The sequence below is a fragment of the Columba livia genome, chromosome 7, assembly GCF_036013475.1.
Source record: "Columba livia isolate bColLiv1 breed racing homer chromosome 7, bColLiv1.pat.W.v2, whole genome shotgun sequence".
In the NCBI taxonomy this organism is placed as follows: Eukaryota; Metazoa; Chordata; class Aves; order Columbiformes; family Columbidae; genus Columba; species Columba livia.
The window spans coordinates 21,942,176-22,984,825 of NC_088608.1; the positions used below are offsets into that span (position 1 = coordinate 21,942,176).

Sequence of the window (1,042,650 nt, forward strand, 5' to 3'; positions counted from 1 at the left end):
CTCAGATGACTCACTGCTCAGCTGACTCATGTTCCAGCAGGGCTGATTACCAGGCTTCATCATGCACAGGATTCTACCCCTAAATCTCTTCACCAGGCACCTGTTGGCTTAGCAGGGAAGGGACTTGCTTTGGATACAAACTTTCAATTTATTTCTCTGAAATTGCATTTTGCATATGTTTTATCGCTTGCAAACTCTTTCAGAGTTGGAAGCATATTTTAATGTTCACATGAACAGCAAAAAGCTAACTTTTTTTTAGAGTGAAGCTGGAATCCAAGCCAAATGGGAAGGTAGTAACTTATTTTCTCACCATTCCTATCTACTCTCCCCTCCAATTGCTGGAAAAAAGGCATGGGTGAGGAAGGGCAAAAAAACCCAGAAATAATTGTCCTGGATCTGGTCTCTAGGGCAGTGTAGCTGCTTTGTCATTAGTTTTATTGAAAATGCAATGTCATTAATTGATGTTGTAGGGAAAAAGTAGATTTTGTCAGTTGGTAGACTAGGACAATACAGTGCTTCTTTTAAGGCTGTCTTCTTTGCCCTGCTCCACTAATACTGTTAGTAAACTTTCAGTACCACACTGGGAAATAATATTGAACTAAACACAGGCTAAATATCTTGTCTGATGGTGACATTCAGCATAACCTTGAGGTGAATAGCAGGATGTGCAGCACTTTGTTCACAGCATAGCCTGTTTCACAAACTGTGGAACAAGTTACTCCCATCTTTTCAATAGAGACAAGTGGTAAATGGCCTTATTTTAAAATATTTAAGGATTTAAAGTCAAAGAACGGTTGAGAGAGTGCTAAGTAGTGACCTAAAGCTTTGAACTAAAATTTGAACTGAAATGATTTTGAAAGTCTTTTCAGCCCTCCATTACTGCTCCCCCCCACCCCCATGTTTTTTTTTCTCCAAGGACTGGAAAACAACACAAGCTTGAGAAAAATGTAATACCTCTGTCAGATTAGATCCCTTTGTAAAATAGGTATTGACTTTCTGTTTTAGAGAAACAGTCACACAGAGGTTTTTCAGTTTCTGGAAGTAAAGGATGGTTTAATTATTCATCAAGACACTTGTTTGTCAGCCAAGATCCTGTGTTTTGTGGCATCTAAGAGAAAACATATAAAGCACATTAAAAGATAATATCTATTTTATTTTTTTTTCTCAACTAAGGCTGTGCAGAATTAAAACCAGATACTGGAAAGTCACGGAGAAAGATCTTGCTCTGATAAATGTTCACGAAGACCGGTTACTAAGCTATACTAGTTCCTGGGATGCAAACACCTTTGCATGTGGCCTCATCCCTGGGAACTGCACGGGTCAGTGAACACTTGTCAGATGTCTTTTGCTGGTATCTCGGACAACCTCACAGTAGAAAACCCTGTCGTCAGTTAGCAGTTCTTCTGAGCCTGGGACACTGCATGATTTCACGCTCCCAACTTCAGCTGAATCAGGTTGTACACAAAGCATTCAACTAGACATTGATGTGCTGTGAGCAACTCCCTGCAGTGCTGGATGTCACAGTGGCTTTGGGGCTTGACCGGGCTCCTGGCACCTGAGTCTCTCTCATTTGGCTGCTCCTGAAAACTTAGGGGTGGTGTTTGTGGATCAGCCCTTGAAGTGCCACAACAAAAGCCTCTTGGAGTGGGCAGTATTGCAATACAATCAAGCTAAGCCACAAAACCCAAGCACATAAATATGTGTTATTAACGAAATAGATTCTAATGTCTCTAAAGTACCAAACCCTATGTGGGCAGCCACTCCTTTTTTAGTGCATGTATTTTTGATGTGATAAATCCTGACAGCTCTTGCAGAGCCATTATAGCCCAGTACAAAACCAAATGCTTTTATTATAAAGACTCATGGCACCAAAAGCCTTGTGATGGCTTTCTGTTAAATATGGTTGTGGCACATGTAGTTTAAAAATATGACATTTCCTTTGAAACTGCTCTAGTGCACATATACAAGCCAATCCGAAATGCAATTATGCAGTCAAGATCTTTTTTCCCTTAGTAGTGCAGCCTGCGTTCTGTGAAAATAATAGTTTGTATTTAGTCAGTCTTTTCAAAGTTGCTTTCAATTTTGAAACTGTTAAAGTATTCTAAGATGCTTTTAACATGCATTATACCTGTTTTACAGTTAATAAAGCTGATGTACACATGGAATTATTTGTCTGAGATCACAGAATATGTCAGGGGCAGATCTAGGAAAAGAGTAACAACATTAAATTCTGTTGTTTCATGACTCATTTAATGCACATTCTCTGTGTTGCTGTGACTAGAGGTTGAAGTGCAGAAAATGCTTTTTCAGTTCAGAGATGCAGGCCTACAGAAGCAGCATGTAAAACTGCTATGTATTTTCATTATTCTGATTTTATTCTGTACTGATATCAAGCCAAATTACTTGGTTACTTTGGTGGGGACAGAAAGGGACAGAGAACCTCGAGTAAAATGTTGAGGTCAGTCAAAAGAGACACGGTTGAGGCTGTTTGGAAACAGGAAAACAGAAAAGCTGGAAACAACTAATCCTTTTGTGTAGCGTTGCAAATAGAGCCCTCATGAGCTGAGAAAGAATTGTGGGAGTGGGGGGAGGGAGGAGAACAGCATTTCGCAAAGCAGGTAGCACAGCAGTGTTTCAGCAAAAGATGATTTCAGAGAGTAGGTGCTTGATAAAGTGCTGTTTCACTAGCACTAGGGAACAAAACACCTGCAAAGTAGGTATTCCCCTCTGTGTTGTTCCTGCTGCATTTGCAGATCAGCTGTTGTTGTCTGTACTACACACTAGCTGCTTTCAATGCAGCAGTTGGCAGTGGCTATATTCATTAGAAAGAATCAGTCTCCTACAATAATCAAAACCCCCTCCCACCACTTTTGTCTTGGAGATCTTTGACTTACTCTCAAATTTAGGTCACTGGTTTTGGCAAACTTGGGCACAGTTTTTGTAACTTGAAAGAGCTGCACAGCTTGCTCACCAGGCTGCACCGAGTTCACTCAAGTGCATGGAGAAGTCGGAGGGTCCAGCAGACCAGAGCAGGGCCAGGAGGGAGTCTCACAGTGTGGCACACCCCAGGGAAACATGGATGCGGATGGCGTTCCAGCTGGCCCGCTGCTGCTAAAGGCAAACTTAACAGCAGCTGAAACACTGTTCTCTGATTTTCCTCTGTGTCAAGAAATTGAGACATTTCTGTTGTGTTTTACATACCTGACAGTTTGTGTGTTCAGCACAGAGTGCTGCTGTTAAGTGCTGCGTTCAGATACACAGGATTGCAGCAAAATATCTCCTTGTGCAGGTATAGTCCTTGATGCTGACTTTATGCCTGAGATAAGTGCTATGCATGAGAATGGGAGCTGGTGCCCTCTGAATTTCCTGGTCTTCATGTAATTAAATTATTTGCCATGATATTGTATTAGCTGTGGTAGGCAGGCATAGCCTTGAACACATAAGGATCTCCGGTCAGGTCACTGCATACTGTAGGGTGTGGGTCTCCAGGCTACCTGTGTCATCAGGATGTAGTTTCTTCTGGAGGTACAGCAGAGAAACAGAATTAGTAGGTTGGGGTCATGCCACTAAGCCGGTGCTGAAAAGGCCACTTGTTTTTCCCCCATCTTAAAAGGGTTACACTTTTCTAATTTAAAATTAATTGCTTGTCATTATTATTTTTCCATATTTTACATCAGACTTTAGCAAAAGAATACCATGAGGTTATTTTTCTGTTAGAAGACTGGTTTCATACTCACACCACAAGACTAGGATGCAAGTGAGGATGGGTAGTCATGCGCTGTCTATACATGTTGTGCTATACATCCTTCCAGGAGCCCTGCTCCTGGGGTGTTTAGCAGTAGTGACAGCTGTCAGTTTAGGCATACTTGTAAGCCCAGGCCTATTTAGCAGAGTTTGCATAATTCTGGTAAAGATCTAGAAGTAATGTTTTTGGGATATTAACTGGCAAATAGCTTTTTTACTAGAAAACATCACTCCTAACCAGTAGCTTTGTGACGCAGACTCCTTCCAGAAGACTTCTAGAAAGCTCACTTCTTGAAAGCTCATCCAAAAGATGGAGTGTTGCAGAAGAGTTTTATTACCCATTCCAAGATTACCTCCTGCACCCAATGTGTTTGGTAATTACTCTTCTTCGCTTCTACTGCATGGTTAGATATAATAATTTTTTAGGGTCTGATGTGAAAGGTGAGTTTCTGCTTTAGAGAGCATATGTAATATGTGAGAGCACAACCACAGCAGGGATAGCCTTTGGCCATTAAAAACCAAAATATCCTTAGAACATTTGTTTGGCTTTGCCTGTGTGCTATATACATTAACTTTCACAGTGTATGTATCCTGAAGGGGCTTTCCTACATCATGCTGGCTACCGTTTTGATTTGAAAGGAACAGAAACATCAACATGCTTTCTAATTTCCTCTGCTCTGTGTTTTATTTTTTATTTTTTTAAGAATATAATTAGCACACTAAGCAGTAAATTACTGTGAAGGTCATTAGCAGCAACTCCATTCTTTGTCTCAACATGTTAGCTACCCATTTTTCCTTCAAACTTCTCCTTAAAAATCTAGTTAACTTTTAAAGTTTAGCGACCATAGGAACACATTCAAATTTGATTTATGTTCCTGGTTTCTGCATTGTGTTCCTTTTGAGTGCAGAAAGGCTCAAGTGGCAAGTATTTCTGTGCAAGATCTTCTCTGAGACCTGTGATATTGTTCCATGTGTGTAGAGAGGAAAAGATGGGGTAGGATTTTAAAAGAGCTCAGAGGAATGAAGGCAATTGGCTCCAACTCTAGGAGCCTCATTGAATGAGGTGAATGAATAATTAGGTAATGGCGATGTAAGAGAAACACCTGGAAATGAACACCTGTGTGATTTGACCCTCTATTGTGTCGAACAGAATTTGTCAAACAAGGTTGAGATTATTTGGTAATTTGTATGAAAGTAAGCACCTCTGGGCCCAGCCTTAGCTACATGTCAGTTTGATCAGAGAATAAGCAGGTTGTTTTTTTTTTTTCTACCAGATTTCCCTCCCTGATGCCTGCAACTGCACCCTGCTTTTGGGGGAAAGGATTCTGTTTTCAAAAAGTTTTCTTTTTCTGCATATACTTTTCATTGCTTTTCCTTTCAGAAGCAAAAAATACCTGAAAGATTAGAGAAAAAGTACCAGTTAGGGCTTGTCAAATACCTCTTCCATTCTTTCAGAAGTTTTATGAACTGAGCTATCTACGAACTGAATTAATTTTCCTTATAAACACAGCAGTTGTGTTTATCTGGGGAATACTGTGGTTAAACATGACTCATGTATACCTTACAGAACTATTCCACAGTAAACATTGCATATAAGAAAAATCCTAAAGGCAAGGTTTTTCAGCTCCACTTTATTGTCTGGCTAGAATTTCAGACAGATTGTCTATTTCAAAAATCAAAACAAACCATTTGAGGCCTCTACATTTTTAGAATACTTCTTTCTTGATAACAGCCACCTTGTAATGGAGTCTCTGGACTCTTTGGCATCATCTGTTCTGTGTAAGGTACAAACTAACACCTCGAAGTTGAATGATTTATTTATCCCCCCCGCCCCAATAACAGTAGAAACATTTGCATCTTTGATAAATGTTACAAACATTTTTTTGAAAAAGGGCATATTTATGTAATTCAACTAAGGAGTTCCCTGGCATTGTGTATCAGGGGACAAAAGCATATATTATATATGCCTTTTCTTGTTATTTTTAAGGTACCCTGCATGGTTCTGTATGTTGTAAATGGAAGATTGTCCACTCGTTTGTTTTACAGAACTTAGGTGCAAATGCACGATGCGATTCCTCAGAAAACATATTTTAAAAAAGTCAGTCTAAATTTGGAAACTTGTCATGTTGTGTTTTTAGAAGCTGATTTAAGTTGATCTGTTACAGTATTATAGTTGTCACAAGTAAGTTCTAAACCTGGCTATCTTGATTCATTACCCGCCTCTGATAGAGAAGTCTAGAGTACCTATAGATATGTATTTATGGATGCCTTTTTTTTTGAGGGTGTAAGGCTTTTATTCTGTATTAGGTTTTATTCTATATTATGAAAGCATATATTGTCTTGCCTTGACAACTGTGGTGGCTGTAGTAAATTTCCTGCTCTTATGTATACATAACACTGATTTTACAAGAAATGGTCATTTTTGTACTTGTAGGAAAGACAACTAGACTATTAGTAACCATCTTTTTTTTTTCCCCCATGACAAATATATAGCAGATTTACATCACTGTTTTACTGACTGATAAAAGCAAATGTTTTCCTAGGAACTGTGTTTTTTCCTGCCCTTGTAGGTGCTGCCCCTTTAATCTCTTTTGACAAACTAAGGTAACACTTCAGCTTCATTTGGCAAATGATATAATCTGAAAAACTCCAGAGTTAGGACCTCATGCAACTGTGCTGAACTTCTGCAGTACTTTTCACCTAGAACAAGGTCAAGGATAGGATTTCTGCAAGAGCTTTAATGTGATGCTTAACAGGGCTTTTCTAAAAATCACGGTGGAAGTTCCCCTAGGAATTGCAATGTGATTGAGGAAGAGGCAGGCTGGAAATAATATAAGTAGTTGTCCATACATATGCTTAATTAGCTAATGGTTAAACAAAGAACATCAATAATGAGTGATTTGGAAAGAAAGCGTATAGATGTAATTTGCTGTTGACATTTAAGACAGGCAGAAATAGTGACACTGTAATAGAAATCTGGAGGTCCTTTGACCACGTTTTCTGTAGATTTTTGAAGTTGTCTCCTTGTCTTATGGAAGCTGAGAGGAGCACTGCTGTTGGGAGGGAACTGCTGATGAGGCTGGAGGAGGCCTGTGGTGAGAGGAGAGGGCTGTTCTCTGCCCTTGGCGTGGGCAGTGTCTGCTTGATCCCTGCAGGGCTGCCTTAAGCAGGAGAAGTGCAGCCCTTCCTTCTGCAAATCCAGTCGAGGTGTGGATGAATCTCTTGCAAGGAAGACAGCAGGAGTGACTGACTGTTCACCTCTTCCTAATGCATGTTGTGTGCAGTGACTGATATGAGCTACTAGTCCATAATGTGGGCTCTTGCAATACCTCCTTGCTGTTAGAGTTAATTTTTGGTTTTGAACTGTGTGAGTAGACATAACTGGGATTTTTCTGTCATACCTCTTTTTTGATTAGAACGGTTTTCATGTTTTAACTTTTTCCATGAAAAAACAAATACTCTACTGGAGCACCTGGATAAAACTGCTTTTTGGACTCCGGAGACATCCTCTAATTTTATTCCAACAGTAGCAAGACAAACTATACTCTTTTTTTTTTTTTTTCTTCACAGATTTCCAGAATGCAAATATCAGACAGATAATCAGTTTCAGTAGTCTGACTCCAACATCGCTGATAGCTTGGTACAATTAAGTCAGGTCTAATCTTAAAATAGGCCTAAATCCTGAATAAATATAGCATTAGGGTTGCAATGAGTAATTCCTGCTTTTCAAAAACAGTAATTGAATGCACAAATATTAAAGGCAAACCACATGGGGGCCCAGTACATCAGATTTCTAATCTACTTAACAGGATCATTTTTATGGATAGATTCAATTAAAAAGATAAATATATTCTGTTTTCTCAGTGAAGAACCTGTACATACTTTGTATTCAGTCCAACTCATAGGATGTAATTTTAAGCATTCACTGTGGCAGTGATTTGATTTTTTTTTTTTTTTTCTTTTTTTTAACCCTCCCAAAAATGTATTTATTGCATTAATAAGGGCTCTGAAGATGTGGCAAATCTTGCTGAGGCAGTTTGACAGTTATTTTCCATTCTTTAGCAGGGCAGAACGGGGAACGTGTACTTCTGCCTCCCTTCTCCAGTTCCCAGGCTGCTGCACTTGCTTATGCTGCTGGTGAAGGGCTAGGAAAGCGGGTTTGCCGTGTCCTAAAGAGCAGCTGCTGCAAGGCCCTCCGTAGCTCATCTGTCAATGTCCAGAAAGTCATAGGGAATATTTGCTTGCAATGACCCGTCTCTAAGAAATGGCACTTTGGTTAGATTTGAGTAATGGGGATGGTAAGAAGATCTCCAAAATCTTTCATACAGAATTAGACTGTAGGTTGTCTGACCTGGGCTGATGCTCTGCCCTAAACTGGAAACTTGTTTGCAAAGTTTCCATATGATTACCCAATCAGCTATGATGTATGAGGAGACTGAGACCATGCTATTAAGTCATGCAGAACTGCAAATACTGAGGCACTGAGGAACTATTTAACATGATGTTATTACTGGACTGTAGCTTTGTCTGGACTGTTTATTAGGATTGAATCAAATGGTACTATATTGCTAAAGCTAGAAGCTAGATGATTGAGCAAAACTTCGTAAGAAGGTTGTAATTTATAAAAGAAACTAACGTATATCCTATTTTCTGTCAGCATAGAAAAACTGACCAGAAGAGTTTGCTGTAAATCTCAGTTTAAATTTTATGCGTGGTTTATAAAGGTCATTGTGCCCAAGGCTCCTTATTTTCCACTTAATCAACTACCACTTCCATGGCCCAGTCGCATTTTGCATTTCGGCAAACATCCCTTCAGTGTAACGTGACACACCCAGTGAATTTGCACAATGTGGGCTTGAAGGAAGCCCTGATCTTTTTACATCTAAGGACAATGATTCAAGTGTTTAAAATTGTCTGAATGTTCTGCATATCAATTCAGCATTGTTGTAATGCCTGGGTCTTTCTCAATGTGAAATTAGTAGATTTAGGACCCAGAGCTCCCCTAGAGTGTCTCCATAGATAGATTGTAGGTCACAATAACATGAGACAACCTAATTACCATAGCCATTGAAGGGAGTGAATGCACAGTAGGCACTGGATTATGAATGCTCAATTCCAAGGAATCCATTCCCTAAATGCTTGCTGCTGGGTCCTTCGCCAGCATGTAGGGTTTTTTATCTGTACAGTTGCAAATTTGTTCTACAACCATTGCGGTGATATTTTTACTTCAAAGTATCTGTAAATTTGTGAAATATACATCAACAAATGCAAAATGCATTTATGCAGATGCCGAACTATTTTTTCCTTTTCATGCTGAAACTGGGGGGTTGAAGAGTGCTGACTCTAGTTTAGATTGTCATGCATATGACTCCTGTGTCCATTTTACTGCCCCCCTTCCCCCATGACACTGCAGATGTGGGGATGGTTGCAATCAGAAGCCCAGCACAAACTGAGGAGCTCAGATTTTAACTATATAGGTGAAGATTTTTATTTTTTTTAAATTTTATTTATTTATTTATTTATTTATTTTAGTGGTAGTAGCCATAATGCTGTCTCCATCCCTATGAAAACTGATATCCTGATTCAAGCTGGGGTAAAAGCATCTTTCTGTTTTCAGAAATGGTTCCCAGGTTCAATCAGATGGCTTGAGTTCAATATAGTTGCTCTCTAGAAATGTTGCTGTGTTCTGTGCTTATGGTCTATGTTATCAGTTTCTAAAACTGGTTGTAGCAACCATCTTACTTTCTGATGGTAACTTGTTGCAATTTTTTTTTTTTTAATTTATTTTAAAGTTTAAAAGGAGTTTTCAAAATTTTATTTTTTTTAACATTTTCAAGTTTTTTTAGAATTTAGAAACTCATGAGAAGGTCCTGCATGCCAGTTCCCAGGTCAGCTGGTCCACCTCCTTTCTCCAATATGGTCAGGCTGTGGAGTCTCCATCCACATTTGCCCTCTGTAGCTCCCAGGACTGAGCTGGGCAGGGCTGGTAAACTCTTTCTGAAAAATTAGGTACCTTGAAAGCTTTCATCTTAAACTGGTTCCAGTTGCAGAAGTGACTGAGACAAGAAGCTGGAAACACTAATTTTGGGTTTTCTTCTGCTTTGCCCCTTTCAGTTTCTATGCTGAAATAATTACATGGGGGTTGGTGTAAGTGCCTGAATTTTTGTGGGTCACAAAATATCAACAGACCTGAATCACAGAGTTTGATTCCAAATATCACAGGTCAGAGTTGAGCCTGGGTTTATTTCTACAGCAGAGCAGGGGCAGCCTACCTACAGTTACCAAATGGAAACTGTTTTCACTTTATATTGGGTCAACAGTTTAGGAGAGCAGAAATCAGGTCTGTGAGCTCAGTCACACTTCTGCCATCTCCTTCCCCAAAAACTTTTATGGCAAAGCTTAGAGAATTTTAAAGCATGGCTTTCAGCAGCTCTGAAGGAATTGACTTAGGAAAAAATACCTGTGGGTATATATTTTTTTTCTTTTAAATATGATTTTTACGTTTTGAAAACTACATCCTAGTAAATGGAATAATCTACTCTTCAAGCAGTGAAAAGGTTTTTTTAAAATAATCTGATTTATTAATAATATTTAAACTTCTGTCATGAATCTTAATTTTGGTGAGGACAGTAAGAAATTTCTTTATTTAAGAATACAGTTGACAGGTATGATATTGCAATATTGGAGATATGGTATATCTTCAATATATACAGGTGCCTAAATATGCTGACAGATACAAGGTATGTTTTACAAAGTGTTCGAGTGTTTGGGCATTGAACTTTGATTTAAAGTTTAGCTTGTTGTCAAGAGTAATTACGCTCTTTCATTGTTTCAGTCCTGAAGAAAATATTCAAAGAATGTGTCTGCCTATTTAGACACATAAGGATCCTTGAAAATACCATTTTTTCTAAGGACTCATCTTCACAAGGAAGTGGAGCTGTTGCTGATGGTATGTTTAACCACGAGTGTCCTTGAATTGATTTTTAAATGTAGCTTCACCGGTTGTGGCAAGAGTACTAGAAATAGTTATGTTCCATTACAAAATTTTCCCCCACTAACTACACTTGTTTCACATCTGTGTGATAAAAATGCCGATCTGTTGAACTAGCTCTTAAAAAAAAATTGAAAAATATATTTCAGGACTTCACAGGGGGTTTCTTCATTTCTTAGGCTGCTGAGCTGTAGTAGCTGCATCTGGTCTGTAAGGCTAGGAGGATATTTGGGACAGGGAATGGACTAGGAAGATTTTCATCTTAAAGTCACCACTTCAGGTCCTGCCTGGGGTAGGTGGTGGTGCCCCCACATCAGCAGGTGAGAGCCTGAGCTGGGCTTCCACAGGCTCTGCAAGATGAGATGGGCCACCCCCTGCTCAGCCTCAGCCCTTGGGACAAAGCTGTCATTATTTGATGGAGATTTAATGGCACATTATTAAATGAAATTCATGCAGGCCTGAATGGCTATAGTATTTGCTTTCACTGTGTGTTAACCACGGGATGAGTAATTGAATGCTCATCCATGTGTGATCATCTGCACCACCGCAAGCTCATTATCAGCATTATTGTGCTGAAGTCACCCGAGCCTCCGTAGTGGTGCTGTATGTGGCCACTGCAAGAAACGCTGCTGTCTTTGTCCTTGTCTCAAGACACCAGCTGGCAGTTCCCATTAGCTGTTGGAAGATATCAGTTTATTGAATTATTACATTTCTTTCCTGTGCTAGTAAAGCTGTGCACTAGAATCCACACTCTGCCAAGAAATTTGCATGCTTGCATGGCCAAGTGGCTGTCTGCTGGTCAGATGCTGTGGCTCTGTTATTTATTTTCTTTCAGAGTGAGGGGTTTGTGCAGCTGGATAAGCATTGCATACAGTGAGACTATAGAGAAAGAACAGAGGAATAAAAAGCAGAATACTTCAGGTGAGATGAGAGGTCCATGCAAGAGTGGCACTTGGGGGCTTCATGGTGTATCATGACATCAGTAGGTACCCAGTTATTCCATTTCTCCTGCATTTTCTTCAGGGTTTTCCCTGAAGCTCCAAGGGCTGAATCTGCTTTGCTGCATGGTACTAGCAGAGGTGTGTAAATGGGTGAACAAGCCTAATATCAACAGTGAAAACCAGAAGTTGAGGACAAAATAAGGATGTGGTAAGGTACAGTGCTGCCATGTGGAGAGGCAGCCTCTCCCACCTCTGTGAAGACAGGTTGTGCAGAAGGTGCCCTTGGGAGTTAAGAAAAACTTTCACTGATGTTTTCCATCATGTTCTTGAGCTCTACAAAAAACAGTTATATCCACTAATATATGACTCTGGGAAATCAGTGGTTTCTCAGAAGAGATCAAGTGACCTGCTTTTCTGAGCAGTTTCTTGACTGTCCCCGTTGCATCACTCCTCGAATACCATGTTGGAGATACCACACAGGGTTCCTGCATCACAAGTTCCCTGCCAGTGGCATTTGTGTCCTTGTGGCCCAAGCTGCTCCCGCAAGGACCTGTAAACATATCCTGCTAAATGTGGTGGGGGAGGAGGGAGCAGCTTCACAGTTGGAAAGTCAATTGGAAATTCAAAACACATCCCCTTCTGCTGTTGAGGGGAGAACTGGCTGCTGAAAGTGGATTGATCAGTGTCAAAAGCTGAATGAGAGGATGGAGAATACAGACCAGCTTTTTTTACATCTTTATTTGGAGAGGAGGGGAAATAAAATGTTAGCAACTCGTTCAGGCAGTTTTTTTGGGGTAAATGACAAAGCATTTTGGTATGCAGGAAACAACTGCTTCCCCTCTAGAGTTTTTGGGCACTTGAAAGGAAACAAGGCAACTCCAAACCTTTAAAGAGTGAAACAATTACGAAGACTGATTATTTTCCCTGTAAAGCTTTGTAAGAGTTTCTTGTGTATCAGATGGAATGATGATTCTTCTACATCCCTATAATACCATTGTGTTTGGTTCGCAAGAGTTTACCTCCATGTGGCAGTGTACCACACTGGAGTTTTATGAAATTAATATCTGCTAGCGAGACATTATGTGTGGAATATTCCGTGTAATTCAGTCCCCAAAATATCTACTAAGGTGGCAAAATAATAAAGAATATTTATTCCAGAGTTTCATGAGGAGTCTTGAAACTCTGCCTATGCTGCAGAAAACAAGGAAAAGTCTTTGGTTTACAGAATGTCATTTTTCAGTTTTACAAACAATAGAGCCTTTTCCCAATAATCCTTATTTTGTTGGGTTGTTTGATTGTCTGTTGGTTTACAAGGACAATGTTTGGAGCATGTCTAATATGGTGTTTGTTGTCATGTCTATGTCCTTGCAGCCAGACTGCTGTGTCCATGCAAACCCTTCCTGACCTCAGAGGTGGTCTGTGCAAACTCAGGGAAGAGGTTTGTTGTCTTGTGCATTTTAAGTCAACAGGTCAGGGACTACTGTGATGCAGAAGGATCTCAGCAGATATGAAGCTGTATGTATTGAGTAGGATGGAAGACAGATGCAAAAACCTAAGGGCTGTGTTAGTGGGTAAGGTACTATCGTGCAAGTGTAATTGGCTTTGTGTGTTATACGATGGTTCGAACAGCAACAAAATTCACTTTGTTAAATCCTCAGACTGCCTAATCCCACATCTTGCTGTGGCTGTAACACTGAGCTTGCTAAATCCTCAAGAATTGTATGCTTGGATGGGGCAGCTCCTGCGCTGGAACTGGGGGTTAAAGAAGTTGAAGCAGAGGCATTTGGTTTCACTCTTGTATTTATTAATAGCTGGCGGGTGCTGTTCAGTGCAGCTCGCCTGTACAGCCCAGGGCCAGCAGGGATTGCCTTTCCCATCTGTCGGTGCGGCAGCTGTGGGGTCCTGGCTGGAGCACCCAGTTCCTGCGGGTTCCTCCTTCCAGCTGGCATAGCTGGGAGGGTGCAGGAGTCAGAAAGGAGCAGTCCCTCTGCTCAGAGGAGTCTACTGTCACCTCTTAGCCACAAGCAGGGCCCCTAGCAATGGAGAGTGGGAACTGAGAAATTGCAGCTCTTAATAGGCTTTGATTTTTCAGGTATATTTTTCAGGCTGCTCAGTCTTGCCTGCACTGCTCTCATTTTCCCTTAGTCCCTGCTCTATCCCTGACTTTGCAGATCATGAAGTTGGCCTTTGAACCAGTTGCTGTCCCACTGCCTTCCTCCTGCTTCCCAATACTCAGGGATACATGGTGAACAGCCACAGTGCTGGCAGCCCTGGAGGTGCCTCCCTCATGTCTTGTGCTGGGACTACAGCAGAATACCAAGTGTTTTGTTTTTCTCATGCACTGCTCTTGCTTGGGAGGAAAGGCATGCATTTGGCATGCTGACCCAAAGGCACAGGGTGGGGAAGGCCAGCAACGTGCTTGTGGTACATGCCAATCATGCTGGCGTGAGTGCTGAGAGAAATTTGGTGCTGCCTGAGGAGCACAGTTATCTGGGGAACTTATGTGGATCCAGTCCCTGCTGTCCTCCCGAATCCAACCCACTCACAGGCAAGAGGTGTTGAACAGCTGCAGGAGGGTCCCTATCCTGTCTGCCACCCCAGAGAGGGTTTAGATAAGGAGGAAACCTTCAACTACACTAGAGAAATAAGTTACCCCCACCCTCAGTAATTACAAAAGTGAAAGAGGGGAAAGGCAAGAGCTGGGGGTCCCCTTTGGGAAGGAGTGTTTGTGTGAGGAGATGCAGAGCGACTGTGGGGAAAAGGTTTCTTATGTGAGATGGGGCATGGATTGGTCGTGTTATCTCCCCTCTTGCTTCTCCAGTGAGTGCCAACGAGTGTCATAACCTTGTTTTTCACCCATCCTGCTTGATTTAATTCACAGGTTTTTTTAGCTAAGCCTGAAGAGTGTTCCTTTTTCAAGCATAATTATGCAGAGAAGATCTGAGGTGGTCTACGCTTGTTCATGGACTGGTGGGCTGTTGGTATCTTTTGTTTAACTTACATTTGTGATTTTCATTGTTTTAAATATTAAGAGTCTAAGAATAAACAGAATGGAAATTAGCTCCGCTGAATTAAAATTAACTTCTGGAGGGGGAAAAAAGGGTGTAACTTAAACATAATCTTGACTAAGCAAGTACCTAAATCTTTCTGAGAAATCTCTGTGCTGCGACCAGGGAATCTGGACCTGCCACTGACATTTTTGAGATTAAAATGAAGAATATGATTAGAATAAATATTCCAGACTTTCTCCATGTGTCCCAAGGACAATTTTAAAAAGCCTTTTCATGCTGTTACTTGAAGCATTCAGTAACAAAGTCCCTATGTACTATCTTAGGAATGGCATAGTCCCACTTCTTTGCCAGAGATGATCTTTGTCAGATGCTTCCTGTCAATTTTTTTTTGTGTGCTCCATGCCATTGCACAGGCCAGATAAGAAATCATCCCATTAAACCTTGGGAATTTCAGGAAATAAGTGACGAAGGAAAAAAAAAATCTGAAATGAATAGGGTTTTTGGTCTTGGATCATGGATATCTCTTGGTATGTATTGCTGAGATCTGAGGACTGTGACAAACTTCAATAAATAATTTCAGTTTATATCTCCTTTTATAGCACAGAATACATACGTTCTCAAACAATGCTGTGACGTAGCAACTTCTCATTCAATATGAAAATTATAGGGAAAGTGGCTTCAAAATTATATCATAATGGATTTCTTTTCAAAGTGGGCTATAGAGCTCTCCTTTTCAAAATGTGCCTCAGTGAAATTTCCTTCATGTTTGCTCTTCTCTGTATTTCATTGACTTAGTTTCTTTTAAAATTAGATCACTGAAATGGCCTATGTGTCACAAGAGTGCTGCACATTCTTCACACACTTTAATTCAAAGCCTGCCACTATTTCTGTAAAACAAATGGGGGTGAGCTCATAACAATACTGAAACAAAACTTGATTTCTATTAATTCTTCTCACGGATTATATGATGTGATTTAGAAATGTGATGCATCATGACAGTTCATTTGTTTCTGCTCTTCATATGAAATTCAAAGCTTAGAAAAGTGCCTGAAAGCTAACCTCATGGGATAGAAACATTGTAGAACCAGAGCTATGTGCATCACCCTGAAATTGGGTCTTTGGTTTCATCCTTTTGTGAAGACTTTTCCAAGGTTAAATAGAAAATGAAAGTGATATCAGGCTATACATAAAGATGCTAAAACTTGCCAAGTACCTGCAGCTACCACCTAAAAAGCTGAGTTATCAGAATAGTGAGGAGAAAGAAAGACAAGATACAAAAGAAAACGTATCTTTCCCAAAAGAACAGGACTGTGGATGCAGAACTGGCTATGCATTTTAATATGGCCATAAGCAAAGCTCTGGTATGTCAAATACAATAGAAGGAAGAGACACTGCTGCTTGTTAGAAAAAGAAGTGAGGCCTGTTGCTCTCTTGGGTTAGTTGTGTTTCTGTGGTTCACGACAGGGCATGATATTTGGGCGAGGAAAAAGTCTTTCTCAGTGTGTTGCACTTTCCTTTACCGGAAGGCTGGAGGAGAGTGGCTTCTATGGTGCCACCAGTGTCACCAAGCAGGTGACCCAGAAGCTACTACCTGCTGCATCTCCTAGTTGAAATGTCCCAGGGTTTAATGCATGTTATGGCACATTTGCATCAGAGGTGCTAGGCTGGGCACTGGGTACAACTTTTTTAGTTCCTTTCTAGTCTCTATCTCATCACCCCTGCTGAGGGGGAGGATATTACACAGTACAGTATTTGGGCAAGTGAGAGTGCTGAATGGACAGATTCATTGCTCTTTTCCCTCTAAAGAAAAGAGAGGGTTTGTTTTTGGTTGTTGTGTTTTTTTTTTTTTGTTTTGTTTTGTTTGTTTGTTTGTTTGATTTGTTTTGGTTTTTTTTTAGAAGTTCTAGAACTGTACTTTTCAGGTAAATAAACTATTTGCAGCAACTAGTGCAAAGAAAATGCTTTTAAAGTGTACTTTCTGTTACCTCTGTCCTAGCTCATCTTTCTTGTTGTTCCTTAGAAACATATAAGCATTCTTTCTGTTTAGATTTGAAAAACCCATTCCACTTTTATTTCTATTAGAACTTTGTGGAAAAAATCTCCAGGTTTTCTACAGTTAAAAGCAACATTTCTGAGCTACAGATTTTAAAATAAACTGCTTTTTATACCTTTGAACAGTTAACTTCCATTCTGCATAATTAATTCTTAAGTCCTGTAAAGTTGAAAAGGGTCAAATATGCAGTGTGTGGAAAAGCAGTAGGTTGCAAGTAAGTGGAAATGTGCTGCTTAAAGTACAGATCCATTCTGTTGGATGCGGTTTCTGAATGTTATAGATTATGATGAAATACTGCATTGGATATTATGAATTAGAAGTATGTTGACTAGATAACACTACAGTGGAACTTCAGTGGTTAAGTACCGTCCTTTTCAGTGCAAGAGGAGTACTTTCCTACTCTTAGAAAAAGCATACCTGTTTATGTGGAGATTTACAGTCTATGCTGAGAACCCTTTTCTATTGTGGTGACAGAGGTTCATCTATTGGAAGGTTATTGCTCAACCAGGAGTCTGCAGTTATCTAGGCAGTTTTGTAAGTATGATAATATGGAACTGCCAAGAATTTTATTGCTATGAATGTGCATTCATATAAATAACACCTGAGGTTATGTCTCTCTAATGAAGGCATGTGGAGACAAGGCACACAAATATTTAGGTGTTGGCTTACTGTAGTCATGCAGCTTCTTTAACACGGAAGTGATGCATACATTTTCAAAAAATATTTTAGAATTTTCTTGAAGTGCTATGTGGATAACAAGTGCACAGGGGTTGCCCAAGTTCTCATCATGAAACAGGAAATGATAGTGCTGAGCTATGAAGTTATGGAGAATTCAGAAGATCAGTGTTGCTTGAAAAATGACCTTTTTTACTGATGTCATTGCTGGAGGATGAGCAGGGGCCCATGGAAGTTGAAGGAATTGCCATGGATTCCTGCTTTCTAGGAGGATTTTGATGCTGCTGGTTGAATTGTAACAATGAGGCAATTGCTACCAACAGCCTGCTTCAAAAGAGCGGGTGCATTTGGCATTATTTATACTAGGGAGACTTGCAGCCTGGCTGGTAATTTGGAGGATAGGGCGATCAGGAGACATTTGTAACCTTCTGAAAGGCAGACATGTGGCTACAACTTAATAAAACTGGATATAAGAAATAGCAGCCTGCTGTTCTTAGGTTCTGGTTTAGCAATTGCACATGGTCCAACAGCACACAAGTGAAAAATTATGTACATGGAAGTAAAGATTCTGTATGTGTGTGTGCTCATCCTGTTTGCTTCGTGCATCATCAGTTGATTCAGTATTTTCTTAAAGCTGAGTTTTATATGGATTTACTGCTCTTGAAATTTGAAGGATTGTATGTATGAAATTGATGAACTGCCCCAAAATTGAATTTTAACCGTCATTTATCATGGTACCAGAAGAATAAAGGAGAGCACATTTGAGAACAGTTTGGAATAGGATGCTTGGGAGAATTACAGAAACTAAGCCAGGAACATGATAGGAATTGTAATGAGAACAGTATTGGGGATACATGGAAAATATGAAGCTTGCAAAGGGACATCATGCCTTTTGGAATTCTTTCAAGAAGGCAACAAGCCTATAGATAAAAAGATGAGTCAGTTGTCACAACCTCCTTGGATTTTCAAGTTGCTTAAGCCCTTGAGAACTTAAACTGGTATGCAATAAAGAGAAGATCCTTTTGTAGTTTGAGCTGGCTGAAGAAAATGGGAGGAATACATATTTTTCACAGAGAGAGATCCCAGAGGGATGTAGGCTGTTTGCCATGTTTGAAGACCTAAGAAGGGATGTATTAGGGAGGTAGTGTTTGCAGCCTCTATAAAATTATTTCTGGGTCAAAATTAAAGCTGGTTCTAATGAAAAGGTTTGCTGTATAAATGTATAAAATGGCAAAACTAAGGGCTGTACTGTACAAAGCAATATGCTTGAACTAAAAAATGGACTCTGAATTTATTTGTTCCATTCAGGATCTTGATCTTCCTATGGCAAGTTTGCTGTCATCTCAGTGTTTAGTAGCAGTCAGAAAGGGAATTAGAAAGTTAGGAATTATGAATGGAATACCATATGAAACAGAGTGTATAATGATGCTACTGCTGTGAGTCCCTGTCTCTGCTGCATCTTGAGTGTTGTGTGGTGTTCTGACAATTCTATCTCAAAAGGCATATAGTGGAATGATAGAAGTACAAAGAATGCCCAACATTTTCAGAAATGTAGAATGATTTCTATTTGAGATATGAATTGGACAAGGAGTCTCCTGTGTGGAAACAGATGTCTGAAGTGGGGAATGACACAAGTGTATGAAATCATGAGTAAGTCAGCTAAGGGGTGTTCATTCACTTTTGATCATATGATACAGTGGGTACATAGCGAAGTTATTGGACTGGGGAGTTTGAAGCAGAAAATCAATTTTCACACAGTGCACAATTTTAATTGCTTATTGAGATTCCACAGTTGCTGTAGAGGCCAATAATATAAATATAAATCAGATTATATAAATGAGAAACTGTCAATAAATACAGTGGTCTGAATGAGCCCATGGACAAAGTCCGTAATCTGTAGGGTAGCAGCAGGAAAGGGTAAGAGAAGGAGTACTCCTTCAGGTGACTACTACTGACAACTGTTAGGCAGGATATTGGGCTAGCTGTACTTTTTTCTGAGTCAGTATGTCTGTTATTTCATAAAATTAAAATTATAATGCTGATAGTGTTATAATTGCTGGGGAAGGAGGGGAGTTCCAGTCGGTGAAACTCTGCCAGGGTCCTGTTGAGACCTTGGTGTCAATATTTGGTTCATTGAGTATAATAGAACAAATGTAAGGCTAAGTATTGGCTTGTAAGTATTGGTCTATTACGAAAGGTGAATATTCACCCTGTCCCTTCAATAAATCACAGCTCTAACTCTGAACTTCGCAGATTGCAAGGTTTAGAGAAGGCCAAGAATCTACCCAGTGCCTCCTGCCATCTCACCCATGGAGCACTGTTGCCAATGAAGCTATGTTGCTATTAATGAGACTTTCCCAGCTGTGGCTACCTTTTGGACACATCCACGCTGGGAAAATCCCTGCAGAGTGTGATTTGTGGTAAAGGTAATACAGTCTTTCTCTTCTTGGGGTAAATCAAAAACCCTTCTCTTAGTTTCTTCACAGACCATGCCCTTTCTTCCTCAGTGGATCTTGATCTTTGGGATAAAAATAAAGAATGGTGCAACAGAGATTGCTAACATCTTCCCTCTCTTGTGAATTGATTGTGGTGGCTCTGTGTGGGCATATGTTCTAGTCTTGATTTACTTATCACAGAAAAAATCATACTGCAGCTTTGTTGAAACTTGTCTTGCAAGATACTAAAAGCTGCTGTTGACTTACTAATAATAATAAAAAAGAAAAGAATCTGGGTAGGTATTAACCTCATGCTAACCAGAGTAAAACATTCTTTATACTAAGAACTGGAAGTCTCATGTTTTGGGATGCCAGAATAATAAAGAGGCTTGATACTTAAGATTTTTCTAATATTTATTTTTTCCCTGACTCAGGGTGCCTTTAAAGTAAAAACTTACAGACATGTTATGAGCATTACAGTGTGGATCTATGCAGGGCCAAAGTGTACACATTCTGCAGGAATAAATGTTATTCAGATGTTCCAGGAAGGCTAAGGAAGTGTTGGATAAAGAAAAAGGAAATGAGGCAAGAGCCATGGCAGCCTCGTCAGAGCTGCTGTTTGTCTGCAGAGCACAGTCCCACACCGTCTGGGGCACAGCAGCAACCTGCACCTGACAGTGCGCCTCCATGTGCTCCCGGCAGAACAAGGAAACCTTTTGAGGGGTTTGCAGAGGGCAGATCTGTGGTAGGGTGGACCTTCATGACCTAGTTTAAGGTACTGGAATGTAGGCTTACCACGGCATCTGTGAAGATACATGTGTATTGCCGTGCTTGGACTGGTTTTAGGTACCCAAGTTATTTCAATACAGTGTGTGATGTTACCGACAAAAGATGAAAGAACTCAGGTACTTTACAAATCAAGTATGTGTTAAAATAACTCTTCCAGTGGACTGTGGCATACTGCTTTCTTTCCCCTTTGTACCTCAAATAGCAATAGACTAAATGTAGATAGGGAGCAGGACACTGTAGTTGAAAGTAGCAGATCACTTTATGATTATGTACATGCAGCAAGAATTACAAAATAACAGAATGAATACATTGAAACTATGCAGCATTCGCTATCATAAACTTTAGCAAAAGGCTGCTGTTCAAATTGAAGTAAATTGCAAATATGTCTTCTATTACAATGAAAACAAAATTGGAATAAGGCTATGCACCCAGCAATACTAAACACGTACAAGAAATTTGAGAACTGATTTGATATTAAGACTACATAATGCTATAGGACTATTATTTCAAATGTGCTTAACATTTTCTTATCTACAGTACAGTATTTTATGTTCCTACTTCACCACAATGTTTTGGCTTTTAGATAAGGCCAGTCTGTTACATGCATACCTAGGGAAGCCTTCTTAATTGGCTTCAGTATTAATTCCTGTGCTTTATCCATACTTGTGCTTTTGCATTCAGGCTATGGTTAATGGTTATGCATGTCTGCAAACTGCCTACTTGGGTAATAGATTCTTTTTCTGACCCCAAACAGATTGTTGAGTGATGCAAACTTTCCCCATAAGATTGATATCGCAATTCTTCCCTCAAAGCAGCTGTCATCTTGGCATCCTGAGGCTGAAATAAACTTGGCGTGCAGCCTTGGGAACACAGGATCCAAATGGCTTGCAGTCGCTGTTGACAGGCACAGGCTTGTACCATGACCTGATCCCATGGCACGGTGCTTGCCTGCCATGTGCAGTTGGTCAGCAAGTGCTTGTAACATCTGTTGATTGTTGTTTATTGCCTGCAGAACACTCATCTGCTCATATTTCTTTTCTAGCTGTGGCATACCTGGCAGATCTGGTAACTGCATTTCCACAAATACAGACAAATCGGTTTCTTCTCCCAACAATGGTCTATTGTCTCCAAGGGGGACAGTAAAGGGCTTTAAAACTGGCATGTTCAAGGTTGGAGAGGAACAGAGAAAACTCAGAGTTTTTAAATATTATGTGAAAATGAAGTGATGAAGTGGAACAGAAGTTTTTTGTTACCAAACACTTATTCTCTGATAAGTACAGCTGTAATCCACAATGTACTACAAAAGTTCCCAGAGACAGAGAGCTTCATGAGGGATATTACAGTGCTTACCTACAGTGGAGCATGAATTTTACTAACACAACATGTTACTCAAAGGGTGAGCATTGCCAGCCAAATGTGCATATGTTCTGGTATCCCAGCTTAGCAGCTGATAGCTGTACAGAAGCAAACTTGGGATTTTTTCAGATATAGATAGGGTTTTTATGGCAAGGCAGAGGAGGAGAGAGAATCCAGAAACCAGGTGTAGCTGTGGGTTATGCTGCAGCTTTCCTCTGTGATACTGGAGCAGTCTCTTGTCCTTAAGTAGGCCATCAGTCTTTTCCACTGTGAAATGGCAATTATAATACTGCTGTACCTCACAGAAGAAGAATGAAAATGCTTTAAGATAGTTCTGTGTGGAAAACACCTTGTTACTGTAGTATAACTGCATTTTATTTGATTAATGGTAAGAACAGATCCACAGTAAAATGGGTCAGTGTATGTTTATTTGCACTCAAGAAGCAAATCATTATGCCTTGATCTAGTTGCCAGTTAAACTGCTGGATTGCTCAAAAGTGGACCTTGATCCTTGGAGATGCTGATTGACTTTGGAAGAAGTTGAGCAATAAGAACCAATGCATGCATTTCCCTCAGTGTGGTCAGAAATTCACAAAGTTTACTTGCTTGTATGCTGGAAAACATACTATTTGTCTTTCTAAAGAAAGAAATATATGTGTGCCATGCAAGAAATTATAGGAAAAGTACAGCCCTAGTGAAAAGTGAGAGAACCTATCCCAGATTGTATCATTACCTTCTGCAGTTGTTCATGTTCCCAAATGTATGAAATGAGCTTGGATAGATTTGGGGTGTTCTCTTTGAGACTGCTTGTGTGAGAGACACATAAATAATCAAGGCAGAGACCTCCCAGCACACACACACAGGGACTGTTGGTTGCATTTGAAGAAAATAGTTGTTATAATGTGTATTTTAGAAAAGTTTCTTTTACCGCATAAAAGACTGAGCTTGTTTAAATGGGAATACCATAAAAAAGTTCAAAACCTGATTTTTAGAACTCTCAGGATCTGACAGAATTAATCTGGAGAGAATGACCAAGCAAGTGATGGTCTGAAAATAAACATGAGAGTAGTTACAGTGTACAGAAATATATTTGTGCCATAAATCTCGTACCAATTTATGACGTTATTGGAATAATTGTTTAAAACTCAGTGCCTTAAATATTGCTTGCTTACAAGGTACAAGTCATTTTGCCTTTTCCTAGGAAGAACACTTGAAATTTAGATGTTTAGAAAGATGGGAGAAATAGTGAGAAAACTGAATACATGATGAATACAAAATTCAAAACTGCATTTGAAACCTTTCCAATACAATATTAAAGTTTGCACTTTCCTTCCTCGCCCTGAATTTTAGTTGTTTGCAACACATGAACAAAGGAACAAATCACTTGAAGGCAGTGAAGCCAGCACAGCAGCTTCCATAAAACCCTTTGCCAAACTGATTAGATTTGCAGTTCACTCACTAAGCCTGCCTGGTCATGGCAGCATCATGCAATGAATCTTTTCATTGAATAAAACTGGAATTGCAGAGGAGCTCATTCTTTTTCTATGAATACTTCTGTCGTGCTTGTTTAAACATGAAATTGTTCCTGATTAACTCATGTGAGAAGTCTTATTCTGGAACTTAAAAAAAAAAATCTTCCTGTTAAGCTTAATGTAGTTGTTTAATAATTAAGCAGAAGCAGTTAATTGGAAAATACTGCATATATAGACAGTCCTCAGTCTTTTTTCTTTGGTGGATGGAAATGGTTAGTGCTTGGATAAAGAAAAGGTATTTTAAAAAATTCTTCCTTGGATAACACATATTCTTAATTTGAGTTTCTGAAGCTCCAGAAGCTAAAGGCTGCATTTCTTCAGCTGGGACCTTATGAGAACTACAGAGTGTCGTTTGCTTCTATGTAACTGCTATTCACAACCAGGTGAAGCAGAGAGAGAGCAACCTGAATTTCTTGTGGACAGTACCTCAAATCCTGAGTGGATTTGGGCCTTTACAGATTCTATTTAGGATTTTTTTTTTTCAGCCTTTTCATATGTAACATTTCATAATTGTTAGTGAGTGAGACATACTACAACAAAAGACTGGATTTGTTCCTTATAGATTGATTTAAAAGACTTAAGATTAATTAAAACTAGATATTGCTCAGAAAAGAAATAGTTTAAAATGGTGATCCAAACAAAGTAAAAAACATGGCTGTGGTGCTCAATTCTAGCTTGTCCATTTTGTTCTTCAGAAACCAGGATGTTAATCTAAAGTAAAAAGTGAATAAATTTGTTACATTTATTTTTATTTCAAAAAAGAAAATAGAAATTACTTCTATCAGCAAAGAAAAATAAAGAAGTAGAGGAGGGATCTTTCCAGGGCTGCTAGATTCAGACCCTGTCCAGAGAAGCAGCCTCTGCTGCCTTTGTCTGCGGTGTTCTGAAAGCCGTGTTTAAACATGTCATGAACACAGGTGCTGCTGAATCAGTGGCAGACATGGTTTGGTTGGCATGTGTGAATGAGGTGGCTGTAGTACCAAAATTGTAAAATTGTTATAGATGGTGACTATAAAAAAAACTTACACCTATTCAAAAAAGTCAAGTCAGATTGCTGATCAGGATCTCAAAGTCATGAGTTATCCCAGCTTGGATTTTGGTTTGTGGATTTTTTTTTTGGGGGAGAGTGGGGAAGAATTGTGGGGAAGTTGTTTGCATGTTTTTTCTTTGCATGTTTCTTGTCAGTCTCTGGAAGCTTCCGTGCCAACTCTCACTGGGCTTTACCTCCTGTGTGGAAGCCAAACAGCAAGCTGGTTGCCCTCACAGCTGGGTCTGATCCAGGACCTGATGGGGGGAACAGGTGTAACAAGCGTGGTAATGACCAAGCAGCTGCTTCCACTAGTTTGCTGCAAGGGCAGTTGGAGGCCTCAGCTATGCTGTGCTGTTACAATAAGCTAGATAGTGTTCTAGGGACCAGATTCCTCAAGTGACTGTAATTCCTCGTCTTGTGCTTTGCAGACTCTGTCCCAGGGCCAGGTCCTGTGTGTCCAGCACCCAGTGCAGCTCTTGGAGGTAAGTGCTATTGAGGTTGTGTGGAGTTGTGCTTTGGGTGATGGCCGAAGATTCTTTAGTCAGAGTCTGTGTGAGCTAGGAGAACAAAAGTGGTGGGTGTTGTTTGTTTGTTTGTGTTTATTTTGTTTTTTTGTTTTCCTCTGAACAGTGATTATTTATGGCTTTTAATGGAGTTAAAATGTGTCCTGTGAAGGTTCATATTGCTTCCTGAGTTCCCGGTGAGAGTGTCCAGAGAGATCCTATGAGTATCTTGCTTGTAAACCTTTTCTCTTTCTCGCCCACTCCCTGCCAGCACCTGTGTTGCTTACTTTTTAATCTCCTCTGTTAGAAGAGTTGACTACTTTGGCCCAAATTATCTGGAAGTTGTACACATAGACAGATACTGAGGGAAGGTTGGCTGAAATTGCCCCAAAGTTTGCATCTGGTAATGGGTTATGTCCCTCTGCCCTGGTCAACAATGGTACAAGACAAGCAAGGCTTCATGAGCAGGACAGTGTTGTAGATCAAGGAGCATGCATGATATAGACAAGTCCAGTCAATGCTACAAGTTTCATCTATAGTGACAGAAGAGATGTGGGGAGATATGCCTTGCTGAGAGTGCCACAAAATGGGGCTGCAAAAGGAGCCTGTGATGTCTATAAGGATGTGTAAGCTTAGGCTGCCCTTACTGGGAGGGGAATCCTCCATAGTGATGTATGTGGCCAGTGAATTAGAATACAAACATATGTTCAAAATTACTGCAGTTTTATGCCTTAGCTATCAGTAGCTTTGAAGGAACAGCCTTAATTCCTCCTACAGCAATCCAAACTATGGGGATTAAGTTCCCATTTGTCAGCAGCATTTCTCTGATTTATGCCCAGTTACACTCATAAAGTGCCTCTAAGTATGTTTACAAAGATGTTTACTCTTCAAACAGTCCAGGCTGGTCATTCTGAAACTACTTAAGGAATGTACCTGACAACTTTGGAAAAAATATTCTCTCGTATGTGGGGACGGGGACAGTGGGGCACAAAAGGTGCTAAAGAGCCATCAACTGCCCCATTGAGGGCTCCGAATCTTAGGGGCATGTGCAACTGCCACAAGCACCTTTATCTCCTGTGCTGCTGTTTGCTAGTCCTAACATAATTTTTAAGAGAGAACCAAGAGCAGCCACAGAGGATATACTAGCAAAAATAGTCTGATAGCCTGGCTGCATAAAAGCTCAACTGTTTATTGTAGCTGTTGAGATGCATCCGTTCAATAAATGTAAATAATCTGAAGAACGTGCAGTTCTAAAAATAGTGTGTGTATTGCATTCAGGAGAAACCACCCAGAAGTTTGATCCATGCTACTAGCACTTAGAACTCATTTGTTTCTGAACTGAGACAACTGTATAGCTTTACAACTTGCTTGGTGAACCAAACCTTGTTGGCCTGTATACTTTTTCATCTGAAATTACATAAATTATAAAATCGAGCCCTTTTTAAAAATTAAATGGGAAGGGGATGTTTACATATTTTGGCTTTTAAGGACCATTAGATGTACTGCATTAGAGCTGCACAGCTGAGTACCCACAAGTTGTGTTTCTTTGGATAGTATGTTTTGTTCATATAAATGATAAAAGTTCAGAAATGTAAAGCATTGTGCATTGCCTTCCTTATAGGGAAAGCCTAAAATGTCTTGCCAAGCTCTAGGTTTTCCATCCCACCTTTTCTGTTTTCCAGGAGTTTTTTATAATTAACTACGTGGTTGTATGGAGGAGGAAAGCATTGCTGGCACTAAGGCTTGCTCAATATGTAGACACAGCAGGCAAACACCTTGTAGCCCTTTGGCTGAGTATCAAAACACCGTTAATAAGCAGACAGCCTGAAAACCCAGCAATAGCAGAGTGTTTGTTACAAAAAAGGCAGCTTTGATCTGGCCGTTGCCTTTTTTGGAATCGCTTGGTATTATGCATAGCAGAGTGCTCACGTTTAATTGGTAATCATACCTAATCTTGGTCCCCCTTTATACAGGGATGGTACAAAAGAGGAATTCCTGAAGTATGTGTTAGTTATAGATAACCCACAGTGCGTTTGTTTTGGAGGAAGAGCAAAGGAAGGAAACTGACATTTATTTTTTTTTTTTTTCTCTCCTCATCTAGAGCAAATGAAAATAGTACAAACTAATGAGAGACCATTCAAGGTAACTCTAAGCTGTTGTATGCAGTTCTGCTCCACCCTGTATATGGTCTATTTTTGTTGTTCCTGCTGTGGTCACTTGAGACAGGTTTTAATAGAAGTATGTCTTGGGATGCTTGTTACTGCATCTGGAGATGCGAAAACTCGTCTCCCCTCAGCAGCCTCTGTGGATAACAACAAACAGGTACAACATGTCCAGGCAGCACTGGTTGGAGAGTGAGAAGCCGGATGAACCTAACATGCCAGTAACGTTCAGATGGCTCTGGATGAAAGTATTTCTGTGACTCCTTACACGAGTTACTGAGTACAAGCATTACTTAAAGTAACTATAGTTACTGTACAAGTATTATAAGCATGCAAGTTTAAATGGTCCCGAAGGGCAAACTGCTAAAGCGACTTTGGTACAGCTATTTTAAAATACTTGTTTTCAAATCTTTACTAATGACTGTGAAATACATGGATTGTAGTAAGCCTACTTTCTTGTAATTAGTCTGGGATATTTTCCCTCTTATGGTCCTTTAGCGAAACTGTAACGCAGTGTTTATGCCACTACAGTTTTTTGCGGTGGCAGTGACTGTGAAGTGATTGAACGCTGGATTAAGGTTTTGAATGAGTTGGGCATGAGGAGCAAGCAGGGAAGGAACTCTGTTGACAATAAGTATTTGGGAGCCTAATTTAACAAAATGCTTTGTTTCCACATTAGATACACATTTCTGGTGCATTTTTTTCCTCTTGATCAAGGGTGTTTTGGACTTGAGCCAAAGACTTGCCTATACATGGAGTTATCCTAGAATAATTACTGTGGAAAAAGTAGCCTGGATTAACTCCATGGGAACAGAGTATTTTTCCAGAAGGAGTTATTTGGAGTATCAGCATATTGCTCCTTCCTCACTTTTTCTGGAATCTCTTGTGTGAGAAGAGAAGTTGCTCCCTTTGTATCCAGGATATTGGTTGAGAAGAAAAAGAGAATATTGTCATATTGCTTGGCACTTGTGAGGTTTTAAAATCTTACATCTGCTTCACTAAACCAAGACACTGTGTTACAGTCTCTCGCTTGGGTGGATGAAGTGCATTAAGATGTGCTTGCAAATACCCTTTTGGAGTTATGGGTGAAAGCATGAGATAAAATAATTTGGAATCCAAACCCACATATTGTTTTCAAACACTTAACAGGTAGGGGTAGGAAATTCTCAGATCTGTTCAGAGATAGGAGATACTGGAGGAATGCGATTTAAAGACTGCTTGTATGTAGTCTTGAATCTCTGTCCTCATGTGCTGTCTCAAGAGTCTGGAAAACAGAGATGCACCTCTTTTTTTTCATGATGATTGTGGTTGGGGAATACAGACCGACTATGAGAAACATATAGTGTAACTCTGTATCGACCTTAGAGAATTTCAGAAGGTGTTTGTGCACATGGTCAGTACCTTGACCTGCCGCTGAGCATCACCCGGAGCGGTACCAGCTCTCACCGTGCCCCGTAGCGGGTCTCTGCCCTTCCCACCGCCGGTGCCCGCAGCCCGGCCCTCACCTGCGGCCGTGACCCGCCCCCCGCACGGCTTCATTTTCCGTTGTAAAGACCCGGGACTGGTGACGCGGCCGTCTCCCGCGGGCGGGGCGGGGCCCTTGGCCGCCTTTCCCGCGGCACACTTTGTGCCGGGCGATGCCCGTCGCCCCCGCGGCGGAGGCGCAGGGCTCCTCGGCAGGGAGCTGCCGCTTGGGGGCCGGGCGGCCCGCGGCGGCGCAGGGCGGGGCGGGGCGGGCTCCGTCACGATGCGCGGGGCCGGCGGGGCACAAGGGGCGCCCTCAGCGCGGGGAGCGGCGGTGCTTGGCGGCTCGGCGGCAGGTTCCCGTGGCCGGCAGGAACAGATGGCGGCCGCGCTTCTCTTCTACCTGTCCCTCCTGCCGGGGCTGGCCGGCGCCTTCAACCTGGACACGGACAACGTGATCAGCCGGCGTGGGGAGCCGGGCAGCCTCTTCGGCTTCTCCCTGGCCATGCACCGGCAGCTGCAGCCGCAGGAGAAACGGCTGTAAGTGCTCCCGCGCCGCCCGCGGGGTCCCTCCTCCCTTGCACCGCCGGGAAACGTCCCCTGGCGGCGGGCCGGGACCGCCAGCCCCCACCTGGTGGCCGGCCGGCCGGCCGACCGTTTGCGGCGGGGAGTGGGGCCGGGCGGCGGGGCGCCCTGCGGGGCAGGGGCCGGGGGAGAAACCTCTCGGCGGGACGGGGCCGCACCTGCCGCGGGCGCGCTGCAGGCCGCCCAGGGGCAGCGTGCGCTCGGGCGGAGCGGCGGAAGCGTGCCGCGGAGCGAGGTGCAGCCCCGCCCTCCCCGGTGGCCTGCGGGGGGCTGGGGCGGGAGACGGGGAAGCGAGCGACAGCACCCGCTGGGAAACCTTCCCGCCTCGGCCGCCACAGCGGTCTCTTGCGCGACCCCCCGGCGGTGTCCCGCGGCTGTGCCCGCCGGGCCCGGGCAGAGCCGGGAGGCTGGAGCCCGGGGCGGCGCCGACCTGCTCTGCCCGTGCCCCGGGCCTGCGGGTGCCTGTCCGGGCTGTGGGGTTGGTTCTTCCTGTGTGTACCCGGCCTCGGGTAACGCAGGGGCTGCTGTTCAAGATGAAACCTGCCCAGTAGCGCAGGTGGGAGGTGGCACAAGGAAGACGGGAGAAATAAATAAATGCTAGTGGCTTATGGGTAGAAGCTAGGAACTCCTTTTGGGAAACTGAGAAAGCAAAGTAAGTTTTCTTAGTACGTTTTCAGGATCCTTGTGTCTTCCTAACTGTATCTGAGCAGTGCCTGACCCTGCCCTATCCAGTAGTGCTGGATGGAGTGTGTCTTCTATAAGGCATTGTTATTAAATAAATGTCCCTTCCCCAAGTATTCAGTTTTAATTCAAGGGAAAAGATGAGCCCATAATCCGTGTAAAGTTAATGGGAGAAGAAAGCTGGAAAGAAATTGTATCCTTTGTAGTCCATATAGAGTTAATGGGAGAAGGAAACTGGAAAGAAATTGTATCCTTAGTAAAGTTAGCTCATAAACTTACTTAAAAATCCTGTGGTCCCATTTTGCTCACATGTGTTCCGTGTGATTTCATAGAAATTACAGTGTGTAAAGGAGTATAAATCACAAATAATCCATGTTCTGTTTTCTGTTTAGTAGAAAAAATGATCTATGGTATCTTAAACAATGAAAAACAAATCTGTGAGCTCATTTTCAGCGGTCTTAATATCTTAAGTCTTAACAATACTATTGCATTGGTCTCAGTTCTACTAAGAAAGCAGTTCCTGACACTTGTTAGTTTCCCATTGTATTGTCAGTACTGGTAGAATGTGTGTGTCAGAATATGCAGAGACAGAAATCCGATTACTGAGAAGTCAGTAGAAACACAAGAGTGGTCACAGTATTCAAACTAGTCTGTAATATTTGGCTGAAATGCTTCAGAGATTATTTGCATGAAAGTTCTGTATTGTATGTAGAGTAAGTGCTTCCTCAGGCAATCCAAGCCTGGGGACAGAGCAGAGCCAGATGCTGTCTGCCTTGACATAGCTTTCTGAATCCAGGCTTTCATGAAAAGCAAGGGTTGCTAATAGAGACAAAACCATACTAGAGAAACTGCATTTTATGGTGATGTGTACTTCTGAGTATGAGACAGTTTGGCCATTTTAAAAATCTATTCATGAGTTTCAGCATAATGAATGTGAGTGCTACCCTGCGTAGCTGCTGGCTATACTCTTGGAATGGGACCTTTTATATCACATGGGCATGTTATAGTCACTTTGAGCATCATTTTAATGTCTATAAGAACAGTGATGTATGTCTGTAGAGAACAAGACATTAAACATGCCAAATTGTAACTATTTTTCATAGGGACAGAGAGGCGTTTTGCTTGGTTTAAGTTGTGTCTCATGAAACAAATGGGAGTTTTGGTGGGTAAACTTGAAGTGAAGCCTCCCATGTTAGGCTGCACATTCGTACCAGGTAAATATGAATCTTATTGAACTAATACAGAACCATTTGTGTGACCTGTTCCATGGAGAACCATCTGTAGTTTCTAAATAGCTTGACTCTTTATAGGTGGAACAAACGGTGTCTGCAGTCGGATGCCCAGTGAAGGCGGAAAGTTATGGGAATGGAGGTCATATTGAGGTCTCCTACTGAGAAACAAGTATGTCTAATGCCTATATGTTGCCTGTTATCTGTAACAGCAGGAATTCTAGTAGTTTGTTCTCAGGAGTCCAATACCCCAACATTCCCAACTGCATTTTGGTCTGTGTCTTATCTCTACTGTAAAAGTGGTTTTATGTGCAGCTATCTCGCAGTCAGATAGAAGTATTTATTTTATCCTTTCTTCTCAAATGGATGCTAACTTCAAAGCTCAGTTACAGTTTGAGTGTGAACACTGTTAAGTAGTTGCCAAAAATACACAGACCCCATTTATCATTGAAACTTAATTAAAAGTGACACTTGGGTTCTAATCTGGCAAGAACATCCATTCCAAAAAAACCTGTCAGCCTGAGTGCCCTCCTACCCCTCCAGTTTTACAGAATTAAAAGTGATTTGTAACAGACATGAGCAAGATCAGTCAGTCCTTGGAAAAAAAGCAAATGAGAGAAGGTGAAATATGTGAATTCTATTCAAGGGCTGTTTTAGTCTGTGGCTTGGAGCAAGGCTTGGTAAAACAAACTAAATGACGTGTGATTTTTCTCTTGCCTCGCTTAAGTGGTTCTTAAGTGAAATGGTTCCCCCTGCCTCACACTCGATAATTCAGTGTTAAGCATTATAAAAATCCTCTGTAAAGATGAGGGTGGAGAATGTCTAGGAAGTGTGACAAATAAGGTACAGCTGAAATAGCCTTTAATTAAATTTGGTATTTGCTTTTGATCACCTTTTTTCTTAGTCACAGGATACTGTGGATTACATATTAGCTTTGAGTTAGCTACTAATGCCATGTTTGCTAATGAGGAATGACTTAACTCCCAACAGTATGGGTACAGGAGCTGCTTTGACTGACATTGTAAATGGTACTGAGTATAAGGCTATGGAGTAGTAACAGGATTTTGTTTTTCTTTGTGAATTTCTTTTGGTGAGAAAAGTTGGAAAGTTGGTCAGTTGAAGAGGAGAACGACTTTTTTGATTTGCAGTGACTGAAAGTGGAGTGCTAATGGCATGTGGGTGTGAAAAACAGCTGAATGCAGTCTGAATGTGCATCAGGGGAACATTAATGCTGGAGGTACTAAGGGCAGCCTGCCTGGATTTCTGTGTGCGGTTCTGGTTCATTGTCAAGCACAGTGAATCTGGTAGCAGAAAAGGCTAATGGAGCACTAAGAGAGCTGGGCTTGTTGCCCTGTATAAGACTGGTTTTTAATCTGTCAGTATGACAAAAATAAGGGAGGTCTGTTTCTGCGAGGGAGTGGTGACACAATGGCACTGCATTTTGTCTGCACACTGGAAGAAGGTCTGAAACTTGGAGGGGTCTGAGACTTGGGAACAGCATTAGCCATAGGAGTAATGTGGTTAGTTTAAGTAGTCCTTTGATGGAGAATGAGAGTGTATCTGTCATCTGTAAAGGAGGACTACACTTGCTATATATATTAGTGACTATATATTTTAAATATGTTGCTGTTATAATAAATATATTATTACTAGATACTTTATATATAGTGAGCGTAGTCACATACATGTACTTTTATATATATATATATATATATATATATATATATATATATAAAATATATATAAATGGTATGTTTGTCTATATACTCCGTGTAACATGTCCAGTAGGTCCATTCCAGTCCTTTTTGGTTGTAATTCACAACAATTTAAGCAAATGCCTTGAATTAAAACATAAGCTCCAAGAATACCTTAATTTGTGTATAACTTTACTTGCAAATAATTCTGATATTATTTTCAGTAGAAGTATGGAGCTGAATTAATGTAAGCTTCTAATTGTTTAAGGTAAATAAGGATGAGATTGTAGTAATCAATGTTCAAGATCCTCTCATCAGCTAAAAAACTGTGTGGTTGAAAGCTGTGGATAGGCACTTTATATCGAGACTGCACTGACCATTAGCAGCCATAAAGTACTAAAATCTGTAGCATATTTTACTTGTGCCACGTTTTGCTGATGCTGCACATCTCTGCTGTGAGCTGTTATATCAATACAGAACAAAATTGCCTTTGGTCAGGAGGGCTGCTGACATTGCTGTACTGCTGCAGTGCATCCCCTGTGGCATTTAGCCAGTAATTCTGTGTTGACCGAGGGCTTGTGCTCATAGACACTTTGCTCCGGTAACAAAAGAGCTGGATTGTGCTGGTCTGCAGTGGAAAATGACGATTTCTGCTAGTAGAGGTGGTGTAGTGTAATTCAGGCTTCAGGTGGACTGAATTAATAATAGTCCATATTTACATTTTCAGGATTTAACACTTTGATAATGACCGGTCTTTAGTTCTTGTGTCAAAAAAAAAAAAAAAGGGGGAAAAAGGTATTATTAATTTTCCTTTTTTCTTTCTTTTATTTTTTAAGACCGTGTCTTTACTGTCTCATTGCACTAAGTTATTTATTTATTTATTTATTTTTTCCTGAGTGTCTCTCTGGTTTTGTTTATGCAAGCTCTTGGATAATATGCTTAACATGCTTGATTACTTTCTTGATTCTTTATAGCAGAGGAGGTTGTCTATGTTTGAGGTACCTGTCCTGTGGCACGTATCAGGGTCAAATGAAGCTGGGAAAGAGGAGTAGTAGTAGTAGTTTGTTTCCCTGTAGTAGTAGGGGAAAGATTTGTAAAAAGAAGATCCATCATACTAATATAATGGGTGAAATAAGTGAGAAGATAAATTTACATTGCATAAGAGGGAAGAATGTAGAATTGCTATAGGTGGAGCCAAACTGCAGAAGGCAAGCTTTTTCTCAGTACCAAGTGTGAGCTGTGCTGAGTTGTCTGTGGTTTACATGTCGGGTATACAAGAGATTGGAAACTGTCATATAATTGTCACTATCTGACTCCCATTCTTGTGGGTGTAAAATAATAGGTCAGCATTGTTTGTTTGTTTGGTTGTTGTATTTTTCCTCAAAGGAATGGAAAGAATTGTGCACTCAGTCCTGCAGAACTCTTTTAAGGGAAGAAGAATGAAATGAAGCGTTGAGCTGTATACTGAGCAATTAGAAGTTGCACTGGTGTAATCACTTTCATCAGTGTAGAAAAAGAGCAAACGCTACACGGAACTAGTTAAGTCCTGTCATACAGCAAAAACGTGCTTCTACCAGGACAGTTTAGTCCAGGTGTCTCTAAAAAGGCTGCGTCAGGGAAGAGATAGAATCATAGAATATTTTGGTCTGGAAGGGACCTTTAAAGGTCTTCTAGTCCAACCCCCCTGCAATGAGCAGGGAATACGCTACAGTACGGGCCTTTGCCATTAGCTGTGTGAGTTCACAGGTTCAGCTGTGCTGCAGCGTTAACTGGTGTGACGTGTTCATAGTGTAAAGCTGACCTTCCCACCTGGGAAGTGGCAAACCTCTTATCCCAGTCCTCTATCCCCCTGAGAAACCTGTTTTTCAAGAGGTCATATACTTTTCAGATTCTGCTTTTCCCCTGCGCCATGGTCACCTGTAAATGCATAAGAATCTTAAATACCCCTGTGGTACATGTGTTATTTACGCTGGTGTTATTAACTAAATTCATTGCTGTGTTAGTGGGACCCTTCCATGAGTAAGGACTGTAGTGTATGCCTTTTGTCAGCAGTGATGATAAATGGCCTTGTGTAAAGACTCCAGCACTGAGAAACAGCCTAGGCTATCAGCTTCAATTACAGCTCATAAAATTGTTATACTCTTACTGGAAGATGCTTATACCTGATACGGCTCCTTGGTTTCATAGCTTTTTGTTTTTACCGATGCTGAGCCTGATCGATGAATCAGCTTCTAATGTAAGAGGTACCACATCTTTGGTGGGGTTGCTAGAGCATAACATTTACAGGGTAGAGGTGATGGCAGGTTTAGAAGCATTTTGGCTTATGCTTTCTTATTTTTAAGTGTCTCAATAGATGTGAATGGAAATTTGTGGAGGCACAAATTCCTGTCTCCTCAGGCGGTATGTTTGGAAAAAGAAGGGTGTTCTGTAAGCTGTTACTCCGTGTAAAACATGGACCTGCCAAGCTATTCCAAGAGCATGATGGCTCAATTAACCAATATTGCTTTAAATTCCTTTGGTCCAAGTCTGTCGTACTCATCCGTTTCTAAAAGGATGGAATTTATACCAGGTAGTTCTTATTAAGTGATACTAGGATGTGAATCAACCCTAATGAACACAGCATATGCTAGCCCAGCAAACTCTTTTGTGGCCAAAGTATTAGATGTGTCTCAGAAACAAATAAAAAACTTAATCTTGCATCCTCTTAACACTAGCAAGGTTAAAATAGTGTAACTGGAATAAAACAACACAATGCAGGCAAGCACAGACCTTGGTCTCAGGAAGAAGGAGAAAGTCTTTTCTCTTTAGTGAAGTGAATGAAAACTAATGAGCTGCACAAAATATGAGTTAAGGACAAAAGAAAAGCATTCTCCTTGACAAATTATTGTGTTCTTGAGGGCAGGGGCTGTGGGTCCTGACAGCTTTGCTTAATGATGTCCAAAGGCTGGGCAGAGAAGTGTTTGGGGGAGGGCTTACAGTTAGATCAGCAACTATTCTCTTGCTTTTCAAATTAAGCTGATGTAGACACACAGAAATGGGCAAAGTAGATGTATCTGTGTGTGTGTCTGACATAAAACCTTCAGTGAAACTGTCCGTGAGGTATTCCACTGTGAAAAGGATTTGTAATCCTTAACAGTGTTTGCTCTAAATATTGTGGGGAAGAAATCATCCTGTACCTTCTTATTCTGATGTACAGTTCGGTTTGAGAACTGTAGTTGTAAGTTGGATGGGCTAAAGTGTGTTTGAAGAGCATAACTACTTACCATCTAAAACCTGAGGTGGGAGTGAGCTGGAGAAGCATCTTTTCTCTGGCCTTCCCTTCATGCAGCGAGAGGTGGGGTGCTGGGGTGCCGACTGGGGCCAGCGTGCTGTGTGTGTGCTCTGCCCGCTTCCCAGCTGTGCAGGCTGGAGCTGAGCGAAGCAGCGAGCCTGAAGTGGCACCGGCATCCTGAAACCTGCAGCTGGCAGACAGCTGCTTGAAGGACATCGCTGTCCCCGTCTTACAGTCTGGCTGGCACAAGAAAATGTATGGTGCTCTTTAGACTTAAAATGTGACCCCGTCAGCTGCAGAAGGCCAGAAAGCGCAGGAGACAGAGTATTGGTCAAGTGGCAGGGGTGTAGAGCGAACCGCTGAAGTATCTGAAGTATACAGTGTGTACAACATGAGGCTTGGTTTCTGTGTGCTGCTCTGTTCCAAAGCAGCAAATCTGTGACATATGTGCCAGGAGTCCTTATGCAACAGGGAAATTAAAGGGAGTACTGTATTGTTATATTATCTGTGATCTGAAATCTAAAAATTTAGCATTTTTATTTGAGGACATAGTTTTCCTCTGCTTTCTGTGTTCGTTTTCTAAAAATTTTGAGGTCTTGAGAGCAGCGAAGAGCTTTCCAACAGGTGTGCACAGAGAGCTGAGATGTACTGGTAGTGTTGGACACAGAGGCGCAGCTGTGTTATTATTATTATTATTGTGAGATATACAATTTCTGTATCAGTTTCACTCTTGTGTTGGTGAATAAAACTCTTTAAGGTGGCATATACTTAAAGAATAAACTGTAAGGCAACCATAACATCGGGAATGGATTAGTCTTAATCCAGATGTAGAGTTTTATGTACTGCATTCTCTGCGGTTAAAAATACCATTCACTTGTGTAGAGAGTCCTAATTCATAGGGTTTTTTTGTTACGATCTAGTTGAAAAATGTCTTGTACCATGGCAAGAAATAATAGTGTGTGTTGTATCTTCTTCAGAAATACTGGCTAACCCCATCAGTCTGCACCTGGGCTATTTGATGAATCCAATCTGTAACTCTACAAGACGAACATAAATCTTTGTAGTATGACCATCAAATCAAGTGTTTTTATTTAATTAAAAAAGTACTTAAGTTTCTGAGAAGTCTCTTTACTATTGACTGCCTTTTAATAAATATCTGCAGTTGTGTAGGCTCTTAAATCCAAAAATCTCAACATGATTTATAGTGATGTTATTTCTTTAACTGTAAAAGAGGAATGAAGATAAGCACAAAATCACTCTTGGGGTGCTTGCTAAGATGACTGCAATTGGAATATGTTACTGATGCTGCTAATGTTAGTTTGTAAATAACAGAAAAACTTAAGCCGAAGCAGAACAGGTAGGCTGACTTCTCATAAATGTTTTTTCTTAAAGGATAACAAGCAGAGAAGAATGGTTTGCTAATCTAATTTGTTGCTGTCTGGATTCTCCACAAAACAAACCAGAACATTTCCCAAATCAGTTCATTGGGCTGCCTGGTGTGTTCCAGCAGTAAATTGTTCACTAGTCAGCATGGGTCATTCATTTCTCCTCTGTTAAACTCTATGCAAACCCCTTTCCATGTGTGTCAGAGCAACTGTCAGTTTTGCGAGGGATGCAATCTGTGAAGTTTTTCACAGGAGATACCTCATTAATTGCAGAAGAACTGGTGTTTAAAATCAGCTGTTGTTTAAATGTTTCAGAAGCAGCCTGGGGCTGGATGAATAATTTTAGCCATAACTTTAAAAATGTCACATTTTGGGGACATGTTCTGTGGAAAATACAAGACATAGATTAGGGAAAGGGCTATTTAGAAACAAGTGAACAAAAATACATATTATTGAATGAGCAGATGATGGTCTGTACTGTAAAATGTTAGACAGAAAATTAATACCTCATAGTTGTACTTAACAAGGTAGGTACAGTAGGAGGCACAGGGATATTTGAAGAAAGAAGTATACAAAATGGTCTGGAAATGTTGAATATTTCATGTATTAGCATTGGATATTGTTGGAAGGAAGTTATGCTTTGAAAGTAATGGCAGTAGAATATAGCCTAGAAGAGCAAACATGAATATGGAAGAAAGTCTCACTTCCGTTTCAAATGGAATTATCCAGTATATAAAAAATAAGTGAACTGAACCATAGGTTAATAAGTCTCTCTTCATAAAGGTAATGTATGTTTGGTAAGATGCATGTCCCTTGGGTTTAATGTATCAAGAGTATTGTATGTTCTAAGACTATTTTGACGATTCCCTAAACTATTGCTTTGGAGAAGAGACTTGAAGTTCAGTTTAAAAAGCAGGTGTGCTGGTTTCGGTTGGGTAGAGTTAATGAGTTAATTTTCTTTCTAGTAGTTGGTATAGTGCTGTGTTTTGGATTAAGTATGAGAAGAATCTTGATAATAGTCTGATGTTTTGGTTATTGCTAGATAGTCAAGGACTTTTTCATCTTCCCATGCTCTACCACGTGCACAAGAAGCTGGGAGTAGGCAAAGCCAGGACAGCTGACCCAGGCTGGCCACAGGGATATTTCTTACCGTAGGACCTCATGCTCAGTATGTAAACTGGAGTTGGCAGGGGGCAAATACTCCTGCTTGGGAATTGCATTGCGCATCACTTCTTTTGAATATTCTGCGTTTCCCGCTCCCCACCCTCCCCGCCCCCCATTTCTTTTCTGTCCTATTAAACTGTTCTTTTCTCAACCCATGAGGGTTTTGTTGTTGTATTTTTTTTTTTTTTTCCCCCCTTTCCGATTCCCTTTCCCTATCCCACTTGGGCAGCTAGTTGATGGCTGGGGTTAAACTACAAAATCATGCCAGATGTATTCTGCTGTGAAGTACCTATGATTAGATTTTGTATCAAAACAATAGTAAAAGGCAAATGGTACTGGTTCTTGCATTGTGATTTCTAGAGCTAGTATGCACTGACTGTTTTTGATTCTGGAGCATTGGCTGTTCTTGTTTCCTCTTACAGAACTGCGTCTAAAAATACGTGATTTCCCAATATGGATTTCCTTTGAGCAGTTGTACTTGTGTGAGGATGTTTTGACTGTTTAGAAGTGACAGGTCTGCAGGACCAAGAACAGAAGCAAGAGGGGTTCATGGGATGCTCCCTGTCTAGATGCCATCTACCGTATGAAAACGTCCTTGGGTCCCTCCAGGGTAACGCATATGGAACCTGCATTGGATTTCACTGTCAGCTATCGAGTTTCTAGGTTACTTTTCAGCTGTATTCTTCTTTGTATTTGTTTTCTGTTTCCAAGGAGTTTGGAGATCTTTGAGAAACAAGGGACACCAAATAGGAATGATCAGCATTGTTGTTAATCAGGTTTGCTGATAGTGTCTGTAGGAATGGCAGGCTTTCTTACAGAGACTGAGGGTTATTTCCTTTTCAGTGGGGATGACAAAGGCAATTTTATAAATGGAGGTAAATGTGCTTAGCTTCTACCTGCTGCAGCTGGCATTGGTATCCTCCTCAAAAGTAGGTCTATAAGAAAAATCTTTAAAAACCAAAGCAAAATAAGATTGCAAATATGCTGGGAACGACTCATCCCTGTAATGCCTGAGGTTGTTTGCTCAGCAGCACATGCACAGGTCGAAGGTCTGAGGGCAATGCATGTTTATCCTGGAAGTGCTCAGAAGTGGCAGCCAGCTGTTACTGATAGCAAGCACATTATTGGTGAGGGTAGTTGAATTTTCTGCATCCCTCTTTTTGTGTTACTCCTGTATGGGAATTGTAAAGATTAGTTAGCTTTGCACTTTGTCCTTGGTGCTGCCCAAGCTGCATAGTGGTTAGATCTGCTAGCTCTTGAACTTGGTCATGTCTAGCAGAACATGTGGAAAGAGGTCATAGCTTATATATAAATATCCATGTTTCTTTAGTGTGAAACAAACCCTAAGTGAGAATCCCGTTATTTTCTTGGCCAAATATGCTAAAATAAATTTGTTGCCTTTTTTTTTTTTTTCTTATATAGCCAATTTTTGTAGCTGCTATGAAAAATATGGTGTAGTTATGCAAGTAAACTTTTAATCCACTTGACTTATGTTTCTGCTAAAGAAATGTTTGATGATTATGTAGCGTAGCCCCAGAATATTGCTGAAGAAGTAGGTTTCTCTCTCTTCCCAGCCAAGCTATTAATATATTCCTGCATGTAGTGGAAGAATACTTTGTTGTTGTCAGGTCAGATCCAGTCCTAGTAATAGCTGAAATGCTGTTTGCGCAACTTTCCATCTACAGGAATACAGGGTGTTAAAATACTTTAAAACAAATAATTAATTCCAGGTTCTGCTCAAGTGAGAATGTGGGGAGTGGTGAAAGATGGAAAAAAGGAAGTGTGAGGAGAGTCATGTAAAAATTGTGTTTTTTGTGGAGGGGGAGCGGTCGGAAGAGAATGCAGTTGGGTTTCTTGGCATAGTCTCAAACGTAAGTTATTTTGCAAACAGAAGAATTTTGTTCCGAGGATTTGCAAGCTGTTTGAAATTCATAGTTTGTACATTCCTACTCGTAGTAAGAAATAATTGCTTCTTCCACTAGTGCATATATGGAGAACTTTTTTGTGAATGTATGATTTATTTCTGTTGATCTGTTTGATCAGTGTTTCAGTATCTGCGTGGAACATACAAAAAATGCTCCTTAAGTGTCTCAGTGGCATGGGCATTTGTTCGACTTGGTCCTCCTACAAAAATACCTACTGAAGTTCTTCCAAGTGATTTGAATGCCTGTGTTTTCAGTTAATTTGAAGGAATGGAGGGACTATGTGTCAGTACATGTACCCAGTGACACATCTGCTTTTGTAATTAAGTTTATGACTTGCAGAAAAGCCTTACTCAAACTGTAGATCCTTTATATGCATTTAACCCAGGGCTATGATGGTTTTAAGACCAAAAGCATAACTTGAAATCTGTGGTTTAGTGTGCAAGTGACTTTTGGCTGTTGACGTGTGTGTTTGCTAGTTGTTCATGTACTCATTCTCTGAAACATCTGCTAGGGATGACATATCGGGAGGGTACATGGCTTTCTACGCAGGCAGAGCTCTTCAGCATGTCCCTGCAGGATGGCTCTCTGGTGCTGCAGGTTTGGGTGTCAGCCTGAAGGGCACAGCTTGGCTCCCCGTGCCAGTGTTGGTCTGGCCTGGGTGAGCTTCCTGCTGGGGCTCTGGCTGGTACATTTTAGCTGAATGGGATGAACTACTTTGGTTCAGACAGTGAATCTGCCAGAGTCACATATTAACATTTCTGCGGTTGTGTATCTAGTGGAAGAGGTTTTTCCCTATCTTGTTTTTTTTATGCTACAAAGAAGGAAAAGAAGGAGCAGGAGTCATCTCACAAATTGGATATATGGGTGAAGGAACCACAGCTTTGCTTAGCCTGGGGAGCCGTTGCTCTTCCAGTACAGCAGGGCTGTGGGATTAGTTGCTTTAACATGTTGTATTGTCCATTGATTCTGGAGTGAAAGGTCTGTCCCTTTTGCTGTACTTCTTTCATGCATTTTAATGGTTTAATTATGGTCATAAATGAAATCGATGTACTTCATTCAGTGAAGGAAATAGAGGAATGACATTTCAGCCCAAATATTTGCTCTGCACTGTATTAAAATTCCTGCAACTTAAAAAAAAAAAAGGCTTTTGGCATATCGATGAACAATATGTGCCTGTTACGGTTGTTACCTCTCTAACAAGTAGTGCATTCTAATACTGACTGGGAGCACTGCACTTTCAGATTGCTTTTTGGAAAAAAAAAAAAAAAGGCTGAGCAACTGTTTCCATATTTTGATTAATTCCACATTCATTTTCTAAAACATGTACCTAATAGACGATGTGATACTCCTTTCATTTTTTCATGAACTTCAAATGGAGATGACATGTTTAGGGGCAGTACAAAGACAAGCCCCGCAAATATGAAGAAGTTTAAATCTGAACTCAGGGGTTTTCTATGACATGTATGGGCAGCAGTGCTGGTGCAGGAGGCAGTAATTCCCAATTTGTCATGCACTTGCTTACTGGAGTCTGTAGAGTGAGCATGTCCCCAAAACACTGATCACAGCACCAACTCACCGCTTTTTACGGCAGCACTGGCAGCCGCTTCTTTCCAGCCTGTTTCCCCGCAGGAGCCGGGGCAGCGCTGGGCGAGATGGGCCAGGGCTGCAGTGCGTGGGGCTGCTGGCATGAGAGCGAGATTGCAGTGTGGGGTGGCAGGGAGGGACAACTCGCTCTTTCTGTGCCTGCGGGGAGCTGGGACTGCTGGCTCACTCCTGCTTTGTTGCTGCACTTGCTCCCTGGTCCTGCTCACCTGTGCCCCAGCTCACCCTCTGGAGAGGGGCTGGGTTGTGCCTGGCTGGCCGCGGTGGGACTCGTGTGGTTCCAGGGAGCCCGGTGTGGCCAAGGTGGCTATGGGCAAGGGATGGGCTGGGAGTGGTAGCGCCTCGGCTCCTGAATTTGATTCTTTAAAAGGCACACTTGTCACCTCATGTTGTAAGAGGATTTCATGCAGCAACAGGCACTGCCATGTTAGAAAATCTGAGTGAAAATCCTTTAAATATTTTTTTTTCCATGAGTTTATAATATATAATAATTAAAGTGTCTAATACATGTTTTACAGTATTACTTCATGCTCAGATCTGTTCCTAGCATGGGTCATTGTTCTTTCTTCTAAATCTGGTGAGATGTGTAGCTTGTGAGGAAGAAACTAAAACTATGAGTATTATACAGGTTGCACTTGCTATTTGACAATATGAGAAATGTGAGGTCTGTCTCCTGGTTAAAGCCAGAGAGTGGTGTCTGAAATAGAAAACTGTATTTTGAAACACAACTTTGGAACAGACTGTACCATTTCTTGTAAGAAAAATGCTTTCTACCAATGAAAATGAGATGTGCAAAACCGATGTCAAATCCGTACAGGCTGGGCTCTGGACTATGAGGGAAAAGGGTTTATTTTTACATGTGACTTTCAGAAAGTCAGTAAGTGGCCTTTCCAGAACAACAGGTATCTTTGTAGTTCCAGTTTTGTTTTGTAGTAGCTTGCCCTGGTGCTTATGCTGCTTCTGGCTTATTTTCCTAGCTTCTGTCATAATCTGCTTCCTAAAATGAATAAATAAAATGAAAATCACAGTCCTTCAAGTGCCAAGCCTCCAGGCAACAGAGATTAATGGTGTACTTGTCCATGGCTTTGCAGTGGTAGTTAGAAAATCTAAATATGGAGTAGCAGATTAGGAGAATCACCAGTCACTTGGAATAGCTGTTAATAACAGGCTGCAGCGATGGGTATCTCTTCAGAAAGCGTCACAAACAAATTCCCTGCTGACAAAGTTACTGGCTTTTGCAGGGAGAGGGATTTTTTTGGAGCAACCCAGTCTCGTGGTTCAGCTCCCGTTCCTGTTAGCAGCCTGTGTCTATGGAGGGACAGTCTCTGTGCTTGTTAGTCCATGGTGCTCCTGTCCTGGGACTTGTTTCTGTTGTGAGAAGCCAAATCCAGGCACAAAGCAGAGGTTGTGCCACCAGTATTTGAACATGTGGTCTGTCCTGTTGACTGACTTTAGTTATGTTGGAATGTTGTGAGGGTTAAGATACTCCTATCCTACCCTTTTCTGAAGTTTAAAAACTGTTGAGACCAAACCAGTGCAGAGGCCTGAAAACATATCTCCAGTGGAGAGCTCTCTAGACATGCACAATGAGCTTAGGGGTCTCTGCCTGGAGGTTTTAAACATTTGATAGATGACTACTGACTGTGCCTACTGTTTTGGTAGCAAAATTCTATCTAAATATGAATTAGTGGTAGTTACTCTAATTTCTTCATTTTGTTCAATCCAGGGAAAACCTTTGCAAGCAAGTTCTGGGAGTGTGAGAGGAAAAGGATACAGGAGTCTACCTGTCTGGCCAGGGATGGAAGAAGTTTTATAGCATTTAGCTTCATCATTTTCCAGATGTGCCCCCCTTGTGTATATGCAGTCTTTCTGAAAACACAATGAAGTGCAAAGTCTGCGGTGGCAGCATTGTTATGTGAGAACAGCAACGTTAAATTGGACATTTGTGCTCAATGAAGGTTGCAAAATTGGTAATTACTTACACCACTGACTATTTTATTCTGCCTATATGTGGAAATGGCTAATGGTTTGTTACCCAGGAAACACTTTCAGTGATTTCTACTCCAGTCTGTTAAAGTTCAGAGCTGGCACTATTCATGTGTTGGCTGCTACTTGTGAAGTAAGGATGGCAAAGATATGGTGCCTTGTTTGGGGTAGAAGATACCATGGAAAAGGAAAGAATTTAAGGAATGAAGAAAGCTTTAGGCGATAGCAGAGTATCTGAGCTCAGTGTAGACTGTGATATTTTTTGTATTTGTTTAAATCAAAATGTCGTTTACTCGATGGAAGCCTCTTACTTTGATGAAGAGGATTTACTTTCAAAAAACGTTGAAGATATTCTCCCTCCTTTGACTTGACTTCTTTTGAGTAGGTGTTTGTTGCAAAACAGAACTGTAATGAATCGCTGATAATTTTTCTTCTCTGAAGTGTGTTGTGAAAATTGTATGGTGTCCTTAGATAGTTCTGTACCGTGAGGAAAAGAATTTCACTGCGGAGTGAGGGAATACTTCCAGGAGCTTGAAGGTTTTATGGATTTCTTTTGACATGGTTTTCTCATCTGAACTGCAGCTTTCCTTTTGGAAGCGACCAGGGTAGTTCCATGAGCAATGCTGGCAGGAGTTCAGATAGCTGTGAGCAGAAACTCCTTCCAGTTCTCACTGTTGTTTTCATTAACTGAGAAGGAGCCACAGCCACCTACTAAAATTCTCAAGAATTACCAATGAAAGGTAGGGAAGGTTTAAAAATCTGCACCCTGCTGCTTAATGCTCTGTATTATCATTTAAAATGGAAAGTTATTTCTAGTGTGTTCGGCTTTGAATTTTAATAACTCTTTTGGGGCTACTTTTGATTAAATTACAGCCTTTCTTCTTGATTGTCACCAGACTGTTCTTGCTGAGTACTGGTCAGCAGCAGTCAACAAACTGAGGCCTGGTGCCTGCCTGCCTGCGGGCTTTGAGTTCCCATCTCCTCTCACTTCTTTGAGATGTGTGGGTTTATAAAGTATGTTTATGTCATACAGTTTTCCAAAGGTCTGGTCCAGATCTAGGTCAAGTCAGTAAGATGTCTTGATGCCCTTCCTGAGGTTTGAGTTGTGCTCAGTGTAACTGATGAAATGGAGCTTTTCTTGCCTCAGCTGTTCCGTTCAGGTGTAATGTAATGTTGCAGTGAGGTGGGGTGGGTGTAGCTGTGCCCCAGGGTTATGGGGGATGTTGTGCTGTGGCAGTCCCTCTCTCTTGGGGGGGCTCATGCCCATCCCTGTTGCACATTTTAGCTGCAGCTCACACATGCGGGTACAGCTGGGGTCACTGGCTTCTGTGCAATGCAGCACCATCCACCTGAGCCAAAATTGCATCTCAGTGAGGTCAGTTAGTTAAACTGGTGTTACATACCAGTCCTGGAGCTCTAATTCTAAAGGATTATCTCAAATTTGGCCATGAATCTGGGGTTGTAAGAGAGTAAATCTGTCCCTGGAAACCAGCAGATGCTCATAATTGGCAGTGGGACCTCAGTCATTATCGTCTATCTCTTAAGAAGTACTTAAGATAAAGCAATAATTAATCTCATTCTGACCAATAGAGCAACAGGAGTGATTTATTTGGTTTGAAATTAGAATTTTAGTTTGAAATTGGAAAGCACATGTTTTTATTATGAGCATTATAGTTTTTTGCCAGAATATGAGAGAATTCTGACTTTTTTCCAGCATTGTCATGTGATAGACACTTCTGTCAATCTATAGGAATGTAATTAACTATTAGTAGAAGTTTATTTAACATCCCTGCAGTCTGATTGGCTCAGGAAAAACCTAATCAGTTTATAGTATATATTAAAGCTAGATGAATGGGGAAAATAAGGATTCAAGTAGTATGAAGTGTCTGATTCTGTAATTTACATGAGAAATCATGATTTTTTTTTTTTGTGTGTGTCTGAATTCTAGCTCATATGCTAAGCATTAGATGCTACATAATCATAGCTAAAATAATAAAAAGCTAAGGCTCCAACAGGAACTGGTGCTCAAACGTGTTCAGTGTGTTGTACGGCTGAGCTTCTGTTCCCTCCATAGTAATAAGGTGAACTTGCCGTGGGATAGAAAATCAGTAACATGTCCGCATGTCAGAGTCTCTGAGGTTTTTATCTTTGATTCTGCAGTCTTGACAGTTGGGGCGTTACTTTGGTAGCTAAGTATGGATCCTGGAGCCTGACTTTGGGCATTGAGACCTGAATTGAAAGTAGTGACTGTAGCCCTCCTCCATCTTCAGGGAGAAGTCCCAGTGAATAAAATGAGTCGTACTGTGATCAGAGCTGGAGAGAAATGAAGACCTTAGTTTTGTCAGTCTTCGTTTGCGGAGCAAGTTACTTGATTTTAATCTTAGTGTTTCATCTGCGAATAAAGGAGATACCAATAGCTGGGAGAACATCTCCTCATCCCCTTACCTCTTCCTTTTTGCAGAAAGGTTTTGCTTGCTACTGGGAAAGCTAAAACAGAACATGCATAGCTGCAGAAAAACCTAACCCATTTTTGGTGTAATGAGCTCAAACTTGATTAAAATTCTTTTATTAAAACACAGCCAAATAAGTAGCTATACAGTAATGACTGGAATGTGTCCTCAGTCTGGAGGGACTCTGCTGAGCACGTAGCACAGCTCCGCATACAAGCTGATTCATTTGGGCTGCTGCAGTCATGCTGAAATTCACACTGGTGCAGGCTCCGTGTCATACATCCCGAGTTTTGTGCACACTTTCATAAGTGAACTAATTTGGCTTCTGTAATAGAATTCTGATTTTTCAAATGTACATCTTGAACAGTAGGTATGGTGAATAGCAGCTCCGTTGATCACAAGTCACAATGTACTTGATGGGATTTTTATGTTTTGCTTGATTGACTCAGACAAAGGTTAGATGCATGTGACTTTCTTACTTACAATTCTAATACTGCTGGTAATCCTTGTAACGTTTATAATCCTCATCACCTTTAGTAACCTGTGGTGCAGAACCTGGAACCTTCCGTTTAGTCTTCTCTGCTGTGGTCTTTGGGGCAGATAAATAGTGAAGAAGTACAAAGCAGTTATACCACTTCTTAACACATCTTTGGCTGCTACTTGAAAATGCATTTCAGTAATTACCATAGTATCTACCTAACTGATCTGATCCTTGGCAAGTGCCTGTACATAGTTTGTGCTACTGTTGTACTATGTTGTGAATAAGGACTTGCAGTGATATGCCCAACAGGATTAAAGATTTTTGTGTTTGATGAGCCTTGAAGACTGGTGACGGGATTCCTGACGAAAGTTCTTTGAAGTCTGGAAGGTTTTAAATAAGTCTACTATGAAATACTTTGTTTACAGTGAAAAATAACATATGCAAAATTAGGAGAAAATAACTTATGCAAGATTTGGATGGCAGTTTGGGCACTGGGCAAAAGCTAAGGTCATCTGTTTCCTTTGAGATCATGTTTTTTAAAAGAAGACTGAACAATTGCATTGTTCATCTGTTGATCTCAACATGTGTTTGTTTGAGATGCTATTGAATATTTCGGGCATCTTATGTCAGATGTCACATCTTTCCACTTCGTTTTCTGTTGGTGATGCTGTTTATTCCCCGATGCCTCAGCAGGTCTTCCCTTCAGCTGAATTGTCATCAAGATTGTGGTCACATCATGGGCTGTTGTAAAAGGTATCATTTGGCTGGGAAGTGGATGTAGCCTGGCTATCCCACAGAAAAGAACAGGGCTGTAATTTTCCTGATCGAGCACCACTGCTCGCAGTTGTGTGCAGATGGGTGAATTAAACCAAATTAAGTATTTCAATTCCAGAAGCTTTTATTTGTGTTCATAATATTGAAACAAAAGATTTCTGATCAAATTTCCTTTTAAGTGAAATTCAATACATAATTTTTACTCCCCAAGCCTTGAATGAAAATGTAGAAATAATAAAAATTTCTATATATTAGGAAATCAGTGCCTCTACTTTCTTAAATTTATGGTTGTTAATATTAAAAAAAACAAAACAAAACAAAAACAAACAACCGAGAGAAGAAATAAACCTCATCTGTCTTTCCCCGGGGGATAACAGAACTGGGAGAAAATTTATCTATTCCCATGTTAGGAATAGCTCAGAAACAGATGCTTTGCAGAAGAATTACTCTAAGAGATTAGAGGTAAATGCACTGTTGCCAAAATTAGAAAATGAAGTTATTAATGGCCTTTCTAAAAGCGTGGTTGTTTAGATTACAAACTCTTGTGATGAGTGCTGTGTTTCTGTAAAAAATCTTTGAAAAAGATGCCGGACATGTGTAGGGGGAAAAGAAGGAAACACTTTAAACCAAAACCCACCCACACTGGTTGTCCTGATTTTATATATGTATCATTCAAAAGCAAATATTTTACCTGAAGGTTTCACCATTCAGGATGTTACCTTCGTGAAGGCAAGTTATGGATTGTGGGAGAATTTATTTCTATAAAAATGGTGAAAATTTGGGCTGTTCCACAGTACAGATGTTATTTTCTGTTTTTAAAAACGTGTGTTTACTTAGAATACATCCATTTCATTTTGCATCTCACTAGTGACATTGAGTAAACATTTTTGTAATAACAAAAATTATGTTTTGATCTTAGCTGATCCAGTCTTAACTGTCAGGGTCTCGTTTTTAGTAAGAAAAGCATTCTGAGGGGCAGCAGTGTGCTTTGTCCCACTGCCTTTATCAAGCATGCAGAAGAGCTTTTCTCTCAAGAGCAAAACTCTATAGCTGAAGCCTTAATGGGGGATCCGAGTTCTTTGAGCCTCGTGGATACAACTGTAGTACCAGCTTTGCCCTCCTGGACGCCGTGGTGTCAGGGATCTCCTCTTTCAGATGTTTTGTAGCAGGGCCAGGAAGCACATGGAGTCTGGTTCAGCACCCACCCCGCACTGTACCTGCTGTGTTGCACCTGTCCACGTGCTGTTCTCTTGTCCTTGTTTTTTCAGCTGAGCATGATGTTTCTTGTTTCTTCCATAAACTGTTGCATACTGGTTATTAGTTTCAGCAGCTGGAGAGGCAGCTGTTCTTTGTGTGTGTGTGATGCTTCAGAGAAAACTAGACAATGAGAGAATTTTTTGGATGAAACCCCTTATTTTGCCAGTAAATATGTCTACTGGTGATTTTGTGATAATACTCATGGGGAGCAGTTGATACAGGAAAACAAATTGCTTTATTCTCTTTTTAAAATAACCTTCACATTGGTTACCAGCACAGTGCCTAATGAGGGCTTGTTCAAGCGGCCTTTTTTATAGGAGAAGTAAGTCCTTTGTGGGAATGGCCTGCTCTCGGTGAGAGATCTGTTGGGAGAAAAACATTTTCAGCTTCAAAATGGAGTTTCTGGCCAAAAGAGTGGAGAGGGGGAGTGCGAGTCTGCATGGAGCCTGCAACAGTTCAGCGAACACTTGGGCCAGGAGGGGTCTTGCCGTGCTTCTCAGGTCAGAGATAGTAAGGTGCCTGTAAATTTGGCTCAACAGTGGCACAGGACTGGTGTCAAACTAGAAGAACGCCTGAAAGCACTTCTGTTCACTGCTTTGGAGGCTTGGAGTCATTTTAGTAACAATACTTTTTCCACCCTTACCAACAGTTTCTAGTAAGGCAAAAAAGAGCTCACTTGACTCCCTGACAGAAGGATGGTTTTTGCAAAACTGCCAGACACTATAAAAAAATTTTTATCAACTCCTTGCAGTGAATGTTGCAGCAATAATAGCAATAGTAACAATACCTTTACTGGTTTGCATGTCCAATAAGTGCAGAACTGTTACTGCTTTATAGCGCCGCCCCTTTTTTTTTAAAGGAGCAGTGTGCTGATGTAGCTTTTGATCCACCTTCAAATGTTTGCACGTCAAACCTCTGGCAACGTGGTGAAAACGCTTCCTGATTATGTTGCCTTCCTTTTCCTAATACGACCTCTGCAGATCTCCTGAAATGATTTCTGTTTCCCTGCAGGTTGCTGGTTGGAGCTCCTCGGGAAAAGGCCTTTCCATCCCAGCAAGCCAACAGAACAGGAGGGCTGTACAGCTGTGACATTGCGTCTTCAAACACACGCTGCACACGCGTCATATTTGATGAAGAGAGTAAGTTCTTCAGCGCTTTTGTTTTGGATTGAAACAATTGTCTGCTTTTTCTTATTTGATGTAGTCCTTTCCAAAGGCAGCGTATCAACCAGCTGCTTCTATGGATGTGTATGTAACTTGATTTACATCAGAATAAGTTGTAGCTTAATTGCTAAGATAGCATGAGATGCTTAAATCTTGGTAGATCTGGATGTTCTTATTCTTTTGTAAATTGATGTGACGTGAAGTAATATGCTACAAGTGTTTAATAAAATGGATGTTGTCAAGTGATAAAATGTACAGACACTGCCACCTGCAGACTGTCTCATGTACTGTATGAAGTGCCTGTCCCGACAGGGGCTTCAAAAAATAAAAAGAGAGAAAACAAGTAGTTAACTGTTAATATTTGGAGCTGTATTTTGATGCTTTGCAGCTGACCCGAAGATGGAAAGTAAAGAAGACCAATGGATGGGTGTAACTGTCCAAAGTCAGGGGCCAGGAGGAAATGTGGTGGTAAGTCTAAAGGACTAACTTAGAAAAACATTTTGGATTGATGGTAAATGTTCTGAATGGTCTGCCTTTCTATGTGTCTGTCTGAATGGTAACTTTCCTATGTTTAATCCTGTGCTTTTTTGTAAGTAAGGACTTAAATATCTTTGGCAAAGTAAGACACTTGAGATTGTAAAAGCTTTAAATTATTTTTCTAACGGTGAGTAGGCTTTCTTTATATTCTTTGTAACAACCATCTAGCATGGACAATTCATTTTCAGGGTGTTCACGAATTTTTTTGTGATAAACACATCCATTCTTTTAGATACTACTAGCTACAGAAATAGGAAAGATAATGTGATAAGGTTGTAAAAGCAGCCCACTTAAACTTTAATCAGGGACTTTGGCTGGTTTGCTTCTATGAATGAATGTAGCCATTGCACTGCAGTAAGACTTAGTAGTTATTCTTTATTTTATAAAATACAGAAATATTATTTATTTTATACAATACAGGAGTTACCAAAGAATGCTACTTTTTCAGTGCTTTCTCAGTTAAAGAAGCCGCTCATGGTGCTGAAGGATACCAGCTACGTCATAAAATGGGTGTGCAGTGAAACTTCCTCATCTAATTATATTCTTGCAGGTTAATGTCACTGCTTCCCAAACTGGAGGCAGGCAGCTTCAGGGTGTGAATCTGGAGTTATTTAAGGACATGGAGGCAGTAATAGCTTGCTTCAGTCTGCCTCAGAACCTGAAGTGGGGAATAGCAGATGGAAGAGGGTCCTGCTCATTGAATAATTAATCATTAACTAATGCTGTCTTGTATTTTCTGAGAAAGAACTTTTCTTTGTAAGTCGTAAATGGGAAATGCACTTACTAGAGGAGGTGTGGGCAGCCTGAAGGTCACTGTGCAGCAGGGCAGTGCTGCAGTGCTCTAAGCATGGAGCCTCTGGGTGTTTGCTTAATATTTAAGCCTGAGAAGAGTATGTCAGCTGAGAAGCCTGGCTTGCTTGTGCTTGTCACACACCTACTGCAATCTGGTTCCCCAAAAACCACTGCTGGCAAAGGGGTTTGATTATTCCACCTATTTTTACAGTGGTTTGGTGGTTACACCACTTAACACAGTGGCTCTTCATCCTTTGTGTTAAATATTTGATTGGAATTCTGTTTCCAGGTGAACAGTCTAAAAGGTTAAGGAACAGGTTGTGCTCCATGCAGCTGCTGTGTCCCAGTGACAGTTATCCCGTATGTGGAACATGCAACATAGGAAGTGGATATCTCTCCTCTTTGCTGGAAAAGCTTTCAGCCTCTACTTTGTGGCACTTTTCTGGAAGGAGTGAGTTGTGAATAGTCTGAAGTAGATGGTGGTTGAACTACCTTCTCATGTCCTGCACAAGTGTGTAAGTCATTAACTCTGACAGCTGCAGGGAAGCATAGCCACTTCTTTGTTTGTGAGAGATAGTGTGGTTCTCTCCTCACCTCTTGAAAGAGAGGGGTTAAGTATCAGGGAAGGCTTTACGGCTAAAAAGTCTAAATCCCACAGAGAAGAGGGACTTAGCCATTGAACCTTCCTTGGCCATGAAGCTGGTTGCTCTGACTTGTATCTGTAGATGCCCAGCCTTTCCCGTATGTTGCCCATGGGGAACAGCGGACTGTCTGTGCATTGCAACACAGATGTGTCTACAAGGTGACTTAGAGCATTGCTAGTCTGAAGTATTGCTAGAGACCAACCTGCTTTGATGACTTGCATACAAACATACCGAAAGCATCACTTACTATTTCTTCTGTCTTGCAGACGTGTGCACATCGCTATGAGAAAAGGCAGTATGTAAACACAGTGCAGGAAACCCGGGATATCATTGGAAGGTGCTATGTGCTGAGCCAGGATCTCACTATTAAGGATGATATGGATAATGGAGTATGGAGTTTTTGTGATGGTCGTTTAAGAGGCCATGAGAAGTTTGGTTCCTGTCAGCAAGGTGTTGCTGCTACTTTTACTAGAGACTATCATTATATTGTGTTTGGTGCTCCAGGCACTTACAATTGGAAAGGTACGACCTGGCTTCCTTCCTGCCTACCCTCCCCATTTCCTCTGAGATTGTTCCCAAGGGTTGCATCCTAATGATTTTGCCCTGTTTTCACAAAATGCTACGCTCCTGTATGAAAAATATTTTCTGAAGTTCCTTTAAGTATCTTTGAGGGAGCACTTACAAATGGATAACAGACTGTTGCACATATGTACAGCAAATTTTTCACTTATTAGTCTTAATCTTATGCTGGAATTGAGTGCTTGCTTTTAGACTTCCAAACTGAACAAATTACTGAATTATTTTAAAGTTATTTGACCAGCCTTTTTTCCTGCATTTGAGCAGATGTTAGATAGCTGCATTGAGATCTTTGTTTATCTTGCAGTATTCTCTGCTTTGTTCTTTATGAAGTCTGTGGAAAGTAGCACTTCCCTGGAGGATTACAGGGAGATCACTGAACAGAGCAGTACTACATGTGTTCATATCCATGGCCTATGGATATCCACGTAAAATTCTATGGATAATCTGTCTGAATAAGAGCCAAGTACTCTATATAATCTAGGAGATATTCCAAAACTTAAGGGGAAAACACGCCATAGATTTTGTCTGTTAGTTTCTATTGAGAAGTATCTAAATGCCCAGCTCTGTCTCTTTTGTCTTAAAGCAATTTTTCCCATTGCGCTTCATTATACCAACAGCTGTAAATACTTCCCTCTTCAGAACATCTGATCCTGGAACCATTAGTTTTTTTCCCCTTGTACACCTGTGCCTGCTATATGAACCATGCAAAATCTTTGAGTTAAGCTCTGGCACGGGGTATACTTCAGTGAAAACTTAATCTTCCATGTATCTGTCAACAAAATCTGACCAAGCTGAAACAGCATATTGAGTTCAGACACTGTTTTACTGTATAATTGCAGAGAAGCGCTATGACAGTGTATCAGTCATAAGAGCACTCTTTTGTATTGTAGAAAAACACGTTTGTGCTTGCCAAAATGTTAAATATGCCTGTTGATAAAAGGGAAGCACACATTTTTTTTCGAACAATAGCTCTTTTCCCCTTATATAATGTTTTATAAATACATTGCTGGTGTTTGTCACAGCTGAACAGTAGATTTGTTGGTTTGTTTATTTTCCTGTGTACTTACCTCTCTTTTAAGAGAAGATTTATGAGTTTAAGAACTGTGGGATGAGGGTGGTTTCTGACAAAGTTGGTCCCGTGTTTTTGTTGAGAATTTGCTAGTATCCCGTGTTTTCCAGATCATTGCATGGCCTTTCTGTAGAGCAGTGTGAGATTCTGGCACACAGGCAGAACTTACAGATTCATTGCCTTTTGAAAACACTTTCACCCAGTGCACTGTTTTTGTGTTTGTCCCATTTAAGCAGCAGTCATTGTCTCATTCATTGTAATTAATATTAGTTGGAAAGCATTTATGTTATTTTTCTCCCTTACCATTCATTAGCTTTTATTTTATCATTTCATTTCTTCAGGGGTGGTTCGTGCAGAGCAAAAGAATCAGACATTTTATGATCTGGGTATCTTTGATGATGGGCCTTACGAAGTTGGTGATGAGAGCCGCCAAGATAAGAATCTAGTTCCTGTTCCAGCTAACAGTTACTTAGGTAGGATTAAGTACATATGGTAAATCTCTTTAGGCTTCTTAACCGTTCGTGATCTCAGCCTGGTGCAATGATACAAAATGGGAGCAGAAAATCCCTCATTTGTGAACCCTATGTGTTAACTGTTTTGGAGAACTGACATTTCCCTCCACCTTTATGGGCCAGTTTTAAGTATAAGATGATGCTCTGCTGATGTACCTAGAAGAGCTGTGATGAGAACCTGCAGAGGGGCAGGGAGTGATTATAATTGCTCTAATGGTAAGTACGGTGTATGGATCCTTTGGCACAAGGTCTCTGCCATGTGGGGCCAGAGGATTTATGAAAATTTGAGTTTCTGTTCAGACCACAGTTTCTTTCTCCTGGTAGGTGAGTGCAAGTTTTTATTCTTAAAGTTTTTAAAACTGCAGCGTCCTTTTCCCAGGCCTTTAAAGTACCATAATAGGACTAGTGCTTGTAATTTAAGTGTGCGTGTGTGTTGTAGGAGGTGAGGCTTTTGCACTTTGTGCACACACAAAACCTGAAATATGTCCTTAGGCCAGTGGCTGTTACTGTATCCCAGTGAGATATGTTGGTGCAGATAAAAGGCTACGTTGCATTATTGGAAAGGCCTCAAGTGTAAAGAACCTTCTGTTCTAGTGCAGATTTCTGTGGTGTATTGATCCACTGCTTTTGGCGTATGCAATGAATACAGTTTTGATAACTTGAAACTGGAATTTGTGTGTGTGGTAGAAAGCTGAAGAGATAGGAAGGGCATTGCTAATGTAAAAAGTAAAAGCAAGTCAAGATGATGGCCAACTTAGAGCTATGTATCTGTTAGAAAAAACAGAACATAAATTTTACATTAAAACAACAAGCTGATAGCCCTTTCTGGTGAACTAAGAATTGGTAAGGAGAGGAGTGCTGTGGAAGTGTCTCTTGCTGTGAACAGAGTAATACTGACTTTTTGCAGTTTCAGAATAAATGCATTTATCTCCTAAACGTAAATGCTGCCTTTGTCACAATCAAAACCACTTCCAGGCCAGCCTGTTGTCCACTGGCATTGCTGTTCCCGTGTTCAGGCAGGAAATAAGCATGATTATAGCTGCTTCGCTTAACTACTTTATTTTGTCTTCAATCTTTCACTCCTGTTTACAGGTCTTCTATTTTTGACAGCTGTATCTGATACTCACCCAGATCAGTTTGTGTACAAAACTTTGCCTCCTGGCACACAGGTGGACAAATCGGAGGATGTAATGATGAATAGCTACTTAGGTTTGTGGCCACTTGTGGTGGCAGCATCTGGTCAGACATAATCTCCAGACATTTGACATGATTCTCTCCCCTCCATCCCTCCCCATTTCAAATACCTTCCAAGTAGAAGCATGTAACAACAGGGATTCAGATGAAGAGTAACTTGCAAAATAACCTGGCTTCAGAGAAGCTCTGATTTGTCATGCATTTCTCCAGACCCTCTCATCCCTCCCTCAGATGGGACTCTCTGAATTTTTCTGAAACTGTCTCATTGTGAATTGCTGTAATTGAGAATTTCCATACTAGTGGTGAAGTGTTTCAGAAGGGAGATGTTTACGTGCTGGCTGGTAGCTTTCTTCCTTACAATGTGTGTAACTTGCTACTTTGGCCGTCATTGGATATGTGGGTATATGCACTATGTTCTATTAACTCAGTTTTTAATGTTGTTTTTTTCTTTTTTTTAAATGTATTGACTTTTATAAAGAATTCGTAAGACTAAATTTGTTTGAACGTGTCCTTCAGGGCTGCATTAAATCAAAATTGCCAATTTCACCATTTCTGTGTAAGGTGATTCTCAAATACTGTATACATCACTCATATAAAATACTGTGCCTGTGCTGCACACTTTGCATGTTGCAATTGCATGGCATTGACTTGTATTTAGGAAGTTTTACAATAATTTATCTGGAGGTGAAATACTTGAGCTATATTCAAGTGGTAAGGTCTAGTCGTGATCTCGTATTTGGTGTCCGTGAAAAGTAGATCTGAGCGAGCAATGAAATAACAGTTTTGTGGGGAAAATACTTAAATGTCATGTTCAGAGAAGTGTAGATTTGTAAACATATATCCACTGATCCAAATAGAAATGGAGACTTCTCAGTATATCATGTTCTGTTTTAGTTAAACCTTCTATTCAATATACCACTTTAATATAGTAGGGGAATTTATTTTTGCTATTAACAATGCAAGCCATAAGTTTGTTTGTTTATATTTTATTTCTTCCTCTGTTAAAGGTTTCTCTTTGGACTCTGGTAAAGGAATTGTCTCCCAAGATGAGATGACTTTTGTGTCTGGTGCCCCAAGAGCCAACCACAGTGGAGCAGTTGTTTTACTGAAAAAAGAGAAGAATCAGAGAGCACTTTCACTGGAGCACATGTTTGAGGGGGAAGGACTGGCCTCTTCTTTTGGCTATGATGTTGCTGTTGTGGATCTCAACAGTGACGGGTATGGCCTTGGTTAACTCCTGCTGCCCATGTAACGAAGGATGGTGATCTGGTTTGTTTCTGCTTTGGTTTTTGATGTTAGAAATACAAGGAATGCCAAATCCCATCTTCCATATTTTGCTGGAGGAAGTGGCAACATCTCACAGAAACAGTGAGGACACAGTCTACATTTCTAATTGTAGAAGAGTTGTGTTTAGATTTAAACAATTGTGTAAACAAAGAAGAAATAAATGTCACGCCCAGAGCAGGCCCTAGGAGATCCTTGTATGTCTGTCATGAACGGACTGTAATCCGGTTGTAGTACCAGTGGAGCTGTTGTTGCCCAACCAGTTTAATGTGCTTTTTAGTCTTTGTTCAGCAGCGCTCTGGCTGGCTGACCTTCAGACCAGTCTGAGCCGATCAGGTATTTTTCACCGTTCTTCTGTAAAAGCACTGTGTTTTTTGTTTTTTTTCTTTAATTCTAAGATGGCAAGACATTGTTGTTGGAGCCCCGCAGTACTTTGACAGGAGTGGCGATATTGGTGGTGCTGTGTACATCTACATTAACCAGCAAGGCAAATGGGAAGGAGTAAAACCTGTTCGCTTAAATGGAACCACTGACTCCATGTTTGGTCTTGCAGTTGAAAATGTTGGGGACATTAATCAGGATGGATATCCAGGTGAGCAGAAAACAATTCCAGTAAAAATGTATGTGACTTTTTTTGCTGATGCCAGACTTGGCACATCTTACCCTTATGATTGCAAGCTGCAGAACGAGCAAGAATGATTTTAGGTGTTGCAACTTATTTTCAACAGATATTGCAGTAGGGGCTCCATATGATGGTTTTGGCAAAGTATACATTTATCATGGATCCAAGAATGGAATAAATACAAAACCAGCACAGGTAATGAAATAACCTTTACTATATATAATTAATCTTGCACATAATTAAAGAAAAAGTTGCAGAAAAGCTACAGGACTCTTCAAAGATTGCACTGCTGACCAGAAAGAATAGGAGTTTTTGATTTTAATACACATCTTTCCTTCTGGAGCAGTCATTTGGCACCACTAACATATATGAAAGGAAAAAGGCATGTAGAAGTGTAGAAATTTGGGGGTTTGAAAATAGTTTCTTCATTTCCTCTTTCACTACTACTACTCCGCTTTTTAAATAAAGTTGCTTATGCCTTTTTGTTTTTTTCTTGAGGATAACTGTTCAGTCTGCAAGGTGAGAAGGGAACTTGATTACACTTCTAGAACACTGTTAGAAAACTTGCCAGAATGTTTTCAGTTTCAAGTGCCTATACTGCATAAATATTATGAACAAAGATAAGCTTGGAAACATTTCTATGTAAAACATTCTTGTACTCATTGGTATCGCAGAGTAACTTGCTGGAAGAAAAACAATCTTGGCACTTCAGTGACATTTACCTCAACACAGAGGCCCTATTACCTTCTGTCTCTTCTTTTTTCTTTTCCTGGCCATAAGACAATGATGTTTACTTGTTACGTATTATACTGTTATAGCTTTGAAATGTCTGAATTCCCTCAATCTGTTTGCTCTTTAGATTCTTGATGGTGAAAAAACAGGCACCCATTTCTTTGGTTATTCTATTGCTGGAAACATGGACCTGGATAAAAATTCCTACCCTGATATTGCTGTTGGTTCCCTTTCAGATTCTGTATCTGTGTTCAGGTATTATATAGAGAACTGTAACTAATTACACTAAGGGTTTGGTTTTAGCTTTTTAAAAACAAACTGCTTGGAAGTAACAAAACGCTGTTTGGCCTGGAGTGTATTTTTTACTCTAGAAGTTTGAAATTCTGCAGGATATTTTTTTCAATTCACAAAATTGTTTTTTTTAATCCCTCCCTTATCCCTGCAATAACTACAGGGCAGAAGGGTGAATGTTGGACAGTGAGTTGGAGCGCTGATGTGTGCACTGTAACTGTACCTCAGCTTTGCTCTGTGGTAACTTACTTGCACGCCCATGTCCTTTGATGGAATTAAGGGTGAAAAGAAAAGTTAATGGATACATTTGCTAGAGCTTTTGTTTGCTGGTGTTATATAAATCTAATCCTGCTTTATTGAAGATTGAGCGAAACAAAACAAACTCCCTATTTCATAAGGGAGGATCCAGAAGCAGTGAGGGGTACGGCCTTGCTGAGGTTGCAGTGGGATCCAGGAAACAGCCGTGAGGAAGCGCTTGCAGACAGGATCCTTTGGACTGCTGTAGCACATGCCTTAATTAGGCATGAGGTTACAGTCTTTTACAGACCTCTGCTTTTTCCCAGTTCAGTGTACTGTCATGTTGAATCACTGGTAATGAGCAGGAAGAGGCCTGTTCCCTCATCAGAGCTGTGGATCCTGCATCACGTTCAAGTCTGTGGTGGTTTCTGTCAGGTCCCGAAGGAAGAGGAGCAGAAACTCCACAACTGGTTATCTCAGTCTTGGGGATGAAAAACAACTCTGCCTTTCAGGCAGAATGACGTTTCCTACAATTTTTTTATGATCCCATCTCTTACGATACAGTATCTGTGTATGTAGTTGGAATGTTCTTAAATACACTGAAACAGCACTCAGCAAAAGCAACTAATACTGTGTGGGGAAGAGAACAGAGTAGATGAACAGTAATTAGTTAGATTATGAAGTGTTCTGCTGACTCAAAAGGAGCCTTAACAATTTGCTGATAAGGGCAGTACAAAAGCTTCTACAAAGGTGAGAACGGAAACCTTTATGGTGAGGAGCAGTGAAAGGGGTGGCCCAGCTAAAAGACATTTGCTAGAAAAGGAGGGGGTGGCTTATGGGGCATTTTAAACAACCCTTAAATGCTTTGATGAGAACAGAGTCAGCTCATTAATTTGTTCATGTGAACTGTCCTTTCTTGTCCCTCCCAAAAAGGAAGAGAAAGGAAAAGTTGTCAGGCTGAATTATGGTTACAGCCCATGTGTGGAGGAGATGGGAAATGAAAATCTTGTTTCCCACAGCCCCCCTGGCTGCACTTGGAAGCTGTTGTGAACATTAATCTGCATGAACTGTAGTACCTCCAGTTGTTTACAGGGGCTGAATTACCATTGGGTTGGAAACCGTTGCTTTGAATTTTCTGCTTTTTATGAGTATAAAATGACAACCCCAACATCACATTAATACATTCTGCTTCCTGTCAGGCACTGAATACAGTTGTAGTCATTTTTTTTACTTGCTTTGTGTAGCTTTAAGTAGTTTTCTTTTGTTTCTAACCATTATAGAAGACAAACTGTGTGTTTAATGGGGTGTCTCTGTTGCAAATCAGTGCAGGCATGGATATGGCATCTGGGATTCACATGAATTGTTTCCTTTATCTTAACAGAAACTTTTCCTTCCCCCCCCCGCTTCTTTTTTAATTCCCCATTTTTCCCTCAAATGAAGATCTCGGCCTGTGATAAGCATTAGAAGGAGCATTACAGTACAGCCTGACAGAATTGACCTAAAGAAAAAGAACCCTGAGGACCCTAGTGAAATATGGTAAATCTTTAAAAAATTATAACAGCAGAAGCCTCAGTGTATTGAGTTTTCTGTTGTCAAAATTCATTCAGACAGTGATGATGTCAAAGTGAAGGGATATGACAGTCATGCAGGTTAAATGTATTTACATTTCATCATTTTGACTTCCTGAATTTGCTGTGACTACTGTGCTAAAGACAAGGTGTGCAATATGTGCTGTTCATCATGTCCCTTTTTGAAAATGAATGTCACTTTGCCACTTAAGACTTCTAACACTTACAAATATCTTAACTTGGAACAGCTTTCTCGTGAGTGGAGATGTAAAAGCAAATGCCAGAAAATAGTTTTTCTGATTGATTATTAACATTTTTTTCTTGATTTGTAATTGAGTTTAGTAAGCAGCAAATTACTGTTCTAGCATGAAAAACACAGTCATAGGACTGATAATATCAGTCAATGGGTTATTAAAACTTTTCATTCTGTTGGCCCATGCCGTATTAAAGTTAATATTAATTTCTTGGCACTTTTTACAGGATGGATGTGAGAGCATGTTTTCAATATACTGCAAACCCCAGTGATTTAAATCCAAGAATAAGTAAGTTTTGAAGATAAATATTTTTATCTGTTTGTCCCGTGGTTTCTCTTTTGTTTTTTCTTTCAAGCATATCATGGAAGAGTAGTACTCAAATTACAGTGACTCTTTGTGACTGTGATATCAGCTATTGCACTGTTTGTATTTAGAATAATATATTCAGTGTCATGCTGGTGTGTTAGGAAGTTCTGTGGATGACAGACTGAACTGAAGCTTTCTAGATAATATAATGGCCACTGAGCAAATGGCTGCCATACAGACAAAAACATTTTGCCTCTTAGGTTAGTTTTAAACCCTCATTTTATTTATCATTAGTAAGCATTATTTCTTATTGGAGACTTACCCTATAAAAGAGTGTTCTGTATTCATGAAAATGGTTTTGTGGAAATCAGTAACTGAAATGAAAAGTCTTTATATTAATAGGAGTCTGGAAGACTGTGCCGTAAATATAGTTAAAAATGTAAAGCATTAGTTTCTCATGTTTCCTGTTTTGTCTTGTTACAATGCTGCTTTTACTACACCTCAGAAAGATCTGTAGGGTTTTGAGAGGAAATGAGAAGAATTTTAAGCCCAAACCTCTTCCTGTGTTGTGTTTAGTTTCTCAGTTACTTGTAAAATCCACAGGATGTGCTTGAATAAGGTCCTGGCCCTTCAACAGGTCAAGCAGGCAGCTCACAGTGCCCGTCTGCACACTCCAAGGTCTGGCACACTGGGTGCTGCTCCCAGCCTTGCAACACTGACTTAGCTCAGTGAATGCAGAGATGATTAATGCACAGAGTTCACATCTATTAAAACATGCCTCAGCATACAACTAGAAAGCTCTAGTCACGCTTTTGCTTTCACCATTAAAAGTGTACCTTGACCTCAAAATCCTGCGGGCTGGGACAAACCAGGAACCAAGGTCGGTATTGGCAGTGTTGTGTCTCAGCCCTCTGCTGGTTCCAGCGGCAATCACAGCTCAGCCAGCTCTGCAGGCTGCTCAAGGGAACAGGCTGAGGCTGCAATAAAGGGCTTAGTTCAGAACTTTCCTTTAGATCCATGCCCAGGGCACCTGGCCCTTGACTGAAGAGGGACAAAACTGACAGATGGGGAAAGTTTTGTAAGTAACTGAAAACAGTTTGTGAAGCCCAGCACTCGCTGAAAGAGTCTTCTAGAATAATGTTGTAGAGATCAAACTTGGAGAAATTAAAGTTCTTTGAAATAATTTTTTAATGATAACCTACTTTATTTCTTTATCCTAGAGATCAACTATACATTTGAAGCAGAAAACGAGAGGAGGCAGTTAGGCCTGCCATCTAGGGTACGGTTTAAAGACCACCTGTCTGATCAGTTCACTGCAAGTACAACCCTAAGGGGGCAGAACTCAAGAGAGTGTGTGACAACAAAGCTTGTACTGCAGGTAAGGCAAAGTATTTTATTTGTTGTTCATTTAGATCCATGTAAAACAGAAGCATGCTCTTTTTTTCAGCCTCCTGGTACCTTTGTGTGTAACTTAAAAGTCACATGCAATATAAAGCTTCAAAACTAGAAAACAACCATAGTTAGGTAGTACCTTACTATTTCCTGCACACATGCTGCTTCTTCCTGTTGCCTTTTGTACAAAGGATGAATAGCGGTTGTAGATACTGCAGTGTGCTGTGGGGTCAGCAGAGCTGAACTAATTCAGACCAATACAGAGGGAATGAACAGCAAAAATGGAGAACTAATTGTTACAGAAGTTCAGTGTTACTGGCTAGGAAAACAATTTTCACCCCCAGGTTCTGGAGGGGACGAATGGGCAGGATGAGCAAGCTTGGTGTGTTCGCTCTGACTTGGCTGCAGCGCTGGCCCTTGGAGGTCGCATTGCTGCAGGAACTCAACAAATTCTCTGTGGCTCAGCAGCAACGAGCCTCCAAGGCTGCTTCTGACCACAGCAAAGTAAAGAGCTTCAACTTACGCAATAGAAAGCAAGCGTGGTGTTTTCCTGTTGTAGTGTGAAGTACATTTGCCTGAGTTACCATCTGTTGTTCCTAGGAATTCTTAACGGTGAGAGAAGTCATCAGATCAGGAAGCCAGACAAAAAAAAAAAACAAAACACAAAACCAAACTTGTGTTTTTGTGCATTTTAAAAAAATGTTGGGTGAGATAGTTTTAACACTGCAGAATGTAGTGGCAAAGATTTTGCTTTACTGCTCTTCTAAAATGTATATCAAAAGCCAGTCTTTGTGGTGTTTTTTCTTCTCTGCACTGTACACTAATTATGCCATTTAAAATATTTTAACAGGAAAAGATTAAAGATAAGCTACGCCCCATTCCAATATCAGTGAGTGTTAAAATTGCTGGCCTGGAGTCTAGCTCAGCATCCACAAGAAAAGAGAGAGCACTTCCGGATCTTATACCAATTCTAAATTCAAATGAATCAGAAACAAAGACCACAAAAGTAAGCCTTTCATACAATTTTTCCCATAAATCTGCACCTTGACAAATCACTGAATTTTAAAGACTTAGAAAGCTAAATTATGATCAAAGGAAATAACTGGGGTAGCACTGAACTCAAACTGGCTTGTATTTTATATTTTGTTATGAACTTGTTACAAAATGTTATGAACTAGATCCTGTGTTTCTTTTGCAACAAAAGTGAAGATGGTATAGCTGCTAGGTTTTTTTCCTCTCCCCAACAAGTTTAGGAGGAAATCTACTTTTGATTAAAAACGGAAATCCATCGTCTCCTGCTATGAACACTTGTCCCACATCACAAAATTATGTGCTTTCTTAATTCTTCCATGGTTAGGATGCTGTAGAGCATTAGAGCACTGCAGCAGTGATATAAAAGAAAGGGAATATCTCAGGTAAGAGATCTCATTTCCTCAATGCTCACTCATTGAAGAGTCAGACTCATTAGAAGTGTACCTCTCACTTAGAATTATCTCACTCTGCCTCTTAGTCACATCTAAAGTTTTAAATTGACAGCATCAAGGGCTATGTCTCATAAAGAAAAACCCTTGACAGGTGAGAAGATGTTAAAAGCTTACTCTGTTCAGGAAAGTGTCTCTGAGTTCCCTGTAGATGCTTCATGTGGTGCATGTCAGAAATGTTGTTTTACACTGTTATCATGTGGCATGCAGTGAAAGTGCTTTGGTTTGATTTAGGTGGAGTTCTTAAAAGAAGGATGTGGAGAAGACAATGAATGTCACAGCAATCTGAAACTTCAGTACCGGTTTTGTAGTCGAGAAGGAAATGAAGACAGGTTTACTTATTTACCAATGTAAGCCTTGATTAATGCATTGCTAAAATTCAACTTCTTAACAAGTGCTTAGAAGTACTTTTAGGACAGAGTTTTGGGAGACAGAGCAGCTTTGTTCCATGACGCTGGCAAACAGGGCCCTGTGCAGGGTGAGGATCGTGGGGGAGTGGGAGTGAGCTCTGGAAGAGAAGTAGTGGTACAGAGTTACATGGATACAAAGTGGCCACAACTTGTGCAGGTGTGGGCTACAAGTTAGAAAAAATGTTTCTAACTGCCAGAGAAATGAGATGCTGAACCAGCCCTCCAGTAGTTTATTGTGTGTGCTACTGTTAACTATTTTTAAGATTAAATTTGATTGCGAGTATGACAACATAATATGCTATAGTCTAGTAGTGTAAGACAAGCAGTTAGAGAGAAGTGACAGAGAAATCATTTCACCATAACACGCCCCTAACACCCACTGCACCTCCTCCCAGGAGGGCTGGTGAAACTGGAAGGGACGTGTGAAAAAAAAAAAGCAAGTTTGTTCATTTAGTGTCACCAGTCTGGTTACCTTTAGCTGTGAGTGCCACAGGCTGACTTGGAAGCCAAAACCACATCTATTTTACAAGGAAAAAGAAGGTCTGTAGATTTATTCAGAAAAAATTCATCACCATTAAACATGAGCCAGATGCAAGTGCTGGTTCAGAAATACTATAAACTCTTGATTACTCGAGAGGTGCTTCAGTCTGTTACACCCTGTTAACTGCTGGGTGCTTTGTGACAAAATACTGGTTTTGGGAAAAAAACCCTATGACCATTCATGTGTTCATGGTCTTACAGTAATTATTCCCTAATAGGGGGAGTTACATTTGGTAAACCGTAGTAAGAAGCAAACTTTCACATGCATTTGTTTTCCTAATGCACATGCTCTGTTTCTGTAGTGAAAATGGCATGCCAGTGCTTGTTCTGAAAGATCAGAAAGATATTGCCCTGGAAATAACAGTGACAAACAGTCCATCTGATGCAAAAAATCCACAAAAAGATGGTGAGGATGCATATGAAGCTAAACTGATCGCAACTTTTCCCGACAGTCTGACGTATTCTGCATTCAGGGAGATGAGGGGTTATCCTGTAAGTATTTTTAAGATAAAAGATATTCAATTTTAAAAATATTTTCAGCTCATTTTTACTTCTAAATGTATTCTGTTTAATCAGGAAAAACAGCTAACGTGTGGTGCTAACCAAAACGGTTCTCAAGCAGAATGTGAACTAGGAAATCCTTTCAAAAGAAATTCAAATGTAAGTTGCACCTATTTTATTCAAGTTATAAAATCTTATTCTTGACTGCAGTTTGTTTCTGTGTGTCATAACTGAAAATTTGATTTGGATCTGTCTTTTTAACTCTAGAGCTTGATGATTTATTTCTATAATATTGCATATATTGTTATATTTCATAAATGTTCATGCATTTCATGGATCTTCTTGTCTAGGTAACCTTTTATCTGATCTTGAGCACCACTAAAGTTAATGTTGATACAACAGACTTGGATATTAATCTGAAGTTGGAAACGTAAGTTTTCTTTGTGTGTGTGTGCACATGCATGTTTTCATATACAGTTGTAAACATTTGGAATCCATTTGTTCTGTTCACAAAAGCAATTTAATAGTAAAGTGAAACCTGCTAGATTTGTAAAATAAACAGCACTGTTTCCGTTTCATTGTAGAACAAGCACTCAAGTTAATTCGACTCCAATTACAGCTAGTGCTAAAGTGGTTCTTGAATTGCTTTTATCACTCACTGGGTAAGTATTGATAGCATAACAAATGGAGAGGGCTGGGGATGACAGTTTTGCTGCAGACTTCATTAAAATCCAATTATTCTCCTTCCCCACCCCCACCTGAACAGAGTTGCTAAGCCTTCTCAGGTGTATTTTGGAGGCAACATCGTTGGTGAGAGTGCTGTGAAATCTGAAGAGCATATTGGAAACCTCATAGAGTATGAATTCAGAGTGAGTAATTTAGATTAATGCCAACAACTGCTTTTACTCAAATGGAACAGCTTCTCTCTTCATGCATATGAACACTTGGAAAAGTTGCTGGTTTTAAAATTGGCTTTTCTTGTCCCAAAATCCTGACTTCCTGATCAGATCATGCAGTCTGACTGCAGACTGCAGCTTCTTTAGGCCTTGAGGTTTCACGATCATATTTTGAGGAAGCGGCCTGAGGCTGGCTGTGCACGTTGTTCTTCAGCGCAGTCCTTGCAGTCAGTTGTACGGCATAAAACCCCACAGAGGCAGGGATCAAAGCCTAAACCCAGCAGCCCAGGGGTGATCTGTGCGCACAGCCAGCCAGGGTGGGCACTTGCTGCGTGCAGGGGTGAGCAGGTATGCAAAGACACTGCGGAATGTCTGTGTCTAGTTCACTCTTTTGGTCTTCTGCCTAATCAATAAATCAAGGAGAAGGCTAAGAGAGACGATTCTGGTTCTGTAACAACTCTTTATCAGCAAGAGAGTTGCTTTTTCTACGTCATTAAGGCAAGTCTTGCTCTCTTTGTACATAGTAGTTTGTCAGGACTGAAGTCCATCTCTGTCAATCCTGTACTTCCTTCGGTGCCTGCATGTGTGTATTAAACTAGAAGCAGATAAAAGGTGTTTTAGAACTTGCTGTCATGAACAGTAACACTAAGAAAGCAAAAAAAATAGGTTGGGAAACAACTTCCAGACTAAGGAGAGAGCTGGTTATCTTTCTATGTCAGAGTTCCCCATTGACTTGCAATTTGCCTCAGTTATGTAACTGAATGATTTGTTAACTCTAAATTGGACTTATTGTTGTTTCACATGAAGACAGATTTCTAAAAATTAACATCTTAAAAAGCAACAGCTTACAGTTCATGGTAGGGAATTTAAATCCTTATACGTTTGTATACTCTGTATTTACTTGCTATCCAGGTGCGTTAGTTTCAGTATATGCTCTGTCTTTATGCTCTATTTCAACTGTCTTTCATCTGCTTTTAGATTTCCTGTTAGCTGCATGCTTAAAACTTGCCCAAGACAATAACACCTTAAATTGAGAAGCAAATATCTTTAAAAAGTATTTCACAGTTTAAAGAATGTTTGTTTTAACAGGTAACTAACTTGGGCAGACCACTGAAAACATTTGGTACTGCTTCCCTGGACATCCAATGGCCGAAAGAAATTAGTAATGGCAAATGGCTGCTTTATTTGATGAAAATAGATTCCAAAGGCTTGGAAAAAGTCTCCTGTCAACCCGAGAATGAAATAAATAGTTTGCATGTTGCGGTATGTTCCCATGTGATAGTGGGCATAAGAGCTTGCTACCAGAAGGATATATATATTTTTTTTTTTGTTTGGGGGGTCTGTGTGTGTTTGTGTGTGTGTGTGTGGGTGTGTCTTCAGCAGCTCAGAAACACACCACATGAACGATGTATCAAGGGTTAAGCTTGTTAGTAGACTTCATAACAGCTAATGAGGGTAACATGCTAAAGGATGGATTCTGTGTCATAGTCACTGATTTTGCAATGGGGCACCATTGTCATATGCTCTCTTAACAAATTTCATCAGCATGATTGATATTGCATTGAGGTCTTACACAGAAAACAATAAAAACCAGGAAATATCTCCCCAGCCTGCGGGAATTGCATGGATTTTTTTTTTTTTTTAAACAGAAAGGGCTTTCACTTAAATTCACTTATAAATTATCAAGCAAGTTTCATAGCCCTTCATTGTGCCTATCCAGCAAGATTTTTTTCCTAAACCCTGAGCCTTCATTTTCATAATGTTTTTTTCATATAATCCTAAGATCATTTGGGAGTTTTAATTTTCACCATTAAAACTGCATGCACATAAACCCATTCTTGTCAGGTCACTACACCAGTTAATAAAACTTTCAGTGCATGTAATTAATACACAGTTCAAGAAAGATGCATCTTATTCTTTTAGCATAGTAACATTCATACCATTTATATAGAACAAAAATGGAAGTAGCACTGAAAGCTGTGTAAATCTAAAACCGCCCCGACCTATTAAAAGTCAGTTAACCTTTCTTTAGGTAATCTAAAATTCTAGTGATTTTCCTGACTCTATTACTGGCAATAAATGTGGTTAAGTAGGGATATGTAATGATGGCACTCATGCTGATCTTGGAACAAGAAGACACTCACTGAGCTCTTACTCTTCCTCCTCTCCCCCCCGTAGGAATCCCAGAACTCACGAAGGAAACGTGAGGTTGCAGAGAAGCAGATCACAGACAGCAAAACATTTTCTTTGTTCTCAGAAAGAAAATACAAGACCTTGGTAAGCATCAACTAGTCTAGTCAGATGCCTCCTACTGCACTTGTAAGAGGGCTTTTCTGAGTTTGGCTGGGTGAAAGAAGGTATCTCTTTGCTCTTTATTTTTATCTTATATCCAAGTATCAATTATTTAAAAATTTGATCATTTAGATTATCTACCGAAGAGAGAAATAGGAAAGAATTTCTGCATAGTTATCTACATTAAAATAAACAGGTTATAGCATCTTTGTTGTATTTTCCTGTTGCTGTCAGTACAAACAGGTTTTGGTTCTTGCACATAAATGTTGATGCATATAATCCAATTTTTAATTTGGGAGGAGGGAGGGATGCTTAAACAATCTGTGAGGATGTGTTTTTATTTACATGTAGAAATTTGTAATTGCAGGACTGCAATGTGAATGCACGCTGTGTGGACATAAAATGTCCCCTCAAGGGCTTAGACAGCAAGGCCTCTCTTGTGCTGCGTTCCAGACTGTGGAACAGTACTTTCTTAGAAGTAAGTTCTCTTACCTGCCATTTGGGGAAGGTCAGGGGTTTTTTTCTGTTCTGTGTCTAACGTCCGTATTTTATTATGGAACAGGAATACTCAAAAATGAACTACCTGGACATTCTTGTTAGGGCTTCAATCAGTGTTCCGGCTGCAGCTAAGAATGTTAAACTCACAAATGAAGTTGCTCAGGTAGGCTAATCTTTTAATTCTAACTATATGTTATGATTGTGATGTTTCCAGCTTACCTCAATGACTGGAAAAAAAATAAACCATTTAAAACCAAAAGTAGGTAAAAGTTTAGCTTTTTAACTGAGTTCTGAATTTTTGACCATTTTTACCTTTAATCAGGTTGGAAAAATTCACTACCATATTGGAACGATACCAGTCAGAACTTTTTCTTCAAAAACATTTTAAAGATGGGAGAGAGAAGACATCTTGTCAGAAAAGAGATAACTGTATAATTTGTAGCTTTATATTAAACATGGATGCTTCTGAAATGCTCTTTCCATCATCACATATTTTCTCTCCTTTAGGTGCGTGTTACTGTCTTCCCTGCAAAACCAGTAGCACTGTACACAGGAGTGCCTTGGTGGATCATCGCGGTGGCTATTTTTGCTGGAATACTGATGCTGGCACTGTTGGTATTCTTACTCTGGAAGGTGAGTTTTTATTCATCTGGTTATTTTACATTCCCTGGTCTACAACTGACTAGATAGCAAAATAATTAAGCAAATGAGTAAGTATTTTGATTTGATTTTGGGACTCCAAACAGAGCAAAACTGCCCAAACATTACCTTTATCAGTTTCTCAGTTTTGCAGCATTTGGAATGAGAATGGTTACATGGGAAGACTTGTTATGACATTCTTCTGTTTGCACATCCTTAAAAGGAAGTATTTTGAGCTTTGGGCAAAACTGGAGACAAATATTCAGAGACCATATTTACTTTGATACCGGTGGATACAGCTAACTGGGGCTTCTGCAGTTAGGTATGAAACTTCATGTGAATTGTCTGCAAATGTTTCAGCAGGGCTTTGTTCTTGTCAGGTTAGAAATACCATTAAATGGATAGCAGAGGGAAACCAAAAGATACAGAAATAACATATAGCCAAGTGTGGTGGTCATTTTCTGTAGGATTCGCTTCTTGCCTTAGAAATCCTAAAGGAGTAGATAAGCGTGTATAATAGAAGGGAAATAATTTGCAAAATGAAAAAATGAAGTACCTATTTTTCTAACTACTCTTGGCATTTTTACAGCTAATTGTTGTTCTAAGTGTAACAGGGCTGTCCTTTGTTCTTAGTTTTTACAGGTATAAGCAGGTAGAATAGCAGGTGGTTATTCAGAAAGGAGAGGTGACAAGGACTATCCTGTCTGTCACTTTCTTCTGGAGAAACTGCAGCAATTGGCTTTGCTGAGGAGCTGCTATTTGCTGCAGGTTACCTCTGACCCGATAGTTCAGACTTCCCAACACCAGCTGCAAATCTTCCTGATGAATTTTGGGTTATAAATACGAGTGTTTTACTGCACCTGAAAATACACACATTTTCAGACACACACACACAGTTTAAAATGCTTCTTTTGATGACAAACACTGAGTGGTCTTACGAAGGACAAACATTGTATTTCAGAGACAGTTACATGATTGGTTTAAAACATGCCTGTGCTGGACAGGTCAAAGCAGTACTCCTTGTTGCTCTACCCTGTGTTTTTGTCTGTCCTGTGCACTAGTCCACAAACAGGTTTCTGTATAGACTTCTTTCTGATCTTCACAGCCAGCTTTAGTTGCTATGGACATCATTACAAGTGTAGCAAAACAATTGGAAAATAATATTCTTTACCACAGGTTATTCTATTATTTTACAGATGGAGTAAGTCCAGGAAGTTCTCAGATCAAGAAACAGATTTCTTGTGACTTTTTTTTTTTTTTCTGGCAACCAGCCTGTGAAGGGATAATGGGAAGATAGTTCAGAGTTCAGTTAAGTCAGTTTTAATAGCTTTGACTTCTTCCAGTCTACAAAAATTGACTAAATACCTTGCTTCCTTGTAGTGTGGTTTCTTCAAGAGAAATAAGAAAGATCATTACGATGCCACATATCACAAGGCTGAGATCCATGCTCAGCCATCTGATAAAGAGAGGCTTACTTCTGATGCATAGTATTGATCTACTTCTGTAATTGGTAATTGATGATATTTTTTAATTTTTAGCTGTGGCACATGCTATGGGTGCGGTGGCTAACGATGAAGCTTTTACTGCTTATGTTCTATTAACTTTTGGATTTCAAACTATTGTACTCTCTTGCTCGTTCTGTTGATAGATTTTCAGCTTTTGGTGCACGTGAACAAACACAGATGTTTGCCTTGGTTTAAAAAGTTTTTATTTATTTCTTTAGAAAACATCTTGATCCGTTGCAGTGGTTTTTAGTCCTTTTTATGTTTTAAAAGTGCAAGTAAGTTTTTAAGCTTGAGAGATGGTAGTCAACACTGCTGAGTGAAGATTTAAAGCTAAGACTACATGGATGATAAACTTGCTTTACTAACTTCTAGTGCATGCTGAAAGATGTTGCTTATAAGGAAAGGGGTTTTCGTAATAAGAATTTAAATGCTGTGGAAACATCTGTTTTCCTTCAATTCTAAGATATACTTTTCTAGGAACACACTTTCCGCTGCTGAAGCCACTAGATGCATGATGATTTATGCTTCTAGCAACCTTTATTCAACTTAAGATACAATATGCATGTACATTATAAGTTTTGCTTGGGATGAGGGAGTGGGGAGGAATTCTTAACTAAAATATGTCAGAACAGTGTTTAATGAAATCTTAACCAAGAGATGGCTACAAATTGGGTCTGTGCTTTGATATATTTTCTTTTTAAATTCAGTTCCAACAAAAAAAACCCTACCACCTCAAATACTATGAACATTACCACTTTAACTTTTTTGTTTTTCCTAGCAGTATCTAATGACAGCTGGATGGCACAATGTCTCTTAACCTCAATCTTGATATCAGTGACCCATAAGCATGTAAAGCTGAGTGTCTACCAATCATCATCTTTGTAACACTGTGGCCGTAACTCCATTTTGGTTTGAAAATTAATTTCTGTCCATTCCTCAATAGTTAATCAGTTGAGATGGTGCTTTGAAAAACAAGGCCCTAGTGTAACATCTTGAAGGCCCTGGAAATCTTTCTGTGGGTTTTAAAGGTAAATCACATCACCATACAGGAAGATACTGAAGTATAATACATTCTTACCTGTGGTTCAGGAGAAGCAAGCTTTCCTGAACTATATCTACTACTTCGTGTAGCATTAAATTATGATAGGAATTAGTAGATTTATAAAGACAATTTATGTGACTTGCAAACAAATTTAGAAAGTTAGCAGAGGGAGTATTTTTAAGGTAGTAGATTGCCAGATTGTCAGACCGTGCCTTTTTTCTTAAGCTGCTGATGGAATAACTAACAGAGACCTGCTGGCTCGCTACAGTTTTGGCCTACAGCTTGTTGTTTTCGATATTCTTACCTGTATGTCTGTGCAAAGGAAGAATGTACTGCCTCTACAAGTTGTAGTACTTTGGCAGCAACTTAAACCTAAACTGTTCTTTCTCTTCTCTGCCCCAGTGTGGGTTCTTCCAGCGTTCTAGGTACGAAGACAGTGTCCCCCGATATCATGCTGTAAGAATTCGAAAAGAAGAGCGAGAGATCAAAGATGGGAAATACAAAGACCTTGAGACAAAACAGTGGTTCACAAAATGGAATGAAAATGAAAGTTACTCTTAGGGAAAAATTATTTTAATCCACGAAGTTCAGATAGAGGTTAATGCTTTAATTAACAGAATACTGATGGAGTTAGACCTATGAACACTATGGACATTCACCGTTTGATTGTAGATATTACTACTTACTTTGAGGCTTTTGTTTGCACAGTTAAAATTGCTTCAGACTTTATTCGCATTATTTAATTTCCAGACTGCCTCTTTTCCCCTTCAAATCTAACTCACATTTTAGAAGATACTGTATTGATTTGGGGTCTTTTCTGCAAAACATGCAAAACCACTATGGCAGACCTTTTCCTGTGATCACAGGTATGCAATGAATGCATGGTTAAGGTTAAGATAAGGTTCTCCATCCTTCCCTCAACACATAATCCATTATAGACACACAGTGGCCTTAATACACTTCATTCAAGTATAGTCTGAAGACCCGCAAATCTACTTTAGTCATAAGCCTTGCCTGCTGCAGTAGTTACGGCTTAACAAAAAGCATCATCTTAAATTACATGTGCAATAGGTCATATTGCTTTTTTTTTTTTTAAAGATCGCATTGTGCGATTCTTGCTCACAACAAATATACACAGGTTTTTTTAAAAGAGAGGCTTGAATATTAGCTGTACTTTTTGTATATATATATTTTAGTCATATTTGTATTTATTTTTGTTATAAATCATCGTCTTTGACTAACTGCTAGGCCAAAGACTTAACTGAACCTTCAAATCCACTGTGTCCTTGAACTTCAGATTGTGAGACCTGAGGCTTTCACTGAATTTGAATAAATTACTGAAGGTGCCAATGCTTTCTAAAAATGTAAATATTTATTCCAATGATGTGTATGGGAGCTTTTTTTCCTGATACTTGTAACTTTATGCAACAGGAATTATCAGGTTTTGTAACATGATTTGTATATTACATCAGACTATTTAATTATTTGGACACCAAGGAAAAGTAGGGTTTTTAGATACAGTTTTGTACTTAGTGCAAGAAAGTGAGAGGTTCTCCGGAAACTGCTTCCCAGCTTCATAAGGATGTCCTATTTAGCAAAAGGCATTGACTACTGCAACTGTTACACAGCACTTGAAGGAGGCTGTAAAAGCCCAGCTTACCTGAACTACGGGGATCCGAGCTGATCCACGTTGAGACTACTGAATCGTCTTGAATACCTGAATGTGGATAAAAGTAGAATCACATTGTTGTGTTTATCAGCAATCTAGTTATTGTAATATAACCGATAAAACTATTTAAAGAGTTTACTTTTTTAGCCATGTTCTAAAGTGTTGGTACTATTTAAGAATGAGGATTTAGTTCACAATTGTTTATTCCATGTGAAACAATATTCTGCTCAAAAAGTATGCATGTTTTAATTGCTAGTAATTTGAGCTATGCAAAAACCTCTTGGTACTTTTTCCCCTCATAGGGTAAAAACCTGCCAGGAGGGCAGTTGTCAAGTGTCTTATTTTTATTATTAACTTTGAACATACCTTCTTGGTAGGTGTGTTCACCTAAAAAGTTATCATTACAGAAAGTGCATTGAAACTCTTCTTCGTCCCAATGAATACTCTCAGTATGTTGTGAGCCCAGTTTTATGAACATTTACACATGTATTTTGCTAAGTTTTTGAGCTTTCAAAACTCTATGTTATTTGCTGAAAGGTTCAGCAGCATCAGGGGCCAGGCTAATCAGGGGCTAAGAACTTTGACAAAATGGCCTTGGATTTAAAAGCAGAATGTGGCCCTTGCCTAAGAACATGAATGTCTTAGCAGTGTCAAACTGAAAGTTCTTCAAGAAGTCATGTCACTAGTATACTTTTATCTCAAACTTTTTTTATACTGGCTAACAATGCATCATTCCATGATTAGAAATTACCTGTGGATATTTGTATAGGAGTGTGAAATAAAGTGGTTTTTTTTTAATTAAACATTGCTCTGGTAATCATGATTTCTTATAATTAACTGAGGTAGCTACAGCTAAGTTCACTATAAGAGCAAGCTAAACTCCCCCATGCAAAGGGCAGAAACAGCAGCTGCAGGAGATGATAACACACAATCTCACACTTGCAGCTGCCGGCTGCTGTCCCCAGCATTGGTAAGAGTCCAGCATGGAGTCTGGCAGGGCAGGCTGTGGCAGAGCACCATGGGACAGAACCGCTCTGTCCCTCCACAGCTCCCTCCTGCTGCCCAGGGCCCTCTCAAGGCAAGCTGCCTTCTAAAAGCTTCTCTTCTGTGACTGGGGTGATGGGTACATCCCCCGTGTTAGTCAAGGACCTCACATACCCTGTTGACCAGTGGAAGTTTGATCTGACAGTCAATTACATGCTTAGAGGGTACAACTTCAGATCTACAAAACAATACAGAAAAGCCAAAAAGATGTAGGACTGCTCCCCCCAAAAAAACCCAGAGAAAACCTGTGGTTTATCTAAATTTTTAGGATGTTAACCCTCACAGGATGCTTTGCTGACTTTCTGCTGAAAGGCCTTTTGATGTAAAAAGGCCTGAAGATAAGGGTTAGGAGGATACCTGCTAGACCAATGTTTGGTGTTGCAGCCAAGAAACTTCTAGGACTAGAACTGGGAGATGCTGCTAGATCCATCAGAGCAAAGAGATGTGGACCGAACCAGCTTTTATTAAACAATTATTTACAAAACTATACCCACAAACATTTGTCCATAACAAGACGAAGTATGGACTAGGAGAACAGTTAAGTAGCTGATCATAGGCAATACAGTACAAATATAGGACATTAGGTTTCATATATGCTCACATATACTAGACACATACAATACTAGGCTAGTATATGCTATATATTGCACATATAAAAAACATAATGTACAATGTTTGCACTGTAGAGAGTTTGTATATATAATATATGCATATACTATATAGCCTAAGATACATAAACAGAATGCTACTAAACTGTAATACCTTCACGTATGTTTAACTGTCATAGCACAGAAGACATATGTTACAAGAAAAGCTTTCAAAATAAGGGACCACCACAGCGTAGTTTCAGTAAGCGCCTGCCCAGAAGTTCTGTGTGGAAGAAGAGCTGGAACAGAGTGCTCAGAACATCAGGAACAGGCACATGAGGTGAATGGAAGCTTTTCAAAGTGGCATTAAAGCACCAGTCCCTGTTTGATGCACCCAGGTTACAACGCTAACCATCACTGCAGCAGCATGTCTTAAAATAAACAGACTACACAGAACCAGAAAGCTGCTCATAGGCAAACAACTGAAATAACTTCTCCCAGCACAGAGCTGGTGAGAGTGCCAGCTGGTGGTTTGCAAAACTGGGGAGAACAAACAGTGAGAAACAGCCAGTGTTTGAGTCACAGGCCCTGCTTCGCTGGCTTGTCAGGTAACACAGCCCTGCATGATAAGAAGAAATGGGGGCTCTGTATTTCCCTGCAGTGGCTTCCTTTACCTGTCCATTTGTCTTCCCAGGCCCTGGATTCATAATAGTATACACCTTTTATAACCTCATAAGCCTTACTGGAGTCCTAACCATGACTACCTTGATAAAAGCACAGCAACCCTTACCCTGAGAAGCTGCCACAGAAATTGGCCTTAATCCCCAGCCAGGCTGTGATATTGTCACTGTACAGGGCTGGGGGACATGCAGTTTGCATTTGCCATACTCAAAAGACAGATTCCTTTCTTCCTTCATTTCTTAGCTCTGCAAAATGGTGGTTTGCAAGCAGCACCTCTTCAGGGTTGCACCTGCCTCAAAGATCCAGGCAGATAACTGTTTCTAACAAGCAAAACTGTCTTTGCTGCTGCTTACCCAGCTACCACAGAACAACATATATCCCCCTTGCCATTGATCTCTCAGTCTCTTTGTCTCCAGTAGATAAGGGAGGAAGGGAGAAAACAGTTGAATACTTTTGCCAGGAGCATATGAAATAATGCAGCTGCTAAATGGATGAAAAGAAATGTTTGCAGGATATTGCTTGCTTTCTTGAAATAGAGGCCAACAGTTAATATTACAGGGCTGAGAAGCGTACCATTGCCAGCCACCTTATGAGACAGCCTGTAGCTGATTCCAGTTTAGCAAGGAGGAACAACTTAAAATAGCCATCTTGGACTAGACCAGATCAGCCACATCAGCATCGCACCTCTGACAACAGCCAATACTTAAGCAGTGGGATGGCTGTTCTTTGCCCTTCCTGGTCCCACAAAAAGTTAGTGCTCAACTTCAGTAGCTATGTAGTATATTTTCCCATTGAAGAAAAAGCTATCCAGGACAATCAATTACAGAATTTCTCCAACGGCCTTTCTGATCTTGAGTCATGAAGTAGTACATAGCAAAAATTCACAAACTCCAAAGTTTAATTATACACTGAATAGAAAAGAGCCCATCTCTGTGTTTTTCTTGAACCTGCTACAGACTGTCAACTCACACAGAAACCTCTCTATATTCTTATCAACTTTGTTGCCATTTTTATATATTTTTATTTCTATTCCTGCAAAAAAAGAAACCAAAGCCATATCAAAGCAATGTAACCCTAAGAACATTTCCTAGCATAGCAAAAGCACCTAAACTTACTGACAAAAACCTAAGAACAAAACCAAACCTTCGGGCAGAGTAAGTAAACAAATTGAAAAGAGACATGGATAGATGGAACAGATGACTGCACAGGCATCAGAGCAAAGCATATTAACCACTGAAAGAGAGAGCTATTCTATGGATATCTGTACCTGGCAACTTCACTTCTTCTTAACCTATAATGCACCTATTTTGGAGGAAAGAGTGGAAAAGAAAGACGGAGGAAAAAAAATAGGTGCACCAGTACATGCAGCAACTGTGACTTCGAGTAAGGGCTTATCTGTAGCATCACCTTAACAAATCAAGAACTCTTCCTATGGAACACACTGTAAGAATGCAGTGCTTCAAATTATCTTATTAAACCTTGAATGCCATGTTAAATTTTAAATTGAAAGCAAAAATAAAATGTAATTGCTTAAGATTAAAACTAAATGCTACGCTATTATCTTGAATTCTTGATTTGTTCTGTCCCATTTATGTATCCAGGTGTATTATAATTTTAGGAGCACCAATAAGCAGGAATGAGTAGAAAAATGCCAAATGACAAAAAATAAAACATTTCTCCTTTTTGGTTTATACAAGAATTTATAGAAATTATCAAATCAGAAACTCCAGCTAGTCTTGCACCAGATCCAATCAGAGTAAGTCCCCATGTGATGGTTTGACTGAAACAGAGTTAGTTTTCATGCAATTAGAAACTCTTCTTTTTCACAGCTAGGATGGTGTTTGTTTTGGATTTAGTATGAGAATACTGTGATAACATGCTAGGTTTCCCATGTTTTGCCTGAGAAAAGCTAACTTATTTTCTCTCAGTAATTTTCCAGTGTTTGGCATTTGATATAAAGATAATGTAAAAACTTGCTGATATCTTGGCTGTTGTCAAGGAGGCCAAGGTCTTTCTGGGCTCTCTATCTGCGGGTGGGAGGCAGCTGGGGACCATAGATGGGGCGACCTTGACTGACATCCAGGCTGATCAATGAAAATATTCCCTACCATTAGCATCATGCTCAGTATATAACTGGAATTGGCCTTTCCAGCTAGTTAGATCCATTCTGGATTTCTGTTAGTTTGGCCTTTTGCAGGTGGCCTTACCCATGAGTTTCTTCCTTTCCTTTCAGTTCTCTCCCCTACTTGGTGGGGAGTGAGCAAGCGGCTATTGTCGTCTTTGATGCTGGCATTAAACCACAACACCCCAGAAAATCATCAGTGACAGAAACAGGTTTTAAAAACAGATGGGGAGAGAGAAGGAGAATTCAAAATATTCTCCAATATTTTAACAGAACATGTTTACATGGATCCCTCTCTGATCAGCAGCTTAAACAAGACCAAGAAAACACCTTTAGGTAAACAGAGGGGGCTTGTTCTGCTCTGAACACAGCATTTAATGAATTATCACAATCTGTTCTCCACAGTTACTTCTGTGACTGCTCATGCTGCATAATTTTCCCCTGAGACAAGTGCTCACTGTTTACACTATTGAGAATGGGCTCCAGCTTAAAGTACAATGATTCATTTAGCCTCTGACAGCCTTTGTCACATCTTCTGGCTGGGGACTGCTGTCCAAAGATAACTTTAGGCAGTAGGCCAGTTTTTAAGGCATGCCTGTGAGCTGAGACATCAGGCATTGAGACAGTAACGTATAGGCATAAAAGATGAAGCCAGTCAGGAGCCATCATAAGAAACTGCAACAAATACCCAACTCACTGCTTGTAGGCACTGCCTTAAAAGAGTGCTGGCTCACAACTAAGAGACCATCCTAAAACAGTTTTAAGCACAGCAATTCATAGGTAGGAGCCCTAAACCATTACAAACTTAAGTGACATAAACTGTTATTTGGTGCTTCTGGGAGCAGCCTACAAGCAGAAATAAGGCAAAACCTGCGAGTAACCTCTATTTGTAGAAGCCTTGCAGAGACACACAAGCTGTTCGTTTGCCCCATTAGCCACTGTTCCCTAACCACAACAGGAGCAGCCATGCACTTTTGGCACAAGACAAAGGTCCAGTCTGATTATAAAGCAGATGAAGCAGTCTAATCCTGAACTCCTGTTTCATTCTTACATATTATCAGTGCAGGTACTGCTCAGAAAATTGCCTCTGTAGGCAGACTGAATCAATGTTTTCTGTATTTCAATGCAACATAAAAAAACCCCACCCTTAATGCACTATGGTATCTTCATCTGTCTAATGAGAGGCTCCAAGCAATCCAACAAAGCACCGAACAGATTAATGTGACAGAAATAGCAATATGATTCCTGCTCTAGCAGAGGCCACTGGATATCCATCCCTGGACATCTATAGGGTTAGGGATAAGCCATGGATACAAGGCATGTTTAAAGGAAACCAATAAATATTTAAGAGTTGACTTCACAAGATAAATTTATGGAGCAAATACAAGCATCCACAATAACAGAAGCAAATGATCCAGAGCCAGATTCACTACTGTATGGTATTGTACACAATTCTGAATTACAGGAGTCAATATATACACTACAGTAAGTTTGTCAGAAATGCTTATAATAACTCTTAACTGCCTTTTTTTTGTTTGGTCCCGGTCCCGGCCCCCATCCCCTCAGCCCCGCCGTGGGGCCGCTGCCGCCGGTCCCCTCACGGCCTCCCGCCCCGCAGCTCTTCACCAGGAAGGCAGGGACACCCCCCGCCATGAGTAACGCCACCGTACCTGTCCGAGGCTGGGCTCGTCCTGGAACGGACCGCCGTCCTCTCCCGGCGAACAGCCGAGGCTCCGGGACAGCTGAGCGGCCGCCTCAGGGGCTGCGACCCTGCCCGCGGGGGCCGGGCTGTTCGGGGCGCTCCCGCCCCGCTCCCTCGGAGCCGCCCCGCCGCCGCTGCGTGGGGCTGGGCCGGGCGGAGACACCCACCTCCTCGGGCACCTCCTCCCGGTCGTGCGGCGGAGGAGGCCGCGGCCTGGGCCGGGGGAGCTGGCGTGGCGGGAAATGGCGGCGGAGCCGGGCTGAGCCGAGCTGTGGGGGACGAGAGCGGCGCCATGAGGCTGCTACGCGCCCTCCTGCGTGGCGCCTCCCCGGGCAGCATCCCGCAGCAGGTGGACTTCTACTCGCGCTTCTCCCCTTCGCCGCTCTCTATGAAGCAGTTCCTGGACTTCGGTGAGTCCCCGCGCACGGGTGCCCCGGCCCGGCCCCCCCCGCCGCACCGTCCGCAGGTGCCGTGAGGAGCGGGGCGCGCGGCTCCGGCGCGGCCACGAGCTGCCCCTACCCCCGCCGCGTGCCCCGCAGCGGCTAATCGCTCCCTAGCGCCGCCCTTTGTGGCAGACATGGCTCCGCTTCCTTCCCGGAGAAGGGAGCCCAGCTGGCTCCTTCCCCGGAGCCTGCAATTGTGGCAAGGTTGACATTTCGCTGAAAACTCGCAGTTCTGGCATTGCAAAAGTAGCTTGTTGTTTTCCTGCAAAGCTTGCAGCGTTGGGGAAGAAGGTGGGGATAGTTATGACAATTGGTACTGTTAACAAGGTGACCCAGGTGAGGTTTGTTAAGCCCTTGGCAAGCTCTCAGCACGCAGCCTTTCAGGGCTTATCGGACACGGGAAACGTTGAACCTCAGCTGGCGCCGAGGGGCTGAGACAATCAGCACTTGTCAGTCACACGTGTGTGCCCTGCAAAACACCTCACCACAGGCTGCGGGTTTAGGGGTGAGAGGAGAGGGACACACACATCAGGAGCCATCCCGGAGAAGTAGGAATCCAGCCTTCAACAGGAGTAAACTGTTTCTGGTCTTACACTGTGTGCTCCCAGGTTCGACTGGCTGCTTGGTGACAGAAGGGATCAAGTGAATTGTTCTGTTCTGCTTCAAAGCAGAGACTACATAGAGAAGGTCTTGTAAGTCACACTGAGAAACCTTTTCAAAGTCTGGGGATGGAGCCATACCATAATACATTTTGTTTCTGTACCCAAAGCACTCTCATGCACATGAATGTTGTATATAAATATTTAACTAGCTATGGGTTTTTTACATTTTTGTAAGTAAAACATAACTAAGAACTCATCCTTAGACTCCAGACTTCGTATAAGTAGGAAGACTTACAAAGAAAAGTTAATCTTAACTAGCCACTGTCACTTCATCCATCCACTGTAATAAAATATATCCAACATTTAGAACTCCAGGTTTGTACAGGAGGCCCAACATATATTCTGTCGCTACCATACTTTTAAGCAAAGAATGTTGCAATTTGGAGCTCCCTGTGACCTGTATTATTTTATTACTAGAACACCGATAAAATAATGCTTACTTTAAAATCAGTGTTTTATTTTCAAGGCACAGTATGTCCTAATGCCAAAAGTCAGGCTACTTTTTTGCTGTTAGTACCTGAACACAAGGTAATCTTGAAAACTTCCCCCTGCCTTTTGCTTAGTGGTTTAATAAGAGATAGTAAAACTAATAACAAAGGCAAAAAAAAGGAAGAGTGCAACATTGAGATGGTGTTTGTAAGATATTCTGGAGCCACTATAATCTGATGGTGTTTTCATTGGGGATTTTTTTGGCTCCTTTCACTAGAGCGAGAGCAGTCAAAAAGAAAATCATAAAATCTGGTAATGCTAACTGTAAAAACAAAAAAGTCTGCTTCTAGTTCCTCCAGGCTTCGATGTAGGAAACGAAATATTCCATAGGCAAACATAGGCCTGGATCACATCCATCAGTCACACCTTGGGCTATAGGTGCACAGTACTTTCTCTAGGACTGTATCCATTCTCTGCACAGGGAAACAAAGTCATTTGCCCATTCACTGAAGTCTTGCTTACCCTAAGCTGTCTTCCACATTTGACCCAGGATTGTAAAGATACAGCCTCCAGATACAGAAGTAATTTGTAAAATGACATTTGCTGAGTATCTGAGGCATGTGAAGATTATATTTTAATTCTAATACCTTCAATCTGACTTGTTAATGGAATTTTACCTGTGAAAAGGGAAAGGCCAGTAACAGTCATGTCCAAAATGCAATCTGACTAGGGAGAAGAATGAGCTGTTCTGGGCAGAGGTCAGATGTAGACAATGTATAATACTGGTGTCACTGGGGAGGAACATTTTATAAGCTATTTACTTTTTTATTAAGTTAACTGACATTCTCTCATCAGTGTCCTTTATGACATATCCGAGTCTGGTTGTATTAAACTAAACTACTCCATTTCAATTTGATGAAGATTTTTCCTGTTTAAGACCCTACCCCAGCTTCTTCTTTTTCCATTTCCCCTCCTTTAATCTTCTTCCCCGACTCCCCCTTGCCAAACAGAAGGAGTGAACAGAGCAGAAACACCAGAGTTAATTTTTAGGAGTTACCTGTTGTGAAACACCAAGCCTGAGGTATGTACTTCACTGCAGCAGATGAACAGGTTAGTAAGTCCCGATGCTGTTGACATGGCACTCTAGAAGCCTAGAAAGAAGTCTGGCTGAGAATGAAGTACAGCATTCCTTAGCATCTTCCCCATTCCACACTCTCCTTTCTCACCTACTAAATCAATTGTTGTGGGGCGAAATTTAGATATAGATCCTAATAACCACATACAGTTGTCACTCACACAGATCACACCTGTCCTTATAAAAGGACAAGTCACTTATCAACAGGTGAAGTAATTTAGCTTCTAGCTTTTAAAAATGTAAAAAAATTGAAAATGTATGTGAGAACTACTCCTGTAATGACAAGGCACAGTAGCTGTCCTACTTTCACTTCTCTCTCAATGTTTATGTGACTTCATCTGTCTTCTGTTCCTGTAAGACAGTGCATTTAAACTACAGCAGATTTAGCTGAAAATGAAAAAATATCACAGAATTTATGGTAATTGAGTAAGATCAGTGATCCAGCAGGGTGTGTGGGACCATGATACTTTCTCAAGCATCCCTCCCATAGTTTCCTGTGCTGGTTTCATTTGCTGCTCTGACACACTCAGAATGACATACTGTTTGACCGGTGCTTGTTACAGTCCATGTTTGCTGCAAATAAAATGAACAATTTACATGGATAAAGGCAATATTTAAAGTTGAATAGCACGGGTCTGCAACTATTGCACAAGTTACTCTTTATGTATCAAAGATTCTTGTTGTGATAACAGGGCTGGTAGGTTTCAATATGAATTTACATTTTGAACTGTAAGCTGGCTGCTGCCATGAAAGAAAAATTACTTACCAGACTGGCTGAGTCAACTTTAAAACCAAACCACAGACCTTTTACACCAGAAAGTAAGAGTTTGTGTAGTTCTCTACCATGAGTGCTGACTTTATTCTGATGTTGTCATATATTTATTTTGGTCTTAGGATCTGAAAATGCTTGTGAAAAGACTTCATTTATGTTTCTGCGACAAGAGTTGCCTGTGAGACTGGCAAACATAATGAAGGAAATAAGCCTGCTTCCAGACAACCTCCTCAAAACACCTTCAGTCCAGCTGGTGCAGAGCTGGTAAGAACAACATCATTTCGTACCTTTAAGGGTGACCTTCTGCATGTACACAAATTGGAGGAATAACTCTATTCTATAGAAAATACGTTTCATGTGCTCATTACATGAACATCACTTACTTGGACTGAGTGAACATCCCAATATGACACAAATCAGAACAGAAACTAAATAAGCAGACTTGGAAAAAAATCTTTAGAAGCAATTAGAGAACCCAAAAGGGAATTAAAAATAATTAACTACTGCAGATAGTTACGTATGATAATTCAGTAAAACCAAAAATCCACCAGAACAATGTTTAATAGGAGAATTACCTAAAATGAAGAAGCTAGTTGAAGAAACCAACAGAAGCAGCCTAATGCAAAAAATACTTGCAAAACTTAGTTGAAACCATTTAAAAGACGGGTTATTGCAGATTAAGAGTAAAGGTGTGGAAAATACAAAGGAAGAGCAACAGGAAGCTCCCAGAGCCAAAATATTTAAACCAGAAAGAATACAGTGGTATTAAAATAAAAAAGGCATCCTTTGTAAAGTAAAATTTGCTTTCAAGTAAGGAACTTACACATAGTGAGAAAAAACTTGTAAGATGAAAGCAAAACAAATAGATTGCTTGGCAACTGCTAAAGGCACAGGGCTATCTGGAAAATCTTTTAAGAGAACAGAAAATCTGCAGTGAAGAAGTGGTATTGATTAGGTGACTAATATAAAAAGAGCTATTAATGAAGACAGAGGCTCTTGAAACACAAATGCTTAAATTCTTGTGATACTAAATGACATGGATCAAATAGGAAATGAATTTCACTTGGACAAATGCAAAGCAGAGCATGGGGTGGAGCCTCCTCCCGCTGTATACTTGTTTGCTTACCACGGAAAAAGACATTTTGATGCTACTGGGGATATTTGAATGTGTCAGTTGATGGGCAAGAAGGCAAATAGTGTTAGGAACTAAGTAACAAATGGGGAGGAATACAATTGTACCACTGTGTTAGCCCATTATTCCCCTGAATTGCATGCAGTTTTAGTCACTCCATCCTGAACAGAAAAGACCAAGAGGGATAATCAGAGGGTTGGAACATTTTCTGCGTGAGGAGAAACCAAATAGAATTCTTCAGCTTGGAAAATACACATCTAAGGAAAGGGACGGCAGAAATACTTACATCATGAACAAGCTGGGAAGATTTTCTAATAACAGGAACTAGCTGGGGCTGCAAATAAGTGATCACCTACTGGGTTTGAAGCACAAGGATGATATTCTATGCATTCTAATTAAATTGTGGAATTCATTGCTCTGGAAATTTTAGAAGAAAACGTCATTAACAGATTCAAAAAGATCTAACAAAATTCACAGGGAATAGGTCAATGGGATATATCAAATACAGTGATCTGAAATAAGCAACCTTGGTAGACCATAAATTGCTAACTGAAGGGATCTGGGGGAAAATACTAGAATTGGTCTTTGTCATGTTTCTTTTGTTTACAGGTATGTCCAAAGTCTTCAGGAGATCCTTGACTTTAAAGACAAGAGTTCAGAAGATTCAGGGGTTGTTAATAGGTAAGGATTTGCTGTCACATATATTAATATTATGTTAATATTATGTATAAGGATTGGCAAGAAAATGATAGCTTAAGAAAAATTTCAGCTATCTCCAATCTTTACATAAGAACTGCAGTAATGTTATCCCCTGTCCCTAAAAGGAGGGTACATTAAAACATGAAACAAAGCACTTTTACACTGTATCATTCTGGTCAGGTCTTTTTTTGCTACACTGAAGAAGCTATGAGTATATTAAACTTGACCAAATGTTTACCAGTTCCTTACTTGTAATGTTGGAACTGATGTATGGAGCTTTTCACCTGTAGAGTAGGTTTGGTCATCACTGGCTGATAATAACTGCCATTTGGCAGGCATGGGATGATCTGCATGAAAATGGTGGCAGTCTTCTCCTTTTCTTGGCAGTAATGAAGATAATAAATAATAATTTTGTAAACAGTAGAGAATGATTGAAAACAGATTGTTTCGATGTTAGTTGCTTGAAATATTCGCTAAAGACTGACTTGTCTCACTGCCATAGGCAGACCTGTGATATTCCTGTACATAACTGTCTTCATTTTTGTAGGCAGATACTCTGTTTGCCAGTATTAAATTGACTTGAGAGTGAAATACTAACAATGTATTAATTTTAGTTTTACAGATACTGTCATAAAAATCCGGAATCGACACAATGATGTAATTCCTACGATGGCTCAAGGAGTAGTAGAGTACAAGGAGAGCTTTGGCATTGATCCAGTGACCTCACAGAATGTGCAGTATTTTTTAGACCGTTTCTACATGAGTCGCATTTCAATTAGAATGCTCCTTAATCAACACTGTAAGTGCCAGTGTTGAAAAGAGGGCAAATGATACCTGTACTGCATCAGTATACTTACTTTTCATTTTTAATGACTTAACATGTACTTAAATGCTTCTTAGGAGTACACAATTTGCTTTACTAAACTCAATACAGTTCTTAAAATATTAACAGTAGGCTTTCAGGTATGGTGAAGATCGGAATTATAGGTTGCCTATAAATTTATGTTTAGCAAAAATGAAGACACAAACTAAAATTATAAAATTTGGTATTAAATAATATTTTCTTTTCGGCAGCTTTGCTGTTTGGTGGGAAATTGAATCCAGCTCATCCAAAACACATTGGAAGCATTGATCCTAGCTGCAATGTTGTTGAAGTTATTAGAGGTAAATTCAGCAGATGAACAAGAATTCTGAAAACTTACATGAATGTCTATACTGAGAGCCAATGCACATCTTGATATACATATACTGTTAGTTCTTTCATGCCTAGAGCAGAAGTTTTGATTTAAAGTGTAATAAAATTTTGTCGCTTTTCCCAATAGACCAATTTTTTTCTGAGAAAATACCAAATCTCCCTGAGAGTCCACATCTACAGTGTTTTCTTTCTTGTTTTTTGGGGGTTATTTTTGGCAAACTGTAAAGGATTAAAAAAAAAAGTGAAGTGGGAAATGTAACTTTCTGTCTTTTTATTATAGATGGCTATGAAAGTGCCAAGACACTTTGTGATTTGTATTACATGAGCTCTCCAGAACTCATCCTTGAAGAGCTGAATGGTAAGTGAATACGGGATGAGGCAATCTCAAACATAACGATGGCTTCTTCTAAAGTAGCTGGTGGTGAAGCATTTTCCATCCACTTTCCATATAGATAATGCATTCTCTATATCTACTGTTGGGGGGGGGGGGGGTGTTTGTTTTTGTTTTTAATCCGGCAGAAGGCTTTCCCTATTCCTTCCTTTAATTAGAAAACTGAAACCAGTAGAAAGGATTTTGACACTACAGCTGTTGAAGTAACAGATTTTAGCAGCTTCCTTCCCCCCACTAAGGTTTCTTCTATGTCTTTACCCTACACTGTCTATTGCATCTCACACTCTGCATTTCTTAGGATACTTTTAAGATTTATACTAAACATTCCATTCTAGTTTCTCTTGCTTATTCAGCTATCAGGTTCTTGTAGCTGTAGTTAGATATAGTCCACTCAAGTTGTGGTAAAAATTATTTGAAAACATTGGCTGTGACTTGAAAACAGTTTACAACCATGTTGCTATGAACTCAGAGGGCAGCTGTTGTCCTCATAGTTCTTGCTGAATGCTAAAGAGCCTTTCTCACACTACTCATTAGAGTACTTTTCAAGATAATAAATGCCAAGTTCAGACCAACCTACAAAAACAAGCAATCAAAACTGCTTCTACAAGTAATTACAAAAGCCAAAGTGCAACCACAGTAATGTGGCCTGTGAAGCTAAAGGCAAAGACAGTGTGGCCTTGACTACACCTTACAGATCTTCTTTTCCTACTGTACAAAATCTGTCATTCTGTATCTAGGTTAAAGGGTTTAACCTCTCTCTGTCTTTAGAGCACAACACAAAAATCATTTGTAAGAAACTATCAGTCACACTAGCTAATTCTCTGTACTGAGGTGAATGGGTTCCAGAAGCCAGAACAAATAGTTCATTTTTTATAAAAGGACTGACCTTTTGCTCAGTGAATTGTGAAGGTGAGTTAAACCTGATCCAGGCCACATGCACATTCCTTGCTGACAGCTGAGAGTGGAGTCCATTATTTCCACCACCCCCTGCCCCCAGCTTTTATATTTTTGCTGGGTACATAATTTGTTCTAGATCTTTTGACATCACTGGTCTTTGACATTTATGTTCATAAAGCACTGGTCACTAACACAGTCTGCTGAGAAATTTTTTGTTGAACTGAAAGGACCTTAAGAGCCAGAAGAATTTTCTGAGCAACCTTTCCTTAATTTTTGATATAATGAACATGTTCCCATGATGTATTTTCTAGAATTTATTTTTAAATGTTTGAAAACGAGACCAGTTTTTTTAGACAGAACTATCTATATATTTTTGTAGGGTTTCTTGTTAGAAATCAGCTAATGTCTCAATCCAAGAATAGGTTGTGCTGTTGTTACTATTTGGTGCATTATAGGATCATAAGATAATTTGGGTTGGGAGGGACCTCAGAAGGCTTCTAGCTTGACCTCCTGCTCAAAGCAGGGACAGCTGTGAGGTCAGACCAAGTTGCTCAAAGCTTTATCCAGTTTGGTCTTACAAGTCCTTCAAGGACGGTGACTACGTAACATCTGTGGGTAGCCTGGTTTGACGCTTAACTGCCATGGTGAAAGAGTTTTTGTCTATATCCAGTGTAAACCTCTGTTATTTCATCTTATTTGCTTCTTGTCCTCCCCACCACCTGAAGAGCCTGACTCTGTCTTCATTATAACCTCCTCAGAGGTGTTAGAAAGCAACTATTATATGACCTAATCAGTGATGCCACAGTGGGTTTTAAGATTAATTTCTAATGCAGCAAGCAAATTTGAAAATCTGGACTATGACTTTTGATTAACATACAACTTTTCAAAAGATTTCTGTTCAAATTGGCTTCGCTTGTAAATTCTTTCAACAGTACAAATACACATTTTAAATAACTATGGGAATGAATAAAATATATGTAGTTCGCTATTTAATTGACTCTTTTCTCCAGTTAAGTCACCAGGACAGCCCATGCAAGTGGTGTATGTGCCATCACATCTCTATCACATGGTTTTTGAACTTTTCAAGGTCTGTCTACTTATACAATTCTTTTATACTTCTTTGTTTACTGAGATTGTATTTGTTTGACTTTTGAACCAATTCTAAATAGCAGTGTGTTTTTGCAAGTTAAAACCTGTTGCTGTTCAACTGCAGGAAGGTACCTAAATTGTACTATTTAGACAAACAGTAACTGCAAAGACAATGAACAGCTTTGGAAGATGTATCTCCTTTGCCTTGCCACTGAGTACATCCAACACATTCTTGAGTAGACAGCTTTCTCAAAAAGAAAGTTAAAATGTATAAAAACATTAGTTAATAAAGCAAGTCAGAATAAGAGATAAAATTTTGGGGACATCTTCAAATTTAGTATAAGGTGCAACAGGTTCTATAGAGCTTTCCTCAAGCAGTTCTGTTCTAGATTTTCTTGATCTTTGTGTCATATTGCATGTATTATGCATTATAAAGAATTGTACAAATAAAACTGTACATTAAAATATTGTTCTAAAAAATTAAATATTTGGTGTCTATTCTGATATACTACATACTGATACTGAATAAGTATCTAAAAGTGCTCTAAAACCATATATATTTGTCCTGTTTCTGAAATATATGATAAAAATAACTCTTCTAAATTGATATTTTAAGATAATATACCAAAAAGGTAAGAACAGGATTTAAGTTGTACTTGAAAATTGCAGAATGCGATGAGAGCCACCATGGAACATAATGCTGATCGATGCATTTATCCTCCAATTCATGTATACGTCACACTGGGAAACGAGGATTTAACTGTGAAGGTACCCACTTTATTGCTATTTTTGAAAATTATTTTGAATAGTTTTTTTTTCCTTGTCATAGGCAGTATATTACTAACTTTAGCTGGTGATCTGGTTCCAAAAATAGATTGTATTTAATGATGTAGTTGCAAGTAACAAGGCCATTGTGGAATTTCATATACTACTGAGTCTGTAGGAAATTATGAAGAGGTTGCGGTCACACTGAAGGCTCTCCAAAAGAATTCTGTGCTTTTGTCACACTCATGTCACGCCTAGCTTATAAGCAAAGTAGCATCTTTACACAATTGTAATATCAGCATTTTGTACGTGAAAATGACAGAGCTATAAAGATGTGACACAACTAAAAAAAGGGGGAAAAAAGTTGTATATTCCATGCAAATCAAACCTCCCTGAAGTACAGTTTGCAGAGTAATTTCTTTTTCTTCTGTACAACATCCATGTTGGATTTCAAAGACCAGCTGCAAGCACTGGCTTTTTCATAGCTCTGACAAAACTGTGGTAAAACAGTTCTTCTGACTTACTTCTTCAGTAACAGGTTTTAATAGATTGTATTTAACTGGCATTGTTCCTGAGAAATTGAGATAAAAATACAGAGAACCTGGCATTTGCTAAAATTAGTAGGTATAGATACTAATTTCAGACAAAACTGAGTTATGTACAAGGTTAAAGTAATATACAAGTAGAACTTTCTTGCTTCCAGGAGGTTATGAATACTTCTTATGGTAGTATTTTATTTAAAAGTTTTGGGTTAAGGGATGAAAGGATTCATTCTCTCTCTGGTCATTGCTGTAGCTCAGAGATGAGACTTTAAGAAAACCCACAATTTAATACAGACAACTTTATATTATGTTTTACCTGAACTTGCTCTGGATCACTGTTTGAAAGAAGTTGTCTTTTTATAAAATGTATTCAGGGACATAATGCTACATATTCCTTCTTGTTCCAGATGCGTGATCGTGGTGGAGGTGTTCCTATGAGGAAAATTGATAGACTGTTCAACTACATGTATTCAACAGCACCACGTCCACACGTTGAGACATCACGAGCTACACCTTTGGTATGCGAATCTTTTATACCTTGTCATCTTGGATATGTTTAATTGTCACAAAAGAAACCACTTAGCCAAAGCTATGGTGTACTGATTTTATAGATACGAGTATCACCATTTGAATATTATAGCTTAATTCAAATATTTTTCTGAAAATAACTGGAAAATTGCATAAAATCCTGAAATACCAAAAACTATTTAAACTTGTTCAAGGTTCTGTTTTTCTGTACCAAATATAAAGATCAGCTACCTAAAGCAGAACACTTAGCTATGCTGCATGTACTGCAGTAAGGACAGGACCCTGAATTCTTGTTGTGGCAACTAAACTAAAGAAAAAATAATTATAGCAATGATTTCAGATCAAGTCCATAGTATTATTTGTACTGTGCAGTCAGTTGTACCATCCCCCTGCAAGGATGAAGGTAATGCAGATGTGAGAGGGCATACAAAGTAGCTACTTTGGTTTTGTGTGAACTTAATAGATGCACAAGAAATAAAGCCTTGGCTCTCCATAAGAAGCTCTGACCAGCTTTCCTGAATGTATTCTCTCACACTGCATCATTCAGAATGTGTTTTATAAATGTATACAGTGTTCTGCATCTGGATGACTGTGCAACTCATTAAACACTAGGTCTTTAAAGAGAAGTGTCCTGTATGTTGAGAGATTACCTCTAAAATTTAGTAGACAAAAAATAAATAAATAAATAAATATATATATATATGTACTTAACACTTCAGGGCTATGTCCAGCTACTGGAAACAGGGCTAGACAGAATTTTAGTAAAATCTACAAATTCATAGATGTTGCTTCTTGGACCTTTTTTACATATCCCCACGATGAACTGTATCTGACTGAAGTACTCAGTATTCATATTACAAGATTAGCAGCTCCATGATGCATAAGAGAGACTCAGTGTGGGTTTCTCTAATGGTGTCATCTCTTCTTGAGAAAGCAACCATAATACAAGAAGTGTTGTGTAGCAGCCCTGTCTGACAAAGGAATAAAACAATTTTCTCATAATCACAATCATCCATGCATTCTTCTGTTTCTGGGCTCTATAATAGTTCTGGGGGGCATAAAAGTTTACTTTTGAACAACTTCTCTTCCTGTCAAACATCATGTGCTTAGTTTGTCTATTTACCAAAACCACCACTGCTTGATGCAATTAATGAAAATACACTTTTTCTCCTGTACCAGGCTGGATTTGGTTATGGCTTACCCATATCACGTCTGTATGCACAGTATTTCCAAGGAGACCTGAAACTGTATTCCTTAGAAGGCTATGGTACAGATGCAGTTATTTACATAAAGGTATGTTGCAACACTTTACTATTTAAAATTTATCGGCAACTCTAATTCAACTGCTAATGGAAATCCTTGATCTGTTACTGTAACTTTGATTAAAAGAATTGTCAGCTACAGTCTTCTCTACTTACAGGCCTTATCAACAGAATCAATCGAAAGACTCCCTGTGTACAACAAAGCAGCCTGGAAACATTATAAAGGAAACCACGAAGCAGATGATTGGTGTGTGCCAAGCAGTGAGCCAAAAGACATGACCACTTTTCGCAGTATATAGCATTTTCCTCAACAGTTTGTAAGAAGTAGATGTGTCTGTAAAGGGAATTTAAAAGACCTGATTTACACCAAGAAGCTAAGCCACATTTGATACGTGAAGATAATTGTAAGTGGAGTAACAAAAGGTTCAATGTAATTATTCTTTTCTGGAATTTAAAAACAAAACATCAAACAAAACCTAAGAAAACCTCCAAACCCGTACATACTTTTAAATTTTAAGCGAGAAGGGCACACTTAATTTGTTCCACTTTCTATTTATGACTACTTTCAGTAGCTAAGTCAAGTCAAAGAAGCAGTTATTTTGGTTTTGTAGGGACAGATGCAATCTGTATCACATCTGGTGAGAAATGTATTAATTCATATAATTACAAAATTGTTTTAATAGAAGAACTATTGAAAAAGCTCACCATTGCATATTTCCATTATTAATGAAAAACTCATGTAAGAAATCTGGAGGAACTCACTGCTATACGTTTGCACCTGTATGGCACTTCCTATTCTTTTGCTAAAGCATGCTGAAGCCTAATTTTGCGAAGTTAGATATTTTGCTTACATCAAGGTTTTTTGCAGCTGTAGAAATCACACATAGGTCTGTAGGGATTAAAAATAAACAAAAGAAAAAAATGTAGTTCTAGCTGCTACCACTGGTATAAGGCATCTCAGGTATATGTTATCAGTCATATTTGTTTGGTTGTAAAGTGCATATTTAATACTGAAAAACTTCTTTTGCCATGATCATTGTGAATTATCAAGTAGTGTTGGGTTGTGTATAGTAAAGATGCTATCTTGCATTTGCTTGTATTTCTGTAGGTAATACCAAAACACAGTATCAGTGTTCTAGCCCTACTGAAATCTCAGACTCTGGGGTATATCAGGTTACAGCTGTAAATGGAAACTACTTTAATAAACAGATTTTTTAAATTTGCCCTCAGGGCATTTTTATTACTTTGACAATAGAAACTACCTTCTCAGGAGTATTTATTAAAAAGTGGAATTAACAGGTTTTGAAAATACATTTGTGATGTGCTTCTGGCCTCATTTCTGTAGTTACTGGAAGTCACACTACAGAATAAATGAGGTAAGCAGAATGTCTTTATCAGTCAAAGGCAAACTGTCAAAACATACAGGGAAGACAGAAAGGAATGAGTATAATGTATCAGGTACTAAGTCCTATTTTAATAAAGGATTCAACTTCTTTTAATGCCTATTGTGCCACCTTTGTTCAAATCATACACATCTATGTTGCAGCCTAATCCCTATTTTAAGAGGGATACAGTTAAAGACATCAATAACTAAGCCTTTCTCAGTTAATTGATTGCATGTAATTCTGTGATTTTTGTTCTGTAGCAGACATGCTGAATCCCTCTCAGAAATAATATGCCTAAATTTTTCTAGTTTATTAGCTCTGCACACAGTAGAAGGCGAGATACCAGAGTAAAGGGAATAGCTGGTATGTTAGAAATTTAAGTAATGCTATTCTAGTTGTAGCTGAGCCAGATTAAAGATTATCACGTGCAACCTCCCCAGCCTAGTTCTGTATAACAAGAAAATGGTTTTATGCCCTGGTCAAGCTCATGTAGGTCACTTTAACAGGAGTAGTTTACAGAATATACACTGTTAAACTAACACACTGAGGGAGGATTAATCTAGCTTAATTGCCACCAGAACAGTACAGTTACCTGCTCTACCCAAGCTTGTGGGCCCTCCGAGAGGTCCCTGTTCATCTTCTTTACGAGGATGCGAGGTGGTGGCTGGCATACCTCTCAACCTGCATGGCTACGAGTGAGGAGAATCTCTAGCTGTGCTTTTCTTCAACCCTGCAAGAGGATGTATGTGAAAATTCCATATGTTGTAAAATGAGGCCTGTACAAAACAGAGGGAATGCCTGCAGCTATTGCTAAACTGAAGCTGAAAGCTAAAGCAAGGGATTTAAAAAAACTCAACTCTGAAGCTGAACGTTCTAGCTTTCACGTCAACTTGGAAATGTTTAACTAACTTAAAGGAACTGATTTTAGTGTCTGATTTTTAGCATCTGAGAACTACAAGAGATGTTTCAAAAAAAAAAAAATCTAACACTGTTTTCTAGAAAGTCTATGAAGTTTTCATATGGTATTATTGAAATAAAACTTTTCATGCTCTCAGCTAGCTACCAATTGAATTCTGATTAGTAATACAGCTTGCTGTGTAATTATGTTTGTATCTATCTCCTCACCTGCCACCCCATGTGACTGTGGTGAAAACACAAACATAGTAATGTTTTGGTTTACAATGTTTAACCCTACTTACAAGTTTGATCTTTGATTGCTTTTGATTTAAATAGAAGTTCAGAAGATAATTTTTTGCTTAGTAGTTTCGTTACTGTACTGAAGTCACTGCTAACACACTTGGCTAGGTTGAAGTGAATCACTGTAGAAAACTGGTATACTAGCTCAGCTATCCAAATGCTGAGATTAATAGTTTTGTATGCAAATGAACTGTCTTGCACTGTAAAATTAATCTTGGTTTGTGTTAACATACATTTTTGAAAGAATCACTACATTTATTCATTAAAACTATTAATATTGTAAAAATTAAACTTTCAGTTGGGTGATTTTGTGGCTTGGTACTGAGCTAGTTTCATGGAGCCAGCCTCCTTTAGTACCTGACAGATGTTAAATGCTGTGGTCTGTGATAATGTTCTTACACTCAGGTGCCAGGTGAGTTTATCCTCCCTGCTGTGACCCCCATTTAACTACAAGAGCTCTGCACACAAGCAAACCTTTGAAACCATTATTTCCAATAGTCTCCTGCCTGAGAAACAAACTTCACAGGGTGCAACATTCAGTTCAGTAGGCTTAAAGGAAAAAGGTAATACATGATTGTATCAATAGTCCCTGTTCTAGGTGAGAACACTTAACCGAGAAATAAACTTCCTTGACTGAGCTAATCAGAGAGGTTTTACATGTGCGACCCTAAGCATTTGATCATTCCATACTTCTCATTCTCTTGTCTATTAGCAGTATGGCAGCATTCCTCTCAGGCTCGAGATCTGTAAGTTTGGAGCACAAATTCAAAGCTACTGGAAACAAAGTAAGTTAAATCTTGACCAAAGAATTGTTTCTTAATGCAAAAAAACCCCTGAAAATTGAACCTCTTTTAAAATGCAATTGTTACCAAGATTTTCAAACTTTATTTTGGAAATGCATAGTGTGCAGGAGCATTTCCACACAGTCCTGTTGCTGAAATTCCTAAGACATTTATACAAAAAAAAATAATAACTGTGAAACACCAACAGTGAAGTTCATTCATTTAATTAAAATGAAAAACAGTCCATAGATTTAAAGGAGAACTTGGTCCACATAAATGAATAATGTAAGTTTTGTTCTAGTCTATTCTATGGTGGAATTGATGTTTGAACTAGTCTATATTTCTGGAATAATCTAATTAAAGGAAGTGCTGTTGTAGTATCTCTAGAAAATAGTATGTAAATATACAAAACACCAATTCATGTTCTAAACTATTCTGAGAATCAAATCCTCCTTTAAAGAAAAATAACCTGTAGTCTACAATTGAACATTTAAATACAATGCAGAAACCCAGTGCTTCAGTGATAATTTTTCTTACAATTCTTCCCTCAGTATTTTAAGTTTGAAAAACAGTCGAGTTTAAAATTAGCAAATATATAAATTTGGTCCGCAAAAATCTTGTAGCAGGTAGAAAAGAGAAATACATGTATTGCAAATTGATCTTATTCGTAGCATAAATCTAGAAAACTATGTATTATTTAGGAAAAATAGTTTAAAAAAGATCTTATTTATAGGTTTAAACCTTGTCCCAACACCATCTGGGTAGTGTACAGAAAACTTAATATTATGCTCAATATATGTAGTTTGTGAAAACTACTTAATATTTCTTGTTATTTTCTCAGTAAATCGCAACATATAGAATGCAAAAGCAATGTGCTACTACAGTGAACCTTGAATGAAAATCCCAGAAATACAAGAATTTAAACAAAATAATCCATAAATTTGAAATACATGCTTTCTTTTTAAATTAATTTGACATTACTGTTTTCTTAAACTTAATTTTTACTATACATCTTCAGTGGCAACATAAACAGACTGTCACAGATTGGATTTGTTGGCAGGATTTTTCTATTGTCCCTCTATCAAATTCAACTCTATCAAATGCTAGTTGACTAATAGTGGAATGATTTTTAATACAGTATTCTACTTTTCACAAACATCAATTTCAATGAAAAGGGCATATGAGGTCTTAGAAGCACAAATATTACTTAAGGCAGAAAGTTAAATTATTGTCTATTAGTACAAGCAGAGTCAACTAGGAATAAAAATACTGAAAACATTTCATTTTATTGGGTTGTAATGGAGAGGGACCATAATTAAAAAGTAAAAAACCACCTACCATGTTAAACTGTTGCACTTTCCCTCCTCCCTCAATCGTACAATTATATACAAATCTGCTGAACTTCCTCAAGATGAAGCAAATCTGCGCTAAAATAAAACAGGGTCATTTTAGCAGCTTGATTCAAGAGTGGTTACCACTCTGCCAGTCTTGCGAACTTCTCTCTCCTTCTTTTGAACCTTTTCCTTCTGCTTTTCCAGTTTTTCTTGCGTTTTTCTAATATCCTTGATTTTTTTCTTTATTGTTGATCGGTCATTTTGACTGGAAACTCCCAAAGCCTTTGAGGGGGGAAAAAAAGAAAAGAAAGAAAAAATACCTCATCATGAACAAATTAAGAAAGTGTTATTCGCTTTGCTGCAAGGTAGTTTGTTTATTTGAAAAATAAAAGCCTAAGTCCTAAAAAGCATGATAAGTTATCATCTGGGTAACAAGGTGAGGAATCCAGGCCTACTCTTGTGAAGTAACAGCTGCTTGTTCCCTTTTACACACCAGTAGACACCTGAGAATTTCCAGCAAACAGCATAAGTAGTAGTTTAAAGATATTTTTCTAGCTCCTTTTATACAAGAAGAATTTATATTCAGTAACTACTCTTTATTTTTTAATATTAAGGATTTTAAAGTGTATTATTATAAAGTGTATTCAGTAAGTAAATGGTACGCTATGATTTTTGATCAGCAGGTGGCACTACCCGATTCCAAGTTAAGGACAGCACTTGGTCACAGCTATGGAACTCTGGCACAAGGTGTAAATTATGCTTTAAGCATCAACATCCGAAGTTCCCCAAATGGAGACAGTCATTTGACAGACTAGTAACAAGTATTTCCTCTGTGTCCAAGGAAATATTTATTTAAAAAAATACAGGACATTTAATATTGCACATTTATTCTAAAATGCAGACGTATTTTAGAGACTGAAATTGGACACATTTTTCTTCCACAACACTCAAATCCCACTATTGATCATTAAAAATAATTTGCCTTATGCCAGGATAGACCAATGAGCCTCATTTTAGTCACACATCTTGCCCATCCAAAATGCAGTCTGGTAATCTAATGAGAAAGAAAATCAGAGAATTTCATAGTACTATAAGGTATCCATACCATGTGTCTTCCAGAGGCAAGAAAAGGCTCAAAAGAAAGAATAGATGTTTTCAGCAGAAGTAAAAACTAAAAGCATTTAAAAGGTCACCAGGTAGGATTTTAGCCTTCCCATTTCAAGAGATGTGGAGGAGAGAGATTTCCAAAACTGGATCCTGCAGTTCTATGCATTCAAGTTGGCCAGATCTTGTTTTGATGAGACCTTATGCTGAGACTGATGACAGATGTATCAAGCCCCTTTGGGGAATTATGCTTACTTTGATTTCCTCAAGATACAAACAAGGAAGAAATACTTGGTATTTTTCTGATTAAAAATTGATTGTCTTTAATCATTCAATCAATTACTAAATTCTCATCTCACTTTATAGTCCCCAAGTATTTCAAAAGCAAAACTCTATCCCTTAAAAATCCATCAAAACAGGAAAATAGACTTCATAGGTTAAAAATATGTCTGAATAAGCGGAGAAATTTATACAGTTAAAGTCTATCCGGGGATATTACCATACCTTTAACTTCTCACTGTCGAGCTGCATTAACTGCTGCCCATCCACGTTCATGGCTGTGAACTCGGTGATGTACTGCTCCATGTTCATTCCCATTAACCAGTGGCAGACTTGCTGAGTGGTCCATTCAGAAATAGGTCTACTGTGCCATTGATTTTGCTTTCCTGTAGTTGTAAATTCATCATCTAATGCCTAACCAATTGAGAAAAGTCACTGTAAGGAATGTTTTACTTGACTGTATGTTGAATTCCAGTTGCTAATTGAGTTTGATTAACAAAATGCATTTTTAAACATATTCTAGCTCTGAAAGGACTGAAGTTGTTGAGATCAGTTTATAGTCTGTTTGTCTAGGAGTGTGCTAAACAAAAAGACACGACAACATTCAACACAAACTAAGTCAGAAATAGAAAACATAAATGGCTTTCCCTAAGAAATTATATATAGCAAAGCATTGGCTTAAATTCAATGTATCCAATGAGTGAGCAAGCTTCCTCAGTTAGTGAGTTAACATAGCTCAGTCCTAATGCTGGATACTGCCTGACACAGCATCAAGAAGAACCAAGAAGCTCTTCAACGGTATTATTGATTATTGTTAAGTGAAGGAAATACAGAATAAAGCCAATTTTAGTAGTAAATCTGATGACAGTTCTAGGTACAGTTTTACTAAATTGGGTACATTTCTAAATAGAGAGGACTGTTTATTCTTTCACCTAATGCCATCATGTCAACATTTTAAAGGGTCTGTCAAGTAGAAGACCATTTCAGAAACATAAGAGCTTGCAACCTTCCACTGGAAACACACTTTGCCAGCTCACAGCTTTTGAAGCTCCCTGCTTCAATTTCAGTTGGCTTCTGAGGGAAAAAGGTACTGCTGTTCGTCCTGAAGCACTCTATTACTTCATCACAAAAGAAAAGCTACATAAAAAAGGGCTTAGTGTCTGCACAGAAGAGATTTTAGTGCGATACTTGGATCAGTAACATCAGAGTTACCTGAACTTTTATAACTATCCAAAATGATCTATTGCTAGCTCACGACTGAGTCCAGGCTGCACTGGACTTATGGGCTGCTCCACTAGGCAGCTTCTACTCCTTAGCAGAGATATTTACAGAACAGTAGAAAGCATGCCCATTTTTTCCAGGGAGCCTTACACATGTCATTTGTAAACAAAACATGGCAATAAGCATCTTCCTAGTGATGAATTTAAGAGATGACCATGTAAGTTTCAGGTGAACAACTACAACTCCCGGACCTTGATGAAAAATTTGGGAGAGTTGATTGAATGTAACAAAATAATTCTGGCGATTGCAAGTGAAAGGTAGTGAGACGTAGGCCTGTTACACAATCCAATCATACAGTGAACTGGATCTGGGAGTGCAACATGGAACACATCTGAGGTGGAACAAATACAATTTAAAATTTCTGATGTATCAGAGGATGACATTAATTAGAAATGGTTTTGCTTTCCCTGGCCTGTGAAACAAAGGACAATGGTTACATTAGGAGGTAGTGCAGATAAAAAGGAACAAGATTGTAAAGCAGAACAGTTTGTGCTGAGGTCCTAAAATCCATACTACGAGCACTTCAAAGGATTTTCACTTCCAAATAGCTCCAGTCTGGTCACACAGACTCAATGGCCACCAGCAGCTAGGATGCACTAGGACCACTGCTGGAGCACATCTTATTTCATTTCCTAGATGAATCAAAGTAAGGCAGGTGGGGACAATTTACTTCAAAAATGAACTGCGTAGATACAAGTGTGAACACATACACCTTCCTGACGTTCAAAAGAAGAATAGTAATTTTCACAACATAACACTGAAGGGCTCTAGAAGAAGTTTTGCCTGAAGTGCTCTGTACTGCATCTGTATCAAGACAAGCTTGAGATGCTTTGCTTAGAGAAAGAAAATCCATTGCATAAATTAGTAAAGGAATTTCAAAATTTAAATAATTTTACATAACAGTACTCCTCAACCTGATTGTATAATACAAAGTATCCACTGGTAACTTTGTCTCATACTAGCAAGTGTACATGAATAATACACAAAAAAAATGAAACTTCATACATTTCAAGTTTGACCTCTATCTCAGAGTTGTGTGTGGTCTATCAGCAGCAAAAAATACTAAATATATATAAATATATATCTGTGGCAACATATATATCTCTTTAATACATATCTACTTCTATCTTTTGAGGGACCATATGTACCTCTATATCTGTATATATCTCCTTTACACTGAGAAATGTGTAAAATGTTTTATTCCAGTTAGAACTTACTCAATAGTTTTATTTAAAATGTGCTAGCCATGCAACTTTGCTTCTGTAATTTCAGAGTGTAAGTACTCGAAGAAGGTGCACTCCTGCCAAACAAAGAGGCCCAGATTCATTCATTTCGCCAGGGGAACGCAGTCCCTGACACAAGCCTGGGCACTCTCTGCACCGGTTGCTCCAAAGAGCACAGACCAGAGCAGCTACACACTGTCCCACGGAGGAGTCCTCCAGACTGAGCTACTAACTCCAGTCTATGCTTTCAGCATCATCAGTTGCTAACATACCCCTCCTACTTCATATTGGGAAAGACACAACCCTAAAACCAGAGTAAGTTGTAGCAAAAACTGAATCTGTTAAACACTTAGACATCATCTCCTTATAGAAGTGAAGGTGAACAGGAAGATATTTAATCCTGTATAATTTGCATTTTTCACTACTGCATAAAGGAAAAGCACATCTGTAACTATTTTTTTTCAGAATATGAATAGGAAAGTGAAAAGTGTAGAAGAATAGGATTAACACTGATTTTTGAGTAATGCTTATTGTTCACTGAGTAATACATCTACATAATTTTTTTTTCTAGTTTTACTGTCCTTCCAGAGGCAGAAGAACTGTCCCAAGCTGTTTGCACATCAGAGTTACAGTCATCAAAACAGCCACCACACACAGAAAACATCAGCTGCAAATTCAGAGAGCTGAACTAAAACTATTTATACAGTATAGAAGCATGAGAAAACACACAGGTGACTCAGAAAGCAAGTCCAGAAATACTGAAGGTTCTAAAGACAAAAATACAAAACCCAAGAAAAAACAAATGCCTTCACACCATTGAGCATATTAAAAGCTTTACCAGGGTAGGAGGGATTAGCAGCGAGCTCGCTAACCTGCTGCGAGCACAGCTGCCTGTGCTCTAACCAGCTGGCTGCCACCAACCCAGCTCTCAGCAGCCATCGCTTCCCCAAAGTGCCTGAGAACCCACCCAGCAGAGGCAGACCCTGCAGTGCTGCTCCCGCCTGGGCTTCTAAGAGGTGTTTCCATCTCTAGTCTTCTAACAACTCAGGATTTGCAGGGCAGCATGCAGTAGCCCGTTCCTCTGAAAGTAGGGCTTGTCACACTGGCTAGCATGGTATCTGCTGGATTTTTCTGAACCCATCCAAACAAGAAGCACCTGATAGAAATCATATTTGTGAAGAGCTTAAGTTAAGGATTTGAAATATCAAAAATTGCTACAAGATCAGTTACTTTTTTTTTTTCTAGATCACAATGTAGAATACTATTAATTAAACAAACCCCAAGAATAGAACTACCTATTTTTCTTCACACATACACAGCCTTTCCAGAAGAGAAAACAGCTCAGAGTTTCTCATTATTCTCAGAACAGACCCTGGTAACCAATATAATTACTGAAGACGTACAAAACAACTCTTATTGTTCACATGCATAAGCAATATATGAACTAAGGAATACACCAGAATCATCACTGTACACATGCACAGGTCGTAATAGACAACATTTCTCCAAGTTTTATAACCAGCAGTTTACTGAAAGCTGTAACGCTGACCAAAGAACAATCTTCAAAAAGAGATTTAGCCTCACTAAAATCTTACGAGATATATACTGCTTGAAAGTTTTAGAAACACTTACTGTGTTCATGAACCACTAAATTTAAAAAACTGCAGGGAGCACGTACTAACTGGAGTTCCTCTGGTTTCCCTTAGACCAATGACTGCCATCACTGATAAAAACCAACAAGAAAATAATCCACTACTGAAACCTGTAAACTAGTCAGATGATTTTTGACATCTCAGATTTTTGTTAGTGACTTATAGCATTGTTTTAAGACTGTTCTGACTTTCTATATATTACTGGAATATTTTAGGATTTTCACCAAAGTCTGGTTTAAAATAGCTAAAGAACTCCTACATTCATAAGCCACCATTTAATATTTTCTTCAAACCTTATCACTATCAGTTTGGTTAGTCCTCTAACTTGCATCCGGAAGATGACTGTGTTCAGCTGTTAATCATGACTCCAGTCTCTAAAGGATTCAATTTATCAAGACATCCATCAGTCAAACACCAAATGAGGCAGTATCTCAGAATGTTACCAAAGTGTGGACTTCAGGTTCCACTAGCAGGCAAAGGAATTAGTTTTCCAGGGGAATGAACATGGACTTCCAGGTATCTAAGTTTCTAGCTATATATTAGAACCACTTCATTCTGCATTGTTTTGGGCTCTGGTTCCATTTTTTTGTGTGTATTTTTGCTGTTGTTTCTTTTTTATTTGTTTTTAATTTAGATGAAATTTCATGGTAAGACAAACCTACACTGATATGAAGGTAAGATCAAAAATGCTGCAGTTTTCATTCACCCAGGAAGTTGCTTTGAATTACTGGAGCAGAAAGGTGTTGTAGATACAATTTAAAACTGCAATTTGATCGGAAAGAGTTCATTCCATTTTTTATGATATAACCAAGATCAGAACACAAAGGCTAACATGGCATCTGTTAGTCCATGTCCTTAGTTCAGTTAAATCTTAGGAATCTTTACAATGTTCTTCAACATGAAAATATGGAAATAGCGGTCTAGTTTCACATTACACAAATCTGTTTCTATTAAACATGCTCTAGTGTGAACAACAACATTAACAAGACACATATACACACTTTGAAACTCACCTCATTTGAAGAGAAGGTTAAAGTGTGTGAACGACCTGACAGATTTGGCTCTGTCACTAACCCTGAAAGTTCACAACTTGGCTTGCTATGGTATGTATCATCTATGACAATTCTACTCTGCAAACAAGTGGAAATAACGTTTTATTAACTCACTCCTTGGAAAAGCAGGTCATAAGGTGACATTCTAGTCATTTTCAATTTTGGTTAAAAAAATACTATGACTCAGTTATCTTTAGATCACATATGAAATGCACTCACTACATCAAGCATCTGACTTGTTTTTGTTAAACTTCTGAATTCAAAACCACCATAACAAATTTAAAGCAATACCTCCAATAAGAGCACGTTGTGTGGAGAATCAGTCATGACCTGAAATTGTGTTAAAGTACGTAAGAAAATACATGCGATTACTCTTTCAGCAGGCACACCACACTCAGGGAGAAGCAATTTACGATTCAGTTTGGCAGATTATTCATGCTGAGTTTGTATTCAACTGAAACCTACACAAGCACTATGAACGTGCTTCAGAAGGTGCTGTTCTGTTGGCAGATAAAAATCAAAGTCCTAATTGTTTATGGTCATTAAGGTTCCCATGGCACCAAAGTGCCCCCAAAATGCAAAAAGTTTCTGAACACGAGAACTAGGCTTACACTTCATAGTTGCCCACTACCAAACCACTGTAGTAGAACAAATAGGCTGTCTTTGCTGACTGATTTATGATACTGTATTGTATTTCTGTTCACTTTAACAGCTTCCTTTAACAGCTGGATGCCCCATCCCTGGAGATACTCATGGTGAGGCTGGATGGGGCAATGAGCAACCTGATCTGGTTGAAGATGTCCCTGCCCATCGCAGTGGGGTTGGACCAGATGACTTTTGAAGGTCCTTTCCAACCCAAACTATTCTGTGATTCAATTTTGAGGTGGCTGCTTTTTGAGGCACACAATCATGTCATCTGAAATTTACCTTGATATGAAAAATACCGCATAGATGTAAGATACCTTTAGAAGAATTTTTATAATAAATGAACTGTATAAAACCATGCGAAAATCTTATAGTTGAAGTACTAAATATTGTAAAAACACTATAATAAAAAATTTAGAAGTTAAACCATTTTAAAAAGACATCTGAGTGGCTGTTTAACACTGTAAATCTACAGTAATTACGCAGTTTGACAGCCTGAATTATTTTCAAAATGGCAGATTCTTCTGAAATAAAAGATTTTGACAAATGTATTCTTTTAACAAATTATGTACTATTAACTTTTTAAAAAAACAATAATTAGGTAAAGTAAAAATCAGGTTAGAAATACAACTAGTGTAAGAACTGTCATATTGAAATAATATAAAATCTTAATAGCATTTACTGTTTACATTCAGTTATTACACTTAGTTTGCATTTAAAGGAAGCTTTTGCATCTGTACTCCTGCCTTAGCATCTAAAAGCAGCAGGATCTCAGTTCAAACTTATCCAGCAGCCAGGACTTGTACAACCTCAGGCCGGCTGTCTGAGCAGCCTGTGCCTAAAGCTGAAGACTGTGACAAAATCCGGATGCCAAAACTGAGAACTTCACAGCAGGTTTAGTAAGAAAATGCTTCAAATAATGTGTTTCCCATAATACTTTCAAATTTGATTACCTCCAGATCCAACAAAGATCCAGACCTCTATGTTATTTTTCTTTAGTGAGTGAAAAATAATTCTGTCAAAAGCATGCCTCCCACTGTTGTCTTTCCAAAATTTATTTCTCAGCACTACCCTGTTGCCTACAAACAGTAAGCAATTATTTACCATTACTTTCTTTAAGTCTCCAATCAACTAACTATACTTTGTAAGGATGCCATATCATATATATATGTATAAATAATCTGAGATCCTAAATTAACCTGACATTAAAGAGATTTTTCTCCAGTATCTTATGCCCCTATAAGAGAACTATGTTTTTGCAGTTGTCTTCATTGAGCACTTCTGTATTTTTGTTCTGATTTCAGTTTAACCCGAACTCTAAATTTTCTAAATTATTCTATTTTTGTTTTGGGGGTGGATACTTGAACTTTGCACTCCCTTTCACCCTAAATTACTGATGTACATTTCCAGTCTCAAAAAAAACCAACAAAAACCAACAAAACCAAACAGCAAAACCAAAACACACACCCACAAACAAACAAAAAAAAACAACCCACAAACACAAAATAAAACCAAGACAACCAACAAAATGCCTGCCTCCCCCACCCCTCCACCCCCCAAAAAAAAAAAACAAACCAAAAAAACCCACAAAACCCAAACCACAACTTGAGTTTTCCTGCTACCTCTTCGAAGCGTGTAGTACTGTGCACAACTGAAAAATGGTATTCTATTTAACATGTAGATCTTTTGATTAATTTCATTTCAGGGACTTGTTCAATCTTTTAGATGTAAAAAGTATTACCAGAAACAGCAGACTACTTTGTCTGTCAACCTATTCTCAAATTCAATTTCAACCCAACCTGAAAATGAACTTAGGGTTTTCTTTTAGTCAGCCTAAGTTCACTTTTCCTACCTTTGCAGAATAACGAGAACAATTAAGAAACAAAATTGTACCAAAAAAAAAAAAGACAGGATATTTGAGAAAAATATTCAATAAGACCTTAGAAAACATATGAAGAAAACATAGCTAGAAGTAAAGCATCTCAGCACCAGTTGTAATGTTTTCTCCTTCCCGTGCTTCTATTTCGTTTAAAGTAGTAGTAATTTCCTTTTAAGGATTTAGAGCCAGTTGCAAAGATTTTTTTGTTATTGAAGAACACACAATTTGGATAGAAAAGGTTTTATAGGTATGCTTCCTAAGGTTTAAGATACGTGGATATAAACAGTTTACACCACAGTGTTCTTTGTGCCAAAAATGAAACACTGCATACAAGTCTACAGAAGCTAAATAACACCCTGGAAAAATAATAAACATGAACAGTATGTATGTGTTTGTATTGTATCAGAGAATGGGACTAATTCAAAGGGCTGATTATAAAAAGGGACTATTTTAAGAACTGTGTAAGGTTAAGCAGTCTGCAAACACTCAGATTACAAGATTTTAGTTTTTGTGTTCCCATTTTTCACCAGCAAAAAGAAGTTGATTCGTTACTTTGCCAAATTATAAGTTTAAGACTAATTTCACTATAATTTTAAGTAACTTGAAGAGGCGAATTTTGCAGAAAGAAAAAAAAAGTTAAATTACATTCCTTACACCATCAATATTAAAACACAACTACAAAAATTATACACAGTGTGAAAGACTCAATAGAACAGTTAGAGATTTTTACATGACAAAGTCCTTATTTTAGGGTTTCTACTTTTAACCTGCCCTTTAAGAAATGCTTTCAACCTGATGATATGGGATACTACAGACATAAAAGCAAGAAATATTATGGACTTCACATCAACAAGAAGAAGGGTTCTTTCCTTAAATTCTGGGAGGGTGATTTTGAGCCTGCTGTTATTTTGCTTAAGTAACAAGACTCACTGCTGAGTGGTCAAGCACATTTCTTTCTCAGTTTTAATGTCTTTTCACAACAAGGTTTATCAGCCAAAACCTTGTTATTGTAACGCAAACTTAATGATCAACTGCAGGTTAAGATCCACAAAGAGCCATTCCGAGCAGTAGCTACCTTCTTTATAAAAGACCCCAAATGTTGCAAAGTAAAAATAGCCTGACTTCGGGAAGGCTGAGTATGATTTTAGGATCATTTAATGCATGAGAATCCATTCTTTAACAGGGTCAACTTTCTACCATTTTGCAAAGCAGGAATATGGCTGAAGACTTGTGTGTTCTTTGCAACTGGAAATAAGGAAAAGAGCGGGAAGCAGCAATTACATACTGGAGCATGAGAAGGAAACAAAAAATAAAACAATATGCAAGGAAACAGCTGGATTATCAACTTAAAGAATACAATGATGAGAAGAAAAGGCTATTATTTCAGGGCAATGTGGAAAGGAAGAGAGTGATCAATCTGGTAAGATTGATACCTTTTTAATTGCCAAACAGATTGTCCATATAAACACATTAAGGGGTGCTTAAGCACATTATAGGTACTTATAACAGAAATGCAGCAGTGGAACAATATACTATACTCAGAAAAATTATTTGAATCAGACAGAAACTAAGAGTGAAGAGGGGACCAGTGGGTTCTTCTGAACCAATGATTTTGAAAGCTGAACCACAGAATGTTTATCTATATGGAAACCATCTCTTGATAGCTTTGCTGCAGCCTATTAAGAGATCAACCATGCACTCCTATTTAGCCAAAAATTGTACCAAAGTGTCTGCCTACCCCCTTCAACACGGACCTTGTAGTCCCAAGATCCTGGGGTTATTTACAGAAACATTCTTTGGCCACTACATGCTTCCAGAGAAGCAAGCAATGCAGGAGGTGTAAATACACAAGACTGACACACACTGGACAGCATTCTCTAAAGTGTCATTCTATAATACTTCAGAGATTAAAAAACTCTTCTCAAGTTCCTGTGTTACAGTAACATAATGTATGGTTCTAAAACCACTCTCTCTATTTTTTACAAACTATGTATGCAGACAGCTTACTGCTGTGTCACAGGGAATGTAAATTCACACTAAGAAAACAGAAGATAATTTAAAAAAAAAGTATTATAACACCATTTTAGTGCAATCAGCATCTGGAAACATGGAAAGCCATCTTGTTATCTGCCATCTATGCAAAATATCAGTGACTTCATGGACTACAACCCAGCAAATTTTTATTCTAGATTTGTAACTCATTTCTCTCTAAAATAATAACACAGAGGAAAACGGAAAAGTGAAAAGATATTTTAAACAACCAAAGTGAAGAAAAAGTGTGAAACTCAAGAATAAACCTAGTTTATGAGGTTACTCCACTAGCTACAATTTTGAACCTGACAAAATCCAAAGGAAACAAGAGTGAAGGTAATTTAATAAGACTGTTAGTAACAGTCTTACACTGAAATAGGTTTTAATAAAATATTTAGACAGTGGACACATTAAAATTTTTACTTCTTACAGCCATTTCTTTGTAATAGTTTAAACCGTAAAGATGAGAACTTTATGGTTACACACTTGTAGCCTCACTCTTAAGATCTGGTTAAAAGGCTTTAAATTATTAGAACATTATCAGTTACTCAGAAGCAGTTTCCTAGAAGAGAGTGTGTTCTGCAGATGTGTCTCTTGGGTTTCAATACTAAGTTAGTTAATGAAAACAAGGACACTATCTTCATCCACCCCTACATACCAGTATATTAAGAACTGGTTGGCCAGCTGCCTGGGAAGCTGACCTCTATTTATGTACACTTCCTCCAAGCATTAGACAGCAAAACAAATCTGGCTTTTAAAACTATACTGTCCTAAATCCAGTGCTACTTTTACCATTATAAATCAGTGAAAAAACATACTCTGTGATTGTTCCTTAGATGCTGCTTCAGACTCAATAGCCTCCACTGATGCTTCGACTGAACAAGAGGCAATGGGAACACTCACACTGATGTTTTACTTTACCAAGACACAATGCTTAAATATTCAAAGCACAAATCTTTACCTTGCTTCTATTCTTCTCTTGACCATGTTCAGAACTGTCCTGCCCACTCTGAATAACGTGCAGGCTGCTACTAGAAACCTGAGGCTCTTTGTGGCTGTCTCCAAACCAAGAGAAAGGCATGCAAGTAGGAACAGGGGAATCTGAATCTGATGCAGATAGATTGTTGCCAGAGTCCTCCAACAGTTCTCGGGAACCTCTGAAATAAATAGATTAAATTGTATTTAAACAAGAACACCAAAAAAACCCACCCTGCCCCATAAACAGCCCCCCCCCAACAAAGTCAAAACACACACCACTCATTTTTACCCATTTCACAGCACACTTGATATTTAAAATTAAAACTGATACTTGCCTTTAAATATCCATGAAAAATCATTCAAGTTATTGAACAACACAAATCTAAGAGCTTTTACAGTATTTCACATAACAATTTAACAATATCAAATAATTTGCGAACTTAATTTACTCAACATTCATCTTCCTAAGCAAAATATAGTTTTATTTTTAAGATATGGTACAACATGTTAATCTTATGAGCCACTTAAAAATGTAACCCTGCTTTACTCTTTCCTCTACACTATTCTATGTATTTTTCTTACTTCATGAGATTACTAGTTCATCTCCACATCATTACATTAATCTTCACAGAATTTTGCCACTGTTATACTTGAATGTACTTTAAGGTCAAACAGTGATTCTGTGATAGCTTTAAAGAGATTCTTAGATTAAAAATTTTAGGGATGCAGCATACACGTATTAAACAAAACAAGTACCTGCTATCCAGAGAACCTCTTAGATTTTCTTTTTCTTGTTTCTTGCCCTTGCCCCCAGATTTCCGTAATCCACTGAAGTGAAAAAAAAAACAATTTTCATTAAGCGTTTACATTTACACAGCACAACTTCTTTTTTAATCGGCAACATTTACACAATGCAACATTGAATTAAACAGTTACAAACCCCCACATTAATATTGTTACAGAGAGCAGATTATGCATGCAATTAAAGAAGTACTGTCATTCATATTTTATTGAAGAACCATTGCAGAATTATGAAAATACCTCTAAGGGCCACATATAATCAAAACAAACACAGAAAATGTCTAAAGAAACTTAGCATATAGTGCATACAACCAAGAGGAAGAACACAGTTTTATTTCTATATGAATGTTCATATGCAATACAGAGTGACTTGAACTAAGTGACTAACTACAATCTCCATGTGTGAAGTAAGTTCTCATTTTAATGTTATATATTATGATTTATTTGTTGTGGTACTAGTCTGAGCACTCGATGTTAGCTGCTTCAACAAGCTTTACACCCGGCTCCAAAGGAGCAAGACCTACTGCAAAAAGGAGCAACTCCTCTCCCAAATCCCCCGAGTTCAGTTACCACCCTGCATTTCCAAACAATATGCAGCCTGCACTTTTGTTTCACTCCTGTTCACAACTCCATCTTCTAAATGAAATTCAGAAATCTGCTCATCACTGCCACCCACCAAACCTGATGGAACGACACCTCAACTGTGGAAAGAATTAAGGCAAGACGGGTACCTATTTCAGACTGCAATGCCAGCAGGATATAACATTAGAGTCTAGGCTCCAACAGTATTTTGTCATAAAACTATGCATGGATTTGCAGTTTAATTCATAGCGAAATTGTGTATTCAGATAAGAACTGAAGAATTCCAATAAATTATTTGAGGGGAAAAAGGTACAGATAAATTAAATCAAATGTGGTAGAAACATGAATGCAACATTACAAATTCAAGATGAAGAAGATTCTGTCCAGGGGCGTTGCTATGAAGTAGCATTACAGGATTTCCTCTACTTTTTTTTTTATTATTTAGAGAACATTATATTCCCCAAAAGTAACACTGAAAACTATTTACTTCCAAATGAATATAAGTAAAACGTTACCCAAAATCTGGAAATCTCCTTTTGGACTTCCCTGATGATGTTCCTTCATTTGTTTCTGCTGTCTTGTCTTCATTTTTCTTTTCTTCTGTTTTTCATAGAAGAATGAAAAATAAAAACATTATTCTAAAAACACTTGCAGGTTTCAAGTACTTAATGATGATGCTTCTAATAAGATACTAAAACCTGAGTAACAGTGTTAAAATTCATATTCGCACATGCAGATACTACCTGGAAATACTATAGCCATATCAATGTAAGTTGGCCTTTCCCATCATTCTGGCTGTGCTGTACCATTGAAAAGTGGCAACACAACAGTTTCTTATGACTGATCAAAAATATTGCTTTTGATAAACAGTAATTCTGTACTGTCTACAGAAAGAGAAAACTTAGAGTATTTTGCTCCAATGAATTACAAATAGAAGATAGTTTAAGATAGGTTTAGAATTAAGTACCTCTTCCTTTTGCAAAATGTTAACTTCAAAATACAAGAACTAGACAACCAGTACAAGATGTATGAAAAACTCAATTTTAAAGCAACAGTTGAGCAAGTACAGCTTTTAATAATAAATTATTACACTTGAAGTATTATAAGATGTTTCTTTTGCACTTTTCCTGGTTCAGTAGCTAGTCCAGGCTAGCAGCTTGGAACATGGGCTACACGTGCAAGCTGCTGGCTCCAGGAGGTGTGCCTGACCAACACGACAGCCTGCACCTGGAGAGCAGACAGAGCTTACAAGCTGAGTTTCTTGGAAACAGTGTACAAACTGTGACTATTCTAAAGAAATAATTGGGACTTTGAAACTCCTCCAAAACTGTCATATTTTCAAAACTGAAATACAAGCTCCCAGGATATAATTTTTCACCAGAGGGAGCATGTTCAATTCCAACTGCTCAATTATTATGTGAAATTAAGTGACAAACTTGGAGCATCATCCTACCTCTTCCCATGGATTGAGACAGATCACTGCAAGTCCTGAACATAATTCCTTTCAAATTCTCAGGCTACTAGATTATTTTTCTTAATAACGGAAATATGTTTCATATTGCAAATCAGTTGTTTCATAACTAAGCTGCCTATGAAAGAGATGAAGCCTGCTTTTTTGTAAGAAAAAGTAGGTTTTAACTCTACCTTCAAGACAAGTCCTGACATGAAGTAATGTACACAGATGCCTTCAAGGATCATAAAAAACAGAACATCACGTGTACTACACAAAACTGAGGACAGCTTTCCACCACCCCATCACCTAATCCTTCCTGAAATATACAACGGTTATCTCAAAGTTTATATGTTGAATAGTCAGAGGTTTCTCCCTGTCCCCCCCCCCTTTTTTTTTGACATATCTGATAAGTAGTTGCTGATCAACATCAGAACCTTATCTAATTAGTTAACCACTCTTTCTAAAAATTTAACATCCAATAAATTATAACTACCAGTTAAACTGGTTATATTTCCTGTCAACTTAAATACAAAACAAGAAGAACTAATTTTAATATTGACATTTGTTTCCACCTCTCTCTCCAGAGACAAGGTAATTTCTAAAATGCAGTACAATAGGTTAAAATACAGACTGATTCATGAATGGATGGGAAGGTGATAGAAAAGATTATGTCAATGAAATAATAGGTAGACATTTAAATAAAGTTAGAAAGCAACAATCCAGCAGAAAGTAGCATTTAATGTCATTTTGCCTACAAAGAGTGAGTTTTCAATACTAATCCTCATCTTTGATGTACCGCATTAATTAGCTTTTCCAGTGACTCGGCCAATTTCAAAACATGCTTGCAATGCTTCAGCCATCACCAAAAAAATGTAGAAAAGAATGTAAAATCACTTATATATTAGGTACATGTTTTAATAATTTTTTTTTTCAAATAAAACAAACTAAACAAGTGGAAGTAGTTTAAGACTTTATAGAAACACATTGAATGAGGAGAGCACAAAACAAATCCTGTTTTCAGGGTATTAAAAGAAAGGTTTTGTCTGACCTGTATAGAAAAGACAGCAAGAATAACCTGCCTTTATATACTGTGCCAGCTGACTAAAAGAAATACCAAGCATTTGTAATATTTTTATCTGATTCCTTTTTCAATTATTCATAAGAAAACAAGACAAATATTTATATCAAAAATGATTAGTAGTGACTAGGCTGATTATAATACCTTTAACCTTATCCTAGTGAGAAATATCCTAAGAGGGCAAGATGAATAATTCCTATAACATGCAGAATCTGTATCTTGTTTAAAGACCTGGATAAAGTCTGGAAGCACAAAACCATCACTGAATTTTTCTGGGAATCAGGAAAAATCAGGAAATCGTTACTCTACAAAGTTACATTGCCACTTAAAAGGCAAGTGTTTTGCAGAAATGTGTTAGGACCTTTACTGATTATCCACAGTCAATGACTCTGCTCCTCTCTAGCTTATGTCAAGACACCATTTAGACTCTCTAGATTTTTACATTTGAGCTTTTTCCAAACTGACTTAGAACTATTCCTTTCTGTAACTGTTTAATTGAAAACGCATTTATTCTGCAGGCACCTTTTAGATTCTTGGCGCTATAAATCATTTTTAAAATCTCGAGTTTTGTAGAAAATCGGTAACTAATTTGTTGGAGATGAAGGAATTAAAAGATAGACAAGCCTATTTCAGAACATACTACTGTTGTTTCAAAATATTTCAGTAAGTAAAAATAGCATATAATGAACTTGCATACGTTTTTGCTAACTTCAAACTTTCCTGAAGAGTTAACAAGTTGTTTTAGAACAGGTAATTAGTTTTGTAGTATAACCTTTTCCCTAAAAGTAGTCTATTGTTCAATATTAATTTATATCTAAAATTTATAATACTTTAACCCTGAAGGATTAAAAGAATAATAACCCCCTTAGGTCTTACCCTTGGCCTCTTTCCCTTTCCCCTTTGCTTCTCTTTGCTTGACATTCTTGGGATACCCTTGAGGAGAATTTAGAGCCATCTCTTCAGGAGGAGGTGAATGAGTGGTGGTTGTGCTATTTTCACTGTTTGGTTTGTGTACTGGAGAAGAGTGTGTGGAAGCAGAAGGACTTGATTCTAGCGGACTTTCTATGTTTTCTGTTTGTTCAGGCTTTTCGCTCTTTTGATCTATGTTGTCCAGGCGTGGGAGAGTTATTTTTTCGCTTGTTTCTAAGGCCTTGGTTAGGTACACAGTGGAAGGTTCTCTGTTGAGAATAGTGTCTTCTGAATCCTCATCCTTCAATAAATTCAAAAGTTATTTTAGGATAAGCATGACATATAATAGTTTACCATCTGATCTCTCACGATGTACTATTCTACACACAAACTTCCTCGGTTCAGAACATTTTAATTTGATCACTTGTAGATACCATCTAAACCACATTAAGCTGATTTTGTAGGCTTTCCTTTATCCACCCCTATATGCAGATGTTTCTGTGCATCCCAAACCGTCTTTCTCTGGCTGAGTAAGAAACATCCTGTTACATCTGAGCCATTCCAATGCAATGCAAACACCTGTCGTCTAACTGAAGCAGGTCAGTCTCATTTACCAACTATGTACACCTTAATTCTTCAATTGTTTTCCAGAAACATGTTACAATATTTTACGGGTATACTTTTTAATGGACTTAAATGATCACTTATGGAATAACGAAGCATTTCAGAACTGTTTAGTTTTTGAAGAAATTTGGTAACTAACTTGTTTCACAACATACCACTGTTGCTTTATCAAAATCTTTCAGCAAGTAGAAGTACAACTACAACAAGCTTGCACACTTCTTTGCTAACTTCAAATTAACTGTGACACAAAGAACATGTCAGAGGTCACATGTGATATCAACCCAAAGAGGGTTTTTCACTTGATAAAGCATGAAAATATGATGCTTTGGCACAGACTAAATGAAGCATGTACAACACTTACAATTGCAAACACAGATAAAACTGAACATACAGTCAGGCTCCTGAATGCATACTTATGTACTAATATTGGTACCTGTAGATTTGCAGTCTGTTGTCCAGCCCCGAGAGATTCTTTCAGCTTTGATCGAGAAGGTGGCTGGCGTTTCACTTTCAAAGCAAGCTGAGCTTTTGCTTTGTGAGCACTGGTGTCTAATCTGGGTGTATCCCCAACAAAAGCATCAAAATCTGCAACAAATATGTACTACTTTAAAAAAAAGATCACAACCTGGTAAGCAAGTTCACCAGCCCACTGTCCAGAAAAATATTCAGAAGATAAATCAGAATTATTCTACCTGTTAATAATTAATATATGAAAATACCATTCTACATAACACTACAATATCTTAACATATTATGATAGCATTTTCTAATTAATTTTAAATGTATTTCTACCCAATTTCTTCAATTTTAAAAAAAAATATCCATCAGGACATAATTGTATTATGGCTTGAAAAACAAATTTCCTTCTCAAATAGACAAGAATTGGTGCCCAAAATGTACTTTCCTATCCTTATTCTTTACGACAGAAACTCTTTACAAAGTACATAAGCACCTACCAAATATTTTTAATTACAATTGCAAATTTTTTTTCTTTTTTTAATATGCATCTCATTTGAAACATGATCTGATATTTTATAGCATTCTGGGCACAAAATCACAAGACAAAAAAAACATACCGAGTTTTGGTGTAAATCATAGCTTAAAACCAATGGGATTTTAACTGATGTATCCCAGTGTTTTAGTCCCACTATTGGTTTCATTAATAGAGAATCTGAGCAACAGTGAAGATTGATGTCTCTCCATTTATCTCCCACTTCCCACAGCATGTAAGAAATACATTACTGCAATACTGAAAATGTCGGGGGGACCTACACAAAAAATACCCACACTGGCTCAGGTGAAACATTTACCCAGTCAGCAGGAAATAGCAAACACGTAACATCTTTTAACAATACCCCACATATAACTCCTCCTAATTTTTGTTAAATGCAAATGAAAAATCCCACAACCTACTTACCAGAAATTAAGGTATCTGAAGAATTTAGTCTTTCTTCTATTGATTCTGTTTCTTTTTCATTTTCTTCTCTTATCTTTGATTGTTCATTATATTGGCCTGGACTTTGACAGTCACCTTCCAATAAGCTGTCACCTCCAAACATACATGGCATTCTCTCATATACTTTTAATTTACTTTCGAGCTCTGAAATCTGCAAGAATTAAAATTCAGAAGTGAGACACAACTCTCTGAGAATGCTGAAGTTTCTTTAAAAATGTAATACTGCTTTACTTTTTCCTGATATATTTTCAGCTGTTCTGCATATTTCTGGTCTCTCTCTTCAAGTAGCCTTGAATGATCCTCTTCTTTCTTCATAAATTCTATTTCTCTGGTGATAGAAATATATAAGCATATATGAAGCAGTAATACATAAAAATGTAGAAAAATACATAAAATACAAGTGTGCACAGTTGCATTTACTAAAAAGCATTCTGTTAGTAAACACTGAAAAAAAATAATCAGCCTGTAAGGTATAACTGATTAATTAGTCTTGTAATGCCACAAAATTAACTATGCATTTGTACGCTTCGAGTATCTGCAAAAGAAGATACACATGACACTATAATTTACTCTGGGGTGAAAAAGGATGTATTGCAACAGTTTTTCTACAAAGCTACAACCATTCATCTTCCTTTAAAAGCAGCAAGTCAGTCGCATATACATTTAAAGCGTGAAATACACGCATGACTCTCATCATTACATCTTACTGTCTTCCCAAAGATACATATGCTTGCACAGTAATTTCCTTCCAAAAGCTATGGTAGAATTCTTTGTAGGAAAATAAATTGAATTTCAAGTTTCTACTTGATTCATCCTACAGAAATTGCAATGCCGGGGTTTTACAAAAAGAAACAATGATTACAAGAAGGAAACAAAAGCTGCTGTTTCCTGCAAGTCAGATGGAATAACATACAAAACCAGAAAATAAGTGTAGAACATCTACACAAAATGCAGAAGCTTCAGGGACAGTCAGAGTAGTAATGGGAATTTGCTAAACAGCGAAGAAATGGAAACCAGCATTTCAGCAGTCATCTTAACGTACTTCTGAACTTCCACACAGATAAGCTTGGGAGGAGAGGCAAAAAGAGAGGGCTCACTGAACAGCACAGAAACGTGCTGTGAAAAGTAACATTTCTGGATACGGACTACAAAGCAAAAGACCATCCAAATTGCTTTTAAAAATAAGTAGCAAGTGGAGAAATTTGAGACAAGAGAATTATACATTTACAGTAACTACCAAAAGCAACAGCTGTGTTCTGTATTATCATATTGCCATTTGGATGAGCTGGATACAGATCCCAAACTCTTTATTTTTTCTCAGTAAAGAGGATTTTTCACAAACAGCAAAATATATTGCCAAATACCTTGTGCCAAATTTCAAGTAGTCCTTCCAAAAGTAACAGACACATCACAGTTTCTCAACTAAGTTGTTTTAAAAATTTGTTATTGAAATATTGAATCACTTTTCCTAAGTTTAGAATCAAAAGCAGCATCAACATTTTTGGAGAACCTTTCCAGAAGGTGGTGATTTAAAGTATGTAGAATTCAGCATGCATAGCCCACTGCTTCCTTAAACTCTGACAAATTAAAAGAAAGTGTATTAAGCAAATTCTAAACCTCGGTATTGTTGTAAGTTTTTCCCATAATGTACAAAACATACAAGCAAGCAAGAGAGACCTGGTATTACTTACTTTTGTTGGTAATCTTTAACCAATTTCTTGGCCTTGCTGTATTTCTTTTCAAGAGCATCACATTGTTCTTGAGTTTCTTTAAGATGCTCATTTACTGTTTTGCATAAACTCTGTGCCTCCAACCAGTAGGTCTCTAACTTTTTAATTTTCTCTTTGCTTTCATCTAAGTTTTGCTGAAGTTGAGCTCGACTCAGTTTCCATTCGTTTTTTTCCGCTTCAGCAATTTTTAACTGAAAAGATTAATACTTCAGAAATTAATCTAAACTAAAAGATGAAATTAAACAAACAGTTGTTTATATGTGTTTAAGTAGAGAATAGCTAATAAAAATTAAATACTTAAGAGTAATATTAAAAGAAGACACTGAACTTTTAAAGAAATCATATAAACTCTTCCAACCCTTGCAAATCAGAGTAAGTTTAGAACTTGAACCCAAGAGTCTTTGGCTACTTCCTCAATAATATTGCTTATTTTTAAAGAGATAAAACGAGTAAGACCTTTATTGTTAGATTATGTTGACTTGTTCAAGATTGTACCATCTCTTAATACCACTGGAGAGGGCTATTTCAGTTACCTTCAAAGGCAACTGGAGATACAGAATCTTTAACCTGTACAAGACAAGCCTGTACAAGTCCTACTACTTTGTTACCAACAGCTTGTTCAATGAAGCTAAAGAGACGAGTTGTTTGTAGGACATTGGTCTTCCTAATAAATTATGATATACCCATGGTTTGCTTTCCTGGGGCTAACGTATAAAAGGCCAAACAACCCTTCAACAAAGGAAAGGGACGGGGCCCCTTCAGCTTGACAGCAGCTGCATTATAAAAGGGAATGTTAACATGTGAAGTTCTCCAGGCGTTGGAGAAGTGAGCAGGCAGGATACTGCTTAGTTTGTCCATGACTCCTTCTTTGGGGACACCATTTACACTGAGGAAATCACTGCTTTATAAGCCAGTTAAGATCACCTGCTGACGGAACAAAGACACTGAAAGGACCAAGAATTTCTTGAATTAAAAATGGGGCAGTGAGTTGTACTAATACCAATATTTTCAAAGCTTTTCTAGAAGTCCAACAAATACTTCTAGAAAAAGGCCACACACAGACCTCCATCAGTGGAAAAAGCAGCAAAATGAACAAGAAACTCTTTCTCAGGAAAAGGATGAAGTGCTGAAACAATCCTCACCAACGAAAAGCTGGAAAAAATTATTTCCCTAGAGCAGGTCAGAAATTTGAGGAGGGAAAGAGGGGACTCAAGGTAACAGAAATAACTTTCTGGTAAGAGGAAGTCAGCCACAAACCATTACCTGTAAGTGCCAAATCTATGCTCTAATTTAATACAGGTTCCATCCATTGAAAATAAAATGCTCTTGCATTTGTTAGGGAGCTTGATTCATACAGTACTTCACTGTGTTCAGTTCTAGTCTAACCAGTAATATCGAAGCATTCATTCTATAACGGCAGAGGGGGATTTCGGGGTTGCTTTTTTTCATGGCAGCGGTGGTTTTTGTGTGTGTGTTTTGGTTTTTTTTAAATTTGAGCACAGCTCTTCAGCTTAGAAATGCCTGTCTAGCATAACACAGAGTACACAGAGCCTGAAGCACCACACAAATTGCTGCCTTCTGCATTCAGCCTTTTCTTTGTAAAATTCATAGGTAGAAATAAAATTTAAAGAAACCCAGCACCAAATAAGATTCCTTGAAAACTTACTTTCTCCTTCAGTTGATTCACTTCAGCTATTGTTACTGCGTGTTTTAATTGCAGCTGAAACAAACAAACAAATGTATAAGCACACACAAAATGACACCTGAAATACAAGTTTGAAGTATTTGTCCATGATTCTCTTCTTCCTCGAACCATTTTTATAGTAGCATAAAGTCAACTTAATTCTTTGACAGTTACAAGAGAAGTGTTCATGAGCTTTTATTAAAAAAAGAGTTAAAATAAACCCCAAAAAAGTTCCACAGTATTCTATTTGCTACAAAAATAGAGTCAATACATGACCACATATAGTTAAAAATCCCACATTGTTGTTTATACATTAAGAAAGGTGAGAATGTTAAAGTAATGTTTCAATGTGCCAGTAGAATGAAAAGGCAGCAATGCACTTACGATGATAACTGGTACACAGAATCAAGTAAAAATTTAACAGTACTAAATATTCATACTTAGCAGCACTCAGAAAGAAACATGCTGGCTTTGTTTTAAAATTAGGCCTGGTACTGTACACCACAAATCTTCACAGGATTATTAGAAATGGATAAAGGCTACACTAAGCCAAATGTAAAGATCATTGCTAACATACCTTAAGAAAACAGCACATGTGTGCAAAAGCACCCTTTTTTGACAAGTATAAGTTATTTCTTGTATCTTAATTTCCATCTGTAACCCTGGGGGGATTTTTAAATTTTTTTTTTTTGTAAGGCATAGTGCACCAAACACACATTAAAACCAATGAATCCATTGCTATCCTTTATTTAGATTACGTTAATAACAGAGCAGTAATGATGCTAAACAAGAATTTAATTGTATCCCTAGTAAATATAGCACTTATGAAAAGATGCTGTAACCTGCTACTATGCTTCCTAGTCTGGAAAAACTGTATAATGTTCTCTAGCGATTCATAGCCTGAAATTTCAACTTACTAAACTACATCATCTATGTTATCAAGAGACCAAAATTAGGGAAGTCTGCAAAATACTGATCCCTTAAAAAAATAGGCTGATGTATGCACAAACGGCATGTGACGGAAGTTTCTTTGCAGTATATTTTTCTCATCCAGAATGAAAATGATGGGGACTTAAACAAAGAAACTCAAACCTCTAAATGCCAAAGACTGCACCACTTAAATATCTGACCTGAATAAAGCAAATACGCTCCTTTATAAAAACCTTGGGAAAAGGGAACCCAATTTTCCAATTATGTTAATTTGGGATTCACAGTCTGGAACACTCTATTTGGTCTACAAATTCATTACTTCCAAAAAATACACCATAAAAAAATCCCAGAAGGGATCACCTGAAAAACCCTCCCAAGCCAAAACCATGCTGTCTACAGAATCAAGTGCTTTTATGTCCACGGAGATCACCCAGAAGACCTCATAGACTAGAGCAAGAGATTAGATGTGAATTTCTTGTCTTCCTGAAGAACATCTAGCCACAATGCTTGAGACCATTCAGAATGGACATACTTGTCCTCCCCATGCTCCCCCCACAGCTACAGCCTTTCTACTATGCAGCAACTAAACGCCAATAGGCCAAAGAAGAACTAGGAGAAGTATCATAACTATTTAATGCAATGTTCGGATGCCATAAGAAGGAGGGAGGTGGTGTTGGGTTCCAATGCTTGCTTCCAAGAGCTTTTTTACATTTCATTTAAATCAAAGGCCCATTTAATACAAATATGTATAGGGAAGCTGGGTTCAGAAAATTACAGAATATGTATATTTCAAGGAACAGTTACCAGAGAGTTTTACTGGCGATGTTGGGAAAACAAACCCAAAACCACAATGAGAGGGACATGAAGGTTCAGATGTTCCCCAGTGCATCACAACAAATATTCAAGAAACTGCTACCACACCTCTTTAAATTTAAGAAGAGACTGTGCTGACTCCATATCCAGTGGTAAACCAATATCTTCGTTTTCAGGAAGATCAAAAACTTCTACAGATTTTCCATGTAAATGTGACTCATATGTGTCGTCATCGTCATCATAGTCATCATCCTGACAAGAAGGGAAAATCACAACATTCTGTAACACACACTTGGCATTCTGGTAGCAGCAATAACAAAAGCACACAATCAAGGAATAAAAACAGCTGCAAAACTTGTCTCCACTAGTTACAATTTCTTTTTAGTTTCTTATACCTATGATACCTTTTAAAGACGGCCTGCAAGCACCTTCATCAAAATTCCACAAAAAAGAGCTGAGTAAGCCATGCATAAAACAAGCTACACCTGATACTTAAAAGTATCTTTTGGATTATTGATACATTGGAAGTATAGCAAGTAGTGATAATCATGTGCCTTGATAATAGTAATGTATGAAGTTTGTATTTTCTGTTTTTATCAAGTTGCCTGTTCTATCCTTTATTTTATTTCAATTTGATTGAAAACACATTCAATTTGCAGGAGTTATTGCATTTAGTAGTAATCACGTACTTTTAAAAATATGTAGGTACGTATGATGTTTTACCTGCTCTGTATCATCATGCACATAGTGTTGCTCATACAGACATCTCTCTTGCTCTAAGGTCTCACTAATGAGACGGGCTACTTCACTCTGAGTCCCTGGCTTCTCTCTCCCAATCAGAAACCTACAGAAGAAAAAGAAATTATCTTGCAGCAAAAAAAATTAGATATACTTAAGAAATAAGTCTGGGGTACTGTCACCTTCAACAACATCTTTGTAAAACTTCCAGATTATGGTTTTATATTATCTATTAATGAAAAATGACAAAAATAAAGTATTGCTTCATAGAAAACATACATACCTCACTGTGCCTTTAGTGTTTTTCAATACAGTTGCTGCAAAGAACTGAGTAACTCCCACTAGACTTATGCCATCAACCTCAACAATCTGATCATTTACTTGAATTCTGCAAAATAAATAAAAGCTTAGGCATCAGTTAAAAAAAAATATTTTGGCTTGACAGATTTTTGACGTGTCAAGTATTACTTAAAACCCACCAGTATTTATAATAAGAAATTCTGAGTTCAGAGAAATTTATTGCTTAAAAACCATCTCCTGATCCTCAGTTACTATGCAGATCACCAATTAAAATTTACATGGTATTTGTCTTGATATTTTTATACTATTTACACACTGCTGTTCTGGGACGTCACCATGATTTTGTGGCACTGTTACACATGGGCACATTCTGAGCTTTTCTCATATATGACGTAAGCAGACCTACACTTATATTGCAAAAATGTCCTATATTAAGGAAAACAAAATTGTTTTTAAAACATTAACATAAAACAAAAATGTAATATTTATTCAGCTGGATTCAGCTTCTGTACTTTTATTCACAGTATTTTGCATAACCAATGAAAACAACTGAGCTTGGTTAGAAATTTGTAAAAAGCATAATTAATTCAATGAAAAACTCACCGTCCATCTCGCTGAGCAGCTCCACCATCTGTTATTGTTTTTACAAAGATACCTAGTTTTTCAAGCCCCTGATCAGCACCAACTCCCATTCCAATAATACTGATGCCCAGACCACTGTCACCTAAGGGATTAAAAAAATCTAAGATCAGCCACGTAATGCAAGAGGTAACACTTAGCAGGAGTGAGCTGTTCCATAGTATTCCAAGTCCTGCCACACAAAGGATATGAAAATTCACTTAATAAAAACAAACAAACAAAAACAAACACCAAAAACCCCTAAAGTTAACAAACCAAAAGATACCAAGACAACTACAACATATTATCTACCTAAATACTACTTCAAGGCTTTTTGCTGTGTAGTTACAACTGTCTGTCAGATTCAAAGCTTCATGATAACTGAAGGAGTTAACAAGATTTTTATGTTTTGGTGTAGACCTGTCACTCAGTAATGTAGCCTTCCCAACCTCAATAAGTATGACAATTTGCACTTAGTAGAGGCCTGTTCACTAAAGCCAACAGAACTAGCCACAAATGAAAGCTTGAAAACACATTTAAAAATTCAAGACCTAAATTCAAGGAAAATACAGTTCAAAATTGTTTTATTTTTGTGTGCACAGTAACTCTTGCAAATGTTCGAGGTTTGATTTGTACCTTTTTCTATTTCCACAGGAAACACTTCCATTTTTTCCACTCTTTTCTCAAGTTCATACTCGGCTGAGGCTGCGACAGGGTCAACTTCTTCATTACGTCTGTCATAGTCTTCATTTGAGTAAGTACTGAAAACCTAAAAAAGGTAACAGAAAACTTTTTTAGTGCTTTCCCACTCCCTTACAAACATGATAGAAGTGAAAGGAAACCAGTAAAGAAATTAAAGTACTATTTTTAGAGATCCTATTTTCTAAACAATCATATATTTAATACTGCTGCTGTAAGATAGCTTCCAGCTTACACAGAAGTAACATTTTAGAAGTTTTGAAATAATTCCTTAAATACTTTTTGTGTTGTCAATGCACCAAATAGTTAACAGAAATCAGTTAAGGAAATCAGTCATGTCCTCTTTGTACAGTGTTACCTTTGTTTTTTTAAAGGACTGTGTTACCCCAAATCCTCCTTCCTCTCTTCTTCTCTCTCCCCACCCCCATCTGCCAATTGCAAGGCTTCAAATAGATGTAGTTTTCTGGTTTTGCAAAGGAATCATGCAGTTTCCCAGGAAAGGGAAATGCCTTGTTACATACATCACTATTTTTAGTAATCACTCCAGCTGAATTTCTGAATTCTTAAAAATAAAAGAAAAACAAACAGGAACTACGACAGAAATCTAGAAAGGAAGAATGAGTTACATGTAACAAGGTTAATTTTATTTATCAGCATGTTCATTAATTGTATTTAAATTCATAAGTCAGGAAAAAATAATACTAATACATCACCTCAAATTTATCTGAAAAAGAAGGTTTTTTTTGCAGGCACTGAGTGTTTAACTCAACATCACTGTAAGACAAGAACGGATTGCTGCTGCAGCAGCCATCTCCCTAACCAAGAACATGCAGTGTTGACACAAAGTTAATTTACACTGGCTTACTAAGTTCTTGCAACTTTTGCATTTTCCCACTAAGACTACCTAGACAGGTAGCTGCAATCATGTAAATAAGACAGAATTAGCTCTAATTAGCTGTATTTAACATTTTCCCAGTGAATTTATATTCACAAGTCTATTAGCTCTGTGTGGCAGTAGCCTCAGACACAGGAAAACAGTTACTGAAACAGATTACCAAAGAACAATAAATATAAATCAGTATTTCCCATGGGGAGCTCACTGCTTCATCGCCAGCCTACAGCTGGAGGAGAGCTTCACAAACTCTCCGCGAAATCCTGCAAAACGGCTACTCCAGAAACATGTCATGGTCACATAGCAGTCCAGTACGTATCCATGGCATGGTCTGGGAAGTGAGCAGGATTAGATCCACTTGGCTGAGAGGTAAGAAAGAAATCCACTCTCACAAGCCTTACATTTCCCCCAATAAAACCTTCCTGAAAAGTTCTTCTTAAGTCTTGCATAAAGGTAAATAAACGAAAAAACTCCTTTGGACTACCATACAGACACCAGTGGGCAACAACTGGACACAGAAAAATTATCTTAATGGTATCTGTCTTCCATAAACTTTACAGAAAAATACGCAAAATAGACAAGAAAACTGTCCAAATGGTCTCAAGTATCCTTACTCTATCAGTATCAGAAAAAGGTGGCCAAGTTCTTTTAATTAATCTCCCTCCCCATCCCCACAAATCAGTAAATAGGATATGAAGCAGAAGCATTTAATAAAGCACTAGTCTCTCTTTGGAACAAGACCAGGCTAGTTTGGTTCCCTTCCATCCCAGAAGAAAAAACAATTTCTCCAAAAATATAGTTTAAAGTTAGTCTTATAACTTGACTAATAGTAAAAAGGAAGTTCATGAGTAAACAAATGTTAGCTTGTTAATGAGAATATTTGAGTTCTTAAGAACAAATCAAATACTGAGGCACGAAAAAAAAGTTTGCTTATTTATAACTGTATATATGATCTAGTATTAATAATATGACAAAAATGTTAAAGATCACTATCAAATGACTGAATGAGCAAAATCTGGAGAACGGTAGCAATTAGTTTTGGAGACAATGACAACTGTCTTTTCTTGATTCTTTACAATTCGTTGGTCTAATGAAGCAGAAGATGACGCAAGTGGTCACTACCTACTGAAGAATTACATTAGCAAAGGGTTGACGGGTTCCTTACACAACCGTAAAGTGCTGGAACACTGGGGGAAGCAAAGTTGCACCATCATAACATATTGCGTTACATATGCTGCATGTCTTAGGCTGCCAGCACTAAAATATCTTTGGAATTTCTAGAAATTATTAGATACTTTTCCAACTCAAAAGTAATAGCATCGTACTTGAGAGTCTCACAGAATTTGCCCATTTTGACACAAAATTAACCATAGAAATTGATCATCCACCATGAGTGGATCACAGAATTTAAAATTAGTGGTGGATTGGATTGCAGTGATGTTTATAGTTGTTACTCATAAAAAGACAGCACAAACATATCTATGCAAATGAAGACTACTAATATTCATGCACACTTGCTTTTTTAAGAGAAACCTGAAATAAAAATCTGAAATATAACTAATCCAATAAGAGAAAAAATTCATACTTTTCTCTCAAAGTGACAGATGGCAAGTGTGCGAGAACACTTAGGTAATAGTCTAAAAACCATAACCTTACAATTAAGACCAGATAGAAAGACCAGATAAGAAACCCACCCACCCCCACTCCCTGACTTCAGAAAAATAATTTTGAGGACAAAAAATGAATTTACAAAGAATAGAGGAAAAGCAGAACTCATATATAACCAAAAGCCAAACACTGCAATAACAAAAGGAGAAGCATGAATACACCAAAAAACGATGGCCAAGGAGTCAAGGGCAAAAGACAGAAATTTTTATTGTGTATATGTAGAATTATAACATGGTATTAATTTTTATGAGACGGAAACAGTAAAATTGTTTATACTAACACAGGAAACACAGAACTGTTGTTCTTGCCAAGTAGTGAAAGTAATATTAAACACAGTTAAAATGTGGATAATAAATAATACAAGTTACAAGTTTCAGTTTAGAAGACTGATGAGAAAGCTAAATACCGTTCATCCCTGCACTGTGTCTGGCGGGGTTTAGTTACTGAATCAAACACATTAGGGACAAAAGAAATTCTAATCTTACTATTTAGAAGCCACCGCTAGCCAGAGATTGTAAAATTATTAGTGTGCAAGTGATATTTTTAAAACATATGCTTTAGCAAACACAAGCTACTGTCTCTACATAGGAGAAACAAGATGAATTTTGCCGTGGAAACCACGTGAATTTTACAAGCCTTTATAGCTTGCTAAATAGCCAGAAGTTTAACCTAACATTAGTAACTTCTGGATCCTGTCAAGCTAATAAAGGATTCATAACCCTGCTATCTGAAAAGAAATTTCTTTTTGCGCTCAAGATCTCTTTTCTTTAGAATGAATAAAAATAATTTGAATCCAAGAAAGTTCTGACAGAGGGCTGAATTTTTAAGGATTATTTTAATCAAATTGTTAAGACACAAGACTGGAAATTTTCAAATATATACTTAGTCCTTGGAAAGCAAGTATATTTATTTGGAGATAGAACAAACTGTATTCCTCACACCAGAAAAAGGAATAACTTTTAAAATGCAAATTTTAGTTTGCCTCCTTCTGTGAAGGTGTTAACATCAACATCATCAAGATCAGCACTCAAAAAAACCCCTAACAGGCTACTATCTAGAACAGGGCTGTCAAACTCATTTTCACTGGGGGCCCCATCAGCCTCACGGTTGCCTTCAAAGGGCCGAATGTGATTTCAGGACTGTATAAATGTAGGAGTAGTTACACTTCAGGACTGTATAAATGTAATTACATTTGACACCCTTGTTCTAGAAGATCCCACCATTCAGTTCCTGTTACCAGACAGAACTATAAATCTCCATTGTATCATCTTAGTGCTATCACAGAAAATGGCATTATCACAGTACCTCACTTAGTTCAAACTCTTGGCAGCACATAAAAAGCTCTACTTAAAGAACTATGTTAGTTTTAGCAGAATGTTAATTTTGTTACGGGGTAAACTCTTCAGAAAGGAGACACTAATTCACCATGTGTTCACATGAAACTGCTATGGAGTCATAAAACACAGTCCAAAGACCTCCATTCATTATTAGATGATCAGATTTCTTTGAGCAAGATCAAAAGCAGAATATTACAAAAGTAATTAAAAAGTAAGATTAATAAATCAATAACTGCCCAGAAGAGTTCACAAACAATTTGAACGGAAGCAATATCAACATCACTTTACAGTTCTGAAGGAACACGGCTGTATTTGCGGGACACACTGAGGGGCTGAGAGAGGCACTGGGGTGTCACCGACAGCCCTGCCTGGACACCCCGCCCAGCAAGGACCACTGCATCTGATTCACATTTCTTCTGAAACACAATTCTTACTTTGAACATGCGAGTTTACTGACATTCAGTAAAGCTGCACGTCAAAAACACAGGCTACAGCACAGAGAAAGTTATCTAATAGTGAACAGAGTCAGCTTTTCCAACTGATGGCCCCTGTGACACCTGGCAAAACGAAGTGCCTGGGCAAACATGAACAATCACTCGAAATAGTAGCACTGAAGTGGGACTGAAGTATAACGTACATTTTACAGTTTACTCTTACAATCTTCCTCTTCAGTTAAAGCAGACCTCTCCTTACCACCAACCACTCTTCCCTCTGTTTCCAAAAGCTGTACAGTTAGTAGTTTATTACCACTGTCTGTTACATTTTAAGTGAAAGTGACCACACCAGATTTAAATCATTTCATGCTACCAAATCTTTCAATCAGCAAACAGAAATATCGTGATTACTTTTCCTTTTTTTAAAACAACTAGACTTACTTTTCTTCAAAAAGTATTCAGAATGGTTGGTAGCTGTTAAACAGGTTAATATTATATGCTATTACACTCAATGTAGTATTTTCTGTTACCAAACAGGCGGACAGACAGGCTGCGTGCACTTCTGCACTTGATCCCTGTGTGCCCTGACCAAACACCCCGACCACCTCAGTTTACACAAAGGCATAAGTGCAACCTTGCTTCAGATCTACAGTACAGGTAATTTCATATGAATAATTTAATAATAAACAAACCTACTATTCTCTACTTAATTCTCAATAAAAACAATAAGATTTATTCTCTAGTTCTGTATTTTGCTGCAGTAGCAAAGGCACTGGAGCTAGCTACAGAGCAAGAAAGACAACATGGTATCTGTTTCAGGTTATGCTGTGTATTCCACAAGGAGAAACACTCACTTTCAGGGATTTAATTTTTAAATCCCAATGAAAGAAATACTGAAGACAGAGAAAACCATCCATTCCAATTTGGTACACTGATTTTATTTCATTTCAAACATTCAGAGCAGAAGTTGAGAGATGATCCATGTTGTCCCTCCATGGAAGTGGAGCGCTGCTGTGACCTGGCTGTACGTCACCACCATTTCAGCTGAGGTGGCACTGCCCTCTGACTGACAGACAGACAGAAAAACTACATAGAAACAGGATATGACCAGATGAGGCAAAAACTACTACATAAAGTGGAGGTATCCCCCAAAAATCTCACCTCCTGAAAGACTATGTATACACAGAAAGTGATTTGACTGTGAACATCTATAAGCTTCACAGGTGTCTTGGTATCACCAGTTTAAGTCTAGCAACCCAGAGTAATGAGATATGTGTGTTTACTTAGTATTCACTAAAACAAAAATCTTGGCCTGACCAAATCTAAATAGTGAGCAAACTGGTACAAGGAACTTCAAAACAATAACACTCAACACAAAAATAGTTGACCTGGCTCTTTTCTAAAGGTCATGAGAAGAAGTAACAACACAATAACCCTCCCATACCAGATCAACTATTAACTCATCTGCAGTAATACTGTCACTAGTAATGGTCAGCTCCCCAGGGTCTGAAAAGGAGGATCATCTCGCTATACCAAGACACATCAGAGAGTGAAAGAGGAAAACGAGAAATAAACCTAAATAATCTGCATGTTGCCTTTTGGAATAATACTTTACTACTCCATAAAAATATAAGAACCCTGTTAAGAACTGCTACACTACACCTTTATGATGCAAGATTACAAAACATACTGAGATAATGGAGGCACACTTCTTTTTACTGATGTCCTTCTGAGTGTTCAGCTTCTCTTTTATGTTAGAATGACATGAAAAGGGATAATTTTTTTTCCATCTCTCAAAAAGTAAACTACAACTAAGTTCAACTACTGCCTCTTCATTCTTTATGAGTCTAGGTTAAATATTCTCAGGTGCTAATAACAGTAATTACTATCAAAGTGATGCTGAATCTTTCAGCAGCTTAACAGTTGAGCTAATGAACTTGTCTCCTATGAATCCACTTACATTTGCTGACTGCCACCTCCTCAGTGTTTTTTGACTACATCTCCCATAAAATCCTCAAGCGCCACCTATTCACTCTCCTTCCTCCCTCCTGTGCCCCACAGTTGTTCTCAGAGCAAAACAGCACAGGCTGGACATGCAAAGTGATCAGCTAACATTAAGTCAAAAAGAATAAGTAACTTTAAGCTGCAGGTGCAGCTCTGCCATCAGTGAGGGCACAAATCTGCAACCCTGACGCAAACTAAGCAGTATTTTAAGACTACCTTTAAAAATATCTCTCTCTTTCCTGTCACATTGAGGTGAAACTGCAAGGAATTTATCAGGTGGAGGGACTAAAAAAAGGAGAAAGGACAGCAGGTTATCACCTGCCGTCCTCACTGTCCCCCCACCTGGCACCCATAACCTCAGTGTTTTCTTATTTGTCTGTAGTTTTATAGTATCATCAAGTACATAAAACAGGGCAGCTAGTATGTCATATAACTGCACTCAGGGAATATTCTGTTTAGAAATACATTGAGATATCAATGTAAAGAGTCGAGCTGCTCCAGCAGTGAGCCAGGATAGAAAAAGAAATTCTTTGCTTTTTCTGTTTTGGTTTAGATTTCTGCTCTACAGCCCTATACCCTGCCTCTGGACTCTCATCCAAAACCTCTGGAAATGCCAAATCAATCTACCTGCATATCAAATATTTGCTAAAAAATAAAAAAGGAAGATGCATGATTAAAAAAAAAAAAAATCCAAAGAAAGTTTGAGTTGAAAGTGCCTCTTTCTGGAGAGGTGAACAAAGGTCATGGAATCATATTAAGGACCAGAAAGGCATCAGAAACATGGGATGAAGAACTTTCTAAAACAAGGTAAATCTATAGTAAAATTAAATGCATTCAGCTGTAATAAACTTTTTACTTCTATGAAAATTGGAACTTCAATAAGAGTTTCAATGTTATCTTTCCTCAAAAAAAACACAAGACAACAAAATAACAAGATTTTCACATGTATGAAAATATGTTTCTTCCTCCAGTTAATCTCTGTGTTTTTAACACCCCGCTCATACTGTTAAGTCAGCCAGCAGGAAATGTCATACTCTCAGATGCAAACACAACATAACAGGGTTATTTTTGTGAAAAGTCACTGAAAAGTACCATGGAGAGTTTGAGATAAAAATATGAAGAGAAGTTGTTACGCTGTTAAGTTACAGACATTGTAATGTTGATGCAAGGGATAAACTGAGCTTCAGAACTTCAGAGCTATGAAACTGCTTTCAGTTTCCTAATTTAAGTTTAAACTTGTAGCTCAACTGTGACAAATAGAAAAGTAAAGGCTTTAGGAAGGTTTGGGTTTTTTCTTTGCCTTTTAAAAACAAACAAAACCACATACAAAACAAAAAAACAAACCTGTGTTCTTAGCTTAATAATCTTAAAAGAAAGTATCATTCACAAAAAGGTGGGAACAAACATTCCCATGCAACATAAACTGGATAACGCTGCTAATTAAACACACAGAAGCCAATAGCAGCTGTACTATCTTTTCAGTTCACCTGGGCTACAGAATTTCTAAGAATCATAAACCATTGCAGAACTTAGTCACAGTGCTATTAAAGGTTTTGAGGACAAAGTTTGACAGAGTCAGAAGCAAAATCATCTCAAGAAGTCAAACTGGAAACAGGCATTTGTTTTCCCAATGGAAAGTTTCAAAATTAAAAATGTCAAACAGCACTCAGTCATTACACTTATGTTAATTAAAGCCTTTCAAGGTAATCACATAATTGAAAGTGAGTTTAACCTTTACATTACAAGAGCAAAGTCAAATATAAAGGGATGACAGCACAATTACCTGACATTATTTGCACTGTCTGTAATGCTGATTGTTTACACAGTTTACTTAGAAAACTTCAAGACAAAATCAGTTCCCTTGCAAATACCTTGGACAGCTGAGTGTGCTTTACATTCCTTACTGGCTTCATATGTGGCAACAAGAGACTAAAAATAGCTCATGTACCATAACACAAATCCAGTCTGTGAAGTTCTGCTAATAACTGTACAGTATGACTTTCTTCACTACCGCAGGAAAAACAAGCAACCGAGACATAATGTTCCTTAAGGTTTGCAGAGATCAAACAGCAGCAGAACTCAAAAGAGTCAGATCACCCACTGGAAGTACGAAATCTTCCCAGACCTCATTTATCACCAGCTTCTACAGAATTGAAACATTTATTTTAAAAAGTCTCATCTATGCTTATTTTCACAGGCATAGAGCAACTCAAAATAATGGAGTATTTGCATAATTATGTTCTGTCTTTCCTGAAATTATCAGATTAAATTATGTTCTTAAGCCCTGCTACAGATGTCAACAATTATGGATCTCCAGCACAGGTCAGATGCAGGGCTAACAGTGTTACAGCTCCCTCACACATCCCCTGGGAGCTCCACAGTCTCCTTCCACTGAAAAGCCCTGCCAATTTCACAACCAACTAGAAACTTCCAAACACAGATATTAATCAAGTTCTCTTTGCTGCTGCAGCTTAAACACTGGTTTTAGGGTGCCCGTGTGTAAATTGCATCCATTACCTACATACATATCCAGCTTCCCTTTTGGGTACATCAAATATCAGAGCTCCATCGCTGCAGAACTTTGATGATTTGAGGACATGCTTTTTCTTGCCCAAACACCTTTTGCATGTTTTGAATTCTCCAACTCTACCAGACACCTGCTGAACAGCAACTGCCAAAGACAGAGATGGTTTCTTCATAATCACTAAAGAGGTGCAGAAGGAAAACAGCAAGAATGCTAAGGCCAGCCTGGCCTCTCAGGAGTGCCCAAGAGGAGAAGAAACACAGCCCTTCTCTGTGGCTATGGATGTCTGGAATGGCACTCACATTTCAGTCCAACTTATTAGTCTAAATAAAGCTGAAGAAAGAAGCTACTTTCTCACTATGGTACTGCTCTAAGCTATGGTGGGGACTAGGAATAATCTTTTCCTACCATTCAGGATTTTTATTTCCTCTTCCAATTTAAGATGCACTAAAATCTATGCAAAAAGTCAAATGAGAGATTTCCTTCTGTCAAGTAAAAGTGGGATTTTTCTAAAAAGTTAATGAGATATTAAACATACATTACTAAAAACAATTCTGTGGAAGTGCAAAAGAAGTTGGAATGCTGTATTTTACAGAACACAAAAGCCAAAAACCATATACCAGGACTCATTCCCACCAAGTATCATAGAAAATATGAAACAAAGAGACAGACAAGGGAAAATAAATCATCGCTTCAGCATGTGGAACAGAGGGGAAAAAGCTATTGAAAATGACATAGAGGAAGAGATCCCTACACCCATTATAGAAAAGATATAGTCAAGTTTCACTGAAAAGGGATAAAGGCAAGTAGCACAAGCTTCAATTTTAGGGCCTTATAAAGAAAGTTCACTGACCATATTGCTATTAAGTACAGTTTATTCTGCCAATCCAAGTGGGGCATTATGGCAAGAACTACGTTATTTTTAATGGAAACCTGCTAACAGTTGCTACTAACCATTCATCTCTTGGTTGTGTAATTGCTGATCTGGTACAGGTTGGATCCTGTGGCTTTCAGAGAAGCAGCTGTAATTGAACAGCACTAGTTACCAGAAAGTGAGGTTTGTCTCCAGGAGAGCTTCCATCACAGTTGGCACAGAGATCTCTGCTAATGGTTTGAACTAAGTCTAGCACAGACGTAACAGAGAAGGCAGGAAAAGTCTGTTAGAGCCACTGCTTCAGTAGGATTTCAGCAGTGATCAGTAAAACCCTGCCTACAGCAGGCAACCAGCAGTCACTCAACGAACACACATTTACAGTAGACTCTACACAGCACTCTCCTCAGATACGCAGTGCACAAATGCGAGAGGAAATGGACTGATGCCCCTCCGGCTCTCTCACAGCCCGCACCACTCATTATGCAGTTTCCCCATCGTGGCACTCTCTTCTTCAGCGCTCCAGGTCACCACTAAAGCAGCATCAACTGCAAGAAACCCATTTAAAGTCGGTCTGGCTATGGAGAGACTATAAAAAACCCACATGTAAAAAAACCTCTTAATTTTGCCACACCCAAAGCATTTTCTGGGGTACAGAACAGGCATGTGTTTAACAAACTGGGAAACTACAGCTCTCCACTGCAGGAAGTACAGGACTCTGAATTTTTACATCCCTGTGATCAGTAAAAATGAGCCTTGACTGTGTAGAAACAAAGTGTAAAAACAGTTTACTAAAGACACTATTTTTCATCCATGTAATAGTAGAAGAAGAGAAGCACACTTGAGAAAGTCTGGACAGTTTCCAATTCCATCGTGGTGTGCATCCCCCAAATTTCCTCACAAACCTTAAGAAGGACTAGAATAACTGAAGTCTGCAATGAGACTATAGGTAAATATGGTCTGAACTGTGGAATGACTTATTTTGCGGGTATTTTTGGTAGAGGAAGATCAGACACCTAAGTCTTTCTAACTCGTTAGTGTTTTAACTTACACTACCCATTATCCAGTCTGCCCTGTAAGTTCTACTTCTGCAACTTCATAGCTCCGAAGTAATTGTGTTAACACTCACACAGCTTGTTCACGAAGCCAGTAAAAAACCCCAACAACATATGTATGGCTATTATTAGAGAGAATTCTAAAATCTTACATAAAAGGAATAAATCATTTGATATTTTCTCACAGTTACATCTGAAAACCAGTTTGAAGTTGAATCTGAAGGTCTGCTATGAGGTTTTTGTTTTGTTCTTTTTAAAACTTTTGTACAAGCAAAACTGAAAAAACCCTTCCTAATGGAATGCCTCAATTTTCAACAAATGAAGGCAAGTATTAAAGATCACATTCGTTTATATCTATTCCTAAAAGCTTAGTGTTCCTGCAAACGTCCATTAAGTAAAATCTCACGTGTTTCGCTATGCTGACTAGCTCATGAAGCTGCCGTGACTCACAAATCACTTGTGACTAATTTATAAATTTTGCAGAGAGGTTATAACTTCCCTCTTATTTAGTTTTGAATAAAAGCTATAAACTTACATTTTAAGGGGTTTTAGGGCTTTGAAAAAAATCACCACAAAAATGTATTTCCTGGGTACTTCTGACTGTGAAACAATAAAATACGGAAAATTCAAAGGTCCTTACCTTTATAGGAGCTGTTGAGAATTTGACTTTTCGGTCTGGCTCAGGATCTTCTTCTTCAGAAAGTCCAGGAAACTCCTCATATTCACTGTCATACATATACTCCTCCTCCTCTCCCTCCAAAATTTCTTTGCCTTCAGGCCCTTGGTTTTCTGGCTCTGTATCCCTGTCATCATCAAAAGCTGCATTCTCTATGCCGAAAGCACTCAAGTTCTCACTCTGCTTTTCTAACACTTGCTCCTGTTCCTCAGTATCCCCTTCCTGCTCTAGAACATCCTGAACTCGTGTAACTGGTCCATCTTTCACAGACATCCCCTCTCTTTCCTCCTCCCAATTGGTCTCGCTGCCTTCTGTAAACTCTTCTACTACATCCAAGGAGTAGTCGCTCTTCTTGCCTTCCTGTACTTGACATCTGAGTGGTTGATCCTCTTGAACAATGTGATCTTTCTCCAAACCTTTTTCATGCCCTGAGGTTTCATCTCGTGCAACCAGTTCTGCACAAGTCCCCGCCACAGGGGAAACCTGGGAGAGAACAGTACCTGATCTCCGCTGAGCCTCCTGACCAGGTGTACCGCCCATATCCCACAGGCTTCTCTCAAGTACCAGTTGCTCTCTTTTGTCTTTGCCAAGGACCTCGCTCAGCTCATCTCTGGGGATCACTGACACTTTGGTGGACACAGCCTCCTCCAGACAACCTTCAGCAACAGCAGATGAATCCAAACTGTAGTGGCCTTTCAAAGGGTCCTGATTCAAAGGACTATCATTTTTGGAAATTTCTTTGGATTCTTCAGTATCACTGTCACCCAGAAAGCTTTCCAGCCTCCTTGAAATGGGCCCTGCATTCAGGAAGGAGGATTTGGAACCACTAGTGGGATGTTGCTGCTTCGACTCCTCATTACCTTGATGTTCAACTTTCTCCAGCGTAACTGGAAGACTGGCTTCTGCATCATAACTGAAGTGGTCCACCACATTGCTGGAATCAGAAGCTGAACCACTTCTTCTCTTATCCTCACTTCTTTCACATTTGCTGGGGGAGTATCTATCCACTGAGCTGCGTTGTTTTATATTTCTCTCAAATAGCTTCCTGGTCTCTGAAAACTTTTCTGCCAAGGCAACTTTGTCCAAGTCTGCCTCATTGTTGCTACGAATGACCTTGTCAGCAGCGGAAGGCACAGACAACGAATCCACAGGACTGCCGCAGGGGCTGGTACTTGTATTAAGAAGATTATTTTTTTGGACAATGAGGAAAGATGGGCTACCTGGAGAAGGTCCGTACTCTGCTGCCGTGGCCCGGCTGATTAACTTGGTCTCAGCAGGTGGACTGCTTTCACAAGAAGGTGTGGAAGAAGAGCCTCCCATTTGCAGAAACATATTTTTGATCTTGTGTACCCTATTGCCATAAGTGGCAGCTCTGCCTCGACTGTGTGGGTCATTTCCCCCTCCATTGGCAGAGGTGCTCAGCTTCTGATGCAAGCCTGTTTTGTTGGAAGAATTTTCAGGATTGTTTATGCCATCAAAAGAGCATTTGATAGCATGGAAATCAGATTTATAGGCATTTCGGTGTGGGGAAGCACTTCTTAAAGTCCTCTCCCCTTTGCCTTCCGTTTTCATCATTGTCAGAGCGAAAGCTCCCTCGACTCCCGAAGAAGAATGGCAACGACGGCTCCCAGGCACAAAGCCTTCACCCTCCAACACCAGGCAGATGAGATCCCCCAGGAGATGCGAAAAGCAGCCTTTCACTGGGCCAGCCTCCCCACCCTCACGGAAATGGAGCGCTGGGGAGCAGACGTGGAGAGAAAGAAATCAAAGCGTGTAAATGGCCACATCGGGTATTATCCCCGGTGCGGATCGCGGTATCCGGAAAGCCATCTGCAGAAAGAGAGAGTTTCCATTAACTCGGGGCCTCGCCGGCGTGTGACACGAATCTGAAACTCGGGGTGGGAAACGCCGCCCGAGACCTCCCCGCGGGATAAAGCCCATTGTGTCCGCCGGGACGCGGAGCCCCAGCTGCACCGACCTGGCGGCTCCGGCGCGGGATGCAGCGGCGGCGGGCGACCCCCCCGCGGCTCCCGGCTGCCCGCCCCTCCCGCCAACGGCCGTTTCGGGCCCGGCGGCGCGGGGGGACAGCGCCCGGCCCTTCCTGCTGCCCACGGAGGCTGGGCCCGGGCCGGACCCCGCCGCACAAGCGGTGGCTCGGCGGGGCGCAGGGGCCCGGGCGCCTCCGCGCTGCGCGGAAGCCCCAAGTTTCGGCGCGAAGTTGGGGCTCCCCCGTGGCGGTGCCTCAGCGCTGTGGGGCCTGCGGGGCGCGCGGCAGACCCGCCCCGGCACCTCGCCCCAAACTTCCCGAGTCAGCCTACCTGGGGGCGGGGGTCCCGCCTGCTCCTTCCCCTCAGCGCTGCCGGCCGCCCAGCGGCCGCGTACACCACGCCATCATTATCCGCCAGCCGGCCGGCCTGCCTCCCTCCCCGCCCCCCGACCCGCCGCTGCCTCCGCCGCTGCCTCCGCCGCCGCCCCGCGTTCCTCACTCCACCCTCCTCCCGCCCCCGCGGCGGCTCTCCAAACCGCCGCCCGCCCGCGCCGCTCGCCGCCTCTCACGCTGCCCGGCGCCCTCTGCCGCGCTGTGTCTCGGGCCCGCCCGCGCGGCGCTGCCTGCTCGCACACAAAGACAGGGAGCGGCGGGCGCGCCCTTGTTCCTCTCGGCGCGGGGGACGAGCGGGCTGGGGGGCGGCGGGCGCACCCGGCCTTGGGAAGCGCCTCCCGCACCGGGATATACCACGCCACGGCGGGACACGGGTTTCGGGTGATACCATGTCGGGAGGCGGGCGGGCGCGGGGCCGGCAGCCGCTGTCCGGTCCCCCCTGGCGGCCGTGGACGCGGGGCAGCGCGGCGCAGCGCCGGGGGGTGTGGGTCACTCACCGGCTCCGCCGCCGGGGGAACAGCCGCGGCTGTGGGCGCCGGGATGAGGGCTGGCGGTGGGCGCTGAAGGAGGGACACGGGTCCCCGAGGGATCGTGAGCGCCGAGCTGCCGGCGCTGCGGAGGTGCGCGCTATTTTCAAAACCCGGGCGGCTAACGCGGCGGAGGTAGCGGCAGCCACGGCTTCACCGCAGAGCAGCACAGATCCCGGGTGGAGATCGTCGCTCTGACAGCCGGAAGCAACAGCAATGCCAAACATTAATTCTCCCCCCTTCTTCCTTTTAAAAATCATGTTCTTAACCCCTCCCGATCAGGTACAGATCAAGCCCAACCAAATGGACGCAGCGGGGTTGCCCGCACTCTCCTGCTGCCGCTTCCTCCGCGCCGGAAACGCGCAGCGTGGCTCCCCGCACCGCCAGCAAGTGCGTGGTTTTTCCACACGTCTGCGCAGGGCCCCGGGTTGAGCCCGCCGGGTTCCCGCGCACACCCCCGGGCTGTAACTCACGGCGGCTCCTCCAGACGAGGAAACGATGCCTGTCATCGGTAGCCTCAGGCAGTAAGAGCTGCAGTTTTGCAAGCAGTGTTGCGTGTATCCAGTTCTCTCGTTTGTTGGTTCGAATAAAAGCACTGGCTCTAACTTATCTGTTAAAGACAGAATTTGGATGACTGTCCAGTTCTAGCACAGCTACTTCCACAGAGCATATGTAAAAAGCACACAAAATAATGAGAAGAGCACTAAAGAGCTCTGATACTTGGTAACTGTTGCTTCCAAATTGTGTAACAATTACTTAGAAGTCTAAATACTTCACTCTTTTAAAATTATTGTTTCACTGATTTCTTACTAAAATCAATGGTGAAATTTATGCATTCTCCCATACATCCCAATTGACTTTGTCTTAACTGGGAATTACAACACCCAGAATATCTCACAACTTGATTCAAAATCTCTGATACAGTTTCACATTGGCCTTAATAATGATTTTGCAATAAAAAGAAAATCTTATTAATGATACATTTTTTTCTAACGCTTTGGTTTTCTAATACAAAGCAGGGACAAAGTTGTTGAAACTTTCTTCTATGTTTTCAAACATTGCAGGGACAACGGCATTTCACCAAGACCTGCCACTAGCTGTCTTAGATACACTTGGAAACACCATTTTGAATAAAATTTTAATACAAATAGTTTCACTGTAAGAGCAACAAGTTTCTTATGTTAAGAATATGTAGGTCTTATTTTGAACAAGTAGAAGTGATCATTCTCCCACATCCTCCTGAGGTAGTTCTTCATATAGTGTTTGTCGCTTGGGTTGAAATTGCGGGACTTAACCACCATCTTTCAGTAATAAGGACTGCAAAAGAATACTTAGCAAATGTTTCTTTGGCAAACCAAAGATAAATACAAGGTTGCTCAGCAGTTTGAACACTAGCAGCAGAGAAGGTTCTGCAGGCTGCCCACGGAGCTCAGCAGTAGGTGGGAGACAGTTCAGAAGAAATAAAGGCAAAGCTCAGGAACAACATAATGACAAAGCTCACAGCAGCGCTGAAGCCTGCCCAGGAAAGTCAGAGGCCTTTGTACTGGGTGCTGGCTGAAAGAGGCTGCAGCAGGAAGATACTCTTGTGTTTTGAATTCTCCCATGCTTGAGAAAGCAGGAACTGTAATCACAGATCCCGAAAACAGATTTAATGGCATCAAAGGACTCTTGTTTCCTTACAATTTCCTATCCTAACTAGGAAAACATGTACGGTATTTTGGCTAGCCATGCTGCTTAGGAAGGACAACTATTATGAGGCTCGATTGGTTTCTAATGAGCAAAGACTGAATTGCGTTCTAGGTGAACCAATGTGAAAGAAACAATAGAATTGTTTACAGAAACAATTATTTAAAAGAGCAGAAGAATTCAAGATAAAGACCTACGGAATTTGAGCAAGAAGGTGACGTACTTTATGATTTCTTCATAGCAAATAACTGCAATAAAACCTGGGAAGTACCTGACACATTAAGCCTGTGGTGATTTCCTTGAAAGATGGTGAAACAATGGTGAGTAAGTAAATGGTTTGCACCGAGCAAGAAGCATCTACATTGTGTCATCTAAGCTCATAAAAAAATAGGAGTTTCAAGGTGTACCTTGGCAGCTCAAAATCTTCTTGGGAAAAAAGGGAATCAGTGTTGCAGTATATGAACTCATAAATCTAATTAAGACAGACAAAAAGGAAAATGTTTCCAAGAAAAAAAATAAAACCAAGGGCACTTGTGCAAAGCCAGTTGTTCAAATGGCCACTGAGGTACAGTTTATTTCAGTATTCGCTCTGATTAGAGCCACGTTTGTGCAAACGGAATCAATTTCAATGGTCATCAGAGAGTGATTAAGCACCTTCTGAAAGAAACAATTTTCCTGTGACTACTCTTGTATTGGCTTAACTGTTTCAAATCCCTTTCCTACTGCACTCACTTGCCTGTGCTTATGTTTTGGGGGCAATGTTGACAAAGGAACAAGAGACATTCCCTATGAGTACATCAAAAGAGTGTCTAAAACAGAACTGAGCAAGGAAAAAGACTCACAAGACGTCTGGATGAGAGTGATATTCTGTTATTGGTGTGAAATTATACTGTAAGAAAGATCCAATAAATATGTAAATAGATGAGCTTAGATAAACTGTTATTTCTTAAATGGTTTATATTCTTTCAGCTAGTAAGGACAGCCATCCTTTCAGACTTCAGTTTAACGATTCATGTAGCTAAAATGGGGCATGTATTTAATAGTCTGAATTAATATTTATTGATACTGGAGGATTCCATTTCTGCTGTTCATTCAAGATGAGCATAAGAAAGCATTAAGTACATGTTCTATGCCAAAGAAGTTTGAAATTGGTCTCATCACCCCATTAACATAGTTTAATCAACTCATGAAAATTTTGGTCTTAGGTCTTTTTGGAAACTTAAAAACTTGAGCAAGCAATGCTTTGGCTGGGGGCTGGATGGTAAAGCTCCCCCTCTCTCCATTGCTGGAACCGACCAGGCAGGACACAGCCGAGAAGGAACAAGTCCCTCCCAGAGCAAGGAGGGCTCAACAGCTGGGGTAACAGTCACACGTTGTTAAAGCCGGTGACCAGCCGAGATGAAGAGCCCTGCATGAGACAAAACCACACCTCAAGCATCCATTGCACAACTTAATTCTCTGAAGTTTTAGTCTTTAACAGTTATCTGCTCTATCCACATTTTAGTTTTACCATGTGATTTGAAATGCAGTCACACCAAATGTGTATTTAATCTGTTTAACATGAGCTACATCAGCAGCTTTAAGTAGAACAAATCAGTGGGGTTTTTTATACTTTTGCAAAAAGCCAGGAACAGAAGAAATAACTAAGCATTCAGAGTTCCACAACTATTTCTGTAGATTTATAAGGCTGTATTTTAAGAAAATATTTTCCTATCATTTAGGTGTAATTAAAATGTTCTGGAAGTATTCCAGTCATACTCAGTATAATTTGAACAGCAATTTTGAATTTGAAATAGAGCACCTTCCTTAAGTTTGGTGGGCAATTTTGTGACGTCTATCATTAGAATTAGAAGAGCATTCTGTAATTTTAGAAGACTGTACTTATGTTAAACATAAAACTAAAATAATAAGGTAGCATTTTAAACTTATTACTTTGTAGCACTTCTTCACAAAAATAAGAGAACTAAAATCCAAAATGGTATTTACTGTTCAATAGCCTTTGATCAATGAATGAGAAGCAAAAAATTTCAGAGTAGATGAGGTGACAAGTAATTTGGTAAAGGCAGTGTGGCAATGACTGTGGACAGATATGGAACAAAAATCTGCAAGAAAACACTCAGGGTCTAAATATGGTCTAATCCATGAAGGACATTTCCAAGGCTTAAGGGCTGGGCCAGCCAGGCTGCCATGCAGTACCATGTGAAATAAGGATGTAAAGATATCCTAGAAGAAACAGACAAACAAAAACTGGACCACTGCTAGTGTAGGAGTCATAGTACATAATGGTAAACTAGGGCAGGTTTCAGAATGGGATTCCCCTAACAGCTTGCATTTTGTGCAGAACATGACAGTTGCACAGCAGGACCCTAAAGACTGCAAGTGCTGTGGGTGAAGAAATGCTCTAAAGACAAGAGCTAATTAAATTTGACTCAGTTCCATTCAAATTGAGCTGGATAATGTGGCAATTACTCTACTGCATGCCAGTAGCACCACAGAGAAAGCCTGAGACGTCATTGTGTCTGTCTTTGCCATTGTATATGATTATATGTATGTTCGATATTTATTTTCATTTCTAAAATTGGAGCCACAGTGGTTTGGGTAAGTTAGTGCCTGCTCCAGGTTCTGTTTCTCTTCCCTCAAACTGCTCCCCAGCACATTCAAGAAGCAGCTGGTAAAAATACAGTAGTTCAAGTTGAAACGGCTGACAGCAACGCTGTAATCCTACAGCTTTATTTTTTGTTTCTCCTGCTATTGCCACCTCTGAGCCTCCCCAATTCTCCCATTACTGGAAGACGATATATTTTACAGGCCTAATATGAAATATGTGCTATAACTAGCACTTCGATCAAGAAAAACAATTACTGTTAGTACAAATCCTAACAAGAGTTATTTTTAGCGCAAGTAAGTAAAAACTACACTGTTGCAAGCAAACTTTAGTTAGAAAGCTCTCGCACTGAGCAGTGCTATTAACAAGGTGTCAATACTCAAGTCCTCAGCTTGCCTGCTTCTCTCTCACTGTGGTAATACTTATGCCACAGCAAAATTTAAACATGGGATATGAAGTGGAACTTTAGAAACAGAAGCAGCTCCAGGAAAGGAGAGCTGCCCTCTCCCATTCCCAAACAGGTCTGTCAAGCAAAGCTCCAGGGAGGGGCCAATCTGGTGAATAACACATCAGTGTCCAGCTTGCTGGATTAACTTTCATAAATCAGTAGTTTCTTTGCTGCTTGTTCACTAAGAGACAGGTCCTTCAAGGGTAGGGCTGTCTGCAGAAGGCAGAATTTAATTAATGACTAGTTCCATCGCTTCCTTCTACAGCCCACCCAGGATGCTGTTCTCCAGAAATGCTGTGAATTAATGCCCTGACCACATACCCTGGCCACAGAACCACAAATGTTAAATGCAGTACAACACCACTGGAAAATGCCTTGAGCACAGCTGGCCTGCCAGCACACGTTACTAATGGTCTTTGCAAACTAAAGGGGGTTCCTTACATTAAAGGTCCAAGACACATTAGAGATAAAATTAGAAGAATCTCTTAAGTCTTGAATCTCCAGAATGTCCTAAGCCTCAAGGTAAAACATTTGCAGTTGAATTTCAAACTTATACTAAAAGAAGTCTTTATTGCCAGGAAGGCTGAACAGAAGACGCTTGAGACTTTCCTCACCTTACAAGCCCCATCCCTGAAGCATCCAAACCATCCAAGCCACTTTCCACATTGGCAAATTCATGAAAGAAAAAGAACAAGGGAAGAAAGAAGTTACCACGTTGTAGAATTGTGTGAAACAGTGGCTCAAGACCATGCCAGGTTTCTCAAGCATAATAAGCAGATGCTGGTGTGACAAAGAGGCAGGGGGTCTATTGTAAGAGCATGCCACTGAAATCTGTTGGTACAGAAAAGTCCATCACTGCATTTTTCAGCTGGATAACTGGAGTACTTTTGACACAGCTTTACAGAATTCATGGGATTTCAGGAAACAAAGTTTGTGGCTATTGTTGATTTCACTGATTCCCAATGCAAGAAAGCTTATGCTGTCGTCCTGTCTCTGTGTGCCTCTGAGTGTCTCCTGCCCTGCACGGACTTTTGAAAACTAGCCAGCTGGTTCAACCAGATTTGACACAGGCTGAGAGTTTACAACAATAATTATGTTCCTACCAGTTTTGTAAAAATAGACAGTTGGAGAGAGAGAGGGTAGAAAGAAAGACCTTGCAAGAACAATCAAATGAAAGGTAACAGCAAGAGACCACCCCCTATAAGCCACCAGAGAATCCCATATCAGCCACCCAAGACTGAAACCTGGTGAATGTATTAGTCACAAGAAAAGCCTTATTTTGAAGTTGCATCTTTTTTAAAGCCAAAGTCAGTCAACCAAGAGACACACATTGGGAGGGTAACAGGCTTCTCTAATTCTGGAGTTCACAGCATAATTTCTTAGTCTGATGTGCTGGTTTCTGTCCAACCAACCAGTTATATACAAAACCCGAAGTGTTTCTATATAATAAAAGTGCAATCTTGATCTGAATTATAACCAGGAATGCTATGAAAATCATGTGAAATAAATCCTGCCAACACACAACTATGATTACTTTAAAAAAAAAGTAAATAACTGTGCATCTATGTTGTTTCATAGCATTATTTAAAACACCCTCTGTTAAAATCTCTATATCACAGTTATATCTGTTTATGTATACATAACACACTTATGAATGTATTTTTGAGTTATGAGACAACCTTAAAGCCTTTGAAATGAAGTCCTCATAAAGGTACCTTAATTTTAATATTCAGATTTCCTAGTCTTTTTTAAAAGCTATAGCTATGTGTAAGGAAAGAGATAAGTATACAGAGACTAGACTTTAGATTACATTATAAAGCTAACCTAATGCAGTTTGAAGGCAAACCAGAAACATTCTAACTGAATATCTTTTATATTGAAGTAGTAGTTATGTTAGAAAAAGCAAAAAAGCAGAAGCATGATCTTACACATAGGTGAGATACTTCAGTATTTTCAAATTCTGTCAGTCCAAATATTGCTTGCCATCATTTAGCTTTGGAATATATCTATTACAAAAAAATTATGTTACAAAACCAGAAGAGAAATCTGAAAAAAAATTAGCTTTAAAAATGATCTTTTTAAATAGGTAAGTCTGAACGATAATCGTGTCAAATAAAATAAAAACAAAAGGAGGAGAAAAACCAGGACATAGAATTGAGGTACATGGTATAAATTAGATAACAAAGAGAAGATCATTTAAATCTGATACCTATCAGGACAATTTCTATGATGCTTCCTTGCAATGTATTAGGAAATGTGCATTTTGCAAGCCTTATGTAGACAGAAAATAAGATCCAGTCCCCTACTATTATACTAGGTGTATCTGCAGTTATGTTGGAAATGTGAGGGAAAGGCATTAAAACGGCATTTTATGCAAATCCTAAATTCACATCAACATTTTCAGAGAAATAATAATTATTTTCCAAATCTGTGAATAGCTAAAATAGCTTTAAGGGTAAAAACAAGTAGAATTTAGAGCTTATTTTGACATTTCCGAATCAAAACATTCAGTTTTTATCTTGAAAATAAAGTTCTCATTTAAAAATATTTTAGAGGACAAAATAACTACTAAGTGAAACATTTAGGCTAAAGAAAATATTTTGCATTAACATAAACTGATTTTATTCTTCAGAAAAAAATAGAAAAAACTGCATTTCACTTGAACTGAAGCTTTTTTCCCTTCAATTTTAGTTTAGGTTTTGAATCAAATAATACATTGTCCAGATGTACCAAGAAATAGCAAACTTATGACTGAAGTCTTTCCTACCATAACCCCTGAAGCAAGTGGAAAAAAAGAAACCTGTATTCCCCAAATCCAAGCAAACAAGTGATCTATGAGAAACAATCACCAGTTTTCGTGCTACTCTAAGACAACTGAAAAAATAGTGCCTAGTGAATCAAAGGCATTAACTCCATCAGCACTGGAGACAGACCTGCCAACCACCCGTTCAAAAATCTGATCTAATTTAAAAATTGCTATCAGACCTTTGCTTTCAAGTGCCACTTTTAGAATAGCTTTAAGAACATCTTTAGTAACTGGTGCATTGTCACTGTTTCAGTGACTACTACTAAGGGATTGACTTTGACAGTGTATTGATGTAATAAGAGATATTTAAGACGTGCATCAGTACTCTCTGGGAAGATAAATAAAGCGTTTGTTCCTTTTATTGATAGGCTGGAGTTTCTAACGACACAGGAGATGGAAGCAGACTGGCTGATTTCCTGGGCGTCTCAGCTGGAGCTATTTCAGAGTTTGGTTCCTAGGTTTTCAGACTGCAAAGCTTGTTTTGTGCTTCTTATTTTCTGAACAGAAGGATGAGAGGTTATTCACAGCGACTTCTAAATGTAGGAATTATCACTGAGAGGTAATTACTAAACTGAAGTACCCTCAAGTAAATGCGCTTTAGAAACAAACTGTTAAAAAGATCACTCCTACATCATTCTTAGTGTTATTCCTACAGCATATAAGGGATAAAACATTTATTCCTCTATCTTTATTTAAGTAGTAATGTAGTACTCTACTAGTGGCCATAAGGCAAGTTATTGCCCTCAAAAGGTTCTGTTCCTGCATTTAGTACCTTCTTACGCCATGATCCTTAATATTTTCACTATCACTTTAAACAATAAGAATGTCTTGGGGATTAATCTAAAGAACACTAAAAAATTGAAAAACCACATTCCCTCTGAAATCAATGCACTTTTGATGAGGTTCATGAGCAGAGTCCTTGACAACCACCCCACACAGTCACTCGGCATGTCTTTGCCTCCAAGCCAGTGCTGAGGCAGCGGTTCACCATCCCTGCGGTATCACCTGTAACGCTGAGCTGGTGAGCGCAGCCTTCCACCAGCGCTCAGAGGGCAGGTCCCAAATGTCACAGCACAGGATGCAAAACACAGCGATTCTCCAATATAGCTGTGCTGAATCACAGGATATGAAAGACAGCTTCACTTTTATTATAGACTTTCTCCATGCTGAGGTTTAAACCTCTAATAGCAGAGTTACAGGCTGAGCCTGTAAAGTTGTACTTTAATATGGTCGTAACAACTGCAATTTAGGTTACAGAAAGGCTGATTACAGCTACTTGGTTTAAACATGAAAATAAAACCGCAGAGCTGCTCACATGGATGTCTTATGGGGTGAGTAGATGAGTACAGCAAAACATCACAAGACCTAACAGGAAGGACAGTAGATTCAACAGAATATTTGCCCTGAGGCACAATCTAACTCTGATATATTTATTGAACCTATAGCTCTAGGTGTATATTACCATACCAAACACCAGCGAGCTGGAGATCACAGCCCTGTGGCGAAACGGGCCAGCAAATTAAACTACACTGTGTTTGTAATCACAGCTTTCCAAAGACTGGTGTCCTAATGAGACTTTGGAAGTGTCCACATACTCAGACCTACCAGCAAAAAGCAAGTCCTTGTATCCTGCTAACATGTCCCATTTGCAGGTCACACAACACCCTGGCGTGCCTTTGGAGGGACTGGTTCAGAAGCATAGATGTGCACTGGATGATTTTCGCTGTGAGTCTTTCCACTAAGTTGCATCCCTGTGCTAGGGCTGACATTCCAAACCACTGAGCATTTTCAAGCAGCTGTTCATTTCTTAATATGAGGAATAGTGAGAAAATATTTCTTACTCCCAAGCTCCTAAGTTTCTTCCTAAAATTACTTCTGTCTGAGATGCAGACTACATAACATTCAGCTCTCCAGTAATAAGAGCTCATGTGCTTTAATTGTTTGAGAAATAGGAGATTTTTTCTTACTATTATTTTTCAGCTCTTATTTTCTGACCCAAAAGACTTCCCAATACAGCCTAAAGTTAGAATTTTAAATTAATTAAACTGATGTAATTTCTGGTTTGTTTTACTTTCATTAATTTGATTTTTTTCTGTTTGTGAGAGCTTTGCACACAAGGGTCTAACTACCCAGATTTTCAGGAAAAATATAAGTATCAGTTCCATAAACATAGCAACCCCCTTGAAAACTATTCCAAAAATAGTATCTTTCAAGCATGTGTGAAATACACAAAAGACATGTGATGTGGAAAAGAAGTTGAATCGAAATAAATGGCAGTATGCCATGCTCTGCTAATAAACTAAGTTGATTTACTTAACATTCAATTTACATTAGACTTCACAGATGTTCAAAATATAAGCAAGTTAACTCTATTAGAATTAAACTCTGCAGATTTGGCCTCAGCACGTGGTAGGGCTTCTCTGCGTGCCACAAAGACTTAGCTGACATTCTGCAAACTGCGGCCGACCTGCTGTGGTGGTTGTACTTGGTGCAGATGCTTTCCCTCACACCCGTCTCAGGTGATGGGAATGAGCACGGCTCTGCCCACACTGGAACCACCCCCAGAAGCATCCGGGAGAAATCTGACCTTCATTTCTGTGGTGTAGGGATGTTTAGTAAAAGCACAGGATGGGAGTGCAAGAGTAAAGTATTCTCTTTAAACTTGTTTGACTGGTATCTTAGTGAGATATAAAGCCTTTATTAGATGTCACTTGGTGAGAGCTACATAGTTTGTTCATTGTTCTCCTTAGCTTATTCCTAGGTAATAAAAGCCTACAGTCATAAAAAGTCAGCATTGTGCCGCATCACTAAGTTTCTTTTGTATTTTAATGCAGAATTACATAGCCTGCCTATATAACAAAAAAAAAAAAAACAACCCACACCACCAACAAAAATTCTTTAAGTCATCTTCTCTTTAAGGTAAGATATGGTGACTCAAAGCTCCTTCAAATCAGTGCGAAAAGACTTCCTCACCCATCTGTCATGATGACGTTCATGTGAGGAAAACTGTAACACATCACAGCCCTGGCCTTTGCTACATTGTCTGCACTTTGTAATCTGCCCACTAACCTCTCCTCCCTGTGAGCTGCTTGTCGTGCTTCAAGCCCTGAGGTAGGCACCAGGATAAAAATACGCAGAAAACGTCTTTCTTCTTACTTCAGGATTAATTGAATTAGGACACACAAAATACAAAATTTTCAATTCAGAACAAGCTGAATTTTTAAATGGTTAAGAAAAGATTTAATCACCAAAATAAAAAACAATTACCATCTTCCCATGGCAGTTATTTCTGTCCATGATATTGTAACTTAGCGAGAAAACTGTTTTGGAAAATACCCCTGCAAAGAAAAGCACTTAGACACAGAATAGATTTCAAGTCGATAGGTGTATCTGGCTTGTCTTTGCTGGGTTTATGGACTGTGGAGCAGATTCACAGTTTGCGTAGATAACTGAGTCTGAAACTCTATTCAGCCCTCTGTTTTACCCAGCAGGTGCAGCCATCAAAGTAGCCTCATCACATCTCAACGAAAACTATCATTCTACAGAACATATTTAAATGCATTGTGGAAATTTTTTACATACCTCATAGCTTCACTCTTTATCTTCACCAAAATCTGTATTTTATCCTATTCTGGAGGCCTCTTTCTGTTATGCAGTCATTTCGTCAGTCTGTCTAGACCACAATGTGAGGTCATCATCATTCCATCTGTTAAAATTGTTTGGGTTAGTGTGTCTGCAACTCAGTTCAGCTCAAATGTTATTAGAATGTCCTCAAAAATGAGGGTAAGCCAGGCCAAGTCACACTTCCCAAGCATACTACAGGTAATTGATCTACTATTGCAGGTAATATAGATAGCATTTTGATGTAGGTTTATTATAGAAGTATTTAGAAGGCATCTCAAGCTATTCTTGAAATATTTTCATCTGACTATCTGAATTCACATAAAAATTTGCATATTTGAGTGGCATGGACTTATTTAATTTATACTACTGGTACAAATGTGGCAAAAATGCCTGTAACCTGAGGACCGATGTCAGAGGAAAAAGCCATATTTTGATACTCTGTTTCATGTTGAGTAAGACCTTGCACATACCAGCCCACACTCTCAGCGAGGTGATGGGGAAGGGAAGGGACCGCTCAGGGTGCGTTGTGAGGGTGCTGGCGGGACCCCTCCGTCTGTGGCTCCAATGAACGGCGTTGCCATGCCAGTAACAATTGTTTACATACATGTGTTGCAGAAGAAGGCAAAGAAATACACTGAATAAGGGCTTCTTTATCACACTTTGGAGTCCAACAAGGTGATTAGCATCTTGTCCTACAGAAAAATACAACAACATTTGAAGTAAATTTGAAGTAAAACATTATTTCTCAACTGTTCTGCCAATGTAGGATACTCTAATTAAAGAACAACGGTGCTATCTGTGAATATCACTCTCACTAAAAGAACATCAATAAGGAAATACTGGACAATTTTTAAACCCAAAAGAGCAGTAGCTTTACTTTTTTTTTTAATTTTTTCATTGTATTACATATTTTTTAAAATTAGATTTTTAAAACACATACTACATGAAGAAATAATGAGTAGCACTAGATACAGTATCTGTTGAATTTCTCGTGAAGTTAATTTTTTTAAGTGAATATTTTCTAAACATTGCTGCTACTTGTTTCCAAGAAAACCTAGGCTTTATTTACTTCCATATTTTCACTATATAACTGTATTTAGTTAGACATTCCTCACACAAACCATATTCTCATAAATTAAATTTTTTAAAAAATATAAGAAGAAAACCAGAAAAACTTACCAAAGTTCTTACCTGAACATTGAACAAGCAGCCTCCAGGTTTATCTGCAGAGAGAAAAATGCACTTCAGAAAGAAAACTGAACTATTGCTAGATGTTTGCACAGATACAAGTTAGATCCTCAGGGTATTTTTAATCTGTATTTTCTTAAATACTGTAATTGTGTTGACATTTGTAGAAGTCTGTCTTGTTAGGTCACTTCTATTAAAGAAAATGTGTCTCAAATAGTCTCAAATGTACTTAGTACAATTCACATCTGGCTTTTTAGAGGACAAGCTCAATTAAGCAACCATTTCACACTTGCTGCAAAACAAAATACTCTCTTAGGAGCTGGAGAAGGAGACAGGAATGACTCCAGCAACCTGACCTTTAATGACAATGGAGGTGCAGGGAATTCCTTGTCTTGGCAGGGGTGAAGTGCCAGTGCCAGCAAATTGGCAAGTCATCTGTGTCCATCTGAAGCACCTGTGTCGTGGCAGCACAAACATACTTTGCTTCACTGCCCCAGAGGGTGGAGGGTAACAGAGTTGGAGTTGTGAGGGAGCAGGGATGTCTCCTCATTGCATCGGGTCTCCTTAGCAAGAAAAGCCACGTTGCTCCCTGCTGAACTTTCTCCATGAGGGTGTTAGGTAGGCACATTATTTGGTCAGCTTGATTTCTTTGTTATTTTCCCTGCCCTTTGTCTCATCAAACTTAGAAATTATTTCTATGCCTTCTAGAAGAGCTGGTGTAAAGAGAAAGCTGCCATTTCAGCCAGAATGTTGCAGGACTAGATTTTTTAAATGTGTTTTCTCAGGGGCGGGAATTTACGTTGACCTCTCCACCCTGCCCCTGAAACATCTTTTTCTTTGTGCAAGTTTTGCCTTCAAATTGTGTTGAGTGTTGTACACCTGCAGACATATCCTTATTTAAAGAGCAGAAAATTCCCGGATTGTGTGCAGAGATATTGCTAAGTAATCTGTTCATTTCTTTTCTGACAAATCCTATTAGTTAACTTCAAAATACCTTCATCTACTTAAACTACAGTAATGCCAATTAGTTTCAAGGCCAGTATGAACTGATATCATTTTTGGGAGGCTGTGATTTTCAACTGGCAGCAAATGAATGAAATCAAGGGGAGAAAAAAGTTGATTCTGTGCCAGCACTTGGGATATCTGTTCTGTTGATTGACTATCATCCACCACTAGCAGATGTGCTATAAAAGGAGATGAAATTCATTGTTAACATGTTGCTTGGTGGCCAAAGCCAATTACAGAATGGAGAACTGAGCCTTTGCAATAAAATAATTTGCATATGGAAATTACATGTATTTCCATAGAGTGACAAGTATTTTCAAACTGCTTAAAAGAAGGTTTAACTAAACTCATTTTACGTAAGTATGCATTAGCATAGCTCCTTATTTCATACACAGTACAGAATTTTTCTGATACTTCATTTCTCACTGGTCATATTCCTTTATTTTCATAAATGTTTTCCAAGATAGAATACATTTTGATACCTCACATTAAAAGTGTATAATGATCACTACGAAGGGAAAAACTACTATTACTATTTTTTTAATTTTTACACAAGATAAGGGGTACATTTTAGACAAAAAAGTACTTATGAGAGTAGTCTGCTGCTGAAGAACAGCTTTGCTAGCAAATATTTGACCAGCTTGAAAAAGGACCCTGCGTTTCAAGGGAAAATATTTCCATTTTCAATACATATTGCTACTTCGTTCTACTTTGCCCACCGGCATAGACAAGAATCACTGATGCCCACTGGTGCCTGGGGGCCTGGCTGTACCACTCCCCAAGGCACCAAGCCCCTGGGGCTCTTGGAGTAGCTTGAACATTGCAGCATTTCATGGAAATGGAAGCCATTCAGTGTTTCTCTTCTGAGAAAGAAAAATTGTGGTTTTGCTCCCTTACCTAAGTATTGCAGCAGTAAAATAATATGTTCCACAAGACTTCAGAAAAATATAATCTGCTAAATGGAGCATCATGAGATTATTTCCCCTAGGATAACATTATTCTTTGAAAGTTTGGGAGACCTATGTTTCTCTCTTGAAGAAAATCACTCATCTCTCCCCTGCTATCTTTGCAAAGTACCCTTTCCTATGGAAAAATACAGTTCTACAACTGCTTACTTTTTAGCCAGACATAGAATGGGTTCAAAGTGAATTACAGGCTGAATGTGACAGTCTGTTCTAGCTGTTTTGTGATGTTTTGCATGACAAGTACTGGGACTATCAGCCAACACTGTGATGCCTGGATATAGTAGATAGACTTGTATGTGTTCAAGTCATAAATTGATATGAAGTAGAAGCAAATGAAAAATAAGGAAAAGGGGTGGGTGGACAAAGTAACTAAAGCAAACAGATTAGTCACTTAGAATGACTACAGTTGGTAGCTTATATTCTGCTTCCTGCTTTATTCACATTGACTTTTAGGGAGTAAATGACAGCAATATTTGGTCCAATTTGGGAAGGTTAGGCTTCGCTTGTTTTCAGGCTTCTCTGTGTGTGGAAATGAACAAGAGTGTGAATTACCGCAGCTACTTTTTATTTTGGAAAACAAAACTGAACAATTCTTGGAAATTGGGCATGGAGGGGAAGTATTCCATGTATTCCATTAATCAGATTGCCATTAACAGTTTCCTCCGTGAAGAGGCTAGGTTAAAGAACAAGGTGAAAATCTCAGAACTGAGCTAATTCCATTCTAGTTCTACTTTTGCTGCTAACTGACAAGGGAAAATGAGCCCTGTTCAGAAATCTTATTTAAAAGTCTATTCACTTATTAAATAAAAAACAAGCTTTAAAAGTAAGAGGTGAGTGGACTTGATTGATGGGAAGGCCTTGTGAATGCCTTGGGAAGGAAAGGTCTTAAAGAGCATCAGAATGCCTGGAAGTTGGATTTGTTGACCCAAAATGATGAACATGTTTCTCACAGTGACTTACACTGTTGGCCACTTGAGTCAAGTTATCATACTTTTTGGGAGAAAGTAAAACTATTTTACTAAACAAGCCATAAGTTGCGTGATAAATGTGCTTACAGAAAAGATTTTTTTTCTAGGAACTGTTCAAAAAGCAATCATTTATGGTTCTTTTCTTTTCACTGGTAAGTCCTGCATAATATACAGTAAAGGGGGGATAAATTCCACACCCCACCAAACCAGAGCAACTTGTTATAGCATACTGCTTACGGGGTAGCGGATTTTAGAATCAATTATTTGTGATAATAATTAAAAAAGGTATTTAAGATATCTACAATTCAACATAGATTTTGCCAGGCTTTTGTGGCTAACAACACCTGGTATTCAAAGCACACAGAACAAAAGTATGCATGCCCAATTATATAAGAACTAACTTTGCTTTGAATGGAAGTTTCCAAATATAAAACACATTAGCAAAAATATGTAACTTATAACTGATTTCTGCCTATATCACAAAGTTTCATAATGAAAAGGAAATGAGGAGAAAACAAATACAAAACACAAAAGAATGAGTCAGAATCTGATCTTGTGCTGGCAAATATCCAGAGTGTTATAACTGATTTTAGTAAAACTGAGATTAGAAACTCCCCCATGTAGTGCAATAAATTGGCCCAAGAGATGAGAAATATAATTCCAGGTCATTCCTCGATGGCCAGGAGATAACTGTTGAGCTGTGCAGGAAGCTTGCTAAGCATTACGCAATGCACAGCTATACAAAAATAAATCTTTAGTACAGCTGACATTTGATGAGGGAGATTGAATTCTATTAAAGATCTTTACATCTGAGTAGGAGGCAACAGGAACAATCTCTTTTCCAAACAGCTCCAGGATGCTGAATAATGCTGATGGGATGCAAGGATACTGAGCATGAAAGAAAGACTTCTGCATTCTTTTTATGGAACATAAAGAGTAACCAAGTTAGTAATTTAGTTTTGCTTTATTTTAAGTCAATGGTTTAATTTCTTTTGAGACACCCACTGGCACTGAAAAATACACTGTGCATGTCTGAGTTGGGTGGTGGGAGGAGTGAAGCTTATTAACATTTAAATAGATTTATCTGAGCACTAAAATGGATATGCTAAGTAAATGGCTGTGCCAGGGAAACTGATTCTACCAAGTGAGCTAAGAAGACAAAGGATCACCTGATGAAGATGATGAGAGTTAGCTTTCAAAAACAATTAGAGATTATGGAAGGAAATGTCACTTACCATTTTAGGTAAATGGTGGAACACCAGTAATTTATATAAGACAGAAGAACAGCAATAATTGTAAATGTCAAAGAAGACCCTAATTATGCATGTAGGAAGGGGGAATTCTAACTTAAACTAAAAAAAAAAAAAATGCTCAAGCGTGGCAACAAAATGGGAACGGGGAAATTTAGAATATGTTTTCAGTTATTTCGCTGAGGTCTGCAGACTTGCTGCACCAGCTAAAATTTCTGGTATCTGCACAAATTTTGCTGCTATCATGTCCCTGAGGAGGGAAACAGAGAAGAGCCTGCTAAGAGACACAGATGTGGAAAACCTATGCTTGCTGATATCCTGGGGAAAGGAGAGTGTGTACATCTTGTGGCCGTGGGTCAGCTGCCCTCTGTGGTTCCCTTTCTACAAAGTAGCAGCAGACAGAGCTGCGGGAAGCATGAGAAGACACCAGAGTTCTCTGAGAGGAAGGGGCTCAGGTGCAGCAGCCCAAGGTGCCTCTGCCAGCAGATGCTTCACCACAGCGGGGACAGAGGCACCAGCACATGTGCAGTTGAGTGCCTTCCCAGCAGAGAAAGGCATCATGTGGTCTAAAGCAAAGATGTGCTAAAGTAAAAGTCTTTGTTCCCAAAGGTGTATTTTTCCCCTTTAAGAAATACACAGCAGAGACCTGTGAACATAAATAGCATGGACCTATGAACATAAACAGCATAAGCAACAGGGTAAAGAAAGTAAATCTGGGGAGCTCCAGGGCCAGGACTAAAGTAGAAATAAAGGGAATGAAGCATGTCCAATGAAAAGGGATGAGGCAGTTTATTCCAATAGATGTGGAAATCTGCCAAGCTGAGATTTGCCACAACAGGCACTGGAAGTCTTCAAATGAACAGGCCTGGGAAGCACTGCAATTACTGCGCCTTGGTTCAGCTCACATGCCGCACATTTTAGAAAGCTAAATGCCTATCACATGTTTCTTGAATAGCATCCCTCATCAAAGCTCCATAACTGTTTCTAACAAGGAAGCTCAGAAATAGGCTCATATGCTTACTAAATCATCAATTCTGCTTGATTAAAAAAAGAACAAGGAAAAAAAAAAACCCTCAGAAAATTACATTAATAACATCAAATGGGTTTATTTTCAGTTCATAAAAATACTGCATAAGCTCTTCACAATTCAAAAATAAAGTCATTGGAAGTAAGCCTAATTTCAGTTTTGTGAAGGTCAATATTTCAAGAACTATGCGTTTGAGTACATTTGGGGCATTTAATAATATTCATGTTTTTCCATGGTGATTTTTAGATTTTAAATAACATACTGACAGCAATATTAAAAGTTTAACAGTTAAGGACTCAATCATTTATGTTGGTAGTGTAAGGGTACTTAGCAAAAACAATTCCACAGATTACGATCTATCTGGTAGATTTTAATACTCAATTAGAACATACTATAAAGAGAGCTCTCTAAGAGCTCTTTTTAAATTAAAAAATACGCAGAAAATTCCTCAGAATAGAGTTATTTTATCTTCATTTTTAACTTTTAATATGGTATTCAATTATCATATAAAGTTAGACACTTAGACTAGGAAAGCTATTCTTTAGTCTTTCAAAATTATATTTGTTCTTTGGAAGATGGTGTTTTGTCAAAAGAAGACTATTTGACTGCTTCTGTAAAGAATAAGAAGGATTAACACATTTTCATCATTTGTACCCTGCAAAGCTCTGATAGAATGATTTAAATGTTTGCTTTCTTGAACAATTAATACCTTAAGCTATTCTCTACTCCAGGGATGATCAGCAGAAGACTTCAGAAATATTTCTCATCAAGCAGCCATCAAGCAAAATCAGTTTAAAAGGAAATTGTGATAGTATTGAGAGACTGCCACATAAGGTCTACCTGTTTCCCTAGGAATCACACCCAAATGGATTACTAGCTTGGAGTTCATTTTTAAGCAGGTCATAGACATTCTGCAGCTTGCCACCATTTCAGACAATCCCTTGCTAAACAAACAAACAAATCTCAGAACTGAACTATTGTGCTGTACCATATGCTTACCGATCCTTAGGAAAAGTTGCGGACCTAGATATTTCAGTATTACTCTCCTACTGTTATTAAATCTTTCTGATATTCTCTGGTGTTCTTCTGGATCTGGCTGTCCTAAATAATGTTGCTTTTTCTCATGTTTCTTTTTACTGAATCAGAAAAATATGAAAAAAATATCAGTCATCACATACAGTTATCTGGAACAACAACATATATTTGCTGTGCTCATTATTTCATTAAAAGATTCATACAGGGAGAAAAAAAATCCCAGTTCCTGACATGTATTGGGTCAACATATTGCTGTTTGTATGCAATAACCTATGAGGTAATTTCTAGATAACCTTTACTTTTAAAGACAGATGGAAAAAGAAGAACCGTCAGGATTTGCAGTAGGAAGAATGCTAAGCAGTCATTCATTTTGTTACAGATGTTAAACACAGAGGTGCTTCTAAATTACTTCCCGATTAAAGACTTCAGTGCATGATTTTAAGTACTGCTGTACTTACAACTAGGAGCTATTTAACTATGATCTGCGTCAAAGAAAAATGCCATTCTTTGGCTTTCCATTTGCAGAAAGATTTAATTATACTTGCAAGGTTCAGGCTTTTTTAGAAGCAGAAAACATTTCCAGCTATGTTCCTGGATTTCTGGCTGTGCTGCAGCTCTGCTGCTGCATACCCAGAGGCCAGTACAGCTGAACATGGAGGGACTGTCTGTGTGACCAGTACTGGTATAGGGCTCACTTTCTAAATGGGTTGGCTTTGCTTTTACTCCATAGTCCTCCAATGATTCTGAGATAGGGAGTGTATCTGTCCTGCTCTAGGGATACTAACGGATCCTGTAATACCTCGTGAGGTTGCTTTGAGAAGGCTTTGCAGAAACCATTAAAAAAGCTCTCAGGACCCCTTCTGGGTCAGCACTGTCATCCAGGAGTGTGGCTGGCTGGACATAACCACCAAATAGGTGATCCCTCAGGTGCTTGGCTGAAATTGTGGCTGCTGATCTCAGCACCGCTCCAAACCAGTGGGACAAAAGCGTACTTGGTTGTATCTATCTACTGCATACAGGTACTGCTGAGTGAGAAGCATAGGCATAAACTCATGGTATACCTTTTAAGCAAAGAAAACAGCACTAGTAGACAACAAACAGTAGTCGTCAGGCCCAGCTATACAGAATCACTTGAGAACTGCCAAGAACAGAGAATGATCTTTTTCCACAATTTGTATTACTCTTTTTGTGTGTGTGTGTGTGAAAAAGTTGATACGTGAAAATAAAACTTGATTATTTAAATACACTAATAATGGTATTTTTGCTTTGTAGCAAGACATAAAATATGGCTAGGAGATGTTTTGATTCTTGCAGGAACCAGAATTAATTTTATTACACCTGGAAGAAGTAGAAAATAGTCAGAATTAGGTTTTTACGGTTAATGACGCACACACGGTACCAGTGCTTGTATGGCTTGCTTCATGTCACAGCCAAGCACCAAGACATTAGTTTTAAATGTCAATAAAGTTCTGAAAGCAATCAAGGCTAATTCCTGAGAATACGCTAAACCTTTTTTATTCTTGTGGTTTGCAGTTCTAGAAACAAAACCAGAAATGTGTTGTGTTGTAACTGGTTGAGCAGACTAGGGAGTGATGTGGTTTTGTGGTTTCCTTAGTTGTACCGGGAACTAACCAAAATACCCACTGGTCTTCTTGCCATGTCATTCTCTTTATTACTTTTCTTGAGTCATTACTACACATTACAATATGAAAAGGGAACATCTTAGACACTCTAATTTGTTTCTTGTTTCTACCTTCATTATATTTAACTTCTCTTTTACAGTGGACTTCAAGCTTGCACTGTAAGGATAGTTCAAATGTCACTATTGAGTCATAATCCAACATGTCATAAAATTATAAGATGTTAAAGATTAATCTCAGTGCACAGTGTGACAGCATAAAAGCATTAATACGTATACACTCAGCTCTTACCCTTATACTATCTTGCTTTGAATTTCATGGTGACCACGTCTCTTTATGGCATCTTCCTCATGCAAGCAGGAAATCTGAAATAGAAGAGAGGGAACTAAATTAAATTTTGCTCCTGAAAATCATTTTAGTAGAACAAATATTTCCAGTTGCATGTATCAAAATGAACAAGTGAATTGCAGATGAGTTGGAAATTATTTAATGTTCAAAATACTTTTGGTTCATGAGATGGTAGCATGGGAAAGCATCACTAAGGTTGTGCCCTGTTTTATTCTTCACAGGTATTAGATGCTAGTGACAGGATAACAGGCTAAGACAAACCATTGATCTGAACTAATGTGGCTTCTGGAGACGTTAAAGAGAACTTTTGTTAAGCTGAAAGAAAGAAAGACTCATGAAGGGGAGTCTGAAGTAAATGCAACTCAAACACAACTCCTGATTTTGGAAGCAAAATCGCAGATACTTCAGAAAGAAACACAAATTTATGAATCAATCCAGTATTAAAAAGAACTTGAGAAATGGATTTTAGATGGATGATAAAAAAGGAAGCCAAGCCAGAGTGTCTTGTGGATAACATTTCTGGCTAGGCTAAGGTTCTGTAGAACGGACCTGCTCCTCAGAAATAATGAGTTAGCCATGTATGTAATCAGTTAGAAATGTTAAATATGTTCTGCAAAACACGTCCCACTCTTTCAAGACATATATACTGCCATGTGAGATTATGATTTCAAGAGTAAAATTTCCACACAAAGGAATACAAAGGAACCAGTGAAACTTCATGAGGTTCCTAGTTGTTCTTGGCCCAAAGATAATCCAACTTTATTTAAATTAGACAGAAAAGAATACCTTATATCAGAGGAGTGAAGTTTACATATATAAGCAGCTGCACCAACTGCTGAATATTAATATCACCTTGGGAATCAATATATTGTCACTGCAGGGTGGACATGATTTACTATGTTCTGACAATTACCACTTGCACTTTTTATTTCAAGCCCACTGTTTCAGAGTCATTTATGGGGAATTAATCAAAGGGGTCATATCGGCGGCAAATAACTGATAAGGGCTCTATGAGATTAAACGAAATTATTTGTACATACATTGAATAAAATAGTCAAAAACACATCAGAAAGCTTTATTAGTGTCACCTGCTCAGGAATTTTGTATGATGAAAGACAAAAACCTTAATGGCAAAATTTAACAAGCTTTGTGAGAAAATAAAATTATCTTTGACTTAACTTTAGGTGAGGCAAGTAAAGAAAATGCTAGAAGAATGCCAGAAGGCTGACTTCATAGTGAGTGGGAAAGAAAACTTCCCCCAAAAAAGCTGGCTGTCTCTAAGGTACAAGATCATACCAAGGCAGTTCGTCATACACAATTTTTAGAGCCTTTCCTATAATAGGAAGAAAAACAATTGAACAAACCCAGAGTGGGCCTTGATTCTCTTGAAGGGAACTTTCTGTTGACAGATGCAGAATGTGCTATGGGGTCATGAAAAACATCAGATGCAACAAGAAAATACCTTTCTCAAAGGAGTTCCCTCTGTACAAAGTAGACATGAAAGTCCTAAAGAGAACTGATGTTCAATAAGAGTAAAGCAATGCCTAAATTCTGTTGTTGAAATGCTGCTTTCCATAATTTGAAGCAAGGTTCAGTAAAGAGTGTAAGGACCACCCTGTCACCTCAGACTCAGAGAAATAACCACTGCTATTCTTGTACAGATTCGTGTATTTGTGGGTGCTCAGCTGGAGGCTGGTGGTGGAACTGAGGATTCCCTGGCTCTGAGCAAGGGGCCAAGGCCCTTACAGAGCCAGGACAGAGGCTGTGCTTTGTCTTCCGACTTACGATGCCCAAGCAGCAACGTGACCTGAACACAAAGGAATGACAAAAAGAGCACAGTCAGCAGCAGAGTGAGCAGAAACAGCTTGATGGGACAGGCTGTAGACAGGGGCATCTTACAGGATTTGAGCAAAGGAATAATGCTGCAGGAACCAGGGGCAGAATGTAACCATTAAAGAAGCCTTACTCCCCAAACTGCTCTGTAGGACTCAGCAGATGAGTGCTGGGGTTTACAGACACTCTGCATAAATGCACTGGCAAAGTAGGTGGTCCAAGCTGGAAAAAATAGCATTCTCTAGCTTTCTGTTGCTCTTTGAACTCAACTAGCAAAGGCTTAAAAAAGTAGATCTAAAGGTCTGGTACTGCTGATGACCCCTTTCAAGCACGTAAACCAAAACCATGCTTCCATACAGTTAAAATCTGGTTTTATCCAGCAGATTTTATTTTTGTAAATGCAGGAAATTTCATCTGAATATTGTACTTCATGTGCATGTTAAGAATAAATAAAATTGATTGCGAAGTCAAACACTTAAAAATTAGAAGCAGCCAGAATTAGAGTTGTCTGTGTAGCATTAATGTGTGCTATGTTAATATTACCTTCATCATGATTTAATTTATAATTTCAGGAGCAGACTTTTTCCCCTTACTTTAATTTACTTACAATGGATAAAAGCATGAAAACAGACTGCTAATACTATCATCAACCATATATGTACTAAAAGTATGAATAGGATGTGCAAAAAGAGCCTGGATTAGATACAACAAAAACTTCTAAGATTATTAATTTACTTTAGGAGAACACTGCCTCTTTCCATAAGGGTCAGAATCTAGTCTTAGATTCATATAAAGTTTTGTATTATAACAAGTTACTCTAGATAAGGAACTGCCGGTCAACCCCCTTTCTACGCCATCCACAGGGTTTTGTTGGGGCTGAAATAGCATCTTCTGCCAGCGTGATATATCTTGTTTTTAAAGTTCTTGTTTTACTCCTTCTACTTTTTAATATTACTTTAACAGGTATGCCAGATACCAGTGGTATGATCTAATTTTGGTTCAATTTAAATTTTGTAACAGAAATAGTACACTTCTGCCTCAGTACTGTCTCCTCAATCACCAGCATCAGTGCTTGACCGTTTTCATGGCCCACACAGTCCTGCCACGTAATTTGACCGCACCACTGTCCATTAGTCCTCTCTGCCACCAAGAGAGGTGGTAGAAAGGTGATTTTGTTGACGAATGCAGCTTTCACCAGAAATGCACCTGGAGTGCAGGTGCCTTCATTGGGAGATGAAGATGGTAGCAGCCCATCAGAACAGCTCCCGCAACGGAGAAACACTCGTGGGGCTGTGGAGAGGCTGGCAAAGCCGGATCCTGCCATATTCTCCCTAAAATAGTAAAACCTCTTTGAATGACGGAGCTTTTGTGAGTTGGTACCACTTCCACGGTTAATACAACACTTCCAGGAAAACAATTAACACCCCCAATATTCTAGTTGGTGCCCAGCAGCTGAGGCAGAGCAGGGGCACACACTTGTGAAGCGCAGATGATCGGCACCTCACCAGCCTGGACCAGACCCTGCACAAAATGGGTCTGTCTGTCCTGACTGACCCGCACAGACTGTCTGTGAGGGTGGCAGTGGTGCTGAACGCTGCCCACCCCAGCTGTGGCCAACCGCCCTGGCTTTTTTAAAACTGCATACAATATAAAATACAGTTTGGGTTTTTTGTTCCTGAGGAGGTTTCTATCTCCTTTTCAGACATAGAAACAAACAGCACCATTTCTGCAGCTGGAATTCTCTTCCAGTAGTGTATGAAAATTATTTTTCTTCCTCATGCTGAATTCCTGGTATTGAAACATCATCTCCCTCTAACCTGAGTTAATTTATATTTAAAGTTTTGTTTTGCCTTTTCAGCCTTTTAAAACTTTCATTAAAATGTTTACCCAGTTCTCCAAATTATGTTAGTAAGCCAGGGCACTTTATTTGTATTTGTTTGTATAAAGTCTTCAGTACATGAACAACAAATGAAACTGGATTCATAAATGAACAGCATCATTTATGAAGTTAATATCTGTACCACTCTGTCCAATAGCAAAATTTGACTGACTCAAACAGTAAACATTTTCCATTTACCTTTTTTACATATATATGTACCTTTATTATTTAAAACCAGCTCATTCACAACTTAACCAGGTTAATAAACTTTTATTTGTAAAATTAAGTGACTACCCTTTCAGTTTTTAATCCTTTCATGTGGCTTTCTCCACCCTGAAAATCTACAAAACCTTGCTTTTTTAATGGTTGCCCTTTCATCCACTTCAACAATTTTTTAAAGCCTTGTTTCAGCTCCACATCCTTTCAGTAATGCCTAAGTTCTTATAATTGCCTCTTTCCATCCCAGGTGCGGGTCTGTGTGCCGAGCTGGGCTCAGACGTGTGCGGGTAATTGGCCGTGCAGGTGCGCTCACTTGGAGTCACCCGCGCTCCAAGTCAGCAAGCCATGCAGAAAGGTCAAACAATTCCGCTGAAAGGGAAAACATATTTTAGAAGTGGCCATTATAGAAGCACATCTAGGTAGTAAAGCTGAATTATTCAAATGTTACTTCTGAGTCACTACGTGAAGATTTTGTGATCTGACTGCTTTTCCTTCAAGTGATGAAGTGCTCTGGAGCACTATATCTCCTTGAACAAATTTAATTTCATTCCAGTTGTGAATGTTTCTGTCAGCTGGGTGGCAGATGTTTCAGACTGGCCATGATGAAACAAAATAACTATAACTAAATTTCCATTTCAACATGACCAGGAATCTGCAAAAGAAAGGTATTGTCAGCTCTGGAGCGTCAGGCCAGGTAAAGACTAGGTACTGTTCTTTCCACCTTATTTGCGTAGTCCTTTGTTCTGTACTTCATATCTTAATTCTTAAAGATAAAAAAGTTCTTTAGTTTCAAGCCAAACAAAACTGGAAAATTATGTACATACAGCTCCCCGTTCATTGTTGCTTACTCTAGTTATTTTTTTCCTTTGTAAAACGAGCAGAGAAGAGCAGAAGCACTGCACTGCTAGGCCGGGGGGGTGACATAATCAAATCAGAAGAATAATTCGTTTTTTTCTTTGCATTACTCTAATGCCTGGTACACATGCAGTGAAGCAAAGAATCCTCATCATCTTTCACATAAGTGTCAGACATGCCAACGCACGTTAAGACAGTTGTAGAGTACATGCTGTGTAAGGGGTAAACAGCAAACAAAAAAGTGGGTAGACTTGCTTGTTTGGTATGTGTGAGGATAGCATAAACACCCCATTGCTCACATCAGACATGCTTTAACTCTGCTTATTTGCATATGCTTTCAGGTAGATCACTCTGTGCAGACGTGGCTGCAAACACTAGAGTTAATAAAACCTAAACAGTATTATTCAAATACCTTCCCTATATACAAACACCTGAGAAGGTATTTAGCATATAATGCATTGTTGTTTCCTAGAATTATTCCTGTAGCCCAATTTATTTGCAGAAGTTCAAAGACTAGTAAAATGCTAAAATAGTTATGGAATTACACAAACATTCCTCCACTCCTTCCTCCCCTTTCTGAATCACAAACCTCTGCCTTTGGTTTGAACAAATGTGTGGAAATTATTGCCTATGAGAATGTGTGAAAGCTTTTGAGTTTGCCCACTCTGAATGAAATCAAATGCAAAAACTTCAGACATGGTCCTGAGGTAGAACAGCAGCTCTTCCATGTGTTCTGCGCTGCATGAGGTCTGTTCACACACTCCAGCTGTCACTCAAAGGCGTCACTGCATCTTGCATGGAAGAGGCCCTGGGACATGCACCAGCGTGACCATACCCTGCCGTGGTTTGTATTTATGTGCAAATATTTAAAGATGATGGGCTTAAGTAAATCGTAAAATGTATGTGTTCTAGATTATGCACTTGTATAACATACTTTATGTAACCAAAAAATCTTTATTCAGTCTGGTCATTGTCCATCTATATTTTGTCTTGATGGACTTTTACCTTATCTGTTGTTAAAACTATGCTCACTTTAGGCTGTAATTGCCACTAGAATATATTTTACACAGAACAGAAGATGCACCTTTCCCTAGGCTCTCCTGTTCAGTACAAGGCCCATCCCTCATTTAGCCTTGTTTTAAATACATTAGATGTCATTTTTAAAAAGTGACTGAGCAGTTTCCACAACATAATAAAAAGCGGTAGTAGCTAGCGTTGTTCTAATGATTTAGAATTAATTTTAGATATGTCTTCATTCCAAACTGATTGAAATCAATGTGAATAAGTAATTTCAGACGGCTTTGGATCAAGTCACAAAGCTTTAATTTACAAACACACAGATTTGATAGGACTTGGAGAATGAGACAGCCACAAGTTCCCCATATATGGTGAGGTCTGTTGGTAACTGTTCCATGTAGTTGCGTTTTTTTTAATGAAGAAAGTAGGATAAGCATGAGGATTTTTTTCCCTCATACTAGAAGGAACAAATAAAGTGCTGGATTGGAAATGATCTCCTTTGACCTTTGCAACTATATCTCTATCTTGGATGAGTGTTCTGTCACTGCATTGCAATAACTGAAGAATGAGATATAGTAATGAGCGAATGATGCCCAGCCACCTCACTGGAATTCCATTAGTGTTCTGATCTCGTGTCCTCTGCAGGAGTTGAAAGATTAACCCAACACCTGCGTCACTGGGGGAGGGGGGGAAAAGAAAAGAAAGAGAAGTATTCTCATTAAATAAACAAAGGAGGAAAATGTTCAGCCCATTATCCTGGAAGCTGCATACTATAGGAACTGCAGTCAATGCAGTTTTCAGTTTCCATGTTTTATATATATAAATATTATATATAAAATCTGTGTGGCTGAAGTACTCTGCTTTTGCTTGTTTGTTTCTTCTGAAATCTTTAACCAGTTCTTGCTTTGTGTATGTTATGCAGGTCTAGGTGATGAAATAAGTTTTGATAGAATTCAAAATGGTTTTGCACATGTTATGTTAAACAGAGTTCTTTACCTAGAGTTTCTCAAAATTAACTGAATATTCCAGTTCTAGCTAATATACATCTTCAGAGTAAAAAATAAATACCATCATAATGTTTCTAACTCAAATGTTAACACCTGATATTACAGAAAGGCCACACAAATATGAAAGTACCTTCAGTTAGGCAAGGGGGTTTCCTTCACCCTGAAGCTCCGCAGTCCACAGAAACACTCATGTGGGATTGCCCCATCTCCAGTAAGACAAGACTTTAATCTAGAGGGCTTGGCTGGAGCATGGCAGGTATTGATCTAGAATTTCCTCTCACCTTCCTTGTTCTGTGGTCCTTTCTGATAATGTGCAAGTTGGCAACTAGAGAATTGTGTTGTTGGGATTTGGACATTTTTTCCCCCTTTTTTTGATGTTCTAAGTTGCTAAATACACTGTTGAGGCAATGTTTTTTGACAGAAAAAGCAAGTAATAATACAAAAAAACTACTGTCATCTGGAAGAATCTTGTGATAGGGTAAATAACAGCTTTTACATAAATGGAGACCTGCTATTGTAGAATAATGATTGACAACATTGCCACCATATTTACATCTAAGCACGCCTTTATATTACTGGATTCAAATGGAAAGGTAGAACAGACCGGGTGTGAAGAGAGACCTGGGCAAAGAAAGGCAACTAACAGAGCAAATCAATGTGAGCTTCATTACAATAAACAGGTATCTTTTTAAGAAAAACAATCAACCAACCCTTTCTCCATCAGGTTTTATCGAATTACCTTAATGTTTTTGGATGAGCCTACAAACTTCTGTCATAATAGCAACATAATAAGCAAAGATTTTTATAAGAATTTTTGACTTGTGGCACCTTGGCTAATAAAATAGAATAACAACAGAAAAGCCAAGAAGGCAAAGATCAAATGGACAACTGTCCCAGTGATAATTTTTAACATGTCATAGTGAGCACGTGTAGAGGTACCAGAAGGGGAGGAAGATTAAGGGATAATAAGACTTTCCATCTTACCTCTCCTCCCTCCTGCTCTGACCACTGGCAGCAGCAATACGCCCGCTCGTGGTCATATCAGCTGTTGCAAATGCTCAGGACATTTCTAATGCCCCCACTCCATTCACACTGCAATGGGGGAATCGAAAGACCTAGAGAGCTGCTAAACTGGAAACAGTACAGACAAGATGTAAAACAACAATTTAAGGGCTGAAAAAATAGCAACAGAAACTTTAATGAGGTTCAGTTGACTTAGCTCTTAAAAGATTAGGTGCTTGATGACAATCTATTAAAAAAACTATGGAAGGCACAGAAGTTTTAGAATAAGATTCTTCAGCCTACTGCTCAACTATAAAATGGGAAATTGTAGCTACACCAGAAAGGAAAGCTGTATTTTCAACAACTACAGTGATTAATGACCGGGTAACCAAAGGCTGTGGCTACCAGTGGTTGCAGTAATCCTCCATTACTAGAAAATATTGAATCAAGAATGGATATTTTAGGAAAGCTGAACACAGCTATTGAAACTGAAACAGGAATTAAGCCATTGTAGCCTTCTGTTGACTGACTTGGAGACTAGATGAGTACATTTGTCCCCACAGCTTTAATGGTGCCCAACATTTCAGGTAGAAGAAGGCACAGAGCTTCCTACAGAGACATTTGAGGATCATGGGACCATAGCTTCTCATGGTGGGATGAGACGTATCTGGAATTTGATGAAAATGAATACATTCTCTGACATGTGATGGGTAAAAGCCGGGTAATAGGACAGGACGTGCAAGCAGTCTTGCTGAATGACCCAGGATGCTTACAAATTGCCCTGACATAACAGACATGCCCTTGTTACCAGGCTGAGGGACCAGTTTTAATCATGCGACTGATGCATATTGTACTATGGAGGGCTGTTGCTTCCTCAGGAAACCAGGGCAGAGGAGGAAATAAGCAACATGATCTGAGTCATCACCTGCTGGTGTTTGAGAAGGCCAAGAAGGGCACAAGGTGCGAGCTGCATAGATTTCACTGGTAGCATTGGGACTGGGAACTTCTGTCTGTATTTATGACGGTTAAGGATTCAGGACTTCCCCCTTAATTTAATCACTGATTTATTGGCAAAGAGCGGTAGTTAGATGTGCTTTGAAGAGGCAGTCTGAGGTTAGTCCTATAAACAGCTAATATCTTAAATCTTTTTTTGATATATTATTGTATATCAGAAGTGTTTATGATCAGTGTGTTTGTAAGTGATGTAGAATGATACTGTGTTTCTAGCATTTTAGAAAACTTTCTGCTGGGTAATGGCTGGTGCACTTTTTGGAAGCCAAGGAACAATAGTACCTCTATCCTGCCTAAAGAGTTGGACAGAGACTTTGTAGGCAAGCTATACTTGGCCCAGAAAGATGTTGAAGCAGTCTTGTTTATTTTCACCACACACATTTTCAGTGAAGATTTGCTGTTGTGAGACTCAAAGCACTCAAAAAGAAATAAGCATTTTACAAAATTATTAAAAGCAAACTCTATTGTCAACATCCAGTTTCTAATTTCCCTGGGATTTATTAATCTTACTCACTTGAATCACCTGCTTTTCTGACTCAGTTGTGTTTGTTTTTTTCCCAGTCTTCCTGTTTCCAGCTTAATTCCCAAATTTCTGTTGCACTTCCTTGTATTAAGCTCCAGGGAGACAAAAGTAAAATGTGAAAGTGGGAGTATAAAATCCAAACCGTGCTGTTTCCCACTTTACGTAAGGTAAGACATAAGCAGCAGCTACAGATATAAAAGCTTTTAGAATACAGGTAGAGCTCTTTGGTAGTGACCGATGTGTTGCAGGATAGGAACAGAGGATTAGGTAATGTAGCCGTATGTGATATTTTTATTGTGTGTTATGTTTGTTTTGAATGTTACTCAGAGGAGATAATAAAAATTGTAGCAGGAAGACAGATTTCCTGGCATAAGATTAGACCCAGTGAGGCCAGTTAGCCCCAAATGGAAAAGAAAGGGATTTGTTGCCCTGAGTGTCCCCTTGAGACTAAAAAATTCTAATGGCTTTTTATGTGTGAATTCTGAAACCATACGCTTTTATAGTATTCAATTTGTTATTAATATAAATATACTCTACCTAAATAATATGTAACCAATGTAAAGAAACATGCTGTTCTTAGAGAAGAGAATACACCTGGAGTTACGGATTTAAATAGAAGAAAGAGAATTGGGGAGTGTATATTTTGATTCACCTGTGTTTGAAAAACTCTTGTTCCTGGAAACAGTGAGATACAAACCTGTTTGCACAGTCGATCTCTGGCCAGAAAGGATTCCTGTCAAGTGAAATATTAACCCAGAGGAATGCAGTTTTCTTAGGGCAATGAGCTCTTGGCTTCAAACAAACCTTTAATGCAGAGCTAAAGTGACCATTTAAAAAACATATATGCATCCGGAGGATTGGATGGCTGTCAGACCGGAACAGGATTATCTCTTAGCTATAGCTGACCTGTTTGTATAATACCTGGCCTGGTTCTGTAGTGCTGGAAAGTAATTTCTAACTGTATAGTGGCCAAATGTCTTTACTTTGCTTGTGTCACTGCAGCAGGCAGGTGTTTATATTACGCAAACTACCATGGCACCTGGGAGCTCTATTAGTAATGCTAATGTTTCAGGACGGAGAGAGTTCAAGGAATATTTCCTTCACTGGCTCTGCTCCTGGGGAGCAGGGTCTGTGCTGGGAGTGACGATCTTCCTAAACAGGGTCAAATTATCACTGGATCCACAACATAAGAAGAAAGAAAAATGCAACATGAGAAGCTCTGAGCCACTGAGGGTGACAGGGGTGAGGTGCCAAGCCCCATTCCTTTGCAGGACCATGTGCCAGATCTGCCAGTGAGCGCCGAGTCCAGGCTGCACCCACTGAACCCAGCAGGTAGTTGCTGGTCCAGGAAACACTTTTTAGGCCCCAGGAGGCATTTGTGCTAAAATGCCAAAATACCAGCAGAACAACTCCGCATTCTTCCTGGCACCTGAGAAAGGGCTAAGCCTCCAAAGCACAATCCAGACCATAAAGTTCATGCTAAACTGGGTGTTTCCCTCATTTTTTTATTTCATGGAGATCCATGTGCAAAGTATAACTTTCTGTCCTTTGGCTGTGATGGACTCTGATGTGTTTTGCAGGTGTTCCTATGTACAAATGGGGAGGCTCACATCTGCTGGAAGTCAAAACTGTGGAATTATTTTTAAGAATATATTTTTTGTTTGTTCTTTCTCTGCAGAGTGTGCTTCTTCCTCTAAGTACTCTTCACTTCCCAGCGGCTTGGTGGCACTCTCAAAATGTGAACAGCAGGACTGGTTTGCTGCTTTTTGTGGTGAGTTTCAATCCACCCACAGGTTCTTGTAGGTTCTTTAGGACTAGCACCTTCTTGACTAGGAAGTTATGGGGAGGGGAGATGGGAGAAGGTAAGCATTACATCCCAAGTCCTACCCACTTGTGACACTGAAAATGGGAATTTACTTGTGGAAGGTATATGACCTTACCAGAAAGCTTTATTAACAGCAATGTTAAAACTATAATTGCTGGGAAGCTGGGTTAATCCACTCAGAAGAATGGGGCAGCTCCCTCTGCTGAGTTCCCAACATTCACTTCTCTTTAGACGACTTTGCAGTCGTAGCAAAGAAAAGATTTCCTTTGGAGTTTCTTCTCACATTAAATGTGTGACTATAGCCGCAGAGAAGGACTGTTATGGACAGGGTCCAGGAAGTGTCTCAGCTCTCACGAAACACTCATCAAATGTGTTGCATACAGAGTCACTGTGGCTGTCACACAGAGTTAAGCCATGCATCTGCTCTTACCATTATGCAAAAAGAAAGACGTTACGTTTTAGTATCACTACAATTTGCCCACAAAAAGATGGAGAAAACTAATCAAAACAGACACTTTGCTTTCCCTCCTTTTATCTCATACCTGTTAACACTGACCCATGGAGTGATTTCACTCTTCTGCAAATAACTTGGCCAGTGGCTTATAGGCAGAGTTTGCTGAAAACAAAAACTCTGGCTATGTGTATCTGTAGGCCTATAGTTTCTGTTGCTTTCAATTATAAGGAAACAAAGACTTCTAAGTGACTAATTCTTTGAAACACTAAGCATCTCTGGCAAGGTCCTTTGAGTGGAAAATGACCTGATCATCTTGCAGAACCAAACTCAGTGAATGTTGCTTTAAAAAAGAAAAAAAAACAAAAAACTCCACAACCTTACATGGGATTTGTAAAGGCCTTCCTAAAAGGAGGGACTACTGAACTCTTCTGACAGCATGTAGAGTTTTCATAAGATCATCTTTATTTTGGACATATATGGAAAATATAGGATCTAAAACTGCACCCTCTGCAGCCAGTGATAAAATCGGGACTAAGTCCATGGGCAGAATGGATCTTGATGTGATAGAGATTGTTGCTACTATTTTTAATCTATATTTCAACAGCTCTAGAAACTTAAGCAGGGCACATCTTTCCCCTCGTCTCTATCCCAGGAATCTTTGTTGTACCGTCAACTACTGTATGTTTGTCCAATGCATATTGCAGCTGGGATGCAGCCCAACTCAAACCTTCTTTCAATGTGCTTCTGGTAATACAAGACCAGAGTAATCTGTGATCCAAGTACACCTGCTGGTTAAAGTTATTGCAGCACAACTATTAATAGTAAGAGAAGAATAAACTGTCTGAGGCAAGGACTGTCTGTTTGCATGGGCAAACTCCTTAAAAAAAAAAAAGAAAAAACAAAACAAACAAAAAAACCCCACTCACTGAATCCATGTTTCATTTAGCTACTTCTGCTTTTATGTAAAAACAAAGCAAAACAAATGAAAAAACTCACCCCAGAACAACCAACCTCCCCGAAATCCACAATGAAGGTGATAAGGTGACAGATAAATTAACTAACTGGATTTCAGCTTGCTTAGACCTTTGTGAGAACCTGGGCCTTGTAACTGGAAGCACTAAATATATGTAAAATAAAAATAAGAACATTTAAATTTCGAAGAGAATCTGGAATCCCCAAATTTGTGGAAATAGTATCCTTATGTTTTGTCTTCATTATGATAGAAGATAAACAGATAATTTTATTTGTGATCCAAATAGAAACACATTCTGGCATCTGTTCTATGCCAATAGTTGCTCTTGCTATGAACATGCTTACATTCTATTGCACTGGGCTATTTGCCACTTTATGTAAGCTACACCAGCTGCTCTTGTTCTTGCACTACAGATTACTGTATGCAGCACTCTGGTGTTCCCTAAAGCAGATAACGCTTTGTAAAATCCGGATAACTAAGTCTCTAGGAAGTGATTGTAAATTATATTAAAACTGTGATAACAGAGAACAGAAACAGCCTTGAAGAAACGCACTGAAAAGTTGCTACTCTATGAGAAGATTGTGGTTGTGAGTAGCTGGTTTTTTTAGTGTGCCTAATGTATGTTCTTATATTCTTTCACCTCCTGCAGTTTTTCTACTACTTGCTGCTTTCCTTAAAATTTGATCTACAGCACATCATGATGAGAAATATTAATAACAAACTTAAACACAGAGCAAATTTCTATTTTGATTTTTATGGCAATGAAATACACCGACATCAGTTCAAATCTGCTTGAAAATAAAATCCCCGAATGCTCTTTGTTGCATTTCTGTGACAAGTTTCATGCTCTGTTTTCTTGGCAACCTTCAGCATGGGAAAGCAGCATTATGTAAATAAAAACTCAAATGGGAAAATATAACACAATTTTTCTTGACATCTTGGGTGATACAGGTCAGACTGTGCTATCACGGAACTAAACCAAGTTATTTTTCTCAGGTGTAAACTCTGTCTCAGCTACATTTTAAAACCAGTTTTCTTATTATTTGGATGCAAAATGGCTGCAAAACCATACTAATTGGAAATTTAGGAATGCCATGCTTAAGAGGTAGGTTTTGACTAGGCGTTGGCGATTAGAAGTGCCCATGAGTATAAGGTTGTGTAGGCACTGCTGCTGCAGGAAAAAATCAAAGTATAATTGGTCTGCGAGCGTGGAGAGAAGCAGCAGGGGATGCTGGTAGGGACAGTAAAAGCTCAACAGGGTTACAGAAACCTGCCAAATCTCCATCCTCACTGCACAGAGCTCCTGCTGCTGCCAGGGAGTAAGGAAAACAGATGGCTGTTCCTTTTGAAGCCACTAACATTCATTTCTGTGCCTGTTGTGTATTTTTTTCTCCTTCCTCTCAAGTTTCCAACTCCTGCAGTAGCTCCTGGAGCAACCAGGCACTGGCAGAGATGTTGGAGGGCAGCCATGCAGGCGGGTGAGTTTCAGCTAAAGATGATGGTTGCTTTGTTTTGTTTTTCCTTTTCCTCTAGCTGCCTCCACAATTTGGCAAAGGGATGTCAGGATTAGAATAGTGGGATTGGAGAATATGCCAGAATCTATTAGAGGGGAAGAGGCAGAGCTATAGTAAATGGGGAGATGGAGCAGTGCCAGCAGGAGCGTGGGCGGGGGGTTTGGATGCAATTAGCACAGCCAGACAAACATACCCGAACACGGACACTTCACAGTAACGTGCTGAATAGTCCTCTGTATTTGTGCTTATTTTCAGTGGAGTATAGATGATACCTGTAGATGGGGCCTTGTTTTTCCCTCAAAAACAGCAACGATGTGGATCCTGGTAAGTCTGTAGCGTGCATCAGCTGAAAGTGGTTTCACAGAACACTCTAAATCAAATCTCTATCTAAAACAGAAGAACATGAGATGGAAAAGAAATTAATATTTAACTTTATGTTTCCACTGTATCTCAGCTACTCTGAAGGACTGTAAGACATTTTTTCCCCTTAGCTTGCTGGAACTTCTGATGCATTTGTATGATGTTGTGAAGAGTAACGAAGCACCAGTTTGAAGGAAGACAGAAATGTGTAGGATGTTTAATTTTAATTTTATACTATCATTAAGAGAACTCAAAGAAAGATGAGCTTGGGCTGAGTTAGCAATTCAATGAAATATACGCACAGGTTGACACGCAGAGTAATGATGGCATATGACTGACTTGTCACCTATCCGAGGGGAAAAAATCTGCCCTTGTGCACGTTTCTGACTGTTGATCTCAACCAATGAGTGATTCATACTTTTAACAGATGTTTCTGATTTAGGCCAATGAAAGCTTATGGGAGTTTTTTCTGGTCTCTGAGGAAAGAAAGCCAGCCCAATCAAACAAGCAAATTTGGAGCTTGGCATCTGAATCGACCAGCAAAGCTGGATAATTTCCTCTTGCAAAAGCTGTGTGCCATCATTATTCTATGACACCCTAAAAATTTGATAATTGGTACTGACTTGTTATTTTTGCCATCTCCTACATTCAATCATTTAGCCACTATTGCCATCTACCAAGAAAGATACTAAAGCCACTTATTCAAAAGGCCTGTCTGGCTTGTCCAAAATAGCACACAATTCCCAAACCAGCTAAATATGATGCAGACAGCTGCCCCAGCTACGTGAGTAATTGTAGCAAATATTTCTAGATGCACAGCCACAAAATAAACTCAAGATGGCTCTGTGTTAGCTGACATTTGCCTTTTAAAAATTATTGCTATTGTCATTAACATCACAAAAGCAAAGTAATGAGACTTTCTGGTACAGGCGAAACACAGCTGAAAGGACCTTGGTGAGTAAAATAATGTAACAATAAAACCAAATTCATTGGGTTTGTCTTCAGAATCTGCACCTTGATTTTTGTCAGTGACATAGTTACTGCAAATTTGTATCAAATTTCATCTGTGTGATGCTCAAGTCCAGTATTTCTTGGATTTTTAGTTTGGCAAGTAATAATGTCTAATTTGTTCACAACTACCTTGTAAAACAGCGTGAAAATTAATGACATTTCTGGAAGATGCAAAGTTTCACAATATCAAAAATACGGACAGTGAATCAGCCTTCTCATTAGAATCTTCAAAAGTGATTTGACAGTAAATGTTCGGTGCAGGATTAGTGGGAGTCCTGAGGAGCTGTGGTGCCTGTCTCCCCATCATGCTGCACGACAGAGTTGCCAGTTCACGGCATGGGAGTTTGGTTCATTTGCTTCCTCCACACTGCTCCTGCACCTTGCCCTGAATCTGTCACTTAAAGCATTCAGAAACCACTTCTAAAAAAATGAGGTGTCAAAATCTGAAAATATTTCATGAATTTCACCAATGTCAGGCACCATGTCCATTACAATATGCCACGTGTATGAATATTTGGAAGCCAATCTGAAACTATGTGCAAGGTCTTTAAGGTGAATCAACAAACAAAGGGATGAGAGAATGAGGGGATTTTGGAGAACAGTTATTGCTTTGGTCAAGGATCTCCAACACGAGCATCTGAAGCTTTGACAGAGATGTGTGTCTAATTTATATTCATTTACATTTATCTGTGATGGCATGGTTTATCATCATTCTTTTGTCTGCTCTCTGGTTTATGAGCCTCATGTGGGAAGGCTAAATTTCACATAAAACAGTCATTGCTCATTAAATCACAAAAAGGAAAAAATCACATTCATAAGTGCTATTGAAATGGGATTATGACTCTGTGCTAAGGTACTTTAGAGCTATAGATCAATATTTTTTATTAGTGCTGTAGAGCATGCTCCATCAAACTCCCAGTAAGTACATACCAATAGATGATTAAAACACCTGTAGACATTGATGAAGTCTACTTAGAACTGAAATTATCACTCAGTAAAATATGTAAGATTTCTCAAGAAAGGCTGTAATATAAATATAGATCTTTAATTTATGGTTTCCACTTAAGGAATGATCTGTGATGAAAGGACTACATAATTTTTTTGCTTGTAGCCCTGAGTAGCCCTGTTTCCCTCACAGTCCTAGAACCTGTGAGTCACGGAAGGATCTGGTGCAGAGTGCAGAACATGAATGAACATCTGAAAATCAGTGGTAAGGGTTTTCTTGGTTCATTAATATTAACATCATTGCCTTGTGGAATTAGAAATAAGAGAGGTGTTGCTTTGTTACTTTCGATTCTCATCAGTCTTGAACTTTTATTTTTTATGTGTTGTAGATATAGCCTTTATTCCCCTGCAGAGAGAACAGATATTTTCTCCAAGCCCTTAACGTACAGTGTGGCATAGTGGTTTATGGGATAAGACACATTGGACCTCCTGAAGTGTATTTAGTTCCCTGTCACGATGCTGCTGGTTGTCTCATCTCTCTGAGTCTGTATTTTTGGAGATGTACTCATGAGTTCAGTTCCCATTTTATGCAATCATGTTGATATGTGCAAATGTGCTCTCTCATTTTTGGTGGGGTGAGATGGGCAATCTTGTTCATTACTATCATGTCGTCTTAATATTTGGTGCTGTTTCTGTGCAAGAACATAATTGTCTGTGGGACTGCTCCTTTAACTGTCTTGTGTGACTAAGTGTAATTTCTATACGAATTAATGCTTCATAGAGGATGACAAATTCTGGTGAAAACTGCTGTGTAATGCCCTGTCCAGGCAAAACATTATTAGCTGGGTGGACAGGCAGGCATAAGAAATTTGGGAACTCTGAAATGGGGTGAAAAGCCTTAGTTTTTTTTCTTGCCTGCAGTCATCCATTAGTGCCCACAGGGTGTAAAAAGCCCAAGTCGTGTATCGTTAATCCAGCAGTTGAGGAAGATGTAAAACCTGAAGGTGAGGGATTCAGGGGTTTGAAGGGAATTAATTTCACTAGTTTGAAAATATGGAGTAAATTACTTGACTCCAGCCTAAAGAGGAGGCTGGGGGAGCTGTGTGTTTCTCACCAGTTTGACTCTGGGATGACAACATTTTCTCACAGCTGGGGGATTTAATAATCTCCTGGCTCCAGCCTTTGAACTGAAAATACACATTACTACCAGAGCTAGGTTCCTCGGGCCCAAATGTGGGGTTATGGTGATAACTGCGTGGTTTAATAAAATGCCATGGCTGGGATCTGAGCAGGAGCTGTTCTGAGCGTGCCAGTGTAAGCACTGGCCACGATGACGGGACATGCAGCTCTCAGTGCTGCTTTGAGCAGAAGGCAACAGGCCAGCAAACAGGCAATGCTTCCAACAGCTGCTGAGGTTTTAAAGCTTGGAGATGTTTAAAACCAGATTTTTATAAAAGCTGACATGGTGAAGTCTTGTGGGTTTATTTACAAGCTGCACTGCATATAGTAGTGAGGCACTCTGTGCAGACACCGAGATCTATTTCAGTTCCTGGGGGAAGGAAGAGAAATGAAACGCTTGAGGCACTGTTCAAATTCACAGTGTCTGTCAGGGAGGAAAACCTGTTTGACAATACTTCTAGAGGCAGTGAGCACAATCCTGCAATGATCACTTCAGGGGAAGAGAAACCCTAAAGTGTGCAGTAAATCTTCCAAGGTTTCCTTCCCTTTGTTTCCTGTTCAGAGCTGGAAATGGAGGAGGGAAACACATCTCACGTGGTTGCATCTCTGATGCTCATATTGCGGTGCATAAGCACTCAGAAAGCCCCCAAGGCTTTTATTTGTTTTGGTCACAAACAAAATCTTCAAACTGTGACATCTTCAGGGAGAAATGTGTTCATATAGTGCAGGGGATCTGCTTTCATCGCCTGAATCTCATACTGCATTGCAGCCTGCTTCTCGTTTTGAGTTGCCCAGGCAGTTTGACTCATGGGGTCAAACTGGAGTGTTTTCAAGTTAATCCAAGAATGTACCAAAAGTCACCCAGTGACCAAATGCCCCTGAACTCACTCCAAACATTGCTTGGAAATGTTTCTTCTCAAAATTTTGGAAATGTGGCTATAACGGGAAGCTGATAGTGTTCTGCAAACATCTCTCTTGACTACTAGGGTCTGCTTATTATTAAAAACAAGCTGCTGAGATTCAGTGACACCAGCAAACCTCCCTTCCAGGCCACCCTGAAAGGCTAGCTTCTGTACTATAACCAAACCATTAGGAATTGGTTGAGGAAAATACAGGAAAAGGACTAAAGTAAGTGGATATCTACTGGTTGCTACTCTCTAGGGCTGAATTTCAACAAGTGACAGAAAGATGAAGGATTCTTGTACCCTTTGATCACCTCGTCCCCCTGCCACCTCCCTCTTTGGTCATTCTGCATAACAACACAGGTTTAAAGAATGGCTAGAAAACAGCCATTATTAGAATATAAGACACTAGAACTGGTTTTTGTTTTTTAATATTTTTTTAATAACCCCTTTCTGGTTACTTTTGTACTACTGCATCTTATTTTTAGCAATGATCTGGGACAGTGACGGTGCATGTTTTCTGTGACTCTCCTATAAATATCAAGAACATTAACATATAATCAATAATTCCGCATGATTCTGTACATTTTGGTCAATAATGTATTTTTCATGTGCATAATCTCTTTTGTTTGTTCGTCTTGTTTTGTTTTGGTGTGCGCAGTCCTTAAATAATGTGAATGGTCAATTTTTTCCTGCCCTGGCTTCCATTGCTTAGGTTACTGTCGTGCCTTACTGACCTCCTTTACATTAAAATTTCTCTTGTCTGTGTGTGAGTATAGCCATGAACGGTTTCCTTACTGAGATTATTAGAAAAATCTGTTCTTGGACAGTGATCAAGCTTGCAGTGAAGAGACTATTTTGATTACAACTTTCTAGCATCTGGCTCAACTCCTCACATCTTTTGGGATAGTTCAGGCTTTCTGCCTACATCTACAATCGGTAGCACCGCTGCTGCTGTCCCCTGCAGTAGACACATAAAGTGACCACAAAGATCGTACATGCTGAGAATTTTTTTGTTTAAGAAAAAGCAGATTAATCCCTTTTACAGAACATACTTTATATTGAATTTATCTCCCTTGCTACCTAATTTTAGAAACTGTTTAAATCGGTACTGCAAAGAAGCTTAGCAACTGCATGTGGCTGATGTGGAATTCCTGCTCAATCAGAACAACGCTAACCTTCACCTTATTATAGCTTTGAAATTCTACATGATGATATGGATAAATTTTTAAGGTATAGACTTAAAATTACCTTAATTATTTTTTGAAACCTTGGTGACAGGGATATATTATGTGGTTCAATACATGTTTTTCAGCCACCTAACCAGGTGTCCACATGTATCTATATATTTTCTGTGTGACACAACTGGGACCACAGTCTCAGCTGCTGCGTCCTTCTTGTGCTTCATGTTGGGATGTATACACACAGACAGCTAGAAATACTATAAAGAAATGAAATAAGCTTATCCAGCAATAAATCAGCATTTCTGGACCTGACTGGCTTTTAAGTTTGGATCTGCAAACAGTTAGAGATCAAAGGCTGAGACTCCTGTATTTCTTGATCTAATTTTATATCCTGTTCTTCAAATAGCACAAGTATTCACAGTTTTACAGGACATCTTGCTTCATTGAGCTGATCCACAGGCCTTCAGGAAACCTTACAAAATAATGATCACATCTGTTTTCCGGAGTGTTCTTTGTTCTTACAGTATAAATCTCACACTTAAGCTCTATAATAAGATGCATTGGAAACTTCTGTTCGAAGAGGATTCATGGTATAATGTCTTTTTGGCATCAACAACTGCTTTTATCGCAAATGTTTTCATATTTTTTCCTTTTTTGCAGCGTTACTGGACAATAATACCTCGTGGAGTTTTGTAATGATTTCCACAAACACCCTGAAGCAATGTATACAGAGACTATGCTTTGTACTAGCTGAAGTTACGTTAGTGAGTGTTTGGTAATACAAAATTAAGTGACATACATCATGGAGGCTTTGTTGTCTGGGGAGCTGGTGGGAAGTGAAGAAACAAGGAGGAATGTGTGGGTAAGGAGGGCTACTCTGTAGGAGCAAACCGACTATGATTTCAGTGAGAATACATCTAATTTTGTCTGAGAGGTCTCCCTGAATTTGCACAGGGGGTTCCCACAGATTCAAGGATGTCTTGAGTCCGAAATGCTGAAAATTTTAACAGAGTTTCAAGTCTTTCCATACATTTTTTGTGAACCGTAGTTTTCCAGAAACCATTATAACAGGCATGGAAATTACAGAAACACTGCTGGAAGTGAAGCAGGGTGCAGAGTTTCAAGAAAATTAAGCATCTGATATATGGGTCACATCCCTGGTTGGCCTTAGGGCCAGCTGCCACTCTGCATACATGAATGCACATGAGCCATCTCAGTGCCTAGGGGAGGAGGTATCTCCATGGGCTAGGGTAACATGACAGCTTGTTGAAAATTAGAGCAGAGAGGGGGGCCCTGCAGAAGTTTATACGCAGAACAGGTGGCAGAAAGTAAGGGGTAATCACACATTTTAAATTAAAAAGAAAAAAAAAAATGTCTCTGGGGGCTGCATGGCCCCAAAATCTTGTGCTGGGTGCAGGAAGGCTCCTGTGAGACACAACGGATCAGCCACCTAGCAGCCGTACTTTGGCCGGCTGCTCTCTATCCAGAAAGCCACTCAGTCTTCTGAAGAGGGTTTATTAATATTTGCCTCACTGAATGTCCACCTGCCGCATGCATATGCCAGCAGCCAGCTCCTGAAGAGCCACCGTGGGTGCAAGGGGGTTTTTGAGGGTTGTTGTTTGTTTGTTTTTTCCTTTGGGATAGACTTTGTGGCTATATGCTCCAATTTCTTGGCTGCATACAAGGTGTAGTGATAAAAAGATAAGAAAAGAGCTGGATAGTCTAGCTGCTTCTGATAATATGGGGTTTAAGGTCGCAGATTCTCAACTGCGTGATGCACTACTTCAGTGTTAAATGGTGTTCCTAGAAGGCCAAATTGGCCTGGTGAAACAGATTAGCATCCTGTGCTGCCAAAGTAGCAGTGATCCTGAGCAGCACGGGCTAGTCTGGGAAGCAACAGCACTTCTGTTTTTTCTGAGCTGATTATTTGTATAAGGAAAAAGAACTGAAATATATGAATGGAAAAAACCTAGTTTTCCTGTATTTCAACAGTCTCTCCAGGTCTCATCTGTAGGATCTCAGTGTGGTAAGAATCCATTTTTTCAGAGATGATTTCATCCTTGCATGCAGTTTACTTAGTTGCTAAATAAGAAGGTGAACAAAGGAATTTGTCAAAAGTCTTGATTTCACTTATAGTAATTCCTCTACTTCTTTTGCTTCCAGTTTGCCATTGCTTCAGCTCTGAGAAGCAGTTCTTTTTCTATTTGTCTTATCTGAACAGTTGTAAGAAACTTTTCTGTACTTTTCTATTTGCTTAATTTTTTCCCCTTTGTTTTCTTTTTTCCTTCTTGCTGACTGTTCATAGTGACCGTCCACTCAACTTTTGAAATATTGCTGGCATTCTTATTCTTCTATTCACTCTCTGCTTCTGAGCACCCGGACACTGAAAGTAGAAAAGCCAAGGCTAGTGTGGCAGGTGGGCAAATGCTTCTTGTGCAAATATATCCATTTGCATGTGAATGTGCTCATTTGCACACAAATACTTTCATTCATAGGAATAAAAGGATTCTCTCCATGTGCACCATTTGTGCAAACAAAAACTGGATTCATGAAACTACTCAGAAAAGTCAGAGAGAGGTCAGGTTTCCTGCCATTTTCACTCTGGTAGTACATTCACAATCTGACAATGTACCTCTGAAAAGATAACCAAAATTATATCCTCAGGTACTGTTATTTTTGAAGTTTTTACTGCATGAGGTAGGGGTTGCCTTTGCGCGGTCTGCATACAGTGCCAGTGGGTTAGACCTAAAGTGGTCTCAATCCAAACTGGGACCACGGGGAAATACCGCAGCATAAATGAAACTGTTATTCTATATATGAAAAAAGTTAAATAGAAACTCTCCTGAGAATGGTTGATATAGACCAGAAACTCTGAAAGCCTTCTACCAGGAAATACATAATTCCTAGATCTACAGTAGATACATTCGCACTTAAAGCTGTGGGTTTCTAATATCCTTTACTCGCAATCATCACTACCATATACTGTCCTGCTTCCTTATCCGCCTCACAATTCTGTACACAGGCCATTTTTCTATCAGGAACTACCAGTCAAATGCAAACTGTGGCAGGAAACCCAAATAGTATAATGTATCTAAATAACTGCGTTGGTGCTATCAGCAAAGAAGTGGGCATCGTAAGAGATGAGGTCAGCCAATGCTTGATAACAGACTACTGGCAAGTCTCATTAAGATGGTTTGTATTTTTTTAATTGGATTTTAGGTGGGATGGGAGGAACGGTTGGAGGAGAGCACTTGTTTCAATTTGGGAAGTTTCCCCTATGCGGTAGATGTTGACCTGTCCAAAAAAAGTCTTAAAAAAATTTCTAATATGACTGCTGCTAATCATTCTAATGAGGCACCTCAGAGCCTGGAATCTTCCACTGCAGGAGCTCCTCTCTGGAGACTGAAATGCTTCCTTTTCATTCAGGTTGTCACGGGTTTCCTCAGATCAAAGTGATATGAAAAATATTTTGAGGTAAGAAGAGGTAGTTCTGATGTTTCTTAAAACATTTCATCCCAAGACCTTGATTTTGTTCCTGTGTTGGTTTAGGAGACTGAAAAGGTTATGGAGGGGATATATAATTCTGTGGTACCAGTTTATTTCTGTGACGCAGCACTTAAGGCATTCAACCACATTCCTAGGTCAGCAGCCAATGCTGAGTGCTGAAGATGCAGACACGGCAAGGTTTATTAATTGGCTTTCTGTATTTTGCAGTGTGTCTCTGTGTACTAATGCATCCTGAAAACTTCCACTGGTTCAGTACTTGTGGTGGTTTTAGTGTAGTCAGCACAGTACAGTAAGAGTAACCATAGCTATGTTACATTTGCTCCTTTTATGTATGCAGATTGCAATGGAGCTCAGTAAAAGCCCGTATCTGAAACTTAAAAACCAACTTAAGGACGATTATCTCCCAGAAGTTGACCATCAAGACGGTGACTACAGGAAGGCACTTGCAGAGGTGCTGTTGGCTCAAAATCAACTGCTGCTTCTGGTGAGGAAAGCCCTAACAGACCATCAGATGGAGAGTGATGCAGTGAGACTGTCCTAAAATCCAGTTAACTTACAAAATTTTCAGAAGTTAAATATCTGCAGTGGTCTAAAGTAGAAGCAGGTACGGAAAAGAAAACTCTGTCTCGTGCCTTGTACCTTCTCAGAGGCACCTGGTGGCAGCACAGAGGAGCTCTAACACTTCTATAAATCCAGCACATTAACCAGATAATTTATAGTCATTACAGTCAATATGTGTTTCAAAAACCCAAGAAAAGAATAGGATGGGGTTATTCCTGGCCAGTGTTTGGAAAAGATGAAACAGAAATAACAGGAAGATGTTTCACAGCTTTTTCAGAACCACAACTCAAAGAAATCATTATAAAGTGAAGAAGTAAAGGCCAGTGTCGTCGCCTTGCACAGAAGGATCTAAAAAGTTTTTGTATTTTCTATCTCTGATTTCATTACTCCTAATAACTCATTTCCTGATGGAAGGTAAAGAGGCACCTGAAATACAGATTTGAGTCCTTTTAGTTAAACCTTTATCCCTTTGTCATAGCGGGTTTTTTTCTTCTGTAGTTCCATTCATCTGCTCTACTGGAACTTTCAGTCGCACAGTGTTAAAACATGGCTGTTCTAAGCTAATATGCATTAACTTTTTTAAACCTGTTTTATACATAACCTATTGTATTAATATAAAACGTTAAGGCCATTTTTTCGTTTCCTGGGAATGGCCCATTACATTGTGAGCAATCTACTCTTGCTTTTTTAGAAAAGACTTTGAACTCAATACAAAAGGAAAATATAATCATGTACAACTATAAAGACCGCTTTTTTCCCTTTTGTGCAGTGTAACAGAGGTGGATGAGTAGCATGGTAATGAAGAGATGGACCGTCTTTATTAGCAGGCTCGGTGAAAGGGTTCTTTTCAGAACTTCAACTTTTCTTATCTTCTTAGTTTTCATGACGTCTATTCGGACTCTTTCCTTTTCTTGACTTTCTTTTAAATATGTCTAACAGACTGGCAAAGCCAAGCCAGTTCATCCTTCTTTCCAAAGAAGGCTAGACACAAAGTCTAGTGGTTTACATGCTTCCATAAAAGTTTTTCACATATTTAGAGAAGTATTGCTGTTTGCATTGCTTAGGAACTACTCACGTGTATATCTCTTAGTCATTCTTTATTTTCTATAAAAACAAACACAACAAGCTCCTCGCTGTGATGTTTTCACACTGTACTTAAAGGAGACTAATGATACAGGAAGTTTCTTTGAGTGACAAAATTGGACTAGAAATACCACTTAACCCTCTGCCCTAGAAATTGGTTAATATAGTAGATTTGTAGAGGACTATTTGATGATCTCTCGCCCTCTTCTACAATGTGTTCCACAGCCCTTTTTGATATTTCTCTGGTCCTCCTCCATGCTCCCTATTTTTCTGGTGTTCCTTCCACTCCTTCTGCTTCAAGTATTCTTTGTTACACAGACAGGTCACTTTTAATCTTGCTCACTTAAGGAATTCCACTACAATACAAGGAAATGACCATGCAATTGCAAAAAAATTCAGTCTAGGCAGCAGAAAAAATAAGAACTCCCTTCCCTACTGCCATTCTGGTGCAGGAGCAGTATCCCATCATCACAGTGTTGAGCTCTGAGGAAGGAACCTCAAAAATAACAACTAAGAAACATGGAGAATTATTTATTATCTGAGGCTAGAAAACTGGAACCTTAGTTTGTTGACTGGTGTTTACTTATTATATTATTATAAATAATATCACAGCTATAGAGCATGTGTAGTTACATTACATTCCTCTGTGAAGGATCACTATTGTATTACTCAGAGTGGAATATGCAGTCCTGGAGTGCTACTATTTAGCATGTGCATCTTCAATGCACTGAGCTATTAAGAGATCTCGGTCTTGAAAGAATATGGCTTTTATACAAAGACTACAAAGCAAAATCTGAAGTATAAATAAGAAACAACTGATTGTGCAGACTGTCGATGCTGAAGGATACAAATAATGTCATAACAAAGTTGATTCCAGTTAGATCTTATGTCATGAGCATCTCAGAATAACAAATATGATTAGTTTGGATGTGTTCCAAAGAAACCAACCACCTGCTTTGTAAAAGATTTCCAAGGCATCTATTACCACTGTATAGAAAGAGCATGAAAAGGTGATTTAAGGCATTTGTCGTAACAGGTGAAAAAAGTGAAAATTCATAGAAGTGTGAATCAGTAAAGGGTATTTTGATACAAGTCATCTAGAATGTGCTTTGAGAAGGAAGCTGGACCAGACAGTCTCCAGAGGTCTTTCCAACCACAACAATTCTGTGATTCTAGGACCATCATTTTGTTCTGCAGATAAACTAAATCAAAGGTCATGTAGTCTTTATATTTGACTGTTTACAGGAATATACCCCGAACAACGAACTTAAGAGTGTGTATGTATGTATATATTTCAGCAATAGCATTACCATCCCAGGGAATTATACCCCCAAAACTGACACTATTGCACACTTATCAAATCAACCAATACAAAGTGATTTACACAGATATGTAAGAATTTCTTTATATGCATATGGAAATCTCCTGTCATCACTGGCAATAAGTCTAATTTAAGAGCTGGTTGTTATTATTTAAATTAATTGGCTGGTGGTGGACTAAATTAGATAAAAGAAAGACAGTTATAACAATTTTAGGTTTGTTTTTAGTTTTAACCCAGAATGGCTACTATAATCTGTTCTTTGTTTTTCAGGATAAAAAATATTTCTCCAAAAGAAAATAATTAATTATAAAGCAGACATTTTGGCTAAGTCCTATTAATTACTTAGGTGATGTCCTGAGTTTAAAATTCTCTTTAGATACAAGCACCACGTGTAGCTAAAAGAGCATTTTTCCTGGAAAAAAAAAAAATAATTGAAAAATATTTTTTCTTGGAAATACAACGAGTGTTGAAGTTTTAGGCAAGTACTGATTTTTTTTTGTCATCTAATTGAGGAGACATAACTAGAGGTACTTTTTGTTTCCTTTGGTGTCTTCGGCTGTATCTGACTGCTCAGAGATGTAAAACTATTCTATACCTAATAATGGCTGAGAAAGTACAAGATGTAACTTGTATACAACTTGCATATGTGCTCACAATAGTGTAACAAGTCCTGACATGTGGTTATTTCGAACTGCCTACAAGATGTATAAAATAATCTTTCCTTGGCTGCTGGTTCCCACTCATATTCTTATTTCTTAAGCATAGCAAGTATACTACTGTGTTGGTATAAAAGTATATTACTTTTTGGTGCAGGTACTTGCCTGGTATAAGGCTTTCCAGGTGACTGTGAAAACTCTTGAGACCATTTTATTATACTGATAGGATTGTTTTAATGTCATTTAAAAAGGAACATATACATTTAGATTAGTTTTTTCCCTCAGTTCCAGATTACTAGTTTCTCATTGAGATGCAGGTGTGTTGATGAAGAGTTGTCTGGAACGTAAAGCAAAATCTTCTAAATGCTCTGCAGATAATCCCTGTTTTCAGGGGAAAAGCCATGCCAGCCTATGCCAAGAAGGTATAAATCTTTTTGTTCATATTTCATTTGGTAGGAGAAAGGCATAAAGGCAATTTGCCTCCCCTCTTCTAATGCTGTAGTGTCTTTCCTGAAGGTTCAACCACATGAAAGATTTCTCTGCCTTTCTGTATTTATGACATCTCTTCTGGGTCAAGCGGTATGAACTACTCTGTACAAAAATGAATTTGAAATCGGAGTTGGGCGAGAAGTGTTGCAATCATCAGAATACTGGTATACCATGAAGTATATTAAACCAGCCTTACTTTACTATGTTGGTCTGGTGAATTGGGCCTGCACTATCTCAAATCGCAACACAAGACGATACATTGTGTCTTAGATCATCTTATTTGCTTACATTTAAAAGCATTAACTCTGTCAGTTCAAATTAACTTCAGTAAGAGCTGTTCAGGCCTAGGCAGCCCATTGGGTCAAAATGGTTAAGGCATCCTGGTTTCTGCAGCATGCTGACAGCTTCGTGTCCATCTGCCTTTTACTCCTCATGGTAAGCTTTGCTGACCTAATAAGAAAGTCCCCACATACTTTGTACGAGTCTAAACAAGACCTGTGATGTGTACACTGAATATTCAGAGGGCAAGCTGCCTGAAAAGAAAGCGTATGGGCACATTCCTTTTGCTCAGAGAAAAGTTTATTCTTCTGGGAATATGCATGTCACACACTACAAAGCGTTTAGCCTTGCTACACCCACTGTAACACTGTGATCCACATTCTAGAGACAGAGCAGATAAAATAAGATACGATCATTTATGCAATTACTTTAGTCGTATAATTTCTGTGGTGTCTGCCTTTGCAACTTCATGCACATCCAGTTACTTACCAGAAGAAAACCTACCTCCCTAAGGAAAAACAGTGTATGCAGACTTTCTGTCTTTAACTTGTAAACATAATAAAATGTCGAACTTTCTTGTGTGTTTAAGGCAACAAAAGCATCAGTTTGGATTGAAGCACTGGGACATAGCAGAATGCAGCAGTCAGTTTTTAATTTAAATGGTTCCTTCTTCTTGCCTGTGAGTGACCACACTGGTCCTTCCTATCTAGCCTAAGAGATGCTTACAGTACACAACTGGCCCTTGAGATTTTGGTTAAACAGACCAAGTGAAGGTTTAGCAATACAGAGAAGAGTCACACACTTAAAACCCAAGGTAAGAGCTAGTGAAATATATTTTAGATGCAACGTATAAATAAATTTAATCATTCAGTAATACAAGATATTGGCAAAACCAATAGATTAGTGGGACTGAACAAATGAATAATTAATTTCTAAAGGTTAATAGGAACAGCCACAAATACTTCGGACAACATAAAAATAAATGATCGGGTCAGAAAGAGAAAACATCTAGAATAAGGTACTTCATTATTGTCCTCTGTAAGTTTCCTTGCATTTTCTCTGAACTATGTAGTATTTGCCACCGCCAGAGGCTGAATGATGGGTTGGACAAAGCAATAATTTGATGAAGAGTAGCAAATGTAATGTTTCTCTTCCAGAAGAATCACTAAACAAGCGAATTCCTGCATGCTATTTTAGCATCTTCCTCTGAGACTATTGACAAAGGTTATTCCTTCTGGCAAATTTCTGTTTTCTCAGTGTTGAGCATTCAGGGACTCAGCAGGAAATGCACAGGCTGTGTGCCCTTCTCTTCAGCCACACATGGGCTGTCTCACATACCCCAGATGAAAATGGTTTCTACTCAGACTAGTGTTGGCTCCATGACATGCTGGTACATCGCATGCCCTTCTAGTAACTCCCGAGGAACACAGCCCATTCTGGACGTGCTGATCCATCCGGTTGGAGACCAGGGGAGGGGAAAGAAGAGATTAATTGAACTGAATGGCACAGGCAGCTGACTGGACGGTAGCACCTTGTGGCTTTTTGTGGCTGTAAAAAACCCGCAAGACTTTTCTGATAGTGACTTGATTCATTTTCTTTATCTCAGTTACAGTGGTAAAAATCCAAATATGGAAATAATGTCAGATTTGGCTCAGGTTCTGAAAATGTGAGTTTGAATTTATGCTTTAAAGTGCAGGTGCAGTGTTGCTGTGAAATACATTGCTGCAAGTGTACATGTACAAGGAAGAAAAAAAAGCATTTCAGAATCTAGTGAAAGACAAAGCTGCTGGCTGAAGGGTGACAGGCTGCTGTAGCAGCTTTTTCTTGGGCTAATCTCTTGCTGTTAAGTAGTCTGGTCACAACCATTTAAATAAATGCAGAAACATTTCATTTGAAATACAGGCTTAGGTAAGCCATGGATTTAATCACTGTAATGATAGGATTTTGCAACTAATTTGGATTTTCATTTTTAGCTGAATATAATACTATTTTACAAACATATATTTCACAAAGATTCCCTCAGACACTTGTAATAAATTAATTTGTAGATACTTGCTTATACACAATAAATAAACCACTGGCTTATTTTTATGGGGGATCTGTAGAAACTTTGTGTAATGCTGAACAATGGCAAGAAATTAAAAAAAAGAACCACAGAAAAAATTGATACGATCTGTTATATTCTTCCCTTTCTTAAACCTTATTCAAGGAGTTAGGTTACTCTAGTCCATAAAGAGTAATTGCAACATCTGGATTAATGCACTAGATTTATTGCTTTTTCAATCTGAAGTCTACTGCAGGTGGTGTTACATTAAACATACAACGGCACCTTCTTGTGCTGTATTCTTTCCCATTCTAGCTGATGGACCAAAATTTGGTATAAGTATGTAGGCTCAGCTTGAAGTTTTATATCCCCAAAGTTCTGGAGGGACAGAAATCCTGTTCTCATTGCTGATGACTGAGCTAAATATACTACATCACATATGTAAACCAAAACAGATATGAATAGAACTGGAAGGCATTGGTACTGGTTTTATTTACTGGTATGCTGACTATTAATGTGAGTTACCCTTTTAAATGAGGAAATCGGGAAACAATCACTGTTAAGAGTAGAATTTTTTTATTTTTTAATTTATTTTTTTTTTACTGCTGCTTCTTGTAAAGAGCAGCAGAAAGTACCTGGCTTTCAAAACAGCTTTTTGTGTTACTTGTGTGGGATATTGTATTGCTGTCATGCTCAGACAGGAATTGTCTCACCTTCTTTCTTTCTTTTTCTCTTTCCTGTAGCTTGCATGTGTCATCTGTGCTGGATTACCAAAAATATGTAACAGCTTTTAAAATGTCATTAGAAATGATAAAATTGCTTTTCCTTTGGAGAAAAGAGCTTTGTTGAGCATGAATATAATAAAAGGACATGTTAAAGGTGTATTTCTCATGGTGTATTTGGACGAGGATTCTTCACGCTGTCTTGGAGATCACTGATCATCAGGACAGCTACTCATGATAATATTATGTGTACAGAAAAACACACCATGCTTTGGGATTAAACTTATAAAGCATTTTAAGCACATCTTTTGTCACTCATTCTCTCAGCCTCAGCATTAGTACACGTGCAATGAAGACCTGACAGCACTAGTATTTTGATATCCTAAGTGGTGTTTTGTGAGTGGGAAGAGAAGTCAACACTGGTGTAGCAGGTATTTAGAGCTCCTGCCATCTTTTATACACCCACAGAACTGGAAATATTCCATATCTTTAAAAGCAAATCCAAGGTCAAGGAAAAGCCAGCTTTGTTGTTATTATGTTCTGGTTCCAATTGTTTTAGACTACCCTTGTTTGCTTTAAAATTGAATTTTTGCAGAGGAGGAGTACTGCTCTGGAAGATTTGTCATTGCTGCTCACTTTATTGATCAAGCTTATTGGAGGTGAGGTAAAAACCTAATGAACAGTCAAAAAAAAGAACAGGGAAAGAAGAGGGAAACAGCTATGGGCTATGCTGATACCATGAAACCTGAGAGTGGCCCTCAATTTGGACGCATGTTAAAAATAAATGAAGTAGTAGCCCAATCAGTAGGAAAAAAATCCATATAAGGCAACAGTAGTTAAGACATTAACCCATAAATGTCATAGCTGATCCAATTTCCAAGCACTGAGTTACTTATTTCATAATAATACTTGCTTGTTTTAATATATATAACTACATTATATAAATATAATCTGAGAGATGCAAATTTCAGCAGTGTGACCTATTGCTTCTCCAAGGCAAACCCAAAAGATACATTTAAAAACCCTGTATATGAGTGATCAAACAAAGAGTGATTATCAGAGATTGCTGCCTAAACTGTGTAAAAACTTGCTCTGAAACGAAACTAATGCAAACTCAGTGTGAACAGAACCAGAATCTGTCCATTCAGACACTGCACAGTCAGGAAATTTCACAACCTATGAGGGAGGTTCATGCTTTAGCATGCTATCACTCCCCTCAAAAAATCAGGGACCCATAGATCTGGTAGAAACCTCCAGAAGTCACCTAGCCCATCCTCCTGCCCTGTAATGGGATCAGTTGTAGTTTTACGGTTCCTGATAGATGTTTACCTTATTTCTTCCTAAAGGTCTTTGATAGCCGATAACCCACAATGTCCCCAGGCAATCTATTCCAGTATTTCAGTACATGCACTATTTTCCCTCCTAATGTCTAATTTTAAACTTTGTTCCAGTTTATTACTTCTTGCCCTGTGCAAAGTAGACAGGGAAAACTCTTAATATTATTCTTCTCTTTACAATGGCCTTTTATATCCTTGAAGACTCTTATCATGTTGCCTCTAGTCCTCTCATGCCAAAATCTTTCTGAAATACAGTACCCAAAATCAGACACGATGCTTTAGCTGTGACCTAAGCAGTGCAGAGAAGAGCAGAGGGATTATTTCTTGTGCCCTGCAGGTTATTCTCCTCTTTATGCATCTCAAGATCATGTTGCTGTTTTGGTTTTTTTTTGCTTGTTGAAAGCTTTCCTCTTTTGTTTTGCTACAGTGTACTCAGATGTAGAAAGATTTTTTGCTAATGCATACTAGATGATGCACATTCCCAGGACAAATGTCAGTTATTTTTAAAATATGTCAAAAACAAATTCTGACTCTAATTTTAACCTCCTACATGCTGATTGTGAGAAGCGCTACATGACTTGCCAAAGATTCCAGCTGCTTTTTTTTGTCATTTTCCAAGCAATGCATACACACAAAATGTTCTGATCTGGCAGCAAGAGCTGGGTGCTAATGTGTAGAACAAAGTGTATTACATTCATTTGTTGTAAAAAATCTTCTGCATGGGTACATGCACACACACACACACACAAACACTTTTTGTTGTATTCCTTCCTATGAGAAATGAAAAGCAGAGAGAATGCAAAAGCGCTGGAGCTTCGCTGGTCTGTCTCACGCAACTCTGCTTAGGCTCCATTTTCCACCTGTTTTGATGGAATCTGCTCAGTGCCTTTTCCTTTAAGCAGCAGGAAGTCAACACTACGTATTTTGTTGCAGGAAGTCAACACTACGTATTTTGTTCAGACAGAAATAAATCTGAATTTTAAAGTCTTTAAACTCTAACCCCTCAGTTGGATGGTTCTGAGAAATTACTGACTGAGTGCCATCTGTATAAGGTTCCATTCATCTTGGAACTATGTTTTAGAATGGTTTTCTGTCATATTCCCTTTAAAGTTTTCCTTGATCTGTGCCTCAGAAGAAAAGGTATTTATTTGTTTAAAACATATCATAAACTGTTACTGATTTTGAAGTTATAAATTGGTGGTTACACAGAAGTCTTAAGTTCTGTAGGCATTGTCAACAGGTTTATATGTATCATTTTCATCTGAATACAAAGTGGGTGGAAGTGGCTCAAAGGTTGGTTCAGTCTCAAAGACAACTGTGTCCTGGGCAGTTGAGTCCTACCCAGCTCTTCCTACAGTTGATGGAAAAGTTCTCTGTAGCCACACAGAGACTTCTAAATTTCTGTTCTGCATACTCAGACGTTAATATCTACGTGGGCCTTTTGAAATCAGCTGGACTCCAGGAAGAGAGACCATAGTTGTTTGGAACTGATTGGTGTAGCAAGGATTTATAAATAAAGGCTAGCCTTCACTAGGTGCTACAAAGGTAGATGTCATTTCTCTTCAAGAATTTCCTAAAAATCTTTATATGCAAACTTTCTGATAGGCTAGAACTCACCTGTGATGAACTAATGATGTGGAACTTTGCAATGTCAAACATCTTTAACATTTCATGTGCTTTCAGCTATTTCTGGAACCACAGAATGCAGCATCAGTGTGGTTTTGGCACTTAGTAGTAGTGATCTGGAGCTATATGATAGGAGTGCATTACTTATAAAGAAATCCAGATAACTGCTTATGAAAACGCCCTTCCAAGACAGAACGCAAAGACAACTTTGTGAGGGCTTAGATATCTATTTGGCTTGTCTGCTGGGAGAGTTGGCTGCTCACCAGTCTCCCTTTTATACTTCTGGTTCTGAGTAATGCGATCACTTTTAGTCATGTAAAAACAACTCCCTTTGTGTATTTCCAGGAGATCAGTACAGAAGCATTCTTATAGTTCAGTGAAGTTTGTTTGACTGTCTGTTGAAAATGCAATTGCTGAATCATCACTGCGTGTCCCTTATGAGTAAATCCCTCTTACCTTTTGAACACCATGACTCATCGTGAAGGATACAAAAGGTATTTATTATTGCTATTGGTTCTCAGCCTAAGTGGTTATCCAGAGTTTGAGAACCTGCAGACTCTCTGTTGTAAAAGCAGCTCATGATAAGAGGAGGGGATGTCTGCACACAGCTGCAATGGAGAATGCAGGAAGATCTGATTTTGTGCTTATAGGAGGATCTGAACAATAACAAGCAAATTCTTTTACCTGTAGCATCGCCAGGTTTCTCCTAGAGCTATTTCAGGCTATATTTCGTTTTTACTTAATCTCTCCTTTTTTTTTTTTACTCGCTTTTTTTTTTTACTCTCTTTTTTACTTTTTTTTTACTCTCCTTTTAATCTCTCTTTTTTTTTACTTAATATCTCCTTTTTTTTTTTTTTTTTTTTTTTTAACTTCTTCTGTTTCTCTTGTTTCTCCCCTACATAAAGCTAGGCAGTATTTCCCAAAATCACCCCTTCCCAGTGCATTTGGAAGCACTGCAGTCTCACATGTACCTTTGGAGTGATTACATATGTTTGCACTGCGATTTGAAGCTTCTCTTGTTTATCAACAAGATACTTTTATCAATAGCCTAACTGAACTTAACCCATGCAACTATTATTCTGTATCAGCTTGGAAGAAAAGAACACGGTACTTGTGAATATCACCTGGACCACCAGCTCAGATTGAACATTATGAAAATTCACACTGTTTTCCTTCTATTTTAGATATTCTGCCTTATCCCTCTGTCCAGACCAGCAACCTTTCTATCACATCAGATATTTTTTGTCCTGTGTCCAGGTCACGGATTTGCCTGGTAAGTCTATGAGTCGCACTGACCTTGTTGTCTGCACAATGCCTTACACATCACACTTTTGAAAGCATATCACTTCTAGACTCCAAAAGAAAGTAAGTGTGGAAAGGAGGAAAATTTTGCTGCTGTGAGACTGCTGCTTCAGACAATATGGAGTATCACAAAATCACAGAATCACAGAGTCACAGAATGTTAGGGATTGGAAGGGACCTCAAAAAATCGTCCAATCCCCCTGCTGGAGCAGGAACACCCAGATGAGGTTACACAGGAATGTGTCCAGGTGGGTTTTGAATGTCTCCAGAGAAGGAGACTCCACAACCTTCCTCAGCAGCCTGTTCCAGTTTTATAGCACCCTCATCCTGAAGAAGTTTCTTCTCATATTTAAGTGCAACCTTCTGTGTTCCAGTTTGTACCCATTGCCCCTTGTCCTATCATTGGTTGTCATCGAGAAGAGCCTGGCTCCGTCCTCATGACATTCACCCTTTACATATTTATAAACATTATAATACACTGTAGTTGCTCTCTCACATAAAGAGCAACTCCACCACCTCGCCTTCCTGGCGTGTCTTTCCTGAGAAGGACATAGCCATCCATGACCACATTCCAGTCATGTGAGCTGTCCCACCGTGTCTCTGTAATTGCCACCAGTATATAATGCTTCAACTGAGTTATAGATCTCTGTGTTTCACACTGCTCAAACTACCTGATGGGGGAATTGATGTCAGGCCAAAAATTAAAAACAAATTCCTGCAAAACCGAAGAGGTTGTGCAGATCTGCCTGGTCAAGCTCTCTCCTTTAAATCCATTCTGGCAGAATCAACCAAATGACATGTGCGTAAGCCTAGATGTTTCACTGTCATACTGCTGGCTAAAGAGTACATGCACAAAGTGTTAAAATGTTAGTTTTGTGTGGTATCCTGACATAAGAGACCACCTTCTGTTCCCTGGTCCTTTTGAGTGAACACCTTTTGAGTGAAGTCTTGAGAGCCAATCTCCAGACAGCTTTCCCCCATTGCGTATACTACTTCTCACAGCTTCTTCTGTCTGGTTTTTCACTTGCACCTCTTTTCTTTTCCTTCTTCTTCTCTCTTCCCCTGCTTAGATCTCAGCTGAGTGGTAAACAAGAGCCTTAACTAACTCCATTTGTGGTCTGGCCCTATCTCCTTCCCAAGGCCTGTCTAAGCTTCAGTTACTGTCACAATCTTTGGCTCTATCATAAATAATCTGTAAAGCATCCAAGTCATCCCTCACTCTTTTCTCCTTACCCTGTATCACACAACTCTCACTAGCATATGTGTGCTTCAGCCCTTTGCCCCACTCACCGTGTGTGAGCCTTCATTTCACTAACCAGGAGGCAGAAAGATGGTCTACAGAGGGGCAAGTCTGCATGCCCTTGCTTTTATTCCCTGGCCGGCTGGAAGGCTAGGACTTGACTGTGGGAATCATGAGGCAAAGGAATACACAGTATTCATATTGCAAGATGAGACAGTTTGGCCAGACAGCGGCGGTTTCCTCTCTTGTTTCAGGCCATGACTCAGATTAAGCCAGAATTGCAGAATGTGTGATGAAAATTGCAAATTGGATGGCTACAGGCCAGTTAAATCTGTCACTTGGTCAGTGAGAGTGCACCACCTGCCTAAGGCAGATTATATATTCTTTGCAAGGATCTTCTGTGTTTTGTATGATAATGAGAATCAGAAAAAATAAAATAGATGTTTTTCTAAACAGCCCCTAACCCACAACTTCCTGGCACTGCTGGGGTCCTGCTGGACAGTGGTAGTTACTACTTTTCAGACAGAAAAAAACCTAACATTTTTGAGCAAATGCATGTGGAAACCCATGTAAAATGCTGTTGATTGCTTTGCTTTTTCCCTTATATTCCCAATCCAGCAGCCTGTAATTCCAGCAGAGGTAAATCCCATTGTCAGTGGAATTTTCACCTGAGGAAGAATTTTGTAATACTGTTTTTTGCAAGGCGCATTTGTAGCAAATAAATGCCGACCATTCCTCTTCTCTACTGGAGGGTAATTGAGTTACAGCGAAAGGCTTTTAACTACAAATCTGACTGAATTGCTCAACCCCCCTAGGAGACATTCCTGAAACATGAATTTCAGTCTGGCATGCTGAACGCACTGTTCCTGCAGCTGCTGCTATTACTGACCAGATCCTCTGTAGGAGGAGCGCACTCTCAGACAGTAGTGGCAAGGCAGTCCTGAGTGTGGGAGAAAATGGTGTTGCTTCGGATCCCGAATGGCACTGATTAAAAGCTTCAGCATGGATTTTAAAAGCAGCATAAGAGGCAGCAACATTATACACAACACACCCATCTATGTAATAAAAGTTACTGACTGGCATTCTGCTGACCACAGCTTTCTAACTGCTCCATTGTTCTGTTAATCAGAGTAACAGAGTAAGAAAGGATGCACTTTTAAATTTTTCAGGTAAATTTCAAATCCCAAATCAATTAAATTCTATCACGTACTATATTACTTACAGTGATGATCAACTGTGCATCTAAGATTGCCTTTTCTCAACAGACTCTGGTTCATATACTTATTTAATGAACATAAGCATGAAAAGGTGCTCATTACAGAGTACCTGTCATAATTTTGATTTATTCTTATGAGAGCATGGTGTTGGTACTAAGCTCCTGGAACTTTTTGCTTTTCACTTTGGTACCCTCCCCAAAAGAAATGAAGAGGCCCTGTTGCAGTTCTAATTTTCTTCTGGAACATAATACAGAAACACACTTCAAATAATATTATTCTTTTACTCTAAACAGCTGAATACCTAATGAAAGAACACAAGACTTAGAGTCTTTTTATGGATACTGTCTCTTATCAGTTCTTTATTTGACGTCAATTACTAAGTTTCCTTTGTGCTTTCCCAAACGGAGTTTACTCCTTAGAAAGTTCAAATTGGTATTTTAAATGCTATGAGTGCATTTTAGGAGGCCCTGTGCTGCTCAGAACCCTCCTCTCCCTGTCAACCACTTCCTGAGCAAAGAAGAGTCTTTCCAAGAACTAGTCCTAACACACAGCTCTTCAGGTAATAAAACGCAGCAAACTGAGAACAGTGTTTTAATTCCTCATTTTACCATCTGTGTACCAGCATGTTTGTGTGATTGATCTTCTGTTCAGGAAGAGGTAGGTGCAAACCTAAATGAAGCAATGGTAGACAGGATACTTACAATGAATCACAGAATCACAGAATCGACTGGGTTGGAAAAGACCTCAGAGATCATCGAGTCCAACCCTTGGTCCAACTCTAGTCCGTTTACTAGATCATGGCACTAAGTGCCATGTCCAATCTCAGTTTAAAAACCTCTAGGGACGGCGAGTCCACCACCTCCCTGGGCAGGCCATTCCAATGCCTGACCACTCTCTCTGTAAAGAATTTCTTTCTAATATCCAGCCTAAATTTCCCCTGGTAGAGTTTAAGCCCATGCCCCCTTGTCCTATTGCTAACTGCCTGGGAGAAGAGACCAATCCCCACCTGGCTATAACTTCCCTTCAGGTAGTTATACAGAGTGATGAGGTCACCTCTAAGCCTCCTCTTCTCTAGACTAAACAACCCCAGCTCCCTCAGCCTCTCCTCATAGGTCTTATGTTCAAGTCCCTTCACCAGTCGTGTTGCTCTTCTCTGGACCCGCTCCAGCACTTCAATGTCTTTCCTGAACTGAGGGGCCCAGAACTGAACACAATACTCCAGGTGTGGCCTCACCAATGCAGAGTACAGGGGAAGGATCACTTCCCTTGTCCTGCTGACCACACTGTTTTTGATACAGGACAGGATACCGTTGGCCTTCTTGGCCACCTGGGCACACTGTTGGCTCATGTTGAGCTTCCTGTCAATTAGCACCCCCAGGTCCCTTTCTGTCTGACTGCTCTCCAGCCACTCTGCGCCCAGCCTGTAGCGCTGCAGGGGGTTGTTGTGACCAAAGTGCAGCACCCGGCATTTGGCCTTATTGAACTTCATCCCATTGGAATCAGCCCATTTTTCCAGTCTATCCAGATCCCTCTGCAGAGCCCTCCTGCCTTCCAGCAGGTCGACACTCCCTCCCAGCTTGGTGTCATCAGCAAATTTGCTGATGATGGTCTCAATCCCCTCATCTAAATCATCAATAAAGATGACCCCAACACTGACCCCTGGGGAACACCACTAGTGACTGGCCGCCAGCTGGATGCAGCCCCATTCACCAGCACTCTCTGGGCCCGGCCCTCCAGCCAGTTCTTAACCCAGCGTAGAGTACACTTGTCCAAGCCATGGGCTACCAGCTTTTGCAAGAGTATATTATGGGAGACAGTGTCAAAGGCCTTGCTGAGTCCAGATAGACCACATCCACAGCTTTACCCTCATCCACCAGGTGAGTCACCTGATCATAAAAGGAGATTAGGTTGGTCAGACAGGACCTGCCCCTCCTAAACCCATGCTGGCTGGGTCTGATCCCTTGTCCATCCTGAAGGTGCTGTGTGATTCCATTCAGGATGATCCGCTCCATAACCCTGCCAGGCACCGAGGTCAGGCTGACAGGCCTGTAGTTGCCAGGGTCAGCTCTGCAGCCCTTTTTGTGGACTGGGGTAACATTGGCCAATTTCCAATCACATGGGATCTCCCCGGTCAGCCAGGACTGTTGGAAGATGATGGAGAGCGGCTTGGCAAGTTCTTCTGCTAGCTCCCTCATCACCCTAGGATGGATCCCATCTGGTCCCATAGACTTGTGAGGATCCAGATGGCTCAGTAAATCACCAACTATTTCCTCCTGGAATACAAGGGGCCTATTTGGCTTTCTATCTCTGCCAACCATCTCCAGAGATGAGTTGTCCTGAGGGCCACCTGTCTTACTGGTAAAAACTGAGGCAAAGTAGGTATTAAGTACCTCAGCTTTCTCCTCATCTTTGTTAACTATATTTCCTTCAGAGTCCAACAGAGAATGGAGGTTTTCCTTGCCCCTCCTTTTGTTATTAACATATTTGAAGAAGGACTTTTTATTATCCCTGACAGAATTGGCCAAGTTAACTTCAAATTGCACTTTTGTTTCCCTGATCTTTCTTCTGCATGTTCTAGCTATTTCCATAAATTCTTCATAAGTAGCCAGCCCTTTTTTTCCACAGTCGGTAAAGTCTCTTTTTATTTCTGATTTCATTCAGAATCTCCCTGTTTAGCCAAGCCGGTTGTCTTCCCCACCGGCTAGCCTTTCGGCACACTGGTATAGCCTGTTCCTGTGCACTCAAAACCACCTGCTTGAAGCATGTCCAACCCTCCTGGGCCCCCATGAAGCGACTCATGTCTTTTTGGTCAGTGTGCTGAGATGAAAATCAAAACATTTCTGAAGCCTCATGATACAACCACTATCCTCCTTCTCTGAGGGTATTTCAAAGAACAGTAACACATGAGAAAATCCCTAAAACTGTTTAACAGCATCTTTCACACGAACAACTATAAGTGCACACGGTGCTGAATATTATTCTGATAAGCAAAATGTTATAATGCACAGGATTTTAAGGTTGCACAGGAAGATAAACGGATGGGTAGGGGCAGTTTCAGGACACTTACCCACTGTTGCAAAATCCCAGAGGATGTAACGGTTCATCCATGCTTACAGCCTAGAAGAGAGAAAATGGGCAAAATGACAGTTTCAAACTGGAAGTCCACCTCAAAAGTACTTGAAATATGTGATAATGAGAGATCAGGCTATAAAGCCAGGGGCACGGGAAATACTCTGAATGAAGGAAACTTTTGACACACATGAGAAATACTTTCTTTATGGCTAGACTGGGATCAAGCAAGTTCTCTACAGCTTTTGGGGGCCTGTTTAAATGTAGTGGGCTTTGTTCTGGTGCTATAAGCCAGGGAGGACTCCCATCTATTATACTTGCAAGCATGTATAAATGTATTTAAACATGCATGTAGTCTATCAAGGTATTTTTATTTAGTAATTTCCTCATAGAAAAATCATCATATTTTATTTGCTGTTTATTTTAAAAGATCCTTCAATAACATAGCATAAGTACTACGAAAAGCTGCTTTTGTCCATTCAGATTTGGACTCTTAAAGATTTGTATGTTAATAAACAGCTGTTGTTACTGGATATGATCTTAAGGTGTGTGTTGTAACTGCATCTTCATTCAACTCGGGGGTGAGACCCGAGGAGTGTTTCTCCCCGGAGCTCTAACTTTCATGAACAGAAAACCCTCAGCATGTGCGACAAAAAGTAGCATTAAGTGGTCCACACAGATCTGAAACCCAGATGACAGGGACTCAAATAATGTTAAATGTTGCTGTCTATACCTGCCAGCTATACACAAGCTCTAAATATGTTTTCAGATCCCACATGATAAGAGCTCCAGAATGGAAAACAACCAACCAACCAACCAACCTGTTCAGGGCTTAATATCTCGAAGATATTTGGCTCTAAAAGTTAGATTTTGAAAAGAAGTAGGAACTTCTCTTCACCAATTGGTCGATTAACAAGAAAAGCTGAAAAATATTTTCCTACATCTCCCTTGCTCTCTTTCAAAACATGCTCAGGATATCAAGCATGCAGGTTCTGGGTTGTGTTGGGAAATGTGCCAGATCTCACAGGTATCTTCTGCTGTCAAGCTCAGTAGGAGTGGTACCTACTCTTCTCAAGCCTGTTCAATGACACAGGTACAGGTTGCAGGGACACAAAGAACATTCTGGCTGATGGGATTATTTCTAACTTAAATGTGGCTCTTGGTTGTGGAAGGAGGAAGAGAACTTTCACTGGCCTCAAAACAAATCTCCAAAAAGCTGCTGGACTGCAAGCAAGGAGGAAGATGACAGCCAGAAGAGGACACTAGGCTTGCAATTCTTTTATTTCTCATTTGCACCATTTACAATTCTGAAAGTTCTTTGTCTTTTTGGTATGTCTCTTTCCGAGCTCAGCCAAGAAGCAGCCTATTTAGTGTGCTTTTGTTGAAGCTCTCTTTGCCTATAATAACATTTGGGGGGTGTTAGCTCATAAAGGTAGATCTGAACTCTTTAGAAACCATCATGTTTGGTACCTGTCATAGAAAGCTACAATGACAAGGATAAAAAGACACAGAAAGAAGTTGTCCTCTCCCAAATATAAAATGCCCCTGTAACTGGGAAATCTTATAGTGATTTGGTGCGTGTAGCTGACACAAATGTAATTAATACCTAACAAGGGAAGGACCTATGTAGGGTTAATTACTATGCCCGAGGAACATTCCCAAACGAGAATGGAATAGCTGGATCCCACTGGGGCCCTCAGCGAGCTGATCAGAATACATGTAGGTCAGCACTAACGTTGTGAGATTGCTCCCAGGACCCAACACAGCTCAGGTGTCTCATTCTGTTGTCGAGTCTCCTAAATAACTATTTAAAATAGTCACTCCATTGGTTAAAAAGGAATTTTTTGTTTTAATTGAAAATGTATTCATTTTCAGTGAAACTCAAAATAGTACCTTTTTAATATCTGTGTCAAAACATGAAAACATAAACCGAGTTAGTTAGATGGCCAAAATAGATGTTATTAATTCATGTTTTAAAAATTTGAAATCTGAAACTGATAAAAATTGATGGAAAAATTCAAACTCCATAACTTGTCCAAGAAGTAATTGCAACAGCAAATGAAGGATTCACTTGAACATTTTTTGAATGCTCATTCTGTACCTTGACAATTTGGGAAAAGCGATACAGTATTCTTCACACATCTTACAGGGATGAAGGCAGAGCCATTGTCTTTGCTTTCAAAGTGGTCAGCACATTTTAATAAGATAGTGAAATACAGTCATATATGTAGGCATATTTATTTTTCATCTGAAAATTGTATGTTTCCATTTGAAAAAGATGAAAAATGTCTATCAGAGCCCCTCAACAACTAAGCAGTATCTGTATATTGCAGATTTTCATTTGTAAATCTGTGTATTTTTCTAGACTAGCACTAATTTATTGTAACATCAGTGAAAAGCCAAATAGTCTTCCTTTGTGGCCTTAATGACCTTTTGCTCTTTTTGAATTTAAGGTGCTACTACAGAAAACACCTAACAGGTCCAACTTCGCAGAATTCCCATAATGTTGGCATTATGAATTTTTCTAACTCAGGCTTTGCACATCTTCCGAGGCAGTGACTCACAAAATTGGTAACTACGTTTCTGCTTAAAATTCAGGACTCAGAAGTAAATTTCAGGTGCAGGCCCCATTTTTTTCTGGTGGAGTTAACTTATGATGCTCCTTATGAACCCACTGGCGATGAGTAGCTTGGAAAGTATGTTTCACTGTGCATTGCTTACTTGTCTAGAGGCAGAAGCTGAAATACTGGTGCACACTGCAGAAATGTATAATTTCATGTGTAATGACTCACAGGATAATTCTCATGGCATTCTCATGGGACATGTATTATTGACCATCTAGATCTCTTTATACCTGAGAGGTATAGAAAAATTTTGACTTCTCAAGAAATGCCTACACATTTCAGTTGTATAAACCAGTACAGACACCACCCTGCCTTTGAGAAAAGTTGACTCCTGTATAAGGCTAAATGCTCTATAAGAATTCCTAGCTCAGGACTGAGTTGAACAGCAGCTCTGCTACCATCCTTCATCCACTGAGACCAGACAAAAGAGGAGAAGGAGCAGGATTAGTAGGGATGGAGAAACAACAGGACAAATACTTTGTATAACATACTTAAAGTCACAGTATTCACGTGGCCAATGCTATGGTATTGTTGGGAAGAAGTCTTTTCGACCTGGTTCAAGCAATGGGTTACTGTGTCAGGCACAAATATAGGCCTGTAATACTGGGATAGTAGCGCTGTCATTGCCTGTGACGTTGTCCTTCTAAATCTCTAACTAAAAGGCCACTTTCAGTTTTGTAAAGAAAAAATGTAATTCAAAAACATTTATTTTATTTATTCATGACCTTGTTCTCTATATAATCATGTGAAACTATTGTAATTTTTTGCTACTGTTATGCCTGGACTCAGCATTATCACACTGCTATACTAATTTTTGTGGGGACGATGATTCAGTTTCATATAGGCTTTTTAAATTTTGGTATATAACATGTTGCAATTAGTGAAATAAAACAGTCAAATAAATCTAGACATTTTAGTTGGGGGGTGAGGGAAAGGCAGACATTGGGTAAATCATGTTTCCAAGTCATGAATAACTGAAGCGGTGTTTCTGTGTTGCTTAGTTACAGTTTCTGTTTAGTTGGCAATGGGGTTCACTGAAAATATTTTAGCTTCTGCTCCTGACAGCTAAAAACGGGCATTCACATGTAATCTTATAAACTCAAATACTGTTAAATGCATGCCTAATATAACTCCTCAAATGTGAGCAATGGATAGCATTGCCAGGCTGCAGAGTCAACACTGAATAGCACAGTCATACGCAGCTAATTACAGACAGTTTTCACAGGTTGGTCCATCTCTGTCCTGCCATACGCAGAACAGAGTTCAAGAGTGAACATGAACAATTTGCTAGCCTGGGTGGAAGAAGCCAGGCGGTACTGATGGCCTCAGGAGACGGGTGCTGACTTCACGCCAATTTCAAATCTCTGCTCAGCCTCCCCAGTTTACCAAAAAAGCTGCTTTTCCTGCCAGCCACACTGATAAGAGCAACATGCAGAAGCCTGGTTTATGACTTATGACCAAGTGTTACAAGGTTTGAATGGAGGGAAATATGAAACCTTGTGACCCTGACTCAGAATAGCCAAACTCTGACTGCTTTGGAGACGCAAATAGCAAGAACTCCTCCATTTCTTACTGTGGACATGTTTGGAGGTAGGGGAAGGAATGGTGATGATTTCAGTCTTGTTCATTTTAAGATGCAAAATTATCCTGAAATAATAATAAAAAATCTATTCTGAACTTTTCTGGGAAGAATTAATCTTAAGAGACCAAGACAATCCTCAGATTTGATGACTGTTGAATTTAAATGCAGTTCAGAGTCTTAAAGTAACCAGTAAAGAAAAGACTTGATTGTATTGTCAGCTGAAGTAACTTCCGAGTTCACATAGCTGCTGCAACACAAAATATAAATGGAGCAAATGGATCCATTTACAACATACAGGCAAAAATGTTGTATTATCATGAGGGGTTGAATGACATACCACACATGCATGTTGTCAGGACTAAAATATCTTTGGAATTTCAGAAGTTCTTGGGGAGCTTTTCACAACTCAAGGAGTTGCATTCAACACAGTGAAACTCCATGAGATCCTATTTTGAAAAATAAAGAGAGACTAATCATAGTGTTTAAAATTAGTGGTAGCTTATCTTGAAAGGATTATATGATCACATTTTTATCTGCAAATGGAAACAGTGTGAACTATTTAAGTATATACAGTTGGTGAACTTGCGGCTGAGACCAACAATTATAACAACATTCTCTGACTTTCTTGGAGTATGAATCATCTTTCACAGAGTTTTACATGGTAAAACTGTGATCTTATAAGTCATGATAAATTCAGTTCGTTTGGTGCATTTTTTTCCCCTCACATGACTTCATCCAGCAAGGAAAGCTCAGAAACTGCAACTACAGAATCTCATGAAACTAGAGAAGAATGAATGGGTACTATACATCACAGCATATTAATCAGTGGCTGATAAGAGTCTCTCACAGCAAAATTTGGTATGATCCTTCAGCTGGTAGTTGGTGTGGGGAATCATTATAACAAATATATTAAAAGCATCGCTGAAAAATACCACCGATTCCTCCTTATACAAACTGAGCCATCCCATGTCAGTGTCAGTACTCCTGAAGCCCTGTGTTTATACCCACATTAGAGGATGCCTGAAATTTCACTGACATTTTTTCACTGAAATACCAACAGAATGCTTCTTTCAATATCCTGAATTCTAAAGGATCAGTAAGCTGTACGGGAAATACTACTAATAATTCACTATAATTGTGCAGTTTAAGTTCAGTTCAACTGTTTTGTCATTTCTTAGTCTGATAGTTGTCGATTTTACGCATGTTGTGGGCTTCTTCGAAACTACCATCCAGGGAAACCCTCATAATTGCATACCATCTTCACAGGACAGGTGCTTTGGCGATTGCTCGAGATCACTGTTTTTTTTCAGTGAGAAATTATTTGTTTAAGAAATTAAATAACCTCAATTTCCACAATGCTTATCATCACTGACAAAAAGTAGGTTTACTGATTATGAACTCCAGCAACCTATTGTCCAGTGGTCTGTGAGCTGATAGTTCTATCTGTCTTCAAATAAGGTCTGATTTAGTTTTATCTAATGTCTCCAGTCTAAGAAGATTTGCTATTTTTATCAGAAATTGAACGAGCCCAATTTCATAAAGAAAGTTATTTTGTTTTGATAGTTTGTTTTGAAGAGGATCTCTGGAATTCTCAACATAAGCTTTTCAACACACTTCTCGGTCAGATGGTCTTTTCATTTCTGGTTTGATACATAGCTGTGCAGTTCACTTACAAGTATTTATTCCTTCATCTACTGTCTGGAAAGCTAAATTTAATTTTATTCATAGAGTGCAGAATAAAAGCATGGACCATGCACACTGGTGAATGCAATTCACTTTGCAAATTGTTTTTATGGTAATGTTGGAGAAGGTAGCAGGTATTCACTTTGTAGTGGTAGGAACAGGGAGAACAATTCTGTTTCTTGCAGTGGGAAAAAAAAAAGAGAATAACAATAATGATCTTTCTACAAAGCACCGCTAGGGTCACTTGGCTGAAAAGGTCACTTGCCTACATTTCTGAACTAACTCACATTCAGTTCCTTTTTTATTTAATTTATGAGAAATCTAAAAAGCTGTTGTTAAAATTGCATACAAATCCTACTTTGTGCACCATGAGGAGATAAGTGGTTTCGGTTAAAACTAAAATTAGAAAAATAAAACTGCCAAAACCAAAGAGCAATAGTTGAAATTTCTAAACCAAGGCACAGTAAGAATTTAAAGAAAGCAGAAGGGAAGTATTATCAGCAGAGACACAAATCTCATAAGCTTCTTGCACTACAAATGAAGACAAGTGAAGCACAAAAACATTACTTTCAAATCCCTCTTGTACAGTGTCTTATAACTGAGATGTCTGCTATGGCATAAAATATTCTTCTGCCACAAAATGAGCATAATTTTCATAAACTGTGCTTTTGAAATAATTGAAAATGTACAGTACACTGGAGTACATTAGAGCCTAATATTAGTTAGTCTGATTTCTTGTAGCAGTTGCAAGTGCAAAAGTGCCAGGCAACAGTATGACTTATACCACGCACATTAATCCTTTTCAGTGTGCTTGTTAGTTGTACCAAAATGCTGGCAATTTTTGTACCTACAAAGTGAATATGTTTCTATTTCTTGTACCCAGCAGCTTTAGGGTGATGGATTACAGATCCCATTCCACTTTCTCCAAAACCCCATGCAAGATAGTGATAAGCAATGTTGTCTCTGTGTCCTGTGTGTGGGGTCTATAGGATCTGCAGGGCCACTTCTGCATCACTTCCATGTGCGTAACATTTGTATTGCACTCCTGCTCCAATCTCACTCAGGTTAACAGCAAAAAGTCTGTGTCCCCAAGAGCTTTTTCTTGGGCTCTGGGCACCATATGGAAGCAGTTCTGCTACCTTGGTGTGGATCCCCTGTCCAGCTGCTGCTGCACATTTGCTTCCCAGAAGAATCTGTACAAAATAAAAGCTTTCAAGGTTTTCTGCTTCCCATGCCCCATCCAGCTGTCAGCTTTATATAAGACCTTATGGATAAACTTAACGGTTAAAATAAGAGATTGAGTACCTGTGCCAGGCAGGAACACATAACAGGTCTGTGAACATAAGCAGCTCTGGGAAGGCCGGCTGACTGCCTGCTGGGGTGCTCTTTAATACTGAGACTACTGCACTAGTAAAGTACATTGTCAACAAAGGTGGATGCTTCTCACTAAGTATTAAGTCTTCTAGATTCACCAGTGAGCAAACATAAGAGCCTTACTTAATGAGAAATTGAAGTTACTACTCTCAAGCCACCACTCCACTGCTGCCTGTCTGGAACTCATATGTGCTTGAAGCTTTAATACTAAAACCCAAGCACGCCCCCAAAACAAAGCTGTGTTATAATCAATGTAGGTGCACTTCATCACTGCTGATAATATTGTGAGATCAAATATTTCTCTGTGAAGAACAATACAAATTAGCTAATGCCTGAAAATGTTTTGGTAGGAAGTGAGCGTAGCATTGCAGAATTATAGGAGTTCTATCTGTACCATGTTGTCCCTCCTCTCCTTCCTGTCCAATACTATTTTAGCAATATTCAAGGTTTTTAAAAGATTAAGCCAGAAATCCAGAGCCAGGACTTGATTTCCATACTACTCACAAATGGCAGCTGTAGGGCAAACACAAAATGTCAAGTGATCACAATTAGTGCCTTTTTTCCTACTGAAAAATCTCTTTCCATATTCACATAGGGTAAACTCAAAGGAAAAGCACATAAAAAATGCATTTTCTCTTCATAGTGTTCTTTTGGCATGGATAAGAAGTATTTGAAGTACAGCAGATGTGCTTCTGCTCTACAATGGAAATGAAGTCTTTTATAACGTGTTTAAATATTTTGACTTCAATACATATATTGCTGTAATTGGACAGTCAGTGGTGTGTTATCCTCATGGTCTTCTTTCCCAGATGGAATGAAGCCCTATGTTAGTTTCAAATATTTAAATGTTTTACAATATTATAATAAGATGACACAATATTTCTTGGCTTATTGAGGGCAAAACCAGAAGTGCCTTAAAAAATGCAAGTTGTATGACATATTTCCATGGTTGGTCTGCTAGCAAATATTAACTGAAGCATTTTTCCTGGATTTGTGTAACATGTTCTCAATAGAAGGATACCGTAACCTCATTTCTTCCAAAGAGGAGAAACCCTAGAATAAACTAGTCTCACTGCCAAAGTGAAATGAAATGGGCTAGTCAGAGGCAATGTGTGCTTATACAGTGTACATCCCTCAAAAGTCCAACACCTTAGCTGAAAACTTAAAATCTTCTACGTAAGTAAGCCTGAAAATGATCAACAACAGCACTGAATCGGCACTTTGCTTTTTAAAATTTTCCTGGTATCACACTGCAACAGAAAGAAATGTGTAGTATCTGTATTCCTAATCCATGTTTATTCCATGCTAGAAAATGTATCAGGTTGTGTAAAAGGCATAAACATAACAAAACTCCCCAAACTTTTTAATTACACTGTCGAGAAACTGTTTTGGTGGACTAACAAACTGCTGCTATTTTGAGGACCTAAATTACTAAGGAGAGTAAACGTAGGTACTTCTCCGAATTTCTCTTCTGAGAGCTCTGCTAAAGAGGTAAGGGACAAGGATTGGTACATGGGCTTCTGAAAAATGTCTAGGGGTGACTTAATTTCTTTTGACCAGCACATGGCTCATAAGTTGACCAATTTTATCCCACTGGGCTGTGCCACATAACCATCCCTGGGGACTACAACAACATGGGCGCTGTTGGATATTCTGAATATCCAGTGAGGGCTGTAAGCATGCCAAGAAGGTTGTCGGAGGGCAATATTGCTGGGCTGTACTGAGATCTAACCCAAACCCATGCTGCTGTGAAGTAAAAGGATCACAGGGATTCCTGGATTTAACTGTCCCCAGAAGTTCTCTTCCATCCCAGCCCTCTAAGGTACCCAGTAGGTTCATTTTTGTGGCTCTTAACTGGGGGAAATATTCACATGCAGTAAGGCAAGTTGGCCAATATTGGTGGTCACAAATGATGTATATGTGAACAATATTAAAATTGCAAAGTCAACCACTCAAAATCTAGGAAATGACTGGATTAAAACAATCCATGGCCAATTAGTCTATTATGACATTCCCCCTTTTTTACATGGTGATGCTTCTCCAGTGCAGTGAACAAATGGCCTCTGCTTCTCCAAAGAACTGTGTTTTCTCTATGTTGCTCAAGTCTTGTCTTTAATTCAGTATAGTCTGTTCAGACCCTGTTGTGACCACAAGGTTAATTATATCTTTATGAGCTTTTCTCTGCACTCATCACTGTAGAATCAATGTACTTTTCAAATATTATCAACTTCTGCAGCCGTGCTGGGAAATACAGAGGTGTCACTGTTACTCCCTCTTTTCAGATGGCTCAGTAGGGTGGACTCAGAGGCTTGAGCTCCAGCCTCTGTAAGACACATTCTGCATGTGTGTACTCTCACTGGAGAAAACAAAAACCTGGGTAAATTTTCAGAACAGACAGGTTTTCACATTTCAGGTCCCTGTTGGAGACCAGGAACACAATAAAGATGCTTAAAAGAAAAGGTCACCAGAATGTTCACAACAGCAGAACAATGTATATCTGCTAAACTGTTTGGTGACTGAATGGCATTGGCCACTCAGTTTAAGATCTTAAAATTTGACAAACCCATAAATATCTGAAAAGAGGGTCCAGGTGTGAGACATGTAAAGCAACCTTAATTTTGTCACTAGCATGACCAGGGGTAACTCTGCCAGTGCTGGCCGTGGGAGGTCTCAGAATGCACCCTCCAGTCCCACTTCCTTTCCCACCTCCTGTGGTGGGAACACTCCAACAAACATACAATGAAGTTTAAGCTTTCTAGGAACAGTCATCTAACACAAACTGACAGAATTTTGCCTTTCCACGGGGAGCTGACTGTGCAGGCCTTGACTTGTGAACATTTCAAGATCCAGGCTTGGAACAATGAAAGATCTGTTTCCCATATCCGTTCTATCTCCTTTTAATTGAACAGCAGCCAGCAAAGTGCCCTTGTAGCACAGAAAGTCAACAGCTTTCTGGGCTGCTTTAGGGAGAGTATGGCCAGCATGTCGAGACATGGGATTATTCTCCTCTCCCCAGCCCTGGTGAGGCCACATCTGGAGTGCTGTGTCCAGCTCTGGGCTCCCCAGTACAAAACATGGACTTACAGGGGAGAGCCCAGGAAGGGGCAATGGAGATTATTAAAAGATTAAAGCATCTGACATATGAGGAGAGGCTGAGAGAGCTGGGAATGGTCAGCCTGGGGAAGAGAAGAGCTGTGGGATCTTATAAATATTTATAAATGCTTGATGAAGGGCGAAATAAGAAAGATGGAGACAAACACCTCTCAGGGAAGTCTAGATACAGAACAGGAGACCACAGGCACAAATTGAAGTGTGGGAAATTTCACTTGAATGTTAAAAAAAAATAATTACTGTAAGAGTGATTGAATAATGGATCAGGTTTGCTTTAACAGAAATAGGACAAGAAAACAAAATCAAAATGTCAAAAAATGTTAATGTGGAATGAATCCCTGCCTTGTCAGGAGCAAGCTGTGACTATGGGAGGATAATACCAGCTGCCAGCAATTGTGCAGCGTTTTGTTACTTCTCTTTCCCTTTGCAGGAACACTTCCAAATATGAGATAGTTGGTGAGCCATGGTGTCAATGAGGAGGTGCTTCCTCACTGCATTTCTTGGATGCTTCTAGAAGCCCAGCTTCATCTGCTTAGTGTCAAAGAGGGTTTTGTCTCCTGTTACTTCCTCAGTGGTAACTTCATTTTTTCTTTATCTGCATGGAATTTCCTCAATGAGATTATTCTCCGTGGTCCTTGAGAAATTCAGATCCTGTACAAATTTGGAGTCAATGAACTTCTAACCTGGCAAGCTCCCTTCCTTCCAGTATGATGCTCACCATTTACCCTCTTTTTGTGCCAGCCTCTCATTTGCTTTCTTTCTTAGCTTTTGTTTATCTACCCTTCCCATCTTTCAACTATGAAAGAAGCTTTACAAAAATGGGCACTTCAAAATAATTTAAAAGCTGCTGTCAGGCATGCATGTTGTTAATTTCAGGGATAAGGGAGAATCTGAAATGCAGAGTCTTTCTCCCATCGGAAAAATCAGAGAACAACGAAGTCAACAGAGCATTTCTATAAAGATTTGCTGTACATTGTACAGTCTCCACTTAGAGCTTTCAGATTTGTACAACTTTTCTCTAGAACCAATATGACTTATATGTGAAAAAACCCATGCTTCAAACTCGGTATTTATTGTTTTTATGCTACTATTGTGTCATTAACATATTTTTAACACATCCATGTCTCCTCCTGTTTTTATAGACGAGGTAGCACTTCATGATTGCTATTTGACTACAGGGGTGCAATAGTTGGGCTTCCTGTTACACAACTCAACAGTCTGGTTTTTAACCAACAAATGCCACCTGTCTGTACCAGCTAGGATGCAGCTCACAGCCACAGCAGGTTTTTTCCCCACCTACCAATTGGTTCACCTTTTTTTCTCAGTCAGAATAAATTACTGGGGCTGCTTATGCTGTATTCAGCTCACTCTTTAGCCAGTTGTTCTGAATTATTTGCGTGTATAAGCCTGCAAGCAAATATATTGTGAGGTGTATTTTTAAAGCTGTGAAGACTATAAACGTCACATATAATCTGAGACGGACTGTATCATTTTTACCACGTAAATAAATGATTGAATTTGTCTTTCTTGTTTCATTTGCCTAATGTCATTATTTGGTTTTCATGAGTGTGTGTTGGTGCCCCCAACAGGCTCTCAGAAAAACTAAATCTGTAATCCCATGAACCAACCCTTTCAGAAAGTGTTAATTTGTTTACTGAATTGTGATGGATAGAATTGCTGCATTGAACATACATGAAGCTGCACAATGAATTACTATAGAAATGTTTTGTCATGTGCAAATGTGTGGCACATACGATCTTTACCTATGACAGACCATACTGCCAGTACAAGTAAATATAAAGCTTGGAATGCTTTAATTAGAGTACTTCTATGATGTTAATTACAATCCTGTCCTTACAGTAGTGAAGCACACCTATGTAAACAAGGCAGTCTCAGACTTACTGAATGTCCTTGACTTTCATTTATGAACTTATTACGTACACTGAAATAATTTGCAGGTTTTATCTGAGTTTACTTTAAAGAATTTGACTCATAGTTGTCTATCTTCTTGACTGAAAGAATTTGCAGAAAACTAGAATTTGCAGAAAGTAATTAAAAGACTTGTTTCTTTATTCACTGCAGATTATAAATCACTATTTCATGTAAGGTCTAATTAAATTACACATCCCAGCTATATAGGGCTCATTGACAAAGCTTTTTAGAAGTGTTTATTTTATGATATGCATAATACTTTACGGACATCAGTTATACAAACAAGGAATCAAGGGGACAGTTAAGGTTGCTCACTTCTATTGAAAAGCAACAGGCATGATGAGCTAGAGGGAAGGCTGTTGAAATCACCTGTGAATCACAGGACAGGAGTTTTATTTGCCAAGAAACTAAGTACCATGTCCCCTTATCCCTTGAAAACCTCTTAATTCTAAGGAGAGGTGTGGTATTTGCACAAATAAAAGTCTCTACTACTGAGAGGTAGATTTATGAATTACCATGAAGGAGCTCAGCAGGACTGCAGTCAAGGGCTTTTATGCCACACATCTCATGTATAATATGAAAAAAGAGATAAAAAGAATCTTGACATTGTGTCAGAGCTTTGTTTTTTTAGTATCTATGCATCAATACGAAAATACAATTGTTATAAGAATTATAAATACATATATTTGATTTCTAGAACTGATTGCTAGGAGAAATGTGGGACAGTAATCAAGTAAGGTTGAATATGAAATGTATTTGAATTTAGTATGGAAAGATCAATTATTATGAAAATAAGGGACTGACAGAGGATCACTTTCTACTATTACAGATATTCTTGTTGAGCTATTATCTATGACAACATAACAACCACAAGAATGTTTAATGGGGTACCTTGCTTCTAGGAATTCCCAGGCTTCCCCTCAGACTCCACCCAGTAAAATGATGAAAACTAGTCATTTCATAATAACAAATTATGATAGCCTAATGGCTTCAATAGCAGCAGTGGCAAATTCAGGGGCAGGCCATCAACTGTTCTCTTCCTGCCTGCCCAGAAATACATCCATCTGTATCTAGCAGAGAGCTGACACTAAGTTACGAAGATAAAACTTGGCCCAAACAGTTTAAAATGTGTTCAGCTGGCTCTGCAGCTAAGCAAAACCACCTTTCCATTTAGCCTTTGATGGAAATTGATGATTGTTGAAATACAGCAAAACTGGCAAGGAAAGATCAAGTAATAAAGAATTATACAAGTAGACAATAAGAACTTGATTTGCTTTAGTACCTTGGGTGAAAGAATGAGTAAATAATTACAATCCAATGATTAATTCCATTAGCCAATGTAAGTTAAGTATGTCCCAGAGAAAATGAGACATTTGAGCTGACAGTGCAGTGCAGAAAAAGTACAGTGGGGTTTCTAAGTGGATGCTGTTGTGTTATAAACTAACATTTGTAGGGGCAGACCAGGCCCAGAAGCAGCACAGCTGCTTTCAGAGAGTGGGGAGCTGAAATAACATACCTGTCGATCATGTGTTGGTACAAAGAGAGCCAGCCTAGCACCCCACAGACCCTACTCCTATGGCTGGGCATAAAGCCAGACCCTCCTGACCATGTCTGTGATTCAGCCCCAGCTGACCAGTTTGATTCAGGTCCATTGAGAAGCACTGAGGGGTCTGCACTGCACTCACAGAGTAAGGATCGTGACGGCAGGCTGTGTGGGTCTAGTGTGGCACTGAGTTCTGCTGCCTCCTGAATGTTGTTCTGAGAAGGGACACAGTGCAGTCTGAGTGCCAGCTGCCTCCTGTCTTTGGCAACTGCAAAGAATTTTCCTGATATTTATCATCTTGAAATTCCTTATGTTGTCCTGAGTTGTGCACACAAGTTATGTTTGAACCCAGTATGTTGATGTGTCTGTACATCTAAACACTAATAAATTAAAAGAACATTTATGTAAACATGCCATCTTCAAAGAACTATACTTCAGCAGCTAATTAATCTTTGAAATACTCTTGTGACTAATTTAGAAATTGTTGTTTATTTATTTCAATAGACTTTCTTTTTCCTGTGAAACTAGATTCTGAGATTCTTGCCTTTCACTCCCAGCCCAGCTGTCTAGGTCTTGACATAACTGGGGAAGTGGGTTAAACAGAATAGCCCCATTCCTACCTTCCCCTGATCATCTAGTTTTGTAAGACTGGAAGAATTTGACAAAAATCCTATGGAGAAAACCCCTATTCAAAATAAAGTAGTTAAAGCAAAAATATGAAACCTATGCACACCCATAATGTTGTCAACATGAACAATTTGAAGCATATTTCTTACTGTGTAGTTTCTCTAAGTCTTTTTGGAATTAAACTCAGGATGTGGGCTCAGATTTCAGGTGTTCATCTGTTCAAAATGCAACTCCACAGAAGGGCTTTGATATTCGTCATCAAACAGAAAAATGTTTATAGCACTTGTGTGCAACATGCTGCTAAAACTATGCCAAGTAATACTACAAAAGGTGGTTGCTGCATCGTGTTTTCTTAATGAGAAACGGTGTCACAGACTCATTGAAATTCAGGCTATAATTTCAGACTATTTAATTTCAAGGAATACAAACTAATACAATCCTCCTCATGTTGGCCCTTACTATGATGTGAACAGTGCTTTTATTTGACATTCATTAGGAATCATAGAATCACAGAATCATAGAAGAGTTTGAGTTGGAAGAGACCCTCAAAGGTCACCTAGTCCAGACCCACTGCAATGAGCAGGGACATCTTCAACCAGATCAGGTTGCTCAGAGCCCTGTTCAGCCTGGCCTTAAGTGTTTCCAGGGATGGAGCAGCCATCACCTCCCTGGGCAACCTGTGCCAGTGTTTCACCACCCTCAGTGTAAAAAATCTCTTCCTTATGTCTAGCCTGAAGGAGGGACAATGTCAAAGATGGGTAAAATAACACATAATACAGCACTATATGTAGTGAAAAAGCAATCCTTTACTGTTCAGAAAACCTACATAACTAGTAAGGAATATGTAAAATTGGACATATGCTGTAATTCCAGTTACCTCTTTTACTTCCAGGAATTTAGGAAACAGTTCTGGTCCTACTGAACGAAGCAGCAAACTGACAGCTAATTTTAAAGAGCTCAGAATCTGAACTTTATTAAATTCACATAAACATCAGCTCAGCTGTGTTTTCTCCACCTTGTACCTGTGCTCATGCTACACCTTCTGTATAGGACAATGTATGCTTTCTTTCTAGTATATCTGTTTCTTACCAGTCTGTTTCTATTTCACTTGTTTCTGGTTTGTTGTTGGCAACACTGAGGCGTTTTCCAGAATATCATGATAGAGCTATCATGAGAAGTGCGGTGGAACGGTTTTCTCAATGATGGGGGGAAAGGCTTATGATGCTGTCGAATTTTGGAAGAAGATGCTTTGAAGGGAACTGGGGAGATGTCCTGAGTCAGTGAGGAGGACAGGAGCAGGAAAGAGATAGATCAGGGAATGATGCAGGAAGTTAATTTGGGCAGTCCTTACCCATTCTAAAAAAAGGCTCAGCTATGTCATTATAAGCCAGGTTTAAGGATTAGCATTGGAGACAATTATCAGTGTTGCTTGTAGGCTTTACAGGACTGTTTTCTTAATATATGCATTGGTTTTAGGTTTGTATGTTATCACATCTTTTGCAGCCCCCACAGCATACAATTCCCAAAAGAACTCACATGCAGGTTTCTCTTCATTCCACTGTATCCTGATCACTCCTTTGAAGTCAGTAGGTGTTGTGCATGTACAACTGATAATACATTTTGGTTCTCACAACCCTAACCACGCTGAATGTGACACTGCTGGATTCTAAACATGCATCATAGTTCTGTCAGTCTTGGTTTTACTTCCAGGGCTTCCAAGAGATACCTTAGCTTAAACTATTGTTTGAAGTAGAATCTATGTGCTCATTCTGGAGTTACACTAACTAATTTGGCTTCTGTATAGCAACACAACACATGCTTAAAATCAGTTTAAGTGACAAACTTGAGATTCCTTTAGAGAAAGAAAATCTTACATGTTTTAAAGCTGCTTGAGCTGGCCTTATCTTACCTTGTCTCCCAGCTGTATTTTAGGGACAAAGGATTATAGCCAATGACTTGTGCAATCAACTAGACTCAGCATAGGCAGTCTGAATTAGAAGAGTCCTGAGGCTGAGCAATACTGCAACAGACACAGGAATCAGGGGAGCACCTCGGTGCCTGGCAGCCAGCTGTTTCTCCCAGGTACTTTCTCAAACACAGATGGCCAGAACTGAAGACTGAGCTGCTGGGGTTTTGTGTGACTTTGCTCTGAAATTAAATTGCTGTGATGCCAATGGGCAAGTTATAGATTCTGTAACCACTAATTCTTCACTATATAATAACTGCAAATTAATAAGTATAGAGTATTATACACAGCATCCAAAACTGCTGTAGCAAACAGGGCAAACCCTACTGTTCTTTTTTTTAACAGTATTATTGCAGTTGCTTGAAACTTCTTAAAGTTGATATAATTAGCAGTGTAAAGAGGTTTCCACAGTAGCTCTCATTTGTACCCTATTACTGTGTAATACACACCTTAATAAATACATTTAGTAATGTTTTTTCAAGCTCTAAAAACTATTACTTAGTCTTCTAGTTCAAGTTTTTCATATTAAGTCCCTGTTTGAGGGGAATTTCTATTTTTCTGGAAGATTTTAGCAAGAGCTATTTGGCTATAACTGAGTAAAAAAGTGAAGGAACAAGTATATGTATTGGCAAGAAAAAGCAAAGAAATAGTCAAGGTATGAAATTCAATATGATCTGCCTTATGTCCCGTAACACAACCAACAGTTAGGACCTTACACTTTCTGACTCTTAGTCTAACGGGCACAGGATAACTTAAAGGCTGGGTGATTTCTGGTTTTCTGTCGCTTAAGGGCTTCTGCATGGTCCTGTTATTCCTTTGTAAACTATGGAAAGTTAAAAGGTCTTTGATCTTTCACATACCTCAGCTGGCAAATCTCCATTTTCCACTAGCAATCTCTTTTGAAAGCAGCTGCCATCCCAGATTTTTGGCTCCATAATCAAGTCTCAAAAATCAGATTGTAAAAAGTCCCATTAGCCTTCTGTTCAACATTATTGAAACATTATTGTGGAGTTCCACAAATGCTGAAAAAGAAGGCTGTGTTTCTGAGAAAGGGATTTTCACACCACCAGTCATTTTAACAATGCATAATCCTTCATGTTTTCTCAGATGAAATTTCACAAAAGGTATAGTAGAAGTCATGTGTAGATGCAGGAGAGACCGAGTGTAAGTGCATTTTTGGCCATTAATAATCCTGGGTCTCAAATATCTTTTGGGTCATCTCTTTTTCATTCATTCTAGCACATGCTCTTACAGGTGAATGGGCACTTGACCCCATTAACATAAGGGCAGCATTCTCAACTGATGTTTCCTAGGCTTGTTATGTTCTGAATTCTCAGGAGTCACAGGATAATCTACATTCTGTTTGACTTGTCATGCAAGACATATAATACTTATTTGGTACCTTTTATCTCAGGAGAACATGCACTGAACTGGAGTCCAGGATTGCTGATTTCAGTAGTCAGGAGGTCCTGACACTTCTGTGCAGTTTGGAGAGCCTTTGGTTGACACGGCCTGGTATCTGAACCAATCAAATATTTATTTCCTACTTCCTAAGTTTAACTTCAGAAGTTTAACTCACATCTTAAGCTACATGATTACTCGTAATCTAGTTGCCAGAGATATATTTTGGCTGTCTTGCTCTAAGTGCTCTGTAACTGAGATACTTCTGAATGAAGTACAGATATATCCAGGGTTCCTAGCCCACTCTGGGCCTGTCTAGCCTGCACAATCCACGTGTTAAATTCTTGTTTAATGGATACTTCACAGAAAGGTCCATCTCTGAGCAGTGTCTGCTCACAGCAGGCATTTCAGCAACATCCCTTTCATGCCTACAGACACTGCATTCTTTGGAATCAAAAGCATTGGTAACTGCAAAGGGCTGTCCCAGGGCAGGCAGGTTGCTTGGTCAAGGATTGGTTCACGAGGACCAACAAAGGTTTTCACAAGCTGCATCCCAGGAAAGTATTCCAAAGGCCTTGTCTTTTCAAGCTCAGCCTATTTTTTCCTAGTTTACCAAGGAAATATCCCCTGCTTTCTACCTTTTATGGAAGCCTAGCCTGTCCTCTAGTGGCTGGGGCATTAAACATTATACAGGTGGGAGAGGACTTGACAAAGGTGGCTCGAGTGAGCACTAAACAGCTGCAGCACGGTGGTTCTGCTGACTGAGCTACGCTGCTGCTGTGTACAAAACTGCTGGTACTGGTAGGTGTAATGCTGTTTGTGTCTGTGAAACAGCCCATGAGAAAAGATAAAAAGCCTTCAGTGAGGAGCGATTTCTGGGCTCTTTCTCAAGCCTGCTGCCAGTTAAGAGGAAAGAACATCTACTGCAGCTTAAACTGGGTTGAGGGGAAAAAGAGCAGTCAGGGCTGCCTTTGTGTGATTGCTCTGGAAAGAAAACCATAATTATGTGGAATAATGTGATGAATGTTTTATAACGGAAGTACAAAATAAGTGAGCTTTATTGATTCATTTGTAATGTACACACTATGTTAAAAATCATTAAGTTGAGAATTTTAAGTTGCTTACATTTGAAGCTCTTGTTCTGTTGGTTCCCAAACACTCACATATTGAGGAATTAATAGCATTGGTTTTCCTCAAGTAGACTGACTGCTTACCTGCAAGAATTTCTCTTTCTTTTTCCCCATGGACTGTAGCAAAGGAAGAGCTGCAGCTTTGATCTTACTGACTGGCAGCCTCTTCTATTCCTCTGGCATGCACTTTAATTTTTTTAAGGCAAAATGAAAGAATTGGTTTTTGTGGCATTCTCCTCTGCTATGTCAATTTCTCATGAATATCTTTTTAGCAAAAGGGATTTTTATATACATTTCCTTAGATTTTTCATCATACTGTTCAGTATCCTGATGTTAAGATTTATTTCTGTTAAAGTGCTGAGGAAGCTGTGGCAGCAATAAGGCTGTTAAAAGGTAGATGTGAAATGCGAAGTAGCATATGTATGTAAGTAAATTACACTTGATACAGCAAAAGAGATCAGAACAGGGGGCAGAGAAGATGGCGCATGGAGAACTATAAAAGGCACTGGCAGATTATCAGCATCTGAATTAATCATTTGCATCCACACTGTAAAGCAGAGAGGAGCTATAAGCCTAAAGGAAGGCACAGTTTGAGTTTTACTTTGCTATCATCTCCATGTAACCCCAAACATACTGCTGAAATCTCTATCACTTCCTACTCTTCTCCCACGCTACTCAAGGCCGGTTGTGTTGACAGTAAACTGAGGCTTATGGTTATACACAGATTACTTTTGAAGATATGATCTAGATCCTGAAATATTTTGTAGAAAATATTTCACAAAGAACTTTGCAAAACAGGAAGACCTGCTGCTCTGCATTCCTTCCTCTGCTCATCACTTTTTTAATCATGTGTGCATTAGTATCCTTAAAAAACCTGCATTTTGCAGGCCACACTACCACAACAGAAGGGTGTGGATGGTTTTCATTCTATATTACGCTCACCTTTCTCATGCTGTGTGTTGGGTTCCCTCCAGTTGTTAAATCCTGTTCACAGGCTGTACTGTCCAGCTCATTTTTCACCTACAATAAACCAGAGCCTTTAGGACACAGAAGACAGGATGGACAGCAGGCTGGAGGCATCACAAAAATTCCTGAAATGCGAACTGCACCTTCCTTCTGCTGTGCACTTACTACTGGGGGAACAGACACAGGGGTCTGGAGAGCTGCGAAAACACTTCGCAAGCTGCTTATTATAATTTAAAAGCTAGTATTTCCCCACTCCCGCCCCCCAACCCAGTCAAGGACATCTCTGGTGAAGCAAGGGCAGGGACCGGCAAGTCGGGCCCAAGTGTGCGTACCGGGGAGCTCACCTAAGGCAAACGACAACATCTTCCAGGAGGGGACTAAATCCTTTCCAGGATGGTCTTACTCCCCTGCCCCAGCCCAGGGCTCCCCGCCTGGCGGCCGCCCCTCCCGGGGCTGCCACCTGCCGCCACCGGCCTCGCTGGGCCGGGCCGGAGGGTGGCCCGGGCGGCCGAGGCGGCGCCGGGTCACAGCCCAGCCGCAGGCCGAGGCGGGAGGGAACCCAGCCGGGAGCCGCAGCCCCGCTGGCTGCGGCGGGCAGGGCGGGCAGCCGCGGGGGCCTGGGCGAGCCCATCGCGCCGTGCGCGGAGGGAGGGAGCGAGTGAGGGAGGACGGACCGAGCGACCGGCGGGGGAGCCGCCGCCGCCGCCGCCGCCAGCCGGGTGTGCGGCGACCTGATCCCTGTCCAACATGGTCGCCGCTCATACCTCCCATTCCTCATCCTCCGGCGAGTGGATCGCTTGCCTGGATAAAAGGTATCGGCATCTTCCCAGGAGCGGCTGCGGAGGGATGCTGTGTGCGCGTAACCTGCCTCCCTGCATGTGTGCATGTATGTAGGGATGGATGGATGTATATGTGTGCGTGTGTGTGTGCGCTGACACCCACTTCTCGCTCCCCGTCAGCTCCTGCCTTACATAAGGAGCGTGCAGGTGGGAAGCAAAATGCCCGGAGGAAGCAGAGCTGGGCCGGCGGGGCAAAATGAGGGCTCGAAAAGCTGCGGGCAGCGGAGGGCACGGGCAGTCCCCGCTGGGACAGCCACTCTCCGCTGGGCTCCGCTGCCCGGAAAAAGCTACACGTGGTGGATGAGGGGGAGCTCAGGGCGGGGAGAGGGTGTCGCGGCCCGGGGGCCTGGGGCTGCCGGCCGGGGACCCGCCGTTCCGGCCGTGGCAGACCCGCTTCTCGCCGCTTTCGCGCCCCAGTCCGCCCTCTGCCTCCCCACGCAGCCCTTCAGCACACCAGCCCCTGCCTCACCGTACCTCAGCACACTAGCCCCCGCCTCACCTCAGCGCACCGCGCCTCACAGCCCCGCGCCTCGCCTCAGCGCTCTCCCCCCGCCCCCCCGCACAGCCGCCTCACAGGCTGGGCGGGAAAGGACGGACCCTCGCCTCAGAGCGCTGCCTGGCTCCAGCAGGTGCGGGACTATTGGCCGGAGCGGGGGGGGGAATAAAAATGTCGCCTGGCCGGGGCCGCCGGCGGCTCCCTTCAGCGGCGACAGCCTCCTCCCCGCTGCGGCGTCCTGGGGCCTGCGGGTGTCCCCCGGGCGGGCGGCAGCGCTGGCTGCGGGTCAGGCATGGGCGGGCGGCCCGCACCGCGTGGGTGGCACTTACGGCTGGAAAACGTGTGCTCAGAGGTGCTGGGCTCACTTCTAAAGATGCAGACGAATTATTTATGTATATTTATATATACATGTATATATACATATATATATATATATATTTGGAGTGCTTTTCTGGGTGTTGCAGCAGAAAGTGATTCTCGCAGTGACGAGTTGCATGGTGGGCAGTTTGAAGGTCCTTTGCTGTATTCCTACCTTCAACACTTACTGGATTAGTTCAGAAGTGATTTGATATCTGAACACTCACTGTGTCTCCTGTAGTCTAGGAAAATAGTTTACAAAAATGGAGACCATAAATATGCTATACGGTTTTAAAGAAAGCTAAGAGAGAGAGTTCACTTAAATGGTGTCCAGCGGTTTACTGAGCATTATCAGCTGACTTTGACAGTTGATGCCATTTGGGGCTGTGCTGTGGAGAGAAGCCTTTATGTACACAGAAGGAACCTTCCTCGCTTCATAATTTCTACCATTGTGTCCTAGTGTTGTAGGACTGCACCCCAATGAGGTTTTCCTTAGCAGTCCTGGCAGCAAACTATAAGAAGCTAAGGAAACTTTTGGTTTAGACACCTACCACAAATACTGATCCCCCTCTGTAACACATGACTCAAAAGAAGGCTAACCTCTTAGAGGTTAAATAATGCGTATAAATGTTGAAAGTACTCTAAATGTACACACAAACAGAACTGATGATGGTAACCTGATAATATAAAAACCAAAGTGAAGCAGAAGGCTTGGTTCTCCGCTCTGTAAACTGAGTGGAGTGGGTGTGAGGGAGTAGAGTATGAGCCCCAGTACTTTTGAATAGCAGATGGTGTAATTTCTGAGGTTTTCTAAATGCAATACATTGTTAGATCTAAATTGTAAACTGAAGTTCAGGGGTTTGTGCTTAATGAGTTACATAGCCTTGGGGAGTGAGTGGTGTTTTTAGGAAACACCTGAGAAGCATTTAATTTAGAAATCTCTCTGCCATTATAATTATATGAAAATTAATATGCTGATCATTTTTATAATGGGGATTTCAGTAGAGCTATTAAGATGAGACTTTTTCTTCCTTTTTTTTTTTTTTGACTTGGAGTGAGCTAGTAGCACCAATTTGTTCAGTGAAAGGAATCAGTTCCAGGTATCCTAAAGGATTATACATTATTATCCTTTTCCAGAAGGCAATCTGGATGTGGGACAAACCCAGGACATGAGAGACTGTATTTTTCTCCTGGTCTCTGCCATGCTTTGCTTTGTGATCACAGGAAATACACTTACGTGTTTTCTTCTATTTTTCCATTTAAAAAATACAGTTAAAGCTATGCTGGAAAAGTACTATAGGAATCTAAGTACTATTTGATAAAGCATTTTTAATTAATTTACACACTTGTATTTCTAGAGTGTATTTCTTTTCTATAGATGATCTATCAGTGTACTCATTTGAATTATTATGTAATTTCTATGTATTTTAAACCTTTTAAAAAAATCTTACAGCATTTTTAACCTACATGTGAATTCTGTAAATACAGGATCATTTAATGAGTCAGTTCTCTGTAAGATACCATGCATTTCTATTAAATAATAAAGATAGTTTTATTATGTTTTAGTTAATAAATATATTCATTTTTTCAAGGGGAAGGCTGTTCTACAACTGGTATGCTTCAGAATTTTAGGTGACCCTCATTTTAATCAGATGATTAAAATGGCATGTAATATGGATTGTCCAACTTCATTCTTAAAAAAAAAAAGGAGAATTAAACTCTAAATTGAAGTAATATAAATCATGTACAGACATGATATATTTTGTATATGTTCTTCATGTTTTTCCCCAAGTCACCCACCAAACTAAAACTACTAACATCTAAAATGAGAGCACATAGAAAAGGGAAGAACCACTAAAATGTTTCAGGAGAAATGTTATTATGTGTTGGATACTGTGGGCTGGAACCACCAGTGCTTCGACCATACAGCCTCCATGTGTGGTTACTAACCACAAAAGCTGAAGATCAGCACTTAAAAATAAAATATACAGGATGGTATTTATATATAAAGTCACAAGTGCAAAAGTACAGAAAAGCAGGAACAGAGAAGTTAAGAACATTGTGCTCTGTCAAGAATGTTTTATTTTAACAGGAGAGACAGGATCATCATTGATTGACTGTACACCTGGAGGTGTAAATAGTTTTTCTGTTAAGGAAACTCTGTCCTTTTATCTTTAAAGTAAACAGTTGCCTTACCACTGTTTTCCTAGGGAGCAGAAGCATGCATGCATCCTAGCATTTTTCTGTATGTCCAATCTACACATAATTAAAAGAAGGTTGCTGATTTATGCAAGTGTGTATAATTAGCTTAAGAACAATATCTTCCCTGCTCTTATGGTTTCTTTCACACCGAAGACTGTCTAATCAAGAAATTTCCATGTTGACATTTCCTTATTGAATGGTAGACAAAATATTTTTTGCATAACTGTGATTTCTCTAAACCTGATCAAATTCAGATGTTTTACCTGGATTCAAATACAAACTTTTAAATTATGTCCAGCATTTGCAACAGTCAGAGATCCCAGGATTTCATACTTGCCCACATGTTGTGTTTTTCTCTGTATTAAGTATAACCTTCAGTGCCTTAGCAGACTGGAGGAGCAGATCACAGAGCAGAGTGTGTAACTTTGCTACCCCGTAATGCTGAGAATGTTATGATCTTTGCTCAGCTGTTTGTAAATTATTTAAATATGAATGGATGTTTCGAGAACATATTGTACACACTGAGCTTTTATATCCTTGTTAGACTTTGGACTTGCATAATTTACATCTAACAAAAGCAAAATAACACAGGATAGTATCTCAGATTTGAATATAAATTTAGACTGAAGCCGTGTAACTGCAGCATATTTGAATCGGGATTTGGTTTTTAGTTCATTGTAACATATATTTGAGATGTAAGTCATTTGTATATGGTTAGTAATCACCAGGTCTCTTGTGAGTATACAGATAGCCTGGGATGAATAACTGATATTCTGAAAGAGTTGTTGTAAAAGAAATATAGAAAATTCTTGTCAAATATAATGAGATATAAATTTATAATCAAGAAATATTGTGAATATTTTAAAATTGCTTTATGATGCTACTTTTTTTACTTTAAAAATATTTTTATGCGACTGGTAAAACATTCACTGACTTCTATATATTTTAAATTTCTACATTTGCTTTTTATTTGTAACACATCCATGGAAATAACACCACCATTTTTAACCTAGTTTGGATCTAAACAAAATCATGGGCATACACTGCAGCTCCTGTCGGCCCGTGTCCTCGTTGTGTTTTCTGTGTGTGCAGGATGTGGCTAAGCTGGTGTGTACTTGGATCCAGTGGGAATAAATCAGCAACAGACACTGCTGTGGATGTGGAAACTTGGAGACAGAGCAGTATAGACATGGCCCGTGTGCTTTCTAGCTCTCATGCAAAGATGCAGTCTTCTGAAGAGTGATGATTAATGACAAATTTCTCTTTCTGCATCACGCCGCTCATTTTCTAGTGCAATGCAAAGGTGCAGTCTTTGCTGAATAATAAGAAAGCCCTTTTTCTTTCAGTATCTCCTCAGAGAGACCAAAATAATTGTTAATATAGCTTGCCATGAGCTTGTAGGTCTGTGCATTTTGTTGAAAAATGACTTCAAAATAACTCATGTAAAGAGTAGGAGTTGTATTTTAAACATGTTCAAGCTGTTTTATTCCCTGCTCGCAGACTTACATATTTCTAGTATCAGCTTTCATTTGTTACATGTGGTTGCAATAAGTTACACACTTGTTCTACGGCCAGGTATTAAGGGGAAGAAATAGCGGTTGCCCTAGGCATTCATGTGTATAGACATTGTCATGACCCACCTGAGCAAACTAACGTATGTATATGCCTCTTAGGACATATCTGTAAATTTATTTGGTGGTATAGTTTTCCGAAGTGGCCACATAATTGCTGTGGTACTTGTGTAACTGTAGGTTTTCACCAGATGATACTGGAAACATGTCTAAACTGTCAGTGCCTGAGTTATTTCTGGCTCGTTCTTAGGATTCAATCTCTGAAATTCTGAGCACATTAAATTTATTTTATAACAAAACCTCATGTTCCAGCAAAGAAATAAACCCTCAACAAACCAGCTAGTTCAAATCATGCCCTCAAAGTCAGGTGGTCACCAGATATTTTTCGAATGTAAGTATTTTTCCTATCCAGTGTGACATTTAGTTTTGTCTGTATCTTACAATTTGCTGCATTTAACAAGCTCATATATCCCATGATACTCCCTTTGTTCTGTTAGTATTTTCTGCACTGTATTTGGCATCATCACTTACTACTCCTGCTGCTTTATCAATATCCTTAAAGAATGTTTCCTCAACTGACTTTCCACTTCATTGCTGAATTCAGGAGTTGTCAAAATGTATGTCAATGTAAATCTGTAGAGGTTATTTCATAGTTTCTGTAAGTTGTACATTCTCATTAGCTGTAACCATGCAGATCCTAAATGGGTAAATGTGCATTTAGTGCAGTGTGTTGGTGGATGGCAGTGGCCAGAGTTTGAATTAAAGGATATAATCAGTTATGCTTATTGTTCAATTATAAATTTAATTTGCAATGTGTCTCAGAGCCTGTCTTCATATTAAAGTGCTTTTAATGTCTATTATGAAGCCACAGTGCTGGTTAATGTAATTTCATCCAGATCTACTTCTGTCAAATGGAATTTTAACTATCCTGAGCTCCAGTTCACATTGGTGAAAGTTGCAGGGTTTATTCAGAAAGGTTTAGTCACACCTTGGTTGCAAACCATGTACCACACATAAAAATTTTAATAAATGAAAGGAGAAAATTTCCTTACAGTTTTATTTATTCTCTTGAAGTATTTAGTCTTTTAAAAATGCATATGAAGGTGAAAAACCTGGTTTTATGTTTTGTTACCTAATATAGCTGTATTGCTTAGGTAGTACATTTTAAACTTGAGATAAATATGAGTTTTGTTACTTAATAAATACATCTTTTGCCATATTGGCATAATAAATAGATTCATTAATGTTATCTTAATGATGATGACAACAGTTACAATGATGATACATTTATTTAAAATACTTCGTAGAAACTGTTCAAACTTTGCATGAGTTTTGCAGGCATGTGGAAAAGCAGTTAACTGATGCCATGCTATTTAATTATTCTCATTATGCTCTCTCACTAGGTAAAACTATACCAATCTCATTCTATAGATTATAAGCACTTAATAGAAATGAGTTTGAGTGCTCCTACTTTTAGTGTTACACTGTAAATCTGGAGGTTTTTCACAGGCAAAATTCCATGTCCTAGTAAGGACTAAGGGCCACCTCAGCTTGGGACACCAAGTGTTATTTCATTCCTTACCCTTAAACACTGAGGACATTTCCCAGGAGCTCTGATCAAATGCAAAGGCATTTTGTTGTCAAACAACTTTGATCCTAATTAATTTTTGTGCTTATTCACGATCTTAACCAAACAGCTAAACCTTATACTAGATGTTTGTGTGTGTGTCATTTGATAGAATTAAGAAGTTTTAATTCTGGGATACAGTTAAGGTTCCTTGTATGTTTCCATGCTGGCTGTTTTGTGTGTGGTGGTGGGTTTTTTGTTTGTTTGTTTTGTTTTGTTTTGTTTTATTGGTAAAACACAGCTTGAGTAGAAGGTACATTCTCTAAAATAGATAATTGGTTAAATTATTTACTGAAATTCTCTCCCAGATTCTAGCTTCATTTCCAAATGTGCTGGATCAAAATGTGTGCCCTCATAGTCAAAATTTGTGGAAATTTAGTTGCACACAGTAACATTAAACCCAGTATATTTTGAAGAAAAGCTACTGAAACAAATGTCTTTCAGTAATGCATTATTAAGAAACATTGTAAGGAATATGACAATTTTCAGATTACTACTATGCATATTACTTAGAAGTTTGCGTGCCTCTTTGTTTAGAGCACATCTGTGTGTCCCCATTCAAATGCCCATTTCACAAACTGCAAGTGGAGGTGACTGCTGCTGATACAAAGTGCTGTAGTGCAGCTGCTGGCTATAAAAAGCCACTAGGAGCACGACTTTAATTTGTCTTTCCCAATAAATGTGGAGTTTGGTTTCTCACTGTGGTGCTTATTTTTCAAACTCTGAAAAGCATGGCTCAGCTACCTGTGAGAGTGCTTGTCTTTCCATGGTGACTCGCTTTACTGTGGTCATGAAGCAGTTTTGTCAGAAGAAAGAGCTTTTCCTGCAGTTGTTCTGCCTGACACAAGCCACTCCTTGCCACATCAGTGGAACTGAGCCCAGCGCTCACCTTCCTCTGAACTAGATGGAAACCCCATCTCTTGAGCCTTCAGCAACTCTCAAGAAAAAGAGCTACACAGTCTATGTATTAAATCCCCCCAAATCTTGTCCTTTTGACAAGACCAGAAGTGGAAGGGATTTCTGAACTCACATTTCAGAAAGAGCACTGAGAAAACAGTGTTCATTAAGTTTATACACCCTGATGCATGTTTTTTGCTAACCCTGTTTGCTTTTCCCCTGTCCAACTGCATCAAACAACTACAACCACTAGACACTGAGATCCTACAGATAGGCTTGAATTGAATCAGCTATGGACAGTTGTATGGATGGAACAGTCTCAGACAGAGTTTTTCTAGGAAAATGGGATATTCTGAGAATGAGCTCCATTTTTTCCCTCGTTGGGTTTTGCTGTTATTTGAGAGTCTGTAAGTTAAGGGAGTTAGTATTCCAAGAGTTAGGGCATTTTGGGTAGAGATCTTGTATAAATGGCTTTTAAATCTGTTTGCAAGCTGCACCTCCTAATCTTCTTAAAAGGATTTTGACAAGAGGGTTAATGCGTATTAGTACCTGTCAGCTAGCGCACAGTCAAAAAAAGAGGAATGGGTGAAAATCTTGCTTAAAATATTTCAAAAGGGAGCTGTTGTAATTGGTTGTGGTTTGAAGTAGTAAGAGGATGTCACGGTTGTGTAGAAGCAACCGTATACACCAGAGAGTTATTATTCTCATCTGCATTTAATAAGAGTAAGTTGGAGTATAAATGAGAATAGAAATTTAATCCCTCCTAGACTTAATTTAATAAGAAAGATGAGAGATAGAGATTCAATGTGAGTAGGATCTGGCCTTCTTCCCTGAGACAAAGATTTAGATCCCTTAAGTCTTTGGTTCCAAAGAGGAAATTTTATAAAAATTCTGTTGGAAGGAATGCTTACACTGTGGGTGTAACAATAAGATGATAAAGATACGTATTTATGAGCCTAGTCTTTGTTCTTTGTAAGCTACCTGACTTTTGTTCATTTAGAAGCTCATGCACTGGCTGAAAGAACGTTTTTGTCAGTAAAATTAATGAGGAGCATTTGAGTTAGTGATAAGTCCAACGATCACTGACCGTTGTCTATCTTTCTGGTACCCATTTTTACATAAATTATTTCTGCATCTGATCCAGCATGATCTCCTGCAACATTCTATGTTTATTTCTGTGCATGGTGGTAGGCATGTAGTCTGTTAAGAAAGACTCTTTCTAATGCTGTCAGTTAGTGGTTGACTTACCTCCTGATTCACAACATTTGATAATCACATTTAAAATGTATGTTATGGAGCTAATTCACTTTAGTTTCATAAATATGTTTTTCTGAACCTGCTGAACTGCTGGCCCATAAGCTACTTTGTTGGAGGGAGTTTTACAATTTTATTTTTGTTTGATTTGTTATTAAAGTGTTAATGTAATAGATTTAAAATATTTTAAATATTTAGATTAAAACTCTTTACCCTTACCAATGAAGAGTTATGATTCTTACTCACCTATTTAATTTGTCAAGCATTAAGAGACAGGAACTGCGTGAAGAAAATGTACTTATTAAAGTTGTATTTCTTGCTTGCAAGTGAGAAAACGGAACACTCAAATTAGTTTGTACCCAGTAAAATGCAAAAGAGAGATGTGTTTATAGGAGTTACTGCTGATATCTAAAGCTTTTCTTTTAGCGAGGCAGAGAACTTCTATTTTGGGCACCAATTCCACAGACCTCTTATATGTTTGGACATCTGTTTATTCATGTTGCCTTACAAACTTAAAAATATATATCATTCTAAGCTCTTTAGGATACGGACTGTATCATCATATATACTGTTACAGTAATTGCTGCAGCAAGACTTTGGTGCTGCATGGTGCTTCTTGACACTGTCGTGTTGAAATGATAATAATAATCATGCTCGGGTTGATAGTGGGCAGTTGTTAGGATGTTTTGGAAGGGTTTCATTATGGACCTCTGAAATGCATTTTAACTGGTTTATATTATAGTGTGACATTTAATGCAAAGATTTGCAAGTTTGGTGCATGCAGGTGGGGATGTTTCTCTGATAAAGCCCTTGAGAATTGTGTCCTTTGTTTTTTGCAGACCTTTGGAACGTTCCAGTGAAGATGTAGATATAATATTCACACGACTGAAAGAAGTAAAAGCTTTTGAGAAATTTCATCCAAATCTTCTCCAGCAGATATGTCTCTGTGGATACTATGAAAATTTGGAAAAAGGAATCACATGTAAGAGAGATTCATATAATGATCTATTTTATGTAGATAAAATTGGGGATTAGGCTGGGATTGTCTCTGGGAGATCGATGAGAGAGCACCATCAGTGGAATGGCTATAAAAATGTTTACAGTCATAGTCATGGGGGAAGGCAGGACTAAAGTGCTGCTTGCTCTACAAATACAGTGTGTAGTGAATCTATGGTAACAAGGCACACATTGCTGGATTTAGGACTCTGCCACTGTTTTGTTGTAAGATTAGAAGCAAGTCATTGCACTTAAGCCTGATTCTTTCCCTGTAAATGTATTATTGCTCTCTTTTGTAGATGCTTTGTGATGTCAGGGGCAAAAGTATATTACATAGGCACATCACTAGTAGCTTTCAGTTTGTAGTCACTCCGGATAACACGAACCAGATTTGCAGAGCTGTGTATTCCTGTGAGGTGCAAAAGCTCTGTGCCTGCTCTGGCAGCCTGTGTGCCAGATGAAGGGGGGCAGCTGTGCTTGGTCTGTGAAGCTGAGATGGAACTGAGTGGTGATCCTGTGATGGGAATGTGCAAGTTCTCAGAGCTGTACCAGGGCAATGGCTGATGGAGACCTGTGGTGTTTGATAGAGTCTTGGGTACTCCTGAGGTAAATCTGGCACGCTTTAGGCACACAGCACTGGGGCTGCTTAGAGTTGTAGGAATTTCGGTGTTCTGTAATCACACAGTTGGAATGCCTAAACATCCAACTCCTGCAGTTGCCAAAACTTTTACTGAAGTTAGTGGGTGCTGTGTCTGCATTGGAAGATTCTGAATTTCAAAGGGACATTGTTCAGAAGGTATTTTTGGGGTTGGTTGGTTGTTTTGTTTAACTAAGATAGCAGTAAAAGAGAGGCAAACTGGGGAGAAGAGTGGAAAAATTCATATGCTTTCATTATTTCTGTAGTGTATCAACTGTTTTACTAAAATACGTGCTTTCCAGTGTCATTGTAAGTAGCCTGATATGGCAAAGTCTATAGTGCCAGCAGTGACTACAATAGTACAGTAATATGAGGGGAAATGTTTATTAATGGTTCTAAACTTAAGGAGATAGCTCTTATTAACAAGATTTCATCTTTGCAGTGTTCCGTCAGGGTGATATTGGAACAAACTGGTATGCTGTTCTGACAGGATCACTGGATGTGAAGGTTTCTGATACAAGCAACCATCAGGTAAAATAGATTTTTTCATCAAACCCATCCAGTCAGTGGTACAAAGAAAGAGTGTGACTTATGCTGGGGTAGATAGCGACAACATATATTGTACAGATATTTTTTCTTATCACAAGCATGTTTCTCTGAGTCTCTTTTAGTCTCATTTGTCTTTTGTCTATGGAGGCAAACCCTGCCATTGATTTCAAGAAGACTGAAATGTAATGCTCTGAAAAGGGGTCTACATTTTAATATGAAACAAGTCTCCTCTGTCTTTTCTAGTAGTGCCTTATGAAGTTAAGCTAAAGATCTAAAAGTTTTTAATTAATTCCCTGGAGATATTTTAATTCAATCCTTGTTCAGAAAGTTCAAACCAAACCCTCCAATGGTGGAGTCTGATAACAGTATGCTGCAGTCTTCACTGCAAGAATGGGAAAGTATTATAGTAATAGCAGAGTACTGGAGCCACTGCCATGTTAGACCAGAAGCCTACTGATAATACCTATTCAGTGTTAAGAAATAAAAGAACAAGTAAGATTCCTCCAAAGTTGCAAGCGATTTCTCAGTGTCTTGGCATTCCTGAATTTACAAAATCAGGAATTTAGAGTAAATACAAAAAAAAGATGAGATATTTTTCCTGGAGAGAGCTCCAACCCATGCTGTCAAGTGTTGTGCTGATAAGACGCACACTTCCTGCTGTGAGCTGAGTCTTCTGAGAAGGCGTCATGTCCCATTCCAGTTTGAGAGCTGGGATCGTGTAGCTCAGTGTGGGCTTTTACCTCTGACATGTCACGTGCATGGTGCAGCTACTCAGGTAGCTACTTCAGCTACCTGAAGAATAATACTACCCCTTTTTCCAACCTTGATTGAATATAGCATGCGTGGGGGGTGGTGTTGGTGGTGTTTTCTTTGTCCAAGGCTTGGCTGATTGGGGAAGGTTTCTAGCTCATAGGAGTTTGGCATAAATTGTATTTTTCACTTTGTTGAGCCGTGCAGCATCAGGGAGATTGGGTCAGAATGCAAATCAGGGCAGTGTGTGAACACTGCGTCTTTCTACTTCTTACGGTAAAATGACAGATACAAAAGGAACTTCTTTCACATAATTATTTTTAGTAACCTCTTCACTATACTAAGTAGTGACTGATTGAGAGTATAATTACTCTAATTTGAGCAATTCTCAGCATGGTCTGTCTGTCATTGGTATTGTCACAATTTGGAACAGTACTGAGGTCTCATGAGACCCTTTTCTGTGTAGATCTGAAGCAATCAGGAATATTTTCTGGTGTTTGCCAAAAGATGGCACTACACGGTTGTTAAGGACCAATGTTCTTTACTGAATCAGAAAGAAATATATCCACAAAAGTTTTCTGGATGTTGAAGCTAAATTAAGAATTTGTTTGGAGCGTTGATTTGTTGCATTAGATGGAGTATGAAAGACTTCAGCCTTTTAAGAAATCTAATGTAAATATTTTTTTCTGCTTATTCAGGTTCCCTGCATTTTTCTGCCAATAGGAAAATACAGAAGTACAATTCATGTAGTTCTAGCAATTGTATTCTGCAGTAATTTCTTAACCTTGTGTTTCCTTCTCCGAGGAGAAATGAACTGAATTCTTAATGCTCCCTAGTTCATAGAATCATAGAATAATAGAATGGTTGGGCTGGAAGGGACCTCAAATTTCATCTAGTTCCAGCCCTCCCGCCATGAGCAGGGACACCTTCCACTAGACCAGGTTGCTCAAAGCCCCATCCAACCTGGCCTTGAACACTCCAGGGATGGGGCATCCACAGCTTCTCTGGGCAGCCTGTTCTGGTGCCTCACCGCCCTCGTGGGGAAGAATTTCTTACTTATATATAATCTGAATCTGCCCTCTTTCAGTTTAAAGCCATTACCCCTTTTCCTATCATGACATGTCCTTGTAAAAAGTCCCTCTCCAGCTTTCTTGTGGGTCCCCTTCAGGTACAGGAAGGCTGCTGTAAGATCTTCCTGGAGCCTTTTGTTCTCCAGGCTGAATAACCTCAACTCTCCTAACCTGTCTCTGTATGAGAGGTGCTCCAGCCCTCTGATCACCTTCTGGTCCTCCTCTGGCTTTGCTCCATCAGGTCCATGTCCTTCTTATGTTGGGGGCCCCAGAGCTGGATGCAATACTGCAGTGGGGGTCTCAAGAGACTGGAGTAGAGTGGGAGAATCACCTCCCCTGACATTTTGGTCGTGCTTCTTTTGATGCAATTGCCACAGGATACAGCTTCACTGCCAAAAGTGGAGCAAAGAGATACAGAAGTTCGCCTGAATTTACAGGTTTAAAATTTTGTAGTCTCATGTAAAAGTAGAGAAGGACTATGCTGTCTTTTCTAGGAAGAGAGAAGCTAACTTTGTATTTAGGTTCCTATTAGTTAAAAGGTCTTTAGACATGACTAATAATCTTTTACCATGTAAGGTAAGCAGGAAATTGTACTAGATGACCTCCTGAGTTTTCTTGCAGCTTGAATTATCCTATGATTATAAGATGATGATGCCTACAATGTTAATTTAAGGATGGAAAATAATAAACTTGATTAAAATATTTTATGCCCACTTTTACTAGGTGTTTAGCTGTCTGCCTGGGGAACTTAAATTTCAGCAAGCCTGGAAACAATTGCTTTGCGTAGCAGCTACCATGTGCTAACTCTTCATGCATTCACCTTTGGTGGTTGGTAGCTTGTTCCCATTAAACATGCAGTAAGTTATTGTGCCCTTGGTGCTTACTAAGAATGTCTTAATGGCCTTTGCTTCTGCAGAGGCATGTAGTTATGTCTTGCACTAGAAATTATATCTAAATGCACTAATGGATCGAGACTTCAGTGCAGCTAGTGAAGTATTAATTCATGCACATTCTTGCTGCACATTAGCTTACTCATGCGGATACCTGTGATTTCTCACAGAAAATGATAGTAATACTGATTAAGACCAAGTTGAGAATTCATATAAACAGAAATATTAACATTACCTATATTTGCTATTATGATAAGAGTAAGCATTCCATGTACTGATTTAAATGTTTTAATAAAGACAAACATACACATTTGGGATCTCATAAATAAGGCCTTGCTTTCATATTGGTTTGGAAAAATCCTTTCTGGCTGCTTGCAAAACTGTGTTTTGTCACAAGAGGGCAGTGTCAGAATACATAACAGAGTGCAGGCAACGTTCAATACTTAAATGTCTAGTTTGAAAATCATATTCAGCTATTTGCAATATACCTGTCTTAAAGAGTTTGATCAGAGCAGATTTCTCTGTTACTGTCAGTTCTGTTCCACTGAGGTGGTAAAATATGCTGGGTGCTGCAGATCATGATGGTAATTTCATTTGCCATTGAAGTGAGGGAATACAATTTAAAATACAAGGATCTGACAGTATTACCCATCCAGCACATCCTGCGTGGTGGGTGGTCTCCTTTCTGTACAAGTTATTTATGAATTTTCTGGCTGTCCAACATTCAAGAAGAGACTGAAGAGGATTTTTTTTAAGGTAAAAATGTCACACTATGAATTGCAGAGGTAAGTGTAATGAACTGATTTGGTTTTGCCTGAACTTGTTTGTGACAAATACCTTGATATATATTGTACTAAAAAGTCACAAAAAGACTTGGTAATTCCCCTTCAAAATAAACAGAAAATGCAGCCTGTTTAGAACGTATCAGGAAGAGGTCTTTACCCTCAGTTTTTAACAAATTCGGAATTTAGTTTTTATTTGGCACTACTAGCTTCCCAATGTTACAACCAAGATATATAGCTATAGAAGCTCCTCTTAGAGGTATTCCTAGTTTGATGTTGTCTTAAAAGTACTGCTGACTGCCTTATGTATGTTTAATTTTTGAACTCTGTTTTCAAAATGAGCGGGTTCTGAAGAATGTCTGTTAGTGATATCTCAGAATAAAGCTGGGAATAAGTGCATTATGACAAAAGCATCAGTGTGACATCTTTGCCAGATTCTGCAGCATTGTGTTTTACTGAATTAGATTCAGAGCCTTTTACTCCAAATTATCAAGATTTATATTCCTATCTGATAAAATAAGAAGGAATGAAGAGAAGAAAGACAAAGACCAAATAGCAATTTGATCTGCAGTTTTGCTGTAGTCTGCCAGCTGAATCATAGTGTGCAGTGGGGGCCATTGCTAGTTTATCTTGTGTTTGGGTGGAGTTTTTTTAAGCTGATCAGATTTTTAAAACAGACCAAACTGAACACAGAGCATTGACTTTACAAACAATTAGCCTTTCTAATAAAAGCTTTAAAGGAGGAGCTGTGGGTGCTTGGGTGGTAGAGCGGTGTTGTTTGTAGGAAGATGCAGAGAGCTGGAGATCAAAAGCAAAATGAGTTAGTGGGGTTGCTGAGAAGAATGACTGTGAAGAAAGAGGTTCAGATGTCCATGTCAGAAAGGGAAGAATCTCCTGGCTCTTTGAAACTGAGGACAAAGGAGGCATGTGATAAGATGAAGTGAAAACAAGGAAAAGGATTTAAACAGGACAGTCCTTGCAATACTGCTTCCTGCACGTAAATGCCATTACATGTGATTGTAAACAGCCGTTTTAGATTTTGGAGATAATCTATGTGAAGTTGCAACATAGATTTGTGCTGTAGTCTGTAGTGTAGTGTAAATATGCCCAAGATAGCTTTAAATTGTTTAGTTTAAACATGAGAAGTGCTCTACCCATCCTAACGCAGAGATTGCCTGGACTAATGTACCCAGCTGAAGAGCAGGGTGTGTTGGCCCATGCTGAGCTCCACAGTGTCGTGGTTGTACTAATTTTGGTTTTGAACTTGGCGTATTTGAAGTGAATATAGACAAATCATTTCACTTCTGTCTGCCAGGTAACCTAGCAAACAGTCCAAGACATTGCAGGCAGCTTTTAGAGGATCAGATAGAAAGGTATGGAAAAAATGAATATGTTATTACAGTACAGTTAATCTGATCTGCAACTATTTTAATTAGGAACTAGAAGAAAAGCTGGTTACAGTCTTTCTAGAAGTATAGTGCCTCCTTTAAGCAAATGACCTTGTGTTGTGTGAGGAGGATGGCCTAGCATATGTTGGAAAGCTGCATTTCTAGTGTGGGAAGATATTCTTATGTTATCTTTAAAAGCAGTTTGATAAAGATTTCCTATCTGAATGGCTGAAACATACTCTTGGTGGAGGTAGTGGAACAGGAAAATCACTTCATAGATAGTTTACTTTCATGTGTATCCTTTGGTTTCTCTGTTACAAAAGGAATTTTTTGCTGAGACAAACTGAACTGTTTCAAAGTAATAATAAGCAGACTTTTCAAAATGCCAGCTTTTTCCGGTTTCCAGTTAAACATGGAGGTGGTATGGGGTCCTGGAGGGACACAGGTGCAGAGGTGAAATAACGGTACAAGCTCTGGGAAGATGATGAAATTAAAAACAAACTAGCTACATCAACTCCCTTAGTAAGTCAAATTACTGAATAAACTAAAATTTCAAATAAGAGTGCCCAATCCCTTTCAATGTGGCACTTGCAATTTTTTTCCCTATTTTCTGAATTTATCTTTCAGACACCATTATTTTGTTTACACACAGTACAAAAATTCTGATTGCCAGGCTGGAAAATAGAAAGTGTCACAAGTCAGGGTGAAGTGTGCAGGGATGTGACTTGTGATAGCAGGGGAGGAAATAGGGCAGAGCCTTGTTTCTGATTCTCATCCATTCCATAGGATGGTCCTACAAATTCAGTAATGTTTTAGACTGATGGCAGGGCAGGGTCAGGGGTGGAGGTTTAATAACTCTTCCACTACATGTGTCTCACCTGGCAGTGAGAGGCAGTGCAACTGAATACACAAACAGCCTCTGATTAGAACACTGCCATTTTGTTAGTGCATTCAGAGCACGGATAGCAATGCAAACAATCTCCTCTTTTTAAGTCTGTAATACTGCCTTTTAAATAGCAGTGTGAATTTAGCTGGTTACCAGTGGCTAGAACCCCCTGCTGCTTCTGGCACGGCAGAGGGGAGCAGCAAACACTTTTCAGCTGCCAGCAATCCTCCTGAAGGCTTCACTGAACAGCAGGAGATTCTGGAGTGTAAGGTTAACAGGTGTAATAGGACACACACCTGATTCCCCAGGAGGCTGGAGATACATAAACAAGGGGCAGAGACAAAATGGGGCTCTGAAGTCTTGAGGAAGACAGATGGGCTTGTTCCCTAGCTGGCTGTGAAACTGCATCTCTGTGGAGAGCAATGACAGCCAGGGAAAAATCCTGGAAGAACCTTCACTTGATGGGAGCCTGGTCTTAAATGAACATGGGTAGGGCCATTCCAGCTCCTTGACTTAACACCTCACAATGTTAATTTATTTCTCAGGCTGAACAGCTGCCTCATCAGAAGTTGTCTTAGAAAGTGATTCCTTAACCAGCACCTTTCCTTTTTTCTTCTTCTCTGTTCTGTTTTTAAAGATATATTCTTTAGGGTTGTAAAGAATCAAAAAAGGTGAAACATTTCAAAGGAGTTTATTTTTCTGTAGGGAGGGATGTGAAAAAGAAGTTGGAAGATGTAAATATCACTTATGATCCACCTAATGGAAAACTTTCTTTGTCTGCCAGGCTATTTGGTTATTCTGGCCTAAACAGATCTTTTATCTGAACTTTCTAAATAAAGGTGAGAATAATGTATTGGAGACCCAAGATGGAGTTTTGTGTGAGCGGTGGGCGCATTTTCTTTGTAGCTCTTTGAGTGCAGTTGTAGGGTAGCGTGCAGATAGTGTTTCAGCTCTGAAAGGTAAGCTTGTTAAGGCAGAGCTTTTGTATATAGCATATATTGTAGGCTGTTTGTAGAGACTTCTATTTAGGTGCCTAGGTGCTCATTCCGAGATATTCTTTGTTTTAAGCAGTGCCTGTCTATATTTGCCTTCCTTGAAAATTTCTGACAGTTAGTAAATTCTTCATAGATCTTTTCAAAGACATAACTGATTTTGTTTTCCTGAACACATGATTCTATATGGTAATATCTGTGCAAAAGCAATTTGCTATGGTTCAGGGAACTGGACTATTATGGGCATTTGTCTTTGTAATGCAATTATAAAGCTACTAACTTGATCTTAATAACATTTTCCTATTGCCACTTATTAGATGCATGAAAGGAAAACAATGCAATTTTAAACACAGAAAATGATGCTGAAATATGCTCATGTATCTTTTCTGGATTATCAGGCACGAGGATGTAGTGGATGGGTTGACAAAATTTTCTGCTTTAATTTTTGTAGATGTTTCATGAAGCCTATGTTTGAGGATTAAACTATATTTCTAGTGTTGTATTAGGTAAAATTAGCATCTGTGTTTATGTGTGTTTGTCTGGGTGCATATATTATTTCCTTAGTAAAGTGCAGTTTGTATCAGTTTAAATTTTTAATGTTGTTGCTACCTTTTTTTTTTTCTTTATTACTCGAAAGACAGTCAGTTAAGGCCCAACTTAGAGACATACATGTGTTCAGCTTCAAGCCTGTGCTCAGGAACGTAGCAACTTGTAAGGCTAAAATAGAACATGTATCTAATGAATCCTGATTCATGACGTTATTTAATTTCTAGTAGTCTAATTTTTTGTCTGCTGTAGCTCACAATTTGATGTTGGAATTACAGAGGAGTTCCTGGCCAAGGGTAATTGATTTAGATATCTTTCTATCACATGAATGACATGTGCTCATATAGACTCTTTTGAAGTAGATTGGGACCATCCTGAATACTCTGTTCACTGTTGTTTTGGACTTTAATAGTTTTCTTGAAATTCCTGACTTATGTGAAAAAAAAAAAATCTAGTACTTAATCAGCAGGCAACCATTAACAATTAGGAGATTTACTGGCATTTTCAACAGAAAGGGCAATAGTTGTTTAAGCTGTACAACTGCATTGTGCCCAGACCTTGCATTATAAATACAAGAAGATACTATAATTGAAAGTTATGTTTACTGAGAAAACATAACATTCAAATTTTCTTTCTGACAGGGGTAGCCTATGTAGGGCAGAAATTTATATTCTAAGATTGCATTTCTGATGCTAGTTATCTTCTGATCACCTCTGACATCTCTAAAGGATCTCATCATCACAGCAGTCTTTAGAGGCAGATGAACACGAAAGCTGAAGGTGACTCTTGTGTTCTCTGCTTTGCAGACAGAAATTCAACTGATGGTCATAGAAGACAGAAGTTCTACTTGCATCTGCATTTAGACTTCCCATGTTGTTAATCAGCATATTGATTTTTTTTTTTTGGCACTTTTAATTAATTTTCTTTTAAAGCAAAATGCTGAAGAATCTTAAGACAGTGCTATTAGCAAATGTGACATAAAAACTCTTAAAATATCCTGGAATATTTAATATGTGTCCTTTTATTTTTAATTCAAAGGATGCTGTGACAATATGCACTCTGGGAGTAGGAACGGCTTTTGGAGAGTCCATTCTGGATAACACTCCTCGCCATGCTACGATCGTTACCAGAGAATATAGCGAGCTCCTTCGAATTGAGCAGAAGGACTTTAAGGCACTTTGGGAGGTAAATTCAGATTTATTTGCAGTTTACACAGAAAGAAGGTGATTCAACCTTTTGAGTGTTTGTAATGAAATATGTGCATGCTTATGCCATAAGTGAAGTAATAATTCTTTAAAAATAGTTTGGACAAATAGGAAAGTCTTTTTGCTTCTTTTTAGTGCTTCATATTCTGCATGATTACATACTCCTGTATTTCTTTCTTGCCGGCTTTCTTCTGATGAAACAACTTAGGTGAAATTTCTGGTGAAATTTGTTTGTGTACTGGAGGTGTTGCTTTTTTGGTCTTAAATTTGCTTTTATTGCCAGCATTTAAGAGGAGAGTCTATCCTTAATATACTCTGATATTTTAAATTATTCTCCTTTACTACTGTCTCATCACCAGCTATAGGGGGTTTAGAATTTGCAGATGGATTAAGATACATTAAAAATTAAGCTACTGATTACATGTGGGTTCCCTTAAAACTTACCCTTGTGGAGAATGTACTGCTGAGGGTCTTCATTTGATAATCTGTCTGTACTCTGTATCCATACTGAGGAGACTTCGTTAACATGTTACTGTTCTAAGTTACTGAACTTCAATCAGTTTGCATTATGATGAGTATTACACTTGATTTGCAAAGTGTTCTGGGAATTGAAAGGGCCTGGCCTCCACTACTGCCAATTTGTACTGCCAGCCTTTTTTAGATGGTAACTGTACAAACTGAGGTGTTATGCAGAATCGTCAGGTGGTATGACAGTGTCCTAAAGTTGCAGATCTAGGGACACTAACTATATTTAAGTAATAGATGTTGGTTATGGCATTTTATTTCAGCTTCTCTCCTAATTGCAGATAAATTGATTTTTTTTTTTTTTTTTGGCTTTCTCTTTTCCTGAGAAAGAGCAGTATTATACTCTAGCTAATTGTCTTGAAGCACTATTGGAGTAAGGCTGTCAGAAAGAAAATGAAATCCACAACTAACTACACAGACCGAGGAAACAGCACTAACATCATCTTTCTACAGGGATGTGGCCTTGAGCGTAGTTAATGGTGCCTCATGACCAAGGGATCAAAGACCAATGCGTGATTGAAACGTGCTTGCCATTGAGTGCTCTGGCAATATCAGATTTCGTTGCCATATAATGTTAGTAAAGTTTCATAGCAAATCTGAAGAAATTCACAATGCAATATTTTTCTGCAGTTCATGCATTTTTTTCTCTACAGGGGCGGCATTATGATTTTAGACTCTGGCATTAAAAGATTAAATACACCAGTGGCCTTATCTGTTTTAACATGTGCTACACTTGCCAGTGGTCAGAAATTGTTAATGTAGGTGTTGCTTTACAAGCTCATGGTGGAGGAGAATAAATCCAATAGACTTCTCAAATAACTTTTTTTTTTTTTCACTTAACTTCTGATTGGAATAAGCAGAGTCATTTCTGCTGTATATATGATCTTCCTGTTAAGCATTCAGAGGTCATTGGTTTCCTTTCAGAAATATGGGGGGAGTGGAGATTAAGTTCCATTCTTAAAAATTTTGAACCTTAAAACATAAAGCGGTTTTAAAACAAAAATGCCAACATCATTTGCTCTTTAATCACTAATACAATGTAATTTCTAACAATTTTCATTATTTTTGAGTTTTTTGATGCTAGGTACTTGTTGAAAGTGTTGGGCGCTATCCCAGGGAGTCTTTGCGTCCATCTTGTGTGGTACGGTTTTGATGGAATTGTGCAGCAGAGCCTGTCACTGGTGCTGCAGGTGTCAGTCACAGACCACAGTTCAGCTTTGTGCTGTCTGCCTTTTGTGCAGTTTGACAGTGAACTTTTCAGGTATTTTGAAGTGCTTTCTTTCAAGGAGGCTATCCTGGGGCTCTTAGTGAGTGGAAAATTTTGCCATGAAATATAGCTTTGCTGGTTAGTCTGGGCTAGAATTAAGTTGTGGGTTTTTGTTGTTGTGTTTGATTGTTGTTGGTTTTTCTTTTCCCCTCAAGGCAATATTCATCTCCTTGCAATTTACTAATCCCAAAGCCTACATAAACTGCAGCTAGGGTGTGATCAACAGGGAATGTTGAAAATGGACAGCAAATTATTTAAGAAAATTTCCCTAAAATATGCTAGCGATAGCAGCAGTAGTGTATTATTAATGTTATCTGAAAAAAGTAAATATGTTTCTTCAGGGAAACTTTTTGTTGTGGATGCTGTGTTATTCTGTCTACATTATCCTAAGATTCATATTTCTTTGCTGTGACAAAGCCCATGTTGGAAAATGGTTATTGATACAGTGACTTGCCATTCAGATAATTATTTAATTTGTTTTGAATGAAAACCCACACAAAGTCAAGAATGGATCACAGATACTTATTATTTGTGGTAACATGGGCAAATTAGGAAAAGACAACAATGTCTGCGTCATAATCCAGATATGGTAAAAAAAATTCTAGTGCATACAAATTTTAACTCTCCCAATGATGATAATTTAATTCCAGAATTTAATTAAAAAAAAGTTGACTAATTCCAAAATAATGCTGTTGAAGAACAACGTAAATAAACTGTAGGAATGGCATTCTTAAAGTGGTTACTGCTTTTATGAATGTTGGATTTTTATTATTAATTATAGAAATGCAAAAAAAACCCCATTTTATATATCTAATAATTATTTTGTTTGTGGGGTTTTTTTTCTCTTGAGGGAAAGAAGACATGAAAACTGCCTGTTAGTTGATTAAACATCTTGGGCATACAGAGCATGAAAATTCCAAGACTGCAATTTTTAATATTCTTTTAAGTTGCAAATATAATATTGGAAGTGAATGAGTATAAAATGATTCAGTGTTGACTTTAATCTATTGTGCAACTAGTCTGAAATGATAAGACTAAGAACTAGGAACTATTTTACTTTACGGTAAAAATCCGTTAACACTGAAACCTCCTGATGATGTTCGTGTTTGCTGGACATGTTTTTCTACCACAAATCTATGCAGTTCTTTGAAAGACAAATATCTGTTTGTACTGCTTATGAAACTTTCAGTATAAATCCTGAAATGAGATTTGAAGAGAGAGAAAGATAAACCTGTGTGTTTTATTTATTTCTAAGTTTAGAATTTTCAAAATCTCTATAACTTCATATTAGGAATTTACAGATTTTTCTGAGTTTTGTTTAAATTGAAAAGTAACTTTTCCTGTATTAGCTGTATTGCTCTAAGAAACAATTGTATTGAAAGAATGTTTTGCAGACCAGATGTAGCTTTTTAACATATTTAATGCACAATATACAGCAAAGTGTATTCATTTCTTTGAGTACAATTACAATTGGGTCAGTACCTGAAAGAAAGAGCTTGCTTCTTCTAAACAGACTTCTTTCTCATCTATCACTATTCTTCTGTGAGTTTTATAAATCTAGAATGATAAAATCATCCAGATTGGAAAAGATCTTCAAGATCGAGTCCAACCATAAACTTAACACTGCCAAGTCCCACTAAACCATTAAATACTCTGCAGAAAAGATAGGATATTCTTTATCAAAAATATAATAAGATGCCTTCTGTAATATACAGAACCACATATTCATTCAAGCCTTTAGATACAGAAAGATTTTTCTATGACCATTTTGAACAGTCAGGGAATGCTGGTCAAAACAAATGATGTTGTCCTGATAACAATTGCCAGTTAGAATGGCCTAGTCTTTTCTCTAAAGACTGTAACTCTTGAAGTAGCATCCTGTTTGGGAACATCTGTTGAACTTCTAAGCTTACTTATCCTGGGAGACTTACTTTCTATTAATGGCTGCTATAGCAGATTGGAGATGATGAAATCTCTGGTTAGTTCCCACACAGCTGAACACAGCTCCCTGATGAAGAAGCTGCAGGAGCTTATGGGAATCTCTGGTGATGTGCCTTTGTGCACCGATTATCCCTGGCATTCAGCTCTGAGGAGCACTAACAAACATGAAAAGAAGTTATTTGTCCCTGTTATAACACTGTAGAGTTCCAAGGTGCTCTATGAATCTGTAGGAAGAGGTACTCTTTGTGTGGGTAAGAACTTGCTTTCCTTCTCAGCATCACTAAGTTAGTGTGATGCTAGCTACCTTGCCCCGAAACTGTTTCAAAGCACAAAGGAAAATACATCCAAAAATAAACATGAAAGCAGAAGGCTACGCACGAAGAGTTCTGGTCATGCACATCCTGTTGGGTCACTGGCTTGCTCCACCCCTAATAGTTGGATACTTTTAAACAGAGTAGCAGTGAAATGCATGTATTTGAGCAGTGTTATCGGTATAGACGTTCTCTGTAGTTCATCCTTACGCTTTGTCCTTTCATGCAGTTGCAAACTGATTCAAACCCAGACAGGAAGGGATTGAATCTGCAGAAAGGTGACTTATTTTTAGAGGTCTTTCCTACCACAGTGAATTACTCAGCCTTCCTTGGATAACATACAAATAACCCATTTCCTTTTGTGTGGAATAAGGTTGTTAGAGGTTACTGAAAATGCCTTGAAACATTTGATCTTGAATAAATGAAGAACTGCTCTTACTTCGGTATGCAGTAACTTTGGAGAGAGGGAGTCTGGGCCCCTATAAGGTCAGAATGAATATTTTAATTATTTCTTGTTCATATTCAAGAGCGCTTACACATCTCAGTCTGATAAACAGTGGCATAACTTGCTTCCTGCCTTTACCCATCTGATGATAATTCAGTAGCCCTTGGCAGGCTTATGTGCTCTGAAATGATAGCCTTGGGAGAAGTGGCTTTCTTGCTGTCTTTGTTTTCTGAACACTGGGAGTGTTAGTTTTTAGTGAGCTAATTTTAAAATGTTCTCTGTCAGAACAGAAGAAATTCTACATACAGTTTCAATAGAATGCTATGTAGGAAATACATATATGAAATGGCATGGTAATTTAAACTTAGCACTGTTCAGTGAGATTTCTGAATAAAGCTTAAGTTCATTAGAATGAGACCGAAGCTCTCAGTGCATTTGCATTGAATATCAATTTGTCTTTTTAAGGTATATCTAATCACATCTCTTATATTAGGGTATAATATAATCTTATGCCTTGTTTTATGTGTCAGGATTATGGCAGTAGGAATTACAAAGGCACTGTAAAAATACTTTAATTAAAATGAAACGTTGTAATAATTTTCATTTGTTTCATCCATTTGGCCATGCTGCAATTACATTATTTATCAAAGTATGTTACTGAATCTCAGGTGTCTTGCAGTGTAATGCGGGAGAAAACATTTCAGAGAGGCAGCCTTTTCCTTGCCTTAGGCTGCTGGAAAATATATGTTGCATTGTTATCTGAGACTGTTCTTACTACTTCTGCTAGCAGGTTCCTGAATACTTCGACATGTGTAAGGAGTGTTGGGAGTCTCATGCAAATGTCAGTACTTTCTAATGCACCTTTTCACCAATTTGTATTTCATACCAGGAATTCTTTCTGGTTCATTCAAGTGAGAGATTAAATTTGATCTGAGAAATGAAATATTGTGAGGGGGGAATCAAACCACCATCAACAAAAAAATCCATGTTCAGCCCCTAAGCTATCGACTGCTTTTATGGTACACTACTCTGCCAGTTTATTGCCCGGTAATCAATTGTAGAAATCTTTGCTCTGATTTACTGATCTCCCATAGGCAAACGTAATAGAGGTATAAAATGATAATTAATAAAATACAGAGTATTTAGCTTGGCAGGATGGGTGATCATGTGATTTAAAATAGTGGAGCACTTGGAGACCCACAAAAGTATACGAAGGTGGTCATGGAACATGCAACTGTCTGTAATTGCTTCATGTCACACTTTCCATTGACTGCTCAAACTCTGCCTTGATGATTTGTCTATATAATGGGGTTTTATCTGAGAACCATAGAAGTGATCAAGTTGTAGTAGTGTGCATTTGCAATGTAGCTGGAATACTGCGTTCACCAACCTCTCAAATAGCCATCTTGTCAGAATAAGGAAGAATTACTCCATGAATTACTCCATGTCATCAAATACAGAATGCAACACAGAAGGAAGATGTGAAGGATCCAAGTGTATGGAATCTGTTGTTTTCTGCTCTCTGTAAATCTTCAACTAATGACCAATTCAAATTTGTATGCAAAGAAAGAGAGCTAGTGTGAGCAACATTGCAAAATGAAGCAGGCAAACAGGAGATTTTATTCTTAGAGTAACACATGGAAGGAGGAGGAATATAAAAAGTCCTTCTCCTCTCCCTAGCTTTAGAATATGACAGTAAACACAGAATTGGCAACATGTGAGCAAAGCTTTGAAAGTAACATCCCACCTTCATGCCTTCTTTGTTAATACTGATAAAGCATGCAAGTGAGTAACAGGGAAGGATTCCAAACTTATTGTTATACCAGGAAGAAGTACCAGATTGCACTCCCAGTTTTTGTGGTGTGAATTAAGCGTATTTCAAGTGAATACAATACAATTGCTGTAACATGTGGAACTAAGTGGGAGCAGAATCTGTCCTTTAGTGCTGCTGTTATATTGGTTTTGACCATCCTTGTAATATGCTTTTAGGGTTTTTTTCTCTTGTTTTGCTTTCTCAAACATTTCTAATTTTAACGAGTGATGCTCTGTCTGGTAGAGCAGATTTAAACCCATATGGAATGGCATTCTGTCTTCAGTAACCAGACTTAGATCCGAAGATGCTGTGTTTGTCAGCATAGCAACACAGTGGCTGCTGCTTTCATTTGCGTGTGTTAATTACTTCATGTTTTAAAAAATGGATGTAGTTTTTGTGAACACTGATTATGACGGTGTATCTCTTAAGGTAACCTTCCTGGCCATTGGCAGTGGAGAAACATATCTAGAAACTAGACTTTTTCACTACGGTAACATAGCTTTTCTCTTGGTGTGACATGTGCTGATGGAAGTGTACAAGTCTTTTGATAGTCTTGATACAATATGTTCTTTTCTAAACAATGGCATTATGACTGAAAAGTTCATAATCAGTAATTGTCCACTCTGTTTCCAATAATATGCTGTGCCATTAGGTATGGTGTTTGATATTGTCAATGAGGGCACAATTTCTGCAAACGATCAAGGGATCCAGTTACTTTAAACTGAGTTTCCCTTTGTTTGTTGTTATCCTTGGTTGAAGGTGACAGAGACAGGCACTTCAGATACTTAAGCAACTGAAAAGGTTGAAAAATAACAAGCCAATTGGAAGGGCCTGATCCCTCTTCATGTCTTTCTGCAACAAACTTTCCTGGTGCTTGTTCTTGTATGTCATCCCTACAATTAATTTGCATCTCAGTCTCCCGGTTTATTTTGAATTTATGTCAATAGCAACTTTTTGTGACTGTTTCGCTGATCACCATGCAGAAGTGGAATAAGTCTTTGTAGACCTGATTTCTCTTAAACCATGCTAGCATGTTATTTTTCTTATGTGCAATTCTGTATCACTGTAATAGTGCCCATCAGCTTGAAGCTCCTGTTGAATCCTGTTATACCAGACACTGTGCAAAAATATATTGTCATATCTATTTACAGCCCTTGTACATGTTTATATGTTTATTAGCACTTCAAAGAGTCTTAAATTATATTGCAGAAAGCTTGACTTATTTGAGGTTCCCTCTTGGATAAAAAGAAATAGAAACATCCAGTAAGTGTGTCAGTCTCCCTGTTAAGTAATCCCTTTATTGATTTTCTCATATTTCATCATGGTTAGGGCTAAAGTTGAAAAATATTAATTCATCCGATTTTCAAGAAAAGAAATTATTTTAATTCCTAAAATATTTAAATTACAGAAAAACATCTGACAAACTGAAATGTATACACTTAGTCTGCAGATGTTTTGAGGGCTGCTATTTTTCTTTGAAGCTTTACTGCCAAACGCACTTTCTATATCCAGCTTTTTTCATTAGCAAAGGAAGTCCTTTTCATCCTCAGCAGATTGTATTATTAAATGTGGTCTCTCTAAGCATGATGTGCTAAATGGCAAAAACATATATTGCAACACGCAAGTGGGAGCCTACGAGTCTTATTTCAGGCAGCAAACTTCTCGTCTTTCATTAGTTCATTTTTACTAGGTAAAAATGTCCTTCAGAAGAATTGTAAGATTTGAAGCTTTTTTCCCAAACATACATTTTAACTATCAAATAAGTGTCTCATTCTCATCTGTCACAGAGAGAAAAAATGCATAACAAAATTATGTCTTCATAGATATCTTTGTGTATATAATCTGCTGTCTATCTAATATGTATTGTGTGTATATATTACAACATTAAATTCATATTTGCCTTGTCAAACTGCCATGTCAGATTGCCTGGAGCTTTGGTTCTAACTGCATTTCTGGTTGGCCGTGTCCCTTCCCGCCTTGGAATGGATAGCAAAGGGGTCAACTGCATAAGTCTTTGCTGACACGTCTAAACTTTTGGATTTGACACTGACTGTTCCTTAACTCAACCACGGGGTCATATGTGGATGAGGTTATTTTGGAGATTGAGCCTTTTTGATCTTCTGGTCAGTGTTATCATCTGAATTGTTGGTTTCTTTTCATATGAGTCATGCTTTTTCTTCCTTACACAAAAGATTAATCTGTTATTACTGGTTCCTTCAGGTTCTTGAGAAAAATAGTAAAGCTTCCTTTTAGCACTGAGTTTTTGTTGCTTTACAGCAGTGGATGTGGTTGTGTGTTCCTCCAAGGCGTTCCTATAGAATGCGTGGTTGCGTGCTGCATTTCAATGGGTGCTTTCTGCTTGTACTGTATAATGGGTCGAGCAAATGTGATACCATTTATCAGATCAATGGATATGTTTTAATATTGACATTTTAAAAATCCATTAGCTTAAACCTGCTGGCATTAGAAAAAATAGAGATCATTGACAATAAGATCTGTGTCAGTGGAAGATCGTCCGCAGATTAACACAAACCGAAAGGAAGGCTATTGTATAATATTTTTAATTCTGACAGTCTTGTTCAGTTTATAAAATATTTTGTAAAAATATCATAAAAGTGTTCACCTTCATGTAGCAAGAAAAAAGAAACCTACAAGTTGTATATTGCACAATGTGAATCCTTCCTTAAAGAAACACTCCCTAGAATGAGCATTCGACGCTTTAAAACTCAATACAAGCTAAAACCGGGACATTATCAATTTATTAGGTAAATGGATGAATAAATGGGCTCAAAAAGAGAGTGCCCTTTCCTTGCCTTAGATAGTACAGCTCTGATGGATGTCTTTTCCTGGGCATAATCGGAGCTGTAAGGTTCAGTGTTTGCCCTTTCCCTTGGACTGGTTCCTCCCCTCTTTTCAGCCATGGTAAAACCCTCCCGTGTTGAAGTCAATGAGCATTGTGGGATTTCAACCGAGGTAATTACTAATTGCTTCCTTCTCCTCGTGTAACACGCAGCACAGGCTGCTGGCAGTAGGTTTAAATCCTCTTTACCCTCTTCCCTTTTGTAACAGTTTCTATTCACTGGCATCTGTGCTGATTAGGGAAAGTCCCAGATATCAAGAAAGATTAAAAAAAAAACAAAACAAAAACAAAAACAAAAAACCAACCAAATAATCCATGTGCTTGCTCTTGGATCCGTCCTTGTTTCTGCCTCAGCAGTGGAACTCCAACACTTAGTTCTCAGGGTTAGTGGATGTTGCTCTAATTCCATTAGTTCAGTGAGCTACAAAATTCCCAGAAAGCTGTTCACCAGCAATGTGAAGATAACAGGCCTGAAACGTGCCCCGAGGGGCCTGCAGTCCCTCTAAAGTGTTTACATCTCAAGGGGATTTATGGAACTACGTGTTCATAGATAACTTTTTTCTGTTGGTGAATGGTTCTTTATGCCATAAATATTTAAAACCAGTACATAATTAGACATGGTGGCCGTCTAAGGCTCCCTGTATTTTTACACTCTGTAATGAAGTGGATGTTCACAGAATTTGTGTTTTCATCTAATATTTCTGTGACAGGTTGCTGTTGAGTTGGTGGTTTATCAGAATTTGAGGGTTCATGCCATCAGTCTGATGTGATGCTTAAGGCTCAATTTCTTTATCCTTCATCTCATGCCTGATTAGATAATACCATTAGCGTGTATTTCTTCTGAACTCTACTTGAATAGTTTTTCAGTTATAATGAATCTCAAATGAAGAAGTTAAAGAAAACTGAAACTCACAAATAAAAGCTTACATACTAAATATCTTCTGATTGAACTTATGTTAATTTTAAAAGACATTGACAAAATACTAGTGTCCTTTTGGATGTCGTACTTAGCTCTAAGCCATGTTTCTATACCATTATTTTGAGGGTCATAAATAATCAGCATTTGAAATTAAACCTTGCCATCCTGCATTTAGTACTCTTCAATATAATTCAGCTTGCTTACATTTTAACCTCTGTTTCCTGAGTAATTTCTATTTAATTTTGCATTCCTCCTCTCTCTTGACATTTGAAAAATATCAATTCTGACTATCAATGCAAACCATTTTATTGGGGTATTAAGCACTTTGTTTTCCAAAATAGACAAACAAATTGTATTCTGTTGATTTCCACAAAACCCTATCTGTGCATTCCTGAGTACAGGTTAGTGGGAAAAGGTACAATACCATTGTTTTGCTTTAGAATAATAAATATTTGCATTACAATACCATTTTTTTATGACCCGGTCTTTGAGAAACTGAGCCCTTCAAAGAAATCATGCTGTTCTGATAGGACTGAGTTCTAAGGAAACTTGTTTGAGTTACTTAGGCTTTCATGCTTCATTCTCTCTGGGGATAATGCTGGAGACTCTCAGTACAATTAAGGAAAGATTAAAAGCTCAGTACAGGCTTATTTTCTCTCTTTTTTTTTTTTTTTTTTTTTTTTTTTTTCTCCCCTCCCAATAACCTTCAAGCCTGTATCCTCTCTAGAAGCATGAAACATTTTTCAAAGACGTTTTTCTTTCTGCCATAATTTCTCAGGCAGTTTTCTGGTATGCATCTCTTTCACAGATTTATGAATATGGTGTCTCTTTCTGCATGTTAGTTTTGTTCCTGTGAGCATTTAATGCCAGATTTGTTGATCTCTGGTTATGAGTTCATTGACTATTTTTCCCTAGGTTTATCTGTGACATTTAGATCCTGTTAGATAACTGGGGATCACCAAGCAGTGAGAAAATGATTCTTGGCTGTTGAGGTTGGTGAGAATTATCCTATTACTTAATATTTCTTAGTACATTTGGTCTGCAGAGCTAAAGGAATGAAATGTGGTGAAAGTGTAGACAATTAAGCAGATATGTCTGAATATACCGATGGAGTAGCAGATTTAATTACTGAGAAGTTACCCATTTTATATAATGCTTTATCAAAGAAGAGCTACACTTCAATCTGGGCATGTAATAGCTGGGGCATTTCCCTATGCTGTTGCTGTGGTATGGTTGAAAGGTTATATGCTTTGAGCTTACAACAGAAATTCACATCAAAACTCTCATATTTGCAGGTGGTTTCTGCCTGATGTATTTACATCTGCCATATGGAGTTGCCTTATAGAGGCTGTTACTTCCATCTGATCTCATATACAAAATGTACTTTGTGTCCTTTTATTCTAAGAAACAGACTTTTCCTGTTTTAACAACCAAATGTGGATTTTTCTGCCTTTTAACTTTTCTGAACGATTACTTAATATGACTTCAGAAAATGATGTGTGCTACCAGTCAGCCCACAGGTATTCATACTTCAATAGATTGTTGTCAGCTTTGTGCTCTAAAATTATGTAAAGGTGTGAGGCATAGGAAATCCTGGAAATGCTTTATCCCTAGCGATAGTAGGTATACAGATTTTGCTACTATAAGAATTCTCTAAGGGATTGATTTTACATGGGCATCCGTACTGTTAATCCAAGTATCATTTACAGAATAGTAGGTGAATTCACTTTCCTGGTATCCATTAACTGGTCAATGTCTTTGGATAAGAGTTGATTTAATATGTATTGAATGAAAACTAATGAATGGTCATGATATCCAGAAGAAGACTGTGAGTTGTATTTTCCCTTATTTAACAAAATAATTCATACTATTAGTAGGAATTTTATGTGTTTTAATCTAGGAGAAAACAGTAGACCCACAAAAAACAACCCTTGTGATGCTGTTCTGTTGCAAGTAACTTTTGCAGGGATTCAGAGAAGTACTTTATATCTGCCTGCTCCCCTAGGGGAGAACGATGGCAAAGCTTACCCTTTAGGGTAGTATGTGTATATAAAAATAATATCAAATGTTTAGAAAGTAATAGATTCTTGACTGTGATTGACTATTCTCCCTTGTGCTCAGGTAGTGCAAAGCTTCAGCAAGTTTCTTTGTCTCCTTGCAAATTAACATTGCAGTTGATTTTTTTTTTTAAGTATAGCTTTACTGCTAAAACTTTCTTTATATCACTCTACATGTGCATATCTTCTTTATCTGATAATGCTGTTGCCACATGTTCAAATGAAAACTATTAATTTAATGTACTAAAAAGCTTTATAGAGAAGGAAAATGCATGTCTTGCTTTGAATGCTGTTAAAGTAATAATGAATGCTATCTTTATATTAGATGTGTTCTTTTTAAATGAACATTTTTGAATAGCTTGCTTTGTGTGAGCAGAATTTGCTATAAGAGATCCCCATGTGACTGTCCTCAACATAAGATTGCTCAGCATGATGAAAATAAACAGAAGCATAGATGTAAGCTTTGATACTATGGAAAAGAAAATCTCTTAATGTTTTGGGTTTAATTTGCAAACTGTAAGGTCATTAATGTGCTGCCTTCTGCAGTGGGACCTTTATCTTGGCATTTTTGCTGCTCATCTGTTTCCACTAGTTATTCATTGCAAACTACTGCACGAGAGAAGCAGGGGGAAGATGTTCTTGTGTTGTCAGATACTCTGCACAGTGAGAGAGCAGCAGCATGGATTAAGTATTGGGAATCTTAAAACAAGATGATGGAGTTCCATTAAGTTGTGTTTACTCTTGTTAACAGCATGTAGAAAGGCACGATATTCTTAAGCCAAACCTGTCCAAGTACACTCGCTTCATTGCAATAATGGACAGTAGAATTTGCTGTGCCTGTGGCAAAAAGCTCCATATATTATGTCTTCTGTCTCTTGCTGTGACCAATACCTGCTATTTCGTAGAATCTTGTAGAAGAGCCCTCTCTGAATTGTTTATGTATTGTAAAAATGGAGTCCAGCAGCGTACTGCATAAATAAAAATCTGTCACGCTTTCTCCTCATGCGTCTTCAAGAGTAAGTCTGGGTCTGTCCCTTGTTTGGAACTAAAATGATGCCTTTATTTAATGAGATTTTTATTTCAATTTCTCTCATTCCATTCACTCCATCTCCTCTCCAGAGAGCAGTCTTTATTGTAGGCTCTCTGAAGTTTTGTCTCTGCACATTTTAAGGATTCACACCAAATGACTTATGAATGGGTGCTGCTTTTGGAGAAACATTCCACAGCCAAATGCATCACAGGCTACTAACAAAGTTATTCCAATTCTTCCTCCAAAATTGTTTACAGAGTTAATTCCTTGGTTCTTACCTGTACTGTTTTAATGCCCCTTGGATGATTTCTCTCTGTCTCCAGTATTTATATCCTCCACTGTCTGCACACTGTAGTCATGTCTATGTTGTATCATAACCTAAAAAAAAAAATGAATCACATAACTGTTCTTAATTCTTCTGAAATGCCATCCTGCTTCTTTGTATGAGCTCTCTGGAACACAAAATGGCCCTGTCATTCATGGATATATGCAAGATACCTAATATGATGTTTACTATCAGTTTTACATGCCAAATTTTGATAATTGTTGAGATAACAGCATTTTGCTATTGTATTAAGGAAAACTGTCACTGTAGTTAAAGTTACATAAATATGTACAGAGAGCTAGAAATAGAGGCAGTGGTAGGTGTGCTGTGTACTCCAGCTGTCTTTGGGATTGTCACTTCCTAGACTTTGCTCACTCGCTAGCTCTATGTACATGATGCCTCCACTGAATTTTTCCAAATGGATTTTTTTCTTAGCGTTGCTAATTCCCTCGAGACATATGTATTGTATTTATTTTTGTCCAGTGTTTTTATCTTCACCTGCTCTAGTGTTTTTATGTGTTATCAAGTTGTTTATTCTCCCTTGGAGATTGTGAGTTAAAAAAATCAGAACCCAGCCCTTTAGTAGTTCATTAGACACCTCTTTCTGTGTTGCCATGTTTCATCATCTTTTGTTTGCGGTCATTTAGCCAATGGTTAATTTGCATGACAGTGCTTCTACCCAAGGCATTTGCAGGTTTTTTTAAGATGGGTTGTGACTATTAAATATTTTACTGGTATCCAGCGTGTGACAGCTATTGCATTCCTTTCTTCCACTACTTTAGTGATTAAAAGAAAAAAACAACAGCATCCCACATGTAAAGCCCCCAAGTTTGATTAAGTCAGTTGTGCTGCTTTACAGATTTGTTTCTGTTAACTGTGAGTGAGGGCTCTCTGATCTAACCATAGTGATGTTTACTGCTTTACTCTTGAAAAGTTATTTCCAAGTAATTTTGGTTTTATGTTGATTGTAAGTTACCTTAGTACATGGTCTGAACAAAAGTGGTTAGTGGTGGCGTGAATGATGCCATCCGTGTGCATTGGATGTAAAATTACTGCAGTTTTGGTATTGTAAACATTTACAGAATTAATTGTGAAAATTCACTCTCAAAGAAGGAAAAGTATATTAGAAAATAAGTTATTGACAAGAATACCTAATTCCAGTTCTTCTTCTCTTTTACGCACCTGTTTTCATTCCTCTCCTGAGTTATTCCTGGCTGTCTCAGGACAAAATTCACCACAGTGTAAACTGGTCCAACCTGCATTCCATTATTCTTTAGTACATCTACTAACACTTATATTAGAGCAAATTAAGGTTTTTATTGGTGCTGCCTCACAATGACCTCTTACCGTGGTTGTTGTTCTGCTACATTTGCCCTTCTATCAAAATGTACATCATTGAAAAAAAAAAAACCAACAAACGTAAATTCTGACCTCTTGTCTCAGTGAATACTGTTGGTTACTCTGCAATATGGTATTTCCACATGCTGCAGATGTGGTTCTGGTGTTCATGGAGTGTCCCTTTGTGCCCATGGCACAAGAAAGCGTGAGGAGGAAGGAGTCACCCCAGACTCCCCTCCAGCTTTACCTTTTTGCTCCATGTCACATTTTGATCTCCGGTCAAAAACTGACTTGCTAACTGCTTAGTAGCAGCTAATCAAGTTCAAGAAGAGAAAGCAGAAATATAATAAGAAATATAATTATAAACTGTATTTTGCAGAAACTGCAACATGGGAAATATGCACAGTTGATTTCAGTTTCTAGTAGAATTATTTCCAGTCTCCTTCTCTATAGGGTTTCTGTAAATATTCAAGTGAAAGTGTACTGAGCAACTTCATCCTGTCTTCAGAATGAAATTGCTCATCAGATGTTTGGTTATTCATGTTGTACTCATCCCCCAACATGGCTGAAACAAGTAATTCCTGTTTCTGTGCCTACTCTGAAAACCTGAGGCTTGTTGTTCTCCTCATGATTACTCATTTATGTTCTCAAGTGTTTTGAATCCCCAAATGCAGTAATGTCAAACAACCATAGCTCATTTTTCAATAATATCTTAGTACCAGGTCCATTTCCTTTTTGGACTCTTGGCTTTTTACTAGTGTGAAATTGCCTTTACATTTTGCAGCACACTTCTGCGAGAAAAAATGCCTCATACAACTCTTACTGATTGAGATTAGATGGTGGTGCTAGAAACCAGAAACTTATAAAAGCTTTTCTGCACAGAAAAGCGAGAAAATGTATTAAGTGAGTTCTCATAATTGAACCTAGGCTTGTTATAAACAAACCTGTGAGAAGAATCCCTCACTGAGAAGAAACAGTGTCCTTAGTGTGTCTAGATTTTCTTATTCCAAGTTTAGTTGCTGGTGGAGAACATTATAATACCCAGTGAACAACTCAATTCATTCATCTCTGGGTAAGAAACCTGATCCACATTTGCTGTACGTAATGTTACTGCTTTACCTAGGGCAGGTGTCTACATTTACCCAAACAATTTTTCCCTGTTCTCTTCAGGCAGGCTGGGTTTCGACCTTCTCTAATGTTTTTATCTAAGTATGGTCTGAAATGTGCCTTACAATGGCCTTTAGACATGGGCTTTCTGAAGCTGTTAAGTTTTTTTTTAGTTTTTGTGAGGCCAGGTCTGTTTGTTGGGCAGATGCACTGTTCTCATTTGAGGAAGCTATTTCATCTGGCTGGGTTTGAAGGTTTTAAAGCTAAGTTTCCCTCTCTTAGTTATTAAATATACATTTAATGATAGATTCAGCATGCCAAAGGTTCTTTAAGGGAAAGCAAGGAATAAAACACTTATCATGTTATGTGGCCCTGCAGTAAGAGAGTTTATAACTGTCATCCTTTATTTTGTCCTCAACCTGTAGTCTGATCTGATGTTGGAAGTGGAAAAGGACATTTCACAACACTGACACTAAAATGCAAGCAGACATATAGGGCCATTTTAAGAAAAATGAGAAATTCAACGTCATTGTAACACTGTTTTTCTAAGGGAAAACATGAGGCTAATTGTTAGCTATTCAGGATAAAGTGTAGGCTTGTGCTTTCTATCTCCAGTAGTTCTCAGTACAGTGTTGTTTGGCAAGTGGTTCTGTAGCCCATGGGACAGCATGTAATCTATTTTGTTCTTAATTCAATCCTTGCTGCTTATGTAGCCAATGTTGTGGCCTGTGCAGTTTGCAGCTAGTAGACTCCCCTGATTTTTATGGATTTGTGTATTTCAAATCCCATCTCAACCTTTATTTTGAAAGAAAGGTTACCTCTTTTTCTTGCAGAGAGTTTTTCTTGTTTTTCCCTGCTGTTTTTATTGCAGAGGGCCTTGAAATGTAAACTGGATACCCAGGGTTAAAGTGTTCCTACTGATTTATTTTCCCTAAACATTATTGATTATTTGGACTTCTACTCACTAAAGCCAGGTCTATGCTAAAAGTTTGCTGGCAGGGTTGTGGGGATAATGTCTTAGGTCAGGAAAACAGTGGGTTTGTGTGGTACGGTTAGCCTAATGGAGGGCTGGCATAAGGAAGAGTTCCAAAAGAACTTTTGCTGGCAGAAATGTTATCATCCCTAGGATAATATGCTGACTGAGGTTAAAATGTAGTGCAAGCTCTGAGCTGGCCTTTTGAAACTTGTAGTATGTTCCCTTAGCTTTTCCATGCCATGGCAGCATTCCATGGGAGGAATGGGCTGTCACTGGTTAGACAGACTACCAGTACATTCCTGTGTTCTTCCCTGCGGAAAGTGTAAGATGTGCCAGCTCTGCTATGCAGATTTCTAGATGAAAACAATAGAGGCCATATAAACATGTCTCATGAAAAACAGAAGGTTTTTTTGCAACTTTGATTCAAGGCATTTCATTTTACCTTCTTGCTCTTTCCGTATGGAAAGTGAGAACATGGTATATATTTGTTTCCTGAAAGCTTTTTGGTGATTGTTGAATGATTGAACAAGCTATAAGCATCCAGATATATCATATGCAACTTACTTGAACACACAAGCTCTCAACTGCAGAGATTGCCTTTGACTGTTTTCCTGGGGCCCCAGCACAAACAGCCAGGTGCCCTTTCTGTGATGGGACTCTGCAGTTTAAAGATTCTGTGGTGTGGTGTTTGTGGTTTCGTTTGTTTGTTTTGTTTTGGGTTTCTTTTGCTTTGTTGTTTTTGTTTTGTTTGTGTGTGTGTAGTTTTTGCCAGGTTTTACGTGTCTCCCAAAGAATAATCTTATCTATCATTTAACCTCTAAAATTCTTTCTGCCCATCTCAATCTAATATTTGACATCTTAAACAAATCAGTTACTTGCATAAGTAAGCACTCTGGTATCTTACCTGTTGCTTTGAGAACCTGCTTTTTTTTTTACCTGCATGTATTGATTTGCTTGAATTTGGAGTGGGTTTAGAATCAACAAAAATTAGAAATACGTTTAGAACTCTGCTTTTAATTTTTGTTTTTCCTGAGCAACACCCTCTATACAAAACATTATTTTGCTCCTTCCTTTTTTTCTCCAATTAGTTATCTTCTCTTTTAGTAAGGTTTTAATGTGTGTTTTTTTAGTAGACAGTCATGTTTAATTAAAAGTTACTTGCATGTTTTCAACTATAGATAATTTGTTTGACTTTACACTCTCAATTGCCTTGAGTAATTTCCTGTAGAAATACATATAATCCATTTGCATGTTTACAGTATTAGCGTGTCATTTGCATAGCTTGTGTGTAACACTTAAACAAACCACTGGGACTTAGGAAGGACAGATGTTTTTTAGTGGCAAACAGTGATATGATGGTCATTCTTTCTCTCCCTGCAGAAAATATATGGGACCAGCTTTGGTGAGAGAACTGGAAATTATGTTGTCAAACCACCATGTTGTTTCAGTAAATAATTGGAAGTTAAGCAAGTGGGACAGCAGTAATGTTATATTCATATTTTTGCTTGACATAAGTCAATGCTGATTGATGTTGATTCTTACTTCATGGCCTTATGTATTTTCTCTGCCATACTACATATTAACAAATTTTGTTTCAGTTCTTAGCAAAGAGGTGTACATACAATTCTACCTGAAGATAGAATTACTGCTCTTGGAGTGAGTCAGGTCCTGAGGAGGTTTCAAAGCCGGATGGAAGTGCAGCACCCCACCTCCATCCTTCTTGAAATGGAGATCTTCAGGTCTTTGAATGTGTGGTGGTGGGCACCTGTCATCCAGAGACTTCTCGAATCAAAAAAATCACATGGTGCTTATTCAGCATTTGCAAGGAGCTGCCTGGAGGCTGGTAGGGCACAAGGGTGAAGGTACATCAGCTGCCTGGTGTTTCTGTTCAGCCAGCTGCTGGCAGCTCTGCATTGGGGATGCTTTGAAACTCTTTTTTTCAGGTACCTTTCCTTAAGAGATTCTCACTCTGGCTTCTGCAGTTACTGTTTGATTCCTCACCAACAACACACAAAAAGTGGAGGAAAGCTGTGGAAGCTTGAAGTCATGTGCAGTCCCACACCTGGGTCTGAAAGTGCCTTTGTGACCATCCTGTGCCCATGAGCATGCACAGGTCATGGTTACGTTCTGTCTCAGAGTCTGCTGTGCTCCTGTGGCACGTGTGAAAATAAGTGCATGTAAAATCCAGAAAGCACTTCAAAATGGATGTTGCTATATTTTGCCACTGTAGACTTTCACATTAGAGCAAAAATAGCGCATCTTTGGTTTAGGGCTTATTATAAAGTAAATTTCCTCCTTTCTTTCTTTCTTTCCTTCCTGGTTTCCTGTTTAGGGTAAGACAGGCCATGTAATATTTGTTTAAAATGGATACTGATAATAAACAGAGAATAGGCCTTTATGAGTAGCTGAAATTTTTCTGCAATTCAAATATTACTAATGTTTAAGTAGCACATATTTCTTGTTTAATATTCAAGTGTGGCATTTGTTTCTTAAAGACAGAGAGGAATACTTATCTTCTGTGATCAGAAAGTAGCAGCTAGGAACAGCAGTGATATGAGCCGTTTTGACAGTGAGCAAACCTGTCAGAATGTTCACATTTTCAAGACTAGATGGTCTAAGACATCCTTTTTTCCTAAATATTTTTCGAAGTCCTAATGAAAATTTAAAGAGCTGTGTCTCACATCTTGAATTTAAAAGATCATTAATTAACAATTGCGTTTTACTGCTAAAATACTATGTGTTTACTGGAAAGTCAAAATAGTAACAGCAAGGTTCAGTTAGGTTATTAGTAACACTTTTAATAGCTGAATTCAACAATCCCACAGTGTAAAATGTCAATCCTAAGGATAAAAGAGAGAATTTCTAATAAACACATATACCGTAAGACACTGAAATAGTTTTAAACCAAATAAGTTTATATGTTAAGTACCATTAAGATATAAGGCATTTAACCTGTGTGCTATTTTTGTTTGTTTTTTTTTTTTAATAAGGCCTGTTTGCATTAATTAATTTCACATTGTCCACGTCTTTAGGATAAACTAGAATTTCACTGCATGCATATAATACCTTTGTGTTACAAAGTGAAAATCCCATGGTTTTGGCTGAAATGTTGGTGTATTACAGTCATCTCTTGCCTGGGGCCATCTGCATAGGAGAATACTCCTTTAACAGAATAAGTCACAAAAAGACTATAACAGGCTTATTGGAACCATTATTCTGTATCTGTGCTGTTCTTGCCAAAGATTTCTAAAAAACAGGCTCAGTAGATAAAGAAAATAGTATTTGTGTGAGACTACCTGCTTTGCAATGGTTTCAGCAAGAAATTTTGCTACATTCACTGGCTCTTTAATTCGGATTGCCAATGATAATGCAGAGTCTACGGCTAAAGAAAGGTAGGATGCAGAAGCAGAAACATTAGTGCTAATCTGCTGCAGAAGGACTAGATAAATCAGTGCAGCTCTCATACATCACTAAGAGAGAAGCTGATTGCAACTTGACCATGTGCCTAAGTGGTCACATCAGCAACAAGAACAGAGCATGGATAAAAAAACTAAAATGTACCCTTAGGGCTACTTGCTGTGCAGGACCTGTAATAACACATCAATGTAAGTTTAAGATTTCTTTATTTTGTTTCCTTCTGTTGTAATTATTGTTCTTTACAAGATCACGTTTTTATTTTGCATGGATTTAAGGGAAATATAATGGGGCGAAGTATAATACTAAGCAGATAATAGTTTGATACTGTTTATGTCTGTAAATAATAATGGGCTTTATTACTATGTGTCTCAGCATAGGTCTTTCTTTGAAGATGTTTTAATATTTAATCCTAACAGTCATATCTCAGAAATTGAGTAAGGTTTCGGGTGAGATGATAGTGAGATCTCTCTTCTTCATTTCTGTCATCTTATGTTTCAAAATGATTTGAAAGACAGGATGCCACAAATACATGTATTACTTCTACCATGAGAATTTTTGCCTTTTTTGTGCTTTCTGTTAAGAAAAATGCTCATAAAGAGTGATTTCTGTGGACCTTTATATTCCTGAATCAAGTACAGATGGTAATTTTCCTACAATTTTTTAAATTTGTGCAATGTTTAATTTAATGTCACTTAACCATCTGCAAAAAGGGAAGGCAGGGGTAAGATGGAAACTGAATAAGCATTGATTGCTAGTCTGAAAATTAAATTTAAAAAGTTTTTGCACTAAATCTGATTTCAGTTCATTTTTTACTAAATTAGATTACCACATTTAAATTGAGGCTACTATATAGCAAACAAATGTGTGAAACTATCCTGTATAGCCCACATTTCCTGCTGTATCCTGCTGTATGTTGTTGATTGTAGCTACCCAGGAATACCCTAATTGTAGTATTCAGAGCAGCATGTTTAAATAATACATGGGAAAATAAAGAGGAAAGGTGGAATTCTACTGTTCAGATGTTAAGGTGATGCTTTGTTCAAAGAGAAAAATTGTATAGTAGAAGCTATTGATATGGAATCTCAGGCTCTCTCTCGTGGCTTTAGGGGAAGAGGCAGGGAAACCCAAGACAGATCTTGCTGTGCACTCTGAATGGGAAGGAAATTTGGAAGCACTTAAAAAAAGGCAACAACAACACAAAAACCCCACCAAACAAAACAAAAAAAAACAACACCAACATCCCCAAAAAACAAACAAAACCCCAAACAAATAATGCTTCGTTTATTTATTTATTTTTAGGGAAAGAAAGAGGCTTCAAGCAGACAAATTTAAGAAATATGAAAGAGGAGGAGTGAAGGATGCTTTGGTGATAGAAACTTGATAAAGTAACTGCAAAGATACTGAAGAACATCCGTTTATCTTGTAGTATTGTAGCTACAGCCAAAGATAATAACAGGACACTTAGAATCAGAAGTAGCCTGCATGTGTTTAGTCTACAAATTGTTTATTTTTGTGGCTACTGAAAACTGTAGGGGTAATTGCATGGCAATTGTCCCCTGCACAGAGCCACAATACACAGAATGTGGGTCAGTTTCAAGACTTAAGACACAGATATTTTGTGTAGGTCTCAGCCAAAACAAAAGTTAAGGGTTATCTGTTAATAGTTCCAACTTCACTACAAGGATGATGGACGGGAATAGAGAAAGGGGAAGGTAAGGCTTTATGGCAAGGAGGACACGCATTCTTCCCAGCAGAATAAATAAGCAACCTGGCCAACTGGCAGATGAAACATGGACCAAGTGGAGAGTTTATTTTTGTACAAAATATGTGTATGCGTGATCCCACAGGTTCTCAGTTGTACTCAGCCCCTGAAGCTGAGGTCCCGTTGGGAACCCACGGCTTTAACAGTCTGACTTACAAAATAATAAACACAAAAAGAGAGGAAAGCCGTATGGCAACAGGAAGCAGAGAGGACTGGTGATTTCTTTGGTCTTACTACTTCTGTTCTAATGTACCCAAGGTGGTATTAGATTGTAAACTCCATGACAAAGATTTCTATATTTTTCTTCTGTGAAATGTTCTCCTTTCACATGTGACACAATAATATAATCAATTATTCTGGTTTACAAATATAATGAAAGAAGTCAGTAATTTTCCTTTTCTTGTAACTGGATGCAATTTATAAAGATTCCTGCCAAAGTTATTGTGAACAGTTCAAGTGCTATGTCTGCTAAGATAGTCTACAGCTGTGTTCATATTGTAGTCTTAAAACATTTGCTTCTCTGTGTTTCTGTGAAGTTTCATAAGGCAGTCACACTTAAATTAGCTGCTAAATGAATTGCATTGCACATGACGAAACTGTACTTAGGTTACTGTTTTTTTAAGTTTCCTTTTTAGCTGAAGAGACAAAATTCTATGTGTAGGCTGAATTTTAGTCTTGGATGTGGTTTCCGTTAGTCAAAACAAAGCACATACTCTTCCTCTAGAGTGAAACTCTGAGTTTATCTGTTTGTTATGCTGGGTTTTACAGTTACTTCTAAGCTCTTTCACTAAATTCCAACCTGATCTTCATTTTCACCTTGAGTTTTAGTCAACAAATTTATGTTCGTTATAGATTCTTGTACTTAGAGAAAAGTGTGCTAATGCGTGCTAATCCCTGCACTTTCAGAGCTGCAGGGGCCTCACTGATGCCAGAGTCAGTGTGTTGAATTTGCTTGTACCTATGATATTTGGGCAAACAACATACAGAATATTCCTGTTTCCCGTTAATAGAAAAGCTCCTATTAACCAAGGTTACCAAGGCAGGGCCTGAAACATTGAAGCATGAGCCCTGTGGTACTCACACAAACAGAAGGCTGTCCTGAGAAAAACACCTGAATATAGTAATAGGGGCTCAAACCGTTTAGATTAAATAACATTTCTTCTAGTTTTCTGCCTGCAAAACAGTACAACTTCCACTTGAAGCTGAAAGTTTGGCCTCTAACATTTCTGTGTTGGTTGCAAAAGAGAACTGAATTGCCCCAAAGGAGAGATCCTTCAAATTCCGTGGTACCAAACAGGAGAGTGTCCTGCTGTATTGCTGCAACAAATGCGCTGTGTTGCCATCCTGAAGCTTACCAGCTCTGCTGGCCGGGACAAGGAGTGACATGGCTTTCCTTCATCCTGCTCCTTGTCCTTTCTGGGCTCTAGTCACTTCTGATAAAAGGAGACACCATTTCACAATGATTCCAAGAAACCTAAGGACTGTAGATCTTTGGAGTGTGCAAGAAAAGCTCCCATCTTGCTTTATGCATGCAGGCCTAAGAGCTCATTGATTTCTTTTGCAAGTTCAATAATCACTAATCCCTCCACAGAACTGTGTCTGGAATACTCTATAGTGCAACCAGCTTCTGGCATGAAAAAACCCTCACAAGCTACAGTATATAACGTAGCCACAGACCAACTCACGTACTTTCACAGCATCAGTTACCACCCGAAGTACGCTTAGGAAATTGTGATAACGGCTTTGCCCTCGGACAGTGTTGCACATGCTGTGAAGAGAATATGCACGGTAACTATTTCAACAAAGTGAACTCTCATCCAAGTATCATTTTCTTCTTGGGAAATAGTGAGTCTCTGGAAGGGGCAAGAGAATTTTACATGTAAGTTGACTATAAAATAAATAATGCCATTTACAGCTTACAGGAAAAGCAAAGTATTTTATACCCTGATTGTGTCTTCCAGCCAGATCTTGGAACCTGTGTTGAAAATCATTTGACAATTATAAGCTATTATGGAAGCAGATCATACTTGGAAAGGAATTTCCTTGGTATCTCTTCTTCTAGCTTTCAGATAGTCTTCCCAGCCTTGCTAAATGCTGTTTCTGAAGTGGATTTTTTCCAGAACATAGTGAACTGCCTGGTATCGGAGTCTGCTGGGGCACACACCCCAGTGATCTCGACTCCTAAGGACAACCACTCATCTGCTCTTTCAGCCTTGGTTAAGGGAGCCTTATAATGAAAATCTGTTCAAAATGGGGATTATGCAGACTGATGTCTCTAACTCTGCTATTCAGTGGAAAATCAGACTCCTAATTAGGGTGATGATATCTTGTGAAGTTTTGGGAAGCTTTTAACAGTTTTTGTTACCTCTCTGTTATTATCCTAGAAAGTAAATAGTTACATATTGGATAACCATATGGATGACGTGTTAGTGTATTTTAAGAAGATTGCTCAGATGGCTCAGAGCCCATAGTGGCAATGCCAGGTTTTTTATGTACTGAAAATCTAAACAGATAACTAAAAGATGGCGGGAGCAATCACTAAAGGAAGAATGAGCAATAAAATGTAATATTAACCTTTAGCATTGGTGACAGAGATCAAGGCCATGGGAGAAGTATAGTGTGACTTCTTGTACTACGCTTGGGCCATGTCCCAATTAGGTTCCCAGTTTGAGCTGGGGAAGCAGAGTGGGTGCTTGTTTCCTTGTTTCCAGTCACAGAACTAGGCTGCCAGTGTTGTTTTTAAAACCCTGTGTTCCTCCCTCTGCTTTTACTCAGTGACTCCAGCTGAACTTCCTGACAGAAGGGGTGGGAGACTCAGCTTGAACTTTAAACCACAAGTCCATACAAACCCAATTTCTCAACTTACCATAACAACTTCTTGTGTTAATAAGGCCATTGAATAACTTGGCATTATTTTCCTTAGATAGATGATGAGTGGTGAGATGAAGGAAGGAATCAGAAAGAAAGATTTGAGGAGTAATGCAAGGAAAACTCTTGAGGGACTGAGTAGTTCCTTCAAGGAGGTGTCTCATCATTGTGTTTGGTGCTTAAACACTGCTTATACAATATATACACGTATTTTCAGTCTGTTCAAGTAAAAAAGGACCCTGTAATCTAATTCCACTCAGTGCACTGTAAATGTAACCTCGCTGAAGGAGAGGAACTGTTTGAAACACTAACAGTTTCATTTTGTAGTCAGGATTTATGATGATCTGTATAGGACATAATTCTCATAACAAGAAAGCTTCAGATGTTTTAAACTCTGGCAATTTTTCATCCAGGAAAGAGATTTGAGAAATACCCAGGCAGCAAGCCTTCTCTCAGCTGGGACAGAATGGGCTGGTTGTATCAGGAGCTGCATTTCCTACTTTGCTTCCTCTGCCAGAAATTCTCTTGCCAGAAAATGTCATTTTGGCTTTTTATCTGTTGTGGTGTTTTGTTTTTTTTTCTTTTTGGTTTGAGGAGAAGGAAGTTAACCATCCCAGTAACATCACCATCACTGCAACATAAAAAATGTGCAGACAATGAAAGGGTATGGAAAACTGATAATTGCACACGAGTGCATAATTTCTCCAGGCCATGATAAGCTGTGGTGAAATTGCCAGCTCCATTTTGCAGTGGGGGGAATACTTCAGTACAGATCTATGCCTTCAGTGTTAAAGTATTCTGGACAATTCTGAAACAACAGGGTGGCAAATATCTTTGGTTTACATCTATTACTACTTTTGCTGTATTGCTACAAGTACAGTTAACTGTTGCAGCCACTACCATGTTCTAGTACTGGATCCCTGTCTTTGAAGTAACACAGAAGCACAGGTTACATTTTTTTTCAGGAGCTTAAAATTAAATCTAATCATGAAAATTTTCAGTGTTTGGCTGCAAGAATCAAATCTTATTCCTCTTTAATCTAGATGTGTATGCACAGTCTACGTAGGCTACAAATGCCCTAGCATGCATTTGACAGAGAATTTGACCAAGAATAGTTGATAACGGAGCAAGCAAGCTGGAAGCTTTAACACACACAAGACAGCCTATATTTTTATACCATGTGATAACAGTGTTTCTGATTGCCAGGTTCTTTACTCTATATGTAGGCTGTATGTTAGTAGAGAGTATGTGGATTTAAGTGTGGAGATTGCCTTGCTGAGAGTTAGTAGATAGTGCTCAGCAGTCAGAGAGACCTCGCAGTTTTATTTGTTGCTTGTCATGACAAGAATTACTGCCGTGGTGAATGGCAACATTCCAGATTGCATTTCAGCCAAATGGATTATTCTTCAGAGCAAAGGTTTTCTGGGGAAGAGAATATCCAGGGTCCAGCGAATGCTTGCAAAGGGAGGTTTTTTTGGTGAGGAATAAAAAGGCATAACTGAGGAGAGACTGTGTCAGGGGTTAAAGTAACTTGATGCATTACCCCCTTTTATTTTTTTTTAATTTTTCTTTTTCAAATCAAGACCTGTGGTTTGCTAATAACTTCATGGCAGTGATGACTAAAATTATTACTTTTGTTGTACATGCACTATAGCCAATTTTGAAAGTGCCTGGCACCTATCCAAAAGACTCTGTGACATTTATACAACAATGATGATAGCAGTGGTAGTGATGTGGGGTGTTGCAAAACAAGAAAGCTGAGCAGGGGTGAAGCACAGACTTTCTGAAGGAGCTGGAGCACTGCAAGACTAGCAGAAGCTGTTAGTGTAATATAGTTCTCACTTCAAATACACAGAGAGCAAGCGGTCAAAAATACAAACCCACTTGCATTCTATATCTGAGAACATTTATTCCCAATGAACACAGTCTTGGAGGCACTGATGCTGATTTTCACCCGATGTGCTCTGCCTAATTCACTGCATTTTTACTCGTGTATGTACATGAAGTCCTCCAAATAATCTAAGCACAAACATCCTGCACAGAAAGGCTTTTATAAAAAAGCTGGATGTTAATGCTCCGAAAGAGACTAGAATATCTCCTGGGATTAGTGAGGAGGTGGTTGCCTCAGGCATAGCCCAGGGCCATTAATTCCAGCCAGTCATTAATCCTCTGTAATGCCTTGAGCTGATGCCACAGTTCCTACTGCAACACAGAAATAGAAAGCTGACTGACCTATGCATTTTGATGGGTTTTGTTATTCTTATAATGTTTGCCTATATTTCTAAATGCTTATTACTGTAGTGTTGGACAGAGTTTCAGTTTATAAGTTTGGTCTCTTTCCAGGGAATCAATGCCTTCCTGCAACAATGTTATTGGTATTCCACTCTGTCCTAGCCTTTCAGTAAATCTTGAAAACATTGTAGCCTATATGAGGTATGCTCCACCTATGCTTCTGGGAAAGAAAAATTGATATAAATGGTCTCTGAAGATAATTAGTATGCACATTTTCATATATAGAGAAAATGAAAATTGAACATGTTGTTCCTTTGCCATGTAAGGCCAAGTGTGGTCTAAGTTGTGTTTGGTTTAGTTTTTGTTTTGATTGTTTTTTATAAAAAAGTCCTGAAATTTTAATGAATTTATGAATTACCTGAAGAAATGGTACTAAAGAGAGACTAACTATAAACCATTTAGAAGCAATGCCCATTACATGCCCTTTACATGTGTACTCATGTACTCAGCAGTGTACAATAAAAGCGTTACTGGGCAAATCTTAAAGTGCAAGAGGAAAAAGTTCAAGAGCAAGAGACAGCTCCCGGCTTAGCGGATCATGTGAGCGCACGTGACTCTGAGCAGCACAGAGTTTAGGTAGCAAACAGCAGCTCTGAGAATTTCCAGAATGCCTAGACTTGCATATCTGTTTAATTTCTCCTAAAATGTTTTCACTCAAGTAGAAAGTTATTAATCTGACCTTCACATAGAGTTTTTGTCAGGGGTGTTTTACAGATGCAGAGATTTAGTGCTCACATTCAGGCTTGACTTGACTGTACCATGGTTGCACAGACCTTTGGCAGTGCAGAAATATGACTGCAGAGGGGCTTTGCCGCTACAGTCCCTCAAAGACCATACAGCAACACTGCGTAGCAGCTCGTGTCGGGAAGTGCGGGATACTTCACTCAGCTCAAGACATAGGTGAGTTAACAATGCTAGACTGTATGAGAACAATGGTAAACTGCTTTTTAAAAAGAAGCAGCAGCTGAGCTCTCTGTAATTAGCACTTCTGGTGAAGACATAGATTGTATTGCTGAAATGTGAAATTTCAGCACTCCGTTGATTCCAAGAGGGAATGAGGTTGTTTGAGGTTGGTTTAGGATAACTAACCACTTCCTACAGTGCTGTCTCTGCTCATTATTTACTCAGCTGGGCCTTGTTTAGTTTATGAATTCAAAATTGATCACAACAGAGAGTGTTGGGGCATATTAGAGCAAAAGAGGAGGCTTAGGATAGACTGTCTTTTGGTATGCTAAAACTGTCTGAAGTTTATAGAATATATTCCTAGAGAAAGTTGTGCTTAAAGCTTAGCAGTGGCAGTATGGAAGAAGGCTGGTGTGTGGATTTTTTTCACCCACCCACCTGCCCCCCCTTATATGTGAAATCTTGTTGACCCATCTCATACACATAGAGGGAAAAGAACCTAGAGGCAGTGTTCTTTCATTTTAGAAAGACTGTTTGGAATTCTTTTGAGTTCAGTTGTGTTTGCCAATTGTAACATTTCAGCACCTTTACTTGAAAACCAATATTTTCAGAATGGGTGCTTTCTTCAAATGTCTTGTGTCATTCTTTTTCCTTCCTCTGACTTCACTGTTATAGCTTGGTTTGCTGCTGTGCAGGAGGAGAGATGAGGGAAGGAGGAGGTGGTAACCTTCTTTGCCCTGTTTACTGCCCATTCTCCCCCTTTCCACTGGCTCAAAATAAATTCTCTACTGTTTACAGAGCTGTCATAGAAAAAGAGAGGTGAGAGGGAGGGAGAGGAGAACAAGATGAGAATGAGAGAAAACCTTTGTCCTCTGGGCTCATTGAGAGGCAAACATGCATCCATTCACCCATCTGAGAATTGCTGTAATGTAAATTAAACCATTTAAGTGCATAATAAGGATTTACTCTCTTACAACTGTGAAATAGCTAATAAAATCTTAATTTCATTTGTCTGTGATCCAAGAATTTTTAAAAAGTGAACAAGTTAAATGACAAATTGACTCAGCAAACTGGTCCCTTATTCAGCAGACTAGTCCCTTAGAGACTGTATTTACCAGGTAAATGAGGGGAGCTGGCTGATGTGATCCTGATCTTTCATGGAGGTGTGTGGGTGAGACTATAACTCTCCCTGCTGGCCCAGGCAGCCCTGCCGAAACGCACAGGGGGTTGTGCTGCTTGGCAGCGTATGCGCGGTACTGAAAATACTGAGTTAGGGATTCATGTCCTTATCCCAGAAACCTGAAGGTAGTTTCCTCTGTTATGATTCTTTTTCTTAGCAGATCTCCTGTCTGTTAGCTTTGATTATCCATGGGCTCTGGACTACTCCAGACTTCTGTTTCAAAGGTTGTTCTGTAGATAGAAGTGTCTGGAACTGAAGGGACAGTGTATGGAGCTCTGTGCACATCTGGCTCAGCAGAGTTTAATGTGTGGTGGACACAAATGGAGGGTTGCAGTACCAGCATGTACAGGGACGACTGGAAGCCACTGGACTAAACCCATCCAAAGACAGTGAATTCCTGCTCCTTGTCGAAAGTGTTCCAGAGAGGGATGAGCAATCCTTATGTGCTGCTTCCAAAGAGACATGTCGCTGCAGTTTGATGCTGTCCTATTGCGATTTTAATTTATCTGGTTTGAATTTCCTTTTTCTTTGAAAGGACTTTTTTCCAAGTATTTTAAAACTTCCTTCCTGATATTTATCTTTTTTCCAGATTCCAAAATTAGATCAAGTCACATTTCCTCATGGAACTTCTGCTGCAAGGAGGCATTGAGCTTTTGCAGCCCCTAGTCTGAAGGTGCCTGCTCCAGTGGATGACCTGCGCTGTCATGCACGCTACCCAAAAACAATTGGACAATGGCAAACTTTAAAAGTTAATGCATGTCCTGATTATTGTCACATCCCACTCAGCTTGTGCTTTCTGACGCTTGATGTCACTGAGTCCTGTTTGTTGAAGGTACTATTTAATCCATGACTTGCCTGCTTCATTCTTTTTTGACCTGTTATCTGTTAAAGCAAAAAATTTATTTTAAGACTGGGCTCGTCAAAGAGAACATATCTCCTCACTTCAGATACCTCTAAGGATGAATATTTGATTAAAATCTGACTGCAGCATTAAAATGAGTGCCCTGTGTCTTTTTGTAAATGAATGACTAGCAAACTTGTGGACTGTCTACTTTTCCGTTAGCAAATTATTCGTTGAGTGATTCAGGGGAAATTTCAGGAGAGGGTGGGGTGTTTTTTGGGTTTTTGTTTGTTTGTTTGTTTTTTAGATGAATTCATTACTACTTTTATTCATAGAGATAGTCTGAAGATAATTAAATGCCCAGCTGCATCCACAGATTGTTTAAATTTCCTCTCTGGAAATGAGGAAGAGATCATACTCTAAATCATGGGATAAAACCCCAGATCCTGACTTTGGCAGCCCCACATCAGAACCAGGAGGGAAGGTGTGTGGTTCTCTTAGTGGTGGCTGTAGATGACCCATGCAACTGCTGCATCATTCTCTTTGCCTGCTTCTGTTTGCCTGCTGCTTTCTTTATGAACTCCAGTGGGTGGCTGCTGATAAAATCTGCTCTCAAAGGGACTTGGAGACTAAATGCCTGTCCCGTTTAATACTCTGATCAATCAGAAAGACAGCCAAATCTTTAGATATGATTATATGCTCTACAGAAGACACTAGGACAGTCAGTATGGAGAGGGAAAATAAGGGGTGGACTTATTGTAGCTACCTAAATACACTACTGGAAATCTTAACACTGTATCAGTCTACTGGAAAATAGCATGGAATGGCTGATGAAGACAAGGAAAGAAGTGTTGCTTGAATCTGTTTAATTTTATTTTTGAGTTTGAAAGTCATGATAGCACTTTGTAAAGAGAAGAGACTGTCCCATTTGATGTATGAGAGCTTGATGTTGCTATTTTTCCTTCTGTAAGTAATGTAATACAATGTAACAGCTCGTGAGAAATAAGATAAGACACGAAGGGCTCCAGATACAGGGTTTTCTGAATATGTCTCTTACTGGGTCAGTATGGGACTCCTGCAAAGGTCTTTGACTAATTTTCTTTTCTCAATAGTTGGCTGCTGACTTCTTGATAGAAACAGAACAGCAGAAAGTATTTTAAAATGAAAGAACAAAGCCTGAAGGGCTCCTGTTATTTCCAAAGTACTCCCTTTCAAACCAGAAAGCCTGGTGCAAGTGAAATATGTGGGCAACCTCTAGTACCTAAATTCTCCCTGTGCTGTGGAGAGGCCAAGGAGTAGTGGTGTCAGCTGCAGTCAGAGAATTTTCTTACATGCTCCATGATCTGGAAGACAGACAATTGGAAGTGGTTGACTAATCAGGATATTCATCTTTGTACATTGGAGAGAAGGAGACATTGCATGTAAATCCAGGGTGGACAGGAGTCAGTTGTTGCTTTAGCCCCTTTAGAAAAAGGGGCAATTATTGTTAATGAAAAACAAGATTATGCAAATAGATCTTGAATTGCCTTCATGTTAATTTTTTTCTTTTCTGGCTGGTGTTCATTAAATTGCTTCAGTGAGATACTCTGAAATGCAGTATGAAGTGGAATATATGCAGTATGTACGTATGTGTGCATCTTCATTGTTTACATTGAAAGACTGCTAAAATCTTTTATATATAAGATGTAAAAACAACTTATTGTAACATCGGACAGTAAAAACAAGTGCTCTGTTCCTTTTTATTTTTGTAGAGTTTTATAGTGTGCTTTGATTACTTTTGTAAATGTCTAACTGGTCCTGTGCAGAAAAATGTGGCTATTTTCTCATGTTACAAAGAGGCAAATATTGTCTTAAGATCTGCTTTACCCCTTTCTGACTGTTTGTTGTTGGCTCTGCAGCAATTTCTTCAAGACCCAATGTTCATTGACTGCAGTTGACAGTAGAGCTCCCTTTCCAGCATTTGCAGCCCTGGACAAGGAGGTGCCGTGTTGGGCACAGAAGTGAGAGCCAAGGGCTGGTAGGATAGAGGCCATTGCTGCATTGAATGCTTTGTGTTGTGGAACCATGGCCAACAGCCATGGGCTGCATGGGAATGTGTGAAGGGCTTGGGTATAACCTGTGTTTGCACTGGCTCTTCAGAAAGGGAATGCCAAGAAAAGAGACTTATAGACAGGGCAACATTGTGCATTGCCACTCAACATCATCCATGTCTGCTACGAGGATTTGAGGTCTTTGTTGAAGTAGGCCTAACTATGTTAGGGAAAAAAACTACATGTCCCAAAGTGTTTTGTTACAGCTTCTATTTATAGTTTCAAGGTAAAAAAAAAAAAAAAAAGTGCAGCTGCAATGACTTCTGTGGTTAACCTTGAAGTCTTGGTGGGTTCATTCCAGGTGCGCTCGTCTCTTAAGACTCACTGATTTTAGCCAGTAGCTTTGGTTTTACTAATATTGGTGATTTCTGTCACCTCTTAAGAGGACACTGAAGAGCCAGGAATGTTTTTTCCAGTGATCTGGTAAGATATATTTCGAAACACCACAGAAGGGTTTTGAATCTGGGCTGACCTTATTGTTGGGTAGCAATGTCAGCACCTTCCTAGAGCTGCTCCTCCTGGAAATTTCTAGGGTTGGTCATACGGACTGGTAATGAGACATACAATAGTACCTCATTCTCTTTAACGTTATGATTTGAACTCAGTATCAGCTGTATGTATTATATAGCCTGGTAATTAAAATTGTAATGGTGTGCAGGAGGAACAGTAGCTCAGTGAATATTTATTTAGGAAAAAATTCATATGGTAGAATAAGTTATTGGTCTAACCAAAGTGTTTAGACTCCAGGTATGCTGTGTTGAATTTGGACAGAATGGAACCCTAAGAGGAATATATAGTCCCTGTAGTGCTGTTTGACAGAAATATTTTTAGTTGCAATGGAATTGTAATTAAAATTCCTACTGGTCTTTCACTGATGGTCTTGGCCGTCCTCTGTGCAGAGTGCTTCTGAAATGTAGTTTATCATAAGAGTTTCTCCAGCTTTCCCCCAGCTTACTCACAATGGGAAAAGGTTTTCCAGTTAGCCAGGAGAGCATTGTCAGTCCCTAGTTAGCCCTGCACCCAAGCTCCTGTTTTTGTGCCAGCTTGCTTACCCGTAGCCATATCCGTCTCCTGGGGAGACAGTGCTGGCTTGCCAGGCTGGACCTGCCCTGAACAGCCAGCAGAATGGTTCACATTAGGGCTGCTGTTTTCAGTAGCTGCCTCTGCCATTAAAGGAAGCAGAATTGGCCCAGTGCTTACCACTTTGGAAAAGCCATCCTCTTTGGAAAAAGCATTTTAATTCTGAATAAAACATTGGGTTGGCTTTTAGCTCATGAATAGCACTTTATTCCACTTCAATAAATATCAGTACCGACAAGTAACCACATCATGTCATGACCTTATGTAAGTGCATGGCAAGGTTCCTAGATAATTTTGGCTATTTTTTCCACAAATGCGTAGGACAGGTTTTTGTAGGTATTTGATTCCTAGTTAGGCAGTGCTTTTGCAGACAGGGGCTGTAAAACAATCTGACAGTTACCTGGGCTCCATTAAACTAGTCCTGGCTTCAAACACTGATGGTACTTCCTTCGCAGACTGCTTCTGAAGGGTTTACTTCTTCAAGAAGCATGTGATGCTTCAGTGTTGATAGACAACTGAAGAGCTAGAATTTATGGAAAGGTTTGGAAAGCAGCATTACCTTATTAACAGTGAAAGTTCAAGCAATTAAAAGTCAGTGGAAGACAAATGCCCTCTTATCCTACTTGTGCTCTCAGGCACCCATGAGGAAGGGATCTCAACCAGGGTGCAACCAGGGAAACAAGTTTTCTTCTTCCTCACTGGGCTGCTGATTCAGGCAGTCTGCTTTCTGCTTGGACAACTACATGAGAAACCTTGCAGAACCAAATGAAGCTTCTAATGCTAGTGTAAGATCCCTCCCTGCACAGTCCCAACCGACAGTTGCATGCCCTTGTCATGTGCCATCATTGCAAAGGTGAACTTCTCCATCATGATTCCCCTTTTTAAGACTGTATTTGAGTACAGGGTCATCTTTCTTTAATAACCTTCTTATTGGAGTTGGAGGCTTGATAAAGATAGGAGTTCATAACTTCACATGGAAGCCTCAGGTTGTCATGTGCTTCTTGTGGGGTTGTTAAGAGGACTAGCACTATAGGTTACTGTGTCTCTGAATGCTTAGGTATCTTCAAATTCTGTCTGTGGTGTCACTGAATGTCAGTGCTGCGTAGTTTCTGAAGTGTTGAAGTCATTGCTATAGATGGAACGTGGTTGCTTAAGCCATTCTGGTGCTTTGGGAAATTTTGGGCCCTCAGCTTGTTTGCCAATTAAATAGGGAAGATTATTTTGTTGCAGATGCTTTGTGTAGGCTATCACTCAAAATATTAATATTACGAAGTGTAGACTCCTGCCAGATTTCTCTTGACATTTTTTATTTAGTGCAGAAAAAAGCAGATTGAGGTTTGTCATTGAGTGTTTGATGGAAGGCCCTCTCTCTCAGTTTCTGTATGGCAATCAAATCCCACACACTGTATTATGTTCTGCCAGGAAATCTGCTAACCTTCCATATAATATGTACTAGGTAAATAGCCAGTGCTGTAGAGCCATTTTCCATATAGGAGGATTTTGAGCTATTTTTTTTCTTCTGCCTTGGTAAGATTTGCAATGGTTCTTTCTACAGTGCCAGATGTTGTACATAAAACAGGAAATTATATACTGTTCTCTTGCTTATTGAGCAGAGAGAAGAATCTGCTTTTAAAACCTATCAGGGAGAGGTTGCTTGAAACACTGGGTTTAAAGAGGCAGATCAAGTGTGGGAGATGAGAAGGCAAGATAAAACTTGCCTGAATGTGAGGATGAATGCTAAGTCTCAACTGAAACACAGTTGATACACTGACATTAAAGGGAATGTACTGAATATATAATCATTGTGGATATATGCATGGGGTTTTGTATTGTAAGATAATCAAATGAGTAGTTCTTTGTACATACGGTTACTGACACTGATGGGAATCTCAGAAGAGCTCTAATGATGTATATTTAAAGAGATATCAGCCCAATTACACACTGTAGTGTTTGCTATTCCTGGAGGAATGCAATGTCAGAATAATATTATGGTTAACAATTCTTTGGGATCCTTCATCTACATATCTTGAAGCATTTTGCAAATACTAAGCACTTAATGCAGTAGCATTCCACTGGGCTGTGTTCACAGGGATGGTGATGCTTTGATTATAGAGTTCAATTTAAAGAGTCCCTCGTGAATAACTGTGGTGCCCAACTGGCCATGCCTGGCCTGCAGGTTCTTTCTCCATGGCCTATGGCTTTTTCCTGCTGGGTACCAGGGAGCGGCTGTGTAGCCACCGTGCTGCCCGGTAGCCAGGTGGCTCCTGCTGCCCCGCGGGCTGTTCCAGCAGCTGCAAACTGAACTCTGCCGCCTGTCATGCACAAAGAGGATACGGCTGGGGCTGCCTGGCAGCGGACTGCCACCAAACTGGCCTCTGGGTGCCCTAGCGGTTTGACCATTCTGCTGCAAGGCATGAGAAGAGAACCATAGAGGAACGCTTCAAAAATAGTGTTAATTCTCATTAGTAAGCAACGCCTATCATGTGACACTGAGAATTATAGTTGTAAGGGGATACATCTTTTATCTTTCAGAAACTTCTAAAACATGCTGATAGATTCAGAGATGATTTGGGTCAGGCTCTTTGTAGAATTTTCTACTAGACAGGGCCACTTTAGAGTTGTTCATATGCATGTGTGTTACTGTTCTTTGTACTGCTTAGGTTGATGGTTGGAGATCCAGATAAAATGTAGCTCTGTGCATGTTAGAGAAAAGAAACATCTCTTACTGGGACAGCTGCTCCAACAAAGAGCCAGTTGAGTCCAGAGTCTTGTTACTTTTTCCTTTTATCTTCTGGTAGCTTGAAACAGCTTTTCTGGTCACCATTATCTCCTGCTACTAGTACGCACTCTGCAAACCTCTCCTGAATTACATTTGTACTCTAATTAACCTGATATATAAGCATTATTTGAGTTTGAACACGTTGGTTCCTCAGAACCTTAGTTTCTGTCTTAAGGCAGAGCAAATCAGCATGTTTGTGCTGGCAGTGTTGTTCTTGCTTGACATCTTAGTTAATTTTACATCTGCTTTTTTATTGCTCTCTTCCTTATTAAAAGACACTTGTAGCCATTTTCCTTTTTAAGAGGCCATATTTTGATCCATGCTATTGTTGACAAATAATCCCCTATAAAATATTTGGGCGCTAGTGCTTTTTTTCTCTTGTCTGGATGTTCCCTCTTGTTTCTTTTTGCAGGAAGGATCAGCTCTATCTGAAGCCTGCACTCCTGGCAGTCGCTGGGCAGTGCAGTCGTTTAGTACGTCTGCAGGCTTTCTTATGCTGCTCTTTCTCATCACGTCAGATTTGTGATACCTGTCAAGTTTGCTAAACTTAGGTAATACTGGTGATGTGGAAATTTTGTGATTTTTGCCATGAGAAAACACCACCACATGTTTTTCAAGACGGTGGCAAGCGTATGTCATACCTATTTAATAGAGCTTTTGTTTACTGTTTTTGAAACCTACTGTGATTTCCTAAAGTTTGAAGATGAAAACAATTTTGGAAATAGTTATGTAAATCTTCTGTAGCATCAAGGCTGTGGTGGGGGGCCTTTTCAGTCGTCCATGTTCCCTATTGGTAAGGCAATGCAACAGAGCCTGGGAACAGAGGAGGGCCAGGACAGAGGTGGAATGTAGGTTGCCTGCATGTGTCCCTTCCCAGGGATAAAATTTCACACTGCAGAAATTAACAGCAAATCTTCTTAAGGCTACAGGGTAGACAGACTTCACATTTCCCAGGTTGAACTGGCTTTGGGTCAAGTATCAGTTGTAGTGAGTGAGTGGCATACACAGGAATATGACCTGAGATCTAGTCTTCAGTACTAGTTAATGGACAATATTCCTTCCTATTGGAAGACGGATGATCATTAGTGCTATTGGAACAGATCAATGAATACTTATCAGTTTTGCTGAAGCCAGTGAAACTGTTAATTTATGTCAGCTGAGGATCTATTCCAACACAGTTGTATATAATAGACATCAACTCCATACAAGTTATGCAAATAGTAATCTTATGTAAAAGGCAAAGGTTACAGTGGCTATCTTATCTAAAAGATATCAAGATTTTTATAAAAGTGAAAAGACAGTATAATGCTAAAAATGTATTCTGTAATGCTCCCTAAACAAGCAGCTAGCAGTATGTAGGGGAATACTTGTAAATTGAAAACGAGCCAGTAGAATATATATGGCATATGTGTACAGCTTCATTATTCTGTAACACTGAGTTCTCCTCAGTACTACCAAAGGAAGATGGATCAGTTAAACAGCACTTACCAAGTAAAAAAAAAATATACACACACACACACACACACACACACACACACACACACACACACATATATATATATATGGAAAAGATATTTTTGCCTTATTTCCAATGTGTTTGACTTGTATTACAGTATGGTTTGCAAAACTTGTCTTTAATGTGGTTTTGGAGTTGTAAGTTAACAGAAGAATTGTATGAAATGGCTTTAGATGTGAAGGCAGCTTTTTCTCTCTGTGAAGGAAACCTTCTTAAAGGCTGTTCTATAATTACACTTGTGGCTTCGTGGATAGTGTCTTGTTCTCATATGCAAGTCATTTGATTCCTGTGGTTCCTCATAACACTCCAGAGCATGGACTCTCGCAGTGTGACTCACGCTGTAGCTTATTTTACTGCATATTCTATGTAAAGACTTTCTTTGAGTGGATACACAGTATCAAAGTGACAATAACAAGCTTTGTCTGTCTTGCTTCACAACAGAGTAAGAACCCTACAAAAATAGACTGAAGTGTAGGTTGTTGCAAATTACGTAGCCCTTCAATTAAAAGTGTTCTGACTCTAGTATTACCAGCAACCTCTTCTTGTCTTCCAGAGGGACTGAAAGTCTCATCCCAATTCTTCCTTCAAAAATTAATAATTCTTCTTGCTCCCAGAAAAAAAGGTGAAGTATAGCAGGTTACTTCTCAATAAAACCTGCCTGTCCTTCTGTCAGGCGTGCTTGAAGATCCCCATGGATATTTTTCTCCACTGCAACAATAGGCAATGGCAATGCATTCCAAGCCAGAGCAGCCCAGTTCAAGTGCTCAGCACCTTCGATACTGGTGTACGCAACAACCAGAAAAAATGCAGCTTTAGGACATTGGTGTGTGGTTGTAATGAAAACACTTAGAAGAATTTCTAATTATAAGAATGTGTGTTGAAAAATAAGTTTGGGATATAAATATAATCAGAGTCCAAGGAAATGATTGAAAAGTTCTGGGAGTGGGAGAACTGAGACAGCTTATTTCCTTTCCAGTTTTGGTCTTTCCTGCCAGCAGTGCTTACCCTAACTTCCATGATGTCTCTGCTTGATGGTAGACAATGTATGTGCGGTTTGGAGTTCCAGTGGTGATGATGAGCCAGCTGTGTGTGCACAGGCTGCTCAGCTGGCTGCTACCCAGGGAAGTGGGTGACAGAGAGTGCTGCCCTCTCCTGTATTTGGGACCTCACTCCTACCACTAATTTTTATTTAGCTTTTATGACCTTATTCAAGCCCTCTCTCAAATTCATTTAGAATTTTTCCACTGGCAGCAGGAAGTGACTGGGCAGAAGGGACACAGAGGAGGTGTTTCCTGGCGGGCAATGTTGTTATGTGTGGTGAGGAAAGCAGCCCAGCAGCACAGAGTCTTTGTACCCATGGCTGAGCACAGGAGGTCTGGCATATCGTGGCCAGAATGATAACACAAACAACAATTAAAATTGGTTTGGATACACTTTTAATGAGAAGGCTGGGACAATTATCAGGAGCTGTTCAGTGTAAGAGATATGGACAGAAAGATGAGTGGATAAGATGCTCTCCCTTCTCAGCTGCAACTGTGCAGCCAGAGTCAGGGTTATTTACTGTCTCCTCCTAGCAAGGCCTTTTGAAAATAGTTTTGTAATGTCTGCTTTGAGTGTCTTTGAATTTTCAAAGTGTACTTGTGCCATTCAAGCCATTCATCTTTATTTGAAAATCTACAGAGATGATTTTAAGTCACAGTGCGGTAATATTGTGCACTGTTACTTTTCCTCCTCTACTGAAAACCAATTTTGTTTGCGCTCCATGTAAAAACAGTGTGTTTATCTAGTACTGCTTTTTGTTTTGTATAAATATTATCCCTTGTAATACATTGCTTCCAATAGGTTTGGAACAAGAACAGCCAGGGTTCCTGAGAAGCAGGTGGTGGGGCCTCCGCAGCACAACCGGATGTATTTCTTTTAATACCTTTTTGTCATCCTTTAAACAAACAAATAAAACATGATTCTATAAAGAAGGAGGAGGAAATACAAAGGTATCTAAGAAGCGATCAACTGAAAGCAATGCATTAGAAAATTGTTCTACTTTCAAAGTTAATGATGTACATCCTGGCTGTATTAAATCTGTCCTTCTAGTGGGATAGGTTGAGATGTCAATGTGCTGCTGAAATTATTTTTACCCGTGTACGAGGGGATACCCAAATGAAATGGCTGTTTGCCCAAGTGGAACAGAAACATAAAAATTCAGAAAATGTATTCAGTTCTTAGCGAGCTTACTATCAAATAGGTAACTTTTAAAACCAAGTGTAAGTTTTAGAATGTACTTTTAAAAGCCAGGTCTTTCAGAATGGCAAACCAAGTGCCACAAATGTTTCACTGAGAACATCTTTTAGCCAGTTTGACAGAAGTTGTCTCTCCCGCTAGAGGTGAGTACTTGGGCATTTGTGCTGACAGGTTTTGGGAGCTCGGGCTTGGCAAATAATTTTCGGCGGAGTCTTAGCACAGAAATCAGCTTTTCTCATTGCCCTTCAGATGAGGAATTTCCTTGCCAAAATGCTTCACAGAACTGCTGTGTTGTTATGTACGTAGTATATGGCCAAGTTTAATGGTCTGATAGTGATTCTTCAGCAAACCCCTTTCTCTTACAGTTGGTTGTTTACAGTCTTCCATAATCATAATTTGTGTAGACCTTCCGTATAAACTAAGTAGTAATAGCTGTGTCCCTTTGAATCTGGTTATGTCTAGTTACACGTCAGTTTTGGTTAGTGTTGACTCAGTTTCTTTATTGCCTGTGTCCCTTATTGGTGGTATAGCTTTAGCAAAATAATATAACAAATATCATTCTTTCAGAGGGGAGATTGTTTCCTAAAGTGTTTTCATTTCAGCCTGTGGAGGTCTGTCCTATGGTGGATGCCACAGTTGTGAACTTCTTGTTCTCAGTTACCTCATGCTCCAATATAATCTTACTTGCTTTATTTGAACAAAAATCCCTGGTCAAACATCTGCTTATTGTACGCAGTTAATTTGTGCTATTCTGCACCTTTTGTGCTGTGTCCCTTGCTGTTTGTGTCCTGCCTCTGAATGCACTGGGGCCTTTCTGGGTGGGAGGAGGGAGACAGGATCTGACCTTTCATTGTGTGTGAAGAGCTTAGCAAAGCTGGACCCCAGTCAAGCTGACTTCAGGGCTTTGTTGGATAGAATAGGAGACCGATAAGATGTTATACTCTTCTGCTTCCAGCCTTCTTTCTTTTTTCTGGAAGTATTATTATTCAGTTTACTTCAGTACATTACCCTTCATTATCCTGTGAATTGTTTCTGTTTCATGTTCTGGTTCATGTTTCATGTTCTTCTTTTTTCATTTTTCTCTTTTGGTCTGTAGGTTCAGCCTTAACACATCTTTACTCTTTTTTCCACTTAAGAAAATCAACAATGCACCTTCATTACTGTGCCCACCTGCATATCTCAAATGCTGGTTTAATCTTGATGGTAGATAACATGACAGATGATAGTGAGAATGAAGGCTGATAATGAAGAATGAAAATTGAGGTGGCCATTTTTTGTGTTTCTATATTGTACTGTGAAAGAAACTACCAATCAAAAAAATTAAATAAAAAGAAAACCAAGGCTTTTTAGCACAAAATTTCTGTCCACACTGAAGTGTCAACCTAGTCAAACTAGGCTGTGTGCTTGATGCTCAGCTCACATGGAAGAAAACACAATTTGAGCAATTTTTAAATGGTAACCAAAAGGTTGTGGGTTATTTTTACCCATTTGAATTAATCTGGGAGAATGTTTTGGCGTTTCTTTAAACAAGTCATTCCTCAGAATCTCAGAGTGGTTTGGACTCTGCTTGGCTTGTACTATTTCAATCCTTTAAAACTCACTTTATCTATCAATTTTTCCTCTATTTTTGCTTATAATTGACATCCCAGTGCCACAAGATAAAAAATAACAAATGTAAACCATGCTTCCCTATGTAAAATAGATCACTATGTAAAATAGGAAAATTGGTGGAGGCCTGATGTTGTATTATATGCTGTTCATCTCGATCTGCAGAATCTTTAGGCCTAAACTGTCTCCACAACAGCCAGATTCAAGGAGCCTAGATTCTGCCCATTGTGAAATTGCTGTTTCTAGAGCATCCAGCAGGTAGAACTGCTTCTTTGGTGGCAACATGCATTTTATTAGGCATATCATTCAGCCAGTTCACATTGTCACTTCCCCCGCCTCTTTCTTATCAGTGTGCCCTGTTCCCTGAAGTCTATCCTCTCCTTGTGGTGTCTCGTCTCTTCAGTGAACTGAAGGAGTTTGTTTAGGCTACATATTGCACTCTCCTCCTGCCATTCACTTATTGCTCCTTAAAACATTTTCATTATTTCTTGTTAACGTTTCTTTCTTTTCTGACATTTAACTTCCAGTGGGACTTTCTTCCTTCTTTCCCATCCCTGTGTGCCTCTGTTCCTCACTGTCCCCTCTCATGATGAGGTTTTAAATAGTTTCTAGGGATGAGGAGAAATGAATAATGTTACTTTACCTTTTGCCTAAAGAAAGGTCTTGGTGAGTGACTGGCAGCTAAATAAAATGTCTTTGGTTTGAGGAATTCACTTGCACTGACTCCAGACAGAGGGAAAAATCTTGAAAACTGCCCCATCCAAATGAGGCTGTTGCATTGTAGATTGTCAATTCAGTTCACCTAATCCCTGTGTTATGGCACAGATGAATCACCATTATCAATGTCGTTTGCATTTCAGTTTAGTAAAAGTCGGTCATTCCCATGCAATATGTTTTGGTATCTTCAGAAAAGATGCTGTTGTACGAGTCTGTCAGAAGAGACCGTGTTTCACAGACCTTTATCGGGAGCTTCAAACATGAGGGCCATGAGATGTTGGACTGTGCATGTAAGGCAGTATAACTAAACAGTTACGAAATAGCTGAAACGTTATTGTGAACTCCAGTGGGAAAGTACTAGCAGCAGCATTCATTATACGACACTGTGTATGAAATGGACTTGAATTTGAGCAGCTGGACCACTGAGAGATTGATGCTAGCAAGGTAATTCCAGAGCTGCCATTGCACTGACTGCTATCTGAGTTGGACCCCATATTTTAGGGTCCTATTCAGTGATATTGATCTGATTGTGAGTGATTTTCTGTGTCAGAATACACACACTTTTCCATGCACTAGGAGTAGACTCTGTTCAGTTGTGCTTCCTGAATTATAATGATTTCATTTGTCTTTAGGTTTTCCCCTCTTATTTTGTATTGTGCTTGTTGTTTTGATTTCACAGCAGTGTTACTGAGCTGCACAAGCTGCTTTTAAAGCAACTCACACTGTAAACAAAATAATATTTAAAAAGCACTGAAGAAAGGCTAATATTATAATGGAAATTCCCTTGTGTGTTTACTTATTTACATGTACAAGATATCAGTATTGTTATGCACAATAGAGTAGAAACAATCACTTTGAGGAATTATCCATGCAAAGGGAGCCTTTAATATTAGAAGAGTATTGGAAGTTGATAAGTGCTTATTTCTGTGAGAAGCAAAAGCATGGCATTAGGCTGACACCACTGAAATGATTAAGGTTTTATATTGATTATAGAGAAAGTAATATTTAACCCAGAGTTTCCTTCTAGATGAAAACAAGTTTCTAGAACAACATGCTTCTTGGCTTAGGTGTTGTAAATATGAAAGTATGAAAATATGAAAATCGAAGTTGCGGATCAGATCACTATTTGGAAGGGAAGAAAAGAAGCTGTCTGCCAACAACACGTAAAGCCACTGCTGCACACAGTGTCAACATAAGGCCAATGTGTCATTTAAGTTGCATTTACATTCTATTTTTAGGATTTAAGTACTGCACAGACCTTGTGGTGACCTTACAGAGTTTCATGACAGAGGAGCTTGACTTCAGCCCCCGGTCACTGCACAGTCTGTGCTGGGAGGTTTGCAGCTTTTCTCAGTCTCGGTGGTACATACCTACTTCCATATACACTTCTTCAGGTGAAGCCATTTTCATAATATTAATGCAAAGATATGTTGGTTATGTCTATCAGGCCTTCTGTATTTGCAAGGTGGCAATCTCAGGGTGGAACTATAACTTGGTTTAGAGACTCTTGCTGACTTCTCTAGTACATACAATCCTTGTTGTATGTTGCTGCAATTACGGAATTTACCACTCTATCAAAGCACTTTACAGACTTAAATGTGTTCCTGGTGTGACCTTTTGTCTCAGCTGAAGCTCTGCTCCAGAAAAATGCTCAAGATCAGTTCAGGGAGGCATAGCACATGGAAGAAATAGTGTAGGAGGCAGCTCATCGCTGCCCAGGTGAGCAGCTGAACAAGGCCCAGCCTCATCCTGGCTTTGCGACTCTCATATTACCCGTCTCTGCTCTTCCTCGTACACTTGCATAGCACACCCAGACTGAGCTCACCTGAAAGACCACATCTTTGCTTCTCCCCTCATTAAAATAGCATATCTGAAAATGACATATGGCTGCCTGAGGATAGGAAGAAGTATTTTGTGCCCAGAACTTTCGGAAATTGTTCTTGGGACAGGTTTCCCTTGTGCATGACCCATGAGATGATGCCAGACTTAGCTTGATCTAAGTGCTGTCAGTGTAGGTTTAAAGGTTGGCTGTAGTGGTAAGAAAAATTGTGTTAAATAGATACCTTTTTCTTAGTAGTTCTGCTCTTTGTTTTTGAAACATATCTGCTGGCTTTGCTAATAAAGATGCATGTTTACAGTTGTCAGCATCGCAGAACAGTTACTGAGGAGTGAGGTTCTGTTCTGCCACTTGCATCATTCAGAAAATTTCATCTCAGATGTGATTTGCTGCCTCTCTTCTACAGGTGATAATGAAAGGGGAAAAAAGGAAAGCACAGCTTGATTTTCTGATCTTGTACTGAGTTTGCAGCACTGCTGCTGACTGACAGTCATCATCATCTGATTTTGCAGTGAACAAATACAACACAGATATCACTGTGAAAAAGTAAATATGGACTTGTATAATGCTCTTTTTCAGTCACTTTTGAAAACTTGAATTTCACATTAAAGGCAGTTAATTTGTTATATTTTTCTCCTGTGCATACATTTTCTGTTCTGTGGTTCCACAAGTGTAGTAAAAGAAAACATATACACAGATGGACTGTTTGTTCTTCTTTGTTTTCTTTGTCCTCTTTTTAGTCTATGCAGTCTTTTCCACCCCTCCCAAACAAGTCTGTCTCCACCCAACTGCATTTCCTGAGTGGATTCCTCTAGGAGACAGAATCGGAGGGCTGCATGATGTCATTTCTATATTTAAATTAGATGGAGCAGAATAGGCTGTGTAATTTGTTTAATCATTGCTCATGCTCTGATTTCCTTGGATTTGATTTTTTGCAGTGCAGTCTTATCTTTGGGTTTCTATCTGGTAGCCAAGTCTGCTATTTGGCATGGTTTCAGGGAGCTGGGTGCATTTTTGTTTTCAACTAAAACTCAGGGGGATTCTGTGACCAAGAAAATTCTGCACACAGAGCTTTTCAAGCACGATAAACTGATTTAAGTGGGAATGTGACAGAATAATATGTGCCTCAAAAACAAAGAGATCAAGTAAAATCTAAAGCGTAGTTGATTAGAGCCATGCAGAAACATTCAGAAGATGGTAAATAGGTAAATAAATGGAAAATATGCAGATTCATCTGCTATTATATAAATTGTACTAATTCTGGGACCAGGATTCAGCAATTTCAGTACAGGCACTTCCTGTACTTATTTTATCTAAATATGACTAAATGGTACTTCACTTCTGCTATTTCAGGCCATGTCTATCTCATTGTAATGACTTGATAGACTGAGGCATACAAAACAATCTCTGTTCAGTAAGTCATGGTAAGATCTTCACGTGGTTTATTTTCTGTTTTTCCACAATACATAAAGATATGTTTTTGCTATTGTGGCATTATTTTTTCCTAATTTGACTTTATCCTTTCCTTTAGAAATACCTCAGTTCCGTTCTCTTACGTATATCGCGAGAGACAGTGAATACATATATCTTCTGTGAATGACAAACTCAAGTATTGAGTAATATGCAGGACACTTGGTGTTTTAGAGTGAAGCACCAGCTTCAAGCAGTGATTCACTTTCCAGTGTTAAACAGCCGTGGGCCAGATCCTTTTTGTGGTATTGAGTTAAGCATCATTGACCTGAAATGTATAGAATTTTCTGATTGAGCTTGTTTAGAAGAAGTACACTTATTAATTTATAAGCATACTAAGAAGGCAGTATCTGAAATCAGAATTATGCCAGTCTTTTGTGGATTTCGGCACACACTACTGGGCAATAGCAAATGCGTTGTTTGGTTTCCCATTTGAGTAAGATTTAGGTAAAAAACAACTATGAACATGACTATCTGTGTTTATTTGGTTGTTTTTTTGGTTCTGTAAGAACATTAGGCACTTTCCATGGAAAACACTAACAGAGAGTAGGTAGATGACCTGAGAATTTACCTTTCAGTTCAGTAAAGAGCAATATTTGGAGTGTCAGATCTAAACTTTGAGATAGCAATCTCTGCTTGGTTTGGTGGGTGAAAAGAGGGCCCAGAGATCCTCAGAGGCTTTTTCACATCTCCCCTTATTGTTCTGGAGAAAAGAGAGGAGGGATGCACCCTTGTGAGTAATGCTCACGAGGGAATCCTTCATTTCCAGAATGGCACGACTGGCTCAGCCAACTTAGAGGAAGAACAGAGTTGTACTCAGATAATCACTGATCAATTATTTATTGTCAAAAGGAAATAGAGAAGCTGGCCCACATTGTTAAGCTACAGCATATATTGCCCAAGAGAAACATTAGATGAGTACAGCCAGCTAGTACAGGAGGATTGCAGAACTCAGGTAATAGTCAAAATGACAGCATCAAATAAAATAGTTACACAAGGCTCTGAAAAACATGTGGAAAGAGCACCTTGATGTTTGGCCTAGGATTTCTACAACACAGATGAATTATTTTATGTTACTCCCAAATCTGCAAGTAATGCAGGCTCTGCCTTGTCACCTTCTCTGCTGCCAGTGGTAGGCAGAAGAGGGAGCAGAAGTGCATTTGGTCAAAAGTGACTTTGTGGGTTGTAATTGTGAGCAGGGGAGAAAGAGAGAGATTCAGCCAAGCACGGGTTGTGGTCTACAAAACCTTATCCAGTGTTACAGGACACTTCCTATAACAGTATCTACAGGACACTTCCTATAACAGTATCTGGCCACATGTAGGTTTACCTTGAGAAGGGGAAACATCAGAAGCCTAACTTGATTCCCGAGTGCTACAAACCATCTCTACCTGGGTCCTTTATTATACAGCCCATCAGATACTCTTTGCTGACTGTGGAACTGCTGCACTTGGGAGAGTATCTGATGTGGAACCTACATTCAAAGCTCTTTTTTGCTCCTTTTTTCCCTTTAAAGAGGCATTAGCTCTTCAGTACTTGCAGCAGAAGGGACTAGAAGATGTATTTTATATACCTTATATGCGCTAGAAAAAAATGTAGGAAATTTAGAGATAGCTTGCATCAGAATTATAGTAATTGCCTTTTTAAACATTAGCATGTAAAAATATACCAAATTATGTTCACAGAATAGAATTAAATCTGTTGTCTTCATGAAAACCTCTGAGACTAACTGCAGCTAACTGCAAGTAAAGCCTAAATAAGAGCATGCAAAGGAACATGCTGAAAAACCTGTCAATGAGTGGCCTTAAAAACTGTTGGTATAAAAATTCACCCATAGCACCTTCCCAGTACAGCACGTGTGTGATTCTCTTTCTTCCTCTTCTCCCATCCCCAACTGTTCCTTGTCAGCTCTCATATGCTTTAGGCTATAGCAGTGGCTGAAAAGGTCATGTTAATTTTTGCCCCTGCAAGGACATGAGGCGGTCAGTAACTCGAAGAAAAAATTACTGTCTTTATTACTTGTGCTGTCAGATTAGATGCAGGAAGTGTCTGATCTTTAAGCTGTTGCATGATTGAGTTTATAAATTGGTAGGAATCTGAAGACGGAGTGATTAGGTCACTGAGTGTAGTTTTAAAACCTGCTGTCATGTTGGATTTACAGAACTTGAAGACTTCTGGTAATAAACAAGCTTATGATGATTTGATAGCTATTGTTGTCTTCCATAAGGAAAGCCTTTCCAGAGTTCATACCACCAATGGAATACACTTTCAAAAGCCTTTTGTAAATATTTAGTCTTTTAATCTTCAGGATGATTTTAAATACCACCTACCAGTGCAATTTAATTTATTGCATTTTCTTTTCATTTACAGACATTATCGTGATGAGATAGGTCTCACAGTCAGTGTTGTTTTCCTCATTATCTCAGCTTTGAGAGATCTCATACCTGGAACTCGATTACTCCATCTGATACTGTGAAGCTTTATGTAGTTACTTACATCTGCCTTTGCATACTTAGGTTTTTCCAGCAAACAGTGTTCCCTGACCTCTTGACAAAGAAGAGTCCCTTGACATTTAATTTGGCTGATGAAGTGACGCAATTTTAGGTGTGAATTATACCTCTTTTGTCAGCCTGCACCCCATCGAGGTATCTTCATGGAAGACCATGTGTAGGCAGCCATATCAACCATCCCTCCAGATACCCAGGTATAGAAGGTATTTTCATTTACACAGAGGTCCCCTGGAGGAGTCTGAACAACTGAGCTTTCTAAGGGCGTATCTTGAATTAGTGCCTCTTCTGGTAATGCTGCCTGAACTCCTTGGCAGGCAGCGCTGCCTGTGGGGCGGGCTGGGTCACACTCACTGGACTCATCCCATGGCAGGGTGGCACCTTCAAGGGGAGGGTGGCAGAGCTGAAGGCCTTGGCATCTGTGCTCTTCTTCCTGCTGGGCTTTGGCATCCTGGGCATAAAGTGGGGCTGAATGGGGTTAGGTGCCTCCTTTCAAGTGTTGTATGCAATTCTGGCTTATTCTACCTGTAGGTATTTTGTTAAGCTAGGCCCCCACATCTTTTCGAAATTGTGTGGTGTGTTCTATGTTTTGTTTCATCTGAATGGTGAGGAAGAAGAAAGGAAAAAAACCACTATAAAATTTGATTTTATCATATCCCAAATGGAACATTTCAATTTTCCATTTCTAAATCACATTTTGAGATGAAATTCAGTACAAGGTAGAACAAAATGTTTATCTACTCTGTGAATGAAATGGTACTTCAACCACTTGTGACATGTTTTTCTTTTTTTCATTTAGCCAACCAAAATGAGTTTTTCTCTTGTTTTATGTGTGTGATTTACTTGTTGAACAGAGAATATAATTATTTCTCGTATTCTTCCTCTCACTGAGTTCCAGGCGTAGGTCTGAATGGAGTGTATAGCAAAGTGAATGGTTTTGGAAAGAAAACAGGAGAGGTTTATCCTCAAATGAAGCAGCATTGACTTTGTGTGAATGACCAGGGATATAACATACTTTTGCTGCTACGAGTTTACAGCTGGATTATGAGTGAGATTTAAATAATATGTTACTAAGCTTTAGGATGTAATGGCTTGTCTAAAAATAGGATTGGATTATTAAGATTAATGTAATCTTTATAGCTTTTGTTATTTAGAATGCAAGACACTCAGTCTTTAGTGCTAGAATTGATGATATTTTCATATCCATTTCCAAGAAAAAGAAATGTTAAAACAATAATTCAAGCATTGACAACATTTTAAAAGTGAGTGCATCCAAGCAGCTCCGTAGAGCAAAGGATGAAACTTGTGAATTATAATCGTACTTTGAGGGTCGTTTTCTGTCTCATGATGTGTACTTAGCTGAAACCTACGTGAAGTTCAGCGGGCTGCTTGTTCAGGTTGAGCTCACTGAACACCCTAAGGACCGCTTGACACAGTTTATTTACACTGATCATCAGCATCCCTGTTGCACAAGCTTGTTTTCTGACAGTTCAAAAACGGAATTATAATTGTTTACCCTTAAGCATGACAGCAATATAGTATGATTGATAACAAAAATGTCTTGCTTATTCATTGAATGATTTCTGTGTGATAAAAGGACATGTTTTTCCCCCGCTTTGGTTTTATTTTTTAGCTTCTGTGAATTTCTTAAGTCCTAGACAGAGCTTTGAACCTTATTGATCATGTCACCAGCATTCACTGAAGAAAAATACCAGTTACTGGCATCAGTTACAATTATGTAGTTTATGGTGATACAAAGGACATTATTTTTGCAGTTACAAAGTTTCATCTGATAATACAGTTTTTGTGTGTGTGTGTGTATACAGAACCTGAGGTGCTGGGTTTGTGTGTTTCATAACCCCAAACTTAGTGTGCTGGAATTCAATGTTTAGAGTTTTCAGGCTAAATCCTGTGCATTTCAAATCTGACACCAAAATTGTAGTGGCACATGATTCTCATGAATCCTTAGTTAGCAGCCTTGTCTCCACCCCTACAATAAAGTAGCTGCTGAGCTTGAGTTCAGCTGAGTAGTGTAATTTCAAACGAGCTTTAAAACGGCCTTTAGGGGAAATCACACAACCAAGTACAGTATTCATTTATTAGAACTCTCAAAGTCGTGCTTTGGGGAAGGTAGAGGCAGCTGGTTTAGCACAACTTTTAATAAAATAAAGCAGTGTGCTCCAGTCAAGAAGCAGGCCTGGTAGCATGGAGAGCAGACAGGTCTGACTGCCTCAGGTTGTCCATGTGCGTGTGACACACAAGGCAGCAGACACACGAATGTAAATATCACATCATCTGTTGAATGGCTTTATACATCTGTACCTGACTGAATGTGCCATTGCTGTCTTTCAGAAATATCGACAGTATATGTCTGGACTTCTCACTCCTCCTTATGGTGTTATGGAAACTGGCTCCAACAATGACAGTAAGTATGAGAAAATAGACATCAGGTGTTAGAAAAAAGAGAAAAGAGAAGAAAGGGGAAGATTGAAGTGCTCTGCTTTGGGGTGTTGGAATGGTGACGTTAAATTCAATTCAATATTAATACTGCGTGTCGTAGGAGGTACTTTGGAACTTGCCTAACTGCATTGCCAACTGGAAAAGGTGTACACAGAGATGTACACAAATTGCACTATGAGCCAGGCCTGTTGGCTAAAGCATACTGTCTGATACCATGGAACATTTAACTGGTTATAGCTGTTACCTGAATTCCATGGGAGACAGCCGTAAGTCCTGCTAGTAAAATACATATAACAAACTGGCTTATTTTGTTTTAGTTAGGATGGGCTGCACAACTTGCCTGGGAACCTGGCTTAGTGCTTGGGCAGACAGCCCGCAGTGAATGTGCTGCTGTCTGACCTTAGTTACATAGCTAAATAAGTCTGGGCATGTCTCTGCCTCATGAGAACCTGTCAAACTGTGGGATAGTGCTGTAGACATGAATGTAAGGACAGCCTTTGGAACTCATCACCTCTGTAAATCAAAGTACTCTTACTTAGTTACCGGAAGATTATTTAGTTGCCAACCAGGACAATCTGATGGCTAGAAATTGCATCTGCAAATTTTGTCCCATATGTTATGTGCTTAATATGTTTTATTTGTGAGAGCATAGCATGGCAATGCTAGTTGGTGCAAACTCAATGTCGCATTTGACTTCCAGGTACTAAAACACAGGTAACATTAAATGAAAAAATATAAATAATTCCTGTATACATCAAGTATTAAGTTGTGAGAAAGTACTAGGTCTAGCAAACTGTTTGTAGTATTTACACAAGTTAGCTTTTCGTATTATTTTGTGTTCACAAGAGAAAACTTTCATCTGGATCAATCTGTTTTCCTCTTTAAAAAATCAGAGATTGATCTGTATGTTTTAAAGTATTGAACCCTCCAGTTCCCTATTCTATTAATAAATACCTCCACTGTTACTTAAAGAATGTACAGTATATATTTATTTTCTGTATTCTTTTTCTTAGGAATGCCAGATAAGGACAGTATGTCAAGCAGTGCTCTTTGCCAAGTTTCTAAAAATTGTAATAAGGTAAATCACAGCTAGCTTTGCCTTAGTTTCTCTTGTGCAGGTGGGGGATTTGGTAATGAAAAATACTAAAGTACAGCATTAAATTGAAAAGAACAAGGTGCAAATGTGAAGCATGTGGTTGATGTATTTACTATGGTATACAAATTATAAGAACGCTTTAGGCGTTGTATGATGTAACTAGAGAAAGCAGCTAGTTCATGATCAGCATTATTGGAATGTGTACTGCTGCCAAAGTGTGTATTACAATCTAGTTGTCCTGTCTTTTCAGAAATGTGCTGAGGGTAAGGAAGAAAAACAGCAGTGTGACAAGAACAGTGCATAGCCAGTGGATCATAAAATTAATAATTAAATTCTGTTTTAAGGCTTAACTAATGCATAGGTATTGTTCTCGTCCTTTACTCAGGGTGGATTTTCTCTTGTGTTCAGAGAGCAGCTTTACATCCCACTTCCTCATTGTAGAATAGTTCTGTACCTTGACTCTCACCAGATGAGGACCCACGTGCAAGAGCTGATGAATATTTCTATGATAGGTTGAAAGTAATTATAACAGTGGGAAGAAATAGTATCAGTAAAGATTAAGAACTGTAAAGATTAAGAACTTTTAGTTGGGTTTTTTTTTTTATGGCAGGAGTAGAAAAGTTACAGTAATAAACAGATGCTTGGATGCCTTCTTTCTGGACATAGGAATTTAATTGAATGCATTTGTGTGATGTCTTTAAAAGGTTAAAGGTATTTTCTTACACAAAAACAATCTCTTGACAGCAGATAAAGACAATGAATATTTTAGCGTGTTTCCTTAATGCAAAAATAACTACTTCCACCTCTCCCTGTCTGTCTGTCCTGCTTCCTCAAGGGTACTGACCTTTCTTAATTGTCACGTTCAGCCTTTATTAAATGTATGAACGTAACAGTATGCAGTTCCTTTTTCTAGAGTCGTATTTGCTAATGCTGTACTACTTCCTGACGCAGTCTTATTCTGTATGAAAATAAACATTTTTCCATGCACTGAGTAATAATTCTTAGATACTTAGTTAGCATCTTTCGTTCTGTAAGCATTTTTACAAAGTTTCAGTGCTTCTTTAAGATGCTGCATTTCAGTGCTACACTTGGAGTTAAACCAGATCAAGGTGGTGCTTGACCTCTCACTGAAAGCACCAGGTGTAGAAACTAAACAAAAAGATGTTGTATTTTCTGAGGCAGATAGAGGTAACAAGGTAAAAACATCTGTCTTTCCTAGAAGGCGATCTCACCCCAGTAATAGGCAGTGATGCTCAGCTAAGGATGGTATACACTTTCAGGCACAAAGTATTTTAGAAACTGAGTGAAGCTTAGTGATTAATACTGCTGCCAATATCTGGGCTTTTGTAGCACAGCAGGACTCTTCCTGCACCATGTAATGTTCACCTGGGTAGGAGACAGAACTTGTCTGGGGCAGGCTCAAACTGTCCAGTGGCTTTTACTGGATTAAGGGCCTTTGCAAACCATATAAACTTCCTTTCCAAGACAAATGTATAAAACAGACATCCTTCTCCCTCTCACACCATACACTTCTCTGTGGAGAGAAGCTGAGACAGTAAATATGTGTGACAAATGCTTGTCACCTTGTGTCATCCTGGAGGAGCTCAGACAGTCCCATGACAAATGCGGCAGAGGAACCTGGGCAGCATAGAAATGGTTCATGAATCCTAGTTCTGCGTTTTTGCCATATGGCCAGAGTTCTCTCTAATTATGTTAAGTGAAAGGTAAGTGCAGCAGAGATGAATACTCAAGTATTTTGTTTACTGCATGCAGGCTGCATTCCCGCAATTTGAAACTGTAAAAGTATTATAGTGCTTACACAACACATTGATCTTCTTGCCCTGTAGTCAGTTTTGAATGATCAGAGCGACACTGGGACTGCAGGGCCAAATTCCCAGAATTGTTGCCAGCTACTCGAAACACAAAATAACAGGGTAATAGAAAACAGCCCCTTGTTTATAGCTTTTGTATACTTTGTTTATTTTAGGGTGATGTATGACTGTTAAAATGACATCAGAGAAGAGCATTAATCCAGGGAATGGGGAGTGTTTGCAGGACATCTTTAGATGACTTTATATCTTTAGATGGTCAGAATAATGCCTGTGGGACTGGCAGCACATACAGTTCAGAGAGGCCTGGAGGCTCCTCTGTAATGCCCAGGAAAAGACTGAGAGAGAAACTTATGAGATTCAGAGAAAGGTCCTCAAAATCTTTGATACGTTAACAAAACCTTATACTCTTACCAGAAGGACATAACATAACGTCTTCAGTCGTTCTGATAATAATGATGAATTTATCTCAGGGGGGATGGTGGGACGCCTGTCGTTTTAATTTTCCAGGGAAGTTTATTACTATAAATAATCTGCTTCAAATGAAATTTAATATATTCCACTCTTGAAATTTGAAATGCATGTTTTTCTCTTTTAGCCTGTGCTGAGTCTTTTACAAGCACTGTAATAGATGATTTTCCATATTTGCTAATTGTTTGAGTTTCATCTTCATAGCTTAATTGTTTTCCTCTGTCACATCTGTTAGTTTTTGATGAGTAATGAAAGATTTTTCTTTTAATGCATGCCTTGAAATCTTCTCACCGTATGTGGATGCTTCGTTTTCCTAGTTCATTAAAATCTATTAAAAAATTGTATTTGGAGAAGGCAGCAAAGAGATTTTTCTTTTACCAAACACGAATTCATTTGCATTTAGGGTTACATTACTGCGCATCATTTAATGCAATGTAGCAGTTAAATTGAGCATAAAATACTGAGCTGGAGTATGCTACTGGCCTCAGTTATATTTTAGGGAAGGGAAGGGAACAAAGTTGATTTAAAGCTATTTTACGTAAGGGAAAATAACACAAGTTCGGTCTCTTTAACTAGTCAGTCTAGTATCTGTACACCAGTCTCTCTAGCTCTAGTTTTCAAAAGTTCTCGTGGGGTAGAGTTGGATATAGCTGGATCTGTGAGATGAATGTAACCCTAAGGCCAAAATGACAAAATCAATAATAATTTCAAATACATTTTTGGAAAAGATACGGAGGGGTACTTAGAAGGCAGGGGAGGTTGCTTTCCAGCGCGCAAGCAAAATAGGCAGTGGTTCTGTTTCCATATATTACCAGCAGAGCTGGCAGCAGGGTTGCACGGTGCTTCACACTGCAAGATCCTGTTCGTGCAATTTGGCCACTTTTTCACTGTTTACGTTGAATTTGCCATGCTGAGAGTATGCGTCTGGCTGATTTTTAAATTGAAATAGATCAAACCTCTCTGACATTGAGGCTGGGGAAAATACATAGCACATATTAAATAGCTTTTCCCAGTGGCACATAAGCAATCCTGTCCTTTGGACCAGGAGCTCGACATTTGGGGCTTGTCCTGGCAGTAAGGAGTGCCATTTATGACCTCCTACAACATAAACTGTTGTGTTAATCCTTGAAAAATCTCAGCTGCAACTGGCTCGCTAGACACTCATTGCAGTTTAACTGCAAGCTCGTGCACACGGGCTGTGCATTTTGCATGTGCAGAATTCCCACACAGTTCGTCTTTGGTGCTGGGCTGCTTGGGCATTTCTGTGTCGATGCTTAACGGTGTGGGTTTGCTTGTAATCACTCTAGTTGCTAGAGCAACATTTTGATTGTTGCAAAGCCAGACACTAACTGAAAAACACAGTTGTCTCCCCTGTGCTGTTACACCCTCTACTGGTGCCCAAGTAGAAAATGTGTAAAGAAATAGCCCATTCTTCTCTGGTGACATGAGGTATAAGATAGTTTTAAATAAGAAGGTGTTGCAAAAATGAGTTGTAGAAACACAGGAATGGATGTGAGTAAGAACAGATGACAGGCCCATCAAGAGCATGAAGCTCCACTCTGCTATGAAGTGTGGTGCTGATCAGTAAATATCTCAAACCCCTTTGCAAACTGTGGATGCTGTGCCTAAGAGACCATAGGAATGATCTACAGAAAGAATAGAAATTTGTGATTAATAACAACTATTCTATTTACTCAAGTATTTGACAGTTTAAAAGTCCTAGCCCTGCTAGTCATTGAAGCTGAAGTTTTATATTGTTTTCTGTAACGGAATCTCCATATTGCAGTTTGGTAAAAGAAAGCCCACATTCTTGGGGAACTACAGACACGCACAAATTCTGATTGAAAGGAAGGCTGAGAAATTAAGTGCTTAAAAGCAAAGAATTTCAAGAATGGAGGCTGGCTGAGCAGTGTTAATGAGCTCCTCTTATCCCTATTTGTTATGCTGCGTACTTCAATTCTTTGTGTTTATTATGGTACAGACTTTGATTATCTGCTCACATAAATTTTTCCTGTGACATACTCAATTAAAACAACATCTCACCTCAAAATCCATGCTGGCTTTCTTTTTGCACAAGTTAATCTCTGACTGTTTAAAACCTACATAAATTTGTGCCTTCTTCATTGAAAACATACATTCTGAAAGGGGGAAAGTGCTTCTTCATCTCCTTTGTACTGAGGAAACCGTACTGAACACAGCAGATATAATCAGATTAAGTTGTTCTAGTTCATACAGTCATTCTTTCTGTTGGGTGAAGAATATATCCTATTTTCTGAAATCTTTCTCATGCTTTATTTCCATTATGTTCCCTATATTGTCTTTAGGTTTCTATTGTGATAAATAATTGCAGGAGCTCCCCCTATTGCACAAAGTAATATTTAAAAAATGCAGGGAATGAGTTAGTGAAGTTTACAGGCTGAGACGTCCCCTTTATGCTTTTCATGTAATGACTCTGAATCCTCTAGGCTAGAAGCTTATTGGAAGTGAGTTGTTGGAAGGTATTTTGTATAGCAAAGATTCTATAGGATGTGCCAAAATACTCCTCTGAAAGTCACCTTATCAGCCGTCTTCTTCCCTGGTTAATTTGATGTGATAAAATGTAGATTCCTTCTCTTTACTGAATTTTCAGTACGGCTGAGGTGCAGTGCTGATTTTTATGCATTTGAATAAGTGGACTGATTGTGAAAACATGATTTGCTATTTTATCAACTCTAAATGCATTTAATGACATTATATTGGAAAGATCTTTCAGTTGACAAAGACATAATCTAAGTGTTAATCCTCAAAATGCGTCAATTTTCAACATTGCCAGGCAAATGAATATTCACTTATTTCAATTTTCAAGCACTTAAATATAGCTCTGGGCATTTGAAAGTATATTGTTTGTAAAGATGACATTACTATTCACTAGATGGAGCCTTGAAGAGCCCATACAAGACACCAGTAATAATCATGTTCATTCACCATGTTAGCTACTCTGGCAATAAACACAATAATTTTACTTCTGATTTCCCTATATTTCAATTTACTTTTCTCAGATGACTGAGAAGAAAGCTTATCTTTTAACATATTCAGTAGATTGTCAAATGTGGAATTTGATAGAACATTAGCAGAATGCTAAGGGAAATGTTTCACAGACTCATGAAATTCTGAGCCTACAAGGAAGAATAGATGAGGAAAGCAGGCGGTGTTCTAGCAAGTTTATGGATGGAACGACAAGGTGTTTGTTTGGAAGTGGTAACCTCTCCAACATTCACGTGAAAACTGATAACAGAACTGATTTTCTATGTGGATGGTTTATATAACTGTCCAGTGACTTATCTACATTAATTCCTATCCTCATGCCTTCTATTCCAGAGTCAGTTCTCCTATACGATGTTAGCTTAGGGTTAAAAAAAAAATATCCCTTTTATTTTCTATTTTGAAGTGGTTGCATAAAAGCACTACATGCAAATATTTCTAAATAATGTCTTCATGCAGTCCTAACTGTACCAATTACTTTTAGGCTGCTCTGATATTTTGGCTCCAATTTCACATGTATGAAAGTAATTTGTTTAGAGGTCTGTTCAGGTTCTTCATTTTGCTCTAAGTGGAAGTGCTCAGGTTTCAATCATTACCACAGCCTGTAATGATCTGGCTAGTGCAGAGCCTGTGCATACAGTCCCTGGCAGTGAGTCGCATGGTGACAGCATATGGCAGAAGAGATAACAAAGGCAGAAGTGTGAGATGCGTAGGAGTCTGTGAAAAATACATTTTTCGTATGTTAGGAATGAACCTCATGAAAAATGTGAAGGTCTTTTATGTGTCATCAGAGCTCTGTAATGTAAACAAAATTGTTACTAGGTCTGCTGGTTTACGTAAGTGGGCTTTGCATAAACTAAATTCTTGCAGAACCACCAGGGAAGGTTTTGGTACATCGCTATCTCCAGTTCCAGCCATATGGAGATGACACACAACTGTAGGCTTCCCCTCCAAATGCAGTGGGAATAGTGATGTCTCAAAGAAAAGCCTGCACCATCTCATCTTCTGTCATCCAATTCAGCTACCTGGTAATCTATGAAATATCTATGACTCATGATTTAATTTTGTACCCTGAATTCTGGAGACCCCAACAGCAATTTCTCTTGGCAACGGTTTCTTCTGCTGTACCTAATCACACAACTGAGCTCAAATCTGGCCAATATAGGACTAGCCAGAATAGTCCCAATATGAAACCTGCAGATGTGATAAGTGACCCTCATTTGATCTATTACTATACGTGAATGAGTAGCATTGTGGAGAGAAAGAACAGAATCCTTGGTCCAGGTTGCTGTGTATTTACCATTGTATGTGTCAAAATAACTTAGTCTCTCTCTCCAGTGCATACCTGATCCAGTTCAAGGATCCCTGGTCCTTGAAGCTCTTGCATGAACTTGTCAGGAAAAATGTGGTCCCTTCTTTCTACTATGAGGAGTTCTCATTGTGGTGGTTCTAAGGACAGCTCTAAGGATAAACAGAGCTGTCTACAATGATGGTGAGATTGGTAAGAGATGGAAGCAAGACTTCTCTTGGTAGATGAATTAAACTTCTTACAGAAAAGGGCAGAATTTTGCAACCTGCAGATCCTAAAGTAATATTCTTGTTTTAAATTTTACCCTCATTTTCTAAGAGAAATAATGATAGAGGATTAAATATCTGCAACTGTATTTCAGTTTTAAAACATAAGCAAATTGCCACATTTATCTTGGGAGAAAATGGATAATGGTAAAAATAGTGAATAGTGTCCAATGGCATGGTTGAATTGTCAGCACCTGAAGACAGAGCCTTCCTTTCCTGAGACAGCTGCAAAGCATTCCGGAAGCAATCACTGCCATTTGCTCAGGAATGCAACTGAGCTTGGAAAAGTGTGTCTGCATCTGTGTCCTCCTTTAAGTGTTGCAGTGACTTTCTGAGTAGTTATGAAAGATCCAAATCAGAGTAGTGTGGGTTTTATCATGAGGCAGGAGTGAAAAGATGAAGAATGAGAAGTACAGGGGAAAGAGAGAGAGAGAGAGAGGGAGACCTCCTTGGTTACCAGCAGAACAATCCATATACTCGAGTCACTGTTAAGCTATGTGAGTTTTTAGTTCCATGACTCTTACATCTGAGTATTAATATGTATGATCTCCACAGTTTTTGTCTGAGTGAAGAGTCCCCTCAAGCAGTTATTGTTGTTATTTTGGTGCTCTTCACTCCTCTTGCTTTTTAAAAATTTTTATGTCAGCCTTTATTGCAAATTATGTATATCCTAAAGCTTTCCAGTTCTTGTATGTGCTGGGCGCTGTGATGCAAAGAAGGGATGGAGGCCTCTGCTACAAAGAGCTTGCAGTCACAGAAAAGATGGAGTGACTGTCAGACACAAAGATGCTGGTTTACTCAGAATGTTATAAGGCTTGGGATTCACATGTGTTCATACATTTCAAATGAGTTTTCTTACAGGAGCTTGTTGTGATTGGTTTTTGGTGTGATAATCCTAAGAGACAGTGGGAGTGGGAGGCAGAAGTTCAGAAATCAATAGACAAATGGAAAAATAAGTGAGATATATTTCTTTGCTAATCTTGCAATTGGAGGAGATCTTACACTGTTGGCTTTCATCAGAGTAGTAGAGTAAGCAAGTATTACTGTCATAGTTTAGATAAAATAAATAATGGAAAAATAACAGAAATTCCTGGAAAATGCACAATATTGTGAATTAGGTGTGGGACTTTCTTTCAAGAAGAGCATCACTCTCAGTTCCACTTGTCTGGGGAAACAGCATATTGCCTTACCTGCTAGTGCTGGCAAGGATGCTCTGATAATACATATTGTGGAGTCACATTTGATGACTCTTGCTCCTTGGCTGTATCTCTTGTGTGATTCTGTCCCAACCCATAAAAAACATGCACATATGCTCCATTTATCTCGTGCAGTTGAAAGACAGAAAGAGTGGGTAATTATACTGAGAAAAAAAAGATAGTCCTTTTCAAGGTTCATGTCTTCAGACAAGTCAAGCGTATACAAGTAACACATTTGGCACTTATATTTGAAATAGCAAAATGAATTTTTTTGAATCTTGTAATTATTTTATCAAGTTTGGCAGAAAAATTGGATCAGGGATCTTAAAATCGGATTCCTTCTAGTCACTCATATCATCTCTCACAGAGCATTTTGACTGCCTGTCCTACAGTGCATGCTGGAAATTGGTATTCCACAAAGTCAATTATAGTTCTGAGTCAGTAAGTAATCAACGTGTCTGATCTGATCATTTAGCAGCATCTTTTTCTGGCTGTGTACAGTTGACAAAAATTTGAGAGGTTAATAAATAGTGGGGAAAAGCTGTCCAGTGATTTTGTTCTTTTTGTGTTAGCTCGTCAGGAATCAGGAGCCTGTTGTGCTGGTTCCGTGCAAAGAACACCACCACCAAAGCAAGTGTTTGGTCTGTGGTGCTCATTTGGAGCCATTCCCAGTTAGAATTGCTGAGGCAAAAATGTCAGAGATCTACGACAGAGCCTAAAATGTAATTGGACTGTTATCTCCAGTGATGGTTGAGAAGCAAGTGCTGTTTAGGTATTTAAAGATTTATGATTTATGACTTACCATTATTTATTCTTTTTGTAAGTTTCCTTTTGGAAGAAAGCTTGGCACAAGATTCTGTTTGATCTTTATGTGCTTTATCGTCAGTGATGCGGCTGTCTTAAAATTAAAGATAGCGGTTCATGAGGAAATACAAATATGCATAGCTGAGTTGACTAGTAGAGAAATGAAATGAATACATAATTTAGGTTCCAAAAGAAAAAAGAAAAAAAAAAAAGCTTACTTCCAGTACCAGTTGTTACAGTGCTTCTAATTAGAATTACTCAGCCACACTTGTTTTCATCTTAAGAAATAAAATTATATAAACAATTTGTACAACTACCTTAAATACGAACTGGATGAAGGAAGAGCCAGTAACTTAACAGGGGAGAATTATGATTTAGTTTTTGTAAACCTCCCAGTACTGCTTCGTCCATCCTTGTTCTTTAAAGTAGCTGACTTCAAATGCATGAATCAGAGGGGGCTAAAGAAACATCTTCTCTTGTGCCACTCTGCCCTCATTGGATTTGCAGAATGGCTCTGCTGGTGACTTTTCACCCAAACCTGTTTCCCAACCCAGCCCACCTCAGAGCCACATGAGGACCAGCAGTGACACCAGGAGCTGAGGCAGCAGGGGGTGGCTGTGCCATCAGAAGGTGATGGGAGCATCAGCTCCCAGAGCAGAGCACATTTGGCCGCAGGGAGAATTGTGGGGCTGTGGCTGCCTTCCCACAGCAGCTTCCAGTGACCTGCACGGGGACTCTAGGGCACCTGTCCCCCTCCACATCCTCCCTCTGAAGTCCCTTCTCTCTACATCCAGCTATGTGTGCCCTCTCCTCCATCACACTGACATTTCTGCTTGCCTGGTGGTAAGGGAGCAGAACTGTCAGAAACACATAAACCTTTTATCGGAACTTTATTTTCTGCTGTTTTGATTAAAATTAGCTTCCTGGCCAGGCCCAGCACGAGCAACGGGGCAGAGCCGGGATGTGGGTTTCAAGGAGGAGATGGACCACAGCAGTGCTGTTTGAGGCTGCTGTGAACTGTCTGCAGCCCTAAACGTCTAACCTCTGCACAGAGCACTGCCAGGTCTGTCAGCTGTGGATGGAGACTCTCTTCTGCCCCAAACCTGGCACTTGTTCCAGCCCACATCAGCTGTGGGGGAAGCAGAGGGACAAGTAGCAGAGGATGATTTTATCAGGCCAGCTTGCAGCTCCATTGCAATTCACTGCTAAATCACAAATGAATCTCTGTGATTTCTGTCTCCTGTGTTTAAATATACATTTGTATTATGTATTCCTGTTATTACTGTAATACACATACAGATCCAGGCAAATATTTGTTCCCCTCTCTTTCCCTCTCTCCCTTCTCTTGAGTTGCCTTAATTGTGTTCAAAGCCAGTCTAGATGAGGGATTTTCAGCTTATGGTCTGCAAACTGCTGGATTCTGGCAGCTATTCCAAATAAGTCTGTGAAATTATCCTAAGAAAAGCCTATTGCCACTAGCTGCACGAGGTCCTGCGTCTTGACTGGCAAAACTCGAGGGGTCCACAAGATAAAGGAACCTGACATCCCCTGTTCCCCTTTCATTTCCCCCAACTCAGTTCACCCTTTGCTGAGTGTCAGTGTTGGCTGCTGCAGATTCCAGGGTAATGTTGGGAAAACCTGTGTCCCACAAAACTGTAACAGCAAGGTTTCTGGCATTGCTTATGCTGTAAATGTGTAGCCACTGCTCCACAGCAGTCCTGGGCCTGTGTAAGACAATGACTCTCTTGTCTTCTTGGTAGTCTGGTCCAAACTGGGGGAAGGAGGAAGGAGAAGAAAAGCGGGAGATTGCCTTGCCTAGAGCTCCTGAACGCTACTGTTTGGTTTCTTCAGTGTTACACTCCGTGTTCTGGATTGCTGCCTGAAAGGTGCTGGGTGACCTTGTGGCAGTGCAGGCGCAGGACAATCTGCACTAATATTAGACTTCACTGCACCAGAAATTCCTCTGGGGAGGATGTATCTTTCTTTCCTCAAGACAATCTCCTAGACCAACTGCCATGGAGAAGCTGAAGATTCCTATAGTATTGTAGAAATGCTGTGATTTGTTTAACCCAAGTTAGCTGGGAACGCTCTATCTACATTCAGTATCTCCAGGCAAGCTGGTATGGATTACAGTGTTTAAACTTCTCTGGAACAGCAAACATTTTCATACTGGGATTTGCTTAATATAGCACAACAGTCCTTATTCTTTGTACAGCCCACAAAGAGTCACTAAAGAGTCAGTGAAGCTAAAGAAAATTTTGAGATTACATTTTAAAAGGAGGCAGGTGGTTGACAGATGGCATCTACGGAATTTGAGCTGGACAAAGCAATGTTTTTAGTGAGGTTTCAAAAATTAACGCAAACATTAAAAAGAAAGAGGATAAAGGGGGTAAATTACAAAATACATACAGTAGGTCCCTTTCCATTTCACAAGGACAGGCTCTTTCTGTGATATCCCTAAAAGCCCGACATCACAGAATTTACACAGCTTGGGCTACATACTGAGAGAGGTAAAAAGAGGTCATCTATCACTATGGTGAATTGGGATGTAAAGAGATGTGGTTAGCCAGGGAAAATGTCAGGTAGAGTAATTTCACCTCTCCATCTCAATCTTGGGTTAATTATTGCAATGTTCTTTGTGCATTTATGGAGCAAATTTTTTCTCAAGTTGCAGTAGAAATTCACTTACCAGCAGAAGCAGCTGAAGAGTACATTTAGAAATGTCTGTCCTGCACTAGTTATCATGGAAGATGAACTGAAATTCAAAACAGTAAGAAAAAAGGTGAACAGGTCTGGTTTAAATGGTTCCAAATGAATTTGTAGACCTCGGCTTCCAGGATTCCAGTTGCAGCATTGAGCAGTGTTTTCAGTTGCTCGTTCTCATCGCTTCTCAGATATATGAATAGACACTGTCATCCCCATTTTACAGATGGAGAAGCTGAAACACTCAGAAGTGGAATGATTAGCTGGGGTCACACAATGTGTGAACCGCTATCACCCAGGATGCAGCAGTGCTCTTGCCTCATTTGGGAGCTGTTTTGACTACACTAAAGTCAAGAGTTTTGCCATTGATTTTAATAGCTTCACAATTTCACCCCCTAATTCACACTCCAGCCATTTTTTGGCAGCCACCACTTCATCTAAAATTTCATCACCTAGTTCTCAGGAGGCAGTCTGGGCATCTGGGGCTGATGGAAGCACAGGAGAGCCCACCCAGTCCTGTTTGTCTAGAGGCCTCCTCCTGGGAGACCTGGAGGTGGGAAATGTTTGTAGAAACTATAAAAGTGTCTGGAAACGAGTGAAAGAAATCTTCCAGAAGCTCATTAATCTTTAATTTCTCTTCAGTTTGCCTTGCAAGTAATTGCTCTGTACCTATAGCACAGATGAGAGAGGCAGATCTTAAAACCCAGTAACCTTGCTGCCTAATATTTATTGTCCTTTTTCATCTTTGTCATTATACTTTGTTTCTCAAGAAGTAAATGATTTCAGGTAAACATACTATTAAAGCCATGGATACTAATAAACCCAGTAATTTTTGTGAGAGACAATGCAAAAAAGGCTTTTATCTTTTGTAGATTAAAAAAATGCAGCAGCAGAGAAACCTGTGATAACACTGGCTTGAGATTCCTTATGACAACTCTAGTCGCACCTCGATCAGAACATTAGGAATTCTCACAGCAGAGTTAGCATTTTCTGACATTTTATTCCATGCATGGAGTGTAGTTATAGCAGCTGTTTCATTGTGGCAGAGAAGTAAAAAAAATGACAGGAAAATAAGACATCATTAGGCATGTTCTGGGGTTTTTTTTTGTGCACTGGTCATAGTCTGTTTCAATATTCTTTTTCCCTTTGACATTCACAGTGAAGTATCATTTTTGGTAATAGCTGAACCATTTTGTGTTAAAAGGATGGACATTTACAGTTTGTCAAAGAAACATTGTAGAAGTGTTAATAATGCAGTTTCAATTTAACTTTCTGAAATAAATTTGCAACGTTGATTGTATTTAAACATTTAAAGGGACACATTTTCCTGTTTATGCTATCAATACATGTAGATTACTGAAGAAAAGTGATTTTAAAATGTAGTTTAAAATGCAGCTTAGTCTTCACATTGTATTACATTTAAAGAATACAGATTTTTAAACAGTCATCATTATTTTGAATATTTTGATAGTAGCCCATTTGCTGACAATATTAAAAGCATTTTACAAAGATAGAAATTATTAGTATTCCTCTCTCCAAAAAGGGGAAAATGAAATAGTGTGATTACGTGATTTGTGTAAGGTCGTGCGATCAGAAAACAAGAATAAAACTGAGCTGTCTTAACCACTGGTCGTGAGAATTTCTACTAGTCTGTTTTCCTTGGTTTACTTAGTCTGCAGTTAGTTACATCTATAGGTATTTAGATTACATGTGCTGTAGTTTTATGAAACTCAGAAGATTTTTTTAAATGTGATTAATTCCTCTTTCTGTGGAAGTTCCCTAATTTTGCAAACATCCTCGTGACTGTGTTTTCCTCTGTCCGTATCTTGCCTGCTTCCCACTTGTGTTGTTTATGGATGTTTCTTAAGAAACTCTGTGGGTGTCATTTGTGAGCATGGGTGGTTTGGTAATGCAATTTCAGACTATCTAGACTGGCTTCAGGTCCTTTTAAGTACTTGGATGGTTTGGTAAACAGAGATGAAGAGCAGCAACAAGTGCTCTTTCTGGGTAATTTCTCCTCTGTTGATTCCAAAGTGTTGCTAAGGCCCCTACAGAGCTGGCATGAGGTCAGTCATCAGTTTGGGACTCTTCCAGTTGGGAGATGTGGGCAGGCACTTTGCTCTTGGGCTGCCTGTGCTGTCCTGCGGAGAGTGCTGGGGGATACAGTTTGGTGCTCTCAGCTGCTGCATATGTTTGTGAGGAGATAGTGAAGAGGTGACTGAAATGTTTCCAATGTGGTAGTGATGATTGTATTTCTATTTCCAGTTGTCTTCTGGAGGAGCGTGGTAAGGTCTCTGCAGATATGACGGTGGTCTGGGTTGGACAGAGCGCAGTCCTGGTGACGTGTCCCAACCATCAGAAGTCCCTGTGGCAGGGAGCGTGTGTGAGGTTTCTTATATACTCTGCACCCTGGAGGGTTGACTAGAGATCATGACGGGTTCTTTTCTGATGACAAGCGCTGGTCAGTGTATCAGCATGTTCCACATAGGGCTACTCCAGAGATCCAGCACAGGCTAACAGAGCACAGAAATTCCTACAATATGGGGTATATTTTCCTTCAAATTTTGCAAAAAACACTTTTCAAAGAACCTTTTCATGACAGGATCTCTGGCCAGTTGCTCCTTGGATGTTTTTCAGCAAGCTGCATTCACGAAGTGAATTGTTTTACCAACAGCATTGTAGCAGAGGTTGGTGCAGTCTGCATAGACACACTTTTCTGCAGATAGAAGTAAGACCAATGGAGTTGAACTAGGATACTCTGTCCAAGACTGCTTTCCACGTGGAAATACACCCCTGCAGCTCTGATACTGTACGCTCAGCTTTATCCCTGCTATATGGTCATTCTGTACTTTGTATTGGAGAAAGAGTGATCTGTGCAAAGGCCTTTCATCTTTGGAATTCTTTTCTATACCTTTGATCAATTCAGATCAATAACATATTCAGATCAATAACATATTACAAAAAAGGCAACTTTTTGGAAATGAATAATAGGAATAGAAGGCAGAAGTGTTGCGTGGGAGGGTTGCGGGGACTTTTGCTAATTCTCAGCTGTGTCTTACTGACTGGCTTTACTTTCCCCAATATTGTGGGAGGTTTGTTTTTTTTTTTAATGTTTTATTTCCTCCCATGTGAACCAGGTAGGGCACTATTAGACTTTCTGGAGATGGGATATTCAAGCATGGCAGTCGTAAATGTCAGTCATCAGAAGTTGTTTGGAACCACTAAGAGCTAAAGATGCTCTGCTTCCTGAAATGCACTGAGGAGAATCAAATGCTTGACTCCAAACCCATTGAGTCAATTAGGGAATTCCTGGTGATTTCAGCGGGCTTTGGATTAGACCCTAAATCACCAATGGCAGTGAATACTGGGGGTGTAAAACAAGCAGACCTCATAGTGAGGTGGCTGTTGCTGCTGCTGCCTTTCAATGTGTGTGGCTTTTGTCCTTTGTTTCTTCTGGATCCCCTGCCAGACAGCAGGAAAACAGATGTCACTTGCAATTCTTTTCGGTGCCCTAGTTGGAAATAAAGGGATCAACAGTAGAGCACAGGTTTATCTGGTCACCCTGGTAACCTCACATGCCATGCTTAAATCCAATAAATACAGAAACTTGTTCTGTCTTCAAACATGAGCTGTGCTGAGGTCATTGGAAAAAACAATTCATTGACTTTTGTTTTATTTCATCTTAGTTCTTTGCAGTACGGATTTCCTACATTTCTTGTTTGAGAGTAGTAAGTTAAGTCACCTCCATCATTTGATTCTATAGATCTAAATTGCTGTAGATCTAAAGCATTCATTCCTATGTAAAGGCGCTGAAGAAACATCCCTTTACAGCTATTTAACAAGGGGAGTAGAAACAACTATTTTTATAAGAGGTGTTCTTGGATTTTATTTAGCAGATTCAAATAACTTGACAAATACAGACCTCATGTTTGGTCTCTATTGTTGTTCATTATATTATTTATTATTTATTTGTTTACATATGGCTTGCTCAGTGATGTAAGAATCACAGAAATAAAGGCAGCCATTGCCCTATAGTTTATAATCTAAAGCCTATTTCTCCAGAGATTAAATGTGTGCATGAAATTATATACATGTATAGTCCTATTTAAATCCATGGTATTGCTCTCATGCATAAATACTTGAATCTTCAAAGGAACAGAGACTAAAATTGTTACTTTCTGTGCTTCAACCCAATTTAAATAGAGAGTTTTGTGATTGCCTTCGTGAAGGGTTTGGTTGAATGGCCCAAATGTGCATCCATAAATGTACAGATATAGAGTTTATTAATGTTAATGCTGAAAACCGTTCACTACAGTTTCTTATTATCATTTTCTGCTTCCCCCTGCCAACACCTACAGCTTTCCCATCTTCACTCTCCAGACCCATGTGCAGCTTCTCCCCTATGGGGGGATCAGCAGATCACAGTAAACAGTTTGTGTGCACTGGTTGGGAAAGGGCATGAAGTGACTGTAGCTGAAGATGGTATTGCTGTGTTGCTTCATCTAATGCTGAGGGAAAGCTGAGAACAGGTACACTTGTCACCACAATGGCCAGGAGATGAATAATAATTTGTAAACTCTTCTAATTGACTTGCATTTTTGACCTCTTCACCTGATAATTTTTCCCTTATTCAGAAGTCCTGAAAAATGTGATAATCAAGTAGTTGCAGTCATACAGCTCCTTGCGACATACACTTTAGTCACATTAATTCTTAAAAAATACCAGAACATGTTAAGAAAGTAATTAAACACGCTGTTCACTCTCTGCTGTTTTATAGGGAGTTACTTCTTTTTTTCCTAAGTGCTTTCTAAGCCTCCCTTAATGGGAGACCCAAGATTGTAAAGTCTTACAAAACATTTCTTCAACTTCAGCCGAGTTGTGGCTGTTGTCCTAAGGTCCCGCAAGTTGTTGCTGGAACACCATATCACTGGTGTTACATTTCCCTGCCTTTGAAGCATGACAACCTGTTTTACAGCAAGCTCAATCCAAGCCCTGTGGTTCCATTTGCTGCAGTTCATCTTGTTGCCAGAGTAGCCAGAGTTCACTGCAGTAGCTTGGCAGGTTGTGACTTTGGGGGTCTCTGAGCTGAGCATGTCTTTTGGATGGCAAGGATGTTGTTCCTCAGTAGGAGTGAGTGCCTTGGGCTTGCTGCTCTGCGGGCTGTATTATTAATCATCTCTTTAAGCACCACCTTCTGGTTGAAATAAATTTAGTCATGTAAAGGTGTCCTCAAAAATTGCTCAGTGCCACACAGTGAGGTTAAAAGGTCCTTCAGGGAAGCACGTCCATCCCTGAACCACATGCACGATTCACTACAGCTGTATCGCTCCTGATAGATACCTCACGGACCATCCTGGGCCTCAGAAGGTAGAGGAACCCACCTCCCTGGCCATCTGTGCCCCTATCCGCTGTCTGCCCTCTTAGCAAAGCTTCACCAATGTCTAACCTGAGTCTCTCTTCCAGCAATTTAAACTCTTTATTTCCTGATTTCTGCAGGATGGACTAGGTCATTTCTTTCTTATTTTCAAAGGCCTTTTAAATCTGAAGGCTTTTTTATTGTACTTCTGCTAAGAATTGCCTTTTTCTTAGCTGAACTACTTCGACTATTTATGTTGTGCTTGTTGATTTTTCTTGTTGCTCTCCTCTAAATTCTGTCCAGTTGGTTTAGATACTTTTGAAGTAAAGTGGGCAAATGAGACCCAGTACTTTAGCTTAGGTCTTAGCTGACTGAAGCAGAACTGCATTATTTATCTCATCTGTTGCTACATGCTTACTACTCGCTTTCATGCAAGCGTGACGTTTCTTACCCGGTTCTGTTTAATATCTGTTATAAACTGGAACTCCTACTAAGACACTTGTTTCCAACCCTGCCTTTATATAGCTGATTCTGCCTGAAAAGTAGTCAGCACTCTCTCTGTTACATAGTAGCATCATATTTTCTTCAAACCGATGTCAAAACTGTATCAAACTGTGAACTTTTTCTCCAATGTACATGCAGCCCTCTCGTCCTGAAGTCTGCAGAATCAGTGTACCTTCTACTTTATCCTGTGTTAATATTTAATACTATCAGATGTGATATATTCTTGAGAAGGCTTCTCAGAACAGATTTCTGGTATGACTGCCAGTTGAACAGAGCTTCACTGGTAATTGCTTTCAAAATATACTTTTCCAACTGGTTTTGCACTTATTTTATGAGAATTAAATCTGCCCTTTGCAGAAGAGATTATCATATGAGACAGTGCCCAAGCCTTACTAAAGGGTTGAAAAAACTATTTCTTCCCCAACCTCTGTATTGCTCCTTGTTCATGGAAGAAAATTAGATCAATGTGGCATTATTTGCTCTTGATTAATATACATCACATGTGACTCATCTCCCTGTTTTTTTCCAGGTGCTTGCAAATTGACTTTTTCTAGGAAGACAAGTTAAGCTGACTCATCTATAATTTTTCAGCTCTCCTTCTCTCATTTTTCTATCTTCTGGTTTCCTTAGTCCCCTAGAATTGTCAGAGGTGCCTGCTGGTGTTTCCAGGATACCTGCAGCCCTCTTTAAGTTTCTTCAAGCTCTGCAAGTTTCCTGCATGAAATTCTGCAAACTCAGACAGGCTTAAAATAGGTGATTTATGTAATATTTTCTCATCTGTTCTTTTGCTTTTTCAGGCTGATATTTTACTCCTTTCACTTTGCTACTTAGGATGTTGGCCATCTGTCTGCCACTGATCTTTCTAGTGAACACTGATACGAAAAATGCATCAACTGCTTCTGTTAATAGATTTCCCTCTGTTGAGCAGCGGATCAACGTTTTTTCTTCTCTTTGTTTTACTACTAATGTACTTGTGGAATATATTTTATAGCTCTTGAGATTTCTTGGTAGATCTGTCTCTTTTTATGCCTTTGTTTTTCTAATTTTGTCCTTCATTATTCAAACTATTTTTTGAACTTGTCTTTTGTAAACCCCTTATTTGATCCTTTCTGTACATTTCTTTCTTGTATTTCAGTGAAGAACTCTTTCTTTTAGCTAAGTTGAGGCTTCACTACAACTTCTAGCTCTGTGCTAGGATATATTGTATGTGGAGTTAGTATTGTTTCATTAAGTAACCACCAGCTCTCTTTGACTTCTTTCACCTTTCACTTGTTCCCCCATGAACCACTCCAGGAATTTAGCTGTCAGTATTCTCTTTTTGTGGAAATAATTCTTCATTGTCCATTGTTTCTAGTTTGATGTTCTTACTTTCTTCTGTAAAGTTCTGACACTGGATCATTTTTGTGATCACCTTCACCCAAGTTACCTTCTGTCTTTGCAGCTGATCCTTCTGCGTTGGTCAGGGTCAAATGCAGGCGAACAAGTTTTCCTGCTGCTTTCTGCCGGTTCTTGTGCTGCGCCTTAACCTTCACCTTGGGTGTTTGCTGTACTTTCAGATTGAATCAGATTTCTTCTAAATGCTCTCTTATATTCTGTTTTGATTAGGATGGGAGATTTATTGACAATTTTTCATCCATATTCATTTTTTTAACTATTAGTTTTGTGCACTGTTGTAGCTTAACGGACACCATAAAGAATAAAAATATAATTAATTTTCACTAGTCTACTGCTGTAAAATTCTCTTATTTTTTGTTTTATGCATTTTATCTCTCCTTTGAAGTGTATTCCTAATTAGAATTAAAATCTGGAAGTTAGATTGAGTATATTGTGCTTTATTGATTTTTAAAAAACCTTTTAAGAATGTAGAATTTAAAAATAATTTTCACAATGTCTTTAATGCCGATTTGGCCAACCATTTAAGTGTATATTTAACTTCAGTCTCATTGAATTTGATGGGAACTTGAAATCCTTTCAAAAGGAAATGAAAGCAAAAGTTATTAATACTCAGAGTGAGATCTCTGTTTTCAGTGTGCTCTTGTGTTTCAGAGAGCAGCTATAAAAGGGTCACCAGCTAAGCCCAATCATAGTTTAGAAAAGACAGATAGTGGGAGCAGAGCAGTTTCCTCGTTCCCGTTTCTTGTGCAATGCTCTAAGGGAGAGGAGAGCGGAACAGAAGGACGTGCCGAAGGAGGAAAGGGTTTCTGTGGTGGGGACGGAGCGGCAGGCGCAGCCGCCCGGGGAGGAAGGTGACTGTGCCCACTGCGGGTCAGGAGCCGCAAGTGGACGTGCTGGCTGTGCCCGCGTAGCACCAGATCTGGTGTGAAGTTTGGCCGTTGCACACTTCATTAATACCTTGGCAAATTTAACATGTATTTCTTATTCATCTTCACATGTCATGTCACTGTTTTAATGCTGAGTAGCATTAAGAGCCAAGTTTGTCTTCAGGATGCCTTCAAAGAGCTTTTTCTTCTCATGACACCTGAGCAGAGCTTGGACTTGAACATCATTCTTTTTTTTTTTTACAACTTCTTTGTTCATTTTTTTATTTTAGCCTTTATTTTATTTTACTGCTCAACCTTTAAAAATTTATTTAATTTCATTTTATTTTTCAGACACCTCCTATCGAACCTCACATCCCACCTCGTCCTACTAAAACCATTACACAGGTAATAGGACATAGGTGTGCTGTAGAGCCAGGCTGTTAGACAAATGGAAATAATTCCTATTTCCAATGGTGTGATATGTATCAGCTGAAGTGATGCTTTCTGTTAGATGTGATAACTATGCGAAACTTAAAATCCTGAATATATACTACACTGCTCTGCAAAAGTAACCATCTGTGCAAGGACTTTAAATTTAGGGAAAAGAGAACTTGTGTTTTGTTTTGCAGAAGGCAGCATAGAGATTGCAGAAATTTTAAAATCTGTGTATCTTAGTCCCTTTTTTTCTCTATGATCACCAAGGTTCCTTCAGAAAAGATCCTCAGAGCTGGAAAGATTTTGCGGAATACAATTCTATCCCGAGCTCCTCACATGATAAGAGATCGTAAATACCATCTGAAGACTTACAGGTGTGTGAGCTGATTGTATAGAGGTCTCTGAATTTTTATGCCTGCCGTCCTCTGATTTGTGATTTATGCCCTACCATACTTGCAGGTCTCAAAAGGTCTGAAATTATTCTGTGAAGCTATTTGAATCTGGATGTTATGCAGTTTTTAATGGGCCTGGTAAATCTTTTCTGAAGTAATTTGACTGGAAATTGAGTCCATGATTGTGAACAGAGCATTCACTTACAAAAACTCTTCCAAAGTTAATAGCATAGTTAGCTGGAATATTGTGTGCAATATCAAGTTAAAATGTAGATTCTGTTCTCTTAATATGTCAGTAAGAGATAATAGGAAAGTTCATTAATATATTATGTTGCTATACTGATTGCTACAGCGGTGTTTCTCAGTGTGGAGTTCTGAAAATTCACCTCGTGAGGAACATTCCTTATGCAGATTTCCTGCTCTATTTAAAATTATTTCTTTTCAGTGTATTGCCAGGCTTTCTTATCTTCCTGCTGGTGGCAGCACTGTCTTGCTGAAGTGGGATAACAATGGCAATTGTAGAGAAAGCGTTGGACTTCAAGGAGTCAGGATCTATCTACTGTTGCCTTAAGAACCAATCAACTTGGTTTAGTGTCTAATGTTTAAATCAAATACATAATGCATTATTCAGAGTATATTTAAATAAAAAATGGTTTCAAATATCTGAGTATGTCTTTTTCTAAAATTAAATCGGTATGTTGCTGATTGGCTTTTGAGGTAAGTGCACTGATTTTCCATATTTCAGTCCAAAATGTATTCAATATGTTGCAAGGTATTTGGAGCTTGTGAGGTGATCTGGAATGTACTATGATGTGACATTGCTTGTGGTTCTAGAAGAACAAAAGAGCATGTCTGATAAATGAAGACCAATGCTGGTCCAAACAACTACACGATTTTATCTTATGCATAACTGAGAAAAAACACTTACTGTTCTGTCCTTGGGTTTTTAAGCATGGAATGTCCAAATTTAGGTTTGATCCAGGTGAGGGAAAGTTTTATCATCAAAATGAGATTTTAAGTGAAAGCATTATTTAAGGTAAATTTCAGCATTACCTGTTTCTTTGGGGTCTGAAAGTGATGCGTGGAGAGTGGAGCCACAACAGCTTGTCTAGCAGGACTGGCCAGCTTCCTCTCTGATCTCCGTGTGGTCAGTTACAGATTTGTAAATTTTTTATCACATTGTATATTTACTTCTGCTGAGCTAGAGAGTGTTATGGCAGAGAATTTTCTTTAGTGACCCTGTGGCTTGTTGGTTCCCCATCCTTCCCTTTTGGGCATTCTCGAGAACTTGAGGCCTGCTGTTGTCTGCCTGAGGCTGGCTCAGTCCGGAGCTGCGAGGTGACCAGCACCAGCATGAGGGAGCCTCAGAAACCCTGTAGACTTACAAACCAGTGTCCCCAAATATAGCATGGCTGGAGTTTGGTTACAAATGGAGGAACATCCTTGTAACAGTCTTCCCGTGGGGGCTGTTCTCACTGGCAAAGCTTTTACAGAGTTAGATGATTAATTTCATGCAGGATTCTGAAAAATAGGAGGCTTTTTCTATCCCACAGTATACAGAGAAAGTTTCCTTAGAAATCTGGGCTGGAGGTTGTTGCCCTGGTGTAACAGGTTTTGTACCAGGTGGCACAGGCTCACTCTGATACTCTGAACGTTGCATTTCACAAAACACTTGTTGTTCTGCTGAGGTGATGCTCTCAACACTGACCACCTTCACTGGCATTTCAAGCATATATGCATAGATGTGGTAGCATCATATTGTCTGTAGAAAAACTGGACTAAGGTTTTAAGATGTCACTGTTCTTGGCAGACACTGTGTGATCTCTCTCTTGGCTAGATCCCTCTTCATTTCTCTCTATTTATTTGTCCTTCAGGCAATGCTGTGTGGGGACAGAGTTAGTTGACTGGATGATGCAGCAAAGTCCTTGTGTCCATTCACGAAGCCAGGCTGTTGGCATGTGGCAAGTATTGCTGGAGGAAGGTGTTCTTAACCATGGTAAGATAACGAAAATCACCGTCTTGACTAAAACATGGGCAGTGTGTGACATCAGTGCCTCTGTAGGTTTCTTTCATGAAAAAGAAAGGGATCATGAGCCCAAAAGAAATGCTGCAGAGCAACCTCTTCATTCATAAGTGCAACACGCAGACAGTATTACATGAATCTTGCTACCAATTATACCTTTTCAACTTATGAGAATATTGAAAAGTAAATGAATAATTTATAATAACTTTAATTATACTTAGGAGTACACTGGCTTGTGATTGTATTGCAAGAGCTGTATAGCACTCAGGCCAAAACCAAGAGGCATATTACCATACACAAAACTGATCTTCATCAAAGATATGCAGCATTTGGAAGTGAATATGTTTGTATTTGCTCAGATCCATAGTTTTGGAATAATTTTCACTGGTTTTGGAAATGTTCTCACATTCAGCATTCCAAGTATTCCAAGTGCAGAGACTTGGGATTTTCTTAGTTTTCTGACTGTACTTTACATTGACTTTCAGTTTCCATTTGGCAGGATTTACTTGGTAACAGGATATTATAGCCCTCAGAAGGGTAGCTTTGCAAAGCAATATTACTATTGAAGCTTTGCACATAGGGTTTTATTAAGTTCAGAAGAACAGCTGTATTACAGTACACTTCCATTTATCCTTTTCTGTGCTTCCCATATCCCACAGAGAAATTTCCACACTGAGAAGACAGATTGTTTCCGCTGTTTCCTTACTCTAAGGTCTCTAGCTTTAATTCCTGCTGAATATTCCCTTGAACTCCCAGGGGCAAGCTGTTGAAAACTGCGTCACAGTATCTAGCTCAACACATCACTCTGACTTGCTTGGAAGACCAAGGGTTTGTCCTTCACCATATCATAGCCTCTCTTTAGTAGTTGTCTCTTGGTAGTCTATCCATTAAGTTTTTCTACCAGGACACAGGTCAATGAACTTGCCCCTGAGATTATATCTTGATGATGTACATTTCTGGTGCATCAGAAAGAGTTTAGATGCTTTTGTTATCTTTTAGCCCTTGTCTGAAACATGTAGGGGAAAGTGTTCATGCTAGAGAATATGTCTTAGAAGTTTCTGATGTAACTGTTTCCCTCAGCGTGAATCGTTTGCTTAAATGAAGTGGTTTGAAACAAGAACAAAACCAGATCTAATAAGAAAAAAAACCACACATGTGCGCACACACATGTATATATACATATCCACAACACACATATATTGAAGCCTTTTGTAAAGTGTTTGTAGTACACAATTTAGAAGTGTACTCTTCAAGCAACATAATATGGACATATGTGAGAAATATAGGTGTTTCATACTCTTGCAGTTTCTCTTTAGATTTCTTTTCCTTCTTAACCAATATATCTGTGATAGATACAATGCTGCACATATTTCCAAAAGGTTAACTTGAATGAGGAGAGCTTAGTGTTTGATATTTTATGTTGTTTTCAGTGGATCAGGAACACTACTTTCAAGACAAATACTTATTTTATCGATTTTTGGACGATGAGCATGAAGACGCCCCTTTGCCAACTGAGGAAGAGAAAAAGGAGTGTGATGAGGAGCTACAGGACACTATGCTGTTTCTGTCTCAGATTGGGCCAGATGCTCATATGAGGATGATTCTCAGAAAACCGTAAGCAGATTAATGAGTTAATATTATACATGGGTCTTGCTTGTGACATGGAAACAAGAGAAATCTACATTTATTGCCAGGCATACTTTGACCAGTTTTTTCACTTCAGTGCCAGTTCGTTTAACCTCTAAATTTTTAAAGTCCATATTAAGTCATTTCCAGTCCTTATTAATGCTTTATGTTGAACTCTGTGTTGAGAAGAACCATCAAAGGCTGTGAATGTGAATGCCATATTCACCTTGAGGAAAATGCTGCATTGTGAGTTGTTATTTCATTTGCAAGTCTCCCCAAAAGCAAGTTGCAGGTAACAGAAGAGTCCTGCTCCGTTAACACTTTGTGTAGATGTGCCATTCAATTAACTATGCTGCTTTCAGTCATTGTGAGCGGGTGGAGTGGTAGGACGATAGCACAGCAGGTACCTTTCAGTTACAGTTGACAGTGGCAGCCATTAATTAGGTTCATCCTTGGGAGAACTTTATTGAATTAAGATAGGCTGGACTTAGCCTGTTGTAGTTTGCTAGCAAGGTGTGAAATGTGTCTCTGTGGGTTTATTTATCCATTCTTACTGTTATAAAATCGATACACTAAAAAAAAAATGCTTTCTGTGCCTAGGCCACAGAGGATGTCTGTCTAACCTTTTCATAGCTATCAGATCATGTCCTCTCACTCATTGGTTGGCTAACCATCGTTTCAGCAGTACATTCTGATCACACCAAAACTGTCCTAAAGGCCTTTTTTACAGGCAGCTTTATAGTGACTTCAGAGAAACCAGTATAAACTCTATTTGACCCTCCATTGAAGGAAACCTCTTCATTATGCAGTGTCGCGGTTTAGCTTCAGCCGGCAACTAAGTACCATGTGGCCACTCACTCAGTCCTTCCCTCCCCAGCGAGAAAGGAAGGGGAATCAGAGGGGAAAAAAAAGGTAAAACTTGTGGGTTGGGATAAAACAGGACAGCAAAGGAAGAGATAAAAGCAGTAATAAAAATGAAAGGATATACAAGCAAGGAATACAAAATGCAGTTGCCCACCACCCACCGATGCCCAAGCCAGCTCCTGTGCAGCAATTCCCTCCACTGGCCAACTGCCCCTGTTTATATACAGAGCGTGACCTCCTATGGTATGGATATCCCTTTGACTACTTTGGGTTGGCTGTCCTGGCTGTGTCCCTTCCCAGCGTCTTGTGGAGATTGAGTCCATCCCAGCTGAACCCAGGACATGCAGGTAGTGTGGAGGCCACTGAAGACATATTTTACTGCTAATTAAGCACACTGAGAATAATGAACTGTTTAATGTCATCTTCACTGAAGATTTACTTGTAAGGGTCAGTTCAGGAAAGATGAGTACACAAAGCTGCATCCTGCCCCTCTGAGGCCATTGGCAAAGTTTGTCTTTGCTATGGGACAGGATTGGGCTCTGCCTACAGTGTGAGAACATTTTTTTAACGCTAAAAATGTTTTGAATCCACTTGACACAAGTGGTTGCTTCTATTCTGTTTCTGTCTGTGTCCTTTCCCTCCTCTGTTCTTGCCCCTGTGTTGTCTGTTTAGATCATAAGCTCATTTAGACAGCACTCTTCCAAAAATCTTGCTAAAAGCATGGAATTTCAGAAAGTGCCATCAGATACATGTGCTTATAAAAAATAGGTAATACTACCCTGTAGCAATAGTTTTAAAGTATAAATTCTCTTTTCTCTATTTATTGGAGGTCTAGTCAGACACAACCAAAGGAGCTCTCACTGCCCGTCACACAAAATATATAGACAAAGCAGACTGAAAGCATGGTGCCTCCATAAACCCTTCTGGTGTCAGGGAAGTGTGATGCTTTGTCCTCACAGAGATGCAAAAGAGGGTTCCTTGCTCCCACAAGCAGATGCCGGTCATTAAGGGACGGTGAGCAGCGCTGTGTGTGCTGTGACCCTGCACTTCTGCACTGTTCCCTGTGCCCCAGGCTGACTGAGTAGGCTGGCTCTTGGACAATTGTCCCCTTAGGCTCTTGGGGTTTTTGGCTGCCCTACTGCATTTGCTTTCCATCATGACTTTGAGAGCAGCCAGTGTAAGTATACAGTGGCAGGATCAATGTTGATGATCACCCACACTCCTTGCAGAGACCTGAAAGGCTGGAATGATGCTGTGAAAGCACTGCTCTCCCGTGTCATCACTTGCACAGAATCACCCAAAAGAATATTCATAGGAGATTTTTCATGCAATACGGTGAGAGGGGAAGGAAGTTTTCTCAAGACTGACAGCTGTCTGACATCTTTCCCTATCTCTGTCCCTGAAAGTGCTTATTTTTGCTGCCCTTTGCTCATGGAAACTAGCTTGTTCTGTCAGGCACCATATTAACTACTGCTCTACTATTCAGTTTACGTATGTTATGATTTTGTTAGTGGAAAATCCACCATGGGCTTAGCGGTATCAAAGCTGTTAAAATCTCCGTGAACCCTCAGAGTCTGTTCTAGTTTTGACTAGACACTGTTACAGCTGCCAGAAGTTCAAGGGATTGCCAGGGCTTCAGAGACGCTGGCTCTAGCTGACCTGAGCAGGACCCACAATTTTCAAACCAACACAGCTGCATTTTATAATAGTCACCATTTCTGGAGAGGTTGCAGAACTCACATAATTACCCTGAAATAAATAAGACAATATTCTTTGATGAGAAGATTACTTTGAGAATTTGATTGTATAATGAAGCTGTTGCTTTGAAAGGTACTTTCTATTGTTCAAATCTGAAAAATCTCTAGCAAAAAGTGTCACTTGTTTTGACAGCCGACTTAAAAAATTCTCTGTTTATTACATTAACTGCAGCATTTTAACTGTCAAACTGTGAAAGAATGTTCTATAGTTTAAAAAACAGAATAGAGCTCACGGAAATTTTTGGCAGGCTCTTGTTGCTATTGGTTGGTTGTTGTTTTTTTTTTTCCTTTGGAAACACATACACTGTGAATGTGAAAATAGCTTTTTGTGAAGTAGCAAACACAGCTCTTTGCTTCTTATAATACCTGGAGTACAGGTGCAGACCCTGAGCAAGCCCCTGGAAAAAAAATTGTAGAATTAACACAGCTCTTCCTTACAAGTGTTTCAAGTTCTTCAGGATGAAAATAAATCCTGAAAACATTTTTCTAGTTATTTTATTTTAGTGGTGTTCAGATATAGCTAACTTGATAGGAAATCCCAATTAAATAGGATGCTGTAATACAAAGTTAAACACAATAATAACAGGAGTCTTTAAAGGGAGAATGGTGTTCATCAGACAACAGTATTTAACTCAGATGATTGTATGGATTATATTATTTTTTAATACTCCAAGCTACTGCAAGTTAGCAATATGACTGAAACCATAAATCTGTGTTACATATTCTTGGTGACTTCACTCAGCAATTTTTCTTTTTTCAGTACAAAGAGTGTTTGATGCAACATGTGATCATTAAACAAATTTTAGTGTCACTCGCAGAAGCTAAGCTTGACGGGATGCAAGGTAGAGGAAGTGAAAACAAATGTGAACATGATAAACAACACTATATATATAAAATAAAATAACAATTTAGTTATTTTTAAGAATTTATAGTTTCTTGAAAGTCCTGTAAAAATTAAGCAAGATCTATTTATTCTCTCATTATTAATTTTTTTAATTTAGGTATTCCACCCAGCTGTCAGTAGTAAGACCCACACTGGATTTCTCCATAAAGACAGTTTTAAGTTCTACAGTCCTTGGTAGATTTTCCTGCCAATGACATGTAATAAACAAAGTGTTATTTCTGGGACAAGAAATACAGGTTATCTTTCCCATATCAATTAATTGATGGATATGGGTATCGTATGTGGTTAATGGTAGTTATGGTGTTAATCAAAGAGCACTGATTTGGGTACAAATATTACATAATTAGCTTCCATGCTAGAGTAAGTGAACGTGCATTCACTCTCACACTCAGACACAGGTAGTGGATAAAATTATTCATGTCTCCTGTATATTCTTCATGGTACTTGAAGACAAAATTTGTACTCTGGAAATATATGTTTATTTGACATATAATCACAATGTTATAGGGTCTCTGATCTTTTCCCTTGTTCTTATTATCTGAGAATTTTCTGATTAGCAGTGTAATAAAAATAATCAATGTCCTTGCTTGTACATACATGGTTTATCTGTGGCAAAGTACTGTTATTGTCAACATCCTAGTCACAGAGAAACTCAGTGTCTCTGACCTTGATAAATTCTCCAAACACTGAACAGTTTTTATTGATCACTTAATATCACCTGACTTCTCCTGTCCATTAATGTGTAGCCTCTTTCTCTACCTATTCCATTTATTATCCTGTCTATAACCAGCTATTGCTGTTAGAATATGTCCCCTGCAGAAACTAGGTCTTTACACAGCAGGATCCTACAAATCAACATCAGTGGGTCACCACACAGGTTTTACAGAAGCAGGGATGCCTAATATCTCTCCACGTGACATCTGCAGAAGCAGAAGTAAAGACTGGGTACATCCACTGTAGATTGCCAGTCCTCCCAGTGTGCTAACACAGGAGGTAAATGGACATACTGAAAGAGGAGTGTATCCTTTTGTCTTGATAGAGATCTTATATAGTAAGACATCATCCTTTTACATTTTAAGTTATACTATGTTTTCCAAGATGTGCTGGTTTTGCAAGCATGTAATAAAATTGTTACTGCCTATGGAAAGCATTCTTTGTTAAAAGTTATCTTGTGTTTCTTAAATCTCCATTGGAAGATGGCTAGTACTGGCTTAGCTTTGTTCTGTACTTAATTAAACTGCTAGTGCCCCCTGTAAATCACTAAGAGTGGCAGTTTTATAATTTCAAGCCAGATTTGGAAATAGTAGAGAGTATTTTGAGTCACTAGAGGGCATAGCAGTACCAAACCAATTTTTGTTTCTCCCTTAAGAGTTTATTCCATTCTGTATGAGAAAAGAATAATTTCATCTAAAACATTTTTGTGTAAATTGGTCTTTAATCTGACTAATAATAAATGCATGTCATTGGTAAGTGAAGAACAGATGAAAAATATCGTTTGCTTAGCAGAGATTATGTCAGTTGTCCTAATGTTTTCTATGATATGTTCGTATGTGCTTCATCCAAAAGAAGTCTCCATCTTTTTTTTTTGCAGAAAGATGCAGTATAACCCCAGAGTGGCATAACTGCTGGGTGTTTCCTCTACCTCACCCATGATTTAGATAGACTGTTGAACCGAGAGTTGATGAGGCAGAAAACCTCTAGAACACTATATTTGTTTATATGAATTTTCTGATCCTCTAGATGCTAGAGTCTCCTGTAATAGTGACATTTTAGGTGGAAAACTTCTTTCAGAAGGGTTCATTGTGACATTCATTTCAGGGCTGTCCGAAGATTCAACTGTGCTGTTAATTCTTTTGACAATGCACATTGCAGACAGCGGGGTTTGGAGTTGCACACCAGCCTGTTCTCCATGCAAGCATGTGAACCTTCTCCTTGGCAACTCCTGCCCCTGGACCAGGCTTCCTGTATCCCATTTCTTCACATCTTAAAATTATCCTCTCTCCCTTGTTATGACTTGAGTTGCTCTTTTCTTCTGTTCTTGGCCCATTGATTTAATTCCTAAATTCTGCTGTTCACAAATCTAAACCACATTGTTTGAAAGGACTCAGCCCTATAAAAGTAACTTGGAATAATGCTTTAAAGGATTTTTTCTGTGTGTATGTAACTCCAATGCAGTCTCAAATTATATCGTAGGAGAATTTGTCCTTTTAGAAAATAAAGTTGTATTAGACACTTTAACTGAAGAGAATCTTGTGAGTGGGAAAAAGTTTAAGAGTCACAAGCTCCTATGATTTCTTTTCATAGGTGCTGTTTATTATTAATAGATCCTCCAAAGCATCTCTGACACACTGCACTTCTCAGTATTTGTGTCCTTTTGTAGCAACCACAAAATTTTCCAGTGTGTGAACTACAAAAATGCAGTTATTTCAGTCACAGTGGCAGCCTCATTCCTTGTTGTGCTGCAGGAGGATTATTCCTTCATCAGTGCATGCTCTTCATTAATGACTGCTTCTTGTATTTTTCAGTGAAGTTGAAACTACTGGGTGGTTCTTATTTATCTTTGTGGCTGAACAACAGCGCTCAGTGTTAACTCTGTCGCAGTCATTTCCTGTCCTCCAAGGTGCACTGCTGCCTCTGCCAGTTGATCAGCAGCAATTCACGCGCTCCTTTACAAACCACTGCTCTTCTCTGTTTGCTACAACTAATTATTGCCACATGTGAAAAATAGTGCCAGTCCCATACTCAGGAGTCCTGTTGAAAGGAACTGATCTTTATGTACCATTTCTGATTTATCTGACCATTTTATGTATAGAACACTTGATTTCATCAGGACAGCTGCCTAATCAGGATCTCTCTGAGGTGGTTGCCATGGCTGCTGCTCGGTGTCGTTCAGGTGGTTTCATGGTGCTTCCATCCTTTGTGTGCTTCAGTCCTCCAGCCAGAACCATCGTCCAGTCCCAGCTTAGTGAGGATGTACCCTTCAGCAGACAATACAACAGCATTTTGTGTTCTTTTGTACTTCTCTGAAGCATTTATTTTGGGCATTTATTGCATTTGGCTGTCCTTTTTATCTTCTCTCTGTAGGCCTGGCCAGAGATCTGTAGATGACTTAGAAATTATATATGAAGAACTTCTTCACATTAAGGCCTTATCTCATCTTTCTACCACAGTAAGTATTTTTTAAAAATATAACTCATCACCAAAAGGGAGGTTGAATTTTGAACTTCTGGTGCTTTATTGGAATTGAAGTGCTGACAACTGTTTCCATTTATGCTTTCCATGCAAAGAAGTTATTCCCACCTGTGAGGACCACCCAGTCACTATGTAGATGTAGGTGATCTTTTGGATATCAGATATAATTATCTTCATGTGTTTCTCCACAGCCCCCACCTCACTCATTTTGCACAGGTGCCTCCATCAAGGTCCATATCAGATGCATGCAGTCTGATCTGACACCTGGAACAGTGGCACTACTGATTTTTGCAGAATGTATTTCTAATTTCTGAACTATAAGAAGACTTGACCTGAACCAGTTAGGAGGAGGAATTGCACAGTGCCGAAAGGTGTAGTTTGTGGTGCTGACGGGTTGGAGTTTGGTCCTAGAGTGAGGGAAACTTCACATCAGATCCCTTCTCTCTGAGTGGGCAAGAACAGTGCACAGAATCAAGAAAAAATGAAATGGAGAAAATGCCTGGAGGAGAGAATGCAAGTGTTTAAATTCTCACCATCATTGACACACTGTGTAGGCAAGTGAAACAAGCTAAATAGTACTTTACTTGGTAGCAGCAAGATGTGGGTACTTTCAGACAAAGGAAGCTGGTAAAAAATTAGATTTATGCTTGACAGTTGTTTATTTGGAAGCTCTTAATATTTTCAGTAATTCACAAATAACTTGGACAGATGCAGCTAATTATGAAACTGATAGTACTCTGTGCAAACATAATGTCTGAGCAATGTTTTTCAGAGTTGGTAACTGAACTAAAAGAGAACAGCTAGCCAAAATCCTTCAACATCTCTGGGATGCTGGAAAAAATATTTAAAGAAAGACTTCAGTAAGATCTAGAAATTAACATTTTCAAATCAAACAATAAAAACTACCCAAGACAGATACTGAGAGGGAGTGGAGAACCCTCTTGAGACTACACACATAACCCAGAACAAAAAATCTGAAACACAAAATATTTCCAGCTCAGAAGAAATTCAGACTTGAGGTCAGAATCCACTGCAAACAACATATAGAACAAGTATGGCAAACGATACAAACTGCAAAAAATACTTGGCATTTTGAAGAAGTGCAATTGATTCCGTGTTTTTAGTAAGAATGTGGAAATGCCAGCCTAAACTGAAAGAGAAAAGAGAAACCATGATTAGCTTAGAGGAATTCTTCAGAGGAGCAACAGACAGCATTGCTCCTATGAACCAGAAGATTAATGGTCAATCAACTTGAAAGCAAAAAGTAATAAGTTTTCTAGGTATGCCACAAGCAGCAGGAAGCAAAATGGATAAAATTCGAGTCGCATGGTGGCGAACTAATCCTTGCTAGAGAAGCCTGTGAAGTTAATGTATGAATGAAAAACAATTCCATAATACGGTGTTATAAACATACCAAATTCTTGGCTTCATCAAGAGGATTCTTTCACTGCAGAGGCAAATGTCTGAAACAACTGAGAAGACATCTGAGGATGTACATGGATAGGAACCATCTCTACAGTGTGCAGAACTCTGCTAATGGGATTGTATTTCCCTTCCTTAGGAAAACATCATTGCCTTCAGGCAGAGGTTATAAAAGAGTTTGAGCTACTTGTCACAGAAATCCCAGGCCTGTGGGTGCGTTTGCTGGTCAGTGTACTAAAAAAAAAGTCACACCTCTGTTTATCCCTCTTCTCCAGGCGACAAGCAGAGTGCTTTGCACTGGCTGTCAAGGAGTTCTGGGAGAGGTAGCCGGTGTGGTATATTTATGCTTGATGCCTGAGAAGGGGTCTGGTGGGTGCCTTTAGGACATCAGAGCCTGAATTTGTCCACCCATCTTAGGAGACACAGTCACCAGGCTCTAGTCTGGATTGTGTCCAGAATTTGAGAGCTCCTCCCCAAGATTTTCTTCATGGCCAAAAAATTTTATCAATTTAAACAGGTGGTAGAATGGTGTGAAATATTGCTACTAAATATATGTTAGAACCAGCTTTTGATTTGCATTTGGCGTACTTACATTATACAGAGGTAACTCTGAAACATGGATTGTCACCAGCTGATGTTCTCTGGAAACAAGAATGCCACTGCTTGGAAATTGGCCTCCAAGTCCTTGGAGACTTGTGGCTTTGTGAAGAGAGACATAAAGCACACAGGAAAATTTAGGATAATTTGAAATTCTGGGTGCTGCTATTGCTGTGTGAAAGTAGCACTAACAGTGTTTACAGCTAGGAAAAGCTGTTGTTAATGTTGTCTCACTAGAGGCTCTTACCACCCGTCAGTGGTGAGAGCCAACCACAGCAGAGCACTGCAGACCCCAGGGGGAGCAGGCTGACACCTCCTCCAGCTTCTGGAAGAGGTGGAGAGCCAGACATCTTGTCCTGTTCTGGGCCCCTCAGTTCAAGAAGGACAGGAAACTGATGGAGAGAGTCTAGTGCAGGGCAACAAGGATCATTAAGGGACTGGAGCATCTCCCTTATGAGGAAAGGCTGAGGGAGCTGGGTCTCTTTACCTTGGAGAAGACTGAGGGGTGACCTCATTAATGTTTATAAATATATAAAGGGTGAGTGTCATGAGGATGGAGCCAGGCTCTTCTCAGTGACAACCATTGGTAAGACAAGGGGTAATGGGTGCAAACTGGAACACAAGAGGTTCCACTTAAGTATGAGAAGAAACTTCTTCAGGGTGTGAGGGTGACAGACACTGGAACAGGCTGCCCAGGGGGGCTATGGAGTCTCCTTCTCCGGAGACATTCAAAACTCGCCTGGACACCTTCCTGTGTAACCTCATCTGGGTGTTCCTGCTCTAGCGGGGGAATTGGACTAGGTGATCTTTTGAGGTCCCTTCCAATCCCAAACATTCTGTGATTCTGTGATCTTGCCTGGGAAGCGGCCAGGCCAAGTGGGGCCTCAGCAGGCCCAGATGGCTGCACCTCAGTGGGACGCAGCAGAAGTGGCCAGACTCATGTCTGTGAGGGGAAGGGCACTGATTTCTTAGGGAGGAACAGGACTGCCACAGAGCTTCATGGAGTAATTGGCAATTGCTCACTATCTTCTGTGATAGATCAACTATTAGTGTTTTAAATTTTCCATCATGTTAATTGTTAATGATGGTTTCACGTGTGTGTGTGTATAAAGAAAAATGTGGAGACCTGTATCTTAAAGATGCTCTTGTCTGAGCCATTTGCAGCCAGGAAATGCAGAGGCTTGTGTTCTGTAAAGCAAATCAGTAGGAAACAAGACATCGCGTGAAGCAGAGCATTGTTCCAGCATCCCCTGGATGAGCGCTAAACGGTGCAGAAGGAAGGAAAGCAGCGACTGTAGTATATTATGTGACTTTCTCTACGCCAGGAAAAATAAGATACATATAAAAACTATCTTTTTCCTCTCTTTATTTTAAGGTAAAGCGAGAATTAGCAGGTGTCCTGATTTTTGAATCACATCCCAAAGCAGGAACGGTCTGTAAGTAAATGGAGTCCTGTCAGATCTTCTTTCTCATCTGTGAACATTTAAATTCTTAATGCTTAAATGACAAGAGCAAAACTTGGATGTACTCTTCAAACCTGACTGGCACACACTGTTCAAATCTGGGGCAATAGGTGTTGACTTAGTCAGTTGCCGATGGCAGGGACAGTACCAAAATTAATTTTATATCCTTGGATGTATGTATTGCCTACAATTTGGGTGTGTTTTTATCTAGAATTCTGGATTGGACCAATCTTCATTTTAAATGTATTTTAATATTATCCTTGTATTAAAAAAATCTTGCTGCACAATTTATTTTAAATTTATTTTAAATTTATTTAAAATGTCAGATTGCTTAAACCTGTTTATACTGAGAAGTTTTAGCAAATGAATGTCAAATTCACAGCCACTGGAGAATTGGCTTAGAACATGGTGCTACTGGTGGGATCCAAGTCTGTGTGCTGATGAGTAACTGATAACCTGCCATGTATTGATAAAATAGTTGTTGCAATTGTCATGGAAAATAACAGCAACTTGCACATAGTGTAATAAAATAACTGCTTATATGGGTGTGGGGGGTTTTCTAAAATCTGAAGGCAATTGCTTTTAAAATTATAGTATGACTTTTTTCAAGGTAGACATTAATATGACTGCAATAGATTTACCTTGAATTTTATTGTGTGCAGAATCTCACCCATTTCTATTTCAGATAACTGTATTCTCACCACAAAATCTTTTCTCTCTCTCATAGTATTTAATCAGGGAGAAGAAGGTACTTCTTGGTACATTATCCTAAAGGGATCAGTAAATGTAGTCATTTATGGCAAGGTATTGTTTTCAGAAGCCTTTTTATATGATTCTTATTATTGGAATTGTAAGAGCAAACTTTGAAGGAATACAGTTTAATTTAGAGCAAAATTGCTTTTGTGAGGAAACAAATTGACTGTAATTTTTATTAAGAAATGATCCAGTGGTTTCACTGATTATACATCCAGTTGATTACTGTATAATTTCAGGATATATTACACACTTTCTGAATATAATTCAGCAGAGTTATATCAGTATCTTTAGGACAAAGTAATTTGCTGGAATTTGGTGAACTGCCAGACTTGCATCTCTTGGGGGTTTTTGCCCTGTCCCTTTACCACCATATTCTCTTAAATTTCTGTAACTAACTTTTCTGATGCATGTCTGACAGAAGTACCTCTTTGTGACTAGTGGCTCTCAGGTTGGATGAACCGTTCCAAATTGATGCCAGCTCTTCTTTTTAGTTGAGCTAGAGATTCAAAAGCATCTCTATTAGATTTCCTGTTTATGAGAGAAATTTTTCAAGGCAAAAAGTTGGACTTTGGTACACAGCAATCCCTTGAGTCTTTAAAAATATCTGCTTTCCTTTTGATTTCTCATTCAGTGACTGAGAATCCTCCATTCTGAACACCAAGCATTTCACCAAAATCTAGCATAGAGGCTCTGGTGCTAAGTCTGTTCCTAAGAAACCCATATTTAGATACCTGTTTTCCATCACAGAGTGGGCCGGATCCTCTGCTACTAAAAACTGAAGTAAACAGAGCACTGCTGATTTACACCAGCTGAGGATGTGGAGTTATATGTTATTTCTGCAAACGTGAGCTTATTTTTTAGGGCTTCTTTAAATAAAAACCAAACAGCTCAACAACTTTCAGTCTTCAGCAGGGCTTGAAGGGGCCTTCAGGCTTGATGTAATTTCAGAGAACAAGCCAATTCTTTTCTGTTCTTGCTTTTCTTCAGTAATAGTAATAACCAGCTATCAAGTATTGTTTCCTAGTCATTATTTGGGCTGTTGATTTCCTGCCAAATAGATTTATTTTGGTATTTGATTGTGAAGTCCAGTGTTTGTACAAGGACTCACAATAGAATCCAGAGTAATCATGGGTTTCTGCATGTAAATGTTTTGCTCTATGCAGGGCGTGGTATGTACTCTGCACGAAGGAGATGATTTCGGCAAGTTAGCGCTTGTAAATGACGCGCCCAGAGCAGCATCCATTGTTCTGCGTGAAGACAACTGCCACTTCTTGAGAGTAGACAAGGAGGACTTCAACAGGATCCTTAGGGTAAGAGTTGGAAGGTATCTGACAGCAAGGTATCAGAACTTGCAGAGTTTTCTAGAGTCTGTCTTATTTCAATTGACATGTTGATAACCTTGTTTGAAGTGTCCCTAATTGCAGAACAGAGATAAGACAGTCTAGAAGATCATGTGAAGTATACATTAATAATCCTTCCTCTTTTACTGTTTCCAACTCAGCCTTGAAAATGGGACAAAATGTGTTCTGTCTCTCACGTTTCTGTGGTCTAAATTTGCCAAGTACTCAGATTTTGCTTATGCTGTCCAAGATTTCTGGGCGATCTTCCATCCAAATATTGAATAAAACAAGATCACCAATTCTTCCAGATAGGTCAGTGTCAGGTACCTTAAGAGATTCAAGGCATGATTGAGTGGCAAATTAAATAAACTATGGGTAAATACACAGATATCTTTATCCGAGAGCTCCAGAAAGATATTCCCAGACTAATTTTACAGTTATTCACATTAGGGCTAATGACTTCTAAAGTCTAGCTGTAATTCTGTAAATACAGGCTGGTTTGCGATCATTGGTGGTAAAGGAAGTCAAAACCAGTATCATCCTGAATTTGAATTATATACATGGCCAGTATTGCAGCAATAGAACCAGTCTAGAGAGAGCACTATGCTAGAAAAATGGCATAAGCTTGTGCTTACGGTACAAAAAGGAATGAGGATCCCATCGGCAGTAAGGTTGGCCATGGAGACTCCCAACTGATTCAGCTTTGACTGATACTTCAAAGAAGATCAGAGTCTGTGATCTCATCAATTTTCATCTGTGTTATTTGAATGCACATTATATTTAATTCTTTTTTTTTTTTTTTTTACTGTGATCCAGTAGTTGAAAATGAAAAGTTTACCAACAGTTTCCTGAACTAAGATTTATCATTTTTAAATGCCTTTTTCTCTTTTCTAAGTGCCTTTTTTCATTTTTTTTTAAGAGAAAAGTCAGATTATAGATAATATTGTTCACATGTAAGTGGGGATAGAGACCATATTACGTATGGAAAGTTGTGGAGGAGGGCTCTGTTTTCTGGCAAAGTGTTTTTCCTTTGCCATGGCTAGAGATTTTTCTCATCGTTCTTGCACTAGACCTGCCCACATTGCTCTGTCTCTTCCCCCTGTGCTAGTGCTTCCTACTTGATTCTGCCTGTGAGAAAAGCAGAATAGAGATAAATACAGGGCAAAATAACCAACCTCAGAGTCTTTTGTGTTTGAAAGTCATGCACTTTTTGAGAGTAACTAATCGGCCAAATCAGATGCAATTATTTTACTAAAAGTAACTTGTCTTGCAGGATGTGGAAGCAAATACGGTAAGACTCAAAGAACATGACCAAGATGTCTTGGTGTTGGAGAAGATCCCAGCAGGAAACAGAATTTCTAATCAAGGAAATTCACAGCCTCAGCACAAGTATGTTTTTATTCAATAGTGCAAATGTCAGACAATGATTAACCTTTTCATATGGTATTATTATCCAAACAATAGCATACTCCCCCTTTCTATGGAAGAATGCAGTGCATATAAAGTTTTCTTTTCTTTAATCATCAGCTGATCACATGCCCCATACTGGATAATATATCCGTTTCCAGCAGCACACCAGTTCTATGTCTTTACACAATAATTCTCTGAAGATCTCACTGTAAATACTTATCTCATGTAATAGCTTCTAAAGAGACTGCACATGAAGAATGCTGAAACCCTATAAAGCTGAGCTACTGTGTAAAAAGACATTAGGAAAAGCCATTGCTTTATTGTTAAGTACAGATATTTTCATTTTGGATTTTGAGCTCTGCATTCTAATTAGAGTTTGCTAGCTACAATTTGTATACAAAACTAAGGTCTCATGTGATGGAAGTTGAACAGCTTATCTTACAGAATGGGTTTGTACTGTAATAACAATATTCATTATATTTGCTTTACTTTCTTACTGAAAGGGAGAAAGTACAATTCTGTTTGGATACTACTGTGATAAGAGCAGAGTGAGGCTGTTATCATTCCAAATGTTGGTAAAACCCCTAAAGGCTTTGTAAATGTGTTATTTGCAAATTGATGCACAATTTTCTTCAGAAACACTCGAACAACTTCAATAAAATAAGCAGGAAGGAGTTTTAAATCCTTTGCCCTGGACCTTTATTTTTTTTTTCAAAGAAAGAGCTACTTGACTGTGAGATATTTTGGGTGATTTTTATCTGATCTGGGATTTCATATACATATTTTATCTGCCTAACTGAATATAAAGATTTGTAAAGATCTATGAAGGGTCGAATAAACCATTCTTTGTACTTTAGATACACTTTTCATGTATTTCAGAAACCGCCATTTTATTTCTCACTTGATCTGTTAGAAAAACAAACTATGGTACCAGGAAAACACATACTCTTACAACAAATTTTTCTTTGTCTAAATGAGGGGGACTTGATTGCAGGCAGTGGGTTTGCATCAGCAGCTGCAATGCACAGCAACTTGGTCATAGATTTGAATCCAGTTTCTTGGGTCTGATGTATTTTTCGTTCTTTTGAAAGTTTCATTTAAAGGTATTTCCACTGACTTGCTTGCAAACTCTTTGCACCGGCATTATTTGCATTATTCAACATGTTCTTGTTCAGAGTTCGATTAAAATAGCTGGAGACTTTTATGGTCCCTGGTTAAGTTAGGCTGTATTTTAGAGCTTACATTCCAGGAATATTTTCAGGTAAAGCTCAGAATTCCATTTCTGTAAATATTTTAAGCATTTAGTCAGATTTGGGTACTATCAGTGTGCCTGGAAAAGGGAGCTTTTGCTGAGAACAGTGACAGACATGAACTACACAACAGAGGAAGCTACCTTGAAAGGTCACTGTCTGCTTTTCAGCAGTCAGATTATTTTCTTAATAGTGTATTGGCAGTGTCTTTTTGTATAAAATCCTTCTAAATGAGTTCACTGTTTTTGAAGATGGCAATCTTTTTGTTTCCTTTGTTAGTAAATAGATTAAGTGGCTACATTTATGTTTCAGAGTCCAAATCAAATAATGTATTCTAATTTCTGGAATGTGTTACTGGACAGTTAGTTGAGTGTTCAGTACTTTTGAAAATCAGTGTGCCTGAAGGAGAAGCTTAACAGGGACCTCTTCTTAAAGGCTTGCTGCTCTGCTCTTAATTGGGTAGTTTACATCTCTGATATCTCTTCGGATGAGCTGACCTTTAGGTTTTGTCCCCTAAGTGGGTACATAGCATTTGCAGTAGAGAAATGTTCTGCGTCCCAAGGTTTTTCCCTGAAATATCCAGTCAACCAAGAATCTCATTTTCTTCATCTTAATCTTGGGGAAAACTTCACTTTGGGGGCAGATCCTCTCAGTTGTAGTTTGGATTCTACTACCTCCTCGGCTGAGGAAGCCCGGCTCCTGCACAGCTCCCGAGCCCTGCTTTCAAACAGACAGCTTCGCTTGCAGGACTAGCTCTGAAGTTCTTACTCCCACGCTCTAACTCTTTATGGGTGATCACACTCATGCAGGATGAATTCAGCAGCCCTGCGAGTCGCTTCACTGTTCATTTTTGCTTTCATATTCAGAGTACAGCAACCTGTGATTTCTCTGCTTCACTCACTTAGACACTTGGTTAGAATCTCTGCGAGAATGTGCACTGGCTTAACAAGTGTTTGTGTTCTTGGGACATCAATACAGCTCTTCCAAAGGGGCTGGCAGGTAAAAGAACTGTGACGGTCAGCGCTCAAAGTGAGGAGGAGCTCCCAGGAGCTCAGCTCCACCACTTATTTCTCAGCAGGAGCAAAGTGTCTTCACTTCTCGGGGTTTTTTCTTTCTTTCTTTCTTTCTTTCTTTCTTTCTTTCTTTTTTTTCTTTTTTTTTTCTTTCTTTCTTTCTTTTTTTTTTTCTTTCTTTCTTTTTTTCTTTCTTTCCTTTTCCTTTTCCTTTTCCTTTTCCTTTTCCTTTTCCTTTTCCTTTTCCTTTTCCTTTTCCTTTTCCTTTTCCTTTTCCTTTTCCTTTTCCTTTTCCTTTTCCTTTCCCTTTCCCTTTCCCTTTCCCTTTCCCTTTCCCTTTCCCTTTCCCTTTCCCTTTCCCTTTCCCTTTCCCTTTCCCTTTCCCTTTCCCTTTCCTTTTCCTTTTCCTTTCCTTTCCATACTTCATCAGTTGGATTCTGGGGGGAAAAAAAATAGGAGAAAAAAAGATGTAAAGATTGAAAGAATTGAAAGAATGGAGGGAAAATAAAAAAAGGAAAGGAAAAAAAAAGACAACAGGACAAGTTTAGCAATACGCTATGATATTCTGCTCATACTTAAAATCTGGCCAGTGCTTTTGCATGAAGCAGAAAAACCTGATTACTGCACTTGTTTCCCTACCTCCCTAAATGTACTCCAGGAAGTGGTACAGTCCTAACGTTATCCACTTGAAAAACTTTCTTCAGCTACCTGAGGCATTGCACAAGTTTGAAATTGCAGTGTGCTATTTCATTATCTGCCTCCACATTCTCAGTGATGCTGCAGGAAGTTGTTTCCTTGCTCTGACATTGGTACACACTAGTTCTCATTTCATGCTCACAGAAAGTCTGTTAGACCCTTTAATGACTGGGAACAGCTGTTGTTGCCGAGATATTTATTCTCAGTGGAGAAGCATTTCCGACTGCCCTTCCTCAGGGTTGCACCAGTGCAGCTTGGCTGACTGCTGTGTAACCATGGTGGTGTTACACTGGAGTACTTGTGTCACCTTGTGCTCCCTGGGTAGGGTGGAGAGTGTTGTTGCTCCCATTTTACAATGGGGAAGCCAAAAAAGATTGTGAGTGGTTTTGTCCTAAGCCACCCAGAGATTCTGGTCAGAGCAGGAATTTGCACTCTGGCACCTGTCAATCTGGGTCTTCTCACTGGCACACAACTGTTTCTTGATCAGCTGTTTTGCCTATGAAACACTAACTGTTTCTTTCCCTCCCTCAGGTATATTGTGATGTCAGGAACCCCAGAGAAAATTTTAGAGCACTTTCTAGAAACCATGCGCCTTGAAGCAACATTAAATGAAGCAACAGGTACCTACATGACAAAGGCTGTGTTATTATTACTGCATAAGATGGTCTTGCTGGGGGAACACCGCAATGTGATGCTTTGAAAAGCAGTTAGTGGTAGTTTTTTCCTGAATAAGAACTGCTCTGAAACAACCCCGAGAAAGCCTAGCAAATCCAGAATTAAAGATAATGATCCACTCCTCCTAGCCTGCCCTACTGTATTTGTACTTCCGGTTTGAAGTAGAACAGCAAAGTCTCAGGCCACTTAGTGCCAGACCACTAGTCATGACTTTAATAAGGCACAACTGTAGGGCCAGTTCAGAGCATGCGTTACCAACCGATGGTAGTGGTCCTCAGACTTCTTGTTCTGGATGTCACTTAATACTGTGAACTAGCTGGATAGCTCCAGCCATTGTGTTATGCTAGAATAAGTATTGCCAAATTTTCACATCCATATCTAATTTAAAGTATCACAATTTAAATTACTTGTTGGTGATACTTTCCCATATGCAGGGAAAGAATTGTTACTCAAAAGAGAACTCAGTACACCATGGGCCAAATCCCAAGAATGCAGATTGCTGCAGCTGCAGCACTTTACACTGCTTTTCGCTAGTGTAAAGAGAACAGAGAATCCATGTCTAGGGATATAGATACTTGCTGACTTACTATTAATAAGTATTTTAATTTTTAAAAAGAGTCAGGGAAAAAAATTCCTCCTAGTTATGATAAAGCAATGCAGAGACTTTTATATTAGGCTACAGAATATCGCTTCAGCGTGTTCTTTTTACATTGCAGATGTCTGAGAAGTATATATTCAAAGATGTTCTTAAATCCAGCTAATCTGTTGCTGACCTCATAAAACTGGAGAAACCTGTATAGTGGTCCATAAATAGTGGAAGAACTGAAAGATTACAGAAATCCTTTAACAGCGTGTGTTTTAACTACTTTTAAGAATAAAAATTATTCTTTTCATAGATACCTTTTTATTAGAATTACAGCAGAACGTTGTTCTTTAAGCCTGCATGTATATAATCACAAATTTACTATTCATAGTATGCATGTATTATAATTTTTTTGAAAACAAATTATTTTTTAAAATATTTTAAAACTTTTCCCCAAAACATCCAATGACAAGATTATACCTATATCCTAATGGGGTACAAAATGTCACAATTCACAAAGCTATTTTTAGGATATAGAAGCTCAAGAGTGCTGAAAAATTGAATATTTAGTTTATGCATTCCTTTAATTTAAAAACAGTTAAAATCCACCTTGCTCTGGATATTACACAAAGAAAAAGTCCCACCTTTCCGGAGGTGAGTTTTGTGAACTGAAAGATATTTTCGTATATAAATTACAGTGGAAGCAATGATGTAATATTACAGCACACAGTTATCTCACCATATTTTTTCTGATATCTCTTACTTAAAGGGTTTTCAAATGTTTCTCATATCTCAAAAGTTTCACTGTAGAAATCATACCCCAAGATATTTTGTTTGTTTCTCAGTGATTCCATTCCTTGCCTAGTTTTAAAGTAAAATAAAGTTTATTCTCACTGCCAAACTTATTCTGGCCTCTGCAGCCAGGCTTTAAATACCTGTTGTTACCACAAATACAACCATAAGGCAAACTGGGATTTACACCAGAACTACCACATCTCATCACAGAAAGAAGAGCTTGCTATTTTTTTTTCTGGAGAAAATGTCAGTCATATTGTTCATATATGTTTTAATATAAATCTAGCAGCTGAGATTCTTCCGAGTCAGAATAAAACCAGAAATTTGACTGTACATTTACCTTTTTTCAGGCCTTCTGCTCATCACCAGGAAATCAGAAAAGAGCGGAATTATTTGCCTTCTCCTGTGTAGTTTATACTAAATGTGCTGTCTGGTATTATAGTTCCCTAAATCCAAATGCAGCAGCACTTCTTAGGCAGCCAGGTGTGGCAGGTCTGATTCTGCTGCTGCTGAGATCTCTACAATTGTAGGGAAGCATACCCAAGTATTTTGCTTCAGCACAGATGGGTTTTTATTTTGCTCTTCCACATTTCTCTTTGACATAAGCAGATGCCTGTTAATGTAAGTGCAGTAAAATTCATGCAGACAAGAATAAAAGCTTAATACTTCAGCTCTCATTTGTTCATTCCCCATTTTTATATTTCATGCCTACAAAGTGCAAAAAGACCCCTTTATTATCTGCAGAGGGCTAATAAGATATTTTAGCTGAAAGAAAACTCATCCTTGTGATCCCCAAGCTGTTTGCAAAGGCTTAATCGACTGTTTTATTTCTTCTTTTTCTTTTTTCCACAGATTCTGTTTTAAATGATTTTATTATGATGCACTGTGTTTTTATGCCAAATAGTCAGCTCTGCCCAGCCTTGATGGCACAATATCCTTTTGTAAGGAAAAAGTTGTGTCCCTTTAACAGCTGTCCCTGTCAGTGATGAGACTGCAGCTTCTCTCTCTCAAGAAGTCCTCACGTTTCATAGGGGCCGCACCTCACGGGTAGCTTCTGTGTCTGACTGACAGCTGTCCATAGCTCAACAACTCTGAAATGGGTGGTGTGTACCCGTAAATACAGCAATAGAGCATGAAAACTGTCTTTCCTGTGCTGATTACTATTTCTAAGTGAAATAAGTGGTAAGTGAAATTACATAAAAGTTCAAATTACCCTTCCTGTATCCTATCTATCTGTCTTCTTTTTGGATGAACTACAGCATCTAGATTTTAACTAAGATTGTTATGTTTTGGTGATTTCAATGGTGGACTTTCCAGATTACAAGCCGTAAACTGCCTCAAGCAAAAGGGTACCTAAACCTGTAGAATAATGAGTAAGTAATTCCTAGGTGCTATCATGATGGTTATGAATAAAAAAATCATAGTCTATGATAATAGTCTATAAAAAATGTTAACAAACTGCAAGAAACTTCAATTGCATGTAAATACCTAGGAGATGAGAGCTTACAGTGGATAGCATTGAGGGCTTGAGGTGACTCTTGTACTCTCTGCATATTGTACAGGAGTCTGTGAAATGTCCATCAGTCAGTCACTGGCAGGTCATTTAGTCTGGGGAGCTGTTGGGCACTGAGAGTTTTCCTTGTACACAGTGACTTGAAGCTATCAAGTGATGGGGAGCATTAAATAAACATATAATGTTTTCTGTTTTATCGAATTCTGACAGGGGTGTAATAACTTCAATTCCCTGTTTATTGTTTTAGAATCAGATTGGTGTGAAAGTGTGCTTTCCTTGAAGCTTAGTGGGGCGAGTGACATCTGGGAAAGCTAACACCCTGTAACCACAAAATAGAGCATTGTGTCCTTGTCTGGCAAGCTTGAGAATCCATTTGTGTTACTCCTAGCAAGGACAGTAATTGTTTTGAAAACCTTTGGACCCATAAAACTGCTGTGCAGAAAATTGTTCAGACACCTGAAACAAACACATTTTCCAAAACCACATAGTTTTGGATATCAAAAGTATTATGAAATGCTGTTGCTGACAGCTTTGAGAAGGGGAGGGAAGAAAAGGACAGCACTTTTTTTTTTTCCTCATCTATCTAGCTCATAGTATTCAATCAGTCCATTTGAGACTCAGGTTTGTCTGTCCTCAGGTATAACAGCATACCTCTGATATCCAATAAGTGGGAAAATCAGGTACATAAGCAAAACGGACCTAATTGATAATAGGGGAAAAGCTTTTCTGAAGATCAAAGTGATAGTGTCATGTACATGTATTCACTTGTGAATCTATTCTGGAGAGGAGGATAAGACCTCAAGGTCTCAAGTGGGCCATGGCAGGCATTGTGCTAATTCATTTCAGAGAGGAGGAGGAGGGCTGGAAGTAACTGGTATCCCACGGCTTTAGTGTCAGCTTTTCTTAGAGCCGAATTATTGTTTATTTGGTCCATTCTGAATATGGAATATCAAACTGTCCTCTGTTGATTGTACCATTGAAATGTATCATTAGAGTTGAAAGGTTGCTAACAAAGCTCATCTTTTTTGAGCAAAATCACTCTACAAAATTGTTTGCCAGTGCTGTGAGACTAAGGAGAGATTAGTTATGCTCAGTGAGGAAATTAAAACAGAAACAGTAGTAAGGACAGACACACTGTTTTTGCTCCAGCTTCTGATTTTAAATCAAAACAAGTCTGTTTTCCTACACCCACTTAGGATACTGTTATAGCTGGCAGCATGCAAGTATGAGCACTATATCACTGTAGTGCTTTCAAGCATAGTACAGGGTGTAAATTATTTGGGTTTTCACTTCTTATACAGCAGCATTTGTCATTTGTAAGTTCTTTACTCCTGAAAGAAATGGATGGGTGCACCATTTTGGCTAAGTAATATAATTGCTTGCTGTGGATTCAGCACTTCTACTGTGCTGTCCCTTGGCACACCACTCTTTTTTAGTCACTAAAGTATATGGATTCTGCAATATTATAATAAAAAAAAATCACGTAGTTCTTTTTTATAGGGAAGTAAAGGTGATGCTCCCCTGTCCTGTGTGTTGGACCAAGGCACCTGTTTCCCTCTCTTCTTCACAGAGCTGGAAATGGAGAGATTCTCCAAGTTACAGCTTGTCAGAGCGAGGCAGGACAAAGCCCAAAAGAAAATTTGAAAGACAGTAGCACCTCCAAAAGTGCACTTGGGCTAGTGGAAGTGTGGGAGCAGGTGTGCATCTTTAAAGGAGCACTATCTAAATACTTATGAAGTATGAGCGCCTCTTTTGTCTCTGTACATGATAGTCCTCTGGCACGTTTATGAGTGTTTTGTGAGCCGCCTTCACCATCATGCCAGTAGTAATGGGTGCTGATTTTGCACAGTTCCCGATATGGCTAAGTGTTCCCATGTGGAGAAGAACAGACTTAAGAATTGTTTCCTAGCATATGCTAAGCATAACTAGAAATATATATATATTGAACTCTAACCATGTTGGTGTTGATAACTATTTTGCAGTTATCTGACACTTGTTGCAAATGTACATGATGTTTTACTTCTGATTGTAATCTGCAGTGAAGCTGTATCCTGTAGACCCTGTAAAAATGGGAGAACCATTAATTGACATTCCCTGTGATAATAGTAATAAAAGAGCAATTAATATAAATGAGCAGTAAAAATACAGAAAAATTACCAGTGCCTGCAGTGAATCAATTAATAAGAAAGTAAAAATACATGAAATAATTACAGTGTTTAAAAGGTAAAAATGGCATGAGAAAAATTACTCAGTAGAATATTAAACTTGCTCCCTGAGACATTAGAGCACATAGCTTACAATATATTATTTACTTCTTATGACCCTTTGACTTATTTACTCCCATAAATGTACTGACATGTTTAGTTTTCTAGTAATTTTAAACCTTTCCAAATGAAATTAAAATGCAGATTTCTAAAAGTTTGTCAGTCAGTTGAGTGCCCCAGTAACCCTGGTAGCACATCAAATCTCTGCAGGGGTGTTGGCAGGAGGATCATTTGGAAACTGTGAGTTAATAGATACTTTTTCCCATTATATTTTATTAGTATTAAGTATGTTAGCATTTGTTAGAGAAATGTTTCTAAATGAGAAGTTTAAGATTAATATCTTAGATCATTTTGATTTCTAATTAATATTTTTATTTTCTAATTGTTAAATTGTTTGTTAGAGCAACTGGAAGTGCACCTAGAAAGGATGCTGGACTTCACAGTCAGTGAAAGAATGGCAGTATTTTCATATTAATTGTTCCTATATAATAGGGAATGGTATTATTCATAACAATCCAGAATCTGAATTTTGGTATCCAGGAAGAAAAGGTTTAAGGCTGAAATTATCTCAGTTTATCGTCCATTCTGCCTTTACTTTTTTCTTGGTTTCTTCCTTTCAATAAATATTACTTTTGGCCTTTTCGCTATTTGCATATTTTTGGAGTGTTGGTACTTCATCTTGAAAAAGGTCAATGAAATGTTTCCTATTTTTTCTTATTGTTGGTCACAAAATAACTATCACAAAGTATTGTGTCCCAAATACGCTTTATTTGATATTGTGGAAACTTCTGATTGCCTCATATGTAAGATGAGGCTATTACAGAATATATTCTTTTACCCTGTGTCTCTGTAGTCAGTCCAGGCTGTAAACTTCCACGTCCCCATACCATAATGGGACTGTAGTTCACCTTGGGTTACAGCAACTTCTAAAAATAAAACTAGTAACACTGGGGGCTGACTCCAGTAGTCTTTCTCACAAACGGAAGACTGGAATTGTTAATAAACACGGAGTGACATTTTTCTTTTTCTTCAACTGTCTCCAAAGAAGAACAATGAGAAATATCCTTCTTCAGTCTCCATGGTTAATCCTCTCCTCTGTTGTTCCAAGTATCATTTCTGTTCTGCTCCCCTACAGCAACAGTCTCTGTGGTGGGATTCTGATCATTCTGGTGCTCTTTAGAGAATTCTCTCTCTTCTTACTTTTTAGTATGAACGTGAAAGGTTCGCAAGTCTTTATGCTAGCAGCAGTCAGAAATCAAAAGTATATGTTGGAAAGGTGTGTTTGAACACCCTGAAAATGGTTTGTTGGAAGTCAGTAGTTTGTGAATTCATACTGCTTTTAATATTTTCAATCACTGAGTGTTTTCCTTGACACCGTGGCACCTATCATGCCCAGCCTTCCCAGGGTACAGAGCAGGAGAAAATGGATTATGCCCTCAACAATAAGAGGCGAGTCATTCGACTGGTTCTGCAGTGGGCTGCTTTATATGGAGATTTACTACAAGAAGATGAAGCAGCAATGGCCTTTTTGGAGGTATAAAGCAATTGTATCATTGTACTGAAAAGTTCCTATTGATCAAGATAAGCTGAAAGCCTGTTCCTGGTCTGTAGAATTCTGTTGTGAACTGAAGAGAAGTGGGTCATTTCAAAGTGCAAACTTGTAACTCTGTTTTCTTGGTGTTAGCTGCAGACAGTATACACGCTACAACAGCCTCTGGACCTCTGAAAATACCTGCTCCAGCAGACCCCTTTCAAAGCACTGCATGGGTAGATTGCTTTACAGCAATAGATGAATTTACTTTTTTTAGTATTTTCTTGTGGATAGTTCAGAGGCTCTACAGACTGAACTGGGAGGCTGTTTATGCCTGCCTGAGGTGTGCCAGGAAGGAGCTGGAAGGTCCTTACTCTACAAATTAAAAAATCCTTTCCATTTGAATGAAAGCTGTATTGCAGCTATTGGAACTTAAGATCTTTGTCTTCAGAACCCATCTGATCCCTTAAAATCCTTTAATTCTTCAGACACTGGTTGTAACGTCTTTGTGGTAGATACCATATCCTTGTATTTCCACAATAAGATGCACTGCCAATGTCACGTTAAGTTGTTGTGATTGCCGTTATTATTATATAATGCATTTATGGATCACAATCCCTTATGTTTCTTGCTGAATGGAAGTTCATGCCCCAAAGAGCTTAAAACTGAATCTAAGTGTTAGCAGATGGGAATAGAGAGGGACCTTAATTATGACAAACATATATAATGGCAAGCCCATATGGGAAAACTGTTCATAATAGACAAGCTTTGGAGACAAACATAATGTCTTTCAATAGTCCAGAAGTTAAAGGACAATAACTAGTTGGAAGCACATAGGTCCTTCATTGAGTCAGTTTTATGTAGGTGTGGCAGGAAGAGGTTTGGTTAGGGTTGAAAGGAGGGTAATATCATAGCAGACTGGAACATCTGAGAGTCAACAACTCAGTAGCAAATGAACCACCAAGGACTACAACAACAGTGGGTAAAAAAATCTGTTGTGCCAGATTACTTGTGAATTATCTTTATCCTTGATAGTCTGAAAATGCAGTTTTTGCACAAGCAGTCGGTGGTTACACAGTGAGCTAAGGAGCCTAGTCAGGCTTCCCTTCTGCATGTGGAACTCTTGCTTTAAACCAGCTGGAAATAAACAAGTAGAAGTAATAGAGGGTTGGGCCCAGCATGTGTTCCTCTATGCCGATTATCATTCTTTATAATCATTAAGCTATCAGATGTCATGTCATAATCCTCTCTCTGAGTACTGCTCATTTACCCCTATAGTTATTTAAAGACTGTTCTGTATCATTTACAGGAATTTTATGTATCTGTATCAGATGATACTAGAATGATTGCAGCACTGAAGGAGCAACTTCCAGAGCTAGAGAAAATTGTAAAGCAAGTGTAAGCACAGTTTTTGCTCCTTTCCTCCCCTTGCCCTTTTTCTCAGTAAATAGATGAAGAAAATGTATTACATAGTATTAAAAATCTGTTCTGTGAATGGCACTCAGTCACACAAGACTGAATGTTTGCATGCAAGCTGGTTTGGATGAATGTCTATGTCCCTCTCTTCCACATCATTATTGCAAACACCAAACTTTCATTAAAAGGTTGACAGAAGGAACAGGAAATTATGTACACACTATTCAAACTAAACTGAATGCTCATTTCATGCTTACATGGACTTTATATAGTATTTTCCTTGCCTTTGTTGTAAATTAACTGTGGTATCATCTAGTCACCTTTTTCATATATGCAAACATTAATAGTTTTATATTGTAGTTTGACAAGTGGTCCATGTTCTATAGATGACTTTGTAAACAAAATCTTTCAGGTTATATTTAATTATATATTCTATGCTTTACCTTTTTATAGTTCTGAAGAACCCAAAGCACCACAAAAGAAGGTAAGATAATTTATTTGCCTCTTTTCTAAATTTAATTTAGAAAATTTAGCTTTAGCACAGCAAATCCACAAACATCTGTTCAGTAATCATGGGTATATTAAAACAACACATCGAGAAATAGCTTTTAACATTGTGTCAAGTTTCACATTGCTACTCTTTTTCCTGCCATTCATAAGAGATCTACTGTAGCTCATGTCTACCCCATAATGTTTCTTTTCACATTAACGTGAATCCTGATGATTCATTTTCAGCACAAAGTTCTTCTGCAGCTGTTCAACACAAGCGATGACAGAGCACAGAAACGCCAGCCTATCAGGGGCAGCGATGAAGGTGAGCTCCTCTGCAAACTTTTATTGAGCCACTGAGATTTGCAGTAAATTTGTCTCTCTCTCTTAAAAAAAAGGTCTAAAAATAAAGAGAAGTACCTACTTAGAGTTTTGAAGCCTGGCCTGAAGCAAACTGCTTTTGCTATCCAAACATTCTCCATCATTGCTTTGAAGTGCTCCTTGTCTTTTCCCTTAGTTACTTGTGGTATCAAACACTGCGCTTCTGCAGAGGAAGATGTAAAAACTTTTAAAATAGAGAATGAACAAAACAGGGAAGAACCGGTACATAGAGTGTCCATGCGGGTAATGGCAGCGCAATAAATAGTGGGTGCTGAAGGTCGTGTTTGAGCGTCTGTCTCCCCTGTGCAGTTTGAGCTAATATGTACAGCTGTTCCTTTGCGAGATAGGAGTGGAGCAGATAATCATGGCGAGGATCTCTGCCCTGTGGCACATAGCCTAAAGACAAAATCTGTTGGTGTGCCCTATTGCTATTGTTTGATTCTCTGAAGAGATTAAGGTAAAATTTACTGCAGTGTATCAGAATATCATTTTCAGTTGTACTGGCTTTTCATATTGTCCTTTTCATCAGGCAGGTTAGAGTACTGTTATGTGAACAAAATCCTGAGCTCTGCTGATGAGATCTGTTCATTGTAAACAAAGATACATGCCCCTTAAAGCTCAAATCTGAGGATTTCTTTGCAACTGCTAGGGCCAGTTTCTCAATGGTTGTTTTGGTGTATCTTCATCACAGAAAATAGCTTCTGCTTCAAGGTGTTTGATATTAAAGGATAGCTCTTGCTAGTGAACAACCGTAAAAATAAAAGGAACAGAATGTGAGGTCATATAGCTGAGATAGCTGGTGGCATAAATCAAACCAACAGAAAAGCCATTTGAAAGGCTGGAAGTAGCGACGTATGAACAGCAGCCACCCTGCCAGGCGTGCAGCTTCTGTTGTCCCTGTCAATGCTAGCTCCAGGTCTACAAAGTGCAAAGCAGTTGCTGCTGCCAGGGGAACTGGCAGGCACCAGCTGCCCCTTTTGTATGGCTGCACCTTTCCCACTTGCAGGGCAGGCAGCACACTGAACATGACAATCCATGGACACCTATAACCCCAGGGACTGCTTGGCTTGGCTTGACAGCTGAGCTGAAGGAGTATTTTCCTAACTTCTTCTGTCTTAGATTCATGTCACTTCAGGCTGCCTTGCATTTTGCAGGCTAAGGTGCTATCATGTTGATTTCTAGGCAGCCAGAGGCTTGGGTTCACTTGTCACTCCGTGAGCCACTTTGTACGGTCCACTCAAGTGAATTCTTATTGTTGGAGTATTTGTCTTCCTAATCTACAACATTCTTGATTCATCAGTTTTGTACTTGCTTGTAACAAACAGGTTGCAACACACTTTGGTTTAAGTTCTGATTGTAACCAAAACTATTTGAAAATCTGTTTTGTAAATATGAAAAGTATTTTGCTGTAATTAAGAGAGTTTACAGGCAGTTTTTCTGACTCTCGTAAAGAAGGGTTGATTTAAAATATTATAATGTCTGGAACATAACAAAGTGCCAGATTAAATTGACATCCATAAATAATGTAGCAATACTGAAACACTAGTACTTCATGGTTTACTAAAAGCTCTGGAAAATCAGAGATTTCTGTACTAGAACATCTGAGGAATGGGGAGCTATCAAAACTGTTGTGATTTATTGTTGCATTATTTGTTTCATTTGTGAGAAGTGTTACTGAAGTGAAAGTAATTTGTACAGTAAAGCCTTCGTGATTGTGACACATGGCACACACAGCGCAATCTTTTTTTCTTTAGTTCTGTTTAAGGTGTACTGCATAGACCAAACCTATACCACGATCCGGGTGCCAGTGTCTTCCTCTGTGAAGGAAGTGATCAGCGCAGTAGCAGATAAGCTGGGTTCTGGAGAAGGCCTCATCATAGTAAAGATGAGCTCAGGAGGAGGTACCGTATTTGCATCATCTTAAACACTTCTCAGAGTGAAGCAGAATGTCAGGGGGAATTGAAAGACTAATTCAGTCAGGGCTTTTATATCTATGTGCTTGTTCAGATGCTACACAAACTCTGTCTTAGAGGCAAATCCTTTCCCTACTGCAGGCACAGACTGAAGCTCACATAGGGGACAGGCAAAATTGAGAAGTTTGTGTATCTGCATGTTAGAGAGCTGAGTTGCCCCAAGTTTCCTTCACTATAAGAATTGTAAGAATTTTTAACAACAGAAATAGGAGGTAATAATGGATAATGTCAGGCTAGACATATAGATCAGCAACAGCAGAAAACAGTGCATGGAGACGTTCCAGCAGTGGTCACTACCATTCTGGCTGCTCTGTCCATGCAACTGAGTGCCAAGCCCGCTGACCTCGTGCTGGCACAGCGTGAAGAGTCAGCCCCTCGCTGTAGGCTGTGGAAATGGGAGAGTAACTGCAAGGTGACTTTGGCTGGAGAATTGGTGTTGCTGAAGCTCTCTGGTTGAATATGACTGTGTGGACACACACAGAGCTAATGAGAGCTGTGTTGGAAGGCATTTTTGCAAACAGTGATGCCTGCCAAAACCAGCTCACTTCCTGAGAACTGACACCAGGCAGCTCTATTTTTTGCAGTTGCAGCAATTTTTTATTGTCAGATTTGCTGACGGCCAGTGCATGCTGGAAGAGACTGTTTCGTAAGTTACTTCATTATCTGTTTTTTACCTGCGATGTGATGCAGTTTTAGAACTGCTGTAATGAGATTTGAATGCAGTTGCATTTCATCACCTCCTTTTGCACTTACTATCTTCCAAGGCAATTTCTATTAAGAACAGCTCTCCAAATGCTTACAGCTCAGAGAAGAAGGAATAGAGTCCAGCTGATTAGAGAATAGAGAAGGAATAGATTACAGCTGATTTTTTTTAGGTAGTTTCTGAAGGTGGCAGCACAGGCTTCTTCACCTGTCTGTACACTTTGGAGCTGGGATTCTAGTTCTGTGTGCCAGTCCTATAGGAGACTGGTTTGGGCTGAGCTTGTCTTCAATAAAGAGGACCTTGTTGTCATCTATTTTGTATCCTGGACATTGGTTTACTGTGCAAAATTTCTTCCCAAAAAGTGTAATCTATTGGATCAGCCCTGCTATAAATTCTACATATGTGTAATAAACAATCTTTTGTTTCATGTTTACAGAAAAAGTTGTGCTGAAACCTCATGATGTTTCAGTGTTTACAACTCTCAGTGTGAATGGACGGCTGTTCGCTTGCCCGCGTGACCAGTTTGATTCATTGGTACGTATGTATGTATGCAGGTCTCAGAAAGTGCAGTGCTTCAGTTTATTCAAACACTTGGCTCTTTTTGTTTTATCAATGCTTTTGGTAGAAGCTAGTGGAAACATTCACAACAAAGGGCTTGCCACAGTGCTATGGAATGAGCCTTGAAATTGGAACAAGGTAATGTTATAATTTCCTAAACTAGAGCAGAAATCCATCTGATCCATATGACAGTACTTGATCCCAGTATTCTCTGTGTCACACTGAGCATGTAGAAAGAGCTGAATATTGCCACTAAGACATGCAGTAATTCCTGATTACAGAATTATCTCCTCAAGGCCCCGGGGATATATTCTTGACGATAGATTAAAGCGTTAAGGAGACTTGATTCCAACAGTAAATTCCTTAAAATCCTTTCTTTCTCAGCCACACAAAACACTGTGTCAAAATCTCAGATTATTCTAAGAAGAATCACAGAAAATATTCCTGGTAGAAAGACTGGGTTTTTTTAAGTAGAATTGCTCCTAAGTACTTACAGTTTATGCAGTAATTCTAACGATCTCCATGGGGTCTGCTTTTATAGAGTTTGATTTGACTGTACTTTTTGCTCCTTTTATTTCATTAAAAACAAATGTCATTGCCAAGTCATGTCAGCATGAACTCTATTACTCCTAGCCTTGTTTCAGCCTCCTGTATGCTTTTAACAAGCCACTTAGTATGTATGCCTGATTTCTTTTATAGATATGGTAAAATCTATGCTTTGCCGCTGCTTTCAATTTAGCAACCAGGGAATGCACATCCAGCATACTGTAGTTCCATGCAGAGATACCTCTTGTTCAGTTTATTAAATTCTGGTGTTCCCTTAAGGTTAATTATTCCTGCCAAGTAGATACCCCCATGGGGCATGCTTCTCTAAAGCAGGGGTGTTGCATCAGTACAACTATGCTGGGTACTTTTGTACGGCCCTGCGTTGTCTGTGTAGACATACCTTTGGCAGCAAATTGTCATGACTTTCTGTGCCTTTTCGCCTGTGCTATTTACCATGGATCGAGTGCTCAAAATGCCACAGGGAGCTCTAAGATACAGGGCTGCAGTGTGCTAGTTTTCATCAAGTGGGCTGACTTCAGTAGGAATTAGGGAGAAACACTCAGCACCTTAAAAAAGGTCCTCAGCACTGCATAACAGAATAGATCCCCTTATCAGCTGCATTTTTTTCAAAGAGGTATACACAAACTGAAAAACATTACAACCTTACCTCCCTCCCAGTTTAATCCTTTCACATTCCAATTTCTGGCTGCTGCCTGTGCATGTGCATCTATTCACATGACACTTGGTAGTTCCCATGTGAAAATTGTTCTGGGTTAGATGAATTTTCAAATATGCAATCAGTTTACATCTAAGTGCTTCTTTCCTAACCTTAGAAAATATGTGTTTGTTATGGTAACAGCTATGTTGTGTTTGTGTCCAAATAGGGGAAAAAAGCCCTCTTTCAGTCCATGGGCAATTCTCTTGCCACAGATTTCCACAAATGAGGATTTTCTAGACAAAACTGTTGTACTTTTAAATCACATTCTGTCTTAAACTAAAGAAATTTTGTATTTGTGCAAATCCCAATTAAGGACAGTCTTCAGGCTGTTGTAAGACTGATGGTTTTCCTGATGTTTTTAGCTGATACTTTGCTAATACACATCACTTCTTAAAATTGTAGATGGAGCTTTTAAGGTAATAATGCCTGTGGTTCAGTTTGGTTATTTTTAATTAGTTTGTATTATGATGAGATTTGGAAGACAAGTTTTCCCTAGAGAACAAAGCAAGAACTCCTAGAGAAGTTCCTACCTACTGTATGTTATTAAGAAAGTGACTTGGTGTATTAATTCAGTCAGTTCTTTTTCTATTAGTAATATAATGTTTTTATATAAAAGGAGATTCATTCAGTAAGCTCATTTTTGATATTGCGGTATGTAAATGTGGTCTGTTAATCTTGCAGATTCTGAGTTTGTACTCGGAAAGGAGCTTGTTGACAGTTCCCTGCTCTGTAATTATCTAACAAAGACCCTGTGAGAAATTGCGAAGGAAACTTGTCAGTGAAGTCTACTGCCCTCTCCTGGAAACAGAGCAATTAAAGTGTGGGCTCGCAGGGAGCTTTACTGATGTAATGCATTTGAATTTGCAAGAGGCCTGTTAGTTGGCCATTTAGCAGAGCTGGTTCAAACACTTTGACCCTAACAGATACAACAGACTATATCAGATCTGACTTGATCTCAAGCCATGTTTTAAATATCTCTCCTTAAGATTTACTTGTGTGCAAAACTATAGATCATGTCTCATTAATGGGGTAATATGGAAGTGTCTTTCAAAAATATTTTATACTTGAATGATTTAAGGGATTCTTTCTCGCAAGACTGTGTGCATGTAATTGGCATAGCCAGGAGTTTTGCAATCACAAGGCATGCATCCCTGCACTGTCAAAGAGAAAGTATGAGGTTTATTTTATAAATTATTAGAAGAACTTGCAGTCACTGCAGATTTGCGAAATATGGCAGATGTAATAATTCTGATCATTAGAATCAATAATTTGCAAAAGAATTTGGCTTGTGCTTTGTGTCCTGATTATTTCTGTATGTGAAAAAGGAAACTGGTAACAAAAGCTTTGTGGAAAGACCTGTGCTTCTAAACAAACAGACATGCTTTAGTTAGCACAACGTGTATTGAAGTATTTATTTCTGGCTTCAAATTTTAGAACAATGCTAAAAATAACACACTGAGAACAGTCTGTTTTATTTCCTTGCAGTGCCTCCGAAGAGCTTTCAGAATTTTCCTAACTATCCTGTGCATAGTGGGTACTGATTTTGTGCAGGGCTTCTCATTTCCTAATGCCAGCCTGTGGTTAAAAGCAGATTTCAGTTTTTGTATTAGAAACATACTTAGGAAAGTGGTCACAACTTTATGAAAGAAAAGAACCAGTCATGTCATTTAGTATTTCTAAAGTATTTTTATACCATTTTTCCATTTGTAGGCACCATTACCAGAACAAGAAGGACCATCTGCTGGTACAGTGGGAACATTTGAACTGATGAGCTCCAAAGACTTAGCACATCAGATGACAATTTATGACTGGGAGCTCTTCAACTGTGTGCATGAGGTATGAGGATCTATCTGTTCAGCAGATTAGAATCTGGGAGAAAATGTTTAACTGCACATTGTAGGTTTGTGTGTTACTTGCAAAACTTTCTCTAAGCTTGATATTCACATATACTACAATAAAGCCACCTACAAGTTTGGGAATTATAAAGCATTCTTAATTTTGTAGGCAGAATCCTAAAATAAAGTTAAACTTCTCCTGAACATGTGCTGTTTATTGGATTACTTTTGTACGTTTTAAGATATTAACCTATTTATAAATAGTCTATAGTTATGCTTTTAGTATGCCTCAGCTATTGTCTACTGGATTTGTAACCCAAATCCTGTCATCTGTACAGCAACAAACATAAACTGCAGAGCAAATTTCAGACTAGATACTTACCTGTTCATTCTTAGCCTCTTTCCTCTGTCCGAAAGATGAGATTCCGCAAAAATAATCCCAAACTGTTGTGTTTCTTTTTTTCCTAGCTGGAATTGATCTATCACACTTTTGGAAGGCACAATTTTAAAAAGACCACAGCAAATCTGGACTTGTTTCTGAGAAGATTTAATGAAATACAGTTCTGGGTGGTCACTGAGATTTGTCTTTGCTCTCAACTCAGCAAGCGTGTTCAGCTGTTAAAGAAGTATATTAAGATTGCAGCCCAGTAAGTATAAAATCGTCTGTGAGCTGGAAATGAGATTCAGTATAATAAATTGTTGTTATTTTTCTCTTTTATTTACAGACAACCACAAAGAGTAAAGGTTAAAATATCCTCTGCTTGGTAATTCTGTCCATTTCATTAGAGGACTGTATGGAACCTTGTTAGTATATATTCTTCTTTCTAGTTCTGCTCTCCATTTTTCCTTGACCTGTGATCTAGGGCCATGTTTTCAAATCAAATTTGTGAGTAGATACATTTCAGTTCATTAGGAGAATCCTCCATTTACCCTTACATGCATTAGCAAATATTAATATCTGAATTAGTAAATATTAACAAAACTGAGCCTTAGTTTTCCTGAGAACAGAAGTATTTCTGGTCCTGTTGAGGAAAACCATCCTCAGAATTGCCCCAAGTAGGAAAACCAAGAGTGGAGAGCAAAGAGATGTTGTACGGGGATGATAAGGCTCATGTTAACTTTTATTCTGCTTGGGATATTTTTCTAATACTTTTGTTTAAAAATGCAACACTATGAGTGTTGTCTTTTGTTACTAACAGCTACAGGTTTTTATTAGTATTACCCTCTTCTCTCAATTACAGTTTGTGGTGTGTTTATCACATTCCTTGCTGTCTGAGCAAACAGTTTGCTGAGGTGTGCAGTGAGGAACTGCCAGTTTAAGTGTTTGTAACTCTGGGCATTGTGACCAGAGGCCTTCAGGCAGTTGTACCAAACAAAGCAGCTATTACTCGCAGTTAAACCACGAGTTTTAACAATTTTGCATTGTTAAATGTGGTTGTGTGCAGGAAGAGATTACTTTTAGAGCTGTGATGCCAACCTCCTGTCAATTACTAATTCCACATGGCTGAAATCAATGGTCTCGTTGAAACTCGGCATCATCGTTCCTGCCTCTTCTGGGAATGGCTTCGGGCCCTCCTGACAGGTTATGGTTGGTGGAAGCTGACCATTTTTCACATCTAGTAGTGGGCATGTAGGATCAGGTTTACATTTGGAACAGAGGACAGAATTTACCTCTTTAGTTTCTAAAAATACATATACTGCATATTCCATTCTCTCATTCCAGGGAGCGAGCCGCCCGTCTGGCGGCTGCATCCAGGAGAGGGCAGTGGCACCCACACACTGACGCCTCGGGGTCTTTTCTAAACTGAGAGGCATGAAATGGGAAAACATTGAAATGTGGTAAATTGAACTACAGTAGTAATTTCCATAAACACTTGAAATCAAGTATCCTAAAAATTACAGTTAAATATCTCCTTAATAAACCACCCTAGCTTGTGGATTCCTCAGTGTCATGGGTTTAATCCTATGCTATTTACAACAGCTTGACAACCTCCTGTTTACTTCCATGTTTCTGGTATCACTACAATGCTAAAAATAAGTAGCTAAAAGCGGTCTGCTCTGCTGAGTTCTCTTTGTCTCCTAAAAGCAGAGAAATCCAAAGCACAAGATTTTCCTCTGCACAAACGGAGTGGGCAGGTTTAATTGCAGCCACTGGAAAGGCGCTGGGAAGTTTTACCAGGCTGCTGCCCTCCGTGCAGGGCTGCCATGGTAACAGGTGCTGCAGCCTGCGGTAAAACAAACACAAAGTGCACCCAAGTTAGAGGGGAGAAAAAGCCAAGGAATTGGATCAAAAGATGCAGGCCCAGGCCTTGAAGCGATATCTTTGAGGAAGTTTTGCTTGTGAAGATCCTTGAGACCTAATGAGAACTTTACCCTACCTGGAAGTACTAGACTCATTAGAAAAGTGTCCGGGGAGAACAGCTCAGTGCTGCACTATTAATCTTAGGCATGACTGGCGGTAACGAGATGCCTTGCACGTACTTATTTTCAAAGATAACTGTCACTGAGAACCCTGTTTCAGCTCTGTGACTGGGGGCTCAGATGCCATTGCAGAAGGCACATAATTTTGTGTCTGCCACCCCGCGCACCCTGTGATGTGTGCTCCCTGCCTGCGCGGGCAAGCGCAAGGCCAAGTGCGGGCTCCGAGCTCTGTGCATGCGTGCTTTCAGTTCCAGGAGCGCTGTTGCCTTTGCATCTGCTAGGAAAGGATGTAGAGGTTACCGGGTTCGTCTCTTTTCTCCAGCCACTGTAGGATTAAACTTTCAAACAAAGGGGAGAAGTGAACTGTATTCCTACAGTGAGTTCTTCCCATGTCGAATCAAATTAGAAAGGCCTTCTAGGATGTACTTGCACATACACTTACGGATACCCACAAACCCAGTTTGTGTGTATTTCCTCCTTGCATATATACTCAAAAGCTATTTAGAAGCCTTCTTGTGCATCACTATACTCAGACACTTTCAGTCAGTTTTTGAACATAATTCTTTCCATACACATGCATATGTTATAAGGCCAAGGAGCCTGTAAGAAATTTTTGAAGGGTGTGTGTTTACAGATAAAATGCCAAGATGAATATGCTAATCTAAGTAGTGGGAGATTTTAATCACATTTGTGTCTGTGTTGGAGACAAGAATGTGTGCATATGTATGTGTTCACAGTTCATACTAAAATAGAAGATTTTTCTGGTACAGTCCATTTTGGGAAGGAGAGGGACCTCTGCTCTGAACACACTGGTGCTTTGGAGGATCCATTTTGTGACATTTTACAGGCAGCCTATGTGCAGTGGACCCATGCAGAACTGCTTCTACCACCTTTACCTGGAACTGAGCTACTTAGTGCCTGTAGAATTTACAAAATATTTGGTGTAGAATGTCATACATCTAGATGGACTTTATCAGGGACTTTGTCAAATTACGTTGCTTAACAGGGTATTTGGCAAAACTTTTCCTTTTTAAAATGATAGATTCAAATTACATATTGCAGGTACATTTGCAGCTGCCTACTGTTTTGAGCACTACTGTTCTGTGGTACTAGTTTATTTTTACAGTGCCACAATTGTCACAGTCTGTGGACAGGTACCTGTTTCTGGATTTAGTTGTGCCTGGGAAAGAGGTTGTCACTGACAGCCTATCCTGGCTGCTTTTCATCCGTATCTCCCCTCAGACCCACTAATAAGGCACTCCCTGACCGGTTCTAGTCAGAATAAATTGAGGTAGGTGTACCATTTCAGCTTACTTTCGCTAACCTTGCTCACTGTCCTTAATCTGATGTGGGAGAATTTGTATGAGCAGCTCTGCCAGAAGATCTGAGGGGGCAGCAGTCTCCAACAGATGGAGTGTCGGATGGGGAAGATCATTTTTTTCACATGCTCAGTGTTCACACAGTGCAGACACAGGTGAGGCCCACATCTAAAGGATTCACCCACTCAATACATCGAGTCTGACGAAATGGAGGGACAGGAAGAACAGAATAACAGTAGGGTGATGTGGCGATTATGGAGCTGGACAGTAGGGTGTGATGATTGTACTAACTGTCTGGAGCTGAGGATATCTCAGAGGAGCTAAGAGCTTCAGTGACGAAAAAAAAATCTGAGAGTCATATCTTGAATCTTGTGAAAGTTTTCTTGGTAAACAGTGAAAAAAGCAGAGGCTGAGGTTCTGAAATCAGATGTTGGCAAATCAGTTGTCAAAACAGCAAATTATTTGCAGGAACCCAGTGAGACACAGATTTATGAGGTAGAGGTTTTGTTCTCTCGCTTCCCTTCCTGTTGAGTCAATGAGCCACTTGATGCGGTCCCAGCTGAGCAGCTGTCTGGGCTGTTCCTGTCAGACTGTGTCTACTCCTGTATATGGTGTATTGGATCTTCCATACTACTCAGTTACATGTTCCAGTTTTTCCTGATTGGTAACAAAAGTTCTCCTTTGCATTAGGGATGAAGCGTGACCTAGAGCTCTTAGTGCGCAGCACCTCTTTAATGATGTTGGTAACAGGTGGCAGTGCTTTGCTTGAAACATCCTAAAGAGTTCCAGAATCTACAAGTTAGAAATCATGTACGGCAAGAGAGATCACTGACACACAGGCATCTCTACACAGCTGGTCTTCTCCCTTTAAAAAGACTCAGCGCCCCTGTAAGCTTCAATGGAGATCATTTAGGGACAGCTTCCAACATTCAGTGGCTTTTCAGAAGCTGTCAGCAAGTTCTGCAGCAAATGAGGCTGTAAACCAGTTGCTTCCACTGTTTCTGCTATTCCCTAGGACTGAATCAAGCCCAGTTTCAGGTTTGTGTTTCTGGGTGGGGAGGAACTTCAAAGACTCCTTTAATGTCCTGGTAGAAGCTGGCACCCAGTGAGGTGGAAGCAGGAGGTGGGTTTAGGAGGGAGGGGAGAGGAGCCTCCGGAGCGTGGGGAATGCCTCACACGAGGGTGCAGCGCTGTGCCGCAGGCACACTGGCCAGGGCTCCCAAATTCACTCACAGCTGTGCGACATGCCTGGGTTCAGCTCTCTCCAGGTTGTCATGTGTACTTCTGCTCTGACTGACACATACAAATTAAAACCTGGCCCTTTGTGTTTCAGCTGTAAAGAATACAAAAATCTGAATTCCTTTTTTGCTATTATTATGGGGCTGAGTAATGTTGCTGTGAGCCGTCTCTCGTTAACGTGGGAGGTAAGTCTTACCTAAAATTCAATTCCAAGATGTTTGACTGGGACTTGTGCTTTTAGTTAGCAAAAACATGATTTGGGTCTTTATTATTGATAAAAATAGATGTACTAATGCAGCTCCGGAGCATAAGCCTTTACCTAAGGCTGACAATTTTCATTAGTAAGGCAGTATACACATAGATGTTTTGAATACTCACAAACAGTTAACAAGAGTGACAACAGCAGCTTCTGTTGATGAGCTGAACCGCCCAACAGGATGAGTTGGCCAGTTACACTCTTACATCAGCCCATCCTCTGACTTTACTGATCATGCCATAGATGCATCTTCAAAATCCACCCTGTATTTATATTTACTATTTTCTGATCTCCATATGGACTCTATTGCTCTATTAAAATGTGGGTTTGTCCTCACCAGTTCTGGTCTTCTCTCTGACGTGCATTCCCCGGCTTACTGTTAATTTGGTCTTCATTCTCAGAGCTTCCACCTTGTTCTGTGGCTTTGCTCTTTTGTATGCGAGTACACAAAAAGGGTGCAGTGTCCAGCAGGGTGAGGTAGTAAGCACATGTAACCACTAAGAATGTGCTGTTTGTCAAAAGCAGTGCAGATTTGAATGTGAATGTATTTTATTCATTAGAAATTCTAAATAGTTAGCATGACCGAAGCCATTGGTGCAACTGAGACCAAAATTTGAACATCTTCAAAAAAGTGCTCTGAGACAGATCAGACTAACACATCTGAGGAGACATCAGCCCAGCCTTCAAAAGTACCTGTTGCAAGCGGTGTATACAATCGGTGCAGATCAGGTTCTCAAATGAATGACTCCTCATTTGTGGCTACTGAGGGGAATAGTGGGGAGAGTGGAGACAGTAGAGGGGTACTATGAAGAAAGAAGAGGAACTGAATGTATATGCTACATACAGTAATCTGAAATGGGCACAGGGTGTGAGCTGAAGGGGCACAAATCATTAGTAGGTGTAGTTCAGGGAAATGTTATTGCACTCTGGTTCTGTAGGTCAGTCAGTTTATCAAGAGAATCTCTTCTGCTTGATTTTTAGCCAGATATACATCTAGAATATACTTAAAAACAAACATATCAAGACCTGATTTTTGCTATATTATCATGCATTTACATTAGTTGCATGCACAAATTAGGTATTTGCAGGTGCAAATGTCCAATTATACCACTTATTTCACAAATACCTAATCTGCATGCATATGCAAACTAGGCACACAGTTGTTCACACACATCATTAAAAATTAGGCCCTTGCTGTGGCACAGTGTAAATATCTTGCTAGGGTACACACTCCAAATGTAGAAAGTATTGCAAAAAATCATTTCTGCACTATGAAGTCTCTATTAATTTTTAATGTTACCTGCTGCCAATAGTAGACTGATTTAATCAGCAAATATAGAGAAATTTCTTACTAAAACTAGGAAGCTGACATATTCTGAGAGTGCATAAAACATTACTGTGATCTCTGAAACTAATTTATAATACACAGTCTTTACAGGGAAATTATTTAATTTGTGTAACATAACATGAGGAGGAAAGAAAATATTTAGTAAAGCCCATCTCATCCCAATCACTGCATGATCAACTGGCCATGATTTATTTGTGTAGATATTATGGACAGAAAAACTGTTCATTAATTTATACCCTAGAAAGCGGTAGAGGCCCTTGGCTGCTGGGCATGTCCAGATTTTGAACAACAGTTGGTGATACATCAGCATGAACAAAAAACCATACAAACAAACAAAAAAACCCCACAACCTGGAAATGCCCAGGCATGGATTTGGATGTTGCAAGGGCAGTTCATTATATGTATGAATAATTAAGCCGAGCTACCCCTATGCAAGCTGTGTGTAAATTATATTTTCAGGTAGGCTATAATCAGGAATGTCCTGAAACCATTGACTTGAACTTTCGCTTACATTCTGAATTCAGTGATCGTGATGTGAGCCAAACAAAAATCTGAACCTAAACATCCCAAAGGAGTAAATTCAAGGTGGGGTTTAAATCAGGATCCAGGTTTCATGGCTGGTCCTGTCTCTATTTATAATCTGGTTGCTAGGAGACCTGTTGTATTTTAGATTAACACATTGTTAGACATATCTGGCAAAAAGAGCACTTTCCTGACTTAGGGCGTCGTAGAAGGAACTAGCATTTACAGTAAAATTACCACACAAATTGAATTTAATTAAGGTTTGCTATTTTTGTTTTTATTAACAGAAACTTCCAAGCAAGTTCAAGAAGATCTATGCAGAGTTTGAGAGCTTAATGGTGAATACCAATAGATCCCTTATTCTATGCACAATCTGAGCTAATTCAGTTTCTGAGCAACTGATTTGAATTCCTTGATTCAGAACATTTTATGTGTCCTTGTTTGACTTTAAGAAGTTTATGATCCCATTTTAGAGCTGCTAAAACAAGTATGTATGACTAATAAATTATACTCTTAGGAACCCACTCTGAGAGAACTTATGTACCACTCAAAGTTAATCTGGGAACTCAGGAAAGCTTTATCACATGTTTTCTGATAGTATATATAGGAAATTATATTTTCCAACCTGGATTTTTCCAGGGAATACATTTTAGTGTAGCAATATATGCAAAACTGGATCTGCAGCTGCAGGGAGGGAGGGAAAATGTGTGGTTCCTTTTATGAACCATTCTTTTGTAATCATGTCTTACCTTGCTATTTGGCATGAAAAAGGTTTGTTTAGTGGCTGCATTCTCACCATGTAAGCTGTATGGGAGAACGATAAAAGTTTGCAAATGCACTTTTAAAGCCACAGGAGAAAAGAATGATTTTAATTAATGCCATGACATCTAAGTGAAAACATATACAATATATAATAATAATAACACATATTAGTAATTATTTGATTTCTCTTTTTTCTTAAGGATCCATCAAGAAACCATAGGGCCTACAGACTAACTGTAGCTAAGTTGGACCCTCCAATAATTCCTTTCATGCCACTACTTATAAAAGGTAAGCTTAGATGTTACCAGAATTATTAACTTGAAAGCTCTTTGTCAAATATTTGAAGAACAAGAGTAGCAGCAAGAAAAAGCAAAAATCAATCTCTGTGTGAGATATGATCTTTTTCCATTAGGAAAAGCATGACACAGAGACAAGAAAAACCGCTTTAGTACATCTAAATATCATTCAGCAATTTTACTAGTCTCAGAAATGCTGCAAATTAAAAACTAAAGGTTTTACTTTTATAGCTGCTTTGATTTTCTTAAGGAATAGATAAAATGTTCTGCTGTTTTGCATAGCCATGATTCAGTAATGGGCTTTCATGTGTCTTTTATTTCTATACAGACATGACGTTTACTCATGAGGGAAACAAGACATTCACTGACAATCTAGTAAACTTCGAAAAAATGGTATGTATGACATATTTGAAATGAAAAATTAAAAAGACCTCCCTATTCATCTCTTCAAGAGTGAACTTCTCTACAATGACTTCCAGGGCAGGACCAAGAGCTGGCAAAAGTAGTCTGTGTTGTGCACAGCCCGTGGGACCTCTGGGTTTCTGGAAAACCTCAGAGAGGTGCAGAGAAAGCTGCCCGCTGAGCCGTGCACAGCCAGAATGTTTCCTAGGAGAGGCAGCAGCAGTGACAAGAAGCAGAGCTGTTAGACAGGGTCAGTAACAGCTAGTTTGGGACCAAGCTGTGATTTTAACTGCTGTTCCTTCAAACAGGACTGAATGGCCTCAGACCGGGATAGTTCTGCATTGCTCCTCAGAGAATGAAAGGAGCAGAACATGCACAACACCTTATTTTCTTCTTTCCTTTGACAAGCAAAAAGAGACTTCTCTGACTTGATTGCTTTCATATTGGAAAGGGGGATCAATGACAGGCGGCCAGATTATGCTCAAATTCTATTTAAGTCCTGCACCTAAGCTCTCCTAATTTCAAACACCATTGTCAAAAATTACAGGCAGGCAACTTCCCATGACAGAAATCTCAACAGTGAGAAGCCATTTTCTTGGTTGCTAAAGCCATGTTCTTAAATAATGTGGTTAATGACACCTGCGTCTGAGACCAAGGTTGGCCAAACCCAGCTATGGGCAGCTGCACTGCAAAACCAAACCAGACCTACTGTTCCTGCAGGAAAGCTCCATTCAGCAGCCATGCTAGAGCATATGTGCTCCGGCACCTGTATCTGCTTGTTCTTAGTACTACAGTAACCAGAACCTCTCCGTGGTTATTTTCACTGCACTCCTGAGGAGTGTGTCTTACCTCTTGAGCACTGATACCACAGAGGGGAAAAAGGGAGGACTTTCAGCCCTTTAGAGAACTTCACAGCAAAGCAATCATCACTCCAAGGGAATTAGTCTGTAACTCCAGGACAGCCTCTGTCTTAGGGTGAAAATACTTCTCTACTAAGATCAGGCTTTTTTGTGGGTGAATGGTAGTGCTAATGCCCAACTAAGGGCCTGACCTCACTTTGCGATAATGACGTTCTGTAATTGCATACACAGACTGCGTTGCCATCTCCTTCCAAAGGCCTTGAGCCTTCTACCTGCAGAAAAGGACTTTTTCCTGGACTGCCTGTTCTAATTAGATAGATAAATATATATATTTTAGTGTAGACAGTAAATGTTTTGGGAAACACAAAGGATTTTGGACTTGGCTGGAGCACCTCCAAACCAGGAGGGATGGCAGCTGCATAGCTATAGCCATGGCTCTGAGGCTGGCTCTGTGTTCTCCACCTCACTTGGCTTCTTACGCTTCCTGAAGAGCCAGTACATCTGCAGGCCTCAGGCTGCTATTTGTGCCTGATTATGTGTAAAAGTCATTACAGGAGGCAGGACCTTTCTTGTGAGCACTTGCCCATAGACAGAAATTCAACCCAGGCTTGTCATTTAGAAATGGTTCTGCACCATTGTGTACCACAGTTTGGCACTCCCAAGGCCAAGAGTGAATTTTCCAGCAGCTTACACTGATCTGTATCTAGGCTGCTGCAGGTCTGCCCTTTTCACCCTAGTCTGCACATTGCCTTATCTTCGGAAGTATGTTATCTCCAGAATGTGGAGATAACTAGTAGCAACCAGAAGTTTTAAATAAAATTTTATATGACGTAAATGTAGTATCATCCATTTTGATCAGTAATCTGAGCTTTGGGAATTTCCTTTAGGAGGGGAAAGTGAAGATCAATTAATGTATTTTTGATGCTATGTCTTTTTCAAAGAATCAATCTGTCTCATGTTCCTCCACAGAATGGAAACGGAAATGTTTTCATCACTCAGTATGCTAAACCTTTCTTCTGGTGGTGCTCTACCTAAAAGCTTATTCCATTTTTCCTCCAGGCCTTACTACAAGTATATCTTTTCTGTTTTTAATGTTCTTCACTAGCTATTCTGCATGCTTCTATGGTATTTTTACTGCTTTTCTCAACCCATTTCTCTTCAAAGCAACATGTATTCAGATTCCACCCACATAATTCACTCAATTCCTAATGTGGACCTGGCAATTTTTAGCTTTTTGCATGTGTCATCAGGTCAAGCAAAGAAGAAAAGCCTACTGTTAAACCTCAGTCGCTTCCGCCTACTTGTGTTAAGCTTACAACTGTCATATCCACACATAATTGCCAGATATTAACTAGTGAAGACAAGACCACTCAGCCAGATAACACTCAGATAAATTCAGCTCTCTTTTACATAAGTATAAACTCAAGGTAAACCTGTGATATTATTCTGCCATTTTCAGGCAAAAAGCAGAAACCAGATTTCCTTACAGGAATCATGTCCTGCCATTTGTTGTTTCTGTCTGTTCGTTCTGCAGCAGGATGTTCTGTCATGAGCAGGTGGAGATACCTCTGAAGAGGTATCTCTGGTACCTCTGGGAGCCAGTCTTACTAATCTAAAACATCTTCATTCCTTGGAAAATTATTTCCCTTGATCCAGCCTAATTTTGATGCTTGCTGAAGTTTATGAATAAAAATATCTGGGTAGTTGCTGCTGGTGGTGCCATTTGCTGCTGGAGGAGATTGGTCCCTCTGCCTCTCGTGTGAGCACAGTGATGAAACCGAGAACAGCCTCTGGCATCGTGTCTGCATTCTCACCACAGAGCTCTGATCCCGACAGCTGATGTGCTGCTGACAACTTTATTCCTGTAACTGGCAGCCAAAAGCAGAAGTTTGATCTAGCGGCATCTTTTCAAGCTGAAACAGCTACCTTTACATCTTTTATGTTTTCTGATGTTTCTGTTATTATTTATTTTAAACAATGCATCTTAAAACAGGCAGGAGCTGTCAGACAGTGTCTGAGCCAGAAGTTCCCAAGTGCCAGAAACAGCAGGGCCTGGGTTCCCAAACGTTTGTGTTTCATGGCTGCCTGAGCTCTGCTCAGAGCTTTCCTTGTGGCTGGGCCACGTGTGCTTTCTTCATGGCTGGGGAATTCTGTGTGAATAGGCTTTTGTCATAACATAGGAACTCGCACTACAGCCTTTTCCCCGAAGGAGACAGGAGAAGAGGGCACTTACACAATCTTTCTCTTGTCCACAGCCATCTATTTTCACAGAAAATTGCTAGGAGCTTTCTTATGTTTGAAAACTCTGGGTTCTTTTTTTCAAATTGGACAAAATCATCTGGAGAAAAAGGGAAAAGCAGACAGATGGTGTTAAATCACATTAGCATAGGGTTTTTTTAGCAAGGGAAGCTAAAAAGGAAAGGGACAGAGTAATTTTTTTCCTGCTATACTTTCCTGTAAATCAGTCTTTGTAGAGGTGTAGTGACAGAAACGTGGTGGTGGCAGTGTGGGGGGACATCACTCTGCAGAGCATTGCTGACCTTTGCCTGCTGCTGCCTTTGTAACTGTCTGCTCCTTCTTCCCCATCTCCCGATCCCTACGGATGCCTCCGATTGGGAGGAGAGCAGGGGCATCTGGCCAGGGAGGAGAACACCATGTGTGGCAGAGCCACAGCTGTGTGTGAAGAGGCAAGTTTATAAGCAGACTCATTTGGTTTGTACAAGATGTGGGCAAACAAATGTGTCAGAAATAGGTATACTCTTCATTTTGCACTGTACTTGTGCTCTTTACTATGCCATTTATTGCATGAAGTAAGGGGGGGTTGGAGGAAACAAGCTTTGGTCTTAAAATCCAGTCTGGAACATGTTATTTATGCTTTTGTCAGTATAACTGAATTACTGGTATTAGTACTCTACGTCTTTTGTAGAATGCTTTGTCTTCAATACCAAACAAGACATGATTTTAGAGAAGTATTGAAGGTCTTTTACTTGTCGCACTGTAAGAAGCTGATGGAGACAAGGTACATGACCTTGTGTGGTAAAAACTACCTGCATCTTTTCTCCACAAGTGAGGTGACAGCAGATGTTAGTTATAAGTGTTGCTTTAGAAGACCCATCTATGTAAAAACTGAAGATATACTTGTCATAGAGGAAGAAGGAATGAATAGGCTTGTAAAGCTTTTAAAATGCTGTAGTTGTAGTTTGGCAGGTTGAGGACATTTTGAGAGCTGCAAGTAGGTGAAAGATAAAAAAGATGTCAGTAGACAGCAAACGCAATTAGTTGGTGATCCAGAATACACACTTGCCTTTTAGGTCCATTGATGACCTTCTTGTCAGGTGGAGGAGAGCTCCCAAAGCTGTCAGTTGTATTAGTTCCTATAACCTCTGTATGATTTAGCAGATACAGGACAACTTACAACCTGCAGCACAGTACTCAGCAATATATAACATTAAAGTGACACTGCTTTTATAGCTATATATTTAGAAAAAAATTTAAAAGCCCTTTCCTAGAATTATGTCTTGCCAGGGAGAGAAGAGAAAGTTTAAAAAGTACTGAGCATGACTCTCCTTAAGGACAGGCAATATTTCATACTCTTGACCACTTACTGATTTACACCTTTTTCAAACCTCAGCTGCATAATCCTGAATTCTGACTGCCAGTACAGAATTTTGTATTCAGAGACAGAGGGAAGATACAGTTATTTGGGAACTTTATCAGCACCATTTCTCAAATCATCAGGCAGCCTGAGTAAAGATCACTTTCCATGGCATCATCTCCATGTCCCACTACCCAGCATGTCACAGAAATGGCACCTGCAGAGGGAGCAGAAGTCATGAAACAGCTCTGGAAGGGCTGACCTGCCATAGCAGCACAAGCCAGTGCCATGATGCTGGCCACTGATGCTTCTTTTTGTCAAGCCTCTTCACCTTTCAGGTGTGAAATGAGGATTAGAGAATCTGCACATATTGCTTTTTGGGTTTTGTGGAGATGAACAAAAGGGAATGCACACTCTGATCCTTATGCAAAAAAAGGGCAAACATTCATTTTTGGAACATAAAGATTATGCAAAAAGTGTGTGACTAAAGCCCTTAGTAGTTTTCTATGGCATATATGAATATTTATAAATTTAGAAACCTGGGTTTGGAATGGATTAGGGGGTAATGTGCTGGCCTGCTGCCACTATTCCAGACTGTGTAAAACTTGAAAGGGTGTTGTTGTGCATATATAGCATGCTGGTAGTGGTGGTTGCTTCTCATATTATCCAGTTGGTTCTATTTCAGAAATATCCAAATTTAGGTTTGTATGTCTTTTTGATAATGGTCTTTCTTAGCATAGTGAGTAAACAGAGGTTAATTTTTGCAGGCATTAACTAGAGCTAATCCTCTGCTTGAAGAAAAATTGTAAGGAGCTGGCAAATAGACCTCCAGCTGAACATTTTCTTTGTACGTGTTTTTTGAATCAAAAGACAATCCAACTTATCTGCAAGATTCAGGAAGGGAAATTCACTTCTGTTTCACATGCTGGTTTTCTGTTCAATTTGCACCTTGCAAAGAGGAGCTCTTTTGAGTTTATATTAGGCAATACAACAGCATGTGGAAGAAAGCAACGTGAAAGGAGCTCTTCAAGGATACATAATGCTCCACAATCTCCCCATTGGGTTGCGATGCTTTCTTCTGGCCACAGTCTCTCCCATTTATTCTGCCTTAACACCCACTTCCTCATTCTTTTGTGTTTCATCATTGCCAGGATACTTCGGAACAGATGGAATGAGATTATCCTCATAGGAACTCCTTGAAATGAAGCCTCCCAGCCAGCCAAAGGAAGCCAGGCAGTTCAGCCTTTAACCAGAAGTCAGACAAGTTCATTGCCACTTCAGTTTTCCTTGCCTGCAAAAGCCCATACAATGAAAAATTCAGGAACAGTGAAAACTTTTTAAAAACCTTCACTACTCACATAATTTGTCTTTCAGTACAATACAGCATTACACTACTTATTCTGAATGCTATGCTTTCTTTCAGAACAAATTCCCCACATAAACCAAAAAAAGAGTAAAATGATTCTGCAGAACACACTTTTTGTGATAAATCTAAGTTTTCATCTAAGAATCTTAATCCTAAAGTAATCAAACACTGAGCATACAGCCTAGCTCCGAAGATCATTATGGAATGAGGCTTCAAAACCTGAACAGATATGAAAAATTAGGATGTGTATTAACAACCCATCTAGAAAGCACATCAAGCAACACTAGCTTATCTTCATCAAAATGAAGTGTCCTTAGCAAAGCGTCTCTTGAAGTTAAACACTCTTGAAACTTTATCAGGTTGGCTGGTCCAGTTCAACTTTATGGTCTCTCCTTGAAATAGTTATTTTAGGGGAGTACTTTTTGAAATGCTCTAAATCAAAATAGCAACATCGCATAACAGAGCCAAATACGAACCCATAGAGTTATTAAACATTCATGTTTACATGTTAATGTTGTTTTGGTTTTCATTTGATTGGGTTAGACTTGAAGAACCAACACTGTAACATGCAGCACATTCTGCCTCAATCCAGTATTATAATCGTTCTGCCTCAATCCAGTATTATAATGGGTGCATATCTTTGGGTATTTAAGAGGTTCCGTTGAAGTCAATGGGGCTTATTCACATGCTTAATGCTAAGCACAAATTAGAATGTTTGCAAGGTAAGGGCCTTAGAAAATCTGCCTAGTAGTAATGGCTTGAAGAGGTATGAAAATTAACATAGGATAATAATTATTCTTACTTGAAATCTACTGATTTTCCACATGTAAATACATATGATTTAGGAACAGTACCATCAGACACATATCCAAATTCCCTAGATCTTTTGGGTACTTGTGGTTTAGAATTAAAATATTTCAGATCAGTTTCAAAATAGCTACATTTCATTTCATCATACAATGTGTAATCCACAAAAAAACTGGTATATGATATATCAATATTGTTTCTAATGCTGACCACCAGTCATACCCATTTTGGTATGCTTGACAGTGCATTAAAATGTTTAAGGTTATTCAGTATGTGTGTAAGGAATGTTTTACATTTGTGCTTCCCACTTATGGAATGACGGATTTCACAAAGGTATTTTATTTATAACATCAATTTAATGTAAGATTATAATTTGTCTGTTAATTTTGAGGAGCGTATGCCCTACGTTTTACTCTTTACTAATAAGAAATATATCATTCCATTGTGTGAGGGCTTATGACTTGTTTGTTAATCTCATACAAAATTTCAAAAGGTATGAAGCATCCTAGAGTGTGCTGTGTTAAAACAGGTAGCTGTGTTGTAATTGTTGCACCATGTTAATGTGCTGGAATAAACGTTATAGTCTGATTAGGATCAGCATTTCCCCCCTCTGCTTTTTCTTAATCTAAGCAAAAGAGACAGAAACAAATGTTGTCCTTATAGCAGTGATTGAGTCAAGCTATCTAGCTAAAAAATTCAGTTTTACTGCTGAAGTTTGTTTATTTTATGATTCAGAACAATGAATTTTGCCCCTGTGCTGGTGGGTGTATGACCTGTATGGTGCTAATCACACAAGTCAGTTAAAATTTTGCAGTCCAGAACTAAATCTGCAATGTTCTGCTTTATGGCTTACCTACATTTCTGTTCTTTAAAACTGCTGTGGAATAGCATCTGATTTATCAGAGCAAAATGTATTGATTAATATTTTCTTACCTAAGTGAGTGAAATGGTGGCTTATTTACTGAAGAGCAAGCACAGCCAAGAGGGACTGAAGTGGCTTCTCCTTTTTTTGTGAATTGCTGGAAGTGTCCACCAAAAGTGAAGCCACTTTCCAAGTTGGGTTAGATAAAAGTGTGCAAGCTGACACTAACAGGTCTGTTTGATGAAACTTGCCTACAGGGCCACCATTCTAAAGGCGGCCTTCTCCCCTGGGGATTGAACGTACTTCCAGAGTGAACCACTGAACATGCACCCTCAGATGTGCATTTTACAGAGTCATTTTCTTGGGGGGGGGCTGCATTTTAAATACAAACTCATATGAAAGCTGAAAGCTCATTAATTGGTGAGTATGCTCTAGAAATGGCCTTGCTGTTAGGAACTGATGGTCTTAAAATTAACATGTACATATTCCAAGAGGTTCTACATGATATTCCTTTTACTTTTTGATGTGGGAAAATGGTACCAAATAAACGCACATCGACAGGGCTGATTTTCATTCTTAGTTGAGGCCTTTTACAGCATCCAAGCAAGGGAAAAGGTTCTCTGAGCGCATGTAAATTACACTCATGCTCATTTAAAGTCTGTGTAAATGCAAATCACACCCTACATATGAGAGTATCAGCATTAAAATTATATTTTCATTCATATGACTGCTTTTATTGGCATATGTCTTCACACTCAGGCACAGTTAGGTGCTTCGTTTAAATGATGATGAAATACAGTGCTTGTTCTCTGATTGCATCCCATCTTTTCTTTCCAGCGCATGATTGCCAACACTGTCAGGACGGTGAAATTCTGCCGAAGCCAGTCTTTCAGTAAGTGTATTATAACATCTGCACAGTCAGCATTATCATCAGTAGCTACAGTAATTACAACTAATTCTGTGTGTACTAATATTCAAAAGCCTGGTTTCCAGTGATTCTTCCATGTTTGGATCCTCTGCTGTTTCACAGGGTAAAATAACCTTCAGGAAGCTCTAATAAGCCCCTTTTCCATCTCTTTTCCAAGCATGTGTAGGGGATAAATATCTGTGAGGTCTCCACACATCTGCCAAATTAGAATTGGTTGAAATTAGCCACAGGGTTCAGAAGGGGTTGAAACAAGGCTAGCAGACAGCAGCACACAGATATACGCAAGATACTTGCTTGGATAAACCCTGTTTTTATAGGAAACCAAGCTGGAAACGTGACATTTATAAATGACATAACTGCGTAAGGTGATTAACTTAAAACCTGTTTGTCAGTACAATTACCAGACTGTACCTGAGGCCACGTAAGATGACAGGGCTGTATGGTCCAACAGGCTGGCTGTGTGGGTCTCACCCAGGCACGCTGTCAATCCCAGTCACACTGGCATTTCTTCAGAGGTTCATTCAGTTTGCCTCACAGCAGCCTTCCTCTTTCTCAAAGAACAGAATAAATAACATAAAACAATACATTTTTATACAAATGTTTGCTTTCCATTATTTGAGTCAAAGTTTAACTCTAGAAGATCAAGTGAACAGAGTTTTTTCCCCCATCACCATCAAGGTTTTTCTGGCTATGTATCTTTTACTTTTAATGTATTAAGCACTAGGGAGACCTCCACATATTTAGAAATGGAAGTGGATTTTCACTACACATAATAAAACATAAGCATATAGATGTACCGTATCTAAGTCCCATGCTTTTTGTGTATATGTGTTTATATAGAGTAGACGCTTCAGTATCTTTCTTAGAGAAGTTCAAGTTACCTAACACATATTTCATTAAAATGTAAGTTGTTCACTGTGAGGCTGAAGATACGCAGATTTTTAACTCAATTGTATTTCATAATTGATTTTGGAGTAGATATAATGCAGTTATGTTAAGTAATGTAAACAGGTAGTAAATTTTGAGGCTTGAATGGGGCAGCCACTGAGCACTACAGTGTTACAAATATTTAACAGAGCAAGAAATAGGAATATTTTGTGAAAGAAGGCATAAATCAACTCTATGGTTTTGAATCTCTGTAAAAGCTGCTGGTTCAAAAGCAGACAGACAGCTTTAAACCAGACTAGTTAGCTACATAATTTATAGTTATTGACTGGTAAGGCGATGTATAAAACTGTAACCAAGGACCATCAATTTAAGTAAATGTAGCCAAGGATATCTGAGAGAAAAAAGTTAATTTGTGGGGGCAGTAACCAGAAAGACTATCAGATACGGAGGAAAGGTTTCAAAGAGAGTGATTTCTAAATATTTTTCTTTTTAACTCACCAGGATCTGGTGTTTCCTGTGACAGCTTGTAAAGAGTCACACATTCTGTTGAGGGATTTGTTCGTTTAAGTGTATCAATCCTACATCATTTCTCTTTCACCAGATCCCGACGCAGCCCTAACTAATAAGAACCATCAGGATGTTCGGAGCTATGTGCGGCAATTAAATGTGATTGACAACCAGAGAACTTTATCACAGATGTCTCACCGACTAGAACCGCGTCGAGCATAAACATTTGAAGCAATGATGAGAAATGGTCTTTTATCCTGTCAAGGTCACTTGTTAAGAACTTCACTTTATCTGCTACCGCACTGCCACTACAAAAATAAGCAAAAACCTATTCTAAGGTCTTGGGCAACGCACAATGTACCAGCCTGTCAGAGATCTCTGGCTGAGGAAGAATTTTTGCACTGTAGCTGTATGGGTAGCCATGTTGTGAACTGTTAATTCATCTTTAAGTGTAGTGAATGATTTCTCATATGGATAAAAAAAGGCAAAAGATAAAATAGAATAGTTAGGGAAAAAATGCACAGAAAGCTTCTAACAATTCTAAGGGAGGTGGTGTTTTTCTCCCGAATTAAAAATCTGCATTTTGTGATTTATTCTCCAGGTCAGGACTAAAACTGATCATCCGTTTAGCTTGCCCAGCCACTGTTGACCTCAGTAGAAGATGTACGTTAGCATCTGGTGAAAGAATGTGGGTTCAAGAGCGGTCCAAGGTATAGTTCCATTCAGAGAAGACTTACAAATATTTCCATTTGAAAAACAACAGATACAAAAAAATTTCTAATCCTAATTGCACTGCCTACTACTGCAAGCAGTGTGGCTATTTCAGAAAGCTGACAGGACTGAAAATATTTTGAATGATAAATATTTAATCTGTGTTTACATTTTACTTCTTTTTTTAAACTACCAATCAGGTTTTTACAAAATTCCATTACACTAGTAAGGTTGTTGACATCAACAGCATAAAGGTAGCAAAGGACTGGTTCATTAAGAGCACAATATGCACAAAACAGATTTCAAGAGAATAATTTCCTGGACATTAAAACCTTTAACTTCAGCTATAATTAATTGTGGCTGGTTAACACATACTTTCTGCTCTTAAACATTTACAAATATCTTTTCAGCCAATTGTTTTGCACTTTCAATAGACTGTAAATAAATGTTAATTCATTATGTTCTAGAATATTTATTTATGGAATAGCTATTGTGCCAAAATAATTCTGGTTTATTTATTTTGTTTAGCATGTTATGGGAGTGCAGCTTTTGTCTTTATACTTTGTGCGCATTTTATGTGTAGGAATTGTGTAATGTATGTTTTCTGTAAATAACACACAGTACCTTATTAAATGTAATTGCTGGAAAGGTTTGGTCGCTGGCCTTATTTGCACTTCCAGCTTCATTCCTGCATAAATACTGATGCTATTAACTGGCTGATACAGCAAACTTTGTTTGTCATTTGCTGAGCCTCGAAACTGCAGTCAGCCCATAGGCACTGTGATGTGGGTGACCCACGTAAAGGCAGCCAGGTCCCTCCCTGCCGCAGGGGATGACGATCTCGCAGCGATGTAACACCGGGGGTTTTTGTCTGATTTCTTTAGAGATTCCAAGGAGGCTCCCCACCCTCCCACGGAAAGACAGAAAGCAATTAAATTGGAAAGGTTTAAATGAATAAGGGATGCATTCTTCATTTTAGCTATCTGACTAATTTGTCCTGCTTGGTCATTAACATGAACACTACAGGTTACCTTGGACAGGATTTTAGCTCAGGTTCAGCTGTGGGTTCGTGTGATGCTCCAGAGGCTTCAGTTGCCCCAGGGAGATCTGTCAGGTGCTGCGGCCGTGCCAGTGGGAGGGATCTGGTGGGGACCCTTTCCCTCCGAGCTCATTTGTGCCAGCCCGAGTGCTGCCCGGGAAAGCTGTGCTGCTGCTGGGCCAGCGCCGATGGTGGCCAAGCGTGTGCCAAGGCAATGGTGAGGTTCAGATGGCAAAAGTCTTTCCTGTTGCGTTCACACCGGCTCTGCTCTGCAAAGCTGGATGACATAAAACTGATTAAGCCTGAAATCAGAAGTTGCAACTATTATCTCATAATTAAGCTTCAGAGATGACCTCATTGATATAGTCTCCATTTCGCCTCAGATACAGAGTACACTTGGTGTTGACCAGGACTGTGTGGAGTCAGTACACATGTAAAGATTTTTTTTTCTATCTAGAAAAATAATTACATCCTTTTAGTCAAAACATAAATTCTGCAAAAGCCGAGAGTCATCAGGGAAATGCTGACACACAGAACCACTATCTGCTCAGTACCTGCATTCTGCAAAGGAAAGAATTACACAGTTAAGAAATATTCTGCAGCATGATGAAATAATGTAGTTTAACTTTGCTGTCTGACTAGACGTTCAAGATGATTCAGAGGGAAACCAGCAAATAACATCGGGACAAATTTGTGTCTTATTATTTCAAGTGAGATATATTTCTTATTTCCATTTATACTGCTCTATGAATATACTTCATGCAGCTTTTTCAGATACAGAATCTTCCCAGAAGCAAAGTATGTAGTAAAATAAACTACAGGGACACAATTAATTCAGAAGATGTTTTTGTCTTTACAATCAATTTATAAATTTTTTGAGTTCATTACTTTATGTGTACCAGATTTGTTACTATTGTTTGGACTTTCATTTATATCTGTGTTAACTGGTTTACAAATCTGCCAGCTTTCAGCTTGGCTCTGCACATGAACCAATTCTTCATCCGTTTAGTATGTTTTTTATCCTTTTATTCCTTAGAATCTCTAACTGTTCTACTTATTTGTTGCCAAACAATCTCTGTCGTGTAGATATATGCCAGTAATACAAACAGAGGTTTTATGGCATCTCCATATCAACAAATGAATGCAGTTTACCTACTCAATTAAACTGGTATCTGGCATTTAAAAATTTTCCAATAAAGGGTGCTGTACAAATAACAAGTGTTGCTATCTCTGTATCTAACTCATTCAAGTGGCTCAGATAGTTGCTATGGTGCTGATCACTGTCTACATACCTAGAGATTAAAGAATAAAAAACTGCCTTCTGTCTCTGGGATCCATACTGGGCTTCTCTCACGCTCTGTGTTGGCTTTACAACAGGAAGGCAGCTGTCAATATCTTGCTCTCGCTGTATGAAGTCTAAGCAACTGTTGCAATAGCGTGAAGAATGAATAGCAACTGAGGAAACACTGAAATGTGAAAACGCCCATACTGTCTCGCCCTGTGCTTGCAGCTGCAAGTCGCAACTCGGTCCCGCTTTGGCGGAGAGACAGCCCGTACCTGCTGACTCTCGGGGCCGCTGCAGCACAGCCCCCTCCTTATTTCCGCACTGCAGACTGAAAATATATAAACCTGCTCAAAATAACGATCGTGCCGGAGGCTCACAGGTCATACCATGCCCATATGGCCAGTCCATGCCACTTGGCCTCAGGCCCCAGAACCCCTGTCCCTGTTTTATTTACTGGCAGAGTCACAGCTGTAGCTTTTAGATGAGAGGTGACTGGGAGGCAGCATCCACAATAAACATGCGCTGCCGGGGATCACAGAGCTGGGAGGGTTATACCTTGGGCATTTTGGAAACTATTCTACATTATGGGGTTCTACTACTGACACGTTTTTTTGCTCAAGCAGCAGTAGAGAGCACAAGCACCTCTATTTAGGGCTCCAGAGCCTAAAGGGTCACAGGGTGCAGCTCTCCTCTCCCCTGGGGCATTTCGCTATTGTTGCTGTGTTAGGATGTGCTGGTTTTGTTAATAAGCAGGCCCGGTGCTGGCCATTGCTACACAGAGCCAGGGAACAAAGGTTAAACCCAGGGAGGCTGAATCCAGTTTACCAGGAGGCTGCTACTGTTTGGTAAAGGCAGGATCCAAAATATTTTCCCTGGACATCATCTTCAAACCTGATGAGCCACAAAGACATGATAGTGCCAAATCAAAGAGTTCAAATGTACTTGCAGGACTCTGCAGATGGAGAGTTTGGGATTTTCTCCTAAGGAAAGTGCTGTGAAGGCACATGGCCTCTGCAGACCAAGTACAAAGAGAGCAACGGAGACAAAAAAAATCTCTTTTCAAGGAGACACTGGAAAAACAAACTTTTAAGTACAAAAAGTTTAAATATAATTTAGAAATCTTACAAAATAAGTTAGAGAGAAATCAATAGGTTTAACCTGCAGGGTACCAAAGGAGATAATGAATTTTGCTTTAAAAAAAAAAAAAAAGTTAACAAAATGTAACGGCAGAAGATTATAAGTCTAAATTGTTAACATAGCTTCTTAGTAAGGTCAACTGCATAATATACAGTACCTTAACCTCTTCCTGTAATTTTTAAACACCACGCAGCTTAAATAGACTACTCTGAATTCAGCAGTATTTCTTCTGGGAGCCCTGAATGCAAATCAAGAGGTAATAGTGGAAGAAAATTAAAAGACGTGCTATTCTCATTTCATTTTTTTGTACTGATAATAAGGAAAGCAGCATAGAGAGTGATATGGCAAAGTGAACCTCTAACTTGAATAGCTTTTCTTTCCCTGTTAATCTGAAATGCATTACACCCTGCCTTTTCAAATAATCATAATGTTCTTTACTGCGGCCTGCATTAAAGTTTAGCAGGCACAAGCAGCAGCTGTCACCAGAGGTCAAGGTATTAGCAATCACAGAAAATAATGACCAGATTAAAAAGTTACCATTAAAATTACTAAACCAGAAACTTTTACCGCAGCCTGTCTCCACCTGGAGCACAAACAGCCGGCAGAGCTCTGCCTCCAGGGCCGTAGCCGTGCCCAGGGAACCCCCACCACGCTGGGACGTGACCCCGTGGCAGTGCTGCGGGGTGGCTGGCCCTAGGCGGGGGGGATGGCACGGCCGGCCCCTCACCCCTCCATCTCAGGAACGGGCACTGCCGCCCCAAACCTGCTCCCGCACCCCAGGGAGCTCCCTGCCACGGGTGGGGGTTAAACCCCATCGCCAGCCTCTCAGCATGGTGAATGGCGGTGGTCAATGTGCCGCGGGAGCACCTGGGGAACGTCCTCCATGCATTTACCTACACGGCATCAGATAACGTGTAAGACGGGCTCTTTCTTCATCTGCCCCGTGCACTGCTTTAGCAATAAAACACAGCTCTCATACAGCACCTAAATAAGAAAATAACTTGTAAAATTATAAAATAATGTAATCCAACCATGGTCTTGGCGGTTTATGACTCAAGCGATGGTGAGACTATTGTAAGATGGAAGATTCTTACAGGTAAAAGGGCAAAAAAAGAGCATGTATAGCTACAAAATCTACCATTTACATCCAGCTGCTGAAGGACATTTGATGAAGGGTTCATTTTTAATAGGTTTGGCACTCAAAGGTAATTTCTGATTCAAACTAAACTCAGAAAACTACATGAAAATGCAGAATGAATGCATAATTACTGACACAAATGGGAATATTTTTCTTGGAAACTCCATGTAATAAAAACGTGATACACAAGGGTGCTGGTAAGAGACTGACCTTTATTTCCTGGCCCTAATCCGTTTGGGTCGGAGTGACAAAAAGCAAAGCCTTTGTCACATGGCAGGGGTCAGCCAGTCATGTTTAATTTTTTTTCCTCTTTTTGCTTTCAAATGTAAATAAAGCACATTACCAATTAAAATAGTGATTGTAAATGAATACCTCGATTAAAGGAAATTTACATAAAGATACGTAGGATAGAGCTGACAGTAGATACTCCAACATCCTAACAGACAATAATCCACTTCTTAATCAACTTCTGTCAATAATCATAAGCTTTCTGCTCTCCATGGTTTCCTCATTATAACACCACCTCTTGTGTTTTTAAATAGTTCTTTCTTCAGATGCTGTCCGAGCCAGCGAGCGAATCCGCGAGCTGTATTTGCCGACTCTTTGTGGTTTTTCACAGGTGTACATTATTTCTGCGCAGGAGTACCGTTGGCGGCATTGTGGATGTTCTCAGACAACAGAGAGCCAGTGTTGCCTTGGGTTTTCTTTAGATGTCCTCATTCTCTGCAGGACTGACCCTTGAGGGCTGCGGCACTGGCGGGTTGCTGCCTGGTGTCTGTTTGAAATCTAACGTTTCCTTCCATTTGTAATTCCTGCCCTAATGTTTCTCCTGTTCCAGTTGTCTGGCATGAAACTCCTTTGTGATGCTCCTGACCAGTTAGCGCTGTTGCCAGAAACTAGTTAGAGGTTTGCACTGATTTTTTTTTTCCCTTCCTGTCTCAACTAGCTGTTGTTAATAGTGTGCTTGTGTTTGGGGGGACTGACCACCTTTTTTCAGAAACACAGGCAAAGGGACTGAGATTATATGGCTAAACAGATTTATCTAGATTAAGGGCTTTTCTGAGGCAGTCTAATATTATGGACATTTCCTACTCTTATTTCATCTCCAAATCCAAAGAGAAAAAGACAGGATCTTCAATAGACAGATTTGTTTCTAATTAATGTACTCTAGATTTAACAAGCTACAAAAAAATGTAAGCTACTGATACTACGTTAAAAGGAGCTAATATTTTCTTCTTAGTTCAAAGAGACACCCTGTCAAGGGTGGTCAAAGTTTTCATTATTCCAGTGGTTGCCTTTACTTTCAAAGACAAGTAAATTTGCTAAATAGTGAAATACTAATTTAATAAAGAAAAAAGCATACGATACTTTAATACAGCTGTTGAATATTCTGTGTTGTCATCTTCCCTTGGTGGTCCTCAGCAGTGGAATTGTGACTGCTTCTCCCCAGACTCCCTATGACTGAGCAACCTATTAGAAAAGAATTACGAGGGAAATGACAGGTCCATTGCTTCAGCAGAGCTCGTAGTAGTGCAGATTAGAAAGCACAAATGGGCACGGCAACAGTTAATTCAATACAGCTTTAAAACAAAGAAAACAGTGTGAAGCCATATTACATTTTAGAGAAAAACTGTGCCAAAATTAGAACACCAAATGGAATCTGTTGGACCACAAAATTTAATATAAGAAGGAGTATGAGCTATATATATAATTAAAAGTATGCAATGAAATGGTAACTGAGCAGAGTACTAGTAAGTGGATTACAGCTGAGTATAATGATCAGCTAAAAATTGTGGTGCCGGTAAAAGATAAGAAAATCATTCTTGTAAAACAATCAATAAATGTATTTCTTGTTAATATTTTGCCATCTCATTGCTATCTCATTGTTAATTATATTGACATTTTTGTAGAAGGTATATGTGCTTTCATACAGCACACATGCCTGATCAAAAGACAAATAGTGTACAAGCTGTAGCCTGCCAGTTCTGAAAACCATTATGCACAAAGCAGGTATTTGATCCACATGTAATACGTGCATCGCACACAAGGCTCCTCTGCCACATGAATGCCTGTGTTTTATCAGTCTAGTATGCATTTAATAATTCTAGTATGCATTTAATAATTCTGTGCTTAATAATTGTATATTTAATTAATACTTGATATTTTATTATAATATATATTTATAATTTTGTGTTAAATATACAATATAGGCGGTTTCACAAATTCCTTATTTTTCTCTCTAATACAAAAAATGCATGAGAAAACAAGAGCAGAAAAAAATAGCAGTTGTGTGGCTCTAAGAGGCGTATAACGGTTAGTACAGACTCTTTCTTCATCCCCTACGAAAGGCGAGAATGAGCCATTACCCACACCAAAGCCCAGGCTGCGGGGCTGTGCGGGCGTGGGGCTGCAGGCAGCACCAGGGCGTGTTTGTGGGTGCACACTCACTGCGTCACTTACTGCAGGAGAGGCAGGGCTGCCTCTGAGCCAAATCCAAAGGCAATTCCTTAGATTATCCACTTGCCATCTCTCAGAAAGACTAAATGCTGCTTATTTCGGCTACTTGTACCACGCAAATTCTCTTTTAGTCATGAAACCAACCCTGCTAGTTATGTTTTGGGGTGTAACCACAGAGGTGTGTGATTGCAGCATATCTGGACATACCTGCATGAATTTCAGTCTGGACAGCACAAGCAACAGTAATGATGCAGAGAGGGTTTTCAGGTGAGCCACTCGTCCACCTCTTCCACGTGATAAACCTGATGGTACAAATGGCATAAAATTAATTCTACCATATTGTTACTGCTACTGTTGCTCAAACTAGACATACATTACTGCTATGTCTTCTATGTCAACGTGTGTACAACCTCCCATCCTAGTGTATCCCAGGCATGATCCTCACCATGTTTTCTGGCCAATTTTTAAAGCTAAAAATGGAGACAAGCCATAGCAGCCAGAGAAGCAGAAGTGCTTCAAAGAAACCTCAGTACTAAGCCTGAGCTGAACTCTGAGCCCGTCTTGAGGGAGAATTGAAAAATACGGAGCAGGTGTCCGCCTCCAAATTAACTGCGTCTAGAGTTTCACGTACAGTTTAAGCTGGCATAAAGCATCATTACCGCTAACAAAGCACTTCCAGACTGCCCACTCTCAGCTGCTCCTATCCGCCCTTGCTCCTCTCCTGCCTTTGCGCTGGCACGGGTCTTTGTGGAATTGCGGGTGACCCGCAGTCAGATCTGGGTGAACACTGACTGCTGCTCGCCCAGGAGCGAGGCTGCCGCAGCGCAGCTCCCTGTGCAGCCGTGCAGAAGCCGTGCTGGCAGCCGGCGCGGTGGGCAGCGCGGCGGCAGGAATGGGGCTGGCCGGGCAGGGAGGGGTGTGACTGCTGCCTTTGGCAGGCAGGATGATTTAAATCACCTGGATGTACACATGAAACTATATTTTCCATGTTGAAAGGCGGCGAGACGTCATTCCAGACCCAGTGTGGCAATGAGATGTAAAGAGACAATTCATATGAATCCTTGCAACATTAAAATTGAGTTAAAAGTTGCAAGAGCTGTCTTTATCCTTTGCCAATTGGTGTGGCTTTACAAGATCTTTTGTTAGCTTTTAAATATTTTATTTTTCTGCCTGCTCCATATAAATTGAAGAAGCCTAAGATTAGGATGGAGTTTTCCAGAACTAACTTAGAGTTTCTCAGTTTGAATTTGCTGCCTCAGAAAGACGGGGGAAACCATATTGCCTTGTGTTGGCTTATTGTTTTGTATGGTATTATGGCCACCCAAGAAACTCCGATTACTCCAGTTTCTGATCTTTTCTAGCTAATTTTTTAGTTCTCAAGACTCACTAGCCGGAGGGCCAAAGGAATACAACCCCCCAAATGCACACCTAAAACCTTGTTGTAACAATTCCCACTTCACAGTAGCGTACTGCTGGGGTTGGACAGCCTCACACAGGCTCCTTTGCTTTTGCTCTCATGTCCTCTAATAAAGCAAGTGCAATTATGTGTTTTAAACAGTGGCATGTTAAAGCAGTGCCTGATGCAGACTCTGCACTCCTACTCCTGGAGTAGGAAATATTAACCACCCCCACATTTCTCATACGCTACCGGAATAGTTTATCTCTTTCTGCAACCGGGGCCTAAAGTCAGACATGATAAATCCCAGCCTTGCAGATACACAGCCCTGGACAAAATGCCTGGACAAGGTGCCCTAGGCAAGAGACCTCTCAATGCAAGTACTCTCTGCTCTACAAAGCACATGCCTATGAATCGAGTGATTTAACATTTAAATAGATTTTAAAATCATTTGACTAATTGGCAATTGCCTCAGACAGGAAGGATAAACATCTTAGTCACAGCATTTAAGTATGTGGCACCTCTCCTCCTCCAGAGACTGAGTTTCATGTGATTTGCATTTGATAGCTGTGCTTTCTTTTAAGATGTGGTGCCTTTGATTGACTTTGTCTGGAGCCTTCTCCTGGCTCACCAGCAGATCAGTTCATAACAAAGCACAAGAACTTTCAGATCAGACATAAAGTGCAGGAAAGCATGGTATCCAGGGTAAGCCAGAGTCTGCTGACCTCCTTCACGGCTTGTCCCAGCAACACTGAACCTGCCAGGTGGGTGGAAGGGGGTCACCAGCACCTGCTTTTGAATTTCTTACCATGTTCGTGTACTTATCGCATGGAGTGCTTAAGATCTTGCTGAACTTTACTCCGGTTAGTTATTATGGCTCAGTGAAATAATACGTCTTATTTTATGCCCAGGAATGTATACTTGTGCTCCACTATTTTAACTCCCTCATGCCAGTAACACACCTTGGGGAAAAGCCTCTGATGTTCATGAAACAATTGTATTTGATTCATCAGTAATGCTGTTCTTCCATGATTCACCTCGATACCATACATCTTCGTGATGTACAATTAATGTACATGATTCAGTGTGATGCTGCACACATCTTTGTGATTCATTGTGCTACACAGCTGATTTTTATATGGCAGATCTACACATACATATAACAATAGTTAAACATGAGAGAGAGCAAGAGCAAGGTTCTCCAGTGAATGCAAACCCACCGTACACAGACGGCAGCAGATGCGCTGGGTAGTGCAGCACAGCGGTGATGGGCATTGAATCTTGCACGATACTGATACGAAAAACGTACTGTCACAGCCACGTGATATGTTAGCCTCAGCAGAAAAATTGTTTGCCCCCAAGTCTTTTGAGTCACTTCCTTTAAGTGTGACAGCTTATTTTCAATCTGCAAAAAGTTTTCTGCAGAAGCACAGTACCTCAATGCCATTGAAACGCTTGGATAAGCAAGAGTCTCTGTGGGTGCATAGGGTTGTCTGTTTTCTTCCTGACCTGAGATGATGACCCTGCAGGCAGACGGGGAATATGGACAAGGGATGGGGGTAGCTGCACTTTCAGTCAAGTCTCCCTCTTCTTCCACATTCCTAATAGGAGGACTGGCTATGGCGGCACAACCTTGCTCCCTCCTGCTCCTGGGGATCTCCAGCCCCAATCGCCAGCCCACAGCAGCTCAGCAATCCCAGGTGACACTCAGCACTTTAAAGATGCTGCTGCTTGTGGTAAAAAGCGTCCCAGCTCTGGTGGCACAAGAACAGTGGAACACATTTTCAAAAACTACTATCGCCCGATCATTTTGGTAATAATTTCAGATAAATGCAGCTGTGTTGCCTGTCACTGAAGCTGCAACCGTGGAAGGAAGGCACTTGTGCTCCCGAAGTGGCGACCATGGCTGCGCAGCACGGGGCCAGGGCTCCCTCCAACCTGCAGCGCCAGGGCCGCGCTGGCGAACCCAAGCCAGCCCGGCTGACGGGCCCTGCCCGCTTCACGAAACTCCCGAGCTCAGCGCGGTAACCGCGGGCAGCCGCCCGCCTCAGGCCTCGGGCCGCACGCCTCGCCTCGCCGCCCCGCACGCCGCCCGCCCGGCCCGGCACTTCGCCCCCTCTCGGCAGGGCGGCCCCGCTGCCCGCTCCCCGGAGGCGGCGGCCTCGCCTCGCTCGCGGGCCCGGCGCAGAGCGCGGGGTGGCGCCGCTGCGAGGCGGCGCGGGGGCGGCGGCGGCTCCGGCTCCCCGGCACCAACCGGAAGCGCAGGGGACGGAGCGGGAGACGCGGACGCACCGGTTCCAACCTCCCTCGGCGGCGCCGGGATCCGTGCCGCTCGGCTCCCGCCAGCCCGGAGTCCCTCGGGGAAGGTGAGGAGGGCGAGGCGCCCCCGCCACGCCCGGGCAGGGGGCAGCGCTGGGGGCGGTGGCGCGGCCGGTGCGTGTTTTGCTGGGCGGAGGGGGGCGGCCGGAGAGCGCGGCCGGGCTGTGGGTGTCCGCGCCGGGTTTGACGTTTCCCACCCGCTGGAGGAACTTTGAAAGTCCTTGAGGGGAGGCGCTCGGCAGTCGCGCCGCACGGCCTGACCTTGCGTCGCCGCGGGGAGCAGCCGCCGGCCGGTGCCGCGCCGCCGGTCGAACCCCCGCGGGCGGCAGCGGGGGTCCCGCGGGCGGCGCTCGGGGCCGGGAGACGAGCCGCGCCTGGCCGGGCAGCGCACGGCCGTGACGGCCCTGGGGCACCCGGCAGGGCGCGGGGCTGCGGCGGTGCGGAGCGGCCCCAGGCGGGCAGGGGCTGCCGCTGCCCGGGGCTGGCGGGGCCGGGGGCTGGCGGGGCCGGGGGCAGCCGGCGTCGCGCCGGGGAACGCCACGCTTGGTCACCTCTCCGCTACTCAGACGGCCTCTCAAACACGTTCCCTTTACGTGCACCTGCCACATTTTTCGCTTGTTTTGGGCATTAAATCCGTCAGGTTGGGCTTTGAAGGATGACTTGACTTCCCTCAGTTTTTTCCTTTTCCCGCTCTTTCTTTAAGTGAACGGGCATTATTTTTTGCGATATTTGCTCAAGTTAGTTCCTTTCCACCAGTATGCCTTTTTTTAGTCTGTGTGTGCGTGAGCCATCCATTACCACTCTATCCAGTGTGCTGTGCTGTGAGTTTTAGTGACAGAGCCATCGGGAAAGCCATGGATCATTACTTTTTCTAAATTCCAGAAGCAGAAATAATTTGAAAGCACTGGATTAACTGGGTCACTGCCTGAAAACATCATAGCTTTCTGCTGGAGGCATGCGGTTAGATGTTTTCAGGACTTTGCCCTGAAATTGTAAGTCCTCAGAAGCTGACTTGTTTTATCTGTCAGTAATGTGCTTTGCATACCGGCGGCATTGTGTGGATAATGGTAACGTGGGGAGCCCGGCTTGCTGACGGAGAAGGCAGAAGCCAAACTGCCAAAACCAAGGCCCGGATCCCGCAGTTGTGCCTGCGTGAGGAGCGAGGGTGCAGGTTCAGCTGCCTTGTCGTTCTTGCAGGCATATTCCTGGCAGGCATTGCTGACGAGGTATGATATAAGCAAAGTGAGCAGTCAAGGCTTTCTCTGAGGTAAAATGTTTTCTATTTAAAGTGAAGCCTTTAAACCCTTTGGTCTTGGCCATTGACACAGCTCGAGTGGAAAATAGTTATTTTCCTGAAGTACTCGAACTGTTTAGGCCGAGTTGAGCTCTTTCTCCATAGCACTGATGGCTATATACCTTCAAATAAAATTAGAAATGTTATTATTGGAAGTTATGCAGAATTCTTAGGCTCTGACAAAGGACAGGCTCTAATGTTGTTGCTTCTGTAACCAAGGTAGGCAGAGCTGTGCGTCCAGTCTAACCATCTACAGGGCTGCTGCTGAGTCTGATTAAGAAAGTTCAGGAAATGTAATGATTGTTGACTTTAATTTAAATCATTGGGAGATTAGGAGATTAGGATATATTTTATTTGGAGGTATGCTTGGAGTTTGTTTGCATTTTATCCTTCTGCAGTTCATGATCTGACTAATGAGTGTTTTAGTTTTAAAACCTTATTTTTGCAGTATCTCTCGTAATTTCATATCACTGTAACTCCTTTCCTGTTTTCTGTTTAGGCAAGGCAGCGATTTACCATGTTTTGGGCCTTGAAGTGTGTTTGTTTGTTTGTTTGTTTTTAAAGGCTAAATAAATATGCTGCTGCAAAAGTCCAGGTTAATATGCTCAAGGACTGTAGGCCACATTGGATACAAAGGATGATTTGGGTCTAAAAATGGATGGTCAAAGATCCTGAAAGCAAAAGAGCTGTTTTGCCAAATAAGGAAACTTGGCACATTCTGCTGTGTATTTTAAGATAGCACAAGTGTAGTGTGCTACTACTTTATTGGCAATATGTTGGCAGCGTGCCTTCCTGAAAGAAGCACTGAATCCTGCTTCGTGGAACCACACAGCGAAGGCAGCAAGTTGCATGGTTGTTCCCTTTAGTAAATTACAAAGGGTTTTCCTGAAGTAATCGAATATTTAAGCAGCGTCAGGTGCACAAGCAAGATGCGGGATGCAATTTTCAGTTCTGCAGCCATGCTCTAAGCAAAATTTGAGTTGTAGTTACTGTGCAATTTGTGCTAAATTATTTCCTGCCTTCTGTCTCTGACACGCAAGCCCCTTGGTGGAAGCTCTCTGGGAGCAGCAGCTGAATGACAAGCAGTAGGGTATTCTGGCTCATCCATGGGATTGAGCAGAGAGCTGGGCGGGCAGGCACTTTGGCCACCGTACGGGCTGGTTTTGGGGAGCTGGGAGGTGGTGCAAGTGAATGTGTAGGGTTCTTCCAGCGTGGCTGTGCGGGGGCGCAGGGCAGGGCAGCCTGTGGTGCTGTTGGTTTGCAACCCTCTACCTGGCTGCTGGGGGTTCCCTCCCCTGAGGGGCAGAAGGGGGGAGCAGCAGGCGCGGGACTCCAGCAGGGTCCTGGGGAGGGACCCCTGCACAGGTTACTCCTCTAAAGTACTGTAAGCACAACAAGACAGGGGTGGCGGATGGTTTCCTACACCGAGCACTTGCTCCTGAGCTGGGCTTGTTGTGGCTTAATAGCTTGCTGCAAAGTGACTCTGTGTAACAGAGTCCTGACATGTTAAATACTGATGTTAAATAATAGCTCGACATGTTAAATACTGCCAAATGCACCCCACATCAGTTTCTTCTTAGTGTGAAATGAACAGTTTCTAACAGAATGCTCTAAGTTACTACGAGAGAAAAAAAGACATAGGAGAACGTGGAGAGGTTGTTGCAAGATTACAAGCTTATGTTAACCAGTAGAAGTAAAACAGAAGAAGGAGAAAGTTCTTTTTTTTCCTCAAAAAAAGAGCCCATAGGAATAATGAAAATAACCAAGAATCAAATGATTTCTTTAAACACCTGTCATTCACTGTCCCTGAATTGTCACGTTTTCATTTCATTGACAAGCAACTGAGTCAGTTGACCTAGCTACCCCAACAGTGGTTCAGCACTCAGAACTGTGTCCGTGGGGAGGGACGGTGCTGCTGCCAAACCTTTGTTACGCTGCGTGCAGGGGAACGGCCACAGTGCCCCTGCCCCACGCCTGGAGACCCTCTTGGGAGGACTACCTCCTCTCCTGACTGCATGAGTGTAAGGGGCAAAGAGGTGCCATGGTTGTTGGAACGATGCACTTCTTTCTGATGCACATGTAAGACTATGGAGGTTAATGAAATAACTGATATTTTTTTTCCTTAACCAATCGTGTAAACTCAGATTGTTAAGTATCTTTTATAACAGGATGACAAATTAATAATTGTGTGTGGATTTGTCACATGCAGTTGTTACTCTAAACAGTTGTTTTCTCAAACATAACAAAGGGATTGATTTGTCTAATTGAGGATTAACTACCTTGCATCTGAAAACATGGAGTAATATTTAAACAGGTCTGTTCTTTCATCTAGAAGGAGAAAACTGTATTCCTAACTTAGGCTGTCATTAATTACAGATCTCTAAATAAGGAGTGTCCCATGTAAATCTCCTCTACTTTCTCTGGAAAAAAAAAAGTATCTGGAAGAACCTGATACAAATCAGTGAATCATTCTTTAAATTATGTTACTGTATTTTATGCTGGTGCCTATAAGTGATTGACTGCTTTAGATACATTTGAAATTGTGAAGGTGTTAAAGGAACAAGCAGTAGCTTCTGCGAATGCTTGTGTGCTGGCCACTGCATTGCGATTGCATAAATGTTTAGGTAAAGTTTTAAGCAGCAAGGAGAACATGTCAGAAGAGTACTTCTTTGTATTTATCAAGTGTCTGCTGTGTGCGTTGTACCATCTTGAGGTCTGTTTTCTGTGAAACCTTGGAATAACATAATCTATGTTAGTGTAACTTTCAGAAGTCAAATCACTTACTTGTTTATACATATGATTTGGTTCTTCTGGGTGAACAATAATATAAAATAATTTGACAGCTCTTCAGAACTATTGAATTCAGATAGCGAAGGCCAGAAATATGTGTTTCCTGTGATGTATTTTTCTTTCCTCTGGATTTTCTGTTCCTTCTGTCATCCCAAACACAACCATCTGTTATCAGCTGTTCACACTTTTTTGTTAAATTTATGGTCCAGTCAGTGCATATGCTTTTGCCTATGAGTAACATTACTCTTCTGAATAATTCTTTTGTCAGTAAGGAGATTATTCACTGGAGCATAATTATGCATGTGCTTAAATGTGAGCAGGGCTATGGCCTTAAATTGTGAGGTCTCTGGATTGGGAAGCTGACCCATTTTACTTGTCTACAAAGTGTCACGTCTGCTTGAGACACTGTGTACACAGTGTTAGCTTGGAGCAACTGGTGGAGTAAATGAGGCAAATGAGCTCTTGTTTATGAAGACCTGCTAATTAAGCAGGACTGACAGAGAGAGTGGTCAGGCATGGGAATGGCCTGCCCAGGGAGGTGGTGGACTCACTGTCCCTGGAGGTTTTTAAACTGAGATTGGACATGGCACTTAGTGCCATGATCTAGTAAACAGACTAGAGTTGGACCAAGGGTTGGACTCGATGATCTCTGAGGTCTTTTCCAACCCAGTCGAATCTGTGATTCTGTGAATCAAAAAGTTAACACTGGCTTCGCCACCCGTCTGATTTGCAGGAGTGACCAATTTCCTTTCCCTTGAGCTTTCTCTGAAGAAAGTGTGTGCAGGGCAGTGCAAAAGTTGGCTCTGGGATGGCAGGAAATCTAACAACAACAGTGACAAGGTTAAAACAAGAACAAAAGGTCAGCAGAAGAGTTCAGGCACTTGTGTTGGGGAGGGAGCCAGCAGGGTGCTCGAAGAGTGGACGTTATTTCCCATCCCATGGGTAACCCCTGCTCCAGCTCGCAGAGCTGGGAAAGGAGCTGCGTGTTCTCTGGCTGAGCCGTGCAGGCTGGCTGTGGGCACGAGGCGTGCGTGGAGCCTGCTCCCTGCTCAACGCCGTGCCTTCTGTAAGCGCAGTGAAGTTGTCGGGGTTGGGTCAGTGCCTGCCTGTACCCCTCTGGGTGGTGAAGACGTGTGAAACGAAGCAGGCAGTTTCAGAAAAGGCTCTATGCTATCTTATGCAATATGCAGAAAATTCTGTTGGCATCTTCATCTCTCATTTGGAGAACAGTGGCAGCCAAATAGTGACCAGAAGTTTCTGGTCGAATGATATCTCAAAATTTTTCATTACATCAGCTGCACATTCAGGAGAGCCAGGCAGGGGGAAATTATGATTTTGTGTTTGTTACAGAAGGGATTGGGATGAGGGTTTTTGGCAGTTTGCAATGCTCAGTGTATTACAGGTGCAGTTCTCAGCCTTGGGCAACACATCATGTGTGGATTCCTTCTCAAAAAGCCCTATAGATTGGAGGCTCCCAGAAGACACGAGATGTTTTGATGCTATAGTTAGACCAGTGTAATTGGAGGTGTAATTTTCACCAGCAACCCAAAGTGTCTTTGGTTTATTTGTTTTATTTCAACTGTCTCTTTCCTTTTATGCTGATGTTTACTTTCATTAATTGCAAGTGTAGTAACTTATGCTGGTAGTTAAAACTACCTGGTCTAAACTGGTGAAAGTGAAGCAGTCCCACAGCAGGCTTGCAGACGGTTCTGCAGGAGCCTGTGTTCTGCAGTCCCACCAGGAACCTGGGGCTTCCTGATCTTATACCATCAAAAAAAGAAACTTTAGATTAGTCATTGTTCATGCATTTAGGTGATAACGTGTCTTGAAATTCACTACGAGCATAAGCTTTATTGCTGTGAAATCTCCAAGGAGAACGTTCCGTTCCTCTGGCAGCAGACATGGGATCATCTCTTAAAACTGCCGACACCAACCTTGGCACGGGCTGCAGAATTTCACATCTTGTAACCCAGCTGAATTACCATGTACTTGCGCTTTGTTACAACACGCGAACAGAACTGAGTCACCCAGGAAGAGACGTTTGCCATGGTCAGGTTTTTCCACATCCTTGTGTGAAGCTTTCCTGCCTGGCCCCAAGTGCCAGCAACCTGTGCATGCCGGGGCGGTGTGCGCCGTGCCGGGGCGGTGTGCGCCGTGCCGGGGCGGTGTGCAGGTGGTGCTGCCTGCAGGCTGCCTGTGCAGCCGGGCCGGCGTGCGCCTCATGGGTGCTTGGCCGTGGCGGCAGCTGAGCTGGCGTGCCGGGCGTGCCGGAGCTGCTAGGCAAGCTCGGGGCAGGGAGCGTGCGTCCCAGCGCGCTTCGCTCACCTCGGGGAAGGCAGCAGCGTGCCTGCCGTCCACAGAGCCGCATCCACGGTGTTCAGGAAACACTGGTATCGCTATGAGGAATATTTTTAGTGATTTCTTTCTCCCAGCTGTTTGTAATAGCTCATGCAAATTGTGCAAACATTTGCACAGGCTGTTGGAGTGTGAGTTCCCAGGCTCTGTTCCTTCTGTGCCCCATGGCTTTTACTGTAGCATGTTTTTGGTGACGGGCTCTGATTTTGGGTTGTCTGAGCATGGGTAAGAAAGTCCGTAAATCCACGGAGCATATGGGTTAATGAAAGCTTTTCTCTTCACAGGTTTTGCTGTGGTATATTTTGTCATTATGAGATGTCGTCTACCAGTGCTTCATTTGTGCAAATTAGATTTGATGACTTGCAGTTTTTTGAGAACTGCGGTGGAGGCAGTTTCGGAAGTGTCTACCGAGCACGATGGATTTCTCAAGACAAGGAGGTGGCTGTAAAGAAGCTGCTGAAAATAGAAAAAGAGGTAAGAGGTTACTTTTAATTCACTTTGTCTGCTGTGCAAACAAGGACAGAAGTTCTTTTCCAGTGCTTTCCCTCCTCTAGCTAATTGAGGCAAACTACGTTGGACTTCTTGTTTGTTTAATTACAAAACCCCACAACTGGATGACGTTACAACAAAGACGTAGTGAGGGGGCCCCAGCCAAGGGTGTCTCTGATTTAAAGTTTTATTGTTTTACTGTTTCTTTACTGTCCTCCCCCACTTTTCATGTTTAGCAGCTCTGCCCTGGCCCTGAGGAGATGCTGCAGCTGTGGAGCTAGTAATTTCCCCTTGACACTGCTGGGCGTGTTGCTAGATAGGAATCCTCTCGGCCCTCAGCTTTGTACAGCCCCAGCAGAGACACTGTACATGGTCCTCAGGGTGCAGGGTGGTCCAGTCTCCCTGCTAGTGACCGCCAGTGAGGATGCACCAGTGTAGTGATGTACAGCATGGTTACTGGACCGCTGTTCCAGCGTGACTATATCTAGCTTGTATACAACGTACTCAGAGTATTTTAGGAAGACAGAAGCTGGAGGACAGCAGAGCAGTGCTAGGGATGATATGCTTAGTAATTAATGACACCAAAGTTCATCCACTGCTGCAGCAACAAAGTTAGCATGATTATATCGTGCTTAGTGATGTGATAAGCATGCTTGATCATGATTAAGCGAGTTGCTATCTAAAATAATTTGGAAGAATCTCATGATTTTTCCAGAATGTTGGGAGATGTACACCTTCCATCCAATGTCAGTTTGTACTGTTCTCTTGATTTTTACTATTTGTTAATATCAAAAGATACACCAAGACAAGTACAGTTGGTGCTATGCAGTATCAGTAATGTGCTCCTTAAAAATCAACTGGCTGGCACATCTCCGTAGTGGTCAGTGAAGTATCTTGGTTGAATAGGTGTGTTTCTGGTGCGATTACACAGGAGTCTGTGCTAGACCTGTTGCTAGGTACTTCAGGCATTTTTGAAAGAAAATTTAAGCCAAATATTACTACCTCTTGTGATGGCATAAACCTTAGTGGAATGGGAAATGATGCAGAAAGAAGGCCAGTCAGAAGTCTCGCAGCTGGGCCATTCAAGAAAAACGTTTTTTTTCTTTGAACAGCCAAACGCAATGTTCAGCTTGTAGTAATGAGGAACACAGGATACGCACTAGGAAAAGGAAACCATATGCTGGAAAGAATTTAGTATAATTTTAAGGGTTTATTTAGGGATTAATGAAGACTTGCAACTCATTAAGAGCTCAGATCATCATGGTGTTAGGCAAATTAGGTTGATGCCCTTGCATATCCAAATAGGGATCTTTTGTAAGAACCTACAGGCTTTATCTTGCAATGTGGTGCTGGGGAAATAGGTGTGAGGCTGTAGGTGCAGACCCAGTTCTTTTGTGCTTAAATGAATGTAAACAAACTGGAGGGGCAGTCCAGAGGACTGCGAAAAACACTCAGAGTGGAAAGTAGGGGGACCGTGGGGGTCTGTATGTCTGGAGGGGATGATGGACATCACCCATCAGGATGAGTTGATGGGAGCCTTCCAGCACAAAATAGTTTGTTTTCTTTCATACTGGTCATCATTTGCAGCCTAAACTAACAAATGGGTTATAGTTGGGAGCAGCTTGATATGGGCACCTTCTCTTGAAAGTTTTCTGGAGAGGCAGCAGAGAGGCAAGTGATGATGCCTTAAATAAGTCTAGCGAGTTTTGCCAAAACTTGTCTGTCAAAAACCCTAGAGAATTAAAAAATAGGAGCTTGCTTACAAAAATTGCTTTTTCACATGGAGAAAATGCTGGACTCGTTTAATCTAGTGCAAAATGTTATTGTAAGAACTAATGTTTGGGATCTGAAGCCAGACAAATTAGAATGGGAAATAAAGCACAAATTATATGGAGGGAGGATGAGTAACTCTTGGAGCAGACTACAAAGAGAAGGAACCAAAATGGAGAATCCTTTTCATGTCTTCATGTCTTCACACTGAGATGTCTTTTTGGACGACTGTTTTTGTCAAGCTGTTGAGCTCAACACAAGAGCAGCTTGCTGAATAATAGTGGCCTGTGATGTACCAGAGGCCAGCCTCAGTGGCCTAAAGGCCTCTTCAGACCCTTATGGCTGTCAGTCTGTTTACATATGTAGTATGTTTATCTGTAGTCCTGACAATAATGAACATTTGTGATGGAACTGTGCTGAAAGTCATGGTGAGTCAATGGATTTTCTGATAGCAGTAGAAAAATAACTTGCCATAGCTCTATGTATCTGTGTTTGGTAGATATTTGGAGTGGTTGTATTTAGTCCAGAAAACTAGATATTACCCTTTCTGGTTTATTTGAAAGGAAGTGTCCTTTTAACTCCGTGACTGATTGTTTTGTGTTTCTGGTAACTGCTGCCAATAATCCATAACAAGTGACTAAAGGAAAAACAGCAAAGGGTTGGGAAAAGCTTGCTCAGAGGAATTTTGTGCTAGCCGAGTCCAAGGGCACAAGCCTAGTCAATAGAGCTGCGGTATCATCCTGCAAATATGTTGTGTCTGTGTTTCATTTTATTAAACAAGCCAATCAAAGACAGCAAAGGTCTTGAAGGCTTTATATTGGCCAAGTGGCTAACAAGTTCTAACATGTGAAACAAAGCCATTTTTGTTCCAGTATATAGCAGCATATCATACTAAAACATGTGCTCAGAAAAACTTACATGAATACTTGGAAGGGTGTTGCTCAGGCAGATTTTTTCAAAATTCTTTAAAATTTGAGAAATGCAAAGACATCTGCCAGGCATTTACTTTTTATAGACAGGCAGTAAAATGTGACTGTGCAGAAAGAGATCTGTGTTTATGTGAATAAAATACAGTTAAATACAGCTAAATAGATGTGCTGAGAAAAATAAGTATGCTGCAAGGCCTTGATTAGAGTATCAGATTGGAAACTGGACAAGACTTAAGTAAACCATAGGAGTGTGTCTTGAGTAATTAAAGAATAGCAAAACCAAAATTAAATTGCTGTTTTACTGTCTAGTCCAAGCACTTTTGCAATTTTTGGTTGTAAGTAGGGAACAGGTGTTCCTTGTCAATTATTTTATGGAAAATCGAACAATCAGCGTGATGTTTATGATGCATGTGGAGGGAGTGGAAATGCCTCCTGTCGTAGGATGTGCCCTTGCTCCTTTTAATAATTATGTGCACTCATTGAAGAAAATTGCACACCTACTACTCAGGAAGTTATTTGGTATTTCTGTGAATGATTTATATGAATTATTGGATAAGCTTCCACTGAAATAGATGGGAGAGATTGGGCTCAAAGGCCTTATTCTGCAAATTGCTAGCAGTTCTTTGGACTCCGTTATCTGGAGCAGATAACTGCTGGAGTGAAATCTCACAACCTTTTGTTTTATGCCTTGCCATGCAGCTTTTCACTGAATAGCACTCGTCTCCTTTGATGATCGGTACATCTCTGAAGTTCACCTGTTACTTGTTGCTGCTTTTGAATGCTGTGGAATTTTACCTGAAATTTGAATTTAATTTTAATGTCAGTGCTCTTTTGAAGTACTCCATGATCCATGAACTGTCTCTGTGCTCTTGATGGACAGCAGTGTTGTGTCTGATTTGCTTGCTTCAGCTGTTACAACCACAGTACTGAGGTGCAAGGTGGTTTGGTTTCATGCAGTACAGCTGGTCCTGGATTCCTTCAAAATGCTGGTGGTGCCCTGTGTAAACTGTAGGAGAGTAACAGAAGAAAAAACAGCAAATGTAACTGTAATCTTATTGGGAAATACTTCTGGGGAACTAACCTGTGGATAAAAGATGTTGAGTAGGATTAGCTGTTCATGCTTTGTTCAGTCATGATTGAGTTTTATGAGACTCAAAAATAAAAACATGTTTTTACTAGTTTTGATGCTGTATTGCTGGAAGTCTGACTACATGGAAATTAATTAATTCTATATTGCCAGGTTTTCTTTTATGTAATACATGTGCAATAAATTTAGAGGCTCTTTTAATGCTTTGTAAAACTTTTCATATAGAATATAATGCAGTTTGTTCAATTTTGATTTTATGATCCACTTCTGGAAGGGGCTGTCCAAAGAACACAGATTGTGCCTATACCTTCTGAAGGGGATGAGTTAAATATAACCACATGCATGTCACTGGACTTACCTCACTCATGTTTGTAGTCCTAAAAGAGAGCATGTGGTAATTTTAATGTGGGTCATGAGAGTAAGGACTGGGAATGGCTTTCAAGAGTAACAAGAGAGAAACAACAGAGTAAAATAGAGCAAACGAAACCAAAGTGAAATTGATACTTAGTCCTGACAGAACTAAAAATAGCAGATGTTCTTTTTTCCTGCGGTTTATAGCGGGTATGGGTGCTTGGGTGCCAGCCTTGAATGACTCTCCACACTGGGGCCTGACTGTAATGAAAGGCAGTTTTTGCCCTTTAAAAATATTTTATTAGCTCTTTCTAGGAGCTTCTACTCTCTTACCGCTCTCTTGTCTGAGTCAGCAAATATTGGGAGTGATTCTTGGTAATATCTGCCATGAAATGCCTGGATTTACCTGCTTCCAACTCAAATCAGGGGGATGACAAACCCCCTATTTCCAAACTATGGTCCTTTGGTGCAGGTGCTGTTGCTAGTGAACGGTGAGAGAGGGTTTAGAGTGTGTGTTGTACATAAGGTATAGGAGTAAAAGAAATTAATTTTACATAGATATCTGCACCTGTATTGGAAAATTACAGAGTTCACAAAAAAATAAAAGTTTTATATCTCTAGAGTAAGTGATCTTATGGGAACCCTTACAGCCCTTTGTTCACGTAAAGAAATACTGCTGTATCTTGTTAACGGCTAAAACGAAATAAAACTGTATTTGTTAAACCAGGAGGTGTCTTAAAATGACTTTATTTCTGTTTTATGGAGCAGTTACGTTGCAAGGTTTTCTGTTTCTTTTTTATGTTTTAATAAAGGAGATGGCTTAGAGCATCCCTCTTGGTGCTGACTGGGGTACTCCCGAAAGGTACCAAGGGGGTACTCGGTACCATTTCTAGTCTGTGGAAGCTGGCAAAACAGCTGCTCCAGCTGTTGTGTGTTTTGTGTCTTGCAGAATCAATAGTTTGGGATAGGACAGACTTCTGCAATAAATCTCTGACTGCTTTTGAGTTTGCCCTACTCTTGACTTTCATTCAAAGGATATTTTCTGGAGGACTTTATGTTGTAAATGAATGTCGTGTTTTCAGCTGTCAAGAAAGTCACTGCATTATATTGTTTTAGTGGGAGCTTTGGATAAGACTGTATCCTGTCAAGTGGCATGTGTGTTGGAACCAAAATGATATCAAAACCCCATTGGTATTTGGGAGATATCAGTATAATGAAAGATCATGTAGCATTGCCAGAATACAATTTCCTTGGGAAGAACAGGCGTTAGTTTCATTTTGTCTGTTTTGAAGAAGCTTCATTCTTCTGTGTCTCTGTTCCCCAAAACAATCTCAGAAATGTAGCACTTCAGGCACAAAAAACGTATTTTCCTGTATTTTGCTACATTTTGTTGTAGTGAATTTTTTTTACTTCTGTGTTGAAGTATTTGTATACCGACTTTTTCATTAGATGAGTAACGTCTTTCAGAGTTGCTTCATGTAAATAATGAGTATTTGTAGTACAAGTTGTGTGGCTTACTAAGGTTTTTTGACCAGCTTAATTTGAGATTCTTACTTACACAGGCTTGTGTATACACTCTTCATTATTGTAAAGCAAGCCAATTTTGGCTTAATTTGATTTAGACATCAGTTTCAATGAAACTGGCGTGTCAGGGCGCAGACTGGCAGTTTGTGGCTTCAGAAGTTATTTTGGGTCAGTTGAGACATAGCGACTGTCAGCGTTGTCATCTCAGCTTGCAATAAGTGAAAAGCAATTTCACAAGTGCTGGGAATCTTGCTGTAGCCATATTTAAGAAGTTACCCTGTCCTTTTTTTATCTGCTAAATTGCGAAATCTTGTACTGGAATTGTAAAGGGTTAAGTGCACATGTCCTGTTGACTGGTGGGCAGCTTTGAACAGTTACTACATAAACAAACTTGTTAAACAGGTAAATTAGTAAGCTTTGTCTGTTGCTTGACTTTCTTGTATTACCCTAAACTTTGTTAGGGTGAAGCAAAATTACCTTGCGTATGCTGCTGGTCAAGAACACAAGCGCAGTTGCCGTAGGTTGGTTGAGGCACAGGAACTTACCGTGTACCTGCTCCCTGGGTTAGGAATATCTCTGTGAGGTTTGGATCCTTTAACCTGAATTATCTTTTTTTTTCCAGAAGGTGCAGCATTGGCAGGTGAACAAGTTTTATGCCAGTTTCCTACAAACGATGAACAAGTGTTGTTTAGAATAGGGAGAAAATCTGTCTCTGGTTATTTAGAAAGCACTTCCTTCTCCTTTTTGCTATCCACAATACGCAGCCTCTTAGGGTATCATTAAATATTCTTTAGTTTGATAATTGGCTTAATTCTATCGTATATTGTCTTAAAAATTATTCTGTCAATCTGCTGCAAATTTTGTTTGACAGTGGGTTACTCAAGTTGCCAGTAGATACTTAGCTGCAATTAAGGGTATTTTTCCTAGTTTTTTTTTTCTTTTTTCTATTTTGCTCTAAATATGTTTCTCTCTTTTCTGTTTTCTTTTTCCATGGGCTCTGTTATTATTCATAATTTGGAAGAGAGGTTGTGTTGCTTATTTCTGCACGCTAGCAACCCTTGACATCAAATGGCAGCTCTTTTGTTTCCCCTCCCACGACATTCTCTGACCCTGAGTGCCTGTTGAAGTGATCAACTGCATAGTAGTATTTTTGGATGTTTAAGCTGTCCTGTAGCTTTGCTGTAGAAATCTCATGGATGTGGAAGAGATCCTTTTCTCTTAAGGTGGTGTTTTAGGCTGTTGCAGGCTCAAGCAATTGAGGGTTGGTTCAAGTTAGTCTTATCTTTACATTGGTCTTAACTATGTAGTTTTCTTAAAACAAGGTTACAGTACAAAATTGCATGGCAGGTGAAATCTAGTGGCAACTGGTAAGTGATTGCATGTTTGATTCTCAAGTGCTTTGAGGGACAGCTGACAATTTAAATGTCCGTGACCCACTTTGAAATCTGTTGGTGTTGCAGTCCCTGGGGACTCTAATGAAATAATTTGCACTCACCGCAGCATGCGGAGCGACTAATTATTGTTTCTGATAATACCAAAGTTGCTGTTGAGGTGTGTGGAAGTGCCTGTCTGGATGATGGTGCAGATGAAGTCAGGGATCTGAGTCTGGGCTCGTCGGGCTCCTGGAGGCTGTTTTTCACAGATGTATTCAAAGCTGAACATGGGGGCCACAGTCTTTGTCTGAGGACCTCAAACTATTTGCCACACACACAGTAGCAATGGAATTTTCAGCAACGTGTTTTGTCCACTTAAGACGGCAGTAAAACACTTGATAGGACTTGACATGCCCTCCTTTACTCGCCCCCACTTTTTTTTTTGGTCCTTAAGTTTTGACTGGCTGCACATGAGTTGTGTAAGGGTCCAGGTTGATGCCGTTGAAAACAAAGTTGAAGAAAAATATAAAAATATATATTCTAATTTTAAGGGAAGCATCAAAATCAATCTTTTTAATTGCAATCATGCAACTAAGACTGTAAAAGTTATTTCACATTTACCTATTGCCACTTATTAAGGTGCTGATGGAAGAAGTTTCCTTTTTAAGAGGACAATATATACAGTCACGAGGAAGCATTCAGGCCTGTTTATGTTAGCTGGAGGCTGCAGAGGAGCCCAGAGAACAGCTTCAGCCTTAACTACCTCATACTCAATTGTGCTAACACACTGGGGAGATGAGGCCAACAAGGACAAATACGGAGCTGATCTTCTGAGCCAGCTGCCTCCAAACTGCCCTGTTTGTCTTTTTAAATGTGTTTCATCTGCTCAGCTACCAGGGCAGAGTCCTATTTGCAAATACATCTTAGTTTATTAGGTTAATTTTTAGTGAATCTGCAGTCTGCATAATTTCTGTTTAAGAGCGCCAGCTCCACTGGGAAACGCGGTGACTCGAGTGACAGTGACCATTTCTGCGCCTCCCAGCACCCTGTGCAGCTCAGCTGGCTGATGCGCGGGGAGCGGGGCAGCCCCTGGCACACAGCGGGGACCCCTGGCTGCACCTCTGGGCAGCGGTGCCTGGCCCCTGGGTGTCACTGAACAGGGACAGTGCCAGGCGTCTTCCACTTCTCTGCTGCCTCTGGTTGCTCATTTCTGGTGCTCCAAAACTTCTGAAAATTTAGGTGGCTTATGGCTAAGAAAAGAAATCATGTTGTGATACACACCTGACCAAATAGCCATGCGTTTTGTGTCCTGGGCATGTGAGTTTCCAACAGCATCAAAAATAAGCATGGTTTGTGAAAACTGTTGATCTGCTATTGGAGAAGGGAAGAACCTACTGGTAGAAACAAGAAGAAACATGCAGTTGCTTTGTACGAAGTTCATCTTCGGAAGCTGGAAAAACCAAAAGGCTGGTGTGCCCAAATTTTTATTGGGCAGAGGTAGAAAAGGAGGGGTGAGCAGGTTGTTGTTCTGGAAACTTGTGAAAATAATCTGGTTGCTGCATCCTTGTGTGAGTGACATTTTCCAAGAGGATATCTTTTCCTCTTCCTTGGAAGAGTTGCAGAGCAGAGAAAATGTAGTGTGTGCCTGTGTGCAGTTAGAGGGGGGAAAGCACAGAAATCACTTTTGTCTCATCACCTTAATTTTAGTGATGTCAAATGCATTTGAGACAATCCTTATCGAAGATGATGACTTGTAACTAGTGATTGGTGGTTTTCCTTTTTGGTGAATTCTGTGCTTTTGATCTCCTAAACCAAGGAAAGGGCTTTTTACTTTGACCTATTCACAATGTGACTGTGTGTGCTGAGGTGCTGTGTGCGATCTAAGTATGTAGCAACAGATGGATGAAATTAGGAGTTGTTGTATTGTTCTTCCTTTTGCATGTCTCCGTGCTAGTTACCCCTGCAAGAGTTTACGAGGGCTCTAAAGGCAACTACAATATCCAGAACCCCACTTGTTAGGATCACACATTTTGGAGTTCTGCTCTTAACTTTTGCTTTTTTGGTTGTTTTTGTATTTGTACCAAAGTCTTTGTTGTAAAGTCTTCTCTCCAAGCCAGTGTCTCATCTGTCCCGTGCAGGAGTTGGCAGTAATGTGGTTTTTGGCACTGTGTCCCAAGTGGTTTACTCTGTTCCCCCTGCAAACTGCCTCCCTGTTAGTGCTGCAATCCTGGAAAGAGTCCTGTGATTTTTCACTGGCTGGGAATAAAGCTCGGTCCTCCTGGGGTAAACAAGCATGCCGTTGTTACTTAATAGGTTTGAAATCTGCAGTATGAAACCTGCCTTTTCATTACTGTGTTTCTGTGCTATCCTGTGAGCAGGGAGAGATTCCCTGCCCGTTACAGCTGTTGCTGAGATGAACGTGGAGTAACAGCACTAACAGGGTGCCAGGCTCAAGAAATTCAGAGCAAGTCACACTTGATTCTGTAACGACATTGGCATCGGCTGTTAGCTCTAGGGACACAGTCGTTGCCTTGAAACCGTGACCTGAGCCCTTTTTGGGAAAGAAAAAGCTTGCAGACACATTTCAAAGGCCAGGTCAACTGCTTTGTTTGTCTTCAAAAAATCTGTATTTCTGCCTTCTTGCTTGGTCAGTGTTTAGAACCATTAAAAAAGTAAATGTGACATGGAGACTGAGATCCTGCAGCTAGAGTACCTTTATAATTACATATTCAGCCACAACCATACAAAAGAAAATGAGAGTCCCTTTTCCTTTATGTACCGTATTTCAGTTTTCCCTCAGGTTTAAATTGGCATTTTGGACTATGTTCACTGGAGCCACTGAAGAGCTTCTCAGAAAAGGAAGGAAACAGAGGGAGGGAAAGAAAGATAGATTTCCAAATGACAACCTTTTGAATAGTCCAAGTTCAATCCCTAAAACAAAAAGTGGAATCTTTTTTTTTTCTAAATAATGTGCTCTACAGTCTCACCTCTCATCTTGAGAAACATGAAAGAGCAAGTAAAAGAGATGACCCAAATCACAGAGTTCCTTTGAAAGAAGAAATTCAGCTGTTTTGAACACTTACAATCAAAGGAAGTGGTTTCCCTAATTACATGAACTATGTGAAAGCTCTCAGAATAGCTCTTCCACCCCAGGATTCCTTGCACTTTAGAAGTTTGCATAAAAGCTCACATGGAGAATCAGATGCAAAGTGTTTGATTCAAATTTTATTAGGCAGAAGTGAGCATACATTCGTATCTCTGGGTTTGACAGCTGGTTGGGTTTGGAACACAATCCTGAGTTTGATGGATTTCAGTCCTATACTTTAAAATCTTTCACTCTTCAGGTTCTCCGGTGGACACCCCTTTCAAGAGAAAAGTGGAAATGAAAAAATGGAGAAGGGATAGAGGGGCCCCTTTGTGAGCTTTCGGCTCATGATTCTTTACCCTGATTAGGCTGTTCATCATAGTGAAAATCCATCCCTCCCTGTACACAGCTTTTAAAAGAATGGGGAATTTTGCTTCCTTTCATTTTAAAGAAGTTGTATATCTTAAAATATACATTCGGAAGGATTTGGATATGAATCCCACAACTTCAGTATTATTCTAGCACCACCGTTTACTTCAACCCATCAAAATTCTGAATTCAGTAGAGACTTTGAACAAAAAAGCAGTATTTTCAGCAGGCTATTACATGTTGTGCTTGCATGTACACAATAATAAAGGTATGTTAGTGTAAACTAGACAGGATAGATGAAAAGATGCAGGATGCTTCTAAAGGCTTAAGATCTCTGTTCCTCAAGATTTCCTTTTCAAAAAGAGTGTTTTGCTTTTTTGGCGGTTTGGGGGCAAGGGGGGAAAGCAATGGAGAACTTGAAGCAATATCAAGATCGTTTTCCGATGTAGGCACATGAAGTTAGATACATCGTTGACCCAACTGAAATGCTCACTTTTCGCCACATTTTGGCAAAGTAGAGTATAGTTTTATTTTTGCTTTGTAGTAAATGTCTATTTCTCAAACAGTTTATTAGCTAAAAATGTAGTCAGATTTCTAGCAAGAGTTGTGAACATTCATCACAAAATTGCCTGTCCTGAAAGTGCTAAAGATAGGTATCTAAGCTTTACCTAGCTAAAACTAAGAATGATTCTTCCTTTTGAAACCATCTCTGAAACTAAGAACAAGGTGTTGTCCCTGAGGATACAACATGGAATAATTAGTGGTTGAAATATTAACAAATAGTATTTGTAGGGTTTGCAATAATATGCAAGACCATCACGCTTGCTCTGTACAACAGTAATTTCCAAGTGTATATTCTCCACTCAGAGTCAACTACAGTAGTTACATCCAGATTTGATAAAGACAGAGATAATTGATGAAATCGGCCTTGAGGAGAAATCTCAAAGCCCTTCAAGCTATAGCAATTCAGCCTCAAGAAGGAAGTGAGGCAGAAGGGTTATGACTACCTTCCAGGTCTATATGATCAGCCAAACCCTCTTTATAGTAACACTGAATATTAATAACAAGACGATGCTATCTCTGCTTGAAGAGAAGAAGAAAGGTTTCTCTGGGTGCTTTTCCCTGCCAACACTGCACCTTTCTTATAAGAGAGGTAGCCTTGCTAAGCTCCATTTCTTTTTTTTTTTTCTTTTTCTCCCCCCCCGGCAGAAGGAAGGACTTCTCCTGAAGTCAGGGAATTATCACCTAGAAGTGATCACCCTGAGCAGGCCAGTGGTGCAGCAAGTAAAGTGCACAGTGCAGTAGCAGCACCTGTGGAAAGGGAGGAGAAATGTTGTGCAGCCATGCAGCACCCTGGCAGGTCTGCCTGCCTGTGCCCTCTGGAGAGGTGGGTCTCAGGCAGCAAAGCTTTGTGATCAGTATTGCTACAGGATGATTTTGCTTGGATGAAGGAGAGAATGCTTAAAGTCATCCCAACCTCGCATGACCTGAAGGTGGCATGGAAAATTACATTTGCTCGGGTCCCATCCTTGATGGGGGGGATTTCTCCCTATCTGTAACTTAGCATATGCCTCAGACAAGTTTTGCACTCCCTTGGCATTGTAAAATGGGAAGCTGTGGTATATGGGATGCTGTTATTCTTCTGCACCAAAGGAGATGTTGCAGGTTTGAATGGTCTGTGCCACTGAAACACCATGAAGCTCTTGGGACCTGGATCCAGCTTGTGAGCGCAGTGTATCGTAGTGGACTGTGCCAATCTAATCCTTGTACTTGGAGCATAAATCAAACAGTAATTGTGCAAGGACTACAGGCATTCCTAGAATAGGAAGAGAGGCAAATTCTTTCTGCTGTGCTCAGATTCTGACTGGAATTGTCATTAGCTGCAGTACGATGCCTCTTCTTTGGCTTTTCAGGGACAGCCCGTGGGAGGGAGGTTTCGGTGGTACTCTGCACGATGTGACTCTGTCCTCAAGTTCCTGTGGGCTCATGTAATGCGGTGTTCCCACTTCCTCTTTGCTGTTGCATTTATTGCAGGTCCTGGGGAAGCACAGCACAGGGCAGTGGAGGAAGTAGGGCAAGTCCCTTGTTGTGTAATCACAGATAATCTGCATCTTCTAACTGGCCTTTTAAATGTTCTTAACGCCTCATTGGGGTATGTGTGTGATGCTCCTCTCATGCTTATTTCTGACGTGTCTGAATTTTTCTAATAAAATGATGAAAAAGAAAATTCAAATTAAGTCTGAAGGTGCAGACTGGTGATGTGGAAGTAGAAACTCGGAAATGGAGAAATGCCAGAACTGAATGTGGTTGCAAGATGTGCTTTCCCTTTACGTGTTTACCCTAAAATATACTGTGGTTACACTGTGGAGTATTACTGCAGTACTATTATTTTTGCATTCAACTGTATTTAATTTACCACCTTTCCTACATCTGTATTTTTTTAGAAATTTTCATCTGTTCACATGTGTGAGTTAGAGCAGTTCTCAGAAACATTTGTACATGTTGGAGAATGAGCATTAATGGCATGTGTGATGCTGTGATTTTTCCGTATTTCCAGCCCTCTTTAGAGGAAGTGCTCCTGGGTTACATGTTCTGCCAAAAAATTGCAAAGGAGCTGGAGCACGTCTCAGGCTTCCCTCTCTCAGTTTGGTGCATCCATGGAGGACTCTCAGACACTTCAGCAGAATATTATCTGCTGTTGGCAACGCCTTTCTTTTATGCCATCTAGTCACGGCCAGAATTTATGTGTTGGAAGTTTTGTGTCTTTAAAGTAGGTGGTCTCTAGGTAGAGAGCGATTCTCTGCATTTCTGCAGAGACAGGTCATTTTGGAGTGATAACTGAGGAGAAAGAGCCTTTGACAGAGCTCTGGCAGCCCATTTAGAAAGCAAAACCCCACATGGTTCCCCAGAAGGTTCTGTAAACATATAACAGGGAGGTAACACCATGTGAAGTGCTGTTTTCATGAGGGTGGGTTCAGGCTGTCAGTTGAGGAACATTTTCTGGAATTACAACAATCACTGAGATTCAATCAATCAATAAGAGAGATCCCCATCAAGCACTGTCTGTATCATTGGCTACAGTAGGTTGGGTTTATGTGCTCTAAGACTGACTTGAAGTGAGTGCTTATCAAGAACGTGATGATTTTTTTCCTTGTTTAAATCAGAGCTTTCATGATGAAGTTTGAGAAGAAGCTGTAGTGGAAAGATCGTAGCTGCTTTAGAGCGGTGGATCAGGATCCGTAAGTGTAGCTGCTACTGTCTCAGTGTTCGTTGTTCGGCAAAAGCCACTGTATAAGGAGGTTAGACTTGTTCTTCTGAGTTACCTTATCCAGATCCCTTACTAATTCTCTGTAGACCTCAGAAAAATCACTGTTCTAGCTGGATATGTGTGGCCATGGCCCCTCTCCAGATACCATTTCCTTTACATTATTTTCTCTTCTGTTGCTCCTGAGCACTGCAGGAGAATCCTTGAGAGGGGATTGGTTTTGCCTATCACTGTCATACCAGAATGTCTTTCCAACAAGGTGCTCATGAAACTTACATTGACTTTGATCTCAGAAATTACTTCCTTGGATGTTTTTCCATTTGTTACGTCTGGAAATATTCAGGTGTTGCATATTGGCCATGACACCTGCTCACCTGTGGAGTGAGCAGGGAGTCAGAAAACTTCATGTTTTGTTATTCCTTTGTATTTTAGAGATGTCTGGATGTTGTTTCTGTACTCTATAGTCAGAGCAGGTTTGCGTTCATAATGACTGTAGATGGGAAAATTTCCCAACATTGAGAAGAGAAATTATGATTGCTAAAAATAAACCGCCCTATGGGAGCTCAGGTATTTCAAACCTGCTGTTCAGTCTGCTCTTTATTGTTTCTGTTCAGTTGCTGGTATTGCTTTGCAGCTGGAGGCAGCTTCTTACAGTAAATCTGCCTGAATTAAATATTTATCATATTGCAGGACATTATTCATTTCTAAACCCTTCTACCATTACAAATACATAGTTTGTGTGTTTTGAAGGCTTTTAGTAACTGTGAACAACCACAGTGAAATCCAAACTACTTCTCATTCTTGGCAGATCGCCTTTTGTCAGGTACCTTCATGTTAGATGCTGATACAGTCTCAAGCTGTATGCTGCAAAATGTAAAATTCCTGTTTGTACATAATTTGTTTATGATATTAGTGCACTTTACTTTGTGGTTGTGGATTGGTGGTTTTGGTTTTTCTGTTTTTTGTCGGTCTGTTGGTTGTTTTTAGTGGGTTTTTTTTGGTAAATGGCAGTATAGTTGTAACTCAAAATGTTGTTTTCAAGCTTATTGAACCTTCTGTAAGGATTTTTCTGCAGAAAGTGCCCTTGCTTAGTTTTATCCTAAATGCTGCAGCTTCTCTTAACAGCTGCCTCTTTCACCGATAGCACGTTTTTAACCCCCATCATGAGGAAGACAGACACCATGATCCTGTTCTTGCTCAGTTACTGCTGGGTGGGCTCCGTCTGGTTATTGTACTCGGCTGATGTGGGTTGGTGTCAGATCGAGCCAGGTAGCTTGATGTAATTCCCTTTTATTGCGTAAGGCAGGGATCCACGGCCACATCACAAGGACACGTTTCACTCCCTGTGGTTTTTGGAGGAACCAACCTGCTCTCCATGAGCTGAGCAAGCCTTTGCAGTGCTTTGATAGGCATCACTAGATAGTACTTCTGATACCATAGCCTTCAAAGTATCCTTAAAGCTGCCAAGATATGTGCAAATGTTGTTATAAAAAATTATAGTAGAGTATAAAACTCAGATTTCTTTTCAAATGGTCAATATCCAATATGTTTTACTACTAACTTATGCTACGGTGTTCCTTACCTCCAAATATGCCCATACATGTTTGGTACTGCATGATACAGATGAAATATTTCAAAGTGAATTACGTAAGATGGAGTGAACCTGTAACAGCACATAATAAATTTATGTCCATATTCCTTCAGCGTGGTATGTTATGACAGTTTAACGGAATTGAGGTATTTTGGTAATGTGCTTTTTTTTTTCTTCAAGAGTACAACCTAAAAGTCAATCCAAGGTATTTAAAAGTTATGTTTCTACCACACTATTTCAAAAAATGAGAATTGTGTGGTGATACAAAACAGCGGATTTAAGATAATGATGACCACATATGTTATTGCTATTATATAGCAATGAGAATTTATTAGTTTCCTTTATATTTCTAGTTTTAATCTCTAGGACTTGTAACAGTGTAGCATGTAATTTTGGATGCGAATTTGATGCTTTGAAACATTTGCTCAAAATGCTTTTACATACATGTTTTGCACGTGATTGTAGGTGTACTTATGAGAATTTAATTGTCTTATTTACCCAAGTACTGATGGTGTCAATCTGAGAATGTAATTTAACCCTTCTTTCCTGTGTTGTTTGTGAAACAGTATCCTTATAACATTGAATATATGGCTATCTTCTAAGACATAACAAATGCTGACAGAGTTTTAACTTGTTATTGGGCTATAGAAAACAGCTTTTATTTGGGAGAATTTACCTCTAAATGAGTACTAAAAAAGAACCCTAAGCTCATACAGCTTTAAGTGATATGCAGCCATAGCTTTAAGAACTATGGTTGCCTTTTGAACGAGGTGGTGACACATTTGTGCTGGGATGGTGCCCATAGCACTCAGCAAAGCACATGATAACTCTACTTATTTGCAGTTAAAAGATCTCACTGAGGATTTTTTGGCTTTGCTCTGTCCATGTGGTTTTCCTCTTATGTTAATATCAAAAGCAGTTTAATAACAAACATTTACTGAACTGGATAATCCGTGTGCTTTGCTTGTTGTTAGCTTTCTTCTTGGGGACCCCAAAGCACAAAACCTTTGTTATTTTGTTTTTTTTACAAAACTTCCTGAGAACAGACAGAACAGTAGGCAAAGTCCTAAATTTTTATTTTGTATCCACTTGATTTTCTTTGTAATGTTCAAAACTGTAATAATTGTATAACGTGCCTGCTGCATAATTCTTATTAGTAGTTTTATATTACTAAAATTCTTTAAGTATCCCTTTAATGAATATTGAGAGGATAATTTGTTAGTGATGGTAGCATGGTAGTTGTCTATGACTACGGTATGATAATAATTCAGAAAGAGCCAAATTACATAAACTGTTTCTATATCCTGCTCATTAAGAATCTTATTCAGTTTAACTTTCAAAAGGATAGAAACAATGACATAGTTAAAATTATCTGTGGTTGGTAATTTCTGGCTTCTATCAAAACCTTAACATGATTTAAAAAGCATAATCATGAGACTGTGTAATATTTATGTTAAAGCATGTAAAACCTGAATATATTATGGAAAAAGTTGGTTTTTTTGGCTTGATGGTTTGTCAGCATTACATAAAAAATCATAAGCCTGTAGTATTCTAAGATGAGTATTTTACTAGTGTTTTGTAGCTGAACTGTAGATGCTGATTGTGTTAGTATTATGTCTGTAAAGTGATGTTTTGGGGTTGTTCACCTAAAGAAACCATTGGATTGTAAGAGACATCAACCCCTATTAGGATTCACAGGAAAGCATTCCCGAGGCACTGGCAGCAGACACAGAATGAATGTAGTTTTGAGCAGGCATCTGGAAGTAAAGGTTAGGAATTTATTCATGTTAGCATTCAATGTCAGTTTTGTATGTGATTGTCAGTAAAAAAAACAATTTTAATAAAACATTAGCTGGCCTCTTCCAGCTGCCCTTACATTAGACTGTAAAACTCCATGAGAGCAGCTAAGTTGCAAATCTCCTGAGAACACAACAAAGGTCAAACTATTAAAAATGCTACAAGACTTAGGAAAAAATATCTTTTCAAAGCTGCCTTAAGTATGTCTAAATATCTCCTTAATAAACATGGCAAACATTTATTTGGGAAAAGTAATAATCAAACTATCACACAATGTAATAGTAAATATTAGAAGGCAGTTAAGGAAGTTGTGTTAATCAGATTCCTTAAGTAACCACTTCTAACCCTGTAATTTTGCATGGGGCGAAGGCACCTCTTGCTGTGCAATTAACCGATTTATTAACAGGAGAGCCGTCGGGCTGCTGGCTGAGCGATGGCCTCGCAGGGGGCTGCAGCTCTTTCCCGTGTTAATCCTAAACCAGCGTGCCCAGGCCAGGGCGGCCGGCCAGCCGTACTTTGTCCTCTCCAGCCAGCGGCTCCAAAGGCACCTGGATGAAATGGTGATTCAAAAAAAGTCTTTTGATACTGAGAAAACACTGTGGACAGATGTTCTTTTGCAGATCCAGCTGTGGTGCTGGAATAAGCTGTTAGCCCAAACCCTTCATCACTTCTCTTGAATGGAAGCGTGAGTGTAACAGCTTTCTAACATATTTCCAAGGAGGACCAGAGTAACTCAAATGTGCTGAGTCGCTTTTCTTTGCTAACTTTAGCTGCCTTGGGATAGGGAGCTCTAACAAGAGCAGCTGCGGCTGGTATGAGTAGCTGGCAGGCAACAACACAGCTGTACACAAAGTGCCTCCGTCCACATCCTCGCTGCCTTTGTGGCTGCAATTAAAGATGTGACGCTATGGCCTCGGCTGCGTTCCCGAGTGATGCCAGCTCAGCATCAGGTGGCCATTGCCCACATCTGCAGTCAGCGCTGACCTTGAAGATCTCCTCAGAGCTGAGCTGTGCTTGCTGTCACGGCCCTGGACAGACCAGAAACAAGTCAGGACTTGTGTCATCCCAGCGGGTTGTGGCTTGTGCTGCTCAGGACGAGACCATGCTGTCCAGGTATCTTGCTTCGTCCCCTCATTGACTGCTGGCTGCACTCAAAACCTATGTTGGTAGTTCCTGTTCAATTGCTGAACACAGACGAGGCCTGGAGGAGGATGCTGTTTTTACCTGCTGAAAATACTGAGGATATGAGTATTTGTGCATAGCTGTTTGTACTATAAGGTTCAGAGCAGCACTAGCAGGTCTAGAGGCTGCTGAATGCTGATGTCAGTCATAGATGATGTAATTGACATTTTAACTGTGTCAAAAAGCAGAGATTAAACAAGCATAAAAATATCACAGCCATTAGGCACTGTGATCTAGCCCATGGTTCATAAGACACAATTAGTTTGTACACTGAGGAACTACCTGCATTCCTAAGTCTTATACTGTATTTGTCTTATGAATTGGGTTAGATTTACAGTAATGCTACGGGAGCCAGTGAGAATTAAATTAACATGCTTTAGTGTAATTTGCTCTGACCTTAGATTTCCTGAGAGTGGTTTAATTATGTGGATTAGGTTTGTTTAAACTTCTGAATCCCTTTGCCTTCAAGAAACAGCATCTAGTCTGTAATTCCCTTCAGCAGGACTTGAGAGAGGTACAGAATTTCACCCATACCTGTGGCATAAGTACAGGGTGAATGGTTTTAGCGTGGTTTGATGATCAGTACTAGGCTGTGACTAAGCTTGTCATGAGACTAAGCATAATTTTCAACTCCACTGCAGTCACCTTGTGTGTCTGACTATGTCTCTGTGTTATGTTCAAGGAATTTGTATTTACGTGTTTGGGTTGTGCTTTTCTTTCAGCTGAGCTCCTTCCAGTTCTGCTTCAATCTGACATTTAAAAAAAAATAAAATCTGTCTTTCACACAAAAAAGTAATCTAATGAAATAACTGAAGACTTGTTGTTTGTCATCACCATGGCTTTAGGAAGGAAATTGGTGCTCATTTAAGTTGCATAAGGTGGATAACAGCTGTACCGAGGGAAGTGAGTGTGTCATGCCCAAGCCAGAGAGGGCTGGCTTCTTCAGTGGCCTTTAGGCAGACAGATGCATGACAGGATTTTCTTCCAAGCATTTAACCATTTTGCATTTAAGTGTGAGTTTGATGCTTAAAGGTGATTCTAAATATTCTTGTAAGTGCCTAAGAGATCTTTGAAATACCAGTCTTTAAGCACTGCTTTGTAATTTGCCATCTGAAAGTTGGTCTTTCATTGAAATATGGCACCTTCTTGTCAAAAAAAAAAAAGTACAAAAGCTTCAAAGATTGAAATGTGGATTGACTTGCATCTGGTTCTCACTGTAAGGAATAAGTGTCTTTAAATTGGCTAATAGAGTTCACAGCTGATCTACAGCAACTGAAAAGAACAAAACATGAAAGGAGTAGTCTGGAATCACTAGTTCTAACAACAGTAGAATGATTAAAAGTGTTTAGAAAGGATTTCTTTTGGAAGTAATGGTCCTTAGGAAATGCTGGCAATTTTTTCCCCCCAGTTATTAATTCGGGATGTCTGTGGGCAATTAGTAGGTGCCTTTCCTTATTCTTAGATGGAAGCTTGCTTTGGTGTCTGCTGAATCCCAGCTTAGAGTATTAACATTAATGTGAGGATGGTATTAGCCATGGTCAACACAGCATTTCTTCATATTCCTGGAGTGTGATCTTAGTGTGCTATATACTGTAAATAAGATAATCTTAGAAAATAATGGTTTTTGACCCTGCAAACAGAAAAAGCTGTGTGTCAGCATGCCTGCGGCAGTGAAGGACTCTTGGCCCAGTGCTCCTATCTTGCTTGTTGCCCATTTCATGGTAGTGCTGTGTGGTTGGTGGCCTGGGCTGTGCTGGTGGTGTGGCCGCAGCGCAGCCTCCCCTGTTGTCCACTGGTTCTGCACATTGCTGCAGTACAATAGGGAGGTGCTGTGGCACTTGGATGTGTTCATCATGTGGCATTTTTAGTAATTCTCTAACAAGATTCATCTAGTAGTACTTCTGTAGCCATGGCCTAAGTATATTATGCCATGGGAAAATTTAATGCGAGACCAGCCAATTTAGTTCTGTTGAGGTCCATGGGTTGTGAACACCAGCAGGTGGTGCGCACAATGCTTTGAAGATGTGGGGTTTTAAGCACTGTGCGGAAGATAGTTTTATTCTGCTCCTCCTGACCAAGGTGTCCAAGACAAGACAGTCTAGATAGTTTGTCTATGTTTGCGGTCTGGAATTCCTGTCTCATTTCTAACAATATTCAGGTAGGCAGTCAAGGAGTATTAGGTCTCCCGGTTATCTGGCAATAATGCTGATAGGAATTAGAGGACATTCCCCCATTTAATATTTCATAAAGAACATAAAAACACAATACAGAACTTTTTGAAGTGTAAGGATCTTGGGTTTTCTAGCCCATGCAGATGGAAGGTTGGGGGGTGCAGCAGGTGAAATGGGCAGTGGAGTCCCCTGCCCTGGGAGGCTGCTGGGGCTGCAGCTGCAGGGCAGAGCTCCTTCAGCTGACAGATCCCTTGCTGATCTGACAGATCCCTCCTCAGATCATTTGACTGGCTGTAGGAACATTGCTGTTTATCTGCAGGTGAGTCTTCCCATATTTGCTTAAAATATGTTGCGGAATCGTAGGTGAGTCGGTCTGCAGTACAATATGCTGAAAACAGCATACATTTAAAACATTAATTTTCTGGTATTGTGAAAAAAGATGACTCTCCTCATGGTTACGCTGTTTCCCTTGCTGAGCAGGCTGAGCAGCATGAAGAGCTAGTGCAACCCAAGTTCAAAGTTATAGGTAAAGATTTAATTGAAGATGTGTAAATGTTGGTGCATTAGCTAAAGATAAAGGTCTTAATTCAAAACTGTGTTGAAGTTACTCAGAAAAGGTTTTAAACAACAACAGCAAAAAATTGAGCCATCTGATGCCTTTATCTGTAATCATGCAGTTACGCACATGTCATGGTGTCAGCTATAAAACATACTGTTTTGCTCTTGCTCTGTCTGTACATTTATTACAGTAGCACTAGCTGATGTACCATGGTTTTCTGCATCACAGCTGCTACAGTCTTCCTGTTTTCAGTGAATCTACAAAGCCACAAAATAATTTCATTGGCAACTATCTAAGCAAATGTGGGAAGACCCACCTGCAGGTAAACAGCAATGCTCCTACAGCCAGTCAAGGGGTTTAAGAAGGGATCTGTCAGATCAGGTACTTTTGATAAGTTCAGAGGAATTAACTGTGATTTTGCTCTTGTTAGGTGCTCTTGACTGGTACAGAGTTAACGCAATCTCAAAATCTTAAAGTAGAGAAAAATATATAATAGTATATATCTGTATTTGCATAATATGTAATTTTGCGTAAAAACGTGTCTAAAATTTCTTGAGTATTTATTTCAGTACACTACAGAGGCAACACTGTTGAGAGACCTTGAAGGGAGACATCTGACCATATTTTCTGTCAAAAACAGGAACGATATGTCTTAATTTCTGTGTATACGTTCTCATTTTCTTGCAGTCTCTTTCTCAAACCAAGAAGCATCGTTCAAGTGGAATTTGAATTTTTTATATACTTACCCAGAACTTCCAAACATCTGCAGCCTGCTCTGCAGCTGTACTGGAACTGGTTTATTTGCCAATCTCAAGCACTCTTGCTGCGCGTATTCAATCAGACTCTGCGGCGCATGCCTGGAAACTCCATGTTTCCAGTAAACATTGGATGAAGCTGTGTGTGCACGATATGCTCCAACAGCCTGAAGTGCTGGACTCGCTGAACCCATAGTACTTTGTGCATAAACACAAATTCTGGACAGGACTGCTGCAACTCTGCCAAAAATCCCGGAGCTTTCTTTGAACAAAGTTTTCCAAGGACTTCAGTTTTTCCAAACACTTAGCTTCTACATCTATGCCTTGGCCATGAAAGAACAGTCTGATTTTTTTTCTTCCTTTTTCCTCCCCAAACATACCAAGCATTAATGTGCCAAAATCCTTCATGAGGTTTTCAAATGTGAAGCATTTGTGGACAGTCTTTCCTAGATACCTGTGTGTTTATGTTATATATATCTGTGTATACCTGCTTGGGTATAAAATAAACTACTGTAGTAGATGCCCCGTTCTTAACAGTTTCACTTGTTTGTTTGTTTTCAACAGGCAGAAATACTCAGTGTGCTCAGTCACAAAAACATAATTCAGTTCTACGGAGCTGTCATTGAACCTCCAAATTATGGCATAGTTACAGGTAAGGATTTTTGTCTGACCTTTGTCTCGATTCTGTAAAGCTCTAGTGTTACAAGCTATTACTTTTACCCAGTGTCTGTGTTTTTCTGATTGTTCTGGCCTGTTTGAACCTTCCTCAATGTCAGTGGGAGTGCTGGAGGTGGGAACCAGGCTGGGACCGTAGCTGGTGGCAGCACAGAGGTAGCTGGAGCCTGGGGTGTTCCCAGTGCACAAACTCAGCACTCCTTTAAATAGAAGCTTTCACTCTGTTCTATGAATTGCTTTTCCATTTTAGCTGACGTGCAACAGAAGCAGAGGTTTTCATGATATGAAGTTCTGGCAAGTTCTGTGAAGAGGGAAGGCACAGAGATAGCACAGAGAGTCAGCTCAGAGCAAAGGTGCACTGTGAATTCTGCCTCTGTTGAAAATAGGAGAATCTGCATTGGGAACTTCCCAGACATGGGCGGAGCTTGAAATAGAGTCAAGGGTTTATTAGACACCATAAGACACCCCCCTTTATTTACTGGAACCTAGGTTTCATTCGTTCTGGCATTCCTAGCGTTATGCAGAAGTTGGGTTTGTGTTTTTGTTTTCTATCACCCCTTCCCTTATCTTGGGAGCTGATTCAGACATAAAATTACATTACAGATAATGCAATTTCTTCCATTCCTGTATGGGAGAAACTAGGTAAGGTAAGATAGTAGTAGAAAATAAACCCAAAGTAATCTACAATCTACTCAAACAATGTTTGGAGAGGTAAAAACCGTGAAAGTGTGGATTAGAAGGTATGTTTTGGCATGGCTGAAAGACTTGAAAGAAGAGTAGTAAGAAGAGTAGTATTTGCATATGGCACAGTCTAATACCAGTTAAAACACTGCTGTTTAGGTTTTTATTGGGTCTCAGACAGTGGACAGAACCTGTGAAAATTCAGTTATTTCTACCTGTCTCTTAGACGTCTGATGATCACAGTAGATGGCACTGTAGTCTAGTGGGAGCTCCCCTGAGGTACAGCACTGTGCAGAGCATGGGGAGCTGTATGTACAGGAGTATCAGCCTGCTGGAGGTCACGGTGTTGCAACCACTGCTCCAGAGGTCTATGGGGGTGACTACAGTCTGCACCACTTGGAGAATGCACTGGTGATAGCATAGAGACGGGAGCTCCAATACCGTCCTGAAGCAATAAAAACAATAGAAAGCTAATAAATCAAGTAATGTAGTTTTAATATAATTTGTAACATAACTGTAATAAGTGTAAACCAGCAAGCAGAGTGACAAAGGAGATGTGTAATCAACAGCTCAGGATGACATCTGCTCAGAAAGTCCTCAGTTTGATGTCACAAAAGGTCAGCGTTCAGAGGACATTTGACCTGCTTGCCAGTCACAGGACAGACAGCAGCTGAAGTAGTTTGTTATGTCATTGGGAATGGGGACTCTTTTAACCATCTGTGAGAAAGAGATTATGCTTGTTATTTTGGGAGCTCCAATTCCACCCTGGCTAAAAAAAAAAAATTAAAAATGCTTTTTTAAACAAACTGCATTAGTTTTCTCTGCAACTTCCAAGGAGGCTGGAGTTCCATGGGTTGGAAGGGACGCAAGGCTCCGTTTCCCCACATCATTTTCAAATGAGAGAATGGCTACTGAGAAAAGAAATGTTAATTGCACTTGAAATATCTTTTAGAGGGATTTTCACTGTGTGATCTTCTGGATGGCCTTCAGTGTTGCAGACTTAATCCTGTGTTTAGGCAGAGATCCATTTCTTATGAGGGAAAATCCCAAACAAGAAGAAATCTTGAGAAAGTAATGTTTCTTTAGAGTGATGGAGATGAGGGCATTCAGCCAGGCACTGGCATGTACCGAGCATTAGCTGCACATAATGTCGTATATGGGACTGTCAAAGAGTTCTCTGAGAAAGGCTGTGTCTGCAGTGAAAACGCTTCCCTGCTGGGATGTTTGTCAGTGTTACAGCCAATTGTCCTGCCCGCAAGCTGCTGACACTGATCACATCATTCTACAGGTCACTGGCTGTCTCTGCCAACAGCAGTCTTGATGTCTACCTTACAGATCTGTTTTCTGACGACAGCTGCCTCCTCCCAAAAAGTTCATGGAGCTTGTGCCCCTCATATGCACAGAAAAGTACAGTGTATCCCACAACCCATCACAGGCTGGGTCAAGTCATTCCGAGCTTTTCTTTCTAAAGCAAATGCCTCTTTTCCATTATTGACAGAAAATTATCCTCGTGACATGACTTCCATATCCATAAGCTCCTAGCAAAAACCTGTGCCACAATAAATATGTAGAAGAAATACTAAAGCATGGAGCTTTTTTGGTGGCAGCTTCCTTGCCTCCATTCACACAAGGTGGCAAAGGGCTCAGGGAGCCGAGTTGTCGCTGACCTGGTTGATCACATTATGCATTGTAAAGGCATGCAGAGCGTGCAGCCAACCTATTCCTGAGGAATCCATTTATGAGACAGATGATGACATCATGGTTAAAAAAAGCTTATGTTTTAATTGAGGAAATGTGCAGGTCAGCAGCTTACTTCTCTTTCAATGACATCAGAAGCTACACTTCTGTCTCCTGCAGAGGCTTCTTTCAGCAGGAGGTCCTGCAGTCATGATCCAAAACTAACTTGCCACTTGAGCATTTGCTTTCAAGGCACTTCCTGTTTTCTCTTTTCCCTTTCATTTAGCACTGGAATCTTCTTGATACAGCCTACCATGTTCTAGGCTGCAGATTCAGTCGTGTCCCAGAGTTTCCTTCTCCACGCAGCAATCTCCCAGTGGTTTTGATTTCCTTGATGAGGAGCAATGTTTATTTTTTATGCATTTGGCCTCTCATTTATCATTAATTGATTAATATTATTATTAGCAACAATTCAGATAATTTGATGTAGTCTTAGAGGGAATGATTTTGTGGCTGCTTTGAAATATCTGAAATTAAGCATTTCAATTGCATACCAACTGGTTTGCCATCTTAGGTATGAAGATTTTGAGAATCTTGCAAGTAGGTTGTAAATTCTGCCCGCCCAGCATGTTGAATAGCCTTGGGAGAGGGGGACAAAAGGCCTGGCATTGCTCCTTGCACCCCCCTGGTCTCTGTGCTGCTTGGGCAATGCTGGGTGCCGTGTGCCCCCTCTGTCTCAGCAACCAGGTGTAAGAAAATGTGTCAGCTGCTTCAACACACAGACTTCCTGTTGTGTTTTCAGTGAAACACGAATGGATGCTAAATAAACATAAAACTTATTTAATAAATACTAAGCAGAGGAGCTACAGGCTTTAGACTGGCAAACATGACCTGCAGCACATGGAATTCTGACCTGTTTACTTAGGGTTAGACCTCTAGTTTCATCCTTCGATTTTTTCATGTACAAGTGATTTCATCTCCTTCTCTGTTTCTTCATGAGGAAATAGGAAAAGAAAACTTTCATTTCCCTTTCTATTTGCAAAGCCTTTCTTCCTAATAGTACGTCCTATATTTAACATTTGGTTTTACTTTAAAAAAAAAATATCCATTGTTATGGGGCATCATTTAGATGGAGTACTGCTCACCAGTGGGGAATATCCTCTGTCTTTGGAAAAAATAGGAAGGATCTAATACCACCAAACTCATGCATTAACTGCAGATCCGATCAGGAACGGCACATTCGCTATTTAAATATGCAAGAATTTCAAGCTATATAAAAGTGGTGCTATGGAGGTTTCGGTTGTCTCCCGTTTCAAACTTAAAGCGTCTAAGTGTAACAAGCCTGTTATTCCAGCTCTCAGCCCTGCGAGCTCTGACAGTCAGGCTGGTTTCCATCTACCATGCTTGCAAACACCAACGGACCAAAAAAGCCTTTGTACCCATATAATCCTGCTGTGGATTTCTGTAGGTGTAGTTGAGAGAAGTTAAGAAAAAGATCTGTTGATCCTGAACAAGGAGCTTCCAGAACTTTTTACTCTGGAGCTTGAACTGTTTGCCTGAGCTTTCACAATGGCAGACCTTTCTAATGCCTTTTCATTTTAATGCCTGTTGTTATATAGGATTTTGCCTTTTCTTTTACCCTTAGTAGACTATCTCTGTATTGAGATAATTCAGAACAAACTACCATTCTCCTACTGCACTACTAATAATAGTAGCTGCTGAACCCCCATTCTTTGTAGTTAAGCTAGAGGTTGACTGCTTTCTCGAACTGGCAATGTTTCCATTAGACCTTTCAATTTAGGTGCAATTTTTAAAATGTCATATGATTTTGTTTGTTGTTGTTTTTTAATAGAGTATGCTTCTGCTGGCTCACTGTTTGATTACATTAATAGTAACAAAAGTGAAGAGATGGATATGGATCATATAATGACATGGGCAACTGACATAGCTAAAGGTAAGCGAGACGAGCGATTGCATTACTGTCCAACACAGCCAGCAAAGTGTACAGCTGAAGATGCTTTCCCTATGAAGTCAGAAAAGCCTTCCTATACTTCTTTATTCAGATTGTAAAAAAACCCAAAACCAAACCCCCAAACATGAAGAAAGCAAACGCCATTCACTGTGCTTTTTCATATGTTTCTTGGTTATTTTGAATCCAAAATATTTTCTGGAGTGAAAATGGCTTCTGTGAGCCAGCTTTACTTCTGGTTTGCCCCCAAGTCGCTAGAGGATAATTTTGTTGATGTAGAGTAATTATGAGGTAAAGTGCATAATTATCCTTACATTTGATTTAAATTGGGACATTTAAGGAAGCTAAGGGCTTATTCTCAGCAAACATATTGAAATTCTTCATGTAATAATGCAGAATAAGCTGTTTCATCGTTTGTGTTCTCTGTGACCACACAAAAATTAGTGTGGACTAATGAACGAACAGTAAATTCATATCTTGGCTTCCCTATGTAGAAAACACCTTAGAGAAAATAACTAAATATTACATTAAAAAGCATTAACATATCCATATAAATGCTCTGAGAGATACACGAGGTGTGCGTAGTGTTTTTTACATGAAGTAGGTTATGGGAAGCTTTACTTCTCCTGCAGCATGTCAATATGGCATACAGGTGTGCCAATTCGTACTGAGTACAATTAATGGGAACCAGAAAACACGACTGCTGGTACAGGATGGCCATGCTCAGCCTGACTAACTAGATTGTTCCCTTGTTTTGTGTAGGAATGCACTATTTACACATGGAAGCTCCAGTCAAAGTAATCCACAGGGATCTGAAGTCCAGGAATGGTAAAGTAGCAAAACACTGAAATGCTCTGCGTTTGCTGTTACCCGTTAATGTGGCATTTAAATATGTACCTGACCTTTGTGAACAAGTGGAACTAATGCCTTGGTTGTCATCAAGCTGCACTCATTGAGGCACAGAAGAGCCTCTTGCCTCCTCTCCATCCTGAGCCTGTCTGGGCTTGGTCAGTCCCTGGCACCATTCAGAGCACTGCAGAGGGATTTTTTTAAGTTTTGTCTTGCTTACTGTGAATGTACCCATCTTATCAGCTGTCAGACATTGCCTGGACACTCCTCACTTCCTTTTTCTATTTGGAAAGATTGAGTACCAGGAAAGGCTGGCAGACACCAAACACAATAGACCGGAAGAGGCCTATTATTTCTTATCTGAAAATCTTCTCTTTACTGTGGCCTGTTTTGAGGTTTGACAGATAATTTGTGCTTTTGAGTAAAATGCACTCAGCGTGGAGCTGCACTGGTTAGTCTGTGCTTGGCAGTTGATGACCATTTATGAAATTTGCTGAAAACTGCCTTTTAACTGAAACTTTCCCTACTAGTAGTGGGATAGGAGGGGCACAGATTTTAATAATGCACACAGAGAGATAATAGTCAAGAAAAGGCCAGTTCTCACTTCTGTTGTAAGTTTTCACCTTTTATTAATGAATCTTTCAGAGAGCTTCTTGTTAAGCCTAACTACATAGGGGAGACTGGAGTTTATCTGTATGTTAGTTATAGTTGTGTTGCTGTCTTTGAACTCAGTAAGGCCTGAGAAGTTTTGTGTTTGTTCGGATGTTTGCAAGTATTCAGCAGATGTTCTCTAAAGCTTCTCAAAGAAACCATGACAGTTGTGCATGTATGCATGTTCAGGTGTTGGCTCACCGTAGGGTCATTTTTTTTTATAAAAAGCAAAGTCTTTTGTGGTGGAAATGTATTGTGTTTACTTTTAGTAGCATTCTTGTAACCTGTTGTTTTTTCATTTTCAGTTGTTATAGCTGCTGATGGTGTGTTAAAGGTATGAACACTTTAACTATTTATAGAGTGATGCTGCTGCTTGACTTGATGTTTTGATGCCTAATGAATGAGATTGATACTCTTAATACCTGGGATTTTTTTAATTTATTTTTACCAGATCTGTGATTTTGGTGCCTCAAGGTTCCACTCCCATACAACACACATGTCATTAGTGGGCACTTTTCCATGGATGGCCCCAGAAGTTATCCAAAGTCTCCCAGTGTCTGAAACATGTGACACATACTCGTATGGAGTGGTGAGTGCCTCTCATTTCTCTACGTGTAGTAGCAGATCTCTAGTGTGACAGAATTTATGTGATGCAAGAATGACATTTCTAAACAAGGACAACAAAAAATATCACTCTTTCAAGAATGACCCATAATTTATAATTACATGCTTGAATATGTGAGGGAGAACAGTGTTTTGCATGTTTAGTAAGATCCTGATCTGGTTAGATTAGCAGCATGCCAGCGTGGGAAGCACCTGCTTTACCAAAAGTATTCAGCATGTGTCTAAAGGTTTGCAGGAGCCACTAAACAATTTGCGTCATGAATCTCTGCTTGTGTTTTTTTAGTGAAACAGAAGAGAAGAAGGTTGAGTTGCAGTAAGTGTATAACAGGATGAACTGATTAGGATTCCACTTTCCATAAAATGGAGTGTCACTGATTTTATATTACAAAGTAAGCCACTGCTCCATGCTTAATTGTTTAAAAGACCCTGCTATCATTAGCCATGAGAATGGAGACTGTACCTCTTGTAGAAGTAAAGGCCCCATCTAAAAATACAGAAAAAGCCAGCATGGCTTTGCCATTTTTAGGAGAGGGAACTATCAGTTACAGTTCATCTGAATGTCAGGTTTGCAGGTACAGTAATGTGAATTATTTCACTCTGTCCACAGTTAAACTCTAATTTGATTTTGCCCTGCAATACAAAATAGGCTAGAAATAGCGCTACTGGTCAGACCAATTGTGTGCCTCACCCCATAGCCTTTCTCTGACAGAGAACAGTAATGAATACGTTGGGGGAAAAAGGAAGGGAAGTGGGGTTGTACTTGCCATGCTTATGTATCTATTAGCCATTTTTGGCTTTGGATTCAACAATGGGTGGCAGAATGAGGAATTGTTTTAGTACCTATCAAGTGTTGCCTCTTTCTCTTTGAAGGAGGAGATAAATGTGAGGGAGGCCCTGTGGTTTTAAGCTAGCACTAAAATTTTTGCCAAACAGTTGTTTATAGTGGAAAAAAATTACGAGAGATGATGTAGCATTGCTTGAAAATGAAAGGTTGAAGGTTTGCAAGGAGGGAGAAGAAGCCTGTATTGGCAGATTGAAAACCCTTGCTTGCTTAACTGAACTAGCTCACAAACAGTAAGAGAACATAAGCTAACAAATGTAAATGTTAATGTAAACTGTTACTGGAAGCAATCACATATTATCCACTGAAGGGAAACATTCCAGTTTCAAAACAAAGCAAAAATTTTAGAGGAGAAATTCCAAACATGGTCTTACAGCTCAGACTGCTCACATAGTTATCCTGGTGTGAAATGACTTTAAGTAATGTTCTAGAAGTGGGAAAAGGTAAGGAATTGTTTAATATCCTATCATGTCAAGTGTTACCAGAGTCTTGGGAACAGTATTTTGCACATAGTTTATTTTTACTAGTCCAAAAAGTAGAGCTCCTTTGACAGTTCTGTGCTTGGAGGTAAAACTCAACTACCCTCCATATGAAAACTGTTCAGTGTTACTAGAATATTTTAACGTGGTTACAGGCATATAGTGCTACTTCAGTATGCCTAATAATATTTGACTCACATTTTTTAATATTGTTTTTGAACTAATGTGTTCTACTGTGGGTAGAAGCTTATGAATTTATTAGCATCTAGGAATGAATTCATCTTTTTATAACTCCAGTCTTGGAACACCATCATTTTCAGAGGAGATACAGGGGTCAAAATGAAGAATGGCAGTGGCCTGTGTTCTCTGTTGAAGAAATTACTGACATAATGAGGTTACACGAGCAAGAAGTTGTCTGAATATTACACTGACAGTTGGAATCTCCCTATAATAAGTGTTAGACTATCAAAGAATTAGCTAGGAGACTGAAAACAAAAAAGGGTATTTTTGTCTCTTCAAATGATTATCATTTATAAAAACAAAATTTAAAGAATCCCTTTTCAAAGTAGAACACTTGCCAGCAGTTTTTGTGCCAGAGAGACAAATCTGCTTTTCCTCAGTTAAAGTCAGCTTAACAAGGAACAGAATCCTTTCAAATGTAAACTAGTAAGATGCTAGGAATAGATCCTCTGTTTGCAATATTTGTTGCCTTCCCCATGATTTTCTTTAATTTCTTTTCTGCTATTTTTTTTTACTGACTTTTCTTTCTACAAACCGGCCTGTGCTTTTTAATATTCTGCTTAAGATGTGTGAAAGCTTTTTTTTTTGTTAAGTGTCAGTGTCTTTATGCAACCTTATAGATCTGAGTTGTTCCGCAGCTGAAATGAATTTTCCTCTTTGTGAAGTGTTGCATACATGTTTATAACTAACATTCAGATTATTTTGTCCTGCTCTTCCTGGATAGTTAAACAGGTCCATATATACTCTTTGAGATACATAGTAAATAATTTATAATACTGGCATGAAATGTGAAAGCTAAATGGTCTTGGAGATTACAACACAAAGACAGATCTTGCTCTTTCCTTCAGCTATGCTGTGATTCTCTTTTCTAATCAATTTCCAAGTCCATACTCTAAGCAACAGACACCAAGTGTTACAAGTGATCAACTCAGAAATTAACTTGCATGTCATTATATGTGTTGCTCAATAGCAACTCCTTGCTCCTTTTCCAGATATGAAAGGGTATGTGCCATAATAATGTTCACTCTAAAAACTGTCTTGAAATCATGAAGATATATGCTCATAATATGTTATCCTGGCAAAATTGTTTATAGAGCACTGCAGTGTGTGTTTGCATATCAGTATAAATGTGTTTAATCACAGAAAGCTTATGTGATGTAGCTGAATTATTTTAACACTTGCAAGAACAAAAAAAGTAAAGCCATTAACTGACTATAGGTAGCATAGAGACTGCCCTTAAATGTGGCAGCTGTTGTGCTCCTAGCAATAGTTCATGCATTGCTTTAGCTATGAGAACATATGTTATTTATAGAGGGAATGTTGGCCAGCTCCAGGGGTTATCCCTTGCTCTTTTTGAAAAGAATTATGAGATCTTTAACTTCCACTTGGATCAATGTAGAGAAGACTGACCTAATTTTCTAGCCTAAGGGCAGTACCTCTGAGTTCCACACTTTCTGCTCGTGCTGTACTTGTGCTCATTGTATCTCCTGACCCTCATCTGTGAACTCTTTCCTACCAAGAGAAAAAATTGCGCTTTTTTTGGTGAAGGTGTTCAGATTGTTGCTTTTTCTCACATTACTCATTTGGATGTTCCTTGTATTATATGGCACTTTAAATCTTTGATGGCTTTGCACTGGGGTGGAGATGTGGGGGTTTTGTTGGTTTTGGTTTGGTTTGGTTTCCTTTTGGTTGTTGTCACATGGTTGAGAGGATAAGGATCAAAACGCACAGCTGAGCTGACAGGAGTGTGTGAGGTTTTTCTGAAAACCGTATAGTTATTACTCAGCTTCATGTGTAGGATGAACATTCATACGTTTGTCTTTCCTTTCTGTTTCTCTGTGTGCAAAGGAGAGCCTGACATCTTCAGGGTCCACAGTTTACAAACCACTACATTAAATGCTCTTGCTTTGTCTTCTGTCACTATGTCTAGCTTGGCTGTTTCTCTGTGAGCACCTGCTGTCTGTCATCACAGAGATGTGATGGGATCAGGAAAGCAGGTGGTCCTCACCATTAGAGATGGCAGAGGAAGTGAACCATGTCAGGATCAATTAAGTTACACCAGAAACGGTAGATAGATTGATTTCCATATGAGGTGAGCTGGGGAGCCAGTTCTGAAAATGAACAGAGTGTATCTTGCAAGAAAGAGGCCGGGCTGTGTCAGGTTGAGGTGCATTTTCTGCTGTTGAATGACCCTGGGACAGGGAATGCAGAGGATAGGCATTTGCTGCTTTTAAAAAGACTGATAATGCAATCATTCACCTTAGCTGATGATTCAGGGTAGCTAATCTGTGAGATGTGGTTGAAGCTCCTATAAAACTGAAGATAGAAACATGTCAACATTGGAAGGAAAGGCTTTATGTACACCATTGGCCTGAACATGAAATTTGCTTTGTTATTAGAACATCATCTAAACCTGTGTAAATAAAGACAAGAGTTTCTGACATCCCACTTTTGTATCTTTTACTTCCTTCTGTTATTAGTGAAAGACAAAGAATTAAGAAGTCTTCATATTGTGTCAGACTGGTGTTTTTCTCTTGAACTATGTGCAATCTTGAAGTGTCTTAAGCTGGCACTGTTGGTTTAGGAAGGCAGTGATCTGCACAGGCAGTGGAAATAAACACTAAAGGTGTCATGATAAAGGAATTCAGTGCAAAATGTTCTGTACAAACTTATGTGCATGAATGAAACAAGACAACCCTTACAATTTACAGTCTTCTGAAAGAAAAGTAGCAGAGCCGTAGAGTCTTCATGCTCAAAGCTCTTGGAGACATTTAACAAATACTTCATTGTGTTCTTTACTTGCAAGATGTATTTAGATACTCCTCTGTCTGAAGTGCAAACTTGAGTTTCTTTCCCGTGCTTTCCCGGAACAGCTGTACAGAGGAGGTGGTTCTGCAAGGCTGCTCGACTGCATGTTTGATTCGGTACAGGGGCTTTTGTTTTAAACGAGCTGTTTTGTACACTGCTTTTTTTGTCTGAAGTACATGGGACTGCCATATTATTTCTTTTTCTTACAGTTAAATTTCATTCTCTACCACTAGAGAGGTGATAATTGGAATTACAAATTGAGGTGCCTTTTTTTTCAGTTCTAAAAGGAATGTGTTGAGGCAAACAGGACAGTTCAATACCTCTATGATAGCTTTCTCCATATATGTCTTATTCTCATGAAAACTGCCTTTTACTTATTTTTCCAAGATACCCTTACCTTTACTAATCACTCTTCTGAGTCAAGCAGAATTATTCAAATAGGTCTGATGATGGAGTACCCCGTTCACTTGATTAAAGGCCCAACTCTGCTTCAGTGCATTTTTTCTGCTTGAGCAGCATCTGCCAATATTCTCACATTTTCTTTTTAATTGCCTTCATAGCTGGCCAGAATAAATTCAAAGTGATGTGGCTGGAACAAGCCTGGGTATTAACTCAAATAGTAAGGATACGGAGACTTGCATAAGGTTCTTAATGCATTTGGTCAGGTCCTAGATAGATTATGTATTTTTTTTTTGTTTACATGCTTGGGATATGAGCAGAAAAAAATGTTTGTATGTATATATTTGGAACAAGATACTTATATGAAGGTTCTGATTTGAAAAAAAAATAAATAAAAAGGGAAAAAAAAGAGACGTATACAAGTGAAGATACAAAGTGCCTGGTAATTTGGTTGAACTCCCATGTGTAGTCCCAATGGCAGAAAAATTAGTTGGATTCATTGACTTGAAGCCTTTTGGGAATGCCAAACTCTTTTATCCAGAGTAGCTTAGATTCTTGGGTATTGTGTTACCAAAATGCTGTAAGTATGCAGGAGATCTTTCTATATCTAAGGACAGTACATCTATAAGATATCAAGGAGAACAAAGTAGTTTTCTATATGCTGTATATTGTTTAGTTTAACATAATTACATTCTTGGAGGTAAATTATTATAATTTTGCTTGAAAAAATATATTTAATATTTTTGTAGCATATCATAGGAGCAAAATACCTTTTGGATCATATTCTGACTACTGAGAAGCACTAGTTTCAATCATAAGAAATATTATCAAATGCAAAATGACTACAAACAAAGGTATGTCTGGTTGGGGCTGAGAAGGAGAGGAGGAGTTCACTGTCTTCCCAAATGTCGATGGCCAGTGTGAACTTTATAGTGTACAAAGAAAGGAAAAAGCAAAATTGCAGGCATTAGACCCCACACAACCCAGTTTTTCATCTGGGCTTTTCTGTAGAGGATAAAGCAGAAACATTCAAATTAATTTAGTGAGAGGATCTTGCACACAAACACTGGTCCGCGTTCCTGCAAATGGAAACTGGTTGCCTGATAATTGGATAGAGAATAGGGCTGTATCAAGGTTTAATAATGTATTTAAAATACAAAGTACAGAAATAAAAATTCTTTTCTTTTTTTCTGTTCCAGGTTCTCTGGGAGATGCTAACAAGGGAGGTCCCTTTTAAAGGCTTGGAAGGATTACAAGTAGCTTGGCTTGTAGTGGAAAAAAACGAGGTAAGACTACGTTTCTACATTCAGGTACATAGATCAGAAAACAGTATTGGGGTTTTGCAAAAGACTTTTTCATCTTCTTCAAATTGAAAGTAAGTTCACGCGTATGGAAAGATTAGCAGTAGGAGCTAACACAAAGGGTCAAAGTGATGTTATTCCTCATGAATGGACCCTTTACATCTAATTGTTGCAGCTTCACGTCGTGATGCTGTAGATCAAAAATTGTACAAGTACTGTACTAGTTTCTCAGTCTCAATTGTAAAACCTAGGGGTTTGTTCTTAGTGATGAAAGAAGCCATTGCGTCCAAGGTAGGGGAACAGTTTAACTCCATCTCCTGCGTTTAGGACATCTTTTTACTGGCCGGGAGTTGATATATCTGTAAGAGACCTTCAGCTACTTCAACTTAACTCTCCCAGCAGGAGTCACTATAGTACAAGAAACTGCCGCTTAGATGAAAATTTCAAAAATAAAAGAAGAAAAAATAGTTTTAAAAAAAGAGAGAAATTACAGTTTTGCCACCTACGTTCAACACTACATTGAAGATGAGCTCCTCACTGGTATCGGCAAGGCTGTGGCATAGCTGCAAGCCTCCTCATGCAGAGTCTTTCCATTTCAAAAGCACTTCAGTGGTGTAAACACCGTTTGTACAGTGTCCCCAGCCTCGCTTTTCTTCTTCTCGCAAATTGAGGCTTTCAGTTAGTTGGATATGTGAGCGTATATCTGAACACATAGTCCCCTGATATCAAAGACAGTAGCTACATTTAAAAAACATTTAAAGTTGTGACTGTACCACACACAGACAAGCATGGAAATCCTCCACAAAGATGAAACCTCCTCTATCTAGACACAGCGGAAGCTTGGGAAACATTACAATGGCGAGGCAGTGGCTGTACAGTACAGATTCCTATTATTCTACATAAACTGTTTCTCAAAATGCTTCAGAGTTAAACAGAGGAGTTGGGTTTCCTCCTCTTAGTTTAATATTTTTATTGGTGTTTTTTTTCCCATCTCTCTTTTTTTTTTTTTTTTTTTTTTTCCTGTTTGAGGACTGGATCAATTCCAGTGAGTGCTACTGGGGTAAACTGATCAGTTGGAAATGCTACGCTAACAGCATAAAGATCATGGAAGTGGTCTTCTACAGTGTTTATCAGAGCAGGAAGCACAAAGAGACTCTTCTAGTTTAGGAGAAGGCTCATACATCATTTTGAAGGAGGAACGAAAATGCTTTCCATCAAAAGCATTTCTTCCCTGTGTCTGCCACATGCATTTACGTAAGGGGTACAGAGTGGCATTGGGAACGGTGGGAAGAGATGTAGTCACATGCTGAAAGATGTCAGAGCGTACAACACATGTTTCTCTACAGTTTTCCAGAGCAAGGAACTGTGTAAAATACAGCATGAACAAAATATGGATATGATGACTATTTTACTCATGGCCGAAGAAACCTAAGGGCTGACATTTTCAGAGGAGAAATGCCTGGTACTGACGGGTACCGCTAGCCTGTTGCTGCCATCTTCTTTGGAAGGATGCCAGGGAGCTTAGAGGGCATTAACACTTGCTTACATAGTTTTTATTTTTTCTGGCCATGACTTTGGGAACATGCCCAGCATAAGCCTGGTAAAAGTCAGCTTGTGCTACTTTTCTTCACAGTTCCCATGTCCCAAAGCAAGTGTGAAGGTCAGGTTCTGCTCTCAGTTCAATCTGTTGACATCAATGGTGTTGCGTGGTTCCAGTTCACAACCGAATTGAATTGCTGTTGAGCCAGTCCTTCATTTTTTGCTCTGAAAGTCTCTTGTTAAAATCAGTGTAGGACTGAGGCCAAAGCGTAATTGCGTAGGCTGAAAAGTCTCCCTTTGCAAAGCCTGGGGCCAGCAAATGAAGTGGATTTTAATGATTCTGTATGGGTCTTTTTCAACTCTTGACATAATTTCACAGTGTTGTTTTTATTCTAGTAGAGTTTCTGTATAATTATATATATTTTTTAAATCCAGAAAATAAAAATAAGAGAGTTCAGATTATGCTAGGAGTGATCTCATAATTAATTACTACTGAGAAACGTCATCTTTATTATAATACAACACTTTTGGAACCTGCTGCCTCTGTATTACATGACATGACATTCTGCACAAGTGAGACACATGTAAACCATGATTGCAACTGATTTTTCACCTCCTGGAACAGTGAGGGTTACGGACAAATATTGTAGCAAGACTAGCCAGTGTATTTTTAGGCTAATGACTCAACCAGAGATCAAGCATCAGTACAATTTGTTTATGCATTGTACAAATTTCTTTGTATTTCTTGCACAGAAAGCTTTGCACCTTAAGGTATTACATTATTTTAATAACCATACTCCTGCAGTCCCCTGGCACTATATCTCGTGTTTCCAATTTTCGTGGTGTTCAAATGCTTGTGCAAGCAGAATTTTTTAACTCTTACTTTGGCTATTGTGTCTTGTAAGGCTTTGTAGGTCATATTGCATTAATATAATGGTACAATTTGACAAAAATTGCTCTGCTTTGCTTCTGAAATGCCAAGAGTAAGACAGATCAAAGGGTCTTCCTGGCAGGTTGGTCTGAACAGGACCGTAATATCTGGTACTCACCTGTTACAGGATGGGGAACACTTTTTCCAGCTTGACCCCTCTTATATTTGGACCCATTTTCACTGAGGAACTGTGTTTTATCGACATATTTTTTTAATTTAGGATGAAACATCTGAAGTCAGTTAACTGCCTTAGCGAGGGCAGAGTCATCTCCTTATGTGTGTAACGTTGTTGGGATGCACATTAAATCTCAACTGGAGAGGCTTCGGTATCCGGGTGTGCGTAGAGGATAATGGAATTACTTTTAGGCTTTCCAACATGGAGGCAGAGTCTTTAAACTGGAAGTCCTCTAAGACCGAGTGATTCTTTTCGTGGTTTAAAACTCTCAGCAAAGGAAACCAAACAAACTTCAAACTAGTTCTCTGTAGTTAGTGGTCGTGGCTGTAACTAGCAACTCCTTTTCTTCAGTCATCAGGAAATATTTATACGAGTTCACTGTGCTCTGTGCGTACTCTCTGAGGTCTGCATGTCCTCATTAATCCTTCTGACCACAGGCTCATGAAATGTCTCTTGTGTCATGCAGAGCTTCACTTAACTCTCCTTAACTTACTTAATGTAATCTATATTTCAGCCATTTGCTATATCAAAAGTGATTATAGTACTGTACAGCTGGATCATCTGTGTAGGAAAAAGGAATTAAGGCAGGCTGTACATTATCTTGATGAGCATCTTGGAATACAATGCAGTAACCTCCACAAACTATTACTTTTTATTTTCAAAGTTGTTTGCCTCATTTTCACTTCCTTGTCTCCAAGCTTTCTTAAGCAACTTCATTTGTGCATTTGTTCCATTCCTTCTTTATAGGTCTATTGATTAATTTGTACGTCTTGCTAGTGTTAATAATTTTGATTTTTCTTTTTAGTATGTCAGTCCTCAGTTTTTATATTGCATTATAAGAAGGAAGAGTGTGTTTTACTTCTTTTAATTGCATTGCCTTTCTAGGAAATCTATTAGTAGCAACCTGAAGGGAAATGCTTCCAATAACTGGTACATTCTCTCTCCTTTAGAGATTAACCATTCCAAGCAGCTGTCCCAGAAGTTTTGCAGAACTGATGCACCAATGTTGGGATGCTGATTCAAAGGTAATCTAATTTGTGTTTGATTTCTGCACCGCTGGCCCCTGTCTTGTTTTGCTAATGTGTTCGTGTTTCTTTGGGGAATGAGTCCCAGCTAATGCCATTGCTGCATGCTAGTAGACACATTTCTTCACAAAGATAGCTGAGGCTGTCTTTTTTTTAATGTGTTTACATATTTATACCTAAATATATCTCTTTCCCTTTGAATCAAAAGTTATGATGCTGTTAAGTTACCAGATGACTCAAGACCAAGCCTGTAAGTAGGGTGAGACGGCAAGAATGTAGCCATTCTGAAGCAAGTGAAAATTTGTTCTTTTCCGTTTTCTTTCAGTAGTTAATAGTTAATCTTTCTCAGATGTATGTAAGTATCACATATTAAATACCTATTTCAAGGTCTAACTTTGATGCCTTCCCTATGTTGAAAACATGTAAAGAATAAATTAATCTGTAGAATGTGCATAGGAACAGGAGCAACACATTATAAATTAATGTTAAACCTTTCCTAATAGTTTCCCTTAGGACTTTGAATGATGAGCTTTATAATGATTATGCTGTAATAATATAATAATAGAAGCACTGTAATATACTGTTTAACCATGAAAACAGAGTAAAAATATAAGTTAAAGAGCCAAACCATTGTCACTGTTTATTTGCCCCTACGATAATGAACTAAAAAGGCATGAAAGACAGTGTTTACTTAGTAAAAGCTTTTGCAGATTGAGAGTTTACCTTCTTTAAATTGACTCTGCTACTATCCTGTTGTACATAAAGCTGGCTGGGAAGAGCCTGTGGGCATGCAAGCTTTATTACCAAGTATTAGCATCCATTTGCCTATGAAGGTATTTGAGAGAGGGAGGGAGGGGTAGGTAAGGAAAGGAAATGATACTCTTTTTCCCAAGTCAAGGCACCAGCAAGAACTTTGTTCCTTTAAACTCAGAAGAAAGTTAGGTACTACTTCAGAGAGACTAAGATTAATCCCAAGGCAAATTCTACTGCTTAGGTGCTCTAAAGCTAGAACTTGTTACCACCAGAGTAGTCTTAGGAAGAACAATATGAGAAGGGAGATTTTCCCTTCTTGGTTTCTTTTTTTTAAGCAAGGAGTTGTTTTCCTACAGAATGGATCTGGAAGCCTGAGATCCATCATCAGCGTATGGTTTCCACATGAACACCCATTTAAATGCCATTCCCCTAATACTTCCCTCTTTATCCTCTCCACAGAAGGGGGCAGAGAGAAAGAAAAATGCTTTGAGTCTTTGAATCTACAAATAAACTGTTAAAGTTCTAGGTTGGTAATTACTGAAGAGCGCTTTCCAGTAGTTGTAACTACATATTTTTGATAACTACTTCCGAGTATCGGCATCACTACCAAACGCCACAGAATAAGAATTATTGGAGCTTTGCTTCTGTAATTGCAGGACATACTAGATCAGCTCTCTCCCTGGCTTGCTTTAGCCACATATACACATGTCCAGAAGGCTGTTGCTGTTTTTCAAGGAGAGGGAGGGATCTGCATCAGGCTGAGTTCTGTCTGTGTGAGCAGTTCCCCTGGGTCTGGGCTGGTTCCTGGCAGCGTTGTTCCCAGAGGCATCTCTGGTGTGTGCAAAGAGTGAATCTCGTGTTAGGTTTTTCCAACAGGCTGCTCTTTGCTACTTTTTTCGTGCAGCTTCTCTTCTGTTAGGCAATTATAAATGCATTGTTCACATGACTGAACTGGAGTGATCTCTGGTCACAGTTTGGGCATGTGACTGATTTATTCAGTCACGTGTTGGGGAAGGACCACTACCTAGAGCTCTCAAAATGCCTTGATAAAAGGCTGTGTGGCCTGCGTGAGCCAAAAGGTGGAGCACACTCCTCTCGAATACTGCTCTGTGTAACATTGCCTATTCGCCAGGATTAGCTGTAGAAAATCAGGAGGAATACACTTGCAGAGCTGCTGCAGAGCAGCTGGAGTGTCAGACACTGCTAACCCTGTAGTTTCCTCATGGGAATGGACAGTTGTTAACTTGGCTTTGAATTCTTAAGAATTTATTTGTATGTTGAGAAAAATGTCCGTAGTGCATTGCTACACGTGACATCCATAATGGTAGTCTTTATGCAGTTTAAACTGTGCTAGTTGAAACAGTCCCTAGTGAGTTCAAAGCATTTTACTAAAAATGTTAGTTACTAATTATTTTAAGTCAGTAATTATTGAAGAACAGTCTCTGCGGTAACTATCTTAATTTACTACTTAAAATCCCTACCAAACAAGCTGCTTTTGCTTGGGTACCAGATAATTGTACAAACAAGGTTGCTCATCAGTGATGCCTTTGTCTACTAGGGATACTTGCTTTTGAAACAGAGGTGAGTGGTTCTTTCTCATTCCATCTGTTCCTTCACTTTATTACCACTTTAACATTAAAGAAGTTTATAAATTACTGAATATTTTAGCAGAAATCAGAAAACTGGGAAGAAAGAACTAGCAAGAAAGGAAAGCCACATGGATTAAATATCCTGTTTTTATGCAGACCTGTTTAGTAACAAATACTGAGTGGAAGGAGACAGTGAAAACATTAGCCAGAATAATTTCTAGACGGACATATATTTTAAAGATTTTTGCATGAGACATCACAGATATAAAGGGAAACAATTTTCAAAGGCGACTCATGCCTTGATATTTTAAGGAATTACTTGGGATGACTTTCTAGAAAGTGCTAAGCTGTCATCCACTGAAAATAAGACTTTTTTTTAAGAAAAGCTTCTCAGCTTGGGCTCGCAGTTTCAATAGTCACTTCTTGACAGTTTTAACCAAGGTGTCAGTCTGCACACAGAGCGCTTTTATTACATCTGAAATTATCTTTGCCTAGGGGGAAGAACCCAACAAAACCCACATGGCAGTGTAGGCTTGTGTCTTCCTGTCTGCTTCACCTCCAAGGAAAGCTGGTACCTGTAAACCTGGCAGCTACAAAGCTGGCAGGGAAGCTGGTGGCCGTTCACAGCAACTGCGCAGCCAGAGCTGTACAGGCTGTGCCAGTGCTGTGTGACTCTGCATTTGTTCCAGCTCTAGTTGCGCAGCTCAACAGCTCCTTTGCCTGTCATATAGGACCCAAAGAGCACGTGTTGCTACTCCTCCCAAATCACTCAGTTGATGTTTTCACCCACCCTTTGTAAAAGCTCTGTTCTCTGTCGTTATCTCCACTCCAGTTACTGTCAGCCCTGCCCTCTGCTTTCCAGTATATCCCTGAGAAACAAGGAGCAAGCAAAACTCATGGAAGTGTTTTGTAAAAGAATTCTAAATAAACCATAAAATATTGTAATTAGTGCAGCCCTGGGCATGTTTGTCCCTCATTTCTTCTTGATAATTAGGAATTAATTTAGTACAGGCACATCACGCACCTGCCAGTCCGTAGCAGCAGTAACTTCATGTATCAGTGGGAAGCCACGATCTCCGGTCTGGTACCTTCCTCGCCATTTGAGAGGCTCTTGAATCCCCTCAACAGTTCACAGTTGTAAGAGGTGCAGCTGTAGCAACAAGAGGGATGTGAGGGTTCCTGGAAGGTTCTCTTTCCCAAAACTGCACCAGACTGTTGCAGTTGGTGGCAGTGATGACTGTTGTGTTCCATAGCACCAAGTGTGGCGCTCCCTGAGCAGGGAGGTCTGTGCTCTTCTAGACCATGTTCAGAGGGCCTGCTCAGCCGCGGCAGGTCCAGCAGCATGTAGGAGGATGAGTGCTGCCTCCCCCAGACCCCTGTGTAAATGCAGAGGGTCTCTGGTGGGCGTCCACCAGTGCAAGTGACATGCTGCCGCACCGGGCCCTGCCGCCAGCTGTGCCCGCGGGCGCTGCGCTGGGGCCAGCCCGCATGAGCAGACGGTGCCTGGAGCAAGTGCTCTCTGTCGCAGAGAAAATCTGCATAGCTCATCCAACTGCCCATTGCCTGAAATCATGGAGATGGACAAAAAAAGACAGACAAAGCCTCCAGTTACAGCCAAATAGTGCAGCATTACAGTATAAGAGAGCTTGTCTTTTTTTTTTTTTTGTTATGCATTTGACACTTTTTCATGCTGTTTGACATTTAAAATAAAGAAATTGTCTTTCTTTTATAATGTGGAAATCACTTGGATCTTCCTGGGAGAGACACCTCAGCATTGTTCCTAATTGTTTTTGTGCTCCCAAATTAAAATGCACGTTTTAATTGCGGCATCTGTAATTTTAGCAGAAATGGTATAATTACAGGCGCAGTAGAGAGAGAATGTGCATCATCCCCTTATTATGTATCTACATTTTGTTTCAACCTTTTGTCTCAACCTTGTCTGGGTCTGTCAAACAGACTAACAGAGTCAGCGCTCTTTCAAGAAACACATTTAAGTGTGGCTTTTTCAGTTTTCGGTTATTATCCTACTTCATAGCTTCCTTTTGGGGTTAAGGGGAAAGCAGGAAATACAGGGAAGTTTTAACTGCTCTCTGTGACTTGTGAGCACAGTGGGTGCTGGATGGAGAGCCCAGGAACAGAAAGCTCAGTAAATGAACCCAGGACAGAAGAGCACAGGCACTGCTGATATGAGCTTGGCTGCCAGGTGTGGCATCCTCAGGTAGTCTCAGTCTTCACTTCTTCTGCAGCTGCACCTGAGATACCCATGTGAGAGGTTTTTCTGGAAAGTCTGTTCTTCTCTGCAAGAGGGGAACTGCAGCCAGAAACTCATTTTTGAGGGACAGCTGAATAACTCGTTCACGCATTAAAGAGTTTGGGTTACTACATGTAAAAGGCCATCTGTCTAATTATCAGTTGCTAATGGGTCCAGCCTTCTCTTTTTGGCAGTATTTTCCTTCTTAGCTTGAAGAAAACTCTTATTTATAATTAAGAATCTTGATGGTTATTGATGCTACTAATGTTGTTTAATGCTCATGCTGGGTACCAAAAGGTTTTACTGGTAAATATGTGAGACTAAGCTAAGGCTTGAGTCCTACTGGCTTATGCGACTGTTTCAAAACTTACCTTTTCTTCAATGGAAAGAACAAAAAAAACCCCCAAAAACAATTTACAAATTTACAGTCCTCTTGTAGGATGCTGTGTTCACAAAGCAGCATCCCCATTTCTATTGCTTGCAGTCTTTCAACTGAAAAATTCCTGCAAAAAATTTTACACAGTAGCACTTGTATATGAATGCAAATGCTGTGTTTTGGTTTTGTCTTCAGAGAAGGCCATCTTTCAAGCAGATCATTTCAATCCTGGAATCTATGTCGAATGACAGCAACCTTCCAGACCAGTGTAACTCATTCCTGCATAACAAGGCAGAGTGGAGGTAAGTTTCCCTCTTCCCAAGGTGAAATGATGTGGTTTTCCTTTGAAATGATGCGAGTCTGTATTCTTCAGAAAGACATCAGACTCCAATCATGTATTGGTAAAAAATATCTGTTCTCGGGGTATTTTTAGAATGTTACTTACCTTGTTGTTTTTCAGGAATGCCCAGAATGTTGTGAAACTTGTATTAGGAGCCAATACACTTAGCTGTACCCTGTATTTATTGTTACACTGGTTTAGGTATCATGATATTTATGGTTTTGTGATTCACATCTTAAAACTAAATACGTGTTTTCAGTCAGCAGTGCAAGGGCAAAGCAAGTCAGGTAGATGGATGTTTGATGCAATTTTCATGGAAAGTGTATAGACATATGTTTATATTTAAAAGAAAGATAAAGGGCATTAAAAAAATTCAAATCAAGCCTCCCTTTGTCTTCACTTGTTATGTGTTGTGCTGTCTTTTTTGCATTCTCTCTTTTGTATTGACTCTGTGCACATTCAGCCCTGTTCAGCCCAGCCCTATTTTCGTATAGTGCACCAGCATTGCTTGAGCATATCGTTTTACCTACTGCTGATCATAATTTTATTCCTAAGTGATTATAAATTGAGATGAGATTTGTGAAAATTGCATTACATGATGCAATTTTACAGTAAAAGTTTCGTTATGTGCCAAAACTTAAAAAAAGCCTGTCCCTGAGGCTTATGTGTCAGTTAGAAAGCTTGCTGCTTTGCAGTACATCCTTCTGTTTGGAAAAGAAAATTGAAAACAGATCTGCACAGGCAGAACATTTTTACCAGACGATCGTGCCTCCGTCTATATTAAGAAGCGCTGGCCCTGCTCCAGGTAAGCTGTGAGCAGAAATATCAGAAGATTCGCCGCCTGTGGTCAGGCAGGAACCGCAGAAACCTTTAGCAGGGCTGGGTGGAGGCTGGGGGGAGCGCACGGGGAGGAGGCCGGGATCAAACCCAGCATCTCCCCGTTTCCTCCGCGGGCTTCCCAAGAAAAGCAAGACATAAACTTGTAACGGGGCGAGTGGAAAAAGTGATGCGGGCCGGGGCGCTCCCCCGGTCACACGGCGGGTATAAATAGACGAATATCCGGGCCCGGGGCCGGCGCTGCCCTGGCTCCGCTCGGCGGCCTGGGGCCCGCGGCGCAGCGCGACACCTGCTGGCGACAGCGCGCACCTGCGCCTCCCTCCGCCGCGGCCCGGGCCGGGGTCGCTCCCCGCGGGGGCGCTGCCGGGACCCCCCCGGAGCTGCCCCTCGCCCGATGTTTCCTCCCGCCGCTACCCGCCTCTCGAGTGCCTGCCCATGGTTTTATCCGTGGTGCGGGTTTTACAGTACATCAGCGTGCCCTCTCCCCCACCCAGTCCGGATTCTAGGGCTTGGGACAGACGCTGGGTATATAAAGTATAAAAACATATTTCTTGGCCACCATTATTTATGCAGAATCTGGACATCATATTGTGGATTCGATAGCAGACAGAATACAAGGAGGTCTGAAAGAAAAATGTCTCCCAGTGAGGAGTTTCTTATACACCCCTGTACGGTAAAATTATTTATTTAAAAGGTGAGCAAGCACTCAAATTCCTTTAGAGAAAAAAAAACAAAACTACTTAAATCTTGCCAATATAGCAGTTTAAAAGCTGTGCTAGTTGACATTTGGTAACATTAACCTTCTATTCTTTTACTAAATTGATTATTTCTTGGCATGTGACTCAGGTAGTCCAAATATTTCTTGCAAATTTTATTTTGATGCGCCTAAATCACTCAGATGAGGAACGGTAATGAAGCATTAATGAAAAGCCACATAGAAACAAAAATTTCTTTGGCACTATCAAGTCATCGAGAAACTTCTTACCATAGAGATTTGTGTTAAAGGTAAATTTGGCGATTTTTTTTGGAAGAATGAATGACTTGCAGACAAGGAAACATGAGAGGGAAAATACAAATTCATGATGGGGCATAATTTGCCTGAAAGCAACAATGATTTCTGAATTAAGGCGAAATGAAAACACGAAATACAGAAAGAGCACAAGTCGTGTGGGGACTTGCTCAGAAGCCGGGTAGGAGGGGCGCTTTCTTACCTGAATTCTGGTACCGGCAGCCTGCCCTGATGAGACAGCCGTGTCTGAGAGAGACACTAATGAAGGTCAAGCCATATTAACAGAAAATATGCCAAAAATATGCAAGTTAAAGTAGATGAAAGGCTTGTATGTGTTAAGTGATCTCAACGGATAAACAGACTAAGACCATTTCTGGGAGCAGTTGCACAGAAGTTTAATGTGTTTTAACTTCTGCGTTGAAAAATCTCTGCTTTTACTCATTGCTTTAATTGCCTTTTTTTTTTTTTTTTTTTTTGTAAATCCTGTAGGGATTTGCAAAGAGATAGTTGGACCAGCAATAGGGAATAGAGAAGGAATGAGATGTGTTACGAAGAAATAGGGGATTTTAATGAAGCCTGGCTATCAGAGCCCTGGAGAAGGGTGGGCTTGGGAAAAGCAGAGGTTATGCTTTCTCTTTGAGGGACCTCCAAATTAGTGATCCAGATATTGCACTTTCACAGGGATACTGCACTTAGCAAAGCAAATCAAAGCTCAGACAAGCTGGATTATGGGGTTTTTTCCACTCTTAAAAAAAGGCAAGGTGAGATTCTTTTTGTATAGAGACATGCAAAAAATGCACCTGTAACAGTAAGTAACCAGAGTCTTCAGCATCTCTGACTGGCTGGTGTGAAAACTGAGAGTGGGCTGAGCCTATACCTGACTGACAGAGGTGATAAGAGAAATGGCACTTTGACCTACCTTTGATGTCATCTTATTTGCAACATTTACTGGTCTTGATGTTTATATTAATAATAATTTTTAATCTGCTTATTCGATCATATTGTTAAAATAATTTGGTATCACTTTTCCTAATTGTTCTACTTTTCACAACTTTTTTATTTAATTGGATAGGGGCACTGTCTTATGACTAAGTTGCACATGTCTGCCTTATGTTTAAGTTCATGTTCTGTGGTCATTTTGGAGCTCTGTCTCAAGTCACTTTTGTTAGAGCAGGAAAAAATTACTATTGAAGTAATGATGTTCCAGTTCAGTGAGAGACCACATTTGTCTGCATTTAGTCATATATACTAACTACATTTCTCCTTCCACCCTCTCCCCACAAGAGACTGTTCTAATAATTGAAATAGTCTATTAGTGATATTTACATTAGTGTATCAGTAGCAATTCAAGACATATAAACAAATGCCAGTCATTGTTTTTAATCTGTGACTGTTCATCATTATTGTTTGTAATAATACAGTATACATTTCTCAGTGTCACAGAATGAGATTATTCTAGAAAAGCCGGTAAGCTCAGACTGCAGAACTACAGAAGCAAACAAATCCACATGCCCTACCATGTATAATGTTTCAAGCGGCTTCATTTATGAAGTAAGACTCATTAACTGGGCAATGTACGGTAGCTTTCTCTGTAATTACACAGTTTTATTATACAGTGGAATTATTTTTCAGAATGCAACTGTTTTCGCAGACTGACCTTTTATTATAAGCGAAGTTTCTGTCTAATGAAGAGAAGTAATTACAGCACAAAGTACACTTTTGACATATAGAAAGCTATTGTTACCTGGACTTTCTTTGTGCAGAATATTATTTAAAAGAGAACCTTAATCTACATATTTTAAAAATGAGAGTTGTGCAGAAGTAGCAGTGATGCTGAGAGGCAAACTAAGAAAAGCAGCACTTGCAACGATCCTCCAATTGCTCTGTAGTTCCCCCAGTAGATTACATGGTATATGTTACACCTGACAGAAGGGGTTTGTGAAAATTAATATTTGGAGAGGAGCTATTTTCTGACCTTCTATCCAGCACTTTTTAGTTTTATTCCTTTATTAGAATGGATATTTTTTTCTGCATTAGGATATGTGACCACTTTCCACCCAGCGCTGAAATCAGCCCTGGCCGTTGCATGCCTAAATACAAGAGATAATTTTGCTTGAAATCTGAAACATTATGATTGCGAGGGGCATTTGTTCTGACCACCACATCGAACAGCTCACTCAGCAGGATTTAAGTGTGACAAATGCTCTTGCCCCAGGTGGCTGATTTTTGCAGTAGAATTAAGTGTGGTGGTAGAGTTTGCAGTAGAGTTTGCTAGTTATTCCAGATCTGCATCCTTTCACTGAACTTTCTCTCTGACAGAGATTATCTTATTTTAATAAGAAATCTGTAAGATTTGGAATATTTAAATTATTTCATTTACTGAAGTAGAGTATTTGGGTATTCATTTTCCCACATTGAGAGCATGAACTCCTTTACATTGGTACTGGAGAACAGCTTAATCATTCCATGCTAGGACAGATTTACAGAAAGAAATGCACTCTGTGTTTTTGTTTTTTCCCTCCCAAATATAAATGACAACTAAATCTGGTCCTTTTATTTTTTTTTTTTTTTGTGAAAACGTCAGAAGGAGCAGATTTTGTTTGCAGTGTGTTTATGAGGGGAAAATGTTGTGGAAGTTTGAGCAGAAGACTTGGCTTTGCAGAGTCTCAATACCTATCTTCAGAGCTTTCTTCAGGATCTCTGTCGCCTGAGGAGCTTGTTCTCTCTAGGAGGAAATCAAAATGCTGTGATTGACTGTTCTCACAATGTGAATAAGAAACACTTGAAGTAACAGTCAGGGCAGGGGCGGCAGGCAGTGCACAGTCTCCCAAACAGTCACAGAAATGGTTTGTTAGATGCCGATATAACCTTTGATACAAATTGGAGGTTTCTCTTTGGTTATACCACAAGCAAAAAATGTGGCCGAATTTAGTGACCATGGTTTTTCTGTATGTTCTGGTATACGCCCATGCATTTGTAACACAGAACTTGTTAAACCATTTTCCAAGAGCAGTTCAATTCATGCGTTTAAAAGATACTGTCCATCAGAAAGGATGTCAGAGGAAACCACTTTAACGGATGAGGTATTAATACATGCAATCCAAGCCAATAAAGACGGTATCTGGAGCTTCTTAGAGTACTGCCTTCCTGCCCTTCTTACTTTTCACACATTTGCATGTATGGTAAAAAGCAGAAAAAGTACACCAAATCCTTTTATTAACTATTCCAAACTTGAGAAGCTTCTATTTGTAACCATTTGTAGGGCTCGGTTATATCATGTTTATATTCTTGCTCTTACATGTTCACCTAGAGAAACAGGAAGGTAAGTGGGAAAAACACCTGAGTGCTGCTTCTGTGTATCTTCAGTCCAAATAATATTTATAGGCCAAGTTATAAACCCAGGCAAATGGGCTTCTCAGACTGCCCGTATTGTGTTGCTAGTGGTTGTCCCATTACCCGGTCTTAATGCAGTTTCTTTATGGTTAAGATCATGTTTCAGGATGTTGAGGGAAAAGACAACATTTAGGTTTTTAAAATGTTGTTATTGTATGGCATTTTACTTTTAAAAATATTATTTTTCTTCAACTTGAAGGTATTAAGGTTACTCTCAAGTATAAACATCGCCAGTTCTTAAAACTCTGAAAGGCTTTGCATTTGGTAATTAAATGAACTGCTTGAGTTATTATTGTACTTTTCAGCCTTTCACATTTAATTAACATTCGAGTGGGAATTATGAACAATTTATATCTGTCAGGAAAAGACAAGACATAACAAATTGTCTCCGTGCAGATGTGAAATTGAGGCAACTTTAGAGAGACTAAAGAAACTGGAGCGTGATCTGAGCTTTAAAGAGCAGGAACTAAAGGAACGGGAGCGACGTTTGAAGATGTGGGAGCAGAAGTTAACCGAACAGTCCAATACTCCTGTAAGTAGACAATAATTCAACCCTTCATCTTCAGAAAGTATTTAGAGCTTTGTCTATGTAGATCTAAAGACACACCAAGGAAATAGTGCCCCTATTTTCTTTAGTTGTTCCTTTGGGCCAATTAAAGTCTGTTTTATTGCATCACTGCAAATAACCATGGTATTTTTTAAAATTCCATCTGATATATTAGATATCTGATATTGCTGATAGTTCATATTGTGCTGTGGGCACTTAAGTAGTTTCCCATTGATTTAATTACAGATCTCAGCTTTGGAAGTTGATTGCATTCAATAAATTCATTTTTCAGCTAGAAAGTTGTTGACTTTAATGGATGCAGGACTTGGTCTTAAATGTAAGAATTATTTGTTTCTTACATAAGAAGGCTTGAGAAACCTATGTTGATTTTTTTTTTTAATTTAATTCTTTTTCTTTGAGAAGATGCAAATTTCCATTCTGTGGAAAAGGGGGTCAAATTTTGAAGTGTTAATTTAGGACTTTTTTCATAATTGTAGTTAACATACTTGTACTGGCTACTTATAAGCTGTTAGGATTTCCACATTTCTATTAATAAATAGAACAAAAAAACTTTCATGGATTATCTTCAGTTTCTTAATGAAATACGATTCTCTTGGCTACTGATGGGCAGAGGGACGACTACAGGGTTGGTGCATGGCTAGACATACTCCAACAGAATTGTTGTTAAGAAAAATACTGCATTACTTCCTTGTTTTTAAAGCAGTAGCCAAACCAAATACCAAATTGAGATTGAAGTAGTGTATGATTTTCTTATGCACAATTTTATCCTACTTAAAACCTTGATTCCAGCCAGACCCTGTTTACGTATAACCTGTTTTTAAGGCATAGCTTATTGATATTGTTTGAATGGAGTTGCATTCATGTTCTAGCTGTGAACATGCAGTCATGAAATCATGAAGGATGAATGTTTTCCTGTGTGCAGATACTGTATGTTCTCAGTAGAAATCTGTATGCCTGCTTTAACGCTTGCAAACTTCCAGTAACTGAGCTGTGGGCCATCATCTATACTGAGCACAGCATGAGACACAGCCTTAATGAGCAAACCTTTTCATGAGCAAGGCCCTAGGGTTTTTTATGCCGTACTTGCTTATGACTTCTACTTTTCACTTAGAGCTGGCATTGCTGAAAGAATAAAGCATTGTGCTAAGGCCTATTGTGCTAAGCATGAACTGTCTTTCTGCATAACATTAACCCAACTCTCTTATTGCATTTAAATGCAATTTCTTCTAATAGAGAAACGGGTTGGTTTTGTTTTGTTTTCCATAGATCTTAAGTGAACTGTTACATGGAATGGCTTTTAAAAAAGCCTTTTTGGTTGAAAAAAATTACATACTGGCAAAAATTGGCTTGTTCAAGCAGGGTTGTTTTTTTTTGTAGCAAATTAAGTTCTACAAGGCACTGATTACAAATACAACTGTATTTTAAATACATAGCTGTAAACCATTTGCAGAATATCCCTGGGCATTCTGTTTGCAAGCTGTAATCCTTGGAGACAAGTGCCTGCCTCCCTCTCTTAGTTCAGGGTATGTCTGCTCGGCAGTGCCAGACTGGAGGATTGCAGTAGGGATGTGCACTGCTCAATTTTCTGCTACTTTGGCTGTCAAAATGGTAGTAAAGGTATGGCAACCAGAGCAAATAACACAGCTTAGTGTGCCCACTAGGCTTATACCTGGTTCTTAACCAACATTAGGCCTCGTTGTGTCTTAGCTGGTGCTGTCCTCCCTGCTCTACGCTCTGCAGTCACTTCATTTTGCTCTGCATGAAAGGCCAGTACCAGCAGGTACTATTAAAGTGATGTGCAGGAGAAACTCAAACCAAATGAAAGGAGAACAGAGAAGCAATCTCTGCCACTTGATTGTCCAGTGTTTTAGGGTTGGTAGAAGCTTCATCCTGCATAGTAGGTAGCTATGAGTGGCAGGCTGGTCGTACTCCATAGAATAAAGTATAGCTTAATACGCATCACCATGAGAGAAGGATGAGGCCAGTCTTTAGAAACACTTCTGTGAAGGTAGTGTTTCTCCCTGCTCTTGTTTTGACCCTGTTTCTGCTGTGTCTTATACAACAGACGCCTTTGAGTCTGATCTCTGCAACTTCCCTTTGTGCACATCTACAAGAGCCTCTTGCACAAGGCAATCTGGAACCTTTTGGAGGAGTAAAATATATCCACAGCTGTAGTGAAATGGGAGACTTCTTTTGAAAGAGGACCTGACTTTAAGAAGGGGTTGTATGTAGATAAACTGAAGCTCATGTTTAGAGGAAAACAGTGAGCAAGACATGAAATCCAACTATTGACCTGTGGTGCTGTGCACCTGCTGGTGGTCAAATGGCAGAACAGTGGCTTGTACAGAGATTGGGAATCCCTGCCATCTGTAAAAGTCTCTTCCTCATAGTTATCATAGGCAGTGCAACACCAAAAGCACGTCCTGTTGCAAAGAACTCCTAAGTTCTCCAGATAACGAGGTGGCAAAAAATTAAGGAAGGAAGGTGATTATAACTCGCAAAGAGAGCCACAGTTGTCGCCCATTCACAGCTTACCCACTGCCAGACATTGTACAAACACTGACCCAGAAATTAGTTTTAGGGGAAAGCTGTTTTGCAGCTTTGTTGATTTTTATAGGGAATTCTTTCCATATATCAGAGGATGCATTGCCATGGATCTGAAGTGACTAAAACTCCACTAGCTTACAGAAGAACGACCTGGTGCTGAATTGTGTGTGCTGGTCATCTCATTTCTATGGCTAGGTCTTGCTTTTAAAATATTCCTTTTCTTTATTAGTAAGAGCTTTTGGAGTCCCTGATCTGAGAAGGGCTTTGGTCATTGTGTGATCATTTCTTCATGTATAACCAGGTGTACAGAACCTTAGCTACAGGTTCTTCTGTCACTCAGCCAGAGGATGCACAAAGAGTGTTTAGGGCACGCCATCTCCCCAACTTCTTAATATTATTTTTTTCAAACAATGACCGATAACTTTTGATAACCATAATGCAAATAGAAATCCTATGTAAGTGGGGGAAATTCAAGAGGAACAAAAGACGGATATTCCTCCTTTTTAATGATAGACAGCTTGTTAATGTAAGTGGTTTTGCCAAGAAATGGGCATTCTTTGAGCAGCCTGGCCATGAAGCCTCCTGTGTTACAGACCAAGCTATCACCATCATCTCCCCTGTGACCTGTTTTGACCAACCGTCATCAGCTCTTAAGTCAGTTTTCTAACTACGTTAAGGAGCCATTAATTTTGGGCAGGTAGTTTTGCAAACAACTTTGGAAAGAAAGGCCAGTTCATGTGTTCACACGCAGCTCCTTTGCTGTTGCTTTAGTGGGTAGCTTAATTTGGGATGAAACACCTGACTTTTTATTCCCTGTGGAGAACAGGCAAGCATGTCTGGCTGCTCTGAATCATTGTTTACCTGGAGAGGGAATGCTTCATTTGTGGAAAATGCTGTAATAACAGAGTGGGTCAGGGAAACCCTGTTATTTGTAGGTGAAGATTAAATCAATAGCAGTTTAATATGATGTACAACCAACTGGCAGATACCTATTGATAGTGCTAAACAAACAAACAAACAAATAAATAAAAGGCAACCAAGCAGAAGCAGCTGACCAGCCAACCAAACAGCCCCTCTCCCCTGCCTGCACCTCCCCGGGACAGAAACAAGCTGCTGGTGTGGGCTGGAGGCTGGTTCCTGTGTCCTTTGCATTGGTGGGAGGCTCATTTCTGGTTGTGGCTGTTGCAGGGTGACCCCTTCCTCTCCTTTTGAGCTTGTGCTCAAAACCAGCCTTTGCACAAATAATACTGCTGCTGTTATTGCTGACATTTAGAGGGCCGCTACTTCTGCACCAAACTTTGGGAGCTTGTTTGGGTTCTCTGATCTTAACATGATTTATTTTTCAATCCTGGAAAGTTCAATTAAGCAACTCACTCAGACTTCAACAGAAGTACCTGCATTGCCCTGGGAGCCAGTCCACCTGGCTGGGAAATGTCACATTCTGTTTTACCCTGTACGAAATGAAGGATTGAAGAGTTTGAACCTTCTTCTGTCGTGAAAGCTCTGCTGTCTGTGGTTCTTGCCATGCAACTCAGTGATTTTTGCAATTTTGTTTAAGAACAATGATCCCAGAATGAAGCTGTCTGGCTTAATGAATTCTTACTTGATCTCCATGTTTAGATTCACTAATTGTTGTACTTTCTGTTGATTGCCGTCTAATCTGGTGGTGTCTTTTTCCTTGATTTTTAAATTGGTTCTAACTTTCACTTTTGCTCTGTCCTTTCCTCCTTTAAATAGTTTCTCTTACCTCTTGCTGCAAGAATGTCTGAGGAGTCTTACTTTGAATCTAAAACAGAGGAGTCAAACAGTGCAGAGATGTCATGTCAGATCACAGCAACAAGTAACGGGGAGGTAGCTGGCATGAACCAAAGTCTGAAGGCCTTGATGATGACGGGCTTTGGGGATATCTTCTCTCTGAACCAAGCAGGAGCTGTCCTGCATTCTGGAATGCAGATAAACATGCAAGCCAAAAAGAATTCTTCTAAAACCACCTCTATGAGAAAAGGAAAGAAAATCAACATGGCTTTGGGTTTCAGTGAATTCGACTGGTCAGATGACGATGATGATGATTATTTTGATGACACAGATGATAGCAGTGAATGAAATCAGGTATAAAATTAACCCTGAGATCGGTTTTAGCAAAGCAAAACAATAAAGTTTTAGAACAAGAATCCTGTCAGTTTGGTCTGTTTAAATCCTGTAAAAGATAAAAAAAGAAAGACGACGTTTTCCAGGCTGAGCATGTTTGTGTGTAGAAAGACATGTTGTTCTTGTTTAGCTTGTGCCAACTTATTTCTGCTTTGATGAAATTTGGAACTAAACTTTCCAAACTAATTGAGATTATTATTATTTTAAGAACAATGATTATATCTATAATTCTTGATGCCTGATTACAGAAACTATGGCTTGATAAACTTAAGATCTGAAAACACTGGGGGAAAATTCAATGCCTTTAATGCCATTAATGTACTTCAAATTTTTCTTTTGTGTTTTTTGTCATTTCCCTTAGCCCTTTAATTGTCAATCAGATGAATATACTTGTACTTCCAGGTTTGCTATTCTCTATAAGCCATCCTTTCTTACTGTTGCAGTGAAGGGGTTTGCTATATTTCTAATTTAAAGCCTTTTTCAAGGCATTATATTGGGAAGTCGCAAATATGTTTCCAGGAGGAGAGGAGTGTGGCTGAGGGGAAGAGAGGGGTTAGTTAAATACACAGTTTAAAAACTGAATAGCAGCAGAATCCAGATAATCCGTATTTGTAGATAATTTGTGTGAATGTTCTTTTTTCCCCTCCCATGTGCATGCTTGTGTATATAATTCACTCTAGCAAAGTGAACTGCAATCAGACTTCTGCATCTATTATCAGATATTGTGATCTGGAAGCTAATTTTCAGTGATGTTGATGTAAATCCAGGAAGCCTCATTAACTTTGGACTTACTCTTATACCTGAGAGTTAAAATCTGTGTTAGCAAATTTTGATTCTGTTGCATCTCCCAAGCCCTTATGAAAGGACAAAGAGAAGCCACAATGACATTTCAGCTCGGGCCCTACTACTGTGGCTTATGTGAAATTCTCTGTGATGGCGGTAACGTGAGGAATATTTACTAGTCTCTGTGTACCATTTTTTTGCAGCTAAATCACTTTTAAAGTATTGCCACTGCTGTTATGACTTACCATAAAACCCAGGGTGTAACAATCTGCTGCAATAATTGCCTGCCAGGCACTTATGTTTGAGAGCAGCCAGTACGTTTCTCCTGATGACCCCTTTAGTGGTGATGCAGAAGGAGGGAGGGAAACCAGTGCAAACACAAATGCAGGTTAGAAAGGAAGATGTTGTAAAATATTTGCGCAAGGAAGAAGGGCAGCATTTCAAAAGAAAAATATTACTGTCTAGTTCGGCTGTAGTGGGAATAAGCCATCAAAATTCCGTTCTCAATTACTGGAGGGGTTTCTTTTATGAAACTTCTGTTTTTGAGTGGCTTCTTTAATTATAGGCTTGCCCGTTACACAGCTCTAACCTACATATTATGGTGAGTGTATTTGTAGATAGCTTAGAGAAAAATGGATACATTAGATAACAGCAGGCCTGAAATCATTACATGTTCACTCAACAAAAGAGAAAGTTCTTAGAAGGAGTTTTTCTGGAGTGATGAGTGGGCACCTCTCCGGGATGCGAGGGGGAATTGGTTTATCCTTAAACATCAGCACTGCTCTGGTGCCCTGCCAGGCAGCGAGTGAGCGCCTTGAGCTGGCCTGCTCCGCTCAGTTTGCACAGGACTGCACCCTACAGGATGCTTAATTTCTGTAGGATGTTGTTCCACATTCCACCTTCTCCCTAACAGTTGCAAATCCATTATCGTGAAGTTAACCCTTTTGTATCACAAAGCTTTTTTTCATGACAGAATTGTAATTTAAGTGATGTAATAAATTTACAGAGTACCCCAAGCAGAAACTTGCTGCTTCAGCACCGGTAGGGATGGCTTCTTAGGTCCATCAAAGCAACCTGATTTTAGGGAGAAAAAGGGACATTGAAGAGCAAATAATTAAATGGAAATAAGAGCAAACAGGCTGTTTGCAGTGCACATTTGTACTACTTTTGTAAGTCTACATCTGCTAACACCCACAGTAATAATACTGTTTTTGTAACTGCCACTTTGTATCCAGGAAAATTTGGTGGGTTTGTGTATTCTAACATGTGCACTTAAGATCTTAAGATGCGTGTCATTTTGCATAAATTACTGTACCGCATAAGCAGGGTAGGGTTGTACAGCTTCAACTGAAAATGGAATTTGGTTCAGTATATTCAGTACTAAAAAAAAAAATTCTATCCTTAGCATTGATGTTTTGCACTTTTTTAGCATCTGACAATCTCATGATACTTTGTGCACATTTATATTTGCATGGGTTTTAACTGAATTTGTAAATCCACACCTTAATCTTTGCAGAAGTAAAAATAATCCTCAAGTAGTATGACACAGGGTTTCATAGTTACAAAATCACACAATTTAAGTTTGTCTTCAGGGCTTTGTGCTTAGCCAGGTGTGCAACTTATTTCAGCAAAATATCATTAGAATTTGGTAGTGTGCTCACAGGAATTTCTGCTATCTACTTAGTTCCGGTATTTTTTAATGAAACAAAGATAGATTTCCCTCTTTCTTTCCCCATATGTTATTTGTTAAAGCAAATTAAGCTGTATTAAGGAAAAAATTAAACTCATAAAACTTACCTTATATGTTTGAAGTTGCAAAGGTCTCTGAATTGTAGAGTTGGTGATACCATGTGACAAACTTCTGGTGCAGTTCCCTTGAGATGGTGTTACATTTACAATATTGGCTGTGCTTATTAACTAATGGTATTGATTGCATTTTTACTTTCCTATGATGACTTTCATACCAGATGTCTCCAGTTTACAAGCCAAAAATCATTTGTGAGAATCAAGCTGTGTTGTTTCTGTCTCTGATATGCTTCTCACTAGATAAATGTTTTGAAATTGGCTCTGGTGGGCAGGTGTGTTGATTGGAGGAGGTCAGAGTATTTCATCTTCCACACCTGATTTTGTTCTGCAGTTCTACCCATTCTGTCTCCTATGTGTATCACATATCTACATCTCCACAACAGTCCACAGCCACATAGTGTGCTAGCTTGTGGGAGCATTAACCAAACCCAGAAGGTGTTTCTCTGGCTGCTCTGGGCTGTGAGCAAAGCCACCAAAAGGCTTCCCATGCCTCGTACACCTTTTGGCACTCTAGTCCCCACCAGGCCTTTTGGGATCCCAGGTTTTGCCACCTTCCATAATGCCCTGGAGGTGTCTGCAGCAAATAACATTGCTGCACTTGACAGAGGGGAAAGGTAAGAACCAGGCTTGAACTGCTCGTTTTCACCAGGCTGTTGTGTTGCCACCATTGACTTAGGTGGGTAAAAGGCCTGAGAGAAGAATGGGGAGGGTCGGCTTTTGGCTCGTGTAAAGATACAGGGTGAGCTGGGCCCAAGGCAGGATGTCCAGCTCCCACCTCCCTTTCTTTTCCTTCAGCAGTGGGAGAAAAATGGAGTGGGGGAATTAATGGAATAAAACCTTTAATCTGTCATTTTTGTGACAACTACACGGCTAATTCCTTGGAGCAGCGAGTGTCCCGAGGCGCGGTGCGGGGCTGAGCCGCGGCCCCAGGGGCGCGTGCTGCCCGGCCCGGAGTTTGTCCCCTCCAGGTGGAGGGCTGCAGGAGGTGAGGTCTGGAGCAGCCCCTTGTCATGCTGTCGTGTTCCTCACTTCTCATTTGTTTATCGTTCCAGTGGTTTTGTTAGAGGCTGATTCTCTTTCCTTCTGGGTTTTAAAGCAGTTATTCAGAATTAAATGTTTCATGCGGTAACGATTGATATTGCTATCCACAGTAGCAGTGAATCCCTAGTGTGCATGTAGCTGTTAAGTGTTCAGCAGTGTTAGTGTCTCTTTAGTACTGTAGTTCCTTTTTCTGTAATCAGGCAGCTTTTACAGGTTTTTAATAAGACCTCTAACTTGACAGAGGTTTTGACTACAGTCCTAGATAGAACATTCAGGTAGAAAAATAAGTTCTTTCAGTAATTTTCACAGTCCTTAAAATGCACTAGTAGGAATCTGGAGGAGAGACCTTTCCCTTTTCCTCCAGACTTCGACTTGGTGTACACTGTAAAATCTGCACAGAGATTTCTGATGTGTGAAGATTAACTTTAAAACTGTAGAACCAACAACCTGCTTTAAACATTTTATAATGTGTGCTAAATATTCATATGCCTTTTAAAGTCAGATATAGTCCACTGCATTTCTTGCTTTTGCACTACTGAAAAAGTTTTGTACTGAATACTAGGAGTCAATGCTACTTGCACTTAAAGTGTGAACTGATTAAATTTGAATAGAAAATATTTTCACAGTGTTAGAAAACCTTTTTTTTCCCTCTGAAAAAACAATGCTGAGTGCAATGCCTGTGCGAAAACTCTTGTGCTGTAAACTGAATATATCATATGTGTGGAACATGCGATGTTACACTTCTGTGTGGTAAAACCTTGCAGCGTCAGTTATTCTCTTTATTGCACTTGACATATGATGTCTTGTTTTATTCACACTGTGGATTTGATTTTCCAGTGTAAAACCAAAGCAAACAAACAAAGAAATCATGCAATGTATTCAATTTCCTACATTGGTGTCATAAACTTTATTTTGATGTGAACTTTTTCCTTTGCTTCTCTTTGTTCCAAACTTCTATTTTGCAATAAACATTTTGACAGTAAATTTTACGCATCTGTGTCCCTGTGTAAAATGCTGGTGTTTGAAGAGGTTCCTTCTTGCCTGCTGATTTAAGTCATTTTTTTAAATTACTGTGTGACACTTCTTTTTTCTCCCACCTTAAAAAAAATAATAATACAGAACACATTCTGCCACTGATTATATTTAAACATGGGAAAAGCTGAAAAAATCTATTGTGGAACTAAAAATGCAATATTGGACTTCTGCAGTAAATGATTCAGTTGTAGAAATCATTGTGCCAGGCTCCTCCCATAGCACCAGCCACTTTGACTATAGGTACCTACAAAAGGCATGAGCCTCTGCCTTCCTGAGGGTGGCTGTGATTGCCACCTGCCCTCCCTTGTGCTCACGTGTTGCCCCCAGCACTACTTTTGTCCCACAGCGTCCTGACCAGGCTGTGGGTAGCTGTTAGCCTAGGGAATGCCTGACTAACAGCATGTAGGTTGAGAACACTGGCTGGGAATATGGTGTAGCAGAAAGAAAAAGTCAGGAAGGTCTTTTTTGCTCTGTCAGATGCATCTTCTGATCTTTACCCTGATGCCTTTGGCCCTGTCCCTTTGGGGAAGCAGTGGGCAAAGGGATGGGTTTGAGGGTCCACTAGGTCCTCCTCACAGAGGTGGCTTCAGCTGGTCTCATGGGTGGTTTGTGCCCAGCAAGGTTTGGCTGAGGCACTGGTGAAAGAGGAGGAAGAGAGTATGAAGAGCTCTCAAACTCAAAGTGAGGTGGGCAGGAAAAAGTCGTAGATATAGAGGCAGAAGTCAAGGGGTGTTTGGCAGTCACAAGTCCTTCAATGGGAGTTTCACATGGATGCTGCAAAGGGTGTTTCACAGCAATGGCTAAAAGTCGTGGGCAGGTGACACTAGACCCTGGTCTCAGCCTGCAGAGCCAGGAAGGCGCACAGGCAGAGCGACACCTCTGCCCTCTGTGTTCCGCTGGCGGCAGGCAGGGGGGTGCCTGCCGGGGGGGCATGTTTGGCTGGTGGGTGGGGGCTAGAGAGCTGGTGGGTGACAGGGATCTCTGGAGGAGGCAACAATGCCTTGGGGGCTGGCAGGTAACCGAGCTGAGTCTCTCCTAAATCTGTGTTATATGCATCGAGTAAGTTTGCAACTACATCATTGTATTGGGCCTTTGAGAGACGCCAAGAGTCCAAATACATACATACTGATTAACGATAACCCTTTAACTGGATAGAGAGGCCAAGAAAGTGAAGCTTGGGATGCCATATGCTTGAGTGAGTATAATGGCAATCAGTATTGCAGTGACAACTTCTACTGTGGCAGTTTTCAGATCATCCCAGAATTTCACTTAGCACAGGCATCCTCATGTGCATCCTCCGTGGTTTCCTTGTGCTTGAGGAGCTGATGCTGTCATGCGTGCACAAGCGTGGGCAGCAGGACGGGAAGGGGGCTGAGCAGTGCTGTGCTCCCCCAGCCTCAGGGCAGCAGTTACAACATGTTGACAGAAACCAAAAGAGACTTCACTATTGTTGAAGACTAGCCACGGTTCCCCAACTCCAAATTCTGCTTTCACTGCTGTTTAGTGACAATTTTCCATCCTTCTGCAGAAAGTACCCATCATTCTGGAGAGGGTTGTAGTCACAGTGTTATTTTAATTGCAAAAACTGGGTGGTATCAAAGCAAAAGTCTTCCCATAGTGTACGAGCCGAGAGGAGAGGCAGCCAGAGAGTCCTTCACTATCTGACTGATTTCTTTTGCTTCCTAACTTGTTTCTCTTGGAGGTCTGCTGATAATTTTATCTACATAAAGCAATGGGATCGGTTTAGTGCTGCCACTGTGCTGTTGGAGCCAGCCCGTGGTCAGTGTGAATCAGGGGTTTAATATGTCAGTATGAGAATCACAGCCTGAAGTCCTGCCCTTTGCAGGGGAAAAGGAAACAAATAAAACCGGCCACCAGAGTGAATTTTGGGTGGTGGGGAGAAAAACTGTCAGACGGTTTTCTTTTCAATTCGTATCTCTCACACAGTTGCTGCCCTCCTTTGATATTTGTTCATGGACCGAAGAAGATGTGGTGAGTGTTTTGTGTTAACGTGGCTGGTGTTGGGCTGCTGGAGCTCTAACAAATCACAGTGCGGAGGGAGGGGAAGGCGGATCAGAACATCTGGGTGAGATTTTACTGCTATTTGTTTGGTGAAACTGGTCTCCCAGAGAGGCTTTAAAACGACCGTAAGTAAATTAAGGACTCAAGCGGCCTTCATAAAACAGCCACATTCTCCGATGTCCAGAAAATAATTTGTGCTGGGAGCTGCCAGCAGCTAGGAGGGCATTCCTGAGTGATCTTTTAAGGAACATGGAAGTGCCCCAAGAAGACCTAAGCAAGACCTGTCCTAGAGGAGGACAAAATGGGTTTGAAGGTTTTCTCTCACTGTGTGCCACCAGGATGGCAATTAACTGAAAGAAAGTTTAGGGTTTTTAAGAAATGTAAAATGTCTCTTTCATAGAAAATAATGGAGTTGAGTTTTCTTTTTTACCCTTTTATCCAATTAAAAAGCTAAACAAGAAATATCAATAGTTTATCTCTAGCATAGTGATGGGTCATTGTCATTTTGATGTCCTATTTAGCACCCTCCGTCTGTGTGGTGTATCATGGGGTTGTTTAGCTAATTTTTGCTGAAGGACTGTCTGGAAGGCCAGGGCAAAAGCTGTGACAGCCCTGGCCCTGTGACTCCAGCCCTTTTAGCATGTGGCAGGTCGCTAAGCTGCTGCTTCGGTCCTTTCTCTTGTTCCACATAACAATGAACTAAGGAAGGTGGCTGCAAAATAGAAAGCAATTTTAAAAGGAATCACTTGTTTTAGAGAGTCTTGAGTCCTTTAACTCAAAGTGAGAAATATTTTTAAGTTTTGTTGTAAAGAAGAATGATTGTACTTTTGAACTTCAAATAACTGTAATATAAACTTTTGATAATATGAACTTCAATACTGGATCCTCTTTTTTGCAGTTTTTCTGGATGCAACAACTTACTAGAAAAGGTAAAAGCTGTTCATGTGTACCTTTGTATTCACATTCATGAATATATATGGAGATATATATATATATATATACATTTGTTCATCTTTTTCTCCCTCCAATAAAGCACCCTATGGATTTTTGAATAACTTCTCTTATCTTAAGGCGATGCTTCTGGTGAAATGAGTGCATATGCTAGCTTGTTTATGGAACATCATATCACTGGGAAACAATTGCTTCTTCTAGAGGAAGAGGATTTAAAGGACATGGGAATTGTTTCCAGAGGACACATTATCCATTTAAAGGTATCTAACAGCATATGTTGAAAGTTGCAGTAAATTATAGTGTGAATATTAAGAAGGCTTCTATACGTTTTCAGTAGTATTAAAACAAACAAACAAAACCTAAATAGAGAATATGATTGGTATAAAAAATGAACAGAGTTATGGTTCATATGGCTCTAGAACCCAAAGCAACCTGAACATTTTATGAGGCAGGAAAATGTGCTGTGGTCTTTTTACTCCTCTGCAGTTCTTGGTTTTCTTGTGGGCTGGACTGTCAGTACTGCTCAAGATTCACCCAGGAGGGCCATTCTCCCAGCAGAAAGCTTTGGATATCTTCGGAGAGAGCTCTCCCTGAAGATTTCTCTTTAGCTACGGGAAGATCAGATACAGAAACACTTATTTGAACTGAGATCTCTGAACTTCTCAACTTTCACTTCTCACCTATCACTTAAAACATACTTTGACTAACAAAAATCCCTTGGACAACTTTAAAGCTGGTTGGTTGACAGCCAGGTTGCTTTGCTCTTAAAGCTTTGTTTTATGGTGTTTTAAATATCTAATGTTTGCAATGATTTCAGAAAATCAAGGTCTGGAAAATGTGATCAAACAGCAGTAACAGTATTAATACTGTAGCCACAGGAGATAGATAGTTTAGTTTCCTGGTAGTCAGCTTTGAAAAAGATTTATCTAAAAGCAGCATCTCGATTCTGCTGGGTCTCAATGTTTTTATACCACAATTTACTAGTAAAGAGATATTTGTATCCTAATTGCTGGTCCTGCAAATATAGCTTCAGCTCCGTAAGTCACACAGATTTATTCCCCTTTTGCTCATCAGCCATTTTTTCGATGCCACACGCCAGTACTGATATATTTAATTTATGTTTCCTACAGGGAAAATTATTGAAACTTAATAAAGTCAATAATGCCCAAAATGAAAGATTTCAGGTTTCTGGGTTGGTTGAGCATAAATAAAAACAACCAAAACAACCTCGCAAACATCTCTCGGATTGAGCAGGTCTGATCCTGATTGCGAAATGGAACCGATCTACCACAACAGTTTCCAGAACAGGGCTGTATTTTAAACTTATCTCAGGTGCCCTAATGTATCCACAATGGAAAACACAGTGTACAGAGAGTTGTACTGTTTTTCATGCTGGTATTTGCAGTATGAGATACTGAGTAACTCTCATCTTTTTTTTTGTCGATTTTTTTTTTCCTAGACTGCTATTGAGAAGTTAACCCATGACTACCTAAATCTTTTTCATTTTCCACCGTTGATTAAGGCAAGTCTTGTTGCTCATGTAAGAAGTGCTGCTCATGTTGGTATGACTATTTTACTCTTCTCGGTTTTCCTGCTGTTCATGGGAGGGTGAAGGAGCGGTTCCCGCAGCAGGTTTGTCCATTGCTTCTGACAAACTCAGGGGATCAACAGCAGCAATGGGTCACATCAGAACAAGTAATAGGATAATAAAAGTTGTTTTCAATGAGACTCCAAGATTTTATCATAGAACCAGTGCTATTAAATTAAAAGACTACTGGTTGTGATTCCTTTGCTCTTATTAATCAGAAATTACTCTTAAGAGCCATTCCTCCATCCTCATGCCACTGACTGCTCACCACTGAAGAATGGCAGATCCCTGGCCCGGAACGAGCCCATCATTCCTCAGTTTGTTAATTTTACAGTACAGAAGGACAATTTATAATGTCTGGTCACCCTTGTGTTAGCCTGTTGGTATTCTGATACCTCTAACAAGAGCCATGCAAAAGGGAGAGTGTGTTTGGGACCCTGGGAACCTCAGGCTTGCCAGAGGAGATATTTGCCTGATTTAATTTGGTGAGCTAATCAAGCAATTCTAGACTCTGAAGCCCAAAGTAGATTTTTTTAGTCATAATTTATTGCACAGCTATAGACCGAAATCCACTTAAAGCGAATTTACATACGGCAAAGCTCTGTTCCCTGAAGGGGAAAATGAAAGTTGGGTCTTCGCTGCCATGCCGTGCTGGCTGCAATTCCCATGGCAGTGGCTGCCCTGATGCTCGCAGCAGCACCGTGCCGTGCCGGAGCGGCTCGGCCAGGAGCGGAAATGGTGCAGCATGTCCCAGGTGCCACCCAGTGCGTGCTGGAAACACAGTATCACAGTATGTTTGGGATTGGAAGGGACCTCAAAAGATCATCTAGTCCAATCCCGCTGCTGGAGCAGGAACGCCTAGGTGAGGTCGCACAGGAACATGTCCAGGCGGGTTTTGAATGTCTCCAGAGAAGGAGACTCCACAACCCCCCTGGGCAGCCTGTTCCAGTGCTCTGTCACCCTCACTGAGAAGTTTTTTCTCAAATTTAAGTGGAACCTCTTGTGTTCCAGCTTGATCCCATTACCCCTTGTCCTATCATTGTTTGCCACCGAGAAGAGCTTGGCTCCATCCTCATGGCACTCACCCTTTATATATTTATAAACATTAATAAGGTCCCCCCTTAGTCTCCTCTTCTCCAAACTAAAGAGACCCAGCTCCCTCAGCCTTTCTTCATAAGGGAGATGCTCCACTCCCTTAATCATCTTCGTTGCCCTACGCTGGACCCTCTCCAGCAGTTCCCTGTCCTTCTTGAACTGAGGGGCCCAGAACTGGACACAATATTCCAGATGTGGTCTGACCAGGGTGGAGTAGAGGGGAAGGAGGACCTCTCTCAATCTACTAACCACCCCCCTTGTAATACACCCCAGGATGCCATTGGCCTTCCTGGCCACAAGGGCACAGTGCTGGCTCATGGTCATAAACCCCGCTGGCTCATGGTCATAAAACCCCGCAGAAGCCATGGCCCCTCTTGGAGCGGCATGATCGGGGCAATGATGGCCCCTGCCTGCTGCCTGCCGAACTTGTGGCATCTGAAAGGCAAATCCTTTCTGCCACCAGAGGCCTTGCTCCTGGCTCCCTGGGGTTGTGGAAGATGTGAAGTCTCACCCTGTCTTTTTTTTGGCAGGATTCTGCAGGTGGAGCTGAAGAAAACATAGAGAAAGTTGTGAATCTTGAACTCGTTTTTGGTTATCACTTGAAGCCAGGAAATGGTCCGAAGGTAAGTGCTAGATCAGTCGGTTTGGCTAACAGTCACTACCCAGAGAGTCCAGCATCTTTTGGACACAGAAAGATAATTTGCTGTGAGAATCCTCTTGTTTTGGAAAGTGGTGACCAAATGTCAAAGTGTCAAGTGGGGCTTCAGGTGTAATGGGGCTTCACACTCCAGAGCAGGTGAGGAAGAAAAGAGTGGCACAGCAGGCTATGACTGAAAGATTTGTTTCCTTGTGAACAATTTTTTTACTGTATTTTCTGTAATTCAGGCTTTTGCTTTGTTCCTTTTATCCCAATGGATGTGAAATAACAATTCATTTGAAAAAAAAAAAACCTGTTCATGTTTGAGCAGTGCTGTACACATGATGTTAGCAGACAGACTATTATCTTTGTCTCAGCAGAAAGTTCATGTCTTCTTATGCAACCAAGAGGAGTTTGGAAAATGCGTGGCACGTGTGGCTACCTGCTGGGGAGGATGGGACTGGTGCTGGTGGTGGCTGCGTTCACTCACGGTACTGGGGAAGGTGGGAAGGGTAGGTGCAGGGCATTGCAGATGGCAAAACTACTGTGCAGTGGCTGGTAGATGCAATTACCAGCATGCCACATCCTGACCAAACCTCAGATCCAAGCCACGCTGGTTCAAGGATCTCTCATTACACCCTGTGTACACCCTGTGTAACGAGAGTGTTGATGACTCCAGATGTTCTAGCAAAGCATTTCCACCACATTGTCTTTTCTTGAGCATGAGGTTTGTCCCATGGTTTTTGTTTTCTTCATCCAGCCTGCTGTGTTCAAGGGTTTTAGAATTAATCATCTATGGGGAAATGATGTGTAAAGGATTTCTGAGTTAGAGTCAGGGGTTGTGACAGCAGGATTTGTTTCCTTTTGTATTTGACAAATCTGCATTGCGTGTCCACCCTAAACTTGTGGGTGGTTGACTTTCATCTTGTGTTATCTGGCTGCTTTGCTTTCAGGGCATATTGTTTGCAGAAGTCTCTTGATTTCTGTGATTTCTATACTTGGTGGTGCTTGCAGAGAGAGCATTTAGGTTTGTACTTAGTAGGAACTTGGACTCTTACTGAAATCATTTCATCAATTTGAAAAAGCTTTTTGCTTTTTGTCTGGAGATTTCCTTTTTCCGTTTGTTTCTTTTATCCTAAGCACTTTTTTTTTTCTATAAAAATCTTCTTTATCACTATGTGAATTACTTAGACTGTCTCGGTGTTCTTGAATGCATGTAGCTCGTGATGCTGTACAGCTGCTTTCTTGTAGGTGTGTATCTTTCTCTCCCATGTGCAACTCTACAAGGAACTGAAAGTCCATGAAATAGCTGGTCTCCCTTCCATTTCCAATATGCCTTGTGAGCCGTAATGCAGGGAGGTGGGCAGCCTCCCCTAGGAAAGAATGAGAAGGAGTGAATAGACCTTTCAGTGTTGGAGAGAAATTCAGATATTTTAGCCATGATAGCAAAATTTACAAATGAGACAGAGTGCCAAAGTCTATGGGGCAGAAGGTGAATTGTTACGAGAGGAGGGGGCTAGTTCAACCGGCCTGCGTAGTGCCGACATAGCCTTTGCCGGTTTCTGACCTACCAACTGTAAACATTTTTGGGGGGAGGAGGGGTCCTGCCTTAACTGTGAGGCCCCCTAATTGATCCTCTCTGCTCTGTGTGTTGTCAAACCCCTTCCTAAGGAAGCCATTCCCTCCGCAGCCATGGTTGCATGCCAGGCATGCCTGCCCCGGCATCTGCCCCGCCGCAGCGCCTGTGTCCCTGATGCCGTTCCAGGGAATGTGCAATTTGTCACCTGAATTTGGGCTGGAAACTTCTGTCCGAGATCTGCTTATTAACTCATACCTGCCTTAAAAGATGTTGCAGCTAAGCCACTTTTAAAAAGTGGGCTAGAAGGAGTAGATCCACGGAGCTTTTAGGCAGGATGCTAGGGCCAACATGAGCAAGGTAATCTGCATTAAATGTAACACTAACAAAGACTGGTGTGGTACATACAACGTAGAAAATTTGACAGGCTTGCTTCTTTGAAAATCGCTGGATACAATCTTCTGGCTCCCCTAGAGGCTGCTTTAAGCCAACTACTGCTGCCATCCAGATTTGTTCCAAAATGTAGTGGAGATACTGGATAAACCAGGATTGAAGGGTTTAAGCTTCTTTTACTGTCCCATTTTTATAAAAGGCAGATGCCTGTTCCTGTAAAACTGGGTCAGCAGAAGCACTTGGGATAGTACCTTCCACCATCTTAATAGCTAGTAAGCTGGCCTATATCAGTTTTAAAATAGGTTTCTCAAAGGAACTTTACCCTAATCAGTCCCTATAACCAGCTGCCAAGCTGAGAAGCATTTCTCCTGTTTTAGTCATGAGTAAAAAGAGGCAAAAAGCCCAGATCTGGGTTACAAGTGGAGAACGTGTGTTCCTCAGGTGATGTGTAGGCTGCTAGACCTGCGTGCATGGAGGGGGTTGTCAGGCTCGGCTGGGAGCTGGTGCGGCGCAGCAGGAGGGGTTTGCACAGGGGAACAGGATGTGCTGGGAGGTTTTACCCCAGGCTGCTGAGTTCCCATTAGTTACCCAGTGCATCTTCTGGTGTAGCTGCAGCTGGAAGCAAGCCTGTCCCTGCACTCGGAGGTGGCTCTGCCAAAGCGTGGGACGAAAGCCGCTCCTGATCCAAAGTAAAGCTGTGGTGTGGGCACAGCCTCGGCCTGCAGTGTGACACACTGCGATGCCATGGGGCATAAAAGTGCTGGACCCAGAAACCATTTGAGGGGTGCAGGTTAATTCAGATGCATTTGGTTGGTGAGAGCACAGCACCATCTCAGGTGTGAAGATGGCTCCTTGGGGCACAGATGTCCTCTCCCTGGCACCACACTGAGCCCCATCAGCACCTTCTCCATAAGCAGGCAGAAACTTTAGTGCCTTAGGAATGGCAGTGCCTTTTAGCAAGGATCTGATGAATGGACTTCAGGATGGCATTTTGATGTTCAGCCTTATCTGTCCACTGAATGAAACATTGACTACCCAGTACACAACTTTACTAGCCTCAGATTTGTTATCTAATTTAAACCGCATCTTCTAGTGGGATTATGTTGGTTTCCACCAGCTGACAGATGCAGTCATTTCATTACAGTTTCCTTCCCTTTTTAGCTGCATCTTTGGATGTGATGAAAGCTCAGTTGACCTTTGTGCTCTCCGAATGTATCAGGAGTGAGCGCTGCAAAGCTAACCTGGTTTTTAGAGGTTTCTTTTCCAACTCTTGTACTTATGTGGTTACTTCCATTCACTTCCTTTTAATGACCTTTCTGTACACAATTCCCACTAAGCTGAAACGTGATCGATTTAGACTTTTTATATTATTTTTTTCCACAAATTAAAAAAAAAAAAAAAAAAAGGAGGGGGACACCAATTAACTCCAAGATACCAAAGTGGGTAAAAAAACAAACCCTGGCAATTGTGGCTTGAGCTGATTTGCAGAACTGCAGAGGGAATTTTCAATGTCTTTCTCATCCTAGGTGGCTCATTAAAATTTCCCAATCAGGGAAAGGTGTCTGAGCTGTGTCAGCTCTGCACTGATGAATCACCCAAGCCCTTAAGAAGGATGGTTCACAGTCCTTTTGTCTCCTGTTGATGCATTCTTTAGTTTTGGTCCTCAAAAGGGCAGATTTCACCGCACCTCTGAATGTTTTCATTTTTTCCTGAGTGTGGCACAATCTGACCTATACCCAAACACAAAGCCTTGAAGCTGGCTCAGCATTTTACCTTATTTTTCCCCAGTTACCTCTCCCTCCATTTGACAAGGTAGGGAGCAGAGTCTCTTCAAAACCATTTGCTAACAGTGTGAACTATTTTCTAGCCTCAAATATCCAAACCAGGATATATTTTAATGCAATAATTTCAATGTGTGGTGCAAACATGAATATGATAAAATGGCTACTTTAGAGAGACATCGTGACCAACTCTGCATGTGGACAAAATTTTAAATTCCAGTTTTGTAGTATTTCTGTTGTACATATTCCCCATGTTCTGTGGGTATTTTAATCCAATTCAGTGAGTAAAGCTGGCAGAGAATTTGTTTTTTTCTGACCCTTCCTTTGCAAAATACTTGCAAGTACCTTGACTTTCTAACCTGGGGTTATTTAACCTTATCTCAAAACCGCATCTTCTACAGCCTCTCTCTTTAGTTACACCTCAAAGCACAAAGCTTTCACTACTAAAGGCTAATAGTTAATGCAAGAATCAGAGTAGCTGTGTTCGTGTGCCATTTTCATTGTTTTACTTCTAATCTAATAAGTAGTCAGTAATGGGATAAATACTTCGTAAAGGAAAAAAAAATTACCTAAGCTGTAAAATAAAACCACAGCCAGATTGAAATATAACCAGCACCATTAAGAATGGGCTGATGTCTGCCACGTGCAGCCGCCGGGAAGGGACTTGTGTTTGTCGTGCTCCCGCCTTTACAGCCCCGCTGTTGCAAGCAGGCTGCGCATGTGGGTGATGATGCCTGCGACCGCAGCAATCCATGTTCACTGCTGATCACATGGCAAGGGCAGCTCTTGGTAAGCGGCTCAGGACCGCTGTTATCACAGAGCTTTCCATCTCAGCTGCTGCAACCCACTTTTCTCAGGGCACGAGCCCCCCAGTGCATAGCAGCACCGAGTATTTACCAGTTTGTTCCCTTCCATGGTGGCACAGAGCTTCCCAGTGCTGGATGGTAAAGAGAGGCGCTGTCAGGGGACAGATAGTTTAGATACTGCCGGGAGGTCTCTGTAGGTGTTGAAAAGGCCTCGTGCATCTCCAGGTGAAGCTCCAGCCAGGCAGTGCCTGTTGCCTCGCGGAGGAGTGAGGGCTCCGGCTTTCGCAGGAGGCACCCGAGCAACTGATAGCATAAATACATCTTTCTCTTGCTTTGTGTCTGTATGTTTTGAGACCATCTCTCTTGGAAGGCCTTCCTTCCGCCCCTGTTTTTTTCTGCCTGCACAGCTGAAATAAAACCGGCGGTGGAGCCACCTTCTCTCACTGGAGCCTGGCTGGCAGCAGCCTGCCCTGACCTGAGACACCAGCCATTGTTAAGGGTATAACACATTTACATATTTTGCAATAAAACATCAGTTATTTGCATTACTGTGTCAAGTTTTATTTGATTCTTTCACCTAAAAATGACTCATTTTCCTTTCTTGTATTTTAAAAACCAACTACTCTAAGCTTGTTTGAGAATAATCAAAAATTGCCCATTTAGCTAGAAGTCATTTTCTTTTCAAAAGGCAAATGTTATTTAATCTTTCAGCTGTTCATTGTGCCATCATAAATACTTTCTTTTCAGCACAGTTGTGGGGACTGAAATGAGCCCACTAATTGCCTCCCATTTCGACTGACATGTGGTGGTTTAGTGGAAAGAGAACACAGCGGGGAGAAGGAAATAGGAGGCTGAGAAAATGAGAGCTAATTATTTTCACTGCCTCATGTCAGGCTCTGTGTCAGCCTTGTTTTTACAAACTGGAAGGTTTAGCACTAAATAAAACAAACTGGCGTCATGTTTTTATATACTGGCAGTGTCATGGAAGCAGCTGCACATCTCAAAGACAATATAATGCCTGCATTCGCATGGACACCATCTGACAGCCACTGTGAGCCACTGCTAATGAGGATATCACAGTGGTGCCAAGTGAAAGGTGCTGAATTATGTATGATTCTTCATCAGTGCAGCAATAGTCCTGTACATCATTATGAGACATTGTTTTGCTGAAGAGATTAAAACATTCTTAGTTCCAGACCCTGCAACCTATACACGCTACAAGAGGTTATTAATGGAATTTTTAGGGAGAGTTTCTTGTGGATTTCTTTTTGGTTAAAAATATCTCATGGGACAGAGCCGTGGTGGGTCATGACACTATATATATAAAGAAGAGAAGCAAATTAACCATAATTGTGTTATCTTCCTTTAAATCCAGAATAATAAAATATAGTGTAGCAGGGTGATACATAATGATAAATAACCCAAGTGCTGTCACGAGATGTTCAACTCTAATGCCTTTAAAACAGCAGGTTTCGGCAGCTGAGATAGATAATAGCTAAGAATGTAAAGGAGCTTCTGGGGACCTAAATCATCAACATGCTACTACTTTTAGTACCAGCATGACCAACATTTTTTTCATATTTGTTTCATCTTGTGTTACATCTTACTTTTCCTCCAATATCTAGTTGCCTGCTACAATGCCGTTTAGATTTTTTTCTTCAATATTAAAAAAAAAGGTGTATTGCAGCAACCGATTTTAAAAATGAATCCTGGATTTGGGCCTCCTTGAAAATGAGGTGTCTCCCCAGCAAGAGTTTTAAGCTGTTGTTGAGGAGACATGTTTGTTGTTTAAAGCCTGTGCCTGATGTTTTTCATTTCCCTTTTGGTTTTTGTTGCAGACGTTAGCACATATGGGGTTAAAGGGATATTGTCACCACAGTAAAATGGAGACTTAATTTTTAAAGTGTTCTTATTTTCTATTTCAAAGCTGAGGCGAAGTGGCTCAAAATACATGTGTGATTTGCTTTTCTTTTCTGCAGTCATTTGCAGAGGCTGCCGATTCATTTGCTTTGTCAAAGTGTTATTTGGAAATGTTTTTCACACAAAGTTTTGCTGGTTGTGCCTCTCAGTTCTGAAACTAGATTAAAAAAAAAAAAACAAACAAACTGCAATTCTTTATTTAAATCAAAATCAAGCACATAAATATTGGGAGGTATTTTAATGCTTGAATTACAGGATGCCCAGGGAAATCTCTTTGAAAGACTTCTGTAAGTATTTTATCAACCAGACATTTTGAACAAGCTATTTCCAAATTATTTTTCCGCATACATTTTGCACTAAATGTAGTCTCGATGCAAGAAAACTTATGGCTCCAATTCATCAAAGAATTGAAATATGTATACTTCGTTATTCTAGCCAAATTTTTGCTGAAGTGGCTGAGCATCTCTCTCCTATTCGTTGGCAAATAAGAACATAGAACTCAGTTGGAAAACAGTTCTGTAGCACACAAATCTCGCATTATTTACTGTGTGGTTGAACAAAATGGTTACCAAGTTTGTAATGCAAGTAGCCACCTGCCTATCTTAGATATTTCCCAAGTGTCTGATTCAAAAGTCACCTAGCTGCTGTCTTCCCTTCCCTTCCCTTCCCTTCCCTTCCCTTCCCTTCCCTTCCCTTCCCTTCCCTTCCCTTCCCTTCCCTTCCCTTCCCTTCCCTTCCCTTCCCTTCCCTTCCCTTCCCTTCCCTTCCCTTCCCTTCCCTTCCCTTCCCTTCCCTTCCCTTCCCCCTCTTTATATCTTTCTATCTTTTCTCCCAGCCTCTCCTTCCCTTTCTTCTCTTTGTTTCTCTCACTTTCTCTCTTTCTACGGATGATTTTACAATAACGCAAAATCAAAACCTTTCCAAATGAAATGGGACACACATGTTTTTGAGTGACCACAGAGGGCACATTTAGTGTGGTAATTTCCTCTTTTGCTGTCTGCGTGGTGTGGCTGGAGAGGACTCTGTGGAGGACCAAAGGTTTGAGGGGCTGGAGTTGAGGGACACGAGACTGTTCCTTTCTCTGAGACTGCGGTCTGGGGCCAGGGCCGGCAGTGTTTGTGCCAGGCTCTTGCATCCCCAGCTGCATGGGGCAGCCCGATCTGTCACAGCGCAGAGGGGACTCCTGCCTGTGTGGCCGATGTGGTGAGGGGCTGGTGCTGGCAGCTGCCCACCGCCGGCCTGACCGCGGATTGACACAGCTTGCCAGCCTTTTCTTCAGAGATGGTCGTTTGATTTGTGTTGTTTATTAAAACAAGCTCATGTTTGTCAGATCTGGTCTGTAGGGAGATGTGAGTGAATGGCACAAAATCCCGAGTCGCGGAGGCAGAGGAGCTCTGGCACAAGGTGCAGCTTTGGCTCTCCGTGCTTGGCACTGGTCTCACGGCAGGAGATGCGCTGAATTAACTGGAGGACAGTGTTTTATGTCAGTGTTTTGTTCATTCTTTGGCTCTGGTGTTTTTGTAAAACTTATAATTGTCATCAAGCATCTTGTCTCTAACCTGAGGTTCCATCTGCAATAGGGAATCCAGATAGTGTGAAATTAGGAAGTCCTGCAAAAAAGTCTGGCAGCAAGGATGGTGTGGGCAGGGAGAGGGGCACAGTTTGAGAGGTGAGGAGGAGTCGAAGACAACTCACTTTGCCATTGCTGTTCAGTTACATACCACATACAGTCCTCAGCCAACAATGTGGCCAGTACCTATCCAGGAAGAGACAGGCATAACCCTGGGTTAGCTCACAGGACAGAAAACAACATGCAAAGAGATACAGTCCATGATTAGGAAACAGAGGCATAGGGCGACTTCAGCACCTTACCGGGTTGTACAGGAAGCTGAGGGCAGAACTGGAACTGAACTCAGCACCTCTGAGTCTCGCTCTGGTGCCCTGACCACTGGACCGCAGTTCCCATTGCTCAAACTCTCACCAGTGGCGATGCGAAAACCGGCTCAACACATCCGCTCTGCTCATAAACGCAGAAGCTTTCAATGGGGACAGATGGACACACAGGGCCAAATGCTTTCATAAGCATAATTTGTTGTTGTGGTTCGGAAATGATTATACTCTGGTTTTCTTTTATCTTGGAATTGCCAATTCAATGCCTGATTGGAAGCTTTGAGACTTCTGAGGGCTGAGCTCCTACATTACATTTATGAGAGATGCACGTGCAAACACTAGCAGATAATCGCATGTGCGAACGGATACTTTTTAGGCTGCTGTACGTTTGTGTGTGCAAATATCTGCTTACGCAAGCCCTTGGCCCTCGGTGGACATCTGTGTCCCCAGTGAAAGTTTTTGCATTTTCTGAGCAGAACTGAGGAGAAGACAGCCTCCCGCAAATGCTGAGCCCACGCTTGCCCAGCCGGCAGTATGCGGTAGGCACAGACCTTCCTGAACCCCCAGCATGGCTAGAGGAGCTCCTGTCCTCTGAAGGGCAAGTCACCCCTCCTGCACGGAGACAGAGACACTCTGCTTCACTGCAGCCCTCTTGTCCCTCAGGGGACTGATTTTTGGAGGAGCTCAGTGCACTGGACAGTGTCTAATCCTCAAAGCGCCTGCCAAGCACACCAGCAAATGTTGGCTGGTTGCACCATGGACAGTCAGTCTCTGGTCCCCAGTGGAGCCTCCCTGGCCACAGGAACGAGCCCCAGTCCCAGCATTCAGGACTCATGTCCTGCAGGATGCCGCCAGAGCCATCAGCTTCTGCAGGCTCACACCTATGCTAAAGGTCGGACATTGGCCCTGTGTTCAGCTCATAGGATTATTTAAAGATACCTTTCATTGCTTTGGTTTGCTAGACCCACTGTGATTCTTTTCCAAGCTGAGCTGCTTATAATTAATAGTGCAGTTGGAGGTTGCAGAAGTTGAGGATGCTCAGTGCCTCGCTGGTCACTCAGTATCTGAAATAATTGAGCTGTAATAACCAGCTCATCCTCTTGCCCATTATTTGAGGACTGTCTTAATGGTGTTTCACAGACCCTCTGGTCACTTGTTCCTGGGTTCACTGGGAAGATGTCCTTGGGGCTGGCTGCCAGCACTGGCTGTGACCCTGAGTGACAGCTCCCACCACTGCCCTGTCCCTCTGCACGGGTGTGCGGAGCCCCTGTGCTGCCTGCTCACAGGGGCTGTCCATCTGTTCAGGCGGGGAAACCCCCCATCCTCCTGCAGCCCTTCAGGGGATCCACACCTCTGGAGGCATCCAGACCTGTCAACGTGGCCACCACCTCTCAGTGTGAGCTGAGAGCAGAGCAAAGGAGAACCTGAGGGTTTTCTCTTGCCAACACTTTTACTGGAAAATGGGCATATCCTAAAATACATCTATGTTCCTTATTTTTCCTGTTGGATTATTTTTTTCCCTTATATATTGAGGGTAAGGTTTTGGGTTATTTTGGTGTTTGATTTTGTTTCACTTCTCTTGTGGTTTTTTTTTTTTTTTTTTTTATATTATTTTTATTTGTATTCTGACAATCCAGCATTCTTTTTTTATTATTCATAGGATTGTAAATGGAAAATGTACATGGAGATGGACGGGGATGAAATTGCAATAACCTACATAAAAGATGTGACATTCAACACTAACCTACCTGATGTAGAGGTTTTAAAGATGACAAAGGTATTTACAGCCTTAAAGCTTTCACAAATTCACAGATCTCAAACAAAGACATTAAAATACCACAGCAGTCGACTTTTGTGCTTGTGGAAGCTCGATCTCTTGACAGCTTTTAAATAAAATGCACATTTTAAACAGATTTGTATCATAATAGAAGTTAGGTATTTTGGTTGTCTTTTAAGCTGACAATAATGTTAACAATAGAAAAATAAGAGAATGAACTAATTTATGTTTTCGTGTTTTAATTCTATATTATATCCTCTGAATTTATTACCCCTTTTAAAGAAAAGAATGTTCAAAAAATTAATTTCCTATTCAAGAGAAGAAAGTGATTTAAATGTTCCAGTTTGAAACTTCGTGGGATTTGTCTGTTGTGGGGTTTTTTTCTCTTTTTTCTTTTTTTTTTTTTTTTGACATAGTTTTAGAAGTTTTACATGGTTCTAAAACTCCTTCTTTCATGCAACAATGGGTTGCAATGTCTGAAACCCATCAGCAGACAGTACAGCACTGAACATCTGCAATTCAATGTCACTGGGCATTTTATCTTATTTCAGAACCTGCCTGTAAATATTTACCAGCCAGTATTCAGACTGTTTTTACCGTAAGCAGCAGAAGCTTTGTTAATGGAGCAGGCTTTCTGTTTGCTGTTATTTTAATTGTTTCTTTTATTTATACACTCCTCTTGATAGTAGCTAGCAAAATACATTTCTAAATGAAAAAATATACAGCTGGATTACCAATTAGAATGCTGCTCTAATGTGCACTCATAAAAACCCCTGAATTCCTGAATGATTTTAACTGTGCTTTTTTTTGCCAAAATTTGGGGTGAACCTTTGGTTATTATTTTAGAAGAAAAACTGAAAATCAGCTTCTCAGCAGTCAGAATTTTAAGAAAAATGTGAAAGTATAAGTATTTGTCAAAAACGATTCTCCTATTTAATTCACGCTAATAATGTTTTTATAGTTAGTGATTTCTGGAACAACATCTATGATTTTTTAAATTATTATTGTTATTATTATTTTGTTGTAAAATCATTTTCTGTTTAATTTTCATCTTAGACATTTTATTTTTTTCCTTAAAAAATGCTTAAAGTTAAATGAACTAATAACTAGATACAACAACATTAACTTTTCACATACTTCAACATTTTTATATCTGTCAGGGAATATCTCAGAGAATCTCTAGATACTTGTTCTTGCTGGCATTTGGAAGTTCTAGCAGAAGAAAACCTGTACATGCATAAAAATGAAAAAGGTTTATGCCCCCATGAAAACATTCAGTGTTGTCTTACCTCCTGACTGTTATTTATAGAAATCTCTTCTCAGTTTCCTTTTGTAAGCAAGCAATTAATTCCAAAGTATATTGCCTTGTCTCATGAAATTTTAAGAAAAGTATTGATTTTAACAATAGGAAACAAATGAAAACAGGGAAATGTTGAAAATTATCTTTGGGGTGTTTCAGAAACAGGTCAGGAAATGAAAAGCACCTTATAAAACTCCCACCATATTTCTTTCAGCCACCGTTTGTAATGGAGAAATGGATTGTGGGGATAGAAGAACACCAGTCTGTAGAATGTGTTGTTACCTATGAGGTAAGCTGTAAGAAACAAAAATTGTTTATCCAAGATAAAACCTACATGGAAGGTGTGGAAATAGCATCCTCTGGCTTTGTTATATCCTATAATCAAGTCTCAGCAGCCTGTAATTAATTGCAAAATCTAAAGTCCAGAGCAAAAGCTGAATGAGGTTTACAGAGACAACGTCCTCGAACTGCTGCCTGGGACAGCTCTTTTTCTCAAGGACAAAAATCTCCTTTTGCTTGAAGCGTAATGGTTGGTGTTGTTTGCATTACTTGAAGAGACTGTTTTTTACATTTTCAATGAAGTGCTAATTAGGAAAGCAGAAAAGCAACAGGCAAAGAAAGAAAATGAGAAGTCAAGAGTAAAATAAGATGAAGTAAAACCCAGACAACAATTTAATGTGATAGAAATTAGCCTTTGTAAACAGAGTTTGCAGTTACTAACAAAAATGTTTTTATAAAGACCAATGTTATGCGTTGCAATGAGGCTAATAATTGAGACCCAGCTCTGTCCTGAACAAGGATTCAAGCAGTGATGGAGAAACAGGGAAATCCTGGACCTTGCCTGCCTGTCTCAGAAGTGAAGAACAGTAGTTTTCTTTCAGCCTGAAGTTTCTCATGGGAGTCATGGGCCCTCAACAGCACATTGAACTTTATATTCCAGTAAAGTTTTGCGGAGGGTCCCCCTGCAAAACTAACCTGCTTAGTCCTACCTCTTCTAGCAGAAAGCACTGCCCATTTGACGTTCACATTGATATAACTAGTAAAATATATTTTTTGTGTTTGTAGAGGGAGGCCTTCAGATCTTTCTTCCACATGGTACATGAATTGAAACAGTTATTCACTACTGCGTTTTTAGCATAATCACAAAATACCAGCCAAAATTATCTAGAGTCTAAAAATACTTGAAAACTGGCTAAGTGGTTTTGAAAAACAGACTCTATATTGAAAATGCTGCTGCTGCCCAGGCACTAGTGGAAGTTCCCTTGTAGGAGAGCTTGGTGGGTTGTATGTTGTTATGTCCTCACATGCGTTATGTCCTCATGTGTGTTGTGTCCTTCCTGAGCAGAGTGATGTTAGAGCTCCCAAAGCCACCAGGCACATCCAAGCGATCTGCTGGAGCAAGGTGAAGGCACAGGACGAGGTTGAGACAGTACAGCTCATGATACAGACCTCGCTCCCCAGCTCGGAGGGGAATTCACGGAGCAGATCTGACTCAAGTAAGTCAGTACACGTGAACTTTACTGCTGACATGGACAAGGCACATATGGGGAGAATTGCTAGGGGAAATCCTGTGGGAAAGGGTACTTGAAGGTAAAGGGGCCCAAGATAGTTGGTTAGCATTCAGGGACTGCTTCTTCCAAGCTCAAGATCAGAGCATCCCGACACATAGGAAGTCAAGGAAGGGAGCCAGGAGATCTGCTTGGTTAAACAAGGAACTGCTGGGCAAGCTCAAGTGGAAGATGAGAGTTTCCAGATAATGGAAGGAGGGGCTGGCCACTTGGAAAGAATATAAAGCTGTTGTCAGAGGATGCAGGGAGGCAACTGGGAAAGCTAAGGCCTCCTTAGAATTAAACCTTGCAGGAGGGCTCAAGGACAACAGAAAGAGCTTCTTCAAATACAAGGCAGATAAAACTAACACTAGAGGTAATGTAGGCCCCCTGATGAATGAGGTGGGTACCCTGGTGACAGAAGATACAGAGAAGACAGAGTTACCAAATGCCTTCTTTATCTCTGTCTATGATGCCAGAGGCTGTCCTGAGGAGCCCCGTACCCTCGAGGCCCCAGAGGAAGTCAGGACAATGGAGAAGTTTGCCTCAGTTGATAAGGACTAGGTTAGGGACCAATTAAGCAATCTGGACATCCATAAATCCATGGGTCCAGATGGAATGCACCCACGGGTGCTGAGGGAGCTGGCTCAAGTCGTTGCTAGACCGCTCTCTATTATCTTTGCTAAGTCGTGGGAAATGTGAGAGGTGCCTGAGGACTGGAGAAAAGCAAATGTCACTCCAGTCTTCAAAAAGGGCAAGAAGGAGGACCCGTGTAACTATAGACTGGTCAGCCTCACCTCCATCTCTGGAAAGATGATGTAACAACTTATCCTTGGTGCCATCTCAAGGCATATCAAGGATAAGAGGGTCATTAGGGGCAGTCAACATGGCTTCACCAAGAGGAAATCATGCTTAACCAACCTCATAGCCTTTGATGAGGACATAACCAGGTGGACAGATGATGGCAAAGCAGTGGATGTGGTCTGTCTTGATTTCAGTAAAGCATTTGACACAGTCTTCCGCAGCATCCTCACTGCTAAACTGAGGAAGTGTGTTCTGGACAATCGGGTAGTGAGGTGGACTGTGAACTGGCTGAAGGAAAGAAGCCAGAGAGTTGTGGTCAATGGGGCAGAGTCTAGTTGGAGGCCTGTATCTAGTGGAGTCCCTCAAGGGCCAGTGCTGGGACCAGTATTATTCAATATATTAATCAACAATTTGGATGAGGGACTAGAGTGTACTATCAACAAGTTTGCTGATGACAACAAACTGGGAGGAGTGGCAGACACACCAGAAGGCTGTGCTGCCATCCAGCGAGACCTGGACAGGCTGGAGAGTTGGGTGGGGAAAAATTTAATGAAACATAACAAGGACAAGTGTAGAGTTTTGCATCTGGGCAGGAACAACCCCAGGTTCCAGTGTAAGTTGGGGAATGACCTGTCAGAGAGCAGTGTAGGGGAAAGGGACCTGGGGGTCCTGGTGGACAGCAGGATGACCATGAACCAGCACTGTGCCCTTGTGGCCGGGAAGGCCAATGGCATCCTGGGGTGTATTAGAAGGGGGGTGGTTAGCAGGTCGAGAGACATTCTCTTTCCTTTCTACTCTGCCCTGGTGAGACCACATCTGGAATATTGTGTCCCGTTCTGGGCCCCTCAGTTCCAGAAGGACAGGGAACTGCTGGAGAGAGTCCAGCGCAGGGCAACAAAGATGATTAAGGGAGTGGAGCATCTCCCTTATGAGGAAAGGCTGAGGGAGCTGGGGCTCTTTAGCTTGGAGAAGAGGAGACTGAGGAGTGACCTCATTAATGTTTATAAATACGTAAAGGGTGAGTGTCACAAGGATGGAGCCAGGCTCTTCTTGGTGATGACCAATGATAAGACAAGGGCCAATGGGTACAAACTGCAACACAGGAGGTTCTACTTAAATATGTGAAGAAACTTCTTCAGGGTGAGGGTAACAGAACACTGGAACAGGCTGCCCAGGGAGGCTGTGGAGTCTCCTTCTCTGGAGACATTCAAAACCCACCTGGACACATTCCTGTGTAACCTCATCTAGGTGTTCCTGCCCCAGTGAGGGAATTGGACTAGATGATCTTTTGAGGTCCCTTCCAATCTCTAACATTCTGTGCCATGATTCTGTTCCAACAACAGAGCACATTTTGCAGCATCAGCTGTTGTGGTCCCTGTGGAGGAGATGATGTATAGGTGTGTAGAAAGTACATTTCAGTATGCATGTTTCTTTCAAAAACCATGACTTTCAAGGAGGTTAAGCAGACAAGGCAATTCCCATCTATCTTTCCATGAGAGAAGATTCACCTCAGTGCAGCCAGAGCTATCTGTTGTGGCCGTGTCACACTCACACCTTGACAGGAAAGACAGTTTCCTTTTGACGTATTTGACATTAGGTTGAAGTGATTTAAATCTCTTGAGATTCAAGCAAAATCTGGGGAAAGGAGGAATGGAAGAGACCATCCACTACATCTTAACAGGAGCAATCCTAATGAGAACAGAGCTGCTACCCAGCTCCCACGAAACTCCCCACAGCAGATCCAGTGTTGCAGTGACAGGCAGAGGGCCCATGACATAGGGACTCTTTCTATGGAAGACCAGCAAAAGGTGAGAGAGGAGCTGGGGTCCTCTGCTGAAGATAGTAACATTTTGGTCGCCTTTATCCCACTGCAATCTGACAGGGTTATGCTTTCCTCTTGGAATTATGTTAGCAGTCTTTAAGGACAAATCATTCAGATCTCTCAATCAGCTTACTTAAGCTGCTCCCTATGGCATTTTGGCCAAAGCTGTGGCCTCAGATAAGAGGAATTCCTGGTCTTTGCTCTACCCATAAGGTAGCAAACCAGGCAGCCCTTGCAGTTCAAATAGAAGATTTACAACTATTGTATTTGCTACAGGCTTTCATGCAAACCACAGGACTGACTTTCAAAAGCACTTCAGTCTGATCTCTGGGAGCTACAACTTTTGTTACAACCATGGGGCTGTGACAGTAGGTGTGAGGGAACTGTAATACCCTGAGTCGCTCACAGTTAAGCAGTGTCATAGCTATCCTGCCTGAAGGCTTCTGCCTCACTAGCTTTTCCACCTACAGAGTTGGATTTTCTGAATGAAGCCAGACAGAGCGGTGTAGCTGGGGCTTAGACTCAGTGTCTGAAGTGTGTAAAGTGGACTGGCTTTTGAATTTGTAGTAATAATAACAACTGAAGTGGCTCTGGTTGCTGTGGTGTGGTGTGGTGTTAGAACAGAAAATGGAGCAAGAGGAGGTGAGTCTGGCTGTTGCAACAGGGATTTGCACTGGGGTCTGCACCACCCCTGTCTCTGTGATCGGCTGGGAACAGCGTGACCGTGCTGGCTGGGAGGGACGCAGGAGTGGGGTGTCGCGGCGGTGCCTGTGCCTTGGGGTGCTGGCTCCACATCTATCCTGGAGGTCTCCAGGCTCCTTTGCAATGAAGGCTGTGGAGAAATTAGCTGAGGCTGCCAAGAGCATCACAGGACATAGTTAAAACCAAGTTGGGTTAAAAACACTATGAGGAACTTGGGAGTGGGAACCCACCTGAGCAGCCAAACGGACAGTTCAGTAAGTGTGTCTAGTCTAAGCTCCATTATTTGAACTGGCATCAGAAATATTTGCATCACTTGCTATTTTAAAAGTCCAACATTATGCTCAATCATAATGTTGAACATACTCAAACCTACTCAAAGAGTATTTGCCAGGAAGCTAGGAGAGGAAGGGTGGTTTCAGATATGTTGAAGTTGTTCAGAGAGTAACCTTAATCTTGCACCTTTGGTAAACTGGGGAGAAGTTTTCCATCAATTCACAGAAAACTGACTCTTTCCTTTTCTCTGCCAGGCATCGACAGCCAGTGGATGCAGACGCTGCGGATGCATCAAATAGCGAAAGCCATTTCTCTCCAGCACGGCCACCCCCACAGCCCGACCACTGTCACGCACTACCTGCCCTACCTCCGCAGCCAGGACTCCTACGCTGCTGCTGTCAGGAGGACGCGCGGTCCCGTCAGTTACCACTTCACTTCCATCAACCACTCCAGGAACTCCTCTGCTTTTTCACACAGTTTGGTGAGAAACCTCTCGAATTTGCAGCTGAACTCGAAAGGCAGCAGCACCTCCAGCACAGCCTCTGACACCCCTTCGGAGAGAGACAGGTCTGCTGGCAAAGGCAGGAACGCCTCTCACAGCGCTCACTCCCGCAGCTCCTCGGACGGGCGGCGCAGCGGGACCAGCTCCCCGGTGCCCCGCTGGCACTCGGGAAGAGCCGGCAGGACTTCCTCGCCATCGGCCCCCCCGGCCTCCCAGCACCACAGGTACCCCCGCAGCCCCTCCCGGCCCAAGGCCATCCCGGGCATGCCCCCGCAGGGCGAAAGCGAGCCCCGGAGGGGCGAGGGGGAAAGCAGAGCCAGCGAGGGCGGGTGGGTAAAGGTGCAGCATGTGAAGAAGCCCCACAGGCAGACCGCCGGCAAGCAGGGGAAGGAGAGGCCCCGGGGGAGCTGGCGAGGCCGGAGGACGTTCTGAGAGGAATTTGCCCCTTCATTTAACTGAATGTTCAACCTGCTCCTATTTAACTCACTGCACCGACAGCGGGACGCCATGTCCCCCGCCGGCTGACACGGCCGGTGGAAAGGGAGAGCTGCCCGTTTTGCCTCCTGTCACAGTCAGGACCGAGGGATTTCCTTTGATTTCCTCCCCTCCGTTTGGCTGCCCATGTTCTCCGCTGACTGGATATCCACTGATTTGCTTAATATTTCAACAATAAAATCAGTAAGGCACAGCAGGGTGCCATAACGAAAGGCTCTTCATTTCATCCTTAGGGGAGGAGTTGCGCTGCTGCATCTCCACTTGGCTCGCTTGTGTCTCCAGACACTAAACCCAGCAATGAGTGGTGTCTCCTCACCCTTGTCCAATCTGATTCTGCCAGGGCTATAGGAAGAGGTGGTGTTTTTATCAGACCAGTGTAGTCCGAAAAAATAGGAATACAGGGAGATTCTTCTTCAGGTCCACTCCAGTAGCTTCACTTCCTCACTTCTAGTTTCCATCAGCTCTCAGGAATTTCTCACCTTGGTCTTTACTAAAAGCCCCAACACCAGCTGCCTGACACCACCGAGTACACTCTGTCACACACACGGTTGTCAGAAGGAGAAACATAAACTAGGCTTTTATTCTTTTGGGAGAAAAAAAAAACAAAACGAGGAGAAAAAGACATTCCCTTTGTCATAGTTACATCTGACACCACTGAGGTCTATGATAATGTTTATCCCTGGGCAGCAGGCATTTTTTAATTTATTTTTCTTTTAAATGTGGCTGGACTGTGTCACTTTTGTCTTTTGGTCTTCAGGTAGTAAAGGCAAGGTCAGCAAAGTTTCTGATTAATGTTGTCTTTAGCTCCACTGAGAACAAAGACACGGTTGTAGACTCACTTGTCATCAGAAAGTTTCTTCTTGGCTTTTTCACTCCAAATTGATTTCACACAATTAAAAAGGGAAGGGAAAAAAAAAAAAGTTAGTGTTTCCCAAGATGCAAGAGGGGCAGAGAAAGGGAAGAAACAGATAAAGCTGAACCCAAAGCAACGCATGGTACCCACTGAAAGCCAAGAAACTGGAAATTAGAGATGCCGTTGAACAAGGTACTACATACTATCCATGCCAAGCAACACTCACTGACACGCAGTTGTGAGCGATGCTGGAGGAGCTGCTGGCGCATCACCCCCTCGATGACCCCCATCGCCATAGCCCTGTCACTGGATGTTCAAAAGGACATGTAAGCTCCCTGCTCCGCACAAAGGCCACTCCTGGGGGTACATGCAGCTCTCCTTCCCCTGATTCCCACCAGCCCCCATGAGGGCTAAGCTCTGTGGTGGGTTTCCCAATACCTAGCAGAGTGAAGTGGGATTCACATTTCATGGATTCCTGACTGGGTCTGCCAAAACCAATGGAGCAGGACACAAGTAATACCGGGTGTCAGGAATTTGATCTCTGCCATTTAAGCACATTTTCCTCTCACAACACTTAAGAACAGAAAAAACAGTAAGAAGCTTTACCTGGGAGGGAATGGGGCTGCACATGAAGCTGTGGTAACAAAGCTTGCTGCTTTTCTTGTGGCTTCAAGCTGTCCCCAGTTTACAGAACCTGACAATTAATTTGGGGGATGTGGAAAATCCACCGCTGGATGTTTCTCTGTCACAATGTAGCAGGAGACTGGCATTTTGCCTAGGCTGGGGATCCTTCCCTAACATTTCTTGCTGTGACCAAAATGGGTTGGAGAACACCAGGTGATAGTAACTGCACCTGAGAGAACTTGCTAGAAATGTGCTTGTGTTATAAAAATTAGGATATGCATCTCAGGAAGAGAGATCTTGTTTTATGGTTGGGCCTGCACAAATGCTAAGAAGAAATTTCTTGAGTTTGGAAGGGTACTTTTCTCTTCCAGGGTGATGGGGATGGCAGTGTAGTTGTACCAGATTGAAAACAAATCCCTGCCCAGCAGATACTGTAGGCTGGTAGTGGCAATTCAAGATTTATCAGCTGCCTGTGGTTGATTGTCAAGATGTCCAGCAGGATTCCTCTGCTGTTTGTGAGCAATTTAATGCTGTGCCTAATTTTAATCTGCAATGTACTGTCTGTCCACATCTGTTGTATTAAAGTGTTCATTAGTATTTAAAGGAAGAGCGGATGGTATTGATCACACTTATTAAACAATCATGCAATAGTGACTGATTAGAAATCCTCTTGCTGCATCAGCGTTGCTGGTTAAAGCTACAGTGAGTGAACTTGTAAAAAAAAAAAAAAGTTTCAGCAAGATCTAGTAATCCATCTCATTTTATCACTCCAAAAGTGGCTACTCCCTATCTTGGTAATAATTAATTGTAAGTCTAAACCTGTTTATGTTTTCATCCCCTAGTACTCTGTGAAGCTGATCAGTTTATTTCCATGTTTTACCAACACACAGGCACCGCTGGCTAGAAGACTGTGCACAGTAATTTGGAAAATCAGACTGTCTTGGGCAACTACACCTCAGCAGATGTCTGCTCTTTGGAAAGGGGCCATGCTGCATTTTCTTAGGGTGTTCTTACAAGCCTGTTAAAGCCAGTCCTATTTAAGTACCAGTACTAGATTTGCACACTAGGAGCTGGACACTGCCCTCTGTCCATACGCATCTCCCGGGCACAGCTACACCCTCCCTCTATGGCTGACTCTGCGAGTGGCACAAAGATCACTGCTGCAGAGCTGCCTCGTTTTCCCAGCTCTCCTTTCTCTTGGTATTCATATCTCCATGCACTGTTGTTGCTGTTTTCTTAATCCCCAACAGGTACCTGCATTTCCCTTTTCCACAGTTTAAAATGCTGTGAATCATAAGAAGCCAGTTCCGGGATGGCTGCTAGAATGGATGATGAAAAATAGTGATGAACTCATGAAGGCAAATTCAGAACTAAACGTGCAAAGTAAGTGAATATTTGCATCCAATGGGTAGATTGTTTACTAAATGAGATACAAATATTCTCTTCCTTTTTTTTTTTTTTTTTAATCGAAGTGTGAGACTGTCAAGAGCTTACACAGAATCTGTTTGTTTGTTTGGCAATATTTTACTCTGGATCTTGTGGGAATCACAAGAGTTGCCTGGCTCCCTCTGGATGCACAGCATCAGCAGAAAGGTTTCAGGGTGAACAGCAGCAGCTCTCCAGCGGTTAGCTGCTTAGCTCTTAACCCTGCTGGTGGGTGGGCAGGGAGGATGCTGAGCTCAGCTCTGAGAGGAAGAGCAGGTTAACCTCAGCATTACTGCCCTTGGTTTTCTGGAACCTTACAGGCTTTCCTCCCCAGCCGATGTCTTCAGGGCATGAGCAAAAATGATGCTAAGACTTCTTTCTTTTTCTGCCAACAACATGTGGCATGCAATTTTTTTAAGCTTTGTTGTTGTTGTTGTTGTCTTTCCCATATACTTAAGGATGTCTTTAAAAAAAGATAACCGTCCAGTAAACAGACCACTTTTCTTCACAAGCAGCCAGATCTGGAGGGGCTGCCCTCGTGCAGCTTGCTTGACAGAGCCAAAGGCAATTCTGAAAGGGGTAGAGCTGCTCAGAGTCTTTTGTAGCTCCTCATCTGCCTTGGTGGGGAGAGGATGAAATAGCAGGGTAACCTGTCTCGCAGCTCAGCGCCTCACACAAGCCTTTCCTTTTCCCACAGAGCCTTTGCAAATTCACAGGATGATTGTCCCAGGGGTGACAGCGCACTGAACAATCCAAGGAGCCCCAAAATCATAAACAACCCCCAGCTGTTCCTCACACCAACCCCTTGTGAAAAGAGAAGACCATCAATCCATCCCAGGACAGCAGAGCTGCAGAGGTTGCTTTCTATGGCCTGGGCAGGAATTTCACCCAGCTCAGTGTTTGGTTTGGGCAGTACTGTAATCTCTTTCTCTTGCAACATTTCTAATTGTTGGTTTGGCCTCGTGTTGATCTTCAAAGCACATAATGAAATGCTATGCCTGCACTGCACTCATTGGGAATCTAAACAGAAATAACGGTCAGAGAGGGGAGAGGGGAGATGGGTTGGCCGTTCAGCCCCATTTCTCTGGGGAACGCAGCTGACAGGGTTACAGCCTATCCGACTGCCGCCACAGTGTGCTGTACCTCTGTGCTGGGGGGGATCCACTCGTACTGACCAGCTGGGATGGGATGTACTGGGATGGGATGACCATGGGAGCTGGTCGTCCTGTGCTGATGCTGCTGAGACCTGCCTGCAGCAGGGGGGATGCCACTGCCCCCTCTGCCTTCCCACCTACACCACCATCTCTCTGACGCCATGCCAGCAACAGTGGTTTTCAGGGCTGGGGTTCACATGTGTAATTGTTGCTGGTTGATTATTTCCATGAAATGCCAGAGAAAGCAAACCTGGTTCTTGTTCAGCTGGGAGGGGAGGGTGCCCGTTTGTGCCTGCCCCTAGTGCTGCCATGCTGAGCTAATGCCCCATGAGAACCTGCTTGCTTGCTGGCACTGGTGTGAAACAGGGATAGCTGGGTTTGAATGTTTGTTTACTTTTTGTATAAAATATTTGCTATTGCAGTTTTGTTCTTTCTAACCTGCTCTCACTGATCACTTTCTAGCAATTGGCCATGTCTGACAACACCACCCTCTCTGGGTACACACCAAAACCTCATATGCTGGCCATGATCTGACAACTTGCTGAGCTGATTTAAGGAGCAGAAGTTGGCCAAACCCTCTGCATTCCCTCTCCCTCCTCACCCAAGAGCATAAGCCCCCAGCCAGGACACCCCTCACTACTGTCCTCCAGCTCAGCCGATGCTGCAGAGGATCAAATCCCAAGTATTTTAAGACTTTCTGTAAACTTGCTGCCAAGAATACTGGACCATGCATCAAAGATAAGCACTTGATATTTTTGATTGTGCTAGAGAATGCACTTTGACCCTATTATTATTATTATTGTTATTACTTTAGGCTGGGAAAGATGGGCAGTTGCTTTTGTAATTGTGGAAAAACCCCAAACCCAGAGACCTCCTGACATCTCATGTCACTAAAATGGAACCAAATAGCTGTGCTACCTCTGAAAATTAGATCTGACAGAATTATTTTCTGTGTATTTGTCCACCACAGAAGGGTTTTTACATAATTTTCTTATCTAATGAACTGCCAAAGCTTAGCAGTTCAAGCCAGTTTGTTGCAAAAAGTTAGAGGTTATGGAGGAGAAGTCTATTACAGCAATAAGACTAATAAGGGTCTGCCAAGATCATGTTTGAGTACATGTAAATACAGGGCATTTGAGATGAACATCTCAGAGGACAGAGGAATGGTGCTGGGAGGCAGCAGCAGCCCAAGTGGCTGAGAGCTGGGGGTGAAGTGTGGGGCCTCTCTGCACCTCCCACCCCAGCACCACCTGTGCTCCCCCCCAGCCACATCCCACCTACGCTCCCCCGAGCCGCCTGCTTGCCCCAAGGGTCAGTGCCTTCTCCTAGAAACTTTGTGAGGTGGTTTTGCAGGTGCGAGGGGACTACATGCACAAACACTGTGCTATGTAGAATGAAGTGGCTTAATGTATCTGGGGCTCAACATATACATTTCTTTTCCTGCTTAAAAAAGAAAGGTGAGGGCATTTCCTTCATGCCGTGAAAAAACACAAGGGTCCGAAACTGGGACCCCCTGGCAGGCAGTAGTGAGCCCTGGGGGGGCTTTCTACCTGCCTCCCCCCTTCCTGCCTCCTGAGGGAGCTTCCAGGAGAGACATCCCTGGGGAGAAGGTTAAGCCACCACCACTCCCATCCTCTCCCAGCAACCACATCTCGCTGAAGGCTGGTGGAGGCAATGCAAATCAACATTCACAAAGAGGCAGTGGCAAAGCTTATATAAAAGGGCAGAAAACCAGACTGCAGTAAGCATTTTTTATTATTTTCTGATAGCCTCCTGTTTCCCACAGCTATGCATTTGCAGACCATTTTGTAAGCAATTTCTTTATGATGTGATTTAATCTATTTTGTGTTTTCAAAGGGAAATATAAATCGAAGCCCAAAAGTGAAAGGGCTGGGATCTTGAGCTTTTAAAAGTGGTTATTGCATATCAACAACAGCTACTTTTGATCAACATTTTTTGCTATGCATTGGGTGGAACAGCTATAGGATACTCAAATGAGCATTATAATTACAATCCCATAATGTGAATCACAATGCTCCAGGCTCCGAATGATCTGCTATAACATATACTTGGAATAATCATTAAGATTTCTAGCCTAACTGACCACATTTCAGCCGTTCTCTTAGTGTGCTGATGAATGTAGGTTCCTAGAGGCATTTATCAACTGCACTTTTTCTATCCCTGGGCTTCGTTTATTCCTGTAGTTTTTCTTATCTTATTCTTTCTATTCTTATGGTCTCACCAGTTTGTGCCAAAGAAACATGGTATTAAATAGGATCAGACAAGATCACCTTCAGTTCAAGATGCAGGATGCATTTTTCACCCAGCCTTTACTAATCAGGAACTTACCGCAAAGCACAAGGAGATACAAACCTGTTTAACTAAAAGGGGAAAATACATTTTTCCTTGGAGAGGGAAAAAAGGAAAAATATACTAATTGCATTGTGGAGGTATTTTGTACAGCTGGTACATTTGGTCTTGGCTATAAACTGAATACACATGCTAAATATTGAAATTTGCATTTATTTTACAGATTCTGATTCTACCTATTAGAGCACAATGTCAAAGTATTTACAGTAAAAAAGTACTTCATAAAAATTAATGTCTAGCAAACATGTAGAGGTTTAACTATAATTAAATCTCCAAAAGTGGCAATCCTCCTGCTTCTGTATAAGTGTCCTTTCTGGGTTGCAATCAAAGTTACTTGATTATAGACCTTATTATGTCCTGTATAGTACTGTTAGCCACTGGAGGGTGGCATGTGAACAAATACATATGCTTGATCAGATCTTTTCCCTTTCAGGAGAAAGAAAAACAATTAGTGTATGTTATAGGTTACTGATTTACAATTTACGTCATAAATCAATGTCTGATTATTTTAATGCAAAATGTTTTTAGCTTCATTTTATTGCACAAACTGTTTCAATAACACACTGTAATTTGCACAGACGAAGAGGCGATTGAACATCTCTTACAGAAATTTTGAGTTACTGTCATTAGTGTCTGCAATCTTATTATTTTCTATGGAACTAAGATATGTGTTATTGCATTGTGCTACAGGTACTCTGCGGTCATAAGAATCAAAACTCTCCCTTTCCACTGAAATACTTTCATCTATAAATCCGTATCACTGTGCGAGTCCCATCACAACAATTACTAGCATCACACACACATTAACTAATGCATGCACGTTTTTTTAGGCAGGTAGAAAAATATTGCCCCAATTAAAAAGAAAATAAAAGGGGAAAAGGGGTGGAAACTAGAGCATAAAGTGTTGTCCATAGTTAAGATAGGAATTGTGTAGGAGAGTCAAGGATGGGGCAGCAGGCATCCTGCGTCCAGAGAGAAAAGCTGCATTGCAGTGCCGACAGCCAAAGTCTGCAGGGTGACGTGCAGGACAGCACTCGTCCTTCATACCAGAGGAACAAAGGTCACACTTACTGTTTCTAACAATTGAGCTATTGTTGGAGGTCCATGTTGTTGCTACTGCTTGAAGCTTATAATATGTAAACAACTTTGATTCCCCTGGATGGATGCAGAAAGTGTTGCACACTCAATCTACTGCACGTCCCTCTGTAATTTAAGATGATTCCCTTAGCAGGTCTTCCAAGGGCCACTACTATGTACTGACAACTGATTTCAAGGAAAGATGAGACTTTAAGAGACTATTTTCTTGGAAACACCTGATAAAATATCCCAGATAATCTTTGCTGACATGTGAGCTCACCCTGTGGCAGGGCTGCAGGGGAGATGCAGAGCCTGGTACCACTGGACAGGCCATGCAGGACCTGGACTGAGGGACTGAACAGGCAGGGATGTTTTCTTCCATTAGCCTAATTTGAGTTAAATGTGGCTGAAAATGCCATGCTCTCCTGGGTTCAGTTTTGCATGTCCTCAGCTATCGCAAATAGCTGGATGTAGGACAGGGGTGCTGTCTGTGTCTTGACAGACATTGAGAAACTTCTGTCACGGTAAAGCCAGTTAGTAAGTTTGTTCTGCCCGCCCACCAAGGGCAGTTGGGCTCTGCAGGGTAGAACAGGGGCTCAAAGGGCACAAACATGAAACCAGGGGAAATGATGGGTACAGGTCACAACAGTCATCTCCTGAGTTACAGACCTTCATCTTCTGGTACCCTGCACTGCACCGCAGGAAGAGAAGCCCCTGCCCTTCACATACTTCCCATTTCTCTTCTCACCTTCCTGCCCCTTCTCTCTTGTCCTCTGTAAAATATGTGAGCTGGCATACACAATTTTCAATAAATTAATTATTTTTAACTTTTTTTTTTTTTTTTAAAAAGGCTGAAAATACAGTTCACAAAATGTCCTGTCTGGTTTTCCCACAAAGGCCCTGCTCCAGCCTATTAATTTTAAAGCCATTTGACTACTTATGTCGTTTGAAGAATGCTGTTTCCATTAAGCATTAAATGGAAAATTAACTGCAGTTTGAAGTATGGATTCAGCTATCCCCATCAGTGCTCCATAACATTTCATATGATGCTCTTAAAAGCTGTGAAAGTTGGCTACTTTTCTAGTAAAATCCTGATAATAATTATTCAAGATGTTAAGGGCTGCTACTGCTGAGAAACTGGATCTCTTCTTCCATGCAAGTAAACTAGTATTTGTAGATTTTATTTCTGAAATACGTAAAACTACATCAAAATTGAAGAAACATCCCCCTTCCCAACAGAGCTGTCTTGGTTGGAAACCATCTGGGTGGCAATCCTTCACTAATGCGGATTTAGATTAAATGAGTGTGGTCTGGCCTTGGGAGAATCGGGTTTAGTTCATCAGCTTTTGTGCATGCACTGAGAAGCCAGCGGTGCAGGTAAGTATGTAATTATGGGCTTATCTAAAATGGAGATTCTTTTACATGGCAGACTGCAGCATGCACAGGAAGAATAACGCCCTCAGGAAGAAAACCTCCACGAGGGCTCTTGCAGTCCATTGTGCTGTGGCGTACTTACAGGCTTTGGCTTGGAGATGATTTGTGGTTTGTGTTACACGGGCGCAGGTTTGCGAGGGGTCTGCAGGTGCACGCGGCTGCCTTCCCTCGTGCCCATTGCAGCAGGGGTCACCTGCTGTCGGGAAGGCACATGGAAATGCTGAGCAGCTACAGTTGCACTGGTATTGAGTCCTGCTCAAACCGCAGGATAAATGGAGGATTATAGCAAACACAAGGGCCTCAAATCCCATACGGCTTCTTCAGGGCCTCTCTTGTTACTATTGCTGCCAAACACTGGTCACGCGGCAGTTATTTTTCTGTATTTAATGGCTGTATTTGATTTAATGTGATATTACAAATGTTACATAAACCGGTTTACAATGACTGATGATCTATTTCTTCTGGCCTGCCGTCGAGTAACACTGTGTTTGTGAAGAGCAATGCAGCCAACTTATTTGTGAAATCCTGTTGCATGGCTGCACTCCCAAGGGAGCAGAGGTAGCGGGCATCACCCGCCATCTCCCCCCCAGTGCCAAACCCTGCCTGTGCTGCACTGGCAAACGCGTTTACTGTGGCAGCGCAGGAAACCCTACATGTTGCTGGGTGTGTTTGTTAATGAAGGGCACTTTCCCCATCCCGGTCAGCAAGGTTGGTGAACTCAGGGCTGCTGCAGCCTCACTCTCTTCGGGGCCTCAGGGGGCGTGGGGTGCCCAGGGGGTGCACACAGGTTGCCTAAGGGATACGCAGGGGGTGCCCCTGCCCTGGGGGCGGCCGGGACACAGGCCCCTGCCCTTCCTTCGTGGAGAAATCCCCTCTGCCCCTGCGAACTGGCAAGTTTGTGGTTTTTATTTCAGAGAGTTAGAAACAAATCCAGTTTTGGCATATTAAAAAACAACAACAACAAAAAAAAACAAACCAAAACCAAACCAAAAAGTTGGAGACTGCGTGGGCTCCCGCGGCCAGGGGCCTCTGCCCCTCACCCCGCCGGGGCTCGGCACCGGGGGGCCCTAGCCCCCGCGCGCGCCCCTCCCCTCTGGCAGGCGAGTCCCGCGGCGCTCCGACCGGGAGGTTTTCGCGCCACAGGGCCAGGCCCTTGCAGCTCCACAAACCCGCACAGCGAGTCGAAAAAAAATAGATAGGGCCCCCGCACTTGCGCCTCCGGGGGCTCCCCGGGAGAGGTGACAAGCTACTCAGCGGGGGAGGGGCGGGCGGACGCAGGACGGGCACACCGAATGCTTGATCCTGAAGGGGTGTCAGCTGCATCTGCCAGGACTCGGGCGCCAACGCGGGAAAAAGGCGCCGCCGGGCCCCGCCCCCCGCCGTCCCAGCTGCTTTGGCGCGAACCTTCAGTTCCCAGGCGCTCGCCCCACTGCTGCCAGCATGGCTCCGTCACGCCCGCAGGTGAGCGCTGCCTGCTGCGGGGGACTGCGGGGCCTCAGGGTTGGGGCAGGCCGGGCTGTGGGAAAGCTGGCGGGCCGGGCAGAGCGAGTTTTTGGGTTGGGGTTCGCCGGGCACTCCAGGGGGAGCGACGTGGGGACCGCACCATTACGCGGACAGGCAGCCCCCGCTTCTTGCCCCGCCGCGGTGCTGGGGCTCCCCGCGCACGGCGGTGCCCTCCCCCACCTGGCTGGGGTAGCGGCCCGGCTTTGGAGCTGCGGTCGGCGTGGGCAAGCGGCTGTGGCGGGGGGTGCAGCCAGCGCGGCGCCATCCTCCCAGCGCCACCATCTCCTGCCTCGCTGCTGCCCCCGCCGCTACTGGGGCGCGAGGGCGGCCGTTGGGCGCCGAGGGTGGCCGTTGGGTGGTGGCGCGCGGGAGAAGGCGCCTCAGGGCGGGGGGAGGCGGCCCCGCTGTGCGGGCGTGGAGTGCGGAGCGGAGGGGTCGCTGTGTGGCGCAGGCGGGCGGCCCTGCAGCCTGGGCGGGAGGGGGGGCGGGGGGAGGTGGTGAGCGGCACCGCCGGAGCGGGAGGCGGGGGCAGCCGCCCGCGCCCATGGCGGCCCCGCGTTCCCCGGCCTGGGCTTCGCGGTGCTGGGTGCCTCGGCTGGACGCTCCCTCAGCCGCCGCAGGACACGGCAGAAGGGGCTCGTGTTGTGTCTGGGCCCCGCTGCGGGCCGAGCCGGGAAGTTTTTCTGTTCTGTCAGCATCAGTGTAAGTGCGAAGCGTGGGCGGGCCCCGGGCGGTGCCGTGCCGCTCCAGCGGAGAGCAGCGTGCTGGGCGGTGCTGGGGAGAGGACAGAAGTCTTGAGTTTGCTCTGGCTGGTTACTGTTTAAATCGTATTTATGAAATGTTTGGGCCAGTCGAATGGGCCTGTGAACTGGTTAGAGTGCTCGACTTGGGCAACATCTAATGTGAGTGCAGGTGGCTTGGCCTGCGGGTCACTACTGCCCTGGGGAGGTAAAATGGGTCATTGCCAATAAAAGTATTCCCTAGGAAATGAAAACCTGAAGGCCCTCAAAAAAGCTATTTCAGCTTGGTAATAAAATTAACAAAACAACAGCCTGTTTTGTCTTCAACAGTTGTTTCAAAATGCATATATTCTTTGGATATGATCCTTAGTCCTTTAACAATTGCGGTATATTTAGTGTTTGTCTCAAACTAAAAGTATTCGATAAGTCAAAACAGATTTCCATGTGCTATTTGTGTACTGGTACTTTTTTTCCACCATTGTCTTTAATGAGTGGGGAAGGATATGATTTTTGTGTATGTTTCCACTTACTGTTTGCATAAAGTAAGTATTTCTAAATACTGAACATAACTCTTCAGTAACAATGATCAGAAAGAGTAGAAAACATTCAGTTTTCCAACTTTAGGAATTATTTCAAAGCTGATGATAATTCTGTTGACTTTCTATTCAAGCATGTTAAACATCCTAAAATGTTCAAAACTCTTAAGCTTCAATTTAAGGATGTACTTAAAAGCTAGTATGCTATAGTAGGTCTCTTCTGTTAACGGTGTTGGCATTGTCCTTTTACAGCGCCGAGGTTGTTCAGGAAAGAAACGCTTCGCAGCATTCCGAAATACAAAACTAATTTCCATGGAAACATCTTCATCCTCTGATGACAGTTGTGACAGTTTTGGTTCTGATAATTTTGCAAACACAGTAAGTACAGGACAAGAACAGATAAAACTGAATGTGCAGTGCTAGTAAAACCTGCAAAAATGTAAAGCTAGTAAATGTTTTGTGCATGTTTAAAACGGCTTGCTCTGCTTATATTTCTGTATAGTAGTTACAAATCTGTGCTGTATGCTGTAATTTCATTTCATTCTTCGCTTGTGCTGCTAGGTGGTAATTGTTGGAAACAGATTAGCTATTTATTCTAGCCTTTGAAATGTCACCTAACCTAACATGTCTGATAATTTGCAACTGCAGTTCTGAAACCCCTTGTTAAATGCCTTAACTACTTTTTTTTCTTTATTAAAAAAGCTATTTGCTTATGCTACTCTTGAAAATGTGAATAATTTTCCTTATGACTTCACTTAAAGGATATTTTGTTCTTCATAGAAACGCAAGTTTAGGTCAGATATTGGAGAAGAACTGGCAAAAATTTTTCACGAAGCCTCTGATGATGAATCCTTCTGTGGCTTTTCAGAAAATGAGATTCAAGATGCATTGGTAAGACAGTTGATTTTTAGTTTGTAATTTTAAATATAAATTCTTGCACTTTCTTAATAAAAAAATAATGGCAGCTTCAGCTTGAAAGTCAAATGTTGTCAGAAAAAAGTATCATTTTATTAAATTTCATGTACAGTCTAAGTAGCCATAGTTTCATTTTCTTTTTGTCTCCATAAAAAGCCCCCAGGCTGCTGAGCTTTGCAAGCTCAGAATAAAATCTGCCATATGGATTTTGAAATATAATACCTCTTCAAAGTGTCCTTGCTGGATGTTATTCTGTTAGAGCCTAACATTTCTGGTTTTCTCAATATGAAATATTATGCTAGCCCATGGTCTCCAAAAACGACTGAGAAAAATGTCTGTGTTGACATGCCGTCAGACCTGCACTCTGACTGCGTAACAGGAAATGCTGTACTTCTTCAGCAGCAGAGAAACAGTGAGAGGTGGTGAAATCCACCTTCCTGCTTTTCTTTGACATCAGTGCAAGAGCAGTTTTATCGCTTAAAAAGACCAACAGTTGATATTTCGTAGAGAAGACAGAAGTAGTACCATCTTTGGCATAAAATAGGTTTGTCGTTACTTCTGAACATGCTGAGGAATGACTAGAAAAGAATAACTTCTGACTGGAAGAGGACATATCTGAGTTAAACAATACACAACAGTAAAGACAATAAGTAGGAGACAGAGCTGGAATAGATACGTAAGAAAAAGGAATCAATAGCTACCTATAGTGGGCAACCAGAACTACATACCTGATTTAATAAAAATCCTGTGCAAATAAGGATTGCCGTTTGAGACTGATGGTCTGTGCATATGAAGTAGGAAGCCTTTTGTTACCTATCCACAAAACAAGACCGTCTTATGGGTCTGAAGTTAAAAGGCAAAACCTATTGCAAAATGGGCTTGTAACTAAAGAAATTAATGTGTCTCTATACTGAAGCCTTTGTTTTTGCAAAAGTTGTAAGCAAGGCATCAAAATTCAAAGATAAGAAAATACTGGGATTTTATTCATAGTTATTTCATTGACTGGCTCTAGAAGGAAGTTTTCACTTTATGTCATTGGTCCTGTGAGATGACCGTCCTTGACAGCTTACAAACTTGGGCTTGACCATGTGCTGAGAACTCTGTAGTGGCTTTTCTTTACAGCCAAATACAGTATATTGCAAAATCAAGCCCTCTAAAGGCAATTCTCACACCTGCACACAAAGTATATTTGCTATTAGACCTACAAGTGACAGCTAAGACTCCTGCAACTGAAACCAAGCTGCTTTTTCTGATGTGTTGCAGCAATACAGTGTGGCTCTCCCTGAGAGTTTTTCGTGCTGCACCCCTCTCTCCTCCTTCCCCACCCTATCCCCCCTCTTAAAATACAATGGAGTGCTAGGACTGGAGTTTTAAATGTCTAGATTTCAGCCAGATAGCTTCTTTAACCACCTCCAAACAAAATATTGTTAGATTGTATTTAATTGCAGAGTATCTCGCTGGGATTTATATGCATCCATTCTGGTTTGTTAACAGAAATTGGAGTCGGATTCAGAGGAGAATGATACAAGTGCTGAAAATGAGGTAGCTCAGAGAAGGCAGAAATGCCCTGTTCCTCTAAAAGTAGCCATGAAGTTCCCACCTCGAAGATCGGAGAGGAGGAAGGGTGAGATGGAACCTCTTCCTGAAAAGCTGATGCCTGTTCCAGATTCAGACTCTGACTCTGAAGAAAACGGTGCTGCGTTTTTAGAAAAAAGAGCTTTAAACATAAAGGAGAACAAAGCAATGGCAAGTACTCAGTGTTTCCCTGGGGTCCCCCCTTCTTCCCTCTCCCTTGGCTCTTAGGGGAACTCATTGGTTGTTTAAATTAACTCTAATGTTTAAATTAACTCTAATGTAAATGCATTAAGAGAAATTTACATTCCTAATATTTAAGTCTGATACTTTATGTCCACTGACATGTGAAAATCCGTAATGAAAATCCATAGGCTTCAAGCCTAAAGAATAGGGCTTCAACATAATAAGTTTCAGCATTTTCAAATTACTTGCAGTCACTAGAACATAATGCATAAAAGCAATAAGTTGAAGAATGACTGCATTTCCTATAAGTAGTTGTACTTCTAGTCAATTGCCCTAATCTAATAGTTTGTAGTAGCACATAAACCCTTTTAAAGCTCTGCTTCCTTTTTCTTTCTGTTGTTAGCTTGCAAAACTAATGGCTGAGTTGCAAAATGTTTCTGGTATCTTCGGTGGCAGAAAATCATTGCCAACTGTCAGTCGTGTAAGTATAAACTTAATATATTTGCCTTCAGATTTCTGAGACAAATGCTGACGTTACAAAAATATAACTATCAATTAAAAAAACTTAATAAACCATATAAATCAAAGTCCGCTTCAGAATTTTATTGCTTCCTGAAACAGGCATCCTCATTGTGCAGTTCTCTTTTGATTTGCCACTGTATAAAGCAGAACAGATTAATTCATAAAGGTTAGTTATCTCCGCAGGCAAATAAAGCTAAACAAGGTGCTGTGTAAATACGTATTTATACGAAGGTTGGAGATAAGGAGAGCAGCTCAGACTTTGAAGCTCAAGCCTAAATATTCTGTGAGTTTGGAGCCTTGAAAAAAGACCTGATATTCGGCTTAACTAGGTCCTTAAAGAAGGTTGGGTTGTGAATCGGCAGTGTAGTGAATTTACCTGTAAGCTTTGTGAAGATGGGAACAATACAAAAAGTTGCAGCTCCTCATAGACATGGATTCTGGTGCTGTGTGAGAGAATTATTGTATCTTATACCTGCATGGACACAAACTTGATTTTGACTATTGCTGCTAGCAGAATGCCCAAGATGGATTTGCCTAGGTTGCTTTTACCTTGTGTTTTCTGATTTGGGACAGGGTGGGGGTGAGACTTCATTGGCAAAGACAGAAGGAAGGCATATATTTTGGTAGAGCAGTTCATAGTAGGGATGGGAGCTGCCTGGCTTTTCACCTGTTTCATTAGGGGCTTTTAAACTTTAGCAGGGACCAAAGCGACTTCCAAGGCGTTCGTTGCCTGGAAGTGCTTTGAGGAGGAACCCAGACAGAAGTTCTCGGCCTCACACAAGATCCAGGTCCCTGATTGAAGGTCCTCCTACTCCTTTACCGGAAGAGGAAGATGATGACCCATACATCTTAGTGAGAAGAAGGAAGATGTCTGATGAATACTTGGAGGTATGTTGAGGTTGTAGTTCTCCTGATACAGGGTTGATTGTGAAGGTGGTTTTGTATCCTTTCAAGAAACAGCAATTCACACAGACTTAATCAAGATTATGAGTATGCCATGGCCTATGTGTTCTTTGTTTCCCTTTGGCCTGTAATTGAAAAAAATCACTTCCTCTTCCACTCCAGCAGGAATTAAGTGAGATCTAGTAGCATTTCTGCACCCTGAAGGTGACAGATCAAATGAAGGTGCTAAAGCTGCATCCATATCATACGTCTTTGCAAAGATTTGTTATCTCTTGTTTAAATATGTGATGGGTATTTGAGACTTTGGCATTGGCTCAAAGATCCCGACCTTGTTATGTACATTTTTTGCTGAAAATAATACTGAAAGTGTCTATCTTCACTATTCAGCATGAAGCCCGAACTCCCAGGAGGGGTCACCGTGGTGCCATGGCTTTTCCACACATTGTGCGCCCAGTTGAGGAGATAACAGCAGAAGAGTTGAGTAACATTTGTGGATCTGCAAGAGAGAAAGTATATAACAGGGCCATGGTAAGTAGATTCCGACTTTATGAAATGTGTACTTTGTGAAGTATTTTTTGTTATTATTCCCTGCTTGTGGTTTAACATCAAATAGAGCAGATTCCCTCTCACTGAGAGGAAGAATGTGATTTTTGGGGGGAGAGGTACACCTGAGATCATGAAACATTATCTCTTATCATTCTGTGAATTTATAGACTGGCCTTTACCAAGCCAGTTAGGTTGCTTTCACCCTAGAACGACTGTAGTACCCAGGTGATGCCAGCTGAGGAAAGTGATTAACAGACACCGAAGATGCAATATTGAAACAGTCTTGGTTCAAACTTGCAAGGTGGCTTTCTGGTTCAGGATAAGCACTGCTGCTGCCAAAGAGATTGCTTGCTAAATCCTCTGTTTCGCACTCAAGAGCTGTCTTTAATGTCTTGTTTCATGAACCTGCTTTCCCTGTGTTCTAGGGATCCACCTGTCATCAGTGTCGCCAGAAAACCATAGACACAAAGACAAATTGTCGTAACCCTGATTGCATAGGAGTACGGGGCCAATTCTGTGGGCCATGCCTCCGCAATAGATATGGGGAAGATGTCAGAACAGCATTGCTTGATCCGGTAAGACAGGTTTGAATATTGGCTTTATTGTGCTTAACTTGAGCAGAGAGGTGCATTGATTACTTTTAGAAAAAGTGCTGTAGTACATAATGCAGTCCTGGCTTGATTCAAACTGAATCGCAGAACCTTGTGTTGTGTAGAACTCATTGTAATTACGACTTTTGTAGCTTTATTTGCAGGAGTAAACAATGCGAGCCAAAATAATCTTGTATTTGACCATCAGAATAGCCATCAGAATGCTGTTGTGGGCTGTGGCAGTGGTGCAGGAGTTGAGCAGAGTGGAATGTTTCCTGGGGTTATGTGCAAAGCAGGCAAAGGAGAGTTTAATCTCTTGCAGACTGAAGAACTTGTACTCTTGCGTTGGTTTGGACAACTTATGCAATGCTGATGTTAACTGCAGAGCAGGGCCCTTTTTTAAGTTGCAGGTGTCAATCATTTCTGGCATTCCAGTTTGGTTAAAAAGGCTTGTTCTGTCTTTTGTCTAGGCCTGGAGGTGCCCACCATGTCGTGGAATCTGCAACTGTAGCTTCTGCCGACAGCGAGATGGCCGATGTGCTACAGGTGTCCTGGTCTATCTGGCCAAGTACCATGGCTATGACAACGTCCATGCCTACTTGAAAAGGTGAGTGTCAGTGGTATGGTTCTGCTCTAAGTGGGATAAGCAGCTCAAAATTAGGAGAGGAGAGCTCTCCCCATCCCACTTTGTCAGGTAGAGCTCAAGATCAGTCCATGTTGCCTTTTAGAATCTGAGATTTTTGCCATATAATTTTTTGCCATGTTGTTAGCCAAAGCAAGTGGTATATGTACTGTCTTTTGGCTCTCAACTTCAGCTGTGTTTATTGTCAGGACTTCCACTAATTTGTTTAAAGGCTTTTCCAAACAATGTTTTGCTACAAGCTAACTTATGTTTATACTTGTCTTTCAGTCTGAAACAAGAACTTGGAATGGAAGACTGAAGCTGTGACTGCCTTCAGATTACATACTCTTTCACTAATGTCTTATTATTGCCTACACTGAATCGTTTAATCAAATGAGGTTACAAAGCCAGTGCCTTTCTTCACTCCACTTTTGGGTAAAAAAGTATAAAGAACTTTCACTTAGTGGAAATCATACTTGAAAAATCTGTTTAATGAAGGTCTTTGCCCAGAGGCCATTGTTTTCTTTTTAGACAGCTTTGCAAATCAGATAGCATCAGTCCTTGCTTTCCTGCCAATAACTTTTTTTTTTCCTGAAAGGAGATGGGGCTTTAAGCCATTAGAGTTTGATTCATGCAGTGATCTGTGCTGCAGGTTTGTTTATGCTTTGAAGTTGATCACAAAAAGATACAGATGATCTGAAAATTCAGGGCACTCTTCCCCACAGGACCAAGCGGGGAAAGGTGCGTGCTTAACTCCAGGCTAAATTCTGATGCAATACAGACTCTTACTGAACATAAATGAATTCTCTGAAACAGCAACACTTTAAGTTCAAAAAGGAAGCCCTAAAAGTTCCAGCTGCACAATCTCCAAGCACTAATATTTGGTTTTATAGAGTACTCAAAGTGCATGTTGGCTATTTTAAGGGAAATTCTCTGAGTAACCTAAAAATGAGGTGGAAGCAGTTGGGGCTGTCACTTTGTATTTTTGCTCAGGTGAGAGGAGACCACTGATAGAAGCTTCCACAGTGTGGCATTGGCATTGCCTAGTGATGGCAGTGATGTGAACATGCTGTTATACATTGTGGAGTGACCACTCTGTCTAAACCAGAATGTACCCTTTGTTAAATTACTGTTTGTTTGGGTTCTCTTCTCCTTGCTCTTGCTGCAACTGCAGAACTGGTGCTTTGCAGAATTGGCTCTGGTCCTGGGAAAGAGGGATTGCTCCAGACCAGGGCTTGGTTAAGTAGAGGGGTAGTGGTTCCTGTGGCTGTTAGCTAACTACAGGTGGAGGACAGATGGTAACTCTTTGAATTTGGTTATCAAGAAAAGGGGCAGTGACAAACAATCAGTGGAATCAGAAGCCTGATTTTTTTTTTTTACCTCGGGAAAAAATTAAAAAGCAAGGACTTCCTAAGCCACAGTCTAACTTAAACTAAATTATTCTTCCAGTTATATAGAGCAGCATAAATGTAAATAGATAATGCTCTCGAGAAATACCCTGGTTGTACTAATGGATGAGGAAGAAAGATTGCCTCATCAAAAAAGCTTTTTTTTTAAGAGGGGGGAAAAAAAAAGATGCCATGGGTTGCATACAGTTTATAAGCACTTACAGATGTGGTTAGTGCTGTGGTCTCCTCTTTAACAATCCAGCTATATTTCTATATCTGGCTCCACATGGTTGTAGAGGGATATGTGGCATGTCATTAATGAAGCATGAGTACAACAAAAACAGAGCTGAAGAGTTCTAATGTGCTGTGTGGGTGGAGTCTTGTGTACTCAGTGCTGTAGAAAAGGTGCCATGAAAATTGCATCTGGAGAACCACGAAGTATATAAATATGTTTAATTTGGTTATGGAAACTACTGTATAGGCTTTTATAAGGTTTAAAAATGCAATTTTACAAATAATGTACAGTTGAATAGTAGAAGAATCAACTCGCTTTTACTGAGCACTAGGACAAAACATGGGTTTAGACCTCTCTGCTTCCATAGTATTCACATTGTGCATACATAATGATCCGCAGTGCATACCTTTCTGGGAATTACATCAGTATTTGTGGGAGGAGAGAGGAATTCAGAAACAAAAGGTATTTGTGTCTCAGACTTCCAGTTCTGTTAATAAATTTTCTGTCCTATTGAAAATTGGTCCTCTCATTGCCTGTTTTTATAGTGTGAATAGCTTTGCAATCTAGGGTGGAGAGTGCTCTACCCTCTAGGTGCATTTGATGAAGAAGGAACTCCAGAAATAACATGTTCTGACAGATAAGAGTGTTTTTTGTTCATAATTGCTGGGCTTGCCTTCTGATTGCGAGAATGTGAAAGTACTGTGCTAGAAGCAAACCCTTGTGTCATATTGTGAAGACTGCTGTATTTAGATTTACTCTGACCTACAATGCCCTGTACAAAGATTTTTATTTTGAAAATAAAAGTTTTCTGGTTAGAATTTTTGCCTCCTAACTGTTTTTAAAAGGGCCATTAGAGCTATATTTACGTTTCACCACCTTTCAGGTAAACTTATGAAGTAAACGAGTCGGTTGTTCCTGTCATACCTGGGTACTAGGACATCTTTCTCTTTCCAGCCCTGTGCTCCTGAACTAGGCTTGCTCTGATATTCATGCTGCTTGGATTGTTCAGTATCTCTGACAATTAACTTCTGATGGTCAAAATACATAGGTGTTGAGTTCAGGCCAGGTACAGACTTCAAGCACATGTGCTACGTGCTTACCCTTCTGCTTTTTTTTTTTTCTACAGTTTATTGAAACTAGATGCCTACATACTGATCTGAGAAGAATGAGGAGGATATTATTGTTTCAGCCACAAATCAAAGTCAGGTGCATGCCACTGTGTGTGTGTGTAATATATATATATCTATATATATCTCTCTATATATAGAGAGAGATATATATAGATATATATATATATAATTTTTTTTTTTTTCAGGCAAACTTATCTCAGGAGCTCTGTACTGGAGCAGAGAATTACTTGGGGAGGCCTTGATTGCAGGCTGACAATGGCGAAGGTTGTTTTTCATAGTTGTGCTGCTTGCTTTTCCCTCAGTGTAGCTGGATCTAGAGGGAAGAGTTAATGGAACTGTGGCAGGAGGTTATTGCAAAGCCAACCTGTAGTGAGAGAGGATGCGGGAAAGAAGTGATCAAGCAGAGTGACTGAGCTGTCCCTGGATACTCTCTACTGGTAAAATCCTCATGTTGTTACTCTCACCAGGAAGCTTTGTTTAGATGCATTACCTTTCATCATACTGCTGGTGATGCGAGAATGCATTTGATGTAATTATCTGGTATGTTAGGTTATGGTTTACATGGTGGCTTTGAGGTGTCTCAATATACCTTTTCCCTAAGCTTCTGTACCACAGCTATTGCAGTACTGTTGATATTAACTTGACAGTTAAAGAGCTCCTGGTTTATGTCTGCAGCAAATGTCCAGCAATTTAGGAAGCTTCATGAGGAAAAGATCCTAACTGTCAGCTTTAAAAACAAAGATGCATGGAAAGAGAGTATTACTGTTAAAGGAAGTAATATGAAACTTATGTGAGGTAGAATGACTGTTAATTTGTTACTGAAAAAGGCTGTATGAGTTGATAATCCCTCACCACTCTCAGCTTTAGAGTCAGATGATCTTGTACCTACGTCTGATATAACTTTTTTTTTTTTATTTAGCCTGGTATAATAATTTATAGCTGCTAGAAATAGAATACTGAAAAGACTTAGGCAAATGACACTCTTAAATTTCTTGGACCTTTGTTCCCTGTGATGGGAGGTGGATGGGAAGGACATTTGTGGCTATTTAACAAACTGAGAGAAGTGGCTATGCCAGAGGGCAAGTGATGGCTTTATCCCCCCCCAAGTTAAATATGTAAGTAAAACCCTAAGCTTGCTTATGAGTGAAGTATTCATTAGTGACATAGTGTCTACTGATGGAATTGGCCTAAACTGCCTTACTATCAGAAGATTCCCTTAGACTAGTATGTATTAACATTATTTGTGTCTTCATTGTCTTGCTTTTTAATTATGCCAAATGTTAAAGCATTAGGTCTTTTCAAATCTTGAGAGAAACATTTGTTTTCCTTACCTATTAAGCAAATTACTTTTCATTATACGTAAGTTACAAGAACAACCTCGAAGTGTTGCATCACAGGTTGATGCGGTGGCATACACACTGGACATTCCAGAGCAACACACTCTGCTGCTTGGGAATTTATAAAAGAGACATTAGCTTTGGAAACTACCCTCCCTCCCTTCCTAGCCTCATGGGCTAATGCACCCTTATTTTGTCTGCCAGAAGCCCAAAAACATATTCTGAAGAGAAAATTAAGGAGAAGGTAACATAAAGCAGCAGCATCATTTGCTTGGGTAGGCTAATGGGGATCAAAAAGGGCAAAATGGTTGCATCTAGTCAAAGGATGGCTTTCAGTGTTCCAAGGTGAGGCAACACAGCTGACTCTGAAATCAGTTTATCCTTAATACACAGTGTGCATCTGAAAGGTTTGGCAGGAGAGTCACCCACTGGCCTCTGCTGGCATAAACCAGTTTGTTCTCACGGCTTTTTCCTAGTGCAGCCCTTGTATGGCTAATGGCATAAGCTACCGTGGAGATTTTGGAAACGCTGCCTGCTGTCCTTTCATGTTGTTTGCCTCGTAACTAAAACAAAGCTAATAAAAAGGTACGGCTTTCTCTGTCAAGTATAGGCTGGCTGGTCTCTGGGGTCCTAAACATCAGCACCTACGTAATGCTGGGCTGTGCCATGGGTCTGTGTGGTGCTCCAAATGTCAAGAGGGGACAGCATCACACTTTCATGTTCGGGTCTCACCCTTCTTCCAAACAATAAGCCTGGGGCTCCTAGCTGAGTGTCAAAAAATCCAACAGACCCTTTGGGGTGAAGGTGGCAAACAGGAAAGGAATTATATGTTTGAACCCAAAAATGTAATGATCCGTGCTAGTGGTAGGAGTCCTGAAACTGGGAGGTGAGGGGGGAATTTGGAATCCTGTTGTGATAGATATTTGTAAGAAGTTGTGGATATTGAGTTTGTATGAAAACATCTAGAACACAGCTACAGTTATATTAAACAAGATCTGCTTGCTGCTGTTTGGTACATACTTTCTTCCAGCTAGAGTTGATCAGCAGTGGTTGCAAGGATGGTAGCCAGTTCTGTTATGTGAAAAAAATACATCAGAAGTCATGGTATGGTCAGGGTGGGGTAAGAAGGCATTGCATCTCTTTTATTAATAGTACTTTAATAGTATTTGTGCTTATTGCTTTAACTAGAAAAAAAAAAGTTGAACTGTAGATTCTGCTGCGTTGAGCCCTACTTATACAATCTTTCCCTGGAGTATGTCTGCAGGTAAAACTTATAGCTACTCCTGAAAATGGAAACAAAACGTTTTAAAAAATTATAGATTTGTGTTTGGGGTCAAGTTAGCTTTATATCCCAGCCTATCTGTTAATATCATTGCAGGCAAGGAGAATGAAATTGTGTGCTAGGTCGTGTCAAGAGGTGTAAGCAACAGGAACCTCTGGCAAGCATCCTCATTTTCTTTTAATCATGTACAAAATAACAAAGCAATCCTACCAGCACTCCCTTTGGCCTTGCTTTCCCTCCTTTTAGCTTGAATGTCCATGTGAAAATGGTATGTTTGTGAATTGCTACATAAACTGGGCATACACACACAATTGACTGCCACCAGGGCTGAGGGCGAGAGGGCTGCCACAAACATAAAAATTTGTATTGTTCATGGTTTCAGAAAATTAGCAGTTATGTCTCCTCTCTGAATATCCAAACGAACTCCTATTTGAAAATAGAACTACTGGAAAGACTATGCTGAAAATCTAAACATTTTTGGACTTCAGAGGTATTTAGATATTTTATACTTTATTATATAGCTGAAGTAAAACAAGTTGTTCAGTTGGTGTCAACCATTTTGTTTAATACCTTGAAGTTTCACCATCTTTAGATGTGCTCTAAAGTTCCAGATCTAGAGGCTTAGCTATGTTATTACTCAAATGTGAATGAGCATAGGCACTCTTTATCTTACGTGATTCTCTTCTTGTATAGCTTATTAGCAGAATTTAGCAGTAGGAAAGATCCTATTTCTTAGTGCTTTTGTGGTATGGGTTTTTTGTTGTTTGGTGTATGGGGGGTGGTTTTGGTTTTGGGTATTTCTTTTTGAGGCTGGTTGTAATGTGAATACAAGTGATAACAGTGAATCATCAGGAAAAAAACCCTTTGGAAATAAGCCAGAGTCAAATTCTTTTCTCATGCTCTGTTCAATCTGCTTCCTCTTTAAAAGAAAACTTTCACATTAGCAGAAAAATAAATGCTTAGCCAGAGTTCTTTTTGTGTCCCTTTCAGCAGGGAGAAGGGGATGAGTGTGCCGAGCTCAATGCCCATGCTGGCTTCCTCCTGCCGTGGAGAGTTAACACTCTAAAAGCTTTTTCTTCCCCCTTTATTTCTGTTTCCATTTAATTCTTACTAAAAAGTTCCAGTGTTACAATTTTGGTGTTGGAAACTAAGCACAAAGTTTTGTTGTGAGGAACTGAACTCCTTTGATACAATCCCAATTTTCTCTGGGAGAAGTAACTTCTAGTTTTTAAATGGTTACTGTGTGGCTAGAAAACAGCATCTGCACTACAAAGCTCTGAAGAGGACCCCCAGTAAAGAAAAATATACTAGTCTCTGTGGTATTTATTTACAGCATACAAATACAGCATTCTGTCAAAGCCTTCTGGTATGATCTTAAACAAGTCACTTTTTCTGCACCTGTGAGACCAAAACCCCATTTGCCCACACAGCTAAAGCCTGCATTAGAAAAAAACTAACAAGTGAATGTTCTTAACATGATTACAATTAATATTCATCAAGACATGCAGACTTACCCACAGCAAGGAATATTATTTTTGTGCCTGTGTGTAGCTTTGAAGCACAGACTGGAGATACACACTCTTTCTCCTTGAAAGCAGTTTCTTAGACATAGTCGCTATCCAAGTATATTATGGATTATAGCTGAAACAAGGGAGTTAAGAGTACTGCAATGTTAGGTACCACTTTCTTTCTTCCTACCTGTTTTTCCAGTTTCCTAAAGCTCATGTCTAGCATCTGAATTTTTTTTTGTTTTTTTTTTCTGTTCTGAGGAAAAGTTATGGGTGAGATGAACAGTTTGGCTGATACCAGGCTTAGTTAACTTGCTAATTAAGGCTGACTGCTGAAATCTAGCTTCTGTTTTTTCCTGTATAGATATCACATTATACTTTTAGCATGTTGGTATCCACAAAGAGATGTGATTTCTGACAGATCTTAGGGTTCCAGCCTTGCTGGAGCACCCCTGCTCCTCCTGGTGCACTATGGCTTGCTGCACAATATGCAGAAGACATGGATTTTCTAAAAAGGATTTTCAGAAGTCCCTATGATAAATGGCTTTGCTTGTGCAAAACACTCAACTCTTCCCCACACTGCCTCAATTTCTGAACAGTGTTTTCTTGGTGTTTGTCTGGCACTTAAAGCATGTTGACCTTATCCCTCAGAAAATAAAGACATTGGAGTAGATTAAATTGAAGACTTGCTTAAACAAAGCAAAAACACCCAAACATCGGACAGGCCAGCAGTGCTGTTTGTTAACGTAGATAAATTTACTTAATTATTTAAGTAGTGCTTAAGCTATGGAATTGTATCTATCTAATGTGGTACCATGTAGATGGAGATGCAGAAAACATTTTTAGATGGCAGAAATTTCAAGGGTTTTCTCCCAATGCTGAACTCCCCTCATGTGTATCTTAAGACATTGCCAATGCATGCCTTTTGTTACAGCTCAAAGAGGTTTGTATGCTAAACTCTGCAATTGCTGAAAAAGGTATAGATGGTGCTGGAAAGTAAATATAATTTGCAGCCACAGTTTGAACTATAGGTTCCCATTCAGCATATTACATATTCCTGTTTGTCTTAAACCTGTTAGAAGAATGTTGAATCTGATTGATTTACCTAAAAACAAATGAAACATAAGGCATTGTTGTTTGCTCATGTCTTAGTTCTCTGAGATAAAATGCTTTACTGTATCCTGCTAATACATTCTGAATTCTTTGGTATCACTGACCTACAAATCAGAGACACTGGATTAAAATGGGCTGCTTTCTTGAGAGCTAGGAGAGACACTCACATTGGAGCACTCCTCCTTGACTTCTAGATAAATCCTTTATCTTTGCTAATGTATATTATTTTAATTTTTGCAACAGAACCCAAATTTCTGGTTTCCCATCTGCTCCATGGCAACTGACCCTTCTAAGGGCTGGCTATTTATACTTACTAGCCAAGGACAGGAATACAGTAAATTCTTTACAAAATAAAAATCAATACTCACTGACATACTGCGTATTGAAGAAAATAATTGTTTATGGCACTCAGCTTAAGCTGTTCTAGTAATCACGTTGAAAAATACAATATTTATTCATTAGATCAAATTTAATGAGGCCTCCTGGCAGTAATTATAAAAATTACTGTAGCAGTAAATTACTAATGAGTTGTGATGTGCTTCCTACCTGTGAGGAAGGACTGGGGGTTGAAAAACCTGATATCCAGACAACACTAGGGAGGGTGAGATCTTGAGGCTAGGAGTCAAGCTCACAGCGGCGCGGAAGTTGTTCACTGCACCTGAATGGTAAAAAAAGGAAAAAATATAGCAGTGAGACTCATAATCGGCAGTTTCACTTTAAATAGAGAGTAACTATAGGCGAGGGAACAATGTTATCAATGGGAGGAAGAGACTTCTTTGCCATATGTACATCATCGTGTCTACAAAAGCAGCTGAGGTGACCTAATTTACTGTAGTAGAACTTAGGCTGGAACAACTTCTTGCTTTCTAGTTTTTATAAAGTTTCATGCAAAACACAGCAAAGAGGACAATGTTTTCTCAGTGCCCTTAAATCTTCAGAGCAGTCACCTAAGACAAAGGTTGAAATCCCCCACCAGCTTGCTTTGATGCTGGGAGTTTGGCCCAGGTTTCTTTCTTCTTTTGAGAAAAAGCTTTAAGGAATGCAGAGGCTTTTGGTAGCAAATGGTACACAGTATGAATAACACTGAGGCACAAAAGTGTAAAAATGGTGCCATTTCTACCGAAAGTCCAGGTTTCTGCTGAGTACAGGGCGTTGCTGCAGCAGCAGAGCCTGGCTAGAGAGAGGGATGCTGCTGCATGCTAAAATTAATGCACAAGTGAATTGGCATATAATTAGGCTTCTCTCTGTAGCTTGCAAAGGTGCCATAGATTTGACAGGTGGCCTTTGGCATTGTAAAACAGTGAATAGATGAGCTTTTAGCAAATATTTGCTGCTGGGTTCAAACACCTACCCAAAATCAATCAGAAAAAGGCTGTGAATTTTAATCTTTCACAGCACAGAACTGCTCTTAAATACGCTGTTAAGGCTTGAAAAGGAATGGGGAAGTCCAGCACAATTTATCTTCTCATTATGCTGGTGTGTTGCACTGTAAGGTACCACTAGGCATGGATACTTCCACATGCTCATGTATGTCATGAAGTCAAAGGGGAGAGAAATGTGTCCATCCACCCTTGAGTCATTTTCCAAACCCCTTGAAAGAAGCAGAAATGTAGATCCCTTGCACATGATCTCCCGTGCAGCAATGCTGCCTTTTGTGGAGCTATGGGTTCCTTCAGCTGAGACCCCTAAGAGTCAAGCATTGCACTACTGAGCCCAAGATCCACTGTGGCTTCAGCATCACATCTAAATAAACATATACACCAAGAAATGTATACAACTGGGTCTTACAAAACCTTGGGTGAGCTAATGAGCAACAAGCCAGCATGCAGCATGATTATTTTGTAGTTTCCATAATTTCAAGAAAAAGGCTGCATGTTTTTTAACCCCTCTAAGAAAGCAGTGGTTTGCAGTGATTTAGCTAATTTATATTACCTAGCTTCTTGTTATTGAAATCAGGCAAGAAGAGCTTTTGCTATGATGCCATTACAAAAAGACATCTGTCTGCTAACCAGAAATTAACCTTGTCTGACTTCATTGCCACAAAATCTACAGAGTCTACTCTGTCCGTGCTGTTATGTCACCATGACAGAGCTAATACAGTTACACTGCTGAGAGAAACCATCAGTTTTTCTCTGTAAACATGGTATCTCGGCTGCTCAAATGCTGGGTTCTTTTCCTAGTGCTGCTATGTGTTTCCTCAATGACCTTAGGAAATCCAGGCTCTCTGTGTTTCCCTTTTTAAAGCATAGAAATCCTCTTCAGGCTTTCCCTTGCAATCTGGTCCTGTCTGGAAGAGAAAATAAAGTGTGGGGTTTTTTTTATTACTATCTAAACTGAATTTGGCGATGGACAGATGTTCACTTTGCATACAGCTGTGCTGGCTGAAGATGCGTTTTTCTGTTTTTCTGGAGCTGTTGTGAGGATAAATTAACAGTGATAGAAAATTCTGTGGTCTTCAGATAGAAAACACTTTAGCTTTAGGAGTTATTGTGGGTTGGATTTTCAGAACTGCTGTCAGCCATAGCTGAAATCAGTGGAAGCCATGGGCTGAAAAACCTGGAGCCCTCAACTACGATAGTTTACATGGATGTAGAAGCAGTTCATGGCTGGCACAGGAATTTAGATTAATCTACATTAAAAGCTCTCAGGTAACTACAAAAGGTAGATGGTGGAATGATCAACCTTTTGTTGCTTGGGCTTGGTGTTGTTTGGTTTCTTTGTTTTTTGTTTGTTGTTGTTGGTTGTTTGTGTTGTTGTTTCATTTTGTTTTGTTTTTTCTCTCTCCAGGTCTGAGGACTTGTGCCCAGAAGACTACAAGCTCTCACCACAGGCTGGCTATTGTCTTATGATGTAAAATAGGTTTTCAGTTACTATTGTGAAGTTTTATGGAATCTCACAGTGGCAAAATAGGAGCAATTTACCTAATGTTTCTTGTTCTACACCTATGAAATTAATTTAATGTGTGTGAAGGGGGGGGATACTGTGGAACTAAACCTAAAAACTAAATAATAATGATGAAGCTTTTAAGGGAGAATGTCTTACAATCTGACATAAGTAGTAAGATTGTTGCTGTGCACTATTACTATAATTAAATTACATTATGCTATTGCATTAAACTAATCCGTCAGTAATACTGTACTTAGCAGTAAGATTTTGTCACATAAACATTATGAGGCTTTAAAGTTCTGCATTTTGTCTTGCAAAATGCAGGGGAAATACAGAAATTGGAGCAGCAGAATATAACATGAAAAGCTATAGCAGTGGAAAAAGGCCAGCTGGTTCAACATGCCAGTCCTTTTAAAGCAGGTAAGTTAAGAGTGTTAGAATACATTTACCCAAAGGGTGAAACATGAGATGTATGCGAGGTGCCTGCTATTACTTTGAAAATATTAGGTACAGATCTAAAAATTCTTTTTAATATTTTCCTGAACTGCAGAACGTGCAAGGCTGAATTGGAAGCTGCTGATAGTAAACTGTTAAGAAAAAACATGCAAATAATAACTGAAATGAAGCTGCAGTCTTTTCTCTGAACAGAGGCAGAAAAAGAGGCTACACATCACTTAGTCTATGATCAGTGAAACAGAGCAGCTGATCAGAGGAATTCAGCCTTTAGAACAGTGTTAGCTTTAGCAGACACAGGAATCAGAATATTTTTCAAACTGAAGACTTTACTCCCATCTTAACAGATCAAACCATCGTTCAGACCAGCAGATTCCATCCTCTCTCAGTCTGGTAAGCTATTGTACATTTATTCTGGTGCTGGATGTTTTCCAAATGGGTTACTGGAGCTTTCATCCACATCCTGTTGACAGCTATCCCTTTCTCACCTTTGCAAAACACAGATCATCTTAATTGTTCCTTTTTGCTATCATGCACCAAAAATTACTTGGTTTTTAGCAAAAATTATCAAGGAAAATAAGCAGATTTCTGTCCTTTGCTTATCTCTTCTGTAGATAGCATACGAACACACACTGCAAACTTACTGTATTCCACACTGCTGTGCGTGCAAATGCTGGGCATTTGCTGTACTTTCGATATTTGCCTCTGCCTGTAAGTGTTCACTGAACCATCTTGGTCTGCAGTCCTTGTGATCTAATTGTGCACGCAAGATGCCAGGATGGCCATGCTATTCATTAAGGGTTCAGAATGTACACAGGGGTCCTCTTTGAGCTGAGGCTAAGAATGGGATGAAAACATTATGAGACTTTATTAAGTCTTATAAGACCACCACCCCTTGCCTCTGGCAGCCTTGGAAGTGGGAATTAGCCTTTACGGGGAGGTTATCATCCATAATACATATTTATGCTTTGTCCATCGTGTCTAAGAATGCTCTCAGTAAAACTTAGGCTAGGCTATAATAACACTTTGCACTTCTTTGTTGCCTTTCATCTGAGGATTTCATTGTGCCTTTAAAAGCTTTCATTAACTAAAATTCACAACCCCGTTGTGCAGTAACTGTGCATTAACACCTCCACCATATGCAAAATACAGTTCAGAGAAGCAAGGACTGGTGTAAGTGGTTTAAAAAGCTGGAAAGAATAGGGGGGAAAAAACCCTGGAATTGATTATTCCCCCATCTATGTGCTAGCCTTATGTTTTCCATCTAAAATATTAGACTTGCATTGATGCTCTGACTGCTTTCCTGCATTTTGAAATACTGATGTGTGCCAAATTTAGCATTGTTTCAAAATTCTCAAGACATTCATTTATTATCTGCTAGAAATCTATGCTTTGATAACTGGATGCAGGTGTAGCAATGAGAGTGATATAATTGCCTGTGGAGCTAGGTATGCATTTTCACCATTGTTAAGCCAGAGAGTATAGTTTCCCCAGGACATGTATGACTCCAGTGAATGCCAGTTACACACATTGCCAAGAAGAGAATATGCCCCTAAAGCTACGATGTCCTTCGTGCATAGCCTCCAATCCTCTACAAAGCTTACATTTCACAGGATTCAACAGTATTGGTTCTTTTGGGATCAATGAGAAACTCACCACCCATCTCCAGTATCTCTGAATTACAGAGCAGAACCAGATCAAACACAGAAGAGTTCCCTCATTTATCCTGCCTCTGTAATACATCAGAGTGTGTGCTGCATTCATTTCGTGTAGGCGGGCTGGTATCTAATGTACTCTGTGAACATATTTATAAAGGATTAACCTGTGCCTGGTATTCCTAAAACCTGATTTAGTTAAAATACATATTTTATTCTACTTGTCTCAACCATAAAAATCATTCTTGTTTAGCTTCGATATTAGTCATTTTTGCTGGGGTGTAATATACTGCACATCACCTGTAGTCGTGCTATATATGACAGGCTTTTTCTTCCGCAGCCAATACTTCTCAGCGCATTGTATGATCTGCACCTGAGAATTTTAACCTGTGGTGGAAATGTTTGCTAGTAGAATGTACTGCTTAGCAAACACAGCAACACTGAGGATTTGAAGAGGGTGCTCTTGCTTTAAAAGTGTTCAAAAGCCAGCTGGAAGTAGAAGGTCAGGAATCACAGGTGCTGGGAAGGACCGAGCTGCAGTGCATACCTGGGATGCTGTGTGTGCACACGCTCTGACCTGGCACCACGCTAGGAAGAATCCAGTAATTGAAGCTCCCTGACTGCCCACCCCTCCCACCAGCCCCAAGTTAAGTACATATGTTTTAAAATATTTGCTTTGACACTGGCAACATTTAAATATTTGTTTTGTGTAGGAGAAGGATTAAAAGGAAATGCAAGTGAATAGCTTAGCAATGTGGAATTCTGACCCTCATCTGCAATATGTGAAGAAGGCTCCAAAACATTAATGGCAATTTGAGAAGGTGCTGACTAGGAATTTGGGATAAAACTGAAGAAAGGCAGACTCCTGAAGAAGGATTAGGGGTAATTTATTAAGGTCACAGCTGCAGGGAAAATGACTAAACCAAACACTGGAAAACATATTACTTCAGATATGTGACAGTTAGACTTAAGGTTTCTTCTCACCTTGATCTTCAGCCTGGGATTCAGGGCATAGATTACTTTTGGTTTTGGTGGTTTGTTTTTTCACTTTGTATCAGCAAATATGTAAAAAAGCGTATAGGGTTTTGTTTTCAACCTCTAACACCTTCTGATAGAAAGGAATGGTTGTAGTTCATTATATTTTTACCACTAATTGCCTTTGAATTCAAGGAGTTCAGCACATTTTGAATTCTGTTATTGATAGCATATTTTTGTATAACTAGTGTGTCAGATACTATTTGTTCCACCATCAGTCCATCTTATGTGGGTATAAGAAAACAAAAATCGGTGCGTGTGTAGGGCAGGAGGAGGATTCTTCTTAGAAGCACATCAAGCAGTTTTTCTAGTTCATTTTCTTCCCCATTGTTCAAATACCATCTCAGAAGCTTGCAAATGTTTCTTTTTCTTGCCAAGACAGTGGTACTTTTGCCCTGGCACACATTAATGTTTTTTCCCATGTGTTGTGAGTGCAGCTGAACAACAAATTCCTCTCTGCTTAACAAGCAACTTCCTCGTATTAAGTTTTTTCCATACCAAAGTATCTTTTTTGATTTCAGTACAGCTCTGCATTTGTATTTGTTAATTAAGTACTGACAGGCGAATAGCAGCAAGTGCAGCAATATTATCTGTTTGTGGGCTTTCAGAACAGCCCCTCCGGAACCTCAGCCTGTCTGTCTCAAGGAGCCACAGCAGCAGCCACGCTTTCAGAGGCAGCCAGTAAGGTGGCAAGTGGGTTTTCAGGAAATGAGAGTGGCTCCTTCAAAAGAAATCTTACCTCTTCTTGGCTATTCCGTGTGCATTAGACTTAACAGTACTCAGAAATTTTCATGCAAGTTACACCCATTTCACACTCCTTCCTGAGACCTAGATAATTTCAAGTTTTAAAGCAACAAAATAATTTGATGCCTGTTTTCTCACTGATGTAAGAGGCTTTCTTTAAGTAGAAGTTGGCTCATCGGGCGCCATAGGAGGACATGGATAGATGAATGTGTGCATGTATCTGGAGTTCTTTTGTTCTCTCCCAGTTAGGTTTGGTCGTTAAAACAACCATTTCAGTGATTTCTTGGCTGGCTTTGCAAGGGAAAAAAATCTTGGTCTTTGCTGCTACTGGAAGAGAGGTTGTCATAATGTTGTCCCCCCACTTGACTGACAGGCACCTTTGCGAACACACAGCATGTTTCATCTCAGAGCACTCAATGAATATCCTTACCCCCCCTTCTGGACCAGCCCACCTCTACTTGCAATGCTCCTTGCTTTTTCTTGCAGGATTGCAATCCCTGCCTTTTGTTCCTCCTTCTCAGGATTTAATACCTCCCCACCTTACAAGTCAGCAGCACATTCTGTCAGTTAAAAACCCCAAATAACAAGCCCTCCTACCCTGAAGGCCTTTTCCTTTCAAGCATGTATTTTTCTAGCCTGCAAGGGAGTCAGTGCCATAACCCTGAGCTTTCAGGGAATAGTTTCTAAGCCTATATCTGTGTATTATGAATATCTTCCAAAGGGGGAATGAACAGCCCCTCTTCTGGCAGCTCCTATGTTCTGTGACTTTCTGCCCCCCCGCTACCCTCTGCTCTTTACAAGCCCCTGCGCTTCATCCCCTCTGCATGTAATGTCTCCCTTCAACCCCCCCCACACTGCTGCTGTCACCTCAGCCTGCTCCAGCTGTTGCCTGCCAATGCAGCCACAGCCCAGACCCCAAACATATTTGCATCTGTTAAGACATCCCACTGTTAGTCTTTTGCAGATCTCCAGGAAGCTGGATGACCTATGACACAAGCTTCCAGTCTTTCTCTTCCATCCACACTATTTTTCCCTACCTGTTGGATTTTTCTCTGAATTTCTGTGGCCTGAAAAAGAAAGCATCAGTTTGTTTTCTTTTTTTTTTTTTTTTTTTTTTTTCCTTTTACCTCATTTAACATCACTGGCATCACATCCCCACCTTTCTAGCTGAGGTCTTCTTTTTTTATAGTGCTATTCAGTGTTGCTTCTTGCTTCCTAACAAGCTGCTATTAAGAAATGCCAGACACATCTTCTGCCCTGGGGATAGTTGACTGTCTCTAACCCAGAGACAGAAGACTGCTGGCTCAGGGGCAAGAGGCGACTCCTACACAGAAATGTGAAACACTAGGTGACATATAAGGCCAGCTTATAAAGGGACGCGTTAACGGAATTCATGTTCTTTTCAGACACTTAAGAAAAGATCCTGAAGACAAACTGAAGGTCCAAGATTATTAGGTGATCTGACATCATGTCTTTCGTTTAATCACTCACCTTTGCTGTTTCTGACACATTTGCTGAGCCCATGGTGCTTAAACTGTGCGTGTATTCAGATTTTTTTCCCTTCACCTCCTCACCCCATCTTGCCTTACTTGGAAATGGCATCTGTTTAGAAATCAAAGGTTTTTATCTGATGTCTTAGACAGTGGCATGTCAGGTAGGGATATAAGAGATAGATGGATTTAAAAAACAGGGAGGACAGAACTATTGGGATGACTGAGGCCTGCTCGTGCTTTGCAGTGTGCATAACAGGCTGCTATAGAGAGGACGTCCTTCTCTGCAGGAAGCTCATGGCTCACGCTACTGACAACAATTACTACAGGCTTTTTAGATGTGACGGCGATTCAAGTTCTGTTTTCAGTCTCCGTTGGTTGTTTTTCATTTCCACAGACCCGAGGGTCCGTTGGCCAAGCAGAACTGGCCAGTCCACTAGTCTCATCCATGTGTCACCTCTCTGGCGCTCATGACAGACCCCCCTCTCACCTGCTCCCTGTCCCTCCCCACACAGGCTCTGTTCCAGCAGGGAGCCTGTCTTGGAGCCCAGCTGCATAGCACAGCATCGCCTGGCAATATTTTTTCTTCCCCAGCGACTCACTGCATTTTGCACCTGATGGCAAAAGATAATCTGTCACCTCAAATCGTACTAGTTCTGCAAGACAGCTTTTATATAATCAGCGAGTACTTTTACCCTCTTGTCTCCAAACATGAATTTAAGGTCCAGCTTGACACCCCCATACATTTTTTTAAAGAAAGCAGCTGTGTTGTCCTTCAGGAAAACAGCTTGTAATTTAGCATTACTGCAGTATATCCCCTAGGCAACGCTTTCTGCCTTCAGGACGTATATTTATCACACACATCACAGTATCTCTATGTTGCTTTAGTTTTCCACCAAGAGAAACTAAAAGAGCATTTCATTCCATAAAGCTCTGATCTGCACCACAATGTACCTATGGTGCTTCTCTCAATGTCTCCTCTGTTGAACAAAATTTCTTCTTCCTCACTTGATCTCTCAGAAGTCTGAACTGGTCTCAGAAGTGTGTACTTGCTTTGCCTGCTAGCACTGTCCTTGTGCTAGGCAGAGCTTTCCTGTCCTCTGGTCAGCTCTGCAGTCCTGGTTAGCTCCATCAGCTGGTGGCTCTTTGCCTTGCTCAGGGGTTCCCAAGGAGAGTTGAATGTGTGTCAGCAAATAAATAATTTGCCAGCATTGGATGGCTTTTCACTTTCTGTTCTCAGTTTCACTCTTTGTATTCCAAGACAGCCATGGAGAGTAGGTAGATGGGTGTATCTTAAAATGAGCTCAATTAAGATGAACAGAAACACGATAGCCCCACTGCTTGCTGTGAAACTTTTCTCTAAGTTCTTAATGCAAGCTGTTTTGTTACTTGCTGCTCCTCCTGGTGACCATTTCACCATTGAGCTCAGAGCAGTACCCTTCTATTACAAATTTTGATCCCAAAAGACATGAGAAACAAGCTTAGTCTTCTGAGTAGGGGATACTATGCTACAGCACTTGCCAAACCTATTTGATCAGCACACACAGATGGAGAAAAAAGCAAGGAAGAAGTGGGAATGCAAATTTTAGAGAAATCTTTCAAAGTCTGCAGTAATTGGCAAGGTAAATGCAAGGCTCTTTCTGCTTTTCATAGCACTGGTAATATCAGTTTATGATAAAAAGCTATTCTGAGTCACACAAGAAGGTAAGATAGTTGCCAAAAAATTTCTTTAGTTTCTATTCTATTTTTTATGATGGACAAGAAGCGCCATCCATACTGATTGACTGTTGGCATGAGACTTACCACTGAGCAACTGTATGTTGATGGATAAGCTGGTCTCATCCAAGTGTCAGGAAGATTATCAAAAAAAAGGGCTGTCTGTAGTTGCTCCATCTCTGAGGAGATTGCCAACTCACCCTAACAAAAGAAAACATTAGTGTGCTATTTGCGTCTCACAAAGAGACTGTGATAAGATGACATGATAAATGATAGAGGGCTTTTTTTTCCCCAGTAAAAACACATAAGGTAGCTAAATCGTCAAGTGTAAAGAATATCTTGGCTCTTGCAACTGGGGTGAGTCATTTATTTTTTTAAAAGGGGAAATGGTCAGAAAAACAAGAGTGTAGGTTCTGGGTTTTCTGTATTTCTTAAATTCACTCTAATTGCATTAAGTAATTATATGATATAGTAATTCGTATACATATGCATAGAAGTACCCACCTACGTGTATGTATGGGGAGAAAATGATAAAGGGCCAAATTACTAACTTGCTTTCAAATATCCCACAGAAAATTGTACATGCAATCAAGCTACCATTCTGCTGGCTTGCTTGCACTAATGGCTATTTGAGTGCCCATGTTTTGTTGCTCTGAATTAAAGATCGAAAGGAAGGTAATTCTAGGTGGTGAAAAAGGAGGTCCCTTTAAAAAACTAGCCCTATGAATTAGGTTTTCAGTGCCTAGTTTTGGAGCGGTATGTATTACCTACAGCTGCGCATGCATGTACCATGATTGTCTGTGGAAATTGCTAGTGATGCCTAAGAAGCTACTTGGTTGCCCAGTTCCATGATTTTAACATATATTACCTTTAAGTGCAGCAGGTCCATCGCTGTTTGAGATTGCTAGATGTTAAGAAAATTTGTCCCTGCATGGTGAAGAACTTTACATGTTGCTATTCAGCACTTTGTTGGCATCGAGAGATGTATTATTACAAAAAAATGCCAAAGATGTGTGATGAGTTACTCATATCCTTTTTACCTTGCTTCACTGCCCTTGCTAGATGCACAGGGAGATCAGGACTTGGGTGTTACTGTTACCGCACCTTTACTTGCAGTTAGTGGCCATCTCCTGATGATGGTCAAATGCCACATACCTATGTCTTTTAACATGTTGATCATTTGACAGGATCTGAACCATGTGCCTTATCCAGTGGGGAACTATATGAAGTAGAGTTTGTTTTCAGCATCAGAAAGTCTCTGAGGTATCAAACAGCTGCCTCCCTTCTCTCCTGTGGACTGCCTAAAACACAGGTGAACAAGACATAATTAGTAACCACATCTGTTGGCATTTATAATGGAGGAGCAAAGTTTCTGTGATGGCAGAAGAGAAGAATGTCCCTATCTTACCTCTGGGTCTGCACTGAAATGGGAGTCAGACCGTAATCAGAGGGCTTGCATTTTACTTTGTAGTATCTGGAGAGAGAGAGAGGATTTCAATCTCCTGAGCAGTTCCATGATAATTTTTTTTCACACCAATTAAAACAAATCATTTGATATATAGAGTTGAGTTACATGTTTGGAGTAAGCAGCTCATGAGAGCACAATTCTTCAATCGATGAAATCAGAAAAAAGCTCCGCAAGTATCACTCACGACAGCCTGTCACAGGCATCTACACTGACGCTATGTTTAAAACCATGCATCCGCTGAGATTAATAAAGCAAAGCACACATCTTCAGACCTAAATAAAGCTCTTGAAGAGAAAGTCTTATCTTGTATATCAGCAGATCCAGTTTCTCATGTTCTGGGAAATAAATGAGCTTATGTGAGGAGCATTCTGCTGGTGTTGAGGTACAATATTTGATCTTACTTCTGAAAGTTCTTTTTCATGTATGTCATCTAGCTCTGCTTTCACATTCAAAAGATACCATGTTGTCATGAGGCAAGTGTCTCATGCACCCACTTCTGCAATAATGTAAAGGAAATTATAAACTTCGTGTATTGTAACTGATGCAATGAAAGCAGTTCTACTACCTTCATGTCATAGTATGAAGGATATAGAAGATTTATCCTGTGTAATAAAGGAGTGGAAGACCTGTGCAGCAACATTTCGTGCTGTTAGGTAGAAAAGCATATTCTGCCTAGTACTTTACAAATTAAGGCATTTTGCAGCCTGACAAAGGATCCTAAATGATCCAACCCTATTAATATATTGTAACACTCCAGCAAGATATTTTGCTATGTTGTACAAATAATGCATATATTTATGTCTGATGTAGGCTAGGGATCCCTCATTACAAATTTCAGATTGAATCCCTGTAAAAAAACAGATGTGAAAATATTTAATTCTATTGAAATATGTGGCCACAGGAAAACCAAAATCAAAAACATAAAACCAGAGACATCACACCATCTTGTGACAAATTTGCAGTCTGCTCTATGTTTTGACTGACCTTGTCTTCCACAGCTTGGGAGGTTCCTTCCCCAGTGCATGAGTATTTGAATTGCAGCTCTAATAGCATATGGAGCACGTTGTCTGCAGTTATTATTACAAAGGCAATCTCGACATTGGGGTGCAGGCCGTAACAGACAGAGCTTTGGGGAGGTAGCATTTCATCCATGTTTTTATGGTAACCTTCATAATCCGGGTTTGCAGACTCTGCAAACCCAGAAGCAAGCGCTGACTTTCTATCAAACTGTCAAAGAAATAATAAAAACCCGGTCACCAAGACACTGGTGACAATCCTCGCTAGGCAGAACCTTCTTAGGCATAAATGAAATTGTTCTGTTATGGAGTCATTGTTAAGAACAAGACTTTTATAACGCTTTTATATCCGTGGAAATTAATCTAATTTGTTCCCGATTTTAATTAGCCTCTTTATGTCACACTCAAGTTCTGATGCTTGCAAGAAAAAAAAAAGAATTTTCTAATAATCAGATTATTCTTCAGTTAGAAAACAGCAGAGAGATAATTCTAATTTAAAAATAAAGAGACAGAAATATTTTAAAAGAAAAATGTTATTTCTTCCAAATTACAAAGTGCTGCTCTCTGGTGTAACATTATTATTCTATGTAGCAATTTATTAAATGAAGCAATTTATGGTAGCATCTCTGAAAAATGCCATCCTTCATAGAAATGAAAGCGAGTAATAGCATGAGGACTGTAAAATAAAAAGGCAGAATATCTTCTTTTAGACTATTACAAAAATACATGTATTGTCTATTTGACAATCAATACACTACCATAAAATAAAATGGAGCTGTGGTACCATCATCATAATTTCTATTTCAAATGGTTTGCTGAGAGCCAAATTGAATCTTTTATGGAAAAGAATGACAAATTGTTTAATTCAATATCACGCGCATGTTTAGATATGAGCTGAAATTCTGTTGCAACTCAAAGCTGTTAGACAAATATTTTAGGATCATCACAAGTTTAAAAACAACAGACATGTGGGAGTACATCCATTTATTTACCCTTGTACTGACTAAAAATTCAAAATGGTTTTTGATGCTTTTAAAGTACTGCTGTGGGATGTTAAATTACTGCTGAATTCTTACTGTTCTGAGATACCTTTCAACCTGCCAAGATGCATGATGATGAAGATGATAATAATAATAACAGTGGTAGTGCAGGGATCTTTAAAATAATGCAGGGCTCATTCCTGTAAGATAAACACCATTTTCACTAACCCCCGTTTTATGATTCAGCATTTCTGATGCAACAAAGTGAAATAATGGAAGTAAAATAACAACAGGTTTGTGTGGGATGGGAAAGGGAAAATGAGCACGTGCATTGTCAGAATTTCTGCAGAAATTGTAGGGAAAAAAGCTCTCATAAATGGCACTTCCCTTCCCCCCTCCCCGGGAAAATTCCTCCTCTTGTTTTTACTATTCACTACATTTCCTTCTTTTATTCCTTTTTCTGATCTCATCCTTTTGTTCCCCTTCCCTCCTCAGATGCTGCTTCTTCCTCCCCGCAGTGGGGGGCTCCTGGCAGCTGGGGACAGCCAGCCACTGCGGCGGATGGCGGGGGCTCGCCGAAAAGTGGGCTGCTGCTGGCGGGGGCACCGCTGCCTGAGGAGGAGGATGGGACCCACAGTTTGCTGCCGTGTAAGTACAGGGCCTGTTTCGCTCCTGCCTTCCTCTTCGACGTGCCTCTTTCCCAGGGACAGGGTGGGTACAAAGCCCTCACGTGTGGCACTGGGAGCTTCCTACCCCTTCCCTGCACAGGGCTGGGGGCAAGCAGGAGTAGCTGAGATGGTAAATGTGTTCTCAGGTGAGGATGGGGGCTGTGAGCCACTCCTTGGCTGTGCATGGTGTGGGCTGGGAAGCATAGGTGCTGCCTGTTACCTGCTTCCCACCTCCATCCCACAAAAGGCTGCGTTCAGGGAGGGTCTCTCTGCTGCAGCCGCTGCTGCAGGCAGCAATAATCACAAACTGCCCCACAGAGATGGAAGGGAGAGGGCTGCTTTGCCTCCCTCTTACCAAAATAGTTTTGTCGCCTGTGGACACTTTGTCAGTATCTCTGCTTGGCCGCAGCCTTGCTGGCACAGGATTATGAGAAATCTTCACTTTGATAAGGGATCAGAGGTCACTGCTGCAGGGGATCAGGGGCTGATTTATTAAACAGCTACATCTATTTAAGGTATAATTCCTCAAAGAGAGCAGTGTACTCGCGGCCACTTAAATGAGCGAGACAGTGTGCCAGTTAACGCCTGTGTTTACTTTCCGCAGGCACGAGACCCGGCTCAGCAGGCGGACGCAGGTGGTCACAGGCGGCCGAGTCACCTCCAGCCCTGCAGCTCTGCTGCTTCTCCGCGACTGGCTTCTGCTCCTGTCACCCCTGTCCTCCGAACGGACACCATGGAACAAATTGCAGTAGGTGCCTTGGTTTTGCTGACGTGGCTCCAACAGCGCTTCATGTGCATTGGCAGCAGCCAGGGCTCACACCGGAGCTTCACGTCTATCTATAACAGCCAGGGCTCACGCTGCAGCCTCGGCCACAGGCTCTGGGGTGGGGGCAAGTTATGACCCCCCACAAAGTTCTGTGCAGGCACCCAGGTGTTCGGCAGCGCTGGTGCTGCGGGCGCGACCCAGCGTGGGGAGTCTCGTACGTCCTATCTGTGGTCTTAACACCAGGGCATGGGGGGAAAACCTCCCTGAGGGCTCGGCCGGCACCCCGGCCCCCCAGCCCCGGCCACGGTCAAAACCGGCGGGCACATGTGTCCCTCTCCCAGGGGGCAGTCCCGCGGCTCCGGGCACTCCGCTGGCAGCGGCGGCCGAGTCACCTCCAGCCGTGCGGCCGAAGGCCAGGCTGCCGGCCGGCCCGACCCGACCCGACCCGACCCGACCCGACCCCACCCCTACTCCTCGTTGCCCGCACCGGGCGGCGCCCGCCCGCGCCTCCGCCGCGGCGGGGCAGCTGCCGGCAGGGGGCGCTCTGGCTCCGGGAACGGGCCGCCGCCGCTCCGGCGCGTCCCGCTCCCCGGTCCCCCCCGCCGCGCGGCCTGGCACGGTGGGGACACGGACAGGGACACGGACGGGCCGCTGCTCCGGGAGCCCGGCGGGGCCGCAGGGTCGCTCCGCAGGCGCGCTGCCGCGGGGCAGCCAAGAGGTTCCGATCTCCAGGGCAGAGCCCGGCCGCCGGCCTGGGGGGCCCGGCCCGTGGCGGCGCCCGCAGCCGCCCGGCAGGTGCGGCCCGGCCCGGCCGCGACACCCCGAGCGCAGCCGCCACCGGCGGCCCCGGGCGGCCCGGCCCGACCCGGCCCGGCCCGGCCCGGCCCGGCCCGGCCCGCGGGGCTGGCGCGGGGAGCAGGCCCGTGGCGACACAAGTTGTGACAACCGTGTTTCGGCCGTGCCCGCAGCCGCGGTTTCTTTGTGCGCCTGTCAGCACTTGGGGCGATGCTCCCGCCGCTGAGCAGGCGGCGGGCAATTCCCCTTTTCTATTGACGGAAGAGATTGTTCTGAACAAGAGGAAAAGAAGAAAAGACTCTGTAATTTTTTGGGAAGGTTTTTTTAGAACATACTGTTTAAACGGCAGCTGAAACCCAGTACATTTTTATTTATTGGTTTTAGTTGGTGAGTTTCTTAGCATTCAGGTTGATGCTCTTTCTTTAGTACAGATATGTGTTCTAAAGAGATACGTGATTTCTTTGACCATATCTTTAATCATAGCTTATAATTACTACCTTTATACACCTATGTTTGTATGTATCTTTTGAGAGTCAGTAACAATATTTTAAAACAATATTAAAAGCCTTCCAAAACAAATATTACAAAGGACAGAGGAAAATATGATACCCTAGCGTCCAAAGCACTCTTTCCTCTTATGTACAATCTGTATTTTGGACCAAATCCTTAGCAATATAAACTGGCATAGTGAACCTCAGCTGAAGACCTAATTCCAGTGCACAACATACTCAGAATATGTAAAAGATATTCTAGAGATATGAAAAAGCATGGTCTTGCATTTCAGGAAAAATCAAACTAAGCTAGACAAAACCAAAATAAATTCTTATTCTGTACTACATTAATTATTTATAGTGACCGCACATTCTTAGGTTCCCATGCACACCGGGATGTTTTTAAACAGAAGCTGTACATAATGCCTTAATACAAAAATAAGTGATTTTGTATGTGTGTGTGTGATAGGTGTGCAGTTATTTCACTCTGGGATACGTGAACAATTCTTTAGGAAATGAAATGCATTCTACTTTATTATTGCATATCTCGTAAAGACTTTTAGCAGCTTCTCTGTTTCAAGTGGCTTTAAAATGAGAAGTTTAATAGTGGCATTTTTAAAGTTTTATTTCTGTGGTGTTTTACTTGCCTGGTCAAATGTATCCAGTGCAGCGTGGTGATCAGGCAGCGTTTCAGGTAGTGGCTTATCAGTTATTTTAATGGGAGGTTTCCCAAATTTCCCCCCGAATTAGATGTCCTTTAGGAGAAGAGGCAAATTCCCCATACTCAAAACGGATCGCTCTGCTGACTTCCCTCCCTTGGTTTCTTCCGTGATTTCTCTAATGTGTCGAGCCGCTTTGCTACAAAATAAATATTCAGAGATGGGGAGGGAGGGGGGGAGAAGGGCGGAAAAAATAGGCCTCCCAGTGAGCTATTGATTTGAAATATGAAACATTTTATTGATACAAGAAAAACCCAAACATAAGGAAGCAGTTTGATATTGCACAATATTTGAAAAAAATCGTGTGCATCTGTTTAGCACAATATACTGCATAATGACAGCAATCTTCCCTGTTTGTATCTATTCATCTGATTATACAGCGTAACAATCCTTTTTGCTACACATTTATTTACTAAAGGATATTTTTAATGGATAATAAATTAGTAAATCAGATATGATGTGCTTGGGAAAATATGTTAGTTGACTCCCTACACATAAGATAGTTGCAATTCATATTTTATGTGATATTCAGTGACACTTGCATGCGCAGACGAAGTTACATGCTTCCCTTATAGTGAAGACAAAGGAAGTTTTAAATCACTATTTAGCACTCTTTCATCTAGGCACATGTTATTTTGAAAAGCTTCAGTTTCTAACACTGCAATGCAGCACTGATGTAATGAAGAGCTTTGACTTACTTGAAGTATAACCCAGTGGCCTTCTTTTGATGCTTTTTCCATAGCTATTTCTGCTACAGCTTCCTGTCCTTGACCCAACGATACATTGTGAAGTTCTCCTGAGTCAATGGTAAATTCAAACTTGTTCCCTAAACAGAACAATATATTGTACTACCTGGAGCCAAATAATGAAGTGTTCAAACAAGCATGTGTCCTACACACAGTGTTTAAATGGCACCACATCGCATGAGTCACTGAAATAAAAAAACAGCCCTCAAAAATACAGTTTCAATAAATCAGCTGAGGTAGGACATTGTATTGCTTTCCGGCTAGGTGTTCTGTATTAGCGAAATACTGCTGGGTCTAAAAAACAACGCACGAGTGGAAACATTGATTCCTGCTAATGGATTCCCTACCTATTGCCTACATAAATATTTCAATGCACACAGAAGTGGGCGTGTTACAAATCTATCTAAAGAAAAAATAAGAAATTATGGTCTCGCTGAAGGTAACGTTACACAGAGCAATACAAGGGGCTAAACAGAAGTCCTTGCACTGGCCCTAGGAGGTCATTTGGCCAGAGGAGGGTCAGCATGTTTTCGGCACTTGTAGGCAGTGGGGTCAGAGCTTCTGCTCGAGTGGAGCTCTGCAGAGCCGGTGACTAGTGCCAGCAACACGCAGAAGGACAGAGGGCTACTGGTTATTTCAGAAAGCTGCCGGCATTCACCCAGGCAGCTGGCTGAGTCAAGCACCATAACTTCCATCAGACAGTGTGTGTTCCAGATGCAATGCCGTCTGTGCGTTAACCTCTGACAGCCTCAGCAGTCACGGAGGGCCCACATTTATTCCTCTGGTTGTGGTATGTAGAATAGCTAAGACCAGTGGTACTGCTAACTAATTTCGTAGAAATTTCTTTTGAGTAATGCTTAAGTGCTATGTTTTCTTATGATTGTTAGCAAAAGGGTCTAGTTCCAGACTAATCTAATGGTTCAGGATTTATCAGGGGACCAGTCCAGGAGATGAATGCTACTGGGGAACAGCACTACCTTCTTTGAAAGTTTTTGTGAACACTGGGCACATTTTGTTCCAAGTTACATTCAGGCAAAGTTCCCATAAATTAAGAATTACAGTTGACAGAGCCTTGGGGAAAACAACAGTTAAGGTGTAAGACCCATCTATGGGGCATTATATTTTATCATGACTTCTATTTGGTAGAGATCCAAGTACAACACACGTTAGGGTCACTCACAATGCAAAATCTGTCCTTCAAAGGACTGAGGCTACTAATGCAAACTGACAGCACAAGTCATCTTGGCTGGTCTGCTGTCGCACATCATTATCAGCTTCAGGAGATAACTTTTTGCTTTCCATTCCTTCAGAAATGTCTGTCTTTTGGACATTCCAACTCCATCACTTCTGCTTGTCCTTGCCAGGAGCCTTCAGTGTCTCTGTTCAGGTAACAAAATCTATTAAGTGTCATCCACACTTAAAAAATACTACGTAGAGCTGGTACATTTGAGCACGAACAAATGCATTTTGAAAATCAATGTAACTGAAGTTTTTGATTTTAAAAAACCCAGTTTGTAGGATCATTATTATAGACACACTGTACCCTGATTTCTCTCCATGCAGAGTTAGCGAGAAAATCAAGTAACTGTTGAAACAGTGGTCAATGTAAATTCAGAGAATTCACAAAGCAACATTTTCTTTTTTTTTCTTTTGTAACTAAAAGCTTTAGGGCAGAACAGCGGTTAAATTAATAGGAAAGATTTGTAATACTTATCAGTGTTTATTTTCACAAAAGCCTTGGATTTCATTTGTGGCCAAATTCCCCATTTAAAACATTTTAAAAACATCTAAAACCATGCAATACAGACTCTGTGTGTATCATAAGCTTATAAATCATGCACATATAGAAACACTCATCATAGTACATGAATCAGTTCACAGAGGATGATTGTGTCATCCTGCAACACCAGCTAAACCCTCACCAAAGTATGGACAAAATTCTCAATGGAAAGCTTTTCTGAAATGTCTGTCTTCACAAATTAAATGTGGACTTTTGTGTATAAGCCTTTTAGTGTGTTAACAAGGCTGGAAAAACTGAATTGTGCTCAGAAAGAGTTTTAATACAATATTCCAAGATCAGTTGAATTCAGATTTCTCTAGAAGATAAACTGTTTCTGTTAAGAAATTACCAGATCAAAGATATATGGTAAAATGCTTGAATTTTTAGAAGTCTGTGAGAACCAGATTTATTTTTTCCACTGCTGTAAAAAGAACAAAACGGAAACTCCATTATTTATCACGTTGTACAGGGATGTGCTGTGTTCTGTTACTTGATATTTAATCCAGAAGTGCATTCAGCTATGTTTTAGTAGCGAGCACTGAGTTATAAGCCATCAGAGCAGCAAGAGACAGGACAGAAATAAACTGTTGGCTGCAATTTCCCCTTTGAAAAAGAACAGGAATTTTGAGAGGGCAGGGAAGGAGTATCCTTGTCCCCAGTGGAGTTTATTATTCTCTGGAAGCAGGTAAAGCAACCCTGGCTCATGAAGATACTTTAGAATAGGAAATGTTTTGCCTTTGAAATGTACCAGATTACATGTCATTTCAAATAGTGTTCATGGCAAAGGTACCCCTGGGACCACCTTACAAGAGCTTTATTTCTTGCTTGCAAATTAGTCAGTTCAAAACATTTCTCCTCTCATCTCTGCCTTCAGCCCTTAATGCCACACACACCATTTGTAAAATCGGGGATAAGAATGAAAAGATGCTGAATACAAAAGTACAATTAAAGAAAAAAAAAGACTTTAAAGGCAAGAACAAGACATGTTTCAGATGACAAGGAAAAGAATGAAATTTTGGTGCATTTTTGGAGGCATCTCAATAAACCCTTTTTCTTTTTTTTTTCTGTTTCAGCAGGGGTTCATTGAACCAGCTACGTTTTTCAAGAGGCAGACAGACAATAGCATCTAAATTATTTTCAAGAAAGCACTCATAGCACTAAGCATCCACTACTACTAAATCTGTCTTAGAAGAGAAGGGTGGAGGAAGAAGAAAGGTCAACAAATATATGAAGTTCTTTGTGTAATGCTTCACTGACATTTTCCAACTACCTCAGCTGGCTTTTATTTTTTAATTTTTTTTATTTTTTTTTTTTTTAGAATCCTGGTAAAATGCATTAAAGGATTTAAGGTTATCATCTGTCTCTCTCTAACTTCTGACATCTCTTTATAACAAGAAAGAGTCACAGCCAACGGTAACAGGAGGGCAACACAATGAATCCTAGTAAGACAGGGAAGGGGGGAGGTTCAACTTTGCTGCCCCTTTGCCCCTATTTCTTCCTCACAGAACAGAAGTGCCATCTGTTCCCGGCCCTAACATGCGTGTATTTGATTTCCATTCAGTAATAACTAACACAGGAAAAAGATTATCAAGTGATGTAAAGCACTATCAGCATTAGCCAGTGTTCCCCACCCAGTGTTTTGTTTGCACCTCTGAAGATCTGTAGATGAAATGGATATGGGCAAGTGCCTTAATTGCCTGGAATTATTCTGTTCTCTGGTAGAGGACCATATGGTCAAGGTGTGGAAGGTGACCAGACTAAGGATATTTAGGTTCTTGGGTCAGAAAAAGATTTAGGAATATCAGATGAGAGGGTGGAAGTTCAGATTCTCCAACCCGAATTTAGTACACTAACCTCTGCTACTTGGTGCTGTAATAAATCATCATCATAGTGCAAAAACAAGTCACAGTGTGTTGTGTGAGGCTAGACAGTCAGTATTAAAGTCTGAGCCTGCTTCAAAAGAATCTGTAAGATGTTTTTTAGACTTCACAGTCAAATTTGTCACATTCATAAGTAAAAAGCCCAGCAACATCAAAACCATCAAATACCTTCCAGTCCAGCAAACCCAGTTTAAGATCCAAAAAAATAATGTGAACGTGTTTTCTTCATAACTGGCTGCAGCTGATGAAGGCCACACGGATGCCTCAGTTGTGCCCAGTTATGCCTGATGTATTATTGTTGTAAGCAGTGGGTGCAGCAGCAGATGCCAGTGAAGGAAAGGCGCCTACAAGGTCCTGTTTGCAAAGCAAGGTAATGACTAAACAGTAGGTGCAGTGGGATTTCTCTGTCCCAGCCTTTCAGGCCTTTCAATGCTCTTTCTTCTTGTAGTCTATGCCTGATTATTTGAGCGGTCTCTCATTTCTTCATCTTCTCATCTTTTCCCCTTTGCTGCTGTTGCTTGCCTACCTTGTTACTGAAAGCACTTCTATGGGCAGGAGTTGGCCATGGTGTCAGATGCCAGCCCTCTTCCCAAGGGCTGGGAGAAGCATGGCCAGAGCTATTATAATATAAATAAACTTGTAAAATGGTTCAAGAAGGCAAAGCCAAGAAGATGGCTAGCAAGTAGCTTGTGCTTTAGACTAGCTTATTTTGCACAAGTCAAATATTGCTTAAGCTGTATCTGAAATCTGAAGCTGATCTGTCTGGCAAACCTCCTGATGTCTACATTGTCAAAATATGCGAGACAACATTTCATTTCTCCAAATTTCCATTAATTTCATTGCCTTATTTTCTTTCTTTTCCTCCTACACCAGGATGACATTTTTGAAGCGTACATCTAAGAGCATAATTTGATCAAATGATCCAAGGGAACTCCCTATAGACATCCATGATTATCTGTTCTAAAGGTTGGCATGCCTGACAACGGCAATTGGTTTAACCCCAGTTGGTTTTTAGATAGTAAATAGTGTTTTTTTCCAAGTCAGGACTGTATTTTGTTTACACAGCTCAGTCGAAGCTGTATCAAAAAAAAGGCAGAGTCCAGCCACATGTGGTGGCAAGTGCTCTGTGCATCCCAACCTTGACCAGAGCAGAAGGTGCATGGCATCTTGCTGGAGTCAGCCTGTTGTGCACATCCTCATGCGAGATGCTTGTAGGTGACTTCCAGATGACCTCAAGGAGATTAGGCAGGAGTTCACTGGTTGGCTGATTTATGGTTTGGTACAGTAGATACTCTCGGCTCTGAAAACAGCTGAATCTGAATTTCTTTGTCCTCGCTTTCCCATCTCCATTTGGGATTTCACTTTCTGGATCACAGCACATGCACTGGAAGGCAAAGAAGCCTCTTTTATTAGGTTAGTATTTTCATCCTACTCCTGACTCATGTCTTTGCAGGCTTTGGGCTCCTCTGCTCTGTACCCATTTATCACTTTTTTCAAAAGGAAGAAGGAAACTCTTGGTATGTGCGCAAAACTTAGAAGTGATCTGTGCCGAATAAGAGCAAGAACACAGCTGCACAAGACTCAGCATACTTCTTACAGACAAAATGCAGTGAAGGAAAAGATGGCACTTTAAGCTAAATCAGAGATCATTATACAATGCTCTTTCCATTCAGATTGTTCTAGGAGGAATATGTACATGTGGCAGCAGCACTTGGGACGTGAAGAGCTACTTTGAAAGTAGATACGGTTCCCAGTGTTGGAGATGAGGATGGATAGTGGAGAGTGAGAAAATGGGCTGTCCCTGCAGAGGTGCCCCAGCCACAGCAATAGCAGTGAAATCATGCTGCTGTCCTTAACTAGAAGTCAGCCTGGACTGGCTGAGAGTGAACTCAGTTTGTAGGAAGCAGTTCAGACTGACATGTGTTGCCCAAGGAGAAGGTTTCCAGGGGCCCAGCAGAGCCGGTTTGCAGCACAGACAGCTCAAGCTACAGCAAGAAGACTCAAGCAGAAGCACATGAATCCTGCCCATGTTCCCTCCTAATGTGGTGAAGCAGGAGAGCACGTCAGCGAGTCCTGAAATTCCTGAGGCAAAGGACTGCTCTGTGAGCTGCATGGCCACACGTACAGGTGTGCCAGGTGCTCGTGCTGGGTTTATGCTGGATCGGGGGAGCTCGTTGGGCGGTGAAAGCTTTTCCTTTTCAAATAGACCAATATAAATGGTCGTTGAGGGTGTAGCGCAGGCGGTCGGGCTCTTTGCACTCAGCCTCACGTTGTCAGAGGGCTTTGCCTGCTGCACTGCACTCTGAAGTGCAACAGTAAAAGCCTGTGACAGGAGGGAAAGAAAGGTGTAAGCCAGTGGCAGACTAGATTAAAACAGCAGCACACAAACACACTGACCTCTTCCTAAGTGGTAACCTTGAGTGAGAGCTAATTCACTGGATTGATTTTATTCAGCTTGTCCATGAGAAAACAGAGCACAGCAGCATTGACTGCAACTGGCCAAAAGAGCTTGAGAGCTTCAGTGATCTTTATGGTGTTTATTTCAGCTTCCGGGCCTTAAAGATATTGGTGATGTTAAGATGTAGTATTATACTCAAAGTCGTCTTATTGGCAAATAGCACAATATTTATGGTTCTAAGAAATTACTGTTAGTCCAATTAATGTTTTAAACAGTCTAATGGTCAAAATTACCTCATGAATACAGGAAGGCTTCACTAAAAATAGAATTAAAAATATTACATGCAAATTTCGCTATTTTCTAGTGTCGTGCTTATTCCTCCAGTGCTCCTTTGGGTCTTAAGATTGACACTTCAGTATTTTTCAAAAGTAACGGGGGAGTATTACAGTGAGTCATCACAAGGAGGAGTGGGGTATTGATGGGCGGGGGATGTCATTCTCCTCAGTTGGGTGTCTACTTGGATTTAGTTTTATATGTTTTCTTAACACTACGAGCTTACGGTGATTCAATGATTAATTTGTGTCATATTTGTCTGCACTCTTTCCCATGACTTATTCTAGAACTATAGACAGTTCAGTCCACAATGAATAACCGTTTATTATTACTATAAAATAAAACAAATCTAGGCAAGCGTACCTCACAGCTGGACAACTTCTGTCACAGCTCAGACAAGTTTAAATCTACTTCAGGCCCAGACAAACCCAGGGAATTGCTGAGACCCTACACTGTCATGTCAATACAAACCTTGTTGCTTTTCACTAATGGAAAAAAAAAAAATCGCATTTACTGGGCTATAAAGTCCCTTTGGATAATCTGTGAATTGCGGAGTTCAGCAAGAGTTTGCAAACCCTCCTCTGACTGCAGAATCATGACTGAGCAGCAGATCTTGGAAGTGTTCACACTCTCCGTTCTTCTCTTGAATCAGGAGGATGTATACAGGTCCGATTGACCTGTATTTCTTCATTGCCATCAGGAGACCAGCTAACAAAAGGTATCTGATTTTTCATTGCTGATATAATTTGCACAATCAGCAGAAATACTGTGATTATTAAAATTAGAACTGTAGGTTGTAGAGCTAAGTTAAAAATTCCTGTAGCTGTAGGAGACCATAGTGTAACCTATAAAGGTACAGGATAGTTAAGATTACATGCTTGAATCCAAATTACATCCTCCCCACCCTGCCACACGTGTGCACGCATACACACACACACACACCAAGCAGATCTTACACGATGTAGTTCACAACAATTTCTGGATCTGGGTCTGTACACAAACACAACCAGATCCCAGATACATGCTCAGAGATGATTGGTTAGAAACAGAAGGAGAAACGTCATAGTCACATCTGGTTAACTGTTGAGCTAAACAATCATCTGAAGACTAGAAACTAATATCTTCACACAGTTACAGCATATTTCAACCCTGAAAAGACTCACTGCAATATTCTATTTTCTTTGACAGTCCGTGTTCACAGATGCACATCTTTAATATCAGAAACAGTTTCTAATATGTTTCCAAAACTGCCTGATCAGGCTCTTGGTGTAAAAAAAGAACTTTTCCATCACCTTGATACATGACTACATATCTTACACATATGCAGTGTTTCCACCATGTGCTAAATTCAAGAGGTTTCAAAATACCTCCAACACAATAGTATGCAAATGTTGCATTTATTTTAACAATATTATTATATTATAGTATACATTATTTAAATTAATTATTAATTAAATTAATATATATTATTTTAAAAACATATCTATGGCAAAAAAGTTATACCTTGTTGCTCCATCTTTGCTTCTATGTTTTATAAACACTCAAAGTTTCACCCATACTTGCAAGCATGTGCATACTTGAATGTTACTATGTTGGTGCAAAAATAATTGCAGTTTTTGCATTGTTAAAATTTGCACTTTTGACATTGGAATACATTTTAAAATAATTGTGGGTATGTATATTATACATCCATTTAATGCACTTTTCCCACTTTATGTGTTTGTTGGGGTTTTTTTGTTTGTTTCTTTGTTTTTGTTTGTTGTTTTTTTTTGCTACTGACTTATTACTCTCTCTTTATTTTATATTTATTTTAGCCTATGATGTTAAACAAAAAGCAAATTCGAGTGATTTTATTATTTGAGTTCAAAATGGGTGGTAAAGCAGCAGAGACAACTCGCAACATCAACAACTCATTTGGCGCAGGACCTGCTGATGAACATACAATGCAGCAGCGGGTCAAGAAGTTTTGCAAAGGAGATGAGAGCCTTGAAGATGAGGAGCATAGTGGTGGCCATCAAAAGTTGACAATGACCAGTTGAGAGCAACCGTTGAAGCTGATCCTCTTACAGCTACACGAGAAGTTGCCAAAGGATTCAACGTCGACCATTGTACCGTCATTCGGCATTTGAAGCAAACTGGAAAGGTGAAAAAGCTCAATAAGTGGGTGCCTCAGGAGCTGACCAAAAATAAAAAAAATCATTGTTTTGAAGTGTCATTGTCTCTTATTCTATGGAACAACAACAAACCATTTCTCAATCGGATTGTGATGGGTGATGAAAAGTGGATTTTATATTACAACCGGCAGTGACCAGCTCAGTGGTTTGACTGAGAAGAACCTTGAAAGCACTTCCCAAAACCAAACTCACACCAAAAAAAAAGGTCACAATCACTATTTGGTGCTCTGCTGCTGGTCTGAATCCTGCTCTACAGCCTTCTGAATCCTCTTGAAACTGTTACATCTGAGAGGTCTGCTCAGCAAATTGATGAGATGCACCAAAAAATGGTAACGCCTGCAGCCGGCATTGGGCAACAGAAAGGGCCTGATTCTTCTCCACGACAACACCAGACCACACGTTGCACAACCTACACTTCAAAAATTGAGTGAATTAGGCTACGAAGTTTTGCCTTATCTGCCATATTCACCTGAACTCTCACCAACCGACTACCGCTTCTTCAAGCATCTCGACAACTTTTTGCATGGAAAATGCTTCCACAACCAGAAGGATGCAAAAAATGCTTTCCAAGAGTTCATCAAATCCCAAAGCACAGATTTTTACACTACAGGAATAAGCAAAAACTTGTTTCTCATTGGTAAAATTGTGTTGATTACAATGGTTCCTATTTTGATTAATAAAGTTGTGTTTGAGCCTAGTTATAATGATTTAAAATTCACAGTCCGAAATGGCAGTTACTTTTGCACCAACATAATATTTAATTAGCATTATAAATGTTAGAAAGAACACGATTGACAAATCATTCTAGTGAAGGTAATGGAGCTGTAATTGCAAGTGTCACAGAATTTAGTATAAAAGGTGGTGTTTCCAAAATATTTTTAATATGTTTTAAAACACTGTATAAAGAAAGGAAGCAAGCAAGCTATCAGGCAGTGGTGTGGGTTGCTTTATTTTATTTTATTTTATTTTATTTTATTTTATTTTATTTTATTTTATTTGCTGTTGTTGTTGTTTTTTCTTTTTGCCCTAGTGTTTTTTTTGTGGACTAAGAATAGAGGGAACAAGTAGTAAGCATCTTGCTGTTAAATTTGTCCAGGACAAATAGTGCAGCTGCATGTAGTGTGCAAGAACATCTGTAGAGTCATGACATGCAGAATCCCCCACACGAAGAGCGTGACACTATACTGAAAACAATTCTGTGGTAAAAGCGATATAAATCTATTTCATATAATCTTTCTCCGCCTTCTCCTCCCTCTTCTCTTTTTAAGTACATTATCTAAAAGATTCTGTGACTCCTTTATGGCATAAGTAAAAAAATCAAGATGTAAAAGTGACTAAGCATTTCAGGATCTGCCCTTCTTTCATTAACAGCTAGAATGCAAGTAGGTCTTTCCTGAAATAACAGAAGGTTTAGGAAAAAATAACCAGGGGCAGAAATGCAATAGACACACCAGAGCTCACGCCAAGTGGAACTTGACATGGTTTGCAGATGCAATTTCACTCTTCAGAAATCAAGGGGTGATTTTCTGTGTCTCTGTATCTTGTGCGGTTGTTCAGCTCAAAGTGAGCAGCGGGATTGCTGCCAGTCTTCACCCATGTAAATGACAGCACAAAGCACAGTGATATCGAAAAATAGGTCTAAAATATATAGATTTCTAAAGTAAGGGGAATCTCCTTGACTGGGGTTTTGTGGTTCCCATAGCTTACTGTTCAAATGCAGCTATTGTGGAATTTGGTAAAAGTTCCTTTAAGCTCCACACGGCCTTTCCCAAAATCCTTGAAGACTTTTATTTTTCCCAAAATTATTTTAACAAAATATTTGCTTCCTTCTTCTAAATATTCTACTGTTTGCTCTCTGAAATGGCTCCTTTGCAATCTTTAGATTTTTAAAATAAGAAATTTTGTAACAGCAATGCCAACACTGATTTTTTGGTAAAGTCTGACGTTGTCTAAAGACTATGTGATGATAATACCGTGACAAGGAAAACGCGTGCAACTAATGCCTGGCTCATCATTAACTTGTTTATTTGGCAAGATCTTACTTTCAGTTGTCAGGACAGCTCAGGTGTGATAACTGCATGAAACTCCAAGAACATTTGCTACATCCTTTACACAGACTGCAGGACAAGCCTGAACCCAGAAGAGTCGGCCAGCAGGTCAGAGTTTTCAACTCTGTGCCCATTAAATTCCTGCAACTTAACTGCAAAAACACATCTCTTGTGAGAGATTTCCTTAATGAATTTATTGGTATAATATGTGTTAAGTTTACTGACTTGCTGATACTTGACAGTCTTTTGAACTTCATTTGCCATCAGAACAAAGCCTTGTTTTCCCATTTCAGAGAGACATTCTGTGTGTAAATGAGAATGTTTTTAAAGCACTCTGATGGTGGAGAAGATCTGCAAGAACAACTGATATCCCCTGACAACATTTGCTTACTACCTTGTTTCCCCAAAAATAAGACCTACCTCCAAAATAAGCCCTAGCATGAATTTTCAGGATTTTAGAGGATGCTCGACATGTCAGCCTTACTCAAAAAATAAGGCCTAGTTACAGCACATAGAAAAAAGTTGATTTAAATCATGTCCAGGCAGCTATACATGTAAAAAAGTAATAAGTTTTGGAGCAAAAATTAGTATAAGACAGGGGAAATAGGGTATAAAGGTTATATTGAACTCTTAATTAAATTAGATATGATTCCCCATTTAATAATACTATGATTTTTAATATCCATTTCCAGTTTGCATGCTCAGTAACTGCTTGCACAAGAGACATAATCATGTGTGTCTCCATAGCAGAAAGTAGTATCATAAGTCCTGCAAAGCAGTTGTGGAATTGGACAAATGCTTTTATTAACTTTTCAGTATCCCCAGCTGTCAGGTGGAGAAGCTCACGGCCAGCGGGCAGGTCCAAGCTAGAAATGAGCATCCGAGCGGCTGCATCCTGCTCACTGAGCCTCCCTCTGCTGCTGGTGCTTGTGTTCTGTTCGCTCTCTTGGGTAGATGGTCCAACAGATGCAAATAGCAGTCCCTGCCTCCAGTTAATAATATAAATAGTGATATAATTTTTAACAAGTGAGCACTATAAGGAGCTGCTCAGCTGTGAGGTCTCCAGCATGTTCTGGGGGCCTGTGACAGATGCAAGCATAATGCAGACACTCATGAAATGTCCTCAGCTGGGCTTTCCAATAACTAACCTCACAGATCCCAAGTAACAATGAAGCTGATTCAAGTTCTTTAGGTCTAAAAGTCCCACTTTAGAGAAAATATTTAGAAGGTTTCTGTGGAGAACCAATGAAAAATCTGGTGAAACCTACATCTCTGAGTGCAGGAGCAGCAGCTTGGCAGTAAGTGTGAGCATGGTCCCATTTCTGCTCCTCCGCACATTGGGAAAAACATGCAGAGTTCACTGTTCCAGGACACAGCTTATTGCTACAAAAAGAGCTAAGCCTCAGCATGACTTCAGCCTCAGAACTGCAACCAACATTTACCAAATAGCAGCCCCTGTCTGAGCCTCAACACACTATGAAAATCCTCCTTGAATTAAATGCCCTCAGGGGACCACAAATTTCAAGCTGCCCGTCCACCCCGGGCTGGTGCACACAGCCAGATCGGCACGAAGCGCTCTCTGCCCGTCGGTGTGGTGAGGGTGGCGGTCAGGAGGGACACTCGTGACAAGCAAAACCAAGGGGCAGCGGGTAACATGGGAAAATGAGGGTAACAGAAAGGAAGAGGTGGAAGGCACAGTACTGAGCAGGGCACTGTGATGGCTGAATTTGAAAGCATTTTGCTTCTCGGCTTGAACTTTTTAATTAAGGAATTTCACAGTAATTTTGACTAAGCTTAAAGAGCACTAATTTCAGTGCTCTGGCTCACTAAATGCTTTCTTGCAGCCTAACTAAGCAGCAAAGATCGGAGCCGAAGGAATTCAGCGCATTAACAGCACTTTGTCTCCAGCCTGTGCTGTGGGTAAGTGCTGCCCGGTGACAACCTTCTTGGGTCAAGTGATTGAGAGTGCTTAGAGCAGGCAGGTAACGTAATAGCCCAGGGCTCAGGATCCCCGTGGACTCAGACACAACCCTGAGCAGCAGAGGCTGTGAGGAAGTATTTTGTCATTTACTGAGGGGCAGGGGAGGGAAGGGAGGATGCCTGGTAGTTGCAGGGGGGCAGTAGGTACAGTTGAACTAGAAGGAGGGGAAGGGCTCAGCAATATAATGAGGAGGTGGGGGAAATGACACTGAAATAAAAGGGTGAATGACTATGAGATATCCACTCATCCTGGCCTTCCTCTGTTCAAAGCACTCCCTCAAAGGGTGGGTACAAGACTTGAACAGAGGGGATGGATGTCAAAATATTTCCATAAGGGATATAGTGCAATAAATCAGAAAAAAAAGGGCAGAATGGAGGCGAGGAGCGAACGGTAGGAGAATTATTTTTATTCTAAGTGAATGATTATGTCTCCTGGGTGATTACACATCAGATGGTGGTGTGTTGGGGAGGACTATTCAGCTAGATAGAAAGGAGTGCTCAAATCGCAATAATTGAACTGTGGTGTGTGCCAGGGTGTAAATAAGATGAGAAAGGGTCAAATAGACAAGCAAAAATCCAGCTAGAGTCAGCGTGCAGTCCTTGGGAATTAACATAACTATCATACAGGTGGAGGAAGACAGCTTTCAGAGAAGGATACTTGGAATACTTGCAAAATGTAATCAGAGAGATAGCTGATGGAGAAAACAACAGACTACTAAAAATGCTTTGAACATAAATAACTTACAAGTACCGGGTCAAATCCAGCACCAATCATTTCTTCCACGTTGTCCACCAAACCAGGGCCTCCAGCTGTATAAGTGCTGTATAACGTGCACCAGTATAGGGCTGGTGAAAGACAAGGGACGCAATGCCTGTGTACTGTGTCCCATTCATTACACTTTGATGAGTTTAAAGTAGGAAAATGCTTTATCAGAGTTCTTATTGTTCCCAGGGCATTAAGAAACACCTTGTGCAACACAAGGAGTTCAGAAAAAAGTAGTTGCCATGTTTCCTTGCTAACTCAGCAGCTGCTTTTAATCTCACTAGTAACTGTAGCTGCCAAGTATCTCTTATTTTTTGACTCAAATACATAACTTTTAAATCTGAACCAGGTTTAACTTTCATCCATTTTGTCCCTGGCACTGAGGGCTGAACGGTATATGCCAGTGATGACCATGTACATAAGACAAGGGTATTGTGAGGCACTGCCATCACTTTTCTATTTAGCAATTGTTGTATCATCCATCCGCAGCTACTGGATCAAGACCTGCTGTTTATGGAATGGGGACCTGGAATAATAAAGGATAAGTTTTAAATTCCTAGTTACAGAAGCTGGTATGTCTCCACATTCACTTGCTTTGTTTTTTAGTAAGAATAAGCAGCACAAATGGAAAAAAAATATTACTGTAATTTCTCTTCACTTTACCCAAAAGTCAGTGAAAAAAAACCAGATGAGGATCCCCGTGCTGAATCCACCAGTCCTTATTTTGCCTCCAGTAGGCTAATGGGAACTGAGTGCGGAATTTGTGAACTCACCTTTGCTCCATGTGAAGCAAGGTCAGCAAGGACTATGGGAACCTTTGCCAGTTATGCTTTCAGATGTTTAAAATGATATTGCTTTATTTACATGCTTGCATTTTATTCCCAGGTGTTTTATGAGAACACAGAGATTACACCACAGCACCTTTTTCCCATGGGTTAGGGGAGATTGTCCTAACACTCCTTGCTTCTGCTGCCCAGGTTCCCCCCACTGAAGCTGTCCTTTGGTACGCAGAGTGCTCATTGGGTCATGTGCAGCCTGTTGGGCCCACTAGTACACAGGAATATCGCAGGGAAAAGACAATACCAAAGCTTTAGTGGTTTCGTGTCCCTGATGGTGTAGTAAGTTGGAACAAAGTGCAAAAGCTCCGAGTTGTTTTGTGCAGCAGCCTGGCGCGCAGAGGGGCCCGGGGCACCGAGATGGGAGCCGCCACCACGCGCTGTTTCCCCCTTCCATGGGCCAGCTTGCTGGCCAGAGCTAATGACTCATAAGATTCTGCACTGATTTCTCAGTGAGCTTCCGTATTTGCATAAGTAAAAAGCTTCTGCAGCTTCTGCAGGGAGATTCTTGGTGAAATTGCAGTACAAAACATTGATGTTATGTAATTATAGCAGTCCATCGTAACTTAAATGAAATTGTTACTTTACACTTGCTCTAAGTGGCTCACAATGGAACTTTAGTATGGCACACCTAAAAAACAAATGAGTTAATCACAATATGTGTCATTTAAAATTTTTCTTTCAGTCGTTCTCTCTTTGTAATTAGCATGAAAACTATCCTTCAGTCAAAACTAGCCACCTGGAAAGTTTCAGCTTGTAATATGCAGCTTTTTTTGTGAACTCTGAATATGCAAAAAAAAGAGACCTTTCTCCCCACACCCCCTTCCTTGCATAATACAAATGTGAATGAATGAATGAATTTTGTTTGTCTCCTAAAAAAAAATGAGATAAAATATCATATTTCAGCTGATAACAAGCATGAAAAATTTCAGATGAAAGATTTTTTTTTTTTTTAAAGAATATTATGAGCATGGGAGAAGGGCAGGTTAAGAGGGAAGTCTCAGTGCAGCCCTAACTACACCAATTGCTGGCAAACAAATGCTATATCCAAGCCCTACGTCTTGCTTTGTGCTGCCCTGGTGCACAGTAGCGGGGAGAGAATAGAATAATAAAAGCCATTCCCCTTATGCAAACAGCAGGGCACAGCACTCAACGGAATACAAGAAGGTGAGCCTGCCTACTGTTCTGGCTTGCTAAGCATGTCCCCGAGGTCTGCGGGTTAGTTGTCACCTCTAGCTCCAGTCAGCTGGCAAATGCACTTCAAACACCAGCAAGGGGCACGTTTCGGTCCTTTCCAGAAGAACATTTTACCAATTAGTTGCCTCCAAATACACTGTTCTATTAAATAAAGTATTTGAAGGGAGTTCATATAAGCAACATGGTGGTTTAACAGGTGAAAAAGGGACTGGAATAGCTGCTGCTTTTTTTCTGATTAACCGTATGTTTTAACAAATACAGAACTGTGAAAGGGGTGTGCTATGCAACCGCTTACTTACCTTATTGCTTTTTAAGCAAAGCAGGGAGAGATTTTGGCTCATGCCAGTACCGCTTTGAAAATCTATCACAGGAATGAAAGATTGCGATCTGGAACACATTTCTCCCGTGTATTATCTATTGTTCCTAGTGCTGCTCTGTTGATAAGCCCAGCTCTTGTTTTCTACCTAGAAAACAGGATTAAAAACCACATTCATTTACTAGCTGTTAATCAAAAATTTCCCACTGCTGTGGCTAAACAGTGGTGAGTGCTGCAATATTGCCTTAGAGATTCATGTCAGTTAGAGGATCAACAGAAAGGATTTGCATGTGGCAAGCCTGGACATAAAAAATCCCGTTCCAGCCTGACATGAGTTGACTGTTGCAAGTTGAGTTTGGCAGTAAGGGACTAAAATTGAGTTGTCAGCATCCTCTTCCGTAGTGGAAAAAGTTGTTACTTTCTTTTGCAGATGCAAGAGTTTCTGTGGGAAAACAGAACATAATCATGGTTCTGAATGTCTCTGTGGATTGGTAATGTCTCTAATACACAGATCGCTTGTGCAAATTCAGTCCCAGCTGGATGGGAAATTATTGAAAATGGTTGTTGTTTGATTGATATAAAATGAGTTGTCAGCTTGATTCAATGGCTCCAGGGCAGATGTCCACAGCATAATTGGCACCTGTCAGAAGCAAAGAATTCCTTGGTACAGAGTAACAACTACTCATGCAACCACCCAAAATAGTTCCTGCGTGCCAGGGCTCAAAGGAGAAGCCAGGAAAAAAACAGTTTTGACTTTTGGGCACGATCGTTTATGCCATAAAGTCAATGAGAGATTGGATATGACACATTTGATATGGTGCAAGCTTTTCCCTGGGATCCTGGCTAGACACTGTCAGCTCTGCTGCTGTTTGGTCAACACTTTTCCTAAAAATTAGAAGAAAAGATACACATTTGGTTATTTGTTATTATTGTCATGGTAAAGGTATATTTGTAAAGAATGGTCAATAAAGAAATTCTTACATATTAGCTTGTTACAAGAAAACTTGTGGACCATTTATTTTCCTATGTCTTGAGTAATTCTTCTCACAGCAATAACTTAACGATACAACTAGAGAAATAAGAGAGTGTATTCCCAGCAACAAATAAGGCAAAGAAACAGCCGGGACTGGCAGTACAGCAGGGTCAGTATTGCACTGTTTACTAACAGTAAACAGTGACCTATTGTTTACAAAGGCTGGATGGAAACAGATTTTTTTCCTAGAAGTCACCAAATAGCTGTCATATGGTTATTACTGCCTTTGACCGAGCCTGGTACAGCTAACAATGGGAATGAATTCAATTTCCCACCACCAATCTGTCGAGCTGGTCACCTTCTTCATGGAGCTTTGGGAGGTACCAGCTGAAGGGCTTCCCATTAAAATTCATTTTACTGTCTTCATGTAGTGCATGGCTCAACTTTCCTTCTTTCTTTTCATCTCTGTTTCCTCCTTTAGATTATTTTTCATTATGCCTCCCCCCGCAACATACACACACTTTCTCTTTCATCTCTATATGTATGCTATTCCAGCACTTGTCGGCCCCAGCAGGAGGGACATGGTAGAACCAAGCAATATGATACGTTAGGTGGAAGAAAATATAATTATCAGATGCCTTAGAACAGTCATTTATTATCACACTTTACAGAGGACTGGTATGTTATTTATTTTATTATTCTGTATTAGGTACATGGTTTAATTTTACAGGCATTATTTTTCACTAAAATATATTACACTCTCAGCTGGGATGTTAACATTTTAAATGCATTCATCTTGTTTCTTTAAACAGAAACAATGGGCCTTCTGCACTGCCCTCCCTCCCCTCTAGTCAATAAATCCTTTCTATTGATTCAGGAAATAACTCTAAGCACTGTTTTATATTTTAAGTTCCACTAGACACACTCAGCCATATAATTTTGCTTAATAACAAATGGATCTTCTATTTTTGCTGGTTACTACCTGTTTGGTTATCAAACTCAGCTTGAAAGTACTGGGTAGAAGAGCACAAAACCTATAAAGGCTGTGAGGCACCACAAGAGATTTCCTAAATGAATGTTGCAATAAAATAAAATATCTATAAATAGTGTGTGCATATGTGTGTGCGTATAAAAAGCAACCTCATCAGGAGATGAATGATAAATGAAAAATCCATCAGTGAGTATGGATTCCCTTGAGCCAGTCTGGATCAACAGACAATATGGATTTTTGATAATTCATGGCTTTGCCATTATTTAGTCTCTCCTGAAATACCCATTGCAGATCTCAGAGAGATAATTAGAGAATTATCATATTGCTTAACTAAGTAGTGCAAATTGTATTATAGTCTATGTATCCCAACCTAGGGCAGTATCATCAGTGTCTTTTAATTGTTACAAATATAGTCATTGCATTTTAATCAATTGCCTTCATTGTTAATATCTACAGAAGAATATTCCTTTTCTCTTAGTGTTCGTGGATAGGTTAGTTACCAGGTAATCTTACAGTTAATATATACCACAATGAGGCAAAATGTAAGAAAATGCAAAGGTCAAAAACATGTTTCTATTATGAAAAAAATGAATGATAATGACATAATTTTTTCAGCTCATCAGGTTCTTTGCTAAGTGCCTCTGTTATTGCCAGATCAGTAGTGTATAACAAAGAAGTGCTTTCTGTAGGCTGCTTCATTAGCCTGCCCTGTAGGACCTCACCTCAGACCTTTCACTAATCTGTTGGCCAGCTCAATAGCCTTGTTAGTTCTATTCACTTCTTCCTGGCAGCGGATTTTCTCAGCTGTAGCTCTCTCAAAGGCAGTGGCTAAGGCAGCCAGGATTGTGTCTAGTTCCTTCAAATAAAAACAGTAAGAAACAACTTTGGACATTGTAAGGACACATAGAAATATTTCTGCTGTCCCATTTTATATTTCTGAAGGTTAAATTACATAGTGCAAGAAAGGTGTAAACATTAACTGCACTCAGAATTTTGCCCAGGTTTCGCTCCGAAGGTGGATTTTAGAAAACATGGGGGAAAATGGGGCTGATTTCCCCCACTTGCTCAGAGCAGCCTTCAAAATGAAATTACAAACTTGATCTTATATCAGTAAAAAAGGAATGTCACCTTTTCCCAGAGGATTCTGTAATGAAGTAAAATATAACGTATTTCTTATTACAGATGTATATACTCTATAGGAGATAAAAACTCTGCAAAGATGGCTGTCTGGAAACTGAAGAGAATGGAAAGGTTTAAAGATGATAGATAAAATACTTGAAAATGCACAAGTCAGTGTCCTTTGCTGACTTTCATTGAGACTGCGCTTCCCAGTGCACAAACTGTTTCTGAAAATACAGCCTGAAATCCCCAGCCACCTTAGATTTGGGAGCAAACAGCTCAGCCTCTGGTCCAGCAAAACATTTGAGCACACAAACAGTCCCACTGGGTCAAAGCCTCAGTTATTCCCAGAGGGACGAGTGGAAGATAATTCAGCATGGATGAGTGAGCACGAGGACAAGGCAAGAAGAGACTTGCAGGCAAAACACCCAAATGACTGAGTGTGGATGATCAGATGGCTGGGGAGCTGATAAATGAGAGATCAGAAAGGTGCTGTGAGACCCCAGTGTAGCGAGGCGCTCAGGAAGAGGTGTCCTTGGGTGCATGTGGACAGAGCAAGTGGCTGGAGCCTGGGGCTGTCCGGGCAGCCAGCAAAACCACCAAAAGACGCCTGACCTCTCAAGCGGCAACCTCAGCTGGGCAAAGAGGTGCCCGTGCAGCTCAGCTGAACTCACTGGTGACCCCCAGGGAAAGTCAAAGCAGAACACGGCTCTTGGGAGAGGGCTGTGCTTTATCCCAGCTGTGCTGCTGACAAGCTCTGTGCACCTTGGGGACGTTGCTGGGAACCCTTCTAGAGCAAAATGCCTCACAGTGCTCTTGCTTCCTGCCTCGAGGACAGCATAAAGTCATACCTGTGTGTGTCATAGGACTTAAAAAGGAACTAGGTGATGGGACAGATAAATAATTTATTAGAAATGTTTAGAAAAGCAGTAAATTACAGAAGAAATGTTTCTAAACAGGGACAAAAGACACTCTTTAAAGAAGGCACCACTAGGAGTTTTGCAGCACCTGCCCAGCCTGTGGGGATTCAGGAACAGCGACACACAACCTCCTGCCTCTTTCTGCCTCCTGGCTAGGGGAGAGCAGGCAGCGCCTGCCTTGGAAACGTGTCCTGGCAGCAAGGCTGAGCGAGGCACACTGACCAAATCCCGGCCCTCCTTCCCACCCAGGGAAGCTCCAGGCACGGACTGGGAACTCATCATGCATGAAGACAAGCGCCCACAATGGTCCCAAGACCTGTAATGTGGGCCAATCATTTACCTGAAACTATTAAAAATGTTAGTAAGTGATAAATTATACTGGCAAATACCTTTGGTTTATACAATGAATCATACTGGAAATACCTCAGAGAAATATATGATAAATAATTGAATTTTAGAGGCCTCTAAAATGACCAAAAAAAAGCTTTTAAAATACATCAAGTGCTCCTGACTTTAAAGTTCAAGTCCTTGGGCCAGCCAGGATTCCAGTTTTCCCTGAGGTGCCTATCTCCCACTGCAGTGCACTCCTACAAACCTTGTTGCTTGACATTTATATACATTGCCTATACACAAATGACAGCTGACAAATAGGTAGCAATAGGTCTGCAAGGGAGATCAAGGACCAGCACTTTGGCACTGAACCTAAGGGGATGGAGAGAGAAAAAAGCAGAAAAGCTACCTGCTGTGCTGAGCATGGATACTGCAGCTTTCCTGGCGGGGAGAAGAACTTGCTTGAAGCTGTTTTTAGCAGGTCGTTCAAGAACCAGGAATGATTTTTTACTGCAGTTTTGGCTCTACTGAGCCAGGCTGAAACACATTGTATGCAATGTTGCCCTCAGACCATTCAGCGTCTGGCAGATCTTCTTGTAAAAGAATAAAATACAAAGGAGGTACCTGAAGCGAAAATATAAGTGACAACAGAGACATATTTTATGTATATATATGTGAGGTTAAACAATGGAAGAAAAATTCCAGTCCATGCAGGCCAAGTCCAGGATTTGTGGAAGATGCCAGAGGCAGTGAAAGTGGTGACCTGTGGATGGACAAGAGCCACGTGGGGAACGGGAAGTTGCCAGCTCCTCCACAAATTTTTTCAGTGTTTTATCATAGAAAACATTGTGTGTCAGAAAAGATACGTAGCTCGCTGTTGGGTACCACTGCTTCCCTCTCATCTTTTCCTACCTCGTTTGCGATATGAGCACCCCTTCTCCATACCCCCACTCAGCTGGCAAGGTACCTGTGATGTGGAATGGGTTTGGGCAAGGACAAAGAGGCCAAACTGCAGGTGAAGAGTGGAGCCGCACAGCACTACTCCCTGTTCAAATGGAAGCCAGGAACAATCAGGCCCTTAATGTGTTACAATTCATTTGACTATCCACATTTTTGACTTTCTGTAAATAATGTGCTAAATGGATAAAAGAAGATACCATTTTTCCTTCTTTCCCCTGAGTTACTGATAACAAGACAAGTTCCTTCCCTTACAGTTTGTGCATATAAATGTGATTAATGTAAAAAAAAAATAAAATAAAGTGCCAAAATCTCTCTCTCTCTCTCTTTCTTTTTTTAAAGCATTGCCCTTTTCAAAACAAGGGGAAATTCAGTATAGTTTCAGTGCCACAGTGATCAAACAGTGTCACATCACTATGGCAATTGCTGCCCAGGCCAGGAATACAGATCAGCTTTAATTGTGCAACGCCTTATTGCTGGTGCATGTCAATCAGAACCTATGAATTGAGAAAAATTTGCTCTGTTCATTCTGTTAAATGATGTATCCAATTAAACCTGTTAGAATTCATGATCTTCAGTCAAGGTTAAATGAAAGTAGTTACTCCTGTCAGCTAGGTGATTAAATGCTGCCTACATCAGGCACATTTATGTGCAAAATTAAAATTTTGGTATAAAGCATGAATCTTTATGCATGCCAGTTAATTATCTTGCGGTTCCTCCATTTATTAAATGCCCACTGCATTTCTTCTTAATCATCAGCTTCCTTTCAAAACTTATTTCACACTCTACATTATACCAAATTTCAATGTTTAAAATGAAATGCTTTCTCAATGAAAACTTCCTCTTTTCAAGGGTTTGGCTGCTACTACATTTCTAAAGATGGCCATTAACAGTTTTTTGAGTCATTTATGCAGAAGGTTTATTTGTGTTGTTTTGTTTGTTTCGGAGAGTGCGTGACAGGAGTCCCTCGAGTTGCTGCTGTCGGGCAGTTCCTCCTTCCCACGCCTGTTTGAGTTCTGCTGCACATCAGCCAACTTCAACACACGACAACGCAGCAGGAAAACTGACCGCGGTTGTGCTGCTCCTGCCAGGCCCCTGCTCCCCGCTGCCTGCAGCCACCGGGCCAGCAGCTCTGCGCGGCACCCGCGGGTACCAGCGCCACCGCAGGCTCCGGGCAGGGCACCGCGCTGGGGGCTCAGGGGGTTGCCCCCCTCCCCCTGCCAGCCTTCAGGGTTTGGCAGTGTCAGGTGTCCTGTTTGCCCACGGCACCTACCATATTGCAATATCATATTTTAATTAGAAGAAAAATTATGTGTTGCATGCTTGGATTAAATGAAATTGCATATTTATATTTGTAAGACACAGTATTGGCAGGATTTAAATGCTATATGAATTGAAGAACCAGAATACAGGTATATTATAGTGATTTGTAGCTGAAACATTTGCTAGAAATACATACAAAGCAGAGCAGTACCAAATGCTAATTTAATACCCTAAGACAACGCTCCGTGCTCTTACAAGCACAATTTCACGTATTCCATGTGAGCATTTATCCGCTTTCATTATGAAAGGGTATTAAGAACCTTTGTTACAAACAAGCAACATAAAAAATGTCATACCACTTCACAACTACTAATGAATAATATCATTTAAAACAGACTGGGAAATAAACTAGTATAACACATTCGACTAAACTAGTACTATAAATATGCACAAGGTTGTTATTAAAGATAAATGCACACAGTAATTTTCTACTTGTAGGTTTTACAGGTATAATTTTGAATCATACAATATTTTTTAAAACACATCACAGGAATGGAAACCAACAGAAAGACAGACTGGTGGCGATTCCTTGAGATCAATATGTGATGTCTCCATCTATCTTTGAGGCCCCACATAAATTATATCATGGTAGTGTGAACCGTCAAGATGGGTGATGTGATTAACTTGTTCAGGGTCACACCAGGGAGCATCTGATCATGAGGATTTTCCACCTGTGGCATTGCGGTACAGCGGCCGCATTTGCAGAGATGCCGCAGATGCCAGCGGGTACCCTGGTGAGCTGCCAGTGCAGACAGGGCACCGTGGGCACTGGGGCCGCAGGCAGGTCAGCCTCATGTTCACATTCTGAGGGGCAGCTCGTTTTCTCTTTGCTGTGTTGCCTTTCACAGTGCCCAAAGCTGAGAGATCTGTTTTGCAGCACGCGAAGGTACGAGTATCACAGCCAGGCTGTGCCCTGCCTGTGGGCTTCCCCGGGAAGCCACGGCGGCTGCTCCAGCCTCCCCTGCCCATCCCGAGCAGCCTCAGCCCCAGGCCCTGGGAAGCAGCTGCAGACAAAAGCCCCCTCTTCTCTGCTGCTCCCCTGGCAGCTGCAAATAACGGACTTCTCTTTCCTGGCAGCTGCTGAGAAAAACACAGATATTGCTTCCTTTTTTTGTTCAGCACATATAAGCTCTAAGTTAAAGCCCAATATCTTTAGATATCTCAACAAAAGAGGAAAAAAAAAGAGAATCTTTGCACTCACAGAAAATAATTCCTTGGGGCTCTGGCAGGAGACAGTGATGCATCAGGGAAGGTAGCTAGACAATAAGCCTCTTCACAGGTTTCTGGGATGTCTGTTGCTGAGCCGCTTCAACTCACTTGGAGCATCTAGAACTTATATTTAATTCCTTTTCTTCTTTCTCTACATGTTCTTACTTTCACTCCAGTCCTCCAAAACCAGATATCACAAGCCGTGAGCCCCAGGCCCAATGTGGCTTAATGTTACCCTGTGAAACAATACTGGCAGGACAATTTATTTCTGCTCAAAACAATTTCCCCATCTTAAAATTGTGATTGTTAGGTTAACATCCCATTGAGATCAGAGAAGAAAAGAGCTGCAGTTTCAAGTTTTGTCTAAAATCTTAAGGAAGGCAAGCTGCACTGATTTGTCCTTGGCATACTGTTTCATACCCATAAGAGCAAAAAACTTCTTTTTAGTGGCAGATTAAATTGTGCAGAAACTGACTGACATTGGTAAGGCAAACACTGCAGTCTGCTTAAACAGGCTGAGAGTTGCACGTCAAAGGCTGCTTGGCCACAAGAATTTAAGTGTGTACACACACAGTCTCTGGTTTATTTGATTTCATAAGCAATTTTATCTTTGCTACACATATAAAGCAATACAAAAAAATTGGCATGGAATTACACATTTTTAGCAGATAGATTTACAATGAACTTGTGGTTTAGATTATAGTTATTTTCAGGAAACTTACTTAGAAAGTAATTAGGCATTTTTTATCCATTAATTGGCGTCTTGTTGTTTTGCGTTGTGCTGCTGAAACAAAACTAAAAACTATGGGATAGAGGAATTTTTTTTTTTTACTGAATATTATAAATGAGTAGAACAAGGGTTGTTAATGTTTGTCATTTTCCTTATCTGTACACATGAATATGTTATATGCTCATTTCCATTGCAAATGGAACATCAGAATGATCATTGCAAACTGAAATATACTGTACTTTTCATTTATTCAAAAATATCACTGACAAAAATAATCGATTGCTAGTATTCTTGTACTAAAGCTTTGCAACTCATTGAAAATAGAATGACTTAATGGTGTCCCTCCAGAATAAAGCAGGCAACATACTCCGGAGGGTCATTATTATTCACTGCTGAAACAAAGTCAGCCCTGACCCATGCCCGGGCAGTTGTGCAAGGCGCTCTACAAACACGTAGTCACCCAGGGTTTTGCACATCTCTCCTCCACCTCCCTCACATCTAATGAAACAGAAAGAAGGCAGAGAGGAGATGTGACTCCTTACCATAGCCACATCAGTGAGTATTATAAATACTGAAGAAGGAAAAGAACTGTTTTAGACAGAGGACAAGGTTGTTGCAAGAACAAACGTGTATAAAATGGCTGTGAATATATTTAGAATGACAATTAGGAGGTTTCTATCCATCTGAGCAGTGAGGTTCTGGAGTACCCCTCCTGTGGGTCCCACAGGGCACAAGATACCTCCCTAGGATCAAGGGGAAACTCATTGTTTGGGAAAGGGCTCACAGGCTTTAGCTTTCTGGCTTTAGCTTTCTGTCTACTACTCTATGTTGACTTTGCAAAGTGCAGTAATGTCTCATTCTCATGGCCCTAAAGACTTCAAACATGTATTAATTAATTAAAAAATACAATGAGGGAGAGTGCGCAGCCCATAGGTGTTTTTTTGTTTTGTTTTGTTTTCATTGTAGAAAACAGAACCAAAGCAAGAAAGAGCCGTAAGAGCAGGGATTAAATCTGAGCTTAGAATGACATTTGAAGATAACAGTAAAAAAACTACTGGAGATGGAAGGAGGATGGGTACTCTTCACATAACAATGGGGCTCTGTTGGCCAGAAAACAAAAAATATGTAGAATAAATACGCAGGAATAAAACCATAGGATGAATATATAACAAGAAGGCAAACTGCACCCTTCTGAACTGAGTGGAACCAAAATCCATGTACGCTTGGTCTTACTGCTAACGGGACACCAGGTTGTGTCCCGAAAACCCTTACTTATGCAAGTAATCCCACTAAAATCAATGGGAACCCAGGACTGTAATGACTGCTTCCTTGTCTCTGCTTGGTATTGCAAGGTCAGGTCCATTTTCTGTGCAATATTGGATGAATGCTAGAAAATCAATATCTCTATTGAGACTTCTTCTTTTGGAGTAAAAATAAACCTGTATCATTTTGAGTTCAAATGTTCATTGTTCCTGGGTGTTTTTATAAATTCCTTTTGAAAGCAAAACGGTCAAATCAAAATGGAGTGAAATGCTCACCTTTTTGGTGTGTTTTACAGCTTGTTGCTCTAACTAGCTTTGAAATGCCATAAAGGTTAAAGGCAATTTCATAGCTTCTTTGTATTTATTCTCTGTTAGTTAAAATAGACAAAAGCTCAAGGTCACAATTTTATAATATGTTTGTATTAGCAATTCCATTTATTCAAATGGCTCAGAGCTGAGAGGTGGGTGGAGGGAAAGAGAACACCAGAGTCTGTTGTTTTGGGAATCTTGCTGTTTTATGGAAAATTTGTTAGTCTTCTTGCCATAGAAAATTCAAAGAAAGCAGTTTCTTTTCCAATAAAAAGATTCCAGTGCAGTCATAGAAAAATAACTCATTATTGTGGAACATCACTTTGGTACCATGGAAAAAAAATACTCAAATCTGTTCACATTACAGGTTATTATTGTACTTCAATCACTATGGACCACCTTCAACTATAGTTTTGTTTAAAATGCCTAAACCTAGTTTGGTAATTTTATTCTTAGTTTGCTACTAGTCTAAAATTACACTTACTTGTAACTGTGTCCAAATTGAATTTTTGTACTGAAGTATGTTAAATTCATGTTTGGTTGCTTTATGCTTCAATTGTGGTAGGTCAAAAAGAAATTATGGTTAAATCAAGGCATATAAATAAACTACTTAAAGGGTTATCTAATAGCTTCAGGTTGTTCTGCAGCAATGCCAAGCCCTTGTTGGCTTGGACACAAGTTCAAGACCCATTCAATTACGGTGGAGATGTGAAGTGGTCAGCTTCTTGTCTGCCATGAACAGTAGACTGCGGGAGAATTCAAACTGTGGTTACAAAAGAGGTCATCTCACAGAAAATAGTACCTAATTCTTTCTAATCCTTAATTATTGTGAAAATACCTTAGAAATTTAAAGCCAGCCCATTAAGAGGCTAATAAATAGGAATTGGTGTGCTTTCTCAGAGACAGTTCCTTAAAATTTTGAGAAAATAGATCTTGAATCCGTTCTGTAGCCACAGAACCCTAGACCTGAAGCTTTTGGTCAACCCAGCTTAAATATTTTTCCCAAGGGATTTTGTTTACCAAATATTAATAGAGGGATCAGTTCTCTTTCAGTCCAGCTTAATAGGAATTTTGAATGATCAACCAATAAAACTGCTTTGATCCCCAGGGTTGAGCTAAGGCAATTTTGTTGTTCGTGGGACCGATACAGAAGTATGGACTTACCCCAGGATTCCAGCACAGCTGGATTTATTGGCATGCTGGGGAGCAAACCCGAGGATGTGTTCAGTGCTCACTCCCCTTTAGGTACCTCTGCACGGCTTATTTCCCACCTGCTGTGTGACACATCAGCCATAACTTCTTCCACTCTTGCACCACTGAACAAGTGACTGTAGTTTGGCTCTACGACTGCTAACAACATCAGTGACAAAGCAACCCTTGGCAACTTGTAACGATCAGCTGCTGTAACATGTATTTACTTAATAATGTATACTTTTCGGATACGCCACGCTGCTGTTGCTTTTGGAGCTGTATTACTTACGTGACAAGTTTACTAGCACTAACACTCTTAATAGTACAAAAAAACGTAGTTGAAAACTACAGGAGAACAACTAGAACCATTAAAATCTCACAGCACAACACTACAGCAAGTGATCGCCAGTGTTTCCATTGAGTGCCATACTTTATTTCATTACCTGGTTGTTATATTATTAATGCAAAAAAACCTAACCCAGAACACAAAGCAGTGGACAACACTATACTGTCTATTTTTTAACTAACTGTGCTGGCTACAGTATAAGAATAAAATATTCCAGTTCTTGGAAAAGTGTAAAAATTAAGCATCAAAACAGGTCAGACACTTACATATATCTTTTTGATGTGCTCATATGATAGGAGTGCAGATTGATAAAGGATAGAAGAAATGCTAAATATGCACCATGACAAACAGTGAAAAATTAAGTATTGTAACTAACATTAATTACACTCTAGTAAGATGAATAGGCTGCTCATCATTAATGAGAATGTACACCTTTGTCTAAGTTTCACATCTACCTGTGATAAATGTGCTAATGGCAATAAAATACATCATAGTAACATTTGAATTAACAGCACACTAATAGATTGACATACAAGTACGAATAAAGCATTTAATCATAAATATTGTACCACACCCAACAGCAATTTTTTTTGCATATATATCAAGCAAAATGGATAAACATTACAATCTTATTTTAGTTAATGCTGAGATAATCTAAGAATATTAGCTTGCACTATCCCAATACTTTTAATCCAGATTATTAGATACTTACATACTGTTTTTTTGGGAGACATTCAAGCAGTTTAATTAAACAGTAAGGGGGATTTCTGAATAGAAAGGGTGGGGCTTGATCTCAGTACAAACTACCCACTGACTCTTCCCCATTTGGCAGGGTTAGAATATTCAGGCAATCTTCAGGATGGGCTCACTCCAATGCTTATTAAATGATTGACTTTAATTTATGCTTAATGAAAATCAAAGCAAGCCCACTAGCCTACAATGCTTATCTGTATCTTCAGTAGCCTCTCTCCCCTGTGTTCCCGGTGCCTTTGCAATGAGAAAGCAAAAGGAAGAAGGGCAGAAGGAACCTACAGGCTCAGCAGTAGCGAGTAGAGCTCTGCTACAGATAAGATGAACAAACAGTATAAAGACCAGTTGTAATTCACAAAATAGCAAGTGAATTAGTTAAACAGGGAATTGCTTAAGCCTAGTAGATTCCTGAAGATCATTCAAATAGTGAAAGCCCATCGGTGTATTTTTAATGCAATTAAGCAGATGGCTTAAATACCTTAATTACTGCCAAGGCTCACCTAGGCTGCACAGTAGATGACACTGGACCTGTGCAGTGGCTGTTATAAAATGCTGTTACAAAATCCTAAGGGACAGTATACAAGCAATGTACACTACTGAAGCACAATCCATCCACCCACATGCACACCAAGAAGGCTCTGCAGAAGGCCAGCATGCCTGTGGACACAAGTGGAAAATGGTGCCTGCTGCCATCCCTGTGAACCACATGGTGCCAAGAGGACTCATGTTGGTGATCTACTGGGGGAGGCTGCAGCAGTGTCCCAGGCGGAAGGAAGTCCCCACACACAGGACAAGGCACGCACACGCAGGCAGAGCACTCCAGCTTTCCTCTTCTGCCTAAACTGACAGATCTCTCCAGGAAAGCTGAACATCTTGAAAAACAATGTACGGGTTTCAAACCGTCTGTATGTTTTATACTTTTCTACTACAGTACAAGCAAGCAAGCCAGCAATATTAGATAGTACAGCTGCACTGGTAGCCACCATAATCGCATTGAAAACATATTTTATTCTTTCTTTGTTAGACTAAATGGCACATTACCCTGGTGCTGTTTTCCCTTGCATTCCAGCTGGCAACTTATTGATTAGGGGAACACTTCTGAGCTTCTCCCTCCCATGCAATAACCTTTATAATTTCACATTTCTAAATGCTAAAAGAGCACTAATGCAAGCAGGAAGAGTTTCCTCTGCTATTTCACATACTTAAGGAGAAGATGCTATCGATTCATAAACTCTGCTCTGAAAGTGCTTTGCAAAGGCTGCAAGTATTTTCATTTTAGCAAGCAGGAAAATGGCACACAGATTGCCCAAGGTCACCCTGCAGATCAGTGAGAGAACCAGGATTAAATTCAGATCTTCTGGGTCCCCATGCAGAGGCTGTTTTGCTGAGCTATTTTTGGAAGGTCAGAATCCTCCAAATGAAGCATAACCATGATATACAATGCAGTATAAAAATAATTTATGACATTCAAAATACTTTTTCTCTAGTACCTCTAACAGCTATAAGCATGAAGTGAGTTCTTTGCATTAACAAAAGAACAGCTAAAAGAAGTAAAATTTTAAAATTTCAAGCTGAAGAAATTTATACCAATTTAACTCCTACGTCCTGGACTCTAATGATGTTAACAACCCGAGCCCTGTGTGCGGCAGCAGCTGAAATTTTGCTTGCACAAATTTTGAGTTGAACTCTGGGTCACGGAGTTTATCTTCTTTTACACTTCCAACAACAACTGCAGAAATGTATTTCTTATCAAAATTAATTAGCTTTTGCAGAAATCCATCTCCCTAATGAGAAAAAAAAGAAAAATACGTGTGAAGATTTACTGATCAGGTAATAAAATTTAAGCTTGTGGAAATATCAATATATGCCACAAAAATATCACCTTGATAAGTTGTGGGTCAGTACCAGCAATGGCAAAAAAAAAAAAAGTTCAAATTTGCTTTTCATGCATGTTTTTTTGAATGTTAGTTTGGATATTTCTTCTGACATTAAATCTGTTCTTCTTCCCAAAGCTTCCCTTTACTGAAGCTGATTGTCACCTGAAATTACAAGTCTTTCTTTACCAATAAATTGTCCTGCACTCTTTTTCCATATCTCCCTCATGCAACCACAGTATCCTGAGGTTTAACTAATAAGACCTAAAAATGTATTAGTACAGAGAAAATTAAATGAGTGACCTCTCATACACAGAAAACAAAATATAGTTCATATATTTTGTTATGTTTGTTAAAAAGAAAAAAGTAATAACGAATTCTAAAGGACAACCTGGGAGAATATTCAAGTTGTACTTCAGTAAGACTGTGAATATATAGCATATAACACTGAGTCCTAGCCTTTATTTTGTGTGAGCAACTCCCACTGACGTCAGTAAGTTCAGACTGACTGCAGGATACTATTTTCCCATGGCTCCTATTGCTATTTTTAAATGGATAATGCTGCTTTTCAAGCCTACAGCTCTGAATATCTTTAGTATTAGGCATGACCTTTTATGCAGTCATGTTCTCTGATCTCAACAAGTCTTCTGGGTAATCTAGCAATTTGTTAACAACAGCCTCATATACAAAAATAACACAAAGCTTTAATTCTATGTGCAAACTATGCAAATATTGTATATCTCAATAATGTGTTTTGCAATCATTGTTTTAAATGTCTGTGATCCTAGGGATATTCTAGTTGTTCCAGGATATGGGAAACAATTAATCTCTGGAGACAAACATTATTTAATTGGACTAATGACTGATTTACTAACATGAACTCCACTTGAAACGTGCAGCAATTTATTTCTTTTATTCACCAGGGACTGTTGTTTTTCTGAAACAGATCAGTAAGAAATCAAAGTAACAAAATATTTTAATTCATTAATTTGCAGAAATGTAACTTTAAAATGTTTAATCTAAATAAGATATTGACTCCAGTGGGTCAATCATTAATTTAATTTTAAGCAATAACTTGATTTGTCTTATTTTCTTCATTGATCAATAGATCAAACTGGGTCTTCCAAGTAGGGGCATGAATAATCCCTGGGATAGAACTGATTACAAAACTGTTAATGATTAATAACTCAGGATAAACTAAAACTCCATCCATGCAGTAGTCAAGATATGCAAGATATGATCTTTGCACACAGGGTTTCCTGACATGCTTTGTCTTCCCACATGGGACTTCTGCAGAGGAATGTGTGCAGCCCTGCACAGACACTGCCTTATATTGTACTGGGAGAGAGACAGCTGAAAAACTCATACCCCTTTGAGGCTTTCAGCAGTTTTATGGTCAGCTATGATAGTTATTTTACTTTTGCATTTCAGGATGTTGTTACTTTGTATGGCCATCAACAAATTTCCAGTCGCTCCTTTTATTGGAAGACTGGGATTATATTCTCAAAGATATAGATAGTGACATCTGGAGGGGTTGAAACCTAAACATGTGTTCCCCCACACCCCCGTCTCAAACAATTTTAAACCAGTAAGAACGGATACCATAAACCTTTGATTTTCCCTTGCACCAAGGGGGACAGAGGAATCTGCAAAGTGTATATCAGTATCTTATTCACCTCAGAACTGTCAACCATATTCTTGTAATTACTCTGTCCTTTACAGCACCACTATATTAAAGAGAGGCACAGCTGGTAAGCTTACTTCCTAAGTCAGAAAGTAATTTTGCAGTCTAATACTATGGGAAGCGTGTCATTTTCATGATGTGCATTTTAACTCATTTTATTTATAGTTTTCCATCATTTAACTTGGGCTAGGCAGTGCATAACTGGAGAAAAGAGCAGAGACTGGAGGCTGGAACACTGTAAGTCTGCTATACTATGACTACAGTATTGCTACTGGGGACTGTCACACCACTACTCACAATAACTCTTACTTTACCCACCTGAAGGCATCCAGTGCGTCATCCAGTCTTGTTCTCAGCCCAACCCGTTGGCAGAGGTTGTGCAGTTACACTGCTCCTGGTAATTAGAAAAGAAATACACATAAAGTTCTGGAAGTATTTCACTTTCCCATTCAGAGATGTGAAGTACAAAGAAAATTCTTTATCTTCTAGGAAATTTTGTTAAAGATTCCTCTATCATGAATGAAAGAATTCTTTTTCTCTCCACAATTGACAGTTATTGATATATAACTGTTACATATATTGATATATATTGATATATACATCTGTAAGGCTTTGAAACCTTATTCTTTATTCCATATCTCACCACAACTACTACAGAATGACTGAGGATTGGAACCTTACACAGAGTAGGTAGGATTCAATCTACCCATGCCATCCTATGAAGCAAGGCTTCAACTTTAAAATGTGCTGGTACTTAACTGGGTCTCAGAGCCTGCAAAGTTTGCAAAGGATGCAGTGTTGAAACTAAAGCACAAAATTCATCAGCATGATAAGTGTTGCCCTCATATAGCCTCAATAGCCATCTTTCTTACATGGAATGAAATTAATCCTTCACTTGAAGCAACTTTCTCCTGGTCACTATATTTTATTTCTTGGTGACAAATGGATGAGATGTGCTACAGAGGAATCCAGCACAAAGGAGATGAGAGAATGTACACAGGTATGCTGTCACCTCCCACTGTCTAACTCTTTGGCACTTCAGCACTGCTGTCACCAGCTGCTCACCAGAACTGTAAAAGTTAGTCTTAGTATTTCCCAAGCCTCAAGCAAAGCAAACAGGAGCTTTTTCCCCTTTTCACCTATGGGCATTATCTGGGAATCGCAGGCCTCTCAGGCACGGCAAGAACAGGGTACACTGTAGGGCAGGCGTGAGCTTCTCCTACAACCTCCCACCTAAAGCAGGAATTAGTGCAAGCAAGGATGAACACTGAATTTTCAGCTGGTGTTTGACTGATGTAGTCCAGTCCAAACAAGTCTGATAATGACATCTCTCTCAAAAGCTGTAACAGAATTGCATTAATAGTACATATTAGACTGAAATTTCTGAAGCTTCTTTGAAGAAAGATTTTCTGTGGCACCGATGTGGGGAATCAGGCTTCTTAACTTACATCTTGGAACCTTTATGTTTCCTAAAACCACACTGACATTTAAGAAGAGAATTCTTTGGCAATATTTAAATACATCATGATTTGGAGAAATAAGATGGCAAAGGGGCTTGCGATTAACTTGGGAACACTTTTGGAATTTGACAAGCCACTGTCATTTCTGTGATCTTTGATATTTTCTTGAAATATCACTAGAAAACCTATGCCTAGCAATAAAAACTCATTTAGTTGGACTGTTTAAATAAATAACATTTCTTAAAAATGCTTACATCACTTTTTCAATTACCTTCTCCGGGTATATCTTTGCAGTTTTCCAGCCTCAGTCCTCTGGACTTTTCACCCTGGAAACACAAGGCCCCATGGTGCTGCGTCACATTGGTTACAGGTTGAGTAGGTTCAGCTAAGTTCTCAACTCCATCAGGTTTACCTAAAAGCTGGCAAGGTTACAAAGCTTCTTGTAAGTAGTACAGATCCAGAACTTACAACTGGGGAAAAAATTCTTATCAGTCTATCTCAGAGCAAGAAACAGAGACACATTATTGTATATTAAAATACATAAGGCAGCATTTTCTGCAGTAAGAGTAGGGTCAGCTTTAGCAAGGTCATCTTCAGAATCTTGTTTCTGTTTCCTAACTTCTGCCTGACTAGCTACACCCACTGTGGTCGTGCTGCATGGCAAACAATGATTAGAAGCAAATGTATTTACAGCCCAATGAAACCAACATATTTGCAACCTAGTCCAGCTCAAGAAACCCCTTAACTTCAAATTCGATTGCACAGGTGCAAATGACAGCCTATTAAACACTTGATTTAAATTTCAAGGTTTTACAAATTAAAGAGGCTTATTATATATGCCATACTTCTAGCTCTGAAGGATACCGTTTCTATATGAAAGCTACAAGGTTTGTGAGTGGTCTATGCAGTTAAACAAAACCATAATTTTGGCATCTTAAAATTTAAGCGTTATCATTCTAGGAAAAATTGAGGCATACAAAGTGTCAGTCACAAATATGATGAATTTGTATATTTGCAAATGAACAGGTTAATGCAATAAGGCAAGTATGTGAAATCTGTAACATAGTGCTTTCTCTAATATTTTGCATCTCTTATTTCCATTAACACTCAATGAATACGCAATCTGAAAGCACAGAGAAGTACTGCGAGGATGACTGCCACCAGCATCAGTAATGCTAACAAATGTCTGGCATTTCAATCAAAAGGAATGCATGCACTGGACAGAATGAACTAATGGGAATTGATTCCCAACCAGATGCTGTGCCAAACCACTTGAATTTATGCCCAGTGGCAATTGTGCAATAGCTGGAAGTTTGGATGTGCATCCCTCATTGTGAGTTTGGTCATACTAAAGAGGGTGAATTAAATCAATGCAAAGCTGCTTTCAGTTGGATGTGAAGGCTAACAGAAACGTGTCCTAGCTGAAAGCAGAGGAGCAGACAGTGGCACTTGTTACTAAACACTAGCTGGCAAACATGACACAAAGAAATGACCTGAGGCAGCAGTCTCCATGTCAATAGGATGTGTATTGCTGATGAAGGAAAGCAAGAAGCTACCCTGTTTTCTATATTCCTCAACTTTCTTGGCAGCACATGTGAAACTGGAGGGGAGCAGAGGAGGTAGAGGGCAGCACGGCAGTGCAGAAAAGCCCTCTGCTTTAACTTTAAAGAGAGAAGATATTGCTGGGATCTTTGGACAAACACATAAAAAAGTAACAGGTACAGAATCTTCTGTAAATCAGCCCAAAGAAACGGGTTTTGACAGTGCAGCATTTCTTTTCAATTGCTTGCCAGGTGCTTTATTTAGGGTATAGAGCTGAGGCTCTCTCCCTGGCCTCATACCTCTGATACAGAGGCAGACTTGCCATTGTACCAGTTTCTTTCAGCCATGGAGAACGAGAACAGATTATCTTGTTTGGAAGTGCAGCCTTAAAAACTAAACATGGATCCACAGGTATTAAAAGAGCAGAAATTCCGCATAAAATGTGCCTGCTCCACACAGTGCCTAAACCCTGTAGCCAGTCCAGCTTTGAACTTAGATCTACTCACTTCTACAGCTGTTCTGAGCAGCCACCAGCTCCCAGATAGAGAACAGCTGAGGAACAGGTACAGAGGACGAAAGCATTGGTCCTGCAGCTCCTCTTCCAGGGGCATATAGCCTGAGCTATGAATGAATAAATCGCCATATACACATTAGTATAGATGTAAGTATTATATTTAGGTTTTTTTATATATATATATTTATGCTGGTCTATATATATGCTGCTGTGTATATTACCATCATACAAGACGTCAGCTCAGTTCCACTTTGTGTGGATGTTAATGGATATATGTATGTTCTGTTCTTCGTTATCACCTATGATGACTTGTCTCTTACCAAGTTTTTCTATGCACTGTCCTATTTTGTCAGTCTGTGCCTTAGTGTCTTTGTTTCTCTGATGAAGTTCTCTCTCTCAAACAGCAAGCTTAGACTTCGCTCTTCTACCTAAATTATTACAGAAGAGAATTAGTAATTAAGTTTTAACAAGATTTAAATTATATTGAAAACAGACAGTTAAAAGGAGACACTGCCTTGGGCTTTGTTGTAAATTTGTATAATTATTTTTAGTCCTCTGGAGGATGCATGATTATGTTTCTGTATTTATAAAAATACTGCCCTGGAGGCACCAAAATGAATTTTATAGTCCACTGATCTGCATATTAATGTTTGTCTTGTGGAGTCAAATGTATATTTTAGCAAATAAAGGACAATTATAAACATTTCAAAATAATTTTATAACACTCTTGATCTGGATTAACTAATTATCTTTTTTTTTAAATATATGCTGTAAAGACGTAGTAAGAAAATCAGCACTGCAGTGATAAACATACAGAAGAGAGAGGAAGCAGATGAACTAAGCAAAACGTATGGATTTTTAACAGGTTTTGATTATACCAGTTTTGGTAAGTGTTAGGACTCAGGTTCTGATTCAAAGCTCTTTGAAGACACTTGGACTGAATATTTTTAACAATACAATTCTGTACATTTTTCTTCCTACAAAAACACAATCACTGTGAAAGATCCTTTTCTTGATCAAGTGACCTCAGATACTTTTCGGAACGAGATTAAAAATCAGGGATTAAAGATATTACTTGCTACAGCCCAAAATCGTCATCAGAGGCTGGAACCGTAATGTCCAAAGTTTGTCTCACCAGTACAGCGATGGCTCTGGTTTAATGGTGGAAGACTGCAGATGTAAAGCCATCTTTCCTAAGCTGCTACATACAGGAAATAGTAGATAGGTCAACATTTGTTGTTCTCATTTATGAATCTACCCTGTAAATCCTAATAGATTAACTGTTATTTTTTTTTATCCCCTGTTTGCCTTGCATTTCATAATTTGTAAGAAACATTTTCAAAGCTACAAGTCCTGCTCCTACAGTGCTAAGAACAGGTATAGGATTTTGGAGCTTGTCTACATAATAGCAATATAACAATGAAATCGTACCGGTTCAGGATCCAGTCCTGCTATCTGTAAGTAGAGAAAATTCTTACCAGCAGTCAGTCAAAAGACAATGAACTCAATGGGAGATTTCTTTGTGCACAGATGGAAAAATTACAATCATAGTTCAGTAATCCATTTTGTTATCAAGATAAATCCATTGGCCTTGCAGTTTATCTCCCTATGGAACTAATGTATTGTCAGCTGAAAGAATGTGTTATTATCAGTGCAATAATTACATTGTTATAATCTTAAACAATTATTTGGATTAGAAACTTGTCATATTGTCCAAGTTCATGAAAGCTAAATGCAAATTTTGTGATTTTTCCACACACAAAGTGGAGATGAGATGCTTGTTGTGTGCCAAAAATTAAAAGAGAAAGTGCCATCTCAGTGTCTAATAGTGGCACATAAGATGAATTTTACAAAGAACGGTTGAGTGTCAGTCAACTGCTAGTTCAGGGTAACACTTGTTAGGCCATAAATGGGTTGATTGCATGTGCAGAATGACAATTTCCATGAAGTCTTATTCAAGGAGATATTAATGATCATTATTTAACTGTGACAAAATGGTGTCACAGATGGAATGTATACCTGACACAGTCCTCTGGTCCCTTGCAAGCATAACTCCTGATATGTGAACCTTTGCCCTATATACACATTAGCCAGAACATTTAAAGGAAAAGCAAGAATACTTTAAAAATAAAAATAAAATAAATGATGAGCATTTAAGACTGAGGAAAATGTTTCTGTGATCCTTCAAGGTCGATTGCCAATCATGTATACAATCTCAGGCACAAAATGAGGTGGTTGAAAAAGCAAGCACAGAAAATTCTCGTGTTTCTTTTTTTAAAATCAAGAAATCTTTGGTGAGTTATTGAGATCATTTGCACTTGGAATTTTGTACCCACAATCAACTGCAGGAAACAAACTACAGATGTGATTCTGTAAAACTTGCCCTTGCAAAGTGCTGAGCATCAGCTCTGAGAAGAAAGGCAGGCATAGGCTGAAAATACCCAGATCCTTGGAGTACCAAAGATGAAGAGAATAAATGACAGCACTGGCAATGGATCAGAGATGAGCCCACAATCACTGTTCTTCAGAGTAAGTCACAGCACATGGCACAATATTTATGCTAGCCTTGCAGTGGCTGTGGAAGGATAGGCTGTGAACCTACCCGATTCAGTATGAAATCTGCCAGGCAAAGCTCTTCAAAAATTTGAGCTAGAAGAGTGAGTTGTACCTTTGTATATATGAGGTTGGAATATTTTTGACTCCAAATCACGTGTCACAAAAACATATTTAATATCTTGTAGTCCCATGAGTTTGTAATACCTGACTACAGACAGAAGGGTGTACTTAATGTTGGTAGAATATACATAGAGTTTGTTTGCAGTGTAAGCCTTCTATAAATAAAGACCAAAGCTTGAGATCAAGAACTATTTATCTTCAAGGTTTTGCCAACGATGCAATGAGGTTTACATGTACAAAGTTATAAACTGTACTGCATTTACCAAAAAAATATTTTGAAGAGCTACCAGTAGAGATGTAGTTCATTATTTTAAAAACTTAAATTTAAAAAATTTCCCAGTTTTTCTGTTTTACCATGCTTTCCCTGGGGTTAAAAGTAAATTCAGAGCAAGTGTTTTTACACATACACAATTCCACTTGGTCAAGGAGAGTTTTGCAGCCAGATGTTCAGAATTGCTACCTGTTCCAATAATTTTCTTTTGAACTGATGTTAATAACTATGGATCAGTTATTATTTGGCCTGACTCTGTGTGTGTGTGGCAGGGGAGAGATGAACAGAGAGAGGATGAAAAGTGAAATGATGGCCAGAGGAGCCTTCCTTGTCTTCAATCAACCTGCAGGAAAAGTCAACCACAACTGCAGTGCTCTGGGCCAGCCCATTCTGACCCTCTCGGACACAGCACTCCCATCAAGGTCAAAGAGAAAGAGTACTGCCATTGCCACCAAAAGAATGGCATCTGAGAGGCTCTAAGGGTACTCTAGAATGAGGAGGAATCCAAGTCTTTGAATTTGTTGGCACAATATAATTCTGCTCTGTCCCTTGTTCTGGGTTGCTTGCATTGTGAACTGTTTAGTTGTAAGAGAAATGGATAAAACTGCTGCTAAGGTTGTCTTTGACCTACACAAAAACAGCACCACAAAGATGCACTGAAATCATATTACACACAACAGTGTCTGTGTATCTGTGTAGCCACATTGCCGATGTAATACTATAGAAAGCTGATTTATTACCAACATCTCATTCCAGGAATTTGCAGCCCCATTTCATATTTTGAATGCTTCATCATACAGAATCTGTACCTCTGGACTCTCCCTTTTCTGGATGGTGTCATTTGAAGTAATACATTATCAGTTTCCATCATCTGGTGATGCATTACCAGAATACATCAGAAAAACAGCTGGCTCAGTCTCTCAATCCTTGGAGTCCAGCAACAGCTGACTGTGATGATATATTACACGAACTCTTCAGTCTATCATTGTAATACATCAAAACAAGGCACTGGTCTGAAGGTGTATTACTCAAGGAAAGGCAAAGCTGAGTGAACCTGTCCAGAAGAGGGGTTCTGGTTAATTATGGAAGAGAAGTTACAGTACACTGCTCAGAGAAGGTTTGCTAGCTTCAAAATTTTGGTGCATTGGTAAAATATAATTTGCATTCATATAGATGATTAATAGGAGAAGGTCACATTGTTACTCAGTTTGGGACAAACACCTTTACAATCAGAGTTCTGTCTAAATGGTGCAGTATGCTGCGTATCAGAGAGGCTACACATTTTATAGTTGAGCCAAGTGGGGTTTGAGTCCAACTGATAAACACAAGCATCAATTCCTATTATTTTAATTTCTTCATGGAAAACACAGACAAGAACCTGATATTTAAGTGTAGTAACTGAAAGAGCATTGCACCAGTTTTTTCTCATTCCTGCCTCTTCTCGTGGCACTCTCAGCAAGGTGCTGGGAGTCTGTGGAAAAGCAGCAGCAGAGAAGAAGGCCTGAGGCATTTGCAAGGAAAGAACTGGAGCTGAGAAAAGAAAAAATAGAAGTTGAGGCAATAACCAGTAAATAAAAATAAAAGATCATTTAATTAAAGACTTTACAGAAGAGCTTAATTTACTGTAGTTATTTACACCAGACTTCACCTTGCTGGATGATGAAGAACCTACCACTAATCAGGACTGCAGACTTGCCACAGGAGTGTCTGGGGCTGTTAAACTGGAGGCTCTTGAGTCACAAGGGGTGCAGTAGAGAGAGTGTTTACATTTTTCTCTCCATTTAACCAGGGCTTCCATTCTGTTCAAGAGACAGGAAATGCTCCCAGAATATTCCCTTTGATTGAATTCATACAGGGAGTATGAGCTGCATTTTTCATCTGCAAACCCAGTGATGACAGGCAGGGCACAATATGAAGTTCAACCAATTAAAACTAAGGTAGCAAAAAGTTCACTTGCCCCTCATGCTGGAAGTATTATTTTTCATATTGTTTCAAAGATTCAGCTGCCTCACCATTTTTCTGCCTATCTCAAGTTCCAGCTTCTTTTTAATGGGGCTCAGGATAGCTCCTTCAGTATATGCTACTGACTTCATGCCCCACTGTTTTCTCTATGTCCCTGCAATATTAGCTGCCATGATCCCCCTCCTGCCTGCCATGCTGCTGTGTGCTCAGCTTTATATACTTCCAGAATTGAACACTTTCCTGATGAAAATTCCTGTAACCTTACTTCAGTCCCCTTCCATCGTGTTGCTCTATCTACACAAAGTAAACTTTGGTTGGTTTGACACAGATAAACATATGAGGAACGAGAGCATAGCATGACATTACTTTAATCTGTATATTTTCCCCCCTTTCTCTGCTATTCTTCATTGCTCTAGAACAGAAGAGAATAGAACATTTCAGTTACAAGGGACATACACTGATCATCTAGTCCATCTGCTCTCCATCTAAAAGGAGAGAAAACATTTTCAGTGGGAGTTGCAGCATATGAATTTACATTACTAGCAGAAAAAAACAGAGATTAATTTCACGGTGAACTGTGAAACTGAGGAACATACACCTTCCTGCTCCATGTTTCTGTTCAGTAGAAGCAACCAATATCTAATGGTCTTTAGCAGGTATTTGAAAACAAGCTGATCTGAGAGGGAGACAATGGACAGCAGTTGGTTTAGACGGCATAGTATACGTATCGTGAATCAAAGATATATCTGAGAATGAACATTTCACCAATGTGTTACATTCACCAGGATAATTTTAGCTCTGTGTTGTTATTTATAAGGAGTTTTAAATCATCCTTTGTTTATGAAAGAGATGGGTCACATTGATACACATAACAAAAGCTCTTGAACAAAACATGCAGCAAGAACAGATTAAAAGCGTGATCAGCAGTTAATGAGAATGGACTAACACAGGGCTGTTACACCCACTTTTCTAAGCCTTGAAAATTGTTCAGTGTATTATAGATTTAGTTGTGAATGTGGATGACGTGTCTTTGCTGCAGGATCTTGCAGTATTGGTGTTGTGGGAGGGCGTGAGTGAGGATTAAGGACAATAGAGACATGGGATGACACATGTAAACACCAGTTACAGAATAGCAGGAAGGAGAGGAATTGATTGATGGATGATATCCCAATAAGGATGCTTCAGTGAGGGGACAGGTGAGACAGGTGGTGAGATAGAGTGTGCTTCAGTGAAGGGATCTTCTTTCACTAGCTTGCTGGCTTTTAAAATATCAAAGTCCTGCAGAATTTACCTTTTCAAGTAGAATGTGGAAGATCAGCTTCAGGGGAGACCTTCTATAATAGGAGCTTCCAATACCTAAAGGGGACCTACAAGAAAGCTGAAGAGGGACTTTTTACAAGGGCATGTAGTAATAGGACAAGAGGTAATGGTTTTAAACAGAGAGTAGATTTAGATTAGATAAAAGGAAGAAATTCTTCCCCATGAGGGTGGTGAGGCACTGGAACAGGCTGCCCAGAGAGGCTGTGTATGCCCCATCCCTGGAGCGTTCAAGGCCAGGCTGGACAGGTTTTTGAGCTGAAAGGTGTCCCTGCCCATGGCGGGGGAGCTGGAACTAGATGAACTTTGAGGTCCCTTCCAACCCGAAGTATTCTATGACTCTAGCCCACCAATATGAGGCCATGCAGTGCCTGGTGGAAACCTCACACAGAGCTACAGAGCAAAGCTGGATGTAACCAGCCTTTGAACTCACTGTCCTTGTGCTTCACTCTATGAGTTCTGAAGGCAATAATCTAAAATAAACAACACCTGCTGAAAAGTGTACCATACTTCACAGACAAAAAAGTCGAAGTACCTATGTTGAGGCACGATGAGACATGAAAGGACAGAAGGAGAGCTTTAGCAAAAAGAAATAATTTGCTCTACTTCTCTCTCTGGCAGATACTACCAAAGTATGACCTGGGACAGGTGGTTTTGGGAGATATGGAATAAATTATGTTTTGAGAAATTCTTATGTTTACACTCAGCAGCATTTTTAACCTGAAAAAAAGTGTACCAGCCAGCCTGTGAACTCCATGGAAGATTTAACATATACCAGTGAATTACATGAGAAGCTCCTGTATATTGTGACAATAGCCAAAGTTAGGCGGTCCGTTAAAGGACCTCAAGAGATTTGACAAAATAATATTTTTGTTACAATATTTTCCCTGTTTTCTCTAATTGTCTAATGTGACTTCAGGGTACATGTAGTTAGTTGCCTAAACTAGTACCTAATACTGCAAGTTTTCCAGAACACAAGTTTTCTGGTTCCAAACACCATACCTTCACCAACAGAGTGATAAAAATAGTGGTTATAGCGTGTACCTTTTCAGGCACGTGTGTAAATAATAAATCCATTTCAATACACTGAATGAACCCATTTGCTAGCCCAAGGCACACCCACACTGTACATAATTTTTAAGAGGCACGCGGAGATGGTAGGCACAAACCCCCAAAATGCTAATACAGCTGAATTTTGTCCTGACTTTTACTAGCCAGTGAATTCAACACAAAAATGAACAAATCAAGGTCAACTACCTTGTATATCTTCCTTCTTCCAAGAACACAGAGCACTAAACTCTCCAGAGAACATCATTATTTTTTTAACCTCATATAGAAATCTACTTGAAGTTAGAACGGCACTTGATTCTGGCACTCTTGGCAGTATCAGTGCTCCATTGACACACAGTATTTGGACAGCTGAGTTCCTATATTGCTTCATTTCAATGAAAATAATTTCTTGTGTTGACTGCATTTATTCTTTACCTTTTCATTTCTATATTACAAATCATCTTAAGCTCATCAAGGATATTATTAGTAACTTATTGTTACCTTTTTAATGTACTTGAAGACCAACACTCCCCAGACACAAGTGTCAGTATATTAAGTGCCATTCAGACATTTGAACATAATATACTTTGTTTCTAAGGTTTCCATTGTATTACTAGTATGATAATTATTACAGCAAATGATAAAATACTGCAAAATTGTTTTCTCCCCCCTTAATAACATAAATAAAAGAAGCAATTAATTTCCTACAATAAAAACAGGCAATACAATAACGTACAAATGTGGAGTTTCTTCATTATTGCATCAAATTGCAAAACGGAAACATATAATTTCAAAAGGCTCATAAGCAAAAATGGAAACACAGCTGATGTTGCGTCAGCATGTAGTACAAAACTGTGAAGCTTGCACAGCTCACAGCTAGTCTCCTCAAATGAACCAGTTACCATTTCTAAATGAAAATATGTAACATAAAGAGGCTTCTCCTTTTTTTAAGGTCATACTTCCAGAATTAAAGGCAATTTTCCAGGGTGGTACTTCTATATATCTATCCAATACTAAAAGCTTATAGCATCACCAGTTATTTTAAAACCTTTCTATCATGCACAGCTACATCTATAGCTTTATTGACACATCTTCTGACAGATGGTAATAGTGTTTTCAAATGGAATCAACATACTTCAAAAATGATACACCTCCCCCTACACCCCATATATTTACCAGATGTGTTTTTAAACCCTCTTTCCACAGTGGCATTTTGGTTTGTTTGGTTTTAGGTTGCTGAGGAAAGGTAACATATTTTCTTTGACGTCTCATGCAATTTTACAAGTATTCAGGGCACATTCCCTGCTTTGCATGGAAAATGTATTTGCACAGTTGTCAGAATGATGGACAGGGAGAGAATGATAGGAAGGAGCACTGATCTTTGCTTGTTATTACATACAATAGCCCAGTAGGAATCATGATGTGTTGGTGAGACAAACTGTGTCCCATTCTGGAACATATTAAGTTTGTCTCCAGGACACACATGACTTCACTAGGGTGTCTAACCTCATTCATAATAGATGCTAATCTTTTCAGGGCTGACTGATGACAGCACTTCCTGCCCTTCACGGAATTAGAGCTGGGTTTTATCAAAGGACTCAAACTGCCTGCTAATTAGACTAATTCCCTTCATCATGAATTATTTATTTCCATTGGTAACCGATCACTGTGACATTAATGGGTTCTGCTCAACTTAGTTTCATACTCATATACACTATAAGTTAAATGTTTAAAAACTCCTGATACTTCATTTCAGGTCAAGTGTATCTACACATAACTCTTGATGTTTTCAATAAAGTTTTGATAATTAAAGACTGTTAGAATAAAGTGCTCATTGCTAAGAAAAAAGAACATAAAAAATATGTTTTTTTTTTTTTCCCCCAAATGAGAGATAATATATACACATTTATTTAAGATTAATAATAAGAGCCTTCTATTGCACTAAATAAGGTTTCAAGGCCATTAACAGAACTGAACCCATACCCTTAGTCAGAACACGTAGTGCCTGTGTATTCAAAATTCTCACCCAGTACAGGAAGTTTTGGGGTTCTAGTATCAAAATTTAGTTCTGTACTTACATAGCAAGTATCAAACATACAAACACAAAACAAAGAATACCTGTACAGACAGGAGCACTGCAGCCCGGTACCGCAGAGTGGAGAAGACCAAAAGCAGAGTGTGGGTTGTCAGTGAGACAGAACTAGGAACAGCACAAAGCATCATTCTGGGATGTCTTTGCAGCAGGATCTGAGCAGATCACCAGAGGTCATCTAAGCAATACATACAAGTCTCAGCAAATAAATTGATAGCTGGTTTTTGGCATCGCTGTTCAAAAGATATATTGACAACTGAGAGAAAATCCATTGAAGAGCAACAAAATATTAGGGGATTGGACTAGATGATCTTTTGAGGTCCCTTCCAATCCCAAACATACTGTGATACTGTGAATCAAGAAAACATGACCAATGGGGAAAGACTGATTTAGATTTAGAGATGAGAGTATGATGACACCTTCACTTATGCAGAAAGATGTTATTGTTAGGCTCGCGATGAGTTTTGTCCATGTCCACCACAAGGAGGACAAGAAATGTCCATTTCAGTCTGAAGACATGAAGATATAGCTGAAAAATTGGGAAAAGGCTTAAGATGTAAGGACAGAGAAGCACATGTCCAACCTAGATAAGGTGGTACAATTCTCACCACTAAAGGGATTTTGGTCCAGACTAGATAGTCTAACGATTGCTAGGGAAGGTTTAGGTGTGTGTGAATTCAGCTCAATCACAAAATTGTTTTCTAAGCACAAAGTAATGTCAGCTTAGTTACCATAACATAAAGTACTCTTATAAAATTATTCTTCAGAATTTTACTGTTTCTAAAGAGGAAACTCCTACTGAAAAGCTGTGGTTATTTGAATATTTCTCAATGATAAGAATGTCTATTTTAGGAGCATTCTAAACAGAACAACATTTCAGTTTTCCATAATTTAACTGTTGGTCTTTTCCACTGTCATCACAGACAGTGAAATTGACTTTCACACAATTAATTAATGGAATTTTTGTGATTCATGCACAGGATAGCATTATCCAGGCTGTACATTTTACAATGGCATTGTTTCCAGTGCAGTGGGTTGGCCCTGGCTGGACACCAGGTGCCCACCAAACTGCTCTACTACTCCCCTCAGCTTGACAGTGGAACAGAAAATAAGATAGAAAAGAACTCATGGGTCACAATAAAAGGCAATTTAATAAAGTGAAGCTGCACAGGGAAGGAAATGAAAACAAAATATTTATTCTCTACTTCCTATCAGCAGGTGATGTCCAGCCACTTCCTGGGAAGTACAACTTCTGTATGCATAGTGGTTGCTCTGGAATACAAAAATCATAATAATGAATGCTCCCCACCTCCCTCCTCCTTTCTTTTAGCTTTTATTGCTGAGCAGATGTCATATGGCATGGAATATTCCTTCAGCCAGTTTGAGTCAGCTGTCCCGGCTTTGACTCCTCCCAAGACCTTTCCCATCTCCAGCCTACTGGGTGAAGGTGGGAAATGCTGGGGAGATAGCCCTTATGCTGTGGGAGCTCTGCTCACGAGTAGCCAAAACACTGGTGTGTTATCAACACCTTTCTAGCTGCCCATAAACAGCACAGCACTATGAGGGCTGCTATGGGGAAAATTAACTCTGTCTCAGCCAGACCCAATATATTTATTTATCCAAACTCTTTGGAGATCAAGAGACAACATACCACTTGGTCACTGGTGTCACCTCTGAACTTCTCTTTCAGCAAAATTGACAAACTTTCCACATGTTACAGAATTGTGCTGAAAGTTCCAATACATTTTATATATACTCATAACTAAACGATGCATAATCTCACTCATTTCACAAAACAGGTTTTCTTCTGATTTGATTATCCTGTCTGTGAAACATAAAGAAAATGTATACAACACATCAGAAGGATCAATAACAGACTTGTTTGGCGTAATATTTGTAATGATGAAGTGAGTTTAAAACAGTAAACAACAGAAGACAGCAGGACAGAATAGCCTATATCCCTTAGCCTAATGAAGACTTGGACTATGGTATATTTCACAAATAGTCTTTCACATGATAGCTGTAAAAGAACACCTCTTTCTAATCCACAGTGATAACACAGAAGTTAGATAAAAATGAACAGAGATGATATTCAATAAGCCCAAGTAGATTTCTATCACAGTGTGAGATGCTTTGGCTGTGAAAATAAAGGTGTTATTTTTCCACTGTTGAAATAATACAGAATCAATGAGAGGCAACTGTGAGCCTCAGTGGCATCAGGGGTTTCTGTTGACATTCACAAAGCAAATGAGCAGAGCTCTGCTGGATTGAGATGTCACCAGAAACCCCAAGATGGCATTACAGCCTTGTTTTTCTAGGTTGTGGGTTTTTTTCAATAAACACATCCAACTGCTTTTTAAATTTTAATTCAAAAGTCACTTTTTACTTTTATTTCCCTTCCCTACCCCCTGATATTTTCTCTCTCTCTCTTTTTTTTTTTTTTATTTTTTTTTTTCCAGGTTATCTGCTTGCTTTCCTCCTTTCCCCCACCCCATTCTCTTCACTCCTGCCTCAACCATCCTCTTCTTGCCTTTCTCTCTTCTCTCATTTACCTTCTTTCTTTCCTGGTTCTCTTAACTCCCCAAATCTTTGCTCAGTGTGTTAGCAGCGCTCCCTAATGTCATTTCACCAGCACAAACCATTCCATTCCTTCAGCACTGTTGATAGACCATCCTATTAAGCCAAAAGAAATGTCACTCATGTACCACTCGTTATTTGTATAGAATGAGCGACTCCAAGTAGCTCCTGATGCAGCAATATAAAATAGCTTTCATTTCAGAGCTAATAATACCTGACACTTGAACAGAGACTTCCATTCGATGTTCTAAAACCATTTCACAGGCATTAATGAATTATGTCTCACAAGTGTGCTCTGACAAACAGGCTATTCCCATTTCACAGACGGAGATAACTGAGGAGGAAAGAGAAGGGTAATTTGTTATTACAATGTCTCTCGGGGCCCAATTCTTCACCATTGTATATAAAGTTTCTATCACTGGCTTCAAGCCAACAGTGAGTAAATAACATTAAAGAGCACTTAGATGTTCCAAGCCTCATTCCTTTAATAAGAGATATCTTCTTTTTATACACACAGTATGTTATCCTTGCGAACTAGTGTATAGATGCTTTTTGAATCATTTAATTTCATAATTCTAATTCATAAGTTAGTAAAGAAAGTGATATTTTGTGCAAAATTTCTCTACCATCATATATTAAACACAGCTAACCCACCTTATAACTAGGTACAAGCCTTTAAAAGCGGGGGATTATTGAAGGGGAGCATTTTCTAAAATGTGACATGAAAAGTGTATTCTGTTGTCAAAAAATAAAGTGTGACCAGAAATTTACCTTTCAGCATAATGAAAAACAGTTAAGATCACAAAATAAGAGGACAGTGGACAAACAGCTCTTGCAAAAGCCATGTCAAATAATTTGGATAAACTGGTAACTACAATTTTATGAATTAACGATTAAAATTATGAGTGTGTGCAGTATTACCCAAACTGTTCTTGAGCTGCGCTTATCAGAATTCACTGATATGATTAGATGTGACAAAAAGATATACTCACATCCTCTACAAAGGTCAGTTCTTTGCGGTTATTTTGCTTGCTTGACAAATTGATAGGAGAAAAATGACATTAACGTATACTTATTTTTATATAGAATATATAGATATGAAAGGGCACCAAGACTTGCTGTGAAAAGCCAAGGAAAAGCAGAGTAATAGGTGGTACCATCAAGTGCAATCTCTTTAAAACAAAGAAGTTTTCACTGTCTTCATGTGCACAATTTAAAGCAGGATAAACATGCAAGGATTCCTTACAGAACAGGGAGAAGAGGGTTAGCAGAAAAAAAAATTGTTTGCTACTATTGAAAACTGATTTAATTGAAATTGGCCTTGAGTAAAGCTAAAAGAGCAAACTGTTGGTCCATTGTCTGAAACTAAGCACAGCAGGGAAAAATGAAGAATCTTGCGCAGTTTTGGTTGTTGGTGTTTGGGGTTTTTTTTGTGTTTGTTTTTTTTTTTTTTTTTTTTTTTTTAGTTTTAATTTAAATAAATTCTGGTTACTGAAGAGTCAAGGAAATGTAAGACACTTTTACATAGAGGGCTGAGGTAGTCAAGGAGTATTGCTTGGGACTGAGGGAATAGCTGTGTAGGATGCTGGAGCAGCAGAACAGAACTAGACAGGTTATTCAGAGAGGCAAAGAGAGCAGAAGGAAGTTGGTATTGTGGGTGTGGGAAATCAGATGTGAAGGACAAAGAGGGATAAGAAAGAAAAAAAAAAAATCAGCTATGTTGAGCAACCACTCATCCTGATTTGCTACAGTGGAGTGAAAGAGGATCACTGGAGTGAGAACAAGGGGAGCTGCACTGAACTGGGCACTTCTGGCAGTTGAAGAACATAATTTGTTCCTTGATTTTGACAGTGTCATTACGCTCGTGGACATAAACCCAACTCATTTAGGAAGGGCATTTTCTCCCCTTGTTCGTGGGCATCACCTTGAAGGTAACGCTAACTGAATCACGCCTGTATTATGACACAGTCTACATCTTGTCTTAAACATAGCTAGAATAAAGTTCCCTGCAAATATAAGCTGCTGTGATCCAACATGTATAAATCATCCATCAAAATAAAACCATTGTCTCTAGTACCACCCCACAAGCAAACCTCCATATCAACTACATCCAACCCAAACCCATCCAGACATGAACACTATAAGGAACCTCATGCTATTTGCAATGCCTTTGTGTTTCCCATCTCTCTAGAGAAACAAATTCCAAGCTAGAAGTTGGAAAGCAAATACACTGGGCTTACGTAGCGTGTATGTGAAAGACTAAGTGTACTCAAGCCCCCACTCATGGTTTCTTCCAACTCTGGCAGCTAGCTCATCCACCCCCTCAGGAAAGCTGTTTTCCTCTTTGGAGCTAATGAGCTGGGATTTATAGACACCTGCCTAACTACAACATGCAGTTGCTGCTCTTGAAATAAAAGAACACATCTGTGATTCATTACAAGACACCTACATGCATAAAAGGTGCCCCCGCAAATTCAATCGGCTATGGATTCTTTGCAGAACATTGCTTTGATATCGGCCTCCATGCTAAAGTGAACAATTAGACAGTTGCCACAAAACCAGCATAATTTTGGTTCCACATCTGCACATCACCCATCAGAATGGAGACAATATTTCATTTGGCTTCTGGACATGAAAACAAGCACATTGTTCAACAGCAACAGTAAGAAGGAGGTGGGGTCATAAAGTACATATTCTGCTGTATAGAATACTACCAGCCACAGCCATGATTTGGAGGTAGCAACGTGCATTTTCAGAATTATTTTCATAAGTGGTCATATGAGAAACAGAATCAACTGACAGAAAACTTGGCAGGAAACTGGTGAATTATTATAGTGGCTGTTTATTAGCACAGCATTTAAGATCACCAGAAGTCCAGTGCCCATAACAGTCATTACTTTAGCTTGGTAATTTACAAGGGCAATAACTTAGACTTTTTTTTTTTTTCCCTCGGTGACAAGAGATCCATGCTCAGACAAAGTTAAGCACCTGATAGTCCCAAAGGTAAAGTGAAGGTTAGGCACATAATGAGTACTTTGAACAAATGCCCATGGGTAAATCCAGCAAATAGCAATGAAAATCCTTTTGTCAGTTCCTATAACTTCCAAATTCCAGAAAGCTAAACCCCAGAGATATCTGCTTTGTTTCATGACATCGAATTATGCAACTACTACTATTTCTGGAGATACTGGCCTGTGAAAATTACTCTTTCAGTATGAAGGAACCAAACAAAAAATATCCAAATAGTAAAATTTTGATATTTATGCATGAGAAGATTTTTGAACCACTCAGTGAGTCATTTTATGGAGCAATTAACTTTCCATTTTATGTAGATATTCTTTCCTCGTCTGCCACCTTTTTAATAGTCCTTTGCATAAATTGGTAAAATAATTTCTCATTCCCTCAGAAACAACAGCTGCATTGTGAACTCCTGAATTGGCATGTCTTTGGAATGTATTATAATAATTCAGAAACCGCTGCCATTTCTGTAAAGCTTTCATTCATACGAAGGTTGCTTCAAACATCCCATCCTCCCTCCCCCTTTGATTGCTATTGCTGATCCCGGTTAGATTGTCCAGCCTCTTCCCCTGCTCTCCCAACTCCCTCTCCCGCCTCCAGTCTCAGCCCTCTCCCTCTCAAGCTCTTGACACAATCTCCTTCCCTTGCCCTCGCCTAGGTCTGGCTCTCTGTAGCCTTCTCAGTCGAATTAGACACAAATGACTTGTCTTGACTTTCAAAGCCCTTTGTGGCCTATCCGCTCACCACTGACCCTCTCATGTTCAGTATCAAAAGGTCAGCTCTTGCTTCCAATTAGTCCATGAGCCAAGGTACCTTCCTCTGAGTGCAATGCTTTCAAACAAGCCCAGTCATGCTCTTTCCTCTGTTGCCCCTCAGACTTGGGGAAGGAATTGCCTATCAGTATCTGCAAAGCCTCCACGTTCTGCCTTTTTAAACCCCTCTTCAGATCTTCAGATACCACAGCAAGAGCCAGGTTGTTTGTGTGCCAGAGCGATGCTAACCAACACAACAGGAGGGTTTCCTAGGGTCCTCCTTTGTACCTCATTGGTGTCAGTCCTATACAGGGAAATGCAATTTTTCTTTGCCCTGTTTTGCAGCATCTCTCTGTTGTGGCTGATAACCTGATCTTGTGGGCCCTGCAAAGATACAGAAAATAATGAACAAGAGAAATAATGATAAGGAAAGCATTGGTTTCAAAGGCCCAGATTCAGGCATTGAAAAGCTAACATCAACTGAAAATTCTTACTGAATTAAAAGTCCTGGTCCGTCACCTACAAGTTCAGAGTGGACCTTTCTCATTTCAGACAGAGCTGTGAAGTCTAGGAAAACTATACACAGCTCATGTGGTTCTAACGTAGCTAAAGGTGGGTAGAATGCCACAGATTTGGCAAAAGGTTGGTTTTCTTGATTTATTTCAGAGCCCTGCCCCAACTACCGAAAATTCTTACATTCTCAAAGAAACAATCACCAGTGTACTTTAACTTCAGCAAATTCACCCACCTCACCTCAGCATTTCTATTGCAAATAGTTGTTTTCGTTGCAGTTTTCCCAAAATTTTAGACTGAGGTACTCAAGCAGGAAAAATTCATTCTGATAAAGGTTATAAGTAACTGAAATTTTATTAAGTATCTGCAATTCATTCATATTAATAACCTAAAACACAGCCATTCAGTTGGAAGTTTAAGGCAAACTGATAAATGATGCTCCCAGCTCCATTATTATAAACATAGTGGTTTATTATGAAGGTAATTGTGGGTTGTTCAAGTAGAGGATGGAGATGCGTGTGTGGGAAGTAGCAGAATGGAGGTAGCCAAGTGAGTAGAGTGTAGGTGAATAGCTGAATGGCTTAACTGTTAATTTCCTTGGGTTTTACGATTTACATTAGTATGCAGAGGAGTGGGATCTAACTCTAAGAACTTTTCTGAGCAGGGAAAAATAACATATAATGTGCACATAACCATGTGAAATACAGAAACACTATGTCTTATATTACATAATTTACTTGGAAGTTTTAGCTTATTGACAGCAAGGCCCTGCTGGGTTTCAGAACCTGGGAATGTAGCTTTTATGAAGGAAATTATCCTTCAAGAAATGAGCAACAATACCATTTGCTTCATACCTCTGACAAAATATTTAGCTCTGTCATTGAAATATAATTGCTCTATTTTTACAATGTTAGTGCTATTGATAAATGCAGATTGCAAGGAATAAGTAAATTCTCTTATAGTGATAAAATGTTTTGTATTTTTTTTTTTTTAAAGGTAAGAAAACTGACACTTATTCCACATTCTTGACTTCAAAAAAAAATGTTACCATTATTAGTTATGGTAATGGTTCAAGGTTTTCGTGGTCTACTATTTTTAATACTCCAGTGTAATCTACTCCAGTCATCCTTGACAGAGAATAAAGATGGGTTTTCAAGGATCACAGCTTTCACACTGTGTGGAAATGCCCATTTACTGTCTTGAGAGTAATCACACACACACACAGAGAAAAAGACAATGATATTTTGACTGGTATTTATAAACTGAATCTAGGACAAAATGTACCTTTCTGCCAAAAAACCTGTTTTTTCATGGCTAAATTCACTGTGTACCCAGAAATCCCATACTGCTTGTGAAATTGCCATCTTTAATGGGCATTTTATCCCTCTGGCCATCACAACTGCAGCCTTTAGCACTGACATGAAGCCATCACTTAAAACCAGCTTGTCATTTTCTAGTAAATACAAAATTTATACTGTTCTACAAAGTTGGAAGAAAAAAAAATTCCCAAACCCTCTAGAACCTGTTTCATGAGCAGTATGTCAATACATATATATATTTTTAAACAGATATAAAATGTGAAGACCTTTGGCTCTGCAGTTTTCATTCTCTCCTCTGTGTTGAAATTATTTCCGTGACTGCCTGAAATGTTGGACTTCAGACTTAGTCTTCAAACTGGCAATTCAGCTTTGACTTCTGAGCTCAAGCAACCATTCCTGATGGACTGGAAGAAAGAAAGATTTATGACGTCTCAGCCAGCTACACTCTCCAGATCAGTTAAATATGGTGTTCATTTTGGTGCAGAGGGGCAAAGGTCTGCTGAGATCAGGCATCAGAAGATTCTGCAGAAGCACCTGGAGACCCAAAGCCACATTTCTTTTTCTCTAGTCATGCAAGAATACTCCTTTCCCTGCTTCTCCCTGAGCTCACGAGGACTCAGTGCCATCTGAGAAGGATGGTTCATTCTGGCATTGGGATGCAACTTGGGTCTTACAGATAAGGAAAGAGGAAATTCCGCTAATACCTATGCCTGCTTTATGTTCCACTGAAAAACTGGAATTGCTTTAAAGTATTGAAGTAAGACATGTAAGAAATATTTCTTTTACCCTTATTCAGAACATGTTTTCATGCTTTTCTCTGCCGCCATGGAAGAAATAAAATTATTAGAAAAGCAGGAGAAGAGAGAGTGGAAGGAAGGAAGAAGAAAAGAGAATGAAAAAGAGTTAAAATATCCAAGCAAACCCCTGATTCTAGGAATTAAAGCTTTAAGAAGAACCTAGATGATAAATGTCACAAATCTCAGTATCACAAAATCCAATAAAGTCATAAGAATGGACCATTTTGATTCTTCTGGGTGTGTTCAAAGGACAGCATGTGGATCATTTTGTTACCACATTGTGCATAATGTGTAAATTTTGCCTTAGTGTCTACTCTTAGTTTGACACCTTTCAGAAGGACTAAGCAGAAACTGAACAAATCTAAGAGAGATCCTCTTAACCTGTAAGACATTTCATAAAACTGTTTTGCATTGCTGACCTGTGTTATATTTAGCAATATTCAAACTATTCAGCTTTTGGTTGAAGTTCTTAGTAGTCTGAACACAATCAGAAAAGATAGTTCCAAATAACACAATATTGGAGGAAGGGGGGAAATCATATGAACACATGAAAAGCAACATAGCTTAATCCAATAACTCTACCTTCTCAATGCCAGTGCTGCTGACAGCATCCAAGGCTCCCAGGTACCCCGTATGTATCAGTCAACAGCTGTGCAGTTCACCAGGACTGGGAATTTGGTTTTATTTTAAAACTCATATAATCAGGAGAGACTTTTGGCTGTGCTGTGGGGTTTTTCACTCACCCAAGATCAATCAGGCATTTCAGGAGTTTATTCTGATTTCACAGAATTTTACCTGAAGGAAGTAAACACAATTTAGAAATGAAAATTTTGGGGGATTCTATAAAACAAACAAACAAAAAACAACAAAAACCAAAACCACAATAAAATCCAACAAAAACAAAACCAACCAACCAACAACAACAAAAAAACAAAAACACCAAACCAAACTGAAATTGTACTTAACAGTTTAAAAAGCTGAAATATTGGTATTTCATTTTTTCTCATCAAAACATTTCCTTCAGCCTCAAAAATTTACTAAAATACTTGGGAAAACATAAATGTAAAAGTATGTTCGTATCTATCTCTATATAAAAACGGCACTGCCTTGTCAAAAAGTCTGTTAAAATAAGTCTTTCGTAAATGCTACCAGAGAACAGAGGAACCCTTAGTTTTAAAAAGCAAGCCTTAAACAAAAGTGTCAGGAGACAATGTGCTAAAAATTAGCACTCATCCTCCAACAGAAACTTGGGTTTAGGGGTTTTTTGCTGCTTTCTAATGCAGTTACATACTGACAAAGAAGTTATATACTGACATAGTATTTTTAAAATGAAGATCACTACAGCTGGTCTTACAGACTCTGGTACTATTGTGTATTGTCAGCTCGGTTATTTTAAGTCAAAATTCAGTCATATTTATGACATGCTGTCAGTTTATTTTGTCTTGTTCATGAGATACTGGTGCATTTTTGCCCATCCGAGACTATGATCTAGTCATAAATACTTAAAGACTCTATGATACAGACCAATCCATGACGTACCCAAGCACGTGCACAGCTGGATACAAATATACACAATACACAGCACAAGGAGAAACAACAGAAAGAGACAGCTGTAAAAATTAGTGTAAGTTAATTAAAAAAATAAATTAAAAATAAAATTATATTTAAAAAGAGCATGTTTTAAAAGATCATTCAAAACGATATTTTAGAGAGTAATCTCAGAGGTGAAGTGGAAGGTCGGTGCTCATTAAAACCATTCACTTTTTTCAGGTTTGGCAGTTCCACCTGGCCACCAACCAGTGCAGAGGCAATTCCAGCAGCCTCTCTGCTGGAAGCTGGATGCTACCACATTCAGATTTAGCATCATCTGGTCAGTGCCCCCTCCCTCACAAAATAAGGATTGCTCATTATTTCTCCTTCCTTAGCTCAAAATAACACCATTGGCCCTAACTTTAAGCATAAGTAGGTATATTCTAGCCTCCATTTCAGTGTGAATGACACAACTCTGTCTAAGTCTGGCAGGGAACAGATCTATGTTTTTCTTGCTTCTTCAGAGTAGAAGGGGGAATCATGAGACTTTCTGTGGGATTATGAAAATTTCCTCTGAAGATTTCTCTCGTCTCTGACCCTGTGTGAGTCACTTTAGAGTACCAAAAAGCAGCTTCAAGACCAGACTTGCATTCTTTGGGCAGCAAATACCTTATTTTCTCACTTAGGCATCTTCTGTAAATACATAAACACTCAGTTATGTGAAACTAACCTGTTGGAAAGGGCCGGATCACACTTAAAACCAGGTCAAGTACAGATTACAGAAATGTAGAAGTGGCTCAAATGACACCCAGCTGGTGAAGCTCTGTGGAATTCTACAAGAGGTCAGAACTCAAAATGTTCCATTTTTTTTATGTTTTGCTTTCTATATTTCAGGAAAACTAAAAAAATAACAAGAGAATCTACCAGGACTTTCTTTAACCTCTTGGAAACAGATGTGGCTCCTGCCTGCTATCTGTAGAATTCCTGTATGAAGGTCAAGGCTTGGAATATCTGATGGTGAACAGGACAGCAAAGATTACAGAGTTATGCAAAGCTATCCACCATCTGAATAAATGGAAATCAGTGGGTATTGATCAGCTCTCCGGAGAAATGTTGAAAGAGGGCAGGAAGGTCAAAACATGGAAGCTACACTACCTTGGAAAAGAACGAAGTAAAGGTCAAATGACAGCAGCAGGACAACAAATTCTCAATGTACTATGCACAGCACGTAAATTGTAGCACAGCAGAAGAGAAATTTCACAAAGTGCACAAATACAGCATGGAGATATATTATATGTCAAAAAGATGAGGCATAGGAATGAAAAAATAAGACCTATGACAACACAGACGGAAATATCTTATACAGGCCTTAGTGTAAAAGCCAGTTCGGTCCGGGACCTGTTTGTTGCAGATCTGTAGTTTCTAGCAGTTATTGAACAGTTTGTCAAAGAACAAAACCTGAATATGCAAAATATTGTAAAGCAATATTTTGAAGCAGATGAGCATTGTGGAAAGAATTGCTGGAAAACAAAAAACCTCCACAGTCTTTAAGGCACACACGCTTCTCATTTTACTTTACAAAACTTCTTTTCTCCATTTCTGAACCATTGCCATGTACCTTTTCCTTGGTGCCTGATCTAAAGCTGCTGAGGCTGCAAAATGTTGGTTGTAGCTACCTCTACTCAGTACAGCACAACACAGAGAAGTGTATCAGACACTGGCTGTTCTGCAAGTGTGCTCTACCACGTGAGTTCTGCCAGAAATGCTGTACTGTCTGGTTCGAGTGGGAACCTAACACTATGATATGTCTCAAATCAAGGAAATAATTTGAAAGAAAATGACAAACCACAGAGCAGAGAAAATCAAACAAATCCTTGAAAAATGGCTAAAACCATGCTGGAAATCTTAAGGAAGTATTTTGGAAAAATATGCTTAAACCCACATGAAACAAGCTATGCTTATGTTCTTTTTTAATTAAACAGTATTTTAAAGACCACACGTTACTCAAAAAGCCTGAAAAACTCAGTACGAAATTATTTCTAGAAAACTACAGGAAATTCTACTCCTGCAAGGTTAACTCATCTGAATTTTATTTCCATCTGTCTTTAAAGGAAAATGAACCATGAAGAATCTCATTTATTCCCGTGACTGATGACATTACAAACATCAAGTTTGGTCCAGTCATCTTCACTTAAGCCAACAACATAGGTGAATAAGCATTTAGCAGAGATTCTAGGTTACTATATATGTTAAATTACTGTTTTACAACTGAACGCCTACTGGGAGAATTGTAACAAATAGGTGAAGCATTTTCCACTGAATACTCTCTTCAGCATCATTTCATAGTGTCTCTCACCATGATTCTAACTGGTAAAATAAATCTGGTTGCTGGAAATAAACCCACCTAAACCCAAGCTAAGATTTCTTTTCCTTGGTTTCATTCTCCACTCCAGAAAAAAAAAAACCAACACTATGTGTTTGCTCCATGCTAAAAACACAGAAAGGGGCATTCTCACACACGCCCATAAAAATGCACAAATACCATGCCAAGTGTGTTTGGATTGCTTTCAGCAGCACAGTAGTATAAAAAACATGAAGCTGCATGTGCTTTCAAAATACTCTGGATTTACTTTTTTTCCTCCTTTATGCTGCCTTTACACTCGTGCAACTAACTCTAATTTGGTGCATTTACACTAATGTGGTGAACTAGTCCCACGTACCTGCTTCACTTCCTTCATAAAAGTATGTTTTTATTACTGCCAGCAATACAGAGTCAGAGGTCGTTGTGTTCAACTCTCTCTACTTCACCCCAAATGTCAAATTTGTCATTTGAAAATCTGTCAAATTATGTCCTACAACTTTCAGAAGTATGCCAGGGAATGCATCAGCACATTACTTTGGAAGTAACATTAGAGTTACATTAGAACTTAAAGATTAAGAAGATATTAGAATATTTTCCCAGTATCTTCAGGAAGCATAATAAAAAAGACACAAACCAGCACTCAACTCCTGTAGCCTTCTGGCGTAACTTACACTAAGCTTAGTTCAATCTTCCAAAAACATCTAACCTCTCCACCTGCCCTGCAGAAGGGTGCCTTCCTGAGCTCTACACAGTTTTTGCTGTCAGCAGCTTTCTCAGGTGAGTTACTGCAGAAAGTCAGTGGGGCTGACTGTGGGATTTACAGTGGGAAGTCAGTAGCTAAATTTACTCACACAAACCAGCTGGCTCAGACACATACCTTTTCTTTTTACTCCAACTTGAAGCTCAAGGAGCAACACTTAAATACCCTTCAAAATCAATAAGGACATGATTTTGCCATTTCTGCCATTCAAGCTTTTTCTCCAGAAGCAAGAAGAGAATGAAACAATATGACCTGAATTGGAGTTTGCCTAATTTACTCTTATCTTGCAGGTAGTACAAGGATTACAAGGATGATTTTATGAGGCATCCTGTAACTGGATTCTGCACATGAAAAAAAAGAAATCAATAAATTGATTCTTTCTCACTAACAAAGATAATTTACCACAAATACTGTATTTATTACAATTCATTCTGTTGTATTTCTGCCTGGTGAAGTTATTTGTCAATCATAAAATTAGAAAAAAACTCTCGTAACTCCCAGTTATTGTACTTTCTTACCTTTAACTGTTGACAAATTCTGTCAATAAAAAAATTGCCAGCCATTCTCTCTTGAATCTGCCCAGCCAAAGCCTTGTAATTCCCTGCTGCTGGAAGAAATTATGTTCTCTACTTTGCCTTGGTTAAGCAAGGCAGATATCACCAGGAAATACAAATATTCTCATCTACAATGTAAGATCATTGCATAGAATTCACAGCCTACTTTGCAAATTCACACCGCTTCACATATGGTGATGCTAATTACCGGGGAAGAGTAACAAGACCTTCCAAAAGTTTTAGCACTTCTCACTTTGAAATCTAAGAGCGGTCTGTAAAAAAAACCTGATAAGATCATCGCAAATTAAATTCTTACCTGAAAGAAAAAAATAACATCTAGAATAGAAAAAAACCTCAAACAACCCCAAAACTAAGGGCCATGTTATAAACCTGTTCTCACCTATGGTAGAAATCAGACACATTTAAATAAATTAGACTATTTTGGAAAGTACTTGCATACAAGTGGGTATAAGCCGTTCACAATTTGACTGCAATTACACTTCAAAATTCTACATAATTACCCTTAAAAGCCAGTGTGATGTAATGAGAAAGATATTGACTAGACTAGAATCAGAAGAGAATCCGTTGTGCTAGATAGAACCTAAAAAGATAATGTAGTCCAGCCACTTTACCAAAAGAGAATTATGCAAGACATATTTACCTAGTTTCCCACAAAGCTTTCCCAACATCCCTAGATAGCTTAGGATATTGTCATGTTGCTTTTAGCATCAGATTTATTTTATAATTGCCAGGATAAAATTTTGCCAAAAATTATAACAGTTTCCTTTTCTGTCCTTCCTCCCATCCTTCTAAATTACAAGTTTTGTAAAGCAGCAACTGCTTCTAGCTATGCTTATATATTAGCTCACAGAACATTCCCACTTAAGTTTCCAGATTATATTATAAAACAGATAATCGTAGTGGATCTTTGCTCTTAGTTTTCTGCTCTCGTCAAATTTTCCAAACTATCAAGAAAATGAAGAAGGGTTCTTCTTCATCAGTTTATTTATTTATTTATTTTTAATAGGGGCTTTTGAGTCACTAAAAGCTTTCCATCCTCTCATCCTCTTATCTTTTCCTCATCTTCCGGCTTGTTCTCTCCAAGAACAGGCTCTTTTGATGCTTGTTCACTGCGTCAATCAGAGTGATGGTGGTACTGACTTGGACTTACCCTCTTCAGCTTGGATGGCAGTTAATTTTGTGCTTTTATCCAGAATTTCACCACAGGCACCTTATTTTCTCAGTTCATCTTCCATTAACTTCTTTTTCCAATGATAATCACTAGCACATCTTGCCTCACATATGAACATAAACAATGACCCTGAACTAGTGAGAGTACAAGGGAGGTGAGCACGTACAATAGTGAAAAAACATTATTTCTGTTTCTTTCACGACATCTTTAACTCTTACAATTGAAATGTAAAATGCCTGGTTATCACCCACAGGCCACAGCTGGAGACAAAACATCTCCCTCTACAATGATAGCCATGGCTGACACTTGCTTCAGGGTCAGAAAGGGATCCAAAGGTTGCTTTTGTTTTAGCATGTCATTTCAACATTTCCTTTTTAGCTCAGAAATACAATAAATACAAACTGGATTTACCCCCGGCTCCACACCCACCCCCTGCAATGAAGCTTCTCTGGAAATGCCACTTACATTTTTTCATCATAAAATGTTATTGTATTTATTTTAATCTGTATTGTTTAAATTCTTTTGGGTGTATTTTTGCAAAAACAGTTGGGATGTATGTTCAGTTTTTCTTCATTTTTGTAAAACTTCAGATTGTCAGAATTATGTTTCAGTTGTTCCCTCTAGCAACACAATTTTTTTGGAAGATGGTGCAGAAAAGAATTCTTAGCATGGGGGAAAAGAAAGAGGTAGGAAGTAGCAAAAAGAGAAAGACAAGAAACAGCAAATTGAGGTTGTTTTCTACAAACAAACAAACAAGACGTAAACTAAAATTTCCATAACTGTTTTATTAGAAATTGCAAATTTTAAAAAACCCTACAAAAATTTCAAATTTTTACTGAAATGGGAATATTCTTCTGTCACAAATTAGATTGCAGAACAATAGTTACAAAAAACGTACAGCAAATTACTTTCAAATTGTCACCTGTTCTTTTTCAGTCTCCATTTCCCAGTTTCCCTTTCTTGTCCTCTCCTATGACTTCATTTCATGTGTTCACTCCCCTTTTCTTTCTAGAAATAACCTTAGGCTTCTTATCTCTGAGGTTTTAGAATACCCATCTATACCTTGTCCCCGTCACCTCTAATATTTCCTGCTTCTCTTTGTTTCAGTCCTTGTGTGCACATACGCAGGCATGTCACAAGAAGAGCCAGAGGCCACGAATGCATTGCAAAGAGCAAGTTTTATTTTAGTTACCTCTCTACTGGGGGATCTCCAAAGTCACACCTAAGATCCCAGGCACAGGTGACACCAGGAGGGACGCAGGCGCTGGTCAGTTCAGCCCTGCTGGGAGATTCCTGGGCCTGCTGAGCTCGCCTGTATTTCAAGGCTTCAGGCAGGCGCAGCCTCCTGCTCTTTCTCACAACAAAGCAGGAATTTCAGACACAGTGATACGGTGTCCTAGAGTTTCTCACAGGCCTATGTTATCTAACACAGAGGTTCTACCCATCAAGCACACAAGGTCAGTAAAACAATTAGTGTGATCTACATGCTTTTTCTACAGACAGGTGCAAGTCATTTAAGCATATTTACATTTAACTAACCTCCTTTCCAAATCTTCCACTATATTCCCATACAGTCCTTATTCCTGGCCCTTGTGTCTATTTGCTAATTCCCTCAACTCAACATTCATTCTTCACTTGAGTGTCCTCTATGTTCTCAGTAGAAAATGCTGTTCCTGATGCTACTGACTTTCTTTGATCTCCAGTGATCCAAATCCAGACATTTATGTGTATGCAACTCACTGACCTGTGCCTGCTCTTTTTCAAATTCAAGCTTATTGTGACATGGCAGACAGCAAGCAAAACAACAAAGTGCAATGGTGCTGGCAGACACTGGTCTGACATACCAGCTAGATGTGGTGTTGCAGAAGAACAAACAGTTGCATCCTCCTGCTCAGAAGTCAGCACAGAGCCTCCAACGGCAAGGAATATACTGGCATGAAGCCAGTAGGGTTGTTTCCAACCAGAGATGCTTTGCAACACTCGGTGCTTCACTCCCATATGGGTGATAAGATCCACCTTTGCTACTTCTCAGATAGGGTTCCCTAGCAGCAAACCTGAGGTCATACCAACTGATTAGCTAAGAAGTTAATTTCCAAGACGAGGAATAGACTTGTCTGAATTACTAAAAGGAACAATATGAAACCTTTCATTTCTATGGTCAGTATGAGTGGGAAAATAGAATATATTAGGATGCGAGAGTCTTCATTTTTCATGGTTTCCTTCCCTGTAGAGGAGTTTCATTTTATATTTTAAGTGATAAGAAAGTCAGTCTTGATGTCAATGATCTCAGGGTGGTCACGTGGGACCCATCCAAGTCCGTGCCTCTAGGTACAGTACAAATAATAAGTAATGATCTTGGCAATATCCAAATTTCTGAGAGAATTTTTGGAAATAGTATCACAGAAATTAAATGCTACTTCTAATTTTTTAATCAGTTTCCCACAGACAGCAATGCACAGGTGCCTTGACCTTAAACTTAGGTAATTATTATAATTAAAGAGCTAATACTCCATTCACAAATGTCTGCTGCACTGTCTCTATTGTCTAAACCCCATTATTCTGCACATAGTTCCTTTCCTTTTCCCTGTTTCTTTGGAACCCTTCCAAGATTTTCTCAGTTATTGTTTAAAGTCTTTCTTAGTCTGTTAGTGTGTTGGTGTTCTGCCCTCTGCATCCTATGACTTATAGACTGATCCAATTTTGGAGAGAGATTTTCTGCATCCATTCACAGACATTATTCATCCCATATCCAGCAAATATAATACCCTTCTAATCAATCATTACTGCTAACTCCCCAACTACAACCATCCTTTATTATGTTAAGCAAATTAGTCAAATGAATGTTTTGTAAAATTTACTGCCTTTTTCAGTCCCTTGGCTCCCAGCCTGTCTCACTCCTCCTCCCCTTTCTTATTTCCTTTATCAGTGAGTACTACCCATATACCTCCGCTATATTTACAGGACTATTTGCTCTTATTAATTTTGTCACCAGAATGAGGTCTACGCAAATGAAAGACTTTGTCAGCATGGCTGCCAAACTGTATTATTTTGCAACCCCAAATATCTATCCAAAATAATTTTAAATTGTTTTAGCTTGGGAGTGTGAGGGAGGTACACACACTAAAGATAAATATTTATGTTTCAGGTGTTTTAAAGAAAACTAACGTATTGATTAAAAGAAAGCAGTATCCCTCTCTCCTGCTTTACCCTACAGGTCATCTCAGGTGGAAGAAAGATTGGTTCAATTCCTTCTTCTGCCTGAGGGGTTTTGAACGACATCTCCTGGAAGAACGTTTAACTGCCATATTATAGAGTTTTCATATTCTGGGATAAAGATCACTCAATCTCTCCTGCTGGTGCTATTCCACTTGGTTTAATATACTTAAGTAATCTAAGAGACAGTGAAAATGACTCAATAACCTGAGTTTTGGAGTACTCATGTGGAAAATGGGACCTCAGGGTTCAAGTTCTTGCTTCAATAAATATCTAAATATTTTTAAACAAAGCAGAACTTTAACAGGAAAAAAAAAAAAAAAACAAAGGAACTTAAAACAAAGTATCAAGGCATTCTCACAGAGAGTGACAAATCCTGTGGAGGAGAATATGAATCCCAGGCCTTTGACAGATGAAACAACATGACAAAGGATGAGGATTCACTAATTTGGTGAAACTAGTGTGTACAACTGTTTTCCTCAGCTGAGAAATGTTCAGCCACTATATAGCAACTGAGCTGATAATTTTGGCATGACAGAAAATGTGTTTTAGTTTAAAAATCTTGAAAACATATTCATCAACCCATAATTATACTTAATTTTTGGTAATCGCAACTGTAAAATACCTGTCCTTACATAAGAAGCTTGGGGGAAGAAAGGGAGATATTTCTGCAAAGTTACATCCTTGGAGGTTAGAGTTCAGCAGATTCCATTATCTTAGAAAATAGTTATCAATGTGGGAAGGTAGGCAGGACAAGTAAACAGAAAATTAGTTGCATTCTAAATATATAACCACCTCTATAGCTGACCTCTTCGGTGAAAAGTAAGTCTTGCTGCTTAACATCTCTGTTGCTGTTCTGTACAACAGGTGAAGGATGGATACCCACTTTGGAGATATAACCTTAAGTTCAATTTCCTGTGAAGTACAGAATTTAAGGTGAAACTACGTAATGATTTTTTTTTTTTTACATAATCCATATATAAACAATTGCAAAATGACATTTTGTATCATTTCTAATGGAAAAATGAAAACATGAAGAGATCTGCTTCAGCTTCGTAACAGTTTAAGGACTTGCTTCAGTCAGAGACTTAAGAATATACCTAACTTTAAACATAAATGGAATCCACAAAGACACACATTTACACGATTTGCCAAAGAACACCACGAATTACAGGTACTAGTCCATGAGAGAAACAGTGTAACATCAAGTTGATCTGTTAAAAATTTACTTCTGTCATATTCCTGAATGTTCCTCCCTCAAAACATGGGTGTCTTTTCAAAAGAAATCTGATATGTTTTCAGAAATTATGTTTTCTTTTATTCAGAAAGTGTTCATTAATTAAAGCAAGCCAATATTGTCAGCAGAGATGCAGCTGTTACTCTTAGGAGTCTCCAAGACAAATCCTGTTTTGGTGACGTCTGTCTTACTATTGTCCTAATGGAGCAAATGGCTAAAGACCGAGTTCTTTCTGATGTATATGTGTTATATATGCAATTAGATCTTGCTATAGTGAAGAATCACTGTCAGCAGAGATTATTTTAATGGATGTACAGTATTACTTTAAACTAAGTCTTCACCATCTGTTCATCTTAATTATAAATGCAAAACCAACATCTTTTACATTAGCATCAGAAAATAGGGAAATATCAGTGACTGAAATGTCCATATATACTCTTTGTGCAATACCGCATGCATCTGTGCCATTTTTCGTCTCTTCTTCCAAGCAACACAAATTTAGAAGGGGGGAAGAAAGTAGGGGATAGAAAAATGCTTATTCCTCACAGATCATTTTCTGGCATGGTTGGATATTTCTTCTGGCAAGCAAGGATTCATTATAGAAGATTTCAATATATTATGCTTCAGAATGCTTTCCAAAAGTATGTACTTGCATTTGTCCCTCATTCTAGCTCTTTCTAGCTGCCAGATAAGCAGGAAAAATGAAAGAGCTGACACATGCTAATGCCATCTAATAGATAACCAAAAAGCAGGTAAAAAAAATAGGCAGGAATATTTTGAGTTTAACCAAAATATGACAGAATTAGGAAGTAAAATTTTTAAAATGCAGCTCTACATTACTGACTTTTTTTTTTTTTTTTAATGGACCAGGAGGACTTTGAGAAAATAATAAGAGAAAGTACAGCATCAAAGGTGGAAGTGTATGTCTATAACCTGCTGCAATTTGGTAGCTTGCTAGTAGATGTTTTGTCCTACAAGTGTGCACCGCTATGAGAAGCAGCATTACGACCATTCAGACTAAGTCTACCAATTTTTAAATACTTTGCCATCCCCTTGCTGACTCAGTGTATCTGGAAATTTATTGTGCTTTGTGGTTGCTCCAGTCAATATCAATAACCCAAATCTGAAGGTGCTTGATGTACTGACATACTTCACTTGATATATGGCTTGATGCAAACTGATGAACCATAGAAAGCAAGAGTGCCCACTGGTGTCACTTTGAATGGGTTGGCTCAAGAGAATTTACTGCAGTGTATAATTAAGTTTGCACATTAATTCTTGATTCAGCAGCTTTCTGCAAATTTCATATATTATAGTAGGCAATAGGTAGTAAAGTTTTATTATATACAGATTTAACTTATCATGCAATATAAGAAAATATCTGAAATAAAACTTCATCTGAGTTCTAGGCCAAATATAATCCCACTGAAATCATCATCAGCATAACACTGAAGAAAGATGGTGCTAAACAATGCCTCAGATTCCTAATCCTGGCTCTTTAGAGAGATTCCAGCCTTCACAGTGCTGGAATTTCTGACACTATAAATAAGTTTGCTTTTCTGCCATAATCTAATACTATAAACAAAACCAAGGCCAGAGCTAACATAGCAGGTACTAGTCTCTCCCTGCTGGCTGTCCCCAGATACTTTGAGTTCTACCTCTTGCGCCCACAGTACTAGACGGCATCCAGACATTTTCACTGAGAAACTCTGGCTCAGTTCCTCTTGTAAAACTCTTTCCAGACTTCTATTAAAATTAAGAGTTTGTTTTCCCAGGCAATCTAGATATTGTTCAGGGTGAAAGAACATGTATCCTCATAGGATAATGACCCAGAATGAAGGGAATCTCAGGGAAAATTATAAGCTAGTGTCTTGCAAGATACCAATTTGTATCAAAAACATGCAAAAAACAAAACAAAACAAAAAAGACACCAACTGTGACAAGATTCCATCACCCTCAAATTTTCAAGCTAGACCTCATGTCAGCTTCTAACCCATCTTGCAACCAAGATGTGCCCAAGTCCAAAACTTTGATTTGGCATATTGATCCTGGGATAATCCGTAGTATTGCATGAATGTATGAGAAATAACAGTGATGATATAATTTGCCACTTCACATTTAAGAATATATGCACAGAGTAGTCTAACTCCAAACTGAAGAGACAAGATTAGCAGACAATCCCTTTGTGCAGATTCTTACAACTGAATGATAAGCACTTGAAGGACTTGGTCGGCATTGTGTTGTTAGGAAGGATAATAAAACTCAAACAGGTATAGGATGCAGGACTAGTTGATATATAAACACTGTATCAGTTGCAAGTGTCTACAACTACAGGAAAAAGAAAAAACAATATGCAAGTCTTTAAATATATTAGGGATAGGTTTGAAGAGGTATTTCCCAGCAATTTTTTACTTTGAAAGTTGTCAGGAAAAGCACCACAAATTATTAATGCTGATAATTTGTACTGGAGAAACGTGTTTGGCCTTACATTACACCATCTTACATAACAATATCAAATATGAAAATAAAAAATATTTTATAATAAACAGCATTTACTGATTGCGCATGATTATGTTAAGCAGCTTCTTCTAATAGTGTCACAGAGGTAATTTAATAGCTCCTATAACTAATCTCCCCAGATGACCTCTCCCCTCTGCTGATGAAGCCTATTCAAAACATACTGCCCTTTGCTCATTTTACCATCTTTTATTTCCAGACTGTTTTCATCATAAATACTTTTTGCAAAGTTCTTTCCTCTGAACAAATTTTCTCTGAACATCTCGTCTCACCTATGTGAGTGATGTAAAAGGAAACATGTCCTTATGACTGTTCTCATTATTATTATTATTTACTGGAAACCAGTATATCATTGATAAGTAGAAGAAATCACTACCCATGTATTTGGCATCTGTGTAAAGTACTGCGGTTTCCAGCTTCTTTCTTTCAGCACTAAAGCAAAATGCATTTCTGAGAAGGAAATTCACACAGTTCATTTTTAACAAAAAAAGAAAAATGAAAAAAAAAAAAGGAAAAAGAATGTTTAAAAACATTACCATCCTATTCAAATAATGTACAGAAAACTTTGTATATAAACCCAAACGTGCATGCACTGAAAATACAGAGAATGCTGTAAAACCACAGATATGAACAATCAACTTTAAAACCAAACAAAAAACATTAACCAAAAACAAACAAACAAAAAAAACAAACCAACAACAAAAGTAATCTGGAACGGGTTAAAAAACAAGTCCTATCATTATAGCTGGAATGGAAAGAAGCTCAATTATTATCAAGGTCACAGAAGGTGAAAAGGAACGAAGGCAGGTTCCCTACGGCCCATCCAGCAGGCAGGTGCTGCCCCAGCCCAGCAGTGACCTGGGGCGCTGCTGCTCGCCTGGAAGCGGCAGGGCTGGTACCCCAAACCAACCCTCCTCAGCAAGTGGTTGCTGGTTGCACTGTAAACCTGTATGATTTGCCCTTATATAATAATTAACTACTTTCAATCACAAATATTTTCCTCTAGGATCATTAAATTTTCTACTGAAATGGAGGAACTGCAGAATGTTTGGACAACAACCAGACAGATTGAAAGGAATGCAGTAAAACACTGCCATTCGGGGGAGAGGGGAGTTAGAAAGAAGACTAAATAAGCATCAAAATCATCTTGATTATAAAGGTAAAGTAAAACTTGATATATATATAATACATAATTATTTGTATACAATTTGCAAAAAGAGCTACATTGAGTTTATTAATTAAATAGTTAGTATAATAAGACTTTTCTGATTCAGCTCCAGGACTGAATGATTTTTCAGACGATAGGGCAAATGAGTCAAATTTGTCTTTTTGGTTCTTGACAAAAACAGTGCAATACTTACAATCTGTGCCAGCTGAAACTCTCACATAGAGAAGTACATTTATTCTTCAGTTTCGAACTTAGAGTTAGTAATCAGAGCAGGCTTGAAGAATACTGAGAGAATACTGGTGCTATACAGGACTGTCAGTCAGTAAAGTTGTGATTTCAGCCACCTCGTAAGCAAGCAATTTCAATGGTGCCTCTATATTGTGCGTATATCTGCAAGTGTTGATGATGTCTGCTGTTTCCTTGAGAATGCAGGTATAGGAATTCTGGCTATCTGTATCTATAGCAGTATACACACAAGAGACATGTATGGCCTATTCATATGGAGTTTTCAGCTGCTCTGGCTGATTCTAAGTTAGAGCTATTCAATAATGCTAATGTAATTTTATGCTAAACCCATAATTTAGAAGCAGAAAGCAAAGAGGGAAATGTCTGCATCCGGACAAGATTTTATATTTTCTATGCCATTTCTTTGTTGTTATTGAGGACTAATGCCTTTCTCTAATAGTTTCAACCACAACCCTCCAATTCTGTCCGCTAAGCATGGGGTTTCACACAAAGTGCTATCCTGCCTTGAAGATTGCCATATTAAAGCCATTTCTGGAAACTTCAGGTAAGTCATCAGCTTTGCAGGCATGTAAATCAAAGTTAAAATTTCAGAGACAGAAGGATAAATATAAATATAAATTATTATTAGGACAGTGTCTGTCCCTATTCTTTTTTTGAGGTCTACTAGAAAATTCAGCGGGGTGATGGGGAAGAAGCATGTTTTGATTAACATGTACAGACAATCCAGTCTCCTCAGATCAAGTCTTCTTCTGGCCCATTGCAGTTGCATATGTGAATCTTACAGTCCCTTAAAAGGATATGATGTCAAGCATGCTTAAAGGGCTTAAGAAAGACTACTTCCGATTTTTTTTTAAATTATCTTCAGTCAAAGCTCAAATCCAAGGCCTAAAACTAAACAGAAAGAGGTCTGATAACACATTCAGACTGTCTGAAAATTTATAGACCTGAACTCTATCATTTAAACTCACTAGGGTATTGCCTTGCATTTAGAACAGGTTTAAAGCAGGATGGAAAATCAAGGTTGCAATTTTACAAGAGATTCTATTATTCAAAAAGAAAAATTTTGCTTACTAAGAAAAATCACACCTTTTCAAACTTTCCAAAAGAAGTGGCAGAGGAGTTAGTTTTGAGAAAATCAAAACATTTTGAAAATTTCAAAATAATATCAAGCTAAGAAGTTGAGTCATTACCAACTTCAGAGCAAAGAGCCCAGAATTCCTGGAAGCTTAGCTTATGTCTTTTAGAAGTTCCTCAAAACCAACACAAAGCATTTTGGTTGCTATTAGTCTGGGGTTTTAGAGTGAAAATTTGCTTCATTACTGCATATCAAAGCAGGTGTACTTCATATGCAAGAGATTCAATAGAAATACAATGAATGTACCTGTTTCTAAAACAAAGCCATGACACGGACAAACATACTAAGAAGAAAGGAGAATAAGACTTGAATCAGTATTGCCTTCAGCATGGTGCCATGAAAGAGACCAGCACCTGTTAGACATACAGGAGTAAACTACTTGATTACAGAATTTTGCTGATGAGAACCCCAGAAAGTCTTTTCTCTGTAGCTTTCATTTCTGATATTCTGGACTTCACTACATAATATTCTTTCATCATTGACTACATTTTATTATGCACTTTAAATGTTAAATACTTATTTTACTTTCTATTATTATAGGCATATCCGTAGTAAAGGATCTATCTTTGGAGCCTATTCATGTAAAAATAATCATTTAGAAATCTATTCATACCACTATAGTTTTACTGACCATATATTTTGGGAAAGTTCGAATTTTTTTATTTTAAGTTGTCAGTTAAATTGGGTATATTTCTCGTTATTTTCAATGAATTTCAAATAGATTACATAATGTTAGCTACCTGTTACTACATCATACTTGAAGTTAAATTTCTAGGTAATGCAGATCCCATGGACTTAAAAATTTGATTCTGATGAACGTGGTGGGTAAATTAAAAGCAATGTCCCCTGTTTTCTCAGAACAGAAGCTAGGCACCAGCAACCCTGAAATATTATCTATTTCATGAAATGGTGTAAACAAGAGCTGACAACTTTTAAAGGGCAATTGGCAAGATTATATGTTTCTTTCCTAAATTACAGATAAACTGTGATAGTAGGAACTCAGTAGGAGTCAGAAGACCTTATTTCTATGGCATTTAGGTTTCACCTAGTCAGTGGCTGGTACCGTATCACTCGTCTCCAAGCCAGAGGTTTCCCAGCTTGTACAACATTTTACAGAGCCAAGAACTGAGATCTGTTGCCTCTCACAGCACCTTCTCCTGCCCAGGCTGCACATCGTTTGACATGGACCCCTACTCTGTACTAGGGACTTGTGTCACAGGTTGCTGATGCTGGTCTGAACTTTGGATGGGTGGCCAACTTTTTGCAGCCCAAAACAGCATAAACATGAAAGTTAAACTAGCATTCCTTATAAAGATGGAGAAAAATAAAAAAGAAAACAGTAGATGAGAAAATATGCACACTTGTGTTGAGATACCTTCTCCATTTGCTTCCTGATGTATGAATGGAAAACACTCAACAGAACAGCCTGCATATGAAACCAGACAATACCAGGGTCATAGTTTACAGTCTCTTCAATGATCAGGAGAAGAAACTCCCTAATCTGCTGTTGAACTTTAACCCCCGCTGCCTACACACAACCTGAGTTGGGGTGATTGCTTGTGAAAAGCAAACACGCTCTCATTACTGGCATTTAGGAATCAGCAAAGCCATATGAACTGTTGCAACATAAAAACACAAAGCCACAGCAAACCAAAATCCATGCTTTGAACATCTCCTTCAGTCTGGTGACTTGATAATCTTCCAGTGAGCTGTGAAAAACTGCTAAAAAGCATAGATTTTGCTTGACACTACTTCCAACTCTAACTAAGAAAACATTGCCATAAGGCCTCTCAAGAATGCAGCTGATAGGATAATTATGAAAACAAAGACTAAGAGTATTTTTTTTCATGATAGCAGGCATTCCCATGATGTAGGATATATCAAAAGTGGTGGGCTAGAAAATCGTAGTAAAATCTTCACAGACTGATCCAAGTTGCAAACTACTGACCTGAATTTCTGTCTTTCCAAGAGCAGCCAGTGGGAATTAGATGGAAGTTTTGACTGAATCTTGCTCTACATTTTGTGTTAATTCAAGGTTGCTTCCTCAGGGAAACTAATTTGCTTCATTCCCATTCTCACTCAATCATACTTCACGCTTGTCTGTTCATTCAGAGTTGCTAATTTTCAGTAGCTTTCAGCAGCTGCAATAAAAATGGAGAGGTTGAAGGGTCACAAAGAGGTTAGGTTCATCTAGGTTTCAAAAAAAACCCCGAACCCCACATGGTCATGTTTAAAAAAAAATAAGATATCTTATAATGTCCTGATACAGGAAAGGCTAAAGTGTGAAATTACCACTCATTATATATTCTGCAATTCAGATGAGAGTGCAGCCCTGGGACATAAATCCATAGAAAACCTGGCTTTGTTTTCCTGCCCCCCTCCCATGATAATCCTTGGCAAAAGTGCTGTGAAGGAAGAATTACTTTTGTAATTTGTCCACAAAGAATATGCAAACTATCAGAATGGTGGTACTGTAGGCAAAATCACAAAGCTCTGCTCTCTACCTTAACACTAACCTAAAGAAAGATACTTGTCAGCAGCATTCTGCCTATAGGCTTAGTTTCTGGCTTTCTCTGTTGATAAACAACTGGGCTATTCAGCTTTCAAACTCAATAAACAGATATAAGACTACTTCCAATTTCAGTTAGAAGATGGCAGCAGTTTCTGGTCACCACCAGTGTTGGCTGAATCTCAACAAGAGATGCAATTCTATTGCCCAATTCTCAGCTCTTGTAGTTTTTGAGATGAAAAAAAAAATGTATAGGCTGCTAAAACAGAATAAACATTGTAACCATGAAAGGATAAGTTTTTCCTATGTGACTTACTGAAATTCCTATTTGGATAAAATATCAAGTTTTTCTGTAATTGAGGAGGTTCTCTTCTATTTACAGAGAAGCAGCACAACAAACTTATGCTATCTCAGACTGCATGACATCTGGCCCCAGGCTCAGTGCAGTTTCTACATGCACTGCTTCCTGACAGAGTAATTAAGTGCATTTTTCTTGATTAACAAAAATCCAAACAAGATAAAGAGCTAATTTGCTTTCTGCTCTGGGTCCCAGTGGATGAAGCTTGTACATATTCCTTGGGGGTTACCATTTTCACTTTATTTCTGAGATAAGTCTAATGACTTTCCTGAGAATGCTATAAACAGGTAATCCTTGGATGCACTAAGGTTTTTGTAGTAAAAGATATTATTTAAATTTATACTAAAGTCAGCTTAGGCTTGAGGAGCTGAAAGGAAGGAGCTAATATGAACAGAAATATTTTCTTATTTTATCTTCCTACGAAAAGGGAGATGCACAGATTTTGAGTTAACACTTGCCAGCAATCCAAAGCTGCTATCAAGTTAAATTAGCATGAGAAACAGAGGATGAGACAATATATACAAAACAAATCTGACCAAGACCATTTTACAGTCCAAACTATGTGGAATGCAGTAAGCAAACACTCAGCAAAAGGAATTAGTATTTTTTTCTGACAAATGAATGTGAAAATACTTGCTTGTATGAGCAATCCTGAACTAAACAATATACTGACTGTCTAGCAAATTTTGTGGAAAAAATAATTTAATAAATAATTAAAATATTTGGAACTGGACTGAATTGGTGTGGAAGTTGGCACTCCAGCACTCTGTATAGGAATGGAAAGTAAAACCACTTTATCAAGCACTTGTCAGATTTAGAAACATGGAATGTATGCCTCAGAAACTCCCCTAAAAGCTTTAGCAAATTTACATGTAAATCTCTTTCTTTCTCCGCATCTACCCTTCCAACTTCTTTTTCCAAACTCTCTGAATTCTAACTGTATAGGAGTAATTGCTCCCGTATGAGGTGACCCCTTGTAAAATTCTTAAAATCGCTGTAACATTGTAACAAGGAGTTTTTAAATACCTTGATGGGTCAAACCACAGTCCGCCTCAGGGCTCTACAGTGGATTTGCAATGACCAGCAGCAGGCCCGTGGGTCACACTGAGAAGGACTCAACAATTCACAGTGGGTGAAGACTTCTGGAAGCATTAGAAGTAAAAATGATTACATTTCATATTGAAACTGTGCTAAATGTCTGTCTTAGCCTGGTCATTTAGGGGATCCAGCATATATTTCTAAAGCTGTGAGGTTATTTTTAATACTCTTGCAGGTCACCTTTAAATGAACTTGCACTTCAATTATTATCTTTGCTAGAGCACATATTATACCTACCGCAAGTAAGGAAACTCACGTGGGCTCTGTGGCATCCTCAGACAGAACACGGTTCACTGCAGCATGAAGCTCATTGTAGTGCTCTAATGATTCTGTTAAAATTCTGGTCAGCTTCTCCCAATCAGATACTGGAAAGTAACGAGGTTCTCCAACACCATGGGCAAAGTGGCAGTAAATTAGTGGCTTATAGATAAATATGTGCTCATCAACACCCTGGTGGTAACAATATAGAGATATAAACAAGTATTCACCCAGCATATTAACCCTTTATCACAATTTTCTCCTTTGTGTGTGCGCACTTATGAAAAGCTGCTGGAGTCTGGGAATGATCCTGTTGGCTATAGAACCAATATCAGATAGGGTCTTAATTTTTTCCATGAGACTCGGGCAGCATGCCATTTCTACAAGTCTAGCTTCATGATCCCTCTGAATGCTTCTTTTCTCTGGAGACAGTTGAAAAGGGTATAAAATGTAATGCTTATTTCTGTGATAGCTTTTCATTTCAGCTCCTTTTGTGGAGGGAAATGAATTCACACAAAAATTACAAAAAACCAAAAGAAATCATCCCAGGTATTTTGTGCTGTTCATATAGAATTTCATGTAGTTTTACTCTGCTTCCCTTGGAGTACACCCTACTTCAGTGTATTCTCCATTGATTCCGGATATTCTCCTAGTCTTCACCATGGCATACAACCATAAGGTGGTAGCATCTGAACAGAAAAAAGGTAAATAGTCTCATTACAAAGAAGAAACCTGCATAAACACGCTGCTTCAACTAAAACAGAGGACAAAATACTTCTTATGACTGCAGTGATTTTTTTTTTTATTGTCTTTTCTATTATATTGAAATTACGTCTATTCAGACAAGGAAAAGAATTTTTAAAAAATAAATTTCTATAATAAACAATTAATCTGTAAAGCATACAGTTCCAAATCATGACATACTCTTTATTTTCCTAATGCTTAGAAAAGAATATGGCACAAAACAGGTCAGACGAAAACAGATCTATCTTACCTCACGTTAATCACACCTCAGAGTACCTTCTGTAGCATGGATGAGAATTTTGTAAAAATGTCCAATATAATTTTTCTCCACACATTTAACTGGGCAAATACAGGATGATTTAATGAAGCCATAAAAGGACCAAGTCAAGAGAAATCTGTGTGTCACTGGGGTGGTGAAGTGTTCCCTGCAAAAACATTTTCATTCAAACACTGCTATATTTTTTTTTCCTCTTATACATGATACTGTCAATCCCTCATTAGAAAGCAAAATGTTTCAGTCAGTGATATGCATTCTTGGGTCACCAAAACATGAATATTTACTTCCTACAGTATGTATGATTAATGGGCAATTAATGACCTGTTGTAAAAGGAGTTACATAATGAGGTTGTGTGTTTGCCTTGGGAACAGTGAACCCTTTCCCCTCACCCTCCTTTCTATGATTTTCATCTTAGTTGTAATCCCATTTTATTTATCCCTGACACACCTCTTTCTCTTCAGGAAATCTGACTGCATCCTACTAGAGTCCCAGCTTGTATATACAGCTTCTTTTTTCCTAGATTGCCTTTTTTGTTCTCTATTATTCCCAACACTAAGTACTCCCTGACACACTAAATACCAAAGGACTACACCAGCATTGTGAACAGCACACCAGACTTGAGATGGCCTAAGACACCTTTTCCCTTGTTTCTGATGTGTTGTTTAGCTTGACCCTTTTGAGTACCCTTCATTAACTATCACTTTGCTACTCCAACTCTGTTTTTTCATTGGTTATCTGAGCAAATCCTGGCCTTGCTAAAGGTAATGAAAATGTTCCTCTTGACTTCAAGTTTGCACCTGGAGTGCCAGAGCCAGCACAGTTTCTTCAAGCGTGTTGCATTCAGTTTCAGGAACCGGCAGATCAAAGTCTCTCTGCCACTAAGTGCTAATGCAAGGGCATTCACTGGGGGTTTTGCACTATGGAGTTACTTTGACACTTTAAGGCTAAATCCAGTAAGCATGTTAATAGGTATTTGGTGAGAATGTAACCATATTTCCCCTAACATCTTCATGTACAAGCTAATTAAATGTTATTTATCTATTTTTATGTCTAACACATACAACTATTTGGAAATTTCATTTGGAAATTTTCCACTATTGGGGTATTTCCCATGAAAATTTTCCTTTTTGCATTGACCTTTTGATCCAGCTCTATTATGAGATTCTAAGAACTGACATTCTGCTTTCCTCCTTGCTTCTAAACATGTCAAATATGCAGCTCTCTGTAACTATGGGTAAAACTCCAACCTCAATCCAAAGATGAATATTTCTAAATGCATTGAAAAAAGAAACTTGTCTTTAAAACCCAAAGATAACACACAAAAGATCAGAAACTACTGAAGTACAGAAAAATAAACTATGCTCTCAACAGCACAGTTCTCCCAGAAATACCTCTTACAACCAGAATGATTTTTACTATGCTTTTTATAACATTGATTCCCCTTTGCCAACCTCACATGTGCTCTTTCAGGTTTCCCAAACTGCTGCTTTCTCCCACATTCCTGCTGATGGTCTCACACTACTGCTCACTTCTTGCCAGCTTGATCCACAGTACTAAGAATGTTCTCACTCATCTAGAAAATGGCAGTTGAATTTGTTCAAAGGCAACCCAAATAGGAAGTCTAAACAAAAAGCAAACCAGCTTGGAAAAAATATTTATGCCAGGTTGACTGAGTTGCCAAATTTTATGGTATTCCCACCCCGCCTCCCCTTTTTTCTTTTAAATAAGTTCAGAAATGTTGGATGTGGTTTGCTTCACTTCTTTCCTACATCCTCCTCACTTTCTGCCTGCAGCATGCAACAGCCAGTACAGGAATTGTGATGAGTGTGCTTTTTCTAGAAAAATCCTGCCAGACTTTGTGGGCACAAGGCAGAAGAATAAAATAAGGGGACCATTCATATTTGAAAAGACAACTGTCATGGCAACAGTTGAATGTGGGCTTGCAAAGAGCTGCAGATGGAAGTGTAGAGCTGTCATCTCCAATGGGCTCCTCAGCACCCGGCATGCTCCTCTCTCCCTGCAGTCTGCTCTTGCAAGTAAGCACAGGGTAATGCTGTCCGGGTACTTGCAGCAAGTGAAAGCACAGCACACAGCTGCTGCATAACAACACTGGGCGCGAGGAGAAGGACAACTTCAGAGTTGTGCTTCAGTTTGTTGGCAAAACAAACAAAAGAAATAAAAGACAGAAAAAAAGAAGCTAGAAGCTTTAATTCAGAGCCTAAATTTTGTTCTTTGCTATGTCAGGCTTCATCTACTTGTTGTTTACTTTATAGACTTCAGCATATTTGAAGAGAGAACTTTGTGTGAGCTGCCTCCACCAGAGAAACAACCAAGGTGTGTGGGATCCAGAACTCTGCAAACATGGTTGCCTGGCTTTTTTGAGATAAGTGGTGAGTGCACAGGGACTGTGGATCTGCCATATTTAGATTGTTCAAGGTTTGCACTACATGACACAGTAGCTTACTGTACCAACAAGCGCAAGAATAAACACATTTAGGAGTGCTACCATTTACAGCAGCTGTTCACATTCAGTTTTAGAGCAGACTGGAACACAAACCTAATTTCTTAATCATGTGACAGCTTGTCATGGATGCCAAAATTTGGAGTTCTCCAAAAACTTTATTGTAGCATTCTGCCCTTTACTTTTCTGGTAAGTCATACATCACATTCATGCTCTTGACTAGATTAGAGACATGACTCCAATATTCTTAAAAATTGGTCTTACTCTCTTGTTCCTACTACTCTCCTCTCCAAGGAGGAGTGCCTTGGAAATGCACAAGAAACATGATATGCGAGATCTACTGGTAGAGGTAGCAAACGTATCTAGTAAATGCTAAACTTCATACAACAGAAACCTAGGAATAAGATCGTGACTGTTTTGCAATGCATTACAATTTAAAAAAAAATAAATAATTAAACAACAACAAAAGCTTTGCCAGGAGTTTCAAACCTGACTGAATCTGGTGCAAAATTATGTGGAATGTGGTCAAATTTATTCTCTTGGTACCTTTTACCCTTTAGAGTTTATAAGATAACTTTCAGGCTTATAGGAGAGTTGTATCCCCAGATATTAGAAGCAATAATACCCTGATAATTACAACACCCTAGGTATCTCGTGGCTGAGATCCTCACTGCCAGAGAACACTTTGTTCCTTCTGGCATAGTGGTTACTCTGAGAATTGACATAGTCTATACATGTACATTTGGGAAACTTTTCGCCAAGTTAGACTAGAGATGTTAAAAACTAATGTTATGTAAATCATACAAGAATCTGTAATGTTTAGTAAGGAGGAAGAACAATTTATACATAAAATAACTACACATAAAGACCTGTATTACCTGGAATATATGCATCATATCTCAAATTAAAAACATAATTGAATCCAGTCGCTGTGGGTAGAAAGTTCTGGGTCATTTTCTGATGCAGACAGATTGCGTCTTATATGAGTGAGATTTCAAATTTCACTACACTGTAACTGTAAATCCAGTGCTAGAAAAAGATATTTATGGTCCTGTTCTATATGGTGGTTAGAACATCCATCTCCGGGAAGCAGACAGCAAACAGAGAAATGTCTCTGAGAGACAGAAAAAATATTGTGTGTGGAGAAAAATATAATTATTTCTTTTAAAATATACTCACAGAAATATTTTAATAACACTGAAATCCAGAAATTGAAAGCATAAGTTGAAAAGGTTTTCACAGCCAAAGCATACAGTGTTAAATATCTTATTCACTCCCTGTCTCACTTGATGGAGATCGTAATTACTATCCAGTTAGTACGAAACCTGCCAAATAATCCTGACTTCAGGGCAGCGTGCTCCTTTGCAGCTGTTTTCTTTCCAGAATGCCTAACAATCTGCGTATATTTAATCAAATCAGGACAGTTCAGAGCCTGAATATTATTTAAAACAAAGAAACAAACAAAAAGTAAGATAGATTGCACCTTAGTGGAGTACCAGGCAAACTGGAACTGTAATGGAGTTGTTACATTTCTTAGGAAAAGCAGTATATTTATCCTTTATCCTGGGTCAATCCAATCATAAATCTATTATTAACATCTTTATGAACTTTTTAACAGTCACCTAAAAATGAGAGAACTCAGAAAAATCTGAGGATAGTTTTTTCCCCTCCAGGTGCAGCTCAGATAGAACTGGTCAAATCACAGAATCCCTCATTTGCAGAACATTTCTATATGAAAGAAAATAACCCACCTGTAAATCAGAGTGTCAAAACCAACATGTCTTGAAGGCAAACAGAAGTTTATAAAACTGATACACTATTGCAGAAATTACACTTTTGAGCAGTCAGCATTTCCATATGAAATCATGTCGTAGAAGATTCCTAATCAACCTAAATGTAATGTATACTAATATATACAGTATCAGAACTTTGATTCTCTACAGTGAAACCGAGCAGTATGAGACGCTATTTGATATGTGTTTCTTAGTACTATCCATTAGCAAAAAAATTGATGACTTCAAATACAATACAGACTACACCTCAAATGTTCCAAAGACAGATTCAGGTAAATGTACAAAAACTTTTTTTAAAAAATCTATATACTTCCATGTATAAAAAGACATTAAAACTACACAGAGAAAATCACTGATTTGGAAAGAACTCAATGTAAAGCGAAGAAACCATGCTAAACACATTTCACAGTGACCAGTTCAAATATAAGCATAAAAGAATCTGACAGTGCAAAATAGTAGCCAGGCACAAGGTCTGCTATTAAAGATGAAAGGACTCTTGCACTTTAGGCTAATTAGATCTCTTAATTTCAGCTGTGATTAGCAGGTAAAAAGAAGTGAACCTGAACTGAACCTGAAGTTCTTGTGCAAGGGGATGAATGAATGGTTGAAACACCAATTGAATCTGCCTACTACAACACTGCTCCTGCAGCCAGGACACCACTAGGTCTAGACTCCACAACCAACACTGAATCTTGCGATAAGAAGCCAGCTTATAGAAAAACAGTCAGTAAGAGTCAATAATTATAAAATGTAATGGCATTATTTCACTATTAAGACTATAATTTTAGTATTGATACTTGGCCTTCTACAAAAAACATTATTTAATTTAGCAATATAAATCACAACTATCTAGATGTGAAAAACTTGCATGTGTTTTTACCTGTGATGACATGCACACATACATATATGACCAGCCATACTGGTTCAGAGCAAGGATTCACCCAGGCTAGGATGTGGTCAGCAGCAGCCACCTGAGAAGAAAACAAAACAAAACAAAACAAACACAAGCATGTATAATATCACCCCCTTATACTCTCGTCATCTCCAAATATTTTTAGCTCAGAAGATTTTTATGAGTTGGTTCTGCTTTGTCGATACGTATGATATAACAGCTTTCCAGAAGTAAGCGCTGTTCTCCTCTTGAAAGCGTGAAAGCTTCTGTTCATTACAGCCTTAGGAAACAAGTTGCAAAGGTGCTTTACCTACTGCATGAACTCCCCTGTTGTTTTAAACCTCTCTCACCCATTCCCTTCACGTGTTCTTGCATAGTAAGAGACAGCAAATAGTTAGTCCACATCTACCCTCTTGCAAGCAGTTGTGATTTTTTTAGGCCTCTAATATATCTGCTCAGGTTGCCTCTTTTCACGGCTATCAAGTCTCAGTCTCTGTACAGAAGCTGTTCGCTGCTTTTGTCATCCTTGTTGCCCTTCTCTTCACCTTCTCAAATTCCAAAACAGCATTTTTGCAATTATATGACTGGAATTGCACATAATTTTCAGCATCCAGGTGAGCCATAGCTTTACGGAGTAGAATAAGTATGTTTTCCATTTGCTTCTTTTTCTTCTCTAATAATTCCTGATAATTTATTTGCCTTTTTTGACTGCTGCTAAGCACTGAATTGATGTTTTCATTGAACTATTTATTGTAAGCCCCAGATCCCAAACCATTTCAGTGGACTGTCAATTCAGAGCCCATCATCTTCTACATGAAATTAGCTTGTTTTTCCCAACATACATGTACTTTATATTTACCTACAATTAATTTCATCTGGGTAATTTTATTACACAATCACTTTGGCAATTCTTCACAGAAGGTCCTCATCATTACTGCCTTGAAGAACTTCACATCATCACCTAACTTTGTCAATTGTTCACCCCTATTTTCAGGTATCTTACATGTATTTTTAAACAGCATCATTCTCTCTGTGGAACTCCCCTGGTGACCTCTCCTCCATCGCAAGAACCAGCTGGTTACTTTTATCTTGTTTCTCACTTTCTTGGCCAGTTATTAAGGCATGTGGCAACCCTTTTCTATGTTGTGTCTGTTTAATTTCTGTATAAGTCCTCAGTATGAGATTTTGTCAAAAGCCTCTGGAAAACCCAAGCAGACTACATCAGTCAGATGACTCTCAGTCTTGCTGTTCAAGGAACTCCAAGAGATCTGGCAGAGACATCCGGCTGTTTCAGCCTCCAGAGCTTTTGGGTGGAAACTGCTTATTACTGTTTATTATTATTCATTCTGCCTTTTGGTACTGTCATTCTTTCCTTGGTCTCTTCAATTTTAGGCAGACCTTTGCTGACATTGCCACTTCCTCCCCACAAAAGAAGATTTCTATGTGGGAACAGCCCCAGTTTTACTCACAGCAAACATCAGTACTAAAAAATGGGTTTAGCTTCCCTATAAAGACTTTATCCTCTGAGTGTCCATTTTGTATGCTCACCACCAGGTGTTTCTTCTGACATAATCAAAAAAAGGTTTAGTGGAAATTTTGATCCCTGAAACTACGTACTCCTTAAACTCTTTTGGCTAGACCAATTAGAGCCTTATATTAAGTCTCTAGCTTACAGTTGTTCTTCAGTTTTCAGAATGATCCTTCCAGTTTGTGGTAGCTTTCCTTTCCTTTGCTGATTCACCATGCCAGTCTCCTTTTACCCTTTCCAAAGTCTTTCCCAAAGGATGGGGCATGCTCTGCTGCTGTGCCCTTAGCTCAGTGAACTTCTGGCTCCCTGGAAAGATTTAATTATTTTAGTAGCCCATCTTAGCTTCTTTTTAGTAGGCTTCCCTGTTTTCACAGAGTTTCTCTTTTTGAAGTTAAGCACACTTGTGGTGGATTTTTTTGGCCTTTGTTGCTCCTGTGAGGGGACTGATTTGAAGTACATTACGGTCACTGTCACAGAGCGGCGATTCCATTGAGAGATTTTGAAACAGATCCTGCACGTCACTCCATATACAAACAATCTGTCACTCAGTGCAGCCTAGTTGTTTAGGGAGTTGATCTCAGCCCCCTGTCTGCTTTGCTGCTCAGCCAGCTCAGTCACAGGTGGATGGCTCTGCAGGAGGATTTGCAGGTGGGTCTGTCAGAAACAGGATTAAGGGGACCGAATTGTTGCTTCCTTTAGTAAACTCTGCATTTAACAAATATGACAGAGAAACAAGCTTGCAGAAAAGTGTGGTGTCTGTTGAAGTAAATGTTTGTTACATGCACAACTTGGCAGACACATTTTACCTGTCTTTGGAATTCAAACCCTAACCACCCTAAAAATAGAAACCCATGAGCCTGAGCATGGGCACAGGGAGTGACAGCCAAGATTTGGCACAAGGCAGGAAAAGCATGTCTGCTATGCAACTGCCACAAACAACTCCTTTCATCTGACAGAAGAAATATAGCCAACACATCCTCCCCAAAACTCTGAAACAAATTAATCACAAATCAATTTTAATACAAAATAAAGTGAACCCTTAAAAAAAAAAGGCCCCCTCAGGCAACTTTTTGCTCCCTTCTCTTCACTTCTCATGAAACAACTATGAATTTCACCAGAGGCTTCCATATCCTGCTGTACTGTGTGCGGAAGGTTTCCAGGCCTGCCAAGTAGCACAGTAAATCCTTCAGGAACAGAGGCAGACAAATAGTCCTGCTGGTGTGCAAAGGTTTGGAGACCTCTGTGTACTCTTTCACTGTACTCCCTGGAGCGTCACCAGCCATCTGAGGAGACCTGGGTTGTCTTATGCATGGTGCTTGTTTTACAGCACAGTGCTTATTTGCCTATGTGGTCTCCTGGGGTTGCCTTGGCAAAAGCTCTATCTGAAGGTTTCCCCATATACCCTGTCCCCTCGGCACCTTTTATCTGGTACTTATAACTGTGTCATTTCTTGTCTACTCTGTGTCAGACAGAGCACCATCTGCTGTGCAAGGCTGTAACAAAGTGTAAGGATGTTCATTCTCTTTAAATTAAAAGCTTGAGTGTTACCATGAGCAAAAACATTTTGTTAAAGTATGGCATTTGGTGCACCTACCCAAAGATGCTGATTTACTGAAAAACTTCCAGCAGTGGGATTCATGCATGTGACACACTGACAGTTGTGAATTTCTTTTAAAATCAGTTTCTGTCTGTCATACCTATGTAGTTACAAAATTACAAAGGGATAATAAAGCTCAATTGTATATTCACAGTTTGAGATTTCTATTGACAGATCTTCACACTGAATGCTTCTGCAAGAAAGTGTGATTATGTAGCTCTCTGTTAAAAGAGCTGAAAATCTCTCCTTTGTTACAACTCGCTTACACACCATTTCTATCGTTTGGAATCTTTTAAGGGATGTGTCAAAGTTGACAGGTCCAAATTTGGCCTCCTCTCACCAAATCGTATTTGTAGATTTAGAATATCTTCCACATAGGAAAAAATCCCAGCATTCAGCCTCTCCAAGACATGTGATAACTTCTTTGCCAGACTACAGGTGCGCCACTAAGCCAGCAACAATCTACCCTTTCATCCCACAAAATGCAGGTTTCTGCTCATGTTCTACACCATTCCTCCTCTTTTGACCCACATATTAAATTGGTACCGGACTGAAAAACCACTCTGCTTATTCATTTACCTGTGAGTTTGGTGGCTTTATTCATTCAGCTTGCTGCCTCTAACCTTCCACTGTACCACTGACAGTTTTATTATATTACAGCCATGAGAGTGCTCTACCAGAGCTTTACTTCAAACTTACAGAGCCAACCTCATGAGTTATCTTCTGTCACACGCAATATTGCATGAGATTAACAACAGCAGCTAGTTTAACTTCTTAACGTCTCTATTTTTCCCTTTCATTCAGCCAGTTCCAAAATATTTGACCAAAACTCTGACAAAATAATACCAGCAAAATACTATACTGCTGTCAGCAAACAGTGTATGTAGTCCTTTTAAACTAGATTGGAAATACATCGTCCTTGGCTTGACAAGGGGCAGGTTATAGCAAGTCAGGGACAGTGTTTGAAAAGACATTTCCCACCCTGAGGCTCTGCATCCATTGCTTGTTTCCTTTGCTCACCCTGCAGTGATATCGGTTTGGCTTATTATTACTGCTTAACACTTCTTGGAACCTTTCCACACATCAGGGAGGCTTTCTAAAGCAAGACTTTAAGCAGAACTTAAATGTTAAAAAAAAAAAAAAAAGGCCAAACTGCAGGAAGAAGTTGACATTAATCAATTCTTTTGGCTGTTTTTAATGTCCCCGTGTCTGCCTGGTTTAAATTTACTTTAGGTCTTCCTTTTTTTTTCCAACAACTCCATTCCGTAGTGACAAAATAAACTGCAAAGTAACGTGGAACCCTTAGGAACTTACATTTCCCTTTGAGTCCACATGTCTAGGTCGGTGCATTTAAATTCCAATAACAGAACTGTTTTCCTCAGATATGCTGGCAACTATTTGGACATGCAACAATGCATAAACACCTCTGTGAATGACCAGGGAACTTACACTAGAAGATCTCACTTATTTTCTATGGCAAATATAGAAACCTCTCCCTTCTACCCTTGCGGAGATTCTCCTTTTGCACATAGGTCTTCTTCTTTCAAAGAACAAACATCAGTTGTCTTCACAGCTTTGTGACTCTGTGTCCACATCAGGTGGGAGCTCTCTGGAATCCAAGGACCGTGAAGAAAGCCCATAACAGAAATCTCCACAGTTACCAATTGGGAACCCACAGAAATCCTACTAGGCTCTGAGGTTGCATCAGTTTTCCCACATGCCCCTTTTATGCTGAAATTTTCCCTCTGAGATTTCCTTGTAAAAACAATTCCATAAACAGCAGGTGAGGAACCAGAGGCCTCAGAGATAATGTGCAAGCTAAAGCTCTCACAGTCTACCTCTGATTTACAAGGAACTAGTGGCTTTTATGGCGAATTGTTTTTCTTCTGAAGGTTTTTAATTTCTTCTCAAACTCTACAGTCCAGAGCAAGGACATATATCCCAGGACTCTCTCTAAAATCCCAAGTACTCAGCATTACAATGCATATCGCAGACTAATTCGAAGGCTGGTTCTTACACCACTAAAAATCCTAAGAAAATCCTAATGACAAAAGTGGAGACAAACTCCATATTAGGATGTTCTTAAATAAATAACATCAACTAGAAGCTATTAAAAATTTTACTGATGGTTGTAGTCAAGGCATTGCTGGACTAGAGCATGAAGCTAAATGGTAGAACAGGCTTTAGTATCAGGAACATTAAGATCAGTGAAATTAATTACCTTTAACAGCCCAAAGAAGTGTAATTTCTCTCAGTTTTCTCTTCCAATGGTTTTCTAGAACACCTGCCAACAGAGTAGATGCTCTTACAGCAAATATTAAGTCAGTGCCTCAAGCCTATAAATATCCAAGCAGGTGTTTCGCTTTGAACACAAGTCCTCCCAGGAGACAACCCATGAGATCTATCCGACCCAAGTACTCCAACACCAACTGCTTCAGAGCCTAAATGTCAGGTTCAGGGTAGAAATTTAAATTATTTCTTCCCCTCTCCCAGACCAAAATTAATGAGGTCAGATACAATTAACTGAAATAATTTGTGATATTACTCATTACTCATCTGTAATATCCCATGATTAATAATGAGAAGGGGTTACCACAAACATAACTTGAAACATTTCTACAGTTTTTAGCATATTTTTAGTTTCCATTGTTCCAAACCTCAGTGGAAAAAAAACCACACAACAAACAAATATTCCTGGTGTATGTTTGGCACAATCTCCTTTAACTGCTCTGCCTTCAGGTTTATTTAGAGAAGAGATGCCAGACTACAGTGTTAAAAAAGAAATCTCCTTTTCTGTTTTTCACAATGCTAAGCTGTGCAGTACAGGAAGCAGAAGAATAAGTTTCCCCACTAGGATGTGGACACAGAGGGACTGAAAGTCTAACTCCATCTGGAAAATGTCTTTTGTTTTTTTGCCTTTTCTGCCATGTTTGCTCTGTAGATACTGAAAGTTCTCCAAACCCCATAAAGTTAAGTGAGGTCTTCAACTCATTTTTCACAGCCAGGACTTGGAGATTCTGGTAGTTACATATTTCTTTGCCACCAACACTTATCCTCCTCGTCCACTGTTTTTCCATTTATTTATGTTTTTTCTTTTCTTCAGCAAACATGTGCAGGAATTTCTGAAATGGCACTGCAGAACTGTGGGATGCACACAAATAATAGCTCTTATTTGGGCTCTGAGCAACCTGATCTAGTTGAAGACGTCCCTGCCTATTGGAGGGGGATTGGACTAGATTACCTTGAAGGTCTGTTCCAACACAAACTGTTCTATGATTCTATTTTTAAATTTGTCTTTAGCATAAAGGCAGAAAAAAAACCACCCAACTTGTGTATCACAGTATTTTCTGCTCATGTCCAACAATTCAAAATTGAATAACCAGTGTGATAAAAATCCCTGTAACTGCAATTATCTCTCTCTCCCTCTTGAAATGCAGATTATAAAACTAATAGTTTATACCAGGAAAATAGTCATTTAACTTTTCACATTTATGACAATGAGTGATAGTTATACTGCATTAAAAAAGTGATTTTCTCTCCTAAAAAAACATGTCTAGATTTGATCGTGGATAGGTAAAGAGGATGTCAAAAATTCTATGAGAATTGACAGCATGGAAGAGTTACCATTCATCATTAATTGAGCTAATTGAGTTACTCAGAGGCTGTGCATGTGGTATAAAGATTTTTGTCCTGACTTTTTACATCCTTACATCCTGTTTTGTATTTTTTTTCCCCACCAGTATTACTCAGCAGTGACTCCACCAATTCTTCTACATCTTAAGTGGTGCAAAACAAAGTGATGGGAAAGAGTCAGGACCAATGAAATGCAAGGAATTCTACAGTAGGTATTGTGTAGTAATTGCAAGGCACTTGGGCCGTTGCAGCATTTTCTGATAGTTTGATGACTTGGGCGGACAGAAGGACCTCTTTCCCAACTTAAGCTTTTCTAACCAACATAATTGGTTCCACTCTCTCTAGAAAGACAGCTACAAAATACTGCAAGCAAACACTCTCAGTAATATGAAGACAACCTATTTGCAAAGACAGGGTGCAGAAATACCTCTGTATTAAGTAATGAAAGATTACGTTAAACTGTTAGGAGAGTTCAAACACTGATGTAAATCACAATACTTGTGTATTCTTAATAGACCAAGTTAATATGACAGAAAGTAAATTAAAAGACAAAGTTGAAAAGTGGAAATACACAGCATCTAAGAATACACAGACTTGATATGCATCTTAATTTCTTGGTAACACTAAAGAATTACTAACACTGCAAAACTAAAACGCAAACAGGCATTTCAGCAAGATTACATTGTATAGCATTTGTAACTCAGCATAGCAGAATACTGCATTTTTCTGTCACTGAAAAGGTAGCAAAATGTAATATCAGAATTATTGCAATATCTATACGCACATTTTCCAATATGAATGGTATGCCATAAACATAACTCATTCTACTACTGCATGATTATGTTGAAATAATATAACATGGTCGTAAATGAAGAGAAATGATGTTGAATTGCTTCCTGTGTTGAAATACTATTCAAGAAGATCAGAATTAAAATAGGGACACTTAGTAAATACTGCAGCAATGGTTTTATTCTTTGAAAAGTGTCAATTGTATGTGAAAATGAAACTGCAGATACACTTCAATATTTATCGCACCAGGTACTTCATTCACATTGTAGAAAATAGCCATATCAATGGCAGAAATGAGCTATGAAGTTAGCTTGTGTAGTGGGTAAAATTATAATCTGGTGAGGTGGTGGAGAATGAACAAAATTGCTCTCTAGAAATCTCCAAACGAAAAGTAAAGTATAGGGCTACATAATGCCTTATCATTTAGATGAGCCTATGAACTGGAGAAGCCAGACAAAAAAAATGAATAAGCTTAATATGTCAGATGTGGGTTTTTTTGTATTGGAAAACACTCTACATAATTCAGACACATTACAGTTATCTGGCTGTTTGTATAACACATGTTAAAATAAGCTGTGAGTGAAATAGTTGTGGATGAGGAAGCAGAATTTTCTTGGGATTAAAACAGGCTCTGAAAAATGGTGTCAATTAGTTCAATTCTTGTTCTTGCCAGTAATAGATAGTGATTTGTTGGGCAAGTCATTTAACTTAGTTTTATCTCCTCCATCTACATAACAGATATGCTATTATTAGGTCCCTCACTGGGATGTTATGTGGTTTAGTAGTCTTAACATTGAGATCCTTGGGTGTAGGGTTCTACATAAACACAACTATTTCATTCTGACAGATGGCAGCACCTTTGAGCTGAGATTGCAACCAGCTTCCGTTTACAAATTATTTTCCTTCATAGTTCTGGCTTGGTAAGTGGTCTGGCATAACAATTGCTAGTTGTTTTTCTGTTTGTTTGTTTTGGGGTGTTTTTTGTTGTTTGTTTGCTTCGTTGTTGTTGTTTGTTTTGTTGTGGGTTTTTTCCCCCCGAATGCATGCAACATTGCATCAGTTTCTGCTAATAAAATTGACAAAGGAAGGGAAACAAGTAGGAAAAGAAGGTGCTAGAAGGCATGCTTATACCACACAATTGAGCATGATGCAGAGACTGCAGAATTAATGTTGGCCTAGTTGATTACAAAACTAGGACAACCCAGCTAACCTGGCTAGTTGGCCAACCTTCGCTGTGTTGTTCTGAAGACTCACTGGGTACTGTAAGGATTCACTGTTTCATACCAACTCAGCTGGAACTACCTTGAGTAATCACACTATTTATCACGGCCTTGGCTTACCTGATGCAGATTAGCCTAGAAAATGCTAGCAGCAAGCCTTCAAATTTTCAGTGTTACTTCTGAAAAGTGAAAGAAATTAGATGAAAATTTTCTCTACCAAAATCTACAAAACATAGACATTTTCTAGACAAGACAACATAGGAATATAGAAAGACAATCTGCTAGAGGTCCTCTGCCAGGGCCTCCTTACAGACCTTCAAGAAGAAAATTGTCCTCTCAGATGATAAGGAAAAACTCTTTAACATCATCAAACAGGAAATATCCAAAAGAATGTTTAAAACTATCAAATTATTAAACCAAAGCAGTGAAAAGTGCTAAAAGATGACAATACCTCAACATGCAAAACTGGAGTAGTTCAGCATCGTCAGAAAAAGTATGAGTATCATTAATCTTACACAGCCTATATAACAAACAAACATTTTTATTAAGCATTAAAAATGCGCAGTTAGTCACCACAAGAGTGATATAAATGCAGGCCAGGAGCCAGCTGGATCTTTCAGGACAAAGCACTCATCCAGCAACAAGTGTATCCTATTAATCAAGTAGAGAGACAAATGTAATGTTACTGCCTGATTTTCCATGCCAAAGAACTTTGTACTTATCATGCCCTACAACACTGCCATCCCCCTTCAATGGAGCTGTCAGGTCCAGCAATGATACCATGCAGGAGAGCTGCCTCAAGTGCAAATGAAGGGAAAAAGAGTGTGGGGAACTACAGAAAGTCCATGGTATGTTTAAAAGGAACGTAAATGAATTCTTATTTTCTCCCTTCTCAATAGAACCTGTGGATGTGCTGATGAAAGATCTCCAACCCCATTAGGAAGCTCAGCATTGGTAAATACAGGCTTAGACTACAAACTTCTAATCTGGAGCGCTGACAGTTCCCAGCAAAGATGCTTAGAAACAAGACTTTGACCTCCACCTGTTAAGGAAAATTTTTTCTTGGGAAATAACACAATGAAAGGATTAAAGAAACAGTGAAAACAGCAAGACTGTGAAACTGAGGAAATATTAATTGAAGTAAAATAAAAATGAAAGTAGAGATGGATATACAGACACATACAGTCATGGACAAGTATTTTGCTTTTCAAAAAAAATCCGCTGTGAGTTAATCCTTGTTGCCAGTACAGGTTCATTTCCTTCCAGTGTGAACCCTTTGGTAGTAAAGACGACATGCAACATCTCTCTTTAGAGGCACTAAGATTTAGAACTTGGCCTCGGTTGTAATGTGTGGGTCTAAGTTGCAGCCTCATGGGTCTAAGTTGCATCTCATGTTCATGGGTGGGTGCAGAAGTGCCTGGATGTGTATTGCAAGAGGAGAGAAAGAGGCAGAGGGAAGGGAAGAGGGTGAGGACCTCTCTCTCTTCTGCCTTCAGGCTCTGCCAGCAGTTTTCTCATTACAAGCATAGACCTAGCAGCACAGCATACTTCCTTAGAACACAGAAAAAACTGCATGTATGTGTAATGGCACATATCTGTCTGCATCCCAACCCCAGTATCTGCAACACCCATCATCTAGCTCATTTAGTCTTGGACTTCCTACACAGAAATTTGGGCCATGGCCCCAGGTAAGTGGAATTTCAGTTTGCTCTGCCAAAGTCTCATAGCCTCTGAGCAGAAAGAAAGCACCTTTGGGAATGACATGAGAAGTACATGGTAGATCAGAGACAAAGGCTGTAACCAGGTCACATTGGACAGCATCCTGCAGAACAGCCTTTAGGTTTGCTGTGCAAGTACTTTGGCTTGTTGACTCCTGCCCAGCTCTAGGCCAAGACTGGCAAGTACAACATATGTTTGGAGACAAGACTGGGCAAGAAAAGCAGAGTGAAGCAGTATGTGGGTACATGCACACTGCATGTGTGGACAGCTTGTATACATTCCTCCCTTCTGCTTGTCACATGCATCCCTCCAAGGGATGGGTGTTTCCAGTTTGCTTTTTCTTTTTCCCCTGGGTGTGCTGGAGAAGAGAAAGAGAGCAGCCATCCACCAACTCAGCCTGATCCTTGTCATAGCTTGATATTATAGTGCTCAGGAGACAGTTTTTCCACAAATACACACTCCGCTGACAATCTAGAAAGAGTTCAGTCTGGAAAGAACTGAGCAGATGGAGGAGTCTGCCATTCCTGCCAGTCAGCAAAAAGAATACTAGGAAGAAGGGCAAGTTGAATGGCAGAGATTTCTTGTTTAAAGGTGTTGAGAGAAAAGGTTTGGAGAGTGAAAATAAATCCAGAAGCACAGACCTAAGTTACAGGGTGCCTGAGAGGTGGTGATTTTACTGGTGCCAACTTGAACTCACAGACAGACTTCAGGATAGCCAATATCCAGCAAGAATACAGAACGTGACTGGGTCCTCTGTGGGTGTTGTGGTTGCCAGAGTATTTGTCAAAACAGATCCTGCAAAAATAAAGCCTTGCACTTAACAGTTCATAGGAGTCTTTAGAGACTCTACAGCAATGTCAGGGTAAGGTGGTTTAATTTGCATCAGGTGCCCTCAACTCCAGAGGACACCATGATGACAGAAAACTGCACTGAAGCCCAAATACTAAATAAAGTTAAATCCAACTAACACAAATTCCAAAAAGTCAGCATCCATTTAGAAAAATGCAGGTCATTAGAGTCTAAGAAAAAGTAGATATAGTGAGAAGGACCAATGCAGGAAGTAGTTACAACAGAAGGGCCCCATGATGGAGACAAGGAATACAATGTTAGACTTGAGCATACACTGCATTTTGGAAATGTTGCCTTAGAGACAGGACATCACTGCTGTGAAGTTCCATCTCATTAACATTCTTTCCCCAAACCAGGAGCTATGGTTGGATTTTGTCTTCTGTTGAAGTCAAGATGGCATGGCAGCACATGGTAGAAGTTAGCAAGGAACCACTAAGGAGAACAAGGCATCCCAGCTACAGTTACTCTGGTAGCAAATTCAAATGTAAATATCTCAGTTTTCCACCAAAGTAATTGGGGTGGAGTTGCAGAACCTTTGAATCAAAATAGTCTCTTTAGTCAGAAAATAATTTTTCACCAAAAACACTGTTAGAAAATCTTGGCCTTAACAGTTGACATTTATATTTGGATGAAAAATTAAATAGGTCTGCGAGGGTTGAGATTCTTGATGTATGTTTGAGATTATATGTTGGAACTTAAATGCTTCTCAAATTTTTTTCATTGTACTCATTTCTCTTTTTTAAGAGCAACAGCTGTAATTTTACTAGAACACTAACAGTGAGAAAACTGCCAACAGCACTGAGCAGAACTTGAGAAAGGAAAACATAGACAAAATACCAGAGAAAAGAAACGCATCAGACTGTGCAGTATTATCTTAAGTAAAACCATGAAGCTTGCTGTTCTCCTACTTAAAAAATTAGAGGAACTAGAAAATTTACCTGTCCTGCCATAACAATGCCACATGGTCATCAGAAGTAGCTCTTCTCTATCTAGGATTTTCTCTGACCTGTGACCAAGGGATCAGACAAAAAGGCAGCACAGCCTGATATTTGAAAGCACCCTTCAATCTCAGCTATTTGCCAAAAACCACATGAAAGCGTGGCTCATTGACACCCTGCAGGGGCTCACACAGCGTATACCACTGACTTATCTGTAACAGGGAGATGAAGTGCTGCCAGGTAATGTATTCTGCCTTTCTCTTGGAAAAATGTCACAGATGAAATTATTTTCCTCTGCTGCACAAATCCTTTCAACTCAGCTGAGTAAGCTAATATTTACTAATGTGCAAAGTTCACATCTCAGTTTACATGTGCCTCTCTTCTTGCTGACTGCAAATTGGGTTTGGCTTTCCAGCGCTTTCAGCAAGATGTGAAACTTGTTTCAATTGCAAAAAAAAAGCAAATTTTCCATTTGCCTTTTCCAGTTTGGATTTTAGAGACATATAAATATCTCTGAAAGTTTGGGTACGATGCCCATTTTTCACTGCTAACTTTATGTTAGGAACATAAGTCATAGAGCCAAAATAATGAAAACCATTGGTATTACCTTGTAAATTGTAGCACTTGCAAAAACAAAATGATAAAGTAAAATGTAATAAAATAAGGAGAGGTAAGTAAGAGATACAAAGAGTGCAAAACATCAAAAAAAAACCAGTGTAAACATTTGGCCACTGTGCTCTTAACAGTAAAATGCTGATTTTAGGGTGAAAATTTTCTTACTGTATTGCTGTTGCCGTAAGTAGTACAATACTGCTCTCTAGACATCCTGAGGTGGAAGATGTGGGGATCGAAGCAGGAGAATACATGTTTGCCCTGAGAAGCGTGGCTTACAGACTTTGGGCACAGGCCTTGGATTATTCCAAGAATTGCGTCCGTTTCTTTCATCATCTTCCCTGACCCAAAAAAAACTGGCAAAGCTTAGGCCATATTTTTTTCTTTAATGTGCAATTGCCCATGTAACTTTAGAGAAGAGATAATTAGTCTAGAATTTTATACAGAAATTAAACTATAGCTTCGAAAACAGGAACAGTGACTTTAAAAGCCCACCTCAGTGTCATGCTGAGAGACTCAGCTGATGCATAGAAATTCATAATAACAGCAATAACAGGTCTCCAGTATAGATATAGTTCTGGGAGTGGTACATACATTAAAGTAACTGTCACGGAAACTTTTACTTCAGAATACGGAAAATTGTGCCCCACACCAGTCAGAAGGAATAGCAGAAAGATAGGTGATCATCAGCTCACTCACATGCTCGCATGTGTTTACCTAGAGATATATGTAAGTCTATCGACATTAGGCAATGAAATGTTTGGTTATAAATCACATTATGAAGAAGCAGCAGGCCAAAGAATTCCATGCTCACCAGAAGGAAGTTGTGATGAGAACAGCAAGCTCTGCTTCACCTGCACAATGAACACAGCCAGAGCAGCCTATACATGCTGATCCAGAAACCAAATGACACCAGGACCTTGGGAACATATTACAGCCACTGATGTCTACTCATATTCACTGCTATCATTACCTGGGTTCACTAGATCACCTTGCACATGCTTTACTACCTTCATTTATCTGTGCATTTATCCTCAGGAGACCGGGCATCTTTTTGCAAAGCTGAAGACAAATCCTGCTTGCTCTGTACAAACCTAATCAGAGCAATTCACTTATGTAAAATGGTCTTTTCTTTTTCTCATGCAGAGGTCCTAGAACAGAATGCCTCACACAGCACAAATGGAATTCAGGTTCTCCTATATAATTTTTAAAACTATGTCAAAGAACTTCTTTCCCCTTCTGGGGAATTAAAAAGAGTAAAATGTCCAAATCCTAGAACATGCCCCATTAAGCATGCAGAAGAAAAAGTTTTTATGCATTTACTGCCTCTCATCATTAACACTAAAGTGGACAATAAATATCTACTGCCTTCCCTGAGAATGGGCATGTAGTATCAAGCTCAGCCTGACATATCATTCACTGCTGTATGAAAGTGTAAAGATATATGTATGTAAAGGTGCACATCCCATTCATGCATTATCAGCCTAACTTATAGGAAAGAATTTACACAGTTAATAGCATTTAGAAATTTATCACAAATAAGCAATGAAATGTCCAGAGTTCTGCCAGCATCATAATAGTAATCACATATTTGCAAGGCTGCCACAAAACAATACAATTCAGAGTTGTCCAGAATGTTCAATATTGCAACGAAAAGCTCAAACTATAGTTCAAATATGTCTTCACTATAAATGCATTGGGTCATTTACCTTAACAATGTGAACGTGCTCTCATTATGTTCAACTTGATTAGTGTGTAGTCTAACATTTAAAAGTGCACTTCAGATGGAAGAAGGTATGAATGCATGATTGGTTCCTAATAAATTGAGCAATCCCCTAATGAACTGCGAGGGATCTAGAAGAAACTGGTAGACACTAGACAGACACTCGGAACCAGAAAAAAAGAAATGGTAATAGCAAGGGGAAGACAGTAGTATTTCCTAAATACATTTATATACTATACCGTAATGCTCGTTGCTATCTGTTGTAGTAGCAAATAGAAGGGTATACAGTTCTAGGAGAAAGACATTATTAGAAATTTGCCGGGGAAAGGATCATTACTATTAAAAGCCAATGTGTAAACGAGCACTTCAGTGCTGTGATTTGGAGCCATGTTACACAATGGTATCTTGTAATGGCGCAGGGAAACAACATTCCCTCTCCTTTGGTGTCTAGGAATGTTTTCTTTAAATGGCAGTCTCATACAAAAGTAAGTCAGAAAAAAAGCAAAATCTATTTTCAGGGGGCTGGGCTATTTAATAGGGAAGATGAGAAAAATTATTTAGCTAAGTAAAAATTAATAGAGTGTACAAGTCCACAGCCATTTGAAAGGAGTTGACAGAGTTCCTTGTTGTGAACTAGGAATATATGATTACTTAGCAATTAACTCAGATTACATAAAAGAAAGAGTGAACTTCAGAAACATTGTCTTACGACAGAAATATATCAGGCTGCAAAATTCTTCTTCATGGAAAAACAAACTTTCTGCAGTGTGAGACTCTGCAACTAAAGGGCTAAACCAAATTAAGGGTGGTAGCAGGGCAGGGAGAATTCACCTCCAAATTCTGCACCTTCATATTAACAGTGACAGCCTTACTTCTCCCCTTATCCAAATATCAGACAGTTTCACCTCGTATTTGCAACAGCAAAACAGTACTAAATGGTATCCCTTTCGGCACCAAGAGTGACAACAAAGGTGGTGAGAGTAGGTTTAGTACTGATGCTCTTCAGCAGCATCTGCTGGTTACTACTAGTAGAGCCAACACCTCCTTCAAAAAGCAAGAATGTTCCATCTGGGTGGAGAGGTCTGATTGTCTCCAGGCTGGAATGACTCGCTGGACAGGATGCAGAATTGAGGTTAAGGCAATAAGGGCCTGCAAGCAGGCTCAAAGTGTAGCTTTGAATAAATTGTGCTGTGCCTCAATTTCTCTGTCTGTAACTTGAATTTTTTTGAGAACTTCAACTGAAAGTACTCAGCATTTTATGGTGCTGTTAAATGTTCACCACTGTCACCGTTACAAGGAAAAGAAAAACAGACAGGAGAATATTTAATGCAAGAGACAAACCAATATTTGCAGAAGATAACCAAACAAGGATGAAATATATTTGTTTGGACAAAAACCAACAATTTTCCCTCAGAAGGAAAAATAAATAGCATGAACTGTCTGGATGTTGACATGATATATCACAGGCATGTAAAGCCAGAGATCGGGCTACGTGGCTACTTTTGCGTGGTGGTGAACCAGCATTAGTGAATCCATCCTCTCCATATTCCAAGCAGCCAGGTTTCTAAGGGACTAATGACTTTTTTTTTCCCCCATACTCAGAAAAAGCCAAGAACAGCTATTCCACAATAGTTTCCCATGTGAACAGTCTTTCTGCCTGAAGAGTAACCTTTTTGTTTAGTCCACTTTCAAGTGAACTAAGTTAGACTGCAGAAAGGCACTCATTGGGGAAAAAAAAAAAAAAAAAAAAAAAAAGAAAAAAAAAGTCCATTGTGAAAGGCAGTGTGGAAGAGCTATTTCAATTCACACTCTCCTATTTCACAAAAGCTTTCTCTGCCAGGTGAAGCCCTCAGTGTTGGTGGAGCTGAGCATGTCCACACGCAGCACGGTGTAGAGTCCAGCTGTTTCTGAAGAGGTTAGATATAACAAGCAGTTGAGGTGCAACAACTCAGCCCTTCCACCTCCCTCACATGGTAATATTCTGCTTCTCCAGCATTATCATATTACTTTCAGTACCTGGCCTAATCTGAGCCATTCCCCTAATACATGCCACATTGGAAGAAATAGGGCTCTGCTCTCACAGTGAAATCATCTTTCATCAGCCTGGTAAACAAAAAAATCTTGTTTATACACTCCCCATGTGTTTCTGGCTGAATATATCTGCAAAACGCCTAAATAATTGCAAACATACCTAGCAGAAATAAATTTTTTAAAATAGTTGAAAATAAGCAAAAAATCCCAAAGAAAATCATATCATAGCATCCTTTCTGGCACTCCTTATAAACAGGTGTGGCTTTGTTGACAAGAAGGACACAAAAGCCAAATAAATATGGTACTGGTCTAAAGAGAAGGTGGAAAGGACACTGCAGCAAATTTGGCATGAGTTTGGAGAAATTGTTACATCCTTCAGCCTTTCTTTCTACAAAACAAAACTGATGATGCATTTTGGTAATGATAAAGTAAGACAACAAGTTCTGCTTAAGTGTTATTGGTATTGCTACTTCTAAAATTAGCCTAACAGGTTATATAGGTCATCATCTCCTTGGGAAAACAAACAAAACAAAACAAAAATAACAACACACACAAATAATTGAAAACAAAACCAAACAAACAAACCCTCCAACAACCCACAAGACAACAATCAATCAAACAAACTGGGACACAGGTATTCTGCCCACCATGCAAGTGGTGGAGTTTTAGGTTGAGTCAACCTTCCTTTGTGTTAAGCAGAATTGGAGCTTCACATCTCCTTGTGGCCCTACATTTTTGGATAGAGGCAAATTCAGCTCATCAAGCAATCACATCTGCCTGGTCCAGCTGTGTCTCCCTGCCCATCACAGCCTTGGGCTCTTGGGATCTTTGGGCCCCAGTGCCCTGGGGGCTGTGCCTGCAGCTGCTTTGTGTCTGCTCCTACCCAACCCAGTTTTTATGACTCACAGAAACCCATTTGTGTGTGCGAATTACTGGCTTTTCTATTGACAGTGAGGGAGCAAAAAATCATCTAAAAAAGAAAAGCTTATCTACTTACATTATAGTCTCACACATTTCACTATGTGTTTACTGTCAGAACGTGTTGCAGTTAATATCTGAATCTCTGCCAGACTGCTGACAGGCAGAATATGATCTTAAGATTTTTTGTGAAGTGACAACTGCTAGTCTGTAAATACTGTGTGCAATAATAGAAACGCTAATTTGACATAGCTATATGTTTCAAAAATGTTTGTAGTTTCCTTACATTTTTCATTCTCTTTGCAATTCCAATCAGCAAATGCATGATCATTGATGCCTGAAGTTGCTACAGCATATTTTAAGATACGCAAATTACAGGAAATATTTAGTTCACTGCTACTGTTAAAATGGTGCCTTGTTGTCTAGTAGCTTTAGATTTACCTATAGTTCCTCTTAAAATAAAACACAAACCTGAAATCTCTTCACACAAGTCAAAGGACACGGAGGAAAATCAGAGCAAGGGAGCACAGTGGAAATTGGTCAACTTTTCCAGCTAATTACAAGGCTTATCTCTCAATGAGGCAAACAAAACCAAACAAGACTGAAACAAATTGAAGAGCTCTAGATTCAAGCCACACAAGAATTTTCCCTAAATTTCACTGTAAAATTTCTTCAATCCTCAGGTTTTACAAAGCATGCTTAAACTTAGACATTTTTAAATTTCAAGATGATCCATATACTGCATGGGACATAACTGGCATGTACAAAGCATCCTAGGGCATTCTCTACCCTATATCTATCTCCTGGAGCCATTTCTTCAAATGACAACATCAAAATGCCACTCTCTGCCACGGCTGTTGCAGTTTACTCATATTCCCCTGTCTGTTTTAGAGCATACCGTGAGATAGCATTGAATTTTGTAATGAACATTCTTAAACCAAAAATAAATGCTATTCAAAAAAGCCTCTTTATCTTCATGGTCTCTGTTAGGATGCTGATCATACATCCATTCCATTTAAAAACAATGAAAACTATTAATTTTTATTGTTTTTATTTAAGCTGTGTATGGAAGAGTCATTTTCTGCCTTGATTCCTTTAAACTTGCCTGTGTTAAAGGACAATAAATGTACGCTTGCAGGATAGCAAAACACAGCCACCAGAAAATCTTAGACTCTACTCAGCCCTATTCAAGTCTGTCTTTTTTTTTCCCCTTCACTGAGCTTTGCATAAAGCTAACCCAAACCCACATGGATTTCTATAATATCCAAAAAGAATGACAATGAGTGATGTGATGTAGGTGGAAACTGCCTGAAGAAACCTAAATTGTAACAAGAAAAAAAATTGACATTTTAGATTTTAAATGTTACACAGTTTTTATAAAGCTTCAGTCAATTTATTTTATTTATTCTAATGAAGAGCATTACAACTGCTTTACTGCACTGAAGCAAGCATCGATCACACCATTAATCACACCTTGTGAATAGTCACAAATCAAGTTCTAACAGCAAGCACTGAATCAGGAGCAATGAAGCATAAACTCCTTCACAATTTATGATCTCTCCAATTGCATCTTTTCAACCATTAAATTGCAAGATACCATAAATTTTTATCTTCTTCACTTCAGTCACATTATTGATTCTGCCTTGTGAAATATAGAATAGCTGTAAATCTAGGCTATTGAATTAAATTTAAAGTCTTGACTTCAGAAAAGAAACCCAACACACTGCCATGGCTGTTAATTTACACTGAGGAACAAATGATAGAAACATTAAAATTTAAATGGACAACAGGGATTTCAAAGAGCCATAGTTCTGTCAATCCTAGTCCTTGTCAACCTTGAGGGTTTTTCTTTTAGCCAAATTTTAGATCGCAAAAATATAAAAAAATATAAGCTCCAGGTGGATGCAGAACAGATAATTCTTGCAAACAAGTGATGAAGATTCAAAGGTGCTGAATAAATGTTTAGGCTTAAAATAACTCAACTGAATTCAGCACAATTTACCTAGCTACAAGGCTGCAGTACTTTAATACAGATAAAACTGGCGTACTAGGGATAGCACATCTTTAGTTGTCAGGTCTCTAGTGAACAGACAGATTGCCTTAATGTGTCTGCAGGATTCTCCCTAGGACAGCACAGGTGGGTCCTTCAGGAAGCGGTGTGTCCATCAGAAATGAAAAGAAGGATCCACCAAGGTGGAAGCCTTCATGGATGGGCAGGAACAATAAATGCAGATAGAAATGGAAGCTCCCAAGGAACTGGAATGATGTTAAAGTAGACCTGGAAAATAGCCTGTGTTGGAAGAAAGCACAGGGTGTGACCTGGATTTCCAGGGTACCGCTAGAGAAGAGGGAGTTTCCTGATGCTGTTGTGGGTTGCCCCTGTGAGAACAGTGCCTGGCCAAGGCCGAATGGCAGGTGGCGGCTGCTGCTGTTCCACACGCCTTGTGTTTCCAGGTGCCTGGACACAGCTCACAGTCCTCTCCCAGCCTCTGAGGTGTTTCTCCCTACTGCTCCAGGGGAACAGGGTTGGTGGACCCTTGACTTCCTGGCAAAGGCCTTATGCCAGCATAGTGGAACACTCTTCCACCATTTCCATCCCGATAAAGGATCTGCAGCCTGATGGGGAATGCACTCTAGGGTGCACAGCTCCCTGCCCCACCAGGTGCCCTCCAACTTCTTCCTGCATGGAGCATGAAGTTGCCCTCACCACAAGCTCGGAAAGACACCACCCGTTACTTAGTTTATAGGATTTAGAATATTAAATCAGCTTTATGGCACATTGATTACACAAATCCCCGCCACCTCTTAGGCAAAGGCCGTACAAATATTTGCTGCCAGGAGGGACAGAAGCAGAGCAGATAGTGTGGAGAGGCCATGACTCCCTGCTGTCCAGGCCCCCCACTCACACTGCCCAGCCACAGTCCCTGCACCTCCACAGGCCAGAGCGGAGCGAGGGGATCTCCCTTGCAGGGAGCCAGCAGGAGCCAGGCCGCATGGCCACCCACCAGCTGCACCCCAGAAAGGAGAAGGGACTGGGAGGGTGAGAGACACAGAGCTGAAGGCACAGCTCAGGTGAAAAGTGGCAAGGCAGGTGCGCCTCTCTCCTCATGGGTGCGCAGGGTGTGAAAAGAGGAATTTCATGGCCAGGAGAGCTGGAGAGCTGCCAGGAGCGAGCTCCTTAAGCTCCCAACAACAGCTGCCTGCTCCTCTCACAGCCATGTGTGAGGGGCGGGATGGAGACAAGGGTGGAGCAGGTGAGACAAGGCTCTGGCAAACAATTCAACCTCAGGGTGATGGGTAAATCAGGGCTCCTAGCCCAGGCTCTGTTGACATATACAGAAGTTGCCTACATGTACTCAGTTGCCTCTCAAACCCAATCCTAGATATCTTTAATCAAGTAAATCAGACTAAATGGTGGTCTGAAGAGTTTATAGGATCAGGTGTTGGAACTGAGAGGTGGGGTCATCCTTACCCATCCAGCACATACCTGCTCAGCAGTAACCTGCCTTTCATTTCCTCTATCAGCTTTTCCAGCCGGTAAGTAGTTATCTTCCAGTTCTTTGCATGTATAAGAATTTTGCCAGATAGAGATTTCACAACTGTTTTTATGCTTTCACTTCAGCCCATCATTTTCCTATCTGTGTATCAACTCAAGAGTCAAGAAGAACACAATCCTTAAGGAACTGAAAAGTAATACTTACGAAACTGCAATTCAAAACTTACTTCTATTACTGCTTACACAACCTATTGGTAGCACCACATTACTTTCTCAGTACAATATCATAACATAACAGATCATACTGTTTCAGGCAGAAAGGTTATTTGGCATCTCACTTTGCAGAAGTATAAAACCCCAGAATTTCTATAAAAAATATGGTGACTTCACGTTATACTTATATCCCCAATATGCTAAATGGACTGTATTCCTGGGCTGCCATTTTTCACTAAGGAAATGAGTACTCACTGCTTGGGATTGATGTGGCCCATACTGAGATATGAATAACTGCGTGCTGTGTCACCATTTCCCCAGTGCCAGCAGCAAACATTTCTGTAATGTTTTTAATCAGAAAAGCTATTGCTTTCTTTCCCAAGGAGAAAAGCATTTCATACTGACTGAGCCAATGCCCAGCAGACTCCTTCTACATAAAGCCACGTACAAATACAAAAGTATCTTGGAAGTTCAACTCAGATTATTTATGATCAGATTCACAACTTAGTTATGCCAAATAAACACACTGTTTGTTCTGTAGGTTCTGTATTGTGCTAGTACCATTTTATAGGCTTTGCATTCTTATTGATCACAGAGCTGCTTTGTTGACTACTGTCACTTGGACTTCAACCTTATGACTTGCAAGCCCCCCTGAATCTTGTAGTACCTATGCAAAACATGCTGCTGCCTTTGCTACTCTATTAAACTAGTTCATATCTGGAGAGGTATATCCACTTCCCTTTTAACATATGGAATTTTTTGAGATGAAAGAGAAAACTTGCATCAGGTCAAGGAAGTAGCTGAGAAGGAAATTGTATTGCTCTTTTTTCTTTGCTACATCAGTTATTAAATTCCATGATATAATCAGTTAGCTAGAAAACAGGGCAAGATCTGACCACAAGAAACATGTTACTTTTGATAAATATTTTTATGGCAAACAGCAATAGAAATGACCAAACTTGAAATGGTAATAGGCTCAGCCTTATATCCAGAAGTTTAAGTGCTGTTGTCAGACTTACCTCAAACTTCTTTGACTTGCTTTAATCTGAAATGTGTTTTTAAAATCAGAGAGAAGATGTGCATGTCTGAAGCTCCTGTGCATCCTGGTTTTGCTTCTGGCAAAAATTTCCGTGATCGCAGTTTATTTCATTTTACTTCCTATTTCAAGCAAAAAACCAAAAAGCACAATCAACCAAAATGTCAAATTCCAACTATGGATAAGTACAAACCTCCAGGTATGGACAGTGCTTGCACATAAAGCATTTTGATTTTTGTTTGTAAATTAAAACTGAATCCAAATCAGTGGTGCTTCCCATGCTACTATGGACCAAACCAAATACAAGATAAAGAATTGAACCCCAATATGAGCGTTGATTTGTCTCTTACTAAACTCTCAGAAACATGAAGATTGGGTGGGGAGGGGCCTGAAGAATGGAGATGGGGAGAAAGAACTGTCCAGCAGCAACACTCTTGTTGGTTGTTCAAAACTTCTGCTGAGGCATCTTGAATATCCCAGAAATAATATGGCTCATGAAAAACAAAAACTTTCAACAATGGAGAACTGTGAGGTGGCCATAGTGTGTGTATTGTATGAGGAAACATAGTGCAAAAGTTGTTGCCAAAGCTACTGTGCCTGCATGAGGGACAAACTGCAGGGCCTAGGACATTCTGCTAGTGGGAGAAGGCACGTCCAATGGGAAATCCTTAGCCATATCCAGGTTCTTAATTTATAATACAGATGAAATACTACATGGATGACTCAGCTGAATTCAAACATAAAACCCAGCACTCTTTCTTGTTGTGGGAAAACAGAAACGTGGAACTTTTCTTCATACAATACCTGCTGTATGATATGCCTCCAGTTAACACGTTTAAAGCCCAGACACTTGCCTTTACAAATGAAATACACTTCACGGAGCTGAGAAGACTGGCATTGGCAGGGAATTCCATAATGAACAGGAAAACAACAAAAATAGGGAGGCTTTAACAAAGTCCTCACAAACATTTTATTAACAATAATACAAAGATGATGTAAGAACAACAATAACGATAACCACCTAGTGCTGTAGTCCCATTTTTAAACTTTCACAGTAAAATAATTTTACAACAATGTCTAAGGTCAGTCAAGATAATTTACCGAGTAACCAAAGGAAAAAAAAGTTATGTTCCCAAACTGAGAGCAGGGATTTGTGTGCCCAAGGATTACAAAACATCATTGTTGAATTAGTCATTTTTCTTAACAGGATTCCATGCAAGATCAAAAAACAAACAAACAAAAACGGCAATTAATTATTTGGGTAAATCCACAGTCCTGGTCCACAAGTCTGAACACCACATCAGAATAATGCTTTTATGTATGCTTTCTCCCTCTGTGCCATGGAAAGTGCTTAATCTGGATGTGGACTCTACTGTCTTAATAGTGATGATTATACTTGTCCATTGGTGTAGACATAGTGTCTATGCTTGGCTTTGGTTTGTCCCATATGACATAGGATTTTATTATAAATAAACAAAAATACAACTTCATATTCTTCTTTCATTTAAAAAAAAAATGCTCCTAATTATGCCTGCATAAAACCAGCTAGAACTACTTTGTGCACCTAAACCAAAATCCTGGATTCAAAGAGGAAACAGCCTCCAAGAATTCCAAAGTTGCACCCAGATATGAATTTGCAGCTAAAGCCTGCATCCTGTATACTGTTCACATAGCTTTGGTTTTACTTCTACCTTACCTTTTTCACAGCTAAACAATTTGATTAAAAACAAACAAACAAAACCTCAGTGAGTTGCTCTGAAACTCACCACAAATTGTGATTCCAGCACATTTGCACAGCAATTTCTGCTTTAAAAATCATGGAAGTTTTGGTCTAATTATCTGTATGTTCCAGAACCTCTCTAGACAGTAACTCCTACCATTTTTCATGAATGTTACTGATCAGGCCAGATCTGATTAACTGCAGCCTTCCCCACTTCTAGACAGTCCCAACAAGTCACTTTAAACTCCTGCAAATTTTTTTAGTTCAATTAAAATTTAATAATCAGTACTTTGCTTTGAGAACTCACCTCTGCCCTTTCCTTAAAAAAAGGAGGAATGGGTTCAGAAAGGTGGTGGTGTAGTGCTCAACATCATGAACAAATGGCTCCTGTCCTTGGAGTCAACTGACCTTCTAAGGAGCCAAGAACCACATGGCAACCTGAAACAGGAAATTATGTGAGTGGCTGCTTTTTCCTGACTATGTGAAGAGGAAATAGTTGTGTACCAGAACAAGCCTTCCAGCACGACAGCAGAGCTCTACAGAGCCAGCTCTGACTGCCATTTGGAAGGGTGAATGCTGCAGCACCCCTTTAATGTTCTTTCTGCAGGATACAATGAAGGGGTGAGGAGGAAGGCTGCCAAGCAGTGAAAAGGATGGAACCATTGTGCAAAACAAAAAGTACTCATGGTGCTGTAAAGCAGCAGGTGTCAAGCATTCTACAGTGTTTCCAGTAAAGGGTGTGATTAGGCCTTTTAGTGGCTGTGACCAGAACCAGCAAGCTGTGCAGAGCAGTAGACTGCTCTCTCCCACAAAAAAAAACAGGAGTCTCCACATTTTTCCTTGGTCTTCAGAAAGATTCTGCATTGCACAAAACCATTCTCAGAAAGATAGCTGGAGATATTCTACTCTTTAGCCACATACAGTCACACAATATAGGAATAAGTACCAATATTAAATACTGTATAACTATTTTCTAAATATTTATAAGGTGTGTAAAAACGATGTTTCTAATGTGATCTGAAAAATCACCATTTACTAAGCAGCAAATTGATTAACAAAGTTCTTTGGAGAATCTGAAAATCTTGGCACAGCAGTATTTTAGTCAAATTTGGGGAAGATCTGTAGCAATCTGCAATACAGTCTTGACAAAACCAGGATTTCTGTGAAAGCGATGTCACTACAGACATAGCAATATTTCATAGAGGGGAAAACAACCCTGAACATAAAGGAGAATAATGCAGCATAATAAAGGCATAAATATAAATCGCTGGCCCAGAAGCTATACCAGGTCACATTATAACCATCTGTTGTATTTCTTGCTCATAAAGGAGTCAATTTTCACAGCTCTGTAGATTTTCCAAGGTAGAGTCTTCAGAATATGACTGACAGGAAAGAACAGGCAAAACTTTCTCATCTAAGGATGTATCTTGGCTCCAAATAATTTGTGGCCTAAGCACTGGCTGGGGGTGGCAGCAGAATCTTGAAGAGTGAGTATATAAAGGCATATGGACAACAGAGATAAGATTGATGCTTGCCTTTAAAAAGCCTAGATAAGATAATCTTGGGGTTGATGAATAGTTTCTGCATATGCGACGTTTTAGAGACTGCTGACGGTAGCAACTCTTGGCAGGGCAGTAGTGGTGAAGCAACGCTGGGAGGCAGAGACAGTGTTGGAAAGCAAGAAAAGATGGGATCTGCTCTGCTCTATATTTTTGGCTGAATGTACCAGTGAGTGCATGAGTCACACCCTTCTCTTCATAATTTTTTATCTGGTTGACTGATATAAGAACACCAAGGTATATCATTGAAAATAGATCTCAAACTTGGATATAAAAAAGATTCACTATGAATGTTCATCATCTTTGTTATACAATATTCACTGTCTTTGTTCTGGATTGCTTTGAATATCAATTTTGTCATTCAGTAAATGTTTCTTTTTGTGCTCAAAACAAACAGCCTTTCCCCGTCATGGCTGAGAGAAGATAGTATTTAAAGGTAGAGTCATTAATTAGGTAATCTTAGACTTAATGTGTATATTACAGGAACATTTTACTTCTCAACAGGGGTATTTCAGAGAATGCTAAGCAAGTTTTGTGAATTTTGTAATGGCTGTTGTGGCAATGTGTATTATCTCAAAACATTTCTTGGGTATTGGGTGCAATTATTGCAATTCTGAATTACGTTGACATTGCAGAGTTGACCCTACTAACTAAATACAGATCTGGTTGCTGTAAAAGAGAAAGCATGGCAAAGTCAGGTGGGAAATACCTGGAAGCTGAACATAGAGTAAAATTGGAAAGTGTGAGGAAGTTTGAACTGGACACTCAACAAATGATGGAAAGGATAGGTCTACTGCAATTTTACTCAGTAGCATTTGGCATGTGAGACATGGTCATAAATGCCTATACTTCATCATGAAAGTAAATTAATAAATGATATGATCTAATTAAGATACAATAACAGTGATTTACCACTCAGATTTTCTGCTTAGGTAACAACAATTCTTCTCTGATTATTGCTTAAGATAAGATTTTATTACATTTCCCATTGGCCTCCATTTGTTTGCCTGCCTAGACTTCAACAGTTGAGAAAAGATAAAGAATCATTAGTCCAGCAGAGAACTGCCAACAGAAAATAAAAATTAATTTTGCCATAAGGGGGTGTGGGAAGGGCAAGAAAACACTCCTGTCACTGAAGCATGCCCTCAAGCCAGGGCCACGTTAGTAACCGATCTGCCTCACACCCCTTGCACACCACCAGGCCCCAGGCTCTGCTTCGATTTAGCCAACAGGCTGTGACCTTTCCCAGGTGCCAGAATTAGACTAGCAGTAACTAGCAGAATAACATTGCTCTGTTACCCTCTACTATCGCTGTCGTGGATTTCAAACCAATTCCAACATTCTATTGCAGAACTTTCAAATCCAAACTAAATAAATAACCTTGAAATCAGACCTTAACATAACCAGTCAAGTTTCAGAAGTTATGTTTCTCTGTGACAAGCTGCATACATGTTGCAATCCCCCAAGTCTGCAGAAGAGAAATCACAGTGTGCATACTTGATAAAGAATGGTGTGGTTGTTCACCATATCATGATTTTTATGATTTCATACATGAAGTGTGCCTGACTGCTGAAGACTGCTTTCCTATTCAACAGCATGACAGGCAGATACCATGTTTTCCATGGCACTGTACATTTAGTTTCTTGGGAGCAAACTTACATCGCTGTATAATTAGACAGTTATATTTAAGTGCACCTGCTGTGTCAATGACTCTTCTCCATACTGTGACATGTCAAACCTGAAATTAGCCCGTGCCTTCCAGAAATGTCTGTAGTAAAGGGTGAGGAGATGCTTTTCTCTGAGGTCAAATCCTGCAGGCATTGCACCTGAGGCGGTGAACTTGCATTTAGATGCACTGACCCAATAATACATCAACACAGTGCTTTATAGTCTTCAGCAGGGCATATATTGCATTCTTTTCTACACCAGCCCAACTCTAATGACTGTGGAAGGATGAAATGGTGTTGAGTTCATAGTAGCAAAGCAAACAACTGCAAATGCTCCACAGCAGGCATGCTCGCTTTACCTTCCAGTTCTTTCATCTGTAACAAGCACTTTTGAAAACCAGGTTGGACAGTAAGGAGCAGAATAGAAATTCTGCTCTTACTGTTATCCATACCATGCCATTTTGAGGAATGGGAGTTATGGTTTTAAAGTTTCACTGTCAAAATATAAGTAACATCCATTTCAGAGAGGATTATTAGATTTGCTCTTTTCAAGTGTCAGCCAGTTTTGCATAAACCTAGAAAAGTGAAGCATTAAAAACAACCACCATCTTTGACATAACAACAAAAGAAGTAATAACAAGTAGTGGGACTTTATCTTGATGCTATAACTCTGCTGTTGCATCAGATGGCAGAAGTTCACCTAGAGTATTTACTCAGTCTTTTGGTTTAACATATTTAACTACATATGGCATTCCTGAATCACAGCATAAAGCTAAAAGTGCTGAGTGCTCCTAATTCCCACTGAATTCCCAGCTGAATGAAGAGGACACTTAGCACCTTGCAGCTTGTTCCTATGCCTGCTTCTGTTCATAGCTCTCCTGGAGCAGAGGCTCCTAATGTGTATTCCAGATGGCTCCTGTTTGAAGTGCCATTCCTCCCAAGCCCAACTGCTAATAAACTCCCTATAGATTACAATCTGGAGGCTGGGAATTTCTGCTTCAGTCTACAGTAAGGAAATCTGCAGGCATTTTAACCTGCCTATTGGCAGTTGCAGTGTTATTACATAGACCCACTTAAGGCTGTACTTTACTGAACAGAATCCTAAAAATTAGAAAAGCCACTGATTCAACTTGGTGTATTTATTACCAGTGAGATGACTGAAATTTACCAGAAGCAACTAGTTCACTAGCAATGATAAAAACACACCAAAAAGATACAATACAGTTTTCATGTCTTATCCACTGCAAGAACTAGTCTCAAATTCAAGTACAAATGAAACCACCTGACTGTGTTGGCTCACTTTCAACACGCCAGTCTCCCTGACTTTGCCAAAGAAATGTTCCGAGTCTCACACTGTGAACGACAGAATATATGACTCCAGTGGCCCATAAAAAGAAGCAGAGAAAATGTAAAGCTAGCAGACAATGTCATCTACCGGCAACAACTGTATGACTTGATAAATCTTTTCTGTTGTTTCTGCTCCAAAAGTACAGTTTCAAGATCAGAAATATTTGTTACAGCACACACGCACTGCAGTCGAAACATGCTCTCATGTGTTTTATTTTCCTAATAAAAAAATGGAAGACTAATTTCATACATGACATACAGGTATGACTCAACAGAAGTCAATGGAATTGCATTGCTTGCTGTAAGAATGAATTTGACCCAGAGTTCTCATTTCATTTTAACTTATCAAGAGAAACCTAGTGCTAAAATTAGCTTACAGTGGAAGTCACATGGTCACATGAATAAATCTCTTCCCGCTAGTTCTGTGAAGACGCTTCTGGCTGTGAACCATAGCCATCTGTGGGCAATAATCCTGTCTATCTAATAAATATCAAGTAAAGTCATAAATTACATGGGGCTGCACTGTACATCAGAATAACGGAACAATGACAGATGGCAGAAAGCCCATGAAGTCACTGCAGGGATGAATATAAGTGTGCAAAATGTAGGGAAGGAACTGCTGGGACATGTAGGTACATACAGGCTTCAAAAATATTTTGCATGGAACAAATAAATTATAAGTAAACTGCAAAATATACAGGTAAAAACCTCTTCTATTTGTGCTACCATCTCACAAAGAAGGAAATGCATCTCTATCTTTATGCCCAGACCATTATAACCATTAAACCTTTGGTCTACCTTGTGGGAAGTAGAGAGCCACACAGTTGGAAAGATGTTTTGGAGAGAAATTGTGTTCAGGAATTATGCAATGCTCCATGTACTTTCTCCATCTGTAAAGTCAAAGTGTCACAGAATGAAGCAGGAAATTACGTTGATGGAAAATACCTCTTAGGAACAGTTCTAAAATTCAGATGTCTTTTGGAAGAGGTGTTCTTCTGTGGTTCTTCCCAGGCATCACAACAATTGTAGTGGAATGTGTGAAATCAGATTATAAAACTATGAGAAAGCCAGATGACAGTTAATTAAACTGGCAAAGACCTCCAGATATTGGAACTTGACCTTCCTACCTTAAGGCTATAGCTTTAAAAAATGAAAATACCTTTGCATCTAAAATTAAATAGTTCTTTTTTAGCAAGGTAGTCATTAATCTAGTAATTTTACTTATGGACTCCAGCCTAAGTCAGTGTATTCACATAGACAGTGTCACCTCTGGATACTGTAGCTCAAAGAAATGTAATGTTTTCCATTTTAACCAGATTTTTGTCTGCTTCTACCTCCTCTACTAATACAGTTTTATTTGCCCTTAAATATTTTCTTAGTTAGTCCTATGTTAGAGTAATTTTTTACCCACTTAAGAACATGCAGACAAGAAGGACTTAAAACCATTATTTTGAAAGTGGGAAAAAAAAAAAATCTTTAAACTGTATTTGCTCAGCATTAATCTCCAGTGACTTGGGTTGACAATTACATATTGTTTCACACACTGATTCTCAAAGAACACGGGTAAATACATCAATGGAAATTTATGGAGCCTTCAGGTTTTTTCTATGAGTATTATAGTCACTACTGCCAGATTTTGGACATCACTGTCTTCCCACACTTCTCCCTACAGAACGTGGCCCCATTTACAGTACTCATAACATGATTCCGAAGACACTAGAGACTCCATAGGCACTATCTGAAGTGCAAATCCCAACATACTTCAATGTTAACATGTTTATCCCATGGACTCATCAAGCTCTGAGTTATCTTTATAATTCTGACAGTATTGCTTATGTGTAAGGATGTTAAACACAAGATAATTTTTCCAGGATTGGGGTCTCATCAACACTACAGATTTGAAATATGTCTGAAAATCCAGTATCTGCTTTCCAATAACACTTAGAATAGTGTTGCAGAATATCTGATAATTGAAATATTTCAAAATCCTTCTGGAAGCCTGAAACATCAACAATTACCAAGACTGAAGAATATACTATTATTATTCCCTGCAAAAAAGAAACAATACATGGGAGTTTTATCAGCCTTTAAACAGTAAACAAAATGGAGCCACTGGAACATTCAAACCAATTTCATTGGTTGGGAGAGTGATCACCATCCAGAAAATTAGGACAAAATTTTCAGACTGAACCACAAATTAAGTTCACTACATTAGAGAGCTGAGCAATTACACTTTAGATCACACTTTACAAAATCTGAGACATTCATTAAAGGATAGGTGATGGTTTAAGGCAGTTATAAATCTCCTCCTAGGGCACAGGGATCACGTGGTATGTTTAAGTCATCTGGAGACTGAAAAGGGAAAAGTTGTACCCATTTGCCCCCTATTCACACCAGCCAGCAGGCAGAAGTCAGTCCAAAGTACACACAGATATATTAAAAGACATGGTCATGGCTGCTGCTGTGTCCTCCTACTTCTGAGGGAAAAAATGAGGCAAAAATTTTCCAAGCAAAGCTTTGGAAACTCCCAGAGTTGAGACTTTTACATTGAACAATGCACTAAGAATATCTGGGAGGGAAAATCCCGTGCTGGCACATGGGAGGACTGGATGATCTACAATGGTCTGTTCCATTTTTGAATTCTATCATCAGATTTGTCCTGAAGTACAAACCCTCTAGGAGTTTCTTGGGGGTGGTGCCTCCTTCCACAACCCCTACTGTGGTGTCTGGCTTAAAAGCCACAATAGAGTCCTTAGAATCTAACAACAAGAGCTATTCTAGGCACTGGTTAGGAAAATGGGATTTAAAGGAAGTTTCTACTATTGTGAAAAATTAGGGCAAAAAATCTCTTTTCAGATAAGCAACAAAGTATATCAATTCCAACAGTTTGCTCTCCTGCTGCTCTCCTTCATAAAGAAGGACAGTCTTTCTATGGTGAATAAAGGTGATCGTCTAATCAATTAAGTTTTCATAGAAAATATGGAACAATTCAGCTGTCTGCTCCACCCTCTTCCCAGGTTGAAACAGGACCTTTCCACTTTACTCTGCATGTCACTTTTGTTAAAATGACAGACACCTCACAGAAAACACCAAACATACATGTAGAGAGAGAAGAATTCCCATTTTGAGATCCACCATACAAGCAAAGGTTTTTGAGCTATGAATTTGATTGCTCTGTGTATTGGACAATTGCATGTATTGCACAGTATAATTTTCATGTCTGTAGTTATTCCTGTATTACAATCTGATCATGATTACACTTATTTTGATTACACCAATATAAAGAAAAGGTGTTTGTGAAACTGAGATAAAGTGTGCATTGCACTGAAGTACTTGTAATAAGATTCACTGACCTCACTACCATCCATGTCTGTTCCATGATGCAGTTGAATATGGTCAATATCTCCAGCAAACATAATCTATTTGAAGCTGTCGTGGACTGTGGCAGAGTGGTTTTTTTTTTACAGTTGAATAAAGCAGGCCTTTCAGCTGAAGACAGAAAGTTGATTCCCTTTAGTCTAAATCACATACTATGTTAGTCATTCATTTATCCGATTTAACTTGAAGGTCTCTTAGAGACTTTCGATTCCTTCACTGAAAGATGAGGGAACCCTAAACGTTCACATGCATTGACAGTCTTAAGGCTAATGTCACTCCACAATGACTAACTTCATGTTGGTATAGATTTTATGCAGCATCTTTAGTCTCTAAGGACAAGGACAATGCCAGAGCATAGTTACATTTTCTCTCTATCTGGAAATAAGTTCATGACTTGTGACCCTTTCGTGTTCAGAAAATACAAGTAGAAAAAGAGGCATGAAAAAATAAATTTAGAAGGTTAGCACTGAACTCACAATATTTGAAATGCATCCTAACAGATTTTCTCTGTTGCTAGTATTTGTTTACAAGTGTTTGGCTTAACAAAAGAGAACAATAAATTTTCTCTGAGATGCAGAGAAAATGTGTGGACACAAAGAAGGAAAATATATCCCCTAAAAATAAACAATAAGACATTACAATACAGGTAACAGTACATCTTACCCAGTCGACAGAAATACCTCAGCTTTTGCATAATATACCAATTTTATTCAACTTACCTGGTGTTCAAACTGTGATTCATAGACTTTGTTGTTCTACTCTGAGACTCTGCTGCTAATGCTTTATAACTATTGAATTTGCAACACATGTTTTACCAATATATTTTGCTTAAAAAACCCCCAGTAATTAGCAGGAAAAAGCAGGTGTTTTGGGAGGGTATTTGAAAATATAATTTATTTTACCTGACTTTTCCCCATTCCAGCATTTCCAGCCCCAAAGATTGTGTCACAGCCAGCAGTGCTTCTAACTGTGAGAATCAGAAGTCACAAGATTTTAAAATTGAACTGGACACAGACAGATATATTTTACAAACACCCCTATAGCATTAAAAACTGAACAAACAAACAAAACCAAAACAAACCAACAACAAAACCACAGACAAAATACCAACAATAGATTTATATTAAGCATTTCCCCACCTTCCCCGCCCACCCCACCCCCCCCCCCGCCTTGAATTATTCTGGATATTTTCTTTAAGGGAAGGAGAAGTAACATGTACAAAGAATGGTTGTTTCCTTCCCAGATGTTCAAACTAAGGTACTTCAGAAAGAGCTGACTGACATATAGAAGTTATCATTATCAAATGATTACTTTATTTATCTAGACAAGGTTGGGCTAGTGTTGACACAACATTTTCAGATGTTTCTACCTTAGAGGATTATCACAAAGTGTACGCAGTCCCCTCAAAGCAGTTACTGCCTAACCCTGCTGTTTGCAGCTGTGCTATTTTGATATAGATCACTTGGGATTTATCTGAGAAAAGAACTAACAAGGAATCTAGGTGTGTTCTAAACACATGGAAAGAAAGGAAGACCTTAAATACCCTAATGCTTGTATCTTCCTGACATAAGGCAGACAACCCTACTGCAATTTCAATAAAATCCTATCATCTAAAAATATAGTACAGCTGTGCATGTTAATAGGACACAGTATAGTAAACCTATGCAGCAGAACACCTCTGCAATTATACTGCAAGATCTTGCTTACTAGAACTGACGAATACTCTGTGAAGATCAGCTTGCCTTGGATCTCAGTTGAATCATGGAGGTCTCTGATTTTAGGCCAGATGAAAATCCATTAAAAAAAAAAAAAAAAATCACTAAATGCATCACTGTTTTTCACCGAAGCTACCTGCAAAATACAAAATGGCTTGGAGTTTCCATAACTGACAGCATGAACAAGCAAGCAAACATTGCAGACAGAAGAGTGAACTGTATGCCTGGTGGGGAGCAGGCCCAATAAGTCCTTCAGATGTTAGAGTCAGGAAACAGTGATACAAAAGTAAAGAAGGAGGTAAAGGAAACAGTCAAGGGGACAAAGAGTATGAAAAACCTAATAAGGGCCTTACCATACCACAAATTGCTATCATATTGTCTTTCTCCATCTGACAGTGTCTGTTACTGGATCATCAGATACCAGGACAATTCAAACCTTGCATGACCTTGTTCTGGATTTCAGTCAGTTTTGGGGAAATGAATGATCAGCTGGTCTAGCTGCTCACAACAGCACTGGCTGATGTTAATATTTGTAGCAGTGGCCATCACTTCTGTACTTTGACAGTCTTTCTCTTTGATTACTTTCAAACCCATTTGGAAGCTCAGGTAGCCAATTACAATTTACCAAATGCTCAGGGTTCTCTGAGTCAGATATAAAGTCATCTGAAACATTAGCGACTCTCTTAATCATGTCTGTCACTCTTGCCACCATGTGGGACAAAACAGTGATGTTTGTGAAGGCACGAAGGCATGACTAGTCAGCGCTGTAGACAGATGTGGAACAGAAAGACCACTCACCAAGCCACAGATGCTTTACCATGGTTTATACTTTATGTGTCTTGGTGATCACTACGGCAATACATATATCCCACATGAGAATCTGTTCAAGGAGCTTAGCATGTTGGAATTGGTAGAATGTTTTCATTTTATTGATGGATGGTGATTTGATGCCACTATTACTATTTCCCTGCTAAAGAAATTAACGTGTCAAAACTTACTTCGTGGCTGTTGCTATGAATTTCACTGCATCCATGAGGAAGACACAAGAAAGATAAGCATCATTCCAAAATAAAACTTGCTTATACAGAAATTCAAGCCACAAGTTCATGTGTACAAGAAAACTACTTGTAACATACACCATTAAAAATAGAAAATAAATATTTTTTTAAAAAATACAAAGATCAGCAGCTAATAGGAATCACAGTAGTTACACGCATTTTTAAATTTTGTGAACAGCATTTTCCTTTGAACTGCAAACTACTGCCAGCATCCTTCTATTCCATCTGATCCTATAAATCACTTGCATAGATCCTCAAAGCCTCTCGTGGCTGACATTAGGTAGAATTAGTTACAAATACACTGCCAGTTTGAAGAGAATGAAGAAATACAGAAAAATAAGGTTTTAAACTTCCTACATAGATAATTCAAATGCTTTCTGTGTTTGTCAATCCTTTTCCACACCCATCACAGCCATTCTCTTCAGGTTTGTATTATAAATAAAGCTCTGTGTAAGCACACATTGTCCTACTATAAGAAAATCCTGAAATTACAAAGTTACAGAAAAAGAAATGTTAAGGCTTTAATGTCATGTATCTGCAGAACTCAGACTTCATTAAAACCTGCAAATTTGCCATAAGCAGCATATGCTTCATGAAGTTTTCTTTAGGAAAGATAACACAGACTGTAATTAAAGATATTTAATGTGTCAGATTCTGATAGCCTCAATGAGAAGCTTGATATTTTGACCACTCTTTTTATCAGCAGGAACTTTATACACCTGACCTGAAGAATTCATTGTCTGCGCTAACACAGCATAAACTGACAAAGCATGGCATCTTCAAGGGCAAAAACCTGTGACAAAGTTAAATAGTGACCATAATGAAACACTCAAACAAAATACTGCAGGCTTAAGTGTTTGGGCTCAAATTCAGCCCAACATTTTAAGCCTGTGATTAAAGTTCCATTGGAATCAAAGCGTTCAGAGCATGTCCCTAATATTCAGTATGTGTTCCCTTGTTTTTTTTTTAATATGGCTATACTGTTTAAAAAACCCCTAAAACAACAAAATTATAATGCTGTTAGAGATCTTGGCAATTTGTTTCAAGAATACCAGGCCAAGCTGTATAAGTTAAGACAATACCATCTGCATTTGCAAAATGAATCTTCCTAAACTGTTGTCATTATCTAGATTGAATCACCACCAAGCACAGAAATAACAAAAGCAGAGAAATCACTTTTTAAATTCCCTGTGAAAACACAATTTTTCGGTCACAATTTCTGTTAAATATATTCCATCAAGTCAATCACAGTGCAGTGACAGAACAGACTAGTGACTTTAGTGATTTAGAGAATTACCTGCTGAAAAGTCAAGTATGACAAAAGCTGGTGTAATGACATCCATCACTTTGAAGGACATGGTCTTCAGCCTCTCTTACAATGGCCAGTTCTGTCAGTCTCACTAGTGCTTCCTTCTTGAACCTTATATGAGAAGCAAAGCCATATTTGCTAATTTACTTCGGGTTAATTGCTTGGGTCTGTAAGCAAAAGTAGATAAAAGGTGATTAAAAATAATTCCAATTGTTAAAGTGAAATCAAATTCAAGTAATGAAAAAAGAAAGCCCATGAAAGTGTTATATTACTAAATAATATTCCATTTCACTACCGTACAAATCAGATATTAATCTAGACACTGATTAATATACATAAAGTATATATACAATTTCATACACATACAAACTTCTGTATTTGTGTGTATATGTGCAAACATATATATACATATGCTACAATCTATTCAGAAGAAAGAAGCAGAAAACCCTATAGTGCCTTTTCTTACTGTTACAGCTAGTAAAGGCATTAGCCAGATGTTGAATCTCACAGGCATCAAACAACAATGATCATTATAGTCTTCAATCACCCCATTTAGAATTTACAATAAGCTAAGCAGAAAACCATTATTTCCACCTTCAATATAAAGTTTTCCTCAGGCTGCAAACAGAGTTCTGCAATGGGCTGATGCACCATCTGTTCGAACTTCAGAACCCTGTTCCGTGAAACTTCTAGCAAGGGGAGCAAGCTATTGATGAGACCCAGGAATACAGGACATCATTAGTTAGTATCATAGTAAGATTAAAATCCCTTGAGGGCGCTCATCAAAACCTAGATTAAAAAGAAACAAAAAAAAAGAGAGAAAAGACTGACATTATAATAACAAACCATAATATAAGGCATAAAATTAACAAACATTATGAATTAATCATACTTAGACAATTACAATCCATATGGCTAGTTAAACTCAATCTGCTACCTGTAGTGACATAGTCTGGATACCGTATATTCAATGCCAATGCATTTCTCCCAGGATGTAATTACTTAATTTTGTGAATGAGAAAATGATGTGTAAAAGCCAATGTTTCCATGGATTCAGTGCCCCAAGTCAGATAAAATGCATGAACGCTTATCAAATCTCATGACACTTTTTAACCCTATTTCATCACACTTGTATTACCTTTAGGTACATAGAAACAGCAAATTTATATTCACATTCACTACTAAGGTTAATACAATAAACAATCTGGGTTCAAAGTTTAGTTTTCTGTAAACAGGACTCATCAATTACTAGCATAAGTCTATTCTGAAGTTTTTTCATCATTTGAAACATACACATTTGAAACCTAAGAATAACCATTTTCTTCTTTCTATTCCACATACATTCAGGTGGGAGATTTCAATCTCTCACAGGACCTGGCCTTGAGATTCTGATTCAGTGCCCTCCTTTGTCACATAAAGCACATAATATCTGGTGACATTATACATTCTAAAATGCAGAATGTTGAGACCTCCTGTCAGGAATGTCAAGCTAATGCTTGGTCCTTCCTCACCCCAGTCTTGAGGTTCAACCTGTTCTTCTAGAACATCTGGAAGATTCTCCTGAAACAATCAACATAAGCAAATCAGTTGGGCAATATAACAATATAGTTCATTACTTCGCTTGTACCCTGAATAGACTTGAATTTTTTAAACATGAACATTTAAAGTAATAACATCTACACACAAAGAAAGGGAGGTGTTACATGGAAAAAACCCAAAAGGTACCTCAGAACTATCTCGAGCTTTCGTCCATCTTGTTATTCAGATTGAGCAGCTAGAATGAGGAAAGACTGTATTCTTATGTGCCTACCAGAGGACTGGTTTTGGAGGGAGGAGAGGACATCACCTTTTACTTACCTCAGAGTGACTTTCCACAGTGGTGACAGAACACACAAGATCAATGACAGATGACATCCCTTGTTGTTGTGGCTGTAACACAGAACAACCACGAGCTACCTCTTGCAGCTAGGGTTTGCTTTTACTGGTAACTCAAGTAAAACGTTAAATAATTAGTACAAGTAGGTAGGACTAGAAAACCCCACACAGTGAGCAACACCACCACCAAAACATTTTATGAATAATGAAGATTTAGCAGAGCTATGACAAAAACATGCTAATAGGTCCAGAAATTATCATCTGCTCTTCCCTATTTAAATATCCACAAAGTAATACAAAACCCAACAGAGCTCTATAAGCTCCATGTTTACTTCAGCCCTTTCATTTCAGAAACACAATCACAACCAAGACATTCAATTACTTTGAGACCTTGGTCAGAGAAATCCAAGTTAATTTGCATCTATAAATGAAAGTGCAAAAAGAAATATGTAATAACTGTTTGAACTAAACAGACATCTGTTATCCAGAGCATTTTATTACTTTATATCTTAATACTCATGCAAACAGAAAGAAAATAATTTACACAGGTAGCATTTCTCATTTGAGGAGGGTGGGTTTGTTTGTTTGTTTTGTTGTTCTTGCTTTTCCCTTCAGTGGACAGGTACAAAGAAATGGAACATTTTCTTTTTCACACTCTCTGACTACAGGGCATTATTTAGAAAATATGTACTTTTCTTTGGGTCCATAATCTCATTTATCTTCATTATTTCTGACTTGTGGCACCTACTACATTATGCAATTCCAGAGAGGACATTTGGTTTCCTTCATAGACAGTATGATGTGCCCTGAATATATTTAAAAGTTACACTGTGCTGTCATGAGCAAACTAATCCCTGAGACAGCACAGAAAGCTTTAGAACACAAATAGAGCTTTTGCACTGGCTGAGAGCAAAGTCTTGGCCCCAGTGACTATGACCAGTAAATCCCTCCCTTATTCAATAATACATATTTAATTAAAGAAATCAAAGGGCACTCTGTTCAGTCTAGAGTGATTATTAATGCACATTTTGAATGGTTAAAATAATTCAGCTTTCAGACACACGCTTTATAATACCTTGTGAGGAGTGCTATACTCATCGTGAGATCCTGTGCTTGTCATGTCTTATTACTTAATTAAAATAATGTAATCAAAAACCTCACAGAACAAATGTTGACTGAAGAAATTATGCTAATCTTATATGTATCTACTATTCACATGTTACTTTGAGCAGAATAAGTTGACTAATGTGTTAATAAAATGAAACATACCCAACTATCTTGTCAAATGCTATTTTTATCTCAGCATTTACATACATTTGTCATGAAGGGGGTACATTATGAGTAAAAGAAATAAACACTGTTATGATTAAACATGTCTGACATGATGTTCTCATCTGAGCATCAGGCAATGCCACATGCATAGGAAAATCGTATTCACACAGTCATAAGGCCAATGGCCTTACAACATAATCAAACTTACAGCAAGCAGGACAGCTTCATTTAGTAAAAAGATGCATCTGATAATATTGGCTCTGAATTTGGCCCTGAGCACTCAGATGAAAAGTGGGTGACAAAGCCTAAACCAGGTACAGCCAGTAGGATTGAACACTGCATTTCACTGAGACCAGAAGAATTATTGCATGGAAGGGAGAAACTGAGTAGAATCTCCTCACTCCCCACAGCTGCTTCAGGAAGTTATCAGTGTCAGGAAGCAAGGGGGACCCAGGCCCCTCAAACAAGCAGACATGCTTGGCTCTCTGCACCAGGAAGGACTTTGAAAGTGTTGTACTTATAAAAACTGATAGTTAAGGAAAAGGGGAGTAACAGAAATCCTAGTAAGGCACAGGACTGGAGAAGTGGTGCCATTTGTCCCTTTGGAAAAGGCCAGGTAAACCTATATAATTATGCACCCTAGCTTTCTTAGAAAGGACGGGTCTTTTAGCAGCCTTCTTTCCTCTGCTCTCTGAAGGCACTGGAAAGAGATAATCAAGACCTGAGCTCATACAGGAGTGTACACTAATGACTTGCCTGCTTTCTCTCCTACTGCTGCTGGCATTCAAGTACAATGCCAGGAGTATTTCTCACATTCTTGCTACTGAATATGCTGGGAATCCTCTATAGTCCATTTCTAATGGATACAGCCCTGCCCCCCAAATTCTTTAGTATGCTTGCCTAGCAGCAGCATTACCAGAAAGTTTAATTTTTTTCCTCCAGTACCCATTTAGATACAGTACAATGTGTAGAGACTTTCTCACAAGTCTCCTTGAATTTGCAGCTCTTCCAATATCAATGCAATTTCACATACAAGACTGAATTCACCATTGTACAAGCTCTGTAGGGTGGAAAGAAAACATGAACATATGAGACAGAGTTGTACTGCCACCATCCTCTCACTATTATGAGAATTTGTGCCTATAATTCATAGATCAGTCAAAAGCATCAGTGGCTTAATGACAACATCAAATTAATTAACAAGATATCTATGAGCAATAGGGATGCTTTATAGTCATCTTTGAACTTGAACATTTTCAGACTTCAAAATGCACAGGAAATAAATTATTAATACTAGTAACAAAAAAGGCAAGATTAAGAAAACCCCATTAGTATTTCACAGAACAATAAACATTTTCTTGTCTTAGATTAAAAGACCATAAATGTCCTGGAATTTGGTAAGCACAAAGGACTGGTTTTATACTAAGCCAGTTTTCAAGAAAAGGAAGCCTATGTACCCTTCTAAAATAATGATGCAGCAAAAAGAGAAAGGCATTAAAATCTGAATGTAGCATACACACAAGAAAATTTGTGGTAAATCTCTCTTGGAACAGTCAGAAAAAAATCCTCTAATAAAACAGTAATGCTTTAGTACTCTATGCCATCCCTTATCTAAATATTTCAGATACTCAAGGGGGAAGAAACTTCCCAGATTTTTTTTTAAGTTAAAGAAAAATGTTACCTCTCCCATACAGTATCACATACCTCAAATTCTTAATAGTGTTAGCTCCTTCACAGTCTTCTGTAATCTGTTTTGCAATGGAATATGCCGTTACATCTCGAAGTCTTACTTGTATCAAGTCTTTCTAGCAAACTGCCCTTATGTCAGTTCCTTGATCTTCAGCTCTAGCCTTTGTCTATTTCTTATTAGTGGTAGCTTGACTTTAAGACCTAATGCTATAATTCAGAAAAAAAAAAAAAAAAGGCGGGGAAAGACTTTTTAAAATCCACCAAAAAAGGAGCTTTGATATTTTTCTGGACAACCTCTTTTTTCTGGATTTACTGCTATGAATATCTGCCATTTTCAATTCAGTAGTCTCACCTAAAAAAATCAGAAAAAGGTTACTGTGCCATAGGATAACATAAAAGTAAGCCTTAAAAATCACTTTATTTCTGATTTAACTTTATTCTTTGGCCAAATACTATCCTGCAGCGTCTTAACTTAAAGTATCACAACAGAAAGCATATCTACAGAGATGCAACTGAGTTCATAAAAGCGTTCCTATTCTCTGGTTTGGCATAAACCTTTATAGATACTTCAAACTCAAGACAGTAAAAAAGAAAAAGAGGCAGCTGCAGTGATGAGGGCCCAGAATACCAAGACAGATTTTTTTTTTTTTTTTTGTGGAGTGTTCTAAACATAGTTCGCTTGATTCACAGAGATTTCAGAAAATATTGTAGGTACTTTTGTTGCTACATATTTTAGAAGGATAAGCCTGTCAGCAGAAAAAGTCTAATGGCACATTGCATCTTTTCTGATCGATGTCAGACAAAGGGATACTTATTCATTCACTGTGAGGTGATAAGAAGAGTACCTTCAAAAGAGGGCTCCATTGTGCTTTTTAAGGCACTTATTTACTTTGGAAACATGCTATTCTAGAGATATGGGGAAGTGGCCTGCCTTTAGGAGAAAGCTATCCCCCAGAGATCCATGGCAACATGGAATCATATAATCATTTAGGCTGGAAAAGACCCTTAAGATCATGGAGTTCAACCATTAAATGGACTCACAATGCTCAGCACTTTCATAAAGAGCAAGGCACCACCTCGTGTCAGACCTGAGGTAACTTCACACATCGCAGACAGAAGCACAGAGTCACACAACAGCTGAGGTTGGAAGAGACTTCTGAAGATCATCTAATTCAAACCCACTGCTCGAAGATCAATTAGAGCAGGCTGCCCAGGACTATGTCCAGTTGGGTTGTAAATATCTCTAAGGATGGGGACTCTACAGCCTTTCTGGTCAACTTGTTCTACTGTGTGACTTCTCTGACGATATTTTTTTTTTTCTTAAGTGGAATTTCCTTTATTTCAATTTGTGCTCATTGCCTGTCATCCTCTCACTGGGTACTACTGAGAAGAGTCTGGTTCCATCTTCTTTACTCCCTACCACGTGGTGTTTGTACACGTTTCAAAGATCTGCCCTGAGCCTTCTCTTGTCAAGGATGAACAGGCCCAGCCTCTCAGCCTCTCCTCCTGTGTCAGATGCTCCAATCCCTTTACCATTTCTGTGGCACTTCACTGGACTTGCTCCAATATGTTCATGTCTGCCTTATACTCAGAAGCCTGAAACAAGAATATGGTCTTGCTCCCTTCATCTCACTTCATTTAGTGGTGTCTTATGCCTCTTGTATACTCCTAGTGCTATAAGCTTTACCGTAAAATTATTCTCTTATTTTTATATTTTACCACACATTCTCTGCTTAAACTAGATTTGCATTTTTATTCAATGGATGTGAGACTTCATATATCACAACTTATGGCAGTTACTTTTGATTTCTGCTGCTAAGAAAAACACGAAATAGTCCAGAAATACAGTGGTTTAATTTTGTTCAAGAATTTGACATGAAAATGATTAGTAGAACAAGCTAAATCATAATCTATCAAAGCAGTTCTAATGTTGTAATGACTTACAGCAAGCCCAGTAAAACAAGGAAATCAATTATTGCATTATGTTAGATTCAGAAGTAATACAACTCCCTTCTTACACTAACACAACATACATAATCTCATCAGCAACAGTGGATATATAAATTAAGAATGCACAGTTAATCAGACTGTTCCTGAATTAATTATGTAAAGAAAGATCAGCAGGCAAGGGCAGAACCATATATAACACCACACCTCTCTTTTTGCTAACAACATGCTTCATGTAATTCAGTCTGATTTAAAACAATGAATGTGGCCTCTGTAGTGTAGGGACAGTGATGAATCTTATTGGAATTTTGTTCTCTAAATTATATGTGTTTAAGAGACATCATGCTTGTGCCCTTTAGTTTTACCTACTATGTGCATCATGGTGCTCTCCTGTGATCAGTTCCACTTGTCTAGCATATTTCAACATAATATATGTAATAGCAATGTCTTCAATGCATAGCACTGTCTACTTAGCTCTGAAGGTCCTCAGCAGCCCATTCTGTGACTGCATGCTGCATTTGTAGCAGCTCCAGGCAGGTTGTAAACACAGAAGGCATATCAATCCTCATATTTGTCTGTTCTGAATCAGCATTTATTTCCCTTTCAAATCACTATAATAACAATTCTATGACAGTCCTGTTGGCTACTGATATGAAGACAGTCAGCTTGACACCTACAGTTCAGAAATCATTACAAAATCCAGTTAGCCAGGCCTTCTGTACATGATATTAATTCTTGTTAAATTAATACAAAAGAGTTGCAATTGCCATTCTGGCAATGAAATAGATAAAAATGCAAGAAAAAGTTCAACATGAGGATCAGACCATCAGCAGATAGAAGGACTTGATTCAGCTGACTTCAGCGCTGTGTTGACAACACCCTCTCCTGTTCAGATCATAACAAACTAAGCACATGGAAGTGTGACTACCCTGCTTTTCAGAGGCATTTATCCTAAACTGACATAAAGCTTCAAGTACATAGGATATGACTCTATCATTGACTGAAGTGAAATTGTCTATCTCTCCATCAGAGAATAAAGCATTCCTTCTTTTGCCCCTGCCTGCTCATCTGAAGAAATACAAAACAAAAATTGGTGGCATAAAGCCAGGGATACAGACTGCTTGAATGCCGGCCAAATAAGCTTCAGTAGAAAAGGTTTTCCCCTGTGTTTCTTTGTGCTACCTTTGTGCCACAAAATTCCAGGTTTTCTGCTAGATTACTAAATAATGTTACAGCTAAGGGAAATCAGGCTACCAGAAATAATTTGTTTCAAAAAATATTACAAGTCAAAATTTTACAAAAATTTCTTTGTACTTTATCTCCTTCCAAAAGCAGTATCATTTCAATGTGAGATAGTCACAGGTTGCAGTGCTGCCATATTTTTTAACAATTTACTAATTGCAAGTTGCCAGATTTTTTTATACCATCTTAGTCAAATATATTACTTTGTAGTGTATTCACTCAGAACGGCTGAAAACATAGTTACCAGAGATCCCCCTAGATTCCTAGTCATTTATGTTTTGATATTTCAGAAGGATTCACAGATAAATGGTGAGATTTTGCATATGTTTCGTATACCCGCAGAAGCAGTCTTTATCACTTTAGTACAAATCAGAACTGAATTTACATAACACAGCTACTTACTGAAGACTTACATATGCTTTCCAAATAACCAATTTTCATAAATTAGAAAATACCAAATGGGCAAATAGTGCACTAGATTAACCACAGCTATGTATCTGTTCTCTAACATGGACCAGCACCAGTGTCTTTAGAACAAAATGCAGCCTACCAATACAGACTGGAAGCATATAGAGGAAGATCAAATTTTCTTACACTATGAAGCAGAACAATAGTCTCTTTGCTCTCTTCTTCCTTGGTACTCAGTGGAACATTAATAGATTTGAACTCATAGTTCATCTGATGAAATTGCTGCAATTTTACGTATACTCAGTAGTACCAAAAAAATTGCAAAATCTTCACTACAAACACACAAACTGTATGAAAAGAGGAAAGGTGATCTTATGGAACAGCCAGTCATAGCTACCTAGATTGTTAGCTCTCTGAGGTGTTTGTTTGCAATTTCCTCGATCTGAAGTCCACAGTCAACAGCCCTGCTATTTCCAGTCTGATTGTAATGCGACTGCTCACAAAGACAGGGACTTTAACCACCAGTGGGAACATTCTGCTTCTACCAGCCCGGACTGGCTGTTGAACCTTTATGTCTGCTATGGCCAAGACAAAGTTTTCAGTAGTAGCGACCTCAGCTATACCTTGCCCCTCAGATGAACTGGGTACAAGCTTTAAGTAGCAATTTGTTACTCACCTGGTTTTGTTTCTGGTGCTAATGACACCTGGCGAGCTTGTACTGGGTGTGCTTTAAGGTTTATTTCTGTTGCAGAATTACATTCTTCTTTCTCCAGTTAATTTATAAAAACCAAGGAATGCTAGCTAAGCCAACTCTTGAAAAATGCATACCTGTACGTTTTTCTGCCCATACATTTTCTTCCTTGCTTCCTGCTGACCACAGACTTCAAGTATTTGCAGGACCAGTCTACTGACTCTAGAAGGGACAAAATATATAATCAACTTACTAAACTAGATTGGTGTCTTCTAAGTAAAACAATGCATTTGAAGAAAGAAAATATCTGCCTATTATGGTCATCTTACCTTCGACAAAATTTTAGAGCACAGTGTAACTTAGAAGTGGAGAAGGTCTCTCTAATGAGTGTGGAATAGCACTCTTTCATATCAAAAGACAGGTTTATGGAGGAAAGTGCACTGCTACAGTTTGATTTTATGACTTCACTGTCAAAGGATATCAATCATGTATTTCCTGAACACTGCCCTCATTGACTTCACATAGCTCTTCTAACATCACATTAGTAGAACCAAGAGCTCTAAATGTTTGTATATTCATATGTATTCTGTGTGCTTCTGTCTCACTCTGCTGATTGTTTAAGCTTGAGAAACACAGCAAAAAAAAAAAAAAAGGACAGAAACTATTGAGATATGTCAGTCCCCATGACTCCAAACAGATTTACCTGGTACAGCCTACTCTTTCCTGTGATTTATTTTAGATGATAAATTTGGAGTAACAATTGTGATTGACAACGTACCAGTAGAAAGCAGCGAAATGATACACAATTTGTTTTCTTTAGAGTTACTCTTGCTAGAGTGACTTCACATGAGCACAGTCAACATTGCAGGGGTTTCTGCAGAGCACTACTTTGGTCAGCTGAAAAATATGACCTCAGCCAAAATAGCCTAATACGTATGCTTTGGTAAGTCTAGCACTTAATTGTACTTAATGTGTCTGCAAGTTCCACCCATGGGAGTGGGGGGGGGCGGGAAATCAGACCAGAAATAACTACTGACAGACAAAGCATCACTAGAGAAGGGTAAGCGACTGACACCTTTGATCTTCTGGCTCATCTGGCCCAGCAGGAAATACAGACTTCCTAAGGAAAAGCCCTACATGCTCTGGCAGTTTGAAGCCAAAGCAAGCACAAGGAGCCACTCCCAGAGCAGGCTTGATGCCAAGAGAGATGGTTTCCTCAAAAAAAAAGAGATAAATTACTCCAGTTGATTGTGTGGTGTGGGGTTTTTGGTTTGGTTGGCTTGGGGTTTTTTGGTTTTGTTTGGGTTTTGTTATTTTATTTTGGTTTTGTTATTGTTTGTTTTTTACCCTAAGTTGTTGTTTCCCAGAGTTAGGTGTGTAAACCTGAACACCAGCTACCAGCACTTTTTGGTAGGTTAAAGTCAGAATGCCACACTTACAACACCCAGCTCTTAGTCATGCACTGATAAATGTCATGTCATTTCTGGCTTGATCTGCCATTTTCTTGAATATTACCTTTAGGAAAAAAGAGAGGGTCAACAGAATAAGGTTTGCCCAGTTTAACCATTGAGCACTGGCACATTTGCAGATGTTTCCTATCATCATTACATCGAAAAGCAGAGAGTGAATTTAAGCCATGTGTAGATTCATACATGAAAAAGGCACCATGAGTTTCATTTACCACTTTAAAGTTGTCATGATTTTCAAGATTTTTTGGATGATCACACATGGGGGAAAAAAATTGTCAACACAAATTTAAGGCAAGAACCAAGTAACCTTGATGAAACATGGTTCCTACTGATATCAGCTTAGGATCTGACTGTATAATTGAAATAGTTTCCATTTTAAAAATTCCTAAAGTGAGTGCAGAGACTATCCAAGGGGCTTCATTCAATCACATATGAGTGAAGATTACTCTCCTCAGTCTATCACCACAAGACAAGAGAATCTGAAATAGGAATAGAAGGAGAGCTTGTTTGAGAAGTTGCTGATTAACAGTATGAAAGTATCTGAGAAAAAAAAGTGCCTCATCATCTGGTATACTGCCTCTCCAACATGAGAAGGTGCGCTGTGGGTTGGTTTTTTGTTTGTTTTGGTTTTGTTTTGTTGGTTTGTTTTTGGTTGTGTTTGTTTGTTTGTTTGTTTAAAAAAGTCCTTAACTGTTAATCTCCAGCAGAGAAGCAGAAACTTTTGCTTTGATGGCTCTGCATCCATTTGGAGACCTGAGCTTCTTTAAAAACTTATTTTCCCTTCTCCCCACATTCCGCTTGAGCGGAAGGAATGTTGCTTCATATCTCTTAATAAAGTGCATATGTAGAGGGACAACCATCAAAATCAGGCTTCCTTGTTTTGATCTACTTAAGAGTATTGACTTCAGGACAGCTGAGGGCATGCTCTGAATCGTGTTTCCCTCAGTAATTAGGGTCTTAGTAAAGGTGAGATCACCCAGATAAATTAATGCACAGGTAGGATCTTTTTGTTTGGTTAGAATGGCACAGGATCTCAAGTCAGAAGATGGGAAACATCTGCCATCAGCCAAACTAGAGTTTCACCAGACTTCTGATTTTCTCACTTTAGCTGGTACACAAGTAGCCTCACCTTTTTAAACAGCACAAAGAGGAGTACAGCTCAAAGCATTAGACAGATGTCAACTCATGCTGGTAGTTTTCCTCTGTATTTTGCAGTTGACCTGAGTAAGAGTTACTTTGAAGATCCATTAGAGTGCACTGAGTATCATGAACAGAACTACAAAATATTTCACAGATATTAAATAAAAAAATGTGTAAACTGTTTCTGTATTCAGTTGGGATCACTAAACAGGAACCAAAGTAAGATAAGGGAGAGCAAAAATGGGCTTGGAAAGAACGGCATTGTTATCATTATCATTTCTATTATGATGCTTCATGAGAAAATTCCACCACACATGCACCTTCTTTCATTAGGTGTTTCCATAATTTGATCCATAGTCCTGTCTCCCCTACTCTCCAACCACAAAGCCATCTTACCCAGGAACAGCACATGTCAGCATTCCCTCCAAATATAAGAAAGCAGCAATTTTTCCTCTTTTCTTACCACATATAAATGCTCTTGAAGAACTCTCACCTATTTATCTGTTTTAATTTTGCTCCATCAACTTTTTCCAGCCTCAATCAAGGCAGATTCTTTACTTCCTGCTCACTGATATTTTTCACCTACTTGAAGAAATGCCTTCTCCTATTTGTCAATCTGTGTTCTTTCATCTCCCACACCAGCAGGCACCAGTGGTTCTCCTTGCTTGCTCTAAATCTCCCAGGCTCATTAGTCCTCTTCTCCGCCCTTGATCTTCATCTTCTTCACCTTTGTGACTGTCTTCCATGTGCTTTCTGATATCTGTGACTTTCTGAAAACCTTTTCCCTTAGCACTGCAGTATTTCTGCTTTCTTCTGTGACCATCTCCACATGATCCTCTAACCCTGCAGTATTTCTTGTTATTGCTGTAAACTGCTCACCTTGTACTTTGCTTGCAGGTCTGCCTCCACTGGCTTCTGAGGCATCAGGCTATTTCTTTTGTCCTTTCCTGATCAAGATGCTCTATCTTTCTGCCTTCTGCTCCATGAGTCACCCTCCTTTGTTTGTTCTCGTACACCTCTCTAACACATTGATCCCAGAGCTTTACTAAGATATAATTGATCATCTCTCCCTCTTCCCTTTTGGTGAAATCTAAGTGACCCAACTTCCCTGTCTTTTCTCATCAGCTGTTTTTATCATGTGCAAGGAAGTTATTGTTCTTATAACTATTTCTAAAATAAAGAAATTATATTTTGAGAGTGATAACACCACATTAAGCTGTCTCCTCTATGAAGTAAGACAACTACCATTCTAAAAATTATTACCCACCACAGTTTCCTGGTCAAGGTCACCAGAAACTTTTTCTAAATAATGAAGAAACAAATGTGTTTTCCAATTGTAATTTTGACTTTGTGTTACGTTTGTTCATGCTTTTAGGGTTGGAGCTATTTGGAAAGTCCTGTAGAATACGATTTCACTAGGTCACTTTTACTGCCATGGAGAACAAACCTTGCTGTAAGCTTTGTAGACAGACATATTTGCTATACACACAGTAGTAGTACAACGTAAGCCTTGTTCATGCAACATTGCCCACTCTGTATTTCACATAGCATCAGCTCTTAACTTAGGCCTAAAGTGATAAATCAGTCTCCGCATCTGCTCAATACCTTGACCTCTTTCTTTAGACAGCAAATCCTAGAAACACAAACACCTATGTACAACCACCTGATTGTGCCCCCAGTTAATTTTTGGGTTATTTTTTTAAAACTCTGTAACTAATCCGCAATAGTTTACAGAATATGAACTCTTCGAGCTGATATTAACATGACAGAAACACTAACAAGATACAGCGATTCCATGTTTCTGGCTAAAATGTTTTGAGCTGAGCTATGTGAAGACACAAACAATAGCAAGGACACCCCTTCTCAGACCACCTCTTCTACCACCTATGGATGTCAACAGGAGACTTTTCATTAACTTCGATTAACTTGGAGCAGGTCCTAATTAGTTGGGAACAACATGTGCGTGCTCCAGCACTCAGGGGATGAAATGGTTTGTTAGCAGAGCACATGGTTTTGATTAGTGGCCTAATGAATTAACGCCTCAAATCAACAGGAAATGCAGCATCTGGTCAGCATTTCATTGCTTCCTTAAGCTCCATCCACAACTTATACCCCCTCCAGCTCCCTTGCACTATATCCTAGTACACAAGAATGTTAAGGAAGCAGTTATTTAGAAGAAAAAGTATGTATCAATATATTAATTACTACAAATGAGACATGGGGAATGAAGTGCTGCTGTTTCCGATATTCTATGGAACAAGTTTCTGCCAGCCAAGGCAAAAATCTGAGGTTTTCTTTAGTTTTAGCTGTTCAATCTTCAGCATGTTCTTTAAGTAACTGACCAGAGTTAATGATGTAAAACACACTTAGTAATTCATAAACTTATTTCTATCTAGTAGTTGTTGAAGTACTCTTTACTGAAATTTATGTGTTATAACATATTGAGGTGTTTGTATCTGTGGCAAATAATTTTACTTGGTTTCGTACAGAGTGTCCCCCCTCCCTGACCCCTACCCAAAATTCTAATTAATGGGCATTCCATATTTCCACACAGCTTGACAGTTCAATTATTTAAGTACTTATACAGTGTACTAGAGACCCTAATCACCCCTTCAAAGCATGCAGTTCTATATAAGGCCCTCAATGTCTGAAATACATAAGGATCATCATCGCATGGCAGCTGTGCTTCCTATAATCCAGAAAAGTTGGTCCTGTACACAACAGACACACCTCAGCTACTGTGTGCCATCTGCCTAGTTAGCAGTTAGACAGCCACAGCAGACAGAAACAGCTGCTCCTGACAATATGAAAAACATCAGTACTTCCTTAAAGGCTTTGGCAATGTGGATAAACAATTTCAGCGAAAAGAATATTTTAAATTGCTGCAAATTTCCGATGCAACTGCTATTATGCACCACACCACAACAAAGTGATTATGCTCAGTAGAATGGATTTTGTTCAGCAACTGTAAGAGTATTGGGGGGGGTTTTGTTGTTGTTTGGGGGGTTTGGGTTGTTTTTTGTTGCTGTTGTTGGGTTTTTTTGGTTGGTGGTTTGGGTTTTTTTGTTTGGTTCTCCTCCCGTTTTACAGAATACCAGTTCACAAGGCTAAGAGACCATTGTCCTGGACAAGGAGATTTCACAGCACACTATGATAATTTACAGTGCCTTTTTTCTGTTTTATTCTTTCAAGTAAAACAATTTTCACTTTCATTAATTTATTGTGGACTACATCCTGCACTATTTTTTTAGATCATTTACATAAAGACTAGATTTCTGAGACCTCAATACTGTGCGTTTGGCCTACAGCAAAATCATTGTTTACAATAAAGCAAAGCATTATTATACTGAACTCCTTACCATCATGGGGATGAGAGGGTGTTTGGAGATGGGAGTAGGTGGGGCAATTCTACAGTACACGCACACACAATGTGTACTTACAAATTTTTTTCCTTCTCCTTTGTTATTTGTCAAGAATAAACAGTGAAGCTCCAGGTGTCTGACCCTGGAATGAAGCTGCCCATTCCAGCTGGAGGCTCTGAACCACCTTTGGAGGTCAGAACCATCCCTTGTCTGCAGCTGGTTGCAGACACGAGGGGTGAAAGATACAACAGCTCTCTCACCTGCCTGCCCGCATGTACAAGAGTGGGCGTCGCATTGTGCCCCTCACCACCTCCTTCCTCTCTGAGCGGTCACGGTCTGAAGATGGAGAAGCAAATTACTGCAAATAAGGCCTGGCAATGCTTAAGTCAGGTGTGGAAAGAGTTAGCAGTACAGACTCCACCTCAGAAATTGATAGGGAAATAAAACCTACTTAAAAAAAAAATAAAAAAGAATGCTGCCTGGAAACATAACACAATTGCTGTTTTATATTTTGTGTGTATTAAACTTTCAAGCTATGTGCAATAAATGCGAGGCTTTATATTAATTGTGAACAGATCAGTAATTGGAGGCAAATTAATGAGAAACCTGCTGTCACATTACTACATACACTTTTAACAGATGTCTTTAAACATTTGGACAAAATATCTATATATTTTAAATGGTAATTCTTTGACTAGTAAATGTAATTATCTAACTCTAAAGCAAAAAATATAAAAGGACAAAAATGGATTGAATCAAAATATTCTGTCATTGCCATACATAAGCCACCAGAATCTCTTTTCAACAAATGAAATCATTCTTTATTTTATGCTTTTAAAAATGCATTAGTGTAATTGCTCTGCAACAAATTACCTTCTGTGCTATAAACGTGGCTACAACATCCCTCGCATGTACATCAATTGTGCATATTGTCATGATGTTCTGATGATCACCAGGGGTGAGTTCCCCTAACAGCATGTTTATAAGGGCATTCAGTTGAGCAATCTGCAAAATAATTATATTTCAATGGAGATATTACACTGTGGGGGAAAAAAAAACCACACCACTATTATATGTCAAGTGCTAAATGGAGCAGTTATAGAACCAAGACACATTTATTGGTGCTTTTAATCAAAGCAAATAACTTTTGCAAACTAATAATGGTGTTGTTTTCTTACAATTTAAATTTGATTCCTTAATAACAAAAATAGACTTTTCAGCTGGTGCCCAGAACTTAATTTCAGGACAGATAAAAACGAGTATGATACTGCACTTGGAATGCTGGTCTGAAACTGCACACGTGACAAAGCTACTAGATGGTTAAAGTATCACATGTATACTTTTAAACACCGCTTCCAAAATAGCCACAACACAAGTCACATTTACTACAGGAAACACATCGGGGCAGGGGGAACCAACCAAGGCCAGATTGCCTTGGACACTGTGTGTGTCTCCTTCGTATCAGAGAAACATGAAAAGCAGGATCCCTGATCAGCCTCCTTCATCAGACTGCTGTGTAATTCCCTGTCCCGAGGGGAAGGGTGACACTGAAAAGGTGTCCCAGAGTCCCTGCTTTCATAGCCCTGGAAGCCACTAGCAGTCACTATGAACTGCATTTATTTCAAGACATCCAGACACCTTATTTAAAAAGTGGTGCTTCTGAACAAAAAACAGAAATTATTTGCTGGGTTGGGGAGGACGATGGGAACACTGGAACAGTCCTCCTAAAGTCCACTTGCTACTACAATAATAATAAGCACAAATCCCCTTATTAAATAGTTACAAGAAAAATCTTTGACTTAGCTTGCCAAAAATACTAAGGCCCTGATTTTGCAAAGCTGATTTGTGCAGAATCCCACCTTTGCCGAGAGAGGAAGGTTTGCACTGATGTAAGAAACGGGATTCTAAACATACATGTCCTTAGCAGATTGATACAGTGGCAAGCAGCATAATGTCTTCTAGAGATCACTAGATTTTGCATTTACATTTGTAAACCACTAAGGTGTCACAGATTCTATTTACACCATAAGACTTATGTGTTCTCTTAAAATTATCATTTTTATACATTTTGTGTATAGCAGGTTCACATACCTGCTTGTAGTTGCAGTCTTCCAATTTATTTCCAACAATTCTTCCAGGCTCTTGAATGAAATTTCAACATCCTCAGCTTACCAAGTCTCAATATCCATCAAAGCTTTATGTTGAATCTGAACTGAATTTGTAGCTTATGCTCACATGCTGCTACAACTTCTATGATTCTTTTGCTGGAAGGTTCCACAGAGTTCCTCCTAAATATGTTAGCCAATATCCTACCAAAGGTAAATGGTTTAGATGAAAACTATTACAAAATGTTATTAAGATCACAGACTTTGTCATGTTGCTTCTGAAGATCTGTCTCACCAAATCTGCTTCCTGGCAAAATGTATAATCTACAGACTGAAACCTGTGCAGGGCAGATCGCTGCACTTCAGTGCCCTGGGGTACAGACCAACCCTGATCCTGCTCCAGGCATCCAGCTCGAGCCACACTGTGAAAAACCTCAGTCTTGTAAAATACACTGTGGTCTGTCTGCTTAGAACATAGGCTTGTTATGAATAAAAATCTTGGTGTTCTGCTCTTTTCACCCTGTCTTGTTGGACTAAAAAGTCCTACCTCACACTTTGGTCCTGTTATTATGATAAGTGATTTCAGCTTTTTTTAGACCACAAAATTATCTAGTGGCAGTGCAGACCTGTGCTCAGCAAGTCAGACTGCTGGCAACACTTTTGCTTTCTTCATTACCTTTGCAGAGTGGCATGTGAACCTCTCATGGATTTGCAGAGAGCAGGATAAAATTAACTGATTTTTGGTATGCTTGTCTTGAGTCCTGCCTCCCTCCCTAAGCTCTAATGACAGACATGTAAAGGTTTGTGAACCTGAGAGAGATAATTTTATGAAGAACTAAATTAGATTGGAACTTGAGGAGTTCCCTCAAGGGAGAAACCAGCTATAGAACAATAAATGGGGGAAAATCCCTAAACTTCAATTTCTCTCAGTGTACTGTTAACACATTAACATGGTTTATACACTTTGCAATGTACAGCACTGACTGGATTTGTAGGCTGTGTTTCCTACCAGTACAAAAAGACTTATTTTGGTGGCCTACATCCAAAGACACAGCAGTGGATCACTGTTCATATTACTCAGTGATTGCATATAATTTGGCATCACTGAAACAATCGCAGCTCTGAAAAGGTTGAGCTCTGGGCTATTATGAAGACTAAATTAACTCTCATCACTTGAGTGAATGATCCATTCACACCAAGGTCAAAATCACTAGCTGAGCAGCATGGGAAAGATGACACTACAGCTGACTGACCTGCAGTTGCATATGGATAAGGCTTCATATTTATTATTCTCTCTGACAACCTGGATTTTACCAAAAACATTAAATTAGCCATCTACTGTGAAAAATAATCTTGGGGTGGGGGTAAGGGGAAGGAAAATCAAACCTATTCACATGCCCCCATCTCCTTTGCTGCTTGGGTTAAGACAAAAGTGTGAGTGATGTGTGTGAGTGAGAGACTGAAGCTGCTGAGGCAGGAATTGAAGTTCAGGAGGAAAACGAGGTGAAACTTTTCCTGGTTTCTTCTTGGAATCTTTTAAACTAGCCCATATATCGGACACCTGAGTGCACTGACGAGACAGGAGAATAGGGAAGAAAGGAGGTTAGCAGGCGCTTAAGAGAAACAGAGAGTAGAATTTCCCAAAGAAAAAAATGTTCTTTTCGTCTGGAGGAAGGAGAGGTTTCTTTGTATTCATTCTTTCTTCATGTCTGAAGCATGTTTATAACAAAATCATTCTGCTGGTAAACAGTTCACCAGTAAGGACATGTTTTCTCCAGATGGATTAATATTATTTTAAGTCACAGTATTTGTCAGCTCATTTCTTCAAAATATTATTGGTCTGTCAATTTCTAAATAAGGAGTTCCTTGAAAATGACATTTGTCTTGATAAGATATTAAGGTTATCTAGAGATTTGAAATGAACTCATTGTACTGGTGACAGCAGACTTGTAATTAGCTATGACATTTGTGTTTCCAAGAAAGGCTAGTCCAACATTAAGAGCTGTGGCCCAGGACTTAAGATATTTGCTCTCTTATGGAAGTTCTGCAGGTGACCTTTGACAAATCACAGAATTTATTGATTCTCAACTGTAAAATTGATATAATAGCACTTTCCTATCCACAGGAGCTCTTATGAGGGTAAGTAAATAAATTTCTTATATTTAGAAAGATTAGGAATATTGAGATACACAATAGGAAGAATATTCCTGTTGAAACCAAAACCTATAATGAGAGTTTGTGTAAAATTCAAACACTTGGGGCTCAAAGATATGCATTCAAACTGAATTATATTATATACTCCCATTCTGTTTTCTCCCCTTAGCAGATCCCAGCCATTGTCTCATCAGCCTTTGGAAAACACCCTGACTACTGAGACATGCTTAAATTCCACTTTGACATTACCCCACACTGTATAAAACGTTTAAATACTCAGAGACCAGATCCTTGTGCCCTAAATCAAAGTGAATTTCTCATCCTAATATGAAAAACTAAGTTTTCATTTGGGCCCTATCTAAATTGATTCAGAATTTCTGAATTTAACTTTTTTTTTTTTTTGGCAGAGGAAAATATGACTTTCTAACATAGATGCAAAGCCACCATTTATAACATTCTAAATATTTGTTTAGCATTCTTTCAGAAAACACCTTTCTCCAGAAATTAATAAGCTGGATATTTGCAGAGATTAAACACTAGGGGACTCCGACAGAGGCAAAGTCAACGAAATTAATAAGTGAGCAAATATATTTGCCACTTGTCCACTGCTGATAGTTAGCTTTAAACACTTACAAGGTAAGGCTTGTTCTCTACAGCCATTTATTAACAAGACCGCTAATCTGAACAGGAATTTTCTGGAACAACAGTCTAATAGTTAACAAATGAAAATCTAACCACTCAGAAGAACTTCTGGTTTTTAAATGGTTTCATACAATTTATTGTCTTTTTTAATCTTGTCTTTACCACTCCAGCCACAGGTTCTTGGTGTGAGCATGCGAGAAAAAGGAGAGAAAAAAAAGCAAGGCTATTTTATAATTCAGAATTTATATGTAGAAAGACAAGAATTGCATGTGGATCTGGTCTAGGGAGTTCTACATAGCAAGAATCCGTAGGCAAAGAATCCTGAAGAAACTGCAGGTAACAGTGTAAGCACCCACAACAGAGAAAAGCTGGAGTGTTTTCTAGCTAAACCCACAATATTAAAAGTGAAGCCAGTAAAAGATTTGAATATTATCCTATATAGATGACATTTAAACACATTAAATTTTGGATCTACATCCATAAATTGAAATGGTTATTTTGGGCTGGAGATAGCAAAGCTGAGAGGTGTAGACTGGACATTATGATGCTTAGTTTCTGAAATTACTGAGACTAGCTGATAGTGTCATTCTGTTGTTCCTTACAGAAAGGCAAATATGTCATATAGACATAATGCAATGATAGCTAATCTAGAATTCGTTTACAAATGAATGTATGAATTAGCACAATTATTAATCATTATGTTTTTAGGCTACTTACTCAAAGAGAATGGAAAACAGATTAACATGAATCAGATTAGTCTCCGAAGTGCTCTGCCAAAAGACATATCTCAATGCAAGTTATACTGGCAAGCAATTAATAACAGCCTTAAAGTTTGGTGATAACTGCTCACATATACAAATAATAACGGAAGGGGAAGTTGGAATTTCTCTTTCATCTGCATAGACTTACTACTTCTGAAAGTTTGGAGAACCAACCAATGGTATCTTTAAGTTCAGATGAGTACCTAATCCATGCAAAAATTCTCAAGAGAGAAAAGGATGAGGATTATTACCTTCTACACTTGTTTCTTCTATGTTTAGTAGTTCTTTCACTTCCTGATTATTCATATTCCCAAAGCACTGCACTGTTTTTAATAGTTCAGTTTTTAAAATAGTGTGTGAGTACAGAGGTATCTGGCAGATTCTGAATTATTGACATGCGTCCAAATCATCTCACATTCCTATAAACCATCCTTGAAATTGAAATGGGATCAAAATAAAAGCAATGAAACTGAAACTTATTACAGACCTGAGCTACAACTATCTGAATCTACCTTTTCTATTGCTATTTCTTCTACTGCTTTAGCTACAGTTTTCTGTTTATCTTGCAGCTCCTGTGCAACTGAAGAGTGAAAAAGACCTCCAATATGTTATTCACCATTCATGAGAAACTTCGGCTTAGAAATAAGGCACAAACACATCACAAATAAAGGTACCCAAAGATCTGCAAAGCCAGAACATAAATACTGTTGTGTTTGTAATTGCTGGGTTCTGCATTATAAGAAGGTTTAATTTAAAAAACTTAGCTGTTTTCAGGTGCTTAACTATTGATTGAAAAGCAACACATATTCTAGGTCTATAGTGCTTTGACCGGTCTTCATTTCTTATGCAGCAGACAGTTGTGAACAAAAACACAGAAGCAACAAAGAAGTAAAGAGACCAGTGAATGCATCTTGCAGCTTGACTTCTGAATCTCACATGAAAGCCAACTGGATAATTTGCTGGTTAATGAAGGAAAAAAAATGAACTCAGAAGGATATTTTCAGAAGTACTTTAAGATTTGGTAGTTCAATCCTGTAATACTTGTTTCCCCAATTTTTGAACTCTTTAGAGTTCAAAAACCCTCTAATGAGGGAATTTAACAAGCTACAGGCTCCTACATAATGCAGAGTACTCAGAACAGGAGAGATTATTTCAAGTAGCAAAACACCGTTCATTAGGGAAATGATCACATTTGCAAATCTTCTGAGCTCCATCTCCATGTGTTCAACATTTATTTGTTTCCATGGAGTTTTCATCCCATCTTTAATACTTGTCTATAAAATTAAAAAAATAAACAAACAGCTCCTACAACATTCTAAGTAAAGCCTGAGGCAACTGAAAATGGGAGGAAGGTTTCCAGCTCATCAGCAGGCGAATATTTATAAATGTGTATGGTGCACAAATGCAACAATGTCAGTTTCAAAATTTGAAACCTACTGATGCTGAAATTTAATCTAAGAGGATTTATATTCTTTGCTCTTTGTGCTAGAATTCTGTTTGTTATAGGGAAAGAATCCTGCCTAAACTTTATGGGTTTGATCGTTTGTTTTCAAAGTACAAAACACGTTTCAAAAGTATTAAAATTCCAGAACTATGAACCAGTTCACTTCCTACATCAGGGGTGTCAAACTCAAATGTAATTTTAAGACCTTATAAATGTAGGAGTAGTTGCATTTTTACAGTCCTAAGATTACATTCAGCCCTTTGAAGGCAACTGCAAGGTTGATGTGGTCCCCAGTGAAAATGAGTTTGACACCCCATTCTACATGATGCCCTTCAGAAGCATTAACTGATGAGAGGGCTGAAAGTAACGAAAAAGAAAGAACAAAATTTCAAACCTCTGGTAAGCAGGTTTATCTCTCTTACAGTCTTATAACACATCCCTGCTTTCTTTGGGGATGAATTTGTCTCATTTGAATTTTCTTTGAGGTTCTTAAGGTAAATGTTTGATACTTGGGGAAAGTGAAAGCAGAAGTATTCATGATTTCTCTCTTTAGTATAAGCAATTATTCAAAATAAAACTGGATCTTTTAATGGAATTGTTCATCTGGTGATATTAATACAAAAGAACAAGTTCTTGCTTGAACATCTCTGGAAAAATCACCTTTATGTGTTCAGTAAACAATATTGCAGTACTGCTACTTTAAGTAACTTAATGCGTGGGTGACTTTATTCCTGATAAATTGCTCCACTATGAAAGCGACCATATTGGACACCTGAACAAGATATACAACTACAATTACAAGTATCTCCCACATGTAAATCAGTGATTAGAATGTAGAAGTCCACCTGACATTCAGAAACATATGGGTTTTCTTTGGAATTAAGGATTCATGTAATTCAAAACTTCAAGTAAATCTCAAGTATGCTAAACTCTCATTAACCAAAAACAATTAGCAGCAATAGTCCCATGAACTGTCACTGCAATTCTATTGCAATGGCAAAATCATTACAGTACAAGATACTAAAACTATTAGAATGTATCTAGAAATGGGCTTAAGTTTAGACTATTTTTTTTTGTCAAATACAAAATCAGAAATATTTTTTGCTTTCCTAATCTTGTCAGGCATTCTGTTTCATCAGAACAGAGGGAGTTTTTCCTATTCTTCCACAACAATACCTTCACCTCTGAGATAACTGTACACTCATGGACATTAAAATAAATTTTGTCATCTCCTGGAGACTGAATGGCTTGTGTACAGCTGCAATTACCTCTGAGGAAAAGCTGGTGAAAAGAGAAATCTGTGATGACCACTGAAAGGGACTCCTGTCATTCCAAACAAATACAAGTGAAGCTGGAAGCCAGATTAGTGACTTAATCATAAACTACAAGTCAATAGACAGCATTCTGTTATAATCCATCCAAGGCCAGGTTTTCATAGTCCTTATGTTATAAAATAGGACTACTGCAAAGGTTATTCTTCTAGGGGATTATTAAATGGCCATTTTGAAACCTCCTTTCTTTAGGCTAAAGAAAATATAGAGGAAAGCAAGAGACAGTTGTATAATTCCCTGAAAGACACTATGAGAAACTTATCCCCACCAGGAACCATGTTATCCATCTGTATTCATAATAACATGCACTTAGGTTTGGAACTTCTCCAACTTCAAATTGATTTGCCAAATTTCAGAAAAAATAGTGAAAAAAACACTTTGTTTCCTTCTTGATGACCTCTGAAACACATTTCAGCCTCGGGCACTTTTTACAGCTGTGTACAACAATTCAGAATAGAAAAAAATGACAGATCCCATACTCTAGCAGTGCCGGTAAATACCATTGCAATAATGTTATCATTCACTGTCAGATACTGAAAAGGTACAAATTGAGGCAGACAGTATGACACTGTGGGTGCACACAGTACTATGCGAGGCTTTTTCTTCTCACTACTCTTCATTGCTTATTTGTGCAGACACCACTAATGCATTTCCATCCAGAAGAGGATTATGATAATGAACTACTAGTGCTTATTTTGCAAGTTGAGTTAAACTAAGTCTGAAGTCTAAGCTTGTCATATTGTACTGTTCAGACAGAATAGTTTCAGGTGGTTTCTTAGACTACTTTAGAACAGAGTTCATAGGTTCAGAATACTTGAGCAAAAACCCAAACCACGTATTTCAAAGTTCCTTCCTCAACCACTCGCTCTGCATATGTACTAAGCATGAGGCGCACCCAGAGCCTGTTCTGTGTCCAAGCCTGTTCTATTTATGAGATATCCCCATACCTCTGTGGTGTTTCCTGATCCTTTCCATTCTAGGAATGAGATGCATGCCTGGGAACCAAGCCAGACACTTTCTTGTGGCAACACATGGTAGTAGCATGCCTGGAAAGCTGAATGCTCTCCAGTCACTTAAAGTCTCTTTTTCCTATTGCACAATCCTCCCATCCTCAGAAAGTCTACAGTTGTTGTGTTTGGGTATTTTTGTGGGTTTTGTTTGTTTGTTTTTAAATCACAGCTTCTGTCTGCATTACTTTGTTGCTGATAAGCCACATTTCTGTAGCTATAAACACCCCAGATGTCATCTAAAGCTTGCTTAACTAGGTCCACACTAGCATACAGGCACTGATTGTATTTATTCCTTTGAAAGATGCTGCAAGATCTGCAGATGAAAAGCACATTCAGAGCATTAACTTGACTTCCTCAGTTTGTCCAATCCAAACAATCGATTCTGCCCTGAAAACTGAATTTCAAAGATTTGTCCCTCCCACAAGATTTTTGCACTTTCAGTCAGTGTTTGTGTAAATAAGCTACAGTTCCAATCATACATTTACAAACTTATGCGAATCCTTCAATCAGGCCATTGAGTGCCTTTGGCCTGTGACTCAACAGAATTGCTGCCCAGTGCCCATTGCCATGGGAAGCTGGGTTCTGCAGCTGCCAACCCCCAGTCACTATGAAATCACCCTTAACATCAGAAAACCATAAAATTCAAAGTAACGTATTCACAGTTAGAGAAGTATACAGAAATTCACCAAGATTTGAGATCTGTTCTACTTTTTTTTTATTACCCAGATAAAAACCTATTGCATTTTAGATACTCAAAGAATTTTACACCTTTAAACATTCCCTGGATGTCTATTCAAACATCCCCCTCTGCTCCAAGGATTTCCTGTATTTCCTATAGTCTTAATCTGGATACTGAGGGAAATATTGGCTCCTCTCACCTTACCTTTAGAATTGTTAATGTTCTTTAGATAAGGTGAGGCAGTGCCTTTTCATACTCACGAGGTAAACAGGAATGTCTTTACAAGTATCCCAACACTTTGCTTAATTATTAATAAATTCTACACAAAATATGAAGTAAAAATATTAAATCCAGCTATTGGAAGGAGGCAGGAAGGGATTCATCTCACACTTAATCACATCTCCAAATCCGAGTTTCATATACACAAAAACCTATATGCACAAACCAATGAGCAAGAATAATGCACATGATTGTCTTTATCTGGACATAGCAGCACCCAGTAAACTTTGACATGATCATAGATCTACTTGGGTTTTGAAGTATAGTGTGACATGGACCCAATGGAACTTCACAATGCTCCTTATCACTGACCATTAGGTTGAGAAACAAATTTTTATGGACAGACAATTTTCCCAGGAAGAGCAACCAAGCCATATATGTAAAAGCGGTGTAAGACAACAATTAAAACACGTGTTGCTTGTCTGCAAAAGGAATAGCACTTTCTGTACTGACCTTCATCTCTCTTCCTGCTGTGCCTTCCCGTAAAATGCCTGTGGAGGTCAGTAATGCATAAAGCTGATGGGAGACTGTGAATACCAGGTCCAGGCAACGTACTTACTGATGATGGAATCTTGCCTCTGCAAATAAACGAATTCTACTCACTGTCAACACTTGAGGGGAAACTACTGGAATCATGCTATAAACAAATGTATAAGTATATACATATTTAGACATATAGTCTCTCCTCACAGACACACTTTAAAAATCATGGAGCCTGCAAATTAAAATGAAAGCAAGACAAAGCGAGTGCTCTTTGACCTGGACAGCTTGCCAGCCTGTCTAATAACAGAAGTAGCAGACAAGTGGGAGTATTTCAAATACAATAAGGGATAAGAGCAAGGCTGGTTTACAGAATTAGATACATTAAGTGGCTTGGTTTAAACAAATCTGTGTTTTGGGGGTTTCAAATGTATTTTTTGTTTGTTCAGTTGTTTAATAAGAGGTTAATTTCTGTATTTGATTCCCTATGAAAACAAATGGTTAGGAGCTACTTGAATTAGACAAGATGTCTGGGGGAAATTTGGGAGTTATTCCTCTTTTTAATCTTTTTTTTCCCCCCCCCTCTCTTATTATTCATGAAGCCAATCATTATCCTCAGTGTGTCAGACACTTAGGTAAGTGGGTTTGTTTTTGTCTTTTTATAAATCAGCAGATGTATTCATATCATTCAGAACACCATACTGAAATGGTACTGATTAGTAGCCCATTCTATCTACTAAATACGAAGAAAGGCATTTTGACTTCTATGCACTTTGCTGCTTAACAGTGCAGTGAATGAGACCGTTGCTGAGCAAACCAGTCAAACAAGCTTTTTCTAGGTAGATAACAGAGCTAACCAGTTTGTATATTCGGCACTGGAGGACAGATGTAAGGCAAAACCAAAAACTGAGAACTGTAGCCATAATACAAATTAATATTATTTTATGCTGTTTTAATGTAAATAAAACATCGAACACCTTTGTCCTCCAAGTGTACATATATAATTTTGTTTCCTGGATCTAGAATATAAAAGCAGCTAGATTAGTCTGTAAAAGTTATCTATGCACAATCTTGAACAAACAACTCTTGTTCTCAGTTATTTTGGGGTATGACTGGACATTCATTAGGCAAACAAATGCATAAGCTTTTTGTATGCGCAAAGGAATAAAAGTTGACAGAAGGTAGAGTCTGTTACACGAATATTAATACATACAGTAAAAATCTGTGCGTGGATGTCTCAGCTTATCTTCATAAGTGGAAAATTAACCTGTCTTATATCAAGTTAGTTAAGTTGATGTAAAGATGTAGTTATAAACTATTCATTTTATAGTCAATTGAGTTGTAGTTCAGATCAGCAGTGCATAGTATGTAACCCGCCTTGTCCTAGAGGGCATATCTAAACAGGTCAGGTGAACTGCGTCCAGAAAGTCCTCATTTCTCTCCAGTGACTGTAAACACAGTCTACAATGACTAGTTCAAGTGTCAAGAACTGTCTTCAATTCAACCTGCTAGTTTATAGGAAGGCTACAAACCGCCTCGCTGCCGCTTGATACTTGAATGCTTCTATTTTGACATGAGAAAACATGTTAAGTCTCAGAGATACTGAAGACACAGCATCCCTGCATGGGGGCAGAATTCCCAAAGAAGCTTTACAGAGAAGCAGAAATTCCACAAGGTCCATTTTAAGAAAAGAGTGTGAACACAGATATTTAAGTTTTAATCTTAACTTTCCCATAATTTGGAAATACAAAGTTCTTGTTTCAAATATCTCAACTGTTTTGCTGTTTAGAGTAAGACAGGGCTCACTTGGATAAACACGGAATTCCACTGTCGCAGAATGAGTTCACAAAAGATGACAGTTCAGCAGTGGGCTCTCTGCTGCCCAGATCACACTTCAGCTGATGGAGCCTATTCCATCAACTCTCTCTGTCCATGTGTTTGGAAGAGGACAAAGGCTTTCCCACAGAGGAAGAACTAAAAACCTCAAGCAGCTCATTTGTCCTTTTCAAGATGCTTTCCTGGTTCTTGTGCCAGGGAATATCCTAAAACAGCAGCTCTGCTCTAGACAAAGTTATTACAAATTTGGGGATTCTATCTGTGAAAAAATTTGAAGCAGCACAGCTACACAGGGCGTGACATAACCCAGCTCTTGGAAATGCTGGACCAAATCCAGCTTGTTATAGTTTGCTTTTTTTCTGTCTGGATCCATCATGATATAACACAGTGATCTGGGTTTTGTTCTGTAGTGACAAGCTACAACCAATTCCCTCTGAATTAACTGGAAACTAGTTGCACACACCTGGCAGCTAAAGTAACCTTTAAGGCATTTATTTTTCTTATTTAGCGTTTGTTTTCCATGTGAAAGTGTAAAGATGGATAAATAGACCCTGTCATAGCATTGCTTTTCAAAGCCAAGTGTTAGTAAATTATTTTTCAAGTAAGTAGGACTTGGGATTATTTTTTGGAAAATCAAGAGAACAATGCTGCAAACAGATTCTTTTTATAAAGTTTCATTTTCTACATGTTTCCATGATAGCTCTTGCAAGCCAAAGCAAGGTGAAAATTACAACAAAATCCTAAGGGCTTCATTTTGAAAGTAGATACACGTTTTCTAAATTCTACAATCTTTAATTTAATGACTACAAACACACATTTATGCAATATATGTTAACACACACAGGCAAGGCTAGACTAGAAGGAAAGCAAAGCATCTCTTCCCTTTCTTTGTGGAATGTTTACCACTGTGGTTCAGAATTCTAGTTTTCCAAAAAATCAAGAGGAAAATAAAAATACTTGAAAATGACAGCATCATTGGAGAAAGATCATCTCCAAACAGCCTATTGGTGTTTGCCCAGCATCTGGTTTTTATTTTGCCTGCTTTGCAATCATTTTTGCTTACATGTTCATAAATAATTTAGAGCTGTTCTTTAAAATACACTACTATTCAAATGTGAAAATAGAGTGCCTTTTTAAAGCAAATAGCAACTACAAGAAAATAAAAAATACGAAAATCAATAAGTTTCCATGGGTCTTTTTCCTTCTTCCCCTCTTACATTGACCATTTAAGGGGTCTCAAAATTCTGCAAGACCGAACAATAACACCTGAAATTCTCTGTTCTCTATTTTCTCTTTGGTAATATAGTCTCTTAAGCAAGGAGGATGAAAACCTCTTTTTCCTATTACAAGAGGGACTTTACTCTTGAAAGGCCAATGTAACAGCCAGACTTTAGCAAAACGGCATCGACAAGGAACCATTTTAGCCATCTCAAATCTGGCATGCACAGTTCAGAACAAGCCAGAAGCGCTTTCAGCTCAACCTGCCGCTTTGCAGTATTTTGAAGAGAGAAAGCTTTGTCTTCCATCATCTACCAGTACCTTGATATATATTGCAAGAACACTTTATGCTTTGTCCAGAAACTTATCTTTGTTACTTTTTCCATGGTTTTTGTCATTTCTGGTTGCCCTGATGGGAAAAGCTAGTAGGAGAGGTAGGTGATCATGTTTTAAAGAAGGATCGTTGTATGGTCCTAGAACAAAAGAACGATGACCCATACTGAAGTATTTGGTCAGAGGAGTAAGTGATTCTTCCCAGCAAACACACTAAGTTCCTACCATCAGAAGCAGCATGACTTCTGTTGGAGACTCTTGCCAGTACTTTTATCATCGCTACTTCCCTGCCACAGGAAACAAAGCTGTCCCACACATATGTGATAGGTTTATGCTCTGTAAAAATATTACATTTACTGTGCTTATCTGACACAGACATGGCATGTCAGGAAAATCCTGCCAAAGGAATCTGAGAAAGAAAAAGGCTAAGACTTGGCTACAAGCTTGACGAATTGCTCCTGCCAGGCAAATCCAGCTCGCAGGCTCCCTGGCTGAGCACCTGTACAGTAGAACAACAGCACAGTCAGCCCTCCCACTGAAGTGTGTGAAATAGTGAGCAAACAGACTCCTCACCACCCTTTGTCTGGTGGATCCTCTTAGTATTTACAGAAGTTCTCACAGGTAGCACCAAAGAGTAACAGAGAGAGGAGGATCCTTAGCCTGACTGTCACATGCTTGGGTGGCCCTGTGTTCCTGTCATAGGGTGGAGTGTGTCAACATCAGTCAAGTTCAGAGGGAACATTCACAGAGAAACATTTCTGCCCCAAATGCAGAAACAGTGTCTGTGAATGACCACCTGCTCAGGGCACCTGAGGTAGATTCTTTCTATATTCCAAGCTGACCAGCTGATTAACAGTTAGTGCCTGTACACATGTATAACGCAGAAGGTAGGCACAGGTGCCCAGCAGTCTGAATCAAAATCTGAACCATAGTTTTAAAAGAAACAATCAACAAAAAAACCCACAAAACATACACCCAAAAACCTATCACCAAACCCACCACACACATCATCACCTCTCTCCGTATTTTGATCTGTTCAAGCAGTCACTGAGCCTCACATGCCCCAACAACACTCCAGTGACAAAGGACAAGAAGAAAACACTGATAAAAAATAGACTTCCAACTTCGATCTCAAGTTCATAATCAGCCCGCAATTAGAATATACTTTAGAATAATTTCAATATTTCATCAACCAAATTTTGAAAGAATACAGATAGATGCTTCATTTAGTTCTTGATCTTGGCAGAGAAACAAGTACATTTTATATAATTCGTTGGTTGCTGACTTTAGGATGATATTTGTGAATCTTCCTCAAGACAGAGGTCATAGGAATGGACATTCAAAATACAATGTGGTCAGGTGAGCTACTCTTTCTCTAAAATTTATTTCTAGTTGGAAAAGCTCTTTCTGTTACATTATTCATTCTCACATCGCTAAATACTTGAGAATATACCTTGATAAACAAGGTTCATGCAGTTTTTATTTTGACTGAAAACTGTGATTAGTACTTCATATTATTGACAGTGACAAATATGTCGTAACAGTTCATAAAATGATGGTTATTCTTAACTTATCCATATCCTGGAAAGGAACTTGAGCATCAAAACTTTTTTTTTTTTTTTTTTAATCTGTTTCTAAATCCATGCTGTTTAACCTGAAAGATACAACTTATTTATCAAATTATGTTTCCTTAGGGGTTAAGAAGGTAATCAATGGAGACTGTGCCATAGCCTTTCCTGAGCTGCCATTTGTTACATATGTTCAATTTCATGAGCTATTTATAATTTCGTTTTTAAACACACTTTTTTTTTTTTTAATTTACCTAAAACTTTATTAGATTCTGTCAGTACAGTCTTGACAGACAGCCTGCATACATCTAAAACATTCCCAGTGGAGAAGCATAAAACATTTAAAATCTATATTTGATCTGACAACAGCAGCACTGTGTTTGAATTAGAAACAGATTAGACATAATTGAAGATAAAGAGGACACAAGCATCAGTCCCATTTTGGTGGAGTGGGCTTTAAATTATCAGATTCATCCAGAATACATTACTGAGAAACATTGAATTGTTATCTTTAGACAGCCTTTTCTAAGAGTTTACAATTTCTCAGTTCAGTGAAGCTTGCCACCAGCTTGTTATCAGAACAAAAAACGAAAAATCATTCGGTTCAGAGCACAGAACTGATCTCACCTCCAAAAATACACATTTTTGTCTGATAACAGACACTTCTTTGGACTGCAGTGGTACCACTTCATGCTTTACAGTGAAGGCAATCTTTTTAAGATTCTTCCACTTTTCAGGTAATTCCTAACAACATTACAAGTAGATATTGTTTCTCAGTTAGCAGAGCTAACAACCCTCCCCACAGAGAAACACACATACTTTCAGTCTCCCCTCCCCCCCAACACTTTTTTCCTTTTTTTGAAAAATACCAGTTGACTTTGTGTCATTTGTTCCTTGTGTTCTTATGCAGTGTCAAACATGGACTCGTTACTCAGCGTAATTGGCAAAATGTAACTTATGTGAAAGATTAAAGTTTGTTTACAATATCCTGCATTTTCTAGTTCAAGCACGTTTATTTATATTAAATTTGGAAATAAACCTCAGCAACATTAAAAACAAACAAACAAAACACAACAACAAACAACAACAACCCACACCACACAAACACCAGCCCGATGATGAAACTCACTATAAAGTAGCTTGATAAATACATTATTCTTTTGACCCATCCACAAAAAGAGTGAAAAAATGCACATAGCAACAAGCAAATATTTTAGTAAGTCACAAACTCAGCATTAAATGTTTTCACTTAACCTGCCTAGCTCTTAGGCAAGGTGTGCTAGACTCCATCCTGGTCCCAGGCAAGTCATATTCCCCATGTTGCTTTTAGACATCCCAAAGGCTCGTCTGCTCTACAAGATGTCTCTGTGGCTGACAAAAAGGTCAGCCACAAGTGTAGTTGAATACGGACAAGGGCTTGCATGAAAAATATGTAATTAGACACTAGAGTCTAAAGGCAATGACACAAAGATAAACAGGTTTTTTGTTGTTTTGGAAAAAGTTGATTTTGCAAACATTTATGTTTACCTTGAATCTCATGCCACATAATTCCACAATCCTCTGACACAGATGAACCTCATTTCCTCCTTGCAAGTCATATTGCTCAAAAAGGTTTCCAATCACTATTTGAAGTTGGCTAGAAGTTTAATAAGCACTAGCAATCCTCTGACAATGCATTCATAGATAAGAACACAATGAAATATTTGACTATAAATTGTACTTCTAAAAGGATATTTCCATGGTGAATGTTATTATTCAGCTGCATTAAGAGGCATGAAATATTAGAATTGAAAGCAAATAAATTATGTGGAAAGATTCCCCATTTTCATAGGCAGTGTAAGTCTTTACACTTCCTGCAAATCATACTAGGGGAAAAAAATAACTACAGGAACACCTTTAGTCATTTGCAAAAATCAGGTTGAAAGCAAAGCTCTGATTCATAAAGAACAAGAGCTTTACATACTAAAATATTATGCAAATTATTAGCCAAATATTATAATGGTGCTATTTTTACTGCTTCAAATTTTGGTCTATCAATACTTCCCTAATTCAAGTGATATTGAAGAGCATGGCTCAAATTTTAAAGAATATTACCTTTAACTTGAATGTACCATCCGAGACCAGTTCTGCACCTCTTCGTGCAAACAAGTTCACACTCCTCAAGGAGCAGCAAGGGCTGGCTGTTTCCCAAGGGAAGGGGAGCCAGGAGCAGAAGGTCACCCCAGCACAGACAATGCCCTCGCCAACCAAGGACACAGTCCCACTGGGCCCCGAGCATGACAGCAGAGCCAGGTGCTTGTAACTGGGTGACTTGATAGCCCCACCAGGTGCAGCCAGCAATGAAGCAGGTCATGGGTCCCTCCAGGAGATACAGCCAGGAGGAGTAAAGAGGGGCAGAGACAAGCTACAGTGTATAACCATGGGGGAGTCTATCCATGAAAGCATACCTAGAGCAGAGGTCCAGGTCTACCCAGGAGGCAGGGCCAAAGGCAGAAACGCCTTCCATGTAGCTCAGAAAGACACTAAAGGTCCAGGGCTGAGTTTAAGTGGAGTCCCCTGGGTGTGGGGTGGAGGCCCCAGGTGGGGCTGGTCAGGACAATTAAAGGCCTATTAGTGCCCCCAGGACCCTGACAGTTTGCACACAAGGAGAGTGATTAAGCTGCTAATTACCTGACCTACCTGCACAAACAAGCAATGTGCTGATCCTGCAAGATTAAGACTACTGAGTATACTTTTAAGAATCAAGATTTAACCTGCCTCAGGTTATGCACAGAAAAACCTTTTAAATTCAGGCACAGAGGCAGAATTGAGACTTTCTCAGTAGCTGTTTTCCAGGTCTTATTTATGAAAACTAAAATCAAATGTACACTGTGAATTTCTTAACCAAGATTAGTTGGAAAAGAAATTTTCATTAACCACAAGTGTCCACATTTCAAGTATTATTTTTGTCTCAGTGGTCCAGTAGACAGAAGGAAGCTTTTAACAGTTCTTATTTTTATATATATATATATGCAGCTGTGGATTGCCACATGTTTCATATATTCATCTGGAATGTGAGAGAGCACCAAGACCACGGTTCTGCTGTAAATCAGACACTGGATTAAGTCCACTGTTTCTCACATCCCACCATGAGCCCCCCGACCAAAAATCTTTGACTATTTGAGCCATGTGGTCCCTCTGCATCTCCCAGCTCTGTGTTGAGCCTCAAGAATTGGAGAGTGTTTTATGTTTGTGCCTCTGCATTTCAGGTTTACAAGCACAAACATAAAAATAAAAGTAAAAATTTCCAGGTGTGATTCCTAGGACACATTTGTGCAACTTGGAAAACCTATTCCATGGAAAGCAGACCATATAAACTAATGATCCTCTCTGGCCTTACAATCTATGTTTCACTAATAAAGGAGAGCCACATTTTTAAAAACTGCCTTCAGCTTATGAGTACTTAGGTAAAAACACTACCTCCCTCTGACAAATAAGTTTTACTCCTAACATTTTAATTCATTCCTAGGACAATGGTAGTACAGCATTGATAAATACTTCTCATTAGATCTCTTGAATGGGACTTGAGAACACTAAGAAAAATCTACAATGGACCTTCTTCTAGACCCGATTAAGTCAACAGATTTTACCTTAGAATTGGGAACAGATGGCAGATATCATTCTATATTAAAAAAAAATCCAGTAAAAAAGCGTCCAATGTAAACAGCCCAAAAAACAACCAAACAACAACCAAAAAAACCCCACCAAACATATATGCTCATTTAGAGTTATTTTTATTCTTGCTCCCATTCAAGTATGTACCAATGTTTTATAGAAGTTATGCGGAACCCTCACCTCCAGTTCTGGCAGCTGCTATACACAAGTACTCAAGAGGTCAATTCTAAGACTTTGAAAACGTCATCTATGTATTCCTTGTCTGTCTAGCCATTGGATGTCCCCTTATTCCAGCCAGAGCTGTGCACTCTCCTCCTCACACTTTCTTAGTCAAATCTGTCTCTGGTTTCATGAATGAGTCTCTCCATTCAATATTATTAATATGTAATGTAAGAAAACATTGAGTTAATTAGCACAGAGAACCTGAAAACTTAAGGCAAACCATACACATCAATTATTTTAATGAACAAGCAGGTGCAATCAAATCAAACATAAAAGCGTTGTGTCAAGGCATGGTTGGTGTGGTTGGTGGGAGTCTTTTTTTTTTTCCTTTCTAAACAAGAGAGAAATGCATTTTGCACGTATGACAAAATATTCTTGAGAAATATCATGGACTCATTTACACCTGACCATCTCTTCCTTTTTTGCATCTACTGCACATGGTTCAAGTAACAACCCTATTTGGGCTCTCAGTACTGCAGAAACAGGGGCAGGGCCATGCTGTCTGACAACAGGAAAGAGGCTCCAAGGGGTGGATATAACACTGTCATCCACATCCATCTTTTAGAAGAATCCAGAATTGCCACTAATTTCAAAGAGCTCTTCTCCCAGAGAACAGATCTTCAGAATACCATACACAGCCAATTTTCTACCTAGACACCAGCCCTCACACTCTAAACCACCCTGCGTTAGCTTTTCAGCATGGTGAAAAGTGCTATTTTGAAGTGTATTTTAGATATGAATTTAGACTAAAAGTGACACAGAAATGTTAAAACTCCTCAATACAGTAATGAGTAAAAAATTCAGTCTTCATCAACCAAAGAAAAAATAACTACTTCTAATATATTATGAATACCTTAAAAGCATCAACATTTTTGTGAATTTGATGTTCATTCAGAAGAAACTTAAGGCTAGAGAAGTTATACCTAATGTCCCAAGGACATATTCAAGGCAGCAGGGAGTCTGCAAAAAAGTGTCCATTGTCTCAGTGCTAAAAGGGATAGAAGGGACTTAAAGAGATACTTCAGCCCATCCTTTGGAATTCAAATACAAATACATACACACATATACAGAGGAGGATTGCATATATATATATATATATGTATGTATATATATTTGTGTGTGTATACAGAAACAAAATGGAGAAGACTGCCTAAACCTGAGCTCTTTTTCTTAAAAATTCAGCTCAATTTTTTTAAATTAAATTAACCAATTATATTTAAAAGGTTTATGACCAATTTGATTTGAAACACTTACTTAAAAATCTTCTGATTTTACGATTCACCAACTTCTTTGGAATATTGGCCTTAAAAAAAAAAAAACCCACACCATAAATATGATGAACACCACATTTTAAACAAATAAAAAAAAATGTAAATATTTATATTTCCTTGAAAGGCACAAGAAAGAAAAGTAATGAAACCTCTGCAAGAATGGAAATACTGTCCTTTACTCAGGAACATTTTGGAAGCTCATAATTTGCATAGAATTCCAACTCCCATTTACTAAGAAATTGTCCACAGTAAAGAAACTGCTTCACATATCCAATTTTATCATCCACTCATTAAGTATCACTATTTGTTAAAGTGTTGCTCTGGAACATAAACAGTCACCAAGTACCCCTTCTTCATAACTCCTTGACTTATTTCTTCCAGGGTATTCATCTGGTCTACGTCATGCTAAAAGAACACCCAAAAGCGAAAAAGCAGAGGAGGCAAAGATTAAATTGAAGAAAAGATGTCCTTAGGCCAAGTCATACGGCAAGATCCACAATATCGTACTGCTGACAATGACAATTATAACTTGTCAGTTAGCAGCAAGTTTCCTGTCTGCTCCTAGAAACAAGTTAATAGGAAATGACTGCTTGGATCCACACTTCTCAAGTATCATAATTTCTGTTTCATGGATCATACTAACATAAAAAATTCAAAGTACCTACTGTCATCAGGTAGACACAAAACATTGCCCTCATTATTACTCATGTCCTCCCATATGTTGATTTGACTTACCACACTTGCTGGTGAGATGGGTTGTGGTTCAGATACTTATGGCCGTCAGTGTCACTTTCCAGTAGACCTCAAAAAATTGGAGCCTTGAGTCCAGACATCTTCACCAAGAGTTTTCTTCAGCCCATGAACAGATTTCTAATCCCATGGTGAGATGATGAAAATATCTCTACTGTATGGACTGCTATTGCTAGTAGAGTGAGGCTCACAAACCCCACCCTTTCTAACACTGGGGTTGAAGATATTGTTCTGCTGAGACAAAATTAAGAGCCCTTCCTACTTCTAAGGGTACCAGTGAAGTACAGTTTATACATATAAGCATCTTCCATAGACTGCATCACCTGGTGAAGAAAGGAAATTCAACATCCACAGAGCACGGGTTATGTGAACATGGTTCTGTGTTTCTGAGAACACAGTTTAGGACCTGAATTTCTACTGTTTTCTCTTTGGTCCTGGCATAAAAAGAGCCAACACAGCAGGGACTTGTAATGAACAGGTAAATCCTCCGGTCCACTCAACAGGCAGTGCTGGTAGACCTTCACATCCTTGCTGCTGAGTGCTATGGAATCAAGTAGCCATAAAGTTAGAAAAAAAATCAAGCTGGCAGAAGCCAGCAGAGCTTCAGGAGCAGACTTCCCGGGCTGACTGACTATTTGCTCCTGTCCTCTTCCACCTTTCCCTTTGCTGTCTATTCGCATCATCATTTCTGCAGCTGTTTCCATTTCCATTCTCCTGTGCTCTATCAACAACCCTTCTTTCCTCAACTGTTATTTCACCTTTCATCTCTTTACCTTTTACTATTATACAGTGTAACCAATCTCCAGTTTATCTATTTTGTCCGTGGATAAATTGTGAAATATTTATTTATTGATATTTGTTTCCATCTCATATATTAAAAAAAAAAAAAAAAAGGAATTGCCTAAGGATGATGGTTGCATGTCCTGCTAGTCTGGCAAAAAGTCTTGCAAAAAAAACTTGCATTAACATTACATCTCTAGAAAAAGTGTTTCGCTGTAATTCACAAAACGCTTTTGTCTGCTATCTGTGGACAATCTCATAATTTACGGAGAAGGAAACTGGTGTGGATACATAAGCTCGGTGGTACTTGCAGATCTGGAAGGAGAAACAGTATCAGGTGTCCTGATGAGAAATCAGGCACCAAGAGAGCCTGATCAGCCAATAATCAAAAACAGAGAGTTCTTCAGAAATAGCTTGGAATATAGCCATAGAAGTCACTTGACACCAAATGTGCAGTAATACATGCACTGTAAAGCAAAAGACTGGCTGCTGTGCATAATACACAAGCAAAAGTAGAAGGTAAAGTCATGAACCAGCTTTGCAGACAGTCCATCCAGTTGTAGACTTCAATGTGTATGAGAAAGAGACTCTTAATTGGGCAAGTGAACCAGAAATCTATGAAAAAGAACCAACATTCAAAGAGTATGTGCTGGTGAGAATGGAAATGACTGGGTGCATTTGTAAAACAAAGAGAAGCAGAGGATAAGGAGAGCAGAATGTGACAGCTCACAGACAACAGATGGGAAAAAGCCTCACAGCCTCTCTTGAGATACTTGCCTTCTTGGCATAAACCACTGGATAGGGGTAATTCAGCTGGGGAAACAACTACATTCACATGCTTAGAGGAGACGTCAATTGTGACACTTTTTAAAAAAGAAACAAAAAGTAGCAAAAGTAACAATACCCAAAATGGGTCTTTTCCAAGGTGTTTGACAAATCTGCCTAGGGACAACACAGTATCATAGATGGTTTTGATTAGTTCCTCCATAATATCACAGAAATTGCAGTTGACATCAAGTCCAAAGAAGGTTTAAAAGTCATTTTACTGCTATTAACAACAAGCTTCACTTCAAATAAGGGAATGGGTTTGAATGTTGTCTCAGTTTTTTCAGTCAAATACTGAAGAAAACACTTGATAGCTTTGAACAGCCCATCTGCAATCATGTGGTCTATGTGTTCGGTGTCGAATTTCCATTCATCAGAAAGAGGATCTGCCTGGAGCAAATACTGATTGTCCTGGAAATAGTAATTTAGAGAATCAGTAACAGGGGTTTAGAATTGCTCTTCCCAGTGCGGATTTCTCATCCCAGCTAACTGATCAGTCCAGGAATAAAGGAATTCTCACTTTGATGAAGAAAAGCATTCCCACTATTTACAACATAATTACCTTTTCATTGTAACTTTTACAAGTACATCTGGAACTAATTACTGAAAGCTATTTCCCTTTGGAGTTAGTTTTGCATCAGTAAGTGAAAATATTTGAAAACAGTTAAACTTTTACTTAATCCTGGTTTTCCTAAGTATTTACACTTATTTAGCAGCAATAGCTACTCCCAGGACAAAATATTTACTGGGTCTACTATCATGTAGACTATCTGGTGGATCTTTTCCACCATTTCTGGAATCATATTCTATAGTTTGAACACTGTTGTTCGGGTTTTGGCTTTTTTTGGGAGGGGAGGGGGGCTTGTCATCAAAGGACAGAAGAAAGGATTTCTACCAATTTTTTCTTGACAAAGGGATTTAACTCTACCTATTCAACATCCAGCTTAACATTATGCTTGAATGTTCAGATTCTCTCATCCAAATTTTAAACAAGGTCTCCCTGTCTGCTCATTACAGCCCCAGAGATCTGCACTGTGCCAAGCCAGAAGTAGGCATCAGTTGTTTGTCAAAACTCTCAAATTCATGTATTCTACTTCTCTTTGCAGCATGGTCTTCCACAGCCTCTGGCACAGCTTTGTAATTACAGTTACATTTGCAGTATAAAGAAAATAAGAAAAAACTCTTTGACTAGATTCCTTCCTTCTTTGTTCAGACTATTTAGTCAAGAAATCCTGATAAATCAGTCGTACCAAAACTGAGCTTACCTGTTACACTGCAATAAACCACTGATCTTTCCTCTTAGGAAAAAGAAAAGGACAAAAAAATCAATCATACTTGAACTTCAAATTTTAAAAACATCTAATGTCAGGTTCTTCGTAAATTCACTCTTGCTCTTATTAAATCAACAGTCTGCATCTTAATTATACATTAGTAAAGAATCTGGTTTTCAGCATAAACAAAATGTGCCAAGGTATAGCCCCTAAGACCGAACATTTCTGCCTCTCTATAAGACGGGTGACTGTCCAAAAGGAGAACAGGTTTCTCTGTGCTGCAGCTCCTCCTTTGTCATTCTCCCATACCTTCCATGTGAAATACTTAGATCTTAGTTCACAGGTGATGCAGCCATACTGGAACAATTCTGAATATGGATGTTACCCTGTTTCAAAACTTGATGATATCAGCTTGTTCCTGTTGTATAATAATCTGTTTAAGCCCTAGGAAAGTCTATTTTACTGGCTGTGCATATGCAGACGAGCACTATTTTAACTAAAAGCAGTCCAACATCACAACCTTTAAAAGGGCCATATTAACTTCTACAGAAAGATCCAATATGTGTCAGCATGGTTCCTTAGATGCCACTTCCATTCAGGAGGAAGAAGTCCCATTAAGTAATTTTTTCGTTTGTTTCTAGAGGGGAGGCTACAACACTTCCAGTCAGTGATCACTACAGTAATGACAGTAGTTTTGTCAGTATACATCTCTGGGAACTGGACTAAAATCACCAATAGATTTTATTCCAGTCCCTGAAAGCATTCTTTTCAGCTTACTAAGAGGAGAAGTTTCATAATCTATTGCTAGTCTCATAAACCACTTATGCTTGATTTCATAAATTTCCTGATGTGAGGAATTAGTTCTGTCCACACATTTACAAATTAATGCACCAGGATTCACCCTTTTGTATTCAAAGAAAAGCATACAAATACTTAAGGGAGTGGAGCACCTCCCTTATGAAGAAAGGCTGAGGGAGCTGGGTCTCTTTAGTTTGGAGGAGACTGAGGGGTGACCTTATTAATGTTTATAAGTATATAAAGGGTGACTGCCATGAGGATGGAGCCAGGCTCTTGTCGGTGGCAAACAATGATAGGACAAGGGGTAATGGGATCAAGCTGGAACACAAGAGGTTCCGCTTAAATTTGAGAAGAAACTTCTTCTCAGTGAGGGTGACAGAGCACTGGAACAGGCTGCCCAGGGAGGTTGTGGAGTCTCCTTCTCTGCAGACATTCAAAACCTGCCTGGACATGTTCCTGTGTGACCTCACCTAGGTGTTCCTGCTCCAGCAGGGGGATTGGACTAGATGATCTCTTGATGTCCCTTCCAATCCCAAACATACTGTGATACTGTGATACTCCATAAGACTACAATGTATGATTAACTAAAAACTACAAAGTAACAAGAATCCAGCCGACAAGATAATAGGGAAAAATATTTTAACACAGTTTGGTTTTGGTCTAGTGTAGTTGAAGACTTGAAGATATTATTATGGTTATGTCAGTTTTCTAGTATGTCTAGTATGTATATTCACACACATCTGTCAAAAGAATCTTCTTTATTTACCTTGTAAAGTGTGTTTCTCTTTCAATATGAGAGCACTGCAATTGCTTGGTGTTAGAAGGACATTCTAAAATCCCAAGATAGAGGACCCGCTGAAGAAACAGCAGAAAGCTACAGAATCACAAAATATTTTGTTATTCAGAAAAAGGCAATCAGATGCTAACTAAAAGCTTTCTCAAGTTACCACTTCAGGACTACAGAATTTACTGAAGCAGTAATCCTGAAAGCAAGAGCTACAAGTCTTTGCCATCTGTAGCCTGCATTTCTAGTCACTTAATTTAGATCCCATGTGCAATATCCTTTTTAAAAAAATGAAATCTAAATAGCATTTATCTTATTTTAAACTACTATTAATGTTTCTCATGGTCATGTACTGTGGAGCAAATACGCAATCGTGTTACACTTTTTTGTACCCTGAAGTAAAAATGTATGAAATCTGATACATAACTTGTGCTTATCTCTAGAACAAACCAGAATTTTTATCATAAAACAAGATATTTGCTAAAACAATTAAAAGAAATCCTTACTGTTATGCACTGAAATTTCTTATTGTGTCACTTTATTAAAATTACTTCATACCATCCAAATTCCAGAGAATTATTACATAGAGGTCTGAGGTACAGTGAATGTGTAGTTCCTGTGTCCAGCAGAGGTACATTTCTTCATTATATCAATCCATCCATTCCAATACTCCCACATTTTTGCAAAACAGGATTTGATTCCTCTATCCACAAAATTCTGAAGAGACAAAAGAGATTTCACCTCAATGTCATTTCTAAGTACACAGTGAGACTATAACCTCAGAAAGTGCCTGAAGTGTTTTAAGCCCCATTGTACAATGTTTTACAGCAATACTTAGAGATGATTGATGTGCTTGAAATGTGTTCTGTGCCTGAGAAGCCTCTTGTAACTCCTGAGACCATTTTAAACTGCCGGCAGTCACTGGCATGTTTTTGTAAAGTGCGTCACATCCATTTCTTAACCTAAATGAATGGAAACATTTCTGGTGATAGACTGCCAGTTTTACCATTGTATAAGCTGTGCATAAAACACCAAGTCCACTTGCAGTGACTAAAGAGGTAGCAGCTTCAGATCCAAAACACTCCGTTTCTGGGCAAAATACCCAAGAGTTCCCTGGGACAAGTTATAGTAGGTGACAGAGGAGTTTCTGGTGCTCCACAGAGATGCTTTCATTCTCCCCTCCATGAAGCATCTGTCGGAGCATGGCCTCCTGGCTGCAAGCAAATCCAGTTGTCATTTAGGAATCTCAGTGGCTTTTCCAAAAGGACATGGAAAGGCAAATGCACTCCCAAAGCCTGGAGGATTGCAGGATATTCGTTTGCCAAAACTTCAGCAATAAACATATGGATAGGAGTAAAAAGTGGGCTACAAACACAAATAAGGACAATCTTGTATAGTCGTGAGGCCCACAAGGGGAGAGATCTGTCAGACTCCATGTGGTATGGCACCATGCAGATCTTGACCCTAAGAGCATTCTGAAGTCTGATTTCTGCTGTAACTGTCAAGACAGCCAGTCGCTTTCTTTAGATTTTTCTTACAGAGAGCAAGTTACTTCGTATTGTGTGAAGAAATTTCCCTCTCTTCCACGTGATCCTGCTGAATCCAAAGAAATCAGGAAAAAAAAATACAGTGAGGAGGATACTTACAAGACTGATTCAATGCTCATGGAACAGTTTGTAAAAATGATAGAGCACCCTTTGAGAACTTTATGAGCACACATTTCCATGTTTGTCACTCATGTCAAAGTATACCTGTAATTGCTTATATAAAGATGTGCAGATCTGAGCTTTTAGAGACAGGAAATAGAACCAAAATGTCACTGGCTACATCAGCTTTCTTGTATGTCTATACAATCTTTGCTGTAATTATTTTCCATTGGGATTCTAAAGAACTAGATATGGCCTGTCAAATTTTTGTCTAACTTCATTTTATCCTTTAAGTATTTTGCTTTCACTGAATTTCATCAGAAGGTAATTTGGTTGTGGAAAAAAAAAAATGTCTGAGCATCTGCATATTCATTTTAAAGTGGAAACTTAACATAATTTGAATTTCAATGAAATAAAATGAGAAAGTATTCAGATTTCAAGTATTTTTAAATTTCTCATGAACATTTCAGCAGCCACCAGAACTTGTGGTTTGGTTCACAAAAGCATCTGCCTTTTAAAATCTCACTGTTTCCTGCTACTACTGCTACTCTCTCAAGTTACTTTTTATAGTATTTCCTTTTTCAAATCCCACTGCAGGGAGAACTGATCTGCCGTACTCTTAAGTATGATGGTTGCATTTCCACCCAGACAATAGGTATCATTATAAACTTGATAGTAAAGAGGGAATTTACAAAGTAACTTCTAAAGTCAGCATATTGGCCAGAAGAATTGGCAAAATATCACAAATCCTCTGAATGCTACAGTAGATGTCCTCAGAATGAACTAAATCATCAGATTCCCATGAAATCTGCTTGTAATCAAGCTAGAAATACTATGAAAAACTGCCTGCTTCATGACATTTCAAGAATTCTGATCTTGGTTTTGTTTAGAAGCCAGAAGTGCTAAACTTGACAATTCATGAAAATGAGCAATGTTCTAAAAACCATGGCAGCATTTTGAGAAGATCAGAGAAAATCCACTGCAGGTTTATTTTGAGTTCTGTTCAGCTTTCTCCTAAGTCATTTGGCTAATTCCAGTATGTGTGGAAATATGCTTTCTCACTTTTCAATTACCTTAGAAGGGGAGTTATTTGCCATACAAAATTTCATCTCTTATACCTTAGAAACTGCTGGCTTGAAAATGAGGATGCTGTTCTAAGCATATTTATGTTTCTTTCAAGGAGAAATTATTTTTAATTTTTATCACCAGGGTGTGAAAATGAACAGGAAAAAAATATTACTTCTCTTGTTAGCATATAGTAGATACACAAGGGTGTACTTGCAGAACAGTGATTTCACTAAAAACACAGCACAGCAGAAAACAAAATAAGCCCTTGGAACTAAACTCCTATGAAAATAAAGCATGTGTCTAACAGAGAGAAAATTGGTAGGTATAATCCAGGAAACATTCCTGAGACTGCATATAAAACTGTAAAGAATTAAAAAAAAAAAAAAAGGTAATTGAAAATGTCTAGCTAATTACTTAAAACTTATGCCAAACACCAATCCAAATCAAATATAGCTCTCCTGGGAAAAAACAAAACAAAACACAGCAAAAACAAACCAAAAACCACTGAGAAGTAATTATATTATTAATAAGAGAAATTACAGTAATTAAATTAATAAATAATAAAATCAGAGTATATTAATGATTAAAATTAAAAATAATAATTACGTAAAAGTAATAAAAGAGGGGAGATTTTCCCTGCTTATTGTCTTTGATTCCCAAAGATCTCTTTGTAGCAGGCAATTTCCATTGACAGAACAACAAAATTGGGATAAAAGCTGAAAGAAACTAGTGGCAAGCCTTTCCAGTAGGTTACTAAATATTTGCAACTTTGGAGAAATTCATTGAACAATAAATAAAGAACAGCAATCTTATTCTAAAACATCTTCTTCTAAAACCTGCACGTTTCCCAGAAGTTATTTTGTTAAAATAACTTCTGTTTCCCTAATTGATTGCTTTTTTTTTTTCTTTTGGCTCAAAAAGTAAACTACAAATTGCATTAGGAACTGTATCACAGAACCCTATTTTACAGGTACATTTATTGCCTCTTCATAAAGAAGATTAATGTTTTGTGGGAAATGTAATGGCATTAAGGGATTATTAAGAACTGAATGGTGGGAACAAATTTAATAAGGCTATTAAAAAATTGACTACTGGAAAACAAAAATAACAGAAGAACCTAGGTACCTTTAGTATGAATGGAAGAAAAATGAACACAGGAGAACATCTGTCTGTTTATATACATAAAATATGTATGAAAATAGATACACGGATTATTTCTACAACTGATTACAAGGATAAACCTTATCTTTGCTCAATTTGTAGGGGTAGTTCTGAAAGACAGTTAAGAATGGTGGCTGGAACAGCACTGTGAAAGACTCATATCTCATGCTGCTGGAAATCAGACTAGACAACATGCTCCAAAAATACTTTTTAAGAAGGCATGAAGTACTTGGGGGAGGATGGCGAAACTCTCTAGCTTCCATTAATTCTTAACCCACTCCAAAACACAGAATGCTGGAAATAGTGATCTATAAATGTGAAGAAACACTTTGAAGCCACATTGTGAGACAGTGCTGCAGCCTTGCAAGTGGCATTAGACAAGAACTGATGGTCTTTCAGATATCGTCCTCAGTAGCTCTTATACTACAATGGGGCAAAAGCCAGCGACACAAAGCTCCAAGGAAACCATTCTGGCAGGAAATAAAACAACTGTCCTAAAGGACAGGACAACCATTGTCCATAGTTTCCCCACATACCCAAATAATTTCAGAGATCTTGGTGGACAGGGATGACAAAAATTCTTTTTTCCCCCAAGCTGATTGCACCCCTCATTTAACATCACTTGGAAAAAATGCTATAGGTGGTAATCCTAGGAATTCTTAACTGTTGTGCAAATGCCTGTTGAGACTGCGACAATCCAGTTTGTTCATTGGAACACAGTCCAAAGTAAGCCATCTTACTATGTAAATGTAGTTATAATTCTTCCCACGATACTATAGGACATGGCACCGAAGCTACCACTTCTTCAGATGTCAAGTCTGCAAAAGACAAATTACAGATGCCTTGTGGACAACTTCAAGAAATACAACCAAAAAGTTTATAGTGTGATTTTATATAATTTTCTCCAATAACATGTTTGCTGTATTTGAATATGAATTACCAGCAGCAGCCTCAGTTTCTGGCAGTTTGCAGTTAAATATCTCATAAAAGCTAACTCACTTGTTCTGTTCTGAACTCACTACATTCATGCTGACAGCCCAAATTACAGTATTTTATTATATTGCATCTTCACTGTGTATTTTATTTATCTCTGTTGTGCCTTCTACTTTTTGGCATCTATTCAAAACCTTTACCTGTGTTCTCCTGCTGTTTGTCCTTCTGGCAAACTGTTCTGGGCTTTTTTGTAGCTTCTTTTGCTTTGTACTCAGAGCAATATCTTTTACTTTCATATGCTACAAAGTTCATTAGTTTAGAGAGCTTATGCAGTTTCTCAATGACACCAAATTGTGCTTCTGAATTGCTACACAGCTGGAAAGATAGCTCATGTATTAAATCACCAATTTTGATAACCTGTGAAACACTGCTCATAAATATGCTCCTTATGGCATAAAGCCAGCCTAATTTAGCAGTTAATTTATTTAAGTGAAATGTCACAGTTACTTATAAGCAATTCACAATTCAACTGGTTTTCACAGTGTCCATTTACTGTTTGTTAGAACTTCATATCTTGGTTCTTTATGTCTCTTCACAGGTTCTGATCATATAGCATCCATTAAAATTGGAACTTTTCATGGAGCATCTAAGTTTGCTTCCTGCTCTAATAGGTACATTGACTTCATTGTTTCTGAATTGCCTTGAAAAAGGATGTTTTTCCTAGATCTGAAAAGCTTTAACAATTAATGCCTTAATTTGGCAATACATTACATTGTGTAGCTCTTCAGAGTAAGTACTTTGTCTTCAATTAACTTTGGTTTTACTCTAGAGCCTGAGATTGTGACCCAGTCTCACCATGGGCATAAAATGACCTGCTTCTATTCACTCCAACAGTCACAGAGATATGAACAGTTAAAGAGCCTTGTTTAGTGACACTTGACTTTTCCATTCTTCATATGCATTGCAAAACCTTGTCATCTTTTTAATGTTTGCAGAGAGAATTTTATCAACAGCTTTTTCTTTTTATTTATTTGCTTTCCTCTCTGAAAGACTATTTCTAAATAGCAGCTTTTGGGAAGAGAGCTTTTATCCATTTGTGTTTGGGTGAGATTTTATAAGAGTCATAAGCACCTGTGTCCTGTAAAACTAAAAGGAATGTAGGTGGTAATGGCCCTCTTTCTCCTGAAACTTCATACCACAGGTCTGAAATCTTGTATATCGGAAGTTAATTAGACAGAACTTGAATCGACAATGTTTATATCAGAGAAAGTCGTATGTTTTACTGTCATACTTTTATGAACTGGTGAGTTATTTTTCTGAACATATCTGCTGAATAAAAAAATACGTGCTGTAAAGATCTAGCTTCTCTCTGTGCCGATTACTTCCATCAGAATCACCCTTCCTCAATAGAGAGTTCAAGCTGCTGATGTTCCTCAGGCAGCCATATCCTATCAATCATCTGCTTTGTCCCTTAACTACAGTACAATGTCCATTTTCTCCCATGTTTTTCTTTTGCTGCCACAGCTCTGCATCTCCCCTTCATTCTGTCACTTCTCCATCACATGTGGTATGTTTGTATGTTTATATAAACTGCTTCTCCCACCTCTTGATTTTATGTTGCTTCTACTTCTATGTTTGTTGTACTTGTTGGGATACATCTGCACAGTGCTGATGGTAAACCTCTCCTGTCTCAGCAGGAAACGGCTCCCCACAGCAATCATACCTGACAACTTTCTTTCCATTTTCCTTCAGCTTCTCAAGAAATTGTATTTTCTGAAACCCTACAAATTCACCCTTAGAGTTTTGCTTAACTCAGTGTATTCAAACACCTCTTTTCCATCCATGTTGTTTTGCATGATGTTTTTCATTTTGTTAGATATTTCTCTCATTTGTTCATATATTATTTACTCTGGTACTTCATATTTTTCTTCACTATTTTGATTGTTATTTTCTTGAAAACTTCCATAGTTCATATGAGATCAAGGTACACAACTTCAATCAACTTTAGCAGCTCCCATTGATTTCCATGTGAGTTTTGTGGCTAACTCCCTGGCAACTCTGAAAATACAGCATCTGATGGGTATAATTTATTTTTTGTACCTTCTTTCAACAGGATTTTAGAATCACTTATTTAAAATAATATTTTAAAACATTTTTCTGTTTTTGTGATCTCACATTATTGTGACTTTCAATAGCCAAGAGACCAAAGAAGACATTTTCATCTAAGTTAGAGTATTTGAGCTCTGCACATCCAGATTCAGAACAAATTAAGAAAGATTAGTCATTTCCCCTTGAGTCACAGTCAAATTTTGCCCTTGCTTTTATTATTGCAGTCCATGGTGGTCTCCTCTCTTCTATTACAGATGAACACACATATTGAATAATGAATAAGTCTGCCATCAAAAATATGCAAATCTTGTTCTTCATTTCAGTATTTGGACATATCAATTTCAATTTCCTAAATCCCCTCTTCTAACTGGAGCTTTTAATGATGCTAAGACAATTACCTAACTCTACCAGACTGCCTATTGTTCATCCAATAGAAACTCCTATTTTTACTAGAATGTCAAACTATTTCTGTAATTTTTCATGTATAATTTCCTTATTCTTCCACAGTGTTTCTGTGCCTTAAGTAGTAGCCATGGTGTCTACAGCTAGAAGACAAGGAAGCTTTGTCTGAAAAAGTAATGTATTCTTATAGACCATCTAATACAACTACAAAGAACAGGTGAGCTTTTAGGCTCATAACTCCTTCCTCTATATCTTAATCTCGTGTTCTTTCCAACAAGACTCAAATCCATTGTCACACTTTGGCCACCAAAAAAAAAATGTCCTATACTTCCACCTTCTTCATGCATCTCCAAAAGCAGTTTCTCCAAATCTGGGCATTTTTGTACCTGTTTTTCATTCCAGACATCAAGCCAATGCTCACATAGCTACAATTGCTAGTCCAATTGAAGACAGCAGGTTTTAGCTACTTCTGATATTTGCTTTTAAAGTCAATCCAGCAGTTTACGAAATATGAAACTGAACATTAGAAATACCTACCATAAATGAGAAAGGGAAGTCTTTATTCAAAGCCAGACTGTGATTATCCTTTGTGTAATTTCAAAGCAAAAAAATAGCAGAAGGATTTTATATCATAATATACCGGCAACCAACTGCAGCTGTGATCCTGAATGCTTCCTGTGGAGCAAAAGACCAAGGTGTTGGCAGAGCCCTGAGTCGCCTTCCAGACCAGTAAGGAAGCTGGCTGAGAAGAGAATGCAGACTCTAAAAAGGCCAGGGTACTTTGATGCACAAAAGTTTTTGCAGCCCCTGTTTCAGAGAGGTAATACATACAGTATCACTTACTGTGGGCAAAGAGCAGGATTACAGTCACTGTCTACCATTGCTTCTTAGTCAAATAAGCTGTGATCAGAGTCAGGGTCACCATATGTCCCTGCATAGATTTGCAACCACAACAACTGATATGATATAAATCTTGTCTTCAAAATACTGCAAGATTGTGTTGTAAACAGATTTTCAGTTATTAGCATTGATTTTTAGTTGAGGCTAAGGAGATATATCTCACTTGTCCATATTTTTCAGATTTTCTTTCGCCACTTTTTCTTCACTAAGGAGACATTATCTCCATGTGAAAGAAAGCTTTACATAAAGTTGAGAGCAGTTGTCCAGCAACGAAAGTCTTGAGCATTAAAAAAGAATATTTGCCAAAAATTATTAATTTCCCAACATTTTATATTTAATTACATGAAGGCTAGAAGCTAGACATGAACCAAATACAAATAAATTTTAAAAATCAAGCTGTTCAAGCACACACACACTCATACATAAAAGAAAATAACAAACCTGCATGTGTGGGAAACAGCCTAGCCGTATTCTGCTACCCTTATTCACACTATGTCAAATTTTAGCTCTGAGTCCTGAAAATTGCTTAAGGCAGCTAAGTTTTCATTGGAGGCCTGCCTGGACCATTTTGCAGGATCAGGGCCTGAAAACTTATCAAATGGTCCTACCAACATGAATTACACTAGTTCAAAGTACAATTCTAATTAAAATTAATCACAGCACGTACTCAAATATTTATTAAAATGTTTCTCAACCTAGTAATTTCAGACTATAGAATTTTGAGATATGAAATAGATTAAATATTTTACCTTAGAAGCAGATTCCAGTCCTTTTGAAACCTGAAATGCAGGATTTAATATTGTTCCTGAGTGGTGACTGTTCATCTGCCAAGTGAATCTCACATAATGAGAGAGCTTCCTGCATTAAAAATGTATGGAAAGTTACGTCTCAGAATTCAATTACAAGTATCAATACTTGCTATTCAGAGCAACAGCTCCAAAATAAAGCTCTTTAATTTCAGATTATAATTGAAAGTGCGACCAAATTATTGTATGTTCTGTCACTTTTGGCACCACTGACAAATACAAAACTAATCCTGTACCTGCTACTCACATTAACACTAATGCAAGTAATCCCATTTAAATTAAGTATGTGTAAATAAAGATTATTAATGTAAGTAAAAATCACAAGATAGGGTGGATAAATCCCCTGAAATTGAATTTATTTAGTTTCTTTCTGTAAGATATGTAGTTTCAATGCCCAGTTTAAGCTAAAAGTACAACTGAGAATACAAGACCCTAAATAACAGATACTGCATATAGAGTGTAAGTAAGATAATAACATCAAAAGAGCATCTAAGTAAGAAAATGTTTTAAAAAATCATATCACCATTCACCTTAAAAAGGGCTGAAAAACAATGCTAAGAATAAAAAACAGTTAGATTTAGACTACAGTTTTCCAAGGTGCTGGCTACTTTCAAACCTTTGCATGCTTAGGATCTTCTCATATACAGTTCCACAATCAGTAGTGGACCATCCTAATGATACTTCTGCCGTATAACCAGGAATTTGAGGAGCACAGCTGAGCTGGTGAGGAGAGGAATTCACTTGTGTAGACTCAGAGCTTGCTTCCCAGTCAGCTTTCCATGATTTCCAGTCACTCTGAGCCATCAGTTATGCCTTGATCTGTCATGGCAGCAGCTGGAATTCTTGCCAGCCCTTACTAACAGCCATGTGAAACCACCACTCCGTCAAATGGCAAGGTAAAGACAGTTTGTAAGGTAGAGTTTTGTGGATTGACTCCCCAATCTGTGTCGTCACCCTCAGAAGGATAAGTACTTTTATACAATTTGTTTAAAAAATAAGCAAGCTGTATCTGGGATCAAGTGTGTGTCTTCTGTGCAAAAGTAATAATCACATTTCACCAAAAATTGAATAAGTCTATAGTGTAAATGAAGGACTCCCTGAGCACACATTAGCAAGAGAGACCATAGCAATCTATCATTTCAATGATCCCTGAACAACAGAATCTGTAAGTAATTTTGATAGAACAGATTGTGACAGCTTCATAGGAGTTATTACAAGTTGCTTAGGCAAAAATCTTCAGAATAAAAAGAATCAAAATAAGCTGTAGGCTGTTGTGTCAGTTCACATATGATCACACATTGAAAGTAGCCTTGCTAAGATCAGTGAAAGAGTTCACCAGAACAAAAAGACACAGTGATGGAACAGGACTGACTAAAGTGTCACATATGAGCTAACCATACTGAGAAAACAAAAAGCAGATTTTGTTGTTAAATGAAAACATAAATAAAGCAAAAGGTTTTCTTTTCATCTTTCTGAAAAAGCGAAACTAAGCACTGTACTCCTCATCATATATAAAAATAGTATGCACACACATACGTTAGCTTGACTGGCCTCCCAGACAACCTACCAATCCTGTGAGTTAACTGTGTAAGAACAGAAAAGTCTGGACCTTTTGTTTTTATGAGAAGATAAGCCCAAGTTATTAATTAATGGCATAGTCTGGTATAGGTGGAAGTAGGTGTACTGTCATTATTTGGGTTATAAACCTTTTACCTTCAGCTCCTTCATTTGTCCCTGTACATCATCTTACACAGAGATAGTCACAAGAAACTTGCCAAATAGAACAATGTTAAAAAACTGCAACTAGCTTTCTCCCTGAGGAACAATTCTGCTTTTAAGAAAATGTTTCTCTATTTTACAGAACTCTCAGACAAGACACTTACAATGGAATACTTCAAAGACAGTGAGGGCAGATAGCAAAATATGGCTCTTTCCTCAACTTCTCTGCAGAAGAGCTAAGTTGCAGTCTGTGAAAGTGAATGAGTGGAATTTATCTGTCAGCCCATACCTGTGAATAGAAATAATTTAGAACAGTTCAGAAATATGCTTGTCCACGGTAATTTAGCCTTTCACATCAACACTTCTTTTACAACTGACATCAGTGTATCTTGTCAATAGAAAGATGTTTACATTTTGACAATTTTCATGGCTAAGAAAAACCCAAAACAACAACAACCACCACCACCAAAACAAAACAAACATACATACAAAAACCAACCAAACAAACAAACCCACCCCATCCCCCCCAACAACAACAACCAACCAACCAAAAAGCACAGAAATTTGAAAAAGACAAACTGAAAGGAAGAAAAATTAGAATGTCGATGCCCTAGTAAAAGGCCAGTTTTGCACTTACAATATGCTGCCTAAATTGCAGCATCCTGATGTTAAATAAATACTTCGTTCTGTTCCCTCTCCTCTGCTCAGGGATCACTCCCTGTGTAATGAAGAAAAGCAATTCAAACTTACACAGACCATTTCATCAGTACCTTATTGTGCTTGACAAAATCGAGTAATTGAGCCTACTTCTCTGTCCTACTGAGTTCAGTGGGAGCTTTGCCACAAGGTTCATGAGAGTTAGAGGTGTCTCAATTGCCAGCATGGTTGAGAAGTACAAATATGGTTTACAACAACTTCAATGCATGACAGGAGGCCTAGGCCACAAGTTTGTGTTCTGAATGCAGACCAGAAGCCAAAACCACCAAATGCTAACACACTGTGATAATGACTGATTTACCTAAATTGTGACACCTCTTTTCCACATTTTTGGAAACTCAGATGTGCCTCAGCATTATTAGTCACCAACTTCAAACAACTTTTGTAAGTAAAGCAAACTAAAAAAGAAGAAAGGCATATAACTTAGTAAAATATGATAATGACAAAACAACGTGATACATTGCGTATAACAGTTTCCTCTACAGAAAGAGCTCTATGGAAATGTTGCAGCATTTGTATTTACTAACCTGTTGTATTCCCGTGAGCTGTGTTTATTTCCCTGTGTTTGCCTTCCAACACCCATTAAACTCTGCCCTCATGCACTGAACACCTTTCCTCTCTGACTACCAGTCACTGTTTTCTACAGCTGCGAAGGTCAGTAGTTGGTGTGAAAAGCTTTAAGGAACAGCAGAAGAGTTTGCAACATCTAAGTTTCTTCTATCCTCTTTCACTAATAAAAAATGTTACATTTTGGTGACTTCAGCAAAAGTGACTTCAATCACTGTCACTGGCTTCATTCATGTGCCACCAACACTGGAAGACATCTTCTGGGTTTTTACCCAATAAATAGATGTCTTTGCTATAAAATGCAGATTGAGACAAACTAAAAATAACTTCCCACTTGGTAAACAGTTTGGTCTATCTACAAAATTCTAGCTTGGGTACCATTTTCATAATGCAGACAGTCGCAAACACATTTAGAAAACCGCAATCCAATAGCAATTAAAAAAAAAAAAAGGCCAAAAAAAGTCAGTGCTATTGAATGTATTGAATGCAAACATGCAAACCTGATCACGTAGTGACTTCATCTTGCTGAAGGGAGGATTACTTGGTGCCAGGTCACAAGCTCAGTGCAGACACAAAAGTGAGACTACAGCAGTTTGGGTCAGATTTAAGAATTTAAGTCTTCTTTGAAACACCTTCACTGAAAATCCAACTGTGTTGTTTTCCAGATACAAGTTCTTCTGCTCTCTGCTTCAGGGCAGTCAAATGCAAGTCAGCTTTGGTCCAAAAACCCCACATTGTCCCAGTATATATTAGCTCAGTAAAAAAGAACCACTAATACAGCTGTGGAGCTTTCAGACAGAAGTTGTCTTCTGTCCAGAACTCAGAAGAACTTGTGTCCATTAAAATCAGTTTACACAGGCAGAGGCAGCTTGACTCGTTTGTAGTTAAATGTTCTTCTTCCTGATAACTTGGGAATCAATTTCACTGTACTAAAGCTACTTTTTGAAAACAGACTGTACAAAAAAAAGTATTATGGGACAACTTTGATTAATCAAATTTCAACTGCTGTGATCAAACCATTTCCAAAAGTAGAGTCCTTCTCCACAGCAACTGTTAATTACAGCCAAAATGTCCTGGCTTTCCTTGTCTCAAATGAAAAGACACATTGTTTTTCTGACAATTCATGCAGCATAGGCTGCACTATGTTCTCAGCCCACTGTTTGGGTTTTTTTAATATAAGATAGAAAATTCCATTTAATTTTGTATACGCATTAAATATTAAATTGATTACACTACCCAAATATACAACATTTCAAAAGCTTCATTAAACTGAGAAAAAAAACAGTGCAGAAACAAAGTCCTGCTGTTTAACAGCTTGCCCCTTTTCTAGGGCTCTAAGGAATTATCATCTTTTAATTATAAAAAGCATCCTTAAAATTTCTGAATGCATACATTTTGTTAGACATTTTTTATTCCTTCTTCCAGGTCTAATTTGAAAATTGCTGCAAAAACCCATTTCAGTTTCTAAAAATACATATAATTACTCCCATAAGGTTGAAATCTTACACTTCTATATTTCAAAGTATAAGACTCCAGTTAATCATATAGCTGTATATCAGCCTGTGATAGTGATGATATCCCTGTTAAAAAAAAAAAAAAAAAAGAGTAAAAAAACGTTTTGCTCTTCAGACCTTGATGTACTAGAATTAATACCTATTTCATTCTAGAAGTGCATGAAATACAGAAAAACTGACCAGAGGTGCACATGACTGTCAGGGCACATACGTAGTGGTATCAAGAAGATCTGTGGTTGAGTAAGCTGAATAAACGAAACAAACTTCTAGGGCAGGAAGGGAGGCAGAAGCAGCAGAATTTGGGGCTTTGAGAAGGATCTCTTGTTTTAAAAAAAAGACATGGGTTAGTATCAACCTGAAGGTAATTTCTTTCATTCTGAAATTTTTTTTTTTTTCCAAATTAATGAAAAATGCCATGACCAAAAAAAAAAAAAAAAAAAGACAGAAACCTTTTTGGTTTTCATTTCTCAAAACACAGTAATTTAACTTTAAAACAAAAAATACCACAACTGTGGCCAAATACTCAATATCAGATGATCTGGCTTTTTAAATCATTTGCTTTCATTTTTTCCCAACAAAAATGTTTGCCAACGTTGAGCACAAATTAGGAATGGTTTGAATCTTTCAAAGATCCTTTTTATGATGAGTGTGCTACGAACAGTAAAAAACGTCATCCTACCGTTAGAGCTATCTTTTCCTCAACATCATGCAAGACATAGTAAATATTTACATCATCATGCTTCACTCTACTCCCCTGTATAATGATATGCTGCCATACCTACACTGTCTTCATCTTAAGTCTGATTCATTAATGATTGTAAGGCACACTGAAGGGCTCACTTAAAAGCATAATATCAGAAACAGCTTTTTGCAAAGAGCATCATAAATGAAGTGTCATATAATAAAATCCAACTTGTCTATAAGAAAAGGTACAATTACATTCATATGTATTTCTTGAACACTAGAAAGAATGATATAAAAAGTTTTTAATCAACAAAAATGTACTGCTATCCATGTTTACGCAGAGAAGAGATCATTCCTTAATGATTCTGTTTTTAACATCTTATATTTGTGATCTGGAAGCCAAGTATAAAAATAGGCTTAAGCTAATCCTCACCATACACCAGACAAGTGAGGGTTAAGATCTGCATCTCTGCTTTGTTCCTGCTCCCCTATGGCAAGGTGCAGCACAGAGGCCTGGCTCCAGGTGATTCCATGCCATATGTGCTGCATTTCCTGCACATGCTAGGAGCTGACAACAGCATTTCCAGGTTTACAGCTAGTCTGATTTTCTTGCCTTTTGTCAGTTTAAGCCTGCCCCCTCCTGTTGTTTATACATTTTATTTAATTTGTGCCTTTAAATTTTTTTTTTTTTTAAACACTGAGAACAATTTAAAACATACAACAAAAATGCACAGGAAGGGAAAATGGAAGGATTCCCTGAATGACTTACAGCCAAATTCAGCCCTTTGGAGAATCTGCTCACGGAAGCATGAAATTTTCACAGATGTCTGGGTAGTGCAAGGGTAGCATGACTGACATGTTCTGCTGCCCTTGCCATTCAGAATATTTTTGTGGGTGGCTCTGAGTGTGGGAAGGGCTTGTCTTTCACAGCACTTCAGAACGCAAATCAGCATAGCCATTTTCAAAAGGGGAAGATATACACTAAAACCGCTGACCCACATGTGCTGAGCTTTAGCCTCTCCAAGTGGTCTTGCTGACTTAGAAGGGGCCATTTGTATGTGAAAGGTACAGCATTTGGCACAGGCTCAGTTGTGTGGTCAGATTTTAGGAGGTACACCAGCATTTTTGAGGCTGGTCCTGAGCTCTGCCTTGAAGGGGCAACATGAGGCATGGACAGGATGGGTCACGCTGCAGCAGTGCTCTGCAGAGCTCCAACAGCAGTGGTGCTGGCACGGGAAGGAGAAAAACAGGGAAACAAGACCATTAGGCTACAATTTTGAGGCTATTTTTGTAGCTGTGGTGCAGCATATCTTCTGCTGCAAGAACACCCTACATGCAAAGGGTGGTTCCTCACACACAGACCCTTCATGGAGCAAGCGTATTCACCCGGTTGGCAGAGGCAGTAAGGCAGGAATCACTGGCAGTAATTCTCTTCCAGCTGCCACTTCTCCTTGGGATTTGGCATGGCGATGGTCTAAGCACTGCCAGAAACAACAGAACAACAAGGTAAGTCCAGTGCTACAGACTAATCACTTCTCAGATTAATTTGAAAAGTAAAAGTCTACAAAAGCAACTAGAATTGCTAAACGTTTTGCATTTGTTATAATTACTGTGAACCAGATTTCCCCCTCGACAAATTTCTCTGTCCAAATCTCCCCCAAACAGGACAAAAAAAAAATCAAATAAATTCCATGCATAAGCCTATTTTTAGCAACAAAGTTACAAGTCTACAAGAACAAGCCTTAGAGTCAACAGTGCTAATCCAAAAAACCATTACTTATATTACTTGCAACAAAAGAATTTATTTAACATCACAATCTTATTCTATTTCCACATTCCGGTCAGTAAGGTTGTTTTCTGATCTCATTCATGTAATTAAATAACAGTGAATCTTTTATTAAATTTAAGGCCTGATTCTCATCTCACAGTAATTGACGGTGAAGTTGCTAGCTGAATTTTGGAACTGATCACACACTATTTATATATGTAACATAGATAACATGCTAAGTTTGGGGGTTTGGAATTCTTTTTTTTTTTCTACAGGAAAAAGATCTGGCAGCGTACATCTGTTTCACAGTAAAAACAATATTACCCAGCAATTCAGCTGCCTCCCAGCTTTCGGGCAAACTTTGGTGAAGTGAGCAGACTCCCTGTTTTCATACTTGCTAATTCTGCCAGCTTCCTCTTGAGGAATTTACATGAGAATGTGTTCATTTTCATGCAAGTTAAAGTCTGGGGTTTTTTTCCAAATAGCTTTTCAGAGTAATAAATACAATCTGGTTATAAAACCATCCCTTGCACTATGAGTTAGGTGCTGAGAGTCTGTTTAGTAAAGAAAACACAGTAAACCAATATCATCATTGCACAAAATTGAATCCAAGTACAATTCTGGTAGGTGACATGGAATGCCAATCACTGGAGAAAAAATAAATCTTTCAGACAGTATATTAATAACTCACAGCAACATTGGAAAAAAGAATAAACTGTAAATTGCTCTTTGTACTGAACACATTCAACACCCAAAGAGGAGGAAGCACTTTCTTGTTATAGAAACTTACACTGGTGCAAGAAACGTACCTTCTGGAATTCCAGCTGAAAAACAGAAAATGAATGACATTTCTCTCGGGAGATCTCTTTAAATTGTCAAGGTAGAGACTCAGTAGGAAGCTATTTAACATATTAGTTTTATCGATCATATCTGCCTTTGGAGTGAACCAGCTGCCTTGATTTCAGTCACTCCTGGCTCTCCCTTTTCCTCCTACCAACCATTCTTTTAGTGTACTAGCACAGGCCGAAAGATGAACACAGGCTTACATGCACTACTCTTGCAATTCCAGTGCAGAGCAGACCAAGCAAATGCAACCTTTGTACCGCCAGGGCACTGGAAAAGGGCCTTAGTGTAAACGAAAATGCAAGTCTTCAGGTTATCACAGAATCACAGAATGTTAGGGGTTGGAAAGGACCCTGAAAGATCATTCAGTCCAATCCCCACGCCGGAGCAGGAACACCCAGACAAGGTTACACAGGAATGTGTCCAGGCAGGTTCTGAATGTCTCCAGAGAAGGAGACTCCACAACCTCCCTGGGCAGCCTGTTCCAGTGCTCTGTCACCCTCACTCTGAAGAAGTTTCTTCTCAAATTTAAGTGGAACCTCCTGTGTTCCAGTTTGTACCCATTGCCCCTTGTCCTATCATTGGTTGTCACCGAGAAGAGCCTGGCTCCATCCTCTTCTCCAAGCTTAAGAGACCCAGCTCCCTCAGTTGAATTAAATAGTGCTGACACCTTTGAGTTAACCTTCCGTGTGTATCCTCAAGCCATTGACTGAACTCCCAGAATCTAGTCCCATGCACAGGATTCAGTTAACCCCAAAGCTGCCTGCCTGAGAGGACAGTTGTGTCAAGCTCCTGACACAGCGATAGATGCTGGGAGCCAAAGGTTCACTCTTTCAGCTGAATGAATGAAAATCACTTACTGAAACCAGAACTACGGATCACCTAAAATGTTGCTCTGAAACCAGAACTACGGATCACCTAAAATGTTGCTCTCCCTTAAAGAAAACAAAAAGGTTTGTCTCCTCCCAGCAGTGTGAAAGTGCATACAACACCAAGAAAATAAAAAAAAAAAAGAAGAAAAAGATTGTGTGTGAGATATTCTGGGATACACAGAGTTAATTGTTTGATAAGAAATTCTATGGCTGTACAGAGACGATCTACATAGCTCAGAGTATAATGTAATATGCCTCTCTTAAAGGAAGTTGTCAGTGTCTGATGGGTTTTTATTACAATTGCTCACTATAAAACGCACTATTTAATTACTAGCATGAAAGTGATTCTAGCATAAAGGAAGAAGGGGAAATGAGACCTCTCCGCCTTTTCAACAGTTAATGCACTTGTGCACATAAAAATACAATGCTTTTTCATATGTATTTTTAATGATGCATTGCATTTTCTTAGATCTATGGGATATAATTTCTCTGTTGATGTCCTTAGATATGATGCACTACATAAAGCAATTTATGACCACGATATATGATTTAAATAAATCTAAAATTCTTAAGATTTTGGTCAAGAAGAAGTTGGTGATTTTGTGCCTAAAACTCGACAGTCCATTAAATGGCACATGGCTAAATGCTCCGCTTCAAAAATGTGCTATCTTTCCTAAGACATTTCATGTAGAACTTCTATGATAAGACAACTATTTCCAAAACGTTGAATTAACATTTCTGCAATGCTGTGTATAATCTGGAACTTAACACTTTTTTTTAACCAGCCAACCACATTTCAAACCATCCATTCTTGAAGATTTTACAGATACTGTAATAAAGTAATTGTCAAAACAAACTAACACAGAACGTAATGACAGAAAACGCAACTATTTTTAACAGTGAGCGACAGGTTTTCAACAAAGAAGAGCACAAGTCAGAGTCTCAGACAGGTTTTTTTGGTGTGCATCTTAGAATCTACAAAATGTAGATTACATGGCCATTCCATATTTAAATGCACTACCAAGGGAACAGCTGAACATAATGTGTATTTTCCTTACCCTGACTGAAAACTCTTGTACCAGGACAATCACATCCATTGGGAAAACAGTATTGTCTGGAGAAAGGCCAGATCAGACAGATGGCAGAGAAAAGAGGATCAGTGAAATGTTCAGTGTTGGAAAGTTTCAGTAGCAATGTAACATTTTAAAGGACAAAGAAATTGGTTGGTCTCTTCAGCTTCCGATATTACTAAAGCCAGAGACATGTAGAGCATAAACAAAACACATTTTTCTAAATTAAACCAAATAAATAAATAAATTAAACCAAATAAATCTATTCACCTGTAGTTTTGAGAAAAAGATCTGAAATATTTAGTGAAACAAGGTTTCAGAATGTATATATTATCTTCATATATAATAAAAAATATTTTCCTGTGTTTTCCAAATAAGTATACACTGTATATATATATATATATATGTATATATGCATACACATATATATATATACATACACACATATATATATATACATACACACACATATATATATACATGTGTATATATATGTCATGTCTCTTAGCTTGCTTGATTTTTAAAATAAGTTTTGAAACTAGGGTAATTTGATTCTTATTATTTTTTATTATCTGTATGACCATCTGTAACTTTCAGCTTTTTAACTATTATAAAAACATGACAGATTCAGTTCAGATGTGTGATCACTAGGCTGCACATTTCAAGTCATTGCTTTTTCTTTTATATAGTGTTGCTCACAAACCCCTGAGACAAACAAACAGACACGGTCTGTTTTCATGTTCCATGCACTGAATTTATGGACGCCTAGTGAAACCCTAAAAGAAGGACTTAACCAGATCTAATTAAACTACCAAACAATGATTCAAGAAGAGCTGTTTCTGTTGCCAACAACACACAAAATGATGTGGCTCCATCATCCAGCCACTTTGACTCCACACCTGGGTGACTCTGGGAGGCTGATAAATTTGGGAATGAAGCTCTGACTCGCACAACGGCATCCCCAGGGCTCAGGGAGCTGGGTGACAGTTCATAATGCAAAAAGCATCTGCTGAGACATTGAGGGGAATCCTGGCAAAGTACGGTGGAACCATTGCAGACCCTCTGAACTGTTCAGGGGAAATATTTTAGACAGCCATGCTATCAGTACTCCTGCAAATATTTTTGTATTAAACCCAAGTCATGCATGTGTATATTCTCTGTATTGGCTCCTATCCAGATCAAACACATAGGCAATATGGATCCCACTGTGCCAGTCATCATGCTATACAATTATTTTCATTTGGGCTGCCACAAATATAAAATTAAAGATAAAAAGTGGTACCTCTGGGATGAAATCGAGCTTTTGTTGTTCAGATTATTCCCTTGCCCAGTGACATAAAAGTGATCAGTATGCCATTATGTGGATAAAACAATTAAAAAGTTTCTCAGAACTAACTCTGTCACCCTGGACAGCAAAATTACTGCTGCAAGGAGCCACCAGCACATTTGTTTTCATTATAACCAAATGCACCATCCTCATCAAAATGATAATTTGACAGGGTTTTTTTGTTCAACTCATGACAATTTATCCATGTCAGTGTTTATTGTCTTACTGTCATGAAAGCTCCTATGCAGACTGCCAGTTTATTATCTATACATGAGTTTAAAGCACTATTTTGCTTGATCAGAAATGCCAAGCAACTTATCATTTTGTCTTTGTCAAAATTATTTTGTAATAGGTTGCTGTTGTTTTTTCTTTTTTTTTTTTTTTTCTTAGAAAGCATTCTGTACTGAATCTTTTCTTAAAATAACAAATCCATCTATTGAATTGGTATAGCAAATTCATCTACTGGATTGGTACAGCTTCATTGGAATACAGCGCCATAGTTTCAGTGGAATGTATTTTGGAACAAAACTTTGGGTAGTTGAAATGAAAATAAGTGTCAATTCTTAACCATATTTTCTATTAAACACTTCTATGAGTTCTCAGATATCTGTTATTTTGTCCACTTACAAGAATATAAAGCTGGAAAAACGTGGGTTTATTATTAGCAAAACACCAAGATTCATAAATGCTGAGTTTCAGCATAGATCTGAATATTTCAAGTGCTACTCTGGGAAAGTAATGAAGACAACAGCAAAATATAATAAGGATATAGCCATGTAAAGAAATACAGAAGACTACAATAGTGACCAGTGTTTCAGTTAATGAGGGAATTGGATTTCTGTCTGCAGCTTGTTCTTTCAAATTTTAAGATCTTCTATTTTTAAAAACCCCTCTCATAATCTCTTTTGAATGTTTTCCTAATGCCACCAACCCTCAATACATTCACCTTCCTTCAATGCTGATATGTACTTTCTCAAATTTTCATCTTTTCTGCATTGAATTTTTCTGAGGTACACCAGTCCTGACTCACTCACTCAGCCTTAGCAGTCAGCAATACTCTTCTTGATGTCCTGTTCTTTCTTGAGTTGAGGTGTAAATTTCCTTTGACTCCTAATATCTGCTTGCCTTTGCAGGGGCTCTACACAGAAAGACGGCTTTCCAGCTCCCACTCAGGTAGTTTGTTTTCTTGTGCTTCCCTGTCTGCATCTGAAGTCTCTAATCTTACACCTACTCTGCAAATTCTTTGGGCCTCTGTCCTTGGTTAGTCTTCCCCTCAATATGTACTCCCGAAACGTTACCTCTTTTGACTTCAACGCAAATCCCTGTAGTGAACACACATGAACACAAACTCAGTTCCCCATTGTCTGTGTCTTTCTGTACATACATCTTCATCCACTCCCTGACAGCTTCCTCTGGTTCACTAGCTGATGATCAGCATGGTTGATATAGAACTGTTACTTTCCCCACCCTTCTCTCTCTCCAAGTTATCCTTGCACAAGGTCCCCTGCCATAGCCACAGTGGATAATACTGTCATCCTGCCCATTGCTCAAACACATAATCCAGATGTCAGCTTCAAGTTAGACTTCTCTATAGGTCGTCTCCTAATAACTATATACAATTATTACAAAGACTTGATGTTTAGTGCATAAGGTAAAGTTTTCCCACCCATCCACATAGATAAAAGTCTTCTCCAAGATCTCATCATCTCACATCTTGGTTACTCCAGTATTGTTTCTTCCAATCCTGCCAAATGCCACCTTGTTAGATTGTCAAATCAGAACACACACACTTTATTCTACACTGCCCTTCACACTTGAGAGGAGCTTTTCAGAAATACCTATACAAGATCCTGTTATCTTCAAATCATTCCTTCAAACTCTCTTTTAGAACCATGCTAATTAAATGCTGAGAAAACTGCTGTGCTGTGCTCCCAGAGCCTCACTGTGACTGGGTCCTTCTGCTTCTGTCTCCACATCCACCTGCTGTCATCTCTTATTTTACACCTGCACTGCAAGGTGTTTGGGCCAGGGACAGCCTTTTGTGTTTGTACAGTGCCACACAGAGCAAAGCCCTCTTTATGACTAGGACTCGTGGAGAACGTAGAGCAGTGCTGCAAACCACAGCAAAGCTTCACTGTGGCAAGAGCAGCTGTGTCTATCAGCATAGCTTACTACAGAAGGCAGAGAAACCCCAGCAGACCTTTCTTCCCACACTTGTCTGTTTGCAGCTTCTCCTAACAAACCAGAGTCTGCTTGACTTGGAGACAGTCACTCCAAGGGGCACACCAGTGTCTCACACTTTGAAGCCTGCCTAGCAGTCACCCAGCCCTCTTTCTCTCATCGGAGAAAGAATAAGGTAAAGTTTTAAGAGACAGCAAACAAAAACAGTATCAGAACAAGCAGGGGCCAGATCCAGTACCTATTACATTTAAACAAAATGCTAAATTTGCTTTAATGGGCTTTGACAAAGGTCCACTGTTATAAAGAAAAACAGGCTTTTGCTGAAATTGGTCAAGTCATCACAGTAAGAGGCAGAGCTTTCTTCCAGTCCCACCACTGAGTTATTCAGCCATTCCCAGCCACCTGCTGGCAGTCCACACTCCCTCTCGCAGCAGCCTTCCTGTAAAACTAACATATTCCAGCTGTTCTGTGGGCCCAGGCCTTAACCCTTGCCTCCCCTTACTCACTGTCTTCCTCTGCATCTTCCCTTTTCCCAAGCAACTTCATGTCATGCTCTTGATGAGGCCTGAGAGAAAGGTAAAACGTTTAGATTGCAGAGTAAAACAAACAAGACCCAAATTGGGATGTTCTTAATTTGAATTCAGGCATGGGAATTCTGGAGGGGTGAATAAGATAAAAATAATGATCTGTTCTGGATCTGAGTGTTTTGCAACCACTTGGTATTTTAATTCTAATGAGAACCTAAAAATAAATTATAAACCGGTCTTTAGCATTGCCCTTTCAAACTTTTATCTTACTAAAAAAAATTAGTCCTTGCCACCCAAGTCTTATATACATATTCTATATATAGTTTTCATATATATATATGGATATACTCTTCCTTATTCTAGTTCTATAGAAAAATTCCTGCCTCAGTATATATCTAATATTATAGCAAATGCATCCTTAATATTGTTGCCATGTGTTACTGGTCATCATGAGAACAAAGTCAAGGAAAAAAACCCTACAGTTTCTTTATAAAAATAATAATTTTTTTTTAAGTCTTACTTTGATTTCACTAAACTAAACAAAAAAGGTGTTATGAGAATTTTGTATGTGTCTTCTTGTCGTCCACTTCTGTTTCCAGACACTGCGGTTTGTACTGCTAATCAGATACAGCACATATAAGGAGCACTTATTCTTCAGCTCCATCCGTGATTCCCCCCTATTAGGGGAAGGGCAAATAAGTCCTTGCTGGTACTAATTCTTCAAGAAGATTGCTTTACTTTGCTGCTTTTCAATATACATTTTCACATCCTCAGGTACCATGTGTGGTCAGCCATTGTAACTGTTTCAGTTGGAAAGAACATGAAGTAGAATCTGTCAATAAGTCAAACAAAGAGAAACAATTGAGGTTCTAAAATATGAATCTGGGAGATGGTGGGGGGAGACTACAACGACTGTACAGACACCAAGATAACATGGTGGGATAAATCTAAACCCCTCGTCGCATTCCAGCTGTTCACATATGAACAGCCAATTTATATTCTGTGTGTTCTGCCTGTTTTGTGACAGGACATACACAGTTCATATTACAAAGTCATTAGTTGATATACCTTGTTGCAGAACTAATGTACTCTGTCAAATTCCTACACATGGAATCATTTGGGGTTGAAAGTGAAACATCCGTAAGTGGTAACATTGACTTGCACATTATTGGAGGTATTTACATACAGCAAGCCAGCTGTTAAAAGAAGAAAGCTGATTCAGTGTTCTCTAAAAGACTTAAGACAGTTTGAGAAACAGCCTCACTTGTTAGGAACAACAAGGTTTTGGTGATAATTAAACATACCAACAGGAGGCTAAAGCACACCTGGCCTGCATGTGAACTTTCATGTACTTGAGAATCCTTATAAAGAAAGAAAAAAAGGACTGGAATAGCACTTTTTACTATAAAGAAACAGAGCAACAAATAAAATTCAGTCCACTTACCCTAAAGCATGGGAGAATAGGTTCAGAGGTGTTTCAAAATTATGCAATTGAATTCTGAAAGAAAAAATGAGGAAACAGGGAAATCCTATGAAACCACAAAAAAGAATCCTGTGGATCATCTTCTCTACTGAGCCTGTATCCAGAGGCTTTTCCCTGCCCCTAAAGAAGCTAATCATTGAGATATGGGATCTAATCTGAATGTTTAGTTCTAGATCAAATAGAAGTTATTCCTTGGTTCCCTTTACCTTTTGTAATTTGGGGTTTTTAGATCCTGCTCTTAAGCTTTCTAAACTCAGTGTCCATTTGAAATTTTTCAATATATGAGTACCTTGTGAAAGGAGACAGCAGTGTCTGCCAACATAGACTGCAGCTGACTTTCAAGTAGCTAAGATGGCAGTCACATGGGTTTTGGTATATGCATCATTTGAAGATGCTAACATTATGTGTCTGAAAAGTAGGAATTCAAGAAGAAGTATTGATTTTAAACCTGAACTACAAATATCTCCAATCTATTTTCCTATTTGACTCTTCAGAGAGATGTACAGGGAAACTGAAAACACGGATTTCCTACTCAAACTTCTTTTTATGGAAATCGGTGTGCCAGCAAAATAGCCTTCAATTGCCACTCTCTTAAAATGGCTGCAGGAAGTCCAAGGTATGGGGATACGGGGCAAGAGTCATGACTTTGTATATCTTCTCTCTACCATTTTAGTAACTGGTGCCCTTACTATAAGCTAGTTTTATGGTGATGATTATATCCTTCTAATGTATTGTACGACAATGAAGCTTAATAGAGATGCTTTAGCAAGCTCTTGCAAAGCAATGTATCAACTTGCAAAAGCAAAAGCTGACAAGTTTTTAAAAGCATAGTTATTGCTATTACAAGTTGCTAAGGAAGGTGTTTAGAAGTATTTAAAAGACCTGACCTCTGGAATAGATGGCATTTTTCTGAAGATATTTTCTTATTTTTTTCTTATTCAGATGGCTTCAAATGGTGATTTGGCCAGCTGGAACCTGGAGGCATATTCGCTTCATTACATACATTATTCTGTCAGCTGGAGCTTATTTTTTGTTAATACACAGACGGACACAGAAAACCTTCAAAGGCCTTACAAACGTATTTTGTTTTAAATGTAAATACCGGCCTGGTATCATTAGTAGCCAAACTAGCTTGTTTCTCTTAGCATTCTACACCTTATATGCCAATAATCTCAGAGCTTTATTTTGCCTGATATAAATTTTCATTAAGCCTGAGAAGGGCTCTTTCTGTCTTTCCTGACTGATTCAGGTTTAATTGGCCTCTAAGGATAGTGAGCTGCTTGAGGGTTCTTTCAGAATCTGTGTTCCTCTGCTTCTTTGCCAAATATTTTTTTATTTCATCTAGCAATTTGTTTCTATCAGCTTATTTTCCTCATTTTCCCTGCCAGAGACAAAGCTGCTACATTTTTTTTCTCATTATATTTTATAAACATTCTCCCCCAACGGTATGCTTAGAAGAAACACTACTTCTCAGGTAGCTCCACCTTTTCTTTCGAAGTATATTCTGATATGACCTAAAAAAAAAGGTTTAGTTGGAAGATTTTTGCTATTTGTCTCCACTAAAAATGTATATTTTGTACTTTCTTTAACAGGGAGGGAGTACATAGGAAAGACTACAGAAAGATAAAAAGAATGGGAGAGAAATAATAGGGAGGGGAGAGAGAAATAAAATGTGGAGACAGAGATGGCTGACAGAAGCACTCTGCTTCTGGCCCAAATGTGGCGGATGCTTCCCACTAAAGCAGATGTCTCAAATTAACACCTTGAATGAAATTCTGCATCCACTGAACATCAAGAGGGACAAGATTCCATTGCAATCTGTGAGATAAAGCCAAATAACTGGAAAGATGTTTTAAGACTGCCTTTAGAATGCTTTCTGTAGTCTTTCTTGAAATGAAACGAATGAGAGAGAAGAGCACAGAAGTAAAACAGTTAAACAGTTTCATGAGGTATTTATGCTTACCTGGTTGAAGAGAAGCAGGAAAGCATGTTCTCTTAGCTCAGATGTTGTTTGTAACTAGCCTTGGATCCTTTTGCTACCTTTGCCTTCCTCATAACTTGCAAAATTTTCATGCTCCAAAAAATAGGAATCTAAGATAACAAGCAATAATATTTATTTGCCTTAATAAGTTTACGTATACAAAGTATGTATATGGAAGGATACAAGATCTCTTTTATAAAACAGTGAAGCACTGCATATACACATCAAATACTGTACCTGTATCTCAGCCTGGTTTTGAAGTCTTGGGCTTGCAGGACCACGTCTCACTTGTCTGTAATGCACAAATCTTCTGCACACACTAAACTGACGGATCACAAACTCTGCTGCCAAGTATAGAAACTAAACAAGAAGAGAGTATAAAACTTTTGGTCTCTATGGTCTTTTCCAGCTATTGCTGCTTCAAGAGTTCCTTAGATTAAGCTCAGATTAAAATATACTCAAAGAGAAACGTTATTTTAAATTGCAGGGATCACCTATATGTACTGAACAGTGCACTTGAAAAGCAAACCACATTTTGCATGCACACACCAGTCTTTAAACATTCAGGTTACAAAATTATTACATTTGACATCTCAAATGTGGGACGGGGAGGGTTAACTTACATAACTTTACTAATTTTTACAGCTGTTTACATGCTCTGGTCCTGAAAACTGCAATCTTACTACAGTATCTGGTGCTGATTTTCAAAACTAGCCTGTTTCTAAAGTATGAAAAAAAACCATGAACATTGGGATAAAATTTACAGCCCTTACTCAAAAGGTGTGTTTCACTTGACTGATTTTTTGTAGTGTATCGCTGAACTGAGGTTTACTGTGGCAATCCCTCACTTCTGTCACAAAAGTAGACATGTGCCTTACAAAAACAAAAGCATAGAACTTGTTTGTAAACAATGCATTAACTAAGGATTTGTATATTTAATTTCATTTTTGTAGAGGTGAGAATGAGAGGTTTTTTTCCTAATTGTATAAGTTCCATTGTATGAAGTTATATAGATGGGATAATACAAGCTTGCATAGGTTTTGAAACCTATGCGATAACTGGACAAGAGACATTCACAAATAGTTCTTTCACGTTTGTTAACATTCACAGGTGTACAGGTCCCTCACAGTGACATCAGGCCCCAGTTAACTCTTTGCCCCCTTTTTACTTGTTCAACAACCAAGAGCAGGGCCCTCAGTTTGTTTTTTTTCACACAGTCTCTCTCCTAAGCAGGACACAACAAAGTTTTGACCATTTCTACACCAAAGCTTTCTGCCTCCCACAAATAACAGACAGGAAACATCTGTTGCTCTTCCTCAAAGAGGCAGGAGGAGCAAAGGGGCTTCTAAGAAATTTGGAGAGCTGTGGAAGAGGCCAGTGTTAAGGGAGGCTGAAAGTGAAGGCAGTGAGAGGACGAACACTGGGAGGTGACAGCCAGAGCACACCCCTGGTTGCTTTGCAGTCCCATTCACCAGTGTCTGGTATTGTATACATACCAAGAGGGAAAGCTGTGAAATATGCCAGATCCTCTGATCCTTCCACCTTTGAAATATTTCTCATAGCTTTTCCTTCCTCTGAGGACTGTTAAAACTTCCAGGGAAGCCAGAAAATACCTCCTGCTCCTAATCATCTTGGATGAGTGAACACATAATTGGACAGAGAAGAAAGCTAATTAGCACAACTGAAAATGGTACTGTTTTAATTCTTCAGGTAAATACTGATGGGGGGGGTCTTTTTTTTTTTTTTAAATAAATGTAAGAGAAGTCCCAAAATGACACTGGGTAGTGATATAATTTTAAAAGGTGTGTCGTTTACAAAAAAACATTTAAATAGCTCCTTTGAAAGTATCTCAGGTTGTTAAATAATTATGTATTTAGGACACATCACATTTAGTAAAAATATCTGCAAAATATATGGAAAAATTACAACTAAATCCCATTATCTCAGTCAGCAGTTTTGGCACAGATAACCCCAGATGGAATTATGGATTAAAGAGCAGAACACAAGGCACTGGGTTGTGTATGACACCTCTCATGGCCAGAATGACCTTACTCACTTCCCAGTGGCACAACAACGCACTGACCATCACTTAAAAACCAAAGCCCAACACTGACCAAATATCACTTAAAAATGAAGCCAAATGCCACATGGTCTTACCTTGGCCCACACCCCTGCCAGGCCCACATCAGAAGCCATCTTTCAGAAGCCATCACCCTTTCCCTCCCCAGCCCCCATGGCGCTCATGCCGCCTCCCGCCAGTGAAGGAGGGGCGAGTTGGGGCTGCCGTGCCGCCCTGCTGCCGGGCCGCGCATCCCCCGCTGACAGTGGGACCCGAGCCAGCCCTTTGGACAGGTCTCCAAAACAAATATCATTACTCAGATCGTGGTCTGTGTGTGTGCCCGTGCAGGCAGAGGTAGTGGAGTCACGGCTGGGGAGCTGGGGCTGCGGACGTGTGTGGATCCGCTGCCCAGCACGAGCGGGACCTGGGCCTGCTCTGCTCTCAGCCCTCTTGTATGGCAGGATTGCCGCGGAGAACAGCTCTAACCACAGCAGGCAAATAAATTTGTGTGCCTGGGAACTGAGAAATAACCTTTTTATCAGAAAATAAATACAGCCAACATGCAAAAGAGCCATGGAGGCAAAGAGGCAAACAAGCTTCATTTTGCCGCAAGACCAAGCCCTTCTCTTGTACTTGGTTTCCAATCCAGTTCCTAAATCCTGCTATCCCTATATTTAAAATGAAAGGACAGGATTCAGCCAAGACAGTGCTCTAGCAAGCACTCTACAGTCCAATCTTTAATGCAAGACTATTTTTCTCCATCGTAAATCACCCTCAGTAGTGCATACTGCCAGATACGAGCTTTATTAATCAAGCAATAATGCACATCTACAGCAAACCTCAGTCTTGCATGTGCTCTCTTGCTGGGCTTATAGTATCTGGTGACCTGTCAGGAGAATTATGACAGGAAAAATAGGCACACAAAGCAGTAAAGAACCAAAATGCAGTAAGGACTGCTATGAAAGCATCATGAATGCGGGAAAGCTTTATACAGCACTCAAATTTTGCCTTCTAGCCCTCATTCCTCTCTTTATCCCATCCCATCTGATCCACCTACAGCCCCCCTGAATGGCTGCCTTCACACTTGTCTGGAACCTGGACCCCAGTGGGTTTCAACTGGGGGACCAGGGATTAGGACCCATAAATTGTATCAACTCCTACTGCTGTGTGTCTCCACAGCCTTCTGCAGCCTGGCTCCAAGTTACTTTGTCCAACCCACCTGTTCCTACCTCTTTCCCACCATCCTCACTTCGTTCTCATGTTTACGAGTCTTCCTACCAGCCCATACACTCTGCCATTGCTGCTGTGTTAAGCAGGCAAAGAGTGTGACCTGAAATAGCAGGAGCTCAGAGAGGTGGAAGGTCCCAGAGCAGGTCACGGCCAAGACAAGACATGGATTCTTCTCTTTCAGAAGCCATCATTTTCACCACTAGATTTTCCACCATTAACATCTGTGGTACTAGAACAAGACTCTGGTACCAGGGAAAAGAATGGTTTGCAGAATGCACAAAAAAAAAAAAAGTCTCCAAAACCCACAGTGAGCAGAAGCAATAGGGATATTTTGTATTCAGCTACAGTTCCTACGTACTGACAATGACTTATGCAGTGGCCTAGACAGAGGGGACAGAAACCAGGAATCAATTTAACCAGTAAAAGTAGATCAGTCCCATCAGCACCATCATGATGATAACTCCACCACGGAGCGAACACATACACAAAATCCCTGTGATTTTCCCTGCAAACCTCTCCTATGGTGTCATTTCTTAACACAGCAGCAATGGGTGCTTGCAGACTGTTATTCTACTAAGTGTCTGTCCGTCAAATCAAAATGCAACCTGATGGAGGAAAAAAAATCCAGTTAGGAAGCATCTTTGATGAATTAGCTATTTGTGGGGTTTGTGCATAAATTGTGAATAGAATTCTGTGATTATCTTCATAGGAGACTAAGTTCTATAGAAACGGGAGGAAGAATTGAAACAGGAGGAAGAATTTAAGAATGTGGACGAGCACGTGGCCCAGCATATGTGAAAGTCAGGGACTCGTTGGATAACATAAGATTTCAGTGATATTTTATCCATGCTTGAAATCCAGCTCAGCCACCTCTGATAGTTCTGCCAGGGGCCAGGAGGTCCTTACTTGAAAGACCTTTCTGGAGAGAGGTGTGTTGGATTATATGATATCACTTATCAGCTGATCAATAGTGCTTGAAAATTACTTGCTATGGTGATCTAGCAGCACATCATCTATGCAACAGGTATTGTTCTTCAAGCAGTTCTGTGAAAAATGCAAATATGTTTTAAGATATAGAAAGAATTAGATCTCATTCTATCTGTAGGCATGCCACTAGCATGCCCAAGATTGGACCTTTCAGAGGGAAGAGGAAAGCTGTGCGCAATAAATAGTTCACATTCTTGCTTTGGAACATTTTCCTGGTGGTGTCCCTCTCATGTTGAGTTCAAAATATGTGCAATTGGGCTTTTTGACTAAAGAGAAAGCAAAGCAGGGAAGGGAAGGTTATTTCCTTGCAGACAAGTTCCAGAGCATTCTTCTGCAAACCCAGCAGTGACAGGTCTTGAGAATATCTACCAAGTTGTCCAGACAGGGACTCAGTCAGTGTCAAGATGCAAAAGTGAGCTCCAGGGTTACAGACTCTCTGGTTTGAGTCAGAACTGGCTTTCCTTACTTTCAAGATTAAAGAAGCAAACATGTAGAACCCCTTGTATCCAATGTTTCTTTGATATGATCTTTCAGAACAACCTGATGCAAACCACCAGTACGCCACTGCTGTGGATAACAGATGCAATTCCTGTCTAGTAGAAACACCAAGGGTAGCACAGGTCTTCCTCTGCAGACTGGTCAGGGAAGAGCCACATATTATTACTTCACATGTTTTCATTAATTTTAACACATGCAAAGTTTAAACGTTCTTTGTATGGGAAATTTTAGGTGCCAATGACCACTAAACTATGGAATTTACTACACATAGCTTGTAGTTAGGTGTAACAGAGACAGTGGAGAGTGACAGGACAGGTTTTCACTGGCAGGAACATTTCTGGCTTCTGGGTGAAAATGAAGAATCTTCAAATAACATATTACCTCCACACACACATATACAGAAAAATCTATGTAAACCTTATATACAACACAGTACATCCTGTATTGTTTAGCTAAGAATTAAACTATGTACACGTTTTATAAAGAGTTATTTTCCAAGCACAAAGGCTGAGACACTGTGCAAAGAAGTCACGCAGCACAATTCTAACCAAAGGGGCAACGTGAGTCTTGGGACTGCTGCAAAACACCAAAATCACAAAAGCTTTTTACTCTTTACTTTTTGCCTATGGCCTGTTGGAACTGTGGGGAATTGGGAAGGAGCGATGTATCTGGACAAGAGGGGTGGAAGGCTCCCTCAGACCCCTGTTTCACTGCCAGGAAGAGGTGCAGTCACAGGTCCTTGTGACAACTTACTGAACCCATTTGGAGCAATATTTGAGACTGCATAATGCACCTACGCATCTGACTTAAGATTCCAGCAGACATCCTACAGACACCGATTATGGGAAAGATGTTCCAGAATACACTGAAGTAGTAACAAACGACAATTCTGGAGCATCAAATGGAGGTAGCCTTTTTATAGAAAATATCATCTGCCAGATAAGATCTGAGTCAGCTACATCAGCTGCTTCTACGCTGTTCTACAGTGCATGCTCTGCAGTTCTGGTGGTGGTAAAAAGCCAGAGGAAAAAAAGCCACCTGCTCATTTGTGCTTTACTTAAAGGAACTAAGAACTATTTGTCAGGTGACTATTATAATAGCTCCATTCCATCACTCCTCGACACCCAGAACAACTTGTTAGAGAACATATCGGAGCTTTCCTGAAGCCATTGGGAAGGCTTACCTTACAGATTACAACATCTCAAAATGCCTCAAACCAAAGCCTGATATTTCATGTTCAGACAAGATGAAAGAAGAGCTCCGTGGAGTCCCTTCCCAGAGTGAAATCTGAATCTTCGAACCAGAAATCCTGCTCGTCACAAGTGTTTCGCTGATTATATCATTCTCCTTAGTGATATTGTCCCTTGGCCCAGGAAGCAGCAATGATTAAAACCTCTTGTACTCTGCAAGAACCTGTAGTAGTTTGTAATATGCAAGCATCAAACCATCAGTTCACTCAGGATTGAGCCCAAGAATACTTGGATTATAACAAGTCTATGTACAGGCCTTGTACTTATTGAAAATAAGTACCCTGACGGTTGAAATTAGGCTGCTCTCATGCTCTCTTGCAGAACCCATTTTAAGATCTTCTTAATTAGTGATTACATCAGACTGCAAGAGATACAAACTATCCAAGGACCTAAAGGCTACTGTACCAAGAAAATACACAAATGAGGAAGCCTGACGTGAAAATAAATGTGTAAAATGCTACAGATTGTACCAAAAAAAAAAAAAGGCAAAAAACACATCAAACAACCATCAACAGGGACCCATGAAGAACTGATCTGCAGTTAAACTCAGAAAGCATTCCACAGAGTGACTAATTTTGTCTTGGTATGAGTTGTTACAGTGACCACGACAGAAATCCATGAGGTAGCAACAATTCTTGACACATCAAAGATTTTATACTCTGAGGCTCGTGAACCTTTGCCCTGGAGGTGAGCAGAGATCTTTCAAAAATCACTGCCATGTAACATGTGAACACATACAGCAGCATTCTCAAACAACACTAACAGACTGGCTGTGAGCCACTGGGCAGGCAGCCCTTAGACTGCAGGCTTTCCCTCAGACTTTTTCTCACACATTTCCAGTTACTTTCTTCCAAAACTTACCTTCTGAAGCTTCTTAACAATAAAATATCCTTTTGAAGAATGCCACCTGAACATTAATTAAACTAATCACTTGATGTACTAAGCATTAAAGTTCTGAGAAATAAACCAATCTCAACTTCAGCAATGAGACATCAAAACCCTTGGCACCAGAACATCTTCATCCACAGATGCACATCAGGGAAACTGTCATGCCATAAAACTTCTGTATTGAAAAGCAGTTTCATTAAGAAGGCAACCCTCTCCCCTCCCTCTTAAAATAATGCACTAATATAGCTACGAATGGCTGGAGAATGAGAAACTCAACTATTACACATTAAAGTAATTTACACTAACATGCTCGGTGAACTAAAACAGCTTTTGGAAACCACGGACACTCACCTAAGGGAAGCGGATGCAGAGTATGTTAAAATATTGACAGCATCCATGGAATGGTGCAAGCCCAAGCAGAACTGCCTCCTCTCCCAAGCTGCTGCTCTTGTGTCTTCCCAACCAATTTCACTCTTATTTTATCAAATAGATTAAGCTGGTGGGAAATTAACTCCCTTTTCTCTATACCTGTCAATTTCTCTTGCTCTGAATCTCAGATTTGCATTAATTTTTTTGGCATTAAACTTCAAATGCAGAAAATGTTCTGTTCGTGACTTTTTCCAGCTCTCTCTTTTCTAGGCCAAGCTCCACCTGATTTATCCTAAATTATCCTGGTCTGTCTTCTGGATGCTTGATACTCTCAAGACTTTATATTTCACAAACAAAAGCTTTTCACGTTCATTATGGCATCATGTACAACCATCACTCTCTTTATTCTCACAGTTCTCACTGGTCAGTCTTAGTCCGTTTAAAACCATCAACTCACTATTCCAGTCATATTTTCTAAACTCACAGCTTTTTCCCTCTTGTACTTATTATTTCTTCCTATGCCTTAGGCAAAATGCCATTATCTTTTCTAGCCACACTTCCCCGTCAAGACTGTGTGTATTGTGTATTATAAACACCAGGAGACTTAAACGCAACTTCATCTTCATAACCTATAGGATGTGTTTCCTATGTGCCCTGCTCAGCATAAGGTCAAAAAGTTACCACTACACCAACACAGTATATAGCACCTGCACAGCTGTGCACATCACATGCAGACTGGGGTTTGAGAGCAAGCAGGTGCTGTGTTACCATCTCCTTGCCCGTAAGGAAAGGAAACACCATTTCTACTTCCCATCATCTAGTGCAAAATAATAAACAAACAAAACCAAATATCTCAGGCTACCGAGATATATTATGGAATTACACCTTATTAGTTAACAAGAAGTACAGTAAACTCAAGTCAAAAGAAAAAAAAATAGTGTTTTATTAACTACCACACTGTTATAATACACTTTAAACGTACAATAAGGTAGCCTTTAAATTTGAGGTGGTTTTAAGAATAACAAATGAACAGATTTCCAAATGTTTGTAAATAGGTGAACTGCAGTAATTATTGTACATTTTTTGAAAATGGTATAGCACTTACAGACTGGCTATATAACTTCATTTTGTACATTTTTTCTATAATTGAAAATATAAACAGTAATTAAAAAATAAAAAGAAAATTCAGCATAATAAAAAACATATATGTTTATCAGTTAAATGTACTGGATACATAAAATTTTTAAGGGAAGAAGCAAAAAAGGAAAGATGGCTGATATTTAAATGCAGATTGACTAACCAAAACTAAACAACAAACAAATAAAAACCTCATAAACCCCCTAGTTCACTATGACTATATCCATATGTTTGGGAGTACTGTCAATATGGAAGTGATTTTTCTGTTGTATTTGCATATGTTATATTTCACTGGTAATTTACATGATGGCTTTTAAGGCCCTGGCAGACAGATGTTTTTTTGGAAAAAGATTTGATAGAAGTCACTGCTGAGATGCAATACACCTTATTTTTGGTCCTCCAATGTTCAAAAGAAGGGATATATACTTCACTATAACATTTGCCTTACCACCCAAATGCCTCAACCTATACATATTTTTTTTTAACATTTTAAGCTTTTAAAACATTGGTTATATTGCCCACCTTGGTTATTGAAAGAATATTAACAAGACATTATTTTGGCAAATTAAATCTTAAACATGGCTTTTCAATAGGATTTAAAAGGTGACTATCCCTAGAGTTCCATGTTAAAATGTAGTTTCAAAATCTTACAAGAGTAATGCTTAAAATATTGTACATAGTTAACCTAATTAAAATAATTAGCTTCAAAATGACAAGTTGATGAGCTAAGTAAAGCCTACACTATGGAACATTTGCTTGGAAACTTGATTTGTCAGTTATGCATAATAAAAATTCCAGTCATCAAGAAAATTACAAAATTTCTTTTATCATAACATGATTTCTTTTCACCCATCAACTTCTTTTATCTTACAATAGATAAATACCAACATGTTCTCATTTTTTACACTAAACCACACAGGATTGATGCATTTGGTTAGACTACCATTTCCATCGTTAAATTTTTTTTTAATATAACTTGGTAAAATTTCATCTCTTCTAGATTCCAAAAGTACCTACAAAACCCATGCAATTTTACCATTTTAATATACTATGGAATATCATACAAAGTAAGGCATTTCAGTGTCATGTATAACCAAGTTACTGTCAATCCAAAAATTTTTGCACATCAATAAAAAGATATCTAAGAACTTAGGAACAATATTCTTCTCACTACTGTATAAAAATAACCACAATTAATAGGTATCTTGTGTAATATTTACTCCATTGTCTCGTTTCCTGAAACTGTGACAAGCTGTAAAGGTATTTCAGTGTTGGTAAGAATATCCTGATTGCTGGTGCCAGATGTATTAACAGTTCCTATTCCTGAAACAGAACCTTGTTGAATATTTGCAAGGATAAGTGTTGTTCCTCCTGCAGTAATCAGAGTATCATCAGGTGTTGCTTCCACTGATGCCAGCACTGTACTGCTAGAGTGAATACCTTTTTTATTCTGATGTGTTTTAATGTGTTTGGCAAGGTGGTCACTTCTCATAAAGCGTTTTGAACATTCCGGACAGACAAATTTCTTCTCACCTGTCACAGAAGACAAGAAAACACAACATGTTTTCAAAAACATTAAAAGCATCACATGTACACTACAATCTGGGATAACTTCTTGGATTTAAGAGTCAGATTCCAACAACATCTATACTGAAGAAAAAAGCGATCCAATGGAATTAACTTGTGTGTTAAACTTGTAGACATCCATACAAATCCTTTAAAAGAATTGATTTATATTCCTGTGTCTCACTGAGTTTGGGGAGATCTTTCGGGCAACTTAAAGAATATTGCCATCTCGTATCCTGAGACTGCTAAGTGTCACTGCAATTATTACCAAGAAATAACTTTAAAGAGGAGAACAAAACCTGGAAATGATTGACAGAAAAGACTATACGAGCTCCTGCAAAATCACAGTCAAGACTGACAGACAAGACCATAGGGTGGGTAATTCAGGTTTGAAGGGACCTCTGGAGGTCTCTAGTCTGATCTCTCTCCAAGCAGGGTCAGCTACGAGGTCAGCCTGGTTGCTCAGGAGTTTATCTGGTTTGGTCTTGAAAACCTTTAAGGCTGGAGAATGCAGAAACTCTCTGAGCATCTACTTCAAAGTGCTTGGCTGCCCTCACAATGAGGAAGTCTTTATATCTGGTCTGAACCTCTCGTTTCAACTTATTTGTCGTCACTCTTCTTCTCACCAATGCACCACCATGGAAGTCTGTCTTTGTCTTCTTACCGGTGGCCTTTCAGGTACTAAAAACTCCCCCCGCCCTTACCAGGTTCCTACAGCCCCACCCCACTTCAATGCTCCAGTTTCCTGATCATCTTGGTCACCCTTCACTGAAGAACTCAGGCCTGTTGGTCAATGCCTTATATTCAGGTCTGAAAACTAGCTGCAATATTCTAGATGCAGTTTAACCAGTCCTGAGAAGAAGAGGATAATCTCTTCCCTAGGACTAGTGTCTCTGCTTCTGCTAATACAGCCCCGGCCATCTTTGCTGATGGTTCTTGCTCATCTTCTGGTTGTCCATCAAGACTCCCAGGTACTTTTCAGTAGAGCTGCTCCCCAACTAGTCAGTGCTTAGCCTGTGTTGCTGCAAGGGTTAATTCCATTCTAGGTGTAGTACTTTGCATTTTATCCTTGCTGAATTTCAGCCTGTTCCTTCAGCTTCAGTCCCTCTGAACAGCAGCCTTGCCCTCAAATGCATTGACCAGTCACCCCAGCTTGGTGTCATCTACAAACATACACAGTGTGCACTCCGTCACCTCTGCCAGGCCAGTGATAAAGATGTTATAACAGGTCAAAGGATAGATCTCTGCAGGGTTTTTTTTGGTTGGTTGGTTCTTTGTTTTTGTTTTTTTAGAATCTATCTGACCATCCATCCAGACAGAACCTAACGTCCCAGCTTGGGTTCAAGCATCTAACATGTCTAACAAACGCATATCATTAGGTACAAAACACAAAGTATTTTTCACAGACATTGCAAAGACAGTTTTCTAAGCAATGTAAATGCTGATTACCACAGAAATTATTTATCTGTTGTCATGGGGTTTTTCAAACAGTCTAATTTTAAAAAGTAAGCATCCTGTAGAATGGAATTGTGGGTTCAGTTGTAGAAAAACAGGTAATACAGACAATAGATTTGAAACAAACTGCTCCTTGAAAAGACTTAGACAATTTTTTTTTCTTTGTATTAAACAAAAGGAGAAATGTGAACCTGGAGTCCCTCATGGGTGGTCTACTCATGAAACCAGAAGATGTAAAACGATACACCATCACATGCTCTTGCGTGACTTTGCGGGTGATGTCTAATCTCTTTGACCTCTAGCCCTCTATTTTTTTTTATTTTTTTTTTTAACAAGAGAAAATTATTGAAGCTTTAAGCTGGAACAACAGTTCTAATCTGGTTCAAACCAACGGAATGCATTGCTGAACCTGAATCAAAGTATTCTGATTAAACTACATTAAATATTAGCTTAAATGTCAGTTCTTAATCAAAAATGGTAGCTTTTTTTCCTCCTCAGACCTACAAAAGAAACCAATATTCACAGCTCTAAGTATTAGCCAATTTTAGAAAAGCCACACTACATTAAAATCAACCCAATATAAATATCTGTTCTCCTCTTAAAAGTTATTTATCCAAGCCCTCTCCATGACATGTCTTTAGTTACATGCCCCAGAATCAAAGACTGAAAACCTGTGTGCGTTCTTCGGTGCCGCTGAAGCTCATCGCTGCGTGTGAACCTTTTGCCACAGAACATCCAAGTACAAACAAATGGACGCTCTCCAGAATGCCAGCGGAGATGAGCTCGCAAATGTGAGGTCTTCCCATATACTTTGCCACACCCAGGTATGTGACAAATATGTTGCTTCTTTTTTCCCAAATTGGAGCCTCTGTTAAAATAAAAAATAAAATTTTTAAAAAGTTATTAATTCGAATACTTTCCTCCTAAATATTCATACTGATCGTACATAGAAGTGGGGTTACATATCCCAATAGATCTGTAAACAAACATGAAAAGCTTCCCACTGTTGTTTCAAATAGAGTCCAATATACTCCATTAGAAGCTGGAACTAAATTCTGTAATGCTATCCTGATTCTGCAGCAAACTATAAATTCAACAGAAGGGTAATCTGTAGCAAGCATGCATGTATATGAAATTGGAAATACAGTCACTACAGCAATTTGTACTACTTTGATGCTGAAGTGCCCATATTTTAAACTGCTCCTAGGTTCAGTTTTTACCATATCGAAGACAATTTTGGCAAAGAAAAGCACAAATGACTGCAGTTGCCAAAACAGAAACTGGAGATTTTGGCAACTATAAAGGGAACAGATGGGACTTTTGGCATCTTGGGGAAACCTTAGAAGCAGTCTGGGGTTGAAAGACAAGCACATTAACCTGAATATTTCTACTAAAAGGACTGATCTTGCAAATATTTAAATTAATCTATTGGTATTTCAGAAAAAAAAAATATCCATTAAAATGAACATATAATTCACAGATAGTATAATCCATACTTGTGATCTTGATGCCTGTTTTAAGATGTTGCCTCACTGAAATGATAGGTGATTGGTTCAGGGGAAGCACCTAGCACAAAATCCCAACTTTTTTGGTGGTGGTGGTTTTTGGTGGTTTTTTTTTTGTTAGATAAAATCAGGAGAGAGAGATAAGAGCCACTGAAGACCCAGAGAAAGAGATCAGCCTGGCCAGCACAGGGCATCATGATTGATTTTAGCCAATTTAAGTGTTTGCTGCTGCTGAAAGGGGCACTCTAGGGAATAGATCTGGCTGACAACGCAGCTCTATGAATGGTAAGTGCTGGTACAAGGGAGGAGATTGGAAAATGCAGCCAAGCATCGGGCCACCTTATTCATCAGCAGTGTTAACTTAGAACAGCTTAAGTGGATTCTGAAATCACAGTCTTGGGCACTCCATCCTCCATGACTGACTAGACAATTTTCAGTTGCCTCCCCAGGGCAATTTTTTTCCTTAAATTGGGTGCTCAACTTCTGCTTAACAGCCCAGTGGCTGAAGAATTTGCCCAGTAACTATTAGACCTATATTCTTATCCCTACATTCAGAATAACTCTGTTTTACATCTAACAATGGTTCAGGGTAAAATGCATACACACTTTAATGAGCTAGCACTTGGAGCAAGCATTTCTAAATAGGCACAGAAATTAACTCACTCTAAAAACTCACAGCATCTAAAGGGAATTCCAGCCTAAGCACATACACACCTAAAACATTTCAGACAGTCCACAAAAGTGAGCAACTGAAGTCCAATTAAGTCCTAGAAAATGTTTCTAAGAAGTCTCGCTAGAGAGCGATCTTCATAGTGCTTCATGAGTCATTTCGTCTCAGAAGAAAAAAATATCACTTTGGTAATAGAAGAGACTCTGCTTATCTAATTTTCTTGGTTTTATTGCCACACCTCAAATCCTTAGCCCCACAGAAAGTTCACCCGTGTGTTTGATCCAGCTTCTGTACAAATTTCATGCAAAAAATTCTCTGGCATCTGACCTGAGATCTTAAGCTCTTTGATCATTCTTAGTCTCGGCAAGAACGCTTCTGACTTAGTTTTCCTTTTCCAAACTAAAAGAAGTCCATTTCTTTAGACCAAGACAAGCATTGCCTTTTTTACATCTCCTACCTCAGCTGAAACATCCATTTTTGGTAACCTTTGGTACATCTAAACTGTCAGGTTCACGCTCTTCCATGGCCTTCTCTCCAAGCCAAGATTAAAAAGCAAAATTAACTGTTATGTCAGGCATTTATCTTTGTGCTATGCCACCTCCACAAAAGCTCAGTATTCACAAGTTTTGAACATTCAGCCAATCTCAAAGGCATTTAGTAAAACGTCTTTAGATTGCCCCCCTTTCGTTTCCAGTTGCTCAGCCCCTGCAGACGGCTGGGTCAGCACACAGAACTCACTCAGAACTCACAGTTCCAGTGGCATCAGCCCCAAACACCCAGCTGCCCAAAGCACAAAGAATTTTTCTGTATTCCTCTTTTGTGTTACTGCAATCGGTTCCACAGTTCTCATGCTCTACATTCACCATCACCTAATGATTTGGTTCTAGAGAGCTCTTCTTCATGTCCTTTTGTTTGGTGGCTCAAGGCATCCAGCAGTTGCTGTGCAAACCAACGGAACACCTATGGCCCTCCTCTGTTACACACTCTTGATGACTGAAAAAATTCTCCACAGGATCCCACTCTCCTGTGTCTTTAATTGCCTGTCCATCTCCATGTAACTCTAAGTTACAGTGCTCAGCCTCTGCTTTTTATAACAAAATGTATTTTTGCATTTGAGAATATACTTCTGTATATAGAATATTTTTTGCATTTGGTATTTCTTCCTCACACTTTCTCCAAATATAGCCTTTCCCTCTACAGTAATCAGTAAAAATATTTTGTAACTTTGCATGATACAGTACATAAATGTGACACAAATGACATGAAATCACATCAAAATTCCCCTAAAATCATTTTTAAGATTCCTAAGTCAATCATTTGAAGTTGTTTAATTGCACCTTCGGTCTAGGCTGAAGGAGAGAAAGGTTCAACTCATGGTCAGCTTACTGTGTGTAGGTGGTGTAGTATACATAATTCTACCCCACCTAATTAGTGACAGAATTCTCTAGCAGACTCTGAAGTTCAAAGTGAGGAGAAAGGGATGCACAGAATGAAATCTGCAAGACTACTGTGAATGAGTACCTAAGTGTATTTATTCTACACAGCTTCATACAGGCATCTGCATGTTTGCTTCATGTGCGCTCTAAACTGACTGGATATGAGCCAAAGTCTAACCGGACGCCTTGCAGCTGTGACAGTCTGGCACGCAGCCCTGACACGTCACGCTAAGAGGCCTTTCTTGCTGCACTGGTCAATAACCATCAGCACTGAGTAAAGGGATATGACGCAAGCTTACTCCTTGACTGGAGTCTGCAAATCAATTAATATTTAAGTATTTTCATAGTACTTTTTACCCTACAAGGATTTGAAAACACGTTTCTCAGTAACCATGCAGAATGCAACCATTCCAGCAGGAGATGCCTTCATGCACTGAGAAACTGGACTTTCAGTCCAGCAGTACTTCCAGGAGGAACATTCAGTATTTCAAGGGTAAAACATACACTTACTTTAAGAAAGTGTATTTTAGAGGTATGTGCCTAAAGTGGTACCCAGAAGCACTATTCCTCTATAGATCCAGACAGAAGTAGCTACATCTCAATGTAATTCCTGATGTAATTGAGAGGAGGGTGAACTTTCCACCTAACTTCAGGCTAAGACAGTCTGTTTGGGATCAGAGTCATCCTTTGAGGTATGTCTCTCTCCACGTGCTTATCCATTTACTATATAAGCTTGAGGCTATAAGGTTTTAATTTACACATCTAACACATCATCCTCTTCCTTTCCTACCTTCCCCCCTGGCAAGTAAGGTAAAGATTATAGTGGCTTCCTATTTCACAGGACTAGTACAAATATAAATCCTTTGAAGACTGCAATGTAGTCTAATTCTGTCTGAGTAAAAAGACCAACAAAAGCCAACAACAAAAACCAGAAAGAACCCCTCAACTGCCCTTTGCATCCAGAAAACAGAAAAGACAAAAAAATGCCAAAACTAAGGCTACACAAAAGGTGAAATTATGATGAAGTCTGTATATGTGAAGCCATACTACCTATGTGAAGTACTACTTTTTCCTACAACATTCAGTGCTCATTGTGTGAAATGCCATTCAGCTTTATCATACTGATTTAATGTGCTTTTGTTGTCTAACTAGTTACATATTATTTAAGTACTATCTTATATCCAGCATTATTCATTTCCCTGGAGTTTTTTTTCCCCCTCATCGTGGGAACTCAACACTCACACTGTCTAAGCAATTCACAAACATTAATGAGTTTATCATCTTGCAACACTCCTGTGTAGTGAACTTGAACTAGTACAGTCATTTCATACATCCAAACATTAAGTAGCAAGAGATCAAGGCCAAAACTGTCAAACACCCACTAGCTTTAGGCATCAAGCTCAATACAGCCTAAGCATATTTGAGAGTACTTCAGATGTTCACAATTCAGCTCAACTGACTTCTTTACAGGAATGAACTCAGTACTCCTGCAGTGGAAAAGGTGGGGTGGGTAGACAAACACCTCCAAAACTCCAGAATCCTGTTGCTGTGGTCACATATCTCATTCCCTAACAGATGCCAATCATTACACATCCCTGATTCACTCCCTGTGCATCATCCATCCCATCCACTGAATGGCGCTGGGATCATAAAAAAGGTAGTATTTAGTAATATAATTAGAAACCAAATGATAATGCGTATGCACAAGGGATTCAAGTTGCACAGGCTATGTTAACTTTGGCATTTGCCAACTTCCAAGTTTTCAATTCTTAATTCTAAGAATCACAAGTTCTATCTGAAGAAATTTATAAAAGCAAATGTCCTATCATCTGAAACATTGCAAGTCATCAGCAGAGGTGAAAGGCAAATCAAAACTCAGAATTACAGCACTAGAGATAAACAAGTAACTGTAGCAGCTAGAGAACATGACCAATGTGTATCAGAGGGAGAAATAAAATATTCCTCCAAGGCAGCTTACTCCTTTTGCTAGACTGTGAAAGAATGATACATTCTGGTGGGTAAGTTGCTGTAGCAACTGTAGGCACTTTCACTCTTTTTCTGTTTCCCTGCCATTGTCTCTTTCATTATCCTGTTTCTATTCCAGTCTGAATTCCTCTCACATCCTGACTTCCTGTCCTACTTTTCCTACTTACTTTGTATATTTGATGTGTCCTTTACAGTGGATTTCAGATTCTCACCTATCTAAACGCTGTCCAAGCTCTTACCTCAACTCCTCAGATTCCCCTATCTGAGTTTCAGTTAGGTTACACCCTTCTCCAGACTTAATCAAACCATCTCTCAGAAAGATTATCTCTTGGGCTTCAACTTTAAAATTTGGTGTTATAGCAACTCCACTTAGAAGGAAGAGGATTGTAAAGTACAGAAGTCTCTAAATTAAAGCCACTGCAGATTGGAATAGAGCACAAGGAAGATGGAACTTGTGAAATCTCCATGTTTCCTAAGAGTGTGGCCAGTGCAAACCATATTTTCAGGATTTTCTCCCAGACCGAAGCCAATCTCAACCCAGGGTGTACTTTGGGCAGATCTTCATGGCAGAGCCAAGGTTCACCAAGAACACAGAAATGTCTGGGCCAGGTTTCATGGAATGACATGAATTTAGCAAGAGGAAGCTGATGGACAAAGATGCCACACAACCTTATCTGCAGAGATTATCACCAGCTTCAGTTGTGATGTAAATGTATAGGAGTGCTTCTGTTTTGAAGACTTAATATTTACTTGGCATATTACCTTCTTTGCAAGCACAGAGAGATATCTAGAATATACAGCAAAACCCCACAAGACTTGACAATAGACATATTCAATTCAATCAGAACTATCTGAATTAGAGCCATAGAACACAGACAAGTTCTTTAAAGAGACCTCAGTAATTTACACTACTGTTCTCACATAAATAAGACTTCCATTTTAGAGAATAAACTATTATCAAAATGGGCATATTTTAGTGTACTGGAAAGACACTCCCCCACAATTATGTGAAGCACAAGCACACCTAAAGGTTTTCACTTGCAAAAGGCAGTCTATTACCCCCACTTCCTCTCTTAAATCCATAATTGAGATGTTTAAAAGGAAGTGTTTTGGAATAGAATATTTATAATAGAAAAAAGTCAGATACTTCCATGAGTCGTAGAATAATAAAACATGGCTTTTTATGCAGCCCTGAAGTTTTATACAAATTGGAACTTAGTATGTCTTTGTTAGCCAAATCTCCACTAACTTTGACTGAAAACAATCAGACAATTCAAAATTCGGTATTTAGAGCTGTTATTATACAAGCCTTGTTTTTGTTAGGAAAACAGTGAATAAGAAAACTAGAATAACTGTATTTTTATAACATTCTAAAGCAATCAAACTGAGGAAAAAAATGCTCAATCAATGAGGAAATGCGGGAACACAGGATTTAATCAAACCCCTGACATAGGATAGGAAGCCAATCATGGATGTGCATATTCCAAAATATTTCATTTTCGTATTATTTAGGGCAATATACTATCCCCCTCACTTGTTCAAGGTGGCATCTAATTCCAGATTTTTCCAAATAATCACAATGGAGTAACTCAGAGAGGATGGAATGATCAATCTGCCTGTCCCTCTGCAACCCCAGAAATAAAGGTGGCAGTCCTTTATTGCACAAGCTCTTTTGCACAGACCTCTAGTTTTCTCTGACTGCAGACAAGTGATGTTAGCTAAGGCTTCTTTTTTCCTCACTCATTGTTAGTTTTCATCCTCACATGCATTATATGACAGCGAATGCTACGTACCTTCCACCACCTTCTTTGCAGTTGGGACATGTGCAAGCTACTCGTCGCAGCCTTTTTCCCTCTTGATGTGGTTGGTCCCCTTCCTCATCCACCACCTGTACTCTCAAATGTGTTAGATCATTGGTATTCAGTGTAGAATCACCACTGAGCTGCCACTCTTCCGGATCAGGCTCCTCTTCTTTAATCCTAATATCTGAGGAAAGAACAAACACAGATCCATAAGTAGCCCATTAAATAGAGAGAAGGAAACCATAATGATCAAATCTTTTTACTGCTGAGAGCACTATGTCAGTCAAAAGTCAACATCCTTTAGCGCATACCGACATTGCTTCTCTGCCCCTGTAACCCGCAACGTATTTAAAAAGTTTATCTTACTATACATTTCAAAGTTGAAGACAAGCTATATCAAAGTATTAAAGTTTAAGTTTGAACTGTTCTTAGTGGGGAATGCTGTCACCAGGAGGATTTTGCTTGCTTGAAACTTGGGAAAAAATGAGGAACAAGAGGTTGGACAGGGGTTGAAATAAAACGTAAATGCATGTTTCAGATGATTCTGAGTAGCCATATATGTTTCCACAGGATTTCTCAATTAGTGTGAGGTGTAGCAGAAACGGTCTTTCTCAATGATCTTCAAAAGTGTTCAGTATGCACAATGTTACTGTGCATACTTATATTAAGTAATACTGTGCATTACTTATATTAAGTAATATAGGAAATCAATTAAATATAAGGTTTTGACCTAAGAAAGACCAAAATACCTAAGGAAAACAAACAAAAAAAATATTGCCATTTTCCCCTTCTCCCCTCAAATTTATGCCTTTTCCACTATACATAGAGAATATAACATTCAGGGAGGAAGGTTATTCAGCATTAAAGAGAGGTAAGCAACACACAAACCACTGTAACGTTTTGATGAGCTAGAGTCAAAATAGATCTTTGCAGTTTCATAGATGCAAAAAAGCCTCTGAAGTTACCCAAACAGGACAGACACTTGCAAGTATGGGTACCCTCTCCCTGGAGGGCATTCACCCATTCTAATCCAAGAACTAATTAGAGCACCATAGCACACTGTGAAACAACAATTATTTTAACAAATGTACATCTTAATAGGAACATTTTTCCCTTCAGATACTATTCCGGATTCCAAATGAGCTGAAAGTCTGTTAGTCTGGAATTCAAAAGCCTCTTCTTTTGTTTGACAGAGTATTTACTCTGGATTTTTTTCAGTGAAAACAGAATGAATCATAGAATCACCTCCAGCATTCATGTATTTAGACATAAAGGATTTAACTACACATAAAAATATGCTTGGTGCTAATGAAGTTTCAGTCCAGTCTTCCCCAACACCATAATCATTTGCGGGACTGTGCTGTAAATGACATCACTCCTGTAACTAAAGTTAAAATAATTCTCTAGGAAATCACTGCATTGAGAAAAGAATTCTAGGTCAGAAACAGGGAAGTCAAAAAATATATTCTGGTTTGGCTCCAGAAGTCAATGCTAGAAATTAAGTTTGCATGAATATGGCAGGCCCTGAGCTGTGGGAACCCAGCACACTCACTTTTGCTGACCCTTCACACATGCAGTAACAACCAGCAGAACTACTGGCTTGTCCAAAGTCACCTGCACACTGAGCTTCACTGCTACCAGAAGAAGTTCACCATTTGAGACAGCAACATAACAAGTATCTTTCATGTGAAGACCTGGAAAACCTCTGTGGTGACTTCTAGTCTTCTGCATCAGCCACCAAGCTATCTTTCCTACCAAATTAAATCAGTTTCTGAAACTCACCTATTAAATAATTGTATTATATGTAATAATTTGTATACACATGTTATGCACAAAATTTTACATTAGCAAAGATTAAAACACTGTAGAACATACAAATAATTTACAGAATTGACCTTTTAAACTGGGTACTATTAAGTCTACTAATACACTCACAGCAACTTTAGAGAAAGGTGAAAGCCTGATTTACTCTTATGCAACTAGGTACGTAATTGGAATTCAAATACAGAAAAGGGGCAAGGCTGCCAGCACGCACCAGTTCAAGCCTCCCAACAGTTCTTTAGGCCTGGATATGTTGTATACCATGCTCAAAAATCAAATGTTCCATAAAATGTACATGGTATGAATTCTGTTTTTATTTAAAATCAGAATTAACGTTAATAAACCACTCTACTAAGATAATTTCATTATGATCTTCCTACCATTAGGCACTAGCATATATTGAGTTTGTAAAGCCAGCAGCTGAATCCAGTTAGCACCGCACACACATACTTCAAAAGAGATAGCAACATGTCCTAGCAAAGATGAATGGATCAAATGGGTGTGTGGATCTCTGCTTCCAAGACCCAATTTCACTACTAAAGTCAAACATTCCATATAGCATAGGATTTATCCTGTTATACTGACACTCCGAAGTCACACTCTAATAACAGAAGTACACCTAACAATAGAAACATGTCCAGAAACTGTATTACTACACACCAGTATCCAGGACTTTCTGCCTTCAGCTCATGCAATGTTTGTTCCACGTTGCAAATCTCCATCCTATGTTCCTACCACTTTTTTCATCAGTATCTCTCTATTCTCAGTTCCTCCCAATCACGACCATTATTGCAGCAGCACAAAGGTTTGTGATAGTTTCAAATAGTGGACATATAAATTAGAAAGTTATTTGGACAAAAAAAGATGGACAGACAAAACACTCCTAAGAGCTGAGGATACTGGAGAAAATAACAATTTGCATGGACATACAATAGTTCATAGCATTACTTTTAAAAATGCAAAACCGAAATCAAGTCAAAGTAGCACTGTGTCTGTAATTTTGTGCTGTGTTTCTTGGTTCTCTTGGTAAGGTAGACAGTTCAGCTACTGCTTCAGGTATTCTGAAGGACCATCTGCTACTCCAGGCACACAGAAAAGTACAATGTAAATTGGCAATTTACAGATAGGATTTTTTAATACTTAATTATGTAGATTATACTTTAAATAAAATAAAATTAAAAGAAATATCAAAAGATGAAGTGTTTATCTAACCTCTCCAGGATGCAGTATAGCAGAGAGCGGATTGTATCAAATCCTATAGTGAATCCAGCTGCCTTAACAAGGTCCTTTGAGCCAGTGAGGCTGTTGCTCTCCAAGTAGGTTTTACATTATTTCAAGAGATGAGGGAAAATTTCATCACTATTTTGGGGGGGGAGGATGGGGTGCCACTGTAGGCAACAGTAAGAAAATGAAGAAATAAAATGGGGAAACCCTGGAGAAGAGCAAAAAAGAAGAGTCTTCTCCAACGCAATGGAACTGGAGATTATGCAAATTCATATAGATAGCAATGACTCCACATTTCTCCCTTGGTGTTTCTCTGGATGTGCTCCACTGTAATTCAGTCTCAACTGACACAATCCTAGGTTTTATACATACTCTGCAAAAAACTTGGCCTAAAAAATTTACATAACCCCTGAAGTCATGACAAGCTGATGCAAACACCTGTAAATTTAAGGCAACTTTTATTTTCTACCAATTAAACACAGGGTAACTAAAGGTTCTGTTTTCTTTACTAGTATTTTATTTCCATGCTTTCAAACTTCTATATGCCCTTACTTCTTAATTAAATTCAAGACCCAGTACTAGGTAAGCATGAAGGGGAAATTGAAAGACAATGTTTCAAACTACCTACAGATTCTCAAAACCATATATTCTTTTCAAGTTGTTCTTGGTATCTAGTGAGCTACATCTGTTTTGGGTTTTGCTTTCCTCTAAAGGATGAAAACTGGGATCTTGGTGTACAATTTTTGTTCCTAAGGTAGTATTTCATAGTCACAGAAAGCCCAGAGCTGGCTACAATACAGAGCAACTTTAAGTGTATTTGGCAAATAAAAACAATAATTAAGAGATTTTATTCAAGCACTTAGGAGAAGAATAACTAAACTGACAGGATGAAACCCTGCAGATGTAAATGTAGCTTAAACTATTCTCGAGTCCATTTCAGCTGTAGTGTGGAGGGAATTACTGCTGCCCACTGATACAGCCAGGTCACTCACCTCACCATGCATCAGATGAAAGCATCGGCTAAGCTTCATGATCTATCCTGGCTGTTAAAACTAGGACTTTGAGAAAAGGCTGTTTTCTTTACATAGGAGAAAAGTTATTAGTTTACCTAGCAGCCATACAAACAGGGAAAAACAGAGAAGGGAGAAGTATGCAGTGCAAAAACGCTTCATTTGAGGACTATGCTCCCACTTTTATTTTTTTTTATATCTGCCTCTGCAGAATGTCACATAAATGCGCTCTCAGCATTACCTGTTACTGTCTCCAAACTGTGGGGTTCTAGTTTAGCTGCTTTTCCTAGACACTGAAAGCCACCTTGCCTTTTTATTCAGCTGAGCTTTACAAGTTCCTGATCTGAAAGGCAGAAATATGGTCTTTCAACTGAAAACAGATCTGTAGTAGCGCTGCACGTACCTTCACAGCACCACAAATCAACTGTCTGCAGTTTCAATGTCTTGTAATCAGTCATGCCTATTCATTTATTTTTCCAAACAGATGCTGCCCTTCCCACCCATCCCAAGAAAAGAGATGTGAATTCCCATCTCCTTTCCATCTTCCTCGTTGAGTTGGTTTTCAGTTTTCTCTACAGCGCAACCCATATTCCCTCAGTATCCTGACTCATTTTGCCTTAATCTCTGGATGTGAGGAAGTTTCAATAGCTCTAAATCAGATTTTAAGTTTCTGAGGAAAACAACTTTTGTGTACAAGTCTAAGAGCAGAACCTTACAGTGCTGAGTAAGCAGTACCAGCAAAATGATTAAAAATAGAGCTATAAATTTTTTTTCTTGCAAGAAATGCCACATACTGTATTTCCAAGTGATCCTATGCATTATTCTAAGCCGATTATTAAAAAATTTAAACCAGGAAAGTACTTAGGCCAGTGCTAACACAACACATATTATGCATTAAATAGTTACTTACCCTACAGTAACTACAGTTCTTTAAGATACGTTGTCTACAGACTCTCAAGATTTTGGATTCTTACAGACAGCCATGCGTGCTGCAGCATGCCCTACTTTTTCCTTTTTTCCCACGCTTGAAAATGTAAGAGAGGATAATCAGAAAGGGGGAAGAAGAAGTGATCATTCTTGATATAGAAGAAGCCAGGAACTGCAGAAATAAGTAAGGAAAGCATGAGGACACAGAGAATTCTGTGACCAGCGGGGTGAAGTATTCCTGCATAGAAGAGAATTAGACCGTTGCCAGGGTCAAACAACTGAATTGTCAGCAGTAATTCAGGAAGGCAGAACTGTTCAATAAGTATTTCTGTTCTGTATTTTAAGTAAAACCAAATAACAGTCCTATCACTAGATGAGAATGAAAAGCTTCTCACTAAGTCTGGAAGATGTGAAAAGAGCTACTGCAATAAACAATGAATCAACAGATTAGGGTAATTTTCATTCAATAATTTTAAGAGAAGGTTGAAGAGCTCTCTGCAGTTTCAATGCCGCAAGCCTTGCGCCATGTAAACGCTGCAGTGAAAAAGCTATCACTGTGGTAATACTGAAAAAGGTGAACAAAGACTCAAAGAAGAGGGAAAGAATTAATGCCACTCAAAATGGGATTATGGGAACAATTAGATTCAAAAGTAATATTTTTTTTTACATCAATGATGACACCATTGTTGATGTAATATATTTGAGAGTTCTGCACAGCAAGTGACTTATCAGGATACAGTAAAACATTTTGATTAAGAAAAATTAAGTAGAAAACATACATGGAAAACATTGGATGGATTAAAAACTGGTATGAAGTTTAAATGCAGACTGAGAAGTATCATTTCTGTATGATAAATAATGACACGTCACTGACAATGTGTATTTTTCCCCCCTTTTGTCCTTACAAATTACTACCTTTCAAAAAAAAAAAAGTGTCTTCTACAAGCAGTGAAAGACAACTGATCTACAATGCAGCCCTATCTTCAAGAGAGCAATCACAACTGGGATCCTGGGAAACATTCCTGGCATTATGGAAAGACCGACGTTGTCCTTGGTAGAAACTTCAGATGCTTTTTATGAGGCAGATGCACTGACAAGTCAGCTTGAGAGATCAGAACCAAAGTATGTGATCCTGCCAGGAGGTTCAAAAGGCAAGAAAACTGCACAGAACCTGAAACAATGGTCCTAAAGTGCTGAGACTGCAAAAAGACAGAAGATGAGTTTCCAGTCTCCTTTTTAAGTTGAAGCAGTACTGGCAACACAATCCCTCACCTCACTTCAGGGACACTTGCCATACACCCCCACAGGTGTAAGAGTTTTCCTTCTGTTTCAGGAGTATCTTGCAAAAAGGGTATTTGAAAAAGGAAAGAGTACCTGAAACTGGGTAATATATTCTTTTGTGAACACCCTGAGGATATCTGAGCCTAAGATAACTCAGGCCTTAATCTTGAGAAGCTAAGTTGCATCACCAGACACTCAGACACATGACAGGGTATTCACTTGGGTAACATACACACAAAGATTCATCTCAACAACCTGGGATGCAAGAAAATTAATTAGATGCTGAGCCATTAAGGAACAGAGCAGAAAAGCACATGTACAGATACAGAAGAAGGATGCAGTAATTCAGTCTTTTCAAGAAAAAAATGCAAATCTACTTCACAGTAGTAGATACTGCATTAAAAAAAACCTCAGACTAAAGTTATGCAAACTTTCTGACACTTGAAGTGATATAATTTACTATATGCTGTTATAAGCAAGGTTGTAAAATACATACAAGCATGACTGTATGATTCTTCTACAAAGTATTCATTTCCTGTTAAAATAATGAGAAAATAAGGAATGTAATTTTAGCATGTTGAAATCAAAATACTTACACAAGATTGGTATATAAATAGCTCTAATTCTTGCACTAACTTAAATTTGTCAGAGTTCCCAATTTAACTTTTCATATTAAAAAAAATAAAACAGTGGGGGAATTGCTTTTAACTATCTTGATTTTATAACATGCAAATTAAATGCCTCAAATGTAAAGCAGCTAGCCCAAAACAGATGTTGTCAGATGAAAATATTTACTTAACATCATTGCTTCAGTTTACTTCATGTATTTCATATGACTTTTTTTAATAATCAGATACAGTTTCAAATAACACCCTGTCCTTGTCTCAAAAGCTTGGTATAAAGAATGCTTTAGAAGGCAAAACTGCATAATTGAAAGGAAAATCAATAAGGTTAAAAACTGGAACTTAAAGAGAAAAAACTAAGCTGTATAACACTGAAAACCAGACAAAAGTTTTTATGAAGTTCTAGATTCTAGAAGAAAGCTACACTTTAAGTAGCATTTTGCACTCCTTCACCAGAAGCATTAAAACATTGAAAAGACCGGCCCTGCAAGCAAAACTGTAAATACTCTGGTTTTAATTTTGTTTGTTTGGTGGTTTAGTCTGTTTTACTTAACAGATGTTAGACTAAAGCTTCAAAAGATACCAGCAAACGAAAGAAAACATGTCACTTGAGCAACTATTTGCCTTGAAAATTGACTGCCAATTTTTTGGCCAAATTTAGAATAGCTAAATTATTTCAGCATGATAAAGACTTCAGGTTCTGGCAGGAATGGAATGAAGTCCCCACCACAAATAGCCAACCACTCCCACCACCAAGCAGTGTAAGTTGATGAACAGGCATGACTGTGAGCTTCAATGGCAGAGGGGTCCCTGTGGAGCTGTGGGTGCTCCTGCAGCGCAAGGGCTGGAAAGAAAGACATCGAAATGAAGACCTCAGTTTTGCAGCGGCACTTGGAATAGTCGAAGAGATGCTTTTCAAGAGCTGACTCAAACTGTAGACCAAGCTGTAAAACTTTTAATAGGATTTTTTTATTTTTAAATAAATGAATCTTCCAGCTGAGTGCGTCTGGGTTGATTAGAAGCAAAGTCCCTTCTCAAGCCAATGCTACTTTCTTTCAGGTCACTTGCTAGTTTCTTCAGATGCTATTGGAATAATCAAAACAAGTGTAAAAAAAAAAAAAAAAAAAAAGCATCCAGCATCTTATTAATCAAGCAATCTAGATAAGACCTGGTAAAACTGCCTTTTTACCAGAAATAACCAATCCAAAACTGTGATTTAGTACATTAATAAACTAGCTGCAACACTATTACAATTAGATTTTGATCAACACTCTTATGTCTCCTTTGTCTGGACAATGGCTTTAGGGGGGAAAAAAAAAAGTCTAGTAATCAAAAAATTATTTCAAATTGACAGGACTTACAGGATCAGAAACATGAATACCAAGTTGGTAATTTCAGTACTCTGTTTTTTCCAAAAATAATGTTACTTTATATGTAATGTTTGAAGAAGAAATCCATAAACATGCTAATAAAAATAAATATCTCTCTTGAACGGGTAAGTTGCTAAAGAGTAATGTGAACTGTGTGCATAATGGCTCTTTTTGTTACACACAATGCAGTATTTTATTACAAACTGCCAACAAAAGGAACAGGCTACTAGAAAGCTTTCTCAGGTTTAACTTCCTCTCAAGCGCAGAAGACCGAAGCCAGAGCACAGGTGAGAAAAAGATCTCTTTGCTAGTGTTTAACATGGAGATGCTATTTGATACAGCTTTTTGTTCTGAAAAGCAATGCTGGAGAAAGTTTCAGCTATGACAAAACCCTTTCCTTCTGCACCTCAAGACAACATTAAGCACAATGAGGAGGAATATCAGTACTAAGTAGCATTCTAAGATGAAACAAGCTCAGCCAAGACTTTTCAGAACAAATTCTGGGCAATGGAAGTCTCTTGTGTATGTGTGTCTTGTAAAGTTGACATTTTGGTAGAAACATAATTACTTGGCATTTTTAAAAATAAAATGTACATTTACCGGACAAATCTATTAGCTTGGTATTAGGACTCTGATGACTTTCCATTATGTAAAAAAAATGTAGGACATAGGTAAAGACATTTTTTGTTCTCCAGCACTTACGAGAACAGCATAGATGTCCTCTGCTGCTTACCTGGGAAGCAAGGCTTGGAAGAACACCTCACACAACAGGTTGTAGCTACCAATAAACTAAAACCCAACTCACAGTTTCCACAGCTATGCCACTAACAGAGCAATCTACATTATCCAGACTTCAGATAATTACCAACCAGCTCTGACCCAAGACTAGGAACGTTCTTTTTATTTTTGCCTTATGTAGAAAAGTTTTGCTACATGAAAACAGAAAAGACAGCCCAGTTGTAGTTGTCCTAGAAGGAAGTGCATTATCTGAGCTGGGGGGAGAAAATACACGGTAAGCCTTCTTATCTTGCTTCAAAGATTGTTGGTAGCAACCTCTCACCCTCTAGCTTTAACATCTCTCATTCTGTTGTCCCTTCCACATAGATTCCTCTTCCAGTTTAAAACTAAACCAGTTTTACTCATTTGCAGATTAGAAGAGCAATATATTTTTGATTGCAAAAAGAATTTTTATAATGCTTCTAATTGCATATTTATTCTTCAACCTGAATAGGGGGTGTTATATCATATTGTAAGGTGTTACAAATAAAAAGGGGAGGAACACCACTGAAAACTATGATCTCAGACAAATTCGATATAGATAAAACACCAGATACATATGGAAAAGACACTGAAGGTCACTCAAGACAATTCAGTCTGATACTCTCAGTTAGAAGCAGTTTCATGTTGATTTTTACTTTGGAAAAGTGAGTTTCTTTTAACATAAAGAAGGGATCAATTAAATTCTCCACAAATTTTGAGGAAGGCAGTTTTAATACCTTCCAGTCCCTTTACTATTGCTAGACAAGTAGGAAAAATGTCACTATAAATCTCCACCCTATCTTTAATATAATCAGGTATTTATAGCTATTCACTTCAGGCAATAGTTTCTGCCATTCATCTACTGCTTCTGTCTATTTCATCACATTTCATATATCACATTTACTCTCTTCCCATCCCATGTGAAATTCCTCAAAGGAAAATACAGTTAAGGAATGCTTGATGGAACTCCCTTGCATTTTATTATGAACCGCCATTGAAAAACGCTGAAGAACCATCAACAGACAGACTAAGACACACAACAGGCTCAATTCCTTTTTCATGTGTCTTTCCTTTCGGTTCTTGTCTCCTTCTCCTTTCTATCTTTCTTCTCAAGTTTCTGCTATGTTACTCCACAAGCAATAATGTTAGCTACATGATCCTACACCAAACATAAATCTCAGAAATAAATAAGTTCTCATCCTCCTTGTATTTAATCTTAGCCACAGGGCCCTTTTTCCAAGAGTTAGATTCTGACATCTGAATTTAGCTGTATTATCACGCACAGTACATGTTTAATATTACTGATGTCTATGTCCACTGTCCTCATACGTAACAAGGTGTGATGGAGACAAACCAAGACTTTCTGTGGCCAGTGGATACAGAAAATTTAAGAATCAAGATTACCCAGCTGAGCAAATGCTGTAAGCAGCACACTCGTCTGTTTGGTGTTGTTGCCTATAAACCAATGAGGAGCAGGCTCATCTAGGTCGGGGTAACTTCACCTTGCGAAGTCCATAATACAGAAATCATTCCCAAAACAAAAGGAACTAGAAAAACATCCCAGCTCATTCTTTTAAATTCAAATTTTACATTCCAAAGGGAAAGCAAGCTTCCTGACATAGAATATACCAATAACTAATATATCAATAACTATGTAAGTATTACAATCAGTAGGCTTTTGAACCAAGCCAAATTCAGCAGCTCCTCTAGGCATTTTTCACTTAACATTGTGCTCTTCCCACATGCTTAAACAGGCATACAACAAAAAACATGCATGTTTTACTTAAACATTTATGCTTCAGTATCTTAATGAACCAGAGCCTTGGATCACATAATTGGAACAAAGCACCGTTTCCCAAGCAACTTTTTGCAACAGCTCCCTCCCAAATTACCCCTGCTGCTCACGCTGCCCCTCATTAACTATCCAGGGTATAACCCCACAATGATGAGATTAAACACCTTATGGTACAGCAAAACGTCTTGAACCTCAATCATATCTTTTTATTGTTTCTTTTAGGTAGCTACGCCCTAGAATTTGGAATGCACTGTATCAAATTTAACAAAAATAAACAGGCAGAGATAAAACACATGGCAAAATTTATCATTAGCAACTGTACATTCTGAAACATAATGCAAGTAAGTAGTACTGGAAATTCACATACATTCTTAAGCATAGCCTCCATTTTTATATTTATGTCCTTACTTCACTTTGCTTACATCAAGTTTTGCACACTGTAGCTACACTGATATTACATCAGTAGGAAACAAATCTAACAAAACAGCAGATCAATAACAGCACCTCAGGGGGTCTGAAAATTTTCGGGGGAAAAAAATTCTATCAACATAAATATTTAGATTTTCCATGAAAACTTCATTTATTCAGGACTGAGAAGAAGGAGGTACGCTAATGACACTGCTGTCTTAGAAGGGTAGTGGTTGATAGTCAGATTCCCCCTCCACAATTTAGTGTGCACATCTTCTGGATGGTACTCAAAAGCAGTGATAAACATTGTATTAGAAGTGCTGTTAACTCGTATCACCAGTTGGGAGCTACAGGAGCTTATACTAGAAGAAGTAAAGTGGGATTATGTTCTACCATTACATGAGTTTCTAATGGAACAGTAGTTTCAAATAAAATCTACCATTGCTATGTTTAACAAACTGTATTTTGTAGGCTTATGCAGCAAGACAACACTGTTACAGTTATCACCATTCAAACCAACCACATGCAATAATAAAAACCAATTTTCTGCAAAAAGAGTAAAATAAATACCTGCAGGACTGCCAGCATTTTCTCCTTGATGCAGCTGAATACCAGCAGAATCTATAGAGTTTACTGTAACTGTCTGTAGATTTGGCAATTGAGCAGTGCTTAGACTAACTGGAGTTGACGTCAACGCCCCACCTGCTGCAACTTGACCAAGAGTGAGAGTCTGCACAGGGGTTAGAGTTATTTGTTGACCCGGTGCATTCTGAATTTGCAAGTTCTGCAAGTTCTGAACTCCTTGCACTTGAAATGTCTGCCAGGTTATCTGCCCAGAAGGGGTCACTGTTTGCGCCTGAATTAAGAAAGTTCCAGGATTCAGCTGCAGTTGAAGATTTTGAAGGGCCTGTTGAGATATACTTTGACTTGCTTGCACACCATGGATTGTCTGCTGCGCAATACCTTGTACAATCTGAGCTTGACTGGTTGGCTGCTGAGACTCTTGAAGCTGTATGTGCTGTACAATTGGCTGTGCTGTAGACACCTGAATATTCTGAGCCTGCGTGTCATCAGAGACTGATGTCTGGATGTAATTTCCCTGAAGATCAGAACTGTGAACCTGCCCACTAGTTGTGGTCAAGTTGTTTGCATTTTGTTCCAATATACTTGAACTGTCTATGGTAACGGGCAATTGTGATGAAGATGACGTTGGCACAAATAAGTCATTATCAGTGGCGGTTTCTGTAATTTCAGGAGAAACTTGCTCACCAGTCCTTTCAGGAGTATCTGAACTATCCATGGCCTGTCCGGTATTTATCAAGTGCCCATCTGCATTAATGCCCGCTGTCATGGTTTGAGAACCACTGCCAAGTCCCAGAGAATCTAGATCAACACTATTGATGGGTACAAAAGTAATATTTCCTGGCAGTCCAAGGGGGACGTTAGCAACCACCTGTGCTTGGCCGGGAAAAGACGAACCACCAATGGCAACTCCCTGAACCTGGACTTGACCAGACTGTGATAAGATATTCTGAATATTAGCTGAAGGTGTTCCAGAGGCAATGATGGTTTGATTAGAGCCAGGAATGATCTGAATTTGACCCGTTTCTTGATTTATACTGCTATTATCAGAAGAGGCTGCAAAGCCAAGTTGAACTTGCTGACCATCCGCTGTCTGGATCTGGGGTATTACTTGGTATTGTACGTTAGACACTGTACCATTCGACGAATCTGATCCTGGTGCAACAGAAAAGATTTGTTGATTTTGCAAACTCTGAATAGGAAGGACATACTGCCCACTTGAAGTTACTGTGGCAGCACCTGGAATCTGTACTATATTACCAGCTTCATCCTTTATAGTGGCAGGAGCTGCAGACAAGACCTCCCATCTATTTGGAGTTCCTGTTAATTGCACAGAAGCCAAATCTCCTGTCTGAATAAAAAGAAAAAAGAAAAGACAAAATTAAAACACGAGACATACAGACTATATGCTAGAACAGTCATGCAATTCAACACTAGAGATTGATCCACTACTGCAAAACATGCAGCCCATATGAACAGCAGCAACTGGATTAGAACTACAAAATACAGATTTTGTAAATGAGCTAATGCCTAAGTCAGGGTAACCAACCTTTGGCTCGTGAGCTGCATGTGGCTCGTGAGCACGTCAAATGCGGCTGCTGTGCCACAGCTGCCTCAGGTGACCAGCAGCAAGGTTACTGTGGTGTGGGGGTTGCTGGGTTATCCAAATCCCTAGCTGTGGGAAGAAGAGAGCTGGCAGGGGCTGCTAGAGATGTCATTTCCAGGGTACCCTGGGACTCAGCTACGCTCTCTATGTTGCCTGGCACCTATTGCACAGAAGTGGAGGAATTGCCATGAAGCCAGTGTCACCTGCATCTCCTGGAGCTCCACTGCCTTTTGACTCCGTTTAACCTACGGCATAGACATGCATGTTGTGACTCTCAGACAAACCAAGAGTGTTAAGAGGTGACTTAGACGGTTGGAAATATTGGACAGCCTCAGTTTAAGTTATGCATCATACAAAGTCCTGGTATTTATAAATTTGTATGAGTTACTGTTTCACTGGGGAAGAAGGCCTATAAACTAAGGACTTTTATGCCGAAATCAGTTACATTAGTCACATGTTTCCATGGGGAGAGGGGAATCTATCTTCATTAAACTGGAACAATAGAAAAGGTCAATGCTTATGAAGAGACCCCCAGACAATTAAAGAACCTAAGGACTGATGTAGTATGCTTTTGTTTCTTATTCAGTAAAGATAGGTTGCACTTACCTTGCTTTACCAAAGCAAGCTTTTTCTGAATAGAGTATTAAGAATTAGATTTAACATCCTGCAATGCTTAGCAGAGTCTCGTGTAGTCAACCAACTCGGTATTGTAAACAACCATCAATCTAAAAAAGATGTAATTAGGTTTCTCCTTATCTGTTTTACAGCACTACAGTATACCAGTAGAATAATTTAATATCCAGCAACAAGTAACTTGACTTACAACTCATTCAGCTCTGCAAAACAATTTTTTTCTCTTCAGCAGAGCCCACAGGACACAGAAAGAAAAGCTCTAGTTTGCCCTTCTGCACGGATCCTGTGACTGCTCCTGGTAGGAGTCACCAGAGCATGTTGCAGCCTCCTTCTGGTGCTGCACTCTGACTTCCTCTAGAATAAAACCTGGATATGCAAAATCCAGTGCACAGCTTGTTCTTCTCTAACATGGCACTGAGACTTAGCCAGCCTGAATGAATCCTGCAGCACTCGCGGGAATTTAGTCCACAGTGTAGGCTGGGACTTGGCTAGTTTCACTTTCTTATTCTATTCCGAGCAGCAGCACTAGAATGTGCAAAAAAATACTCTATTTAAAGTCTGAGTACTTTTAAAAAAATAGTTCTACTGCGCTTGGCAAGCTTATTTCCAATAAGGAAACACACATCTTCATTCTAAATTACTCTCAAGAGCTGTACAAATAATAATTGTGAATAATGCTAGCCTTCTTTCGCCCTCCAAGATATAGATAATCTTTCAGGTAGTTTATTAGTAAATAAATACAGCATCACCAGAACAGAACTATTTTTATGGCCTTAATGCTTCAAGGATCAGAAGGAGAAAAAGGAGTAATGGTAATTCCATTTTATTCTTTTCCTCTTATACTGATTAGCCTTTCATTTAAAGAACGTATTTAAATCTTTTAGTCTTTCAAGCTTATAATTTGAGATTAGAAAATGTAATATTCCATATTACACCACCTTATCTAAAAAAAGGCAAAAAAATCCATTTTCCTCTGCTATCACATTAGCTTTATACTTTTGTGTTTAATATTGTTTACACATAGGTACCACTTGCTGAAATGCTGCTAAGAAAGTTCGTAACTATTCAATTCACTACTTATTAACTGAAGGTTTTATAAAGTATCAAAAGGCTCATAAAAGTCATAGGTAAACAGTCAGAAGATACCAAAAGCAAAAATACGATTTTTATGTTTAATGTGTCATAAAATAAATGTGTAATATAATGTGCTGATACTACCTGTTATAATGGGAAAGAAAAAGTAATGGGAACTATTACATGCCTGACAATTTCTCACTGATTTAAGACTACGTACAAGCAAATGCTGAATGTTTAGGCTATAACTGGGCTGACCTAATACACAATAGTGTGCCTATGTCTACTCATAGGTAAAACATGAGTATCCTCCACAGAAATAGTTCAAAGGCAACCTGTCTCCATTATATGGAAATGACCTACCTCATTCTCCTTCGCAAACATATGTTGATTTCCATATCACCATTCAACGGCCTTTGCCCTTTTCATGTTGGGCACATATGTCTCCTCACTTTTTTATGATCTATTAAGATCTTCCCTCAAATCCTGCTCTGCAAGGGTTTTAGCTCAGTAGAGCCACTCTTCTAGTAGATGCACTTGTCAGTCCACAGAGAAGTTCAGGGTAGCCATGCATGTGGATATAAAGCCCCTGTACAGAGTTCATGAAATGCCTGTTATTGACATGTTGCTCTTACAGCTGCTGGTATCAGGCACCACCAGATGAATCATGAGGAGGGAGGGGCGAAAAGAGGGTGAGGCTTTCAAGAAGCTATCTGGCAGCTATCAGAATTACTAGTATTAAAGCATGAAAAAACCCTATATGGTAAAGAGTTTTGAAGATGATCTGTAACTTCAACTCATCCTCAACCTGTCATAACAAGCTTGACTGTTTTACCCTTTCTCAAAGTCTGCTGAGGTAGCAGGACATTTCTTGGGCTTCTTTTCCTACTAAAAAGAGTACCAGCCTTTCACTGTATCCTTAAGCAACCAAGCACTGCTGTAGCAACTCAAAGTTCTATCATCAATGTACGAGCAGCAACATCTACAGCCCACTCGTTTACTGATCCTTATAGCTCAGTCTTAACAAGACAGGGTAGAGATAAAGCACAGTTCTTTTCTTTATCAACTGATGCTCAGGCAGCAGTTATTTGGAAACTGCTCTTTTAAGAGAAGGCTGGACGGCTGCGATGCAGAGGCCCTGTGTCAAGAGAAATGGACACAGATCTGAGGAAGTCCAGCTTTAGCACCACTCATCCCAGAAGGAGAGGACAGGGAGCACCAGGACTGCGCCGGGAGCAAGAGCAGGAAACAGGAGAAAGAGACAGGAACAGAGCAAAAGAGTTGATGGTACAAGGCACGGGAAGAATTAAAATCAAATTACATGTCCACCTGAAGAAAGGTCAAGTACCAGCAAAGAGTGGAAGCAACAACCACTCTTCAGCCTGTCTTTTGATTCTTTAACAAGCCTTGTATAATTTCCAGTGGGTAAAATAAAGAGATCTTTCTGAGTCGAAATTCTCATCCCTGAAGAACGAGGGATCATGATAAATAAAAATATAACAACAGTCTTGTGCAATTTCTTTAGAGAAAATTAAAACAACATTAAGTCAAAGGTGGAAGAAGACAAGAGAAACCTGTACAAAAGACAAAATACCCTTTAAAGTAATATAAACCATGTTGAGGGTTGGAACCCAGGTTGAAAAAAAAAACAACATCCCTCACCAAAGTAAAACTGGAAAGGGCAGAAACATCCTGTAAGAACTGGTGTATGTTGTAGGCATATACCTACAGTTACCTGCATTTCAACACATCAAATGTGATCAACTGGACACATGCTATTAGTATTCAGTATTTTATTGTTAAAGAACTACCAAACATTTATCTGTGCCTGTCTATTGTGGACTGCTTTTTGCTGCACTTTTCAAAAAGTCACTTTTGCCCCATTTAGTCCTGGAGCAAAAGCATCAGCAAAATGAGCAGAGGTAGACAGATAATGAGTCACGAGTTCCTAAACATTTAAAAATCACATACCTAATAAACAAGATTGGCCACTGCCTCATCCAAATTGTTGTTTTATGAAAGAGTTAGGGCTCTAATGCACGAATTTAATACCATATGTTTACCAAGCTACAGTAAACTATCCGCACATTCTTAGGTCATTACAAATATAAGATAAAATGCATTTGCTTCAACTCTTTCATTAAGGTATGAGCTAACACATTCTATCTTGTATTTGCCATAGGGTTAAAAACATGTTTAACATCAGTCACTGTGGTTCAGCTGGCACAAAGCTGCTTGTAAAGATAAATTAATTCTGTTGCGCATTTCAGACCTCTGCCAAAGAACCCACTCAATTCAGAGAAATACATCTGCCCAAATCTAAAGTTTAGAGAATGAAAGAATGTTTCAGAGAAAAAATATTACCTGGGGTTGCTTAAAATGTTACTTTAAAAGACAATTCCAATCTGGTGAAACATATTTAACATTTAATTGTGTCCCATTTAAGGAATGTCTACAACTTTTTGCTTGAGATGGACAACTGGACCCCAAAGTTTAATAGCTTGTTTTTAATCAGCAGAAGTTCAGAACCTGTCTAAATTAGACAATACAATGTCCCTGACATTAGTAGAAATGAGAAAGCTGCAATATCAATGAATAAGACATGGCAACAAGGAGGCATTTTTAACCAGATTGTATGTAACTTCTTTTATTAATTATTAATCTAATTATGTGAATTAATCCCTATATAATGGCATGCAAAACTAGAATTTTGAATAGAAGTTTGTGTGAATTGGCTCATTTTCCTTGTGCCTTCAACTCAGGTGCTAAAGGCTCACTAAATCATCAAGAAGGGTAAGAAAGAGGACCTGGGGCCTCAAATTGATCTTTGGGAAGGCAAATAACCTTGAAAATAACCTTGAGAGAAAAAAAAACTAGAATAACCTTCAAATAACCTTGGGGGGGTTAGCAGGGAAGAAGGTGACCAGAAGTAGTCAGCTTAGACTTAAGAAGGGGAAATGATGCTTAATTAACTAACCTGACAACCTTCTATGATGAGGTGACTGGCTTGGTAAATGGGGTTAGACAGAGAACAATAGTTATCACTAATTTAGTAAGGCTTTTGACTCTGTCCCCCATAACACAATATTTTTTTTCCCCTGTAAGGGTCCTCAAACACTGGAATAAGCTGCCAAGAGATACCTCCATCCTTGGAGATATTACAAACCCACTGGACATAGTCCTGAGCAATCTGCTCTTGTAGACCCTGCTTTGAGCATTAGGGTTGGGCCAGAAAATCTCCAGAGATCCTTACCAGCCTCAACTGATCTATGAAATCTTACGCTTCTTACTAATGTTTAAATATCAGAGAGAAAACTTTCTGTTTTATGCTGTCTTTAAATATGGAAACGTTTGGAAACATTTTTACTTTCTCTAAAACTGTAAAGAAAATTAAACTAAATTTTTGAAAACATCCTTAAAGCACCTGTAAACAGAACTTCTACACTTGGTTCTGATCCAGCACTATGAAGACATAACTGGAATGCAAAAATCAAAGAACATTTTAAAAGATGAGCTTATGGACAGTAGCAGGGGAAACACACTGTTAGGTACTACATTCTACCTGAAACTTCTGTTTTGCAAAAGTATAAAATGGAGAGCAGCAAGACAATCCCAAGCAGACTTTTCTGTGGTGGCTGAACACATCCTGGGCCATCTGTTCATGTCCAGAAACAGCATCAGGAAGCTGTATTATCACCCATAAAGGGGAAAATAGATGTCAGAATAACTTTGAGCTTCCTCAAAACCATCATATACCCAAAGAGCTGAAAAGTTTGGATAACACTGATACATGGTATTCATCCATATTTTTGCCTAGCAGAGAATAAGAAATTTAAAATGCTTTCATATTTCTCCATTCTATCAGCACTATTACTATTTTCACCTAGCTGAAGTTAAGCTAGTTGCACCCCAAATGGTTAAGGTAATGTTCTGAGGTATAAACCAACTGGAAATCCAGATTTTCATTAAGTTATGTGAAGCACTGATACTCAATTCTAAAGCTCAAGATATGTCAAAGCAGTCTTGTAACACTCCAACTTTCACTTGTAAAACATACAAATGCTTTGTCTACAGCAGAGAAACAACACTCATCTTCCCCATGTTGCTAATCATCAACCTCTCCAAATGCTTTCCACATATTGTTGGTAAGCAACAACACAAATAAATCATTCCCCCCCCCTTATTTTTGTAAGACTAAAGAGCCAGTGCAGCCTGCAGTGCACTAGATAGAGCCACACACCACAACAGGGGCAGTCGTCTCTGACAGCTCCCGTTCTTTGGCAGCTCTCAGAGCCAAGCACATTCTCAGCCAGTGTGCCGCTTGCCTCAGTTCACCCGTCTTCCAGTCCTACCACCCCACGCTTCCATCATTCAAGCACCAAATCCTCACCTGTCCCAGCTATGCCCAACACAACCACAAGTATGGCCCTTGGGAGCATGATAGTACAAGAGACCATCTTTAGCTTTGCATTGTGATAAAGAGAACACGAACAACTGGCTATCATCAAAACTTTGTAGCTTCTTAAACAATCACCTGATCATGTGACAACCATACAACTGACCATTGAGATCTGGTTGGACCTACATTTCAGAATGTTTCCTCTTTTGTTTTCTCCCCTATAAATGGCTCTGCCACCTTCTGCTTTGCTTCTCCTTTTCACATAATGCTAAAAATCTTTGCAAATGTTTAAACTGGAATGAAACTAAACGAAAAAGAATCCTAAATATGGAAGAAAGGCCCAAACTAAAACTTCTCAGACTTTAAACTCCCAAGAGAGGGAAAGATATCCAGAGACGTCAAAACATATGAGCTGTCATTCTAGGTCAGGCAGTAGTACATACCATCCCAGCAAGGCTTTTTCATATACACCAGCAGGCAGCAATATTCAAGGGGAAGTTTCCATGGCAAGAACTTCAACTGGCCATGGATGCAGCAGTATGGCAACCAAGGAAAACATTCTCAGGTAAGCAAGCCACAAACTCGAGGCCATCTACATTAAAACCAAATACCAGCAGGCAAAACGCAAAGCACTGGTGTCAGATGATTGTAGGCAGAATAAATCATGGTGTGAAAGCCTAAGCTGAAAGACTGCAACCTCCATCAACACACAAAGATGAGATCAGCAGTAATGTCTGCTAGTATTTTGTCATCCAAAAGTAAATATAGCTCTAACCAGAATCCTGGGCCAACTTGAAAACCTTGTGGGCTGGAGACAGTTCATTGACAGAAAGCAAGGGAGAAGAGGGCTGAGTTTAGTTCTGTTAACTGTCTCCTTCACTTGCTTTCTGTAACAAGCAGTTGCCACATTAATTAGTCCTTCTAATCCCACCAACCCTTTCAGTGGCATAAAAGTCACGTCCACTCAAACAGCAGGCTTGGATTCAGACACCAACATAGAATCATAGAATAATTTCAGTTGGAAAGGACCTCTGAAGGTCATTTGGTCCCACCCCTGAGCTCAAACCAGGACCAACTAGATCACTGCAAGCACAATCACATTTGCTCTAGCTCTTCCCCAAATCCCACACATGCAATATTCCCTACATTCCTATGGGAGTTTTGTTGTTGCTGTTGCTTTTAAATCATACTCCGTGTCCCCTGGAGAGCAGCTGCAGCATACCATTTCAGCCAGAAAGCAGCGTGCAGTAACTGGCTAGCCCAGTGTACTGTCTCCAGCCCTGCCAGTTCCTACCAAACGAATGTCAGTAAAGCATTAACAAAATAACCCCCAAAACACAGCACTGCTATCCTTACACACACAAGCTCTCCAAATGCTTTTAAAAGGAAATGCCTAGTTTAAATTCTACTATCCATTTATAGGGCTTGAGAGTTCTACCACACGTCCAGCAGTCAGAACTGCAGTCTGGGTACAGGAGATATTATTGGGAAAGGATTGCCTCCCCATCGCTACCTTGGTACCTTGGGCACCATCACTCATACACAGATATCAAACTGATTCATCTATACTCCTGGGAAAGGGATGAGCATCACAAACCCAGGAAGACAATATGTCTGTGTCCATGCCTACAGATTTCACTTTCCGCATGAGTTATGAGGTACCTGCAATTTAAGCCTTTTAAGCTCCTCCCTTCTTCTACCCCTCAATAAGATACAATCAGGGGACCAGAAAAAAAAAAAAATCTACATTGCACTGAATCCTTTTCAGCATTCTGTTTTTCACAAGGAATATATTTCAGGGACTTTAGAATTACAGAATAACTCTGTTTGGAAAAGACCCTTCAACCATAACCTAACTCTAGCACTTAGTCCCTACACTCCCTTTATGAAGGTCATCAATTAACTCCAGTGTCTAGTTCAGCTACGGTAGGTATCTCCTCCAATTTATATTTAGTTTCCACCCAAAAGATTCTCAATCATTCAGGAGCTATATTGTAGGAGTGTAAAAATTATCAGAATGCTATAACCTAACTCACAGCAGATATTTAGGAGGGGCCTATCTGCATGTATTAAAAGTAGTGAGTTTATATTCATATTTAGTTTTAACTAAGATTTTGGCTTCTCTTGAATTGCTTCCACCTTGGCCTGAAAAGCACCCTATACATAAACATAACACCAGATAAATTTAACCAGAATAAAGAAGTATTATTTCAAAACCACTTTACCCATTTTGAACTATCAGGAACCATTTCTCCTGTACTAGCACTCTAGTACCCTGACAGACACAACAATGCTCATGCTAAGCAAACAACCCATCCAAAGGATGCACAATTCCAGCTTTAAAATAAGAACAACCTTAAGGTGGATATAGGAAAGCAAGCTACCACTTAAGCATAATTCATTTATCAATGTGTATGTTTATGTAAGAGCAAGATGCAACATTCCACTTTTCAGCAGTGTATGCATATGGTGTTATGAAACAACTTTTAGAAGTATCAGACACTTAATGCCTACAACGATTTTTAGAAGTGTACTGCTTAACAAAATAAACAGGTTTAGCAGAAAGGACACTTGAAAGAGGGTAAGAATCTTAATATATTTTCAAGCTCTATCATTAGTCTACAACCTGCTGCATGATCTCCAGCAACTATTTTGCTGTAGCTTCCCTTTAAGTAAACTGAAACATACAGCTGAAAAGTATTTTGAAGGGTAGCACTGGAGTATTTAGTAAAATTAACATTATCATTTTGACATTTGTCAAAAGCTTGCCAAAGCCACTTCTTCCATTGATACATTTTGCATTTTTTTTCCAATTTGCATAATCATAAAAACATACAAGGCTGTTGTACAGCACATTTCAAAAAACAAAACTGACTTTAAAAGCAAAAAAGGAGCTTAACTTCCTTGTTTTTAAACCCTTCTTTGTACTAAAAAAAAAAAACACACAAAAAACCCCACAAAGATAATATATGTGATTTCCCAAAGACTAAGGACAAAAAATACTTCATCATGCTATTTTAAAAGGTATCTCAGAACTCCCGTTTAATATACCGATATTTTTAGGTACCAGTTATTTAGAAACGGTCCATCTCTTAACTTCATAAACATACGTCAACAAGAGAGCTTAGCTAGACCAATTAAGGAACATGCGAGTTTCCATTAGGCTTTTGTTATGGAGATGGTTAAACTAGCTCCAGTAAGAATACATTTCTAGCCTGAAGATCCACCTCGTCACACAAGGTCCCAAGGTCATTAAGGCTCCTTTCAGAGCCGACAGCGCACGAGAGATAAGGACAGAAATTCAGTTTGCAAAACGAGGGGCTGCACGATTACCGCACCTAGAAAAAAACAGCGTCGATACAGGAAGCCGCGTTCCACCACCGCGTTCGCTCCTAAACAGCCATTTTACTTCTAACTACATCCTCTCCTCCAGCCAGCCTTCATTTTGTGCTCTGCCGGGCTGCGCGGCTCCAGGCCCACAGCTCCGGAGCGGGGCCGGGGCTGCGCTCAGGTGCAGGTGAGCTGCCTGCCGGCCTCGCCGGGTGCCGGGCGAGCCGCTCCGGTGCCAGGGCCGGGGGAAGGAGGTTTCCCGCCTCCCCCCGTTTTTGAAAGTAAATGAAGGCGCCGCTCCCAATGGCGGGGGAGGGGGGAGCTTGGCTCCCTCCTCCTCCCGGGAGCCCGGCTCCTCCTGGAGAGGCAGGGGAGCCCGGGGACCCCTCTCCTGGCAGGTCGGCCCTGCTATCGTCCCTCCCCCCGGGCGGGCAGTGCCGTGTGTCCCGTCCCTCCCCCCGGGCGGGCTGGCTGGCTGTGCTGTCTCTCCCCCCGGCAGGCCGTGCGAGAGCGGCGGGGCGGGCACTCACCGCTCCGGCAGAGTGAGAGGCAGCGGCGGCGGCGGCCTCATCCTCCTCCGGCGACGGCGGGCCGATCTTGCTGCAGGTGGCCGCCAGCAGAGCGAGCGGTGACGGCTGCGCGTCCTACCCACAATGGGCGGGTTCAGGGAGAGAAAGTGGGTGGCGGTTAGTGCGGGACAGCGACCGGGCTCCTCGCAGACGCGCACACAGGAAGCGGCGGCGGCGGCACCGGCTCCCGCACCCGCTCACAACGTGTCACCCGGGGGAGGGGGGGAAGGGGCCCGGTCGGGCCTGCGCTTACCTGGGGGGTGGCCGCCGCGGCGGAGGCCGAGGCGGCGCCGTTGCCGTGCTGGAGATACTCGCTGTGGCTGCTGCTGTCCACGTCTAAGGCAGCCATTTCCTCTTGTTTCACGGGCTTCTCGGGAGCTGCGGGCACAGCGGGGAGGGGGAGGGGAGAGTCACTGACGGGAGCGATCACCCCCCTCCTTCCCTCTCCCTCCCTCCCTCTCCCCCCCCTAACCCCAGCGCTCCCCCCGCCCTCCCGCACGGAGCCCTCCTCCTCCTCCTCCTCCTCCCCGTGCTGCTGCCCCTGCCCCTCTTCTCCCTCCTCCCCCTGCTCCTCCTGCTGCTGCTCTCAGTGCCGCTCTCGCCTCGCTCGCACACGGACGCTCCGGGGCCGGAGCGGGGACGCGCAGGGCCGGAGCAGGAGCAGGGAGCCCCGCGGGGCGGCTCGGTCGGTGCGTACGTACCGGTCATGGTGTGAGTGCGAGCGGCCGGCTGGCTGGCTGGGCGGGAGGCAGGCAGGCAGGCTGGCTGGCTCGCACACAGGCCCTGCTGGCGGGGGCTAGGCGGCTGCCGCCGGGGACATGCTTATTGTGCTCACGGGCTGAAGCGGCGGCGGCGGCCCGAGCCTACTCCGGGTTTTTTTTTCCTATTTTGATTGACGGTGCGGGAAAGCCGAAAGGTGGGGCTTGCAGCGGGAGAGGGGGCCCGGCCGACACCGCCGCCCGCCCGCCCGCCTGCCAGCCCGGAACTCCCGCCTACGCGCGGGCGCGCGTGCTCATTGGCTGCGCCTCGCCGTCGCCGCCGTTCGCACTGGCCGCCCGGCCTGCCAGTCACCCGCCGGGGGCGGGGGGGGCGCCCCATGCCGAGGCCGCTTCCTGTTTGCCAGGGCTTGTGCGAGGAACAATGAGCGGGACCCGCCGGGAGCCCGCGGCCTGCTCCGGCCCGGGCCCGCGCGGCCCCCGCACCGCGGGGAGGCGGCCCCGCCGCGACGCCGACCCGCCGGGGGGACGCGGCCCGCGGGGCCGGGCCCCCCGCCCGCGCCGCAGGGCTCGGCGCAGAGGCACAGCTGCGCGGCGTCGCTCTCCCCCCGCGTCCCCCCGCCGCGCGGTGCGCCTGTGCCCGGGGGGGCGACGGGCTGGGACCGCGCTCTTTTGAAATCGCCCCGGCAGGGATGTCAGGCTGGCGGCAGCCGCGGCTCCGAGGGGACGGCCGAGCTGCGCCCCGCCGGCAGCCGCCGCCGCGCTTTGTCCCCGCCGGCGCTAAGATGTCGGCGCGGCGGCCCCATGGGAGCCGGCCCGCCCGGGCAGGCCCTGCCTGGCCGGGCCCCGCGCCGCCGCCGGAGCCCGCGGGACAGGCCGCCCCCTCCGGCCGGACGGGGAGTCCGGGTCAGCGGCGGCCTCTGGCCGGGGACGGCGTCGGCCCGGGAGCTGCAGCTGCATGGGCGGCCCTGTGGGCCCTTGCTGAGCTTTCTGGCCGCGGTGGTGTCAAGTCAAAAAGCTCCTTTGCCTCGTCTGTAAAATAAAACCCACCGAGAACAAGGCTGTGTGGCATGTACTGCTGATAGGAGTGGCACAGTAACTGTGTGTTCTGCTCAGAGCCGTGGAGCCAGGCCTTGGCACACATTCAGCACTTGGGCCAGCAGATCGTCATTTAGTCACGTTAAGGGAATTAATAATATGTCTTTGAGCGTCAGTTTGCTGCTCTGCCCCTCACATTATGCAACACAAAGGAAACTGGGAGCTCTCGGATTGCTAAACTAAGGCAGGAAATATGTTTAAAGCATTATATAAGTATATGATGATACAAAAATGATGATTAGTGGGGCCTGTTTCTGTTACACTGTGTGGTTTGTGGAAGGTTCCTGTAAAGGGCAACAACTTCAGCTTGGCCTTCCCTCATGTCAAATGCGTGTGCTGGGTGACAGGACAGCGCGTGGGCTGGGACAGTCATTTAGACCCTTCGCTTGTAGACTCCTCTGATGAATGAGTTTTTCGTAGTTACCTTTCATGTGGTGTTTCAGGGAGTCTATGGATGAGGCTGAAAAGCATTGGACTGGAGAACACAAACCCACTTTCCTGATAGAATATTTAGTGTAATTATCACTGAGAATTACCTAGGAGATACAGTGAGCATAGTGTCATATGTCCATAGTTGTGCTGAGTATTTGAAACCACAGGCTACCCAAATAAACCCATGGAGAAGTTAGTAACTAGGAAAAACAGAAGTATGGTCAGGATTATCAGCTGCTGCTCTGAGCAGAGAATAAACTTCTTTTCAGTCAGTCCAGCACTATGACCTTGCAGTAACTGCCCAAACTCAGCCTATAAACTACTGCAGAACAGGAAAAACTGCACTGACAAAATATGAATTTAGTATCAGGAAGTTATGATGGAGGAAGACTGCAGTATCGTCCCTGTCAGTGGAAGATTGCTGTTATTGTGTGATCTGTAGTCTTATTTTAAGCTCATTTACTTTTGCCAGTATGTTGAGAGTGCCTTCAGGTGATTTCTAATACTAAGTTGTATGTTAATCCAAAAGCTGTTTGTCACAATTAGTTTTTTTCCAGGGTAGTAAAAGAAACCAAACACCACTTCTGTTTTTAAAATGCCTGTATTTATGTACATAGTCTCTTTTGAGCCTACTGTAGAATCAGTTGTTGGCAAGTTAAATAACATAGACATAAAGGAGAGGGAGTTTTGGTGGGTTTTTTTTGCAATTAATATTTTTTTATTTTAATAACAGAACACTCTGAGAAGCAAAAGTTGTAAGTAGGAACAGAAGTTCAGATTTATTCTGACATAATAATATCATGGGTAAAATAATTTTTAAACAGTAAAAGCTGGAACACATAACCCTCAAAGATGAGTCAGTACATATAGGTAAGCAAATTTTAGGAGAAAAACAAAAATGCAAGATTACCTGGTCCACAAGCCTACTATAGTGCCTAAAAAAAAATGTCTTCTACAGCTGATACAAAATCTGCAATTTGTTTTCCCATATGAGAAGCTGTTGGTGAAATGTAGCCTGTCACCCTGGAACCAGAACTGCTACAGATGACTTTGGATGTGGTTCTTTTAAAGATTGATCCATAGGAGAAATAACTCCCATTCATATGCTGGGAAAGTGGGAATGACAGTAAAAAAAATGGCCCTTGCTAATTAGTGGGGTATCACCAAACGTTATCAATAGCTATTTGCTTTAGGAAGATTATATTATCTAGGACTAAATATGAGTGTTGGTCTTTCTTCTGCAATTGGGTGTATGTTGGGAGCTTTATGACTTCAATGAGATGTTGGCAAGAGAGTCGTTTACCTGTGTGGATCTGATTGCAGGCTTGGGACATAACTGCAATGCCTTAGGGCAGAAGGATTTGAAATATCAATAATGGGGGTTTTTTTTATATTAAGGAGTTTTTCAGTGCAATGAAACTCATATGTAAGTAGGTGTCACTAGTGGAGGACCAACTTTGTCTAGTCCAGTACCTAAAATTAAGGAGGGACAATGATGATAATATTAAAATCAGATAAAAAAGAAGCAATACATAATAGAATATTAATAGGCTAATTAAAAATAAGATTAATTACAAGAAAACTGCAAAAAAGGTATGCTATTATGCAAAAGGGGTCTAAAGAAGAGACTTGGAAATGTTAAAAGGAAAGTGATTGGTAATAAGAAGAAACTGTGTGTATTTACTACTTCCCAGTGAGGATAAAAATCACATGAGAAGCAAAATTTAAAAAATCAGGGAAATAAGACATTATTTGTAGGCTTTTGTTTATCAATATACTAGCATCAAGACATTCACTAGAATAATCCTGTTTGCAGCTGGGAGATTGACATATCCATATTGGGTGAAGTTTCTGTTAGGTGGTGGTCTGCTGAGTGAGCACTGTGCGCCATCGCTGCCGAGACTGAGCTCCATGCCCAATTAGAGGAGCCATTGTTTCCTCTTTCTTGAGATTACCCACCAGATATACTGTATCAATATGTGATCTGAATAAACTAACCATGACCAGTTTATTATTGAAGAGCCTCTCCTTTTTACACTCTTGTCACCTGCTTCTAGGCTGCTGCTGGTAAACTGCAGGTCCTGGGACAAATTCTCAGTCCATTTGCTGAAAACACTGTGTTGTAATTTGAGCTGTGTAGATACAGAGAAAGCAATAGCGGTCTATACGTAACAAGAATACCTCTGCCAGATACCAAAATGCAGTTGTTTCAGAACCGAGATGCAGCCTTTGTGGTAAGTAGTGGTAGAGTTCAGGAGAAGGAGTGATGCCTGCCAGCTTCTGATGAAACTTCAGGGAAGGTTTTGAAAGATTGAATAAAATGCGAATTGGAAAGAAAGCTCAAACTGACATCTACCCTCTAGTTTGGCTGTAATGTCAATGCCGCATTTGCCCCCTGTCACTTGTATCTCATTGGTTTAAGTCTTGGAGCTCGGTCTCTGTGAGGGCATCAGTTTGGTACAAGTTCCGAAGGAAGCACAGCACCTGACAGAACTTTCATCCAGCACAGTGCCTGCTATATGTGGAAATGTCTTTTCTATCTGTATACTCCTTTGAAACTTCTGAGTTTTATTATTTCTGCCTTTAGTAGTCCCCTTCTATTGGTGACCCTGCATTTATATAAAGAAATGTATTATTTCAGGGTCGTTGGTATGTGGTCCCATTCAGTTTTCATATCTGTGTTACTCAGTTCCTGTGTAAAGTGCTGGGCTTGCCATGCTGACACCTAGAACACAACTGGACAAGACTGGCAGGAACATGCTCTGCTGTGGTGTGTTCTGTACAACTGGGAAAAGCTCTAGACTTGGTTAGCTTTGGTTTTGAAAGGCTGGGTTTAAAATGACATTGAAGAATCAGTAGGGATTTGATTCAACAAGCTGCCTTAAAACATAGCCTTTACTGAAGCAACAACAAGCAGAATTATCTGTAAAACTCATGCCTGAAAAAGTAACTAGGACACACAACCCAACAATTCAGAGGAGGTATCATTTTTAAATTGAGGTACCTTCTTTTACTTTAGTCATTTGTTTAAAATTTCAGTAGCATCTGAAAGGCCATATGTTTTGGTTTCGAAGTGCCAAACATGGGTTTAGTACTACAAAACCCAAAATAATTAACAAGGTTCTGAATCAGACCTGCTAAACATACTAGAATTCAACTTCATTCTGAATTTTTGCCTTCCTTTCCAATTTGTCTTAGCAAACAGGAACAAGACTCTAGCTACTGGTCGTGGACATCGCACTCTTAGTTCCTGCGTCACATATGGGTCCATTTGCTTAAGAATATGGGGAGGTCTTTACGTAGGGCACAGGCAGGACTGACGGGAGGTTCCCTTCTGAGGTTTCTTGAGTCAGCTGGTAGTAGTTGGAGATAGTTACATGACTTGAGTTCATGTCTTTAGAAATCAAGAGAGAAATGAGTCCTTTCCTGGTGTAAAATCAGCGAGGAAGCAGCAGTGGTCAGCGAAAGGTGTTGCCTGGCGTCCTGCGTCATCCCCCAGCACACACCTCCTGAGCCTGGATGAGTGGCTGCGAGAGCACAAATTTGGCAAGGCGGGAGCAGGCTTGAGCAGTAGGTGTGGTTTGACCAGAAGCTGAGCCAACCTAATAGCTCATTGACCTCACCATAAGTTAATCAACTTAGACAACTGCTACAAAACAAATCCTGCAAAAATACTGTTCCCTGCATTGCAAGCTAAATTGAGTCAAACTCAAAAAAGCAGTGGGGTACAGGGCTCCATGGGTGGGAGGAGGTGAGGAGAGGCAGGACTCCCTTCAGCAGCAGCAAGTTGATTAGTTCAGAGTGTCAAGCTTGCTAGACTGGACCAGAACTTGCTTTTGACTACATTTGTGTAAAGTGCCTGTCAATAGCCCAGGATTTCTGGCATCTGTAGGAGCCCAAACAGTACTCAAGAGCATCTGAAATATCAAGGCATTTCTACAGTCTGCTGCAAAAGTGTGATGGTATCCAAGTGTAACCATATAAAAGACAAATCATATCTACTAAAAGTGGAGTTAGATTTTAGAAGAGCACTTTTGTTTTAAGTGGGAAAGCAATTCTAAAAATACTAGTTTCTGCCTGAAATCACCCCATTAAAGAGAAACCTGTGGTGCCTGGATCCACCTGTTAGCAGGGAGAAACATTTGATTCCCCTGATCCACTCACGACTAGTGGAAGATTATGATGGGTTAAGGAGAGGCCTAGCAAACGAATGGACTGCAGAGCATTCACAGCAGGAACATGCCAGCTCCGGACACTTTCTGCACTTCACGGGAGGTCTGGGACACACAACCCACCCACAGTCAGAAGAAGAACCTGTGAACAAGTGGCCTAACAACCCAGTCGGTACACAAATCTAAAGGCTGTGACTGCATCAACAGAGATGACAGGTCTCCAAAGAATGGGGCCAACAGAAGCTCTGTCCAGGCTCTACACATGCCAATGTGTGAGGACAGTCCTCTAGAACATAGTTACTAGCCTAGTCATTGTATTTGTGAATTTTTTGTAAGCCATTAGGACAAAGTAAGTCATGTTCCCTTTTAGTCAGAATTTCTTCCTCATTTGTTACAGCTGCAACTCTCCCTGGGTGATACGTTTGTGTATACTTTGCAAATTGTCAAATTCCATGGGGACGTCTAATATTTGACTGGTAAACAGGCTCCGTCCTTAATAATATGTTAGAGAAGACTAATTCTGCTGTTTTTTTCTTTCTTATGTTAAACTATGTGACTAAGACAGGAGAAGCATTTCAACGTACTTGCACGAAGGCTTTTTTCCCATTAACTGTATCGTCTTGTTTTTAGTTGTGTATACAAATAAATAAAGAGTATATTAGTTATATCTTGTCTGCAAAATTTGGGTGGTTTTTATTCAATTTGCAGCTTATTCCATCTAAGTAAGAACTTTTTTCATTAACAAAATTTGTTTCTTACAAAGAGGAAACATTCATCTACTCTCTCCCATTTGGAGAGAGGTGGGAGGAAAAAGACAGATACGTACGTAGCTGACAACTTGCCCTTGAGCAGGTAAATTGCTGTAGACAACTTTCATGTCACCTCACTTAAATGAGAAATACATGTGTCTTTCTTTCAGGCTTCCTGAAAGTTACTGCCTTTAGGCCCCATCATTATTCTGTCTATGCTTAATTCCTATCCTTCAAGGTCATCACAACAGATACAATTTAATTACAGAAATAATTAGGGGGAAAAAAATCATAGATCCTTTAGGTAAGGCTTGAATAATTTTTCAGAGGGAGAAGTCCATAACCATGACTTGCAGAATCAGTACTGTGACATCTAAGGATCCTTCTCCATAGCTTGTCACAAAATGGGAATGGAAATAAATAAATTGATATGTAGATAAATTCATCTGAGAGAAAAAAATGTCTCTTGTTATGTACTTCTTGTTTAGTGGAATTCTGTGTTTCTTTCAATTTGGCATTTTAATAGTACTGATAGAAAAGTAGGACATTGTGGAAACGAAAGAGCCTGGCAAATTATATACATGCACTTATGTTTACTGAAAAGTTGAAAACTTAATTGCAGGAGTTACGAACTCTGAAAGAATTTTTTTTAGAGGAATGAAGTGGCATATTTTTAGGAATCTCAGTCTGGATTCCAGTTCCGGCAGCAAGGTCAAGCAGGACCCTGTGGCTGGCTCTAAGAGAAGGAATTCTGAGGCTGCAGTGGGAACCGCATCCTGTGCTGGCTCTGGCGCGGCCCAGGGTGGCTGGTGAGCAGCCCCAGGGCCAGAGGGTGACGGTGGTCTGAACAGCAAGGGATCAAGTAAGTGTCCAATTTTCTACGTAAAGGAGATTGATTGGCCTGGATGACAGCTCTGCACTCTTACATATCTTTAGGTGTGGGAGGGGTTTTTGTTTCTGTGAAGAAAATACAAACAAACAAACAGCCCAGACCATCTCTCGACTGGTTGGCTTGGATTGGATGGCCCCGAGGTGCCTGATCCACTCTCAGTCCCTTGTAAGGAACCCCAGTTGCTGAACAGGGTTTTGGCATGTTCACAGTGGCGTATAAAGCCTTTGCATTTTTTCCTACAAGTATAATTTCATTAAAGTAGACATAAGCATCAAGAGCAACCGAACAAATTAGGTTTGTGCCTTTCTGCTTGTTAATTTTTAAAGAGGAGGTGGAAAGTTCTGGGGTTCATTTCAGGTTTTTCTGTGTCTACGTTGCAGGAAAGTCAGTGTTTAATTGGACAGCACAATGGTCACAGACATGTTCACCTTACTTTCCTGCAATACCACAGACAAGTGGAATTGCATCACAAATACCAAGGAAGAGAAAGCTGCGTGAGATTTGAAATTCCAGTTCTGGTCATAGAAAAAACTTTTCTGGGGAAAAAATATTAATTAAAGTTTATCTAAGAAATGCCTCAGTAAAAGAATCATCAATGTAATTCGGCTTAAGTCTGAGAGAGGCACATTTGAGGCTTAAAAATGACAATAATTAACACACTGATGGTGCTGACTTACATCACCAATAGACATTTTCTTAACTGCTAATTGACCTCTTCATTGCCTTTTTTGCACCTCACTAGCAATCGCATAGTTCACACTACTTCTCAGACCATGCTGCAGATCACTCTTGGTCCTTTTGACCTGTTTTCATTTCAGAATTACTGCACAGGCTTCCCAGTCTGATGACACTTGCAAATGTCTGCACTGCACTTGCTGCAGGTGTCCTTCGTATTTCTAAAAATTAATTAACGAAAGTTAATTATTTTTTAATGTATTGTTTCTCTCTCACGTCAATTAATATCTGAATTACTGAAGTGGATCATTGCTATTAGTTTGTTTTCACAAAGCTGGAAAACTCAGAAACTCCACTATCACCTTAATTACTTACAAATGAAGGGTAAAATGCCTTCCTTTCCGTGGCAAAACTCCAAAAGATATAATGGAGACAGGATCTCGTGGCAAGCATACAGACCCTGCACATTCTTCAGTCTCAGCAGGACCACTCGGGCGCTGGAGGCGAAGCATGAGTGCTCTGCATAACCATCAATATGCAATGCCAGGACAAGGATCCCACTATATCTTTTACTTTACAATAGTAGTGTCAGATTTTCAGCAATACATGTGGTAATTGAATATTCTGTCTGCTGCGTAGAAAGAAAAAATGAGTTCATACTCCTTTTTTTCTCCCAAAGAAAAAGCATTACAGTACTTCTTTTCCTGGCCTGAATTCTTACAGAAATTAAAGGAGTTTTGAGATCATTATCTCTCTGTATGTAAAATAAATCTCTGTGTTTGTGCGCATGTGTGCATACATATATGCATGTACCTACTTGCACCTTGTGCGAGAGATGCAACAAGAACAAACAGTAGTAAATTTTAACCACATCTGACAGAGTAAGAGAAGGCCAAAAATGTTACATTCCTGTAGATTTCATGAAAACAGGCTGCTAAAAAGAGAGACCCACTGCAGCTTGAGTTAAACCCTTACTAAACACCAAGAAAGCTGCAAAGATGAAAGGTGTTATGAATACTCACCCACAAGAAAAGCTGCAGTCAGAGCTCCCAGCTATGTAGACCTCAGAGAATCCAAACAAGATATCACCCGAGGGAAACTAAGTCCCATCAGATCCATAGCTCACAGTTCCACTGGTTGGTGCTGGATTACTATGGTGTAGCTGGCCAGCTCTGAAGATGACATACTCAACATTTGCCCTTTGACTCTGGGGAAAAAAAGATATTTTTTTTTTAATATAGATTTCTCAAACCTGATAATCTGAAACCCAAGATGAAAGGGAGGACCCAAATGTGTTCTCAAAGGCCGCATGAGATGTTCTCACCAGAGCCTCAGTGATCTGCATGCAGCACACTAGACAAAGAGAAAACAGCATCTTCAGGTTCCTGAACTCTGGAGAAAAACTTCATACTGTGGCAGCCAGGACTTTGGTCTTGTTTAAGTTAGCAAAATCCAGTGCTGTTAAAAAGTCTTTCTTCCCATTTCCTAACCTGTCACATCACTGATGTCCAAGGGTCTAACTATTTTCAGAAGTGTGGTGAGGGAAACACATCTTAGGCCCATCCACTTTCTAGATTTTTCTGTAATAAAGCTGTGGTGTCCATAAAGAAGACACAGGTGGAGGAAGGAGTCGGCTTCTCAGCACTGCTGTCCCTTGCTGGCGCGGCACGGGGGCCCTCGGCTTTGCTGGCCTGCAGGAGACACGCACACCAGCGCCACACATCTTTGGCATCTTGCTTGGATGCTAAAAGAAAACTGAAAGCAAGAGAGGGTCCAAACTGGTTGCTGTACAATGTCCCAATAAACACACTGTCTTCATGACACCCACTGTAGCACTTGTCTCAGTCACGTTTTCTCCCTGTTCATAGCTGGGGCACATTTGACAAGGTTTGTTTGCTTCACCCCAGAACTACATATTCATCAGGGACAAACTTTGGTGCTGCAGCATTCGCAATCCCCTCTACATGACTGTCTGTCTTTTTATGTCCTAGTCACAGTAACGCATCCTTCATCTATACCTCTCTCCTGCACTGTACAGTTCAGACCCTCCTTTGCTAGGCACGTTCACGTCTCTAAAAATATCGTCCAGGAACGTTTTATTCTTCTTCATGTTGTGCAGCAAGGAAACTTGGCTCTCAAGCTCAGCAATCTTGCTCGTAGGTGCTGAGGCAATCAATGCACAGAGACCGCTTTGGATGCCCGTAGCCATGTCTGGCAGCGCTCTGAGTCACAGTCCTTCATGCCCCACACAAAGGAAGGAGAGATAATGAAAGAATTCAGCAGCCAAATCCTGCTATTCCCCTCTTCTTCCCAAAAAGGTTAACTCCAAGTAAAACAGAAGTGTCCATTCTTGTCACAGGGTGACAAAGGGATGCATGTGGCATTATTATTATTCTTGCTGCTACATGTGTGTGAGGTTAACCTGAGAGATTTTTAATGAACTTTTTTTTTTTTAATCTTCTGTTGCTAAGAGAATAATAATGACCTAGCACAATAATAAGAATCTCCAAGGCTTGGAGCAATAAAATCAAGTTACAGTTTCCTAAACTAGCTACATTTTGCAATTTTATGGGAAAATAAATACCCATTCTCTTCAGTACATTATACCTGTTGGTGCCTGTTTTTCCTACACTAATCAAAAATAAATAAGACAAGGAGCCTTCGTTTTGTGTTCTGTCATTCATTACTGAAGGATACAGAGAGGAAGTCAGAACAGCATGTTAGTTGAATAAGTAAATATTTAACAAATTGACTTCCATTTTAACAGTATAAGGGACCAGTGTCATAAAACCATAGAAATTTGGCAGTACTCTTATCTTTTTTATGTGACACTCAAATTAGTCACTGGAGCCATTTTATTTCCTGGATGAATGATAATTCCTGTGGCAGGACAATTCAACATAAACATCTGCAATAAAACAGGTCAATTAAATCTGCAAGTTAATTCTAGTCCAGAGGGAGAAAGCTGGCTTATTCTTAGTTACTGTTCCCTAAGGAGTTTAGACCCCAGGGCAGTAAGGCTCTGCATGGACTAGAAATTAAACGCACATGCTTGATTTCTGAGTTTCTGGGACCCAGACCCTCACAGTTCTCTAATTCATGATAATGGTCGTAGTTGGAAGTGCTGTAGTCAGAAAATGTTTCCTTATTCCCCTGGTTTTCAGGCACTGAAGGAGGCAGGCTGGAAGCACATTTCTAAGGCTGCAGAAAAAAACCCCAGGGCTTTCAAAATTATCTGTGAAACTTTGTAATCTGCCTCTGGGCTTTCCATGGGGAGAAGAAACTTTCTGTGCAAGTCATCATGAAGAGCTCCGGTTTGGCTTCTGTGAAAAGTATGAGTTAGATATTACATTCGTCAAATAGAAATCAATAGAAATTAAAGTATGTCAATGATTTCCCACAGGGTCAGAGAGGCAGCCACTTGTGCATCAAAAACGAGGGGCAGCCAACATGGCAGTGAGCTAATGCCCCTTTCTCCCATTTTCTCATCAGTTCATCTGCCATTTTTCCACATTCGATACACAGGTCATCTGTGTGATGGTTATAAGCAGAGACGAGACTTCACAGAGAACATAACCTACTCTATCCTGAGCAAAAAGGCCTCAACCTGCCCGGTATCTTGTTTTTAATTCAGCTCCCCCTTCCAGTCTGGGATGTATTAACAGAATCTGAGAACTCCCAGCTAGTGCCTCTGCGAAGTATTTTCATTGCTGCAGCTAATCTACAAAGACAAATATTTTCTTGTTTACACTGTGAGAAACAAAATAGCCTTATCTCCCAATGGAAAATATTTACTCTTTGTGGGATACCAACACTGTTCAACTCCGAAACTGTTTGAAATCCTGGCTTGTTGCTTATCTAATTCAGCAGTGCCCCTTATGGAAATCAGAGAACTCCCTGTGATACCGCTCTACCTCCCTCTGGGAGGACTCAGTCCGTTGAGGATGTTCTTCTCATAAAATTTCTGTTGATTGTGGAAGACATTATTCTCATTTCACAAAATGGATGAGATGTGCAGGAGTATCAAGAGCCTTGCCAGAGCTCACAGCAGAACCAAGAACTAAATTCCCATTTTCTGAGCCCAAATCCATCCTCCCTTTTACCATCTTTCCACCTCAAAGAAAAATGGAACAACATTCTTTTTTGTCCATTCTATTCTTTGGAAAATGATTTTCCTTCCTGTTGTAGATTTTCCACATACACATGCCTTCACAACTTGCAAATTGCTGCCGTCAAGCATCATTGAAGGTCCTGGGAAGCAGAAGGCAGCTACAAACACAGCTCCCAAGCAGCACCAGCCCAGGTCCTGCCTGGACCACGCATCTGCAATTAAGGAGATGGGAAACACCTCCAGGTGTTGTAATGGTGGGAGTGACTCTGAATTCTTCAACAACTCTGTGTCCTCTTGGGCACTCCAGTATCCGAGTGGGGACTCCTGCAAAGCCCACACAGGACATGCCGCTGCCTGGCCCACGCTCGCCGTTTGAGGCCATTCCATGCACACTTGTGCATAGGAAGCACATCATTACAGCCCCCGGGCATTACAGCCAACTTGGGCTCTCCAGCCTGGATGTTAATAGAAGCCATTCCCAACTAGTGCTATTGCCAAGATACTGGCTGGAGATTAATTAGATTTGGTTTTCCACCTTTTTTTTTTTTTTAAGGTTGGGCTATATGTAAAAAAAAAGACCAAAACCAATTTTTGCAATTCCACCTGTGCAGTATTAGTAACTGTTTCCTTGTGGGACAGTGCTCCTCTCTCATTCCGCTCTGTACGGTTTTCAAGCCTTGCTACCCACCCATCTATGTTGTTAATTCTCTCCGACATTTCCCTGTATCTTTCTTCCAGAGAAGAAAGGGGCCATTGAAGAATATCGTGCCTTGTCTCAAGCAGTTCCCGAATTGATCCCTCAAGGCTCAGGGTGGTGAGAGGCCAGCACGGCTCAGAGGCAGAGCCCAGCGGAATTTGTTGAGGAACCTTTGAGCCCGCAGCACGCTGCTTGAAAAGCATTTCTCCTTCAGACACATTCATGCCTCGAATCATTACCAAATATAGAACATATTCTTTAAAAGATAGTGCTTTCCCCACATGAGGTATCTAAAACTGTTGGAAAAAGCAAAGCTGAAAAATACAATGGTACCCCTTGCCATATATGAGATGTGATTGAATCAAAATACCCCACAGCCTGACCTGGTGGCCATATGAACTTTCACTTTACTCACCTGGGTAGGTGTAGGAGATACAACCAGACTCCTCAGGGGCACAGAGGTGTTCACACACACACGCACACGGGCTGGGCTCTTGCACGCTGACAGAGAGCACTGACATCCCTGCGGTCAGGCAGCCTGCTTGTGCGTAGGCAGGGACATTCAGCAGGATCATCAATAACAGGAAGATTTTAAAAGTAACAAAAGACAGCCATTCACTGAGAGCAGCGCACTTGGAAATAGATTAGGAGAGCCATAGTAGCAAGATGCAATGTATATACCAGAGAAGCCTGTACTCTGGGTTGTGTGTGTCTGTTGCAAAATAGCACTCAAATGCTGCAGCGATAGGTGGTCATGTTACTTGGCTGAGTGAAGGAAAAAAATGGAGGGGAGGAGGGAAAGCAAACTGTCAGCCCTCCTCAGGTGGGAATCTGGACAGCCTGCCCGAGCATCTGAACGTTATCATGCCTGCACTTCTGAGACACGAATACAAATGCATCCCTTAGATGCTTGCCAGCTGATTGCTTCCACCTTGCATTTTTTTTGTATGTTCTTTTTGGTATCATTGTAGTATAAGTCTGAAAAATACAGTCCGGACATTGAGGAAGTGGGAACACCCAGTGTTCTTGCATGCTGACACTGCGTTCCTAGAGGGTAAATCTAGTTAAGGCAAGTTTTACTCCTCTGCAGAAACTGAACACCCCCCCCGCCCCTCTTAGTGTACATCTTTGATCCATCAACTTTGCACATGGAGCACAGCATGTCTCCCATGGAATTTCGCTGAGGGCTGTTTTCCCCTTGTGCTGCCAGTGAGACCCTAGGAGGTGCAGTGTTCATCTGTTACAGCTGCAGGACAACAGCTGGAGGTCAAGAAAATCAGAGGCAGAAGGGGCATCAAAACTATTTTCTGACTCATCACAAAAATCGACAGAGGAAAAAAATGTATCTTTAAAATCCTCTCAAGTTATCTTAATATTAAACATTAAAAGTTATACAGTAATGATACTTAGAAGTCACTCCCAAATAAAGAATTTTGCAAGCAGCTATTGGAATACTGCACAGTTTGTAGTAACACTTTAAACCCCTAAAATATGTACAGTCTTCCCTTCTAACCCAGGGGTGTCCCAAAATGCAAAATATAGTTCTGTTAACGAGAAGGCTTACAGACGAAAATGGTCTTGCAACATTTCCCCATCCGTGAGCAGTGGAAATGCATTGGGGTCCTGCTTGTTCACATGCACCATTTGAGCATCAAACATCAGGTCTCACCATGGGAGAGACACTCCACAGCTCCTGCTGGCTCTCCAGCAGCAGGCATCTCCCAGCTTGCTCTCAAAGAACTTATGAGAATGAAACAATGTCTCACACTATCTGGCCTGTTATTAAGGAGCTGTTTCTAGCTGATGGCAGTTTCTAGGTGCTCCAAGTTGGAAGTCCCTGAGCATGAACTGATACTAGTCTTAACTACAGTGGTGCAAAGAAAACCAGTATCTGCTTGAATGTCAGAGAGGATTTAATGCTGAACACAGTGCTAACTGATGAGCAGAAGGTGTATTTAATCTATTTCACTGTTACAGTCAGATCAAGTTTGGGATTCTGGGGAAGCCTACACAGGTCTTTCCTTTTCAGCACCAGGCAAGGATCCAAGTGTCTCCTAAGTGAACTATGTCTTCTGATGTTGCTTTCTGAACTGCTATACTGGATTAGCACTAGGGACTGCCAAAGTGTCCCATGCTGCCCAAGCCCAGTCAAGCAGGCCATGGCAGGACTACTGCAGTCAGATCCCACTGGCCTTGCAGGGGAGGGCACCTCAACAGGGCTGCGCTGTAGCCAGTGTCTCAGTCAGACAGCAGATCATCCTGCTGATGTCTCATGGTTTCTTATATCCCACCGTAAAGTTCTTGCTTCACTTCCCTGACCTACCATATCTTCTTTCTGTTCCCTTCATCCCTAGCTATGCTTGGTATTTATAGAAGTTTTACTTCTCTGTTTTTCAGCTTTCTTTATTCTGTTTTCTTCTTGTTCTCAGTATTTCCACCTGAAGGTACATGCCTTGTTCTCTCCTTCCAACACGCACATTTGGAACAAGCAGCACAACTTTGTGAGCTCTGTACTTGTTCCTGTGCAACCAACGAGGATGGGGGCATAGCTCTGAGCATGGCTAGTCCTCCCACGTGAGCCTAGAACCACCAACCCACTTCATACTAAAAGCAACAACTTTAGCAGCCCAAATGTCTCCTTCCTGACATTCAGATAGTGGAGGACATGTACGAAAGAACTCACCCATTAAAATAAAACCTTCAGTGGATCTCTCCTGGCCCTGCTGAAATGCCAAGCAGCTGCAGCATCTCCAAGAGTTCAACGCAGAAAATATGTGGCTCCCTTGGATAAAACCGCCTTTGTTCCCAGCCCTTCTTTTTCTGAAGTGTCACGAGTCCCGGTGGCCTTCACATTGCATCTGTTCCAGAGGGCAATTCCAGCTGGCTCCCTTCTGCTGTGCTGCTGCACTGGGACCTGCGGGGAAGGCTCCCACATAAGGTTCCAGTTCCTCCACCATGCTGGTGTGGGAAATGGGTTACTGTCTTTGGCCAGTGGCCTCCAAGTGCTTCTCGAAAACCCCAGGGAGATGAATGGGCCTTGTGAGTTCTTGTATGCACCTACCTTCATATGATTATGGGGCTGCAGACTTCAGGAGAAGAAACAGACCAGTTCCTCCCTTCTACCCTTTCCATCAAAGTAGTCTTAGAAATTCTTTTTAAAAATAGCAAGCAATTTTTAAGTAGCTGGCACCTTTCAAATACTAAGCAGCATCATGTATTCAGGGAGTCACAGCATGGTTTTTGTCTTGAAAAAGCTTAATTTCCTGAAGCACATATCAAAATCCCACCCTAAGAATCCCTTCTGTGCAACTGAGCTCTCCTTGTTATAATTCTGCACAAACATATTTCCTTCCTGCTCCCTCAGGTACCATTCTCTCTATGTACACTACCATAACAACTGTACCTTTACTAAGACTGAACACAATAACCAGCTCTTTGTAGAGGATAATTAACAGTCAACAGTGAATCTTAGCATTTATTCAATGGAGTATGAATGAGTTATGAAAATTCTTTTTTACTGAAGAGGTAATGGGATATTGTTACCTTTGCATATGCTTTGCGTCTTGCATGATAGTGTATTTATGGTCTTCATAGTTTAAAGTCAGAAATATGTACACAGATATTATGTGTTTGTATTCAGGCAGTTATGCCTCAACATGTTTGCCTCTCTTTCTGTCATTAACAAAATCCCTACTCCATCTGTATCTAATCCAAATTCCTCGTGTCCATTCTGTGCAGGACGAGTAGGTCTGAACCTCTCCAGCTGTTCCTAAAGATGTGAAGGTTCATTTCAGGAACTGAATTTCCACAGTCTTATGTAAACTATCTAGATTAGTGCCCTCACACAGGATACTTCACAGAGTACTTGGAGGTAAACACAATGGTATTACACTGTTCTGAAGTATAGGGAGCCCCAAATTTGTGTGTGCTTTTCGTTTCATGACAGAAAATGGTCATGTTTTTCTTTACTATAGAATAGCTAAGTATGTGTGAAAAGCAACAACTCCCACTTGCAGTAGTGTATATATAGAGTATATGTGTGTGCCTACACACATAATATATAAAATACAGAAATATGTCTCAATTCTATACTAAAAACCAGTTGTAGCATAATTTAAATGAGAACATCTTTTTAAAGTAGAAATACTAATCACTATTGGTAAAAAAGCAAAAGGAAGAAAAAAATATCCAGGTGCCTTAAAAGTAAGAAATAAAGCAAACTTTTACTAGGACTATTCCCAAAGCCACCATTTTCAGTTGACGTTCAAGCTACCGGAGATGATGAAGAGAAGAGGGGACTTGGGCTGAAGGAACACATACTTTTGCTGCTATCTCACGGCACGCCTTTTCCCCACTTTTTTGCAACCCAATAAATGTTGGTGTTCCAGAAACTACGGCAGAAAGTGCCCAACGCTTACCTGGCTACGCATCGCAGGTGCGCTCCTGCATCTTCAGGGCAGATCAAGAAGCGACTGTTTGGGTGCAATAGCCGGACCGGGATGCGTCAGGATTTGTCGCTGCTGCTACTTGGTTTTGCATTGCTAAGCACACACGAAAACTTGGGAATGCTGCCAGAAAAGGAGCATTTTGATCTGACCTTGGGCCTGTGAAACATCTGGAAAAGCAGTAACGTGATTGCTGGCGTGGCAAGGAGTGTGCCAGCAGTGCGGGCTGGTGTGGGAGTCCTGGAAACACGGCTGGATGTGGGCACTTCGCACCAGTGCTCCTGACAATGGACTTCACACTATTTCTGTAATTGTTACTAAACAGGTGTTTTTTTTCTTCTCCCCTGCAACCTAAAAATCTCCTTTCAGTCCCTGGCTTGGTTCATACTGAAGGTGTGTTTCCAAAGCAGCAATCTTGAGAGAGGACAGGGAATCAAAACATTGCAGCCCTTGGCTGCAGCGCAGCAGCCCTCAAAGGTGACCTCCAAAGGCAGCCATGAGCCTCTGACCTCCCCTGCCCTTTCATCAGATTTTAAAGGCGTCTTGAATTTTTTTTTTCAACCAGCAGGGGCAGATGAGAGATTCTGCGCACTGGTTTATTTGTTTGTTTTCCTTTCAAAATGTAGGTCTCTCCTGGAAGGAGTTCTAGATAGCTGGACAACTCATGAAAAAATAATATTGCCTGAGATGAGGGAGTGAGGGTCTAGAGGTGAAAATGCTTTTTTTTTTTTAATTTATTTTCTGTTTTTAATCTGACTGATCAGCATTCCTTCTTCCTAGTTAATGCCCACTGGAGTTCAGTCGTCAACTGACATTTTATAAAACACCTAAGAGCTCCACTCCTCCTCCTAGCAAAGCCTCTGTACTAAACACACAGCTGCCAGCCCACGCAACAGCCTTCCAGGCAAGACCAACATTTAGTACTGTGCACATTTTAGGGGTTAAAGAAAACTCAAAAGGGGATTTGTCTTTTAAGTGCCTGTCCACTGTCTTTTTAACCATCACGTAAAGAAAACAATAAAAAGAAAATAAGGAATGCTCTGTAAATCACCTGTGGACAGCAAACGTGATGAGTTGGAGACATTTATTCTGTTTGAAGGAATTTATTCTATGCATCATAAAAAGTGCTCTGTAGTCTTTAGCTAACATATCCCACCCTGTGCTATAAATGAATGTGTAACATTTTGAATTGCTGGCCAGAGGGCCACTCAACAAGTACTGCACTTGAAGTTATTAATTGCAAAGATAAGTTAAAAATTAGTCCACTTCTGCACAGGTGCATAAAAGCCAGTCTTTGTACAGGAGGGTTTTTCTGACATTAACTTCGGTTCAGGAGATGATGCTGCAGAGGCAAGTAATGAATTTGTAAATAGGGAAGCAAAGCATCGTTTCTGACCCAGAAAAAACTCGAAGTTGCTGTCCTGGCCGGAGGGCAGGAACAGCGCTGCCCACCTGCAGCCCCCAAACCCCCATCCCCTCCCTGCCCGGGGCCGGCAGTGCTCTGGCACCTGCCCCAGCGCCCACAGCCGCATCACGGCCGCAAACACAAGCACCGATTGCTACACTAAACACGTCAAGCTAAGTCAATAGTTTAATAACCACTATTAAGGCTTTTCCAAATCCATTTAACAACTGTAAATTATTCTAAAATAAAATAGCCTCAGCCAATCAGCTGTGTAGTCACTGACCCACAACTATGTGCTTATTTCTCAATTAAGCAAATCTCTGCACCCCGGTTGGCTTTAGCTGTTTTTGTGGTTTTGTACATTGCAAGATCCATTATATAAATGCCGGTCCGAGAGCCCCAGCTGGCTGTTCCTGACACCAGGTAGTGCAGGTTCGCCCTCACTGGTGGCAATGCTGGTACTGGGATAAATCTCACCCCTCTGCTTGCCCCCTGCCAACTCCTCCTGTCACATACCCCAGCTACAGCCACGCTGCTCAGCCATCCCCACCCTGCCAGGGTGAGGGACCACCCTGGAGACCTGTGCTTGTGTCTGCAAGGAGAAGGGTCACTCACCAGCTGCTGCCATCCCTGAGCTCCCCAGACCAAGCCAGGGCGGCCACTCTTGCCTCTTGGAGCAGCATGTGAGATCCCGTCGGGCTCCAGGGCTCACTGGGTCCCAGGCGCTTCCCAACACCAGGGACACAGACCAGCCACAGCACTGCTGGCACCAACAGGGAGGTGCCGGGGTGTGGAGCGCAGCGAGGCAGCACACTAATGAGCCCGTGGCACCGCTCAGTCGTTTAGAGCCAGAGAGTCTATAGTCGCCAATCAGCCCGTCAGGGGGAGCGGGGAGAGCCTGTCAGGCACAGCAGGAATAATTGGAGGGAGCTCCTAATTAATTTGATAATAACCCTATCCTGTACTAACACACTCCACATGCAAAAATGGCTAAAAAGTGCCAATTAGCAGTGGAAGTGAAAGAAAATGTGTGATGGGGTTTCAAGGAACTTCACCGCCTTGGCCTGGTGCATACTGGTGTGCTGGGTCTCAGTGGCACTGTCCCCTCTCAGGCACTGGGGTGACCTGCTCCCATCTTCTGTAGCCTTGTATCTGCCACGGCCCGTGTCACCCATGGAACGAGTTAGCTTTCTGCTCAGTACTAGCATCCATCAACCAGCTGTAGATGGGCTCATGATACATTTCAGGGATGCTCTAAATTGTTTTCCTGGTAATTTTTGCAGGACCTGAGATCCTATCCTCCTCTAACATGTGGGAGTCCGTGGGACCTGCCTGCAAGCCATTGAAGGGTGGTGAACCCAATGGAGCAGGACCTTGACTCTTTCAGAAGCAGGGCTGTAGCTGCAAGGCCAAGGTGGCATCAAACAGCATCTTAATCCTCCCACAGCAGTGCTTAGAGTTTTCTTATTTTTCTTGCCACTCTGCCAATCCACGGGGAGGTTTGGGGGGAAGGGGTCAGAGCAACCCTCCTCGAGCCCTGCCTGGCTCGCACCGCACAGGGCTGATGCCAGCCCAGTCAGCAGGAGGGTGGCACCTGCAAAACTCACGCAGAGCTGGGACCCCGCAGGGACCCCGGAGCTGCCCTTCACCCCCCACAGGACTCATCACAAGCTGCTGCTAGTCCACAAATCAGATTTAGGACATAATTTGTAAGCACTGAAGCTGGACTGCCACCAGCGTTAAGACAGCCTTTTTTTTTTTTCCCCCTATTAGTCTGTGTCAAGCTGGTTTGTATTTTCACTTCAGAATTCTCTCAAAATTCTCAGTATTCTGTATTACAACGTAATCCCAGGGCCAAAACTGGTGAATCATTCAATATATTTTTCAGAAAATAGGCAACTCAGATCTAATTATATGTTGTTAGAGTTTTACCAGGTATCTCATACCCATCACTTTTAAAGCTCCCATAGAGCATGGAGCTATAATGAGCTCCAGCTTGCTTTCTGGGCAAATATGAAAGAGGGTTTTTTTTTATTAATATTTGTGAACATGGACAAAAGTCCAAGCTCTGTGGACACTATTGTGATCGTTGGAACAGGCAGGTGGTGATTTACTTACCTCCTAATTTGTGCCTTGCAAAGCAGAGGGCACATGCAGGAGCTTGTGTATCCCAGAATTCGTGTAGCCGAGCAGTTTGTAAAGCTGGCAAGGAAGGAGCCTCAGAGAACAGCCAGGCAGCAGCTGCCGGCTCCTCTCAGGGGCAGGAGCAGAGGAAGGGGACGCAGGGAACACGAGTCCCAGGGCCTGTCCTCACAGCAGCTCCACACTCACAGAGCAAGGAGCGACTTCCAGTCACTTGCTGTCCAGCTCGTGCCTTAAGGCATGGGATAAAGAGGGTTGGGAAGAAGTGGGTGCCCCAAACACAGCGGCACCCCAAACCCCAGAGTCACCAGCCCTTGGAGACCTCAGCCAGGGGATAAATGGTGGGAGGGTAATTGCGGATGACTGGGTGGGCGGCCTGTACTTGGCATGTCGGCAGGGTGAGCTGCCCCCCAGGACCTTGGAACCACTACGTGTCCTCAGCTGGGCTGAAATCAGGTTTAGCAAAGCCTCATTTGCAGCCCCAGAGGAACCCCTGCCCCTGATGAACCCCTCCAGCTGCCATGAGCCGAGGGCTAGCGGGGGGACCCCGAAGCCACAGCATGGGGCAGTGGTGGGAGATGGGGTGTGCAACCATGCAGCAAAGCCAGGCAAGATTTCCCTCCTCATGGGGCAACACCTTTATTATTGGGGCCAAATCCTGGTTTTAAAACAAAGCAAAAAAAATAAAACCCTCCCCCAGCATTCATGAACCTCTTTAAAAAGCTTCATTTTAAAAAGAAACACAAACCTGGCACCTTGCCATGGGACTGCACAGCTTTTAACTGACCCCATATGTAAAGTCAACCTGAGTGAGCTGTTAAATACTTTAATCCAGCCCTCCGGCCCCCTAGAGGCACCTTCCTCCTGGGAACTCTGGAGCCAGATCTCTGCAACAGCAAGCCTTAAATCTGGAAACATTAACCACTCTCCCATCTCATTAGAGAATGAAAGTATTTGCCGGGACATAAGGAACAGTAAACCCAAGTTAGGAATAAAGCCTTCTCAGTCCTCCTGCAAGGAACAGCTGTGCGACATGATCTCAAACCCACTCAGCTTTTCTGCGTGATTGTACATCTCTCCATCTCAGGTAAAACGGGACCCACCTCAGGCTCCCCACAAGCAACCTATTCCCTTCTCCCTAAAGCACTCACGTTTGGAAAGTGTTGTTAACTGTTCGTGGTAGCACTTGGTCACAGCAGAGCCTGCCTTTTAATTAGATGATGATAGGAACTGTCTCTCCTTCATACCACATACAACAGAGGTGGCTTTGGTCGCAGAAGACATCCCTGCCGCTGCTGCCAGTGCCCATCCATGTGCTGTGCCCTGGAATATATTGATTTTGAACTGCATTGCAGTAGGGCAGAAATAAAACACATTCATTCTCACACTCTTTCCTTAGAGCGAAGAGATCAAAACAGAAGCGTAGGACATACTTGGTCAAAAAAACCCAACACACACAACTTTGATGTATTTGATGCAGGAAATGACACGGTTTCTCTAGCTACATTGCTATGAAATCTTAAGTGAAAGATTGCTTCCAGCAGAACATTCTGATTAAATCTGGAGAGATTTAAGGAAAAATAAGATTCCAAGGCCCAATTAATTTTCTGATTAAGAAGTCAAGATGGGTAAGGAACTGGGAGCGTCAGCTGAGATGCGAGTCTTTCTGCTTGATTATGCTTCTGTTTATTAATGAAGTTTTAAAAACCAAGGGACAGTAGAATAAAAGGCTGACTTTTGATGTATGTGATATGCCATAAACTAGAACCACTCCTCTAGACTTTTGCCTGTCAGCTTTGCATTTACTAAACAGAAGTTGCCTTTAAAGATAATTTAACTTGATTACAGGTCTCTCTCTAAGACTGAAGTTGTCTCTTAAAAGTGGCCTATGTACATTGTCCCTTCTCCCTTTACCATATTAGAAAAAAAAAAAGCAGGCCCCAAAGGTTTGAGAACCAATGCTTCCTGACTGTCTCTTTTTCTTGGTATCCCAAAGTCATGCAAAATATTGCCCGTCCTTTTTTTTGCTAGAGAAATTTGCAGATGATCTTGGGCTTCCCCACAAGTGGAGAGGGGCTTCCTTGCTCCTATGAAAAAGTAGTGAAAGGCAGTTCCTCAGAGAAAAAGCTTTTCTTATAAATGCATTAGTAATGGTCACAAAAATGAAAACAATCTAAATAGGAAACATCTCTGTGTGCTGAAGGAGGATATCACACACTCAGCGGAAAGGAGCCTGTACCAGCCGTGCCCCAGCCAGCCACGGAGCCTCGCGGAGCAGAGGTGCCCTGCCAGGGTTGAAAAACATACAATGGGAAACCAAAACCCTTTCCAAGGTCTTCTTTACACACTAATAATCAAACAGCACATTATTTTCAAGGAACAATGACTAGATATAATTTCTGCAGAACCACATGCCTAACAAAATGTAAACCTCTGACTTAAAAGTTTGACTAAAAAAAAGGAAAACAGCCAAACTTTCCCCTGTGTCAGGGAATCTGAGAGACTTCCCTGTGCCCAAATCAGCCACATACAAATACTAAAACAAAGGGTTACCTGAAAAAGTGAGGAGGGGAAAAATCAGCCAGAAGTAAAGTCAACTATACTGAGATTGCAAGGTACTGCAGGCAGTGAAAACTGTCTAACCCCCTGAAGTTTGCAATCCTTGTCTAAAGTACTGTATACTCCGTAAGTAAAACCTCCTGCCCCAGAAATCCAAGGGAGGGTGAAAGAACTCACTTGAAGGCTTGCCTCTTTGAAAAAGACCTGAGGAAAGGAAAAAAAGGTCCATTTCAGGGTTCACAGAATAAGTGTATTTAGATACTCCTCCTTAAGAAAGGACCTAGATGCAAGCGAGATTTGTGCCATAGTTTAAATCCAGGTTCCCAGGAAAACTTGCTTACAGAAAGATCAGAAGATCTGAGGATCATTACTGCAGAGGATTCAGAGAAATTATCTCCTAATACACAGTCGAAGACAGAACTAGTCTTGGTCTCTCTTTGGCTTGAACCTCTACTGAAATTTAATGCTGACAAATCAAAAAGGGATATATCCAGAATCCGTAACCCTGATAAAAATGGGAAATCTGTATCATCTTAATCAAAGGATATGCCACCCTGAGCTGGATCTGTGTCTTGTCCCTTGGCCTCATATGACTCCTATGTGCCAGGGGTTAAGGGTTTGTTAAAGAATATCGGTTTTGATTAAGTGTCACATACGGTGTAAAACATCCTCTTTATCATTGGAAGTGAAGGTTGGGGGCCAGACAGTGCCTTTTAGTGAGCTTCTAATATAAATTAGGTGTCTTAGGTAATGGGTGGTTTTCAGACAGGATTGATCTTTCTATGGTCCAGTGAAAGTAGGTGTGCTTGGTGAGATGTCACAAAAGCGAGCTTCCTGGCACCTATACTAATGGGCTGGTTACCCCTTTTGGAGTAGGACTTGAAAAATGTAGCACAGGAATTCCCCCTCCCCTTTCCTAACTTTTTCATTTTCTTGATGTAATGGGCAAAGGTCTATATATCCTTTACTCCTTTGGTATTTCAGTCCTTGTATTTGCAGTATCACTTAGTGAATCTTAAGCCACTCATCCTTTTAGTCACTTACAGCTACCTAAACTTGCATGAACTTAAAGATGAAGCGGTTGTGAGTAGACTAGGTTACTTACTATTTTTATCAGTGTACAACCTTTAAAGAAAAATGTATCAAGCACAGCATCACCACCACAACCAAATGATTTCTCTTTCCCATTAAGTCCTCCTTGGAAACTTTGATTGCACAGAGACCTAGGAAGAACTGTAGAGATGTTAAACCTTAAGTTCCCCTGCCTCAAAAATAAGAGCAAACATGCATTTCTATAGACATCAAAACGTGTCTGTATTTTCCTCTTTATGAAGCAGAAATTCTCTCAGCTTTGTGCAAAGAGTGGCATGATCAAAAGCACAAGCTGAGCACATGAGAGCCAGAAGCTCTAATGCAGACTCTAACCATGGACCTCAGGTAAAGAGGGTATATACAAAATAAACCTTTCTTTTAGAGTTCATTGACATGTTGTAGTTAAAACTTTTCTGAAAACTTTCCGTGGATTTATGAGCAAGTGAAAGCACAAATGCACAGCTGGTGTTGCAGGCTCATAAATCCAACCAATGAGCAAAACCCTTGAGTCTTCATATATGCAAGAAGATGTCACAAACATTTCAATATTCTACTGTTTCTCACATACCCATTCATCATTTGAGCACTGGTAAATATCAATTTTTTTAAAAAAAATATTTAGATAATTGAGATACATACATCTATTCTGATTCTCACCCAGAAAAGCTTCCTTGGTCCCCAATGTAACAAACCAGGATAACCAAGACTTAGAGCATGAATACCCTTAATTTGCTTATTAAAATGGATTTATGTTTAGGCAAAACCTTAGGTGCATCTCTGACTTTAAATGCCCCAAAGCCCCTGCGCAGGATCGTGAGGAGCACAAGACTGGACTCAGCAACTGGCAGTTCATCTTCTCTGTGCCACAGCAAAATTACTGCAATGACAGAAACTGGAGATATATCACTGCTGCAAAGAAACATTATAGAAATTGTAGTGACTCTCTGCCTTATTCCACATACAGAGATTTTAGGCCTTCCTTGTATTGTTCCATTTGGCAGAGATATGAAGTGCTAGAGGGTAACAATGAACAGAAGCTACCTGAAGGATCAGTTCTACAGTTATTACTCTCTTTTTTGTGCCAATCGGAATACAAATTAACAAAAGTTGTGACAAAAAGGTGATTGGATTCCTGGGATTTCCCCCTTTTATCCCGTGGCCATCAAATGGGTGGCAGATCACCCAGTGGGCTTGCTGCCCTGCTTGAGGTGCGAGGAAGTGGACGAAGGTTCTGTTTGGGGATGGAGCAGAGGGGAGGATTTAAGGCCCATTGCCACAAGGAGTTCATGAGGCCTGGCTGTGGGTCCTAATTAAATGTGCAATGGCACCTCTTACTTGAAAGGCAGGTGATGGATGTGAGCAAACATTGCTGCAGGACATGTAAGAGGCAAACAAAGACCTTTGGAAATGCAGGTCTACTATCAGAACAATCTACTTAAAGAGGTTACATTGAAATCAAGATAGAATTGTTTCTCTTCTTCCTTACTCTTTAATGCCAACACAGCCCAGAAAATAACATGTATTAAATGCAGTTTGATACCCCATCTCTTCTATGTACCCCTCTGAAGGAGCTCTCCTGCAGACCTTCCCAGTGCAAAATTTCTCTCTACAGAAGTGAGCTCTCAAGGCTTTGACAGTTTTCCACGTATGAGTGGAGAAGGGGAAAAATAAGACCAAAAACCTTGACCTTTAGAGAACAGGCTTGTCAAATTCAAGAGACAGCTTTCATGAAATTGAGTATTAAATTGTTCAGCACTCTCCCTAATTGCAAGGTCCCCAATTGCTATCCTGGACCCGCTTTGGTTCTGTTAATTCCTAATTCATATTAGTCTTTCTTCATTAGCTGGGGGAAGACCGGGTTTCATGTGCCGCTGTGCAGAACTGTCTCTGCCATGGAGACAAACTGGAGGCCCTGGCTGCCCAGGGACGGATCCCGCAGCATCGCTGCAGCCCCGGCTCTCTCCGAGCTGCCTTCTCAGCATCTCTGCTCCCCCGGGCACTGCGGTGCTCTGTGCCAGCCCAGGGTGCCGGGCTGTGCCCCAGGCTCCTGTGGTGGCGGGTGACAGATGAGTTTGACAGCCTGTGCCACAACCAGGTGACTGAGCACCAGCTCTCCGGCGAGTGCAGCCGCTAAGTAAATCTCATTCCTAATCCAAGGCGCTTTTGATAAGAACAAAAGCTGTGTGCAAATGAATATTTCCATCTTATTTAAAATTCTAGGTTTCAACTGCAATATTAATGCTATTTTACAGTGTAATTTACTTGTAATAATATGTCATTATTGCCATTTTACAGTTTTCTCTTAAAGTAGTAAAGAAAATGTTTTAAAAGGCACAAATAGCTGCAGCACAAATCTCCATTCAGCCTAAGAATCTGTGCTCTCCCGTCAGAATGGCGCGTAATTGAAAACAATGACATCCCCAAGGCGTTAAACACTCCAGTCATTAATGCATTTTTATTTTGGAATAGAAGAGCACTCTTACAGCTTTTTTCCTAAATAGTAAACATAAATTAAACATTTCTCTTCCATTCCCAGAATGGCATCTGCCAGTGAAGCCAGGGCTGACCTCAAACACTTTCCAGAAGTGAATCTCAAACCAACACTCTGGTTTTATCCCCAAACCTCCCCAAAGGGAAGGGTTTTCCTGCAACACAGCATGTAAAAGGGAGTGTCCTTACCTGGTGACCAGTTCCTGCACGGCAGGTGACCATACCACTGGGTTGGCAGGAACAGCAGGAAACTCAGGCAAGCCTTCAAGAGCCAGGCTGCGTGTGCAGGGAGGGAGATGTCACCAGGAGGAAAGCGTCACTCAGTGGAGAAGACATACTTCATACACCATATATGTGATTTGACACCAGTTACATATCCATCGCTCCTACATACCTTTGGATGAAAGTTGATGCAACATTAGTCCTCCTGATGAGTGTGGGAACCCACCCTGGTGAAGGGCTGACAGTCAAAGTCTTTGATCTGTGGAAGGCTCCACTCTAAGGGCAGGATCCCACTGTTATCTATGAAAAATATGAAAATGTCAGCAGTTGGACTTAAACAGCAGCCATCCCTAGATAGGAACTTGAAAAACCTGTTTGTATCTTGCACAGACTTCCAGCACCTTTCCATGTAAGAAGTGTCCTCGCAGCTCTGTCCCGTCCTTCTCCAAAAGGATTTCCAGCCCTCTTCCTCCATCACAACACTCCACAGACAGATGGGTGACGGCTATTTGAGATCCAAGGGGCCAGGAGGGTTGCAGGTTGTCTCCTGAAGGCTGGGAGTTTATGCCAGCAATGACTGTGAGATTTACACCACATTTCCAAAAAGTGTGATTTCTCAGTGTGATCTCTATCTGAACTTGGCAGAAAAAATATTTAATGGCTGGCAAAACATTAGTAAATAAAAGCAGATCAAGATGATGTTGCTACAATAACAGATTACATTACTATTCGCTGTCCTTAGGAAAACCCTGATTAGACTGAGATGCTCACGGGGTCTTATGAATAAGTCAGGAAGGGGCTCTAATGACCCCACGTGAGAGCACAGGAGCGTCAGCGCAGCCAGCGAGGCTCACAGTGCTGCTCGGGAACAGGCACCAACCTGGATGATAACAGCAAGTATCACAGGGGGCTTGTTGATTTTCTTTAATAATTTGGGCCAGATTTTCTGCTAGTATAAACCAGTCCTGCTCTACTGAAGCCGAGAGAGTGCCACCAATTTATATTAACAAAAACTGACCCTCACTCTATTTTTAATTCTTTTTTTAGGCAAGTTTTCATTAACTTATTGAAGAATTGTACCTCAGTATATCCCTCATTACAGGGACAAGCCATGGCCTTTTCCTGTTAATTGATGTATGGGAACCTCCAATAGCTGAAGTACCAATAGCTGAAGTGTGCTTTGCAAGCACACCTAGCATTGATTGCTGATCTTAGATCTTGAATTGCGTAATTTCTGAACTAAGAGAAAATTACTTTTTGCTTGCAAGTGTCAGGACAGCTCTGAATCCGTGAATGACTCAACCTCAGGCACTGGTGTTTAATTTATGAGCTATTTATCTCCTTGCGCACACCCCAGCACAAACAATTATACTTAGTAATTTGTTGATGTTATCAAAGCTGTTTGATGTTACTCCTGCTACCTCCAATAATGCTGTGCTTTGAAACTTAAACAGGATTTATAACCAAATTTGGTTACTTCACACAATATTCAGATTCCAGGGAAGTTTAACTCTTTGGTAACTAAAAGGTTTTGTATGCAATTTTCCAAGGGGACTAAATGTTGTATCTTTTGCTGACAAATTTGGCAAGGTGGCCCTTCAGCAGCATCAGAGCCCCTGGTAAGAGCCAGTGCTGCCCTCACACAGCACGGGTGAGGTTTCCTAGCAGAGGACAAGAGAGGGGAGCAGGTCCCCGTCCTGGGCCAGGGCACCCACATCTGCTCCACCCTGGCTGCACTTTGGGCAGGCTGCAGCGGCCCGTGCGGTTAAACCATGTGCCGAGCTGCCGTGTCCTCCCTTCGAGCCCGCCCTGCTGCTCTGCCCGCTCCTGGGAACACTTTTATGCGGGCAGCAGCCTTCCTCATTACTGAGCAAGGACTATATTAACCTTTAAATTATTACATGTTTACCATAAATCTAACTTTATGAACCCCTTTGCACAATCTAACTTTTTTTGTTGTCAGGGGTAGGTACCAAACCTGGAGCCACACGCACTTACCTCAGGCTGTGCTTCGGGTGCAGACAGCTCCTCTGTGCGCCCGTGGCTGTGAGGTGGTACAGGTCCTCACAAACGGGTTTCCCAGATCCCCCTCCAAACCTTTCCACCTCCTTGCATGTTGCCACGATTATCAAGCTCATTGAAATATGGCAGATGAGCTCGGTGTAAGAGGTACAAGCAGTGCAGGGCTTTAACTCTGCACTTTCAAGTCCAGGCTTAAATTAGCTGTACTGTCAGACGTGGAGGTGCTGCTGTGGGCAAGATGGGGGATGGCTGCACGGGGTCTGTGGGCAGCGAGGGGCCCATGGGCAGTGCAGAGCACAGCACAGCCTGCACCTGGCTCTGTCAGAGCTGCAGGGTCGGGATCACTGGGGATAAACATCATCACCTCCTCTTCCATACCTACCCTCACTGAAACAGCCCTTGGTGCATTATTTATCTGCGTGCGATCTCAGCTGGTTGTGCAGGGGTCCTGCCCGCAGTGCCCAGCAGCGCTGCAGCCAGAGACCTTCCCCTCCCGCAGCAGCCCCAGAGCCACCAAAGGCAGGAAAACCCTGCGTCCCCGCTCAACCAGCCCGGATCTGCCGGCCCGCTTACTTTGCAAGACTCAGGTGAATGTATTTTGTTAACTTACACATCACATGTACTCTTGTAACAGCCGCAGATTTTAGTTTCTGTATGGTTTATAAAGCTTTTCTGTGCTGAGCACATACATTTTGCATGTAGAAAATAACACGCTACAGGCACTCTGTCACTGCTCAGAGCCGTAACGAGCTCTGATGAGCACGCACCTACCAAATCATCGGTTTACGACGGCAGGCACACACGTGTAACTTATTTCCCAATATGCAACACGGTGCCATATGTGTCTATTCCCATGGATCAGGAATGGGCACTACCTGTAGACAGAAGCCAAGAAATAACTGCTTCAAAGACAGCCTTGAAATGCAGAATTCACTTTAAAGCTTTCAAAGCCCAATCAGCACACTGCTGGGATACTGTGATGAATACCACTACTTTGGTTATTATTATTATTTTTTCAAAGTCTCTGATGGTTTTCCTGGCTTAACTGAAGTGAAATGGTGGATTAGCATAGTCAAACATATGGAATTAGTATGGGGGAAGTAAAAATTATAAGAAATTATTATTAGTTTTCAACAGTTACTAACTTCTGTGATTTCCCTCTCTTCCTCTTCTGTGACCTGAGTTCATGAGTGGAGAGAAATGTTAAAACTTACCTAAATGTTTTTAAACTGAAAATCTTACCACACACATTACTCTTTCAAAATGCAATTTAATAGTCCTATCCTGCACCCAGCAGAAGAAACTCTCAGTGTTTAAACCACCAGTGCCCAGTGTTTAAACGGGGCATGCAGCATCTCTGCTGACCACCACAGTAAGGACAGACATCTTAATCAAAATGCAGTACTGGGAAGGACATTAAAGAGATCACGCTCTTCACGGGTGTTTGGGGAAAGCCTTTGAAGAAAAGTCGCTTTGGAGAGGAGACAAGAACAGCGGTACTGGGTCACATCAGAGGCCCATCCAGTCCAGCACCCTGGTTTTTGACAGTGGTTGACAGTTGCCTGGCAGAGACAAGGTAAACATACCAGTTTTTCTTCCAGCATCCAGCAACTTGTGACTTCAGGACACTACAAGTGCAGAACAGGGTTTGTTTTTTTTTCCTACTAATCAACTCTTTTTTCTTCTCCCCTGCCGTTAACCAAGCATTTTTGAACCCTTGCCAAGCTTCAGCATCCACATCGTCTTGTGGCAAGAAGCGCACAGCTGAAACCATGTAAAAGAAATATTTGTTTTAGCCTGTCACCCACACTCACCTGAGCACTGAGTTTATGAAGACATGGAAATCCTTCAGTTCCTCCATGGAATATTGTGATCCCAAAGATGCTCAGATGGCAGCCAAGAGATGGCCAGTGACATCTTGGTGGCTCTTATCCTACTAAAATGTTTACTTCCACTTTCAAATAGCTGGACAAACACACCTGAGTTTCAGGCAGTTAAGTGGCTACTTGTAGTTCATCACTGAGCACACCCACTGTTTTACTTTAGGTAACATACTATGGATACAGAGCCAGCACTGTGCCCTTGTGGCCAGGAAGGCCAGTGGCATCCTGGGGTGTGTTAGAAGGGGGGTGGTCAGTAGGTTGAGAGAGGTTCTCTTTCCCCTCCACTCTGCCCTGGTGAGACCACATCTGGAATATTGTGTCCAGTTCTGGGCCCCTTAGTTCCAGAAGGACAGGGAACTGCTGGAGAGGGTCCAGCGCAGGGCAACAAAGATGATGGAGTGGAGCATCTCCCTTATGAGGAAAGGCTGAGAGAGCTGGGGCTCTTTAGCCTGGAGAAGACTGAGGGGTGACCTCATTAACGTTTATAAATATGTAAAGGGTGGGTGTCACAAGGATGGAGCCAGGCTCTTCTCAGTGACAACCAACGGCAGGACAAGGGGTAACAGGTGCAAACTGGAACACAAGAGGTTCCACTTAAATATGAAAAGAAACTTCTTCTCAGTGAGGGTGACAGACACTGGAACAGGCTGCCCAAGGAGGCTGTGGAGTCTCCTACTCCGGAGACATTCAAACCTGCCTGGACACATTCCTGTGTAACCTCATCTGGGTGTTCCTGCTCCGGCAGGGGGACTGAACTAGATGATCTTTGAGGTCCCTTCCAACCCCTGACATTCTGTGATTCTGTGAAACAGTACTGTGTTTTATCTGATAGATTAATCCACATAGAAAGCCCAACCCTGCTTCCCTTGTGCTGTTTTGGGAAACACTGATGAGGAGAGAAAACCACGTCCTACATGACAGGTATCAGTATCCATGGGTACAAAGAGTCTTCAAATTTCCATACCTTTTTGAGCTTCTTAATGGTCTGAAATGTCACATATTGGGGTGTCCAAGCACATCACACAGATATTGCTACTGATGCTGCCAATAAAAGAGACCAGTAAGCCCTATCTTGTCTACTGCAATTTGACCAGGACCGTGCTTTTAAAACAGAATGTCCTGATCACACCTCTGCACACACACACCCTCCCCCGGGCTTCGTTCTGCGCAGCACGCAAGTCTCGCAGCAGGCAAACTGGTTGTCCCGTGGGTATCCCATGGCAAACTGGTTGTCTCTTGAGACCTATGTGAAAACCACACCCTAACTCTTCACGGGACCAGCCTGCAACTAGTCCGAGGTTGCGCCTCAAACACATGCTGTGGGAACAGCAGGTCCCTGTGCCGACTGCTTCGCTCTCCAGACCCCTCCTGGAGTGACCCCACGTGCCAGTGCAGGCACCGTTGCTGTCACTGACATCTCCACATCACTTTCAGACGCTCTCTTTTGGTCTGTTTGGAGGCAGGTGACAGTGATTTCCCTGTTCTACGACATCTGTTTAATCCCAGACACATGCCAGCAACACCATGGCTATTAGGCCATGAGGAGTGCAAGTTAAGAGGAAGGCTCAGCATTCCTCGTCCTTTGCAGAACTCACTGCTTTCTGTATTTTGGAAGAGCGGTGCCTACAACATTTTCTTACCCTTCTCCAGCTGGAGAAACAAAGTGCCGCCTTCTGCTCAGCCCCATCATCTCCAGCAAGTAAGGATCAGCCTTAGTGAAGAGAATGCAAGCAGATTTCACTTTTTTACTTAAACAGCAAATGTGTGTAGCATGCATATATTGCTCCTGGAGTCACCTGTGCAGGTTGAAATGCATAAATAATGTGTGCTTGGCTTAAACTATATCACAATTCTGTTTAAAACAGAGTGCTTGAAACTTGCCACATTTATCCTCAAGTTTTTAGGAGTTGCATATCCTAAATGCATAGACCCACTGAGGAGAAACACAGTCTGCACATATTTAATGTGGCAGTTGCCACAAGTCACCAGTGATAAGAGTAACAGAGCTTATCAGATTATTCTTTCTTTTACTAAAACTTGTTTTTATTCTGGAATAACTTATTAGCTTCAGTAGTTAAAAGAATATTAGTTAGAACAGCTGAAGAGAGAAACTATTCAGGCCAGTGAATAAGCTGAAACATAAAATGTTATAGAATACGTATTTTTAAAGAAAACGTGGCAAATATTTTGTTTTCTATTTTCAGAATGATGTAATAACTTTAAAATCCCCTGTCTATCAAGAACAACTTAGTTCAATTTGTAATTATTTTTATTTTTAGAACTGGGAGGTATTGCGAAGTACACACATTCAAATCTAAGCAAATACGGCTTATTATATGTAAATAAGAGATGGAAAAACACAAAACAATCCATTAATTGTGCCGTCCTTGCTAACAGCTTCACTGATGTGTAATAATTGGGGAACATGGTGATATTTTTGAAATCAGAATGAATTTCAGACAGGACAAGAGAACATGTTTCAGCGGGTGTTGGTGCAGTGAAGAGGTCACCAGCACAGACTCCACTTCTCATGCGCTTTTGGATTGTGTGTAAAACCCAGCACAAGCCCTTCTCTGCCAGCAGCACCTCAACGACTTTCCAGAGAAACAGGTACACTCCCTTTTCTTTTGGATTTGGCTTTTAACACAAGATTTCATGGTCTTAATCTTTTCTTAATTCTGTAGCATCAAAATAACACCCAGAACAAACATGAGCTGCAGCAGGGAGATGATACAAAAGGGAATTTCAGGGGTTCCAAAACATCTGAAGTCTTAATTTCCCTGCTTTGCAACACTCTCCCACCTCAAAAAAAAAAGGAGATGCTCTTTAAAGCAAAATGGACAACTACGTATTGGAGGCATCTGCCCTCCCTCTTTCTCCTTGGTGCAATTGGAGGCATGATGCCAAATTTCCAACAATGAGCCCCGTGGCTCTGCCTGACCCGTGTCTCACTCTTTCAGAAATGAGCCATAAGGCTCAAAGGCGGCATCTCACGGGCAGTCCCCAAGCAGGACCTGACCAGTGCTCCCAGCATCTCAAACACAGCGGGGAGGCTGGCCGGTGGGGAGCTGTCTTTTCCAAGCTGATAGCAAGCAGAGCGGCCTGGCACCCCAACACATCACAGGGAACACCAGCGCCTCTCCCAGCCCCGACCCCGCTGAATCTGCAGAGGAAGCCACAGCCACTTCAGGAGAAGTCAGGCTGTTTTCAATACATTAAACACACCGCAAGTAAGGGCAATGCTACAGCTTGCATTAAAAGTGCAAACTTGGGTTGGTTTATTTTTGCCAACAACTTATTTTTCTGTATTACCCAAAGAGACCAGCTCTCCCTTACAGTTAAAGGGGTAAAAAAAGCACTCACGGCTGCAGCCTCACTTGAGCAGAACGACTTACCCACCCAGCACAGTGTGACCTCTTCCTTCACAGCACTATCGGTGTCACCCTCCGCTGGCCTGGAAACCAGACCTGAGACGTCAACACACAACAGGCACTGCTGCCCCAGCCTCCACAATTTAATAATTTCAAGGCCAGAAATAAATACTTTTTCAAAATGATTTGAACAAAAAAGCTTCAGACTCAACATGATTTTTCTACATATGTTTCCTCTCTCCAGTTAAAATCATTTATGCTGCATTGTTCTTATTATCCTCACTATCATCTTTCAGTGACTGTCCATCTACAAATTCATTAACTTTTTTGAGGCAAATCATTGGCATCCTAATCTTCTGATTCCCATGAAAGACTCACTTTCGAGATACAATTGCAGCTGCCCCACACTGCCAGTTACTGTATCATACACGTCTTAAAATTCTGTAATCAGCATCCACCAGGTGCCGTATCGCATTCAGCACACCACAGTCAGTCAATACAGACATCCCCAAACACACCAAGGCTGGTTTTGTCAAATGTTTTATTGAGTGTAGACATCTGGAGTACTGTAAAACATGCATTATCTGTAGATTCAAAAAGGAGCAAGCCACATTGTCCTCACTGTCAAACGTGTCAGGCTTGGCATACATGATGGAGATTAATGAAGTATCATGAGAGTAATATGGTTCCTGAAAAGCTTCTACAATTTGGAGTAGGGTCTTAATCGTTTGAAATGCAAAGCTGTTCACATTTAGTGAACTTGCATGTTCACTGGAGGTGCCATATTTTAATTCAAAACAAACAAGAATCATTTCACTGGGGGGAGGGGAAGTTCCCTAGGTAAAAACTGTATGCTTTTTGTTTCCAGATATCCCATCCTAAATAAAAATTCATTTGCCTTTTGGAGCAGCACAGTTTGTTTCTGAGCAACGAACAACATCTGATATTCATTTCTTCTTGGGCTGTTGAGGTGTATTAAATTTAAAGAAGATAATATCTCCATCCTCCACTATGTAATTTCTGCCTTGCTGTCTGTATTTGCCAGCAGCCTGTAAATCAAAAACAAAGGCAAAAGGAAAATGGGTTATTTCATTAGACATCTTATTGCATTTTCAAATTGTAATCATTTAAATACATTTTGGTGAAAAAATGGTACTACTTCAGCTTTAGAGTTTGACAGTCACAATACTTCTCAGTTTGCCATAATTTGGTTTTACATGCATAGAAAACATATACAAAAATAATTTAACCTCCACTGAATCGGTGGTGCTTAAATGCCATCTGTATTATATAGTGGAAAATCTGTAAACCCTGGCAAGTCTTAAGATAAAGGACACTAAAACAGCTCAATTCTTTTTTCTGGCTTTCAGGCTTTCTTTTTTTCATCTACAAAACCTGCAGACGGCAAACACTGGCGGCCGGAATCTAAACCAGCACTGCTGGAAAGGGCGATCGGCAACAGTTTGCACCACGGCGGCACCGCTGTTAAACCGGGGTACGAGCGACTTCTGGGTGGCTCCAGCAAAGGACACGCGAGTGCCGTCACAACGCAAGATGGGAACACTATGCCAGAGTCGCAGCCGTACACGCCTCGTGCTTCAAGCGGAGCTCTCTTGTCTGCTTGTGCCCAGATAATGAAGGACTGAGCAGCACAAAATACAGGCTCGGTTTTTCTATCAGAAATTTCCTTTAGAAGAAATTTGCTTCAGAAGGACAGATATAAGAGGAGATAGGCTGTGAAACCAGGATACAGGAGAAAGCATACAGACCAAAGACATGAAAAGGAAATTCGTTATGAAAATGCTGTACTTGAGGAGAGAGGAAAATAGGCAAGGAATCCATTAAATATCTGTACTCTCCGCATCAGAATTTATTATTATATTTTTCTGTCTTTATCTAGTCGTAATTAAACCTGGTATTGTAGAGCCTACAGAGAAGCTGTGGCATTAGGACTGACAGACTGGGCGGGAGGTGGTCTGCTGAAGCATTTATCTTGAAAAGTGATCTACAATATGGAAAAGTTGAGAGCTTCTGCTTTAGTTCAATAACCATTCCTGTTTTGAAGTTTTCTCTTGCAGGAGAAAGTGCTTCCATGCAAGACCTCACTGTGCCATTATTCTCAATGACACTGTCACAGTGGTGGCATGCTAAGATCCCGTTACAGGAAAGCTGTTAACTAATGACCTTAGTTGCAGCAGAACAGATCAGATTAATGGTACACAGTTAACTTAGACACCTTTCTTTCACAAAACCTGTTCTGTGAAGCAACGCATTTCCCCGTATTGCTGTCTAGGAATTCAGAGGCTGGATAACCTTGTTGCTCTCGTTCCTTATTTAAATGTTGTCACCAGTGATGCAAGCCTACGGAAAGTCCCAAGTAAAATAGCCTTGACAATAAATATATAGTACAGCTGTAATTGACCTTATCCCATATGACTCTATCAATAAATAATAAATAGGACTTTGCAAATGTTTTTATATTTCCCTCCCCTGGAAATTTGTTTAGACTATAAAAGGTTTACTTTCAAGTAGACTCAGTAGTTCTTTCCTTTGAAGATCCTAATAATGCTCAAAGTCAAGAGTAATTAGACTAATTGATGGCATAAACACTAATAAAACAGTGTTGTAAAAATCATCAGCAAGCGTAAGCTGCAGAAACAGGTACAGAGACATTTTCCAGTTGAATACATTTATTACTCACAAATATTTGTAGAATAAACTGACCTCCACAAACTAACAATGAGGATTTTTTTGCACGCTATTGCACACTGTTCAAGTGGCACAGACTTCTTTAATTAAATACATTTTGACAAACTAATTCAAGTTTATGTATTTTTGTTACCAGTTTACAGTTAATTAAAAGTGACAGTGTTCCTTTAAATTCTCTAGAGACCATTTAATCCATTTCCATTGCTATCAGAAACACTGGTTGAAAAAATCAATACCCATTTGTGAATCTTGAGTATGTATTAAACAAGACACGTCTAACCAGTTCATTTGCACTTGAAAGCAGCCATCTGTAGAAGCCAGCTTTGCCTAAGCAGATATGATTGCTAATAATGTGATATCCCTGTAGACTACAAAGCCCACACAGAGCTATTCAGTGTATAGTTCACAGCACTGGCATTAAATTAGTTATGCTGTACTGGTGTTAGACACACACAAAATCAAACTTAAAAATCGATCAACTTGATAACATACAAAGAAAGCAACTCCCATTATCACTGTTATTTCAGTTGACTCCTGAAAGCTCACAAATTTGATTTTGAAATTTACCAGCAATATAAAAGTAATTAGTACTGTGTGTGGCAAGAAGCATTGTATTAAATGCAAATTAGCAGAGACTAGAATAACAGAACACATTTTTCTAAAAGCAAGTGGGTTTTTCTAACCTTGATTTAAAAATGGAGTAACCAATGCAAATATGCTTGCTTTACAGACACTTCATAACAATAAAAAATTAATCATTAAATGTAATTTGAACATGGAAGCTTGATGTCTAGAATCTTACCTTGTGAAATGAAAAAATATATAAGCAAAATACTTATAGATTAATATATTATTATTATTAATAATAATAATAACTGATGCAGCTTTTCAGGGAAAACACTTAGATTTGAGCTTCAAAAACTGTTGCTGGCAAAATTTGGATCTTGGTTAAATAAAGCGGTTTCTGACTGCAGAATATTAGATTTATTTATAGCCGAGGTTTCACTTTACAACTACAACTCTACTTCCCTTTTCATAAGGTAGTTCACATGCTGCAATGAACCAATTATACCGGGATATTTTTCCCTCACTTCCTGGGGTTCAAACAAACCTATTAAAGTCCCGCTGCTCAGTATGATCTTCCTTAGTGATACTACCGAGAATAAGCTGAATCTGAAATCATAGTTTTGCATACCTTTCAAGCTATCAAATAGCAAACAATAAAGCTCAACCTTTTAAATTCTTTAACATGTTAGAGTGTGTAGGAACCTTCAAGTACCGCGGTTGATTAAATCCAACTAATGTTCTTTGTAATTGCAATTTTTTAAAATACAAATCTTAATAAAACAAAAAATGCCAAACGAGAAATCAGACCTGTATAAAATAAAAGGAAGTTTCTCTGCTTAAAGAAGGTGCAAATAATACAATGGCAACCCAGGGAAGAACAGCTTTTCTTATGACATTTATTTGCCATGGACAAGTTCAATTCATATTTAATAACTTCAAATCAGATATAATTTGTCAGCTATAAGAAGGGCACAACTTTGGGCAGCCAATCAGTCTCTGCCCTCTAGTGTTGAGAAAGTGGATGAAACTCTTCTTAATAGAAGTGTCACTACAAAGAAACGTGAGCTCAAGAAAAAAAGTTTTTTATTAAATATCTTCACTGTCTATTCAGTAGACAGTAGCTAGGAGGCTTCACCTATTATATTTTCATGGACTACATACAACTGTTACTGGCACCCCGAACAATCCAAGTAAGGCACGGCATTTCTGACTAAAACATCAAAGGGTGATTGAATTAAATACTGAAATGGTAAATGTTAAGATTCTAATTATGTTTATTGGAGTCTAGGAGTGGAATCCACTAATCCTAAAAAAAAGGGTATCTTTTTATAATACAATATTTTCTTAACCATCTGCATCCAACACTTGTAATACCTTCACTGCAACCTCAAAATAAGATGACACGTTATTAGACGAAACAGATTTTCTGTATTTCTTGCATTTCATTTTAGAGGCAATTCAAAAGTCTGCTATCTCACCTTAAAAATTTGATTATTCAAAACCAAGTTCATTTTAAAGCTTATTAAATTCCAAACACTAACATGTAAATAGGGAAAAAAATAATTATCATAGCATTTGGTCTTAGTGTTTACATTTAGTCCATAAACTGTCCTATCTTGGATACCGAAATAGATGCATTCCAGTAAGTTGGTGCATCTGAATTCTTTCCTAAGTAAAAGATGAAAATAGATCTTGGTCTACTGGTAGAGGCAGCTGTTAAGATTTGCTTAGCACCAGGAACTTCTTCCCAGTGAAAAACAGACTTGGATAAACGGCACATATAGAGAAAGGGATGAGCAAAAGATGGGGAGCTCACCTTGACTGCAGCTTCTGAACCCTCTTCTTTAAAATCTTCATATTTCATTACTTCAGCCATAATGAATCCCTTTTCAAAATCTGTGTGAATCTTCCCTGCTGCCTGAGGAGCTTTCGTCCCTTTCTGTCAAAGGAAAGACCGGAAGAAAATTAATTGCACTTAAGAAGATTGATTGCAGGAAAGAGGGTTTCTCCTTCTGGTTCGCTTTCAGGATCTGCTGAAACTTTGTTTCCTATCGGTTAAAATGTCACGCATTCAGCTGGGCAATTCTCAGTATTGGGACATACAGAGAGATGCCTTCACCACAGATAAACCACCTGATATTAAAGAAGGGCGGCTTTGTTTTTCCTAATGGGTCTCAAAAGCAGTATTGATTTTAGAAGCTATGATTGTGTTTTGTTGTGGGATTCACTTCGATCCTTAGTTCTCCATACAAAAAGTGAGGAAAATAAAGATTTTTAAATAACTTTAAAATCTGAATTACTCATCAAGACTTTTACTTGCATCCAAATAATTTCAATTAAATGATAACATTCATTGGCAAACCACATCGAAAATGATTTATGGATCTCAAGCCCTACATAGTAGTTTATTTTTATTTCACAATAAATTTAATAAGTCTAATACAGAATAAAATGAGTATTCTTACCAAAATGTCAACAACTGAATTGCTAAAAAATAAAAAATCACAGGAAACTATTATAAGATAATTTAAGTTTGTGCAACAGAGGAGAATGCATTATAACTGTGTGCCTTAAATTACAAGGGCATACATTCTGTGCACATACAACCATGGAGAGAAATTTGAGAAATAATGGTGACCTAAAGGCTGCTTAATAAAGCATGTTAAAGTGCTAAGGAGTCTGACAGTGTAAAGCACAGTTTTTACAATAAAAGATGTATTGGGTTAATATGGCTACTCACTGATGCTTACCTGACTAAATATCTTTGCACATTAAATCAAAGATACTTACAATCAGTCTTAAGATAAACCAGCTTTCAAATTTCCTAATAAAAAGCAAGCATTTCTCCTACTGAAAACAGTGGACTTTCAGCATGTGCTTTTAAAAACTATTGCAAAAATCAGAACAATAAAACTCCTGCTTTTATATTATTTTGATAGCTATTTCAGGGACATTAGCTAGCAGTTATCATTTAAAAGGAGAGGAGATGAAAAGGCTAAAAAAATAAACGTGCTTTTAGGAAAATAATGTGCTAAAACATATGCACAAACATCTGTAGCAGTATTAATAAAAATATACATTTACTGAAAATTATGTTGATTAATGAAAACAAATTAATTCCATTGAGTGAAATTAAATATAGCACTGATATTCACTGCACAGCACTATAAACACCGATGCAAAAAAATAAAAGCTCGGTGACAGACTTACACCTCCAAAAGTTGACATTTTTGTAATTTTTAAGATAAAGTTTGTAACTACATGCATTTCAAAATATTTTTAAATACTAATCTTTATATTTTAGGATATTTACATTCAAAGGCAAACCACTACAGCTCAGCTCTTTCTGTCCTCTGGGAATAAATTAGTCAATCTCTATGGCTATAATAATTCTACATCAATCTTTCAAATACGTAATACAATTTTAGGCATTACATAAGCTCCCGGATAAACACACAAACCACGAAATTAAACTAGGTCTAAATATTAAAGTCAGTAAAAGACCTGAATTACTGCACACTGATTTTAGGTTTTGGAGCCTAACTGTGTATCCATGAGGAATATAATGACGTTATATTGCTTTTATTGCTGAAAATGTAATCCGAGCAAAGCAAAGGAGGAATGAACCACCCGCAACCCAAACAAACTTAGTGAATACAAAATGAAAAGCAACATCAATTTCACTGCAGACAAACCCAGTCACACAGATTAAGCAAGCACAATACTGGTACGTCTTATCTCTGACCACAGGAGGAGGGTAGACAGATTCTACAGGATGAAGAAATTCAGACTATGTAATAGGCAGAATCAATTGTTACCTGCCTCAATCAATGCAGCTCCACTTTCACTGTTCAGCAGCTCACAAATAATTAAAGTTATCCTGGACAAAAACCTCATCTGTAATGACTAGCTAACCGCCACCATGACAAACTTCAAAGTCAGTGATATCAATCTGAATTCAATAGTGTGGAACTGGATATAGCTGATGAATAAGTATGAATCTTACCCTGATGGTCCATGCACGCACTTCATCTGGGCCTGCAGTGAAAAAGTATTCTAGTTGGAGTGCTGCATATCCAGCCTTAATGATCTTTGCTAAAGCACTGAAAAAAAAAATGAATCCAACTCATTCAACATATACACATGAAATAGCTAAGTGCCCCAAGTAATCAATTTACATGGAAAGCCATCGTGTATTTGGAAGACAGTGGGTCTACTTTTAAACACAGCAATAATCGCAGAAGCCTTTTTCTTTGAACTCTCTGCAGAAGAATTACTCTTTTACTGCTGCATCACAAAGACAGTATTTTGAGTTGTTTATTTGGCAGGCTACAGAAATACGGGGTAAATTTAAATCACCCTACCAGGCAGCACTTTTGGTTTCATGCAATTTTCAGGACTCCAGGTCATGAAAGCATAACTGTTTGACTGAAATCCAATATTGAAACAATTTATTATAGTTCCTCAGAAAAATTATGGCAAAATTCTCTTCGCTGTCCTTATTCCCCATGGATGACGAAACAGTTTTGGTGATCATTCCTTCTCAAAAATATACATAACTAATACCTATGTTATAATTAAAACACTGTACAGAGATGACAGATGACAGTTAAAAACTTAATTTAAAATAAATCTTTTCACTCTGTCTCATGGTAAAGAAAGGAGAAGATTCTCTCTTTATAATGGTAATTACTCTGTCATTTATTATTCTATCAGCGCAAGCAATTAAATTACTGCAAGGAAATAGTTGATAATAAAGTGTAGGGAAAATGAATGCTAATTAACCTTTGTGTCATGTTCTCTTCCAGATACTTCTGTTTCTCCTCAGCACTCATATCTTGCAACTTGAGTTCCAAGGCCCCACTAAAAGGAATGACCAAAGCACCCGGGTCGTGCTTGTCCACCCACTCTTTAATTTTTATCAACCTGTAGACAACAAAGGGCACAACATTATCTTGTAGTGCATGCATGGCTGTACCACATTCATTATTATCAAGTAGCACATACATATTCATAAGAATTGCACGGTTTTATGATGCCATCTTTTTGTGTATTGCTTTCCAAGGTCAAGGCATTAACTGGCAGCAATTGCTTCAGGTGTACTCCATTAACATTTCACTGTTTCTTGGTTTCTGTTTGGCATTTCATCTATCAGAAATAGGCATAATTTGAGGCAATAACTAAGCTCTACCAAAAACCTAAATACTTGCAATCTAAAATGCTAACTGAATAAAACTTTGTAGATCTGTGGATGAACATTTTTCTGAGACTTCCAAGGGTGATATTTATCAAACGCAGTGAAACCGGGGGTCTTCAGTTTTTCCTCTGACTTTTTTTTAGAAGCATCGCAGTGGGTAGGGCAGCTGATAACAGCAGACAGAAAATAACACTACACTCCAACTCCTGGATAGCATGCAGCACCCTGCTTTTCCTGGCTACTGAGCTCTGGGTTTGCCATAGATAATGAATACAAGGCTGTCTTTCTACTGGTTTCTCCCACCTTCTTAATATCTCCCCAGAACAAGGCTTCTAGATATTGTACGGCTATTCTTTTTAAATAAAGAATCCAATTTCCTATTTATAATCTTCTTCAATAACTGGCAGCATCAGTAATAGTTTGCTGTACATCTAATATATTTTTTTCAGTTGAACCAAACTTCAAATATAGAACTACAGATTTACGGTGCTAGTTTTTGAATGTTCAATATCTTATTAAAATTAAGAAAATGTTTGCAGCAATAGCTCATGTTTAAGCAATCTTTAAACGCAGGCATCACATTCATGACCGCAAATATTATACATTTAAATTTAAGGGAGACATTCATAAATTTCCTGAGAGGAGTTCCGTGTTATTTACAAGGTGCTACTTCTGAACAGGTGTGAATGGTAAGAATGACAACTCCATATGCTCAGCAAGACAACTCCAGAGGCACAGGACATCAGGAACATTTCCAGTGCACTAAGACACGAAGTACGAAACACACTATTTTGGGTGCTGTAGATGTTTCAGACCTGAAGCACCCAGCATCCAGCACAGGGTTGTATGCTTGCTGAGTTCTTTTTCTCAGTCCTGCTAATCTCCAAGATTCAGACTAAGGTTTTAACTGCTATTATACTAAAGTGCTTTGAAACTGTGGCCTGCAAACCTTTAAATAATCAATGCAAATGTCACTTCAGAAAAAAATGAACTGAACCACAAGTTCATCAACACACATTTGTCAAAGAAAATAGCAGGGGATCAGAGCTATTATGAGATTAAGTGCATGGCCCACTGAGTAGGGTTTTAGATGGGACAAAGAATATAAAAGTTCGCTCAACAGTTTTCACACATTTGTTACATAAGGCTGGTCTTCTATCATTTACTTATGTAAATACCCCATCGGTGGTTTTCAATCCTCATTATACTAATCTTTTTTTCCTCCAGTTGTCCAATGAAAATGTAGTCTGCTATCCAGGACTGATACTGCAACACTATTGCCTTCAGAAACATCTGAACTGAAAATCACAATTAAGGTGCTTTTCTGAATGTGGCATGTGACATTTAACAGCACTTCTAAAACTGACATTTATAGTTAACCAATTTATTTTGGCTAACAAACTGGATATCAAAGTTCAAAGCTTAAAAATGCCAACCTTTTACAGAAAATGTATCTAGAAACGGATCTGCTCTTCAGTGTACTTCAACCTCTGTGCATACGTTGTTTTTTTTCTTTTTTTAAGAAAGTCCCTAGCACTGGTCTCTAGACGAATTAAATAACATAGCAAGTGAAAGAATAAAACATGCAAACCCCAAAAAGTGAAGTCAGCATAAAGTAATGTCAAAAATTGGATTCAAATTCTGTTTGGTAAATATGGTCATCACAACTAATAAACTAAGAACTATTGTGGAACAACAAGATAAGAAATAATTACTTTGGCTAAAACATCAATTCAGAATAATCATAGTCCTAGCCTGTCATTTTAACAGCTTTTCTATTGAGTCCTTAGAGGGATTATTTGCATTCCTCAGGTATTCTATTGTACAATTCAGATGAATAAAGACTTACAAATCATTCGTCTACCGCCAGTGTAAGACTTTGATCCAGTGAATACACCATTGTACCTTAACTATAATTGGCAAAAAACCTGACAGTGTAGAGCATCACAAGCTTAATAACAAAGGAGAATATCTCAAAGTGTTGACAGATGATCTTCATAATGCAGGAGCAGAGCTGGTACATTTTAGCAATAAATGAGCACTGAGGTCTAAAGGTCTCTGAAGTGACTGACATCAGACCTGCTACAGCCTCACGAGAAGAATAAGGTTCCGCGTCCCACTCCGTACAGACAGTCGGGTTCTCTGCCCGAGTCTTTCACTTTTATGACTTTCAATGTCACAGGAATTACTAAAAACTACCAAGGAATTCCCTCAATGGTGATTAAAACAAAGAAAACAACAAAAAAGTAGATTCTCAAATACAAATACTGGTATATTTCTAAATGAAATTTCCCCAAAGCAAAAATGCTTGACTAACAATCAATGAAGTAATAGCGCAAGTTTGCTTCCCTCTTAGGGATAACCAAGTGTGCTAAACAGAATAAAATGCTCTTAACAAATGGTAACAATTAATGTCACAGTCTGTTTTATGTGAGCACATATTTTTTCCATGGAAGTGCTGTATGTCTGTAAAAGGACAGCATTAGCACACTAATTTGGGCCTTTGTTAAAATAAGCAAATCCTGAAGTATCTCTCTATTATTTCATGCTATACTTGATAATAAATGATGACGGGTACGGGATTTTAGGCTGACATAAAAGACTATCAACACTTAAGAAAATCTCAATTAAAAAAAAAAAAAAAAACAAAAAAAAAAACCCAAACCAAGCCCACAAACAACACGACAATGTGGCAAAATGAAAGTAAAAAAAAAAAAAAAAAAAAGAAAGGAAAACAGTAAAATGGCAGAACCAATGACCATAATCAACTGCTGGAACTACTTTAAGAAACAAGAAAGTGCTCAAGATGAAAATCCTTCTTGACGAAGTAAACTGAAAACAATGTGAAAACAGTGGACACACTGAAAGAAATTTAAAATATCCTATTTCCTGATTAGGTTTCTAAAAATGCCATTATTAGTAGAGTTGAAACTAATTTCAGATTCCAAAACGTAGCATAGAAAGAAGAAGGGCTGATCCTGGTGCTGCTCAGTAATACCAGCAAAGGGTCTTGGAGCATCTCTGGCCACCCAAGAGCCGTCCCCGTCCCCTGGCTTGGTGCTTCCCTCCCAGCGGTTCTGAGGAGAGGAGGGGGAGCCAACAGCACCTACAGAGTGCTCATGAACTGAGATTTGATTCTAGCCACCACAAATGAACAAAATATCCTTTCTGAAAAAAACACACCCAAGAGACAGTAAGACAACCATTCATTCTGGGACAGCAAAAAGAAAATCTTAAAAGTTGAATTGAAAATTCATTTTAAAAGACAGCTGTGTAAAAACCTGACACAAGAACAAAACCAGATCTGAACAACTTGTAAGGGAACGCAACACTCAAAATTCTGACCAGGGTATGTCAGCATATCTACTACCTGTGAGGACCAAGATGTTTTCTTGCCACTTCTAGATTCCAAAATTTGATAAAGGCATCAATTAAGGGCATTCTAGTTCTTAACTTCACATCTGCCTGAAAAGGAAAAAGTAAATGAAAGAAGCCAGTGACTTCCAGGGCAGAAGGATCAGGACAAGTACCAGAGTTAATTCCTAATATTAAATCGGGATGCAGAGCAGACCTTGGAGCAAGGTTTGAAAATGAGGCCACTCACTAGGAATGCCGGTAAGCAAAGAGCACTGGAAAGGGGAGTGTGCAGAAGGGAATGCCTTGGCTTTAAAATGGTGATGGATGCTGAGGCAGGAGAAACCAAAATCTGCAGACAACCAAAATAAGGAGGTACAAAAGTTACAGAATGTACATTAACTACAAATCGATATTTGACAGAGTTTCACATGAGAGATCCAGCTGGGAAGAGAGACAGAGTTCAGATGGAAATCACAAGTAGCAACGGAAGAGAGAAGCTGCAGAGAGAACTTAAGCTCAGTGGACACCTTCAAGACAAGATGATCTGAAAAACTGACCCCTGAGAAGAAAGGTGATTTGTGAAAGTATGCTTTTGTACAAGCAAGACCAAAAAAAAATCCAACCCATCTAACCCATGGAAGAGAAACAATTGTTTTTCTGTTCTACACCTGAACTACAAGTAGAAATCGGCAGAAAGAAAACAGCATGGCAGGGAAGAAGAAAACACCAGGCAGCACCACAAGAAGAAAAGAAACAAATGTGGATAACATCCAACTAAGTGGTCAAAACTTAACAAAAGACTGAAAAATAAATATCTACAGATAGGAGGGAGAACAAAAGAACGCAGCAATTACAACAGGCTCTTCTTGGCAGTTCTAGCAACTCCAAATTTTTAAAACCTTCCAACCTCAATCTGTTCGGTGCTTTGTTCCCCATTGTTGAAAAGTTTTCCCTATGTGTAGCCTAAGCCACCTTTATTTCAATTTAAATACAAAAGTATAACTGAGCCTATAGACTATGGGCTGGTAATACACTCTCTACTACTTTACAGCAGTGTCTTTCCTTTTTGAGTTTTCCTTGTAAGCCACCTATTACTTCTAATTTCAAACCTTTTTGTGGACTCTTTCCAATTGGTCTAAAGTTGGAAGCACACAGTACCTAATGCACTCCTCAAAGCTCTCAATAATAATGCCTAATAAGCACTAAAAATAGCTAGAGGATTAACTCACACATTTTTCAGGTGATTCTCCTGTTTATAAAACCCAGTGTGACATTTGCTTTTTTGTGACAGCACCGCAACATTATCTCATGCTCAGCTTATAACTTATTGTATGACCCTGCTTGACTAGCTATTCTTAATATTATATTTGCATGGTTGATTATTTCTGCATAAAATCATTCTCAGAAGTTGTACCCTAGACTCTTTTTTTTTCCGAATGATATCTTCCATTTCTTGAAATGCTCCTAAATTCTAATTTTGTTCTATACATACTTGGACATCTCCTAGTTTGGGGTCACCTACAGATTTAACAAGAATGCTCATCATCCAGCTCATTAATGGGAATACATAACAGTATTCAACTAGCAGCTGCTTCTGCAGATCTCATAATGAGATATTCTTCCATTTGGAAAGTGAACCACTGATAACTATGCTCTGTGTATTATCTTCCAACTAGCCTTGCACACTCAACTTCCCATAGTTTCCATCTAGTTTCACACCTTGCTTATGAGACTGTTGTAAGGCATTGAAGCCTTTAAAGATTTAATAAAAATCCCAACATGTAGTAAAACATATTTTTTCACTACATGCAAGACCATTAAATTTATCACAAACAAAATATTACGAGTCATCTGACAATTTAGAGAAGTAATAGCCAACATGAATTGTGAAGACAATTGGGTTGCTTCTACGTGATTAAAACCAGTTTAATTGTTCCAACATTTTTCTTGACATTAAAGGAAAATTCATTGACTTTAAAATGTCTTGTTTCTTTTTTCCTCTTTGTGGCTTTCTTTCGTCTTTTGAAACCTCACCCATTATCCACAAATTATCTAAAATGATGATAAATTAGGCAATTATTAATTTTTTTGCTAGGTCCCAAAATGTTCTACTACAAGTACCACTAGGTTTAGTTGATTTGGTGGGATGGGAGAGGAAGATCTAATTTACCCAAGCACCAGTACTGTGTGACACAGCTGACAAGTGACGTCCTTCCCCCCTGTTCTGTCAGCATGCACAGGCACAAAGATCAGGTCCCACTGTTCTCAGTGCTGTAGGTATGTATAGATTTATATGTATTCCTATGTAAATAAACATTCACAGCCTCAGGATTATTTCACTGCAAATTTATATAATCAACAATGGTAAAAATAATGAAACCAATGCATATAATAATTTTGTATCACAGACTAGGTCAGTGGCAGAAGTTCAGGATAGGAAGCAGAAAGCACAGGCTGTGACAGGTGACCATGCTGTAACTCTCATTCCTACCTGCCTTTGTCAGGGCATCCCTGATTCTTGCACTACATGAAGATAAAGGAAGACTAAACAGGGAAAACATTAAAGAGTAAAAAGGTACTTTCTTCCCCAACAGGATAGCTTGTTTTTTATGAAGATGACAAATCCACAGAAGGTTTGGGAGTACCTGCTATTGACCTAGGCAGTTTCAAATAATCAGTGACGCTTATGAATTTATTTTTTTATTCCCCGTTCCCTGATGGGCAGGAGGAACACAGCAATCCTTAGTTTTCAAAAAGCCCTTTCCCACCCCCACCTCTTCCCTGCAAATACTTTATAGTAACACTTGAGAACAAAATCACGGCCTTCACACACTGGGCTGCTCCCTCAGCCCCTCAGGACAAGAGCTTCAGGAACTCAGAACATCATGTGCATCCTGAACGCTTTAAGTTCCTCGATACCTCCCAAGAGTCCAATACCCATATCCCCTCCAGTATTTAGTCATTGCATCCAGATTAACCTTACAAGAGACCAACATGGAGAACATATCTCACGATAGATGTCACTCATCTCCAACACAGATTGACTTGAGCCTTGAAACATGCAGTGTAACGGTCCCTGAAATTCTTTACCACAACACTTCCAGGGAGTTGCAACACATCCCATGATCTCAGGAATCTCATGACAGAATACGAATATAAAGTATTTCATTCTACTAGATCTGGATTTCACATTTTCTAACTTCATTGTAATTTCAACTGATACCGTATCACAAAAAGAAAAATAGAAGTTCCTGATCAACACTGTCATTTGCCATTTATTATAGATTGGTTTATAACTTTCCTTAACATTCTCTTTTGAAATGTAAGTAATCCCAGCCTCTCTGCCTCATGTATGTCAAAGCAAGCTTTTCAAGGACCTTGATCTCTATCACAGCCATTATCTTAAATCCCCTACAACTCTGCAAAATCATTTGCTGGACGGGGTGACCAGTATTGCACCTACTATTTTAATTCATGTTTCACCCCAGCTTCTGAAGAAACTTTTTCATAAACTGGACATGAGATTCCCCATCCCATTCCTTACCCATCCAGATGTTCTCCTTGCTTTTCTGCTACCAGTTGCACATGGAGCAAGGACCTCACCAGCAGTCCCTGCAGGCATATTCAAGCTGTCAACATCACAAATTATCTGTAAAAATCAGTTTTGGGTGGAAGGGAGAATTTCTTTCTGTCATACCTCTCTTCCCCATCCCTTTTCTTTCAAAGTGGACCAATTCACTTCCCCACATACCCTTCAACTGATTGGGCCAATATAAGTGAAGGGTGGTGCAGGAACAGGTGAAGACTGTCAAGGATGGGAGTGCCCCAAGCCTACCAGCCAAAAAAGAGCAATGCCATGAAGCCAAGTTTGATCCAGCATTTTGGTGTTCATTATTGGAGAATGCTTGTATATGGCATGACACCTGTATAAAAATTATCCCATATGAGATCACTTAAAAATAGATTATTCAAGGCAGAAAACAATATTGGTCGACAAGGGAAAAAAAAAAATCAAGATACTCTGGAAATGCTCTGGAAATTCACATGAAAGCACTTTATGCCCTCAAGATATAATTCTGTTAACAAATTGTCTACCATAATCTGGTAGTAGTATACAGTTCTCAGTTCATCTGGTCCAGAAAGCTGCCCAGAGATATTAGCTGTTTGTATGTTAAAAACACATAAAGACATAACACTTCACTGACAACTTTATACTACTGACCACATTTTAAGCATATTTCATATAAACATTTGGCTTAACTGAAATAAAATTTGTTTAGCTGGTTTTGGGTTTGCAAGATGTTGGAACTGTGAAAGAAATAATACCAGAGAACATGAGATTACCCATAAATCAAGTACAGACAGTAGTTAATGGACAAAATACTTTCATAACGAGGAGAAACTAAGCATGCATAATAATAATAATAAAAATAAAAATCATCAAACTGATGACCTACAGCCAAGTTTGAATTAGAAAATATCAAGACAGTAGAAAAACAGAAAGAATAAAATAATCCAGAATTACTTTTTTTTTCTGCTAATCTATACAGAGCTCCCAGTAAGAAAAGATTTTTCAGTGCCTTATATAGAAAATACCATCTAACAAAACGTCTGTCAAGGTAAGCCTATATTAAACATTTGTAAGAAGCATCATTCATGAAGAATGAAGATCTTGAAATCCATTTTTAAAGCATTCATTTCTGATCTAATTTTCAAGACTTGAGTAACATCTCTTCATCCATATTATGGTCCCCATTAAAGATTAAAGTGTTCAAAACCAATTATGTTTTAAACAACACTGAGAATGGTACTACACTGCTTACAGTCTCTAGTTCTCCTTGGTCTGCCAATTCCAAAATTGAATTTTGCTTTAACCCAAAAAAACCCAAATAAATGCAGAAAAAAACTGACAAAAAAACAAACAAAACCTATGGCTGTTGCTGTCAGCAAGGATCAAGTACAGTCAGGACTGAACTACTGATGCAGCTGCATAACAATGCAAACTGTGACAAATGGTGCACCTTAGGTTTCACATTATAGGTGTAATGGGCTCCACTTGCAGCACACATAATTTATACAGAAAATATGCCTTTGGAGAGTCACATCTTCTTGTTCTTTGTGCCATCATTTATAAAATGCAGAGCTTTGAAAAGTTATATTGAAAACTATAACAAAGTAATTTAACAAATGGTCATCCACAAATTATAGCAGAAGGAGCAAATCTCAATGACAAGACTTATGTGCAAAATGATGATGACTGAGATCCTACTACAGGTCAGTAGAAAGAATCCTTATTCCATAGCCAGTTTTACATTATGGCATGATAATTTTAACTTTTGTCTCTTGATGGGGCTTCTTACGTCACATGGAAAACTGTATTCTTAAGGGTCCTGCACAAAAATGTAGGACATTTCATATCAACACTACTATAGCAAAGTCTCAAATATGTAATCCCATAAAAAATTATAAGCCAGGCATAAATAGAATATTCAATTAAAAAAATGCCTTAACAAGAGAAACTTCACATGAAATGCACAATGGACAACACCATTCTAAATTTACGTTCTTCCATTCTTTCACGCAAAGTGTGCACACAAGCAAATACAAAACCATACTCCCAAATGGAAAATACAATCTACATTAAACTCCTGTGTAATGAAATAAATACATACTAAAAACACTTGAAATAATAACACTATAAAGAGTAATTGGGAATATATTTCACTAGTGCTACTTAAAAATCCCTGCAACGAGTAACACAAATGCAGACTACAAAATGCGTTACTGTTGGCTTTCGCTAATGTCACACAACAATTTAATGAAACCTAAACAAACTGGGTCAGAATATTCCTCCCTAGTTCTCTTAATGAAATATCCTCTCCTGCTCACACACGATAGAGGGAGACGCCTTCCCCGCTTCTCCGGAATTAGCCTGCGTGATCTTAATTGCAGAGCCTCTCCAGACCACAGTGTTCACATGAATGCTCTCTTCCTCCCTCCATCAGTTGTTTAAAACTATGTAAGTATTAAAATTGCAAGAGTCCAATATTAACACAATAAGAGCATTAGGTCTGAAATAATAAACCCTGCTTATTCGTCTTGTCTCCTCGGACAATTACCAAGTACAACCATTTTGTGGTAACATGATACTATGAATGACATTTTAAGAAACAATTTTAACAAGACCAGTAATAAGAATCATAGAAGCTGGTGACACTGGACTAAGTTGGGGCTAGGGGGCTGACAGAAAGGAACAAACTTTCTATTAGGCTGGAATATGCTACTCGATAAATCAGAAATTAACTTTGGTATTTATCCAGAGAAAGGACATTATCTAAGCTCTCAGTACGGCAACGCAAGTTATTTAGTTGAATGGTTAGTACTCAAACTACAGCAACTCAAAGAATACAAGGCTTAATTTCAGACACCTGATTTTGATACCTAATCTCGCTCCACAGTTAATGAAGCAGGAGGCTCTTCTGAGGGCAAGTCAGAGCACTGAAATTAGGGCTCCTGTTCTCACTTTCTTCTTGAAGCACCTTCCCTCTCCCTTTTTCAGAGGCTGCTTTAGGAACCAACCTTGACCTTAGGGGCCTAAGACGCTTACGAAAAATTATGTGGTGTCCCCAGTCTTACCTTTTGCTGATACATTTCCTCAAAATACTGTCTAATAAATACAACAGCATATATGGGACTGTCATATGAACATGTCCAAGTAAAACACTAAATTAATTAGGCATTTTCACAGTGTGCAGAGATGCCTTGTAAGAAATGCACCTCACTAATTTGAAAAACTGTCATAAAAATGTTCAATTCTGCAGACACAGTCTGTTTACCTGTTTAAAATACAGCGAAATGAAAAAAATTAACCATATCTGAATGATCTAACTAAAACATACTTGTCCTAGGGGAACACTAACTTGGATTTTTTTCAGAAGCAGGAATAAGTATCTGGATTGGTGTCTGAAATTATGCTCCATTTATCTGATGGACTGTAAAGGATCCGTTAGACATAAAGATTTTTATGGCTGAAAACGGAATGACAAAGTAAATTTCTGTCAGAAATAAACACTCTTATTCTGTGGGCGGCCGTGTACAAATATTTTTATTGGCAAACAAAAAACTAAAATTTGATTCATTGTAAAACTACTAGTTTACCCATCTTCATTTTCTTATCCATTATGGAATTAGGATGCATTAAATGCTCCCCATAATTTTAAGAACAAAAAATTATTTGACTGAAAAGAAGTTCCATCTTGAAGTTACGGTGCTCTGTGGTATGTTTTACCATTACAAACACTGGCACTCACAACAATAGGATCAGAAAGCCAAACCTAAAATGCAAGAGACTTTGGCCCAGAAAACATTTTTCAACAGAAAGTCAGTACATAAGCCCCAAAACATACAAATTTGTGTTCAGTCTCTTCTAAGCAACGACTCCATGTGCGGCAGCATACATGATAGTTGTCAACATAAATGAAAATGTTCATGAATAAAAAACAGGCTGTATAAAGAGCTAATTATAATATTACTATCAATTGCTAGCTTGCGCTTACAAATCTTTCCTATCATATAAATGCATTGTTTTTGACATTTCTCTGTAGCTAAACATCACATCATTTCACTTTTTCAAAGTAGTTCAAATAAGCACAGGATAGACTCTAAGGAATCTGGTCTGATCTACAATTACATCAAAAAAGAAAAAAACTATGACATAAATGTGCACTGTCATGACAAATTACTTTAAAACATTAATCAGCTCCCAAGTAAAAAATATCTAAACTTATAATAACCTCTGTAAAATTATTTCTACTTTGCGTATATTCATCCTTTCTATCCAAAACAGCAGTTGAGAACACCTCACCAAAATCATGCACTTGACGACTAAACAAGACATACACCCAAAGCAATAGTGAAGCTGTGAACAATTCAACTTGCATCCAGATGTTTTCTTAACATTAGAAATAGTGTTTATCAGCCTAAGGCAATCACACTCTTTTAGCGCATGAGTTGTAAAAAAGGTTTCAGTAACCAATGAAAAGCGCCATTCCTATTCTAATGCTCACATGGATTCTTTCTTCTATTTTAGCTGTGCCACAGAATTTAAGTTTGGAAAAGAACCGCTCAACAGGCAAGAGCCCTAATAAGTAATATATGTGTAAAAGCAGACCTGGCCCAAAGGAAAAATACTAAAAAAATCACAGTGGTAGTTATTCTGGAACATGATAGCCTATCAGTTTCTCCACCAAAGAGGCAGTTAATCCAACGGACACAATACTATTTTAGACTTAGTTTGGTTGAGCAATGACACCATCAAAGAAGAAATGACCACAGAAAATAAGCTTGGTAAACACAAGTAATTTGGTTTAAAGGAAAAAATAAAGCATGTCCTGATAAATGTATTCTCTCATTGACATGACATATGATTTTCTATGCAGGAAATCTATACATCTATACAGTATTTTCTATACATCTATAAAGTATTTGATAGTGTGCTGAGTGTGAAACTACTCATTCAGTGGAGAAGAGGGGTAGGTAATGAGTAATGCACTAGATCTGTGAACAGGCAAACACGTTGGTGTTCAAGGATATTGTTAATCCAGTTTCACAAGGATCAAACTTAGGACCAATTTTGTTTAAATACATTAACAACCCTGACACAAATATTAGCTCTGTGTAAAGTTTACATTCAATGCAAGAGCAGAAGACATTTTCCTCAAGGAAAGTCATCATGGTCATCATCAACTGGAAGTAAGGAAAAGGTAAATGCAATCTACAGATCCTCCTGGAAATGCTTCCATTCATTTAGCAGGATGCAGTACCTCTGTGTATAAGTTATTCATGAAAGCAAACACTACATGCAGCTATGGCCAGCTAAACTCAGAACAGGTCTAAGATTATCAGAGCAATGGCAACCTCATGTAAGTGACAGGGAGAAAATTGATAATGGCTGCTTTAAACAAGTATTGGAGGTAAATACCAATTAGATAAGACACTGTTTAATCCACAGGACAAAGCTGCAAGAACCACCAATGAAATAAGGCAGCCATGGAAAATGTAGGCTGGAAATTAGCTGAACATTTTCAACCCGAGGCAGCAGCAAGGTTCTGTGAACAGCCTTCCAATACTAAGTGCACAATCATCAGCTACCGTTAAAAAACACCTTAATTAATTTATGAAAGTCATTATAGTGTGTAGCTACCAACAATAACTGGTTCTGTACTGAATGCAGAGGAGGGATTACAGTAATTTAGGGATTACCATATAGTTACAAGGAAGCCCTACACTTCGTGCATTCAGAAATACATAAAGGCAACGCAGAAATGCAAAAGGCGGACAAAGAGGTCTCAATCTCACACAAATCAAGTTCCTACGTGTTTCGTAAAAACCAATGCCTCCACTGGGGAACACGTACTAAGAACTCAACCATCACATATTTGATTTAGCTGGAGCCAGCCAGCTGACCAGCAGGCTGGCAGGCTGATCACCAAGCAAAAAGTCCTCCTGAGCCACAGAATATGACGCTTCCTGCTGTTCAGAGCACTGTGTCACAGCTTTTTAAAGAATTAGTATAAATTAGGAATCACTGTTATAAAGAAACAAAACACAAACTCCTAGAAAACTAGACTTCAGAAACAAACTCTTGGAAAACCAGACTTCTTAAGTCTGCTCTTCCAAAATAAAGTGTAATAATTGTCAGAAATTGCCCATAATACCATGTATAATTACCAGTACCACTCATGAGGAGAGCATAGGCAAGGCAGAGGAGGTGACTGCAGTACTTGTATCACGGCTTGGTAGTATGTCCTTTCAACATTTGGGCAAGGTACATGATTTTAAAACAGCACTAATGAGAACACTGGATTTCATTATCCTATCTCTTGTTCTCCAGTTCCACATCAGTATCAAGTTTTGCTCCAGAGGAAGGGAATCCTATTACCAGAAATCTCCTATCAGACCCAACCCTACTGCATCCTCTAGAGTCAGCTTGTCCTTTGCACATTGAAAGAGACGGTTGGCTGCAAAGGAACAGAGCTGTTTGGTACCCCCATGAGCAGACAGCCCTTTGGGGCAGGACACGGATTCTGAAATGCATCCCAACCTTCATTGTGACATTTTCTGACTTCAAAGTGTTTCCCATTACAACATTAAGACACTTAACATAGCAGTAGGTAATTTCCAATTTCTAAAAAAGCAACCAATAACCATATTAAATTCTAAACTGAAGGTACTCATTACATACCCCTTACACAAACCTATATTTGAGCTAATGGAGCTACAGTGAGTATTTACCCCTCAATGAACTAGAGGCTAGGAAGAGGTAGGGCATTCTGCTGTAACATGTTACAGGTACTTGCTAAGAGCAGAAAAACGAAACTGCACAATACCTCTGAATTTCATGCTGTGTTTTGTAAGGAGAAAAATCTAGTGAGTACAGCCCCAGCCAACCCTTCTTCCTAAAATACAGCCACTTTCCCATCCCACCCAACAGTTCTTCACATTGGGTTGCTCACTCTGGTTTCTTTTCCCAGGGTCATTCTCCAGTCTTCAAAGCTTTCCATCCTGGTCCAACAGTGCTTTAGCAAGATGCTTCCAAATACAACCCCCAAAACTTACACCTCTCCATTCAGCTTGCACCTCCCTACAGTCCTGAAGCTTTCAGTAGCTCCTACACTCCTACTGTCTTTTACCTCTTTTGTGGGGTTTACAACTCTGGTCCTGGCCAGGGACCCACCTCCTCCACAGTTTCCTTCATTCCTCAACAGACAGAGGTGCAGTTGGATCAGAGGTGCTTCCAAACTCCTGTTAGGTTTGCTCAATTCTTAAGTTTAGCAACAGCTGCTTCAAATAAAAATTCCTTAGCCACTGTGTATCTCACAGCATTCAGCACTACATTAAATATTTACCACTGCACTTTCTTATATTTTGTTTAAAAATAAAATGTACAAATACTGAAATTTTAAATTCTGTGTTCTGTACAAATCCTATGCATTGTAATTATTTTTACCACTATAAAGAGGAAAAAATAATTATGTAATAGGCTGAAATGAACTAGGCTCAGGAACAAAATACCAATTAAAAAAAAACTAACAAAAAAAAAAATCATAGTACCAGAGACACAAAAACAATTCAGTGAAAATATTATATCATACACATACAGTAACACTTGTTTCAAAAACAATGTTCAATACAAGTCCTGTGGTGGAGTCTAGAAAAGCACAGAATGTACAGTTGTACTCCTGCTATCTGCACTTAGCAGATTAAATCTTCTCTTTACACAGGGAAAGGAGAAAAAGCAGGAACCCAACTAGAGCAGACTGAAACATGGTAAAGCTAACAAACATTGCATTGTTCCTAGAAAGAGAAATTTCTCTCAGAAAACGGTGCAGTTGATAGCTTCTGTAGCCCGTTCATACAGTTATTGGGCTCTGTACTTTGGTACATACTTGTGGAGCACCCAACAGGAAACACCAGGAGTGCAGGAGACTTGATAGGACTTGATATTCTAATCGTAGCTGCACGTGTCCTCGTTTTGCTATTTGCCACATAGGAACCACAACTATACATTCCACATCAATCAGAAAAATTATACTACATTCATAAACGTTTTAATGAAAATAAGGCAAAGTATGGAACTTTGCAATGATGAGATGCCTAAAACAAAAGTATTTCCCTGGCTCTAGAGCAGTTATAAAATACAATGTAATAATCCTTTATGGAGAAAGCACTTACTGAATTTATGCAAAACTTCTATGCAATTTTCAGAATAGCAGCACACTACAAATGCATTCCATTCATTCAGAAGCAACCCAGATTCAGTACTACAGAAGCTGAAGGTTCTGCTCAATGCAATGATTCATAGTTTCCCTAATAGAAAGATTCAGCAGTTTTCAGTCGAGACCTTTATTCTCTCTCTGAATAAATGATGCCTGAAATTTTTATTCTTGTTCTAATGGAATTTCAATGGCCTTCACTGCAAATCTACTGGAAATTTTCGCATATTAAGTGGAAAAAATTAAATGATGTTAACCACATTTTAATGTGATTAAGACTGACAGGGTCATTATTTCTGCTAATCACTCAGTCTAAAAAGCTCAAACAAAACTTTTTAACAGCCAACGTTTTTTTCTATTTTTCCGTATGTCTACTGCAGTTGAGAGTTAAAGCCACAACAGAATACGAAACACAGTATATATCACAAAAAAAGATATATCAAGTGTTTGCTTGCAATTTGTACATACATTTCATTACAGTTCATGTTAAGATTTAAAAAATAAGGAGGTGGAAATCAATCTTACAATATGCATATCCCTTTACTTCTTTTGTCTTCCTCACTCAAAAGACAAAATAGGACAAAAGATTATACGTATTTTTTCCCTGTAGCTCCTATTTCACACAGTATCACAGTATGTTTGGGATTGGAAGGGACATCAGAAGATCATCTAGTCCAATCCCCCGGCCAGAGCAGGAACGCCTAGGTGAGGTCGCACAGGCCAGTGAAAAAGAAAAAATACACCTGCATGTCTTTACCGTCAACCAAAAAGTATGTGTAATCACTGAAAATAATTTCTTAGAAAGTGTCTGTTTGGCTCTGCAATATAGACTTCTGCTTGTTACCTTTTAGGTCGGCTTAAACTGGAAAATGGACATTAAACAAGCGGAACAGAGGCAAGTGGCAACAATGAAGAGCAAACTGTGTAGTTTTCACAATGTCTCGTAGCTTCCTCTCATGGAGGAAAATTAAGGAAACGGCTGCTACGGTCCTGGGCTCAGCTTGAGAGCCCCTGCCTTAGAGCCAGCCCAGAGCCCTGCGCCCTGAGCCCTGCCTGCTCCTGCTCCTGCCCCAGCACGGGCAGCAGTGCTGACCCCACGGAGCTCCCCACAGCAGCAACGGGACACCCAACAGTGCTCCACCAGGGTGGAAGGACAGAAATCAAAAACCAGCCATAAGTCTGTCTCATTAGCTCTACTGGAGGAGCAGGGGGATGTGGTTTGTGGGATTTCGTTTTTGTGTCTGGGTGGGAGGGGAATGTTCTGAGTTTTTGTGTGACTTGGGTTTAAGGCTTTTTGCAGGATTAACATTTTCTGTAAAGACAAGCACTGTAAAGCTTGTTTCCATAATAATTAATGCCACCCTCTGTGGATCCTCATTTTTGGAGGACCTGTACCTCTCAGGCCATGTTGTCTTTCTCCTTACAAAGCCAAAACTTACAGATTATTAAAAAAATGGGGGGGAAAAAGGCATTTCAGCATCCAAATTCATTTTTCTACATAAGTACCTCTGTTTATACTTAAGTTACTTCAGAAAAGAATGAAAGTGCAGACAGACTGATTCACATTGATCATTCCCATCTGGTTTAATAGATCCATTTCAGCCTTACTGAATCACTAAAAATAAAAACTGTATTACAGCAGCTTCTTCAATTACAAAAACCACTTAAAAACAGTAAACAAGACCATTAGCTTCTTAACCTTAAGGTATGTGAAATGAAAAATATTTTATTTCCTTCCCATTCCTTGGAAAAGTATCCAATCACGCACACAGATTTTTTTTTTTAGATCGACTTCATGACTACAGAAAAAAATGCTGAGAAAAAAATAAGGTAATTAATCACACACAAATCTTTTTGTGTAAGACTTTACTTCTACCTCCATATCTAGCCGGCACTGCTAACTCTGTATTCCAACAGCCAGCAGCTTTCTTTCCTAAACAATATTTCCTTCCTGCCTGAATATTTTCCATAAGAAAAAAAAAGACCAACAACATCAGATCATTTGCAATCAAGGAACAAATGACAGCAACATCAATATCATATTGCAGCTGTAGTTTGTGATGTTCCCAAAAGGAAACATTACTGGTATTGCTGGACTTTCTAGTTTTAGTGTGAAGCCATGCACTAGCGCATCCACTAACAACCTGACTGAATTCTTGTGCTCATCTAAGAAGAGACCCTGCTGAATGTCCCTAATGCATCTTATTGTGAATCTTCAGCAAATAAAACTTCATGTATGAGCTCATGATGTGCTTTGCTGCTGGAAAGTCACAGGCTCTGTGGGAAGCTTTTTATCTTCCCAGCAGTCAGTTCTCTGAGAACATCAGTGCAGCTACTGTAGTTACCTGTAGATTACTTGTATTTTCTCACATCTGTGTCCAGCAATCTAAACCATGATGATAAAGGGTCATTAGGTTTAGAGTGAGGAAGGGGATGGACTAGACAATTTGCTCTGATAAGCTCCTTGTTGTGAGTGCTGGTTTAGAATGTGAAATGTGGGGTTATGCACATTCTCAACTCAAAAACCAGCTCTCTCAGAGCACCAATTAAAAATCATAACTCAGCCCACATTAAGCTACTTGAACACATCTTACCTGAAATTTTTACAATTAATAATATCACAATAAAATAATTCCATCATGGTAAGAAGAACATCAACTGTCTATTAGCCACAAAAGAATTCAGGTACGATTACTAAGATAACTGCTGTTTGGAGCACAGCAAAGCAATTTCCCACAGTGGGACTTACAGTTCAATTTACCAGTTGGGCAAATATTTTGTGCTCTGTAGTGGTCTACAGAGTTAACAGTTACCTGTAACATTTAAGCAGTGTTATACTTGGAGAAAACTTTCTTCAATCCAAACAGGTGTTTCAGCTTTAACTGTTCCCACAAATACACATTTTTTTCCAACCCTGTTCTAAGAACTATTTTAAAGCTTTTCAATTAACATTAAATGCAAATTTATGAAAGAGCCAATGGCCCTACTTTCACATTCTAAGCTACTCACAACGAGGTCTTGTAAATTATAGGCCACTTGGAAGAGGAATGAGACTAAGCACAATGTCACCTATAAAATTATGTTAGTCCTCAAGTAACTTGATGAGGTGATTACAGTCTATTTTTACTTACAGGGTATTCCTAATTCACTAAAATAATATAAAAAGATCACCTGAGTCAGACAATACTGTCACAAATGGAGAGACGTACCCACCAATGGAAGAAGGCTGCGTTTCCTTATGCAGAAACCAAGACTATACCATGAATACGGTGAGAATGCTCCACTGACATGGTCAGTGACAGAGCTGTAAGAATCCTTTAAAATATTTGTAGTGAAATTTTGTGTCAGACTCCATAGAGTATCAAGGTATTATGTTATGCAACAAATACATGAAAAGATGAAGGAGCCATTGAAAATTTCTTGGTCAACATATACCTCGTCACAAGAAATTCAGAGACTTAAGAGTATGAAGAATGTAACTACTACACTTCCATCTTCTCAAAATTAAATATGAAAACAATTAGCATTCAAAGAGTAACTCATCAGCTTACAATGCTAAAAAAGGGTTTTCTCCATTGCCCTTGCAGAGATGACGATATCCGCTATGATGCTTTTGATTCTTAATTTCAAGTTAGTGAAGAAAAATAGAAGACTGACAATTTACACAAAACGTAGTAATAATGTATGCTCATAATGGATCTTCCAACAAGATTCTAAGACAGCATTTGGAAAAGAGCTTTTCAATTTTATCAGTTACTTTTATTTTCTACATATACATCTGCTGGTTCTGACATCGCAAGAGGACTGGCTGCATACACAACACTTGTGTTCTTTCTTTTTTTATTACTACATGACCTTTAATGGAACTGCAACATTTTGAGAACTAACATTAAGTCTGCATCATCAGAGAAAATGAATCCCAAATAATTATTCATACACCAAGTAACTGTAAACCCAAATCATTTCAGAAGACCTGAATGTGTCAAGAACTTTGACAATTATGACTGGAGCCAGGAAACTGTAGCACTGTAGAATTTCTTATGAATTTTTCTAGTTACTTTTTATAAATGCTGTCCTAGATGACAGCTTAATGTGTACCACATGCAATATTTATTCTTCTTCAGTGTCAGACTGTCTAGCCATCCAAGGGAATACAAAGAATGTCACTTATTAGGATAAAAGCACAAGGAAGGTAATCAAGGACATATGTAACATCAGCCAATCATGCCCTATTTCAACATCCTATTCCATTCATAACAGTTCAACAATTATTTGCTTACTGATAACTTGCTTTCAGGCTGTTTGTGTTCCCCATAATGGCGGTTTGCATTTATTTTGCTCTTTAGAATTGGACACTTGCTGTGCCATGCATGTTTGTCAAAACTTTATATCTTCTGTCAGAAATAGCTTTAGCATATCAAATCATTTCTGTTTGTCAGAAATCACTAATAGAACAATCTAGTTACCTTCTGTGTCAATAGGGCACTAACATAACTAGAAGTCAGAAACAAAAGGCTGTAACACAACCACACACTGCTGCAAGACAGGCAACTAAAACCATGTTTCTGCTTAATACACTTTGACCCTATAGCTGTATCTTTATGGAAAACCTAATACAAAAATTAGACTTTAACCAAAATGGAAAAATATTTCAGAAATATACTCTCTAAGCACAAAGTCATGAACCTTGTTAAGCTTGAATAATTAAATTCCTTACTAGTTCTCCATGTCTCTTTACCATACATTTTCATTTATTTTACCGAACACCTATACAGAATACTTGCAGACGTCTTTTCTGCTGATTCTAATCTATCTGATGGATGGAGTTATGAAAAAGCATTAATTCACAAAGACAAGTAGTGACAGGCAGATAGAGGGAGCCAAAGACAAACGTTTACCCTCCATAAAGGTATTTTTTAGTATTAATAATAATTATTATTATTATTTTTAAAATCATATAGGAAACAAAACACACATGCCTATGCACACACACTTCATTAATCTGAGTATCCTGGGACATAAAGATTTTATTAAATAAAAACAGATATGGATTTAATGAGTCTCTGAAATAAAACAAACTGGAAGAATATCACATGTTTTAGATTGACAACATTGTGTATGTTTCAATGTATTAAGTGTAAGATGATTTTTTTTTTTAAAGAAAAGCAGTTTGTTTGGATTTGAATACATTTTAACTTCAGAAGTGTAACATTGTGCCAGTGCACAAGAACAAGAGTGAGACTTGATATACAGTGAATACGATTAATGCGTTTTCGTTGTTCAACTCCATGAAGTACAAAACCAGTGTACGCATTTAGTCTCTTTCAAATATTTTTCTTTTAAAAATCTCTTCAGGTTTTAGAAACTATTGCCAGAGCACAGTAAATCCTAAACATTGTGTTATTTAACTTCTCTCCAAATTAACAATAATTAAGGTCAAGCACTGGTAATAAAGTATAGTAAGATACCCATACCAAATATCTCATTTGGCAGTTCTTCCATTAAACCTACTTAACTTAAAAAACTTTCCTCTCCAATTTAAACAAGAAGAAGCACCTATTCCTGGATTCAAACCAAGGATGCATAGTTCTATTCATTGTAAAACTAGTGACTAATCAACATTTGAACGTTAGTCATTAGAAGAAACTCAAGCTTTGAAACTAAAGGACTCTGCCAAAACTTCAGAAGGTAAGTATTCTTTCTTGGGAAAAACAAGCAGTTAAATGAAAACATATTTCCATATACCTAATACCTAAAATTGAGCTGTAAATAAACCTAAGATTAAAATGAAAACTATTCTTTAAAATTTAAAAAAACCCCACACAAATAAAATGCATCAGATTTTCAAAATAATAAATGAAAAATGTGTCTGTGAAACAAAGAATTTACTTTAGAGCAAAAGTAAACTCGAAAATGGGTGTCAAAGCCACAGCAGCCTATAGTTTCATTGCATAAAAGAACTTTCCTTCTCAAACATTATTTTTCTGTTGTAACAAGTGATTTTTGATTGACTGGTGTTCCCATTTAGCCCCTAGTTGTATGAAAACTGAACAATAAGCCATAAAGTATTCCCCCAGAGAATGGAGATGCTGCAGAACGTTCATGAAGAACAGTTTCAAGATGAGTATTATTGCCAGACTCCATAAGTGTCTCAAATTTCAACTGCAGTGACATAAAGAATGGTATGTGAAATAAAATTAACTTCAACTATAAGAACTTCAAGAGATTAACAGAACTCTGTAGCATGTGATGGCAAAAAATGTTTCAAGACATGATCCAGACAGACATATTCAATAAGCAGAATTTTAGAGGTACATACATGTACTTGTTTGCAAACCACATACAATACTGAGTGACAGATTATGAAAGGGAAGTTACTTACTGATTTGGACATTGTTTAAGAGATATTATTGTAGTGATAGTGATTGCAATGTCCAAATTCCTCTATACAAATGTTTTTGCAAAAGCAATACAAGTAAGTCTGTTGTTATTTCAGAATAAGTGACAATATTATCAGAGGGTTCTTTGCTTAAAAAAGCTCTAAAATGAAAGCTCAGCCAGCGGTCATTACAACTGTTGATGCGCCTACCATGAGCATGAAAGACCATCTTCCCTCTCAAAAAACAGGGGTTACAAGCAGCGCGGAGGTGGCAGACCCCAGGGAAGGAGCCACTGGCGCTGCTCCCAGCGCAGCCCCTCGCCGCGCTGCAGGCACCAGCAGCCGCCTCTCCACCTGCAGCACTCGCAGTGGGACATGCACAAAAATAACTGGAGGGTTTTAAATGCCATGTCAGATACAATGGTAAAGACTCAACAGATGTTAAAAGCTAGGGACACATGCCCATAGTATCTTTCTCTTGATTCGTAATAGTAATGTATTTCCTTTGCGGACTATGCACAATTTTCTATGTTGTCAGTTGACAAAGGCTAATAATGCTCATGCATTCTGAAAGGCACAGGGCTCAATAAATTAATAATAATAAGTAACAATAAATAACTTCATGCACAATAACTTAAGAATAAACAACTACTGTCAAGAATAATAACCTCTCCCTGCTATTTTTAAAGTGATCTCGCACAATTCTCTGTTAACTGATTTGTATAGCAAAAAAAGGAAAACCAAAAACCTTTCTTTAAAAAAACAAACAAACAAACAAACAAAAAAACCCAAAAATACAACTTTCTAGGATAAGACCTGTTCATTAATACAACAAATTCAAGCTATTCTTTCAGCTCATAAACCAAACCAGGGCATAGAGAGATCAGTTCCCCTCCTCTTTCCCTATTAATATTCTTCGGAGGTTCAGATATCCAGAAAAACATAACTTGGTTCAGCTACAGCATATTAGCAGATGGCATTTTAACTGCAATGACAGAAGTGTGACTGGACCTTTGTAACTTGTGTCACAAAGGAGATACAAAATATTTCTAGAAATCAACAATAAATGGAAAAATGCAGCAGAACAGAACTTCTCCAAGTAGATTTAGACACTAATTTTCAATCAAAGAATAATCTTTATCCCTGGGAAACACAATTGAGTAGACTATTTCACCTTACTTCCTTCTCTTTCTCCCATCAATACTATTTCATCCAAAAATCACTGCAGCAAAGGTGGCTGTGCATGTAATATGCACAACACAAAAGAGTAAGGAAACAAAAAGTGCTCCGCTTCTTTATTAGTAATCATGCTTCTCATCAGGAACCTGAAATGCGGAAGGGATTTTCACACAAACATCAACAGGTTTACATGCAGTTTCTATCTGCTTTACTCTAAAATGAGTAAGAGTGAAATCACTACTGAACTCTGCCATTGGAAGGAGGATTTGAAATCTGCATCTGAGGTAGTGGTACTGTAGAGAGACGACGGCACTGATATGATGGTTAGTGCCCCAGTCTTCTCCAAAATCCCTGAGGACCTGTTCAGTTGATGGAGTTGCACTGATGATGCTCAGGACTAACGACCCTGGAGTGGAACATCATGGAAATTACAGAATCTGGTCCTCAACATAAAAGTTGGGTTCTTAAGTTGCTTACCCTTTCCCTTTCTTCCATTCTGTAACAAAGACAAGCAAGAAAAACATTGTTTCTCCTTCACTTTTTCCATTTCAGTGTTTAAGACTTCACTGGCTCGGAGTACTATGGAAGAGAGATGCATGCTCTCCTAAATAGTAGAAGCTAGTCTGAACGTAAAAACATGAGCCATAAAAAGCAAAATGAGACAGGCTGAAGCTAAAAATCTCAATTTAGAGTATCAAAAAAGATACCAAGCAACCGAAAATTCCCAAACGCATTTAGTTGCCAGTAAAACTAACATAGGTTGCTTGACTATACGTTGTCAAAAGCTATGTTCTAACCTACAATAAACAAGAGGGAGGCATTCTAAAGAATTGATTCAAAGAGCTAGAAATCTGCATTCAGGCGAGCAAGCAGCACCTTGCTTAGCCAGCTAAGTCTGCCACAGCAGCGCGCAGTGAAGGACCACAGCTACATACAACATACACTGCCATCCCTCCAAGCACATTTGGAAAGCCTTTGAGAAACAGTAGTGACAGGACACAGTTTATTTGCAGACATCATTCAGGAGACAAATCATTGATATAATTCCAGAAAAAAATATGCAAGTACTAGACAGTATCCATACTTTTATTGAGTAACTTGATTTTAAAGCCCACGCTATACTGAGAGGAAAGAAGAGCAGAGATTTATCAGTCTCTGCTTTTTCCATATCCACTACACAGTAACATAATCTCTACTCAGACATATATCCGCATCTCAGGTTTGTTTCTGAGCAGGTTAAGCATTCTTCCACTTTAAACAGGCTGAAGTTTGAAAAGAATGTTATACCTTGTGATGCATCCAGAGTCAGGAATGTGTCAAGTTGCAATGATTTTGCAATAAAGTTTGTCATTGTCTTTGACAATGTCACCACACACCATTTTTCTGTGGAAGTCCCTTTCTTCACTGCTCATGTTATCTATACACCAAAGGATTCAAAGGTGTGTAACTGATTTGGAATGTAGTGCTACATTATTCTCTCCCCTACTACTTCATATCTTAAGTAGCATGTGTTCATCTAAGTGACAAAAATATTTATTGAAAAGCCCCAATTCCAGTGAAGATCAGGAAGAAACAGTTTCTAAAGGGTTCAGACATTATATACAAATAAAGATGCTGCTTCTGATCCTGCACAGGTTTGGATAACTTTGTAAGTAGTTAGGGGTTTGCATGTTGAAAGCTAGTATCTATTGCTTTAGATTTTGCCTATGAAAATCCAAGCGTTTAAATAATATGTAACACAAATTACCTGATTCTCTGAACTGCCATGGCAGATTAAAAAAGTATCATTAGCAGGTAGCAATTTATAGGACTACAGGAGCAGACCATAAAAGTGGTGGAGCATCCACACTCAAAACGGCGTATAAACATTATGGTGATGACAGACCAAAAACCAACCAAACAAAAACAAAAACAACACAGCAAAGAGCCTCTGGAGAGAGAGGAGAAAAGGAGGAAAAGATGGGAGGCCAAGCTGAGTTGTTCAAAAGGATGTTAGGTACAACATGCAGCTGGTAAGACAGGGATCATACAGGCAGCAACAAAGTTGAAAAATTACTTTTACTCAGCACAGCCTTACTGATATGGAGTGCTAACACATAGCTCTTTTGCGTTACTCTGATCGTACAATCAGCCTGACGCACAGGATGCCCTGTGGAGAAGAGGAGCGGCTGGCTGGGGCACGGCTGTGCTGGGCCAGGCTTAGCGCTGCGGGATGCTGGGCTGGCAGGGATCACTCACAACATCGCACAAACTGTTCCTCGTTACTCTGGTCATCCTGCTTTCCACAGTCTGCAGCCTTTGATGAGTTGTAAGAACAGGCTGAAGCTAACTTTATCTGCCTAGGACAGGCCGTCCCAAAAACCAGGAGGTTTCCCCCTCCACCACTACGACCCTTTTTATCAGCTTCAAGACTCAATACATCCTAAATAAATTACTGAGGCTTTATTTCCTGACTTCACAACCTACGCTTTAGCTATTTATAACTGCCATGTTGTGACCAGGTGAACTGAAATTTTTCAAAACAGCTTCACCATACAGCATAGCCCATTTTTAGAACATCCCAGAAACCTTACATTTGAAAAAAATTTACTGTTCTAATGCTTAGGAGCCAAGAATTTACATTTGGTATAGAGCAAACTCAGTATCAGCGATAAGCCATTGCATTTGTGCGGAAGTCCATCCAAATCAGAAATTCATGTCCTCAAGTAGCAAAACCGCTCGAGTTTAACACTGAAGAGCCTCAGCGATTTAATCTCTTTCTATAATGCACAGCACCTGCATGCAAGTGGAGCACTGGATTGAAGCTAGACTGCTCCTGGAAGGTGTTTTTGTGTCTGGAGTGAGGCTACACACCAGAGCTGGGAGCAGGGACCCATCTTCCCCATGCTTAGAGACATGTCCCCAACACCTGCTGTCACCCAAACAATGTGCATTCACATTCAAATGGATGGGGGGATTCCAGAGGGGCAAAGGAAAGCAAAGCAAAGCAGGAAGTCTGGTGAAAGAAATCATCCAGACCAAAGGACTGGACTGGAACTAAGCCAGCAAGAATGGGATGAAACCAGAGAACAGGGAGACACAATCTGGCAAAGACCCATGAAGAACACTTCAGATAGGAAAAGAATGCGAGATAGACAGAACATCGGAATGAAAAGTCAGTGGAATTGGTAAGACAGAGGACTACAAGAAGTCAACTGGCAACATCAGGCAAAGGTGCTGGAAAGAAAATAGACTGCCGTTAGTTTGACAGATGATAAATTAATTCGTATTAATTAATTAATTTGTATAAGACATTATAAAGAATAACAGTTTATTAAGCAAACAGCACACCCTATTCCCTACTAAAGTAGGTAAGTGTCTACGGAAAGTATATGCCATCTTCTAGTTAAAATGACATGAGCTGTAAGGTACACACTCTCCACCAGGCAGCAAAGGTGCAACAAGAAGCCTCAATTCTGGATCTTGCTAACTTTGAGTACCTGACTTCACAGCTTGTATGTGCAAAACACCATTTATACACAGACAACATAAATAATCTTTTAATATTTTTTAAAAACATTTCAGTTGTAAGGTAGGGACAAGAAGTACAACATATTTAAAAATCATAATTTTCCAAATCTTTCAGCATAGAGGACAGCCTTCAAATTATTAAGCAGCTATGTCAAGAAGACATGTCAATACCATGATAGCATTACAGCTTATAATTATGATTTAAAGAATTCTACAAATACATTCTCAAATATATAAGAATAAAATTTATCTGCATAAATATCCATGACTGTATGACCTATAGCATATTTAAATATACACTTAATATAATTCAGAAAATAAATGTAACTCAGAAGCTGAAAGTAGTGAAAACTGCATTCTGCCCTCATGGGTATCTTGTGACATGACACCAGTATTTGCAAATAGCTGTTTGCTCTAAGTGAAGTAATTCTGTTTGCCTCTGCACTGCAGAGTTTCATTAACAGTAGCATCCCTCTTTTTAGAAGAGGAACAACTTTTAGGTATTTGGTCCAAATGGCAATTTTTTTGGGGTTTTTTTTTGTTTTTTTTTTTTTTTTTTTGGGGGGGGGGTGTGTTTTTTTTTTTTCCAAATTTGCAAGGTTCATCTATTTCAGAAAGCATTTGAAATGGGTTAAAACTTGGACAGTGAAAGGAGACCGTGTTTCAGTGGGACTAAGATGGAGATGTTTCACACTTTTATTAAGTCATCATATTTCTATAGCTGTAAAAGAGATGGAGCTGGCCTGTAGTTGTTCTTTCCCTTAATTTTATTCCCCCTGAATTTATTTACCAAGATTCTTAAATATACATATCCTTATACTGCTTGTTAAATCATGTTTTGTTTCAAGGTATGTCATGTTACTATTACCCTTATCCATTAATTTTTGTTTCTTTTATTTTTTAAAATGTCTTTTTTGAAAGGTCTCAAATGAAAATGCAGGTTAAACGCTAAGGAAGAAATTTCACTATTTTTTTTTACATGGAGATCGAATATTTATTGCTAACCAATTTAAGAAGAGCCTGCACAAAAACAGTATCTCCAGGACTTCTCTAAAATCAGACATTATTCAAGAGTGGAAGGGGAGGTTCGCACAGGGGCTATTTGTTGCTGAGTTTGGTGGGTTTTGTTTTCCTTTCTTGTTTTTAACAGGCACACTGACACCAGGAAAACCTTTGGGATAGTATTTCTTCTCCTGCCACCATCCTCTGGCTGTACCAGCACATGACATTGCCCAGCTCTTTGGCTAAGACAGTGAACACACAACTATTAGGTCTATTCTACCACTGGGCACGTACCTACAGAAATACAACCAAGAACATCAAGTCTCCATTTACCAACAGATTATAACTTTCCTAACTAGTTTAAAAGAGAATGACTGACTGAAGCAGATTAATTCATACTCAAACCTACTGAGTCTTCCTTGCGCTTTACCCTTAATATTTCTTTCTTCATGTCAGATTTCCCTCCTCACACCCCCTTTTTTTAATATTTGGAACATCTGAAGCAATATGGAATAGATGAATAGAAAAGAATTACTCACTCTCATACTACAAGATCTAAGGAGCATCAAATGAAATTACGATGTGGCAGATCCAAAACAAGCATAAGGAAGTACTTCTCCATATAGCACATAGTTAAAACTATGGAAAGTCCCTGCTCCAGGATATTGGGATGCCAAAAGTATACTTGGGTTCAAAAGGTCAATAGCTAAATTCATAGAATAAAAAAAGTAAAAAATTATTAACCACAAGTATATCATATCTGTCTTAGTCAGTTCTACAATAACAGATTGCATGAAGCTGAGCACATACATTCTGTTTGAGTAATCTGCTCCTAAACTCTTCCCTGGACATCTGTTAGTGGCCTGTCAGAAACATGATACCAGAAAAGACAGACCTTTTAATCTGACCTAATTATGCTTCTTCCAGCTTAAGACCATAAAAAATGCTGTAAAAATTTACAGGGAAAAGGTCATTTATTATGACATATACACCACCCTTCTAAATACACAGGAGTAAGATACTTCAAGAGAGGTACCCTATCCCATCAACACTCAACTTACTGTTGTGAACAGAACGTCCACCATAACATTGTGAGAAACACCTCCTTGAAAATAATGTTAACACACATTTGCATATGCAACATGTCTGAATTACATTAAACAACGCTCCAAAATCTGTATCAAGTCTCGGATGACTTAGTTATGATGGTACAGATATTAGAAAACCTTTAACAGCAGAATCAGCTCTTTAAATTACAGTCTATGCATAGAATGAAAAAATTCACTTGTTTAGACCTGAGAAGTTGAGTCAAAAGATCAGCCTATGCGCTTGGACACACACAGTATTCCAGGTGTACACTGCGACGAATCAGTCCAAAACACTGAACCAAACAGTATGCTAAGCATGGTCCCATACTGACCTGCTGAAAGCACCCTCTTTAGCAAGACTAAAATGTAAACCTTTAATTACGTGAAGGGGTGATCAATTTCATGTCCTGGATTCATGTGACATCCTGTGACTCAAAAAGCAGTTTTAACTAAAAATTAAGAGGCTTGTTTAGAATACTTCCATAGTAAAACTCAAACACATGTGTACCATGTTAAGGTGCTAGATCCATATAAAAACTACTAGGAACTATTAAAAAGAAGGGCTTAAGTATTTATTTAGAGCACAGCAATATGTAGTAAGAACAGTTTCAGTGGATTCCCCTGTACAACATCATGATTACTGTCATCTGATCATAACACAAGTGCGACTAACACAGCTGCCATATCAGCTTCTCTTCAGGGGCTTGGTCTTAATCATAAATCAACTGAATGACTAATTCAACATTGTTAAAACCAGCAAGTAGCTGCTTGGAGCCATTCCAGTTTTTACATCTTTCAAAAGGTCAATACACCTACTCAGACACACAATTGTCCTATCTTTCACAGTGTTTTCTTCTTTTCTCGGGTTGAAAAATAACATGTTAGTACTTAAATGTAAGTGTGTTTTTAACTAACAATTAAACCGTTCATTAATTCCGAAAGAGTGACCCAGTAGAACAAAGAATTTCAGTTTTCCTCTCTACCCACAGTCAAAAAGCATCTCCTCTCCTTTGCGCTTTCGAAACACTTCTATAGTTGTAGAATTTTACTGCTGAGTGTTTCCTGGACTAACCTTACTTTTGTTATAGTAAGATGATGAATTAAGCCCAGAAATAAACTTTTTTGAGTTGAACAACTGGTCTAAATGTGGCTTGCATTTCAAATACGAACCTCTATCCCTCAAAATATTAATAAAAATAACAAATTAAGTGGCATCTAACAGTAAAATATATGCTAATAATTTACATCTGCTTGCACCACACAAATGACAAAAGCCTACCCTTAGCATCCTTCATAGAAAACATTCATTCTGCTCTTAAATATAACAGCTATGTTGCATAAACAGAGGATTTAAAGCTGTGGCAGAGTGGCTGAATGAAAGAAAATGGCAATCTTTCTGGTTCTAGTAGATGCCTTTCCCTATCACACAATGTTTCCCACTCATAAATACATGACAAATACTTCCTCAATCATTTTTTACGAGCAGGGATGCACAGGGGGTAGTCAATGGCTAGCTTGAGGGAAAATAGGAACAGCAGGAGGCAGAAACTGTACTGAAAATGGCTATGTGGTAAATTCTCTTCTGGAACATCACTCAGCTACCCAGGCTTTGATCTTTCAGCTACAATTACACTCACATCCATGAGATCTGGGTATACTTTTTAAAAACTAAATCATTAATTGTAATAGAAACAGCGAAACCGTTTCATTATATGACTTCTCAACTCAAACATCTGATTTCTTACAAATTAAAAATTGCAATTTATACCAAGATTTGCTTTCAATTGGGTTTAACTATGTCATCATCACAACTAGTCTCACAAAAAACATGGGGTGACTGGCGACAGCTAAATCACAGACTGGCGTCTCCTAAGTAGGCTGTCTACCATTAGGGTCTGGGAAATGGCATTTACTGTACAATTAGAGCCAGTGAGCTCTACCTGTAATCATCCAAATACAGGTGCGAGGATCCTTTTTCGGACAGGGAAACCTACTCATCCATTTTCACATAAACTTCCGTGTCTGTACTGCTATAGAGAACCTTAGGAAACCTCAACATTTGTACTTAGAAAAAAATATCGCCTGACAGCAACAAAGTAAATCCTACAATCCTGATTTTAAAGACTTCCTTGGGTAGAACCATTTTGACGTTTAAATCATCACATCTAAAAAAACTTTCAAAGAAAGAACAAATTAATATAGAATTATAACATTTGTCCAAACATGAAAAGCTTGAATTATTACACTGGTTATCAAGTTTATTCCAAAGTCTGTGTTTTGGGCTGAGAGGGTATTGCTATAAAATAGGTTAAATTTTGTTCTTTAATACTAACACAAAATGTCTTGGAGTATCAAAAGGACAGTTTCAGTTGCAGTAATTTCACAGAATTTATTCTAATGATTTATTGCAGTTAACCATCTGACATTAATTATTGTTTTGGCTTCCAGTCTATGAATGTTTATTTTTCAGTTTAAAGCCTTCTCACTCTTTGATATCATATGGAAATGAGAATTTTTAATGGAAAATTGAAACCATGTGCATCTAAGTACTTAATGAAGTACAGGGAGAAACAGAGGGTGTACTTTAGGGGAATTCAGATATTCCGCTTTAGATACTTTTGATTTGTTTGGATGAGTTACACGCATAAATCTGTTCACAAACATACATTTATACATCTTCAAAGTATCTCACAAGTATGCTGTTTAAAGATCCAGATACTAAAAAAAGGTTTGTTGTTCCACTGGGGTTTTTTTTAAACTAAATATACTGCTGTAGATTCTTCTTCATCATATACTACTTAATCTGTTCTCTTCTCCACAAAGCAAACATTTACCCATCTAGAGCTTCAGTGACATGCTAAATGCTGTGCTTCTCAACAGCAGGTTCCCACCACACCTACCATGTAAGGACTGGATCTTCATCCAGTTCACTGAATGTCTGATAGATTGATTTCATAACCAGCATATACTTAAGTCACAATATTGATGTCAGGAATACTTGGCTAAAACCTATGCTGTTCAAGGCACTGAAGCCCATCAAAACAGGCCTGCAAACCACAAGAGAAGTGCAAGCAGTGGCAAGGAAGCCAGGCACCCAACTGCACACACAAGAGTCCTGTTGAAATGGGCAATTTTGACACAGTTTGAAAGATTTCTCTGCAACTCCTGTAACGTTAGCCCTCTGGCATTCAGTTCCACTCCTTTGGAATGAAAAGGATGTTGTTCAGACAATCAGCATTACATAACATGACAAAAACATATGTTTATTTAAATCAGTACTTCTAAATCAAATCTATTTTCTTCACAGCTAATGGATTCATGTAAAAACCTAAGTAAGGAACGCATATTCTTTTCTATTATGCACTTTCATTCAGAGTTTTGCCATATGCATTGCATTCAAGCAGCACGTCAATAGGAGCATAACAAGTAACAAAAGTGCAGTATTAGTTTTTATTCCTATTTTAATTAATATTTTTGGTGATCTAAATGCACAAGGAATTATTCACCATTGAAAACTGTGAAACAGAAACGGAAATTTAGATATTTAACCTGAACACACTCACCACTTGTTTTTCTTTCTAATGTAGTCTTTTTCTGAGAGGTTAACCAAGTAGATCATTGGTTTTGAAGTAAAAAACAAGTATTTGTTCAAAACATCAATCTAGAAGTGAAAACATAGGAGGAGAATTTTTAAAATAAGTTATACCAACTTGAGTTAATTTTATTACCGTTTTCCTTGTGGCATGTCTGAGAAGGCAACAGAATTAAAGCAGAACATATAGATCAGTGACTAAAACAGAATCAGATTATAATTTTAACATTCAATACACTAAGAAAATGAAATCTAAAAAAAAATCCTTTAAAAAAAAAGACAGTAACAGGTAGCAAAATCACAAGTCAATTCACGGGACGATATTTATAGCCTACCTCTTTGTCATTCCAATCATGACAGAAGCGGACAGCTTTCTTTTCATCTATTACCCAGGTCCTGATTTTGCACATTACGTCCTATGCAAGATCATGAAAAAAAAAAAAGTCAAAAACTCAGCTGGATATCAGACCATTCTCTTCCATAAACAAGACGTGTATATATAAAGATTCAAAATGTACATACACATTAAAAATTGGATAATACCTTTTAAAACCAAATTTTTACTCTACCAGAAAAAACAGAAGTTGCCGCCTCAAAAGTCACTACAGAGCAATATCGATTATTAAGTTACATAAATTCCATAATTAGGAAGTTAAATCCACAATAGTCAAGTATCATCTCTCACCACCATGAAAATGAGCAGAGCTCACAAAATATATGTAAAAATCAGTACATTTTAGACTGCTTTGCAAACTCAGTAAGACGTGACATTTCAGAATCCAGCGGGAGAGACCACGTACAATATAAACATGCCATTAAGAAAAGAGAATGGGTGGGGAAAAACACAGCAAATATCTTCTTTCTTTTTTTTAAATGTGAGCAAAAGAAATTGAGCCTATTATTGATGATCCACCCTTCAAGAAATTAATTCAAATGGCCAAAGCCCTTTTTATTCTGCATTAATTTTTTGCCAACACCTTCTCCCTCCCCCCCAAAATGAAACCTGCCAAAGCCTCCATTACACAATGGCAAGAGCTTTGCACTGGTGACCTCCAACCAGCTGCATTCACTTTCAGAACATCTCTCTCGGCAGGAAATCTAAAGGCCTTTTAGTTAGCAAGCTAGTGTGCATTCAGAAGGAGTAACTGCAGGAAGAGCCCAATGTGCTTTGTTTCTCTGGCCTTTCTTCACAGAAAGATTAATCATCTGTGAAATGGAAACGGCAAACAGCAAGTGACACAAACTGAACCCTTCAAGCCTTTCCTCATCAGTTTTGTGGTCGTGAATCCGAAAGCTGCGTGTGGCACGGTTCTCCTTACAGGCAGGTGTTAATAAAAGGCTCTTGGGTCTGAAAGGTCAAACTCGGCTCTTCGAGGAGTAGTACATTTTAGAGTCGCCTATTTTTTGTTGTAGATAATTTATGATCATGCTTTAAATAATGTATTTTCTAGGTTATAATCGACGCAACCGAGAATTAAGATCTTTAAAATACAAGGAAACATTCCCTAAACTGTTGAGTGTGTGACATTTTTTGCGCTTAGTGCTATGCAGCTGAAGTGCATTTATAAACAACCACAAATAACATCGGTATTTACTACAGTCTTTTCTAGTTGTGCAGTTGCTTTAGTAAAAAAAAAAACAAAGAAAAAGCTCCTCTAAATCTTCAGATCCTGATTTGAAACCCTCCAGGAACAGGACTCCCCACAGATTTTAACAAGGAAGGGGCAAGCTAAAACTTTTAATGAAATCTAACACGTTCTGCCTAAGAATAATCACTTTTACTCTCCTATAACTGAATTTCACTCATAAATGTTTAAAAGTGGCTAATATAACACCATTTCCTACAAGGAGAAGATCAAAGTGCTATATTACAAATGCATTATGATTAAAAAAGCACTGTGCAGCTTTGCTATTAACTGTTCTTTAAACCCTAAAAGGCTTCCCATAGATCTCACTTGGCACTGCATATACAACCTTTGACAAGTAATGTAGACCATTTTTATTCATTGCCTAAAATTGTAGGCAATTATGTGCGTCACACTGGCCACCTGCAAATTCTGAATGCCTGCTCCAGTTGTCAGAGCAAAAAACTAATGTCGGAGGGGATTAATCTAGGGGGAGAGAGTCCTCTTTAATGGCTCCAGCAGGTGAAATGGCCCAGCTGGTTACTACGATGAGTGGCCAGAACAGCTTATGTAGAGACATGCAACAAGATTACACGGAAAGAAGAAAACAGTGGTGCCATCTTATCTTTAACCCTATGTGCTTTTTATTTTTTAATTAATCAGTATAAACAAGATAAGGGAAGCAATTCTACCAATAGGTACTTTTCACTTAAGATCTTTATCCTCAGCTTTTGTTTAAATAGATACATAAAAATCACGCAATCTCCAAGATTCCTGTTCAGCAGTGAAGGAATTCTAATGACATACTATTTCAGGTTTTAAACTAATTCTGTCGGCACCTACCATGTGGCTTTGAGCACTACAGTTCCCCTCTAAAAGCAACATATAATTGCATATAAATTGGAATTGATAAAAAATTGTCAGAAAAACACTGCAGCACAAGGTATCAAAACCCAACCTTTTAGGCTTAAGCAGCAATGAAGTGTTTTAATCACACTGTAACGGTGGCTACATAACGTGCGAGCTCCAGAAAATGTCAAGCATCAGCACAGCAAATAAAGTTTGCCCTTTCTAAAGCCTATCTAAGCACATAGTTGCTGAACAGAACTCTTCCACATTCACCTGCTACCTACAGTGACACATTTCAACCCATTTTGGCACAGACCTCACTTTTCAGAGTTCTCTTTTAGGTACTTGGCTTGATGCTGTTTGCAACTTTGTTCTAAAGGAGTAACTCCATGGCTAACTCCCACAGGGAAGGCTGACCAACAGCTCAATATGCTGAGGAGAACCCACAGCTCTATACTTGCAATTTTATTTTGGTTTTACAGAGAAGGTGGCAAAGTATTGGAAAACTTTCTTTAGCTAAAGGATGGAAACTTGTACGCAAAAACAGCATTTATGTCTGAAACCGGTGAGACAGTAAGGCATTAAAAAAAAATTGGAAATAATTATTCAGTCATAGCCAAATTTACTCTGATGATCTGGGCAGTCACAACACACAAAATATAAGGCAGACAATCCAGAAACAAACAAAAAATAAAGGGACAGATGAACTCAGATTCCCCTGCATCAATGGTGGCATCCCATTTAAATAAGATTTAACATGATCCCTTAACAAGAAAACATTAAATACTAATGACATTATGAAGAAAGGCAACCACTTCCACACAGTCCTTTTTCACTCAGCTGCCCCGATACACTAAACAAACCCCCAAAAAGCACATTTTCAGGTAATATCTCATGTAGTGCAATTTTTAGTTTTATTAATTGCTTCTGTTTAGGCCTGGTGAAAGAGTATGAACTGACCTTTTTATCTTCACTATCATTGTAACAGTCATTTAAGCACATTTAATCATTACTCTAGTTAACTCCGAGATGCTTAATAACAGAATACAGAGCAATGATCCACTTTGTTTCATTAGAACTGGCCTCCCCGGTTGCACACTTTGAGGTCAATCTGTCACCAGCAGAATGATCCACTTCTCCTTGGTTGATGAGAGGCACATTCTTGTTCTGTTTTTCAGCTAGAAATGTTGCAGCAAGCACCATTCAAAAAGCCACTAAAACCCTCTCCAAAATCCAATTTACTTACAGTTGTCAAGGCATATGAAACACAGCAAACTTCATGAATATAAAATACCACTGTTCTAAATATCAGTTAATTTCTGACTATATCCTTGGCAATATAATTAGCACATGTGAATACTTAGTATATTTAGCCATATGCAATTCAGTGATATTAATTTATGTCCTGCTCTAATTTTCAAAGGTCGCAAGTAGTCAACCCACAAATGCTAAGCAGAACCTTAACAATAAGTCCCAGCAGTAAAAAATACTATAAAGAAATACATTTTAATTGCATTTAGAAGATTTATCGAGACATGCTCATGAGACACTACTGTGTAGAAAAATGTGCATACATTAATAAACTCTCTGGATGGATGATAGTAATAACGTGTGCCAATGCCAAATTCTTCTTACAGCATGAGGGACTAAACTGAACCTTGGAAAACTCACTTGCCTACTTGGCATCAGAGAATTGTGAGGTTTTTGTTGTAAATTAGCAGGGCATGTAATTAACTTCCGCAAATTTAATAAAGAAGTAAGCAGTTGTGAGGATTATCACTTCACACTTCAAAGTGCCAGTGAATTCCCCGTGATCCTGCAGGCAGTGCAAAAGTCTCTGCTACTACAGAGAGTAACTGTGAGTACAGTAGGTGTTCTTCCCCTCACCAAAGGAGATGTTTCTGGGAAGTATGGAGTGTTTCTCAGCACCTTATTCATTCCCTTCAAAACTTCCAAGACATAACAACTGACCAGCTCCCTTCAAATACTTCAAAAGCAGTTAAATACATTTATTAAAATGTTTCAGTTGTCAAAAATTCTATCATTTTCACTGCTCTGCTCCTCAGAAAAGCTATAAGGAGTACCTGAAACGTTACCTGCAGCTCTTAGTTCCTCTAATTTCATACAGGAGTCCAACGGCATAGTGTATCAATAACGAAGGTAGTAGTGTATAATTAATATTTGCAGACTTCCCTAAGGAATCTGCCTCAGTGACGTAAGGTATTTAATTCAAAAAACACTGCATACACTAAACTGAGTCAACACCACCTAACCAGTAGGTCTCAGAATTTAACTGTAAATAGAAAATCCAATGAGTGTGTTTCTGGTGGCACACCAAACAAATTATTTGCATTTCACTAGTTATTGTCTTTCATCAGCAGCCTATACAAGACCACAGTAATGACACAGATTCTGAGAACAGTAAATTACTAAAAACACAAATCACGTGTAGTGACCAGAACTGCTGGACAGATTTAGTGAAAGCAAACAGTGGTTTTCAGTACGATAAATTCAAGCTCATGCACTTGCTGGGTGGGGGGACAGGGGAGGGTGGATACAGCATTTACCAGGCAGAGGACTAAGCCTTAGACAGAGTGACTGAGAAGACTTGAGGGTCACAAGCAAATGAACTGTACTGTAACTGAAAGACTAACGCAATCTTTGAGTATTTAAATAGGCTAATGTCCAATGTGAATAACTCTACACTTATCTCCGTTGAAATACTGAAAACCTGGAGAAAAAGAAGTTTTGAAAAAGTGCATATACATGAAGACTCAGTGTGCTTGAATCTTATGCTTTTATTCGTATTGCATTTCATATATATATATATATAATTAACAAAAAACTCACATAGTACAGGCTTTTTCCCACTAGCATACAGAAATGAAATGGCTGAAAGTTGAAGCTTGACAAATACAGACTAAAGCTGTGTCTTATTTCTAAAGAGTAAAAATAATTAATCACTGCCACAGCTTATGGAAGTTACAGTAATTTTTCTCTAGCTAGGAAACATTTAAATAAAGGTTGATTTTTCCCCTATTTTAACCACAATTGTGAGAATTCATCTGGGATATGCAAGATATCAAACTAGATAATAATTAGTATTCTATCTGGCCTTCAAAATAGCTATGGTGGTTTTTCAGATACAGATAGAGAACTATGCTACTTGAGGTAAAGAATACTCATAAGTAGTTAAACTGTGCTGCCCCAAAACCAGTTTATTGGGCACACACCAATCTCCTTGTTAACATAAGGTGTTCAGTATGCACTGTGCCCACAGTCCTTCCTTTCATGTCTTTCCTTGGAAATCTTTTTCAGTTGCATTTAGCATAGCACAGCTCTCTACTTTTCCTGGAGGTTTTTTTCTGGTGTTTTAAAAGAGTGAGGCTGAAATTACAAAGTAATAATTTATTGTAAAAACAATGTTTAGAAACAGTGGTATTTTTAAGGGACAATTAAAATGAATTATGCAGTTAAAAAAAAAAAAGGCTAGATCTTGTTTTTGAATTAAGTGCTTAAATAAGCTGTAGCAGCTGGATGCAAGAAAGAGAACAAGTCAGGTACCGCATCAACTGGAGTAACAATGAGCTCCTCTGTACTACAAAACAATGTCTAATCTCTTAGAGTTCCCTTGCTCACTGACTTTAATAAAAATACAGTGGGGGAAGTAATGGATTTAGGACAAGTGTATTATCCTTTCGTCTATTCAACACCTTCTAACAGAGCCAGTACGAGCTCTATGTGATTTAGTATTTGCTCAATGCTAGATGCCAATAAAATGTTTATGGACCACAACAAGTCCTTTTACCCAAAACATCCTACAAGCATTCAAGGCAATGTAATTCATGTCAATAATCCCCAAATTCTCCTGTGTGGGTCATTCTTGTGGGTTCTAAGGCATTATACATAAAATTATATAGTTACTTGTAGTTTCTCAAAGAAAAAAACACACAAAACCAAAACAAACAAACAAAAAAACACAACAAAACAAAACCAAAAAACACCAAACAGACAAGAATAGGGAAAGCAGTTTATCTGTAAGCGATTATTTCTAGCAGTTCAGAAATTCAGAACAGGGAAACTGCACTGAAAAGTATAATGAAACATCTTCCATAGAGTTCCACTGATGTTTTTACTGCACTAGTCTTCAACCACTTATTTCCAAATAAAGCCACATGTGAATGCATTTGCTCTGGGTGAGAATTAAGACAACTGAAAAAGGTTTTTCTCAGAATACAGTTATTCATATATGGAGTTACTTTGGCTTATGTATACAATATTTTAAAATTACACCATGGCTTGGATCTAGACATGCCCAGACAGACATTATTTACAATAGTAATTACTTTAAGTCACTGTTCAAATCTACACGGGAAAGATCAGCCTTGACAGAAAGTATTTAAGCACTGACTTCTCTTTGTCTACTGATAACACCAAAAGAAATCCAAACGTGTATTTACACATTATGTACTTTTAAGTCAGGCTTTACTACCGATTAATTCACAAACATCTGCCATGAATATTTTCCTGTTACATTCAAAATGTTCTCTAGAATGAACTTTAATTTTCTCTAAATACCACATTAAGCACAGTAAATGGTCCACTAAAGATTTTAAGCATAATTATATGCATTAAGAATATAAATATTTTCTCGATTCCCTATGATTTAACATTTAAGTTACTAATTGAAACAGCCATCAGCAGAAAGTATGTCAACATTGTATGCATACACTGCTCCTTTCTTTCCATCTCCAGTGGAACAAACTGGCCTCTCAAACTCTCCTTACAGAAGGAGATCAAGGAAACTGGCAAAAAAAAAAATAAGTACAATTCATCGCTGTATTTATCTTCAACTTGGAATGAAAGAAAGGTGAAAATTCCCAACTGACATCATCAGTCAGAGGAAATAAGAGTTCATCCATCCGTGAGAACTCTGACAGGCGCTTGCAGCACGAGGTCAGTGAATTCCGTTTGGCACCATCCCATTCATCAGAATATTGCGGGAAGGAAAGATTTTCACCCTGTTTTCACCTAGTATATATTGGTAATGAGAAGAACTGAATCTACCAGCTCTCTGCTGTTTGTGAACTGTCTTGCATACAGCATCGGTAATTTTAAATGAATAAAAAAAAAAAAAAAAATCCTTCAAACTATGACACTATTATGAGGACAGGACCAAGATGTTAAAATGGAAGGGAGGAGGAAGGAAGGGATAAAAGCTACTACAAACATCATTAGGAAGATTTTGCTTTACTCCTTGTAGTACATATATGCCAACAGATACTTATATTCTATGCCTGTAGTCGTTGTATGAATTATTAGTTCATCGCCCATCACAGTAACAAAACAAAGCTTGACGCCTTTCTTGTAAGTTAAATATGCACTAGATGGTTCTGGTACCATTACATTAAAAAGGAGTCTCGCAAAATGTGCTTCATTTGAAAAACTAATCAGTTTTAAAAATTGACACAGACTTTAACAATGGAATTTAGATACCTTGCAGGACTTGTAAAAGGACCCCTTTCAACTGAAAACTGGAAGTTCAAATGGAGTAAACATCAATCCTGACCTACTGTAAAAGTCACCTTTCAACTGAAAGTTGGAAGCTCAAACACTGTGGACACTGATACTGACCTAAAGATTTTGCCGTCTTCACTCCAACATCAGTATAATCTTGTGGTCAAATATATAAATCGCAAGGCCATTACCATTCAGAATTATTCTGTGGTGGAATTCAAGATTCAGTGCACTAAGGACTGAAGGAAGCTACTGCAGAGGGTCAATCTCTAAGGTCTATAATTGAATCACATAAGAAGGGTAATGGAAGAGAATCTTCCAATAATGTTCACTTAACTATATTATATTGTATAAACTTGAAGACTTCTGTCTCCAGGACTGAAAATCCCATGAATTAAAAAAAAATATATATTTTTAAAACAAGTTTTAAAATGTGTGTATTCTGATATATTTGTACATATTTTAATTTTACTTTGAAATCTCCTGCTACCCAAAATGACAGAGGAATAATAAACTAATAAGAAACTAATAAGAACTGATAAGAACTGATAAGAAAGCGTTACTTATCCATGTCTCGGCAGATAACAGCACCAGACAAATTTAAAGTATAAATCAAAATGACTCTGATTACTTTCTGAAATTATATCTGCACTGTTTTAATACATGCAAATAACAGGAGTATTTTTGTTCTATAATATACCTTTAGAAGGTTATAGCCAAAATAACATCTAAAGGTACACTGAGTCTGAAAGAACAGTACCCTTAGTAAAAGCAGACGGTCATTTCTAAAGCAGCAGCGAGAACATTTGCAAAACAGACAAAAGTGTAAAGGAAGCTATTCCAAGTCTACGTCAACATTACATGTTACTGGTCTTGGACCATATTGTGTCATTGATTTTTAAGTAGAACTTGAAAATTATTTCATTGATGGCTCCTTAACAGCAGTTGACTATTTTATTTCTGGTGACAAGGGATTGAAAAATCAATTCTCTGAAAGACAGCACGAACAGTTAACACTGCACTCAACTGCCAAGTCAGGTCACTGCACAAAGGTGAACTTACCAACTATATGCAATGTGGGCTTACAGGAAGGAAAAATTATAATTAGCAAGTCAGAACACAGGTACAAAACGGTGGGCAAATACAAATCTTAGATTTAAGAACTAATGACTGATACAAACTGACAATTTTCTTTTGTTTCTTCTCCTAAACCTTTTGGAGCTTTCAGACTATGAAGTTATAGTTGTGGGGGCTTTTGATAAAGAAAATCCACTAAAGCCGACAATTCATATTTATGAAATAAGAACGACTTCTACTTTCAATTAGGTTCCATGAAACACACAGTGAAATCCCCTTTGATACCAATAATAAGAAGTTTACACGGGTCACACAGAGATTATAGCCTGTCTGTAATCAGTAACTTTTCTTTAGCTTTCATATTAACGTTATTTGTTATATTCAGCAAACTACCAAAGGAAAAATGTACTTGACCAAGATCAATATTATTTCTTTTCTTTCCTCATCTTCTTCTTTCCCTAACTTTATACAGCATTCTTCCTCATTAGATCTCAAAGTGCAAATGCAATTTAAGGGCTAGATGTTTTTGTTTAGCAGGGGAAAGCGCGTCAGTGAGAGGTCTGAAAGCAATACAGGTAAGAAAGCTCGCAATATCTTCATCTGAATGATCCACAGATCTTTCACAACTCTCGACCAGTTAAAACTCTTAAAAGACACTTGAGAGTTTCTACCTTAAATTACTCCCAAAAGGATGGGAAAAGGAAAACAATGAAAGACAAAGACTAAAATGTTAACATTGCGCCTTAAAAACAAAACAACAAAACCAAAACAGGCTACAAATACCACGTTTTTTCCCCTTGTAAACTCCTAGTTTTCCTGAAAGAGAAAATGACGGAGAACACTCAGGAAGAAGTGCCACTTCTTGCGCACCTCTGCTATGGCAAGAACACAGTATTAGCAATGGCTATGTATTATACTGGTAAATAACTTTTAAAAGCATATCCTGAGAAGTTCTCTACTAGACAATCCCTTCCCACCCCCCTTTTTGAGGACAACCTGTTTGGAAAAAAAAGTATAAATTCCAGTCTGTACTGTCTCTTAATGAATCTGCTACAAATTGTGCCGGATGGGGAACTTTGTGCCCAACAAGCTCACTGCAAAATGCTGCAGATTTGGGAAGTGCAGAATCAAGCAGCCAAAATACACTCCCAACATTTGGCTACTGTGTTAGGGAGGCATAATCTTTAGCTGTGTTTGTTTGTGGTTGTTTGTTTTTGGGTTTTTTTACAAATCCCATATGGTTTCTCTCTTAGACCCCTAAGTCTTTTGCCAGATAGCTAATCACAAAGTATGCTATATAAATGCAACCACAGGCCTTCTCTGCAACACAAAATGTTAAATGTTAGAGCAAACTGTACAGGAGCACCTCACAACCCAGTGGCTGGACATCTAAATAAACCCATGGTGGCTGGAAAAACCACTCTTATTGCTGTTACAATCATACAACCACACAAATCTATTTGTAGAAGCTGTGTAACTAGGCCTAAGGGTAGATTTACCAGGAAGATAAAAGTAACCAGGCAGAGCTTTCATAGTCCTTTTCCATTAAAAAAGTCCATTTTGCTAAGGTCTACTGTCTACCTTACAACTGAAGCATACAAGTCACAAAAGAAAACAAGAAGGTCCAAGATCAGCAGGAATCACAGATGTGATGCCCCACAGCATCTCCCTGAAGAGATTTCCTAGCGACTGTAGTTCCTACATGCAGCCTTTGTCTCAAGGGGAGCCCCTCCACTCTGTTCAGCCACCCTTTTCCATGAAACAAAGGAATTTAATACCTTTGAAACCCCTATAGTTGTTGACAAACTCAGCTGAGACTGGTCAAGCGTAACAGCTGAGAACACAACCAGCGGAGCAACAAAACTTCAAGAACCTGGTGTTTTCTGTGCATGTGTTCATAAAGAAAGGGTGAAAAAACCCAAGGAATGATGAGAAGCCTAAGTGGAAACAACAAGATGACAAAGTAATTTTGACAGGTGAACTACAAATGAAGTAATAATTAAAAGACTGAAGGAAGAGGCAAAGAGAAGGATGAGAAACTGAAGTTGGGTAAAGACAGATTAATACTGCAGATTTTAAAGTTTTCTTTAATGAATTTAAGTTGCATTTCTAGATTTGAGGTTTTTATTTACCGTCTCCCTTGATTTGAGAATAATCTGACATTTTCTGTTTTCAAACACATACCAACTTCCTGTAGTTAAGAAATGAGTAATAGCAGCTCTGTCATACAACAGTAACTGTACCTACCACCCATTACACTTAAATGATGACTATTAGAATTTTATTCAAAACACGCTTCAGTTATGTCTCTTTGCAATCACAAAAAAGGGCTGATTTCTTCCTTAGCACAGAAAGAACATACAGTATGATATGAAACGTCAAAGAAATCCAGAGAGGTACACTCAAATACTGGTCAAGAGCATCTCCATCAGGAGGAGCCAAGCAAAGCTGCTTCCAAAGACGGCCACACAAAAAGTGAGAAGAGCTCGAGACTGGTGCAGAACAACATCACAGTACTCCGCATTTTCATCATCTCATACCAATGCAAAGTTTAGCCTTAGGCCAAACTTTGAATTTTCTACAGACAGGATTTTTGCTTGCCCATTTCTTTAAGATTAATTAAAAGGTGAAAGACTGTATGGACACTATTGGAAGCTGCAGGCACAGGCTGCACTGTTCCTCCAAGCATGTGCAACCTTCTATAAAAGATAAAAATCACTGCCCACATGTACTTGAGGCTGGGTTGATACACGTCAGGTAAGACCTTAAATGAAGCATACCTGCTTCTCTCTCTTTGGACTTACGTGAAAGCCTAAATCATCAACAGTAGCTGTTTTTTCTGGCTTAGACCAATCAAGGAATAAAAGACTTTTAAATCCATATGAAGACTAGTTCTTCACCAACAGAAGCTACCAAAGAAGTGCTTTTTAACACTGCATCAGAAAGATTAACATTTTGGAGAGAGATGCTCAGTTTCAGCTCCTATTTACTTCCAAACACTAGGTAGGGTCAACAAATTTCATTGCACTTCAATGCTGATAAACTAAAACACCAGCACTGATGTGACAATGCTTTTCTTATTACTTGCTATCTAAAAAGCGATGGAAGAAAACAGTATTTTTTACTACTTAACTGTTAAGCATAAATAGTCTGTTTCCACACCAATACACTGCTGTAATAATTAGAGAATATGCTTTATATATCTCCCGAAATATTTACAGAAGATTAATGAAATAAAGAAAAATTACTAACTAGACTACTGGCAAAGTATAGCAGACTCAAAAGTCAACTGGGAGTGTGGCAGTTGCACCTCTGCCCTCCCCCTGAGAACTGATGTGGCAGTTGCACACATATCCCCCTCTCCTTCAATGGGGCAGTTAACTTTTGTGAGACCCCCGAGTCAGTTAGCCAGGGTCGTGAGGACAGGAAGGGGGGTGCAGAGAAGCCGAGAAGCTTCTGGAATGCCCACAGCCAGATCTGATCAGACTATAAAACGGAGTGCCCACTGAGGATCCCCTTTGTGTGGTCTTCTTGGAGCCGCGGGTCCGCTGACACCAAAGAGCCCTCCCCTTAGACGAGAACAACGTCTAAGGTAACTTCCTGGGACTGGGAACACCTCACCTTCTCATTTGGGTGAATGATAACTTTACTAGATATATATCCCTGAATAATTCCTTGCCAGAGAGGCAAGTGTATTCCTTGCTAAATAAGCAAGTTTAAGTCCTTGCTGCTCAAGTGAGTGTAATTCCTTGCCTAATTCAGGCGAGTGTAGTAACCTGAAGTCAGAGAGCTCTGACTTTGATTTTGTGAGCACGTGCATGAACATTGTGGATCATCATTCTCATTTGCTGCAGCCCAATAACTTCCTCAACTGATATCCGAACCTGTATCTTATGTTATCAGAGTGCTAATTAATTGTATAAGCCCTTTTTCTAGTCGGTTGTTTTGCCGGACTCTTCTGGCCAAAATAAAGTCTGTTTTGCCTCTCTAAAACTGACTTTGGGGTCCCTCTGTGACAGGCAGTAAAATAATCATTTACAAAAATATACTTTAAAGTTGATAATTATTATACGTTTCTAATTTACAAAGAAACATCACTGCCACCCTGTAACAACTGAGCTCATTTAAGCAGTCTTTATTTAACATGCCTTAAAAGATACAAAGTGTAACCACACCAAGAAAATATATTCACTTGGTGGCTACAGGAATACTGGTATCAACCTCAGACTAGAATTTAGCAGCAAGAATAATTGAGAAGTGACTGCCGGACTTTGAATTACAGCTACACACTGATGGAAGTCTGATGAAGCGTTGGCAATTCACATACAAATCTGTGTCAGCAAGAAAATAAAATTTAAATTTAAAAAATTACAATTAGCTTTATCGGTGAAATCTTATACTGTCAACACAGCAAATAATCCATTCTAATATTTTTTTCAACTCAGAATAATAATTACTTTACACAAAAATAGCAGTAGTGTTTCAGATTATACATGTGGCAGATCAATAACAAAAATTTCAATCCAATACAGAGAGTACTTAACAACCTACTTTTATAGGTCATACACTTATACTTACATATTCAGGTTTTAATTTCTTGTCTCCTCCTCTTACAGCTACTTTTTCAAGCTTCTCTATACTCTGCATGATCAGCTCCTCATCTTTAAGTCTGAGTTCCTCATGTATTATTTCAATGTCACGAACAGGATCTACACTTCCTTCAACATGAGTGATATCATCGTCTTCGAATGCTCCTAGAACAAAATAACACTTAAATTACATATTAAGCTATAAAGACAAGAAATATATATTTGCAACATACTATTAAGAGTCACAAGCATTTGAGATGAAAACGTCAGTAGGTCTGCCGTACTGCCTGTATACAAGTGTCACCCGCAGTATTTTATATCATACTTGTTTAGTCTGTTAATTTACATATCAACTCAGAATCCAAAGCTTTATACAGATTCACACAAAGCGCAGCACTTGGACATTTCAGAAGAGCACTTAACACATCTTCAAGAGTTTCTTCTAAATAGGAGCAGGCTATAGCACTTGTCTGAAAATAGGTACCACTGTATTTAACAGTATCTAACCTAGCAGCAGCAAACAGTAGCTAAATTGAGCATTGTAGAACATTTTAATACATGCAGTAACAACTAAAAGACTCATGGAAAGAAAACCTTACGAATCACCCTGGCAGCCCTCGCTGGCTGACCAATTTTATGCATTAAGAATAAAACAAGTTCTAGACAAAGAATTCTGAAGTTCTGAACAACTCTTAGTGTTTCCAAGGGAAACGGGGCTTAGAAAAAAAGGCCTGAAATCATCTGGCAGACCTCGTCCCTGTTTCAATCTACTTTATCACTGTGGTTCTGACGGTGATTAGATAATGAACCACTCAGACACACAATTTACACAGCAGCTAATTTCATCGGCCTGATTTGAGGGTATGGTTTTTAGGGGGCCATCAAAGAAGCAGATGAAGGTGCATTTGTCATATATGAGTGACAACCATTCACACTATCCGAACAAAATGGTGCTGGCCCTTATTAGAAACACATGCTATTATCACATATTTAAAGTGCAGTTGAAGCCATAATTTCAAATTGCCAACTGGAAACATAAGGGTAAAACAACCAGATATTACTGAAGCATGTGTGCTGACTTCATGCCCTTCTGAAGACAATCTGGCAACATAATTCAGCTAGGATTTAAATTATCAGATAACCAGCATCACAAAAAAAAAAAAAAAAAAACACAACACACCCCCCCCCAATAATACTTATTTTAAAAATAAAAATATTAACAAGTTTATTACTTTTTCCTGGATCAATTTTCAGAGTATTTGCATGCCTATCATTCAACATTAAAGATATGCCTAAGAAATGAACCACAAAAATAATTTTATTTTCATATTACCAAATTAAAATCAACTGGTTTTCGTTTTGTGTTTTTGTTTTGTTTTAAGACAGGAAAAAAACAAGGCATGTCTTGTACTAAATATAAGACAGGAAACAGGGTAAACTACAAACAATTGCTTAACTGATAGAAAGCTGGGGTTCTTGTCATGCACATCTTAAACTTCATCTTGTCTTTTAACTTACTGAAAGCAGTGGTTTTAGCAGTAAGGATTTTACATCAAAACACAGGGTACATAGATTTAAAGTGTTGTTGACAGTCAAATGTCAAAATCATTTTCACATAAACTTATGAAAAGTCTTCAGTACGGTGGTTACCAGAAGCTCCCTCCTCTCCCATCAACTGTCTTTCTCCGAAAATCAGTGAGATCTCTTGGCACAAGGAAAATCACCTCAGCGACAGATCAAGCTCTGGCCATGCCAGGAGAACCCGCCACTCTGCCAGACAATCTCACTCCACTAACCCACAGCAATGTCAGTGGATGAAGGAAGAGATAGTGGCCTTTGCCTCCCATCAACCTGTATCTGCTCATCCAACTCAACGGGACATAGACTGTCTGAATGAACAAATAATAGAAAACCTAATTCAACAGCTCTGTTCTGATTCACAAGCAAAACACTGAAAAGGAATGGAAAAAAGTAGGAAGTAAGATGTCACCATACCAGTCAAAGAAAAGTCTACCTGCCCAGCCTTCTCAACAGATGAGCAATATTTACGCAGCTAAAGACGTAAGAAGTTTATCTTTCTTCCTTGTATTAAGAAAAAAGTGTCCATTACCATCTAAATAAAACAATCTCAAGCTATTTACACCTTCCTTCTGCTTTTGGTGTCCACAGATTTAAAAAACAACAAAACCTCCCACACTGTTAAGCCAGGAGAAAAGCTCCATGGCTACAAAGTTCTTGAAGTTATAACATAAAAATAAAAAGTGAAATGCACAGATTGTTTTTGTATTAAGGAAGAATTTATTTTTTTTTCCTCAAGAAGCAAGTGGAAGGTGAATTAGTCAGCAGTAACAAAACACAGCTTATATATCAGGTATAGTTTTCCATTTTTTTTAACAGCAAAATACTTTAGCAATTATCTTCATTTTATTCACATCTTCCCATTCCTTTTCCCCCCAGAAAAATTTTTAAAAAAAGAGTTCTTTGTTCAACCAAAACTAATTAAATCAGTGCAATCCCACCCCTATAAAAAAACTGAATCTACACATTTAACCTTTGCTCCCTTCTCAGTCTACAAAATGCTTTCATCCAGGGACACTTCAATGTTCTGCCAGAGTTTTCCTCCATCCTGGTCATCCTGTTCGGCAGCCTCATGCCCATGTCAGGCAACACTGATGACAAGAGACCCATGTCTGGCAACAGGCAGCTGCTTCATCCCATAAGGAGCCCCTCTACTGAGCTGATGATTTCCCACTCAAGGCAACAAATTAAGCCTTCTCTCTTCTTCACCAGGTTGCTCGATTATTCTCATGGAGGAAATGAACACTAGTGACATATTCCATTAAAATGCTGGATTTTGAGCTTAAATTTTCAATTCTACATTTAGAAGAAAAGTACATTTTCCTAACCTGAGAAGGTGAAAACCTATCAACAGGTGTGCTAACAAAGGTCACACAATCCCCTTCTAAATAGACAAGAAATCAATTACATTCATTGTGGCTCTTTTTTTTTTTCCCCCAAAGTTATCAGGAACACTTAGGAGAGAAATTTGAATCTCTTCCCACTGAGACAGACACAGTCCATAAGGAAGCGGTAGATACAAGATTTTGTATACACAAAACACCAAACTGGCATTAATGGCCAGATTCTGGGATAAACTGAAAGACCCTTCTTGATAAGCAACAGGAATTCAGTTTTATTTGTGAATCTCTTGGTCAGGGTTTGTCAATGCCAACTTCAGTCATCAACCCAAACCAGATCAGCCTCTGACTGACAGCCCAGCCAGAAGTGAGACACTGGGATACGGGAGGAAGAAGGACAGGAAAAGGGAGAGAGAAACTGCTATGATGGAAGAGCTTTAATTATAACTTGGTCTCAATATCTGCCTGGGATGTATTTGGGGCAATCTGTTCTGCCAGCCTCACACCCACTTTGTAACAACAGTCCAGCACAAATCACATCAGGCATTGTAGGAAATTCAGTTCTGGTCTGCAGAGCTTAACGCAGACATAACATAGCAAGCAAGACATGATATTCTGGAATTTCATCAAGCAATAAACTGATCAAACTATGCCACTTTATTTAAATGCTTACTACTACCAGGAAAAATAACATAATATTAATTTCTTCAAAACTAGCCATACTACTGCATTCTCAAGACAGTGTGACTTGTGGACAAATACCTTCTCCAATTAATATAATGAAAAATCTGTTGTTCTTCCCATGTCTTCATCAACTGCATTTGCTTTTAAAACAGAGAGACTCAGCATTTCTCAAACATTATCCCAAACCACAGCACCTTCCTTTTGCCTACTTCCTGAAGTTTTACTGTCTGTCCTCCAAAACTCACCCCTCTACTACCAGAAACTGTAACATACTACTATAAGAGAAAAAAATGAATCAGTTTACCAAATGTGGAAGAAAAAAAAAATATATACATAAAATACATTTACTCAAGAAACTCCCCAAAGAAGCATCTGTTCGTCAACAACCAAGCTAAGCATACAGCAACACAGGAGGTCAGCTGAGGAACCCTAACCAGTCATTTCATTATTTAAAGAACTGATTACAGCTTCACTGGCATCTTGCATATCCCACCAGAGGTGAAGTATATTTTTATAAGAATTTAGTCAACCTTTCAAAAGGAAGTTGGATGGAGTCTACCTCTTTCTTTGATATTTTAAGTATCCTAGTCATAAGCCTTTTTTCAAACAATCTCCCAGGAAATGCCAATGGCTTTGGGCTCTAGCTGGAAATACACAGCCCAGCCACTTCCTTTGGTGTACAAGAACAAAGGCTACAGAGTTAGAAACATCAGTCTTGCTGTAATGAAACAAATCTGCTGTGGTAAATTCCCATTATGTTTTAGTGCCATGCAGATATTGCTACTTAAATAAGGCAAGTATTTAGATAGGAAAATAATAAAGGATAACACAGCAGCAGAATTTGTTTTACACTTTAACAGCCCTGAAAGTAGTGACTTAATCTGAAGCTACTAGAAATTAGGAGCTTGGAAACTGTCACTGCCACGTCCCTCTTCTGTTGCCTGAGGGCCCACACCTAAAGGATTCTTCAGTTTTTGGGGAAGGTTTTTTCTTCAGCTGAGCACTTCATCTGGACTACTGCAGTCCAAGTGTGGTGAGCCTGGTCAGATCTTTTCTCTACAGCCACCAGCATCACAGGAGCTCCGCACTGGGTCCTCCCCTCCATTGCTGCCACCTGGCAATGACACTTTTTTAAAAGATGTTCATATATAATACCAGGGCAAAAAAATATTTTTAAAGCAGCATTAAAGAAGTAATGCAGTGATAGCTGGTTCTCCACTTGGCTTTCAAGTGATACTAGACAAAAAAGAACCAGAAAACCAACAACTGGCTGGAGAAGATGCAAAACCCGACTCAGGTTTTTCCCTGAAGAAAGGCAGGAACTGTCTATTTGGCAGGTCTTGATGGCAGCCAGGACACACATACTACACCACCTCTTCTTCACATGCAAAAGTAATAGCAGATAAACATGTATACAAATGCCACATTTTAAACAGTATCATCTAATGGCATGCATGTTTCTTTCCATTTCTTTCAAGAATCAGCTTCAAAATTCTTTGACAAAATTTACCTCTCAGCCTCCAGAGATTTTTGCATTGCTTATGTTATACCTGTCAAGATCTGATGACTGTATGTTATGTATTCATCTGAACAGAACCACTACACTTAGTTACAGGCTATCATCAACCAATTCATTCTCTTGCTAAAATCAAGTCATCCAATTACTCCTTGACTAATCAAGGCTGTTTTGGCTTTTTCTTTTTTCAAAAGGTACTCAACAGCATAAACAGTTCACTTACAAGAAATGGAAAGGGGCTAATCAGCAGAATTATTGTTTTGCTGCCACAATTTGCAGTATTTAAATGTAGTTGCTGATTGGACTGAAAGTTTTATGATATAGCATTTAAAACTAGTTTGACACCAAAATGAAGCTGCCTATAGCCCAAACTTCATTGTTTCTGGCTGCTCCAAGCTGCCACCAAGATGCTAAAAACCAAATCAAAATAATAATACTAGACTTATCTTATTCTGCTCCTAATTGCAATTATGGAAATTAATATCTTCAAGATTCATTTATATTTGATATACCAGTCGGTTCATTTCTTTAATTATCCTTATCCTTAAAGTAAAATGGAACAAAATATTTGGCTAACATTAAGCTGCACATAACAGCATTTTGGCATCTTGTATTCTTTTCACAAAAGGTAAGCAACCACGCTGGTACGCTTAGGCTATAATTAAGAGGGATATTTACAACTTTATCAGAATCTGAACTGCATCACAAGCTGAAACTTCCATCGGTATTTAGGGTAATGACCAGCCTTTTTTGTCAATAAGCCATAAGAGAATGTTTAATAACACCACCAAAATCCAGACCTAGAGAATAATTGATACTCGCAGTTCCTCTCCAGCATACATTCAATGACTATTATCAAAAAGAGCTGCTCATCACAGACTGATAGGGCACATCACAATACAAATACCTACCCTGTTATAAGCCCTGAAATTAATGAGCAATAATATCTAGCTGGCCACTTACTGGGGTGGGAATGGGGGAAGAGAACAAAAAGAAAGAAAACACGCTAACCTGGGTGGGGGGCTAGAAGCAGGGTATTTCTTTGAGCTATCAAAAGAAACAAGACTACAAGTGTCAAAAAACATAACATTATAAATAATATCTGTACTTAGACTGGCTTGACATGCTGTCATCAGTATTACAAAGATTTAAACGGTAAAAGATACCGCTATTTCTGACTGAGGTACGTTTAACATTACAGAGAACGTATTAAACCTTGATCATTGTACATTTTGCTATACATACTCACGATTAGAAGGGCAAAAGAATACTGTCAGAGTCAACATTTTACACCTTCTCAAACATAGCACACATTAACAAAGAAACAACAAATAAAGTAGGTTTAGCGTGTTTTCCCTTGCAAGCTAATTTCAAGTGAAATTAATCACCTGTAACACAAACCTAATATTCTTTAAGCAGAGTAATTTTCAGTTGAAAAAGGTGCACCTGCCTACATCTTCAACATAAGCAAAATCAAGTACAAAAAACATTAAATAAAATGCTGTAGTAAACCTTGACTTCTGAAGAAAGAATTTTTTCAGACATCTTTTGTGGCTTTGTTTTGTGCTACAGCCCTTTAAGTTTTGTCTTGATAAAGCCCTAACTAGTTGTAATCACTCGCAGTCTAATTGTGGACATTTATCTGCTTTTCTTATGCATAGAACATAGCTATTAAAGCTGAATGGTGATGGTGTGAAGTATAGGTTAAATTGGGTGAAATTAAAGCAAATTACTCTGGGATGTGGAACTCTGAAAATAGAAACCGCCAATGATTTGCAACCCTCTTGATGATCAGCTTCACAGAACCCTAAATGACAAGAAAACTTACATATTTTAAAGTTAACTAGATTTTTTTTAAATAATATGTATAAATTTATTTAAAATGCGAGCAGTCACTGTGGCAATAATTATTTTATTTTACCTGCACTGTAGAAATATAAGAAAAGGTTTTAATTCCCATTAAAAACACTTGTTTTTATTCTCAAGTTTAGCTGATTTTTAGCAACAGAAAAAGAGTTCCAAGTATTAGTTGCAGCATTCATTACTTTGAACACAACATTACAGTTTACCTATACCATACGGCTACGCACACACAGGATGGTAAAAGCAGCTGCTTTAGGCTCTCTTGACGGGTGCGGTATTAGGACTCAAATTCATTACTTACCTATATAAAAGACAAGCAGCTACACTTAACCTGCTGAGCCCTAACACCGCACCCGTCAAGAAAGCGCAAATCAAACACCCTCCCCAAAAGTCTGAACCCGCGGCTGAATGGCAATCCTTTCAATATCAAAGCTGTTGGGAGTATTTGACAAAAAAGGGTAAGTATTTCTGCACTGGCAAACACACAATGAGAGCGTGTAGCAGCAATACAGGATTTTAAATGACTGTAGTATCAACTTCTTGAGCATACAAAGAATTTACATTTGCATAAAAGTACTTGTCAAGCGAGTACTGCACAAGGTCAGAGATGAGAATTCTAACCTCCGCGGGAAACGCCGAGGCAAAGCAATTCGCTTCAGGACATGTAAGTCAGCAGGAGAAACCGTGATTCTGCTCCTGGCTGAAGCAGTTTTTCAGAGAAAAGTTGTTACCAAGACAGTCACTCCAATGAGCTTATCTGTAAAATCCTGTTCCAGAGCCCTTACCATTGAGTCTGCCTGACAAATATTAGCGATTTATTTCAGATGTCAAATGTGTTTACTTGCCATTGCTCTTTCATCCTTGCACCACCGGGATGTAGTCAACACTCTGCAGGCAAAACCTCCTGCCTGCTGAGATCTGCTATCAAGTTGGTCACATTGGGTAAAGGACATTATTTGACAGCTGAAGGAATAAATCTTTGAGCCCTTCATGCCTCTGTTTGCAGAGGGCTCACTCTGACCACCCTTGATCACAGATTTGAAATACTATCACTGTACTGCCCCACAAACTCCCTGGTTACTCTTCTTGCAACGCATTTTACCCAGGATCACAGCACATGGTAATTCACATGGACTATCAGAAGACACTAAGAAGGGCAGCACTCGATGGAAAACTTTTTGAGATGGCTGACATACCACATACATTGTTTAAAATAAGAATTCCCCAGGAAAAAATAGCCTCTCTGTTCAGATTTTCCAAAATACAAGTATGTTAATTGGAACAAGAAGGGGTATTTGGAACTTAGCCTGAAGCACTACAAAATGTCCAGAAGCCAAAAAGGCTGAAGAATGCAAACACTTGCTTCAGAGACAAGTGCTGTCAACCTGAGCTCAGCCATGCTGCTCTGCTTTCCATTCTAAAGACCGAAAATCTTCCTTTGGGAGTTTATGTCATGACAAGCAAAGTAAGCAGGAACAAGGGTGAGTCTCCACAGTGTCACCCTCCGTGGTGAGCGCTCCCATGGCAGCACCACCTGCATGGAGCACAGCGCACTCTGGAAGGTCTGGCCTCAACCATCAGTGGACAACTTCTAACACCCCTGCGTGCCACACAGCCAGACTGTTCACGGATGACAATGTTCCTACTCGAAAGTAGACTGGAGCTCATGTACTTGCAATCTGATGGTGTCTACACTGTACAAAAGCATGGTTCCTAAGCAGAAACCGATACGCCTATATGCATAACTGTGTATTCACATTACTTCCACCATCACCAACTCCACGGTGCATATTACCCTTCTGTCTCAAGATCAGTCATCAAGGTCTTCTCTTCATGAATACGCAGTACCAAGCTCTATGGTGTTAGTCTTAACCAGAACCTCTGAGAGTCACCAAACAAAGCATAGTTGCTCATAACACCATGTTTTTGAGACACCATGTTTACACAGATCATGAATAGCGACTAGCAATCATCAGCAGAAACCCACAGGACAGTTCTATCCAGCCCTGAATGACCAGATATACAGGAAACGTTTTAATTATTCACAGGCAATTTATCAGTGTCACAGCCTGACTACACCAAAGATGCAGAAACCTCAAATACCCCCACTTGAGCCCTGAAGTTTTCATTGGGTCTGGCACAACCCTGCACAGTGGTTACCACAACTGTACTCCTACAGAACCACTTTGGATCCTTAATGTTGCAACAAAGTCCAAGCCGTTAAACTTTGCAGAGCCCACCTGGGCTCCTGTGCAGAGTCAGCTCAACTCTCTGTCCCACATTCTTCAACACCGTGGAGGGTTATTAGTGTTTGTAAAATAATGAACAAAGAACAAACACTTTGGTTCAGCACAGACTGCAAAATTACAGACCCGCCCCCCGGAACCTGCAACAAAGGATGTAGAATAGTTTCAATGAGAAAACTTCTCTTTAAAAACATTTAAAGCAACGTCTTAAGCTATATAAATACCTAGACAAAACTCAGCAATGACAAGTTTTCAGCTTCAAGAGGTTAGTTACCTAAGCAGTTCCAAAATAATCTGAAACTTAAAATTATATCATTGTTACGATAAAACAAGAGCACTACAAAATGCCAAACTTCCTGCAGTGCCTTACAAAAATGCTACAAAAATGGATTACGGACTTTGGCAGAGTGGGGAAAAAATAAGTTAGGTTTACAAATCAACCATTGTTTACAAAAAGAGAAAGTTTTTTAGAAGAAGGGTATTTATAGGAGTTGAAAACTCAGCTTCTTATGTATTAACAAAGAACCTTATTCTCCACATCGACATGTTTCTCCTTTAAGAACTTATTCTGTTGCACAATGGAAGTGAGATGGAGTGAACATACTTGAGAAAAGACCAGCAAATGTATAAAATAAATGAGAGTTGATGAAGACTTAAGCAAAAATTGTTCCATCGGCGTCACTATGTATGTATATGGCTTACATAAGTTTGTAAGGAAGTGTGGTGTTGCTAAGTGAATAAAACACCTTCAAAAACAAAAGAAAAAAGCCTCTCAAGTAAATTTACCTTATAAAAATGTGCCTCATCATACAACCTTCCCTAGGGACACACTGATCCACATTCATAACAAAATATATAACGCAAAAGTAGCAATGAAGTTCCTCCAGATATAGCCTTTGCAAATCAACTCAAATTTTACGAGAGTGTTGCCTACTTGATTTCTATGCATAGAAATCCTAATAATAATAACAATAATAATAATAATAAGTTTATTCTTCATACATGACTTTTCATATGCAATGATCACTTTTTAACAAATTAAAGATGATGTCACAGTTCTTGGGACGTCACAGTACAGGCTTGGAATCACCAGAAATATCAAATGATCTTTTTAGAACAGCACCTGAAATACTGAAAACAAAAGGTAATATATAATTTGCATCTTATTAGAGATGCTACACCTGATAAAGAGGGTTTGCAACATTTTCTGTTCAATGTTCAAATCTTAATGGAACAGTTGAACAGATAAAACTCAATATTTTACTTTCAATGCTAGTCCCTTCCTCTCCCTTACAAAACTCAGACCAGCATCCCAAGAGAAAAGTAAGTATATTTCTTGCTATAGATTGGCTGAACAGCTATAGGGGAGGCAAAGAAGTCACTAATCTGTACATTATTTCAGTGAAGGAATGCCTAACACTCAGCAATTTGCTTTTCTTTCCAGTAACATTTTACTTCAATGACAACTACACTGTTAAACACCAGTTGTGTTCTGTAACTATCTGGCACCATCTAGTAGCCAGTGGCATCTTCTTTACTAAAACCCATTAACAGAACCTGTGACAAAGGCAATACTGAACAGACATGCAAGAAATAATAACGCAAACTTCTTTCTCTATAATTCATATGGTCAAACAAACGTTTTATGTTGAATTAGGTATGGACAGCTGTAGTCAGTAGCTACTTGCATGCTAAGCAAATACCTGCCTTCCTTGAAAAGCACATTCAATACTTCTGCATACATTGATGTTTCCAAGTAATTTAAGAATCTGCTGGCAGATTTTAGCAATAGTTGACAAAATGCACTGCTTAATGCATGTATGCAAACAGCTTCCATTTATTCCCTTTCACTATTCTGAAAACACACAAGTAAGTTAGCAACTATGAAAACATATGCTTTGATTAACTTGAATTCTGGACATACAGGGTGGTTTTTTTCAATCATTGCTAAAGCACAGTGTTTGACAGGCCCTACAATTGAGAAGGGGGGTGGGGGTGCAGCAATATGAGCACATCGAGGCTACTTCATTATGTTCCCGAGGTGTGACTGCTTAGAAATTGTCTTTTCCAACAGTTCTACTCCTTCAGTCTGCGAGCAAACACAAATACCCACCATTCTGGTCCTTGCAAAATAAATATATAAGTGTGACACTTTTGCAACATCTAACCACAGCTTTTTAAGCTGAAACAGTTCTTCTCCTTTTACTTTAGATGTCAAATCCATCACAGAAAAGAATTTTGTTTTTAAAAGACTTCTTCAATGAAGCAGTTCATTTCTCTGCCATTTAGCTCACTGTATTTTTACAAGCACCAGGCTGAGCAAACTATGATTGAGAGAAGCCATCTTATGCACATTGCTGTTGTCCCACATCATTCAGAACAAACCTTTTTAGATCGTTAACTACCACAGGAGTGCTGATTACACAGGCACCAGCAATTTCCTAACCAATGACCACCTGAACAATGATGTGTTCAGCTTCTCAGACCCTGAAGCCTTTCAGAGGTGAATCATTTCACAGTTTGGAACTAGATCTCCATAGCAACTTCCCTTTGAGGGTTTTAGAATCACCATCCCGTAATTCTATGATCATCAAGCTCAACCATTCCCAATGGTTCTTTTCACAGCAGATGGAAAAGGAAGCCTTGAAATTTTACAGTCTATTTCAAGCAATTCATCTGGCAGCCTATTAGAATTCAAAATATTTCGACCTTCAATCACAAAGCATGTTATCTGAAGCTGTGGTGATCTCAAGTCAAGACAAGCAGACGTTTTAGTCTAATCATCCATGATGAGAAGAGACTGACAAAAACTCTTAATTCAACCACCATCAAAATGCTTATTTTAACCGCATGAAAGTCTTTCAACAGGCAATGAAAACACACCATGTACCATTTTATCACAACCTTCCATTCAAGGGAGATATGAATTCTGAATATTGGCATGGATCTTTGCACTCCCAGACTGCTTTTGAACAAATATCTGCTTCCTAAAAGTCAGTATAAATCACACTCTACCACATTATTTTCAACAGCTGTCAAGAAAAACGAGGGAAGCAAACTGCAATTAAACTTCTCACAACTGAGCACAATAATGCTGTAAATGAGTTATTTATTGATGGACCGAGTTTGTTATGGGCATCTTCTAAGAAACCCAAATCAGTTACATCTGAGAAAATAAATACCAATTAAATTATGAAAACATAGGATTGGTTAAAAACTCGAAGCAAAGCTCAGTTTCATGATAATTGTACTCAGAGGGGGGGTTTGAAGTTTTTTTTCCCCCTCTGCTCCCAATTCCCAACTAAATTCCTTCTGTTTAGAGTTAAAGAAACACTTTCCCTCTCTTAAATGTTTCAATCAACCATTGAAAAAACCTCTTCAGGGCAAAAAAGCTTCAAACCTGAAAACCTTCTCACCTGAAGCCCAGGTTGATTCATTCAAATGTTTATCAACCTTAAATACAAGTTAAATTGCAATGTTTTTAAAATCTCAGTTATATACTGTCTGCTGTATCAATAATACTGGTTAATCAAATTCCCACCAAAAAACCAAGATACTCTTCCCCACCTCACACAACTCTGTAAGGTTAACTCTAGAAATCTGTTTTTCATGTTACAACATTTTCATCAAAACACAGCAGTGAATAATCACTAACTACATAAATTAACATTTATCTGGTGACTAAAGAATCCAGAAACTCACAACTTTCCACACAAAAAATGCCCCAAATAGTATTTAACAGGATCAGCAGTAACTTTAAGTGACTTGACAGTGAGACTCTGATACTTAAAACAACTGCTGTAAAATGTATCAAACTTAAAAGAAACAACAGAAGGACCCACCTGTACCAAAGCCCCAGTGTCCACTAGGAATAGTGAAATAAGGGAAATTCACCGGTATGTTACATTTTATAACATTTGTAGATGCAGGAACACTTAATTGTTTTATTTTTTTTGAATGAAAAAATGCATCTTAGTGTCCTGTCCCTATGCAGTTACTTAACTGTGAGAGCAGCCACAATTGAGATCCTCTCTACAGCACTTAAAATGCCACATTTTATTAGGCCACAGGGACAAAACAACCAGCCAATCCCACAGCTGACCTTATCCTCAGCATCCACACTGTTTTACTCTACTTCAGAGAAAAACTCTTTAAAAACAGAAACTTGTTTTAAAACACCACAAAAGATCTTGAATACAATTATCTATTGACTGGTGGTTTACTGAGAGTTAATATTTTTTTGTGATGTCATCTTGAATACATTTCTGTAAAAAAAATGACAACAAAAATTGCTGGGGGAATAAAGGGGCACAACACAGGATTTACCTTCATATATTTTGCATCATTTGCAAAGTTAGCTCATGATCAGGGCTACACAGCTGCTTACAATGAACTTCTTGAAGATCTGAGGGGAGGTATGTGAGCATAACCACAAAATTTAACCAGGGATGAAGCTAGAATTTAAGATACAGTAAAGCAAATAAATCAACTGAAAATGTAAACTGCTTATTTCTATGTACAATCAACAGAAATAAATACAGACTTTATTCTAGCAATCTGAGAAAGAAACACCCTGGAAAAAACCTCTTGAGTATTTAAAGCACCACCTCCTGCAAAGACCAGAGATGAAGACAATTATACATGAAGAATATTAAAATTCTTAGTGGTTTCCAGTGTTAGATCAGTTATGTCAATAGCTCATATAAAAACTACCACAAATATCTTCCTAAAGGAGACAAAGAAGTTCCAGGATACACTTTACAATACTCAAAAACTGTGCTCTAAAAAATATTTTCAACCTTTTTATTTTAATATGGAAAGTAATCAAATGTATTTGTTATCAGAAGTTTTAACTCAACTATAAAGCTTAGCTTACTTTTGTCTGTTGACCAAACATACGAATTTAGCGCGACCTTTCATTTAGCATTGTTCTGAAATTGAATATAAAACTACCCATGAGCACCAAGTTATTTAAACATTTGGCTAATTTAAAAGTACAACTGTCACTGCAACAATAGTTACAGGCACAGTCAGAACTACATACATGTAATTTATCTACTAGTAATGTAGCTATTACTAAATGTAAGTTGAACAGAAGCATTTTTTAAAAATTCTTTAGTGATAGTAAATGATAAGTACCTTGCATTGTACAATTAGACTGTCAGCAAAGGATGCCTATTAGTAACACATACGCAAATCATCCGAGAGTTACTTCTTTACAATCTATTCTATGATTATTCTTAGTTACGATTCAAAGTATTTTCATGCTACTTTACCACGTATTTTTTGTAAATAGTAATTTTAAAATCTAGGAGGCAATTCTTAAAACCATCTTCATATACTAAGAATGAGACTGCATTTTTAGCTTTTCCTCCTCCTAATATTCCCACCACTGTATCTGAAAAAACGCATCTTAAGCACAGTAGTTATATATTAGCTCACCGTAACAATCTAGAATAACCTTAAGTTTATTTCATAACATATAATCAAGCAACATACGGTAATTAAAGCACACTGAAAACAGCAGTTACTAGCTAATTAACATTACAGAAACACTTCTCTTAATGATAGAAAAAGACAAAGATGTTATAAAGTACAGTAGCAAAAGGAACAGTTTGTTATAAACCTTTTGTTTAAAACATTAAAACCCTCAACTTAGGAATTTGAAATTACAGTACTATATGAATTAAAAACATCAATGTAAATTATGCAGGATTAGGCAAGTGGTTTAGGGACCACCCTTTCACCACACAGTTCGTGTAGGGCAAACACTATTAATACAAATTGTTGCACTCCTTCGGACAGCTCAGCATCTGCAAACACACCCAGATTGCTGGAACCCTAATTCATGCAGAGTTAAGGAACTAATACAGTCTCACTCTTTTCATGGCAGGAAGATGTATTTTGCCATCACCACAGCACCCAAACTGTAGTGAGGGACAAGCAGCAAAGAACAAGTCGAGCTGTGACAACGGCACCTGGGGCTGGAGTTGGGGGACGGCTGCCAGGACAGCGCTGTGTTCTTTTAAATGCACTGGTTTGCAAGGTCAGCTCAGCAGCGTACTTCATTAGATAACTGTTTTATGTTTTGCAATTAAATTACCACTTTAAAACAACGCTTTACCTTCACATGCCACTTTTAAACTCACCCATTTATTACATCATATTTTATATTTCATATTTGTCTGTATTAACAATAACACCTAAGAATGCTTGCTACATAAAACTGTGCACGCACAGCCTGAGCAAGTAGTCTCTTTGGAGGCCAACCCTTTCCTATGAAAATATCTTCTGATTTTTTTTTTTCCCCACTATTTGTATCCCACCAGTATTCAACAACTTATCTCTTTATTATTATTATTTAATAATTTTTAAACATCAGGAATTACTTTGTCTCATTCATGTTCTTGCTAAGTTTTCCAAACACGGTGCATATAGAGGTGTATTAACTTTCCCTAAAGTTTCAGTATTGCTAGGTGGGCAAACACAAGAATTACAGCTGCGAATTAGTTGTTGGTTAGTAATAAACAAGATCAGGCTTTCCATACATTTCAGCACACAACCACAATTAATTTTTTGCTTACATATAGGCACAGGACTGTGCACACACAAAAACATGTGGCCACCACCAAATGGACAGCAGACTGCCCAGCCCAGCAGTATTACTTTGGTTTTCTAGTCACTATAAGCTGGCAATAGCATATACCATGCACCAGAAATTGTCTCTTTGCATAAGGAAATGGTGTAGCTTAAAAAATTCCCTCTCCTATTAAAAATATTTAAAAAAAAAAAAAAATTATTTGAAATTCAAACTTTTCAGAATGAAATATAATTAATACTAATGTTGTCATCCTTCATTTGACCGCTGCCTTTTAAAATATCACCACTACCACAACTTTTTTAATAGGTTGTGATATCAACTGTCAAACTCACAGGCAGTCAAAAAGCACTATGGAAACTACTATCGTGGTTGCTAAAGCTAGCGTGCAGCATCTTCTGTTCAAGGTCTAGTTTGACATTGGTCTTATTTTCCTGATAAACAAGCCTAAAAATCGTTCTTAGACAGAATGAAGATCCTCTCCATCTCACTGGCTTTCAAATAAACTTTCCAGAAGAAAAGGATCGTACTGGCCATCATGCTTCTGGCAATTCTGGAAGTCCCTGAAGAAAGTCTTTGTTCATCAGCACTTAAATCTATTAAAGAAATCTTCATCCAATTATTGTTGCAAGGTTCCTTGCATAGCCATCATGTAGCATTTGTATTGGACTTTGTCTATCCTGTAGAGGCTGCCATTTTTATAAAAATATAAGGAATTATTTTAGGGTTTCTAAAGCTAGTAGACTCTGAGTAGATGCTGAACCATACTACTTATACTTTTTCACGTTAGATGAAAGACAGATGACCAAAAAAAAAAAAACAACCACAAACGACATGAGAGAGGCACATACACTATTTAATCTGCTGCTATGGATGGCTGCCCAGAACAGCAGGTCAAGCACCAATCACTTCATGAAGTTTCACTCAACTTGCAGCCGGTGCTCACTGTCTGCACGCAGGTCAGGGGCAGGAGAACTGTCCTACCAGACCTCATATCACCTGCTAGTCCAAAGGGGGGAATCTGACAGAAAAGATGATGTCTTAAGATTTACATCCTATTTTTCAGTAACCTTACAATTTCAAACCAGTTTAACTTTCCAATGAAGACACAGTTCACTGTCCAAACTTTCCCTTTTTGCAACAACCCTGATGTACCTTTTTACATAATGAAATGTTCTGACCCAAATTGGATCAGGGATGAAAAAAATTCATATCACATAACACAGAAAGATAATGTTACCCATCAAAGATTCTTTCCCTTTCATTTGGCAGGAAAACCCTGATGTTCAGAGCCTACGAAAATATCAGGCAGAAACTTCAAAAAGGTTAGAAATGCACCACAAATCAACAAGAGAATTTTCTGCTACAAAAAAAAAATAATAAAAAATTGAAGAAACCATAGCTGCTGCAATAGCATGAACATGTGCCACATATTACTATCTAGTGTTTATTCCATGCTGATTTTTCAAACAATTTGTTTCTATGAAATAATTTTCTGAAGTTTTATGAGATGTTATTGCAGAAGAGAGGAACTTCCAAAAAGCTAAAAAGCTATTAAGTTTTTGTTCCACCATTTATTTAATAGTACATACATATAAATAAATTGGTAGGTAGTATAGCTAAGAAAAAACGTTAAGTGAACAGAAGATGTATTACCTTTGACTAGACTCCTGGTCTTGGTGAAAAATCAGAACTCTGATCACAAGATAAATTTATTTGTGGTTTGCTGATTACTAACCTTAAAAATGTTCTAAAATTATCTGTTTCTTTACAATGTGATTTCAGTTACTGGTTTTCAATTTTCAACACAACATTGCTGATAATATTACAATACCCCCTCCTTCTAAGAGAGGCCTTTAGAGCCCGTTTGCACCCCCAGGAAGACGCTGCCTTGCCCTGGGATGTGGCTCCAGCTGCCTTCCCCCCCACACACCGCCAGCCGCAGGCCCAGCTTACCCATCTAGTCACTCCATCAAGACACTAAAACTAGTGGCATACTGTACATATGAGACTGATTTATGCATTCAAACTGCATCACACAAGTAATCTGTTCCCTTACCCAGGATTTCTCAAAGGCTCTTCTTCAACATGCTGAATATTTCATTCTAGTTCTGTGGAAATATTTCTATGCAGTGTTTGCATAATACAAAAACAATGCACTTGCCCATAATTATGCTTGGTCTGAAACAAAGAACAGCTATTTGTTCTCCAAGGCAAGGTTTAAAACACAAGAAAAACAATGTAACCTCACACTGGTTTTATGGGTGAGATGTGAAGTTTCTTTGTTGTTAAACTGGGGCTTAACCTATCAAATTCCACCAAATTAGCATTTCAATTTAAAACAAATTTGTCACAAAGATATCTTTCTAGTCAAGAAGTTTTCAGCTCTCTGAGACTGGAAACAAATTACTGTTTCTCATATTTTCCCTGTTCCAGTACAATAAATTAGCTACATTCTAGTAAACGGCACCACTGATGTGCTGTTTACAATTCTGTTAACCAACATCACCCTGCATGGCAAGAAAACAAAAAGCAGGAAGGCAAAAACCCCCAAACCAGCAACTACTACCACATGCAAAGGAATTCTGGAGCAAAAAGGAGAAAAACAAAAATAAAAAAACCCCACAAAACACCAAACAACAACAACAAAAAAGCACCTTAAACAGAAAGAGATGAGAGAAAAGCGTAACTTGAGGTTTTTAGCTGACAAAGGCAGCGTTTCTCTCCAGCTGGGAGGGAATCTGGATGTTGCTAATGAGAACCAGATGAAGGGCCGTGAAGAAGTAAGCAGCCCTTATGTGACGGTGACACACAAGCTGGAAAGGACAGCAATCTGCAGCAAACCGCTGGTGTGCAGACGGCGTGGGCAGCCCGATGGCAGTGCCCAGGCAGGCAGCGCCTGCTGTCCCAGCAGCCTCCCGGCATCACCCTTCCTGGGAATCCCACACTCCCTCTCCCAAATACGGCCTGGTGTGCCCCTGACACACCACAACAGAGCAGAAATTGAGTAAGCCGTCCAGCCTGCAACAGCAAGGACCAAGCACAGGGCAGATAAGAGGAGGCTTGTACGCCATCAGCTAATCATCCTTATAGGGGCTGCAGAGACATCTGTGTTGCACAAGAATGAGAACCACAGCTTACCTATCCAGACCCTACTAGTTCACACTGTGCCTCTGGACTTCATTGGTTCCCTCAGTTCATCAAGCTGTACATTCCCACCTACAGCAAGACTAGAAAAGCTGTGAAATATTTGTCTGAAATGGCAGCTGATTAGGAAGAAAAGAATTAAGATGTATTTACCTTTTGAAGCATCTAGTCCCTCATATTATTCAACAACAATGTTCAAATGAGGTAGTCACAATATCGTTGCATGATAATACTACACTGACCACACAGGAGGAAAACAAAAACTTAATAAAATCTAACACTTTCAAAAAAAAATAGTATAGGGCTTCAATAAAAACAAATTATTAAATAATTCCAAATATTCTCCTGTTAATAACTGAAACTCTGTTGAGGTTAGTGAGCGAGACACTTGGCGAGTTGAGTAGCCAGTTCAGCTGGCAGGTACCTTTGCTCTGCTGGGTGCACTTACGCTGCTCTCTCCAGTTCTAACAATGGCTACGGCAAGTCCCACAGTGACACTGTAACGCTTCTGCATGAAGGAAAATACACACATGGCAAAACTCCCCAATTACCTACTCAAAGAGTGCAACTGCATCCATGAATACTCAAAACAACTTACAGTGAAAACACACAGAGGGAAAAAATTACTTAAACAAGCATACAAACATCATTATTTTATTTCAGTATGGGACAAATCAACTACAAGGAAATACTCCCTCTCTTTCCATAGAACAAGAATGTGTATTTGTAAATGATCAATTAAATCATACACTAAATGATCAATTAAATCATACACTAAATTATCCATTCTATGTAGCACAGACACATTAACACCAGTCTGCAAATGTAATCAATACAGGAGAAGGGAGGAAATTTATTATTGTGTTTTATAAATATATACTGATTAGTTTAGGTTCAGCCCAAGCCATCTTTATTCACACTGAGCAGAACTTGACTGCACTTCATGGAATTTAAATCACAAACACAGTATGACCAATTTAAGAACTGTGCCCTCGGGAGGGATATACGAGTACTTTTAAAAGTCTTCTTTTTTCTCTCTCTCTTCTTACTTGCTTTCATACACAATCCAAGAAAAAAGAACAGAAAAACATGTGAAATGATAAGTGCAAGAGCTAGTAATTTACCAGTTAGCAGCTTAGAATGATGTTGGAATTAAAAAAATAATAATAATAATAAAAAAATCTTGGTAAAGTGATTGTTCTTAATGGTTTAGTGTTTTAAACATAAATGTGAAATGTGAACATTAAAATAATCATATTCTTATCAAAGCCACTGCATGGGAAAAGAGACTGTATGAGTGCAGCTACATGTTATAATACTGTTCTCCATGGCTTTTAGCTTGCAATTTTATCCTTTCCACATCCAAACACTACAGGATTATTGTTGGACTAGTACTGTAATAATTATTCAACTGTAAGCTACTTTTAACTTTGTTTATGGATTGGAAGATTACCTTGAAATTGCATATTTGCATATTTTTCCCCTCCCTTGTAAAAGGGAAGTGGAAAACAAGAAAAACTTGTAAACTTGTTCTACTAAAAGCTAGTAAAACAAGAAACCTGGCAAAATCGTGATATCTGGTTTTAAGAAATTCAGTATCAAGCTTCAGTAATATTTGTCCCAGCTGTAACCAGTACGAACAGACTCCTCGCTCCACTGGGGCCATACAAGTGGTTGGAACACATCAGCAAATGGAGTTGGATTTATTTCACTTCACCATCAGCACAAGGCGGAGGAGGCTCGAGAAGAAGTGGAGTTGCTAGGACAAGTGTAGTCCCTAATTTGCAGTATTCCTCAGATGGGTGAGTTACTAGACAAACGTCACGTGAAAGAATAGCAAAGCTGAGCTTGTATGCTCCTGTCTGGCTCTCCTGGCCTGAGGAGGAGGAGTGACCGCCCAAGGCAGCCTCTAATGCTCAAGACTTATCTGAAGCGACAGAGATTTTATCAGAGATTCAGCAGAGCCTGCATGCAAATTACTGTAAAATTATACAGTTGTCATGCACTCCCTACAAAAATAAAGCAATTTAATATAAAAATCAGTAATTATGTACCTTCATTATAGCCTAATGGGAACAATGCCTCAGATAATTTGAAGTGTATGGGAAGTCTGAAGAGATGTTACGTATTTACAGAGGTTGTGTGGAACACAACAGGCCTATTGCACACTTAACACAACCAACATGCAAAAAAACTACACTAGTTTTACCTACTTTATTGAACTTTTCACAAAAAATCATCCTTTACTCAAGGCTACAGAAATTTGAGGAGGACACATCAGTATTTTCCACTAATTTCTATAGCACTGAATATCTGTTTTAACACAAGGAAAACAACTTAATATTGAAAAAGATTAGAACCCAGTCATACACAAATTCTTCCCATTCACTTTGAAGTGAAAAGACATGTAAACAGAAGAAAAATACAGCAATAACAGAGGAACAGAACACCATAGATGAGGTATTTCCAACAGAGATAGCCATTCCGGAGGTATCTGTGCAGGCATTAGTACAGCAGGGTCAGAATCAGAAAACCTTGTGTGTGTGTTATCAAAACCAGGGTTTGCTTTTGGGTTTTATTTTAAACTGGGCAAACTAAAACTATTCCTTTTATGTTAAAATGTGTTCATATGGAACAAAACATCTCCTGCAGTCCAGACCACTTTACTGCAAGGCTTTTTTCTCTGTTGCAATATCATCATGTGCCATTAATTTGCTAGTTAAGGAAAAAAATACTGAAGCCTAACATGTATTTATATCTACTTGTTAAAAAAAAGTATGAGAAAAGCCTTCCATAATGGAGAAGGGAGGAGGAATGGAGGGGGTGGCAGACAAGAACAGGACACAAAAAAATACCTTTTCCACAGATTGTTCAAGGCAAAAGGGACATGTCATGTTAAACAGTAGTCAATAGCTGTATACAACCAGTAAACAAATTCAGCTGTATGAAAAAAGAACTACATCACATTTAGTGGTTGCAATTTAGATTATTCTAGCGTGTAATACTTTAATTGTATAAAACAAAGCTGATGTCACAAACACAAAAGAACTTCTTGCAAAGCAAGCACCACAAGTAATTTTTATGCTGCCACTGATGGCTGACAAGTGATGAGCACTTTGTTCGAATTTATATACTTACACATCGAAGGCAACAGGTGGCTTATAAAAAGAAACCACTGAGAGCTTTTTAACTCTTCATTATCAAAAATTTTATACTATGTTTTATCATAATGACTAAACAACCTCTACAAACAAAAGTTCAAGATACTAGCTACAAAGATGAACTATGGCTCAGGGAAAATTATCCATTATTTCGATAAAGACAGAAACTGAGGTTCTGGATTGTCATTGACTTGAGCTCTGCCTACACTCAGCATTCTGTAATATGTGCACAAAGCACTCAATATTTTAAACAGTACCTTGTGTTATACAAATTAAATCTATTTAAGAAAAGGAATTTATATTTTCTTGCTGAATGTCTTTTCTATACCCATCTCAAACAATACCTGAATATTGTAGCACAGCAGAAAGGAAATTTTTACTTTCGAGTCTGAATCAGCTGAGTAATGTGTTTAAGCTGTTGCTTGATATAATTTTGGGCCAAGAGTGGCACAACAGATATGTGTTGGGTTTGGTTTTTTTTTTTCTAAATACTGCACAGTCCAATGAACAGTTTTGGTTTTAGTCACACAGAGTTATAAAAAAGAAAATTAAAATGTCTACAATACACAAAATGCAGGATAATATTTCACACTTACATTTAAGTGCAAAGGACTTCCAGGCAAAATAAAATACACCATAAACACACAGATTAAAAACAAACAAACAAATAAACAAAACTCCAAACTTTAAGAGTGGTATTGACTGATTTAGTTAAATTAAAAAAAAAAAAATGGAAGATAACTTGAAGGCAAAAATGCAATAAGCATACCAAAACAATGTTTATATTCTGCCTTGTAATTAAACTATGGAATAACCATCAGATTATGATTAAAACATTTTAGTGTTTCCTGTTTTGGACAGATTAAGTACACATACCAAGATATTAGACTTTTTCCTCTGCATGGCAATTTTACCATATTATCCCTAACAATTAAAAAATATGACATACAAATATTTTTGGTCTTGTACACTATATTTATACATATACACACACACACAATTTCTATGGTGATGTTCACTGCTTTAATCTTTCTGCTTTATGGCACTTCAGAGCAGTGCAGAGCAGCTCACCCCAGAGTCTCAGATTGCCTGTCTTTCAAAGTCCCTCTGCTTCTTTCCGTATTTTCTCTGAAAGCAAGCGATCCCTCTCAGGTAGCCTGCATTCTTGTAGCTACACATTCCCCCCCTTTGCAACTCTTTCACACACTTGACTTCCCATTCCTACTGCTATTTAGGTTTGAGACATCAATTTTCACATCAAATTACCAAAGCTTGGTGCATAAAAATATTCAATAAGCCTCAAGGAACTGTTATCTCAGTAACAGCTACTTTCAGTACTGAAATGCAAACCTATGCTCAGCTGTATTCTAAAAGTTTAACTAGTAAAGTGGGCTTGAGGTATGGAAGCTTATCTGCCATCACTGTTATTGGAAGAAAAACCTGTATGATGGGTGGAGGTGGGGGAGAGCAGGAAGAAGGTAGAGAGAAGGAAGGAAGAGGGGTGTTGTTTGATTTTAAAAGAAAGCCCTCTAAATTAACTTTAACATAAAAGAAATTAGCCATGTAATGGCTAAAGTTCTGAAGAATCTTGTTGCTCTTTTATCCAACAACAGATGAAGGCCCACTTCAGCTGCAAAACTCAAAATAAGAACTGAAAATAGCATTTCTGAGCTACTCCACAAGAACAAATGATTGGGTTGAAAATTAACGCATTTTGTTTATTGCCTCAGGGCATGGAGGCTTCAGGATGTCATTTGAGAGACCCTTGGCATCAATATGAAAACAACAGTTTTCAAAGCATCTCTAGCAACTCCTGTGTCATAAGCATCCAGTACTTAAATCCAGCCTAATGCTAATGTTGTTCTTTCATGTAAGGATAAAAATGCACACTGGAATACACTAAAAAATAGCTGGGAGAAACCTAGGAGTAGCATACGCAAGAGTGACAACGTCCAAAAAGGGGAAAGAAAAAAAAAGAGAAAGAGGAAAAAAAAGACCATCAGAATTTCTGCTGAGATGACATCGATAACTGATTAATAAAAGATCACCTGTATACCCAAGAAGAAAAGTAAAACTTCACCCTTAGCCAATGTGAACCTGGGCTTCATCAGGATGGAAGAGAAGTTTTGGAAAGCACACTGAAAAAATACAAACTATCTTCGAAGGCTCACCAAAAGAAGTCAGCAGATTCCCACATCAATACTTCATCATTACAATAACAGCATAAAGGCACATCTGCAACCAAACACTGCGTCTCACTAACATCTCCAGCATACATAACACTCAAAAAGTCAGTTTTCCTCAGACTCCAGTGGACAACATGCAAGGTTTGAAAGAAAACATCTCTAAGCCTTGAAGGCTGGGAAAAAAAAGGCAAAGGAAAGGATACCATTTGGATCACATATTTGCAATGGCTGACTTTTTACAAACATTTTTTAACTTACCTATCAGCTTAATAGTCCCTCAACTAGAGCAGCACCAATGTTTGCTGGATTATATGTTAAATCTGATTAGAGAAATGACCTATTTTTAAAATAAGCCAGCAAAAAGAATATGGTTATTTTTAAACCCCAAAAGCCCTTTTACTACATGGTTCTACAATCAGTTCCAAAAGCAGAGAAAGTGGCAGCATATAGACGAGAAAAAGTGTTGGAGTACAGAGATGCTTCAGGTACCAGAAGACATACTTATCCAGCATACAAGTTAGGCACAAAATATGACTCGGAAAGGGGCAGACGCCTCTTTTTCTTTAAGTGACATTTTGAACATTGTGGAAAGCAGGACTGCTCCAATAAACAGTAATTCTGAAAAAAAAAAAATAGCATCAAAGGCTTTTTCTGTCAATTTATTAAACAGTCTCATGGACTGAAAAAGGTTGCATCTGAACACTGAACAGAGCTTTTGCATGGATATGACTCCTACAGCAGTTCCTCTGGTACAGGCTGACACACTCTCTGGCTTTCTAATGTGCAGTAAACTGTCACCAGCAACTTTTAACCACTTGTGGGACTACAGGCAAAGAAAAAGGGAGCACTTTAAACTGACACCCCAAGGATCTTGGACAGATTTGCTTGACACACACATAAAAATAATTCTATTTTAATTAAGTCTTAAAATTACATATTATAACTAAGCTAGGAACCTTGTTTAGTTTGTCTAGGATAAGTAACTTATAGCCAGAATAAGATATCAAGAACCAGCTTCCTCCTGGCCTTCATTTGCAGTATTTACTCCATTGTTCAGTACACAGCAGAATCACATACATACATCAGGGAAATGCCAATACAAGAAATCCAGATGATTAGGGACTCATACATTTTGAGAGCCAGAAGACCCAACAGAGCATGAAGTATATTCAAAATAACTTTCAAGTATTAAGCTAACTATAAATGTAAATACAATGAACACATGTCCAATGGTATGCGCACATTTGTTTTAGGAATATGAATTGAACACAAGCCCATGAGATGGCACGGTTCTTTTTTCTATAAAATAAAATAAGCCAGCACAAAAGAGCACTCACAGTGCTCACTGCTGCTCTTCTTCACAAGCACTTCAAATATATTTCATCCCTTCTTCAACTAGATTACTGTCATTCCAGATTTTTCGCTTGAAATTCTTAGACTTTAGTTCCTATTTAAAGAGAGGAAGAGAAAAATCTTCAGAGTAACTTGGTCTCTTGCATCAAGGCACTAAAAGAAATGCTACTTGCCACTCTAGCAGGAGCCGAAGAGCTGGTTCCTCTCAGCAGAGGACCAGCACCCCTACAGATGATGCACCACAATCACTTGTGCAAGTGTTCCTCATCTATTTCAATACAAAGTCACTTCATTTCACATCAGCCTCAGCAATAGTTAAATCAGCTCATTTGATATTGATACAGTCACATACTCATTTGCCATACTCAGCCCTGAAGCAATGAGGGGCAGGGACACCAGCAGTTAACTCCTGCTGCTGTTTGCAAACCCAGCCCAGGCCTGTGCCCTCAGCTGTGTCAGGCAGTGTGGCCATCTGTGTATACCTTAGGAAACAGAAGTGCTTCTAAGAGCCTATCTCAAAGTTTTCATTAAAACCAAACCAAACCCAACAAAAATCCTAACAACTCCCTGCCTCTTTTGAGCAATGTACTTTTGAGAAAGAAACTTTCTGAAAGAGAAGCTATAATATTCTCAGTCTCCAGACCACTCACCTTTCTTATGCAATCACTGCAGCTAATAAAAGTGATGATGAGAAACATCCAGCCACTTACGCTTTTCTGTTCCCAAATTTTTCTTTTTGATTTTACATTTTCTGAGGTGGCCTTCCTCCCACCAAAGGAAAACAGTCTTTCACATTTTGTATTACAACCAGAAAAAAAAAGAGAGGCAGTATTTTTCCCTTCAAGCTTTCCAGAAATCTTATAAATAATTTCTTCTTTGTTATGCCATAAAGTATTGAACTATCACCATCTTAAATCCAGGATACCCTGCACCATCACTAAAGACACCCACTCAAGCAGGTAAACGTGTTTCAAAAACAGTCACCTGAACACCCCCTAACACTATCACATATTGATAATTTCTTTAAAGAATTACAGAGAAAAACTTAAGCGTAATCTGTATTGCCTAAATAGCAATTATACACTCCCACATGACACACAGAACTATAATAAAAGTACTTGTAGGTCAAATAATAGCAATGACTCAGTAAAGATAACCTGCTCGGTCTTTATTCTCAGGGGAAGGGGGGTTTACTGGTCAAGTACTTTATGACTCACAGTACAGTATATTAGAAATTTTCTATGTATTCTTTAGAAATGAGAGATTGCCCTTGTAGCTCAGTAGGTAGCTCTCCTGTTTCTGGCCTACGAGGTCATAGCTTTAAGTCCCTGCTGAGGAAACTTAACAAGTTCCATCTATAAATAGAATGGCATCAGATGCTGCTACTCTAGCAAGGGTGGTGGCCTTTAGATAAGAAATTTTTATGTTTTCCTCTGTTCGGATAAAAAAAAGAAATTGAACATAGTAAGGCATGGGATATTAGGCTAAAGATGAATGACAGTAGGCTCCAAAATCCATGGAAACTTCAGTTAGCATGAGACTTGCAATTCTACCATTATAAAACTGCAATAAAGGTTAGAGAAGAATGCAAGAGCAATCATTTTCCTTCCCAATGAGCGTAAGTAATTAACTAAAATTACAAACTTTATAATATTTCAGACTGAAAAGAAACCTCCTAGGTACTGTACAATCAAAATTCAACTTGTGACATCAAAAGGCACCCTCCATGTTGGGCAAACTCTGGAGTTTTTTATTAGTAACAAAAACATTTGGATATTCACAACTCACATCTTACTCTTTCTGAAGAAGTATATCCTTGAGAGACATTTATTTAATTATCAGGGATTAAAATGATACCACTCTGCAATGTATAAATTTTTGTTCCTCATACCTATATATTTGGTAGCTCTCAGAGCAACAATCACTTGTGACAAATCTAAGAATAAAGCCTATTTAAACCCTTACCTGAGTGAGTTTGTGCTTTAAACTGTAGTTTCCTGGCCATACAGGAATATGGATTAAAGCTCAGGTATCCCTTTCACTCAGCCTGGCGATGTAATTTACTGTTCAATAAAGACAAAGGCTAACTCACTAGAGTGCTGACAATTTTCCAGCACCTCTTCCACAATCTGCACCCACGTGCCCAGGAAAACAAATTCACTCCTCTGTGGGAGACAAAGCTGCAAACAGCATACTGATCACAGTTCTGAGGTACAAACCCATGTTTTGTTCATGTACACACATTAAAAGGAAAGAAACACCAGCAATAAAACAAGAGATGAGGGTGATTTTACAGTGTGACTACATCCAGAAGAAACCAATATTATGTGAGAATGACAGGTCACACAAAACTCTGCAATAGTTTAGCTTAAGAGGCTGTCCTTCCCATATTAATCATATTTGTCTAAGTGAAAAATCTGATTAGTTAAAAGTTTTCCACACCTGCCCAAATTAAGCTAGTTGATCCTGCACTGGCACTGCTCTACTGAACAGGATGTGGGTGTAGAAAGTGTCTCCCTATTGCATGTTTAGGTTTAATGGTAACACTAGTTGAAGTTGCACATCAGAAGATTCACGAGAATCCCATCCAGGTCCTTTAATGGCAGTACCAACACTTTGGTCAATAACGTATCACCATGCAAAACATATACAAGGTTCTTTTCCGCTCTTCCGATGCTATTGGTTTACAGCACCAGCCTTCCTCCTAGGGCTGCTTCCCACATCATTGTATTGAAGAGCAGGCACGTGAGAAAGAGCCACGGTACCACACAATGGGATGCCTGGTCTCACCCCTAATCTACTTCCAATTTAACTTGTATCCATGTCTCTGCTACTGGATGCTGCACACATGCTTACTCCAATTCTACCTGGCTTATTTCTCAAGAAGCTTCATTGAGCAGATGTCTGTATGGAAGTTTCTTCTCTACCAACACTTTTTCTGAGCAAAACAATGGCTGTGCTTCCATTCTTGGAACCAGAGAGTAAAACCCAAAAGCTCAAGAGAGCACTAGTTCTCCAAGATGGCTTAAGGCTAGTACATGACACTAATGATGACTGCATGTGTTTCCCTGCAACAAACCTTTTGGCAAGGCAGTACTTCTTGAAAATTGGTCTTCCATGACTCATTGCCCCTTCCAAACCTTCTTTTATTGGGCATTTTGTGGGGTGGTTTTTTGCCTCAAACTGACTTCTCTGTCCAAAATAAAAAAGTTATTCAAATGTGCTTCCTTTTGCCCGCTTCACATTATTTAAAAGGGGGAGGAAGACCTGTATGCATAAAGAATTCCCCTATACAACATTGTTGTTTGCTTCAGAACTTCATCTGTTTTCAGAGGCACTCCCTCATTTTTTTTCATTATCACACAGAATGTGGTACCATGCCAAGAGGGTTGCAAAGGCCTCATCAGATTCAGACAGTGGTTGTGCATTCTATTTCTGCTTGCAGGTACAAAATCACTGTACGGAAGAGAGCAGAAATCTATCACTCTGTTGCTTCTGCTCATATCATCTACACAAAGAAACGGTCTGAAGTAAAATAAAGCTAAACAGCCTCTGAAAAATTCTGCTTCAGTTTTGGTGATGATTTTGCTAAATCAGGTAGAGGAACACCACTTTCACAACTTTGTGATCAAAAAAAAATCTCCTACACAAAGCCTTACCCAGAATCAAAACACTTTACCTAATTTTACAAATTATAAAAAAGCAGCTTTAGTTGATAAAATAACATTTTCACATAGCTGCGACTGCCTCTTTAATTAGAAAACTTTAACAGTTTTTGGTTTTAATATGGAGAAGCCAGTGAAAGCTAACTGAAAGGGTAGCTGAACTGTGAGTTACCCCAAATATTTATTAAACATTTAGTTACTCTAACAACAAATAAGAAGATTAAAATCTCAATGAGAACTATTATTTACTCAATAGCACACAGAAATACATCTTGATTGTGTAACATTAACAAGTTCACTATGTGCAAACTACTTTTAAACTTTGGTAGCTTAGCGGTGAAAGGTTTGTATTTGTAAAAGAGGAACTCTAACTTTTCTCTCTTTTATCACATGGCAAATACATTTAGTAATATAAAACAAAACAAAAATATCTTCAAAAAATTGAATCAAAATATGTTGAAGATATAATTTTGTAAGACGATGACGTTGACATAATTTCAAGGTGAATTTTGACACAATACATAGACGGAAAAATAGCTTCAGATATTAGCAGTGACACAGCCGAGCTACAGCTGTATAAACAGAGCCACTTTGATTCCCGATGCACAGAATGCACATGTTGAAGCGATGAGATGTGACCCATACTTTATTCACTGAAATGCTAGTGCCACAGAGTGCAGCTGAGCGATACCATCATATGCCACCTCTCTGTAGCAGTCAGCTTCCAGAAGCAGCAATCAACAGGTATGATTTCTTCTTAAACAACATGAAAAATAAAAAGCATCGTGCCTCAAGTATATAAAATCTACAGAATTATTAGCATCTTTATATAGAAAATACACACATTTTTATAGAAAGTAAAAAAATGAAGTCAGAACAGTCAGTCTTATTCAGTTAAATAACCTTGTTATCACTAGTTTGACTTTTACAGGCAAATCAAAACACTGGCACTATTAGTGCAAATTCCTAAAAACTCTCATGAAGATAAAAGTCAACTTGATTTTAAACGCTGAGCAAAAATCAGTATGAGTATTGTCAAACTCGATTTTCATTAGTCTTTATCTCAAGCAAGAAAAAACTACGCTCAGCTCACATGATTCACATCTGTCCAATTTTTAAATGAAGGCAAATTGGTTTAGAAGTTACCTAAAACCCTGAGGGAGGCAGAACCAGGGGGTGTGCTGAACACTTCCAGTTATTACAGCCATAAAACTGGAATAAAAGCAATTACAGCTTTTTAGGGACAAATGCACATTTGTCACACCAGTCACTTCTATACGACCGCAAGGGATGTTTACCTAGCTTCATGGTTCTTTCACTCTTGTCACAAAGAATGATATCTCACGGATCATCAGTGACCAAACTCCCTATCCTGCCCCCAAAAGGCAGCTACAACTCCTGTGCTGTGGGGTCCGGGCACTTCGAGGCAGAGGAGCAAAGCAGGACTCCGCAGCCCTGCCCGTGCCCCCCGCACCGCGTCACTGTGCGCAGCTCACTCGTTCCTCTGCCGGACTGGCAGACCAGGCCATGGAATGCAGGTGAGCTCTCCACTTCTTCCACAAAAGCCAATGTTGCCTGCCCTTCTTCAAACATTGGGTATTGAACCCTAAGTTTTTCTATTTATTAATATTAAAAAGGCATATTTGATAGCAAAGTACTTTTATAGACAAATTTCCTTCCAATTTCTGTAACTTTGAAGAGAATGACTGGATTTCATTAAAGAAACTAAAAATAAGAGAAAAACGTGGAACATATTTTCCAGAAAACTAGGACTGCAGGATATCAGTGGGAACAGAAACTCAAAAACATAAAGAACTCTGGCTGCTTAACATCCAGTGCATTCAAAAGCTCGACAGAGCTGTAGCAGGGACTAAATACTGACATCTACCATTTTCTTGACTGAAGCATTATTTAAGAGTAAATTTACACTTGTTACAACGTTGCCATTTTTAGTCCACCATACAAAGAAAGTCATTTTCTACAAGTACTTGTGACTGATCTGCCATAAAAGTTGAAAGGGTGGTTAAAGTCATGCAACTTGGGAAGAAACACTGTTACAATCTTCAAACAGCCTGCCTTCTGCCACCACAAAAACACTGCTGCCTCACTTAAAACCCTCATACACCCAAAACACAGAACTGTCAGAAATGTTTTGAATTAAACAGTGAAACTTGGAAGACGAACAATACCGTAACGACTTTAAAGCATGTGTCAGGTTACTATAGTACTAATGCTGTAAACACCACTACCCAGGACAGAAAAGCTTAAAATTAAATTCCCCATTCACTGAGCCAGTAAGTAAGCAAGTATATCTGTTTGAGGTTTTCATTATTGGATTTGGCCAAAAATAAAATATACCTCTACCCCTAAGAAACTGGGATAACCTCTGATTTTATTTTTTTTAATAATAGTATATTCAGATCAAATAGTTTATTTTAAATATGAATAAATCCTTTTCAGTTTGTCCACTTTAATAGAAAAAACTCTATAGCAAGTATCAAAGCCCAACAATGCACTGCTTTGTTCTCTACAGGAAAACTTATTCACCTTGTTTGTTGCGCTCAGAGAATCTGCTTCTTACAGTTACTAATCATGTCTAAAATTATCCCTCTTTTACTTATTACCCTACCACATGCTGTTGTCACACATGTTGCTGTTTCTTTAGATATATTAAAATATACCTCAGACATTTAAAAAAATGTTTTCATTTACTTAATGAACACTGTGTCTCCCAGGGAAAGTAACAGTGTATAAAGGATATGGAAACTTGAGGGTTGGAAACCCATAACCATTTAAATGTGGGGGTACTCTCCTTTTTTAAATGAAGTAAGGAAAGTAGAGAATTAGCCAGACAGAAATAAATCTTGTTTCTCCTCAGCTTTATACCATGCAAGAAATAGTCCAGATAAACACCACACAGAACTTCCACAGTTACAAAAGAAATGTAATTATAGCTGCTTTGAGAGCATCACAGCTGCAGCTCACCTGTGTGCCCTGCAGTGGATAAACTGATAGGCAACAACCTTCTTCAAAAATCATCTCATAACGCAAAGAGGTAACAACAGGGAGTTTTGTTATGGCAACTAAAAAAACCCCACAGACAAACCTTTCGTCCTAAAGGAAACAGAGTTCAACACATTCTCAATGAATGAAGAGAACAGGATCAAAACCTTTAGCCTAGGACTACAAAATACCTTCAGTTAGACTCCCAAAGTTTAGCTTACCCTTGTCAACAAAAGCTCTCCATTCCTAGCTAGCCACTTCCTTGCCTATCATTACTGAGTGACTTAATTCTCAAACTGCTTTTTGCAAAAATATCAACCGAACCAAGCTAAATCAAAGCCTAACAAGCCTTTCTTCAACATACTCAGGCACACAGGCCTTGAAGTCTCCCACACAAACCCCACAGTGACCTGTTGCTGATGCTCTGCCTGGCATCCTGAGATAAGAAAAGGCCACTTCTCCGACCAGCTCTGCTTCACCTGCCACCCATTAGCGTGGGCAGCAGCAGTGCACACAAGAGCAAAGACAAAGAGCAGCAGTTTCAGTGCTCAAAGGTGAAAATTTGTTCCAGATCAACTCAAAACCTGACTGAAAACAAATGCTAATGTTTTCATGCTTTGAAAAAGCATGGTCCCCAGATCACTTCCTAGCATATCTCTTCTCAAGAACATTTTATCATCCTCATCTCCTCTTAATCTTCAGCAACACCTTCTCTCCAGCCTGCTGGCATACAAAGTTCCATCTTCCAGTGCACTCCCTCTTCCCCCTCCATGGGAGCAAACTGGGTTATTTTCCAGCTAGCTTCTGTGCGAGCGCAGGGCTGAGTGCCGACGGCCAGCCACAGGGCGCTGCTTCCTAAAGACACACAGCTCGTTGAGAACTTGGACCAAGCCCTGGTGAAGGGCAACAAAGCAGCTTCCTTCCCTCAGGATCTGGAAAGTTTAGGGATTTACAAAAACAGTTTAGGTACTTCCTATAATCTGACAGAAACCATGCAAACTCAGGTATGCCACAGGCTCATAAAAAGGGATTTTTTGATTTGAAATAATTTTGACAGGTGGGTGGGTGTAAAAACATTACCGCATATTAAAAAGGCTTATACATTTTTATAACATAAGTTGGCATGGTATGTTGAAAAGTTCAGTGGGTAGTTTTAACTACAGTTTGTACTGTGTAAGCAATAGATTTTTTTTTTTTTCATTTCCTAGAGGGCTATTGCCTGCTTTTAGTGCCAAATCTTCATTTTTACAGTACTGTGGGGAAAAGAAAGTAGAACTACTATGCACTTTGCAGGGCAAAAGAAAAGTAGTTTTACATCTCTCAACCACAAAATTTTGCATTAAGTTTTTATTACTATTAGCCCTAAGTAATATTTTGAAAGATCTTTGTGTTTACAGGGCAATCAACACACAGAATTTCTACTTCGGTTCATCACTAGTTTGCATTCTAGCTAAAACATCTAGCAAGAACAGCGTAAGAGGCAGGGTTGAGATCTTGAAAAAGGAAAAAAGTGCTTTTTAAAAAGTTATTCCATTATCTTTTTTTTTGCTCGCGAAGAAGAAAAACGGCATTTCACAATCATTACATTTCAGAATCCTTGAAAGAAAATGAAACATATAGCAAGTAAATGCAAAACTAGACTAGAAGAAATAGATGTTAGTACAAAGTATAATAAATATCCAAATGGTGTAAATACCCACAACAGTCCCATTCCACCTTCAATTCCCAAAGAAAAATATTAATACAAATGGTGTTAACCCTTATAATAGCTACCTGAAACAAATGTTTAAAGATTATTCAACACATAGATTAAAAAGCTTCTTCTCCACTGGCTACTGTATCAATCTGTTCCTTAACAAGCATTTATGATACAAGTATCAAAACAGAGCAAGTACAAAGAGTTTATCACTTGTTCTCAATTGACACCAGGTAAAACCCTAATTACAATATCAGGACAGCAATGGATTTGGGAAAACTAATCCCCCTTTTTTTCCAGGGACACGGTAGCAATGGTTCTTGGCTAGTTACAAATACTTAAAATACACCTATGCATTAGCACAGCTTTCACACATTGAACCAGATCCTAAAATGATGCACAAGTTCAAAAGACTTACTTCACTCTAGCCAGCAAGGATCTGGCCTCATCTTTTCAAAATGCGTTCATTTTAAATACTATTTATTAACTGCTTAACAACAATCAATAGCCCATAGTTCTCTATTCTACTGAAAGCATGCATCAAACATCATTAACAAAAAATAGTAGTACTAGATATAAAATATAAAGAAGGTCAAGTTTTCAAAGGAGAAGTAATGCTACACACACACACAGTTCTAAATGGCTTCCAGGTACTAGAACACCTTAAAAAAGGCCAATGTTCCCAAAAGCATGTCCTTTCTTTTCAACAGTATAAGCCTAAGAACACAATAGCTTTCCCCATGAAGTCTGTTTCACTTGGTGCAGAGTGGAGGTACTCTGGTTTCAACCAAGTCAGGGTCCAAGTATTCTTGATGCATAATAAATTGCATTTGACTGAGGTAGCACACTTACGTATTCACATCAAGCACACAGACTATAGAGGCACATCAGTTCTCTGGTCTGTATAAACATGCTTCAAAAAACAAGCTCATGGGAACAAGGGTTCTAAGCATCTAAATCAGTACTAAAAGATAGTAATTTTCTTTGCATTTGAGTTTTGTTTTAGAAACACCCTGTCCACAAAAAAACTTTTTGCTCCAATCACCAAATAAAAAGTATTCATATTTTTTATTTTGTTCTATTGTTTCATCACTCACTGTATAATAACGGCCAGCCAAGAGGTGTCCAGCTTCCTCAAATCTGCACAAACATTATTATGCTCAATCTTTTCAGACCAGAACCCTTTTTCAAGACTCAACATGTACTGCAAACAACATACGCCTTCAACAAGCTTTTGAGTGGCAAGCTTGTAAGTGCTGTTAATGTGACTCTGAAGGCCAGTTCTGTATTGCGTTAACAGGTGACGAAAGAAGAATCAAAGCTCTTGATCTGAGAAATGTTCAGAATTCAGAGATGGGAGGCGAAGGGTGTGTTCAACATTCAGTACAAGTCATACAGAAATCAGGAAAAGGAAAGAAGAGCAGCTTGCCCTGTGAGGAACAGAATCCCACAGTCTGCTACTAATTCCGTATTTTCATTTTCTACTTCAATTTCAGCCTTTTATTATCACATTTCATTCACTCTATAAAACCAAACACATCAACTGCCATGCACTGCTGGCAAGAGAATACAACAAACCATTACCGCAGACTTCCAAAATCCCAGTTCCCTTTTAAGTCTTCAGCACAATGAAGACAGACATACCTGTTACGTAACAGAGGATGGGGATTTTCTTGATTGGAAAAACTCAAAACCTGATGACTTTGAATTGAATAGTAAAAGTTAAAATTGTAATGGATATTTGTTCCACAGTTCTTAATTAGAGTAAAACAATGCAGTCTTCAAGCTATAGAGAGAACATATAAATAAGTTTACATACGCATCAGATGAAAGATCCCATCACAGGCGTTAATATGAGACAAGAAGGAATTTCCTAAGCCTTGGCCAGTGTGGGCTCCTTTTACAAGGCCAGCAATATCCACCACATTCAGAAAGGCTGGAATTTTGCTGAAATATAAAAGTTAAAAGTTTCATTACTGAAGCACATTAGCCAAAACTTTCGGCACAGAATTAAATTCAGAACATGAAAATTCCAATATTTCTTTGTTCTAGAACAAGTTATACATGACAGTAGCTTTCTTCATTATTTAATGTGTAATGTACAAAAGAAAATATTTCCCCCTCTCATGTAAAACATAAACCACCTTTAATTTCTCTGTCATTATTAATGTAAAATGAAGTAAACTAGTTTCTATGTGTGGAATCATACTGACAAGTACACAAATAATCAACCAGTTCTGGAACGCTGAGTCATGAAGTCAGGCACCTGTAGTGAGCAGTTTTCATGGTACCAAAGGGATAAGACACATAAATGGCCATTGCACTCTGCTGGCACACACCTCTAAGGTTACTGCTTAGTTCATTAAGCGGCTTTCTCAGAAGACAAGTGCATTTTTTTAATACAGTGGTGATTAAAACTAGCAGTGATCAGAGTTATGCAAACAATTTGAAAGAAAGCAGAAGTTGAGGTGAAGGTGGCATTATAACGTAAATAACTGTGATCTTTTCCACCATAGTTAACAGCAACGGGTTAGCAGACATGTCTACTTGATATTTTATATAGCAACAACAGAATTGCCATGAAGTTCTAATTAGCTTTCAAAAAAATGGAAAAAAAGCTTTTAGAGCTATGAGAAATGCATATGGCAATTTATAAACTGCAAGCCTTTTTTATCTTCTGCAGATTCTCAAGATGGTTTAAAATGAGCAAATAACTTCACGGGCATTAATCTTTCCAGGTATATTCTAAACTAAATTACTTCTCAAAATCCAGCTGAGTCAGGGAAAAAACAACTAAAACTTTGTGACAGGTGTTGACTAAAAGCACTTTCATATGGTCTATGCAAATGACAACACCATGATGAACAGTGGCAGAGACAGAACCACAATGAAATGCTGCAAATTCCTCACTTGCAAGAACACAAACTGCGTATCAGTCATCAAGATCTCCAACATGATGGCTTCAAAATAAACTGGAACACTACTTAATTTCCAAACACTTTAAATTATCACCATTCGATTTCATTAGCAGTATGCTAAGAGTAATATAACAGTTGACTATTTTACTGACAGTAGCATAATGGAAAACACCCAAATCCCTAGTTTTAACAACAAGGATGAGAAGGGTATGACTTACGCTACAAAGTCTGCATGACCGTACAGTGGCAATTTGTGAAGTGATGAAGTTTTCTTTTATGGTGAGTATTCTTCAATATGAGATTCAAATCTAAAGATACAAATTCTGCGGTCTACCTTAAGATGTCTTACCCAAAGACCTACCATTGCAGTGCTGCTCACAGACAGAAGCAAGCACATAGGTGTGAATGAGTGCTAGGGATGACCCAGCCAGTGACCTCCTAGCCAGCCCTATACAGAAACCTTCTCTAAATAGCATAATATTTCCAGAGTCTTTATCATTCACAGCCCAAACTGAGCTTTACTGTTATTAGTGTGACAGCTCAATGATAAACATATTTGGGTTTTCGAGTATTGAAACATTTGACAGCATGACTGTTATCAAATCTGTACCAGCAGAAAACTCCACTAGCACCAGAAAACCAACCTTCTCTTCCTATCCTGATGACTGGGGTGGCAGCGATGGCACAGACAGAAAACACTGTAGCTATAGAAATATAGGGATTACTGTGTCTACTCAGGGCAATGGGCTGAGGTAGAACAAAACGAGTTTCCAACTTTTTTTTTTAGTGCTATCCCACTTACATTTGACTAAAAATAACACAACACATAGTTTAATATTAGCAGATGCCCTGCCTCACTTGAAATGAACTAGCTAATTTGGGAAGTTAAGATCTGTTAGATTCTGTCCTAGTATGCAACATCAATATTTCTGGAAGTGTGGTGACCTAAAAGCAAAATATTTTATCCTGCTTTTGGTTTGATCTTCCTCTAACACTTCCCAAGAAAAACAATTTCTTCAAGTAACCTAATTTCACAAGATAAGATCTGAACAAAATCTTTTTCTTTACTAAGGTGAAGTTCAAAGTATCACCAAACCTGTCAGGTGTAATGAATTAGGAACGTAATGATGCATTTCATGTCATTAGTACCTTGGTGGCAGTTAGAAACAAGCACAAATACAACACAGTACACAAAAGTGAAAGTTTAAAAAATATGCAAGCAAATATTTACAACGTAGCATGAGTTACTTAAATTCAAGTACACAATGTGTTGACTTTTAGCTTTAAACTTCATTAGGCCCATGAAAAGAAGGGTCCACCCTTGGGAAGACAGGTGTTGTATACTGCAAGATAATGATGTTGAATGCAAAAGAAAGAACACGAATTTAAAATACATTCTGAAGTAAGTAAACTTTGAAAATGCCACATTTTTGTCCCACTTTAGTTTTCTTAGCAAACTCTGGTTTGTTTTCCTTCACTACAACAAACTCAAACAGTATACAAACTGAGACAGAAACAGCAAACCCTTAACACAATACCAAGAGTAATGCACAGTCTGAAAACAGAAACCAGTAACTCCATTAATGCATTAACCCAAAAACTCCTTTTGCCTGACAGAAGCACAGAGCTAATATATACCTCAGAAGAAACAGCAGAAACTTCCTAGTCAGAATTGTTATGATTCCTTTCTTTTTGACACATAACTAAGTCAACAGCAAGGTAGAAAAAGCCACTCTCTAAAGCACTCTCCATTGTCATTTTAAACTGTGTTTTAACAAAAACAAAGGTGGTATTAGAAATGTTCTTCTGTGCTCCCCTCTCATCACTCTGGTAGGATTAACTTCCTGGCCAGCCATCTGAAGAACTCATGCTTTCACTACAAAGATGCCACATTAGAGCAAGACAGAGACCTTCATATGCAGATGGACCACTATCACCAGAATCAACCTCATTTGCCAGACAATGGAAAGAAAACCCCAGCACAGTTATTTCACAATAGATGCAAGAGGCCTTTGAAGATGAGTATCCAGGATGTTTTCTCACCTTCACCCAGGGTACCACAAAGCTAATGTTCCAAGCAAAACTATCTCCATTCTTTGCAGCTCCATTCCTAAGCCTATATCTCTATTTCATCATAGAAAGATGAATACAGAGAAAAGCAGGAAAAAAGCACAAACTAGTCACCCTTGCCTATGGTCTCAAGAACAAAGAGTAAATATTATTAAACTAAACAGAAAACACTGCAAAGAATGAGGGGAAAGTACCATTTATCTTGAGTGTATTTTAGTTCTTTTAAATGTAGACTTTACTGGATCGTTCCTCCCACCCTCCCCACCCAAAAAAATACATTAATTTCCATTTCTTAAGATTCGTTAGTCAGCATTAGCATAATGTCACTGAGCTTCAAATGATCATCAGGAACAGGTGGCATCAACTGATCATTTGTACAAATCAGTGCAATACCAATCTACCATAAAGCATGTCACGGGAATTTGTAATATGAAACTGACTACCAAATCCAGAAGTATCTCTACATTTTAAGTGTAGGTATAATCCTTGAGCAAGGACTTTTTACCTCACCTAGAAATACAGCACTGTGTTTTTCTGTTAGCATACTACCTTTGCTGTATGAGCTACTGTGCAACAAAGAACACGAGACGCACCAGGCCAAAGAAACTACAGTTTTGTAACCCAGTGGTTAGCGTATTCATTCAGGAACAAGAGATTTATGCCTCCACAGGGCTATACATTTTGCAGGTGAGGAGGCCTATTTCCCACCAACTTTGTTTCAAACTTCTGCCCATAACAGCTATTTAAACAGGCAAGAGGAGTTTCTTTACCTGGCCTGTTTGTTTAGTACAGCAGTACTGAACAGTACAATGCAACCAGTTACCTTTTTTCTTTTAAAATGCACACACATGGGTACCTGCCATTTGTTGTGCATATATTTTTTTCCCCAAAATCTGAGGGGAAGAGGAATATTTCTCTAATTTCCACAAGTAATTGTTTAGTTGAGAAACCTCACAGGCAGCACACACCTGGCACTTCGACTTAGATTGAAACATCATAACAAAAATGCTGTTTCTCTCCCTGGGTTTTTGTTCTTCCAGGTTTCCACAATCTCTCTCCTCCAATGGAAACAACACCCCGATAATTTCTCTGCAGCATTTACTATAGTTTACTGAAATCTCACACCCACCAGGAAACCTGGAAAGCCACCTGACAACTTCAACGAAGTTCAAAATGCAGCAATTTTCCAGTAAGCCTGGTTGATGATTCTCCTAACACACTCACTTCTTATTCATTTCTTGTATAGTTTAAGAAATTCTGTCAACTCAAACTCTATCTGATTCCAGCCCCACATACCAAACAGACCAGATCTTCAGTATTAGGGTAAAACGTTCAACACCCCTTTTCAGTACAGCCAAACATCCTACTGATCTCCTGGTTCCAGCACAGGCTCTTCTGCCTTTAAAGGCTGTTATCTGAAATCTATTAGAAAAGGAAAACTCTTCTTCCTTCCCAAAAGTTCACATAACTTAAGTAGGAACCATCCATTAAGAGTTCACAAATGACCTGAAGTATAAGTAGCAACATAGACGGAGAACATGTATATTGTGACAAGTTCTTAGAAAGCCATTCAGCTCTGTCTTCACAGCTATTTTTGGCTCATGTTCCGAAAAGAACAGTTCACAGTCCCTCCCTCTTCCAGGAGACTGTACTCCCTATTACAGCTTCTGCAGTCAATCTTGCAAGCAGTTTTGACCAATATAAGCAAAATACCTCACAGCGTAATTAAAGGAATCTGCTTCTGAAGAACTAGGTACTGCAGATGAACCTGGGTCATTTCTATGCAAGAACTATTTAATTAATAGCATTTTATACACGGTACTGAGAAACAAGGCTTGAACCTAATAGCATATGAACCAGAAGTTAAAATTCTATTGATTAAATTTCACTTACATGTATTCTAAGAAGGTAAAAAATTCAATGTGGATTAAGACACATACTCAGTGTCCCATGTATATCGAATGGCAGTGATCTCAAACTATTCAGTGAGTTATTACACCAACAAAATACAACTAATTAAATTTTGCTTTTTCCCACCAGGCAAAAAGATGGCTCAAGTCACCACTACTTAATGTCTTTCGCTCACTCCTGGCAAATTATTAATTTGCAATTCTAAAGCAAGCATCACACCCAAGCTGATTTACACAGGCTTAGAATCAACCAGAAAGGAGTAACACCAAAGAAGCACATTAACAACAGGATAGACTTGCCAATTATCAGATTTTTTTCTGTAAAAAAATGGGATTCTCTCACAGATGCTGATATGCCAGAGTTACATCCAGGTAAGTTATTTGTGCTTCACGCTGGAATTACAAGTGGTTTTCATTTACATAAATGCTCTTTCTAAATTTAGCTGAAGTCCCATATGATGTCATTCAAAAATTCCCACTGCTGATATGGTTTCTAAGTAGCACTCTCTACCAATGGATTACACAATTTTGATGTCAAAACTTTATCAAGTATCTGAGTATGCTATCCTACAATAAGTTCAAGAATTAATATTCCACAGGACTTTCACAACCTAAACAACAATGGAAGTTACTCAGATTTAGTTTGGTAACTACCAGTTTAGTACTAAAGATCTGAATGAATTTATCTGAATAATCTACAATGCAACAGAACAAACCAAAGCAATTTGCTGACAAAAAGGACTGAGTTTCCAAAGTACACTGTACAGTGTTAGAGCTGAAGAGGAGTAGTTGCACTTCACATATAAACCTCCTGCAAGATAACCAGGATTGCTTCAAAATTTAAGTTTGAAAAGGACATTCAAGATAGATTAAAATCAGTTCAAGTTAAACAGAAATGTTTGCGGTTGCAATAAGAATTATGTTTTGTGAACGCACACGCGCAAGGCAACACACCTGCTTACAGGTGCAAACAAACAAGGAATTAAATGAATACTGATAACTTAAGAAAGGATGAACCAAACTACTTACATTTTACTCATTCCTGCTTATCATCTCTTTTGATTTTAACCAGAGGAGGAAGCAGAAACACAGACTTTAAAATCACTTTTTTAATTAATGTTTTCACAAGCGTTGATTACTATCAGCCAATACAGTCCTTCGGTTCTAACTATTTACAGTTAAAACATATCTTAGGCTTACATCGCTTCTACCTGAGAATTTTTTCTAGTTAATCGCATAGCTTAAAGTAAAGAAGAAAGAATGCAAATAATTGCAGCAAGGAGATTATTTGGGGCAGAAAATTTAAAAAAAGGAAATAGCAGTTTCCTCCACCCCCTCACCCAAAAATCATTCTGAGGCTTGAATCCTATGTCACCACTGAGATCCACCTCCTGATCAAGCTGAGTACACTACAGCTGTGGCAGTGGGCAGGACCATACAGGCTAAACCTGGGGGGTATATAAACACTCAGATGCTTTCAAGACATTTGTGAGTTACAACACAAATCACTTGTCCAAATGACATCAGTTTGACATACTTACACTAAAAAATATTTTTAGGCTTAAGGTGATTAAGCAGCATCTTAAAGAAATTTAGAAAAAAAAAATGCATGATAATAGCTTTATTAAAGCTTTTATTAAACTACTAAAATTTCTTTAGATGTGCTACACACAGAGTTCTTGTGTAAGAAACCCATCACTTCTAATCACAAAATTTCCCTTTAAAATATTAACTGCAGTTAACAGATCAACTGTTTCTGGCTTCTGAGTCCCAATTTTTCAAGGCAGAAGCTACCTGCTGAGATGAAGAACATCTCTTTTCCATTTTATAATTAGCAGATCTCATCCTCTGCTACCTGCTTAAGATTCATAGATTGGGGGGGGGGAGTGAAGACACCCCTCTGCTTTAGTTCCTGCTGAAGTGAATTGGTCCAAAGAAAATATTCTCTTTCCAATTACTAAACTGGAACTAATTCAATCATTAGTCTGTCAAACCTTGCCTGAAAGTACTCATATTGAGGGAACAGGGGTAGGAGGACAACAAAATAAAAAGCCAACAACCTTTCCTTTCTGAAAAAGCTGCATGTTGGCTCAATGTGACAAATACAAGTTTTCACTGTGTACTGTATAAAATTTAAAACAAATAAGTAGTTTAGATACGTAAGTTAGTAACAGAATATAAACTAAGGCCTTAAAATAACAAGAATTCAGAATTATTTTTAATATATTAAGGTCTTTTCTTTTTTAAATATCCACAATTCCATTCGCACCAGAAAGTGAGCAAAAGGTAACATTAAAGCTCAAGAAAGTTTGCTCAACTAATTCTTTTGGCAGCAACACAGCAGTTTTTACTGGAAGCTCTTGGAGCCCACCTTCTGCATACAGTCTCTATCACTGAACTTAATTACTGTGAACAGTCATATACATCATCCACTGCAGCAGAAAGAAGAAAACCACAGGTCATAAGTTCTGGCAGCATACCTTAATCTATTATGTACATATTTACCTTTACATTATAGTGTCTAAATTATTTCAATTACATTTACATATCCAGTTAAGTAATACCAGTCAGTTTTCAGCATGGGCTACTAAGTAACTGCATACCAGTCCCATCCAAGCTGACTCTTTCCTCTTTTGGCAATAGGAATGGATCTTCAAGCAACAGACGGTACCTGAAAAGCCCAGGGTACTCTTCCTCCCAGGGCAGAACGGCCACACACCCACACTAGCAAGGCTCCTGGCAACAGAGTCTGTCTCTCTGTAGCAGCAGGAACCTCAGCTCAGTGTGATACAGGGAGAGGGTCAGCCCGGCTCAGTCCCACTCTTCCCATCCCAACAGCAGGCATGAAGACAAGATCCCTTTGGCCTGTCCTACGTTATTTTAAGACAGAATCCCCTTTTCTTTTCCCCACCTCCCAACAATGACTGCAGCTATATCATGACTAAGTATAACACATGGGAAATAAAAACCTGAATGCTTTAGATTTTGAAAGACAAAATCTTGGGGCTAGACAAGAGTCTTAATTTAAAGAGAACTCGATGTTTACAAAACATTGTGTGTACACAGATTGATTATGCCTCCTAATCCAAACAAGCAAAAAATTAACACAGAACATATTACATAAAGATGAAGAACAAAATCAAGACTATACAAGAGAAATTAAGGAATTTAAATTACAATTCAGTTGTGTATCTTCATGACCACAGCCTCTTTTTCCTGAGTTAGTCTCAGACAGACTAGCACACACAGCCCAAGAAGAGTTACCTCAGTTTACTGTGCTACACAACTATCACTAATTATCACTGCTTTATTACTGTTATAGTGACATATTAAAATCTTAAAAGCAGCATAAGTGAACTTAGGAGCTATAACTACCCACTAATCCCACGTGCATTGATTTCAAGTAACAAATACTCTCTTAAAAAAAGTTTAAAAAAAATTCAAATGAAAACTGATTTACTATTTATATCCCACTTATTATCCAATTCAGTATATTTACTGCATACAGATTCAGTAAATATACTATTTTCATTCATATTTAAGATTGATTTTTTTTTTTCCTGAGAAAGTTTGCAAGTCAAACAACATGCACACAGGTATTTGCAATCTGAGCACTCCTTGTAAGGATAGATGGCCAAAGGTGGGATGAAGGGTGAGATAATAATCTCTCTGTCACTTTGACTATTAATTTAGAAGTAGCCACTCATAGCTAAGTGAGGGGAAAAAAAAAAATATTGATGTGGCCAAAACAACAATAACACTACAATTTAGAACCAATTTGTTGACAAAACTTAAAAGCCACACCACTGTCTCTGTACAATCAACAGCCAGAATGTTTTGTCTCAAATTCAGCAAGTTTTGGTTTATGATCCATACAGTAACAAGTATGGTTAATACTTATTTGAGAAGGAAAAACAAGACAACCTGTTATAACAATCCAGCTAAACAAATAGCTCCATATTAATGTATTTTTCAGTATCCAAAAAGTATACAGGAATTACAGTCGGAAGCAATTTGTTTGGACCTGAAAATTAAGTTAAGCAATGGATTTTTGAGCAGTGATTAATCAATCTTTTTAAACTGCGTGATCCGGCTCTAAAACTGAGGCCCAAGTGTTGAACAAAAGCAGAGACATACGAGACGTGTGCTAATTTGTCCTATGGTTTATGTACACTCACTTTACTCAACATCTCTGCAAGTAACTGCAAACTGAAATTAACAAGTCACAAGCATCTATTTACATTTTCATTTTCTGAAAGCACCTTAAGTTTTGTTGTTCAAGCAAAAATCCAGTTCCCACACTGAACATACAGAGCAGGTTACAGAAACAGTCAATAGCAAAAAACGTTGATGTGACAAAATTAATAAAGAAACAATTAGAAGAGACACATTGTAGGAAGATCCCTGAATATACCAGGTAAAAAGTAGCAAGGCCCATAAAAAGGAAAGAAAGAATCAGGGTAAAAAGGCTGCCCATAAGCTTATTGTCAAAAGACTGAGGACACAGGTATGTTGATAGAAATTTGTTTGGCTACCTACAGCAGACATGATATTCTGCATGACAGAAAAAACGGGATGGAAATTTTACAAATGAGCAGCCTCATGACGTTAGGTATGTCCACTACTGTTAATTTTCTAAATCTCTTCAGAAGATCCTCCAAGTCACTTGAGAGACACTGCCTTCAAAGACAGGAACACTGAGCACCAAACAGTGTTGAGCAATGACTAGCAGCTCCTAGATTTCTCATACCACAAAGGTCATACTGGGAGGCAAAAAAAAGTATAATGCAGGTACATATAAGATTTCACATTTCAAAACAGATGTCAGTAAAACTTAAAGACATTACACTTGCATTAAACCTCTATGAAAACTTTGGGCTCAGTAACACTATTTCAGCTGCTTAACTGAAGAAAAATATTAAGAAGTTGAGTTACCTTGGAGGCTTGTGGTACTGGCATAGGAAGTCAAATCTGTCATCTGGCACAGGCACTCGACTCTCATTTGGATCAATAGTACAGAAAGGAAAGTTTTCTGCTGCCACTTGACTCTTTGTTAACACATTGAAAAATGTGGACTTCCTATAAATGAAATACAGATGTTTTTAAAGAAGTTCAGATTAGAAGCATTTAAAAAGGCCGAATAGAAACACATCTCATTCCAACCCAAGGCAATACCGAACTTTCCCTCTGCTTCAAGAACAGCGATCACTGCCCTGATTCTAGTACAAAACACTTTGAAATATGCATAGAGTGACCCAGTGATGTTTACCTCTCTTCTCTGCCCTTGAATTTTCCCTAAGTGACTATATTGCACATGTCAGTTAGCAAAGAAATTTTAAGCCAAAAGCAAAGCGCAGCTCTACTGGCCACTACTCATTTTCTTCAAGCACAAAGTGAGAAACCATTGAGGATGCTTGAAACTTATTCTGAGTGAACTAGTTTTGCCAAGACTCACCCGCTCTTTCCACAACTGTATTGTTTCTTCAGATTTATTTATGTATAAACACAATTTCAGTATCTAAGCAATAGAAGTCAACAATCAAAAGAGAAAAAAACAAGGTCACAGAAAGGAGATCACATAGTCAATCAGTTACAAGTAATCCTTTGGGGATATGAAGATACAGTTCTACCTTAGCAAACATTTTTCATCCCTCTTAAATATCACTGGGAAAAAAACCTGCAAGTGATATCAGGGGGAAAAAAAAAAAAATAAAAAAAAGAAGAACATTTTTACTTAAAACGAGTAGTGGATGATTTTGTTAGTTGGCATTTATCATTTATTAAACAAGAAGAGAGCAATTCTTGAGTTATTGCTAAAAGAAAGCTCTTAACCAACTCCTTAATCTCCTACCATAAATACTCTGTATTGGGATTTTTTATTTTTTTTTTTTTAGTTTCATATATATTCTCAGACACTGGGGAAAAAAAAAACAACAACTGAAAGCTGTTCTGCATACAGTCAATGTTCTCAGAGGTCAGTCACAATTTTCTTTGAATGTTACATTATAACAACTGCAATATTTTCCCACTGAAATGTTATACAATGTTACTGCTAATTAGTTCCTTTCTGGTGTGCAAGTTACCTACACCCTAATATATATATATATATATATATATATAAAATACAAGAAAGCCATACTTACAGCTCAAAGATGTGCTCAAAGTATTTTCGCCTATTTTTTTAAAAGATTTACAGTTTGAGAATGCTAAAAACTTATTTTAGTAAACGGGATACACACAAACTAATACCAACAGTTTCACAGAGGTAATTAATTGTCCTTTGTAAGTTGCTTAAGCACAGCTCCTTTGAGAAGCCGTAAGAACTACAGATGAGAAATGTGACAGAAAAACAATTCATCTTCCATCATCTCTCCCAAACTGTAACTTACACAACGTTTTTCATTACAAACTCTGAAGAAGTTTCAAGAATGAAAGTCCTCTTCAGTGGTAATGACACTTATGGTACCATCAGCCTCTTCCTGTTCACATCATCCTCTCTCAAAAAAAAAATAAAAAGTAATTTGTGTGCCTATGCATTTGCATAAAACGTGCGTTACACACGCACCAGACTGGAAGCAAGGAAATGCAAAAGGAGCGGTATCTTACAAAACTCAGCAATTCCTACGATTTTTTATCTTTTAATTCTTCACCATTATCTTGTCCAGACTTGTACGTACCAGCCTCATGCTACCTGAGTGTTTCACATCACTTCACGTATAAGTAGCACAAGCTAAAGACGTAAGTCTATCACTGAGCAAAAAGACTTGGACTGTATCTCTCGGCTCTACACTCCTCTACAGGCACCTGTCTTCACCCAGAAGCTGTGTCGGGTCACTGTGCCGGGAGCAGAAGCAAACTCCGGGAGAGCGGGGAGCCCCGGCCCGCTGGGCCGGCCCGCCCCGCTTCTCCGGCCCCAGCCCCGCGTTCCCTGGCCACATACCCAACGTTCGGCAGCCCGACGATCCCGATCTTCAGGGACGTCCCGAACCTGCCGATGATCGGGTGCGACTTCACGCCGTCGCCTCCCTTTTTCGGGGGCATCTGCAAGCACAGAAGCAGGGCACGCTCAAGGCCCCGCCGCTCACCCTCCGCCCCGTCTCCTCCCGGCAGAGCGCGGCGGCCGAGCCAGGGCCTCCGGCTCCAAACAGGCCGAGGAGAAACACCCGCCCCGCCGGAGGCGCCGCGGCTCCCAGGCCCCAACGAGAGCGCTGGCAGCCCCTCAGCCCGGTTCTGGAGGCTGCCCCCCGCCCCGCCCCGCCCCGCCCCGCCCCAGCCCGGCGGAGCGGCGTGCGGCAGGGGCAGCGCGGTCCCGGCTCGGCTCACCTCGGCTCAGCTCAGCGGGCGGAACGGGGCTGCGCGGCCCCGCGGAGAGCAGGAAGAAGCGCGAGCGGCCCCTCGCACGCGGAACACGCCGGCGGAACAGGCGGGGCCGAGCCCGCCCATTGGCCGGCAGCGTCGCGCGGGTGAAAGGTCGCCCCGGGAGGGCGGTGCGAACCCTCCGCGGCGCCACGTCCCGCCAGCGCCGCCCGTGCGGGGCGGGCCCGGCTCTCCCGACCCTGCAGCCCCGCACCGGGGCGGGAAGCACCGGGAAGGCGCGATACCCGGCGTCCCGAGCACCCGTGTGCTTCTTGGGCCCACCGGAGCGCCGCGGCGGGACACTCCGCTGGGTTGTTGTGCGTGCTTGTCTAGATCTGTGAAGATGGCGTGTGCTCAAGAGGAGCCCCTTGCAAACCCATCGGGATTTATTTATGACAAATCATACAGCGATTTTATAAATAACGAAGTAATCACCCTTTTGAGAGGGTAGGTGTGGGAATAAAATAGATAATTCAATAAGAGAAGATGAAAGATTTAGAATCTGTGAAAAATTATTGTGGAATATTACAGAAGTCAGACGAGGACTCTTAAAACAATTTAAAGACGTTTTCCACAATTCAGACTGTGCTTCTCTGAACCATTAAAGGCAGACACCATCAAGTGTTTGCCTGCTAAGAAAATTGAAGGAGAGGAGGCAGTAAAAACTGTTCTTATAGCATGCCCTATTTTAAGTCCATAAGATGAAATTCTCAGAACTTGAAAAACACCAGAGCGAAGGAATCAAGGTGAGAGTATTGTCATCATATACCATATCTGTCACAATAAAAGGAATACAACTTGAACATTAAGAAAAAAATCTAAGAAAGGACACTGTTACCAAGCCTAATTTGGAATTGTACCCAAAAAATGGCGCTTAGAGTTTTTTGTTGTTGTTCAGTGACATGATATTTTTGCAACAACATGGTTGAGGAAAAGAAGCCAAATCTGTTCAGAGCTTTTCTGTTAGTATAGTGATAATAATAAACATGTTACCAGCAAGAACTGACTATGTGGTCCTACTGCCTTAAAATCTAACACTATGCATTTAGGAAGAAAAAATAATATCAACCAGATAACTCATATTAAGTATAGTTACTTAGCTGTTGAATGAAGCTAATTGGTTACTATAACAAACATTCAGAAATATTGAAATTAACCAGAAATATTTATAAATAACTGTAAAGCAGCCCCTGCATCCTTCACATTCCCAAATGACAAACTTCAGTAAGCAAAATGAGTTTCCTTTTCAGGAGTGGAATAAACACATCTTAGTTTTCCACCCCTCTAAGTTCAAGAGAGCCCACTCTTACCCACTTGTCCTGCAAGCAGGATTACACGAGACTATTTCACAGCAACAGTAAGGGATGAATTTGTTTAGCTCTATCAATAAGACCACAAACCTTCTGAAAGGCTGCTTTTGGGGAGCTTCTTCATTTATTAAATTTTCTCACCATCCTAACATTTTGTCTGACAATTTTGTTGACCATCTTTTTAGTGTAGGCATGATAGCTCTCAGAAGATAAACATTTTGACTGTCATCTTAGAATATTTGTCTGTGACCAGAAAGTTGTTGTTTACCTAGCAACCAGTTAAATGTAACTTTTTTTCCTCACTAGTTCATAAGCAAAATACAGGCATAAGGAGTTTGCTGCATTAAGTAAAAGTGTGTGTGTGTGCATATATATATAATAGCTAAAATTAGAAATGCATCTATTGTAGACTCTATCTGGCAAAAAAGCTAACTGTGGAAGAGAAAAATAAATTAAGATCCTGACTACTTTTGTTGCTGTACTTCGGTGTGTCTACATATGGTACAAAAGCCAGTGCTGTGTGTGCAAAGGTTTGTGAGTTTGAATATCTTTTTAAATTTATGCTCTTCATATAATGCACTGTAATAATGCCCCCTCTTATTAGTCTCTAGATCTAATTTACTGCTAGCATGGCCACGTCACTAATACATTACTTTAAAGCATTTGTTTCCTTCAGCTAGAAATCTTTTGACAATGTTAACACTTCATCTCATGTGCTTTTGATTTCAAGTTGCTTTTAGACTCATGGTTTGCCTCACTTGGTTGAATGTTTCTCTCCAAATCTGTCATAATGGTGAAAACCTCATTTTAAACTGGCATACATAGTTTAAACCATAATAATCTTAACCATATTACACCCAAAATATGGTTTAAAAGTTTAGTGGAAAAAAACATCTAGAGAGCAGTCATCTCAATGTCAACTCTCCAACACTGAGGTGCTGCACCAGTGCAGCTCATTGTACAGCTGGAACACGTGCAGAACTCACACAGCCCTGGAGCAGCTCTGCCTGATTAAAAACAATGTTTAAGGGAGAGTAATAAAACAAACACCTTGTGGTTTGTGCTGCCAGCATGCTCCTTGCTTTTTGCTTCCCAGAACATATATTTACTGCAAAGTCACCGTTAACTGCAGAAATAAGTGGTTTTGCAGAACTGAAGGAATAAACACCAAGCCCCTGATCCTTGCTGTGACCAGGCAATGCCAGTGCGACCCACGGGGTGAGGAGCTCAGGGCTGCCCTTGCACACCGGTGCTCCCCAGCTGCCCTGGGCTCTGCCCCTTGGGGAACCCCTGTCTCCCAGGAATAAACACACTCAGTGCTAAAAACAAGCACTACTCAAGGGCATGCTCTAAACTAAACGGTGTTCATTGAGTTCTGTGAAGTTTGAAGGTACTCATCACCCACCTGAACTGTGCTCTGTGCTGTAATACAGTATTTTAAAATGTTTTGTTTGGTAGGGTTTGGTTTGAGAAAGGAGCATGAGCGCAAAATACTTCTTGTGGCTTGAACAGTATCACTGAACATGGAAGGAGCTGCTGTAATCCACAAGTAGGGAGATTTCTGCCTCTAAGTTTGGGCTATGCCTGTGCATCTAGTAAAGAAGGAACCCTGCAAATTTTAACTTCATAATTCCACTTGGAAAAGCTTAGCAGCTCAGCAAAGCTTCACTCAACACCAATGTTTTCCCCAAGATTTACTTAAAGTTGTTTCTAACTTTCTATACCAAACTGCATGGTATGCTGATCTGTAAATGCAGAATTTGCCATGCTGTAACTTAGGAAACAACTTCTATATGCACACTATTGATGGTGCCAGTATGAACTACAGCAATTTCAGCAATACTAACAGTCTTCATCTATCCAGGTCAGGAACAACCACAGTTGCCTTGCAGGCATCATCTGGCAACAGTTGTTAAGATGCCAATGCAGTGGAGTACAAACCAACCTTTAGTAGTCACCTTCCCATGGTATCCCCATGCCCTGTTTTCCCGAAATGAGAATTACGTTCACATCAATAATAAGAAGCGCTCACTGTCCTGCCCATTGCTGGGATGGAGGATGCAGACAGGAGGACAGAATGGGGTGCACCCAAAATTCTCACTGACCTACCAACAGCCTGAGAATCCCTCTGCAGAGGAGCGCTGGAAAGAGAGCCAAATCCTGCTACCAAACACTGAGAAGTTATTTATCGGGTGGTAAGGCTTACTGCCACCATGTTAAAAAGACAAAACGTGGTCACAAAAATCCTGTTCTCTCACAATCCTAATATTTTTGTGGGTATAACCAAGGTATGACTTAACAACATGGGTGCTTGGATACAGATTTCACTAATATGGATTTTAGAACCCAAATGAATTCTGCACAGGGATTTTCAGCCACAGTTTAACAATAGGCTGTCACTACGTTATACCTGGCCCCCTGAAGAACCACAAGAATGTGGCCTCCCACAAATAACTACTCTTCTGCCAAATGTAATCTATGTCCTTGTATACATTTATGCCAATATTTTATGTCCCATTCTCCTTTTTTAAACCAAAACTTCAGCTTACACAACATTTCTATTCCTCTCAATAGCTTTACTTAGATCTTTACTACAATGTAAAAGAAACGTTAGCACATTTACAGCCAGCACAATGAGAACCTTGAGGTGGAAAAGAGAAGACCACCGCTGAGAAGCTGTGGGAAGGCACTGACAAAACACCGGGGACCTGCGATGAGAGGAAGGAAAAACATGCGGCTGGTCTTGTGCCTTGTTGATGCAAAACCTTTAATAGTTTAATTTGTTACATAAGTAAAACAGATTAATTGATTGTATCTCTGCGACACTGAAGTTTTGCCTGTCACAAGGAATTTTCATAGGGAAGAGTGATCTTTATCGGGAAAGGTACTCACTCACTCTGCTTTTTCACTAAGGGAGATCTTGCAATGTTTGACACGCTAGTGCCAATTTACAGGACTCCTGACAACATCATCTGAGAAATTACACATTTGTGTTAGTCTTTTTTAGAAATCAGGTTTTTAAAGTGTGACCTCTTGTTTCTAACCATAGGCTATCTGACGAGAAGTGAATACAGTTGTCAGCTGGTGGGGCAGAAATTTTTAATGTCAAGAATCCGAGAATCTCTGAAAGCTCCATAACCTGTAGTCACAGCCATCTAATATGAGGGGGCAGCTTAAGTACTTTGGGAAGAAAGGTTTATTTCCTGCCTGCTCAGAGCTCTGACTGCCAACCTGTATATAACATGTGTTTATTCTTTTCGTATTTCAAGGCGGGCTATAATATTTCCTTGCACATTATAAGAACTTAAAGTGGAATATATTACTATGAATTTGAGGTGCCTAATTCTCTTAGACTGCTTAAAAAAAAAAAGGCAAAAAAGCTAAGACTGGTACCTGAATATATACAGGATCCCTTTAAGACATTTATAGATCATTGGAGAGCAGAAAATACTCTTCTCTTACTTTTCTGCATATCTCATCTATAAACCATTGATTTAAAATAAATGTATGTGCTGGCAATTAGTAATTCTATAGTTCTTTTTTTAAGATTTATGTTGTGATTGTTTATCCCATTTCCCATAATAACATCCCGTGTGAATTCTGTTCATTTTTGTGAAGGTCTCGTGATCCTATCTCCAGCCTATTTAAAAGAAAATGCTTTGTGTGCCATTTTGTACTCATGGTCATTTGGAGCTCTATTTCAGGTTCATTAATATTGATGCAACTTGTCTCTCCACTCATTCTCAGCAGATTCTTCAAAATTAATCTTCAGCATTTGCCGTGATTTGTTTCTGGTTTGTGCTTCATTCCCGAGTCCAGCTCTTCTCTAGTTAATTTTGTTTTCTTTATTTTTACCCACTTGCTATGACTGTTCTACTACTTGTGCCAGTGTGGTGTGTCAGTCCTTTATGGGATCCCTGTTTCGTCTCTGCCTTTCACTGTGATTTTCCGTCATTATGGACCTCTTGAATAAAAATGTAGCCCTTGTTTCTGACAAAGTCCATGTTCCTTTTCTTTTCTTCCTGTGTGATTTTCCATCATTACAGTTCTTAAATTTCTTGAATAATGATATATACTATGAACAAATGGATGGAGCAGTAATGGCTTCATCAGTGTTTTCTAAAATATATCTGCAGCTTTTAGAGCATACAGTGCTACAGCAGAGTCTGTGCCATGTTTGTAGAAGCGTGATTTTAAAAGCATATTTTGTAGCCAATTGATGACTATGCCACTCTGCATTAATAATTTGTCTTCTTTCTAATATTATCTACTTCTCAGGATAGTGGTTCCAAAATGATATTGAAGTTGAGGAATATGTATTAGCACTGTGCATCTTTGAAGAAAATGGTGAAAACATAATCACTTTGTGATGTTTACAGCAATAGCACCGTGTTTTGGAAATAACAAGATACTTGTTGGGCCTTTTACAGGCAGGGTGTATTAATAGATTTCAGAATCCTTGTTAAAATAAGTCAAGGCTCTAATTTGAAGCAGTGTATCATAATAAACAAATAATCAGAATAAATGCTTTAAAAATCTGCCAAAAATGTGATAAATGGAAAGCTGTACTTCAGTACTAATGAGTTACATTTGAGCTATATCAAATATGTGATGGAAACCAGAAGTATGAAAACATTTAGAGTTAAAATCTCAATGAATAATGTCAGTTCACTGATTTAAACAATGGAAATCTTTAATATGTTGCAATATAAATTGAGGTAAATATAGGAATAAGATTATAAAATAGTTCATACCTTATTTGATAGTAGTGACACAGTAACTGAGTCCACAAAGTCCTTTAGTGATTGCAAAGAGGGGAAAAAGTTAATTACAAAACACTAACCAAGTATGTCAATGACATTAGCATTTAGCACTAGCTTTTTTTTTTTTTTCATCCTCTGTTAGAGGATATCCATTAATGTTTCATTTTTGAGGACAGATGGAAAGCTCAAATGACTGTCTCAAAGTTCTGGAGCGGCTTTCAGAAGTAAATCATTGTTTCGAAAAACATTGGTAATGGTATTTACAATTGGCTACAGTCTTTCCTACCAAAATAAGTGAGTCTCTTGGTTTTAATTAGAGAAAACGCGGCACCTATTTGCCCTGTTCTCTTCCATTTGAATTACAAGTCTCTACATTCCTTGGAGTTCTCCAAGGGAGTGAAACATGCCCATTGGTGGCTCTGGCTCACACCCAGGGGCTGGAGACACAGTCACTTCCCACCAGCCGTGCCAGGCTCAGTGTGTAGCAAGGCCAGTGCCACCAGCAGCCCCACAGCACCAGAGGAAGACGAGCAAAGCAGGTTTGGTACCAGTGACCAGGATCAGCCAGAAGTCCAGGAATTGCCAGAAAAGCCCACAGTGACAAAGCAGGTCTGTGGTCAAGCCAGGCAGCAGGTGACAGATCTGGGGAAGGCACATCTACAGCCTCACACCTGAGTGTAAACATGGCTCTCCAGCACAGACAGACAGCCCCCAGAGAGACCTTGTCTCACAGCCCCATCCACAGCCCTGCAGAGGTGCCAGCAACCAGGCAGGGAATCACGGTGCCTTTGCACATTGCTCAGGGCCCGATTCCAGCAGCTTCCAGTGACTGGTGCTGCTCACCTGGGTGCTTTGATATAGCCTGAAACAGCTGAGAACACTTATATATGCTAGCAAATTTATCTACCAAAGAATCAATGACTATTTAATAATGTTTGTATGAATTATTTCTTCTCACTACATTCCCTTACAGTGTGAGCTTGGTGCTTCAATGACAGCTATGTAGCTGTGCTGCTGCTGCTCCAGTACAAAGCCTTGGGAAGATCACTAATTTATGATACATATCTGCCAAATGAGGATCCCCCTCCAATTTTCTTCCCTCACAGTGTTTTGTAGGTTGGAATGTATAAGTAGGTGGCCAAGCTGGAATAACTGTGTTATATTAGTTCAGTAACAATGAAGTGTCGTTATTTTTGGTTAATGCTGAAGTGTAACTGGTGCATGGCCTGACAGACACATCTGAAACATTTACAGCCCCTGGAAAATAAATCTATACAGTCACTTACAGAGCTGTATCCAACCATTCTAACAAGAAGATGGAGATTGTTTTGCAGCATAAAGTGGCAGAAGGCTTAACAGAATCAGTTACAATTTTAGCAGCACCTCTGCTTCAATAACCAACTTATATCAATTTGTACCCAATTTTCCTAAGTAGATGGTTGAGAACAGTATTACTATTTTTTGTCTTCCACGTAAGGGTATTTCTCTTTTCATTTTAACCGGAGAAAGTTATGAAGTTGCTTCTCAAATGCAAGTTTCAGTCCATCATTGAATAATTTGCATGATTGCCCCTCTTTTCTTAACCCTTAGATTGGAAACATACTTGCACAGTCTGAATTTGCAAGTTGCAGTCCTAATTATTCTTTATTTCAGAGAAGCACTGACAAAACTATTATTTGTCCACTATCCCTATCAATTGCAATACGTAATTCAGCCAGGAAGTTATAAAAGGTTTCAAGTGTGTCTAAGTTATTTTCTCTAACTCAGCAGACTCAGGGACGAAACTTCACAGTGGAGGTCTCGGTTTTGTTACGCAAAGAGCCAAGCAAAGCCATGTCTTGTTTTCAAAGCAGAGCAGTAATTAAAACACACAGAAAAGAAAAAGAATCACAGTATAAAAAATTGCAGTAAAAAAATAAGAAAAATAACTTCAGAGTTTTGCCTCAATATCCACTACACTTCAGAACAAAAACAGGAGCTCACACGTTCATTGCTTATTTCACTGGATGACTTCACAGACGGATCTGAGATAAAGTTCACCATTTTCACAGCAATTATCCATGATACTTTTAATGTTGGCAAATGTTTTCTGCATGATCCCAACAGAAACCTGGGCTACTTTTCAAGGCACTAAACAATCAAGAAAGATTTTGAGTCACTGAAGGCCCACCCCAACATAAATCTCAATGCACCTATCAGCTCACAACATTTTCTTGTAGGAAACTGATTGTTTCCTACATCAGTTTGCATATTTTGCCTACATCCTCTGCATATTTCTGAGCTGTGAGCATGTGGCAACACAGGAGATCTCCCGTCATCTCGCTTTCAATCTCATGGGCCATATATTCAAGGGAATTAGCAAAAGCAGCAGCAACCCATCTATCTGCTAGGCAGAGTAAGAACTCTTGGTTCAGGCCAAAGGTGATCTCAAGTTTCTCCTGTTATTTCTCCTGTTATTTCTGGGGTTCCTTGTTCAGCACTTGTTGTATCCTGGAATTAAATGAGACTGAAATGCCATTTGCCTCGGGATTCTTCTGAACTTAATACTCCCACTTCTCTGGAGAGGCGTACTATTGAGCACAAAATGCCCAAGAACAGCGTTCAGTCAGGAAAGTGATGATGGTCACTAGTGCCAGCATTCATCTCGCTGTGATAACACGAGGAGCTAGATGACCTCCGCAGCACTGAAGCTGAAGTTATGTCTGCTGTCAGATCACCAGCTGTGCTCGCCACAAGAATATCTTTAATAGCCAGATTTTTATAAAGCACTTGGTAAAAAACCCACACTATTTGTATAAGTCGTATACAAATTCCAGCCACCTCCCCAGTCTGTACCTGGAAGTATGAACAGCAGAGCAGTCACGATGCAGCAGCTACCTCCCAACACTAGGAGGGGAATAAGAGAATTAAACACCTGAACCGGCCTCTTAAGTAGCCTTGTTACCCTTATCACTTGCTGGAATGCCTTCTGCCCAGCTGAGAAACATCAAGCTGCTTTAGAAACACCCAAGCAAGGGCTTTTGGGGAAACAGCCAAAGCCCAAGAACCCTTTGGCATCCTCAGGGCTTAGAAAACAAAATCTAGAAAGCTTCTCTAATGTTTCAGAAAACTGCAAGATGAGTTAAAACCGTTAATTGCACAGTTACTCTTGATACTGTATAGATGAACTTAGTTTTCCATCCATCTTTAGAAAGATTCCTTTAGAAATAATCCAAAGGTCACAGCAGTTTGTGAATCACAAACACTGTCTGAGAGATGCTATGTTTAAGAGTAGGTCATAAACAAACATAATCATTGCATTTACAATGTAAATATTGTCTGGTTTGTTTGTTTTGCCTTCAGAGGTCAATTTCATATTAATATTATCTACTACACAACACAGTATTGTAGGCTATGCAGTGGGATTGTTTGTAAAACAGTTTGAAGAGTTGCTTTACTTCTTTTAGTTTCTGTACTTAAGGTTTAATAAATATTTGTGTACTCAATGTTCAACCATCACAGACCTTAATAATTCCCCAAGGTTGTGACTTAGACTCAAAAATAAGAATGTGTAGCATTTTGAAGAAGGGGAGGAAGGTAAACCAATGACTTATTTATTTGTTTTTGCATCTCTAAGGAGAGCTTATAACTCCTCTTTAAAAATTTCAGCCCTCATTAAATTTATAAATATGCCTGGCCGCAGCTACAAGTGGGCTGCAGAAACTGGAGGATACTCAAGCCACTCCCATACATTTAAGTGAGTGTGTACATCAAACCAGGACATTTATAGTAATCCCCTGCTATTTGACACACTTTTTCCGAAAGTGTGAGTTCCCCTATTAGCTGCTCAGCATGGGATTCCATTTACCCTGCAAGCTTCTTGAAGTGGTCCGATGCATGCAAAATCTTTAAATTTTGGGAGAACCACGAACAGCAATATCTCCAGAGTACAAAACATGACCTATTTTTTTTTTAATTGCTTGCAAACCAAGATGCATCCAAAGTGACATGGATACAAACAGCTCGAACTTGCCTAGAGCCAGCTCTGTAAATCACACACTGCAAGAAGGATTCGCTGTGAAGCCTCGTCAGTTAAGTCAACAATCCATCAGGTGAAAAACTGATGCTCCAGTATCTCAGAGACCAGCCTTCTTGTAAAGAAGAAATTATAACAACAACGAGGCTGCCTCAGGCTTTGATTAGTCTTCCTGTACCTGACAAAGAGCCACTAGTAAAAAGCATTTTGTCAGCAACTTCAGTACTGCAGTTTTATATTCCTGTAACTCCTGGAGACTGCAAGACTTAAGCATTTTCAAAATACTTGATATCTTAAGGCTCTTAAGGCTCTTGATATCTTAAGGTCTTTTTCTCTTTTTCAGTATGTACCTTTCAGCATTATTGACTGGAGAAATACCAGCCTACTTAGTTTTGAAATGTGAAATTGCGATAGATTGTGAACTGCAGTAGGTATGTGGATCTACAGACTGGGAATCCACCCACGGGAAGCACCTAAAAAACCCTCATGATTTAAAAAGCCCTAAATACTGCTTCTTGGGGACACTCACTAAAATAAGTTTGCGATTAAGAAGCCTGAGAGACTCTCTTTTGTTTAGCTGAGATTAAAGATGGTAATCTAAAGTATCAAAACCGTGAATCACAAAAAAATTGTCACATTCCTGCTTGTAAACATGTTTTAATAAAATCTTTATTATGTTATGTCTGTAATGGGGTGCATGAATGCTAAAAAAGCATTTCTGAAATTGATCCTGAAGTTAGATTCCAGTCATTACAAAATAATTTGGATGGATATCAAGACATTTGATTATAAGGCTTTTATTTATTATTTACATTTTGTTTTCACAACATGTAGCCTCAACTCTTCTGAAAGAGATTAAATGGAAACTATTTATAATTTTGATACCAACAACTGCAAAATAATCTTTGAGATTTAGTAATACCAGCCCAGGAGTGCTTACAATTAAACAATTTGCAGATGTGGGTTATATATAATTAGTATGGCTTGCTGAATGAGCCCTTCCCTTTGCATTTTTAACAGTTGAGTCTATGTTGGTCTGAAGACAGAATCACTTTAGTGTCAATGTCCATTTTAGACAGTAGTGCACTGCTGAAAGCATATTCATATTGTAACCACTACCCATTTTCTTATATCTTCCGTCACTGATAGAGAACTGCGTTTGGAAGGATTTTCTTCAAACTGATAGATCAAACGTGAAACTGTTCACAAATGCAGGTTATGGCTATTTTCCGTTGCGCATATCTTGATGGCTACATATTACTTCCAGCCATTATAAATGGAAAAAGAAATGTTGAGATCAGTAAGAATTACAGGTACACCTCATATTCTGACAGGGTTATGTCTGGACGGTTGCAGCATTGCATTGGCATGTTAAATGGCAACTTGCATATTCACAATATTAATACATTCACAGCAAATAGCTAATTAGTTTGTATTTTGCCTCTATTACAGAAAAAATATATTTAAAAAAATCTTTTAGCTTTTTTTTTCCCTCTGGCTTGTCAAAAAAATAGGAATTAAAAGTTTTTTCTGTTTTGCAATTTAAAAGTTGTGTATACAAATGAGGTATAGGCATACAATGCCAGAACTGGGTAGGTGTTTTCTCCTTTTCATTCAATAAAATAAATACTTGTATGCAAACATCAGATCTCATACTAGAGCTAATATACAGCTAATATATAATTACTACGAGATTAGATGTGATCCTAATCTAGAAGTAATTAGGGTATAAATGAGGTAGGTTTTTTTAAATTAACCCTTCAGTGTAGACCAGTTTTGTGTCTCCTAATACCAGTTCAAGTTCTTTCATTGGAAAGAGGCTAAATACAGCAGTATTTTACTACCTTAGATAGCGTAAAACTTCTTTTGGCATAGTAAAGCTTCTTTCATCAGTAAGGGTTCAACATTTGAGAAGATTGTGAAACTATATAGGAATTTAACTACATTCAAAGGTTCTGAGGCCCTGTGACTGATTTCAGTGTGAGCATTGCTCTTCAAGACAGTTGTACACAACTAGGTTCCCTGAGCTACTCAATACTTTTTATATACTACTGTATTAGGAAATTTGGCTAATAGCCCCAAGCTCTTCTCTGCTGGGAAGTCAATGTTACCCAAATCCAGACTCACACATGAGGATACTGGAAGAACAAAGCAATGGTAATCAGAACTCCTCGCACTGCTGAAGGAGCATCCTTTCCAGCCACAAAGTCAGAGGAAAAGTTTTGGCACCAGTAGAGACAATAGTTTAATATATTCCCCAAAAATAGTTGAATTTGCTTTGTATAACTGTTTCCCTCCTGCTCAGATATTGGTACGCCCCCATTCCAATTCTCCTAACCATGTGGAACACATACTCTTCTGCCACATGTTAGATTTCATACTTTATATTATTTAAATACCATGGCAATGTGTGTTATTAATCAAAATATAAATATTTTGGAGCTGTTTGTTAAACAATTTTCTAGCATCAAAACCTTACAAAGTCACAATCTGAGACACTCAGCTGCCTTGAAGCTCTCTTCAGAGAACACTTCAAAGAGGAAGCCTTTTGTAGAGATCACTTCTTATATTCAACCCCATAAATGCAATTAAACTTTTTTTTGTTTTAAAAGTTATCAAGAAAAAATGTTACATAATTGTTTTAAATTGTTGGACTATTTAAAAAGTCATGTTAAAATAGTTAAGTTCTATAGCGAGACTTTTCTTACAACTTTTGACATGCATAAGCTATAAAACGTGCCTATTATTGATTTCAGAAATAGTTCTGAATACCTACACTGAATTAAACTGTCCCAGTTGATGTAATTATTAAGCAAGATTATAGACCATGCTCAGAAGTTCAAATAGTGCCCATTTCAAAAGTCCCCTACGTAGTTATGAGTCCTAGAGCAACCTATAATGACCGGTCACACCGGAGCAGGGTATGAAAGCTCTTTTTGTTTAAAGCTTGTCTGCTCAATCCTAGTTACAGCAGAGTGGTGTGAATGCAAGAGATTTTAGTTGTTAATAAATTGTATACATCTCATTAACATTTTTCACACTCACGCATAACCAATATGGGGCATAAAATAGGGGAATGTAGTCTTGTCACTTGATTTCAAAACCACGGATTTGTTGCATGTATGAAATGATCTCAGATTGAGTAACCTCACTGCAGCAAAGACAATCTAGTGGACAGTCGTGTGGATGAACATTCTTAACATTATCAATCAAATTGCAGGCATCTGTACTACTATTTTCACCTTTTTATATCAAGTGATGTGTGATCAAGGAGTGTCAGATCAACACCGATGTGGCTGCTGCTAAACCAGAAAGAGATACCCAGCAGCCAGCCTAATGCGGGTCCTGCTGCATTCTTAAACGTGGAATCGGCATTCTTAAAAGTGGAATTAGCATTCTTAGAAGTAGAAATACATCACTATGTGTATGCTTTTAAATACTCTGAAGAATCGGGAGAAATTAATTTACTTACAAAAATATTTTCAGCTGCACATTAGAAAAAAAGTGTGAACTAGACAGGAAAAAATTGCTATCCTGAATTTTAAAAAGAGCTACAGGATTTGTGATGCTGTTTTCAACACTGCTGTTTTCAGGGTCACTGAAATGTTTGATACCTTCACAAACTAAACAGAAGATTCAATCTTACGGCAGTACTCTCACTGAAGCCTTATGACCAGATAACCATGTACCAATGTTGTTTACACTTGTGCAAATCTCAAATATCCTCTCTGGAATTAATTTAAAGTACTCTTGTGAATGCAGATTTACAGAAAGAGTATGGAAATTAAAGTGCATTGTTTAGCAGCACTTTTTACTTTTAAAGATTTAAAAATATTCTTTTAAGATAGTACAAAGAAAACATGGGCACATATGCATACATATGGATGCACACATGGGCACACCTCCCCAAGACAAGAAGCGTGCTAGTATTGGCTGGCTAGCTGCTAGTCATTTCAGTCCAGGTAATCAACATAGAAATAACATAGAGTTACATTTTCTTCTCCTCTGAGAAATTTTAGATAACAACATGGATCCTTTTCTTATTCTGTATTTACTGCTTAAAAAAAAAAAATCAAAAAACTTACACTAAAACATGGTTCTAGCTGATTATAAAATTATAGAAAGCTGAACATCAAATAAGCCTTGCAAAAAAAAAAAACCAACAAGATGGTTTTAGCAGGCATATTATTAAATACAATAATCTGGACATGTTTGCCACTGTCAAGCGTGTGAAGGGCCTGGAAAAGTGATTGTTTCTTGGTCACACAAATTATTGGAATCCAAAATAAAATTGCCAGTGTTTCTGGGGCAGCATCAATGTGTAAAAGGGGTTCCTCTTCTTTTGCTTTTTCCATTAGTTTTTATAGTAACGTTTGTTGATTGTGATAAACCACTTTAATCTGTAGCATTTTCCTTAAAAGTTTAGCAAAATATGTACTATGAACTAGGGAAATAAAAATACTGGCCTCCTAAAGGATTTAACAATTTGAACCTCCTTTCTTCCTCCTTCTTTGTTGTTGTTGTTGTTGTTGTTGTTTTTATATGTATATCTCTTGGCATTTGGTACACTACTGCTATGTTAAAGGAGAATCTTATATTTCGGTCTGATCTAGTTTTTCAGGTGTGGGACAAATTCTGCTGACAGGTAACAAGTGCCTTGTCTCCTGGCAAATGATCAGTTCTGAATCCCATCTTCACTGATATTTGCTCTTTGGGGATGGAAAAAAACCACAACACGTTTTATAAAGCTCAAATTTGCCTTATCAAACAAAACATCTGCTAGATTTGTGAATGACTTGTGACAGCAGGAGACATAAGCACTGGCCTGCCCAATAGAAGTCACCGCAGTTAATGGAAGCTATTATGGAAGAATTCTGGCAAGAATATTTTTTTTTCCAAACAGCTAAAAAAATTAAAAGAGAAATATGTTGTTATGGTAACAGCTATTTGAAAAATACTGTAACAAAAGGCAATCGAATATCAAACTACCAAGCTGCAGTTTGACTATTTGTTTTCTTTTTAAGCAGTTTATTTATGGAGATCCCCTCCCTCTTCCTTATGCAGCCACAAATGTGAGTGTGCATGCTCAGGTAAGACATCATCTGCAAATAGTTTGTGTTTCTAGAATTTCAGTCTTGGAGCTGCAAAACTCCAGATACCGCAGGTTTTTACACATCACTAGAACACCCAGAGTTATATGGGCTGAGTCCCTCCCATTCATGGCAATAAACCCACATTTTGTAGCATTTCCCGTCTGCACAAAGAGGTGTTCCTGCACTCCTCTTGCTTCACAGGACATGGCCAGTCCCTCCACGGTACCACATCTACCCCCTGGGAAAGCGCAGTGTCGCTTCTCTGCGGTCTGGGAACCAGCATCTTCCCAGCTGCTGGAAAAACAGAGCTCAAGAACAGCCTCAGCAGTTAAAGCAGGCTACAGCAACATGCCTTTCCAAAGCCTGCAATTGTATTTTGCACATTACAATTTCAGAGAAAATTTTCTCTGCGCGACCACGAGATTCTACATGCACTAACTTCAACATCTTGCTTTGAATAGGAGCATATCGTCCTCACTCAGATAAAGCTTCTGTTGTAGTTAATGCTAACAACTTGGGTAATGACTGAAAGGTCTGGCTACTTGATTTTACATACTGCTGTAGGTACAGTGATAATGTGAAAGAGGTGGAGGACACCGCCACTTCTTCCTCTTAGACCCGTGTTTTCAGCCATCATCTTTGTAGAAAAACAGACAAACAGCACATATTTTTGTGGTACTTGTCTCAGGCTGAACAACCTGGAGCTTTGCTAAATTTCCTCCGAACTACCTAACGGAGGCTGAAGTTACACTGTATAGGTATCACACAGGAACTGTGAACATCATCTTCCATAACAGAGAGATGAGATTTTAGAAATATGAAACCTGCATTTTGTTTCACTGCTTTCAATCCCTCTAAAGCAGGGATGTCAAACTAATTTTCATTGGGGGCCACATCAGCCTTGCGGTCGCCTTCAAAGGGCCAAATGTAATCTTAGAACTGTATAAATGTAACTGCTCTTACATCTACACAGTCCTAAAATTACATTCGGCCCTTTGAAGGCAACCACCAGGCTGATGTGGCCCCCAATGAAAATGAGTTTAACACCCCTGCTCTAAAGTGTTTAAAGGTCTGCATTTACAGACAGTCCCATTCTAATAAGACTAACTAAGATGGTTTATCTAACAGGATTACAAACAGAGTGGCAGGGCAATACAGATGTTGGCTTCTAGTTGTTTTGCTATAATATAACTCAGAACTTTGTAGTCATGTTGTTTTCTAAATAGACAACTGTTTGTTACTGTCAACACTGAAAATTAGTCATTTTCTTTTGCAACAAAAGTCATGAGAAATATTAGACAGAAAAAATCCACAATGGCTTATTTTGCATCACTTTGCCAAAGAGAAAGTGACCTATCTGTTCTCTGCAACTGTCCACGTTCAGCAACAATGTGCTATATAGGTCCTACTGACACTCGTATGGACGTATATGAGACTGTGTTTGGAAACTGAATACAAATGGTGGTATTTTCTAACCCACCCAAAAATCCCTTGAGCATTTCAGACATTCCCGTCAAAGGGATTCTTTAATGTGGGACCTACTTACCACATTTGTTTTGCATTAGAAAATGCTATATAGGTTGTTTACATTTGGAAAAGGCAGTGGAGAGAGATTTCTGTAAGTGTTCTGAAAGAAAGATTGCACCGTTACTGTAACAAGGACAATTATGGACAGACACAGGTAATAGCTGTTTAGAAAATGTTAGGAGCATTATTGTGGATAATAGACATTCTTTTCTTAGCATTGCCCTTGCCTGAGTTTCATTTTCCTTTGGTGTTGTCCGCCTAGATTGCCTAAGACAGCTGTAGTCTTCTCATTTACATTAAAGTAACAAAAAGTTGACTGCTGGGTTGTCCCAGACAGAGTTCATCTGCACAAAGGTCTGAAACTGTGAGGGAATACCTAAAATGTCAGACGTGTCCAGTATCTAGTGCTGCTGCAAATTATCGCCTCTTCCAGGTCAGAAAGGCCAAAATAATTTCCAGCTCTATTTTTCTAAAAGCCATTTTCATTTAATCTGTCCTTTACAAATGGTAAATTTAATGAGAACTTCAGGAATAATTCAAACTAAAATTAACACAAAACCTTGATATATACGTATTCAATTCAAATGTATTTTAGTAAGCAACAACCTGGCCACTATTGAAATAGTTCTCAAGTACCAGCGAAATAATAGATAGGTTTGCAAAGGGAACCTGCTTTCTTTTAAAGTGACTGTATGCATTATTTCAACTTCTTCTGATAATAGCACATTTAATACCAAGGCCAAGACGCAATCAATCTTCTTTGTTGGAAGAAGGTGTTATATTGTACCCGTATGCTTATATTCACCTGGCAGTTTCAATCTGCCGAGCAGCCTGAGGTTCAGCAGGGCTGCTGCTCACTTGTCCTCTGCTGTTTGCCACTGCCTGCTTGGCAGGGTGCAGGGCACAAAGAGGTGAGAGGGGGACCGGGGAAAAGGACGAGGTCTGTCTCTAAAGAGACACTGAATTAGAGTGGAGTGAATAGTCAGCATCCTCTGTAATTATACACATGTTGAACTCCTTACAGTTGACTTAAGTTACTTCAAACTGCATTGGTGTGGCCCTCCATATTGATTAAAAGCAGCGTCTATTTACCTTAACAATAAATGTAGAGATTAGTAAAAGTTCACTTGATCACAATAAGAAGACTCATAATTAAAGGGCAATGCAACCCAGATGGAATGTAAGTGCTTGAAGCAGCGTGTTAGGAAGCACAGGCTGCTTTTGTACAAGAGAGAATACGTGTGTAGGCTAAGGCTTGCAGAAAGCCCTTCAAGTAGATGTTTTTTGTAGAGATACTTAAAGTAGAGGAAGGGCAGAACCTGTCCTGAGAAGGCTGGCCCAGCAATTCTCCTGGGCAAAGTGACAAATACAAAGCTTTGGAAAAGGAAAAAGACTTTAAAGCACAACGTGACTAAATGGACAATCTCTACAAAACCTTTGCAAGAGGCGTCCACGTGTTTTATTCTTCTTTCGCGTCTCCTCTATGAGAAAGAACAAGTTTAAGGTAAGCAGGACACACTGCTGATTCTATGGGTTAAGCTCTTGATGGTGTAGGCTCTATAAGAAAGGGAAGAACTGGATTTAGTATGTGACAGACTCAATAGAAACACTCCATCTCTCATTATAGGATCTCCTATAGGGAGGGGGGAGGACAGCTCTTATTCCTATTGCATCTATCGTTGAGTTTACAATTGCATTTTACTAATCCCTTTTTATTAAGAAAACAAGCAGCTGGTAACTAGAGAAGTAAGTGAATAGTCTCAATTCCATACAGACAACTTGGAAAATCAGATTCTGAAGTGGCATTATCTGTGCTTTGTAACAAAAGCGTTGTATCTTTTGATAGGACTTGGCACCTATCCCTTGTTTCTTTTCTTTGTACCAGTATTGATGCACTGTGTGCTTACCTCCTTGCAGAAAATTACGTGATAAAATTGTGACTTTTGACAAGCAACGCAGTGATTTCCAGAGACCAGAATGTGGAAAGCAGTAGACCAGATTGCTACTGAAACACAAACAGTAACTGCGATTTTAGATTAATAACATTCTCCCTCGTGAGACATCTCAAAACAGATTTCCAGCTGAACTAAGACCTACAAATGTTTGGGGGGATTTTCTAACAAACACTGTCACCAGTTACACTGGTCCAGTCCGATTCCCATTTTAAAGAATGGCTTAGTTAGTTCACGTGTGGGGTCTTTTTCTCAGTAGTTCTAATTCAAAACATGTCAGAACTGTTTAACACCAAGCCAAAGATTAATTCAGTCACTTTGTAGCTATAGAGAAGACAGCAATTCTGCAGTGTTGAGTAGCAAGGTGAATAAGGTTAACAAAAAGGTAAGGAAAATGTGAGAAACAGAGAACATCCCATTGAATGAATGGCAATGCATGGTCCTATTCCTTCTGACCTGCGTCCCTGCAGCCCTAACAAACCGTTGGCAAGCGCAAAGCCATCAGCCTCTCCCAGCCCCTCACTCTGGGGCTGCCAGGAGCTGGGAGGAATTTCCCAGGCGCAAGAAGTTCCCTGGGTCTTCTGAAAGGAGACAAATACAAACAGACCCAAGGCCTACAGGGCAACTGCTTGGGCGTTTATAGCAGCTGATATTTTGTAATTCCTTCGTCACAGAACAGTTAGAATAATTACCCATGGTGAAGAAGGCTGTCCATACCCCTTTCCTCCATCAGCTGGCACGTCCCAGCCTGCTCTTCACTCAGTAGCTGAGCTGGAACTTAGAGGGTTTGTGGTTCTGTGCTCCCGATGTCATTAAAAGGCTACAAAAAGCTACCCAAACACTCTGTTAAACACACGGCTAATCCACCTCTTTCCTCCTTGCTTGCATATGCATAGCAGATTAGGGGCTTGTTTAGGAAGCAGTCAGGAATCTCTTTGTTTCCTTCTTTCAGGTACAAGGTGAATTAATCCGTTTGGAAACCAGCAAATCCACCTCTCCCTTCCTCCCTCCATATGCCTGAATTCTTCCAGCCTACATTTCTTGACAATAAAGACAGATAAAGCTCGGATAGCCTTATAGACGAAGGAATTGAGGCTGTTTCTTTGCATGTAAGTTTTCTAAATAAATCGCTTTCGTTGTTTAAAGCCGTGATGAATGGAGACACAGGGCCAGGTTGGTGGCTGGAACAGTACAATAGATGTAAGAAGGTTTTTTTTCTTTGCCATATAAATCATTCACATTGTTTAAGGTACATTGATCAATCTAATGGCTTGTAATAGGCTCCTAATTGCCACTAGGAAAGTACTGCAAGCTTGCATTTGAACGTGAAATGGTTCATGATCTGAGCTGAAATTCACCTTAAGCCTGAGCTCCAGTAATTACAGAACACAGAAGGAGCACAATGAGCGGTTGCCCATCTTTCCTCACCCTAATCCCAGGACAGGGGGAGGGGGAGGGGAGAGAGGAACAGACGACTGGGGGGGTCCAGCGTATTTTCCTCTTCCAAACCAGCAATTCATTAACGGGCGAAAGCTGCAGGAGATTTATTGGTCATTGTGGACCGAAGAGAACTTCGTAATGTCAATCATCCTGCCTATTACGCTCCCACATATCTCTATCTGCAGATAGACAGTCTGCTTAATTACAACCAACATTCTGAGTCATGCCTGGCTAAAAATGCGATATAAAAAGCCAGGACGGTATCAGAAGCGGGATAGTGGGAGGAATGTGGGGACAGGACTCTAGTGCTGTGAGAATGCCCTGGCGAGGCACCCGCCCCCCTGCCGCCGCTCCTCTGGCCCCGGCCCGTCCCGCCGGGGCTGGCGGAGAGACAGGAGACACCCCCGAGCGGGAGGACACGGGACACCCCCGGCCGGCGGCTGCTGCGGGAGCTGCCCGGCTGGGCGCTGAGGCCACTGCTCCTCCGCTTAAAGACAGACCTCGTTACCGAGTCATCGGAGCTTCTGTAATGGGCTTGTGTGAAAAGGTGGTTTTACGCTCCATAAACGCGGGTCCTTCCGTTTACTAATTAAACTCCTTCTATTTAGAAACACCTTCATTTTAAGAAAGCTTTACGAACGCTAGCACTGGCTGAAATTCAAACTGGCTGCCGTCTGAGCTCGTCAGGTCTAACCTATACATCGTAACAGCAACCTAACGCATGTGAACCAAGAGAGAAAATCCTCGCACAGTGTTCCTCAGACTTTCCTACCAAGGCAGAAAACAAATCTATGATGCTGTTGAATAATCTTCCAATAATTGTAGTAATTAAAATCATCATACAGTCTGCAGTCGCCTTCCTTCCTTTGACACTAGTCTTCCCTTGAATTGTTAACGTGTCTTCGGCTGAGATAAACAGAACAAGAGATGTTTAAAATACACGCTACAAATAAATTTAGAGGAAGAGAATTGGTTCCACCGACACGTTTTTGACTGTGCTCAGTAGACGAGAGCATTTCTAAAACTACCGTGCAGATTTTTTAAAGGTAGGGTAATATGGGTCGCCCTGTTACTCCTAAATAGTGTCACCTTGAAGACCGAGGAGAAGATGAAAGTCCAGCCTGATGCTCCTCCTCGGGGCTCTGTGTGCAGGGGGTGAGGGGCAGAGGGAGGGGCGGGGGGCGCGCATAATGGAACAAATACCATACGAAAGCTCAAGCAGAAATTGCTGGAGAGTGCCATAATTTTCATTTAATATCCATGATCTGTTCGATCCCAGTGCTCATTCCCTTTTTATTAACTATGAAAGTTTCCTTCTAATCAAAAGCTGCACTTCATCTTTGCCCACAAATGAAAAAGTCTACAGCAGAAAGAATTCAGTGCACTCAACAGGCACCAAGGTCTGTATTTTAACACCATCTCTATATATCCTTCCCCCCTTTAATATCTACTCTTGGGCAGAATAGTGGGGAAGCCTTTTCTTAACTGAAGTTATTAATTTATCACCAGGTCCCCCTCTGCGTTGCTCTGATAGTCAATGGTAGTTTCTAAATCACGTAAATGAAAAGTGTAATCGAGAGAGGGAGGGGGATTCGCACGGGAGTCCAGTTGCTAAAGAAAAAAAAAAATGTGGCAAGACGCAATGATTTGTCTCGACGATGAGCAGTTTGCCTGTTCCCTGCCCACGTCCTCTCTGTTTGGCAGAAAATAAGCCTGCTTCTCTTGAACTTGGAAGGCTTTGCCCCTTTCCCACCCATAACGTCCATGTGTAAAACTCTGTGCCCCTCCTAGGATTCGGGGGAAACTGTACAGCCACCTTGCATTTAACTGCTCTTATATCGATTTATTTGGAAAATATTTGGCAGCTCTTTCCCAGAGCTCTGTTTGAACAGAAGAGCCATTTCATCTGACGCTCTTGAATATGAACCCAGGAGCCTCCCAATCAGCTGTAATGAACGAATTGTTTCCCAGCTTTACCTCCTAAAGACAGCAACTTTAGTAGTTGCTGTGATCAAAAGACACGCGTAAAGGGAAGATGGGAAAAAATATTGTTCAAAGGAAGTGAACTGCTGCATTTAATTAGGCTATTCTTCTTTATTAGTATTCATATTGAGATTTTTTTTTAAGATTTATGTTGATTTAACCGTAATTTATTTATGATGTAAATATATTCCAAGATGAAAACGTCACGGATCAATTGTAAAGGACCCGGATACATAATTTTAAAAAATCAGTTTCAGTTTATATGAGGTTCTCACCCCACTTTCGCTTCTTAGTCAGATTTGTTTATGCAGAATCGACATTTAATAGTGCTAATTGCACTCCAGTTAAATTGCCCTGATTGCAGAAAGGGAAGCAATTTTCGTGCTCTCTGTCTGGGTTTGGAAGAAATTGTTTTATATTCACCTCTTTATAAAGAAGTGGAGATAAGGCACCGAGCCTTTGCACAAATTGCACTTATGGGCTGACTGGCAGCATTCAGGCGCTATAATAGAGCATTATTTGGCCGTTTTGAATAATGTAAAGCATTTGCTGAAAGCTATTCTCCTGAAAATTGCTTTAACTTTTAAAAGGGTGATGATTCACTCCAAACCAGGCCTTTGTTACATTGTCATTATCCCCCCAAATGTTTTAACAGTCAGCTCAACACTTTAGCATAACACATTGATCTTTGTTTAAAAACTCGATTTTTTTGGAGTATGAAAAAATCTGCCAGAAAATACTTGACCCCCTAAAGATTTGAGCAGCGTTCCCCCTTCCGCCGCCATCCGCTTAGCCTTTCCACCGGCTGCCTAGTTCCTGCGGATTTTAGTGACTTTTCCGCTTACAAAGGGGGCGAGGAGGCAGCTGCGAGGCGGACAGAGCCGGCCGGCTGCCTCAGAGCCATGGCAGCCCGGCTGGGCGGCGGGAACGGGCGGTGGATGGGTGGGTGGATGGATGGATGCCTTCACTCGCGGAGGTAGAGGCAACATTTTAAACGTCACGCTCTCGATCTGCCTTCCAGCCTGATTTTATCGATGACTCTCCTCAAGGAGAGGCGACAGACCCTCTCCCCGCGCCGCCCCGGGGCTGGCCAGAAGCGACTCGCTGCCACTTGACGGCCACCTCGGCAGGCTCCTGGGAAGGAGCGGGTCCCCCCGGAGGAGGGGAGGAAGGAGGGGAGGAAGAAGGGAAGGAGTCACCTGTTGGGCGGTTGCTCCCGGGTGCCCCTGTCGGACTCCTCACCTGGCCCGCGGGGGTTATGTCGCTCCCCCCGCCACCGCCTTTCAGTCGCATCCACCCGTCGAGCGCTACAGCCCCCCTGGGTAAAGACGCCGCTTCTGATCTGCTCCAGGCAGAGCTTCCCGGGAAAGGCTCTGCCATGAGCTTCCCGGACCCCTGCGCTGGCTGCGAAGCAATGTGGAAAGAATTAAGGGCAGAAGAGTTATTTCCTCCTACTGCCCCGATTCTGTTTAATACGCGGCAACAAAAAGGCGAGCGCCCTTTGAAAATAGTCTTAGACGTTTAAATAAAAGCTAATCTCCGGGGACATCCTTCCCTAGTGTGGCAGGCGCCCTGCAGATTGCATAACGCACTGTATAACAAAACACAACGCCCGCCTTATTTAAGCACGAAAAACAAACAAACAAAAAAAGAAAACAAGTAAAGAAAAGCGAAATCCTCTCAAATTCGCGGCTTCTCCATCTTGCTCCTTAGCGATGCCCATTTTGCATCCGCTTGGAGGTTTTACACTGGATGGTTGAGGCAGCACCGAGGAGAAGAAAATACTGACTCAAATGCAGAGCAAGCACCAGGCATTGCTCGAACGCACTCGTATTTCTGATTCAGAGCTGTACCCAGATGCACTGAGGACGGCAGAAGCAGAGGGAAAAGCTGCTATTCCCCGCCTTACAGAGGTGATCGCAACGATGCAAAGTTGCACACCTATTGATCTTCCGGGGAACATAGTGCAGGCAAGTTCTAGCCAATTACTTAAGAAGCCTCCAATAATTACAAATCAAAGTGACTAGTTTGCAAGACATTGAGGAGCTGAGGTATGGACTTACATTTCGCACATGCAGAGAGCAGGTAAAGTCTCTGTCGCTCACTGGGCGTGTGGAGTGTACACACAGTACAGAGGCCACAGGAAAGTGCTGGGGAGGCTTATTCCAGCAGCGCCCTAGCACTGCCAGGAGAGAGCAAGCCTTCTGCCATTTAGCAGCACTATTTCCACGGGGGGATATGAGGCTTGAAAAACGTGCCGCAGGCTGCGAATTTGACTTTCAAAGTATTTTGCCGGGGATTCCTCTGTTAAATAAAATCCTCTCTCTTAAGTGACAGGATGTCATATGCCCCTTGTCCCCCCTCCCGCTGCGGTACGAGAGCAAAGGGATGCCTGTCGGTTCCCTGCCTTTGGAAATGTTGGCGTTTTCTATAACAGTTCCTTTTGCAAATAAAGTAAGAAATACGTTGTGCCCGGAATCACCTCTAGTATTTAGGAAAGCAAAACAAAAAAGACAAAGTGTTTTCATAAAATGTCATTAGGTGCTCTTAGGTTATTTGTATCCAACAGGGACAGCTGCCCAGCGGCCTGTAAAGGAAGCAAAGGGCCTGTTGAATAAAAGCAATGCAGGTATGGCTTACTGGACGCGAGGATCGCAGGTGACCGAACAAGCAGCGAGGGATCAAACACCTCCTGCACAGTTCGCAGGCAGCGGCGGAGCGGCAGCAAGCGTGACACCAGCCCTCCGCCGAGGCTGACCCCCGCTTCCGACTCCTGCCCTCTGCGGCTCTCCGCTCCCTCCTCCCGCAGCCGGCCGGTGCCGGGGCAGTGTCACCGCGGCCACCGGGAGTCACAACCCGGCGGGCAGCCGGGGTTTGTGGTTAATTGCAGCGCGATCGCCGCAGTCCGGAGCGGGGAGTTTTCTCCCCGCGCTCTGACTGGCACGCGCCCCGAGCCCCGGTGCCGGCACCTCCGCGCAGCCTGATTGGCTGCCGGGCCGCTCCGGCCCGCTCCGCCCGCGCCCTCATTGGGCGAGCGCCGTCGCCAGCGGTACTTCAAAGCGGGCGCTGCCCGCACTTAGGCAGAGTTTAGCCCCGCCGAGCCGGAGTGTCCTTAGTGCCGCCGGGCAGCGCGGGGCGCACACCGAGCGCCGTCCCCCTCCGCCCCACCGCCCAGCACAGGGACGTGCTATGGCTACGTCTATCCTCGGGGTAAGTCGGCACCGCGCTTTTCCTCGTGGCTTTATGCGGCGGCTTCGCTGCCCTCTGGGAAAACTGTTGCTGCCGCCTCGTCGCGGCTGCCCTGGTACGAATCGCGGTGACCCGCGGGCGAGAGATAACCCCGACCCGCCTCGGCGGGCTGCACCGCGGGCTTCCCGTCGGGTCGTTCGCAGAGACGTTAGTCTGAAAACTCGCTTGGCCGCACAGAAGTCGGGCTGTTTGTGCTTTGTTTTGTTTTCGCTCTCTCTCTCTTTTTTTTTTTTTTTTTTTTTGACTGGAAGCGCTACCCTAAATTTCCAAATATTTTTTTGCCTCCCTCGGCTCTGCCAGTGGCGTCGGTCGGAAGGTTCCGCACCCCCTTTGCCCCTCTGCCATCTCGATTTTCCGCCGCTCCTGTACGGTGGTTCGAGGAGATGCCGCTTTTCGTTTCTACGGGATTTTCGGTTTAACGGTGGGAGGCTGGACCAGCCCGGCGCTGCGCGGGGCGTCCCGAACCACTCTCTCGGAACACGCGTGTAGCTCCCCGCCGGGATCTGCTTCCGATGTAAATCCGTCGGGCGCCGAGACGGGTTCCTGGTGGCAAACGAGTTGTGCCGAGCGGGGCAGGGCTGGAGCCTTCCTCCAAAATAAGAGAAAACTTTTCCGCAGTGCCGCTCGTCGCGCCGCGGTTCCACCCGCGCCGCTGCGTCCCCGCGGTAGCCTGTCGAGGCGTCTGGGTGAGGCTGACGGGCCGGCTTTGTCTCTTCCGCAGGAAGAACCGAGATTTGGAACGACTCCCCTGGCCATGCTGGCCGCCACCTGCAACAAGATCGGCAACACCAGCCCCCTGACCACCCTGCCCGAGTCCAGCGCCTTCGCCAAAGGAGGCTTCCACCCCTGGAAACGCTCCACCTCCAGCTGCAACCTGGGCTCCAGCCTCTCGGGCTTCACGGTGGCCACGAGCAGGGGCTCCAGCGGACTGGCCAGCGGCACGGGCACCGCCAACAGCGCCTTCTGCCTGGCCTCCACCTCGCCCACTTCGTCGGCCTTCAGTAGCGACTACGGCGGCCTCTTCTCCAACTCAGCGGCGGCGGCGGGCGTGTCCCCGCAGGAGCCCGGCGGGCAGTCGGCCTTCATCTCCAAAGTGCACACCTCAGCGGCCGAAAGCCTCTACCCGCGGGTGGGCATGGCGCACCCCTACGAATCCTGGTACAAGTCGGGCTTCCACTCCACGCTCTCGGCGGGCGAGGTGGCTAACGGGGCGGCCTCCTCCTGGTGGGACGTGCACACCAACCCGGGCTCCTGGCTGGAGGTGCAGAACCCGGCGGGGGGGCTGCAGAGCTCGCTGCACTCGGGCGCCCCCCAGGCCTCGCTGCACTCCCAGCTGGGCACCTACAACCCCGACTTCAGCTCCCTCACCCACTCCGCCTTCAGCTCCACCGGTTTGGGCTCCACGGCCGCCTCGCACCTGCTCTCCACCAGCCAGCACCTGCTCACACAGGAGGGCTTCAAGCCCGTGCTGCCCTCCTACACGGACTCCAGCGCAGCGGTGGCGGCGGCCAGCGCCATGATCTCGGGCGCCGCTGCCGCCGCCGCCGGGAGCGGCTCTGCCCGCTCCGCCCGCCGCTACTCGGGCCGCGCCACCTGCGACTGCCCCAACTGCCAGGAGGCCGAGCGGCTGGGGCCGGCGGGGGCCAGCTTGCGGCGCAAGGGGCTGCACAGCTGCCACATCCCCGGCTGCGGCAAGGTGTATGGCAAGACCTCGCACCTGAAGGCGCACCTGCGCTGGCACACGGGCGAGCGGCCCTTCGTCTGCAACTGGCTGTTCTGTGGCAAGCGCTTCACCCGCTCCGACGAGCTGCAGCGGCACCTGCGGACTCACACGGGCGAGAAGCGCTTCGCCTGCCCCGTCTGCAACAAGCGCTTCATGCGCAGCGACCACCTGAGCAAACATATCAAAACGCACAACGGGGGCGGCGGGGGCAAAAAGGGCAGCGACAGCGACACAGACGCCAGCAACCTGGAGACGCCGCGCTCCGAGTCCCCCGACCTCATCCTGCACGAGGGGGTGGGCGCCGCCGCCCGCGGACCGGGCAAGGAACCTACCGCGGGGCCCGGCGACTCCTAGGGGCAGCGTTCCCTGGCCCCCCGGCGCCGGCGAGTCCCCGGCAGCCGCCCGGACCTTGCTCCGCGCCGGCCGGAGGGACGTGAGTCGCCCCGCCGTGGACGGCACCCGGCGGCCCGGGCCGCAGCAGGCAGGCCGGCCGGCGGATGGCGGGGCCGGAGAGGCGCGGCCCCCGTCCCGCCCGCCCAGTAGGTACCGAATGACACTTTCTTCCGTTTCCTTTTTTCCTTCTGTTGGAAGGGAGGCATCCTAGGAGAGGCTTAAGGTGAGAAACGCAACTGCAAGTCCGAGACGGTTCCTCTGTATCTCATAAACATCTGTATAAATAGCGTTAAAAAAAAAAAAAAAAAAGAAAAAAAAAAAGAAAACCAGATCGTGTTCGCTTATTTTTCTTGTAAATGTTGATCTGATAGGGGGTTTGGGATTTTTTTTTTAATTGGTGAATTCCTGAAATTCAGGGAGGTTTTGGGGTATTGGTTAATTTTTTTAATTATTTTAAATTTCTGATGCACTTTGTGGAAGTCAGTATATATGTAAAAGATATTTAAAATGTTGAGTTAACATTTCACTCGAACACACGTAAGTTAAGGTCTCTTAAAGAAATTAAATGCGTTTATCTGTATGGAAAAAATCTTGACATATTTTCATTTTGGTATTATTAAAGGACTCTGAACAATATACTCACGGGTTGGTTCTTATTCGTGCCCGCTCTCTCCCCCCGCCCAGCCTTCGTAGGGGTCAGATTTTTAGTAGGAGCACTCGCACCGCTCCCTGTCTTCCTTACAGTGACTGGGATCAAAAATACAGCAGACAGTGAGAGCCGGGAGGGGAAGGACCAGCCCCCGGGCCAGGAGCGCTCAAGCGCTCCGGTCGCTCTTTTCAAGCCGCCTTAGTTTGGGTTTATTTTCTTTAAGACACATTTAAAGCGAGTTCGAGCCCCGCTACACCAGCCGGAACCATGCCGAGCCGTAAGCTCCTTTTGTGAAAGCGTCTCCAAAATCGAGTGAAACCGAACAGTGCTGAGGAACTATTTATTTAATTTAAAAAGCCTTCAGCGCCACAAGGCTGCCTAGGTTTGGAGGTGATCTCGGGGGAATAAATCGCTAGAGTCAATACTCCGGAAAAGACATTTCATGCCTAAATGAAAATCTTGTTAAATGTTATTAATTTTGACTTAGAGCACACAGCAGCCCCCTGTGCCTTGTATTCCCTTATTAGGGATTCATGTCTTATCAAATATCTAATTAATCTCCTAGACATCATTTGTTCTGGCCAACTTTATCTCAGCTGGTCCACGGGGAAAACTCCGAATATTCTCGGTGACAAAGCTCCCTTGAAGATCCTTTTAATTGTCCAAATTAACTGCACCAAATTTGCATGTCAAACGGTAAAGGGCAACCTGAGATAAAATGTAAACGTTTTAAAAGCCCCAAACTAAGCACTTGATTTGATAACTAGGCTTTTTAATGTTATGGAAGACAACTGCTCCTTTCCTTTTCAAAGACAGTTGATCTATGCAAATAGTGAATTGGAAATGCTTATGTCCCCATGCAGTCAAATGGTCCTTGCATGTTATTTGAATATCAGTGGCTCTGCTATTGAAAAGGTTCAAGGATGCTCTCTGACTTCTTTGTGATTACTCAGTGCAGCGTCTTATTCTGAAGAAAAAAAACTCAGGAATAATTAAAGGCTGGGCTAAGGCCTGGGAACACATTTGGGACAGGAATCTCATTTAGACAGGCTCTTTCAAAATAAGGCACAGTTAAATTGACCAGAAGGCAATTATTGAAATGAAAATTATTTTCACTCCCTTTGTCTCCTGACCACCAACCTAACAGCCACAGTATTTTTTAAAAAGGCAAATTGTTAAATGAGATAATTGTGTTATTAAAAAAAAAGGGGGGGAAAGAAAAAAAAAGTTAATTTTGTCTGCCCAGTACAGATTGGAGGAATACAAATATTTTAATCCTCCATAAAACAGGGAATGCAAATAACATCGGGAAACGGATTCTGCTGTCGGCCACCAACCGGAATAAAGACGTTGCGTTAAAGAAAATACATCTGCCGTGAATACTAATAACCGCGTCCCAGCTCCTCCGCTCCGCTCTCGCACAAAAGCTGCCGGGCAGCGCAGGCACCGCCTGCGCCCCGGGGCGGCGGCGGGAGCCCCGCGGGCCGTTCCGCGGGCAGAGGGAAGGATGGGCTCCCGGGCTCCCGGGAAATGCACCGCGCATCTGGCCGCCCACAGCACCCGCCCCGGAATTTTCCTGGCCGAAAGCATGCCGGCAACGTCCCTGATCCGCCGCCCCCGCCCCGCCGGCGGCTGGTGCCGGCAGCTTTCCCGGCGGGCCCAGGAGGGGGAGCGGAGAAGGGGAGCGGGCAGGGGCCGGGCTCGGGCAGCGGGAAAATAAGCAGCGGCGGGACACGGCTCCTCTCCCCGCCGGGGGTGCTGGGGTGCGGAGGAATGCACCCGCGCGGGGTGCTGGGCAGAAGTCAGCTTTGTTTTCGATTTATAATAAAACACATCAAAGGAAAGCATCCAGGTCCAGTTTCTGGCAGGCCGGGGTTACAATTCTCAGCTCAATGATCAAGGACCTTTTTGCATTGCCTTTGCCCCTTCGGGTCAGAAAACGTCCATCACTTACAGACTCCCCAGAAATGAAGAAGGGAGCAGCTCTGGGCCCCAGCGCCGGTTCGTTTAACCGGGAAAATAGAAAGCATGTCACCTTTTTAAAAATAAATGACACCATTCTTTCGTACATGTTGGCGATAATTATATGGTCTGGGGAACTTTTACACAAAGAAAACTAAAGAACAGACGGTGTGAGAACCGAAAAATAAATCTGATTTCACTGTTTGAATCCCCAGTTCAGCAGCACCTCTTTGGGGGGAAGACGCTAACCCGAGAGCACCGGGAGAGGGGTGCCCTCCCGGGCTGCCGGAGCCGGATGGTAGAGCCGGGCTCCCCGCCGCCTGGCCCCGCTCGCCCCGGACTTGCCCAGGAGCTGAGCCCAGCTCCCATTTCCAGCTCGCCGCAGCTACCGCTTCCCACCCCCACACCTCACGGTCCACAGCTTTAAGCCGGCTCCTCGAGCCCGTTAAAACACCGCTAAAAAACAGCCAGCGACAGCAACCACCGACCAACGGAAAAAGGTAAAATGCCAGGACAAATTATTTAGTAAATGTCATTCGATCGCTGGGTCCCCGGTTCGCAGGAAGCGTGTCCCCTGCCCCCCGCGGCGAATTACAGCCCTAACGACATGTTTTACACTTAAAAGGTAACCTTAATGTTTTTGTCCTAATGACATAATATATAAACACCCGATCCAGTGCCCGGACAGTATCTTAATTGCGTCTTTCGATTCAAATGGAAACTTTATCTGCGGGAGCTGTAATTTATTTGCAGCCATTATCTGTTCGCCAAGATCCTCTCCCACCCTTCCAAAACGCAGATGAAGGGAATCTAACAGAAAGCCCGCCCCTTTGGGTAATTGGTGTACTAAGTGTTTATTTTAAGTGAGAATAATTTAGCTACAAATTTTCTCCAGGAATAACATTCTTAGCGCATTAAAAAAAGAAGCCTGGAACCCGGGATTCACGATCGCGCCTGGGCTGCCCCAGCCCGGGGCCCACAGCAGCTCCTGGGCGCCATCTAGAGGCCGACACTTCCCCGCGCTCCGCCGCCCCCGCGGCGGGTCGGGAGGCGCGGTCGGGTCTCCGGCGGGGGCGGTGGCGCTGCGCGGGCCGGGACGCGGCGAGAAGCCGGCGACGGCTGGAGGGGGGCGGGAGTGGCGGGGCCGGGGGCCCCGGGAGAGTGGGCTGGTTGGGGTGAACGTTTGCCGGAGACGGCAGGGGCGGGACGGGCCCGCGGCGGCAGCGCACACCCACCTGAGGAGAGAGGTTTGCAGGGCGGCCGGCGGCCTCCGCAGCTCCTTCGGGGCCGTTACCGGACGGGGCGGGTGGGCCCTTAGCGATTAATGCCGGCGCCCCGCCGGGTGTGGGTCACCGCTCCCCGCCCACCCGCGGGTCTCCGGGCCGACCCCGCACATGCGGCCGGGGTACCGGGCGCGGCTCCCTGCGCGCACCGGGCAAGGCTCCGCCGCCTTCGCGCCGCTGTTTTACCACAAACCCGCGGCTGTGCCTATTTTCGAGATATGCTAATTGCTACTTGGATGGCAGGGCGCGAAGTCCTTGTCCGTTTCCTAGTACAAAGTAGGTTGCTAGAAAATTTGAAATTGCCTTTCAGCCTAAAGCTGCCTTACCTGAATGTCATAATTACAGTAATTATGTACATCCAAATTACATGCTAATTAAATTAGAATCAAATCGTTCTAAATCGAAATGAAATGAGGTAGCGAGAATTAATCAATGACAACATAAATAGAGAGCTTCCTTCAGGGATATTTATTGTAACGATCCAAGCAGGAACCTGATCTGGAAGTCACCTGTTTATTTACTTTGGGAACAGTAATAATTTACGGTTCAGCATTAAACGATCGGTTCCGCGGGGCGGCAGGGCCCAAGGACGGCCCCGGGACGGCGGCTCTCCAGCGCCCACCTCCCGGCCAAGCCCTGCCCGCCCCGAGGGCGCTTGACGGAGCCGGCTGGAGCGGGAGCCCGCCCTGCCCCTCCGCCGCCCTCGGCCCGCCGGGGTCGCCCGGCAGGAGAGCGGCCGTTAGAGCCGCCCGCCCGCGGGGAGCCCCGGCCCTCGCTCGGCTCCAACTTCTCCCGCTCCGCCCGGGGAGTCCCTCTCCCGGCTCCCGTGGCTGGCGGAGGGCTGCGCCGCCTCTCCCCCGCCAGGCTGAGGGAGCCACCTCACGGTGCCGCCGTCGCCGGCCGCGCAGCCCCGCCGTGCGGCAGCGGGTTAACCCTATTCCGCGTTTTTTAATAAAAAAAAAAAAAGGAAGCTGCTCTTACCGTCATCTGTGAACCGACAGCACCTCCTACAGGGCCCGGGCACCTCTGCCGAGCAGCTGCGCTGAGGGCCCGGCGCGGCGGCGGGCCCGGCCGGGCTGCCTCACCGCGCTGCCCGCCACCCCGCGCGGAGTCCCGCAGCTTGTGCGGGGAAAGCCTTGGAAACATCGCCCTAACGACCCTTCCCCTTCTTCTCTTAGTCCGGTTTTGAACCCACCGTCTTTTCCCGGCGCAGCCCTGCCACAGCCGCCTTGTCCGGCGCGAAGGGCCGCTCCTCGTGCCGGTGAGATGGCACAAACTGCCCCAAGGAAAGCACCGAGCAGTGAGCCTCTTCCTGCAGAGCTGCACCGGCCTTGCCCAGGGCTGGCAGGGCTGCACTGAAAGCACGAAAGGTGTCGCAAGGGTGAGAGTTTTGTTTCAAACCTCTTCAACAGGCAGCCCATGAGACAGTCGCACCCAAAACGTCGTTATTCTTCTGCTGTAGCTTTCGTTCACAACTGCCATCCATCACAACAAACCCATGCCATTTGCCAGTCTTTTCCTATGTGAAAAGGCAAGTTGTACACAGCATGCGCTTTACATACAAAGGAATAAAGTGCGGAGCCCACAGAAATGCCTGCAACCATAGACGTCAAGCTGTCCTTCCTTCTCCAGGTAGGCGTCAGTTGCATGGCAGCTGGAAAGATACTGGTGAGCAGATTCCTATGCCACACACAACAATCAGACCTGTAAGCAAGAGACCTTTCTTCAGATGCACCTTCTAGTACTTAACTGGCTATTCCTCATTATCTTTCATGCTGCACTTACCATGGAAGTGTTCTACCAGAAGATGCCTTTTCCCCTATCATGTTACTCTGTCCTCTCTTACACAGAGGGATAATAAGCTCTTCAGAAGAGGTTTTGTTTAGATTGTTCGTACAGGCGTTCTGGCCATCTCCTCCTGCTCATTCTAAATCGGAGCTTCCATGTGCACATTAATACAGGGCCTGGCTCCATGGAATTGTGCATGCCCTTCAACTCCCAGCTGCTTCAGCAGGAACCCAGGAGCAACTTAATCCACACACAGTTAAAAGGAGGTGACATCCCTTAATGGTTCACACTTCCAAGCTCATTCACTTGCACTTAGAGATAAGCCAGCTCACTCCCAGCATATATTATACTCTGTGTAATATTGAAAAACTTCTGAGTGACCATTTTTAGAAGTAGAAGTAGAAGTCCCATTTGTCCCATGGGTGAGGAAAGGAAGACAGCTTGCTGGAACACTGGGTATGGTGATGACTTTTTCACCTGTCCACTAACTAATGTACTTCCATCTGCCACCCTGAAATGGCAGAGAAGCATTGCCTTTGAAATAAAATCCTTGTGAAGTGTTGCCTCGTGCATTTGCATTGATTCTGAACTTTGGAGAAGGCAATTCTTACTGTTTTTAAAGAATACAGTATTTTATTAGAGTTCACCTTCACAACAATGTGTGCAGAAAGTGACAAACAAACTTAAAAAAAAAAGGAAGTTTGCTCCATGAAAACAAAAGGATGACTATTTACATTAACTTTCTACTACAACAATACCTGAAACAGTCGAGGCAGTAAATATTCTTTTCATGTCTTGAGAGATTATTGAACAATAACTTGACATTGTAGTGACACATACCAACAGGAGTTGATGATGTTTAGATAGCCCTGACCAAGCTGTACACTGCAGGAGGTCAAAAAATGTTGGCTACACACTTATGTGAACTATGTGTCTCTGTTGTTTTAACTCATGAAATTGATCTCTTACAGGGAACTTCAGGAGAAATGCCTCAGTATGAAAAAAACAAACCCTCTACAATACAATGTTTTGATATCTGAAGCAGTGATTTTATCCAGAACTATCTCAAACGTTTGTTAGCGTTTAACATATCCCAGGACTCTTCCCAAATTACTCTGCTTCTCCTCACAGTTGCATCTAAACATAAATCTTCATTGACAAAACCAAGGATATCACATACTGCTCTGAAATATTTTAAACCACTAAAATCAGGTAGATGAATTACTGCATGTATACAAGAGGTATTTGCCAACAAGTATATTTATACAGTAAGAAAAATATCATAACATTTATACCTAATTTACAAATATTCCAACATTATAGAAATTATGCTGTTGACTATATGCTAGTTACAGGGACTGGAAAACGAACAGCAACATGTAATTGAGCCCTTGTTAAAGGTATTCATCAAAAAATTGGAGACATTCTTGTTTGCACCTGTCCCCTACACTATCTGTTTTTTTTCCTCTCTCTGCTTCTGCTTCTACTGCGTCTGCTCCTGTCTCTGTGTTCCACTTTGCTGCACTTGTCCCCATACCTCTCTCTACATTTTTTCTTCTCTCTGTGCACCTCTGTGCTGGGGCTTCTGGTTTCATTTTTCCTGTGCCGCTCTTCACCAGGGCTTTGACTTGGACTTTTTCGTATTTGCCTTTGCCTGGAACTGCTGTGACTTGTGCAAGGGCTTCTCCTGCTCCCCTCATCCACGCTTCGGCTTCTGCCATCCCTCTCCTTTCTCTCAGTCTCTCTGTTGTTGCTGCTGTGGCATCTGCTTTTGGACTTACTTTCCCCCTCACGGGAGCTCCGTTGGTTGTTCTCTGCAGAACTATCTTGCTTTAAAAGTCTGTACTTCTCCCCATCTCTGTCCTTGTTACCGTGCCTACTGGAGAGATTTTCAGAAACTTTTTGCTTCCTGGTCTTTGCTTTTCCTTCTGAATCGCTGCTGCTGCTGCTGCTGCTGCTGCTGCTAGCCTCTGAAATCTTGTCTTTTTTCCTTTTCTTAGAATACATCTTCTTTTGTGCTGCTTTATCTCTGCTGTCAGTCTCACTCTCACTGCTGCTTCCTGAAGTCTCACTGGAGGATGAGGAAGAGGATCTCGTCTTATGTTTCTTGTGTTTACTTTTGCTCTTTTTCTTTTGCTGCTTTTTCTTCTTTCTGTCTTTCTTTTTGTTTTTCTTCTCCAGACGGTCCAACTTCCTTTTATTTTCGAAATAGAAGAGTAGCACAATCAGATGTGTTAAGATATTCTCAATTACAAAGTCACCGTCTTTTAAAAAGTTCACTACATCTGATGACCTACACAGTAAATACACTATTCGCCATAAAAACACGTTGAATTCCTCTCCTTTTTCAGCAAAGTATTATTTTTAAACTTCTAACTGACATTGACCACAGTGAGAATCCTCGTGTAATCCACTGCTGCTCCCGCAAAACAGGAGGAATATGATTTTTTATTTATTTCATTTTTAAAAAGATAAGTAAGATATATCAATTTTGGCCTTGTAATTAGGAATAAATACATTCGGTACTGTATTTTTTTCCTTGTCAGCCTGCTCTGGAGACTTTGGAAAATTGCTGCTTTTGTTTGTGCATTTTTATGAGATTTGGAAAATGAAAAAAAAATCAGTTAGCATTTACTTCCTATTAATGATGGAAATTGAGACTATAAAGTCTGTATCTCTGAGTTCTCCAGGCAAATAATATGGATATTTTCAATAACTTCTGTCACAACTAGAAATTTACATTTTCTAGTCATACACATGCATTCACTGCTATTTGACTACTTTCACCTAGTTTTTATTTTGCTTTCTGTGGTCATTCTTCTCAAAAAATCAGGGACTGAATAGTGAAACTACTTTCAATGTATGAAAAAAAATCCCTTCAGACTGGTAAAATCTAAAAGACCCAAGTATTTACTAAACTTCAGCTTTCAAAATAGAAAGTATTATAATTTCATTGTGTCGGGCCAGCAGAAGTTCAAACAAAATACTGCTGTAAAGTACTCAAACTACATACGTATTCCTTACTTAAAAGGAACATAAAATACACCAACCATTTTCAGAGAATGCTTTATTACATATGCTAGTACCATAGTACCTCACTTATGTGCTTGCTTAGCCCTTCACCTTTCTCCCCTCCTCCCACTCCCCCATATAGAGAACATGTTTTAACCTAAAAGGCTGTTTTAACTAGTGATACCTGTGTGGGACCTACCAGGCAGTTATTTCAAGACAATATTGCAAATTAACAGAGCAAAAGCAAAAAAAAAAAGTCACCTGACATATGAAATCAGTAGGACATAAGGAGAGACTGAAAACCTCCTTAACTGTTCATTAGAGCTCCAAACCTTAGGGAGGTCCCTCTGTGGGGCAGGAAACCGCAATCCCTGCTCTGAGGGCATGTGGGGCTGGGCCGGCCTCGGCTCTGGGCTGCAAGGTCACAGTCCGTTTAGCCCCACGGGAAAAGATAACAAACTTTGCCAAGTTGTAAACCAGTAAACAAGAGCATAGAATTTTTAATCCTGGAAGATGCTGTAAACGACAGACGCAAAATAATATTTTGAAATAGCAACTGACAGCATCTTCAGTGAGGCAATTATTGTTATTTCAGCATCCCAGTTAAATTGGAAATGAGCCCCAGTGCGAAGGCATCACAACTAGATTAGGACAGCCAGATTAAAACAAAACAAACAGATGAAAAACCCACGCTGCATAATGCCATTTGTGGTCAAGTGTATGTTAAACTAAGCTGATTTCCTTCTGTATTGATGGTGCTAAATTCTTCACTGGCATAAAAGAGTCAGAGGGACCACCATGGAGACAGAACTACTGGTGATACAGATCCCCTCCACTAGGTACCACACTTACCTTAGAAGTTTCTGTTTCTGTTTGGTTGACAGTGACTTTAAAAATTCAACTTCTGGATCATCATCTTCACTTGCAACAAATTCCTAGGAAGGTAAGACATTAAGTTCTTATATATAAAAATAATCTCTTAATTCAGATTTCTGTATTAAAAGCGATACCTCTATGTACCTTGTTTTTGCACAAGCACAAATGTATTTGTATTACTAAGTCAGCTTAAGACTCTTTGGAAAGAGTGCTAAACTCGCTACAAAGTGAACCCCCCCCCATTCTGTCTCAAAGCTGAGTAGGTGTTATAATATGGGGGTTATACAAGAGGAGTTATTAGTAACATGAAAAAATCACTGCTAGGGAAAGAAACATTTATGAAGTAGTTAATAAAAATGAGCCAATTTTGGAGCCCACATGATTCCCCAGGATAAGTCACTCCATTGTTATCATGCTTGGATGAATAGGTAAGACGCTAGTCCTTCTCGAACCCAGAGTAATTTAAGCAAATTACTTCTCTGTCTCGGTTTAGTCATTAGGAAAACGGGTATTAACACATCTACCTCACTGTTGTGTTATTAGTCTTTAAACGTTCATAAAGTGTTCTAGCAATGCAAAATACGGCAATCATATAATCTACATACAGTAACGCAATCAGCAAAGCACAGCTACTTTGAAAACCCTGAATTCTTCAAATTACGTGCATCTGGTACACTACATTTCTCCATGATGTTTTTAATTTTAGCCACACTCAGGAGGGGAAAGATGAAATGAAGATTAAAAAGAGAAACCACACCACACCTGACATAAGTCAAACATACTGATATCACTATGATTCATTTAACAGTGCCCATGTGCTACATTTTTCTGGGGTATACAGCTTTTTTAAATGCAAAGGTACATCCATCTGTGGAGAGACAAAGAATTGTTGATTTACTCAAGATTTCAAGACCAGCTGAGGGCTGGTCTTGAAAAACCCTCTTTACTCATGGTTTGACTATCCTGCCACGTGAACAACAGTTGTTTCGTGGTGGCTCACTCCAGGAGCGCATATGAATTTTTCACTTTACATTTTTGTTAAAGCACCTCAATGGGAAATTTACCCTCTGCAGTCTAAGTAAAGACAATTAAGCATTTTCACTCCCAGAAATAATAAATGTAACAATAGTCAATCAAGTTAAAAAATCTTCAGACAGCATTCCCGGCAGTAATTATTTGCGCATACTTCCTCAGACTTTATCAGAAATATGTGGCAAAACCCCTAACCACCCTCCTTAAGAAAAACTCAATTTCTGGTCACCCAGAGAAGAGATTTAATGTATTACAAGTGGTTTTAAAAGATGCAATTTATGATTCACCATTCTGGGTAAAACAAAGCTGGAAAACAGTAAGGTTTTGGACATTTTTGTACTGGTATAGCTATTCAGCTTTCCTATGGATATGCATATTTGAAAACATTAAGTAGCAATTCACAAGCAATCACATTTAGATTTACAGACATTTTCAGCTTACTGGTAAAAAGATCATTACCTGTGATGGATCATTCGCGGTCAAGTTTCTCCCCAGCACATTTTGTTTCAGTGCAAACCCACTGTTTCTCATCTCCGCTATTAGCTCCGAGGGGTGCATTGATGGCCCTGTTCACAAAAATCACAGTTTGAATGTATCATTTATATCTCTCTACCTTTTTTGGACTCCACAGTAGGAATTCAGTTGAAGCTTTGTTAAGTAAAATCATAGCTAAATCAACTCAATAATCTTCTGCTGAGCAAATAATCAGATATGATTTTCTAAAACAGCAGTCTGGAGATTCAGAATAGAAAATAATTGCATTTTTCTTTAAGTACAAGGGGATTCTCTTATGTAACTCTGTCATGTTGAAAACAATATATTTAGGTAAGTCTAGTAATATATTTTTATTATAGTAAAAAAGAAGAGGAAATCTAAAGAAAGGACATTAAATACAACTTTTAGGTGCCTGCTCTCCTCTACAACATGGGGGAAATGCACTTCTAATATGTCATTAATAAGGCATTTTTCATAGGGACAAAAATTTTTGAACTTAGAGGTAGAAAGTAGCCACTATTAGAAAGTCCATATACATATGGAAAATAAATCAATGAAAAATTTATATATATCCTTACTTATTCTAGCAACCCCCAAATATGCCGGGTCTCTAGGCTGTTATTTCCTTGGAGATTTCTGTTTTACCAGCTTAAATAATACAGTACATATTGCATTAGAGTAGGTGTTTGGGATTATGCACGTGCTACCTCTCTTTGCAAATATCTAACAAGGAGGAAAATACAGGATGTTTTTTCAGTTATTCAGAGTTGGCTGCATAATTTATAAACCCTGTAACTTATTATTATTTTGCTTTACTGAACACCTGTGCTCATCAAAACCTCATGTACTTGTCTGACGAGGTACTCTTTCTTCACCCTGAACATACACTCCTTTGTTAGGTCACTCGCAGCGAATTTCCTCACCAGTTCATTCACTCTGCTTACTGTCATGGATAAGGTAAATCTAAATGAGCAGCACTGCAAAACAGAGCACGGAGCATGCAAGTACTATTACTTCAGCAAACTAATTGTAAATTATAAGATTAACTAGTCTTATAAAACATACTGATCCGGTTTTGTGGATTTAATAGTTTCTTAGTTGTGGAGATGGACAAAACTCATACATTTTTACAACTGAAATGTATGGAAAGTAAAGGGAGAGTTTTACTATAGAAAATACATAGACAGTAAAATAGCACTTTCTCAAAAATATGTCAACTTTATCTTTTGTATAATACACTGCTTGCAGAAACAGGCCCAGGTCTAAAACAGGAAGGAAGAACTTGTACTACTGACTTTCTTTTCACTAGCTCCTTATTTTTGCCAGGCAAAAGACTTTTCTAATGAGATACCTTTTCGTCTTTAGTTGAATTTAGATTTTTATTAGGTAGGAGGTTATTTCTCCCTGCCTATATTTTACCAGAAGTGTTTTTTCTTTTTACATGTTACAGTGTAATCGTAAGCTCACTGACAGTTAATAAATGTATATAGGCTCCAGTGTCTACGTTTTTGCTTATTTCAAATTTAAAACCACGCCTTGCTTGCCCAAATCTACTCTGGCTGGAACAGAAATCAACACTAGACGGAAACCCAACAACAGAATTTGATACCAGCTCATGTCTTGATTTGAAAAGGCCACATAAACCAGCCATACAATTCAGTCAAATACTAAACCAAAACCAAGCCCAGCACAAGGAAGCTGAATAGAGACAAAGTGTAGAGTCATGAAGGAAGATTTCACCATCCCAAAGAAACCAAACCATTTGCCCAGACTGAAACCTGAAATCCCCCTGTTACTCAAAGGCAGTAAGAACCACTGCCTAACAAAGTAACCTAAACAATGTGCCAGCTCTTATCCCTTCGGTGCCTCAGCATTGTACCATCTTGATTCTCATGAGCGCGATTAGATAAATAGAGGAATACAACCTGTCCAAATCTATACAGGATTTGCAAAAGAACCAAGACAGAAGCCCTCACTCTGTGGTTCTATGCAAGAACTGCTGGCAGAATGGAGACCAGAGAGGCCTGAAGTCATATCAGCTTTCAAAAGCACAGTTCAAAATTATTTTATAGAAGCAAACCTTTCAGACATTCTTCGTGCACAACACTGCGAAGAGGTAAGCAAAATTATATTCTCTTTTACACAAAAAGTTTACAATGAATGCACAGGGCTATTGATTTTTGCGCATCTGTGCCCAGTGGCCGCCAGCTGTGCTGCAAGGCACAGATCCCCCCGAGTGAACAGGGCCTGTCGGAGCGGCTGCTCCAGCTGGGATCCAACACACAACTGCAGGGAAACTTCTGAGTTAGCTTCCATAGGCTTTTTAGAGGTGAAATCAGCACTAAGTTTAAAAAATAAAAACACGGGTTAGAAGGAAAGTAAGCCAGGCTAAAAATAAACCTGAGTTCCGTTTCCTTGCTTATTAATCAACACCAAGGAGACATTCACAGCTCCATCTACGATATTTTAGCCACAACACGGTATTACAATTACCATGACAAGGACAGTTAACAAATCACTGTTATTCCTATTTTGTGGATGTATACAAGTTGTATCAAATGTACCTATAGAACCTTGAGACTAAAGTGGTTTAAGAAACAAATTATTCCTGGTTTGGTTTCCCTTTAATTGTGGTGAGGGAAACAGTAGTTTAGGTTCAGCCTAGCTTGTGAGGAGATGCAAGAGTCTCCGTGAAGCTTTACTATGGACATTATTTTGATTGTAACTAAAGGCTTTAAAAAAGACTAGAAAATGAGATTCAGAAAATAAATCAACCCCATAAATGAAAGTATAAACAAAACACAGTCCTATTTCACCCCCTCTCTGTGTGCAGACCCTAACCAGGCAGGACACAAGCACGCTGTCCCCAGGGTTGATTGCGAAGGGCTCTCTTGCAGCCTGGGATCTTTGCAGTTTAAAAACATTAACATTTTTGAGAGGCTGACAGAGGTCAACCTCCTCACACTTTTTTATCTGAACTGCTGATGCCACCGAACTTCTCAGTTGTGCTGCCTGATGACAGCACGAGGGCACCACTACCTTTGCTTAAGTAGCAATGCTGGACCACAGCAGGGACAAAACAACACCTGACCTGGGAAGTCTAAAGAGACTCTATTCTACCTGGTTACAAGTACAGGCCAAGTTCTATTAAGACATTATATCTGACCATGGCTGAACAACTTAACAGCAAATCTCTATTACTATGTACTTTCTGCAACACAACAAGAATCAAGAAAAATAAATATTCTTGTAATTAAATTTCTTTGCTTGGAATCAAATGCTTGGTGACATTCTTTTCCCATCCATGCCTCAACATACTGCTTTCGATTTATACTTTAATGATTTTGATAAGCAGATCTGATTCTCTTTGAAATATCAGTGACAGCTTGAGGTCTTCCAGGATCCCTGGGCACAGCAATTTTGTGTGACAGCACTGAGGGCTGTGACGTGCTTCTTTTGGGGCTGTTTCTTCACAAAACCTTAAAAGATGTAGACGCCTAAATGTGTGAGCAAACCATCACATTCCCATTTCCACACTACAAAATTAAGTAGAGGATTTCTCCTGGCTAATACAAATGAGGAAGACAAAAACTGTAAAAGAAACCCCCAAACAGTGAACCTCACTTAACAGAGGTTTGAAAAACTCAACTTCTCAGAAGTGTCCTTGGCTTCCTTATTTAGGAGCTAAAATTTAACTCTTGGCCTGACCAGTACACCACCTTGGCAGAGGGGCCTCTGCCTCTGTTTGGTGTGAACCGACAGTGGAGTCCTGCTTGTTGGAGATGTGACTGTGCCCCGTGTGATCAAACTTGGTTTGCCTGGTAAGCCAAAGAGATTAATGTTTTCAACCTGTCTTTCGGTTACGACTACAGTTGGGTCATCACCTTCCAAGATCCTCAGACAAAAAGACAAAGTATCCCTGACAGCCATACATCTTCATCTGGTTAAGTTCCAATTAAGTCATAAACTGCAAAATCAATGGTAAGATTGAGTTGAGAGGCTCTCAATTGGCTAAAATCTTGGTAACTAGTTAAGTATTCATCAACTTGCAAAAACTCACTCCTACATTAGGCGTAGAAAAATACTTGTGTACTCCGAAAACCAATGTCCTCACATATGCATTTCTTCTGGACTTGTGAGACGGCCCATGAAGAAGGTTCCTGCGTGATCTCGTGCAAGTGCAAACATCCAGAGATGGCATCATGCCGTGAGCTGACAGAACGTTAGATATAGGAATCCTGTAAAAATAGCTGATCGCTACGACTCCTAACAACTAGTCTCTCAGAATTCACCCATCAGCAAACTAAAAATAAGTTCAAAGTTACAATGTTTCATCATCTGCTTCTTATTCTTCCCGAAACAAGTCAAATACAGTACCTTGCTATTTTTGAATGTGACTGTCAAGCTTATTTTCTGGAATTTACATTTTGATAAGGAAAAAAAAAGAAAGAAAAAGCTTTAAAACTTTTCCAGATGACACTAGTTTTAAACTAAAACATTTATCTGCTTTAAAATTAATTCATAGTCTGAGAAAATCTTTTTATCACATAGTGGAATTAATTGCATGCTGATATCATACTTATTTTTGTGCCTTAAGACAACTGACAAATTGTTAAGTTTTCTACAGCTAAAGGTACTTAAAATTATATTAAAGGCTTGCACAAAAGAGGCTCCATAGCTAAAGACCCACCAAAGGATTTATACAATATTTTTTAATGGTCTTTATAATTGTCAAGAAATAGTGCTGTCAAGCAAATAGACTACAGTTTCTTCCTGCTTCTTACTTCCCACAGAAGTTCTTGCTGCATTAATTTTCTCTGTTATCTTCTGTTTAAAATACTATTTAAGGAAAAAATCCAGATAGCTCAGTTGACTCAAAGGGCACAAAATCTGGAAACTCAAACACTTCAATGAAGTGAGAAAAGGAGGATTGTAGTCTTCATAAAGTATAACCCGAGTGCAACCTTAGCTTGACAGCTGTTGGTTCATCTTTATAACATTCCTACAATTAAATAAACAGAAAAGCTGTAAATAGAATTTTCCTGAAGCCTATGTGAGCATCAATTCCACTGGGCTGCAGGAAGATATCATACCAGGATTTCTACAACATATTGTCAATTTGTTTTTTTAAAACAAAGAGCACACCAATTTCTTATCACACTTAACTGAGATCAATTTAACAAAATCAAGTCTGCTTCTATTAAACAACCAGGGGGGGAAATATAATTCTGGATTTCAATTACCTAAAACGCGCAGCTTTACCGAAAGCTCTCCCAGCCTGCATTACCACCCCCGCTCCTGGCTCAGAAACACGAGAAACCTATAGCTGCAATTCATTTTGATTCCGTCTTCTGCATCTCTTGAAGCTCCAAATGCAGAGTGTCTGCAAGGCTCTGCTGTTGCCAGACGCTTGCTCCAAGAGGCAGGGGCACAGGCCTCCTCTCAGAACAAGGCTGGCTGTAACGCACCATCCCGTGGGCATCCATTGAAAACGCCTGAATCACTTTTTTCAAATTATCCCCTATTAGAGAACAGTATGCTAGAACCTCTTTTCATAACGACTGTGATTAAATACCACTTTTTCTGCAACAGTTTCAGTGGCAGCAGGGACAAACCATAATGTTATGATTGCCACTATCACTAAAAATAGCAGTTTTACTTCTATCTACTCATGACGCATGGTCTTGACAGTATCTGCTTAATTTATTGATAAAAGCTTTGACTCCAGTCACCAGTGCAGATGAGCAAACTGAATTATTCTCTGCAATCAATTAAGTTTTAAATGGATTTTTATTGTGGAAAACAGATGAAAAGCAAAGAGATGAGAAGCAGTAGCAGCATAACCACCATTCCCACCTGTGGCAGCAGAGATTACAGAAAACAGCTGCACTTAGACAGTGGCTGCAGTTATGTATTGTTATGCAATTAAACAGACCACTCAAAAGTTACTGAAGAAGGCAGTAGATACTTCACAGTGTCACTGTGATTACAACTTTTTTACCTTTAACAAATGCTCATTTTGTGCATCATTAAAACAGATTATTTAGAATAGGGCTTTTCTAGAGCTTCCCCTTACTGAGAACATCTCCTCGTGTGGGAGATCTTTCAGTTTACAGATGCACTCATTTTAAACTAAAAATATCACCATAATCAGACTTCTGACTTGGTAACAGGGAGATAATTTACATGACTGTAAATGTAAACGAAGTACACTGGCCTATCTGCTACCAATTTGTCACTATACATCACGCTCAGTACATTCCACTCTACCAAGTTTAAAAATCTATTTACTAATTAAAGACAAGATACTTTCAAGGCTTATCCTTTATTACTACATATTTTTGTGAACAAAGTAGGCCTAAAGCATATTGTCTTCATTCTGTCTCATATGCATCTTGGACAACACGAAGCCATAACTCTTCCAACTTGAAACTCGATTTTCTATGTAACAGTGAAACTACGGCTATGCTGTGCTCTTGAAAAAGAAATAAATACTCCAGGGAGTATGCAAAGAGCTCTTTCACATTAAGTAGGTCTGAGAAAGGCATTCTGCTGGTGGGTTTTAGTTTAGCACACAAGCACATGAAGGACAAATATACTCTGAATTCAGAATGCTGCCTTTTCTGGGTGGTAGCAAAGGCATAACATGATACACGGCTTCTTAGGTTTTGCTTTAAAAGAGAAATTAACTTTGAAATCAGCACAGACAGTTTTGCTAATACATCCACATGCTTTTTTTGTGCTCTCCATAGAGTTTCATGTGGTTGGTTTTTTGTCTGTTTGTTTTTCATATGGGTTAAAAGGAAAATGGAAAAAATTTACAGACTGAGCCTAACCACACTGTATCGTTTCTGCTCTTTCACTGCGATTGTGACACAGATAAGAGTAGACACGTATCTGAAGGGCAAAAAGCTACTATCAAAATTCCGTGATCATGATCCCGGCCATGAATAACATAGTACATTCATGCTGCCTCCACTGATTCAGAATTGATCATTTTTTACTGATAATTTTTCCATCTATTTCAGAGATGACGGCATTCAGACCAGATTTGGACTTGAAAGCAACTGCTGCAATTGCTATTGAGAGAAATAAATGAACAAAAAACCCCACACCTCTGGCTTTTAATTAGCTCTTCTCCAGAGGGTCTGCAGTTTAACTGAACTGAACACTTTAGCACAAAATCCCAGCATAATTTGCCATGCTTTTGTCACAGGGCATTTCAGAAAATTCTGAGTTTCGTTTTTACTTTTCTATTATTTGAGTAGTAAAACCCATTTTACATTATCAAACTACTATAGGAATACATATTTATTGCTCAAGTGCCAAGCAGAAGATTTCTAATAGAAATATGCATTTTATGCATTCACATCAAATGCAGAGGCTTCCAAAATGTAAATGGAGGATTATTCTAAAATGTGAATTCTTAAACTATGTGACGATTTAGTTAAGGTTCCTACTGTTCACAATCAAAGGTCTCAGCTGCAGATCACAAAGGAAGGTTTCATACACTGTATGTTTCTACAGATGACCGTTTATACAAATATTCATAGTTAACATAGTAAAATACCTTTTATTTGTTATTATAGAGTCAAGAGAACACTTAAGTCAATTCCTGCATTCCTGATAAAATGCAGATTTTTATCTGTTGAGAAACAAAAAAGCACCATTTGTCACTGAAAAAATGCAGCGAGATATAGGCACAATATAACACAGACAGATTTCCTTTTTTGCTGTCTCCATACGACTGATAATTTTAACGATTACCATGGAAAGGAATTTCACCCAAAAGCTAAAATATCTGTTGAACACACTAAGTGACAGACTGATGGAAACCATGACCACAGTTAATCTAGGGGCAGTCAGGCTATGAAAGGAGAGCGCACAAACTCTACGAGCCGATAACGAGTTTGTAGAACGCTGCATCTGCATAGACATAACTAGAGTTTCTTTATCTTCGTAGACCATAAGACACTAGAAACATACACATGTTGCTCAATTACATTTTTACCATTATTTGTCTGAGTTTTCCACAACATGCTCATCACTTTACGGTACTCTGTTCTTGGTTATTTCATTGGACAGATCACACATGGAGCCAGCTGGCTGTACGAATTAGGGGGTACTAATTGACAGGAAGCTCAACATGAGCCAACAGTGTGCCCAGGTGGCCAAGAAGGCCAACAGTATCCTGTCCTGTATCAAAAACAGCATGGTCAGCAGGACAAGGGAAGTGATCCTTCCCCTGTACTCTGCATTGGTGAGGCCACACCTGGAGTATTGTGTTCAGTTCTGGGCCCCTCAGTTCAGGAAAGACATTGAAGTGCTGGAGCGGGTCCAGAGAAGAGCAACACGACTGGTGAAGGGACTTGAACATAAGACCTATGAGGAGAGGCTGAGGGAGCTGGGGTTGTTTAGTCTAGAGAAGAGGAGGCTTAGAGGTGACCTCATCACTCTCTATAACTACCTGAAGGGAAGTTATAGCCAGGTGGGGATTGGTCTCTTCTCCCAGGCAGTTAGCAACAGGACAAGGGGGCATGGGCTTAAACTCTGCCAGGGGAAATTTAGGCTGGATAGTAGAAAGAAATTCTTTACAGAGAGAGTGGTCAGGCATTGGAATGGCCTGCCCAGGGAGGTGGTGGACTCACTGTCCCTGGAGGTTTTTAAACTGAGATTGGACATGGCACTTAGTGCCATGATCTAGTAAACGGACTAGAGTTGGACCAAGGGTTGGACTCGATGATCTCTGAGGTCTTTTCCAACCCAGTCGATTCTGCGATTCTGTGAAAACATTCGGAGTATTCCATAGTTGAGAAGGATGCCCAGCACCCTCTGGGCTCATGTTTCATAAGCCAAGAGCATAAGAACCTTTTTTATCCTTAGCATCCCATTTCTCCTAACTACATAATTCATAAAATTACTGCCCCATTTGACACACAAGTCTTATTTCATAAGATAGCAATACCCTCCTTCGTAAGAAAATAATAGATTCCTAGCAGGTTATTTGTTCTAAAAAATCACACGAAAAAAGTTGCAAGTGTTTAAGCTTTCACAGCTTTATAGAAGTTCTTCCCCCTGACTCCCACCCCTCATTGAACAACATAGATCACCTGCAGGAAGGAGAAGAAAAAAAAAGAAGTTGCAGGCAATTCTGAAGTGAAATAACAATATTACTTCCAAACATTTTGCACAGAAAATCTACCAGTCTCTGTTCTAATAGACTCAAAGGCTTTTCAGGCTTCAAAAAAAAAAAGTACTGAAAACCACAAAAATCCACAGATGCTGCTGGTTAGTGATAAAAAAGGGTTGTAAAAACAGGCAAACTTTTAGATGCTAGGGACCTGCTTTTGTTGGTATATATTACATATTTTATACACGCATATATACACAGTGGCACATAAAGTCGGAACCACAACTGTTATTTTCATCTTGTCTGGACTTTGAAAGTTAGGATTTTGTCAGTAAAAAACCCTGTAAATCAGTTTAGCCCAAAGAACCATTTTGATTGCCTAATTTAGCTTGGTAAAGGAGAAGTAAATCTTATAAGTTGGTCTCTGTAAGCCTCACAGCTGGAACATTCTAACACTACTTTGCAGTTTCCAGTGATCAAAGTAAGTTACTTTCTATCTACAACTAAGAATTTCATAATGGAAATAATGCAACACCAGGGGGTGCAGTTATCATGAAATAATTACACTCCTGGGAGATTACAGACAAGGCTGTACCCCAGGGGTGTGATTATCCCATGATAACCACATCCACTGAAATTGCCTTATTGCAAAAATAATCTCTATTCACCAGTGAGATATTATTCAATAGGCGCTTCTTTAATGGTAAGATTATTATTTTTTTTTGTATGAATTACCAGCTAGATTAGTAAAACAGTCCCAGAAGCAAAATAACCAAGCCACCGTGCCTAAGTTAAGGTACCGATCGTAATTATTTTTGTTTGCTGGAGCGCTGCTGTGCATGTCAGATCCCGAAAGCCAGCAGCGTCTCCTCACAGCACACAGCTCTGTGCCACAGACACGCGTTCGCCCCGCGGCAGCTCCACTGGCGTTAACTGAAGTCCGTGACTGGTCTTTGCACACAAGGTATTCAATACCGAACCCAAACCAGCAATTGCCAATCAGTTCATGAGCAAAGGGGAAGATTACAATGCAGTCTTATAATAAGATTCAAAGACAAGTATCCTTCTGCTGAAATAAGAGAATCACAGCTTATAGAATTTATAGGAAAGAAAAAGCCTATATTGGTGGTTATTCTATGATGTGAAAAAACAGGTACACAGATGATCAACAGCTCTTCTTTTTCCTCACAGAGAAACCGAGCAAGAACTTTAGATAATGCAACTACATCAGGCATAAGAGTTTAATTTTAATTCATTTTAATTCAAGCATTTCCTCTGAGGTTGAAAAAATAGTCTGAGCCCAAATAAGACATGTTGTTTTGCTCCCTTTCTGAAGAAGGAAAATATTAGAACAAAACACAAACTGAACTTCTATGAAGTGCTCTTGAATATTTTCTTTGTGTGTTGAGATACATGATTTATATAGTGTCAAAAGAAACAATAGTGACAACTAAAAATCAAGTGTGTAGTTCTCAAATATCCAAAGAATAAAGGATTTTTTTTACCACCTTCTAATAGCTGACTACTCTGGAAAACTTCTGTCAGCAAAATATCACAAAATGCTGAAATGCAACACCTTTACTCATTGGTGGAATACAATATAAGGCATTAATTCACTGTTCTGTTCATGTGCTATTTCTTTCCTTTTTGCATCAGCTACTCCTTTGCATAAAACAGTTTCTGCATTACTTAAACTTTTTTATTCAAATAAGGAGTCTAAAGCCTACTGAAACTCACTGACCTGGGTATTTTATAAATATGTATATACACATCACTGCCTGGGCTTTTATTAAATGGAAGTCACCATTCAACTACAACATTTGTAGGCTCAGTTTTTTGAGGAAGAAAGGGAATGGTGGGGAAAGGCTGTTCTTGCTGGTTTTAACTCAATAATGTGGTTATCCTAACACAACGATTTTTTTACCCTAATTTTCTGTTGAAAGCTTCTGACCAAAGGGAAAGATAAAACATACCTCCAATTAGGTGAGTGCCCATCCTTTATACATGCATAAAAATTCATTAGTAATACTGTGGCTACCACTGTTTGTAGTTAATTTTCTTCACAGTAGCTTGTAGGATGCTATGTTTTGCATTTGTGACTGAAACGTGTTGATAACACAGGGACGTTTGAGTTACTGCTGAGCAGTGCTTACACAGAATCAAGACATTTTCTGCCTCTCACACTGTCCTGCCTGTGAGTAGCCTGGGGGTGCACAAGGAGCTGGGAGGGGACACAGCTGGACAGCTGACCCCAGGGACATGCCATACCATATGACGTCACGCTCAGTATGTAAAGCTGGAGGCAGTCAGAAGAAGTTGGCACGTTCAGAGTGATGGGGTTTGCCTTCCCAAGTAACCATTACGTGTGACGGAGCCCCACTGTCCCGGGGATGGCTGAACACCTGTCTGCCAGTGGGAAGCAGTGAATGAATCCCTTGCTTTGCTTTGCTTGCACATGCAGCTTTTGCTTTACTTATTAAACCATCTTTATGTCGATCCATGAGTTTTCTCACTTTCACACCTCTGATTTGCTCCCACTGGCGGGGAGTGAGCAAGCGGCTGAGCTGCCTACCCAGGCTAAACCACCCTGTTCCCTTTCCAGGGGGCATTGATCAGAACATGATAGAATTTTTAGTGCTTTTTAGTGCTGCAGTGTCTTGTTGGGAAATGTAAAAACACTGTTTTACCCTCAGCATAGGTTAATTTAACAGAGCTAACTGCAGATCTGTAGCACTGTAACAACTGGATAGAACTCTTAGTAATGCCATGGTAATTACTTACTCCCATCCCAAACAACACAGTGTTTAGTTTAAAAAAACATGAGTTTTATCAAAACACGTGGTGTAAGCTTTAACATGCCTCAGAATGAATAATGAGTCTTAAAAGAATCAGTGAATTCAATAACTCATGTTCTCATTTAGCTGTAATGTTTCATCTACGTACATGGTATTTCCAGAAGTCACAGGAGAGTAATTTAGCTTGTTATTAAATCAGATGAAGTTTTAGAAAAGTTGATGAAAGGATTGTATTCCTGGGGTTAGGAAAAGCAGACAATCTTTTATCTGATGATCTAATTAATAATATTACCACTTCCTAAAAGCCCCATATCTGCTATTAAATCAAGAACTTAACATTGTTTTAAACTTTACCTACAGCGTTTTTACACATAGTTTCCCTGAAAGAGAAAGCAGCAGTATCATTACAGCTGACTATTCAAATTCAAGAACAGTGTCTTACAAATTATATATACAAACCCTGATCTGTCACCCACCTCTACTCCTTGAAATCCTTCCTCAGACTATAAAAAAGTCTCTGCTCAGCACAGCACACTGTCTTCTAAGTTCCATAGTTAAAAATGAGATGGCATTGGCACAATCCGAGAACATTTAAGTAGTTTCGCAGCACTTTCCTTCACACAAAATCCACTGTATGTGCTAAATCCCTCTCTTTAGGCTTAGAATGACTGATTGGAAAGCAACCCAGAGAACCTCTCCCTGAGCACAGAACACCCACTAGAGTCAAACGCTGCCTACATGTAGACAGTCAGCTCAGCCAGGGTTGAAGCAAGCAGTTAGTCTTGTATGGACACTGCAAAGTGTCTGTATTGCACTGTTACGAAAAACAAGGAGTTCATTTTCAAGTTTGTGCAAGCAGGTACAAATACTTTCCACCTTCTCAGCCAAGCACTCCTAAAATTTACCCTCAGCATTTGAACTCAGAAGTAGGGGATGGGGAATTAAAAAATAAAAGTGAGTTCTGCAGCGCAGAAGCACATCTCATGTGTAAGAGCTGCACAATGTAATTCTACCACCACCACACACTCCAAGCAAAGTTTCTAAGGTAAGAAGGATGCAAGAAAATTATGTAGTGTTATAACCTACTGAAAATAAAGGCTGACAATGTCAAGTACAGGACGGCTAATGTAATGGCATAATCATCAGACAGCGCCTAAAAGCAGAGATGTGTAAGGGGCACTATTTCCTTTAACTTAAGCCTTCCAGGCCTCATCTCAAAGACACATCTAAGTGATCTCATTCTGAAAAGCAAGATCGTTGGTAGGCTAAATATGTAAAAAAAACTAAGAGCTACTGCATAAAATAAATAACCTGAGGAAAAACAGAAGAAAACCATATGTTCTCACGTGTGCCATTGTAATGGTATCCCCGCAAAACGGAATACACGACACAGCGCAGGATCTTAAAGTGCAGCACAGCAAGTCTGAGTCTCACCCCGCTTTTCTTTGAGGTACCACAATTTTAAGAATATTAGAAGTGTTATAAACTTAGGTCAACTTAGAGAAAACAAAGTATTATAGGAAAAATTATCCAATTTGAGTGCTTATATCAATTTCTTTAAACCTCATCTAACACTAAATGCTGTGTGACTCCAAGTAACAGGAAAGCTGATAGAGGAAAACAATTGTAGTTCAGGAAGCAACAAGAAACCAGCTGAAAAGAAACCAGGCATTTGGGAATCTAGGCTTCAGTTGCTTGTTCACTTATGCAATTACATATATCAGAAAACCTTTTTCCAAGTGATTAATGAAGATATACTGAAATATTCCAGCTCTTCCAAGCAGTTTGCCTGAATCTGAACTGGGACAGGCTTTGACCACCCATTACTCTTTTTTTTTTGGGTGTGTGTGCGTGTGTGTGTGTGACACAAATATTGTCATTGTAATATAAACAGATTGTCATTCTGGTATAAAAAAAAAATCTCATTGCAGCTTCTTAATTTTTGCCACAGATACAATCAAAGCAACAGTTATTATGGACCTTTTTTAAAAATGTGTTATTAATGAGAAAATTAGGTCCCCAACATTTGAAATAATTAATTTGAAATTGTGGAGTCTACATTTGGCATAACAAAGTGTTTTCCCCTTTTTATCAGCTCTTTGAAGTAAGATAAATGTAAACCTTCTAAAATTAAATCTGATTAGTTCCCCCAAGATTTCTAACCAGCACCATTAAAAGACAATCACTGCCTACCTGAACCATCACTGGAGACTGAACTTGCGTTGATTCCAGAAAGGCCAAATAAAGGACATTCGCGATCAGTGTTTACATGACCCCACTTGTGGCATTTAATACATCTCACATTCCGCACCTAAAAGGGGGAAAAAATTGACGTAATGTAGTTAACAATACAGCTTAGCATTTACAGAAATGTCTGTGTTATTTGGCACAAGAGAAGCTTTTAAACTCACTGAGAAACAGATGATAAGATTAAGAGAGTCCGGTTCTGCAGTTAGATAATATTTGAAATACACCCAAGATATCCACAGAGTGAAATTTATGTAACTTGCCTGGATACCAAAGGGCTGATCTCTGATGTTCATATCATCCTTAGCATATCTGTTACACAAAGAAAAAATACTCAGTTAATTGTTTTTTTAAACTATCATATACAAAATTACCTTTTATTATTAAGTGTGTATGCATTTCAGAGATATACTTCTGACAAACACTAGTTTTAATGTGTTTTCAAATATGGATGCAAAATTCAAACAAAAACTAAGCTGATCAAAGAAATAGTTCCAGGTTTACCGGTTTTACTAATTAACTGCCAGGACATGATGAGATTACACAAGTGACCTGCTCAAAAATTAAACAAGGGAAGAAAAAAACAGGGGGGTACATGGAGGGAAGGATATGAAAGGTAAGTAACAAAAAAAAATGAACTCAGATAAAATCCAGACATCTTACTTTTCTCGAGGGGCGACTTTTTGCCATTCAAATTTGTATTCAGTTTCTCCTTCTTGCTATAAAACAGAAACCATGGGAAGTTTAATTTTTTCAAATACATTTTAAATAAAAAGAAAACATAAAGAAATGATGTAATGAAATACCTCTTTAGTTTCCTCTTTGAATTTTCAGAAATCATGGAAAGAAAATAAATGATACGTTAATTATACATGTAAAATGTAGCTGGTGTCTAAGCTGAAGACAAAACATTTTACTGTTTATACTCATACAATAGGGCTAATACTCAAAAAGTTACTTTATTTAAATAGATTTCACTTATAAATGATCAGCCTCTAGTATACGGTTACAAAACCTGCAAAACCAGAACCATATGAAATCAAACTTAAACTTCTTTTTTTTTTCAAAGGTAGCAACAACGCTTAATTTTAAAAATAGATCTTTTAGCAAAAATCACTACTTTAAAATTGCATTTGGTCTAAACTTAACTTTAAGAGCTTTTAAAGTTGAATAACTGCAAAATTTGCTCTACAAGAACCAGCCCATTTCCAGGGGTTTTTGTGCAAATGGGAAAGATGCATCTTAAAGTGAACATACTACAGTAAATTTTCTTAGTTCTGCACTTGCATTCAGATTTTGCTAAAATTAAGTGACTAAATATCCACCAGGTACTTATTAACTTCTGTTTATGAATGTACTAAATACACCCATAGATTGACCCACCAGAGTCAGGTCAGACAGCACTTTTGACTACAGATTCTCAGTATTTACTATTTATAAAGCTTCTATTAATTAACTTCTTGCTTTAGTATTTCCTATGCTTGACATGCATCAAGCTGAATTATGGGCAGAACTTTAAAGCAAAAGTGACCCTCTTATTTCTAAAAAGGAGAATAGGCCAAAATACAGGTTAGTGTAGTGTGAGTCACTGCCTTGGTAGTGGCAGCCAACAGCTTTATAATTGGCTATATTTGGTCACAGACAGAACTTCTACTGTTGCCTAGAAGGATATTTTATCCGTTTCTTCCCTTCACATTGAAATGTTGCTTAAAAGAACACAACCACTTTCAGTTTGAAAGAAATCAAAGTATTGTGAGACCAAAGTTATCACATACTATGTACCTCCGCCTATTCCCACAGGAAGAACTAAGAATCATCCCTTCTAGTGTTACCTCACTGTGGACACGTTATTTTAAAAGAAAATAAACTGTGCTTATTTCTTCAGAGTCTTTTTAGCTTTGCAGTACTGTCTGCTCACAACCAGGAAACCGCGGTACCTTTCTTTGCTCCAGGTGGGGCCTCATACATGAAATTAAGACCATTCTTGACACGCTCATCACCCATAAGCAATCTAAATAAAAAGGACAGAGTTTGGGGTGTTACACACCGAAGAGTCACATTGGTATTACTTACACACACAAAAATAAACCTGCAGCAGGAAACTGTTATAGTAACTGGCAGGTTTTTTTGTTAATTTGAATAACAAAAGTTGAGTGTCAAAAAAACCTGAGAGACCAGTCAACACTTTTGTATGCTTGTGTACCAAAAATCACACATTTCAATCACAACAACTGAATTGTAATTCTGTGTCCACTGAATTATAAAAGACAGATGTCTGTGTGAACCACACATAGTTTTACACAATGTTATCTGCTGTTCTGTGTCATGTAACATATTTTGAAATCAATTAGAAGACACACAGAGGCTACTTTAAAGAGGTTCTTGTGAACTCTGCTTAGTCAGATGCCAATTTATGAATTGCTGTCCTCTCCTACTATGGTCAGTGGGAGACAGTATTTCAAGTCACAATGTTCTTCACTGCCGTGAAAACAAGAGACGGTAGGAAGAGGTGTGCAATATTATGCCAGTTCTCACCTGTTATCATAGGACTCCTGTTCTTTCAGATACTGTTGCATTAATTCTTCTTGTTTTTTCTTATCATATGATATTTTCTGTTCGGCCATCCATACCTAGTTAAAACAAGTAAGTTTCTACTTTAAACAAATCCAAAAACTACCGCAAAATGCATTCATGTATAAATGATGAACTGGCTTAATCTATTGAAAATATTCAACAAGGGGAAATTCCTAATCACATAAAATAAAGTTATTTTTATCCAGTATTTCAACAAATGAACTTCACACAGGCGATGATTTTGATAAGCTACACCTCAACAACATTTAAGAACTGAAAAGACACGGAAAAGTTTAGTGATACGAAGGGAAGAGCAGGCTGAGGAAACACTCTGGGGTGCCGCTGTCTCCCCTGTACCGACACTTCCCCACCGGCCCCCAGACCCCGGGCTCTCTCAGGAAGACAGAGTGGGAACCGGGTCAAGGCAGGTGTCAAATATTGGGAAAACACGGGCACGTAGTGACAGGTGGGATCTTCTTGGACGCTGTGTGGTGTCTATTTATCCAGAGAGCCAGATGTTGAAGAGCTGGAGCCAAGCAAAGGTGAGAGTTCCACACACCTGTGAGCGAGTAACCCTGAAGCTTCAGGTATTTCTGAACTCCTTTTACCCGCCTCTTCCTTCTCCCGCGCCCCAGCCCCGACGCCCCTCAGGCCGACATGCGCTGCTGTGCGGCTGCGGGGCCGGGAGCCCGCCCGGGACACGGCACCACCCGGCCCTGTCCCAGCTCCCCGGGCTCCCCCGGTGCGCGGCGGGCGCGGCCTGACTGACCGGCCGGCCGAGGGGCCCCGGCGACTCGACTCAGCCCAGCCACCCGTCAAGGGCCGCAACGGCTCCGCCGCCGACCCAGCCCCCCTCACCTTCTTGATGTTGGACTTGGAGGCGGGGTGGAAATCCTTCTTGCACATGAAGTTAGCGAACGACTTCCCCATGGCGGCGGCGGGGAGCGGGCCAGCGGCTGCCCGCACCGACAAGGGCCCTCAGCCGGTCGCCTCCGCCCGGCCTTCCGGGTCACAGGGCGGCCCTTCCTGCGGGGCGCGGCGACAACGCCGCTCCGCTCCTCCCCGCCCCGCCGCCGCCACCGGGCCCCGAGCAGCGCCCGGCGCCGCCAGCATGGCCCTCCAGCCTCCGCCCCGCTCCTGCGACACCTTCGTGGCGCTGCCGCCCGCCGCGGCGGGGGGTCGCGTCGTCTTCGGCAAGAACTCGGACCGGCCGGCGGACGAGGTGCAAGAGATCGTCTACTTTCCGGCCGCCGCGCACCCGCCCGGCGCCAGCCTGGAGGTGAGGGCCCCGCCGCGGGGCACGGCGGCAAAACAAACCCCTCTCGCCCTGTTTTCTGTGTAGCCGAGCCCGCCATCTGAGCGGTTAGTCCGGAGATGCTCGCCGCAGCGGCGGCGCGGCAGGCGAGTTGTGGTGCTGCGTTTGGCGTTGGTGTTCCCAGCGCACGGACGCGGCGGTTCTGTGGCTTTGCAGTGCACGTTCGTGGCGGTGGAGCAGGCGGAGCGGACCCACGCCGTGGTGCTGAGCCGGCCCGCCTGGCTGTGGGGCGCCGAGATGGGCGCCAACGAGCACGGCGTGTGCATCGGGAACGAAGCGGTGTGGGGCAGAGAGGAGGTCGGCGACGAGGAGGCTCTGCTGGGCATGGACCTCGTCAGGTCTGCACAGGCTGTTTCGGTAACGGGTACTGGACTCGGAACTTAGCTGTCGAACATTTGGTTTGGGTGATACGGGGAAATATGCACTTTCACTTTTAAATGATACGGCTGTCTCTTCTGCTGTTCTAGCCACCGTTAAAAATAAGTATTTCTTGGCACAGGCATTAGATCTCTGCCAGGAGCTGGGAGCCTGTGGAGATATCAGGTGCTAGAACAGAATCTGTCAAGGAAGTCGTCAAATGTTTTTCCTTCTACATAGTCTATGCTAAACTGAAACAAGACTCTGAACTGGAGTGCAGCCGGACTTCAGGAACTAGATTATTTTTTTTTTTTTCCTAGGGTCTGCTCTTATTTCCCTTTTCCCCTCATCTTTCACACACACATATTTTAAAGTTTCAGCCTTAGCTGCACGTGTCCACACAAATAATGCCAGCTTCTTGTGCCTGCCCTACTGGGCACCAGTGTAACTCACATTAACCCACAGAAGGCAGCCAGTTCTTCCTGGTGCTGTTTCCTGCCAGTCCAATACTCAGCCAGGACTTGCAGGCATTTCCTAGGAGCACTCTCCTGGCCTTTCTGCATTTCCATTTGGTTGTTTTTCCCCACGGTAAAGACACAGAGGACCCACTTCAAACAAGCAATGTAAGTGACTCGCTCCTTTCTCTCAACCAGATTGTATAAGCATCGGGTACGTACAGAGATAGCATTCCAAGTCAGTATGAATACTTAGGCTGAACAGTTGTATATAAAGTTTATAGTACCAAAGATAACATCTTCCTTTTGTTTTAGGCTTGGACTGGAGAGAGCAGACACAGCTGAAAAGGCTCTTACTGTCATAGTTGATTTGCTGGAAAAATATGGACAGGGAGGAAACTGTATGGAGAGCCACATGGCATTTACATACCATAACAGCTTTCTGATTGCCGACAGAAAGGAAGCATGGGTGCTGGAGACATCAGGAAAATACTGGGCAGCAGAAAAAGTAGAAGGTATAGATGATGCTCTTAGTTTTAAACATTTCAAATGCAATGACGGTTAGCAATTCTCCACTTTTAATTTACCATTTCATTAAGGCATCAAACTAGCCTCCAGATATTTACCCCTGCCTGTAAGTGACAGGAGTTGCATCCTGTGCATCAGTGTGGAGAGGACAGCAGTTTCACAGGGGCTTTTTCAGAGTCAGAGACGGCCATTTCTGCGCTTGGAAGACAGAGGACAGCAAGGTGGTCAGCATGAGAATGACAGCAGTATGTATGGTCTTAAAGATGGTGGCAATCGGTGACAATGCCATTGGGCGACAGGTAATACTGCCAGGATAGGTGCACGGGGTCCTGCAGTGGCTGCTTCTTCCAGTGGACTTAGAAGGACAAGCTGGGTCTTTGGAGCTCTAAGAGGAAGAATGGAAAGATGGGAATAACCAGGACAGAACCTGAAACATGACGTTGGCAATAGAAGTAAATGAGTCAGAACTGAGTGGCAGTGGCATTTCAATCAGAAGGATACACATAGCCCAGGCCAAAAATAAACCACGGGACTCACAGATCTTGTAGGAATCTCTTCAGTGCATAATTTGCTTTAGTAAGGTAATTGTAAACAAAATACCAAGAAAAAGCATTCAACGTATTAAAATGGTTCTTTCCTCACTTTACAAACAGGAGGTGTACGGAATATTTCCAACCAGCTCTCTATCACAACCAAGATTGACAGAGAACACCCAGAACTGAGGGAATATGCCAAAAGCAAGGGCTGGTGGGATGGAGAAAAGGAATTTGATTTTGCTGCCACATACTCTTATGTAAATACTGCCAGAATGACCACATCCAGAGGACGATATTGTGAAGGCTATAAACTTCTGAACAAACACAAAGGTATCATTTTTTATCTTTTTTTTTTAAGATATGCAAAGCATTTTGTGAACTATATTAAGTCATAAATTATGAGACATCTGATATGGGCAATTGCTCACATGATTTGGTGAACCAGAACTTACAACTTTTTGCCTAAAGGAGGAACGCTGACCTTGAAGTCTTCCATTGATTTTTGCCAATTTGTTGGTGAGGAAGAATTAAAACAAGGGTCAGGTATCAAACACACACACAGCAACAATAACAGCACTGAGAAGTCACATTATGACCAGAGCAATACTCTAAGACGTAGCTCTGAAACATTTTGACAAGCTTTATATTATTACTCTACCTCTGAAAAAAATAAATTAAAAATCAGAGGCTAAAATAGATTCCCAGTGGTTTGCAGCCACAAGTGGAACCTTGTGAACCACTTCAGTCTGGTACCATTCGTGCAGGCCTAAGGCAATAGCGCAGTATTCAGATACATATCTTGCATTTTTTTTTTTGAGATTTTTTTTCATGTTTTGTAGTTTCACTCTAACTGCTACTCTAGCCTTGTGTAGTCTAATAAAACACACTGAGAACAGAATAAAAATAATTTGCTGTACTCTAAGCAGGTGCTCCTAATCACTAACTTACTCATATCTCAGACCTCCACAGAAAGAAGCTATTACTTCTCTTCTAACTGCGTCCACCTGGCAGGTTTTTGCTGCATCTGTATTCACTTGCTTATTTGAAGTAATTAATCTGAACCAAAATTATACTGCACCCCTGCTTTTCTTATTTACTTGGCTGAGCTCTGCCAGACCAGGTTTAGCATTTAGTTAGCACATCAGAATGAATTACCTTTTGGTATCCTGCTCTAGTGATCATGTAAATCCTGCATTCATTTTGGGAATTGCAGGTTCTGAATACTGGAAGCATTTTCATAATACCTGTATTTACTTGTATTATAACAATGCTGAGATTCTATCAGTGTTTTCATTCTAAATCCCCATTTTCAGGCATTTACCTGAGCCATTTTAAAAATCACACTAGGTGTTTAGGTTATCAGGTTTCAGTTTGTTTAGATTTATTTTAAATAGATGCCCTAACTAAAAGCTATTTGGTTTATAGTATCAGTAAAATCACTGTTTTCTTAATCTACCCTTCTCAGCTTTTTCACTCAGTGGCATTACAGGTTTTTTTCCAGGCTGCCTACCATGTGAAGACCGTTTTTAGAAAAACATTATTTACATTTCAGAAAACAGGGAACGTGTTTCAGGAATACAAAATAACAAAAAAGTCTAGGCGAAAATATGCAATCTCTTCTTTCCTGCTGGACAAGTTGCCAGTTTTTAGTTGACAAACTGACTGTTGCTTCTTTTAATTTCTTTGGTTTATCTGATTTGCTGATTTTTTGAATTCTCTGACTTTCCCAGGCAACCGTGGGAATACTTAAGAGTGTTTCCTTGCTGAAATGTAGTGTTGCATGACTCACTCTCTCTAGGCAATTTAACCATGCATAAAAAATAATATTGGAGACATCTGAATTACAAGGAGAGTAATTACATTAAGAGGAAGCAGCAAGGCAATTGAAAAAAATAATCTTTATGCAGCTAGAACCTCACTGAGGAAAACACCAAAAGATTAAATGGTAGGTGATACCTTCAAGTGAAAAAAACAGTGAATGAACTAATGTTTTTCTGCCATGAGCACATGCTCTACGGGTTCACCACCTTCAGAAGGAAAGGGACTGCAAGTGCTGCCTGTTAGAATACTGCGCTGCCCAGCAATACCATGCCAGCATTTAAGCTTCAGTGTACAGTACACAAACAGAAATGTTATTTGAACAACAGATGCAGAGGCAGATGTGGAAAGGGTTTTGTTTCACCTGAGAAGAAAGAATAATTTTCATGGAGACATTTGGCACTATACCTCACAAAGGCAGTTGATTAAGGCTTCTTTACAAATGGATGTACTATTGTAGTTTCTGTTGATTCCGAGTACAGAACATGATATTACTCCAGTGCATGCTTTCAATTGTCAACTGGAAGCCTAAGTGCTTTGGAAGGTCAGATGATCAAAATTACAGGAAAAAAAAAAAGAAGTAACAGTCTTGGCATTTCATTTTCACACACAAACCCCATGCACAGTTATTATTTTTACATTTCCAAAGCAACCTAGTAGCATATTAACTATGCACAAATACCAATAACTATTATAGTGATTTATCTTGACTTCCACACAGCGCTCAGAAAGTTGAATCTTCAATCCAGGTATGCTGTTAGAATGATTTTTTTTTTTTCCTGCCAACACAGACAAACTAAAATTGGCATTGCTTATCAAAGGAAAAAGCAGCAGTTGTAGAATATGCCATTTCGTTGGTGTTATAAGTAGCACTGTGTATAAATAATTGTATTGTTTCTTAAATAGGATCTATCACTTCTGAAATAATGATGGAAATCCTTCGTGACAAAGAGAGTGGCATTAATATGGAAGGTGGATTTATGACAACTGGAAGCATGGTGTCTGTGTTGCCTCAGCAGCCTCATCTGCCCTGTATTCACTTCTTTACTGGAACTCCAGATCCTGCGAGGTGACGTAACAGCAAGTAGTTAGGATAAAAAGTTGCAAATATCTAAATGAAAAGTGTTGCAATTTGTCTAATTATATTCCTTTTTGCCCTTTTTTTTTCCTTCCCTGAAAAAGCACAATCACAAAAAGGAACATAATGTACATTATGTACATGAATGCTATTTACCAATCTACTTAGTGAAACGCTGCTATGACATTGACTTAAACATCAATTAGAAGGATGGGTTGGTTTTTTGTTTTGGTTTGGTTTTTGTTTTTTTTAAAAAACTTTTCTTTCTTGAAAGAAGGAATTAGAAGAATGGGAAAAATACAGCAATCTACTGACTTGACAATTTTAACACAACTGTAAAGGGTATCTGTTCAATTTTCTCTTTCTAGGTCTGTATTCAAGCCTTTCATTTTTGTGCCCAATATTACTCAGCTATTAAAAACTAGCTCCCCTACATTTGGTCACAATGATCCAGTTAAGAAGCAACCACGTTTTCAGAATAAGCCAGATAGAAGACATGAGCTCTATAAAAAACACGAAAGTGCTGCTGTGGTTATGGAAACTATGAAGGTATGTTGATTAAATTAGATTTCAGTGCAAGCAGGTGGTTTATATAAGCTCCTTGCTCACATTTTGTTAATGTGGATACTATTTAATGCACTTCGTAGCGCACCAGAAGCCCATCGTCTTGGCATCTGGCAGGCGCATGTTTCGAACACTAAAAATTGCACCTAGCGCTGTGCTGTACCCCCAGACAAGTACCCGCACTGCTCGTCTTGCAAAGCAGGATGCCACACATACCCTGTGCTAGTCAGATAATGGGGAAATGCTTGAGCAGCCACAGGCAGATACACAACTCCTGGTGCTCCAACCTCTCCAGGACACGAGGCGTGGGCAGGGAGGACCTGCCTTGTGCCATGGCTTGGGAGGGACTGGAAAGGAACCAAGACCACAAAGGTGAAGGACACAGGGTGAAGCAGGGAGGTAGTTGCTTACCTTTAACAGTAGCTTCTCTCCTGTTTACAGATACATGTTCTAAAAAATAAGACATGCCTGCTTAAGTTTTGGCAGCATAAATACCTAGAGCAGCTTTAATTTTATTTATTTTCAATCCATCAGACAAGGATGCAGGGAGATGAAGTGACTCCTAGATATTAGGAAAGATATCTAAGAATACCTGTTGCAGTGCTAACTTCTGCCAACAAAAACTTGTACCCTAGAATCCATTAAGAGGTTAAAATAAGGTCAGTAGAAGAAAATTTTGTTAGGGTGAATACTTTGTATAGTTTTAGTGAAATATGAAAGTTTCTTTTTGCAGGACAAAGGTAAAGAGATGCTGAAAGAGATACAGGAGCTGGAGAAACAGAAGATAAGTGAAATGGAATCAATCCTGCAAAACGGATGTCTTGATGTTACCCAAGTGGTTAACCTTTTTCCACGGTGTGTAGAAGAAGAACTCAAAATATATAGTTAAAACTGCCATTTGGATGTGGTAAAATTCAGTTTTATGATTAACTATTCTAATTAAGTGGTTATATAGATTACATCGTATTTTCAAATACCAGTTAGTATGGACAGTTTTAAAGATGTGGCTTCATCTTCAGGACAAACAGCTTTTGGTTGTACAAAGTAATTCTGAAAAAGCTTAGGAGCTAGGCAGTGGTGTTGTATGTGGCATAAAGCTGTCAGCAGAGATCGATTTCCTCGACAAACAGATGCAATTAGAACTTAATGGCTTGGCTATGCTGCAGAACCACCCCATCTCTGGATGAAGAACATGAACCTAGATTTGGAGAACTCCCTTCTGGTGTACACACGTGCAGCTTTTATAGTCAAGATAATCATAGCAGAATTTCACATTGCCTGAATTAAAATGGCCATTGTAGAAGCTATTACTTTAACAGAATAAAAAGGATAGTGATATGCAAGTCAAGTAAGATTGATATTCAGCTGTTTGATAAAACCATTCTAAGGTAAGTTTCATATAGGAACGTTCTATTCCTTCAATGTAAAATGAGGCAAAGAATTCAAGGTATATTAAAACCAAATCACAGTTACAGTTTTACCATGATTTGTTGTGAAGTCAGATTACATGAAATACAACAATGCAAGCATCCTGTAAGTTACTACACAATTTTCCCTACCCTGATGCAAAAAAAAAATAAATTATTTAGATACAAAATCATTATTGTCAAGTTATACTTTATAACATAGTGTGGGAGTTTTTTGAATATTCTTGAATTGTAACCTTTTTAAATTGCGCAACTAGAAAGGAAGAGGTTGGGGTACACAACTATATACATGTACTCAGCAGGACACTTAAAAGGACTTTTAAAATTTTTACACTTCATATAAAGCCTCTTAACCATGACTTGTCTTGCCAAAATTACCAGACTATGGAGTTGATTTAATCAAGCTTTTTGCCCTGCCAGGAACTCTTCCTCCCTGATCCTGATTAGAAGTAATGATCAATATGTGCCACTACTTTTATTATATCTGTGTCAAGGGACAAACTGAGCAAACAACAAAGAAAGAAGATCCTGACTTTACAACATGACCAAGCAGGATAAAAAGTATGACTGGAAGGTAAAACCAAAACAAAACGACCAAACAAAAAAACCCAGCACTCCTGCAAAGCTTCAGAAGAGAACATGTAGGATGAAATGGAGGATTAGAGCTGCAGTAGCAATTTGCAACATGACACAACATCCCCACAGAAAGACCATTTGATGACTTTTCTATATCGGGTCAGTTGGGAGAATCATCTCAGATGCTAAAGATGGGCTGTACACATGCAGTTTTCTCATTTTGTAAACTGTTCTAACCCCTCGGTGGCAAAAAAAAGCAAGTATAGGCAAACAAAAGATATACGAGAAATAGTTTGCAGAGTAAGAAAATTAAGAGCTTGGCAGAATTTGTTCTTCCTGACCCCACAATGAAAATAGAAGTTAATTTGAGATACTGTGTTCATATCCACAGCAAGAAACTCATGGGTCAGGAAAGGTTCTTGAATGTTCCAGTAATTCCATGTACCAACTGGCAGTGGCAAGTAAGACTGAGTAGCAGGTAAGACTGAAAGTGAGCTGGAGTTGACTGAACCTTTTGTGCCTGTGCTGCCAACAAAATTTCTTAGAAGTTCAATAGTACAGTAGATGTTCATGAACTGGAAGGCGTATTTAATTAAATTTTGCTGCATTTACCTGTTTTCTTCATGGATGTCTATATCTGACAATCATGTCTATCTTTGTCCTATTTTGGATCATCGGCTGTTCCGCACCAGCTCTTTGATAACTTTAAAGCAGGAATAAATGCCAGGTAAAACTGTGCTGAAAACCAAGGTGTGAATCAAGTTTAGAAGTGGCATAGCAAAACAAGAGAAAGAATTTTATGCTACAATGCAAATACAGTGAAGGTACAGCAAAATGAAAGTAGCGAAGGTGGTGGAGCGGCCTTTAACTGAACTTCTTGGTCACTTAATCATGGGGTGGTAATTAACCAGGTTAAGCATGTCGGTCCAGTTGTAATACAGGCAGATACAGACCAACTGTTCCTCTGGTTTCTGTGCTACAGGATACAAAGTAAAACCAGTGTGATGTGTAGAGACAGATCAAGTGATGGCCAACATAATACAGGATACTTTTGTACCTTTTTCCCCCGGTATTTCATCCTCCTAGAACACATACAGTGTAAAAACAGAAAATTAAGATGAGATCCGGAGGAATAAATAACCCTCCTGCTCACAACCGTATCTTAAAAAAGAAAATAAAAATCAGAATGTCCTCTAGAGGGCGATCTTTGCACGCATTTCATCTAAAAGCACATCTTAAAGCTTATTTTAAAAGCTCTAGAGCTTTATCAAGGATTGCTATTAAAAAAACCTGTATTAAAATTGCTACCTAGAAAACTGAAATTTGATATCCACCCCTGTCCATTGTCACCATTATTTTGAGATTAGCACTAGAAAAAACATCCAGTGTTTCACTGGAGACTCCCCTGGACTTGTTCAGTGCATGTTTTCATGAAACTATAACTTCCAAGTTAACTGAGATTTATCCCAAACTCATGCACCTTAAAAATAAAATAACTCATTGCACCACGACCACATCTTTAAATCAAAGCTATTTCTAACCACCAAAAATGCACACATCAGTAGATCAGCTGTTGACATACATCAGTTTGTCAACTATTTTAAACTTGTCTTTGCTCCTTGGTGGAAACAAATATTTATCAGATAAATTAGTTATTTAACTTTCTAAAGCTATTAAAAGTCCATTCTTAGCTTCCAGAAGTATCCAGTGATTTAGAAATAGATCATATCCTGTATTTCATTCACAGTTTCTTTAGTCTATTTATTAACCATAATAAACTCTCGTCAGAATAATGGGTATGATAACAGCAGTCACAATGTTATAACAGTTAACCTAATAGGGTTTGGTGTCAGTTGCTAATTAAAGTTGTTTTCTTCACTAGATTTGTACCAGGGAGCCTTCTCTAAGCAGAAATTTTGAGCAATTTCTAACTTACAACAAATATGTTGTGTTCAAATCTAGGGAATAGCAGAGCCAGTATGAAAAGGGAGGCAAGGGTGGGACTTCATGATGAAAATGAGAAAGACAAGAGTGCAAGAGCAACAGCTATGCACAGGACTGTGAAACTGACCCAAGATCAATTTCTTGAACATTTTAAGAATTAAAAAAAAAAAAAAAAAAAAAAAAAAGTAGTGTCTGGTAAGTAGATGATAATGTGAAATGCTTCTAAAGATCTGTTAGATGAAAACTGGTATCTTTTTGTGAACACCCATTAACGAGTCCTCTGCCTACTTAAAAAGCATCAAGGCTAGATTTAAAAAATACGAAATCTGAAACCCAAGAACCGCTTTAACAAATCTCTCAGAAACATACAGTTGTCATAGATGTTGACACGCACACATAACCCTTCCACACCTCCCATCACATCAAAGCTCAGAACTCTGAAATCAATTAACAGATTTATTGACAAGTTTCATTGTTTAGAAGCCAGACATAATCACGGCTTCTGCTCTTAAGTCAAGTAGATCTGATTATTCAAAAACATTTCATCTAGTTGTTCTCAGCAATTGTAACGGAAATACACTATTGTTTTCCATTGTGACCACCGCCTGATACAAACATCAATTACTTTGTTGCTGGAAAGCATTAAAATATGTCAGTTTGTATAGCACACACATGCAGTAGGATTTAGTTATGTTTCTGTGCAGACTGCAGATATTTTTCCAATATAAGTCTTGCATGGAGTTATAGCTATCATAAGACAATTGTCTCTTGAACAGTAGTTTATGCTGCTAAAAATCACTTAATTCTTAATACAATGTAGATGCATAAATAGCTATAATAAAAACCTGTGTACTAAAAAAAATGAAAAACAAAGGGAAAGACTTTTTCAAAAAAAAAGGATGAGAAGAGTTACACATATGCTTGAACAAATAATATTTTTTTTTTTTTTACTACCTGGGTTCCTCTCCCTTACCAGATAAAAATTTTATGTAGCCATATAAATGCCATTCTTGCAGTTTTTAAAGGACAGCACAATGGCTATTGGATACTACAGTTTGTCTTTAACATTTTCAAAATACTGCAGAACACACACAGATTCTCTGATTCTTCCTGCAGTTCACAGGAATCTGAATGACACTTAGAATAACTATTTAAACATTGTAAGGGGATACCTGAGGCTGATTAGAAACCTGTGTTAGGCAACCAATACTAAAATTTTAGGATCTTTAGCTATTCTATACCCTAACTTGGATGTTCAGTTAATAGATTTAAAAGCCATTGTACTTCATTTGAAAGGTTTTATGATTTGATAAAATTTTTCATCTCAGCTTGCACAGGTATCCAAGGCTTCCATAACATCTTTAATTGAGGCCAGCACTTCTGAATGAAATAGGAAAAGCTGATTTCAGAAGATAAACATCTGCTCTTGACAAAGCTGTTACTACCATGATAAGGCAAAACTTCAAACCCAATTGTTTATATGAAATTCCAATATACAATTTCCTGACTTGGGGGACGGATGAGTATTTTTATATGTTTTTAAGATTTGTTAAGTTTGTACAAAACCATTATTTATTTCACTCCATATTTCCTCAGCTTTAATCCTCCAATATTGGAATAATCTTCCAATGATCCTACTTTTACAAATGGAGTATTTTATCTTGAAGGGAGAAAAAAACCCACCTGATCTGAGGTGTAAACAGCTAGAAGTTGTTCCTGGTGTTAGACAAGAGTAGAGTGGTAAAATCTGGGGTATAATAGAAGAAATTGCTTCTGTGATGTCAGGGAGAAGCCTGGCCATAAACTGGAATCAGTACTTCATGACAGTAAAATAAGGAAAAAATACAGCAACATTAAAAATACCTTTCATTCATGTTTTTTTTTTTGTCATTGTGGCACTGATCACTAAAGCTGCTGTTATAATGCCTCTATAATACGACACTGACCTATTGGTTTACAGTTTGTTTGACTCAAAACGGAAAAAATGCTCTAAATCCAGAGCATCTTATTTTGTTCCAGGTGCGTTCTGGTTGGAACACTCACTAAATATCACTTGCTATCATTTTCTTCAGAACAGAAGTAAGTAGAACCACATCTCTTAACTTTCTGAGAGAAAATAACACAATTCTCTAAGAGCCCTGAGAAAGAAATACGGCAGAGGAGAAGGTCACATTTGCCCCAACTGCCCGTCCTCTGCCCACACGCTCAGCTCAACGGCTCTCAACTGCAACTGATCTCTTGGGAATAAAGCGGTAATACAAATATTCATCCCGAAATTCAAATTCATTCGTAATGTGCTGGATGACGCCTCCTTTCATCAGTCTGTCTCCGTACATCACAGCTTCACCACGGTCGGAGGCCAGGCCAACTTGCATGAGCCAGTTCACCAGGTCACAGCCAAAGAAGATGCCGGTGGAGATCTGAGCACCACACCTGTATGTCAAAGGAATGATTCACCCACATGTTCTGTAAATCTGGTATCACCACTGCACGGTGGGGAAAAGCAAGGAAAAACAGCAGGAAACAAGGAAAGACATCATGATAGTTAAGAGCACGTTAGAAAAGAACTTGAAAGTTTTGTGAATGAGGGACATGCCAATGTTCACTACCTTTTCCTACTGACACTTCACTGAGAAGCAAAATGTACCTACAAAGTTGTTTAGGCTTGTGCAAATAAACTTCAGTGAACATAAGTAGCAATTTTCCTAAAACCACACAAGATGTAATTTTATTTCTTGGATACTTACTTGCCATGTACTCATTAACGTTTCTGCAACAAAATATCTGATTTGAGTGCAGCATGCCCTCAGCAACAGGAACTCAGTCTGCTCTTCAATTCATTTTATAATTTCTTTACAGCTTTAAACGGACACTAACTGTTTACAAATATTGTAAACAAAACCAATTTAACTTGCATATCTGGTTAAATATTTACCACACAGGCAGTACTAAGAATAAACAAAACCTTTACAACAAGACTAAACTAATTTTCTTTTACATATTTATGAGGCAAGTGCCACTAACATCTACCTATTTGCAGTAAAAACAACACTCAAAATTTACCTGCAGCAATGAATGTTTCTGGTTATCTAAGATCTGCCCTATGGGACCCATGCACAGGGTTTCTGAAGATGATTAACAGCTACACAAGACAGCACAAACCAAACTTCTTTCTCTATGTTTTTTAAGTTAAAACCAGCACTAACATATAGTGTTAACATCCACTAGCAGAGAAACAAAATTAAAATAGATAAAAGCCATGATTACAAGGTCTCAGTTACAATATGTTCAAATCAAACATGACAGGATCAAGTTAGATGAATGTCTAAAATAAGAAGATAAATGCTTACTTTTAACTCACAAGGAGAAATAAGACATGAAACTAGTTCTGCACAAACACAATATTAAAACAATGAAGCAACAAATGCCAGATTTTGATGTATTACTAAGGTGATATATGATTTAATAAAACACAAAACCAAAGCAAATGAACAGCCCAGAGGCTGAGAAACCACAATAGCAGCAGCAGCACAGGATACACGGCTGTATTTCAAAACAAACACTTTCTGATACACCCGTTCTGTCTGGCATGAAAGAAGCAAGTCCTTCAACTGCCATAGTTCATTTTTCCTAAATGGATAACTTTATTATTTTATTTCTTATGGAACATTAGTGACTTCTGAGGAGACTGAACAGAATCATGATGCTGCCAAAAAACAGTTCTGAAATGTGGTTTTGGACTATCTGGCCATTAAAAGATCACCCCATCCTGCCAAACTATTCCTACTTAAAAGCTCACCTAACAAGAAAAGGAGTGTCCTGTCAGGACAATTCTCTGTGTCTCCATTTCATAGAGTAAATATTTCAACAAAGACAGAATTTTTTTTCTCGCTCCTGCGGCTTCTGTCTGCATTTCTCTTCTCATCTACCTACAAATACCTGAATACATAATCCTTGGTTTGAGTATCATAATCTGCATTTGAAAGCTTTGCTGATCTCAAAATTGAGGCTTAGGCCTCACAAGAGGAATGAGCAAAAGAAATGGTATGAACTCAGCTGGAAAGGTCCTATAATCTCACATATTGAGTGGCCTCTGAGCACACACTGACGTCATTTGCAAAAGTTTTGCCCCCTGTAAAAGCTATTTATTAGTAAACATTCAGTCACATAAATACTGACACCTTCTTAATCTCAGAACAAAACAAATGAAGTGTCTCAAGTTTGACAAAACTCATAGTTACACATACACTCTATACAGGTATTATGACGTACATTTCTTAAAAAATATTTCCTCTCCTGCACTCCAGGTAAATGCAAAAACTGGGGCCATGGCTTTATGATATAAAACTTTTAATAATTTATATAAAATCTGGATGGGATAATCTGATAATTTACACCTCAATGTTTCAGTTTGCGACTAAAAACATTTATCTGTTAGTGCTGAATTCTTAATCCTCACCCACGTGAAACTGCATTTCACGATTTCCAAGAGGTAGCTATAACTTTTGTAACGTGTTATATGTGCAGGGAGGAACCTTACCTTCTGCCTTTGACAATGTTTTTGACACAGTGATCTCTATGATAATGGACAAACTGTTGACAGGTCATCCTGATCTCCTCAGGCACACAGGGATCTGTATGCACTGCTACTTCTCTTCCTCCCCAGAGAAATCCAAGCCTTAAGAAAGAAAAAAGAAAATTAATTAAAAACAGCAAATCAACCAGAAGCATTTTTAAGGACACAGCAAATAACAGAACAGAACGCATAGGAAGCTTATCACAACGGTTTCAGTGCCCAACACTTTATATGCAGTCTTCCTAATAAACTTGTATGGCCTTTGAACACCAAGAGGTTTGCCTAAGCTCAGGCAAAACGAAAGACAGACAGTAGCTAAGAGGCAGCTTTAGCTGTTGGGTTCACACTGCAGGCAGCCAGCCGAGTTAAAAATAGCTTTGTAAAACTTAGGCTTCCACAGTGAGGTACCAATGCAAGTGTTCATCCACACAAAGGACTTGCATGAGGTTATGAATCCAGGACTTTAGAACAGTGATCACGGAATCTGATTCAGCATTCACATATAAGTTTTACTTTACAGGTGTAATTATTTCTGAAGATCCATCATCTCACTGATCCAATCACATACTTCACCATCATTTGCCAAAGGTTTTGTCTATAGGGAGGCTGTGGGACTTTTGTCTTTGGGAATGTCATTAGGACAGCAGTAAAAACTCATGCACAGTGAACTGCAATTAGCTCTCCATAACCAGGAGAAAAAAGAAATTTGGAAGATTGAACAAATAGGAAACTGAATGCAATGGCACTGAACACTCAGTATCCTTTTAAAATTATTATTATTATTATTATTATTAAAAATAAAGTTTATAGGTGTAAGCATAAAGATTATATTTACCTTCGTTTAAATGGCAGAATGATTAAATGCTTATCTAAGCCAAAAATACCAAAACAAATGAAGCCCTGGAATTAAAAAAAAATACAGAAAAACAACATTAAGCAAAAACTTTCATTCCTAAAGAACAGAAATAAAATGTTAAAAACTCATTGCTAAAACATTCATGAAAAGTATCCCTCTTCTCTAGATATCATTCAAAATGCATTTTGTTTTTACTTTGATTTTTCATTTGGGCCTTAAAAAGATTAACACATAACAGTCCATCAAAGAAACTCTTCAAGAAACAGTTCAGTAAACCCAGTGCTGTGACATGCCACCTGAGCCCTAAAACATCCTTAACATAGCCAGTTACTTAAATCGGTCTTTGTTAATGTCAAGAACAGAACTGACTTATTGTAATTTGAATGCTAAAACGCTCACTAGTTAATTCATTTTTCTGTGCTGCTTTTGTATCAAAACTACTACCATTACTTGACACTGCAGCACATCTTGTAGGCACACGTGTCCATGGGTCTGTAAAACATTCCTCTAGTATGGATATTAACACTGCCTTGCTTTCACCTCCATAGGTAACCAAACCACCTTGTGTCAGTTGGCACTGACACGGGCTGTGTGCAGCTGGAACTATTACACATTTAATTATCAGCTGTTAGTTATTGGTGCGGTAACTGAAACTGAAGAGAGAATAACTTAAAGCCTTATAGCTTATAGTATCCATGTAGCCATGTTGCACCTATTGAGATATACTGGTATAACTCCACAGAAGTGACACTGGTAAAGCTTTCTGGTCCAAGTAAAGCTAAAATCCTACTCAATTTCCACAGGCTTTTGGCATTCTGTTGTCATTTGTACCTTTTAAAGTGTTCATACACATACAAGACATCCATTATGATGAGAAAGCTACAAAAGCAAAATGAATGACTGAAGAAAAAAGGCAAAAACAACATAAAGAGCTGGTGACTTCAGCATCATTTGAGGACTTCCATTTACAGTGCTTGTAACAGCATCTGCTGCAACAGCCACCAAAAAAGCCATTTTCAAAACAAACGTTGATAAGTACCTGACCAAAATTAAACACAGCACAGAAGAACTGCAATTCCACATATAGTCTTCCAGGCTCTTGATTGAACAGCCACCACAAACAACTGGAAAGATTCTATTAAGAAAAAAAAAGTCAACACAAACAACCCACAAATGTAACCTGACTGTTAACAATCAAAAGCACTTTCTTACTCTTCACATGCTAATAGATTCTTACACAATTTTGACTGTCTTTATTTAACAAATGGTTCAGATAAAGACAAATAAGAGGGAAAAATCACCTTAAAATATGATTTTAGTTTGATTTAATAGCTGGGGGGTAGGGGGGAGAGCTTGTTTGTTTTTAAACAAAATAATGTAAAATACACCAGTGTAGAGGTCCTGCCCCTTCAGATATTTACAGAGGAACTTGCCTTAAGCATACTTAGGTATTCAACCTAACACAGCCAATATTAGCCCAGACAGATTGGCAGTATTTGTCTTTAGGCCTGTTAAGCTGAGACCAGTGCTTTCTACATATTTTCTGCATAGCTAAGATTGTGTTAAGCTGAAGCACATACCACTTCAGCTGTTTTAGCTGCCTGACAGAAGGAAAAGCCTCCAAAGTTAACTCCTTTGGGTGTAAAATCTAATTCTTCAATGTAACTGGTCACATTCCATATTACCTGTGTAATCATTCAGATACGACTGAAATAGGGGCTGACATTTGGGACACCTCTTAAATACAGAAGAGGTAAAAAATATATTAGCATGGAATGTTTGTCACAGGAAATTTGAGAGGGGGAAAACTTCCATTTGGTAATTTAACAAAACCTGAAAAGCAATAGTAGCAGCTATCACACTACATAGTTGTGCCACACTGCTCTGCTTTGCAAAACTACATATTTGTGCCATAGGATTTTCCATTTCCAATAAAAATACCTTCCCCCCATTGTCATCCACAAGAAGCTCAACTTCCAAGCATTACATTCAAACAGAGAGAGTTGTTTCTCATCTTTGTCACAGTTAAACATTCAAATTATACTGTATCTCTAATACATTACATTGTGGTACTTCACACTTTTACACAGAGCAGCCACCTTCACAGCTGGGATCTGTTCTGTAGTGACGCTTGGCAACACCACATCAGTTACCTTGTCTCCAAGCACCACTAAAACCAACAAAGCCACATTTTCCCATTTCAGTTAAAGTCTTACGTTATTCTTCATTACTGAAGCACCTCAGAAAAATCCAAATTCCAAATATAAGCATAATCAGATGGAACAATTTTTGTACACTCTCCTTCAGAAGTAGAATTCCCTTTGTATTTTTAATTACTCATTGTCTAGGGAAGAAGACTAGCTCGAGAAAAATGGGAAGATGGGCAGTAGCGATGAATTAATAACCAAATGATATAATTCCATTCTTTTTCCCTTTAGGGTTCTCTAGTGTCGCTTGCTCACTAACATCATCAATTTTAACTTGCCTTTATGATGTGGCACAGAAAAATTAATTTTATTATATCCCTCTTCCACTAAGGGACCAAAATAAAGCCTCTAATTTATTTAATGAATGGTTACAAGAATAATTAGAAGATTTTTACTGGACTGTCTACATAGCTTTCCTAAAAATCATTCCAGCTCCATGAGTTAAACAACGTGGGAAAAAAAAATATTTACAGCAAAGAGGCCAACAATCAGAAGTAAGCACAGCAGCACGTGTCTGGCCAGCTGTTTGTCTCCGGTCTGTAGCAGCTGTTCCTCCTGAGCCAACACGCAGGTTTGAGCACTGCAGTGACTCACACACTGATCAGCTGAAAAACAAACCAGAAATTTTTCATTAGTTCGTTTTTTCATTATGAACTCCATGAGCAAACCTGTTAATGTAACTTGCTGAGTTAAATCACCTTGTCAGCATCTGTACTGAAGTCACATACACAAAATTTAATATTAGCTTTGACAATAATCTCTTCAGACACCTATTCTCAGACGAAACAGGAGTTTGTGCTCCCAAAATGAAGAAACTTTTTGCCCCAGAACTCTTCTTTCAAAGGTTTAATGCAAACTTAGCTTGTGGTTAACATTTAGAAAGCAGTAGTAGAAATAATGAAAAAATAGCCATTTCTTAGAATAGTTTTAAAACTTAGAATTAATTTCTGGAATAACTATTTCAAATATACTATCAGCTCTAATGCCTTTACTCTGTATGTCAGTGTTGTTGAGCTCTAGATCAACCAACCAACCATATTTATTTCAGCTCTGTGACTGTATTTTTAACATGGTATATCAGAACACTGTCATAATTCTATCAATCAAAAGGGCCAAACACACAGAGAACGGATGCTTGTCTCCCAGCTACAGAGTCCTAAGGAATTTTGAGTATCTTCCTCTAGATGGCAGTGAAAAGCTTCCTGGCAAGGACATACCTAAGGATTTGCACCAGATACCTGTCATAGCAGTTCAATGGGATAGTAGGAGCACTAGAAATTATTGCACAAGTGTATCCATTACCATTTGCTTTTACTGATTTATACTGAGTGAATACTTCAAGCCTATATCAAAAAAATTTCCACTCAATCGTAAGATGTTTTCCATCTTATCTTTTAGGATAAGAAAATTAAACTGGCCCTCCTCTATCATTGGAAGGCATTCTTACAAAGCTTGTCTGAATTACTTAATAGATTGAATAGTTGGCAATAGGCAGAAAGCTATCATTTTGTGAGAGGAGACATAACTATGTTTCAGTGTGAAATATTTCGATCTGTTGAAAGTTATGTTGCATCCAAACAAAACATAAGGCTATAAACTTCCTTGTTAAGGATGAAAACAACACCACAAGAAAAAGAAAATAGAAAAAAAAGGTTGCACTGCAGCTAGCTTTGATTATTGACAGCGATGTATGTTGAGAATGGGCTGAGCATGCAGTTTTCCATCAGGTGCTGAACAGTCACTTTGATCCATCTTTTCTATTTCAGTGACCCCCAGAGCCCCCGTGCTCAATTTTCTCCGTCTCTCCCCTCAGACATGAGCAGTACAGCAGCACACACGCTTGATCTCATCTGCAGGAAGTGCTTGTTCCTCTAGACCTCATTCAGGTTTCTCATTCAAAACCTGTGCATGATTACAACAAAGGATTCAAAGGCCTTATTTTAAAATACACAAGATGTGAAGATGAGAATGTACAGAAGTATGTTTAAGTTGAAATCTTGAGCCAGTGTAGAGTTCTGCATTCAACTTCTCAGCATCCAAACAAGGCAATGATGGAAAGGCCTGAATGCTCAGAAGGATGTGTTAAAGCAGCTTAGCGGTAAAGAAAACAACTCAAAACAACTGTCTATCTTGAGCACTGAAAGATTACTAATCACTATAAAGCAGAAGAGAACAAACATGTAACATATTGTCTAATACTTGCATTTAGTATGAAACATAAGTTGTCTGGGTAGAGTTGTGAGAACAACAGCCCAAACAGTTTCTTTCTGAGAACAACACACAAATGTTGTGGAAGATTTTGTAATACTAAAACAAGGAGACACTACTGCTTTACCTGTCTCAATAGGAGGAACCTTGCTTTCAACAGCACTGTAAGCTGCTTTGCTCTCTCTAGCACCGCATAATTCACCATTTGTTGTCTGGCAAGAACAGCAACCTATTAAGCATATACAGAAACAGGACAGTTAGCTTCCTTCAGTATCATAATTTATTTTCCAAGTAGAACAATACATTGTATACAGCTTTAACTATTATGCTCAAAAGTAACCCAAAATGAGAAAGCATACTTAATTTTTCCAATTTGCTGAGAGGGTAAATGGGTTACACTACTGATACATAGAAATAGTTAACACAGCACTACCACTGCAAAAGAAACACAAGTACTTCTAGCTAGAGAGAAAACACGCGTGAAGTGATCAAAAAGGCCACATACAAGCAAGAAGGATTAGAAACACATTGAATAGCAATGCTGCAGGCATACAATTGATGCTCAGAGAGATGGTTTAGCAGGTAAACAACCTAAGTGGACAGCACTTATCACATTCTTATCAAGATACCACTACTTACATAAAAAACATACACATGCTTTTTTTTCCTGTCTACTTTCCCCACCCTTACAGTGATGATCATCAAACTTTCCTTAGAAACATAAACCTAAATCCTTGCGCAGGTATATCTATATTTTCTTCGGTTCTAGCATAACACTTGAAGGTGTAAACAACTGTCCTTCCCAGGTCAGAATTAACTTTGGAGCATTATTTTATTGTAGCCTAAGCCATTTATGCTTTCACAAATTTACTTTATCTACCTCTTTCTGTAGATGGCTGTGGAGAACATCCTGGAGAATGCTGTGCAGAAGATCCTGCAGAAAGCTGAGGCCCAGTGGCTGAAACTCCGTTCCCTTCCCTCACTTCCACTTCAACCCCCTCTACTTGGCTACGTGGTGAATATGGGTTCAATACCTCATAGCTTGACTCTTGCCTGTTTCTGTTCATGCACATAAGTGAGATACCTGACATCACTATACTGATGAACAGGATCACTGCTGTGGTAATTATCTGTTAAGAGAGCAAAGAAAATACACTTAAATACAAAATAAAGGAAAATAGTTGCATAGAAGTGTCTAATTTCTGTACTTTCCCAAATATACTAACAAATGCACCTGAATAAGACAGAGTTTTCTGTATTTGCTGTTCTTGCATCTTGTGGCACTGAAAGAGCAATTAGTACGAGACTTAATTTTTCTTGCCTGAGTAACTCAGCTTTTTTATTTGTTAAGTAGGGACCCCTATTTCCCATGCAATCCAAAAACATCCCTTCAGCATCACCATCATCTTTCCCCTCAGGATCATTAGTGCTCCAGTTTAAGTTCTGTTCAGGTGCCTTTTAATTCCAAAGAGGAATGTGCTCTTGTCACCCTCTGGCACAGCTCTAATTTCCACACTTTTGCCAATGGGGAGCATGCTATTAATTAACCTTTCCTTTTAATCATTTACCATGATACCTAGAGTCCACTGTGAGGCTATTTAATACTTGTGAAAGCACCATATGAATAATCCTGAGAGACTCATATCCTTTCTATTCATAAGACAGAGGAAAAACATGACAAATATCTGTGCTAGTGCACTTTACATCCTCTGATAAAAGGAACTATTTATTGGTAAAAACAGTATTTCAGGCTCAGGGACTTTGAAGCCGTGATTGTGCAGAGAAGTCTCCACTGTGCAAGCAGTTATTGCTACACAGGTAATGTAGATCCTATCTATTACAGACCAAAAGCCATTAATTAGCTATTGGATGGTAACAATTTTAGATAATTATCAAGCGAGACTAGAAATTAGTCACCAGGAAAAGGGCTCTGCAATTCATTACCACTCCCAAGCCTTTTCTTTGGGAAGCCTACTCCCTCTTTTTCTTAGTCATAGCTGCCTAGACATGAAGGTCCTTCTTCACACAAGTTTTCCTAATGGTTCATTACAGAAGTACATTTTTGTATCAATCTATTAGCACTTTATAATGATATTGTTATTAGGGTAGCCTTCACTTTGACTGAAAGCTACTTACATAAAAAGCAAACAGAGAACACAATTTCTCACTAATGCATTGGACATGGCAGCAGCCTGAAGTGATGAGGACAGAACATGTTCATACCTGGTGTTTTCCATAGAAAAAGGCAGAGTCAATGCTAGTGTTGTTAGGTTTACCAACAATTAGTAAGATTCCCACCAGAACTGTTGGGACTCTGAAAGAGCAAAATAGGAAAAAAGTAACATATTTAGCATGCTGCCTCTATTTCTGCAGCGAAACATCTGAATTAACTTACCCCCATCCAGCTATGATAATAAACCCGATAGGGATCTTTACTGTTTCTCTCTTCCTCAACAGAAACAAAGAGAAAGATAGAAAACCTAGGGGGAAAAAAAAGGCTTTTTTATTATTATTAAAAAAGGAACCAATAATTAGAGAAGCTAAACACTTTATGATGTGACCTGCCCAATAACTAAGATGTTCTTCTCAGACCTTCAAATACTTGTTCAGGAATGGTTGTTGTTCAAATAGTTCCAAATCCTCTGCCTGCTTCGAGTAGTCCCTTAATTAATCATCTACACCTCCAGAACACACATGTTAGTTTTAGAAATTGCAATGGCCAAGGGAAAGAAATGTTAATGCTACTTTGGTATTTCCCTTCATTTGGTATTTCCTACTTTTCTGAGGAACAAGGTGTTAAAATCTTCTTAATGCTGAATAATTTAAAATCTTAAATTCTATAATAACTAAAAACCGTCAACAAGCTTTTGATTGGCTGAAGGGCAACCCACCACATTCACTCTATTTGTAATTGCTCCTGTCCTGAGCACATGCTCTTGCCTTTTGTTACAAGCTGGCCAGGTTGATGTACCTGGCAAAGACAAATCAGACCTACCCAGGTAAAAGCTTCCAAGAGCAGAAGCCATGCCTGACAGGTAGTCTGGTGTGCCAGCACTGCAGCTCCACAGAGTTTGCAGGTCTGCATGTCTGTAGACTTATACTAGTGAAGGAACAATTACGCTGAACAATAGAATAAAACTTTCTCAGTACATCAAGCTCGTATTACAGTACCTAGGTTCTGCCTAGAAAAATCCTACCTGTCCACAGGTAGGTGCTATAAAGCGAGCTGTAGAGGAATATAAATACTAGGATCTGCATGGTGATGTCTTCCTCTTTAACAACGAAATTCCATACCACCATTCCAATGCAAGCAATAAACTGGAAGGAAAGGTAAGATGCTGTCATTTAAATTGCAAAAGCAGGATGACAAGAAAAACTGAACACAGTGTAGTTTTACTATAATAAGGTTCAAAACTCCACCTCTGCTTCACTGGAGTGTAATTTTTATGAACAGGGTAGTTCTCTTAGCAGTAAAACAGTGCTGCAGTAAGCTCAATATTACAGTTATATCACTGACTAGGGTACCCTATTTTCAGTTTTGGGTGGGTTTTTTTGACAGCATATATATAAATCAGATAAACTAGGAGTAGGAAAGGTCAGGAAAAATAATCTTAATCTTTATATATCATCATAAGTTAAATGTAAAACTTTTGTTAAGTACAAACCATTTATCTAAAAAGATTTGGACATGAAGCTGAGGTCAACAGATGTTTGTTCAGCCAGAAATTATACAAGTTTTCACCCAGAGATCCCTCATATATGATAGCTTTAGTACTGAAGCAATCTGAAAAAACAGGCTGAAATCTTACAGAAACAGTAATACAGTAGCTCAATTTATTTTTTTTTTAATGAAAGCTGACTTTGCTCTTACAGACAAGAAGCACCCGCAGCTCTCACACACAACTTTTTTTCAAATGTGACTCCATGATTAAACCTCAAAGAGTTTTTTGTTTTGGTTTGGTTTTTTTAGAGATGCACTACCACACGGATGTAATACAAGCACAGGCAGCTCTCACTGAATTTAACACCAGTTGTGCAGTTGACTTCAAGGCAAGAAGGAACATGTACCCTATAGTTTTCTCTCAGTTTAAATAACTATTAAAATTAAAATTAATCCAGAGCTATTTGGCTTTGCCCTTCCCTAGCCACCAGCCATGCATTCCCACCCCCTGTGCACCAGCGCTGGCACCTGACGGATGCCTCAGCAAACCGTTGCAGGAGCTCAGCCAGCCTGAGGATTAGTTTCTTATTTAGCACCTTGAATCAGGTCATGGCAGAGTCAAACACACACGGCTCCCAGTCCTGGCATTGCTGACTGCAGATGAGCGCACATTGACACAGAAGTGCACTCAGCACTACTGGACAGTAACTTTTAGCACTAAAAACGTATTACAGAAGCCACTCTCCATTCTGAATTGCTTACGGTTCTGTTTGAGAACTGTACTACTAGCATCAACTCTCGTTTGCTTCAAGGGTGTATTTTTAGGCACAGAAATTATTTAGACAAGATGTGCATTAGATTTCCATGCCCATTTTAGATGACCGGGAAGATATAACTACAGAAACTGAACTTGTGAAAATATTTAACATAAGACTTAAAAAAACCCCACTACCATTCTTCTTACTACTGACCTGAGCAACAAGTAGATTTGTTGTAATCATATGAGGAAGCTGTTTGTATTTCTTACTCAGAAGAACAACAATAAGAGACCAGATCTGGAACACATAAGAAAAAAATTGAATGTAAGACTAAAACAAAAAACAGAAGAACAAGATGAGTATTCTGGCAGACTACGGTGAAATTAATATACAACACATCTTCAATACAAGTTTCTTAGCAACATGACTACTGCAGTCAGCTCCAAGTGATCTCCTGCCAGGCCCTATGCCTCAGAAAATATGCTCAGAAAAAGCACCTTTGTGTTTTCACGATGGTGAGACATTTCCAGGGAGTACTGAAAGCTTGCCTCTAGAGTGCAAAAGCCTGGTTGTTCCTCAGGACATAAATGATCACAGAATTGTCTGGCAATTTACAATTTAAAAGGTTCGCCCCCCCCCACCGTCCTTACTGAATCTCCCAAGATTATATGTGATAGCAAGCAGCAGCATTCACTCGTGGCTTCCCTTGAAGCACAGTTTCAAGACAACAGGATTTCAGTGAGACACCAACTTAAGAAAGTTCCAACTTCCTTCAACATGGATATTTTTATTTAAAAAAAAGCAAACAGAATAAAGACTGTAACGCCTATGAAGCGAAAACACAATTCACATCAGACTTCTGGGATATCAACCCCTTTTCAAGAACTGGGCACTCAGAATTTCTAAAAAATGAATCTGATAAAGCTAAATCAAAACATCCAGGTTAAACATTTTCATTAACATTTAATTAAATAAATGTTCGCTGATGCTTCTGGAGCTAAGGTTTTTACATAGCCTTCATTACTGTGATATCCAAGCACCACACATGGTTTGGTGTAATTAATCCCTATGAGGGAAGCTGGCACTGTTATTCCTCCATATCCCATTAGTTTTTAAAAAACAAAGAGGGACTAAGGGCGAGTAGTTGATAGTTCATCCCCACATACATTTTATGTACCAGGCAGCCAAACCCCAAACTCTGAAGCCCTGCACCACTACTCTAATTCACCTACCCATCTTTCTCTACAGTTCAGCTTTTCAGCTGACCCGTTGCTAAATCAAGATTATTTTTAACTTCTTCCTCACCCTTCTGCAACAGAATACAATGACAAAATGCAAATCTCATCTTACCGTTACTGGATTTGCTGCGTGTGTACTAACACTACCCTGACATGACCATGTGCTTTTGTATTTCACTTTGCCAGCACCTACCAGAGAAACGAGGCTGACGATACTTATGTCAAAGCTGACATTTTGGAGTGCAGATGTCAGTGGGTTGGGGTCCATGGACGGAATGGTCAACAGCCACGCAGAAACGTACATAATGGGAGCAGACACAAAAGTGCTTATCACCATGCCTGAGGTAATCTGCAAAAAGAGTCAAACAGAAACAAGAACAGAGTTAATTGCAGCTCAGGTTAAACAATCTGCTTGCAGGAATACAACCACTGGCAAAATCATACCTTTGACTTAAACATATATAGACCTTGAACAAATCACTGAGTTGATTCTATGACAAATTATTTAGAATTTGAGTCAGAAAGCATCCACTGTATACATACAGTTAAACTGAACATTTTAACAAGCTTCTGAAATTGCAGGAATAGAGAGTTCCCTACTGTAAATTCTTACAGAGCTTTTCCACGGGTGTCAAATATACTAATGACTACAGTCTAGGGGTGGATTTACAATGTCACAGTTTACTTTTGGATGCAAACATTCACACTGCAAATAAATAAGCAAACATGTAATTATGCATTACTAATATATGCCAATTCACAAGAAGAAGTCATATATATTTACATTTAAGTGATTTCTATTTTGGCTTCTCATTGTCTTTCTGCTTTCTAGAATTTGCACAGTGATGGAAGTGTGAATTTTTATTCATACTACAGATATTACAGATCTCTTTTAAAGAGATTTCTTGAGTTTGTTGAGCACAAAATTCTACCTTGTAAGGTTTCCTTTTAGTGTTCTTTTTTTGCCCTTTTCCTAAAAAAGCCCAAACAAACCCCAAATAGATAACACTAAAAATAATGGAAGTCAACAGGAATGTTTCAATGTCAATTGAAGTGGAAGAAAGGAAACGCTTGTAAAATTTGTACCCTAAGTTAGAAAGAAAACTGATATCCTTTAGTATAAAAAAAATAAAATGCATTTCTATTGCAAGATTTAACTGAAGGGCAACTCAACAGAATCAGTTAAAGCAGAAGTTCTTCCCTAAGTTTTTGGTGTTAAGACTGTTCTTACTGAAGTCAGTAACATAATTTCTGGGTTTTTCCCCCTACAAAATCACTAGCTCAAAGATAAGGTCTTTGGAAAAACAAACACACACCACCAACAAATCCGCCACAAAGACAGAAGTTCTTTATATTTAAAGTTATCCTTGTTCTTCCTACTGGAGTCACGAATAAGAAAAGTATAAGGATTTACTTATGAATGTGTACTATCAAGACACTCGAGACATCAGGAAAGAGTACTTTGCTTAATTAATAATCGGAAATGTAATTTATATTTGAGATCTAGGGAGTACGAGCAAATCTAAAGAGTCTATACCACGGAAAAGTAAATTCATCAAGCCTATTTAAGTATTTCGTTAACAAAGTTAAGCTCAAAGTTAGTACATATTTGAGAAAAGCTAACTACATACAATTCCTACTTCCATATTAAATTGACTTGCAAATATTGCGACACCAGGTGCTGCTGGAAAAACTCCATAAAGAAATGCATAGTTTGATAAACTGGTGTGGTTGACTATGCTGTCACTCTTGTCCAAGAGTTCCACCATTTCTCTACAGAGAAACGGCATCATAAGTCTGAAAAGAGAGGGGGAAAAGTAATTACTAAAAAGCATTACTCAAGTTACAGCAACAGACTCTTCTTTACTCAGAAAATGAACCAAAATAAAATTTAAGGCTTGTTTGAATACTACTCATGAAAAGCAAAATACTGACATAACTTTGAATGATTGCCTTTACTTTTATCGTGACATTCACCAGCTGGTTAAAAATTTCATGTCACAAGTTAAACCAAAAAAAAAAAAAAACAAAAACCAAACACCCATACACACACACAAAAGGTAAAAATGACACCAGTCTCTGGGATAGAAGCACGTTCTCTTGTTGGGCAGACATGTTCTTAGTCTGTAGAAACCTCAGATTTAGAAAGGTATAATATAAAAAAACCCCTCATTTTTCAACTGTTAAAAGTAATAGTAGCTATAAGCAGTCAGCAGCTTTGATAATCAGACCACCTTTACCACCTTTATGGAAGCTGCCTGAAATATAGGAAGGGCTCCAGCTTCAGTATTCCATTCTGAAAGTTTTGGCCAATAAAACAAAAAACCTGCATCCATGCTATTCTGTTCTCCTTTAGCAATACCTCACATTTCACACAGACATGCTATGTCAGCCTTACACAGTCTCATTACATAAACTCATTAGTAAAGCAAAGTGGTAACATTAAAAGCAATTTTTTCCTCATGTTCTTACAAAATTTATCATTGAGCTGGTTTACAAACTAGGTCTTTGTTGTACTGATATTCAAATGCACCTTCAAATTTTACAGTAAAAACTTAATCACCAAACAATTGTTCTATTATGTTAATTGTAACTCTGTGGCAAATAAAATACTTAGTTCACCAGTAACTGAGATATATTCAATGACGGTATAAGTTCTAAATACAAATTGTCATGTATTCACGCTTAAAAGTCAGACAGTTTAAGAGTGTAAAGCGATGGTTTTTAAACAGTTTCAAAGATTCATAGACAAAGCAGGCAAAATCAACTATTTAGAGAGGTATTGTTTAATTAAAAAAAATGCAAATACTAATCAAGTAATACATAAATTCACTGTGGTCTGTTTAACTAGTAAATTTTAATTTAAGCCAGTAACTCCCCAAACACCCAATTCATGACAGATGGCCTGTGAACAGTCCATTAAGTCACAACATCCCTGACTTTTTTTCTCTGCAGAGCCTGACAAAGGTTTGTGGTCTGCTGCGTTTCCTTTAAAAGTTAACAGTTGTGTACTATCAGAGTTTGAGAAGCACTCATCCAAAATACTGGAAGTGAAACATACTATCACTATAACGATTTTGAGAGAAAAGCCATCTGACCAGTATATTCAGAACTTAAAACATCTAGATAACAAAATTATAGAAGAACATAAATCAAACTTACAGTTTGGCTGTGATGAGAAGGATCAGTGCAACAAACATACCCTTTGTCAGTTTTTTTGTTTGTCCCACCATAGTCAGTCCAAGGTAAAAAAGTGCAGAGCCAGAAAATGAACTGCCCAGTCCATCAAGGAAGTTTTCAAGGTATTCGGGAACTTTCTGGCCAAGAATAAAGTTTGAGGCGATTCCTATGAAGACCATGAACACAATTGGGTTCTGCAAAACTCGGAGGAGTGCTAGGCCCACTATTTTGATTTTGCTGTGTGACACAGTGCGATTATCCCTCCACTTCTGGATTTCACAGAAGATAAACCCCAGAGGGTTTAGCATCATAAGCGATATTGGAGCCACTAGGTAAATGTACTGCAGATACTCTGGATAAGTGGTTTGATATAAAGCTTCAACTAGAAGACACAAAATGAAAAGTGATGAGTTATAACATTTCAGTACAAAAATACATTAATATTGAAATTAAGTTTTGTTGCCCGAAAACTAGAGAAAAATGCCTTCAAAGGCATTAGAACTGCATTTACAATCAGCATGATGTAGTAAAAGACATATGCCCAACTACCATTAGGCCATAGCTGTCTAACGAACACATTAAAGACAAAAGATTAACTATCTAACACTATTAAATGATTCTAAGAATACTCAAAATTTACAGGAAAAAATTAAAATAATATAACAATCCCACAAGCCCTCTGAGTCATCCCAAATGCTGAAAAAAGTAGGTTTTTTGCTGAATGGCTTTTCCTCCCCAGAAACATGAGGGTTATGGAGAATTATATGCACCTTTGCAGGAGACAGGTTGTGTCTCATCTTAGGGGAGTCTCACATCTCTGGAATTTAATCAGTTTTCAGGGGGTAAGTCAGGTGTAATCTTTCTACATTGATTCCGTACAATACAGCAAAGCAATAGCCAAATAAAAAATACATTAGCACATAATTATTAGTTCATTTTCTGGGACTACTCAGGACAAGAGTTATCACTGTAGTTCTGGTCCCTCAAGGAACTTTAAATCATGAGCATTTGTTTCCATGGCTACTACTCAAGAGGAATAAATCTCAGGAGATGCAACTGAGGGAAACAAGGTGTTTTCATCTAGGTAAGAAAAAGTTTGCAATGCCATTTGTCCATATTTTATACGTATTGTTATTTCAAGTGTATTTGTGCTAATAGCACTTCGAAAAATCATGAAGAGACTCTGGAAAGATATACAAGATCCTATTCAGAATAAATTAAAACAAAAATAACAAAAATAATTTTAAAGTAGGATTTTGTTTTAGTTATAATATCCTACTTAAGGGCACTTGTAAAGATGCGAAGTCTGGAATCCTGCAGAATGCAGATGTTTCGGTCTCCCTATCATAACTGCATGACTTCATATTGAAAAACAAAGGAGAAATCATGCATATAAAGCACTTCTGTCAAATAAGCAGTAAAATAACGTTTCAATTCCCATCACTGCTTCAAGATTGCATTTTAAATGTGTGTTATAAACAAGAGTTCAAGTGAAATTGTTTTAAGACTTCAAGGCCTATACTGTTGTATTTCCTATATATGCATTAAAAATTTAATTAAATCTACTACAGTTGCTGTTTATCTGGTTAACAATCCAGAGTTTACCTGTGTAAAAATGCCATATTAATTATCCAGACTTCTTTGGAAAGACAAATGTAATCTTTTACCTGCCTTATAATGTTATTATTTCCAATAATTTCCAGAAATACGCAAAGCGATGCTTTCCATTTTATTTTTTCCTACTCAAGTTAGAGACACACACACTCTTTCTCAGGCAGAAGTATCTTATATGCAGGTGCAATTCTATTTATACTACAAAGAATATGTACAAAAAAGGAAGCACTATTGCATAAATACAGCTGCTGGACCTCTCTATGGGATAACTTAGCACTCAAAGTACTAAATAAAGTTTAAGATCACTAAGCAGCCAACTGTTGCAGGTATTTTCATGTCCCAGTATATTCAACCTGTTCTTTTCCTGAAAAAAGTTTTCCCCTGTAACTATGTTTTTCAAAATCCAAAAGATTTTTACCTTCATATTAGTTAAGCATCTGGAATGTCAGGATCTAGTAAGTGCTAAATCAACATTTACTGTAAACTGCCTCCTCTTTAGACTGAACAAACTGACATTCTCAGTGAGTTGACTTCCAATATACAAGAAAAAGCACTAAAGGTGCTTTTCCTCTTACAAGCCATGATTAAAGTAGGTATACAAGAGCTACCTATCCGAAAAACCTGAACAAACCGCTGAACACAACTTTCAATTTTGTGCTTAGTTACTGCATTTAACAAGCCAGTTTTAAACACTAAATATATTCTGCTAAATAAAACCACTTTAAACATGCTGGACACTTACTATGTAAGTTAAAATTTTCTAAAGCCCCAACCTCAGAGCAATCCTTTTATGCTGCTTTATACAGAATGCCCATTTCAATCAAATGCAAATCAAGATAAGTCACATGTAAATAATGTCTGAGTTTAAAAACGTAATAAAACATTGTTTTTTGGCAAAGTGAAACTGTATACTTAATAAAACATATTAAGCTCTATAAGTAATTTCACTGGTGTATGAAATCACAATGCATTTTCCTGGGTGGCATAAAATGGAACCAATGTAGATTGCTGAGTCAGTAGGAAAAAAATAAGAAATGACTCTTAGGGAATCATTAAGGCAGTGGAAATAATCCACAACTATCTTTGATGAAAAAAGTTCTTTTTATTTAAATCAAGCTGTCCTCTTGCTGGTCATGACCAAAAGAAAAAAAAAAGAAAATAGATTTTAAAACTCTTTTTAAAAAATCCATTTTCTACATTCCAGTTGCTCAAAATTACATATAAATGACACACTAGTTGCTCAGGCTTAATACAATTAGCACCATTAAAGTCATGGTAATTGAGCCATCATCCGCACCACACTTCTGCTCCACCTATGCTTTTACAATAATGCACTGGAGAGTAGGTGAAACTGTTCTGTCAGAGTTGTATTATCTCACCTAGTAATTAAAACCAAGCAAACAAAGCTTTCTACCATAGTAATTCTATGATCCTTGAAATTTTGATTTTCTATATGCCAACATTTGCTCAACAGCAAAAAAACAGCATAGTGGTTATTAAAGAAAAAAAAAATAGACAGAATGCAAACTCAAGATGTTATTTATCTATTTAAGAGTTAAAAGTGCCTTTTAAAACAGCGTTATTATAATGCACAGATTTGCCAAGCCTGATTTTTTTCCCTTTACAAATTTCAACTGAAGCAGCCTGTCAAAATATACTTTGATTAAAAGATCAGGTTTTGCTCAAAGCACTACCTACCATCATACACAAAAATAACTAAGCAGGGCATTCGTTATTGCCCAGTCCTGCACACACTTCAGAGAAGCCACTGACAGTAAAATGCTTGCACACCTGACAGCATGAACCAAACACTCGTGAAAGTTTGGGGATGGAAGAAGTTCAGGAAAGGAAATAAACAACCCTTAAACACCTACAGTGTTACTGTTGCATTAAGTATTCCAGTAAAGCTCTTAAGGAACCACATGTTGTGAATTTGGCCAGACTGTACATAGAAGAAGAAATATTAATCATATATAAATAATGAAATACTTGAAGAAAAATGTGATCTGACACAGAAGTCATTCAAAGTAGAATATTCTATCTAGAAAGATCCAATGGAAATACATTCAGAGAACCTCAAAACAGAAAAAAAAAAGAGAAACCCTAACTGGCATTTTAATCCAGTACCAAGGAACAAAGATGTAATCCTCCCAGCCCTGTTTGTGATGTACTTCCAATTCCTCTCAAGAAAAATAAATCTCAGCGGTTGCAACTGAGGAAAACAGAGTATTTGCATCTAAGTAAGAAAAAGTTTGCAATTGAATTTGTCTATATTCTATATATATCCACCAAACTTGAAAATAGTAAGAAAGATTTAAGATCCTCCTGAGCATGCTGTCCTGGAAAAGGAAGAAAAAGCCTGCCAGTTCCTCAGGTAACCTCAAATGCAGAGCCACTTGTCATTATGCATAACCTGGAACTGCATGTTTATGTTTCTCTTTTGTAACTGTATTTTCAATTCTGTAATTAAATACCTTTCATTTTGCTTTGCTAGAATGAACTTGCTTCCTTTTTTTGTTCTTAGCCTTGTCTGGATGATAACACTGATGTCAAGAGAATCTGAGAGGCACAGAATACTTTCTCTTCATGGAGCAGCAAACAAATAAAATCTAATCCAGACACCCCCTCCAAATGCCTTCCACTTGAGGTGTGTTTTGAAGATCCTGACATCTGCAGTGTGCTTTCCCACACCAGCCACACGGGTCAGGTGGGGAGAGGCAGCACTAAAAGCTACACTGGCACAAAAGAGCCTCCCAAGGCAGGTAAAAAGCACTGCAATTCTGACAGCAGGAGGTGGGAGAAGCCTGCTGCAACTCCAATCACTTCCAAAGTATCATAGTATGTATGACCAAAAACATATTAACATACCATCAAGAAAACCTATAAAAAGGAAAAAGAAGAAAAATCTTGTTTATCAAAATGGAAGAAAATAATAGTCTTACAGATTGGATAAAATTAAGTTTAATAACTGCTGTTCCTTGGAACTGAAAATATAGGCTGACAAGAACAAGCATATGCAGCTATAGGAGTTATACTCTGAATGCCTCTTCGTTTTTTGTTCGTTTTTTTTCATTCCACCAGACTAGTGGTTTAGTTACACATTCTGAAAACAGCACCAGAGCCACATAACATTATGATCTGAGATACACAAATGCAATTTACCACAAATCACACAGCAACCTTGCTTTTAAAAGACTGAATCCTTCCAAGACTATAACCCAAAGCATGTCTCCTGGCCACAACAGAATAAAGATTAAGGGATAAAGCATGATTAGCTACACAAATTATGTGAAGCAGCACAAAAATAAGAAGTTTTTTCTGAACACATTTAAAGTTTGTCAAACACACTCCACAATCAGTAGACACGAAAATTATGGCTAGATGTTTCCTATGAGCTAAACCAAGAAGTAATGCCAAACCCACTACAGCTGTTTCAGAGGCTACTGGTACAGGCTCATACTTTGTAAAGTAAGGAACTTTGGTCTTGAGGGAAAATCTGGCAATTTCCCATAAGAAAAACTGCCTACAGTAAGTGTAAGGTAATTCTTACCAATTTTGAAATTATATTTTAAATATTTTGTTGTTGTTGTTGTTTAAAAATTATTTACTTTAATATTACAAGATTGCATAGACAACTGTAGCTGGATTGTTTTAAATTCTGCATCATTCAGACCAGCTGACAGTTTTCTTCCCTCACTAAAAAGTACATGGCCTGAGGTCAAGCAATGTGACTTGAGAAATTACTTAGACAGCTCCTAGCTTCAGTCCAGAAGTCAATTCCAAATTACGGAAGATAAAAGCAAACATGCCTAGAACACTGAAAAACAGTTTTAAAGAAGAAAGCATAAGGAACTACTTACCTATTGGATATCCCAATGCAAAGTCATTGCTTTGCGTAGCAAAAATAGGGAACAAACCTGCTTTGCTAAATCTGTTCTCCGGACTGGCTACCAACAAAGTTAAAACGCAAACTAAGAAAAACACAGCAGCTTTGGCAACTAAAATACTGTACAGGAAGGACCAATTGACATTAGAAAAGTTAAGTACCACCATGTTTTTGAACAGTAGAGCTGGGAGTGCAAAACGGGACACAAAATTTCCCAGTCCTTTGGCCTGAGTTGTTGTGATAATGTTGGCTCTTCCAGCTATGTAGCCACAAAGAATTATTCCGAAGCATTCTAAGAGGGCTGGGAAAAGCCTGCTTATTGACATAGAAGGAGGACCGCTGGTGGTATTGAGCCCAACTTGTCCAGGCAAAGAAATAGACATATTCGCTGAAAATGAGAGGTTCTTCGTATTGAAGTCTGAATAGTTATCCATTTCCTTTGACCACGTCTTCCACAAAAAAGAGCTTGAAATGATCTCATCTGTAAAAGAAACAAAAGTATTTATTTATTAACTTCCAAAACCATGTTTGCAAATATTTATGGTATTAGGCTTGCTGACAGAAGAGTTTACACTTAGAAGTGCATTACAAATAAATAATAAGAAAATAATAAGTAATCAAAGAAACTCTGAGAAAAAAAGAATGCTGAAAAATCATCCCTTACACACACCGTTTTCACACATCTTCTCACAAGTCCACACAGTTCAATAAGACAACAGAGGCTAAAAATCCCCAAAGAAATCTAAGAGTAACACTGAGATATTAAAACTAAATGTAGATTGGGCAAAAAGCAAAAAGTCTGTTGGAAGGAAAAGAGACCTAACAAGGATTTTTTTTGGTCATTATTTTAGGATGTAAACATCATTTGGAATAAACTACAACTCTTCAGCACTTTCCAGTCATTGTTTCAGAAAACAGTAATCGCAAAACTCTCAGTGTACACTCCTTGATTTCCTGGACTACCACTACAAGTCTAGTTAACTAACAGAGAAGTACAAGATTCTTCAGAGACACTTTTGTTAGCAGCTTGTAACCTCTCTTACCTCCTCAGCTCACTGCAAATCCCAACTACAATTCTTATATACTCTTTGCTTTCAGCTATCAAATTGTTAGTTTTCTTTTCAAACTCTTTTTGTTTGCCGCAGGATATCTTATCTCAAGTCTTCCCTAAACCATCTCCTACTTGGTTCTTTTTCCGTCACAATAAAAATACACTTTAAACTCCCAATATTGAATTTCAATCCTCGACCTCCCTTTGACTACTGCTGTTCACATCTGATTCCCTGCACTCAGCTTTACACATGGTCAGGAGTCCTCTTTCACCTCCACCTTTAGATTCTATTTAATCCAGGTTCTGCCCCTGAAACAGCTCTTACCAAAATCCTGATAGGCCAAAATCTTCTTAAACTCTCAAAACTGGTGTTCCATTTTCATCCTTCGTGACCATCATACACCGCTGTCATAATCATCCTCTTCTTGAAATTTTGCCCTTCCCCTCTCTTTTGTAACTACAGCTCCTCCTAATTCCCCTCCCATCTCTACTTGCTCCAACAAGAGGATCTCTCAAAATTTCTGTGGCTGCTGATAGGGCTCCTTCCTCGTTCCTCTTCTGTCTCCCTACGGCCTCTGCATGTGTAGTTTCATAAGCACTTATTAAACTATGAATACATGCGTCAAAGATCTCTCTTTTTAATCAAGATGTATCTTCTGTCAAAACTATCATTTCAGCCTGTCTCCAAGATCCCTTTTGTCAATATCCTGTTGTCAGTTCAAGTCCAATGAGCCTGAAATTTTTCTCCTCCTATTCCCCCCCAAACGATGCTCCCTCAGTCACTCTGTGCCATGTATTTATTTTGCTAGAGGTGGGTAACAAAGGTTACAAAATCATCTAATTTGAGAGAAATGCAAACTTACTGAACTCATTCATCCTGTTGCAAGGAAAATCTTCATATTCTATCAGTTTCAGTTCTTTTTTTGTACATCCTTCTACAGACTCATTCTCCACACATCTAAACACCCTTGCTTTCATATTTTACAGTCTGAGCTTATGCCCTCTTAATCTATCACGGAATAACAAGAGGAATAGCCCTTACAAGAATGTGAGCGCCAGGCAAGGAAGATAAATTTGCTCAAGAATTGTAGCTTCCTCACTGCGGTACTAAAAACATTTGGCAAGGTCCTCTCTACCTTGGAGAAAGATTTAGAGATTAAATAAATCATCATATCACTCTTCAAGCTTGTACCTTGCTTTATGCAACTTTGACCTCTCCCAGTGTTTCAGTATCATGTGCTAATGATACACTTTCCACTTGGCAAGGGATCCATATTTGACACAGTAGCCAATTATCTAATCCATTGTGCTACTGCTTATTCATATTCCTACATGCAATTCTTCTAGAACTGTAACAGTGACATTTAAGTATGCATTAAATTAAGTATTATGTACAACAAATACTTCATGTGACTCCTGATTGTCACTTGCTACCAGCCACCACCTTTGAAAGGGCCGACCATAACGCAGCAGGTTCTGTATGCAAGTAGACATGTAAAGTCTGCAAATGGAATGGTGAGAGGCCACCAAACACCAGTATTCCATGGTCAATAGTAAGGTCTTGCCAGAAACAGATACAGCTTTGGTGATACAGCTGTGAAACGTGTAGTCCCCCAGCTAACTACATACAGCATTTTGACATGACTAAATCCTAAGGCACTCTGGAAAGGAAGTAAATGTTATTTCCCTCCTTTTGTAGAGGTAGAAACTAATGCAAAGGCAGACTGATCTGCCATAAGCCATTTAACATACCAGTGGCAAAGCTGAGATTCCCAGTTCCCAAACCAGTGCTTTGTACAGCACAACGGCTAAATCTGTGCAAATTAACTACTGGTTTAAGAGTATTCACAACCTCTTTGTATCCTGTCCTCAGGGAACAGAGAACTCTTAATAGTCAGGTAAATAAGCAAGAAAATCAAGCCAGAGCAAAGGTGAGATCTTGCGTGCTCTATTTCACACCCTGGCATCCAGTATACACATATTCACATGTAGCATAAACTCTTTGACTCATGACTTCATTTATGTCTGAGGGTTTTAGTAAACAATCCTGCAACGCTGTTACAATTTATTTGGACTGAGCAGCTGCATCATCTAAATCTGTCCTTGGCTACCTCTTCTCCCAAGGAAAAAGAAGTCTTACTTCAAGCAAGGCTTATTTTAAAGGTTGTATTTTTCATATGTTATAGATTATACATTTGTCTAGATGTATTTGGACCAGGAGCCCAAAGCATTATATGCTATAGAACAATAGAAAAACTCGCAGTAAATAAAGCAGACAACAAACCATTTCCTCTACTAGCAAAACTTAGGGAAGTTGTTGGGATTTGCAAAATGTCCAAAAGAGGATCAGAGATGGGTTTGCAACACTGAATTCTTGAAAGAAGCCAGCCACATTCTACGCTAGCTTCAAGGTGAAAAGCAGGTTTTTGGTGCAGCCCCATCTCAAATTCTTCAAGGTTGCAGCACTGCACAGAGGTAATACTCCTGGCAATGCAACATGTTTAACCTGCTCTCTGCTGAGGTATTTTTTCAGCGATGAGATAAACGTGAAACTTTCTTAACCAAATGCAACACTCGATTTGTAGAGGAAGTGTACTGCGGCTGTATCTGTCCCTACATTCTGCCATTCCTTCTCATCCCCTATGGCTTCCTATCCAAAGCTGTATGCTTTGCCACCATGTCAGTACTAACAACAACATTTATTTTATGACAGCCTTACTCAGGAAAGCCACAGTCTGCATACAATTACATAGTGGAAGGACTTTTACCACTATGGCATCTCCTTCCTCTATTTCTCTCCTGAAAAGTGGTTTGAGCTATCCAGGCTTTCTGCTTATACAGACTAGGCCTTCACAGGTGAGTCTATCAATGTAGCTACAGGAGCCCATAATGTTAAACCAAAATTGTGCCTACATTAATTAAACACCTGTCTTCCCTCTGTATTAAAACTACTATTTCTCCTAATAAAAAATCACTACAAAGTACAGAAGTGTCCTTGTCCCCATTTTCTAATTCAGGACTGAAATAAACATGCAGAAGACTGACTCTCTGCTTGTATCTGTCAGTAGCACGTGCCAAATCCTGTATCTTCCCTGCTACCTCAAAACTGACAGGGATACACACCCACACATCCATCTTCTGTAAAGTGCCACAACTATTCCTGCAGCCTTCCTTCAGGCTATCCTCACCTTGAACTTCATTACAAAGGCCTTTGTAAAGTCAGGGCAAATTTTTGGTGAATCACATGCGTTTCAAAGAAAGAAACTGCATCACAGTAAAGCTGCTACTGGCACTCTTCAGAGGGCTTTGAGTGTGAATCATCTCTTCAGCTCCAGAGATGCCCACATCCCAAAATATTCACATTTAACATAGATTATCCATTGCAGAACAGTGGGTATTTTCCAGAAACGCACACCGTGCTGCTCAACACAGTGAATACCTCTCTCAGTCCCTTTAGCTCTACAGGATACCTGCATTTATATAACTGTCATGAGATTATGCAATGATTAATCAGAGATTTAATGTATAGCCTTATCACACCTGGGGCTTAACGCAAACTAGAATCTCACATGAGCAAAAGTGTTTTCAATTCACAGTTCTTAATGAAATCAAAGATACTGATCTGATGCAAAACCAAAACCTTAAATATTCTACACAGACACGCATCTGTTCTTACACTAGATGTAAATTAATTAGTTAAATGATACTAAACACAGTTACAAAGGAAAGCACTTAGCTTTGACTCCGTAAGGCATATGATTTGTGGTTATCCCTTCAGGGACTGAGATTCGAATCCTTGAAAACCCAGCCACAACTGTGTTGTTGGGAACTGCAGGCCAATGAAGACAAAGCTTTTAGGAACAGCACTGCCTACTCTGCTGTGGAGAAGTCGTCTCCTTTTCCATCAGAAAAATCCCTTTCATCTTCTTTTTTAATTAAAGTCAAAAATGGTAGGAGAGAATAGAAGAGACATCTCAATGCCTATCTTCTCTCTGGTCTCTAACTCTCAAGCTTTCAGCTGATAATCACTCTCAGGATAATTCTGGTGACACTGGCAAGGCTGTGCACATTGTTCATAAATTATATCCCACAATGTGACCTCATTTCCTACTTCAATGCAATGCAGAAACATCCAAGGATGACACATTATTTTATTCAAGAGGCTGAAAGTGGAGCGGGGGCAGAAGGAGTTACTGTTCATGGCAGCTCTGGCACCTCATCCTCAGCTCAGATAAGGACGTACCACACGCATGTTCCATAAGAGTTTGTAAAGTCAGTCAAAGAGGAAGCAACTTCAAATAGATACAATGATAAAAGTGGAAAGAAGTGATTACTGCAGTTCCTATTCTTGCAAGGTAATCACGATTTTTACTTTTCTCTCTATTTGGCTAAGAAAACAGATACAGGATACTATTGTCGCAGCAATTAACCTAAGAAGTGGGCCACCACCAATGCAACAAGTGATATGAGACCTTTAGTTTCCCCAAGCAGTTGCTCTTCAAGCTTATGTTTCCTTTTTCAGTTTTGCCTGTGCTGTCATTACCGGCAAGCCCTGGGCCCACGGGGACGGCATGTGCGCAGGTAGCCCGGGAGGCCCAGATCCGCCCTGGGCACGCGACTGGCAGAGCTCACGGCACCGCGGCACCACAGCCTGCGCCACAGCGTGCCAGCACGGGCACGGACAGCGCCAAATGAGGCAACAGCTGCCAACGGCACGAAACACCAAGCCAAAATGGAAAGCACACCTCCCCCTAATTTTCAGTTAGGCTCATCTTGGGGTTTGTCAACAGATAGATACATGCTTTTGAAGCAAATAGCAAAATATACCTCAAAATACAGATTATATTTTATTGTTGGCAGCCTTTAAGAAGTGTCTCGCTCACCGCACTTGCCCAATAGAGGTGAAACATCCTCTGAGTTACAGCGAGAATGCCACAGCAAAAACAAACGCCTCGTGTCTGCCCCTTCCTCGCCCATCACTGCTCTCCTTCCCATGGTCACCACAGCATTTTCACTCGGAAACACCCGAGATACCAAAAAAATACCAGCGCTATCCTGTGTGACAGCTGTCTCATTAGAAAATAAAGCTAGAAGTCGGGGGAAGGGGTGCACAGCTTACCTACTTAGCTTCTGGCAGGCGCTCCCGCACAAGGGTACGTATAGAGAACTCGTACTCTGCCAAGGTGAGAACCTCTTCAAGGCCGAGGCTGCCGGTACCGAGGCCCAGGACGGGAGGGCTGGCCCGCCCCGGCCCGCCCCACGCTGCCGGCTCAGGCCCCGGCCAGGCCCGGGGGGCGAGCGCCGCAGCCGCACAGCGCCCCCGCCCCGGAGGCCCGGCCCGGCCCGGCGGGCGCCCAGCCGCGCTGTGCGGGGCGGGCTGGGGCGCGGGGCTGCGCGGCGGCCGCCGGCGGGTGGGAGGGATCAGCCGCAAGATGGCGGCGGCGCGGAGCCGGGACCCGGGACCCGGGCTGCCGGCGGAACCCTCAGCGCCGGTGGGTGGCAAGGCGGCTGCGGGGCGGCTTGTCCACACCGCGTCCTTACCCCGAGGGCTTCTCCCACTCTCGGGAGCCGCATTCCCTGTTGGGAGCGGAACAAGCCCCCGCCGCCTTCGGCTTCTACCCGCGGCAGCCCGAGCTGCCGGCTGCCACCTGCCCTCAGCCGGGCCCGCCGAGGCGCTGCCTCCCCGCGGGGCGCAGGAGGGCTGGGCAGAGCCTCCGCCCGCACGCGTGGGCAAAACACGGGCCCGCGGCTGCAGCAGCGGCCAGACCGAGGCTCAGGGACGTTTATCTGCGGGAGGCAGGGCCGCCGCGCCAGCCCGGCCCGGGCCGATAGCGGCACCTCTGCCGGCCCTGCTCGGTCCCGGCTGCCTGCGCTGGGCTCGGCTTTTAAACCGCTAGAGCGGTTAGAAACGAACGGCCCTGCTTGCCACCTGGCATCGCTTCCCCCAGGCCGGTCAGACTGTCAGTTGTTTCTCCAGTAAAAGCTAAAAGCTGGTAATAGTCAAAGCATTTCTTGCTGAAAAAGAAGATCCAGGTTGTTCATGGCCTCCTGGTTTCAGTGCAGCTGAGGAGACTGCAGTTCGAGCCACCTGTTTTCTAGGAACTAAGCCAGATACTGCTGCCACAAAGACAGCAAGTGTGGAGTGCTGCCTATTGTACACTTTGTTCCGCAGCTCATTTGATCCAAACCAGCTTGTCTTACCTAAGTGCAGCAGACATACAGCAGTAAGTGTCCTAACTGGCGCAAGTGGACTTCTCTGGCTGGTGTGGTGCCATCCAGCTCTTGTATGCTCCCTAGTTTCCCCCTCCAGCCCAGGAACTTCAACCGCAAAAAAAAATGTTCCTCTTCCCTTTCATGTAACATCCACAAGAAACAAAACCAGAGAGGCTCAACTGAAAGATCAGAGGGGTGTACAAAAGCCAACGTACATTTATCACGTGAAGGCAATATGGCTGGTTAGGTAACGCTGCCCTGCTGTAACACTAGGGTGAGACTTTTCTTTGGTGCAAACACTAATGTTAAAGTTTCTCTGTTTGGCACCTGACAAAGACTACTTTGAAACTGATTTGGATTAGTTCTTGAAAGTACAGTATAATAGGATCTTTCAGATTTTTTTGGCTTTCTGCCTCCCACCCTTCCCTATAGAAATGGCGTGCCTTAGGGGGACATGTGCTGGGGTGTAGCAAGGGAGGCATGCCAGGCTGTTCTAAGAAATCTTGGGAACAGTTCATGCCTTCCCCTCTCTTGAACTCATTTGTTCCTCTTAACAAGATCACTACTGATTCAGCATTTAATAAAGTACTTTAAAATATTATCATCCTTCAGTGCATTATTTTACAAGAGCTTACATTTAGTCGGATAGGCTGCTTATTGATTGCTATTGATACACACCAGCCAACAGCATGGTTTTGCAGGGGATAAGCAGTTACAGGAGACAGGGCTGTATTTCCATCTCAACTCTAGCATGTACACATGCCTTGATCAGGAAAGTGCAGTTAACCTGGGTCTTGTGTTTTCTTTTGGGCAGCACCAAGGAATGCTAATACTCAAAAGTACAAAATTATAGTACAAAAATCACATGATGAGAGAAAACAATAGGAAAAAATACAACAAAATTATATTTAGATTTTAGATTAATTACTTAAAGCAAGTTTTGTGAATTGTAGCTGCTAAGAAAAAATAAGGGAAAATTATTTCAAATAAATAAATAAGTAGGACTTAATAGAGCATATTTCCTCTTCAAGATTTTGATATTTTTAAGCATATTATAATCAGCCTAGCAACAACTGTCATTGACATGTAGCCATTTCTGTGATGAACAGAGAAGAGCACCAGGGTTTGACCCCTATGCTGCTAAGAAACATGAAATCGTTATTAACCAGACTATGCCACCAGAACAGCTCCATGAGTAACTGAAACAGTGGATTGCAGGTCCAGTTCTCCACTTGACTGGGAACTGTTAGGAACACAGTTTGCTAGCATGTTTTGACCTGGAGAATTAGCAATGATAACTTAATGCTGGAGTCAATAATTCTTTCTAATGCAGTACTGAATACCCAGGATACTCCTGAATATTCCCTGACTGTACCAAGCCCTGCTTCCTAGAACAGCAAAGGACAATACCCACTCACTCAGTACTTAATCAAAGCTCCATAGGCTTTTTCTTTGAGCCACATGTTCTTCTCTGGCCTTGAATGCACCTTTGTTTTGCGTGGACCCTCTTTGTGTTCCAGCACTCTGGGTTTATAATAGAGTTTACTTTCCTTTTGCTTGTAAGATGTTTGTAAACTAAGGGGCACAGACAGGGATACCAGTTCTCATGGGGTTTCACCCAACCCATAGAAATATCAAAAATCCCTCCCTGCACTAACAAAAACCCCAACATTGGAACTAGCAATGACCATAGCTACGATAGTGTGAATAATGTAGGGTAGAGGCAAGTGTTTTGGTTTTGTTTGTATTTTGTTTGACTTTGTTTTGTTTTGTTTTTTTTTTTTTACAAAATACTGAGAGGACAGATTGACACAGTCCATCAGCTCTCAATCACAGCTGTCCTCTACCACTTGCAACTCAATTTTGACAGTAGAAATGTAGATCACAGAAAACACCTCTACTGGTGTTGCAAAGCTAAGCTTTCCAAGAGCTACTAAATAAACATAAAACTGAAAGTTGTCCCCAAAGTCTTAATTTGATCCTCTTGAGCATTTCCATGCCACCCATTACATAGGCATGAACTGCTTCCCACCTTGATTTTTGTTCTGTTTTCACTCATATTGGATGCTTCCATCCATTTATGTTCCATCAGAGTAGTGAACCAAGCATACAGGAGAGACAGCTCCTGCTTTTTGATTTGTGCAACCTCTCAACCAGCGAAACGCAGCTGGAGCAACTATTACATGAGTTGTCCTGCTGACCTGTGGCTTTCGTCATACTCATTTACCTGCAACAATTACACATACACAGGAGCTGCAAGAAGCTTAACCCTCTCAATGACAACAGGCTTCAGCTAATTTAGCTTTCAAGATTGAGCAGTAAGCACATGCAAACATATTTCTTGAAGGCATACAACTGAGCCAATTTGGACAGATTTTCAGGAGATCACAAATGTGTCTTTGTCCCTGATGCAAAGGCTACTTTACTGGTAAACTGGAAGTGGTTGTTGCAAAGCCTGAAACATTGGCGCATTCTGAAGAAAAGATCTCAAGCATTTACTGTAAGCAAGTACATTGTTCCAGTTTGTTTCTGAAAATACTAAAACGAAGGGTAATTGTTCCTAGAAGGGTTCAGAGAGCTGGCATGGAAGTTGTAGCCAAATTGTTAGGGTATGGTGGTAATTGAAAGACACCAGCTTATGACAGAAGTGTCAAGTGACCTTCAAAGCAGTGCTATTGACTGAAAATTTACTACTAATATATCTCTAAACCTCTCAGTAGGATATGTTACAAGAAAGTGGCTTTTCCAAGAATAGATAGAAATAAAAATACAGAGGATGAGCAGACAGCAAGAACGTTGGGAAATGCATCAGGATGATATCTGTCTGGAAATCTACAGGTGTAATCTCAGTGCAATTTCTAGACAGCTGTGCACCTAGTTTTCAACAACATGACAAAATCTGAAGATCTTACTAACACAATAATTACAACAATGGGTGGAGAGACTAGCACTTCTTAGGTAATCTCCTTATATTCAATTACAGGAAAATGCTTACTCAATGCTCCTTGGTTCTTGACAACAAGCCAAATTTTATATGAAATTTGGAATTATGCCTATAGACAACATGACCTTGTAACTCCAGTACTGGAAGAACTACTGCTCTCATACTGCTTATTGCTTACCAGATAAATGGACTATGTAGCACACAAGGCAGAGACCTGTGCCCAACTTCCATTAAATTTTCTTAGCTGACTCCATCTGAAAATGCATACTTAACTTGGTTAATCTAAAAGTGTAGTTCAAGATCAGGAAAGTTTGTTGTTTTCTAATGTCTGTTCTCTTGCAGTTGTGCGTAGGATGTTCAGGAAGAACGTGAAGTGCTTATCTGGATCTAGATGTGTCTGATCACTTACGCTGACTCACATGGTTACTGGAAAATAAACTATAGCTTACCATATGCCTATGTTTGATGAGACAGTTAAGCAACAAGAGAAATCTGAGGAAAATTAATCTGTAGACAGGCAACAGGCCCCTGGATTTCTTTTCCGGAGCGCGGTATCAAAGGGAAAGCACTTAACAATCCCATGAAGAAATTTCCCAGAATTTTGAGCCTTAAACATCATGAAAAATCCAACATCTGTGTCCCTGAGAGCAGCCTAACCCAGAGGCTGGGAGAACACCTACCCAGACACTGTCACCCACAAGCCCAAAGCTTGTTAACGCAGAAATGGTGACAGATGCACTGGATGTTTACATTTACTTGGGTTACCTTGAAACACTTTCATAAAACATCTTCCTTCTCAAGAAAGCTATTTATCTGCTCATCTACATTTCACAGTAGTACCCCTCATTATCTCCACTGGTTACAAGAACTTAATCTGTATTTTTGGTATAGTATCTTTTGTAAGACAGCGTGTACGTTCAAGCTGGTTTTGCAAAGTCCATGTTTGTCTACTCACTTCCACTTTATGGTGTGGCTGAGACAAAGGCATGTGTTATTGGTCACAGACCTGGAGATGCAATTATAGTCTTCAAAATATTGTATCTGCCAAAAGAAAATAAGTGAAGCGAATACAGTCAGCTTGCAGAAAGCCAAACTAAAACTTCAGCAATAATTACAGGCATCCAGATGTGTTGAAACGGACTGTTATTGTAAGCAAAAGCTGTAAATGTTGTGCGTGGTGAGATTCAACTCTCTAATGCAAAAGTAAAGAAAACAGTTCAAATTAGATTGCACTGAATTCCGTAATGTTCAGAATAGCTCTGTATTATTTCAATGCTATGAGATTTTTTTTCTGAAATTGTTTTCAGGGGAGACAAAATAATGTTACAGAGACCTCCTAACTGCACAAGTTCATCATTGGTGCTATGGTACCAACCTGTTACTTGGCTCAGCAAGAAGGTAACTTTCCTAAAGTCAAATGCAAGTACTCAAAGATGAGTTAACAAGCTAAGCAGTCTGGCTGGGTGGGAGGGGGGTAAGAAAAAAGTATGCAAGAGTCATGCGAATAAATCAATATTTTAACATAGTGATTTTGAAAGCTTTATCTGGAAAATGATTATCAAGTCTCATCCATTTGCCTTTGATTAGAGCTCTATCTACCATATGTAGGCACTTAAGTTTTTTTGGTTTTTTTCAATATGTTTAAACATACCCACATGACTTACAGTATGTGGCAAAAAATATCAAGAACAAGGCATAAGAGTTATAGCTCTTTCTTGACCTAAGAAAACCCATTCATTCATTTAGACATAGGCAGCTTGTTACTTACATGTTCTCAGTACTCTTAACTACTCAGTCACTGCAAGACTGCTTAAATTCAGCCCAATTCCTCCAAAACAAAACTGGAAGCATTATCAGCATTACACATGAGCTACCAAGTGCTGCTTCACTCAGGAAAACTCTGTTAAAACAAGCTGCACTGATTAAATAAGCTGTTTCTGTTGTGTGATCTGCTGCACCTGTTGCTTATTCAGCAGGCACTTGTTTAGTAAAGAAACCCAAACAAACAAGGACCCCAGAACAAACAAACAAAACTGCAAAACCAATTTTGGCACCACAAATGGAAAGCTTTGGAAATATTTTCAGGATATGACCAAAATCTCTGTAAACTCTTTCTGCTTACTAAGTTTCCATTTGTGATCACATCATATTGCACCATTTTTTAAGCCACTATTTGTTACTTACACAAACACAGTTTAAACGTTATCCAACAATGTGTAGACTGAGGTGTATTGTCTGATTTGGCAGAAATCCAGTAGTTTTTTGTTCATTTATTTCTTCTTCATTTCACCACTGCTACTTTGTCACAGAGAGTATTAATAGACCCTCTTCCTGAATTCTTCTGCATAAAGCTCCTGTACCTATATTTTTTCTTATACTTCTCCCTCTGTAACCTAGAGATTCTTCCCTGATGTTCCTTCCTCTTACCTGTTTCTGATTATGTTCAGCAATTTGGCAGTTCATTTAAATTCATGGCCAATATTTTAAACTCACATGGATTGCCAGACTGACTGTGGTTTTGTTTCCTTTAACTCACAATACAAAGGAGTTTCTTTCTTCTGTTAAATATTGAGTAAATATTTGTTTTAATATTGCAATATTGTCAGCATGGCTTTCTTAGAACTATCTCTTATTTCCAAATTTCCACTTGACATTTTCTATAAAAAAAGGTATTTTAATTCTTAACTTCTCCTCCAGCTGCAGTTAAGCTTCATTTTTTAAATACTTTATTTGTTTAGGTTTAATAGCCTTCTACTTTTGGTTGAACTGAAAAAGAGTAGCGTCAGACGTGTTAATCTGTTGCATCATTTTTATGCCAATACTGGAATTTTACTTGCCTAAGAGTTGTGCAACTGCGTGGAGGATCAGAACGTGCACATCTGGAGTGAGCTCGCTGCCGTTCCAACCGTCAAACAGCGAGCAGTGTTCTGAAATGATTCACTAGACATTGCCACATGCTCATAGCCAAAGCCACTCAATCAAAATGGTCAATACTTAAATACTAGGACCACAGCTTATTAATTGCATATCATACAAGCGATGTATAGTAGTGAAACATATCTATTAAGTGCCATAATCCTCAAGTGCTGACGGTGACATTAAAGAGATCCTCCTGGCTGGGAAGCTCAAAATTAAGGAAAGCGGCCAAAAGTGCCCCCTAGTGTCCCGCTCCCCGCACACCAGCGCTGCCCCGCCTGGAAGGAGCTCGGCAGAGCCGGGAGACCCGGGGCCGGCGGGAGCGGGGGGCTCACACGGAGCCCCCGTCCTGCTGCCGGGGGAGAGAGTGAAGCTGCTTTTGAAAGGAGCTGCTGGAGCCGGGTGAGCGCGGGCAGCCCGGTGCCCCCGGTGCGCCCAGTGCCGCTGCGGGCGGTGGGCGACGCCCCGGCTACAGGAGCCTCACGTCACCCATTTGCATCTGCAGGGCTTGGCAAACTGTGCTTTTTGGGCTCATAACTGTCATCTGCTGTGGAAACTAGAGCATTTCGTAGCAATAAATAATTTTCTGTATGAAACTGTGTGTGTGTGAATAAAAGCTAGTTTAAAAAAATGCTAAAACAAGAGAGCTCTAGAAATAAGTGCTTAGAATAAAATTCTCTGATGATGATTGCAGGGAATGTTCTTGCTGTTAATTGACCATCTAACATGCTCTTCCATAATGTATTGAGACTCTGATTGCTTAGAATTAAAAGTTTAGGTAACTTACAGGACACAAAGCTTCTCTTGGAAAAAGAGACCCCCTTGAGGGTTTCTTCCAACAAAAATGATTCTATGATTCTTGCATCAGAGGCAGAGTATTTCGCAGCACAAGCAGGAATTCCTAGCTTGGAGGTGCATCACACCTGTTCTCACACCTGCTTAGTTGAAAACAAATACAAACATACAAGCTTTCTCATTTTATGATGCATGCTTCTGCTTGGACTTACATTAGAAATGTTCGCAGCTAAAAATGGATGTATAGTCTCCTTACCTGTTACACAAGTGACCAGTTTGTGTCTGAGGGAGAAGAATGAAGCTCCTGACATAGAGGGCTTGTGGTAATTCTCTGAAAGCACACAGCAGGATTTTTGTTTAAAATCAGCAATAATCTGGAGCAAACACACCAGCCCCACAGTTGTCAGCCATTTGGATGGAAGAGCAGCAGCAGTCCTGCAGATACAGTTGAGAAGAATAAACTATAGAGAAAATGAACAGGATATCTGTATATTTGCAAACAAAGGTCCCCATGTTTTGTAAGTAACCCATGCTACTGGCCAAGTAGAAGAAGTCAAAGTTTCTGTTTTAAATAGGGAGGAAAAACAAAAGCCTGAACAGAAGAATTTCAGCAGTCTGCAGCAAGGGCAGCACAGAAAGAACCAACAGTCTCTGACAAGCAGTGCAAGGGACATTATATACAAGGTTCGCTGGTTCCAGTATCAACACACATATGACAGGGGCTGGGTTTTAAGGCTAGACTCTCACCTGTAGCCTTTACCTTGTTCTCTTCACAAGTGCTCCAAGTGCTTCGGCCACCTTGTGCTCTCAGGGCTTGTGGGGGCTCAGCCTTCAGCCACACTTCCCTGTGCCCGCTGCTCGACGGGGCACACGAGGGCTCACCCCAGCTCTGAATTTACTAAAAATTCTGCCAGAATGTAGGACAGGATAGACTCATTTCACATGCTTACTTCAAGTCGGGTAGGATGTGAGATAAAGAACTACCTAAACACCCATCCTGGCATGAACACAAAAACATTTTCAGAAGGAAATCAGGTATCGTGCTCACACAAGCTTGGAGCCAAACAATTGTGCACACAGGTAAATGCCAAAGGTAGCTGAAGTGTTCCCCTTTGGGCAGGGGATAGTTTTGAAAAGGGAATTGCACAGTGATGAAGCCCTGCCCTGGCTGCAGGGAGGGATCAGCGGTTCCTGTTTCGGTGAGAGGAAGATGAACAGCAACAACAGCCCCTTCGTCCTCAGCCCCTCTGCCCGCCCTTACCTCAGAGGTGCTGAGGCAGAGATTTCTGCTGTATTCTGGCAAAAAATACATAAAAAGGACAATTTCATGTTCAAAATGACAAAGGTATTTTTATAGGCTAAACTCCAGCATTCTTGAAGAAATAACTTATTTGAGGAAGAAAAAAAGAATGGTAAAAGCAGGGAGAAAATATTATGAAAATGAAAAAGTGCCCTATTGTAGTGGAGTAGAAAGCTTGGCACTATCAGATAGATAGCATTCATGTTAGAGTTCTGTTTTACAGTTTGAACGTAGCTTCTGCAGAAGCCATATATCTTAAGCCATAAACGTGTTTTGAGATTGAAGAAGTGATTATCTGATCTGATATTTTTATTCAATAAAGAGATTAACATTGAATACAAGTAGTGTTAGCAGCAGCCACTCAATTTATTCTCTGTGTTTTAATCAAAGTATTTTTGTGTCAGTTATCCTTTCCTCAGGTTTATTTATGTACCTGGACAGCTGTTGAAAGTTGTAGACAGGTTAAGAGCCTCATTGCCAATGCAGCAAGTAACGAAAGTGTGCCAGATCATTTCTGTGTCCCAATTCTGTTGAAATAAAGATGCTTAGGTATCAAATTTTTAAATGTTTAAATATCTGTTTCCATCAGCTGTGAGAGAACAGAATAAACTAGTACCTTTTTTTTTTTTTTTTTGATTTAACAGTTGAAAAATCCAGGTGTATTTTTCCATCCATTATGGAAGGAATCCAACACACCATCTTTCCCAGAGAGTTGTGACCATTTAAACTGGAAGTTTAACAGAACTGAGACATTTTCTTTTCCATTAAGCTGCCACCTCACAGCTTTTAGGGGCTGTAAGATAAACAACAAGCAGCTTAGCCTCATTTTAGGAAGTGAGAGCAGAGCTGCTCACCACAGGTCTGATACACAAGCAGAGTGCAATCACATTGCTAGGTTGCAAGTGACTGGACTAGTGAAGCCTGTCTTAGGAGATTTGCCAGGCACAAGGGAGGCAATGGGAGGGAATGGTCAGATGAGCATCTTCTGAGACTTACAACAGCATTGATACATTTTTAGAGGAATGCCTTCAAGAGTTACAGAAAAGGCAAGTTGTTCTTGATGAAGTTGATTGCATCACCCTGCAACATGAAACAATCATTCTGCTCAGAATTGTTTTTATAACACCTATACATTAGCCAGTGGATGTAACCTGTGTGTTTGGAGGCTTCTAGTAGCTCACACTGGTAGAAGAAACTATTCTTACTTCAGCACTGCTGCAATATCTGCAGAGTGGAGATGAAGTGCCATTCTGCTTACTTTTATGCTTCACCAAGGCTTTTGATTAGCAGTCTGTGTTTGTGTAAACACACGTACACCAAGCAGCACAGACACACCGAAGTCACAACAACCAGCAGGGTACAGAATAGGTTACCAAGGCCCTCATGTACTCTGCAAAATTGTTATTGTGATATATTTGAAAGGGGGAGTGGAGCCCAGGCACAGCTCTGTTTGTAGGTAGAAGTTAATGTTATGGAAACATTTTTGCTTATGAAATAACATTTATTGGATTTTAGAGTTGGCATGCCACTGTATGCACCAGACCCTCACAACTTGGAAGAGTAAGTATGAACTTTTTAGGATTACAGAGAGTCCTATTAAACAAATGAAAATTACGAGCTCTTTTAAAAGTGTAAATCTTACAGTTTGATTTTGTATAAAAGAAAACATATAGGACCTCTACGAGTATAACAGAAAATGAAACTTGGAATCAAGCTTACATCATGTTACATATTTGGGTAATTTTCAGAGAGCTATAAGAAACAGCTGTTAAGAATTGCTCATCATACTTACTGTTAGCTCAGGAAAAAAAAATCCTGAAGGCTCTTATGTATTCTGTTAGTTACCCTAAATAATACATGATTTTTTGTACAAGGACATATGGGCCGATATTTAGCCCCCAAAGCAACAACAGGCCAGGACCAATCTACTATTTTCAATGTGAAATGGAGTCAGGCTGGGTGAGAGGGCAGACGGGAGCAGCCTGTGCACACAAGGCAGGAAGGTCATTGGAAATTGTTGAACCATGATCAAAGGAGTTGGATGTTTTTGTGCGTGCAACACGTGAACCTTCCTGCAACTGCACGGAACAGTCAGAACTGTTGTACATTGTAGTCTGTGGGTTTATTTTAAAGCAACAGCATTTCTGAGTCAAATGGAGGAAGGACTATGTTGTGGTTATGACTAGGTCACAGCACCCTCAGTTCAGTTCCCTCTTCCCGAAGTCAATCAAGTCTTTTAATTTATTGAAAACCAGAAAAAAACATGTCTCGTGTGGTAAAACATGAGATAGAGAGTGCTGGTAGCTGATCCCTTAGGTCGATACCTTCGATTCCTCATTCAAAGCTACTGGCATTGAGATCTGCAAACAAAGGTCCCTCAGCCTGCTGAGCCAGCTCCTTTACAGCCTCCACCCTCTGTCACGGCTGTTCTGTTTGTATAGCCCAGGCACTGGGACCAGTGCGCTTCTGGGCTACATCTGAGCTGTGGGTGTCTGTGGCCTTGTAAGGAAGTTGAGGTCTCTGTCCCAACCTGTAAAATGAAAGTATTGACAAGCAATCCCTATAGATGTCAAAGGATCCACCATCTGTACAAGAGTAAACCTGCTGCTTAAGGCTTTTAAAGACAGATGAGTTACAGCATAGAGCTTTTTAACTCAGGGTTTTAAATGCCCTTTGTAATTTCTGAAGAGAAGCTGGAAGTGCAGCCTGAATTTGAGCCTCCTTTGGGCTTTTATCAAAGGGTCTTTCTGTGATAAACTTGGTCCAAATTATCTGAAAAGGTTCACATCCAAGATCCAAGAACAGGGCTCCAAAGTCAAAAGGATGGTTTAATTTGTCTGATATTCTCTGGAAGCTGTCTGCCTAGTCAGTGGAGACAAGAGGCACAAAAATCTGGGCTTAAGTAGAGGGATTTTCCATGTAATCTCCCCACACCAAGTGCCCAGCTTGCATTGCCCAGAGCCAGTGCCCACAGCTCACAGAGCAGCCACCTACAAGTACAGCATCGCTGACCACAGACTTTCAAATATTCTTTATCCTAAACCAAACAAATTATTTCTCCTTATCTGCAGCTGTCTAATCCTCACTGTACGGAGGCTCAAAGTCCTCTGAGCATTATCGCTGCACTGCTGCACAATGGCACGCAGGAGGGGTGGAGAACCTGCCCCAGCCCCGGCCAGGCTCACCCTCAGCTCCTGCTAATGCTGACACGTGCTTCTGTCATGGAAACAATCCTGATTGTTCTCAAGGTAACAGTCTGCACCACCAGTTAAATAAAAGTAAAATTTATTTGGCATAGGACAGAAAAAATAAGGAGAACAAAATCACTTACAAAATAAATGTTAAGCAGAAAAATATTCACAGAACTAGATTAATATTTTATAAAAAGCTCAAACTTTAAGCATCTGATAAAAACATGTTACTTTCTGCTTGGCCTACGTTTCTCTCTCTTCCATTGTCTTGTGTGGCTTTGGAAGTTCCAATTTAGAGGTCTTCGTTTGCATGTATTAGTTTGCATTAAAAACATTTATCACAGACAAACTGTATTTCAAAATGGCAACGTTCTGAAGGGTTACTCCCTTTTTTAAGACATGCACTTTCCATTTTTTTCTTTTAGTCTGTTTACCTACCTGCCGCATACTCACTGAGAACATTTACACGTGCCCTGCTTCTGCTGAGTAACGCCAACAGCCCTTTCACCAGCACTCCAGGTTTACCTTTCAGCTGAATGGAACAGACTCGTCCACCTTGCAGGCTATGAGATCCCCATTCTCTTCCCGTGTACACAAAGAACCAATCCATGAATGAGCTACACTTTATGTGCTACCAGGTATCTTAGGTAAGAGATTCTCCTTATTTTCTGGTAAATACAGTTTGAAAGATTAAAGTTCATATGATATAAGTTACAGAGAGTCAATGTACCGCCATAACAGGTTCTTCGCACCTGACTGTGAGACAACGGTGTTCACACTGTTGTGATGTGGCATTATGCACATGCACATTTTATATTGTGATTTGTACTCTTACTGATTGCAACATTTAGCCAATTGAATGAGTGATCTTCTCCTTTCCAGTGTCCTGTGGTTGAGGGACCCTCTCTAGGTCTCTTGACATTTGACATTCTGCTTAAAATAATCCCAGTTTGATCATTCAATTCTATTCTTTGCTTCCAAGGCAAAAAGCACCCTTTCTATTTGCATACATTTACACAGAAAATTGTTATGTTCCAATATATGTGAAGGACTATAGCAATTTAGTCCCCTCATCCTCTGCTCCAACAGAGACCTGCTTCTACAGGTGACATGTAAACAGTTGTTGCTGCAAGGAGAAACTACTGTCCAGTTTTTTAAGCAACAATGTAAGGATCTTCTTTAATAGCTCAGTCTTGAAGGAAAAAAAATGTTGTTCTTACAATCATTTTAATGTTGGAAATGCTGGCTTCTAAGCAAAAACTTTGTGACCTTATTTAAGAAGTAGTTCATTTACAGAAATACAGGCTTCCTGAATCACAAGCTGCATTTCCTTAAACTATTCTGAACATTAAACACTGTGACCTCTTCTCTCAACGGCTGGCGCAGAAAGTCATAACAGACAACAGACATAACAGGTGCTTTTTCTCCAAAATTATTGAGCAGAAATTATTGTAACATGGTACAAAAGTTATTCCCATTTTATTTACTGACTTGAATTAACAAAAAATTAACATCCATGGCTGTTGTCATGTAATGTGAGTCTTAGTGATGAGATAAAAAGATAGTTTAAGGTCTGAAGGTTTATAATACAATGCCATTGAAACAAACCCACTAGATCTTATATGCAAGCAGTAAATCAAATGTAGTCCTCTAATAACATATGCAACCACACTGAAGGCAGCTGGGCTGTATGGACAGCAGCGTGAGACACTGGTTTGGGAAAGGATTGAATTGCCAGAGCAATACCAACAACTGACACTGAGGTTAACCAGTGCCCACCTACATCTCACCTGCAGACCGATCCCATCATCTCTGCATACACTGAGCTCAACACGCAGTTGGCAGAGTGAGCCACCGCAGCAGCAGGACTTGGCTCCAACGCTGTGTGACGCTACTGTCGGCACTGTCTGTGTTAGGGCTCGGAAGAGCAACACCTATTAATTTTTCTAGCGAGAGACAGAAAAGTTGACTGAAAAAGTCATAAGGCACCACCGATTCAGTATGTCTTGCATTCTTTTTAACACTTCATAGTGAAATAAATACTTTAATACTGATCATAATGTAATTAGCTACTGATATATGAAGCAATATATTGAATGACAAAATGCTGCATTGTTCTGGAATGTATTTAGGGACTTTTACAGCAAAAAATATAAACGGTAAAGTTGTTGTTAGGTGAAAAAAATATCTCTTTCTGCATTGTTCAGCTGTTTTAAACATATGCAAAACATTCATTCTGAAGAGGATTCTATAGTACAAAGAAGTGCTAAAACCCAAGCAGCTCAGGTTTCTTGGCTTGTTGACTGAGGCCCTTTTACAAAACAAATTATACAGTGAGATTGAGGCTGGTTTGCCAAGTCTTTGGTAGTGGTCCAGAATTTCTAGTCAGAAAACCTTGCTCAAAAGATCAAGTATAGGATATTTTGAATGATGCTGGGAGATGGCAGAACAGTGTGCAGCATTTTCATTGACTTAGTCACAGTAAAACAGTCATGCTGGAAGCAGGTAAGTTACAAGAAAGGTATCATTTCTGGAGGGTTTTTTTTTGGCTGTGTAGCTATTTGGGTATTAATTAGGATTTGGCTGGTCAAGGTACTGAAAATATTGTATTCTTAAATTCAAAATGTTGTTCCTTAGAAAGTTATAAGTGTTTCAGTTGAATAACACGAATATAATAATTTATCCTTTAAGTTATTATCCTAAAAATCTTATTTGGACTTCTATTCACATAATATCCCAAAGAGACAGGCACTTTGTATAGTGCATATGTTGATATGACATCCATAAAATACATATACAAATTCAGTATTGCTATGTTTGATCCCAAGGTGCACCTGTCACATGGAGGTCCCACTAATATCTGTTTAAGAAACTCTTACAGCCACGATCCTGCAATTAGATGTAGATACATCCCTGCGCCTGCGCATTTAATTGCAAGTTCAAGACCATAAATAGTAACTTAAAATAGTTCATTAGATAGAAAAATGTAAAAAAACCCAGGTACATAATCAAATGCTATCACAGCTAACACGAATTTGTAAACAAACACTGAAAAGGCTAAATTGAATTTGATCAGGCCAAATCCAAATCCAACTCTGTGTCATCCCCTTCATGGCGACTGCCCAGGCTGTGGGGCAGAACGGGGATCTGCCCCTCCACACCCCCTGCCAGAACACAGACACTCCAGTGGGGTCCAGACTCTCTTCGGCTAAACTCCCTGGATTTTCAAGGACTGACCTCATTCTAGCTGCACAGTGTACTCCGGATCATGTCTCCCATGCTAGAGAAACATTTTCTTAACCTACATGACTACTAAGCATGGCTGCTGCTACAGGCTTGGTAACAATCCAAGGAGTACACTGAAGAAATAGAAACTGTTGAGGAGACAGTGGAGAAATTTTTCAGAACTAATGTTCAGAAGCCCAATTAACAAAGACCTATCATTCAGCAATATTTCAAATCCAGAATTATAATCTTGCTCTAATTTCCAAAGGCATTTTATATGTTTAGTTGCATTTGTAAAATGTACTCATACAATAAACTCTTTTCTCGTATACAAAATTCAAAAGCCATTAAACATATTAACCAGTTGTCACAATGTGAGAACACTTTACTCTCTCTTCTGCTAATGTAAGCCTTGCAGCTCTCCGTGGAGACCCCTTTCAGCAGAGGTTGAAAGGAGAGGCCTCATGGTAAACTCAGAAGGCCAGATCTTCCCATTTCTCTTGAACCAGTGCAGACAGCAAATTTTGGAGCTGATGCTTTCACTTGAATGCACAAGCCCCAAACCTCCTTCCCTACATCAAAGGGCTTTCACTTATGCACATTTTTGACCTCAGCTTCTCTACTGTAATGCAAATCAAATACAACCTCTCTGAGACTTGTGACCTAAGCCCCAGGAAGCTTTTTAAGTCAAGCCCCATCATTTAATTGTACCAAAGAAACAACTGGAAGGCAGTCTGTGGAGCACCGGTGTTAGCAATGCTTTACAGAAGGAGCCTGCAACTACAAATAATTGCTGCTTTTGCACCAAGACTGCTTTCTGGGGCCTCTTCAATTGTAGCTTCAGGTAGAGTGCATTACAATAATCCAGGACATGGATGACTGTGGGTTGGTCCACATCAGAGTAGGAAAGAATCAGGTGAACTAAAGCATAATATTATTAAAAAGCAGGAAAGAGGGATTAAAAACATATATATTTTTATGCTGCTGAATTCTTCACTTGTGCTTTTCTTTGGAAGACTCTCTCTCCAGATAAAATCAAGGCCAGACACACTTTGTCCTCAAGGCAGGATGTACGAGCTCTTGTTTGAAATAAGAGTTGCTTGGCTAAGCTGAAGTGAAAAGGTTCAGGATGAACTCTTGGTCACCATATAGTAGGCCTATGGCCTGCAGAAGCAGATGGGCCAAGTCAGGCATGCAAAGAAGGATCTAGGGGACTCTTGGCTACATGGTTTTCCCCACAAACTGTTTTTTAAACAGAAAATAGATTGTACTTTATCATTCAAATAATACAGCTACTGTACCCAGAGTGAATGAAACAGCTTTGTTCCAGCTCTCATTAAATTAAAAGCCACAACTCTGTGGAGCTCTCAAAGGGCACAGGGCTGGACATGGTAAGCATGATGCATGTATGTTGCGTATGGTCCACAAAATGCCTTTTATGCCAGCCTGTGGTACAAGCAAATAAAATTTATAGCTGTGAGCAACTACAGTTCATAAGCTGCATCTATTACTTCTGTAATAGAGACTGAAGTTTGTTCCAGCTGGCAAGCCAAAAGTGGAAATAAAGCAAAACAGACAACTTTCCAATGATGTGGGCAGGAGAGCCGACTTGAAGGAAACTTGAAAACAGATGTCGCCCAAAGACGGGCCAGAACCCATTTCACCTTGGTATAGGTGGAAGCGGGGGGGCACCTCTTTCTTTTCGGCCAGAGCCACCTAAAAGAGAAAGAAAGTTTTTTGTGTTACTCCCCCTAGTTTCTTTTGAAGTTGGACTTTACATCCAAGACATTAACTCAGTAACTGGTGAAGATCTACTCATTTTCGTGCCTAACCATTTTACAAAAACAAAATCTTTGTAGAGTTTTGAGTTTATTAAACATCAGAACTTCAAACAGTGTAAAAGAAAGTTTAAAACTAACTTTATTCCCAAATGTCTGGAAAGCATATGTATTTTAGTCTTTTGTCCCTTTCTCAAAACAAATTGATAGTTCTCGTAAGCCTTACTATTTTATGCAAACGCATACCTTCTCAGTGCTACCTGCAACACCTGCAAATTTCAGTGAAAATGGAAAGCTCTAAATGCAGCAACATGTCAAAGCTCTTAATGTTTTCCCCCATCGAAATATTTTCACTGCAAACTCATTAAATGAAATATATTAAAAAAAAAATACTTTGTCTTTCTTTACGGAATAATCTGAATGGGGTGAAAGCTAACAGGGCAAATGAAGGGTCAGAGACTAACAGGAATTTCTGCTCCAAACCAAAACCTCATCATTTGGAAACAGGAGAGGGAGGGGAAACATCTGAGTGTACAGATGATTACAGGATAACTATGAGCTACCGATGTCACTGATTGTGAAAGAAGTAAATAGATCCTTGGGTGTATCAGGCAAAATACCACTAATGAAGACAGGAAACATTTATCCTGCTGTAGAAGACATGGTTGAGACCTGAACTGGAACAGTATGTAATGCTGGAAAAGACAAAATCAAACTGAAATCTATACAGAAGCAACCCTGAGGATCAGAGAACACGGCTTGGAAGCAGACTGTAGCACATCCTGATTTAAGCAGCCCAGCAAAACAAAAGCTGAGAGGAGGATATGACTGTTGTCTTTAAAAAATATTAGGGGTTTAACAAACCAAGGAGGGAGGATAACTAAACTCTAGGATGAAGTTGGCACAAAAATAGATGAGTTGAGCACGAATTTAGATGAGAAATGAGGAGGAAGTCCCAGGAGATTTTGTGGTTCTGACTGCCTGTAGCAGAAGGGGGCTGACTATAGTGGCAGAGGTGGTCTCTTACAATACATGTTCCAACTTAAAATGCAAACAATTTCCCCCTCAAACACAAGTTTAAGAGGGCTTGTGCCTGCAAAGCTACATTTAGCTTTTGCTGTGTGGTAGGTAAGGGTGACCAGGCTGTTAGTCTCAGAAGTTCTGAAACCTCAGTATTCAGTCTCTTCCCCATCCCCACTGTTTTTAGGATGATATGCTGAAATTCCAACAACAGAGGTGAAACAAACTTACCTCTACTTTCATTTCTTGCTAGTTTACTGGGATAACTTCTGTTCACGGGTACATATGGCTCTGGAGGTGGTAAATCAGATATAGGATGAAAAGAAAATCTGCTTTCCCATTCATCTGAAAAAAACCCCGTGCAATTAACTCATTAGTTTTGTGACACAGCTTCAGGAAAGTCAATTGACATTAACATCATGTTTAACACGTTTTATATTGCAAAATGCTTACATAGCTGAGTACTGAACCAGCAGCCTACTGCAAAGTCAGGGAAGAAGATGCTTTAGGTCAGTCTGAGAATGAAAATTCTTATTAACTTCAACTGATCACTTGCCAATTTAATGCAAAATCACCAAGAGGAAAATGACCATAATTCTGAAATAAGTGCTATGTTCTCTTCCATAACAGATCTGCTTTTTTATCCACACACACATACATATATACTCGATACTGGAAACGTATAGTATCTCCTACTTTCCAACAGTACTTTGTTCCTGGGTATAGAATTTTCTGATATTCATACTTCGTTGACTTAAAGCACAGTGACTTATAAGCGGTGTTTTTTCTTGACTAATTTTTACACAAGAAAATTTGGGGCTACTATGATAAAATTTATGATGACAGAGAAACTTGTATGCAACTTGTATGTGTCAAAACCAGAAAAATACACCAGTCGACACTACATCTCTTAAGACTAGAGGGACCCTATTGATGTATTTACTGAGTGTACAGAATTCTGAAGAACACAGCAAGCTGATCAGTTTCTTCGCTGAAATACTAGGAAATGTTTACAGAGCTCCACACCGCACTTGGATTTGGAAGTACAAGGAAGAAAGTGTGGGCTATCTTAGACTTTTTCATTTCTTCACTTGGTTGCTTCAGGACTTGGCAACCATAACTTTCTTGTGATATTGCTATATTTCATTGCATAATGTAATGAGCAGCTAAGTAAGTTTTGCCCAGCACTTGTACATGTGGTTATTTACTGGCATCCAGTTTTTCTATGTTTACTCCCAACAGCTGCAATTAGAAACCAGTGTGGAAAGGAGCTGCAGGTTCTGAACCCTGCAAATGGCATGTGCATGAAGAAAATGTGTTTGTGACCCACCTGCCTTACCTGACATGTGAAAATGCTTGAAAAGCATGAATTACAGTTTTATTTTCTGCTTGCTTCTTCTAAACTTACAGATGTCAAAAATACCAATTTTGACTTCCCATAACTAGCTGAAAGATTTATCTGTCCTTTGCAAACAGAAAACAACTAAAAAGAAAAGCACAGTGAATCTTTACAACACAGCAATCTTGTACCTCTCCTTTTCAATAAACACTAGCAAAAAGAGAGATTCTTGACATTTTCAACAGCATTCTCACAATCTCTTCCCTCATCTGTTTTTCAGCTTTTGAGTCATCATCTAACTTGTTTTCCCTTCCAAAGAGTTTTGGTGTAGCTATGGTTTGAATTCATATTAGAGTCAGAACAATCCTGTTGGGCCATATTTCTGTATTGCAGCAAAGCAAAGCACAGTGAATAAATGTCTTTTTTTTTTTCAGGCTATTTTTCAATGGGTTATTTTGGAGATTGTATGGACAGCTTTGCAGTTCTGCTCTACGTATGGCATATTTATTCTTACTTGGCAGGGTTGAGACCCAAATGATACCTCTGTTGGTCAGAAATCGAAGCTATGCATTAGAAACAAAGCCTCTAGGCCAAAAGCTGCTAGACAGTCTCTATCCAAGGCAAACAACTAGGAAGACGGCTTACCATCACCTGGGTCCTGGAAGCCATTTCTGACAGCTGATGATGGCGGCGGTGGTGGTGGCGGTGCTGCCGAGCCCGGTCGGTCGGGAGGAAGCGGCGGTCGGGGTCCACCTCTCTGGCTGTCCAGCCCTGCCCGGGAGGGCAGCTGGGGAGCAGCAGGCAGAGCCCTGGAAATGCTGCCGTTCCTGCTCACGGGAGGGGGCGGTGGGAGGGGGCCTGGAGCAAGACAAGAGGCAAGCACAAAAACACTGTTTGCACCAGAGGTTATTTGCTGGTGGTAAGAGGCTGCCAGCTTCCCACAGCCCCCTCTAACAAATTGGAGAGGATGGGCTGCTCTGGGACCCTTAGCCCCAACGAAGCATCACCCTCAGCATCCACTTCCCTGCTCTCCAGGACTCTGTAGGGAGTTGGTGCCAATTTGAAGAGTACAGATCAGGGAAGCAGGATATATCTAAACATAGATACACCTCAGTGCTCGTATTTTCTTGTCCCTCAGCTACAGAAGCCTCTGTAGAGGTGCTGGTCCTTGAAGCCACTTTTAAACTCCTCTAAGCTACATTTGCCACAATGAGAAGAAGTTACATCTGGAACTCAGGGTACTGTGGAGATGCAAACCATAGCCCTTTTCCTTTCCATGTACCTTCACAAGGCAAGAGGACATGTAGCAGGAGAGCTGTGCTACCCTCAGAGGCTCTTCGTCTGCAGGGGTGGTCCCCTCCAGGTGTCACAGCCAGGTGGCACACAGGGGAATTCAGCCCAGGAGCAGTAGTGTTAAGCAGCACAGCATTGGTTCACTCATTTATCAACATACGTGCTGCTGTGTGCCAGGTTTTTGGTGGCTTGGAGCATATCCACCTCCCACTGAACTAGAAACAGACCTCACACATAGACTGGCATTTCCAGACTCTGTGTATCTGAGTAACTGGTGTGGTGACATGACTGGTCAAATACGAAAGCACAATCCACGTAACACGGGAGTGGGGCTGTCCTGAGGGCAGGGGAAGGGCACTTCTCTTTAGGACATAAAGAGATGAAAACAGAGGGTGTGGAGGGCTATGTGTGTTTAAAGGTCTCACTACCCCTGTTTGGCATGGTTGGGCAACTGACAATTACATTCATTCTAATGAAATGCTTCCTTGTCCTGATGAAATCTGGCTACAGAGGTGCATTTTGAAAAAGAGAGCAGCAGATTTTGTCTCTCCAGCAAGCAGCAGTGAAACGTGCTTCAAGAAACATGCTGTACTTTGTGGATATTTTCTTTTTTTTCCCTCCCCCTTCTTTTTTTTTTTTACAAATTACTAAAGCTTGCCTTCAGGGAATGGTTTCTAAGAATGAGAAGCATTTAGTAACTTTCAGAACAGTTTTGCACACTCTAAATCTACCTAAACCCCATCGCCCATGTTAAATTGCAGCAGAATAGGAGTACTTATGTTTGTAATTATTGCTACAACATCCTTCTACTTATTAAGCCAGCAGAAAGGTAGTGCAGATTTGCTAAAACCATCTGCCTCAGAAAAAAGCCAACCAGGAAAGCACCAATGGAAGCAGAGGCCATAATGGAAGAAGCTCTTGGAAGCATCTGAATAATTGCAGACACTCTCTGCAACTTTGATCCATGCTCTCAGTCAAATGTGACGTTTCTCTGATTCATTTACTGCAGGCTGCACTAGCATCATGCCATCCTTTGGGCTGGCAACCAGCTCCACAAAGCATGGTTTTGGGGCCAGTATTTTCTGTAGCTGCAGGCTGCTGCAGGTGCCGGGCTATAGGGGATCCAAGCTGGTTCAAGGAGCTGGGAAGCAACACAGACTGCTGTAGTCTGTGGGAGCTCCCAGGACATTAATCTCTGTTGTCTGGACTAGACAGGTTTTAGATGATTCCAGATCATTATTCCAAAGGATGAAACGAAAGGCAACTCTATGGAGCTTTCCAGAATTGCCTTCTGTGAAATGCTTCCCCCTTCCTGACATTACAGGACCTGTCTGTCTGTGCTTAACTTCTCTCACCTCCAAAGGGAGAACCATCAGGTATTAAGAGAGTTTTGTTATGATGTGCAATTCTAAAGGTTACAAACAATAGCTGTCACAGAGGACAAAGTATATTATGAAATAACAATTTTGTTTTCAATCTCATTTGAAATCTGCATATGGTTAAGTAACAAGAGTTAGTCATGCTGTAACAACTACCGTTATATTTAACAACTGTTAGCTAGGTCTTTTATTAAAATAATTTCTATTTAGCTCTAAGTGTTTCTGCCTCCCAACACAGGTTCTGCAAACCTCCATTCATGAGATTGCTACCATTAACTCATGCTGGTTGACTCAGGAAGGCAAATGATGTCACCTGTCAGAAGCTAGAAAAAAACAGCTTCTTTGCATCAAAGACCATAATAGGGAAACCCCCGTGTTTGAATTACAGTACTTGTAATGAAAGTTGACAAAATCTGCAAAAGTACATGTGAGCAGGCTTGTGACGCACAGTGACTCTCCTTAAGCCACTGTGATACTCATAAATGCTCATTTCCAACTGCTGAAACCCTTGTGCCTGAGAGCATGGTTTGTCAGCAATGCAAAGCAGATGCGTGCATGGCAGCAGGCTGGCAGGGAAGGCACAGCCCCACACCGCATCCTGCTCCTCCAGCACTTCTGTGCAATGCACATGGCAAAAATGCAAAACCCCAGCCAAAGCCATTGGATGTTGCTCCTTCTGGGTCACAATGGGTCAAGCACCTGCAGGGCCATATCAGGGCAGCAGGGCTGAAGATTCTGGGCTACCCTCCAAGTGGCACAGCCAACGTTTGGTGAAACGAAAATTTACCATTTCCACAAAAATCATCACTTCATCCCACTGTGCCCATCTGTTCAATCTACACCAAGGTCGGGACCCTCAGCTCCCCGTTCCCCCCATGCTTCCAGCGCCGCCCCAGCTCCCTACCTGATCGGCTGGGGGGGTCTCTGACGGGCGGCGGGGGCCTCTCGCTGGGCGGGGGGGGCAGGGGTCCGGAACGGCCCCCCCCGCCGCCGGCCGCCGAGGAGGAGCCCAGCGAGATGTTCCTCTGGGGCAGCCGCGGCATCTCATCGGTGCCGCCGGGGACGGGCGGGACGGGGGGCGGCCCGGGCCGGCTGGGGGGCGGCGGGGGGGCCGGGGCGCCCAGGGCCGGCCGGGGGGCGGCGGGCACGGGTGGCTTGCTGTTCTGCGGCGGCGGCGGGGGCAGAGCCGCCTCCCGGGCGGCGGGGGATCTGTGCCCGGCGGGGGGCGGCGGGGGCGGTGGCTTGTCCTCCCCCGGCCGGCCCGGCGTGGGCGGCAGCGGCGGCCGGCCGGAGAAGGGGGATGCCGCGCTGGGACCGGGCTGCCGGAGGGACCCGGCCGGCCCCGCGCTCCGGCTGCCCGGGAACGGCGGGGGCGAGGGCCCCAGGCTGGGCTGCCGGCTCACGCCGGGCACCGGTGGCGAACCCCTGTTGTACAGGCTGGAGGCGATGGGCCGGGGGGTGCTGGGCACCGGGGGCGGCACGGGCTCGGGTTTGGAGCCGACGTCGGGCCTCGGCGGTGGCAGGCGGCTCCTCTGCGGCTCGGGAGCGGAGTTCCGCGGCCCCGAGGGCGGCGCCGGGAAGCGCGGCGGGCCGCTCGGCGGAGAGAAGGGCTTGGCGGCTGCGGAGCGTCCTCCGGGAGGCAGGGCGGGCGGGCGGGCTCCGCCGGCATCTGCGGACACAGGAGCGGGCATCAGCCTCCGGCGGGCGGGGGCTTCGCCCAGCGGTTTCCGAACGGGACGCGACCTAAGGCACTGCAAAGGCTGCGGGGTCAGCGCCGGCGCGGGCACAGAGGGCTTGGCACCCAGCCAGCAGTTATCGGCAGTTCTGGTAGCCCTGGGGAACCGCGCCAGACTGGCAGGTGACAACCTGACCGTGCTTACAAGGGACCACTGGGGAGAAACCAAAGTGACAACGAAGTGTCACCACTGATGCAGTCCTCACCTAGCAAGCAATAGCACGGAAAGGGAAGAAATGAAGAACAATTATTTGAGACCACCAGGCCGAAAGCAAAAAAATCTTAGCTTTTACATAATATTTAACAACAACAGTCCTATAGAAGGCTCTTCTCAGCCCTTTCTAGTAACTGATATCTAAGGATGTCCTTGGGCCTGTCAGGAAGAAGGCAAGCCAGCCTTACAGTTGAAGCAGCACCACTCTGTGATGCCAGGAACATTTGTACTAATACAAGTTCCCAAAATAGACCATGACACAATAGAAAATAACAGCTCCAACAGACTGTTTTGTACACATGTGCTGAAAAATTACATTAGTCTATAAAATATGTAAGGTTTGTAACACCCTGCAACCCCTCTTGGCCAGTCCTCCTTCAACAAGTGTAAAATCCTACTTCCTTAACCTTACAATACTCAGTGGCCCCAGGTCTCCTGTGTTTCAAAAGGCTTTGGGCAGCTGTTTTGCCAGCCAGAAGAACAGAGTGCATGCCCCAGAGAAGCTTCCAGCTGCAGTGTGCGTACCAGCCAGCTGGGATGCCTCACGCACTCCCGAAGTGGTAAATCATGCTGCTGACGCAGATGTACTTTCCATTTGGAAAGTAGATCCTTTTTCCTGGTGCAAAAGGGAGAACTGACCTGGAATCCTCTTATGCTCCCTCCGATCCTGCATGCCCTCAACTAAGGCAGGACCCAGTCTGCCTGACTGTACTTTGCAGGCAGCATCTCAACGCTGCTGAGATCTTTACGTTTCATCAATTACTAGGAGGGTGAGTGGAAGTCTCACTTCTCCCTGTGAGGGAGTATTAAGAATAAAACAAGATTTAAGCTGAAAATTACATTTCTCTAAGATCCTAAACTCTTTGAAGACCTTTTCAATCCCAGCAGGTAATTTATGGCAGTGCTATGAAGATTTTAAGCAATGTCATTTACTTTTTCACACTGGAACTGCAAGGTCTTTCTTACCAGCATCTCGACTCGCAGCAGATCTGAGCTTTGGCATTCCTGCTTGGAAAAGGCCTCCGAGGCCAGGCGGTCCACCACTACCAAAGCTGCCACCGCCGCCACCACCAAACCCACCACTGCTGACACTGCCACCTCCTCCAAAGCCACTGCTGCCACCTCCACCAGGTCCTTTGGGTTCTGTTGGGAAAAAAAATCCCCCACATTAGGCAGAGAAGCAAGACTGATCCCGCAAAGTCATCTTTCATTAGAGCAACACTTGTATAATACCTGGGGAAAAATGGATGAGCTTTCAAAGCACACAAGTTGTTGTTCAGGCTGGATCATTACAGCTATCATCGCCACTCCTATTGCACCATTAAAGAAGTGGTGCAATAAACATAGCCACTGTGTTTCATTAAGTCATCACTTTCCTTTAGCCTATTCTGGACTGGAGAGCAGAGAAACAGCCACTATGGAAAACTTGGAAATGAGCATGGATGAGCATCTGAGAATATCATGTTGTCTTTGTAGATGCTTCCCATTTTTTCATACCTTTCCTATCCACTTCTCCACATGCAAACCAAGAAACAGTGCAATTTCATGGGAAATGAGGAAGGAAGGAGGAAAACCTTCCACTTGGAGATGTCTCTGGTGATCACTTCTGGGAATGAACAGAACTTTGTCACTATTGATGATGTTGCAACATAACTACTTATTTAAACAAAGCCTAGTGGGGAAAGAGATTTCATTTCTGATTAGTTTCCTGTGGTTGAGAAATGCAGTGACAGGATCATTAGCAGCTAAATTTTCCAATAGGCAGGAATTATTTTATCAGCCACCCCACTTCCTCTCCCATTTTTCTCTAATGTCAATATTTCTGCTCTGACAACACTGAGATGCAAAAAGTAAAATGGAAGTGTTTCCACAACTACAAATACAGCAAAGAGCCCCATTCAGAGCATCACTGCAAAATGAGCAGGCTCACAGGTTGGTATATCTGTGGAGATCAGCTCCCAGGTGACAGGCTACATGGCTGAGGATTAATTGCTTAATTTCTTGGCATCTCAATTTCCATCATTTTGGGTGGGTAAAAATTTCACTGACTTTAAAATAATTAAAACCTGTGGACGAAAAGCACTTCTAATAATCCCACACAAAAAAATAAGGAAGAATATGTTCATGGGAGAATGTTTCACATCATGCTTCTCTTTTCTTAAGCATGTTAGCTCAGTTCAGGTCTGACTCACACAGGGTGTGAACCTCTGGGGAAATGCTGCTACTATGGTTTAGTCTTTCATCACGAGTTGTTAATTAATGTAAACAAGATAATAGGTCATATCATTTTAATCTTACTGTTTACTCCTTCTTTAATCCTCTTAATGCTTTTCTACAGCTCATTACAATAACTAGAACATGTAACTTTGCTTTCAGAGATAATACTCAGATGTTTAAAAACTAAGTACCTGGCTGACTGCAGGGCAGTATCTATTTTTTTTTTTTTTTTTAATTAGATCTCATTCCTCTGGGCATTTCCTTCTTTCCTCATCATCTTCCTGTCACAGTCTAGCCTTTAATTGCATGGCCAGACCTGGACTGAGTTGTATCACATTTGCCAAGCAGTCTGAAGTGTCTCCCCTCCCCAGGCAATAAACGCTGTTCCTCTGACCTAGCAGGCTCTTGTTCCTCACCCTTCTCCTGTTTCTGTCCTGTCTTCCCAACACTTGTGCTACACAGGCTTTTCCAGCCTCTCCCCAGCACCTGCCAAGATGCACAGCGAGACACAGCAGCAGCACAGCTGGATGGAGACTTTGTCAGGTAAGTGGAGCTGCTGCCTTGTGCCAGGGCACCACCAGGCAGGCTGAGCAACAGGGCTCAGCCAAAAAGATAACACCCCTGCATCACTCCCGGAGCAGCAACACTGTGTGCAGCAGAGTGACACCTGGGTGGGGTGCAGCTCCTGGCTCAGGTTTTGCTTTCGGTGGTGCTGGGGCCATAAACAAGCCAGGGGTGCCTTTATTTTTATACTGCTTACACAAAACTAGAGTCTGAAATTCCACTTTATTCTCTGTGCTCTCAGTCCTGACAGGGTTTTGACTGCCTGGCCTGCTGCAGATCCTCAACACAGCTCCAAGTAGGGTTTGTATAGTTTTCTGATTAAGCAAACAAGAAAATAAACTGCTTTATGAGAGTAAGCAAACAAATCAACACTCACATTTCATAAGCAGTACTTGTTTTCTCAGCTGACTTCATCCATCATGAACAGAATTTATTTTTATGTATGCCAACTTCTGGCATTTTATTTTACCTGCTTCTCTCATGGCAGTTCGTCTGATAATATTTAAATAATATTCTGCATTCAGATATGTAGAACCATTAATGCATACAGAAAGGGTTGCTGAGCATTGGTACAGGCTGCCCAGGGAAGTGGTGGAGTCACCATCCCTGGATGTGTTTAAAAGGCATTTAGACGAGGTTCTTAGGGACATGGTTCAGTACTAGGGTTAGGTTATGGTTGGACTCCATGATCCTTAGGGTCTCTTCCAAGCAAAATGATTCAATGATTCTATGATTCTATGCAGAATTGTACTTACTGTCTAGAATTGGAGCACTTCTGTCATTAGTAACAGTCTTCTTGAGCTTTTTTCCTTTGGTAATATCAGATAATAGAGCATTTCTCCCTGCTTGTTCTGCCCTGCTTAGGGATGGCTTTTCAGTATTTGCCTGCAAAATAAAATTAAAAATGAGAAGACAAAATAAACCTCAAATTCTAGCTACAAGTTTCTGCTCAAATACGGTAGTTACTTGAGGCCTCAATTTCTGTTTTAACCACACTGGAGTGGGCAGCACGCCATGTCTGGTTTTGTGAATGATGTTATAGGTAGCCAGCCTTGTTACTGACTCGAGGCCCCAAACACTGCTGCTGTTCTAACCCACACTATTCACTGCAAACAGAATGCTTTTATGTGAATTGACATTTTTTGAAGATTTAGAGTTTCTGATTTTTTTAAAGGCAAGACACACCTGTGGCAAATTGCCATTTTGGAGACTGAACAAGGACAGACTACACAAATAATTTGATTACACAAAAAGGTGGACATTCTTGAAAGTTGTAGTGAAAACTACTAATATACAAATTCTGGATAAAACATAAGAAAAATGGAGCTTTAGCTGATAGAAATACTTTAAAATGGCAATCATCACTTTGACAATATAGACCTCTTCAAACAGACCAAATAAAACCTTTAGATGCATGAGGTTTGTCTCAATGGTCCTCTCTTTTCAGTTTATGCTTTGGCGACACAGTTTTTCAAGGAAGAACTAAAAAAAAAAAAAGCCCCACCAAACATACACATATATGCCCACATGCAAGCATGTATATATGGTTATTTCTTCCAGGTAATGGTGGTTCCCAAAAAGCTTTCTAACATCAGATCAGCTTTATAAAAATTTCCTGAAAGGTGGCAAGAGTTGCCATGGAGGGACCAAGCACAGAGTCTGTCTCGTGGTAGAAAATGAGGGAAAGGCTCTTCAGCAGCACAGCCCAACCTGTGTAACCAGCTCGGCTTTTGCTCTGAAAATAACTGAGTATTTTACAATAGCATTTTAAGAAGCTTTCTCTTTCCTGTCAATGAGGTGGCTGCCTCTTGGAGGGCGAACACAGCACAAGCTCTATTCCAGCTTAGGCTGACCTAAGTCAGGTTGGAGGCAGTATTACCCACCATGCCATGCCAGCAGTGGCTCCTGCACTCTGGTACCACAGCCTGATTACGGAAGCTATGCTGGCTAAGAGCTATCCTTGCCAAATTAAAAAAATAGAATTAGTTTTTGCCAGTTTGGGTCATGTACGTAATAGAGTAGAACAAGGGAGAAGGTGCGCATACATGGCTGGAGAAAGGCCATGGGACAGCAAGACTTCAGTTCCCCTGATTTAAGACAAGCTGTTGGGGAGCTGTACCTCTCCTCTCAGATCAAACCACCTCCTGTGGGAAGAAGAGGAGGATGGAGAGTGAATGTGGCTAGTGATATCCATTATGGGCACTAGGAGTGCAAGTGATGGTCCCTCTTGTAGGATCAATCATCAACCATAAACATAACATAGGAGAGTTTTCCCCAAATACCATACATGCTTTCGTCCACCCCTCAATGCCTCTGTGTGTCCCTTTCAATATGACAAGCAGCAACAGAGAACAGTGTATACGGTACCTTTACTTCCTGCAAAACTTACCAAGGCCAACGTTGGGGGTGGAGGGGGAGCTGGAGGGGGAGGCACAGGCATGGTGGAAGGCTGAGCTCTGTCTAGTCTTGCTAAAACACCTGCACAGCAAAACACAGAGACACACATGGACCAGAGATTAAGAAAACTGTCGCCTTTGGGAGTATTTTCTGCTAGGCTAAAAAACATCCTTGCGGCTAACAGGTTTATCTGCTACATTTTCTAAGTCTAAGTAATCTTAGAAACTTCATGTTTCATTGTATGGAAACCAGCTGCATCCTTAAACGTTGCCATACTAACTCACAGACATAGGTACCTAATTTTGCACACAAACACAACCCATGCATGGCCATAGCAATTCACAAAAATGCAATAACAAAATTGAATTCTGTTTAATCCAGTGATCCTGTTCCTGTGGAAGTATTTCAGGATAATCCCATAGCGATACCATTAACTCTTAATTAAAGAAGGCATCATCTCTTTAAGATCAGATTCAGAAAGAGATGCAGACCTTTTAAAGACCTAAAATTGCTGGAAGATCTGCTACCCTCTACACACACTATGATGGGCAGGGTGGAACAGCAGAGCTCTAGGAAAGACTCATGCTTCTTTCTCCCTGCTTGCTCTGAAGACACCAAGCTCCATCATCATCTCTGAATGCACCTTCTGCCCTCTCAGGAACAACAAACACAGTGTCAGTCTCTGTCCCATGCTCTGATCGCTTGTCCAAAGGAGGAAGAGCAGCCGCAGCCTGGCCTCCCCACCGCAGGCTGCTGCAGAGGGAAAAGCCCGGCTGCCAAAACCCAGCCTTCCCCCAGCTTCCCTGCCTGAGACCAGGCTCCCACTTCTCCCCAGCCCAAGCAGAACTTCCAACCTAGGGCAACCCTAGGGACGTCACACCTGAAATGTAAAACTTCATTGCAGCTAAAATATTAAATGAAAAAAAAAAAAAAAAGAAAGGAAAAGCATAGAAGAATTTATTTCAAGTCACGAGGGCTTTTTGTGGCACTGCCACACTGCTGCTGGAACTGCACCTATCGGAGGCTCCAGCGCTTTGCCAACAGTGCTACAGTATTTGAGCTTGTCCTTTGCTCTTGCCCATTCACCTGTAGTAACAGTGATTTGCCACCTTTTATATCATGTTTGCACAAGACAAATAAACACAGTGGGAACAGGAATAAGGGTTATTCTCCAGACAACCCCAGGCTGACCACCGAGATCCACTGGGCAATTTATTTTTACAAGCATACACAGCTCTTATTTTCTGAAGGGACTTCATTGTTTTTGATAAAACCAGGGAGAACTGCAATAGCACAGTATCTGCTGAATCAACTGCATGCAAGGTACAGTACCCTTTACAGTTTAAAGGAGCATTAGGAAAATATTCTGAATGGAACAAAATGGCATTTTCAGTGAGGGTTTGAGGTGAATCACCACCTACAAAGTCTGTAATTGCTCTGAGATGATCCATGATATGTGCGTAAGAAAAAAACGGTTAGAAGTACAGATTTATCTTGTTAGATGCTCATGCTTCAAAGGATTGGAATACAACTATAAAACCTTACCAAAAAAAAAAAAAAAGCCGAGCTACCTTTCGTCAGAAGAAAACTTTTCTTAAATAAGACTTCAACGGATTTTGTCAAAAATCTTTAGGGAGGAAAGGGCTTGGAAAGCAGTCTGACACATCAGCCCCATCTCTGGCAGACTATCTAGAAAAAAACATGGAGGTCAAAGAGGTGTGAGGCACTACTGCTGGCTCCAGCATCTGCAGGTTTTCTCCTCCCGTACTGCAGAAACCGTTTCTCTTTCCGGAGCAGAGGGGAAGCTGGCGGATGGACAGACTGACTGACAAAGAGGAAACTGTGTGAAGCCAAGCCCACGCAGTGCTGTGCAAACACATGCGCTCACAAAGCCCTGCAGACGGAGCAGTGTGCTCCCATTAGTCCTCTGGCAGATTACTGCCCATGTTACGGCCTCTCCTGGGAGGCACATGCTCCACATTCAGAGGATCTGCTTGGATTCAGCTCTGTTCCCATCTTCTGTATTTCTAGCTCTCAGTCATTACATAAAACTCTGCACCAAGCCCTATCCCTTTCCCGATCTGCTGATCCTAAATGCAATATTTGAAATCTGAAGCCTATTAAAAGCACCAAGACCAATGCTGCTTTGTTCTTCAGCTTCCTGTTTAAAAAAACAGTCAACAGGAAAATTATTTCTTACAGCAGACCACAACCATCCTGTTTCTTAACACAGTCTTTTCACAGCTGCAGTTGTCTCCAGCGTAACTGTGCCATCGGGCTGTTTCACCCAGCTTTTAACTCCTTCAACTGATTAAAAAGAGAAAGATATTACAAATTCTGCTCTCCATACTGCTTTGATAAGAGGCCAAAGCTCTCTGGATAACGTGCCCTGAGTCTCCTCGGTGCTCCATGTGCCACAGGAAAGTTCCTGGAGCAGGCAGAATAAAGTTTGGTTCAATATCAGACCTTTAAATGAATTCCTTAAGGCAGCTCAGACCCGAATGCAGCAAGTGAGCCAGCTGGTTTATAAAGCTCTTTCTCTAAAAAGCAGTATTTTTGTAAATACCATAACTTGTCTACCTCCCTGTCAGTTATGTGATTGCTTTCTGCATGTTTGTGCTGGTCTGTTTTCCTTTTTTTTTTTCTTTTAACTGGGTTGCCTTAGATCAGCTTCTTAAGGAATTGGTGGGGACAGAGGGGAAGCAAGGTAACGCTCAAAGCCTAAGCTCTCTAAGGGGAAGCCACTACCCATAGACACATCCAGCTTCTCCAAAACCCACCCTGAACACTTCTGAGAAAGAGAATTTCAGAAACTCGAGCAGCAGAAACTTTGCAGCAAGAAGTGGCACCTCTGTCTTTGAAGCTCTAACTCACTCTTTGGTTGTTAGATTTTGTACAATCTATTTCTTTGTCTGACTTTTGGTAAGAAAAAAAGAGGCACGCTCTAGATTTTTAAATTTGATGACTGTAAGCCTGTAGGAAGAATAATAATGTGGTGAAGAGAGGCAGTGATTCGGGGCCTGCCTGCACAGCACAGGCTGACCCTGGGCATGAGCAGCACCTCTTGGGCTGCAGAAGCAAAGCAGCTGAGTCAGCATGTTGCTGAACTTGAGTTCTGCAGCTGATTCGTTTATCGCTAATTTGCAGGATCACTGTTTTGTGTAGAGCACAGAGATATCCTAAGATATTTACTGTAACTCTGCAATTAGAGGAAAGCTTTGGTTACAGTCCTACTCTTCAGCAATGGACTCAGTTAATTATTTGGTGTTAGTCAGTGGGAAAGAGTTGGTTTTAAGCAGTGGACATTATGTACAATTGCTAACAGCTGACACTATAAAATACCCAAAACAGCAACTGATCCACCCAGCAATAAATTTTACCTACAAAATCTGTTAACAAGCAAGCTGCTTATAAAACTCGGTACTGCGGGGTGTTGAAAAGGAACCATTTGCAAAAGACCAAGGCCAAAGGCATATCTGTACTTTGAAACCAAAGACACGCATCCTCGCATATTTTCTAGGCAGTAGTATAAATTATCATAGCTTTTAAGAAGCTGTGTGGAAACGTTATACCCAGATGAGCATTGGTGGTGCAGGATTAGGGTAACTAACCCACACACGCACACCACAGCACCGGCCTCTGGGCCCCAAACACCAAGGTCTGTCCTGTTGGCGAGAGGGAAGGATTGCCATCGGGGGCAGCAGCAGCAGCTGCAGTCCCACTGTGAGGCAGGTGCCAGCAGCCTTGTTCCTCTGTTGACGCCTCCGGAGACCCAGCCCTGAGCGGGGCTGCCATCGCCGTGAGCCGGCACCATCCTCATCTTCGCTCCGCACTGCTGCAGCTACGGCCCGGAGCCGCCTCCTGCGGACCATGTGCAGCCAGAGGGGTGTGCACACAGCCTGCGCCTGCTGCCTTCTGAGAAAGCCACTCCAGTCATCAGCAGGCGAGGTGCCCCAAAGCTGCCTGCCTAATCCCAGGTAAATCACACGATCAGAGCTCCATAAAGCAGCTCTGATTTTTGCAAGCTACCAGGCACACCCAGCAGCCTATATCAGAAATGGTATTAAAAATATTATGATTTGCAACACATCATGATAAAAACTAATTTCATTTAAAAAACAAAATAGAGGAAAGAGAATGTATACGTTGTATTCTGCAAAGAGCCCCTTACTCTGCAAAGTAATCCATAAAGAACAACAAGCAAAAGTGGCACAAACCTCAATTCTCTGAAACACAAATGCTGGGTGTTTCAGATTTAATTTGGTACTTCAGAAATCATTTCAGGAGCATGACAAAAATGCTAAAAAGAAACGTGACACTTAACATGGGATGGACAGAGCAAAGAGCTGGACTGCAAGTGCAGTATTTGCATCTAGCCAGCCATTTTGAGCTGCTCCAAGCACCCTCTCTTCAACACATTGAGTCAGAGGCAGACAGACAGCGAGCTGTGGTTAATCATTTCCTGTGTGATTAATTTCCAAGCAAAAAAAGAGGAAGGAACAAACAACTGTAGAAATAAAATAGAATTGATAGAACTTAAGGGGAAACAAACACAAAGCTGTCAATTGGCCCTCTATGCAAAAGGACCTAACTTCCAAACCAGTATCGATTTGGTTCTTTCAAAATACATTATTTCTTGCTAATGAAAGAAGGGAAAAAGAAAAAAAGAAATCTGAATTTGAATAAATTGGACTAGGTTACCAAGTATTTTAGTAGGGTAGCCTTCAAAACAGAAAGGACAACTAACTGTAAAAACATTACAAAGTAGATGGAAAATAATTTAAAATCAGTTTCACACAGGCCACAACATTTTTTCAAGAGCTGTTTTTTAACAAAGTACAGAACTATTAAACCATTTTGAGTAAAAATGTTACTGTGATGTCATGAAATTGGTTTGAGTCCCCCTACTCCCACTCTCCTTGGTGGAGCAGTCATTAGTAGGTCTGCATGTCCCACATCCCACCACCGTATCCTCTGGAGGCCAGAGGTGCTGTCTGCATTGGGGGTTGGTGCAAGTGTGTGGCAAGGTGTGAACGGGAGCTTCAGAGGACGCTGAAGACCATGCAATGCCATGCCAGTAAATCCTATCTGAAAAAAATCAGTTTTGTTTTGGTTTTTTTATCTTTTTCTTAAAGTTTCTAAATATGTAGAATCCTATAACTAAATATACAGACAGACAGCTTTAAGCCCCTAAAGAATTCAACAAGGGCACCAAACCAAAGCCAGGACAGCATGAAGCTACCTGAGTATACTGAAGATAAATTTTCCTATAGGGTGAAGAAAGAGTATTCAGGAGACTCTTTGGCCTCAGCTACCCACATATAGAGAAGTGAAAAGCCTGACAGGTGCTAATGTACCCTGATACAAGTTTCAGTTGAGACACAGGGAGGCTGCTGTATAACTACCCTACACTCAGGAGGAACGTCTGGATTTTCCTTCTCCTAACTGGGATAAACCTTTTGAAGTTGAGGAGCTCTGGAGGAAGAAACTGACATCTAAAATGTTACTCTCAGTATTTTGAGGTCCTTTAGAATAGAATCGAATCATTTAAGTTGGAAGAGACCCTCAAGATCATTGAGTCCAACCCTAACCTAACCTAGCTCTAGCACTAAACCATGTCCCTAAGAACCTAATCTTTAACATTGGTCTTTTAAAGATGGTTTCCGGCTAAAACAACACTCCTTTTGGTGCAGGGATTACATGACTTTGTGGCCTGAGAAAGGACATTACAAGGGTATGAAATGCAAATCGTCCTGTCCTGTCCAGAGGAAGCTGTGGTAGCAAAAGGAGGCACTAACATCTCACCCTTAAAACCAGTTGCAGAGAACTGGACAGCCAAAAGGGAGGCCAACAGAGAAGTTACATTGGACACATGAGACTCAGGGAAATTTTGGGGAGCTGCCACTGCCAGAGAGAGGAAGCCAACTTTATTTGGGACTTTTTATGTTTCAGAGAAGCTCTCCATAGTCCCTGAAATGAGTGGTATATTTTTCCACTCAGACCAAAAAATGTCAACCCCTACACAAAATACCACAGTGGAGAAAGCAGCCAGTACAGTGATGCTGGAGAGCTCTTGCCCAGATGCCCAGTCAGAGCTTCCATTCTCTTCCCATGAACGGCCATCTGAGGGGTGACAGATCACAGACGTCACTCACAAGCACATGTGTAAAGCGGATGAAGTGTATGTGGCCCCAAAATAGGACTTAGCCCAACCCAAATGTCACACAGAAGCTGGCAGTAACAGGAAGATCTGCCACAAGGAACTGCACCTTTACAAACGCAGCAGTGACCGACTTGGGGGACGCAACGCCATCCTGCTGCAGTTAGGGGCCAAAAAGGAGAGAAGAGGGAAGCATGAGCCTTGAGGTCTCTGGCAGGAGCACACAGGGTAGTTCTTGGGGAAGAAACACATCAAGCCAGCATCACAGTGAACATTATTTCTGCCCTACATAGGCTGCAGAGAGATTACATATTTTTTTGTCAATAAATTGCAGAGTTTTAATCTTTTACCTCTTACAACAGCGTAACTGAGCTACGTGAAAGGTGCAGGTGCTGGGGGGCCAGTAAGGAGCAGTAAGATAAATAACCACAATAACAAACAAAGCACAAGACTAGTTAGAAAAAAAAGAAGTAAAAAAAGAAAAGAGGTATGATGATGCAGTGAGATACTTTCACGTCTCTGTATGAGTTATCCAGGCACCTGTGTCCTGCCAACCCTCCAGTATCTCCCTCTTCCTCCAGCCCTCATGCTCACCTCCCTATCCCCAAGCACCCAGCCAAGCGCAGGGACTCTGCGGGCAGCACTGACTGCAGCTCACACCGGGCAATTCCCCAGAGTCTTTAAACCTCCTGAACACTTTTGAGCTACTCGTCACCATCACAGGAAGGAGGTTACTGTGGGGTGTCAGTGACAAGCGAGCTATCAGGCCACTGAGCACACAACCGTGGGGCGCCAAGAGCGGTAACAGCCAGATGCACTCATGGTCCACAACAAGTTGCATCCAGCAAACCTCATCTGTCAAAGGCGACCAGGAGTTACATGGCAAAAATCCAGCAGTGCAGCATCCATGGAAAATTACAGCTAAAAAATAGGCTGCTATGGTGTCAGAATGTTGTTTTAATCCAAGTATTTTAAAAAGTTTTTTCCTTTTCAGTGACATGTTTTTCAAGATATGCAGAGGATCATAGGCAATGGCTAGTGTTGGAGGACTGCCCCCAGTCACCAATATAGTCACTACTTGGAAGAAGCAGCAAAACTTTTAGTCAGTTTAAGTGTTTGGATGTTGACTTGAGAAAAGCTGATAACGTAAGAGCAAATACACTACACCAGAAAGTATCTCTCTGACTTAGTGAAACCAGAAATTGCTTCTATCCAATCCATGCTCCCATAATTTACTTCAGCCAGTGCTTTCAGAAGAGATGTAAAGAAATATACCGGTTTGCTCAGACTCCTAGAGTTGGCTCACACCCCTGCCATTAGTGACCCTGCCCCGGGGAGTGGGACCTCAGCCCTGCGAACAGCGCCTGGAGCAGAGCCCCAGCACCCGGCACCATGGGGAGCCTCGCCGGTGCCTTGAAACAAGCGTGTGCACGTCATTCCTCAGCAGGAGGTTGGGGCCAAACACAGCAGATAAATTTACAGTTACTGGGCTGTATCCCAGCCCACAGGACAGGAGGACACAACTTGAGGCATTGCAACCTCCTACAGCTCCCTCCCCAGCCCTGCCTCCCTGCCAAAAACTAAAAAGCCCTTCCCTGAACCCCTCCACAAAAAAGCTCTACAGCAAACAGCTTCACCCTCTCTCCAAAGCAGAAGTGATGGTTAAGGAGCAAGCTGTTTGTGCCTGAGCTCTTACTTCAGCCATCCAGAGCACAGCTGCCTGCAGCGTTTCACCACCAACCATCCAAGGCAGCCTTTAGTCAACCCAAATGTTTGAAATGACACACAAGCTGTGTTATCCCTGGCATGCTGCCCAATGCAGCTAGCCAGGGATTCACCCAGACCGGAGACGACCTCAGCACACAGCCCTGTGTGAGAGAGACCCTTGTTGCAGCCCTCCGGTGAGGCTGCAGGGAACACTTCTCCACACAGGGACAGCATTCCTGGGGGAACAAGGACCTGATGTCTCTCTCCACCTTATTCCCTTGCCTGTTCCTCCTTGTGAACATTTAATGTTCACTAAATACTGTTCCTAATACAAAGCCCAAGAGCTTCTCTCTGATGAGGCGGATTTTTCCAGTGCCTCATTACTACAGAGGTGATCACTCAGCATCATGTGGCTGTTCAGCAGCACGCGTTTTGCTGCACGGCTTTCTCCACAAAACTTGAGCTGTCTTAAGCTCTAGAAGCCGTTGGTAGGGTGAACAGGCTAGTTCAGAAATTAAGGATTTCTGCATATTGCCTCCAGCTTACTCAGCCCTAAATCAGGAGAAAAAAAAAAAATGTGCACTGCATTAAGTTGGAAAAAGCCCTGAAGATCCTGAAGAGCAGGACACTTCCCACCAGCTTGTCCTCACACCGTGGCACCCCTCAGCTCCCCAGTGGGACAGCATGATTCCTGGCCTGCAGCTGGCAATTCTGCCATTCTAATCAAATGGATAGAAGTCTACAGGTTTTTTTTTTCCCCTTCTCTCCACTGTTTTATGGCATAGCAGGCCAAAAAGTATCAGAAATTAGTCTGAACGTTTTTCTTGGACACTTGAGCTGTTACAACTTTCAGCCAGCGTGAAAAGAAGTCATAGGATCCAAACTTGGTGAGTGAGCCCTGGGATTTTGCTGGTGGACTTCTGCTGCCCACAGCTGCCCACCAGTGAGCCGTGGATCCGTGTCACAGCAGTGGTGGCAAGGAGAGGGGCTTCTCTCTGCAGATCCTGATGCCAGGATGAAAAGAGCCTGTTTGGAGCCACAGGTTACACTGTGGAAACTCTGAGACACCTCACGCTGCATCCTCTCGATGCCCAGGGCGCCAAATCAACAATGTTGTGACCTATGTAACGTCTTCGTTCACTTTTGTCTTCTGACCAACAGAATGACATGATGCTGCAGTTAAAAGCACTTTACTGTTATGAAGGCATACAAAAAAGGACCAAGGATCTCGCACAGTCAGATTATTTTACTACTTAATTGATGTAGGATTAAAATTCAATCAGCTTCAGCATTCAAATAGGCTTTTTTAACATAAATTGTTTTCTTCATCACAATCAACTACGTCTTACTAAACCTGCAGTGAACTATGTCTGTTCTACCAAAACTAGCATCTATAAAATAATATTAAAATAGCGACTACCTCTACAGGGGAAATCTGAGGCATATAACAGCCAGGCATGTGGAATTAATTTAAAGCACCATTTTCCAATTCCTTTCTCTTGTAAATATTGCAATATTCCTATAAGAATTTTGAAAAACTACAGTTCACAAAGATTAGTTCAGATTTCACATCAAAAGCCCAAACAAAAAGTTAAGTGGCCTGTGCAGTCAGCAGGGAAAGAGTAACTACATGAGCAAGAGTGCATTAGAGTTTTTACAGCCCAGGTGTTGACATGAATTAAAGAGTAACTTGAATACCTGTCATTAGAGGAGCAATCAAAGAGTGATCTGCACAGAGTGTGGGAAAAACAAAACAAAACCCAGCCCCAGATCTGCAAAATGTAATGTAGCCTGCTCCTCCAAAGACAGTTCAGAAAATCAAATACCACCTCAGAGCCAGGTTACCATCAATAAAAGCCTCTGTTCAGTGCGGCAAGCCCCATAAATCAGTTTCGTGACAGACAGGCAACCAGGTCTGGTAGAGATTTTAATTAAAATTTTCCATTCCAAAAGTTAATATTGGAGTATTTGAGGCTGTAAAGTGATCAGACTTCAAACCTCCACTAATATGGGGGGAGATGGAGAGTCTGATTTTAGTCTCATTAGAGTTCCCAGAAAGGCTCAGGCCAGTTTTCTGAGGGGGCTGGATGAGACCCTTATGACTTTCCTGAAAGTGCTTGAATTATCTGGGATCATCAGACTTAAAGATTAAGATGAGTGCATCCCACAAAGTCCCTTGATGTTCTCCACTGTGCACACATTTGTGCTGTAGCTTGAGGTTAGTCATTATACCAGAACATTCGTGAGGCAATGAATCATATTTGCACATAAGTAACAAACTTGAGGAATGTCAGAGTCAGCAATCAAGGTTGGCGTTGGCTCCCACGATGCTGTCCTGTGGATGCAGAAGGCTGGTGGAGCATGGACGCAGCCATGGTCGGCACAGAGATGCCATCGGTTGTGTTCAGCACTGCTGGCATCTCGCTTCATGAGCTTGGGGAGAGCAACCAGTGAGATGTGTTGTCATCTGTCTCAAAAGACCATGACCTACTGAAAAACTCCCCCTAACTTTCCCTCTGTGCCCTGCTCACAGACCACAAACTGAACAGAAACTCACGTCAGACCTTACAAACTGAGTAGACACTAAATGAGGACTCACTCCGCATATGACTTGTATTCCCTTAGTTCACAAACCTTTGCTGGCCTCTGATGCAAAAAGTTCTACAATAGCATTTGATCTGCCATTTATTTCAACATCATGGCCAGGTGAAGTTAAGGTCTTTGTAGACTCTGCTGGGATGTTATAAAACAATTACTTTTTTATAATTCATATGCCAAAAGGAATTAATGCAAATTTGCAAATAAAGCAATGGAAAATTTTCAGCTTGCTGAGGTGTAAATGTATATACACAAAATATATAATTACTTTGCACACTTAAGAGTTTTTGGTAGTTACTATGATTGGCATTTTATCATAGATCCTCCTCTGAGAATAGCTACAAAAAGAAACTCTCTTTTACATAATTTACATGATAACTAGCTTACGGTAATTAAAAATGAATATCACTTTCAAAGCCCGAAAACCCTGATGTATGTGAAGCTGGGCAATGCGTGCTGGACAGCTGCACACGGGGCGAGCTGCACGACAAAGTGTCCATTGGCACAAGGAACTGAAGCAACGCGCAGCGCCTGCACTCGCTCGCCCGGCAGTGAGCCCCTGCCCGCCACGCTGCTCCCTCTGCCTCTCAAAGCTTTCACGCAGCCTGCTACGGTTTCAGTAATTATTTTTAAAGGTTCTCGGCAATATAAAGCCAAATCTGCAGAAGAGATTTTAAAATCAGGACGGAAATAATGAAGAGGTTGGAAAAGCAGAGGCAAAAAGTGATCTGAAACAAACAGAAGGTGTGCTTTAGCAAACACCCCCCTTCCCAAAAATACACGACTTCAATCACCCCCTCTTCATGCTGGAGCCAACCTTAGCTCACCCCAAACTACTGAGATACTGTGGCCAAAGGGTGATCATATTTTCAAAAGGGTTTACAAAACTATGGAAGCTGTGTCCAAAGCAATAAAAAAAAACCCCAAACCCAAGGTGAATTAAGGATAAGAGATTCATTGTAACCTTAAATACCCTACTGTACATATTTTGGGTTGAAACTGATTAATTCAAAAACAGAGAAAAACAACAGTGTTACTGAAAACAATTATTTCACATGGGAGTTTACACGATCACCTAATACCCTTACAGTACTGGCAAATGATGTCTCATTCTAATCCATATACAAACAAGTCCAAAATGTTATGTTCCTGCACCACAAGATTATTTGCACAGTTGCAATCCAGGACACTTCTCCTGCAACTTCAGAAAAATAGAGGAAGCAATACATTATTGCTATTAAAAATTGTCCAAAAAGACAACCCAAAAACTATCTTTAGATGGGCTGTACAAAACTAACAGATCAGATAACCATTAAATAAACCAGACTGAAGGCTGCCATTGTCACTATATTGTTTGGTTCTTTGTATCATATATAAAATATTCTAAACCAGACTTTTTTTTTTCCTGTTTTAAAAACCATAGATTTTATAACATACCCATATTAGCTGTCTTAATTCACTGCCTTCATTACTACAGCAAGAAAAGCTTTGTTTTAAAAGTCTGCCTTTTAATACAAGTAAAAAAAAAGTATCAGCTGTCCTTAGCTGATAAGAACTGCTATAGTTTTATGTCAGAGGAAGATCTGGTCCCAAAGGAGTAATGTGAATCCTAAGTGACGAGGGCTGCCCGTTGAAGCTCCGGGGCTGAAGCGGACCACCAGCAGGGAAGATGCAGAATTGCCTTTTCCTCTTGCAATGCTGAACCCCTGAATGCAACACATGGCTCATTCTGAGCTGGCCAGCAATTCCTGCCTCCAGACCAGTTACTGGTCAAAACTGCCTGCTACCAAATGGGAATACATATAGAAACCTGCAGAGGATCTGCTCCAGGTTTGCTTCTTGGGAAGAGCAGCTCCAGAGCAAATCAGTGGTTTGGTGGCCAGCCTGCAGAAGGTCCCTCCAAGCCACGGACCAACCAGAGGGATGGGTGGAGGAACAAGGCAGGAGGGTGCTTGGAGACACTCTCACTCTTTGGCCAGCACAGAGATGAGCTCCAGATCAGCCCTGTGAATTGAAACCATGTGAGGGAGGCGGGACTGCTGAACTAGTGTTTAGAGAGGTCCCCAGGCAAGGAGCCCAACATCCTGGTGGCTGCCACCTCAGACTTCCACTCAGGGCTGGAGCGGTGGAAGGACAGACCTGAAATTCTCCCTTTTCTGTTTGGATTTAGTTGGCTCTTTGTGAAGCAGTAAAAATCTAACCCATCATGCACCAAATACCTCTCCATGTGTAACAGGACAGACCTCAGCCTTCAGCATCTGAGTTTGCATGTGTGCAAGGCAACCGCAGTGCTCACGGACTGTTCCTATCACTGACAATTTCCATCTGGGACAATCTGGAAAACATCCGCAGTAATACAAGGATGAATTTTTATGTTAAGTATTTCCAATGCTGCATTTTGGCAAGAAAAAAATGTCAAAAGCCACTTGGAAAAGAAAGGTACAGCTAAGAGCCTTCTCAATTATTTCATAAATAAGATGCCAAAGAATAAAATCCAGGCAATACTAATAGTCTTTGTACCCATACTACTATAAGCTAAACAAAGATCAGAGTATTGATCAGCCACAATTGCATTTTATTTTATTCTATTTCCTAGAGTATTACGAAATATAGATGAGATAACATTGAAACAGAGGGTGCAGATTTTACATTTGGCACTTCAACTGAAAACTCAGCCTTGATGTTTGGATTATGAAATTTGCACATATACATCTGAGTGCACAGTACACATCTGCAGCAGATGATGTTGATTTAAATATCCACAGTGAGGGCACACACTTAAACTGTCCATACTTAATATAAGGTTTTCATTGTCCAGTTGAAAGCCCTATAATTAAATATATTTTTTTAAGATTTACTATATGAAATATCCTTCATCATTTATCTTGGCAATAATCTAATAGACGGCAAGGCAAAAGTTCTGTTTTGCATCAGTTTGTGGTTCTTTTAGGCTCCAAGCAATTCTAATGTTATATTAAAGACTAACTCACTCTAGGAATTAAGATACCGGTTCGTCCTGGAGAGGCATTAAAACCTCTGTGTAGGCTGGTATGCTACCAGATTTAATAATGTGGTTTTGAGGAAAAAACAAACACAAACTAGAGAGAAGTGGGAAACTAATTTCATGTCCTGTCAAAATTTAAGACAAGGAGATATTTCTATCTCAATCATGATTGTTTTTTAAACTTGATTTTAAAAAATTCAAGTTTATAAAATTTGAAATTTTATGGTTTTTGTTCTTAGAAGCCCAAAGTTCAGCAGCGCCTACATTTGCTTTAAGTATTTTAAGTTTATTTTAAAAGATTATTTTAGAACTTCCTAATTTCTGATATTTAAATCCTGTACCCAATTTACCTTCCATCTCAGGAAAGGAAAATAAGGGTTTTGATAAACTGATGGGTTTAATTAGAAAAGCTTTTCAACAAAAATGTCTTGCAAAGCTATAACTACGATCATTAACTTTGATATCCAAACAGAATTCTATTTTACAACTCAGGCACCAAACCCCACTGCTAGAGGCTCACGTTTCCACAGTTTCACTGCTGTGTGGACACGGCGCTGCTGAGCCAGCACAGGCTCTCTGAGTCCTGACTGCCCGAGCTGATTGTCACCCTGTCCCAGGAGGGATCCAGGGTGAGCTGGTGGCACCAGAGCCAACACCAGGAGGACACAGATGCAGACAAGGGGGCCCAAAGCCCTGTAGTGGGGACTAGTTTAAAGCATGGCACGAATAAAACCAAAAGCAACCAAGGACAACAAAGCAAAAACACTCCCCTGCTTTCCTCCACGTCTCCAATTACAAAAGTCTTTGCTCCAGTTTATTTCTCTTTGGAAAGAACTTTTTACAGCTGCACATGGCAAGTACTTCGCTAGCAAGTGAAGAAGAGAAGCTGGAAAGAATGTTTATTCATGGATTCTGCCAAAAAAATGGGCAGGGCAAAGTCTAACGTGGTTTAGCAGCAAGAACTGCAGATCTTCCCCTGCAAAAAGAGGTGGCGTGTCCTGCACTGCGCTCCTGACCAGGGAAACCACAGCTGCACCACCCAGGCCAGCTGCCCAGGCTGGACCCTCCCAAAATCTGCAGCACACCCCTGCTTTCTATTTGTGGAGCTGGTCAAGTCTACACACACAGAAAAAGAGCATTTTCCCAAGTCACTGTTAACTAAAAGATATTACATTCAGACATCTGCATTTTAGTTATTTATCTCTCCAACCACTTTCCATGACCTTTGAAAACCAAGTGTTGCTGTGTAGCGAGTGTAGTCAAAGGCCACGTGTCATGTGCGTGGCTGCCCTGGAGGACACAGGTTTACCAGGGTGCTCAGGGGACTGTAGTGACATCACACATGAGGTCATATCTAGCTGACTGCATAGGTCGTCTCCATCCTCAGTCAGACTTGGCAGGCACACCACGCAGGTGAACGCGCTAGCGGACAAGCCAACATCTTGCCTGAACTGGGTGCGAGCTGCAAGCCATAGCTCGAGGAGAGACAAGGTCCCCTGGGGAGCTGCCCTGGGACTGGCAGCAGCTTCTGGTTCCTGACAGGTTTTTGGAAGGGGTGCCCAGCCAGCATGGCACCTCCCTGTTAGCTGGCAGCTCCAAGACAGCCTGCTCCACAGGGAGCTGCTGAGTTTGGAGGTAATTCACCTTCATGCAACACAGCAGGTCTAGCCAAGGTCCCGCTGGTATTGTGAATGCAGCTTTTTGCATAAAAAGTAGTAGTTTGGTGCTGTTTAACATTAAAAAAAAAAAGTATGTATGGAATGCCACTGCCATGAAAAATATATACCCACAAAACCAAAAGCAGCCACATACCATCATTCAACACTTGCATTTCCTCTTTAGAACATACTTCACTGGACAGTCTTCTTACTCCACAGGACTGCTCAAATTCATCCTCACTAATGCCAATCCACCAAAAGCTCAGAGAAGAAAACAAATCAAGCACTGCAGGCTGGAATGCTCAGTGCAGGTGCCCTGGAACAGCAGGTATTGGAGGGTGGCAGCCAATTTCTCCTTGAATTTCTTTGTAATAAGAGTGGTTGTCACAGTTGTTAAGCCCTAGCTAAAGTTAGCATCACATCTGAATCTGGTAATATATGGCTGAAACCCTGATCAAACTGGCTGAACGGTTTGGCCAGCTTACATGGGCAAAACCAAACTGGGTTTATTTTAAGGAAGTTTGAAGACTAAGTTTAGCATACCCCAGACTGAAATACGACTACTGATGTCTCTGCTTTCAAAACCAGAACTGGTAATTAAACAGAGAGATAAGAACAACTTCAAATCTGAGGCCACAAGCTTTCAGAGAAAAAGACTCCTTTTTCTGATTCTGGAAAGCTGTTGTATCTGGATCAAACCCACAGCTGAAAGGAAGCTTTGCATTGCTTTTATCAGGTCATAAGACATTATTACTCTCACAATGCCAACCTTCTCTCTCCAACTGCAGTCCTGCCAACTGGCAGCCTTCAAACAAGTGCTACTGCAAGGACGGCTGTTTCCTCCTGTACCTGTCCATGTCCCCAGCAGCGGGCTGGCTCCGAGCGCTGGGATGCAGGTGGGGTGGTCCAGGCACCACTGCGCAGAGAACCAGCTGCTGCGCAGGCAGGGCACCGCAGCGCCTGGGCTGCTGCTTGAGCAAACCCTGAGCTCTGCAGGCAGACGCTGCTCCGGGCGAGCCCTGATCCATCCGAACTGGCTATTAGTTCAGTGCAGACTGAACTGGTTTTGCATGGCCTGTGGGAATGTGCAGTTTGCCATTAGTACCAGAGTTTTGAGGTCCATGATAAAAAATGAGCTGTTTTCTGTCTTCCCACAACTGTTCGCCTAAGACGGCAGCACTGCCTGCCTTTTCAGGTCTCCCTCTCATGCTGGGAGCAGACCTGGTAGTTACCCTGCCAGCTGCTAGTCATAACAACTCAGTACTTTCCCACAGTGCACAGTATAATGCACTCAATTTTACCTGTTGACTCCCAAATAGAAGAGCAAAATCTCCTCAGGAAACTCAGGAACAGCATGTCAACTATGTGATATACTGTACCATACATATGGAAGTGTTTATTGTTTTAAAAATAACTATTCAGCTTTCATCAATAACCAGAAAAATTTAAAGTCACTGTCTACAAGGAGAATGAAATACAGAACGACAGACAGCAGGGCTGGAAGAGGGCACTTACCCTTCCCCTGAGTCACTATCAATGATATCATTCCTAGCAGGTATTTATCTCTTCTCTCTCTAAAAATCTCCAGTGATGGAAGTTCTGCAATATCCCTCAGTCATCTGCTTCATTAGCGTCACAGCTAATGCAGTTTTTCCCAGTACCTAATCTAAACCTCCTTTGCTGTGATTTCATTAGCTATTTCTCACCCTATTTACAACTGATGCGCAGAATAATTTATTCCTTTCCTCTTCGTGGCGATTTGAAAACCGCTTACATGCCTCTGATCTTCTCATCTTTAGTCTAAGCAATCATATTTCCTCCAGTCTTTCCTCACAGGCTGTAATCATTCCATCTCTCATCATTACTGCTGTTCCTGGGACATTTCATAATCCCACATCATATTTGAAATGGGTGAGGGTGACACAATTCACCATCTTTATATCTCAGTATTGCATTCCGTATTCTTTTGCAGCATCCAAAATACTAATTTGAATTAAAACATAAATGTCAATTTAAAAATACTCATATTTACCCTGTATGCGAGTCTCCTTCCTTCAAACAGCCACCCTTTCTAACCCAGACCACCCAAATAGGTGTGATTGGCTGCTGATCACACAGTAGTACCATCTTTTTTTGTCCTCTGATGTGCAGTAACTCTCCAAATATTAGGCTTTGCACCACTCCCCATCCTGGCAGCAGTTTCTCATGCTTGATATAAGTTGTGGAGCCACGAATGAAGCAAGATGTTTGTCTGTTCCTAGGACTAACTCTTCCCTCTCATATTTCCCAAGCCTGGCACCCAGATTTCTCCAGACTCTGGTTTCTAAAGCAAGCGCACTGCTGAAACTACACCAAAGCACCAACCCACATGGATCAGCAATAGATCCTATCAAGAAAAAGCCCGGAATGGTTTTGTGCTTGTGTGTCCAAAGAATCAAAATCCCAAGTGTCTCTGAGAGCCTCCCAGCATCAGTTTCTACCTGGCTCACTAATCACAAAGAAACCACAGTTAGGGTTTACAACACAGCGCATTTACAATAGGAAATAATATCTGATCTGCTGGACTGCATCAGCTCTAGGTCAGCATATTGCAGCCTATCTACAGCACCTGCTGTCTGCTGCAACAATTAAAAAAAAAAAAGTAAACTTGCTGTTACTTCTTTCTGTCTGATTTGCTAGAGGTCTCCATGGACCTTTTCATACCATTACTGTTCATTAGCATCCAACTCTGAATATTGCAACCTTCACTGTGTAGTTTTCAAGTGTAATGTAATTTGCTCTAAGCCAGGACAACTATGAATTCACAGTACCTGGTCAAATCATATCTCAGGTCTCCTCACTGTCATGTGACATCTTAAATCCCTCCACTGTTAGTGCTGTGCTACTAGAATGAAAAAACAAACAAACAAACCACCCAACACTGCATGTGTTAAACACTTGTGGATTTGGCAGAAAATTTGCCATAACCCAAGGCACCTAAAACTGACATCAGAAAAGGTGTGATACATCAGAGCATGTCAGTAACACAGCGTTGCCATTAACCCTGTCCTGGAGAAAAACGACTCTTATATTGCCACACTGCACATCAGGACATGAGACGGCTCTGTGACTCCTGGTTGTGACAGGCCAGGGCTGACAGATGCCGGAGATGCGTCCCCGCACTGCTGCTCACACAGTGATTTCCCCCCACTCCCATCCCTCTCTGGGCATCAACCCCACAGGCTCTGTACCTCCTCACCAGCAGGAGAAATGCTCGCACAGAATAGGAGGCCTGGCAAATCCAGTCCAGAAAAGACTTGCTGAAGTCAATTAGATCTCAGTAACATTTTCCAGGTTGCACATTCCTGCAAGGAAGAAAAAATAAATAAATTAATTGTGAAACCAAAATGTTGAGGACCACAGAGCCTGGGTACATATTATGCATCTCCTTGCACATGTAGAAATTCTGCATGAGAAACTGGCAGCATGTAAAGAGGGGCCCGCCTTCACCTAAACAAGAATTAGAACAGGAAGATACACTGACTGTGCTCTCCATATCAATCCCTGTGGCCAAAAGGCCCAATTTGTAATCAAACAAATTTAAGATAATTCCCCCTGACTTCAGCATAGCATAATAAAAGCCAATATAAATGGTGGAATGAAAGCGGAAAAGCCTAAAGCCATGTGTGGATGGATCTGGCAGTAGGACTGAACTGAATTATCCACTGCAACAGTTGCTCATCTTGAAAGAGCCACAGTTCACCAAAGAACTTTGTAACAGAAGGTTTCTATAGTTCAGGCTAGAGAAAAATGCATGCAAAAACTGAAACAAATCAACTAAACAAAATAAAACTGACCTCCTTCAACCTCTAGAAGCTTTAAACAGGCAATTATAGAAATTATTTGCAGAACTTGCATTTGGAGGGGGAGTGGAGGGGTGGGAGGAAGGGGGAAGGAATGGCCAGCAAGCTGTGACAGAGACATGCTGCAAATAACATCCCAGCAAAAGATATCCTTGTCCATTTGATAATGGATTAATATTAAAAGAACAAAATATCTTTCATAATCAAGTCAATTTAAAATAAAATATAAGAACAGTAGCCATTTGGCATTTTATGGATTTATTTCTACTTGGAGATCAAAGCCTCGAGACTCCAGTCCCTGCCTAGTATGAAACCTTCACACACACTATGTGGGGAAATAGGACCCACGAGGGATCCTGCTGCAACTGCTCTGGAGCTGGCCCGTGCGCTTCATGTTTGCATGAGTTGGTGTCGCACATCTTTGCTCCTGGTTATTCCCTTGCAGAGCGTAGGACAATCCTGTGCTCTGGATCCAAGTGCACGGCGGACACAGTCAGGAGAACACTGCAGCTGAGTAACTTCTGGGGAGTAAAACCGGCCAGTGATTAAAGTGGCATTCTGAGTGATTTTTTCCATTCGTTTGCAGAATTAAAGATACCTTACAGTCGCTTTCACCTAACTTTTAAGTTCTCTCAACCTTACAAATTTTTATACTAATACTATCCAAGGGACAGAAAACAAAATAAATAATTTTTTAAAAAGCATACGGAAAAATTATTTTTTGTTCTATAGATGCTACAAATATGTGCAAACACATACACGTGTTCTCCTTTCCTTCCAAAGTTCAGTAAACCAGATTTTTTTCTTTTTTCCTGAGTACAGGATTTGTCTCCATCTGGTTCCATTTTCTACTAATTTCTTTTTTTGGTTTCCTTCTCTCTCATTCCAATTCATATTTATTTCCCTTTGTTTAGTCTGTACTCTTCATTCCCTTTCCTCTTTTTGCAGATTTCCTTTTTAATTTGCTAGGGAAAGAAACATTCTTTCCCTGGTTTTCATAATGCAAGCTGGTAGAACAGGCCCATTCAGAAACTCCCCCTCTCCTACACCCTCTCCTGCTCTTCCCCTCCTCTCTCAGTCCTGGCTGGCTGTGCTCGCTCCTAGTAGCAAAGTGTCAGGCTTTATTTATTTAGGAAAGTGTGTCAGTTTATTTTTTAATTCAATTTCAAATACCTAGCACAAACCACTGTGTGGAGGCTCAAATGTATTATTTACGAGCTACTATATTTATCTTAAAACAACTCCTAATCTATTTGAGATGAGCCGCTATAAGGCAGGATTAAGCTGAAATGAAAATGTCTGCAGTGGGATTTTACTAAATTGCTTTTAAATCACATTCTTAGTTAAACAGAGTTGAGTTTCCCAGTGTTCTGGTGAAGGCTATAAACCCCAATAAAGCAGAAAGGCTCTCTTTGCAAAACTTGCCAGTTTTACAGCAGAGAATCCCAGCTAAGGCCAAAGCCTTCTGCATGTGAAACTCCAAAGCACAACATCTGAGAGCAAGCTTTGCAAGGCTGCAGACAATGAGAGCTGCAGAGCTGTAAACTGACAAAATGAGGGCCCTGGTATTTCCAAATTGCTGAGACCCCCAGTGCCCGCGGCAGAGCCAGAGCCAGTGTCTGCTCCACTGGCCAGAGGAGGTAAGGATTTGTCTGCTCACGCAGCCTGGTCCTTCCTAAGCCACTGCGTTCATTTTATGCACATCTTATTAAGCTGAGATCAGGATGAATGCACTGGGTGACGTGAGGAAGGCAAAATAGCAGTGCAACTTGGTCTGTTTTTCTACACATTCAGGGAAATGTTTTTTAAAAGATTTGTGAAGTATAGGCAGTTTTAGGAATACTTGCCTGACACTCAAATCTCTGATTCTAATCTCTGGCACGCCCTTAGTACAGCATCTGTCACATCCAACAGCTGCATTTCATGCTGGATCACTCCTGCTGTCCGAGCCCTGCGCTGCATGAGCTGTGGCCTTGCCGGTGAGCCAGGGAGTCCCTGCATGCAGGGAGCACGTCTGCCACCCCCTGCGCACGCCCAGCACCACGTGCGCCCCGGGAGGGCATTCAGTTTTATTTCAGGTTCTGTAAAGCACTGCTACTATAGTCTACATTTTATCATCCTGAAGTTTATTTTCTTTTTAACTTTGACTTTTCATTCAAAGTTCTTAATTAATGTCTGGTAATATTTAAAAATAATGCGTTGGGTTTTTTTTGTGTAGGACTATAAAACATACATCCCATTGAACAGCCTCCATCTGAGAGCTCCAAGATCTCAAGCACCAAACTGGTGCCATTTTACTCCTGATATGGCACATTCCCAAGGCAAAACCCTCCAGCACAGAAAAGCTGGGATAGAATTCCTCAACAGAAATCACCAGGAATAAGAGAAAACCTTAACAAGAGACTATACCAACAAAACCAAACAGAACAGCTATATATTCGGTTCAGCCAAAGCAAACAAAGTGAAGTTCCCACTACGGTCAGTAGGTTTAACCTATGCTTGGGAAAGCACTTTCTGGTATTTATTAACACTGAGCATTTCTATTAAAAAGCCAGACCTTTTGCTTGTTATACAGAAGTCTTAACAAGACGGAGATTTCATTCACACTTCAAAGGTGGCTCAGGTCCATGCTGCTGCTGTACAGCAAGGCAGGCTCCAGGCTTCTCACAAACCGGGCTAACTCACACAACAGCTTCCTATTTTTGTCCTGCAAGGTCCTACTCTGAAAGCCCACGTTGCTTGCTCCCTGCTAACACAAGTGCCATACAGACCACTTCTTATCCACCTCCATCCAAAATGCATGAAAATTTGTACACAGAACTGCTGAAGTACAGTTAAAGAGGCATTTTAAGAGGACTAACCTGTGCTATTTGAATCTGTCGGAGGTCACCCGATTCTGAACTTCCCCAGCAGCTTCAATCTCGTTTCCTGTAGAGTGGCATGTGACACCAGACTTCCTCACCGCACCTTGCATGACTCGCTTCGCTCACTTTTTAAAACAATTAAGAAACTCACTGTCCCTTACAGCATGTTTAAGAGCTTTCTGCTCTCATGTTGAGCCACTGACATTTCTGCATAGCCAAGGAGTCCTCCTCTATTGCCTCCTGAGTCACCCCAGGACTCAATGGACCTTTTTGTACTATTTCTTTGTATTAATACCAAACGCTGAATATGAGTCTGTTACAGTATGCTCAGTCCCCCCACCCTGCTCCTTCTTTTAAAGAAGAAACAATGCAACAGTGGAGAATGCAATTATGCTGCAGGAGTAGGAAATTTCACTTCAAGGATATTTATCAGATTTTCAGAGTGATAATGAATGGATTTATTCAAACAGATGCAGCTATCTAAAATTTTCAGAAATATTTTTCATTTGAACATGGCAAACAGCTTTCACAGGAGTTTGAGTCCTATGAAAAATAGGTTATGACTTCAGAACAGTAGAGGTTCTCTTCTCAGTTGTATTATAGCAGTGTGCATCCATATATTGCCATTCAGTGACTGGACAAACAGGCCCAAACACATGTCTCAAAAGGAAAGACAGTCAATTCCTGCATTAGAGGAGTATGATTACAGGATTAGTCAAAAGGTGGTGCTTTAGCAGATTTTTTTTTTAAAAGGCACATGAATTTTGGAAAGGCAATCTAATAGTAAGTGCTACCAACACCAGAAGTGCTGACACAGCCTAGACAAAGTTTGAAGACCTGCCTAGTCAGAGGAGAAGCAGAATGGTCTTACCAGCAAGGAGATACTGCTCTGCTGAATGATGCTCCTTGTTGAGCATGTTAAGGACCCTTCAATTAGGCTAATGGACAGATGGAGATCAATTAAATGTCTCTATTTAGTGAGAGCTAAAATAACAACAGCCAATGCCTGTGGCACTGATCAGCCTGGCAAAGGCTGAGTGAGAGCAGAGGGGTTACACAGCCTGAGGGGTTCCCTTGGAGACTGATTGCAAACACATGTGCTAGGGCACTGATTGGACTTAGCTGCACTTAAGTGTGGGTGTGAAGAACCTGAAAGCAGGAAAAGAGTGAACAAACAGTGATGTTGCACAATTGGGGTGCAAAGCTTTCAGCAACAACACTCCTTTATGGCTGTCCTCCCATGGCTATTCATTTCTCTCACCATGTCCCACAGCTCTCTCAGGTGTGTTGGCACAGTGGTTCCACATCCCATGCCATGGACTATATTGAGGAACTGATCTAGTGTTCAAAAGTTGATCAGTGGTGGTTTTTTTGTTCATTTGTTTGTTTTTTTTGGTTTGTGTGGGGTTTTTTTTGGTGTTTTTGTTTGGTTTTGTTTGGTTTTTTTTTGAGGGGGGGGGAGTGGGGAAGGGAGTGTTTGGTTTTTTTTCCTGCTCACTCTCAGACAGCAGGGGACAACTCCTGGCACAAAGCTTGCTGTGTGTGCTGCTACCCAGGCTGTAATACAAAAACACAGCTTACAGCAAGAGGCCCAGAGCAAACCAACAGGACCTTATTCTTTGGCCATTGCTTGATGCATTCTATGAAATTTCTATATAAACTAAGAGGTTTCCACTAAAAAGATAATATTTTAAATTAAACTGTGCCAAATAAAGACATCAGTGTTGTGAGCAGCCTCCCAGTGACCACAAGCCAGGGGTGACCTCCCTGTCTGCTGCCTCAGGCCTTCCTCCACCACACACTAGATAACTACTATCAAATGAGCCAAATTAGCTCTGTATTGGGTTTGCATGGCCAGGTTTTGGGAGCAGGGGAGCTACAGGGGTGGCTTTTGTGAGAAGCTGCTAGAAGCTTCCCAGTAGAGCCACTGCCAGCTGGCTCCAAGATGCACCTACTGCTGGCCAAGGCTGAGCCCATCAGCGATGGTGGTAGCACGTGTCGGATAACATTGAAGACGGGGGGAAAAGAGAGAATGTGTTCAACAGCAGTTGCAGCTGGAGAGAGGAGTGAGAATATGTGAGAGAAACAACCCTGCAGATACCAAGGCCAGGGAAGAAGGAGGGTGAGAAGATGCACCAGAGCAGAGGTTCCCCTGCAGTCCGTGGTGCAGCCCATGGTGAGGCTGGCTGTGCCCCTGCAGCCCATGGAGGTCCACAGTGGAGCAGATACCCACCTGCAGCCCATGGAGGACCCCACACCAAAGCAGGTGGATGCCCAAAGGCTGTGACCCCATGGGAAGCCCATGTTGGATCAGGCCTGGCAGGAGCTGTGGCCCCTGCAGAGGGGAGCCCAGGCTGGAGCAGGTTTTCTGGCAGGACTTGTCAGCCTGCGGGGGACCCAGGCTGAAGGACTACACTCCATGGAAGTGACCCAGGCTGGAGCAGTTCATGAAGAACTGCAGCCCATGGGAAGGACTCACATTGGAGAAGTTTGTGGAGGATGGTCTTCCAAGTGAGGAACCCCAGGCTGACGCAAAAGAGTATGAGTATTCTGCTTGAGCAGGAAGGAGCAGTGGAAACGATGTGTGATGAACAGGCCAGGGTCAATCCACCACAAGCTCCAACAATTTTTATTGGTGGGTTAAAGTAATCTGACTGATCCTGCTGGAAATGAAGTGGAAATGGTTTTGAGGATCCCTCCTGCCCACAGCGATGCAGAAGTAGTGATCCCTGGCAAAGAGGCAGTGACAAACAACAGGATTTCACAGAGCAGCACGTGCCTGCTGCCAGGGCTGCCAGCTGCCAAGTTCTGTGCTTATGTAAGAGTAACTGCACAAAGATAATCCTACCTCCTCTGGAAGTTGGCAGACACAACATAAAAAGTTGCTGGATAATGGGACAAGCTCAGGAAAGGACAGGATCTGTTCAGGCTGACAAGGCCAGACCAGCACAAATCTTTCTAATTCAAAAAACTTCAGCAGATAAGTATGGAACAAATCATAACCATCTAATAAAAGATATGAGTATTTTAAGTGTAAAAGTAGAGGATACACACACAAAAGGAAATACATGCATGACTGAATAAAGACTAGTCCATAAAATGGATGCTTTTGCATCAGACTCTTTGGGCGCACAGACGCCTACTTGCGCACACACATCTGCGGTTGTCGCGGGGGTGCCTGTGCAAACACATGTCCGCAGATGCACCTGCTCTGGTTTCGTTTAAAGCTTCGGGCCAAATGGCCAAGGTATTATTTACACTGGAAGCCACACTGGAAGACACTTGAGAGCACTGCAAGACACACACAGCTGAGGGCTTTTCCCCTCGGCAAGCGTGCAGAGATGCGACACGCCGGACCCCGAGGCGCAGGGGTGCTGAGGGGAAGCGGCAGGGTTCAGGAAGCGGCCATGTTTGTTCTCTACACACTGCCTCTTTGTCCTCCCACAGCTGCTCGCCCTGGGGGCCTTAAGGCAGCCTGAATCCCTCACAAAAGACAGGTTATTTCTCTCCATTTTAAGAAAGGACTACACTTACAAAATCACTTTCAATGCGTCAGCCCCCACGTGAAGATCTAGCTGCATATACTAGACCATGCCAGAGCTGTGCTTGGAGCCACTGATGGGGTAAATGTAGTTTTAATCCCCCCCAGATAGTCTGGGTTGTTCAAGATGAGAGGAATTTGTTTGCCCAGCAGGTAACTCACAGCAGTATCCAAGCTGCTTTTAAACTGTGCCCAAGAAAAACAGCCTCCCAGGGTGCTGCTCCAGCTGAGTCCGGAGCGCAGCGGCACCTCGGCATGCCCTTCAGCTGTGTGACACTGGGGGACTGGCCGTGTCCACAGAACCCTCATGCAGCAAGGTTTGCCGAGCCACTGTGGACACCACAGGTTCTGTCAGCTCCGACCACGGACTATTAAGATGTGAAGAGAAACATCTGAAGCCTGATAAATTCTGTCTTCTGTAAACAAACCACTTATTTCCCCATCCTTGTCACAGATGAGGAATCTGTTGACTGGTAACTTCCAGAGGCCTGATGCCTCAACAGGACTTTTGGCAGTAATCTGCTTTTAACTAATGCTCTATCTCACCTTGTATATACACAAGACCAAACCATGTCTCTATCTTTTGAGTGGAAAGCGTATCTGGAGCTCTTCCATATGTACACCTGGGTACCTAGTGGAGACATGTGCTAGTAATGCTGCAGATGGCACAAGTTGTTTCTGAGACCGTAAATTGACTTCCCTTCACTTGCCATGAGATCAAACAGCATTTGATTTATGGATAAAAGACCACCCCGGCAGCAATACTAAGTTGCACAGTGGTCTGACAGATAAGCTACACAGGGATGTTAACAGACACAGCTGCAAAGCTATTTACACAAATAATTTGCTGTCCTGTGCTATGGGGATAAGAAGGCAATTATGGACTGAGGTTTTTGGTTTAGGTTAGAAATGTACACAACCCTGCATCCACACATTTGAGTATACTAGACACAACGATCCAGGCTAACGGACCATGCCGAATCCCAGCATTCAAGCCCATACATACCGCTTGACTTGTAAAAATAGGCCCTGTTTATTCATTATATGGAAACTCACCCCTTTCACTGATACGGCTGAGACTACACACACAGAGAGACTAGTGGATATGGCAGGGACTGTTTTCTGTCTGGTATCTGTCACCAACAAAAATGAAAAATTAACATCTCAGCGACCAGGCAAAACAACCTGTACTGCTCCTGACCTCAAGCAGGCACACCACTCGCGAGTGCAAGAGTGAGCAATTGCATGGAGCTGCTAATATGCAGCTACAAAAAAAACCAAACCTGAAATCTGTTTGCCAAATCACCAGATCCAAGCACTAATATAGAGGTGTTCAAACCGCAAAGCAGGAGCACAGTCAGCAAGAGTTTGTTGAAAGAATTACAACCAGGCATGGAAACTGGGACTTCTCAGTAGCATGTAATCCCTGCTGTTTCCATTTCCTCTTGCTCATTATCGGCACAGACGGGGGCTGAAGATTAGCAAACAGTGGGTGTTTGGGGTGAATTAGAGCATGTGTGATGTAGAGCTAGGTACCCTGGTGGCATCCATGCAACTTCATAGAGAGATGTAAATATTTAATGTTGCCCACTACATTTCTTCAGAACAATGAAATATTAACACATTCCTTGGGGGTGGGCTATTAATATAGATAAAACAGAGTTCATCTTGACCTTCATCCAGGATGTGAACAAAACATGATGGTCAAAATTTTTTTGGCAAATTCCCCCTTTATAGCCACATGTGTTTGGAAGATGAGTTTCCACACTGCTCCAGTCCTGTCTGAAACAGGAAAAAACACAATCTCTGCGACAAAAACCTTCACACAGCTACACGCATATGAGCCAGGAGATTTTCAGCTGTCACCCTTAGTTTTAGCCACAAGTCACCCTTTCAGAGGAGAGCTACGTAAATAAAAGCCATTACTAAGAAAATGTAACACACCTAGAAATGCCTGCAAATTTCTTTACCGGAATGGAAACTGCTGAACTGACAAACCTTGTTCTCCAAAAGTTACTTGTCCTCCCTGCCCCAATAATATAGATATTAACAGACTCCTAAAGAAAAGTCCTTTACTGCACATGTATTATGAAATATATCATAAGATACATTTCTAAAAGGGGAAGTCTATATCTGTATCTCTTGAAGTCTCTTCACATTGTTATACATATTTCAAATAACCATAATTTGTTCTCATGAACCAAAAAAGAACTTCTATTAGCAGGAATGGCACTGGTCATTGCCTGCAATACTTAATTTCACATAAAGCCCCATTTCTTAGTTTGCAGATTTTTCACACAATAAGCTTCAGACATAGTTTCTCTTTGACCTAATCAAAGAACATGGGATTACTTAACAGGTCCACCAACATAAACAATGCGTGCTGTCTTCCCAAAGAGTGTTTTCAACAATTCATGCTCAGTAAAACTTGCCTAGCTGTCTTTCCAGAGCAGTATTTGTTACACCTTGCCAATGGCATATCTAGTCTTCAAGCACCTTTTCAATATATAAGCGTTGTTATGATGGTGATACTAAAAGATAGCTATTATTGAGCAATTTGTCTTCAACTATTAGCTTAAGTCTTAAAGTTTAAAAAGCTTCGGGTATGGACAATACAATGAAGAGTGTTTATATGCTTGCTTACTTCAGTAGAAAGCATCAATTGTTTTGAAAGATCACACTTAAATCTGAGTAATACTTTGTATTAAAAATTTCCATCAGCATTTGTGTATACATACTCATACACGTATGTACAAGTGAAAAAACAAAATCTGCACCATAGAAATCATGACCCACTACAACATCCACACATTTTAAAGTCACAAAACCAATATTCATTGACAAGAGCAATTCTTCAGCTGACACATGCCATACAGTTTCAAGCTATTACTTCTGCTTAGTTTATTTCCCTTTTACACTATTTTCTTACTGGAAACACTGAAAACTTTTGATTAGGTAGAAAATAGAAAGGAAGCTAGCTAGAAGCAGGATAATACAGGCATATATATTGGTATGATTTCACTGGAGACAAGAGCTGTGCACCACTTTGTAGTAGGGGCATCCTGTCCAAAGCTCATTCCCTTTTACTTATTTATTCTGAAAAAAAAAGTCCCAGTCAGTGGGAACTTTAGTCCATTTCTTGCATTCTTCCCTTGGGTGGTATATTCCACATCAGGAATATCTAGATGCCAAATATAGTCACAGATCGGAGCCTGTGTGTATTTGCTGAGTGACTATAATAGAAGCAGCTTCTCTGCTGTATAATGGACAAGATCTTTTATTCCTTGCTTAGGTACAAGTGGCAGCAAACCCATACTGACTGGAACTACAACTGAGTAAGGTCAGCAAGATCAGATAATGTGTTTTTCATTAATATTTATTGAAAACAATATTCTCTCAATAATAAATAGAAGGAAGGCTTAGTATATTAATATGTATATCAACTGCATGACACATCTCATTTAGTTATCTATGCAATTACTATGAATTCAGAGAGTTTATTACTATGAATTAGGAGAGCAGTAGTTAAAAAAAGTTACAGTCACAGGGAATTGCAGAGCCCATGAAAACCATCCAGATAACAGCCTTGGAGACTAAAGGTCTCTGTTTCGTTAGACAGCAAAACATTCAGCCCCACTGAGAGATCCTACACTTCACTTGCATGTAAGGGGCAGGTCCATGGGAGACATGCAAGTGACACTGTTCACCCCACTATGCCCAGCGTCGGCCCTGGTCCAGATCACTCATTAGCTACCAGAGAATAGTTTCAAACCCTGTTCACAATCCAACTGCTTCATGATAGCTTTCAGTGTGGAAGCCATCCAATGCCATCTTGAGCAGGAACTTCTGTCTTGCGGCCCTGGGATTACCAACTCATTGCACTTAGACAACACTATACGTGACAGAAAGCAATGTTTAGTCACAGCTCACCTTGCTTACAGATGAACTGCTGATCTAGAAACAGAATGTCCCATATTGCCAGTCATCAAAACCTGGTTTCATCAGCTGCTGAAGCCAAGCAGCTATCAGGAGACTGTACTCACAGTACATAAAGCAACACCTCTAACTCAGAGGGTCTGGGGACACCGTGTTGTCCCCACAGCTAGAGAAATACAAGGAGCTAGGCTTCTGATGCCTTGGCTATGTAAGTTCCAATAAGACAGTTAGGAACCAGCACTCAGGATAAGCCCCCAAATGTGCAGGTTAAGATTGAGTGGAGGCAGTAGTATGATATTCTAGCTCAGACCAACTTGGCATCAGGTCTCCCTTGTTAACAGAAGTCCCAAACAAGAATACAACTGAACTTATGATCATCTCTCTGTATCCCACATTGCATGTGTTTTGTCTCTTCTTTCTCAATACCAAAAAGCCAAGCATTCAGCAGAGAACAGATTAAATTTATAGCTAAGCATATGGTTTATGGCTCTGAGGGTGTTACCTATGCACAACAGAAAACCTTGGCTCTATGTATTTCGAAGAATGGTTGTCTGAAACGTTGCTGCTAACAGGGCTGCAGCAGTGACCTAAGAGAACAACACAGAGGAAGCAGCAGGGGCCTCCTAAAACCCTCCTGCTCAGCCTGAAGAATTACAGCTGCCCCACTGTAAGGATAACAGGGTGGGGGGACAACCACAGTATGGACACCTTAGGGGGGGCAATAAGATTAGTCATGGGCATTCCAGTAGAGCCTATAGTTCCAGTTGGTCTGTCGGCCACATCCCAGCAGAGCCAGCTCATCCCAGCATGGTCCCTCATGGAGGATGAATTGTGAGGAGATGCTCCCCAGCTCCCACCAGCAGTGCCTCTGAGCATCCATCCCCACACACTGCAGGAGTTTAAAGGTGTTTCTTCACCTGCTTCCCTGTTGCTATGTGCTACCAGCGGGGGCTCAGCAACACCAGCTGTGATACAGGCTGTTTATTCCTGCTTGAGGTGTCATGATGTTGATAGTTTGGATTTAAGTAAACTTGGTGACATACTTAACTTTGGGCTTTTTGCTGCAAAATGGGACAACGACTGTTCTAACTTTTAATGCCAAAGTCAGTACCTCACGTCACTATTGGGAACTCCAGCTTTGAAGATCTTTGGTGGTCCATTATTGTACCCCTAAGAACTATTTTTAAAAATCCTTCATTTTATATTTGCCCTTATACCAGACAGGATTCCTTAACAGCAGGGTCCAAGATCCTGCACTGATGCACATTACAGAAAAGGAGAGTAGCACCATGGGTCACATGCTCCGTTGAGAAGTGAAGAAACCAGGGCCTGAACATGCCAGAGTTATATACAGAGAAGTGACAATTTCACTGGACAGAACTGAGGTTTATTGCATCAAATACACCTGCAGATACTCTGGGTTTTTTCCTCCCTGGTACAGTCACATCACAGCAACCCTCCAAAACTTTAGATGGAGGATGTTAAGCACTCTGGAACTCTAAAGCAGAAGAAAGAGGGATCCTACCTTCAGGATGTAATTTCCAAAAATAACCAGCAGTCTCCAGAGACCAGCGGGAGGACCTCCAGAAGCCTAATGGAAAACAGGGTTTTTCCATTGTATTTTCATTTGCTTCTGTCCATACCTCACAGCAGATGGCCTAGAACAAAGGCCTTGAAAGCTGTAAATGCTGTGGTATATACTATATATACTATATACCACGTGGTATGATTACCATAGTTTCCTTAATGCTTCATCAGTCTTGCCCATCAGTGATCGAATGGTGATCACACATATTTGTGAGAAGAATAAAAACTTTCAGTCTAAGCAAAAAAGAGCAGTCATATACCACTCTAAACTACTATAAACTTCATTATTCCTCCTAAGAGGAAACTTTGTTAAGGAACTTTAAAAGTAACACAAACCAAAAGACAACAATGACAGTTCTTTCCCTTGGAAGTAAAAAAAATCCCTCAGTGTTCTCATTTAAGTACTACACATGATGACATCCAACCGGGTTTTACCCTGCAATTCACTCACATTATCAGGGATGTTCTGCTAAACAACTGGCACATTTTAGACGAATAAAGAGGGAACTTGTCCAGTCATCTCAAGCTGTTTGTCAGTTATGGAACACTTCATTTTCTACTTCCCTGTAGCAGCTCAAGTTAATTTGTCTTCCTCTTGACTCCAGTCAGCATGCACACTTTTTTTAAAGACACACAAATGAAAAGAAGAAAAAGCTATAATAAAACTTGGAGACGCTCATCCTGCAGAAGCGCTGCTAAGAGGAGGATAACCAATAAATGAGGAAATAAATAGCGCTCTGGTTCCACTTAAGGGGACAAATCAGTATAAGTATGCGGCAACCCTTCAGAGTAAGATGCTTCACTTCAAAAAGCATCATCTTATTTGAAATTAAAACTAAACAAGACAAGAACACAAGTTGTTCATTTACACCTAAGGACCACTAATCAATTAAATTAAGAATAATCGATTTAAAATAAATTGTGCCATGAAAAAAGTTTTCTGTGCCTCCCTAAACCACCTATTCAGATCAAATGCAGAACTTGTATTTGAAAATAAAGTAGGAAGGTCCAAGGGAGAATGATTTCCTTACGGTTTGTTGCTGCCTAGTATTAAAATAAAGGTTTAGGGCTGTCTGCTGCCATTTGAGAGTTTCAAGTTCCAAAATCCCACTGGAACTATTGATTAAAAAAGTTGTACATTTAATTAATATGTTTCTTTCAGTATCAGAGTAGTATTAGTCTGGGGGTGGTTTAAAAATGCAACCTGCAGACAGGAACAATGATCTACTGGTAGGTGTTGCCTCTGTGGCCTCAAATGAATAGCATTCTGTCTAAAACTGACATAGTCCTACTTGCATACCTTCCTTATCACCACTTTTCTATAATTTCATTTTTCATTTCATCCCATTGGAATAGAAAATGCATTCTGCTGGGCATTGGTCAAATGCGAGACCTGTCTCAGAGGTCTCAAAAATCAAAGACGATGTATGACCATATGAAAAACAAGGAGGAGCAGCTGACCAAATAGAGATACATATAAAGAGATCAAAACATTGAGTCATGCAATCTCATTTATGTGCATGAGCACATGGTTTGTTTACTTACAACATACACAATACATAGCACCCTTTATGATTTACACTAAATACTTCCTTTAAAAACTGGTTTCTGTAGATCAAAGGTAAAAGTAAGAGTGAAAACTCTCTATTTTGGATTTCCACACCAGAGAAAAACCTTTTGGAAATGTTAGACAAAGAAGGTCAGTTTTAGGTAAATCAAGACATGAGGAGAGCAGTGACTGACCCACTGGCCACAGGAGGACTGCTGAGTTGGGGTAAACTGAAGGACAGTAGAGCTTAATACTGCATGGCTGATGCTGGCCATGTTTGCCAAACCACAATCCAAAATGATCCAAAAAGAGTGACAAGTAGTATCCTTGAATTACTAGCAGAGAAACATTTCCTCAGGTAGGAAACTAGGATCAGGCTGATGCTAATTACAAAACCAGTTACCATGCTGTTTAGACTACTCATAAAAAGAAGGTTCCTGATTCATGCCACCCTCTTATAGCTCTGTAGTGCTACCCCAGCAGCTGGAGCTTGCAAGCAGCCTCCAAGCACCTACATCTTTCCTCAGGGATAAGGGTAATTTGAGGGCAGCTATAAGGTCCCACCATTTTCAGAGCCTACAGGTGAGGTGAGCTAATGAGGCACTGTCTGCTGTTCCCATCTGAAATAGCAAAGACACCACTGATCTAGGGCAGCAGCTCTCAAACTTAACTGTTCACATCACAACTTTAAGAGGGGAAAAAAAAAAAAAGACAAGATAAAGGGTTTGGGAAGGGGTGGGAGTCATGGAAGGAAGCTCAAGCAAACTCCTCCTTGACTTCTTGAAAAAGGGGCGAGGGCACTGGGCACACAGACTGGTCTGGAGGGACGCTGTATCTGCTGGAATTCCTTTCACCTTCTTAATTCCCAAGAACAAGTATTTTGAGGATTGTATTTTACATATTTGGTAACACTGCAGTCACCTTTTCACCATCCAGCAAAAGAGAAGACAAAAAAAAAGCCCCACATCTGAAAACAAAAACAGAGCATGGATCAGAAAATTCATTACATAATCTTCTTTAGTTCTGAGTATTAAATCATAGACTAAGTTTTACATACCCTCAGGGTTCAGTGGGGAGAAACTCATGCTGCTAACCAAACCCTGCAGTATTGTGCTGAGCCTGTTACAAGCCTGGGGCAGAGTCGAGCCACCAGCTGTCTGCACCAGCACATGCTCACATGCACCACAGGTGCTGCCCTTGCTAAGAAATCCCAAATTCTCAGCTCTACACGCACCCCATTGTAAAGATGCCCTTTCTAATGTAGAAGATAGTTTGTTGTATTCAGCCACACCACTGAGCATGGCAAATCTGGGATCCATTCACAAGCACTCCCACTTGTCCTGCCTCCACCACAGCCAGGTGCAGCAACCATACCCATCTACCACGCAAAGCTGCCCAGACAATTCAGCTTTATGTAGCTGGCAGGCTCAGCTGTTCCAGGGTATTACTCCAACACACAGTTCTCTTCATGAAACAGCAGTGCACATGTATAATCCAACAACAGGTTATGGCAACAATAAAATAACACATTATTATATCTGATTTCTGTGACTTAAAGGATTTCCCAACTTTCCGTGCCTGCTGATGCCTTAGTATTTAGAAACCAGTGTCAAGTGAGTTATAAAACTGATCTGTTATTGTGGTAAGTGATGGACAGATCTGCTGAATGATGCAAGGCTCCACTGACTTTTAGTTATGCTTATGTAACTCCACAGCTTCACAGCTGCTAATAATTAGCAGATGACCTGCATAAGTGCTAGACAAAAAGAAAAACAACCAAAAATCAAGGAAAGGAAAATCCTGCTTTATCATTTCAGAAACAAGCTACCAAAACAAGAGTAATGATTTTTTTTTAAAACCTTCCATGATTTTATTTTTCTCCTCTCAACAGAATTCAAACAAACACAGCATAACAAATTCAGCATAACTTATAACTGAAGATCTGAATGGTGCCTTGTTCGTAGCATTTGGATTTGAAATACAGATGCAGTTAACTCACAGCTTAACTGCTTCCATGGTACTCTTCAAAATGCTGATCTGTGTTCTTCTCAGCTTCCAGATTTTAAAGTTTTCTTCAATTTTTTTTTTTTTTTTAACAAAGAGAGATTCAAACTTGGATTCAGTGTACAGCTTCCTCTGCTCTTTTACTCTCTTAAAAATAAGAGATTAATTGTTATGCAGCAAACTGGGAATAACATCACTTTCTAAAAATTTCCTTTGCAGCTCTTGTCTTTATTTCACCAAATTCTTTTCCAGATCTGATGTTCTCAGTGTTTCCTGAATAAGTCAATGCAATAAACTGTTTTTCAGTTCTAAAAAAACCCTATGAATATGACAGAGTAAAAAAAAAAAATATATATATCTTTTGGAGGGAAAAAGTATAGTCTCTGCTGAGTGATCTGAAAGTAGAGTAGGGAAAGGAGATGGTTTTATGTTTAAAGACAACATCTTCTAGCTACTAAGGCACTAGTCTGCCAGTCAGGAGATTTATGATCCTTTCCCAGCACTATTACTGACCTGCTGCTATGAGCCTTTGGGCTAAGTCACTTCCCTACACTATGCCTCCCTGTACACTCCCCTTTTCAAATCTTTATTCAGACTTTGAGGCCATTTTTGGATGCCTTGAGACCACTTTTATTCCCAGATGTTCTGGGGACAAACAAAAGCAGCCATGCTTATCTGGTAATGCAGAAACAGCATACAGCCAGCTGGAAAGAACTGCTGGATCTCATCTAGCTCAGAGCAGGGCTAGCCTGGCTGAAAGCAGATTGCTTGGGCCACATCTGGTCCAGTTTTTAGACCATTTCCAAGGACAGAAACTCCACAATATCTGGACAAGCAGTTTCAGTGGCTGGCCATTCTCACCATGAAAGACCTTACTGGCAATGATTGTAGGAAGCAGTACAACAGGCTGAGGAATGCAGATTCTTCTCAGGGTCACTGCTGGTCCCCTTAAGTCAAGGCCTGGAAAAATTCAGAGAGAAGCCTGCTCCACACTGCCTGCTCTTCATGGCAAGAGGATTTTGACATTCAAACAGCATTCACCAAAAATATTAGAGGGAGGAAGAGGGAATCACCCCACTTCCTTAAGTTATCACAAGAGCAACATGCACAAGCTACTTGGGGCTTGCTGAAGCTGCCAAGAGCATTTCTTTTAACCTCTATATTACTTCCCATTAAATAATATCTTGTCATTTCTGTAGCAGGAGAGAGATCATCAACTTTAGCTCAAATGATAAGAAGGTGAGCCCTCTCATGAAAACATTAACTGGGGGACAGGAGGGCCCTTCACATGGACTTGGTCACAGGAAGGAAATGCAGGAGCTACACACATACTGAAGAGATTAAAGATAACAGGTGCAACATAAACAGCTTAAGTATTAGGAACTTTTGCTTCTGCAACATTAATAGCTTGAGAACATACAAAATTAAACATTTTCACTCCAAAGTGTACTTGTGTGTAATTGGAACCAAATGTAGAAGAACCCTAAAAAGGTTACAGCAGAGTTAAGTGTTAAAAAACAGACTCATACACTACTCCTTGTGCTTCCCGTTTATCTCCTTCCAGGAATAAGGAAAAACTTTCTATTCTGAACTCCTTTGATCTCTCAGATTTAGATGAAACTGCTCCCTTGCCACTTGCGCCTCCATCCTTAGAGACGCTCTTCACTGATCTTTGTGAACCATGTTGGATGAGGCCCAAGGACAGCTGCTCTGTCAGACCTGTGTGCCTGCAAGGCTAAACAGCAGTCACAGTATCTTTCAGAGCCCTGATGTTCAGGGTTATTTCCACTGAAAAAAAAAGTCTTTTCACAATTCAGGTTTCACAACTCAGCAGCAGTGGCACACTGCTTGCAGAGAATTGTAATAAGAGTACTAATGTAGTAAACAGCTCATTGATTTCCTTCCCCTTCCTCCTCTTCAGATATCTAGATATATGCACACACATAGCTGCTGCTACATGAGAGTGCTACAGTGCTATCATACTGCTCACCAGAAGCATCCAAAGTATTTTATATGAAACCTTCTACTAAAGCACAATTCTAGACATCTTTATTAAATTTAGTTTTGTAACAATCACTTTTCTGGGCTATTTGCCAACTAACAGTTCAGCAGTTATCATCCAATAACAGATAGGTTTTCACATATGTCTTTGAAGTAAGAAGCTAAGCAAGCAGGTGTTAACCGCCCACCCAACAGCACATAGAACTAATAGCAGCCTTGAAGATTTGCGACCACTTCCAGTACCCTCATCTTTGATTACTACCAAGACCTATTCTACCAACCCAAAACTTACTTTCTCCCCATTTAAAAGATGTTCCCCCAACTCAAATACTATGGATGCTGAACCAAGCTATCCAACAGGCCCTTTTTTATAACAGATCCAATAGACCAAACTCTAGAGTGCACTGCTCAAAAGAACAGCAGAAAGTGCCTGCATTAGAGCAAAGAGTAAGAGAAGTCAGTAGAAAGAAGACAAAAACATTTAATCAGACTTGAATTTTTGTAACACTTCATAGTGGTGAAGTAGCCACAATTAAGATATGTTTACCTTGGCAAAAGCATAGACTTAAAAGAAACCCTTCCCTTGCTGTTGTATCTCTGTTTTTCATGGTTTCCGTGCAAAAGTCCATTATCCAGATGAAGATTCAATGTAGTTAGCACAGAACATTTCTGATGGCTGTTGCATAAAGACATTATAGTAAAATGCATATACCAAGTACAATATATGTGCCTCTAAAGGAAACCTAAGAGTTCCTGTCCTGGTGTCACATTTATCACACAACACAAACACACTCTTTTCTTTCTTCAAAAAAGCTCGGTGTTTATACAAGTGAGGCAGAAAGCTACTAGCCGTTAGAACTTTATGCACTATAGGAAATGGAGAGCAATACTGCAGTGTGTTCCCTTCAGAAAGGGATTAGCATTGCTCCTGCTCTTCAGTGGCTTCTCCACTGAAGAGTATCTGAAGGTCTCCAATATAAAATTCATATTTATTGTCACAAGTGGGAAATTGCTCCTTCATAGCTAATGTGTTTTTCTAGACGCACACTTTCAATTCTGACTCTACTGTTTAAGTAAAAGCACCAAAGCCCCGATGCAATTTTGTGATAAGTCTGACAGTCTCCTAAAACAAACAAACCAACCCCACAACAACACAAACCACCAAACAAACAAAAACCTATACTAAAACCCCTATACTAAAACAAACAAACAAAAAGTAGAAAAAAAGAGAAAGGTTTAAGAGTCACATAGCAATGCAGCTCCCAAATACAGTACTTTGCTACCTGATGCCATTCAGAGAGTAATGTAAAGTGTAATTTCAGTAGAAATACTAAAGCAGCAGCAGAAGTTAGGACACATCTACAGAGCTTAAAATGTTTTAATTCCCATTTGCTGGGCTGAGTGATCTCAAAGCAGGAAGCAGGGGAAAGGCACCAAAGGGCTGATGGGGACATTTCTACAGACAAGAGAGCAGCTGCTGCTGCTTCTACTCACCTCTCTCCTTTCCCAGAGGTTTTTAACCCAGATTGTTGAACCTTTCAGCAATTCAGTTTATAGCAGAACCCCACAGATAAGTGGGAGGCTGAATGAGCTGCAGCACAGGGGGAGGTATATGTGACCAGCAATATGAGATAAGAGAGGATGGGAGGAACATGAGCCAAACAGAAATCCCTAAGCTGCCAAGGGCAATGTGTAGAGTAACTGCAGCCTCCAGGGCACAGCCCCTGCCCCAAAGAGCTTGCATTCCAGTCAAGGCCAACCACAGCAACTGGCATGCCTCTCACTTCACATTCCTCGGGAACTTGCCTTAACCAACTATGGAAATAGTCATTTCATGTACAACATGGAGAACTACACATTTGACAGGCAGATGCTAAGGGCAACATGCTGCTCAGCTGGAGGTCAGAGGATGCTGAAGAGCCACAGAAGAGGGAGGCAGAAATACACACATAATACTTGAGGAATGAAAAGCAGCACTTTCTCAAGGAACCATAAGAGAGACTCCAGAGATACAATCTCATATTTTTAGGATACTTGCTCTTGTCCCAGCTAAACAGATATTTAAATAACATTTATGCACATATAAAAAGCTTTTCTTTTCCATTCGTAGCTTTCCTCTGTCCCCCCGATTCTCTCATACTCTCTTCCTGAAACTCCCTTTCTGTGTCTGCCCTCCCCTCACGTGCTCCCACCGCACAGAGGGCAGAAGTGCTCCAGAGCAGCTGTATTTCCTCCTCACATGCTCCTTCCTCTGGCCTGCTCCAGCAGAGAGGAAAGTCCACGCCAGCTCAGCCTGCCTTGTGCTTCACAGTGCCTGGGAAAGTGGGCTGCCGAGCTGGCCCGTCCTGCCATTATGGAAGGCATGGCTCCCAAGCAAGGCACACCGTGGGTAATGGGCAGAGGACAAACACTCTGAGAGAACCTCTTTTTCACATGGCCTCTTGGGCCTCTGTGCTGTGCTCACAAATTGGGCTTGGAGGAGCTAACAGACAGAAGAAACAGAGGGAAAAGCAGAAAGAGTGAAAACAGGTGTGAACAAGGAGCAAAACACATTGCCCATCCTCTGGAGGTCAAGTGAGAACAGCTGCTTACTACAAGCCTCCCTTTAAGGAAGCACTACAGGAATAAAAGAACAACTTAAAGTATCTCACTGTGGGCTCCTGAACAAGCGCACTCTACTATGTGGTAGAGACGATGTCTGTATCACTTTTGTTTTAACTCAGAAGCCTGAGCAGTGGACATGGTAGCAGCTGAAGAACACACACCTTCAGAGAAGGGATCCAGTCCTGCACTGCAGAAGGTGTTTATTAAGAGATGAAGCATAGCCATTAGAGTAGCAGGGGCAAGGAAAGGGAGAGACAAGCTAAAACTTTAAGAGTGTTTACTTGAGGCTCCCAAACCGGACTCCTTCAAAAAGCCCCCAAGAGCCAGCTTGCAGAGCAGAGACCTGCTTAGGTTGCCTCCACCATACAGCCTAACTGCAATGTTCACCTCAACATTTGCTACAGATGAAAACATTTGCAGGAGGAAGGCTGCAACACAGACACCTGCATAAGCTAGCAACCATAATGGTGCCCTCCTTGGGTGCCACACAGTGAGACAGGGGCACGTACCCCAGAGTGGCTCTCTCCACTCTGACACACCAGCAGGATTGCAAGCCTTTGGCTGCACCACAGCAGGGATGGACATGGATGCCACCAGCCACTTCCCTGGAGATCAGGGCAGAGGCACAGTCTGAACTGCCAAGAGGGACTAAAGGCCGTGTCCAGAGGCCAACGCCATCCTCCATCCCGGGCACGCACCCAACCCCAGGGGAAGCAAGGGAGAAGCAGAGAGGGCTCCCAGCCCCGCAAGCGCGGCTTCGGAAAGCAGGAGGAGCACGTCCCAGCCTGAGACAGCGCAGTCTGGAAGAAAAGAGAGAAAAAGGAAACAGGCACGAAGCGAGACTCGGCTCCCGGGGCAGGACCAGCCGCGGACGCTGCCCCGCCGGGCGCCCCGACCCCAGCTCCCGCAGAGCGCTCACCCCACGGGGGAGCCGAGCCTGGCAACCCCAGGGCTGCCACCGGGGCCCTACCCGTCCCGCCGGGAGCAGGAAACGAATCCCCGCCCGCCTCCCCCAGAGAGCCGGCAGCCCCGCGCCCCCTTACCGCGCTCCGGGCGGGCCAGGCGGCGGGAGGGGACAGCAGCTCCCGCCAGCGCTCCAGCCGCTGCGGCGGCCGGGACATGTTGGGCCGGGCGGCTATTTATAGCGGCAGGAAGCGGCGCGGCGCGGCTCAGGGGCGCCGCTCCCCCGCCGCCCGCGCCGCCGCACATGCCCCGGGCCCGCAGCGCAGCGGGGCGGGCGGGGGCGCTGAGCGCTGGTCCGGCTCACCCGCGCCCGGGGTCGCTGCCGCCGGCTGGCAGCCTCGGCCCGGCCAGCGGAGAGAGGTTTTCCTGGGGGTGGCCCTTCCCGGGCGGCGAGGGGCTGCTGGTGAAGGCCGTGCCCCGCGCCCGTACCTGCGGTTCTGCTGTCCCAGGTGTTCAATGGAAGTTAAAACCAGTCAGAGTTAGCAAGATAACCACGTTACAGAGAAAGCTTTTCAGGTTCCCGAGTACGAACGACCTGAACTGTGAATACTGGTACATTTTCGAGGGGCTTGCCTTGTTCAGTCCCTCATCGGTTCCCTGGCTATACCCATCACCTGCATCGCCAGCTCTTTTTTCAGTAACCTCTTGGCCTATGTTGCATCCACTGGCTGGGAGTGCCAGAGGGAAGGGGTGTGCTGGACGCTCCTGCTCAGCACTGCCCCAGCTTTCTGGGATGACCACGAGCCCCAGAGGCCATTACACAGGGTCTCCCTCTCACCTCAGCTCCTGATGCTCTATTTGTCTGCAGAGTTCTCAACATGCTTAATTTTCCTTACCTGCCTCCGATGGCCTTGATGGCAGCCAGCAGGGGAGGGGAAGTGGAGCTTGGGGAATGGCAAGGCAGCAAGCAGAGACACACACAGTGGAGTAAAAACATAATTAAACAGTGGGAAAGAGGTACTTGCTTTTCCCCTTTTAAGGTTTGCAGTATGCAGAGGTGTGGGAAGGTCAATTATGCCTCTCTACATGATGCCCCAAAAGGCATTTGTGCTTCTTACCTCAATTAACTCATGCAGAGATGGCTTTGCCAGACAAGTAATAGATTCTGCTCCCTTTTCCCTCTCAGCTTGACTAAATTTTCTAGAAACAAAACTTTTGTTAATGTTCTTGGGTCCAGCACTGAGGTCTTGAATGGATCTCTCATGCTTTTGTTTCTGTAAGTTTTCACAGCTGCATAACACTGTTGTCTAAAACATATGAATGTTAGAGATAGGTGTCCTGAAGAACTTAGGTGTTCTTGGTTCACATGTCAAAGCAAGGTCAAAGACTGAGTAACCTTGTGTGCTAAGCTAACCTGCTACAATTTACTTTCATGTTTTGACCAAGAGATGACCGGTTGCCCAAAGATAGCACTATGGTGAGACACACAGCCCTAAGAGCAATGGCATTACTGGTTTGACTAAAGTGCAAGGTTTCAAACCTTGCCAGGCTTTTATTAATATGTAGGTAATTTCTCTGTTTCTGTGTCATTGCATGCTTGGAGCATTACAAGATGGACACAAAAACAGGTACAATTTTTTCTCTCTACCCTCTCCTGACCTACACATGCAACCTAGATTAGCTTGCAAGCAAAAATTACGGAGCTTACAAGTGGAAAAACTGCAGGTACTCTGTGTTTACTGCCTTTATAGACCTCAAGCTCCTTAAAGAGGGTCAGAAATCCACATGAGGCTCCTAAGCACGGCATACTGCATTTGGGTCATTGGTTAGCTGAAAAGTCACGTAGAGGCAAACAGCTTCCTCTTGGCTATGTACTGCAGAAATACCATGTGATGTGTTTATTCCAGTTTCCATATGGGATAAATAACAAACGCTGATACAGATCTGCTTGGCTGTTAGAAGCTGCAAAGACGTGCTGCGGTGGGAGATGCGTGCTGGGATGACAGGAAACGACAACCCTTGCTAGGAAAGAGTTCCCCCTTTATGGGGAATCCACCAAGTGACCTATGGTCACCATGCTGCCTACAAACCGCTCTGGACTCTTGCCTGCTGATCTGTCTGGTCTGTTGCATGTTAACAAGTGAAATTGTCCTGTCCTTGTTGTAGATAATCCACCTACAGCCAGCTGAACTCAGCAGGGCTCTCCGAGTGAGCATGGAAATGGTTGCTTGCAGGCTGGCCGTTTTCCATAGCTCTGCCAGTCTTCTATACTTCATCAGAGACTGAAGTGCAATTGGTTTACAGAATCTTTTGCAAAGCAGTATGTCATTACCCTGTCTGTAGTTGGGATGTGATTTCCAGAAAGGAAGAAAGTACTCAGAGCTTTGTTAGAAGCCAGTGTCTGCACAACATCCATCTCAGAGGAGCTTGGAAGACTTTGTACCAAATAATTTTTCAGGAAGAAAAAGAGGGAGGGATGGAATTTACACCCAGGAGCATGCCTAGGGACCTGGAGGCTATGCTAGGCTTTATCTAGCACTGGTGAACGTATGAAAATGTGAGGTCTTGAAGCTGGATCCAAGCACAGCAACCTTTGAAAAGTGTTCGAAGTCAAAAGCGTTTCTGCTGTGCTAAACTATCAGTGAGGTTTAAAGGCGACATCTTGTATGTTGCCATACAAGAAAAGCTTTTCAGAGTGGTGATGTTCTTCCTTTCTCCAACAGCAGCACAGTGTTTATGAACTTTGTGGGTCCTGTATTACACATTCTCTTTCGCCCTGCTGTCTCTCCCCACTGTGGTTTGCTTCAGCTGTGGAAACAGGAACTGCTGAGTCAGCACGCTGATGAAACTGCTCTCGCACATCTCAGGGAGGCAGCCACAGCAAGGAGGTTGGCAGCAGCTTATATCCTGGAGAAAAAATGAGTACTGAAATGGTCTTACAATTGCCTGAAACAATAATCTGATTTCTTAAAACCTCTGAAACTGAAAGAGGCTCCAGGAGCTGAGCACTAGTTGTGGGTGGGTGATCACACCAGGCATATGCAAGCTTGTGGTCCAGCGTTTAGAGTTCAGTGAATGTCATTTTCCTGCTCACTCTGTTGATCAACTCAACTGTGTTTTACAAAGCTGGGACGCAACTGACTCAATAGGCAGAGTAAGGCCATCAAATTCTGCCTGGTGACAATGGGGAGCAGCCTGTTCTGATTACAGACTCACACAGAGGTGAAATTGCTCTCTTGGTGCTGGTATAAGGTAATGGACTTTTAAAAATGCAAACAATCCCTTCAGAAGCATCAGCTCTCCTAAACAATGCAAGTGCCAAAGGGGAAAGAGATTTGGGATGACTGCATCTCTCAGAACAAAATATCTGGGGCAGCACAAAGTAGCTGGAGGTCAGCTAAAGGGGTTGGAAGGGAAAGTTAATTGCCAAATCGTTTAAAAATTAAAAAGAGAATCAGACTGAAGAAGTTGGCGATGTTCCAGAGAACTGTTCTATTAAGGACATAAATAGGATGTTATCAACAAGATCAAAGTGAACAAAAGCAGGTTTAATAGCAAGAAGATTGCAGTTAAAAGAGGGACAAGTTAACTGCCCAGAGGACTATCACTGTCAAAGTGACACCTTCTCACCCAGAGGCCCCTGGTCTGCTCATTTAAATGAGGTCTGCTTACTTCAGAGCCATGGTTCTTGCATTATTTTTTACACTTATTAGAGAAGCTCAACAATGAGTGCATGAGGCTTGTTTCTTGTTTTGCTTATTGTGAAAACTGTTAGTTGAAGCTCAAAGCCCAAATTTGCCTGTGGAAAGCAACCAGGCAGCAGAGACCCACGTGCGGGTTGCACGGGTGTTATCGAGAGCGCATCTCCCTGGGGCAGCTGGTGCTGCCCAGGAAGGAGAGAATTCAGTGTTAAGACTGCAGGAAGAGCCTACAGTGCTGTAGATAAGAAATCGTTAGACAGTACGTACTTACATATTGACAGCAAATGAGCTCTGACAGTGACTGAGACAGTATATTTACAGCCTCCAAAGCTGCTATTTTAGCAGAGGTACAGATGTGCTGACACATTAAAAGGACAGTAGCAGATGAGAAGGAATAGTCTGTATGGAGGTAAGCATACTCTCAGTAGATGGATACTGGCAACAGGAGATGTTTGTGGTATGCAAGAAAAATGTAACACAACAATGAGCTAGGAACAGAGAATAAAAAAGACCAGTTAGTCTGAGTATGCAAAGCAAAGAAAAAGAGATGTAGATGAGCTGTCTCCTGAAGTGTGCTGATTGATGTTCGGAGGACCATCTGTTTGCAGAGTCAGAGTACAATG

General features: G+C 40.0%; 15 protein-coding genes and 5 long non-coding RNA genes across 78 annotated transcripts; 8 read left to right on the top strand and 12 right to left on the bottom strand.

Annotated features, from left to right (window-relative positions):
• The first annotated feature begins 24,990 nt into the window (after positions 1–24,990).
• On the top strand, positions 24,991–74,622 carry ITGA6 (integrin subunit alpha 6). Of its 5 annotated transcripts, none has more exons than XM_065068776.1 (26): positions 24,991–25,039; positions 50,182–50,309; positions 50,722–50,801; positions 52,573–52,828; positions 54,296–54,427; positions 56,668–56,878; positions 57,343–57,536; positions 57,673–57,761; positions 58,426–58,553; positions 60,267–60,362; positions 60,875–60,936; positions 62,175–62,332; positions 63,197–63,352; positions 64,062–64,177; positions 65,080–65,269; positions 65,354–65,437; positions 65,629–65,708; positions 65,863–65,940; positions 66,045–66,147; positions 67,264–67,437; positions 68,353–68,451; positions 68,834–68,944; positions 69,029–69,127; positions 69,472–69,597; positions 70,984–71,113; positions 72,553–74,622. In XM_065068776.1, exons 3-25 carry the CDS (start codon positions 50,733–50,735, stop codon positions 71,089–71,091), a joined length of 2,919 nt encoding a protein of 972 aa, XP_064924848.1. In that variant the 5' UTR covers positions 24,991–25,039; positions 50,182–50,309; positions 50,722–50,732; the 3' UTR covers positions 71,092–71,113; positions 72,553–74,622. The 5 variants fall into 5 exon arrangements, with proteins under 5 accessions (XP_064924848.1, XP_021147510.2, XP_064924851.1 ...); XM_065068779.1 differs by lacking the exons at positions 24,991–25,039; positions 70,984–71,113 and adding exons at positions 28,965–29,226; positions 55,559–55,675; XM_065068778.1 differs by lacking the exon at positions 24,991–25,039 and adding an exon at positions 28,967–29,226.
• Positions 69,000–72,603, bottom strand: LOC106145745 (uncharacterized). Its single transcript, XR_002417240.2, has 2 exons — positions 72,455–72,603; positions 69,000–70,875 (listed from the first exon to the last, which is right to left on the bottom strand). It is a non-coding gene; the product is annotated as an uncharacterized LOC106145745 (long non-coding RNA).
• Positions 74,623–79,951: 5,329 nt separating the features above from the next.
• Positions 79,952–94,769, top strand: PDK1 (pyruvate dehydrogenase kinase 1). The gene is made up of 11 exons (XM_065068797.1): positions 79,952–80,365; positions 83,519–83,660; positions 85,138–85,209; positions 85,842–86,026; positions 86,302–86,391; positions 86,703–86,780; positions 88,721–88,797; positions 89,469–89,567; positions 90,514–90,624; positions 91,814–91,927; positions 92,055–94,769. The coding sequence occupies exons 1-11, from the start codon at positions 80,248–80,250 to the stop codon at positions 92,193–92,195; spliced, it is 1,227 nt and encodes a 408-aa protein (XP_064924869.1). The 5' UTR covers positions 79,952–80,247; the 3' UTR covers positions 92,196–94,769.
• A 699-nt stretch (positions 94,770–95,468) lies between these two features.
• LOC102091784 (neurabin-1-like) lies at positions 95,469–219,639 on the bottom strand. 13 transcript variants are annotated; one of them, XM_065068765.1, is made up of 28 exons: positions 219,520–219,580; positions 218,158–218,235; positions 198,241–198,290; positions 172,481–172,595; positions 158,040–158,113; positions 156,073–156,209; positions 149,862–149,893; positions 149,141–149,362; positions 148,629–148,752; positions 137,975–138,111; positions 134,559–136,424; positions 123,071–123,203; positions 122,420–122,540; positions 121,800–121,904; positions 121,502–121,622; positions 120,887–121,030; positions 119,018–119,071; positions 117,313–117,542; positions 115,853–115,949; positions 115,583–115,772; positions 114,599–114,750; positions 113,509–113,842; positions 110,617–110,701; positions 109,475–109,546; positions 108,702–108,897; positions 103,147–103,263; positions 98,203–98,391; positions 95,469–96,876 (listed from the first exon to the last, which is right to left on the bottom strand). In XM_065068765.1, the coding sequence occupies exons 11-28, from the start codon at positions 136,167–136,169 to the stop codon at positions 96,709–96,711; spliced, it is 4,119 nt and encodes a 1,372-aa protein (XP_064924837.1). In that variant the 5' UTR covers positions 136,170–136,424; positions 137,975–138,111; positions 148,629–148,752; positions 149,141–149,362; positions 149,862–149,893; positions 156,073–156,209; positions 158,040–158,113; positions 172,481–172,595; positions 198,241–198,290; positions 218,158–218,235; positions 219,520–219,580; the 3' UTR covers positions 95,469–96,708. The 13 variants fall into 13 exon arrangements, with proteins under 13 accessions (XP_064924837.1, XP_064924842.1, XP_064924835.1 ...); XM_065068770.1 differs by lacking the exon at positions 172,481–172,595 and having other exon boundaries at positions 219,520–219,639; XM_065068763.1 differs by lacking the exon at positions 156,073–156,209.
• On the top strand, positions 218,713–366,267 carry RAPGEF4 (Rap guanine nucleotide exchange factor 4). 13 transcript variants are annotated; one of them, XM_021300039.2, is made up of 32 exons: positions 218,713–218,993; positions 228,264–228,406; positions 229,500–229,588; positions 237,949–238,095; positions 288,487–288,559; positions 289,608–289,672; positions 309,762–309,815; positions 310,113–310,219; positions 312,112–312,233; positions 313,691–313,874; positions 320,496–320,580; positions 323,998–324,058; positions 324,813–324,889; positions 326,005–326,151; positions 327,455–327,570; positions 331,082–331,170; positions 333,456–333,534; positions 337,764–337,914; positions 339,221–339,309; positions 339,781–339,811; positions 340,063–340,141; positions 341,952–342,098; positions 343,310–343,407; positions 346,406–346,531; positions 346,999–347,177; positions 351,604–351,694; positions 353,923–353,973; positions 354,598–354,685; positions 355,022–355,086; positions 363,423–363,477; positions 365,003–365,173; positions 365,510–366,267. In XM_021300039.2, the coding sequence occupies exons 1-31, from the start codon at positions 218,929–218,931 to the stop codon at positions 365,128–365,130; spliced, it is 3,081 nt and encodes a 1,026-aa protein (XP_021155714.1). In that variant the 5' UTR covers positions 218,713–218,928; the 3' UTR covers positions 365,131–365,173; positions 365,510–366,267. The 13 variants fall into 13 exon arrangements, with proteins under 13 accessions (XP_021155714.1, XP_013225575.1, XP_064924853.1 ...); XM_013370121.3 differs by having other exon boundaries at positions 218,714–218,993; positions 365,003–366,267; XM_065068781.1 differs by lacking the exon at positions 309,762–309,815 and having other exon boundaries at positions 218,714–218,993.
• LOC135579860 (uncharacterized) lies at positions 352,366–369,222 on the bottom strand. Its single transcript, XR_010473682.1, has 4 exons — positions 367,951–369,222; positions 366,651–366,935; positions 363,925–364,064; positions 352,366–360,841 (listed from the first exon to the last, which is right to left on the bottom strand). It is a non-coding gene; the product is annotated as an uncharacterized LOC135579860 (long non-coding RNA).
• Positions 369,223–370,410: 1,188 nt separating this feature from the next.
• Positions 370,411–376,998, bottom strand: LOC135579922 (basic proline-rich protein-like). Its single transcript, XM_065069886.1, has 3 exons — positions 376,364–376,998; positions 372,883–372,977; positions 370,411–371,688 (listed from the first exon to the last, which is right to left on the bottom strand). The coding sequence occupies exons 1-3, from the start codon at positions 376,996–376,998 to the stop codon at positions 371,588–371,590; spliced, it is 831 nt and encodes a 276-aa protein (XP_064925958.1). The 3' UTR covers positions 370,411–371,587.
• Positions 376,187–475,728, top strand: MAP3K20 (mitogen-activated protein kinase kinase kinase 20). Of its 7 annotated transcripts, none has more exons than XR_010473680.1 (22): positions 382,938–382,960; positions 383,114–383,303; positions 405,691–405,778; positions 410,012–410,113; positions 410,891–410,956; positions 411,934–411,962; positions 412,080–412,217; positions 418,219–418,305; positions 421,916–421,990; positions 427,155–427,261; positions 432,935–433,070; positions 444,414–444,458; positions 445,387–445,417; positions 445,560–445,699; positions 446,899–446,961; positions 448,653–448,745; positions 458,786–458,902; positions 460,417–460,491; positions 461,548–461,698; positions 465,605–466,076; positions 469,075–469,207; positions 469,947–475,728. XR_010473680.1 is itself a non-coding variant. In XM_065068791.1 (20 exons), exons 2-20 carry the CDS (start codon positions 383,145–383,147, stop codon positions 466,282–466,284), a joined length of 2,382 nt encoding a protein of 793 aa, XP_064924863.1. In that variant the 5' UTR covers positions 376,187–376,437; positions 383,114–383,144; the 3' UTR covers positions 466,285–466,559. The 7 variants fall into 7 exon arrangements, 5 of the variants coding, with proteins under 5 accessions (XP_064924863.1, XP_064924865.1, XP_021155713.2 ...); XR_010473681.1 differs by having other exon boundaries at positions 469,100–469,207; XM_065068791.1 differs by lacking the exons at positions 382,938–382,960; positions 469,075–469,207; positions 469,947–475,728 and adding an exon at positions 376,187–376,437 and having other exon boundaries at positions 465,605–466,559.
• Positions 475,729–476,391: 663 nt separating this feature from the next.
• CDCA7 (cell division cycle associated 7) lies at positions 476,392–486,360 on the top strand. Of its 3 annotated transcripts, none has more exons than XM_065068794.1 (10): positions 476,392–476,745; positions 478,316–478,441; positions 478,844–478,954; positions 480,473–480,724; positions 481,140–481,217; positions 481,955–482,146; positions 482,549–482,689; positions 483,133–483,282; positions 483,768–483,904; positions 484,208–486,360. In XM_065068794.1, exons 1-10 carry the CDS (start codon positions 476,725–476,727, stop codon positions 484,236–484,238), a joined length of 1,239 nt encoding a protein of 412 aa, XP_064924866.1. In that variant the 5' UTR covers positions 476,392–476,724; the 3' UTR covers positions 484,239–486,360. The 3 variants fall into 3 exon arrangements, with proteins under 3 accessions (XP_064924866.1, XP_064924868.1, XP_021155728.1); XM_065068796.1 differs by having other exon boundaries at positions 476,404–476,745; positions 481,958–482,146; XM_021300053.2 differs by lacking the exon at positions 476,392–476,745 and adding an exon at positions 477,276–477,489.
• Positions 486,361–486,508: 148 nt separating this feature from the next.
• Positions 486,509–518,242, top strand: LOC135579859 (uncharacterized). Of its 3 annotated transcripts, XM_065068802.1 has the most exons (5): positions 486,509–495,644; positions 505,851–506,003; positions 506,628–506,771; positions 510,851–510,927; positions 512,394–518,242. In XM_065068802.1, exons 2-5 carry the CDS (start codon positions 505,851–505,853, stop codon positions 512,473–512,475), a joined length of 456 nt encoding a protein of 151 aa, XP_064924874.1. In that variant the 5' UTR covers positions 486,509–495,644; the 3' UTR covers positions 512,476–518,242. The 3 variants fall into 3 exon arrangements, with proteins under 3 accessions (XP_064924874.1, XP_064924872.1, XP_064924873.1); XM_065068800.1 differs by lacking the exon at positions 486,509–495,644 and having other exon boundaries at positions 499,819–506,003; XM_065068801.1 differs by lacking the exon at positions 486,509–495,644 and having other exon boundaries at positions 499,820–506,003; positions 512,397–518,242.
• Positions 518,243–541,393: 23,151 nt separating this feature from the next.
• Positions 541,394–546,285, bottom strand: LOC135579861 (uncharacterized). The gene is made up of 4 exons (XR_010473683.1): positions 545,050–546,285; positions 544,722–544,836; positions 542,945–543,092; positions 541,394–541,607 (listed from the first exon to the last, which is right to left on the bottom strand). It is a non-coding gene; the product is annotated as an uncharacterized LOC135579861 (long non-coding RNA).
• Positions 546,286–557,794: 11,509 nt separating this feature from the next.
• On the bottom strand, positions 557,795–589,459 carry LOC110365581 (uncharacterized). Its single transcript, XR_010473910.1, has 8 exons — positions 589,367–589,459; positions 584,205–584,379; positions 583,209–583,899; positions 582,881–582,996; positions 580,936–581,128; positions 563,656–563,868; positions 562,543–562,680; positions 557,795–560,828 (listed from the first exon to the last, which is right to left on the bottom strand). It is a non-coding gene; the product is annotated as an uncharacterized LOC110365581 (long non-coding RNA).
• A 37,704-nt stretch (positions 589,460–627,163) lies between these two features.
• Positions 627,164–636,015, bottom strand: LOC110364680 (uncharacterized). Its single transcript, XR_010473911.1, has 3 exons — positions 634,695–636,015; positions 630,285–630,476; positions 627,164–627,362 (listed from the first exon to the last, which is right to left on the bottom strand). It is a non-coding gene; the product is annotated as an uncharacterized LOC110364680 (long non-coding RNA).
• Positions 636,016–701,201: 65,186 nt separating this feature from the next.
• On the bottom strand, positions 701,202–736,313 carry SP3 (Sp3 transcription factor). 4 transcript variants are annotated; one of them, XM_065068805.1, is made up of 8 exons: positions 735,952–736,313; positions 735,504–735,628; positions 735,212–735,325; positions 724,900–724,990; positions 723,628–724,794; positions 711,831–712,023; positions 705,112–705,308; positions 701,202–702,952 (listed from the first exon to the last, which is right to left on the bottom strand). In XM_065068805.1, the coding sequence occupies exons 1-8, from the start codon at positions 735,956–735,958 to the stop codon at positions 702,636–702,638; spliced, it is 2,211 nt and encodes a 736-aa protein (XP_064924877.1). In that variant the 5' UTR covers positions 735,959–736,313; the 3' UTR covers positions 701,202–702,635. The 4 variants fall into 4 exon arrangements, with proteins under 4 accessions (XP_064924877.1, XP_064924876.1, XP_005510534.1 ...); XM_065068804.1 differs by having other exon boundaries at positions 723,628–724,990; XM_005510477.4 differs by lacking the exons at positions 735,212–735,325; positions 735,504–735,628; positions 735,952–736,313 and adding an exon at positions 727,316–734,623.
• A 34,634-nt stretch (positions 736,314–770,947) lies between these two features.
• OLA1 (Obg like ATPase 1) lies at positions 770,948–872,830 on the bottom strand. Of its 2 annotated transcripts, XM_065068807.1 has the most exons (11): positions 872,692–872,830; positions 872,309–872,409; positions 870,304–870,447; positions 860,290–860,417; positions 824,424–824,599; positions 811,113–811,193; positions 810,749–810,846; positions 778,485–778,625; positions 777,706–777,802; positions 775,516–775,638; positions 770,948–771,472 (listed from the first exon to the last, which is right to left on the bottom strand). In XM_065068807.1, the coding sequence occupies exons 2-11, from the start codon at positions 872,407–872,409 to the stop codon at positions 771,371–771,373; spliced, it is 1,191 nt and encodes a 396-aa protein (XP_064924879.1). In that variant the 5' UTR covers positions 872,692–872,830; the 3' UTR covers positions 770,948–771,370. The 2 variants fall into 2 exon arrangements, with proteins under 2 accessions (XP_064924879.1, XP_064924880.1); XM_065068808.1 differs by lacking the exon at positions 860,290–860,417 and having other exon boundaries at positions 872,692–872,818.
• Positions 872,831–897,853: 25,023 nt separating this feature from the next.
• Positions 897,854–900,810, top strand: SP9 (Sp9 transcription factor). The gene is made up of 2 exons (XM_065068834.1): positions 897,854–898,017; positions 898,778–900,810. The coding sequence occupies exons 1-2, from the start codon at positions 897,997–897,999 to the stop codon at positions 900,131–900,133; spliced, it is 1,377 nt and encodes a 458-aa protein (XP_064924906.1). The 5' UTR covers positions 897,854–897,996; the 3' UTR covers positions 900,134–900,810.
• Positions 900,811–906,465: 5,655 nt separating this feature from the next.
• On the bottom strand, positions 906,466–929,030 carry CIR1 (corepressor interacting with RBPJ, CIR1). Of its 4 annotated transcripts, none has more exons than XM_065068827.1 (10): positions 928,874–929,030; positions 927,977–928,071; positions 927,379–927,452; positions 926,248–926,261; positions 926,105–926,160; positions 925,705–925,753; positions 925,388–925,505; positions 911,234–911,340; positions 909,719–909,801; positions 906,466–908,048 (listed from the first exon to the last, which is right to left on the bottom strand). In XM_065068827.1, the coding sequence occupies exons 1-10, from the start codon at positions 928,943–928,945 to the stop codon at positions 907,304–907,306; spliced, it is 1,413 nt and encodes a 470-aa protein (XP_064924899.1). In that variant the 5' UTR covers positions 928,946–929,030; the 3' UTR covers positions 906,466–907,303. The 4 variants fall into 4 exon arrangements, with proteins under 4 accessions (XP_064924899.1, XP_064924898.1, XP_064924901.1 ...); XM_065068826.1 differs by having other exon boundaries at positions 925,606–925,753; XM_065068829.1 differs by lacking the exon at positions 926,248–926,261 and having other exon boundaries at positions 928,874–929,020.
• A 34-nt stretch (positions 929,031–929,064) lies between these two features.
• SCRN3 (secernin 3) lies at positions 929,065–936,263 on the top strand. The gene is made up of 7 exons (XM_065068835.1): positions 929,065–929,294; positions 929,487–929,668; positions 930,458–930,657; positions 931,324–931,536; positions 933,931–934,093; positions 934,471–934,651; positions 935,400–936,263. The coding sequence occupies exons 1-7, from the start codon at positions 929,127–929,129 to the stop codon at positions 935,553–935,555; spliced, it is 1,263 nt and encodes a 420-aa protein (XP_064924907.1). The 5' UTR covers positions 929,065–929,126; the 3' UTR covers positions 935,556–936,263.
• Positions 936,264–939,056: 2,793 nt separating this feature from the next.
• On the bottom strand, positions 939,057–969,697 carry GPR155 (G protein-coupled receptor 155). Of its 4 annotated transcripts, none has more exons than XM_065068809.1 (16): positions 968,968–969,685; positions 962,772–963,278; positions 957,280–957,679; positions 955,749–955,914; positions 954,311–954,466; positions 953,093–953,176; positions 951,658–951,778; positions 950,856–950,940; positions 950,684–950,774; positions 949,341–949,590; positions 948,588–948,689; positions 946,724–946,857; positions 945,085–945,180; positions 944,025–944,089; positions 943,154–943,291; positions 939,057–941,046 (listed from the first exon to the last, which is right to left on the bottom strand). In XM_065068809.1, exons 2-16 carry the CDS (start codon positions 963,229–963,231, stop codon positions 940,824–940,826), a joined length of 2,571 nt encoding a protein of 856 aa, XP_064924881.1. In that variant the 5' UTR covers positions 963,232–963,278; positions 968,968–969,685; the 3' UTR covers positions 939,057–940,823. The 4 variants fall into 4 exon arrangements, with proteins under 4 accessions (XP_064924881.1, XP_064924882.1, XP_064924884.1 ...); XM_065068810.1 differs by lacking the exon at positions 968,968–969,685 and adding an exon at positions 964,174–964,275; XM_065068811.1 differs by having other exon boundaries at positions 940,961–941,099; positions 968,968–969,697.
• An 11,587-nt stretch (positions 969,698–981,284) lies between these two features.
• Positions 981,285–1,038,680, bottom strand: WIPF1 (WAS/WASL interacting protein family member 1). Of its 11 annotated transcripts, none has more exons than XM_065068820.1 (10): positions 1,038,467–1,038,605; positions 1,016,726–1,016,839; positions 1,016,306–1,016,376; positions 998,361–998,449; positions 996,727–996,856; positions 994,157–994,333; positions 992,146–992,910; positions 989,215–989,427; positions 987,462–987,575; positions 981,285–986,148 (listed from the first exon to the last, which is right to left on the bottom strand). In XM_065068820.1, the coding sequence occupies exons 4-10, from the start codon at positions 998,409–998,411 to the stop codon at positions 986,093–986,095; spliced, it is 1,506 nt and encodes a 501-aa protein (XP_064924892.1). In that variant the 5' UTR covers positions 998,412–998,449; positions 1,016,306–1,016,376; positions 1,016,726–1,016,839; positions 1,038,467–1,038,605; the 3' UTR covers positions 981,285–986,092. The 11 variants fall into 11 exon arrangements, with proteins under 11 accessions (XP_064924892.1, XP_064924891.1, XP_064924896.1 ...); XM_065068819.1 differs by having other exon boundaries at positions 1,016,306–1,016,379; XM_065068824.1 differs by lacking the exon at positions 1,038,467–1,038,605 and adding an exon at positions 1,020,199–1,021,593.
• Positions 1,038,681–1,042,650: the final 3,970 nt, after the last annotated feature.

Bases quoted from the DNA above. Each gene is read 5' to 3' on its own strand.
- SP9 (XM_065068834.1), top strand. From the start codon at position 897,997: ATGGCTACGTCTATCCTCGGG. The intron at 898,018-898,777 runs GTAAGTCGGCAC...TCTCTTCCGCAG, and splicing joins TGGCTACGTCTATCCTCGGG to GAAGAACCGAGATTTGGAAC.
- RAPGEF4 (XM_021300039.2), top strand. From the start codon at position 218,929: ATGGTCGCCGCTCATACCTCCCATTCCTCATCCTCCGGCGAGTGGATC. The intron at 320,581-323,997 runs GTAAGTATTTTT...CTTTATTTTAAG, and splicing joins TATCTCATCTTTCTACCACA to GTAAAGCGAGAATTAGCAGG. The intron at 331,171-333,455 runs GTACCTACATGA...TTTTTTCCACAG, and splicing joins AACATTAAATGAAGCAACAG to ATTCTGTTTTAAATGATTTT.
- PDK1 (XM_065068797.1), top strand. From the start codon at position 80,248: ATGAGGCTGCTACGCGCCCTCCTGCGTGGCGCCTCCCCGGGCAGCATC. The intron at 83,661-85,137 runs GTAAGAACAACA...TTTTGTTTACAG, and splicing joins GTCCAGCTGGTGCAGAGCTG to GTATGTCCAAAGTCTTCAGG. The intron at 85,210-85,841 runs GTAAGGATTTGC...TATTAATTTTAG, and splicing joins GATTCAGGGGTTGTTAATAG to TTTTACAGATACTGTCATAA.
- LOC102091784 (XM_065068770.1), bottom strand. From the start codon at position 136,169: ATGATGAAAACGGAAGGCAAAGGGGAGAGGACTTTAAGAAGTGCTTCC. The intron at 115,950-117,312 runs GTAAGTAATACC...TTCTATCACCAG, and splicing joins GTTAAAGATTACCAACAAAA to AGAAATAGAATTTATGAAGA. The intron at 110,702-113,508 runs GTAAGACCTAAG...TATGAAAAACAG, and splicing joins GAAAGGGAAAGAGGCCAAGG to AAGAAAAGAAAAATGAAGAC.
- ITGA6 (XM_065068779.1), top strand. From the start codon at position 28,970: ATGCGCGGGGCCGGCGGGGCACAAGGGGCGCCCTCAGCGCGGGGAGCG. The intron at 58,554-60,266 runs GTATTATATAGA...CCTCAAATGAAG, and splicing joins GATTCTGTATCTGTGTTCAG to ATCTCGGCCTGTGATAAGCA. The intron at 65,941-66,044 runs GTAAGTATTGAT...CCACCTGAACAG, and splicing joins TTGCTTTTATCACTCACTGG to AGTTGCTAAGCCTTCTCAGG.
- LOC135579859 (XM_065068800.1), top strand. From the start codon at position 505,674: ATGAGCACGTGCATTGTCAGAATTTCTGCAGAAATTGTAGGGAAAAAA. The intron at 506,004-506,627 runs GTAAGTACAGGG...TACTTTCCGCAG, and splicing joins GACCCACAGTTTGCTGCCGT to GCACGAGACCCGGCTCAGCA. The intron at 510,928-512,393 runs GTAACAAAATCT...TTTCTGTTTCAG, and splicing joins CCTTCAGTGTCTCTGTTCAG to CAGGGGTTCATTGAACCAGC.
- SCRN3 (XM_065068835.1), top strand. From the start codon at position 929,127: ATGGCCCTCCAGCCTCCGCCCCGCTCCTGCGACACCTTCGTGGCGCTG. The intron at 929,295-929,486 runs GTGAGGGCCCCG...GTGGCTTTGCAG, and splicing joins CGCCCGGCGCCAGCCTGGAG to TGCACGTTCGTGGCGGTGGA. The intron at 929,669-930,457 runs GTCTGCACAGGC...CTTTTGTTTTAG, and splicing joins CTGGGCATGGACCTCGTCAG to GCTTGGACTGGAGAGAGCAG.
- SP3 (XM_065068804.1), bottom strand. The intron at 735,326-735,503 runs GTAAGCGCAGGC...CATTGTGGGTAG, and splicing joins CCGCGGCGGCCACCCCCCAG to GACGCGCAGCCGTCACCGCT. The intron at 712,024-723,627 runs GTATTTATTTTA...TTCTTTCCTCAG, and splicing joins AAATGCTGGCAGTCCTGCAG to ATATTAGGATTAAAGAAGAG.
- MAP3K20 (XM_065068791.1), top strand. From the start codon at position 383,145: ATGTCGTCTACCAGTGCTTCATTTGTGCAAATTAGATTTGATGACTTG. The intron at 405,779-410,011 runs GTAAGGATTTTT...GTTTTTTAATAG, and splicing joins AAATTATGGCATAGTTACAG to AGTATGCTTCTGCTGGCTCA. The intron at 411,963-412,079 runs GTATGAACACTT...TATTTTTACCAG, and splicing joins CTGCTGATGGTGTGTTAAAG to ATCTGTGATTTTGGTGCCTC.
- OLA1 (XM_065068807.1), bottom strand. From the start codon at position 872,409: ATGCCCCCGAAAAAGGGAGGCGACGGCGTGAAGTCGCACCCGATCATC. The intron at 824,600-860,289 runs GTATGTAAACTT...ATTTTGTTCTAG, and splicing joins TGGGATCTTTCATCTGATGC to GAGCATTCGAAGACGATGAT. The intron at 811,194-824,423 runs GTAAGTATAAGT...GATCTTGCATAG, and splicing joins AGAAATTAAAACCTGAATAT to GACGTAATGTGCAAAATCAG.
- CIR1 (XM_065068826.1), bottom strand. From the start codon at position 928,945: ATGGGGAAGTCGTTCGCTAACTTCATGTGCAAGAAGGATTTCCACCCC. The intron at 925,754-926,104 runs GTAAGATGTCTG...TTTGTGTAACAG, and splicing joins AAAGTCGCCCCTCGAGAAAA to ATATGCTAAGGATGATATGA. The intron at 908,049-909,718 runs GTAAGTGTGGTA...CGAAAATAAAAG, and splicing joins CAGAAACAGAAACTTCTAAG to GAAGTTGGACCGTCTGGAGA.
- WIPF1 (XM_065068813.1), bottom strand. From the start codon at position 1,038,632: ATGTGCGGCGGCGCGGGCGGCGGGGGAGCGGCGCCCCTGAGCCGCGCC. The intron at 996,857-998,360 runs GTAAGTTTTGCA...TTTATTTTGCAG, and splicing joins CACCCCCAACGTTGGCCTTG to GCAAATACTGAAAAGCCATC. The intron at 994,334-996,726 runs GTAAGTACAATT...TTTTCCCAACAG, and splicing joins AAGTGCTCCAATTCTAGACA to AACCCAAAGGACCTGGTGGA.
- CDCA7 (XM_065068794.1), top strand. From the start codon at position 476,725: ATGGCTCCGTCACGCCCGCAG. The intron at 481,218-481,954 runs GTAAGTATAAAC...TTTAAACTTTAG, and splicing joins CATTGCCAACTGTCAGTCGT to CAGGGACCAAAGCGACTTCC. The intron at 483,283-483,767 runs GTAAGACAGGTT...TCTTTTGTCTAG, and splicing joins GAACAGCATTGCTTGATCCG to GCCTGGAGGTGCCCACCATG.
- LOC135579922 (XM_065069886.1), bottom strand. From the start codon at position 376,998: ATGTGGCAGGTGCACGTAAAGGGAACGTGTTTGAGAGGCCGTCTGAGT. The intron at 372,978-376,363 runs GTGCGTCCGCGT...TTGTACCATCAG, and splicing joins GCCGAGGGAGGTTGGAACCG to GTTTATCACGTGGAAGAGGT. The intron at 371,689-372,882 runs GTATGTCCAGAT...CTTTTCTAATAG, and splicing joins CCAGACTGAAATTCATGCAG to GTTGCTCAGTCATAGGGAGT.
- GPR155 (XM_065068809.1), bottom strand. From the start codon at position 963,231: ATGGATAACTATTCAGACTTCAATACGAAGAACCTCTCATTTTCAGCG. The intron at 950,775-950,855 runs GTAAGTTAATTC...TTGCTCTTTCAG, and splicing joins ATTATCATAGCTGGATGGGG to AGTCCCAACAGTTCTGGTGG. The intron at 949,591-950,683 runs GTATGAACATGT...CTCTCTTAACAG, and splicing joins TTTTCTATGGAAAACACCAG to ATAATTACCACAGCAGTGAT.